This window comes from Eumetopias jubatus, unplaced genomic scaffold, assembly GCF_037043125.1.
Source record: "Eumetopias jubatus isolate StellerSeaLion01/CBP00866 unplaced genomic scaffold, mEumJub1_p1.0 scaffold_12, whole genome shotgun sequence".
Taxonomy (NCBI): Eukaryota; Metazoa; Chordata; class Mammalia; order Carnivora; family Otariidae; genus Eumetopias; species Eumetopias jubatus.
Genome location: NW_028274818.1, coordinates 35,858,490 through 36,995,441, shown reverse-complemented (window position 1 = coordinate 36,995,441; position 1,136,952 = coordinate 35,858,490). Strand labels below are relative to the sequence as shown.

The 1,136,952-nt window shown below is 42.1% G+C and overlaps 5 protein-coding genes, 1 long non-coding RNA gene, 1 other non-coding gene and 6 pseudogenes across 21 annotated transcripts; 6 read left to right on the top strand and 7 right to left on the bottom strand.

Annotated features, from left to right (window-relative positions):
• Nucleotides 1–5,071: 5,071 nt before the first annotated feature.
• Nucleotides 5,072–58,664, bottom strand: RCOR3 (REST corepressor 3). Of its 6 annotated transcripts, none has more exons than XM_028125786.2 (12): nt 58,296–58,663; nt 57,823–57,879; nt 49,163–49,240; nt 46,287–46,339; nt 44,286–44,447; nt 42,767–42,891; nt 41,931–42,009; nt 31,089–31,307; nt 24,884–24,961; nt 16,389–16,446; nt 8,178–8,419; nt 5,072–7,708 (listed from the first exon to the last, which is right to left on the bottom strand). In XM_028125786.2, exons 1-12 carry the CDS (start codon nt 58,471–58,473, stop codon nt 7,364–7,366), a joined length of 1,674 nt encoding a protein of 557 aa, XP_027981587.2. In that variant the 5' UTR covers nt 58,474–58,663; the 3' UTR covers nt 5,072–7,363. The 6 variants fall into 6 exon arrangements, with proteins under 6 accessions (XP_027981587.2, XP_027981588.2, XP_027981592.1 ...); XM_028125787.2 differs by having other exon boundaries at nt 58,299–58,663; XM_028125791.1 differs by lacking the exons at nt 57,823–57,879; nt 58,296–58,663 and adding an exon at nt 48,605–48,787 and having other exon boundaries at nt 44,286–44,500; nt 49,163–49,244.
• LOC114225942 (vesicle transport protein GOT1B pseudogene) lies at nt 28,274–28,709 on the bottom strand (annotated as a pseudogene).
• On the top strand, nt 58,282–62,539 carry LOC148162795 (uncharacterized). The gene is made up of 3 exons (XR_015766535.1): nt 58,282–58,496; nt 59,822–59,956; nt 62,312–62,539. It is a non-coding gene; the product is annotated as an uncharacterized LOC148162795 (long non-coding RNA).
• Nucleotides 62,540–127,496: 64,957 nt separating this feature from the next.
• On the top strand, nt 127,497–129,261 carry LOC114225902 (dnaJ homolog subfamily C member 2 pseudogene; annotated as a pseudogene).
• A 34,314-nt stretch (nt 129,262–163,575) lies between these two features.
• KCNH1 (potassium voltage-gated channel subfamily H member 1) lies at nt 163,576–519,303 on the top strand. Of its 2 annotated transcripts, none has more exons than XM_028125823.1 (11): nt 163,576–163,654; nt 189,132–189,255; nt 192,585–192,691; nt 206,795–206,923; nt 212,663–212,781; nt 239,452–239,844; nt 297,779–298,208; nt 412,568–412,767; nt 418,067–418,319; nt 438,310–438,506; nt 518,449–519,303. In XM_028125823.1, the coding sequence occupies exons 1-11, from the start codon at nt 163,576–163,578 to the stop codon at nt 519,301–519,303; spliced, it is 2,886 nt and encodes a 961-aa protein (XP_027981624.1). The 2 variants fall into 2 exon arrangements, with proteins under 2 accessions (XP_027981624.1, XP_027981623.1); XM_028125822.1 differs by having other exon boundaries at nt 239,452–239,925.
• LOC114225941 (acidic leucine-rich nuclear phosphoprotein 32 family member B pseudogene) lies at nt 391,459–392,574 on the top strand (annotated as a pseudogene).
• Nucleotides 392,979–393,281, top strand: LOC114225936 (peptidyl-prolyl cis-trans isomerase A pseudogene; annotated as a pseudogene).
• On the bottom strand, nt 495,962–496,553 carry LOC114225914 (methyltransferase-like 26 pseudogene; annotated as a pseudogene).
• Nucleotides 509,400–511,169, bottom strand: LOC148162794 (dynein regulatory complex subunit 7 pseudogene; annotated as a pseudogene).
• An 8,209-nt stretch (nt 519,304–527,512) lies between the features above and the next one.
• On the bottom strand, nt 527,513–856,280 carry HHAT (hedgehog acyltransferase). Of its 6 annotated transcripts, none has more exons than XM_088016786.1 (12): nt 856,195–856,280; nt 842,791–842,924; nt 829,882–829,949; nt 806,728–806,841; nt 791,580–791,774; nt 788,378–788,593; nt 779,943–780,114; nt 731,287–731,437; nt 675,321–675,356; nt 610,331–610,532; nt 583,218–583,362; nt 527,513–528,548 (listed from the first exon to the last, which is right to left on the bottom strand). In XM_088016786.1, the coding sequence occupies exons 2-12, from the start codon at nt 842,879–842,881 to the stop codon at nt 528,457–528,459; spliced, it is 1,482 nt and encodes a 493-aa protein (XP_087872912.1). In that variant the 5' UTR covers nt 842,882–842,924; nt 856,195–856,280; the 3' UTR covers nt 527,513–528,456. The 6 variants fall into 6 exon arrangements, 5 of the variants coding, with proteins under 5 accessions (XP_087872912.1, XP_087872913.1, XP_027981635.2 ...); XM_088016787.1 differs by lacking the exon at nt 856,195–856,280 and adding an exon at nt 845,411–845,497 and having other exon boundaries at nt 791,580–791,660; XM_028125834.2 differs by lacking the exon at nt 856,195–856,280 and adding an exon at nt 845,411–845,496.
• LOC114225969 (U5 spliceosomal RNA) lies at nt 821,455–821,569 on the top strand. The gene has a single exon (XR_003612652.2). It is a non-coding gene; the product is annotated as a U5 spliceosomal RNA (small nuclear RNA).
• Nucleotides 856,281–927,666: 71,386 nt separating the features above from the next.
• On the bottom strand, nt 927,667–933,058 carry SERTAD4 (SERTA domain containing 4). The gene is made up of 3 exons (XM_028125843.2): nt 932,884–933,058; nt 931,364–931,479; nt 927,667–929,458 (listed from the first exon to the last, which is right to left on the bottom strand). The coding sequence occupies exons 1-3, from the start codon at nt 933,056–933,058 to the stop codon at nt 928,697–928,699; spliced, it is 1,053 nt and encodes a 350-aa protein (XP_027981644.1). The 3' UTR covers nt 927,667–928,696.
• Nucleotides 933,059–997,136: 64,078 nt separating this feature from the next.
• On the bottom strand, nt 997,137–1,130,687 carry SYT14 (synaptotagmin 14). Of its 4 annotated transcripts, none has more exons than XM_028125842.2 (7): nt 1,130,561–1,130,687; nt 1,123,394–1,123,609; nt 1,066,512–1,066,780; nt 1,061,441–1,061,890; nt 1,001,325–1,001,514; nt 998,694–998,750; nt 997,137–997,450 (listed from the first exon to the last, which is right to left on the bottom strand). In XM_028125842.2, exons 1-7 carry the CDS (start codon nt 1,130,670–1,130,672, stop codon nt 997,137–997,139), a joined length of 1,608 nt encoding a protein of 535 aa, XP_027981643.1. In that variant the 5' UTR covers nt 1,130,673–1,130,687. The 4 variants fall into 4 exon arrangements, with proteins under 4 accessions (XP_027981643.1, XP_087872764.1, XP_027981642.1 ...); XM_088016638.1 differs by lacking the exon at nt 1,130,561–1,130,687 and adding an exon at nt 1,127,295–1,128,225; XM_028125841.2 differs by lacking the exon at nt 998,694–998,750.
• Between the last annotated feature and the right edge of the window lie 6,265 nt (nt 1,130,688–1,136,952).

The window sequence follows — 1,136,952 nt, the reverse complement described above, 5'->3', positions numbered from 1 at the left end:
GAGCCTGATGCGGGTCTTGATCCTAGGACCCCGGGATCATGACCTGAGCAGAAGGCAGACACTTAACCCACTGAGCCACCCAGGCACCCCTGGTTTTGTTCTTTTTCAAAATTGTTTTGGTTAGTCTAAGTTTCAGGTTGGCATTTGTTTTTGTAAATGAAGTTTTATTGACATGTAGCCATGTCTGTTAATTTATATATTTCCTATAGCTGTTTTGAACTACATGGGTAGAGATGAATAGTTGCAACAGGTGTGGACTGTAAAGCCTAAAATATTCACTGTCTGGTCATTCATAGAAAAGTTTGCTAACCCCTGGTCTAGGTCCTTAGCATTACTATGTAAATTTTGGAAATAGCCTGCTAAGATTTTGATAGAGATTGGGTTGAATCTATAAATGAATTTGAAGAGAATTACCATCTTAACAATATTAAGTCTTCCAATCCATAAACATGGTATGTCCCTCCATTTATTTAGGCCTTCTTTAATCTGCCTCAGCAATATTTTATAGATTTCAGTGAACTGGTCTTTCACATTTTTATTAAATTTATAATAAATATTTTATTCTTTTTGATAGTATTGTGAATAAAATTGTTTTCTTAATTCCATTTTCAGATAATTCATTGCTACTATATATTCAATTGATTTTAGATTGATCTTGTATCATGTGACCTTCTTAAACTCACTTATTATTCCAGTAGGTTTTTGGAGGTTTATTAGTATTTTTTACATGCAAGATCATGTCATCCACAAATAAAGACAATTTTTGTTCTTCCTTTCCTATCTGTAAGCCTTTATTTTTCTCACCTTTTTGCTTTGCTAGAATGTCCAGTAAAATGTTGAAGTTGTGAGAACAGATACCCTTCCCTTGGCTCCAATCCTTGGGAAAAGCATTCAGTTCAGTATGACATTACTTATGGGCTTCCTTTGATTGCCCTTTGTCAGATTGAGTAAGTTCTCTTATATTTCTAGTTTTCTGAGAGGTGTTTTTTTTTTTTTATCCTGAATGGGTGTAGATTTTGTCAAATATCTTTTCAGTCATGTCTACTGATATGACTGTCTTTTCCTTTTATTTTGTTAATGTGATATACCGCAATGATTCTCAGCAGAGGGTGATTTTGCTCCTTGGGGAACATTTGATAATGGCTGGAGACATTTATGATCGTCAAACTGGGGTTGGGGGAGAGGATGCTACTGGCACCTGGTGAATAGAGGCTGAGGATTCTGCTATGCAGTGTACAATGCATAACAAAGAATTATCTAGCCCAAAATGTCAATAGTGCCAACGCTGAGAAACCCTGCACTATTGACAGAAAGAAATCAACTATTCTGTCAATTTTTTTTTTTTTTTAATTTGAGAGAGAGAGTGCGAGAGAGAGCACGAGACGGGGGAGGGTCAGAAGGAGAAGCAGACTCCCTGCTGAGCAGGGAGCCCGATGTGGGACTCGATCCCGAGACTCCGGGACCACGACCCGAGCGGAAGGCAGTCGCTTAACCAACTGAGATACCCAGGCACCCTCTTCTGTCAACTATTGACAGAAAGAAATCAACCTTAACTGATTTCTGACTGTTAAACCAAACTTGCATTCCTGGGATAAACACCACTGGGTTATGTTGTACAATTCTTTTTGGATGCTGCTGATACCTTCCTAAGGATTTTTGCATCTCTGTTCACTGGAGATATTAGTCTGAAGTTTTCTTATCTTCATTTGGCGTTGAATCAGAGTAATAATGCTCTTATGGAATGAGTAGGAAAGTGTTCCTTCTTCCTGTATTTTCTGAGTTTGTGTAGGTTTGGTATTATTTATTTAAGGATTTGATAGAATTCACCAGTATAGCTATCTGGGACAAGACTTCTCTGTGTGTGAAGATTTTAAGTTACAAATTCAGTTTCTTGATTCAGATTTTCTATTTCTATTTGAGACAGTTTTGGTAAGAATTTGTCCGTTTCATAAACATCTCCCAATTTGTTGGCATAAAGTACTCAAAAATATTCCTTTACAAATTCTTTTCATTTCTGTAGGTTACACAATGATGACCACTCTTCCAGTTTAGATTTTGGTAATTTACACACTTTTTATTCTTGATCTAAAAAATTTTCTAATAAATTTTCAATTTTGTTGATCTTTTTGAGAAGCTACTACTGGTTTCAGAGATTTTTCTCTATTTTCCTGTTATCTATTTAGTTTTCAACTATGATCTTTATTTCTTCTCTTCTGCTTGAGTTTACTTTTTTCCCCCTAGCTTTTAAAGAAGAAAGCTTAGATGATTTAAATCTTTCTAATATATTTAAAGCTAGAAATTTCCTTCTAGGCACAACTTTGCAGCATCCAATAGATTTTTATATTCTGTGTTCTTATTTTCAGTTCAAGATATTTTCTAATTTGTTGTAATTTATTTTCCGACCCATAGCTTATTTAGAAATGTGTTTAATTTCCAAATATTTGGGGATTTTGCTGATTTATGTTGCCAATTTCTAATTCCATTGTATTCAGAGGACATAACTCCAGAAGATTTGAATCCTTTTCCACTTATTAGAACTTGTTTATGGCACAGAATATGGTCTATCTTGGAAACACTTCATGTGTATTCTGTTGTCAGGTGGAATGATCTATGAATTTCAATTAGAGGTAAAGGTGATTGATAGTGTTGTTCAAGTCTTCTATATTCTTACTCATTTTTGGTTTTCATGTTCTATCAATTTTTGAGATGTGGGTATTGAAATCACGGACTTTAATGGTGGATTTGCCTACTTGCAGCTCTCACGGGGATCCTCTTGATGATTTGGTACCTTTATCATTATTAAATGACCATCTGTGTCTTTGATAATATTTTTTGCTTTGAAATCTTTGACATTTATCTACTCACTCCAATTTTCTTGTGTTAAGATGGTATACATCTATTGTATTTGTTTTCTACTGCTGCATAATGAGTACTACCCCCAAATTTAGCAGCTCAAAACAACACTTATTCAGTTTCTGTAGTAAGAAATCAGGGCACAGCTTGGCTGAGTTCTCTGCTTCATGGTCTCTCATCTGCTGCAATGCAACCAGAGAATGTGATATAGTCTACTAACAGGACCGAAATCACAATCTTTTAACCTAACCACAGAAGTGACGTCATCACCCTTGCCATATCCTATTGGTCAGAAACGCGTCATTACACCCAGACTACACACAAAGGCATGAATACCAGGAAGCAGGAATCTTGCGGGTGCTGTTCCTGTCTCTGCCTCTAACCTGAGGTTATTATGGGGCACTTCTGAGAATGTTTCCCTGTGCTTTTGCTTTTGTGGAATTGAGAGGTTCCTCAATTGTTAGGTTTTGTCATAAACCTGTTTCCATCTGATGGTGGCACCTCCCCTGGCTTTCCTGCACCGTTAGGGGCTATTTCGATTTTTGTCGTTGTCCTGTCAGTAAGATTGTGGAAGCGAAGAAAAATAAACTGAGGCTCATGATGTGAAGTTAACTTGTTGAATGGGGTTGGAAAAGAGTCACCATAGTGTAAGGACTCCTTTGCATATATAAACGAAATGACGACCCCCTCAATGACTGTTTTCAAACTCTGTTTTGGAAAAGCAACAACATATGAACAAAATGGTCTTAGGAATAAAGGCCTCTTGAAGCCAAACCCTACCAATCATGAAAGCTGTTCTGGGCAGTACACTAGATGGCTCAAGAGATAACTTTTGTTGTGATATTATTCAAGATCTCCTTAGTTATGGTAACTGTACCCTGTATGTTTAAATACAATTAAACAATACAGAATAAAAATTTAACCTTTCTTAAAATAATCCAAAGAAGAAAGACATTATATAAAGCATTCTGGGAGGTTAACCTTTATGCCATTTACATTGAAAAGACTGCTCCTAGATCTCTCTAGTTCACATTCCCAGCCTCTTTTCCTTAAGAGACTCTGCTCACCCAAATTCCAGTTTTAGGATTCTAAAGTTTAAGTTAGCACATTGTAAATACCCATTCCCTTATCAATAAACAACAATCTAGCCACACGGCCTTTTAGATACAAACTCACACATTCAGGAACACTCCTTTTAATATTTTACTCCCAAACTCCACTGCTACTAAAATTTATTGCTGCAGAACATTCCTTCATTAAGGTAAAATTATGATACAGATTTAAGCTGGGAGGGGTTATTTGTGATCTACTTTATCCGAAGAGAAGGCAGGTTATGTACCCCCATTAATGCTGTCAGAATATGAGGTCGTTTCTTACAGACATTTTATATCACATGGTTTCTCAAACTTGTTATTGGATTCTTTGTTTTCATTTACTCCGTTCTCTTCTTATGAATATCTATAATGAATGCCTAGGTTAAAAAACACAAGCATGTTAATTTCTTTTTCTTGTGTTTTCCTATAGTTAGAATGTATTCATCATTTATTTTGGGGAAGCACAAAGAGAAAGACAGATCCTGCCTTGAGTTTTAAGTCAGATTATTAGTTGTTTTGAGGAGACTTGATACCCTAGTGTTAAGTGACCAGCCACAATTAACGTGTCTGAGTAATCTACTTTTGATAGCAGGAAGGAACATTAAAATAGTACAACATATTTACTAACTAAACTCAGTACTTCAACCAAAAAAACTTGGCAATATTCTTAATATTGTTTAAAATTATGACTGCCACTTTTTTTGCTTATTCCCTGTATCTATTCCTAAAAAGAATGTTGGCCTATATTAAGACAGAATTTTACATTCTTTCATCTTTATTCTACATTGCATTTTACTCAATTGTAGGATTATTGATTAAGGAAAAGTTCTGATCAAAACTTACCTTTCACCTCCATCCATATTACACTGGAATTAAAGAATATAGAAAAAATATTTTTTCATTAATATTACCAGGCGTATCAACAGTGTGATTTATTTTTAGTTATGTAATGAAAAAAATAGTTGGGTGTAGATTTTTCAAAAATGATAACCTTGACATTATGAAATGGTCATTAAAATATTTCTAGATTTTGCTTTTTTATAAAAATCAATATTTAGAGTTTCACAGTGAAGAGGTCCTAAATTCTTCATACAACATGAAATTATATAAAAATAGAAGACATAGACATCTTTAACTCTTTAATCCTTTGATTAAGCAGCAAGCATATCACTCTTCCAGGCCAAACACTGCTTAAACAAAAAAGAAAATTAATGACGTGCAAAATATTTACAAAATATGCAAAGCACACAATAAGACATCTCACTATATACATGTGTCGTATTACTAATGAAGCTCAGATTTTTCTACTGTGTGCTCTAGTGTACGTAAATCAAATCACAGCACATCCCTCAGATACAGCATCTTGGCCCACGGCTGGGATAGAACAGATTTTTAAACGAATCATAATATACTTAACAGCTGGACAGATGCTGGTGCTGACCAACTTGACTGACATGTCCCACACACTGTATACTGAAGGTCTACTGACAAGAGACAAGACAATAAAAGCCGTATAGTATGCACATATGCAAGACAATCTAAGTACTTTAAAAAAATGCTTTAGATATTTTCTTTTAAGATATATAACTGCCCACCCCCACCCCCGTGGCTTTTAAAGTAAAAATAAGTGTAAATTCTTGAATATGAAGAATTTTAAATCAGATTTTTATCTAGTTACAATCCAGGGGCAGGAACTATTTAAGATGATCCAATGAGAAAGACAAGATACACCCTGGAAAAGGTTTGTGCCAGAACTTAAGGTCCTTATGAAGAGAAGAGGTCTAAACTTCCAAATTAAAACTAATCAATGAATTTAAATCTAATAGCTCCTTAAGGCTTTAGAGCCAATGGTAGGAACTATTTTTCCAATATTGGGAATACAGGACTTCTCAAAACATAAATCAAGGGCCTTAGATGTTGACTATTTCATGAAGTAGTTCTAGATATGATGAGAATATAAATGTGCAAACATTTAGCCTTAAGTTCCACTAGTATAGTTATTTAAGTGATCTGTCCCTTTGCACAAGTCATGATTCCAATATGAAATCACCGTATCAAAAATATTAGTAACACATTGTTGAAATACTATAACTTGTAAAATATTCTTTGTAGGTGCTTAATGATTTATGTGTTCAATTAAGACTTGAAATGTTTTTGCTTCTTTATAAAAAGGGGGTCTCAGCATTTTAAGTTAACAGCACAATTGTGACAATATACTGATACATCTTTAGATAACACAGAACAAATTCTGAAATTTATTTTATGAAATAATGTTGATTTAACCCTAAACCAAACCCACAAGCACAGGTCGGCTGCAAGGAATACACAAATGTATCCAAATAGTACAATAGAGATTTATCAAGAAAACATCCTTTATATTAAATGCAGACCGTATTAATAAGTGTGAGGGCAATTTTAAGTCAGAACCTAAACACATAAAGGGTATTGTAAATAAATGCTTCCATAACCACTATCTCCACGTAACTGACAAAATATAATTCTCTTCTAAAGTCCCCAAATATAGGCAACTACTAGTTAAAAGCAGATAGCATTTAGAAACATTTTTTTAAAAAATCAAAATTAACTCCATTTTCAAGGAACTTAAAGACATTGTACTTCAACAAATTCTCATTTGTATGTAAAATTATTATTCCGATCCTCTTATTACTGGTAGATGACAGGTCAATGACCTTTAAGCAAGGACTTTGCATTAGGACCCTAAAGCGTATGTTCAAGGGTTAGTAGGTTCAGTACATTCTTTGTGGTTTCATATAATTGCTTTGCAATTGATTCAATTGCTTTCTTTTAAAGGAATATATTAAAATTCCTTTAGAAAAAAAAGCAAGATTTTTTGAAAAAAGGGATATGCACTATAATTCTTAAATATGCATTAAATGAACATATGTCAAAATCTGAAATGCAGGCTATTTATTCTTGCACTCCTAACATAGGAAAATGTTGTTAAAAATTAAATTAAGGAAGAAAGAAAAAAAGTCAAACATCCTTAAGAAACTTAAGGAGTTTTCACAATTCCTAAGTCAGTATTTCTGTACTAAGAGTCTTGACTACGAAGAGGCAGAAATATAAAGAATCTCAATAAAATAAATACAGTAAAAACAAAACAAAAAAAAACCTTGGTATATAGAATACTTAATCTTTTTTTTCCTTTTACGAGATGTCGCTGAACGTATACTCTAGAAAGGAGGCTAACTGTAGGCTTTTTGTTGTGTAACATTTAGTTCGGTTGCACGAACCAAAAAATTTCCTAGACATCCACTTATGTTACCCTACTGCCACAAAACTAGTTCGCAGCCTCAGCATCTAGGAGGGACTGTTCTCTCCTCTTTTGCATCAGTCTGATGAGCACTGGTATAATGATGGGGTGAAAAGTTACTGTAGTTCTGTCCAATTTAATTTTAGTGCAGTGAGGACTGTGAATCTGTCTGAATTCCGATAAGTGATGGTGGCTGTTGACCACCAACCGTGGACAATACTGGTCTTGGGTTTAGACGGGGCGGCATAGAATTAGCAGGGCGAATGAGAGGTGGTGGAGGCTGATTTAAAGTTGGCCGGGGCTGGATGAACCGAGCCTGCTGCTGGAGTGGAGGAGGCTGCCGGTGAAGAGCAGGGGCAGCAGGCAGTGTTGGACGAAGAAGTGGTGGAGGCTGGTTCAGAGTGGCAATGGGGGCTGTTGGTGTTGGAGTGGATGATGGGGCAGGAGGTGATGGACCCAGAGTCCGAGGAGCCTGTGGGGTCTGTGCCTAGAGGTGAGGAAACAAAAATACATGTATGAGATGAGAGTTCCTAATGAACTGAATACAATATAGTTTGGGATGTCACAGGAAAAACAAAACAAATCAAAACAAAACAAAAACGTAACACCAGTGTTTTTTGGAAGCACAAGCTTCTTTTATTTTAAACAAAACAAAACAAAAAACCAAAAACCGAAAAAGCAACGAAGCTACCAAACAGGCATCTTTATTAGTAAACAGCTTAACACTGGAAATAAAAATAAGACTATGAAAGAACAATACACTCTCCATTCTTCTAGGATCAGAACTTAGCATGTCATTAGGACTTGAGAGTCACGAGAGAGGCACCACTGAGTAAGTGTATTGTCAACCTTTCATGCTCATTTAGCTAGTCCTCTGACAAATTAACCTTATAGAACACCACACAAAATGATGATTCCTCAACTCATATTAGCTCAAATTCCATACACAAACACACCTCCTCTTCTTCATCAGTGCTCTTCCCTGATGGCACATTAGAAGCACTTTTTGTCTCCTCCCCTAAAGTAGAAGCATCACCATTAGAAGCCTGGGTTCCTTGTTCTGCTTCCCACTCCTGCAATACCTCCTCTAAGTTAAACCGACGCCTGTAGTTTACAAAGAAGTTCTTCACTTGGCCAACAGTCTTGTTGCCAATTACATCTGCAATAGCTTGAAAATCTTTACCATATTTGCGGACACCTGGAAGGCAAAGTAAATAATACACCTGTGAAGGATCAATAAGGAGAGCTGTGTGTACTATACATCATGCACACACAAAAGATACCAGCAATGAAAATCCTTTCTCATAAACTCTGCTCATTTCTCAATTCTGAGATAGAGACTAAGATATCAGGGTCACAGATGAAAACTATCAATTATGTCATTTCAGTGAGCCAGCCACTTGCCTTCAACTGAACAATCAGAAACTTACCATTTTTTACATACTCAGTTATTTTCTCCAATCCTCTCTTGAACTCTCAAATATAGTCCATTTATTGTAAAGCATTGAATTCTTTGTTCCATCCTCAATTCCATATTCATTTATTTCCCTAGTAGCCAGTCACCTAAATTTGAGCAACACCGTTTGTAAACAAAACTGGATGGGAATGAGCCATCTCTTTTATCCCCTCAATGGACTGAGTGAGTAGTCTTAGAGTTCCCCCATTAAGAAAAGCATCATAATTTTGGTCTTAATACCAGCTTCAAGAGGATTACTTGCCTAATCTCACCAGGGTACCAATGAATAGAAATAAGAATTGAAACATAAAAAAGTGAATCATCACAATGTGATGGGCAAAAAAAGAGAAGCTATTTTTCAGAGTCAGTTGGATTTCAACTCATCTAATAGTTCCAAAGACTGTGTATGTGGAGGATTACAACTATACTTTATAGCCTAAAGAATAAGGTTACAGTAGTGGCTATGTGTACTTTTGCTTATCATCACTACCTTAAATATAAGAACATTCAGTTATTTGAGAACCTAACTTTTTGTAATGGGAATTTTATTATAATGAAAGATAATATTTGATTTATGAACTTGAGATAGTCATTTATACTACAGAATTTGGAATGACTTTATATAATCAGATGGATAATAAACTGCCCTTAAGGGAATTCTAAAAGGACATTCACTAACTCATCATTTAACTCAAAATAAAAGGTGTCAAAAATTTTGATTTTATAATTTCATAACTACTGTTTAAAATACCAGAAAACAGTCACTCATTAATTACAAAGATGAAAAAGGAGAAAAAAATGATACTTATGATATTAAAGTCTATAATGTAACCTAAGCCATCAGAATCATGGGAATTTAAATAAATTCAACATGTATATAATCAAAGATGAGAGAATAATATAAGGATATGTTAACACCTCAGGAGAAATGCTAGATTCATTCTTATAGATACCTATTGGTATGATCTACCCAATTACCACGATACGACAAAATTCTTGTTTTTAATTTCTGCCTTTATTTTATATGGTGAACTTGGGAATGAGTATCTCTTGCTTATATTCAACTAGCCAGGCTTGACTCTAGGGGGAGTGCCTTTATCTTAAAGAGCATTTTGGGCAGGAAGTTTGACATTATTAAGCTATAATGAGTTTTAATATAGAGTTTGGGGTCTGTAAACTGTGCTAATTTGCTCTGTTCTCAAAGGGAAAGACATATGCATGACAATAAATTATGACACTTAACATTATTTACAGTATTTAGCAACATAAGTTCTCTTTAAATCCATGAGCTGATTTCCAGTTCAAACTCTGTAACTGAGTAAAAATTCTAAGGGTGACTAGGTTCCACTGAGGGTTTATTTGACAATAAAAATCCAAGTTTATTTAATATTAGGAATTACTGCTACATACTCAAGTACTTCTCTACTACTTATACTTTGGAAAGTAATGACTCATTTGAGACTGATGCACTGAAAAATAACTCCTAACTAGAAATCAGACACAGAGTTCTAGCGATGCAGTAATTTTTACAAGGGATATTTAATTTACATTGCAGAAATGACCAAATCTACTGAATACATGAGTTTGGAAATGAAAACTTTAAATAAATCTAAGATTAGCTCTTCTGTATCATAGCAAGAAGTCACATTAAGACTATCTGACTCCAAGTATGAAGATATTACAATCCTCAGAACACCTACTTAGCAAAATATATTCCAAAACCTATCAGTAAGTTGTCCCCATGTCTGATTCCATTTTATAACCGTCCCCTCTTTTTTGATCTTCCATTTTATTTTCTCTTGCTCAAGGGACTTTACCTTGTCACCAACACTGTTGCACTTCCAGAATTATAGACCCCCAAACCTACTTTTTATAGGAGCCTTAGTTTTCCCAGACACTCTGGATGTCAAGGACTTTTTCCAAGTCGTCTAGGTTCTGAGTCACCCAGGTATGTTTATCATTAACTCAGGTATGCCATATAAACTACTTTGTAAAATCTTAAGGCTCAGACCACACTGCAGACTTCTGTAATCTGGTTGAGGATCCCATTCATGTCCTGAGAACAATGGGCCTTCGGGGATGTTAATGAGCTCAGCCTGCAGGATGGCTGGGCAGGGTCTGGAACTGCTAGTGCTCCTTGGCAGTCCTTTCTGGACAACAGCAGTCTCATGAGTTTGCCCCAGTGTGTTGTGACAAATTTCATAATTTTTTCTGTATGCCACAATGTGAGAAAAGTTGGGAAGTACTGTCCTATGAAATATAATACTCAGTACACAGGAAGTGCTCAGGAAATAGGAGAGATTTTTCTTCCTCAAAGAGTCGCATATAGCTAACTTCTTTATCACCCTCACACTTCCCATGATGCTGGTTCAACAGCATATTTTGGTTAGAAGGTGGAATTCTTATGTCTATACTATGGTTGATAACTAGGTAAATTCTAGTGAAACACCAACTGAAGACTTACTGGAACAGGTCCTTCAGAAGAATCCCCAGCTAGGCTTCTGGAGGAAAACCTAGCAGGGGTAGCAATGCAGAGCAACTAACTTTAACAACCCAGGACATCAGAGCTACTTTACTTCCAATTTGTACGTGGAAGAAGGGTGGTCCATTCTTTTTTCACAATTTATAATAAGTAAGGTCATCTGATTGCTTTATCAGCAAGGGAATCAAACACAGTGATTAAATCTCTGTATCTTCCTGAAGATGTAAAAGGGTTAGGTCCATCTGAACCATGGTTTCAAATTAAACTTCTCACCTTGGGGCAAAAGGTCAGTTTTTAAAGGTTAGTAGAATGAAACTTTGGAAAATCCTGGAAGAGGTAAATTGTAAATTTCCCAGGAAGAGGAAAAAAGTGTTTTCAGTCAAATTTTGAAAGTTACAAACAACTTGCCTTCCTATGCTGGTAGATGATACCTTATAATCTTTAACATACACTTCTGAAATTTTGTTTGGGAATTAACATAAAAAAAAAACTACCATCACATTTTATAAAAGCCCACATTTTCCAAACAGTATTCTTCATTCTGCCCAACAACAACAAAAAAATACATTTGTATTTTTTAAAATTGGGCTATTGAGGAGCATCTGTAGTGTGGTATTTTCCAACTCTAGACATAAACTACAGACTTTTTTTTTTCCTCCTCCGGAGATAGAAGGGATATCATGAGTCTGCTTTTGGTATATTTAAAAAGTTATTTTTAAAATCTGATTTTGGGCTACCCCATTCCCCCCAAAAAGTCAAAACATTACAGTGGCAAGCTGCTTCTAGGCAGTAAAATTTGGGGGGATATTGTTTCCTGCTTCTTATAACAATATTTCTTAAAGTGAGCATGTACTTAGTTCCAGGAAATCTATTTTTGAAATAAGAACATAGTGACATCTAGAAACTCCAGGGATGTGGTTCTTTCCTATCAGTAAGAGATTAACTTTAAACTCAAACCATTTGGGAACATGCATTTTTTTCCGCCTCCTGTAAATCTCTTCAAGAATTCATATTAAAGTAAAAAAAAAAAAAGATATCAACAGCAATTGGACAGTGAATGATGCATCTAGGTGAGGGCTAGAAGTCAAAATCATATATTCTCTTTCTAATATCTAGCCTTTCTGTTCTGAGTCTTGTGTTCCCATCATCTGTGTTACAAGTTAAGTTCCAACACGAAGATGTTGGAAATTTTGAATCATGAATTATCTGAAGTGAGTGCATCAGAGGGCTGACAATTATGCTTTTGGGTGTCCATTCTTATGATAACTGTTTTAATAGCAGAAACTATCTAAAGCAAATGAGTGTCTTTTAAATGGAAAAATATGAATCTCCTGATCTCCATTTACTTTTGATCACTCATGTACTGGGTTACAATCCCTATGTTTTAATCAAGTGCCGAATCTCTTTCTCCCTCCTTTAGGAACCATTCTAGCTTTTTTCTTAATGTATGAGATAAAATTTTAAAAAGAAGACAATTTCTAGGCTTGCAACCTAAAAACGAATGAAATGTATAAACTACAGGAAGAGAAGGTAACATTTAACTGTGAAAGCATAACTGATTTGAATGTAGTTCTGTCATTTCCTGTTTTATAAGAGAAGGCAGACAATATAAAAAAAAAACTAAACTAAAAATTAAAGCTGATATCTTGATAAAACCGGAAAAGTTTCTTGTTGTTTACTGTAAAATAGCACTAATATTTTAGTTGGGGACTGTATTATTTTTTAGCACTAATGATTATAAAATAAATGCGATAAAGAGAAGGCCTAAAATATTGTATACCAGGCTTCTGCCCCTCTACACTTTGAAGAGTCAATGTTTTGTACTATCATTTAAATGTATTATTATTTTTTTGAAAACAGCTAATAATTGTTCCATTTTACATGAAAAACAATACACCCAGAATCTAATTCTTGCTAAAAAAGAAATGTTTATCACATATGAATATCTATCAAGTTGATTTTAAGATAATTTCTAAAAGCACTACAAATTAGAAAAAATATTTATACATATATGACACAAACTATAAACAGGGATATTTCCATTCACACAAATTGTGAAGACTATAATTAATCTCCCATTGGCTAATCTGTTATAATAGAAAACTCATATACTTAAGGCTGGCACAGATTACTGAAAGTATAGAAATACCATTCTTAAGTACTTTTTAGAGAGAGGTTTAAATTAGCCACATTTATAACATCCTACCTGGGGACTCTTGAAGAATGTTAATGAAGTTATAACATAGCTAGAACTAAAATTTAGAACTAAAATTAACATAATAAAGTGATAGATTACACAAGTATAAACATTCATGTTTGGTCTGAACATGATTTCCCCCCTTCCAAATAAGGGAGAAAGAAGGAAAAATAGTTCATTATTTATTTAAATAGTTATTATTTAAGTGGTAGTAGTATTAAGTAGATGGGGGAAAAATGGGAAATATAATATTTAAGCCCTAGGAAATGATCCTAATACACATATGTGGTTTTAAAGGAGTTAAATAAAAAAGTTTATTTAACAGTATAAGTCTCACTAATGACACCAGAGTTTATATTTCTCTCTTCAGGTCACTCTAATAGTCAACTATGAGGGAGATTTAAAAAGGCATTTAACAAATGAGTGTTAAATCAGAATATATATACAAAATGTCTTAAAAAGAAAGTGCTTATAAACTAAAATGTTAATATCAAAATTTATATGATTTACTATTTTGTAAAACTGAAACAGTCGTAATAATATCATATAAAAGTTTATCACAAATAAAGATTAAAGAGAAGAAAAACAAAATAACTGCCTGCTAAGATAGGTCTTTCTGGACAGCAAACTACATGTTCAAATAAAAACTGCAGTTATGTACCTAACCACACTGAGATTCAGGTACATGTGACATTACTATAAGATTATACTGTTTATAAGACACACTTCTGAGCATTATATAAACATGTGGGCTTATTAGCAAAAATGGCACTTTTTAGTTTTCCCTAAAATAACTATTTTGGACACAAATAGCTCTATATTGTTTTATTTTATGTAATGAACCCCCCTCCCAGAAGAAAACAAAAAAAACCCTAAAAAACCCGAAGTGAAACAAAAGTTCCACATATAGAGTTAAAGACATTAACATATCAAGAAAGTGCTTTCAAAATCCTAAGAACATGCATATTTTTGTACAAATTGCTGCATTAGTATAATTAAGAATTACTTTTCAAATATGCATAAGAATACTGAATATATCTCAGCAGAGAGGAAATGTTTGATTATATCCATAAATATTATTTTAATATTTATAAACTAAGATAATGTCCATATATATAGCTCAAACTATACATGTAAATCTTGCCATTGTCCCTTCCTTTGAATGCAGCTCCGCATAATATTCAACCCAGGCATAAGATTCCATGGTAGTGCTGCAGAACGATATCAAAACCTGAATGCTCTAGAAACATTAGCCCAGATTTTCCTCAGTGAGTCTCTCCAGAAAAATCCTTTCACTGGGATAATCTTCATATTAGAGTACAGGATTAATATACTAAACTTGAAGCAACTGAAATACTGGAAATCAGGGTTAAATTCTACAGGCTACACACACACACACACACACACTACAGGCTACACACACACACACTAAATTCTACAGGCTACACACACACACACACACTAAATTCTACAGGCTACACACACACACACGGATGGACAGAAATACAAGCTTTACACCAATAAAAGCAATGCTTCCCCAAATAACTATGTTAGAGCTGTAAGTCATAGATCTAAATTAATATGAAACAGCCCCTGAAAATACTAGTTTTTTTTGTTTTTGTTTTTTTTTTTAGTAACATGGAGCTTGAACTCATGACCCTAAGATCTAGTCGCATGCTCTACCAACTAGGCCAGCCAGGCGCCCCTACTCATTTTTTAATCTAAATTTTAAACAGTTTCTAATTTAAAAATAGCTATTACTGAACATTATAAACTCATTAAACTTTGTTCTGACTCATTCAGAAACTTGGTTCCACAATTACATATGTGCTCAGAGCACATCCAGCACCCTGCCTCCATAGGATCAAGTATTTATTCTGTTTATGAAATGACTGTTTTGTGCCATATAGGCCAAAGAGAAGGCTGACATCATCCTGATGGCACTGTCCTGTGACATTTTCTAATCACACTGGCAGAGTAATTTTTACTCTAGTCCAAACTGCAGTCATCTATTAATCATCTTTAATTACATTATTCTCACATCTAAATGATACCTGCACATCCTTTTTGAGTTAAATATGTTCTCTGTGTCTGAATAATTAGAAATATTTTTCAAAGTATACTTCTATGTTTTGCAGGGGTCCAACTCTCTTATAGTAATTAACTTAGATAAAAAAGCTATTAGTTCTCAACACAAAGAGAGCTCAGCCAGGAAAAACCAAATTGTAGACCAAACTTATAATTACACAATCAGTCCTGCAGATAGTTTATCTTGAACGGAAAAGAAAAAAAAGAAAACTACAACACTGAATTAAAAAATATACAGTTTGCCCTTCCTTAAGTAATTCAAACATGAGAAAATCCAAGTTTATAACACTACCAATCTGCCCACAGGCATTCATAATACAAAAAGTGCTCTGCCATATAATTCAACAAAGCATTCTTATAAATGCGTTCAAAATGCTCTATGTATATTTTTCAATGTATCTCTTAACTTTCTCTTTTATTGTTTATATACAAGTACATATGTATTTTTAAAGTCAGGTTTCTAAGCATTCAGTGGCACATCTCTTAAGTTATGATACACTGAAAGTTAAGTAATCATTAATATTTTCAGCAACGACATTTGTCAAATAGAGAAACACTATTATACAAAGTAATTGGAAAAACCGGAAACATACAATAGTTTATGCTTTTAATGGTGAGTTATCAATGACTAATATAGTAAGAATGAATCCAACTGCAGGAAAACTGAAGCAAAGGCACAGAGAGACCATATGACTTGTTCAAGCTTGTCATCACCATCATTGTTAAGGCTGAGAATGTGTTACGTGCTGTACAGGACCCAAAATGCATATAGGCTCAGTAAAGTCACATCCACAAGAACAAAACAGAATTCCTGGTTTTCAGGACTTTGTGGTAAACACAAGTGCCCTTTCTTGATCCATTTCTAAGGAAGGGAAGGACTATGGTAGTCACCTTTCATGACAAGTTAAATAATTAACAACAATAACTGCTTATCTTTAATATACCTTGCACTGCTAGAAGCTGCTCCTCTGTGGTCCAACGGGCATTAATTTTCTGATTTGACTACAAAATTAAAGAGAAGTTTCCTAATGAGGATATGAAGACAGACATTTTTCCAAAGTGCTTATTTTTAACTTTTCACCAAATCATAGACATGAGATTACTAAAACTGATTTACGAAGATTCTGCTTTTGTAAGGATTAAAAAATACGTTGAGTTACCTTTTACCCACACAAAAAGATAATGAAAGGGAAATGTACCAATTTGGGAGAATGAACAACATTCACATTTATACTCTAGTCAGAGGCATTAAAACTGAGAAAATCTATTAGTCATCCATTTTCCAACTACAATGTTCCTATGACACATGGCAAGTGTTAATTTTAGCCTGGTTTTAAACATTTAAGAGACTTTATCTTCCTTAGAGAGGATCTGTGACTCGCTCTAAAATTCTCTTTACATTTCGATTAAACCTAACCTTACTCCACCAAAACCAGTGTTATAAATTAATACAGAACTGTAGATCAGGACTAATTCCTAAAATATTTCTTTAAATTTCTGAAGCAGAAAGTGACCCACTATAAGAATAGATTCTTTCCCCCTAAGGCCTCCCCACGTTTCTCCCAATATTTTTGTTCAAAAAAAATCCTAAATTTAGGACTTTCATTATGGCAAAACTACCATATTAAACACTAAATCAAATTTCATTCGTGTATACCCACTGATTAGTGCAAGGACCGTTGGCAGTAGAAGGAGGGACAGAGAAATAAGTATACCAGCCTACAGAGATTTACAGAAGAAACTGCCCAGATAAATTGGCCTGGTGTGATTACAGGATAAGCTGGACAAAACAGAAAGAAAGGCTTCCTCTGAGAACAAGTGTTTAGGTTTTATCTCACTCACAGTCTTAGCAATAAAAATTTCTACAGTACACAGAGGTTCTGGGGAACATCTACTTTCTCACCACAGGTGAAGAGGTATACAAAGTAAGCATTCAGAAGAAAGAATAAAACAAAAATTCAAAATTAGAAAAAAATTATTAGGGAAGAAAGGAAAAAGTTTAAAAAAAAAAAGACTGAGTTAAAGGAGGAAAAAACCTAGAGCAGAAAGCACTGAACACCAGATGATGAGACTAAGAAGAGAGCAAGGCAAGGCCAGGCAGACAATGGATAAGCCTCAAGATGAGCATACTGGCAATGAAGCAAAAGAACATTAAAAAGGTAAAGAAAGGACGCCTGGGTGGCTCAGTCGTTAAGCGTCTGCCTTTGGCTCAGGTCATGATCCCAGGGTCCTGGGATCGAGCCCCACATCGGGCTCCTTGCTCAGTGAGGAGCCTGCTTCTCTCTCTCTTCCTCTGCTGCTCCCCCTGCTTGTGCTCTCTCTCTCTCTCTGACAAATAAATAAAAATCTTAAAAAAAAAAAGGTAAAGAAAAAGAGGGGGCTATAGGCTATAAAGAAGCAGTAACAAGAGAAGGGTGAACCAAGGTTTAAAAAGTGAAAAAAAGGAAAGAAAAAGAAAAAGGAAACTTGAAATTTTAGAAATCTGAAATTCAAGAAAACCTGAAATTCTAAACATATGTTCCCCCAAAAGAGGATGAACAAGAATGGAATAGGAGTTAATATTTGAGTTAATACCCAGGCAGTCTGATGCCACCTTCACTGTGAAAGGTAGATAAAAGAGGTCCTTGGTACCCAAGGATAATTGGTACTAGAACCTTATTAAAACAGGTCCAAATATTTCAGAATAAATGGTATAACATAAAGGGTTGAGTGCAACTTAACCTGAAATATGAAACTAAAACTTATGAAAATTATTTTAATAGTTAATGACTTTGCTTATATGCTTTAATTTTATTTTTGGCATATCTTTGCTGACCATACAATGGTGTAATATTCACTGGCTTTGAAATTTACAACATGAGCACAGAGTGGGTCATTTTTGTTTTGAAGACCTCAACAATTTTTTCAAGGGCCTCCCTTAATTCTTTGTTACTCAAATTCTTTTTTGAAGTGAGTCTGAGTCAATATGCTTTTTTCTTCAATTGTTAACTCTGCTAAATACCCATCTGTCAACAATTTTGCAAGAGATTAAAGCCATTCTCTTGGCCTTTCATAGACTTCAGGAAGTTTTGCATCTTTTGCAAGGTTTAAAATTTCATTTTGGTTTGTGCTGTATTTGCATTACAAGAAAGTAAGAGAAGGATGTTGATATGATGGATGGGAAAGATACCAGCTAGAGTTAACTAGGGATAGCTCACTGGGAAAGATACCAGCTAGAGTTAACTAGGGATAGCTCATGAGCAGGGCCTAATTTTATAAGTGCTTAGTTCATTCGTGAATATTCTCTTGTTTGGCAACTTTCGCTTCTCTATGAATCCTTTAGACTAATGAGCATTTGGATACTGAGGATCTCCTGTAATACTACAGTGCAAGTTGTTCTGATGACTAAATTTAGAATAAATGTAAAATATATATAAAGCTATGTTTAGGATACGGGTAAAAAACACCTGGCACAGTGCCTGAGCAAGCAGAAGTTGAAGTTGATCAACAGATGTTTGTTAAACCTGAAAGGCAGAAACTGGAAGAAAAGGTATCATTAATGAAAAGGGAGCAAAAAATAAAGAGAAATACCATGCACTATGAAAGCTTATTTTAGCTTATAAACAAATCAGGAGATAGGATAAATTAAAAGTTCAGAGTATACTGCGGATTCAAAGATGAGAGGAAAAAGTCACAGTGACTAGAACAGGGAAGAAGGCCAGCTGGAGGGGCTAGACACTGAGGTGGGTTACAACAGGATAAATTTCTGAAAGGCAAAGAGCAGAAGACACACCATGTATAGGCAACAAAAGGATCAACAATTAAGAAGAAGTGATAAATACACCTGGAAAGTTGGTGATATTTAACTAAACTAGAATATGGTAAGGACCACTTTTGCAAGGGTAGTAAATATCAAGGTTAATGAGTTCACACTAAATCTGATAAGCAATAGATTTTTGGGGAGGGGGAACAGAGGGAGAGGAGCAGGATTCTAATCAGAATAAGACTTCAAGTGTGGAGAGCTGGGAGAAGGGTGGTGCTGTTAAGGACCTAAGAAGTCATGAACTGCTGATTGGGGAGGCACAGGAAGGCAAGACTAAGATGATGACTGTAACTTGGGATTCACTGACAATGAGGTCATTCAGGTGGAGCTCAGCATCCACTTGAGGTTAAAATAGATTCATCTATTCAAACACAGCTTTTAAGGGTCTGGAAAATTGTATGAGGGAAAACAATGGAGTCATATCTTACTCAGATGTAAGGTTCTAAAATCTGCCTAAGAATTAAAAAAAAAAAAGATTTTTGTTTTAAATTCCAAATTACTATTGAAATGTTCTTACAAAGGTGGTCATGGAAACAGGCACACAATCTCTCAGTAAGTCCACATGGCCAGATATTCCTCTAGCACTGAAATGGACCACTAGTTTTTCAGTTAATCCTAGATGAAGCTTTGGTTGAAATTTAGGGTAGTACTGAATGAAAAACATAAATACATTCTTAAATACTAGAATTTCAAGTCAAGGAGACTGCTCACACAGGAGGCCTGTGGAAGCTAAAGCCTTCTTCTTTTTTTTTTTTGATTTTCATTTATTTATTTGACAGAGAGACAGACAAAGAGGCAGGATGGGGGAGAGGGAGAAGCAGGCTCCCCGCTGAGCAGAAAGCCCGACGTGGGGCCTGATCCTGGGGCCTGGGATTGTGACCCGAGCTGAAGGCAGATGCCCAACTGACTGAGCCACCCAGGTGCCCCGCGCTAAAGCCTTCTAAAGAAATAGTGGATTCACAGTTCCAGCCCCTAACTGCTTACTTTGCAGGAGACACTTGATAAATGGGAATTTAGGCAGGATTGCCAGCTCTCCTCTATTTGCTATTACTAAACATACTCCTTTTTACTTGACTGAATATGTGTGGTTGAGTTTGTGTCATATGATGCAATTTTAGTATAGTGAAGTGATGAGCTTGTATGATGTTTCCAAAGAGAAGAGAAGTGAATTTTGAGGATAAAAACTTGGAGAATGCTTATATTTACGTATAGAAAGGAAAATTACAGCTGAAAAGGGAACATAATAGTTACAAATGATATCATATCACCTCTCAAAAATTAAAGGAAGAGAGAGAGGTTGTCATCTATGTCAAGGCTCAGGAAAAGGCAAGAAAAATGAGTTAGAGCTGGGGAATTTGATCATCAGCAGCAGTGTTAGCCTTTAGCCTTTAAACAGCAGCTTCAGTGGAAAAATGCAGGGAGGAGGGTTGAAACTGCATTGAATTAAGAGTCTGTATGACAAAACAGAAGCAGTGGAAGAAAGGAAAGAATGAAGGAGAAACAGGGTCAAAATTTTTAAATACATAAGATTCCTTCAAGTTATTGATTTTTTAATTCTCTTTTAAACCCAAGAAACGTTGGCAGAGATTTATTTAACTTACAGAAAGGACAACTAGAATATATCTAGGAATCTAAAATTGTGTAGTAGTTATGGTTAGCTAGGTAGTACCACTGAGAACATTCTTCTACAGCAAACCCCAGTCAGAAATACTGCTGTTTTTAAAATAATAAAATGTTAATCTAAACTAAAATAATCCAATATACAATAGTTATAAAACTAATAATATGAAAGGCCCCAAAGATCCTTCTAGAACAATCTATGACATCCTTCATTAATTCGGCATCTTTACTGCATCCTTTCCCTGCTAAATTAGTTCTCGTATCTTTCCCATTTTTGTCAGTAGTAGATTCATACTATCTTTAAGTTGAAAGAATTAGAAGAGGACACCAAGTTAAACCTTCCACCCAGTGCTGAAAATTCTATCCAACATCCATAATGAAAGAATGTCACCCACCTATGCATGAAAACATCAACAGATGGGGAAATTTCTAGCTTCAAAAAGCACTCCCAGTTTCTTCCTTCCTGGTTTCATTAATCTCCTTGTCCCACCTTCCTACCTCCAACCAAAACAAATCAAAGCATAACCCCACAGACCACCACTCCCCCCAATACTCTTACATACTTTCAAATAGATATACTATTTTCTATTTTGCAATGTTCTTTGGATTTATCACTTGCTGTCCACTCCTACAACTAATACCTGACCATACCAAAATCCCTTTTACCATTTACTTTATCACTCACATGGTTGGTATTTTAGCAGGTATGAAGTTTTCAATTTAGCCTGTGTAACCACGATAACCTTCCTAAAATTAAAAATTCCCATTATATCCTTCTTATATTGAAGAAACTACAGGGTCTTCCCATTTGACCTAATTTAAAAGGCAAACTTCTCTTCCTAGCTCTCAGACTTTTATACTCTAGCCCTTGCCCACTGACCTCTATCATAAAGAAGTCCCTGCAGAACTCAATCCTGTTAACATCCTTCTCATATACCACGTTCACTTGTCGTCTGCATCCAACTTTGCCTTCCTACAATATGCTTCATGAGAGAAAATTGTTTTACACTTTCACTAAATTCTCAATAGTAATCAGCACCACAATGAGGACATAAGTGTTCAGGGAATGCCTGTTGACTGTTTTTTTCCCTCACAGGATTTATATGTAAGTATTTTGAATGTACTGTTCCATACCAAGTCACTGTTCATATTATTCCCTTTGCCTGCCCTTTTTTGTATGTGCAAAACTCCTACTCATCCTTCAAACCTCAGCTGAAACATCCCTCATTAGGAAGTCATCCCTGATTATCCTAGCAAGAATGAGTAATTATCACTTGTTTTCCTGTAGTTTTTTACTTATAAATCTATCACACAACTTTAATCAGTTTGTCTTATAACATCTAGACTGTTTTTTTTTTTTTAAGGCAGATGGAAAAATCCATCACACATTTCCCACAGTGCCTAAAACAGTGCCTTACATAAAATAAGTGATCAATAAATACTTATGGGAGTGAATAAATTTTCTTCACCAAATTTTTTCCTAAGTGAAAATAACAATCAAATGAGTAAGTAAAGCATCTTAGTAACTGTTTACTTCCAGTTGAGTTACATCACTTAGTAGCCTATTGTTCTAATGGTTAATGAAATTCTTTTATTATGTATTAGATAGAAATTCTATTATTTAAAGAAAAGGTGATAGATTACATGATTTTTCAAGGTCTTTACAAAGACTGTTAATCTAGTATTTTGAAATAGATCTATTCAGGTTGTTCTTCCCTGCAAAGGAACAGAAATAATATGATAAATATAAATATATCTTGAGTGTTTTCTAGATAATAAACCTACATACATTTTTAAGTCATAGAAGTTCAATAAATCAACCTCAAAGTAATATTCAAACTTCATTGTATGATTGGTAGAGTGCTAAGATTTTGGTTGTTTCATTTTGATCATTATTTTTACAAAAACCCCAAAAGATGTAATAAATGTCTGATAACTTCTAAGCCCCAAATGCATTTAAATGTGAGAATCAACATATAATTTTGCTATTAAATGAAAACTTTCCAAAGTAAGAGGGAGCAGGATATCAATCTAGGACTCCAACTGGATTCTAAGATTGTGAAATATAGCCAAAATTTCACTATTTACTAGATGTGACATTGATCAAGCCAGTTAACCTCTCTGAGGCCCAGATTTGTCATGTAAAATAGTATTTGCTTCATCTACTTCTTGGGATTTATGTGAGCATCAAATGAGATAGCATAAAGTTAAAAATGCTATTGCACTTTCATGTCTTTATGTAATGTTAATGAGTGAAGCTATCCTTCCATTTTCTGGAAAATGTGAGGTTAGAATCATTGTTTCCTTGAAAATCTGGTAGACATTTTCTGTAAAACTGTCTGGGCTTGGTATTTCCTTATAAAAAAATGTTAACTGTTCCTTCATTTTACTTAATGACTATAAATTTATCAGGTTTTCCTTCTTCTTAAGACAAGTTTGGTAAGATATATTTTCCTATAAATTTCTAAGTTTTATTTAAATTTTTGAATTTATTGACATAAAGTTCTTTATGGTATTCCCCCATTTTTAATATCTGCTATAATTTTTTTAACTTAATTTTTTAAGTTATGAAATTATAGGCATGTAAAGCTTTTGGCTTTTATGCATTTTAATGTATAATTAAATATGAAATTAAAACAATTTTTTTTGAAGATTTATTTATTTATTTTGAGAGAGTGAGAATGAGAGAGAGAGAGTACATGAGAGGGGGGAGGGTCAGAGAGAAAAGCAGGCTCCTCGCTGAGCCGGGAGCCCGATGCGGGACTCGATCCTGGGACTCCAGGATCATGACCTGAGCCGAAGGCAGTCGCTTAACCGACTGAGCCACCCAGGCGCCCCAAAACAATTTTAATATAAGATTTAAAATAATTTTTTTCACAGTAATAGAAAGCAGTATTCTTTGTATTACTATCTTTAAATAAACAAATGTCACTCGAATGTTCGTCAGTTTATCTGTGGGTTTGGAATCAGATGTTATATCGGTCTATGTGGATTTCATTTTTTCCCATTATCTAACTTTCTTGAAAGAGACCATTCAAACAAAAAAAAACCAAGAACAATTTTATTCCTAATGATTCTTCCTTTCTGAAAGATTCTAATGAGTGAGACAGAATATGGTGCATTTGTTGTGAAGCGCTCCCCCCGACTCTTCTGCTCTCCGCACCAGACCCTCACGCATATTTCATTTGTAGATATTTCAGGCATCTTGTGATGGGGGGGGGGGGTGAGGGAGCATCCCATTAGGACCAAATAAGGATTATCTGATTATTAAATACATAGAAAGGCAAGTCCAGGATATGAAGCACAGCATAGGAATCTTAAAAAACAGAGAGAGACAAGAGAAAAGATTTATAATAGAAGCTTCTGTGAAAAGACTTGATTGGACTTTACAGGCATTTAAGTACTCCTATAATTATCATAAATATTAAATATATATTAGGTTTCAGAGGAAATAGAAGAAAGATGAGAAAATGGTTAATCTACATCTTGCTTTTAGATTTCACATTTTCAGGGATAGGAGTACAAGAATGTTAATTAAGTCCACACACTAAAATCCTAATTAAAAATCTGAGCCAAAAGACAAATACCTTAAAATAAAAATTGCTAAAATTGCTAAATGAGCTCCTTTTCTTACGTTCTTTTTCTTGCTGTGTTATCAATTCACACAGGTAGGAAAAGGCTTTGAGCAAACACTGCTGCAGACCCACATATGTACTGGCTTGCTCATCAATTACCTTCTATTTTCATGTGCACTGGGCCTACCTGTATAGCTGTTTTTCCCTACTTACTTTGCTTGATAGGAATTGCTAATGGCAGGAAAGAAATGACTTCACTTAAATCGTTAGCCAAGTCTCAAAAGACTATCTAAATGACAAAACAGAGACGTGACAAATTACCCACGCTATGACATCTTCAAAGTACTAACAACACATGCAACCAAAATAGTAAATACAGGATAGATAATTCAAAGAATAAGGTTTCTCCATACTTAGTCACATATATTCTTTAATAACATACCTCAGGAGGTTTGAATTCTTCAATTCCACCTTCCATTTTCTGTTTAAGTGCACTGTTCACTTGCTTAGCATTCTGAACCTTCAACAAAATAGCCCAAAGTATGAATCAGATCACAAGCTTAGGTAAATGTTTGAGTACTCAACAAATAAAAAGGATATATACCAAAACCTTCATAAATTTTATTTCAGGAGGACAGACACTTAATTACATTTTATCACACTTGGGGCCATTCAACTAATATCCACATCAATTACTATATATATCCACTAATCAACTAATTATATATATAACTAATATATCTCTAGTAGGCTAATAAACAGTCTACAAATCATAGTATCTGAGTATCTTTTAACAACGTCTAAGACACATGGTATATAGAGGAAAATTCCATCAATATTGCTCATTACCATGTTTGGTAAAAATAAGTTATTCCAATAAGAATAATAATGATGAGATTGGATAATATTAGGTGTTTATTAGGTTAAGCATCATTGTTGGTGCTTCACGTGTAATAAATCATTTAATTCTCATAACTACTTTGTTAAGAGTTCCGCTATAAGCTGACAGAGGCTTTCTCAAAAATCACCCTACTAGGCAAAAATCGTACAATAAAAAACCACAGGATTTATGGGGAAACAGAGCTAGGGATCCAACACTGAAAAACTTCATCAATGACACATAAAAAAAGATAAGAACCTCATAAAAATGATAGCAGATTTATGCATTTTAAATGCATTATGCATTTTAAAATAATAATAAAGAAATTTAGAAATGCTACAATAAAGATGGTACTTAACCTTGGAAAAGACCTGAGGTTGCTTACAGAAGTGTCAAATAGTTGCAGCTTGTGAGTTACTGGGAAGTGGTAGAAGGAGGGTTATTTGAAAATCAGATGAAAAATTTTAATACCAGATAGGATATGTGTGGTTCATAACATACAGTGAATTGAGGGAGCTGGTATACATCTGAAGTGTTTGTATATGTACTCAACTAGGTCAGTTTTCCACTGATAAAAATCAAATATAAGCAAATGCAAAATTCACATTATAGTCAAATTGTTCCCTAGTATATCAATTGTGTTGGAACAAATTCATGTTTTCAAAATAAGCATTATAGCAGAACTGACTCTACTTTTACTATAATCATTTTACAGATGAGGAAGGCTGGGCACAGAGAAGTCAAGAAACTTTCCCTATGCTACAGACAGAAGCGGCAGAACCTGAATCTGAACTATGCCAAGTTTTTAACTACTACTCTACTAGCAATATTATTAATCTTTACCTAGAATATTAAGGGTTAGGACTTCTGTTTGCTCATTTGTTTACATTTTCTTCTTGGTTTGTTTTTTTTCCAGTATGGACAATCAAATATTTATAAAGTGATTTGTGAAATTTTTTCCTGAGATCTTAACACAGCTAAAATGTAAAAATCTAGGTTGATTCAAATGTAGTTAGTTGGTCAACCATGTTAGACACACAAAGGTAAAATGTAAAAATGTAAATTCTCAGTCTTTAAAGATTTCATAGATTAGTGGGGAGATAAATAAATATAAAAGTATGATAAACACTAAAACACCTAACCTAGACTTGGAGAAAGAGAGAAAAGAGAGCAAGTATTTTGTATTTATGTTAACAGGCATGGGTAATGGGGAAAATAGGGTAAGTTTTCCAAAGAAGATGATACCTAAATTTAGTTTCAAAGGATTAACGAGAATTAAGCAGGTAGGCAAGGTTGGGCAGGAAATGCCTTCCAGGCAGAACAGCATGTAGGAAGACAGGAAAGCAGTTAGGCTGGGACTGAACAGAGAATTTGAATTCTGCCTAAAGACTGAGAAAAAGATTTTATTTGTTTATTTGAGAGAGAGTGTGCGTGAGTGCACGCATGCAGGGAGGAGCAGAGGGAGGGGGACAAGCAGATTCAGTGCTGAGTGTGGAGCCGACATGAGCCTCAATCTCATGACCCTGAGATCATGATCTGAGCTGAAATCAAGAGTCAGACGCTTAACCGACTGAGCCACCCAAGCACCTCGACCTAAAGAATTTTTAAGCAAGGGAGCAACGTAGTCATATTTGCCTTTTAGAAATATAATTCCAGTAGTCATCTGGAGAATGGAATGGAATAAAGAAGATGAAAATGAATTTAACAATCCAGATGAGAAACATTGAGGACTTCAATTAAAACAGTAGGAATGAAGTAATCATGGTGGTGGCACACAGACAGAGAAAAGAAACAACCTGGAGACAAAAATTAAGATGTGTTTGTAAACACTTGATGGGGAGAATTAGGGAGAAGGAAGAATCAAGGATAACTCTGGTCACTGGCTTAAGTAACCCGAGTATATGTGGTGCTAAACACTATGACAGGGAATGCAAAGGAGGAACAGCTAACTAGGGTGGGGTGTGGGGGAAGGCAGTTTGGACTTCTTCATATGAGACTGTGTTCATATGAGATGTGTCTGTGATATAAAAATAGCAGAATTTGTAAACCCAAGAGTGCAAACCATTACTATGTCACACATCAAACGACGAACCAAGAAAGGAGTTTAAAGCTTTAAAAAAGATCCTTTATAATAAAAATAGGCTATAAGTAAGTAGTAGTGTTAAGGATAGAGTATGAATACAGGCCACTGAGTACATTTTATTCCATTAGTCAAAAAAATTTTGACCAATTTTTTAAAAAATTTTAACCCTATGTTTACCAAAAAAAAAAAAGTCATTCATACATCAAACTGGGTTTTCCTTGTTTTTTTTTTTTTTAAGATTTTATTTATTTATTTGAGAGAGAGAATGAGAGAGAGAGAGCACATGAGAGAGGCAGGGTCAGAGGAAGAAGCAGACTCCCCGCCAAGCAGGGAACCCAATGCGGGACTCGATCCCGGCGGGACTCCAGGATCATGACCTGAGCCGAAGGCAGTCGCTTAACCAACTGAGCCACCCAGGTGCCCTCCTTGGTTTTAACAGATTAAAATGACATCATCCAATCTAACTCATGTATTACTTTCAGAGACGATGCAAATGGAAATATTTTTGCCATTCCAGTGGATATTTCTAAAAAAGCAAATGCCTATGGATGTTACTGCATCTTTAAAATAAAAAGGAAAGAAACAGACACCACAGTTCTCCAAGGCTGGCTGTATTTCCCACATGGCAGAAAAACCATTAAAAATCGCCTTCAAGAGTTTCAATATGTATTGTAACACAGAATGTCACTCCTTCAGTCTGCTCACTGACTTCTTAGACCACTTGGTTAGAAGACCGTTCTCACTGCTGGTTAACTGCTATTGGTACTTGGTAGGCTCTACATTTTAAACTTCTGTAAAGAATCTTTATTTCATGTAATTTAATTTTGTGCTGAATATTCTTCAAAGGACTTTATAAATAATATAATATTTTAAATAAATCTCCAATTCACTTGTCTTTCTACCATATTGTTGCTTTCTCCAACTTTATTTCCAAATTCCAGGTAGATTCAAGAGGAACCCAAAGACTGGCAATCTTCCTATAAAGCCAATGACCATAAGAAAGAAGCCCTTGAACATGAGAAAGAATCCATAAATTTCAAAGATCATGCCTATCAAAGGCCAACTAACAAGGACTACAAACACAACACCCAGGAAAAATCCTATAGCTTTCATTTTAGGTTTTTGGAAGAAGAATCTGAATGTTCTTTGTAAACCAATTACAAAAGCCAAGCCAGCTACAAAGAAAACATTACCCAACAGCCAATAGTGCTTTGTCAAATAAAAGAATCATTCCAAAGCACAAGGAAAACACTCCATATCCTGTTAATCCATTTCAGTTTTCTGGGTGTCCATTAGGAAGATCATGGCTGCAGTGGTGAGGGCAGTGGCAACAGAACCTCAGGGCACCCAGGGCAGGAAGCAAAGTCAGGAGAAAAGAAGCTGGGAAGCAGACCAGGCAAGAGCCGTCACATCTTCTGGAAAGATGCAGCCACCCCTACCCCAGCTTCAAGACCACCTGAAACCTTTTAAAGACATCACAGGCAAAGTGTTTCACAAGTTCTCTAAAAAGAAAGAGAGCTGTGGTTTGGAAGATGGAAGTCGTGCACACATTCACTGTTCAACTAAAGGCCAAGCATCCAGTCAAAAATATACTACATACATTAGAGAGCCTGGTGTCATAAAAGCCAAAGGAAAGGAATTCCAAGAAGGAAGAAGTGGTTGTCAGTGTCAGATACTACTAGCAGTAATAGATTCAAGAGGCCATGAAACTGGGCAATTGGTTAATAAATAAACTTAAGATAACTTTTTCCACTGGTAGAACTGGGATGGTGTATGGAGCAGAAATTACACTGGGAAGCATCAGAGAATATGTGATGTTAAAAGCAGAGGAAGCTAATATGGTAGATATTTATGCAAGAAGTTTGTTGGAGAAGAAAAGAGAAATATAAGAGCAGTTTGGGTGAATAACCAGGGTCAAGTGATAGAGAAATCTGAATGTTTCAGATAGAGAAAAACTATCTTGATCCCACATTATATTGTTGCAAGATTCTTACATTTTATATAAAGTGGTACAATATTAACTGTAAGGATAATATTGTAATACCTAAGCAAGGATGAGATGGTAGGCTGAGGATGCATACTATAAATCCCTAGAGCAACTAGTAAAATAAAAAATGCAAAGAGATATAGTTGAAAAATGTAAATAAGACGATGTTACACCTCTCTTTAAAATCCTTCAGTGGTTTCTTAACTCACGATGAATTTTAAATTTCTTAACATGACCTTCTGATCAATTCCTGTCTACCTCTGCTATAATGTGCTAAGGGCAAGTAGAAATTAACAAAGAGCTTTAAAGTGAATGACTTTGACCATACCAGTATTTTAAGAAGATAACATGGCCATGGACAACAATATGTAGCATGAGCGGCAGCGAAAGTGGACAGCAAGGAGAATCACAGGACAGTTCCTGTCAGGTCAGAGGTTGTAAGGACCTGAACAAAGGTAGTAGTGATGGGATTAAAAATGAGGGGACTGATTTAAAGAAAATTTCTCAGATAAACTTACACAACTAGGTTAGCACTTGGATTCGTACGTATTGGGGGATGTGATAATGGCAAGGGATACATCGAAGAGGATTCTCATGTTTCAACAGACAGGGAACAGAGAAAAACCATCTTTCAGGGGTTAGATGAAGATGCCTAGCATGTAGCTAGAGATAGAGCAATACAGGGCTTGGGGGAAAAGTCAAAGCCTTAGAAGTCGATTCAGAAGTCACTGGCATATAGTGTAAGATTGGTTGATACAGACTTAGAAGAATTACTAGGTCTAAGGCATAGGGAAAACAACAGAAACCAAGAGAGAGGGGAAGAGATGACCAAGAAAGGCCAGAGACCTAAGAACAACCCTTAACTGAGTACTTACTATGTGCTAGGCACTGTTGTAAGCACTTCTCAGATATTATCCTGTTTAATTCCTCCCAAGCATCGTATTATTATCCACATTTCAAGATGAGGAAGCTGAGTTAAGAAGAGTTAACCAGCTACCCCGAGGTTACACAGGAACTAGATGATGTAGCTAAGCTTAAAATTTACATTCACTGACCCTAGATCCTGACTCTTAACCATGATTAACCTGATTATGATGATGATATATTTATAATACCATGGCAGCCACTACTGGTAATAAGGATGAGGATGAAGAGAGCAGCCATTATTCACTGAGCACTCAAAAAGTGCCAGACACAAGGGGATGGGAGGGATGGGGTGGCTGGGTGATGGGCATTGGGGAGGGTATGTGCTATGGTGAGTGCTGTGAATTGTGTAAGACTGATGAATCACAGACCTGTACCCCTGAAACAAATAATACATTATATGTTAATTAAAAAAAAAGAAAAAAAGTGCCAGACACAGCTCAACAATCTGCAGTTAACATCTCATCCAACTCCTAACAACCTGCAAGAGAAGTATGATTATTTTATCTTCAATTTCATAGATATAAAGTTGAAGCTCAGAGAAATTCTATTATTTCCCACTATCACAGAGCTAACCAGTAACAATGCTGGGATTCAAATTTAGAATAGACTGAGGCATCTTTGAATTTGGAAACAAGGTGAATTTTAAAGAGTAGAGCTTATATAAGTGGGTAGCTGAGAAAATCTGTAAAAAACTTAAGTTTACTGGGGTTTTAAAAGTGGATAAACTGAATAGATAAAATCATTAACAATAAGATTTTTATTTTTACTACCTGACGCTTTAAAGAGATCAGCTCCATGTCCAGCTGCCGCAGGATGGTGTTGGCTGCATTGGGACTACAGGAAACAGCTACCACATCTTCCTGGGTTAAATACATGCCCTTAGGTGGACGGCACTTAGAACGCTGAGAATGATGGCGGTGTTGTAAACTCTGATACTCTCTCCTTCCAAGTCCAATCTTGCTAGTTTGGACAGGTTGTTCAGCATTACCCTGGAAGAATAAAGATAGAATAGTAAGTCATTTGGTTTTCATGCATGTATAAACCAAAGAAAGTCTATTAATGGAAGTATCTGCTACATTAAGTACACCTAAAAAATACTTCTAACCAATTACCTTATGTACAAGTACACACACAGAGACACACATGTAGCACTCATCAACTGGGGGAAAATAAGCACACACCATAGTGTATCCCTGATTAATCCACTCAATAAAATGTCTGGTGTCTAGCCCAGATGACTATGAACAAATAAAAAAGTAAGTTGGATTCTAAACTATTCTTGTTTGCTTCAAAATGGAATATATTTTCCCTCAGCAATACAGGGCCTGAAAAAAAAAAGCTGTAACTTATTAAGTGCAAAGTTTTTTAGGAAAATTAAAAAGGGGCAAATGAGGAATTACGACAAGTGGCAGATAATACTTCATTCTCACTTCAGAGTTGTTGAAAGAGAACTATGCCTCTAAAGATTAAAAAGGACACAGAATTATCTTAATCTTAACATTTCTAAACTCTAAATCTATTTATCTGTGAATAAAATAAAATGTGAATTTGTATTTTGAAAGAGGTTAGGATAGTTCAAATAATAAGGACCATGAACTCCTAAGTAAGATTTCATTATTACTTGCAATATTCTTAAAGTGTGATATAAAAATACAGTGTTATTCTGTGCTTCTGAGACAGGAATTCATTTGAAACGGTGCCCACTAGGTTGAAGGGCAACCTAATTTCAACTGATTAGATTTAATGCTCCAATTCTTTAGAAAAGGAACTCTGAGTAAAAGTCAAAAAACAATCATAATAACGAAGCATAATCCACTTCACTGCTTAACACCTAACGCAAAGCAACCCATGGCAAATTTGATGGTCAAGGAAATCCCTCCCAGTGTAGTGCTCCTAAAATTGCTGGACAAAGTATTTTTTTAAAACATCTTTAAAAATTTAACTCTGAGGTGGCAGGGAAGTGAGAAAATTCCTCAGAGTCCAGAAATAATGAGAAAGCAGAAACCTAAGGGTCTAAGTGAGTCTGCTGGGGCTGGCATACGCCTAAGGTCCAGGCTCAGCGGGCAATAGTTGTAGGTCACAGCAGACATTGCCAGACCCCTGGGAGGGGACACATTATTGTGCGAAGCAGAAAAAAATGCTCCTGTCTTGTGGAGGAAGAGGATAATTAAAGAGAGACGTGCCTATCTCATCCTCAGCTGAATGAAAAGGGAAGATACTCAAAAAGTCTTCCCTGAGAATCCCCAATCACAGGCCTACATTAAAGCTGATTTGGGGGGCGCCTGGGTGGCTCAGTCAGTTTAAGCGACTGCCTTTGGCTCAGGTCATGATCCTGGAGTCCCAGGATCGAGTCCCGCATCGGGCTCCCTGCTCAGTGAGGAGCCTGCTTCTCCCTCTAACCTTCCCCCCTCTCATGTACTCTCTCTCTCTCATTCTCACTCTCTCAAAATAAGTAAATCTTTAAAAAAAAAAAAAAAGCTGATTTGGGGACTAAATTTATATGAACTGTCTGACCTGAAAAATCCCAAATCGGAAATTTAAAGTGTCTCAGGTTGGTAGGGCCTTCAGACACTTAGCAAAAACAAATGCAAAGTGTCTCTAGAAAAATGCATTTTAAACCCAGGTCTCAAAAATTTTCCACAAGTATGTTCCAAGGAAAATGAGGTCCCAACCACAAACTGCTAAACAAGCTCCATGAGTGAGAGACAGCAGAAGCAAACAATAGAATTAGATCTGCAAAGACTGCAGATATTAGAATTACTGGATAGGGGCGCCTGGGTGGCTCAGTCGTTAAGCATCTGCCTTCAGCTCAGGTCATGATCCCAGGGTTCTGTGATCAAGCCTTTCCATCAGTCTCCCTGCTCCGAGGGAAGGCTGCTTCTCCCTCTCCCACTCCCCCTGCTTGTGTTCCCTCTCTTGCTGTCTCTCTCTCTAATAAATAAATAAAGTCTTAAAAAAAAAAAAGAATTACTGGATAAAGAGAATACAACAAATGTGTTACATGTGCATAAAGAGATAAATGACAGAATTGAAAATATGGAATATTCTTTTAGGAGTCTATCAAAACTGACTAAGCAGATATGTAAAAGAACCAAACAGAACATCTAGAAATTAAAAAATAGTATAAATAAGATTAGAAACTCAGTGGATGGGTTCCTTAGCAGATTAGACAGAGCTCAAAAGAACAGGAGTGACTTAGAATGTACATATGATAAAAATTACCACAATGCAGTACAGAAATATGGAAAGACAAAAAGATGGAAAATGAGTGGTTAAGAGACATGTGAAACTCCATTAGATTTCTAAAAGGATTCCCAAAAGAAAGAATAGAGAGAATGAGGAAGACAATATTCAGAGGCAACAAATGAGAATTTCACAGAACTTAAGAAATAGGATTCAAGAAGTACGATGAATCCAAAACAAATTAAAAAAAAAAAATCCAGTCAGATACATTAAAGTGAAACACCACTAAAGACAAAGAAGAGACCATAAAAGCAGAGAAAAAGACAAATTACCTCCAAAGGAACGATAATTAGCAGCAGACTTTTCTGCAGGAATGACAGAAATCAGAAGCAGTAGAATATTATCTTTAAATAGTAATGGTAAACCTAGGAGTCTAAACCCAGCAAAACCAGGGTTTCAAGAACAAGGGAGAAATAGACATTTTGGACACACCAAAACTGACTATTTATAAGTAACAGACTCACTAAATTAACTTGTACAAGATATATTTCAGGAAAAGGGGAATCGATTTTTGAAGAAAGATCTAAGATTCAAGAAAGAATGATGAGTAAATTTTAAACATGTATGTAGATACAAATAAACAATGACTATATGTTTGAGAGATTTAAAAAAACAAGATGTAACTAAAATTGAATAAAAACAGCATATAAATCAGGAGGGTAGTGACGGAAGTCAAAACAGTCTAAGGGCCAATATTAATCAGAAAGTCATTTTTAAAAAACCCAATTATTAGACTTTAAGTTAAATACGTAGGAAAAATTTCCAGGCTACACAATAAGAATAGAAGTATAGAAACATCCCAAATTGGCAGAGAATAAAAAAGTGGAACTGGAGATGATGGAGTCTTAATGGAAAAAAAAAAAAGAAAGAAGGAAAGAAAAGAAAAGAAAAAAGCAAGCCATGAAGGAGGGGAAAACTGGAAAAAGCAAGTCAAATAAAAGGTAAAAAATAAGAAAGAACAAAAATATACAAAGATCAGTGATCATGACAGATATAAAGGGACTAAACTCTCCAGATAAATTATAAAATCCTACCAATATGCTCCTCATAAAGACACACACTTAAATTGGGAGGACATAGAAATGTTGAAAAAAACTAATAAAGATATACCAGGCAAATACTTAATAAAAGATGGCAGAGTTATATCAGAAAAAATAATTTTTAAAGCAGAAGACATATAAAATATGTAAAAATTTTTGAGACCTGGGTTTGAAGTGCATTTTTCTTTTTTTAAGATTTTATTTATTTATTTGACAGAGAGAGGGAGAGAGACAGCGAGAGAGGGAACACAAGCAGGGGGAGTGGGAGAGGGAGAAACAGGCTTCCCTCGGAGCAGGGAGCCTGATGCAAGGCTCGATCACAGAACCCCGGAATCATGACCTGAGCCGAAGGCAGATACTTAACGACTGAGTCACCCAGGTGCCCCTGAAGTGCATTCTTCTAGAGACACATATTGATAAAGGGTTCAATTCAGCAGCAGAATAAAACAATTCCAGACCTCTACTCTATGCACCTAATAACAATAGCTTTGAAATACAGAGTGTCACTTCTCAATTGATCAGATAAGCAGATAACAAAAACTACACTAGCAAGGCAAGCAGTAAGAGAACATAGATTTCAAGCATAGAACTGACAAGCTACAATTAATAGACAGAATCCTATAACTAAATGAGTATTATTTTCTTCTCAAACACACATGGAAAAACATTTATGAAAATTCTGTATTCTAGGCTTGGATGTTTCAAAACATGTCATCAAAATCCTCAACATTCCAGCCACTGAGAAGTGGGATCTATATCCCCTCCCTTGATTCTGGACCAACTTCAGTAACTCACTTAAAACCCACAGAATGCAACAGAAGTGATGTTGAATAACTTCCAAGGCTAGGCCAGAAGAGGCTGGGTAGTTTCCACTTAGTGCTTTCGAAATAAATGCTCTGGAGAAAACCAACCCATGGTAAGAAGCCAGATTACTCACGGGCCACCAGGCTAGAGAGGAATGCCAGTTGGCAGCTAGCGTATCAACGACCAGTCATGTAAGCGAGTTGAAAACCTTTGATTATATTTTGGTTGATACTGAAACATTAAAACCATTCTAAAATTAGGAATAAGGTAAAAATATTTGTTATCATAACTTCTCTTCAACATTATAGAGGTGAATCTAACCAGTTTAGTAAGGGAAGAAATAAAAGGTATGTAAGAATTGAAAAGAAATAAAACTATTATTTTCAGATGACATAAATCTCTTCATAGGAAATGCAAACGTATCTACAAATAAATTACACAAAGGCTGCTTTTCTCCCTATTATGTAGATCTCCACTTCTCTTCTACAATGTAGATTCAATGGAATATCTGTTAGGGCTTTTCTAGGAATGGATAAGCTTTAAGAGCAAAGGTCCAAGAACAGCCAACTACTTACTCCTTAAAAACCACCCCCAAGCAGTGGGACTTACCCTAGCAGCTATCAAGACTTATCATAAAGCTACAGCAATTAAGACATTGTGGGACTGACAAGAGGAGCAGAAGAGACAGTCATGCATACGCAAATAAGAACAGAATATCATTTATGATAAAGCTGACAGTGCAGACCAGTTGAAAGAGATGAACTCACTTCCATATTAGAAAACAAAAATAAAAATAGATTTCTACCTCACATCATGAACAAACCTTAATTACTGACAGAACAAGGACTTAAGTGTAAAAAGCAAAACTTGAAAGCTTAAATTTGAAAATATAAAAGAACATTGAAATTTGAATCTGTACATGCTTCTGATGTAATAGTTGTCCATCAAAAACATGTGAAGAGAGTAAAAAGATAAACCACAAACTGCTAAAAGCTGTTGGCAACACATTTAACTAAGGGATTAGTATCCAGAATGCATAAGGAATTCAGTAAGAAAAAAACTTTTATATATTCTGTCTTTAAGAAAAAGAAAAAAACAGCCCCATAGGAAAGTAAGTAAAAAAATAAAACAAAAAAAATTTTTTTAAAAAGACACAATAATAGACAATAAACAGATGGAAAAATATTCAGCTCATTAGTAATCTGATGAAATCGAGAACACAATGATACCATTTCATATTACCAGATTTGTAACATTTTAAAAGTCTGATTATATCAAGTGTTGGCAAGGAAGTAGATAAGTACTCTTACAGCCCAAGAGAAGTACAACTGACCCTTGAACAATGCAGGGGATGGGGACACTGACCTTGCCTGCAATCAAAACTCTGTGTGTAACTTGTGACTCCTCAAAAACTTAATTACTAACAGCCTACTGTTGATCAGAAGCCTTACTGACAACACAGTTGATCAACACATCTTTTGTATGTTGTATGTATTATATACCATATTCTTACAATAAACTTAGCTAGAAAAAAGAAAATGTTTTGAAGAAAATCTTAAGGAAAAGAAAATAAATCTACAGTACTGTACTTATTGAACACATCTGCATGAAAGCAGACCCACGTAGTTCAAACCTGTGTTGTTCAAGAGTCAACTTTACTAGGTAACGGCAAAGATGAACATGGTTATAACCCTAGAGTAATTCCATTCCAAACACTCCTAGGGTCCTAGGGTATTATTTACTCAATAAGTCACTGGTGGCATTTTGGTGGAACAAATCTGTGCTGTGCATTTCAGGAGAGTTAGCATGGCTTTCCCAGCATATGCCACTGTAATAATGAAAAACCCCTCCATAACTTCTAAATGCCCCATAAGGAGGCAATACTAAACCTACTAAACCTGAGAAGCACTATTCCAAAAGAACTCTTATATGTGTGTATTCAGGAAATATTATCAGTATTGTGTACAATAATAATAAACACGAAATGATGTCCATTGGTAAGAAATGGTAAGTTGTGGCACATGCATATAATGGAACACTGTAATATAGCGAGGAAAATGAACTGCAAAAACATGTTGGATAACAACAACAAAATGCAAGTAGCTGAAAGACATATATGATTCCATTTAAATAAAAGTTTGAGGTGGACAAAACTCAATGACGGTCAGAGATACATACGTATGTGATAAAACTATTTTAAAAAGGAAGTGAATAACTGATAGAGTTCAGGATAGGGTTCCCTTTTCAGGATAGAGGTTCTCTGGAGAGAAGGGAGAGGGGTACAATTAAGGAAACATACACACAGGACTTTTGTTTCTTAACCTCAGTGATGGAGATGCCGATTGTTTTACTCTTCTTCAAACTCTACATACTGTATGATAATATATAGTTCACAATTTTTAAAAGTTTATAAAAAAAACCTTCTATATAATGTGTCAATAACATGCAGAAGCAGGTATGCAGATCTGTGTTAAAGGCAGTAATACAGTATCATTCCTGCCTGTGTCCCTATCATTTGTGAAAGAGCAGAGGAATGAATGAAGCTGCTGACATACAGTACCTGCCCTGAACCACAACCTGGAAAATTCCCTTTAACATTTTTTTTTCAAGATTTTACTTATTTATTTGGGGGGGGCGTGCAGAGGGAGAAGCAGACTCCCCGCTGAGCAGGGAGCCTGCCTCCGCGGCTTGATTCCAGGACCCTGGGATCATGACTTGAGCCGAAGGCAGACGCTTAACCGACTGAGCCACCCAGGCGCCCTCCTTTTAACATTTTTTAACTTATACTTTCCTTATGCTAATAGTATGAGATCACAGGCAAACAAAGGCCAAATGCATATGTATCATCTCACATTGTTGGACAGAACAGAATTACACATACATAAGTTCTCTAGATAACTCAAATCCCTAATCTCTTACATTTATACAGTAAATAAGTTTATAATGTATATTTGCATTCATTATAATAAATTTGACTGAATGCTTACTATGTTTCTGGCCCTATAGATAGATTCTTGCTCTTAAAGAGCTTACCACAAAGTGATAGGCAGGCAAAACAGGGGACCCCCAACGAGTATTTTAATAGATTTAAAGAAAAATAAGGAGGTGGTCAATTCAAGATAAAGCACAGGAGAGATTTCATAAAGAAGTACATTTTACAAAGTTATAAGGAATTGCCTAGGCAGATTTGGGAAGAAAGACAATTCCAGAAAAAAAGAACCAACATAACCACAGGACAAAAGCCAGGGACCTTAAGACTTTTCTAAAACACTGTTAGTAATTTGAAATATGTGGGGTGGGTTGGGGTGGGGAATGCCGCACTAGAGAGCTCTGTGTTTTATCCTAATCCTACAGACAAAGCCATGGAAGGGTTGCAAGCAGTAAGTCTGGTTTCATGTGCTCTCTCTCTCTCTCATTCTCTCTCTCAAATAAATAAAATCTTAAGAAAAAAAAAATTGCTTTGGCAACAGGGTTAAAGAACAGACTGGAGGGGGTAGTGTGGAGAGTCAAGAGGCCAGGAGGAAAGACAGAAAATTCCAATAATTCAGAGAAAAGATGAAAACCTAGAAGTAAGGCAGTTGCATAGAACATAAAGGACAAAATTTACAGTTACTTGAGAGAAAAAATTAGGGTGACAGACATAGGGGAGAGTATGTGCTATGGGTGAACCCTGTGAATTGTGGAACACTGATGAAGCACAGACCTGTACTCCTAAAACAAATAATACATTATATGTTAATAAAAAAACTAAAAAAAAAAGATAAAATGAACAGAATTGCAAAAGTATAGACTAGTATAAAATAATAATAGAGAAAGAAAAAAGTCACTAAAATTGAGACACAAGAGTTAAAAAAGTAGACAAAGGCCACCTGGGTGGCTCAGTTAAGTGTCTGCCTTTAGCTCAGGTCATGATTCTGGAGTCCCGGGATCAATCCCCAGATCCCTAAATCGGGTTCCCTGCTCAGTGGGGAGTCTGCTTCTCCCACTGCCCCTCACCCTGCTCATATTTTCTCTCTCTCTCTCAAATAAATAAAATCTTTAAAAAAATTTTTAAAAATTAAAAAGTAGACAAGAATCACAGAATCGCCTGAAACCAATATTGTACTGTATGCTAACTAGAGTTTATATAAAATTTGAAAAATAAAATAGGCCACTGGGGCGGGGGGGGGGGAAGAATCATAGAATCAGTAAGTCAAAGAAGAGATTTTCAGGAAGAAGGGAGAGGTCAGTAACTTGAAATGATATAGAAAGCATAAGCAGAATACAATGAACAATCAGTCACTGGATGTGGCAGTTAGGTTGACCTCCGTTAGCTGTTTCAGTGACGTGGAAAGACAGAAGCCTGATTGAAGTACAGTCAAAAGAGAAGTAGTAGGAAGGAGCAGAGTTTTTTCTAGAATGGTAGAGAGATAGTTTACGCTTTTACACAGAAGACATGAGCATAATTTGGGCTACAATGAAAAGGTTGAAGATACAGCATTAGAGGGATAACTGATGGGAAAAGTTGTAGTCATGACATGAAGGGACAGACAGGATCAAACAAGGGAAGGGACCTTTGTTACGTGAGAGAGAGGCATTGAGGCAGACTTCATTCAGTAAATGTTCCAGAGTATCATTTCATAGTAATAGATCTATAAGATTTTTGAAATTTTAATGTTCTCAGTATAAACATGCTCAGATGAAAAGGGTAGTAGAGTAGCACAGAGGTCAGAGAGAAGGCTGGAATTTAAGGGAGTTCCTGCTTGATATTTTCTCTGTTAAGTTACCAGCCAAGCTTTTGGGGGGAGTGGAGAGACGGTAGGTGATGTGTAGAAAGGGATGCATGTTCAAAATACCTGCTCAAACAATGAATAAAACAACCTTTTATTCAAGATCTACTATGTACTGCGTGTGGTAAGAAGTGCTTCTGTACATATTATCTCTTTGATTCCCAAACAATCCTATTGTTTTCATTTTACCAAGGGAAAACACTGAGGCTTAGAGGTTAAATAAACACTGAGAGGCATAAGGACTGCACTGAGATCTGAAATCATTTTTTCTAAGTGGCAACAATTTACATGATTGTGTCATTTTCTCCTGCTGTGCCTCTCAGACCAAGAATAGCAACAGACCCAGCATTGTGGGTTCATAGGGTTAGGGAAGGTATGGCAGAGGATAGGGAAAGGGGAGTTAAAGATACGGGAAAAGAGCAATTTAAGTAGTTGATCACTGGGTCTATGGCTGAGGGAAACTAGGCAGACTTGGGAAAAAATGAAGGAATCAAGTAATTTGAGAACACTTAGCAGTAGTAAGAAAATCAGTAAAATAACAAATTGAGGTAAGAGTAGGATCCTTAAAATGTCACTGATCGAGTTTAAGATGATGACAAGGGCCAGAATGGGCCAAAGGCACTGAGGAATGCAGGTCATTAAGTAAGATGAAGTTACATTGTCTCCCAATTTTGATCTTCACTAATCCACAGCTGTCTATACCTCACAAGCCTTTACCCTTCAATATTTGGTCTATTTTTTACAATTATGTGATTCCTTGCCTGTGTAAATGAGTATGGATATCAATTTAGCCTTTTCCTAGTGATCTGAAGTCATCATTATTATCATCATTTTGAGGAACAGGAGTGCTTTTCTAGTTGGGGATTCTTCCATCTCTTCCTTTGCGGCAGCTTTTATTTTCACTGCTGTCAGTACCCAGCTACTACAGATCATCTCCAACTTATGACGGTTCCAGTTACAGTTTTTCAACTTTACGATGGTATGAAAGCCACAGGCATTCGACAGAAACCGTACTCTGAATTTTCTTTTTTTTCCAAGCAGGCGATGTGCAGTAAAACGCTCTCTCATGATGCTGGGTGGGGGCAGTGAGCCGCAGCTCCCAGTCGGCCACGCAAACACAAGAACAACCGATACCCTGACAACCACTGTGTGTATTTACAACCATTCTGTGTTTCACTTTCAGTACAGTATAGGCTCTGTGTTAGATGATTTTGCCCAACTCTAGGCTAATGTATGTTCGGAGCACATTTAAGGTAAGCTCGGCTAAGTGTTGACGTTTGCTAAATTAGGTATATTAAATGCAGTTCTGAATTACAACATTTTCAGTTTATGATGAGTTTATTGGGATATAACCCCATTGTAAGTTGAGGAAGATCTAATTTCTAATTTGCTATAATATGGAACAAAACAAGTGTTTTTAAGAAAAATTGGGTAACAAAACCAGAAAGTTGAATTTTACACAATATTATACTCATATTGTATCATCTGAGGGTGGTTTTCTTTCTTTGGATTGAAGATTAGCAATTGTGGCAGGGCTTTTACACTTCTAAGTGGATGAGATAACCCAACAATTATTTAACCTACTGGCTAACTGGGAGTTCTAGATATTACTTTTTTTCCCAAAAAACCTTTAATATTGAAATTTACTACTTCCTACACCATGATATAAAAATGTTTTTCTTAACATTAAGTACAATTTATTCTCTTTTGCATGGATTTGTAGAACAATTACAAGCACTCTAATGATAATCATTACCTCTTTCTTGGCTTCTTTTTTTGGATCATAATCACTATCATTTCCATCCATTGGGTGTGTTTCTTCTACATCATCATCACTGAGAAGAAACAAAGATTAGTAAACTTAATTCCCTTTTTATTCTATTCCAGTGCTCTTATCAAATTGCAATATACCTTGCTAATAATTTCACTAGACATTCACCAACAAAACAAGAGGTGTCCTTGGGAAGATGACCTTCTATAATTTAGATTTTTGTAGTGTTTAGAAACATTTATCTTTTTGGGTATATAGAATCAAGTTAGCAAACATGTCTACCTAAAAGACAGAGATGCAATAGGAAAGAAATTTAGAAAGAATATCATTTGGGAAAGAGAACACATATATTAATTGATATAATACTTATTTCATTTCTCCAGTTGGAGGATAAACACAAACACCAATAAGCAAAATGATTTTGTACCACCAGAAAGATATAGCTACAATAATGTGGACTTCAGTTACTCAGGTAATTGTATTCAGGCAATTATGGAAAGAGCATCTTCTAGAGAATATATTTCTTCATGTATTCTAAGGATATGTACTGAATATATCAATACTAAAAGGAAGCACTTGCAAGTACAGTTAAACACAGCTCAAATATAACTCAGTTGTAGTGTTTGCTGGCGATGATTAACAGTTAAAGAGTTAAAGTCCTTAACTATTAAGATTTCTGATCATTCAACTCTTCCTGGAAACATGAATGTAAGGTTAAGAAGTATTTACAATGTGTTGTGATAATTTTTCTACCTTAGGAAATGTAAGCAATCCAATACAGTGTCCCTAACAATATAACTATATAAAGGCATCCAACCTACCTGTCACCCTGATTATGTCTATTGGCTAGTTTACGAGCCTGGCGATCCATCAAGCTTGTCCTGGATCGAGTTTTTTTCCAGGAATAGTAATATTTTACAAGGCTAGCAATTGTCTTATCTGGAAGCTTGGGGAAAAAAAATCATGTTAATATCAGCAAGTTTAATTCATAAACTCTGATTAACAGAAATGAATAATATTTCTGATATTATTCTTTGATACTTAAAGGCATAGATGAAAAATATTTTCATGGGTACATTTAATAATTACAGAACTAAAAAGTACTGTTACAGTCATAGTAACCTACCACACCTATGTCATTGACATTTCTGAATGAATATTCCTATTTGTTCTGAGAGGGAAGGGGAGACAAGAAAGTCACAAACATGGTAACAATGCACCCAGATGTCCCCAACACAATGTTAGCATTCAGTGTTTGTTTTTCTTAAAGAGTTACTCTTTTCTTCCCACCTCTATAAGTTGAAATTTTAAAACTGATACATAATTAACATACCTGAAAATCCACCAGTTTAAAATGTACAATTCAGTGGTTTCTAGCATATTCACTAAGTTATGCAACCATCACTATTTAATTCCAGACATTTTCATAACTTCAAAAAGAAACATTAGTAGTCATCCCCTGGTCTTGCCTTACCCCAGTCTCTGACAACAAGTAATCTACTTTCCATCTCTATGGATTTGTCTATTCTGGACATTTCATATAAATGAGATCATACACTATGTGACCTTTCATGCCTGGCTTTTGTCAGCATCATGTTTTCAAGAAAAGCTATTCAATTTTCGACAATGAATTTTTTGAATCATTTGTCTTAAATCCAGGTTTGAAGATGATAAATAATATAATCAGACTTTAGCTACCAAATAAAGTCTCTGGGTATTAAAATGACTAATCATCATGCACTGATTTGTCATACTGGCAAACAAGGACACATACTCCCAATCAAAAAGCCTCTCTTCAATTATGGAACACACTTAGATATATTTGCAAACATGATCTAATTTTCATCCGTTCAGGTTAAAAGATTCTAATGCAGCAACTTCTCAGGTTTATATTCTTTTGACACAACACTAAAAATTTAAAAACTAGAAATAGTTTTTCTCCTTAAAAACAGTGCCTAAACAATATTGAAATACAGAATTTTTAAAAATTGATTTTCACATCCAAAGGAATATAAAGTAGAAAATACAATCCTAATGTTAAAAAATGAAACATTTAAAAATAAAATTGAAATTATGATTTTTTCTCCTAGAACAAGCACATTTAATATACATATATTTAAGTCATAACAAAACAGAATTACAATGAAATAGCACATAACTGTCATGCAGTAGAGTGGTTATCGAAAATAGGGTACATACAAATGTATAGGTATTTTAAGTATCAAATATTTTTAAATATTAAAATTAGACTGAAAACTTTTTTGTATTTAGTAATCAGGACGTGTTTAATAACTGTATATCTTTCAGGTATGAATTACAGTAAAACCAAAATTACCATACCATTTGCTGAATCCTGTGAAAGCTCTTCCCATGAAAACTAAAGGCTTGTTCAAACAGGACTTTATCTTCCACTGTCCACTCATCCGGAAAGGGAGTGAAATTAGGGAGATCAGCAAGGGACTTCTCAATGTTATGTTTATGCCAGAACAACATGCCAAGTGCCTTTGAAGAGAAATCATTCCCCTTTCGTTTTAATGGACTTATGTTCCATCACACTTAAGAGAGTTAAACACAAATTAGGTTAAAATCTTAAGCCCATGACTTCAACTGAAAATACACTCACAGTTTAGAGCTTTTAATCAGGGATGCCCAGGTAGTAGACCTCATTTATTTATTTCTTTTAAATCAAGGCCTCAGAACAGTGAATGTTCTTACATACCACATTTGCTGCATAATCTAGGAAAAACAGTGAGCTGAGGAGAGTGACTGTAATTACTAAAGCAGGTGTGTAGACTCGTATCAAGACTGACCCACATTTACTCATTTGTCAATGTGTAGAGAAAAACATGCTAAAAGGAAAAATATCCAGTAAATACTTGAATAAAACTATCAATCATAACACCAAACTAGAAGTGCTCAGTTGAGACATAGTAGAAAAATATTTAAGTTTTAACATTTTAGGAGTATATACCATGGGCTGAACAGTTTCAAGGAGTACCTCAATTGCAACCTTAATAATATTTACCACATATATTTTTTAAAGTTCTTTATTGTCATAATGCACACAAAGAATTATTATGAAGCATATTAATAACTTCAATGACTTTATTACCAAATCAGAGGAAAGCCCGAAATGGGTAATTTCTAAACTTCCACAACTTTCCCTTCTATAGTTAAGTAAGTTGTAGGTCTTTATCTTTACTATAAGGTACTGAGTATCAAATTTCACTTTTTAAAAAGAGATATAGCAACTTTTTATTTTTATTTTATTTTTTTATAAAGATTTTATTTATTTATTTGACAGAGAGAGCGGCAGTCAGAGGGAGAGGGAGAAGCAGTCTCCCCACTGAGCAGGGAGTCCGACATGGGGATCGATCCCAGGACCCTGGGATTGTGACCTGAGCTGAAGGCAGATGCTTAACCGACTGAGCCACTCAGACGCCCTATAGCAACTTTTTAAATAGTAAGTTTTAAAATTAATTTCTGTACTTTAGTAATACTCCTTTAAAATGAACATATGTGCAGTCACATTTTAAAGGATTAACGTCTCAAACAAATATTAAACAAAGTCAAGAATTAAAAACAAAAGAATCAAAGGCTTCAAAAATCACAAAAAAAGTTAACTATGTTTAGATAAACATCTCAATTTCTAGAAATGACTTTGTATTATTTAACCATGGTGCTAACTATAAAGTTAGCTCTTAATAATCCAGATTACAGATAATTCACTTATTTTACTATTTTGATAAAGGTTGATCTAATAATTAGTTGAAAATAGATTTAAGAATCTCTATTTCATTTTTATTTTTTCATGTTCTTCATTCCCTCATTACAAGGGATAATGAATCATATGTCCCATGTAGATCTCCTTTTAAAGTTATCTAATAAAAAAGCCCCCCAAAAAATAAATTAAAAAATTAAAAAACAGGCCTTCATAAATTATTTCTTTCAAAACTGAAGTCTTAAATATTTCTTTAAATAAAAAGTTTAACTTCTAGGTCTTTCAGATTAAAAGATCACAGAGAATTACCTATATTCAAAAAAAAAAAATTCCTTTTGGTAAGCATTTGCCAGAATAATATAAATGCTTTCAGATACTTTTAGAACTCAAAGCAGAGTAAGAAACAGAGGTATTGAGAGAAAATGTTCAAGCCCTTGAGATGAACAATGTTTATAAAAGCAAAATCCATAATTTTGAAAGGTCAGACTTTGCTAGGACTTTTGTGGTATCTGTAAAATTGGTTGAACTGCACTTTCTTAGGACAGAAACAACCAGGAGATGTTTTTTGGATTTGGTAAATACTGAGGCAAGCTTTAATATTAAAATGTTTCTCTACATACCTGTTCCACATTGTAGCCATGTTTCTCCTTTGCAATTGCAATATATTCATCCACTGCAATGAAACAATGTTACATAATTAATTATTCTTATTTACTTCATGTGCTCAAATCTAGTTTTTTTTTTTTAACAAAGCAAAATAAAAATATTATATTCCAGGGCTTTTCCAGGGAAAAGTCCTTTTCCATGAAATGTTACAAAAAAAGACTTTTACTTCTACAAACAGGATCAGAAGCTTCCTTGATTTAAAATTTTGCTTAGTATGATTTATCTCTAAGATTATACAGCATATACTTATTAAATTCAATGATGTTATGTAATTATTTTTGTATATAAAAAAGACCAATCTGTATATAGCCAACAGAACCTAATTACAGTGTAAAATATTAGATAATCTTCATTTTTCTGTTGCAGTCTTTATTTGAAGGGACTTAGCTGTTTCAGACCCCATCTCGTAGTAAGAGTTGGCCCAAAGCCTTTACCTTCCCACTTCTGACTGCTGTACAAAGGATGGCTTATCTATGGTTTTGCCAGCTATACGTAATAACGACATGTTTAAATATGCTTCGGTAGCCCTAAATTTTCTTCAGCTCTTCCTGCAAGCTGTACAGAAGGTGTCTGAATATTCCATTTTCATTCATCCTCCATATGTAATCAAGCCAACAGAATTACTTAGATAAGCATAGCTTCAATGATGAGGTACAGGCTATTTTAAGGCCTCACTGCTGAGATGTCTGCCATTTCAGTCAGGAGGACTGTTTTATGTGAAATCCATATAGTCACTCCTGTTTGATCCTTTTTTAAGTATATATATATATATGAAGTGTGTGTGTGTGTGTGTGTGTGTGTATGATTTATAAAATTCTCTTTAAGCATATTTGGAGAAGCAGAGGTTAACAATTCTGATCCCAGAACAGCTAGTTTACCAGGGCTTGATTCTCAGCCTTGTTGCTAATTTTTTGACTAGAGGCAATTAACTCTTCCTTTCTGTACCTTACTTTCCTCACTCTAAAACAGTACCTTCTTCCTAGGATTAAATAAGCTAATATATATCAAGTGTTTAGAATAATACTTGGCACATTTTAGGTACTTTATATGAGTTTGCTATTATTACTAGTCAATATAAGATAATTTAATATAAAAAATGATATTATAACAATAATGCTATTAGAATAACAGCTATTTTTTATGGATGCTATTATAGTTCCCTAAGACTGTAAACTTTTGCAGAAAATCCAAATATTATATAATGTTTGTTTAGAACTTAAATACATAGCACTTAAACACAAGACAGGTCTAAATATAAGCTTTTTAAATTTAACAAAAATGTCCTACAGTCCTATAAACAGAAGGCTAAACAACACCAGTCAATCTGTGGTTTCCAACCTTTGCTATGCATTAGAATCAGTGGGGGAGCCTTTAAAAAGTAAGTTCAGGAGCACCTGGCTGGCTCCGTCAGAAGAGTGTGCAACTCTTGATCTCGGGGTCATGAGTTCAAACCTCATGTTCAAGCCTCATACAGAGATTACTTAAAAATAAAATCTTTAAAAATAAATAAAATAAAAAATAAAAAGGAAGTCCAGACTCCACCCCTAAAGATTCTGATTTAATTGGTTTGAGATAAAGACCAGACATCAGTACTGTCTTTTAATAAGTTCCCCCAAGTGATCCCAATGCACAGCCAGGGTTGAAAACCACTGCCCGAGATCTTCAGTCTAGGATATTCTACATGGACACCACACAATCAGGATATGTTGGCTTTCTGAATTTTGTCTTCCACACCTTGTTAAGAAATGCACCACTGAACAAAACAGTGCGAGGACAGCAAAAGCCAGTGATACCCTGATGCTCAGTTTATGAATGAAAACCTTTGCTGTAATGAGAACTGAACCAGAGAAACCTGATAATCTCCCTCAGGTTTCTCAGTATACAGTCCCAGGCCAAATGTGCAATTTTGTATTTTCTGTTAAGAATGCCTCAAGGGCATGTAATTCCTAGATTACCAGCTAGACCTTTTGCTGGTATTCCGAAACTGTCAAATAGGAAGAATTATCAGGTATGCAGCAAAATACTCAATTTTCAATTTTTAGTTCTCTTATCGCATCAATAAGTATGCTTAGACTTACTATGCACATGATATATAGGACATCATTAATTTTCATGGGACTAAATAAAACATTATGGGACATCTTTAAGATTTAGTAAATATTTTTAAATATTTTACAGCAGCAAGAATAGCTGTGCAGTGATTTTTTTGTTTGTCTGCTTTAACAAATTCAATGATAACTGAATGGAGGGGTGGGGATCTTAGTTTTGTTACCTGCACGTTTCCTATATCTGATGTGCCGCAAAGGATCAGGTCCGCTACATCACATTGAAGTCTAAAGCCACACCATGATTCAAGAAGTGCATGGTCAATGATCCAGAAGGTCTCCGTCCAGAAATGGAGAGCTCAAAGATGACCTGATTGATGGCTGCTGAAGTCAGTTCTTTCCCCTTTCCTCTTTAAAATGGTAATGATAGTGGGCTCTTTGAAGTTTGAAGGCATTTCTTTACAGCTCCATATACTGAGGAAAAGCCTGTGCAGATGTCTACATAGTAACTCCCTCCCCTGCTTGAGGATTTAAGCAGCAATGCCATCAGATCCTAGGTATTTTCAGTCTTCCTGGGCCTGACACAAATTGGAATGATCAACCCACTATCTTTCAAAAGGAAAAACATTCTAATATAACAACCTCCATCAAAAACAAAACAAAACAAAACAAAGACAGACTGTTTTCTTATGAGACTCTAAGCGACCCAAAAAAATATATAAGTTGCATTTTGAATTGGCTGACAGATCTCTATTGACATAAACATTCAATTTCAGAAAACTTACATTTGGCATCTGGGATACTGTGATATGGAGACCACACAAGCATTCCTCCATTGTCTTTATCTGTATACTTTGTAGCACCTGGGGAAAAAATGCATTACTTTAAATATGATAGATTTTATGTACATTTAAAATAAGTATAAACAAAGTAAGCTTTATTTCTATTTTAGTACAGTACCTGCAAGAGAACAAAGGAACAAAGTACGAGGAAACAGAAGGAAAACGGATTTACATTAAATATACTAAGTATTTCATTTATGGAATTGAAAATTTCACAAAGACTGAACTTAATCCCCTTTAAAGAGAAAGACTTTCTTAAGGACACTACATAGCTCTATTTCTTGACAGGAAATAAACTTGATTTAACCTTCTAACATTATTTGGGAATCATTAAAAATTCTGACTTAAAACTAGAGAATACCTCAGGTGGTAAGTTATTTCTGTTTTGCCTCATATCTGAATGGGCCAAGATTACCATCATTTAAAAATACTTGTATCTGTTTTTTATGGCTTTTATTTAATCTTACTCCTTGTGAGTCTGCCAACCATTCCTTTTTAGTGTTAATTTCATTTATTACAGTTTATATTTATAAAATTATGTGCTCTGTGTAAGAAAACAAAGTCAAAAAATGTAGAAGTTAATAATGCTGTTTCTTGAAGTAATCAGTCTACCTCTATTGTAGAAGCACACCATTACTGTTGCTTATTTCTAATCTGTTATGATCTAAAAAGTCAGAAAAATCAAGCTCTATTAAAACTGCATTAAGGATAGAATGAATGAAAGCCGACACAGCTGTCCCAGTGCCAAGTACATGCCCGTGGGTTCTGTCTTTTAATTACTCAGTGGTCTTTTCTGGTTTCTTTCTAATTCCTAGGTGCATTCAAGTTAATTAAAACTATCAAGAAATGAAGCATTGTTGCCACCTACTTAAAGACTTGTCTATGAATATATCATAATTGACTTTTATGAGATATTGATAGCTACCACCAACAAATGGCAAGAAATCCAAAATTATTCACATAAAACATTAACAGAATTCTGAGGTTAAACTGTAATCATTCAGAAAGTTATAAAATATTTGGAATAAAGAACATTCACTTCCAGGGGTAAAGGAACTACTAGTATAATCTCAATCTAGAGAAGTTATCTATCCAGGAATAATCTAATATAGTTCAGTAGTTTTTAATCTTTGGAGAATCATTACACATCACTACTGCATATTCAATCAACAAATTATAGAAAATGATACATTGTTAGTGAAAATATGAAGCTAAGATTGTTTAAAAATTTTTAAAAATTTTTTACTATAAGGAAAAACTAAGGATGGAGAAAAGAGAAATGAGAGAACAGTACCAAAGTATTAGAAAAATCATATTTACAAAATGAATCTACAAGCAAACCTACTGCGTTTTGTCATTATCTTTAATAAAGAGGACAAAAAACTGAGAATTTAAGAAAATGCAAAAAGTACATTATCTAAAATTTATATTCAATGAAAACAAATTCCAATTTTAAAAACTTCAAAAACAAGATACATATTAAATAAAATAAAATACAAACACAAAAGCAAAATTGGCAGCCAAAGGAAATAAAACAGACATATCCAAGTTGGTCAGAAATCTTTACTGCTATTTCTAGTGCGTATTCTAAACTTCAATTCTTCAACATGGACTGATTTTTTCACAATGGATTATAACAATAAGATAATTTAAATCCTACTTAACAGAATAAGGAATGCAACAAAGAAAGGTTCCCATTAAGTCTCAAGTCTTAAGAGCATATCATGCTTAATATTTAAACATATTTCCTGCATCTGATTCTTGCACTATAGAAAAATCTTAACTAAAACATCTTCACGAAATGTCTCTTCTTACACAGATACAAACTATTTTTTTGTATTTTTCCCCATGAAGCATAACAGTTAAGTTTCCCAAAAAATTCTTAGGACTACAATTAAGGGCTTGATCTGACAAAAACTGACATCCAAGCTGTGGGGACTAGCAGCTCTTCTAATATGGGGGTGGGGGGGGCTAATAGGGAGAGTGATTGTGTCTGGTAGCAGAGAATGCCTAATTAGGCATTTCACAATGTTTTTTTTTTTTTTAAGATTTTATTTATTTGAGAGAGAGAGAGAGATAGCAAGAGAGAACATGAATGGGAGGCAGGGAGAGGGATAAGCAGACTTCCCGATGAGCAGGGAGCCCCAAGTGGGTCTCAATCCCAGGACCCCGCGATCATGACCTGAGCTGAAGGCAGACGCTTACCTGAGCCACCCAGGCATCCCCACAATGTTCTTTTCCTAACCTTGAACTAAATTCCACCATTTTTAATCATGTATGTGTCAACTAGGCCAAGGAGATGACTGATGTTCACAGGAAATGAGGTATTTTAATATAATGGTTGAGTGTAACCATTATAGAGCCAGACTCTAATTCGAATTCAAGCTCTGCCATTTCTCAGCTTTGTCATCTTAGGGAAATTTACCTATATTGTCCATGCCTCAGTTTAATTCTTTAAAAATACAGATGATTAGGGGTACCTGGGTGGCTCACTCGGTTAAGCAGCTATGGATTTCAGCCCAGGTCATGATCTCAGGGTCCTGGGATCCAGGGCCCACACTGAGCCCCCATGCCGGGCTTCCTACTCAGTGGGGAGTCTGCTTGAGGATTCTCTCTCCCCCTCTCCCTCTGCTCCTCCCCACCCTGGCATACAGTATGCATTACCTAAACATTATTATAATATATGCTCATTGAAAGCAGTTTCTTGTTCCCTTCTATCTCTACTCTGAAAAGACTTCTTGTCACCTTATCAAATAACACAAATGAATAAAAACTCAAGGGGCTCTAACACAAACAGCTGATGTCTTCTCTCACCAAACCCTTGAAAATGAGATTGGATGGGGCTCCTGGGTGGCTCAGTCATTAAGCGTTTGCCTTCGGCTCATGATCCCAGGGTCCTGGGATTGAGTCCCACATGGAGCCCCACATAGGGCTCCCTGATCCGCGGGAAGCCTGCTTCTCCCTCTCCCACTCCCCCTAGTTGTGTTCCCTCTCTCAGTCAAATAAATAAATAAAATCTTAAAAAAAAAGAGAGAGAAAATGAGATTGGATAGCTGAAATGACCTTTTTGTTTTTCTAACAACTCAGACCTGACTTCTCTCCTATAAAAGGAGAAAGTAACTTGTATTATTAAAATACTGGATGCTTTGCATCCAATAAAGTTCTATCCTTTCCATTATAAAGGCTGGAGAAAAATATCTAAAGGACATAAACTCAATATTTATTTTGCTTTTATGTGTAACAATATTTAGCATTTTATCTCAAAACTGTCCGATACTCAGAATAATACTGAAGGGATGCCTGGGTGGCTCAGTCAGTTAAGCATCTGCCTCTGCATCAGGTCATGATGCCAGGATCCTGGAATTGAGTCCCACATCCGGCTCCTTGCTTAGCAGGGAGCCTGCTTCTCCCTCTGCCTGCCACTCTTCCTGCTTGTGCACACACTCTCTCTCTCTCTCTCTGACAAATAAATAAAATCTTTGAAAAAAGGAAAGAAATAATACTGAAAATTAAGCTTGCCTCACCAACAAAATAATCCAGCCTTAGAAAGAGCCTATCTTCCAAATAGATTAAAAAACAAACCAAAGCCTAGATAGCAAGCTACACTTGGGGCACCTGGGTGACTCAGTCGGTTAAGTGGCTGCCTTCAGCTCAGGTCATGATCCTGGGGTCCTGGGATCAAGCCCCACGTCTGGCTCCCTGCTCAGCGGAGAGCCTGCTTCTCCCTCTCCCTCTGCCTGCCACTCTGCCTACTTGTGTTCTCTCTATCTGTCAAATAAATAAATAAAATCTTAAAAAAAAAAAAAGCAAGCTACTCTCATTTTTAAAGACTGTATAGTAGCATGACAGTTCTGGAAACAAAATTATTAAACAATTTTTAAAAGTATGAAATGAAACACTTAAAAGTTTAAACCTTTTGAAATCTTTTAGATATCTTAACTGCAGTTGGTAAAGTACATTTATAAGACCAATTGGGGAAAACCAACAACTAAAAAAACAAAAGTATAATTTTGATAAGCTAGGATTTTTACACCAATAGCAAATTTCAAAATAAGTACAAAAATAAAAATCCACTTCTTAGATTTAAGACATTTAGAATAAGGATTTTGATGGAAATCATGGTACAAATGTTCTATATAAAGAACTTAAGTACTGAGAATATTAAGACACACATATTTTTAAAAATTCTCCTATTTATGAACTGGGTTCTCACTTACATATTTAATTCACTACCTTCAAACTGGGATAAATAACGACTTTCCAAGAGGTACATAAGCATAAGTAAGTTTTATGGGAATCAATTTTCAGAACTTTAGTTTCCCTGTGGGCTCTTTCCCAAGACAATCGGCCTGAGAACTCACCTGCAGTCTAAGCTATATGCTCATTCTACTTATGACCTCCTTCACAAACGCCCTTCTCTCACTTAAAAAAAAAGGGGGGGTAGCTCTCTCATCCCATCCTACATCTGACAAGAGTACATCGCCCCAAATTTTAAGACCTCTACAGTGCCAAACAAAGGGTGTCGGCAAGGCTCTCCTTTACTCAAGGCATCATAGCTATTACAATTCCAATCAATTACACATTAATTGTAATAACTCAAACCAGAAGAGACTTAACACTTAGAACCTTATGTTCACAAGAATACATATTACAGTGGTAGAGAAATTGGATAGGTGATCAATAAAGCACATTCAAGCACAAAAATATAAAATTCCGTGGGGGAAAATGCATGGAAATGATTTCAAAGATAAAAAGGGAAAATGTAAACTTTCAGACTGTTCACCTATTCATACTTTTTATAAAATAGATACTATCATATTACTCTAGTATTTATATTTAACTGGATGCATTTAAAATAAGGGTATAATGGCTTTATTTCAAAGTGCTAATATTTTCAATACACTGGAGATATGTTTTTCAACTATTTAAACACAGCAGTAAGTGACAGATATTAAAAATATGCGAGAAAGTATTTTTTTGAAAATTCTTTTATGAATATACAAGCAAAACATTTTGAAGACAATTGCTTTATAGACAATAATTTTCACCTAATCTTATGATATAGTTAACATTATCTCCCTTTCACAAATGAGAAAATAAAGGCATGGATACATCAGGTAGTTTGTCAAGGTCACTACGCCATATTAGCTAAAAGGCATACGGGAAGAGGTGAGACTTAATCACCACACGAAACTGCTCCTCCTTGATATACAAATAGTCAGGAGGCACTAAATAAAAGTTGGTAATTGAAAAACCTGGAGAAAAAAAGGCACCTGAGAAAATAATCAAATCCAGTTAGTAAATTTTTATAAAGGCATTCTTAGCAATGGCGTTAACATAAACTGTTCCTAAACTTATATTCAGTAGTTCCAATTTAAATCACAATTCTTCTCATATTTTCTAAAATACTCATTTTAGTAAGTCATTCTGTGTTTGATTTCTATCATCACTATTAACTCCTCCAATAAAAATATCCTACACACACACACACACACTTTAATTTTCCTATATTCTGATCATAATCTTGGTACCTAAGGAATTTTTCTTCCAAATAATTTGGTTATGGGTAAATAATCTCCATGAAGGTAGACTGAATGGTTTATGAGACTAAAGACAAAGGTGTGAAGGAGAAAAGGAGAGACAGGAATTGACCATTTCTCAATTTCTATCATTAATAAATATCTCTTTTCCTTTTACCTTTTCCAAGGAAATACGCTTCTTACCAAATTATATTGAATTGATGTGAAGTAGAAACTTCACACAACAGTACAACACAGAATAAAACAGAACAATGGCACTATATTGAAAGGCATAGAGGTTCAATATTTACTTTTAAAAAAGTGTCTTAACAACTGATAATCTGCATTTGCTTGACAAGATTTGCTTATGATGGCTATACGAAAGCCTACCCAGGTTAAATGATAACTGGTTTTAGTTGTGTCCTTGGGGTCAGTATTCTTCTGCAAATTATTAAGGAGAAAATTTATACATGAATTTTTAAAATGTGACACTCTTATCCTAATAAAGAATATCAATTATAATCTGAGTAACTTGAAAATGACTTTAAAAAATGTAATAATTCAGTGATTTCTTCCCCCAAATATTCTGCTTAGGTTCAAAATAGTAATAAAAAAAATGGGGTCGTGTGGGTGGTTCAGTGGGTTAAGCGTCTGTCTTTGGCTCAGGTATAGATCCCAGGGTCATGGGATTGAGCCAAGCTCCCTGATCAGTGGGGAATCAGCTTCCCCCTCTCCCTCTGCTCCTCCTCCCTGCTCATGCTTTCTCTCTCTCATCTTTAAAAAACAAAATAAAAATGATGATCAAGTACACTGGGTAATTCAAATAGTGTCCATGTGAAACTACCTGAAGTGTTCTGTACTTTTAGTGAATTATTTTTCAAATTTTGAAATTTATTCTAGTATTTATCATGAAAACCAAAAAACAAACAAAACAAAACAAAAAAACCTTTACAGTGATCTAGACCATGGCATATATAAATTTGTTTCAGCAAGAAGTCTGGTTTTTAGACACAAGACCTCCTACTCAACGCAGTTGTCTATGAAATATAAACCTACTTAGTGGAGCAAAAAGATAGCTATGTTTATTAACTTATGGAATAGTTCTGGCTGTTGAATTCTAATTTGTAAGTCAGTTTATCATTTCCCAAAAAAGCAGAGTACCAATGAATGCCCCAAATCATAAAGATATAAATGTTTGCAGAATCATTCTTAATTATTAAATTTGATCTTTACTGAATAACTGCCATATGCCCAATCATGTATTCCTGGTAAGAATTCCATGAAGCAGGGCACCTGGGTGGCTCAGTTGTTGGGCATCTGCCTTCAGCTCAGGTCATGATGCCAGTGTCCTGGGATTGAGCCCCACATTGGGGCTCCCTGCCCGGAGGGAAGCCTGCTTCTCCCTCTCCCACTCCCCCTGCCTGTCTTCCCTCTCTCGCTGTGTCTCTCTGTCAAATAAATAACGTCTTAAAAAAAAAAATTCCATGAAGCATTTTTTATGTCCATTTTACAGCTAGGGAAACTAAGGATCAGAAAAGGTCACTGACTTGCTCAGAACACAAAATTAAAACAGCTGGGAACTGAATTCAGTCTATCTTAAGCCAAAGCATGCATTTTCCAAATATCAAGTTAATACCTGAAGCAGCATAGTAATGTGAAAGTGTTATTCACCTACTAACTACATCAGTAAAATTAGTTTCACAGAACATTTAAAATTATTTGAAGACCACCAGTACACACACTCGATAGCTTCTGAATAAAATGTATTAACAGCTATGTCATTTAGAAGGCAACCCACATCTAGTGAGCACTTCTATCATTGCTTTTACCTACTGAAAAACAGACTGCACTGACAATTCTTGAAACACTCATTATTTTACCCTCCCCCTCGGGACAGGAGGAAAGGCTACTTAAAACTCTTTATTTTGCATTGCTGTAATGGGCAGGGGATGAATGATAATACCTATGCCCTATAACGAAGTAAAGAAGCTATCCCTCCCTCCCCCCCTCCAAAAAAGTAAGCCCTATTAATATCTAATACGGAATTCAAAAGTCCGACACAATGTTATTAGGAGTGGGCAATGGGCAAAAAACTGACCAATTGTAAGGGAAAACGGGGGCGGGGGGAAGAGCTCCTTCAAAGTCTGTCCAAAGCCTGAACTGTAGAGGGTCTGGGGTGGGGAGAAGGAAACACGCTCCACTCCGGGAGGCTCCAGCAAGGGCGCCTCCATATGCGGAACTCTCGCCCAATCCCCGTCCAGGCTGAAATCCCGTGACCGCCAGAGAGCCTGTTTGGAGAAAAGTAGACAGGGAGCCCGCAAGCTGGGTTGGCAGAGGACGCTGGAACCTGGCTGCTCGGGGAGAAAATGTCTCCTTGGCAGCTGCAGCCACTGTCCTGTGGTCTGACTTCCTAGGGCTGGCTGGAGGGCGAGGTGTGCCTCTGGCTTCTCCCCACCCCCTTCCCCCATCCCTTTCTCTCCGCGGCTCCTACACTCCGCAGAGCTGTCGCGACCAATGCTACACCACCTAGCTAAAAAGAAAGAAAAAAGAAAATCCCGTGTGCGCGCGGGTCGGCCAGGGCTCGCCCTCGGCTTCGGCCGATGACAGCAGCCCCGGCATCCGCCGCCCTTGCGGAGCGCGGCCCTCCGCTCCCGGGGGCCGGCGGTGTGGCAATTGACATTTGCACGGTTCTTCCACACGCAGCCCGCACACCCTCTCCTCCAGCCCTCGGCCCAGCAGCCGCTCCTTCCCCAGCCTCGGACCCCCGAATCCGCCGAGGGCCGCCTCCCTCTGCTCTCCCCGACCTCGCCCCGGGCTCATGGGGACAGAAAGGCGATGCCACCACCGGGCAAGTGGCCTCCGAAGGAACCATGTTAACCTTGCAATGCACACATCTGCCCACACGCCCTGTGTCACAGCCCTGCCAAGCCTGACAGCCTCCCCGCCAGATGCCTGCCGATCCCAGCCCCGCATCCCCTCCCAACCGCACACCCGGACCCCTACCTCGGCCGCCCCTCTACCCCTTCCACCCTAAACCATTCCCAGAAAAGGGGAGACAGGATTTGCTTAAGCAAATATATCTACCTGGATCAAATTCAGGGATCCGAGCTTGGTATTCAGCTCCGACTCTCATCCCAACATCTGCAAAGCAATGCCAAAAAGAAAAAAAAAAAAAGAAAGAAAGAAAGAAAAGAGAAAAAAAAAAGAAAAAGAAAAGAAAGAAAAAAAAGAAAAAGGAAGAGACACTTAATAAAATATAAAAATTGCTGGAGGGAGGAAAGAAGCGGCGGGTGGATGGAAAGATATTAACTCCGGGCACTCCGGGAGATGGCAGCGGATGGGGGCGGGGAGCGGGGGGGGGGCGAGGGCGGAGGATTGGTCGAGGGCGGAGGGACGGGGGTCGCGGGGGGTGCTGCTGCACTGCACCGGGAGTTCGAGGCTACCGCAGCGCCCGGGCTCCGAGGGGAGGGAGGGCGGGAGCGCGGCGAGGGGAGGGGGCTGGGGGAGGGGAGGAGGGAGGGGGGCAGGCGGGCTGGCGGGGAGGAGTTCGAGGCTACCACCGTGCTCGTCGTCGCTGCTGCAGCCGCTCTCGGGCTCGGAGTAGTGCAGCCCGCCGTTGGTGGACGAGGCGGCGCCGCCGCCGCCGCCGCCGCCGCCCGCCGGGTTCTTGGCGCTGCCGTTGGCCGATCGGTTCTTCCCCAGTAACTCGGGCCCTTTCTCCATCATGCCGGGCATGGTAGAAGAGGGGAGGGGGAAAGGTGAGGGGAAGCGGTAGGCGTCAGGGTGAAGGGGGAGATGGCTTACGAGTGCGGGCGGGAGGGAGAGGAGGAGGAGGAGGAGACGGCGGCGGCAGAGGAGGAGGAGGAGGGTGTTAATATGGAGCCGCCATAACCGCCCCGGTCCGGCAGTAGCGCAGTCGCCTCACAACAACCCGCCCCGGCCCCGCCTCTCTCCCCTCCTCCCTCCTCCCGCCCCGCGCAGTCCCGGGCGCCCCTGTCGGCCGCGCCGCGCTCTTCGCCGCCGCCGGTATCACTCCGCCCCGCAGGGAGGTTCCGGCCGCGGGGCGGGGAGGGACGGGGGGGGAGGAGGAGGAGGGGTAGAGGGGGAGGGGCGGGGAAGCCCCGCTCGCTGGCAGCCCGGGCAACCCCAACCGAGCTAATAAAATCGCCGCAGAGGCGCGGCCGCCTCTCCGGCTTCCTTCCTAGGGGGCGCTCAGGCGCGCGGGCGGAGGCGAACACGAGGGCGTGGGACTCTTTGCCCTCTCAGGGCGGAAGGAACGCACCCAGCCTGAGAAGGGGCCGGCGCGAACCGAGGCGCCGGAGTCAGGGCAGCGGCCCCCCTCTCTCGGAGGGTTGCGGGTCGGCACGGCCGGGCAGGTCTCGGCGGGAGCGTGGCCCCCTTGAGATCCTGCGGCGGTTCGGCTGCTCGGTTTCGCGGCTCTTCCGCCGGCGTCGAGCTGGTGTCGCGCCCTTGTCCGCCGCGGAATCGGACTGGGTGACCCGGCGCCCTCCGAGTTCCAGGCCCAGAGCAGCAGACGCGGTCATGATGATGTGGACGCTGCGTTTTTTTAAAAACCTTTCCTCCATTTTCTCTTCTCACCTTTGCTTTATTTTCATCCATTTTTCGCCTTTACTGTTTCATTAGTTAGAAAGTGGGTGTTGTCAGTGGTGAAATAAAATTACGACCGGGGCGTTATCCAGTGGTGCTTCCTCAGGCCGCGCTGCCCCGTGGTCAGGGCTTGGAGCAGAGCTGTAGGGAGGGCGGAGCCCCCAGTAGAGGTGAGGCAGGAGCTGCATTCTGGCAGGGTTTCCAGCCTGGCAGGCTATGTGCTCTGTAATGCTTTTCGGAATTGCATTAGGCAGGAGGAATAGGGAACTGCTTATTTCGTTCATCAGATTTGAGGAAGTCTGCTCTGGCATTGGGAGCTATTTATGATATTTTTCTTTATTATTGTTTTTGCACAGCAGTAAGAATTGAGGCCATCCGGTGAACATGTAGTATGCAAATGAATGCAAAACAGTTTTTATGGTCCATAGGTAAGGTATTCTCCCAAACACTTTGTCTTGTATGAATTCTGTTATAGGTCAATGCGGAGTGGATCAAAGCAGAAATAAGCCTCTCTGGCTAGAGCAAGACTTCACTGAAAGCAGAAACATACCTAAAGCAGGAATGTCTCAATCAGGGAATTGGGCCAAAAAAAAAAAAAAAAAAAAGCCTGGTAAGTAAATATTTGGCAGGATCCCCGTCTAAAAGGGAAAAGTCTCCTGAGCAGGTACAAAACCTGTCTTGTTCTGATAGTGGAAGTAGTTTGATCTATCGAAGGTTGGTATGATTCCCTTAGCTCATACAACTAAACCTCTTATTCATTTCTTTGTCTCAACAAACACAGTTCTGAATATTATTTTAATTCCTGTATAGTTTTTCTACACTGAGAGAATATCCTGGTCAAATGAATACCATTTCCTATGACATACACTTTTGATTGTAAATTAATACGTTGGTATTTTCATTTTTATACCAAGCCTCTAATGAACGTGATTCAGCATCTCTGGTCCTGTAATGCAAAGGCCAGACCCGGAACTAAGTGAATTCACAAAAAGTAAATGTCACTCTGAGGCCTTTTGGCCACCATGCTAACTCCCCCAACTTTGCAACACTTTCCAGCCTCTTTTCTACTGAAAGGAATTTCTGCATATAGATCAAGGATTAAAACATTGTGAAGAGGGGCGCCTGGGTGGCTCAGTCGTTAAGTGTCTGCCTTCGGGCTCGGGTCATGATCCCAGGGTCCTGGGTTCGAAGCCCGCATCCCGTTCCGCAGGAAGCCTGGTTCTCCCTCTCCCACCGCCCCTGCTTGTGTTCCCTCTCTCGCTGTCTCTCACTGTCAAATAAATAAAATCTTAAAAAAAAACAAAACATTGTGAAGATTTGGGGACTTTTGTAACATTTCTAATTATTAGTAAAACTCTTTTAAGATTCCACACTTTTCTTGAGTACAACAAAGAGGACAGAAGAAGGAAGAATGCATTCCACTCTTGGGAGAAGAACCTCAGGGATGGGGGCTTTTCTTTCTGTTTTGTCCCTGAAGAGAAGGAAAACCTGAAGCTGGCCTGGTTCTGAAGAATAATAAGCTTTAAAATGATTTCCCAACAGTTAATAAGAACAGTCTAAAAAAAGGAAAAACCTAAGAAGAAAATCCTGGGGATGTCTATAAGGGGTTAGAAGAAAAGAATATGGTCAAGGAAGAAGAAAGCTTTAAGAAAGGGTTAATAAATAATGTCTAGTGGTACAGAATCATGAGAAGGGCTTAAGAAAAGGCCTCTGGATTTGCTAACTAGAACAATATTTGTTATCTTGTTTGACTGCTTTTTGACTATTAAAATTTTTTTTTACTATTTTCATTATAGTTTAAATTTGGAATAGATGATACATCTCATAGTTCTAAAATCAAAAGATTTAAGAGGAAATACTTCACTATTGTACTGGACATCCCAGCAACAAAAAGGCAAGGAAAAATATATAAGGATTGTTTTTGTTTTGTTTTTAATTTATTTGAGAGAGACAGCATGCGCATGAGTTGGGAAGGGGCAGAGGGAGGTAGAGAAGGAGACTCCTCGCTGAGCAGGGAACCTGACTCTGGGCTTAACCCCAAGATCATGACCTGAGCTGAAGGCAGACTCTTACCTGGCTGAGCCACCCAGGTGCCCCCCAAAAGTATAAGGATTGGAAAGAAATACATAAATTTGTTATTTGGAGAAAGCATGATAGTCTGTATATAAGATAATCTGTAAACCTTTAGTATTAATAATGAATTTAGCAAGTTCCTGGTTACAGTCAGTATATAAAGGTCAATTATGTTTTAAAATACTAGCACTAAACAATTAGAAAATGGATTTTTAAAAGTGGTAACATATGAATGCATCAAAAATATCAAATATCTAGTGTATTAGCTTCCTGTGACAGCTGTAACAAATTACCACAAACTCAGTGGCTTAAAACAAACTCCTGTCATACTTCTGGAGACCAGAAGTCTGAAATCAAGGTGTGAGCAGGGCTGCACACCCTCCAGAGGCTTTAGGGAGAATTTGTTCCCTGCCTTTTCCAGTTTCTGGTGTCTGCTAGCATTCCTTGGTTTGAAGCAGCATCACCCCAATCTCTGCCTCCATCTTCACATTGCCTTCTCGTCTATGTGTGTTATGAATTTTCCTCTTCCTCAATTATATAAAGACACTGATAGCATTAGGATCCATCTGGATAATCTAGGATTATTTCCTTGTCTCAAAAGCCTTAATCACATCTGCAAAGACCCTTCTTCCAAACAGGGTAACATTTATAGGTTCCAGAGATTAGGACCCGATATATTAGGGGGCACCACCTAACATATGGCACATAGGAATAAATCTTAATGAAAGGTGTATAAGAACTCTATACTGAAAATTATATTCAAAGAAATTAGAGAAGACCCAAATAACTGGTCAGATACAGTATGCTCATGGATTGGAAGATTCAATATTGGAAAAATGTCAGTCTCCCCAGTTGATCAGTAGATTTAGTCTGATCCCTATTACAATCCCAGCAGATTGTGTGTGTGTCATTTGACAAGCTGAAATTTAAATGGAAATTCAGAAGATCAAGAACAGCCAAGACGGGTGCCTCAGTCGGTTAAGCGTCTGCCTTCAGCTCTGGTCATGATCCCAGGGTCCTGGGATTGAGCCCCACGTCGGGCTGACTCCCTGCTCCACGGAAAGCCTGCTTCTCCCTCTCCCACTACCCCTGCTTGTGTTCCCTCTCTGGCTGTGTCTCTCTGTCAAATAAATAAATAAATAAATAAATAAAACCTTAAAAAAAAAAAGAACAGTCAATATAATCTGGAGGAAGAACAAAGTTGGAGGGTTTATACTACCAGGTGTTAGAAAGTAGACCAATGGAACTGAATAGAACTCATGTGAACATTTTATTTATGCGAGGGTGACACTGTACTAATGTGGAGAAAACAATGGATGCTTTAATAAATGTTCCTGGGTCAATTGAATGTCTATGTGGAAAATAAAAAACCTTGGGATGCCTACTCATACTAAAAACAAAAGCAAAACAAAATAGATTATGGACTTGAAAGTAAAAAGTAAAACAATAGTGCTTTTAGAAAATACCATGGTTTATTGTCTTTGTAACTTTGGGTAGTCAAATTATTTCTCAAATAAGACATAAAAAGTATGAGGAAAATATTGAGCATTCCAGGTGCAGAAAATAGTATGGGGGGCACTTGGCTGGCTCAGTCAGTAGAGCATGAAACTCTTGATCTCAGGGTTGTGAGTTCAAGCCCCCCATGTTGGGTGTGGAGGTAGCTTAAAAATAAGAAAATCTTAAAAAAAAAAAAAAAGGAAAGGAAAGGAAACAGTATGGGAAATGCAAAGAATCTTGAATTGTGTTATGTCAAGGAGCTACAAATAATTTTGTATTCTTGGAGCATGAAGTGAACTCAGAATGGGCCTAGAGAGTTAGGCAAGGACTGAACCACATAAAGACCTTGATAGTGTTCAAAGGGTTAAGCAATTTATAGATAATGGAAAAGGATCAGAGGGATCTAAGCAAGAGAATGATTTAGTTCAATTGGTATTTTAGATGAAAATTGAATGTGGCAAATCAATTAGACTGTTAAATTAGTTAAGAAATTTGAGGTTTAAGTTATGGCAGTGGTAGCAAGAATAGAATTGGGGACAGATACAAATAATTAGGTAAAATGAGCAAAGTTTGGGGATTGGTTGAATATGGAAAGGAAGAGGGAATGGAGGAATCTAAGCTGAAGCGAGGATTTTGGCTTGAATGTCTGGGTGGATTGTGTCAACAACAGAGTTGGTGAATACTGAAGACTTACCAGTTTGAGGGACAAGGAGAATGAATTCATTTCCAGATATGTTGGGTTCTCAATAGGGAGATACCAGCATGCAGTTGGATATATAATTAAGATCAAGGGTGCAGAGAGGGATTTGTTACCAGTTGCTTGTAGCTAACTAAGGTCATGAGACCTAAGTAGATCAGGCAAGAAGAGGATGTAAAATGAGAAGTATAATGAGCTGAGAATGAAAAGCAGATGGACACCAAAATTGAAAGGCCATACAGAGGAAAAGAAATGCATAAAAGAGGCTGAGCATAAATAGAGAAAGAAGAGAACTAAGGAAGAGTGTAACTTCCTGAAACCAGAGGTATAGAGAGATCTAAAGAGAAAGGATCCAGGACAGCAGAGAAGTCAGTAGTTAAAGACAAGGCTCCAGTATGTACAATGCTTCGGCAAGTAAGAGAAGGTGAATGATCTTGGAAAGACCACTTTTACTGGGATCATGGGCCAAGGAACCAAACTGCAGTGGATTGAGAAGTGAAGAAGTCCTTTAAGGAAATGGGAACAACTAATATGAACCTACTCCAGAAAAGTACTCGTACGGATAAGAAAAGGGAAAAAATGGAACTAAGTGTCTTAGAGCAATGTAGCTCTAGAGTTATAGGCAAAAGTATGTATGTAATATTTCAAAAGTTGAAGTACCGAGTGTGATTATTTCTTCCCTATTATCAGATGGATATATACAGCTGGAACTTTATGTTAAGGAAAAGAGAGAACAAAGGTTATCTAGGTCTGTGTGTATAGTAGATGTTTAATAAATGTTTGCTGAATTGAACAAAACCAACATCCAGACCATAGCAGTATGTATATATCTCCTTTTTAACATCCACACATAAATAACTATAGCTGCCTGTACATGCTGAGAGTGTTTCTGAAAGAGTATATAAGAAACTTTACTGCTGGGGAGGGGATGTCACTGTCTGAGATGGAAGGGGGATTTTATCTCATGTATTCCATTCACAGTTGGTCTCTTTTGCCATGTGTATGTATTACTGTTTCAAGGAAATAAATGTTTAAAGAATCAATAGACAAAACACAGATAAGTATAATTTTTAAAATAATGTAAAATTCCACCTACTAGAAGTTGAGAAGTAGAATGGAAGAGGAAAGGTGGAAAGGATAGGGGTATTATCCGTTTTACAAAAGAAAGAAAAAATTTAAGCGGGGCAGTAATTGTGGACTACACCTTAATTCACCAACTACACTAGGCACACAGGAAGGACTTCAACAGATGTCCTATTTTATTCATATCATCCAGGCTCATAATGATTTTCTTTATGACAACAATTTTGCTGAAAAGTTTATTGATTTGCTTTTTGGTTGTTCTTCGTTATTATAGTAGAAGTGCCCTTTAACTCCAAAACAGTCAGGTGATGCTGTGCAACATTGAGCCCAGGCTGGTGGGGAGGGCCCAAACATATTCACAACAGGGGGGAGCTTCATGTTTTTGTTTGTTTTGTTTTTTTTAGAGCCACTGATCCTCAAGGTGGAGTGGGGGTGGGATCATATAATTTTAGAGGTCTGGCAATGCCCTCCCCTCCCCCCATAGCTACCATTTCTGAAAATGGTCTTACAACCTCCATTTAAACAGATATAGAGATAGGAAACTACAACACAAAGTAGATCATTTCATTTTTTAAGATGTTTAAGTCCTAGAAAATCTCTTCTTTCTTTTTCTTTCCTTTTTTTTTGTTTTTTGTACCCAAAGTTCAACTACATCTAAGAGAAACCCCAAATAACTGTCTTAAACAAAATGAAAATTTACTTTTCATGTAAAAGATATACAGAAGTAGGCAGTCCTGGGCTGAAATGACAACTGCAATGAAAGTGTCATCGATCCAGGCTGCTTTTATCTCAGCTCTCCACCTTCCTAGAGTGTCACTTTTGCCCTTGTGATCCAAGATGGCGGTTAGAATGCCAGTCATCATGACCACACTCCAAGTTAGAGGAAAAAAGGCAGAAGGCCACACCCCTTCTCTTTAAGGAGATTTTCTGGAAGTATAGCATGCCATTTATGTTGATACATCAATGTTCAGAACTTAGTCACAGGGCCCATTAACTTGAAAGGAGACTGGGAAAGGTCATAAAAACCAAGGTTCCATTGCTAAGGATGAAGGAGGAAATGAGTACTGAAAGGCAGCTAACAAGCTCTGTCACACTGGTCATTTAAACATTTGAAAAGACCAGGGGCGCCTGAGTGGCTCAGTCAGTTAAGCTTCTGCCTTTGGCTCAGGTCACGATCCCAGGATCCTGGGATCCAACCCCGCGTTGAACCCCACCCATCAAGCACCCCATGGAGCCCGAGGTCGGGCTCCCTGCTCAGTGGAGAGTCTGCTTTTCCCTCTCCCTCTGCCTGTTGCTCCCCCAGCTTGTGCTCTCTCTCTCAAATAAAAATACAAAATCTTAAAAAAATAATAAGATAAGCTTTCTTGACAACAACTGCCCATGTTACTAAATCTGGAGTCATCTCTATTCTCTGGGTCTTTTTTTTTTTAATTAACATATAATGTATCATTTGTTTCAGGGGTTATTCTCTGAGTCTTTGACATTTGTTATTGTTTAGCCTGTGTCTCCACTTAGACTCCAGTAGGTTTTTTATTTTCTTTTTTTAACCCCTCCCCTCCTAAGCAAATGAATATAAATGTATTGTCATTTAATTTCACCTGGTTTGTTTTAGCTTATCTGTACCTTTTTTTTTTTTTAAGATTTTCTTTATTTATCTGACAGAGAGAGCAAGAGAGCACAAGCTGGGGGAACAGTAGAGGGTGAGGGAGAAGCAGGCTCCCCGCCAAGCAGGGAGCCTGATGAGGGGCTCGATCCCAAAACCCTGGGATCATGACCTGAGCTGAAGGCAGACGCTTAAGCTTAATGACTCAGCCACCTAGGCGCCCAGCTTATCTGAACCTTTTGAGAACTTTTTGCATTCCAACTTTCCTACTTAGCATATAACTTAGCTGTGGGCATTTGCACCTCTGATAAAAAGAATTTTGCTTTAAGAAGAGAAACAGTGTCTTAATCTATATTCTCAGCACTTGGTACAATCCCTGTGCATATGAGAGTCTCAGTTGTTTAGTGAATGAATTCTGCACTTAGAAGTAAAGGACATTTTCTTGAAGAGTTGTGTTGTTTGTTTTTTTTTTTTAATTCTGGAATTGTTTATGAAAGGAGACTATGAAATCTCCCTGTCTTTTTTTTTTTTTAAGATTTTATTTATTTTATGACAGAGCACAAGCAGGGGGAGCAGCAGAGGCAGAGGGAGAAGCAAGCTCCCCGCTGAGCGGGGAGTCCAATGCGGGGCTCCATCCCAGGACCCTGGGATCCTGACCTGAGCCAAAGGCAGACACTCAACCAACTGAGCCACCCAGACACCCTGGGAGAATTATATTTGAACACATATCCTGACTTTTAAAAGTGGGAAGGTGCGGTGCCTGGGTGGCTCAGATGGTTAAGTATCTGCCTTCGGCTCAGGTCATGATCTGAAGGTCTTGGGATAGAGCCCTATGTCAGGCTCCATACTCAGCGGGAAGCCTGCTTTTCTCTCTCCCTCTACTCTCCTCCCTGCTTGTACTCTATCACTCTCTCTGTCGAATAAACAAATAAAATCTTTAAAAATAAATAAATAATAAAAGTGGGAAGGTGATTTAAACAGTTTTGCTAAATTTCTAGATCATACAAATACAATTTTGTGATGATTTAGTTGGCTAAATTTAAAAAAGGAAAAGACTAGACAGTGACAAGTTTAAAGTTTACATCTTAACTCTGCCCTGATACATAGTATCCTTTCCTAACTCACTTCTTTCCCTCAGTTTTATAAATTACAAAATAGAATTCATAAATCAATTTTTTTAAAGTTGAAAAGGCATTTAAAGAACATATTCATTAAAATCAGTCTAGGATCCAAATTCTGATGTAATCTGAAGATTTGGGGATAAGATTAGATATGCCAACCTCTGAAATGGAAACAAACTAACACTAAATCCATTTGTGGAAATAATCCTAGAAAGTAACTTGAAAATGTATTAGAAAAAATGCTGCTCAGGGCGCCTGGGTGGCTCAGTTGGTTAAGTGACTGCCTTCGGCTCAGGTCATGATCCTGGAGTCCCGGGATTGAGTTCCGCATCGGGCTCCCTGCTCAGCAGGAAGTCTGCTTCTCCCTCTGACCCTCTTCCCTCTCGTGCTCTCTGTCTCTCATTCTCTCTCTCAAATAAATAAATAAAATCTTTAAAAAAAAAAGAAAAAAATGCTGCTCATGAAATTAAGGGCTTCGAATATATATTCCTGTAGACTAGAGATAGTAATCAAAATATAATGTGTAGAATGATCTATAAATTTGGTATTTAGACATTAATGACACACACACACACACACACACACACACACACACACACACACACCCAGTCACTGGCATATAGTAAATATTCAGCTGTTAATTATTATTATTAAATGTATAGACTTGAAATATTCAAGTCAAAGAAAGAAAAAGAGACCAAAGAGATGGCACCTGAAATCTATACAATGGTCCTTTACTTAGAGTAAAATATTCCTAGAGATAACAATACAAAGAAACAGGTTTCCTGAAGAAACTCAATTTACTGGATATATACAGGATTTTTTAAAAAATTAACTGTTACCAATGGTGCTATGTTTTGTCCTCCTTCTCCTCTGGCTACAGGGTCTCTTAGCTACATCTTGATCTAATTTCATTACTTTGGTTATCAGGATAATATGATTCTCTTTAGCATGGGCCAAATTTGTGGCTCATGGGGCTTGCAGTGGGTATAGGACCCTTATTGCTATTAAGTCTGTCTGTCTGTCACTGTCTCTGTCTGTCTCTTGCATACACTCATGCACACCTCTCATTTCTCATCTCTGTGCTATATTTTCTCAGGGTTTACCTTTATTCTCTAATACTGCAAGAAGCCACTCCTAGACATGAACTTCCTTTAAGTTAAATTATATAATTAAATAATAAGGAATGGAGGAGAAACATAGTGCTTTACTAGACTGGTGGCTTTTTAAACATTTTGTAAACCAGTGCAATACACATATATTGTCAACCCAATACAGACATACATAAATGTGTATCAGTCAGCTATTTCTGTGTGATAACAACCAGAACATCTCAGGGGCATACAACACTAAGCATTTATTTTCATTTACTGGTATGTGTTGCTTAGGGTCAGCGGATCTATGCTGGATTCAACTGGGTTTCATGGCTGATCTTGGCAGGGCTAGCTCGTGTCTGGATTGGTTGGTGGTTAGCTGACATAGGCTTCTCTTACTCAGGGGAGGGTCAGCCTTTTTGTTCTACTAGATTTTCAACTGACTGGACAAGGCCCACCCACATTAGAAAGAGCAATCTGCTTAACTCACCTAAGGATTTAAATGTTAATGTCATCCAAAAACACCTTCAAAGAAACACTCAAAATAATATTTGACCAGAGGCACCTGGGTGGCTCAGTCATCAAGCGTCTGCCTTTGGCTCAGGTCATGATCCCAGGGTCCTGGGATCAAGCCCCACATCAGGCTCCCTGCTCCACGGGAAGCCTGCTTCTCTCTCTCCCACTCCCCCTGCTTGTGTTCCCTCTCTAGCTGTCTCTCTCTCTCTGTGTGTCAAATAAATAAATAAAATCTTTTTTAAAAAATAGTAATATTTGACCAAATATCTGAACACCCTATGGATCCGTCAAGTTGATACATAAAATTAACGGTCACAGTCTCTTTATGCTTTGCTTTTCTAGAATAGTGATCATCCCCAATCTACCTCTCCAATTATTCCTTCCCCACGTCCCCAAACCCTGGAAAAAATGCATCATAACATTCTTGTTTCTGGAAGATAGGCCATATTTATCTTGTAGTTTTGTGAACTCCCAGTCCACCACTGAATACCCTCTTTGGGGTTTAATACCTCACTGTAAATAATACTGTTTTACACAGAAATCTTAAAGTAATTGTATTTTTTTTTCTACAAACACACAAAGTTATTTCAAATCCCTGTGGAAAAGAATGGAATGTAAATATACATACATTGTTTTTATCAACCAAATGTTTTACATATTTAACTAATTTTCTTATAAAGTGAAGGCTGTCTTTTAAGGTCTTAAGTTGTTGGTGTTTCAGACTAATTCAGTCTTATCTTTTTCTTCCCATTTTATTAATAAACCAGAAAAGTCTTCCCTAATTCTTAAATTTTTTCTATTTTTCACAATTTCTTAGTTTGAAGGAGCAAAGAAGTCACAGACTATATCTGATGAATCCAGAGGCTTTAAAATTCATTCCATCATTATTCCACAAACATTTACCCATCATAATTTTGAGATATTTGAAACACAAAGCTGCATAATACATAGTCCATAGCTTTAAGGGGCTCATAACCATATGAGAGAGAAAGAGACTTATCAAAAACAATCCTGGAGTGTAGAGGCTCTCTTGGTCTAGTAACAGGCCCCTTGTTTCTCCATTTTATAGGTGGAGAAAATAGATGCAAAAATCTATAACCAGTTGGGCAAATTGTAGTGAGTTGGTAACCCAGTAAGAGAGAAAACACTGAGGTGACACAAACTCTTATAAATCTGTACCTGGGTCTGAGCCTGGCTCAAGAGAATCAAGCCACTGGGCAAACTACCACCCTAGCAACTGACTGGCACCAGCTCAATATGACTCGCCATACCTCCCAACAATCCTTTTTTTTTTTTTTTTAAGATTTTATTTATTTGAGAGAGTGAGAGAGAGCATGAGCAGAGGCAGAGGGAGAGGGAAAAGCAGACCCCTCTGCTGAGCAGGGACCCAACCCTACCCCTGCCCACTGCGGGGCTCCATCCTAGGACCCTGGGATCATGACCTGAGCCAAAGACAGATGCTTAACTGACGGAGCCACCCAGGTGCCCCACAGTCCTGTCTTTTAAAGTCAGCTCATTTTCTCATTCTCAAAAAGGGCTATTTCAGATATTCTTTGTTTTCATTTCTCTAACCCTACTAGTCACCTCTCTTTATTTTCATAGATGACCTTTCTTCTCACTTCAACCCCCTCCCCCAACCATAAGCCATTAAAAACTCTGCCACCAGATTGTAGTCCAAGCTTCTACCTCCCCTTCCCTTCCAGAGGTCAGTGTAGAGATCATAGGGAAGTTCAGTCTCACATTTCCCTTAAGCTGCCCACTTAGTTCTCTTCTGGGCATTTAGTCGGCTTTATGGCACTGTTCTTTGTACTGCTGGTCACTGAGAGGAAATCTGGGACATGGTATCCTTCAGGGAAGACATGGGCCTGGGGTAGACTACCACTCCAGTTTACCCAGGATCACCACTTAAACTATGCAAATACACATAAATCTCCTCACTGGTGCTTTGGGCCAATTTTAAAAGTGGAATTACAGTGTGGGAGAGAAAAGGCTAAAACTCTGCACTGAATGGGCTTCTCTCTGAATCCAAAGGTGACTTGGTTCTAACAAATAGAATACAGCAAAAGTGATGGGCTGTCATTTCCAAGATTAGGTTAGAAAGGACTGTGACTTCCATCTTGCTCACACTTTCTGGTTCTCACTTGTTCACTCTGAGGAAGGCAGCCGCCATGTTTTGAGAGATACCCTACAAAAAAGCCCATGAGGCAAGGAACTGAGGAAGGCCTTGAGGCAACAGTCTGCAGAGAACTGAGGCCTTCAGTGCAATAGCCCACAAGAAGCTAACTCCTGTGGACAACCAGATGAGTGAGCTTGGAAACACATTCTTCCTTCAGCTGATCTTTGAGATAAATACAGATGGTCCCCAACTTATGATGGTTTTACTTACAATTTTTTCACTTTACAATGGTAAAGAAGCAATACACACACATTCAGTAGAAACTATACTTCGAATTTTTAATTTTAATCTTTTCCAGGGCTAGCAATCTGCAGTACCATGCTTTTTCATGATACTGGGCAATGGCAGTAAACCAAAGCTCCCAGTCAGCCAGGTGATCACAGGGGTAGACAACTAATACACTTATAACCATTCTTACCCACACAACCGTGCTGTTTTTCACTTTCAGTACAGTACTCGATAAATTGCATGGTATGTTCAACACTTTATTATGAAATAGGCTTTGTGCTGGATGATGTTGCCCAACTCTAGGCTAATGTAAGTGTTTTGAACACATTTTAAGGTAGGCTAAGCTATGATGTTTCGTAGGTTGGTTGTATTAAATGCATGTTTGACATAATGGTATTTTTAATTTACAGTGGGTTTATTGGGATGTGATCCCACTGTAGTCAAGGAAGATCTGTACAGCCCAACACCTTGATGGTCGCCTTGTGAGAGACCCTGACCCAGAGGACTCAGCTAAGCTATGCTGTGATTCCTGACCCACATGAAATGTGAGATAATAACAATTATATTAATAATATATTTTCTAAAACAAACATTAATTCTCTGGGACAGTAAATCTAAAGCCATAAAGGAAAAGAGCATATTTTCTGATTACATTTCTGATTTGAAATGGGCTGCCTTCCACAACCCACTACCTTTGGAATCAACTATTTTATTTTATTTTATTTTAAGATTTTATTTATTTATTTGTCAGAGTGAGAGAGTGAGAGAGAGAGAGTGAGAGAGAGAGCACACAACAGGGGGAGCTGCCGGCAGAGGGAGAAGCAGGCTCCCCTCTGAGCAAGAAGCTCCATGTGGGACTTGATCCTAGGACCTTGGGGTTATGACCTGAGCTGAATGCAGATGCTTAACCTACTGAGCCACCCAGGCATCCCTCAATTAGTATTTTAAATTATAGAGTATTTAGTTCCTTTTATACTTTCTCTTTCAGCCTTCAAATATAATAAAGGAGCTATAAGAATTCCTACCATAGTTAAGTCAAGACCACTGAAATGGTTTAAGTGTTTTCCTTCAAGAAAAAGAAGATTCCATCCTGATTTTATCGTTGCATGACCATCTCTATCTTTAAATCATTTATTCAGCAAACATTAATTGAGAACCTCCTACTATGTGCACCAAGTCCTCGGCCTGAGGTTGGGGCTACAAGGATTAATCAGACTTGGTCTTTAGTGAGGGAGTCTAACAAATCCACAATGTCATTAAATACAGTAGGATAAGTTTCAGTCGCTTTGGAAATACAGAGTCGGATTCTGTAAGATTTTTTTGCAGGACATGATTTCTGATTTGAGACCTGAACAAGTGGTAGATGGCCTGATGGAGTAAATGGAAGGGAGTCTGTGGTAAGAGAGGAACAGTATGTGCAAAGCCTTGGAGTCTTAATCATTGGGTTATTCTATTTCACTTTTTCTGTATTTTTAATGTCTCCCTTTACATTTGGCATCTTCTTTGCGGCCTTTAAACATCTTAATATTTCTTAGATTCAAAAACAATGAAAAAGAGTATCGCAGAGTAGGACCCTAAGTTCATCTTATTCCATAGGTAAAAACTAGATAACACTCACACCAGCAAATAACACAAAATAACCTGAAAACAGGCAGAATAAACTCCACAACTAAATGTAGAGAAGTGGCCACATTGAAAAGGGAAAGAAGGGCGGAGACACAGTTAAAAGCTAAATGGACCTGCAGGACTGTCTGTGGGAGGGAGGGACACCATGGGCATGGAAAGGGGCGAGAAGCAGACCCTTACACAGATGAGCCTGTATAGGAAGATGAATCCCCATAACATTTGGCTTCGAAAACCAGAGGGGCCTAATATTGTAAGTTCCTACAACCAGCAGGACTTAAAACCTGAAATTTTAAAAATCAATAGGATTGGCTTTGGGAGAACCAGAAGGTCAAAAGGAAACTGAGTCCCCATCCTTAAAGACACAACACAATGGAGGCATGGGGTAACTGGGGATGGGATAACTGGGCGATGGACATTGGGGAGGGTATGTGTTGTACTGAGCACTGGGTATTATATAAGACTGATGAATCTCAGGGCGCCTGGGTGGCTCAGTTGGTTAAGCGACTGCCTTCGGCTCAGGTCATGATCCTGGAGTCCTGGGATCAAGTCCCACATTGGGCTCCCTGCTCAGCGGGGAGTCTGCTTCTCCCTCTGACCCTCTTCCCTCTTGTGCTGTCTATCTCTCATTCTCTCTCTCTCAAATAAATAAATAAAATCTTAAAAAAAAAAAGACTGATGAATCCCAGATCTGTACCCCTGAAACAAGTAATACATTATGTGTTAATTAATTGAATTTAAATAAAATAAAAAAGAGATAATACAAAAAAAAAAAACAACCAACAGAGATACAGCGAGAAGCAGTTTGAAAACTGCCTGGGGCACACAGGAGGGAGAGTAGTTTACTCATCTCAGAGCATGTCCCAAAGGGACAGAGCTCCTTGAAAGACTTCTCCAGGAATAAGGGAGCTGGCAGGCACCATTTCCCTCCCTTACCCCCGAGCATGAACACATGGCCACCTGCAGGAACCATCCTGGTGCTGATACTGCCTAACTTGCTAACACTGCCCTCCTCATCCCCCCTTTCCCTCCGTGCTCTGTTTTGGTGGATCCACTCTCTTCAGTCAAGACTGCCTCAGTCCCAGAGCTGCAGGACCACTTCCGCAGAGGACCAGTGGCCCAAACCTTGCTGATACCACTTCCCTCCCCAACACTCCCCTTCCCCACATGTTGCAGATCTGCTCCCTCCAATATGCTTTTGGCTGGAGCCCATCCTGTGTGGTGCCAAAGGCCTGGCAGTGTGCAAGCCGCCCCTTTAGTGCCTAGCACCACTCCAAAGTGACTCCTGCCCTGGAGAGAGGGGAAGATAACCACACATACCAATCAGACAGAGACACCAGAAGTGGGCTGAAGGCAGACAACTGGTATGACAGCAGGCTTCACACACCAGTGAAAGTTTTTCAGGGGACAACCCAGGGAAAGTGCCCTGCAATTTGGTGCTACTGCATCTTTGGCAAACACCTGGTCTGACTCAACTCAAACCTAAGGCACCCCAGACTGGCCCACTAACACCACAGGGACCAAACACTGCCTACAACAGGTAGAGAGCCACTGCAGATGACTGGATTGAAGGAAAAAGTGGCTCAGCCATAACAATAGGGCACATGCCCACAAAGATACAAATGTAGGGATCCGAAGGGGTACGTGCACCCCAATGTTTATAGCAGCAATGTCCACAATAGCCAAACTGTGGAAAGAGCCAAGATGTCCATCGACAGATGAATGGATAAAGAAGATGTGGTATATATACACAATGGAATATTATGCAGCCATCAAAAGGAATGAGATCTTGCCATTTGCAACGACGTGGATGGAACTGGAGGGTGTTATGCTGAGTAAAATAAGTCAATCAGAGAAAGACATGTATCATATGACCTCACTGATATGAGGAATAACAAAAAAAATTATTAATAAAAACAACAATAGGGCACATGCAACACATGCAGGAGACAACCCTGAAGCACTAGATTCCAGTGAACAGGGGACATTGCACTGCAGGGCACCACAGGACTTCTTCAAAAGACCACTACTTTCTTTTTTTTGTCTTTAAATTTTTCTTATTGTTATGTTAATCACCATACATTACATCATTGGTTTTTGATGTAGTGTTCCATGATTCATTGTTTGTGCATAACACCCAGTGCTCCACACAGAACGTGCCCACCTTAATACCCATCACCAAGCTAACCCATCGCTCCACCACCCCTCCCCTCTAGAACCCTCAGTTTGTTTTTCAGAGTCCATCATCTCTCATGGTTCGTCTCCTGCTCCAATTTACTCCCCTTCATTCTTCCCCTCCTGCTATTTTCTTCTTTTTCTTTTTCCTTAACATATATTGCATTATTCATTTCAGAGGTATAGATCTGTGATTCAACAGTCTTGCACAATTCACAGCGCTCACCATAGCACATACCCTCCCCAATGTCTATCACCCAGCCACCCCAACCCTCCCACCCACCACCACTCCAGCAACACTCAGTTTGTTTCCTGAGATTAAGAATTCCTCATATCAGTGAGGTCATATGATACATGTCTTTCTCTGATTGACTTATTACACTCAGCATAACACCCTCCAGTTCCATCCACATCATTGCAAATGGCAAGGTCTCATTCCTTTTGATGGCTGCATAATATTCCATTGTGTATATATACCACTTCTCCTTTACCCATTCATCTGTCGATGGACATCTTGGCTCTTTCCACAGTTTGGCTATTGTGGACATTGCTGCTATAAATATCGGGGTGCACGTACCCATTCGGATCCCTACATTTGTATCTTTGGGGTAAATACCCAGTAGTGCAATTGCTGGATTGTACTGTAGCTCTATTTTCAACTGTTTGAGGAACCTCCATACTGTGTTCCAGAGTGGTTGCACCAGTTTGCATTCCCACCAACAGTGTAGGAGGGTTCCCCTTTCTCCACATCCCCGCCAACATCTGTCGTTTCCTGACTTGTTAATTTTAGCCATTCTGACGGGTGTGAGGTGGTATCTCATGGAGGTTTTGATTTGGATTTCCCTGATGCCGAGCGATGTTGAGCACTTTTTCATGTGTCTGTTGGCCATTTGGATGTCTTCTTTGGAAAAATGTCTGTTCATGTCTTCTGCCCATTTCTTGATTGGATTCTTTGTTCCTTGGGTGTTGAGTTTGATAAGTTCTTTATAGATTTTGGATACTAGTCCTTTATCTGATATGTCATTTGCAAATATTTTCTCCCATTCTGTCGGTTGTCTTTTGGTTTTGTGGACTGTTTCTTTTGCTGTGCAAAAGCTTTTTATCTTGATGAAATCCCAATAGTTCATTTTGCCCTTGCTTCCCTTGCCTTTGGCGATGTTTCTAGGAAGAAGCTGCTGCGGCTGAAGTCGAAGAGGTTGCTGACTGTGTTCTCCTTTAGGATTCTGATGGACTCCTGTCTCACATTTAGATCTTTCAACCATTTGGAGTCCATTTTTGTGTGTGGTGTAAGGAAATGGTCCAGTTTCATTCTTCTGCATGTGGCTGTCCAATTCTCCCAACACCATTTGTTGAAGAGACTGTCTTTTTTTCCATTGGACATTCTTCCCTGCTTTGTCAAAGATGAGTTGACCATAGAGTTGAGGGTCCATTTCTGGGCTCTCTATTCTCTACCATTGATCTATGTGTCTGTTTTTGTGCCAGTGCCATACTGTCTTGATGATGACAGCTTTGTAATAGAGCTGGAAGTCCGGAATTGTGATGCCGCCAGCTTTGCTTTTCTTTTTCAACATTCCTCTGGCTATTTGGAGTCTCTTCTGGTTCCATACAAATTTTAGGATTATTTGTTCCATTTCTTTGAAAAAAGTGGATGGTATTTTGATGGGGATTGCATTGAATGTGTAGATTGCTCTAGGAAGCATTGACATCTTCACAATGTTTGTTCCTCCAATCCATGAGCATGGAACATTTTTCCATTTCTTTGTGTCTTCCTCAATTTCTTTCATGAGTATTTTATAGTTTTCTGAGTACAGATCCTTTGCCTCTTTGGTTAAATTTATTCCTAGGTATCTTATGGTTTTGGGTGCAGTTGTAAATGGGATTGACTCCTTAATTTGTCTCTCTTCTGTCTTGTTGTTGGTGTATAGGAATGCCACTGATTTCCGTGCATTGATTTTATATCCTGCCACTTTACTGAATTCCTATATGAGTTCTAGCAGTTTTGGGGTGGAGTCTTTTGGGTTTTCCACATAAAGTATCATATCATCTGCAAAGAGTGAGAGTTTGACTTCCTCTTTGCCAGTTTGGATGCCTTTGATTTCTTTTTGTTGTCTGATTGCTGTGGCTAGGACTTCTAATACTATGTTGAAAAGCAGTGGTGAGAGTGGACATCCCTGCCGCGTTCCTGACCTTAGGGGAAAAGCTCTCAGCTTTTCCCCATTGAGAATGATATTCGCTGTAGGTTTTTCATAGATGGCTTTGATGATATTGAGGTATGTACCCTCTATCCCTATACTCTGAAGAGTTTTGATCAAGAAAGGATGCCATACTTTGTCAAATGCTTTTTCTGCATCTATTGAGAGGATCATATGATTCTTGTTCTTTCTATTGTGAATGTATTGTATCACGTTGATTGATTTGCAGATGTTGAAGCAACCTTGCAGCCCAGGGATAAATCCCACTTGGTCATGGTGAATAATTCTTTTAATGGACTGTTGGATCCTATTGGCTGGTATTTTGGTGAGAATTTTTGCATCCATGTTCATCAAGGATATTGGTCTGTAATTCTCCTTTTTGATGGGGTCTTTGTCTGGTTTGGGGATCAAGGTAATGGTGGCCTCATAAAATGAGTTTGGAAGTTTTCCTTCCATTTCTATTTTTTGGAACAGTTTCAGGAGAATAGGTATTAATTCTTCTTTAAATGTTTGGTAGAATTCCCCTGGGAAGCCATCTGGCCCTGGGCTTTTGTTTGTTGGGAGATTTTTGATGACTCTTTCAATTTCCTTAGTGGTTATAGGTCTGTTCAGGTTTTCTATTTCTTCCTGGTTCAATTTTGGTAGTTGATACATCTCTAGGAATGCACCCATTTCTTCCAGGTTATCTAATTGGCTGGCATAGAGTTGCTCATAATATGTTCTTATAATTGTTTGTGTTTCTTTGGTGTCGGTTGTGATCTCTCCTCTTTCATTCATGATTTTGTTGATTTGGGTCATTTCTCTTTTCTTTTTGATAAGTCTGGCCAGGGGTTTATCAATCCTGTTAATTCTTTCAGAGAACCAGCTCCTAGTTTCGTTGATCTGTTCTACTGTTCTTTTGGTTTCTATTTCATTGATTTCTGCTCTGATCTTTATTATTTCTCTTCTCCTGCTGGGTTTAGGCTTTATTTGCTGTTCTTTCTCCAGCTCCTTTAGGTGTAGGGTTAGGTTGTGTATTTGAGACCTTTCTTGTTTCTTGAGAAAGGCTTGTATTGCTATATACTTTCCTCTTAGGACTGCCTTTGCTGTATCCCAAAGATTTTGAACAGTTGTGTTTTCATTTTCATTTGTTTCCATGAATTTTTTTAATTCTTCTTTAATTTCCTGGTTGACCCATTCATTTTTTAGTAGGATGCTCTTTAGCCCCCGTGTATTTGAGTTCTTTCCAACTTTCCTCTTGTGATTGAGTTCTAATTTCAAAGCACTGTGGTCTGAAAATATGCAGGGAATAATCCCAATCTTTTGGTACTGGTTGAGACCTGATTTGTGACCTAGGATGTGATCTATTCTGGAGAATGTTCCATGGGCACTAGAGAAGAATGTGTATTCCATTGCTTTGGGATCGAATGTTCTGAATATGTCTATGAAGTCCATTTGGTCCAGGGTGTCATTTAAAGTCCTTATTTCCTTGTTGATCTTTTGCTTAGACGATCTGTCCATTTCAGTCAGGGGGGTGTTAAAGTCCCCCACTATTATTGTATTGTTGTCAATGTGTTTCTTTGCTTTTGTTATGAATTGCCTTATATAATTGGCTGCTCCCATGTTAGGGGCATAGATATTTACAATTGTTAGATCTTCTTGTTGGATAGACCCTTTAAGTAGGATATAGTCCTCATCTCTTATTACAGTCTTTGGTTTAAAAATCTAATTTGTCTGATATAAGGATTGCCACCCCAGCTTTCTTTTGGTGTCCATTAGCATGGTAAATGGTTTTCCACCCCCTCACTTTCAATCTGGGGGTGTCTTTGGGTCTAAAATGAGTCTCTTGCAGACAGCATATTGATGGGTCTTGTTTTTTAATCCAATCTGATAGCCTGTGTCTTTTGATTGGGGCATTTAGCCCATTTACATTCAGGGTAACTATTGAAAGATATGAATTTAGTGCCACTGTATTGCCTGTAAGGTGACTGTTACTGTATATTGTCTGTGTTCCTTTCTGATCTATGTTGCTTTTAGGCTCTCTCTTTGCTTAGAGGACCCCTTTCAATATTTCTTGTAGGGCTGGTTTTGTGTTTGCAAATTCCTTTAGTTTTTGTTTGTCCTGGAAGCTTTTTATCTCTCCTTCTATTTTCAATGACAGCCTAGCTGGATATAGTATTCTTGGCTGCATATTTTTCTCATTTAGTGCTCTGAATATATCATGCCAGTCCTTTCTGGCCTGCCAGGTCTCTGTGGATAGGTCTGTTGCCAATCTAATGTTTCTACCATTATAGGTTACATATCTCTTCTCCCGAGCTGCTTTCAAGATTTTCTCTTTGTCTCTGAGACTCATAAGTTTTACTATTAGATGTCGGGGTGTTGACCTATTTTTATTGATTTTGAGAGGGGTTCTCTGTGCCTCCTGGATTTTGATGCCTGTTTCCTTCCCCACATTAGGGAAGTTCTCTGCTATAATTTGCTCCAATATACCTTCTGTCCCTCTCTCTCTCTTTCTTCTTCTTCTGGGATCCCAATTATTCTAATGTTGTTTCGTCTTATCGTATTGCTTATCTCTCGAATTCTGCCCTCGTGATCCAGTAGTTGTTTCTCTCTCTTTTTCTCAGCTTCTTTATTTTCCATCATTTGGTCTATATATCGCTGATTCTCTCTTCTGCCTCATTTATCCTAGCAGTTAGTGCCCCCATTTTTTATTGCACCTCATTAATAGCCTTTTTGATTTTGACTTGGTTAGATATTAGTTCTTTTATTTCTCCAGGAAGCGTTTCTCTAATAACTTCCATGGTTTTTTCAAGCCCAGCTAGTATCTTTAAAATCATGAGTCTGAAGTCTAGGTCCAAAATCGTACTAATGTCCATATTGAGTAGGTCCCTGGCAGAAGGTACTACCTCTTGTTCTTTTTGCTGAGGTGATTGTTTTCATCTTGTCATTTTGTCCAGAGGAGAACAGATGAATGAGAGAACAAAATGCTATCAGGTTAACAACATCCCCAGAAAATATACTCTAAACAAATCAGAAAAGACGTGAAACCAGGGGAAAAGAAAGGGAAAGAAAGAAAAAAAGAAAGAGGGGGAAAAAAAGAAAAAGATAAAGATAAAAACAAACAAAACCAGAACAAAACAAAAAAAACAGAATATGATCAAATATGATCAGGCTAGTGCATAGACCAGTGCCACACACTAGATTTTGAGTGTATTTTGGTCTGTTAGATGAAAGTGCCTCCTAAAATTTTAAAGAAAGAAAGACTTATATATGTACAAAATAAGGGTTGATACAATGAAGGGATGGAATATGACTGTAAAGATGAAAATTATAAAAGATTTTATAAAAGGAATTGATAAGAAGTTGTTTGAAAAAAGAAAGAAGAAGATTTAAAAAAAAAGAAAAAAGGGAGAGAATGTGATCAGGCAGGAGACTAGAACAAAGCCATACACTAGTGATTTAGGGTATATTTTGATCTGTTAGAAGAAACTGTATCTCAAAATTTTAAAGAGAGAACAACTTATATATATATGCCAAAATTAAGGGTAACTACTATGAAGGGTTAGAATGACTCTAAAAATGAAAAATAAAAAAAATTTTTTTAAAAAGGGATTGATAAGATATTGGTTGAAATAGGGAAAAAGAAAAATTAAAAAAAACAGTTAAAAAATTAACTTTGAAAGACTAATGAATCATGGTAAAAGAGCCATGAATTCTATGTGCAGTATTCCCCTAGCCCTGGAGTTCTCCCGTTCTCATTGATCGGTAAACTTGGTCTTGGCTGGCTGTTCGAGCTGATCTTCTGGGGGAGGGGCCTGTTGCCGTGGTTCCCAAATGTCTTTGCCGGAGGCAGAATTGCCCTGCCCTTGTCGGTCTGGGCTAAGCAATCTGCTCAGGTTTGCTCTCGGGAAATTTTGTTCTCTGCCAGCTCTCGGTACAGCTTTGGAGGACGAGAGTGAAAGTGGTGGCCTCCCAATCTCCGCCCAGAGGAGCCGAGAACTCTGGGCCCCGCTCCTCAGTGCGCCCCCAGAGAAAAGCAGTCAGTCACTCCCATCTCCCCGGTCTCCGGCCGCACTCCGTGCTCACCCGGCCTGCGACTGAGCATTTTTATCTCTGGCACCTGACCCTGTGTGGAGTCTTCAAACCCAGCAGATCCCTGCGGTGTGCTCCCGCGCCGCTCCTCCCGGGGGAGGAAGGGGAGTCTCCCTGGCTCTGCCGCTTGTTGGGTCCCTGCTGGAGGAGAAGTGGCCTGACTGTCACTGATCACAGTTTATGGCAACCCCGAGCTGGGAGCCCATACCTCGGCTCCATCTCTGCAGTTGGCTTCTCTGCTCCGATCCCTGGGAGCTCTGCCGCACTCAGGCACCCCCGGTCTTTCTGTGACCCCGAGGGTCCTGAGACCACACTGTCCCGCGAGGGTTCCACCTCCCGCTTAGCCACTGGAGCGATGTCCCTCAGTGGAGCCGACTTCTAAAACTTCTGATTTTGTGCTCCGCGGGTCTACCACTTGCCAGAAGGGCCGACGGAGGCCCCCTCCCCCGCCGTCTATCCTCCCAAATATTGCCTTGGATTCACTTCTCCGCACGTCCTACCTTCCAGTAAGTGGTCGCTTTTCTGTTCAGAGAGTTGTTGCTATTCTTTTCTTCGATCTCCTGTTGAGTTTGTAGGTGTTCAAAATGGTTTGATCCCTATTCAGCTGAATTCCTGAGACCAGAGGAATTCCAGGTCTCCTACTCCTCCGCCATCTTGCTCTGCCCCCCAAGACCACTACTTTCAAGAGCAGGAGACATAGCTGATTGTCTCAACACAGAGAAACAGAGAGTTAGACACAATGAGGAGACAAGGAATACATCCCAAATGAAAGAACAGGACAAAAATCACAGCAGAAGACCTAAGCAAAATGGAGATAAGGAATATGCCTGATGCAGAATTTAAAATTATGATCATAAAGATACTCACTGGACTTGAGGGAAGAGTGGAGGACATCAGCAAGACTCTTAACAAAGAAAAAAAGAACGAATCAGAGATGAAGAACACAATAAATGAAATTTAAAAATACACTAGATGGAAGAAACTGTAGACTAGAGGAACCAGAAGAACAAATCAGAAACCTGGAGGGCAGAGTAATGGAAAGTAATCAAGATGAGCAGGTGAGAAAAAAATTAGGCAAATGGGAATAGAATTAAGGAATTCAGCAACACCATCAAGTGTAGTAACATTCACATTACAGGGATCCCAGAAAGAGAAGAGAGAGAAAAGAGGACACAAAATTTATTTAAAGAAATAATAGCTGAAAACTTCCTGAATTTGGGGAGGGAAACAAATCCAGACCCAAGAGGCACAGAGATTCCCCAACAAAATCAACTGAGCTACACAGTGTCCCTCTACCAAATATTTATGTTATTTTTTTTAAAGATTTTATTTATTTATTTGACAGAGAGAGACACAGCAAGAGAGGGAACACAAGCAGGGGGAGTGGGAGAGGGAGAAGCAGACTTTCCACTGAGCAGAGAGCCCGATGCAGGGCTCGATCCCACATGACCTGAGCCGAAGGCAGATGCCTAACGACTGAGCCACCCAGGCGCCCCCCTCTACCAAACATTTAAAAAAGAGTTAATACTTATTCTTCTCAAACTATTCAAAAAAATAGAAGAGGATTTCCAAATTCATTCTATGAGACCAGCATTACCCTGATATCCAAACCAGGTAAAGACATAACAAAAAAAAAAAAAAGAGAGAGAGAGAGAATTACAGGCCAGTATCTCTGATGAACATAGTTGCAAAAATTCTCAACAAAATATTAGCAAACCAAATCCAACAATACATTTAAAAAATGATCCACCAAGATCAAGTGGGATTTATCTCTCGAATGTAAGTGTGGTTCAATAGTTGAAAACAATCAAAATGATACATCACATCAATAAGAGAAGGATAAAAACCATATGATCATTTCAATAGATGCAGAAAAAGCATTTGACAAAGTACAACATCGATTCATGATAAAAACCCTCAACAAAGTAGGTTTAGAGGGAACATACCTCAACAGAATAAAGGCCATATGTGAAAAACCGACAGCTAACATTATACCCAATGGTGAAAGACTGAGAGCTTTTCACCTAAAGTCACGAAAAAGACAAGAATGTCCACTCTAACCACTTTTATTCAACATAGTACTGGAAGTTCTAGGCAGTGCAATCAGACAAGAATAGGTAATAAAAAGCATCCAAATTGATAAGGAAGAAGTAAAACTTTCATTATTTGCAGATGATATGATACTATATATAGAAAATCCTAAGGACCACCAAAAACCTACTAGAACTGATAAATGAATTCAGTAAGGTCACAGGATACAAAATCTGTTCCATTTATATACACTAATAATGAAGCAGCAGAAAGAGAGATTAAGAAAACAATCCCAGGGGTGCCTGGGTGGCTCAGTTGGTTAAGCAACTGCCTTCGGCTCAGGTCATGATCCTGGAGTCCCAGGATCGAGTCCCGCATCGGGCTCCCTGCTCAGCAGGGAGTCTGCTTCTCCCTCTGACCCTCTTCCCTCTCATGCTCTCTATCTCTCATTCTCTCTCTCAAATAAATAAATAAAATCTTTAAAAAAAAAAAAGAAAACAATCCCAGGGGCACCTGAGTGGCTCAGTCGGTTAAGCGTCTGCCTTTGGCTCAGGTCATGATCTCAGGGTCCTGGGATTGAGCCCCACATCGGGCTTCCTGCTCAGTGGGGAGGCTGCTTCTCACTCTCCCTCTGTCTGCCACTCTCTCTCTCTGTCAAATAAATAAATAAAATCTAAAAAAAAAAAAAAGAAAACAATCCCATTTACAATTGCACCAAAAATAATAAAATACCTAGGAATAAACTTAACCAAGAAGATGAAAGTGAAGATAATCCATGCTCATGGATTGGAAGAACAAATATTGTTAAAATGTTCATCCTACCCAAAGTAATCTGCACATTTAATGCAATCCCTATCAAAACACCAATAGCATTTTTCACAGAACTAGAACAAACAATCCTAAAATTTGTATGGAACCACAAAAGACTCCAAGTAACCAAAGCAATCTTGAAAAAGAAAAGCAAAACTGGAGATATCACAATTCCAGATTTCAAGTTATACTACAAAGGTGTAGTAACCAAAACAGTATGGTACTGGTACAAAAATAGACACATAGATCAATAGACTAGGATAGAAAGCCCAGAAACAAACCCACAATTAATGTGGTCAATTAATCTTTGACAAAGGAGGCAAGAATATGCAATGGAAAAAAGACAGTCTCTTCAACAAATGGTATTGAGAAAACTGGACAGCTACATGCAAAAGAATGAAACTGGACCACTTTTTTATAACATCCACAGACAAAAAAAACCCTCAAAATGGATTAAGGACCTAAATGCAAGGGCTAAAACTATAAAAATCCTAGAAAAGAGCACAGGCAATAATTTCTCTGACATCAGCTGTAGTAACATTTTTCTAGATATGTCTCCTGAGGCAAGGGAAACAAAAGCAAAAATAAACTATTGAGACTATATAAAAATAGAAACCTCTGCACAGCAAGGGAAACAATCAACAAAACTAAAAGACAACCTACTGAATGGGAAAAGGTATTTCCAAATGACATATCCAATAAAAGGTTAGTATTCAAAATATATAAAGAACTTATATAACTCAACACCCCAAATCAAATAATCCAATTAAAAAATGGGCAGAAGACATGAACAGACATTTCTCCAAAGAAGACATACAGATGGGCAACAGACACATGAAAAGATGCTCAGTATCACTCATCATCAGGGAAATGCAAATCAAAACTACAGTGAGATGCTAAGCAAAATAAGTCAATCAGAGAAAGATAATTATCATATGATCTCACTGATATGTGGAATTTAAGAAATAAGGCAGAGGATCATAGTGGAAGAGAGGAAAAAATGAAACAAGACAAAACCAGAGAGGGAGACAAACCATAAGAGACTCTTAATCTTAGGAAAGAAACTGAGGGTTGCTGGAGGGGAGGGGGGTTGAGGGATGGGGTAACTAGGTGATGGACATTGGGGAGAGTATGTGTTATAATGAGCACTACGTATTATATAAGACTGATGAATCACAAACCTGTACCCCTGAAACAAATAATATATTATATGTTAATTAATTGAATTTAAATTTAAAAAAAGAATATACTTTGATGTATGTGGAGATTGGGGGAAAAAAAACTACAATGAGATATTACCTCACACCTGTCAAAATGGCTAAAATCTAAAACACAAGAAATAAGTGTTTGTGAGGATGTGTAGAAAAAGGAAACCTTGTGCGCTATTAGTGGGAATGCAAACTGGTGCAGCCACTGTAGAAAATTGTACAGATGTTCCTCAAAAAATTAAAAATAGAACTACCCTATGACCAGTAATCACACTACTGGGTATTTGCTCAAAGAATACGAAAACACTAATTCGAAAGGATATATGCACTCCTATGCTTATTGCAGCATTATTTACAAATTATGGAAGCAGCTCAAGTATCCATGGATAGATGAATAGATAAAGAAGATGTGGCGCGTATATACAATGGAATATTATTCATTCATAAAAAAGAATGAAATCTTGCCATTTGCAACAACATGGGAACTAGAAAGTATAATGCTTAGGGAGCTAAGTCAGTCAGAGAAAGACAAATACTATATGATATCACTCATATGTGGAATTTAAGAAACAAAGAAAGGGGAAAAAAGAAGAGAGAGAGACAAATCAAGAAACAGGCTCTTAACTATAGAGAACAAACTGATGGTTACCAGAGGGGAGAGCGGTGGGGGGGGGGGATGGGTGAAATAGGTGATGGGGATTAAGAAGAGCCCTTGCTGTGATGAGCATTGGGTGATGAATGGAAATGTTGAATCACTATATTATACACCTGAAACTAATATAACACGGCATGTTAACTAACTGGAATTAAAATAAAAATTGAAAAACTTATTTTTATTATGTTCTTCCTATCTAATCTGCTTGGTAAACAGCTTAGTAATGATCAAATTAGATAATGCATATGGAAGCAATACGGAAACTGTCAAATACTACACAGAAGAATCTAAGAGCTATAGTTAAGACATGAAATTTCTTCTCTTCCCCAAAGGGAATAATGTTAAATCCTTAATGGGATTGCATTTCTAACCACACAAATTCTTGAGAATTTTTTTGGAAAATCTCCTAAACTACAGTCAGATATAGACCCCACACCGATCCTTTACATCTAACGCGTCCTTATACCAAGCCAGAACGGAGTTCCCAGGCCTGCGTCATGCTGCCCTAGGTCTGATTTAGATTTCTAGTTTTTAGAGAGGTGGAGTATTCTTTGCTGATTGGCATTTTCCTCACTGAAGCATTAAGCTCAATCATGCAAACTTTGTATGTAGCTTTTCTTTGAAAGCACCCAAAAAATAGCTTCAAAATTATTTTAAGTAATAGAGAATATTTAGCCCTTCCCTCTCACCACCAAGAAAATATGGCAAGTTTTAAGTGTAGGATAAGCTACATTTTCTCATTTATATCCAAATGTGAATGACTGCTTTACTACTCACCAGCAAAAATTCTTTCCAGTTCTCAAAAACCCACTATCCACAAACTTCTAAGTAGCTTATTCATAGTTGGAACTTAAAAAGGTTATGTTATACTTACTTAGTTTCTTCAAAATTCCTTTTCTATGCTGTATAAGATGCTACTAAACTTTTAGCAACAATAAATTTTATTTTTTCTTATAGGAAGGTAGGCAAAACTACCAATGGATTATTAAAACCCACAAAATTGTTATTATTGAGAATAATCTCTTGAAAGACATTAAGCCATATTCCACATTTGTACAAAGTCCCCCAAGTATGGCACAGTCCTATAATCAATGTTATATGAGTAAATTTATTTTAAAATCTTGGTGGATTTGAAGCATATAAAATAATAATACATTTTAAATGAGGTCAGAAGAGGATTTTCTGAAGTTTTCCCCCCAATTTTTTGAGGGTAACTTTCTTGGCCAATATCAGAATTTATGAGGACCTGACAATTTGTCTTAAAATAATATTTTATAAAAAAATTTTAGGCTCTTTAGAAAGAGAAATTGCTTTGAAATGCTAATTACCCCCATCCCTCCTTGGTTTGTATTGCATTTGTCATCTTATTATCTTAAGACGTGTTGGTAAGAGGCTGATATGGAAGGGTCTGAAACAAGAAGAAAGTCTTTCCAGCCTTGAATTAAGGTAATTTTAAGTATCAAATCTACAGACATCCAGGGGGTTGTTCAAGAACAAAGCTTCATCTGTTCCCTGTTCTTATGCATTTTAATGTACTGTACACTAAGACTCGAAAAAAAAAGGTTTAACGAGCTTCTGACTTTTGATTGAAGCTCTTTTGCAGGGTCTTTCACAAAAACATTTTATAACCCAGGGAGTTAAGTAAGGATTTTTTAATTTTATTATTATTATTTTTTTAGTTTTTTAGAAGAATGAGCCAGGCTTTGAAAATCATTCTTCTAGAAACCTAAAGCTTTGCTGATTGCTTCCAGGTTTTGATATATTTCTGTGGTTAACAGGATACCACAGTAGGGGGCATCAAAGAGATGGTAAGTTTGCACCTAGAAAATAATTCTCTTTTTGTATTGAAATTGAATTTGCCTTTATAGATAGAATAAATTTACATTTCAAATAGCAAAGGAAATTCTGCAAAGGACTCCTACAACATTCAGACCCAAGTTATCTATAGTCTACCACCTTCAGTAACTTCTTTGCCAATTATCCTGGATCTGCAAAGAAATTCTTATAAGGGCATTTTAAGCACCATGAGGAATACGTGATTAACTTTTATAGAAAAGCAATCTAGAATATAAGAATTATAGGTTATATGTCCAAAATGCCTTTTTTTTCTGAAGAGCAGGGACTGTGGGGTTATCAAGATGAATAGAAACCTAGTAAACAGAAATGGGAGAAACTGGGAGTGACAGGAATTCAAGCTGAGTGAGGTGTGCCCAAAGCCAAGGGTGCTACTTGGTGGCCTGGATGGAGGTGGGGAGATGCCCTTTCACCCCACCCAAGTGAGCCAGGTGCCTGTCATCCTCAAAGAGGCTATCAGGATTAAATTCACCCTGTCACTCATCCCTGTTTTCATTAATCAACCCTTAAGTTTCCTGTCCTTGACCCAGTCTTAAACTTCCCTTCCTACCTCTTTTCCAAATCATTTCACTGAATTTCTAGGAACTTCTAGTCCACAGATTAAACAAGCTCTCCAATTATCTGAAACTGTGACTGAGAACTCACCTCCAAATCTTGCCTTAACTGAAACCTGACTCTCTGCTGGAGATACCCTCCTCCGTGGGCATTTCCAATAGTGGCTATTCTTACACCTAGCTATAGAGGAAGACATCTTATCAATGGGACCACCTCCTTCTAGCAAATATTTAAATGTCGCCTCTTCCCTTTCTGATTCTCTTAGCATGCGTAGACTGACCCTGCTCGGCACTATCTTTGAGGTTCAGCTAGCCTATCGGAAGGATGTATTCCTTCCTTCCTCCTCTTCCCCCTCCCTCTCCTCCCCCTACCCATTCCTCCTCCTCTTTCTCCTCCTTCTTCTTCTTTTTCTGTTTCTTCTTTTGGCTGCCAAGAGGCATGTAGTTCTTGGTGAGTACCTTTAATTGGTAAAGTTTTAGTAAGTTTAAATGATAAGTTTAATAGGAAAAGTTCATATTTTGATCTTCACATCACCTTTCATTTATGACAATATAAAAAAGTTTTTTATATTAAACTGTGAGTATATAGGAGAAAGGAACCAACTTTTAAAATGTTTCTTTTTGAATGTTAATCAACTACCTTATGGATTTTTCTTTTTTTGTTTTCTATATTATTTGCCTGCTGTTACTTAATTATTTTCTTAAGGACAGTGAAGCCATGTACAATTATTGGTGGATTTAGGCTGTCTTTTTCAAGTTTTGCTCCCTAAATCAGACTCTTTAACCCCTTTGAGTTGCCACACTACCATGCTAATGTGACAATTACTTAAAGAAGCATTCTCAGGTCCTTGGAGGGATTCTGATCAATGCTTTCTTTGAAATCTGGTAAAAGCATTTTATTTTCTTTTGCAACAAAGACATGTAATGTTGTTTATAATAAGTTTGGAAAGATTACTTGAACGGAGGCTGCCTCTTCTCACAATTCCATAGGGAAAGGTCCTGGAGCAATCAACATTCTTCCAGTGCCATGTTCTAGACCTTTTCTTTTTTTAAAAAGAGATTATATTTATTATTTATTTAACAGAGAGAAAGAGAGATAGCAAGAAAGAGCACAAGCAGGGGGAGTGGCAGGCAGAGGGAGAGGAAGAGGCAGGCTTCCCACTGAGCAAGGAGCCTGACACAGGGCTCAATCTCAGGACCCTGGGATCATGACCTGAGCCCAAGGCAGACGCTTAACCGACTGAGCCACCCAGGCACTCCTCTAGACCTCTTCTTTTCCATCCTTATGTAACAATTCTACTCTCTTTGGAGTTGATACTATCTGACTATCCTCATTGCTGGTATCTTCACATCTTGAGGTTATTACCCTCATTCTTGAAGATTTTGGCTCCTGTCTTCTCTTCTTAACACTTGCTCTCATCCTAGATGTTCTATCCAACACAAAAGCCTCAAAGTTCTTTGGTAGTGTTGACCCCATTAACCCATCCCTCCAATTTATTTTAGCAAATTACTTGCCACTTGGAATGATTTCACATTTATCACAGTTGTGGGAAGGAAGGAAAGTGCAGTAGACTGAAACTTTGGTGGGCCCTAATGAACCATGCTGGTATTTATGACCTGTATACCTTCTTGTCTTGACTCTGAGCTGGCTGTATGCCCTGCATGGAACAGTTACATCAGTTCCAGTCCTGAAGCTTAAGAAGTTCTGAGAGCTCTGCCTTTGCACTCTTGGAGAAGCCATCTGCCCTGCTATAAGTAGCTCAAACTAACCTTTTGGAGAGGCCTTACAGAGGATAATTAAGGCCCTGGGAAACAGCCCCAGCTCAGCTAATACCCAGCATCATGTGAGCAGTGCTATTTTGGACCTTTCAGCACCCCAGCACCCCAGGAGATACCTGTGAAGTAAAATAACCACCTAGTCAACCCATACCTTGTGAGAAATAATAACTTGTTATGATTTTAAGCCTCTAAGTTTTATGGGTAGTTTGTTATGAAGCAGTAGATAATGGAAACACAAAGTGTTTTCTCTCTCCACATTCCCATCCTGGTCCATAGAGGAGGAACATATATGACCTCTCTTCTACTCCCTTAGGTGTAATTCCTAAGAGTAGCTAATATAATTGTGAAGAATTTGCCCATAGCTGGTTGAATAGTGTCCCTCCCCAAAATTTGGGTCCATCCAAAACCTTCAGAACTTAGACATAAGGTAATTAGTTAAGGATCTTGAGAAGAAATCATCTTAGATTTAGGGTAGGCTCTAAATCTAATCACTGATATTTTTATACGAGAAAGGAGAGGGAGATTTGGACGCACAGAGGCACAAAGGAGACAATGTGAAGATGGAGACAGAGATTGGAATAATGGGTCTAGCCAAGGACTGCTAGGAGCCACCAGAAGTTGGAAGAAGCAAGGGAGTTTCCCTCTTAGAAATGTTGGCATCTTGATTTTGGATTTCTATCTTTCAGTACCGTGAGAGAATAGATTTCTGTTGTTTTGAGCCACCCAGTTTGTGGTAATTTGTTACAGTAGCCCTACGAAATGAATATGTTGTCATTCACTGTTGAATGAAATCATTGCATTGAAAGGAAATAGGTGACCACAATTCTTGAATCCATCTGTACCTGGATGGGTGCAGCAGGCCTGAGTCCTTAATCCATGCATCTGATTAGAAAAGTGGACTTAAGAGTCTCTTCTGCAAACCCTGTCGTATCTCTGACTCTCAAGAACTTTTTCCTTCCCAATGCTACTTCATATGGCTAAGTGTATCTACATGTTCTATGCCAATCCAGGATCCTCCTATCTCTTTTGATATAAGGTAGTTCAGTTTAACTGTAGTGTTTCCAATTAGCACCAAAGACAGTAACTAACTTACTTTTAAAAAAAATGTTAGTGCTGCCAAGGGACATAATTATAGGCAAGGGACATATGTTAAGGGACATAATTTAGGAGTTTGGAGGGCAGTTTGCACAGGATAAATCCAATATAATATTTGTATTCACTCCACACTATGCAACTTGCTTTGGAATGAACTATGAGCTGAAGTAACATGTATCCCTTCAGTAGTAGAAGTTTTGAGAACTACATGTGATTCATCATAATATCTTTTTCCTGCTTTTGCATTCATAGAACCATGTGTCAGGATGACCTCCATCAGTACTGGTCCTTGAATGTCTATAATGAGTTAATTTCCCTTAGTGCTCTATAGTAAATATGTAGTGTGAATAAGAAGTAATGTTTATTTTTTTAAATTACTTAGATTTTCAGGTTGTTTGTTGCCTCAGCATAACCTGGCCTATCCTGTCTATTTCAATACCAATATCAGTAAATTCAGTGAGCATCTAAAATTATACTCTTTCTTTTTTGTTCTAACACCTTCAGAATTCATTTTCACACTTACTCTCCAGATTTCTGCATAGCATAAGATAGCAAAATCTTATAATTATTAGGAACTGTTATCCTTCTCTTCTTGTTTTAAAGTTGCAATTAGCTCTCAGGGGATCTCTGGGAGTGCCAGATACTGCCTGATGCAAACTCAGCATCATCCCTGCCCTTCCAAACATCCCCCTGTATTACAGTGACCAGAAGTCTGGAAACTACATTTCCTAGACTCCCTTGTCATCTGGGCTTTGGTTTTGATTCTTCCAATAAGAGTTATTCCTGCTAGGTTTTGGAAGGTGGAAGACAGCAGAAATCATTATTGCTCAATCTTAGCAGGCAGGCATGTGATCTTCAGCGACATCAGGTGTGAGATTTTCCAGTGGTTTCTAGGCTTTCTACTGAGCACCATCTGTTTTGGTACAACAGGCTGTTGAGATCACTGATGGCAGTTTCCTGTGATTCCCGAAATGTTCTGATTTCCAAAACTAACTGATGACGTTCCCTGTCCCTTGCCCTCTTCAGCACTTCCAAAGGTTTTATAAACTTCTAATCCTTTTTACTAAATATTTACCTGCCGGAAAAGCAGTGGTTTCAGTTTTCCTGACCATAGACTTACAGACTATGGTCTGACTCTAGTTATTATTTAGGCATAGACACCAATTAATCAGAGCAGATCCTAAACTAATCAAAATAGATTCCAGTTACAAACAACCAGTACAGCTTCACTGGTGGTACCCTCTGCATGTCAGCTCTGGTTAAGGAACTGGAGAGCTGTGTGTATGAGAGAGGGCTGAAGTACATTGCTCTCCCTTCCGAAAAGTCTTCACAGTTTAAAGTGACAGCTTCATCTGGTAGGTAAGAGGTAGCTGCATTGCTAGTGTGGTATAATCAGTATACATGATGTTTGTCCTGAGTTTTCAGCACAGAGTTCCTAAAGAGCCTTGGAATTTCCTGAGTGATAGGATTGTCTTTTGTCATGCATTAGAAGTCCTTCTGAGCACACCTGAGTTTATGCTAATGAGACAACTTAAGGTGGAGGCCCCCAGATGGAGCTGGTCACCAGAAAGACCAAGTGACTAGAGTATTGGAACTTTCAGACCCACCCACTGACCTCCATTAAGGGGAGGGGAAGGGCAGCTACAGATAAAGCTCTATAAAAACTCTTAACAGTAAGAGTTGATGAACTTCTGGGTTAACAAACACATGGAAATGGGGGAAAGTGGAGAGCCCAAACAGCAAGGAAGCTCTACACCCTTCCCACAAACCTTGCTCTATGCATCTCTTCCATCTGGCTGTTCCTGACTTATATCCTTTTATAATAACTGGTAATTTAGTAAGCACAATGTTTCTCTGAGTTCTTTGAGCCACTCTAGTAAATTAATCAAACCCAAAGTGAGGGTTGTGGGAACTTCCAATCTACCGCTGGTTGGTCAGAACCTGGACTTCCAGTTGGCATCTGAAATGGAAGCCATTCTTGTGGGACTCAGCCCTTAATGTGTGGGATCTGATGGTATCTCCAGGTAGACAGTGTCAGAATTGAGTTAAATTTGTGGGATACCAATTCATTAAGAATTAGAGATTGTTTGCTGTAGGAAGAAAAATACAAAACACATTTCAGCTGGTAAGAGATTCGATGGAAGTGGGAATTGAAGGTGTTCCAAATCATTTTATATACTCCATTTCTAATTACTGGATCCCAGTCTTTCTTGATCAGTGTCCTTTCTTGCACACCAGACAGATAACAGCAAGACTGTAGGTTTAATGGTCCTATAATTCAGTAAGTTTGGAGGTCAGACTTTGAATTTATTTTCCAGCTATCTCAATGCTGTGGTATTAGAAAAGCAGGTTATGTTAGTAAAATCTAGAAAGTCCACAGGTTTCAGACTGTGATATAAGTAAAAAAATTGGGATTCTGAACGTTCTCTTACTTTAAGCTTTCTGGGGGCATTAGAAAAGCTACCCCATGTCACAGTCCTTGAATTCCTCATAATTTTCGTGTGTTCTATGGCAATAGCCATTTAGTTGCCAATGCCTTCAAAAAGCACTTTATTTCAGATAGTCACCACCGATGGTAATTTAATTAGCTCTTTGGAGACTATGTTCCATGGACTATCAGGTCACAATCACTTAATACTAACTGAATTTTCTACACCTTCAGCTTCAATCATACCTTATAACTAACCCATGTATCACCGCTTCTTTTCCCTGAAGGTCTATTGCCTACAACCGTGTCTTTTCAATATCTCTGTCATATCCTCAGTTGCAAGTTTCAGAAACTGGAAGTTCTAAGAAAAGGAATATATTGAAAATATGTCAGGTGGTTCACAACATCTCTATATGTGCTAGAGAACCAGGCTAAAGAGGTTGGTGCAAGGCATCCCAGACAGCTGCATCCAGGACCCCATCTGACCACTGGGCACTTCAGCTTGTGCCACCACCAAACTTGCAACTTGTGGTCCAAGATGACCCTTCATCACATACACATTTAGATCAGCAGGAAGGAATATGAGGAAGTAGAGGGATACCCCTTTCCTTTAAGGCAAGTTCTGAAAATTGAACACGTTACTTCTGTTCATATCCCATTCATCAGAATGTCACATGACCATACCCAGCTATAAAAATAGATATATAGATAAATAGTTCTATAAAAATATAGAACCTGGAAAACTGATTTCCTCTGGGAAACCATAGGTCCAGCTAAAGTTTTGAGGTCTTATTACTCCAGACAGAAGGGAAGAATAGGTAGCAAAGGACAGTTTTCTCTACTAAGGTAACTTTGTGGAAATAAAAGTACTCAAGGAAGTATTCTAGCCAAATGAAATTTGTAGCAGAATAAAAATCTCAAGATCAAAAAGACATGAAACATAAGAAATAAAGTCTAGTGTTTAATTCAATAAAGCATGTGTATAAGTCAAAATAATGCTGGTTATATGGCTAAGAACTATAATGAAATTGCTAAGAAAGGACTCTATTTTATTTTTATCATTATTTTTTTTAGAGAGATAGAGAGCAAGAGCACATGTGCAAGCTCTAGTGGGGTGGGGGGAAGGGGAAGGACAGAGGGAGAGGAAGAGAGACAATCTTAAGCAGTCTCCATGCTCAACACGGAGCCGATGCAGGGCTCAGTCTCACAATCCTGAGATCATGACCTGAGCCAAAAATCAAGAGTTGGACGCTTAAGAAACCAAGCCACCCAGGACCCCAAAAAGGACTCTTTAAATAGAAAAGCCATATCCCTGATTTTCTTTTACTTAGGTTTATCTCTTGCTAATATGAATTATATTATTTTTTTAACTTAAAAAATGAACTAAGGGTCTCTTCAGAGAACAGGTGAGAGACATAATTATTGTTGAATTTGGTATTAACAGAGAAATGTAAATACAAATGCTCATAAAAGTTTAAAAGAAACTATTAGAGAGTTCTTTGTTAATATTGCCAGAGGAGAAAAGAGTACAGTGAGAACAGGCAATTCATCAAAACAAAGGAAAGGGTAGGGAGGAAAACAATAAGAATGCATAATAAACATAATGAGTTTATTAAGGAGTCTCAACTTGTTGGGACGGTAAAGTGAAATGATTAAGTTTGGGGGCACTGAGATCAGATTTAATGGTTTCACCACTTATCAGCTGTATGACTAAAGCAAATTGCTTACACTCTCTGGGCTTCAGCTTCCTTTCTTTATAAAGGGAACATTGCCTCATGGCGGTTGTTGTGAGGTTTAAACAGTTACTATATGTAAAGTGCTTAATACAGTGCCTAGCACTTGGGAAGAGCTCAAAAAAATGTTAGTTATTGTGGTACACTGTGACATTGGTAGCCTCTAGTTAACCACATTTCCTGGTATTTGAGTCTCTGTACGACCCCCTCCCACATTGACCCTGGGCTTGGCCATGTGACTTGCTTTGGCCAACGGGAAACTTGTAAGCATGATGCATGCAGAGGCTTCCCAGATGCTTTCCATTTTGGACTCCCTCACAGTTGTGATGCTGTGATGAAGTTCAGGCTATCCTGCTGGAAAACAAGGTCACATGAACGACCCTACAGGATGAAATACCACACAGAGGAGACCTGAGGCACCAGGCCAAGCCCCTGCTGAATGCAACAATGTGTGCCCTCATTGGACCTGAGGTGGAATAGAACAGCCCAGTTGACCTATAGAGTCATAAGAAATAATTAATTATTATGATTTTAAACTACTGTCTTGGGGTGGTTTGTTATATAGCAATAGATAACGAAAATAGTTACTATTCTCAAGATGAAAACATTTTTCTTTTTTTCCTAATAATCCCCCAACTGTGTTATGTCAACTGCCCTCCTCCCCTGGGTGAGGAGGGGAGGACCCATGCTGGATGAGACTGCTGTCTTCTATTGCTATCTTCTGTTGTCACTGCTTCTCTGGTGATGTGAACTGGCTGTGCTTCATGCCTTCTGTTCACAGGTGTCCAAAACTGGCCTTTCCATGGAAAATGAGTGATTTCTTCAGAGTGCCGAAAGGAAGAGCCACACACCACACTCCATTGCATATTCCCTGAGAGCAAGATCTGGCTCAGGTTTGACTTATTTTCCTTCCCTCATTTCTATGAAGTACCCCCTGGGCACCTTCTCTTGGGTTCCCTTAGGCCAGAGATGAGAAAATGTGCAGAACAGATAGTTCAAGCCTACCCATTTCTGGCTGCTTCCCAATGCTTTTATTTTATATTTATTCTTGAAAAATAGTGTGGTTAACTCTATTTCTCCCTGACATCTATTTTTGTTATCAATGCCATATATTTTCATTCTACATATATTTTAACCTCAACGAGGTATTTTCATTGTTTAACTAGTCAACATTCATTTAGTTGTAACCATATATCTACCCTTTCTTCTTTCTCTATACCTTGTGTTACTGAGCTTAAATCAGGAATCAATTTCTTTGCCTGAGGAACTGTTTCAGTGTTGCTTTTGGTGTAGGTCTACTGGCATTAAGTTCCCCCAAGTTTTTGTATGTCTGAAATTGTCTTTATTTCACCTTCACTTTTGAAAGATATTTTAACTGGATATAACTTTCTGGGTTGACTGTTACTCAAATTTGAAAATTTTATTCCATTGTCTTCTGACTTCCATATTTTCTTTTGAGGAGTCAGCTATCCGTTTTTATTTTTACTCCTCTAAAATTATGCATCTCTCCCTTTTCCTCTGATTTAAGATTTATTCCTTTTTCTTTAATTTTTAACAATTTTACTCTGATGTGTCTAGATATTATTTTCCTTATATTTGTTCTACTTGAGTTTTTTCAAGCTTTTTGAATTGATGGCTTATTGTCTTTCACCAGTTTTGGAAAATTCTATCTTTTCAAATACAATTTTGTCCATTCTCTTTCTCCTCTCTTTTGGGACTGCATATTTTTATCGTTTTACCATGCCTAACAAGTCCATTTTGTACTTCTCTTTATTTTCCATTCTTTTTATCTGCTTTAATCTGTGTAATTTCTTCTGACCTATTTTCCAGTTCACTAATCATCTTTTCTGTTGTGTCTAATTTGGTTTTGATCCTATATATTGAGTACTTTATTTCTGAAACTTTATTTTTAATTTCTAGGATTTCTACTTGATTTATTTTTACATGTCTTCAGGTGTCTAACAAAATTCTCCATATTCTCACCTATTTTCTGCATCATTCCCTTGATATTTTGAATATATTAAGTTATTTTAACTTATAAGACTGACAACTTCAAAAAAGAATTCATCCAGGGGCAACTGGGTGGCTCAGTTGTTAAGCGTCTGCCTTCAGCTTGGGTCATGATCCTGGGGTCCTGGGATCGAGCCCCGCATCAGGCTCCCTGCTTGGCGGGAAGCCTGCTTCTCCCTCTCCCACTCCCCCTGCTTGTGTTCCCTCTCTTGCTGTCTCTCTCTCTCTGTCAAATAAATAAATAAAAATCTTTAAAAAAAAAAAAGGATTCATCTGAGTATCTATTTCTACCATCTATTTTTATTTTGCTTTTTAATCATTTGGTCCAGTATATTTTTTATTTTATGCTGGACATTGTATATGAAACTTTCAGAGGCACTGGATGATGTTATCTTCCTCCAAAGAGGATTAAATTTTCTTCTTGCCCTCATTTAAGTAGAGACAGAGTGATCATTGATCCCATCAGGCTTTGAGATGGTTGGAGGCAAGGCTTAAAGCTTTGTGAGGGAGGATATATTACTTTGTAGCCTTTAAACTAGGGTATAGTCATTCAGAAATCTCTACTCAGAAACTGACATATTGTCCAGAATTCCTTCTCCATTTCACTCTCTGAACTCCTATTTTTGTCTGTTTAGCTACATATGACTGCCTTAATCTCTGTATATCCTTTAAACACCTTAACAAATTTGAGGTGTGTGTGTGTTTGTTTTGTTTTGGGTTTGTTTGTTTGTTCTGTTTTTCCTGTTACTGTTCTTCCTGCTTACCCCATTCCCTAAAGACTAAGGATTCAGAGAAATTCTTGGAGGCAAAATCCTTGTGGAATGTCATATTCATTTCTCTGTGATTCTTTTCTCTCTGAGATCCTGGCTGCTGTACTTGTCTTGAATCCTAATTTTTGTCTTCCTCTCCTCATGAGATTGTTAAAGCTGTTGACCACTGTTTTGTGCTGTGCCCCTATCTCCTAGCTAGGAAATGGAAAATTCCCTGAGAGGAAAATTGGTGGAGAATGTCCATTTTATTCCAGTGTGTTTCCCTCTCCTCTAGGATCTTGACTTTCCTGGCCTGGCTACATGGCTGCTCTTCAGTATCTTCAAATGACTGATTCTTTGTTTTTGCATTTTATCTAGCTTTATAATGTTCTTGGTGTGTGTTAATTAGTAAGAGTTTCTCTTAAAAATCTTAATGTTAGACTTAAAAAGTAAAACTCTAAAGCCTCTACAACCTTTTAAGGTTAAAAGAACCATAACATTTCCAATTGCTACTTTTTAGACTCTTTAAGTTGTTAGCATCCTCTGGTTACACCAAATAAGAGATGGCTTCCAAAGTTTTTCTTAAAGCATCTCTTCTGTTCTCTTCACTTATGACATACTCATGTAAGTGTCCATTATGTACCTATTTTTTCCACTGCATGCATCCCAACAGAAGATTGTTTGAACAGCAGCAACAAAAGCTGCCAAATAGATTAGTTGAGAGGCAGAAATACAACTCTTCCTTAAATAAATAATGTTGAAAGAAATTCTCACTTCGTGCTTATTGAGAATCGGGATAGTAATATGCATCAGTGCATTTTTGCTTTTGAAGTAAATAATTCCCTCTGCTACTACTTTCTACAGCCCTCAGGTAGTGGCTTATCATAATAGTGATTTTCCAAACTGCAACTGATACATCTCTGCATTAGCACAAAAAATTGTGCTAATTTTTAACACTTTTTTTTTGTGATTTGGCATCAATATGATTATCCATGATTCACTAACTGAATGCTTGTCTTGTTCTAGGCACTGAGCATGCAGTGGTAAGCAAACAGACACATGAGTATTCTAGTCCATGATAAAAAAATGACATGCCTCAGAGGGATGATGCAGGTAGAACTTAACCACTCTTTTTCCTGAATATTGCCAGGCTGCTGCACTGTGTCTTTGTTCACAGTTGGCTATCTTCTCCTTCACTGATGCTTCTGAAATTGTGTGGTTTATAGGGCTGAGTGCTTCCACACTGCACGCTGTTATCTGATTTTGGTGGTGATAATGTTTTCTTCCTTCTTGTTGCATCTACCTTCTCCATGGTAACTTCTTGAAGCTGCCAGAATGATGTAACTTTTTTCCTCTTCCTTTCTTTCAGCCACTCCTGCACAGTTGCCAAGGGAAACCAGATAAGTATTAAGTGTAATATTAATTCAAATATTCTCTGTTTGAATAGAGATAAAGTGCATGGCTTCAATGACATCTATTTCAAACTAGCTTCAGGCTTTTGCTGCATTTATTTTAGGTTTTTTATTAGGCTCACAGGTGTTTCAGAGCTGAGGTTCCTGGAAGTCTAAGTACCAGATAAATAGGGTAATGTCTATAAGGAAAAAGTCGAGACAGTGTTGTTGGGGAAATGGGGGCGGGGTGAACATTTTGACCTATTTGAGATGGTCCTAATTAAAAAAAAAAAAGACTCTAATATGAATGAGTAAGGGATGGCCTATAGGTATTTTTAACTCTTTCTTAGCATCTCCTGCCCCTGGTTCCCAAGTGGTAACTGGTGGGAAAGAAAGGCCACTCCCTGGATAAAGCTGGCTAACTTTATCCTGCACATTTTTCCTCTTCAATAAGCTGGTCAATCTATGCTCAGCTTCTCAAATTCTTACTATCTTTATCTCTACAGTTTGGATTGGCTCTGTCACATTGTGACCTTTATGACCTAGTTTATTCCCCAAACCAACCATTCTGTTCTCTGCTTTGTGTTGCTGGACGCTGCAAACCAGTTTTTGCTTTACCAGCTGCCCCCTGTAGGCTTTGACAATAGTGATTCTTTACATTGTCAATGACAAGTGATTGCACTGTTTGGTTTCCGTTTGTAGTTTTTCCATAATACCAGTACCACCCTTACTGTAAACCCAGAGATATAACACCACCTGATCAGTGTCCTTCCTCAAAGGATTAAGTATCAGCTCTATGGGGCTCCTTCTCCAAGACTCTACATTTTATTAATACCAATGTCTTCATTTTCTGTCTTCCCTCAGCTCTAAGACTTGTACTTGCTTCCTGAAGTTACTATCTTTGTGATACCTTAGCTTCTATGTTTGCCTTTTCAGTTCCCTATACATGACTAACAATTGTTCAGATTAAATTCTCTCTCTCTTTTTTTTAAATATACTGTGTTGTTTTTTTTTTAAGATTTTATTTATTTATTTGTCAGAGAGAGAGAGAGCACACAAGCAGGGGGAGTGGCAGGTAGAGGGAGAAGCAGGCTCCCAGCCAAGCAGGGAGCCTGATGCAGGACTCAATTCCAGGACCCTGGGATTATGACCTGAGCCAAAGGCAGATGCTTAACTGACTTAGCCACCCAGGCATCCCCACATTCTCTCTGCTGAAATAATTTATGTAGTTTTTCTTTTTTGAACTTGACCCTGACTATGCATAGGTGCCATTTTATTTCCTTCATAAGAAGTACCATAGGTTTATGACACACTAAAAGTATATGAGGATGGCCAACATTCATATCAATCAGCCCATAGTCCCTGGATTCCAGGTGAGGAACATATGCTGTAGCAAAAGGCTATTCAGATAGGAACAGGGTGGTGTCTAGTCATTGATTTCTAAAACACAGAAATTTCTAATAAAAAAATCGGCACAATGCAGAAACCTGATGAAAGCATGGGGAATGAGGTTTGTTACCACTCAATTAAGCTTTCTTTTTGGTTCTCCAAGATAATTGAGTGTTCCCATTGGATGAGGTTTAGGATCTCTGCTGAAGTAATCTGTAGCCTGACTGTCATGGTAATTTTTACTTAACACTTGTCATAAGGATTATTAGGTAATTATTTGAGTATTTATTTTTTTAAATTTTTAAAAAGATTTTATTATTTGTGTATTTGAGAGAGAGCACAAGCAGGGGGAGTGGCAGAGGGAGAGGGAGAGCCAGGCTTCCCGCTGAGCAGTCAGCCTGATGAGGGCTCAATCCCAGGACCCCAAGATCATGATTTGAGCCAAAGGCAGATGCTTAACCCACTGAGCCACCCAGGTGCCCCTAGTTATTTATTTTAAAAAAAAATGTTTATTTACCCATTTGGGCTGCTTCTTAAGGTCAGGGACTATGTCTGTTTTGTTTCTATTTCCAATTTATAACACAATGCCTGGCAGAAAGGTGCTCAAAAAATTTGTCAAATGAGAAACAGGTGGAAAAAAGATAATTTAAATCTAAAGATCACATGCACAGAATGACAAGATGTCTCTTTTTTTTTAAAGATTATTTATTTATTTATTTATTTGAGAGAGAGAGAATGAGAGATAGCACGAGAGGGGAGAGGGTCAGAGGGAGAAGCAGACTCCCTGCTGAGCAGGGAGCCCGATGTGGGACTCGATCCCGGGACTCCAGGATCATGACCTGAGCTGAAGGCAGTCGCTTAACCAACTGAGCCACTCAGGCGCCCCAAGATGTCTCTTTTCGGAAGTCACCAACTAGTCTAGATGCTCAGGACATCATTTTCCTCTAAAATTCCTTTTATTTTATTGTTGAAGTCTGTCCATCAGCCAGGGATAGAATTTGGTTGGTGTATGTCAGCTGTTGTCATTCTACTTCCCCTTTCTAGTAAACTCGCAATGAAAGAGGACATCAAGGGTTCTGGCTCAGAAAAAATAATAAGTCTGAAAACCTTTCTGCCAAAAACACCTAGAAATGCTGGATAAAAGTTAACAGGCATTATTTTAAATACATTTCTGAGTTGGGTCCTGCTTTTTGACCCAATTATCTATTCTGATATCCCCTGCCCCTCTTTTTTGATGTGTTTAGTCCATTAATATTTGATGTAATGAGAGACATGGTTTGACTTAAGTCTAATTTTTCATATTTTTTTTCCTGTTTGTCTTCTCTGTTTTTTGTTTTGTTTTGCTCTTTCCTCACTTTCTACCTCCTTCAGAATTTTGTTTTTATTTATTGGATTTTTAGTACTAATTTCTTGTTGATTATTCCAGAGGTTATAATATACATCATTAACTTTTCATTATATTTGGATTTAATGTTTCATGTCTCTTAATGTATAAATCTTCATTGTATAGGTCCATTTAACCCTCTATCTGCCATTCTTTATGCTTTAGTTATCCTATGTATTACATCTAGATTCATTATAATCTCCAAAAGTAATTCTATAATTTTTGCTTTAAACAATTATGTTTATTTTAAATAAAATAGGAGTAACAGTCATATATGTTTATCCAGTATTTACCATTCCTGTTGTCTCTAATTCATTCCTGAAGATCTGAGTTTCTCTTTTGTGTTATATCCCTGTAGTTTGATGAATTCCCTTCAGCATTTCTTAAAGTACACTTCTGGTAGTATGAAATCTCCTAGTTTAACTTCATTCAAAAACTTTTTTTAGTTTTCTTTTGTTCTCATAAGTTATATTTGCTAGATACAGCATGCTGAATTGATAGTTTTATCCTTTAAGGACTTGAAAAAAATCATTCACTCTTTTCTGGCCCCCATAGCTTTTGATGAAATGTCCAAAGCCATTGAATAATTTTTCCTTTTATATGTAACATTTCTTCTGGCTGCTTTCACAATTTTCTCTTTATTTTTGGTTCAACAGTATATTAGTTATCTATTGCTATGTAACAAATTATTCTAAAACTTAGCAGCTAAAACAATACACATTTATTCTCTTATAGTTTCTATGGATCAGGAATTCAGAATTTGGACACAGCTTTCTCAGTGTTCTGGTATAGGTCTCTTATAGGTTAATCACAGTTTTCTCAGGCTTGATTGTGAAGAATGTGCACATAGCTCATGTGCAAGATTATTGCCAACATTCAGTTTCTTAGGGGCTGTTGGCCAGATGTCTCAGTTTCTCAAGAGCTACTGACCAGAGGTTTCTCTCAGTTCCTTGCCACATGGTCCTCTCCACAGAGCATCTCACAGCATGGTAGTCTGTTTAATGAAAGTAAGCAAGCAAGTATGGCAGCGGGGAGAAAGAGGGAGAAAGAGTGTACTACCAAGAAGAAAGTCACAGTTTTGTCATCTAATCATGGAAGTTACATCCCATAAATTTTCTGTATTGTACTCACCAAAAACAAGTCACAAGGTTCAGCCTGCACTCAAGGCAAGGGATTACACAAGGGCATGACTACCATGGGTTTGGAGTTATTTGGAACCATTCCAGAAACTGTCTACCAGTTTGACTACCATGTGTCCAGACATGGTTTTCTTTGTATTTATTCTTTTTTTTTAAGATTTTATTTATTTATTTGGGAGAGAGAGAGAGAGAATGAGTGGTTGTTGGAGGGGCAGAAGGAGGGACAGAGAGAGTGAAGCAGACTCCTTGTTGAGCAGGAAGCCCAATGTGGGGATTGGTCCCAACCCAGAGATTGTGACCTGAGATCAAGGCAGACCCTAACCATCAGGTGCCCCTATTTTTTTTTTTTAAGTTGTCTCCACGCCCAGAATCGGGCTTGAACTCATGACCCTGAGATCAGGAGTCACATGCTCTACAGACTGAGCCAGCCAGGTGTCCCTGTATTTATTTTTATTGGGGTTTGCTAAGCTTTTTGAATCTGTAAATATATATATTTCATCAAATTTGGGAAGTTTTGTTCCCACCATTTCCTTGCATATTTTTTCTCTCTTCTGTTTTTTTGGGATTCCAGCTGCCTGTATGTCAGCCCTTTTTTTTTTAAATTTTATTTTATTATGTTATGTTAGTCACCATACAATACATTACCAGTTTTCGATGCAGTGATCCACGATTCATTGTTTTCATACGATACCCAGTGCTCCATGCAGTATGTGCCCTCCTTAATACCCATCCCCAGGCTAACCCATTCCCCCACACCCCTCCCCTCTAAAACCCTCAGTTTGTTTCTCAGAGTCCATAGTCTCTCATGGTTCGTCTCCCCCTCCGATTCCCCCCCTTCATTTTTCCCTTCCTTCTCCTAATGTCCTCCATGCTATTCCTTATGGTCCACAAATAAGTGAAACCATATGATAATTGATTTTCTCTGCTTGACTTATTTCACTTAGCATAATCTCCTCCAGTCCCATCCATGTTGATATAAAAGTTGGGTATTCATCCTTTCTGATGGCTGAGTAGTATTCCATTGTATATATGGACCTCATCTTCTTTATCCATTCGTCTGTTGGAGGGCATCTCAGCTCTTTCCACAGTTTGGCTATTGTGGACATTGCTGCTATGAACATTGGGGTGCATATGGCTCTTCTTTTCACTACATCCGTGTCTTTGGGGTAAATACCCAGTAGTGCAATTGCTGGGTCCTAGGGTAGCTCTATTTTTAATTTTTTGAGGCACCTCCACACTGTTTTCCAAAGTGGCTGTACCAACTTGCATTTCCATCAACAGTGTAAGAGGGTTCCTCTTTCTCCACAACCTCTCCAACATTTGTTGTTTCTTGCCTTGTCAGTTTGTGCCAGTCTAACTTGTGTAAGGTGGTATCTCAATGTGGTTTTGATTTGAATTTTCCTGATGGCTAATGATGGTGAACATTTTTTCATGTGTCTGTTAGCCATATGCCTTCTTTGGAGAAGTGTCTGTTCATGACTTCTGCCCATTTTTTGACTTGATTATTTGTTTTTTTGGGTGTTGAGTTTGAGAAGTTCTTTATAGATCTTGGATACCAGCCCTTTATCTGTGGTGTCATTTGTAAATATCTTCTCCCATTCTGTGGGTTGCCTCTTTATTTTGTTGACTGTTTCCTTTGCTGTGCAGAAGCTTTTTATCTTGATGAAATCCCAAAAGTTCATTTTTGCTTTTGTTTCACTAGCCCTTGGAGATGTATCCTGAAAGATGTTGCTGTGGCCAATGTCAAAAGGTTACTGCCTATGTTCTCCTCTAGGATTTTGGTGGATTCCTGTCTCACATTGAGGTCTTTCATCCAGTTTGAGTTTATCTTTATGTACGGTGTTAGAGAATGGTCGAGTTTCATTCTTTTGTATATAGCTGTCCAATTTTCCCAGCACCATTTATTGAAGAGACTGTCTTTTCTCCATTGCATATTTTTTCCTGCTTTGTCAAAGATTATTTGACCATAGCGTTGAGGGTCCATGTCTGGGCTCTCTATTCTGTTCCATTGATCTATATGTCTGTTTTTGTGGCAGTACCATGCTCTCTTGTTGATCACTGCTTTGTAATATAACTTGAAATCGGGCAACATGATGCCCCCAGCTTTGTTTTTCTTTTTCAACATTTCCTTGGCAATTCGGGGTCTTTTCTGATTCCATACAAATTTTAGGATTGTTTGTTCCAACACTTTGAAAAATGTCTTTGGAATTTTGATTGGGATGGCATTGAACGTATAGATTGCTCTGGGTAGCATAGACATTTTACCAATGTTTATTCTTCTGATCCATGAGCATGGAATGTTTTCCAACTCTTTGTGTCTTCTTCAATTTCTTTCATGAGTGTTCTGTAGTACCTAGAGTATAGATCCTTTACCTCTTTGGTTAGGTTTATTCCAAGGTACCTTATGGTTTTTGGTGCTATTGTAAATGGAATCATTTCTCTAATTTCTCTTTCTACAGTTGCATCGTTAGTGTATAAGAAAGCAACTGAGGGCGCCTGGGTGGCTCAGTCGTTAGGTGTCTGCCTTCGGCTCGGGTCACGATCCCAGGGTCCTGGGATCAAGTCCCACGTCAGGCTCCCTGCTCAGCGGGAAGCCTGCTTCTCCCTCTCCCACTCCCCCTGCTTGTGTTCCTGCTCTCGCTGTCTCTCTCTGTCCAATAAATAAATAAAATCTTAAAAAAAAAAAGAAAGCAACTGATTTCTTTGCATTGATTTTGTATCCTGCCACATTACTGAATTGCTGTATGAGTTCTAGTAATTTGGGGGTGGAGTCTTTTGGGTTTTCCACATAAAGTATCATGTCATCTGTGAAGAGAGAGAGTTTGACTTCTTCTTTGCCAATTTGAATATCTTTTATTTCTTTTTGTTTTCTGACTGCTGTTGCTAGGACTTCTAGTACTGTGTTGAACAATAGTGGCGAGAGTGGGCATCCTTGACGTGCTCCTGATCTTAAGGGAAAGGCTCTCAGCTTTTCCCCATTGAGGATGACATTTGCTGTGGGTTTTTCATAGATGGATTTTATGAACTTGAGGAATGTTCCCTCTATCCCTATACTCTGAAGAGTTTTAAACAGGAAAGGATGCTGTATTTTGTCAAATCCTTTTTCTGCATCAATTGAGAGGACCATATGGTTCTTCTCTCTCCTCTTATTAATGTGTTCTATCACATTGATTGATTTGTGAATGTTGAACCACTCTTGCATCCTGGGGATAAATCCCACTTGGTTGTGGCGGATGATCCTTTTAATGTATTGTTGGATCCTATTAGCTAGAATTTTGTTGAGGATTTTGGAATCCATATTCATCGGGGATATCAGTCTGAAATTCTCCTTTTTGATGGGGTCTTTGCCTGGTTTGGGGATTAAGGTAATGCTGGCCTCATAGAATGAGTCTGAAGCTTTCCTTCTGTTTCTATTTTTTGAAACAGCTTCAGTAGAATAGGTATTATTTCTTCTTTGAATGTTTGGTAGAATTCCCCAGGGAATCCATCAGGCCCTAGACTCTTGTTTTTTTGGAGGTTTTTTATTTTATTTTATTTTTTAAAAGATTTTATTTATTTATTTGACAGAGAGAGAGACAGCAAGAGACGGAACACAAGCAGGGGGAGTGGGAGAGGGAGAAGCAGGTTTCCCGCCGAGCAGGGAGCCCAATGTGGGCCTCAATCCCAGGACCCTGGGATCATGACCTGAGCCAAAGGCAGACGCTTAACCACTGAGCCACCTAGGCGCCCCTTCTGGGAAGTTTTTGATCACTGCTTCAATCTCGTTTCTGGCTATTGGCCTATTCAGGTTGTCAATTTCTTCCTGTTTCAGTCTTGGAAGTTTATAGGTTTCTAGGAAGGCATCCATTTCATCCAGGTTGCTCAGCTTATTGCCATATAGTTGTTGATAATAATTTCTAATAATTGTTTCTATTTCCTTGGTGTTAGTCATGATCTCTCCCCTTTCATTCATAATTTTATTAATTTGGGTCCTTTCTCTTTTCTTTTGGATAAGTCTGACCAATGGTTTATCGATCTTATTAATTCTTTCAAAGAACCAGCTTCTAGTTTCTGATCTACTGTGTTTCTGGTTTCTAATTCTCTAATCTCTGCTCTAATATTAATTATTTCTCTTCTAATGTGTGGCTTAGGCATCTTTTGTTGCTTTTTCTCTAGTTCTTTAAGGCGTAGAGTTAGTTGGTGAATTCGGGATTTTTCTATTTTTTTGAGTGAGGCTTGGATGGCTATGTATTTCCCCCTTAGGACTGCCTTTGCAGTATCCCATAGGTTTTGGACCAATGTGTTTTTGTTCTTATTGGTTTCCATGAATTGTTTATGTTCTTCTTTGATTTCTTGGTTGACCCACACATTCTTGAGCAAAGTGGTCTTTAGCTTCCAAGTGTTTGAATTTCTTCCAAATTTTTTCTTGTGATTGAGTTCCAGTTTTAAAGCATTATGGTCTGAGAATATGCAGGGAATAATGTCAATCATTTGGTATTGGTTGAAACCTGATTTGTGACCCAGTATGTGGTCTATTCTGGAGAAAGTTCCATGTGCGCTCGAGAAGAATGAGTATTCTGTTGTTTTAGAGTGGAATGTTCTGTATATATCTGTGGACCTCACTCTGGTCCAGAGTGTCATTCAAAGCTCTTGTTTCATTGTTGATTTTCTGCTTAGATGATCTGTCTGTTGCTGAGAGTGGAGTATTGATATCTCCTACAATTAACGTATTATCAATATGACTCTTTATTTGGTTAACAGTTGGCTTATGTAGATGGCTGCTCCCATGTTGGGGGTGTAGATGTTTACAATTGTTAGATCTTCTTGTTGGATAGACCCTTTAAGAATGATATAGTGTCCTTCTGTATCTCTAACTGCAGTCTTTAGCTTAAAATCTAATTTGTCTGATATGAAAATTGCTACCCCAGCTTTCTTTTGAGGTCCATTGGCATGCAAGATGGATCTTCATCCCTTCGCTTTCGGTCTGGATGTATCTTTAGGTTCAAAATGAGTCTCTTATAGATAGCATATGGATAAGTCCTGTCTTTTTATCCAATCTGCAACCCTGTGCCATTTTATGGGAGCATTTAGGCCGTTCACATTGAGAGTGATTATTGAAAGATATGACTTTATTGTCATCATGTTGCCTGTGAAGACCTTGTTTTTATAGATTGTCCCTGTAAATTTCTGTTGTATATCACTCTTGGGGTCTTTCTCCTTTTATAGAACCCCCCTTAATAATTCTTGCAGAGCTGGCTTAGTGGTCACATATTCTTTCAGTTTCTGCCGGTCTTGTAAGCTCTGCATCTCTCCATCCATTCTAAATGACAGCCTTGCTGGATAAAGTATTCTTAGCTTCATGTTCTTTTTGTTTAGTACCCTGAATATGTCTTGCCAGGCCTTTCTGGCTTGCCAGGTCTCTGTGGATAGGTCTGACGTTATTCTGATGTGCTTCCCTCTGTACGTAAGGAATCTCTTCCCCCTAAGATTTGTGAGTTTTACTATTACATGCCGGGGTGTTAGCCTGTTTTCCTTGATCTTGGGAGGGGTCCTCTCTGCCTCTAGGACACGAATGTTTGTTTCATTTCCCAGATTAAGGAAGTTCTCACCTACGATTTGCTCAAATATATCTTTTAGTCCTCTCTCTCTCTCTCCACTCCCTCTGGGATTCCAATAATTCTGACATTGGAGCGCTTCATGGTGTCACTTATTTCTCTGATTCTATTTTCATGGATTCTGAGTTGTTTTTCCCTGGCCTCCTCTTTTCCCTTTTTATCTATTAAATTGTCTTCCAGGTCACTTATTCATTCTTCTGCCTCACTTACCCTAGCTGTTAGATTATCTAGATTAGATTGGATCTCATTAATAGCATTTTTAAGTTCTGCCAATTCAGCTTTCATTTCTGCCCTTAGAGATTCTATGTTGCCATTAATCGATTTCTCCATTCTAGCTATTGTCTTCATAATTGCTAGCCTGCATTCCAACTCCGACATCTTGGTTATATCTAAATCCATTTGTAAGTCTGTGGCATAGGTCATAGTCTCTGAGTCTTTCCTATTTTGGGGGTTCCTCCTCCTAGTCATTCTGTTGAGGGGTGGTTGAGGGAATGTACAGAGTCCAAATTATTGACCACAACCCAAGCAAGATGCACCTGTTTTCTAGGGACCTTAGGGTTGCTGGCCTCTTGTTTTCCCAGCCTGTCTTCTGGGGGAGGGGCCTGCCACGCTGTTACTCAGGCAACCCTGTTTGGGCAGAGTTATCCTGCCCCCTGTGGAGGGGGATGGGCTCATGGGGAACCAGTTTTTTGGGACTTTTGTTCTCCGGCAGCTTTCCGCGTCTCTTCTGAGAGTCAGAGCAGAAGAGACCGTTTCCAACCCTCTGCCTCAGAGCAGAGATTGCAGTCTGTTGTTCAGTGAGCTCTCCAGGCCACACTATCTCTGTTTCTGTCTGTGCTGCTATAAACTGCAGTCCTGGGTTGCGTGCCCCTCTGCAGCGCTCCCAGTCCTCACCTCCAGGTTAGGGCACGTCTCTGCCCCTTTGAGCTTCTAAAACCGCCAGCTGCCCCCAGTTCACACCCGCGACCCCGCTGCTCCGGGTTTCCATCCCGGGGCCGCCCTAAAGTCCTTACCCTGCCGCTACCAGTCTGCGCATCTATGCCCCGTCCCCAGCGCAGGAGGCTTTCGCTCACCTGCAGTGTAGGATCACCACGGCCACGCTTCCTCCCACTCCTGTTTATCCTCTGATATCTGCCCACGGGATCACAGCTTCCCGCTTCATACCTCGAAACCAACCGCCTGCGATATTCTGTTTGTAGAGATCCAGATCTATCTTCTTACATATCAGGCTGATTTCATGGGTGTTCACAGTGGTCTGGTAGAGATCCAGCTCAATTCCGGGGACTGGTTGGAATAGGGTCCCCTGCTCCTCTGCCATCTTTTCCCCCATCCTCTATGTCGGCCCTTTTGATATTGTCCTTCAGATTCCTAAGACTCTGTTAATTTTCCCAAAATTTTCTATTTTCTTAGATTGAACAATTTCTATTGATCTAACTTGCTTTGCTCTCAACTTTGTTTCACTATTAAATCTATCTAGGGAATTTTTTATTTCAGATACTATATCTTTTAGTTCTAAAATTTCCATTTAAAATATTTAACAATGATGTAATCCTTATTAGAAATTCCTTCCAATTTTTAGTGTAATAGTACCTCAAAAAATGGAAGTGATCTGACCTCTCACAACCTCTGAGAAAATGATTACCTAGAAGATACTTAACAAATGTTTGCTGATTTGGGGGCATCTGGGTGACTCAGTCAGTTAAGCATCTGCCTTCGACTCAGGTCACGATCCTGGTGTCTGGAGATTGAGCTCCATGTCAGGCTCCCTGCTCAGCAAGTGGTCTGCTTCTCCCTCTCCCTCTGCTCCCACCCCTGCCCCCACTCGTGTTCTCTCTCTCTCTCTCAAATAAATAAATAAAATCTTAAAAAAAACACCAAATGTTTGCTGATTTGAATTTAATCATAACAACGCCAGTGAACTCAATATCAAGCCATAGAAAGTCCAGGAAAGGAGCAAGAAATACCAGGTATCTTACTGACTTATTTTGGGAAGTCAGGCACACTGACTTCAGATAAGTCTGATTAGTAGAGTACCAACAAAAGGAGTGTATGTCTTAATTCACAGACAAGAAAGATTTTAAATCTGTGTGGCAGAGAGATTCTAAGATGGCTATCATGACTTCTGTCAATTGGTGTTCACATCTTTGTGTAAATCCCCTCCCTTGAGTGTAGACAGGACTTGTGACTTGCTTCTAACCAATAGAATATGACAAAGGTGATGGACTCCTGTGATGATGTTGTATAAGACTCTGTCTTGCTAGCAGACTCACTTTACAGGGTATTTGCTGGCCTGATGAAGGAAATGGCATAGCTGGGGAAACCTAATGACAAGGCACCACTGGTGGCCTCCAGCGTCCAGCCAGTAAAAAGCTGGTCTTACAACTACAAAGAACTGAATTCTACCAACAGCCAAAATTGATTTAGAAGCAGCATTTCCCCCAGCTGAGCCTGCACATGAGAACGCACCACCGCTAACACCTTGACTTCAGCCTTGCAGAGGACCCAGCCAAGCCATCCCTAGTCTCCTGACCCACAGAAACTGTGAAATAATAAACATGTTGCTTTAAGCCACTGAATTGGTGGTAATCTGTTATGCAGCCATAGAAAATGAACATAAACTACATTGTTACAGAGTTGTGCCACCTTTTATTTTGTTGACAGTGATTTTCCTAAGTGATTTTCATATTTAATATGCTGCTTGAGTTTTAGGAAATGAAATATTTTGAGAGCAGCAATTTTATAGAGTAATTGCAGGAACAATAGGACTCTGGGGAACCCACAAGAAAAGCTTTTTTTTTTTTTTTTAATGATCTGGTGCCAGCATTTCCACTCTCGGGAATTTGTCCATAGAAATAAAGGCTTATTCAGTGAGAATAAATGCATGTATATATTTTTAATTGCATTGTTGTAGTGGCAAAAGAACCAGAAACAAATTTTTAATAGCTAAATTGCTTTACAAAAAGGCTGTTAGAATTCACATTTCAAAAAAAAAAAAAAGAAGAAGAACTCACATTTCCACCAGAAATGTATAAATACCCTTTTTCCTATGTCTTTTAATGGATTTCTCCTATCCATCCTTATTAGTTTGCTAAGGCTGCCATAACAAAATACCAGGTGGCTTAAACACCTGGAATTTATTTTCTCACAGTTCTGGAGGCTAGAAGTCTGAAATTAAGATGTTGGCAGGGCTATTTTTTTTTCTGGACCTCTCACTTGGGCTTGTGGATGGCTGTCTTCTACCTATGCCTTTTCATAGTCTTCCCTCTGTGTGTTTGTACCCAAATTTTCTCTTCTTGTATGGATACAATCATATTGCATTAAGGCCCACCCTGATGACTTCGTTTTTATTTAATAAGGGCATATATATGTGCTTGCACTTATCCTTCATGATACCTCATAGTTGTAATACTACCCTATTTTTTTTTAAAGATTTTTATTCATCCATTTGACAGAGAGAGAGACAGTGAGAGAGGGAACACAAGCCGGCGGAGTGGGAGAGGGAGAAGCAGGCTTCCCGCCGAGCAGGGAGCCCCATGTGGGGCTCGATCCCAGGACCCTGCGATCATGACGACTGAGCCACCCAGGCACCCCACTATCCTATTTTTTGTAAAACAAACAGTGACAATCCTCCTTTATGTATATGTTTATATGTTTGTGTATAATTATACAGAAATGAAAAAAAGGTATAAAAGATACAATATGGATTGGTAACATTGGATACATGGGGGCTGGAGGAGAGGATATGGTAAGGAGAGTGGCAGAGATGTAGTAAGCAAGCAAACAAACCAAAATCAACAACAAAATCTGAAAAAATACGGTGTTCATGCATATATGGGTAATACTGTACAATTCATTATTTAAAAAATGTTTTTCACTGCCTATATATAGTTGTGTAACAAAGAGTTGCAAACTCTCAGGGCACCTGGGTGGCTCAGTCGGTTAAGCGTCTGCCTTTGGCTCAGGTCATGATCCTGGGGGTGCCAGGATAAAGCCCCACGTCAGGATCCTGGCTCAGCAGGGAGTCTGCTTCTCCCTCTGCCCCTTCCCCTGCTCGTGCTTGCCCTCGCTCTCTCTCAAAAAGAAAAAAAATTTGGAAACTCTCATTGACATAGAGCAATAAGCATATCTTCTACAGCTGGACTTGACTGGACCAGCAGAGGTTTTGCACAAAGTAGGATCAGTGGGAGGGCTAGGGCAAGCTCTTCTTATGGAATAGCAGAATCTCAAGAGGTCAGTAGAAGATATGAGAGGCATCCGCAGGCCTAGGCTTGAAACTGGTACATTGTCATTTATTGGCCAAAGGGAGTGAGAAAGTCAAGGGATTGGGAAGTATGCTCTACTCATGGAAGTGGGGCTAGGAGAGGGAGTTAATATTTCTAATCAATGATTTAATCTATAGCAGTTGTATAAATGCATGTTTAGAGTTATGCATTTCTATTTCTACATAAAGAGTTTTGTGAAAGGATGGATCCAAAATTAATGGGAGTTATCTGAACATGGTAGAGTTTGAAATCATGTTTACTTTTTTGTTTTTTTTTTTACTTTATTTGTTTAAATTTTTTGCCATGCATACACTTCTTTGTACAATCTAACAACAATAATAAAGATATTTTATTGGGGAATAAAGTAATTTACTCAAGTGAAGGGGATGGTAGGGAGAGGGAAGAGCAATCTACACAGAGAAAGCCCTCCAGAGTCAGGCTAGCTTTATTCACAGCCATGAATCCTTAAATAACTTAAGTAAAAATTTTCTGACTTTGCCAACATTATTTTGGTCATTATGCAAAACCACTGAGTTTAGTCATGGAGATACTCAATTATAATTTGGCATATTATCATCCTAATTTAATTTAAGAATTATTTTATACTATATTAGAGAAGAAATTAAAGCAATGGTTCTCAAAAACCTAGCTGATCACTAATCAACCAGAGAGCTTTTCAAATTATATAAATTTCGAAGTCCTACTGCTGATTCAGGTCTGTGAGGTGAGGCTTAGAAAGCATTTTCACAAAGCTCACAGATAATTTTTATGATCACTTACATTTGGAAACCCTGGGGTAAAGCCAATTTTGTAGACTTTGTCCAGCATCCCCTCTCTCACACAGATGATGAAAATGAAAAGAATTAAATTATGTGGTTGTCTATGGGCCTTTCAGATGTCCTGACCATCCAGACTAGTTGTTTATATTGCTCCCATGTCGCTAGTACAAACAACAGGGGTTGCCATGCCCTCCATGTTGCTTGACTGTGTAGACTCATATTATAAGTAGCCATGAGATATGTGAACTTGATCCTAGGGTTAATTCATATACTTGTTGGGGAGGCTGATTTACTTTTTAAGTGAAATTTAACAGTTCAACAGAAATTCTTGGTTAGAATGACTTCCATGCAGCGGGTTTTCTAATAGTTTTGAAAATCCTCCGTATAACTAGAAGCACTCTTCCTTAACCTAAAAATGCAAGTTTTCCCTCAGACACCCAAGTACTGGCTCAGTGAACCTGACGTACATGCCCTAGACAGGGAATAGAATCATTTCCTGACATTTAATTTTTTAACATGGTTTGGTTCCTTTAACGCTTTGTACTTAACAGCCAGGCTTTGAGGCTGTTTTACCCCCCAAAGTGGGCAGAGCTCAGGCCCATTGGAACAAGAGGAGATAAGCCTTATTCTCTGCACTCTGGCTAAGAAAACATTAAAACAAAAACATACAAACAAATAAAAACCCCTGATGTCCAGAATTTGGGGGGCTAAGAGATAAAAAAGATTCAGAATGTTTGGGTATGCAAGAAGGGGACTCTTTGAGAAAGGAAGTAGAAGAAAATCAAGGAGGCTACAGGTTCTCTGACAAGCTTGTCAGGCTTATCTCAATGTGGAGAGCAAAATCAAACTGACAGGCAATTAACAATCTGGACCTGTTTTCCAAAATTTCTCTGCATTACAGTCAGAGGAATTTGGAATTTACAGAGATCCAAGGTAAAGTAATTTTCCCCTCATATTTCATGAGGGTAAAATGTGCTGAGGGGCGCCTGGGTGGCTCAGTTGTTAAGCGTCTGCCTTTGGCTCAGGCCATGATCCCAGGGTCCTGGGTTCGAGCCCTACATCGGGCTCCCTGCTCTGCAGGAAGCCTGCTTCTCCCTCTCCCTCTCCCCCTGCTTGTGTTCCCTCTCTCGCTGTGTCTCTCTCTGTCAAAAAAAAAAAAAAAAAATGTACTGAGAAAAGTAAATAAACCTAAACTAAATTCTTGTAAGAATACAGATTTCTTGTTCTCTTGCCTATCTCAAGGGCTGGAAAATTCCATCTCTCCACATTGCATTTTAAACCTCTCACTTGCTTGATTTTGGATGGAGTCTTATACTCCAGGCTGTAAAAGGTAAACACAAGTCTTGTGAAGTACAAGGAATCCCGATTGTAGCCACAAATTTGACCAATTTGTCCCTTGTGTCAATAGTTAGGACTGCCAAGAAGAAAATGCAGAACAACTAGAAATGTGATTAGAGTTATAAATGAAAACACACCTCACCAAACTCAGAATTTGGTTCTGTTGAAATGTGCCCACTCTGGTCTGCGGGAATGCCACTGTGGTTAAGTCCTAAGGAATTCCAACATGGCCCTTTCTCTCACTCAATTTTTCCATCCGTTATTCTTCCCTCACAACATGGCGTTCACCACTATATTAAAGGTAGTGATGTCTGTAAAAAAACAAAACCAAAACCAAACAAAACTTCCAGTTCTCCTAAAGATATTCCATACAATGCTCAAGGTAAAAATACTGCCTTCCCTTCTCAAGGGGTAGAACTTAATCAAACAGCTATTACTTTAGGTTGTTTTGGACAATATTTTTGTGGACCAGATTTACTCAATAGTTTTATTAAAAAAAAAAAACAAAAACCAGCTACATACTCCCTTCAATTTGAACTGGTAACGTGCTTCCAAAAAACCTTAAAATTTACTTGAAGTATAGCTAAAATATAGTACTCAAATTCATTATGTGGGTATAATTTATTTTCAGACATAATTGTTTCAATTTTGTTCCAGTATCAGCCTAGGCTACCACTGTTAAATCAGTCCTGGAAATAAAAGGAGTCCAGTTAAATAAATATTTAATATTAATTCTGGCCTGTGATAAGAGAAGAATTCTTTTCTTCTAAGTAAAGGAAAAGAAGATTGGGAAGTACCATGTCAATGATTCTTAAAATATATTAATTCAGCCTATCATCTGTGGATTTGAAGGAGGGGACAGGGAGAAGTAGAATGTTTTTTTTTTTTTTAATTTTTAAAAGATTTTATTTATTTATTTGACAGAGAGATAGAGCCAGAGAGCATAAGTGGGGAAGAGGGTGAATGGCAGAAGAAGAAGAAGCAGGCTCCCCACTGAGCAAGGAGCCCAATGCAAGACTCGATCTCAGGACCCTGGGATCACGACCTGAGCCAAAGGCAGACACGTAACCCACTGAGCCACCCAGGTGCCCCAAGCAGAATGTTTTAGATGAAAACTTTCCCTCTCCTTCCATGATCATTCTAACATTATGTTAAACCATATTCTTATTCCGACTCCCAGGATAGTGACCCAGAAAAAGATAAAAGAAGGAAAAGAAAGTCAAAGAACCAATCTGGAATGTTTGACAGCTGTCTAAATGTCCTGTGTTAGATGTTAACCTTCCTCCTACCACTGTTCCTAAATTCAGGTCTTCAAGTGCATCTTGTTTCTCAAATAAACAAACAGATGAAATTTAGTAGTTTGCCTTAAGAGAAGTCCAAGGAGTTTATTTTTTAAATGCTGAAGACTTAACCAAAACTTCATCAAAAGTAGCAGAGCGATTGTTTTGATTGCTTCAAGAGGACCAATGATAGTGTTAGGGCTTGAAGGTTTGTGTCCCTCCAAAATACCCAATGTGGTGGTATTTGGAGGTGTGGTCTTTGGGAGGTAATTAGGTTTAGATGAGGTCATGAGAGCAGGCCCTTGTGATGGGATTAGTGTCTTTATAAAAAGAGGATGAGACATTAGAGTTCTTTTTCTCTCCACCACATGAGGACACAGCAAGAAGACAGACATCTACAAGCCAAGAAAAGAGCTCTTGTTGGGAACTAAATCTGCTGGCACCTTGATCTTAGACTTCCCCGCTTTTAGAACTGTGAGGAATAATGCGCTGTTGTTTAAGCCACCCAGTCTGTGGTATTTTGTTATAGCAACCTGAGCTGACCAATAGAGATAGGTTCAAAAGGAGTAGTGAGATGCCTGGGTGTCTTAGTCGCTTAAGTCTCTGAATCTTGATTTTGGCTCATGTTGTGGTCCCGTGGTCATGAGACTGAGCTCCCTGTTGTTGGGCTCCACTCTTGGCATGGGGTCTGCTTGAGATTCTTTCCCTCTACACCTCCCCATGCTCTCTCCCTCTCGAAAATAAATAAATAAGTCTTAAAAAAAAAAGTGGTAGTCGTAGGATGTACAAAGCAATCCTAAAATTAAGTAACAGGACATGTAAAGCATAACAGGAATAAAGGTAGAATGGGTACTAGTTAATCATCTGGTCTTAGGAGAACCAGACTTAAAATGAATGTATAGGCTTCTCCTTTCCAACCATTACTGGAGTAATTGGTCTTGGATTTCCTCTCCCACTACCTACCATAAGGACACCAGATAAAGTATATGTTTTTGAGATTTTTCTTTATTTTCGGTTTTCAGCAGTTTTAAAACATTAATTAAATAATTAAATTCCAGTATAATTAGCATACAGTGTTAGTGGTTTTTAGCAGTTTGACACTGATGTGCTAACTAGCTGTGGTTTTCACTGCATTTATCCTGTTTTGGAGGTTTGTTGAGCTTATTGAATATGCAAATTAATATTTCCCACCAAATTTGGGAAATTTTCAACCATCACTCATCAAATATTTTTCCTGTCCCACACTCTCTTCTCTTATTTTGCAACTCCAGTTACATTGTCTGACAGGTTTTTGAAAATGCTTCAATCTTTTTTCTCATTATTCTTCATATTGAATAATTTTTTTGATCTCTTTAAAGTTCACTGATTCTGCCTTCTACCAGATCAAATGTGAAGTTGAGTCCATGTAGTGAACTTTCCATTTCTATTCTACTTTTCACTCTAGAATTTGTATTTGTTCTTTATTAAAAAATATTTTCCTCATATCTATTGAGATTCTTTATCTGAGCATTGAGACTACTGTTTCCTTTAGTTCTTTGAACACATTTTAATTCTTTATAATTGCTGATTTGAAATCTTTGACTTCTATATACAACATTAGGCCCACTTGGAATCACTATATATTGATTTCCTTTCTCCCTGAATGTGTCATGCTTTCCTGTTTTTTTGCATGGCTAGTAATTTTTATTAAAAACAATATTATAGACAATGCATTTTATCAACACTAGATATTCTTTTTTTTTTAAGATTTATTTATTTATTTTTGAGAGAGAGAGTGAGTGAGCACAAGTCAGGGGAAGGGCAGAGGGAAAGAATCTCAAGCAGACTCCCCACTGAGTGCAGAGTCTGACATGGAGCTCCATCTCATGACCCATGAGATCATGACCTGAGCCGAAACCAAGAGTTGGATGCTCAACTGACTGAGCCACCCAGGCACCCAACACTGGATATTCTTATATTCTTCTAAGGATTGTTGGTTTTTTATTTTAATAAGCAGTTAACTTGACTGGACTAAAACTGTTTAAAACATTCCATTGGTATGTCCCATGTGATTATAAACTAGTGGTTGGCCAGGAATATGGGCAGATTTATACTCAGGTTTTGACACTTTTGCCCTTTTAGGATTACATCTCTAAATTTTTAGCTGCTCCTTCAGTCTTGAACTCTGTCCCCTGTCACACTAAATGAGTAAGGCTTTAGTTTTCTGCTTCTGGATATATGGAGTTTGGGAGAATATTTTATGACAAAAACATCATAGACACAATTCTTACCTACTTCAGTTGTGGATTTTTTTTTTAATGGTTGTACCAATTTATTTATTTATTTTTTTCAGGATTTTATTTATTTATTTGAGAGAGAGAGAGAGAGTGAGAGAGAAAGAACACGAGCAGGGTGAGGGGCAGGAAGAGAAGCAAACTCCCTGCTGAGCAGGGAGCCTGATGTGCGGCTGGATCCCAGGACTCCAAGATCATGACCTGAGCTGAAGGCACATGCTTAACTGACTGAGCCACCCAGGCACCCCTCAGTTGTGGATTTTCAAGTGGAAACTCTCTTGTGGTTTTTTTTTGAATACCTTTAAATACTTATTTTTAAAAAAAATTTTGTCCAGATTTCATAATTGTTATCTGTGGATGGATTTGCTTGAATACTTAACCCTGAAAATATGGGAAACTGGACTTTCACTCTTACTTTTGAAAGATATTTTTGCTGCATTTAGAATTCTGTGCTAAAAGCTTTTTCTTTTTTTTTTAAAGATTTTATTTATTTATTTATTTATTTAAATTTTATTGTTATGTTAATCACCATACATTACATCATTAGTTTTTGATGTAGTGTTCCATGATTCATTGTTTGTGCATAACACCCAGTGCTCTACGCAGAATGTGCCCTCTTTAATACCCATCACCAGGCTAACTCATCCCCCCACCCCCCTCCCCTCTAGAACCCTCAGTTTGTTTTTCAGGGTCCATCGTCATGGTTCATCTCCCCCTCTGATTACTCCCCTTCATTCTTCCCCTCCTGCTATCTTCTTCTTTTTTTTTCTTAACATATATTGCATTATTTGTTTCAGAGGTAGAGATCTGTGATTCAACAGTCTTGCACAATTCACAGCGCTCACCATAGCACATAACCTCCCCATTGTCTATCACCCAGCCACCCCATCCCTCCCACCCCCCACCACTCCAGCAACACTCAGTTTGTTTCCTGAGATTAAGAATTCCTCATATCAGTGAGGTCATATGATACATGTCTTTCTCTGATTGACTTATTTCACTCAGCATAACACCCTCCAGTTCCATCCACGTCGTTGCAAATGGCAAGATCTCATTCCTTTTGATGGCTGCATAATATTCCATTGTGTATATATACCACATCTTCTTTATCCATTCATCTGTCGATGGACATCTTGGCTCTTTCCACAGTTTGGCTATTGTGGACATTGCTGCTATAAACATTGGGGTGCACGTACCCCTTCGAATCCCTACATTTGTATCTTTGGGGTAAATACCCAGTAGTGCAATTGCTGGATCGTATGGTAAGCTTTTTCTTTTTTTCTGTTCAGCTCTTTAAGAGATATTCATTGTATTCTGGCCTCCATTGTTTCTAATGAGAATTTAGCTGTCATTCTTATCATTGTTCCTCTGTATGTAATGTATCTCTTTTTCTCCAGCTTGTGTGTGTGTGTGTGTGTGTGTGTATGTGTACTTGTCTTTGTCAAACTTGGGGTTCACTAAGCTTCTTGAATAAATACATGACTAAGTATATGTTTTTCACAAAGCTTGGAAAATTTTGAAATTTGAAATTTTTAGTTATTATTTCTTCAAGAAATGTATTTTCTACTCCACTCACTCTCTTCTTTCCTTCTGTGATTCTAATTGTAAACATTAGACTGCTTAATTTCTTTTAAAAACATATAATTTAAAGCAAAAATAGTAACATTTCGTAGTGGGATTTACAACATAAGTAACAATGAAATATATCACAAAAAAGGGATCCAAGCAATGGTAAGCATAGCTACCTTCCACAAAAAAAGGCACAAAATATGGAGGGCTAGGAATGGAATTGTACAATATACTCTTTTAATTTTATGTGTTCAATATTAACCCTAATTAAACTGTAGTAAGTTAAAGGTACATATTGTAATTCCTAGAGCAACCTCTAAAAATAATGCAAAGATTTTTTGCTAAAAAAACAAGAGAAGAATTGAAATGTAATATTAAAAATAATTTGATTAAGCCAAAAGAAAAAAGAAAGGAGGGAGAGAAGAAATAATAGATGGGATATATAGAAAACTAAAAAGATTCTAAAACCAGTCTCAATGATATCAATAATTATATTCACTGTAAATGGATTAAATACTGCAGTTAAAAGAATAAGATGATCAGAATGGATTAAAAAGAAGAGAGAGAGAGAGATGTAGCTGTCTATGGAAGAATGTACTTTAAAAATAAACACAGTTCAAAGTAAAAGAAGGAGAAAAGATAGATCATGCAGGCAATTAGCACAAGAAAGTAGTTGTTATTATATTAATATCATGAACAGTAGACTTCAAAGAGCATCACCAGAGGTAAAGGGGGAACATTTTATAATGATGAAAAGATTGATTCATCAAGAAGATATAAAATTCTTAAGTATCTATAAACCTAATAATAGAACTTCAAAATATGTGAAGCAAAACTGACAGAACAAAAGGGAGAAAGAGACAGATGCACAATTTTTAACATACCTCTCTCAGTAATTAATGTAACAAGTGGATAAAACAAGTAGACAAAATCAATAGGGATATAGAAGATAGGTTAATCAACTTGACTTAATTGAAATCTATAGAATATTTCACCCAACAACTGCAGAATATGAATTCTTTCAAAGTGAATATGGAGTGGTTGCCAAGACAGACCGTATGCTAGCTCATAAAATAATTCTGTATAAATTTCAAAAGGTTGAAATCTTATAGACTATATTCTCAGAACATAATGAAATTAGAGATGCCTGGGTGGCTCAGTCTGTTAAGCGTCTGCCTTCAGCTCAGGTCATGGTCCCAGGGTCCTGGGATCAAGTCCCATATTGGTTTCCCTGCTCAGTGGGGAGCCTGCTTCTCCCTCTGTCTGCCATTCCCCCTGCTTGTGTGCTCTCTCTCTGACAAATAAATAAATAAATATTTAAAAAAAATAACCATGAAATTAAATTAGAATTTTTTTAAGTTTTTTTTTAAGATTTTTATTTATTTATTTATTTGAGACAGAGAGAATGAGAGAGAGAGAGAACACATGAGAGGGGGGAGGGTCAGAGGGAGAAGCAGACTCTCCGCCAAGCAGGAAGCCCGATGCGGGACTAGATCCAGGGACTCCTGGATCATGACCTGAGCCAAAGGCAGTCGCTTAACCAACTGAGCCACCCAGGAGCCCTAAATTAGAAATTAATAACAAATAAAATATCTAAAGAAACTCCCAATATTTGGAAATTAAACAACTCATTTCTCTATAAGCTGTGTGTCAGGAAACATCATAGGGGAAAGTAGAAAATATTCAAACTGAATGACAATAACAAATACATCAAAAGTTATAAAGAAATGTTTTACTTTTTATTTTATTTTATTAATTTTTTTAAAGATTTTATTTATTTATTTGAGAGAGAGAGAATGAGAGATAGAGAGCATGAGAGGGAAGAGGGTCAGAGGGAGAAGCAGACTCCCCGCTGAGCGGGGAGCCCGATGCGGGACTCGATCCCAGGACTCCAGGATCATGACCTGAGCCGAAGGCAGTCGCTTAACCAACTGAGTCACCCAGGCGCCCGAAATGTTTTACTTTTTAAAAACGTTTATGTCAGAAAATGGCAAATTCTCAAATCAATGACCTCAGTTTCTACATTAAGAAGCTAGAAAAAGAGCAAATTAAAGTAAAAAAAAAGTACAAGGAAAAAAATAAAGAGCAGAAATCGATAAAACAGAAAATATATAAACAATAGAGAATAATTAATAAAGTTGGATTTTTGAAAGAAATAATAAAACCGACCAAGAAAAAAGGAGAAGAAATACAAATTACTAAAATCAGCAATTAAAGAGGGGCTATCACTATATAAGGTCCTACAGATGTTAGTGAATTATCTGGGGTGATGGAAATACTCTGTATCATAATTGCTATTTTGTTACACTAGTATGTACTTTTGCTAAAACCCATTGAATTGTATACTTAATATCTATGCATTTCACTGTATGTAAATTTTACCTTAATTTTAAAAAGTTAAGTCAAATGTATCATGCTCTCAGTTGGCTTCTTTCTTTCCTTTTGTGTATGCTTTTGTGCAAACCAGCATTTTGGTAAGACATGAATTGATTCAACCCATTCTCTAACTTGGAAATGCAGTCTTTGACCTATTCATTTTGTAGTTACTGTAATTATGTGTTCTTATTTCCTTTCTTCTTAGATTATATGCTCTTGAAGAATAGGACTGTCTCCTCTGTACACTATGTTCCAAGGACCTCATATGGTACCATGAACTTTGTGGGTGCTTGACAAATATCTGGATTATTTCTCAACTCCCAGCTTTTGATCATAATTAAAGCAAGCAGAGCTAACCAAGATAGGATCAAGTATCAGGCATTTAAGAGGGTGAATTAGAGCATGCCTGCGAGTGTTTGTGTGAGGATTGTGTGTATGTAGCTCCATTCCACAACAGATGAAGAATAATTTGGGTTCATTCCACATTAGCTATTTCTCTTCTCTTAGATACTGGGCATGATTAAGACTTCCCATTTTTAATGGGTCTGGAAAATCATCTCAAGGATGTTACTTTGTTGTAAAAACATCTCTAACAAAGTTAAGGATTGCTGTGCCTCACTTCCTTGTCAGAACCTTCATCAACAGAAATGAAATCACATAGGATGCATAGGAAAAAAAAATTCCCTGATGTCAGTTAAATTGTTAAATGCGTCTACTAGTATGTACAACACTCCCATGGTAAATATTAATTACAAGAAAGTCAAGTGGGAAGGACAAAATCAAACACGCATTGGCGTCTTAAACCTATAAAAGTGCATAAGCTTAACTTCTAAGGTTATGCCTTTGAGGGGGTAAAGAAGGATTAAGAGGGCAGGTAGGAGAAAGAAAGAAGTGAAGGACAAATTGGGGGTGAGAAGAACAATTTTAAGGCAGCAGAAGCTTGAGTTCATCAATTCAGGGGCCATATGCTCCTTTCTTTCATCCTCGACATTTATTGTGCATTGATTTTGTAGCTCCGTGGCTACTGAGACCGTCCCTGTCCTTGGGACAGTCTGGGACTTAGGGGGATTCAGTGGGTAATATGTACAAAGTGCCTTCTATTTCTTGACATTTGGGCAACTTTCAGTCTTATTGTGTTTGTTCACTTTATGGATCCTAGTACTCCTCCCCCTCCACTGTTCACTCCCCATTTAGATTTCAAACTTATAAAGAGATAGGCCATGCCTTATAACTTCATCTGTTATTTTATATAGTACTTAACACCCTATAGGCAGCATAGCATTACTGTCCTTAGGCTCCAGCAAAATGGCCTTTGCTATGCCTCAGAGGGCTCCACTTATCACACACACAAATATAGATGTATGGACTGAGTGTCACACAAGAGATGAGCTCAACTGTGGCACCGCATGACTTGTAATCCTAAATAGCCCCTCTTGAGACTAACAGCATTCACCCTTGTTCTGTGTCCTCAAAATACAAAGTGACTGTGTCTGAGTGGTGATGATTATAGATTGTGCAACTGCCAACATTAGAAACAAACACTTCTGAGGGAAGGATTTGAGCAGTAGAAGCGCTTAGGTAAGGAGAAAAAAAGCAAATTAATTAACTTGTCAATTTCTACCTTTCTACCATATTATGGGATAATATGAATATGATAGATTTTCACATAATGAATTATCATATTCCAATACTGCCTAGTATCCATTTTCTTTCTTGCTTACAACAACTGAACATGACACCTGGGAATATTAAATTGCTTATAACAACTGAACATGACATCTGTGTAATATTAAATGATTCAAATTACTCTTACATTGATATATATGTAGGTCTAGATATAACATGTGTAGTAACTGATTCTTTATATTAAAGTTTGATATAGATATTGATTTAAGAGATGATAAAAACTATTAAATGATAATGATTTATATGGTGAAATTAAAATAGTTTGTAATATTTAGCAATTATAATAGATTTCATATATAGCTTTATTACAATCTTTGAGTATGATACAAAAAATTCATGATTTGTTCCTGAATCTATGTAATGCTTTAGAGATTTTACTTTAGTTGCTGTTGTTTCAGCAAAGTTTCTCCAAATTGAAATTAGTAACGATCAAACAAACATATAGGAACATCTCTGGTTCAAGAAAGTCCATCTAATTAGAAATGACTCAGAGTAGAAATAAACTATGTAAAAAATCTTGATTATAACCACATAATTAGTGATTTTGCTAGAATGGAAACTAGAAAAGTAAATATCATGGAATAAATGTAATTAATGATTGTTTTGTTACTCATCAGTTATCACTGACTCATCAGCAGAACCCAAGACATGCAGTAGTAATTAAATTCAGTTGTATTTGATATTTAGCTGACTTTTGCTCATATAAAAAACATAGTTTCATACATTTAAAAATTTTTGTTATGAAAGATAATTTGTCAAGGTAAGAGAATAGAACATATTTTATTTAAAAGCTTATTAATGTGAGTTAGAACTTTCCAGTATTTCTTCTGTTGGTATGTGAGTCTACATTTGTACTCTTGCACTGGGTCATATATATGTTAGGGGGAGTTTCACAAAGTAGCATAAGATGAATAAATTTTTGCTTATTGGTTGATATAAGATCTTCGTGGGAAATAAACATTTTCTTCATGGTTAGAATTCATTAAAAAATAATGCTTTAATTTGCTGAAAATCTTTTTCTAGCAGTTTCAAATCAAAGTTTCTGGTGATTTCTTATTCTCCGGAACAATTCCCATGTTTTAAAATAGGATTTGACAATGTATCAATTGGCTTCTTTTCTCCTTTCTTTTTTTTTTTTAAATGTTTTATTTATTCATGAGAGTCAGTGAGAGAGAGAGAGAGAAGCAGAGGCAGAGGGAGAAGTAGGCTCCCCGCCTAGCGGGGAGCCCGATGCAGGACTCCATCCCAGTACCCCGGGATCATGACCTGAGCCGAAGGCAGATGCTTAACCATCTGAGCCACCCAGGCGCCCCTCTTCTCTCCTTTCTGAAAAGCTCAGATATTAAAGTCAGACTAAGATGGACATTGTGAGGTGGGTGGTGTGTGGGGACCCAGAGCCGGGTAAGGAGGGTGTTCACATGGCGGGGCCCCCTAGAGCAGTGTCGAAGCCCAAGCTGTGTGAAAAGAACACCCGTGTGTATAGGGAAGCCTGGCCAGGAGGTTTCAGAGCCTGAGCAGAATAAAGACATTGTCTATATAGGGAAAAGATGGTGGCAATAATGGGAAATGGATTACAAATGGGGGGGGTTAATAAAAAAGATAAAGATAACAAGAAAAATGGGAGTGAGGATTTTCACTATCTAATGGAAAGGGAGAAAACTAGAATGAACACTGTGGTGTTAGGTTGGAATTGGTTGTATGTGTGAACTCATGATTTCAATGAATATAATAATTTAAATTAATAAAATAAGGAAATAGATACAGGTGTGCGATGTGTATGTATGATGGCTTTGCAGTAGCATCCCCTCTCCACCCCAATAGCAATCAGCACACTTTTCATTAAGGTTTTGAAATGTCATTTTCTACTAAAAAGTATCAGAGCTTTCTAGAGATGACTGATTCCAGGGCTCCATTGAAACTTTTGGGATATCCTATTGAGCCAGAGAGTAAGTGTTCTAGGAATGAAGGACCATATCAAAGGGATATAGGCACAGCAAAGGAAACCATCAACAAAATGAAAAGGCATCCTACTGAGTGGGAGAAAATATTTGCCAATCATGTGTCTGATAAACAGCTAATATCCGAAATAGGTAAAGAACTCATGCAACTCAATGGCAAAAAACAATCTGATTAAAAAATAGGCAGAAGATCTGAATATATTTTTCCAAAGAAGACACAAAGATGGCCAATTTATAATGTACCTGTCCCTTTTGCTCAACATTACTCATCATCAGGGAAATGCAAATCAAACCACAATGAGATATCCCCTCACACCTGTTAGAATGGCTATTATGAAAGAGAGAGGAAATAACAAGTGTTGGTGAGGATATGGAGAATACATAACTCTTGTACACTGCTGGTGGGAATGTAAGTTGGTGCAGCCACTATGGAAAACAGTATGAAGTTTCTGCAAAATAAAATAAAATAAAATAAAAATAAAAATAGAGCTACCGTAGGATCCAGCAATTCCAGTTCTGGGTATTTATCTGAAGAAAATGAAAACAGTAACTTGAAAAGATATATTCACCCCCAAGTTAATGGCAGCATTATTTACGATAATGAAGATATGGAAACAACCTAAGTGTCTGTCAATGGATGGTTGGATAAAGAAAATGTGGTGTAGCTTGGTGCCCTCATGCTGCTCCTGCCTGGTGCTGCGGATGGCCACGTCACCGCCATCACCCACGCTCTGACCTCTGCCTTCATACCCGGTCAGGCTGAACCTCTGGGAATGTGGTTTGAAGCTTTTGTTAAGAGGAGAAACAAAATGCTTCTGCCTCTTCTCAGGACTGGAGGATAGAAAGAATTATCAGAAGAATCAGAAGATGAAGAGTTGTAGTTAGAAGAGTTTCCCAGGTTGAAAACACTTGATCCCAAAAAAGACTAGAAGATAAGGCAATGGTTTTAAAACACCACTCAGACAAATGGAAAGCAGCTGGTGAACCAATAAAGAAAGAGATAAGGACTAGTTCACTTGCACAACTAAGGCTTATGAGATGCTATCTGATCCAGTGAAAAGATAAGCATTCCACAGTGTTGATCCTACTTTTGATAACTTGGCTCCTTCCAAAAGTGACGAAAAGGACACCTTCTTTGATGTGTTTTCCCTTCCAGATGGTCAAATAAAAAGAAAAAAAAAGGGCCCTAAACTTGGTGTTACGAATTCATCATTAGAAGATATAGATGCATTTCATTCTTTTGGATATAATTTTGATTCTCGGAGAGAATTTTCTTATTTAAATGAAGAAGAAAAGGAAAAAGCAGAATGTCATGATGAGAGGAGATGGATTGAAAAGCAGAACAGAGCAACAAGGGCACAAAGGAAAAAAAAAAGAAATGAACAGAATAAGAACATTAGTCGATAATGCTGTGATCCAAGGATAAAAAAAAACAAAACAAAATTAAGGAAGAAGAAAAAGCCACGAAAGAAGCAGAAGAGAAAGCCAAAACAGAAGCAAAACGGAAGGAGTGAAAAACTAAAAAACAAGGACAAGCTGAACTAGAAGGTTTTGGTTAACCAAAGAGAGAGGAGTGGAGGAAGTCAGACAACAAGCATTACCGGCTAAGAAGGGAAAAGATAGCCAGAAAAAATCCCTTAAAAAGGAAAGGCAAAAACTTCAAAACTCACATAAGACCTGGAACCACTTTTCTGACAATGAGGCAGAGCAGGTGAAAATGATGGAAGAACTGGAAAAAAAATTGTAATTGGCTTGAACTAGCAAGCTTACAGTGTTTGAATGAAACACACTACCTACTAAAGAAGTAGGAAAGGCTCTTCTGGAAAAACAGAAGAAATAATGAACAAGTTAGAAAAGAGAGAGAAACCTGAAGTTCGCAAGCAGTAGCATCTAAGAACACAGACAAAGCAGCTGGCGAAGTAGAAATGGCAGTAAAAATTGGTCTGAAGACGATCTGCAATTACTAACTAACTGAACCTCTTTCCTGCTGGAACAAATTCAGCATGGGAAGTAATTGCTACATCCTAGTAAGGATGAACATACATCCTTCTTCTGGAGTCAAGAGAACTGCTGAAGTTGTTACTGATAAAGAGTCTTCAAAAACTTGACCCTCATCAAAAAGATCTCATAAAGAAAAAGGTTTTTGATAAATTTTGAAAAGAACATGGAGTGGTGCCTCAAGCAGACAAGGCAACACCTTCAGAACTATTGGAAGGTCCACACACAGATTTCACCCCTCAGACAACAGAAGAACAGAAGCTTTTGGAACAAGCTTTGAAAACATACCCAGTAAATATACCAGAGGGTTGGGAACACATAGCAGAAACAGTGCCTGGCAGGACAAAGGATGGCCTGAAACGATGTAAGGGACTTGTTGAGATGGTAAAAGAAAAGAAAGCTGCTCAAATGCAAGTGCTGAGTGCAAGTAGAGCCAAGAAATAGCTTAGGACAATTTTTGTTTTGTGTGCATTTTTATAGTAAAACCGAAAATACAAAAAAAAAAAAAAGAAAAGAAAAGAAAGAAAGAAACTGTGGTGTATATATACAAGGGACTTTTATTCAACCATAAAAAAGGTGAAGTCTTGGGGTGCCTGGTGGCTCATTTGGTTAAGCGGCCGACTCTTGGTTTCCACTCAGGTCATGATCTTGTGTGGGGAGATCGAACGCTGCCTCAGGCTCGGCGCACAGGGCGGAGTCGGCTTAAGACTTCCTCTCCGTCTGCCCCTCCCCACCACTCTCTGTCTCTCTCTGTCTCTCTCTCTCTCTCTCTCACATAATTTTATTTATTTATCTGACAGAGAGACACAGCGAGAGAGGGAACACAAGCAGGCGGAGTGGGAGACGGAGAAGCAGGCTTCCCGCTGAGCAGGGAGCCCGATGCAGGGCTCGATCCCAGGACCTCGGGATCATGACCTGAGCTGAAGGCAGATGCTTCAGGACTGAGCCACTCAGCTGCCCCCCCAAGTAAATAAATCTTAAACAGAAAAGAATGAAGTCTTGCCATGTGCGACAGCATGAATGGACTTTGAGGGCATTGTGCTAAGTGAAATAAGTCAGAGAAATACGAATGATCTCACTTATGATCTCATCTATAGGTGGAATCTAAAAAACTCAAAAAACAAATGAAAAACCAAGCTCACAGATAGAGAAGAGATCAGTGGTTGTTAAAGGCGAGGGGTGGGGATAGGTGAAGTAGTTGATGGAGGTCAAAAAGTACAAAAGGTACCAACTTCCAGTTATAAAATAAATAAGTCATGGGGATGTAGTGTACAGCATGGTGATTATAGTTAATAATATATTATGTATTATAATATATAAATATAGTTAATGATACTATATTTGAAAGCTGCTAAGAGAATAGATCTTAAAAGTTCTCATCACACACAATTTTTTTGTTAACTATGTATGGCGATGGATGTTAACTAGACTTATGTATATGAATATCAAATCATTATGTTGTATACCTGAAATTAACATATTGCTACATGTTAGTTATACCTCAATAAAAAATAAATAAATAGAAAGTAATACAGCAACAACAAAAGGACACAAGCCAGCTGGAAGGAGATCCCACTGATCAATTTGAGCCTCAAAGAGATATAATCTATTATCTTAGAGTTGGTAACCCACTGAATATAATGGGAAGTTATGAGTCCATGCTAATATAAATTAATAAATTTACATTGTTTTAAAGTGCTTCTGCACAAAATATTTATTAATTATAAAGAGAAGAGTAGGCTTGCAGTGGAGAAACTTGGCAGACACCATCTAAATCATATAGTTAACGCTGACATTCTCCGTAAAGGAACAAATCAAAAGCTGTACCACCTAAGAATGCAGTAAGAGGATGTCAACATTGTTTCTGCAGTATTCCTACCAAAGATGCATAACCTGAATTTAATCAGGAGAAAACATCATCAGACAACTCTAAATTGAGAGACATTCTATAAAATAACTGGCCTGTCATTTCCAAATGTGTCAAAGCCATGAAAGTCAAGGGAAGACAGAACTGTTCTAGCCTGAAGGAGACTAGAAACAGGACATCTTGATGCAATGTGTGACTGTGAACTGGATCTATCAAGTACATTAATGGACAACTGGGGTCTGAGGATTAAATTGTAGTGTAGTGTCAGTGTTAACTTTGTGATTGTGATGGTTGTGGACTCTAGGAGGATGTTCTTGTTTATAGGAAATATACACTAAAGCATTTAAGGGCTGATGGGGCATCAGGTTGGCAACTTATTCTCAAATGAGTCGGAAGAAAAGGCCTTTGAATTCTACTTGCAACTTTTCTATAAGTTTGAGATTGTTCCAAGACCAAAGAATTTATGCTAAATATAAAAAATTAAAAATAATACTTAAAATCACTAATTATAATTCTGAAAATGAATAGAAAATAACAAATCAGTTTTGGCCAACTAACCTAAAGACACTTTAAGAGCACAGTTTACATAAGACATCCCAGGCTGTTTTAATGAAATGGCAGATAAAATGCAAGAAGTGTTGTGCCTTGTAAGTGGTATATAAGCACAAAATGCCTGCATCCCATGTGAGTACTGAGTACTCAATACCAAGGTCTGAAGTAGACTGTTGAGTATAGAGTATATTTCTACATTATTAGAGTAGAAAAAAGAATGTGTTTCTGCCTGCTAAGATAGAACATCACAAGTGGTTGGATTGTTAATTAGCTGATTGATTGATTCATCCTGGCTCTGCCATTTACTAGCTGTAAGACCTTCACATGTCACTTAATCTCTCTGTGCCTCAATTTCCTCATGTATAAAATAAGGATAATTACAGTGCCTATCCCATAGGTGCTCAATGGGTGAACTTTAAATGAGTTAGCATATGTACAGTGCTTAGATTACTGCCTGGCACAAAGAAGTGCTACTTGAAAGTATTAGCTGTTGTTGTTATTAATTCATTCATCAACAGCACAATTTGCATTTTTCAGTGTTAATGATGGTAATGCCACGGTGCAACTCCCTACTGGATGTTGAGAGAAACTTTCCCTGCTATGGAAATTTCTTACACCATCCCCCCCGACCCCCCACACCCCCACCCAGCCTGTGTCCCTCTGGACCCTCCTCAATGGCAGAGTGTCGGTACCCACCATGGCCTGACCCCAGCTTCTCATCCTGACTCCAGAATCCTGCTGGCTGGGCTGGGAGCCCTTAGCCAGCATATCTAGAACAAATCTTATATTTTCTGGCAAGTGGTTCATTGTTTTCCTTCATGCAACTCTACCTTTAGGATGTTTGCCTCTTTACCTCCTTGTAGAACTAATCAAACTGTCTGGGACTACTGACCAAACCCACCTCCTCTGTGTCCCACAGAGCTCCGCTGTTCACCTCATTCCATTTTGGTTGTATTTTATTTTTTTATTATTTTTAAATTTTATCTATTTATTTGAGAGAGAGGGGGGGAGTGAGAGAGAGCATGAGAAGGGAGAGGGTCAGAGGGAAAAGCAGACTCCCTGCTGAGCAGGGAGCCCGATGCGGGACTTGGTCCCGGGACTCCGGGATCATGACCTGAGCTGAAGGCAGTTGCTTAACCAACTGAGCCACCCAGGCACCCCCATCCTCATTCCATTTTGAAGTCAACGCCGTATCTTCAATACCTTCGAAACTGAAATACTGTTACATTTTTTGTTTTCTATTTTCAATAACCATGCAATGCTTAGGCCCCAAGTCTGTGATTATGAGCATATTGAACACTGACAGAGGAGGACTTACATAATTTTTTTAGAATCATGTGCAAAATTTTAAGCTTTAATTATCATTATCAATCAATAGTTCAGTTCTTATTTGTTTGCATCTGTTTATGGGACTCAGGCAACTCTCTTATGGTCTATGAGTCATTGATTTATGCATTTTATTGCTGTGTCACCGTGAAGAGCAGATGGCAGTAAATATATCTTGACTTGATTTAAGGACTTGAATCTCCCTTGCATTTACGGATTGCCACTTTTTTTTTTAAAGATTTTATTTATTTATTTGACAGAGAGATAGAGAGCAGAAGTAGGCAGAGGGAGAGGGAGAAGAAGGCTCTCCGCTGAGCAGGGAGCCGGATGTGGGGCTCGATCCTGGGAACCCAGGATCATGACCTGAGCTGAAGGCAGCTGCTTAACTGACTAAGCCACCCAGGTGCCCTTATGGATTGCCACTTTAATGCTGCCATCCTCTTTTAAAGTTGCTTGCTTGAGACCATCTGAGAACATACGGTAAAAACCTGTGTGTCCTTTACCTCATCCAGTACATAGGCCTAAATGTGTACACCAGTGAATAGAATATGAATTTCAGAGTCATAGCTGCATTTAACACTTGCCTCTTCAAGAAAGTAGTTCATAACAGCTGATGAGTTTGGGCAAATTTCTTCATTAAATAATGGTGATAGTGACTGTTGACTCCCCAAAAGGCCACCTGAAAAACAAAACAAAACAAGACCTATTGACCAAACAAATCTGTGTGTATTGGAGTTAGTTGCTCTAGTAAGGGTGAACATCACCTTGACAGAGAGTAGTATCTCAGAAGGGAGAAGTCAGGGGCGGATATTTAGAGGATTTAGATATAGGCTGGATAGCAGTTAAGGTGGAGAACTAGTTGAGGGGGGCAGAAATGATGAAATAATAACTGGATTGGTGGGCCTGGGGAGACGAGCATGCAGCTAATGGTGGAATTTACCTATTTTATTTGGTTCACAGTCTCATTTTCCAGGGGCAAGCAGGTAGGCCATTTTTGTTTTTTTCAGTGTTGCCTAACACAGGGACAGGAAGTTATGTCCAGTTCCAGGACTGTTTAACACAGGCTTAGATTTGTTACTTTTCGTTCTCAGTGATCAAATTATGCTGTCGGAGTGTTGTATGAACTAGAATACTGTATATAAATGAGACTGGCACTGAGTAAGTGCTCATTAAAATGTTAGTTTCTTTTATTTTCTAGCCCAGCTGCTTCTCACCCTTTCTACCTCTGTTTATTTACATGGAAACCTCCTCTTCATATTAACACCATCTAAATCAGTGGTCTGCCATAGTAGTAGTAGCTCAAAAAAGCTTATTGAATGAGTAGATAAAAATCAAAGGATAAAACTTTGAAAATCAAAGTATTTGCAGAGTTTTAGTAATAGTTTAAACCCATGAAACTGGAATTCTTCCAAGCATAATTAACTTCTTTATTGTTGTACTGAATGCAAATTTCTCATTAACTCATTGAAGTTCTGGAAACCTGAAAATCTAAAGAAAAGCACTTAGATTTTGATTCCAAATATTTAGTTAAATCATTCAACTTCGTTAACTCTCATGGGAAAAAAGTTACCCAAATTAGTTAAGAGTCATTATATAAAGATCTTCTAAAGATGCTGCTGCAACATCAGAATAAAGTGAGAGGTCTAAAGAGCAGGTTCTGTTTAGCATTTTTTCCCTCTTTGAACTGATAGTCTTTGTTTTTGATCACCTTCATTAGACAACAATTTCAGTTACTTCTAAATCACTTTGCATCTACTTTTAGTGATAAATACACAAAATTGTACAATTGTAAAGGTCTTACATCCCATAATGCTCCGTTTTCCCATAGCATTTGCCTGCTTTCTCTCTTTCTGTTTCTCTGTCTCCCTATCTCTCTCTGTCTCTGTCTCTCTGCTCTCTCTCTCTGTCTCTTTCACACACACATTCCAAACATCAGCAGTTCCCTGACCATTAGAGTCTCTCAGAACTTTTAAAGGTACACATATCAGAATCCCTTTCTCTCCTCATCAACCCCTAGGAGATTCTGACTCAGTCAAGTCTAAGCTGAGCATTTAGGAATCTGTTCTTTTTGAAAAACACCTCAGGAGAGTCTGGTGACCAACCAGGTTTGGGAACCACCCCCTGGGGAATATGGCCTTAAGGGCATTCACAACTCCTGGGGGTTTGGAGGAGTCCTGCACCCTCTGACAGTCATTTGCACACATAGGGTGCAATGGCTTGTTTTCCCTTCCTGCCACCATTCTAGCTTCAGTGGAAGCACCCAGGCTGCATCTGGTTCTGGGCATGCTTCATTCGCTGCATGGTTAATACAATTGTGACTTTTTTGTTTTGTTTTGTTTTGTTTTGTTTGGCAGGGCCATCAAAAGGGCAAGATGAACAGGAAAAGGAAGTTGAATACAGTAAAATTCTATTCATCTTTTAAGAAACTAGAGTCTCCTTTTTCCTTCGTGTGCACTAGGTGTAAGGAGTTGATGTGTCAGCTGACAACTGTTCATGAAAACCTCACCAAGAAATGTCTGAGTTTCTATAGAATTTAAAGCCCCAGACTGATCTATTTTAGTTTCAAGGCAGGTGCTAATTCTTAGGGCTATAGCAGGTATCTCTCGCTCTTTCATGTGGCGTTAGACTAATAATAGCTACCATTTATTGGCAGCTGCTATGTTAGGAGAACAAGTTCAGCACTTTCTCTACTTTGTTTCATTTAATCCTGACAGCAACACTGAAACCTCTTTTCCTCATAATGCAGAAGAAACTGAGGCTTGGGCAGATTAAATAATTTACTGGGGGTTAGATACCACGTACACTGCACAGGCAGCCTGGAGACACGTACACTGCACAGGCAGCCTGGAGACCCAGGTTTTTTAGCTCCAAACCTGTATCCTGACAGCATTATGGAGTAGTGATTACACCTGTGGGCTTTGAACCCTCCTGTCTGGCCTCGGCCCCTCACTATGTAACCCTGGGCAATTTGTGGAACCCCTCTGTGCCTCAGTTTTCTCATCTGAAAATGGGGTTCTTAACCCAGTTAATAAATGGGCAAAAGATCTGGACAGATGGCAAGTGAGCAGATAAAAAGATGCTCAACATCGTATGTCGTTAGGAAATTGCAGATGAAAACAATGACATACCACCACGCACCTACAGGAATAGCTAAAATCCAAAACACTGACAACCCCAAATACTGGGGATGATGTGGAGCAACAGGAGCTCTCATTTATTGCTCATGGAAGTGCAAAATGGTATAGCCACTTTGGAAGACAGTTTGGTGGTTTCTTTCTTTTTTAAAAAGATTTTTATTTATTTATTTGTCAGAGAGAGCGAGAGTACGAGCAGGGGATCAACCAGCAGAGGGAGAAGCAGACTCTCTGACAAGCAAGAAGCCCAGCGCAAGGCTCCATCCTAGGACCCCCGGGATTGTGACCTGAGCCGAAGGCAGATGCTTAACCAACTGAGCCACCCAGGCGCCCCCAGTTTGGTGGTTTCTTATAAAGGTACACATTCTTTCCATACGATCTAGCAATCATACTCTTCAACATTTATTTGAACAAGTTGAAAACTTAGGTCCACCCAAAAACTTGCACATGAATGTTTAGAGCAGCTTTATTCATCATTGCCAAAACTTGGACACAACCAAGATGTTCAATAGGTGAATGGGTAAACAGACTAGCACATCATTACAATGGAAGATTATTCAGCAATATGAAGAAATGAGCTATCAAGCCACACAAGACATGGAAGAACCTAAATGCATGCTGCTGAGTCAAAAAAGCCATTATGAAAAGTCTACACATTGTATGATTTCAACCATAGCATATTCTGGAAAAGGCAAACTATGAAGAAAGTAAAGATAGCAGTAGTTGCCAGGGGTTCAGGGAGGGATCAATAGGTGGAACACAGGGGAATTTTAGGGCAGTGAAACTGTTCTGTATGATACTGTAATGGTGGATACACATCATTACACGTTTGTTGAAACCCACAGACCTGTACAACACAAAGAGTCAACCCTAATGTAATATATTAATAATAATGCATCAATATTGGCTCATCAGTTGTAAGAAAAAGTACTACATTAATGCAAAGTGTTGATAATAGGGAAAACTGTGTGCATGGTGGGGTGGAGGGAGGAGGGAAATAGGGTATATGGGAACTCCCTATACTTTGCACATGATTTTTCTGTGAACCTCGAGTTTCTTTAAAAATAGTTTATTAATTAAAAAAGAACGTCCAAAAAAAGAGAGTGTTATTGTGAGGATTAATGAGTTAATATAAATAAAACACTTAGAAAAAATGCCTGGCATAGCAATATAAGCTTTTCTCAAGAAATAAGAAAGGTCTTAAATACACAACCTAACCCTACACCTAAAGGAGCTGGAGAAAGAACAGCAAATAAAGCCTAAACCCAGCAGGAGAAGAGAAATAATAAAGATCAGAGCAGAAATCAATGAAATAGAAACCAAAAGAACAGTAGAACAGATCAACGAAACTAGGAGCTGGTTCTCTGAAAGAATTAACAGGATTGATAAACTCCTGGCCAGACTTATCAAAAAGAAAAGAGAAATGACCCAAATCAACAAAATCATGAATGAAAGAGGAGAGATCACAACCGAAACCAAAGAAACACAAACAATTATAAGAACATATTATGAGCAACTCTATGCCAGCAAATTAGATAACCTGGAAGAAATGGATGCATTCCTAGAGATGTATCAACTACCAAAATTGAACCAGGAAGAAATAGAAAACCTGAACAGACCTATAACCACTAAGGAAATTGAAGCAGTCACCAAAAATCTCCCAACAAACAAAAGCCCAGGGCCAGATGGCTTCCCAGGGGAATTCTATCAGACATTTAAAGAAGAATTAATACCTATTCTCCTGAAACTGTTCCAAAAAATAGAAATGGAAGGAAAACTTCCAAACTCATTTTATGAGGCCACCATTACCTTGATCCCCAAACGAGACAAAGACCCCATCAAAAAGGAGAATTACAGACCAATATCCTTGATGAACATGGATGCAAAAATTCTCACCAAAATACCAGCCAATAGGATCCAACAGTCCATTAAAAGGATTATTCAACATGACCAAGTGGGATTTATCCCTGGGCTGCAAGGTTGGTTCAACATCTGCAAATCAATCAACGTGATACAATACATTCACAAAAGAAAGAACAAGAATCATATGATCCTCTCAATAGATGCAGAAAAGGCATTTGACAAAGTATGGCATCCTTTCTTGATCAAAACTCTTCAGAGTATAGAGATAGAGGGTACATACCTCAATATCATAAAAGCCATCTATGAAAAACCTACAGCGAATATCATTCTCAATGGGGAAAAGCTGAGAGCTTTTCCCCTAAGGTCAGGAACGCAGCAGGGATGTCCACTCTCACCACTGCTATTCAACATAGTATTAGAAGTCCTAGCCACAGCAATCAGACAACAAAAAGAAATCAAAGGCATCCAAACTGGCAAAGAGGAAGTCAAACTATCACTCTTTGCAGATGATATGATACTGTATGTGGAAAACCCAAAAGACTGCACCCCAAAACTGCTAGAACTCATACAGGAATTTAGTCAAGTAGCAGGCTATAAAATCAATGCACAGAAATCAGTGGCATTCCTATACACCAACAACAAGACAGAAGAGAGACAAATCAAGGAGTTGATCCCATTTACAGTTACACCCAAAACCATAAGATACCTAGGAATAAATTTAACCAAAGAGGCAAAGGATCTGTACTCAGAAAACTATAAAATACTCATGAAAGAAATTGAGGAAGACACAAAGAAATGGAAAAATGTTCCATGCTCACGGATTGGAAGAACAAACATTGTGAAGATGTCAATGCTACCTAGAGCAATCTACACATTCAATGCAATCCCCATCAAAATACCATCCACTTTTTTCAAAGAAATGGAAAAATAATCCTAAAATTTGTATGGAACCAGAAGAGACCCCGAATAGCCAGAGGAATATTGAAAAAGAAAAGCAAAGCTGGTGGCATCACAATTCCGGACTTCCAGCTCTATTACAAAGCTGTCATCATCAAGACAGTATGGCACTGGCACAAAAACAGACACATAGATCAATGGAACAGAATAGAGAGCCCAGAAATGGACCTTCAACTCTATGGTCAACTCATCTTTGACAAAGCAGGAAAGAATGTCCAATGGAAAAAAGACAGTCTCTTCAACAAATGGTGTTGGGAAAATTGGAGAGCCACATGCAGAAGAATGAACCTGGACCATTTCCTTACACCATACACAAATATAGACTCCAAATGGTTGAAAGACCTAAACGTGCGACAGGAGTCCATCAAAATCCTAAAGGAGAACACAGGTAGCAACCTCTTCGACCTCAGGTGCAGCAACTTCTTCCTAGAAATATCACCAAAGGTAAGGGAAGCAAGGGCAAAAATGAACTATTGGGATTTCATCAAGATAAAAAGCTTTTGCACAGCAAAAGAAACAGTCCATAAAACCAAAAGACAACCGACAGAATGGGAGAAAATATTTGCAAATGACATATGAGATAAAGGGCTAGTATCCAAAATCTATAAAGGACTTATCAAACTCAACACCCAAGGAACAAAGAACCCAATCAAGAAATGGGCAGAAGACATGAACAGACATTTTTCCAAAGAAGACATCCAAATGGCCAACAGACACATGAAAAAGTGCTCAACATCGCTCGGCATCAGGGAAATCCAAATCAAAACCTCCATGAGATACCACCTCACACCCGTCAGAATGGCTAAAATTAACAAGTCAGGAAACGCCAGATGTTGGCGGGGATGCGGAGAAAGGGGAACCCTCCTACACTGTTGGTGGGAATGCAAGCTGGTGCAACCACTCTGGAAAACAGTATGGAGGTTCCTCAAACAGTTGAAATTAGAGCTACCATTCGATCCAGCAATTGCACTACTGGGTATTTACCCCAAAGATACAAATGTAGGGATCCGTAGGGGTACGTGTACCCCGATGTTTATAGCAGCAATGTCCACAATAGCCAAACTGTGGAAAGAGCCAAGATGTCCATCGACAGATGAATGGATAAAGGAGAAGTGGTATATATACACAATGGAATATTATGCAGCCATCAAAAGGAATGAGATCTTGCCATTTGCAACGACGTGGATGGAACTGGAGGGTGTTATGCTGAGTGAAATAAGTCAATCAGAGAAAGACATGTATCATATGACCTCACTGATATGAGGAATTCTTAATCTCAGGAAACAAACTGAGTGTTGCTGGAGTGGTGGTGGGTGGGAGGGTTGGGGTGGCTGGGTGATAGACATTGGGGAGGGTATGTGCTATGGTGAGCGCTGTGAATTGTGCAAGACTGTTGAATCACAGATCTATACCTCTGAAATGAATAATGCAATATATGTTAAGGAAAAAGAAAAAGAAGAAGATAGCAGGAGGGGAAGAATGAAGGGGAGTAAGTCGGAGGGGGAGACGAACCTTGAGAGACGATGGACTCTGAAAAACAAACTGAGGGTTCTAGAGGGGAGGGGGGTGGGGGGATGGGTTAGCCTGGTGATGGGTATTAAAGAGGGCACATTCTGCGTGGAGCACTGGGTGTTATGCACAAACAATGAATCATGGAACCCTACATCAAAAACTAATGATGTAATGTATGGTGGTTAACATAACAAGAAAAAAATGCCTGGCACTGAATAAATATTCTTATTGTTATTGTTATTATTATTATTATTACTACTAATCTCTATTGCTTCCTTGGAGGTGATCCAGACAGTTGGCTGGAAGCAGCCTGAAGGTGGGAAATTTAGTGTGACCTTGGGCAGGTAACATAAACTCTCTGTACTTCCATTTCCTCCCCTATAGAGTAGGGATGAAAATTGTTCCTACTTCTTAGGTTGTTGTGAAGAATTAATGGGTCAATGAATAGAAAAGTTTCCAGACCAGTGCCAAGCATGTAAGTATACCCTAAATATAGCTACTTTTACTACTGTTTCTATATGCTCCCGACCCTCAGTACTCCATGGAACTCTGTCCAAACCCGTCACCTAATTTTTGTGTTCTTTTTTTGCCCCCATGTTAAAACAAGAACTTATGTCTGGCCTCAGTATGGGATGCAACACACTGAGATGCTCAATATTTGCTGAACAAATGGACAGAGCTATAGAACTGAAATCTGGACACCTCACCTGCAAGGAGGCCTTCAGTGTTCAAAGGGAGCACTTACATTATATAGGTCTCACATGCAGTCCGAATGATGAGGTGTACACTTACTTTCCTGGGGGACTCCCTTCTTTACTATCTAATGTGTCTTGGGCTTTTCTTGGGTTATTCCAATGTTTGGGCACTATTTCTATAATATCTTCCTCGCACCTCTCTTTGGGTTTCCAACTCTGACGATACTGCAATGAATTTCAACTGTTTGATATCCCAGTGATCATAGGTTCTTAGTCCTATGGTTGACTTTGAATTTGGAAGGTATCCTTTCTGGTCAGGTATCACACTTCATCAAATTTATATCTAACCTTCACAGTCTGATATGAATTCTAGATTTCAAATAACCTTTAATCTCTTAGAGGGCATAATTACAAATATTCCACCAAAGTTAATTTCTTTTTCTAGAATAGTATACATATATATGTGTGTGTGTGTGCATGGGTGCATGCATGTGTATATGTATGAAAGATATGTATTGTTTTATGTTCCTTATGAATTCTACAGATATTTAATTAAAATATATAGGCTCTCAAAACAGAGTCACTTTTTAATGAGTGCTTAAAAGATTGACATGTTTAGGTAACTCTTCTGGAGAAGGAATGAATGAAGACAGTTTTAAGAACAGCAAAAGAATCTATTGCCTTGCATTTTTAGATATGATAAGTATAATACCAATGCATAAAAATTGGAAGCAAGTTATTTCAAACTAAAAAAATCTAAGGAAAATGTGATAATACAAAATATGATAATCATTAGTGATTATTCTAAATAGGCTGAAAACACATATATACTTTTTACAAATAAGTTCTAAACCATACTTGTTTACTGGTCTTGATTTATGGATCCTTGGAGTTCTTAAACATGAATCTTAATCTTTCAAAGTGGCCTAGAGGATGCATTTGGTTTATCAATGTTGATGGCATAGAAAATTCTCAAAGGAGAGAACTCTGTCCCTCTGGATAGTTTATCAATAAGCCAGTGAATGCTTGACACTTTTATTGAGCCAATCAGTTGTGTTTGTTGATTATTCTAGCTTCACAGGGAACCAAAAGGCTCATGAGACAGTGCTAATAAAATGCTTTTGTTCCTTAGAAGAGAGACACTTCACAAAAACTAAATTCTTTCTGGAATTCTCTCTGGAATACTAGAAGTTTACCCTGAGTACATTGCACATAAAACAGGCTCTGTATCATTGTGATAAGGGAGGGAGGACTCCCCAGGGCCAGGTAGGATGCCATTTTCTAAAATGAGAAAATTAAGATCCCAGGTAGTAGTCAAGTGACTTTTCAGTAGCCAACATGAAACTTGTCTTTCTGCCTGATTTACCTCTCCCACTCTACCTCCTCCTATAAAGGTATAAATATTCCCTAACTTCCCTAATTTTTCATTACCATCACCAGCTGGTCTCACTGCCTCCAGGCTTAGCCCATTCTAATATATACTTTTCACTGTAGCTGAAATGATCTTTCTAAAATGCACATCTAATCCTATGACTCCTCTCCTTAAAATCCTTCAGTGGCTTTCTGTTGCTTTTTTGTAGAGTAAACCTTTCATTGGGTCCACAAGGTCTGACAATCTCCTCATTAACACATCAGTGCACACATCTCTTACGCTCTTAGAGTAAGCTTTACCACGTCTGGCCTTCTATTTCCTCATCCTGTAATGCTCCCCACACCAATTAATTCTTAGAAGGGGTAATTCCTTCAGCTATCTACTTAGATCTCATTTCCTCTCCCCATGCCTACACTCTGCTCTTACTCTCCTCACCTATTCTGCCTAATTCTGCATCATAAAAGGTCTGGAAGCTGTGATGGTAAAGCAGGGTCCACTCCTTGAGCTTTCTGAGGGGTGTTGGGAAGTGGAGGGTCAGGAAGGCCCTTGGAAGGAACAATCCTGCGTTGAGCTTTGTCTCTGTCATGTAAATGATTGGGATTTCTGTTCCAATTAAAAACAAAGCTGTTTGCTTCTCTTCATCAAGATCTTGTGTAGGCTCATGGTTCCTGCGGTGGGTGGAAGGCTGTATTAAACAGCATGCGGGATTCTCTGGGTCTAAGAATCTAGCTTTTCTCCTGGGTAAAATATCTTTCTCTTCTTAGGCTCAGTTATCATGTTCTTTCCATGTTTCAAAATGTCTGTTCCAAGATAGCTCTAAGGATTGATGAGAAATATTACAGCAGTTGAAGGGGTAACTGAATGATTGCCCTTTGTGAATTTATTTTCATTCTTAAGGCAAAACCATCACATGCATGCTGGTAAATGTGTAACAATCAACCACCTGGGGGAGAGGGGGAAGCCTGTATTTGCAATATTTGCTTGTTTCTGTGGTGGAAATTCTCCCACCATGGTCACTTTCAAGCTACCAACATGCAGTAGCACAACACTCCATAGATTTTCACTGGACAGAAAAAATAGGTGCAAATAACTTCAAGAAGGCAGATAATAGTAAAGTAATAAAATATAAAAGTAAATAAATGGTATACAGTAAAGTAGTAAAATAATTAGAATGTGATGAGTTTTGAGTATTTATCTTTATTTTTAATATAATTTATTTAATTCTAATTTAATCTAATATTGAATAATGCCTTTCCTTAGCAACTGGCTTGCAAAATTCCTGAAAATGTAACAATCAATTCTCATAAGCTGGTGTGAATCAGTTCAAGCACATACTGAACACTATTTTCTCCCCTTAGCATGAAAGGTCTGTTCACATTGAGATTCAGCAAACATGAAACTTAAACTTCCTAATTCCCTGTAGGAAATTAACCTGTGTATAAACTTAGAGTTGTGAATTAGGTACTAAAAGTATTGCAAGTAAGAAAGGTTAAGAAATGTTACACGGATCTTTTCTCACTGTCAGGTGATGTTCTTGTTGTTTTTGTTTCAGTATATTTTTCCCGTGAAAGAAAACACACACCAACTTAATACCATATGGAAATTTTTATCTTTAGATCTAATGGTTTACAGGGTTACTCAAATGTTGTCTGCTAACCCACAGCATTATTATCACCTGACATCAGGTTGGAAATGAAGATTCTCCGGTACTATCCAGAATTCTTGAATCACAGTCTGCACTTTGACAAGATCCTGAGCTGATCTACATGCACAGTAAATTTTGAGAAGCACTGACAGACTGAGTATTGGCTTGAAGTTAGACAAGTCTGGCTCTAGAACAACAGTATTCAATAGAACTTTCTGTGATGATGGAAATGTTCCATATCTGTGCTGCTCAAAACATTAGCTGTTAATCACATGGGGCTATTGAGCACATGAAATGTGGCTAGTGCCTGAAGAAGGTCCCCTTGAGTATTCAGCAAAGTACTGGACTGGCACACCTGTATGAGGAAATTATTCAGACTGGGAAAGAACCATCCAAGAAGATTAAAGAGAATAGTGGTTACCACCAGGAGAGCCAGGAATATAGCCTGTTCCTATAGTGGTTACCACCAGGAGAGCCAGGAATATAGCCTGTTCCTATAAATCCAGTGCTCTATACAGTGTAGCAAATAGTAAGTGCTTAGCTAGTGTTACAGTTATTATTGTTGTTGAATCCTTATACTCTTAAGAAAGTTACTATTATTTTTTTTACAGATTTTATTTATTTATTCATTTGACAGAGAGAGAGAGAGCACAAGCAGGGGGAGCAGTGGAGGGAGAGGGAAAAGCAGACTCCCTGCTGAGCAGGGAGCCCGATGCGGGGCTCGATCTCAGGGCCCTGAGATCAGGACCCGAGCTGAAGGCAGTTGCTTAACCAACTGAGCCACCCAGGCATCCCAAAAGTTACTATTATTAACCCTCATTTATAGATGAAAACAGAGGCACAGAGAGGTTAAGTAACTTGCTCAAGATCACACAGCCAGTGAGGGGTAAAGCTGAGTCTCAAATTGGTTCTATTTGCTTCAAAACTCATATTTTCAACCACAATGCTGACCTAACTCCAATAAGAGATTATTTTTTTCTCTTCTGCTCTTCAGTACTGAGCTAGCACCAAATCAACTGGATTTTGGTGTAAGTTGATCCTCAAAAGTGTTTGTGGATGATAAGAAAGATGGTCCTTCCATAAACCATTTCTGGAAAATGTCAGTACTCCCTAGGAAGCAACTCACACATCATTTCCCATTTTCCCCTGCACTGATGCTAACATGATTTCTTAAATGCTGACAATATGTGGGAAGGTAACTTGAGACTTGCCCTCTCTGCCAGAAACTAGAAGTATGAGACAATGAATTGGTGATCTGAATAGCTGTCTGGCCTTCTTTCCATTACTTTGTCAATCATGACACTGCTCTCTGCCTTGGGTTTAATGAGTTTATTTTTAATGTCCCCATGTAAAATAATTTTCCCCATTCACAAACTAAAACGCTCTGTAATTTGTAACTCTTTTCTGCCTTTCCAACCCCAAATGAGCACTTGATTGCCTTTTTCATGTCATCCCCTAACCTCTAGGAACAGCTCTCGTGCCATGCCAGACATGTCAGGGGTTCTCTATCATCTCCAAGACCAAGTAGAAAGTCCTTATTTTTGGTTTATGTAACCCACGTGTTAGCTGTAGATCTGTTACTCACTGAGACCTAAATAGGATCACCTCAATCCTAGGATATTCATGTTTCTCTCCAAGATTTCTGTGTCTCTGCATCTTTTACACGAATACTCCTACTTTTGGGCTCAGGTTTTAGTGTGTAGTGCCTCTGCAGGTATGTAATTCTGCTTTCTTGTAAGTTCTATAGGCATTTAAAACCTCCCATCCCGGGCGCCTAGGTGGCTCAGTTGGTTAAGTGACTGCCTTCGGCTCAGGTCATGATCCCGGAGTCCCGGGATCGAGTCCCACATCGGGCTCCCTGCTTGACGGGGAGTCTGCTTCTCCCTCTGACCCTCTTCCCTCTCGTGCTCTCTATCTCTCATTCTCTCTCTCTCAAATAAATAAATAAAAAATTAAAAAAAATAAAAAAAATAAAACCTCCCATCCCCCCAAATTTGGCCTTGAAATGAGCTGACTTAAAGCTAATTTTGGGAAGATTATATTACATCAGTGCAAATGACTTCAAATTGAACATTAGATAATCCTTTTTTGAAATGCCTTTTAGCTACTCCCACATTACTGGTCTTTTACCCTACATGGTCTCCAACTGTGCATTGTATCTTTGATTCTCCTCTTACCCTCCCTGTTTAGAAGCTAAAATATATTTCTTTCTTTGCTTTAGGAAGACCACTCTAACCACTTCTAAAATATTTACTGTGGTACCTGCTGACATTCACACTCTTTGGTCTATCAATAAGCAGCAGTCTAAATATTGGCTCAAAAAATTACAGTACCCTCCCTAAAAGGAATTCTGGTGCCAACTGTTAAGACAATACATTTTTCATTTCCATTGACCTAATTGTTGCTTACATTTCCAGCCTCGTCTCCCCACTAGTGCACGTGTTATTTCTGTTACAAACATACTATGTTTTTCATTTCCATATTTTAAAAAGACATCACTACTCCTTCTATCTGGAAGTCCCTTCCATCCTGCCACAAAAGGAAATATGTATTTTAAAGGGAAAGTCATGCCTCTTATACAATATAAAATTTAAAAAAAATAAAAGATTTTATTTAACTCATTAATTAATGTGGGAACCAGTAAGATGCTACAACAGGTTCAAAGGACAGTCCAGGGAGCAGAAACATATATGGGCCATACAGGCCATCAAGGATACGGAGATGAGGGCGCCTGGGTGGCTCAGTCTGTTAAGCGACTGCCTTCGGCTCAGGTCATGATCCCAGGGTCCTGGGATCGAGCCCCACATCAGGGTCCCTGCTCAACGGGAACCCTGCTTCCCCCTCTCCTACTCCCCCTGCTTGTGTTCCCTCTTTCGCTGTGTCTCTCTGTCAAATAAATAAATAAAATCTTAAAAAAAAGGTAGCTCAAAGGCCATGAAGGACACAAAGACCCCATAAAAGTGGATATCTTTGGAGGATGTGCTAGATACCACTTGGTTTTCATGAAAGACATCCAGTGATCTTTTTGGTGCATTTCCAAGGAATTCACAATTTTTCTTTGTACTCTCTTTCTCTTCCTCTACCATCTTCTGCTCCTATCTTCCTCTCTTTCTTCCTATTTCTAGTTCCCAGTGGTTGACTCATTCCTTTCTAGATAGTCTCAACCTGTGTACCTAATAACCTATCTATAGTTTGTGCATAATCTGCATCATTAGCTTGCTAAACAGTGTGTGTATTTTTTAAATTTCTTTCTTTCTCCTTTTGAACAGAGTTGGGAAACCATTGTGTGCTTAAGCTTCTGGTTACTCTAATGTTTCATTCAGCTGGGTCTGGAGGCTTGAATTAACTTGAACTAGCTGTACAGTTTCTTTTTTTTTTTTTTTAAGATTTTATTTATTTGTCAGAGAGCGAGAGAGAGCACAAGCAGGGGGAGCGGCAGGCAGAGGGAGAAGCAGGCTCCCTGCTGAGCAAGGAGCCCGATGGGACTCCATCCCAGGAGCTGGGATCATGACCTGAGCCAAAGGCAGATGTTTAACAGACTGAGCCACCCAGGCATCCCTAACTGTACAGTTTCTTAATACCTCTTTTCCATATGTTAGATTTCAATTTCTTCTGTATGATGTTGGAAGGTTGGATACAGTTCAAATATTACTCTTTAACAAAGAAGGTAAGAGCAAAAGGGACCTTGAGGAATTCCATATTTTCTGTCATTTATTGCATTTTTATGCATACATATTCTATAAATAGTGGTCCTCTGCTTTATATATTCATTTACTTGCTCTAAGAATAAGTTTTGGTGGCCTGTAACATTTATCACAATTCTCAGAATATTAAGGGAGTTAGTCTCTGGCATTTGGTTCACAGGTTAATATAACTGGCATTTATCTTTTGTCACTTCTGTATTTATGTCCTAAATGTGAACTATTTGCTGAGGGGTAGTGCTCTTGTTTCTTTATGTTCTTCTTTACTTTCTTCCTTCTTGGGATGATACATAATAATACTTTTGAGCTGTATTGTAATAGTCAATACTCCATAGAGGTAAATTGTGTTAAGGCTCCTGATAATTCATTCTATATAGTTCTTACTGGAAGATAGTTTACCCAGTGACTTATTAGGTGCCCACAGAAGGGGCCTATTGGCGCTGAGACAGTATTTTTCAGAAAAAGATGGCCAATGAGTAAACAAAGTGGTGTTTGAAGAGCAGAGGTGAATAGGATCCCATGCTGGTGTAGAGAGAAATCTTGTGATAACAAGATCATGTATAATGTAAACAAACTAAAACTATCCAAACAGTGTCACAGTGATTCCCCAGTGACTTAAAAGCACAAATAAAAGTTACTATTCCAGGGCGCCTGGGTGGCTCAGTCGTTAAGCGTCTGCCTTTGGCTCGGGTCATGATCCCAGGGTCCTGGGATCGAGTCCCACATCAGGCTCCCTGCTCAGCGGGAGACCTGCTTCTCCCTCTCCCACTCCCCCTGCTTGTGTTCCTGCTCTCGCTGTGTCTCTCTCTGTCAAATAAATAAATAAAATCTTTAAAAAAAAAGTTACTATTCCACTGGATTTTCAATTCTGAATCTTGCCCAATGTTAAGCACAGAGAGGAAAATCTTACACTATTCTCCTGGATGCTCTGGGTACAGTTGGACAATCTTTTGTGTGGTTGAGGCTATAAAAACTGCTCACAAAGCTGTGGGGATTGAGGATTGTGGGGCCTGGGTTGAAGAGGAAGGCTCCGCCTGCTGTAGGTACTGTAGTGGGTAGAAAGCCAGGCTGTGGTAGGTGGGGCCAACCTTAATTGTGTTGTCATGCCATGGATCACCCTCATGGCATCTGTCCACGGCTTCTCTTTTAAAAGACCTCTGCTATTTGTATGTCTTCTTTGGAGAAATGTCTGCTCATGTCTTCTGCCCATTTCTTGACTGGATTATTTGTTCTTTGGGTGTTGAGTTTGGTAAGTTCTTTATAGATTTTGGAAACCATCCCTTTATCCGATAAGACATTTGCAAATATCCTCTCCCATTCCATAGGTTGTCTACTAGTTTTGTTGACTGTTTCCTTTGCTCTGCAAAAGCCTTTTATCTTGATGAAGTCCCAATAATTCATTTTTGCTTTTGTTTCTCTTGCCTTTGGAGAGATGTCTAGCAAGATGTTGCTGTGGCTGGGGTCAAAGAGGTTGCTGCCTGTGTTCTCCTCTAGGATTTTGGTGGATTCCTGTTTCACATTTAGGTCTTTCATCCATTTTGAGTCTATTTTTGTGTATGGTATAAGGAAATGGTCCAGTTTCATTCTTCTGCATGTGGCTGTCCAATTTTCCCAACACTGTTTATTGAAGAGATGTCTTTTTTCCATTGGATATTCTTTCCTGCTTTGTTGAACATTAGTTGACCATAGGGCTGAGGGTCCATTTCTGGGTTTTTTATTGTTCCATTGACCTACATGTCTGTTTTTTTTGCCAATACCATACTGTCTTGATGATTGCAGCTTTGTAATATAGCTTGAAGTCCAGAATTGTGATGCCTCTGGTTTTGGTTTTCTTTTCTTTCTTTCTTTCTTTTTTTTTTAAAGATTTTATTTATTTGACAGAGAGAGCACAAGAAGGAACAGCAAGCAGAGGGAGAGGGAGAAGCAGGCTCCCCACTGAGCAGGGAGCCCGATGCTGGACTTGATCCTAATTTGAGTTGAAGGCAGCTGCTAGGCAGCCACTTAACTGACTGAGCCACCCAGGTGTCCCTGGCTTTGGTTTTCTTTTCAACATTACCTTGGCTATTTGGGGGTCTTTTCTGGTTTCATACAAATTTTAGGATTGTTTGTTCCATCTCTATGAAAAATGCTGATGGTATTTTGATATGGATTGCATTGAATGTGTAGATTGCTTTGGGTAGCATAGACATTTTAACAATATTTGTTCTTCCAGACATTTCTCCAAAGAAGACATACAAATGCCCAACAGACACATAAAAACATGCTCAACATCACTTGGCATCAGGGAAATATAAATCAAAAACATGATGAGATACCACCTCATACCAGTCAGAACAGCTAAAATTAACAACTCAGGAAACAACAGATGTTGGCGAGGATGTGGAGAAAGGGGAACCCTCTTACACTGTTGGTGGGAATGCAAACGGTTCAGGCACTTTGGAAATCAGTATGGAGATTCCTCAAAAAGTTAAAAATAGAGCTATCCTATGACCCAGCAATTGCACTATTAGATATTTATCCAAAGGCTTTAAGCATAGTGATTTGAAGGGGCACATGCACCCCAGTGTTTACAGCACCAATGTCCACAATAACCAAATTATGGGAAGAGCCCAGATGTCCATTGACAGATGAATGGATAAAGAAGATGTGGCATATATACACAATGGAATATTACTCAACCATCAAAAAGAGTGGAGTCTTGCCATTTGCTGCACGAATGGACTAGAGAGTATTATGCTAAGTGAAATAGGTTAGTCAGAGAGAGACAGATACCATTTGATTTCACTCATATGTGGAATTTAAGAAACAAAAGAGTGAACATAGGGGAAGTGAAGGAAAAATAAAATAAGATGAAAATTGAGAGGAAGGCAAACCATAAGAGACACTGAACTCTAGGAAATAAACTGAGGGTTGCTGGAGGGGAGGTTGGGGGGAATGGGGTAATTGGATGAAGGGCATTAAGGAGGGCGTTTGATGTAATGAGCACTGGGTATTATAAGCAGCTGATGAATCACTAAATTCTACCTCTGAAACTAAATAAAAAGATAAAATAAAATACAGGAGAAATAAATACACCACCAGCACAGATGGGGATGATTTAAAAAGAGAGAGAGAGAGACCTCTGCTATAGCTTCCTGGAAAGATTAGTGGGGAGGGGGAGATTTTAGCTCCAAGGATAAACTCCTAGAATTCATGGTTTTTCTTCTTTCTCTTCTCATGAGGTGTCTCTCCCGTCACAAGCCCCTGAGCTGTTTAGTTGCATCAACCAGTTTTAAACAGTAAAAGGGAATGGCAAAGCATAAAGTATATAACCAAAAACAAACAAACAAACAGTGGTGTGCCAGACATTGTTCTCATTGTTTTACAATATTAATATGTTTACTCCTTATCACAACTAAGTGAAGCAGATGATATATGACATTTTACAGATATGTAGATTATATAAAATTATACACATATTATTCTATATTATTCAGTTATTTTGCATTGCAAAGCAGTCATCCATTAAAAAAAAAGGCCCTTCTTGTTTTATACAATTTACAGTCATAGCTAATCTCAAACATTGGTGGGTTTAGGAGGATGTGAGGGAGGGGAGTCCTTGTCTCTTGTTAATTGAGTTAATTTCTGCCCTCTATAAAGTGTCCAAAGTGTCCCCCTGACCCCACCCCTTTCTCTTTTAATTTCTGAGGGAATAAATTCCATGTGTGAAGGTCAACCGTGTCCTTTTGCAGCTGGCCATACCCAGAAATACTGATTTGGCATGTGATACCATGATTGAAATCACACTGAATCTTCCAACTTCCTTTAATTCATGCTAAACATCTTGGTCTGCTTCTTTATCTGTTGATCTATCCATGATTTTCACCAGCAATATAGCTATGGTAGCAGGTCCCCAGATGGTTGTGTGTCTTATATTTGATGAAAATCTTTGGCTGATAGTGATAATAGGACTTTTTAAAAATAGTTATTTGGGGGGGGGGCCTCAGTCAGTTGAGCCTGATCTTGAGATCAGATCTTGAGCTTGGGGTCTTGAGTTCAAGCCCTGCATTTAGCCTACTCAGGCCCAGCGTGGAGCCTAAAAATAAATAAATAAATAAATAAATAAATAAATAAATAAATAAAATAAAGACATAGTTTTTGCGTTATTTGACACTGTGTACAATAGAGTAATGAGGCCCAACTCTGTTTTTTATAATAACCAAGGATGTTTACTGTACCCCAAAAGCTTGTCAAAAGGTACAAGTGTTCCTTTAAGAATAATAATAACTAACACTTACATAGTGGTTGCACTGTGCCAGGCCCTGTTCTAACTGCTGTATGTATATTACCAAATTTTAATCCTCACAATAACCTATGCAAGCAAAATTAGTTTAACTTGTTTCCTTCCTTCTATCATTTTCTTCTAATTCCAAGTCTTATGTGGAATTACTCACTACAGTAAGTAGTGAGACTTAATGTCACATGCTTATACTTGATTGCAAGGGAGGCTGTCAAGGCAGGCCCAGGTCTTTGCCTTGGAAGTTTGGACTCATCATGGAGAAAGTGAACACGATATGGAAGTGTGTTTAAAAGATTCCAAGATACCATAAATATAAATAATGCCACTATAGAGACACAGGAGGAAAATCAGTAATGTGGCATCACAGAAGCCAAGGGAAAAGTATGTTTTAAATGCCACCAAAAGATCCAGTACTGTGAAGAGTGAAAAATATTCACTGGCTCTAGTGATATGGAGGTCACCGATGACCTTAACGAGAACCATTTCAGCAGAGCTTTGGGAGGGGAAAGAGATGGACTGGACTGAGGAAAGAATAGGATTTGAGGAATTGAAAATAGTGAGTGTAGACAATTCTTTAAAGGTCAGCAGTGAAGAAGGGGAGAAATATAGGATAGCAGTTGATAGCATGGGAAGTGGGATCAGGGATTTTTTTTTTTTTAATTCTAATGTGAAGGATTCAGTAGAGAGAAGATGATGAAGATAGAGGATAGAAAAGGTATAGTCAGTAATAGTAAGCTTCTGAGGAGGAGGCTGGGGATGGTATTCAGAGCACACTACTATTTCAAAAGGTGGAATAGATGACAGAACAGTAGCAACTGTAAACGGGTCTTTGTGGTAGAAAGTCAAAGGAACTTCTTTAATTGACTTTGTCTTTTGGGAAGTGGGGCATAAAATTGAAATTGGGAGAATGAGCGTGTGTTGGTTGAAAGAAGGTTTTAAATGGTAAAGTGTAGCAAGCAAGCTGACTCGAGCCGTATATCATGACTGTGAGGGAGTGCTGAGGGCTCTGGTCAGGTAAATGCCGCTCTGGCCCATTTCACAATTTCCTTCAGCATGGTTTAGCTGCCAAGATGCAGGGCACAGAGGGAACAGATAGAGTATTTATCCAGGATTGGGTTTATGAAACGATAAAGGGTAGAGGGGCAAGGGAGTCTAAGATGTTGGTAAGAGAGTTACTAAATTGACAGACCACGTAATCTAAACTGAATGGCATGGGTAGTAAACATCATGGTGGTAATGGTGGTAGTGTTAACTAATAGGGACTCCAGTGACCTGAATGTCCCAAAGATACAGACGGATGTTCGAGGTGGACAATGGTAGAATAATCAAACTGGAAAGATAGAAGTTTCGGGTCAAAAGTAGATGTGGTAAGCAGCCTCTAAGAAAGTTCCCAATGATCCCTGCATCCACTCTTGTGCTCTCTTACTTCCTCACTCTGAGGGTCTGCCATGTTGTGAGCTTCCCCAGGGAGAGGCCCACCTGGCAAGGACTAACGGATGCTTCTGGCCCACGGTCTGTGAGGAATTAAATCTTGCCCAAAACCGTGCGAGGGGGCTTAGAGGCAGATCTGCTGCCATTTGAACCTTTGGATGAAACTGCAGTCCCAGCGCATAGCTTGATTGCAGTCTCATGAGAAACCTCATGTTTGAAAGTATGAAACGTGCCCAACTAAGTTCCCTGGATTCCTGGCGCATGTAAACTGTGAGATAATAAATATTGGTTGTTTTAAGCTACTAAATTGTGAGGTAATTTGTTATGCAGCAGTAAGTAACTTGGCAGGATTATCACAGCACTAATTAGATGCAAACGTCTTTTGTTTAAAGGAAAAATAAGATCTTTTTCATAAAGTCATGTTAGAATTGGATTAGAGTAACATTTTATGGGTTCCAATACTAGTGATAAACTGAAGTAGTCAACTGGAAAAGAAAATGTCAAAGGATCTTTTGAGAAGGCTGAAAACAACTGAAATATCCCCTTACCCTAACCTAATAGCACCCATGTCCAAGGTGCCATGCTGGAAAATAATGCTGACAGTTCATATATTTCCTATAATGATTATACCTACTCTGGATCATTCTCCTTTAGCTCCAAAATGAAATAAGAGTGAGTAAAAAAAAAAAAAAACCCTAAGTTTTATTTATTTATTTATTTATTTATTTGACAGAGAGAGAGAGATAGAGATAGTGAGAGCAGGAACGCAAGCAGGGGGAGTGGGAGAGGGAGAAGCAGGCTTCCTGCTGAGTGGGAGCCCGATGTGGGGCTCGATCCCAGGACCCTGGGATCATGACCTGAGCTGAAGGCAGATGCTTAACGACTGAGCCACCCAGGTGCCCCCGCCCCCAAAATCTATGTTTTAACATACAAAATAAAGTGTGTATTATTTTTTGCCAATCTTACTTAATCAGAATTTAACTCATTAAGGGATATTTATTGTTTTCCTCACTACTGTATCCCCAGAACCTAGAGGAATTCATGCACCTGTTTAAGCTTTTATTCCTCTAGACTGTTCACAGAATAAAGTCTAAACTCTTCAGCATGACAACACAACTCTTATTGACCTGGCCTTGGTCTGGTTTTCCACTCTCCCACCCCCAGTTTGCTTGGGTGGCCACAGTGTAAAATCATTGTGCTCATTGCTTGGTTTTCAGTTCTGTCTTTGCTTTTGGTCCCTGAACATTTATTTACATTTCACTTGATAGCTACTCACTTAAAAGGATATATATAAAATTATTTATTAGTTTTATCCAGTGTTTTTTGATATATGTAGTAAGAGGTTATTAAAATTTCTCTTTGAAATATTGCCCAAATCCAAAGTCCTACCATATCCATTTCCATCTCTCTCTCTATTAAACATTTCTGTGTAATTGTGCTCCAAGTGAAATTCTTTTGAATCAGCAAAAGAGGGATTTTGTTTTGTTTTTATCTGATCTAAAAGTTTCTTTTAATAAGCAAATTTATTCCATTTATATTTATTGTGATTACTGATCTATTTGGGTATGTTTCTGCCACTTTTAATGTATTTTATGTCTACCATATTTATTCTTTACATCTTTTTTTCCTCTTTTCATGGCATATTTTAGTTTGATTGTATTTTCTTTATCCCCATTCCAATTTCCTTTTGCTGATTTGAAAGTTGTAAATTTTTCTTAAAGATTTTATTTATTTCTTTATTTGACAGAGAGAGAGAGCACAATCAGGGGGAGCAGTGGGGGGAGAAGGAGAAGCAGGCTCTCTGCTGAGCAGAGAGCCCGATGCGGGGCTTGATCCCAGGACCCTGAGATCATGACCTGAGCTGAAGGCAGACATTTAACTGACTGAGCCACCCAGGCACCCCGAAAGTTGTAAATATTTCTAACAAAGTCTAAAATTTAACAGATTCTTACTATGTCTAAATAAGGACTTTAGAACACTTCAATTTCCAATATTCATTTCACTGTTGTCAAGTATTTCAGTATCACCATGTTGTTAGCACTCTTCCAATTTATCTGTTAATGTCCTCATTATTTTTAGGAGTCAATATTTATTGAAGTTTACTAACACGTTTTTACCAGTTTCTCTGTTTACCATTGTATCGTGTGCTCCACATCTCTCTTTAGCTCATTTTCTTTTCTGCTGTAGTATATTCTTAATCATTTCTTTCAGCAAATGTCTATCAGTTTTATCCTTTCTGTATCTGAAAATGCCTTATTTTATCCTCCTTTTAAAGTTAATAGTTCAGATGGATAGGAAAATAATTCAAATATATAGAACAGTTGAAAGACTTTTACAGTAAACACCTATATCCTAACCACCTAGATTCTATATTTGTTAACATTGTGCAGTATTTGTTTTATCCTACATCCACTTATCTATTTCTCCATCTTATTTTTTGATGCATTTTAAAATAAGTTGTAGACATCCATATACTTCATCCTTAAATGCTTAGACTGAATATGATTAGCTAGGATTCAATATGTGTTTAGAATTCCTTTTTTGAAATAAAATATACACTGCATAAAACTCAAATGTATCATTTTATGAGTTGTGACAAATACATGTACCTGTATAACCTATACTCTTATGAAGATATAGAATGGTGCCATACTCCAGAAAGTTCCATCATGCCCCTTCGCAAGCAATCTCCAGAATCCCCCTTAAGAGAAAAACACTGTTCTGATTTCTTTTTCACCATAATTTCATCTGCTTGTTCTAGAATTTTGTATGAATGAAGTCATACACCATGTTTTCTTTTGTCTAAAGGTTTTTCATTCAGCAATATTTTTGAGACTCATCCATTCATCTGTAGTTTGTCTCATTTTATTAGTGAATAATATTCTATTGTATGAATGTACCTATTCTGCCAGTGATGGACACATGCTGTTTTTAGGTTTTAACTATTATGAATGAAGCTGATATGAACAAATCTTTTTGGGGACATATATGGAATTTCTGGGTTGTAGGGTAGGTGAATGTTTAGTATGATCAGAAACTGTCAAACTAGGTGGTCCTCTTTTCATGCCTAGAGCAGCCATGGCTCATGGTCCCAAGAAGCATCTGAAGCATGTAGCAGATTCAAAGCATTGGAAGCTGGATAAACTGGCCAGTGTGTCTGCCCTCCATCCACTTACTAATCCCCATAAGCTGAGAGAATGTCTCCCTCTCATCTTTTCCTAAAGAACAGACTTAAGTATGCCCTAACAGGAGATTAAGTAAAGAAGATCTGTATGCAGCGTTTTATTAAGATTGATGGCAAGGTCCAAACTGATATAACCTACCCTGCTGGTTTTAGGGATATCATCAGCATTGACAAGACTGGGGAGAATTTCCATCTGATCTGATACCAAGGGTTGCTTTGCTCTTCGGATTATACCTGAGGAGGTTAAGTATAAGTTGTACAAAGTGAGAAAGATCTTTTTTTTTTTTTTTAGATTTTATCTATTTATTTGACACAGAGAGAGAGAGAGCATGAGCAGGAGGAGCAGGCAGAGGGAGAGAGAAGCAGGCTCCCCACTGAGCAGGGAGCCCGATGCAGGGCTCCATCCCAGGACCCTGGGATCATGACCTGAGCCAAAGATAGATGCTTAACCGACTGAGCCACCCAGGCGCCCCACAAAGTGAGAAAGATCTTTGTGGGAACAAAAGGAATTCCCCATCTGGTGACCCACGACGCTCACGCCATCTGCTATCCTGATCCCCTCATCAAAGTGAATGACACAATTCAGATCGATTTGGAGACTAGAAAGATTACTGATTTCATCAAGTTTGACACCGGTAATCTGTGCATGGTGACCTGAGGTGCTAACCTGGGAAGAATTGGTGTGATCACCAATTGAGAGAGATACCTTTGTTCTCTTGATGTAGTTCACATGAAAGATGCCAATGGCAACAGCTTTGCCACCTGGCTTTCCAACATTTTTGTTATTGGCAAAGGGAACAAGCCATGGATTTCTCTTCCCCATGGAAAGGTTATCCACCTTACCATTGCTGAAGAGAGAGAGACAAGAGACTAGTGGCCAAACAGAGCAGTGGGTAAAAACTCTCTGCGTGTTGTGATTGGAAATCCTTAACTAAAGACAATACAGCATGATAACAATAACAAAAAAAGAAACTGCCAGGCTATCTTCCAAAGTGGTTTTTATTATTTTACATTTCCACAGCAACGTATGAGAGTTCTGATGGCTCCACATCCTTGCCAACATGTTGTGTTGTCAGTCTTTTTTATTTTAGCCAATTCTGTTGGGTATATATGGGAATTCATCAGGTGTTCCATTGTTTCTGACTCTCTTGTTCATGTTGAGATCTCTAATGGCAGCGTCATTTTCATTTTTGTAGCTAATCTATTTTTTCCTATTATAGTTTTTAAGATTATCTTTTCCTTTTATGTTCTGAAGTTTCACTGCAATATGTCTGGATTTGTTTGTTTCCCTTTATGCAGCCTTTTTAGTTTGAGAATTTAATTTTGGAAAACTCAATTTGGTGTAATTTGTATTTATGTCTGTATGCTCACTCTTGGGGGGAATTGTTATCAGTTGGACCTTAAGGTGTACTGTTTGGTATAAGTTTTTCCTATGGGGGCAGTTTATTATTTGTTTCTGACAGGGCTATGTGAGATTTCTATATAAATTTCTTGGCACAGAGTTGCCACACTGTGAGGGCATCTGGGAGAATTCCACCCCAAATATCTGGATTGTCTTGTCTAGGTGTTCCGATTCCTGAGGATCAACTGTTTCCACCCATGTTCTGGGCAAGCTGAGAGCTGGGGCTGGTAGGTCCTAATTTTCCAAGCTTCTGGCTTCACCAGAAATCCAGTTCCAGTTTCCTCACTATGCACAGAGCCTGTGTCCTCAGCTTATACCATCGCACAAATACTAAAACTGCAGCCTGCAAGGTGCATTTCTTTTTGGGTTACAAGCCTCCCCCGCCTCCCTTAGATTCCCACTAATTGCTGTGGATTCCTTCCTATTTTTGACTTCTGAAATTTTCCCCTTTTTGCTTTTGAGCTGGACAATATATTAAAGATATGTTTAAAAACAATTTTTCCCTGTCATTTCTATGTTTAGTGTAGAAAGGCAGTACTCACCTCTCTTTAGCTCAATCTACCACCTTGATTGTAAGTTTCCACTTACTCTTTTTTTTTAAAGATTTTATTTATTTATTTGAGAGAGAGAGAGAGAGAGAACATGAGAGGGGGGTGGGTCAGAGGGAGAAGCAGATTCCCTGCTGAGCAGGGATCCTGATGCAGGACTTGATCCCAGGACTCCAGGATCATGACTTGAGCCGAAGGCAGTCGCTTAACCAACTGAGCCACCCAGGCGTCCCTCTACTTACTCTTTAAACCCGTTGTAATTTGGCTTCTTCCCCAGTATTCCATTGAAAATGTATCTACTAAAGTCTCAAATCACTAATGAATCATTAGATCCAGTGGACATTTTCCAGTGTTTACAATATATAGCGTATGATGGTGTTCTTCATTTCTCCCACTTAAAGACTTTCTCTGGTTGGGGTGCCTGGGTGGCTCAGTTGGTTAAGCAGCTGCTTTGGCTTGCGTCATGATGTCCTGGGATTGAGCCCCATGTCTGGCTCCCTCCTCGGCGGAGAGCCTGCTTCTCCCTCTTCTTCCGCCTGCCACTCTGCCTACTTGTGCTATCTATCTGTCAAATAAATAAATAAAATCTTAAAAAAAAAAAAAAGACTTTGTCTGGGCTTCTAGAAAACTGCTTCTCGGAGTTATCCCTGCTTCCAAACTCCTCCTTCTCAGCCTCCTCTGAAGTCTGTAAATTGTTGATTTTCAATCTCTGGCTCTACCCAGATGTGTCTTTTGGGCTCTACACCTGTGTGTATCCACCTGCCCACTCAATATTTCTTTGTGATGTCCCACAAACACCTCAACTTTTTCAAAACTGAATAAAAATTTCCCTAAATCTATTTTAAGAAATGAAGGAGAGTAGAGTGCTATTTCTATTGATCATGGTCTTCAAAGGAGAAAGTTTACATGAATGTGGAAGAGTAGTGATTTGGATTAGATGGTAGTGAGGGATTAGATGAATTCTCACTGCAGCTTCTGGCTTCTAGGTACACGGGCCAGAGCGGATGAATATCCTCCAAAGGAGGGGGATTGGTGGAATTGCAAAACCGGAGAGGAAAGCCAGGTCTCGGTTAGGAGGAGATGGGAAAGTCTTCAGTGATGGGATCAAGCTGAATTATAATTTATTGACAAAGAAAGAAAGATTTAGAGTGTATAACTGAGAGAGGAAAGTAGCTGAAAGGAGAGAAATTATAAAGAAGCAAAGCATTCACCAAGTGTTTACTGAGTTTCTTGAGGGCAAGTGCCAATCATTAGCATTTTTCCATCCTTAGAATCTATCCCAGTGTCTGGTATATGCTAATCTCTGAGCAAATGTTTGTTATAATAAAATGAGACTGTTGTAAAGGGCTTTTAATTATTTTCCATGAGAGGGAGTGCAGTAACAGATCCCGTTCTCTGATGGTAAGAGGAAATGAGAAAGAAGGATATTAACGTTGGGCATTTAGAAGGACATAACCCAATTCCACAGACATTTATAAATGCCTATTGAGTTAGCCACAGTTGAGAGCAACACCCACGTCTGTGCATCCTTTCCCCCCGGTCACAAAGATGAGTGGACTATGATCTCACTGTGGCAGATTCTCTCCCTTCTCCTAGCACTCGGGGGGAGATTTCTATAATAAAGGACAGGTCCTTCCAGTGGATATGACCCTCACAACCCTCTTCCTGTAAGTTTATTAGAAAAGAATTTTTGCTAGCAGAAATTAAATATAATGAATAATACCCCAGTCATTGGGTTATAGAAGCTGAAATTTCTCTTGCTGCAAATTCCCCCTGTTTTAAATATTTCACTCATGGTGCCAGAGCAGGTGAAGTTACCTCCACGTTCAATTTCTCCTGTGGGTGCTAATTGTTTGGTATTGATGAGGCATCCCTGCTTGGCCATTTTGGTTCCCAGTACCTTCCAGGACTCATAGGTAACTCTCCCACGTTTGAGGGGTCCTTAGCTTTCTGAAAAATGTCACCTATACGTGATAGTCTTAATAAAAGGAAAAAAATGTAATTTCTGTCTTTGCATGATACCATTTCCACGCCTCCCTCTCATATGCGGCATTGTCTTCCTCTGCATTTGATAGATTTTTTTGTTGTTGTCAGGCATAGAGATTTTTCTGTTATCTCCTGGACTGTTTTCCCAGCCAGTCTGTAGACTTCCATCACCATGCTTTCTCTGTTGTGGTATACTTCCATTACTCTCAAGCCCACTGGGAACTCACTAATTACATCATGGCTCAATTACATTGGTCAGAACAAAGATTGGCAAAGTTCATCTTTGTTTCAAGGAGCTCTCCATGTATTGTGTGATACGGATATAAACTCACGTTATAACTGAGGAATAAACTAAACACTGGAGAGTACAGGAGAACTGCTGAGAAGGGTAGGCGAGAGACATTGGAGTCAAAGTTTACAAGTTTTCATTTCAGACTCTCTATCCTTCTTGGTAGAAGTTCTAGACAGCGGTACCCCACTTTCTGCAGGGAGGGACAGAGGCAGCTTAATTGGAATTCTGGTCACAGTTATTTAAAATTGTCCCTTTAAATGAAAAGTGGCTTTGCCTGTTATATAAAAATACGGGAACTCTCAACTGCTTTGCCAATGCACATTGGTATATTGTGAATCTTTTACAAATGTGTTAACCAAATTTTGACGAATTTGTAAGAAGAAAGCTTGCTCTGAGAGTCCTACATTTCAGTGATAGATCTCAGAATCTGAAGCTAAGCAGATCCTGGAACTGAATGTAGAGTCGGGAACAGAAGGTGTCAAATAAGAGGTAAGAAGCACAGTGTATTGTCAAATCAGCCCCTGAAAAGATAGTGTGTTTACTGAGCACGTGCAACCTTGGCCTGTGAATTATCAAAGAGAATGTGGACAGGGCAGAACACGACTGTCTTCCCAGAGTTTGATAGTGTTGAGGGTTGGGCAAGAGAATGCTTTGCTTTCTCTTTGAGACATACATTCATAGACACTGAGACATCGTCACACTGAGTAGTGATGGTGGTTAACGATTGCTGACTTTTTAGTGTTCTTTTAGGTCTTTGAATCTTTTCAAGTGTGCCACTAAAATTTATAGTATTCAAAACTGTGTCCCCCCATAATGTAGTGCATGATGAGAATCACTGTAGTAGTACATTTAAAATTAAAATGGAAGAGATCTCCTTGTTCTTCTTTCTTATCAGGTAAAAGGCTTTAACATCTCTTACTTCAAATGAATATCATCTGTTTCTTTTTTATGTGAGCCACAGAACACGAAAGCTCATTAAATTTTAGAAGTTTTATTAACTCTCTGTGACAGTTTTCCCCCATTCTCTTCTTTATCTTCCTTGCACAAGTAGGATTATGTGGTTGCTCGATGGGTTTTTAATATTGTCATGAAAAATCTCCCCTTGGGCCTGTTTGTGCAGTAGATAGCATAACCTTAAGAGCCTTATTCAAATGAACTTATTCAAATGAAGTGGGCAGACACCACCGAGCCAGCTCAGCACCAAATACATTTCAGTAAGTTCTTGTCAATTGCCATTTGTTATCTCAATTGTAATGGAAAAAAGAACCACTAGACGGCGCTAGGGCTTAAGAAATCACAGCTCTGAGCTGGGCGTCTGATGTGATCTTATGGAAGAAGTATCATTACTTTGATTTCAAAGCCTACGCAAGCCTTACCTAACTCGGCTATTAGCCATCATTTATTTACTTTGTGCCCACACACGATGATGTCCACAATGGCCCAATTTATTTAGTCACTCAAATGATGACGTCTCACTGTGGTATAGCCCTTCATGGTTTAGAGTGCTGCCCCTGGCATAATTATGTTTGATCTTCACTGTAACTCTGAGGCATTGCTGGGCAAGAATCAGTCCTTGTATTTTGAGACTAGTAAATGGAGATAGGGTATCTGCAATAGAATAGGATGAGTCAGGATGGTTAACCTAGACACTCGAGGTGGTGGGGTCTGTTTATCCTTCGTAAACATTTTTGTGTCAACTATTTATCTAGCCTGGAACTATCTAGAAAACTATCAACTCATTCTTTTTGTAAGGCATGGCCTCTGGCCACACCCACTGGGGGACATACAATATAAAAGACAGGTAAAGAGTCACCTGCAGGTGGAAATGGCCCAATATAAGTGAGCACAGGAAAGTGAGCAAACGGGAGCTCCTGCCCAGAAACGTTTGGTGTATGTGATTCTTCATATCAGGGGCAGGTGTGGAGACCAGTACCTCATCCTTGTGGTGTAGACAGTCCTTCAAGCCAAGGTCGAGCATAATTATTACTTAATGTTAAATGTTGGGGAAGCTGCCCACCCCCTCCCTCCCACCCTCAGAAGCAAGTCCACCATTTTGACGTCTGTCAGTTTGTTCCTGTTCCCTAACCTCACACACAATGTGCTGAAGCACATTGACCATAACAGGTTGTGCTTCAGCAAAAAAAAGTGATGCATAGATACATATATTTTCTTGGCCTTTTGTGAAAATAGATGCTGGATAAGAGTGGGAATCAGGTCAGTCACTCAGCAAATTGATCAAACGTCCAGAGCCTGCATTTGTGCCTTTGGTTATCTTTAACAACTCAAGACAGTTCTTCTGGAGCTCGGTCAGTTGGTCACTCTGCAAGTCTGACCTCTTAAATTCAACTTCTTTACTGCGGAAACACTGGCAACTTTCACAAATGAGGCTAACAAACCCTAAGGAGAGGCGGGAAGGTGTTCCAAGAGTCTCAGAGCTCCCAGAGGCTCCGGCCTGAAACAGAGCGAAGGAAGAGGGTTACAGGATCATGTCCCCCCAGGACTCGTGGTAACCTTATTGGAAGTGACTCCACCAAGGACACGGCTCCAAACGTCGCCCTCTCCACCAGCCCAGGGTTCATGCCGAACCTATCGCCGGGCTGTGCCCAGAGGATGGCGCTGCTAACCCGGCCTCGGCCCACCGCTGCCCGGCGCTTCCCGGCCGCTGCGGGAGCCCCCCGCTCGCTCTCCCGCAGGCCGGCGGGGGGGGGGGGGGGGGGCAGAGCCCGGTAGGGGGCGCCCTGTCCCAGGCGCAGCGGCTCCCTCCGCCCACCCGGAAGCGGCTGCGGCGAGGCGAGCCTGGCGCGAGCGCTCTGCGAGGCGGGCGGCAGGTAGGGAGGCGCGAAGAGGGCGCGAGGGTGGCAGCCGGAGGGAGCCGCCGCCCCTGGCCGCCCGGGTCCCCGCGGGGCGCATGGGGCGCTTCGAGCCGGGATCGCGCGAGGGCCGGGCGCCCAGCTTCCTGCTGCCGTGAGAAGCCGTGCCGGGACGGCCCCAGGACCCCAAGCTGCCGGGAGGATGACCATGGCCGGGGGCAGGAGAGGACTGGTGGCCCCGCAGAACACGTTTCTGGAGAATATTGTCCGGCGGTCCAGTGGTAAGAGGTGCATTCGGATTTCGGTTACCCAGGCTTTTTATCCGTGCCTCGATTGCCGACGCCTCCCGCCGCTCGGCGCCAGCAGATGCAGTAGAACCCGGAGCTCTGCTGGGAGCCGCGGCGCGGGCGTCCGGGGCTGCCTCCCGGAGGCAGGGCTAGGTGGGCAGGGTGGGGCGAGGTCTCTGGGCCCCCCATCCCAAGAGGAGAGCTCTGCTGGGGACGCCTTTGGGGGCCCTTCTCGCGCCTTCTCGTTCTCCTCTCCAGCGAGCGTGACAGCTGATGGGCAAAGTACTGGGAAAAGTGATGGGAAGCCGGACGCGGCAGGAGCAGCGCGCTCCCCATCGGCACTGCCCACCCCTCCGCGAAGGCTCGCGGGGCTCTCCGGCTGCACCCCAGGCGCCTCCTCTCCCCAGGGAGAGCCAGCAGAAGACACTGCTCGGGTCCGGGCCCCCGAGGGATGGGGGCGGCGGCTGCTTCCACCTTCCATCTGGCGGCTGAAAAGTCCGAGGTGTGGAGACGCGGGGATGTAGGGACGTGCTGCAGGTTACCCGCTTCCACCTCTTCACGCACCCACCCTCTTGGAGGTTAAGTGAAGGCTCCTGAGGGGCAGAGTTTCCTGGACTTAGATGGGAAATGGAGCGCATAGGTGCAGAGCTGGCCAAGCTGTCACAGGGACAAACCTGCCATAGTTCCTCTTTTCCAAACCTCAGCAGTGTTTTATGCTTATAAATCTTGCTCACCTAGACATTCCCAAGCTCACCAAGGCTGTAAATCTATCCCTTACCCAGTAAATGAGTGCTCCCCGCTCCTCTCTTTCTCTGTGGCATTAAGATGGACAGTGGCGTGAAGCGGGGGGACGGTGAGAGTCCTAGCAGCAGGGATGGAAAGGAAAACATTTCCGATACCTTTAGGACCCACAGCAAAGCATCCTGGCTAAAGCGTTTTGCAGAGCAGCTAGGAGGTGGGCATCTGGAAGGTGCAGTGCACACCCGGTCGTCAAAAGGCTGAAATGAACGGGGGCCAAGTCCGGAGATGCTCTTCACAGGCTCTGGGACTCCTCTCCTTCCAGAGGCAGAGCTAACTTGGGGAATAGGTTTTAAAAAATGCGGAAATATCACAGCTTTAGAGCCTTAAGGAGGAGCTTGTGTTAGAATCATGGGTTTCTATTTGGATTTAGTTAGGGATTCAGGGGAAGAGCATGAAAAGTGATTTATGCTCCCAAGAAATACTCTTTAATTAAAAAGTGATTTAAGTTTGGCTTACAACAAAAAACTTGTCGACTAGGATAGCATATTATTGTGTATTATTTAAATATTTTAGAAATGATCATTTATTGCGTGCCTCTTAAGAATAAGAGTATTGAAGAGTTTCTGGTTAGTCACCTTTCCCTTCAAGGTCTTCCTCACTCAAACGAACGGAGGTGGTTTTTAGAACAAGGTCACAGCTATTACCTGGGGATTCAAGGGGATGATAATTACTGCATGAATAGTCACAATGAACTCTTCTGTCATAAAAAAAAGCTAGAGGTGTTCATGGATTTTTAAATAAAATCACTAAGTAAGAGTTAATTGGCTGTGATAGCTGTGGTTATTGACCTCTTGGGGGTGTGGAGACAGTCTTGCAGATTTGGGGATCCCAGTGCCAGTGACACCAACTTTCTCATAAATATCAATGACAATTCCATTTTTGCGGGGTGGGGTGGGGGGTGAAGAGGCAGTGTTCTTTAAGGTATAGGGGAAAGCTTGTGTCTAATGTGTATCATCTAATGTTTTTGAGTGGAGAGGGAGGTAACAGAATCTTACCTGTAATAGTCATAAGGTTCCTTGGGCTTGTAGGAGGACCTTAAGAATGGTGGTACCAGGGGCACCAGGGTGACTCAGTCAGTGGAGTGTCTGACTCTTGATTTCCACTCGGGTTATGATCTCAGGGTCCTAGGATCAAGCCCGGAGTCAGGCTCCCCACTGAGGATTCTTCCCCACCCCCACTCTCCTGCCCCTCCCCCTCTTGCACATCCTTTCTGTCTCTCTCAAATAAATACATAAATCTTAAAAAGAAAAAAGAATGGTGAAACTAATACCACACAAACACAAAATGAATCTTGGAGCTGAGAGGGCAGAATACTCTAGTTGATTTTCTTAGAGCCACTTCTCCTCTCTAAGCATATATAGAGTGTCAATAGACTAAGTAGCTGGCAATATTTTTAGCATTGACATTTTAATTTCAGCACCAATTCCAACAGCTTGACTTCAGCTAACCAACCAACCAAACGACATCAGCAACACAAACAAAACATCCTAGGAAAGTTGGATGGACTTTTAAAATTATCTATTATTTCAGAAGAAAATATTCTGGTCTTGACATGTGGGATTTAAGCTTTTAGTGATCCCTTTCATCACATTTCCAAAACACAAATAGAAGAAAACTATGTGGACTCTTGGAACTATCACGATATCTCCGTGCATTATTTTATTTTACTGTGATGGAAAAAAGTCTATTTAAAAATATTGATTTTCTCCTCCTAAAATCCACTAGCCTTTTTTTGGACATTACAGTATTAAAATAGCAGTTTACCTTTAAATAGCAATACTTTCTAGATCATCTTTATTAAGCATTTTCTCCCAGTGATCTTATGCAGTATTATTGTTCCTTGTTTACAGATCAGAAAACTGAGCCCTAGGAATATTAAGTGACTTGTTCAAAGTGGGAAGCACACAGTGCCTGATGCAGGAGGTCTTTGGAGGGTATCGTTCTTCATTTTTTCTCCAGCCATCTGACAACTGTGCTTCTGGATAATAGAACTGGCTTTGTCTTGGGGCATTTGAATATCTGGTATCTGGAATATCATAACCTGTAGGATTCGATGCTGTGTCGTCTGCCTCTCCTTCCCCATCTTTGTACAGATGAAGAAAGTGAAGCAAGCGCATTTCCTCAAATATTTAAGGGCAGAGCTGATGAGACCCGAAGTCCCTTGACCCCAGTGTCATGTCCCTCATGGTACACTCTGCAGTGACCTTCCTTGTATTACCATTATGTTCTCTAGAGAAGCTTAATTTCCCAGTGGAGACTGAATAAAATGTTACAACAACAAGAACAACATCCATTTTGGCTAACAGCCACACTACCACATCCAAACCGAGTAACAGGGCAAAGGAGAAGCTAATTCTGTTTTAAGGAAGGGTGGTATTTTCACCTTTTCACCTTTGTCAGTGGGTTAACTGAAGTCACTGGCAGGGAAACAGGCACTTACTTATTCAAGCACCTGTTATAAAGTATTAAATAACTTTGATCCTCATATACCAGCAGAGGAGGTGCAGTGTGCCCATTTAAGAGTTTCAAGAGCTAAGAATCTCAGGGTGCCTGGGCGGCACAGTCAGTTAGGAGTCAGCTTTCAGCTCAGATCATGATCCCAGGGTGCTGGGATTGAGCCCCGCATCGGGCTCCTTGCTCAGCGGGGAGCCTGCTTCTCCCTCTCCCACTACCCCCTGCTTGTGCTCTCTCGCTGTGTCTCTCTCTCTCAAATAAATAAATAAAAATCTAAAAAAAAAAAGGAATCCTTAGATTAAGTAATTTAGCTACAGTTAGTGAAAGGCAGAGTTAGAAAATGCAGTTAGAGACACATCGGGGACTAGTCAGCAGCTGTGACAGGTTTGTTCATTCAAAACGATTTATTGAGCACAGTTATTGAACACTGGGGATATAGTGGGAATCCAGAAACCCTCCTTACTCCTTAGAAATTTACATTCTAGTGAATCTTGGTCCAAGCATCTTGACCCTTTCCACAATGTTTCTGCTTGCAGCTCTTATTTAGGCCTGGCATTGTGTTTAAAAAAAAAAAAAAAAAAGCAAAAAACATTTTTAAGGTGTTTAACTGGTCTTGATAGGACTAAAATCTAGTTTAACTTTCTCTGATATATTCTGAGGACCATTTGGAGGAGAGATTTAGTAGTTACCTGCTTTTTGGATAGTTACAAGTAGTTAGCAGGAATAATTAACTATTCCCCAGATTTTGCTTATGGTCATGTCAGTGATCATTTCAAATCCTTCTGTTGACTTTCTTACCAGCCTGTTTCTCTTTATATTCATGATTGGAAAGTGTTGTTCCAGAATATTTTTTGATGGTTGCTTAAATCCAGGCACTTACTGTCTTAGGAAGGCTGGCAGACCTTCGTGCCAGGAAACTAAAAAAATATTACCCTAAATGGTCCCATTCTAGGCAGAACATATGTTTTAGTGTTCGGAAACCTATATCAAACAATTGTAGGTGCCAGTAAGAATCCATGCACATTAGCAGGAGTGAAACATAGCACATTTTGGTACAGATTTATGTACATGTATAATTTACAGATTGCTAAATCAGCTGTGTTTTTGTATAGTGTTAAGTTGGTTCAGGTTGTTGATATAATTAGTACACAAACAGGATGAAAGCCGAGGGTAATGTTGTGTCTCCTCCTAGATGTGTTGAGCCACAGTAATATTTATAAAACAAAACTGGTTGAAATCCATTGTTGCTCTGAAACGGGAATAGATGATAATCTGGATTATTACCAGCTCAGTGGAGCCTGTTTTTTTCTTGTAATGTGTTCTAAGATAACCTTCAGCCAAGGCTCTGCTGTCTTGCTCTGGAAGTGTCAAAGAGTTAAATCTAGTGACTGCTATCAGCTCGGAGACAGGGAGGATGAAGGCTTCTGATTTAACGGAAGGCAATAACATTTCCAAACGCCATGGTTTTTATGAAATCCCCCTATTTTTATAATCGATTGTAGAAGAAGAAATGCATTTGAGGAACACTGTGGGCGAATTGGATCTTTGGCTTCATTCTTTCTGACACCAGCTCTTCATTTATGATTGGGCCTCAGTTGGCAGTGGTTTCTCCAGCATTACCTTGAAGTCCCTCAATTCTTCCCCTCCCCTTTATTTTTGGTTAGTTAATGGCTTGTATGCAAACACTTAAAAAGTATTTGTTATTTATTCAAAGGAATCACTTTCATAAAGTGAGTGTCTGCTTTGTACATTAGGATATTTGGACCATGGGTTTTTGTTGTCGTCGTTGTTGTTTTGTTGTTTAGTTTTTTTTCTTTAAGTGGCCACACCTGTAACTGGTGAGAAAGAGAAATAGAATCATAGAATCTTAGGTCTGAAGGGACTTTCTTTACTATTTGTTTTCCAGTGTTCGAATGTCTCCAGAATTTTCCTCTCCGTTTATCCAGCCTGTGCTTGAAGAGCGTCAGGGATGGGACACTCACTTTCTTACAAGGAATGCTCTGTTTTTGAGTAACTGTAATTGTGAACTAGTTTCTCTTGTCTTGCTTCGCCTTCCCTTCTCTTCCCTCCCCTCCCGTTCTTTTCTCTTTTCTCCTCCTCCTCGTCTTTCTTTTCTTGTTGTTATTCTTTGGTCTCACCCAAATCTGTCCTCTTACAGGTCTGCCCCATAGAACAAAACTGACCTAGTTCACTCCTTTTTCCACCAGAAAACCAAATTTTTTTTTGTGGTGGTGGTTATTTGATAATAGTTTTCCTACCTTGATTCTTCTCCCTTGTTTTTTTTTTTTAACCTTTTTGATTGTATAATACCAACAGAGAAAACACATAAAATAATTTTGTGCAGCTCAACACATTTGTATTAAGTAAATACTGTGCTGTCACCATCATGCCAAGAAATAGAATCTTGCCAGCTCTCCAGAAGGCCTTGGAACCCTTCCTTATCCCAGCTCCCTTACTCTCCGAAGGGAGCCATCTTCTGATTTTATGCTGGTCACTTTCTTGCTTTTCCTCCTAATTTTACCACCTTGTTTTATATTTCTGAACACCCACAGGTTAATTTTTTATCTGTTTCTGAGGTGTATATGCATGGGGCCATACAGCGTGTGTTCTTTGGTCAGCTGGAGATTCACCCATGTTGTTACGTGTGTCGTTGGCTCATTTTTGCTGAAGTGTATAGTTCGTGGTATGACTACACTACACATTTATCCATTCTGCACTTGATGGCCATGATTCTACACATTTATCCGTTCTGCACTTGATGGACATGCATTGGTTCACAAACTGGCCCCTGTACACGGAAGGCGAGGATATACCGAAGAAAGAGGCAGAGCACTCCAGGTGGCTATGTGGCAGGCTTAGTAAGCAAGGGAATTTACTTCGGAGGCTTGTCTTGGGCCACTGAAAGACAAGTAGATCTCCGCACCCACTACCAGAATCTGAAAAGTTTATATACAGGCCTTAACTGGGCTCATCACTCTACCTCCTTGCCAAAACTTGGCATTTTCTCCTTTTTCCCTTTAGTAGGGACATTGCCCAAAGAGTCTAGTAACTCATAAAACAGGGTCATTTAGAGTTATGTTAATAGCACATGAACAAAATGAAATGAAAACAAAACTTGTTCTTGTCCTTGGGGAGGCATCAGTATCTAGTGTGTGCTGAAATGTTCTCACAGTCTGAACTCCCTCACACACGCTAGTAAATGACCTGAAAGACTAGCACAGTTAGAATTGTGTGCAAAGGGTGCGTGCAAGGGTGTGTGTGTGCAGACGCGCGTGTGGATGTGTGTATTTAAACTGAGAAGCACTAAACCCCAGGGACAGAGATTATGGAAGAATCAGAGCTGGAAGTGAGAAGGAAATAGGAAGTGAATGATTTATGTTTATTTTAGTGAAAGGCGGAAAGTGACTGATGGAAGGAAGGGCAGAGATGAAGGAGGAATGAAAAATCAAAGACAAAGTAAAATGAAAAGTAAAGGCTCGCTTATGGGTTCAGCTTCACAAACATGGTGCCTGATACTGAGCTAGAGGCTGAGCATACCAAAATGAGGGAGACTTTTGTGATATTGAGTCTCATCGAGGGATTTATGATGAAGACCAACACGCCCTATAAACCTCGAAAGATTTAAGAGATGTTATGTCGGCAGAACACACACCACACATTTTCCCCTTATAAATGCCTTACCCCAAAATTATTCTTGGATTTTACAGCCATTTCTTTTTCTGTGAGTTGGAATGTGGGATGACTAGATCCCTGAAGTCAATTTAAAGAAGATTGCAGAATGTGTGAATCTTTGTTTCGGTGGGTGGAAGTTTTCCTAAAAAAATCTCATTCCTCTGGGATATCTCATTGCTCTAACTTCTTTGGCATGCTATCTTGGTTTGTTCAGTCATTGTGAGTTTTCAGCTGTTGACTTTAAAAATAAAACAGTTATTTTACCAGCAAAAGTGGGTTGATTCAGGAATAGCAGAGAATTGCAATTTGGGACAAGCAGACCGTGGCAGAAATGACAGGATAGTCCAACAAAGGAGAGGAACATTATTTTATGGAGAAGAAGGAGGAAGTTAGAAGGGGTTATTTCAAACAAACATTCATGGGAGAAAGGCAGGAATTCAGGGTGATGATGGTTTCTCATTGGCTGGGTTGCTGAGGTGGTCAATTCTTATAGGAGACACAGTGCACATCATTTCCTATTGGGCCTGTAGCTGATGATGATTCTTCCCTGTTGAGGATTCTTCTCTTGGGGGTCTGTATGTAATGGACAGTTTTAATTTTTTATTTTTATTTTTATTTTTTTTAAAGATTTTATTTTTATTAATTTGACAGAGAGAGAGAGAGAGAGAGAGAGAGAGCGAGAGCAGGAACACAAGCAGGGGGAGTGGGAGAGGGAGAAGCAGGCTTCCCGCGGAGCAGGGAGCCCGATGTGGGACTCGATCCCAGGACCCTGGGATCATGACCTGAGCCGAAGGCAGACGCTTAACGACTGAGCCACCCAGGCGCCCTAATTTTTTTTTATTATGTTATGTTAATCACCATACATTACATCATTAGTTTTTGATGTAGTGTTCCATGATTCATTGTTTGCGTATAACACCCAGTGCTCCATTCAATACGTGCGCTCCTTAATACCCATCACTGGGCTACCTCATCCCCCACCCCCCTCTCCTCTGAAACCCTCAGATTGTTTCTCGGAATCCGTAGTCTCTTATGGTTCATCTCCCCCTCTGATCCCCCCCTTTAGTTTTCCCTTCCTTCCCCTAATGTCCTCTGCGCTATTCCTTATGTATGTTCCACAAGAATGAAACCATATGCTAATTGTCTTTCTCTGCTTGACTTATTTCACTTAGCATAATCCCCTCCAGTTCCATCCATGTCGATGCAAATGGTGGGTATTCATCCTTTCTGATGGCTGAGTAATATTCCATTGTATATATGAACCACATCTTCTTTATCCTGTAGTGGACAGTTCTTGATGTTGAGTGGTACATCAGGAGAGCTCCCCTTTCTGGCCTCCCCACTCCCATTTTAGTAAGGTGTCCCTTTATTAATTTTCACACAGCATGTCCTAGATGCTGGGATTGGTTTGGTGCTCTGGTGGTTCTCCATGCGCATGCAGTCTGGGCAAACACACTGCGGTCTGACCAACTTCAGTATCTCCTCAGTTCTCATGGTCTCTCCTCTAACGGTCCCGTGCTGCTGTGAATGACCAACTACCAAAAACTCTTCCGATTGGGGTGCCAGTAATCAGAATGTTTGCTTACTCATCCTAAGATTGCTCATTTTGTAAATTGAAATGACAGTCTTTTGATTAGTCCTATGTTGCATAAAACTGAGTTCTCAAATTAAATGAGTCAATTCTTTTTTTTTTTTTTGAGATTTTATTTATTTATTTGAGAGAGAGAAAAAGAGAGCACGAGTGGGGGGTGGTGGCAAGGGAGAGGGAGAAGCAGACTCCCCGCTCAGCGGGGAGTCCGATGTGGAGCTCTAACCCAGGACCCCGGGATCATGACCTGAGCCGAAGGCAGACGCTTAACCGACTGAGCCACCCAGGTGCCTCTCTAAACAGATTTTTCAGTTTTAATTTTCTTTTGTTTCTTCTCAGCAGTATTGGTATTGAACTGAGTAGAGTTCTAGCTCCTACCACAACGGTTGTGCTTGGAGCCTTTTCGTGGGTCAGTGTACTGCCCATCTTGTGTTTGCCTTCCTAGAGCCATTCTCTTTTCTTCTCCAACCTGCTCTGTGTCTGGGAGACTGACCTGTATGGATTATGTCTGTAGGTTCCCTTGCTGCCTGGCTTCTGGCTGGCTTCAGCTTGTGGGGCACACCACCATGAGAGAGGAGGGAGAATTTATTTACTCTGTGCTATTTATTCTCCCAGTTTCCTCCCTCTCTCCCTCCCTTCCTCCATTGTAGCCTAGCTCTTCTCCCTTGATTAAAGGTTACATATCCAGCTCGCTCTCTTTGGGTCTGGGGAGGGCTGAATATCTTAAAGTTTCCAAGCGTTACTAACCCTGGGGGTGCTGCCTGTCCCTGAAGTTTTCCTCAGAGGTGTTCTGGGGGCAGGCTGCAGCTGGCTGGTACTACCTCTCAACATCTGATTATGCGCATCTCTTCCCCATTCTGGGTTCCGGGACTTTGCCTTGGTAGCTTTAAATCTGCTATGCTGATGCGCAGCAGGATGGGTTAGAAGGTCAGGGGTTTGCCCCTCAGAAATTGGCCAGTGGTATATATCATTTGACATGATTTATTAACAGGCTACTGCCGATATCTCACCTGTGCCTTCGTAAATAGTTGCATTATTTAACGCTCTAACTATCTGAGTGCGTTGTTATTTCCCTGCCGGGACTGACGGATAGAACCAGTTACTTACTTGTTCTCTGGATCAAGTACTTTCTCAACCTTTTGTCCAGACCAGCTGTAATCGTGGGGGTGAACTTGGTGAGGGGATGTGCGTTCAGGTACTTCTTTCAACTTAACAAAAAACACCTGTGTTCTGCCTGCTGAAGTCAGCCTACCTTTGCTTTTCCACTCGGCGACTTGGTCACCTAGGGGTAGAGAGCTGCTTTCACATTCCTTCTCCATCTTTCTTCACTGTCATGATCTCAGAAGTCAGGAAAGACCATAGGTAAACTGGGACTTTGTCAAAGACATGGGAAGCCAGGTACCGCTAGTCAGAAGCACCGATTAGAATTATTGGTTACAGTTGTGACCTTGGACAGAGAGCCTTTCTCACCTGTGTGCCTGGCAGTGTGCCAGGGATTTTGCATGCTTTGCCTCCTCTGACCTTCAGCGTGACTCTTGTCCTGTGGGTGCTTTCATTATTCCCATTCTGCCCGTGCAGACACTGAGGTTTAAAGCGACTAAGCTGATTGCCCTCCATTAATTTCTAATAGTAGAATCTCTAGGGACTCGCTAAGAATGCAGATTCTCGGGCCCTACCTCATCCGAATCTCTGGGCAAGGGGCCCAGCTGCTGTGTTTTCCCGAGCCCTCCAGGCATGGTAGGGTTGGTATCGAACTGATTAGAGAACCACTGCTTTTGAGACCCAACCCCGTGCGGTTTCTTACCTGAGAGCCACGTGGTTGGCTGCTCGGGTGTGTGGATGGAGGAGGGTGCCTGTTGGAGGGCGAGTGAACTTTTTCTCGATAGCCTTTCAGTTCATGTTCTCACATGCCATCCCTGCCTCGGGTGGCAGGTAGTGTTTCAGGGTGTGAAATCTCTCCAGGGACCTACTGAGCCCTGCTAGCCACAGATCCCTCTGGAATTTTGTTTTTTTTTTGTTTTTTTTTTTTAAAGATTTTATTTATTTATTTGAGAGAGAGCGAGAATGAGAGATAGCACGAGAGAGAAGAGGGTCAGAGGGAGAAGCAGACTCCCCGCTGAGCAGGGAGCCCGATGCGGGACTCGATCCCGGGACTCCAGGATCATGACCTGAGCCGAAGGCAGTCGCTTAACCAACTGAGCCACCCAGGCACCCCCCTCTGGAATTTTGAAGTTGTGGTTTCCTCTGCTGCACGTGTACCACCTCCCCATCTACTTTTCGTCTCCCAGAAACAGAGCTCATGCCTTTATTTGTTGTGTATATGGCTTTCAGTTTCCAAGCCGTCCTTCAGAAGGAGGAAATACACGGTTGTGATCCATTTGCCATTTTGAGGTGAAAACTGATACTTTCTGAAGACCGAGGAGGCCCTCAATTCTAGTCATTCTCCCTCTGTCAGATAGAGTAACACCTGAGGGGTGCCTGGGTGGCTTAGTTGGTTAAGCTCAGGTCATGATCCCAGGGTCCTGGGATTGAGTCCCACATTGGGCTCCCTCCTCTGCAGGGAGCCTGCTTCTCCCTCTGCCTGCCCCTCCCCCTGCTTGTGCTCTCTCTCTCTGTCAGATAAGTAAATAAAATCTTTAAAAAAAAAAATAAAATGACACTCGATACTTTTTCCGCCTAGCGAGCACGTCCAGGGTTGTGTTCCAGCCCAACTTTCAGAGAATGTGCCATTTTTCTCTGTTGTTCTTGACAATGACAGAACTAAAACAATTTAGTAATGACATTGTTGTCCTTTATTCAAGGGAAAAACAATCCATGGACTGGGGGAGTGCCATGCCTCACAGTCAGTGGAGGCTCTTCCAGAGGGATTTGGGGCCAAGAGCGGGTTTTATATGGCATTAGAAGAGGCAGTGTGGAAACATGGCAGCAGGATGGTTAGAAGGTCAGGGGATTTCCTCACAAGACTAGCAGGTCTTGTTTTCTAGGTAAGGTAGGCCAGCTATAGCTGACTTGGACGATTGGGATCGGTGTATGTGAGGTATCCTTGACAGTGAGGCGTTTCTCATAAGTGTGGGCTGACTTAGGTTTAGATTTGTGACATGGGCTGGGCCATGGGGGCAGCCACCATTTTGTAGACCCCAGAGTACGAATTAGCTATCATTCTCTCCCCCAGCTTCCCAATCCCTACTTTCCAATTGTCTCTATGCCTTCTCTTTGAATTTTTTTTTTTCTCTTTCTCTATCTCCCTCTGGCTCTTAGTCTCTGGCTCTCTCAGTCTCTCCTGCTCGCTCTTCCAATGGGCCTACCTTCTCTGCTCACTCATTCTCTAGGTCTTGCTATAGGTATCTTGCTCTCGGGTGCCTATTCTCCAGCTCTGACTGAAGCCTCTCTTTCCATTGTAACTTACTGACTTAATCAAAGTGTATTTATGTAGGATATGAAAATTAGAGGCAAAGCAAGTGATTATTGAATCTCTTGGGAGTTCAGTTTGTAATGGGCCGGGATTGGGCCTTTGACAATTTAGAAGAGTGATTTTCATGGAATTTTATTGTTGAAAAGCACAATAGAACCAGAACATGACTGCTGCTGGTATTAAGAGTTTAGATGTTTATCGGGCTCCCTGCTCAGCAGGGAGTCTGCTTCTCCCTCTGACCCTCTTCCCTCTCGTGCTCTCTATTTCTCATTCTCTCTCTCTCAAATCAATAAATAAAATCTTTAAAAAAAAAAGGTTCAGGCAAGTTGAATTATGGTTTTCTTGTCTTTGTCTAGTGCTATGTACATACTTCTTGTTCTCATCATTTATCTCAATGATGTTTTTTCTATTGTTTCAAAGAAAAGCAAAAGATAATTTTACTCAAACTTGCTTTTTGTAAGAGCACTGATATCCTTAGTAATCTGTAACAGTGAAAGTATCACAAAGATGTGTTCCCTTCTAAGAGAAATATCTCTAGTTCTTAGAAGCATATTGTGTAATGCATATTGCAGGCCTCTAAATAACCAGCGTGTACAGGAACAATACATTTGAGTGAACTGCTGATGGCCCAAACTGAGTCACTTGTTAAGTCATTGCTTCAGTTAGTCTCTTCTTTGTTATTCGTGGTAATGAGGATGAAAAGCAGTTTTCTAACAATTTCCTTTTAGAATAGCTCTGTGTTATGCTTTAGGGGCAAATGGTAGGTTTGAAATGATGTTGACCCGTCTCACTCACTGCAATGTGACTTAGCTCATGCCCCATTAGCTGGAGAAACTTTATGTGGTGTGGGGAGGGGACTCTTTCAAATTTTAAGAGAGTGTTTGTGTTATTCTACAAACCAGAGGAAAACTGTGTGGGCTGAGGAAGGTTGAATTTGGGAAACCTTACATTTACTTGCTTGCGCTCTTACAGCTAAAGACCTTCAGGGGGTGAAAAGGCATCGGAGGGAGGCAGTAGAATCTATCTAATTTGCATCAAAGACCTGGAGACACAGGGAACTTTCAGATGAGAGCCAATGAATAAATCATGGCATGGGCAGCCAAGTTGAACCTACACATTTTCCTGAAAAATGTAACAGGGACTTGATCAGTTCAGAGAATATGAATTTGGAGGCAGGCGTGGTGCTTCAGAATGGGCCACTGGCTGACTGGAAGTCACACATTCTACGTGCAAAAGCTGTATGTATAGGGGCACCTGGGTGACTTAGTCGGTTAAGCATCCGACTTGATTTCAGCTTGGGTCATGATCTCAGGGTCGTGGGATCAAGCCCTGTGTCGGGCTCCATGCTCAGCACTGAGTCTGCTTGTCCCTCTTCCTCTGCTCCTCCTCCTGTGTTCTCTCTCTGTCTCTCAAATAAACAAACAAATAAATAAAATCTTAAAAAAATAGCTATATGTATAGTCGAGAGCTTATGTCTTACTTGGATTTTAATAGATTCCAAAGACACATCTGGGCATTTTCTGTATATATAAACTGACCTACCAACATGTGATTTCTGTCTACCGTAGACTTCCTTGACAACATGGTATCCTTTTACATGAATATGGCACATCCTATCATGTGTCCAAATCCAGATAGCTCCACTGAGCAAAAGCCCAGTACAGCATGATTCACCTGAAATGTATCACTTCCCACCGAGTTACATTTAGAAGGCGTTTCTGCTATTTTTAAAGTGACCTAGACTCTACAGAGTCCAGCATTTAGAGAAGTGATAGTTCAGGGTTATGACTGGTTACTCTACATGGGCGGGTACTTGCAGGTTGCAGAGGCATCATCTGATTTGTTCTTTGTTATGAATCCAGTTACTTAGAGAGTCAGATTTTATTGCTACCAGGAGCATAGAAAATTTGTAGTTCATCTCCACTGAGACCCAGAGAGCTGAAGTGATACACCCACGCAGCTCTTTAGGGACTACACTGCCACTAGGACCCAACTTGTCCCCATGTTTGTTCTTTCAGATGGTGCTCTGGGGACCCTAGGGATTGCTGGGGAAGGGTGGGTTAATAGGGTGTCTTTCACCCCTCCTTCTCCCATTAGTTTTCATTGTTGACTAGGTTCCTTGGTGCTTCTCCATAGAATCTCATGGCCTCTGTCTTACCAGATGCCCTCTGCTTGTAGAATGTCCATGTGGTGCCTCCAGTGGTGTAGCTCAGTGCTCGCCTGGCAGCTCAGGGCTCCCAAGAGTGCAGAAGCAGACCTTTCAGACCTTCAAACTTAGGCCTGGGATTGGCATAGCACCCATTCTACTGCAGTGTGTTGGTCAAAGCAAATTGCAGACCCACCCAGATTCAAGAGGTGGGAACTAAACCAGGGCATGAATGTGAGGAGGCATGGTTTATTGGGGACTACCAGTGTAATCTCAACTGTTGATAGTGATGCTTTGTACCAGCTCTCAGAGTCATGGGCCTGAGACATGTCAGGGGTTGGTCTCTAGTATATATATATATATATTTTTTTTTTTTTTTTTTCAAAAAGAAGAAAATGAAAAGGACTTAACAAAGCACAAGGAGTGTTCTGGAGGGGATCGTATTACCTCTTCCTTTGTAGGTATTTTATGAAGACTTTCACCAGTGTGATTTGGCAGAGCCAGGGAGCAGGAAAGCAGATGACCTCTGAATACCCTGTGGGATCTTGGAGCTTTGATCCATGTTAATGTGTTGGAGCCTATTTAACTTTCATTCCTCCAGATTTTTATCCAAGTGAAGATTGCCTGAAGGAGCCACTTGAAAGTCAAAATATAGTATTAGCTTTATGGCAGTTAAACTAGATTGGAGAACATGCAATGCCACCTGTCTCCCTCCTCAAGCCTAGCTAGGCTTCTAGACCATGAGTCACTGACCTACTCCTAGAGGAAGAAGCTGGAGATGACAGAGCAGAGGGCTGGCAGAGCTGTTCCAGTGGGTTCTTTTCTTTTTCAAGTAGGCTTCACACCCAGCATGGAGCCCCATGCAGGGCTTAAATTCACAACCCTGAGATTAAGACTTGAGCTGAGGTCAAGCGTCGGATGCTTGACTGAGTCACCCAGGTTACCCCCCCCCCCCCAAGCTGGGTTCTGAGACAGGTAGCTCGGGCCCTCTTTCCCCCCACCACACCAGGCACAGGCAAGTCTGAGAGGTCATTACACACAGTGGATTCTCCCTGCCTTTGAGATTCCTACTGATACCTTGATCAATCTACATAGGCAGGTATAAGTGAGGGGGGTGAAGAAAGGGGTCAAAGTATTCATTATAACACTTCTTTCTGGGGATAGGTAGATACCCCTTCCTCTCAGTGAAAGCCCCAGGTGTGGAAAGATAAGTGTTGCCTTCATAAAAGCTATTTATCAAAATAGAGCTTTATAGAGGTACTGTATTCTGCCAAACCTAGAGTCCTGGAGTGCTATCAAGGACTTTGAGGGAGCTGCAGAATTTATGAGCTATGGTTCTGCTGATTCTGTTAAAGATTATTTTAGAGCATCATACAGCTAAGAGCTTTGGCTTTGGTGTTTGTGATGGTTAGTTTTATGTGTCAACTTGATTTGGTTAAAGAGTGTGGAGATATGTGGTCAGATATTATTCTGAGTGTTTCTGTGAGAGTGTTACATTTATTTTATTTATTTATTTTAAATATTCCACCAGTCTTTTTTTTAAGATTTTATTTATTTATTTGTCAGAGAGAGAGAGAGAGAGAGAGAGAACAAGCAGAGGGAGGGGCAGGCAGAGGGTGAAGCAGGCTCCCGCTGAGCAGGGAGCCTCATGTGGGACTCGATCCCAGGACCCTGGGATCATGACCTGAGCCGAAGGCAGACGCTTAACTGACTGAGCCACCCAGGCGTCCCTGAGTGTAACATTTAAATCAGTAGACTGAGTAAAGCAGATGGATCTCCCTAATGTGGGTGGGCTTCATCTAATCAGTTGAAGGGCTGAATAGAACAAAAACCTGACTTTCCTCTGAATAAGAGGGAATTCCTTCTGCCTGACTACTTTTAAGGTGGGACATTGGTTTCTTCCTGCGTTTGGGTTTGAAATGAAACATTGGCTCTTCCTCGGTCTACACCATGAGCTCTCCTAGTTCTTAGGCCTTTAGATTTGAACTGGAACTACACCATTGGCTCTCTTGGGTCTCCAGCTTGACAGATCTTGGGATTTGTCATCCTTCATGATCACAGGAACTAATTCCTTATAATAAATCTCTCTTTCTTTCTCTGGATTCACACACACACACACACACACACACACACACACACACACACGTACACACACACCTCTTATTAGTTCTGTTTCTGTGAACCCTGATACAGTGTTAGGCAGTCCCAGCTTTATTAGATGTATGGCCTAGGAAAAATTTTGTCAATTTATTAAGGCTTTTTGCAATATTTATAAAAATGGATTAATACTACTGTCTACCTATCTCAGGTAGTAATGACCCAGTGACTATTAATGCATGCAGTCTTGATGGTGATGATGCCCTTTTCACCAATGAAGAATGGCAGATTTCCTAACATTTCTCAGATCAAAATTTCCAAATCTCTTATATCCAGATCAAGCCAATTCTGCTGCAGTCTTAGGAGATTATGTTTTTTTGATGTTTTGTCCATGCAAAGGGATACTTTCCTAATTGAGTTTTGTTTGGCTTCAAAATAAGTTTTCACATATTCAGTTTGGAAAATAGTAAATAATCGCAGAGTCATTTATGTTTGGATGTGGAATGCATGTCTCTCTACTTGGCTAGAAAGTCCGTATCACTTCGCTAGAGCCCTCTTATTTGGCATTCTTAACCAGCAGGAGTACAGCCAACCACCTGGAGGAATTAAGACTTAGTTGAACAAAATTGCTGTCATGGAGTTCTTGCACCACAGTTTATGCAGCTTTTTCAGGAGATTCCCACTTTCTGAGTCTGTCTCTTTTTATGCAGACATACTTCTGGAGACATGGTAGCAAACCGACTCAGACCCACCTAGGTTCACTTCTTTATTTTATTTAACAAAGTTTATCTCCCTCAGAAGCTCCCACTCCACTGAACAGCAAAGGGAGACTCTGAACATCCCAGTTAGTAGTATCGCAGGCTCTTCCATTTTAATTATTCTTTTTTGGGTAACTCAGTTTCTTGTGTTGAGAATCCAATTCTGCCCAACCCATTGCTTCCCCCTCTGATAGTGTGTGGGGTGGAGGCAGGCACTTGCACCACCTCGGAGGCCTCAGATCCCCAGTGCAAGACCTTGTCTCCCCCCTGCCCCAGTTTCTTGGGTCTCTGGCAATGGCCTCTGTTTGGGTCACTAGATGAGTAGCTGAACTTATATTCTGTTCCTTGGATTGAACAGAACTTGATACCCTGCCTCAACCCAACACATACTCACTTGTGTGTGTGTATATGTGTGTAGTATGTGTATGTGTATGTATGTGTGCGCATGCATATGTGTGTGTTGTGTGTGTATGTGTGTGTGTATGTAACTCAGTCAGCCCCCACTGGCTGTGCAGCTCACCTCTGATATTTGCCTGAACCCCTAAGTCAGGCAGTTTGACACACAGTCTTTGGCTACAGGGTCACTTCACTCCACTGTGATAACCATCTGCTTATGCAACTTCAGCCCTAGTGGCGTAGTTAGGAGCTTCTGGATCCTTTCCAGAATCCATGGTTGCTGAAGGAGGGGCTCAGGAAGCTAACACAGCCAGGTTTGCTATGTAGTGGTGTGGTTGGGAGCTTCTGGATCCTTTCCAGAATCCATGGGAGCTGAGGGGGTACTCAGGAGGCTAATATGGCCAGGTTTGCTCTGCAGCTCTTTTAAGTGGCCAGTGTGGCATCCTTTCCCACCCCTGAAAGTCAGATGGGGATCTAGGCACAAAGTTTCCACTCCTCTCCTGTCCTCGTCTGTCACTATGTGGAAGCAGGACTGTTATAGAATAGGTCAGCGCACTAAGTTTTAAGAAGTGGGAGGTGATAATTTGCAAGTGAGGCAAGAGACCAAACATTAAAAATCTAGACAGGGGAATGCAAACATTTAGATGAGGAATAATTACTTCTTTGTACATCAATATTTCCTGAGGACATCATTGTAGATCACAAAGTAGAATCATAATGTATGGTGACAATAATGGCAATGTTGACTCACCAATTAAAGGTCTCATTATACTTAGTGTTTTTCTAGGAAGGCAAATTTAATGTGTTACAAAGATTTTCATAGAAATGGTCTGATTTTAGTACTTAATGGAATAAGAGGGAGACAATGTAACACGATGATTAAAAGCATGGGTTTTGAAGTCAGGTAGACCTAGATTCAAATCCTAACTCTAACCTGCTATGACTGACTGTGTCCTCAGAGGCTTAGTGTTCTTGTGAGTAAAATGATGAAATCCGTGACACTTCATTTAGTAAAGTAATACCACTTCGCAGAGATTGTTATGAAGATCAAAAAACCCTCCCCTTCTAGAAACATCGCCAAAGGCACGGGAAGCCAGGGCAAAAATGAACTATTGGGATTTCATCAAGATAAAAAGCTTTTGCACAGCAAAAGAAACAGTCCACAAAACCAAAAGACAACTGACAGAATGGGAGAGAATATTTGCAAATGACATATCAGATAAAGGGCTAGTATCCAAAATCTATAAAGAACTTATCAAACTCAACACTCAAAGAACAAATAATCCAATCAAGAAATGGGCAGAAGACATGAACAGACATTTTTCTAAAGAAGACATCCAAATGGCCAACAGACACATGAAAAAGTGCTCAACATCGCTCGGCATCAGGGAAATCCAAATCAAAACCTCCATGAGATACCACCTCACACCAGTCAGAATGGCTAAAATTAACAAGTCAGTTGTTGGCGGGGATGTGGAGAAAGGGGAACCCTCCTACACTGTTGGTGGGAATGCAAGCTGGTGCAACCACTCTGGAACACAGTATGGAGGTTCCTCAAACAGTTGAAATTAGAGCTACCATTCGATCCAGCAATTGCACTACTGGGTATTTACCCCAAAGATACAAATGTAGGGACCCGAAGGGGTACGTGCACCCCAATGTTTATAGCAGCAATGTCCACAATAGCCAAACTGTGGGAAGAGCCAAGATGTCCATCGACAGATGAATGGATAAAGGAGAAGTGGTATATATACACAATGGAATATTATGCAGCCATCAAAAGGAATGAGATCTTGCCATTTGCAACAACGTGGATGGAACTGGAGGGTGTTATGCTGAGTGAAATAAGTCAATCAGAGAAAGACATGTATCATATGACCTCACTGATATGAGGAATTCTTAATCTCAGGAAACAAACTGAGTGTTACTGGAGTGGTTGGGGGTGGGAGGGATGGGGTGGCTGGGTGATAGACATTGGGGAGGGTATGTGCTACGGTGAGCGCTGTGAATTGTGCAAGACTGTTGAATCACAGATCTGTACTTCTGAAACAATGCAACATATTTTAAGAAAAAAGAAAAAGAAGAAGTTAGCAGGAGAGGAAGAATGAAGGGGAGTAAGAGCGGGAGACGAACCATGAGAGATGATGGACTCTGAAAAACAAACTGAGGGTTCTAGAGGGGAGGAGGGTAGGGGGATGGGTTAGCCTGGTGATGGGTATTAAAGAGGGCACATTCTGCATGGAGCACTGGGTGTTATGAACAAACAATGAATCGTGGAACACTACATCAAAAACTAATGATGTAATATATGGTGATTAACATAACAATAAAAAAATTTAAAAAAACCCCTCCCCTTAATATATGATAAAGTCTTAGTACAGAGCCAGCACAGAGTAAATATTTTTTTTAAAGATTTTATTTATTTATTTGAGAGAGAGAGAGAATGAGAGATAGAGAGCACGAGAGGGAAGAGGGTCGGAGGGAGAAGCAGACTCCCCGCTGAGCAGGGAGCCTGATGTGGGACTCGATCCCAGGACTCCAGGATCATGACCTGAGCCGAAGGCAGTTGCTTAACCAACTGAGCCACCCAGGCGCCCGCACAGAGTAAATATTGATAAATGGTATGCATTCTTATTAAGATCTGGAATATTGCTTATGTGGAATTGCTTAGTTCTTTTCTTTTTTATATATATATTTTTAAAGATTTTATTTATTTACTTGACAGAGAGACACACAGTGAGAGAGCGAACACAAGCAGGGGGAGTGGGAGAGGGAGAAGCAGGCTTCCCACTGAGCAGGGAGCCTGATGCAGGGCTCGATCCCAGGACCCTGGGATCATGACCTGAGCCGAAGGCAGAACCTTAACCACTGAGCCACCTGGGTGCCCCAAGAATCGCTTAGTTTCTGATGATATATGTAGTGTTATGGTATTTGTATGGGTAACCCACAATTTATAAACAGATTGTATTTTGGAAGATACTTTGCAGGTCAGTTATTTGTAGCTTAGGAATTGAAGAGAATCTAGAATATGCCCCCTTCCCAGCCAACCATAATAGGATACACACATGTGTGCAAGGGATGGGGCAGGGGAAGGGGGAAGAATTTCCTTCCTGTTGGGGGCAAATGGCTTTGTGACTGGGACTAGAATTCTTTCCTCCCTTCACTCCACATCCTTGGATATCACATAGTGGCAAGGGAATCTTGCTCCCTGGCAACTATAACTTCTTGCTTGGGTTAACACTGAGAGGTAACTATTTTTGAAATTTAAATTCTGGAATGAGACTTGCTTTTTCCCAGATAAGACTGTAATCTGCACAGCAGCGACAACGGGAATGCTTGAGGAAGGGTGAGCACCTTCAAAGGATGACCAGAATATGTTTATGGGAAACTGCAGTGATAGCTGGAGCTTGAAATGCATCCTGTTCTCATTTTTTAACAAAAAACATTTAATCAATAAGTTAATTTTTTCTGATTAAATTCATTAAAAATTAAGAATATACTTATTTTTATCAAAGTAATATATGTTCTTGGTTAAAAAAAAATCAAACTGAAGAGCTTATAAAGAAAAACAACCATCCTGTGCCTTGTCCCTTTGCCCATCCTGCTCATCAGAGGTCACATGTTCTAATTTTAGCTGTTTCTTCTTATAGTTTCTTCCATGTCTCTAAATAATATGCAGTACAACTATTTCTAGATTTATCAATTTTAGCTATTAGCTGTTGACTTCTGCTAAGTTAGCTGAGTTTTTATCTCACTTTATTAACTTTCAACCCCTTTCTCCTAATGTAATTATATTACTCCCTTATTGGTTATCTTTGCAGCTTTAAAATATTTAAACCTTTCTTTTTTATTATATCAGCTCTAGACACCATCCCATGATTGTTCTCACTTTCCTCTCTAAACTTATCATCTGTATTTTTATGGTGTTGAAATTGATAAGATTATATTCAGATACTTATAGTTAAATATTTCATGCTTTTCTGTATGTTGGCTTTAACAATTGGAAATTAATAAGGTGTTTACACTGTTGTGACAGTGATGAGACATGGTGTGATTTGGTTTCCCTTCTTGTACAGCTTTTGATTTGATTCTTCTACTTTCTTTTCCTGCCCACCCCCCACCCCCAAATTAGGTACTTATATTGACTTATTTTTTTAAGATTTTATTTATTTATTAGAGAGAATGAGAGAGTGAGAGCACGAGCCAGGGGGGAGGGGCAACGGGAGCGGGAGAAGCAGGCTCCTGGCTGAGCAGGGAGCCAGATCCTGGGCTCCATCCCAAGGGCCCTGGGATCATGACCTGAGCCCAAGGCAGATGCTTAACTGACTGGAGCCACCCAGGTGCCCCCTATATTAACTTTTTATGTTGTTTCAGATGATCAGGAATATCATCAGGTACTGACCTCCTTTATCCCTAGATAACTCTCTTCTGGAACTTCTGTTCTCTGAACCATTATGTGCTGAATGCTTTCTGTTAGCTTCCTTCCCACTTTCTATATTTGGAGCCACTTTACCCCCCTGGTTCTCATGTTATCTTCTTTCCTTATTCCTCACTTTGCTGATAAACATCCCCAAGTAAGTTCCCAAGAAAGAATATGTGGGAAGAGTGCCTGGCTGGCTCAGTCGGTTAAGCATCTGACTCCTGATTTCGGCTCAGGTCATGATATCAGGGTCCTGGGATTGAGCCCTGTGTCGGGCTTTGTGCTCAGTGGGGAGTCTGCTTGAGGAGTCTCTCTCCCCCGTCCCCCTCCTGCCAGTCATGTGCTCTCTAAAATAAATAAATAAAGCTTAAAAAAAAAGAATATGTGAGAAATAACTTTCCTAGGTATTTGCACATCTGAGTATCTTTATTCTACCCTCACATTTGATTGTTTTAGTTTTTAAAAAATGTCTCTGGCTTTTTCTCAAGTTGTTCTTTCTCTTGTTCCTGTTAGGATGCATGTTGTTCTCTTGGATTGATGCTCTATGTCTTATTTTAAGAAATATTTCTGTCTTGGGTGCCTGGGTGGCTCAGATGGTTAAGCGTCTGCCTTCGGCTCAGGTTGTGGTCCCAGGGTCCTGGGATTGAGTCCCACATCGGGCTCCCCCAGGGAGCCTGCTTCTCCCTCTGCCTCTCTCTCTCTCTCTTTCTCCCTCTGTCCCTCATGAATAAATAAATAAAATCTTTAAAAAAAAAGAAATATTTTTGTCTCTGCACTACTCTCTATGAGACTTTACCTTCTAATATATGCTGAATTTTTAATTACTCACTTTTAATTTACAGGGGGTCTTAATTGTTCTCGCTCTCTCTCTCTTTTTCATAGCATCCTGTTCTAGTTTATGGTTGTAATAACTCTTGAATCTCTCTGAGGATACTAATTGGGAATTTTTTTAAAGTTATTTTTTTGTTTCCTATATTATTTCTGCTTCTTCCATTGTCATTTTTCCCGTTCTTTTTTGCTCTTAATTTTTGTGTGGGTTTTTACCTTTTTAATTCATTTACTTTTATTTCAAAGGTGCCTAGTATAGGAGAGAAAATAAACACATGGAATCAAATCATTATCTATAACTGGCTATTATTCCCTCTTAGCACATAACGTTAGTGGGGCATTAGTCATGAGAGAGCTCACTCAGTTTTTTCCAACTATTTGAGGTCTTTGAGGGAAATTACTTATACTTTTAGGAGTCAACAAGAAAGTTAAACTTATTGGACTTCATATACATTTAAGAGTGATTTAGTGAATTTGTTTGTTTCTTTTTTTTTTTTTAAAGAGAGTGAGCGCCACGTGTGTGTGTGGGAGGGTGCGGAGGGAGAGAGAGGGAGAGAGAGAGAATCTTAAGCAGGCTCCATGCTGAACCCCACACAGGGCTCGATCTCACCACCCTGAGATCATGACCTGAGCGGAAGTCAAGAGTCACATGCTTAACTGACTGAGCCACCCAGCCGCCTCTGATTTAGTGATTTTTGTACTTCTTTTAGGGCTTAGTTGTTCTGTTCAAGAATAACTCAGGAAGAGAAGACCAACATGAAGGGTTATCCCCCCCTTTTTAAATAACATCTTTATTGAGATATAATTCACATACCATAAATTTCATACTTTTTAAATGGACAGTTGTTTAGTGTATTTACAGAGTTACGTATCCATCACCACTATCACATTCCAGAACATTTTCATCACCCCAAAAAAGAAACTCCATACCCATTGGCAGTCACTCCATCTTCCCACCCCTCTCCTCCAGCTCCTGGCAACGATGAATCTACTTTCTGTGTTCTATGGATTTGCTGCTTCTTGGACATTTCACATAAATGGAACCAAAAATAGGTGACTTTTTGTGTCTGGCCTCTTTCATTTAGCATAATATTTTTAAGGTTCATCCATGTTGCAATATCTATCAGTATTTTGTTTCTTTTTATTGCCAAATAGATACCATGTTTTGTCTATCTGTTCCTCAGTTTATGGATATTTTGGATTGTTTCCACGTTTTGGCTATTATGAATACTGTTGCTATGAACATTCATGTACAGGTTTTTGTGTAGACATATGTTGCCATTTCTCTTGAGCACGTATTTAGGAATAGAATTGCTGAGTCATATGGTAACTTTATGCCTAACTTTTGAAGAACTGCCAAACTGTCAAATTGAACGCACCATTTTACATTCCCATCAGTGGTGCACAGGGGTTCCAATCTCTCCACATCCTCGTTAACACTTGCTGTTGTCTTTTTTATTATAGCCATCCTAGTGGCATACCTGAAGGATTATCCTGTCTCTACAGAACTGTCAAAGATCTTTGACAGTCAAGCCCATCCCAGTCTGGTCTTCAGGCTCGTCTCCTGCCAATCTTCCTGGCTGCCCTTTGTCTGTCTATGCCAGTCTTTGTGTGTTCCATGCTGCCAGACCTTTGCTCATGCTGGTCCTCAGCCTGGAATGTTCCCTTCCTCCCACAACCTCTTGAGTTTACCAGAGGCAGGCAATATATGTTCATTTCTCTAAATATTGTTATTGTATCATATGTGGTAGTTACATGTTAGGCATTCAAAATATTTGAATGAGTCTTACTCATCCTTCCGGATTAGAGCAAGTTCAAATGTGACCCCTCTGAGACATAGCCCTTTACCTCCCTCAGAGTTAATCATTTTATTACTGGTTTCTTTAGTTAGTTGTGCACGTGTCTTTTTGTCCTGATAAGTTCCTGGAATGCATGGACCACATCTCATCAGGCTGGATATCTCTAGGGTCTCGTAATGTGCTTGGTACTCAGGAAGTATTCATGATTATATGGACGAGATGGAGGGAAAGACTGGTTGTAGATTTTCAGTAAAAGTATATTTATAAAATTAACAGGTGTATAGATTAACTTCCTGGAAGTTGTGTTTTATGTCCCTTTTAAATAGATGAAAGCATTTTTAAGAATAGATTATCGTATTTAGTTATCTCTCCTCCCTTTGGTTCCTCTACTCCTCCCCACATAGATAAGGAGGGATGGTTACCCATACTGTGAGTAAATTGTAGATGCTGTGCTAGAACAAAATTAACCTCCCAATTAAATGAGGACATTCATATGTTACTACTATTTCCCTTTGCACGGTATGCATATATAAACAAAACCCCCTCCCGTTTACAACAAAAGAAGGGTTGTGTGCATGTTCTTTTTTTTCTTTTCTGGGGGAAGGGTTAAGTATTCTGTGGAAAGGAGAGAGCCAAGCTAAAATAATGCTGATATTTAAGTTCTGGGTGTTATTTGCCTAAGATGCTAGATGGAGCCCAGGAGAAATTCCTTTTGCGTTCTCTGTTGCTCCAGAGTACCCGTGGACTTTCACTGAGATGAGTTAGGACTTGAACATGTCTCATGGGAATCACTGGATTTCTGCAGGATTCATTGGTTGGTTGGTTAAATATGTTCCTTTGCTAACTTCCTCTTGGAGGACAATAACCTTAGCATTCGAATTCAGAATATTCAGCTCTAAAGGACTGTTCTTTTGTATTCCTCACAGGGCCATTTTCCTGTTCAAGAGACTGTTTTAGAGGGAAGCCAAGAGACCTGGATTGGTTGACATTATTTATGTCCTCATTGAATCTCAACTAATGTCTTGCCTCCTGTGCCCTTTTCTTTTCTTTTCTCCTCCTCCTCCTCCTCCTTCTTCTTCTTCTTTTTTTTTTTTTAACAGATACTAATTTTGTGTTGGGGAATGCCCAGATAGTGGACTGGCCTATCGTGTACAGCAATGACGGATTTTGCAAGCTGTCTGGCTATCACAGGGCGGAAGTGATGCAAAAAAGCAGTACCTGCAGGTATTTATGGTCGGGGTGGTTCTGTGGAACAGTGTATCGTGGTACCTTCTGGAAAAACAAAACGGCTTACTCAGTGTGGGGATTGCCTTTCTCTCACTTCGTGTTTCTTCAGGAACATTTATGGTAATGTCATCTCTTGTTCACGCACTATAACCAGGGAATCAAAGAAGGCTTCAAGCACGGTCTCTGCAAACTGACTGGACTTTTAAGTCGCTGAGACGGGGGCACCTAGCGAAACTCAGGAAAGTCGTTTTATCTAGAAAATAGGGACTCAGAAGTTTATGAGGTGTTAGACAAAGTGATATGAAAGTTAGATGATTCTATAAAACGGAATGAAAATGAAATAAAATTTTAGGTGATTAAATTAATTTTTGAGACTATGTGACTGAGAAGAATCCCTACGATGTTGGTGCCAAGGGCCTTGTTTATAGGGCTTTTGCCAGAAAAAGAGAAGAGAACTGAGATTTGATTGCCTTCTAATTCATGCTGTCACATCTCTGGTGGCTCACTCAAGGGCAGAGGCAAATGGTGCTAACAGTGCACACAGCCTGGGCATTTGACAGGGTTCCTCACCAAGCAGTACCCTTGGGCCAGGGCACTAGAAATGCTCTTTTAAAGCATCTACAAGGTGTGGAGCCGAGCAGAGCCTGTGCCCGGCCCCGCCAGATGCCCCCCTGCGGTGCCGTGGTAAGGTCTTGGTTCAGCACAGCCCTCGGCTGCTCTCAGTCCTTCTCACTCCTTCTTTGGAGTCTTCTGTCTTCACTGGTGTTTGCATGAAATGGAATCACTTTCCCAGACCTGCCAAATCAAGAAATAAAGTCGTCTCTGAAGGGTGGAAGAACCTGACACAGGCATCGTCTTCGGTTTCCAGAAGTTGCACTTGGATGGTCTTAAATCAGCCATGTGACTAGTTCTGGTGAAAAGTATTAAGTGCTTCGAAAATACCATTTTCTTAAATTTTAGGTGTTTGGGGCTGAGAAATGGGAAATTTAAGATTCCCCTTCTTCCCTCAAAGGTGTAGAAATTGTGACTCTTAAGTCCTGCAATAGAATTCTCTTATATTTGTGGTGTGCTGTGATCCTCGTTAGCGTCTGTCTCTGTATCTGCCTCTATGATGATATTTGCATATATATAATCAAAACAAATCAGGAGAGTTAGCCTCACTTTCTGGTGTGACCTGAGCAAACTTTCCTTCCCTTTCTTGCTTCTTATTGGCTCTAACCAGACCCTTGAAGAAGATCAGATAAGATAACTTGCAAATTTAGCCACCTTTTCTTTCATGCACAGTTGTAGGAAACTTATTTAATTCCCTGAAGGTGTCCCTTTCCTAAAGATAAAGTAAACCTGCCTTCGTGCTGGCTACATTCCTAATAGCTCAGAAACCTCTTGTGCTTATTTCTTGCATCGCAGGTATCTGAAATCTAATATCCAGGTTAAGGAAACTTACAGCTACCAGTAAATTATAGTTTGAGGAAGTACATAACATAAGACTAATGAAAGCTGCGTGTAATTATGGCCCCTCACTTCTTTCAAGTCTCCATTTTACAGGGATTTGTTTCACCTTGTGAAGGAAATGGCCAGCCTGTATAACCATCGTGTCACTTAAATGGAGGTCACTTATCCAGCAAATTAACTCAGAAAGAGAAAGTGGGAGGAAGCTAAAAAGGCAACTGGCTAAATAAGATGGTCACAGAGCTTACGTTTTTGCCTCCTAGAAGTCCTCTTGTTCTCAGGCAGGGCCAATTTAGTCTTGATCCAGCCATCTTAACTCAACACGCTCAGTTATCCGTTTTCCTGATTTATAGATGAAAAGCGGAGTGCTCCACGAGAGAAGCACAAGGGCAACCATAGATAATAATGTGTCTCAGAGAACTGAGAAGGGACATAGTAACAGAAGTGACACAGAACTCATAAAGTCAACAGCGAGGGCACTTTTCCTTACAGAGTGCAGGCATCCGCAAGCCTGCAGTAAGCTCAAGGCTGGTCCAGTATCAAGCCAAGCAAGGCCTTGGAGCTGGTGGTAGCCTCTGAGGTTCTTTGTGGCTCTGCAGTTCTAGGACTCTGTGATTCAAGTCATCACGAGAAAGATTGCATTCAGTATGCACAGTTTTGGAAGATGGGGATTGTATTGTTTAGGAATGCATATCCCTGCTTCCACCTTACCCGAGACTTGGGGGCTGAGTGTTGGTGTCCTTCTTGTTCTGGTCGCATGAAGGCCAGAGGTGGACAGGGGAAATGCTCGCTGGGTCCATGGGGAGCCTTTGTCCGAGGACTGGCTTTTCCTGCCCCATTGAGAGATGGCTTTTCTCCTCTCCCATGTTGTCAGTGTCCTGTGCTGTGGTGTACTCCACCTAGCTGGGGATATATCTTATGCCCAGATGGACAAACCATATTCACAATGGGGCCCAGGAAAATGGATAGTCCTGGCAGTTTTCCTGCCTCTGCTGAGAACCAGAATTAGTAGGAAGTTCTATCTGGAGGTTTTCTCTCATTTTCTTTCATGCTACTTATTTCCCCCCTTAGTCTACTTTTCTCCCAATGTGAGCAGTAGGGAGGTGTATGGGTAAGAATTGTAGGATTTTATCATTTCAGTTTTTTAAACCCAGTGGTTTTTTGGGGGATGGGGTGGGGTGGGTAGGAAGCAGAGTTGCACACACAGTGGCTGAATCTTCTGTTTCTTTCCTTAGCTCTGCCTTAACGTTTAGAACATCAGATTGCACCCTTTGGTGCAGTTCTTTGGTTGATGAATTTTTGTGATTTTTCCTACTCTTTTGTTTATTTGGTTGGGAATTAGAAGAGGAAAGAATCTGTGGTCCAGATTTACTCTGCCATCTTTCCTGGGAAATTTCCCAGAGTTGTCCTTCTAAAATGCAAATCTGATTATGGAACTCTTTTGCTTAAAACCTTCCAGTGTCTCTCCCCCCACTGCTTTCAAGAGAAGGTTTAAATTACTTCACATGGCTTACCATGCCGTGTGTTCCTTCATGATCTGGTCTGTGCTTACCTTTACCTCTGGGAAGCCTTCGCTGACCACGCAGGGCTCTGTGCCTGAATTCTGTGTTCTGGAACTCTGTATGTGTTGGTCACACTGTTTTCTGAGCCACTCTTTTCTGTGTGTCTCCCCTTATTATACTGTTGATTTTGATGGGAGGTGGTGATAGAGTGCTGGTGAATTAGTAAGTCTTTTTTGAGTGAATGTTTTCATTGTGTGTGTTTGTGTGTGTTCATTCCACATAGCACGGTGCTAGGTATAGGAGAGATGTTTAACATATGCTGGCACAATACCCAATATTTATTAAACTAACGTGAGCTTTTTGGTTGATTTGCAGTTTTATGTATGGGGAGCTGACCGATAAAGACACAATTGAAAAGGTGCGGCAAACATTTGAGAACTATGAGATGAATTCCTTTGAAATTTTGATGTACAAGAAGAACAGTGAGTATTCAGACCGTTGTGAACCATACCTTTATGTGCTTGGAATAGTAAAAGAGGTCCTCTTCCTCTGATGTCTTGGATCTTCTTTTCCCGCATTAGCTAAATGTGGTCACGTGAGGCTATTGTGTACGTTGGGGTAAATGGTGTGGATTGCTGAGTTACGCTGTTCCTTATGGAACACGTGAACTTGTCACCAACCAATTAAGACTTTTTTTTTCTTTTTTAAAGATTTTATTTATTTATTTGAGAGAGAGAGAGATAGCACAAGTCGGGGGCAGAGGGAGAGGAACAAGCAGTCTCTCCGCTGAGCAAGGAGCCTGATGCAGGCCTCCATCCCAGGACCCCGGGATCATGACCTGAGCCGAAGGCAGATTCTTAACCGACTGAGCCACCCAGGCGCCCCAAATGAAGATTTCCTGATATCCGGGCACCTGGCTGGCCCAGTCGGTAGAGCATGTGACTCTTGATCTTGAGGTTGTAAGTTTGAGCCTGACGTTGGGTGTAGAGATTACTTAAAAATAAAATCTTAAAAAAAAACAAAACAACTTCTTCATCTCTTTTTCTACCAAGGTAAAGTTTTTCCTATTGGTTTACTTATGATGAGCTGCTAGCTGAAGATACTTATAGACTTTTTTTTTAAGATTTTATTTATTTATTTGACACAGAGAGAGACAGCGAGAGAGGGAACACAAGCAGGAGGAGTGGGAGAGGGAGAAGCAGGCTTCCCGCGGAGCAGGGAGCCCGATGTGGGGCTCGATCGCCGGACCCTGGGATCATGACCTGAGCCGAAGGCAGATGCTTAACGACTGAGCCACCCAGGCGCCCCATGATACTTATAGACTTTAAGCCTTCTTGGGGGAAAGGAAGACCATGGGACAGTGACTTTGGCCAGATCATCTTTGAATCTGTCCTCCACAGTACCTAGCACAGCAGGTAACGCCAGTAGATGCCCTGTTAGGGGAAGGGGATTAAGAGTACACCTGTCTTGATGAGCACTGAGTAAGGTATAGAATTGTTGAGTCACTCGTTGTACACCTGAAACTAATATAACCTTGTATGTTTACTACACTGGAATTAAAAAAAAAGAGTTTCTGAATAAAATTTTCTTCTCCTGATGACCTTAGTTTTCTGTCAGAGACGGTATTAATAATTCAGAGTGGACTGTGCATTTGTATTTGTTTTGGCTACAGTTACTTCCACTAAGCATGTTAATGAGGGATTTTGGTCAATAGCCATACACAGGTATAAAACTCGCTTCTCTCCTGAGGTTTCCCATCGAATGGAGGTGAGCTATGTTGGAAGTATGGGACAGTGGGGTGTATGGCCATAGTGGGGGCTGCAGAGATGTCCAGTAGTGCTGTGTTTTTGGTTTTAAAAAATGATTTTGGGGCGCCTGGGTGGCTCAGTCTTTCAGCGTCCCCCTGCATGTGTTCCTGCTCTCTCTCTCTGTCAAATAAATAAATAAAATCTTAAAAAACAAAAGAAGCAAAAACCATTTTGTCTGTAAAGCATTCTGTTCTTTATATGTAGGATTGGATGGTAGGTCATAGGTTCAATAGCACATTTCCAGAGTGTCCCAGATGGCCCATGAGGCTTCGTGTTTATCTTGGTGGCATTCAGAGTGATACATTTTGCTCTGGAAAGCAAAGGGCACATGTTTTATCTGGAAGGAGCTGGGTCTTCAGTCTGGAGTGTTGGGGCAGGCAGCTGAGAGCACCCTTTGCTTGGTGCCGTGTGCTGAAGCTGATCTGAGAGACTGGCTCGGGACATCAGCTAATCCAAGAGGGTTGGTCCTGTAGCTTTCATACTAGCGTGGAGCCTTGCTCCGTCTCCCTCCTTCAGCCAGTAGGTTGAGTTCCTACCCCACTATTTGGCAGGAGAGGAACAGGGTGAAAGACTGTAAATGGCTCTGTGCTTGTCCTCCACCATGGGGAGCACAACCCAGAGCACCAGCTCTTACCAGGAGCACACTGGCCTTTTCATGGGGAGGAGATGCTATGTCCATGGGCCCTGAGCTAATGGAGTAAGTTCAAGGTTTTCCACGCTGGGAGTTTTGCGTACTGAACAGTGTGGGTTTCCCCTTGACACAGCATACTAATTGGGTAGGTGTATCACAAAAATAATGCTTTGCATTTGTATTTTGCTTCAGAGTTTTCAAGCTTCATTAGACTGTGCATTTAACTTGCTGAAATTATATGTGTTTGGCACACAAGGGAGAGAAGGGGAAACTTAATTTAAATTGAGTCAGTGATCTCACTTGCCATTCCCTTTAGGGAGCATGTACCCCGGAGGAAGTGTGTGATGGAGGAGGTGAAGCCACCATTCCCTCAGCTGCCTCCGGGGCTGAAGGCCTTGTATTTTGAGCGTCTCGTTGCACTGAAGATGCCTGCTTATAGCTGAAGTTCTGTACTTGAGGTAGACAGGGCCCACACATGTAAGCCAATTGGTTCAACTAATGTCCCGCCAAAGAATGAACATCTCTTCCCTGCTTTGAGGTTGCAGTAGGCGTATTGAGAGATGCATGCCAGTCTCCAGGGGGGCATGACAGCCTAGGCATGGGGCTCTACTTCCAGGGTGGTGGTAAAGAATTTTTAAGAGTAATTGTGGTCATATGTGATTTTTACCTTACCCTTTGGCTTGAGAAAATAAACTCTGTCGAAGATAGGACTCCACTCTATTTTAAAATGTTGATTCTCTAAGCCCCGTGAAGTTGGCATGGGTGATGTTATTTATGTCCATTGTATAAGAAGTTCAATTCCTTACTCAAGGTCATGCAGAGCCAGGACCTAGTTTCCAGTGTCCTGGCCATTCTTCCAAGACTGTGGGTACAAGGCAGGGCCAGCATATATGGTTGTGGAGGTTATTCCCTGCATAGATGGCAACTGGAAACCAACTCATGGTTTGCTTGCTGAATCCTCCATGCACCGTACCTAGCATTACATCTGTGTTGAGGGAGGAGCTTCTCTTTCTAATTTACACAAAGATGTCTAGAAGGCTAGTGGGAGTTCCATACAAGGCTAAGTCTGCTCGGAAAACAAGAAGCATGAAACTGATGCAGATAGTGTTGGTTTCTTCTTAGGAACCTGTTCACTGCCTCCAAACTCCTCCAAATCCCATCCTTTCCTAAGGAATTTAGAAACTTTAAATTATTTATTAAGCCTGGGAATTTTTACATTTATACTGAATTCTGTGCTTTTTTTTTTTTTTTAAAGATTTTATTTATTTATTTGAGTGTGAGAGCACATGTGGGGGAGAAGGACAGAGGCAGAGGGAGAAGCAGACTCCCCCCTGAGCAGGGAGCCCATGCAGGGGCTCGATCCCAGGACCCCGAGATCATGACCTGAGCCAAAGGCAGATGCTTAACCAACTGAGCCACCCAGGCACCTCTATGCTTTTTTTTTTTTTTAACTGCTTTTTATTGACTACTCTATGTCAGACACAGGCTTACGCTAGGGATGTAGTTAGGAAAATAGACACAGCCTCTGCCCCTACAGCCGGGGTGAGGCAGCATCCGCCCCACAGTACCTAGCTGTAAGTGTTTTGTTGGAGACACCATTTGGAGAGGGTCACTGAGCCCTAACTTAGGAGGTCAGAGAAGGGGCAGACAGGAAATCTTTTTTTTTTTTTAAAGATTTTATTTATTTATTTGACAGAGACACAGCGAGAGAGGGAACACAAGCAGGGGGAGTGGGAGAAGGAGAAGCAAGCTTACTGCCGAGCAGGGAGCCTGATGTGGGGCTCGATCCCAGGACCCTGGGACCATGACCTGAGCCCAAGGCAGACCCAGGCACTCCCAGACAGGAGATTTATGCAGAAACTGAAGATGGTGGGAGTTAGGCCGAGGGAAGGGCAAAGAGTAGCCCAGGCTGATGAAATGCACTGAAGTTTCAAGAGACCCAAAGCAGGACTTCTCAGACTTTGACATGCATAGGAGATCACCTGCAAATTGCAATACTCATTCTCTTCAGTAGGTCTGGGGAAGGGTCCGAGCTTCTGCCCCCAGGTGAGCAGCACCGCAGGTGCACGTATCACATTGAGTAGCAAGGACAGAAAGCAGCTATAGTGAAGACTGACTTCGTGTCTACAGGGTGTGTCTCCTTCACGGCCGGATCCCTTGCACCCAGCACACCTGACACATAGCAAATTCTCCCCCCAAACTCATGGAGTAATTACATAAATATGTAAATCGATAAGGGGTGACCATTGAGGCTGGAGAGATTAGGAAGGGCCAGTAATGCAGCCACATTAAAGAGTTTAGAATTTGTCTTAACATTGTTTGGGGGGCCCCTGGATGACTCAGTCCGTTGAGCGTCTGCCTTCGGCTCAGGTCATGACCTCAGGGTCCTGGGATCAAGCCCTGCATCAGGCTCCCTGCTCAGTGGGGAGTCTGCTTGTCCTTCTCTCGCCCCCTGCACCTCTCCCCTGCTCATGCTCTCTCTGGCTCTCTCGTAAAATAAACAAACAAAATCTTAAAAAAGAAAAGGAGCAGTGTTCGGGAAAGAGGGTGGGGGTGAGGGGTGTTAAGTATATAATCAGATTTACATTTTAGAAAGATGACTCCAGTAGAGTGAGGAGATGGAACAAGGCCTAGGAGACTGGAGGTCAGGGGCCCACTTAGGAATGACCTGGTGACAACATAAGGTTGCGGCCTGCTGGGGGGAAGGGGGCGGAGGCAGTTGAGAAGGAGAGATGTCCAGGGATGTCTCCTCCAGGACCCGGAGGACTGAGTGTGGGGACTTTGTCAGTGGTGCCTACTGACTGGCTCTCCCCTCAGTCTGCCGAGCCCCAGGCAGTGCCCAGGAAGCAGGAAGCATCATGTTTCCCATCAGGAGCTCCTTGTCTGGACTGAAGGAAAACATGCCAAGTATCTAGCACAGAGCCCGGCGTCGCACAGGTGCTCGGTGAATGTTTGTTGAGTGACTTTGGAAGGAACTTGGCAGTTACCAAGAAACAGATGAGTGCAAGAGAAGCGTGTGGTTCAGAGCGAGAGCCTCAGGGCTGAAGTGGGAGTGGCGTGGGACCCAACTGGCCGGTGATGCCCCTGAGGAGCAGACTGCACAGACGTGGGCGGGAGGAGGGAGGGAGGAGGCAGAGTTTGCTGCTACTTTCAAAACATCTAGTTCAATAGACTGAAACGTTCAGCATTTTGAAGCTGTATAGAGTCCCATGGGGCAAAGGCACTCCTGTTGAGATTTTAAAATGTGAAATGTCATCATCTAAAAGAATTTTTATTTTTTTCTCAGATTTCTAAATTGGATCATTTTTACTACGGAGAATACATGAACATGGGAAGGAAAACAATCACCCCAAAGACTCAGAGCAGTTTTACTAGGCTATAAACTTTTTGGTTTCCTTTTAGGTTTTGTCTTGCACATGTTACATAATTGAGATTTTGATGTGTATGCAACTTGAAGTCGTACATATATTTAATCTTTTATCATAAAAATATCCTCCTCATTAAAATTCCCCATAACTATAATTTAGAAATAATTCATTAGTACTTCCTCCACTGTTGGATATTTATGAGGGGAGCATCTTCATGTAAAGATATGTATTGGCATTCTGAAATATTTCCTAGAAGTTGAGAATTACCATGTCAGAGAACATGAACTGAGGTTCCTGAGATGTTTTGCCAGTGTTTCAGAATTGAACCCATTCCCAAGTTCACTTGCAGGTTTCTAGCATCTGACTGATTGCACTGCATGAGCACTGAACAGTAGAACTTTCAAATGATCAAATTACCTCCAATTAAACTTTTTTTGTTGTTTAATGAGTATTTTTAATGCTAGTGAGACTGAAGTACTTTTTCCTATTTACTATCCATTTAAAATTATCCTTTTTATGTTAATTGTTCAGATTCTTTGCTCATATCTTCTATTTAATTCTGGTGATTTTCTTAATGATTTTTTTTAATAAACCTTAATATATTGGCTTTTCCCCTCTCCCATTCTTTAGTAGTATTTGCAAGGACAACTTTATAGAAAGAGTCTTCTCTTGATAAGAATTAATGTTTGTCCCAGTTTTGGGGTGTTGGGAGTAATTAGCAGAAGGCTTCCTGGTGTGCTTTGGAATGAGTGTGTGGTATGCTATTATGTATCTTGAAGGAGGGATGATTTGAAAGGTTTCTTTCTATCGGCCAGTCTGATGAATAAACCTGGGCATTTTAGTAGTGCTATGTGTTTCCTATCATTTCTTAACTCATTCTCAGTAGGTTAGATAATTTTCATACATCAGTAACAGTCATCATTATTGGACTCATTCAGTAAATATTTAGGTGGTCATTCTTGTGCTAGTCAGTTAGTTTTTCCATTTTTCAAACAAGAAAATCATGAAGTATCAGCTCTGAGTGAAAGCAGGACACTCTCTGGGTAACACTCCACGACATGTGACTGACTCCACAATTTGTGTCATGGCGTCCAAACCTCCTGTTTGGGACCTCTGGATCAGCTTCTACATCAAAGAAGCTCAGGAAAAGCCTTCTTCTGCAGTTGTGCCAAGCCAGCAAGGAAAAGCTGCCAGCCAAATACTTACTAATTACCTACCGTAGGCCTATGAGTTTGAGCCAAAGAGATCCAGATATAAGAATCTGACTCTGCCTTTGAGGAGGTTACAGTCTAGTTGTGGAGACGAATCTAATAGGAAAACCAACATATTTTGCCCATTTTCCTAAAGGATTGTCTTCTACTTATTCAGTGCTAGGAGCGATTTATATGTAAGGGATATTGATTCTATGTTGAAAAATATTTTTATTTGAAATGTCTTTCTTTTTAATTAGACTTTCTAAATACCATTTATAAAGTCAGGGGTGCCTGGGTGGCTCAGTCATTAAGCATCTGCCTTTGGCTCAGGTTATGATCCCAGGGTCCTGGGATCAAGCCCCTGATCGGGCTAAGTCTGCTTCTCCCTCTCCCACTCCCCCTGCTTGTATTCCCTCTCTCCCTGTGTCTCTCTCTGTCAAATAAATAAAATCTTAAAAAAAAAAAAGTCAAAAAAATCATGGCAGCGTTCTTCTTTATAGTTCTGAACTTTATATAATGTTTGGGAAGCTTGCCTCTTTACCTAAATAATGAAAATATTCTTCCATTTTTTTCCTTCTGGTATGTTTAGAGCTGTGTTCGGATATTTAAAACATTAAACCAGGGGCGCCTGGGTGGCTCAGTGGGTTAAGCATATGCCTTCGGCTCAGGTCATGATCCCAGGGTCCTGGAATCGAGCCCCGCATCGGGCTTCCTGCTCGGCGGGGAGCCTGCTTCTCCCTTTCCCACTCCCCCTGCTTGTGTTCCCTCTTTTGCTGTGTCTTTCTCTGTCAAATAAATAAAATCTTAAAAGTAAATAAATAAAAAATAAATAAAACATTAAACCATTTGGAATTTGTTATTTTCCACATTGCTTATTTAGTTGTCTCAGTACAATGTATAAAAGAATCTAGCTCTCCCCTTCTAATTTGAAATGTCCTTTTCTTAGATGCTAGATTCTCACACATTCATGAGCTTGTTTCTCTCCTCTCCTTTTCTAAGAGTCCTTTTGTAACTTATTAGCTATGTGAATTTGATTAAAATGCTGTCCCACTGGGCTTTCCCATATTTAAAATGGGGGATAATGCAGTCACAATTCCATCTCACAGAGTTGCTGTGAGAAGTTAGCCATAATGTGTCAGGACTGGACCCCACTGTAAGCACTTAATAAATGATATTGTTGTTTTCATTGTTGTTTGTTTTAGGGCTGTGCCAATGGCTCTTAGTCATTGGACAGTCGACCTTTGAATAAGGCAAGGTTAAGGGTGTCAGCCCCCCACCCTTGCAGCTGAAAGTCTAGGTATAACTTTTGACTCCCCCAAAACGTAACGACTCATAGCCTACCGTTGACTGGAAGCCTTACCAATAACATAAATAGTTAGCACATATTTTGGATGTTATATGTATTATACACTGCATTCTTAAAGAAAGCTAGAGAAAAGAAAATGTTACAAGGAAAATCATAAGGAAGAGAAAATACATTTGCAGTACTGTATTTTTTGAAAAAAATCCGTGTTCCCTGGAGGAAGTGAGAGGGACAGGCTCTGAATTTTCATTCCAAATAAAATTCTCTTTCTAAAAAGAAAAAAAAAACCTCTGTATAAGTGGACGTGCACCACTCAAAGGTGTTTTGTTCAAGGGTTAACTGTGGGAGATAGTCCTTGTTATTATTTATCTTTCAAAAAATTTCAAAGATTTCTTGTCTATTCTTCTACCTGTATTTTTCTACTTGAATTGAATTTCAATTCATCAAACTGAGAAAAACAAACAAAAAAGAACAATTGAGATTCTGATTTAAATTGCATTAAATTTATATATTAAATGGAGTGGTTTGACATGTTACAAAATTGAATCTTCTCATCTACAAACAACGTAGCTCCATTTATTTAGGTTTTGTGTTTTGTTTTGGTCTTCCATCACATTTTAATTAAGTTGAAGCTTAGGCATTGATTTTTCTAGCTTCCCCCCCATGTCTGAGACTGGTGCTCTTCCTCAGAACCGGTAGAAGCAGCTCTGGAGTTTCATTTAACACCTTGAAATACATTCTCTTTTAAGTCATCCAAATACCCCTCTGAGGTAAGATCGAACATTTCAATCTTACAGGGGAGGAATTTAAAAGGAAGGGAGGAATGTATCAGACACCTATATATTTTTACTGAATCTAAAGTAGGTTTATTATCCCCATTTTGCAAATGAGGAAGCCGATTCTTTTATTTTAATAATTTTTTATTGTTATGTTAATCACCATACATTACATCATTAGTTTTTGATGTAGTGTTCCATGATTCATTGCTTGTGCACAACACCCAGTGCTCCACGCAGAACGTGCCCTCTTTAATCCCCATCACCAGGCTAACCCATCCCCCCACCCCCCTCCCCTCTAGAACCCTCAGTTTGTTTCTCAGAGTCCATCGTCTCTAATGGTTTGTCTCCCCCTCCGACTTACTCCCCTTCATTCTTCCCCTCCTGCTATCTTCTTCTTTTTTTTTCTTAACATATATTGCATTATTTGTTTCAGAAGTACAGATCCATGATTCATCAGTCTTGTACAATTCACAGTGCTCACCATAGCATATACCCTCCCCAATGTCTATCACCCAGCCACCCCATCCCTCCCACCCCCCACCACTCCAGCAACCCTCAGTTTGTTTCCTGAGATTAAGAATGAGGAAGCTGATTCTAAGAGGTAGAGGTGACATGGCCAAGGCTTATGGTAAACTAAGAGATAGGGCTCAAACCCGGGACTTGGGGTTCCCAGTCAGATGTTCTAAAGGCCAGTGGCCACTGCTTCTCACTGGTGCTCTCTCGGACTCTCTGGACTTGTCATTTGTCTCAGTGAAGGTGCCCTGAGACCAACCGGTCTGTTTCCTAAGGGAGGCTGCCATTCCCTAGTCTAGTTTCTGGACCTGTCATCTGAATGGCCCAACACGTTGCAGCCATTCCCATGAGCCAGTGATGTGGAGGTCAATTCCATTGCTGTTGAATATGGCTTGGATACCTGGCTACCTGGGTACGGAGAGTACCGGGGAGGAGGCCCAGGGTAGGAAGAAGCCTAACGGAGGCCAAAAAAAATCTCTTGTATACCCGAGCCTTGCTTTTTTTGTTATCTGACTGCTGGGGTTGTGACACCCGATGGCCACGTCAAGTTGTCAGGTTCATTACTACATGACCCGAGGCAGCTAGTAAGGGATGAGAATCACAGATCACAGAGTGAGCAGGAGGAGGAGCTTGACCCAGGGCTGCCCCTCCACTGGCACCCTCAGCCAGGAAAGACCCGCTCTCCCAGCAGCACCTGCCTTTGCTATGTTTTTCCTGGATTTGTGCATTGATCTTCCTTTATTTATCATTCACCCTTTGTCCTTTTTGCAGAAACAGGACATCAAATACTTGCTTTTCTCAATTTGCCCACTGTAGGCACTTGGGTGCAGAGGCAGAATTTTAACCCCGTCTTCCTGATTTTTGTCTGTATGTGTGAATATCTGCTTGCAATGCCTCTCTTGTTATCTTGTTGGAATGAATTGTAATCCAGAATCTGGGCTCTCTCGGGGAGATCCCTGGAGGCCACCCGCCCCGGCCTCTGCCTCTGGGCAGGTCTATATCTGAATGGAGCCAAAGGGCTCCTGACTATCCTTGGGGGCATCGAGAGACGTGGAAGAGAAGCTGAGTGAGTGCGGCTCCAGGCGCTGGGCAGCCTGTGTTCACCTGAAGCACCTGTTTTATATATTGAGACTTTGAGTAATATTTCACTAGTTAAAAATGCTTTGCTCTTAAGAGTAAAAGGTTGAAATTACTAGTCTGTGCCACCTAGGTGGGATTCATGTTCTCCTTTGAAAGAATTGCAGAAATGAAAATTTAAGCCCATTCTGCTTGCTTTCCTAGAGTATGTGTAAGGAATGCTACTTTGGGAGAGAGACGGGTCTGAGTGACTCTGAAGACACTGGAAGTAGAATTTATTTCTTTGGAACTCAGCAGGTATCCCTAGAGTAGCTGCCCCACCAAGGGTGTTGAGTTTCCCAATTCCAGGATGGCGCCTTCTGGAGTTGAGTGATGTAATAGCCTCATGTGACCCTATGTATAACATTGCACTACACAGGGGTGCAGGGTGATGAGACAGAGAAACCTCAGATCTCTTGCCCCAGAGTGCATTGTGGTCTATTTAAGGAAAGAGCCCGCCACTGTTAAGGTTGGAAGGGAAACATCACTTAGCACTTTCTTTCCTTGCCTGTGATCAGAAGCAATTGAGAGAGATTCAGTCTTCAGACAAATGGAGGTTAAAATTTCCCCTTCATGACCAGCAAAGCTGACCCTAGAGAATGTACTTTATGTCTCTGGGCAAGTAACTTTCTAAAAGTGCAAGTAAGTTTCTAAAAGTGAATCCTAGAATCAGACGGACTTCCCCACCCAACACAGGTGGCCCTGGAGAACCGCAGGCTTCGCCGCCTGTCACTCATTCCCCTGCCCTTTTGTCTTCTCCCCTAACACTTATAGAATGGCGAAGCAGAGCAGGGTGCGGGTGTGCGGATTCATCTCTAAGAAAGCAGATGAAGAGAAGTGGTTGAGCTACACATGTCCAATTCTTAACCCCTGAATTACCAACCCAGGGAAAAGACCCAAGAGTTCCTTGGAGATCTGTTTCTCCATGCGGAAACACCAGATCAGGGAGTATGAGGTTCCCTCCCTCAATAAGCCCAACTGATCAGCTGGAGATGTGCTCTAAGGCCATGCATCCTGACTGTATGGATTTTTGGCATAAGATTCATATGTATTTCCCGAAAAGAAACTATCGGAATAGCATGTGTTTAATCAGGGAACGTTTCTAGAGGAAGCACTGGGCTCAGTTTGGTGGAGAGAAGCACACAGCTTTAAACAGATTGACCTGTAGAAATTGGGGGGGGGGGGATTCAAGATGAGCTTAAACTGTAGTAAAATGAAAAAGGCCTCCCACCAGTAGGCTCTCGTGATCTGGGAGGTGTGGGGTAATGTCATCAATCCCAGGAGTCATAAATGGAATATCAAGATTAGATGGCACAGTCCCAACTGGGAAAGTTCACAGGCATGGGGCCCAGCTGATAGAGTGCAGTGGATGGCTGAGAGGTGGCAGCTCGGAAGGTTATGGTTCCAGGGGCTCTTGGGGTTAGACCTCATGAGTGGGGGGCCTCTCCTCTCATTCCTTACTGGTTTGATAAATTAGCAGTGTTTTCTGGTTTACGATCTGAAAAAAAATTGCTTAAGTAACTTTTTTTTTTTTAACAGCAGAAAGAAAATGGTTTTTTGATTTGTTTGCTTTTTGTCTCACCAGCTAGGATCTAAGGGAAGGCTGTGTGTACGTAGGCTCAATTGGTGTGACGCTTTATTTTGAGTTTTCTGTTGCTTAATTGAAAATGGTTTAAAATCCCACAGGTTCTGAGCAGGGAACTGGGAGGAGTGGTAACACAGACCTTTCAAAAACAGTAGGTGATTCAAAGGCCATATTCTTCTTGATTTTAGAATGCTATGTGTGATTTTTGTATGGTGGGTTTTTCTTTCAAAAACATGTTTTTCTTCAAGTGACATTATAACCTGTTTGTCTTCTAAGAGCACCCAGAAACAGGCAGCTGAAAATTATGGAACAGGAAAATCGGCAGAGGATTAAAGTTAACTATGGATGAATGTATAGATAATGAAAATTTAAGCAGAATATATTCCCATCTGATCTATTTGCTGCCTGCTTGACTGTATATTTTATGGTTATTTATGCTTCCATATGAATAAGTGGTATAGCCAGATATGTAAGCTGGTTATTGTTAAATTGGATTGGTTAATCCTAAAGTCAATCAGAGATGTCTGTCTGTCCATGTTGTAGTACAGTATGGAGTTTGCTGTGATTCCCTGCAGAGAGACCTAGAGGTACCACTTGGGGATTTATTTACATCTCCCAAGATTCAGTGAGTTGTTTGCTTGCTATCTTAAGATAAAATAATACATGTAAAATGCTGAACACAGTGCCTGGTATATAGGAGGCTTCTCTAATTCTTTTTTTTTTAAGATTTTATTTATTTATTTGGCACAGAGAAAGAGAGAGAGAGCGCGCACAAACAGGGGGAGTGGCAGAGAGAGAGAAAGGGAGAAGCAGTTTCTCTGCTGAGCAGGGATCCTGACTCGGGGCTTGATCCCAGGGCTCTGGGATCATGACCTGAGCCGAAGGCAGATGCTTCACCGACTGAGCCACCCAGGTGCCTCAGGAAGCTTCTCTAATTCTTAACATGGAGAACTACTTACTGTATTTTAACTTGAAAATGGTTATAAAATAGCATGTAAGGGGCACCTGGGTGGCTCAGTCGGTGAAGCGTCTGTCTTCGGCTCAGGTCATGGTCCCGGGGTCCTGGGGTCAAGCCCCGCATCGGGCTCCCTGCTCGGCGGGAAGCCTGCTTCTCCCTCTCCCACTCCCCCTGCTTGTGCGCGCTTTCTCTCTCTCTCTCTCTCACTGTCAAATAAATAAATAAAATCTTTAAAAATAAAATAAAATAAAATAGCATGTAAAGTATTATCCCAGTTCTGCAAAATTCAGCAAATAGTTAAGTCCTTATATCCCCGGTGCTGTTTAAGGACCTGGGATGTGAGAACTAGATAGGGAAGAACTTACCATTTCTTTGTGTCTCATTTAATTTGGCATCACAGAGTTGATTGGTGTGGCTTGTTAGGATGTCCTCTATAGGTAGAAAACACTTGTTTTCCCTAAATCTTTTTTGGAAGGCAGACACTGACTTTGTACAGATATTTAGCCATAGATACCTGAGTGGGTGCCCTCTGAAAAGTTAGATGAGTCCTGCCCACCTTTCTCCTTGTGTGAATTAGAGCAGTGCTTTGGAAGAGCACGTTTATCCCCTGTTTTCGCTCAGGAATAAGGATTGGAAGTTGAAACACAGCGGTTGAGCTTCCTAAGGCACTAATGGAAACACAGCCCAAAGCCCCCTGGAAACCTTCCTTTTTGAGGGAGGCTTTGCTGGGACAATGATCGCGATGGTTCTCTTCCTTTTTCAGCACATTGTCGTCTGCCCCATTGCTTTGGACATTTGGGTTTTTAATCTGGGGAGAGAGACTTAGAAATAGAGCTTTTGGCCCATGGTTGATTGAGCATGTGAGTCAAATTGATGGATGCCCAAACTGGATTTTGACACTGGGGGCCTTTAGCAATGGAAATTTTGAGTTTGCAGTGGTCTGCTGGCCATGGTTGGCAATGCCCATCCTGGTCCCTAATCTTTACTTGTCTACTGCATGGTCACTAAGGTGAGTATTTAGGTTTCTGTACCTTAGTGACTTCCATGAGATCAGGAGGGATTTTCAACCCATTTTCTAATCATTTTGCAAGGGTTAAGAGATCTACACTTACCAAATATTTGAACCGAAGAAAATCCCTGCCAAATAGTCACTGTGAAAGTTTTTTATCCCAGCAAGAAGAGGAATTCATGGTATGATATCCCAGCACCCAAAGGAATGAAACCATTTAAAAATGAATTAATATTTGTACCTGTTCATTCCCAAGTTTTTATTTCAGCACCCCTCACATGAGAATGCAAATTTCTGACCAACCTTTTGATATTTCTTTCAGGGACACCTGTGTGGTTCTTTGTGAAAATTGCTCCAATTCGAAATGAACAGGATAAAGTGGTTTTATTTCTTTGCACTTTCAGTGACATAACAGCTTTCAAACAACCGATTGAGGATGATTCATGTAAAGGTTTGTAACTCTGATTTGTACTAACACATTTATGCGGTTTTCTTTATCCTGTGGTGTGACTCCCATTCCAGAGAATTTGAGGTTGCCAAGGCAATCTCTGCACAAAGATCAAGATTTAAACTTTAATTTGTGTTGGGTAAAGCATTGTATCATTCTGGAATGTATTAAGGGGGAGAAGGGGAGGGAAAAAAGCTTTATTTAGGAAAGCATTTGAATCCATTTTATACCTTTTTAGAGTAACCCTTTCCAGTAATGATTAGACTAGAAGAAGGGAGTTGGCCCCTCTGGTATCAGCGGAGTCTTTTCCAGTGTCCCCATGACGGATGTCAGTCACCCAAATGAGGCAGTCCGTGGCCACATGCATCTTATTTGTATGTAAACTTTGTTGGATTTGACTGAGTTCTTGCATTTCAAGATTGTTGAAGTAGATTTTAACACATCTCTACCTCTGTGGTTGATTAAGTCTGTGGCTGGTGAGTTTGTTGGAAACGCGGTATTAATGAGGCCAGGGTCTTAAGTAACATTTCCATATGGGTCATTTAATCAGCTCGTGACCACAGATTATGGTGCTAAAGCTATATCTTGTGCATGTAGTTTTTGAATAACATTGGGGGCCAAGGAAGGAGAGGGCTCAGGATTTCTAGAACAAGAGTCCTCTTGAAGAGGTCAAGCTAATCAGATGCACAAAAGATGGCATGTTATCCCCAGAGGTTTGGGGTTCGGGGGTGTCACGCGTCCTCTTCCGTAGCATGCATGCCAGGTAACCAAGAGGCCATAGCTGTTCTTAGTTGCAGTGCTTCTTGGCTCTGTGGTTGATTTTCCATCTCTCTCTCTGAGAACTCTGCTCCTTGCCGTTTCCTGAGATGCAGCAGAGAGATGTGAGTGGAGTCCAGGGAGAAGTCAAATTGGGGAGTATAATTCTTGATGTGACAAAATTGTGATTGTTACATGTGCCTTATAGGAGGAAATATAAAGCATTATGTGGATGCTCTCCCGGGCTGTGTCCGCTAGCATATTTGGAAGCTCACATTTATAAAGTTCAGAGCACAATGCTGTGTATATACCAGTGCATCGTATTTTTTTTTAAACTATCTGATAACCCAGTAAATCAATTACAGCCTGCCTTTTGGTTTCAAGACAGCAGCAGATGTAAAGTTTCTCAACTAGCGCCTCAGACTCCTGCAGTCTCCTCTTTCTCCTGCAGGTTTGTGATTCCCTGATTTCTGGTTTCTGACTTGAGGATTTCTCAGGGCAAATAGTGATTCCACGGTGATAAACTCACTCATGATTAAGTGTCATCCTGCTACCCTCTAGAAAGGCCATTTGCGTTTTTAACTGAATAGACTCATAAAATACTAAAGGCAGTCAGATATTTTGACATTTGTAAGTTTTGTCTTCAAAATATAGAGTCAGAATGTTGGTTGAGTCAGACTGTTTGCCTCTCGCCACTGCTGGAACATTTTTGGGTGACATGCAAGTATTGTTTAGTAGGAAAGGCATACTCAACAGGGAGCGCTCCTCACACGCCACCTGGCTCTCTGCATTTGGCTCTTATGAAATGCAAAAGAGGAGATCAAAGTGATGCAGTGAGATTTGCCTCCGTTTATTTTCCAGGAAAAAGAATGCTCTACTTCAATTAACCTGACTTGGTGATGCATTTCCTCACTGATGAGAGTTTTGGTGTGTACACACACACACACACACACGCACACGCACACTCACATGCACACGTGCACACTTCAGTGCTCCCTGTAGGAACGCTGCTAGTGATCACCCTTAATGCCTTCTCCACGACATGACGTCATAAGCCTGTCCATTTCCAATGCCACACAGATATGTTTGGACCCTCCCTCTTGTTATGTCACTATGCCCCTGGCCTCCTTTGAGTTGGTACTCTATTTAGGACAAAGTCAAATTTATTTTTTATTTTTTTATTAACATATACTGTATTATTTGTTTCAGGGGTACAGGTCTGTGATTCATCAGTCTTACACAATTCACAGCGCTCCCCACAGCACATACCCTCCTCAGCATCCATCACTCAGCCCCCCCATCCCTCCCACCCCCTCCACTCCAGCAACCCTCAGTTTGTTTCCTGAGATTAAGAGTCTCTTACGGTTTGTCTCCCTCTCAGGACAAGGTCAAATTTTATATTAGTCTGTTTGTGATGGAAGAACATGATAGTAGTCCAGGCCTTGCTAGTTTTAAGTCTATAAACTGCAGCTCTGGCTGCAAGGGTCCAATCTAGGAAGATACGTTGCCATGCGGCTGGATTGTTTTCCTGACTTGACCTTTCTTCTTGGATGTGCTCTCACATTGGGAGCTTCTGGCAGATTCCAGCTGGGTTTTCAGGACCGCACCTCAGTCAGCAGTAGGAGTCTTAAGAGCCTTGCTGACCCAGGCTTGTTTAGAATTCACTTTTGAGCGGGAAGGGGAGGGTGGATTAAGCAAAACCCCAGAAATCCCCGGATAATTGCTCTTTGGCATAGCAGCACGAGATGTTTCCCACCATCAGATCCATCCTTTGTTTTAGTCAGTTGTGCTCAAATTGTCTTTAAAATGACATTGTGTTCCTTGATCACGCAGTGCCTAACTCTGGGGCTTGGGACTGGGCTAAGTGCATCCAGTAGTGGGATAGGAGGAGACAGCTGGTGCCTCACATTTTCCCACAGACAACCCACAAAGTGGTAAACACATGGGATAGTCCTCTGCGGACTATTTCAGCATCGGACACAAAGTAACTCCCCCTCTGCCGGTGATTGGGCTGCCCTGAGGCCCCTTTTTCCTTCGGTGTATCAGTTCTCAAGCTCCTTGTTATGAATGATCCGGGCCCCTGACCGCCTCATCTTCTCTTTTCTGTTCATCTTTTGACTGCTTCCCTTGCTCTCTGACAAAAGGTGTCCACAGATGGTGTGGGCCAGGAAATGTAAGTCAAGCTAGATTTGCTGTTTGGTAGCAGCTCTGTGTGTGTGTGTGTGTGTGTGTGTGTGTGTGTGTGTGTGTGTGTGTGTGTGTGTGTGTGTGTGTGTATTTGAAGTCGGAATGAGAGAGTAGATGAGAATTCGTGGCTGAAATGAGAATCTGTGATGTTCCAGGGGTTTCATTTGTTTCTAATCTCTTACTTTTGTGTGTGTGTTTTAAATTTAAATTCAATTAATTAACATACAGCGTATTACTAGTTTCAGAGGTAGAGGTCAGTGACTCATCAGTCTTACATAACACCCAGTGCTCATTACATCACGTGCCCCTCCTAATGTCCATCCCCCAGTTACCCCACCTTCCACCGCCGCCCCTCCAGCAGCCCTCAGTTTGTTTCCTATGATTAAGAGTCTCTTAAGGTTTGTGTCCCTCTCTGGTTTGGTCTTGTTTTATTTTTTCCTCTCTTCCCTGTGATCCTCTGTTTTGTTTCTTAAATTCCACATATGAGTGAGATCATATGATAATTGTCTTTCTCTGATTGACTTATTTCACTTCTTTTCTGTTATTGTGGATAATTGGTAGTGGCTGCAGGATATTTTTCTCTGTCCTATTCTCCCCTTTGAGCTAGGAGGCTTTGGCACATGGGTAGAGAAGAATTAGATGGTAAGGCTCAGAGTTTTCTCTCTGCATTGTTCCCTAAGAGGTGAGGATGAGTCATCCCTCTTGTTTTGTCTCTTACCCCACCAAATAATCTCACACTAAAGGAGTAAATTCATTTTTAAAGACCCACGTATTTACTTCTACATAGTAAACTTGAGCCAGATTCAGATCACAAAAGGAATGTAACACTTCAGAGGAGATTTTTAAAGGCCAAAGATTGAGAATGTGCAGGGATGAGGGCTCTGGCAAGCTGTTGCAACTGCAGACCCTTCTCCATATGTCTTACTGTGTGATATTTGCAAGGTACTCTTAGGAAAGGATCCGGGCAGTGGATAGAAGCCACAGGTGCCATCGGCCCCTCCATACTAGCATTTTATCTATCTGCCTTTAGGATGATGGAAAGGGGATGATTTAGTGGCTGCTCCTTGAAGAAGCCACCCTAGAGTTTTCGTTATTTCTACACTGACAGGGAAAAGATCGGGGCGCAGGACTTGAGGATGCTTAGGCAGTGTCCACACTGACTGTCCGTCTTGGTCCCCAGTGTCCTTTATTCTCGTTTGTGCGTTGGGGTACGGCACCAGCTCCTCTAAGAGAATCTGTGACTCTGCAGGTTAGGACCAGCCTGGCCTCACAGCCTCCCCACTGGGGTCAGGACCCCTGATAGCCATCCTCTGTAGCTTCTACTCAAAGCGTCTTGGCAATGCTTTCCTAGGGGAGGGGCCTCCAGGTCTGTCTTTTCTCCTACCCCTGGACTTACTTATCCTTGGAGGAACTGGAATTTCATCTCATCCCAGAATCCTCTTTTCTGGCTGAGGGAGGATACAGGGCTGTGTGGGCTAAAGCAACCTAGTGGGGGCTTGCCCCTGTTGAAACCAGCAGCCGTTGTGATGGTCAAGGAAGGGGGATGTGGTTGTCCTTACTGAGAATGGAGAAAGGATCCAGTGAGTACTTTTTAGCCGACTGCTGGATTGCACATTGTGTGCCGTCCTGGTAGAGGTGTGATGGAGAATTTTACACTATGTGTCCATTTCCCCGTCCAACACCCATTCATCTTCCCATGCCTTCCACTCAGGTCGTGGAAAGCCAGCTCCTTTGAGAGCCAGATTCTTGGAAAGGTTTCAGGGCTAGCCCAGAGAGCGGGAGGCTAGCCTGAGCCTGGGGAAATGCCCAGAGGTCGAGGGATCTTTCTTTTCACCCCTTGTGCTAGATCAGCTTATGGACCGGGACCCTGAGCTCCCTGCCATGCAGGATCATCTGTCCTGCCACCTCCTTCTTATCATTTGTCTCAGAGTATGCGTTGTGGTGGTGGTATAGTGATGGTAGTGGAGGGGTGGGTTGGATGAGGGTGGGTTGCAGAGCCCTTGCTGATGTTTGCATGCACAGCTATGTTTTACCTCATTGAAAAATATACTTTCTGTTCTTGAAAAGCTCTGTAGAATTCAACTCCAGCTTTGTTTTGAGCTGAAAGAGAGCCTAACTCTGAAAGAGACCTTAAAAAAATCCAAGTTCAGTACTAGGGCTCTTTGGGATTCTTGTTATTTGGGGAACCTGTCACCGATGGTCCTTCCCCCATCCCAGAGCAGACTAAAATATGCCCATGCTTTCCCCCCACCTACCCAGGGGTTAGATTCATTTCTTATTCCCCTGGCTTTGGAGATTATAATGCATGGGATGGCCATTTAACTAGCTTGTCCTTGCCACCCCTGGAACCAGCTCAGTCTCTACTAGATCAGACTGTGTGGGGGTTGGGAGCAGCCCGAGCCCAGTCACAAAGTCAGAGAAATATCTTGACTGCCTGGTGTTATCTGACAGGAAAGCTTTGGGCCAGAGTGGAAAGTTTGGACTCTTTGTAATTGTCTAGGCACCTGTGCCTCAGTTTCCCCATTTGTAAAACAGTACTGAAACCTGCCCTACCTATGTCACAAAGCTATGATTAGGACAAAGTGAAAGTGCAGGGAAAAGTAAATGGCTACACAAATTTGAGTGTGTCTAGATGCTTTTCTGAGCAGCAGGTCTGGGTTGGGAGGAATGCAGAGTGACTCACGGGAGCCCAGGAGGACAATGGGTGTGTGAGCTTCCGACAGTGTAACTGGTGGTGTGAATGTCCATGACGTTCAGGACGGGGTTGAAACTGTCTTTTCTCTCCTCTGCATGCTCCAGGCTGGGGGAAGTTTGCTCGGCTGACCAGAGCTCTGACGAGCAGCAGGGGTGTCCTGCAGCAACTGGCTCCCAGCGTGCAAAAAGGCGAGAATGTCCACAAGCACTCCCGGCTGGCCGAGGTAAGGGCGGGGGGGGGCTAGCTCTGCTCAGACCGCACTTCCCTGGGGTCCGTGGGCTAAGAAGTTGGCACAAAGCAAGTGTGTGGTTTGGAAGGGACCTTCAGGACTCCCAGACTCAGGTCTTGGCTGGGCTACACACCATGATGTGTGATTTGAGGAAAGTGACCTAACTCCTTTGGGCGTTGGACTTTCCCGTCTGTAAGAGGAGACTGCGAATAGCTCTGTTCGAGCTTATCGAGGTTACAGGTGTCAATTCACTTGAGGGAGTAGAGAAGGAGCTAGAAGTGCTGTTTACATGAAGGGGTTTTTACTTATAATTTCGTTATTTGAGCAATGCATATTATTAGAGGAAAAAAAAGATAATAAATAGGAAACAAACAAAAATCACCTGTAATCCCACTAACCAGATGGCTTGTTATAATTTTTGTATGCATTCTTTAACTCTTTTTGTTAAGTATATGCTATTTCCTAAAGCCTAATAAATACATTTTTTCATAGTTAATATTTGTGAAGTTCAAATGTACCTAAGAATCAACGTGTACATTTAATGTGGTTGTGTTACCTTTTCTTCACTTTATATAATCATGAACGTCTTTCCAGGTTAATAAATGTACTTGAATTTATTGCTGTTCTGGGTAACCCTTGCTGTAAGGAGAACCTGTGGCGATGGTATTCTCCCTGCTGCTGGGACAAATGAGAGGCTGGGAAGCCTGGACAAGGTGGTTCCCTAGGCTTAATGCACCGCAGTTACTCTTACCGTTTTTGGTCTTTCTGCATCCAAATCCCGTATTATCTGCCTTCGGTGGTGCCTGGCCTTCATTTTGTCAATTCAGCCTGGGTGGACCAGTGAAGAGCGTTATCCCTAGCACACGGCGAACTTCCATCTTACCCAGATATGACAACGTAAGCTGTCTGTCTGCCATGTGATGGCTGCTCAGTTCTTGACTCTTGCTCAGATGACAGGGTCCTTTCTGGCCTGACTCGTGGCTCCCACCCAGACTCCTAAGTGAGGAACAGCCAGCATGGGACAGCTCACATTCGGTGCCCTGAATGTCAGATGAGCTCACTACAGATAATCTCCTCTCGGCATCCAAAGCTTCTGCCAACAGTGGGGATGGGAGCATTCACCTGTGTCACGTTAGAGAAGGAAAGGCACTTGGAAGCATAGCTTTTGGTCCTGATGTGGGCTCAGTATATCATAGAAAGAAAACTAAAGGAGACCTTTTGGTACATAGCCTGTGCTTTCCCTGCCCCTACTGCCGCTTTTGGTTAATAAGGCATCCACCTTTCATGCTGCTCTCTGCCTTGCTGACTCTTACTCAAGCCACATTCCTGGTGCAGGCTCCTCGTGCACACCAGGCTCACTCTTGTCTGAGATGTCTTGTGTGGCAGCTCCTTCACCAGCCTCAAGTCTTTGCTCAAATGTCATTTTCTATTTCCAATTTCATTAATTTCTACTCCAATTTTATTCTTTCTTTTCTCCTACTTTGGATTTAATTTGCTTTTTTTTTTTTTTTTTAGTTTCCTAAGGTGGAAACTTAGATTATTGCTTTTTGATCTTTTTTCTTTTCTCATATATGCATTCAATGCTATAAATCTTCCTCTAAGCCCTGCTTTAGCTGCATCCCACAAATGTGCTTAAGTTCTGTGTTCATTTTCATTTAATTTAAAATATTTTTAAATTTCTCTTGAGATTTCTTCTTTGATCCCCTGTGTTATTTAGAAGTGCATCGTTTAATCTCTGAGTATTTTGGGATTTTAGAACTATCTGTTATTGATTTCTAGTTTTAATTCCACTGTGGTCTGAGAGCAGATGTTGTATGACTTCTGTTCTTTTAAGTTTGTTAAGGTATGTTTCATGGCCCAGATTGTGGTCTATCTTGCTGAATGTTGCAGGTGAGTTTGGGAAGAATGTGGATTCTGCTGTGGTTGGATGAAGTAGTCTATAGATTGTCAGTCATATCCAGTTGATTGATGCTGGTGTTGAGTTCAACTATGTCCTCAGTGATTTTCTGCCAGTTGATTGATGGTGGTGTTGAGTTCATCTGTGTCCTCAGTGATTTTCTGCCTGCTGGTTCTGTCCATTTCTCATAGAGGATTGTTGAAGTCACCAACTTGATAGTGGATTCATCTATTTCTCCTTGCAGTTCTCTCTGTTCTTGCCCCACATAATTTTGCTCTGTTGTTAGGAACATACAGATTAAGCGTTGTTACATCTTCTTGAAAAATTGACCCCTTTATCATCATGTCATGCCCTTCTTTATCCATGCTGCCTTTTCTTGCCCTAAGGTCTGGTCTATCAGAAATTAATATAGCTACTTCTGCTTTCTTTCTTTTTTTTTTTTTAAGATTTTATTTATTTATTTGACAGAGACACAGCGAGAGAGGGAACACAAGCAGGGCGGAGTGGGAGAGGGAGAAGCAGACTCCCTGCTGAGCGGGGAGCCCGATGCGGGGCTCAATCCCAGGACCCTGGGATCATGACCTGAGCCAAAGGCAGACGCCTAACGCCTGAACCACCCGGGCGCCCCATACTTCTGCTTTCTTTTGAGTGTTAGCATGGTAAATCTTTCTTCATTCTTTTATTTTAATCTATCTGTGCCTTTATATTTAAAGTAGGATTCTTGTAGACAGCATACAATTGGATCTTATTTTTTGATCCATTTTGACAATCTCTGTCTTAACCGGCATATAGAGACTACTGATGTTTAAAATGATTATTGATATAGTTGGATTAATATCTGCCATATTTGTTACTGTTTTCTGTTTTTTTGCTCTTGGTCCTTGTTCCTGTCTTCCTATCTTGTTGTCCACTTTTTCTGCTTTTAGTGGTTTTAACTGAATGTTTTATATGATTCTATTTTCTTTCCTTTCTTAGCATTATCAATTACTTTTTTTAGTGGTTGCCCTAGAGTTTGCAATATATACTTACAACTAATCTGAGTCTGCTTTGAAATAACACTGTGGCTCGGTGGGTTGGGTGACTGCCTTCGGCTCAGGTCATGATCCTGGAGTCCCGGGATCGAGTCCCGCATCGGGCTCCCTGCTCGGCGGGGGGTCTGCTTCTCCCTCTGACCTCCCCCCCCCAGTACTCTCTCTCATTCTCTCTCTCAAATAAATAAATAAAATCTTAAAAAAAAAACAAGAAATAACACTGTACTGCTTCATGGGTAGTGCAACTACCTTAAATAATAACAAAATAATCCTAATTCTTGATTCCTTTCTTCTGTTCCTTGTATCATTGCTATCGTTATCCATATGCATAGGTAAGTATATATATACATACACACACACACACATACATACAGAATTAAATACATTGTTTCTATTTTATTTTGAACAAAGTGTTTCCTGTTATATCATTTAAGAATATGAAAAATAAAAGTTTTTATTTATCTTCACTTTTTCCTTCTCTGATGCTCTTTCTTTATGTAGATCTGAGTTTCTGACCTATATTATCTTCCTTCTCTCTGAACAACTTCTTTTAACATTTCTCGCAAGGCAGTTCCACTGGCAACAAATTCCCTTAATTTTTGTCAGAAAAAGTCATTATTTCTCCTTCACTTTTTTTTTTAAGATTTTATTTATTTATTTGAGAGAGAACGAGAGAGAAAGCACAAATTGGGGGAGGGGCAGAGGGAGAGGGAGAAGCAGACTCTTCGCTGAGCACGGATCCCAATGTGGGGCTCCATCCCAGGACCCTGGGATCATGACCTGAGCCAAAGGCAGATGCTTAACCGACTGAGCCACCCACGCACCCCTCCACTGTTGAAAGAATTTCACGGGGTACAGAATTCTAGGCTGGTGTTCTTTTTTTCTTCTCTCAACTCTTTAAGTCTGCTCTCTTTTGTTTATGTTTCTGAGGAGAAGTTAGATGTAATTCTTATACTGGCTCCTTATAAGTTAGGTGTTTTTTTTCCTCTGGCTTCTTTCAGATCTTTTCTTGAACTTTGATTTCCTGCCATTTGGATATGATATGCCTAGGTGTGTTTTGTTGCTTGTTTGTTTTGTGGTCCTGTATCCTGCTTGGTGTTCTATGAGCTTCCTGGACCTGGAATTTGGTGTGTGACATGAATTTGGGGGAAATTCCCAGTCATTATTACTTCAAATATTTTTTTGTTTCTCTCTTTCTTCCCCCTCTGGTGTTCTCATTACACATCTATTACACCTTCTGTAGTTGTCCCACAGTCCCTGGATATTCTGTTTTATTTATTTATTTTGTCGGTCCTTTTATTACAGGATTTCTATTCCTTTAGCACCTGCGGTTCTTGGTCATGCCACTTTTAAGAATGAAGAGATAGAACAGACGAAGAGTGGTGGGCAGCAAGGCAAAGTTTATTGAGCAAGAGTACAAAGCTCTTGAAGAGGGTGGGGACCCGAGAGGGTTGCTGTTGGGAGTTTCTAAGTTTAGGGTTTTTTATGAGCTCTTTTGCAGAATGATCTTAAGCAACCAGGGCGTGCTGAGTCGTGCCGATCAGGACTTTGATCACATATTTTTCTACCTATTAGGTTCATGTCTACGTGCTGATAGTCTTTTTGGGCTGACATCTGGGGGCTTTTGTCTTAACTGCCCCTTGCTCGTGATAGTGACAAATGCTCTGTGGCTAATTGTTTTATTTTAGGACATTTTGTAGAAGTCATTTCTGCAAAGGTTGCAAAACAGAATGCCAGTGTGGTCCTGTCGAAGCTGCACACAGGATGGTAGTGCTGTTCTATCTTAGCTGTCCTGACTCCATATTTTCTTGTTGGTGACTCTGGCCCTGACTACCCAACTGTCCAACTAATTCCTAACACTATTTGTCTTTGCTTTTCAGTTTTGGAGGCTTCTATTAACATATCCTCAAGCTCAGAGATTCTTTCCTCAGCTGTGTTCAGTCTGCTAATGAGCTCATCAAAGGCATTCTTCATATCTGTTATAGTGTTTTTGATCTCTAGTATTTCCTTCTGGTTCTTTCTTAGAATTTCCATCACTTTGCTTAGATAACCCATCTGTTCTTGCATGTTACATTTTTTCATCAGAGCCCTTCCTGTATTAATAATAGTTGTTTTAATTCCCGGTCTGATAATTCCAGTGCCCCTGCCATGTCTGGGCCTGGTTCTGACGCTAGCTCTGTGTCTTCAGTCTGTGTTTTTTGGCTCTGAGTATGCCTTGCAATGTTTTGAAAGCTGAACTTGATGTACCAGCTAAAAGGCTCATGGGTAAGTAGACCCTTAGTGGTGTGGGGGTGAGGGGTCAGGGAGAAGCAGCTTTGTATAGTCCTATGATTAGCTGTTTTAGTGAGTTTATGCCACTGGGATGTGAATTTCATGAATGTATTTCCCCTACTTCCCCCAGACAAAATGTATAGAGGGGCCCAGAATTGGGTATTTCCCTCCCCCCAGGTCAGGGAGGCTCCATGAAACCCAACACATTAGGCTCTGGTTATATAATTTCTGCTGAGGGCAGGCCTTTCTGAAAGAGAACAGAATGCTCTGTTACCTTTCTTCTCCTCTTCCAGAAGCAGGAGGGGTTTTTCTGATTTTCACTGTGAGGCTCTGGTAGAGCTCCTGGAGGTAAAACTCACAAAACCATGCCTGACTCTCCCTGACCTTTGTAACTCTCAGACTTGGCCACACTGAGCCTCCAGAGATTTGCCAGTTATGGGGTAAGTTTTCCTATGGTGCTAGGTCTCGTGGAAGCTTCTGCTCATGGGTTTCTTCTCTGGCAGGTTGTCAGAGAAGACAGTTTTTGGTGCAATGGTTTGCCCTGCAGTTTCACTTCTCTGATGGATCTAAATTGTCGATTTGGGGGGTTTGTTCAGCTTTTCACTTGTGGTTAGGATGGAGTGACAATTTCCAAGCTCCTTTCCTCCTGGACTGGAAACTGGAAGTTGGCTATTAAGTTTGAAACAGAGAACTCTCTTCCCTGGCCATAGCCTACAGCCAATTTCCTGCTCGATTTTCTCACTGGGAGGTGCCACTGGCCAAATGGAGATTGAGGAAGAGTATGGATACCTCAGACCTCTCCCACTTCTAGGAAAAATTCTACACAAAGTGCAAGTGGACTGGAAATAGCAGTTCTGCTTTTCAGTGGATTGCACTTGGTATTTTCAAGGCCAACTTATTTCCCTGTTAGACTATTCTTTTCTGAGCTTGGGCAGTGTGGTGTTGGTCCTCGCTTTACTCCTTATGTCTCCCTCCTGGACTGATTGTAGGAAAGAAGGAGGCACTTACTGTGTGCTAGGCTCTGTTCTTCTTGTCTTTGATACTCTAGACAACTCAGAGCAGTTTTACAGAGGGGGAAATGGGGGCATAGGGAAGGTCACACTTGTTCATAGTCACCTGGCAGGACATGGTGGACTCTGGATTGAGAACCAGGTTTATGTGACTTTAAACCCAACCCATTTCCCATTTGGGCAGGTTCCTTCTGTGCATTCTCTTCTTCCCAGCCCTCTGCTGTTACTCATCCCAGGGTCATACCAGACCTTCTGGCTTTAGACCTCGTAGAGGTCCATGATCTCCCTCATCTCAGGGAGAGAGAACCAAGGCCACCTTGTCTGTTATTCTTGAGCACCCCGTTCCCTTGACCTCCGTTGGGCATGAGCACTTGTTCTTTTAGAGGACCAGTTTATTTTCAGATTCTAAAAGTATCTTAGTCAGTGCATAAGTTTGGCCGGAGGACCCTTGTCAAGGATTGAGTTCTGTGGGATGCAGACGCTGGGTAACATCTATGAAAGAAAAGGGGGAGGAGGCAGCCCCTGGGCTGGGGGAACATCAGACCACAGTGCAAATCCGAGGGAGGCTCTGCAGACTGACATGAGCTCTGCAGCAGATGCCAACTAGGGGAGTTCTACACGGGGCAGAAGGGCCAGGACTCTCAGCCACCTTCTTGCTCAGCCATTGGTGGTACCTCAGCAGAAAGTTCGGGTTTCCATCCCTTAGGAAGCTAACAGGAGGCTGTCCGCTACCTGCACCTGCAGCTGGGTAGACGGTTCTTTCCTGAAGTGCGATTTGAAGGGGCGCATTTCGGAGTTTACTACCACGCTTTCTGCCTTTATAGGGCAGAAGGTCATGGTTGGTGTATGAGAGAGCATCACTCCTGCTCTGCAGGATTTCACTGTGGTTTTCACGTAGGGGTGAGCCTGCTGGCGTTTGGTCTGTCTGGGGGCACTCTGCTGCCATGCCGGCCCCTCTCTCTCCCTGGAATGGCTGTGGGGAAGACATGGAGGGGAAACCACGTTTCCCCGTCACCTCCTCTTTCAGTTCTTCCCTCTGAGGGAAGCCAGGTCAAGATGTAACCTGAGATATGCCATTGTGGTGGCTGGGGCACGGGCACATCATTCAGCCAGGTCCCGGCGGGTGCGTGGTCCAGCTCATGAGGCTCTCCGTCCCACCCTACAGAGATCTGGTTAATGCTGTATGTTCTTCGTATTTTCTGCTGCTATTCTTTATGCAGGTAAAGTTTCAGCCCCCTTTAATGGGCTGAAACAGCACTGCACATTACTACCCACTTAGCAACGTATTCAGTTGTGTGGTTTCACGCAAGTCATTTCAACTCTAAGAGCTTCCATTTCTTCCTCTTCCTTCTCTTCAAGTGGAGGTAGTGAGTTCAAATGAGAATAATAGGTACCCATAGATTTGTTCAGAGCAGGGAAGGTTCCTAATGCAACCACTTTGACATAATAGTAAATGCTCAACAGTATTAGCTTAATATTAAGTTTCGATTTTTGGTTAAGTCCTTTTTTAAAAAGTTCTCAAAAAAAGGAAATCCTGCCATTTGGGACAAGATGGATGGACATTGAGGACAGTGCTAAGTGAAATAAGTCAGACAGAGAAAGGCAAATACTCTGTGATCTTACTTATTATATGTGGCATCTAAAAGCAAATAGGCAAACAAAACACCCAAGCTCAGAGAGACAGAGGACAGACACAGAGAAAAGATTGGTGGCTGCCGAGTTGGGGGTGGGAGAAATGGGTGAAGGGGCTCAAAACGTACAAACCTCCACTTATAAGATAAATAAATCCTGGGGATGTAACTTACAGTATGGTGGCTATAGTTAACAATACTGTATTGGATATTTGAAAGTTGCTAAGGCAGTAGATCTTAAAAGTTCTCATCATAAGAAAAAAATGCTTGGGATGCGTGGGTGGCTCAGTCGGTTAGGCATCTGCCTTCAGCTCAGGTCATGATTCCAGGGTCCTGGGATCAAGCCCCACATCGGGCTCCCTGCTCAATAGGGAGTCTGCCTGTCCCTCCCTGCTGCCTGCCCCTCCCCCTGCTTGTGCTCACTTGCTCTCTCTCTCTCTGACAAATAAATAAAATTTTTGAAAAAAGGAAAAAATGCTTAACTGTGTATAGTGATCATTTCACAATATATACATATATCAGATCATGAGGTTGTACACCTGAGACTAATATAATGTTATATGTTAATTATATTTCAATAAGAAAACAAATTTCAATTTTTGGAAATAAAACAGGTTATTCTTTATCAGATTTTATTTTCTTTTTTTAAAGATTTTATTTATTAGAGAGAACGAGCAGTGGGGAGGGGCAGAGAGAGAGAGAAGCAGAGAAGCTTTTCCCCTCCCCCCCCCACTTAATAGTTGTATTTGGGGTATTTCCCTGAGAGTACATATCCCCTTCATTCTTTTTAATGGTTGCTTTGTCTTTCCCCGCATCCCCACTGAGCAGGGAGCCCGATGAGGGGCTCGAAGGGCTTGATCCCAGGACCCTGAGATCATGACCTGAGCTGAATGAAGGCAGGCACTTAACGGACTGAGCCACCCAGGTGCCCCTACTTGTATTTTTTGTTTTGGGTTTAATTTAGAAATCTTTTAAATATTCAGAGTAGTAGAGAGTAATTAACAAACATTCCCTTATTTATACTATCTAGATAGTGATTTCTTACTTCAGATCCTTTTGTAACAATGAAAATATTAAAGATAAAGTTGAGGTACTCTTTGAACTTATTCCTAGAGGTAAATCACTACTCTGAAGTTGTGTGTCTCCTTGTTATTGATGTTTTAATATTTGTATTACTTATGTATTTATCCAGAAAGCACATATAGTATAATTGTGTGTTTTTTAAAAATATATTTGCATGACTGAGGGTTGCTGGAGTGGTGGGGGGTGGGAGGGATGGGGTGGCTGGGTGATAGGCATTGGGGAAGGTATGTGCTATGGTGAGCGCTGTGAATTTTGTAAGACTGTTGAATCACAGACCCGTACCTCTGAAACAAATAATACATTACACATTAAAAAAAAAAGATGATAGCAGGAGGGGAAGAATGAAGGGGGGCAAATCAGAGGGGGAGACGAACCATGAGAGACTATGGACTCTGAAAAACAAACTGAGGTTTCTAGAGGGGAGGGGGTTGGGGGGATGGGTTAGCCTGGTGATGGGTATTAAGGAGGGCACGTTCTGCGTGGAGCACTGGGTGTTAAACGCAAACAGTCATGGAACACTACATCAAAAACTAATGATGCAATGTATGTTGATTAACACAACATAATAAAAAAATATATATATATTTGCATGAATGATATCATACTGTGATATTTTACAACTTGCATTTTATACCCAATATTGATTTTTGAAAGCTTTTTATTTTGAAAGAACTACAGATTCACTGGAAGTTGCAAAACTAGTACAGAGGGTGTCTGGTACCCTTCACCCACTTCCCTTAGTGGTTAACATTTATATAACTGTCCTACAACAGCAAAGCCAGGAAAGTGACATGTGTAGAATAGTGTTGATTAAATTAAAGATTGTATTTGCGCTTCAGCAGTTTTTACATGCATTCATTTATGTTTGTGTGTGTGTGCAAGCATGTGAGTATATATTTAGTTTTGTAAGAAGCTGCCAAACTATTTGCCAGTTGCAGTTGGTTCTATCACTTTATCTTCCTACCAGAAACATAGGAAACATCCAGTTTCTCTGCATCCTTGCCAGCATTGCATATTGGCCCTCTTTTTCATTTTTTTTTTTACTAACGAGGATGTCGTGATATCTCATCGTGGTCTTAGTTTGCATTTTAGTAAATGGCTCAAGATGCTGAACATCTTTTCATGAGTTTATTTCCAACTACAGATTTCCTTTGGTGAAAAGCTTATTCATGTCTCTTGCCCATTAAATTCAGTCCTGCTAACATTTCTTTCTTTTTCATTGCTTTAAACATGTAGGCATGCTTTAAATCTTCTCTCTTGGTGGTTCACTTCCTCTGGTGGTGAGCTTCTCTGCAACAAGAGGCTCTTGCGGGGAGGGCGTTGGGTTCCCAGTTGTGGAGGCATCTGGATGTGGTGGTTGAGATTGTCTGTGCCATGTACCATAAACTTTCACCTGGTTCAGACCCTTTTCCATAAAAGTTTTAGCCCTGGGGCTCCCAGGCATGTGAACAGTGTGAATTCTGGCTCCACGCTTGAGTATGGCACACGTTTGAGGTTCTCATTTTCCCACAGATAGCCCTTTTTCCACCCAAAGTTCCAGACAGGTGTCCAGTTTCCTTTTTATGTCTCTGATATATGTGGTAGATGTCTTTTGTTCTGTGTTTGTCAGGACAGCCCGTTGTCACCCCGGTCAGAGCATGTGTGTTCCCCTCCTGTCATCTACAGTGTATACCCTGTTCTCATAACCCCTGCTTCTGAGAAATGCCTGGGCTGTTTGGTCTCAGCTCCGACTGGCTGCTTTGTATTGTGTTCTTGTTTTGTTTCTGGTACCTGAGATTTTGAACTCTTCTATTTCTTTTTAAGTGTTGAGTTTTTATTTTAGGGGCACCTGGGTGGCTCAGTCATTAAGCGTCTGCCTTCGGCTCAGGTCATGATCCCAGGGTCCTGGGATGGAGCCCTGCATCGGGCTCCCTGCTCCGCGGGAACCTGCTTCTCCCTCTCCCACTCCCCCTGCTTGCGTTTCCTCTCTGGCTGTGTCTCTCTCTGTCAAATAAATAAATAAAATCTTTAAAAAAAGTGTTGAGTTTTTATTTTATTATTATTTTTTAAAACTTTTATTTATTTATTGAGAGAGAGCAAGAGAGAGTGCATGATCAGGGGGAGGGACAGAGGGAGAGGGGGAGAGAGAGAATCCCAAGCTGTCTCCCTGCTGAGTGTGGAGCCCGACTTGGGGCTTGATATCACGACCCTGAGATCATGGCCTGAGCCAAATCAAGAGTTGGACACTTAACAGACTGAGCCACCCAGGTGCCCCTTAAATGTTTGTTTAAATATTATCTCAACATGTTTGGTATGACTGGAAGTTTGCCATATTAGAGCTTAGTTCACACTATTGAATGTTGGCTTCCTAAACACTTGGGCTCTTGTGACTATGATAGGTTCCTGGAAATGGAATTAAGGAGACAGAAGGTACAAACATTTAAAACTTGCTAGAAAGTGCCAGAGTTCACAGAACAAGGTAGTACCAGTTTATGCTGCCTGTCCAATCACACGTGCCACTTTCTTCTCTCACTGAGAATTGGTGCTAGCAATTGTTTTATTCAGTCTGAAGTTTTAACATTTTCTTTTTTTTTAAAGATTTTATTTATTTATCCGAGAGAGAGAGAGAGAGAGAGAGAGAGAGAGAGAGAGAGAGAGAGAGAGAAACGCATGCACTCGTGAGCGGGGGAGGGGCAGAGGGGAAAGCAGGCTCCCTGCTGAGCCTCAATCCCAGGATCCTGAGATCATGACCTGAGCTGAAGGCAGACATTTAACCAACTGAGCCCACCCAGGTATCCCTAGAGTTTTAACATTTTCATTAATTTTTAAAGGAAGAGCACTTATTTTTCGTGCACTGCACAGGGATTTGATGTGATAAATACAGAGGATGTCTCCCTTACATGCGTGAGCACGCTGACCCAGCCATCCATCGGTACGACATGCAGGAGGCGCGTAAGGTGCTGCTGAGCCAGCCCCCTCCCCCAGGCAGCAAGCAGGACAGAGATGCAGAGAACTGAGGTCTGCTCACTGCACACATGCACAGCCGTGCTTGCTCTCTGCATTCGCAGGGGACGTGCGGAGGGACTGTCTGCTGCTGAGGGAGAGCAGAGGTGGGTGCCAGGTCCGGGATGAGTCTGTGTCATGGTGCCTAGTTTTCCAGTCTCACGGGCCAAAGTCTCTGGTGCGTGGTACCAGAGCGAGCGCGGCTGTGCATGTGTGCAGTGAGCAGACCTCAGTTCTCGGCATCTCTGTGTGCCTTGAAACTGAGATTCTTGCTCCACTTTTTTTTTTTTTTTTTTTTGCTTTCTGGGTGTTGACTTCATTTGACTCCTTTAGACTCAGGGAAAATTGACAACACTCCAGTGGTCCCTCACTGCTAGACGGTTCTCTCCTGCTTTGGAGAGGAAATCTAACCTGGACAACAGGAACTTCTGCCATAAGCACCTGGGATTTGGGCTAATTTTGCCTCTCATAAAGAGTCTTTTTAAATACTCAAAACTATCTCAATGTGCCTGTAGGTAGTAAGTTTGTCATTACCAGGGTTGTTTGGAGGACCACTTGATGATCTGTTGAATATGAGCTTGGGAAGTGCGGCTGGACTCATGGCCTTGCCCTTGCCTTCCAGCCCTGAAGGCCAGCCTGGGCCTGGTTGCTCTGTGTGCACTCACAGTCTATGGGGCTCCAACTGGCCAGCCCTCTCTTGTCTGAGGACTGGGATCTTGTGGTGGGGAGAGGATTCTTGGCTTTTCTCCTAGGAGGATCATTTTGTGTATGTGTTTATTATATTTTAATAAACTGTTTACTCAAAACACGCACGCATGGGAAAACTCAAATGTTCGTTGATGCCAGAGATCAACCCTATATTTGATTTTGGTAAAAAGTTATGAATAATCAGGTGAAATGAAGGTTGAAGATTTTCTACAGCTTTTCTCTTTTCTTTCTTTTTTTTCTCTTAAGAGACGGGATGATATAGTGGAAAAGAAGGGGATTTGGAGTCAGACTGACCCGAATTCTCATCCAAAGCTCCACTGCATTCCAGCTGTGTGACTTTCTGAAAGTTACTAAGCCTCACTCATCTTTCCTCATCCTCATGAAATAGGATACGACCTACCCCAAAGGACAGTAGTGAGGATTTGCGATGCTTTACGACAAGTATGATCTTATTAATCTCCACTTAAAAATCCTTTAATGTCATCTTCCTACTTCTTTGGATGAACTTAAAATTTATGTCATGACTTACAAGACTCAGCTCATCTCTTCAGCTTTATCTGGCTGCTCCCTGCTCACTCGGAGCGTCAAGCTCTCTCTTGCCCCTGGGCCTTGGAATGTGCCCTTCCTCTGCCTGCAAGTTCTTGCTCCTTCTCTTGGCTGGGTTAGTGCCTACCCATTCCTCAAATCTCAGTGTAGACATCACACACTCCTGACTGTCCCTGCCCCACCCCAGGCCAGTTCAAACTCCTCAGATGCTTTCCTCGCCATGTGCAATCTTCATGCTGAGCGCGCATGCCACTGGGAATTGCCTCCTCTGGTAGATGGAAGCTCTGTGAAGGCAGGGGTGGTGTCTCTTATTTATTCTACATCCCTGCCATTGAACACAGTGCTGGCATGTAGTCAGTGCTTGGTAAAATGTCACTTAGTAGGTTCTCACTCCATGTTGATTCCCTTTCACATTAACACCTTCCTCCCCTCATGACAGCTGTCTGCCTTGGTCATGGCTCGCGGAGTACTCTTTGTTGCTGATTTGGTAATGATGGTGACACTTCTGTAACTCAGCCTCGTCACTTCTTCTCAACACTTGGATTTAAAAAAATATAGCTGAAGATTTCAAAATAAAAAGTTAGAAGAATTTCTCAGGAAATTAAGAAGAAACCGAGACTGTGACCCTATTACATTTCAATACATGCTTATAATTGTGAAGGTGTCGTGTGGGTTGGTACGCGACTGTGACATAAAGTATATGGGTTCGTACTTCTAATTGCTTCTCACTGCCTTTATCTCTTCCATTAAAGAACAAGTGCATCATGGAAAAAGTTCTAAAAATAGCGCCTGCCTGGTTTATGGAGGAGGGTGCTTATGACAGGAATTAAGCAATTGTTTATCTCGGGATGTCTGAAACCCCAAATCAGGCTTTATTTTGTGGCCGGAGCTTCATTCTCAACCTTGTTAACATCCTCCTCTCCCTTTTCCTTTGAATGTGCTTTTTCTGGCGGGGACTGAGTTTCTTCTCACTCTGTAGTCATAAAAACCAAGGTAATTTCTCAACAGAAGCAGGAGTTGTACTAAGGAAGAGGGAGGGGTCGCCTGGAGTAAGGGGTTTGGAGAACCAGGGTTTCTCTTTGCCCACAGGTGGAGGATGTTTGAGGTAGTCATGGTGGATGATGGGATGGTGGTGTTCGTGGGGTGCTCCCATCTGTGTCCCGAGATGATCAGTGAGGCCGGTTCGGTGGGTGAAGTGATGAGTACCCTGGGGCCACTCTCAAAGAGGAAGTCCCCCATGTTTGACTCTGGGTCCTTGTGCTGATATCGCGGGAGATGACAGCTGGTATTGCCCGTTAGATGGCAATTTGGAGGCTACTGGCTCTGCTGACCCTTGTTAGGACCCATCCTGGCCATGGTGGATTGGCTAGGTCTTTAGCTTCCCAGGAAGGCTGAGGAGTCTGCGCATGCTCTCATCCACTGCTACTCCTGTGTTGCAGCCCTGCAGCCTCTCTTTCCTGCAGTTCTGCGGTCCCTCTTGCCAGCCTCCCTGAGCTTCCGGGCCTCTTCTGCTCCTGCCACGCGGATGCCTGAGTACCTTTGCACACAGCAATTGATTATGAACCTCCCTTCTGTAAAATTCTTGTCTCTACATAAGGGGCACATCAAGGCTTGCCCTCCCCTTCCCTTATATTTAGGGTCATTTTCCAATTTTGTCTACTGTAGACACCCCCCACCCCCGCATTCCCCCAAGACACAAAACAGCAACGAAAAGCAAGCCACCCCTAGGCCTGAGCCACACCAGGCTCCTCCCACCCCGAGCTCTTACCCCGCCTCCTTCACATGTCCAAGCCTTGTGCACACTGTATATGCTGAAAATGCCCTGCCTGAGCTTTGTCCGTCTGTGGCCCATCCTTCAACGGAGATCTTGACAGTCACCTCACATCTAAGCTCCCTTTTCCTCTGCTCCTGCGGTTACTTTTATCCGTGCATCTCTTCCCACTTTTGTATTATGTGTTAGTAGTTTGCTTGCGCATCTCTCTTCCGTTCTAAACTATGGGATCTTTGGATCCTCGTAGGTCTCTTTTGGTGTCTGACATCCATGGTTGCTTTTATAAGGTTCCACAGAATTGATGGGATCCGTGAGGCCATTTTATTTTGTCCTCCCCGCCCCCCAAATAAATGTACTTTATCAGTCTTCCTTTGTTCCCAGGCCGTTCAGTTGTGTCATTCTTGGTCCCTGATCTTTGAGGAAGCCAAGGCCTTTAGGCAAGCAGGATGTACTCCATGAGTTGATTGCTGGAGCCTTCCTGATTGTCATCCAGAATCTCCTGAATGGGAGAAGATGTTTGCACATGATCTAATAAGGGGTTAATATCCAAAATAGATAAAAAATTATATAAGTCAACACCAACTCCCCCCCCCACATAATTTCATTAAAAATGGGCAGGGGACCTGATAGACATTTTTCCAAAGAACACATACAGATGGCCAACAGACACTTGAAATGATCCTGAAACAGTCTTCTACTTTATTTGCACAAAAATACTCATGTTTGGATGTTGTTTAATGATTTACAAGAAAAATGTATACATTTGTATATACAGGTACACACTAATCTACATTTGTATTTTTATTTGACCTTAGCAGTATCTATCTGGTATAAGTGGTTTTAGCTTCATTTTTCAATTGAGGAAACTGAGGCATGGGGACCTGGCTTTGCCTGAGGTTGATCAGCTATGGAGCCAAGATCGACTCCATCAGGTGGAGGTTCTGCCTGGTTCCACCTGCCACAGCTGTATCTTGATTGACTTCTATGTTTGCAGCCCCCCTCCTTAATGATTTCCCGAGCCACCCTTTGTTTTCTGACTCATCCTTCCCTCCTTCCCTTCCTGTTTTGCACACATTTTTACATGTGCACACACGTTTGTGATTCACATTTTTGAATGTATTTTTTGTTGTCTGATATATGGTTAGTTCATCCATTCCAAATCTGCTTTGGAGAGCAGTGCCTGCATTTGTGTAAGTCGGGTCAGGATATTACTGTGGCTCAGTATAATGTCCTAGGTTAGACTTGTGTTGTCCAGTATGGTGACTGCTGGTTGCATGTGGTTCTTGAGCAATTGGGATGTGATTCATCTGAATGGAGAGGTGCAATAAGCTACATTACATACATTGGATTTCAAAGTTAGTCTGAAAAAGGGAATGTGAAATATCTCACTAATAACTTTATATATTGGTTATATCTTAAAGTCTTCATATTTGGGTATATTGGGTTAAATGATTGGGTTAAAATATTGAAATTAATTTGACCTGTTTCCTTTTACTTCTTTTTATGTGGCTACCAGAAAATGCAAATTGCATATGAGAGTCACATTGTGGCTTGCATCCTATTTGCATCCAGTTTGGACTGTGGGCTATTGAATCAGATTTGGGTTTGAATCTCAGGCCCACCACTTCATTAGCTTTATGGATTTGGGCACTTAGCATCCCTGAAATCATTTCTCTTATTTATAAAATAAAAACCAACATCTACCTTGCACGGTTGTTGTAAGGACTAAATTGTATTTTTCATGTAAAGTGCTCAGCCCAGAACATGGCATGGGAGCAGAGGGGTTAAAAATATGGATCTTGGCATTAAACTTGACAAGGGTAGCAACACTGGCTGCACCATTTAAAACCTTTCTGGGCTTGGACAAGTTATTATTATTTTTTTAAATTAACAATTTTTAAAAATTTTTTTTAAGATTTTTATTTATTTGAGAGAGAGAATGAGAGATAGAGAGAGAGCATGAGAAGGGGGAGGGTCAGAGGGAGAAGCAGACTCCCCGCTGAGCAGGGAGCCTGATGCGGGACTCGATCCCGGGACTCCAGGATCATGACCTGAGCTGAAGGCAGTCGCTTAACCAAATGAGCCACCCTGGCGCCCTTGGACAAGTTATTTTAATTCCCCAAGCTTCAGTTTCTTCAGTGTAAAATAGGGATGATAATAGTATGTACATCATAGAATTAGGAGTATTAAATACATTCATCTATGTAAAGGGCTTACTAGCTCAGGGCATAGAGTTAACATTCAGTAAATGATAACCAATACTGTAATATCTAGGGAAGGGCATCTGCTGGAAACTCATGCTCTTAAGTGGTATATGTGGACTTTGGTTTTTATTTTTATTTCTTTATGACTGTACATATAATTAGAATAAGGTCTTAAGGTATAACATTTTCTATTGTCTTTATCATGGTTACAGTAGTGTTCTAAGAACATTCTTGATATTTTATTTTTGTCTAGAATTATATTATTATTTAGGTCTTCTTTTATAGCCTCTCCTTTGATTTTATTCAGTCAGGCAGTCATTCATGTATTCAGGTGGCTTTTGTTAAGCACTTACTGTGTGCCAGGCACTGGGTTAAGGACTGAGTATATGGGAGTGAGAAGACAAACCCCCTGCCCTCATGGAGCTTATAGGCCAGTGGGAGAGCCATCCGCAAACAAGTAAATAGATAAGGTATTACTATGATTCCTGATAAATGCTAGAAAAGGAATAAATCTGGTGATGTGATAGAAAGTAATAGAGGAAGGGTAGTGGTGGGAGTCTGTTTCAGATAGGGTGATCAGGGAAGGCCTCTGTGAGATGGCGCTCGCACCTAGACTCGGAGGTTGGGAAGAACCTGTCCGTGTTGGGGAGGAGCATTGTGAGCTGCTCTAAGGTGGGAACAGCACTTCAGTACTTTTGCAGAAAGCCAGTGGGGTGAAGTGGTTGGTGAGGGGGTGAAGGGCTTAGGTGAGGTTGGAAAGACAGACAGGGACTCACATGTCATAGCACGAATGTAGATCTTATTTCAAGTTCAGTGTCACGAGCTAGAGGGTTTTGGTTGGGGAGGCGATGTGATCTAATACAAGTTGCTGTATGGCAGACGACTTTGAAGAGGGCCAGCATGGAAGTAGGGAGAGGTTGGGAAGCTGTCGCCATGCTATAGTGGGAGGGGATGGGGCATTGGGTGGACTTGTAGAAGTGAGTTGGAGAATAGTGAATGGATCCTGAGTTATATGCTTTTGGTGGTAGAAGCAACAGAACTCCCTGATGGGTTAGTTCTGAAGGGTTTCCTGAAGGGAGCTCCGAGGTGCACCCCTCTGTGGTACCCCAGCAGAAGGGAGTGGCAAGGGGAGTGTTTCAAGAAGGAAGATGTGTAAAAACCTGTAGAAAGCTGCCAAGAGAGTGAGTTAGATCAGGATGGGAGAGCCCACTGGGTTTAGCACCACTGAGATCTTGGTGACCTTGGGAAAGCAATTTCATTAGCTAGAGGAGGCCATAGTCAGATTGGGGTACGTGGGGCATGATGGCAGGGGGAGAGGTGGAGACACTGTGTTTACACTACTTTTTCAAAAAGTCTTTCTATACAGGGGAACAGCAGAAGAAGCTTAGCAAGAAAGGGGAGTTGGTTGATGTATTAAAGATGCTGACGGAATGATCCTGTGTCCAAGGAGAGGTTGATGGAATGAAAAGAGAGGGAATCATGGCAGGGGGTGGGTGTAAAGCACTTGAGGTGGGGGAGAGGGGTGAGGTTCAGAGCACATGGGAGGAACTGGCCTTTGACAGGAGTTGGGCACTTTCTCTGTTGAAACAAGGAGGTAGGTGGGTAAGGGTGGAGGCTGACTTGTAGACATTGACCATTGGAAGATGCAGGAGCCTTTCTCTGGTTCTCTTTTTTCAGTGCTTCGCAAGGGGAAACCATGAGTTAAGAGGGAGGTGGAGTGGAGGGCAGCACTTAAGAACTTAGAGTGAGATGTTATCATCTCTGATCTACTTCAGCAGAAATTGCTTGCATGGTGACTGCCTCTTGACCCAGAAGGGTTTCCGGGTAAGGTAGTTTGGTCCTGCTTCTTTCTTAATCTAGCTAGGTGTGGCTTGGGAACCAGGGTAGTGATTTCAGGGAGACAGGCTCTGGCCAGTGTGGCTCATTTGGAACTTTAATTGGGAAGGCCTGGAGAAGGTCCACACTGGGCGATGTTGCCTTTGACTGGAAGCTGGCTTCATACGATGACAGGATGGCATGTTGCCATCACGCAGAGGTCTTACAGAAGAGCAGTAGTTTTTCACGAGTCATGCAGTAGAAGAAGAGCGTTGAATTAGGAAACTGGGCTCAGCCTGAAGGTCCTGTTTGGTTATCTGTAATGTGACCGTGAGCAAGCCATTTATGTTCTGAGCTTACTTTCCCAATTTGTAAAATAAGAAAAGTACTCATCTCCCCATCTCCTGAAGTTGTGTGAGATGTGATGATGTATGTCACTGTGCTGTGAACGGTATTTCAGGCTGTACAAATAGATCATGGAAACACTTGAAGCCTGGGAGCTGGCAGCCTGGCTTGTGCTCCCAACTCTCTGCTTACTCAGGCCTGGTATGACTCAGGCTGAGTCACTTCGCCTCTCTGAGCCTCTGTCTTCCCATCTGTAGAACTCCCCCACAGGGTGATTATGGGGATTCAAAAATACAGTAGAGGGCTTTGGAAGTAAAAGTGCTAGAGAAATGTGACAGTCAGACTGACGTCCCTATTCTTCATCTCGGGGAAAAGCCCTACCTCTATTTTCCCTCCAGAGTCAGTCTTCAAGATGAGCATTCTTTGGTGTCATCCATAATGGCCTGGAATGAGCACTTCCTGTGGGCAGAGCCTGGGACAGGCGTTGTGGGCAGGGGGGCGGGGGGGACAGGGAGAGGGTAAACTAGCAACATTATACTTGGTGAAGTCGTATCTGCATTTGGGGGACTCCCGGTCTGATTGGGCCCATAGGATAGACACAAGCTCACCCTCGGAAGTGCATTTTAGAAGGGCTGCCAGCTTTCTACCTTTGGAAGCTTCCACTGTACAAGACTAATCAAGTGGAAGGAATTAGAAGCACATGTCACACTGACAAGTGCAGAAAAGAGCTGGGGGAGAGGACTGGTCGCTGTGGCCCTGGAGACCACCACACCAGGTCATTGTGGCTCCATGTCTGGTGAAGCTGTTCCTCTGCAAAGCTTTTGAGGTGTCAACGGATATCTCACATAAGGCAAACTCCTTATGGCTGGACACAAGGTTGTCATCCCGGCTCTTTTGACTCTGTACCCAGAGACTTCCTCCCTTTGAAGGACACTGACCCCTTTCCAGATAATGTTATTCTGAATGACTCTGAGAAAGCTTTTTCTCCTGAGGATGACAGTCATGGAGCTCCTAAGAGTGGTGTCCGGGTCTGAATCCTTTCCCACACATACTTCTGAGAAGGAAGGTTGGTCAGTCTCACAGGAATCTTTGTGATCAACATGCATAACTAGTCATCTGTCACTGTGCTCTGAAAAGACTATTGGAGTCAGATAGTTAACTGGATGCAAAATATTCTTTTGACCAGAGATTTTTCCCTAAGAATATTGATTATCTGTAATGAAGAACTCTATGGATATTTCTGCCTTCCATTTTCTATAGATAATTGCTAAAGAGTTAACATGAGAGTGAAATGTATAGGATCTCAAGTCAAACTACAAAAGCTAGGCCTTCTGGGAATCATATGTAGCCCTTTTTAAAAAGATTTTTAAAAATTTATTTATTAGAGAGAAAGAGAGGGAACAAGCAAGAAGGAGGGGCAGAGGGAGAGGGAGAAGCAGACTCCCCACTGAGCAGGGAAGTCCAACATGGGGCTTGATTCCAGGACCCTGAGATCATGACCTGAGCCAAAGGCAGATGCTTAACCCACTGAGCCACCCAGGTGCCCCCATTTGCAGCCTTTAACATAAAGATTTGGAAAGACAATGTGTCACATTTATTCTTTTTTTTTTTTAAGATTTTATTTATTTATTTGACAGAGAGAGACACAGCGAGAGCAGGAACACAAGCAGCGGAAGTGGGAGAGGGAGAAGCAGGCTTCCCGCTGAGCAGGGAGCCAGATGCGGGGCTCGATCCCAGGACGCTGGGATCATGACCTGAGCCGAAGGCAGACGCCTAACGACTGAGCCACCCAGGCGCCTTGTCACATTTATTCTGATCAAATGTCCTAGCATCCAAGTCTACTCCCAGAATGCAGATACCCTGTGGTTTCAGTATAAAGGGCTGCATCTCAGTGATGGGAAGAAAGAAACTGAATATAAGTCCCCAGCAACCCTCTCTGTCTAGCTTCACACCTCTGTCAGTCTCCTTTGAACGCCTGATGTGGGATGTCAGTGGGGGGAGAGTCTGTGGTCAACTTGACAGTTTTGGGGAGGTATGAAGACACCGTTGACTCAGGCCCAATTCAAGCAGCACTTAATAGTGTCCTGGAAGACATGGGAATCCACTTAGAAACAATTATGGAGGGTGCCTGGGTGGCTCAGACTGTTAAGCATCTGCCTTCGGCTCAGGTCATGATCCTGGGGTCCTGGGATTGAGCCCCGCATTGGGCTCCCTGCTGAGCAGGGAGTCTGCTTCTCTCTCTCCCTCTGCCTGCCACTCTCCCTGCTTGTATTCTCTCTCTAATAAAAAATAAATCTTTAAAAAAAAGAAAGAAACAACTATGGATTATACTAAACTGTCACAGGAACAGCCATTTTTCTCTGAAAAGGTGTTTCGTCCTGAGGCTTGTTACCGAGAATCATGGAGCTCCAGGCGACTTTGGTGTGTGGTCAGCAGGTGGCTGCTTACTTGTGGATTCTTTTGAGTTCTGGCTAAATAGTCTTATCACCCAGACTGTATTTTGCAAACATACAATAAACCCCTAAGTAACTCACCTCCCTTTCCCATGCCTTTCCCTTAGCTGAATGCCCATGACCCCTTCCTCACAAGGCTTATAATTCATCTATATTCATTGACTTTTATTTTAATTTATTTTTTAAAGATTTTATTTATTCATTTGACAGAGAGTGAGAGGGAGAGGAGAGAGCACAAGCAGGGGGAGTGGGAGAGGGAGAAGCAGACTCCCCACCGAGCAGGGAGTCTGAAGCAGGGCTCGGTCCCAGGACCCTGGGATCATGACCCAAGCCGAAGGCAGACGCTCAACCGACTGAGCCACCCAGGCATTGACTTTTAAAAACTAAACTTCTTATTTTGAGATGACTATAGGTTCACATGGAAGAAATAATGCAGAGATCCCATGGATTCTATTCAGTTTCCCCTGCTGGTAGCTTCCTGCAAAACTATAGTACAATATTCCAACCAAGATACTGACATTGGTCTGGTCAAGATACAGACTATTCCATTATCACGAGAATACCTTATGTTGCCTTTGTATAGCTACATCCCCTTCCTTCAGGCCCTCACTCCCCCCTCCCCTTAAGCCCCTGGCAACCATTGATTTGTTCTCTATTTGTACCATTTTGTCATCTCAAAGATCTTATACGATTAGAAGCATGCAGTACATTATCTTTGGGGATTGTTGATTCAGTCTCTGGAGATTCATCCAGCTGGCTGTATGTGTCAATAGTCTGTACCTTTTTATTGCTGAGTATTTTCCATGGTGTGGATGTACCACAGTGTGTTTAACCATCTACCTGTTGAAGGACATCTGGGTTATTTCCAGTTTTTGGCTCTTATGAATAAAGCTCTGTCAACATTCATGTACAGGTTTTTGCGTGAATGTAAGTTTTCATTTTTCTGGGATAAATGCCCAGGAGTGTAACTGCTGGGTCAGGTGGTAGTTGCATATTTGGTTGCAAGACTCTTTGCTGGGGTGGCTGTGCCATTTTATATGTCTGCTAACAATATATGAGTGCTCTGGTTTATCTGCATTGTCATGAGCATTTGGTGTTGTCACTATTTTGTCTTGTAGCCATTCTGATAGGCGTGTAGTGATATCTCTTTGTCATTTTAATGTGTATTTCCCTAATGACCAATGATATCGTGCATCTTTTCACGGGCTTATGTATCATCTGTATATGCTCTTGGGTGAAATGTCCCTTCATGCCTTTTCCTCATTTTCTGATTGGATTGTGTGTGTGTGTGTGTGTGTGGTTTTTTTTAAATTATTGAGTTTGGAGATTATATATTGTGAATTATATATTCTAGATACTACTTCTTTGTGGGATATGTGGTTTGCAGATATCTTCTCCAAGTCATAGTTTGTCACTTCATCCTCCTAATAGAGCATTCTGCTCTTGGTGGGTGGAAGTGTTTTATAAATGTCGACTAAATCCTGTTGGTTGATGATGTTGTTGAGTGCTGCTACATCCTTGCTAATTTTCTGTCAGGTTGTTCTAGCAGAGGTTGAGAGAGGACCGTGTGGATTTGTCTGCCTCTCCTTCAGTTCTATCAGGTTTTGCTTCGCGTGTGTTTAGAGCTCTCTGGTGTATACACGTCAGGATTTCTAGGTCTTGGTGAACTGACCCTTTGGTCGTGATGTAAGATGCCTTTCTGTCTCTGTTGTTCAGCCTGGGTAATTTCTACTGTTTCCTCTGTCTCCTCCATTCTGCTGTTGAACCTATCCATTGAAATGCTTAAATTGGCTATTGTATTTTTGGTTCTAAAATTTACATTTGGTTCATCTTTATATCTTCTCTTCCTTTGCTGAGACTTTCTACTTCTTGGCTATTTCTGAGACTGTATTTTTTTTTCCCATTTTGTTTCAAGCATATCCATAATTGCCTGTTTAAACATTTTTTGGATTGCTGTTTAAAAATCTTCATCAGATATTTCTGACATCTCTGTCATCTTGGTGTTGGTATCTATTAACTGTTTTTCATTCATTTGAGATTTACCTGTTTCTTGGTATAATGAGCGATTTTTGGTAGAAACTTGGGCATTTTGGATATTAAGTAATGAGACTCTGGATCTTTTTTAAACCTTTTGTTTTAAGTGCCTTCTTTTGACCTGGGTATGGTAGAGGAAGGGGTAGGCATCCCCTCATTCCTCCACGTTGGGGGAAAAGTCCAGGTTTCTTTTTTTAAAGATTTTATTTATTCATCTGAGACGCAGAGATACACACACAGAGAGAGAGAGCATGAGCAGGGGGAGAGGGAGAGGGAGAAGCAGGCTCCTCGCTGAGCCAGGAGCCCGATGTGGGGCTCGATCCCAGGACCCTGGGATCATGACCTGAGCCGAAGGCAGATGCTTAACCATCTGAGCCACCCAGGCATCCAAAGTCCAGGTTTTTAACTCAGCTTCTACTGACACCTGAGGGGCGCTCCTATTATCTCTGGGTAAGCGAGAGAGTTCCAGTGGCCCGTTGAGCTTATATTGATCCCTCCCTGCCTTGTGGCCAGATGTGGCTTCATTACTGCTGGGTGGACACGGAAGTCCAGGCTCCCCACTGGGCCTTTTCCAGCACTACTCCCTATAGGGAGGAGGAGGAAGAAGAGGAGGTTGGGTGCTTTACTGCAGCCTTGAGGTGGGGGAAATCTAGCTTCCTAGTAGCCTTTGCTGGCCTGGGTAGCAATGGGGCTAAGACTTTTACTGTACTGCTTAGCTGTGGTTGAGTGGTTATTACCTGAAAGTTTTCTGTCTTTTGAGGCTGCCCCTTTCCCAGTTCCTTTGCTACAGAGTGGGCTTTTGTTGGGACTTTTTTGGTCTGCACCTATGGGTCATTCTAGGTCCCTGGCTTCTTCAGCTCTAAGTCTGGGAATGTCTCGGGCACAAAGAATACCCAGGGACAAATAACACTGTGTTAGTCCTAGGCAGTTTGCTTTTTCTGCTTCACCTTTCAGAGTCTTAAGTTTGTGCTATATGTAATATCCAAGGCATTTAGTTGTACTTAGAGGAAGAATAGAGAAAAGTATGTCTACTTTATCTTTCTGGAAGTGGAAGTCCCATTCAGTTTACTTTTCTTGGCTTTATTCTTCTAAGTCAGTCCGTTTTCCTGCCTTGAGATCTCAGGGCCCAAGCTTCTTTAATCACGCTTGTATAAATTTCTTTTCATGGGAAGAGAAATTAAAAACCCAAGCCTAGGAGAGGTCTGTGCATGGGTGGGAGGGGTGGAAACAGTTCTCATATGCAAAGATGCACATTGGGCCCTCGGTGGATTTCTGGCTTTCTTTTACTCACCTTTTAAGGCCTGGGGCCAACCATAGAGGAGACAGGGATTTTCAGATTATTTACTAAGGGGTCCTTATATCCTCTAGAGGGAAAAATAAGTTCCAAGGACACAAGAGGAAGTTTCACCCAGAGATTTATAAGAACCTGTAAGTGGCCCAGAGGAGCAGCTCAGGGTTGGGGGTGAGGGTCCCATTCAGCTTGGCCTGGCCTCTGAAAGTGTGGCTTTTTGCTTTTGACTACTGAGGGTGAAACCCATCTGTGATACTTTCTTGGAGCCAAGCTTCTCTGGACTTCATCCTTCGGCGCCCTTAAAAGTCTGTTCCTTAGGGAAATGTAACATCAGTGTGGAACGGCATGTATTTCTAATCCAGCTAGACCTAGTTGGGGATCTGGTTCCATCTTTTGCTAGCTGTCTGACCTTGACATTCAGTCATCTACTTAAAAACCATCATGTAGTGCCGACTCTGGGCCAGCCACCATGCTGGGTTTGGGGATAAAGTAGTGGGTCCCTTTCATTGCTCCCTTTGCTTTACTTTCTGGCCATGAGCAAGTCATCAGCTGGTTTACTTCAAAAATATATCAAAAAATTGGACTACTTTTCCCCATCCTCTCATCTCTTTCCAGGCTGTTAGAATAAGTTCCTTGATTCTCTTCTTCCCTTTAATTATTTGCCTCAATTCATTATCTACACAACAGCCAGGGTAATCTTTTAAAAACATGCACCAGATTAATATTCTTTTGTTAAACCCCTCCAGTTAGGCTTGAACATACTGAGAATGAAGTCCAACCCCTCCTCATGGCTCACTAGGTCCTGCGTGGTCTGGTTTCCACTTCTCCTCTGATCACATCTGACATCCTTACTGCCCCCCCCCGCCACCCCATCCAGTGGGCTTCAGTCATGCCAGGCTTCTCTCTTGCCTGAGAACATCAAGCTTGTCCCACCCTGGGGTCATTACGCCAGTTACGCTCTCTGCCTCGGATAATTTCCCTTACAAGTTTGAATGGCTGGTTTCTGGTTGTCATTCATTCAGGTTTCAGTTCAAACGCTGTCCCTTCCCTGCTCCTCATGTCACATTCTATCCAGTCACCTGTTCTCCACCCTTGCCTCTTAGTTAGCTCTTCCCACAATTTGAAACTATCTGGATTCGTTTACTAGACCAAGCTCCACGAGAGCAGGCATCATGTTGTTTCCTTCCTTGCTGTCCTTCCAGTGTCTAGAACAGTTCCTGGCACAGAAGAATAAATATTTGTTGAGTAAAGTTGCTTAATTCTCTGGGGCTTCAGTTTTTCCCTTGTTACACGGAATAATAATTGGCTAACGGTACAAGGTTGTAGTTAGAATTAAGTGAGAATACGTGTATGGGAAGTACTTAGTACAATCCTTGGCTCACAATAAGCCAAATAATAGTTTGTCATTGTTTCCTTATAATTATTTGCATTATAATGTTCATTTCCATTCTCCCATCCTCCTCTAGTACCTGTTCTTGCTCCTAATGATCCATCTGTAGTGTCATGAGCATTTGTCAGTGGCAGATGCTGACTGGTTAGATGCTTGCAGTGGAATCCTAACTTACTTCTCTTTTGACTGTGTTTTTCTGCAGGTTCTGCAGCTGGGCTCAGACATCCTTCCCCAGTACAAGCAAGAGGCCCCGAAGACTCCCCCTCACATCATCCTACATTACTGTGTTTTTAAGACCACGTGGGATTGGATCATCTTGATTTTAACCTTCTACACAGCCATCCTGGTCCCTTACAACGTCTCCTTTAAAACCAGGCAGAACAACGTGGCCTGGCTGGTTGTGGATAGCATCGTGGATGTCATCTTTTTGGTGGACATTGTGCTGAATTTTCATACTACCTTTGTTGGACCAGCTGGGGAGGTGATCTCTGACCCCAAACTCATCCGCATGAACTACCTGAAGACGTGGTTTGTGATTGACCTTCTGTCCTGTTTGCCATATGATGTCATCAACGCTTTTGAGAACGTGGATGAGGTTAGTGCCTTTATGGGTGATCCAGGGAAGATTGGTTTTGCTGATCAGATTCCACCACCCCTGGAGGGGAGAGAGAGTCAGGTACATGCCTCAAATCTCAGACCTTGTTGTCATGTCTTGAAAGTTGAATAAATGTGGGTGGTCAACAGAAGAGTCATTATGTGGGTGGGAACTGGCATGGCTGATGTTTGGAACAGAGGGAGCATGCTTGATAGATACTCTCGCCTGCTGTTTTTGTCCTTTGGAGGATTGGAGGCCCTGCATGTCTGTGAATGGGTGTGGAAGAGACCAGAGGCTTCCCTTTTATTTCATGTGGCGTGCAAGCCACTGGCTTGGGGTGGTGGGGCTGCAGACGCAGGCATGCATTGCCACTGTGCTGGTGAAACTTCCACTTGGTATGCAATTGCTGTATGTCTACCTATTGATTATTCTAATTATGGGGATTTTTCTGTCACCTGCTGCTGACTTTTGGCTGTTTCATAACTAATTAACTCCTGGCAACAAGGATGCTATTTCCCCCCCAAGTTTGCTTGCTATTTTTTTTTTTTTTTTTTTTGGTAAATGTTGGAAAAAGAAGTTGTTTCTGTGCTAAAATGAGTTTTGGTGGTGACCAATGGCATTCAGTCGTCCATACTCTCCCTTGTGTAAATTAGCTGAGGTAGTCAGACTATGGACAGATCTGGCCCTGTGACTAGGAGGGGTAGTACTGTTGCTGGATGACGCTGCTTTGGATGGTTAGTCCTGCAGGCAGTGGAAGGAATGAAAAGGAGACAAATGCTCTGTGAGTGTGTTGGAATTAGGACATGCTCAAGCAGTCAGTGAAAGAACGGGTGCCTGCGACAGGTTGCATAAGGAAGGGACCACTGGCCTGGTTCAGGTGATTTTTTCCTTTGAAGAAGCGAGGACATCAAGTCATCGCAAAGGAAAATGTCAGATTCTTATCCAGCTTCAGTGTTCTATGGGAGTTGTTCTTTCTTTTTCCTCCTGCCTCATTGATCCTCCAAATGGATGAAGATAAGGTAGTTCGTCTGGTAAATCTTCAGCCTTATAGAGCAGTGGGCCTTCACTGCCTTGGATTACAGAGGGTCCCAGAAGTCTCAGTCTGGCTGGGGTGTTAACTGGGTGGGTAATTCAGGAAGCCATCTGGAAGCTGAGTTGAGGCAAGATTCACTCTCAGGGCTAGAGGGGTGGTGGGACTAGCCTTGAGATAATTGCAAGGAACACCCAGCTCCCTGGCAAGACAAGGCCTGGCCAGTGTCTCCAACTTGCTGGGGACATAATGATGCCTCCTGGCCTTCCGATCAGTATCAGAGTGGGGGGAGGACTCCAGCCCCTTCCTTGATGGGAACCCAGCTACCTAGCACTTCCCTCTCCAGAGAAGAGGAGCTGACGTTCAGATGCTCTAAACTCAGAACAACCCCTGCTTTTATCTGTGTGCTATGTTTTAATATACTTGGAAATCCCAGGGAATAATGCTCCGGGTGGCTTGTGTGGATTTTGTAAGGGGATTAAATGAGTGAAACTGATCATTTACAAGAACAAAACATCCCTAAAGTGAATGTTGGGATTCTTTAGTGTGAATTTGAAGACACACTGGGAATATTTTACTCTGTGAGCCCATTTCTAGAAGAATTTATGTTAGTTGGTGAGGAAAATATGATCATTTTGGCTTAGATAATGCAACGGAATTATTTCAACCTAAAAGAGCTTCTTATACACATATGGGAAATGCAATTTAACTTTAAAAAAAAACCTCTCAAGTTTTTAAAATAAACCATTTGCTATTTAGAGCAATAGCACTGAAAATTTTCAGGTAAAGAGAGCAGTGCTCCGGCTTTCACAGGTTCTTGTTAAACATGGGCAGAGTCATAAACACATTTGTAAATGTGTCAAGATTACCTTGTCGGTTAGCAAAGCAGAGAGCCTCCCCTCAAGCACTGTGTGTATCACGTTGGAAGTCCTTTGCCATCAATTGTGAGTACCCGTGATGTGGTTTCTGATTTCCACAGTCATGAAATAGGTTGGCGGATAGGAAAAATGCCAGTTATCCGTAGCTTTCTAGTTGGAAAGGGTTCAGCGTCAAAGTTCTCATTACCATCTCTTGGTCATAAATAATAATATGAGTATTAAGGGGCTGTTGTTATGATTTGCTTCCATGAAGACTTGATTTTACGCTTAGTAATATCTATTTCAAGCTTTGGCTAACACCCGAAACAGTGCCTTTTCATAACATTTGTTGTGATGTGGGGGAGTCAGCACCAGGGAACTGAAGATTTGGCTCCTGGCCCTTTGGTATCACCTGATAGGACAGCTGGGACTTTGTGCATGCCATTTAGCCTCTGTGGATCAGTTTTCTTCTCTATACCTTGGGGATCATGCTATCTTTGAGCATTTGGGCAGTGGATTGTTTGAGTTCCCTGCTAGCTGCAAAGTGAGTGTGGTGAGTTCTAAAATCTCATCTGCATTCGTCTTACCTCCAGGAGCTGATGATAAAAACCAGAAGCCTAGCACTTTGAGCTCCTCCCTGCAGGGGGATAGGAAGGAGGTGGAATGGGATGAGGGTTCAGAGCCCAGGAGGACCATGAAGGTCATCCAGTTCAACTCTCTTAGCTCACAAATAAGGGAACAGATGCAGGGGGAATGTGACTCACTTGAGATGACACAGCAAATCATATGGCTACGGCGATAATGAGTCCCCTTTTGACTCCTCTCTATTCTTCATGGGACGGAGTGGATAAAATAGGGACAAGACGCTGATGGACACAGTTGAGTCAAAACGGACCAAGAATCTTCCAAAGTCTGTGGCCCAGCTCTTGGCCTGGTAGTGGTGGGGACGTTGGGCACTGTGTACAAGGAGGTGGGCCTCTGCATTTCCCCCAGAGCAGCCGTGTTGGTAATGAGATAGGCAGTTGAGGATGCTCGTGGAGGGACAGACCCAGCGTGGTTTTCCAGGCATAGGTCTTTTGTTGAAAGGCACCATTATATTAGTGGAAGTGGAAGGTTGGTGGGGCTTAGAGGAGGTTGGGGAAGCCACGAAGGGTGCCCCAGCTGTCGAACCTGGGTATGGCTGGGTGGGAAGATTCCAGTTAATGGTTTCCCATCCACTGCCTGCTGTTTTCTTGCCCATGCTCTGTTGTGGAGTTGCTAATCTAAGATTGCAACTCCCTCTGCTCTAGTCCCTTTCTTTGGGAGAGTGTGGGGAGGAAAAAAATTTTTGACTCATTTTTCATAAAAAATACATGGAACTGAATCCTCTCTGGTGTCCTCCTAATTATGCCAATGGAATTGTGTCCCAGTGGGACCACCAAAGAAGAGAGGAATGTGCGGTGGTGGCTTTGCCATCTGTGTGTGTGTCGGGGGGGCTGGGGCGTGGGTGTCGGGTGGGGGCTCTTGAAGTGAAAGGACTAGATCCACCCAAGGCTTGGGTCAAGAAAGAACTGGGTTAAATTGCTAATGCCAGCAATTGTGAATTCAGTCCTGTGGATGTCGCCCACCTCTGTGATTTAAGTCACACAAACGAGCCCTTTGGACTCAACTTGTTTCACTTATGTAGATGGCCTACATTTGCGTCATTCTCCAGTCTGTTGGTCATAATCTGTTTTGGAGGCTGTTTGGGAATATGTTTGCACATTAGTTAAGCTGGTGAGAGGACAAAAGGTCTGGCAACTGGGTGAACTGAAGCTTGCCATGGGTCTACTGAAGTAAAAGCCAGATGAGTTTTTCTCAAGTGCTTAGCAGATTACTGGCCTGGTGAGCTTCATGGATTAAAGATGGAATTATTATTCACAAAACATATTCCCTTTCCCCAGGAAGCCTTGTTGCCTCCCGCCATTGGAGTGTGGAAGTGCCCAGGGGCGAATGGAGCCAATTAGGCTCCCTCCCAGGTCACAGTTTTGGGGCCAAGAGCTTCCTAACATCCCTGGCTCTGTAACCTGCGACAGCAGCTGGTGGTGTTGACAGAGCTGGCCCTTGCCAAGAGCCCACTCTCACAGGAGATGCTCCCTGTAGAGCAGAACAGGAACAAGGAGTGGAAAGATGGATAGTTTTGACAACAGCTTCCCTTTAGCGAGGGTGTTTAACTATCCTCAACATTTCACACAGGTTATCTTTGTTCTGATTCTTCTGTGGCAAGTCCCCTGCCACCCAGCTGTGCAAACTTGTGCAAGTGTTTCATCTCCCAGGACTCTGTTTGCCTCACCTGCAAGATGGGTCCATCCCAGCTCTAACCTTGAGGCCCCTGGGCAACTGTTATCCCAGCATTGCAGCTGAGGTGAAAGAGCCCCGCTGTCCAGGCAGTGAAGCTGAGCTTCAGGCTTCTGACTTCTGGACCTGAGCACTTTTCCCCAGGCAGGTCATGCTGCCTCATCACAGAATCTGGAGCCAGAGTGAACCAAGCTGTGCATTTTCATCCCTGAGTCCCCCTTTTCGAATCGTTCCCTGGCACGGTCACTTCCACTCCCCTCTGCACACAGCTGACAGGTGAGAAGTTTGAGTGGCCGGTGTGGACAAGCCTCCGCGAAGGGCGCTGGTCCAGGGGTGCAGGGCTGGACGGTGAGGGTGAAGGTCAGAAGTGACTCCAATGGCAGGTCGCCCCTCTGCTTCTCTCTCCTTGGCAGATGGGCTCCCCTCTAGGTTCTCCTAGATTCACTGTTCCTGGCTCTTCCAGGCTTTCCCTGATGCCGAAAGCAAATTGGACCCCTGTGGGTCGCTCGTCCTGTTAATTTGTGGTCGTCAGTCCTAATCTGTGGTTTTGAATTAGGTGGATGGACACCAGTTTAATTTTCACGCAGGTGACTCCTCTGCTGTCAGCTGAAAGTCACGCGGTAGCCTGGAATTTGCTTCCCTAGAGGCCATATCCATGGCTTGTAGTAGCAATTAACATTAAGACTTTTTCAGAGCAATTTTAGGTTCATAGAAAAATGGAACAAAAAGCGCAGAGACCACAGTTTCCCTATCACTGCCATCTTGCATTAGTGTGGTACATTGATTACAGCCACTATTGATAGATACTTACTAGTTTAAGTTCATTGTTAACGTTAGGGTTTACTCTGTAGAATACATCCTAAGGGTTTTGGCAAATAGTTAATGACAGAGCTCCATCATTATGTGTCATGCATAATGTTCCACTGCTCTAAACATCTCTGCACTCCCTAGCTGTTCATCCCGCCCTCCTCCCCAACCCCTGGCAACCACTGATCTTTTTACTGTCCTCATAATTTTGCCTTTCCTAGGATGTCATATAGTTGGAATCATACAGTATGTAGCCTTTCCAGAGTGGCTGCTTTCACTTAGTGATATGTATTTAAGGTTCCTCCACGTCTTTTCGTGGCTTGATAGCTCATTTCTTTTCATTGCTCAGCAATATTCTGTTGAGTGGATGTACCATAATTGGTTATCTATTCAGTAATAGCAATTAAAAAAAACTACTGAAAGCCACTGGTTTTCAAGCCTGATCAGTGCAGGCCTTGTCTGGGATTTCCTCCTCCTGTGGGTCTGTTGGACATGGAGCGTGGACAGGAGCTGAGACACTGGCTTGCAGCCTGTGTTGTCTCCTGGATAAAAACTGACAACCATTAGCACAAGTTGTTAGTCTGATACTATGATGGACAGCAAGAATAACGTGCATGATACTTTCCTCACATTTCAGACTCCTTTCCTTGGCGTTTCTTTTATTTTGGTGCTATTTCTACATCCGATTTTGGCAAACAAAAGAGGACACAAGCAGACAGACAACACACTAGAGTTTTCATCCCCGTGTCTCGTTAGGGGCAGGAAGTGCTGCTGATGGGCGTGTTTCTCCTTTGAGGAGAAAAGCCTGCCACGGAGGCCAGAGGCCGAGGGCTGACCGCAGTGATGTTCCCAATGTTGCCACTGTCCCCATTCTAACAATGCTGTTGTCTCCCGCATCTTACCTACCAGGGGAATCCAGCCAAAACCTTTCCCATGTATTTTAATTAATTAATTAATTAATTAATTAATTAATTTTCATTATGTTCAGTTAGCCAACATATAGTACATCATTAGTTTTTGTTGTAGTGTTCAACGGTTCATTATTCACTAGTTGCGTATAACACCCAGTGCTCCTCACCACACGCGCCCTCCTTAATACCCGTCACCCGGTTACCCCATCCCCCACCCCACTCCCTTCTGTAGCCCTCAGTTTGGTTCCCGGAGTCCAGAGTCTCTCATGGTTTGTCTCCCTCTCTGATTTCTTCCCATTCAGTTTTCCCTCCCTTCCCCTGTGGGCCTCTGCTTTATTCCTTATATTCCACATTTTTATTTATTTTTAAAATTCTTCTTCTTCCAAACTTGTGCTCATAGCGTGTAAAGGACCGTGGATGTCCTTGGAGAAAACTAGACTCAGCCACTCTGCCTTGTTTTTCATTGCTTCCCTACTGTCCATTCTCTCCCAGGCTCCTAGCCAACCCGAGTCCCGCTTCTCTTTTAAATCTCCCCCAACTTTTGTTGGTACCTCTTTAAGGTTGTTCCTTCTTTAAAGAGATCTTACTGACTAGGGTGCTAGGGGATGGGAATACAGCTCTTCAGAGCTTGCAGTCCGGTGGGGGCCGCAGGTAACTGACACTGGCAGAGAATGTGAGACGTGCTGTACTGGGGCTTAGCTCAGGGTGTTATGGCTGACAATGGGGAGTACTTAGCTTAGTGAGAGAATCCAGGAAGGCTTCCTGGAGAAGATGATGGGAGTTAGTTTGGTGAGGAGTAAGAAGGGTGTTCTTGGAAGAGGAGAGAGCCTATGTAGAGGAGTTTGCTCTTAGGGCCGAGCAAGGCATTCACTGTGTCCAAAGCAGAGTCAGCGTTTGGGGAGGGAGGCGTGGTGAGAGAGGGAGGCAAGATCCAGTGATAGAATCCCGGAGTCTTGCCAAGGAGTTTACATTTTATCGTGTGGTCAAAAAGAGCCCATTAAGGGTTTCATTAGATGTGTGCCGTGTTCTGACTTTGATTTTGAAGGTGTATACAGGCAGCAGTGGTGAGAATGAGAGGAAAATGTCCCAGGTCTCCCCTCCTTTAGTTCCCTTGAACCCACAGCACTCAGGCTGTTCCCTCTCCCCCTGCACTGAAGCAATCCTACCTCCTTGCCCCAGATCTCCTATTCCTCTGGCCCTCAATCTTAATGCCTGGCCAAGCCCCTACCCCGAACCCTGATTGGACCCAGGTCTCTGGCTCCTCTGGGCTGTGCTCTAGTGTCTCACCGTCGGTGGAGAACTCCCATCACCATGTAGACCCACCCTAAGTACACTTGGATGTCTACCGTGTTTCTCCAGGCACAGCCCTCCAAGGCAGGTCCTTTGTTCCCTAACCCATTCAAGTCTGGCTGCTACCTCCACCCCTGCTCTGAGCCTTGCTCAAAAATCAAGTGACTGTGCATGTGGGGGCTTATTGTTGGACTCTTTTATTATGTCCCATTGGTTTGTCTATTCTGATGCCAATGCCGCACTGTGTTAATTAGCATAGCACGATAGTAAGTATTAGAATTAGTTACCTGTGTTCTTTTGTTTCAAGACTGCCATGTCTATTTTAGATCCTTTGTATATCCATATAAATTCTAGAGCTGGCTTGCCAATTTCCACCCAAACCCAAAAAACCTGTTGGGATTTTGGTTGGAATTACATTAAATCTAAAAACCAATTTGGAGAGGGGAGCCTTGGTGGCTCAGTCGGTTAAGTGTCTGACTCTTGGTTTTGGCTTAGGTCCTGATCTCATGGGTCAAGATGGAGGTCCAAGTCGGGCTCTGCGCTCAGTGGACGTCTGCTTGGAGATTCTCCCCTTCTGCCCCTTCTACTTGCATGCATGCTCTCTCTCTCTCTCAAAGAAATAAATAAATGAAATCTTAAGAAAAAAACAATTTGGAGAGAATGGAAGTCTTTTTTTTTTTGAGAATGGAAGTCTTAATATTGAGTTTTCCAAATATTGGCCATAGAATATCCATTTATTTAGGTCTTCTTTAATTGGCACTATATTAACAAAATATTCTTAGCAATATTTGCTGCCATTCTTTTTTGTTCTTGCTGTTAAACTTATTCCTAGACATCTGGTATTTTTGGCACTCTGTAAATAGCTTCATTTCCTAATTGTTTTTTGCTGGTATGAAGTGTTTTTTGTTTATTGATTTTGCAGCAGTTACCAAATTTGCTTATTAATTTGAAGATTTTGTAGGCTACTTAGAATTTTTTACGTGCACAATTATGTCTTTGTGAATAAAAACTATTTTACTTTTTTTCTCTGCAAAAAATCTATACCTTTATTTCTTTTTCTTGACTTAGTCCTGTCTAGGATCTACAATATAATGTTGAAAAGAAGTGGATATAATAGACATCCTTCTCTTATTTCTAATTTCAGGGGGAATATGTTCAGTGTTTCAGCATTAAGTATATTGTTGACTTTCGTTGTTTGTAAATACTCTTCTGTTAGATTAAGGAAGGTCTCTTATATTCCTGGTTTTCTGAGAATTTTCACCATTAACAGGTTTTGAATTCTACCAAATTTTTTTTCTGCATTTATTGAGATAAAATGTTTTTTCCTCCTTTAATTTATGAATGTGGTGAATTATATTGATTGACTTTTTAAAAAAAGATTTTATTCATTCATTTATTTATTTGATAGAAAGCACAAGCAGGGGGAGCGGCAGAAGGAGAGGGAGAAGCAGGCTCCCTGCTGAGCAGGGAGCTGGATTGCGGGCTTGTTCCTTGGGATCATGATTTGAGCTGAAGGCAGATGCTTAACTGACTGAACCACCCTGGTGTCCTGTTGATTGACTTTTGAATATTGAATTAACCCTCAATTCCTGGAATAAACCCTAGTTGGTCATGATGTCTTGTACTTTTTTACATAACTGTAAATGATTTTGTAATATTTTATTTAGGAATTTTGCATTTATATTCATGAGAGGTGTTGGCCTTTAATAATTTTTTTTCATGATATCCTTGTTAGGTATACACAGGGAAGTGTATCTTCTTCCGCTATCCTCTGAAAAAATTTGTGTAAGATGGGACAATTCAGATATATAGGAATATAGGACCATTCAGGTATTCCTTTTTTTTTTCCTTGTGTCAGTTTTGCATTGTTAAAAGATTTGGCCATTTCATGTAGTGTGTCAAATGTATTGGCAAAAAGTTATACCTAGTATGTGTTTTGTTTTTTTTTTTAAATGTTGACCTATAATGTTTTCTCTCCCGTTATTCTTCATTGGTCATTTGTGTCTTCTCCCTGTTCATTTTGGTAGAGTTTTCTCAATTATAGTAATCTTTTCAAAGAACCAACTTTTAGTTTTGTTAATTGTTAATGGTCTGTTTTCTGTTTCATTGATTTTTGCTCCTATTTGTATATTTTCTTTGTTCTACTTTCCTGGGGTGTTAAGTTTACTAGGATCCACCCTCCCTGGCTTATTGGGATGGGATTTTTTTATTGTTCAAAGATTTAACGTGAATTTAAAGCTATTTTACTCTCTAAAGACTTTTTTTTTTTAAAGATTTTATCTATTTGACAGAGAGAGACACAGCGAGAGCAGGAACACAAGCAGGGGGAGTGGGAGAGGGAAAAGCAGGCTCCCCGCTGAGCAGGGATCCCGATGTGGGGCTCGATCCCAGGACCCTGGGACCATGACCTGAGCTGAAGGCAGATGCTTAATGACTGAGCCACCCAGGCGCCTCTCTCTCTAAAGACTTTTTAAGAGCATCCTAGAAGCTTTGATACGTCATAATCTCATTATTTCAGTTCAAAACACTTTGTTTCCACTATGATTTCTTCTTTTTAAAAGTGTGTTGCTTAATTTCTAAACTTTTGATAATTTCCTACTTACCATTTTATTATTGATTTCTAGGTTAATTTCTTAATGGTAAGAAAGTATACTATATGATTTCAGTGCTTGAATTTTGTTGAGACTTCCTTTATGGTTCAGTTTCTGGTCTATTTTGGTAAATATTCTATATGAAATTGCAAAAAATGTATGTATTTTGAAGTTGTTAAGTGTTTATTCTCTATAGGCTATTTAGGTCAAGTAGATAGAGTTTGAAAAAATTGTCTGTATTACTAATTATTTTGTCTGCTTGTTCTGTCAGTTACTGAGAAAGGGGCATAAACAGTCTTCAACTTTGATTATGGAATTGTTGATTTCTATCAATTTTTGCTTTGGGGAGTGGAATCCTAATAAGCCTAACACCCCAGAAATGTAGAACAAAGAAAATATACAAATAGGAGCAAAAATCAATGAAATAGAAAACAATTAACAATTAAGAAAGCCAAAAGTTGGTTCTTTGGAAAGATTACTATAATTGAGAAAACTCTACCAAGATGAACAGAGAGAAGACACAGATAACCGATGAAGAATAAAGGGAGAGAAAACATTATAGGTCCAACATTTAAAAAAATAATAACCGCATATTATATATATATTTTAGAGTTATGTTACTGATGTATACACAGATAGGATTGCTTTGTCTTCTTGTTGAATGAGTCCTTTTGCTGTTATGAAATATTCCTGTTTTATTTAATAATACTTATTGCTTTTAAGCCTGCTTTGTCTGATGTTATTATAGGCATCCAGCTTTCTTTTGGATACTGTTAGCAGAGCATGCCTTTTTCCATTTCTTTTATTTAAATTTCCTGTCTTACTTGTTTATCGAAGTATAGTTGCCACACAATGTTACATTAGTTTCAGGTACAACAGAGTGATTGGACAACTCTGCATCCTCTGCTCTCCACAAATGTAGCTAAGGTATAATGCTGTTGCAGTATCATTGACTATATTCCCCACGCTGTACCTTTTATTGCCATGATTTATTCATTTCATAATCGGAAGCCTGTACCTCCCACTCCCCTTCACCCATTTTTGTCTGTACCCCTACCCCCTTACCTCTGGCAGCCATCAGTTAGTTCCCTCTATTTATGGGCCTGTTTCTGCTTTTTTTTTGTTTGTTCATTTGGGTTTTTTGCCCCAGAGACATGGATGGCGGTGCCAGAGATTGGCTGTGTTCTTCCCAATGGTCCAAAGATGAACCTGCAGAAATAGTGCAGGTAGTGAATGTAGATTCAGGCATGCTGTGAACGGATTGCCAGATCCATGTGGGGCTATGTAGGAAAGAGACATGAAACCTCATTGAAAGGAAACGTAAAGAAAAACAATAGGAAATAAAGAGTACTGAGCAACAGAAAAGACTTGCCTTTTTTAGTTACATTTTTATATAACCAGATTTCTTTGAAAGGGTTGTATATAAATGAAAGGCTTCTATTTGAATAGGAAAAGCAACAAAAAGCATGCAACACTTAGAGGAAAGAATGGGACCTTGTAAATAATGTCATTTTAAATGTTTTACACAACCCCTTACGTCTTATTCCAATAAAAATGTTTTGTTTCGTTCTTTAAAGCAGGCACTAGAACCAATGAGAGTAAACGTGTGTTTTGTGCTCTTCAGGAAAAGGTATGACAGAAACATACCTTTATGTATTCACTAGTTATTGATTGAACAGCACTAGAAATAGAGCTCTGTGTTTAGTGCTTTGGGAATTTTAGAGGAAATAAAATGACTTCAGGTTGAGGCTTTTGAGCCAGGTCTGCAGGAAAGGTATAGCCGGGGACTGGCAGGTAGAATTGTCAGTTGGCCAAACAGCATAACTTCATGATGAAATAACCAGCTGCCTGTTTGACTCTGTCCCTGACTAGCTGTGTGACCTTGAACACATGAGTTATCTTCTCTAAACCCTGGTGTTCTTTTTTTTTTTTATTAAAGGTTTTATTTATTTATTTGTCGGAAAGAAAGAGAGAGCGCACAAGCAGGGGGAGCGGCAGGCAGAGGGAGAAGGAGAAGCAGGCTTCCCACTGATCGAAGAACCTGATGCAGGACTCGATCCCAGGACCCTGGGATCATGACCTGAGCCGAAGGCAGACGCTTAACTGACTGAGCCACCCAGGTGCCCCTGAACCTTGGTGTTCTTATCTTTAATGAGGGCAGTGTCTATCTTGCAGTGTGTTGTGGGGATTAAATTAGGTAACGTGTATAGATTAGTGCAGTGCCTGGCACATTGCTAGCACTTACTAACTAGTACTGCTGTTGCTATTGTTGTTAGCTCAGAAAATGATCTAGAAGAGTAATAATTACTTCCCTCATGAAGATTCTTGGCCCTGGGAAGTATTGCTGTTAGGAAGCTCATCTTTATTCCTGAGCACATAGGTTTGAACCATCTGATGACCTTTCACACCCCACCCTTCATGGAGCCTTGGCTAAAAGGAGAGGCCCCAGTCACAAGAGAGATTTTGCATAGAGGGCTAAAGGCCAGACCAGAACAGCCATGCTGAGGGCTCACTCTGCCTTCTGTTTCTGGGTACAATCTGATTGCACGTTAAAAACACCTTGGTTGCTTGTTGAAAATACATAGTCTCAAGCACCACCCCAGTCTGTTGATTCCTTGTTCCCCAAACTCGTATTTTTAACATTCTCCTCCGTTGGTGCTTCTGTGGCCATCCCAGCTCCTGACTAGCATTTGGAGTCACCTCAGACCATTTGGAAACTTTCCTAATGGCTGGTAGTGGCCTCATTGCTATTCCAGGCCATACCTGCATGTTCCCTGTTTTCCTGGATCTTGGGATGTCTTTGAACATTGACCTACCGGCCCCTTGGCTGTCCTCCTCTCTCACGGCCGTGCCTTCTCTGAGTTCTCAAAGCCTGCACCATCCCCCATATTTGAATCAACAAACATTTACTAAGCTCCAGAGAGGCAAGGTGTGCAAACAAAGCAGAATGAATTCTTGTTTCCTTTGCTCTTTGTACATTGCTCTGTGACACACACCTCTTTAGACTGTAGTGATGATCATAATTATACCATAAAAAAATAGCTCCTGTTTATGGGGCACTTACCACATGCCGGGCATGTACTGGGCTAAGTGCTTGATGCTTCTCATCTAATTTTGTTTTATTTTCACAATTCAGTGATGGAGACTCACTCCCATTCTATAGGAGAGGAGATTGAGGCTAAGAGTGGCAGTCTGCTAGGGAACAGAGCTGACATTCTCACTGTGGGACTTGGAAGTCTTGTCTTCACCACTTTGTTGATCCCGTGGTTGGTATTTGCAGCAAGCTCTACAGATCCGTTAGGGAGGACTTGAAACTTTAGTCTATCAGTCCCTCCCCCCTCCAACCTCTTACATAGGCTAAATGCACCTGACAGGTTGGGTTAGTCAATGAAGGGATGCAGACGTGCTTGCAGAATGCTCTGAGAGCCCAAGGAAGAAGTTGTGAAATGGGCACAGTGGGAGATGTCATGGAGGAGGTAGCAGATGGGCCATGCCTTAAGGGAATAGGCTTGTTTTGACAGATGACACTGGGACCAAGCAGATTTTCTCCACTGTCACAGCTGTAATGATTCAGGACTTCAGTGTCATAACATATCTGGGGGTTTGGGTGAGGCTTAGCCTATTTTTGGTACTTGTTGATATGATTGTGCTAATACTGATAATCATCTTCCTTGAGCCGTAGTTTACAAAGTGGAGTTTAAAATGTGGAAAACATATAAAAGTGTTTAGATTTTACAGCTTGCCAGAGGAAACAGAGGTGGAAACAGAAGGCTCCTAGAGTAAAAGATGGTTATTTTAAAAGACTGCCTTGTGTTAGTTGAGGATCACCTGAAGAAGCGTATCTTGGAGCTGATCCCTCTCTAAGAGGAGTCAGGGATGCCAAAGACTAGGAAGTTTTAACCAGGGGGAAAATAGTATCAGGAGGTAGGAGTGAAGAGGGACCCTCTAGCCTGACCAAGTAGGATAGCCAAGGCCTGGAGGTATGAAGCTGCATGGTACTTTCAGGGCACGGCGAGCTACCCTGCAGGGCGTTGGAACATAGTGTGTGAAGAAGGGCGTGGGAGATGAGGCTTGAAGGTGGGATTTTGGGGGCACCTGGGTGGCTCAGTCAGTTAAGCGTCTGCCTTTGGCTCAGGTCATGATCCCAGGGTCGTGGGATCCAGTCCCACGTCGGGCTCCTTGCTCAGTGGGGAGCCTGCTTCTCCCTCTCCCACTCCCCCTGCTTGTGTTCCCTCTCTCTCTCACTGTGTCTCTCTCTGTCAAATAAATAAATAAATAAAATCTTTAAAAAAAAAAAAGAACGGTGGGATTGTGGAGGGCTTTGAATTCGGGGTACCCTTTTGATGGAGGTATATACAATATTCATCCTAGCCTTTAACTCCAGCACAGGGGATTGATATTTATATCCTCTTATCCAGTAGGGGCCAAAGGGAGGGCCTTTAGGGAGCATCCCACATAGTTATTTTGCCTGTTTTTCCATCATCAGTGGAAACAATGGTATAACAATGTGTATGTTGTCCAGGTTATTGTGGGGTTCTAAAGAAGCTCCATGAACTTCATATTATAATGCTTTAGCACTTTACATTGTTTCTGTATGAAGTCTCATGTTTCATTCTCATCATCAAAACGGATGGAATATCACTCTTGGGTCCAATAACCGTTATCACTTACTGAGTTCCCAATATGTGTTCCCACTGTGCCAGGGCTTCACAGACATGATCACTGAATCCCCACCATTGTGCAAGGGAGTCGTCATTTTTTTCTGTTTGCCTGATGAGGAAGCCAAAATTTAGAAAGCCTAAGTAACTTACTCTTTTCATAGAGCCCCCATCCCCGGGTTTAGAAACCAAACTTGCCTTACTGCTGAGTCCATGTTCTCTCCAGCCAGCTCTGATGCTACCTCCATCTTACTGCTGGGGGACCTAAGGTCCAAAGAAGGTATCTTTTTTTTTTTTTAAAGATTTATTTATTTAAGAGAACGAGAGAGAGAGCGTGTGAGCGCATGCGTGCACACAAGTGGGAGGAGGGACAAAGGCAGAGGACGAGCGAGAATCCACAAGCAGACCCCTGCTCAGCATGGAGCCCAACAAGGGGCTCAACCCTAGGACCCTGAGATCCTGACTTGGGCCGAAACCAAGAGTCGGCCACTCAACCGACCGAGCCACCCAGGCACCCCCAGAGAGGGTATCTTGCTCAGGGCACACTTGGAAGGGAGAGATAGCAGCTTGTCCAGGTTACTGTGAGTCTTTTCTTGAGCTGTGGGCACCCTGCTGGCTACCAGGCACCCCTAGTTTGACCCCTAATATCCCATGAGTTACTAGCCAGTTGGCCCCTCTAGAATCTGTAATATTCATTCTTTGTCATTTGTCCAGGGGTGTCTGGTCTTCCCTCCCTCAGTACTTAGGACTCAAAGCTCCCTCCTAGTGTTGACAGCTTAGTCATTATACCGTCTTCTCGTATTTCCAATGTATTCACCCATACTTGCTGTGTAAATCTCCAGAAACAGCCTGTTTATAAAGGGTCTTTGACAAGGCTGTAACTCTAGCCTGATTTGAGGATGCTGCTATAATTAGTTACAGGTTGGCATTAGCTAAATTATATATAATCCATCATGCTTATTAGATGTGGTGGGGGCGATTGCCCCCTGAAGGCTCAGTAGTAGGAAAGACACATTAAATATAGATAAGCTGAGTATTTTCTCAGGCAGCTGCATATACGGAGCAGGGCCGTGTGTTTATAACACGGCCACTTCTCTGCAATGGCACAGAAGAAATAGTGGGGACTGGGGAAGAGAAGCTCCAAAGCTTTCAAAGTAAATTGAGCTAGTTACAAAGTACCTCTAATAAAATTTAAACAATAATCTGTGAGAATGGAAACCAGAGTAAGTGATTCTTCAGGTAATTACCAAAGATTTTCTCAGGTAGGATGGAGTTTTCTTCAGGCACAGGTATCTTGACACGTTACAGACTATCCTAGGAACCCACTGGTTTTTAGCATTTAGGAACTTCAGCTGTTTTCAGTTTTCTGAAGCGCTGCATATAACATACTCTAGATCCCAGGTACTTTGCAGCTCTTTCATTTTTGGTCCTCAACATCAAGACAAACCTCCTTTTAAGAGGCACTAGGGCATATGAGGTATATGGCTTGGGTCACTCGACGTTTGGGAGGATGTGCCCTTGAAGGCAGCACTTGTTGTAGCTGGATCCTTGGATGTCAGATCAACCCAGATGGATGGGCTCTAATACTAGGTTTGTTTGTGTATTTCCCAGCTGGGCAGCAAATCTCCGCTCATGGCTATAATAAGAAAATTCATGGACTGTTTTTTTTTTTTTTTTTGACAGAGAGAGACACAGCAAGTGAGGGAACATAAGCAGGGGGAGTGGGGGAGGGAGAAGCAGGCTTCCCACAGAGCAGGGAGCCCGATGTGGGGCTCGATCCCAGGACCCTGGGATCATGACCTGAGCCGAAGGCAGACGCTTAACGACTGAGCCACCAAGGCGCCCCTCATGGACTGGTTTTGATGTGTATTTCTGATCAGAAAATTAGTACTTGGTACTTTTTACCTTTATTTTTGTTTCATAAACATGTTGGAAGTTCGTCAAAAAAATTCCCCCACAACACAAGTTAACATCTGTAAGAGTCCCAAGCTTAGTAGATGGTGACCCTTGTCGGGGGCAAGTGCATTGAAAAAATAAAGCTTGGCCCCAATGGCATTTCCTTTTACCACTTGTGGGCTGGCCCGTGATCACAGGGGCACTGACAGAGGTTGTGAAAATGCCACTGCTTGGTCAAACTTGTTCCTGGAAAAGCAACCTGAAATGTATGACAGTAACACCATTCTTTCAAAAAAGGGAAAGAGGAAAGAAACAGAGCTATCTAGTTTTCATTTCCTATTGGACACCTGCCACATTTATTCTGCCTCTACCCTGCTTGTAGCTAAAAGCTAAGCACATACATTGACCATCTCTTATTTTCATACTACTAAGCTAGTCCGTCTCCAGGGCCTGATGGAGACACACACAGCTAGCTGGACAGCACTACCGTGGCAGTGAAGGAAACTTCCTTGCTTCATTGAATGTTGTCGAGTCTAATCTCAAGCAGGCAGCACAACATAAAGCATAGCTTCCATTGTCTTGTTTTTCTTCTAGAGTAAGAATCTGATTTTCTTGGTCTTTACTCTTCTAGAATGTGGGCACGCTTCCCCACTGCGATTCATATATTAAACAGAAATATTTGTGTAGAGGGCTTAGAGGTCTTCTGTTTTCACAGAATCCGATCCAATTTTCTGGTTCCCCAAATTAATCCTTATGACCATTTATTATGTCTTGGGGGAAGTACTTTCAAAGGTGTTACTTCTAAATATGTATCCTGTGACCAGAAGGTAGATTTCCCAGCTAATAGCTTAGTAGGATGAAGCTGGCTTGTGTTGCTGGGGCTTAGTTTAGTTTAATTTCATCTGAATTTTTCAACAGTTCTCAACCTATCTTGCAATAATAAAGCTTTTATTAGTTTTCACATCCTTTTTCCGTCTGTTATTTAGTTCTCTTCTCAACATTCCTAGGTGGATGTTGAGAATTTTATGAAAAAGGGCGACAGAGGTCAGGAGCGATGGACTTACTCAAAGTTCTACGGCTGCGGAACTCAAGATCAGATTTCCCAACCCCTAGGCCGGTTTTCTAATTCTTGCCTGATTGAATCCTGAGCTTTCGTTTGTGATTAATATTAACGTTGTTTTCGACATCTTCTTTTAAACTCTACCTCCTGTCCAGCCTCCACCAGACTTAAGCACACATGTTTGTACATGCATGCATGGGTCCACACATGGGGATTCGCCTTCTCCTTTGCTCCTCTATCAGACCTCGAAAATTTGAGTTCTTTACACTCTCTTCCCTGCTAGAGCTAAGTGGGAAATGGAGAAGGAAGTTGGAGCAAAGGGAACAATTCTGGTAACGGGGGGGGCGGGGGGAGCTCAGAAGTTTCTAGCATGTTTTGCCTGAGTCCGTGGAAAACTGCTTCCATATCTGCCCCAGTTTGAAAGTACAGATGGACTTTGGGCAATTTGAAAATAATTATAGAGAAGGGGAACCCGGTTTCAGATGATACCATTCTGAACTGAGTATTTATAGCAAGGAAACGGAGAGATTTTTATATTGAAAAAAAATTTCCCCTGTATTAAGGGCCTGATTCACTTGGGACGGCCACACAGTCACTGCGACTCATTCCTCAAGAAAGCCGAACACTGGCTCTTCTTTTTCCATATGCTGGTGATTTTCTTCAAATAGCCATGGTGTAAAAAGAGATGATTCATTTGTTGTTGCTGTTGTTTCTTCTGTGACTCATTCATGGACTGAGGAGTTCTTTGGACTAGATGTAGTTCTTGCAGTGATGATATCTCTAAAACTCAGCTTTCTTTTGGGCAGTCAGTTCCCTGGCATATCAGCCCAACATGGTCTGTGTGTAGAATGAGACATGGGTAAGACTCCCTGCCTGTTTCCATCTGGCCTAAACATGCTGGAAGCACCGTCTACCTGGATGGGGAACAGCTTGAGTGGTCCTGTCTGAGTGGCTCTAGCACATGTTACCCAATCATGAAAAGGATTTTTCCAGAAACCCAAAGGATTACTTAGAGAGAAGGATATAATAGTTCCTATTATGGGATATTCATGGAACTTTCTCCCCAGTTTCAAGAGACCTAATAAAGATTTTAAAAGTTGTCATAGTGGAAAATGCATAGGTTCTGGAGCCAGTGAACCAGAGTAACATCTATAACTAAGCCTCCGTATCTTCATATATAAAATGTAGGTAGCAATGTCTGCCTTGCCTTCTCTCTCTCTCTCTCTCTGTCTCTCACTCACACACACACACACACAGTTACCTAATACATTGTGATGCCTGTTCTCAAGCTTCTTATTTTGTTGCTTCTCAATATATATTGGGTGCCATCACCCTACGTAGAGCTTAGGATCAGAGTAGAGAACTGGGTGGAATGACTCTCTACCTATTACTGCTTACACCTGTCTCAAGACTAGACAATTCAGCTACAACTGACAACTTCTTTCAGCCTTGGATTGTTGTAACATAAGGCAGTCCACATTATTCTTTTCTTTTCTCTGAGCTTCCTGCTGACCCGCTTATTTGTACAAGCTATTTCTATATTATCTTTCATCAGTATGCTTTTGTAGGGACATTGGGCTCTCAACAAGATGCTGCCTGTCAATCTCTTGTTGGAGAGAGACTGTTATGGGAAGATTACTTGAGGTAGCAAGCCCTGTTAGTGCGTAGCTTCTTGTGAGCACCCATTACAGAAGGTGATATTCTCCGACCTATAGCCCTCTAGTCCTGTCCGTTATGGCTGCCTTGGCATGCCTTGACCTGCCTCTGGGGATCAGGTTTATATTTGAGCTCATGTGCCTTGTCCAGCTCCCAATTTCATGTTGGACTCACTTAGCAGTTGGTTCAGACAAAGCCTGTACTAAAGCTTGTCAACCACGAAGGAAGCCATTTTCAGGGTAATTGAGATGGAAGAGATGGACAAATGAGGACAGAGCATATTTAGTCCAAATTCTTGAAGTAATTTAGCATTTTGTGATATGTTAATATTGGTGCCAAATTAAAAATGTCTTTGTTTATCAATAAGTGTTCTTCCAGAACCTCTTGGTGTTATTTTGTCAGAGGCTAAAGATAGTGCAATAAATACAATAAAACTGCATTATGTTATTTAATTTGGATTTCACTAATTAATACTGCCTCCTGTTTGCATTAATTTTCTGTTAAAATAATTTAATTCATTAAACAGTCAATGAATGGCTTGTTTGCTAAGGAAGGTACTGTGTATAGAGTGGGCCGGAGATGGGAGATGGAGGCATTAATTGAGAAGCCACTATACCTGGTTTTAGTAGAGTATAACTGGGGAACTTCCTTAGGCTTGAAGCACAAGAAAACACTCTAAAGCTTGAAATAAAAGCTTCTGAGGAAAAATTATGAAAATAATATAAGAAAAATAATTGAGAGTAATATATAGGCAAAAGTTTAATATCTATAATATGTTCACAGAGATGAGAAAAATATCAAGATGAGTGGGAGCAAAATGGAAAAATGGAATATTCACTCAGTGGGCAATAAGCAGACAAGTAAATGTTCAAATTTCTAATAAGTAAAATGGTAAATGAAACAATAATGAGGAATTTAAAATATGGGCTAGCAATGGCTAAATGAGGAGGGTGTCACATCCTCTTGCTAAAAAGTAACTCTAAACTCGATGAACTTGGTGAAGATAACAATTTCGGTGCTCTAGAAATTGACCTAAGTTATATAACCATCTGAGAAACATTTATACAAAAACCCCACAGAACTTCAGGTAAGAATAGTGGTGGTATGTGGTCTGTTTGCTTGGCATACCTGTTGTGTTCCTTCATTCCCCCACTGCTCCGTTGACATGGGGGTTCTGCCGGGGCAGGACAGGTGTGAGGACCAGCCTCTGTATTGCTGCGGTCAAAGGGGATTAACTTGATTTGGGCCAGCATCGTCAGCAGAAGTGACCGTCTCCATGGGGAAGGCCACTATCCCTAGCTTGAGGTTGCAGTTATGATTAGGGCAAAATGTTCCTGACTGAGGTGCAACAAAGACTGGAAAGGGCCCAAACTATCTACATACATCTGAGTAACCTTGGGGCAGTTTGCATGTGCAGAGAAAGCACTAAAAGCCACAACAGCCAGCAAAATGGTAGGCAGACTTAGAAGAGCTTGAATTTCTTATGTACTCCCCTACTTCCGTATAGATTCATTGGCAGAGGATGGAAGCCTTATGGGCATGAGGTGTTCAATCCCATCCTCTGACTGACTGCCAAACAACGTTGACACAGGAGTGAACACTAAGAGTCTAGGCTTAAAAATAAAAACAAGACTAATAGTTAAACACAACTCAGCAGAGACATCATGACCATAAACAACGAGGGAGACAGATTTCACAGATTGACCTGAGGCTAGTTACTGAACAGACAAAAACCAAACAATAATAACTTACTGTGATTATATTATCTATAATGTCCTATTTTCAACAAAACATGATGACGTGTACAAAGAAACAGTAAAGTGTGATCCATTCTCAGGAAAAAAAAGTAGTTAGTAGAAGCTGCCTCTCAATGTCCTCAGATACTGGGTTTAGCAGACCAAGACTTCAAAGTAGTTATATACATGTTCAAAGAAGTGAATGAAGCTGTATTTGAAGAACTGAAGGACAGTGTGACAACAATGACTCGACAAGTAAAGAGCCAAGAATTATAAAATAGAATTAAATCAGAGAATCACAGACCTGTACCCCAGAAACAAATAATACATTATATGTTAATAAAAAATGAATAAATTAAAAAAATTAAAAAATCAATCAGAATTCTGGAGTTGAAAAGTGCAAGAACTGAGATAAAAAATTCACTGGAGCTGGGGGCACCTGGCTGGCTCAGTCAGAAAGAGTGTAGGACTCTCGATCCCGGCGTCCTGAGTCCAAGCCCCACGTTGGGTGTAAAGATGACTTTAAAAAATAAGCTTAGATTGTAGATGGCAGAAGAAACATTAAGTGAATTCGAAGATAGGTCAAGAGAAATGATCTAATCTGAACAGAGAGAACAGAGTGAAAAAGATGAAAAATGTATGTGGCAAAAGACAAAGTGAAAATCATGGAAGCTGCAAGAGAAAATTTCTTGTGGGCTTATGGATGCAGTTAAAGGCTGACTTCTCATCTGAAACAATGGAGGCCAGAAAACAATGAAATGCCCCATTCGAAGCTCTAAACTGAAAAACAAAAACAAAATTCTGTTCAACCAAATTCCACCGAGAATCCTGTATCCATCAAAACTATCCTTCACAAATGAAAGTAAAATAAAGATGTTCCCAACAAACAAAGATGGGGAGGATTGGTTGCTAGCAGACATGCCTTTCAAGACATAGTAAATGAAGTCCTTCACAATGAAAGGAAATGACATTAGATTTAACTTGAAACCTCAGGAAGAAAAGAAGGGCATCAGAAATGGCAAATATGTGTATTAAAAAACTTTTAAATATACCTTCTTATCATTTCTTCTCTTAATTTCCTTAAAAGACAAGACTGCATAAAGCAATAATTATAATCCTGTATTGTTGAGTGTGTAACATATATAGATGTGATATGACAATAAGAGCACAAACTCTTTTAAAAATAGAGGAAGATGAGGGGCACCTGGGTGGCTCAGTTGGTTAAGTGACTGCCTTCGGCTCAGGTCATGATCCTGGAGTCCCGGGATTGAGTCCCACATCGGGCTCCCTGCTCAGCAGGGAGTCTGCTTCTCCCTCTGACCCTCTTCCCTCTCGTGCTCTCTATCTCTCATTCTCTCTCTCTCAAATAAATAAATAAAAATCTTTAAAAAAAAATAGAGGAAGATGGAACACATCAAACAGAGAACACTTTATCTCTGGGACTGGTAGTATTCTGATAACAAAGACGGATGATTCAAAAAAAGAAAACAATAGACCAATATCTTAGGAACATAGACACAAAACCTTTCTTAACACAATATTAGCAAACCAAACCTGGCATCATATAAAAAATTTATTCACAATGAGAAAATGGGATTTATCCCTGGAATGCATGGTTGTTTTAACATCCCAAAATTAATTAATATAATATGCCATATTAATAGAATAAAGGCAAAGACCACACAATCATCTTTAATGCAGAAAAAGCATTAATAAAAGCCCAACACCCATTCATGATAAAAACTCCCAACAGACCAGGAATAGAAAGGAGCTCCCTCAACCTGATAAAAAGCATCTATGAAATACAGCTAACATCATAATGGTAAAAAACTGGATGTTTTATCCCTAAGATTTGGAAGAAAAAAACAAAGGAAAGAAGGAGGAAGGAAAAAAAAAAAAAAGAAAGGAAAGAAGGAGTTAAAGGCATTCAAATAGTAGAGAAAGAAGTAAAGTTGTCTTTATAAGCAGATGAAATGATGCTTTATATAGGATATTCCATGGAGTCTACAAATGGCCAGAACTAATAAGGAAATTTAACAAGATAACAGACTACAAGATCAGTATACAAAACTGAATTCTATTCCCAATTCTATTTTCTGTTCCCAGGAAAAAAAAACCCAAAAAATGAAATTAAGAAAAAGATTCTATTTACAATAGCATCAAAAAGAATAAAGTTGGAGGACTGATACTAATTGATTTCAAAACTGACTATAATGTCACAATAATCAAGAAAGTATGGAATTAGCACAAGGATAAACCTATAAATCAGAACAGAATTGGGAATCTAGAAATAAATGTTTACATTTATGATCTGCTGACTTTCTACAAAGGTACTAAAACAGTTCACTGGGGGGAAAGGATAGTGTTTTCCACAGGTGGTGCCAAGACAATTAAGTATCTTTATCCCTTCCTCACATCATACACCAAAATTAACTCAAAATGAATCAGATCTAGATGTAAAAGCTAAAACTATAAAAGGTCTAGAAGGAACCATAGGAGAAAATCTTAGTCACCTTGGGTTAGGCAAAGAATTCTTAGATACAGTACCAAAAGTGCAATACAATGAAGGAAAAAATGGATAAATTTAACTTTATTAAAATTAAAAACATTTTGTGTTTCAAAACATACCATTAAGAAAGTGAAAATATAAGCCACAGACTGGGAGAAAATATTTGCAGATCATATAACCAATAAAATATTTGTATCCAAAATATATGAAGAACTCTTAAAATTCGGTATTAGCTAAACCGTCCAATTAAAAATGGGCAAAAGAACCTCCTCAGGTCCTAGAGAACCTCTCCACCTTGGAAACCCTGCCTGAAATCCCCAGGTTGTGGATGTGACCTCTTCCAGATCACATTTTATACTTACCCTTCTCCCCTTCTCAAAGAAGAGCATCCAGCCCCAGCCTAGAAGACAAAGGCAAAGTAGTAAGAGTTGCTGTTTACTGAGTACTAACTATGTGCCAAGCACTTGACCTATGTGGTCAGCTGAATAATGGCCCCAAAGATATCCCCGTCCTAATCCCCAGAACCTGTGAATGTGACCTTATGTAGCAAAAGGAGCTTTGCAGATATGATGGAATTAAAGATATCGAGATGCGGGAATTATCCTGGATTGTCCAGGGAGTCCCTAAATGTGATCACGCTCGCCCTTATAAGAGGAGGCAGAGGGAGATGGGATGACAGAAGGGGAGAAAGCACGGTGATGACAGAAGCAGGGACTGGAGTGGTGTGATGTGAAATGAAAGGAGGAGCCATGAGCCAAGGAATGGGGTGACCACTAGAAGCTGAAAAATCAAGGGATCAGATTCTCCCCTGGAGCCTCCAGAAGGAACCAGCCCTGCCATCACCTAGACTGTAGAGCAGGGAGACTGATTTCAAGCCTCTGACCTCCAGAGTGTAAAAGAATAAATCTGTGTTGCTTAAAGCTTCACCCCCCAAAATGGGCAAAAGATTTAATATACTTTTCACCACTACCAATGGCTGTTAAGTATGCCTAAAGATCCTTTTCTTTTTGGTCCTGTGATTTAATTTCTTTGTTTTTTTAATTTTAATTTTTTTTTGCATTTGGCTAAAGATTCTTAACATCATTAATCATTATGGAAATACATATTAAAACCAAAGTGAGATATGTCTATTTACCCATCATAATAAAAAAGACAATATCAAATATTGATGACAGTGTGATGAAACTGGAACTCTCATACATTGCTGGTAAGGAATATAAAATGCTGGAGCCATTTTAGAAAATAGTTCGGCAGGGGTGCCTGCTTAGTCAGTAGAGTGTGCGACTCTTGGTTTTGGCTCAGATCATGGTCTCAGGGTTGTGGGATCAAAGTCCATGTCAGGCTCCGCGCTCAGCTGAGAGTCTGCTTGAGATTCTCTCTCTCCCTGTCCTCTCCCTTTGCCACTCCCCCTGTGTGTTCTCTCTTTCTCTGAAATAAATAAATAAATACATCTTTAAAAACATTAGTTGGGCAATTTCTAAAAAGTTAAACATATATTTCCCATACAACTGAGAAATTTCACTCTAGGTATCTATCTATGATATGTGAAAGTGTATGTCCACACAAAGACACGTGTGCAAGTGTTCACAATAGCATATTTCATAATAACTGAAAACCTGGAAACCACCCAGATGTCCAACTGGTGAGTGAATATATTTTTGGAAGCTATTGGAAATGTACTAATGCTGGATTGTGGTGATGGTTGCACAGCCTTACAAATGTACTAGTAATCATTGAACTGCACACTTAACTCCAAACGGTGCTGATTTCTTAGGAGAGTGTGGTGAGACCGACAAACTCATGCTTCAAAAATTTTTATGAACATTTAGGAAAATAATGCAGCAATAGGTGATATGAAAAAATAGGATAATGTAAATATTTGGATTTCACTCCCTCTTAAAAATGTTTATTTGGGAATAATTCAAAGGAAGAAAAAAAAATCTCATGTGCATGGAATCTTCCTTGCAGCATTCTCTCTAAAGATGTAACGCTGGAGACAACCCAGTAGTCTCATAATAGTGAAATGGTTAATACATCATTTAGATGAAATATGTTTTCATTTAAAATCAGCTATGACTAGGCGTCTGGGTGGCTCAGTTGTTAAGCGTCTGCCTTCAGCTTAGGTCATGGTCCCAGGGTCCTGGGATCGAGCCCCTCATCAGGCTCCCTGCTCGGCGGGAAGCCTGCTTCTCCCTCTCCCACTCCCTCTGCTTGTGTTCCTGCTCTCACTATCTCTCTCTCTCTCTCTAAAATAAATAAATAAAATCTTAAAATAAATAAATAAAATCAGCTTTGACTGACATGAACTGATGTGTATAGTATTCTCATAATCAAAGAAAACAGTCCTTAAAATTATATGTTTGCTATAATTAAATTGTATAAAATTATGTATACTGGGCCCACGCTGGAAGGGAGTGTTAACTGTGTGTAGTTGACTCTTTTTACCTTTTTAAAAATTCCATCACTCCTGCTACAAAATTGTCAAAATAAGACAGATATGGCACCAGGAGGAAAAAAAGTAGTGACAAGCAATATTGGAGGTATTTAAATTTGAATAGAAAAGAAGAGATGGATGGATGGATAGGAGTTTTGTTTTATAGATTCAGTTGGCATGATTTGGTGGTTGGTTTGGATATGGCGTTGGGAGAAAAAAGAGCTTCTGTGGCCCGTGAATTTCTGTCTTTCTCAGAAGATGATGATCCCATTAATAGTAAAAGAAAATAGGTCTAGGGGCCACAGGCAGAGGCAGCAATCCCATTTTTTGTTATGTTACTGAGCATGCACCTGAAATAAAGGTATTCACTTAATACTATTTCCCTTTTGGATGTGGAGTTTGAAGTGCCACTGTGATTTCCAGGTTGAGATGTGCAAAGGTCAGAATGAAACAGGTATATAGAAGTTTGGAGAGAAGTTGGACTAAGGATAGAGGTGGAGACCATATGCATGTGGGTGCTAGAGCTAGAGGAAGTCATGAAACTTGATGGTTGGGCATCCCTGTGACATGTGAGAGCACATGCCATCGATGATGGGTGCCCGGTGTGAAGGGGTAGAGCACTAAGCAGATAGGAGGCAGACAGATGGTGTAACTGTTCTTAGGAGACCTTTGGCAGTGACCAGAAGGAAAGAGATGAGACAAAACTCAAGTCATAGCAAGATTGTAGGAAGGATTTGTTACAGAGGTCTTCCTGAAGATTTTAGGGTGAAATTTTCCTTTGCTTAAAGAACCACCCAGACTCTTCACTGCTATGAATGCACGTCAGCCTCTCTCTGACTTTAATGCACTTGCCCAGCAGATACACACCTTCCCCAATGAAGCAGACACAATTTCGTGGTGTTCTGCAACTGAAATGATTGTTGCCCTAATGATAATATTCTACCGCAGTGACAAAAGAATTTTAAAAATCAATTTCTCATTCTACTGACTCTGACAATGACTGTCTTCATCAGAAAACAAACTAGCTTGCCAGTTTTGACAGCTTTCTTGTTAAAAGCAGGGTTTTTTTATCTTTTCACCCAGTGTATAAATAATTCTTTTAAGAAAGTAAATGTAGGGCAGCTGAAAAATCATTAAAGAGATGGAGGGTTTTCCAAATGAGGACTGACACAAAGATCACAACTCCTTAGTCTGAAATTACAAAGGTGGAGCCGGACAGAACTGGAATCTAAATTGACAGAAGCAGCAAGGAAACACAACCTGGTCTGTACATCTCAGACACCAAAATGAGAGACAGTCTTCTGGATGATACCTACCTACCTCATGGGCTCATTGCTAGTATTAAGAGATACTGTATATAAAAATGCTTTGTAATCCATCAAGCACTATTCAAATATATGATGTTATTATTAGAACTTGGTGGGTGGTGTTTTGGAAAAATAGAAGGAAAAAACCCCCTGCTTTGGTAGTTGGGTAGGGAGCATGAACAAATAGACTATAAATAGAATGCCTACATAAGGTCAAAGGCATTTGCACCTGAGTGGATTTTTAAGGTCCAGTGGGTCTTTTCTGTACATTCCCTTGACCCTGAAGTTGAACAACCATATGCTTCTTATCACATCTATTTGTTAATGGCCCAATCATGGATTGGATGGACACTAAACCCACCATTTCCCTCAGCATATAGCATTTTTAAACTCCTTTAAGTGATAAAATATTATATACTAGAAAATAAATGTAAAATATATAAATATTTAGCAACTTGCTCTCCAAAAGAAAAATATCCTGATTTGTAGAGCTTACAAATTTCTATGGTACAAATACTTCCTCCATAGCCAATTTCAGGCTACCAACATGAGGTCACTGAATGTCACTTGGAAGAGATGCACAGTAGCATATCATTATATAATATTTTCACGATCCTGACACAATAAAAGTAAATGACCTTGAGAGCATGGACAATAGTAAAGTAGAATAAAGTAGACAGTAATGTGTTTTGAGTATTTGCTTTTAATATAATTCATTTAATTTTAAGTTTGTATAATTTTATTTTTAATAATAGTTGTGTTTAAGAACTAGTTCTCAAAATTCCTAAAAATTTAATAATTGCTCACTTGAGCTGGTGTGAGCAGTTTAAAGTACACAATATTCTGAATAACTTATGGGTCATAGATCAGAAAATATTTAGGCCTATTAGATGATAAAAATACTATATATCAAAACTTGTAGGATGATGTTAAGATATTGCTTAGCTGGCAATTTAAAATATTAAATGGTTGTATTAGTAAATACGAAAGATTAAAAAATAATAAGGTAAGAACTCAAGATAGTAAAAAACAACTGAGTAAATCTTTAAAATATAGAAGGAAGATAATACAGATGAATGCAGTTTCAAAGCATTGTGGTATGAGAATATGCAGGGAATAATCTCAGTCTTTTGGTATTGGTTGAAACCTGATTCGTGACCCAGTATGTGGTCTATTCTGGAAAAGGTTCCACGTGCGCTTGAGAAGAATGAATATTCTGTTGTTTTAGGGTGGAATGTTCTGTATATATCTATGGAACTCACTCTGGTCCAGTGTGTCATTCAAAGCTCTTGTTTCTTTGTTGATTTTCTGCTTAGATGATCTGTCTATTGCTGAGAGTGGAGTGTTGAGGTCTCCTACTATTAACATATTATTATCAATATGTCTCTTTATTTTGGTTAACAGTTGGCTTATGTAGTTGGCTGTTCCCGTGTTGGGGGCATAGATATTTACAATTGTTAGATCCTCTTGTTGGATAGACCCTTTAAGAATAATATAGTGTTCTTTTATATCTCTAACTACAGTTTTTAGCTTAAAATATAATTTGTCTGACATGAGAATTGCTACCCCAGATTTCTTTTGAGGTCTGTTGGCATGAGAAATGGTTCTCCAGCCCTTCACTTTCAGTCTGGTGCCAAAAACCATGAGATACCTTGGAATAAACCTAACCAAAGAGGTGAAGATCTATACTCTAGAAACTACAGAATACTTATGAAAGAAATTGAAGAAGACACAAAAAGAAAAACATTCCATACTCATGGATTGGAAGAATAAACATTGTTAAAATGGCTATGCTGCCCAGAGCAATCTATACTTTCAACGCCATCCTGATCAAAATAACCAATGGCATTTTTCAAAGTGCTGGAACAAACAATGCTAAAATTTGTATGGAACCAGAAAAGATCCCGAATTGCCAAGGACATGTTGAAAAAGAAAAACCAAGTTGGGACATCATGTTGCCTGATTTCAAGCTATATTACAAAGCTGTGATCACCAAGACAGCATGGTACTGGCACAAAAGCAGACACATAGATCAATGGAACAGAATAGAGAACCCAGATATGGACCCTCGACGATACGGTCAACTAGTCTTAACAAAGCAGGAAAGAATATCCAATGGAAAAAGGACAGTCTGTTCAATAAATGGTGCTGGGAAAATTGGACAGCTATATACAGAAGAATGAAACGCGACCATTCTTTTACACCATACACAAAGATAAACTCTAAATGGATGAAAGGCCTCAATGTGAAACAGGAATCCATCAAAATCCTAGAGGAGAACATAGGTAGTAACCTTTTTGACATTGGCCACAGCAACTTCTTTCAAGACAGGTCCCCAAAGACAAGGGAAACAAAAGCAAAAGTGAACTTTTGGGACTTCGTCGAGATAAAAAACTTCTGTACAGCAAAGGAAACAGTCAACAAAACAGACAACCGTGGAATGGAAGAAGATATTTGCAAATGACACTATAGATAAAGGGCTGATATGCAAGATCTATAAAGAACTTCTCAAACTCAACACCCAAAAAACAAACAATCAAGTCAAAAAATGGGCAGAAGACATGAACAGACACATCTCAAAAGAAGACATACAAATGGCCAACAGACACATGAAAAAATGTTCATCATCGTTAGCTATCAGGGAAATTCAAATCAAAACCACATTGAGATACCACCTTATACCGGTTAGAATGGCACAAATTGACAAGGCAAGAAACAACAAATGTTGGAGAGGTTGTGGAGAAAGGGGAACCCACTTACACTGTTGGTGGGAATGCAAGTTGGTATAGCCACTTTGGAAAACAGTGAGGAGTTTCCTCAAAAAGTTAAAAATAGAGCTACCATGTGACCCAGCAATTGCATTACTGGGCATTTACCCCAAAGATACAGATGTAGTGAAAAGAAGGGCCACATGCACCCCAATGTTCATAGCAGCAATGTCCGCAATAGCCAAACTGTGGAAAGAGCCGAGATGCCCTTCAACAGACGAATGGATAAAGAAGATGTGGTCCATATATACAATGGAATACTACTCAGCCATCAGAAAGGATGAATACCCAACTTTTGCATCAACATGGATGGGACTGGAGGAGATTATGCTAAGTGAAATAAGTCAAGCAGAGAAAGTCAATTATCATATGGTTTCACTTATTTGTGGACCATAAGGAATAGCGTGGAGGACATTAGGAGAAGGAGGGGAAAAATGAAGGGGGGGAAATCAGAGGGGGAGACGAACCAGGAGAGATTATGGACTCTGGGAAACAAACTGAGGGTTTGGGAGGGGATGGGTTAACCTGGTGACAGGTATTAAGGAGAGCGCGTATTACATGGAGCACTGGGTGTTATACGCAAACAATGAATCATAGAACACTACATCAAGAACGAATGATGTACTGTATGGTGACTAACAACATGATAAAAAAATAAAAAAAAAGATGAAAGCAGAAATATTGAAAAAAAATACAAAGGCAAAATCATCAGTGTCAAAATTTGTTTCTTTGAAGAGACACACAGAATTGACAAAACTTTGCTGAGATTAATCCAGAAAATCAGAGAAGACACAAACGAAAGAGCAAAAAAAAGGCATGTCTACAGATCTAACAGAAATTGAGAGAAGAGTAAGAGAAACTTAAGGACATACAGCAACATGTTTTGAAAACTTGGATAAAATAATGAAATTCTGGGGGGGGGGGACTTAAAATTGACCCAATAAAAAAATATAGAAAACTTGAATTCTCTTATAATCATTAATAATTGAAGTAGTATTTAATAAACCTCTAATAAAGAAAATATTAACACCAGGTGATTTTATAGATTAATCCTACTAAATTTTCAAGATAGATATCATGATAGTCTTATATAAAGTTGTCCAGAGAATGGAAAAAGGAAGATTACTCCTAATTCATTCTGTAAAGCCCGTAAATTCACAGTACCAAAGCACACAAGGATGGTGTTGGAAAAATAATTACAGGTCAAACTTATTCATGACTATGGATGCAAAATTCATAACCAAACAAAGTAAATAGAGTGTTGTACTATACAGAAAGTTATGTCATAACTAATTTGGTTTGTTTTAAGAATGCATAGGAAGTTTATGGGATGCCTGGGTGGCTCAGTCGGTTAAGCCTCTGCCATCGGCCTGGATTGTGATCTCAGGGTCTTGGGATGGAGTCCCACATTGGGCTCCCTGCTGGAGCCTGCTTCTCCCTCTGCTCTCCACCTGCTTGTGCGTGCTCTTTCTCTCTCCCTCATAAATAAATAAAGTCTAAAAAAAAAAAGAATGCATAGGATGTTTAATATTAGAAAATTTATAAATTTGATTTATTAACATGAACAGATAAACAGATAACCAATATAATTATCTTAAAGTTATAGAAATGGCAATTTATTAGAAGCTAGTACCCATTTATGGTAATGTCCTTAAGCTGGCAAAGAATGTTTACTAAAAACCTCTGAAAATGATCATTATAATGGGGATAGTTTAGAAGCATTTTCCTTAAAATCAGGAATAAGACAATGATGATGCTCACGATCACAGCATCAAATCAACATTGTCCTGGAAATCCTTAACCAGCATGACAAGAGAAAAAAAAGAAATAAAAAGTGTAAGGATTTGGAGGGACAAAAGAAGAAAAATTAAGTGGGAGATAACCTCTAACAGATCTCAAGACTTTCGTTATAACAACATAGTGACTGGGACAGTGTCATTTGATACAGGAAAGACAAATTAATGGAACCAAATAGATGGAGGCCCACACATATGGGAGTCTGGTAATGAACAAAGGTGCCATTGCATGCACTGGGGAAATAAGTGGTTCTTGGATATTTGATTATTTGTATGGATAAGATGATATTGGTTCTCTTCCTCATACCACATGTAAACTCCAGATAAATTGTTGACTTAAATGTGAAAGGCAAAACTGTAAAACTTTTAGAAGAGAATCTAGAAAAATCCCTATGTCCTTTGATAGCAAAGCGTTTCTTAAAGCAGTTACCAAAAAGGGTAATCATAAAAGTTTGATGTGTTTGACCATATTAAGAATTTTGTTTGTTTTTGTTGTTTTTTAAATTGTATTTTATTTTATTTCAATTAATTAACATAGTATATTATTAGTTTCAGAGGTAGAGTTCAGTGATTCATCAGTCTTATATAATACCCAGTGCTCATTACATCATGTGCCCTCCTTAAAGCCTATCCACCCAGTTACCCCATCTCTCCACTCTCCTCCCCTCCAGTAGCCCTCAGTTTGTTTCCTATAGTTAAGAGTCTCTTAAAAGGGTTTGCCTCCCTCTCTGATTCCATCTTATTTTATTTTTCCCTTCCTTCCCCTATGATCCTGTTTTGTTTCTTAAATTCCAAATATGAGTGAAATCATATGATAATTTTCTTTCTCTGATTGACTTATTTCATTTAGCATAATACCCTCTAGTTCCATCCACATCATTGTAAATGGAAGATTTCAATTTTTTGATGGCTGAGTAATATTCCATTGTATATATATATACCACATCTTCTTTATCCATTCATCTGTCAATGGACATCTGGGCTCTTTTCATCATGGACATTGCTGCTATAAACACTGGGGTGCAGTACCCCTTTGGATCACTATGTTTGTATCCTTTGGGTAAATATCAGTGTGATTGCTGGGTCGTGGATTAAAATTAAGAATTTTTGTTCGGCAAAGACAGCATGAGGAAAATGAAAAGACAGCTTATTAGTTGAGAGAAGATATTTCTAAAACTTATAATCATTAAAGTATAAGTGCCCAGAATGTATATTTTTAAAAATTCAGCAAAGCAATAAGAGAAAAATAAAATACCCAGTTAAATTAATAGGAAAGACACATGAATAGGCATTATGCAGAAGAGGAAACAAATGGTCAACAACATAGGAAGTGATGCTCTGCCTCATTTGCAACAAGAGAAATAGAAATAAAACTACAAGAAGATGCTCTTACTTAGTAGGTCACAAAATTTAAGTTTTACAACATCAAGTGGCAATAATGTGATGGGATAGTATAAAATCCAGCAGTCTTACTCCTAGAATCTGAGAATCCCTAGAATCTCGTGCAAAGATGTGTTAAGGGACATGTTCAAGAATGTTCATAACAGCATCGTTTCTAAGACTAAAAACCTGGAGACAACCCAAATCTCCATCAATGGAAAAATAAAGATATTGTGGTATGGTTACCTAATGGGATGTCATTAGGCGGTAAAATGAATAAACTTCAGTTATTTGCAGTAACATGCCTGAATCTTAAAAATATAGTGTTTGGCAAATCAAGTAAAAACTCAGGAGGAATGCATAAGGTGTATTTATTATGTTTCTAAAGCTCAAGAACAAGCAAAACTAAGTAACATTATTTAGGGCTTTATATACATGTTAAAGTAGAGAGAGAGAGAGAGAGAGAGAGAGAAGTAGCCCTAGCATAAACACTGCTCTGGTCTTGTCTAACAAATCTTAAAAGCAAGACCTGAAGAGATCAAAGAATATCTAAGTAATGTAATGGTGTCCTAGAACAAAGCTCGGTAATATTTATAGGAATACAAAAATATCCAGCACCCAGTGGAGTGAATTCACAATGTCTGGCATCAAATAAAAAATTACCAGTCATGCAAAGAAATAAGAAAGTATGAGATGCACAATGAGGAGAAAATCCAATCAATCAAAACTAACCCAGAAATGATACAGAGGATAAAATTAGCAGACAAGGCATGAACACAATTATTATAATTATATTCATATGTTCAACAAACAAGAGAAAAGACTGAGCACCACAGATAGGAAAGTCAGAGTTCTCTGACTGGGGGAATCCAGAGCAGAGTGGGAGGGCTCAGCCTTGAAATGAAAAAGGCTCACTTTTTTCTCTAAAACTCTAGAATAAAGAGACAAAGATGGCTCCAGATATAGATATGAGTATAGAGTGAGAGAAGGAATTTGAGGGAGCTGGTAGTTGATAATTTTGATTCTTTGGGTAAAATGAGAGCTGAGTTGACTTTTAAAATTGGGTGCAGAAGTTTAGAATAGCTATAATATCATATTAATGAAGGAGCTGACCAAAAACAGACAGATGAAACCACGCAAAATGACTCCTACATTGGGCCATTGCATATGGTTGTGTGGTTTACATACTGCACAAGACTAGAAGCACCAACATTCTCATAATAGTCTACTGTGGAGCGACCAAGTGGGATTTATTCCTGGGCTGCAAGGTTGGTTCAACATCCGCAAATCAATCAACGTGATACAATACATTCACGAAAGAACAAGAATCGTATGATCCTCTCAATAGATGCAGAAAAAGCATTTGACAACATACAGCATCCTTTCTTGATCAAAACTCTTCAGAGTATAGGGATAGAGGGTACATACCTCAATATCATAAAAGCCATCTATGAAAAACCTACAGCGAATATCATTCTCAATGGGGAAAAACTGAGAGCTTTCCCCCTACAGTCAGGAACGCGGCAGGGATGTCCACTATCACCACTGCTATTCAACATAGCATTAGAAGTCCTAGCCACAACAATCAGACAACAAAAAGAAATCAAAGGCATCCAAATTGGCAAAGAAGAAGTCAAACTCTCACTGTTTGCAGATGATATGATACTTTATGTGGAAAACCCAAAAGACTCCACCCCAAAACTGCTAGAACTCATACAGGAATTCAGTGAAGTGGCAGGATATAAAATCAATGCACAGAAATCAGTGGCGTTCCTATACACCAACAACAAGACAGAAGAGAGAGAAGTTAAGGAGTCGATCCCATTTACAATTGCACCCAAAACCATAAGATACCTAGTAATAAATCTAACCAAAGAGGCAAAGGATCTGTACTCAGAAAACTATAAAATACTCATGAAAGAAATTGAGGAAGACACAAAGAAATGGAAAAACGTTCCATGCTCATGGATTGGAAGAACAAACATTGTGAAGATGTCAATGCTACCTAGAGCAATCTACACATTCAGTGCAATCCCCATCAAAATACCATCCACTTTTTTCAAAGAAATGGAACAAATAATCCTAAAATTTGTATGGAACCAGAAAAGACCCCAAATAGCCAGAGGAATGTTGAAAAAGAAAAGCAAAGCTGGTGGCATCACAATTCCGGACTTCCAGCTCTATTACAAAGCTGTCATCATCAGGACAGTATGGTACTGGCACAAAAACAGACACATAGATCAATGGAACAGAATAGAGAGCCCAGAAATGGACCCTCCACGCTATGGTCAACTAATCTTTGACAAAGCAGAAAAGAATGTCCAATGGAAAAAAGACAGTCTCTTCAACAAATGGTGTTGGGAAAATTGGAGAGCCACATGCGGAAGAATGAAACTGGACCATTTCCTTATACCACACACAAAAATAGACTCCAAATGGTTGAAAGACCTAAATGTGAGACAGGAGTCCATCAGAATCCTAAAGGAGAACACAGGCAGCAACCTCTTCGACCTCAGCCGCAGCAACTTCTTCCTAGAAACATTGCCAAAGGCAAGGGAAGCAAGGGCAAAAATGAACTATTGGGATTTCATCAAGATAAAAAGCTTTTGCACAGCAAAAGAAACAGTCCACAAAACCAAAAGACAACCGACAGAATGGGAGAAGATATTTGCAAATGACATATCAGGTAAAGGGCTAGTATCCAAAATCTATAAAGAACTTATCAAACTCAACACCCAAAGAACAAATAATCCAATCAAGAAATGAGCAGAAGACATGAACAGACATTTTTCCAAAGAAGACATCCAAATGGCCAACAGACACATGAAAAAGTGCTCAACATCGCTCGGCATCAGGGAAATCCAAATCAAAACCTCCATGAGATACCACCTCACACCAGTCAGAATGGCTAAAATTAACAAGTCAGGAAACGCCAGATGTTGGCAGGGATGTGGAGAAAGGGGAACCCTCCTACACTGTTGGTGGGAATGCAAGTTGGTGCAACCACTCTGGAAAACAGTATGGAGGTTCCTCAAACAGTTGAAAATAGAGCTACCATACGACCCAGCAATTGCATTACTGGATATTTACCCCAAAGATACAAATGTAGGGATCCGAAGGGGTACGTGCACCCCGATGTTTATAGCAGCAATGTCCACAGTAACCAAACTGTGGAAAGAGCCAAGATGTCCATTGACAGATGAATGGATAAAGAAGAGGTGGTATATATACACAATGGAATATTATGCAGCCATCAAAAGGAATGAGATCTTGCCATTTGCAACAACGTGGATGGAACTGGAGGGTGTTATGCTGAGTGAAATAAGTCAATCAGAGAAAGACGTGTATCATATGACCTCACTGATATGAGGAATTCTTAATCTCAGGAAACAAACTGAGGGTTGCTGGAGTGGGGGTAGGGTGGGAGGGATGGGGTGGCTGGGTGATAGACATTGGGGAGGGTATGTGCTATGTTGAGCGCTGTGAATTGTGCAAGACTGTTGAATCATAGATCTGTACCTCTGAAACGAATAATGCAATATATGTTAAGAAAAAAGAAAAAGAAGAAGATAGCAGGAGGGGAAGAATGAAGGGGGTGAAATCGGAGGGGGAGACGAACCATGAGAGACGATGGACTCTGAAAAACAAACTGAGGGTTCTAGAGGGGAGGGGGGTGGGGGGATGGGTTAGCCTGGTGATGATTATTGAAGAGGGCACGTTCTGCGTGGAGCACTGGGTGTTATGCACAAACAATGAATCATGGAACACTACATCAAAAACTAATGATGTAATGTATGGTGATTAACATAACAATAAAAAAATTTAAAGGAAAAAATATGTTAAAATGTGCTCACGTCCTACAATAAATACAATTTTGCCCTGGGAATTTGAGAAAAAAAATAGTCTACTGTGGAGGATTGTGAAATAGGCGACCTCAACAGCAGTACATGGTAACTTAAGCTTATTATAAGCTAGACTGAGATTGGAAGGTTTAAGTTTACAGAAAATGGCTCCTTGAGATTAGAAACCGTTAAGCCTGCAGTAAGAACGTCAGCATGTTTATGTGATTCTTCTCTAAGGGTGAATCTTTGGATTGATCCCAAATATCCAAGGTTAATGGACTTTTGGGAGCATGGAGGAGAAAGCCAAAAGGACTGAATGTTAAAGATGATTGTTGGAGGGTGATGGGAATGCTGAAATTGAACCTCTGTTCTAGTTCAGATGTATGTGTATTCCCATCCCCTCCCTGTACTGTGGATATTATTAGTTTGTCTCCTTCACAAAGCTGTAAGCTCCATGAAGAAGTGACTGGTCTTAATGTCCCCTATATTGCCTTGCCTAGGTCACACCCGCATATAGTAAGGACTCCATGAATATTTGTTGGATGGACAGATGGATAAATGAGGTCTAGGTTTCATGGGGAAGGAAGTTACATTCAAAGAGTGGGGAGCAGGGAAAAAGGAAAGATGTAGGGTGTATTTGATGCATTTCAAGGACTAGTGAAGCAGGAGTAAAAGTGTGAAGGATCTGGAAGGGGTCTGTGGTTGGAGGTGAGAATTAGTCCAACCCTGTGAAGTGACACATTCTCAAATGGCCCTGGGAGTGGGTGCTGGGGGCGAGAGGAGGTAGAATCACAAGGAGGAAGACCAAGGCACCAGTGTAGGGCATATGGCTGATTCCAGTTAAGAGAGTGCAGGGTGGGGGTGGGGGGGTGGGGCTGGCCCGAGTTCTGTGCAGGGTGGGGGTGGGGGGCAGGGCTGGCCCGAGTTCTGTTAAGTTAATCTGTCTACACTGAGTAGCTGTACTACTTTTGCTCTCTCCCTGAGCAGCCAGTCTCTTTTTATATACAATAACTAGTTGATAGTTATAACAATGCTTTGGTATTTTAATAAAATCACACCATTACAGAAGCAGCATAATCTACTGGATTTTATCCCATTACTGATACATTTTTCTGTGCCTGAGGAAAGCTTATCCCATTCACCCCCAGAACCATGACCAGCAGAATATCTGCAAAGAAACTGCTTCTGCCAAGAAGCTTAAACCAACAAGTTACTAGAAGGAGCCCCACCCTATTATAGAAATCACACATAAAGAGGTTCAAATGCTCTTCAAGTAGGGAGAACGTTCTCTTCGACCGACGTTAACAGGGATGTCTCTATTTCACTTTTTCCACTGGGTCCTATGCTTTACAAACCTTTATCTATACTTCTCTTTTTATGTTTTCCCAGTTTCCTGAATGCACACAGGCCTCTGTATCTCCCTCTTTACACACTGCATCCTGCTTGGTGGGGGGTGGTCAGCCCCTTGTGGGGTTTCTGTAACAGCCCTGAGAATAGAACAGCGTAGTCCCTGGCCCCCCCGAGTGTGCTTTTGAGTGCAGAAATTCTCCCTGCACATTTAGGCTGAGGCTCTCTGGGGCAACTCCTTTTCTTCCTCCTTTTCATTAAAAATGGTTCTTTACCCATTTAACCAATTTATGTCCTTTATAGCACTTTACACAGTCAGATAGTATCTTGTTAAACTTGTTTTTTTCTTTTTTTCTTTTTTTTTGTCTCTCACTAGAAGAGTAAGTTCCATGAAGGTAGAACTTCTATTACTTGCTTACCATTGAGTTCCCAGTGCTTTGCACAGTGCCTGGCATATGGGGCCACTCAGTAAGTAGATCTCTCAAACCTGGGTGTGTCAGCCGTTCCTACATTTTTATTGAAATGAGGATAAAAGTACTTGCTTCATGGAGTCATGGTGAAGATGAAATGAACCGATGCATATTAAGCACTTAGCACTCTATTTGGTATGTGAGTTATGAGTCTCAATAAATGGCAGCTAGTATGAGGGGCTGAACACATTCTGGGGAACGTGTGTAGGGCCTGCCCTGGAGACCTCTGACCTGAGAAGTGAGGAAATCCGCTTTCTGCTTCTCACTTGCCCTCCCCCTGCTGAGCAGTAGGTGGCACTCTGGAGGGAGAACAGCAAGGGGATCCGTTACCTGGAGCAAGGAGCATGTGCACAAGGAGAAGAAACTCACTCCTCCTTGTACATCTGTTTTTATTCTTGTTCTCTTCTGTCCGTGTGGCTTGATGATCTTTTCCTTGCTGACATCTGGTTTCAGAAGAATACTGCGTTTGATTAAAGCAGGCTTCACGTGGTTAGTTTACCCTTCTTCCTTTAAAAAATATTTCCTATACCTGAGTGATTGATTCATAAGCATCTTTATCTAATGTTACCTCGTAATGTCATTGCTAAGGCCTATAATTGCGGTAAGTGGTTCTGTGCACAGAATATAATTACTTTTGCAGCAGCTTGGAATGTGTTGAAATAATGACCAGATGAACAATTATAATGGGCAATATGGCTCATGGTGGCAGATCTGCAGAGAGCACTAACCATAACATTACTAAAATCAACAGCAGAAACCTGGACCATCTGCTTGTGTACCCCGTCCCATTCACTGGCTAGGTCTCTTCCAACCACTTACACTCAGCTAGCATTTGTAAAGTTCTGTTGTGTGTATAGTGCTCTAGGAGGTGCTGTGGGAGGTAGAAAAGTAGCAGAAGGCATTGATCCTGATCTTGCTCTTGCTATCTTGTTAGAAGAGAGAACATATTGCGGTATAACAACTGCAAACAATATAAAAAAATCTATCTTCATATTGCTTAATGAAGCAAAGGAGTGAGCTGTTCGGTTGAGGGCTATGAAGGGAGACTCCTTGGAGAAGGTGAGCCTAGACTGTGGTCTTCAAGAAAGTGGTCAGATTTGGGCTGTCAGGGTTCAGACATTAGAAGGGAACTTAAAATGTCAAAGCTGAAGAATCAGCAAGTCATGTACTAGCATCTCTGAGGAGATATGAGGCTGGACTCCTGGGGCTGTGGCAGCTTGTTTGGGACGTGAGTTTGCAGAGGAAATACAGGCCAGCAGGCTCATGTGTGAATTTGAGCTTGGTCAGTTTTAAATGGCTCTGGCCGATCCCAGGGAATGCATGACATCTTTTTTTCCCCCTTTAAATATAAAAATCATGTGACAACATTAAAGGCAATTATAATTAAAGAAAATAGTTTACCACACACATTGCAAACTGTGGCCTGCAGGTCAGATGCAGCCCACCATCTGTTTTTGTATGGCCCAACATCTGTTTCTGTATGGCCCAGGGGCTAATAGTGGTTTTTACCTTTTTAAATGGTTGAAAACATTCAAGAGAGAAAAATAATTTTGTGACATATGGAAAAGACATGAAATTCAAACTTCAATGTCTACAAATAAAGTTTATTAGAACACAGGCACACTCACTCATTTACATATTGCCTGTGGCTGCTTTGGGCTGCAATGGGCAGAACTGACAGAGGCTGTGTGGCCCACAACACCTAAAGTATTTACTATGTGGCCTTTTACAGAAAATGTTCGCTGACCCCTAATAACCTAATAACCTAATAACCCAGAAATGTCATTTCTGCCTATTTCCTTTCAATCTTTATCTAAGTGTACACATAATTTGCACACTTGTACACATTTTTGTATATAGGTTTTCCTGCTTTGTATCCTAAATATTTTCCTGTAATTAGGCGTCATAATTATAATTTGAATTTGTGTAATGCTTTAAAATGTCAAAAAATGCCTTATATCCATTGTCTTGTTTTATTATCATAGCAACCCATGTGAGAAGAGGGAGTGCTCCCATTTCATGGAACTGTCATAGTGATTAAGTGATGAAGGTCCCACAGATAGCAAGCAAGTAAAGCCAGGATTTCTGACTCCAAATCCCTTATTCATTTCACTTTACAATATTGCTTACTGATAATTATATAATTATTCCCCAAGTTAATGTGAATTATTTTTAACTAATAATTCTTCTATTGTCAGATACATACACGGTCCCCAGTTCTTCCTTTTTATCAGTAATGTCTTAGTGAACATCATGTCTATGACTTGTTTTGTCTTTTATGTACAAGGGGGAAGAATTTAGATTTGTCTTAACATCTGCTTTTCAACGGAGAGCACCCATGGTGTGGATGAGGCAGGCACCGAGCTGTAAGGAGAGAGGATAAAAACTGCCTTCTCAGAGGCTGAACTTATTTCCAAAGTTACTTAGCAGTTATTTTGGGGGTGTCTGTTAGTGCCAGACACAGGGCTTATAGGTCCTGGGCATTTGGTTGAAATTGATGGAGTCCCTGCCTTCAAGAAACTAGGTCTCACGTGGGACAGAGAGGGGGTGGGTGGGATCGCCAGGAAGTCACACAGGGCCGCCTGTGGGTGCTTGGGAGCGGGCTGCCTGGCTGGGAGCTCAGGGAAGAGTCTTAAAATGAAGGACAGGTAGGGAGTTGGCCAGGTAGAAAGGGGGGAGGGGAGGACAGCGGGAGGAGATGTTATTTTAGGCCTGGGGACCAGCCTGTGTGAAGGACAGGCCATGAGACGCACCTAGCACATCTAAGGAATTCATGTTCACTGTGGCTGGAGTGTAGGTGTAGGAGAAGGTGGGGAGAGAGAAGGAAGGAGGAGCAGATGGGGGACCTATCACGAGAGCCTTGTGTTCCCCGCTGGGGAGGGCATTGATGAGTCTGCGTGGGAGAGGATTGCGATCAGAACTGCCTTTTGAGGGAATGATCGGGTCGCAGCACAGAGGATAAATTAGGTGGGGTAAGCCAAAGGCAGAGGGCCAGTTGGGGCAGCTGGTGCAGCAATCCAGGTGGGAGACGAATGTGTCAGTGTGGATGGAAAAAAGTGTACTGGTTCCAGAAACCACTGGAGGCAAAATGAATAGAACTCCATGGTTGCCTGTATGTAGGGGGATCAGCAAGAAGAAAACCAAATCAAAGATGACATCCAGGTTCCTGGAATGGGTGTTTTGTCTTTTAGATATTTTTTAAGGATTTTATTTATTTATTTATTTATTTATTTATTTATTTATTTATTTGAGAGAGAACGCGAGCGAGAGAGCACAAGCAGGGGGAGGGGCAGAAGGAGCGGGAGAAGCAGACTCCCCGCTGAGCAGGGAGCCTGATATGGGACTTGAAACTAGGATCCTGGGATCGTGACCTGAGCAGAAAGCAGATGCTTAACCATCTGAGCCACCCAGGCACCCCTAGATTTTTTTTTTTAAGATTTTACTTTTAAGCAATTTCCACACCTAACATGGGGCTTGAACTCACACCCTGAGATCGAGAATCACATGTCCTACCGACTGAGCCAGCCAGGAACCCCTCTTTTAGATTTTTTTCCAAACTCTTAAGGTCCAGTAAAAGGATTACTGGACAAAGGATATGAATCTTTGAAGATTCTTGATATGATTTGAGGGTATTATATTCTCAAAGAGGCAGTCAGTTTACAATACCAACAAATGGGTTATTGTGTAGGAGAGTAATTTGACGAAAAAAGTGTAAGATGATAGAAACATGTAGGTCACATTCAATCAGAGAGTCCCGGAGAGGGGGCTCTTATAGAAATCTAAGTCTGAGGATAAGGGTGGGGTATTGGCCAAAGCTTGTCATGTTCCTGTCAATAGCTGATCATTTGTTCGTTCATTCTGGAATCAATTACTACGTGCCTGCTATGTGCTAGGACTGCACTGGATGCCAGGGACATATCAAGGAGAAAGAACCATGTTCTTTTGCTTAGAAAGGGGTTCTATACATAGTAAAAGATCAAGTTTTTGACAGCAAAAACTTTGTCAAAGGTAGGACATGATGACTGTAATCATAATGGTACAAAATGCAATGGGCATTCAGTGAGAAGAGATTAATTCTAGAGTGGGGGTGGGTGGGGTGGGGTGGGGTGGAGGAAGAGGCAGATTCAGACCAGGCTTCATTGAAGAGCTATTGCTTGAGCTGGTTTTTATTTACTGTAAGTGGAAGTTTGGGGCAGGTGAATGGGCATAGTTGAGCCGGAGTATAAGACACAAATTTGGGGACATGCTGCTTCCCTGTTTATCGTGAGATCTGTCTTTGGGCTGTTGCTAATGCCGCAGAGAAGGCAGCACGACGTATTTCTGCATCTCAAGCTGGATGAGTAATACAGGAGTTTCTAAAACCAGGAGGTCTCAGCGTTTCTCTGCCTCACAAAACAGTGCCCTAGTTTTGGTCACAGAGTGAAGCAATGGAGAAGGATTTCTGATTCGGAGACATGGTGTTGCCTCCAGGCTTTTGCTAGGGAGGGCCAGGGCATCTTGCCCTCCTCGAGGCAGGCTGGGGTGCTTCCAGGCTTCCCGGACCGGACTGGGTATCCTCTGGCTATTTTCTGGCCTGGTGTTCCCTAATTCCCCCACCCCCTGGAAAGTACACGCCACACCTCAGGCCACTAGGAACGTGCTCCCAGACCAGTGGGACATAGAAAAGCCTGGCCTTCATGGTACGATTGCACGAAGACATTCTCCGTTATTTCATGAAAACCAAGCGGGATCATATTCGTGGAAGAGCTTTGTAAACTAAGTGCTGGGTGGACACTATGTATTCATTCATTCAACCAGTCATTAGAGAGGGTCTGCTACAGTGTTCTAGGTGCTGAGGATACAGCAGTGCCCCTCTCCTTGGTGTTTGTATTCTGGGCCATGGGACAGTCAACAAACAAAAGGTTAAGACTCCCATATGTTAAATCTGATAAATGCTCTGGAGAAAAATGAAATAGGGAAGGCGGAGAGGGTGGGTATGTTGGGCTGGGCGTTGTGATTTCGCAGGTGGGTCAGAGAAGGCGTTGTGTGAGAAGGTAGCATTTGGGAAATGGCCCCTCAGTGAATGAGGGGTATTGGGGATGTTGGGGTACAGGAGTCCTGTGCAAAGGGAAAGCAAGTGCAGAGGCTCTGAGGTGGGAGCCTACCTGACATGCCTGAGGAACAACAAAAGTTCTGTATGACTTAGGGGGAGGGAGGGAGTGGGCAATGGTAGGAAAAGAGGTTGGAGATGTCCTGAAGTAGGAGAGAGAGCAGTGCAGAACATATGGGCCTCATGACCACGGTGAGGACTTCTGCTTTCATTCTGAGCAGAAGTCACTGGAAGGCCCATTTGGTATAACTGTTGCTCTTCTTGTCCCTGCCCTGACCCTAAGCCAGATGGGCTGGTTTGAATCCAGCTAGGACAACTTAGCTCACTTGGTAATTTTGTTACCAAGTTACTTAACCCCTCTGTGCCTCAGTTTCTCCCTGTAAAACGGGGATAATCGTGGTTCCTACCTTATAGGAGTTATGAGAATTAAATGAGCTCATGGTATAACATGCAGTGCCTGGGATGTGCCAAATGCTTTGCAAGTATTAAAAACAAAAAGGTTATTAAGTAACTGAAACCTCGGGGCGCCTGGGTGGCTCAGTCGGTTAAGCGTCCAACTCTTGATTTCAGCTCAGGTCATGGTCCCAGGGTCCTGGGATCGAGCCCCGCATCGGGCTCCCTGCTCCGCAGGAAGCCTTCTTCTCCCTCTCCCACTCCCCCTGCTTGTGTTCCTTCTCTTGCTGTCTCTCTCTCTGTCAAATAAATAAAAATAAAATCTTAAAAAAAAAAAGAAAAGATACCTGTACCCATGATCATAGCAGCATTATTTATGACAGCCAAGACATGGAAACAACCTCAGTGTCCATAGATAGACAAATGGATAAAGAAATTGTGATATATATATATATATATATACAATGAAAATTCAGAATTCAGCCATAAAATTCAGCCATAAAAAGAACAGGGCATCTTGTCACTTATCACAACATAGATGGACCTTGAGGGCATTATGATAAATGAAGTAAATCAGACAGAGAAAAATAAGTATTGTATGATATCACTTACATGTGGAAGTTTTAAAAAAGGTGTAAAAACCCAAACTCACGGAAGGAGAGATTAGATTTGTGGTTGCCAGAGGTGGGGAGGGGGAATAGGAGGGGAATGGTCAAAAGGTACAAATTTCCAGTTATAATAATTGCTAGGGATCTAATGTACAACACATGATTATAGCTATAACACTGCTGTATGATCTATAGGAAAGTTGCTAAGGGAGTAAATCCTAAGAGTTTGTATCACAAGGAAAAAAAATTTTTTTAATCTATGTGAAATGATGGATATTAACTAAACTTATTGTGGTCATGATACCAAAGTAAGTCAAATCAGCATGCTGTGCACCCTGAACTTATACAGCGCTGAATGTCAATTATGTCTCAGTTACACTGGAAAAAAGTGGGGAATTACGCACAATGGAATATTATTCATCCATAAAAAGGAATGAAATTCTGACACCTGTTACAACAGGGATGAACCCTGAAGACAGCAGCAGCTCCATGATCCCTGGGGTCACCTCCTGACCCAGAGTTCTGTGATGCCAGGACTCCCGAGCCGAGGCTCATGTCCTCAGCCCTTCATTGACATCTGGGCCATTCCACAGTCCCACCCCTTGGCAGCCTTCTTTGGCCATCTGCTTTGTGGTCTGGGGAACTGCAGCTCTGTCTGCTTGCCTGGAGGGCTTTGCAGCTGAGGGCTCTGTTCTGTACAAAGATGGTATTATGTCCTGGTACCACCAGGAAGGGGTTTAAATTATTGTCTGTAAATGCATCATGACTTTAAAAATCTTTTGTCCATAATACCACCACCTCCAACAGCACTCATTTGTCAAGCTTTTGATTTTAACTCTCCAAAAGATGTCCCCATGAATTATTTTGCTGTAGCCTCATTATAATTCTGTGAGTCAGGTGGAGTCAAGAGCCTTTTGGAGCGGCCCCAGCTTGGCCCCTGGCCTTTGGGTCAGCCTCTTTCCCCCTCTGGTTCTCAGAGGCCTCTTCTGGGGTGGGACTGAGAGTCTTGGGAGTCTCTTAGTGCCCATTTTGTTTCACATAGGTGAAGTGATTTAAATAATCAACAGCACGTAAAGAACTGAAGCCAGTTTGCTGTGACTGGACCTGTTATGTGTGGGAAACCCACATCGATGGGGTCCCCAGTGAAAGTACACGAGGTGCTGCCCTGGGTAGTCCTAGCATGCCATCCTGCCACCTTGTCTAGAATCCTTAGTCTGTCCAAATGCAGCAGGGTCCAAGTCTCAGCTTTCTCATGGCATTAATCTTTAGGCAATGGAAGGAGCATCATCTCTTTATCCTAGCACTGCTTTTGTTTTTTACTTTTTCATTCTGCTGCTTGCTGTATATACACCCAGCCTACTCACTGCTTGAAGAGAAGGCGGGAATCATCAGTCTCTCCTACTATGGTCAACTTGGCTTTGGCGGAGGACTTCCTGAGTGATTGGAGGAGAATAGTAGGCTGGTTTCTGTCTTTGGAACAGCCATGGAAGAGTCTGATTTCATTGCTTGTATTTATTTATTTATTTATTATTTTCCCGTTGGCCGTAAGCAATTTTATTTTTTTATTATGTTCAGTTAGCCAGCATATAGTTCATCATAAGTTTTTTAAAAATATAAATAATAACACTTTTTTTTTAAAGATTTTATTTATTTGTCAGGGAGAGAGAGAGAGACAGAGGCAGGCAGAGGGAGAAGCAGGCTCCTTGCTGAGCAAGGAGCGTGATGTGGGACTCGATCCCAGGACTCTGGGATCATGACCTGAGCTTCAGGCAGACGCTTAACCGACTGAGCCACCCAGGCAGACCCATCATAAGTTTTTGATGTAGTGGTCAATGATTCATTAATTGCGTATAACCTGTTTTTAAAAATCTGATTGCAATCAACACACATCATCCTTCATGGCTTTTTGTCCATCAGTTAGTTCATAAAAAGTCCAAACATTCTGATAAAACGGGGAGAATTATATTATCCTCTAGAATAGTTATGAGAATTAAGTGATTTGACGCATATAAGACTAAGAGTTAGGATTCCTTGCCCTGTTGCAAGTGCTTAATAAATTATGGCTGTGATTGTTTGCTGTTACTTAGCAGGATGGGGCTGACAGGTCGGGGCCTGCATCCAACTTTTCCATTAAAATAAACTTGTAAGTGGCATGTTTGTAATTTTAATAATTTCTGATCATGGTAGTCAGAGAAGTGCTAGATCTTTTAAAGTGAGTTTAGAAATACAAACACCTAGATTTACAGATTGTGTCCTGTTAGTTTTGCAGGTATCCTGGGCCTCTCCTGTCCTTATTAAGTGCGGTGGGGCTCTGTATGTCCAGAGGCACAAGGCCCCCCGCCTGCCTTCCTTCCCCTTAACATGGTGATTTTGGCCAAATGCCCTTGACTGGTTGTTCTTGACTTTTCAGGGAGGGGTCATTATTTTCCCTCTTAATTCATCCTCAGGTAACTTCTTTCTGACATTTCAGATCTTTTTTTTTTTTTTTTTTTTTTTTTTTTTTTACTGAGGGCAAATAGTTTCTCCCCTTTGTGACTCTCTCTCCCTCTCTTGCTCTTTTTTTGGCTGGACTTCTATAGCCGAAGGAGAGTGAGGTGACCATCCCCTGAATAACATACTTTTGTGAACATTAACCCTGTGTAGGTGCATTTTCTCCACTTGACAGGTGAAGAAGTGAAGCTCAGAGAGGTTGGGTGACTGGGTAGGGTCATGGAGGTGGTAAGAAGCGTGCCAGAGGCAAGGGCCTGGTTCTATGCCTGAGTCCCACGTGTGGCTTTGGTTGTGCATTGGACTTCTCACAGTGACCTTTTTTTTTCTAACGACAAGATAATTTCTTTTCTCTATGGCTTCTCTTAGTCTCAACAGTTGTAGCTACCGATTATTTTAACCACAAAAAATGGTGACTATTCTTACTTCTGCCTGCTTCCATAAAGTTTAGAACTCTCTATTTACCAGAAGCCTCTTAAAGGAGCCATAACTTTTCCTTAGAACATTCCTACAGAGACTTACCCTCAGAGGGCCAGATGGCAGGAGAGTAGAATTCTGTGTATGTCAGTTGCTTCACGGAATGAAAGAGTCTAGAATGGTTAGCGGTCCCATCACTATTCACTGCTGAGCCTGCGAGAAACAAGAGCCCTCGAGGGCTTTAAATCTATTTGTGAAGATGAGGCAGAGTTAAAACAATGAATAATACTAGGGGCAAAACACTGACGTTTCTAGATGGAGGGGGTTCTTATTACCTTTAACCTACGGGTCCTTTAAATTATGGCCACTCAGTCTACCTGAGAGTCTTGTTTCTTCCTGTCCCTTTCCCATTACCCCGTGTGTCAGTCACACATCATGTCCTGGGGCTAAGCCCACCCCCACGGCCTGCTCCAGGGACCCTGCTTTGATGGCCCTGGTGGTCCGCCAGAAGTGTGCCCCGTGGTGTGTCCTTGCTCTTGTCCTGAGACTGCTCTGCTCCCCCGGTATTTGTTTGCCCAGTGCCGTGAGCTAGTCCCTGAGCACTGGGATACTTTGCACCCGCCCCAGCTCTCACAGAGACAACCCAGGAGGCTGGGCTATTCTGGGCTCCCCAGATTCTGGGGAACTTTTCACACATCAAACCAGCTGCTCGAGCCTTCCCTCCTCAACACCCCGGTGGAGGCCTCAAGGCCATACCACCGATTCCTGGTGCTTGTCTGGAGGCGATGCATTCAGGGGCTCCTGTACAGCATCTGGGGACTTCACCTTCTGACTGGAAGCTTAATTTTGGGTGATGCTGAGGCTGAAAGTGGATTATATCTGAGGAGGGAGGGAGTGTGTTTTTTAAAGCCAAATTAGACTGCATAGGGACAGATCTCCACCTCCCTCACCATTAAATAGACAGTGTTATCACATGTGGTCAGGGGGGTCCCAGCTGCGTGCTCACATGCTACTCACATGCTACACGGTGAGGTGATGCTTTCATAATGTCCACACTGTTCCAGATCAGGAGCTCTGGCCAAGCAGTGATACATGGACCAAAGCCCTCCTCAGGCCCAGTGCTGAAACTCCTACACACACAGCCCTCACGAAAGTCACTGGGATTTTCACCTACACCGGACCCTGACATGCTGTCATCTCTGAGAATTTAAATCAGATTAGTTTAAAGCAAATTAAGGGCATGGCTAATTCTGCAGAAATGTCACAGCTGTAAGCACATGTATTTATTGTTTCTTTTAGTATGAGAGAAAGTACAATCTAGGCTATTTGGGTTCATTTCACTTCCCTGGAAGAAAAGAACCTGAGATGAGGATTCTGTGAAAGACAAAGATGCGGTTTGACAAAACCAGATTCTCTATTCTGTAGACCTAGGATTTTATTTGGCCAGTGAAAGTTTTCAATTTTTGGTGCCTCTAGAAAGTAAAAGAGCCCGATGGTTTAATATTGCAACTGAATACAGTTTATTTCAAGGTTTGAATTGTCAATAGAAGGAAAGTGGATGGTTTTAAGCGATGTTTCTAAACTTCCTTTAGTGATTTTTTATGGAGTCTGCAGATATGTCCTTTGGACACCTTATCAGATTAAACAAATGCAGGGTTGCAGGCTGTCCCATTCCTGGTTAGGAAGCTCCTCTTAAACTCAGTAACTACATCCTCCTCCTGAATATGGTCAACAGACCTGTTAAATGAAGTAGAAAACAATTCCCTTTATGTACAGGAACTGGCCTCAGAATTCAGCCTTGATGGCCGCAGCTGACTTGTGTTTGCTGCTCACTGCTGTCGCTGTGGGCTGTGTTTTCTCTGTGGCCTGATGGTAGGCATTGTGAGGGCAGGGCGTTGCATGTTTATTTTTGTACCCCTGGTAGCTCTTGGCTGTGTCTTCCTGCACTAGGCTTTCAGGAAATGATCGTGGAATTGAATTCAACAAGCCGAAAGTAAAACGTGGAAACAATGGAAGGGAGGCAAATTGTGTTTAAGCTTCAATTAGTGACTTCCAGTAAGATCTGGAAAGCCAATTTTTATTGCATTAGGTAGTTGAAATGGATCTGCAGTTCTCAGAGTGGTGGGATCATCATGGAACATTTATTCTTGAAGTCATTTCTGTTTTATTATTTTTTAAGATTTTATTTATTCATTTGAGACACAGAGATACAGAGAGAGAGAGAGAGAGAGAGAGCATGAGCAGGGGGAGAGGCAAGAGGGAGAAGGAGAAGCAGGCTTCCCTCTGAGCCAGGAGCCCAACGTGGGGCTTGATCCCAGGACCCCAGGATCATGACCCGAGCCAAAGGCAGACGCTTAACCATCTGAGCCACCCAGGCGCCCGAAGTCATCTCTGTTTTAAAGACAACAAACAAACCAAGCTCTGTTAATAAAGTAGTATATCCTCATGCCAGGCCACTAGGTTTGCGACAATCACAAATTCTCCTTGTGAGTGTCAGTGTAGGTTTCCACTCAATAAACATATATTGAGCAACTGAGAGGAGCTAGAACTTTAATGGTGGGAAATTAGAGCAAGGAATTAAGGGCATACACTTGGGAGTCAGTTGATCAGGGTTCGAATTCTAGGTCCACCGCTTTCTACCTCTGTGATACTGGACAAATGAAAACACCAGCTTCTTTATCTGTAGATTGGGTGTATAATATATTTACCTCCCAAGGTTATGAGGATTAAGTGAGGTAATCCTTGTAAAGTCCTTACTGTGCCTGACACTTAGTAAGTACTCATCAGATGCTAATTATTAGTCTTACTAAAGGTGTGCTTCGTGACCTCAGGGGGCTGTGTCAGCCTAATATAAAGACATTGTGACATTCCTGCCTCAGGACATTTGTACTTGCTGATTGCTCTGTCTGGAACATGCTTCCCTTTAGATACTCTTGGGTCCACATTCTCATCTCCACTGGGCCTTTACTTAAATGCCAAGATCTCAGGGAAGTTTTCTTTCATAACCCTGTTTAATGCTGAACATCACCGCCTCTTCCTGTTACTTTTTATATTTATTTTCCTGCTTAACTTTTCATCTTTTTGTCCCATACCAATTATTTTACTTATTTATTCTATTTATTGTCTGTCTTTCCAATTAAAAGAAAGTTCCAGAAGGGTGAGGTTTTTGGTCTGGTTTGCCGCTGATCTGTCATCAATGCTGGAAATCATGTGTGCCCCATTTTAAAGTGCTCAATAAGTGTTTGTTGAAAGAATGAATCAAGGACCAGTCGTGGGAATCTAGAGGGCATGCTGAACTTTGTCTGTGGGTGTCAGGGAGAGGAATCACAGAGAGATGACTCTGTGTTGAGTCTTAAGCTTGCCATTCTTGACCTTTCTTCCATTAACACTGTCAAGGATCATGAACGCTGAGAAGTCCCATTATCTGCCACCTGCAAGCTAGAGACCCAGGAGAGGTGGTAGTGTAAGTTCTAGTCTGAGTGCAGGAGAAGACTGAGGTCCCAGCTCGAAAACAGTTAGGCAGAGAGTATGAATTTTCCCTTACCCAACTTTTTGTTTTATTCAGGCCTCTAGTGGCTTGGAGGAGGCCCACCCACACTAGGGAGGGCAGTCTGTTTTATTCAGTGTATAGATTCAAATGTTAATCTCAATCCAGAAACATCCTCATGGACACACCCAGAATAATGTTTAACCAAATGTGTGGATACCCTGTGTTCCAGTCACGCTGAGACATAAAATTAACCACCACAGGCACACACGGAGGATTTGGTTTCTGTGTGTAACATCTGATTCACAATTTTGAGTAGTTAGGGTTCAAGTCTGGCAAGTAAAAGGAAGAAAAAGTTTGTGAAAAGGATGTTAGGTACTCAGAGAATGTTTAGAAAGACCAGGAAAATATTTGGAGGCTATCTGGCAAAATCATATTGCGGAACTGGTCCTGTGAATAAGTCACGGCTGCTACTGGATGTGGACTTGCAGTATGCAGGGCTGATATCACCACCAGGGGAGCCTGGCCACCAGTTCTGGAACAACTACCTGCTACCTCTGGGAACTAGGTGATGCTGCCAGGCTCTGGCAAAAAGGGTCCGTCACTATTCAGTGACGGGGTGGGTGTCACTGGTGGCAGATTGTAGATCATGTGCTCACACCAGCTGCACTGAGGGTTGGAGAAAGATTTGTGGTTATCTTCAGCTTCTGGGGTGGGAAACAAATTCTACTTTGTAGGGTAGTGATTCCTCACATGCAGAAAGACAATTTAGATGCTGTGTGGCCTTAAAGAATGTTAAATGTCCATAGCAGGTGTCAAATGCTGAAGGTATAGCAATAAGAAGGCAATTGGTGACCTTCAAGATAGTAGATTCTGGGAAGCGATGGCAATAGACATCTGAATGCAGTGGGTTGAGAAATGAGTGGGAAATGAGGAAATTGAGCCATTGTGTATTGATTATGGTTTCAGGAAGGAATATTAGGAAGAGGAGGAGAGTTGATATATCTGGAAAGTTGCATAGATCTTGAAATAGCAGTGTGATTATAGTCTAAGAGAAACTAGTCCCTGAGAGGGAGGTTTGAAGACAAAGACAGAGAAGAGAGGGGAGGGGATAGTTGATGGAGTGATGTCCGTGAGTGGGTAGAGGAATGGATTTTGGTGCAGTGTGGAAGGATGGTGCAAATGCACATACTTGTATTTGTGGAGGTGGGATGTAGAGAGGGAGAGTTGATACTAATGACCTCTACTTTCTCTGTGAGTTGGGAGATAATGTTGGCTGAGAATGAGAATGGCACAGGTCAGGTGGGATCTTGAAAAGAGTAGTGAAGACTTAGAATATTTATTGATGTGAAGGGGAGAAAGGTTTGTTCAAGGAAGAGAAAAGGAATGGGTGAGAAGCATCCAGGAACCCAACTGAGAATGGAAATGATAGCTCGGGTACCTGCTGTTGGATCCCATGCAATGCTGAGTTTGGCAAGAGGGCAAGGAGAAAGGTTGTTGGTTGGTAAGGAGAGAGTGCTGGAAGTGATGTTACAGGGTCTAGTTTGATGGGAAAGGAAGTGAAATCTGAAGAGTCAATGGTTGGAAATGAAAAGATATCAAAAAGAAGCCAAAGAGTGGATTGGGTTGGATGGGAATAAAGGAGAGAACAGAGAAACGGCAGCATGTAATCATTGTGTCAAATGCTGGTGTCAGATAGGGAGTGGTTTCCAGTGATGACCAGACTCAGGATATGGAGAGGGGGTGAAGGTCACTGGGAATAGAGAAGCAGGAGTGTTGAATGAGTTTTCCCCATGGATGTTGAACACTCCCATACTGATAGCAGGAACTGGGCTGGAAATCCAGGTGCAAAGATTTTAAAGGATGAAAGGAAGAAGTTGATAAGTGGGATAATTAGTGAAGGATTAGTTAAATTCTGGCATATTTGTAAGCATTCAACAGATGTTAGCTGTCAATGATCAGATGGCCGTAATGAGGAGGTGTTTTTGCTGGATGGCATGAATCTTAAAGGAAGGGATTTTTTTTCCCTTGGAGTACCAACCAGCTCTTGTTTGGAAAATGAAAGTGTGGAGATTGAAAACTCCCCGCTCCTAACTCCAGGATGTACAGGAGAAGCATGGGGAAAAGCAGAGTGCTCGGGGAGAACTAAAGCAAGAAGATGGTGGGAACAGTCCAGGAGGACGTTGAGCCTGGGAATTTCTTTACGCATGAAGATAGGTTCCAAAAGACTCACAGGGAAGCATGCGAAGGAGGCCTTTTGCTGCAAGAGGATGCAGGCAAAGAGTAATCATGTGAGGTTGAACTAGTCAAGGACCTGAAAGACTGAATGGTTTTTTCAGTAGTACATTGTCCTTAGTTTGTGACAGTGTTCTCTCCATGCATATGACAGAAAAAAAAATATGAACCAAAAGTTGGTGAATTGAGCTAATTGAGAAAGTAAGGTATAGTCCAAGTTAATGAAATAATTTATGTAGTCTGGGCGAATAGGTAAAGTTTGATAGTTCACAAACACATGAATTTGAATGTCCATTAAAATTTGAATGGCATCAGTATCGCTGCAGCTGAGGTTACTGAGAATCTAGAAGGGCTTCCTTGCAACCTATTTGTTGGCTTCAGTGATGAGGCTCACCAGCACCGCACCATCCCTTCATCCATGTTGATTCATCTCGAAAGTCTTGGTTCTTCATAATTTTAAGGTTGTGATAAAGAAGTTTCTGGAACAATTTGGAATGTGAGACAGGTTTTCTGATACAAGAAGTCCCTGGGGAAATGTGATTCTCTACCATATGGTGGCTGTCATGTTTTTAGCATACTAAAATAAAAAAAAAAAAGGCTTGGAGTATTCTGTTTATTTATCTCATCTACTGAACTTCAGGCAAATAAGAAAAAAATGCAAATTAATAGCTTGAAATGATTTTACATAGCTAGAATTCCAGCTGTTAGTGCAATAGGAGAGAACTTATATGAAACCGTGTAATAGAGTATTAGTGTACACAGATGAAGAACACAGTGAGGAAGTGCTTATTTTATGTTGTTCCAGAGCCCTTCTGAAAATGAGAAAGAATTCTCTAATAATCCAAACTCTCAATTCTGTTTAGAAAATGTTTCAGACCCTTTCTGAGAAGGTGCTGGATTTAGATCCTCTGTAGGTATATTAGTTTCCCAGGGCTGCTGTGACGAATTACCACAAACTGGGTGGCTTAATACAGTAGAAATTTATTCTCTCACAGTTCTGGAAGCTAGAAATCTGAAGTCAAAGTGTCAGTAGGGCCATGTTTTCTCTGAAGGCTCTAGGAGAGAATCTGTTCCTGCCCTTCTCTTAGCTTCTGCTCTTGCTGGTAATCCTTGGCGTTCCTTGGCTTGAAGACACATCACTTCAATCTCTGCATTGGTAGAGGACACCTGGTTTTCTCTCTGTGTGTCTCGCTCTTCTCTTTCTATAAGGACATCAATCATACTGGGTTAAGTATGACCTCTTCTTAACTGACTATACCCACAACAACCCCATTTCCAAATAAGGTCACATTCCGAGGTTCTGGAAAAGACATGAATTTGGAGGGGACACTATTCAACCCAATACAGGAGGCTTCTAAAATGAATAGCAAATGGCTTCTGTCTTCAGGAAGATGTAGCTCCTACTGTAGTTGGGAAAACTATAGTACAAAGCAATGTGTTCACTTGGTAATGGATACAGAATACCATGGACACATTGAGGGGTGAGTGATTGGTTGTGACTCCAGGGTAGTCATGGAAGGCTTTAGGGTAGAGGTAGTGGCAGACCTGAAGGATAACAGTGTATTAGCTGGTACAGAGGGGGAGGCTGGGCCTTCTGGGCTGAGGGTCATCTGAGCAAGCACAGAGATGCAAGTGTGCATCCACTGTGCGAGATGCCCAAAACGTCTGGAGTGTATGGCTAGAGGATAGCAGGCCTTTGGGTAGTGGTTGCATGTGTTGAGTGGCCATTGGGAGGGGATGGAGAAGGGAGGAGGGATGAAGTACAGGTGGAACAGAGGGAGATAAGAAAGGTCATGGAGACCCTGTTGTTCATGTCCATGAATGACAGCCAGAATGGGATCTTCGAGATGTAGTGGTTAAAGCGGGAGTTCAAGGAGAAGCTTGTGAACAAGAAACAGTGAACAGGAAGACAAAGACAGCATCATTTTAATCTCTTCCCTGTGGCATTAGCACAAGGAGTATGTAGTAGGTTCTCCTTAAATGTTGCTTTGAATTAAATATGAGTGAGGAAAAATGACAAGGCAGTTTTGCCCTGGGTAATAAGTTCTGCTTCAGAGTAGAACTGCTTTGAAAGATGATCTCAGGAACCTCCTTATGAGCAGGTGGAGAGTAGGTGGCTGCTTACATGTGTTTGATTTCTGAGTCATCAGAAAGGCTCCTTTGCCTCCTAAAATATCTGCTTCACCCAGGCTGTGGGTACTTTTAATTCCACTATTGGAGGTTGGTTTCTCTGTTGAAAGGCAGATGCCCTCTGGAGAGAGGATATCCATTTACCCTCATCAGTCTTTTGCACCTTAATATGGGAGTTTTCTTAGCCTTTCCTGCATGGCAGTTAAGAAAAGCACATGGAGGGAAAAGGGGACCCAGGAAAGGAGTACTGGACATGCCAAAGATAAACTTTGTCAGAGTTGACCCTGGGGATGTGGTCTGTTGGCCTAGAAGAATCCACTATTATTTATTTGCTGGTGTATGTTGGACAAGAAGTGATTATTTCTTTTCTAAGTTTTATGGCTACAAAATAGTTGCTTATTTGTTTTATTTTTTAAAAGGTGCAATAAATCCCACCTCCCCCACCCTCACCTTAACAAAAATAATTTGTGTGGCAGCCTGATCTGTGGTCTTTATTGACAGGCTATGCTACATACGGTCTGTGCGTTCACATGTCCGGGAAAGCTAATAATAGCTACTGTACCAAATATCCCCTGAAGTTTCAGTGGCTTATTTCAGAGGTTTCATTGTTCATCCACATCATAATATGATTCACACTGATTGGTGGGGACAGGGTATTCCATCCATGTAGTCTTTCAGGGACGCAGGCTTCTTCCATGCTCTATGTCCACCATCTTTAATACTTGTCCTCAGGGTCTCACTAGCCTCATCTGGAAGGCATGCCAAGGGGAAGAGAAAGCACACTTACTTTTAACTGCCTTGGCTTGGAAATGACACACATTTTGCCTCATATCCATTGCTGAGAACCAGTCTCAGAGACCCACCCAGATGGGAAGGGGCTGGGAGACGTAGTTTAGCTGGCTGTCCAGGAAGAGGAAGCAGCCTTGGTGAGTCTCTGACACAGGCTTATCAGAAAGCGTTTACACATTTTCCTTCTGTCTGTAACATAAACTGACCCTTGGGGGTTGTTATTAAGGGAACAGGGGACAAGAGAGACTAGCAGTGACCTGGAAACTGACCAGTGTTTAGAATGGTGTAAAGTCATTCATTCTAGTTGGTGAAGGGCATCATCCTGCTGTTGGATTATTGCTGTGTAAGGGAGACCAAAGTTATGGTGCCAATAAATGTCTCTATTTTGTGTGCTTGTTTATTTGTTTGTTAATCAATGTAGGAAAAGCTAATGGAAATCTCCCTTCCCTACACCTTGGAATGACTTTGGAATAGGAATTTTGCGGTTCTAAATGCAGTGGCTTCTGTGATTTTAGCATTTCCTCTAGTCCACTTCCCTCATTGTCTAGATGAGAGAGGCAATAGAATTGTTCAAATTCACATAGCAAGTTGGTGGTTTATTTGTATCTCAAACCCTGTTTTTCAGATTTCTACTCTGATGTTCTTTTCACTACCACTATTCCCTTAGAGAATCACTATTTGGAGAAGAGACCTGCCTTGGCTGGGTCTGCAGAATGGCAGGAGGCTTGACCAGCCGAAATCAGAAGTTTCCTTCTAGCTCCGAGATTCCTTGATTGATTGTGTTTAAATATATGGTGTCTGATTATATAATCCCTGGCCTGACGGGAGTGATGTAACTTGAAAGAATTTGTTTCCTGAGAAAACAGATTCTTAGTTTTTTATTTTCTCAGCCGTTTCTTTAGTTCATTTTTATCTTTTTTTAAAAAACTGTTTGCTTTTAAATATATATATATTTTTCTAACTGTTAAAGTAATAATTTCAGTTATAGAAATTAAGTAAATATATTCAAGTGTAACAAAAAATATATAAATATAACAAAAAGATTTCCTGTAATTCTGTAACTCGATAATGCTTTGGTAACCACTATCAATATTTTACATTTCTCTCCATGTGTTTCCTAGCCATTTTTTGAACACATAAATACTTGTAAACTTATGTACAGTATAATTAGAATGAAATATTATACAATATGAAATAAATATACAATTCTTAAAATATTTCATATTACTTAGTATGAAATATTACATAACCCTTAAAGTTGTTTTAAAATAGTAAAGATATGAAAAATGCTCATATATCTTTGTATACTTATCATAATAATTAGAATAAATTAGAATAAAATTATAATTTTGTCTTGTTTGTTTTGTTTTGTTATCTGCTTTTTAATGGAAGTAGAAAAAAGCAAATCAAAATCTCCCTTTCATATATCTTGGAATAAAATTCTAATTATATCGTGCATGACTGTGTCTGAGCATTTCTCCATATCGTGACTTATTTTAAAACATTTTTTAGAGGGTTGCATACTGTTGCATCTTGTGGGAATACACTATGCTGAAGGAAACAGCCCAGGTGGGGAAGAGGCAAGGAGTAGTAGTATCTTTGGTTCTTGGCCCTAATGTTCTGCTCCTCTTTTCCCAGGGCATCAGCAGCTTGTTTAGCTCACTGAAAGTTGTTCGGCTGCTTCGTCTGGGGCGAGTGGCCCGTAAGCTGGATCACTACATTGAATACGGAGCGGCCGTGCTTGTCTTGCTGGTGTGTGTGTTTGGGCTAGCTGCTCACTGGATGGCCTGCATTTGGTACAGCATTGGGGACTACGAGATCTTTGATGAAGACACCAAGACCATCCGCAACAACAGCTGGCTCTACCAACTGGCGATGGACATTGGCACCCCTTACCAGTTTAACGGGTCTGGCTCAGGCAAGTGGGAAGGTGGCCCCAGCAAGAATTCTGTCTACATCTCCTCGTTGTATTTCACTATGACCAGCCTTACCAGCGTGGGCTTTGGCAACATTGCCCCATCCACAGACATTGAGAAAATCTTTGCGGTGGCCATCATGATGATTGGCTGTAAGTATGACAGTTGCTGCGGCTGGGTGGGGGATGGGCAGGAAGCATACTGTTTGGACATCCCTTCCATTGGCTGGAAATAGGGCAGTGACTACAATGCTGGCAGGATCAGGATCAGTGTAATAACTGAAACTAAGAAAGGCTTTTTTTTTTTTTAAAGATGAGCTTTACAGTTTTCTTGATAATTTAAGCATTTACTGCAAAGTGTTTACTGCAAAGAAATTTAGAAGATACAAAAGAGCACCAACCATAATTGTGCCTATCAGAGATAACTATTATTACCTTTGGCCTCTCCCTTATAGATTACTTTCTATCCATATCTGAACACATAGATACAGATTTTTATAAAGTTATAATGAGATCATGCTATATTTACAACTTGGTAACCTGCTTGCTCATAGAATAGTGAACTGTGAAAGTCTTTCCGTGTTAGTTTGAACATAGCTCTAGATCTGCGCAGTCCCATATGGTACCAGAAAAAGAATGTATGAAAAAAATGTGAGATATCTCATTAATTATCTTTTATATTGGTTACATGATGAAATGATGATATTTTTATATAGTGGGTTAAATAAAATATTTTATTATGATTAATTTCATATTTCTTTTTAAATTTTTTAATGTGGCTCCTAGGAATATTTTTATTGCATTTTCTATTTTTCATACATTTTTGATGTCCCAAATCCAAAAAATTTCCAAATCCAAAAAACAAAACAAACCCCCCCCCAAAAAAACCCACACGGAATAAAAGGCTCCTGTTCAGTTGAGAAGTGATGGGTTATTGGATTAACTTGACTGGACTGAAAAACAAAAACAACCTTAGTTCTTGAGGAAGGTGCTTCAATCTGTCTCTTACCCATTGACCATTGCGTAGCTCTTGCTAATGCCGGGTCTGGGCTGGAAACCATTAATGAACTCTCTTCATTGAAGGGAGTCGTAGGGAGAAGTAGACCTCACTGGGCTGGGGAAAGCATATGCATTCGAATGGCGTGGACTCATTGTGAACCACTAAGTGCACCCTGTTGGCACTTCAATAACAAATGGCGACGTGGGCGAGGACAGTCCTCCCATGAAGCATCAGTATGGACAGGAGTCTGGTCACACACAATGAAGCTGGGCTCTGGTTACAGCAGGCAGAGACTGTTTTGCTCCTTGTGCTCCTTCAGAGTGGAGTTGACATATCAGTTTGTTAAACTAACCAGGGAGTTCCAAGACCAGGAAACGTGAGGCGTCAGTTTGTCTTGCTTTGTTCAACCCACCAGGGATCCAGCATCCCTCTCTGTGAAGGGGCTTTATGACCCCCAGTTGTCACATTGGCTGCTTGCCTCCTCCTTGTCTGCAACCAGCTCATCATGTCTGATGCGGTTCTTCCATAGCAGCCGTCTCTGCAAGGCACAGAGCTCACCTGAGTATTCACTCAATGTGTCTAGGTCTAATTGAGTTGTGGGAAAGGTGTGCTGATGGAGCTTTTGGGTTTGCTTCTTACTTTCAAATGGGTCTTAATAGAGATGATTCCCTGACCATGGGAAGCAGTGTTAAGTATCTATGGGTGGCTAATTGCTTTAGCTTAATTAGAACTTGAGGTGCTTTCCCATGTCATGTAAAAGGATTTAAGACCTTTGCTCTTCTAGGACAGTTTCAGTCTTAACTGCACTAGTTTTCTAGGTCGTGCTTGCAGCATTTTTGTGAAACTTGGGGCACCAGGTAAGCAACCAGATGTGCCGTGTTCTGGGCCCAATTTCTGCCTCTAAGGTGGGGAGAGGAGACGTTTTGTCCATCGAAATACCTCATGATATGCATTGCAGGACATTTACTAAGAGTGGTCAGTTAGGAAATGGGCCCCATGTCATGGGCTCTCCAAAGGCTTTCAGATATGAGGAGACTTTGTTGCAACTTTTTACCTGGAAGAAAAGAAGAAAGAGAATGGTTCTGGTGGCATATAGTAAAGATAAGCAGGGGCGCCTGAGTGGCTCAGTCGGCTGAGCATCTGACTCTTGATTTAGGCTCAAGTCATGATTGCAGGGTCGTGGGATTGAGCCCCATGTCAGGCTCTGTGTTCAGTGGGGTCTGCTTGCCCCTCGCCCTCTGCCCCTCCCCAACTCATGCACACCTGCACACTTTCTCTCTGTCTCTCTCTTTCTCTCAAATAAATAAATAAAATCTTAAAAAAAAAAAGATGAGCAGTTTGTTTTTCCAAAATCATTCTTTTTTTTTTTTTTAAGATTTTATTTATTTATTTATTTGACGTAGAGAGACACAGCGAGAGAGGGACCACAAGCAGGGGGAGTGGGAGCGGGAGAAGCAGGCTCCCTACAGAGCAAGGAGCCCGATGCGGGGCTCGATCCCAGGACCCTGGGATCATGACCTGAGCCGAAGGCAGACGCTTAACGACTGAGCCACCCAGGCGCCCCTCCAAAATCATTCTTGTATGGAGAGCATGATTTCCTGGGTATAGTCTCCAAGGAAAACATTGAACGATTATTATCACCTCTTTTCTTTCTCTGTCTTCTCAGAGTTTTTTGATATTTCCACTTCTTTTTTAAAAAAGTGTAATAGTACACAGACAGTCACCTCTGCATTATGCAACCAAGTGCGATGTTTCAGTAGGCAAGCCTACTTAACTGTAAGCCCATTTCCCGAACACTCTTTATGTGCCAGGTGCTGTGATGAGCACTCCATACATGATTTCTGCTGCTCATAACCACTCTGTACTTAGAGATTATTATCTCCACCTTGTAAGGAAATGGACTCAGAAAAGGTAACTTCCTTCCTAAGAACGTGGGGCTGCTAAGTGGGAGAGACAGGCTTTGTTTGGATCCAGGCTCCTCTGAATTAAAAGCCAGGCTCTTCCCATGGAACCCACCTGCGATCGTTTGGTCTGAGAATACAGACGGCTAGCCTCAGGCCCTGACTCACAGACACCTTGAAGATTTCTCTCCGTCCATTTTAACAAGCCGACAGTTCCTTCAGTGGAAAGTTTTGTATGCTTGTTGTTGTTGTTGTTTTAATTTAAGAACAAGATTACGATACAGACTCAGGGGACCAGGTGCTTTGGAAATCAGCCATTTTTCATCAATCTGTCACTTACAGTTACAGCTGTTCCACTTTCCGTGTGACACGTCTGACAAATGGTTGTGCTAACAACAAAGTTATTGCGCTCTGTGTAATGTGGTGGCAATTATCCTTGTAAACTCGCATTCTAAACAACCTTTGTTCAGGACAACTGCTGATGTCTTACTGGATTTATGGGGCTCTCTTTTATCTTGCTTTGCCTGTGTGTGCACATGTGCTCACAGGGTTGGCTGATGCCAGAACTGGGATCTCTGGTGGTGGGATGTAGACCACAGCCTGCATGTGTGCCGAGGGGTCATGCTGCTCCCTGGCCAGTCACCCTGGTAGTCAGGCCCAGAAGTCCTTAAAGAGTAGAGAGAGACACAAAAGCCAGTGGGCTTTTGAAGTAATGGTATTTTGTGAATTTTTCTTCTTTGCATTGAGTTTTACATGTGTTGGTAATAGTATTTCTTGGCTATTCTATGACATTGTATTAACCATAATACAGATTATCCAGAAGCCTTCTGTTGATTCTCATCTCTGCTCTCTGGCACTGAATATCTCATTATAACTTGGCCAGTTCCCCGGAGAATGCCAGGAAGCAGGAACACTATTTTCAAGCTTGCCCACCTTTCTCAGTTCTGATCAAAAGTTGCAGGGGCACCTGGGTGGCTCAGTTGGTTAAGCATCTGACTCTTGGTTTCGGCTCAGGTCCTGATCTCGGGGTCGTGAGATGGAGCCCTGTGTTGGGCTCGGTGCTCAGTGGGAAGTCTGCTTGAGATTCTCCCCACGCCCCCACTCTTTCTCTCTCTCTCTCTTTCAAATGAATAAAAATCTTAAAAAAAAAAAAAGTTGCAACAGTAAGAGGCAAAAACTATTGGCTAAAATGAGTTTTTGTGATTAGCTGTGGAGGTAGATGATCTACGATGTCTCATTTCTATTCTGGCGTCTTGACCCCGGCCAGGGGCAAGGCAGCCCCCACCCTGATCTCCCTGCCTTCCTCACGTGGGTCTTTGGTCTCCTGCCAGGGCTCGCCATGAGATGTGGTGAATGGACTGCTTACATCTTTCTGCTCATCTCCTGTGTGCTGGTGGTGCTGAGAGGACCCCAAGGCCACCCTAGCCCTCTGTGTGATACCTGGGAAGAATGTCTGCCATTCAGCAAGCACGTACCAAGTGCCTGCCCAGCAGACTCCCAGCTGTGTGCTAAGGACACATATACCATGGGCGGCACTCTAGGGAGTCCAAGGGCCGGAGGGGATGGGGGCAGTGGGAGGAACAGACAGGTCCCATCACCCACCAGCTGGTGACTGGCCCTCTGTGGGCCCAACCTTGCCCAGGCCTCTGAGGGAGCCCTCAAAGAAGGAAGGATTGTCAGGATTGTCAGGAAGAAAGAGTCTCTTTATCTGGGATGTTTCAGACTAGGGACTGTCTTGGGGAGCTCTCCAGGGAGAATTTGATGGTGAGGAGACAGTTTCCATTTTCCTAATATGGGCTTTTGTACTTTTCTGATTCTTTCCTCATAATGTCATTGCTGTCATCCTGTCATTATAATTAAGCCACATTCATTTCCTTTCCCTCTGATAATGGCAGGGGGTCTAGACATTGTACTCCTACTCCAGACACTCTCCAACCCCTCCCCCCCCGCCCCCCCAGTTGAACATGGGTCTCCTACCTCAGCACCACACATCTGTCTCTTTGGATTCATTCCTCTGTTGCCAGTCCTCCCCTACGTCAGCTTCTCAAAACCACAGCAGAATGTCAGTGCGGAAGGGACCCTATGAGTCTCCATTTAGCCCACAGCAGCCCTCCTTCTAGTTCTTCTGCTGGGCCAGATCCCTTCCTGGTCCGTGTTTCAGTCAAGCTCCCTCTGAGCCCAGCAGATACCCGAGAGTCACTGGGCTCACCGCTGGTGGCTTCCTTACATCGCCTTCTCTCCTGGGGAAGGGATACTAGTAACCTGCACACCTGGACATTGGACCCCACCACCTCACCCACCTGCAGTATGCTTTGTGGCTTCCTTTTCGGCTGAAACTGTTATTTTTGCAAGCAAATAAGGACTTTCCCTGCCACCTTTGTGATCTTTTTCAAACATTTCTTATTTCTTTCCATTTCACCTTTGTTGAATATACTTTTTTGCATTCTATACCAATATTGTGGTTTTTCAAAAATGAGACCGTACACATCTCCCAGGAGGCTGTAAATATACTCTTAGGAGACTTTAAATACATAATAGACTCTCAATAAATATTTATGGATTTGTTGATTCTGAACAGTCGAGGAGACTCTAGAGTTTTGGAAGTAGTCTTTAGTGCCATTGGCAAAGCTTTATTAGTTAGGATATGGGTTCTGCTGCTGGACAGAGAGATTAATAGTAGCATCAACAAGGGCTATGTTTCCTACAAATTTAGGGGTGGTCTGGCTGCTGGGCAATCATCAGAGACCCAGGCTTCTCTGGTGTCTTCAGCACATGACTTCCATATTGGATATCCCATATGGCTGTTCCGGCTTCAGTCATATGTCCTTTTTCCGGAAAGTAGAAAGAAGGGGAAGGGAAAGACTAGAAAGTTGTGCCATATTATCTGTGTTCATATCTCATTGGCTGGAACTTGGTAATCTGGCCACACCTAACTGCAAAGGATGTTGGGAAATGTAGTGTTTATTCTGGGTGGTCATGCGCTCAGGTGGAAGACAGTAATGTAGACAAGGAGAACAGCTGTTGCAGAGCTAAGCAGCGAAGTCTGTGTGCCTCAGCTTTCTTCCCTCTTCTTGTCTCCCTTCTGTTGATACCAGCAAACATTATAGGCATCCCCTGTTGGAGCTTCATCCCCGAATTGCTGGTTGAGAGACTTTGGTTCAAGTCCTGGATCAGCTCTGTGCTTTGGGTTATACCCTTTAATTTCTGCAGATTAAGGGTAAGAGGCTCTCCTTACATCTCACTTAGTCTTAGTGAGAACTAAGGTGTAGGGTAGCTCTTTGAAAGAGCTGAAAATTTTACATTCAGATATTGTGATTTTGTTGTTGTTAGTCACAGTGATTCTTTCTTGTTCTTCCCAGTGGACTTTTCTTTCCTGTTCTTAGGAAAAATAATAATAATCATTCCTCCCTTCTCAGGAGATGTTTAGTTTCATCTTTGGCTTATGTTTATCTGGGAAATAGGGTACTGTCCAGAATGCTATGGGAGAAGGAACTAGTCTTTTCTCATTTTTTGTTAGAGGTTTTTTCCTAGCCGGCAAATCAGATTATTTTTTCTCTAGAACCTGATTTTTTTAAAAAAAATTCTGCCTTCCACTGTGCAGTTCACATGGGTCTCCCCATCTCTGACACAGCCTCCAGCTACTCTGTCTTCTTCATCCCTGTCTCTCCCCTCCCCCTCACTGCTCCAGAAAACTCTGGCTACTCCCTCCTGGTTTTCAACCCTTAGCTGTCTTCATACTCCCGAAGGCTAATGGCCTCTGCTTTGGGTTTATTCACTTGCAATTAGACTTTACATCGCTCTTTAAATATCTTTGTGACTTCCTAGTTATCTTTCTTGTCTTGTGTATGTTTTGTTACCTCCTCTGAAACTCTCGGCTTCTGGAAGGCAGGGCCTGTGTGCCTCCCTGCCCTTCCTCTTCTCCTTTGTGCCTGGGCACATGCTTTGAACATGGGAAAGAACATGAGCTTTGGAGCTGGGCCGTTCTGGTTTTCAGACCCACCTCTACTCCTGATTAGTGCTTTCCCCTTTGGCAGTTTCCTCAGCTGAAAAGGGAGACCCCAGGCCCTGCCTGACCAAGTTTGGAGATGAGAAAATGAAATGATGCAGCGTCCTTAGCACAGCGCTTCTCACATGGGGTGTTCAAACAATGGTAGTTGTCTCCCTGGCCCCCCAGTCTCTCTTCCTACACATCTCTCAGGCTCACCAAACAATGATGTTTCTCACCCATTTGTTGGTTCTTCAGATGTGCTCTACTTTAAGAGAATTTGTAAACTTACCTAGAGTATCAGGTGCCTTGTACTAAGTACAGATCACTAAAATATATGTATCTGGATGTGAATTTCCTTTGCTATAAAGCTTCTTTTAAAAAGAATTTGTCCTGACTTCAGAGCAACTTAGAGGAAGCTCTTAAAAAATGGAGAAAGTGATTGTGTGTGCTTGGAAGGCCTCCCAGGCATCACTGTCCAGACCAGACTGGCAGGATCTTCACTGGGCAGGAAATAGTACCCTGAGGAGTGAGGGCGCCCCCTGGAGAAGGAGAGAAGGGGCTAGAAACACTGGTGCGATGAGAACCCAAAGTGAGCCCGGTGTCATGCTGGGAACTGTCTTTTACCAAGTAACTTCAAAAAAGGCTTTATTATTCCTGTTTTGCAGCTAAGAATACTTAGGTTCAGAGACATGAGGTAACAAGATCACAGGTTAAGAGGGGGCTGAACTGAGTTTTGAACCCAGTTTTATCGAACAGCAAAGTTTCACTTTGTTTTGTTGCTTCTGTTGCTGATTATTTTGGAATATGGGAGCAGAAAATGTTCTCTGTGGTGTGTGTGGTGTTGGGAGGCAGGGAAAAGAGCTGGAGAGAGAGGGGGCCGTGGAAAGATGGTGGGGGGGTGCCTTCCCTGGAATCCTTCTCTAGTATTTTGAATTATAATTATAGTGACAAAATATCTAATTACATGTGTTGTAGGAAGATATTACTCTTGTTCATAGCTGGAGTACTGCACTGGGCAGAAGAATGTACAACAAAAGTCTTAGATGCTAGGGAGCTCTGCCAGTGGGAAGCCCAAGTGGATGAGGGATATTGTTTCTGACCTTAGAGATAACCACGTCGTTTGCAAAATTCCTTTATTTTTAAAAATACGATTTCCATCCAAGTGAAAATGATCATGTGGAGCTGTTGCTATAATCAAGTCTTTTTTTTTTTAAAGAGGGAGGGGCTGGGGGAGGGGCAGAGGGAGAGGGAGAGAGAGAATCCTAAGCAGGCTCCTCGCTCAGCACAGATCCCGACACGGGGCTTGATCTCACAACCCTGAGATCATGACCTGAGCCAAAATCAAGAGTTGGACGCTTAACCAACTGAGCCACCCCGGAGCCCCTATAATCAAGTCTTTTGCTTCTGTGTCTCTGTTGCCTTTGCGACCTTCCATGTTCCCCAGAACAGGTAGCATTTTCCCCATTTTTTGGATAAGGAAATTGTGGTCACTTGCCGAAGGTCCCACAGCCAGTTAGGAGCAGAGCTGGGCTCCAGCCCACGTCACTGCTCTTGGCTCAGTGCTTCCCCTTCTTCTAGGTCTGCATGCTAGCTGCTGGTATTGGTAGCCACAGATCACAGGCTTTGGCGGCTGGGCCCTTGATGGGATGTCCTCAAAGCTTGATGAGAAGAAGCGGAGGTGGGTGAAGAATGGGTAAGGCTTCCATTTTGCTTTCAGCAAAGGAACTTGACTCATCAAATTTCACACCTCTTTGGCTGTTTTTTTTTAATCAAGCCTTTGTTGTGGCTCTCAACCACTGGGCTGATGACCCCAGACAGCGAAAGCGACATCACACAGAGGAGAACATCATTTTCCTTTTCTTCTCTAAAACCGGTGAGAGGAGGAAAGCCCACCAGGGAAGTATGAAGTATTGTCTCCGAGAAAATAAATGTTAGATTGACCTGTCAATTCCCTGGAACCCCAATTGATCAGCAGTTTACCTGAGCACTCCCTTTGTTCATGTGATGACATGTGATGAGATGAAGTGAGGAGAATTATGTGACCTAGTGTTAGGCTACTGTTGACCTTCTGACAACAGTCAGAGGAAGGATTCTCAACTTCCAGACTGCGACTGACCACGGGTCACTGAAACCACAGATACAGAGGGGTGGGCTTGTGGCCACTGTAGATATCCGGGTAGAGCAGTGCAGCCAGTTCTTGCGTCCAGACTTCTGGAAGGACAGTGATCTTTTTTGTAAAGTGGAGATGAGAGTGGCATTCAAGAAGAGAGATTTTACTGGTGGGTGAATAAAAAGTAGGATTTGGGGGCGCCTGGGTGGCTCAGTTGTTAAGCATCTGCCTTCGGCTCAGGTCATGATCCTGGGGTCCTGGGATCAAGCGTCGCATCAGGCTCCCTGCTCGGCAGGAAGCCTGCTTCTCCCTCTCCCACCCCCCTCTGCTTGTGTTCCCTCTCTCGCTGTGTCTCTCTCTGTCAAATAAATAAATAAAGTCTTTAAAAAAAAAAAAAGAGGTAGGATTTGCAGGGCTGCCCGAGATGGCTAAGTAAGAATTGCACTAACAGTGAGCTACCCAGCATGCACTGTGTATAGAACACTTGATACACGCACCTCGTGAGCTCTCCCGGCTCTCTGTGTCACAGTATGTTTATCCCAGATTGACAGGTGAGGAAGTTGAAGCTCAGAGCGGTCAATTATGTTCCCCTGGCTCAACCTCTTGGGGCTGGTAGAGTGAGAATTCAAACCCAGATCTCTCGCACCCAAGTTCATCGTCTCTCCACCATCTGTGCTGCCTCCCCCAGTCACTGGCAGCAGTGAGAATGGTCCTGAGGACACCAGTGGCATAGCCTGGAGCAGAAGGCTACCAAGAAAGCAGCCACCATCTGTTCCTGCCAAACAGGGCAGCAGAAAGATGTGCTAATCCTAGAGGGGCCAAGCACCCGCTCTGCACCTCCTGGCTCGTCAGCATCTCCCACGTCCTTCCTGCGGTGGGCTCGTGCTCAGGGACCACCTCCAACCATCCATCATGTGCCAAGAGACTGGGATGGCGACAAGGCTCCGTGAGGCTAATTGACTGAATTTCTTGAACACCCAGATCTCAATCTTTTAGTCTACCATTTGGAAAAATCATTGCCATGCACACTTTGTTTTTTTTACTTGGAGGACATCCTCAATGATTTCTGGATGAAAGGGCTGTTTGGGAAGCTAAAGATGCCACAGACATGATACTGGCTAGCTTGTTCCCATCCAAACCTGTCCCCTTTTCCTGGACAAACCCCTTTACAATCAATGCTCCGCAGAAAGGAGACTAACTCAGAAATGAGGCTGGTTTCTGAGAGCTGTGTCCATTGCTAACGAAACCAGTTAAGCCGCCCGTGCAACTGACATTGGGTCAAGAAGATCGTTTTAATTTCTAAAACCATTGTAACGTAGACCGTCCACGGGAGCAGGCAAGATAAGCATGGGTGTGAATCTTGACTCCATTACTTAATAGCCAAGGGAACAAGCTACTTAATTCCTGAGTCTTCATCTGCAGCATACCAATGCAGTGACATACATGAAGGTAAAAGTTCTCCCCTTTTAGAGCCCTCGTTTCTGCCTGCCGCCAAGCCCAGAGCCACAGATGGCCTCTTGGTTGGTGTTGATGCCATTCTTCCAGCACTCTTGGTCTGTGCTGTTTGTTTGGCAGCTGGACAGGGGACTCGGGTGGGCGTTGGCTGGGGGTGTAGAGGCAGGAGGAGGTGTGCAAAGGTGGTGATGGAGTAGGGCCAGCACGATGCTCTACATATGGAACTAAATACCAAGATGACAATTTGCTAGTGAGGCTGCCACAGACGAGATGCTGTCAAGGGCCAACTCCGCCAATCCTCTCCGGAGAGTGACTTTGCGGACTCGAAAAATGTTTCCATTTTCACTTTTCCCCATTGTGGTCCTCGGTGTGTATGAGAGCGAGAATAATTTTAGCTCTCATAGGCTAGAGGCCTGGCTCTGAATCATAGCTACATGGTGATAAAAACCCACTGTTGCCACAAGAAAGCTTGGCAGGGAGAGAAGTCTTGGTACGAAATGCAAAATGAAAGAGCTTAACAAGAAAATCAAATATATGAGAAATCACCAGTGAGTTCTGCAGAGCTGCAGGTGCCCTGCTTGGAGGGCTAACCCTGTTCAGAAGGGTGCCCCTTTGTTCCTCCCTGGAGATGGGAAGAGGAGTTGGGCTGGGCTGGAACAGGGATGGTGGCAAAGCCAGAGCCAGGGGAGAGGTCCCTCTTCCTGATCATAACCACAGATCTGAGGGCCGCCCCCCACCCCCTTAGAGCTCCCTGGGTTATGTATGAGGGAAGCAGAATGCACCTGTTGGAATAACGAAAGTAAACTCTAAAGGCTCCTTACAAAGCCGGGCACAAATGTGCATCTTAACCTACTACAGCTCTGCAGAGACAGTACCCAGTGGGGGGACCCTCGGGCTGTGGGCCTGCCTGTCCGGTTACCCTTGCCAAGCAGCAAGCAGGAAGGTGGGGGAAGCGGCAGAAGCCACAGGTTCTCTCCTGGTTGTCATTTTGATTCAATCCCTCCTGGGAACTCAGGTGTTTAATTACACTGAGCTGCGCTCTCCCGCCTGCACTGGAGGCCTTGGCTGCAATCCAGTGCCTTGGGTGGAAGGGAGGCAGGATTTCTTAGCAAGGGCCTTTCTGGACACATGGTGGGATGTGCGATTTGAACCTGCCATCTTTGCTTCTTTCTCTCCCTCCCTTCCAGAAATTTTTATTAAACCCCTACTGTGTGTCAGCCACTTAGAAAGGGTGTATAGACAGATGAATAATCAGCCGTTCTTTGTGATAATTAACTAGATCTCCAATTATGTGATGGGCACTCACAGAATTCTGGAATTGAGAAGGACCTCACGATGTCATCAAGGTCACCTACTTGTTAGATCCTTGACTCTTTTCCCTGAAGTTTGAACAGCCCATGGAATGAGACCATTCTACTTCTGGATAAGTTCAAGGGTGAGAATTTCCCTTTTATACAAAGCTAAAATTCCCTCTCTGTGGATTCCGTCCTGTTTTCTTGCCTTTTTACTCCTGGGACTTCATGGGACAAATCTAGATTTTCTTTTGCACAACAATGCTTCAAATATTTGAAAACCATTATATCTGCCTGGAGGCTTCACCTCTCCAAGGTGGATAAAACCAGCTTCTTCCATGTGGTTCTGAGAACTTTTTGGCAATGATCTCTTTTCTCTCCCCTTTGTCCCTGTGTCTTTCACGAGGGGCCCAGGACTAAACTCTGTTTTCTGTCTGTGGTTTGGTCAGAGCAGAACTGAGTAGGACTCTTGCTTCCCTCACTTTGAAGTCACATTTATAGATTGAGAGAGCATCAGAATGAGAAGGGGTCTTAGAGACCACCTGTCCTAACAGCATCCTTGTGAAGGTAAACAGATGAGGTGCGGAGGGAAGTAGCTCAGCTAGTTCGTGGCGGAGCAAGAAAAGGACTTAAGTCTCCCGCAAACCCCAATCCTTTTAAGGTTTGAGTACTTTCCATCACTCCTCACCACATCTCTACATCTGTCTAGATTGCTCTTAATTCAAATTTGTATTTTTGCCTACTACATCATACTGTTGGTTAAAATTCCCTGGCCCCCAGCTAGAGTCTTAAATTATTTCATAGGTTCTACTATGAACCATGTTTCTACCATCTTCTGCTTTTCCAGTTGGCTTTTTGGATCCAAGTCTATGATTTGACATTTCCCCAAATGTGTTTCCCCCATTTCCCTTGGTTGCACCAATCTGGGAATATAGTCATGGAACAAAGTCATGGTAGCAGGAAGAGAACAATGACTCCTTTTTCTGTTGCTTTAAGGCAAGACCATTAGAACCTGACTTATGGTTTAAGGGGTATCAGTGATCTCATGTTGACTCAGGAGTGACCATAGATACCCTCTTCTTCCACCTGGTAGTATCCACTTTCCTTCCCTGTCCAGTTCTGATACTTAACCATGGTGAACCCCACCCTGCTGGGCAATGGACCTTTTTCTCTACCAGAGTTCTGATGTTACACCTGTGCCACCCACAAGGAGAGGCAGAAGCTCTGTACTCTACTCCGGTGTGGGCAAAGTGCCCTCCTCCTACCTGTGCTAAACTCTGGCATCAGGACAGAACAGGATCACATTGTGCTGCCAGTTATAGAACACTTTGATTCGACTCTTGAGTTGGGACTAGAAGATGCCATACTCTCCCTTCCCTGCTCTCATAGAATCTCACCCTATCCCAGTGCCCATAGACAAAGCTCGTTCTTGGGAAGCATCCACACGGAGAAACCATGTTTCTGCCATTCTTTGCTTTTGCAGTTGGCTCTTTGGACGCAACTCCATGACTGCTGTTAGGGTGAGCCTTTCCCTATTGGCTACAACTTGGCACTCGGAGGGTGCTACTTAGAGGTCTCATCTGGGAAGTGGCCATTCACTCCCTGCACCACTCTCGTCTGAACGGCTCCTGGGGCCTCCCATATAAATAAGTTGCAACTTTTTGCCCCCATGTGCGTGGATGTAGCTTTGGCCAAGTTACAGTTTTAGATTTATTTTTATGATTTTTTGATTGTCAGATACATGATTTGCAAATATTTTCTTCCGTTCTATAGGTTGCCTTTTCATTTTTTTTTAGATTTTATTTATTTATTCATTCATTTATTTAGAGCGATTGGGAGAAGAGGCAGAGAGAGAGGGAGAGAGAATCTCAAGTAGACTTTGCACTGAGCACATTGCTTGATGCGGGGCTTGATCTCACCACCCTGAGATCATGACCTGAGCCGACATCAAAAGTTGAGTGCTTCACTGACTGAGCCACTCAGGCACCCCATGCCTTTTCATTTTTTTGATGGTGTCCTTTGCACAAAGTTTTTAATTTTGATTAAGTCCCAGTTACTGGGTTTTTTTGTTGTGGCTTGTGCTTTTGCTGTGTTCAAGGACGGCAATCTTTAATGTGCCCTCTTGGTTATTACTTCCCTGGCTAGAAGTTATCCATGTATTTGATCAACACATTATCCATCTGAGGTGTTCTGGCTCATCTCATCATTCGTTCATGGCATGTCGTGTAAAAGCAATGCATGCTCTAGAACCCCTCCCCTCTCCCACTACTTCAGAAACTTGCAGAGTACTTCCTAACCTATCAGGGAGGGGATCAGAGCGAATATGAGGAAGGCATGGGAATTAAGAGCAAAGTATGTAGCTCATAAACCCATAGCTTTATTACATGTAGGAAATACTGTTTTGTGAATTTCGCTGGATGTCTCTTACTTTTTTTTTAAAGATTTTATTTATTTATTTGACAGAGAGAGAGAGAATGAGCAGGGGGAGCAGCAGGCAGAGGGAGAAGCAGGCTCCGCACTGAGCAGGGAGCCCAATGTAGGGCTCGATCCCAGGACCCTGGGATCACGACCTGAGCCGAAGGCAGATGCTTAACCGACTGAGCCACCCAGGCACCCCTGGATGTCTCTTACTTCTATGTAGTGAAAAGAGTCATGGGAGGTGGTTATGAAAATCTCTTGTTTTTTCTGAGATCCTGCTAAGAGCTGGAGCCAAGACTGTCCTTGTGGGGAGTGACAGCCAGCACTGTTCTCCGGTGGGTACTCCTGCATGTTACCTGAGTCAGAGAGGAGGCCTGTGGTGTTGAACAGTGGTAGCTGACCTGGCAGCATCTTGTCATCCTGTCTCCTGGCACCGTGACCTCCATGATGCTCTGGCAGCCAAAAATGGCTGCTACTCACCCCGTAGTAAACCACCGACCTGCTTTTCACAGTCGGCTCAGCCCTAGAGACCTGGCTGTTTCTAATCCCCAGGCTTAGAAGCTGAGCATGAGGCTTGGGGCAGGGAGGGGACTCGCATGAGGTCACATGCTGACCTTTCCACCACCGCTGAAAATAGCACCCTGACTTCTATCTTTGGGAGTTGAGACCTGACTGTGCATTTGTCACCCACATTGCCCCTTTCAACCAGCTGTTCCCCTGAGACCCTGAAACCAGCTGAGAGAAAGAGAGTGCACAAAAGCGTGAGCAAGAGTGTGCAGGTGAGGTCTGATCGGAGGGAAGTAAGAACTTACATTGGAGCAGGCATGGTTGAATTGGGGAGAATGAAAATATTAATTCTAGTTCCCTCCGTGGCGATGATGCTTTGCAGCAAATGGAGTGTATCGTACACATTATGCCACTTAATCCTCATAGTAACACAGGTGAAGAAGCGAGGCTCGGAGTGGCTGGCTGGTTTTCCCGATGTGGCACAGCTACCGGGTGGAAGAACCAGAGCTCAACCCTAAGTCTCCTGAGGTGTTCCCACGGCACCCCACAGCTGCCCCTTTGGGAACCCACGGAGAATGAGGCGAGGCTGGGCCAGTTCCACCTTGTTCTTTTTTCACTGCGATGAAAGACATGAGTCTCACACAGAGCTCTCTTGCTCGCAACAGTCAATGTGGATGGTTTATTATTAGTGAAAGTCTCAGTTCTGTGGACTCAGGGCCACATGTCAGGAACTGAAGGCTGAATGACTGTGGTGAGGATCCGGTGCTCTGCTTTCAGGTGGCACCTGCATTGACCATTCAGATCCTGCTCAGTCTCATGGCGCCCTGTGTATAGAAGCACATCAGTATCAGGTTGTCTTGCTTTGCTTTTCCTTCCTTTCTTCCTTCCTTCCTTCCTTCCTTCCTTCCTTCCTTCCTTCCTTCCTTCCTTCCTTCCTTCCTCTCTCTGCCAGGGAGAGAGGGAATCTTAAGCAGACTCCATGCCCAGCATGTGAGCCTGATGTGGGGCTCGATCTCACAACCCGGAGATCACAACCTGAGCTGAAATCAAGAGTCAGACGCTTAACTGACTGAGCCACCCAGGCGCCTCAGATGTCTTGCTTTTCTGTGTTTGGATTAGTCAGGATACTGGCAGTGTTGCTGACAATGTTAAGAGCTAAGATTTATTGAACACTTATTATGGCCCAGGTCCTCTTAACTCATGAACTCATTTAATCATCACAACACTATGAGCTGGGACTATTACCATCATTCCCATTTTACAGATATGAAAACAGAGGCACAGAAAATCAGCCTCAAATCAGCTAGGAAGTGGAAGAGCTGTGATTCACAGATTCCAACTGCAGATACTCTACTAACTCAGTGTGTGTTGAAGACTTACCCGACGGGCAGCTTATAGGGCGTGGCTTTCTTCCTGCTCTGCTGATTCTTTACCCCTGCTTCGGCCTCTCTCAGGGGCTGAAGGTGTGGGGAGTTGTGAGGGAGGGCCCGGTGGGGTAGACCCACTGATGAAAATAGGCCATGGAGGTGTTCTCCTATTCACCTTGCCTTCTCTTAGCTACTCATTCCCTGTGGGATCTCGAAATGTTCTCAAAGCCAAGGTTTACCTTCTGAGCAAAATGGAGATGATGATGTCTACTTGGGAGGGACATAGTGTCTATGAAATCCTTGACACAGGGCCTGGTACGCAGTAAGTTCCAGATAAGTCAGTGCTGGAGTTACTAACCACTATGATTATTTTCCCTTCTCCTTCCTGTCCCCACCCCAGATAGAGATGTGGTTGTTACCCAGTGAGCATTGTCTGCAGGTTATCTGACCCCAGCCCCTCTTTCAAAATTTGTACAGAGGCCTCTGAAGTGGAAGAAGGTGACCCACTCTCACCCAGTCTGGTTCCAGAGCCTTCTCCTCCTATTATGAAATGGCAGGCATTGTTCTCTTTTTCAAACCATTGGCCTTTGGGATAAATTAAATAATAGTGCCCCAGGGAAAATTTCTCCCCACCTTCTGCTGAGTTTGTCAGCCCTCCCTCCCCAGCTGCAAGCCTCTAGAGACGGTAGCCTGAGGGGAGGTCTGGGGAGAGGAAAGATGCTCTCCTTCTGCATTGTGTGCAAGCTTCTGTGACGTCACCTTTTTGCTAGGCTCACTCAGCTGCTGCTTTCCCCTTTAATCAGGCTTCTTGCAAAGCTGTTATCTCATTATTTAAATATCCTCTAGTCAAATGTTCTCACATTCATAATTTAATGACCTTAATTATGCATATTAGCTGCCTGCTGACATTCCATGGTTCCTCAGAAGCCAGGAGTTGTGCTGGGAAGGGCTTGTTCCCTGGTCAGGTACATAAAGAGCTCAGAGAACAAGAACTGCTGACATGCCTGAACCCTTTCCCCGCTGACTGCCGCTCACTGTCCTCGGGGGTGGCGTGTCTTGGCTCAGCTGTACCCCCTCTTTTGGGTGGGGATGAGGACAGAACAAACATCTGGAGGGGCCGGTTCCTCTCTGCTCCCAAGGAGGAGTTTTGCATTTCTGTGCCTCGGTGTTTCACCGCCTGGAGACAGGAAAAGTAACCCCCTTAACCCTCCTGTCTCCCTTCCTGAGAGTAGATGCCTGGGGTGCATTTGAGATTTGCTGTGTAACTTTGGGCCGGATCTTTCAGAGAGGACTTCAGTGAAGACATGAAGGGTGGACTTGAGGTCTGTTATTTTAGTATAAAAGGTGAACAGGACTTAATCTCTTAGTTATGGCCTTCCATTTTTTCCTAAACTTTTATTTAATGCCTACTGTGTGCAAGGCACATTGTAGGTATTTCTAGGTAGCAAATAGACCTTTCTTTGCTTTAAGCCTGCATATTGATAAAAAATTTTGCTCTGTTTGCTGATGGAATGAAATGCCTACTGTATCCACCATCCATGCACAGAGTGGGTGGTGGCGGGATTTCTGAATTATCCAAGTAAAGACAAGTCCTTTTGCTTAGTTGTGTTTCCAGAGGCTTGACATCATTCCCTGATGGCCATCAGCCCTTCTGAATGTTCCCAGAGAGGTTGCTGATTTACTGTCTGTGGTTGGCAAGCATATTTTATTCATTCATTTGAGAAAAGATTGAGCAGCTAGATGCTGAGAATAAATAAAACAATAAAAAAGTTGCAAGGAGGTGACAGCAGGGGAACGGACAATTTTAATGCAGTGTGAGAAGTTCCATGATGGTTGGTGAGGATGGAGTTCTGAGAGAAGACATGGGTAGAGGTTTCCTAATTCAGTCTTTGGGGTCAAGGAGAAATGGATGATTACCATGCCCTGAAGGCTGACTAGAGTTAGCCACGTGGGAAAAAAAATTAGAGATGGGAGAGCATGGAGGCAGTCCCGGGAACACGGTGCATTTGAAGAGGATGACATGAGTTCACACAGCCGGACCTTAGGGGGAGAGAGAAGTACTAGCAAGCATCAGGGCCCCAGCAGAAAGTAGGGGCTAATCTTGCAGGGTCACAGGTGGTAAGTGCTTGCGTTTTTGCCAGAGGGCAGGAGGAGCTCCCCAGAGATTTTCAGCGGGGACTTTAACCATTAGAGAGTGGATTGGAGGGGAAGCCTAGAGACAGAGACAACAAAGAGGAAGCTTTGGTACTATTTTAGTGGAGACATAATGATGATCTGAGCTAAAGCAGTGGTAGTGAGGATGGGGAGAGATGAAGGCGTTCCAGAAATATTAAGAAAGTCGACGGGCAGCTCTTGGCAATGTCCCTGCCTGGGCTTGGGGACAGAGTGTGCCACAACACAGCTACTTCACCATGGGCTTCCTTCCCAGCCGGGCAGGTAGATAGATGTGGCATTTCAACACTGCCCAGAAGCGCCACTTTGAGCCATATGGAGGGTCTGTGGGCGGCTGGGCAGCGCCAGTGGGGAACAGACGGGCTGGCCGGCAGCGATGATGAATGAGCATGTCTCCTGGAGCCAAGACTTCCCTCTAAGTCTCCCTCCCGCAACTGCTGTGCGCGAGGGCCTGGGGGCACCCAGTGGCCGAGATGCTGTGGTCAGCAGCAGAATAGCATCTTTGTTTCTTCTCTTTCTCCTGCAGTGCCCTTTGCTTGAGCTCCTCTGGAGCACAACTGAAGAATTGCTTTGTCTTTATGAGACGGTTTTACTAAAGAAACAATTGGTCAGCTCACTCTCCAGCCGAGTGCCCCGTGCTGATATCTGCTCTGCCGACCTGGGGACCAGCCGCACCTGGCTGAGGGGGTGGCGGGTGGGGGCGAGTGCCCTCTCCCACCCCTCCCTTCCTCTCACTGGTTCATGTGCTGCTGGTTGATGTTTCCTCAGGGTCTGTTCATCACCGTCTTGCTAGACAGACCCCCGCCCCTGGCCCCACCTGGCCCCTCTGGGCCACCCATGTGTGCATCTTGGAAGGTGCCCGACATCCTTAGGGAGTCCAGCCCTCAGCGCTGGCTGAGACAGGGTGGTATGTGGAAGACGGAAGGCTCCCCACTGTCCTCTGTAGGCCTGAGGTTGGGAGGTTTAAGTGTTTTGATGTTCCTCCTTCTAAAATCACTACCCTGGGGCACCTGGGTGGCTCAGTCGTTAAACGTCTGCCTTCGGCTCAGGTCCTGATCCCAGGGTCCTGGGATCAAACCCTGCATCAGGCTCCGTGCTTAGCGGGGAGTCTGCATCTCCTCTCCCTCTGCTGCACCCCCTGCTTGTGCTCTCCTTCTCTCTCTGTCAAATAAATAAATAAAATCTTTAAAAAAATAAAATCACTACCCATTTTTTTTTTTTCTCATTTGGGGCCATAGGACTTTGCTTCACGTGATCCAGGCTGAACCCACGTGCGTGTCCTTTACCCACTTTTTCTCCTTGCCCCTTCCTCCTCCCACGCAGGGCTGCTCTCCTCTGACCTTGTGGGAACGACCACACTCTTACCCGCTCCCATCCCCGAGCACCGCCTTCCTTCCCTTCTGGCTCCTTCCTTTCCTTCCCCATTGCTATCCCTCATTCTCCTCTTCTTAGACTGAGTCCAGGACTTGGGTTCTGGGCCGCAAAAATGTTTCCCAGCGGCTTCATGGGCTTTGGAAGGAGACTCCTGCCCTCCCCGCAAACAGGTTTTGGGCTCCGCTGCGTTGTCAGAGTTGACGAGCTGGCTCCAAGCTCCAAAACCACCACGGGGGCTTGAAGCCTCCCACCTGGGAAGCCTCTCCCAGCAGCCTTCAAATCCTTGGCTCTGACACCAGCCTGCCAGCAGGACCCCTTCCCCTTTGTTAGTTGGGAAAGAAACCACTTCTGGGGAGAGGCCCCTCCCCTCCCAATCCCCTTTATATAACGCAGGGTCTGATGTGCATGCATTTTTTTCTGAAACTCTTCATGTGTCCTTCCCCACTCTAGCCCACTCCTAACCCTGATGCCCCAAACTGGGAGGCTTCCTTGGAGTCACTAGAAGTAGAAGTGGTTGGGTCGGCTTCAGAATTGCCTTTTCTCGTGTGAGAAGGGGATGGTGGGGCGGGCTCAGTGTGTTGGCCCGCTTCTGCTTCTGAAACTCAGTAGCCGCGGTGAATGCCCTCCAGCGCTCCAAGACCAGGGAGCCCACGGAGGGAAGGGCTGGTTAGACGTATTTCTTCTGGCTTTGGCTGCATCTCGTGGGCTGCTGGGACCCAGCTGCCATGAGCCAGACAGGAGCAGTGCTGTTCTTTGGCCTGACTGGGGACTCACAGGTGGTGGAAGCAGCAGTTCCCAAGGGCCTGGTGTGGCTCCTTGGCTCCTGACACCCCAAACATTCCGCTATTTCCCTTCCTCTTTGTTTCTTCTTGGCAGGCCCTTGTTGGTGTCTGTTTTGGGGGTTGGTTCCACCCCAGTGCATAGGTCAAATTAGTGCCCTCTCTCCTTGGATTGGAGTAGGTGGAGGGGACCCTGGCTCCTGGAGGACTTGGCGTGTCTGCTCTGAGCAGCCACCCAGCCTCGTGGTGTGCGCCTCTTAACGATTTTTATTTGTATTATGGTGTCATTTAACCTTTACCTGGCAGCACTGGTTCCAAGCTCTAAGCATTACTCGGGTTTTAAAGTTTACATGGACAGCGGTCTATGGGGACTGTGCTTTCTTCATTTCTTCGTCAATCATACATGCCTGGAGTCCTGTGTTCTAGGCGCTGGGGATCCTGGAGATGGATCATTCTCAGAGCCTGCCTTCGAGGAGTTTTTAATCTGGTGGTCTAGCAAACAACTCTCAATCACAGTGGGCGTGATAAATGCCACAAAAAGATCTCTGGAGAAAGGGCTAGAGTTTAAAAAATGAGAAATGGCTTTCAGGAAGACACATCTTCTATGGCTGCAAGAGCGGGCCTATGAGAATACCGTGTTCACGGTAGCGAGCTCCTCACAGGTCTGTTACTACTGTTACTGGGCAAGCAGAGATTGATTTGTGGGCCATGCAGTATTTGATGAGAGTCTGAAAGAAGGCTCTGTGTCATTTGGATATGGGGATGGACATTTCTTGTCTGTACATCTGGCCAATGTAGATGCACCATGGACCTTAGGCAAGCCAGAAGAGGAAGAGTCAGGAGTCTTTCCTGCCTGCTTGGGAAGACCTCATTTATGGGCTTAGAAGACATTTAAGCTAAGCAGCTAGCAGATATGGATAGCTCACAGCCAAGGAATGCCAGAATAAGACAAGTGGGTCCAGGAGACCTGAGCTGGAACATTACCATGTATGAAGCTGTACAAAAAAAGGCAGGAAAATAAGTACTAGCCATCAGAGGTCAGGGGTTCCAGGCCATAGGAGATGTGGTCCTAGCCCCAGGCAGCTCATCATCCAAGTGACTATTAGAACCTTTCACATAAGACGCATAAATGAGGTGTAAGACATTGTGTGAAACTGTTCTCTACTATCTCCGGATCAACAGGGTTTGCCCCAAACCGCCAAAGCAGCTCTTCCTCCTGACTTCTTAACTCTTAATAGCACCACTGTACTCCCAGCTACCAGATGTCTGTCCCTGGGCCTTTTCCCTCCTTTTCTGCATCATCTCCTCCCTGGAGAACCTAGAGAGTTGCATCCCCTGGAACTTGATGTCCATCCACTCCTTTAGGGTTGCGTTACTGCACCCTGATCCTGGCCCTCTTCACACCTCATAGGAATATCAGAAAAGCCTCTTGATTTGACCCCTACTTCTTGCTTTTTCCTCTTCCAACCCAACTACCTACTGCCATGCAGGGACTGGATTGGAGGCTGAGGGTGGAGTGAATGCAGAGTCTTGTAAGGAGGGCACTGTAGTTGTCCAGGTGAGAGCTGAGGTGGGCTCTGAGGGTGGGGAGAAGTGGAAAGAGCCTGGAGAGACTTCGGAGGTGCAACCAATGGGAGCAGGTGATGGGTTGGCTGTGAAAGGGTTGAGGGTGGAGGTTGTAAGACTAGTTGATTTAGTTGGACTAGTTAGGCCAGTTGAGAGACTAGTGCCTTACCTGGGACTGGGTTCATGGAGGTGGCCCAGGTCTTGAAGTGAGGTGGGGTGTTATTTAAGGGTGGATCATGAGTTTGGGTTCAAATACATTGAGTTTGATCTATCCAAGAGATGTAGTAGAGAGTTGACTTTGGGACCTGGGCTAAGGAGGGAGGTTTGGCCCAGAGATAGAAATCTGGGAGCCACTGGCATATAGCATCCTAGTTAGAGCAGGATGGTAACCGAGCAGATAGTGCTAGACACAGCTTCCCAACCAAAGGTCTTGGAGGTGGTGTGTGTGTTTTATTTTTACGTAGGTAGTGTGAGCCATGTATCGCAGGGTACTGAAGCTGGGGCTCTCTCTATCCGGCCAGGTTCAGGAGGAGGATGGGAATAGCAAACAAGGGGCCATCTGTGGTTAAGCACATCAGTGAGGGAACCCCGTTGTTCTTTAATCATTGCCTGTGAAGACGACCATGGCCTTCTATTAGTCCCACAGAAAGGCAGTTTGTGTGAGCCATTCACACCTCTCCTCACTCCACCATGACCTTGGCCCAGTGTTTGCACACCAGAGCTAGGAGTGTGGCTAATTGCATCAAACCCACCTCAATACCACCCACCGGCCTAGTTATTATTCCTGCTTCTGCCCAGAGTCCTGTTCCAGAAATTCTGTAAACAGACCAAACATATACCCAAGCACTTCACACCTCCCACAGACTTCCCTAGCCCACCAGGCCTCACAAAACATATTTGTCCTTTCAAATGAAACAGTAATCTTGGCTTATCTAGATTCAATAGTCCAGAGATGTCTGTAGCTGAAAAATAAAGGAGGAAACAGAGGAATGCTTGAATGCGCTTGTGCTCAGACTCTCTGTGTAAACAGCCCCAGCCAGCCTCTGGTAAGAGTACCAGGGGTGGCATGTGCCGGATGTGTGCCTGCCCTCCCCGCTCTTGCCCTCCCCAGCTTCTCCATATGTCATGAGTGGGGATGGCTCTGCGCAAGCTCAGTTCACATCCAGACGTCACTGTGTTTTGGCACTGCTTTATACTTGTATAATTATTTGTTTACAGCCAGCCCCCTGCTCTCTGAGCTCCTTAAGGGGAAGGGAGAGTCTGTCTTGTTTACTGCTGTCTTCTTCAGGCACCTGGCAGACAATACATGTTTAGAGTTAAAGAATTATACTCATTTGCCCATCAGTTATTCATTATATATGCATTAGTTACTATCCCTTTATCCTAAAGTGTCCTCCTTCACAGTGGGTCTACTCTATTTCTACTATTAGGTCTATGGGTTTTTTTTTTTTTTAACTATGTTTAAGATGTAATGTCTTTGCAGTATTGGTTTTATAAGAGCAGGATAGCCATTCGTAGCCTGGGCAGACATGGGCTTGAATTTTGTTCTGCTCATCAAATAGCTGCAGGACCTTGGGCAAGTGGCTCAACCTCTCTGTGCCTCACTTTCCTGATCTGCAAAATGGGGACAAGTTTCTTACCCTAACATGTTGTTGTGAGGAACCAATGAGATCATAAATATAAACTGCTTAGTGCAGTGTCTGGCCCACCCATTAGTGTTGGTTAGACACAAATACATTTTCAGAGTCTGTCTTTACCATTATTCTTTTAGACCCATGGTTGTCAAATTTTGGGTCTCAAGACTTCCTTAGAATCTTAAAAATTACCAAAAATCCCAAAGAGCTTTTGTTTGTATGACGTATATCTACTAATACTTATTGTTTTAGGAATTAAAACTGAAAAAGTTTTAAAATATTTACTAAGTCACTTAAAGATAGGAGTAAATGAACCCATTGCATGTTGACTACAGCTATATTTTCCAAAACAAAACAGAAAAAATTTAGTATCAAGAGTGGTATTGTGGGGCGCCTGGGTGGCTCAGTCAGTTAAGCACCCGACTCTTGATTTCGGCTCAGGTCATGATCTCAGGGTCGTGAGATTGAGCCCCGGGTCAGACTCTGCCCTCAGCAGGGAGAGGCCTTGAGATTCTTTCTCTCCTTATGCCCCTCTCCCGTTGGCACACCCTCTCTCTCAAATAAATAATCTAAGATAAAAAATAATAATCTAAAATAGATATTAAATAATGTAAAAAAAAACAATGCTATTGTTTTACATCTTTGCAAATCTCTTCAATCCTGCCTTAGTAGATGACAGCTGGAATATCATATGTGCCTCTGCGTTCAGTCCAGTGCACGATCACAGACCACGTAACCTCTGGAAGCTTTACTCACTGGACACTTGTGAGAGATCGAGGGTGGAAAAGGAAAGTAATGGCTTAGTATTATTATGAGAATAATTCTGAACTTAAGGACCCTCTGGAAGGGTCTCGGGGATTCTCAGGGGTTCCTGGTCACATTTTGGGAGCTGCTGTTCTGGAAATTGGGTTCCAAAAAAATTAGGATCACAGTCAAATATTTGGGGCTAATCTGAGCGAGGAAGTCAATGAGACTGAAAACCTTTGCGAGCTGAGCCCCATAAGGTGCTGTGAGAATTTCAAAGCCTGAGCATCTTCAATTCACTCTTTCCTCCCTCTCCAGCATCCATGCAGGTGGATAGCTCTCTCAAGAGCCTTCTTTCACGTTTATCTTCTCTAGTCTCCACTCAAGTCTAGGCTCTAATTACCCACTCCTGAATAGTCAACCCCAGGAGCCTCTCCTGGGTGTGACCATGTGATGTTGGAGTCAGACCTAGCTAAAATTCTAGGTTCATTTACCATGAGGCACTGGTTGCCCCACCTGTAAAAAAAAAAAAAAAAAAAAAAAGCTGGTTGCCAAGACTGTCCTCAGGGAGTCATGTAGTTCTAAACGAGACCATGATGCCCCACACCTGGCACAGGGCCTGGCTCACAATGGGTACTCAGTGAGTTCTGCCAGCTCACTCCCAGGGCATCACCCAACCCCCCATCCCCTACACCCCCACGGGGCCTAAAGCCACTACTGTCTACATTTACAACTCACTTGCAGGTTGTGTTGTTTCTTAACAAGTTTCTCAAGATTGTTAGGCATGGGTAGCTCAGTTGGTTAAGTGGCCAACTCTTGGTTTCGGCTCAGGTCATGATCTCAGGGTCATGAGATCGAGCCCACGTTGGGCTCCGAACTTGGCAGGGAGTCTGCTTGAGATTTTCTCCCTCTGCCCCTACCCCGCTTGCATGCTCTCTCCTTCTCTCTCTCAAATAAATAAATAAAATTAAAAAAAAAAAGATTGTTAAGCACAAGAGGCAAAACCATGCCTATAAATGTTTCTGTACCTTTCGTGGGGCTGAGTTCTATAAATACTTGTTGTTTTGTGTAGAGAAGTAGAGGGTACCCTTGCCAGAAGAATGACTTGGTGGGAGGACATATTCCATTCGTATGAGGAGATAGTGTCACTCTTAGAAACTGATGTTATCGACAAGTGTCAGTCAGCAGGCAGATCAGATCCATGAGCAAGAGATGGCTGCTACAAACACATCTGTTTAACAAAGATTGCCAAAGGCTTTGCCAATGGTGGGCATATTTTGGGTGATTTTCAGTATGATGGAATTCACAGATAGAAATAAATATAGTGGCATAGAGTTATGTAGAAAGGCATTAGTCTAAGCTAGATGTTCCTGGAAGAAGCAGCTGAAAGGTGGTCCTGGCCACTTACCATCCAGTGACTTCCACAGCCCTTCCAGGGGCTTCCATCATCTCCCCAGCCCTATAAGGGAATCCCCTCTTCTTAGAGCCTGCACACTTGTGTCCCCTTCTGGTCTTGGAGCATGAGCTCTCTCTCCTTGCTTCTCCTCTTGGCTCCCTCTGTAACTTGACCCCCCCCCCCCAGAGTACTCAGAATGACAGGAAACAAAAGCCCAGGAAAAGAAGGTGAAGGCAGGTTTTGCTTCTGCCCTTCCAAGCACACTGCCCTCTCCCACAGACATGCAAAGACAGGTGCACAAAGGGCCCCACACCTCCTTGGAGCAGGGAAGAAAAAAAACATAGGAAGAGCCATGCAAAATCCAAATTAATATCCCAGTAAATTATCTTGTCTCATTAGGGAATCATAGTAGGGCTCTTGCCTGATTTCCTTCTCCCTAGGAGTCTGTGGAGTCCTGGGATGGAGACTGGGGCATCATCATCATATGTCTGGGAGAGAACTGTTGACTTCCTTGCCCACCGTGCAGGGTCCCACAGAGTGTACCTGATGGGGCCAGTCTTTAAAGTGGCTCCTGCCTAATTTCCTGCCTCCGGATGAGATTATAACCAACCCATTCAGAAGGGCTAATTATTTGTCTTGGTTTTCAAGATTTTTAAGCCACACCTCACAGTCTTTCTTGCTTCCCCAGTCTTGCGTTCAGTCTGTTCAGCTCCATGTGCTGCTCCCAGGGGTGAGATATTCCACTTCTGTTTTCTGCTGAAGGAAGCCTACCTGGCTGACCTTTCTCAAATGGCACCTCCCTCACTTGATGGCCAACCCCTCTCTGTCCTTTGTGCTCAGGTTGCCCTTGAGCCATCTAGCTGTTTGCCCCTACTGCCGGCTTAGGGAGAGCTCATTTTTGATCCCATTGTAATGGGGCAAAGCCCTGGGACCATGGAAAGCTCCTTTCTGAAGAAGGCCATCCAGTTTAAAGGTGGGGACTGGTCACAGGCAAGGGTTTGTTTGCCAAAACCAAATAAACTTGTTTAGAAATGCTGTGGGGACATGCTGTGAGGGGATCCTATTCTACTGCTCTGTGTTTGCTGGAAGAACTCAGAAAAAGATAGGATTTTATAATTGTGCAGTTATCCACAACCCTCCTCAGTGTGGGGGAATAGAAACAGGAAAGGAAAGCCTGACTTTTTCCTTTCCCTTGTGTTCCTTTCTTTTCCTCTTTTGTTTCTGTTCTTTCCTCCTCCCTCCCCTGTTCACTTCATCCCCTTCTGTCCTTTTTTCTTATTTTTCTTTGTGTATCAGATTGGCAGATCTTTCTCCCAGAGAAAACTGAACTTTACCCTGGATGCCAGACACCAGGGATCCAGAATGTCCCTGCTTCACGTTGCTAGGCAGGTTCCATGTAGCTTTCTGGAAAAGGCCTTCCTTTTTAGCCATATATCCTTCGTTTATACGTAATCCAAACTCAGTTCTTTAGAGACTTATTTAGCTGAGGTGTAGGGTCCAGGACCCTATTCTTTCCTTATTCTGTTTGCCCTCTGACTGGACGCAGCTCCTCAGCCAGTCTATCCATGGTGGGGACAAGAAAAACAAGGGGGAACCTCCAGTCTTTTTTGGGGTAGTCTTTGAGCTCATGTCTGTTGCAACTTTGTACTGCTTAGAAGGGTTTGAAGGTAACTGCCCTCAGCCTGGGTACTGACCAGCTTTTCTCTAGGGCATATGGTTTTGATGGCAGGGTTTTGTCAGGTAACATTTTAAAAAGATCCCATACGTCGATGACACGAACTTCTTCGGTTACCTATGATCTACAGTGGTTGAGGCTAAGATCTTAGAATTAAGGATTGGGAAAACCAGTTCTAGACTCTGTCCTTTAATCATTCTGGATTTTAGTTCCTTTATTTACAGTGAGGGAACATGGGCCTGTCTTAAGTAAGGTCCAGGGATGAAGAGGATTCATGGAGATCGTTAGTATCCAAGTTCCTTGTAGGAGCTCACGTTATGTTTCTTCTCACACACCCTCCTCACGGTAAGCAATACCAATAACGATTGTTGATGTTCTACATCACTCAGAATCTCTGGTGGCTGTCTGCAGTATTACTGTAAGATTGCTTGTTTGGTGATCTGTCTGTGTTCATCTCAGCCGCATGATGTGGTTTAGGGTGAGTGTGCATGCCTGCAGGCGCCTGCATGTGGCTTGGCTGTGTTGGAAAAATGAAGGCAGAGAGATGGTCTCCTGCTAAGTTAGTACAGTGTTTAGAACCAAGAAAAAGATGAAACAGGGGGAATGAGGAGCCCTTGCCCTTCTTCCTTTTCAATAGTCTCCTCCAAGGAGCCTTTGTCTTCTGTCTGGGGCCTCTCTCTTCTCGGCTACCATCTCTACCCTGCTTTCTGCTCTCAACTTTTATCCCTTCCCTGTGCTTAGTGGTCCTGATGTCTTTGTCTCCAGACTCATGCTGGTGATGGGTGTGTGTGGGGAGATTATTATGAGCCAAAGAGGCTTTCTATTGCAAAGCATCCTACCTGCAGATGAGACATGGTACCTCATCTCTTGTCTTCTCTCCCCAACTAAACACCATACCTCTTTCTGATGCCTTGTTAGGGATGTTTTGCCAAACTTCATGTTTTTTAAAGGGAGGGCCTGCATGTTCTCTTTCAACCCCAAGATGCTGTAATTATACAGTGGCTCCTTCTTGCCAGCACTCCCATTGAGGTCAAAGCAGTGGCAAAAGGCAGTGTACATTCGTGATACTGAATTAGCCTTAGTCAATTATTATTGCATCTTCACTGTGTGCCGGGCATGTATAAAGGTTTGAAGGTGAATAAAGCACAGACCCTACCTTTAAGGAGATCTGAGTCCAATGGGGGGAAGGGTAGACACATATACCCAGTATTAAAAATACCACATGATTGATTGGGCCAAGATGGAGTAACAGAGACTGGGTTTAGCCTCCTGCCTCAAAACAAAATAAACCAGACAAAACATACAAAATAATGCTTTCCAAGACACTGGGCATCAAGCAATGAAGGACAGTGATCTCTGAGACACAGGAAATAAAGGAGCTTAGCCCTGTGATTGCCCCCAAATTATTGTCTTAGAAGAATTTCCAAACTGTGAGTCCAGGGAGGAGGAACCCAGGCCTGAGGAGACAGAGGTGAGAGTCTGGGACAGACTAAGGCAGTCAGATTTTACAGAACAGAGTAGCAAACAGGAGAGACTGTGCAGAGAGAGAACTCAAGATACGTAGAGAGTCTCCCCTTGAGTTTTCAGTAGACCACTAATCACTGCGTGTGAATGAAGATACTACCCAAGTCTAGGGAAAGAACCACCCAAAAGGATGAAGAAAACAGTGCTTGGTGCTCATGTGGGGCAGAGAAGAGTGCCTATTCCCACCAGGCAGTCTGGATTCATAGGCCTTGGGTTGTGTTCTCAGGAGGGTTTTTCTTAGGGAGGAATAATCACCTTTAGGTTAAACACTGCTCTAGACTTTAGACTAAACAGGTAACAAATCTCAAAAGCAAGACCTCTGAGGTCTTTTTCCTGTTTCCAAGTGACTTAACCATTTCCTAGAACAAAGCTCAAAAATATTTATAGGAAGGCAAAAATATCCAACATCCAAAAAGATCAAATTCACAAAGACCAACATTCAATAAAATATTACCAGTCATACAAAAAAGGAGGAAAATACAGTGCATGATGAAGGAGAAAAATCAACCTATCAAAATTAATCCAAAACTAATGCAGATGTTAGAATTACATCTAACAAAAATTAAATTAGTTGTTATAACTGTATTCATATGTTCCAAAAATTAAATAGATATGTGGGAGATTTTTTTTGATCCAAATCAAGTTTCTAGAGATGAAAATAATATCTGAGGCTAAACAAATGCACTGGATAGGATTAGTGGTAGAAGCAGACACTAGACATTGCAGAAGGAAAGATTAATGGACTTGAAGACATAGCAGTAAAAGCTACCCAAAATGAAACTCAGAGAAAGAAAAGAATTTTTAAAAAATGAACAGAGCATCAGTGAACTATGGCACAACTTCAAGGGGCTAATATACCTGTAATTGGAGTCCTTGAGAGAGAGGAACAGAAACAATATTTGAAGAAATAATGTCTGAAAAAATTCCAAACTGGAATAAAAACTGAATTTGTCAATTCAAGAACCCAGCAAACCCCAAACACAAGAAACATGGCGGGGCGGCTGGGGTGGGGGAAAGCCCTACACCAAGGCACATCATAATCAAACTGTTCAAAATCAGTGATGAAAAGGAAATCTTTAAAGCAACATGTTCTATACCGAGGACTAAAAATACCAGATTTCTCACTGGAAACAATGCAGACATTTTTGAAGGGGGGGAAATCAGAAGGGGAGACGAACCATGAGAGACTGTGGACTCTGAGAAACAAACTGAGGGTTCTAGAGGGCTGGGAGGTGGGGGGATGGGTTAACCTGGTGATGGGTATTGAGGAGGGTGCGTGTTGCATGGAGGATGAGTGAGCAGACCGTTATAATACCATCTGATGAATGCAGGGTAAGGGCTCACCACAGAGAGCTCTGGGAGGGACACAGACTCCAGCCTCGGAGTCTGGGGAAAGATGGCGGGTCATCTGAGCTGAGTCTTGAAAGACTGATAGAAGTCACTCAACAAAAGAAGAAAAGAAAGTTCAGGCAGAGAGGCAACTGTTTCTGGTAGTTTTTAGTCTTTATGAAGATTCATACTTTCTCCCAGTACCATTTTCTTTTTTTGTCTGAAGGACCTGTGTGTACCTTTTTTTATAGTGTTGGTTTATTAGTAATAAATATTTTTAGATTTTGTATGTCTGAAATGTCTTCAATCTACTTTTATTTTTGAAAGATACTTTTGCTGGATATAGATTTTCAGGTGGACAGGGTTTCTTCCTTCCTTTCATTTTTTCAGTACTTTCAAGATGGTGCTCCATTGTTTGCACTGTTTTTTTTTAATTTTATTTTATTATGTTATGTTAATCACATACATTATATCATTAGTTTTTGATGTAATGTTCCATGATTCATTGTTTGCGTATAACACCCAGTGCTCCATTCAGTACGTACCCTCTTTAATACCTATCACCAGGTTAACACAATGGAATATTATGCAGCCATCAAAAGGAATGAGATCTTGCCATTTGCAACAACATGGATGGAACTGGAGGGTGTTATGCTGAGTGAAATAAGTCAGTCAGAGAAAGACGTGTATCATATGACCTCACTGATATGAGGAATTCTTAATCTCAGGAAACAAACTGAGGGTTGCTGGAGTGGTGGGGTGTGGGAGGGATGGGGTGGCTGGGTGATAGACATCGAGGAGGGTATGTGCTATGGTGAGTGCTGTGAATTGTGCAGGACTGTTGAATCACAGATCTGTACCTCTGAAACAAATAATGCAACATATGTTAAGAAAAAAGAAAAAGAAGAAGATAGCAGGAGGGGAAGAATGAAGGGGAGTAAATCGGAGGGGGAGACGAACCAGGAGAGACGGAGTAAATCAGAGGGGGAGACGAACCAGGAGAGACGATGGACTCTGAAAAACAAACTGAGGGTTCTAGAGGGGAGGGGGTGGGGAGATGGGTTAGCCCGGTGATGGGTATTAAAGAGGGCACGTTCTGAATGGAGCACTGGGTGTTATGCACAAACAATGAATCATGGAACACTACATCAAAAACTAATGATATAATGTATGGTGATTAACATAACAATAAAAAATTAAAAAAATATCACCAGGTTAACCCATCCCCCCCACTCCCCTCCTCTCAAGGCTCACAAGGTAAGAGATGCAGAACCCTCAGATGCTCTGCAGGTGCTAATTGTTCATGTGGGGAAGAGAAGCCCTCTCAGGCAGCTTTTGAGAAGGAGTCTGCCTTTGGTGTAGATACCATATCATTGGACTTGCTGTTGGAGCTGAGGATGGCCATGCACGGTCCTTGCCGGGAGTTAGATAGAGTGAGGCTTATTGAGGGTTCTTTCCTTTTCAAAGGCTAATGGCCCTGGCTCTGTGCATGCCAGTGTCCGTGGGTGCAACAATTCCTCTGCCCTCTCTTTGTTGCTCTTAGTTCTTTTTCTGTCCGTCCCTCCCCCTTGATCTGACATGGGCTTCCAGGGCATGGCTTAGAGCTGTTAGTGGCTACAGAGCTGAAGAAGCTGATGAATCACTGTCCAGAGCTTGGGCTGGAAAGAGGAGGCTCGATCAGACCATGTCTAACCCAGGCCCTTGGTTTAACTATCCATGTTTAACCCTTTGATGACCCTCGTTTGGCAACCATTTGTCAGTGCCATACATTTCTATTGAACCTCTTGCATTCCAGACCTTGTACTAGGTTCTGACTGTTTCTCTTTCCTCAGTAGACCAGCCTCTACTGAACTTGCTTGGAATTGATGAAACTGGGCTGCCCAAGACAGAACATCATAAGCCTGTGATTTGTATAGCTCTTTTCTATATATGTGTATATATATATATTACAAAGGCTTTCGCATGGCCTTCTTTAATGCTCTAAACGACACTACACAGTAGGTAATATAATTTTTTAAAAGATTTTATTTATTTATTTATTTATTTGTCAGAGAGAGAGAGAAAGTGAGAGAGAGCACAAGCAGGGGGAGTGGCAGGCAGGGGGAGAGAGAGAACCAGGCTCTCCGTGGAGCAGGGAGCCCGATGCCAGACTCGATCCCAGGATCCTGGGATCACGACCTGAGCTGAAGGCAGACGCTTTACTGACTGAGCCACCCAGGTGCCCAATATGCAATATAACCTATGTGCCCTTGAGGTCAGGCTGGCTGGGATGAGAAGAGACGAAGCAGCTTGTTCAAGGTAGCACAGCTAGCTGGTAAGTGGTGGACTTGGGATTAGAACGTAGCTTCGGATTCTAGAATCCCAGTGCCATCCAGCACAGGACATGAAGCCCATTGTGCCTTGTCCATGAGGAAGGTCAAACATTTGTAGGATGTGTGCTTTGTGGTACTCCAGTGCTGGCACTGGGTTGTAGAGAAATTCCTTTGCTCTGGGATCTGGTGTGTTCCCTCTAGAGATCCGGTGCCAACACGCCTGAGGCAGGACGATGAGGTGCCTCACACACACTGGCCAGGAAGGAAGAGCTTTTCTCTATTGGAAGCAAATCCCGGATGGCACCCTTTGTCTTCAGGAGCACGGATTCACTTCTCTAAGTCCGGGAGCTTACCGCCTCTGTCTGAATTCATTTACATTCATTTCTCTGAAAAGACCTCCCATTGAAGGTTTTTCTAAACGTTTCCTCTCTCTAGCTTCATACTTAAGCGCTTGTTCCTGGTCTATTAGATTTGTAATTTAGGAAGAAAATTAGGCGACTTCAGTTTTTTAGGGCAGGATTTATTCATTTTAACCCCACCATTGCTACTGGAGCTTATTACTTATTCTTCCGAAATGCATTCCTGCTAAATGCTGGTGGCTGAGAGCTTCACAGACTTTTTTCACAGTTTCTATGTTTTACGGGGTATTAATGACTCCATTTTGCAGAGTGATAATGTGGTGATGTTTTTTCTTTTCAGGGCTGAGAAGGTTTAGAGATTCTGCCTGGTGTGGCTTCTCATAAGAATGGAGTTTAGAGGCAAGCATTGATTTCTTCTTTCCAAACAAAGGGAAACACCTCAGCAGCCTTCTAGCAAGCATGTACAGCCTGAAATAGGAATGATTTTTTCCCTCCTACTCCTCATCCTTCTTATGTTTGTATTTTCTTCCTTCTCGCGACTGCTCACAATTACACTCAAAACTTCTCTGATTCATACCATGGGAGCCGGCAAGTCCCTCTTCTAATCTTGAATGTTCCGTGCTTTGGAATAACAGAGGGGTCATTTTGCCATTTGAGCCTGTTCAGCATCTGCAGGCATGGGTCTGAGCACTTGAGATTCTTGAGGGCTTTTTTTTTCTTTTGCCTTTTTAAGTTTTTAGTTTAATTCTGGTTAGTTAACATCAATGTTTATTAATTTCAGGTGTACAACGTAGTGGTTCAACATTTCCATACATCACCCGGTGCTCATTGTGACAGGTGCACTCCTTGAGGGCTATTTTTGATCTTGAGATCTAGGGAATGAGGTTAGAAGTGTTTGTGGGTGGTGGGGTAAGGTGATTCCTTCAGGAGCTTTCTCTGAATCTGTCCTGATTTCTCCTCCCTTGATTGGAATTTAACTTCTTTCTCTTATACCCACATGAGAACCACTATTTTCTAGAAATATTACTTACCTGCTTGATGTATGCTCCTGTGACTACACATGGCTGTGAAAACTAGCTCTGTTAGGCACTGTTTTTTAAAAACAATATTTAAAGGGGTTCTTTTAGCTGTAAGCTTTGTAAAATCCAAAGATGGCCAACACATAGAAATTGTTTAGTTCGGTATTGAATTCATATGCCAGATTTATAATCAGGAAGATAATTAAGTGGTTTCATTATTTATTCATTTGATTCATTTCTGTGCATTTGTATGTCTGGCTTATATTGTCAATGACAGGAGGAAAGGGATCATTCATTCATTCATTCGGTACCGCTTGTGTTCCGGATAAGCCTCTTGTTGGGAATACAGTGATGAGTAAGATAGACAAGGTCCCTGCCATTTTGGAGCTTTGGCCTAGTGGAGGAAACAGAAAATTAATTAAGGAGTAACTAGTCCCAGGGGTGGGAGCTATGAGTACCCAAGCTGTAGGTATCTTTTATATTTTCCCCAGAAGGTAATACAGCAATACACACATAGAAGTTGTTTAGCTTTTGCAGAACAGAGGGATTGAAGAATATGTTTGGAATCGTGCAGTGAGAAAATGGGGGCAGATTTAGGGAGGAACTTTTGGGCGGTAGTGGGTGAACTTTGGGGAGTTTTCAGTACTATTGCTGATGGGGCTGGTGGGCCCTGATGCAGGTGTGGGAAATGGGGCATCATGTGCCCTGCTAGCTAAAGACCTCTGCGGCCTACCCAGCTGCTCAGGTTGCAGGTTCATTCCTTCCTACCTGGGAGCTGCACCTCAGAGCCACTTTTCCTGGCTGACTGATGCTCCAATGAGACTCCCCACGAGGCTGCACTCAGTGTCCTGCTTCAGAGTCTGCAGCCCCATCTTTTGCACCCCCTTGCCCCTACTCCTGCTTCCCTCTTTTCCACACAAATGACTAGATCAGTATACCTTAATTAGGGTTGCTTCTAAACTTCTAGAAGCAGCTTTCTCCCTCCAATAGCAAATGGCGCTCTCTGCAAGCAAGTCATTTATCCTGACTGGTGAACTGTGAAAATCAGGCTGGGTGGTGGTGGTGGTGGTGGTGGTAGTGCTTTTTTTTTTAATTCAGGGGGAAAGCCACACCCTAAGTTGACTTAGATTTTCCCCAAGAAAGAAAAATCACCAGATTACCTGGGAGCTGGTTAACTCAGGCTGAGAGCTAAGGTTAAATGCTGGGGATGGAGGGGTGGAGAGGGCAAGCTGATGAACTTAATCCATTTTGAGTTGATTTTTACTGTGACTCGCTGGAGGCAGAGCAAATTATGCCTGCATTTGGCTGTGGACTTAGAGGGGTATAATGGCGCTAAGTGACACTAGGACACCAAGGGATTCCATGAGAAAACTAGATGTCCTTCACAGTCCCATATAGAACTGGGTACTTTGTACTCCTTGTTGCTTTAGTGCTCCTTGAAAGCATAGGATTGCCCTGGTTACCCTCTTTAATTTGTGGGTATTAGATGCTGCCGCATTTTTATGGCTCTTGAGAGAAGCCCATAAAACCAAAAGCTCCACAGAGATGGAGGAGCCTCAGGGGACCTCTGTACATGTGGGGAGAAGAGCAATGAAGAGATTTGTTTTTCCCATAGTCCCTGTTACCCCTGGCCATTTCACTGTAGTTTCAGGGAACATATCATGGTCCATCCGCATTGATGGAGGAGTGAAGAATTGAATCCTAGGGAAATGAGCAGAAACACTTTTCCTCCTGTGTTAAACAACCAGATTCCTGGGAGTGTCTGTCAACTGAAAGGGGAAAATGGCGGAAGAATAGGTTGAGGATGGGGGCAGGGAGGGGGGAGATTGATGAGGGGCTCAGTTTTTGACTTGTTAAGTTTGAGATGCCAAACAGAGATGTTTTCAGCATTCTTTAACGTGATCTACCAATCCCTACCACTGTGTCGACTTCTACTTTAATATAGATGTTTAATACATTTTAACCGGTAGGTCAGTTTTCTTCTTTCCTCTTCTTTTAAAAAATTATCTTACTTCTTCACATACTGTTATTTTTGCACTAAAATTTTAGAATCAGTTAAAGTGCTCCAAAAACTCTTGGGAGTTTGCTTGGAATCACCTTTATAGCCATTTTGAGAAGAATTAACATTTTAATAATGTTGAGTCTTATCATACTTAATGATTTATTTCTCCATTTATTCAAGCATTTAAAAAATTTCTTATGATATAGGTTGGGTAATTTTCTCCATTAATGTTCTGCACATTTTTGTTCGGTTTATTGCTACATGTTTGCTACTGTTTGTTTCTATCGTGAATGGTCTCTCTCCCTCTTTTTTTTTTAAATAAAGTTTTCTAATTGATTATTGCTTCTGGAATAAATTTTTATTTATTATTTTATTTTATTTTTTTAAGATTTTATTTATTTATTTGACAGAAAGAGACACAGCGAGAGAGGGAACACAAGCAGGGGGGGTGGGAGAGGGAGAAGAAGGCTTCCCGCGGAGCAGGGAGCCTGATGCGGGGCTCCATCCCAGAACCCTGGGATCATGACCTGAGCCGAAGGCAGACGCTTAACAACTGAGCCACCCAGGCGCCCCTGGAATAAATTTTTAATTCCAATTTAGTTAACATGCAGTGTTAATTAATTTTAATTTCAGGTGTACAATACAGTGACTCAGCACTTCCATATATTATTTATCCACGATAAGTGTACTCTTAATCCCATATTGATTTTTGCACACAGATTTTATATCCAGCAACCTTCCTGAACTCTCCTATCAGTTCTAATAGTTTTCTCTTGATGATTCTTTTGTATTTTCTACATAGATAAATACATAACCTACACCTACAGTTTTAACCCTTATTTTTTAATCATTATCACTCTTTGTTCTTAGTGAATTTTTAGGGCATTCAGCGTCAACAGTCAGTAGTCGTAGTGTTTCTGCTCATTTCCCTAGGATTCAATTCTTTACTCCTCCATCAATGCAGATGGACCATGATATGTTCCCTGAAACTACAGTGAAATGGCCAGGGGTAACAGGGACTATGCGAAAAACAGAAATCTCTTCATTGCTCTTCTCCCCACATGTACAGTAGGCTTGTTTTCTTTGTTCTTGACTTTAAAAGGGAAAGCTTTCACAGTTTCACCACTGAGAATTAATGATGACACTTGGTTTCTGATAGATGCTCTTTACAGGTTAAACCAGTACTTCTCTAATCTTGGCTTCTTAAAGGTAATTGAGAGTCCGTTTTATTAATATTCATCAGTATCTCTTGAAAAGAATATATATTTTATTTCAGTCTGTTAGGGTGGTGAGTTACATTGACAGGTGTCTGTCCCCTTCCTTCCTTTATTCCTTTCTTCTTCCCTTGTTCCCCTTCCTTTCCTCCTTCCCCATGTCTCAAGTGTAGGGAATTTAGTTGCTCATAGTCCTCAGAGTGTGGAACACTCACAGCCTTGGTCTGTCAAGGTCCTCTTTATTATTATTATTATTATTTCCCTTTAACTCACTATTTTGACTTCTCTTTGTATATTTCGAGATATGTGTAGATTGAGAAATATACAGTGAGGTCTTACGTGTATGTAGAGGTATATGTATGTATGTTTAATTTGCATAAAAATATTGTGCTATAAATATCATGGTTTCTTTTTGTCTCATTCAACTCTGTGGTCCTTGGCATTATATTTATGCTGCTATATATAAATATATAGAAATTCACTAATTTTTTCAGTAATATGATAGAAATCACTGATGTGATTCTGCACAGAAAGCAATGTTATATAAAACTACATTTTACTTATCCCCTGGTGATGGACTTAGGTTATCTCCCATGACTTGGTACCACAAACAATGCTATGCTGAATAATCTTGTTCATGTTTCCATAGGACCTTTGGGAGAGTTTTTCTGGAGTATAAATGAGTGAAAGTGTGGCATGTTTGCTAGGTTTTCTAAATATTGATAAATTCTTAACATTTCTAGCACAATTCCAACTTGGTTATTAGGTAGGATGCTTTCAGCTATAAATAGAAATCTCTAACTCCAATTGGCTTAAATAAACATATAGGAAAATTTATTATCTCACATTATAAGATGCCCTAATGTAGAGCGTCTTCAACACTATTTAGTTCAGTGGCTGAAAGGCAGCCTCAGATTTCTGCCAACTTTCTGCTCTGTCATTTTCCACATTGGCATTACCCTCTGCCAGGGTTCCAGGCTCACATGCAGGTACTAGAAATAGAAGACAACAGAAGTAGAAGGCAACTTCTTTTCTTTGAATCCTTTTAAAAGTGAAGAAACTTCCCAGAAGCTTCCACATTCACCCCAGACTCTTTTGTGCCTTGTTGGCCCGAATTATATTACATGCTGAGGCCTAATCTGCTCCCTAGCCAGGAGACTAAAACCATCACCAATTGTTTAGACCAGTGACTCTTAAACCTGGCTACACATTAGAATCACCTGGAAGCTTTAAAAAAATGAATCAGAGGCTCTCAATTTCACTTATCTGAGTTATAGTTACTAATATTTAGTAACTATATTTTATCTGAACTTTTGACTACTATCTAGTGTCTCTTGTAGTTATGGGTATATTTGAATATGTTAAATTCTTGGCTTTAAATCTTTTATGATCATAAATCTCTCTGATTATTTATTGTCTGCTTTATCTGGAGGAATTTCTCCTTGTTCATTTTATATATTATTTTTGTATTCTCTCTTTTTTTTAATGCCCTTAAACCAGTGGCATGTTCTTCTCATAGTAAAAGGCAGGGACACAAGAGGGAAATCCCAACTATGCAAGCACATTTCAAGCCTTTGTTCATATACTTTCTAAAATATTATTTTTCAAATAAAGTCACATGGTCAAGTCCAAAGTCAAGGAGTAGGCAATTTCACTAAACCCACTCTAAGGCCATTGCATGTGTTTGGATAATAATGTTGCTTAGGAGAATGAAGGAATAAGACCAGTGATTCAATCTACACCAGGTGGGAAGTGAAAAAGGATATGGTTATGGTAGCCAAAAAATGAGAGAATGGACAACTCTGTCAAGTGCTACAGAAAGGCCAAGAACTAAGAAGACTTTTAAAAGGCCACTTAATGTGGGTCAGTGGCCAGTGGTGATTTTTAGAGAGGTTAAAGTGTTTAGGATAGAAGCTGGATTAAAGAGAGTTAAGAATAAGGTGGTAAAAGAGTTATAGAATTGATAAGCCACATTAATGAAGAGCTGGGGTGGGGGGAAGAAAAGAACATACTGCTTTTTTAAAAAAAATAAGGGAAATCTGGGGAAAATTTAGAAGCAGATATGAAAGGAGATTGAAGTTGCTTGATTGGTAGTTAGGGAATAATTGTAATCATCAGGCAGAGGGGTGGTCGGTGGAGTGTGTGGAAGAGCTAGCTTTAATCATCACCACTGTCATCATAGCTAAATTTATTAAGCTTTTATTATGGTCCAGGCACAGTACGTTCCATGGATTATTTTACTTAATCCTTAAAATAACCACAAGAGGTACACGGAATGTATAATCCCTATTCCAGAATACAGACACAACCTCAAAGGAAGTAAGTAAATTGCCTAGGGCTACCCAGCTAATAAGGGGCAGAACTAGTGCCAGAATCCAAAGGCAGTGTTATTCATCCTAAGGAAGGATGGGTGTAGAGGAGTGATGAGGTGAAGTGAAGGTGAGTGTGTCCCCTGAAGCCTAATGATCTCACAAGTATGAAGTGTATTGGATAGGGGGAATAGGGTGGGTAACCTGAGTAGGCAGAGTAAAAGGCAACTACAGTAGAAAGAACATATAAATACCGCAGAAGAGCAGGGTGGTATTAGATAGGCTAACTCTGTATTGGACCCGTTCTCATCCTCCTCTGTCAGAAATGATCAACTTGACAAGAGATACTAAGAAAGAAAACGTCTAAGATTTGAGATTTGACATGTCCACTAATGAGGTATGACTAGGAAGATGCTGGGACCAGGCTAAGAACACTGGGGAAAAGATAGCTGACTAACAGAGGTTGCAGCTGTTAGCAGAGATGTGAGTATATTTAAGGTAGGGTGGGTCAGCTGGGTGACATCGTTCACAGTGGGAAAAGAGAGCTGAGAATCTTGGCTGGGAGAGCACCCTGTGCTTTTTCATCCCAAACCTGGTGTGGGGGAGCCGACAATGTTCTGGGTTAAGAGAAGACCATCAGGGGGCGCCTGGATGGCACAGTCAGTTGGGCATCAGACTTGGTTTCAGCTTGGGTCCTGGTCTCAGGGTCATGAGATTGAGCCCTGCATCAGTCTCCGTGCTGAGTACAGAGTCTGCGGAGGTTTCTCTCTCCTTCTCCCTCTGCCCCTCCCCACCTCACGGGCACTTGCTCTCTCTCTCTTTCAAATAAATGTATACATCTATAAAAAAAGGAGAGAGAGAGAGAGAGAGAGAGAGAAGACCATCAGACCTAAACCAAGTCTTGGATATTGAATAACACAGAGACCGTTTTGGGGGGATGAGGGGAAGGAGGGACAACACTGGATCTTTTCATGGAATCAGTTACTTCTACTTTCATATATGAAGAGCAACTGGGACTAGACTTGCTCTCCTTCTGTAAACAGGTAGAAAACCAGACAAAAATCTATGAAACAGCTCTTCTAGATACTAGGCTACAGAAAGTGCAGTTCTGGGACCCCTCAAAGAAGGGGAACAAATGCAGTAAGCTCCATGAAAGTCCCAGCTTTCTGTCTGGGACACTTTCTGGACAACCAAGCAGAACATGGTGGTACTGCTGAGCTGAGGAGGTAGAAATGGAATTTGGAGAGGCCAGGGTGGCTGGAATGTGCTATGTAGAAAATGCTTAGATCTGCAGAGAGGTCCTCTTGCATCTATAGCTAAGTACTAACTATAGGGTAAAACCACATGAGCAGGCAAAGGATGACTAGATACACCTGTAAGGTGAATAATTCCTAGAGGTAATACAGAGTTCATAGAAATTTGAGTTCTAGCCAGCCAGAATGGAGGATCCTTGATGAACATCAAGGTCATTACAAAAGAGACCACAGAAATGTCACAGCTTAGTAATAGAACTAAAGGAGTCCTAGAGTAAACTCTACTTAATAATGTTTTAATAAAGCTTAGAAAAGGATCAAACTGCTATGCAAGTAAATAAACTGCCCAACAGAACATAGTCCAACCCTTATTAAAGAAGACAACAAAATATTTGTGATGGAGAAATCATTTTAAGAAAGGATGCTAAGAGATTTTTCCAGGTTAAATGATGACAAAATATTTTGTTTCTGAATGTGGTATAAATGTGTTTACTCTGAAATATTAATCTCCGAACTTTTAAAAAATATTGGAAACATTTTTCACCTGTTAAAAATCTTATAAGCAAAAAGTTCTTGCGGGCTTTGAATCCATTAAAAAAAAATGGAGAAGAAGACAAAATCCAACATTGAATAACATAAAAGGCACAATTTCTGGCATCCAATCCAAAATTACTAGGCATGCATTAAAGCAAAAAAAAAAAAAAAATGACCTATAATTAGGAGAAAGACCAGTTAATAGAAACAGACCCAAAATAACAGAGAAGAAAGAATTAACACACAGGCCTTTAGAATAGCTATAATATGCATGTAATTGGAGTCCCCAAAAGGGAGGAGGGTAAAAAAATAAAAGGAATTAAAGCTAAAAGCTTTCTAAATTTGTGAAAATTATTAAAAATCACATATCCAAGCAGCTCAACAATCCCCAAGCAGGATAAACACAAAAGAAAAGCACACCAATGGGATTCAGATCAAATTACTGAAAATAATTTATAATGAGAAAATTTTCAGAATGTACAGAAAAATATTGCGTACAGACAAAGATGCATTACATATGGAGGAATGAAGATAATATACTTCTTGTCAGACACTTATAAGCAGAAGCAGATGAAATGGTATTTTTAAAGTGTTGAAACAAAAACAACAACAAAATAAGCTATTCACCTTGGACTCTATATACAGTAAAAATATCCTTCAAAAATAAATACGAAGTAAAAACTTTTTCAAAGAAACAAAAATTGCCCGAAGTTTTCACCAGCAGACCTGAAATGCAAGGTGGATAATGTCATTGAAACTTAGATCTACACAAGTGAAAGAAGAGGATTATGTGTGGATAAATCAAAAAGAGTAAAAAGCCAAACCCAAGAGGGTATATACTTTGTGACTCCATTGATATAACATTCCTGAAATGACAAAATTATAGAAACGGAGAACAGACTAGTGGTTGCCAGGGCTTAAGGGAAGGAGGATGGGAGGAGTGCAGGAGGGAAGTGGGTTTGGCTATAGAAGGAAAGCATGAGGAATCCTTGTGGTAGGAAAGGTGCTAAGAGTATTTCAGTGGGGAAATAGGCTTTTCAACAAATGATGCTAGAAAACTTGTTATTCATATTCGAAAATGAACTTCAACCCTTGCTTCACACCAAGCACAAAAATTAACTTAAAATAGATAAAAATTAAAACGTCTAAAAATTTTTAATTTCATTAAAAAATCAGGACATTTTTGCAGCCTTTGGGTAGGCAAAGATTTCTTAGGACACAGAAAGTTTGAAACATAAGAGAAAAAAATGGATACATGGAACTTCATCAAAAACACTAGTAAGAAATACACCATTAAGAAAATGAAATTTCTAGCCACAGACAGAGATAAAATAGCTGATAAAGGATTTGAATCCAGAATTTATAAAGAACTCATACAACTCAGTAATAAAAAAAACCAATTCAGTTTTTTAAATAGGCAAAAGATTTGGACAGAAATGTCACAAAATCAGATGTATGAGTGGACAGAAAGCACATGAAAAGATGCTCAATTTAATTAGTCATCAAGGAAATGCAATTTAAAACCACAGTGAGATACCCACTAGGCTAAAATTAAAAAGACTTCAGCCCTGCTGGTGGGTGTGCAAAAATGGTATTAACATTTTCAAAATCAGTTTGGCAGTTTCTTATAAAGTTAAGTATGCACTTACAGTAAGACTGAGTGTTTCCACTTCTGTGCATTTACCCAAGAGTGATGAGAACATATGTCCATACAAAAAACTTATACATTAATGTTTAAAATAAATAAAATTAGGAAAATCCCAATTGTTCATAAGCAGATGACTGGATAAACAAATTGTAGTATCGTCATATGATGTGATCCTATCAACAATAAAAAAGCAATGAACTAGAGATACACATAATGATGTGGTTGAATATCAAATATACTAGGCTGAGTTTTTAAAAATGCCAGATCCACAATAGTACACATTGTGTGATTTAATTTATATGAAAGTACAGAAAACACAAAACTAACTTGCAATGAGGTTAAAATAGGTAACTGGTTGCCTGGGGCTGGGCACTGGGGGCACAGATAAAGATGTTCAAGGGAACTTTTTCAGGTAATTAAAATGTTCTTTATCTTGATTGTGTTACATTTGTCAGAACTCCTCAAGCTGTAAACTTCAAGTGGGAACATTTTGTCACACGTAAATTATACCTCAATAAAGTTGTTTTTAAAAAATTAGCATCATCTAGTTGCTTTCCAGTCTACCTCTGCCATACAACCCCAAATGCCAGGGTGAAGCAGAGCACCTTGTAGGTGGTTTGTTTCATTCTTGACATTGCCTAGGTTTTCTATGAAACTTTTATACATATGTATGTATATGTATATGTATTATGTATGCACTTAGATATGCAAGATTAGATATACATTAGGTATTATAGGTATTAGGTATATATAGTTTATTGAGATAGAGCTCACATATATATAGCTTACACATTTAAATTTTACAGTTCAGTGGTTTTTAGTATATTCCCTGAGTTGTGAAACCATCTCCACTGTCAATTTTAGAACATTTTCATAATCTCAAAAAGAAACCCCATACCAATTTGCAGTCACCTATTTCTCCCCACATCCCTTAGCCCTAAGTAGATTAATAGCACTAATACACTGTCTCTCTCTATATGTATAGATTTGCCTATTCTGGACATTTCATACGAATTAAATCATATAATACTTGGCTTTTTTGACTTGTTTCACTTAGAATAATATTTTCAAAGTTCATCTATATTGTAGCATGTCTCAGTACTTCATTTTTTTTTTACTGCTGAATAATATTCCATTGTATGGATATACCATATCTTATTTATCCATTCATTATTTGATGGACATACAAGTTGTTTCTACTTTTTTGGCTCTTATGAATAATTCTATGAATGTTCATGTACAAGTTTTTGAATGGACATGTTTCCATTTCTCTTGGGTATCTACCTAGGAGTGAAATTGCTCAGTCATGTGGTAAGTCTATATTTAACATTTTGAGGAACTGCCACACTGTTTCCCAAAGCATTTGCACCATTTTGCATTCCTGTCAGCAGTTTACAAAGGTTCCAGTGTTTCCACATCATCAGCAACATTTGTCTTTTTGGTTATCACCTTGTGGTGTGAAGTGGTGAATCTCATCTTGGTTTTGATTAGTGTTTCCCTGATGACCAATGATGTTGAGCAACTTTTCATGTGCTTATTGACCATCTATATATTTTCTTTGGAGAAATGTCTATATATTCCTTTGCCTGTTTGATAATTAAGTTGTCTTTAGTATTGAGTTTTTCTTTTTATTATGTTTAGTTAGCCAGCATATTGTACATCATTAGTTTTTGATGTATTATAGAATTTTAAGAGTCTTTATAGTCTGGATACAAATCCCTTATCAGATATATGATTTACAAATATTTTCTTCCATTCTGTGGTTGTGTTTTTACTTGTTTGATGGTATTTTTTGCAGCACAAAAGTTTTTTTTTCATATAATCCAATTTACTTTATTCCTTGTGCTTTTGATGGCATAATTAAGAAGGCTTTGCCTAACCCAAGGCCATAGAGATATATTCCTATGTATTTTTTTTAGCTTTTGTAATTTAGGTTTCTGATCCATTTTGAGTAATTTTTGTGTGTGGTGTGAGGAAAGGGTTTAACTTCATTCTTTTGTATGTGGATATCCAATAGTCCTTGCACTGTTTTTGAAAATACAGTTCTTTCCCCCCCATTGAATTTTTTTGGTATAAATACATTTTAAAAAAACCCTAAAGCTGGCCTTTATCATACCTTTTGATTCATATTTAGCCTATCCATCCATCCACTGCCTGAGAGGGAGAGAAGCAATGAGGATCAAATGGGAATTCTCCCATCTCATTTGATTATGCTTTGCCCCACAATCTAGGTTAAATTTCAAAACAAAAGTGATAGACATTGCGGAGGGTATGTGCTATGGTGAGTGCTGTGAATTGTGCAAGACTGTTGAATCACAAATCTGTACTTCTGAAACAAATAATGCAATATATGTTAAGAAAAAAAAAAGAAAAAGATAGCAGGAGGGGAAGAATGAAGGGGGGGGAAATTGGAGGGGGAGACAAACCATGAGAGACGATGGACTCTGAAAAACAAACAGGGTTCTAGAGGGGAGGGGGTGGGGGGATGGGTTAGCCTGGTGGTGGGTATTAAAGAGGGCACGTTCTGCGTGGAGCACTGGGTGTTATGCACAAACAGTGAATCATGGAACACTACATCAAAAACTAATGATGTGATGTATGGTGATTAACATAACAATAAAAAATTTAAAGGAAAAAAAGTATCTGTCTTAAGGGGTTGGGGAAAAGTAAGATAGGGGCCTTGCTCCACTTTGAAAAACACACTTTTAGCTGTGCCTTTCTTTTCCCACTCTGGAAAATGTGATGGGGGCGGAGGGGACTGGGGAGGGACCAGTAGGGCAGCCCACACACATAGCTTCCATCCCATCTGGAGATATGCCATTTTTCCAAATCTTTCCTTCTTACGTAAAATGCACTTATCAGCAAGATAAATAGCATTTATGAGTTACAAGCCTTAACTAGGGCATTGTGTGTATGCTGTGAACATTGAGGCATCAAATGAACAATTTTTGATGAATAAAAGCCTGCCTTTTTTAAAAAAACTTGGTTCTCACCACCCTAGAACCCAAGATCATTTTGTTTGCAGCACAACGCACTGGAAAGATTAGCAGCTTTGAGTTTGAGTAAGTTGTTAACAGATTTAGATCTGGACATGATACTGTTTCTGTGGTTAAAAACTGCATGACCTTGGGCAAGTGATCTAAAGTCTTTGAGTCTGGTTTCAGGTAAAAATGGGATAATAAACTACGTTGCAGTATTATTGTGAAGACTAAATTAACAAGCTGCCATATGAAAATACTTGGTCCAGAGCTGGCACATACGGCCCTACAGTGGGAGAGTATACATACGCCCAGGACTCTGTTAGGTAAAGAGCATGTGCTCAGTGGATGCACTGATAGGCTCACCACGTAAATTAGACCAGGCCTCTCTGTGTCTTGACAGATCCAAACTTAGAAGTTTCCTTTTTGGAAGCTCTTCATGTGTCCAAGGAAGTTCTCTTGACCGTTTTTTACTTTTGGGGGAAATAAGTCATGCCAGCCGCTCCCTTTGTGAATCTCCCGATGTAAGTCCTCACAGGCTAATGCAACATTCATGCCCTGAAATTCCTTCTCTCGCCTTCCAGGACAGGGCAGATTCCAGTTAGCATTTGAGTTTCTTGCCCATTGGCTCCAGGGAATCCCTGTGGAGGAAGGGGACACTCCTATCAGGTTATACATTTTTGAGGGTCGGCCAATCAGCCCAGGTTGGGATAAGGACCACTCCTCTGTGTGCTCTGAGTGTTTCTTTTATGTTGCACTGCCCACAAGAGCAGGGAGTAGGTCTTATTTCTACTTGTATGCCCAATGCTGAGTACAGTACCTGTCACATAAATGGGTGCTCATGGATGTTGTTTTGAGTAAAGCATGAAGGAACACTCATCAATCCTGTCTCTATTGAAAAATATCCAGGCAACCTTTTTGATCTCAGGCTCAACTGTCTGGACGGTATGGCTTGATTTCATCCAAAGGTCTGGCCTCCTGCATAAATAAAACCGGCATCCATCCTCATGGTATGATTTCTGGACTGCTGATAAGGCCTCAGGCCCCTCACTTGTTCCTCTTTTCTGCTTCTACATGCTAGAAATTCTTCTAATAGAAGTAAAGCCTTTCATTGTGAACAATATTAAACGTAGTTATTGGTGTGAAGAGTTACCTATTGACCCAAATGTGCTGTAAAGCAGCGCTTCTCAGATGTTAACGTATGTACAGATCATCCGGGGACCTTGTTGACATGCGGATTTCTGATATAGGAGGTTTGGCATGCAGCTCCTGGCTCTCCATTTTCACAGTGCTTCCAGGTGATGCTGCTGCTCCTGGCCTCTGGACCATACTTTGAATGGCAGCCTCTCTGATGGGCTGAATTGTGTCCCCTTAAAGGTCATATGTTGAATCCCAACAACTAGTATTTCAGAATGTGACTGTATTTGGAGACAGAGTCTTTAAGGAGGTGATGAATTAAAGTGAGGTCATTCAGGTGGGCCCTAATCTAATATGGTAGGTTTCCTTATAAGAAGAGGAAATCAGGACACAGATCCACACAGAGGGACAACCATGTGGAGAAACATGTTGATCCATCTACAGGCCAAGGAAGAGGCGTCAGGAGAAACCAACCCTGCTGACACCTTGATCTCAGAATTCTAACCCCCTGACCTGTGAAGAAACAAATGTTCGTTGTTTAAACCACCCAGTCTGTGGTACTTTGTTACAGAGGACCTAGCAACATAATACGGGCTCTAAGCCAGGGTTTCTCAACTGAGAGTGCATCCAAATGATCTATGATGCTTAGTTTAGATTTAAGACCTTCATTATTAGATGTAGCAGGTGAGCAGCTCCAGAGTGAACACCAGGCATGAATATGAATACTTTTTGAAAAGATCCACCCAGGGGGCACCTGGGTGGCTCAGTCGGTTAAGTGGCTGCCTTTGGCTCAGGTCATGATCCCCGGGTCCTGGGATCAAGTCCCACATCCGGCTCCCGGCTCAGTGGGAAGCCTGCTTCTCCCTCTCCCACTCCTCCTGCTTGTGTTCCCTCTCTTGCTGTGTCTCTCTCTGTCAAATAAATAAAATCTTGAAAAAAAAAAGAAAAGACCCACCCAGGATTCTGATGTGCTCCCCTGGGTAAGAACAATCCCAAAGAGCAGTTTCTCTTGGTGGGAAGTTCCAGCAGGGAGTTGGGCGAGGGGTGACTGTCTTTAACAGAGAGAAGCAAAGCCTTTAACTGAGAGAAGTTAGAATTCTGTGGTGATTGAGCAAGAGGATGACTTGTGCACATGGCTGGCAGAGTCAGGGAGGGAGGAAGAGGCCAGGCAAAGATCCTTGCCTCTCTCTGTGTTCTGTGACTTCAGGTTTCAACCTGCTTGCCTTTTTCTTGTCACCTTACCCCTGAGGGAGGCTTCTGCAGAGGTCAGTGGGGAAAGCAGGGCTGGGGTGGAGGACGGGCAGCATAGTGCTTCTCTGAACACCCGTTCAAAGAGCAAAGAAGCAACAGACATTCAGTTTCTTCAAGGGGGTGTTTCTGGCTCTCCTAGAGAAATAGAGGTAGGGATCACTCCAGTTGGGTTGGGCTCAGTTTGTGAAAGGTACATGAAACACCCGTCACAGCAAGTCTCTCTCTCTCTCTCAAGAGTGGTTGGTATGCATGCTAAGAATGAGTTCAATGAAAAATTTTTATTCTAGTCAAATATGGAAAGTAGGGTTTGTAGATGGCAGCTACCCAAAGGGTTTGGAACTCTTGCTCTATAACAAAGCTCAGTTGAGAACTCAAGATTCAGTAAGGAGGAAGATTGAAAGGGTGTTGATGATGAGGGTAAAAAGATGCCTTCAGAACATCAGCACTGTTACCTGGAGCATGAGATCACCTGCCAAGAAATGGCAGTCAAGAGTAAGTTAATTGCTTGATTTTTTTTAAAAGCTTGGGAACTTATTCTTTGAAAATAAATGAGCTATCTAACTACAGTTCAAGTACTGGCAGGTGGAATGAATCATGGAGGGAGAAAGTGCTAAGGGGAAAAGTAGATTACAGCCCCTTAGACCGTGTGTGAAAGTGTTGCCAGCATTTTCTGCTGAGTCATGAGGCTCTGTTATAGAAGAACAGCAGGTAGGTGGGGAGGGCCGGGGACTCTGAATATCCCATGAGGTTCACTGAGACTGCCCTCGCTCTCCATGGTGCTAATGGAGCAGCTCTCAGCGATCTGGCTAAACAATAGTCTTGATACCCTTACCTGATTTATGTCTTATGTTTAGTTCCCAGTCTAAAGAGGGAGAATATGGTCAAGGTCATGTCCTTAAAAATTGGCAGACTGCCAGAATCTGGGCTTACTTCTTCTCCCCAGGTGCTGCCTGTACCCATGGCCACACTGCTCACATCTTTGGTAGAGCCGTTGGCCACCACAGGGGAGGTATTATTTGGGGGGGGGGGAATTGACTCCCCTTAGAAATTCACAGGAGATAGAGGTTTGAGGAGGAGTGAGTTCACATTTCTTTTTTTTTTTTTCAAATCTCTGTTTCAAACATTGTGTGAGAAAGTCAGAGTCTTGGTCACTTTCCTGCAACTTCTATCCTTCCTTACTGTGGTTCCTTCCTCTGGCTCAGTGGGTGCCTTTGCCCATGGCTGGTGATGTCCCTGGCCTGGGCTGTAGACCAGTTTGAGGTGGATAAAGCTTTAGATGATGCTCTGGAGAGAAGACTTCCAAAACTTCCCCACTTTGGTACTTTTACCCTTCTTCATCACTAGACATTTTTATCCAGGTGGGGTCAGGTCAGAATGAATAGGAGGACAGCCTTTTCAAGAGAAAGAAATTGCAAAGGGCAAGCTGAAGGGTAAGCCCCAGGGATTTTTAGCATTAGCTAAAAATCTCCTAGGGGTTGTCATGATATTAAAGCCACAGCTAAGGACAATGACTTGATTCCCTGTGCTCATACTTGTTTAGGCTGATGTGAGGTGTGTCTTGCACCTTGATGGGTGGGTGATGTACTTAGTTGTCACTGGCTATGACTGGTGGACAACCATCATTTGACAGCCTGGTCTCTAGGCCTCTCTGACATAAGCTCTGCCATATTCCATTTCAATCTGTAGTGGTTGTGGATTGTCCAGGTCTCTTTCCTTTTCGTTGTTTTTGACTATGCTGGAAACCGGCACTGACCGTTCTTCCCTCCTCTTGGACTAGATGAATTGAGGCAAACTGTTCTCTGAGCCTTGATTTCTTCATTTTTAAGCTCCTCCTTCTATTTTTGTTATTCTGTGAAATGAAGGAAAACCTTTCTCATTATGACTTGATAATAAAATGAGATTAGGAGGAGAATACATTATTATATTGTATAAAATAAGATTTGTGGATTTTAAATTAATGTGTAGATTCTAGATATAAAGTCTCCTCTGTTCTAATAATTGATCATTTGCTGAATTTTTCCTACTTCACATAGAGTCATAAAAGTGAGAGGCAACATGTTTCCGAAATAACATGATTTTTGATCTTTAGTTATTTTATCTATGTGATAAAACTTATGAAGAACATCAGACACATTATATCAATAGATAAGACTAATTTTTTAACTAGAGAAGCCCTTTTATTTCTAGGGATATTAAAATGTTGCCTGGTTCAGACTCATCCATCTTCTAGTAAAAGAACTGAAATGCTAGACAAAGAATTCACAGGAGGCGGAAGGCAGCTGGGCTGACTTTAACCAGGATGGTTGGGCCTGTAGGCAGAATTTAGATAAGGGTATTGATCAGAAAGACAGGGGAAAAAAACAATGGGTTCATCTGGCAAAACCCGAGAAATCCCCCCCAAAATTGTGTTTCTCTGATGCATGGCTAGGGCAGTGATAGCTTTTTCAGCTCTTAAATGCAAATACTTCTCTGTGTAGTTCTACCCAGTTAGGCCCAGTCTGGGCTCTGCGGGATGGTCCCTGGTGCCTGGTGCCCCTGCCCATCCCGGAGGCCTTGGTCCTCTTGTTCTCCTGTGGACTCTGACAGAGTCCTCTGGGGGACTTGAGGTCAGCTGGCGGATTTATGACACTGACGGGCTCAGTGGAGTAGGTCTCTCATGGCAAGCTCCAGCTCTCTCTGTTCATCCTCTGTCTCAGTGGCCAGGCCTCTGGGGAGCAGTCCTGCCAGCAAGGGCTTTGTGCCACATCCCATACTTGGACCCCCTTCCAAACCTGCGTTTTGTTATTTCGTGCCTGTTAGGCTCCACACACCAGGCTAGGGCCTTTCTTTAGATGTGATCTCTTTTGGGCCGCAGAGGCCCTGCCAGCTACGTGTTGTCTCTGTCTGGCAGAAAAAGAGATGGACTCAGAAGGGGACAGGTGGGGGTTGCATCGAGCTCTGTTTCAGTCCAAACTTTCTATCATAACTGAGGGACATTACCCTGGCCAAAGACACATCTTAGTGGTGTTTAATCCTGCTCTTTCAGTGGCCCTGCATTCATGCCTGATTGGCACTGGGAGAGCCACCAAATGATGGAAATGTTGGAACTAGAGAAAGAAGAGAAGACATGGATTCCCCAAAAGAGGACACATCACTCAGATGAGATGTGGGTTGTGAAACCTAATTTTTGTTGTTGTTGTTGTTGTTTTTGTAGCAGAAACAAATGGTGTAGTTGTGCCTGAGATATTATATTCTAAATTGCTTTGGACCATGTGGGTCTTTTTAATGGGACACCTGAGAAATTCCAGCCTTTTTTCTTGATGTGTGAGGCTAGTGCTTATTCATGAAAGAAATGGAACCATGAAATGATGTTGACCTTGCAGGATGTGTGTACTGTGGAAGCATTTTTTTTGCCTCCCTTGGGCTGAGGATGTTTGCCTGAATTGCATTTAAACAGTGCATCCTTCTCTTGGGTGGATGAGACCAGTGGATGAGAATTCTAAGGGTAGAATTCCCTTCCCACAAGGGTCCTGTTAATTTTGTGGTTCACAAAAGACAAGGGACTCTCTTAGATATTTTTTTTTTCTTTCCTTAGAAGTTTCTGGACTAGAATCACTGAAAAAGAAGGGGTCTTAGCAATCAGTTCGCTTAGAAATTAAAATGGACTCTACCAGCCAAACTAAGCATTTGTATGGAGCCCATGTTGACTGAGGGCCTACTGTGTGCTCAGTGCAATGGGCTTTTCTCCAGCTTCTGGCTCACAGTCTCCTCTGGCATGGTCCCAGCTCCAAACGCCTGAGACTTTTTGAGTTCTCGAATATGCTGAGCTGTTCTTTCCCTCTGGGCCTTTGGCTGTGATATTCCTTTGGCCTGCAGTCTCCCTTTCCCAGTTTCCTGAGCTGGCTTTTCCTCATCCCTCATACATGCCTCCCCTTAGAGATGCTTTCTTTGCTTCCCAGCTGGAAAAAAGTCGACCCCCCCATCCCATCTTGCTTTCCTCCAAAACACACTGTTTTTATCCTCTGAACACTTCAGATTTGTGTTTATATATTTCTTTGCTTACTGATTTAGTTTCTTTCTGCCCCACTTGTCTTTAAGCTGCATGAGGGCAAAGGCCAAGTTCGTTCACCAGGATATCCTTAGCATTTAGCATGCTTCCTGGCACATGGCGGGCAGGCACTCAATAGAACATTTACTGATTGGGAGTAGCTATTATAATCCCCAGTTGATGCAACTGAAGGGCAGGGAGGTGATGTGACTTTTCAAAGTCACCCACCCAGGAAGTGTCAGAGTTAGGACTCTATTTTGGTTCCTTATTCTCAAATCCAGTGTTCACTTCTCTTTACAGTTCAGTAAAGTTTTATTTAGCTTTCTTGCTTCATTGTCGTGCTGACAGAAATAGACTTTACAGTGGCCATTTGGCCATTACAGTGATGTCCTAGTTCAGGATTAGAGAAGGTACTGGATGAGGTACCTGCGTACATCAGACTGAGAAGACAGAGTATCTTCTGTTAAGTGGGAGCTCCTTGGGCTCAAGAGTCACAACTGTCCAAAGGCTGACAGCCCTGTGACCAGAGAGAGTTCTGGATTGACTCCTTTTTCTGTGTTCCAGAGCAGACAGCACTTGGCTTTGTCTTGTGGGAATGCACAGGCCAGGAAAGCTGATTTTGAACAGCCCTTTATGTGAGTAAGAAGGCTGATTTGGTGGGTGTTGGAGCCAGAGAGCTGCCTCTCTCTTCCTGGTCTGAAATGATCTGTTTTACATGAAAGGAGAGACACTGGGGACCTGGCTATTGGAGGGCAGTGCTCTCTAAAGAGATGGAAGAGACATCTGGAACAACTTCTAGAAAGTGTGCTTTTGATCTGCCCCTGGATGCTGACAAGCAGAGCCCATTTTCTCTTTCCTTCCATGAAAGGCTGTTGTTGTGGTTTTGACTCATTGTAAATCACTGATATTAGAGTGGCATTGTTCTGCCTCTTGGCTTGCTGTTGGGGCTGCTGCGTCAGGCCTGAGCTGGTGCCCTAAAATCCCTCAGGAGGCCCTGCTTTGCCAAGGCCAAGCTAGCAGAGCTGTTGGAGAGGTGATATGCCTGCCCATCTCTGGATCCTACTTTGGATTCAGCAGTTTATCTCTGGGTTCTGCATTCAACACTGATCCAAATGCTTTGAGATACAAATAAATGACTTGCCTTGCCCCCTAGCTGCTAATGTCTTCCTTGACTTCTCTTCCTTTTCTGAAAGCCCTTCTTCCTGGGATGGACACTTAAACAAATACTTGGCTTTTCTTCTTCTCACATGTGTTCAGCTTCCTTCCTCAACTACAGGGAATACTCCCAGGGAGGACCCCAAGTCTCAGACAGCATGCTCTTCCTTCTAGAGCACACACTGCTCCACAGAGACTTAGACTTGAATTGTAGACAGTGACAGCAGGAAAGGACTTGGTGATCATCTCAGGGGGTTTCCATCTTGCGGTACATGGAACCCAAGGGTCTTTGGCAAGGGGGGGGAAGGTACAGGGCAGATGAGCTCCCTTTCCTTCTCATCCTATCAGCCATTCTTAACCCGTTTTACGTATTGAACCTCTATCCAAAATGTTGCTTGATCAAAGGACTCGTGACTTTAAACCGTGGTTTGAGGCACTGTGTTCTAGTTCAAATCCTCCAGGGAGACAATGGTGATCAGAATGAATCCTCATAGAAATTCTCCACCTAAATGGAGTTGTAAAGCTTTCAGCAGATGCCATGTTCTTTTTAATTCTAATTATGTTATATTTTAATTCTGAATTGTATCCATGCAGTAGAATGTTTGTAGAATTCTCTACAAGCACAGGTGTATTTTAATATGTGCACGTAATACACACACCCACAAAATACACATGCATATGTGTATATGTATGTATAAGACAAGGCGCCAATGCCCACATCTCTAAAGAAGCAGTTGATATCCTCCCACCTGGAAGTAATCTTGCATTGCCTTTTAGCATGCTACTTAAACATTTTTTTTTCTCTTAATTTCCCTCTGCCTTGAATTGTAATTACTTGTGTGCATTTCTCTCCCCTGGAACCTCGAAGTTCTTTAAGGTTTGAAACTCTGAACTGCTGCTCTTTGTGGTCTCTGCAACACCAGCCATATGCTCTGCACTGGCAATGAAAGCACCAGTATTTTATAGTATCGTCTTTTATTATGAAGTCAGAATTTCATGCTTGGGCCTCATAAGGACCTAATTAACTTTTCATAGAGAAAAAAAATGCCACATAGCTACGGACTGTACCCTGGCCATCCACCTCACAGATGTATGCTGTTACTCACAAGGTGGGGCAGAGAAGATGGCCCTGACTGCTCCATGCAAATTAATTTCCATCACCGCAAAAACAGCTCTAGCTGTGGGGCTTATTATAGGAGGCCAAGAATGTTAGCGTTATAAGGGAATTCATGGAAGTGAGTGTGATGGTTAAATTTAAGGCATCAAGTTTATGCATCAATTTGACTGGGCCACTGGATGACCATGCATTTGGTCAGACAACATTCTAGCTGTGTCTTTGGGGGTGATTTTGGTTGAAATTAACCTTTGAATCAGTATACCGAATAAAGCAGATTGCCCTCCTCAGTGTGGATGGCCTAAATAGAACAAAAAGGTTGACTCTCCCATGAGTAAGGACTTGTTCTCTATTTATTGAGCTGGGACATTGGTCTTCTTTTTTTCTTTTCTTTTTTTTTTTCCCCGCATTGGTCTTTTCTTGCCTTTGGACTACCTGAAGCCTTGGTGGTAGGACTGCCCTGCAGAACCATGGTGGCGGGACACTGTCTTGTCACAGGCTCGGGGTGGGAACCCCATCTAGACCTGTGAGGTTGACACTGTCATCCCAGTGGGCCTAGGGGCAGAGTATTGAACCAAAGAAGATTATTCATGGGACTTAAAAGCTAATTTGCCTTGCTAGGTCTTGTACCTACAAGATGTTTAGACAAGACTTTGGACTTAAGAGTTTAGAATTGATGCTGGAATAAGTTAAGGCTTTAGGGAGTTTGGGGGATGGAATTAATGTATTTTGCATGCAAGAAGGACATGAATTTTGGGGGGCTGGAGATGGAATGCTATGGACTTAATTGCATCCTTCTGAAATTCATATGTTGAAATCCTAACCTCCAGTGTGACTGTATTTGGGGATTGGGCTTTTAGGAAGTAATTAGGGTTAAATGAGCTCATAAGGATGGGATCCTAATATGATATGATTGGTGGCCTTATAAAAAGGCCAATCTCTCATACTCTCTCTCCACGCATGTGCACTGAGGGAAGGCCATGTAAGAAGGTAGCCATCTGCAAGCCGGGAAGAGAGATCTCTACAGAAACAGAATGTTGCTGGACTTTGATCTTGGACTTTACAACTTTTCAACCATTGTGAGAAAATTAATTTCTGCTGTTTAAGCCATCCAGTCTTTGGTATTTGTTTTGACAGCCTGAGCTGACTAATATGGTGGGATGCCTAGAGATCACTCTTGCATTAATGGTCTAGGAACTGGGTGGTTATTATGGTCTATTGAGTCTTGACAGAACTCAACTCAAACGCTTTTCGTATTGAACTGAATTTATTAAGACAAGGGTCAAGAGAAAGCAGCCATATGACCAACCAGCCAATGAGAGAGAATGAGCCTTAGAATATCTGTATCAGTTATGCCTCAAATTCTCTATGTCCAATCATCTTCTAAGGTGTAAAATAATAGGCAGGAGAAATCATGCATTGAGTAATGTAATTCAACAATATTTATTGAATGTCTACTATCTATAAAGGTACCTTGCTACATCTGAGGAAAAGGTATTAAGATTCCTAAGATGTGGGCGCCTGGGTGGCTCAGTTGGTTAAGCGACTGCCTTCGGCTCAGGTCATGATCCTGGAGTCCCGGGATCGAGTCCCACATCGGACTCCCTGCTCGGCAGGGAGTCTGCTTCTCCCTCTGACCCTCTTCCCTCTCATGCTCTCTATCTCTCATTCTCTCTCTCTCTCTCAAATAAATAAATAAAATCTTAAAAAAAAAAAAAAAAGATTCCTAAGATGTGCCTTCTGCCTTCCCAGAACCTATAGCTTTGTGGCATTCCTGCTTAAACAATTCTTCTTTTTTTTTTTATTCTGAGTGCTTTTATTTGTTCCCCAAACTAATCACCTCTGCTTCAACAATCCTTAAACACATAGGTGGACATTATCAACTTTTAATGTACTTCAGGTAGAGATTGCCCATCAATCATAACTGGTGTTCATCTTTAAGGACAGTTGCCTCCCAGAGTCCAGCCCAGCCTATTATTCCTTCTTCCACTCTTCATCCCTGATCTGTACTGTTAGATCTTGGGGGATCACTACTTTCCATCTCACTTTGTTCCTGGTCATCTTACTCACCAGGCAGATGCTAAAACAACTTCTAAAAAATGGGAAAAGGAGGTTATAGGTTCATGGGTTACAAGACTATTGCATGAAAACGACATAATTTAGGTCCCTATGGGAGATGTTAAAAGATGAAATTTAAATTTAAGTATATTATAATTTCCTGATAGGCACTGATGATCCTAATGAAACTTTACTTCTAATCAGTGGTTACAATTTGCAGTGGGAGTACCTTGACCCTACCTAATGGAGACATTCATTATGCTTCTTTGCTGTTGCCCACATTTGCTCATTAGCCATGACATGAACAATAGGTCATTTTAGGTTTTGGATTAAGTGTTACTCTGTACATAAATGATGAGATTTTGTCATTTTGCTTTGAAATCTAGTACCTATCTCATAGGGGGATTTTGAGGGGCAGGTTTATCTTTTGACTTTCCCATGTAAAAATATGGAAATAACATGCCTTTCTTTTTTTTTTAAGATTTTATTTTTTTAAGTACTCTTTACACCCAATGTGGGGCTCAAACTTACAACCCCAAGATCAAGAGTCGTGTAGTCCACTGACTGAGCCAGCCAGGTGCCCCAGAACTTGCCTTTCTTGTTGACAACTGTCTTTGCCTTTCTTCCGTAGTGGGAAAGGCTATAATTTTTAAATTTGTGGGGAAATTGGGCATTTGTGGGTTAATTGGCAATATTTGCATGCTACAATTAGTTTCATTATGCTTCAATTACATTAATTAAACTCTTGTCCTGGAGAGGACATTTTTCTTCCCTGCATCCCTCCAAATGTGCATCTGGAAGCTGCTTCCCTGTGGTTTTGTGAGCACATGAGGCAGGGTCCATGTTTTTTCAACCCTATATTCCCTAGCACAGTATAAATGTTTGTTGAATGGAGTCAAACATGTAGAGACATAGTTTGGAAAATCAATGCTGATAACCAGTGGGTTTTAAACTCATTCGCCATGTTCTCCAGTGCCTAAATTTGCTAGCCCACACACATGCTTTGTAAGTCTTCCCATTCCCACTTATTTTATGAATTAGCAAAGTCAATAAGACAATGATCTGCATGCAAGGCGAGAGATGGGAGAAAAGAGGGGATTTGTGTTTCAGTGCCAATTTTATTCCAGGAACAGGGTTAGGAGCTTTCACATACATTGTCTTATTTTATCAGCAAAGTGTTTTTTTCCCTTGGCCCAGCAGGTTGATTTTAACAAAAAGCCAGCTGAAGCAAAAAAGAAATTGCAACTTGGCTTGCTGGAAATCCCTAATGGCATCAGATGCTGCTGAAGGGGTTGATAAAAATGGGTTTAACATAAGTCCTTCTTTGTGGTCTCATCACTAAATCATTACCTGTTGGGAAAACAATTTTCTAGATGATATACTTACAGTAAGCCATACTGAACTACCAAATCCTTATTATTCTTTACTTACTCTGAGTCAATTGCTATTCATCTGGACAAGGTAGCTGGTTCTGAAACAGGGCTGTATGTGAGGTAGAAGTGGGAGGCAAGTTGCCTCCTTAACATGTTTATGCTTTTAAAGGGAGATAAAATATGGGGTGCCTGGGTGGTTCAGTCAGTTAAACGTCTGACTCTTGATCTCAGCCCAGGTCTTGATCTCAGGGTTGTGAGTTCAAGCCCTGTGTTGGGCTCCACACTGGGTGTGGAGCCTACTTAAAAAGAAGAAGAAAAAAAGAGATAAAATAGGTGACATTATAGTAAATGTGCTCCTAAAACAAAATGTGATTACAGATAGTAAACAATTGCCTTCCATCGCTGATAGTAAATGTGAATATTAATGCAGTGCTTCTTCACACACACATGCATTGAATGAATGTGGTCTTGTGACTCTCTGGTAAACACTGTCTTTTGGTTATTTTCAATTAGCCATGGCCTCCCCAGGACTACCCTAGTGTAGGCCAAGATATAAGAACACATAGAGGTCAAATAATATCCACTTACAGGTAGTTCATTTCCAGTATGTCAGGTGCTGGGAGACTTTATTGCAGACACATAGGGATTCCAACCCAAAGATTGGCTGATAACAGTTACCCGAGTAGAGTTAGAGAATAGAAAGATCAGTGTTCAGCAAGAATGGGAGGGGGAGCATAAACATTTGTCAAATGGTTAGCTTGGTCTCTCCACCCGCATCTTAGTGGTTAGTTTCCTAATAAATTATACAACAGGGTGCTCCAGGGGGTCCATTTCCTGATGGTGATTGCTCAGCATCATGGAGCACTGAGCGCTGTTAGCACCATTAATGGTCTATCAGAGTTGTCCAGTGGTCTAGAAATGCCGCTCACATATTTCTTGCAAGCACATTAATTTAGCCTGAGAAGAAGCAGAGCGTTGCCCCAGACAGTTGATGTACTGTTATATCACCCCTTTTTCTCTCTTCTTCCAAGAGCTCTCCCTACCTTCTCAGGTCTGGTGATAGATAGGTCCATATTGGGTGATCCTGAATATTTTTCAGGCTACATTCCTTATTTGTTTCATTATGGCATTTTAAAGGAAAATCTACTTTCTCCTTCACTCTGGCTTGTTGACTTGTTAATACATGTAATGAATGAGGGGATGTGGGTTTATTGTGGGGCAATCATCCCCAGATGGGGAACAGCAACTCTTCGGGGTTCTTGCAGTCTCTCAGAGTTATCAACCTCATCATCACTGAGGGTTTTTTCATCTTGTCTTACTTAAATGCCAGCTATTTTGTCACCTGAAATCTGTAAGTAGTAACACCACACAAGGGTGGTATGAGTAATAAATATCATGATTAGAGGTGCTAGCCCTGTGCCCCACACCTTAGTAACCACTCAGTAAGTGTTAGTCGAATTTGAATTCCCCCTGCCATCCCTGAAGAATCACCTCATTAAAGCATTGTACCTTTGGTTAGAGTATTATAGGTATCTTTCTTCATGTCCATTTGTTAGCTCAATCCCTCGCCATCTGTGTTCTTTGTCCATCTGCCAACCTAGAAAAATCCTCTTCTTGTCTCTCAACGATGAGTTCAGTTTTTTTTTTTTAGAGAACACTTTTTATATTTTGCCCCTTATTAAGGTGGAATGCTGTAGAGTATTATTATTTCCAAGGATTACATTAGTATCTTATCTAGATAATTAAGCTCTTATGTGTTTCTGGTCATGGTAGGAGAGAAAGCAATGTGCTCTCGTGCCCTCGCACTATTTTTGGCTAACGGAGCAAATGGGAAATCCAGAGCTGGTGGGGACAAAGCCAAAGTTGGAAGTATGTTAGATTTACTGAGTAGGCGCATGTTGGGTCGGTGTCCCTAGCCAGCCTTCAGTAAGGGAATTGGAACACTCAGTGGGGAGAAGTTTGTCCTTTGGAGAAATTTGTTAAAGAAGGAGCTCATGTTGTATCCTATTTAAACCCTGTTTATCAGAAGTTTTCAGGATTCTCTTGCATCCTGTCATCTCACATATATTTCTCAATCCCAAATAGAGTGTGTGCAGGGGATTTGAAAATCCTTGTCCAAGGACCTCCTCCCCACCCCACCCCATGGTGCTTATATTCTGGTCCTATTTACAATACACTAGGGTTGGTTGCACTTGTAGATTCAATGGTTCTTAGAAGAAAAGCCTCTTGATACATACAGGGGAAAAGCCTACTAGGGGGCAATTTCCCCTGTATTAAGATAAGAGAAGAGATTGTAGAAGCCTTGGGGTATAACATGTTAGCAGCTACTATTCCAACATAGATTCAAGATGCTGGATCTTCATGGCTCTGTGACCTTTTCCCTATGCGCAAGAAGGTTGGTTAGCGTGACACAGTGGGTGGCGGAAAGAAATAGGCAAATTTCTTCCATAGTTTTAAGAACATCTACATCTGATCTAGCTTTATAGGGGAGTAAAAATCACTCTCTCACGATTATTATTTTTCCCAGCCTGACTCATATTCTAAAAGTCAGCTTCACTGTGCAGGGAGTAAACTACATTCCCTGTTCCCTTATGGCTCTATTTACAATGCAGAGGATTGCAGAAGCTTTGTCCTGGAAGAAACCAGGTGGGAGCTTCTGGTCTCTGGGTCTTACAGGGGACCTTGGAGGCTGGTCTGTTACAGTGTTAAAATGATACTGAACCACCATGGTTCCCTCATAGAAGAGGCCAGTTACACATGCATGTAACTAAATGGAGATGAGTGTAGCTGGGAGGAGGGTGAGGCATAAGCTAATGAATCTCTTACATCCTTGACTGGTGTTTAACAGGAAACAGCCCCACATGTTGGCCCATTACTGACTGACCATTTTGGGGGTCCAGATTTCGAACTTTTTTTTTTTAAAGTAGCAAGGACAGATTTTTGCAGATGCTAATTCTGTTTTGCCCGAGCTCCTTTTTATTTACTGGCCTACATTTTCAGGACAGCTGGCCTGGTGTCCATTTATGGGGAGAGACGTAACAGGCCAACACAGGATTCAAAACCACGGGTTTGTCCTCATTAGAAGTGTGCTTACCAGTGGTGTAAACCATGGCATCATTCCTCCTGATGGTTTCGGTGAGCTTGTAATTTGTTTGAGTTTTGTTATTTAAACTGTAGCGGGGAGGCCGCTGTAAGTTTAGGAGACCTAAGGGGCCTTTTGTGTCTGAAATGATAGCTCTACAGAGAACTTTGGATATTGGCCGGGACCATCCCTTGGCCTCTACATCATCTCTTGAAAACAGAGCCTTAACTTTCTCTGCAGCCTCTCAGGAGAAGACTCCAACCCTGACTTTGCAAAATGCTAGAAGCAAGTTCTTCCTGGTATCTCGTCCCTGTGTGATGTTACCATTTCCATTTTGTCGTCTCCTGATGGGGTGCAGGGGAGAGCCTTATTACCCCTGAAGGTTCCTCCTGCCTTGCTTGGGGGCATGTATGCGAACGGTTGTGGGAAACAGCCCGAGCCTGGGCTGGTTTTCAAGGTTCGGGTTGTTTCCCCTCCCTTCTTTTCTTTTCTCTTGTCCTTTGTAATATATTTTCTTTTCCTGGTCCTTCATTTACCCCTCTCAAAGACTGGAAATGGTCAGGAGAACACCTGCTGGGTATTTTGTTTCTTACTTTTTGTTTTAGATCTCGGCTGCTTTTTGTGAAAGAAAAGCCCCAGAGCCACTAGCTAAGGGGTGTACATTGCCTTGACCGAAAGAAAAGTGCCCTAATGCCTTCATACTACAGAGGAGAGACATCTCTTCTCTGACCCATGTGGTCACAGACTGAGAAAAAATAAATACGTCTTCAGATACTTCCTGGAGAAACTTTTCAGAAGATATCAGAACACACACCCACACTCACACACACTCACACACACACACGCACACGTGTGCCCCCACACACACACCCACACACACACACACCCCTCACTCTCCCAGCCCTGGTTAGCTTATTCACAGGGGCTGGGACCTTTTCTTTATTCTAGGTAGATCTTCCTTTAGACAGGCTGTCAAGTGATTCTTCATGTGCACCGACACGTCAGAAGCCAGCCTACAAGTGCCAAGGCAATTTCCTCCACTATGAATACAAAATATTTCTTTTGAAGTCTATCTTTGGAGTTTTAAAAGATACCAGAATATTTCTAAATGAAATTAAGTAGGCTATTACTTTAAAACGGGAGTCTAATTTGACATAAAGTTATTCTCTTATAGCTCTCAAGAGACTTTCCCTGCTGTCAACCTAAAAAGACTTCTGAAAATGCTATTTTATTTTTAAGATCACAGACATTTGTTTAGCTCTTTACAAAGCATTTTCAAAAAGCAGTAACAGCAACAACAACAATATTTGCTGTTTACTAATTGCTGACGACGTGAAGGAGTCTCTTCTCAATGTTTTCCAAGAACTAGCTCATTTAATCCTCTCCATAACTCTATTGATTACATGCTATGTTGTCCCCATTTCCAGGTGTGGAAACTGAGTCATCAAGGGGCTAAATCATTTTCCCTAAATCACATAGCCGATAAGGACTAAGGCAAAGGATTCCTTTCTAGGCATGGCTGATTCCAAGGTTCCTGAACTTCCTGCTACCCTGTGTGGCCTCTTAATCATCAGTGTCATGTGAGAAACCTGATTAAGTGACTTGATTCTGGTTACCCAGCCTGAAGTGAGAGAATAAAATTTAACTTTTTTCCTTTTCCTTTTATTGATTTTTCCCCTCCTATGTCATGGGGTTCTAGGTCAATATTTTGGTGAACCAAAAGCATTCACTGAGTCCCTGTTGTGTTCCGGGTGCCGAGGAAACCTTTGGTGATACAAAGATCATGAACTTCCTGCTCTTAAGAATTCACAGTCTGAGTTTGGGGAGTTACACAGATAAAAACACAGTGATAAATGCAAGCAGTATGATTAAATGCTCTAAGAGGGCTAAGTACCGGGTGTTTGGGGAACACAGGGGATGGGTGACTAACCCAACCTAGGGGCTGTCCAGAAAAGCTTTGTTGGGGAACTGAGACTCTAGGAATGAATGGGAGTTCATCAGATTGAGACAAGGGAGATGTTCTGGACAGAAGGAACACCTTGAACGAAGGTGCAGATATATTTGAGAGCACGGAGTCTTTGGGGACCACCAAGAACTTCTGTGTGACCTTGGATTTAGAAGAAGAGAAGCCAGAGAGATGAACGGGATTTAAATCATATAGAACACTACAGGTCATGGTAAGGAATGTTGGCTTCTGCAGTTGGCTTGGTGTCATTGAAGGATTTTAAGCAGGTGTTGTAGAGAATGGGCTAGAATAGATGAAGTAAGCTTGGAGGCAGGGAGACCCATTTAGGAGGCTTTTGGAATTGTCCAGATAAGAGATGATGAGGGTCCTGACCTCAGGCACAAGCAGTGAGTCAAGCTTTTCCTGCCTCCCCAGGATCCGCTTCATTGATTTATTTGTTGCTTTCAGCAGCCAGCATGTCTGCCTGGCTGTCTGTGTTACCACCAAACCTTCATCCTTTGTCTTTGTAGGATTTGCCTTTCTTTGTCTTTCTGTACCACGATTCATGTAGTACTGTCTCTCCTCCGAGACCTCGGCTCCTCAGGGGCAGCGGTGTATCTTTCTCATCTTTGTTTTCACTATACGAGTACTGTGCCTGGTATGTGTTCTTCAAGTTTAGGGTGGCTGTAGTCTAGAGTCTTTTTTGGGAAGTGGTAGGAGGAAGGACTGTTGCTAATGATGTAATATATGGTGATTAACATAACAATAAAAAACAAAACAAAACAAAAAAGATGTACTGCATCTGTTGTTCCATTACCTCTGTTCCTAGATGTGTACCTGCCCTCACTGTGAGTGAGATCTAGTAAACAAAACAATTTCTGAAATGATTTAACTTTCTCATATTCAACTTACACATACCTTTTTTTCCTTTTCTTTTCTTTCTTTTTTATTTATTTTTTCCTTTAAATTTTTTAATTGTTATGTTAATCACCATACATTACATCATTAGTTTTTGATGTAGTGTTCCATGATTCATTGTTTGTGCATAACACCCAGTGCTCCACGCAGAACGTGGTCTCTTTAATACCCATCACCAGGCTACCCATCCCCCCACCCCCCTCCCCTCTAGAACCCTCAGTTTGTTTTTCAGAGTCCATCGTCTCTCATGGTTCGTCTCCCCCTCCAATTTACTCCCCTTCATTCTTCCCCTCCTGCTATCTTCTTCTTTTTTTTTTCTTAACATATATTGCATTATTTGTTTCAGAGGTACAGATCTGTGATTCAACAGTCTTGCACAATTCACAGCACTCACCATAGCACATACCCTCCCCAATGTCTATCACCCAGTGAAATAAGTCAATCAGAGAAAGACATGTATCATATGACCTCACTGATATGAGGAATTCTTAATCTCAGGAAACAAACGGAGATTTGCTGGAGTGGTGGGGGGGTGGGAGGGATGGGGTGGCTGGGTGATAGACACATACCTTTTTTTTTAAAGAAATGTAACACCCATTGAATGATTTGTCTAAAGAATACATCAATTATAATTTGCTGATATTTGATTTTCTGCATAATATATAAGACATATCAGTGAATGGAATGAAATCTGCAACCCCTTCCAAGATGGCTTCCAGGGCTGAGTGAGTGAGAAGGAAAGGTTCTGCCCTACCGAGCAGAGAGGACTGAACTTTCTCTCTTTGATTAATGTCACTTGTAATCTCTGAAGGGAAGTGCTTACCTAGAAATGTTATTCTCCTCCAGATAATGATTATTATCTTTTCAGAGGATTACTCTGTGTTATCTACTACTAGAGCGACACCAAATAACCCTGCTTGTCCTTAAATGTATTTATAGTTGAGTTTTTACACAATGTGTTTCTACACATTTTTAATGTAGGAATATCTGATGTCATTGAGAGCCACAAATCCTCAAAGTCAACGAAACAAATCATAACAGGGAGAAAAAAAGTAGATTTGAGAAGACTCTGAATTGGGAAAATGGCCTCATCAGATTACACCAAGATACCTGGAATATTCATTTGAGCTTTAAGTATTTATTGAGTGCCCGGTACCTGCCAAAAATTTACACCCTAAGTTAGGTTTAAGGAGAGGATTATCAAATATCTCAGCAGGACCAGATAAGAGGTCAAGGTCTTTTTGGGCAGACCTTACCAGGAATTCCCTGTTTTAGTACGTTGTGGGAATTTGGCAAATCTGGACATATCCAGAGAGGACTGACTGCATGGAGAAGGTTCTGGAAGCCATTTTGTTTGAGAAACTATTGAACAAACCAGGGCAGTTTACCTAGAGAAGAGAAGATTTTTCGTAAAGAGATCATGAAAAATGTTTTTAAATCTTCACTGTCCGCTATGATAGCTACTAACTACATGTAGCTATTTCAAGTTAAATTAATGAAAATTGAGTAAAAATTTAAAGAGTAGTTCCTCAGTTACACCTCTACATTTTGAGAGCTCAGGAGCCACGTGGGGCTAGTAGTTACCATATTGGCCAATGCACAGATACAGTAATTTCCGTCATTGCAGAAAATTTTATTAGATGGTGCTGCTCTAAATACCTGAAAAATTTCATGTAAGAGAAAGAATAGATTCATCCTGTGTATCTCCAGAAGGTATAATTATGCCCAATGGAGAACAGAGAGGAAATTTTTTCTAGCACTTGAGTTTGGTCAGTAACCAAAGAAGCAGAGCAGAAAGCTCTCTAAGAGGGGAAATAGTGACTCTTGGTGACCCTTGTCAAGGATGCTGTAGCAGGAAGGATGAGTGATGGATTTTGCAGCTTCCCAGCCACCAGACTTTGTCTGCCTGTCCATGTCAGACCCTGATCTGTAGCCCACCCAGCCCACTCAGGCATCTGTTGGAGCTCTTTCCAGCACCTTCGTTTGGTCATAGAAAGTACGTGGTGGTCTGGCTGAGACTAATCTCAATTCCCTCTCTCAGATCTGTCTTAGTCTCATTTGAACCTTCCTTGGGAAGGCTGGTAATTTATAAGGTTTATTAAAAGCTTATTTCTCGATGAAATTATGCCTAGGAAGAACTTATTTCTGGAAATCCAAAAACTGGAGGTATCTTTTCTGAATATAAATTTGGATGGATGATGGATGGGGATAATGAAAAGCCATTGTTTTCTAACTCTGTGTAGGCTTGAATTATCCAAGGTCCTATATATTCAAATACTTGAACTTAAGCAGAGTGAAACATCAATTAGAAGTTGGCAACAATATTTTCTTAGGATAAGCCACAAAGCAAATGGTTGACCTATGTGTTGAGAGAGGTCTGTGTTTGCAGGGTATCTTTATGGCAAAGTCAGCCTTCCTCAGATGCTTGGTCGAACTTACAGAGAATTAAGGGACCATAATTAATAGGTATTTGTAAAGCTCTTCAGTAGCTTTTAAGGAGATTGTTCCTGATAACGCAAAGAATTATTTCTGGAAATCTAAGACTAGGGTTGGTTACCTGAGCACTTTCCTTAATTGAAGCTTGATGGTGTTGCCTTACATAAGAATCTCACCTCTCATCAAGCCGGGGGCGGGGGGGTGGTGGTTTATTGGTCTTTTGTAGTTCTGAAACAACATTCTCAAACTGCCTGGGAGCACCGGAGGAGGAAAATGACACATCAAATACATTAGGATTGTCTCTCCAAGAGGTCAAGAGAGAAAGAGTGGCAGAGTCTTGGAGACAGATTGTGGTCCTAACACCTCAGTTATCTTAGACTGACTTTGTCATTTTTCCAAACTCTCAATGGGAAATCATTGTTTACTTTTTTTTAAACCTTATTTGTTTGTTGTCCAATGTCCTTTAATTTGCTCCTTTGAATGGCATAAACAGCTGGTCTCCCTTCTTTCTTTCCCCTCTCTTATTCAATACAGAATCTGGTGTACTCTTATTCAATGGATGGGGTTAAAATATACTCTAGACAAGTGTTTTATCATTGACATATTCCAACTCACCCTGTACTTGAAGCTTAGGTGTTTTTTTCTGTGCCCTGACTCTCCAAAGAAATGTCTCCTCGAGGCAAATACAGATGCATTTATTTGCCAGAACTAAGTTTCTTCAGGAAAATATCCTTGGTTTGATGTGTCTGCAGTGAGGAAGGAGCTCTTAACTATGTCTGCGCACAGTCAAGAGGAAGTTCGCATGGGCAATGATGCTTAAATCAAGCTAAAGGATGAGTAGGAGTCTGTAGCATGGATGATGGGGGGGAAAACATTCCAGGCAGTGGGAGTGGCCCATACAAAGGGACAGAAGCCCCAGAACTTGAGATGTTTAAAGGAAATTCAAGGATGGTTCTATGAAAAGAACTAGTGGGAGAATCATTCATTTATTAACAAATATTAAGCATCCATGATGTGCTAGGCACTGTTCTAGGCACCAAAGATATATGAGTGGATAAAACAAAGATTCCTGTCCTTATGGAACTGATATGTCAGAAAATAATCAACACATATAAAATGATAGTATTAAATTAGTTATTTCTAAAGAGCTTAGAACAACCCTTGGCACATGATAAGGGCTACATGAGTGTTTGATTGATAAACCGAATAATTTTGTGTGTTTGCTAGAAGGCAGTAAGTGCTGTGGGAGTTGAGGGCTAGGGATCATAGAGTTTGGTAAGGGAAGTTGGAAGCACCAAAGGGAGGCATTAGGAATGGGTCGTAATGTTACACCCTCTTTGAGAAACCTTTTGGAAAAAGTACCATTGAGCAAAGACTTAAAAGAGATACGGAGTTCACAATGCAGTTATTTTGGTAAAGAGCCTTCCCGTGTAGGTAAGAGCCCTTGCAAAGGCGCTAAGGCAGGAGAATGTCTTCAGGAAACAGCTAGGATGCCAGAGTGGAGAAATGAGGTTGGAGATGGGAAGGGGCCGACAGAAGGTCATCATCAGAATTTCCGGGTCATCATAAGGACTTTGACTGTTAGTCTGTGTAAGGTGGAGAGTTGTAGGAATATGATCTGACTTAAGTTTTAGGAGGTCAATCTGGCTGCTCTATTGAAAACATATTTTAGGGGGACAACAGTGATGGTCACATGAAGCCACTTAGGGTACTGACCTGTAAAGGACATTGTAAAGGCCCTAGAAGTTTTATAAGAAAGAGATGGTTCTTACCAGAACTCACTGTAGGGAAAGTATTGTACATCAGAAGTGAAACTTTAACACTGGGTTATGTTCTGTTGGGTAGCAAAGACATCCACCGAACGCCTTCTGAGGACCATGGGTCTAGTTAACTGAAGGCCTTTTGTTTTGCTGAGTGGGAACCACAGTTTGCTGCCAGAGCCTCATTGTCAGAACCATAGAGGAGAGGCTAAGTGGCCTTCCTTCCCAGCTTCCCTCCACTTAAAAGCTCATCCCCTCCTTAACTAGGGTTCTTATTGAATCAACTCCCCAGAGAGCCCTGTGTTTCAGTCCCTCCACCCTAAGGAGAAATGCTGGGGCCAGATGCTAAATGACCTTGAACATCCTTCAAAATATGCCTAGTTACATAAACTATACACACTTCCAAGATGGCCTTCTTTTCCCAACTCCAGACCCCCTAGAAGAATGTTCTCTTCCTTCATCCTGGGAGTAGTGTTATTCCATTCTTCAGTAATAATGATTCATTGTAATTCATAAAGTCACTGCAGATCACAGGAGAAAGGGTCTGCTCTTGAACAATGGGGTTTAGCTGAGGACAGCTCAGAGGATCAACTGCCACTCTGCTAAAAGATGTGGACCCTACCTGGGAGGGGAGCCCCAGGGATCTTTAACATAGATGAGTAGTTTTCAAAACCCCTATTTAGAAAGGACAGTCTTGGGCATTACATAATGATAAAGAGATCAGTTCTCCAAGGAGATACAATAACCTTAATGTGTATGTGTCTAACAACAGAGCATTGAACTATAGGAGGCTGGGGCACCTGGGTGGTTCAGTCCATTGTGTCTGGTTCTTGGATTCGGCTTGGGTCATGAGATCGAGCTCTGAGTTGGGCTCCATGCTCAGTGCAGAGTCTGCTTGTTCCTCTCTGTCTGCACCTCCTCCCTGCAATAAATAAATAAAATCTTAAAAAAAAAACCCACAACTATATGAGGCAAAAACTGATAGAACTGCAAGGAGAAAGAGATGAATCCACTCTCATAATTGGCAACTTCAACACCCCTCTATCAGAAATGGACGGTTCTAGGGGCGCCTGGGTGGCTCAGTCATTAAGTGTCTGCCTTTGGCTCAGGTCATGGTCCCAGGGTCCTGGGATCAAGCCCCGCATCGGGCTCCCGGCTCCACGGGAAGCCTGCTTCTCCCTCTCCCACTCCCCCTGCTTGTGTTCTCTCTCTCGCTGTGTCTCTCTCTGTCAAATAAGTAAATAAAATCTTTAAAAAAAAAAAAGAAATGGACAGTTCTAGCAGGCAGAAAATCAGTAATGACAAAGTTGAACTCAACAATACTATCAGTCAACTGGATATAATTGACATCTATACACTACTTCATCCAACAACAGCAGAATATAGTCTTCCCAAGCTCACATGGAACATTCACCAAGATAGACCACATTTTGGGCCATAAAACACACCTAAACCAATTTCAAAGAATGGAAATCATTCAGTGTCTGGTGTCAGACCACAGTGGAATTAAATTAGAAATCAGCAGAAGAAAGGTAACTGGAAAATACCAGAAAGAACAATCTAAGCATCAACAACATACTTTAAGTCAGCACGCTTTGTTGAGTGCCTGCTTCATGGCAGGTCCCCAAGGGCAAGCACCATGGCTGTGTCCTTGGTGCACTCATTCCTTGACTCTATGATCTGTCAGTACTTGTGTAGTAAATAATTAAGAATTTGGCAAAATAGTAAAACTTACCTGGACTTCATAATCTACTGGCAAGAGGGGTAGGTGTGAGGTAGCCAGAGACCCTGACAATGATAGTGTGTTTCATAAGTGCTCTGAGATCTAGATGTTACTATGGAAACATTGAGGATGAAGTCCTTATCAGTGCCTCATCTGTTGCTTTTGTTTTATTATGTTACATCCTTTGCCTGTTTCTCCTTGTATTGCATAGTGAGTGCCTGTTTCTGTTATTCTCCGTGTACTGTAGTACATGGAAAGGGCTGCTTAAAAAAGGACTCTTGATAAAATAATGATAGTGAACTCCATCACTTATGGAGTTCCTCCCATCTTCACAAACATTTTCAGTTAATCCTCCAATAGCCTATTGAGGCAGGTGTTCTATATCTCCATTTTATAGATAAGAAAATGGAATGGGCTAATATGTCCAAAATAACCAGCTAAGGTGATGACCGCTGGAGCTGATTTGTGAACGCAGATACATCTGATCCCAAAGCCATGCTCTTAGCCATCACTATGTTCTAGATCATACCCTGGTGGTATGAACATAAGAAGATCATTTAATAAGTCCTACTTTCTAGTTCCTCTTTGGGAGAATGGCAATAATTCTTCCCTGCCTATTTCAATTGAGATATTCAAATATGAGCCATAATGTACAAATAGAAGGTATTGAAATAATGACCTGTTTACTTTATAGCAAAAGCACCTTTAGTGTAGATATCGTCTTACTCATCTTTGATCTTCCCGGTTCTCCACCTAAATCCTTCAAAAGTAGTAGTACTTGTGAATGTTTGTTGCAGGATAAAATTACAAGTTAAGAAGAGATAACATCGTCATGAAGGGTTTTGCAAACTGATATTTTTAAAAATTTGGAATTATATTTATGAAATTGAAGAAGCTTGAATTTATATTCTCTCCAGGTTTAAGAAACTCGCTCTTTGATGGTGAATGTGTTTCCCACCAGACTCTGAGTTGCCACGTGCCAACTCTGCAGGCCCCGGGCGGATTTGGCAGAGGTGCTGCCCAGGCTCTGTGCCTGCACAGCGTGGTCAGGAGGGATAGGTAATTGCTCACTGGGCTCTGCACACAAAGGCACATTTTGCAACGCTGCTTTTTGCACGTTGTCAGTTGGAAATGTAACTTTCAGAGCATAAGTCATTTTAGTTTGCATGTATTCAGAGTGACTGTAGAATTGCTGTACCAGATAATTTCATGGTGAGAGGAAAAATACTTTTTAGCTGTTCTCAACTGAACTCCTGAAATCCTGAACTCGAGGTTGTCAGCTCTCTTCTTTTGATGACTGTGTTCCCTTTCAAAAGAAGGAAAAGAAAAAAATAATCTTCAAGTTCTTCTGCCCGGGAGGCATAAGATGCCATGACCCCTACGTTGTTTGACCTTTTCAATGGACTCTTTTCTAGTTAGTTTTATTGTCTAAAAAGAGTTGGGCTCATGTGAGGTTGCATCTTTATTATTCTCACTTTATTCTTTGTGGACGGTGTTACTAACTCCATAGGGAACCGCCTTGTGAAGCCATGAATGAGCATAGGGATGTGGGAGCAGGAGAGGGGGTATAGGTAGCTCCCCAGAAACCCGTTGTTGCAAGTGGAAAACAGCTTAGAGTACATCTACTGATGATGGGGCTGGAGAGTCTCCACAAATCAAAAATAAAAATAGTAGCATATGCACTCTTATCAGTCTGCTAATTCAGTGCTTCTCAGGCTATCTGTGGTAAAGAACTAGTTTTTGATTTCTTGAAATAGCCAGTCCATCTCAGACTAACACTTCTGTCAAAATATAATAAGTTAAATTTGGAAAAATTAAATTTTAAATAGGTGAATAAAGTACAAGTCCCAAGTTTTAAATTAGATTCGACAGACATTAACTTTTATTTCAGTAAACATACTCAGAACAAACACAGAAAAAGGAAAGAATTACAAAGACTGTGTACATTTTTTATTTGACTTGCACACATTGGTGATTAATATAGAAAATTCCTTTTACACTTATACTTTTGTCGTTCCACAATCATAATTAAACAGTCACAAGTGAAGAAGCAATTCCTTCTATTAAATGCCTGTATGCACACTTTGAATGAACACCATGCATAGATAAGCTTGCTTCTTGCTTGCTAATTTATTGAGTCTAGGTTGGATTGACAAAAATGCTGTTCTCGGGGGATAGATGATGAAGCCCAAACTGAGTGCATCAAGGACACAAGCCATGGTTTAGGCACTCAACAAAACCATGCTGAATTAAAGTAGGTTGTTGGCAACTAGACGGTCCTTTCTGATATGTGGTTCTGGGAACTACTCATCCATGTCAAAAATCGGTAGGTCTCCACTCCCAGGTAGAGCCCACATCTTTTAGGACAGCGACAGCTAATCCTCTGAGCCGTCCTCAGCTAAACCCCTTTGTTCAAGAGCAGGCACTTTCAGAAATGATTTGCAATGACTTTCTGAATAACAATGAACAAGAATCATTATTACTGGAGAATGGAATAAAGCTGCTTCCAGCATGAAGAAATAGAACATTCTCCTATAGGGTCTGGAGACAGGAAAGAAAGGCCTCCGTGGAAGTGTATGTGACTTATGTTCCTAGGTATGTTATGAAGTGCATTCAAGGTCATTTAGGATCTGCCCCTGCATTTCTCCTTATGGTGGTGGGATTAACATACAGGTTTTCTGGGTGGTCTGATATAATGGTCACAGCAATAAAAAAAGACACTCTAGCTAATTTAGCCTCGCTCAGAATATTCATTTGTAATTTTTATCTAAAATGAAGCAAGTGGTGTTGTGTTTCCAAATTCATCTTCAGTTCTTCATCAGTAGCCAGTTCCAAAAATGTTAGTTAAATTTAAATTATCTTTTGATAAAAAAATGAATCCATAGAATTGTCTATGCATAAACTTAAAAAAATAATTCAAAACATTTTCTCAAATTCAGAAAATATTTGGTGATAACTTTTTTCAGATATGCTCTATCAATATGATCACATCCTTCAGTGATACTTGTTAGATCTGAAACATGTCGTCAGCTATGGAGACTGTTCTTTTAAGTGGTCTTCAGTCTTCTCTGTCATTGAGTAACACGTTCCTCCTTTATGTGGAAGTATTAGGATCACTAAAGTAACAGGGACAGACAAAGAAACAAGTTTGGATGTCTTCGTAAAGTTGGGACGAAGCAGGCAAAACACTAAGAATTTCTCCTGTACTTAAGACACTCTTGACAGAACTTTTCCTCTTGATAACCATCAAATGTCAACGTGTAGTACTGTTGTTTATTATTGGCTTCCTTCTCAATAATTTATTCAGAGTAAGCATGAATTTAATTCATTTACCTTTATGTAATTTACAGTTTTTACTGCATCACTAAATACAGTGTTTTGTTTAGCTGACTTATTTTTGAAGCAAGTCTTTCTCAACAAAGGCAGCAATGCATTAATTACATTCTGGTGCAAGTTTATTAATCTGTGGAATTCCAGAATGTTCTTTTTTGTCTCTGCAGCTGTGCCATCAGAACATCTTCTACACAAAACTTAAACTCCAAACCACATCTGTTGACAAATGTAATTTTTCTTAGCTTTATAACTTTTGAGAGCTTGTTGTGTCTTAGGGCAATGAGCATGGGGAAAAAAGGGGGATTCTTCCTTCATATCACTATCATGTTCGAACCATATATGTACTGAAAGATTGCCATCTTGGTGGTATTGGTGCACTTGTCAAGTTGCAATGAGAAATCCTTTGCTTGCTTTATTTGGTTTAAGAGTTGGTCTTCTGTATCATTAGCCTGCTGTGTTACTCTGTGATATCATCTGAAAGAGGTTCTGGAGCTACCTTCTTTGCCACAGAGTCACCCAACATTTCCTTTTTTTTTTTTTAATACATAAAAATGTTTTTATTTTTATTTTAATTTTTTAATTAACATAATGTATTATTTGTTTCAGGGGTACAGGTCTGTGATTCATCAGTCTTACACAATTCACAGCGCTCACCGTAGTACATACCCTCCCCAATGTCTGTCACCCAGCCACCCCATCCCTCCCCTCCAGCAACCCTCAGTTTGTTTCCTGAGATTAAGAGTCTCTTATGGTTTGTCTCTCTCTCTGGTTTCATCTTGTTTCATTTTTCCCTCCCTTCCCCTATGATCCTCTGTCTTATTTCTCAAAATCCTCGTATCACTGAGATCATATGATACTTACCTTTCTCTGATTGACTTATTTCGCTTAGCATAATACCCTCTAGTTCTATCCACGTCATTGCAAAGGGCAAGATTTCATTTTTTTGATGGCTGCATAATATTCCATTGTGTGTGTGTGTGTGTATATATATATATATATATATATATATATATACACACACCACATCTTCTTTATCCATTCATCTGTCGATGGACATCTTGGCTCTTTCTATGGTTTGGCTATTGTGGACATTGCTGCTATAAACATTAGGGTGCACCTACCCCTTCAGATCACTACATTTGTATCTTTGGGGTAAATACCCAGTAGTGCAATTGTTGGGTCATAGGGTAGCTCTATTTTCAGTTTTTTTGAGGAACCTGCATACTGTTTTCCCAGATTGGCTGCACCAGTTTGCATTCCCACCAACAGTGTAGGAGGGTTCCCCTTTCTCCACATCCTTGGCAACATCTGGCGTTTCCTGAATTGTTCATATTAGCCATTCTGACTGGTGTGAGGTGGTATCTCATTGAGGTTTTGATTTGGATTTTCCTGATGCCAAGCAATGTTGAGCAATTTTTCATGTGTCTGTTGGCCATTTGGATGTCTTCTTTGCAGAAATGTCTGTTCATGTCTTCTGCCCATTTCTTGATTGGATTATTTGTTCTTTGGGTGTTGAGTTTGAGAAGTTCTTTATAGATTTTGGATACTAGCCCTTTATCTCATATGTCATTTGCAAATATTTTCTCCCATTCTGTCCATTGTCTTTTGGTTTTGTTGACTGTTTCCTTTGCTGTGCAAAAGCTTTTTATCTTGATGAAGTCCCAATAGTTCACTTTTGCCCTTGCTTCCCTTGCCTTTGGCGATGTTTCTAGGAAGAAGTTGCTGCAGCTGAGGTCGAAGAGGTTGCTGCCTGTGTCTTCCTCAAGGATTTTGATGGATTCCTATCTCACATTTAGGTCTTTCATCCATTTTGAGTCTATTTTTGTGTGGTGTGAGGAAACGGTCCAGTTTCACTCTTCTGCATGTGGCTGTCCAATTTTCCCAACACCATTTGTTGAAGAGACTGTCTTTTTTCCATTGGTCATTCTTTCCTGCTTTGTCAAAGATTAGTTGACCATAGAGTTGAGGGTCCATTTCTGGGCTCTCGATTCTGTTCCATTGATCTTTGTGTCTGTTTTTGTGCCAGTACCATACTGTCTTGATGATGACAGCTTTGTAATAGAGCTGGAAGTCCGGAATTGTGATGCCGCCAGCTTTGCTTTTCTTTTTCAACATTCCTCTGGCTATTCAGGGTCTTTTCTGGTTCCATATAAATTTTAGGATTATTTGTTCCATTTCTTTGAAAAAAGTTGCTGGTATTTTGATAGGGATTGCATTAAATGTGTAGATTGCCCTAAGTAGCATAGACATTTTCACAATATTTGTTCTTCCAATCCATGAACATGGAACGTTTTTCCATTTCTTTGTGTCTTCCTCAATTTCTTTCATGAGGATTCTATAGTATTCTGAGTACAGATTCTTTGCCTCTCTGGTTAGATTTATTCCTAGGTATCTTATGGTTTTGGGTGCAATTGTAAATGGGATCGACTCCTTAATTTCTCTTTCTTCTATCTTGTTGTTGGTGTATAGAACTGCAACTGATTTTTGTGCATTGATTTTATATCCTGCCACTTCACTGAATTCCTGTATGAGTTCTAACAGTTTTGGGGTGGAGTGTTTTGGGTTTTTCACTTAAAGTATCATATCATCTACAAAGAGTGAGAGTTTTGACTTCTTCTTTGCCGATTTGGATGGCTTTTATTTCTTTTTGTTGTCTGATTGCTGTTTGATGGCTAGGACTTCTAGTACTATGTTGAAAAGCAATTCACCCAACATTTCTAAGCAAATACCTCTGGGGCAGATTTTCACTGTCTTATTGATTGTGTGTGTGTTTTGTTTGTTTGTTTGTTTGTTTGTTTGTTTTCGCCTTGGCAACCCAAAGTGCTATTTTATTAGAAGCCTGCAAAGCGTTAATAGGTAAAATTTTGAGCATTTGCTTCTGTGGCTTTCTAATGCAATCCTCTCATTTCAAATAATTCTTTTGGTTTTGAGCTTTTTTTTTTTTTAACGTTGTGTAAGTAAATGCTGCCCAAGAAGTTTTGGAGGTATCATTTCTTAGAACATCTCTGCCAATAACACACTTTTGGGTTTAGCATGCCACCCTCAAACATGCCTACAGACCCAAACTTAGTATACGAGGAATGGTACTTCCAAATAAAACTAGCACGAACTCCTTGGTCTCCATTTCTTCAGAATCACTTCTACTACCATTATTCAGTTCACTTCTACTGATGCGTTCAGCCAAAGCATGTCTTGTCTTGAAACAAACAAGTCCTGTGAAATTACTTTTACAGTTTTAAATTAGAGCTAAAAATACATACTACAATTTTTGCTTTCTTAATTTAGCTAATAATGTTAAGCCACAAATAAAGCAAGGTTGCTTACAAATGGAACCAAACACAAAAATAGCAAGTTATAAAAGTAAATACATGCCAACATTGTCTCCATCTGCCTTGTCTTCTCTGGCCTCCCTCGTCTGACTTCCTAACTGGCTACCTCACACTTCTCATCTGAGGTGGCCAGGAGGTAGGTAGGAAGACATTTGTCTAGTAATGACTGTTTAAAAATCCTTCTGTAGCCTAATTCATGGGGAAAAAAATAGGGGGACCAGGGTTTTATGGCTTGTATTTTACATTTCATGTCATTTCCTAACGGGTATGGTAGTATCTAACTGTGTCCTGGGGAAATGAGACATTTCCCCCATTCCATGTGTAGGGTCTGTGATTATATTGAAACAAGTCCTCACTTGTGGTCAACACATACATTTTGAGCACTTATAATGTGTAGAGCCCTGTGCTAGATGTGGGAGGGAATACTGGAGTAAGTATATCAGTTTCTGTCTTCTATGACCTGACGGTTTGGTAAAGAGGATAACTCAGACATCAAGTGCATGGGATATCTGTTGATGCATAACAGATTACCCCAAAATGTAGTGATTTAAAACAATAGCAATTTTTTTATTTAGCTCATAAATCTGCAACTGGTCAGAGGTTCATCAAGGCTCATTTCTGTCCCACATATTGTCAGTAGGCTCAGCTCAACTGGACACTGGATGATCATTTTTTAGGATGGCTCACACACATGGGTAGCAAATTGGTTTCCTGGATGTAGGATGGGGACCCAGCTGGGGCTTTGAGCCAGGGACCCGGGTTGCTTTCCATGTAGGCCTCTCCACAGGCTGTTTGGACTTTCTCCTTGTAATGGCTGGGTTCCAAGTGTGAATGTCCCCAGAGATTACAAGTTATCCATTCATTCAACAGCATTTATCAAGCACTTACTATGTGCCTGGCACTGTAAAGGGCTTGGTGTTCAGAGATAAATAAGACATGGTTTCTACCTAGAGAAACTTACAGTTGTAGGGGAGAAAGATGGTATAATTAACTATGCATCATAAAATATTATAAGTACTATGCCAGATGTTTGTGCAAATTACAGTGGTGGCTCAGAAGGAGGGGAAGTGGTAAGATTCTTCAGGGAAGTAGCATTCAAATTGACTCTAAAGAGGTGTGTAAGGGCAACAGTTCTCAAAGCAGGATCTTTGTATCCCTGGGGTTCCCAAGACCTTGTCAAGGAGGTTGCAAGGTCACAACTATTTACATAATAATGCAAAGACATTATTTGCCTGTTTTACTATGTTCATAATGTGCACTGATGGTACAAAAGCAATGGTGTGTAAATAGACAGCACCTTAGCATGAATCAAGGCCATCCTGAATTGTATTAGTTAGTTGTCATTGTATTCTTCACTGCCAGGCACTTGTTAAAAAAAAAAAAAACAGTTTTACTGAAGAATGCCCCTGATGAAGTGAATAGTTAAATTTAGTAAATCTTTTTTTCGTTTTTAAATTTTTTATTGTTATGTTAATCACCATACATTACATCATTAGTTCTTGATGTAGTGTTCCATGATTCGTTGTTTGTGCGTAACACCCAGTGCTCCACGCAGGACGTGCCCTCCTTAATACCCATCACCAGGCTAACCCATCCCCCCACCCCCCTCCCCTCTAGAACCCTCAGTTTGTTTTTCAGAGTCCATCGTCTCTCATGGTTCATCTCCCCCTCCGACTTACTCCCCTTCATTCTTCCCCTCCTGCTATCTTCTTCTTTTTCTTTTTTCTTAACATATCTCGCATTATTTGTTTCAGAAGTACAGATCTGTGATTCAACAGTCTTGCACAATTCACAGCGCTCACCATAGCAGATACCCTACCCAATGTCTATCACCCAGCCACCCCATCCCTCCCACCCCCCACCACTCAACAACACTAAGTTTGTTTCCTGAGATTAAGAATTCCTCATGTCACTGAGGTCATATGATACATGTCTTTCTCTGATTGACTTATTTCACTCAGCATAACACCCTCCAGTTCCATCCACGTCGCTGCAAATGGCAAGATCTCATTCCTTTTGATGGCGGCATAATATTCCATTGTGTATATATACCACTTCTCCTTTATCCATTCATCTGTCGATGGATATCTTGGCTCTTTCCACAGTTTGGCTATTGTGGACATTGCTGCTATAAACATTGGGGTGCACGTACCCCTTCGGATCCCCACATTTGTATCTTTGTGGTAAATACCCAGTAGTGCAATAGCTGGATTGTATGGTAGCTCTATTTTCAACTGTTTGAAGAACCTCCATACTGTTTTCCAGAGTGGCTGCACCAGCTTGCATTCCCACCAACAGTGTAGGAGGGTTCCCCTTTCTCCACATCCCTGCCAGCATCTGTCTTTCCCTGACTTGTTAATTTTAGCCATTCTGACGGGTGTGAGGTGGTATCTCATGGAGGTTTTGATTTGGATTTCCCTGATGCCGAGCGATGTTGAGCACTTTTTCATGTGTCTGTTGGCCATTTGGATGTCTTCTTTGGAAAAATGTCTGTTCATGTCTTCTGCCCATTTCTTGATTGGATTATTTGTTCTTTGGGTGTTGAGTTTGATAAGTTCTTTATAGATTTTGGATACTAGCCCTTTATCTGATATGTCATTTGCAAATATTTTCTCCCATTCTGTTGGTTGTCTTTTGGTTTTGTGGACTGTTTCTTTTGCTGTGCAAATGTTGGTTCTTCCAATCCATGAGCATGGAACGTTTTTCCATTTCTTTGTGTCTTCTTCAATTTCTTTCATGAGTATTTTATAGTTTTCTGAGTACAGATCCTTTGCCTCTTTGGTTAAATTTATTCCTAGGTATCTTATGGTTTTGGGTACAATTATAAATGGGATCGACTCCTTGATTTGTCTCTCTTCTGTCTTGTTGTTGTATAGGAATGCCACTGATTTCTGTGCATTGATTTTATATCCTGCTACTTTACTGAATTCCTGTATGAGTTCTAGCAGTTTTGGGGTGCAGTCTTTTGGGTTTTCCACATACAGTATCATATCATCTGCAAAGAGTGAGAGTTTGACTTCCTCTTTGCCAGTTTGGATGCCTTTGTTTTCTTTTTGTTGTCTGATTGCTGTGGCTAGGACTTCTAATACTATGTTGAATAGCAGTGGTGATAGTGGACATCCCTGCCGTGTTCCTGACCTTAGGGGAAAAGCTCTCAGCTTTTCCCCATTGAGAATGATATTCGCTGTAGGTTTTTCATAGATGGCTTTTATGATATTGAGGTATGTACCCTAAATCCCTATACTCTGAAGAGTTTTGATCAAGAAAGGATGCTGTACTTTGTCAAATGCTTTTTCTGCATCTATTGAGAGGATCATATGATTCTTGTTCTTTCTTTTGTGAATGTATTGTATCACGTTGATTGATTTGCGGATGTTGAACCAGCCTTGCAGCCCAGAGATAAATCCCACTTCGAAATACTCAGGAAAGAAATTGAAGAAGACACAAAGAAACGGAAAAACATTCCATGCTCATGGATTGGAAGAACCAACATTGTGAAGATGTCAATGCTACCTAGAGCAATCTACACATTCAATGCAATCCCCATCAAAATACCATCCACTTTTTTCAAAGAAATGGAACAAATAATCCTAAAATTTGTATGGAACCAGAAGAGACCCCGAATAGCCAGAGGAATATTGAAAAAGAAAAGCAAAGCTGGCGGCATCACAATTCCGGACTTCCAGCTCTATTACAAAGCTGTCATCATCAAGACAGTATGGTACTGGCACAAAAACAGACACATAGATCAATGGAACAGAATCGAGAGCCCAGAAATGGACCCTCAACTCTATGGTCAACTAATCTTTGACAAAGCAGGAAAGAATGTCCAGTGGAAAAAAGACAGTCTCTTCAACAAATGGTGTTGGGAAAGTTGGACAGCCACATGCAGAAAAATGAAACTGGACCATTTCCTTACACCACACACAAAAATAGACTCCAAATGGTTGAAAGACCTAAACGTGAGACAGGAGTCCATCCAAATCCTAAAGGAGAACACAGGTAGCAACCTCTTTGACCTCAGCCACAGCAACTTCTTCCTAGAAACATCACCAAAGGCACAGGAAGCCAGGGCAAAAATGAACTATTGGGATTTCATCAAGATAAAAAGCTTTTGCACAGCAAAAGAAACAGTCCACAAAACCAAAAGACAACCGACAGAATGGGAGAAAATATTTGCAAATGACATATCAGATAAAGGGCTAGTATCCAAAATCTATAAAGAACTTATCAAACTCAACACCCAAGGAAGAAAGAATCCAATCAAGAAATGGGCAGAAGACATGAACAGACATTTTTCCAAGAAGACATCCAAATGGCCAACAGACACATGAAAAAGTGCTCAACATCGCTCGGCATCAGGGAAATCCAAATCAAAACCTCCATGAGATACCACCTCACACCCGTCAGAATGGCTAAAATTAACAAGTCAGGGAACGACAGATGTTGGCGGGGATGTGGAGAAAGGGGAACCCTCCTACACTGTTGGTGGGAATGCAAGCTGGTGCAACCCCTCTGGAAAACAGTATGGAGGTTCCTCAAACAGTTGAAATTAGAGCTACCATTCGATCCAGCAATTGCACTACTGGGTATTTACCCCAAAGATACAAATGTAGGGACCCGAAGGGGTATGTGCACCCCAATGTTTATAGCAGCAATGTCCACAATAGCCAAACTGTGGAAAGAGCCAAGATGTCCATCGACAGATGAATGGATAAAGGAGAAGTGGTATATATACACAATGGAATATTATGCAGCCATCAAAAGGAATGAGATCTTGCCATTTGCAACGACGTGGATGGAACTGGAGGGTGTTATGCTGAGTGAAATAAGTCAATCAGAGAAAGACATGTATCATATGACCTCACTGATATGAGGAATTCTTAATCTCAGGAACAAACTGAGGGTTGCTGGAGTGGTCGGGGGTGGGAGGGATGGGGTGGCTGGGTGATAGACATTGGGGAAGATATGTGCTACGGTGAGTGCTGTGAATTGTGTAAGACTGTTGAATCACAGATCTGTACTTCTGAAACAAATAACGCAACATATTTTAAGAAAAAAGAAAAAGAAGAAGATAGCAGGAGGGGAAGAATGAAGGGGAGTAAGTTGGAGGGGGAGATGAACCATGAGAGATGATGGACTCTGAAAAACAAACTGAGGTTTCTAGAGGGGAGGAGGGTGGGGGATGGGTTGGCCTGGTGATGGGTATTAAGGAGGGCACATTCTGCATGGAGCACTGGGTGTTAGGAACAAACAATGAATCATGGAACACTACACCAAAACAAATGATGTAATATATGGTGATTAACATAACAATAAAAAAATTAAAAAAAAATCCCACTTGGTCATGGTGAATAATCCTTTTAATGTACTGTTGGATCCTATTGGCTAGTATTTTGGTGAGAATTTTTGCATCCATGTTCATCAAGGATATTGGTCTGTAATTCTCCTTTTCGATGAGGTCTTTGTCTGGTTTTGGGATCAAGGTAATGGTGGCCTCATAAAAGGAGTTTGGAAGTTTTCCTTCTATTTCTATTTTTTGGAACAGTTTCAGGAGAATAGGTATTAATTCTTCTTTAAATGTCTGATAGAATTCCCCTGGGAAGCCATCTGGCCCTGGGCTTTTGTTTGTTGGGAGATTTTTGATGACTGCTTCAATTTCCTTAGTGGTTAGAGGTCTGTTCAGGTTTTCTATTTCTTCCTGGTTCAGTTTTGGTAGTTGATACATCTCTAGGAATGCACCCATTTCTTCCAGGTTATCTAATTTGCTGGCATAGAGTTGCTCATAATATGTTCTTATAGTTGTTTGTATTTCTTTGGTGTTTGTTGTGATCTCTCCTCTTTCATTCATGATTTTGTTGATTTGGGTCATTTCTCTTTTCTTTTTGATAAGTCTGGCCAGGGGTTTATCAATCTTGTTAATGCTTTCAAAGAACCAGCTCCTAGTTTCATTGATCTGTTCTCCTGTTATTTTGGTTTCTATTTCATTGATTTCTGCTCTGATCTTTATTATTCCTCTTCTCCTGCTGGGGTTAAGCTTTATTTGCTGTTCTTTCTCCAGCTCCTTTAGGTGTAGGGTTAGGTTGTGTATTTGAGACCTTTCTTGTTTCTTAAGAAAGGCTTGTCTTGCTATATACCTTCCTCTTAGGACTGCCTTTGCTGTATCCCAAAGATTTTGAACAGTTGTGTTTTCATTTTCATTTGTTTCCATGAATTTTTTTAATTCTTCTTTAATTTCCTGGTTGACCCATTCATTCCTTAGTAGGATGCTCTTTAGCCTCCATGCATTTGAGTTCTTTCCAACTTTCCTCTTGTGATTGAGTTCTAGTTTCAAAGCATTGTGGTCTGAAAATATGCAGGGAATAATCCCAATCTTTTGGTACCGGTTGAGACCTGATTTGTGACCTAGGATGTGATCAATTCTGGAGAATGTTCCATGGGCACTAGAGAAGAATGTATATTCCATTGCTTTGGGATGGAATGTTCTGAATATGTCTGTGAAGTCCATTTGGTCCAGTGTGTCATTTGAAGTCTTTATTTCCTTGTTGATCTTTTGCTTAGATGATCTGTCCATTTCAGTTCAGAGGGGTGTTAAAGTCCCCCACTATTATTGTATTGCTGTCAATGTGTTTCTCCGCTTTTGTTATTAATTGCCTTATATAATTGGCTGCTCCCATGTTCGGGGCATAGATATTTACAATTGTTAGATCTTTTTGTTGGATAGACCCTTTAAGTAGGATATAGTGTCCTTCCTCATCTCTTATTACAGTCTTTGGTTTAAGATCTAATATGTCTGATATAAGGATTGCCACCCCAGCTTTCTTTTGGTGTCCATTAGCATGGTAAGTGGTTTTCCACCCCCTCACTTTCAATGTGGGGGTGTCTTTGGGTCTAAAATGAGTCTCTTGCAGACAGCATATGGATGGATCTTGTTTTTTAATCCAATCTGATAGCCTGTGTCTTTTGATTGGGGCATTTAGTCCATTTACATTCAGGGTAACTATTAAAAGGTATGAATTTAGTGCCATTATATTGCCTGTAAGGTGACGATTACTGTATATTGTCTCTGTTCCTTTCTGATCTGTGCTGCTTTTAGTCTCTCTCTTTGCTTAGAGGACTCCTTTCAATATTTCTTGGAGGGCTGGTTTCGTGTTTGCAAATTCCTTTAGTTTTTGTTTGTCCTGGAAGCTTTTTATCTCTCCTTCAATTTTCAATGAGAGCCTAGCTGGATATAGTATTCTTGGCTGCATATTTTTCTCGTTTAGTGCTCTGAAGATATCTTGCCAGTCCTTTCTGGCCTGCCAGGTCTCTGTGGATAGGTCTGTTGCCAATCTAATGTTTCTACCATTGTAGGTTACATATCTCTTCTCCCGAGCTGCTTTCAGGATTTTCTCTTTGTCTCTGAGACTCGTAAGTTTTACTATTAGATGTCGGGGTGTTGACCTATTTTTATTGATTTTGAGGGGGTTCTCTGTGCCTCCTGGATTTTGATGCCTGTTTCCTTCCTCACATTAGGGAAGTTCTCTGCTATTATTTGCTCCAATATACCTTCTGTTTCTTTCTTCTCTCTTTCTTCTTCTTCTGGCATCCCAATTATTCTAATGTTGTTTCGTCTTATTGTATCACTTATCTCTTGAATTCTGCCCTTGTGATCCTGTAGTTCTTTCTCTCTCTTTTTCTCAGCCTCTTTATTTTCCATCATTTGGTCTTCTATATTGCTGATTCTCTCTTCTGCCTCCTTTATCCTAGCAGTTAGTGCCCCCATTTTTGATTGCACCTCATTAATAGCCTTTTTGATTTCGACTTGGTTAGATTTTAGTTCTTTATTTCTCCAGAAAGCGTTTCTCTAATAACTTCCACGCTTTTTTCAAGCCCAGCTAGTATCTTTAAAGTCATGATTCTGAACTCTAGGTCCAACATCCTACTAATGTCCGTATTGAGTAGGTCCCTGGCTGATGGTACTATCTCTTGTTCTTTTTGCTGAGGCGATTTTTTTCGTCTTGTCATTTTGTCCAGAGGAGAATAGATGAATGAGAGAACAAAATGCCAACAGGTTAAAAACGTCCCCAGCAAATATACTCTATACAAATCAGAAAAGACCTGAAACAAGGAGAAAAGAAAGGGAAAGAAAGAAAAAAGAAAGAGAAAAGAAAGAAAGAAAAAAAAACCAAAAAAAAGAAAAAGATTAAAAACAAAAACAGAACAATACAAAAAAAAAACGAATATGATCAAATATGATCAGGCTAGTGCATAGATCAGTGCCACACACTAGATTTTGGGCGTATTTTGGTCTGTTAGAAAAAAGTGCCTCCTAAAATTTTAAAGGAAGAAAGACTTATATATGTACAAAATAAGGGTTGATACAATGAAGGGATGGAAGATGACTGTAAAGATGAAAATTATAAAAGATTTTATAAAAGGAATTGATACAATAAGAAGTTTGGAAAAAGAAAGAAGATTTAAAAAAAAAGGGAGAGAATGTGATCAGGCAGGAGACTAGAACAAAGCCATACACTAGTGATTTAGGGTATATTTTGATCTGTTAGAAGAAACTGTATCTCAAAATTTTAAAGAGAGAACAACTTATATATATATGCCAAAAATAAGGGTTACTACTATGAAGGGATAAAATATGACTCTAAAAATGAAAAATAATGTTTTTTTTTAAAAAAGGATTGATAAGATGTTGGTTGAAAAAGGGAAAAAGAGAAATTAAAAAAACTGTTAAAAAAATTAACTTTGAAAAAGTAATGAATCATGGTAAAAAAAGCCATGAATTCTATGTGCAGTATTCCCCTAGCGCTGGAGTTCTCCCGTTCTCCTTGATCGGTAAACTTGGTCTTGGCTTGCTGGCTGTTCCTGCTGATCTTCTGGGGGAGGGGCCTGTTGCCGTGGTTCCCAAATGTCTTTGTCGGAGGCGGAATTGCCCTGCCCTTGTCGTTCCGGGCTAAGCAAGCTGCTCGGGTTTGCTCTCAGGAGCTTTTGTTCCCTGAAAGCTTTCCGTACGGCTTTGGAGGAGGACAGTGAAAATGGCGGCCTCCCAATCTCCGCCCCAGAGGAGGCAAGAACTTGGGGCCCCCTTCCTCAGTGCGCCCCCAGAGAAAAGCAGTCACTCCCGTGTCCCCGGTCTCCGGCTGCACTCCGTGCTCACCCGGCCTGTGACCGATCATTTCTATCTCTGGCACCCAACCCCGTGTGGAGTCTCCAAACCCAGCAGATCCCTGCGGTGCGCTCCCGCGCCGCTCCTCCTGGGGGAGGAAGGCGAGTCTCCCCGGCTCTGCCGCTTGTTGGGTCGCTGCTGGAGGAGCAGTGGCCCGACTGGGCTGCGGATCACAGTTTATGGCAACCCCGAGATGAGAGCCCGTGCCTCGGCTCCGTCTCTGCAGCTGGCTTCCCCGCTCCTATCCCTGGGAGCTCTGCCGCACTCAAGCACCCCCGGTCTTTCTGTGACCCTGGGGGTCCTGAGACCACACTGTCCCACGAGGGTTTCACCCCCCGCTTAGCCACTGGAGTGGCGTCCCTCAGCGGAGCCGACTTCTAAAAGTTCCGATTTTGTGCTCCGCGGCTCTATCACTTGCCAGAAGCGGCCGACGGAGGCCCCCTCCCCCGCCGTCTAACCTCCCGAATATCGCCTCGGATTCACTTCTCCGCACGTCCTACCTTCCAGAAAGTGGTCGCTTTTCTGTTCAGAGAGTTGTTGCTACTCTCCTCTTCGATCTCCTGTTGAGTTCGTAGGTGTTCAGAATGGTTTGATCCCTATTCAGCTGAATTCCTGAGACCAGACGAAATCCAAGTCTCCTACTCCTCCGCCATCTTGCTCCGTCCTCAAATTTAGTAAATTTTGACTCTTGAGTATATATATTTTAATATTCTGTGGGACAAAATGGGAAGCATACGTTAAAGCACTTCCACATACTGAAATTTCCAAGGAAAAGCATTTGTGCAGTTGGATTGCAAGCTTCAATAGAGTCTCCTTTCTTGCTGTTTTTGCTGCCATTTGTACTCAAAAGAAAAACTGACGCACAAAGCATGGCTTTCTAGACTTGAGTATTTGGCAGACATTTTCATGAAAATCAATGCGGTGAGCCCATCACGTCAAGAAAAGTGACTGACAGTGTTTGTTGCCAATTAGGAAATTAAAGCTTTCCAGCAAAAATTAGAATTATGGAAAACCGGTAACTTCCATCATGAGTGTGACAGTTTCCAATACTAAAGACTGGATGATGCAGTTGATAGGGATACTAATGAATACGGTTTTTTGGTATTCTCTGATGGAAAGTGTTGACTTTTGGAAGATCTCCATAACTTAATGACCTCATTCTGTAACTACTCATGCACATGAAGAGCTCAGATATTTAAAGTAGGGATTGAAGTTGTGCCTGTTATCTAGGTCTGTTAGGATTCAATGAAATAAGCTCTGTAAAACACTTGACCTAGTACTTGGCATAAAGAAAGCACTCAATGTATCTTAGCTGTTTTTTACTAGGGTGTTTGGACTCTGTTCTCTAGTAAGGAGAGTGTCAGAAGGAAGGCTTTTAAGCAAGAAAAAGACACGACTGGATTAAGATGTGTTGTAAGAAAAATGCGGGGAGAGCGCATGTCATAGTTGGGCCTTTTCTTGATACAGCATGGTCCTTAGGGGACCACATTTAAGCTGAGCTCCACTGGCTACTCTTCTGGTGGAAGTCTTCAACCTCAGGAAGCCTCTTGGGTGTACCAGTTACTTTAGGAACAGTTTTATGCACAACTGGGAATTGGTTCTCTTTTGAGAACTAAATTAAAAAATTTAGCTGGCCTATGAACTTTCAGATTTGGGGGGTTTTTTTCCCCCTCCTTTTCACTGAGACTGCTCTTCATGTGCATGACTAGTTACAGAATCGTTTCGCTCTCCTTAAGTAAGTGACTGCCGGGTGCCCATACGCACATTACCATTGTTTCTGAGAGGGCCACACCTTACCGTGGGTACCGCCAGTAGAACCAGGCGGGGCTGGGAGCCGTTCATGGGGAGAAGAGATCCTGGTTGCCGAGAAATCACTGGATTATTCTGGAGAGTGAAATTCAGTTCATCAATAATGCGTTGAGAGTTTAAGAAGCAACAGATGTGAAAGAATATACCTGCCACCCCCATCCTTAGAGAAGTTTGCCTTCCCTGTGGTGAGGGCAAGGAGGCATGTTTGCAGACAACTACATTGTGAGTTATGTGTGACACGTGCTAAACCAGAAGTAAAAGTGACATACTGGGGTTGGGGGGTGGGGAGCCCAGAGGAGAGCCTGCTTCAGGCGTGGGCTGACAAAGACTTGATGGCATTTGAGCTGGGCCTTGACAGAGGGGTCAGGTTCAGGCAGGAGTGATGGTTAAGGTCCTTTCTATGGGGAAAAGACCATGAGTAAAGATGGGGATGTAAGGCAGGCAACATCAGCAACATATTTGAGGCACCCGGTATAAAATGAAAATGCGAGACCCTTTGTTCACAAACCATTAAGAATTTTGAGACAGGGCAGCAGAGCATTCGCTCAAGTGTGGGAGCTTCTAAGGGCAGAGATCACAGGATAGCGCAGGGTTGCACGTCCATGGAACCAATCCCAAATACAGGGTGCATGCAAAGAACGGTAGTCCGGGGCATAGCTGCGTAGGCATGAGTAGTGGAAGACAAGCGTGTGTAGGCATGTTGGAGCCACATACCTGGTTACCGCCCTTAGGATGATGGGCCAGATGCTGAGTTCAGTGGGGGACCTCTGAAATTTGGAGCCAGGAATGATATGGTCCAAAGAATGTCTTCAAAACTTGGTTAACACTGTGTAGAAGCAAGATTTGAGGTGGCTTGGGAGACTGGACTGGAGAGAGGACGGAGGCTTGTGTCCTTTGAGAAGGGATAGCTCTGCGCACCAGAAGTGGCAGCAGGAATGGAAGGGGGAAAATGGACATGGGGATAACTAAAATGAGAAAGGGTGTGCAGAAATGATACTGAAATATTGAGCCTGTGTGATAGGACTGAGAAGAAAAAGCAAAGGAGAGCTGGTAGTTGAGGAAATTGGGCATTCAATCCATGTTCTTTACATATTGGCTGATTTATCAGCAGTGACTTCATAACTCTGCCAGGATTTAACCAAAGCACTAAGACTTCAATGGTGGAAATAACCGAGTACGTGTAAATTCTTCAGCAAAGGGCAGGCCCGTACCCTCATTATATTTAATGAAGCTCTGAAAACATCCACCAATTCAGAGCACATGCTAGGGATTTGATGAGCAAGTCTTAATTCGTGCAAATCCAAGTGTCTTAGCCTGACATAGGGCTGCAGGCCCAGCCCCCACGCACTTGTCCAGCCTCCTCTCTCACTGCCCTCCATCCATACCCCGTGCCCCAGGACTGGACCAGTTGCTTTTGCTTGGGAGTCTTCCTTGCTCACTCCACTGCCATACCCCCAACTCTGTTTATCCTTCAAAACTGTTCTCTGGGCATGATGCCCACCCTGCCCACCCCTGCCCCCCACCCCTCACCCCCAAGTCTAGATTGCACCCTGACCACACTGTGTCTCATTTGTCCATTCATATAGACGTTGGTCTCCTCAGACATTGTATACCTCAGCACCAGCACCACGCCTAACACAAGGGAGATGCTTGGTAGATGTTTGTGGAATAAATGAATAAATAAAGAGATCAAGTTTGGCCATTAGACTGAAGTGATTATCTGAAAACCCATTCATTTCTGCATTAATAGCTGAACTGTTTAGTTCCAAAGAGGGCACGTGGCCTGCAGTTCCTAAGCAGCAGAGCATATACTACTGCTGATGAAACAGCCATGTGCCAAATGGGGCTCACTTTTATCATTCTGACACCCCAGCCCATCTGCTGTAACCAGAGACCAGGGAGGAGCAGGACTGACGCAAGTACAAGAAGGGGGTGGGAGTGGTCCACACTAATAATGCGTTGTTAGTAGAGAATTTAGATGATATTAAAATATCAACTGAAAGTTGGACCATTTCTGTTAACACCATGAGCTGGTACTTCTAAATGTCAGAGGTAAAATACTGCTTCCCCTCAGAGGCTGTTCTGCTTTCTCCCCCAGAGAAAGGGGGAGCAACCCGGGGTTTCAATCATGCTTCACAGGGCAGAGTAGAGACTATTTTTCTGCTCTTTCTATAACTGTGGGCCCCTCAGAACTTCCTTTTCCTCCTCCTATTGATGGCAATGTCACAGTGACCTTCCCAGGACCAACCAAGCCCGCCACTTCTCAGGTGCTCTGCATCCCTCCTTTTAGGTTTAGGGAGGCATCTGGAAGGTTGGTTGGCTCAGAAAAGCCTATCTTAGTGGAGCTGAAATCTAAGTTTTAGAAGAGAAATAGAGGGCTGTCATGGAATCAGCATCTCTGCCCCTGTGTATATGCTGGATCAGAGTCTACTTCTGGTCTTCCATTTACAGGTGTAGATTGTAGACCTCACTCAGTGCAGACGTCTTTCTGAAACTCCTCCCTGTGTGCTGAATTAGGTTGGAAACTATTTCAAAAACTACAGAAGCTATGGCAATTTGAAAACTTTTACTAGCCAACATTTTGTATCAGAACTAATGTAATATCAATATGATGCCCCATCTTGGCAAACCAAATTAGCAATTTGAAAGGTACGGTGGTACCATTGGATCACTCATAAATATCGAGATGGTTGGTGTCTCTCTTGGCCTTAAGGCAGCTGTCAGAATGAGCAACCCAGTTGGTGGGCTGCTCTGACCCTTCCCCTGGAACCTGTGAGCAGAACAAATTCTGCATCTTTTTTTTTTAAGATTTTATTTATTTATTTGAGAGAGAGAGAATGAGAGATAGAGAGCACGAGAGGGAGGAGGGTCAGAGGGAGAGGCAGACTCTCTGCTGAGCAGGGAGCCTGATGCGGGACTCGACCCCAGGACTCCAGGATCATGACCTGAGCCGAAGGCAGTCGCTTAACCAACTGAGCCACCCAGGTGCCCCCAAATTCTGCATCTTGGGATGCCGGTTGAGGTTGCTATGTCTGTCCTGAGCCCAAGGGTGGAGATACCAGGTATAAATAAGGAGCTCCACTGCCTATAGGATAAAACCTAAGAATGCCTTTCATGATGTGGGTCTTGTCACATGCCAACTTCTTCTCTTAGGGTCACCCCACCACCATCTTTGAATTGTAGGAACCAGCTATACTGAGAGACTTGCAGTTCCTCAGACAAGACTTGTTCTCTCAACCATCCAGGCTTGGCCATACTATTCCCTTTGCCCGGAATTTTCCATTTGCCCTCACTCCTTCATTTACCAGAATAATTCAAGACTAAGTTCTGGCATCATCTCACGCAGGAGGGCTTTCTTCACTCAGTTCCCCAAATGGGATCAGTTAAATGCAGACTTTGTTTCCATATACTTAATATCACAGCTAAATAACCTCACTTGTCCCCTAGCCCACATTGTCCTTGTCTCTTCTGCACCTTTGGAGATATTTTCTCTTGTCTGGAACACCTTCCCACATGCTTCCTTCTATCCTCAGCATTGCCCCTCCAGGAGAATTCTCTGGGGATGGTTTCTTCTGCTTATCTCAAGGCTGATTATGTTTTTATGAGCACTGTTCTTATAGTCCCTGATAGCTACCATGAAGTCAACTGTTCAGTGGTAATGACGTGGTGAAACTGAATCAGAAATCTGCAGGAATTTACCACTTGGGCCTTTTCTATTAACAATACTGTCAACAGAAGAATAGAATCCAATAATTTCTGATTGCTATTTTTTGGACCAATTTATCAAGATATGTACATATCTTATCAATACAAGTTGAATGTTGGTTTTTTCCTTCCCTAAACTCAACATATCCATCACTGCTTAGCTTAATTTTTATTTTTCTTTCTCCCCTCAGGGTAACCTTGACTGTCTTGTAGCCCCAGTGATTCAGGGCAGGAAGCCCAGGGCCCTTGGCTTGTCCAAAGTGTCATGGCAGACACTCAAGGCTTGGCTGCTCAAAAACATGGTGAAGGCTCTGTTTCTTCCTCTTGACATTTGGCCAGCCCCCCTTAGCCATCTCTCTTCATGAAAAATATTGACCTTGCTAATTTCAAGGCCTAAAATTACCTTTTTCTCTACATACTATTTCTTAATCTTTCCTCTTTCAAGTGAGAAAAGAGAAAAAAAAGTCAAGGCTGCTTTTTTTCCCCAGTCTCTGTAAAATCCAAATCTAGCCTATGATTATTTCTTTTCAACTAGCAAAAAGTTCAAAAGTTACTAGTTTCTTCAATTAACTACACCCCTTCTTTTTTTTAAATCATCAGTACCCGGTTAGCATTAAGTGCTTCTTGGCTAAGCTTGTTCTTTTATAATCTGTTTCATAAAGGCATCATATTCCTTTCCTTAAACATTTTTAGAATAGTTGAACATAACCAGACTTTTTAAAAAAAAATTTTTATTGTTATGTGTAATCAGATTTTTTTTTTAAAAAAGGCATCCAGTAGTTACTCGCAGATAATTTAGAGGCTCACCGATGGGGCTGAGATAATGGTGCCTATAAGGATCATGGGGAGTTTTATTTTTATTTTTTTTTAAAGATTTTATTTATTTATTTGAGATAGAGAGCACGAGAGGGAAGAGGGTCAGAAGGAGAAGCAGACTCCCCACTGAGCAGGTAGCCCAATGTGGGACTCGATCCCAGGACTCCAGGATCATGACCTGAGCCGAAGGCAGTCGCTTAACCAACTGAGCCACCCAGGCGCCCAGATCATGGGGAGTTTTAAAAAATCTACTTGCTCACTCTCTTCTCACCGCTCTTCACCCCTGAGTATAACTAAACCCAGGAAAATATAATTTATAAATATAAAGAAAAGCTGTTTTGATAATTGTAATATGCCCCCTGATTGAGAATCATGGTCATGATGGTTCCAGGTATGTAGGACCCATCTGGGGATTGTTGATGTCACACGAGTTAACACTGAGGAGCAGAAGTGGGGGGTAGTTAGATGTGATAGTTCTGGGAGGCTTCTGGAAGAGTTATGTTTTGTTTTGTGTTGGATCTTGAATAATAATAACATAGCAACAACTGACATGTATTGAGCATGTACTACATTGGAGCACTTCATCTAGCTCATCAAGTTTAATCCTCCCCAAGGATGGTATTATCCCCTATTTGTACAGATGGGGAAAATGGAGCTCAGAGAGATCAAGTGCTTTGCCCAAAGTCACACAGCAAGTAAGTAGCAGAGCTAGTATTTAACCCTTCAGTCAGTGTGACTCCAGAGCTCTGACTGCTATGATGTGTCAGATTTAGTGGGAGGGAAGCAGCTGAGACTCGTGGTTTGTGGGTTATGGCAAGAAAACTATTTCTCCCTGATCAAAATCTTTGTGGGAGACAGTTATCTGGGTTTATAAGAAGTCCTTAAAGTCAATTATGGACATCACCATTAGGCTGAAAATCGTCTTTCTATCTGTCTAAGAAGATGAGAAAGGCCAAGTTTTTATCATCATGAATAGACCTGGTGTATGATCATTCACTTCAATTTTTCTAATTCCATAATCATAATTCATAATCATAGGCATTTCTTGGAGATCAGAGGGACTTCAGATCTCATGCAGTCCTTTTTCTTGTCTGACTCCCTCATTTGGCAGGTTTATTTATTCCAGGGAAGGCAGCAGCCTGCCAAGTCCAGCCAGCCGAGCTGCCCCCGACATCTCTGCGCAGTGCGGCCCGCGGCCGGGGGCGGCGGTAGTGAGACCAGCGCTGCGCTCCCGCCCCCTGCCCTCCGCGGAGTCCCTGGGCTCTGCTCGCGGGAGTCACTTGGCGCCGAGGGCTCCGCTCGCCTGCCTGCCGCCCGGACCGTCCGAGGGCCCTCCCCGCGCAGGCCCGGATGCCTGTCACCCCTCCGCCCCTCCGTGGAAAGTGAAGTTTGAAGAGTGGGGAAGAGGGAACCATGGACCTGAAGAGGAGGCTCCACCTGACTCCGGCCGCTGTTGGAAAACTTGTCCCGGACAACTGCAGATCAAATGATGGGAAAATTGTGGACTGAACACTGCATTTGTGAACTTAGAGTTGCTCAGGTTCATAAATGCCGGCTTGATCTCGGTTTCACATCTCCCCCAGCTACCTACATTGAAAAAGCTGGAGCTCAGTGACCATAGAATCTTCGGAGTTCTGGACAGGTAGAAGAAAACCTTTCAAATCTCACACATCCGAACTTCAGTGCGTTCTACTGCAAAATATCAGCACCTTGGAATCTTTGAAAAAGTGGGAATGTCTGAAAAGCCTGGACCTGTTTCACTGTGGGGTTCCTAGTCTGAATGACTGGGGAGAGAGCGTCTTCTCCGGCTGACCTACCTGGATGGCTAGGGCCAAGAAGATCAAGAAGCCTCTGGTTCAGATGCCCAGGTGAACGGTAGGCACCAAGGAGAGCCAGGCCAAGGGGAAGATGAGGAGGAGGGTGGTGAGGAGGAGGGGGAGTGTGATAACCAAGAAGAGGAAGAGGAGGAAGAAGATGTGAGCCGGGAAAGGATGGAGGTGAGGTCAGTGGGGAGGAAGAAGAATTTGGACACGATGGACAAGGTGATGAAGATAAGGGCATGAAGAGGAAAAAGAGGAAGAAAAGTAAGAAAGTGGGAAGGTGGGCGCCTGGGTGGCTCAGTCGGTTGAGCGTCTGCCTTCGGCTCAGGTCATGACCCTGGCGTCCCGGGATCGAGTCCCGCATCAGGCTCCCTGCTCGCGGGGAGTCTGCTTCTCCCTCGGACCCTCTCCCCTCTCATGTGCTCTCTCTCTCTCTCATTCTCGCTCTCTCAAATAAATACAATCTTAAAAAAATTAAAAAAAAATAAAGAAAGTGGGAAGGTAAAAGAGGAAAAGAACAATTGATGATGAAGGAGAAAAATTGATGATTAAGACCAAAATAACCTGCAGAGAAAGGACTGCTCAGTATTGGTTGGACTGCTCCCTGGTAGCAGTTTAAATAATAATAGTAATAAAGGTAATAATAGTAATAAAGGGTATCTGTGATACCCACCACAGGACACCACCCACCCAGAGAGCCAAAGAATAGTTCCTGTGACATTCTGCCTTTCTCCATTTGGTCCCTCTTCAAAATCCACCATCAGCTTGGGGCCTGCACTCCAACAAAATGGTAAGTGCTGTTAGGTTCTTGTGTTAAGACTCTTGCTGAGCATGGGTCGTTGTGGTTGGTGAGTCAACCGTCAGTGGCTGCTAGTTACAGCAAGACTGTAACAGCATTTTTACTTTCTGTACAACAAAGAAGGCTTGTAAATCAAATCTTAACATTAAAAAAAAAAAGTTTCCCACAGCAAAGAATTAGCTGGCCCAAAATATCAATGGTGATGAGGCTGAGGAACCCTGGTATAAATGTTCAAGGCATGGGCTGGGTTTGAATCCGTGCCCTGAGCACTGGGGAGAAAGGATTTCTGCTTGCACAGGATTATTCCGGGTATTATGTGCCAGGGCGGGAACTTCGCACGCCATAATGGCACTGGAGGCAAGTTCATCTATGGGGAGAAGTTTAATGATGAGAATTTCATCTTGAAGCACACGGGTCCTGGCATCCTGTCCATGGCCAATGCAAACAGTTCCCAGTTCTTCATCTGCACTGCCGAGACCGAGCGGTTGGATGGCAAGCATGTGGTCTTCGGCAAGGTCAAAGAGGGCATGAACATCGTGGAGGCCATGGAGCGCTTTGGGTCCAGGAACAGCAAGACCAGCAAGAAGATCACCATGGCTGACTGTGGGCAGATCTAATAAATCTGACTTGTGTTTTATCTTAACTACCAGACCATTCCTTGTGTAGCTCGGGAGAGCACTCCTCCACCCCCACCTGCTCGAAATACCCCAGAATCTCTGTGGTCTCATTGCAGTTCTGCAGGCACCATGGTTCCTTATCCCCAGGTCTAGCTGGATTGCAGAGTTCAGTTTAGGATGATGAAATAAAACCTAAACCACAGAAAAAGCTGTGTGACCTTAGCCAAGTTGCTTAACCTCTCTGTGGCCCATCTGCAAATAAAGCTCACGCTCGTCCCTTCCTCATAGGGCTGTTAAGAGATTTAAATGAGTCAGTGCATTTGAGGCGCTGAAGCAGTAGCTGGCACACAGTAGACGTGTGTTTAAGAGAGGCGTCTGACTGGTGTGATTAACATAACATAATAAAATAAAATTTAAAAAAAAGAGAGAGAGAGGCGTCTGGTGCCGTGGTGGGGTGGGCTCCCAAGTCAGCCTGCCTGCATGTGAATCCTCCATCTGCCACTTACCAGCTGTGTGACTCTGGCCGAGTCACTTAAACACTCTTGACTCAGATGCATCAGTAAAAGGAAGATAACAATGGTATCTACCATTAAGATAAATAAATCGTGTATGCAAAATGATTAGAACAGTGATTTGCACATCCTAAAAGCTGTACAAGTTCCAGTCGTTATTATCACTGTTTTTATTCCTTTTTTAAACAAATATTTGGGCCTCCTGGGCACAAAGGGGTGAAGTCACTTGGCTTACAGCTGATGGACAGCAGAGTTGGAATGAGGACCACTGACTCACGAAAGAAGGAAGGCTCCGTCCAGTATGAGAGTTTACGATTCGCTCTACTCCTCGGCATCCTGTGTAGTAGAAAGCTGGGTAGGGCATGATTATTCGGGGGTAATTATTACTTTGGAGGCAATGTGGAGAGAGGCACTATGACCTAAGGTGTCACTTAGCAACCATATAATTCTAGCACTGCCTTTGAAAAACGAACACTGCAGGTCGTTCAAGGAGGAAAATCACCAGATGTTGAAGTGCCGAGATCAGAGTTGTCAACGGGGGAGAAAGTGATTTTAATTTCTTTCTATTACTATTATTGGAAGAGGTATTTCTTTAAAAGACATTTTGTGCTGTCATTGTGCTGTTCCAATTTAATTCACCATGCTGATGGTAGTGCCTTTTGAAAAAAAAAATTTCTTTTCTTTTTTGTAGTTGTTTTGAGATGTAGAAGAAAAACCAAAATTTGAACTTTCTGAGAGCTTATAACTTTAGGAGTTATAACTATATTGGAAAATGAGCCCAGTTAAAGTTAACATACCTGTTTAAATGGCTTTAAAAATTGTGTCATTTTAAGTGGCTTTGTTAACTAGATTCTCTTTGATGACTCATATCGGCAAAATATAAACTTAGGACTCTCATTATGATGTCAAGTAAGACCGGGGTTGGAAAACCTGCAAGCCAGTCTACCTTTTTAGCCAGGTATAACTGTAACTGTTTGTCTCTTTGCAATCAGAAACTCGGCAAGCACAAAATAAGCGAAAGTAGCAAATTATTTGGAGACCTTTCCAACCTGTGTCTGACCTTCTTGATTCATTTGCAGAGGTAATTGCCTGTGGAAATGGCTGTGCTTTTATCTGTGGTGCTATTAAAACACTGGTTGAAATGAGGTGGCACAGACTGCCTGGTTAATGGGTTACCGTGGAGTGGGAGCTGTTGTTTTATTCAACAGATGAGAAATAGCTGAAAATAACCTTCTGTCTCCCCTGTAAGAATTTTGCTTGTTAAGTGACATTCACCAACACAGCAGAGTTTCAGCGTGGTATAGGAATTTGGGCTATTCTTAGCAATATATTAAGTGAGAGTTTTCAGGCTTTTCTTGTTATAAAGTAGGGAATATATGAGTGTTTTATATTCCCTGATTTTGGGGGCACTTTCTGTGCTCAGGGCAATAGCTGTTCAGCTTGGGGAGGAATGAGAACACAGTGCCGGTAGGACGTTTGGAGTGGAGTGAGCTGTTCGTATCAGTGTCCCCTGCATCAAGGAACCACTGACCGGTGGGATCATTCCCTCATTCTCTCCTGGCTTCGCCGTCCTTGTTCTGTCTAGTGGGGTAAGGTTAGCTGCCTTCTTGGCCTCGTCCTGCTTCCTCAACATGGCCCAGTATTGTCCCCGCTCCGATCACCCTCCTCCCTTGGAATGGAGCATTATACTTACAACTTATTAGGGAAATAGTGGGGATCCCTGTGGTATAAAACAGTGCTTCTCAAACTTGAAGATGCCTCAAAATCACCTGGAGAGTTTGAAGAGATACAAGTTCCTGGGTCTCACCCCCAGAGATTTGGATCCAGTAGATTTGGAGTGGGCGTGAGAATTTGCATTTCTACCAACTGCCCAAGCAAGTGATGTTCCTGGTTTGAGACCACATTGTGAAGCCTTTGTGTGATATTGTGATTTATAATAGTAAATATATGTTTGGTTTTCCTCCCAGTGTCTGGCACAGAGCTTCTAAAACCCTTGGAATTTCCTGTGCCGACAGCAATAAAGGTGTCTCTTGTTGTATGAATGAAGTGACTTTTGGAAGCACCTAAGGATCTGGGCTGGTTACCAGGAGAGCCAGTCATGTGACTGGAGGGTTGGAACTTTCAGGCCCCCACTCCTCCCCCACCCCCAGCCTCCTGCGGGGGAAGAGGGGACTTCATTCACCAATGGCCAGTAATTTAATCAGTTGTCGTGCCTATGTAACGAAGCCTCCATAAGAACCCAAAAGGGGAGGATTTGGAGAGCTTCCAGGTTGGTGAACCAGAACGCTTCCAAGTGCCATGCCAGGCCCCAAACTCCAGGAGGACAGACACTCCTTTGTTCAGGGCCTTGCCCTGTGTATCTCTTCATCTGGCTACTGACTCCTATCCTTTAATATCCTTTGTAATCACCCAGGAATCTAGTGAGTAAACAGGTTCCCTGAGTTCTGTGAGCTCCTCTAGCAAATTAATCGAATCCAAGGAGGGGTTCATGCGAACCATCGTTAGAAGTACAAGTAGCCATCTGTCCTTGCAAATGGCATCTTAAGTGGGGGCAGTCTTGTGGGGCTGAGCCCTGAACCTGTGGAATCTGATGCTGCCTCTGGCAGAGGGTCTCAGAATGGAGTTGAATTGTAGGACACCCAGCGGGTGTCGGAGAAATGGTTGTGGGGTGTGGAAAAAGCCCACCCACATTGTAAACCTTGTACGGTTGAACCTGAACTCCCTCTTTGGGACAGTCTCTTCAACAGTTAGTGAACAGCACTTACTGAGCACCCACTGAATGCAGAGGAAGAAAGATGTCCCTGAAATGACCACCATATTTCCTGCACTCCAGAAAGTCTTCTGTTTCAAGAAAAGCACAAGCCTACACATCACAGTAGGAAGTACCCGCTCAAAGCCAAGGGCTGAGGGCACCTGAGTCTCAGGGTGTTGAATGGAGGGATGTTAACACTGGGTGGGTCAAGAAAGAAAACTAAGGTTTACTTTGGATCTATCCCATCCCAGCACTGTGGTTGGCATTCATCATGTTAATTCATTGAATCTTCACAGAAATCCTGAGAGGCGGAGATTGTGTTCTTTCTCTTATAAATGAGGAAACTGAGGCTCTTATGACTTGAATTCGTGGTGTAGGGGCCAAGGGCAGGACGCCCGAAGATGAGCCACTTTGGCATGAAGATTATTTTGAGCTGATGACAATCAACACCCTGTGGGCTCAAGAGAAACTCTTGCCCTTCCCTTAACTCCATAGAAGAATCTCAGAGTAATGGTTATTAGTAGAGATAAATTTTATCCGAGTGACCCATCTGTATGGCAGGGCAAACATACCAAATATCTGCTCTTCTTATTGCCCTGTGAAGTGCTTTCCTTTCCTCTGAAGTCCCAGACCTCTGCCCCCTCTTGTTGGTTCAGGATGACATACAGACCTCATTTTATCTGTCTTTGGAATTGCCATGTCTGGGTGGATTCCCTGTATGTATCCTATTGAATTTGATTTTCTCTTGTTAATCTGTCTCATGTCAATTTGATTCTTAGTCCATCTAGAAAGGACCCTTGAAGGGGACAGAAATTCTTGCTTCCTGACAATGGCAGGGCCAATAGGGTTCTTTCCTTTCTGGGACCAAGTTGTCTTCACTACACCATGTTGCTTCCCAGCATAGCGCATGACATGCCTGAGTATTCAGTTCATGTTTGTTGACTTAAGACAATAGATGATCTAAGTTAGTGAAGGAATGTTTCCAGGAAATGATGACTCTAGAGATGGTCCTTAACCATCCTGCTGTTAATTATTGTTATATTTATTGAGCATTTTATTATGTGCCAGGTACTCTGATAAGCATTTTATATACATTATCCCACTTACTAAAAAATAAAAACTATAAGGTAATTATCACCTCTAGTCTATATGAAGATATTTAAAGAGGAGGAATGATTATCCTGGGGTTGGTAGTGAAACCACGTTTCCAAATTGTAATTTTGTTTCCAAAGTACAGAGTTCTCCTACTCTGCCTTGATCTACTATAGCATGACACCTAGTAGTTACTTTTTTATCTTCCCCTTGTTACTACTCATTTCTTTCCAGACAATGAGATAGATCCATAGCTATGGATTTCAAGACACAAGATTTTAAAAGTTAGTTGCCAGTTACCAAGCCAATATAAACATTATCCTCACACCCACTCATCATTATCACATTATGATAAGCATGAGCACTTACAGCAGCAAAGACCAAAAATACTACATGAACAAAATGAGATGTGTTGCTGTCATGTGGGCCAGATGACACGGAACAAGGACTTAAGTCCCCTCTGCCTTCCTGCATGCCTCCATTTATTCTTCAGTCCTTCCCAATCTAGGAGTAGCTTCATTCAGAATCACCACGTAGTCAGTATTTCAGCTGATGTGTCAAAATTCTTAGCCTTTGTGGGTTTTAGAGATTCCTTTGCAGGCCCCGGTTTTTGCAGGACGAACTTGGTTTAAAACCTCTCTCTGGACTGCAGGATTTTCCTATTATGATAAATTTTGAGTTTATCTATGCAACTAAAAGATAATAGTTCCCGTTCAGACTCCTGTTCCACGTGGCTGTCTTAGTGAAATGCCCTCTGATGTGTGTGTTCTGACATTTGACTCCAGGACAATAGCTGAAACAGACTATAACTTTGAAGATCTCTTTGTTCCAACTGGGTACTCTGGGTACTTTCGCACAGCATCTCGTTCCCCCAACAACCCAGGGAAGTGAGCAGGTGATATTTTTTTTTTTGGCAGACTGACAGAAATGGAGGGAAAAAGCAGCAAAGTAATTTGCCTCTGGCCACACAGCTCCAAGTGGCTGAGCCAGAACTTGAAGTCAAGGGGATATAACTCAGAAGACCCCATCTTCCTGTCCTTATCAGATAATATTGTGGGTGCAGAAGTCACTGGATTCACCTCTCAGGATTTGCTGGGCTATGCTTGACCTAGAAAGCAGAAGATTCCATTTCTGAGCTCCTTCTCTGGCTTTTTAGATTCTATTTGCTGTATCTCATTAATGTCTTAGAAGTGAAAGGATGTCTCTGGGCTCCTTTGAGCTCTGAATGCCAATGTTGTGTGTGTTAATGACTTTTACCCCCAACCCACCAGTGCAGCCACATGACTTAATGAGCAGTTCATCCTAATCAGATGGCTGGCTAATGGGGAATTAAGAATCGTAAGACTGGTGATTTTATTGTAAGGGAAATTCATAAAACAAGAATCTTTTTTCTTTTTCTCTTCAAAAAAATGAAGAAATTAAGTCTCATTAAAATAAGCAGCAGTTTTTCTTTTTCAACATTTCCTTGGCGGTTTGGGGTCTTTTCTGATTCCATACAGATTTTAGGATTGTTTTCTCCAGTACTTTGAAAAATGTCATTGGAAATTTGATCAGGTTGGTGTTGAAGGTATAGATTGCTCTGGGTAGCATAGACATTTTAACAATGTTTATTCTTCCGATCCATGAGCATGGAATGTTTTTCCATCTTTTTGTGTCTTCTTCAATTTCTTTCATGAGTGTTCTGTAGTTCCTAGAGTATAGATCCTTTATCTCTTTGGTTAGGTTTATTCCAAGGTATCTTACAGTTTTTGGTGCTATTGTAAATGGAATCATTTCTCTAATTTCTCTTTCTAGATATGGAGGCAACCGATTTCAGTGCATTGATGTTGTATCCTGCCACATTACTGAATTGCTGTATGAGTTCTAGTAATTTGGGGGTGGAGTCTTTTGGGTTCTCCACATAAAGTATCATGTCGTCTGCAAAGAGAGAGAGTTTGACTTCTTTGCCGATTTGAATACCTTTTATTTCTTTTTGTTGTCTGACTGCTGTTGCTAGGATTTCTAGTACTATGTTGAACAATAGTGGCGAGAGTGGGCATCCTTGTTGTGTTCTTGATGTTAAGGGAAAGGCTCTCAGCTTTTCCCCACTGAGGATGATATTTGCTGTGGGTTTTTCATAGATGGATTTTATGAACTTGAGGAATGTTTCCTCTATCCCTATACTCTGAAGAATTTTAATCAGGAAAGGATGCTGTATTTTGTCAAATGCTTTTTCTGCATCAATTGAGAGGACCATATGGTTCTTCTCTCTCCTCTTATTAATGTGTTCTATCACATTGATTGATCTGTGAATGTTGAACCACGCTTGCATCCCGGGGATAAATCCCACTTGGTCGTGGTGGATGATCCTTTTAATGTATTGTTGGATCCTATTAGCTAGGATTTTGTTGAGGATTTTGGAATCCATATTCACTGGGGATATCAGTCTGAAATTCTCCTTTTTGATGGGGTCTTTGCCTGGTTCGGGGATTAAGGTAATGTTGGCCTCATAGAATGAGTCTGGAAGCTCTCCTTCTGTTTCTATTTTTTGAAACAGCTTCAGGAGATTAGGTATTATTTTTTCTTTGAATGTTTGGTAGAATTCCCCAGGGAATCTATCAGGCCCTGGACTCTTGTTTTTTGGGAGATTTTTTTTATCACTTCTTCAATCTCGTTACTGGTTATTGGCCTATTCAGGTTGTCAGTTTCTTCTTGTTTCAGTCTTGGCAGTTTATAGGTTTCCAGGAAGGCACCCATTTCTTCCAGGTTGCTTAATTTATTGGCATAGAGTTGTTGATAATAATTTCTAATAATTGTTTCTATTTCCTTGGTGTTAGTCGTGATCTCTCCCCTTTCATTCATAATTTTATTATTTTGGGTCCTTTCTCTTTTCTTTTGGATAAGTCTGACCAGTGGTTTATCGATCTTATTAATTCTTTCAAAGAACCAGCTTCTAGTGATCACCAAGACAGCATGGTACTGGCACAAAAACAGACATATAGACCAATGGAACAGAATAGAGAGCCCAGATATGGACCCTCAACTCTATGGTCAAATCATCTTCGATAAAGGAGGAAAAACTATCCAATGGAAAAAAGACAGTCTCTTCAATAAATGGTGCTGGGAAAATTGGACAGCTATATAGAGAAGAATGAAACTCGACCATTCCCTAACACCATACACAAAGATAAACTCAAAATGGATGAAGGACCTCAATGTGAGACAGGAATCCATCAATCCTAGAGGAGAACATAGGCAGTAACCTCTTTGACATCAGCCACAACAACTTCTTTCAAGATACATCTCCAAAGGCTAGTGAAACAAAAGCAAAAATGAACTTTTGGGATTTCACCAAGATAAAAAGCTTCTGCACAGCAAAGGAAACAGTCAACAAAACAAAGAGTCAATCCATGGAATGAGAGAAGATATTTGCAAATGACACGACAGACAAAGGGCTGATATCCAAGGTCTATAAAGAACTTCTCAAACTCAACACCCAAAAAACAAATAATCAAGTCAAAAAATGGGCAGAAGACATGAACAGACACTTCTCCAAAGAGGATATACAAATGGCTAACAGACACATGAAAAATGTTCATCATCATTAGCCATCAGGGAAATTCAAATCAAAACCACATTGAGATGCCACCTTACACCAGTTAGAATGGCACAAATTGACAAGGCAAGAAACAACAAATGTTGGCAAGGATGTGAAGAAAGGGGAACCCTCTTACACTGTTGGTGGGAATGTAAGTTGGTACAGCCACTTTGGAAAACAGTGTGGAGTTTCCTCAAAAATTTAAAAATAGAGTTACCCTATGACACAGCCATTGCACTCCTGGGTATTTACCCCCAAAGACACAGATGTAGTGAAAAGAAGGGCCATATGCACCCCAATGTTCATAGCAGCAATGTCCACAATAGCCAAACTGTGGAAAGAGCCGAGATGCCCTTCAACAGACAAATGGATAAAGAAGATGTGGTCCATATATACAGTGGAATACTACTCAGGCATCAGAAAGGATGAATACCCACCATTTGCATCGACATGGATGGAACTGGAAGGGATTATGCTAAGTGAAATAAGTCAAGCAGTGAAAGACAATTATCATATGGTTTCACTTATTTGTGGAACATAAGGAATAACATGGAGGACATTAGGAGAAGGAAGGGAAAAATGAAGGGGGAGAAATCGGAGGGGGAGATGACCCATGAGAGACTATGGACTCAGAAACAGACTGAGGGTTTTAGAGGGGAGGGAGGTGGGGGGTTGGGTTAGCCCGGTGATGGGTATTAAGGAGGGCACGTACTGCATGGAGCACTGGGTGTTATACAAAAACAATGAATCATGGATCACTACATCAAAAACTAATGATGTATTGTATGGTGACTAACATAACATAATAAAATTAAATTAAATTTAAAACAATAAAATAAAATAAGCAGCAGTAAGGCATAATCTTAATAGATATTGAATTTGAGGCATTATCTGATTCAAAGGCAGGGATTGGAAAGGGCTTCTGCTTTCTTGGTTTTTCCTGTTGGCATCTATGAGGTATGGGGGTGGCAGGCTAGCCAGGGTGGGAATAGAGTTGAAGTGGGGAACAGGGAGGGGGAAAGGAAGGAGGGAGGGGCGGGGGTAAGTATTATAGTCTATATCCTGGAAATGGGCTTTTTGTAGAAAAGCAACTCTCTCCTTTTGATCTGTCTAAACCTACTCTAAAAAAAGAAATTGGTGAATAATGTAACGGGCCTTGACCATAAAGAACAAATCAAAACCAACATTTATGTCCACAGAGTTTGACAACATAGTCTGAAATAAAACATGAATTGTGAAAGAGGATAGAAAATCATAGTACCATGCTTCTCAAAGTTCCCAGCAGTAAAGTATCACCTGGGAACTTGTTAGAGATATCCATTCCCTAGGGCCCACCCAAGACCTACTGAATTAGGAACTCTGGGGTCAAGGGCCCAGAACTGTGTCAAATGTCCTCCAGGTGATTCTGACACACACTGAAGCTTGGGAGTAGGTGATTTAGAGGAGTATGGCCTTGGAGTTAGAGAGACCCTGGTTCTGGCCTCTCTGCATGCTGTTTCTCTGATATTGGACTTCATTTTCTTTTTTTTGCCAAGTATTGATGGTACCCACTTTTAGGTTGTGTTATTTTTTATGATTACCGCATTGCTCTGAGCTCTTGGCTTTGAAGATTTGGAAACTGTTTTTCAGTTTTGTGGGGGGGTCACCTTGGGCCTGAGCCAGCAATTCCTAATTGCCTTTGCAAACCATTAGTATGGCTGTCAGTAAACATGGCTGACTGAACACACACATTTGTATCTGATCACTCCTGAAACCCCACTAAAGCAACAACAAAGGAAAGGTCCTTTTAGAGCATTAATGCATTAGGAAAAAGAGCACGAGAGGTGAGTAACACAAATTGGAAAGCTAGAAAGCAGTGATTGACTTGGCAGACCAAAGAAAGCTGAACTCTAAGGTGACAGAAGGGAAATCTAAACAATAATTTGATTTACAGCAGAACTTCCCCAAAGATTCAGGCATTATGACAACAGTGCCATTAGAAGTGAGGTGAAGGGTGGGCTAAGAATAGGGCGGGTTGAAAGTTTGCTTAAGAAGCATTTAGACCCCTCCCAGGGGCGCCTGGGTGGCTCAGTCAGTTAGGCGTCTGACTTGATTTTGGCTAAGGTAATGATCTCAGGGTCATGAGAGCGAGCCCCGCATCAGGCTCCGTACTAGGCGTGGAGTCTAAGATTCTCTCTGCCCTCCACCCTTCCTCCCCACTTGCTCATGCTCTCTCTCTCTAAAAAACAAAAAAAGAAAAGAAAAATTTTTTTCTTTTAAAAATAATTCGCTTTCTTTTGCCCGCCACAGGACAGATTTCTAGTTTTAAAACAGGGTACATCAAGAACAAAAATATCCCTCCTCCCCAACCATCTTTATTTTCACCAATACAAGAAATCCTTCTGGAAACAAGCAAGTGACTAAACAGGATCGAACCACTGAATCTACAAGCTAATACATGATCTGTTATGGCAGAATAATCATGAATTTCCCCCGAAAGAAAGATTTTAATTTTCCAAATATAAAAGAGTCTAAGAGGATCATATGTGAACAGAAATCTTATTCTAGGTCTTATGGTAAAGAAGGATAACACACTGGCAGCCGAAGAAAAGTGAAACTCTTCCTAATAAATAGATCCAAATAAGAATTTCTACAATATTTCTTTAGAACACAGAACCAGAATTCTTTAAAAAAAGAAGCATCTAGGCTCCCAAATATCCTTCTCCAGACAGGAGATTGAGGACTTCTTTAGGAACTCAGAGAAGTCCAAAAGGACAATCCTAAAGTTGACGGCACCATAGTTTCTTCAACACAAACACCAGCCAGGTCACCCTGCAGTGAATTCTCATAGTTGACAACCCCCACTCATACACGCAAGGGTACCACTCTTAAATATGAGCAGGCATCTAAGGATTACCATGTATTTTTAATCTGAAAGGCAGGCAAACACAAATAAATGGAGGAAATAAAGACCAAGCAGGGATAATAAAACTTAAAAATATATCTATTATTCATATCCTCAGAAGATAAAAAACAATGTCAATGGAACAGAACAGAATGCTATTAAAAAGCAGCAGTTAGTGAACAAGAAACTGATGGAAATGAAAAGTATGATATCGAATGAAAATTAAACAAAAGGAATAGAAGATGGGGCACCCGGGTGGCTCAGTTGGTTGAGCATCCGACTCTTGATTTCAGCCCTGGTCGTGACCTCAGGGTTGTGAGATTGAGCCCTGCAGTGGGCTTGGTCTTGTGCTGAGTGTGGAGCCTGCTTAAGATCCTCTCTCTCCCCCTCCCTCTGCCTCTTCCCCCTCACATGCACGCGGTCTCTCTCAAATATACAAACAAAAGGAATAGAAGATAAAATTTAAAGAATCTCCCATAAAGTGATAAGAAGAAACTGGAGAGAAAAATAAGAAAATTAGATTAGTCTAGGAGTCCAGCACCTGATTAACAGGAGATCTGGTGAAAAAAGAATAGCAATGAAGGGGAAAAAACCATCAAAGAAATAATCCAATTAATTATGTGACTAAACTATTAACTATATAACTAAACATAAGAAATAATTTCTCAATATATATACATATCAAATCATTGTGTTATACACTTTAAACTGATACAACGTTATATGTCAGTTATGTCCCAATAAAACGGGAGGAAACCAACGATGGGACCAAGAGAATCTTTTACCAATGTGACTTTGAAAGCCTACCTCCATTTTTAAGGATTCTCTTTACAAAATTATTATGTTTTTACCTGATTTGTTCCTTGCATCAATACTTATTGCCCCAGTGTATCATTCAGCCCATGCTTTTTTAGTCTTTTTCTATATTTGGCATAGAAGGGGAAAAGAAAGATGTCAGAGGTGTCAATGTGGCTTTATCCATATCAACTCATCTTCCGTGACCAGCATGTCTCCATCATTGCCAAATGGAGTGGCCAGGTCATAAAGGCTAACAAAGGCCTAAAGGCCTTCTGCTGGGAATTAAGAGTCAGAAACAAGCATAGGTGTCAGTAGAGTCTTCTTTAAATTCTGTTTTAATGTATCTTTTGGAATTCTGTATAGAACAAAGTCAGTTTGGATAAACCCATAAACTACCCACAGAGAGCAATGATTTTTAAATTATTACAAAGAGGAAAAAGACTCACTTAGAGATAAACTCCTTTATCTCTAAGCTTTGATGCACCTGTAGAGATAGCTTTTTTTTTCTTTTTCTTTTTTAGCCTTCTTGAGTTTAGGAGTAAATTGTGCTCTGCAAAGTTGCTTAGAAGTTGGGGGGCATTTTCCAACGGGAATAATTTTGTGAATAATGACCAACTTCCTAAAGAAGCCCACACGTCTGTTTACCCCACTGATTATGAAAAGCATGCAGGTGAATTTCTAACAGCTCTGCAGAAGCCAGTCACCCAGGATGCCAGAGAAGCTCTGCGAACACAGGGATAGGGGCTTCACATCTTCACTCCTTTTTGATAGCAGGCAGATTAAGTGCCCATCTCGCTTCAGGAAGCTGGAGTAGATGTCCCGAAGAAACAGTGGTGAGAGATGGGGGAGTGGTCTGGCCACTGGCTCTAGACTGGGGTGCTAAGGAGACCCGGGAGCTGGAGAGCAGGTTAAGCATAAACAAAGAATAGACTAGAGGCTTTGGAACTGCGGCCGGCTAAACACACTTCTTATTTCCAAACTCGCGCCTGCAACATCTCTTTTCTGTTCCACCAAAGATCCTCAAGGTTGACCTACCTGCTTTACTTCCATTTCCAATGCCCTTAATTTGCTGCTTCTGTCTAGGGTTTTCCCCCATCTTGGGTTCATAAAATATAATTGTCTCTCAGTTTTCCTTCTCCCTTACTTTTGAGAAACGGCGAAGAATTTTATTTTAAGTGATTAAAAAAAAGCTGACTAGAAATAAAAAGTGTCCTTATTACGCTTACCCTTCCATCACCCCACCCACTGCTGTCACCACCCTCCATATTCACTTCCTTTGCTCTTCCATCCCCTTCCCTCCTCTCTTCCCTCCCCTCTCCTTTCTTCCCCTCTCCTCTCTTTCCCTTTAATTTTCACTTTAATCTGCTGGAGGCAAGTTTAAAAAAAGAAAGAAAAGGAAGTAACCCAAGAAAATTTCCTTGAAATGTAGGCCATAAATTTCCGGATTGAAAGGACTTATTGAAAGCCTAGCACAATGGATGATGACTGAGCCACAGCAAAAGGCACACCATTATGAATTTTTAGAACATTGTGGAAAAAGAGTTTCTCAAGAGGAAAAAACAGGTTCAGTATGAAGGATGAAGGATCTGAATGCTTTTGTCTTCTCAACAGCAAGAGAAGACAATGGAGGCATGCTTCCGTTGAGAAAAGAGTGAAATGATTTCGCGTCTAGAATTCTACACCTCGCTCAGCTAATAATTGATTGTAATAGTAAACATTAAGTCTCAAAAATTTTGCTCCCATATACCCTTTCTCAGAAAACTATAAAAAGATGTCTTTTACCAACAAAAAAAGTAAACCAAGAGGGTGAAAGACATGAGATCACGGGAATCAGGGGATCTAACCCAAGTAAGTGAAGCTCCTTCCCAGGGTGCTGGGGCAGAGACACCCATACAGCTGGCAACGGAACGGTTCAGAAGCCTCCAGGAGAGATTTCTTTTTTCTTTTCTTTTCTTTTCTTTTCTCTTCTTTTTTTTAAGTAGGCTCCATGTCCAGCATGGAGCCCAATGTGGGGCTTGAGCTCACAACCCTGAGATCAAGACCTGAGCTGACATCAAGAGTCAAATGCTTGGGGCGCCTGGGTAGCTCAGACATTAAGCGTCTGCCTTCGGCTCAGGTCACGATCCCAGGGTCATGGGATCGAGCCCCGCATCGGGCTCCCTGCTCAGTGGGAAGCCTTCTTCTCCCTCTCCCACTCCCCCTGCTTATGTTCCTGCTGTCGCTATCTCTCTCTGTCAAATAAATAAATAAAATCCTTAAAAAAAAAAAAGAGTCAAATGCTTAACCAACTGAGCCACTCAGGTGCCCTCAGGAGAGATTTCTTTATGGAAATGAAATTGATAGGCTAATTCACGAATTTTAATGTATTAAGAAGAGACTTTATTTGTGGGAGAATTTGGAGTCAAATTAATGATAAGTAAACTAAGCAAATGAAAAGACCATTATTAGCTATAGGAAAAAGGAAAAGTGACCTGAATATCCTATGTGGCTTAGCTGTGAATATCTCTCTTCCAGTTACAATAATATCCACGCAGATAATTATCTAGCCGAGATGATGCTATAACCACGCTGGAGGATGGGACAATGGGAAGAGGTGTGGGAAATGAGTGTGAGATTGGAGGGCAGTGGGGGGAAGAGAGCTAAATTCTCAGAGGCCAACAGATAATTCCTAAAACTGAAATATAAGGACATCGTGATTTGAGAATGACCTTGAACTATGAAGATCAATGATCAATAGCAAAACAATCAGGTTAATATAATGGAAAATGGGTGCTTCTGCAGAATGGGAAATTGGGTGAAAAGAAAGAATATCTAGGGGAGTAAAGAATTCAAAAGATGTTTTGGCCATTTAACTCTTTATGTGTATGTGTATGTATACCCAAATAAACATGAAAATTTAAAAAGGGAAACAAAAATTTTTGCCATTCTTCCCCTAAATTCCATACAGCAACTTTTAATTGAGGGCCAGAGAATACTATGTTTATTTTTCTTTGAGTGGGACTCACGGCTCTTGCTCTGATACAGTGTTAATTCTAAACTGCTCAAAGAGAGAAAGAAACTTGCCCTTAGGCAAACCGGCATTTTGCCCTGGGATTGAGAAAGGTCTTTCCTACTGTGGGGGGACCCAACTAATTCACATTCAGAGTCACCCAGGGCATCATCTGCCCTGTGAGGCTCTATTAAGCAGGGACATTCCAATCTCCCTCTCTTGCTCCCCATATCACACTCAAGTATCTATTCAAGCAATAGCTGGGCTTATATGTAATCTCTCCCAGTTAGGTTGTGAGTATGTAAGGCATATCCCAGTTAGGTTGCTAAATAAAGGCATAATGCTTTATTTAGAGATATCAATAAATAAAATATATGCATGAAAAATGTATAACCTCACTTCATATAAAATTAGACAACTGGCATTGAGCGGATTGTCCATTTTTAATAGTAATAATGTTTCTAATAGCAATAATAATTAAATAGGGCCCTCCTGAGGACCTTTCACCTTCTAGAATGTCTCGGAAGCAGACTGGCACAAGAGCAGCCCTGGGTTGTAAATGATAGATGTGACATCACTGCCTTAATGGTCTGACCAGCACACCCGTGCCTCCGATGGGAGCCTCGTTCTTAAGCCATGGACAAGAGAGCTATTCTTACTGTATTGATTTGGTGTAACTATATTTTTAAGCTCAAAATTAAATTAGTTTCCTGAGAAAGGCACCTCTTACTCTTCATGCATGACCTCTGGTTCATTGTGGACCAGAAAATAGAGCTGAGCCAGGACTGCCATAGAGGCTTATCGAGTTAGAGTCAGACTCTCTGGGAACAAGGGAGCCAGCCCAGGCCCTGGGAGGCTGGTTCTGAGAACACTCGGTGATGCAGGAGGCAGGAAGCAGGAAGCAGGAGATTTGACCCTCTTGTGTATGAGCTTATTTATGAGTTTCCAAGGGCTATGTCTGCATTATTCAGGCTTTGACTACTTTTGCTTTTATTTCACTTCTTTTGTTCAGATGGATACCAGTCCCCAGTACCTTTCTAGAACTGGCAGTGCTCTTTCCAATCCTCATTTATAATTCTTCTCAGGTGGAATTTTGTCCTCAGTGTCTTGGGCATCCATATTCAGCCCTTGTGGACAGACTACTGAAGATTTCCTTCCCTCACATCTAGATCCATGCCTTTCTCTCTGATTTTTTACCCTCTCAGTCTTCAGCTAAGCCTGAGTAAGATCATTTGAAAGAAATTATTGTGGCCTCTCCATACAATGGGACAGTATTCATCAACAAAATGGAATGAACCATTGATACAACAACATGGATGCATCTCAAGGGCATTCTGCTCAGTGTAAAAGGCCAATCTCAAAAGGTCACATACTGCATGATTCCATTTATATAATGTTTTTGAAATGGCATAATTAAAGAGAAGAGACTCATGGTTCCCCGGGGGGAGCGTGGGTATAAAGGGGGAGCATAAGAGAGATTTCTACAGTGATAGGACAGTTTTGTGTTCTGAATGGGGAGCTGCTTACATGAACCTACACAGGTGATAAAATGACACAGTTATACACATACTTCATAGCAGTGTAAATCTTCTGGATTTGACATTGTCTTCTACTTCTATAAGATGTGACCGATGGGGAAATGGGGCGATAGGTATACAGGATCTCTTTGTACTATCTTTGCAGCTTTCTGTCAATTTATACTTATTTCAAAAAATGTTTTTTTCCCTTAAAAAAAGGAATAAAGTATTCATAATGCAACAATATGGATGAATCTCAAAATAATTATGCTGAGTATAAGAAACTAGTCAAAAAAGTACAAAGGAAAAATATAGACGAATTGTACTACCTCAAAACTAAAAATGTTTATGTGCAAACACCTTCAAGGGGGTATTATGCTAAGCGAAATAAGTCAATGAGAGAAAGACAAGTATCATATGATCTCACTGATATGAGGAATTCTTAATCTCAGGAAACAAACTGAGGGTTGCTGGAGTGGTGGGGGGGTGGGAGGGATGAGGTGGCTGGGTGATAGACATTGGGGAGGGTATGTGCTATGGTGAGCACTAATGAAGGGGGGGAAATCGGAGGGGGAGACGAACCATGAGACTATGGACTCTGAGAAACAAACAGTGTTTTAGAGGAGAGAGAGGTGGGGGGATGGGTTAGCCCAGTGATGGGTATTAAGGAAGGCACGTATTGCGTGGAGCACTGGGTGTTATATGCAAACAATGAATCATGGAACACTACATAAAAAATTTTTTTTAAATAAATATTTAAAAAATTTTAAAAAGAACGAGAAAAGACAAAAAAAAAAAGTGAAAAGACAATCCACATGGTGTGAGAAAGTATTTGCAAATCATAACCATCTGATAAAGGGTTTATATCCAGAATATATAAAGAACACTTACAACTCAATAATAAAATGACAACCCAGCTGAGAAATAGGCAAGATTTAAGTGGACATTTCTCCAAAGAATAGATAAGAATGACCAATAAGCACACGAAAAGGTGCTCAAAATCATTAGCCACCAGGAAAATGCATATCCAAACTAGGACGAGATAGCTGTTCTCACTCCCTAGGATGGCAGTAATAAAAAAGACAGATAATAACAAGTGTTGATGGGGTGTTGGAGATATTTGGAACTCTCATACAGGTGTTGGAGATATTTGGGACTCTCATACACTGCTGACGGGAACAGAACAAGGTGCAGCTGCTTTTGAAGAGGGTTCCTCAAAATGTTAAACATAGTTACCAGATGACCCAGCAATTCCACTCCTAGGTGTCTACCCAAGAGAACTGAAAACATGTTCATGCAAAAACTTGTTCATGATGCTTCATAACAGCATGATTCATAATAGCCAAGAAGTAAATGACCCAAATGCCCGTGAACTGATGAATGGATAAATGAAATGTGGATTATTCAACAATAAAGGGGAATGAAGTAACAAAACATGCTGCAACATGGATGAACCTTGAAAACATTGTGTTAAATGAAAGGAGCAAGTTGTAGAAGTTCATATATTGTATGACTTAATTTACATGAGATGACCAGAGTAGGCAAATCTATACGGACAGAAAGCAGATTGCTTGTTGCCGAGGGCTAGGCAATGGGGATGGGGTGGGGAATGACTGATCGTGGGTAGGGGGTTTCTTTGGAAGGGGATGGAAGTTTTCTAAACTTAGATGTAGTAATGGTTGCACAACTCTGTAAATATAATAAAAGCCACTGAATTGTACACCTTTAAATGGATATATTTCATGGTGTATGAATTATATCTAAATAAAATGTTTAAAAGGAGTACATACTGTATGATTACATTTATAGAACATTCTTGAAAATGCAGACTAACCTATGGTGACAGAAAATATTAACCATCACTTGGGAACAAGAAGAAATGTAAAGGGACATGACAAAACTTTTTGGAAAGTGGTGGAAGTGATGGAAGTGTTCACTGACTTGACTGTGTGATGGTTTTGTGGGTGTACACATATTTCAAAGCTTATCAGATTGTATACTTTAAGGGTGCCGTTTATTATATGTCAACAATCACTCAATTAAAAAAACAGCAAAAACGTGTGTGAGCTTCACAAATAATAATGTATGTATTATTTATTAAAAAATAATTTGACAAATATTTATTGGGTACTGGTACAGTGTTAGCTCCTGGGGATACAATGGCGGGGAAAAGATGGGTCCAGCCTTCAAGCAGTTCATACAGGCACGAGGAAAGGAAGATGCATATTGTTGCAAAATGGTTTATATACCATTTCGAGCCTAGAAAGTCATGGTCACCTTCATGGGGAGGATTTCTGGAAGTGACGGCCCTTGAGCTCAGCCTTCAAGGACAAATGGGAATTAGAGGTAGAAGGTGGGGTTTGTGAAGACATAGTGGGCCTCCTTCCTGACACTAATATAGGGGGAGCTGTAGGAGCACCTCGTAAGTACTTGTTACATCTCAGAGGTACTTGATTTTATTTTTGCCACATTACAGTCATGCTCTTCTCCCCAAGAGCCACATCACAGTGGAGTGGATTGTTGTATTTACATGTACCTTAACAATAAGTGTGAAGTCAGGTTATAAATAACATCCTTCATCGCTCTTGGCAGACTTGCTATTATTTCGTCACTTGTGAGGGTGTATTCAAGGTCTGTCCTTCCACTACACTGTGTGCTGTAGGAGAGCCAAGACTGAGCGTTTCCTACACCATCCTGTCCTCGGCAGGTAGTGTAGTTCTTGGCACGTTAGTAGGGCTTGAAAAAGATTACTTGCTGATAGGTTGGGAACTGGGCTGATACAGAATAACACATTTGACTGGTGGCCTCAGGTATGGCTCACACTTTTTGTGGCAAGAAGTATAAAGCAGTCTCACTGCTCGTGTCTCTCTGCCCCCCCACCCCCACCCCCCGGCCACTGTTCTATGCCCCTTAGCTCTGGCCCCAGTCATGCCAGTTCCTGTTCACCCTAGCCCTGCCTACCACCTGTTTGTCCTAGTGGCCTGCTGTCAGGTGCCTCTTTAATTGGGTCCACTCCCAGAGGCTGCTGGGTGAGGTTCTTCTGAAGAGGTCAGGACAGTCTGTCCTGGGGAGGGCAACTCTGGCCACTGGCCTGCTCTGGGCCAGTTGGGCATTCTTGGGCCCTGGCTGAAGGCCCACTCATGTGTTGTCTCTTCTCCTCCTCAGCGCTTCTGTATGCCACCATCTTTGGGAACGTGACGACCATTTTCCAGCAGATGTATGCCAACACCAACCGGTACCATGAGATGCTCAACAGCGTTCGGGACTTCCTGAAACTCTACCAGGTGCCAAAGGGCTTGAGTGAGCGAGTCATGGATTATATCGTGTCCACCTGGTCCATGTCCAGAGGCATTGACACTGAGAAGGTAAGGAGGGCGATAAACTCAGGTGAGTCCTGTGTGTCGGCTTTCCCAGGGAGACCTGAGGCACTCCTAGGGCAGGGGGTTCTCAAACCTGGCTGTGCATCAGAATTCATTTGGGAAGTTTGGGGTTCCCACATCCTACCTCCAGAGGTTTTGGTGGCTTCCAGATCGGCTTGGCTCAAGGACCAGGAATTAAGAGATTAAGAGCCATTATTTAAGAAACTGGAAAGACAGTCTGTGTCTCCTGGAGAAGAGAAGCATTGCAAGTCTAACTGTCTGGAGCGGAATTTCCCAGACTTGTGTGATGTCAAGGCTCAGGGCCATCCCGGGGGGAGGTCATCGTCATGGCTGGTTTTCCTTTGGCCTCAGGCTCTGAGATGGTACAGCATTGCCGCTGGTTCTGTTTTTCTTCAAATTTTCGATATTTTGTTCATTGGGGATTTTTTTTGCATGAATTTTGATTTTTAAAAATACTGTATTAAACTATAACTTGTCTTGACTACTAAGTTTTTAGCCCAAGGCTGTTGCCTCACTGTAGTCTCAGCTCTGTTAAGATTCCCAGGATTTGTGGTCATTAAACACAGATTCCCAGCCTCTATCCCAGATGTATGGAATCTGGATTTAGAGGAGGGGGAGGTGTGAGGAAAAAAACTGCATTTTTAACAAGTGCCCCAGTGATCCTTTCCATCAGACAAATCTGGTGAATACTGTTCAAGGGCTTGTGGCTTACTCCTCATTGGCTTGAGGAAAACATCAGTTAGACATCTCTCTAAGGCTAAGGTATCAGTTTTCCCATCTGTAGAATGGAAACAGCCATAAATCCCTATTGTTCTCTAAGAGTTGCATTATTCTAGATGAATTTCAATAAAGTGAAGAAACTTTGGGGGCTGGGAGAACAGAGAAAAGATACAGTGGACTTCCTATTCACTTCTCAATTATCTCCTGTGTATATTTTCTATAAGCAAACATGTTTTCCTGGGTCTGTTTTTCTCTGCTTCTCAGTGTTTTCCACCCCACTTCTCCTTTTACTGCCAATCTCTTAAGTACTTGGGGAATTCTGATTCCTTTCATTGTCAGAATAAGAAAAACAGAAAGATAATGCTGTTGCAGAAATATAACACATTCAAAGCCAAATTCAGCTGACTTTGGATCAGCTGTCCTTGCTCGTACTCTTCCTCCATTAGAATAGTTAGTTGAGAGTTGACAGTTTAAAAGGAAAACTTGAACTCAATTTAATTGATTCCCACTTAAAAGGTACGATAATTCCGTTTTGTTGAAGATCGGCCATAATCACAACAGTAACATACTAAGCTCGCCACCATAGCCCCAGCTACCATGCCTTGAATGCGCGTTAGGAACAGGTATTTATCGCGCTCTCTGTGTGCTGGCCCCGCATTCACGCTTCAGGGATGCTCTACAGCAACTCTGGGAGGGAGCCGCTGTTATTTCGACCCAAGAGACGAGGACACAGAGGCCCAGTGTGTTTTGTTAACTGCCTGTGGTCATTGAATTAAGAATGGCAAAGTCAGGATTTGAATTTGGTTTTGTCTGACTTGGAAGCTTGTGCTTTTCCTACTATTACTTTTTTTTTTTTTTTTTAATTTAAAACATGTACTGGAGGGAAGAAAGATGAGAAGATGAGTCCAGATGGAGTTGCCCTCATTTCTCACCCGGGCAGGGCATCAGTTGGCTGGGTCTGAGTCCCTGGCTTCGCCAATAACTGTGTCTGGTGCTTTTGCTTCATTCAGCAAGGCATGCAGGTTCTGTGGGTGCCTGGCCACCGCTGGATCAGAAAGCAACTTTGATCTCTCAGCCCTGGAGATTTTCCCAGGAGCCAGGGTAGCTTTGTAAATCTGGTTGTCTGGAAAGAAGCCCTTCCCCACCCCACTGCAGGGCTGGGCTGGGTGGCTGCCCATGGGAGACAGACCCGGCAGCGTTTGCCCACCCTGCCCCTCCCTGCTGCCTCACTCTCCTGAGAGGCTTTGGGATTTGCCCCAGGTACAGGCCTTGGTGGAAGAGGGAATACTGTGGCAATTCACTGCAGGGCCCAGCCTGGCCTGGGTGGTTGCTCTTTCTGGCAGAGGTTTGGGGAAGACAGCTGCTGGGGAGAGGGCCAGTCCCCAGGTCCCAGGTCCCCTCCATCCTGGGTCAGAATGGTCAGGGATGACCACAGGAGCCTAGGGGTGTGTGTCTGGGGGAGGGAGAGGTGGTGCTGGGCTCCTCTCATTTGACCGGCAATTAGCTGGTGACTATGAGCATGTCGCCTGTTCCTCTGAGCCTCAGTTTCCATGTCTGTGACACATGGACACTAGATACCTTTTAGTACTAAGGCCAACCTCCTAGGCTCCTTCATCTATGGCCTTCTGGACTTTAGAGCCTCCCTCAGCCTGACCCACTGCTCCGTGGTGCTAACAACATCAGAAGTGAAAGCTCACATGCATTGAGCACTTGTGTGTGCCAGGCATTGCTCCAGCACTTTCCACATATCGGTTCATGGAATCCTCAGAAGAATTCTGTACTCACGTTCAAAACTGAAGACTTGGGAAAGGAAGCTAAGTATGGCTTCAAGTTCGCAGGAATAGTAAACATTTAAGTCAGGAATTGAATCCGGGTCTGCCTGTCTTTATTCTCTCAACCATGTGTCTGTCCTGTCCAGCCTGGGGAGTTTCCATGAGCCTCCATGGTGACATTTCCCTGTGGCCTTTGAGGTCCTCAAGAACCAGCAGGTCTCTCCTCAGGACCTAACAGAAGGGAAGGTGCCCAGGAAGGGGTCTGCAGCTGAGAAGCATTCAGCTCAGAGAGGACTCAGGACCCCCTAAGCTGCCCAGTGTGGAGCCAATAGGAGAATGATGGAGATGCCTGATGGCCATGGCAGACCGGGTTGTTTGACCCCCAGCTTCCCTCTCCTCCTCACATGTGCTTTCCAGTGGATCCAGGAACAGGGCCAATGAGTAAAACATTGTCTCCATGCCAAGGCCTCGTTCACTAGCAGCCTTTTCCAGCAAAGCTCAGCCCAGGGGAAACCAAATATTGAAAGGTGAACTTACCTGGAGAACAAATGTTTGTTTTGAACTGCTGGGTACTGTTCTGACACGACATGCAAGTGTTCTCCACTCCCTGGTGTTCTGCTTGGGGAGAAGAGGATCTAAATTCAACCTGCATTTCTACAGGAGTCTTGTTTTTCATTGAGCTGGAAGGAGGGAAACACTCAGCAAGTGCTCAGTCTAAGCTTTGGCTGTCTGAATTCTCCTGTGCCTCGGTCAGTGCTCCGTCCCCTCTCGAAGAGATCCTGCTTACTTCTTCAGCATCCCGCCACCCCAGAACGAGCAGGAAGAGGCGCACAGAGCATGGGGACCAGTGTGTATGGAGCCCCTTTCCCGGGTCCTGCACTGTCCCTGGGGAAATGTACCAGTACATGTCATTTCACGTAATCCTCCCGAGCCAGTGTGAGCAGTGTGCATTTTATAGGGAAAACTCAAGTGTAGAGCGGTTAGGCCACTTGGAGGGGAAGGACCTGGGATTTCGACTGTTGGACCTCTTCTGTCCATGGACTCGCATCCATGCAGAGCCCAAGGGTGCCTGTGAGGGTGGGGTAGGAGCAACATGGTCACAGGCAAGGTGAGACTTGCGCAGAGTTTTGAAGGAGCCTGAGAAACTTCCAGATTCCAAGGTGAACTCCAGGCGCAGAGACAGATGGCCTGCGTGGAGGCAGAGAAGCAAGGGTGCAGGGGTTACCAGCACCCCAAGGAAATGTCTTCATTGAACATGTTTGATTTTATGCCCCCACCTTTGCTTGCTAGGGTAGGATGGGACAAAGGATTATTTTAAGAACACTCCTAATTTCTCTGGAAAATTCCACTTGAAGGTGTCCTACTGTATTACTTAATGCTTGCTATGGGAGGGGCCATGCAATGGTTTCTTGTAAAAATTTAATCCAGGGAACTATTTCTCCCCCTAGAAAAGACTAAGAAATTTTCCTTTCTCGAAAGATAAGACCCACGTGACCTCTTACAGTTCTCACTGTGCCCTGAGTTTCTAGATGCTAAGAGTGGAATTACAAGTACCTTTGTTTTGGGCAGCCACATAATGTAGGAAATGGTTAGTATCGAAACTCTGGCTCTGACTCAGACTACCTAGTTTGAGAGCCCAGCTCTGCCATTTTCTGGCTGTGCAATTTTGGGGAAGTTATTTATCTTCCCTATGCCTCCCAGTTCCCTTATCGGTAAGATGGTAGCAGACTAGCACTTACATCGGCGGGTTATGTGAGGATTGAATTAGCTATTCAGTGCACATAACAATAATGTAAAATCATTGCTAAACTTCACTTATTTTGCTTATGATTTGTCTCCTCCCACGAGATGGTAAGTTACACAAGGGCAAGGGTTTTTGACTGTATTGTTCACGGCTACATCTTCAGAGCCTAGAATGATTCCTGGTGTATCATAAGTGCTCAGTAAGTAAATATGAAATGAATGAACGACTTTAAAGCACTTAGCAATGCCTGGCACAGAGTAAGTGCTCACTAAATGTTACTTTGTCACCCTCTTTAAGCCACACACATATTCAGACCATCAACAGTGTGAGCTCCACCTTCAAAATACATCCTGAATCGGACCTTTCCTCACTGCGTTCCAGTTCGGGTCCCCTCACTGCTCACTGAGCTGCCTGCAGGAGTGACCTAACCCAATTCCTTGGCTCCGTCCTTGCCACCTTATAGTCAGGGCCCCCGAACTCAACTCTCTAGCTGTGGTGATCCTCTTCAAAGATAGCCGAGTCTTGTTCCTCCCTGCTCACGACCCTCCAGTGTGTCCCCATCACACTCAGAATAAAATAAAAGGCTTTTCATAACCTAAGGTCTCTACGTGCGTGTGTACTTGGCATTCTCCTGAAACTTCATCTCCTATCCCGTGACTCTCTTTCACGTTGGTTTTTGCTCAGGTCCCCTCACGGCTTTGGCCTCGCTGCTGGAATGTTCTCTGACACATTTTCAGGTGTCAGCTTACATGTCACCTCCTCAGACAAGCCTTCCCCAACTATCAGTGTAAAGAGTCCCACGTACTCCTAGCCCCGACTTTCTGGCCCTTCTTCTGAGCATTTACCACAGATTTCTGTGCTCGCTGCTTACTGTCCCACAAGAGGGTAAGCCGCACTGGGACAGGCACTGTGGCTGTCCTGTCTACCCATGCCTTGAAGAGTGCAGTCTAGCCTGGTGGGGGTGACGTCCACCCCTGGGGTCGTCAGGGGCCACGGGCTGGGGAGCATAATGAGGACCCTGACGCTGTTTCTTCCTGTGCCCGGCCAGGTTCTGCAGATCTGCCCCAAGGACATGAGAGCTGACATCTGTGTGCACCTGAACCGCAAGGTGTTCAAGGAACACCCAGCTTTCCGGTTGGCCAGTGACGGCTGCCTGCGGGCCCTGGCCATGGAGTTTCAGACTGTGCACTGTGCCCCGGGGGACCTCATCTACCACGCAGGAGAGAGTGTCGACAGCCTGTGCTTTGTGGTCTCTGGCTCCCTGGAGGTGATCCAGGATGATGAGGTGGTGGCTATCCTAGGTAGGTGTGTTACCTTTGCTGGGCATACACCTCTGGGGCCCAGGGTTGGCTGGGCTACGGAGCAGCTCAGGACCACTGCGGCCTCCAGCCAGGGAGAGAGTGCTCCTCAGGGCAAGGCCAGTTGCTCGCCTCTATCCAACACACAAATATTTGAGTGCTTCTGTTGGGCCAGTTGCTGTCTTAGGCACTTGGGGCATTTCAATGACAAAAATGGGTTTTGTCCTCAGCGGGCTCCCAGGCTGCTGGGGGAGAGGAGCAAATAAGCAGACACTTGCATACAGTGGAAGAAGTATCTAACTCCGTATTCAAGTGTCTGGAAGGCTTCCTGGAAGAAATGATACCTAAGCTGAAACCTACAGACGAGAGAGACGTGAAGGGACAAGGGTGTGTCCTCAGCAGAGGGAAAAACACGAGCAAAATCCCTGCAGAGAGAGAGCATGATGCATCTGTAGAACTGCAGTGTGTCCCCTTGGCATGGCCGGAGCAATACAACAAGAAGGGCCACGGGCAGAGACGAGGCTGGGCGGGAGCTACGTGCTGGGCAGATCATGGCAGGCTCTGGGAGCCACGTTAAGGGACTTGGACTTTACTTCAGGGAACCAGTGAGTGGTTTAAAGCAGGAGAGAGGCTCAGTCGGATTTGAACTTTAGAAAGATGACTGTAGTTACTGCTTGGGTAGTGACTACAGGGGGATGGCTGGGGTAGGGAGAGGAGGTTGGAGACATGCTCTCCAGGGGCAGGTGGATGGTGTCCTGAACTGACACTGTGGTGGGCAGATGGAGAGAAGCAAATGGAGTTGACTCACTTAAGAAGTCGAATCAACAAATGGTGGATTTGCTGGGGCTGGGGGCTGGGGAGAGGGAAGAGTGGATGAGGGTTGCAGGATTTCTCACTTGGATAACAAGGAAGCCCGTGTGCCAGACATTGAACTAGGGGATATGGGGGGAGGAGTGGGGTCATGGGGGGACATGTTGGTACTCTAGCATTCTGAGCATCAGCGGCCTTGAGAGAGTCATCTGATTGCCTGAGGAAGCTACAGAACAGCTCACAACTGGGGCCGTGTCTAGCTCTCCGAAGGGACCAGCCATCAAGTACCAGCCATCATTTTGGTCATCTAGTCAGTGCCAGGCATTTTACATACATATTCTCATTTAAGCGTTACAGTAAATGAATAAAATAAATAAAATAGTGATTTTATTATCCCCATTTTGCAGATGAGACAGTGAAAGCTCAAAGAGGCTAGGGAACTTGCCCAAGGCCTCACAATGCATGAGCTCCATGGAGCCAGCATCCTGGAGTCCCTCTGAGTCCAAAACCTCTACTCTGATCCATTTTGCAATACCGCAATCCTAATGATAGTTTATGTAGTTTGCAGGCCCATTAAATTGCCAGGCACTTTACATACCTATCTTTACATATGATTTCTTAAGAAACTGAGGCACAGGGAGAGGTTACATTATATGGAAGTTAGAAGTGAGATTCAAATTAAGTAGCCAAACATACATAGTACACACACACACACACACACACACACACACACACACACACACACACACACCCTGCTTGACTTTGGAGTGCATGATATGCAGCCTTCCTTTTGTTCCCCTGGCCCCAAGCCAGCTTGCCCTCTTGATCACATTCTGCTCGGGTTAACCCAAGGATGATTTATATTCCTTCAGCATGAGCTGGCTGATGGTCAGAGGGAGCTTGGGATCGAGACTGGGTGTGGGGTGGAGGCTGAAACTGTACTTTGCTAAAATAAAGGTGTGGATTCCTGCTCTCCATTGAACTCTGCAGACAGGGTTAATCTGTTCTTAGCTGTCCTCATCCGCAGGGAGCTGAGATTTGACTATGTGTAGGAACAGCACACATGAAGGGAACAGCCATTGCTTTAGTATGGCAGTGCAGAGGCCATTTATCCCTTCCTTTAATCCTCATCGGTGTCCTTGATAAAGAGGACTTTCCATTGGTAATCGCTATTGGGATATCTACCTGGCTAAGAAGAAAAACTAGTGACTAGTGAGCTCTTCTTTGAGTTGGGGCTTTGAATTGATCCTTTGGTTAAGGGCATCTTTCACCTATCTCCCCTCCCCCCCTTTAAAGATTTTATTTATTTATTTGTCAGAGAGAGAGAGAGAGCATAAGCAGGGGGAGCGGCAGGCAGAGGGAGAAGCAGACTCCCAGTTGAGCAGGGAGCCCGATGTGGGACTCGATCCCAGGACCCTGGGATCACTACCTGAGCTGAAAGCAAATGTTTAGCTGAGTGAGCCACCCACGTGTCCCAGCCCATCCCCCTAATTGATAACTTACCAAATGCCTCTCCAAGGAATCTCTGCTGGTGACCCGCACCATCCCCCACACATACGCAGACACAGGGCGTCCTTGATGACCCACCTCACACAGCTGTGTGTTAGGAGTTGGGGTTGGACAGTGAAGCCTGGGAAAAGGACAGAGCTGCAGAGGGCTTGAGGAAGGCAAATGACGGCTTCCCAGCGAGGTCTCATCTCTTCTCAGCCCGGGCTTCTTGCAGGGAAGCCGACCAGGGCTTGAGCCACCATTGATTTACTTAGTCAGTTGACTGCTTCTCCAAATGCCGCCCTCTGTCTCAGGTCCTCTGCGCATCCTGCCCGCTTCAGTTAGCAGTGCGGACGGGACCTCGGGAATCACTCAGCAGCTTCAGATTCGGGGCAGTTGTTGCCCTCAAGCTGTCCCGACTAGAAAAAGCAGGAGTGTCCCCAGGAGCCAGATTAGGTCCAAAAAGTAGGTCCAAGCATGACATCCTAAGAAGCCTGTAACATTTCAAGACGCTCTTATTCTATAAAAGGATGTGAGACAAGTCCTTTGACCTAACTTGACCTCTGGGCCAAGAAGCATAAGATTCCCAGCTATTTGCTCCCTGGAAACTTAAGTTCAGAGTTTTGTTGTTACTGCTTCTTCCTAAATAGAATATCTTTTGCTCAATATCCTGAAATCCAGTTGTTCGTGCAAAGGGGGTTCAGGTGACAAACGGCTGTTAGAACTAGATCTCTATTGCCTTTTGATGCATTTCAGTTCAAGCCAACCAAAATTTATTGACCACCTCCTACTTACGAGGCGCCGTCATAGAAGTGGGATTATCAGTGGACCACAGATTAGCCCCTCCCCTTCCAGAAGCTTCTACAAGTGCAGGAGACTGACGTGGTGAAAAAGGCAACAGTCGCACTGGTTGATGAAGTGTTACCCCTTCTAGAGGGTCATTGGACAAGTAATTTTTGAGCAGGTACAGTACTGTATATAGTGCTCCAATGAGGAAAAAAATAAATAGCCAGGGAATCCTTAGTTATCACAAAGTGGGAGGCTTTAGAATAAAGCCCAGAGCTCATCTGTCGCATTCGGTTGTCTCTACTGTCTTGTTATCAGTTCACTCGTTTACATTCTGCTAATTTGTTTCTTCCTCCCAGTTCTAATATTCTGTTTAATTTTAGCACAAGAAAGGGGAAAAGAGTCTGTATTCATAACTGAGGGTGTTTAGTAAGTGTTAAAAATAGAACACTTTCTAAAAAAGTTTTCTAGGAGAGTGTTTGTCAAACTTTCTTGACTCAACTCACCATAGGAAATGGTATATTGTCTCGTGAATGAATAAACACATGTGCACACACAGTTATATGTCAAGCTCAGTGCTTACTCTTGCTGCATGAGATGCAACCTGGTGTTTTCTATTAGATTCCATTCTCTTTCATTTAAAAAGAAATTGACATCATGACTCACTAAATTGCTTTCTTGACTGACGCAAAGCTTGCAGCCTGGTGATGGGTATTAAAGAGAGCACATACTGAATGGAGCACTGGGTGTTATATGCAAACAATGAATCATGGAACACTACATCAAAAACTAATGATGTAATGTATGGTGATTAACATAACATAATAAAAAAATAAATAAAAATAAAAATGGGGTTCCTCCAACGTCAACAATACCTCTCTTGGACTGCAAGCCTTGCTGTCCCCTGAGGACAGAAACTACGCCTGGATCATCTCTTATGATCTCCTTTTCCTCTGATGTTCTTTGCCTTACGTATGAGAGGACACCTTCCCAATCTCCTTTCGAATTCTCTTCAAAATCATTCACGGTGGAGATGCCCACATACCTGCAAGTACGTTCTTATCTTGATTCTGTGACACTTGACCGAAGTAGAGGAGTCACGGAGTTTCCTCAAGGTTCCGCTTGAGTGTGGTCCATCTTCCTGCATTTCCACCTCACAAATGCAGTGTTTAGATTATCTTGCTTCCCTGTGATTTAGTGTCCCTGTAGTAACTTCTGTGGGTTTTGCATTTTAATACTTATTTGTATTTTAACCGTGGATCCATCTTGTGTCCTTCCTTTTTGTTTTGTTTTCTTGTGATTTTTTCATCCTCTTGGGCAAGGCAGAGTCTTTTTTGCCAGACTGCACTGAGGGGTGGAAAGAACCCTGGGCCCGGAGCTGGAGACTTGCCCATAGCTCTGGATCTGTGAGAACTCCCTGCAGGAGTGCCCCCACTAAATGACAAAATCTCAGAGTCTCCTGCGTTTCTCCTAAGCCCATCCTGCTGTATCAGTTGCACTTTTACTCATCTGTCCCTCCTGGGAGCTGAGATCCTTTGATTTCCTATCTTCAGCTTGGCCCAGCATATGGAAGGCACCAGGGGCCATTTGCAGAATTGAACTGAATTGAATTGAGTTTAATTGAATTGAGCCGAAAGGCAGGGAGAGACTGTGCTCTGAAGGGCCCCATAGTCCAGAATAAGGGTCTGGACTTTACCTTGTGGGGATGAGGAGCTCAGAGAGAGTTTCAAACATGAGTGACGTGAAAATTTGGGTCCCACAAATACAGAGGCGTAGAGGCTAGCTAGGGGACTGGGACTAGAAATGATGAAAGCCTACGTATGGTGGTAGAAGGGAGATGTGGGGATGAGCTGGAGCCCAGAGATATTAGGGGAGGGAGAAGCTCCAGGCTGAGGGAGGGGAGGGGAGGGAATAGTTTCTGGCAGCACGTGGACAGGGCCGGAGGGGGATGGAAGATGAAGAATTTATTCTACTGAGTTTGCAGTGTCCTTTTGGAACAGATCTAAGCATGGCTCTCAACTAGTGGAAACTCTTCTTGACTTGTGGGTGGGCCAGAGCCTGCCCAAGAAAGGAAACAGCCATGGGGAAGATTGACAGGCAGGCCCTGGCCCATCACACATTCTGACTTAACTTAGGATTTGGGGTCCTGTCACTATTGAACTAGGATTTATGTGTAGCTTCTCCTTACCTGTACATGTGAAGTTGTAAATGCTTGTTCACAGGTGAAATCTTTCTTTTTGTAATGAGCACCCCCTTCTCATGGTTCCTAATTTGGAAGACACTCTCATCTTTGCTTAGTTAGTTTCTTTGTGTCCATTGACCTTGGTTGGATATTAATGTGGCATTTATTTACTTAGCAACTATCCCAGCATAACAGGATGTTAATCTCTGCAAGGGTGGGTGGTTTAGAGAAAATCCTTGTCTTGGATGAATGTTCTCTTCCATTTGGGGAGACAAATGCATGGTTAGTGACGATAAGTAACACAGGTACTTCTTTCACGAGACTTCCTGGAGTGAACAAGGACATACTCATGGAGGAGGCAGGAGGTGACTGGGCTTGGAAGGACCAGTAGGAGTGTTTGGTAGGCTGAGTCTTAAAGTGGGAGGAGCAGCACAAGTCCATAGAGTCATTAGAGGTGGTATTATGTGTAGGTATATTCAGGGACCCAGGTGAGTAGAGTAGAATGAGAAGACTTTCCATGTGGCCAGTGGTTCTCAACTTTAGTGAACCTAAGACTCAGCTGGAACACTTGTTCACAATGCAGATTCCCAGGTCCCTCCCCAGCTCTAGGATGGAGTCTGGGAATTTGCATTGTGAACAAGCCCTCCTCTCCCCTGGGTGGTTCCGTTGCATGTGGTTAGAGGACTATACCTTGAGAAACATGGCTTTAGGCAGTTACTCCTTGATGTTTTCAGTAGAATGGGGTGAGATGATGTTGTAGAAAGTATAAGGCACGTGCTAGGGCACCTTTTATTACATTAGCCTAAAGCATATGCAACTGCCAATTTTCAACTATTTTTGACCTGCCAAAATGGTAGAATAAACATCTTGTGATCTGTATTCAAGGGGAGGAGGGTCTAGCCTAGGCTGGTGGCTCTGTGACGGTGCAGCCAGGATTTGGACGTATGAGGTAAGGGCATTCTAGACGGAAAGAACAGTGTGAGCTGAGGCCTGGGGAGTGTGTTGTGTAGCCCCAGGACATGCGCTTGAGCTAGAGCTGAGAGCCCCGAGGGGCAGCAGGGGGGCATGAGGCCAGAGAAGCAGGTCAGGGCTCATCTGTGGACATTTCTAAATGTCAGCATGAGGAACTAGGCAGCGGGAAATCACTGAAGGTGATGGGTAAAGCAAGACACCACCAGAGTGGCGATTTGTAAAGATAAATGAGCTAGACACAGAGCAGGAAGGGAAGGCAGTGGGTGACTGGCATATAGTAGAGATGAGAGGTGGTAAGATATGGGCAGTAGAAACTGAGACAGAATAGGGTTGCCAGATCAAATACAGAACAGCCAGTTAAACTTGGATTTCATATTAATGAGTAATTTTGGCTTAAGTAAGTATTTCCCAAACACAGAATGGGATATACTTATGCTAAAAAAGTATCCATTTATCTAGAATTCAGATTTAACAGGATGTCTTATATTTTTATTTGCTAACCTTCGATGGGAGGGACATGCTGATGGACATTCTGGAAGGAGAGTCTGAAAGGTTGTATAGAATAGGGTGTGGGGAGTAGCCAGAGGGAGGTGAGGAAGTTGATTCTGACATCCCAGTGAGTTGGGAGATGGAGGCCACTGGAACAGACAAGGCTAAGTCAGGAGGAAGACACGGTGAGAGAGAAAGGTGATGAGCTTGGCTTTGACTTGTTGCATTTAAAGACCAGTGGGGTATCCAAGTGGAGTGCTCGGGAAGGTGGGTCTGGAACTGGGAGAAGAAGCCAGGGCTCAAGACAGAGATTTGGGATTCAGAGGAAGGAATAGGAAATAGGAAAAACAAACCAACAAACAAGAAAGGTTGTGGAGCAAACACAGGGGGTCACATTCATTTTCCAACATGACCAAATATTTCAGAGCATTTTAAAAGAAATGGGAGTATAGCCATTCAAAATGCTCATGAGGAATTTTAAATGGGATTAGAAACTCTTCTGATAAGTAAAGTAAGTAAAATACAATTTTTAAATGCTATATGATCTCAGCTATGTGCGGGGAACACATGTAGATAAAAACCCACAAATATCTCTACCCACATGTCATAGTTGATGTCTTTAGTCTGTGAGGCTATAGGAAATTTTTGTTTTCCTTTTTCATATTTATATTTGTCTTTCAGGTCTTCTTTAAAAGAGCATATGCTACTTTCAAAATTAGGGAAAAAGTTTTGTTTAATTTAAAGTGCATCTTGAGAAAGTCAGTATTGTTCCATATATTCTTTTGGTTCTTAGGATACCATTTGAAAGAATAACATTTTTTTTTTCAAAAAGAAGTCTTGACAGCATTTCTTTTGTTATTTACTGGTCCAGTTAGAAAAAAAAGATGACATTTACTTAGTGGGTACTACCCAACCCCTCCCACAAACGCTTCTTGAAAAGGAGGGTGGCTAGGCAGTGAGGACAGAGTAGCTATCTAACCAGGATTTTAAAAAGAGCAACAACTGCATGTAAAACCCTCATTATTTTAGAGATGGAGGAGCTGAATCCTTCACAGAGTGGCTTCCCGAGATGCTTGTGAACTGCAGGGGCTGAGGGAAAGGTCCCCCACTTCCTGCACTACCATCTTCTGGAGCCCCAGGGACCTGGTGTAGCTGCTGGGAGAACATGAGCCCCAGGCACCATATAATAATGTCGCTTGCTCACGCTCAACCCAAGGGGAGGAGGCCATGTTTAAGTGTCTCTCTAAACACTCCAACCAAGCATCAATATTCATATAGCTTTTCCATCAACTGAAGCAATTATATTAAATCCACACTCCTAGGGAGAAACTATCCTATGAATAATCTAGAACTTCAGAAATGCAAAACATTTGTGTCGGGTAATGCATGCAGTACTTGATTGAGGCAGGGTGGGGGTGGGGACCAGGTTCTACTTCCTAATTCTGTTTTTGTTTAAGCAATTAAAAAAATTGGTTTGCAGTCTCTGAAGACACCAGTAGTTAGCAGAGTCAATAGAGCTTTCTAAAGGAAATTCTTCTAACTTTAGTGCCCAGAAAGAGGGGAATGGTTAAATAAAAAATTATGGTAAATCAAGGCAGCTGTTATGATGACGATGTAAAAAGTTGTATTGGGACACGCTTTGAAATGTTTTAAATACAGTGTTAAGTAGGGAAAAAAGCAGAGTATATACCTCTATGTGCTGTAAACTCAACTGCGTAAAAGCGCATGTTCGAGCGGAAGAAAGATGGGAAGCATACCGAAATGTTCGCCAGAATTTTCTAGGTGGTGGCCTGCAGAGCCAGTATTTTCTTTTTTCTTTTTTTTTTTTTTAAAGGATTTTATTTATTCATTTGAGACACAGAGATACAGAGAGAGAGAAGAGAAAGCATGAGCAGGGAGAGAGGCAGAGGGAGAGGGAGAAGCAGGCTCCTTGCTGAGCCAGGAGCCCGATGTGGGGCTCGATCCCAGGACCCTGGAATCATGACCTGAGCCGAAGGCAGACGCTCAACCATCTGAGCCACCCAGGTGCCCCGAGCCAGTATTTTCTATTTCTCAGTATATTTCAGTCATTTTCTGCAGTGCGCACAGGAAGGGAAAGAAAATCAAGTCAACTTGCAATTCTTATCTTTAGTGATCTTGGAAATTATCACCTGCCTTCAGTGAGAGGTTTGTGATCTATTTACTTAGCAGAGACACACTGGGCTAATTTAATTTTATCTAATTGCAGTTGGGAAGAATAGGAGAGTGTCAGGATGTTTCCAAGCCATTGCTTTAATGTAACCATTGCCGAGTGAGCCCCCGTTCAAACAGAGATGCCAGTGTCGTTTGCTTCTGCTCAGTGTAGTCTCCATAAGGAAGGCTAGTGACCCACATTTGGGTGAAATTTTAATTCCTTTAAGGAGAGCATTTGTATGATAGGGTAATTTCTAACATTCATTATCTTTACATCTTCTTTTTAAATTCATCTATAAATTTTCAGCTTACCATTAAGCTGGATCAGAGTGAATTACGGGACTATTTCTGAACAGCTCACCAAATTTCTTCTTGGGCCCAGCTGACAAGGTAGCTCCCTGAGGACACCCGGGTTCTTGCACTCGGGCTGGAGACCAATCCTCTCCTCAAAGCCTCCATCCTGAGACATTCTAAGTCTTTCTTATCCTGGCTCACCTTTCAGTGTTCTATTCAGACCCATCTTTTCATTGATATATTGATTTATTCAGTCCATAAACATGCCAGATGTAGTCTGGGGCTTGAAGATACAATGGTGAATCAGACAGACACACCTGGGATAGAGCTAGTAGTCTTATCAGGGAGACAGATAAGCAAATACATAGCTTTATCATATAGCATGTCAAGAGTAATAGGAGTAAGAACAGGATGCTAAGGAAGCTTATAAGATAGGCATCTAATCCAACCTGGCCAAGAGAAATCAAGGAAGGCTTCCTGGCAGAGGTGGTATCTGAGCTGAGATTTGCATGATGAACTGAATTCCACTGGATGCAGCAGTGGTGGTGGGGTTTGGAATAGGGGATTAAATAGAAAGTGTTCCAGGCAGAGGGGACAGCATTTTCAAAGACTTTATTTTTTTTTTTTTTAAGATTTATTTATTTGCGGGGCACCTGGGTGGCTCAGTTGGTTAAGCGACTGCCTTCGGCTCAGGTCATGATCCTGGAGTCCCGGGATCGAGTCCTGCATTGGGCTCCCTGCTCAGCAGGGAGTCTGCTTCTCCTTCTCACCCTCCCCCCTCTCATGCTCTCTCTCTCTATCTCATTCTCTCTCTCAAATAAATAAATTAAATCTTTATTTATTTACTAGACAGAGAGAGAGAATGTGCATGCATGGGGGGAGGGACAGAGGGAGAGAGAGAGAATCTCAAGCAGACTCCCCACTGAGTGTGAAGCCTGACTTGGAGCTCGATCTCATGACCCTGAGATCATGACCTGAGCATAAATGAAGAGTTGGACACTTAACTGACTGAGCCACCCATGTGCCCCCAGCATCTTCAAAGACTTTGAAGCAGAAGAGTGATATTTGTGTTTAGAAAGGTCATCCTGGATGCTATGAAAAGAATGGCTAGCAGGCAGGAAGACCAGCGAGGACAATGTTGAGAGATGAGTGTAGCTTGAACTGACTTAATGTCAGTGGAAACGGAGAAAGGTAGACAAATTTATGAGATACTTGGTGGATAAAATGATCAGGGCTTGGTCTTTTATTGGATATGGAGACGGGAAAAAGGGAGGAGTCTGGAATGACTCGGACAACTTTCACCGGGACAGAGAAGGCTGGAGGGTGGGCAGGCTGACAGAGACCAGTTTCATTTTGGGATTTATGGGTCTGAGCTAAGTTAAAGTGTCCAGTGTGAGATTCTAGACTCAGAAGAGAGACCTAGGCTAGAGGCATAAACATGGGGACCATCAGGATCCAGGTGGCAGCTGAAGCCAGGGGAGAGGCTGAGAAAAACGCGAAGAGAGAAGGGAGGGTAAAAAGCAATAAGGTCTAGAGCAGAGCCCCGAGGAATGCCCATTTATAGGGAACAGGTGGAGGGGCCAGACATGGACTGCCAGCAGAGGAGAGGGCTATCACAGAAGACAGGGAGGGAGGGAAAGAACATTTTCAACTGATACAGAACCAAATTTCACCGAATAGGAGAGGCTACGGATTGTAAGACACGCCAATATTTTATGGCCCGCTAAGACACAATGCTGCCAGTTAAATGGTGATAGATGGTTGATTGTAAGACACATTCTGATTTCAGAGATAAAAAATGCTTGACAACTTAAGTATATATTAGAATCAAAGAGCTAGAGTAAGTTGAGGACTAAAATAACACCTTTTAGATTGATTAGGAAAAGAGCTGTTATTGACTATGGTGAGAGCAGTGTTAGCGGAGTCTGGGGAGTAGAAGTGAGATTAGAGTAGCTTGAGAAATGGGGGGGAGGTGGCCGTTAGTTCCAGGGTGCTTGAAAAATTGCAAAGATCTTCCAGAGTTCTGAACCAAGAGAGAAATAAGTAAGAGAGATACCAGTCAAAATACCACTTTTTTTTTTTTTTCCTGATTAAGCTAATATTGAAGGATATGCTTTGTCTCTGTGTCCAAGAAGACTTCCCCACACGGAGCCCCAGAATGAGGCCTACCCTGGTGGTGCTGACCAGCACGAGCTATTCCTGTGAGGGTCTGCCTGGCAGATCTTACAGCCTGGAGGGACGGAGAGAGCACATTTCCTGCAGACGGGCAGATCCTGAAGAGAGCAAGGAGCTGGCCTCCGCATGTGCGGGTTCTCCTTTCAAACTCCTCAATCAGACGAGGGCCACCGAGAGGCCACGAGTGTGACGCAGCTGGGACTGCCTTTGCAGAAGGGGACATGGGGAAATGGGGGTAAATCACCCTTTAACCGTAAGAGTGTAGAGATGCTGTAAATAGCATTATCAAGAAATTGAGCCATAAAAGAAAGGAGAACAATCCAGACCAGCGAACCTCATCTCCAGCCATCCAGCTTTTCCCCCATGCTGTTTGGAAAAATTACCCATCTCTTCCATGTGTCTCAATTCTCTTGCCTCACTGTAGAAAGCCAGATCCATTCTCAGTTTTCTCTGTGAATTCCCCATAGTCCTGCCCAAGACAACCTCCGACATATCTTGATATTATGTTTTTATTTGTTTTATACTTCACTGTTACACACACGTAGGTTTGTCTCCTCACCGTGTAAGCCCCTTGAACGTGGAGACAATGTCTTTTCCATGTTCTATCCCCCTTGACCGCCGGAACGCTGCCTGCTCCGTGATAGGTGGGGCCAAATTGTTGAACTGGATTGAATTGCGTATCTTTGGGAACCCCCAGTCTGATAGCTGTCCAGGAGGGAGGGGCAGGGGCAGTTCCCATCAGAGCCGGCACGTGACATTCCAGTTCCTGTGTGGGTTTCATTGACCAGGTACGTGGCGGACCCACGCCAGTGTCCCTTCTCTAACAAGAGATGGTTTGCTGAAGAGTGTAACAATCGCTCTCCTTTGTACTAACTTCGGAAGAAGGCAAATGTTTCTTGACTATCTCTGAGCTCTCCTCCAAAACCTAAAATGAGACCAAGCCTCTCTAGAAGGAGATGCCCCTCTGAGAAGTGGGGTGACATGCCTACCTCGGCCTGGAGCCCGGGCCTCCTGGGCATCTCTAGGCCCTGCTTTCTTTGTTGGTAAAAGAAATCCAATAAAATGTGTTTGCTCAGCACCCCACACCACAGCACGATCAGATGCGACCTGGCACTTAAAGGTAAGGCCTTATTCTGAGTAGTGTATTTTCACAGCTTGGACAGGAAAGCACACTGATAAGGTCTCCACTCTGTCTGTCTGTACTGGATGGACCTTCTCACTTCTCTAAGCTGTAGCAGATAAAGGAGAGGTCACAGACTTCCAGCAGCATTTATTTTTTTTCAATGAGAGCAAAAAAAAAAGGGGGGGTGGGGGGGTTGCTTTGTAGCTTCATACAGATAAAAGAAGGCAAAATGTATCAGGTGTCAAAGCTTCGCTTATCTGCTCTTCCCCGTGGTCTCAGACGACCTAAGGGAAGCAGCCATAGACGCATGTGGGAGGGTTAAGGATTCCAAATTAAGCTGGAAAGCCCGGACTTCATCATCTTTGGGGTAAGACACACGCTGGGTACCTGCGGCAGTGTCCCTGGCCAGTGTCTGACCTGGCACACGTGCCCCCTCAGCAGATCCTGCCCCCCCCACCCCAGTCACTGGTCTGGGAAGTGGGTGGGTATCACCACGGTATTTCGCTGAAGTCCTTGGAGGCTTTGCTCTGAAAGTGCTACCAGAGCTCCATCGTCATGCGACTGCCCGGTCCTTCAGAGGCGTGGAAGCCCGCGCCTGTCCCTACAGCAGGGGGAAAGAGCAGGTGTGGACATACCTTCCCCACAGAGCCGAACGCATTGTACTGCCCCACCGGACCATGGACTCCGGAACTGGCTAGGGTGCGGAGTTAGCTGCTCCAACAGAAACCCAAAGTAATAGAAGCTTAGACAAGGCAGAAACGTGTTTTTCTCTCATGTAGCAGCCTAGGTATAAGGGCTGGTGTGTCCACTTCATGGTGTTGGGCGCCCCACTTGCTTCTTGCCTCTTGCTTTGTCCTAACTAGGTTGTCACCCTGGCCTCCTGGTCCAAGAGAGCTCACATCCTTGTTCCAGCCAGGGGGGAGGGAAGAGGGGGGAGGGCAGAACAGGACCCTAGAAGTTGCACACATCCCTTCTGCAACCCTTGCCTTAACCAGAACTTGGACAAATGACCACAGCGAGGCCCAGTGCAGTCTTTATTCTGGTCATCTTTGTGCCCAGTTACAAGTCATCAGCCCCATTACCAGAAGAGGGAAGAACCGGTTTTGGAGAACACGTGGATTCCTCAGCCATAGCTCCTTAAGGTCAATGCTATCTCTGATTTATCCTTTTTCCCATTACCTAGCATGGTGCCTGACCAAGGTAATTGGGCAATCATTTAACCTCTCCGGAACTCACTTTCCTCTCTTTAAAATGGTCCCGATGATCCCTGTGGAATTTGCTTCACAGGGCCGTTAAGAGAATTCTTCTTTTACTGTGTCTACAATTTACTGAGCACCTACTGTGTTCCAAGGCCAGGGCTAAGTGCTTTGTCCATATTAATTTCATGTAAGCCACACCACAGCCCTATGAGGTGGGTCTTATTATCCACCTTTCTTAGCTGGGTAAACTGAGACTGGCAGGGGTTTGGTAAAGATGCCCAGTGCCATTGGTTTATCTCTGTATCCGGTATCCATTGAGTGCCTGCTGTGGGTCTGGGATATAGTGCTTCAGGCATGAAGAGTGTTTCCAGAGTATAGTGCGCCTACATAATGGGGAGCTGCTCTGGTCAAGGGCCCAGGGAGGAGGCTGGAGCGTGTTTGGAAGCGTGAGCAGGAGTTATCTAGACCAGGGAGCAGGGTGGAGGTCTGCGGTCATGCTGGGGAGGCCCACAGAGAAGCAGGGAGCCAGACTTGGAGGGACTGTAAGAGCCACAGTGTGGCTGGAGGGCAGAGTGAACAAAAGAGGGGGCAGGGGCCCCCTCAGGCTCCCAGCCGGGCAGTCCAACCTGTCTGGCCCTGAGGCTTGAGTTGAGGGAGGATGATAAAATGCTTGGAAAGCATGCTGGGGGTGGCACCAGAGGGGGGGCGGTGAGACCTGGCAAATTATCTTTGTGTCTTAGACACGTCTTGGAGGACCAAGGAGGGGACCCAGATGTGACATGCCTGGCTTATGTGATGAACCAGGAGGCCTGAGAGCTGCCCTTGTCCTCACCCTCATTCTCCTGAACTGTACAGTTCAGTGGTGTGCAGTCTACTCGGAACTTACCTGGAAATATCTGTCCAGCCGCTAGTCTCTGTATCATAAGGAGAATTGTTCCTAGGGCCAGGAGACAGAATGGCCGACCCTCCGAGCCTCTCTCAGTGATGCCAGGGTCTCTGTGGTCACATTTCACCGTCCTGATGAAGTGAGTGACAAGGCTCTTCTGGTCTTGAAATGGCTTGAGGGCAGAGGACCTCCTGATGCTCCAGAGAGGAGGAATCTAGAGAGTAGGGTAGGCTGAGGGGACTGGCCCTCACTGCACCCTGTGTCCAGGCACCTCAGCACCCCCAGTGTGGCCCCCAACAGCATCATAATCCAGGTCTTTAAACAGTAACTCAACAAGTTGGTGTCGCCCGCTCACTGTATAGAGTATGGAAGGCACTTAGGTAAGTTTGCAGCTGAATGAGGAGACCAGGTACTTTCCTCAAAGGATTACAAAATATACTGGCAACACTCATGTCTACAGGTGAGTTAAGGAACAGATAATCCAAAGCATGGGATAATCCAGAGGCTTCTGTCTTTCCTCCTGCTGAAGAGCCCTATGCCGTGCCTCAGGGCCTTTGCATCTGCTCTTTCCTGTCCCTGGACTCATCTCTGTGCTATATATATCTTTATGCTGGTTAATTGGAACTCGTCCCTCAGGTCTCAGCTCAGACATTGTGTCTCCCTGAAAGCCTTCCCTCACCCTCTGAGCTTGAACTAGACACCCCTCCTGCAGGGTGTCCTATCATGTTAGAATTAGGCACTCACCCCTGAAATGTCATAGTCCCCTGGGTCTCTGTCTCTCACTACATCATGTCTGTCGTCCCCCTGCCATACCTCAGCCCCTAGAACAGTGCCTGCCAAAAGTTGCACGACTGACTGAATGAGTTGTGTCTAATTGGTTTGGGTCTAGAAATGGTTGGTGACTTTAGAAGCAGATAGTAATTTATACTGCAGAATTACGTTTTGCCGATACAGGTTACCACTGTGAGCGGTCCTTATAAGAGCACACAATAGGGAATAGTGGAGAGAAGCAGCTGGAGATTCCAGTTTTGCTCTGACCCCTCTGGCCTGCCAAACTCACTCAGAGCCTGTCTTTGAATAAGCAGGGCCTTTTCTGAAGGGTTCCGGTTGTCAGTTTCAGAGCAGAATTGCTTCCCTGTGACTTTTTAACATTTGGGTAGGCTGTTTGATCCTCCCGGGGACCCAGTTCCAGCACCTCTAGAATTTGCCCTGATCACCCCTCCCAGCCCCCCACTCCCACCTTCCACGCCCCTTCAAGCCTCCTCACGTGGGTATTGCGGCCTCTGCCTGTCCTTAAATTGAATTATCTACAGGGTCTTGGTTTTCTCCTGTGCTCCTTGCAGAGATCTGCCCTCTCTCCCTGTGCCACCTCAGCCCTCTGTCCTACCTCCCACCTATGTCTTGTGAATGTTCTTTGGTCCCACGTCTGTACCCTGAGGGGTTGTTTATGTCCACTGCAACAGAGGAGGTGCGGTAAAGACAGCTGCATTGAAGGGGGGGTGGAAGGGGGAGGAGGATTAATTATCACAGGGATGTTTGCTTGGAGTTTTAATTAGCCTGCCGTTCCTTACTTCCCCTTTTCGTTCTTTTTCCTTTTCCCCAGCTCAGAACATCCACGTAGAATGTACTTTAGAAACTTGGAATGTTAGGTTTTAACATTCTGCACCCGGAGCCTCAGGGTAATAAATAAATCAGTAAGCTGATCGCCTCAAGTAGTTGGATTGCCAAAGCATTGGGGTAACTTTGGTTCTTCAGTGAATGATCATTTCATGCTAGGGAACAAGGGGTGAATGTGGGCGTAGGGCTTCTCCTGGCCTCTGATTCGTAACCCTGACCGGGGAAGTCGTTATTCCCAGAGCTGTGTGTAACTTACAAACAGCCTGCCAAATGCTCTGTATCCTCCCCTCTGATAGTTTCCCCAAGTTCTGTGTCATAAATACATTTGTCGTTTGCCAGAAGAAGCTTGGGTTTGTTTTGAATCTAACAGGCCCTCTGACACCACACTCTTAAATCTCACTAACAGATCATTTATACCAAAAATGCTACCTTGACAGGAAGAAAGATTGTATGGTTTTCAATTTGGGTTGAAAATCAAATCCAAGTTATAACAACACTGAGACTTCCTGGACCCTATAGGTTAATCATGATTATCTTACCGTGAAATACTTGGTATAGTAGGAACTACTCTCTATTTATTGTTTCTGTCAAAACCTTAGATTGGAAAACTTTTTCCAGTGGGCATGTTGTAATTTCTAAAGATGCACTTATTAATTTCATGGTGTGTTTCAACCATAATATGGTTGTCCTTCTATTTTATGCAATAGGCTGAATAGTATGTTAAATACACATGAAGAACTATTGTTTTACTTTCTGGGTTCTTTTCTGGTTGGAAAAACTACTCCAAATTTGTTTGAGAAGTATAATGCTCATTCATTAGGTTTTGTTTAAATGCAGGACAATTGAACCTTGAAGAATGTGGGGGTAGGGGCGCTGACCCTCTGTGCACTTGAAAATCCACGTATAACTTTTGATCCCCCAAAACTTAACTACTAATAGCCTACTGTTGACCAAGCCTTACTGATAACATAAAAAATAAATTAACTTGTGTTTTGTATGTTATATGTGTTATAGACTATATTCTTACAACAAAGTAAGCTAGAGAAAAGAAAATGTTATTAAGAAAACCATAAGGAAGAGAGAATGCATTTACAGTGCTATACTGTAGTTATCCAAAAAAATCCACGTATAAGTGGACCTGCGCAGCTCAAACCCGTGTTGTTCAAGGGTCAGCTCTAATCTTAATGAGAATCAGGCAAGATTACCCATGGTCTTGCACTTTAGTAGCTCTGGCTTAGTTATACTATATTTCATCCCAATAGGAGGCTGCGAGATTTGTCAATTCTACATGTCCTCACTGATACTCCAAACACCCAGGAAAATCTGCTCCTGTTAGAACCCCTCGTCGCTCTTTCTTCTCCCATTCCTTCAGAGCAGGAAGTGGGGTGCCAGCTCAGAGCTGGGGTCATTTGTGATGTTCTGCTGGAATATTAGGTAACTTAGTAATTTCTCACAGGCTTCTCAGCCCAGAGTCCCATGATTCTGTGTGTTCTGGTTATCTATTGCTGCATAATAAACCTCCCCTAAATTTAATGGTGTAAGAAATTGATAACTGTTTCTCACTGTTCTGTGGGGTGTTTAGCTCAGTTGGTTGCTTCTGACTTGGGCTTTCTGCATGTGGCTTCACACCAGCATTTGCCGGGGCTGCAGGCATCCAAAGGCTTGAGTGGGCTGGCCAGCCGGGATGGCTCATTTCCATGACTGGCAGAAGCTGGCTGTCAGCTGAGAGCTCAGCTGGGCTGCCCACCAGAGCACTGATATGTGACCTCTGGTGTGGCCTGTTCTTCTCAAAGCATGGTAATTGGATTCTAAGAAGGAGCATTCTACCAGTAAGCTTTCCGAGAGACCCAGGCAGAAGCTGCAAGGCTTTTTATGATCTGGCCTCGAAATCCCAGAACATCACTTCTGCCACACTCCAGAGAAGGGACCAAGGCGAGTCCAGGTTCAAGGGTAAGGAAATTAGGCTTTGCCTCTTGTTGCATCTTGACCATCTACCATTCTGTGTGTCGGAAGAGCTTTCTCTAGAAGAATAAGATTACATAAAAATGAAAGGCATGGGAGGCATTGCAGTGAAGGGTAGGGAAGTTATGGGATGCTTCCTATGTATGAATGAATGAATGGCCAGCCTTGTTGGTTAGAACTCAGTACCAGGGAACCCGCACTGAGTGAGCCCATCTCCATGGAAGCTGGTAGCATCCCACAGAGAGAAGCATTCCCATCCAGTGGCCCCAGCCCTAAAGTAACCCACTCATAGTACAGATGATTGAAAAATACCTGGGAAGGGAATTTAACTAGCGCAGTTTAAAAGGCATTTTTCCCTAAAACTCCCCCATGCATGCATCTTGCTCATACTGAGTAGTAAAACTATCTTCATAAATCAGAACTGTACATTACCTCATAAACACATAGGAAACTGTGGAGTAATGTGTCTGGTACAGTTGATTTCTCGCTCACGCCGTGGAGGTGCTTAGAGAAGGCTATGCCCATGGAGTACCTCGTATCCTTAGAACGGATTCTTTGGTGTTTGAGAAAAGATCAAGTTCTGTCCAGGTGCTTGGAAGTCTAATCACCTCCTTGGCCTGAATGAGGAAAACACCTGCCCTATTAATCATTCTGAGTCAGGGGTACCTAGGTTCCTGCAGTGGAGTGTGGCTTGTCTGGATGCGTGGGCCGACAGCTCTCCTGAGGGTGATGAGGGTTACTTTCCACCCTCGTAGCATTGTTTATTGCCCCCTGCATACTCCCCTCTGGCTCCCTGTGGATTCAAATTTGTGTTTATCTGTGTTGAAAATTTAGAGGCAAGATAAACAACATTTCAAGCTATTTATAACCAGAGGCTGTGCCAGGAATGAATTAGGCTTTGCATTAGACATATGTTAAAATGTTGGACTTGGGGAAATGTAGGGAGAATATCCCTTGATGTGAAAAGCGGATATTTAGAGGAGACTGATAGCAGTTTGACCCAGAATATGGTTATATGTACTCTGTTGGCTTATTAAGTACACTCTTGCAGAATGCCAGGTACGGAGGGGCTTGGAGATGCCATGTGGATGGGGCCCATGTTTTTACACTCCCAGGAGGGCCTTTGGCAAGGGTGAGGAACATGGAAGGAGGTAGTGGGGGAGGGGGAGGAATAAGGCACCATACAAACATAGACCCTATGGCCGTGGACAGAGTATGGAAGAGAATGAACTCCACCCCTACGTGCCTTTTTCCGCATGGATCATCCTAGACAGAGGAAACCTCTCCTGATCTTCAGCTCCCGATGGAGAGTCCTCACCTTCTCCATACTGTTCACCTCTCTCTCAGTCAGTCCCACAAATGGAGATCCACAGTTCACCCTCCTTCCTTCCTTCCCTTTTGCCTGCACTTACTGGCAGAACTCCTACTCGGCGCCGGACACGGTGTAACGTGGAGGGAACTCTCACGTTGGGAGTTACACAATAAACAAGGACCCAGACAAATCATGTGATTATGGATTATGATTGGTGTTTTGGGAAAATGGGGGAGTGATAAAGAATAACAGGGGGTTCCCACTTTGGATAAGATGTTCAAGGGGTAGCACCCATGACCCCAACGTCATTGGCTAAACCTTAACATGTATTATATAGTATTTTAAAGTTTCTTAAATTGCATGTTGTTAAGGTTCAAAATAAAACCTGTTTTTGTTTTTTGTTTTTTCCTTTCCAAGTCCATGTTGCAGAATGTCAAATGGAAATTTGGGAGACAGGGGGAAGCCAACCTGGATGGCCAGATGCCATCTGGTTGACACTTTCTTCACCAGCACTTTCTCTCCCTAGGGAAAGGAGACGTGTTTGGAGATGTGTTCTGGAAGGAAGCCACCCTGGCCCAGTCCTGTGCCAATGTTAGGGCCCTGACCTACTGCGACCTGCATGTGATCAAACGGGATGCCCTGCAGAAAGTGCTGGAATTCTACACGGCCTTTTCCCACTCCTTCTCCAGGAACCTCATTCTCACCTACAACTTGAGGAAGAGGGTAAGCTGACAGTTTGGGTTTCTTCTCCACCAAGCGCCGTTTCTGCACACTTAGCATAACCACACGGGCCAGGAAAAGTCCTCTCGCAGTTTCTGTAAGGGGAGCAGTTGTTTCTCTAGAGGTTCTGAGCATGGCTTGCTCTTCAGAGCTTTTGCTATGAAATAAGGGCCAGAGGAATGTTGCTAGATTAAAAGGTGGATTCATTTTGCTGCAGCAGGGATTTGTTCGTGATTGTGTCCATGCGCTTTCCCCCCAGCAATAGCTAGACCTTCGAGCATTTTGAAAAGATCAGTAAAAAAAAGGTCATGAGTCAGTAAAATGGCTGAGGGGGGCTACTTAATTAAAGTAAACTGAATTCTTCCTGGTGACTGGGACTTACTAAATGGTGTGAGGCCATTAGTCAGCTGGTAATAATTTTTAAAAGCTATGAAGATGAGTCAGTTGGGTCTAGAAAATCAGAAAGGTATGGAATCTGATTGCCTAGAGAATATCGTGTAGACACCGGCCAGTTTAATGGGTTGAGAAATGATTAGTAGTTTTAAGAACTGGAGAAGATTTCTTGTCTGAAATGGTTTCATTCACCCTCAAATCATCAGGATTGCTCCATCTGTCTCTGTGAGGGTTAAAGTATTCGTTCGTCTTGTACTCTTGAGGTTTTTCATGACTGATTTCTTGCACGTCTTCTATCTCTCTTAGTGAACAAGGTAGCTCTGACCTATAGGAACCATGTGGAAGGATTCTCATAGGAATCTTTCCAAAAATGACTTCATAATCTTTCCTCCAACATTGTTCTTCGTCTTGTGGTCCTTGTCTCTGTGGACGGCGTATCACTCTGGGGTTCCAAGTTAGAAACGCTGGAATCATGGCTGATGCTTCTCCCCCTCTCCCATGTCTCAGGTTGCTCAGCAAATCCTCTTGGTTCCCCCTAAGCTCTCAAACCTGGGTCCACACTTTACTTCCATCCTTGGGGCCCACCCTGAGCTCTCGGGACACAGCGCCCCAATACAGACCTTCCCTGAGTCCTGCCCCACACAGTACGCTTCTGCCTTGTGTCACTCCTCAATGTGGTATTTCCTCCTTTGGCCAATTGTGTGGCCTTAAAAGCTAATTGGATCATGTCACTTGCTTTGTAAAGACTTTTTGCCCCCACCCTAACTTTAGGATAATGTCTGCACACCTCAGGATGGCCTATGTAGGCTTTTCACATCTGGCCCCAACTTAATCCCCAAGGCCCAACCTCAGCCACTCTTCCCATGCCCCCCTCTGCTAGCCGGACCATTCCCAGCGTGAGAGCTCTCTAGAGCTCTGCAGAGCCCTGGGCTTCTGCGTGTGGCTTCCTTAGCCTGTCCTTCTGTTTTCTCCTGCTGTGTGTGACAAATGCCTGTTAACCCTTAAGACGGCCGAAATGTTTATTTGTTCATTCATCAAACCCAGTATGCACCAGCTGAATGAGACTCGACATGTAAAGCTGAATCACACTCAGGTCCCAATCTCCTGCAACCTAAAATCTAACAGAGAAGATCAACCCAGGAAGGGTAGATGCAGTACATGATGCGAAGTTCAATGAGTGTGATTTATATGAGCTATTGTGGGAACGTGAAGGTGGAGGGCAGCTGAAGGGGGAGTTGGGAAGAAAGTGTTGTGGCAGGGGGTGCGGATACTTGAGCTGAGTCTTAAAGGATTGAGTCTGCCAAACAAAGAGAGGGGGCAGGTGTTGTATTTGGAGGGGCAGTTTGAGTAAAGGCACCGAGGAAGGAAATAGACTTTTGTCTTTCAAGTTCCTTGTACAAGGTTCCAAAGGCCTATCATTGGGTTGCCCCAACAATATGCTCCCACCTGTTTTATTTTACTTTGAGAGAGAGTGAGAGAGAGCACAAGCAGTGGGTGGGGCAGAGGGAGAGAGAGAATCTTAAGTAGGCTCCACACTCAGTGCGTGGAGTCTGACGCAGGGCTCGATCTCACGACCCTGAGATCATGACCTGAGCCGAAATCAAGAGTCAGAGGCTCAGCCACCTGAGCCACCCAGGCGCCCCTGCTTCCACCTGTTTTAAAAATCCCTTAATTGTATTGTCGTGTGTGAGTCCCTGCTCAGAGACCTGGGAGGGCAAGGTCTCGGTGCCTTGGTATCCCCAGTGCCTAACCCAGTACAGAGGATTAATAAACATTTGGGGGTGCAAGGACAGAGAGATGGGATCTCTGGGCCTCAGTTTCCACATTGTGAAATGTGAGGTTGTGGCTGGATCATTTGTATTGGTCTGTGATTTGAAAGCTGGTCATTCAAATTCTAGTGGGGAATGGGCAGTGGTGGAGAAGTGTGCATTCACGCTTCTTCCTTGTTTATTTGGGAGCATGGAATGATTTCTGGTCGTCCTTTTAGCCACGTGGATTCTTCTAAAGTCTGTTTTTTTTTAATTTTTTCCTTCTTTTTATGAAAGCAAGTTGATTATAATCAGCTTTCAGTGTTGCTGATAATATAGGTTGAAAAAAAGCGCAGTTTGGGTTATTTGGAGTAGTAATCATTTTGGAATAATTGTGGATCAAATAAATCTGTCTTAAAAAAAACAAGGACAACAACAAAAACAACAGTGCCTCAGTGGTCAGATTGTTTTTGTAACTACAGAGTGATTGACGACTCTTGCAGAAAGGAAGCCTCGGGGGCGGCATTTTTGAAGGGCTGATGGAGAGGAGGATTGGGCAGGGTCTGTGTGGCCACAAGCATCCAAGCTGTAGGAGTTATGAGAAAGAACTTGGGAAAGATCAGAGGTGTCCAAGTAGGCAGCGCCGAGTGGTCCTTAAGATATTTAGGCACTCCCTAGATACCCCTCAGACATGTTGTGGAGGGGACTGAGGCACCCAATGGAGAGTCACACCAGTTGACCTTCAAAAGTCCTTCCAGTTGCAAGGGCCTATGAGTCTGGTATGGATCCAAGACAATTTTAGTGAGATCCTCTTCCTTTATAGGAAGAGGTAGCCATTCTTTTTCTTGGAAAAAAGAGGCTTGTCATTTTGGTGTTGCCATTGTAATTGCTCATTGTGTCCTTCTGAGAATTAATTCATAGTTACATAGGGCATAGAAGACAAGAACATTACATGCATGAATTATTCTTGTAGCTATTTTTTTTTTTCTGGCAAAGTAAAGTGTATTCTTGTGGCTGTTTCTGTCTTGGCAAAATCGAGTGTTATTTGCAAAGATTCCTGAGAACAGAGTGCCTTTGACATCTGCTTGGGGAGTTGTGTGGTTCTGTCGATGTCCTCTAGTGCACAGCAAAAACTTGGAGCCAGAAGGTGTGTCTGTGGCCATCCAGTCTGTCCTCCATTTTCCCCACCACCCTCATTTCACAAATAGGACCTTTCAGAGAAAGGTCACAGAGTTGGGTCAGTAACGAAAGAATTGGAGCCGGAAATGACTCAATGCACAGGCCTCTTGCTGGTTCTCCCAGCTTCATGGCCTCCCCTGGCCTTTGCATTCTTACCCTTACCCCCGTATCCCCAAATCCATGTGTGTGAGCACCACCCTGCTCTCGGCACCACTCTTGGGACCCAACTCAGGAAGGGACATGTCACCTTCCTCGGTTTCCTCCGAAGACACCTGAAGTCCTAGGCAAGGGTGAAAGAGGCAGAACCCGGGAGCCAATCTAGCATTTTCCTTGCCTTTGGGCACCGAGCCAGATGAGACCTGGGTCTGTGTCCCGCCTCTGCCACTTAGTGCTTCTGCAAGTTGTAAGTGCTTCCCCATCTGTAAAATGAGGGCAATGAGAAGTTCTACCTTGTAGCGCAATTGTGAGGATGAAATAAGATAGTTCCGGCAAAGCTCGCATACAGGTTCTCGCACACGGTACGTGCTCCATTCCGTTATCATTTTGTTTTATCCACTTGACACCCTGCTCCCCTCTACTCTTTATTATCATGTGCCTTTTGGAAAATAAGAAGAAGGCAGTTCTTCTGCCTTTGCTTATAGAGGGTACTCGCTCTGCAGAACGTTCTGCAGGGCGGATGTTGTCTCCGCACCTCTTGCCGCCGAGGAGGTGTTGGCTGCTGTGGAATGCTGACATGCTGCCGGCCCCACTGTCTCGTCAGCTCCCCGAGTAGAGACGTCAGCACTCACTCTTCTCGCTAGTTTCATTCACGGAGGGAGAAAGTAGGCCGTTCCAGCATCTTAGTTCCGTCACCAGGGAGTCAGGGGTTTGCCAAGAGGAAAGCACCGCATCCTTGATTCTTCTGAGGACGTGGCACGTAGTTGTCCATGAAAAGTAAGGGAAAGTGGAGCCTTCCTCATCCCAGACCCATGGCATTCTCGGGGACAAGGCTCTCTGGGCATTTCCCTCCAGGCTCTGGGTGATCTTTTCTCTGCACTCAGAGCTTCTCACAACACTGATAACATTATCATCAGCTCCCGATATTGTGCGAGCAGCAACCTCCAGCACAAAGTTAGGCTGTGTCTTAGGTTAGATTATTCAGTCCTGAGAACAGCCTCATGGCATTATAGTATCAGTCCCATTTCTCAAAGGAATAAACTAGGACCCTGGGGAGAAGAGAATCACTTCTCCAAGGTCACCCAGCCAAGAAGCGGCAGGTTCCAAACCCCACACGTGTCCCTGATGCTAAGCAGCGTTGTGTCGTCCAGTAAAGGCTGACTCTCAGCTTTTCCTGTGTTAGCGTTCTTTGGCTTCTGCTTTCTCCGGTTTATTGACTTTTCAGAGGTGGCACAGATTACCTCCAAAGTATCTTCACTATCTCCCAGCACACTCAGAAACTTGTGCAGTAAAAAGGAAGGGAGGGAGGGAGGGAGGGAGGGAGGGAGGGAGGGAGGAAGGAAGGAAGGAACTAATTTGTATAGTGAATCATAGTAACATCCCAGTTTGGGAGACATGAGAATTTTCTCCCTCAGAGTGATGACCATACCATGGCCAGGTGTGCGGGAGAGGCATAGTGGTTAGGTTAGGCAGTAGGCTAACCTGGCCATGATATTAGTAACTTAACTAAACAGAGCACCAGCTTTGGGGTGAGGAACCTGGGTTTGAATCCTGGTTTTGACTACTGACTAGCTGTGTGCCCTTGGGAAAGTTACTAAACTATTCTAAGCGCATCTGTAAAAAGGGTCTAATAAAAGTCCCTCCTAATTAGGTTTACTGAGAAGATCATATGCATTTAAACAAGGAAAGTGACATAGTACCTGTCGGAACCACTCGATACCTATTTGTACCCTTCTCTCCACAGCCCATTCTCTCCATCCACCTTCAGCCTTAGCAGTTCTGAGCTCATGCTTTGCTCCCCTTTGTTTATAACCAGACCCTTTCTTTAATCAGTGTCTCCCTTGGGCTCTACTGTCCCTTCAACCTGGGATGAGGGTTCACTTCCCAGCAGGTGCTAGCTAGGAGATTGGGTTCTCCTGCTCATCATTAGGACAGTAGAGAAAATGTACCACAATTAAATGATGTATTGTAGACAAGTTATTACGTAATTAACAGCAGTCAGTGCATGGGCTAATTGGCATGTAGGAAATTGGTGGGGTGGTTTTCCTTCTCTGTGTGTGGGGCTTTATTTTTAAAGCCAATGTTGTTGTGGTTTTGAGTATGTTTTGCGTACCTTGTGCTTATGGTAATTTGTTCCAGGATGGATTTTTCTTAGCTTGATAAGGCCCCAGCCTAGTGAGTTTGGGAGGGAGCTGAGACTATAGTTACTGGTGGCTTCCAAGCAGGGGCCTCCTAATGCCTCTTTTCTGCAATGAGGTTGCCATAGTGAACTGTCTTAAATACTGTACATACACTTCTAGCCTTTCCCCCTCCTCGGTAACCAAAGGGCATTTTCTTCTGGAAAGGAGAAGGTGAAAGCATTGGAGTCTTGGAAAAAAGAGCTCAGTTCGGGAAAGCCTCTCGGTTTTCTTTCTGCGCAAATCCTCGTGGAAGGTGTTGAGATGGAAAGAAAGATCCCAAGGCCAGGTGCTTAGCAATGTATCCCCTCCCCCACTGAATCATCACAGCCTAAGGTTTAAAAATGATCTCTACACAGCCCATATTTTTTTTTTTTTTGGTCATCCTTCCATAGTGAGGACTTCTGTGGAATTAAAATCATCTATTAGACTGTCAGATTATAAAGATAATAAAATCAGGGTGTTAGAATTAGGGGTGGGGGCAGGGGACAGATGATGCGAGTGATGAGACCATAATTCTTTCAGGAACAGCAACATAAAAATCAAAGCCAAGGCCCTTTTCCCACAAGAGGATCAGGGGATGATCTTAAGGACCTGAGTAGACTTCCATGGATCCTTAGGCATCCTCCCTAATACCCCAAGAACATGTAGCAGAGCCCCGCAATGATCCCTGGGGGGTGGGAGACAATGAAAGCACTCCATGCTTTGTGGAATCAGCTTCAACTGCAGGGGGCCAGGGTATATGTGGACATTTCCAAGGAAGCAGTAAGTTCTGGGATGCAGGTGGGCTTTGAAGCTAGATCTATGCATCTGGGCTCAGCCACGTGCTTGCTAGGGGTGAGGGTGCAGGGGGGAGACTGAACAAGTATAGCTATTCCTCTTCTGGGGACTCATCGTGTTTACTCCAAAAGATAGCCGTGGGAAGGATGATCGAGGGCCGGGCACAGTGCGTTACACATGTGCAGGGGCACAGTCAAGTTACTTTCCTTCCATTGTCCATAGGAATGGGGGTAGCAGAGCGAAGAAGGAGAGCAGGAGCCCTAATAGTGTGGCTCATAGAATAAGCACGTGGAGACAGCAGAGTGGCGGTTATAAATGTGCACTCTGGAGTCAGAGTTCTTGGGTTCAAATCTTGGCTTTCCTTAGTGATTATGGGCCAGTTATCCAAACTCCCTGAGCCCTGGTTCATTCACTTATAAAATAGGAATAGTAATAGTACCTTAGAAGGGTACTTTGTCATAGGAAGATCTCAGTGTATGTGTTGTTCTCATTATTGTTAATGATGAGCTCAACTTTTCTGGAAATGAAGAGATCCCATCAGGTGCTAAACGTTTTAAAAGGGGAGTAGGGGCTGAAATTTAACACCTGGAAATCCCCCAGACAGATGATTCCAAGATCTGTGCCTGGGCCTCTCAGGTAGCACCAAAGGAAGAGGTGATTCATCCGGGAGGTTTGGTAAAGAATGGCTCTTCTGGGCTCGTCACAGATCCTGCTTTCCTCCTAAGGCAGAATGGATAGAGGGAATGGTAGAGTCCAATGTGAAGGAGGTGCTGGGGGAGGGCAGTTGTAATTTATCTTACCCCTTATCAACCTTGATGCACTATTACATAGTATGTTTACCACAATTTAGAAAAGATCTGTCCAAGTTTAGAGAACCATGAGGCCCAGTGCAGTCCTTTGGAGAGTAATGTATCTGCCTAATATTTCTTAGAAGTGTGTGATTGATTCGTAATAAGCAGGGTAGTGTTAATGAGTCCCAGATCATGGGTTCAGTCCCCAGGTGAGCAAGCTGGCTTTCCGAGGTCTCAGGAGTTGAGTCCAGCATTTCGCACATTTATTTGACACCCCCCCCCAACACTTTTTTGAATTACACCAGGAGTTTCTACTCTCTACTCCAATATAGCTATTGGCATCCATCAGACCTGGTGTTTTCCCGAACATCTCTAGAAACAGGGACTAGATGCTCTTCAGTGTCTCTTCTGGCTTAAATGGTCAGTGGCCTGTAGAATGGACAGGTCCTGTCTGTGAAACATCAAGAAGCCAAAGATAATTCTAGCAGTGGAAGTCCTGCTCACTCGCCCTCAGTGAAACCCCGAGCGGAGACCGCTGGCAGAGTCTCCCTGCTCTTAGAGCATCCTCCTGAACTCAGCTTTCCCCCACCACCCCTCCAGTGGTGCAGTCCTGTCTAGTGAGCAGTGGCCTTAGGTTACCAGCGAGCAGTTTTGTCCCCATCCCGGCAACCCATGTGTTAATCCCGGCTGCTCACGGATGCCTTCTCCCTGGCTCCACCAGTCCCTTATTGGCCCAGTCACATTTCATGTTCCTACCCCATCTGCCCTGTTTCTGTGCTTCCTTGTTTTAAGTGCTTCTTCCACTCTTAAAAATGTGCTCTTTGGCTTTGAACATGTTCTTATGAATTTTGCCAGTGAGTCATGGAGGTTTTTATTCTAGCCTGCGCTTTTACTAAGTGGAGAGCTAGGATTGCAACCCAGGCAACCTTTCATAATAATAACTGCCTTCTAAGATGTTAGATTAATGGAAGCAAATGTTAGTTCAGCCCCTCCAAGGGGGCTTTGAACACCTGCCTCAGGAGATCATACACAAAATCTATCCCAGACCAGATGTCCATGCAGATGGTTTCTGGTGTAATGTGTGTGATGGGCCCGCCCAATTCTGGTGCTTCTCATTGCTAACTCTGTTGGTTGCAATTTACTTGTGACTAGTGTTACTTAATGGTCTTGTCCTCCCTGTATTTAACTTAGGCTTCTGGGGTGAAGCTCTGAGTCCACAATGGGGCCCTGACTCCATATAGCATCTCTTTAATCTCTCTAGTGTAGGCGAGGCCCCCTGTCTTTTGATCCAATAAGTACCAGTCACTTTCTCTTTGTAGCTCTCATCAAACTTCCAATGAACTGTTCACTGTAGGTCATTTTTTGCAATCTAGAAGCTCTGTAAGGGCTGGGCCTTGTCTACCTGATCTCTCTTTCCTGATCAGCTCTCTTAGAGCTTGGTACAAAGTAAGCATTCGATAACTGAATGAAGGAATGAACAAGTGGGCCAACCAACCATCCATCCTCCAACCAGCAAATGAGCATACAAGTACACCAACTTCCTTCTTGTTATTGCTGTAGGTTTTTAAAGCCTTGACTATAAGATGGTATCTGTAGAGACACCTCTCCTTCTGTCTGTCTCTGAAACTTTGCCCATATATCCTATCTCATCCCACTCGCCTTTTCTCTCTCCCAGGCCCCGAGTATAGAGGTTTTTCAGCCTCTGTAGGTACCACTGATGCCAACCTAAGATAATAATAATCACCCCCATTTATTGAGTATCTCCCAGGCCCAGTATGTGCTATAGCCTTTATATGCATCATTATCTCATTAAGATGCTGAGGAAACTAAGGCTCAATTAGGTGAAATAATTTGCCCCAGATCCAATAAGCTAAATGGAACTGGAATTTGAGCTCAAGTCTGGCAATTGCCAAGACCATACTCTTGCTTTTGTGCCCCTCCTCTAAGTGGGGACCCCACTTCACTGATCCGGGGATAGCAGCCCTGGTTCACGAACCTTCAGTTCCCTGGGAGGAGGCCATCAGCCAAAGGCTGGCTTTAGAGGCCGTAGCATGCCCTGCCTGTGTCCTGTATCATTCTATTAGAAAGCAGGCCCTTGGCTGCTGCCTAAGGGCATCTGGGCCTCATGGAGGCGCCATGGGGCTAGATGGCTGATGGCCTTTGAATGTTTGTATTTGTTCAGAGAAAGGAGAAGGGGATGCTATTGAGTCACATAGTCCAACGACGGAGCAGAAAGAGGCAGAGTGATCCTCCTGACAAGTTCTCTGTGGGTCAGCTCTGTTACCACAGCAGAAGCAGAGACTTGCGATGGTGTGTGGCAAAGCTGCAGTTTGTTTCAGTCCATCATGAAAGGCCACTTGACTGGAGGTGTGCAGCTGGACATGCCCCTGAAGATCAGGCCATGGCCCCCATGTTGGTCAGGGAGAGGCCTTAACATCAGAGTGCGGATATGGTAGCCATGAGTCTAATGCCCCTTCTAGCCCAGGAGTAGTTAGTAAAGGCTGTGAGGGGGTGATTTTGAGGTGGATAGTGATGGTGGAGGGGGAATTTACCTGACTGGGAGAGAAATACAGTCCTTCGCAAGCACCCCTATACCTCACGGTGCACAGGGCACAATACAGTCCTTTGTGGGTGCCCCTATACCTCACGGTGGACAGGGCACGGATGGTTGGTTAAATAGCTGACACTCAATCAGGAAGATGTCTTTGCATGGATGATGGGAGAACACTGAATCTGAATCATTAAGAATGATTAGAATCTGGGAAGAGAGGGCCTCGGAGGGAAGCCACTGGCCAGTTTGCCCATCCCCCAGGTTTTGTTCTTGCTCCTTCCCCACCTGGTTTTGAAGACTCCACAAGGGAACTGTCCCAGACTTACAGGTTAGGGGCAGCTTCGGCTTCAGGGTTTGACTTTTCTGGAGGTGCCTAGAGACCCCAAGGAGAAGTGGACCAACAGAGGACGTGACACTTTCAGAGGCCTGAGGGAGCTTGATGCCTCTTCCACACTCTTCCCACTGCACCTGCTAATGCTATAGGACCCCGGTCTCCCCTCAAACCTCTCACTTTCCAGGTTGTTTTAAAATCCTCCTGACTGTCCCCAGGTGGCCTGAAGTAGAAAGAGCCAGCATATTTTCCATGACAGATTTAATTTTTAAAAAGCCCCTTGCTATAGGTGACATGCAGAAGATGGTGTCTTATCCCTGGGAGATCAATTTGCAGACAGCTCCTGCATTCATTCTGCTGCATTTCCCAGCGCGTTTCTTGCAAATGCTTAAATCAGCTTCTGGTTCACTGGGTATGAATTTCTGAAAGGGGATCCTTGTTCAGAGGATAGCACCTAAAATCCTGCCCTCCCCAGGCTGGAGCACATCATACATTTGGCACTTCCTGTAGGTGAGGCATGCAAGTGCATCCTAACCCTGTTGGACCTCTGTGACCATGTGGACGAAGCTGGATCCCAGTGACTAGAAGCAGGGTGAGGACTTCCCCAGGCTTGGGACAAATCCTATCAGCAGGAGGCAGGTGGTGGAGTTGGGGTTGGGGGGGTGAAGAATAACAGGAATAAGAAATGTAAGAATAAGAAATGGCATAAATACTAAAAATCATTGGTGATGGGTGTTAACTGGACTTGTTGCAGTGATCATTTTGCAATATATACAAATACAGAATCATTGTATCGTATACCTAAAATGAATAGAATTCGGTATGTTGATTAGATTTCATTTAAAACAATACTGGAAAGCCTGACAAAACCAAGCTCATTACTGAGGATGGCAGCTAGCGGCATGCCATGCGGGAAACCTTTCCTTCCCGAAAGCCCCTCACTCAAGCACATGGAGGAATTCTGCCTTTGGAATTTGACTTAACTTGATTTCATCAAAGAGATGATGAAATGATTATGTAAGGCTCGGGCGGCGTGAAGGGTGCTGCCTTTCTCTGATATCTTCCCTATGTGGTTTACACTTGGCCCTGGGAGGACTTGGGAAATCTGGGCAAAGCTACTTTCTTTTGCCCTAGGACAGCGAGGAGCTGGGGCAAGACCCGGGCTAAGGGAAAAAGAGGGGATTGAGAAGTCAAGGTAAAGGATACCTGTGACTGAGAATGGCTAAAATTAACAAGTCAGGAAACGACAGATGTTGGTGGGGATGTGGAGAAAGGGGAACGCTCCTACACTGTTGGTGGGAATGCGAGCTGGTGCAACCACTCTGGAAAACAGTATGGAGGTTCCTCAAAAAGTTGAAAATAAAGCTACCATATGACCCAGCAATTGCATTACTGGGTATTTACCCCAAAGATACAAATGTAGGGATCCGAAGGGGTATGTACACCCCGATGTTTATAGCAGCAATGTCCACAATAGCCAAACTGTGGAAAGAGCCAAGATGTCCATCGACAGAGGAATGGATAAAGAAGATGTGGTATATATACACAATGGAATATTATGCAGCCATCAAAAGGAATGAGATCTTCCCATTTGCAACGACGTGGTTGGAACTGGCGGGTGTTATGCTGAGTGAAATAAGTCAATCAGAGAAAGACATGTATCCTATGACCTCACTGATATGAGGAATTCCTAGTCTCAGGAAACAAACTGAGTGTTGCTGGAGTGGTGGGGGGTGGGAGGGATGGGGTGCTGGGTGATAGACATTGGGGAGGGTATGTGCTATGGTGAGCGCTGTGAATTGTGCAAGACTGTTGAATCACAGACCTGTACCTCTGAAACAATATACGTTAAAAAAAAAAAGAAAAAGATAGCAGGAGGGGAAGAATGAAGGGGGGGAAATCGGAGGGGGAGAAGAACCATGAGAGACTGTGGACTCTGAGAAACAAACTGAGGGTTCTAGAGGGGAGGGGGGTGGGAGGATGGTTAGCCTGGTGATGGGTATTAAGGAGGGCACGTTCTGCGTGGAGCACTGGGTGTTATGCACAAAACAGTGAATTATGGAACACTACATCAAAAACTAATGATGTAATGTATGGTGATTAACATAACAATAAAATTTTTTTAAAAATTACAAATATTGACAAAAAAAAAGGATACCTGTGACTGGAGAGTTTCAGGAGGATGAGTAGATTTTGCAAATAGTATTTATTGAAGAGAGGAGCCTGGCACCTGCTCTGCGCAGCTGAACTTGGCCTGGGGATGCACATGCCTTTGCTAACCCCAGACTGCGAGCTGGGCTAGAAGAACAACCCAGGGAAGAGCTTGTCTGCCAAATCCAGTTTTCCCGATCCTTCTGCCCCGAGGCCAGATGAATGTAGCAGCAGAGTGGCTTTGTTGACTATTAGGCTGCATGTTGAGGCAGCTGGGAAGCTGCCAGCATTTTCATCCTGGACTTTCTGCTTAAGCTCTGCCTAATTCCACTCTGACATTTCTCTCAGGTTAGAACCTGAACAGACATGCTTTGGGCTCAAGGGCTCAAGTCTTGCTCACTGGCGCTGGAGGCATCTCCTAATCTTCTGTTGTCATGAGCGACGAAGCTCCTCCGAATCTATAACCAACCGTTTCGAGCACGGTTTCCATTTCCAGCAGGCCCAACTCCACTGATGGGAGAGCTACAGCCCAGGCCCCTGTGCTCTGTGCTTCCTCCTTCCCCTCTCCCACTGCCGGTTACTGCTCCAAGTGTTGGCTCACGCAGGGGGCCAGAGCGTGAGGAGTTGTCCCTTTGTCACTGCATGGGTGCTGGCTTCCATCTGCTTCTGCAGAGCCGGGCACGGTTTGCCTCTGTGCGTGCACGCCCCTCGTGCAGCCATGGCTGGAAGTTTGCAGGCTTCTCAGTGGACTGGTCTGACAGTGTGTGTGTGTGCGTGTGCGTGTGCGTGTGCGTGTGCGTGTGCGTGTGCGCGCGCGCGCGCACACAGCATTCCCTCCCATCAGTGATTAGTCCTAAAGAAGGCTGGATCCAATCCCCCCCAGCATCCTGTTCCTCTCCCAGCGAGTGTTGTGGGGTCAGCTCCTCTTGGCTAGGGAAGTGGGTTTTTTCCCTTAGGATTAGAGGTAAAGATCAGCCTGACATTTGTAAGCTTGATAACGCTGTAAAGTGCCACATGTATTCAGCTGTTATTTGTCCATGTGTGTACTTTCTAGAAGGTAAATGCCCCCATTTGGGGTCACTGGCCAGAGCCCCAGATCCTTAGTAATTACAGAGCATAAAGGGGGGAAGGGAGAAGAGAAACTGCACCTGTTATGTACTCTGAGTACAAGGCTTTGTAGGCCAGGGGCCTTGGATGGCATCTACAAATAATTCATGGCTACAATCCCCCCCAGTGAGTTTACTATAGATTATTTATGATCCTGAGGCTCTGGTTCAGGAGACAAAAGATGCTCCTCCGTGGAAGCAGTGGGAAGCAGTACACCAAGGTCCCAGCCCAGAGCTTGGGAACAAATGTCCAGGGGATGGTACTTCCTCCCCTCTGTGAGGCCAGCAACAGCCGCTCAGAGGCGCTGGCCTCCTGCTCTCTTGGGCTAGCGGTGGTGTCGAGACTCCAAGTTTCGATCACTGTTGACTTAGCTTCCACTTTATTTGCACATCTTTCCTATTGTCTGCGTGTGTCTGGTATGGCACGGGAGTCGCAGATTTTCCTCATCCGTCTTGAGCTCGCCAAGGAAAAGAAACTCATCCAGTTGGAAACTTCTTGGGAGTGGCACCGTGGCATCTCCCTTCCAACTCCGGACCCTCACTCAGCCAGGGCACCCCCAAGCGTCTCCCTTCCCTGTGGTTGCGGTCATAGATTACCATGCACTGAGTGGTTTAAGACAACGGAAATTTACTCTCTCACACTTCTGGAGGCCGGGGGTCCAAAGTCAAGATGTCAGCAGGGCCGCACTCCCTCCAAAGGCTTGAGGGCAGAATCTTTCCTAGCTTCTCCCAGCTTCTGGTGGCTCCTGGCACTTGCTAGCTTATGGAAACGTAACTGCGGTCTCTGCCTCTATGTGCAGATGGCCTCATCCCTAGCCTCTGTGTGTCAAATCTACCCTTCCTTTCTCTTACAAAGACACTGGTGGTTGCATTCCGGGCCTACTCTAATTCCAGGACGATCTCATGTCCAAGTCTCTACATTAATTACATCTGCAAATAGCCCATTTCCCAATAAGGTCACATGTATAGGTACAGGGATTTAGGCCTTGCACCTGTGTTTTGGGAAACCACTCTTTTCCTCCCCCCTTCCCTCTCTTCTTCCTCTTCCTCCTCTGCTCCCCTTTTCTCCTCTTCCTCCTCTTCCCGAGTCCCCTCCCAGCACAGGAATCTATTTTTTCTCATAAGGAATATTCTTGTATAAGCTCTGCTCCTTCTCCTGGATGGTTCTTGGAATAAGGTCCAAGTGTTTGGTTAATCCTAGTTCCTTTGAATCTTAGAGTGAAATATTTTCCTTTGCTTTTCTCATGAGTAGTGTACTTAGTACCCAGTGGAACTCTGTTTGAAAGAGAGATTGACAAAATACAGAAAGCACCAGGATCTCAGAAAAGAGTTTTGTGTTAGACATTAGAGAGAACGTCCTGCTGTCAGAGGCTGTGAGATGTTGGTAAGTAATACCCAGCGCAGATGGTCAAGAACAACCTCTGCTTGACCTTCCAGCTCTGATCTCTCATATTCTCATTCTAAAAGCCTCTCATGGTTCCTTACAGCCTCAGAATAAAGCCCAGACCCAGGGATCTCGTGTCAGCCCGTACTTCCAGCTACAGAGCAGAAGGCACCTTCATGCTGGTGTCTGATGTCCAACCACACTGATAGTTCCAGAACGTTCCATGTACTTACTTCTGTGTATGTCATCTGGCTTGGAGCGCCCCTCACCCTACCTCACCTCCTCCCACAGTTCCCAACCCAGCCATCAAAACCCCTACTCAGATTCTACTTCCCACCAAAGCTGCCTTCAGTCTCTTCCCAGCTAGAATCTCTCTCTTCTCTAATTTGTTTTTCCACAGTGTTTTGTTTGGTCCTTTAGAGGAGATAGCACTCATGGTTTCCTATATGGTTGGGTGCATATCTAATGTTTTCTGTGGATTTGGGGCCCTTATTGACATGTCTATTCCTTGCATTTCTTCATGCAGTCCCTGGCAGGTAGTAGATGATAATTTAAGCAACTAGAATCACAATTCAGTTGCCACTCACCCACATTTGCACTTCAAGTCCAGAGGTGGGGATTCCAGCGCCGCGTTCTCAGCCAGCCTGTCTTTCTCCTCTCTCTCCAGCAGGCACCCTCGGGCCAGGGTGCTCCCGCATGGCCCACACCCTCCACGCCAGGGTGACAGGTTGTCCCAACTTACCTGAGACTGTCCTGGTTTCAGCATCTAATGCTCTACATCCTGAGAAACTCATCAGAAACTGGTTACCCTGCTCCACACTCGGCCTCTCCTGGCTCTTGCTGCAAATTCCTATGAATTGAATCATATGCCTGACTCCACCTTTCTCTGGTCATTTGTCCTGCAACCGCCTAACTTCTTTCTGCAGGTGGGTGTCTGGCCCTGGCCCGGCACCACTCTCCCGAGGCTTCCTCCAAAGACAGTCTCATAAATGTGACTTCTAAACTTTCCACCAGCTCATGGGCGTCCTGGTCTGGTCTCCCTTCTCCACACCAGCCCCAGTCCTAACTTGATCCATGTTACCTCCCAGGTAACCTTTCCCTCCCACCTCCTCCTCCAGATTCCCTGCCTTTATCACATCAAAGAGGGCCTTGGAGGATCAGATGTCAGACCAAACCCTCCCCTCTGTAGAGCCACAACTCAAAGATGCCTCCTCCGTGAAGCCCTCCTCAGGAAACTTTTCCCCACCAGCTCATCACCACTCCATCCTTCTTCCTTTGGGGGCTCCTAAGTGACTGAATGGATCATGACCTCTTGAGGGAAGTACCTGGTGTCCCAGACTAGTTGTTGGGGCCCGAGTTCCACCCCAAGTTTGCTGTAAGGTCAAGTTCTTACCTTCAGTTTCATTAATTGTAAAATGAGAAAGTTAGGTGAACTCAAGTATTTTTACCAGCCTTACCAGACTTGGCTTCCAAGGGTATCGGCCCCTCTGTGTGCTCTGGAGAGCCTTGGATACAAACATCTTAAGCGAGACAGCCGTGGAAAGAGGCCTCTGGAATCTCGTCTCCTGTTGGCACATTACCTTCATCAAGCCCTGCTTGACTTGTAATTCCCATCTTTATCCTTTGATTGCCCAGGATAACCCATCCTGGCCCAGCTATGAAGAGGACACAAAAGCCACCACCTACAGCTTACGAGATCTTAAAGTACAACTAGAAGATTGATTCTTTTGCCATGACTTGACTTAAAGAACTCAAGATTTGGGCGGAGAGGTTCAATTCTTGAACCTCTTTGTCCCGGGCTCATTTCCAGCAGACCCACAGCTGTGTCTGTTTTCTCCCCTCTGTGCCCAGGATGAACTTGTCAGGACCCACATGTTGCTGCCCTTGGATGTTTTCAGGGGAACTCAGTCTATTGAAAACACGGACTGGGGGTCCTTCAGCTTCGGACTCTCTAACGTGTGCACATCTCTGGGTATGCATCTGCGCCCCACTTTCCTTTGGACGAGGCATTTTCACATGTTTTATCTCATCTGATCCTGGCAACAACTTTGTGAGGAGCCTGAGGGTGATGGGAACCTCAGGATCAGGGAAGTGAGATGTAGGGTATGTGGCAAAACGAGAGCTCAGACTCATCTTGTCCAACTCCACATCCCACATCCCTTCCACCAGCCCACTCGCCTGTGTGCGCCAGCGGTGAGGTGATGAACAGCCTTGGGTCTCCCCAGACCGGGGCCCTGAGAACATCCCACTGACAGAGGCAGGCAGCCAAGGAGAGCCGCCTCGTCCCTGGGTTTAGTTCTGTAAACTAGGGTCTCTCAGTCTTCAGTGCACACACAAACGGTCTTCAGCCTTGTTAAAATGCAGATTGTAGCTCAGGAGCTCTGGGGAGGAATCAAAATTGAGCATTTCTCTCAAGCCCCCAGGTGATGCTGGTGTTGCTGGCTAACCGCATTTTGAGGAGCACACTGAGCGGCAAGGCTGACAGGGACAGGGACTCTCTGTCTCTCCAAGCCTGTCCCCAGGAGCCCACTGTTCTTCCCCAGTGACAGAGCCCGTGGAGAGGCCCAAGAATGCTGATCATGGGCTAGGAGAACCTGAATACCCACCCGTCGCCCATCCCCACAGGGTCTGTCTGCACTCAGGAGCAGGGCGTTCTGTACAGGGTTCCTGGGTCTTACACACGATGCGCCACCCTGGGACGTGCCTGCGCACCCCTGCCGCCGTGGCCCCTTGGCAGGGGGAGATCAGTTCTGTCCCAGAGCAGAGCCAAGCGTGTTGTCCCATGACACCCCCCTTGCCCTGTGTTACACCAGACGGATGGCTTTCACGTCTGGTCACCTTCGGTTCTCCCCTGGCATCTATAGTCTAGAAAAGGCCTTTTCAGCTACTTTTAGGAGCAAATGGACATCTGGAAATAGAGTTTTAGATGTGCCAAATACCAGAATTTCCAGGTTAAAAAAATGGAGCAGAATATTCGAATCCTGGCTGCCCTAGAAAATCAAGGCAATGCAATGCACCCATGGAGCATTTCCTCACAGAGACCTTCCCTGACCCTCGCGCTCCCAGTCCAAGTTAGTTCTCCCATCCCTTTTTACTCATAGCACCTTTCCTCCCTTCATAACACTTAAACCATTGATCATTTTAAATATAAAGTCTTTGATATTTGCCTCTTAGAGTAGTTTTGTCCCCTGCCGTCTCCCCAGTAACTAATGCTACCTGTGTCTTTAAGGATGGAGGATGGGGGATGGACGGGTCCGCTGCTCTTTACCGCTCAGGGACTAGGCAGTGGTTCTCAAGGTGTGGTCCCTGGTTAGAATGGCAAATTCTTGTTCCCACTCTTGCCCTATTGACTTAGGATCTCTGGAGCTAAGAATCCTGTACTTTGTCAAGCAGTGATCCCAGGGTCACTGTGGGACAGCTCTGCTTGCAACCCTGGCACTTCGTAGGCTCTAGATATTTTGGGGGTGAATGAGTAGGGTCACTTCCAACTCTGAAGCTGATCCTGCTTTTCTGGAGGTTTGGGTTGGTCACCATCAGACTGGTGGCTTCTGAAATACTTTAACAGGAACAATCTCTCTTGATGGGCAGGCCAGAGGCTGCGTTAGCGCCTGTTTTGTACCTAAAAACAAGTGCTTGTGTTGGACTTCCAGATGCCTCCCTCCTATGCAGGCAGCCTGGCTTTCTGAGGATCCTTGAGGGCTCCTCAGCTCCACTCTCCAGTTGTAACCAGCACCCCCAGGCTGCCAGCCTGACTCAGGCCAGTGGAGAGCCCCAGTCTGTCTGACCCAGAGCTGCCCAGGTAGAGGCAGTGACTGGGGGTAATTCTTTCCACCTGAATGAAGGAGCCCGCTAAAGACCTGGCCCCCAAAGCTTTCCCTGAGGCATGCTGGCCCTCCTGGGAAAGCTGCTCTTGCCTTGCTCCTGCCATCCACCCAAGAGCCTCTCTCTGGGGCCCTCTGATTGACTTCCACTGTTCAATTAGTCTCTGAACAACTCGGGGAAAGCAATTATACGGCGCTTTCCTGGCACTCTCGGGAAATGATGGGGGCTTTCTTGTTGCGCAGGCCCCCAACCCCAGGCTTGTATCTCTTTCTTCTGCTCTCCATGCCTTTTGCTTTGGCTAGAAGCTCACATTTCTCCCCCATTGTTTGCAGGGTAATCTGTCTATCACATGAATCATTTACAAACAGTCCCCTTCCTTGACTCTTAATTTCTTCTCGGTGCCTTGATCTCTGTCCTCTCTTGTAATTTCCTCCCTGCTGCCTAGGACTGCATTTTCTGGATGGGTAAATAATGCCACTGACAATGCTTTGAAGTAGTTTTGTAGCTTTTTCTACCCCTGAAAACACACACACACACACGCACGCACACCATGAACTGAGCCTCCCCCATCTGTTTTCATAACTTGAATCTCGCAGGTACGTGATTTTTCCTCTCACTCTGCATTAGGCTCCCCCAGCTTGTTAAACCTGCTCCCAGGTATGACTACCTTCTAGACAGCTTCTCCGTGAGCCCTCCTCTGGAGCTGAGAGCACTGGGGACCTAATCAGGGCCCTGACCCACAATGCTCTCCGTCAAACCCAGCCCTGTCCCACAAGCCTGACTGTGTGCCCAGTTCTGTGCTCGGAACAGTGCAGGGGATGGGGGGGGCTCTGACTGCTGCTGCCTCCAGCCCCTAGGAAATTGAGGGCTCTGGAATTCTCAAACCAAGGGTCTCACTCACCCGCCACCTGCTGTGCATGGTTCCCCTGGAGACTTGGAGAGAAAAGCCATGAGCAGTAGTGCATCAGGACTTCTGGCCTAATGAAGGGAATTCTTTTGATGTCAACATCTTTGGCCAATGGTCATCTTGAGCCAATAGCCCTCCTTTGCTAAGAGCGACTCCAGCCAAATCCTCAGGAATAGAATAATTCCTTCTGACTTCAGTGTGACTAGATTTGATCCATTGTCATTTTCTTCATTGTTTTTGTTGTTGTTTTCTTGGCCTTTCTCTGACCTCACATGGTGCTTTTGAGAAGGCCTGCATGGGTGCAGCCCCTCCCTTCCTGCCCTCGGCTCCAGCAGGTGACTGCCTGACTCAGCCCTGCCTGGTGGCTCACCCAGTTGTTTTCCTTCCAGGAGTTATGGGAGCACTATCTCTAATCAATTTACTTTAGGCAAATTAAGCAGGATCTTGCCTGCTAGGAATCCTGTCCACTCCTTGTAATCTGGCTGCGTTCTTCCGCCCATCCCCAGAAGGTTTTGTCATTCTTTCAGATACTCCCACACTGGTGTCCAGTTAGTTACTGCAGGCTGTCACTACAGGGATGTCCTTTCGGGCTGATGGGCTGTTGACCCTTTCCGTGTGGTGCCTAAGGCTGGCCCTGGGCACAGAGAACATTGTACACTTTGGGATGTACAGTCTGTGTAGGGTTGTCAGTGAGGGTTTTCCATTCACCACCCGTGCCTCCATCCTCCTCATGCCTGCTTGCTTGCAGGCGCGCTTGGATAGAACCATTGCTCAGGTGCAGCTTGGTGTCAAGATCCCGGGGCTGGGAGCCCCAGGAAGGAAGATGCCTTTACTTCCTCATTTCTGCCTGGCCTCTCTTTTACAGCTGTGGTGTTCTCAGTGTCCTTATGCCTTCCTCTTTTGGCCTCTCCTTGTACAGGCAGAAGGACAAAGGAACAAGACTGCCAAGGAAGAACCAAGTTGGCCTGGATCCTTCTGCATTCTTCTTGCCTTTTGGGATGTTCCTGCACCTTGTATACAGAGCATGTCCTATTTACTAGCACATTTCAGTTTAGTAAATACGAATTCATTCATCCCATTGGTAGTAAACTCTATGTTTACAGAAGCCAAGAGGAAGAGGAAGTTTGGTGATAGTCTCTTATTTTTTTTATGTCTTCATTATCATGGATCACATAGTGTCATGTTTCAGAAAACACTGGCGATCACACTCAGCACCACATGCCACACTCACCACCACAGCCATCTGAAGGATCCCAGGGACCAGTTTACCAAAGCCTGCAATGGGCCAATTTAACTGAGCATGTGTCCCCTCAGGTGAAAGTTATTGGTCTTTTTAGAGATGATTTTATGTGAGGGGAAAGCAGGTACCTTGGTCACTCTGATCGGCAAGGATTGAAGGGACTGCCTTCCATTTTGGTTTTGGACCAAGCCCACCTTTCCTGTGTCCAAGCCTGAGTGTGCTGAGTCTGTTTTGGTTCTCACTAGCTTGAGTTTGGTTCTTCAGAATGCTCTTTAATAAAGAAAAATGTTTTTGGCTATCTGGATGGCTCAGTTGTTAAGCGTCTGCCTTCGGCTCTGGTCATGATCTCAGGGTCCTGGGATCGAGCCCGCATCGGGCTCCCTGCTTGGCAAGAAGCCTGCTTCTTCCTCTTCTGCTCCCCCTGCTTGTGTTCCCTCCCTTGCTGTGTCTCTCTCTGCCAAATAAATAAATAAAAATCTTTAAAAAAAATAAAGAAAAATATCTTTAATCCTAAAATTTAATCAGAAACTTTGTCTCAAAGCAGGGAGGAAGGGAAAATTAGGTACCGACCCTAAGGAAAGGACTGCATCATATCCACCTAATTGGACCCCAACAGGTAAATAACACAGTGCGAGGGAAATAGGGTAGTGACAGCTTGTAAGTAAAAATCTGAAAGCTTTCCAGAAGAGAACAGCTTCTGGCAGGGTGTAGGACAGAGGATCTGGAATAAAAGAAGGGAAAATACACCCAGAAACAACGGAATTGGGTAATCAGAGGAGGAAGAGTAGCAGTAGATGTGAGAAGCCTCCTAGCATGGCTAACATTTCCCCAGTTCTAAATATAGTCACCGTTCTTAGAAGGTAAAAGTTGGTTTTTAAAAAGATAGGAGGGAATGAAAAAGAGCTTTATCAGAAGTTGATTTGCAATTCTATTTGAAGAATACATTTGAATATAATTAGAAGAAGACAGGATGGGGCATTCTTTTTCAGAGATGGTATTTCCTGATGTGGAGGGGAACGCTGAAAGTATTGACGGAAACAAGTGGGTCAGACTTTATTGTCTTGTTCATCTTTATCTGTCTGTGCCCTCCTGCCTTGTGCACCCTTCTCTCTATCACGTCAAGTCCCTCCCTTCCTTCCCATCCCTGGGTAGGTCTCGATTTTTCCAGGAAGCTTTACTCTCTTAGTCCTTATTCCTCCCGAGGTGCCATATTTACACTAGGGAGCCGCCACAGATTCTTTTGTTTGTTGTTTTATGTTCTTGTGTTTGCGTTTCCTCCTAGTATCCTGGGATGATCTTTAGGACAGAGACTAAGATGGGACAGCTGGGCTTTTCCACCTGCAGAGTGTACACCACCTCCTGGTGTCCGGGAGCTGGGCTCAGCATGCCCTCATAGGTCAGGGTTCTTCTCTGGGGCACAGAGGACACGCTGTCCAGGGTGCCAGACGGTTAAGGTGACTTCTAAACTTCCAGATATCTTGGACTGAAAACTCATTTTGGCTAAAGCCCTGTGGCTGATGTCCAAACAAAACGACACACAGTTTTAGTTAGAGTTGAGAAAGGCTGCCAGTGGCACTCATGCCAGATGGTTAAGAGGCTTTCATCCGCATTTCTTTCATTCTCATCCCTGCTTGGTCTCCTTTCAGTGAAAACAAGCCTGGTGATGTCAGAGAAATGGGGTAGCACCAGCTCACCAGACAGATCTCATGGTGGGTTTGGGTCTGTCAGGTTGGCATAATCTCTGAGGATTTTCTATGGCCAGCCATGGCCTTAGAAAGCAAACTATGCTGTCTAGTGGAGGCCTCTAGCTGTTGCTTGGTGGTGGGGGGGTGGCTGTCTTATTCTGGCGACTATGATTTGGAATGAAGGGTTCAGTCCTAGACATTGTATAGGAAGATGACTGACCCTACCCCTCTAGCCCATTCTGTTCTGCCAGGACAGAAAATGACCATTTTTGAGCATACAATTGGCCAATCACTCTGAATTCTGTTTTCTTTCTTTGGCAATCAGGCTCTAAATTCTGAACTCTTTTCACACAATTTCCTACTCAACTTCTTGGGCTTACATTTTCTTTTCAGTAAAATGAGAAATTAACCCACATTTTGGAGCTATAAGGAATATGGTAGGAGAGTGGAATCTTAGGGTGAAAGGAGTACTTAGTAGCAAGACAACTAGGTTAGACTGACTAGTCCTCTCATGGAGCGTGTAACACTTCTGCTGAGGGGCTGGGGAAGCAAGAACAAGAGAGTATAGGAATTGGGAAAGGTGATGGTCTGTCAGTTAGAGTTATTGTTTCAGGCAACAGAAAGTGATACTGGCTAATTTGAGAAAAAGAGGGAGTTTAGTGGAAGGAGGTAGAATAGTTCACAGGTCTTGCTGAAGAACTGGGCTAAGAAAAACTAAGATCCAGGACAGGACAGGCTGCAGACAAGACTACAAGGGCATCACTGCTGGATGGATTCGTTCCATCTGATTTTTTCTCTCTTCCCATCCCTCAGGCTTCACAGACCCAGACGAGAAAGTCCAGTTGTCCTAGCTTGGATCAAATGCCCAGCTTTAGCTAGATTCCTCATAGTTTAAAAAATACGTGAGTGTCTCTGATGTGTTAGGCTGTGAACAAAGTTACTGCCTCCATGGGTCCCTTGATGTAGAGTCAAAGGAGCGTTCACAGATGAGAAAACATTTGAGCAAAGACTCAAAGTGTGAGGGAACAGGCTATGTGGATATCTGGGCAAGAGGGTCCACACAGAGGAAACAGCACGTGCAAAGCCTTGAAGTGTATAAAAGAAAGCAAAGAGGCCAATATGGTTGGGGTGGAACGAGCGAGGGGAAAGTGGCAAGAGATGATATCAGAGAGGTGGAGGTAGGGAACTCACCCTGTAGCACAGTATGTGGACATTGACTCCTACTCCAAGGCAGGTGGAACCACTGGAGGATTATGAACAGGGAAGTGATGTGCTGACTTAGATTTTGAAAGACTGATCTGGTAGCTGGATTGAGAACAGAGTAGAGTGTGGCAAGAGTGGGAGCAGGGGGAGCAGTTAGGAAAACACTGTTATAATCTAAAGAAGGAATAGTGGTGACAGACGGTGGGCAGTGGAGGCATGGGGGAGGGCAATCGGTGCCATAACAGAGTTTCCTGTGGGAGTGTAAGAGAGAGTATAGGACGATCGCAGGACCTTCAGCCTGACTGACCAGAAGACTGGAGCTGTTACTAAGTCGACGAAACTTTTAGAGGATCCGGTGTAGGGGATGTGTATGAGAAGGGGCAGGGGGGAATCAGGAATTCAGACAGACAGAATTCAGACAGACAGATCTGTTTAAGTTTGGGAGCCATCTATATATTGAAGCCACAAGACTGGCTGAGATGACCCGAAGAGTAAGTTCTGGGACGAGGCCAGAGGTGTGGACCCTGGGCACAGGAGCATAAATGTTAATGGGCCTAATCATATTAGTTGAACGAAGGACTAAGATCTGTAATTCCAAATGCTGACAGGTAGGAAAGCAGACAAGCAGATAGTCTTCTGCTCCTGAAGAAAAAGGCTAAAACGTACACCGAGCCTACATAAGCCCACCTTCTCATTATGTACCAGAAGACTTCTTTCCTTCAGTCTCTTCCCTTTGGTTGTCTTTCTGCATTTTTGCTCTCCCTGCGACTGAACCCCTTAGCTGGGACCACTTCCACCAACATCTTGAGAACAGCTGCTTATTGCTGTGGCCTGTGGCTGCCCAGGGACCACCCTTCCTCTCTCCCCAATTCCAATTGGAAAGTCTGGTGGAAACCCCCGTGTTAGGGCATGGAGAAGCTGGAAATCAAGGATCTGATCTCCACTTGGCTTTGGCCACTCTTTGGTCCTGTACCAGAAAGCAGCTAGAGCCTCCTTTAGGAAGAGCTGAATTGTGTCATTCAGCATAAATGGTGATATTTCTTGAGAGAGGAGCGGGGGAGGGTGTTGAAGTCGCTTGTGTGAGCAAGCAGTCCAGGCACCCACCTCGTAATCATACTAGAGGTCTGCCATGTTGTGCCAAAAACCCATGGAGGTGGCATGAGTCCTTTGAGGGTTACAGTCTCATGACGTGGGAGGTAGTCACACCTGCCTAGGAAGCCAACCCCCTCCAGCCCCTCCAGCCTCCTCCTTCACTCAGCCTCCTGCAACCTGGGTATTGAGGTGCTTGAGACTATTTGGGGCCCATCTTTGTGTGCCTTTCAAGAACTGATATGTCTTCTTTTTCAGGGTTTTTTTTTTTCCTATCTTTACTATTAATCTGGGAACTTCCAAGGGCAGGGACTACTTGGAACTTCTGCGTCCTGGTCATAGCTGCTCCCTTTCCCTAGGAGAATCTCATTTTTAAAAATCTAAGGTTAGAAAAATAGATAAAATAATGCAAAAGACAATGCATTAAAAATGCAGCCTGCAGAAAACAAGGTGGATAAGATAATGAAAATGACTGTAATGAAAAAATACAAAGTTTTGTACAAAACACTCATGAAAGAATAAAGAAATAGTTTTGGCAAAACTGAAGTGGCAGGAAATAACTAGAGCACTGTGTGTGTGTGTGTGTGTGTGTGTGTGTGTGTGTGTGTGTGTGTGTGGTCAAGGGCACAGTATCCTAGACTCTGTGTGTGTGTTTGTGTGTGTGTGGGTGGGTGGTCAGGGCAAAGTATCTTGGGCCTGTGTGCTCAGCCAGTGGGGAGAAGATGATATAGTTTGACTTGTAGGCAAGTAAAAACCCTGTTCCCATTGTGGTCAATATCTAGAAACCTTTTTGGCGGCCTTCTCGTCTTGCAGCACCAGGTTGAGGACTGACCACAGAACATTTGTAGATGGGATCCCTGCCCTCTGGGGCATGACAGTCGATTTTCACAGGCTCTAGAGCTGAGCAAGTATGTATTCCATCTTCCTTAACACCCATCACCCCCTCCCAGCATTATAAACACCTCCCAATATGCCCACATACACACATTCATTTGCCACGCATTTGGTGAGTGTCCTGTGTGTGGATGAGACATACAGAGATGAAGTCTCACTCCCCAAGAAGCTGGACTTCTGAAAGATGAAATGGACACATGACCAGTGATGGAGATGGTGCATGATGAGTGCTGCCTCAGGTGTGCACGCAAGGTCCATGGAGGCAGGGAGGGCTGAGAAGTCTCACAAATGAGGTGCTGCCTCCTTCTGGGTCCCATCAGGTGAGGGGATGTTCACTGGTGGAGTGGTAGGCTGTGTGGTGGGCATTCCAGGTAGTGGTCAGCACACACAACCGTCCTGAGCTGTGGAAGAGTATGGGGACTCTAGATCATTCCAGACTAAATGGTGGAGTCTGAACCATGAGTGACTGGAAGGAAGAAGCAGAAAATGAGACTAGAGAGTCAGGCAGTGGCCAACTGGAGAAGGCCTTGTAGCCTTGAGGAGCCTCCAGAGGGCTGTGAGCAAGGGAAGGATATGGTCATTATTTTAACTAAATGGGAGGAGGAGGAGAAATATTAACAATAATAGTGACATTTCTTGAGTGCCTGGCATGGAGCATTTCACATGTATTATTCTCTTTAATTCTTCAAACAACCTTATGGGGTAGGTAACATTAAGGCTTTAAATGGGCACCCTCTCCAGTTCCTAAGAAGCCCCACAAGTAGGTTGGCCATCACAGAGTCAGGGCCCACAGCTCTCACTGTCCCCCTCTGGCCACAGAGCGTGGCGGCTGCCCACACATGGTTCAGGTGGCAGGAGAGAAGGCTGAACCACCTGGGGAGGTCCTTGTCTCTGCTCTAGAAGCTGTTTCCTGGACCATCCATTGTACCCAGAAATTTAGGGGGGATTATGTAGGAATAAAGGCAGATGATTTGTGTAGTAGAACATGTGAACTTTAACTGTAAGATAAATGCAAGACTTAAAGAAAAGAATGTTGCATTTTTGATGGGCCTTGAGCTGGGCTTCTATTTTCCCTCCTGCTCTGTGCCCCTTCTGGAACATTTTGATGGGAAGGCTTAAGAAGCACAGTATACTAGTGTTCTGACCGCCAAAGAAGAAACAGCTTCTTAGTGAGATCTCTACAGGGAGGGGGGCGCTGCCTGAGAGTAGCTAGGACTGGATGAGGAGTGGAGGGGTTCTATTTAAAGGGCTCAGCAGGATATCTTTACATGTAATCATGCAAAGTCATTGCCATGACTGCCTCAATTTATTTCCTTTGTAATTTCATCATCTTTTGGAATTGGGTGCAGGATAAATAATGACAGACATGTAAATTTGGAGTTCGTTTGAAGTCTGATTCCTTTGCACAAGATTTCAGAACCTTGCCTCGTAGCACCTTGGACAGAGCCATCTGAGCAGGGACTGATTTATCTACTCTACGGGAGCTGAGTGTGACTTCTGAAATGTGAGAAATGGAAAGACTAGTTGAAGATGCTCCAGGCATTAACTTGTTGGAGATAAAAGATAAAAGAGTGCTTATGACTAGAACTTGGGCAGGGCAGAATAATGAAGCAGCTAAGACTTGTCCTCCTACCCCCTGCTCCCATGATCTCCCCCTTTTGTTGTACACTGCAAATGAATTGTCTCCTCCATCCTGGCCTCTCCCTTCACAACCCTGCCCAAATCTGCTCTCTTCAGAATGATCTGTGTGTCTTCTCCTGTCAGTCACATAAGGTCTTCCTCTTAGCCAACAAAGTTGAAAATTTCAGGAGTGCCCTGGTACATGCCGACAGCTGGTATGACTCACCCTTCTCGAAGGGCAATGCAATTTCAGTTAACTAGAGTAATGTCTTGAATTTGCTCAAAGGAAAACATAACTGTTAAAGCAGAACCTTATCAATTAATTGTTAGTGGTATGGTTTTAAGCTTTGCGAGAGGCTGGTATGGAAAGTAATTGAGGGGAGAGGAGCTTCCTGGGGGTTCTCAGGTCCCCTATTTCATCTGTGCATAAAGAGAGAAGCATTGTGCTTCTTTGTGGTTACCCATCATAGTCTAGGCTGATCCTCAGGTAAACACCAACCTTTATTCAAATTCCCATGAGCTTTCTCAAGTCAGAACATTTTCCAGACTTAAGCTCATTTGACTTGAGCTCCACTTAGAAAGTGTTTGCTCAGTTTGCACAGCTTTGTAAGAAGGGAAAGAAAGACATTCTATGAACCTGAGGCAAGAAAGAAAAAAAAAATAGGTTCTGCCAGAATACTTTGTTTTCCATTTAGCTTGCTTCATTTAATTGATAATTTAATCCCCTCATTCTTCTGTCACCAAAAGCAAGGAGAAAGGAGCTTATCTTTTCAGCTGACAGATTGAGGGGCCCTGGGCATCTGAGGGCTTCACCTCAAAGAGCTGTTGCCCCCTGGGCTCTGAATGACCTGTCACCTAATCCAGAAAGGGATGGGGCCTCCTGTGTGCTGAAGACCGAGTGAGGTTCTGTCCTAGAAGGTGGATAGAAGGAAGGACTTCGAGCCTTGAACACATAATAGATGAGTTGGCCAGCCTTGTGACAGGGCGCAGGACAAGGGTGCTCTGCAGTAGGATTTCTGCAAGAACCGAGGTTGGTGTAGACTCCAGTCTTCGGGAAGATCTCTGAGGCTTGTGCACAAATTATGCCCTTTTGTGTCTGACCCACTGTCTCCCAGGCACCTCTCCGGCCTATCACATTCTCTCTGTGGGCCCCTCGGTTGCTGGATGTGAGGCTGCTGAATGGATACCTGGGCTGGCAATGCATCCAGGAGGAGCCCACACAGGGTTACCTGGTTCTGCCTGGCAGGGGTGGGGCTTGGGAGGCCTTTCCTGCAAGAGGAGTTCATCCTCGGTCAGCCAACTGCTCTCAGAGCTGTGGCCTGATGGTGGGGGCTGCAGCCACCACTATTTGGGATGTCCTCAAGGTCCCAGCTGGCCTGAGTTGCTGCTGATCTGACGAGCTCCTGAATGACCTCGGAGATGCTCAAGGGCCTCTATGACTCTGCCGTGCCCGCGGCCTCAGGCTACAGGGGGTGCTTATTTGTTTCATTTGCTCCAACCTGACACCAGTCCTCTCTGCACAGAAAATCACAAGTGGTTGAGATAAAAGGCGTGATCGCTCCTTCTCAGTGTGGGTGGTACAGCATCCTGCTGAACCGGGAAGAGGAATCTGGCCAAGCATACTTTCCATATATTGATCTTCACGCTTGCTCAGTGTTTGCTCAAGTAATGATTTGTGAGCTTAATACATGTACCTAGAGCTTCGTTATTTTACCTGAGAACTCCATCAGAGCCTCCCTAAGACAGCTCTGTATTTGAATAGCAACACGTGTGTTTTCAAAGAGGTGGTTTCATCGGAATTTATACTCTGCGCTATTTTTTAAAGGACTTGCGGCGTTTCTGGAAATCCCAAGCCTTTCATAAAATCTCCCCAGTAACTGGAAACAAGACCTTGAGTTCCTCCCCTTCCTGTAACATATCCATATCTGCTTTATTAAATTCACTTACTTAAGCCTCTGTGAATAAATTGTCTATGAAGAGAGAGGGTCTTGTGATAGAGTAAAGAGAGAGGGGGGCCGGCCACGGTGAGGGACTGTGTGGTGGTGGTGAGGGGTGTAGGCTCTGAGGCCACGCTGCCCAGATCCAGATCCTGGCCCCACCTCTCCCGGCTGCGAATGGGGGCAAGAGTCTCAACATCTGTGGGATAAGGGGCCCAAAGGGTTTTTACTCCCAGTGTAAGAACATTTTATAAAACATCAAGAGCTATGTCTACATTATTACTGTAACTATAAATAACATTTCATAGGAAGTTAGGGAAGGTGATGGGAGAGCCAGAAATACTTCAGAATCATTTCTGCTCTTAAAAAGCTTGCAACCCAGCTGGGAAGATAAAACACAAGAAAATAACAGGGTGGTGACAACTCTCAAATCTTTTCTCCTTATTTAATCAGTTGGCTTCTTCTATGTCATCGGTTCAGCTGTCTTGTCAACAACAGAGTCCATCTTTAATGAGGAAGAGGAGAGTTAAAAAGACAGGACAAGTCGGGTGAATGCCCAGGTGCCTGCCCAGATGCCGTCCACAGGAGAGGGTTATAATGGCCATTGAGTATATTGCGGATCACAGTTGAAAACAGAAGAGCCACTTGGTTTGATTATGATTGAGCCTGAGTAGGCAATATGAGTGTTCCTAATTGTTTTACGTGTCATTTGAAAGGACAAAACTAAAGACAAGGGTTTGCTGGGCTCTGGACTGGGTATGAGGCTTGCTGTGGGACAAGGGAGCCCTTGAGACCAGGTCAGAAATCCAGACTGAGTTCACTCTGCTTACTGCCTCATCTGACCTCCTGCCCTCCCAGAAAGTCGTCCCACCCCCATCCACCCCTGACTCTCCCTCAGAGTGATAAGGGACCAGAAGAACTGCACTGGGTTGGAAGGCATGTGAAATTGGCAAGTTTCCTCCTTGCTTACCAGATACACTTGCAATTGGAGGGGGTCAGGGGTAAAAATGAGACTGGGTTATCACTCAGCTGCTTCTCAGCTCAAAGCCATTTGCTGCTCTTAAACGAGGTGACTCCAGAGGAAGCCACAGCGGTACCCAAGGACACCTGGCAAGTCTCATGGGCCATTCTACTCCTTTTTTCTCACATCCTTGTCAAGAGCTCTTTCTGACTTGGATGTACCGTCCTTTGTTACCCAGGAGTTTAGCTCTGAACTTGTCCCTTTGGAAACGGATACCAGCTGCTTTTTAGAAAGAAGAAAATTTGGACAGTGAGTCTAATTTTTCTGCCTAGCCTCAGGCAGTGATAGTTCTCAGCTGTGGCTTTAAGAGGCCATCACCCTGTCATCCTTGTCATAGCAAACACATGCAGCATTTACTATGGGCCGGGTTCTCTCCCTAGCACATTGTAGATGTAACTATTATAACCTCACCCCTGAGTCACAGTTGCTCTGGGAAACAAGACCACTGACCCTTATGTCAGAGTAAGCCTTTGGTCTTTACTGACAGCGTCCTGCTGGAATGAATAGAGAGGGCCCCTTCTCTCCAATCTCTCTTCCTTCAACTGACCTCACCAGACCTGGGTGGTTTATATCTGTGAAAGAGGGCGGGGTGAGCAAAAAAGACAATGGATATTCTTTAGATATCATTACATCTCGAAGCAAGGTGATTTGGCGAGGCTACAGCATGACTGGCCCTGGTGTTGACTTAACTCTGCCTTTGCACACTCTGAGAGCTATTTGTGGAGTATTGATAACATGTTTTTGAAAGGAACCGCCATCTTCCTCCAGGGGGAAGTGTCTTATCAGCACGCTAGGGCTTTTCATGTTTTTCTCACTGACAACCCGAAGAACAAGTACTCTGTTGTTGAGTAAGATAGAGGGACTTGTCTTTCACAATTATTCGTGAGGTGTTTTGCAAGTAATTTATTACTAATGAGAGTAAACTACAATGTTTTCAGATGATTTACTTTAAAAAATGACGACATTTGAAGTTCTACCTCCAATAATGCCATTCTCATTCATGGCGTTTCCATATGCTTTCTTGAGTGGAGAAAAATGTGGAGTTACAGCTTGCCTGCTAGGAGGACCATGATCAATGCACAGTGTGTTTGAACATCCCTTGCCATGGGTCAGGGGGACACTGTTGCCCTAAGTATGTCACGCTAGACTTGGAGTAGTCCCACCAGAATCTTCTCCTTGATTTTGAAGCATGGGGGAAGGACAACTGAATTTTTTTCTTTTTTCTTTTTTCTTTTTTTTTTAAGATTTATTCAGGAGAGAGAGAGAGAGCCCGAGCAAGAGAGCACAAACAGGGAGAGCGGCAGAGGGAGAAGGAGAAGCAGGCTCCCTGCTGAGCAGGAAGCCTGATGCAGGGCTTGATCCCAGGACTTTGGGATCATGACCTAAGCCGAAGGCAGATGCTTAACCGGCTGAGCCACCCAGGCACCTGGAGGACAGCTGAATTTTTTCTTGATATTAACAAGTAAAGTTAAGTTCAGGCCCACAGGAGGAGGAATAAGGAAATATAAAATGAAAGAAAACCTAAAGAAAAGCCAGCTTATTATTATTGACTTGGTCCCTTCATTCATAAATGTACCCCATGCTCTAAATTCTCTTCCCTTCTCCACCTACGTGCAGGGGAATTTAAAAATACAGAATGGATTGAAAGGGAATGGTTACTTCTAATCCTTTTCTGTTCTTCACAGTCTCCTCTATAATCCAACCTCAGCCACATTATAATCTACTTTGAGCTTTCTTCTTAAATTTGGTAGCCTTTGTGTTCCTATCTGCCAGTATTTGCTTTGGCTCTTGAGTCTCCAGGGGTCAGGGACTGCATCTGAATTGCTCTGGACAATGTCTTTTACAAGAAAGTGCCCAATGAAGTCCCTTTGGCAGTTTGGGATGCAGATGACTAGGGATCAGAGAAGAGCAGCAGCTCAGCCCAGCCAATTGCCCGTAAGACATTTGCGGGCTCTGTTTATGCTTCTATGTTGAATGGCAACACGATCAAAATGTAGACCTGCAGTTTCTACTGCAGGGGCTTTCCAAGGCTGAGCTTTCCCCTTGGTGAACACATTTGAAGCTGGCTCCTCCTGCTGAGCTGATCACTATTGAGTGGGGCATCCGGATCCCTGGGTGGCTGTGTGTGTACATGCACATGATACATGTCTGCACACATACCTAGAACCAGTGGTCTCCACTATTTCTTTTCCTATTTCAAATGCATGATATGGAATGACGACAGAAATTTGTCTAGAATTTTCATGTCATCAAGGCAAAAAATTCACTCCAAGTTCATGTTTTGTAATTGCTATATTGAAATCTATTATTCTTCCATTAGCCTTCATTATTCCCTCCATCCAGTCACCTATCATTCTATTTGATCTCTCCACATAGTCTCTTCCCCCATTCCACCATCCACCATTCATTAAGCATTCATTGTGTGGTAGGCATTGGAAAGGAGAGATACTCACATCCTCTTTCACATGGACTCGGGCTCTGAGCTTATCACTAAAGAGGGCACGAAGACAGTCTAGAAACACAGAACTCATCAGAACTAGAGTAAAGGGGCCAAGAGTCTTCAGGCTCCTAGGCTTCATTTCATTATGGCTTAGAGCAGTTGTCTGCCAAATCTAGTTCCCAAAGAGCTTATTTAAAAATTTAGGCTCTGGTGCCAACACCCTGAGATTAAGAGTCAGTAGATATTCAGTGTTCCTTAAGAGTGTGCATTTTAACAGGTACCAGGTGATTCTGTTGCAGGTGCTCTGCTGACCACAGAGAACACAGATTTAGAACCCCAAGTCTCATCATCCTGATTTAGCCTTCCATCCTTAGCTGCTTCACTTTGCTTTGTGGTTCAGATCAATTTCTTGTTTGGAAGATTGTCCAGATCCTTGTGAAATTAGTTGTGTAAACTCCTAGAGACAGGAGACAGGCTTCAGAGGGATTTTGTTTTTAATTTTCCTTGCTGCTTTCTATCCCATGATAGTCTTTTAGACTATTTTGAATACTGAAGAGAGACTGAAAATGCACCTGGCTTCTGCATGTTAGCAGAAGCTGGACTGCAGAGAAGGCTTGCCAAGTCATTTCCAAAGAATCAGACTCTCATGCCTTGATTAAAGGGAATTTGTTTTGTTTGAGGATATATTTCCCTGTGTATCTAATAGTAAAACATCTAGACACATGTTTTTGAGATTATCTATATCCCACCTTGCCTCTTTGCCTGGAGTTGTACACATCCTTTGCACCATTTCCTCCTGGACAATGACAAGTTAACCCAAGGCCTTGCTTCTGTGTCCTATGGGCCTCTTGAGTAATGGAAGCTTCAGTATGCACATTGGAACTGTCACATATTTAGCATGAAGGAGACCCTGTTGGAATCTGCCTTGGTCTTGCTGATCAAAAATAGGACTTCAGCATTGAAATGCGTACTTGCCCCCCAACACACTTTGAAATACACATCTCTCTCTCCCTCCCTCCCTCCCTCCCTCCCTCCCTCCCTCCCTCTCTCTCTCTCTCTCTCTCTGCCCTGGTGGACAGAATAGTTCTTCTGAGCATAAAGACTTGCAATAGAACATGAAAGACTTCGTGCTCTTCCTAATCATAAACAGCATCAAGACATAAATAATCATTCATCATCATTAACAATTGTTGACCCTTTAACACATGCCACGTAGTGACTAGGGCCAGACTGAATGTGGTGATAAATGGCCTCAGACTCCTTGAGCTCATGTTGGTTCCTCACAGCATTTATGGTGAAAAACATGGGAAGAGTTTCCATACCCACTCCTCTCTACTGAGGGTTGAGTAGGGATTTCTGGGTTGGAACCTGCACTTTTGAATCAATAGTGAGCAGTTGCAGCGTCTCCTGGGCGCTGTCCATGGTGCTGAAACATCAGGCAAGTCTATCACGGACTCACCTTGTTTGGGGGTTCACTACAGTACATGAGCAGCAGAAATTCTTGTCAGATCCATCTGGTTAATCACCTCATGCATCTAAAAGCACTGTCCTTAAAATGAGTCAAATTCTGGGTGACTGGCTTGGATTAGGGGCACAGGCTCTGGTCACAGAAAAGCATGCCTTATTTAAGTGTGGCAAACTGGCCCAAGAGGACTTGAACCTGACCTTGGCCCTGTCAGGTCTGAGGAGCTGAGCCAGCCTGCCTGGGATGATTCACCGTACACCGGCGCAAGCTTCCTGACACTTCAAGGTCCAGATGCCAACCTGGCAGGGTTCCCTCTGTCCTCTGCCTGAATTATTACAGGCATCTGAAAGGGGCCTTTCTCAAACTGTTAGTTGTAATGGGGTTCATGAGTAATCAGTTTGCTCCCAAGTCTCTCCATTCTTTTCTGCTTGCTTCTGGTGCAATTGTGCATGTGCAAATCACCAAATGAGCCTTCCTTTCAGAAGGTAGGCAAGTGCTGCTGCCAGGCATGTCAGGAGCCGGTACCAGGATCCTATTTTCTTTACTCCTATTTATAGCCTGCATTGGGGAGACTCTGGCTTGTGCATTGGAATGAATGAAAACAATCCATGTGAATGTTTGATACGTTGCTTTTTTCCTTCATTCCTTTGTCAACATTGGGAATGTGAGATTAGTGATTAAGAGACAGTTTCTGTCCTCCAGAAGCTTGCAACCTAGAAAGGCAAACATAACTACAATACAGTGCCACAAGTGCTGTGATTGTCCAGAGGTAGGGAAGTAGTCACAGAAAAGGCGGCATTTGTACTGGACCTTGAAGGGTGAGTAGGAGCTCAGTGTACAGAAAGGGGGGTGATGGGCATTCCTGACAAAGAATACAGGCCCAGCAAGAATGAAAATATATGGATATGCAAGGCCTGGCTGGGGAACAGTGATTAGTGGCATGGTACTCAGCAAAGGGAGACTGGGAAAGAGAAGGGGCCAGAAAGCCATTTTGGGAAGAGCCTTCAATGAGACCAAAAACTTTTGAATGAGGCAAATGCAGTCTTGGCTGCCATGCAGGAGCTTCCATGGCGGGTCGTTGAGCAGCTGATGATCCTTGATCCCTCTCTGCAGATTTCCTCCCTTCATAGTTCCTTTTGTTTAGGAGGTCCCTGTTCACCCTCCACTTTCTCCGCTCAGGTTGAGTTAAGTGATCCATGGGCAAGTCCATCATTTAGCCATCGCATTGGGTTACATTTACCTTTCATGTATCAAGCTTCCCTCACCAGACTGGAAGATTTCTCAGGTCAGGGGCTGGACCTGATTTGGTGTTCTTTGTCCAGCATCTAGGGTGGTGCATGGCATAGAGAAGATGCTTGGTAAATGTATCTTGGATGAATGTGTGAAAAACTGAATGAATGCCCTAGAATTTCCTGTAAGATAGAGCCTAAGATTTACATTTAGGGATTCAAAAATACTTTCATAAGTAATTCAGACACTCAGACACTCTCTGTGTGGTATGGATATGGGCTGGGAACAGTGAGAAGCCATTGGGAATAGACATTTTCATGAAAGGGACTGTGAGCCAGGGAGGCTTCTAAGCTATAATCTGGCCTGCAGGAAAGGGTTAATTGGGTGACAGTGACAGGCTGATAGCTCCAGTTAGCCCAGCCTTTCTTACAGAACCCAACCTAGATGTCTCAGCTAACATGGATGTGGTGGCCTGCATCCTCAGGAAAGCAGACATTTTAATATGGAAAATAATTTTCCATCACTTCCTCATGACAGGAAAAGTCAGGGAGATGGGCTGTTCTGTTCCACGTGGCAGTCAGTAGAAGATGCTTCAGTCCAGATGATTTTGCCCTAGAGAATGAGGGCTATTCGCTGAAGCATTCTTTGGTATTGCCAGGCAGGACCCATCTCTCTGAACAGATGAGGTATGAGTGTGATGTTGGCCATGGGTGTCCTTAGTGAGTCGATACACTCACTTTGGGCCCCAGAAGGTTGCATGAGACCCTAAGGTCAAACTCCAATTCCACCCTCCAGCACATGGCTGGAACTGGATGGTAAAATACAAAGATTTTGCATGTCTGAGAATCCTATTCACAAAGCCCATGCACTCTGCTGTGTGGGAAGTACGCTTAGCCTTCACCCTGTTCCTTACCCTATTTATAAGGAAAGTAAATATTATGCCAAATGGACTTCCTCTTTCTGAATCCCAAGTCTCTCTGTATGTCCCACAGGAAAGCCATTTGATGAGTATTTCTTTAAAGCTCTGGATTGTTCCTTCACGATTGGCAGTATCACAGAGAAAACTGAGCAGAGGCTTGGGATCAGATTCAGGCCCTAAGTCTACTGTTTATTGGCTCAGTGGCTATTCAGCTATCACTGCACATTGGAATCATTCAAGGAGTTTTAAAAATACTACCCTCCAGAGAGTCTAATTTAATTGGCCTCCAGTGCAGCCTGAGGACTATGGTTTGGGGTTCTAAGGTACAGCCCTGGTTGAGAACCGCTATATTAAAAGAATCACCTTGGAAACATCACCCAGCCCCCACCCAAGTCTTATTTTTTTCTTGCCTGTAAATTGGGGATGTTAATATGAACCTCACAGAACTGTGAGGAGGAAATCAGATAAGGTCTGTTCAGTAAGTGATGGCTACTGTTCTTATCACATTGCTGAAGGTGGAATCAGGGATGGGCCATGTTAAGCTAGTGACCTTGAGTCTCCCAAGTAAATGTGACACAGGCCACACACTTTCCCAGCCTTGGTGGGGACTCTGTGAGAGACAGTAGATGGCTTAGTGAGGTCCATGTCTAGAGCAGGGTGAGGAATGCTCAGCTTACTGCTGGGACAGACCACAGCCCTATTTTCCACATGAGAATGTCTGGTGCTGGCCAATCACCAGACTCTGGCTCACAGGTGTCCCCTTTGTTAACCTTCTGAGGGCTGGACTTTTCCACTCCCATGGTTGACTTGTCTTCTTTGTTCTAGAATTATCGATTTCTTGTTTGTTTTTTTCTTTTTAATCTTCAAGAAATCAGGACCTGAAGGCAGAGGAACAAAGGGGACAAAAATACCTTGCTTTTATTTTTCACTTTCTTGCTCAGCACACGGGCTGAGAGTCCCAGACTGTCATCAGAAGGCTGCTTTGTCTTGATGAGGTGATCAAGTTACCAATTAGCTTTATTTTATTTTTTTAAAAGATTTTATTTATTGATCTGACAGAGAGAGAGAGAGCACAAGCAGGGGGAGTGGCAGAGGGAGAAGCAGTCTCCCCACTGAGCAGAGAGCCCGACATGGGGTCAATCCCAGGACCCCGGGATCATGACCTGAGCTGAAGGCAGATGCTTAACCCACTAAGCCACCCAGGCACTCACAATTAGCTTTATTTTAAGGGCAAGATTAGGAAAGAGTTTCTTCTCAGTTTTTCCCTGGGGAGGGCTTCCTGGGAGCCAGTGTGGACCCCTCCCATCTTCTTCTCCTCCACCTCTGAGGAGTAGCTAGACCCACGAGGGAGGGCTCCTCTCCCTGGGGGCCACAGTCACTCCTAAGGCAGAGATGCTCAACACTGACCACCATGATTGACCATGACCATAAAAGAATATTACTCTGATGGCTGAAGGATGAGAGAGGTCCAGTTTTACTCTATATAACATAGTCTTAAAATTTTAAGTTTCAAAATGTGAGTTTTTTTATTTCAGGCAAGAAAAGGATTTGACAGGTTTTCAGACACCCAATATGGGTGGGCCCAGATGGGTTTCCTGTCTGATCTGCCCTGCTTACTTAAGTACTTTGGTGAAACAACTCTACTGATTAATTTTCCCCTTAAAGTTGCATGCCCTTCAGAAGTCTGTTTGTATTTCCATACATCAGTGATGATTTTATCAAGTTATCTCCTCTGAGGCCTATCTGCAGCAGGAGGCACATTAACCCCAGCAAGACAAGTGTGGGATTTTTTTTCCAGAAATGCCTCGGTTCTCCTAACACATAAGGGTTAAAACAAACAGTGAAATTTCTAGGAGGCTATCTTTTGCTCATTATGTAACCTGAATCTCTCTCTTCTTCCATCCTTTCGGGGTTAGATTACTATGTTTTCCTGGACTTAATTCTAGGGTATCTCAGAAATCCCTGGAGAAGGACAATCATTAATTCCATGAACTTACATTGAGTCCATACGCTGTGCCAAGCCAAGAGATGGAATATGAATCCGAACCCAAGGGGCTCAGGTGGCTAAGAGAAGAGACAGACATGTAAATTGTCTATTACAGTTCCAAGGGGTGAAGGGGATAAGCAGGGGGCACAGGCACACAGAGGCAGGGTGGCAGAGTGCAGAGCCCAGCTGTGCTATCAGCACCACCAGGCACTCCTCTGCTGTCCACTCCCTGGGGCACAGGGGGACTGGGCCTTTCTCAAGGAGTTCTGGCTTTCCTTCATTCCCTGGTTATTCAGTGTGCTCCTGCTATGTGCCAGGCTTTGTTCTCAGCACTAACAATAGAGCGATTAACAAGACAGCCACAGTTTGCGATGGCCAGAACAATGGGGGCGGGGCGGGGGGGTCCCTCCCTGCGAAGTGGGAGTATAAAATAAGAAACTGTATGACTGTGTCTAAGCACATATAGCTAGAGCCAAAGCAGCCCTTGGAGCCCTGGGCAAACTTTTGGGGATGAATCAATAGTCCTTTCTACCTGTAGAGCTCCATCTTTTGCAAGTGTCTTCCCATCCTCGCCTTTGAGCTCCACTTTAGCCCCTGAGACAACACAGCCTAGAACATTGTTCCTGTTCATATAGGACAGGGAGGGGGGCTGCTTGGGTTTGAAGTACAGTCTCTTGGCCTTAGAGCACATTTTCCTTTTTATGTCTTGGTGAAGTTCATGGTCTCTTGTGAGGGCTGCAGCTCAGGGCCTTGGCCTCCTTACAGAGTCTGGGACTGGAACCTGTTGGAACATGCTCAGTGCTTAGTCATGGGGTTGATGGGCATGGAGGTGTGAGGGTATGTGGGAGAGAGGCTCATTCTCAGTAGACCATGAGTCAGTTTGGAAACACAGGGACAGAAAGCTGAGCCAGGGCTGTGGTCCCTTCCTGGAGCCACAGAGAGAAGGACAGCTCACACGTAGCAGTTGGCTTCTGACAGCTTCCTTCTGCGACGTCTGACATGTCCCAGAAAAGCCACGAAGAGCCGAGATAGAGTCTACTCTGGGCCTTGTTGCCTGGGAGCAATTATATCCCTCCATTGAGGGAGAATCTGAATTTTATTTTCACCATCCTCTTCTACGTGGTCTGCCATTAAGTCTTGGAGTCATATCAGGGATCTCATCATTCTAAATACAACACAAAAATACCTCGAGAGAAAATGCATTTTATGAGATCTAAAAATTTTATTAACCCAAACTACCAAGTGCTTATATAGCTGGTGGCAGCCTTTGCGAGCCAGAGATCTTGCATTGAAGAATTTTTGTTAGAATTAAAAACCACTCGGGTTATTCGATGGGTTGGCTAAGAGCCAGGGCAGCAGGGCTTGGGTCATGCAGGTTAAATTTAGGTGTTTCTCGCCACCAGGGCATCAGGCACCTGTTAGACGGGCAAATCCAGCACCAAGTGAAGAGGTCACAAGATACAGAGGAGAGAGCTCTGAACTGAAGCCAGAGGCCTGGCCGGGTTCCTCACCTTGGCTCCCAGGTGCTCAGGGCTCCTGTGCACGGCCCTCCCCTCCTGCCCTCTGGGTCATTGAGTTCTAGCTATAAAAAATGAGGAGACTGAACTTGGGTCCTTTAGAGTCCTCCTAGCACCAAAGCTCCAGAAGCGGTATGGGTTACAAAAACTGAAAAGAAAGGAGACGCAGGAGGGTGAAATGACATCAGCTTACCCTCATATTATGGCAGCCGTTTTGTTGACTCTGTTCTCCTCCTACCCGACCCCCGACCCCCACGCCCCGAGGAGACCCAACTTTCTTGGACAACAGTGAGGAGCAGAGAGAACTATCTAAGTGGCTACAATTGCTCCTATCCCTGGTCAGGAGAGATTTGCCACCTTGTCCTGGGCCAGGGTCCCTCCAGACAGGGGTTCAGCCAAGAATAACAGGTGACACAATGTGGAGATAGCCCTCTGTGATTTATTCTACACCATTTTTGGCCAGAGTCTGTAAGAGAAACAATGGGTCCGTCTTGTTCCCAACTCTTTGGAGCAAGCAGGTTCAAGTTAACCCATTTAGACCTAATTGAAATTCTATCCCATATGACTTACCCTTTCTTTGGCACAGGTCATTCCACATTCTTCCCCATACCATCCCTAAGCTAACCTGACCTTGAACGAGATTCTGCCTTATTTACCAATTACTTTAGTTGCATGTGGTTATTCTCACACTGATGTCATTGCTGTGAGAGAGAGGTTTCATGGCTTGGACAAGCCCGTGCAGTGTCAGTCTTCATGAACTTCTATTTGGTTAAACCCTCCTGTCCTTTTGTCTTGCTTCATTTTTTTTTCTTTTTTTGCAAAGAATTCCTCAGTTCTCTCCCCCTCGACCCCTTACTTCCCATACACCTTTGTCTTCGTTTCCTCTCTCCATAGGGTATGGCTGACCATACTAATTATATTGCTCCTACAAATCCTGATGCTCTTTTTAGCTTCTATAAAGTGGTTTGTTCCTATTAATTCTGTCCACTTGGTAGTTTGCAGTTTGCTTTTCGCAAGTCCTCTTTGGCCATAGCATTGCCCTTCCTGCCATGGGGGTGGCGGGGGGGGGGGGTAGGTCCCCAGTGCAGTGCAGTAATGTAGCCCTTGTTTTCAAAGAGGTGAAAATCTGCCTGCTCCCCACTTTAAGAGGAACGGAGGTACACACAGACACATATACACGTGGCCCTAGAAGAGGGAGGGAAGGGAGCTAATGTGGTGGACTTTGGGGTGCGTGTCTGACCTTCTTTTGTCTCTTTCAATCCTCCTACCGCCTTGTGAGGTGGTATGGATTATTTTCCAAGTTTACAAACAGAGCAACATGCTCCAAGAGATAAAAAGAATGTCTATTAAAAAGTTAAATAAATTATTAATCCCATTCCACAAATTCAATTATACAAGAAAAAATGGCCTTACTTTTCTATAAATCAGTTCAGGTTTTGTTACAGGCCCCCATGCTTACAAGTAACAGAACCTTCATCTCAGAAAATTGGGGGCTACTCCCCCCCATTTCTTAGGGGTTGATCCAAGTTATGTCCGATAGAACTTCCTGTGATGATGGAAATATATTTGCACTGCCCCATAAAGGAGCCCCTCGCCATACGTGACTAGTGAGTGTTTGAAATGTGGCTAATGCAACTGAGCTAATGATTTTTAAATTTTGTTTAACTTAAATTAACTTAAAGAGCCATATGTGGCTGATGTCTATAGTATTGGACAATGCAGTTGTGGACAAACTTACATGGTGCAAAAGCATTTAGTTAGTCTTGGTTGGGGGCATATCCTGGGAATCATCATTTACCACATTGAGAACCCTGAGAATGATTTTGTTCACAGCAGGATATCCAAGTCATTGGTCCCTGCAGACTCCTGGGTCACCTCTATCCCTGACCCCATGTCTCTTGGGGCTTCCTCTTAGTCACCTCTTCACACTGCACTGGCTCTAGGGCTTCAGTGTTTAAAATGGAAGCCACTAGCCACATGCGCCTGTGAGCACTTGAAATGTAGCTTGTGAGGATCGAGGTGTGCTGTATGGTATCAAACATACAGTGGATCTTGAAGACTTTAGTATAAAACAGAATATAACTTATCTCCTTATGGTTTTTTATGTTGATTACATGTTGAAATGTAAATGAATTTTGGACATATTGGGTTAAGTAAAACATTGTTAAATTTAAATTTCATCTATTCCTTTTACTTTTTTTAAATATAGCACCAGAAAGGTCACATATGTGACTCACATCTGTGGCTTGCATTGTATTTCTATGGGACAGTACTGCTCAAGGGGGTCACTGTGCTTGCTTGAGGCCCCCATAGGGAGATAAAAATCCATTTCCTGAGACTCTGGCTTGCAGGATGGGGGAAGTGTTACGGGGTAACCGGAAATACGGAGGGTGGGGTATTTCAAAATGTTACCACTTTACCACCCCACCAACTGGGTTCTCCAAGGAAGAGGAAAGAGTTCCCAGCCTTCGGATCTAGGAACCAGGGACTGGGCCTCCTTACAGGCTGAGGGTCTGCCCAAGAGTGAAGTGAGGCCCAGGGAAGGAGAGGAGAAGCACCAGTCAGCCTCTGCCTTAGGGTAGGACTTGTCTCATGGCTCAAAAGCTGAATCCCCAAAGGTTGAGGAGGAGTAGGGGCCATGCTGAGGTACAGTCTGGAGACTAAAGTACATTTGTATCCTGATCCGTGGTGGCTTGACCGAGGGACCCCATCATAGCCTCTGCGTGTCGCACTGGATACACCAGTTGGTGCTTTCCGTCCCCACCTCAGGAACTGGATTCTTCCTGTCACTCCAGACTCTAGTCAGGGCCTGGCCCTTCAGAATCCTTTGGGAAATGATTGTTTAATTAAAGTTAGGCAAATGAGGGCTGCTTTTCCTTCCCACAATGTCTCACCTTATCCCAGAGGCTCTCAGGGAAGCAAAGAGAGGCTACTTGTAAAGCAAAATGATTTTAGAAATGACTCACTATGTAGTCACATAGAAGATATAACTCAAGCAGAAGATGTGAACTCATCCTTTTTGTTGGTCAGTCAGCTGTGTGCCTAGCACCTACTCTTGGCAGAGCCCTGGTGATCTCCATAGCTGGAGCAGAGAGAACAGGAGTTCTCAGGGAGCCTGGTTGGAGAGGCAGGATTTGCAACCAGGGTCAACCTGGTCACCATGCCCAGTGGACCATGTCAACAACCAAAGATGAGCAAAGGAGGCCTCCGACATGTTGGGGGAAGGTAAAGTTCCATGCAAGTTAAAGTTCATAAATCACATTCATTCCAAATGCCTGTAAAGGAGGTCCCATTATTTGAAGATTCCTGTAGACAACCATCCTGCAAGGTAAATCCTTTAATAATAGCATACAGTTGTTGAGGGTTTTCAGAAAAGTCTGAATTTTTGTGTCCTAAATCCCCTTAACGCAAGACCCACCTGAGTGTTGCAAAGGGAACATCTTTGAGCAGGGATGAGGCGGTGCTTAGAAAAACGGGACGACTGGAAATGGGATGTATAAACACGCTGATTGCCTTCTCTGAGAGACCATTGCCATTGTCCCAGACTCTGCTTCCCTTTGGAGCCCTGAGGCCAGGCAGCAGGGCCCCTGGAGCTTCTCCTCAAGCTTCTGTCCTTCTGTCCAGCTGCTCTGGCCTCAGAGCCTGTGCTGGGGCCAGAAAGATCCCACCGAGGATTACTTCCATCCCAGGCTCCCCAAAAGGCTATGTTGGTTCAGCTACATACCTCGGGGACCCTCTCCCCTTCAGGTCCTCCAGAGGGTCACCCAAGAGCTTGTTTTTATGATTATTGTTGCTGATGTTGGGTTAGAACCCCACCCCCCCCCACTCTCTCAGCCCTGAAAAATCACAGCTACTCATGGCTGTCTATAACAATTAGCTCTTGATAAGAAAATTATGCCCTAGTGATAATGGTACAAAATCCTAGAGGTGGGGGGGGGGTATGAGCAAGATTAGAAATGCACAACTGAACCAAACCAAACTAATCGCCTTAAGATTTGCACTGTGTGTTGTGTAAATCTGGCTATTGAAAGGTGAGGCTCAGCAGGAGAATTACACTCCTCACGCCTCCTATCCTTGGCCTCATCCTCATGCCTGGAGTGGCCAGAGGCACACCCCGTGCATGGACATGAGTCATCCAGTGCGGGCAGCACAGTGGTTCTTCCAGAAATGGTCCCCAGGCCTGTCAGAGTGGGTAGAGGCCCGTCCTTGCCCCTAGTGGTGAAGAATTGGGGGTTTCTATTTCCAGAACCTCCCCTGAATCATCACCTGTCTTTGCTGCTTCCGACCTCCCCACGGAAGCAGATCCTTCATGGAGACTTGACCTGAAGCCTTCTCTGAGGTCTGGCTGCACCCATGCCCTCCCTCGAGGACCCACACAGGCCTCCATCAGAGAGTCTGTGCTGGTCAGACATCGCCATGGACCAATCCTTTGGGAACCAACCCTCTGTTCCAGAATATTCCAGGGGACTCCCTCAGAGCAACAGCCAGGGGCAAGGGAGGTTATACATCAGACTCACACAAGCGCTGCAGAAATCAGGTTAACCCACGCTTGTTGCTTATCTTCTGGGTTGTTCCCTCCAGAGGAAACACCCCTAGAGAGATAAAGGGTGTACAGGGAGCGTGGGATGTACAAAAGATAAAGACAAAAAGGATATAGACCTCACCCCTTTGAGGGCAGGGACGGTGTCGTGATCCTCTGTGGCTCCTCTGGGAGCACAGTGCCTCGCACGCAGGAGCCATGGGCCATCGTGAGTGAACGAATGAGGAAATGGATGAACTACACCAGGATTCAAGGATGATTCTGCACATGCGGGCCCCCTGGAATAAACATGTCTATTCTGACCCCCTTGTGCAGACTCATCACACATATAGTGGCATTTAGTCCTCAATGGCCCATTTCACTGACCAGGACACTGAGTTCTAAGTTGAGCAATTTGCATAAAGTCACATGGCCAGTAAGCAGCAGAGGCCCTGGAGCCCAAGTAAAGGAAAAACAAAACAAAACACAGGAAGGAAGAAAATATTTAATGAGCACAATCCCAGGCCAGGTTGTATTATGAATGCTTTTGTAACATTGATATAAAGGTGGGTGAGGTAGATTTTACTCTCCTTATGGACAGTTGTGGAAACTGAGCTGCAGAGTTTAGGTGATGTGTCTTCAGCCATCAGCCACACACATAGCCACACACAGCCACACACAGCCACACACAGCCACACACACGGCTACACACACAGCTACACACAGCCATACACACATACACGGCCACACACAACCATACACACGGACACACACACACACACACACACACACACACACAGCCACACACAGGGCCACACACAGCCATACACACAGCCATACACAGCTACACACAGCTACACACATAGCCACACACAGCCCCACACACAGCTACACACATAGCTACACACACGGCCACACAAAGCCACGCACAACCACACACACGGCCACACACACGGCCACACACAACCACACACCACACACACGGCCACACACAACCACACACAACCACACACACGGCCACACACAAGCTCACACAATTAGCCATTACACAGATGTGGAATTACAGTCCCCTTGCAGCTCCCCGGCCAGAGCTCCTTCTGTGCCCTCCGTGCCCCCTCCCACACCTTAGACAAGACAAGGCCTCTCCGTCACTTGCTTCTCTCAGTGGTTGGTAGGTTAGAGAAAAATATGGCTATTCACACCCTTCTGGTTAGAACGCTCATGAAAAGCAGCCCTCCTGAGGGCAGGGGAATGTGTGAGCCCTTCTAGGCCGTGGAGGCTCCCAGGACCCGGTCTGATTTGTGGGGACTGAACTCCCACGAGCTGTACTCACAGCTGCCTTGGTCACGATGGAAACGAACTGCTGGGTGTCTGACCTCTGAATTTCCCATTTGTAGGTGATCTTTAGTACAACACAAGGAGATGTATACTGATTACGGCCTACGTGCCTGGGCCCGGGCTGTCCCCTGAACATACAGACATGAATAAGGTAGGCCAGGGGACAAAGCAGGAAAGTCCATGCCAGAGCGAAAAATGAAACAAGTGCTAAGTTGAATCACTCGTCATGTGCCATGGGAACAATTAGTTCCGCCTGGGAATATATGGGAAGGCTTCCTGTCCTAGGTGACATTTGAGTTGGACTGTGAAGATTGAGGACTCCTCTGGGCAGCAAGTGAAGGGTGGGGCATTGCAGTGTGAGAAAAGAGAAAAGCTAAGATTCTAGGTCTCTTCTTCCCCACAACCACTTCCCTAACTTCCCACACCTCTGGGCAAAAACTCACCACCCAAAGCCGAGCACAATTAGAGGGGCAAATCTATTTCTTTATGGAGAGCAGGGGAAGGGATCACAGCCTGATACATATTTTACCCCCAGAGCCTAGAGACCTGGCAACTGGAAGATGCTCATTTAATATTTATGGAAGAAAGCAGAGCGCAGACCACATTCCTGAAAGTCAGAGCAGAAGTGCATCTTTAGTGCTGGATGCATTATGTGGACACTTGGTGACCTCTTTGTGAGGTACTGGACGCTCCCAGTCATGTTGGATCGTATTGCTATCTGTGCTTGGCCTCTAGGAGACTCAGAGCCTGAGTGGTGGCATGTTAAAGCCTTGCTGCTGGCTTATAACTGTATCTCATTTACGACCTTTATTTTCCTGTTCTCATTTTCTTGCTAATATTATCATTTACTTTGTTGGTTCTATGCATCTAAAAACACACACACACACACACACACATTTAAATCAGTTGGCTTTTGGACCGAGGTGGAGAAATAGTTTTGAAAGATGAATAAAATAAATTGGCAAACGCAGGAGCAAACCCAAACTAAAGGAATTTGCTTGCATAATAGCTCGCCTCCTGATGGAGAAGGTGGGGTGAGAAGGATGCGTAAATAGTTATCTGAGCAAGTGTCAGGGGAGCAGGGCAGAGGGGAGGCCACTGGCTTTGCTGCAGGATGGGAGGGAGGAAACCACTGTTCACAGCAGCTTCAAGCCGCTGGTTCTGGGCCTCGGGCTCACAGGCTCGAATGCCAGGGCTCTCTGAGGGTCACAGGCGCCAAGTAGGAGTTAGTGCTGCAGGAAAGCCAAGGTAAGTCTGCTGTGAAGATGAAACTGTGTGAGAACTGCAGCCGTTTGGGCCTCACCTCCTGCTTCATTAAGCAAAGGTTTTGGAGAAATGGACAGCCAAGTTGGCCAAGGGAAAAATCAGAACAAAATAGGTCCGGCACCAAAGCTTCCCTTGCATACTGCAAAGGACAGACTCTGGGCCAAACAGATCTGGAAATGGCAGTAAGACATACATATTCTCTCTCTTCTTCTCCTTCCCCTCCCCTCCTCCATTCCCCCTTCCCTCCCCTTTCCCTTTCCCTTTCCCTCTTCCTCCCTCCCTCCCTTCCTTCCTTCCTCCCTCCCTCCCCCTTCCTTCCTTCCTTCCTTCCTTCTCTTTCATTTCTTTCTTTTCTCTCTCTTTCTTTCTTTCTTTCTTTCTTTCTTTCTTTCTTTCTTTCTTTCTTTCTTTCTTTCTTTCTTTCTTTCTTTCTTTCTTTCTTTTCCTCCTCTTCCTCCTGCTGCTATGAGGACTCTCTGTCCCCATTTTCTCTCTCAGCCCTAAGCCAGTCAAACTTATGCTTTCAAGTGTCAGGAAGCAGCCCCCAAGGAAGTGTTGATTTAATGTGAAAATTTCACATGGGCTGAAGGACCCTGGCCTCGGTTTTACATTTAGCCCATAGAAGTTCTATTTTTATCTGCGAATTGTATATTTTTTTAAGATTTTATTTATTTTAGAGAGAGAGAGAGCATGAGCGGGAAGGGCAGAGAGAATTTCAAGGAGACTCCACACTGAGCATGGAGCTCGACCCAGGGCTCAGTGTCATGACCCTTGAGATCATGACCTGAACCAAAACCAAGAGTCAGATGCTTAACTGACTGTACCACCCAGGCATCCCATGTGAGTTGTACTTTTAAGGACAAGCAAATGTCGCTTGTGATTGATATAGCATGACTACAGTCCTTTCATGGATCCTGGAGACTTAGCGTCACTGGTTGAATGGTAGAGCTTTTTGTGTCTGCTTCATGCTGGTCTGTGCTCTTGGCTAGCCTTCATGGTGTTCCAGGGCTGAGCTTTGAGTAGACTCCTGGCTCATGGTCTGAGTGAGTACTATGGACTCTGAATCCTGTTGGGACCCAAGGTGGTCCCGAGAAGCTGCCCTTCGCCCTGATGGACAACAACATATGTGGGGACAACTTCTAGGCCTGGGGCTCAGGGGCTTCCTCTGGAGAAACTTAACTGGCCCGTTAATGGCCTTGGTCATGGGATCCATGACCATAATTGCTTATCCTTCCACTACTGTGTGCAGAAGTGTGGTGTGAGCAAGGCAGGCGAAGATCCTACTAGTCCAGATCCCAAGCTGGTGAGGGCCTCAGATGAGCACATGACCATGAAGCTTAAGGAGTACCCTGATGAGTACTGCTGGATGATAAAGAGACATAACCGAGGGACACCCAGCCCCGGTGTGGGATGAGTCCAGAGGAGATGCCATCTGAGCTGGGCCCTGAAAGAAGAGTAGGGCAAAGAGGTGCAGGAAAGGCCACTCAGCCAGAGGAACAGCATGAAGGCATCTCAGAGGCTACAGCATCTGGTGTGCTTGGGAACCTCTAAGAAGAGCAGTGTAGAAAGGACCACGTGAGATATAAGCCAGGTTCTCCAGGCCCAGGGCTATAGCTAATGTGCCCCTGTCAGGTCAAGTCCTGGGAATGGGAGTGTAATTTGGGGACATGAAAGGGAACCAGGCCTGGGCCCCTGAAGAAGGTACCTCCACCAGCGCTCTGAAGCTCCCAAGACTCTAAGACATTTACATACATCTTAGCAGGGCCCTGGTGTGATTGCCCAGCAGGTATGATTGCCTTTGTATCAGCCATAGTGTCTGGCCTCCTCTCCCTCCCCCACGGAGGAGGTGGGGCTTGCCAGCTCAAAACCAATGCTTAAGGCTAGCTTGGCTAACAGTGGTGAGTTCCATGGGCCAGGAACTAGAGCAGCCAAAGCAAAGGGAGATTCTGGGACCAGAAAGGCAGACTGAGCCCAGACCTCCGCAGGACAGCAGAATGCGGGAGTGGCCAGATGCGTAGCCTGAGGCCGGTGTTTGGAGCCAGTACTTTGAAGGGAAGCAGGTTGGACTCATGGGGCAGAGGGCAGGGGCCTCATGATGCCCCCTGATTGGTGAGGATGGACTGGCCTGGATTACAGGGATTGAAGACACAACATTTCCCCCTCTAAGCAGTTCTGGCTCATGGGTCAGGTCTTTTGAGCCCCTTTATTTGAACATGGGGTCACTGAGGGCAGGGTTTGTGCAAAGCAGCAGGTGTGACAAAAGGACCCAGTGTTTGAGGCGAGGCAGACCTGAGTATGAATCCCAGCCCTGCTTCTTACTAGCCCTGTGGTGTTAGACAAATGACTTAACCTCTCTGAGCTTCATCTTCCTATTTTGTAAAATGGGAATAAGGGTATCTTTACCATAGGGCGTTCAGGGGGGCTAATTGCCCTAGTGATTGTGCCGTGTAGATCCCATTGTCTTCTTGTGTGATGCTTCTCCAACGCTCAGCCGCCCACACAGGCAGGTCTCTCTCCAGCCCCGCATGGGAGGGCTGCTGGGCTGGGGAGGGCCCAGGCACCATTTCTATACACTAGTTAGATCCCTCTGTTTATCTGTCATCTATCAATCTGTCTGCCTGGATATCTATCTATCATCTGTTTACCCATCTATCCATCCACCCATCCATCTATCTGTGTGTCTATCACCCATCCATCTATCCATCCATCCATCATCTATCTGTGTGTCTATCACCCATCCATCTATCCATCCATCCATCATCTATCTGTGTGTCTATCACCCATCCATCTATCCATCCATCCATCTACCCATCATCTACTATTTGTTCATCTATCTATCCATCCATCTATCATTACCTATCTACCTACCCTTCCATCCATCCATCTACCTCTAGCTTTCTCTATATACGTTTCTTAAATTAATAGGATTATGGGTCTGACCCTTAGTTAACTTAGCTTCATGATATCATGGTCAGCCCAAGACCAGGTCTCTATATTAATTTTCTCAGGGTGCCATTACAAAATACCACAGCCAGGGTGACTTAAGTAACAGGAATGCATTGTCTCACAGTCTCGGAGGCTAGAGGTCCGAGATTAAGGTGTCAGCAGAGTTGGTTCCTTTTGAGGGCTGTGAGGGAGAATCTGTTGCAGGCCTCTCTCCTGGTTCTGGTGGTTGGTGGAATTCTTTGGTGTTCCTTGGCTTCTGCTGCATCACTCTGATCTCTGCCTTCATCCTCATGTAGCACTCTCCCTGTGTGCAGATCAGTCTCTATGTCCAGATGTCCCCTTTCTATAAGGACACTTGTCATATTGGATTGGGGGCCCACCCTCTTCCAGCATGATCTCATCTTAACTAATTACATCTGCTGCTATCGTGCTTCCAAAAAAGGCCACCTTCTGAGGTACGAAAGGTTAGGACTTCAGCAGATGAATTTTTTGAGGACATCATTCAACCCATAATGGTCTCCCACTCTCTTCTCCAGCTGCCTGTGCACTTGAGAGATGGCTGTGTAGGATCATGGCCACAGCGAGGTGGGGTTCGAGAGATTTGAGTCAAGTGAGCTCCTAGAGCTTGAATCCACACCCTTGACTGGCCAGAACTTCCCAAGTGGATGGGCTTTATCATTTTGAGTTATTTATGCCTTTCTTCCCCATGTATAAAAGCATGAGAAGTACCAGAGTATCTTTAGTCTGCACACCCCTGCCAGGCACTACTCCAGCCCCTGGCTGTGGGCCTCAAACACAAATTCCTCCTCAACCCTCATCCTTCCTCCTGGGGAATCAAGAATCGTGCTAGTGGGAGGCATTTGGAGACTAACATAACCAGACAGAGACTTTCCATTTTGGAATTGGGAATCCGAGCACCGCAATTAGACCAGAGCTTCTAACCTTGCAGGAAACTTTCACAGAAACTAAGTTGATCCCATTCAAGTCCCCCCTGATTTCAGCCTGTGTCTGAATGGGTGAGTGCCTGGGAGAATGGGCGGGTGGAATCCTTCCCCCTTGGTGGATTAGTCCCATCACTCTGCCAGAGTGAAAGAGTTGAACGTAGCCCAAGAGTGATCAGCAAACGTCAACGGTCAGTTCATGGAGGCTGGAACTATTAGCGAAGCTGTTAATGAGTTGTGACCGCGTAAATGGGAGATCTGGTGCTGGGCACTGTGTCATTCAACCTGCAGGCACAGAAAAGGTCTGTTCTACTTTGGAGGCTCAGGATTCCCAGACAGCGAGAGTTTCTGAGCGGTCCTCCGCCCGGGCTGTGAGCTCTGGGCTGGGTGCTGGGGGCAGAGGCCTCCAGGCAGCGCCTTATGACGGGGGCGTGGCTCTGCAGCTCCTGTCTGCTCCGGTCTTGGTGTCAGCTCTCGGGGCACACGGACGGCTGGACGTGTGCAGAGCTCGCCTCCGGGGCGCTGTGCTGGCTGCAGGGTCCCTTCTCTTGGAATCCGTCCAGGCACCCCCACCCCCAGCTTCTTCCAACCCCACCCTCCTCTCAAGAGTCCCCACTCTTTCCCCAAAGGGCCGCAGTGAACCTTTGGGTCCTTCCAGGGGAGCAGTCGCTTGATTTTTCCAGGCTTGGGAATATCTGACGCTTAGACAACAATCTTTCTTTCTCCAGCTACCAACCATTGCACACATTTGATATAAATGATTCACCGAAAAAAGCAAAAACTTCCATCCAGGGGAGCAGGAAAAGGAGGGGAACAAGTGAGGGCACCGCAAGACACCTGCCTGCCAGCCTTGTGTGTCTTTCACATGTGTGGGCAAGAATGTTGTGTTAGTTCCGTCAGGAGACATTTGCTGGGCTCCTGCTGGGTGCCTAGAACTGCGCTTAGCCCTGTGGGGGATGCTGAAATGAATCGGACATGAATCCTGCCCTGGGGGGCTAATGAGTTTGGGGGGACATTCAGATATCTACATAAAAGAGCAATGTCAGGGCAGAAAGCATTTTTTATTATTAGAGCAGGCTGGAGATCACGTTGTGTTCGGAAGAGGGCTGAGTGCCTCTGGCTGGGAGGCTCAAGAAAGGCTTCCTGGAAGAAGTGGCATTGCTTAAGCCTTTGCCGAAGAGGTGGGATTTGAATCAGTGGAAATGGGCATGGGGGAAGAAGGCAGCACCAGTGGCTCTGGAGTGGGGGTAGAGGGGGGCAGCATTCGGAGTCCTCTTCTGTCCAGAGAGTAGGGCAGCAAAGGGCTCTCGCCAACGCGCGTGATGCTGCAGGCACTGTGCCGTGTTTGTGCGTCTGTGCTACCTTCCCCTTGTGTGTGCTTACGTTCTGTGTCCAGCCTCGTCACGTCCCTGCGTGACACACCTGTATCACAGCTTGTGCACACTCCACAGCGCACGGCAGGCCGGGACGGGAGGCCTCGCTGTAGTTCTCTGAAAACGGTCTCTTCCTGAATAGATTCACAGGACATCTCCAGGGAACACAGGGAAGGCCCCTTCTTGTAGAGACTCCTCATGGGAAGGGCATGGCCTGGCTATAGGAGCTTCATCTTTGTTAGCTTGGCGGGTCTTTGTAGAAAGTGCCCCTGTACACAGGCCCCATTTGAGCAGGCGGCGCGCCCCTGGGCAGGGGCAGTAAGCCTGCAACCTGAGGGAGACAGTCACTTCTCCCCCCGGTGCCGCCAGCTGGTTTCCCGGCCAAACACTCACACCTCAACTCTACTGCCAAGAACGCGATCAGGCAGCCACTTTATTGACCATATGAAAACAGAGTGCGGGAGTGGAGCAGAGCCGGGGCTTGGGTTTTACTGCCAGTAATTGCTTGTGCTGTCCCTGTCCTTGAACAGTTCCGGATGTAAATAGCTCTCTCCGGGAGTAGAGTCTGGGTCGAGCCAGGGTAGATGCCCGCCTGCCTCATTCCGGGCTGGCTGTCTGTGTGGCCTGCAGGGGCGAAGGCCTGGTCCCTGGCGATAGACACCTCACTACCCTGGCCCAGCCACTGATTACCTGGCGCCCCCTCCCACCCCTTCTGGGCATGGCCATCCTTGCGCACACCTGCCAGACTCCTCTTGGACCTTGGTCAAGAAACAACGTATATAGAGAAGTGACCTCAGTGCCTTCTGACGCCTGTCCCAGCACAGCGTCCTTGCCCCCCCACCCCAACACCCATTGTTTTCTGGGACCGTGAATTCCCAGGGAGACAGGACAGGGCTTCCCTTCAGCCCCATCCTTCTGTGTGGTGCCCGACGTAACTTGGCTGCAGTACGTATCCGTCCAATAGATGGTAGGGGGAGAAACTAGGAAATGCCAGTTCAGGACCTCCTCGGTGCCCAGACTCTTCCACTGAGCCTGTTTCCTTATCCATAAAATAGAAGTCACAGCAAGGACCTGGGTGGTGTGGTGAGAAGGGGCTGCGAGGCTTAGTAAGACTTGTTAGTGCCTTTGCTACCTTCCATCTCCTTGCTAAGAGGCATGGTCCGAGCTCAGGAGAGCCACCGGTTCCCCGCTCAGGCTGCCATTTCCTGGCGGTAAGGCACGGAGGACGCTCCTCCCGCTCTGTGGGCCTCAGTTTCCTCATCTGTAACATCAAGAAGTTGGACAGAGTGGTGTGTGAGATCCTATCCAGCCCTGATTGTGGTTCTTAATTAAGTCCTTAAGCACCTGTCACCCAGATTCTGAGTCACTAGCTAGGATGCACATAATTCCAAAGAGTGGCTAAAGCAAAGGTCATTTTTATTTGATTTTCAAATGCTTTGCTTATTTTGTGGTAGATTGTACTCTCCATGCTGCATTTTGCTTCTGCAAATACTAGAAGTTTTTTGCATCTCTTGCACACAAGGGAGGGGGTGATGGCCCGCCCTCAGGGGACAGCTCCTCACCCCTCACGGTCAGTCCTTCCGGCTGAGTGAGTCTGGAAGAGGTCCTTCCCACCTCCTGTTCCCTTTGTGGAAGAGGGATTTGAGGATGAAAGAAAATAGTGACAGTGCGGAGTGGAATTAATTGGCCAAAGGACAGGATCTGGAGTCCAACTTTCGGGATCCGACTCTCAGTTAGAACACTTACCATTCCTCGTCTGTTTCGTCAGCTGTAAAATGGGGCTGGTGATGGTACCCACCTCAGAGTTGTTGTAAGGCTTAAATATAATACAATAAGGGAACAGTGGGTAGCCCATCACCTGGCTCTGAGTAAGCATTCAGTAATGCTGCTGCTGGTTAAGATTACAGTGGGGGCCGTGGTTAGGGGTGGCACGGCACAGGCGCAGACCGGGATTGAATTGGGAGGCCCAGACACTGGGCAGAGACGCAGTATGACGCGGGAAGGAAAGACGAAGGAGGGAGGGATGGCTGACCATAATGGGTGAGTGTGGGCCAAGAGGAGGACCCTGACTCAGAACTATGAGCGAGGGGATTCCCAGGGGGCGGATGACCAAGAAGTGGAGACCATGAGCGCCCCGCCATCTGTCTTCCGAGCACTTTCCTTCTGTTACATCTTCTGAGCAGTCATAGCAGGTGGTTTTAGCCTTTTGTTGTTGCGGTTATGGAAATTGCAGCCAAATGGGGTCTGCGTCTGGGCCAGCCAGGGTCCCCCAGGAACACCACTGGCCTAAGTGGGCCTAGAATTTGGCTGTCCAGCCCCAAGATGGCGTCACTGCTCTGACAATGATGCTTGGCTAGCCAAAAATCGCATACTTCAGGAAGTTATTTTCTCTGTCTGGCCCAAGACCTCCATGCATTTCACGAGGTGAAGGTTAAACCCCCAGGGAAGAGAGACTGGAGAGGCCTGTAATTCTTCTCCAGCTTCGTCAGCTCCTCAGGTGCAAGCTGCAGGGGAGCTCAGATCTGAAGGCCTAGAAGAAAGTGTGTTTCCACCAACGGCCTGAGCTGACAGTTCTTTGCCCTACAGAGGCTGCTGCCTACTTCAGTACTTCTCTGCAGGCACCCTCTCCTTGTCCCCTCCCCGGCAGGGAGGCTGTAGAAGGGAGAGGTGATGAAGTCCGTGGCTTTCTCCACCATTCTCAATGCCAGCGAAATGAACCCCCATCTCCAGAGCACACACTGCCCTCCCTCCCTGCCTTTCCACCTCACTCCCGCCTGCCTGGGAATACTCACACCAAACCCCTGCTGACCTACTTACAACCCCACACACTCCTGCTGACCAGAGAGGGAAGGAGAGAGCTTGAGTTTGCAGCCTGGCAGGGAGAAGGCTTCTGGATGAGTCATTTGCTGTCTTTGACTTTGCAAAGTGTGTACAGGAAGAACAGGCAGTGACCAGCTGCTCTCCACGTATATGAAGGAATGAGCAAGTGGAATTGGGTTTACATAAAAGCAGACGCAACTGTGTGTGTGTGTGTGTGTGTGTGTGTGTGTGTAACATTGACCGTCAGATGATTAAATGAAGAATTGACTCTCTGGACCTTCTAGAAAGAGAATAGCATTTGGCGTTGAAAGAGCCAGGGACCTTGCCTCTCCCAGCCTATCTCCTTGTCTATACACAATAAGAACACTTGCCCCACATATGCTGCATATGCTGGGATCCCAAAGGAGACAGCATGCGCACCAGCTTTCTGTCAACCAGAAACAGAACAAATGTCAGCTGTCATATTAATAATGCCAGGCGTAATGGCAGCTTGCATTGGAAATGGTTTAGAAGGTCACTGGCCTGAAGACGGAGGACTGCCCCAGGTGACCTCCTGAGCTCCCCCTGATTCTAGCATCACTCTCTGCCTCCCTCTGCCTTTGTTATCAGAGGAGCTGTTGGAAACAAAGGAGGAGAAATGGGAGTGAGTCTGGCGGAAAGGGCCTGAGGTCTCTAATCTTTGAGGCTTAGAGATTGTTACTGAAAATGGGATCATAACCTAAACATGAAATGGCCAGGGCATTAAGAGTCCTCCTATGGAGACATCAGGCATTGTGCGGCTCTTTGGCCCCTCCCTTCCCTTGGGTTTTCCCCAGCAGGATAGGAGGCGCCCCTGCCACTGAGACATGTTCTCAGGTGGCACTAGAAGCTCCCCCCCACCCTTGGCCCCGGGGAGATTACATTGTGGTGTCTGCCCTGCCCTGGCCCACGTGCCTCTCCCTGACTAGGCGTTGCTTCCTTGAGCTGACAGCTGGGGCACCAGTAATTGGCAGTGTCGGTGATCACGGAGTAATGTGCCTCATCTGTCACAGAGCTGTCTGCTGACGGGGTGCACTCAGCACTTCAACCTCGGGGCACCAGCTCTGCACATGGGCCTGGATCCCTGTTGTTCATCTCAGCTGCTGGCCTCTGCCCTCCTGCTTGGAGGCAACATAAGAAACTCTGGGCACAAGCCCAAGATTACAGGTGTAGCCTAAGAATGGACCAGTATATTTCATTGTATTTCAAAACCAGGTGTTTAGTGAGCACAGGCTCTGTGTCCTGCCCTGCGCCTGGGACCGAGAGCGACACAGAAATGTGCGTCCTGGTCTCTGTCCTTGGAGATCTCACAGGAGAGTATTCTTGTCTTTTGTAGAAACTTCAGTGAAGAAAAATATAAATGATGTGGTCAAATAGATGTTAATAATGTTTATAAGTAGTATTTATTTATTTATTTTTAATAAGATTTATTTATTTATTTGTCAGAAAGAGAGAGAGTGAGGGAGCACAAGCAGGGGGAGCAGCAGAGGGAGAGGGAGAAGCAGACTCCCTGCTGAGCGGGGAGCCCGATGCGGGACTCGATCCCAGGATCCTGGGATCATGACCTGAGTCAAAGGCAGACGCTTAACCAACTGAGCCACCCAGGCATCCCAATAAGTAGTATTTAATTAAGGGTGCACTAGTATGTGTTAGACACTCTACGTGCATCATTTCTTTGCATCCTTCTAATAATCCTATAAAGTATGTAGGCACTATTATTAGCTCTATTTTACCGATAAGGAAACTGTTATCCAAAGATTACAAAAACTTGCCAGAGATGCAGGAGAATGCTTATTTCCCCACACCCTTATCAACAAAGTGAACTGTCAAACTTCTGGGTTTTTACCTATCTGATAGTTGAAAAAAAAGGTATCTCAGAGTGGTTTAAATTTGCACTTCTCTTATTATGAGTGAGATTTGGCTGTTTTTCATATGCTTAATAGTCATTTAAATTTCCTTTTCTGTGATCCTTGTCCATTCTAAAAATTGAAATGTTGGGGTTTTTTTCTTATCAATTTCTAGAAGCTACTTTTTGTAATAATAGAAATACAAATAAATATCTTCCCATCTTGTCACTTGTCTTTTAATTTTGCATATGTTGTCTTTTGTCATGCAGAGCGGGTTTTTTTTTATGTTACCAAATTTATTATTTTAATGTTATAGCTTCTGGATTCCAGATTAGTTAGCAAGGGCTTCCTATGGTCTCTTTAAACATTAAGATAGTAAGATAATAAAATCATGTTAAATATGGGGGATTGGACATCAGTATCTATTTCTCATTTCTCCTGAAAATCCAAAAACCAATGAAATGACGCTAGAGGATTTTTTTTTCTTTTTTGGCAGCAAGAAACATTTTATTCCCAGATGCTAAGCAGCCCTGGGCCACCAGCCAAGAGCCCCCAGACTGGGCAAGGCCAGTCCTCATGGCCCAGCCCTGGGAGGCAGGGACTGGCAGTCTGGGTTTGTTCCAGAAGGGGTGTGGGTGGAGACACAAGCATGGGGAGAAGAAGGGGGTTACTCTTTCTGGAATATCAGGCACTCGTTGGCTGCCATGTCCACCATTCTTTCCAGGAGAAGGCCACTGGCTTGGAGGAGCATGTCCTTCAGGAGGGTTGTGTCCTGTGGCCCCCACTCCGGGCGACTGCATCTAAGGGCTAGGTCAAAATCTACATTACTCTGTGGCATGATCTTCTGTTGATTTTATCGGGCCCATAGGTGATGAGCAGCACCTTGGGGGTGAGCAGGTAGGTTCCCTCCTGCTCTGAAGAGCCTCTCAGTGCATTTCAGGGGGCTGATGTGGATCATGTAGATACTGAATAGCAGGTCCGGGGACCTTGGCAGGATCCCGCCCCAATTGCTCCCAATCCCAGGTCACGTCCAAGTACAGCAGGGTCTTCACACTGGACAGCCCCTGAGCCTGACTGGTGACTGAGATGCTGTCCCCTTCTGACGGCTGCCACTCAGTGTGGGGGAAGGTCCGCACAAAGTGGGTGGTGGGCTGGCTGGAGCCCGAGGCCACCTCGTGCCCACAGATGCCACACTGGCCCAGGTCCAGGTACTGCCCCAGCACACGCAGGATGGGTTCCCTGTTCCGCTCAGTGGCCATGTTACTATAAGAACATTTTTCAGAACCAAAGAGCAAAAATCCTCAGGTTGTAAGGTCATCAAGTATCTGGCTCTTCAAGTAAAGAAGACCCACATCAAAGCATATCATTGGGAAATCCTGGAACTTCGGGAAGTTAAAAAAAATCCTAAAAACTTCCATAGAGATGTAATAGTTTACATGCAGAAGATTAGTGGTCAGAGTGCCTATCTCAAGAGTAATGCTGACATATGAATTCTAGTGGAGTGGGACTTGCAAAATTCTGATGGAAAAGTATTTCATTCCAGAGTTCTGTATCCAAATGGTTAGTGAAGGATGAAGGTAAAGACATTTTTAGGAATGCAGGGAATCAGATGGCTTTCAGGGAATTTTTTCTTGGGGAACCACTATAAGATTTGTTTCTATGAAATGAGGAGGAAACTAAGAAAGAGAAAGTACTGGTGAAGAGAGATCCTGAGCCTGGCAAAGCAGCCAGAACAGATTGGAGCAAGGGGATGGAGGGTTCCAGAAATGGTATCTCTAGGGGAGAAAAAAAATGGAACTACTTAGAAAATAGAATATATTATTAATGGGCTTATTATAGAGATATCAGAGTATATGAAATAAATTAGTGAGGGGTTCATGGACAACCAGGCTGATTTTTTAAAAATTGAGATAATAATTAACTTCAGGAAAAAGAAAAGGGTGTGTGTGCATGTGTGTGTGTATGTGTGTGTGTGTGTGTGTGTGTGTGTGTTGTCCAAGCATAAGTGACAGACCAAAATTCAAAGCTGAGGCTGTCTGATCACAAAGTTTGTCCCATGTGATCTTATAGGAAAATAAAGCTCCTACTACAGAGTACCTGTGTGACCTTAGTAAGCCACTCTCCCTCCTGGGCCTTGGTTTCTTCACCTATAGAATAAATGGGCTACACAAAAAGCACAAACCATACACGAAAATATAGAAAAATTTGATCATGTCAAAGTGAAAAAATGTTGGTATGACAAAAGAGAGCAAAAAAAAAAAAAACACAAGAAAAAACAAACAAAAAATGATTTAAAAACAAAACTGTGGACTAGGGCAGCAGTTAGCAAACTGGCCTGACCCAAATTCGGCCCACAAGTTGCTTTTCTAAATAAAGTTTTATTGGAACACATCCACTCCCACTCATTTATGTTTTGTCTGGCTATTTTTGCACTACAGAGGTGGAATTGAATAGTTTTGACAGAGAATTGAATAGTTTTGACCCCCCCTTACCTTTTGCACTACAGAGGTGGAATTGAATAGTTTTGACAGAGTTTTCCACTTTTACAAAGTAGAAAATACTTATGATTTCTCCCTTTACAGAAAAAGTTTGCCAACCCCTGAACTAGAAGATTTTTACAATGTATGTGAACAGCAACAAATTAAGACCTAAGATATATGAATTATGTTGACAAATTAATGTAAAAAAGAAAGAGAACACAGGGTTAAGGTGGGAAGAAAGGCTCTAGATGGTGATGTTGAAACACAGGCAGAGGGCTCCTGGGCACAGATAGGCTCCGGACCCCAGCCTGGGACCTCACACGTGAGGCTGACCCTGGACATTCCCAACCTGCTGCAGGGAATGTGGCAGGAATTTGTGAGCCCTGCCATCAGGCAGTGAAGTGTCTGCTGCTCATGCCAAGGACATCAGTGCTTGGTTCCCTGCTCAGAGCCTCTGTAAGCCTCTCACTTGTCACTCCCAGTGTCCTTGGGAGAGAGTCTAATTGTTGCAACCATTGCATATAAAAAGATATGTGCCAAGAACAATACCTTTGGTGGCTTGTTACTTTGAATTTGCCTTAATTGGCTCATGTGTTGGCTGGCTGATTTTCAAAGGGCAGCACAAAGGGGACTCTTCCTAAGTAGGAGGGAGACCTGGGACCATCAGCTCCCTGCTCATGTTCTTTCAGCCAATTAAGCTTAATTCTGGGAGCCAGCCACTGAGGAGTGGCTGAGTGCTTGGCAGCAGGGCGGGAGAGAATCAAAATAAGCCTGGATTTGTGGGCTCACACCTTGGTTCACATCTGCTCTACTTGTCAGCCAGATAAACTCTGAGGACCAGTGTCCACATTACAAAATAAACGATAATAGCTGTAACCCAACCACCAAGTATCCTCATGTGGTCAGGTTGACTTTTTCCTTTTATTCAGGAAAAAAAAGCATGCATAAAATGTCCATTGGTTAAATACTTTTGAAATATCACTGCGAGGTGGGGGATGGGGTGAGAGGAGTAGAGGGCAGCACACAGGAACCTGTGGGCCCTGCCAAGGCCGGCAGCGACACCTCGCCCCCTCCCAGCAGACCACCTGGGTTTCCACTGCCCTCCTTTGATTATGCAGAGTGGCTTCCCTGGATGCCCGGGGACCAGCCTCCTGAGGCCTGAGGGGTTCCATTCCTGCCCCCGAAGACAGCTTATTGAAGCTTCTCCTGTGCAGAGTGGGTCTCTCTTGGCCATTCTTGTGCTCACAGGACAGAGATACTTACCTGCCAGTCTTGGTCTGAGCCGCTGTGTCCATACCATGCCCAGGTCTGACCAGACATGGCTCCTTTGGCCTGGGTGGCAGGACTGCTCCTCCCACTGAATGGGTGACCCAGAAGGGCCACATTCACAGTATGGGGCGGAGGAGGGGCGAGGGGGAGGTGAGACCTGTGCGAGTGGGTCGGGGCAGAAACTGCATTTACTGATCCCCGGGGGGTGCTGTGTGCTGTGCACACGTTAGAGCTCCTTTAATTCACATGCCCACCCCGGAGAGCACATTGTTCTGTTTATACCAGGTACAAGAATGGCACAGAAAGAGACCCACTTTGGGGAGGAGAAGGTCCAACACACAGAGGCGGAGTGTGCAGTCAGAGACCTGGCCTAGAGACTGAAGCTTCCCTTCCACGGGTCTGTTACGTAGGCTGGGAGGTGAGGATGGGAAGAGGAAAAGGAGTCCCATTTTCTTTTTCTTTTTTTTTTCAAGATTTTTTATTTATTCATTTGAGACAGAGAGATACAGAGAGAGAGAGCATGAGCAGGGGGAGAGGCAGAGGGAGAGGGAGAAGCAGGCTCCCTGCTCAGCAGGGAGCTCGATCCCAGGACCCTGGGATCATGACCTGAGCCGAAGGCCGATGCTTAACCATCTGAGCCACCCAGGCGCCCCAAGGAGTCCCATTTTCAAGTAAAGGTGTGGAGTCCCTGTTTTCTCCTCCTGGTGAGAATCAGGGAGAGGAGGGGCCTCGAGGGCCCGCGGGCTGGATGGCAGGCAGGCGGCACAGCCCACAGGCTCCAGCGTCACACAAGCCCAAGCTGGGCCCCTCACTCACTGTGTCCTCTCCCTCGGCCTCAGCTTCCTCCCCTGTGTAATGGGATTACAAGAGTGGCTACCCATAGGATTGTTGGGATTCACTGACATAACGTACGCAGTGTGTTTAGAGCAGCATCTGATGGGCGGGGAGAGCGCAGCGCCTGGCGGCCACTGCCACATTCAGATGACTGTGGCCCCCCGTGTGCACGCCGCCCCTGCTTTTTCCCTTCCATGGTCTGGGTACGTGAGTGCTCTTACTGTTTCTTATCCCACCCTCCCTGTGAGGCTCTTCTGCAAGGGCTGCTTCTCTTGCTCGCCTGCCTTTTGTCCATCTCGTTCTGTTCTGTTCTGTCTGTCCCCTTTAATAGGGCCTCTGTCCCCCTCAGATGTTTGGGTCCCCTGGAACAGAGCGGGCATCCTCAGGCCCACTCCCCCGGCTCCCTGCAGACCCCACGGCCCTTTTCTTGCTCCCTTGCTCCCCGGCGATCTCCCACAGCCTCTGGGGGTCAGAACAGACAGGTGGGACCGGTTTGCCGCACTTACATTCCCCCTGCCTCCTCTCCCCCGAGAAAGCCAAGGGGCACAGCAGCGTACCCGCTTCAAGTCTGTGGGCCGAGTATAGGCATGCGATGGAAGGACAAATGGCCCAGACATTCAGCTTCCCAGACAGCTCAAACACCAGATGCTGAGAAGCCCAAGGCCAGACTCTGCAGCCCAGCTGATCAGCCTTCCTTTGTTGTCCCGGACTCAGGACCGACTCCGGCCATCTGTATACTGAAGGAAGGAGAGAGATACAATCCAGAAGCCATCTCTCTGGGGGCCGTGAGCACTGATGGGATCGTGTGAAAGAATTACAGAGTAATTCTTACGGAGTTTGATATGCGCCCCAAACCCCCGGAGGCTGCTTCAGCTGCTTCCTGACGAGGAAGATGTCACCCTCCCCCAGATGCACTGATGTGGTTGACTCTGCTTGGCACGGCAGCGGTGGGTGGGGGAGGAGTTGGGGACAAGAAGAGGGTCATTGGCCTTTGGCAGATTGCACGGCCAGGTCCCTGAGCGCAGCAGAGATCAGGGGCCAGAAGGAGGGCACAGTCCCTGCCTCCGTGGAGGAGAGTGGCAGCAAAGGGTGTGTGCCGTCTGCTTGGTCAGGCTGGGATTTGGCATGACTGTGCAGCTGGGGAGGCACGTTCTTGCCCCTGCTCCCTAGGAGTGAGGAGCCATCTGGGATTGAAAAAACACATCCCATGTCTGCACTTGGTCAAAGGGGTTGCAACAAAGGTGGGTGAGCACCCCTGAGGTCTGAATTTACCTCTCAGCCCCCAGGCCTGAAGCCTGGTCCCAGTCCAGGAGGCAGAACTGGGTCAGGGCAACTGACATTTGTCAAACCTTCCCATCACCTCATTCATCCTTGGGGGTGCTCATCGCTGATTCCCGGGGTAAGCTCAGAGCCTAGTACAAGTAGGTGTCCTGCCCGTGTTTCTACTGTTCTGTCTGCCAGGAAGGTCCTCTTGGCCCTCAGGTGCTCAGGCCTCTCCAGAGCCCTGGAGACCTTCCCAGGGCAGCTTCCTGAGCAGAGGAGCTTGAACCTTTCCCCTTCTCAAGGCCCCTTTGCTCCGGAATCTGCAAGGATCCCAGTCCCAGTGGCAGAACTTGAGTATCAGCTAACTTGGGCTCTGGTCACAGTTCTGTAGACTAATTGACTGAGTAACATTCAGCTCTGAACCTGAGTCCTTCATCTTTGAAAGAGGAGTAATAATAGTTCCAATTTCATGGGCCTGTGGTTGAGAGTTAAGAGAAGGCATGTAAACACTTAGCATTGGACCTGACTCAGTAGAGGGCTGTGAGTCATGCAGGCCACAGCTGGACAGCGGATGAGTCATCCAAAGACGGGGTATTTCTAAGACAGACTCGGGTGAAAATCAGCCTCCTCCTCCCCTGCACAGGCCTTGTGCCTACTGTTTTCTGGAAGTTTTGGAACAACAGATCCAGTGAATGATGGGAATAGACTGAGCAGAGAGGAGGAAGGAAGGGGACCCCCCCCGGTCAGTTCCCAAGGGGAAGTCCTTGTAGCCAAGAGAACCAAGAGAAAGTCAAGGCCCTGACTGGAGCCCTCACAGGCTCCAGAGAGAGAAGCTAAGGTGCTAGGGACACCGGCAAAAGTAACATTAGCCAGGACCCTCACCCAGCCCCCGCAGATGTCCTGTGGTGAATAAAACAGAGGCTGTGGACCCCAGGTGGGGGTTCAATCCTCTCCTTCTCAGGCACGGCTACGTTTCCATTTAAACTTTCTCCCCTCAGCTCTTCCCCCCGGCTGCAGCGAGGGGCCCAGTCAGGAAAACAGAAATTGAAACCACACTAATTTTTAAGAGATTTAAATCAGGGAATTGGTGTCGGAAGGTTGAAAGAGGGAAAAGCAGATGTTGAGGATGCCCAGAGATTAGGAACCAGAAGCAGCAGTGACACTCCCATGGATGCGAGCACAAGTGAGTGGCATTATCACATCCAAGGGGCCAGGGGAGGGCCCCACTTTCTGGGAAGGGTGCTCCGGGGTGCTGGTAGTGTTCAGACCTCCAAGAGGGGCGCTGCGTGTCTGGTGCCAGGACATCTGAGGAGACACCCCGGGGTGTCTTGTCCCCAGCTCCGGGGACAGGGCCTGGCTTGGGGGCGCCCAGAGGGTGAGGAGCGCTGTGGAGCTGTGTTCCGACTGCTGGTGCTCCAGGGGAGCAGGGCAAGGCTTGCTGGGGAGCGCCAAAAGGAAAGAAGCTGCCGGAGGGTGGGCCTGAAGCTGACTGCTGCTGGCGCCATAACTACAGGAGCTAAATTCAGGGAGGAAGGCTCTTCTGCCCTCCCCTGCCATTCAGTGCTGCTGGGGCCTGCCATGGGCAGAAGCTAACTAGAAGCCGGCTGCCCAGGGAGTCGGGAGACGTGGGTGGCCGGCTCTTAGCTCCAGAGTCTCCAAGCAGAACACGGAGGGTGGATTGATCGGCAGCATGTAAATAACTGTGCACACGTGTGCGTGCACGCACACACACACACACACACATGCACACATGCATGCACGCACACATGCACACACACGTGCGCACACGGACATGCGCGCGCACACGGACACACACACGACACGCATGCACGTGCGTGCGTGCATACACACGGCCGCACGCACACACAAATGCACACACACGCATGTGCGCGCGCGCACGCACACGCACATGCACACACACACACGCACACACACACCGTGGGGTGCACAGTCCATTTTAGCCTCATGGCATTCCTCTAGAGATTCAAGTAAAGGCTATTATTCTCAAGTTATGAAGACAAAACCAAAGACCAGAGAAGTTCATGGTCAGTCAATCACCAAACACTCACGGGATGTCTACTGTGCCACGCGTTGGTCTAGCTCTGGGGGCCCAGCAGTGAGCCAGAGCCTGTCTTGGCAAGGACACGGGTCTTGTAGCTGGGGGAGTGTGGACAGGGAGGTGAGGAGACCATCAGCGCACGCTTGGAGACAGGTAAACGCAGTAATAATCTCCGGTATGGAAAACAAGTGCTGAACAGCGTGAGCGCCTCAGGCGGTATGGGGGACACGGGTTAGGAAAGGTCCAAGCCCCCCGGGGGACAGGAATGTCAGCAGCTGAATACCGAAAACCCACGCACATGGCCAGTGGCCATTCTGAGTCACCCTCCCATCTGCCACCTGGGAGCCATGCTCCCCAGGGTGGAAAATCTCTTCATCGAAGCACATGGTGCAGAGCAGAGAGGCTGCGGGCACATCCGAGCAGCTGCCGTGGGAAGGCCAGGCAAGGGGAGCACAGAGCCCGAGCCTTCAGCTCCGCAACCAGGACTTGGCCTGTCCCAGTGAAAGAGCAGTGGCCCCGTCCATGGCCCCATCCATGGTGAGGAAGGGGCAGTGGCAGCCAGTCCCGCCTCAGCACAGCAGAGAGCCTGGCTGCTCAGAATCGGGAGTGTACGATAGAGGCACACACTGGGTGAGGGGCCCCCAGCGCCCCTCACTCTTCCTCATTCCGGGGCTCCTTCTGTAAAATGCAGCAGTCTCAGATCAGCTCAGGCCAGGAAATTCATTGGACCATCAGTTCCCAAGGGGAAGGCTCTTTCAGCTTTCTTTACACTTGGATCCACCACCTCACATACCTCGTACCTCTGTCTGTATTCAGTAGACACTGTATAAAGACTTTGTGAATGGCTGATCAGAGCTGCTTCCTGGTGGAATGAGGTTTTGGGGAGAGTGTCCTCTCTCCCTGTGGCAGAGCATGAGGCTTAGGGCCACAGTGAGGAATTCAGGGTAGGTCTCAGGAAAGAAGGACTGAGCATGGAGAGCTTCAGTCTGCTCTCCTGACAGGGAAGGGGGTGCTGCCCAGTGCCAGGGCTGATTCACTGGGTCTGTCTGGTGTCAGAGGAGTGGGCCCCTTCCGAGCTCTGGGATCTAGGGTGCCTACAGCGGCAGATCCCTAGCTGAGTTCCTCCCCAGCGGGGAGACAGGCTGTGGCTCTGCTCCCCAGCTGCATGCATCTGGTGGGCAGAGGGCTCAGACAGTGCAGACATATATACCTGGGGCCCAGGCAGAGCTATTTTTGTCTTCAGATCCACTGTCTCAAGGTCTCTGCCCCGGGTGGGGCTCAGGACCGGGTAGGGGGACAGCGATGACTGGTGCCCAGGAGGGGAACACAGAGCCAGAGGGGGCTGGTGAAGCCGGTGAGGGGCTATGTGTGTGCAGCTGGACCCCTGGCACTGAGCAGGGGCATCTTGCCTCCTGAGTGTGGGCACGGGCATGTCCTCTAAACACAAGTGTGAATTACGTGCCTACGTGGCAATCTTGATGATGCAGAGAAAGTTCTCCGGGTGATCCTGTCCCTCTCCCTGGTGGACAGCACAGCTGGGGGAGGGAGGCAGGTGACTCCAGGCTTCTTCCCATAATGAAGGAGCCCTGAGTCACACTGCTAGGCCGTGGGCTTCAGGGTGGAGCTTTTGATGAGAAGTGGGAAGAGATTTAAAGTTCTCTGGTCTCCCAAGAGGTGCCATTTAGGATTGGTCTCAAGATTTCTTCTTTAATGATTTCTCTTGAGAACGGGCCTAGTGTGCCCCTTCCCCAGGTGATCAAGGGGACCAGAGGGATCAGAGTGGGGCCCCGTGGGAGAGGAGGCACGGACAGGCAGTCTGGTTTACAGATGATTATTCCATTGGCTTCCTAGGGTGGGAGACAGCATGGGGGCCAAAGCGCTGTAGGAACTGGCAGTGTGTGTTGCCCGGCAGTGCCCCTAAGGCTGCAGATGCTCCTCGGGAGCCTGGCATAACCCCAGTTTGAGGTTTGGGATTTTCAGACCCCATCCATTTCTCTTCTGCCATGAGCCAGTGTGTGTCCAGAAGCAGGCCGTGTTGCAGCTCCTGTGGCCACTCTGCTTCCGGGGGCCACCCCTTCCCTACCCTTCAGTTGCCCCCCCGTCCACCCGCACCACAGCCAGTCCTCAAAGCTTGCTGCCCTCCGTGCCTTGCGTGGATAGGAAGGCCGTGCTGGCAAAGCTCGAGCGATGTCCTCCTGCGGGAGACTCCTCGGGAATAAACTCGACGTAGCTGGTGTGTGCAGCAGTCGGCCTGGTACCCGCACCGCCTGAAAGCCAAAGTGAGCGTGACGGTTCCCAGCTTCACATGAGGACAGCAAGGCTCAGAGAGGCAAGGCGACTGGCTTGGCACCCCGCTCCTTGTGGCTGGGGTGCGGCTCACAGGTGGTTAGCTGGCTCTGGGTACGGTGCTGAAAGGGGATTCTGTGATGAAGTGGCCTTCTCTGCTGGTGGTGTTTGCAGAGAAGGCTGCTTGAGCCCGCAGGTGAATGGGGGCCTCTTTCCTCCTTCTGGCCCAGATGTTACCACAAAGCCCAGGGCTGCTCGCAGCTATGCACCCCTCCTGCATGCAGCCCTGAGTCTCAGCCGTCAGTGTGGGGCCAGGCACGACTCTGGCCCTGGGGTACGATGCCCACACTTTAGCAAGGACAGGGAGACCTCTGCCATGGCCCAAGAAAGCAGGGAAGCTACTGGGCCAGAGACCCCTCTGTGAAGTAGCATGGTATGGGCAAAGAATGGAAAAGACCCCTGCACTCTCTCATGAGCCCCATATTCCACAGGGAAGGAGACTAAGACCCCAAAAGGAAAAGCTCAGGGAGCCAGTAACCTTCTCCCTTATCATTAAAAGAGCCCTTCACCTTCACAGAGCCCTTCTCCAGACCTGCCAGGCACTCTTGATTCGGCATGGCTCTGCGGGGAATGCAGGATTCCTCCCACCAACCCCCGCCCCCGTCCCTAGGTTGACATCACCCCGGCAGAGACAGGCGTGCCTGGGAGCAGCCCTCCAGATGAGCCCACACGCTTGGTTCAGGGCTGCTGGGCTGGCAGCTCAGGAGGAGGAGCGGGTACCTGGGCGCTCATCAGTGAGAACTGGCCCACGCCCTGAGGTTCTCCCAGAGAGCCTCTCACCTCCACCCACCCTGATGTGAGAGACTGCACTGTGTAGACAATGCTGATCCTAAGTCTGTAGTGTAGGTCTGACCCTCTCAAGGAGTGTGGCACCGGCGAGCTTCCCTGTGCCCGGAGAAGCAGTGAAGCCAACATGAACTCCTGTGTTGGAGAGCTTCGAGAGTCAGCATCCTAAAACGGGGGTTTTAACAGCATGCCAGAAAATACTTATCGGGACAGTCAAACCCTAGAATAATCCAGACAGTGAAATTGTTACAACTATTATTTTTCCTAAAACTAGACGATTGCATGAATCAAAGAGTTATTTGCTGTCGAGCTTGGTGCGTGAGATGGTACATCTGCGGTCTGCACCGGCGGGTGTCCCAGCGACCCTAACCGCGTGCCACCGACAGGGGGCCCCAGGTCAGGAAAGCCAACAGTGATGTCAGAGCCAGCTCTCTAGGAATGTACAGGTTGTCAGGATTCACAGCTGTTTGTTCATTTTGGTAGACAACGCCTATTTCTTTCTTTCTTCGTCTTCTTTTTTTTTTTTGAATGCATCTTTTTTTTTTTTAGTTTCAGAGGTAGAGTTTAGTGATTCATCAGTTGCATATCACACCCAGTGCTCATTACATCACGTGCCCTCCTTGATGCCCATCCCCCAGTTACCCCATCCTCTCACCCATCTCCCCTCCAGCAACCTTCAGTTTTTTTCCTATGATTAAGAGTCTCTTATGGTTTACCCCTTCTCTGTTTATTTATTTTATTTTTCCTTCCCTTCCCCTATGTTCCTCTGTTTTGTTTCTTAAATTCCACGTATGAGTGAAATCATATGGTATCTGTCTTTCTCTGACTGATTTAAAGGTCATTTGTCCCATGGAATAATGAGACCACATAGTGTAAACACGATTTCACAAATCACAATCAGAGCATCCCCAGACGGAGGGAAGCATTACTGAGGACGTGTTGGAGGCTGAACGCTGGTTCGCCTGTCTTGACCCCTTGGTATCTCTGAGGAGAGAGGAAGGAGGTCACCAGTTCTACATCTTGGCCCCATTTCCTCCTGCCCCACTGGCAACTTGGCTCATGCTGGGGAAGGGCTGCATGGGAAGAGAAGCTGCTCTGGCCAGGAGGAACGCAGAGCTTGAGGGGTCTATGAGACATGGACGTGGCCATGCTCAGCGTGGGAAGTTTCAGGTTTAGGGCTGAACGAGTGAGAAAAGCAGGATTGTTTATAAACCTGGCGGGTGGGGCTTCTCACAAATGTCACTCACTGCATCACCACAACAAGGCTGGAAATAGGAGTAGATGAGACAACTTGGGGGCTTAGAAAGATCAAGAACCGTCCTTTGTGTCTGTGGCAGCACATAGTGGGGTGGTCATTTGCACCGGGTCTGGCCTGCACCTCTGCGAGCTCTCAGCTGCATGAAGTGTGCAGTGAAGCAGGAGGGCCGTGGGAGGACAGCCAGGGGAGCACAGAGAGCAAAGGGCTGTGCTCTGGGGAGGGCCACATGCAGGATGGGAAGAAGCAGTGGCAGGAAAGGAAACCAAGTCTAGATGCCAAGGGCCACCGTAGCAAACCACCACAAACTGGGGGGGGGGGCAGGGGGGTGCTTAAAAAATAGCAATGTGTTCTTCCTCGGTTCCGGAGGCCAGAAGCCTGAAATCGGGGTGCCTAGACTGTCGGTTCCTGCTGGAGGCTCTGGTAGAGACTCCATGCTTCTCTCCTAGCTTCTGCGTGCTCTCAGCAAACCTTGGCATTTCTTGGCTTATAGCTGCATCGCTCCAATATTTACCTCCATGTTCACATGGCCTTTTGCTCTGTGCATTGTGCCTTCTCTTTTCTGTTTCTTATAGAGACACTCATCGTTGCATTTAAGGCCTGCCCTTAGGCAGTATGATCTCATTTCAGGATTCTTATTATATCAGCAAAGACCCTCACTCCAAATAAGGTCACATTCTGAGGTTCCGGGTGGACCTATCTTTTGGTGTCCATAATTTGATCCACTACACTGAGGGAGCACAAAGTGAGGAGAGGAGTGACAGAGTCGGCCCTGGTGAAATGCCCGAGGCCAGCAGCTCCCATGAGACGATGCCATCTCTTTCCTGAACAGAGCCAAGGGATGCATCTGTTTTACTGGGCGGCATTGAGAAGGAAGCATCCTCGTCCCTCTTGGCCTTGTATCATCCTCAAGACCGAGGAACAGGTGCATCTGTAGGAGTCTTTCATGCCCTAGGTTAGTTTGTCCAAAGAAGACCTTGCTGGTCCACCTGCCCTTGGTGCAGGGGCCAAGAATGAATGAGATGATGCTTTTCTTGATGGGATGTCACTAAGGGGTCTGGCAAGGTCGTTCTTACTTAATGCCGGAAGAAAGTGCAGGTGGTGAGCGGTGGTGGGAGGGGCTGGCCGAGAGCAGCACTCTGAGAGGCACCGGACCAAGCCACCTGAGAGCAGAGCATCTCTAGCCTCTAGATGCTTCCTGGAGAAGGTCCCCTGGGACTTCTGTGCATTCCTGCTTCTCCCTCCCAGTGCCGTGCCTCGAGGTCACTCATGGCTAGGAGGGTAACTTGTACCCTCAGCACCCACCAGGGAGGCACGATTTTTCTCATAACCCAAACACCCAACCCCTGCTGCTTGTCCTGACCAGTCAGAGTCTGGATTTCACCTTAAGTTATTCCTCCATCCTGAAGAATTGAAGGCCTACACAACCTAATGTATCTGAGGAGTCGTCCCCCCGCCTTGAATCCTCTGGGAGCCTTAGCTTCTTGGCCAGATCTCTATGCTTCACAGAACTGCCCTTGAATTCTTTAGAGAAGTTGCTGAAGGACGGGGAGTGAGAGAAACTAGTGGAGAGAGCAGGCCGGGCAGGCATAAGGGTTATCAACAGACACTGGGGAAAAAAACTGCATTTTTTTTTTGAAAGGAAAGTGTGTTTATTTACAGGAAAGTCGTGAGAAGCAGGAGAGACAGGGCTGCTGGGAGGCGGGGTGGCAGTGAGGTCAGGCGCCAGAGGGGACGGTCTTTTGCTGGCTGTAGAGAGCACAGGGGCCAGGCCGTGGGGGCGGGTTCTTGCTCTGGCAGCTTCGGCCGAGCATCAAACGAAGACTTTCGGGAACTCCACCAGGCGTGGGTCCTTGTGGAGCTTTTCCTCCAGAGCCAGGTACTTGAGCAGGGCCAGCTCCTTGTGGCGGTTGAGCCGCTGCTCCAGGATGCGGATGCGGAACATGGCCTGGGAGCAGTAACTCAGGTACCAGTCCTTGACCTCGGCCGTCAAGGTCACCTGGTTCTCCTGGTACCACTGCTGCTGCTTCTGCAGCTCCTGGGTCTCCTTTTCAAAACGGGCCTGGATGAGGTTAGCCTTGTCGATGAGCCGCTGCTTGAAGTCACTGAGGCACTCGTCCTTGACCCGCATGGCCTGCCAGCGCGTCAGCTTCTCTCCCAGTGGGAGCTGGACCAGGAACAGAGCCAGGTAGTCCAGCTGGGCCTCCACCTGCCGCAGGTGCTCCTCGTGTATCACGCGCTCCATGGCCTCCCGATACTCTTTGCTCTTCTCATTGCGCTTGGTGTCATAGATGGAGATGGTCAGGGTGTGCACCTCCTGCTCCTCCTCTCGAAGCTTCAGGATCTCCAGCACCTCCAGCTCCGACTCCCAGGCCTGATGTCTGGACAACTTCTCCTCGTTCTTCAGCTTCATCATGGCCTCGTACTGGTAGAGCAGCTTCTTGGTGTGCTCCATGGGTTCCACCTCAAAGCTGATACACATGTCGGGCGTCATGATGATCTTGTTGCCCTTGCTGTCCACCTCTGTGCGCCGCAGGAACTCGCGCTTGGAGGCCATGATGCGGTGGTCCCAGCAGTGGTAGCACAGCCGGATGCGCTCCTCCAGGATCAGAAACACGCGCTCGGCCACATCCTCGTCTGTGGGCTTCTCAGGGTTGCGGGAGAACCGCTCTGTGATTTTCACCATTGGCCGGGGGTTTCCCTAAAATCCAGGGCGTTTTCTCTTAGCAGAATGGCTGAGAACTTGGGCCTGGGCGGGGACTCAGGTGGCCAGGCTTTGAGTCTCACCTCCACCATTTGGGTGCCCTTGGAGAGTCACTTACCTTTCTAGGCTCCGTTTTTTCATTTGGAAAATGAGGATAGTGATGGGACCCACTGCTGGGGCTGCTGTAAGGATGGCGTGAGAGAGCACACGTCAGACAGGGGACGGCAGGCGCCTGGCGCACGGACATTCTCCCTCAGCGTCAGCACCACCCACCGGGGCTGCTCCCACAGACATGTTTCTCCAATGGCGACATTTCTGCCTTGGGTCATTGCTTGCGCTGTTCCCTGTCTGGATCCTTCCACCCAAATTCCTTCCAGAATCTTCTCCAGGGCTGCCCCCACAGAGAAGGATCCAGAATACACTTCTGCAGCAACTATTCGACGCCAAACACCCTTTTGAAGGCTTTACTGAGACGGACCAACCTACCCCTCACATGAGCCCCGTGACCTCGGTCACATTATCTGCAGGTGCAGGTGAGGAAGCCGAGGTGCGGGGAACACGATCCCCAGGCTGGCTGGTTTCTGGAGCGTGTGCTCGTGCTGTCGCTGGTGCCGCCTCCACCCGCGCCCACCGTGTCCGCCCTCCCCCCCCCCGGGCCCCGTGCCAGCTGCCGTCTGTGTCCCCACTGTGCTCGCCCGTCTGTGTCCCCGCGAGCCGGCGGCCCCAGGACGGAGGGCGGGCAGAGCTGGGCTCCGGCCCCTCTAGCTGCAGGCGCTCGTGGCGCACCGTCTGAGCTCCGTGAGGGACGTCGGGCCCAGACTGGCCCCGGTCGGTCCTTCTGGAAGCCCTGACCCCTCCCTCGGCAGTCCACCTGTGCATGCTGCCGTGGAGAGGGAAAAAGCAGCACTTGAGTCCATAATGAGCCATTTGGAGGGGGGTTAAGAACTGGCCTTTTCCAAAAGCAACACCCAGCCCACTGCCTTATCAAATCAGTCCATCTCCACTTGGTTTTTCCATGTTTTCAGTTTCGTAAATGGCCCCGTTTGTTAATCTTCATGTTTTATGCTCTGTCGTAAAACCAGGCAGGGCTGCTGGTGGAGGGGGCTGCTGGGAGAGGAAGCGATGTGGAAGAGGCCACGTCACCAGGGCCTGTAGGGACAGGAGGCTGGGGACCTGCCCCCGCCCATGCTGCTCTGTCCCTCCAAGTGGCTTGGGTCCATGCCAGCACAGGCCCCAGCTCCGGGAGGAGAAGAGGCCCGGCTCCCCCTGTCATGGAGTGGCCGTGTGTGTACCCTGCCTAGTGCCCTGCAAGCCACAAGCACTCTGTAAATGTTTGCTTGGCTTTGCGTCCTCCATTCCAGACTGCAGACCTCTTCTCCTCGGATCAAGGGAAGGAGGAGCCCAAAGTGATGGCAGGGCCTATCAGGCCTCTTTCAGTTCTCCTCCAGGGACCAGGGGTCCATTGGGTCTCACTGAGGCCATCCCCTGAACCCCCCCTCCCCACCCCCGCTCAATCCCAGGCAGCACATAGGAGGGCCAGGCTGCAAGTGTGGGCTCCGGCAGAGGGGTGCACACGGGGCTGGGGTGGTGTGTGGCCCCATTCCTGTGTGAGCATGGCGTGTACAAACGGAAGACAGAAGAGTGACTGTGACTTCACTAGTCCTCAATCCAGGGGTTCTGACACCCCAGGCAGCAGATCTGGCTCAGGTTGTGTGCGTCGGAATCACCTGGGATCTTGTCGCCAATGCCAGTTTCTGACCCCTGCTGCAGGAAGTTCTCACTCAGTAGATGGAGCCTCTCCCGGAGGTTTGAACGACAGCCAGATTTGAGAACTGGTGATCTGGTCCAGCCAAGGAAGGACACTTACCCAAGGCCACACAGCAGCTGGTCAGTGACAGGGTTGGGACCACTCCAAGTCTGTGCTCTTCCTACTGCTTCTCCATGTTTGGGATTGGGGGCATGTGTCTGAATCTAATAAAAACCAAAATAAATTCCTTTTGGTTTATCTGTGGTTTTCTATGATTCATGCTCAGTCTCTGTTCATTTATGTAAACCACTGAGAGTTGACATTATGTATATATTTTTGCTTCCAACCTGAGCTCTTTCAAACAACTGGGCTCCCACTCGGCTGCCCTCCCCTCACCCTCTATGTTGTCCAGACTCCAGGTGGTCCATTCCCTCCCCAGTCTTGTCTTTCCCTGACTTGTGAGGCTGGGACCCTCTTGCTCAGTGATGCTGAGGAGACTCCTGCCGGGCCCCCCCCCCTTGATCTGGGTCTGGGGCTTGGAAAGGGCTCAGGCTTGAGAGGGGCCAGGCCCTCCGTGAATGGAACCCAGAAGAGCATCAAGGGTCCTGACTCACCTCAGACTCCAGAGGGATTGCTTTTTCAAACACACTGGAAGTAGCTGCTCAGAAAGCCCTGCAGCTTAACGAGGCGGGTGTCAGTTTGGTTCAGCTCAACAGCCATCTATTAAAGGCCTCCTGGGCTCAAAGCTGTTGCTTGGTGAGCCCCCAGAGGGATGCAGAGATGGATGAGTGAGGCACAATGGCCATCCTACCCTGGGGCCCCCTCTGTCTCCCCAGGCTGCAGTAAGTCATGAGCCACTCCGCATTCTGCGGGGGCCTCCCGTGCCCCACATGTCGGGCAAGGGAAAATATATGCCCCTGTGGGCCCGCAGGACTCCGGCTGGCCAGGAGCGATCCAGACTGATCCTGTCATTGGTGACTGGAGCCAGGCCAGCCTGTCACCAGGTTGTGGCCTTTCTGGCAGGTGATTAAGAGTTGCTTGTAACACTGTCTCCAGACTGACCCCTGGTGCTGTGGCCCCAGCTACCCATCGCCAATGGAAGGACAGGTGATGGCAAGGCGAGAATATCAGCTGGCCCCCCAAGTTCTGTTTTTACCTATAGCCGTGTGACCTCCATCTAACACAAAGCCTATTTTATAATAAAGTGTTGAACGTCTCATGTAATTGATCGAGTACTGTACCGAAAAGGAAATGCATGGTTGTGTGCATAAGAATGGGCCTACGTGCCTCAGTCGTCCACCCTCTTGATCGCCTGGCTGACTGGGAGCTGGGGCTCGCTGCCTCTGCCTGGCATCACGAGAGAGCATCGTACTGCGTATCGCTGGCCCCAGCAAAGGCATAATTCAAAGTATAGTTTCCAGTGAATGTGTATCCCTTGAGCACCATCATAAGGTAGAAATATTGTAGAAGGGGGCCCATGAGTTCACTACTCTTCAGGAGCATATCTGTTGTGCATAGAGAAGTCCACTGGTAATCCCTCTTTCTCTCCATTAGACCACGAACATCCGAAACAGATTTGTCTGTGTGTGTTTTGGGGATGGCATACACATCATTCCTTTCACCCCAGCACAGGCTCACAAACAGGGAAATGGCCATAATTTATTCCCTGACGTATTCAGTGATTCACTGACCATTGATTAAGCACTATATGTATCAGACATATACCGAAGATGAAAAAAAAAAAAATCCAAAACCTGAATAAAGCATTGTGCCTACCTTCAGAAAGCTTCCCCCTAAGGAAAAGACAAATAAGCAAAATGCTGCTTTTCACGATGGTTGCAGGGGTCTGTGATGGGGCCAAGGGCTCCTAGCAGCAAGGGTCTTTGACCCCAGGGGTGGGGAGAGTCAGGGAAGCCCGTTGGAGGACATGACTCCTAAGCTGAATCCTGAAGGTCATGTAGGAGTCAGGGTGAAGGGATGGGCCAGGAGATGAGATGGCATGGAGCTTCAAGCTGGTGAACGGGGCTTTTCAGGACCTGAAATTGCTCAGTAAGATTGGAGCATACCCAGGGCCTGAGGGTGGGAGGTAGGAGAGTTGGTCACGCAGCTTTGTTTGTCCACTAGGGGGCAATGGAAACCCAGAATCCCGCACACTGCAGCTTGGTCGTGAGGTTAGAGAGAGGAGGCCCCATTTAACTGGAACATGGCCTTCCCATCCATCAGGGCGATGCACAGATACAGAGGGTGCCTCATTCCCCCACATGAATATAATTTCAGTGTTTTCCAGAGGGGGTTTCTAGGGATCACTACCCTTTCAAAAGAGGGGGTCTAGGAGAAAGGATTTAAGAAATGCTACCTGCAATATTCTCCTCTTAGACAGTCATAAAAGACACATTAACATGGTAAGGCTCTGAGAAGTCCTGCAGTAAAGCAACCAATTTAACATTGCAGTGCGGCTCAAATTTATTTTATCTTGAAATTTCTTCCCCTCAAGATCCCCGTTAAAACCTCATGGAACACTTTGGAAAAGCTAGATAGACTTGTTCCTCAGGCCTCCATTCGGCACCTGGTCAGAGCAGACAGCACCCTGGGTTTGGGGCTTGGGCTCTTGCCTCTCCTTCCTAGAGTGCCACTGGATCAACTCTGAGCCCACGGACAGCTGTCGTGCCTGGTGCCGGCAGCACAGGCCTTGTTGTCGGGAGTCACGTGGCCACCCCTGCCCCCTCAGATATGAAATACTTGGCCAAATGTGTGGTCATGGCTGCCTCGGAGACGAAGATTCCAAGACCAGCGTCTCCAAAAACGCAGGTGAAGTTAGTAAGCAGAACCCCAGACCCCAGGTCAGCACGGCGGCCAGACCACATGAGCTTTGTGTCTGCTGGGGGGTTGCTGGTCTTACTCATGGATTCTCAAAGGAGGGCTTGGGCATTTTTGCAGGGCAGGAAGCTCTTTCCTGGTTCATCCACGCATCGGGTGTTCAGGTGGGGCTGTCTCCAGCACACAGGATGGCTGACAGCAGCGCTAGGAGGACACGTTGGGATAAGCCAAGAGACTTCAGTAGAGTTGGCGCAGAGCCAGACATCCCCGTCTCCTTCTACGGAGAGCCCCGGCCCGTACGTGCTGATCTGCCCCATTGACGCAGCTACGACATCTGAAAACGTTGCCTGGGTCAGGCTGGGCCCCCATCCCCTGGTCCAGGATCCATGGGGCCTTTGGTTGAAGAGCAGAGGCTGTCCCGCCCCTCACAGGCGTCCTCCACGAATGCATATTAATGGCCTTTGTCAGTCTCCTGGTATACTTCACGTATAACCTCTTGGGATAAGTTCTGTGTTGCTTCCTCGGTGTCTAAAGAAGTACTGCCTTTTCTTTAGTCTTCGAACATCTCACGTCTCAAGCGCTGCCCTACCCTTTGATGTTGAGAGAGTTGCTGAGAGGACCATGTGTGTTCCAAGCCAGTCCCTTCCTTTAGATCATTGATGATAACATCTGGGCTTCCTCTTTCTGGGCAGAGGGCATTCTCCCATTGATTCATTAGCTCATGTGTGTCTTTTATGTATTCATTTATTCCACAAATATTTATTGAGGGTCCTGCATGTACCTGGCACTTTCTAAATGCTGGAGATAGTAGACAAAACAGACAATCCTGCTTTCTTAGGGTAGATAATAATTTTTTTTTTTTTTTAAGTAGAAGATACAACATGACATGCAGGAAACCTTTCTAGGCCCTCGGGGAGCTTTCAGAAATACAGACGTAAATAACTGGTATCTTGTTTGGGAATGGTTGCTTACAAAGAACAGAACCCCACTCTAACTCAAGTAAAAACAGGACGGAGATACTGTTAAGAATCAGATGTCCTGCAGAACAAAGGGCAGGAAAGGAGCAGTCAGCTCCAGGCACCAGCTCTTGGGTACCTGTGCATTCTCATTCACTCTCTTCCCTCATTCCCTCCTCTGTCCCACCTTCCTTCCTCACTCCCTTCTTCCCTCCTCCTCTCTCTATGAAGGGATAATGGCTAGGGGAGGAAACGGATGGCAGCTTTACTACAAGCGGACACAGGATAGAGAGGAATTAGGGCGGAGAGAAGTGTGAGCACAGAAAAGGCGGTTGGTGTTGTGAGGCCGGAGGTAACTTAGAGCTCCATGGAATCAGGGAAGGCTTTTCTGGAGGAGGTGCTATTTGAGCTGGGTCTTGGTGTTAGGGCTAGGCTTTGGATGCCCGATGCAGAGCAGGGGCCACTCCCAGAGCAGAGGCCCTGGAGCAGAGGGAGGACGGGAGGTAGAAGACTGCTAACTCAGAGCCCTGGGGGAGGCGCAGAAAGGGTCCTGATCCTTCTACGTATCATTCCTCCATCCCTATGATGCCTTTAGTTGGGTTTCTCTTCAAAGTGTGTGAGACTTTCCTGAGTCCCACAGCTCGGATCTGCAGCCTGCACTATAGAAGTAGATGGGGTGTAGCGGAAGGGGACCAAGGGAGGCAGGATTATTAAATCACTGCTGGGACAGGCAGGGCTGGCAGAAAGGCTGCCCAGTGCAGGCCAGAAAGTCATGCACTGGGACCCAAGTAGTGCGGTTTGAAGGTTTAACCAGGTGGCAAGGGGCGTGGCAGCTTCCCCGCACCCATCTGTTAATGACCCAAGTGTCAAGTCATCCAGCTGCAGGGGCTCGGATGGGGAAGGCAGATGACAGGTGTGAGCCTCCGGTCTGCCAGCGATTTGCTGAGTGCACCAAGCGACCCAGTGTGTGCCGGGTTCCTCTGCATTTCTTATCGACCATCTTGTCGGCCATCTGTGAGGACCTAAGGAGGAGCGCCCTGAGAGAACTCTGGGCAGGCGAGCTTCCTGGAGGAGAGGGCGAATTATGCACCATCTGCTCCTGGAGGTTAAAAAGGCTGAGGCCTCGAAAGGGTGAGGGAAGAAGGGTTCATATTAAGCATCAACTGTGGGCCAGTGCTGTCACATAAGTAATCTTGTGTTGGCTTTACACCAAGTCAGAGAAGTGGGGATTTTTCCCGCTTCTTAAGGAGGAAACTGAGACTCAGAAGTTAAGATGTCTGCGTGAGGTCACACAGCAAGGTGGCAGAGCTGGGATTTAATTCTTTCTGACCCCAAAGCCTGTCTTCCTGGCCTGCCAGCCCTTGTGCCTCCCCAAGACCTGACAGTCCTGTGGCAGGTCCTCGGGGCGGCTACTGCGTTGGTCCGAGGCTGCCTGCACAGGGCACGGGTTTCTAGGTTGTGCTGATGGAGAAGCTGCTGTTCTCCCTTACACAGGCCTCTGCTTCTCAGTGATCTCAAGACGGGTCCTCAGAGCAGTGATTTCTCTAGCAATATGTTGCAGGTGGCTTCCCACAAGTTCAGACGTGGGACATGTCAACATGTCCCTGAGTGCACCTGCCACACGCCATGTAAGCCAGAAATTACACAGCTTTCCCATAATCCGAGGTCAGCCCAAGGGAGAACCTTGTCAGCTGTCGCTCTTACTGCACTCAGGGCCAGATTCATGGACTGGTTTGCTGACTGTCTGTCCATTCTCTGAGTGTAGCATTGTTCTCATCAGTGAGTACTTATGGGACGCCTGATGGGTCTGGGGTTGGATGGCTCGGGTACGAGTCACTTACGGCAGACTTGTCTTTTATGTGACATTTAGCTACCCTGAACCTTGGTTTTCCTCTTCTCTGACATGAGAATGTGTCCCAGGGGCCTTACAGTGCTGCTACAGGGAATACACGAAGTAACATTCAAGTGCCTTACAGGCCATCCGGGCGGTTGTTAGTGTTAGGACAAGGCCGTGTGCGGGGCCATGGGCTCTTCCCCCGTGAGCCGCCTGAGGACAGGAGAGGCTTCCAAGTGAGACTTACTTTTGCTTTCACAGCCAGCCAAGCTCACTTAAGGGTCCAGATCTGCAGATGGCCCTGGCGGTCTTAGCCGTGGCCCTGCCTGGGGACTCGTCTTGAGCTTTCTTGCCCTGGAACATGGTGTAGACCAGGGGTGCTCATGCATATATCACCTGGGAAGCTAGATAGGGATTCAAGGGCTTCCTGTCTGGAGGTTCTAATGCAGCAGGAGGCGGGGTCAGAAAAATGATTTTTGCAAAAGCTGGATGGCAGGCAAGGACAGGTTAACGGGGGCCCAGCTCAGGTGCCAGGACGGTCCCTGGAGGGGAGGCCATTTGGCATCTCCAGCCTCCCTCCCGGCATTTGGGGATGGAGAGCAGGGTTTGTTTCTCTTGAAGAGGATGAGGGCAAGAGTCAATTCCTGGGAACGAGCGTCGAGGGTCGGGGAAGGCAGGGGCGGGCAGGCCCTGAGCAAAGCCTGGGGAGGCCCAGTAGGGGTGCAGTCGTGGGCAGTCCTTGGGGGGGCCCCAGACGCTGACTGCCCAGGGGCTGAGCTTTGCTGTCTTTCTGTCTCGCTGCAGATCGTGTTCCGGAAGATCAGCGACGTGAAACGGGAGGAGGAAGAGCGCATGAAACGCAAGAATGAGGCCCCCCTGATCTTGCCACCGGACCACCCTGTCCGGCGACTCTTCCAGAGGTTCCGGCAGCAGAAGGAGGCCCGGCTAGCCGCGGAGCGGGGCGGCCGCGACCCCGACGACCTGGACGTGGAGAAGGGCAGCGCCCTCCCGGAGCACGCCTCGGCCAACCACAGCCTGGCGAAGGCCAGCGTGGTGACCGTGCGCGAGAGCCCCGCCACGCCCGTGGCCTTCCAGGCGGCCTCCGCGGCGGCGGTGGCGGACCACGGCCGGCTGCACGCGCCCGGGGCCGAGTGCCTGGGCGCCAGGGCCGGCGGCGACTGCGCCAGGCGCAAGGGCTGGGCCCGCTTCAGGGATGCCTGCGGCAAGGCCGAGGACTGGAGCCAGGTGGCCAAGGCCGAGTCCATGGAGACGCTCCCCGACAGGACCAAGGCGTCCGGAGAGGCCACCCTCAAGAAGACGGACTCGTGTGACAGCGGCATCACCAAGAGCGACCTGCGTCTGGACAACGTCGGGGAGGCCAGGAGCCCCCAGGAGCGGAGCCCCATCTTGGCAGAGGTCAAGCATTCTTTCTACCCCATCCCCGAGCAGACGCTGCAGGCCACGGTCCTGGAGGTGAAGCACGAGCTGAAGGAGGACATCAAGGCCTTGAACACCAAAATGACAAATATTGAGAAACAGCTCTCTGAGATACTCAGGATATTAACTTCCAGAAGATCCTCTCAGTCTCCTCAGGAGCTGTTTGAGATATCGAGGCCCCAGTCCCCAGAATCAGAGAGAGACATTTTTGGAGCGAGCTGAGTGGTCTGTTTAAAAAAGAAAAAAGAAAAAAAAAAAGTCAAAAATAAAACTCCACCTCCCTGCCCTCGACACCCCCTCCCCCACCCCATACACACACGTACATGACCAAAAACTTCTAAAGTAGGCTTTTCCTGACGGGAAATCTGAGCGGGACCAGTCGCTTAGGCACGCGCGCACTCTCGCTCGCTCGCTCGCTCGCTCTCAATCTGGGAGCAGACGTGGGAAGAGGCGCGTGCTACCACCCTGCAAGACCGCAGCTGCTCTCGAACTGTCGGCACAATTTTGGAAGAGGGGGCATGCTGTCTAAAGGGTATTTTCCTTTATTTTTAATTTTTTAACTGCCACGATCTTTGTAAAAGATGACAACCACTAGACAAGAGGAGCAGCTATTTGGGGATTGGTGGGAGCGCCCCGAAGAACCTCTCATGTAGACACCAGGCTGGGCTCCTGCGCCAAGAACCCCGAAGACTGCAGTGGGCACGGGGATTTCCCAGCATTCCCTGTCCTTGTACAGCCCATGTCTGTTGTCATCCTATATTTTCCTACAGTAGTCATTTGTAACAAACCCGGGACAAGGGGAGCTTGAGGGACAGGGAGGGCAGAGCCTTGCAACCTTCTGTCTCTAATGGTTAAGGCCAGAAAGCAGTGAGGTGCTCTGGGTGCCTCCCATTGACACCAAGAGCCAGGAATCCTCGGGTCTCCTTTCCCAAGTAGAAGAGCTGGAGAGGGGCCTTCAGGAAGCAGAGACTCTCTGGGCTGTGATCTGCAGCCTACTGTCGTGGGAGAGACCACAGGGAGGGTTCCAGAGGCCTCAGGTGTACCTCTGGCCCTGCTCCATGCTACTGTTCTCATCACATGGGCCCCTTTGCTTCTTTTCCTTCTCGGCCTCCGCCCCCCCCACCCCCCCCTCAGTGTCCTGTGGCCTTCCGCAGGGTGTGCGGCATCGGCAGGAAGGGTGATGAGCCCAGAGCTGCTTTATTAGCAAAGCAGACACACACATACAACCTCAGAAAAATGATTGTAGCAAGTCCTATGTTTATATTATGATTCTCACTGGGATTGATGGCCCTTCAGAAATTTGTATTTTGTCCACTGCATGGGGGTCACCAGAGGACCCTTGGGATCCATGCTCGGCCTTATTTTAAAACTAACTTTTTTTTCTCCTGCTACTCAGTAGGACTTCAGGAGAAATGACGAAGACTGCAGGGCCATGGTTGTACTTGCTTCAGGAGCGGCAGAAAGAGAATGAGGCGGCGGGTTCTCCAGCTGGCTCTGTAGGGTCATGGAGAGAGGCAGCTCAGGGAAGGTCTGAGCTCAGAGCCACCTGTGGGCCATCCAGGTCCCTATGCCATGATGCTTGGGGACACTCCACTGCCTCCTAGGCACATGGGGCCAAATTATTCATGCGTTTGGGCTTCCAAGGGCATCTGAGAAAGGAAAGAGGTCTCTCCCAGGCCCAGTGGAACTAGCTCAGGTATACACCTTGCAGAGAGGGTCAGGACCCTAAAACTTGACAAGCAAGATTGGAAGTTCAGCTCTAAGAACTAGCTTTGAGAGAGAATTAGGAGTGCAGGGGATCTGGACTCGGTGACAGCAGGGACCCATCCAGGGCGCTGGCTTTCTGCATGGGTCACGCTGCAGCACCTCACCCCAGCCCCTGGCATGGCTTTGCTGCGCGGATCCTGACCTGTGTTAATCCTCTCAGTACCAAAGGGGACCTGCCAGGGTGGGACCTGCCCTACCAAAGATACTCAGCATTTCTGAAGGTCTCCTGTCAGGGCCCACCTACTCACCTGCCCCTCTGGTCCTGCTCAGGGGCCATGACAGGTCCCAGGACTTGGCCTTCAGTTGTCTGTGCAGAATGGGGCTGTCCTCCCCTGGCTCCCAGCACCGGCACAGATGGCCCTGGGGAACAGAGGTCCAGGAGGTCGAGAGAAGGTTCCTTCCCCAGGGGTCCCGTGCACTTAACGCAGCTTCTCATGGGAGGCTTACCGGGGTGGCTCTTGGCTTCCTGAGGCTGCAGCGTTATTCGATTTAGCCTCAGATGGCAGCGTACAGAGGGGCAAGTCTATTTTCTCAAGGCCGAGTCCTGTTTGTGACTTGACTCTGGATAAAGCATTGAGACTTTCGGTCTCTTTGAGAAGCTGCCCACTAGTCCAGAGGCTATAAAAGATCTGGAATCCCATCTGCCCCAGAATGTTCTAGTTTGGCATTCCTTCAATGTGCTCATTAGCCCGCTTCTGAAGTTTAGTCCCCACTACTTTCAAGTCAGGGGTCAGGGCAAGGTCCCTAATAACTCCATCATCCAGCTTCAGAAGCACCTGCTGGGCTCTCTGCGGGCTTGATGACGGGCTACTGTCCAGCGCCCTGCAGGCCAACCTAGAGGGGCCCTTCCCTTCCCCACTGGCTCTGCCAGAGGGCCCAGGTGTTTACTAAGAAATGACTCCCCGTTGGGGCCTAAGGGGCAAAGACACCGATGTGCCAGGCTTGAAAGTCCACACTTGTTTTGGGGAAAGAATAAAGCTTCGTGAATGTACTCGTGGACCAGCTCCTCGGATTTGTATGGGGCTCATGACCGGAAGCCTGGATCCTGCGGTGGGAATGTGCTCCTCCTAGGGGTCTCAGGGCCCCCACATGAGCCTGTGGTGACAGACCACCACAGTGCAGCTGTGCGTGCTTTCAGCCCTTCCCACTTAAGGGTTATAGGGACTTTTGCTTTGTTTCCTCTGAAAAAAAAAATTTTTTTTTAAATGAGCCAAACCTTCTCTCTTTTCATCTTTATGACATGCACTTGGCCGTGGGCTGCTTTGTGCTAACTACCTACTCTTGCCTGGATGCTGCTCTGGCTTCCTGAGCAAGGGCCACAAGCTTCAGATACTGACTGAACTTTCCACTATCGAGTGGCTGAAGAGAGGTTAGGGAAACACAGAGTCACTAGGTGTTGGACCAAACATTTAGACTTTAGAAGTTATGCTGAGAGAGATTTACCTGAGTTATTTGTTCCTTTCCGAGGGAAGGGGACATAATGTATTATACCGTTGCCCAGTACTTGCTGGTTACCGGATCTGGTACTTAAACTCCTTACCTTGAATGTTACTCGTAGGGAGGCTCCGCTTCCCAGGGAGCATCCCTGCTTTGGAGCTGGAGGTCCTGCCCCAGCACTTGGCTGCTTGTTGACTATGCTCTCCTCATCCCCACTGATGGAGGTGTGGGGGTGAGGGTTGAGCCTGTGAAAGAAGACGGCCAACAAGATGGTGCACTCGTTCTCGGTGGGGGACGAGGACTCCAGCATTGAGTGCTGCTGGCCCATAGACCTGCAAGGACGCCCCCACCAAGTACGACAAGGTTCCCCCAAGAAGGAAAGGGAGGCAGCCCTCTGGTTGAGAAGCCCTGGTTTCGTGCACAACTTTGATATCTGCACCTTCATCCGCCCCATTCATGCTCAGACCTGGCTTGTTTCTAAGACCATTTTTTATACTCTCCACTTCAGACTACATCTGTGTGCAGAATTTGTAGCCAGTAGCAGGCAATCAGTGACTTAGAACATCTCTGATGCTACAACAGCATGGGCCCAAGTGTTTCAAAGCAGTTCCCATTCCTTGTTATCCAATTCCTGGGCTGTTTTACCCTCAGCTTTCTAGATCCTATGTGCCGTTGCTGGCCTGGCCAAACATCAGGCCCTTTTCTGGAACCTTCTTTCAGAAGTGGAACCAGCATGGCTCAGAGTAAAAAATGCACTCCACCACCGCACCCCATGCCGCAAGCTTCCCCTCCCAAATCCTTTGGTGGAAGGTGAAAGTAAGAAGCCAACCATTAGAATTTTTGTCCAAGCCTTTGTGGGGACTAAAAGAATGCCTTAGGGGTCCCAGGTGTAGGGAGAGCCTCCTCTCCCCTTGTTGCATTGACCACCAACATGCACTCTCGGAAAAATTTTAGGAGCCCTGGTGGAGATACAAGTTGCTGATGTGCAATTGATGAATAGATTGTACAATGTTTTGCAATAAAGATGTTTAGCCTTAAGACCCTTGAATGGAACTCCAGCTGGGATGGAGCTGCCAACACTCCCCCTCCTCCCTCCTCACGTCGTGTTGCTTAAAGAGGAGCCCACCAAGGGCACACTCAGACCCCAGGGTAGCCTCTCCTCTGTCACTAAATTGTACTGCCTTCTCGCTTGCTTCATACCAATACTTTCACCAGCTCTTGTGCCCTCCAGCCGGGGGGGGGGAATTTCGCTGTCCCCTCAACACCAACCATAGCCATCAGAAAGCACCATTTTCTCACACAAGGTATTCATGTTGAGAAGGTTTGATTCCCACTCCCCCCCCAGCACCACACACAGTTCAAAAGAATCAGTGTGAATTTGCAGCTTAAATTAGTTTCAAATGAAACTTCTTTCACATGTGAGCAAATTAGATTTATTCTGGAACCTCCAGAACTGGACTCGAGTGCCCCGCAGGTGCCAGGCCCGGTGGGTGCCCTCCCCGCCCTGCCATTAAACTTTTCTTAGAGCCATTGTCTCTTTATCTGTGACTTCGGAGTCGGTCAACGGATCTACCAGTTGTTCAATGAGAAGTTCACAGATCTTGTATCAGGATATGAACAATGAGAAAGATCTTCATGAAAATGCACCCTCCCCCCGCCCCAATGAATGTATTCTCTTAATATTCAGACGTTGTATTTGTGCATCAATTGGAGACAGCCCGCATCTGACGTTTCGCCAGCGCCGTAAGGACACTTCTACTCCTGAGCAGTTCGTCGATCTGGGGCTTCTCCTTATATTGACACTCTTTCCATTGAGTCCCGCCAAATCCTTTACTGGGTTTTTCTTTTTCCTTCGCATCTGCCACTTTGTCCAAATGAGCATGAATAGACAGAAGTGCAAATGAGCTGATACTATTTTTATGGTCAGCTGAGGATGCTGCCAGAAACTCCAGTGTGTGTGTGCAGCTTGGGAATGGTAAGGAATATGCGGGCCCCTCCATTGATGATATACCCTTCTCAACATTTTTAAACAAGCACAAATGATATTTGTAAAAAAAAAAGTTTAATTTTATTTATTATGGTAATAAACTATTTTATACATGATACTTGCTTTTGCCTTTTCTTACATAATTTTAAGGCACTGAATTGGGTGTTCTGACCTAAGATGACAGAACAAGGAATGGTACTTTCTATTCCTTTTCAAGAGCTTGGGAGGCCCTAATTTGGAGAGTACGGTTTTGGGGACCTTAGGATTCTAGAGACCCCAAGGTTGTGTGTCTAAGTACAGCCCAGCGAGAGAACGGTTGTGAAGGTGGTTTGCCCTGTGATCCAGAAATAGGGCTGTGTCTGCTCTTTAGACGTCCCGAGATGCCTTCAAAGCTGGCATTGATTCAGCACATTGATTTAATACGTATCTGAACGTGACCTCCCAATTAGAAGTGAACTTCTACATTTTAAACAGTTTGGGTTGAAATCTGTTAAGATATATTAATGCTTCCCTGCCTTTTAAAATAGAGTGTAAAAAACATAACTGAATCTTTTTGGAGTGATTCCACATCAACCATATGAGTTCTGATCTGTGCTTTAATTCACGGATGGTCTCAGAAGCTAGTAAGGTAGAGGACTGCTTTCCCCTAAATGAACTAGTCCTGTATACCAGCACTCTCGGTTTGGCTGTGGTTTTATGTATTTATTTGACACAGAGAGACACAGCGAGAGAGGGAATACAAGCGGAGGGGGAGTGGGAGAGGGAGAAGTGGGCTTCCCGCGGAGCAGGGAGCCTGACTCGGGGCTTGACCCCAGAACCCTGGGACCGTGACCTTAGCTGAATGCAGACGCTTAACAACTGAGCCACCCAGGTGCCCCTTTAATAGCTCCAGAACCATTAAAAAGCAGGTTTTAATACTTGCTTTAATAATTGTTTCCTGCCTGTGGTGAGATTCTCCATGGGACTATCAACCTTTCTTATTTCTTGCCAGTGGACTGCATTTCAAGAAGGGCACTTTTCTTTTTGTAGACAGAACTTAATTCAGGATGAGGAATCTGTGATCTGCAAGCCATATTCGGGCCTCTGCTTGATCTCATGGGGCCATAGCATGAATACAGCATTTTTAATGGTGTCCTCTACAACCTATTATTTCATTACATTGCAGAAAAGCATAATAAAAATAAGTGAAAGGTGATAGTATTTAAAATTCCAAGTGATTAATATTCATTCAAAAGTCTCACCTAATAAAGCATTGAATATTATGTTCTTTATATATCCTCACTAGTGAAAAAAATCTCTTCGTGAATATGATTTTTATAATTAGTCAAAAGGACTAGTAATACAGAGCTAAATAATGGATACTACATTCTGGGTGTCAAAGGGGTGTCAGTTATTGGGATTTTGTTGGTTTGTTTTAAGATAAAACAATTTCCCTGAAGAAGGGCCTCAGGTTTCTCAATGCCCACTGAGGAAGGCCAGCACTGTCAAGATAATCTGGCTTCTCAATAGTTGGTCCTATTGTGTGGATATGTTCTGGTACATTTGTTAGAAAACAAACTCATTATATTATGGTTAATTTCTATACGTAGTCAATAATTACTATTTTAAATAAGCAAGTGAGCAGTCACAATTTCTTTAAGGGAAACCCCCATCCCACTAAATTACCATCTTGTATAGATGCATAGATCATTATACAACTAGATATGTGATGGATATATTTTCTTTCTAGGCCTGCAGTCTTTAATAGAACAAAAGGCTTTCTGCTGTCACTTCAAACAAATTAATCTGAAGGAATAATAAAATACTTTGAAGTCTTCTTGCACGGCCCCAAGAATTAGTCAAAATGACCAAGAAGAGTTGGCTGTCCTTCAGATGTCTTGCTTGCCTCCTTGGGGATCATCTTGGCAATTGTGTTTGCGGCTCTCTGGCTTGCCCACAGAGCTCAGTTGAGGTCAGAGGATCCTGGGGCTAGAAGTGACCTTAGGACCTTGTCTAGTTGTTTTCCAGCCCCACGCCTGAAGCTGCACAGGGCTGATGGCTTGTGCAAAGTGACATGTCAGATGCTCCTCAGCTGGAACTGCTCTGTCTTCCCAGGCACTTCAAGAATCTTTCATTTAAAGCAAATCCAAGATTTTACTTCACATGCATGAAGAGACATCTATTATCATTTTCATATTACAGTTGGAGAATAGCAAGAGGTTAAAGAAAGAAAACAATGGTCCTAGATAATCCACATGTTGCTTAATCAGGCCTCAAATTATCATGTACTAATTCCCGAGAACCACTCTAAATCATGTAATAGCTTAAAAGAAATTCAGAGTTATTACTTCCAAATATATTCACCAATTCCTCCAATACAAGTTGAATGAATGAATAAACCTATTTGTTTTTACATAAATGGTGTCTCTGAAGAGTTCAAAATTCTTTGTATTGCTTACGTATGTACATACATCAGACACTTGCCTACAAACATCTTCACGCTCCTGTGTCCTTAACGAGCCCCTTCCTTCCACGTGAACTTCAGCCAGACTCCCTGTGGCTGGCCACAGTTCCTGAACTAGTGTTAGTCCATGATCCTGTACTATAGTCACTGGAGTGCTCACTCTTCCCAGTGCCATTCCCTCCTTGAAACTCCCCAGCACCTTGGAATCGCCTGCCCGGGCCTCCCTGTCCTTTACTCAGCCAGTTCCTGAGGCCACTGCTGTCAGCCTGCCTGCCCCTCTGGGTCTGTTCCTCACAGCAGTCAACCCGGGGTATGCCCGCTCCCCACCGCCTGCTCCACCCACAACTGCTCTTCCGGGCAGAATGGGTAGGAAGAAGGGATTTCAGCAAGGTGGCCAGTCCTGCATTCTAGGAGTATGAATCTCATTGAGTTAAAAGCCATGGCCAGGACACAAGGACCACACCAGATAGCAGATGTGAGATGTGTGGCCAGACCAGGTCCAAGGGAACCTTTCCTTCAATAGCAATTTTACCCATGTGTTTGAGATGTACTAAGTTCTCCCATAATGAGGTACACTATGGATCAAACTTCCAAGCTTCTTCACATACCACTTGCCCTCTCAAAAAAAAAAAAAAAATCCAACGCCAAACAGATATATTCAGCATTATCTACCACTTGGGGCTATTATTAGTGGCCTGTTACCCACTTTCCAGAGGAGTGAAGAAGAGTTATATAGGTGTTTAAATTTTAAGCATTTTCTTCAAAAAACATTCAAAATGATTCTACAAAAATGTGAATTATCAGTGTGACAGAAAAGGCTCCATTTTATTTGAAACAAAACAATGTAAACCACTGAGTGTACACCAGTAAGCAGGAAGCTGGGGGCTTCCTTGTGTGGAGAGGAGAAAAGACCCCAGGAAACCATCCCTACCCTTTGTCACTTGCCTGATAGCACCTGTCTGTGGACGTGCTAGCTCATGGTTTCTTAATTTTGCTGCTTTATTGAGAAATGAAGATTAACTGTCTGGTAGAGGAACTGCCATGTTTATACTTCCCTGCAAATCTAGGGAACAAGCATCCAAATGTCGATCATGGTGATGGTGTTCCAATAACAGATCTCCTTAGGTACTGGCCCCTTGGAACACTATAGGACAGGTTGTATCTTCTTTGACCCGGCAATTAGAAACTTGACTGTGGCTTTGTCTCCTCCCTGCTAGGGAACTGAAGTGGGAAGCTCAGACCCCAGTGCTGGCTCTAGACACCACACTGCAGGACATGGGGAAGAGGTCACTTAAATGTTAGCAAAATATTTCAGAAATATGGCCAGTGGAGGACAGCTCTTATCACTAATCAGGACTTCTGTGCTCCAATTGACAAATGTCTATTGCATTTAATTCTTGGTAAAGGAGAAAGAACCTGAAGGGCCCCCGGGGACTGGGTTCTAGACCACAATGTCACCATGTGCAGCTGGGCAAGATAATACTGCTCTGGACCCCTGCTTACTCAACAGGAAAATGATGGGGCTGGGGGAGATGAGCTCTGCGTCCCCAAAGTTAGAAGCCTCACTGGTTGTCAATTTTCTATGAGAGCTCAAGCTTCCAGTCTTGGAGTGAGGTAACTTCAACAAAAGATGGGCAGATGAAGCACTGGTTCCTTGGAGGTCATCTTGGTGTGCGAGGTCAGGGTGAAGCACCATTTGCCGTGGAGGCCAGCAGGAAGGGCTGGTGCAGGCTGGGCGGCATTAGTCCACTGAGTATGTCTGGGCCCAGGCGATGCCCACGTGGGAGTAGCAGTAGAGGAATCCCAGGGCAGAGAGGGTCACATACGGCCAGCCTGCGACAGGGGGACAGAGATGCCAGAGTGGTTAGATACTCCTGGGGCAGGACCTTCCAGAGGCGCAAACTGTCCCCCTTTGGGGAAGGCAATTCAAGAAACAACATGGGCCTCAGCTGACACATCAAGACACATACCTCCTGGAAAGTGTGCTCTACCTGGAACACCGACAACCTGAACTCTGCATTCCCACTGGGGCCAGCATCAAATGAGGGGTGCGCTATCTCAAATGGAAATTAGGTTTAGAAATAGGACAAGCTTTTAAAGAACATACATTTAGAAAACTAAAGTAGTTAATAATCAAAGAGAAGAAAAGTCCGTGAGACTCACAGTAAATCTTAAAATATAGATTGGCCGTTATATGGAATTGAGTGCCATCTGCAAGCACACAGAAGGGAGAGCCTAAATTAAACATTTGCTTTCAAAACTCAAAGCTTTTAGTGGTTCCTTCTGTAAGTACTTGTCTTAGAATATCTGATGTTCTTTTCTTTCTCCTCCTCCTCCTCCTCAATTAATAGCCCTCTCTGCTGAGTACTTGTCACTTAATGACTTCCATGTCTTCTACATGTTTCACTTACTCCACCACTTATTAGGAGCTCTGCAGATCCAGAGATGCTGTGGAAGGTACCAGATGCCAAAATAGGTAATCCTACTCTAGTTTGGGAAAGATACACACACACACACACACACACACACACACACACACACTACTGTGATTTGTGAGCCATGTAACATGTGCTAGATAATGATGTAGACAGAGCAAATTTAAACTGGGCCATGTGGGGTGAGCAAGAGTTTGTCAGATGGCAAGGGACAGGGATAAGCAACCAGAGAGACCACCTCATGTGTGAACATGTTCCCTGGGCCACCCCTGGAACAGGGATCATGTGACTGTGGCTACTGCACAGGAAGGGGCAGGCAGGGCAGGGCTAGAAGCAGGGAGGAGGCAGTGGGAGCCACTGAGGGTACTGTGGCTCTGCAGGCTCTCTTCCTGCTACGTCAACAAGCAGCTGCAATTATTATTACTAGAAGTTCAATGACTATGGCATAGTGGTTAAGTGCAGGCTCTGAGGTGAACCTGGACGCCAGTTCAAACCCTGGCTCTGCCGCTTGCCAGCCGTGAGACCTGGAACAACTTGACGAATCTCAAGTATAAAACTAGGAGAGGGACAGAGCACCTTTATTAATAGTCTTTATAGGACGCCATGGACTGATTGTGTGCCCCCACATTCGTGTGTTGAAACCCTAATCCCCAGTGCATATTTGGAGGGGGGGCCTTCGGGGGAGGTAAGTGGGTTGAGATCAGATCATGAGGTATCGAGATGGGGATTAGTGCCCCCATAAGAAGGGACATGCAGGGCTTGCCTCCTTGCTCTCTGTCATATAGAGACATGGTGAGAGAAGGCGGCCCTCTAAAAGCCAAGAAGAGGGGCCTCACCAAGAACCGACTCAGCTGGCATCTTGATCTTGGACTTTTCCAGTCTCTGGAACTGTGAGAAACAAGGGTCTGTTGTTGAAGCCACCCAGTCCGTGGTACTTCGCTATGGCGGCCTGAGTTGACTAAGATATAAGGAAGGAATGTATGACATGATGTAAAGGCCTGCCCAGTGCTTGGCCTCTGATGGACACTTAGGAAAGGGAGTAATAATACTGGGGCGAGGACACAGAAGTCTTTCCCCACCAAGGTGAGAATGATAACAGGGAAGTCCAGCCCTGGTCTTCCTCTGAACTCCTGTTTTCAACTCGCTCCTTTCCTGGCTTGGCACAAGAATTCTCCTAGGCCTTGAAGGCCAGAGAAGTGAGGGGAACAGAGGACTTCCAAGGGCTCGGCTCTAGGCCCGGTCCCACAGTCCTACCTCCTGTCTGCTAGTCAGCCAGTGTGTTAGCTTCCTTTGGCTGCTGCGAGCAAATTACCACAAACCTCAGTGGCTTCCAACAACAGAAATGCATTCTCTCATACTTCTAGATGCTGGAAGTCTGAAATCAAGGTGTTGGCAGGGCCACCTTCTCCCTGAAGGCTCTCAGGGAGACTCCTCCCTTGCCTCTTCCAGCTTTGGATGACCCCAGACATTCCTTGACATACGGCAACATACCTCCAATCTCTGCCTCTGCCTTCATGTGGCCTTCTTCCCTGGGTACTCCTGTGTCCTCTTCTCTTAGAAGGACACCAGTCATGGATTTAGGGCCTACTCTAAATCCAGGATGATTTGTTCTCAAGACATTTAGCTAATGACATCAACAAAAATCCAAATGAAGTCACATTCTGAGGTTGCAGATGGACATGAATTTGGGGCGGGGGTACTAATCGGCCCAGTACAGCCAGGTACTTTCTCAAGCTTCAGAAGGGACCCATCCTACCTGGAGGCCCTCAGACACAGATGCCAGGGGACCTATTGACATCTGCTCCTCAATGAGCTCAGGAAGCAGAAATTAGGGAGGGGGCTTCGGGCACAGGGAGAGGCCCCAGACGTCAGCTGTGTTTAGGATGATGCGTTGGCAGGTGTTTGGTAAACACAGAACCCAGAAGCTGGCTCTGGAGGTGGGAGAATGGGGATATTTTATTTACACAAAGCTGGGCCTGGGTCATTGGACAGCTGTGTTGGCCCTGTGGCTGTCCAGTGACATCCCTGTGAAAGCTTCTGGCCAGCACGCAGAACTGTAAGGAGGAACATCCCCAACACCGCCTGGAAGTGTGGCATATGCATGTTCAGTCTGGACGCCAGTTAGGCCCTGAAAATTCCCTCTACCATTCACCGTTTGCCATGCACAGAGGTGGATAGATAGCCGTTAGGAGACTTGTCATCCTGACTCTACTATGAGACCCTAGGAGGGGCTCAGTTTCTCCATCTACACCATGGCAGGTCAAAAATAAACAGAAGCACATGAAATAAGATCGCAGATTTGGTAGTGCTTTTAAAAAGTGTTTCAGAGTGGAATGTAAGGAATAGCAGGGAGGACATTAGGAGAAGGAAGGGAAAAATGAAGGTGGGGAATCGGAGGGGGAGACGAATCATGAGAGACTATGGACTCTGGGAAACAAACAGGGTTCTAGAGGGGAGGGGTGTGGGGGGATGGGTTAGCCTGGTGATGGGTATTAAGGAGGGCACGTACTGCATGGAGCACTGGGTGTTATATGCAAACAATGAATCATGGAACACTACATCAAAAACTAATGATGTATTGTATGGTGACTAACATAATAAAATTTAAAAAAAATAAGTGTTTCAGAAATGCAAAGAATTCCTATAGGACCACTTGAGAAGTCAATGTATATAGTCTATGTGTGAAGCTGTTACGTAAACAGCTCACTGGCCCTTTTAACAGGAGTGTTCCTACAGATAATAACCCCAGTACGTACTAGAAGGCTGCTAAGGACCTCTTATCTTTTCCTGACCTCAGGAGTAAGCTATGTGATGACAACGAAAAGACAGATTCCACAAGTCACCTTTTCACAGTATTCACCCAGTATTTCATAAGCATTTGCTGTGTGTCTGGCCCGCCCGAGACTCCAGACATCAACATCAACCTCTGTGGTTTGCCTGCTACAGGCACAGGGTCTTTGACTGTAGCAGCTGCTAACCAAGCACTGATGTGGTCCAAGTGTTGCGGGGGGGGGGGGGTGGTGCTTGGGGCACAGCCTCCTCTTCATCAGGGTTCAGATGAGCACAGAAAAATAAACTGGGATGGGCTGTCATTCTGGCAACATTTGAGGTTGCTATGATGCAGTCATTCAGGCTTGTCAATCATTAACAAAAATGATGGCGTCAAAAAGGGTTCTGTCCTGACAAATGAACACCAACTCATCCTGTAGCCCTCACTCCCCCTGGCCTTTTCCCACTCTGTGTTCTCCTTCTAGGCTCGCCCTTCTCACCAGGATTTCAATCCACACTGTCCAGTCAACTCCCATATCCCAGCAACCCCGACCCCATGCATGCACACACATATACATACATTCACATACACGCACACACATACACATTCTCTGTCTCTGTCTCTGTCTCTCCTTTCTCTCTCACTCTCTCTCTCTCACACACACACACCAATAATGTGGCTCATATAGCCTGGTGGGCAGTATGGTATTGGTCAAAGGAAAAGATCCTTCTTAACAGAGTACTTTAAGGCCCAAATCCCCTGCATACTTGGTATGTTCATGGCTAGGCCTCCAGATTCAATGATGTGTCCTGGTGGGCTTTTGATACCTAGACCTATTAAGATCTAAACAGTTGAACAGTTTTAACAGACAACAACTAGGCAGCATTGAAGATATTATAAAGAGGATGCTTGCAAGTTAGGCAATGTTTGCAAAAGATTGGGTAATATAGCTAATGGGACAGACTATCTGACAGATATAGCTAAATGCATACAAGTAGGATACATAGCACCATAGATTCAATTAAGAAGATCAATGTAGGTGGTGTAATAGAGGGAGTTAATAGGATGTAGGTGGTTGTATCATGATATTGTTAATAGGACACTGGTGAGTTGTATAATAACTACAGCTAATGAGAACAGGTAGGACACAGAGGGAAATGTCTATAGCTAAAAGAAAGCAAGTGGTGTAATTTTACTTGAGGTTATTATAGCTGAGCGATTTTCTGAGCAATTACATCAATCTGAAAAGACTGGAAAGGCTGAGGCTCAGGAGAGTGAAGGAAAAGACCATCATCATGCAGGGCCACGAAAAGTCAAAGGATATATCACACTGGTTTTCTGGAAAGTGATGGGATAATCAGAACAAGCAGCAAGTCTAATGAAAACCTTTATTTAAAAGGTAACATTGTAAAATGTGGAAAACAGCATGGAAGTTCCTCAAAAAATGAAACATAGAATTATTACATATATACCCAAAAGAATTGAAAGAACTGGAAGAGATATCTGTGTACCCACGTTCACAGCAGCATTATGTACAATAATCAAAAGGTGAAATAGCCCCAGTGTCCACTCACAGATGAATGGATACACAAAATGTGGTCTATACATACAGTGGAACATTATTCAGCCTTGAAAAGGAAGGGACTCCTGACACAAGCTACACCTGGGATGAAGCTTGAAGACATTATTCTAAATGAAATAAGCCAGACACAAAAGGACAAATACTACATATGAGGTCCCTAGAGTAGTCAAATTCATAGAGAAAGAAAATGGAATAGCAGTTGCTAGCGGCTGGGGGGAGTTACTGTTTAATGGTACAGGAGTTGCAGTTTTGCAAGGTTAAAAAAGTTCTGGAGATGGACGGTGGTGATGGTTGCATAGCAATGTGAATGTTCTTAATACCACTGAACTGTACACTTAAAAATGGTTAAAATGGCAAATCTTATGTTATATATAATTCACCACAATAAAAAATTCTATGCTGAGTGAAAGAAGACATTGACAAAATACTATATACCATATTACTCCATTTATGTAAAATGAAAATTGATTTATAGTAACAAAAAGCTTGTCAGTGGTTGCCAGGGGCTGGAGCAGAGGGAGGGACAAATTACAAAGGGGAGGGATGATGAAAATGTTTTGCATCTTGATTATGGGAAGGTTTTTAAGGGTATAGACAACTGGAAAATACCTTAAATGATTATATTTTACTGTGTATAAATTATTTCTCAATAAAGTTATAAAAATTTTAAAAACTGAAAAAATGAAAAATTTTTTAAAGGTAACATTGGAATATTAGCGAATCACAGACTTACAGTATTCTGCTACAATGTCCTAGGTTATATATATGCCCTAAGGTATTCAAACAAAAGATGCACATGCAAGAAAATATGATTCACTTTTTAAATGATGACGGGTTTTCAGTCCTTCATCTCCCTAGGGGCAGGAGGACTTGCCACGTGTAGGACTGAACAGTGGGCTCCCCTAATGCTCTCGTCCACTGGGGCCTCTGAGCGGGAGGACAAGGCTAAGAGCTCTTTCTTAACTATGCAGACACACTCAGCAGCTGAATCAGCACAAATCCCTATTCCAGGGAAGAAATCAATCCTTCCTAATGGGAGAGAAGTTAATTGAGTTGCTGAATTGTGTATGAGCTATCAATTACCCCATCAAAGGCTCACTCAGCTGTCAGTCTAGGCAACACTTCTGAGCCTGTGGCCACCATCTTGGCTCTAACAGGGCTTTTTCAAAGGCCACATCCTACTGCTAACCATTTTTAGAAGAAAATGGCAGGTAACCACCATATGAACAAACTTGGCAGCAAAGCCTTTTTCCTGCCCTTTCTCCCAGTCAGCCAGCACCATAGTCTCTGTCCACATGTGAGTAGTTTGTGAAGAATATGGAATCTACTATACAGTTTATAAAGAATACACAGTCTTAGTGAATCCTTCCAACACTCCAAGATAGAAATCATTAACAGATACCAATATCCTTGCTTGTAGCCACACTGCCTCAAAAGGGCCCAGAGTCCACATCCCAAGCCCAGAATGTCAGATTAAATCCTATTTGGAGAAAAGTCTGAAGGACTTCAGTCTTTCCTTTAATTTTTTATAATTATCTGTCTTTTACCATTAACAGTGCCCTCGTCTCCACCTTCCACCCACCCAGGCAGGTTTTCTAGCCAGAGGCTCTGATGGCCCGTTGCCCACTGGTCCTCTCATTCACCCACTGCTCAGCTGTCACCCTGCTGGGTCACAGTTCTCCTTGGGGTTAAGGAACACTCACTCTCAGCTTGGCCCTTGGGTCCCTAGAGCTGAATGGATACACTCTCACTTTCTGGTCCCACAGAGCAGCAGCATCACTCAGTGACTCAAAATCATTCTAAGAGGAAGAAGAGGAGGTTCCCATCATCCCTGAGAGCCACTAAGCTACAAAGGAAACAAGTCTCACTTCCCCAAACTCTCCTTGGTTGAAACCCAAGCCTACAAATGTGAAGGATGTATTATAATTATTAAATGCCATCAACATATCCACCCATATCCCTGGAGATGTGGGTGCATATGTAACAGCCCACGTTACCATCCTGGTGAAGACAGATATGAGGCTGATGAATTTCAGCCTCCACGGACAGTCTTTGTGAAGGGGTAGGTTTGGAGAAGGATATCCAATGGGGAAATGAAATGAAGAGGTGATTCCAGGAGATGCTGCAGAAAAGAGAGTCATAGCACTTGGTGACTGATGGATTTGGGCGTCAAAGAATACATTCCCTCTCACTGACCCTGAGCACTGCTAACAGAGTACCCTTGGGGCTGACATTCAGCTAGTGCACATCGGAGGGACTCTTACCTAACGTTAACAGGCTGATTCACTACCCTACTAGTTAGTAAAAGCCATGATCCCAGCCTTTCCCTCATGACATGTTCTCTGATTTCACATCAAAAGGAGTAAAGCCCTGTCTGTAGGGACCTCCAGGACTCGCTCCAGCACATGGCTGCCATCTCTCTGGGCTGACGGGTCTGTGCCCATATCTTACATTTGTTAGAAATGGTGAACACCAGCTCCCCACTCTATACACACATTGTCCTGCTTTGGTGACATCTTCTGCTCTGAGGTCAGCAGGGGTTGAGTGTTCCTCTCCTTAGAGAACCAGCCCGGGCTCTGGACTCTGGTCCTAGGGTGCTGGCTCAGGATTTGAGAAGCACCACCAACCCAGTGCCCCTGGTACTCTCTGCACCATCTTCCCAGCCTCGCTACTGTCATTTCATTAATTATTCAGAATAACTTTATGCACTGTTGCCTTTGTTAAAAGAGCTAGCTCCTGACAGCACTTTATTTTTAACAATATTCAGGCCTGATGGGGGGAAATGATAAGGTGCCTTGGTAGCTTTATTTAAATCTTATTTACTCCAGTAGTCCAGCCTGGAGATGATGTGCAGCCGTTCATCAAACAGTCCTGAGCCTGCAGACCTTCCTTCAGAGCTAAATTTAGAGCTGTAACCTTAATAAAGCTATAGGGCAGGAGCCTTTACCCATCAGAGGGCTAGCTTATCGAAGGATACACAGCAAGAGCAAAGTTGCCCAAGCTTCGAAACCTATGAACTGCTGGATCTGTTTTCAAACACATGGGGTAAGCGACAGAAGTTGTGAAGAACAGACTGTTGCCACTTTAGGGTTAAATAACAATTTCTTACCTTCATATGGTTTACAAACCTGGGCCTCAAGCCATGGGTTTGAGGCCTTAGTGTTTTTTCAAAAAATGCTCAGCTGCCTCTTTCACGTCCTTTCATGAGAAAGAAGGACAAGATGGTTCTAATCTGTCCGTGAAATGAAAGCATGAAATCCTGGGGCCCTGGCTTTCTAACATGAGCCCACAGCAGAATCACCTGGAGGCCACATCAAGAGGATGTAGGTCTCCCAGCCCTCAGTTTCTGATCCAGGGGACCTGTGGCCGGCCTGAGATTTCCATTTCTAAGGTGACATGGATGCTGCTGGCCCAAGAACCACATGTTGGGAACCACTGTTCTAGGTGAACTCCAAAGAAAATTGAGGGAAGAACTTTCTACTGACAGAGTTGCTCATAAATTGGGCTTTTTCATAGAGCAGAGGAGACAGTTACAGAGCTTTATGTTCCCAGGTCCATTGCTGAGCACATTCTACATTCTCTCAGCTACCTTACCAGGGAGGTATTATTAGCCCCATTTCATAGAGAAAGAAAACTAAGGCTCAGAGAAGTAAAGTAACTTTCTCAAGGTCTAACAGCTAATTGGTCATCAGACCAAACTGGAACTTAGGGCTGTGTGACTCATGGTGCCTAAGGTAACAGTGGGGAGGGGGAAGCAGCAGGTTTGTATTTTCAGGCATCATCTAGCACTAAATCACTAGGTCACACATCTCCAGCAGCCTCAATTTCTCCATTTTTGTGAAGGGGGGACAAAGAAAGTATTGATGAGCACATTTATATCCCCTGTCTCGGAGAGTGCCTAATTTAGGCAGCATCCATTAAAGAGCACGTTCTCGATGCCTGGGCGATCTTTCATTAACATTGTCAGAGCCAGGGGCCGAGCCTCCAAAAGGTATCTAGCAGGGAGACACAGAGGAAGTGGGGGGGGGGCTCCACCCCCCCCAAGAGCTTCTTGCCATCTCCAGCAAGAGTTGTTTGCTAGGCGCTGTGTGTATGTTTCACTGGCACAAACAGCGGTCATTAATAAATCACGTTGTTCATGGTCAATTTCGCATCCTGATGCAGCCAACCTAGGCTGCATTTTTCATCCTTTCTTACCCCCGGCACAAGCCTCGTGGGCAGAAGCTTACTGAGGCACTCACTTCCATCAAGTAAAATCATTTCATGTGAAATTGAGGAAGTGGGGAGAACAAGCCAAAGCCACTTTTTCTTACTGTGACTGCATAAGTAGACAGTAGTGCTGAGAAAACAGCTTTTCTCTCTCCGGGGCCAAATGGGTAGGGACTCGCTTCCCAGAAAACTGTCCCAGCAGTTGGTGCCACCGTCGCAGCTCCTGCCCCTGGGGCCAGAGGCTGCACTGACAGAACACGCTTCCCAGCTTCTTGTTCTTCCTTCACCTGTGTTTTTAATACAGTCTCACTGGGGCTGTTGTTCATTGTTCATTTATGACCACACCATAGAACGCAGCGGACGCTGCCTACCAAATGAGCCCCAACAAAGTGATGTGCACAGTGTGGGGAAGGCTCCCTGTCACACAGCCCTGACAACCACTCACCCACATTGCTATTTATGAAGCACCTACTGTGTGCCTGGCATTGAGACAGGCAGCCTTGATCCTTGCCATACATACAGCCTGCATCTTCATCTGAGGCCCCATGAGCAGGTGCCCCTGAAGGCTGAGTGCGTGCTCCAGGGCCCCGGACACTTCACCTGCCCCTTCGGGTTCAGTTCCTCAGCTCTGTTACCCAAATGTGCAGATAACGAAAGACTCAGGGGAAACAGATAGCAGAGACAAGATTCTCAAACCACTGCGTAGGCTGGGATGATGGGCTGACACTAGTCAAGTTGAAATTTCACTATGATTAAAACAGCAGAGCTTCACAATTTTTGTTTTCTAATCCAACGATGCCAATACTGGATGGAGGAGGTCCGGGAGCACATCCCGGGAGGAGTGGCTGACGGACCTGGTGATGTTTATCCGGGAACCCGGAGACTCTGGAGAAGGGAAAAGAGCTGCCTGCTTATATCTAAAAGTCTACCCTTAGAAGAGGCTTGAGGGGACATCTGTGTGAGGAGGGGGGACATCTGTGTGAGGAGGGGGGACACCCTGGGGGGCAGAGGCACACTTTGGCAGCAGGAGCGCCAACCCCGCAAAGGCTCAGGAGACACCGGGTTCCTCCTGCAGGGAATACACGGAATGCAGCAGAGGCAGGACAGGAGGCCCGAGCACAACGGAGGAGATTCCTCTTCCAGGCCAGAAGCAGAACCAGGTCTGAGAGTCCATGAATCTGTTTGTCTCTTCACAGGGCACAAGGACCAGGGCACACACGGTAAATGGGCAGTAAATAACAGAGAAACAGAAGAAACACAGATACGGCGGTGGACTTTTGAGTCCTCATTCACAAGACTCCCAAGTCCCTCCTACAGGTGATTAGAAATAAGACTTGTTGCAAAATCCCTGAACCAGCAGCCATATGTAGGTGCATTTGGCCTCCATTTCCCCAGCTCGTGGGATCTGAGGCCAATTGATCAAAGTGCCCGTGGCCATGGGTGTGCCTAAGAGGGCCACGAACACCTAGACTTTGCCACGGGACAGCAGAGCACGAATGCCACTCCAGTCGCATCCAGCTTCATACCACCCCCCATGAACGTACCAGATTGAGCTGGAAAGGGAGAGAAAGAGAGCGATGCCTAAACCATATGGATACCTGAAAGATGAGGTCAGTGATGTGTCTGACATGCTCTTTTCCTGAAGCAGTTGTGAGATAAAGGACTCCAAATTACTTGACTTAAATTTCCCGGCAGAGAGCAGAAGGATAAAACCAGGCTCCCCATGGTGGTGGTGGCAGCCCTTCCTGGCGCTCTCAGAAGCGACGGTGGGCTCGGAATGCCACCAGCCCCTTGGGAAGAGGAAGGAGCCAGTCCATCTGTCAGAGACGGCTTTGTTCTCACCTGCTGTTCCCACTGACTGCATATCCAAAATCTATTTTGCTCACCTCTCCATGCTGAGGAAGGGGCGGGTTTGAGCGGGGGAGGTAGCACGGACCAAAGAGCTTGTCTGTGCCCCATCGGCTAGCAACTGCTGCCTGGAAAGCGGCTACAACCCCAGCCTCTGCCCTGCCCCTGTGACCGGGCCATAGGCAGGCCACCTGTGTCGGGGTGCGTGGGGGGCCATGGGGCAGCTTCTAAGGGAATTGAGCCCACAGGGTTGGTCCCATTCGAGCTGACTTTAACCACCTGAGCTGCCCATTGCCTTCCTGAGAAGGAACCTGACAGAAGCACAAAACAGCTCCGAGATTAGTTCAGAAAAATGTGGCTCCAACATTTACAAATGGGATTTGGAAAAGGCATCTCATTTCCTAGGTGCTGGTGTAAGGAGGGGTGTGGAAACAGGTAAGAAGGGGCAGGCTCAGGGGACGCTCGGCAGCGACAGTGTCCCCGTGTCACCTTCCGGCCAGCTGGCTTGAGGGCGAAAGCAGCCTGCGGGTGGGCAGAGCTGGGAGCAGTTGTTCAGGGTAGCTCAGCACTCAGGTGGCCCCGGGCGCCAGGAGAAGGCAGCACCAGGAGTGGCAGACTGTAGCCTCAGGGAGCCTGGGGCCTTCTCTGCTAAAGAAGCATCAGTGATGTGCTATATGGTGGCTAATTGAACAGACTAATAAAAAATTTTTAAAAATAAAATTTAATTTAAAAAAATTTTTAAATAAAAAAAAAAAAAGCAGCATCAGTGCTTCCCTGGGAGGGGGCAAGGACTCTGTTTAGGGGAGGGGAAAGGAGCGCGGAAGATCCTACAGGCGCCTCCTGTCAAACCCGCACATGCTGAAGCCCCGGGGCTCTGCTGAGGGCACGTGGAGAGGCACAGAGCTGCCCCGTACCATAGCTGCTCCACCCTCGCAAGGGCACAGGCAAGCCATAGGGCCCAGGACAGCAGTCGTAGTCCCTGCCGTGTGGCAAGTGGGGGGCCAGTGAGGGAGAGGAGTGTGCAGCATGGACGCGCATGAGGCTGGCCAGCTCCAGGCACCGGGTTTCACCAGAGACACTGCCACACAGAAGCCATATCAAGGAGGCTCTGGAAGGGCTCCACAGCGTGGGCATGCTGATAAGTCAAAGTTTAGTCTGGAAAGAGACCACAAGGTCACATACAAAGGGAATCAGACTTACTCTGCCGCTCTGGAAGACAGAACTGGGGCCCGCAGATGGAGGTGACAGGAGGCAGATTCTGGATGCCACTGAAAGGAGCAGATATCAAGCAGCACCTGCCCATAAGCTGGGCATCCTGGGCTCTCATCCCTGTCAGCATCAGGCAGAGTCCCAGAAGATGTGTCTTGGGGATGGCTTCCTCTGATGGGAGTGGTCCCAGAGGCCCCAAGAGGTCCCTTCCACCTCTTAGAAATTACAGTCTTATAAAATCAAAGCCCTCAAACCATCTTGCACTCCCCGCACCCGGGAAAGGCACAAAGGCTGAGTTTAGACTGCAAGACCCTGTGTCAGGAGCAGGGAGAGGAGAGGCATCCTCTCTGTCCTGGGAACAGAAGACCATGTTCAAACAGGCTGTGGAAATGTCACAAGATACAACCAATTTTTAGTGAAGTGCTTATGAGGTTATTTACCTGACGTAGAAAGTGACTCAGACATTTTTTGGGACTTGGGTTACAGAAAAAGACATTTCTGTGCCTTAAAGATCCCATTCTGAAGGAACACTGTGCTCCCCCTCAGGCTCCCAACTCTGGCTGACGGCCTTGACGGTGGGTCTGCGTGGGATAGGAGGGAGCCCTGGCCAAGGCTCCAGGCCCACACTGGGATGTGTCCCCCCGGGCCCCCCACCCCAACCCAGGGTCCCTTCTGGCAACGCTGCTCACTGGGGCAGCCCGGATGTCCCGGCTCCGACCAGCCTCTGCAGAGAGCAATTTCACAGGGGATGCTCACAGGGAAGCTCTCTTCCTCCGAGTCAGCTGCTAGGAATCCAACGCCTCGCACTGATTTTCTACAGGGGCAGGGAAGACAGACCTGCTGAAGTGGGGCTGAGAGGCAAATCCAAGGCAGCCTGGCTTTCTGGGGGATGGGAGGACTTAATGTTAGCTCTAGTGAGTATGAAGGTATTAGCACCCTTCCCTGCCTCCTCCGGGCTTCCGGTTTGGCCAGCAGGAGCATCCAGAGGCTTGGATCCCTTGTGAAACATGGCCGCTATTCACTCTCCTCCTGGTAGTCTTTCCACGGGGTTAATTATCAGCTGCCAGTGGCTGCACTTTCTGGCTTGGTTTTGTTTGTGACCTCAAAGCACAATATTTACACTCTGGACTCTTTGTAGAGTCCCCAGATGCTCCCTCGGTGCGGGTCAAGTCAGGCGTGGAACCAGGCCTCAGTGTGCTTTCTTGGATTCCTCTACAGTGACAGGGCAAGTGTCTACCAAACCGCCCCAGGGCTTGGATCGGGACATCCCCCCGTGGGCCAGTCCCCCTCACTGTGTGCCAGCAACGAGGCTTGAGGTGCTGGTGGAAGAAGGAACCATGACAGCCCCTCTCCCATGCCTGCTGGTGTCATCTCTGACGACATCTTGAGTGTGGTGCTGACGAGGCTGCTGTCAGGGCTCCCACCCCCCTTTCTTGGGGCCGCTGTGGGTTCCATTTGGGATGATTTGGCTCCATTCTTGTTCTAAAGGCTGGGAAGGATCTGACCTGAAGAAAAACTCATCATCCTGTTACTCATCATTCAACACTTATTGAGCTCCTACTATATACAGGGCACTGGGCTAAGTGTTGGGGATACCAGAGAGACTGAAAGGCTAGCTTGCAGGGCGCCTGGGTGGCTCAGTCAGTTAAGTGTCCAACTCGATTTCAGCTCAGGTTCATCTCAGGGTCCTGGGATCGAGCCACGGGTCGGGCTCCACGCTCAGTGGGGAGTCTGCTTGAGGATTCTCTCTCCCTCCCCCTCCCAAAATAAATAAATCTTTAAAAAAAAAAAAAGGAAAGAAAGAAAACGAAAAGCTGGCTTGCAGTTAGACAGGAATTAGGTGTAAAAAGGTACATCATAATCTCGGGGTGTTTCCTGATGTAGATGAAAAAATGAGCCAGCATTTGTTGAACATTTATTAACCTTGTTCTCGTGTGCCGGACATAATGTCAAGGGCTGGGGAAGTGGAACAGGAAGGACTGGCCCCTGACCTCAAAGAGCTCCATTCTGGAGAAGGACTGAAGCACCCGTGAGGCAGGACCCAGAGCACTAAGAGCCAGCGTGGAGCACGCAGGCGCAGACAGGGCTGAGGGAACGTGGGCTGCACCTGGTCACTGCCAGGCTTGCTGAGCTCTGCCACTCTCCAGGTACGCACCTGCCAATGGTTTCCATCCTCTGGGGAAAACCTCCCTCGATGGAAGAAGGCCTGCCCTCCCATAAAACTGTCCATCTCATGTGCCCCCAGCAGGTACCAGGTTCTGCCCTCCACAGCAGCTCACCGTTTCACTGTCTCTGGATCTCTAGGAAGTGAAGAAATCAAAACAAACTTCTTTCCTCCTGGCATCGTAATCTCTGCAAGGAGTTCACACAGACAGCCAGGCAGGAAAGGCGGCACACTTTGATTTTCACTCTTTAGACCCTTCAGCTAGAGAGCCAGGGGCAAGGCTGTGTTTGCTTTCCCCTCCCTCCCCCGCACCCCTGATCCTTCCCTGCTCGCTCCCCTTCATCTCTCCCCGCCCCTCTTCTCTCCCACCCATCCACCTGCACATTTAATATTGATTGCCGGGGCAGGCAAGGCTCTGCTGCCTTAGCCTTCCCTCCTGGAAATCTCCCAGTGTGGCTGAGCCGCCGGTGTGTATCTAACATCTGCTCTGATGACTTCCCCCAGCTCTTGATGATTAGGTCCTCCTTCAGTTCTTGAGCCAGTCGTGACAGATGAAAGAAAGGATCGTGCTAATTCGCCTCAGCTGCACCCTCAGCTGCCAGTAATGGGCCTCAGGGCCAGGGTTCAGGGCTGTTGTGAGGGTCCCATCTCCTGATCCACTGGCTCCTTCACTGAGTGTCCCTTGCTGCCAACCAAGCCCTGGCCTACAGGCCCCCAGCGGTAAGCCTAGGTGCCTGCTTTCTTCCTCAAAGCTAGGTTTTCTATACGTCTCTCCAGGATGGTCCAGGCCCCAACACCAAGCTTGTTTTGCCCCTCAATTCTGAGCAGTTCCTATAGTCATAGAGGAAGAGGGGAAGAAGGGACTCCTTCCAGTCTCCAGTTCTTGTCAATATCTCTTCGGCAGCTTCCACTGACATGTTCAACCTCAGCAGAACTTGCCTCCCTGGAGGCCTGAGAAACAGCCATGCTGCAGCCCTGGATCTGAGGTTGAAGCAGAAGCCAAAGAGCCAGGAGACAGCTATCCAGGACTGTCCAAGATGACATCTAATCAGTAAAAGTTCATATGGTGGCTCATATCCTCTTTCTCTTTATGATTTTATAATATGAGAATATGTGAGACAAAAACACTTTATTTGTCCCTCCTGGACCAACTAGAGAAGGTGCCATGAAGCAACAAGTTAATAAGGACAGACTTGCCCAGTGCCCACATACCCCCAGCTCATTTCCCTACCTTCCCCACCACCTTGTAAGGACAGAGGGGTCAACAGCTTGAAGAGTTCCCAGGGATATCCAGCTGATATAGAAAGAGATAAAGAGATAAGAGCTTCCAAATATTCTGATGATGAGTTTGAGTCATAAATGAATCCCCTTAAATGTGTTTATAGTTGGCTAAATTCCAAAGCTGCAAATAAAAGACTGTGCATTATGTTTGCCCTTATATTAAAAACATAATCAGACTATGCTTCCCCTCTTTGTTAAACCCAAGAATGCACCCATAATCCAACCCTTCTTTAAAAATAAATTTTTAGAAATCAATGAAATAGAAACCAAAAGAACAGTAGAACAGATCAACAAAACTAGGAGCTGGTTCTTTGAAAGAATTAACAAGACTGATAAACCCCTGGCCAGACTTATCAAAAAGAAAAGAGAAATGACCCAAATCAACAAAATTATGAATGAAAGAGGAGAGATCACAACCAACACCAAAGAAATACAAACAATTATAAGAACATATAATGAGCAACTCCATGCCAGTAAATTAGATAACCTGGAAGAAATGGATGCATTCCTAGAAATGTATCAACTACCAAAATTGAACCAGGAAGAAATAGAAAACCTGAACAGATCTATAACCACTAAGGAAATTGAAGCAGTCATCAAAAATCTCCCAAGAAACAAAAGCCCGGGGCCAGATGGCTTCCCAGGGGAATTCTACCAAACATTTAAAGAAGAATTAATACCTATTCTCCTGAAACTGTTCCAAAAAATAGAAATGGAAGGAAAACTTCCAAACTCATTTTATGAGGCCACCATTACCTTGATCCCAAAACCAGACAAAGACCCCATCAAAAAGGAGAATTACAGACCAATATCCTTGATGAACATGGATGCAAAAATTCTCACCAAAATACTAGCCAATAGGATCCAACAGTACATTAACAGGATTATTCACCATGACCAAGTGGGATTTATCCCCGGGCTGCAAGGTTCGTTCAACATCTGCAAATCAATCAATGTGATACAATACATTCACAAAAGAAAGAACAAGAATCATATGATCCTCTCAATAGATGCAGAAAAAGCATTTGACAAAGTACAGCATCCTTTCTTGATCAAAACTCTTCAGAGTATAGGGACAGAGGGTACATACCTCAATATCATTAAGCCATCTATGAAAAACCTACAGCGAATATCATTCTCAATGGGGAAAAGCTGAGAGCTTTTCCCCTAAGGTCAGGAACACGGCAGGGAAGTCCACTCTCACCACTGCTATTCAACATAGTATTAGAAGTCCTAGCCACAGCAATCAGACAACAAAAAGAAATCAAAGGCATCCAAATCGGCAAAGAGGAAGTCAAACTCTCACTCTTTGCAGATGATATGATACTGTATGTGGAAAACCCAAAAGACTCCACCCCAACCAAAACTGCCAGAACTCATACAGGAATTCAGTAGAGTGGCAGAATATAAAATCAATGCACAGAAATCAGTGGCATTCCTATACACCAACAACAAGACAGAAGAGAGACAAATCAAGGAGTCAGTCCCATTTACAACTGCACCCAAAACCATAAGATACCTAGGAATAAATTTAACCAAAGAGGCAAAGGATCTGTACTCAGAAAACTATAAAATACTCATGAAAGAAATTGAAGAAGACACAAAGAAATGGAAAAATGTTCCATGCTCATGGATTGGAAGAACAAGCCTTGTGAAGATGTCAATGCTACCTAGAGCAATCTACACATTCAATGCAATCCCCATCAAAATACCATCCACCTTTTTCAAAGAAATGGAACAAATAATCCTAAAATTTGTATGGATCCAGAAGAGACCCCGAATAGCCAGAGGAATATTGAAAAAGAAAAGCAAAGCTGGTGGCATCACAATTCCGGACTTCCAGCTCTATTACAAAGCTGTCATCATCAAGACAGTATGGTACTGGCACAAAAACAGACACATAGATCAATGGAACAGAATCGAGAGCCCAGAAATGGACCCTCAACTCTATGGTCAACTCGTCTTTGACAAAGCAGGAAAGAATGTCCAATGGCAAAAAGACAATCTCTTCAATAAATGGTGTTGGGAAAATTGGACAGCCACATGCAGAAGAATGAAACTGGACCATTTCCTTGCACCACACACAAAAATAGACTCCAAATGGTTGAAAGACCTAAACGTGAGACAGGAGTCCATCAAAATCCTAAAGGAGAACACAGGCAGCAACCTCTTCGACCTCAGCCGCAGCAGCTTCTTCCTAGAAACATCGCCAAAGGCAAGGGAAGCAAGGGCAAAAATGAACTATTGGGATTTCATCAAGATAAAAAGCTTTTGCACAGCAAAAGAAACAGTCCACAAAACCAAAAGACAACCGACAGAATGGGAGAAGATATTTGCAAATAACATATCAGATAAAGGGTTAGTATCCAAAATCTATAAAGAACTTATCAAACTCAACACCCAAAGAACAAATAATCCAATCAAGAAATGGGCAGAAGACATGAACAGACATTTTTCCAAAGAAGACATCCAAATGGCCAACAGACACATGAAAAAGTGCTCAACATTGCTCAGCATCAGGGAAATCCAAATCAAAACCTCAATGAGATACCACCTCACACCAGTCAGAATGGCTAAAATTAACAAGTCAGGAAACGACAGATGTTGGCGGGGATGTGGAGAAAGGGGAACCCTCCTACACTGTTGGTGGGAATGCAAGCTGGTGCGGCCACTCTGGAAAACAGTATGGAGGTTCCTCAAACAGTTGAAAATAGAGCTACCACACGATCCAGCAATTGCACTACTGGGTATTTACCACAAAGATACCAATGTAGGGATCCGAAGGGGTACGTGCACCCCAATGTTTATAGCAACAATGTCCACAGTAGCCGAACTGTGGAAAGAGTCAAGATGTCCATCGACAGATGAATGGATAAAGAAGATGTGGTATATATACACAATGGAATATTATGCAGCCATCAAAAGGAATGAGATCTTCCCATTTGCAATGATGTGGATGGAACTGGAGGGTGTTATGCTGAGTGAAATAAGTCCATCAGAGAAAGACATGTATCATATGACCTCACTGATATGAGGAATTCTTAATCTCAGGAAACAAACTGAGGGTTGCTGGAGTGGTGGGGGGGTGGGAGGGATGGGGTGGCTGGGTGATAGACATTGGGGAGGGTATGTGTTATGGTGAGCGCTGTGAATTGTGCAAGACTGTTGAATCACAGATCTGTACTTCTGAAACAAATAATGCAATATATGTTAAGAAAAAAAAGAAGAAGATAGCAGGAGGGGAAGAATGAAGGGGAGTAAGTCGGAGGGGGAGAGGAACCATGAGAGACAATGGACTCTAAAAAACAAACTGAGGGTTCTAGAGGGGAGGGGGGCGGGGGGATGGGTTAGCCTGGTGATGGGTATTAAAGAGGGCACGTTCTGCGTGGAGCACTGGGTGTTATGCACAAACAATGAATCATGGAACACTACATCAAAAACTAATGATGTAATGTATGGTGATTAACATAATAAAAAATTAAATAAAAAAATAAATTTTTATATAGTATTTGTCTCTCTGACTTATTTTGCTTAGCATAATACACTCTAGCTCCATCCGTATCAATGCAAATAGCAAGATTTCATTCTTATTGATGGCTGAGTAATATTCCATTGTATGTATATATATCCCCCACCATTTTTTCATCCATTCATCAGTCAATGGACATTTGGGCTCTTTTCATGATTTGGATATTATAACCATTGGAGTGCATGTGCCCCTTTGAATTAGTTTTTCGGTATTCTTTAAGTAAATACCTAGCAGTGCAATTGCTGAAACTAATATTACACCAAATGTTAACTCACTGGAATTTAAATAAAAACTTCAGGGGCAACTGGGTGGTTCAGTTGGTTAAGTGTCTGACTCTTGATCTCAGCTCAGGTCTTAATCTGAGGGTCATGAGTTTAAGCCCCATGTTGGGCTCCATGCTGGGCGTAGAGCCTACTTAAAAAAAAAAAAAATAAAGGAAAAAAATAAATAAAATAACTTTTTAAAAATCCTCTCTACTTCAGCACTCCCTCTAGGATGAGGAACCACAAAACAGAAAGGAATAATATTGCCTGCCCTCGTGGCTGGGGCCAGTTTCAGGCGCCAGAACCTTCAGCCCCAGAAAAGAGCACTGCCCTTGCGCTCAGGAATCCTGAGTTCCACCACTTGTAGCTACATACACTAGCTTCTCTAAAACTCTTGTTTTCTCTTCTTTAAAACCAAGATCATCAAGCCCTACTCACAAAATCATTATGAGGAGTGGACCTGCCTGATCCCCCATTCATTCAGCAGAATGCCTGAAGAGGGCAAAACTCTGGCAAGAATATACTCAGACAACTCTTAAGTCCAGAAAGGTTTCCTCATGCCTAAAACTTGCCATTGAACAAGCCCACCTCTGGTTTAGAGAGCTATGGAAACACAAACCCTGGATGTACTATTTTGTCGTTTCTAACCCCAAACTTGCTATTTAAACTCATCATCCCTCCAGCATGGCTGGCTGTCAGTGTGATTTCTGTACCACAAGCCTGCATCCCCATGCCAACATTCCAACGTGCTGCCTTCCCATTCCCCAGAAGCTAAACAAGCTGGTTGACACCACGTATGGCCTTTCATGACTCTGTCTCCCAGGGGGCCACTGCCAGAGACAACATGGGACCTGAGGCGGTCACCTCTCAGACACAGTATGGATGGCTCCAAGCAGCCCATCCTCCCAAATGGAAAAATGTTGCACTACCCATATCCCACTATCTGAGGGTCATATTTGTACACAAAGGTCTACCAATGGCCATGGTGAGGTTTGCCTCCAGCACCACTGATCATTGCTGCATTCAGTGTGACCAGAACTGTGCTCAAACCACCTTGGTCTGACCCACTCAGGCCTATCTAAATTACTCTTTGGGAGCTGGGTCCCATGTCTCGTTTCATGAATCTCTTTGCAATTATGCTATGCTTAGACTCCGGAAAATGAGTCTGCATTCCCAAGCTTACTTAGACATAGGTAAAAAAGGCTCCTGGATATGGTGTGTGGTCAGAGGGGACCCAGAATGTGATTCCAAACACTAGCTGAAGACAGCCATATATTTGAGGATAACCCCTAAGTATTACATACTAGACTTGACTATATACCCAAATATATGCTAAATATCCTTTCTGCCCTCCTCAAGTATTTAACTGAAGCCAAGATTATACAGTCGGGCTGATTCTAAGGATTTGAATTACTGGAAGCTGTTTTCATATACACCAATTGGGTTATTTAACACAAAATTCAACAGTGCTGGATGTCTGAGTCTGAATAAAATTATAGAATCATTATGCTGGGAATGGTCTGTTTTTAAAAAGCTCAATTCTGGTGTCACTTTAACTGAACCACAAATTCCCTGAACATTTCTGCATGCAGGCTTGTTAATTCAAACATTCATAATACAACCAGTTTTTGCATTTTGCATAATGCACATTCAGACCTCTGCACAATTTTATAATTAAACCTGCATTTTGTATTAACACACATGCAATACATACAGCCACTATTCGTTTTCTATAGAACAAATAAATCCTCACTTGGGGAAAAAAAACTGCTGGAGCATGCATATGGTATTGTGCATAATCAATCAGCTTGTGGGGCTTTAACACTAAGTGTATATGGATTTAGGGTTTGGGGATAATAACCAAATAGCACTGAATAAGCAGACTGGATATTATCTGAGGACAAGACCGCAAACCTCTACCGATGAGTAATGAACCCAGAGCAGAGCAACAGCCGAAGGGAAAACCAAATGCTGCCAAGAGGGGGGAGAGCTTTCCCCAGCCCCAGCCCTACCAAGTACACTGCCACGGGAGGAAGGGTTGAATAAGAGATGCACAGCTTCAAGTCTCTTTCAGCCAAACATTTGTTGACCATATATTCATAGTAGTCCCCTGAGGATCAGTACAACAGCACTCGATTTAACTGAAGACCCCTCCCCTGCCCCATGCAAAAGTAGTTCAGCTGTTGAGACTGATGACACCACACATGTGCCAAGAGAGTATGAAAAGTTTTATTGCTCACATAACGAGGATTTCTGGGGACAGGCAGGCATCTAAGCCATTCCAAAATGGCTTGAGCAAAGGGAGGGGCAAGTGGCTTTGGTTTGCAATGTGGTTGAGGGTAAGGCCAGGGTGAGAAGAGGCTGGGTTTGCATAGTTTGAACTTTCTACCAGCACCCAGGGGAGGAGCAAATCCATTTTCTTGTTGGCTTGCCCAGAGATGGGACACAAGGGGATTAAGGTGGGTTGGGGCTGGAATGCTGTCAGCAGTCAAACATCAAAAATGGAGGGTCTTTATTACAATCCTCCTACCTTCAAGCTGCCATTTAGGACTTTAAAACCCCACTCTGAAATTGACCTACTGTGTGACTCTCTTCTCATCAGTAGAAGTTGTATAACATTTAACATAAATGATGTCACATATATCAAAGGAAACTGGCCCAGTGCCTGTATATAAAAGATGTTTAATCATTGCTTCTCAATCTCAATCCGGAAATTTAAGAACAAAGAATCTGTTTCCTCCACATAGTTCCACCTTTACCCTTAGTTTGTGTTCTTATGAAAACCAGAGAAGCCACCAGCTCTAGTAAGACTCTTGAAACTGTCTACCAGAGATATTGGCATAAGGGTGGGACAAGAAGAGTAGAAGGGGGGCTATAAGGCTGGTGGCAGGGGTAGTGGGACCAGGGAGGGTGGTGGCCAGGGCGCTGCAGAGGGCAACTTCCCCAAGACGTGTCACAGAACATGTCTGTCTGAACCACAGGGGACACGTAGCTACAGAAAGGATGGCCCCAGTGGGGTGAAGCAAAGGACAGGAAACGGTAAGTGTTACGGATTGAACTGTGTCTCCCCAAAAAGATATGTTTAAGTCTTAACCTCCACCAATACACTACTTCAGGATGTGACCTTATTTGGAAATACAGTCTTTGCAGATGTAATCAAGTTAAGATAAGGTCATTGTCAACTAGAGTGGGTCCTACATCCATTATGACTGATGTCCTTTTAAAAACGAGACAGACACAGTGAGGGAGCGTGCCATGGGAGAACAGGGGCGGAGCCTGCAGTGCTATGGCTGCAAGCCAAGGCCACCATCAGAAACTGGAAGAGGAAGGAAGGGTTCTCCCCAGCGTCTCAAGGGAGCAAAGTCCTGCTGATACCTTGACTGTGGACTTTTCTCCTCCTGAATTGTGAGAGAATAAATTCTGTTGTTTAAGTCACTCTTTGTGGTATCCTGTTACAGCAGCTCTAGGGAACTAACATAGAAGAGAAGAGATCATCCATTACTTTCATTCTTTTTCTTCATTGAAGATTTGAGTGTGTAATTTTACTCCAAATTGGACTAACTGGGGATGCTAAAGTTTTTTATTTTAGGATGATGAACAAATCACAGATCTTTATATATTACCACTTAGCCTTTAATTCCTCAAAATTATTTTAAATATACAGTAAGAAAATATTTTAGGTAAAATATCTATAGTTTTGGCTCATAATAATTTTTATACTGCACAGTTAGCATTACAACAAATTTGCAAACAGAAGGTAAATATAAGTTTTCTTAAGATCTGCAAGCTAAGACGAAATGTTAACAGTGATTATCTCTGAGGTATGGGATTATAGGTAATTTTTCTTTCCTTTTTATAATTTTCAAGTTGTCCTCATTGTAACAAAATTTTTTTCAAAAGAAACACATTTTTACTTTCTAAGAGACATTATTATTTTCATAAAAGCAAGAAACAGGATTCAATGCCTTATCTTATGGGCTTTTGTCTTGACTTTCAATCCTGGGGCTCAGAGATCTGTTCACAGCCTCCTCATCAGGCCTAAAAGGATTAGAACGGGGTATGCAGTGGCAGGAACATCCATTTGTTCCGTTAGAAATTGGGAAAAAATGAACTTAGCCTGCCAGCACAAGAGGCTCAGGCCAGGGAGCTTGTGGGTAATATTTTCTGATTTAGTCTAATACAGACAGTTCTTTTACTCTCAGGAGTTTTCACAAATTGGCCTTAAAGTCCAGCTGCTTATAAGTCTCTTTGTAACAAAACCCAAGCATGTTTAAGAGTAAAGGGAGCGTTCTGATTCTGCTAGGACTGCACAAACCGAACAGAGCCCCTGTCTCCTGCTACTTCCAACTACATGCTGCAAACATACAGAAAGCAACTGCCTGAGGACTCAAGAAAGTAAATGACAGCAGCAGATTTTAGAGGAGTCAAAATTTGGCAGCGCACAAGGGAAAGATGCCCACTATTTTTTTTTCTTTCTTATCTCTTTGCTGTGCCCAGAGAGTGGGTCCCAACTCTGGGGCTGCAGAGGGGAGCAGCAAGATGGGGGGAGTGAAAATGGACAGAAACCTTGTCTTCCTGACCAGAGGAACCAAGAAAAGGTTGGGCTGGAGAGTATAAGGAGAATCCCGGAGAAGAGCAGGAATGAACTGAGAATGGAAAGTACAGAACTCAGTTGGAACCCAACCAGGCTGTTCTGTATCTTAATGGCAGCAGTGACTACACAGGTGTATATATTTGTCAAAATTCATTGACAACTATATGGTACTTAAAAGGGTTACATTTTATTATATATATGTTATACCTAAATAAAGTTGATTTAAACATTTTTTTAAAAGAGAGCCAAGAAATAAACCCACAGTGAGCCCTCCAGGCCCAGTGGCTCCACCTTCGCGCTTGCCCGGCCCATCGCCCAGGGACTCCCTGCCACGCCCACAGTGCCTCACGCTGCCCACCACCCAGGCTTCTACCAGGCCTGACCCAGGTGAGATCCTGCAGCAGATCACGGCCATCACTGACCAGAACCTGGAGGAGGCACAGGCCAGTAGGCTCCACGCCCAACATGGGGCTCGAATCGGGACACTGAGATCAAGAATCTCATGTTCCACTGACTGAGCCAGCCAGGTGTCCTGAGACCTATCTATTTTTTATGTCTATTCGCATAACTCTAAACTAAGCCAGCAGGATTTCTGGACTATTCCAGCTGTAGTAGCCTCCAGACTGATGTTCCTGGTTCCACCCCTTGCCTTTCATTCCGGTCTCAGAGCAGCCACAGAGGTCTTTTAAAAATGCAATTCACTTAAGGACAGGCAAATATTTCAATGGAATAGAGTTGAAAATGCGGAAATAACCCTATACATATATGGCCAATTGATTTTCTACAAGGGTGCTAAGGCTTTGGGGAAAGAATAGTCTCTTCAACCAATGGTTGGGGAAAACTGGATCTTGACATGCAAAAGAATGAATCTGAACCCTTACCTAACACCATATACAAAAATTAACTCAAGTGGATCAAATACCTAAGTGTAAGAGCTAACCCTGTAAAACACTTAGAAGAAAACATAGGCATAAATCTTCATAACCTTCAATTAAGCAACAGTTTCTTAGATATGATGCCTAAATCACAGGCAATAAAAGAAAGAATAGACACACTGGATTTCATTATGATGAAAAACTTTTGTTCTTCAAAGGACACTACCAAGAAAGAAAAAAAACAACTCACAGAATGGGAGAAAAAGATTTGCAAATCATATATTTGGTAAGAGTCCAGTATCCAGAATATATAAAGAACTCTTACAAGTCAATGATAAAAAGACAAATAACCCAGTTAAAGAGCAAGCAAAGTATTTGAACAGACATTTCCCCAAAGAAGAATGGCTGACAAACACATGAAAAGATGTTCCATGTCATTAGTCTTTAGAGAAATGCAAATGAAAACCACCATGATATACTACTTCACACCCACTGATGTGGCTATAATAAAAAAGACAATAGCAAGTGTTGGAGAGGATGTGGAGAACTGGAACCCTCATAAGTTGCTGATGGGAATGGAAAATTGTGCAGCCACTTTATAAAAGTCTGGTATTTCCTCAAGAAGTTAAACACAGAGTTATCATATGACTCCGTAACTCTCCCTAGACATATGCTCACACAAAAACTTCTACATGAATGTTCAGAGCAGCATTATTCATTCACCAAAAGTGGGAATAACCCAAATGTCCATCAACTGATAAAAGGATAAATAAAATATATCCATACAATGGAATATCATTTGGCCTTAAAAAGGGATGAAATGCCAATGCACAACTTGGAAGAACCATGAAAACATGGTATGGGAGAGGTGGCTCAGTGGGTTAAATGTCTGACTCTCAATTTTGGCTCAGGACATGGTCTCAGGGTTGTGAGATCGAGCCCCATGTCAGGCTCTGAGCTGGGCATGGAGCCTGCTTAAGATATCTCTCCCTCTCCCTCTGCCCTCCCCTCTCTTTCCTTCTCTTAAAAAAAAAAAAAGAAAACATGCTATGGGAAGGGAGCCAGCCACAAAAGGCCCCATACTGTGTGATTCCATTTATATGAAACGTCTAGAAGAGACAAATCTGTAGACACATAAAGATTAGTGGTTGCTGGGTGCGGGGAGGGGAGAATGGGGAATGACTGCTAATGACAACCGGGTTTCTTCTGGGGGTGATGAGAATGTCGTGGAAACAGACAGTGATGATGGCTGTGCATTGTTAATTTACTAAAAGCTGCTGAATTGTATGTAAACTTTTAAGGGTGAATTTTATGGTAAGTGAATTACCTCTCAAAAAAATCAACACTAATAAAAAATGCAATTCGTGTCCAAAAAAAAAAAAAAAAGAAAGAAAGAAACCCAAACATATAAGGTCAATTAATTTATGACAAAGGAGCCCCAAAAATATACAATGGGGAAGGGCAGTCTCTTTAATAAATGGTTCTCGGAAAACTGAACAGCCACACGCAAAAGAGTGAAACTGGACCACTATCTTCCACCATACATAAACATCAACTCGAAATGGATTAAAGACTTGGACATAAAACCTGAAATCAGGGGCGCCTGGGTGGCTCAGTTGCTTAAGCGACTGCCTTCAGCTCAGGTCATGATCCTGGAGTCCCAGGACCGAGTCCCGCATCAGGCTCCCTGCTCAGCAGGGAGTCTGCTTCTCCCTCTGACCCTCCCCCCTCTCATGTGCTTGCTCTCTCTCTCTTTCAAATAAATAAATAAAATCTTTAAAAAAAAAAACCCTGAAATCATACAACCTGTAGACGAGCACAAAGGCAGTAAAGATGTAGGTCTTGGTGGTGATTTTTTAAAATTTGACACCAACAGCAAAAATAAGCAAGTGAAACTACATCCAACTTAAAAGCTTCTGCATAGCAAAGAAAACCATCAATAAAATAAAAAGGTATCCTACTGAATAGGAGAAAATATTTGCAAATCATATATCTGATAAGGGGATAATATCCAAAATATATAAAGAATTCATACAACTCAGAGCAAAAAACCCCAAACAATCCAATTTAAAAAATGGGCAGAAGATCTGAATAGATGTTTCTCCAAAGAAAACGTGAGATGGCTAACAGGCACATGAAAAGATGCTTTATATCATTCACCATCAGGGAAATGCAAATCAAAGCCACAATGAGAGGGGCACCTGGGTGGCTCAGTCAGTTAAGCGTCTGACTCTTGGTTTCAGCTCAGGTCATGATCTCAGGGCTGTGAGATCCGTCCCAGTGTCATGCTCCCCACTCAGCAGGGCGTCTGCTTGGGCTCCGCTTCCTCTTTCTCTCCCTCTGCCCCTCCCCTGCTCTCTTTCTCACATACATACATACATACATAGATAAATAAATAAATTTTTAAAAAGCCACAATGAGATATCACCTCACATTTGTTAGAATGGCTATCAACAAAAAGGCAAGAAACAAGTGTTGGTGAGAATGTGGAGGAAAGGAAACTCCTGTATACTATTAGTGGGAATATAAATTGGTGCAGCCACCATGGAAAACAGTACGGAAGTTCCTCAAAAAATTAAAAACAGAACTATCATATCCAGCAATTCCACTTCTGGATATTTACCTGAAGAAAACAAAAACAATTGGAAAAGATGTATGCACCCCATGTTCACTGCAGCATTATTTACAATAGCCAAGACAAGAAGACAACCTACGTGTCCATTGATGGATGAATGGATATAAAAAATCTATGGGGTGTATGTGCATCTGTGTGTAATGGAACATTATTCACCCATGAAGAAGAAAGAAATCTTGCCATTTGCTACAACATGGGTATACCTCAAGCACTTATTATGCTAAGTGCAATAAGTCAGACAGAGAAAGACAAATACTGTATGATCTCTCTCATATATGGACTCTTTTTTTTTAAAAAAAGCTTATATATAAAGAGAACAGATTGGTGGTTGCCAGAGGTGGGGGTGGGGGATGATGGTGGTGAGAGAAATGGATGTTTGGGTTTTTTTTAGCATCGATAAATTGAATTATTCTTTAAAATATTAAAAATCTTTTTTAAAAGTTAAAAAAAAGAGAGAGAGAACAGTAACAACTGATACTATCTCCATAATAATGAGGATAGAATCTGGTTAAGGAGGCAGCCAGGTGTGATGGAAAGCACATCCTGTTTGCTAAGCCGGGTGACCTTGAACAAGTCATTTAACCTCTTGGAATCTTCATTTCCTCATCTGTAAAATAGGGATTAGAACGCCTAACCTTGTAAAGAACTTTGTGAGGACTAAATAGGACAACATAAGCAAGAGCCCAGGCATATGCAATTAGTAAATATTAGAGGACTTTTACATCCAGATGATCACTTGGAGGGCGTGGCAATGGGTGACAAGTGAAAGTGACAAGGAGAGGCCTTACTACTGGCAAAGGCTGTTGGATTCATATTGCCTACTACCTTAGAACAATTTGTTCGAAGCAAAAAAATGTTCCAGGGTTAAATGTTTAGGAAATGCTGAATTATAACGTTGAATAAATGTCCTTACTTTATGGTAAAGTTGCAAAAGAGGACATGCTCTGCAAAAGTTTCAAACTGATTTTGCCAAGGATCCCTTTTCAGATGAAACATTTCACTCTCCCAAGAATATTATTTTAAGGATTAAACTTTGGCAATACTGTGGGAAATGGTGACCTCTTGAAATGAGCATGGGACTGAGAGTCCGGAGACCCGGCCTCTGGTTGTGGTCTGATGCAAGTAATTTTACCTCTCTGGGCCTCAGTGTCGTCTTCTCCAAAATGGGAGACTTAGACCAGAATCTCTCCTCCAGGATCTTTTTGGATCTAACTTTCCACAATTCTATGGCTTCTGCAAAACATACTATATTGTCCTGCATTGGAGAAAAGGCAAACCAGAGGCCTCTGAATTCCCAAATAATTCTTTAAAAATGCCCATATATTAAGCTCCAAATCTCAAAAACAAAAAAAAAAAATTAATTTCTCCATAGTATGAGCATTTCCAGAAGTATTAAAACTCATTCTTGGCATATGAATATATCATTTTCCACTAGCTCTAAACACCACTGGCTCGTCTGTCTAATGTCTCCAGATGCTTCTGCAATTAGCTCTGTTGTGTTTAAATTCTGTCCACTAAATTGAATAAGATGTTCCCTCTTCTCTTCCAAAAAAGCTGTCTGGTGCAAAAAATTAATGGAGCTAACAAGGGACAACAGGAAAGCTGCACTCTGCAGACAGGTGGCTCACACAAAACCCTTACACGATTCATTTCCCAAGGCTAAATCGACTCCACCTTTGCATCTCCAACTTCAACTAGCATGGCTACAGTGATGCCTTACAAAAGATGAGGTAGTGATTTCCCCTCCATATGAGCAGTATATTCTAGAATGTTTGGAAATATTACCTATTTCCTATCTATACACATAATGATTTCATTTGTGATTTATCAAAGCACTAACTATAAGATTTTTATTTTTTATTTTATAGATAAGGGATATACCCATATAGTAGAGATGTCAGTTCTTACCAAATTTATATACATATTCATTGCAATTCCAATCAAAAGTCAACCAAGGTGTTTTGTTTTTTGCTTTGTTTTGTTTTTGTAGAAATTGGCAAGATGTTTCTATATTTTTTAGGGAAAACCAAAGATCTAAGAGTACCTAAGACAATCTGAGAGAATGATAGTGGAGGAATTATATTACCAGCAACAAGAATTATAAAACTTCCTCAATTAATATAGTACAATATTGGCCCAGGAGGCAAATAAACCACTGGACATCTGATTTATGATAAAGATAGTGTGCGCATCGGTAGGGAATTGATGGTCTTTTCAGTGAATGTTGCTAGGTCAATTAAGACGTTCACACAGATGAAAAACAGATCTTGATCCTTATCTCATATCATACACAAAATTAATTCCAAATGGAGTAGATCTAAATAGAAAAGGTGAAAAAAAAGTAAAGCTTCCAGAAGATAATATAGAGTGATATAGAGTGGTATCTTCATGATCTTGAGGTAAACAAACATTTCTTAATGAGAACACAGAAACCACTAACAATAAGGGAAAAGATAGATACACAGGACCTAATGAAAATGTAAAAGGACACGTATCAGAAAACATCATTAAAAGAGTAAAATATGGAAGCCATAGAGTAGGAGAGAACATATCTGCAATACATACAACCAATGAAAGACTTACCTGGAATATATAAAGAATGCTTATAGATCAAGAAGAATAAAGCAACTGACTCAATTTTTGTAATGGCCAAAAGACTTCTAAAGGCATTTCCCAAAAGAGAAAAAGAATTAATCAATAAACATATGCAAAGATACTTACACTTTAGTCATCAAGGACATGCAAATTAAAATAATGATCAAATACTATACACACCTACACAAACTCATACCTACACACATACCCCTGCGCACGCACGCACGCACACACACACACACACACACACACACACACACACACACACTAGAAGAACTAAAGTTAAGAAGATGGACAATTCCAAGTTTTAAAGAGGATACATAGCCACTGGAATCTTCATGTATACTGGTTAGAGAATAAATTGGTGAAACCATATTAGAAAACTGGTGACTTCTACTGAAACTGATCATACACAGATCCTAAGACCTAGCAATTCCATTCCTGCATTTGTGCCCAATAGAAGTGTGGGTATGTGTGCACTCAAAGACATGTCAAGATTTTTCAGAACAGCATTATTTGTAAAAACATCAGTCTAAAAGCTATCCAAAAGGTCCATTAATAGCTGGATATATAACTTGTGGTATATTATACAATGAAATGTAATACAGCAATGAAAATGAATAAACTATTGCTATAAGTAATGATATTGATGAATCTCTCAAACATTATGGTGGAAGAAGCATGACACCAAAAAGAAATGTCAGTTCTGCCAAAATGTGATACATATGTTCCTAAAGATCACCACACTACACAAAATCATGCGATTAAAACCATAGGGCGTAGAAGATATTTGCAAATGAAATATCCAGTATATCATATATATATCCATATATATGTATATGTGTGGGTGTGTATATATATTAGAAGATATTTGCAAATGACATATCCAATATATTATCTATACCACTTCTTTATATTCATCTATCAGTGGACACTTGGGCTGCTTCCACAATTTGGCTATTGTAAATAATGCTGCAATAAACAAAGGGGTGCGTATATCTTTTCAAATTAGTGTTTTTGCTTTCTTTTGGTAAATACCCCATGGTGGGATTACTGGATCATATGATAATTCTATTTTTAATTTTTTGAGGAACCTCCATACTGTTTTCCAGAGTGGCTGCACCAGTTTGCATTCCCACCTACAGCGCACAAGGGTACACACACACACACACACACACACACACACACACACACACCATGGAGTATTACTCAGCCATAAAAAGAATGAGATCTTGCCATTTGCAACAACATAGATGGATCTAGAAATAACACTAAGTGAAATAAGTCAGTCAGAGAAAGACAAATATTATATGATTTCACTCATATGTGGCATTTAAGAAACAGACAAAGAAAAAAGAGACAAACCAAAAATAGATTCTTACCTACAGAAAACAGATGGCTACCAGAGGGGAAGTGGGGCGGGGAGTGGGGGAAATAGGTGAAGGGGACGAAGAGCACACTTACCATGAGGAGCACTGAGTAATGTATAGAATTGTTGGATCACTATACACTGTACACCTGTAACTAATATAACACTGTATCTTAACTATGCTGGAATTAAAACAAAAAAAGACCATAGGGCTTAAGGAAAAAAAAAAAAAACACAGTTAAGGGCATAATATTCAAAACTTTGTCAGTGACACATCAAATTTAAAAAAAAAGAAATCTAATAAAAGTGGCAGCATGGATTTATACATGTAAAATTGTTAAGAAATTAATGAAGTAAAACACTATTTATATTTATGAAGATCTGAAGTTTGCTTATGGACGTGGCCTCAGAGACCTGCAGCTTATGAGTTATCATGATGGGATGGGAGGAGGGTTATCTGAAATGGGCCAGAGTGCTAATACTACATGCGGGTGGGTGTGGTTCACAACATGCTTCATGAACTGAGTGGCTGGTAGATGTGTGAGGTGTGGGCATGTGTGTACATATTCTGTGCTTCCACTGGGCTCAACTCAGCTGCATGCAGTTTTCTGCATTCACTTTCTTGAAGACAAAATTGCATGAAAGCAAATACTAAACTGCATTATGCTCAAATTGTTCCCTGTATATCAATCATGATGGAAATTCACACTTTCAACATAAGCAATACTGCTGAACTGATAGTACCTTATTATTCTATTTAAATAAAGTTCACAGGCAAAATTCGTCTATGACATTAGGTATCAGGATGTTGGTTACCCTAGAGGGGGTTGTAACTAGAAAGGACCACAAAAAGAAACTTCCATAGTCCTGGGTACTAGCTAAACAGGTGTGTCTACTTTATGAAAACTCATCATGCCACACACGTAAGATCTGTACACTTCATGAAATGTTTAAATAAAACTTCAAAAAAAGGAATGCTACATTAAAAATTGAAAAACAAGACCTACCCCTTTTAGGAAGGCTTCTCTGGCCTTTAAGATTAATGACGAAGTTTTCCTATGCTGCTGGATAGACATTAAGTTCCTCCCCAAACAAGTACACTAATCATCCATACTCATGTCACAAACATTTATATAGCTCTTTTCATGCAATGTTCAATAGTCCATCATCCATACCCTAAAGAATAAAAAAGTAGGATTCCTACGTTATCAACTCCAGACACATTCTTAGCTGAAACTTCCACATCTTCCTAGCACTGAAAAAAGAACTGGATGACACACACGGCTTCAGAGTTTCAGCTCTGCCCTTTCCTGGCTAAGTGGGTTTGTCATCATTTCACTAAGTTCTAGCTCCCTCACTTACCGCTCAGTCTATATTACAGGACTGCAATGCCAATGACAGTGCTTTTCAAAATGTAAACAGAGATATATATTGTAAGATGCAATTAAGTATGTCCTCTCTCCTGTTCAACTGAAATTTAGTTTCAGTCTCCTCCTCCCATGTTGGGGTATGCCAACAATGTCTCGGACATCAAGATCCCCAATAACAAAGATGGCTGGCATCACCTAAAGTGTTTTGTTTTGTTTTTTTAAATACAGCCCCATGTGTAATGAGGGCTTCCACAAAGGCATTTGATGGTGACAGGGTTTAGTAATTTGGTGCTCTGATGGATTTATTGTCTTCATAAACTTCACAGCAGTTTGAAGTATGTGTATATCTAGAGGCATTTTATTTTTATTTTTTTTTAAAAGGGAATGAAATCTTGCCATTTGCAATGATATGGATGGAACTGGAGGGTGTTATGCTGAGCGAAATAAGTCAATCAGAGAAAGACATGTATCATATGACCTCACTGATATGAGGAATTCTTAATCTCAGGAAACAAACTGAGGTTTGCTGGAGTGGTGGGGGGCAGGAGGGATGGGGTGGCTGGGTGATGGACATTGGGGAGGGTATGTACTATGGTGAGCACTGTGAATTGTGTAAGACTGAGGAATCACAAACCTGTACCTCTGAAACAAATAATACATTCTATGTTAAAAAAAAAAAGAAGAAGAAGAAGAAGACAGCAGGAGGGGAAGAATGAAGGGGGAAATTGGAGGGGGAGATGAACGATGAGAGACTATGGACTCTGAGAAACAAATTGAGGGTTCTAGAGGGGAGGGGGTTGGGGGGATGGGTTAGCCTGGTGATGGGTATTAAAGAGGGCACGTTCTGCATGGAGCACTGGGTGTTATACGCAAACAATGAATCATGGAACAATACACAAAAACTAATGATGTAATGTATGGTGATTAACATAACATAATAAAAAAAAAAACAGAGGCATTTTAAAACTTCCTCTCCACCTTACTGGAGTCAGCACTCAGTTATCCATGTTCAGACAAGAGTTTTCACTACAACTAACATTGCCCCTATTCCACTCTCTGCTGGCCCTTGTCATTGCCTTCCTAAGGCGCCTCCATCCTAATCTAAAATTCAAGTTCTGTTTTCCCTATCAAATCGAGCAAACTGAAGAGGGTGCAAAAATCTGATATCTAACAATATGCATCTACACTCGGATGCTGATTACTTGGATATGTTACAGGTTGGATTATCTCCATCACTGGACCTAGGAAAGTGACCTAGAGCGGTTGGGTCCTTGTCTTCTTCAAGAATCTCAAAGCACATTACAGATTCTACCCACTAAACACAGTGGGAGAGGCTCACATACAGAACAAGGTTTGCTCCTTCCTAGCCATGGTGCAACAGCTCCAGGCTTGAAGAGACTGGCACAGGAGGGCACTAGACGGGAAACCAGAAGTTTCCCATGTTGTTAAGTAATGCTGGCACTGACAGATCAATTATGGGAGAGGATCTCTGGGTGAAAAAAGGAGCATCTCCATCAGATTCACTATGGATGTTTATTGAAATACAGATTCCTGGGTGCCACCCTAGATCTACTGAATCAGAATCTCTTAGAGGTAGGGACTCTGGGTTTTGCATTTTAAATAAGCTTTTCAAGTGATTCTCATGAGCATCAACTGTGGAAACTACTGGAGTCTGGGTCAGAGAAGAGCTGACATCAATACTGATTAATGATGACACAAAGGGGAGCAATCTCATTAACTAAGCTGTGTTAGACCAGGTCAACCCTGAAATCATTCAACATTGTGTTAATAATGAGAAATGCAGCTACCAGGCATCAAACCCGCACTTAGCCACAGACAGGAGGCAAGAGAGAATGTCATACATATTTAACACTGAGTTGTCATAGCAAATAAACAAAACCAGAAAATTTCCTACATACCATTCTGAGGACTCATCAGATGTGGCCCAGGTGTTCCTACTACTTCAGCATACCCCTGGTTACATAACAAACTTCCCACTTGTGTGCATCAATCCATTTACTGGATGGATTGATAAAGAGCATTTCCTCTGGAGAGCTTGGAAAAGTCACCTTATGCTAGGCAGCTGCAACTCATAAGGATACTAGAAATGCCAAACTAGCATGACAAAAGGCAGGAAGTAGCATGATTCCTGGACTTTAACAGATGACCACTGAATGTTTTTGGATTTATAGAGTGAAATAGGAAAGAGAAAATGAGGGACTTCTGGGTGGCTCAGTCAGTTAAACATCTGCCTTCAGCTCTGGTCATGATCCCAGTGTCCTGGGATTGAGTCCCACATCGGGCTCCTTGCTCAGCGGGGAGCCTGCTTCTCCCTCTGTGCTTGTGAGCACGCTTCTCTCTCTCTCTCTCTCTCTCTCGCCAACAAATAAATAAATAAAATCTTAAAAAAAAAGGAAAGAGAAAATGAGATGGAATGTTATGGGAGGATGGAAGGAAGAATAAACTGAAAGAAGCAAAGTCAGGTGGATAAATGAATAGATGGACAGACAAACAGACAGATGGATTGAGTAACAGATAAAGTAACTGCCAGACCAATTATCCTTTAGCCCCAAACAAATTTTAAACAAATTTATTGAGATATAATTAAAATACTATACACTTAACCCATGTAAAGTGTATAATTCAATGGCTTTTATACTCAGAGTTGTGCAACCATTACCATAGTCAGTTTTAGAATATTGTATCCGCCCCTCACCCAAAAAGGAACCCCGTGAACATTAGCCACAACCCTCTAAACTCCCATCCCTTCCAGCCTTAAAGCAACCACTAATATACATTTTATCTCCATAGATTGGCCTATTCTGGAAATCTCATAGAAATGGAATCATACAATATGTGGTCCTTTGTGACCGGCTTCTTTCACTTTCAATAATGCTTTCAACATTCATTTATGCTGTAGCACGTACCAGTACTTCATTCCTTTTTATTGTTGAATAATACTTCACTGTATAGATTATACCACATCTTATTCACCTATTCATCAATTGATGGACATATGGGCTGTTCCCACCTTTTTCACTATTATGAATAATCCTACTCTGAACATTCATGTACAAGTTTTGTGTGGATATATATTTTCATTTTTCTTGGGTATACACCTAGGAGTAGAATTACTGGATCACAGGGTAGCTCTGTTTAACTTTTTGAAGAAGTTCCAGACTATATTCCAAAATGTCTATAAACAGAACTATATTACAGTTCCACTGGTGGTGCATGAGCGTTCAAATTTCTCTCACCAATGCTTATTTTTCATTTTGGGTTTGTTCAATTCTTATTACAGCAATCTTATTACAGGTTGTGAAGTGATATCATATTATGGTTTTTATTTGCATTTTCCTGATGGCTAATGATGTTGAATATGTTTTCATATACCTACTGGCCATTTGTATATCTTCTTTGGATAAATGTTTATTCAGATCCTTTGCCCACTTTATATTATGTGTCATTTTATTATTGAGTTGTAATAATTCTTCATGAGTTCCAGATACAAATGATCAGATATATGGTTTGCAAAATTTTCTCACATTCTAGTTGCATTTTTACTTTCCCAATGATGTCTTTTGAATCATACACAAAAAATTAATTCCAATGATGTCCAACTGATCTATTATTTTTCCTTTTGTTACTTGTGTTTTTGATGCCATAGATAAGAAACCACTGGCCAACCAAGGTCACAAAGATTTGCCCCCAAAAGAATTTTGTACCTTTAGTTTTTACACTTAGGTCTTGATGCATTTTGAGTTAATTTTGGTATATGATGTGAGGTAGGGATCCAACTTCATTCTTTTGCATGTTGAATATCCACCAAACTATTTTTGACAGAAGAAAAGGTCCTACATAGGTGGAATAGTGTTAATATTACCGATAATAAGCTACCATTCACAGTAAGGGCTGTTCAAGGTTTTATATTCATTACCTTATATAATCTCCACAGTCACCTATGAGGTATATATTTTTCTCAAATTACAGGTGAGAAGCACTGTGTTAGGATAGGTATCTTGTCCAAGGTCCCAAAGCTAGTAAAACGACTCAATTGTGTTTGACTTCAGAGTCCTTTACCACCCTTCTACACTACGACTGAAACACAGCCTTCAGAAATTAAGGGATTCCTCAAATACATCTACCTTCTCTTAGCAATCCAATATGAATTCATTTATCAAGAATTTATATGATGCCTTCTGTTTATATTTGAAGGACATTATCATTTCTCGGATGTTTCAAATGGTATGTTTGACTCAGAGGAAAATTAGGATTTCTACAGAATCTAAGGAAGACTTCTGTTTCTGGCTATGGCAGTTACGTTATTTAGATCAATTCTCTCTGCAACTGGAAGAAAAAAAAAATTCTCACCAGAAGGAAAGAAAAAAACAACAACAACTAAAATTGCTAAATATTTTAATTTTTTTCAAAAGGCTGGCAATGTTCTGCACAATCATAAGGAATTTCCTGGCCAAAATCTAAGAGAAAATGAGAATGAGGGGAGACAAGGGAAGTTCTTACAAATGTTTTTGTCATGAGAACATTTGTCTTTCCAGACTGGGCTACAATATTTGGGGTAAGATAACAGAAAAAAAAAAAAAATTCCAGGGCCTGCTAAAAGTAGTGAGTCTAATAGGCAAATCACAAAAGCACATTAGGTTGGGGCCTAAAAAGGAATCAAATCACCTACAGGTTAATGGTGAGCCGGATGTAAACATAGCCTCCTTCTTCCAAAGAAGGGGAGAAAGAAGTGAATCTCTCCATGAACCATGTCCTCTGGTATCTATTAGATACAAGCACAAATTTTGTCTGGAGGAAGGAAGATACCTTCCTGGTAGGCCTCAACCCCACATATAATTACAGAAGACAATGAGCAGCATGCAGTCAAAGGTAACTAAGCATATAAGGAAAGAGGAGCTATGGGTAAGACCCAGCACAAAAAGAAGACAATAGATGTAAATACAGATGTAACATATTGGAAGTATCAAGCACAGATTATAAAGCAACTGTACTCACTATGTTTAAGAAACAAAAGACAAACCTGAAAATATCTGCAAAGAACAAGAAACTATAACACATGACCCATGATCCTTCCTGGATGAATTGGCCTTGGAAAAAGAATTAATCCAGGCAGTTTACTGAGCAAGCTGCCTATCTCCACAGAGACCACCTCTATGCCTTGGCATTTTCCTTGACACACTTGCATATTCCCTCAAACTCCAGAGGCAAAGCTAAGGAAACAGAGAAGTCTGTAGTGGCCATTTTTTCTTCAAAATTCAGAAATTAATCTAACTGACCTACAAAAACAGCATATAAACCTCAAGTATTTTTGTTCATCTCAGGTACCAAAACCATTAAACTACACAAATTATGAAGTCTTAGATAATTCCCTAAAATCTTCCCTGGGAGAATTCTGAAGACTTCTCCTGTCTTTTGACAGCCAGCATCTCCTGTCATCCCTCACACAGCCCCTTGACTGGCCTCTCTGCTCTAAGTACTGCTCTTCTACAAATCAGCCTCTATATTACCTCAACACAGATTTTTCAAAAATGAGAATCATGTTACTCTCTTGCAAAAGTCTTTCTGTGACCCACCCCTCCCCCAGCCTACTAAGGATGAAGTCCACACTCTGTAGCATGACAAGTATGGTCTTCATAACTTTTTGGAGTCCTCTGGCGCAACCAGCCCATTCACCAAAACCATGCCTTGCCTCTTTCCCACCATGATCTTGAGATGCTTACAGTTTCTGCAATGTGCAATTTTATGGCTTCATGGTTTTGTGCATGCTGTACCTATCCCTCCAAGTCTGGTACTTACTCATCCTTTAAGCCCACCTCTGATGTCACCTTCTCACCCAGAAGATAAAGTTAAGCATTCACCTTTTTGTTCCCAAAGCACTTATCAAAGTGCTATGTCTCAAAGCACTGTGGCACATTTTGCCACGTTTGCTTATCACTGTATCCTAAGCACTCAGTATAATAACTGGCAGAGTACAGGGAGGCCCTCTCCTTCAAGCAATTTTCTCTGTAAAAAAGAGCTTAGCCTCATCCAGGCTCACCTGACCACTGTGCCTCTTTTTCCTGAATCAGATAGGCTGAGAAGCTTCCCAATTTCGTATTTCCTTACTCTGTACTTTGGCTTCTTTTAGTAAAATCTTCACTGATGATAGCAATTTTTTAAAGCAATGCAAAAGGTATGACCCAACCCTCCAGCAATCTTGTTGGGGCAGCCACGAAGTGAAAAAGTAATCAAGAAGCAAGCTTCAGATATGAGAAAACTAAGTGACAGGTAACTGTAGACATGAATAGAATGTTAAAACAGGACTAGAAGCAACTTTTTTTTATGTTAAAAGTTACACGGTTTCTTCTAGCTTAGTAAAAAACAATGACTTTCCTAGGAAAGGCATGGCTCCCAAGACAGGCCTATGTGACCACTGATAGGCTATTTGTCATTTGAAAGTCAGCACACAACAGCGCCCATTATGCCGTCTGACATCTTTTTGATTTTGTGTGATTGGCAACCCTCAGAATGCAAATGACCCGCTCTTGTACATTACAACAAACATGCTCAAAGACCTTTTCACCTAGGAGACTCAACTTGGAACAAAGACTATGAAAATGGTTCTGTCTGCCCAATATGTAAACAGACAAGTGGGGAAAGGGAAATCAAGCAAAACCCATGCTTCTGTGTCATAAACTGGGTGGCTTGGCCTTGCCACAGCAGGCCAGATACATCTTTCTAATGCTCTCTGGAGCAGTGTTCTATCCCCTGCCTCAGCCCTCCGTTGTCTGCTTCCTTCTCCCTCTAAAAGCCACAGGTTTTAGGTAACTCCCTTTGGTACATACTCCTAGTTCCTTAAAGACTTCTAACAGCACAGCAAGACGAGCACCTTTAAAACAAAATATTAGATTTCCTCTTTTCCTTTACTGATAGAAGGGGAGTCTTCTCAGTTTTTCACCCCCAAGGTCACATGAAAATGCCACCAGAAAAATAAAGAAAATTCCTGAGACATGCTTCCTAGAGACCTACCTAGGGCTAAAATTAGTTGCTGCCTCCTCCTCTGGGAAAGAGCTAGCAGCAGCTGGAGCGTGACAATGCCCAGAGGAGAGCAGAAGGGAGCAAGGGGGTCCTGCAGGCGCGCTGCTCAGGCCTGCACGAGGCACAGAGGCTTCAAGCCTCACGTTGGCTGGAGGCTGGGCCACTTTCAAGTGGGGTTCGGTCCTGCTTGACCTCGCCGGCAGCCTCAGTGTGCCAGCCCGACATGGGAGACACAGAATTCCAGATCAGCTCTGTCTGGCTTAGAGGACACATGAGGAAAAGACGAATATTAGGCATGGACTAAACTTAAAGAGAGCGTTCTGACCTTCTGGTTCTAGACTCATGCTCTGAACTGCTCCGTTCCTCTAAGTGGGGAAGAAGTCACTGCCGACCCATCTCAGTACCTTATCCCAGCACCCACCACCTTCCTGCGCCACACAACCTGTAGGAGTTTCCCAGGGCTGCCATAACAAAGCACCATAAACGGTATGGCTTGAATAACAGAAATTTGTCATCCTTCTGGAGGCCAGAAGTCTGAAGGCAAGGTGTTGGCAGGGCCATGCCTCCTCAGAGGCCCCCAGGGGGGGTTCCTTCCTTGCCTCTTGCGGCTTCTGGTGGCTCCAGGCTTCCCACGCACGTGTCTTCACGTGGCCCTCCTTCCCCCTCGGCTTCAGAACATCTTCCCTCTGCACATCTGTCTCTGTGCACAAATCTCCACATTTTATAAGGACACCAGTCATATGGATTAGGGCCCACCCCAGTGGTCTCATTTTAATGTGATTCTCTCTGTAAAGACCCTATTTCCAAATAAAGTCACATTTTGAGATATTGGGTGTAGGACTTCATCATATCTTTTGGGGGGACACAACTCAATCCATTGCACCCCCTTCGCCATGTCTTACTCTCTTAGTAGGTTTCCCCTGCAAAGAATACACAGCAGCAGGGAATGTGAACAGGATGGCGGCTGGTAGGACTGCAAGTCAGTACGGAGAAAAAGGGCCCCGGTGAGGCTCAACTGCCTGCCCACACCAACCTCTGACCCTTTATACCGTGAGGTACTAAACAGGCACTCACAAACAGGATTCATTTTTGTTTCTGTCTTTATTTCAAGACAATGAACAGTTTTTCTCTGTGGTTTTCACTCTCATTCACTGAATATTCATTGAAATACTTGACTGCCTTAATTACACTCAGGAGAGGTGACCATAGTGCTGGACAGAATTCCTGAGGCAAGGGAAGTCCCTCTGGATTCCACTTTCTGATATTTACTGCAAACAAAAGAGCCACGAGCAGCCCACGTTGCTGTCTGGGGCCACATTTTCAGCACCGTGCAAGGTAGTACAGGTCTTTGGCTCTCACGACAGCCATCCTGAGATCATTTTCTCTGGTAATTCAGACAGCATGCCCAAACAAAATGATCTTCTTTCCCTGTTCTCCTGCGTCTGAGTAAGGGTGATTAATACTAGAAACAGGCTCACGAGCAAGCTAATGCAATGCGTGAGTAAGCCTAACAGAGGGAAAGCCAACACCTGAGCATTGATTTGTCAGGTAAGCGAGAGTCCTGCACCAACTGAGCAAATTCAGAATAAAAACAGTTGTTTGGTGGTGCAGACCAGCTAGCGGCCAATCCAGCTATGGCCATGGGCTGGCCTATCAGCCCAAAAACCTGGAAGTCTGATTCCTGTCACCTCCCTCCGACCCCCTATGAAAAGTACCAGGACTAGAACAAGGAGCCAGGCACCACAGACTATGTCTCCGACAGTTGCATCCAGAGATGTTCTGTCGTGAAAACGGTGGTTGCCTGTCTCGATGTGGGCCTCACAGGGCAAAGAGGCTAGAGTATAGTATATAGCATGAAGAACGTGGGACCTGGAGTCAAAGGCCTGGGATTCGCATGGTCCTTCTGCTGGCTGGCTGTGTCATGATGAACAGGTTCCCTAGCCTCTTGGAGCCTCAGGGTTCTTGGTAACACTGTGGTAACTTCTGCCTATACTGTCTCACAGGATTGCCAAGCAGATCAACTGAGCTGGTGAAGCAAACATTGATTAACAATCAGTAGTTAGGACAGTAACAGTGGATGCTACTAACAGGCATTGAGTGACGTTATTCGGAGCCCTGAGGAAACTCCGAACACCGAGCAGCCTAGACATCTATGTAAAGCAAAGGAATACTTGCTTATTAGCTGGGCTCTGGCCCCACACTCTATGCAGAACTCCAATGGCTAGGCTGGACCACAGGGAAGCTCCTTTAGGTCAGACCAGCCTGAATGTCCCATTGTTCCAGATTTTAACCGTATGGATACCACACATGCACACATGCATGCACACACGAGTGCAAGAGTGCTTGTGATTACTTCACTGCAAGGTAGAGCTGGCCTAGGCCTTAGCCCCACACCCTCTCCTGACCTTCACCAGCCAAAATAACAAAAAGATAGGAGCTACTACATGGGGGGGCAGGGAGTACAGAGAAAGCTTCTGCAGGGGGGGTAAAGAAGAAATGGCCACAAGAGAAGAGGCCACAGGGAATGATGGCAAAATGGGACCAGTGTGATTCTTGTTACCTCTCCAACCTCATGGGATCATCTAAACAGCCACACCACTGGCCAGTTCTCTGTCCCCTCTGAATATGCAACTGAGATAGACCGCAAAAATGCTCACACTCCTTGAAATTCCTGTACCAACACCTTTGCAATACGAGTGTACGGCTCCTCCCACCAGGAGATGGAGTCTACTGCCCCGCCCGTGAACTTGGCCTAGCTTGATCACATGCTTTGGCCAAAAGAATGCAGAAGTGACAGTGTGCCAGGTCGGAGCCAAAGCCTTAAAGTCCTCGCACACTTGCTGCTCCCTCATGAACTGCGAGGACTGCCATGTGAACAAGCCTGGGCAAGTCCGCTGGATGACAAGAAGTCAACACAAAGCAGACCTGACTCCATCAGTTCATCCCAGTCAAGGCCATCGAACTGTGAAAGCCCTGCTAAATCCACCCCACGGTGGACCCACACATGTAGGCCCGAGGCTGTCCGAGACCAGCCAGTCCCCAGACTGACACAGACTCATGAGCTAAATAAATACTTCTTCCTTTAAACTGTGGTGGTTTGTTACACAGCAGTGGCTAAATGATACATGCTCACCCCAACAACCAGGGTCCAGTCCAGATCAACACTCCTTTCCTTTGGGCGGGAATAAAGACTATGGAGTGGGACATGGAACAGTGACCTTCTTTCCCCTATAGGGCACTACTCTTCACCGTGAGTTATAGCAGGACTTTCAAAGTATAAACAACATGGATAACTTTAGAAGAATGAATTTCCAGATCCTCAATTCCATATATAGACACACACACATAAATATAAATATAAATACACACATTTTTCTTTAAAAATTAACCTAAGGTTAAGGTTCTCCTTTTCCCTTCTTCTCTCATATCCTTTATCCCACCTTACAAAGGAAAGGTAAGCTACCCCCCCCCCCATCCTTATGTTACCTCAGGATATTGTTCCAGGGTGTAAAACCCTCAAGGGAATTGGTACAACATGCTGTGAAATGTACGTATAGTGTGTGATAGAGCAATCCCATTCTCTGGGGTACACCCAACAAAATGTGTACACAGTTTCACCACAGGTCATCAATCTGATCAGAGGAGCTAATAGCTGCTATGTTCATCAACAACAGAATGGAGAAACGAATTGTAACATGTTCACACAATGGCATACTTTACAGTACTAAGCAGGAAAAATCTATAACCACCCTCAAAAATATGGATGAATCTCTCAACATGATATTGAGCCAAAGAAGCTAGACACAAAAGAATACATAGTATGTGATTCTATTTATATACATATTTTAAAAAGAAACAAGCTCTGTAACAAAAAGATGTGCATTTAGAAGCCAGGATAGTCACCTAAGGGCAGGTAGTAATTTGTAGAGTCATAAGAAGGGACCTCTAGGCACCAGTCACACATGTGGGTTCACTTAGAGAAAATTCTTATATGCATGTTTCTGGGCCATATTTTAATAAAAAGCTTGAAAACAGAGGGACAAAATAAAGGAATAATTACAAAACTCCTTTACTCAACCACAAATTCTTACATTATTCACCTCAACAGAAATGCATTTCTAATAAAATTTTACATTTTAGGTAATAATTACTTGTTACTGTTATCATTTTTGTACTCTGAGTTGTGCACTAATAATAATAGTAATAATGACTCAGTCTAGGAGAAATGTTTACGTTTCTAGCCTTATGGTAATCAAAAAGCAAACAACACAACAAGGCTACAGAGAAGATACCCAAAAAAAGAAGAAACATTTAAACAAGACAAAATTCTGTGGGAGAAATAAAATACAAATAGATCAAGGAAATATCACTGTGAAAGAAGGTCTTGCCCATATACATTTTAAAAGGATGATGGTGGATAGTAAATCACTAAATTATTTACAATCTATGCTATTTAAAGGTATCTGTTTTATTTTTAAATATCGATATTCATATTATGGCAAAAATGAGATCTTTTATATTTATTTAAATTTATAACAGAAGAATTTAGATGCCCACATTAAAAAGCATAACAGGGTATACAATTTTTCCAAGTTTCTGTATTAGGAAGTACAGAACCCAAAACTGGTTCTATGAAAAAAATGATTCAGTATACAAGAATCTCCCCAAGTATCCTTCCCTTAAGAACCTGTCAGACTGGTATGTTCTACCTACATTTTTTAGGTTAATCTACATTAATCAGGCTGCTTTTGGTTATAAGTGACAGAAACCCAACCAAACTGGACTGTCAGTCAGTGAAGGGTCTGAGATTTTACCCTACTTGCAAACAACAAATTAGCTTGTCACAATTTCAGGATGCTGGCAGAAGACACAAGACTCTTGGGTCAGAGACGAAGGACTTTATTACTCACAGCAATAACAGTAGCCAGAGCATTTGTGCCATTTTCCTGAGCCCCTCATCCCACAATGCAATGCAAAGAGAGCCAGGCGATGCCTGCACAGGCAGTAAGGTATTCACAGGAGATAAACCCAGGCTTAGGAAATCCAAATATTTTATAACGAGCAGTAAACCTGCCTGACCTTGTCCCAGAGAAAGATATTATCTTTATTATACTGAATTGTTATATTTATTATACTGGATGGTAAACAAAGACCCTTTACTTTGGAGAAAGATATGGTTTCCATCTTCTAGAGATATTTGTTATACAAGTTATTCTTGGAAATATGGCCTGAAAGAGAGTCAAAAGATATGCACAAACACAAGAGAACCCTGGAGAACTGTCTGCCAACATGAGTTGAGTAAAAAAAAAGTAAACAAAAATAAATTCCTATAACTGGAAAGTACACAGATATGTTAGCTTCAAGAACTCCTGGAGCTAGGGGCAAAAAAATACGTGGCGGTCGGTCATCTCAAAACTATAGCATCCAACATGCAGCTCTGTTTTCCTTGGAGTTGGCTTTTCTTGCTACTTGGCTCCCCCTGGTGGTGGCAAGAGGGCTGCCCCAGCTCCAGCCCAATGTTCTGACTCCTCCACAACCCCAAAGGAAAGAACGTTTTTCTTTCCTGACAGTTCCAACAGAAACTCTGGAATTTCTCTGCATGGGGAGATGGGCCACACTGACTGGCCAGTCTCGGTCACATTCTGAACCCAAGATCTCAGGTGCAGGGTGTGCCCCAGCAGAATGGCACAGATTGAGAATGGGATGGGAGAGCTTTGTTCCCAAAGAATGGGGGAACTGAGCTGAGCAGGCGAAGCTGTAGTTTTCCCCTAAATATGACTTTCTAAATACCCTCAAGATAACAAACCTCACATGCATACTTCCGTGAAATTCAAGTACCATTTCTTTTTACAGGCTGATTCTCATTTTAATGAAGCTAGTGGCATATCCAATTTGCTATTTTATAATCAAAGCTCTTTAGGAAGAATCTATCACAGTGGTGCCACAGAACGGATGTCCTGTTTGATCACAGTCATTACCTTATTGTGCTGTTCCAGAATAAATAACGGCTCCTCCAAAGATGACCATGCCCTCATCTCTGAAACCCACGAAGGCCACCTTACTTGGCAAAAGGGACTTTGCAGATGTGATCAAGTTAAGGATCGTGATATGGGAAGATTATCCTGGATTTTCCAGGTGGGCCCGGTGTAACCATGAGTTCCTTATAAAAAAGACACGAGGAATCAGACAGAAGGCACACTGAGGATGGAAATAGAGGGACAGAGGGAATAATTAGAAGAGGAGAAAGGTCAACCATGAGCCAAGGGATATAGGTGGCCTCTGGAAGCTGGAAACAGATTCTACTCTAGAGCCTCCAGGAGAAACCAGTCTTGCCAACACTTTGACTTTGGTCCAGCAAACTGAATTCAGATTTCTGGCCTCCAGAACAGCGAGAGATAAACTTATATTGCTTTAAGCCATCAAGTTTGTCATGACTGGTTACAGCAACCACAGGAAATAAATGCAGGTCGTGGCATAAAGCAGGTGGTCAGTGCCCAGTGCAGCGGTAAATGGAAACAAACCCAACAATGGGTCCTGCTGCACAAAAGAATTTATCCCGAAGCTGAGACACCTGGTGATGACAGTTCTTGCTGAATTTCCTCCTGTTACAAAATGTTACTGAATCCCACATTACATAATACTTAATTTTTAATACTTTTAACAAATGCTCAGTAGTGACTGGTGGAGGCAGTATGGGAAAAAGGGTGTCTTGGCTACTGGTATGTGATAAAGACTAGAATAGTTACCATTTCAGACTTTATCTTTGCACTAGTTCCAGAAGCAGTGGGTAGACAGCAGGGCACTCCCCTTTTATCCTCATCTGGCATGTGCTGGCCCAGCGGGGGCTGAACTCTTCTTGCACCCGTAGCAGAAGGTATTATAGTAACTGTGATAAGCAGTCAAATAAATTAATAACATACATTCTAGGATGTGTGGTTCATTTCAGAAACCACACATGCACTGAAATCCCAAGTGATTTCCTGGTGTGGTCCTTAGAGTACAGGTCTGGGAATCCTGCTGCAGATACCCTTGTATGTAGTGAATATATACCATGTGGCAAGCAACTAGATACACAATTAGAGAATAAAGGGACTTACTTAAATATTTAAAATTATTTTGGTTTGAACTGTGAAAAGAGCCAAGATGCCCATTGACAGATGAATGGATAAAGATGTATATATACACAATGGAATATTATGCAGCCATCAAAAGGAATGAGATCTTGCCATTTGCAATGACGTGGATGGATCTGGAGGGTGTTATGCTGAGTGAAATAAGTCAACCAGAGAAAGACATGTATCATATGACCTCACTGATATGAGGAATTCTTAATCTCAGGAAACAAACTGAGGGTTGCTGGAGTGGTGGGGGGTGGGAGGGATGAGGTGGCTGGGCGACAGACATTGGGGAGGGTATGTGCTACGGTGAGCGCTGTGAATTGTGCAAGACTGTTGAATCACAGATCTGTACCTCTGAGACAAATAATGCAATATATGTTAAGAAAAAAAAAAAAGAAGAAGATAGCAGGAGGGGAAGAATGAAGGGGAGTAAATCGGAGGGGGAGATGAACCATGAGAGATGATGGACTCTGAAAAACAAACTGAGGGTTCTAGAGGGGAGGGGGGTGGGGGGATAGGTTAGCCTGGTGATGGGTATTAAAGAGGGCACGTTCTGCGTGGTGCACTGGGTGTTATGCACAAACAATGAATCATGGAACACTACATCAAAAACTAATGATGTAATGTATTATGATTAACATAACAATTAAATGACTGACCAAAAAAATTATTTTGGTTTGATTTTAATTTCTATTAACATATTTGTAATATACTTTTTTCCCTTTCCCCCCAGTTTTATTGAGATATGATAGGCAATATATTATATTACTTTAAGCTAAATAACATAATGATTTGATTGTAATATACTTCTGAATATCACCCCGCACATATATGATAGAGGGCAGGTAGATTGGAGCCAGTGTGAGGTAGAGACTTCAAATATTACATGCTAATAAAATAGTAAAAAATCAAAATGGTTTTTATTTGATTAATGGTGTCTAAGTTCTACTAGTCTTTACGTGATATTCTATTTAAAGACCAGTTTAAAGTGCTCCCATATCCATAAAACTCTTTCCAAATGAATTCACAGAAACTCCTAGTTAACAGGAAAAAGTTTCCCACAACCTCACAGAAAGTAGTATTTAAATGTACTATGATTCAAATTCCTTTCTAGATATTTTAGAAATTTTCTCAGCTTTAACATAACCCCAGGGGCACTGCTGGATAAGAATGCCCACTCACTATTTCTCGTGTCCTATACCTAGTGAATTGGCCTGAAGTACCCATGCCCAAGCCATCTGGGTGACCACATGGCATAGAGTAAAGAAGAAACCAAGACCTCTGGGGTGCCTGGGTGGCTCAGACGATTGAGTGTCTGCCTTCGGCTCAGGTCATGGTCCCAGGGTCCTGGGATCAAGTCCCACATTGGGCTCCCTGCTCAGTGGGAAGCCTGCTTCTCCCTCTGCCTCTGCCGCTCCCCCTGCTTGTGCTCTCTCTCTCTCTCTGGCAAATAAATAAATAAATAAAGTCTTTAAAAAAAAAAAAAAAGAAAGAAAGAAAGAAAGAAACCAAGACCTCTGAAAGTCTTGAAATTCAGATTCCAAGAATGGCCATAAATGGACCAATGTGTAACCATGGATAAACCGTATAACCTATCTCTACATATCAACTTTACCACTAGTACAATGGGTGGGAATCTCCTGTTCCTCTAACTCTTCTAGAACTTGCAGAGGATCCAGTGAGGCAGAAGCAGAATCAATCGGAGCAAAAGAAACTTCCTTTGAAGGTAAAGGCTCCTGAAGACAGCGAGACAATGTAATCACAAGGGAAGGCCCCTGAGACAATGACGACTGCCCTCTGTCTTCTCTCATCAAAAATGAAATCTTAGTCCCAAGAACTTAACAAGATGTGAGGGGAATGAGCTTCTATTTAACCACAGCCTTCCTGAATTTCCAGTGTGATACCCCAGTTCAGCTTTAAATAAAATGCCTGTCGGGAGCCATTTGAGTCAGGAGAAAAATAAACTGTCTGGACAAGCTAGTAATCAGGAAGAAAATATACTTTCTCCTCTCTCAGCTAGAAATAGTAAGTGAATATGGGGAGTGTAAAGGTTCTGACCTGCATTAAAAAATTACTAGTTCCTCTCTCATTGTAATCTGGAGGGAAAAGAACCAAATTCTCCTTGCCTTGGCATGGGGCCACTCCAGGAGTTAAGTGCTGAGATGGGGTTTGCCAAACTAGATCAGGCAACAAGAGGAGGGAGTGTGTGTGTGTGTGTGTGTGTGTGTGTGCGCGCGCGCGCGCGCGTGCGCGCGATGAGAAGTCAGGCAGGAAAATGTCTGGTGTATGTTTGTCAAACTAGATCAGGCAATAAGAGGAGGGAGTGTGTGAGTGTGTGTGTGTGTGTGTGCGTAATGAGAAGTTAGGCAGGAAAATTTTGGTTAGACGCCATGTCCCTACCAAACTCCTGGCACTGCAAAACCCACTTCTTGGGAAATGATTAAGTACCTTTTTTATAGAGCCCCTGCCTACTGCTAACAAAAGTGGATGGTCTTTCCAGAAGGAATGCCACCCTGCACCCAAACAACACTAATAAAGCCCTCGGCCTCCTCAAGGCCAGATATATTCCCAAAGTCTACTGAGCCCTGCTGAATACATTTTCTCCCCTACTGTGACAGGACTACAGGGCACTGCGAGGATGCTTGAGACACAACTGGTTTATGGAGCTTCGTCTTGCAGACTTGAGAGTTATAACTCACTCATATTTCTGAGTTACAGAGCAGTCATCATCTGCCTGTTCAGGAAACGAACTTACACTTCAACATCAAGGATAAGGCAGACATGAGAGAGCTCTTGCCATCAACAAATGCTTTTGAGGGGAGCCTGGGTGGCTCAGTCATTAAGCATCTGCCTTTGGCTCAGGTCATGATCCCAGGGTCCTGGGATGGAGCCCCGCATCGGGCTCCCTGCTCAGCGGGAAGCCTGCTTCTCCCTCTCCCAAACCACCCCCACCCCCGCTTGTGTTCCCTCTCTCGCTGTGTCTCTCTCTGTCAAATGACTAAATAAAATCTTAAAAAAAAAACAAAAATAAAAACAAAAACAAATGCTTTTGAAAGCCAGAGTTATGTAAGAAGCAACCTGAGTTTGCCTCTGCAAAGCATCACACAGCAGGGTCCCTCCAAGAGCAGGCCTAGGGACCAAATCCCCAGAGTACATCCTTCTCAGATCCCTGGATCCAGCTAACCTCCTTAAATACCTGAGGCCCAAACATTCAAATTCCTCAAGCTGCTGGAAGTAAATTTCAATAGCACAAATTTGGGGACTTTTTTTTAAGGCAAAGATACAGATTCTTATTTTCCACAATTAATTGAATATTACTTCTCCAACCTCTGCAGCAGAAAAAAACACTTGATCAAAATGATTTGTGTGTGATGCATCCCAGAGCCCTCAGAGGGCCGCTTAGCATTCCCATCCCTTGGCTGGAATGGTCCACTGTCCTGGGCAGCAGGGCAGTGTGCAGAGCAGAAAGGGAAGGGTCTGGTTTTACAGGCTGGTATCACCAACCCCATAGAGACCAGGCTAGAGATTTTTACATACACTACTAACACAAGCTTTGTAGCTTAAAGCAAACAGATCTGTGCCGAGATATGGAGGCAGTGGTCTTAAGACAAATCCTCCAGGCTAATCATGAGATGCTTCCAGGGACATCAATGATGCAGTAAAGAGGCTCCCTGATAACTAGCGAAGCTGTATCCTCTCAGCCCCTGCCCTGTATGGGAGGGAGGGTTGGAATCTGCAACGTCTTCTATAATCCCCATCCTCAGACACCTGGCTGTCCTCTCCCTGCTCTTCCTGGACTCACCAAGGCAAGATCTGTTAGAGGGACCCCTGCTACCACCTGTCATCACAGCAGGTCCCAGCCCCTCAAGGATCAAGGTGCACAGGGACCAGGGTGGTTATCCCCTAGGGAAGGGCCACCTTCCCATTAAACCTGGGAATCTAATATGAGCTTGAACTCCCCATCCCCTCACTCACTCCACTGCATGTTCCTCAGTGAGCAGAGGTGGGTCTTGGAACAGCAGGTTCCATGTGGCTGAAGGAAGTGGCCAGAGACAACCACAGTGTTAGAGTCCCAGTTCATTCATCAGCAGCTACATGTACAGGACAGCAATCCCGTATCTGAAACCGTTGGGGTCAGAGGAGTTTCAGAATTCAGATTTTTTTTTTTAATTTTTAGAAAGCTAATATAACACCCCAGCAGAGTATGAGGAAAGATCCTATAAGCTCATTAGTATTTTTGGTACCCAAACATGAACATTCATACTGATCTTCTATCAGGTCAATCAAATTAGTTATGAAGAGAAATCCAGAGTCCTTAAGGATGGGGGATTTGGCACCATCTGGTTTACTTTCCTCCAGGAGATACTGAAATTCAAAGACCCACAGTGGGGAACAGACAAGTGAGGCAACGGTCAAATTCCCAGTAGACATTCCCTGACTCAGGAGGCCCAGGGGACAGATCGGTGAAGATGGGATCAGGATGACTGAAAAAGAATCTCTGACACAGTAAATGCCTTCTCAGCTGAGCTTCCCTGGCCTGAGAACCCAGAGACAAATGCTTGCACAGAGCCCTCCATATTTAGAAATTTGGTCTCCAGGACTCAGGCACCTGGCTCCAAGGATACAACATAGATCCAGTCATGGGCCCACCTCGGCAGAAGCAGACCGATTTTCTCAGAGCCCTGACTCCTGTGTGCCAGATGTTAGCTCCACAGGGTGCAGGGCAAATCATGCTTTGATCTTGATGCCTTTGAGAAACAGAAAGAACATCTTCTAGCTACTATCTTTCCTCTGCCCCTTTAAATGCCCACATGCTCAGAAGCCACCTCCCACTCTGTTCTCTTCTCACTCTGTGCCTGCTCCCTGGCTAACTGTATCCACTCCCATCACCTCACCTGCCTTTATCCCACAGCTCCTAGTTCCACCCACCCCAATTGCAAGTCACATTTAAAAAAAGATTTTGTTATTGAAGTACAGTTGCCATACAATGTTATATTAGCTTCAAATGCACAACGTAGTCATTCAACAATTCTGTACATTATGCTATGCTCACCACAGTAAGTATAGTTACCATCTGTCACCATATGACATTATTATAATATATATTAACTATATTCCCTATGCTGTACTTTTCTTTCATCTCTGTGACTTACTTATTTCATAACTGAAAGTTTGTACCTCTTCATCCCCATCACCTATTTTGCCCATCCCCCCACAGCCTGTGGCAACCACCAGTTTGTTCTCTGCATTTACAAGTCTGCTTCTGGTTTTGTTTATTTTGTTTTTTCAGATTCTACATATAAGTGAAATCATATTGCCCTTCCTCGTCTGATTTATTTCACTTCGCATGATACCCTCTAGGTCAAGCCATGTCACAAATAGCAAGACGACTTTTTTATGGCCGAGTAATATTCCATTATGTATATGTACATCTTTTTATCCACTCATCTACTGATGGACACTTAGGTCGCTTCCATAGCTTGGCGATTGTAAATAATGCTGCAATGAATATAAGGGTGCACCTATCTTCTCCAACTAGTGTTTTCATTTTCTTTCGGTAACTTTCCAGTAGTGGAATTTCTGGATCATATGGTATGTCTATTTTAATTTTTTGATGAAACTCCATACTGTTTTTCATGGTCTAACTCATATTTTTAACTGCCTCTTGGGCATCTCCAGGTTGCCTCATGTCCTCTCCTCCCGAGCCATAACCTACTAATGTCTGTGTACTTCCCCACATCTCCCTACCTTGCACTTGGGTCAGTCACATGACTCACTCTGGCCAGTGGAACATGAGCAGAAATGCCGTGTGGTACTGCTGGCAGGGGTATTTAGTACTTGTGCACTATCCCTGTGTTCTCGTTCCCTCCATGAGGCCAGCACAAGACAGCAGAGAATCAAAATAGAAATATTCTAGGTCCTAGAGTCACTGCCTAGAGAAAGCCACTGGTCTTGCACTGAACTGTGATAAAAACAAACTTCTATGGGGAAAGATCACTGAGAGTTTAGAATGATCTGACACAGAAGCTAGTGCTCATTACCCCCATATACCCACCTTCTCCACCTGGCAAGTTCCTACTGAATGCCCAAAACTCCAATTCCAATGCTACCTCTTCTGTGAGATCCAACTTTCGTGGGAAGATAAGCCACTCTGTCCTGTGACCTCTAGCAATTCACTCACGCATCCGGCACAATATTACCTCAGTCTGTAGCACATTTCTGTTTGCACGTTTGGCTCCTACATGTGTGGGTGCTTCTCTTTTTAATCCTCTATTCTCAGTGCCTTGGAAGTAGCAAACACCTGATGTTTGATTTCCGGAAGCAAAGCTCGGAGCCTTCTCGCTCATATGACCAGCAAACCCCGAGTCAGCATTTTCTCCCCAAGTCCCAGTGTTCTTGGCATCATGCTACGTACCATGGTTGAAGGCAAGAAAAGTAGGACACTACTGCCCACAATGAGGGGTGCTTTTTATCTTTAGATCCTCTGCACCCCATTTGCTTCCATCTTTATTAAAGGACAGCTTCCACTTAAAAAGCACATTGTCTTTTCAGGAACCATTGGCTAAGACATTTCTCAGAAAGCAAGATCAAAGAGGACTTTGTAATGACGAGAGGAAAGCGGAGCAGGGCTCTCTCGTGACCCCTGTGAGTCTGGCTCCCCCCGAGCTGGCACACTTTAGACTTGTGACCTGGCATTCTGGGATTGCACAGCTGTACTGGGGTTATTTCTGGTATGAAAAAAGCTGCAGCGAAAGCATCGCCGGCCCCTCAGGGACCCAGACGTAGAGATGATAGCCTGGCAGTGCAGTCGCATCATTGCCGCTTGGCCAAACTTCCCAAACCAAAGGCACAAAACCACGCTGCTGGTCAGGGAAACAGAACAGGGGACCCTTGCTCTTCACATCCAGGGAACTGGCAACGGGCACTGTTAGCAGCTCCCACTCTCCCCATTCTTTTAAGGCTGTGACAGAACTCTTAGTTCCAGCCCGAGGAACTGCGCCCATAAATAAATGACGCTTGATTGTTAATGCAACGTTTTCACAGTAGTTCCCACAGACTAGCATTTTACCTGCTGTGGGTGTGGCTTTGCAGTAGACACGGGGACACGCCACTTACTGCACAGTAAACACGGGGTCGACCAGTACTGCTGGCATCCCAGCACTCAGACAAAAACATCCACAACAACAAAGAGCCTGGCAAACCCAGGCGCCACACCCACACTGCAAGGGAACACAGCGGGGCTTCTAGCACCTTCCCTGGCGGGATGTTGAGAGTGGAAATGAAACAGACTCTGCAGTATACTGAAGGCTGGGATAATGAGGAAGGAAGATTAGGAAACATTTTAAAAACCGGAGCACTACCTTAGCAGAAGGCAAAGGTAGAGTTTGGGAGAGTTGGGATAGTACGTTGTAAGGTTCCGTGCTGCATGTGATGGATCAGAGGTATGGCAAAGGAGGGGACCCTGAAAGTCACAGCTCAACGCAGGGAACTGTTTCTGGGCGGCACTTCAAGGGTCACATACCATGAACAATGAACGCCTCCCCCTAAATCCATTCAAGGTACCAAGAGCATACGTGGAAAAGAAGTTGACTGAAAATGGCACTGCTGGGCAATTTACCTTGTATGAAGATCCTGTTCCAGTAGATCTTCCCCACTTGACTGCCCCCGAGAAACACTAGGTTGGACAGGATCAGCATGGAGGTGGAACAGGATGCCAGGGCGGCGTGGAATCGGCGGCGGGCTCGCGGGGAGAGGAACTGGACCTGCGGGGAACACGGGCGATGTGTCATCCTGGTGGCGAAGAAACAGCGCTGAGGTGCCGCCCGGCCCCTGTCAGACACCTGCCCGGGACACCCACCCTGGAGCCTGAGCGAGGGCGGGACTGGGGCTGCTCCCAAAACCTTTATTCCCGCTGCACGTGCACTCTGGTCTAAGGAAAGAAGCAACTCGCCCCCAACTTGTTGCTTCCTCCTGCCAAACGGGAGTGGGCTCCCCCTGACGTGTGACACGAGCACTGACGCTAGTTCAGATTTGGCTGGAATGCCCCCACATGTTCTCTGCAAACCTACAGGTACGAGAACTCTCCCTGATGACCAGCACAGCTCCATGTCATGAGGTCAAGCTCAGGGTGATCTTCTGGGCCCGTTAACGTGACTCTGGGAAGCCACCCCGTCAGTCTGACCCACTATTAGGAGGAGTCCCATTCAGAGGGTGCAGGAGAATCAGCACAAGCCGCCCTCCTTCCTGGAATCAGAGTTCAGGGGACACACCCCACTGGAAGTGAGCCTGTAGCAGGGTCACACGATGGTCACCTGCCACAGCACCTGAATATGCGGGAAATGGAGAGGTGGTTTCCAACATTGATGGTAAAGAATTCTGTCCATCCATCTGAGGTCTTCACTGCACTTTTTCCTCCCCTTTTAATGTCTTCTTGGGGATTGCATAAAACAAGCAAAGTCTTTATTTCTTGGCACTGACCATTCTGCTGGCCTTACCGAGTGAGATCACAGCGCTGCGCCCGGAGTGTATGAGCGCTGTCAGTACACCTGCAGGCACTGTCCTTCGGGTCTGCACATGCAGCATGAGAACCAGGTACAGTGCAACCACCGGGCCAAAGGGCCCCAGGGTTTCTGACAAATACCTCAGGCTAATCCAAAGACAGGGAAAAAAGACAGAGCAAAGGGTCTAGAGATCATTCCTGAATATCCTTCTGAAACCTACACATCTCTGGGGTCACTTGCATCCTGATTTCAGCCGTGCTCCAATTATAAACAGGAATCTGGGAACGCCTGGGTGGCTCAATCAGTTAAGCACCCAACTCTTGATTTCGGCTCAGGTCATGATCTCAGGGTTGCGAGATCCAGCCCTGCATCAGGCTCCACGTTCAGTTGGGAGTCTGCTTGGATTTTCTGTCTCTCTCTGCCCTTCCCATCCCAGCTCTCTCTCTCTCTCTCTCTCAAATAAATAAATAAATCTTAAAAAAAAATAGAAATGTGAATTACCCAAATTCCTAATGGGCAAAAAAGGATTAAGCTACAGAGTGTCTCCAGCAGGGGGCTTACTTAGTTCTGAGTACCCTGCTATGGATCATCTGGGGCTACTGTATAAGCCTTGGTCAGTGTCCTCTGGAAACCTAGAGAAATGAATTTCTGACCCCCTCTCCTTTTTCTCTCCTGCCAGTCCCAGCTTCTATTCTATATGCTCAGATACCACTGCTACCATATACCTCCCCATCCGTGGCCTTCTCCTCCAGCATCACCTTGGAGCATGGTTTTACTGCCACCATATGTGAAAGTGTGGCCTTCTCATGGACAAGCTGTGTAGTAGGCACTGCCTGAGTCATCTGCTTGGACATGATTGTTCTAGAAAGCTCTCAGATGATGCTGACATGTCCCTGGTTAGAGGCTACCAGACAAGATGACCTCTAGTCTCTCCCTTGTTCTAAGAGGTCACAAGCACATACAGGGGATACTATCAAGCAAGACCATATAAGAGATAACACACAGTATAAAAACTGGTAATGAAAGAGAAATGGTGACGAAGCAGGCTTGTAACTCAGTACTCTTCACCTCTGAGAATAAGGAGACATTAATCTACTGGTTTCCATTTTTTAGAGCAGGAGAAGATATTTTCTGGGTATTACTGACTCAATTAGCAGTAACTTGGGAAACAGGGTGAGAGGAAGCAGGGAGACGGGGAAAAAATCCAGAATAATAACTCATAAAATATAAATTGCTGTAATTGGCATAAATGTGTCCAAATAATTCTCTCTAGGTATAGGACCATTGATAACACGTTTGATTTCTAAGGGACCCGGTGAATCAGATGTTTTACCACTTCTGTTCTAACCTCATCCGTGTCCTCCAACCTTATATCCTGTTAGGGGAATTCAAAGGCCCCATGCAATCTTTTCCATATTAATGTCAGTGACAGAGAATGCACATAGCTTGGTTAAGCTCAGAGTGGCTTTCTTTCTACAGGAAATGATTACAATTATTAAATAATCGACTGAGAGATACCGAGAGAGGAAAACATTCTTTGCATTGGACTTCTAAGCAGGGCTGTGGTGCCAGGTGACCTGGTTTGGGGCAAGGGCCAGGCTAGTTGGAGGCAGAGCTGAGGGGCAAGGGGCAGAGTTAAGGGAGGAGACGAAGGGGAGAGAGTGCTTGAGACACAGGGCTCCTCTTTCCAGCACCTGAGGCCCTAGTTTCAATGGGTCTTCCTTTGCTTCTGTGATTACCTGGCTACATGATTCAATAAATTCCTATTTCTGCTTAGGAAAAGAAAAGTCAGAATCATAGCAAATATGAAGGAGCCTCTGCTCTCAGGACAAGGGAGGACATCTAAGATCAGAAATGAAGGGCTACAATTCAATTTTTATAAAGAGTTAATTCTGTAAAAACTAAGCTAGAACATTAAAGGTGTAGGCTGTTGGAATCAATGAACTAGAAAGATATAAAGGAGAAATCAAGATGCTCACAGGCAGTTCTTGATTACCCCCCAGGAGGAGCAGGTGGGGGACAAAGTAGGTGATGATAAAGATAATCCAAAAACCTGATTTAACTAATAGCCCCATTCTCTGAACTGACAAAATTAGCCTTGCCAACAAGCGGCAAACTTGACTGAGCATTACTTCTCTTCACTGTGTATCAGTGGGAGAGCAGAATGATAAGGCAACCAGGAGCAAAAAGGGGGCCTGTGTGGATAACCCATGATTAATATTAACAGCAAAGGAGATACGAATCTCAGCTGTAATTCATCTCTCCTCTTCGGATTCCCTGGATGCACTATAGATGGTGACAGTTTTGACACTTGAGGTTCTCTCTCTACCTTGGAAACCATCTGGCCTCAGCCACTGGTTTATACTCTAGATGTAGATTCCATACTTAGGGGTCCTAGGAGGGAAAAAGTCACATGGGCAAGGGGAGATCCATCAATAAATACAACTTTCTGAATGTCTAGGGACATAGGGCCAAGGTTCCCACTTTAAACTCTTGATTTCTTTTATACACTCTCCTCTGACATCCTAGAGCAATTGTTGTCATCACTCTTGTGGTCCTTCACATCTAGGATACAGGCTGTCTGTCCATGTGCAGGGACCATGCCTCATATGTTAGTCATGGCTGAGGTGCTTAAGAACCCCCTTGGTAGAAAAACTTATGTGAGGGACTATGAACCAAATGGGGAAATAAGTCAGTGTACAACGAAGAGTCATCAGGTATAAAAATAAGAATTGCCAATTGATCAGATAAGGCAGTGATCGGTAAACAGAATTTGATTTTAACACAAATATAACAGAATAAAAAAGAACACTGGTCTGGTCATGGTCCCTTCCCAGAAGGTAGATGAAGTGATGGCAATCCAATATCCTGGCAGCAAGAATCTGGGAAGGGCATGGGCCCCAGGGGATGTTTAGAACTTGCTGAGCACTCAGCTGTCTCAAGGACATCAAAATTATGGCATTTGATAGGCAGGGTCCAGGGATAGCAAACATACTGCAATGTATGAGATGGAACCGTCCTGCCCAGAATGTCAATAGTGTCTCTTGCGCATGGGTGAAATGTTTTCTTCTATATTCATTATAAAGCCAACTTCCCTCCTGGTCTATAGGTGCACAGCACCTCCCTTCCTCCCTCATTAGGGGCAATGCCAAAAATGTGCCCCCTTTCCCCCCTGGGGCCCAGAGAAAGGCATCCTAGGGCAGGGAAAGTGCTCTTTACAGTGCCCCCCTGTGGCCGCCCCCCCAAGCCCACCCACTACCCCCGGAGCATCAAACTTGAGAGAGGAGCCTCCTGTGCTTCCAACCACAGACAGGCATGGTGCAGCGCCAGTTCCAAGGCTCCTCCCCTCCCACCGCTCAGACAGACCCAGAGGAAGGAGGAAGAATGGGACGCGGAGCAGGTCAGAAAGTATGGCTTCCTACGCCAGGTGACTCGTTCTCCCTCAGGGACTCTGACTTCGGTGAAAGGTTGGGGGGAGGGGGTGGTTCTCTCCATGTTAATGTTGATATGACCCACTCTTCAGGCCCAAGAGAAGGTACTAGATTTTGGGCCTGGATACAGCAAGCCCCTTAGAACACTGGGAAGGTCAGGACCAGGGTAGACCTCTAAGTCCTGTTTGAGTTCGGGCTCTCTGATAGAAAAAAGAAGAGGTGGGGTGTGGAAATATTGTAGAAGGACAGCCTAGCAGTGCTTTAAACTTCTCTCTGAGACACTGGCTTCCAAAGGCGAGGAACTAACCCAAACAAAGTAAACCTCAGGGCAGAACTAAATTGTCAAACTAGTTTGCATTTCCTGCTGTGAGGTGGCAGCTCCCGTGTTTATTCTTATCTCTATGGAAACTCCTCTCTCTTTTCCAGTCAGCATCCTGTCCCTGGAAATCACAGGACTTCGGCTGGGGCGAGCCAGCTGGGTGCTGGGGTGGCGTGGTCCACGGAATCTGGGTCAGAAGTTACTCTCAGAATGTCTGCGAGGGTGGGAAGCAGATGGCGCAGTGGGGCTGCAGTGGCTGTGTGAGGTAGGGCCCACACTCGTCCACAGGGGGACTGCATGTGGGGCCGAGCTGGGAGGAGGGACAGGCTGAGCATCTGGGGGAGCAGATGGGCCGGAGGAATGGCTGCTGGAGACTGACAAAGGCTTGGCAAGTGGGACCTGATACTGTTTATTTTTAAATGGGGAGAAGCTAAAAAAAGAAATTGGGTGGGTTTGAGCAGCTGGACACAGTTCTTCCATATAATCACTGAAGTCTTTCATTTTCTAATAAAAATGGTAACCAGAGGGTAAGAGAGGATGAACAAGGAAATGGCAAGGGGGATACTGGTGGAGACGAGGAGGAGCAAACGAGGGTAGACACCCCACAGCCTATAAAGATGAGACCAAAGACAACCAAAGAAACAATTATAGCTCTTGTGAAAGAGAAAGGTGGCCAGAGTAAAACACTCAGGAGGAGGACTTGAACCCCTGTCCCATCCCGTACCAACCCACCAGGACATTGCTCCCCCTGCTTCCTTTGCCAAGGCACTCTGGTCATTTCCATTTAGAAGTCTGTGTTTCACGAATAACCCCTCTCTCTCATGCTGCTCCCAGCATGGTGAGCTCTGTCCTTCAATCTGTATCACCTAAGACCCATGCATACTCTCTGTATGCTCAGCCATTACTTAACACCTGTCTCTCTCTTTACCCTAAATAAGTTACAGAATCTCCTGACTTTCTTAATGTTCCATTGCATCGTATATCCAAGCCAAATGAATACAGGAAGGCACCCAAAAGCAACACCTCCTTCCTTCTTGTAAGTGTCCAGAGCTCCAAAATATATCTGGTCAATGAAGTTAAATTTTCCAATCTCTACTCCTGAGATCTAAGCAATGCATGGTCCTGAGATCTAAGCAATGCGTGCGCCTGAGATGGAATCAAATATCGCAGTGATAAAGATAAAGCCAGTTTGGCTTAAATGGATGAGTCACCTGCTCCGCAGTTTAGATATTCTGCTTGGTTAAAAACAGCAGAGGCTATAATTTAGCATCGAAATCCACACAGCATATGAAGGAATTTCAGAGGACTTTCGAATAACTAAGCAAACAACTGGCTCTTGGGATAATCAGAGAACTTAAGCCATATTTGAGGAGCTAGGTCCTGCTAAAAGTTCTAGAATGGCCAACAGTACTGTCTTACTCTGTGTTCTTGCTCTTCTAACGACATGCCCTTACCTTTAGTCCTCATGTCTCTGCTCTGGATTTTGCAGAAGCCTCTTTCTTAACTGGCATGTTAAACTCTGGTCTTTCCCCCTCTGGTTCATCAAGCACACTGAGTATGTCCCTCCACTGCACAAAATATTTTGGTGGTTCTTCATTGCTTGCAGACTAAAATCCAAAGAAGGCCCTTTACAATCAGACCTCATTTTACTTTCCAACCTTAACTCCTACTACTCTACTAATGACACAGCTCTATTCACTGTTTTTCCAGCATGGCACACACTTTTACATCTCTGTAAAATGACTTTACACATTACTTCTCTTGCAGAAGCTGTTTTCTCTACTGAGAATGTGTCCTCCTCATTCTTTCTTCAAGCTCCAGCTCAGTGTCAGCTCAGAAGACCAACAGCTTTGGACCAGCCCAAATGATGCTCAGGTTCTGGCCCCACTTTTTAACTGTGCTGTCCAGAGCAAGCTCAGGCTCCTCGTATACCTAGTTCACAATTGGCATTTGATCAATGTAAGCTACTCTAACTCTGACAGAGTCAGCCACGCATTTTCTGTGTTTCTGTAACCCATGGGATAGACAGTATCGATCTATATGTTTTAGATATACAGTTTTTGATACAAAAAAAATTCTCTATGTGAGGAGCTTAACCTATATAGTGCTAACCTATATTGCTACCTAAGTAGAAAAAATTATTCCCATTTTACAAAGGAGGAGCCAAAGAGCAGAGACATTAAGTAACTGGTCTTAGGCAGACACTGATAAGTAGAGTAGTAAATATAGTACAGTCATTCACACATTCCTCTAACTGAATGTCTTCAAACTCCCTGCTACATTCTGTGTAGCAGTATGTGTCCTCTCCTCTAGAATGAAATCTCCTCTTCAGTGTCAGATACAAAGTAGATCTTCAAGAAATGTTTTTATTTCTTGAAATACTTCAAATACTTCAAAGACTAGTACCTTGTGCATGTGTTCCTTTAGTAATGGTTGATAGATATTGACCAAGTGTCAATTTCAGGAGCTCAATATTTTCAAGAACAATATGGCTTAAAATGACACTGAAACTTAAAAAAATATTAAAATTCACCATTAGAGTAGGAGATTTAACATATCCCCCCAGAAAATGACACCTAAAAGATCAAAAGTAAGAATATAAAATACGTGAATAAAAATAGGTCTAGCATCCAAACTGGAAAGGCAGAAGCAAAACTTACCTCTGATTGCAAGTGAAATGAAAGCACTAAAGATTCCACAAAAAACAAAAAACAAAAACAAAAAAACCACAACACTGCTACAACTAATGAAAAAGTTCAGCAAACTTTCAAGATAAACAGCAACATGCAAAAATTAGCTACACTTCTATACACTAACAATGAACAATCTGAAAAGTAGATCAGGAAAACAATTCCATTTACAATAGCTTCAAAAAGAATAAAATACTTGGGAATAAATTTAACTAAGGAGGGAAAAGACATACTGAAAACTACAAAACATTGCTTAAAGAAGAAAAAGAAAGACATCTATATTCATAGATTAGAATACTTAATATTATTAAGATGACAATACCACCCAAAGTTATCTATAGATTCAATGCAATCCCTATCAAAACTCCAATGATGTTTTTTTTTCAAAAATAGAAAAACTCATCTTAAAATTAATATGGAATCTCAAGGGAACCTAAATGGGCAAACAATCTTAGAACAGGAGAGGCTATCAAGATGGCACCATAAGAGGCTCCTACACTCCTCTTCCTCCCATGGATGCACTGAATGTACAGTTATACATGGAGCAATTTACACTGAAAGAAATCCAGAAACTAGCCGAGCAACTCCTACACATTAGGCAAATGAGAAAATACCCACATCTTAACAGGTAGGCAAAGCTGAGACACACTCTTGCCATAAACCCCACCCCCAGCACAGCATCATACAATTGGGAGAAAACCCCCAACTTAAGGCTTCTTCCTGAGGAACATAAATTTTGAACTCCCATCCAGCACCCCAAATTTTAAGACTCCCATCACAGGAACAGGCAGTATACCAAAGGTGCGTGTGTTCACAAGACCTGCAAGACTAGCAAACAAAGAAGCAGTTCTTAAAGGGCACATGAGCACTTGTTATAGCTCTCCCCACAGAGTTCACCATTGAGGGAGCAAGAAAAACTCGCAGTCTTTCTCTGAAAGAGGTCTATCTACATACTTTCAAAATTGCTTCCTGAGGGGCACCTTGGTGGCACTGTCAGTTGAGCATCGGACTCCTGATTTTGGCTTAGGTCATGATCTCAGGGTCGTGAGATCAGCCCCACATCAGGCTTCATGCTCAGCAGGGAGTCTGCTTGAGATTCTCTCTCCCTCTCCCTGTTCTGGCATTCTCTCTCTCTCACTCTACCTAAATAAATAAATAAATCTTTAAAAAAAAAATTGCTGGGCACCTGGGTGGCTCAGTTGGTTAAGCGACTGCCTTCGGCTCGGGTCATGATCCTGGAGTCCCGGGATCAAGTCCCACATCGGGTTCCCTGCTCAGTGGGGAGTCTGCTTCTCCCTCTGACCCTCTTCCCTCTTGTGCTCTCTATCTCTCATTCTCTCTCTTTCTCAAATAAATAAATAAAATCTTTAAAAATAAAATAAAATAAAATAAATAAATAAATAAATAAATAAATAAATAAATAAATAAATAAAAAATTGCTGCCTGAGAGTCAGGCTTCTAATTTAGCACACATCTAAAGGAGGACTGGGACTCTCGCAGGACACTGGGAAGCTAATAGACCCTCCCTCACCTTTTCCCTCCAGCTCACTCTAAGTTGTCAGTACCTCCCTGGAAGGAGCTTATAATCATACCTGCATGCTAGCTTTTGCAGCTGCTGCCCAAGTAATAGGTCCCCCAATGGCTTGGCTCTGATAGCCAATGGGGCTTCCATTCACAAGTCCCACAGGACTGTGGTAAACAAACAAGCAGTTCCTAAGCACTCTCCTGAGACCATACTACAAGTCCTGGCACAGGGTGAGCAGGCAAAAATTCCCACCTCCCAGTTTTTCCCTGAAAAGGGGTTTAAATACATACCCTCCCAGCTACTGTTTGAGGGTCTGGATTCTAATCATATTGCATCAAGGTGCTGACTGTGATCCTCCCCTATGGGACACTAATAGGTCTTAGCACATCTTCAACTAAGGGGGCCACTAAGAACAAAGAAGGTAACTTGAACTTGGACAATCACAAAGGTTTGAGATAAAAATTAGAAGCTCAGGCCAGGCTGACTGATGTGGTTCATCTTCTACAAAAGACCACTCTGTCAAGACTGGGAGAGATGGCATTTATATATAATGCAAAGAAACCATCACAGAGAGTCAAGAAATATGAAGAAACAGAGGAATATGTTCCAAACAACAAAAAAGAAGATAAATCTCCAGAAAGAGATCTTAACAAAATGATAAGTGATTTTTACCTGATTGAGAGTTTAAAATAACAGTCATTAAGATGCTCCCCAAAGCCAGGAGAGTAATGTATGAACAAAGTGAGAATTTCAACAAAAAGACAGAAAGTACCAGACAGAAATCACAGAGCTTAATAATACAATAACTGAACTGAAAATTTAATAGAAGGATTCAAAAACAGACTAGGTCAAGTAGAATAAATAATCAGCAAACTCAAAGACAGGTCAGTGGAATTTATCCAATCAGAGAAGAAAATGAAAAAAGAATGAAAAGAGTATAGATGGTTTAAGGGACTTATGGATACCATCAAGCAACCAATATACATATTGTAGGGGTCTTGAAAGAAAAAGAGAGAGACTGAAAGGAGAAGAAAGCTTAGTCAAAAAAATAATGGCTGAAAGCTTCCCTGACCTGGAGAAAGGAAACAGACATCTAGATCTAGGAAGCCTAAAAAGTACCAAATAAGAAATCTAAAGAGACCCACACAGAGACAGATTATAATTAAATTGTCAAAAGATAAAGACAAAGGGGAGACTCTTAAATGCAACACAAGAAAAACCATGTGTTACATACAAGGGAACCCTCATAAGACTATCAGCAAATTTTTCAGCAGAAACTTTACAGGCCAGAAGGGAATGGCACAATGTACTTAAAATTCTTAAAGAAAAACATAGCCAACCAAGAATACTCTACCTGGCAGAGTTGTCCTTCAGAATGAGGGAGAGATAATGAGTTTTCCAAACAAAAGCTGAAGGAGTTCATCACCACTAAACCAGCCTTAAAATAAATGTTAAAGGGATTTTTTTAAGCTAAAAAAAAAAGGATGCTAATTAGTAATAGGAAAACATAAAAAAGTCACTGGAAAGGGTAAGTATATAAATTCAGAACACTCTAATGTTGTAATGGTGGTGGTAAATAATTTATAAATCTAATATAAAGGTTAAAAGAAAAAGTACTAAAAATAACAGTAACTACAAAAATGAGTTAATGGGTACACAGTGTAAAAGATGTAAATTGTAACAGCAAAAACATAGAACAGGTGGGTGTAAAAATGTTGAGCTTTTGCATTCAACGGAGTTATCAGCTTAAAACAGACTGTTACAAGATGTTTTATGTAAGCATCACAGTAAGGACAAAGCAAAAACCTAAAGCAGATACACAGAAGATAAAGGAATCAAAGCATAGCACTACAGAAAATTATTATATCGCAAAGAGAGTAAGAGAGAAACAAGGAAATAAAAAAGTCAGAAATAATTAACAAAATAGAAACAGTCCATATCTATCAATAATTACTTTAGGGATGCCTGGGTGGCTCAGTCGTTAGGTGTCTGCCTTCGGCTCAGGTTGTGATCCCAGGATCCTGGGATTTCCTGCATCGGGCTCCCTGCTTGGCGGGGAGTCTGCTTCTCCCTCTCCCACTCCCCCTGCTTGTGTTCCCTCTCTCACTGTGTCTCTCTCTCTCTGTCAAATAAATAAAATCTTTAAAAAAAATTATTTTAGGGCGCCTGGGTGGCTCAGTTGGTTAAGCGACTACCTTCGGTTCAGGTCATGATCCTGGAGTCCCTGGATCGAGTCCCACATCAGGCTCCCTGCTGAGCAGGGAGTCTGTTTCTCCCTCTGACCCTCCCCCCGTCATGTGCTCTCTCTCTCTCTCATTCTCTCTCTCTCAAATAAATAAAATCTTTAAAAAAATTATTTTAAATGTTTTGTGGAAGTGTGGAATGACTATATTGTACACCTGAAAATAATATTACACTGGATGTTAACTAGAATTTAAATAAAAACTTTTTTAAAAAAATAAATGGACTAAAGTCTCCAATCAAAAGACAGAGATATTTGTATACCAGTGTTCACTGCTATATTATTCACAATAGGCAAAAGGTGGAAACAACCCAAATGTCTGTCAATGGATGAATGGATAAACAAAATGTGATATACATAGGATGGAACAGTATTCAGCCTTTAAAAGACAAAAAATTCTGAAGCACACTATAACATGGATGAATCATAAAGACATTATGCTAAATGAAAAAGTCAGAAGGAAAAAAATTACATGATTCCACTTAAAGGTGGTACCTAGAATCATCAAATTCATAGAGAAAGAAAGTAAAATAGTGTTCCTGGGGGCTGGGGAGAAGGAGGTAAAATGAAGTTATTGCTTAATAGGTTAAGAGTTTCTGTTTGGGATGATTAAAATGTTCTGGAGGTTGATGGTTGTAATGGCTGCACAACATTGTGAATAAATTTAATGCCTTTGAATTGTACATTTAAAAACAGTTAAAACAGTAAGTTTTATGTCGTGTATAATTTATCACAATGAAAGAATTATTAGGCCTGTCTCACAGACAGATATACAGAATAATGAATATATGTAATTTTCATACACAAGTGGATCATAATCAAACTGAATACAAACTAAGCCAGGAAAGGAAGACAAATATATTCTAAAAAGTTATCATGAAGGCAAAGCTCATCAACAATGGAATAAAATAAATCAGCAACAAAAATTTGTAAAACTTAACACACCAATAAATTTTTAAAAATTTCATTGATGTAAACCAAAAACTTTTATTGAAGGAACAATAAAATGAATAAATGCTAGCAAGTATGATCAATTAAGAAAACAAGGTCAGATAAACAACAAGAGGTAATAATATACAGGAAATTTAAAACTCTTTGGAGATTATATAGCGATATATTTGATAATGTAGCTAAGAAACAAAGTATCTAGAAAATATAAATTACCTAAAATTCTCATAGAAAAAGTAGATGGCCTGAAAAAGCATAAGCACAGAAGAACTGAAACAGTGGTCAAAGCTCTATGTTCAAAGAAAACTTGCCCAGATGATCTTAATGAGCAAGTTCTACCAGACGGTCAAGGAACAGACAATTTCCATGGAAACTGTTTTAGAGGACAGAAAACCATGGGACGCTTCCACTGGTTTCATGATGCTAGTAGATCCCTGATACAAAAGTGATAAAGAGACAACAGAGGGAAAGAAAACCATAAGTTAATCTTTCTTCTACACATTACCTTAAAAATTCTAAATTAAATAGCTGTAAATTGAACATAGGAGTGATTAAAAGAGTTCTCTCAATCAAGTAAAATTCATCCCAGGAATGGGAGGAGGATTCAATATTAAAAATATGAGAAATTCATGTAATTCATGAGATTAAATAATTAAGGGAGAACAATCTTATGATCACTCAATAGATGCCAATAGAACATTAGGTAAAACTGCATGCTCGTTCATTATTTAAAAAAAAAATAGTAAAAGGGTAAGCTTCTTTAGGTTGATAAAGATAATGTGTCAAAACCCTGAGTAAGTAGTCTCACTAGTTTCAAGGAAAAGACATTTTCTCCTCTATCACTCAAAATCGTACTGAAAGACTAAGTCAATACAACAAGACAATTAAATGCAGCGAGGGTTAAATCTGTTGGCAAGGACAAAACTGTCATTATTTGTGGATGATATGACCATCAATCTAGAAAATTCACAAGAAACAAATTACTAGAGTTAATGAAAGATTTAAACAGGATAGATGCAAAATGATCAACTCAAAACAAAAATCAGCATTTTTCCTATACCAAAGCAATAATCCACAAAGAAGTGTCCAAGACTTCTAAGGAGAAATGATAATCATTGTGTAATAACATAAGGGAAGACTTGAATACATAACTAATTCATGACTGGAAAGACAGCATCACAGACATATTAACTCTACACAAATTAAGCTACAATTTAATGCCAATCTAACAAATTCCAATATAAATACCAGAAGGAGTTTTGAGGAACTTCCCTAATTCTAAGACTCATATGGAAGAGCCACTGTACAAAAATAGCTAATGTAATTTGGAAAAAGAACCAAAAGGGGCATGGGACTTTCCATATCAGGAATCAAGACATACTATAGAACTCTAGCATTTCAGGGGCGCCTGGGTGGCTCAGTCGTTAAGCGTCTGCCTTCGGCGCAGGTCATGATCCCAGGGTCCTGGGATTGAGCCCCACATCGGGCTCCCTGCTCGGCGGGAAGCCTGCTTCTCCCTCTCCCACTCCCCCTGTGTTCCCTCTCTCTCTCTTGCTGTGTCTCTCTCTGTCAAATAAATAAATAAAATCTTTAAAAAAAAAAAAGAACTCTAGCATTTCAAATAGGAAGAATCAAGTAGATCAATACAATAGAACTGAGCCTAAAAAATGAACTTATGTATATTTGGATATTTGCTATATATTAAAGATGATCTTTCAAATCAGTAGGGAGAGTATGGACCACTGAATAAAACAGTTTGAAGTTATAAAAACCATTCTCAGTTGCAGGCCATACAAAAACGGGCAGTAGACCAGATTTGGCCCATGGGCCATCATAGCTCGCCAACTCCTACTCTATTCTATTCTTGGTATCTGCTCTAAAGAAATACTTACACATATGTACAAGGAGGCATATCTAGGCATCTCCACAGCAGCTGCATTTGCAAAAGAAAAAAATCAGAAGCAACCTAAAATTTCAACAACAGAAGAATGGCTAAATACATTATATATCCATACCACGTCCAATTATGCAGATCTACATATACTAATATAGAAATATCTTCAAAACATGTCATGAGGAGCAAAAAAGCACAAACTTTAGAATATTTATATATTTATTATAACACACACACACAGTAGTAAAGGTACGTATGGAAGGCCATACTCCAATCTGACAACAACGGTTACCTCTCATGGAAGAAGAAAGAGAGCAAGGTATGTTTGTTGAGGTGGGGGATGGCTGTCTTAGAGGACTCCAGTCTTATCTGTATTTTCTTTTCAAGAGCATATGGTCACGAATGACTTCATAAATTTAAAAAGAATAAAAGAATAAAAAAAAGGAAATCTAGGAATCTTTCCACTTAATGACCTTAGACCCTGGCTATCTTCCCTAAGTATGGAGTCAAGGCATATGGGTGGGAAGATAGAAGCTAGATGACCATCACACCCAAATTATGACTGTTCATGGCCCTGGGGATCTCCCTCTCCAGGTAGTACTGAGGTCTCTTGAGACTATTAAATAAGCCTAAAATGTGACAGATGTGGCCTCAGCTATAATCTGTTCAAACACAAAAACAACAGCTTAGGGCAAGGTCTGCTTTTAGGCAAACCTGGTATGTATGTATGTATGTATGTATGTATTTTAAGATTTTTATTTATTTGACAGAGAGAGACACAGCGAGAGAGGGAACACAAGCAGGGGGAGTGGGAGAGGGAGAAGCAGGCCCCCCACTGAGCAGGGAGCCCGATGCAGGGCTCGATCCCAGGACCCCGGGATCATGACCTGAGCCGAAGGCAGACGCTTAACAACTGAGCCACCCAGGCGCCCCAAGCAAACCTGATATTTAAAAATCTAAAACTGACAAACAGGTAAAGCATTCCAAAATGATTCGGCCAACAGCACAGAAAACTGTTCTATGACATCCAGTTAAACACAGTAGATTAGATATCTCTGCTCCCTTCAAAACCCCATTAAAAAGCAAGTAAACATTTGAAAATAAATCCACAGGCAAAGAATGGAATAGAAGTGAAAAGCAATGGGTTGAGCAAAATCAACCCATTTTTATAAGATAGAGAGCAGATGGAGGAATTTACAGGACTGAGACACCTGGATAGTAGATATCAAAGAGAGGAGTCATTCATACACCAGAGAGATTCCCAGAGGCCTAGACATTAGAGGCACCACATACCACAGATGGCAACAGTAAACCATGGAGAAAGAAAACAGGAAGGTTGGTTAAAAATCCGGGTCATGGGCATACACACTCTGGGGTTTCCCCCTTTCTCTGCCTCCTCCCCCCCCATGATGAATGAAGGAGATAACAGGGTTTTTTTAATCAATAAACTGCATTAGAGTAACTCTAAACTCAGGGCCAACAGGAACAGTGGCATTTCAGAATACCAAAGATATTTTCATTAAGGTTCTGGAGAGAAAAACAGATTACGTACAAAGAATCAAAAACCAAAATGGCATTTCTCAACAGCAAAACTCAAAACGAGAATACAAATTACATCTGCAAAATTTTCAGGAGAAATTACCTTTCAACCTTAAAATTCAGTGCTCAGATAATCAATCGAAGGTGAGGGTAGAATAAAGAGAGTTTGGGAAATACAAGGTCTCAAAAACATGTATCGCTCACGGTGCTTTTCTAAGGCAGCTACTAAAGGATGTGCTCCACCAAATCGGAGGGGAGCAAACAAGGAGTTCTGGGGCCCACAATACAGGGATTCAGGCCAAGAGAGAGGAGGAAGGAAATGCCAGGATGCCAGCTGTACGGCCAATCCGAAGGGAAATGATCCAGATGGGCCAGGAGGATGGAAGGGCTTCAGGAGAGGTTCTCCAGGAACAAAAAGAGAGCTGACAGATTTCCAAATACATCTGACTACATGGAAAATACTATTCTGAGGGATTTTTCAATTTTATTGGGGAGTTTGGAAAGAAGTGGTGATAGTAAACTCCTAATCAAACAAAAAGAGGCAAGGTGATTCTTAATCTAAGGTGGGGAAACAGGTGACTAAAAAGGAAACTCAATGATAGCATATTAACTGGCTTGGCAGTGAGCCACACTTACCATCGTGGTAATAATGTAAACAGCAAATGTTGATTTAGCCAAAAATAAAGATGGCTATTCTATTAGAAGGAGTTGGGAGTACGTCTCCCAGATGCAAAAACCTCAGGCAGAAAGCAGTTAATATTTATAATTCATAAGTGAAGAAATAAGAGAATATACTTTAGAAAGGCAGAGGTAGATGTCAGAAACAACTAAGAGAATTAGAAGTTGTTGTTGATGAGGACAAGGACGTATGCATAGGAGGGATGGAGACCAAAGATTCATTTATCTCAAGAAAGCCTTGCGGTATGATTTGACTTCTGACCCATGAACACATATTTCTTAAACTTTCTGGGTTTCCATTCGTTCCCACTGCAAAACAGGGATAACGATAGTACTTACCTATAAAGCTACTATTGAAACCACATGACATAATTGGGTAAAAATGCTTTTGTGAGCATTCCCACTTCACTTAGACCAATTTTTTCATAGACAGGTTGAGTGAAGCCACAACTAAAACATAAGTTGTCCAAGAACTGAGGGCTGGAATGTCAATTAATCTAATGCCAAATGGTTTGGCCATAGCTTGCTTATCTCAAATTGCAAATCTTTGGTATTCGTGAGAAAACCCATTTTTTGCTGGTTAAAAAAAAAATCTAATGCCAAATGTACACAAGCAGCAAGGATAAATTAAGTGAATGAATAAGTGTGTAAGGTCTATCAAAGCAGATGTCTCTTATCTGATATCAAGGATGCTTAGAGTAAATTATGTATAACTGAATTTGACTCCCTTTCTAATTGAACTAACCATGTGTTCCTACACAAATCACACACCTTCCTAGCCTATAGGTTCCTCAACTATAAAAATGAAGATAAGGAACCCCTGTCCTGCATGGTTGTTGTGTTGCTTACATAAAATAACAAATGTGAAAGATCCTTGTGCAGGATCTAGTACAGTTGCTTCCCTGGCAAAGGGTGGCAACTACAACAGCCCCACATTAGTCTGGTCCTTCCGTTTCTTTTTTTTTTTTTTTAAGATTTTATTTATTTATTTGAGAGACAGAGAGACAGAGAGCACAAGTGGGGAGGAGAGGGAGAAGCACGCTCCCCGATGAGCAGGGAGCCCGATGCGGGGCTCGATCCCAGGATCCTGGAACCACAACCTGAGCCGAAGGCAGACGCCTAACTGACTGAGCCACCCAGGTGGCCCTGGTCCTTCCATTTCTAACATGAATCAAGCATCCACGGTCAGCTAAGCAAAGCCTCCTGAGGGTGGATCCATCCTGTACCCTTTTCTCTCAATAACCTTTAATTAGATAACAATACCTATTCACTGTAGAAAAGGCTAAAAATACAAATGAGTAAAACCAAGAAAATATGTATCACACGTAATCCCGTCAGTAAAAAGCTAGCCACCATTAATGTTGGAGTGTGTAACCTTCTATGTACTTCTCTGTGTTTGCACGTATCTTTAAATAAAAATTTTTGTTGTATCTGTTATTCTTTATTCCTCTCCATCTTTCTTCACAGTGAAATTATTTGAAGATCATTACTTTCAATGGTGGCCTAGTCAACTTGATAGATGTCCTGCACCTTTTATATGATACTCTTTCCTGCCACCCCGCAGGGCCATTCAGCTCTTACTCCAGCTCTGACTCCAGCCTACTGGGTGAACTATAGGGTTCAGACCAGAAGAAAAAGCAAAAGCCCCCTTAAATTGTGTTTCAGTACATTCTGGCAATCACAGTACATTGATACCGACTCAGCTCATCTCAAATGAGACCAGCAGCTGCTCCATAGGCTTTTTAAAGCAGTGTTTATTTCTAGGTCTTGGGAGGAATGTGAGATATTTTGGAAGTCCTGAACATCTCTGACTCCTCAGAGCTTTATAAAATGAACACACACACACACACACATATGTGTATATATACACATACATACACATGTACATATATTACATATATGTGTTATACAGTTATAGCATATATACATAATATTGATTGCACATAAAGCCTAAGTATACATTGTAAATAAATACATATTGTAGAAATATATTGCACAAAGTATGTGCATATTATTTTTGAGAAAAGGGGACTAATTTCGTCCTTCTACTGATAATAAGAACACTGGAAACGCAAGCTCTGCTACCTTCAATGAGTAATGGGTTTTCTGGGAGGAAAAAAGAGCCAGATTTAGAAAGACACATCCAAAGCTTCAGCACGTACACAGTAAGATTTTGCTTTTTCCTAAGCTCATCTGTGACCAGAGTAACCACCACTTATCTGTGCTGTAGAAGCAGGAACTGGGGACTCTCAAGTAATGAATCTAATCCCACATGCCACCTGAAAAAGCCCATTTCAACCACTGCCATTCAAGTGATAGATCTCATCTTTGGCTTAGTATTCTTTCCCGAGGTTACAATTCCCAAGGCCGGGAGACTGTGCTGTGTGCTTGGGGAAGAAAGGACGGGCAGCCATGGCAGCAGCGATGATGAAACGGTGACCCTGCCTTGCTCGAGCCTAACCTGACAGGGACAGGGAAGGCCACAGAAGTCCCAGAGCAGGCCAGACCTGGAGAGGCTCACCAGGCCATGAATAACTGGAAACTGGCTCTAGTTCAAAACCTTCTCTCTGCAGATAGCAGACTCAGTAATGGAAAGTTAAAAAGAACCTGTGAAAATGCTTTTGCCATGCTAAATGTATTCGACTAAAAGGTGGAATTATTTGCCACATTCCACCTCTCAGACCAGAGGGGTTAAGGCTTAGGTTCAGATTCCCACAGAGAAGAAAATGTGTAAGCAGTGAATTGCGCAGTGCGCTTCCTGCATCGTTAATGATCCTTTGGAGTGGGAGACAATGGAGGGGGCACCAACAGGTCATCATCCACCAAGGAACACACTGTTCATAACAACATGCATTGCTTTTTCCAGACAGAGAGGCCTGGGTGAGTGCTAACAAGCTAGCACAACAGGCTAATTTGACGTGTGGGATTAATATGTTAATTTAATGCTCTCCTGTTTGGTTAAGTGGTTTGCATTTCTATATTTCTAAGTCTGGCCTTCAAATCCCTTTATATGGAAGACCATTTGGCTTCTCTAGCTTCCTTTCCTCCATTCTCCTGAGTGATAACCCCTCATCTCCCATGTCTGCCTCCTCACCTCCATGGAAACCCTATTCCTGACTTCAGGCTGTATGTGTGCTATTCTCCTGACCTGGAACGCCTGTCTGCTCTCTACTGACCTATCCAAGCCCCACTCTTAATTCTTCAGAGTCCAACTCAAGTCCCAGCTCTTTAAATAAACCATTCTTATGGTTTATTTAACCATAAGAGGCAAGGTTAGCTCACACTGGTTTATTTAACCATAAGGGGCCAGGTTAGCTCACACTGACCATCACCCCTCATGAACATCAGCGGTCTCTCCGCACATAATGCCTTACCCTGGTCCTCAACTGATCTGCATACACCTTGCATCTTCAGCAGGCCAATGATCTCCTGTGGCACAGGGAAGATGCCTCACAGCCCCTTCCCCCCACTGTCAGCACCCTGGTCTGGAGACATAACCATTCTTTAACTTCACCTTACTTGACCCCTTAATGGCATCACCACCTTTGATGAGCCCCTCCATGAAATACCCTCTTTTTCTTGGTTTCTGTGAAATCACCCTCTAGATTTTCCTCCCCCCTTCTGGCCCCTTCTCCTCCACCCAACTTTCAAATGTTGGTGTTCCTCAGGTTCGGTCCTGGGCCGCCACCTTTTCTTCTCTTTCTGCACTCTCCCTGGGAAGTCTCAAACATTTCCAGGACTCCAAAATACCAACTATATGCTCCCAACTGTCTATCTCTAGCCTGGACTTTTCTTCTGAGCAATGCCTGTGAAGGCTAGGCCAACCGGTATTTATGATGCTCATGAAGACAAGACTGTTTTTTAATATAGATCACTTAGCTCTTCCTAAAGAAAAGCCCTCATTCTATGGTTTTATTTTTTTATTTTTTATTTTGAAAGATTTTATTTATTTATTTGACAGAGAGAGACACAGCGAGAGAGGGAACACAAGCAGGGGGAGTCAGGGAGGGAGAAGCAGGCTTCCCGCGCAGCAGGGAGCCCGATGCGGGGCTCGATCCCAGGGCCCTGGGATCATGACCTGAGCCGAAGGCAGACGCTTAACGACTGAGCCACCCAGGCGCCCCTCATTCCATGGTTTTATTGCCTCTTTATTCCAAAGCAGACACCGCAAAGATGATTATCCTGATGGGCCACACAAAGTACCTTGTTCTTGGAGGGAACTAATAATAGATTCTACCACTACACAATGATAGACTAGTACACTATAGGCATTGAAGCACTGAAAGAGATGCAAAAAGAAAAAAGAAAAAAAAAATAGGAGGAAGGGACCACGTCTTTCACTCAGAGTTCCCCAGGGTTCTGCAGTGTGTCTCCCACATAGGGTACTGGAAATGTTTTTTTCCTAAATGAGCAAATTAAGAAATGAAGAACCAGACTGATTCTGTCTAAACGGCCAAGTCTAGAAAGCCTTCCAGTCTTGAGAAAATGGCTTATCTACAACAAGTACTTGATCTCTGTTTGTTGAATCAAGCCAAGCAGCAGAGAAATAGAAGATCATGAGTCATTGTCAAACAGGACTACTCTTCTTAGACTAGTTTGCTTTGTAATCCTTCAGTGAGTTAGTTGGGGCTGGTGTCACTGACCTCAAGTGAAAGTGTTTCTTATCAGGCCAACTGACATGTATGTATATCCTGCTAATTGGCGGGTTAGGATTCCAGAGAACTAGGTAAGCATTAGTTGGATCATGTCGATAATTCTTACAATTGACTGATCAATTTTCAATTGACTGATCTCTCAAACTCATGGGATTTCTGTACCTACATCTTCAAAGTCACACTGACCAATATAGCAGATAAACTGAATGGATATCACCACAGAGCCATGGTCTTTGGGCTCCTTCTGACACACCAGAGCATCAGATCCCTCCCACGACCATTAGACTGACCCTCCCTGATTGTCACTAGAGGCGCCTTTCCTCAATTAAGTCTATAAATAGAAATTTTACTGCTTCAGAGAGGATATAAACAGCTCAGTAGGATACTCTTGGGGCAAAGAAGAGGAGATAAGGGCTGGGGGGAGGAGGACATACTGACATTATTCAATGAAATGAGCATCAAGGGTGGGGGTGGGTGAACTGCTTGAGATGTCGATTCACCTTTTGTAGGAATAACTGACAAGCAGCCTGAAGGTATCTTCCTTCAAAGGAGAGAGCACACGGAGAATTGGCAAGAAGTAATGTCACTCACTCTATTGATACTTCAAAATGTTTCCACTTACTAAAAGATTTCAATGCTGAACACAAATTCTAGCTCCCTCCTTGAGAGAGTGCTTGTATAGAGAAAAAGCGTGTTGCTTCAGCAGTAACTTCTCTTTGTCCACCCAGCTCGGGTGCTTTGTGAAAGTACCTTTTGTCAGCATCCTACAGCTCTGTTCCCCAGTGAGTCACAACCAATAATCCCCCTTCTCATAAAGCAGCAGGGTACCAGAGAGGCTAATTCCTCCCCAACCCTTTCTTTCCTATATATATTTCATTCACTGAGCATTAAAATAGCATTTTGCCATCACTAGATCAATTATTATCTATGCTACTATGGAAAAAAAATAATCTCCCTGTATAATGCTCAACAAGCCTCAGCCTTAGGAAGTTCTTCCAGTATTCAATCTATATTCCTCATGCTGCTGTATGGGGCTACTTCCTCTTATACTGCCCTCAGTGGAGTCAGACAATATTCATTCATTCATTTAACAAGTATTTACTACACACTTACTCTGTGCCAAGCGTTTTGATACATGCCAAGGATACAGACCTCTGGCTTCATGAGGCTTACAGTTCAGTGAAGGAGATACAGATTAAACAAGTTATTGTATAAAAATATTTCATTGCAACTATGATAAGTACAACAGAAGAGATCACCTACAAGGAGCCCAAAATGAACCGTTAATCAGAACCTGACTGACTCAGGAGGGTCAGCAGGGGACAAACAAACAAGATATCACTGGAACTGCAATCTGAGGGGTGAAGAGAGGTGGAGGGAGAGGAGAGGCAGCACCCTAGGACATGGACGAGCCCAGGTGGGGTTCTGAGGCTGGAGGGGCAAGATGAGCAATTGAAGAGAAGGAAGAACAGAGTGTGAAGTGGGGGGTGGGAGCAGAGCGGATGGGGAGAGGTAGCGAGCTCAAGACCAGGCAGGGCGTCATAGGTCATCTTAAATATTGCGGGCTTAGTCCTAAAATAATGGGATACCACTAAGGATTTTAAGAAGGATAACAATATGGTTAGGTTTTTATTGAGAAACATCACTCAGCACTGTGAGGATAATGAATTGAAGAAGGCAAAAATGGAATCAGGGAAACTAGTTAGAAACTATCTGGTAGACTGGGCAAGGAACAAGAACAGCAAGATTAAGATGACTTAGCAGAAATGGAAATAATTTTTAAAAATAAGATCTACCTAGGAGATAGAATATACGGTACATACAGGTAGAACAGAGGGAGAGCGAGTACAAAGGGTAACTTGCTGGTTTGGGCCTTGAGTAACTAGATTAAGGATGACTTTTCTAGAAAGAGAGAATGCTAGAGGGAAAGGAGCTAGTTGGACTTACGGGGGAATGGGGTACACGAGTCCAGGACTACATATGCTAAGTCTGAGATATCTGTGAGATACACAAGTGCAACAGCTCAGTAGCCATTGGATATACGAGGTGCCTCATCATTAATGAACATTATTTAAAATTATAACATTCTACATTCTTGTAATTTTTGTCTTGATAGGGGTACGTTCTAGAATTGTACTGCTCAAAATGGAAGCCCCTGGCCACATGGGAGCTACTTAGACTCAAATTAATTAAAATTATAATTTTTAAAAATTAGTTTCTCGGTGACAATAGTCACATTTCAAGTGCTCAGTGTGGCTTGTTACTTTCTTATTGGTCATTTCCATTACTGCAGAAAGTTCAATTGGACAGCCCTGCCTAGGACATCAGAGGGTTTCCTACAACACTCAGCTCTGATTAGTCTTCTGGTGAATGTTCAACTGCCATTTCATCAACACTGAGAAATCCTACTGTATTTTGTGCTCCAGACAAAGCTTTGAGGTCGAAGATGAAAAAGATACGGGAAAAGAAGATATGATCATCCTTGGTACTCAAATATCTTCCAACCAATCTTTAAAAAAAAAAAAACCGATGAAGGATTAACGTCATTGGAGAGAATATATGAGCAGCCTGGGGGGGGGGTGAACTCCCATTGTAAAAATACTATCAGATCAATCATGGAGACTAACATCAGAGGAAATTAGGTGCTAAGGAGGCATTAAATCTCCGTTTGGATTAAGGCAAAAGAATGGGGAATGGATTCATGAAAAGAGAAAGGAGAGTAACCCAAGTGGGGAAACAGTTTATTCAAAAGGTTACACAATATTTGAAATGCCAGCCCTATTTTTCTGAAGGAAAACAGAATCTATGCTGAACTGTGTTAAGAAACAGAATAATGGGGGCACCTGGGTGGCTCAGATGGTTAAGCGTCTGCCTTCGGCTCAGGTCATGATCCCAGGGTCTTGGGATCGAGCCCCACATCGGTTTCCTGGCTCAGCGGGGAACCTGCTTCTCCCTCTGTCTCTCCCCCTGCTCATTCTCTCTCTCTCTCTCTCTCTGTCTCAAATGAATAAATAAAATCTTAAAAAAAAAAGAAAGAAACAGAATAATGGGGCGCCTGGGTGGCTCAGTTGGTTAAGCGACTGCCTTCGGCTCAGGTCACGATCCTGGAGTCCCGGGATCAAGTTCCGCATCAGGCTCCCTGCTCGGCGGGGAGTCTGCTTCTCCCTCTGACCCTCTTCCCTCTCGTGCTCTCTATCTCTCATTCTCTCTCTCTCAAATATATAAATAAAATCTTTAAAAAAAAAAAAAAGAAACAGAATAATGGGAAAAAATCTTTGCGTGGACAAGTGGAAGAACTAAAGAATCAACCCAATTGTGTTATGCTGAGCGAAATAAGTCAATCAGAGAAAGACAATTATCATATGGTTTCACTCATATGTGGGATATAAGAAATAGCCCAGAGAATCATAGGGGAAGGGAGGGAAAACTGAATGGGAAGAAATCAGAAATGGAGACAAACCATGAGAGACTCTTAACCATAGGAAACAAACTGAGGGCTGATGGAGGGTAGGGGGTGGGAGGTTGGGGTAACAGGGCGACGGGCACTAAGGAGAGCATGTGATGTGATGAGCACTGGGTGTTATACGCAACCGATGAATTACTGAACTCTACCTCTGAAACTAATGATGTACTATATGTTGGCTAACTGAATTAAAAAAAAAAAAAAGAATCAACCCAATTGTGCACTGACTTAACACTGTGGCTAACTCAGATGCTGAGCTAACCACTGGGGATATAAACAGTAATGGAATCCTGATCTCATACTCAAGGACTCCTTGTCTACATAGCTATAACCAACTACCAGGCTGTCAGGATAGAAGGTGATAAAATAGGCTTTACAAAATATGTTCTTGCTCAATAAATATGTCCCCTAAACACCATATTCATAATATACAGACATACATCTCACCAAAAAAACGCACACTCAAAAATTACTATCCACTTAGGTGTGTGACTTGTGGATGGGAGCTCAAATGAGGCAAACACACAAGGGTCCTGGACTAAGCTGTGATGAGGCAGAGCAGACATTCATGTGCTTCATCCTGTGAGTAAATGTTCTCACTGTCTTCAGTTTTAACCAAAATTAACAAGGCTACATAGCACCGTTTGGGTTCCTCCTTTAAGATTTTAGGTTTTTAAAATTTGTCAATAACATAAGCCACAGCTCAAAGTCTACAGAGCAGTGCTTAACATTAAGTTCAAGGTTAATTTTAGACCCTCCCTGAAAGAATGGGGAGATGTGTTACAGGGCTTCAGCCTAGGCTCAGAAGAATTCTCTGCCTTTCACAGATGATAATTGGGTTTCAGGCTTCGGGGAAGACTATTCAGATTTGAAGATGGAGACTGAAACCTCGATGATACCAGCTTGTATGGTTTTCCTTTGTGTTACATAGCCATGACTTTCATTGCAATTCCATTTTCTATTAAGATTCACTGACATTTCTTTCCTGATGATTGCTGGGTACTACTACTGAATAAAATATTTATCTTTAAACATACATGAGCATATTTAAATTCCTTCAGATGTGTTATTTTGCTATGTGCTTTGTATCAGTTTTTATTCAAATAACTGTCCACTTTTACTATGGCTATCTTTACAGGAAAAAAAACTCAAATGTATTCTATTTGGTAGTGTTGGGTTTCTGAAATATATTTGCTTTAGTTGCGTACACTGGGGGAGTTTAGGCATATTAATCACGACTCAGTAAATTTCTTGTGTTTTATTGCCTGCCGTGAACATGGATGACAGCATATTTCTTTTTAGCCACTCTTTTCAGGGTTATCAGAATACTGCTGCATATTCAGAACTGACTATTTCCTACAAGATTCTAATATACTGTATATCACTTTTATATGATAAAACATTTGTGTAACGTGTGTAAAGTGCCAAATTTTCCAAATCATTTTCCTGTGGAATCAGAATGCGTCTTAAGCACTTAGCTGTTTTTTTCTTTTTTTTTTTTTTTATGCTACACTAACAGTATCTATCAAATTAGCCAAGATTAAAAATATCAGCACTACTCAGTACTGGCAAGGGCATCCTCATGCACTGTTGGGAGGAAAGTCAATTGGCACACTTTGACTGCAGGGCAGTTAAGGAAGAGTTAAGCTGTATGCATGGCGAAAAGGGTGAGAAACTTTTACTTAGCAATTTTACATATAAGAATTTGTCCCATAAAGAAGATGTGGTATATATACACAATGGAATATTATGCAGCCATCAAAAGGAATGAGATCTTGCCATTTGCAACGACGTGGATGGAACTGGAGGGTGTTATGCTGAGTGAAATAAGTCAATCAGAGAAAGACATGTATCACATGACCTCACTGATATGAGGAATTCTTAATCTCAGGAAACAAACTGAGGGTTACTGGAGTGGTTGGGGGTGGGAGGGATGGGGTGGCTGGGTGATAGACATTGGGGAGGGTATGTGCTACGGTGAGCACTGTGAATTGTGCAAGACTGTTGAATCACAGTTCTGTACTTCTGAAACAAATAATGCAACACATTTTAAGAAAAAGGAAAAAGAAGAAGATAACAGGAGAGGAAGAAAAGGGGAGTATGTCAGAGGGGGAGACGAACCATGAGAGATGATGGACTCTGAAAAACAAACTGAGGGTTCTAGAGGGGAGGGGGGTAGGGGGATGGGTTAGCCTGGTGATGGGTATTGAGGAGGGCACGTTCTGCATGGAGCACTGGGTGTTATGAACAAACAATGAATCATGGAACACTGCACCAAAAACTAATGATGTAATATATGGTGATTAACATAACAATAAAAAATTTAAAAAAAAAGAATTTGTCCCAGTTATGATACTCATCTCCATTTTGATTGACAACTGCCAAAAATTAGAATGACACGATTGCCCAATAGCAGGAGACTAATTAAATAAATGATGGCATAGCCACATAATGGAATTCTGTGTAGCCATTCAAAGGGGTTGTTAGAAATGGATTTGGTGACATAGAAAGGTGGTCCTCATACAACTATGTCTCTGGAATAATAGCATTTGTGTTAAACGTTATACATGTGTGCGTATATATAAAGAAAAAGGTTAGAATAGTTGTAACAGTTTTTGTTGAAAAGGTATTTTTCTTTTCCTCTTGTGTGAATTTTCTTATTTTTATACAGTAGGCATGCATTGCTTTGAAACACTTATGTAAAAACAAAACAAAACCTGCTACCTCTGGGCACATACTCTTTGAACCAATCTGGCAAAAATGGCCCATTTTGGGGTGAATCTGATGACTGCCTTCCCTCCCAGGCCTAGTCCACCTGGCTCAATGGTCCCACACCACCTGCTCACCACGCTGTCCTGGACGCACGGGGTCTGCACAAGCCTCTGGACTGCGTTCTCCACGGTGACTCCCAGCCAGTTGAGGGCCGCCCAGCACCAGAGGTAGTCATAGCCGCCATGCCAGAAGCTCACAAACGCAAACGTCACTGCGGTGGAAAACAGTGTCCCCAGCAGGCCATGCTGGGACCCGCCTACTGGAATGTACACATACCTAGAGAGAGAAGAGGCTGTTAGGAGCCATGCAGTGGGCTGTCCCTTCACTACTACCTGCTTCTGCCCCTGATTCTCCTGTCCCACACTGCTAGCGACCGTGTGGAGATCCTTCCCTGCTTCCAGGAGGCCACACAGAGCACTCCTTGAATTCGCCAACACACCAGGAACCGGCAAAAACACAAGCCTCAGTTCTGAGGGGCTTGGGGTTAAATGAACACACAGGCTCGAGAGCTCTCATTACCAGAGCAAAATAGCACTTAAAAGAGGCAGGGTGAAGAGTGGTGAATTTACAGTTTCTAAAAGGGGACTGCCCAACCCTGGAAGCCTCATCGCAGAATGGCAATTAAGCTTCCAGTTACATGGGGACACAAACCTTCAAGACAGTTATATATTTTACAGCTCAAACTATTATGTTTATGGTAAGCCCAATATTTAAGCACAATTGCTCCTAAATAGCAGGAGCTGGGTGCAGAACAGGGGTGCCAAGACCCATTGCTCCAGCTTTCCAGGCAAGTTGCCCAGAAGGAGTAGGAACTTCGCAAGTAAACGGAAGAGCTCTGTGCTCACAGGTCAGCCAAATTATTACCCAAAATGCGCAGCATCCCCGGGGTACACTCTCTACCGCTGAGGCAGCTATCTGAATACACATAAGCAGGACCATCTTCTCCAATCGGTATGTTCCTGCTAGGGTTGGACAAAACTCACACCTTGGGTTGGTAGAATCTGGAGAGCTAGGAGCACAGCCTCCTGGCAGCACCCTTAAAAAAAAAATAAAAGCCATAGGTCTCTGGTCTGTTGGTGAGTGCTTCTTTGTCCAACCTTCTTCCAGGAAGGAAAATGAAATCTTCATTTCCTGAATACATAGTATGTCCCAGGCACGGCACTACACACTTCACACATGTTACGTGCTTTGATTCTTTGAAGCACCATATGGTTTACACCTGCTGTTCCAGCATGCCAGCCAGTTTACAATGTGTCCTGTTTGTATATTAATATTTTGTAGGAAATGTTATTTTTTTATTATGTTATGTTAGTCACCACCCAGTACATGATTAGTTTTTGATGTAGTGTTCCATGATTCATTGTTTGCGTATAACACCCAGTGCTCCATGCAATACCCCGGTGATGGGTATTAAGGAGGGCACATATTGCATGGAAATGTTATTTTGGGAAAACCATTTTTGAATAGAACAATTTTATAGACAAGTCAAAAAAAAATGAAAACCACTCCCCAGTCAATAAATATTTCAAAAAACTATAGGATAATATTTTTAAATATCCTCCTTCACTCTGTACTCCAGTTTAGTTAAAATTATATGATCACCTTAAAGAAGGCCCATTTTGTAGGTGAGAAAACAGAGGCTGAGAAGTTAACTTGAGCAAGGCACACAACCAGGAAGGGGAGGAGGCATCCTACAGCTCTGGCACCAAAGTTCATGCCCTCCATCACACCTACATCTTACACTCCAATCTAAAACCAGAATGCATGTGAGAAAGTAGCCATTTCAGAAATAAGTGAAGCAAATAAAATGTCTTCTCTTGTGCAAAAAGAAGACCATCTTGACAACGAAATTAGCAAATATGTATCAAGGGCTCACTACAGATTACGGGATCCTCCATCTGCTGTCAAGCATTTATTTAGGCCTCCAGGGCAGTCCTGGCATTATGGGAAATCCAGAGACATAAAACATTGTTCCTGCCAAAAAGGACAGGTAGAGCTGGTTGTGAAACAATGGCAAACACGTCCCAGCATTAAACTAGATGATACGGTACAAAGTAGACCAGGAGAGTTTGAGTGTGGAGGAGAAGGGAGAGAATGGAGGCAAGTGGACCGTAGCCTGGCAAGGCCAAGAGGATGAATTTTGCTGGGCAAAGGGGAGAAGGTGGGTGCTGCACCATGGACCTAGAAGAGCTGGACAATAAGCCAGAAAAGCCGGACAACCCCAGGCACGGTAGTTTTAGTTGGTGTTCTGCTGCCCCCTAGAGGCCGCTTAGTTATTGGTGCAGAACATTCTTCATCATAAGCAAAAAGTGGGCCCCAATTCTCTATAGCCTCCTACCTGCAAGGTGGGAGTTGCTGCCCCATCATGGCACTCCATGAGGCTGCACTTCACTTCATACAATGTTGTGTGCATATGTGTGTGTGTGTGTGTGTGTGTGTGTGTGTGCGCGCGCGCATATATATATATATATATATATATATGCATGCGACCTTCTTACACACACACATATATATACATGTATGTGTGTGTGTATGTACAGAGGCGGGGGGAAAGGGAAACAGGTGTTCAAACCAATTTCAAAAGTATGAGGAATGACTGCTGTTGACAGAAACTACAGATAATTTTTTTTTAAAAAGGTAATACTAATACCAATACTCTTCTCACCCAAGACAGCTATTTCATGTTGACCTCTTATTGTATCTATGTTAAGGTGACTGGCCCTCTATATGTCAGGAAACCCAGTGTAGAATAAAAGCCTCTCATCTTCACACCAACAGTCCTTCATATTGGATTCAACTCCAAGAAGGACACATTCTCATGCTTGTGACGAGGAAATGTCTAGCCCCATAATTACATGCACAGCTATTTTAGGGGCTCTTGGCACTATGGCTTTGTAACTTTGCCTTCCAAATGACAGCCGACAAAAATCTGAGAATTCCTTTTATTCCTAAAATTCATATACGGCAGGTCTCCAAGGACATGAGGCTGCTTATTTTAAACCTGAAGAGGGTCTGGCTTCCAGACTGTAAGGTAAAAATCCCTTCTTCACTCTTAACCTCTGGAAGGCAGGGGGTGCATCAAAAAGGAGAGTAAACAAGTTCTTTTCTTTTACAAATTCTACCAGTCTTGTGTCAGTTCCATGATTAATAAAAACAGAAATGTCTCTTTCAGGAAAGCAGTAGTATGACCCCACTCACGGAGATCCACTGCACAGTGAAATTGATTTCCCCAAGGAAGAAAGCTTTCAGCACCGCCTTCTCCACGAAGCAAAAAACAAAAAGATTCTTCTTGTCAGTGACTGTGAGCTTCAGTCTGCACGGGGCCTGCCCCTGCCAGGCGGCCTCAGGTGGTCACTGCTTGCAGAGAATGCTGCTTGACGGAGTTAGCATCCAGTCGCAGCTGCCTTCTTAATTTAAAACCATCTCACGGAACCAGCACAATATAGCAAACCCCCAACTCAGGAGGAGGAACTTCTATAAAATGGAGATGTTATTAATAATGTCTACCCTTTACTGAGTGTCCGTGAGCCAGGTGCTTTACATATACTATTTCTAACCATTACAACAACCTAGCAAGGAACGAGTGACTACGTCCGGCTTATACGGAAGAGGTGAAATCTGAACCTAGAATGTTCTGGTTTCAGAACTCCCAAGCCTACGTCCTATTTTGCCTCTTTCTTTTTCTTTTTCTTTTTTTTTTTTTTGGTAATAGAAACATTTCTTGGTGATATGTTCCTCTTATTTAGCCAAATTTTCAAAGCAGTCTCCACAAAAAACATTCACCAGCATTTTACTAACTAAAGAAATGGTCCTTTGTTGGAAAGGAATCTTGCTGGGGAGAAGAAAGATGCTTATTATTTACAAAGGCATTTGGGCCAAGGAGCACTGTGCCAGAAGTCCAGGGGCATAAGTTCAAATTTTAAACAGACTAACTAGTTTCCTTCTGTCCCACAAGCAGAGATGATACGTGCCATCCTGACCAGACTGGCATCCCGCAGATGTCTGACTACAAAAGAAGGGGGGGGGAGGCGTAAGAAGTCAATGGTTGGGGGGGGTTGTGGCCAAGTAGGTATACATGAAGGGAGAAGAAAATATGTGTCTCTCTCAGATCCACTATGAAAAACGACTCAAGAATATGTCCTACAACTGGGGAGAGGGGTGGTGAAAATCCATGGGGTAAAAACATTAATCTTAAAACCACAATGCTCTGTTTTCCCAGAACCCACACAAGAGCTCCCCAGCTTGGTATATTATCTTCAAACTCTTTGCTGAGGCCTAATCCCTGACCCTTTTGATGTAAGAGGAGGTAGGTGACTGAATGACTTGGTTTCTACTCTCCCGTGGAATGAGGTGAGGTGGGCTTGCAGGGTCCCAGTTTTTAATCACCTAGTGTTTGGCAGGGCCATTCCATCCTATTCCAGCTCCGCCATAGCTTTCCATCCTCACTTCCCACTGGTTCTCTTGGCAAATCATGAAATCCTGAACAAATGGGGCTTTCATACCTCCACGCCTTTGGTCATACCATGTTCACATCCTCCAACCTCTCTGGTTTTCCAGCTTCTATTCAGCCTACAAAATTTAGTCCATTTTCTATCTCCTCCCAGAAGTCTCTTTTGAATATGTCCACCGTTCTTCTTAACCCAGAGCACCTCCTCTTTGTACCACTGCCTGAACAGTTATTCACCAAAAGACGTCTCCTCTATTATACTGTCGTTTCAATTAAGTTGTAAACCTCTTTCCGGAAGGACTAGATGTGTGATGTGTGTACATGAGTGCAATGTGTTATTATATAGTTCCTAGTCAACAGTATTTATTGTACCTAGCAACATAATTTTCACAGCCTCCAATAGCTTTTAAACTTGTGAAAAATTATCACCATGGCCAGGGACCTATTATGAGCAATTAGGAACCAAGGGAGGATTGTAAGGTCCTGCCCCAGTTATTGGGAGAAACTTCAGAAGACACTTGTTCCTAAAGAATACAGACACTTGAAGGATGCTGAAGTTTCTCCACACTTTGTAATCCTACTTCCCCTATTAGGGTCAAAAGCACATGGCTCCAAACCACTAGACCTATCCTAACCTCAGGAGATTTCACAGATGACAGGTACTAGGCTTGTAAAGACAAGAACCTTTAGTAGCAGGGAAGGGCAAGACTTCTGGCTGCATTGCACTGTCGGTGAGGTGATCTCACCCTGGCTTCACCTGGGCTCTATGAGGAGCTCTTACTAAAGAGTTCTTCACAGAGCTGGCCAGGCTCTCCTAAACCCAGCTCTCACAGGCAACAGCCCCCTGAACTGACCCTGGCTCTGACCTTGGCCCACATGTGAGTTCTCTCTTCCACAGCCCAGTCCAACCTCCATCCTCTAGGTAGTAGACAAAGAGCTGGTGTTTAGACCTCACAAAGGAAGCTACAGATCTGCTTATAAAAAGCTTTCAGAAGAAGATGCACACAGAAATCACTCTATCCAGTACAGATCATAATGGAATTTTAATAAGTAAGAACCAGCAGTTGGTTAATGGACAACTCTCGACTTTATCATCTCCAGAAGGCTAAAAGAGGTCCACTTTCAAAGCAGAGGGCATATTTTGAGCTAGGCTAACTCTCAGCTCTTTTACCAAGAGATGCTGGCTGTAAGTTTTATATGCAACTCTGAAAATTTGCTTATTAAAAATGTTATGTCCTATTTGACAACAGAACATTGTGGAATTTATAAAATAGAGATTAAACTCGGGCTATATTTAGTCTGCATTTAAACTTCCAGGTTCATGTAATTAGATGCCAATGTTTTTTTAAAATTAATCTTTTCATTCCACAAAGTCAGTAGCTGAGTGGGCTGAGGTGCTGTGCTGATAAGCTCAAGGCTATAAAGTCTATCCTAGAGAAAGATTCAGTTCTACCTTCACAGACCGAAACCCAAACTCCAGCTCCCCCAAACCTCTATCTTCCTCACCGCAGAAGAGGCTGACAGAGAATGAATGGCTCAGCCCAGGCTTCCTCACCACCAGAACACAGCTCAAGCAGCAAAAGAAGCAAAGCATAGCGCAAGCAGGAGGGCAGTGCTCAAGACCTGGAGATGTGACCTTGGTTCTGCTCTGCCACTTACCAATCTCTGTCACCTTGAGCTTGTCAATTAAGCCTACTCGGCTTAAGTGTGTACACTGACCATATGCTGGGAGCACTAAAACCTTCTTTGGGGATGAGCTGCTATGAAGATCAGATGAGAAAATATCTGTGTAAGAAGTTTAGAGATGTCAACACTCCATATGAATGGGAGGAGGCATAGTTACTAATAATGAGCCAGCAGCACCATACCTGCATTCAGGAAAAAACAAAATGCCATTATCATAATGATCAGATGCCATTCCTGTATCTTCCATAAGCATTTGAAAGGCACCAAACCTCTGGCCTGTTTGCTTAGAGATGTTCTTTACTTAAAACAATTAGCCTTAAATATGCCACCATAAGAACCAAGCTGCGTAGTGCTCAGGGGTCTAAGCTATGGGTTCAACACCCACCCATGCAGACCTGTTGATTAGGCTTGGCCCAGATGGAGGCCGGCTGTTCTCCAAACATCCGATGTTGGCTACGGAGGGGCCTATAGAGGGTATATGGATGGGTCAGGGTACAGTAGCCCCAACCACAACTTGGTCCATCACCAACATCTCACCTACAAATCACTGCTGGCCTTCCACTCAGGTTCCCCCTTACCTAGCGAATACAAGAGCCACCTGACCAAATCCTTTCCTTATAATGGGTGACTACTGGGTGGGCAGGGCCTCAATTAAGTACTTTTATAGGTTTACTCATTCAACCAGTTTAAAGCAGCCTGATAATGCTCCAGAAGGTTCCGTCCTCGGTGATACATGAGTCTTTGCAGCACTACAATTCTCACACTACAGACTTGAACTAAAAAACAAACAAACAAACAACTCTTTAACGTGCAGTACTTCCAAAGTAACTTCCAGTCACATGTGGAGGAAGTAAAGGTCCAGGTGGAGGTGACCACAGACAGGGGTACACACTAATTCCCTCCATGGGGTTTCCAACCCTCTTCAGCTTAGGGACATATTGAAGCCTCCGCTCTGAGGCCCGTGTCTATTTGGGGCTATAAACAAACACAATATGAAACATTCTTTGGAGATTTGGGCAGAGGAGACAGAGCAGGCGTTTATACTCTTTAGTGCCATGGAGCTGAGTCTAATCGCTAATAAAAAGGTCCTTGAGCCTCAGTTTAATAACCACCAAGATTTCCTGGCTGCCTGCCCGTCTCCCCACCTTCCTCCCAAGAGGATGCTAAAAGCATCTATAAGCTTCCCTAGGCCAGATGAAAAGGAGGGGGTACATGGAACATCAGACGAGAGGGGGCAAACCCAGCTGTCTGCATGATGTAGGTCTGTATGATTCCCCATCTCACAGTCAGAGGGAAAGGGTTGAGGGGAAAGATGCCATCCTCCGCTGCCCCTAACACATTTCCCAACCTTTGCTTCATCGGCAGATCCCAAGCCCAGAATCAAAATTACGACAGTCCTGGGCACACAACTCCTCTCGTAAGCAGCTATACTGTTTCTCTCGTATGTTCCCTTTTGATCTCTCTCTCTCACCCGCATCCTCTCCAGTGCCACCCTGCTGGTCTAATCTTCTAACTCATTTATCATGACTGTTAGGGAAATGTCCACTATAAAATGAACTTGTACAACTCAAAAGTTGCTGCACTCGCACAATACTCTGAGGGTCTCTAGAACAAAGTGCTCTGAAGACAAGTGCAATAAAGAAACGCCTAACTGATAGCTGAAGCATTTCATTCTCCATCTGGGTTTATGGTGTAATGATTTTGAGACAGCCATGTTAGACAGGGCCTCATGGAGGCAGGGCCCATGGCCTGATAGGTATATAGTCTATGTTCCTACAGCAACACAGGATCGCACACGTAAAGTCCAGGTGCTTGGTCATTCAGACCCAAACAAAAAGTAACAGCTAAGGAGAGGAAGATGCAACTTCTGTGTCCTCAGGAAGCATCTAGTCTGACAATGGTAGCCAAGTCCTTATCCTCAAGGGGTCCTGCCTACAACAGATTCCCATGGCAGTATGTCCTAAATCAAAGCCTGGCTTTAATTTAAAAAAAAATTAAATCTCCCTGGCTTTTACAAAGTCATTCTCCACCTGGCTCCCTCCTATGCCACCAACTCCATCTTCTGAGTCTCCAAAATAGGTTTTCCACTCTAGTCAGTGAACTGCATTCTTACACAAGTCTGGGCCCCATAATCATGCCACGCGTCGTCCCACCATGGAAGACTCCCAGCCATCACTGCCACCATCTGATTTTTCAAAATGCATTCACATTCACTTCAAGGAAAATTTCCCCTGCTGATCTCACAGAATGCTGGCGGCCCTTTGATTCTTCCTCTCTTCAGAATTCATGGGTTCACTGTGGCCTAATTTCCTCAGACTTGTCGATCTGCTGCTCTCTAGCATTTCTGAGTGACTTCATCAGGTCCGTGGACATGTAAGATTCCCCACCTCACAACCAACACATGGAACAGGGAAATGTTACATTGCCCTTTTTACTTCCCCCAGAGTCTACCCTAGCCTCTGAATTCAGGGGGTGTTCAGTAAATCCTGACCAACTTCCTTCTTTCCCTCATCCTCCTCGTTTCCCTGATTCACCTTCCTTCTCCCCCCGCCCCTCTTTTGACTGTCACTCTCTCTAAGCAAAAGATGATTCTCCAGCTAGAAGGTATGGCTTTGTAAGTAAATGTCATCATTCACATCTGCCACCCCATTGTCCTCTAAGGTGCTGTGGGTTTTGCAGAGTAACATTTGCAAGGTCAAACTAAGTCACAGACACCAACAGGAGGGGCCCTGAGCCAGGGGACAGCTGGCAGGGACTGAGAGGTGGAATGTGCCAACTCCAACTTCCCCAGGAAACTGCCAGAGCTACCCAAAAGGGAGAGTTAACCAAAAAGTAAAACTTCTGTGCTAAATGGTTTCTTAAGATTTATTTATTCATTTTAGAGAGGACTACAGAGGGAGAGGGAGAGAACTCAAGCAGACTCTGTGCTGACCATGGAGCTCAATGCCAGGCTCGATCTCACAACCCTGAGATCATGACCTGAGCCAAAACCAAGAGTTGGACGCATACCCAACTGAGCCACCTAGGTGCCCCAATATGTTAAATGTTTTTAAAATTAAAGCACCCAAACTGGGAGGTTTAAGATTTATAATGTTAACTTTAAAAGCTTCAAATAAAATCATGCCCATCAGTGTTAGGTACCTGTGAGGGGAGGGTGTTCTTGACACCAACAGGAGTATGGCTTTAACCCTTCAACTTCTGGACAATATCTCTTCCTCAGCCATGAATGTCACTTCCAAGTCCAGTGTGTGTTTTGGCTATAAGTACTGAGCTGAAGGGTCAAGACCATTGTTGGACACGGATTAATGAATGAACACACACACACACACACACACACACACACACACACCACCTTAGAGCATAGAGAAGGGTGGGAGTCTGGATGGGTAAGTCACGGTCACAGACTTCAGAATGCTGGCTCCTTCTCGGGGCCTTAGTTTACAACTAAGAAGAGATCAAGGACTAGAGATCAACTAGGGGGTGAGGTCTCTATAGCTTGGAACATGAATGTTCTAGACTGATCAATCACAATGGCATGTTGTTTTGCTACTGGTTTCTGCTAAAACAGAGAGGATCTGTCTTTTCTAATGGATTTTCAAGACATGGAGTGCCTGAATTATGAGCTTATGCTTCTGAGTTCCCCATTTCTCCACCTCCCTGCTGCCGTAAAGCTAACTCATGAATTAATATGAAATGCATGAGGAAAGGTTATCTGAAGGAAGCCTACAGGGAATCCCGACTCAAGGTGATGAATCCTTTCCTGATAGCAAATTTCCACCCACCAATTTATCTGCTTTGTCAATTTAGACATTTATATTGTGGACCTTCTTAAAGAGTAACAGCCCCTTGGTAACAAAAATGCTCATCTGGGGTGGCCATAGATGGGGTTCAATACCCAGAAAAGGGAGAAAAGTGGGAGAAAAAAATGCCAGCAGATACCATACAGGCACCATTTTAAAAACAATGCCACTCAAGACTGTTTTTAGAAAGAAGAAAAATAAAGGTCTCTGGCGCTGAAGTGATTTCCAGAAAATAAAGCAAAATGGCTGCTGGTCGTAATAATGAGGCTACTCCCTCTCTGAACTGAAGTCAGCACTCTGACAAATCAGCTCTGACAGAAGTGTTTCAACTGCCTCTCATTTATCATAATTATGATCCATAATCCCTATCAGGCATGATACCTTTTAAGGCCGGGCTCTGGAAGGGAAAACTGATAATGCTGGGGTTTGGGCATGAATGGCAATAAATCTGCAACAGCATCCAACACAACCATGCTAGTGCAACATTTACGGAAACAAAGCAAGAACATCATCTCATGCCCGGAAGACAATGCCCCAATAAGCATTTTTCCCTTAATGCAGTGAGAGGCCGCCCAGATGACACTGCTTATTTGAAAGATCCCGTGGTAATTGAATGAACCCTTGAGTGCACATTAGAGATTAATATTTTAAGAGCTGGCATTTTACAGAGACAGTCGAAGAATGACATTCAATGTCTGTCACAAAAGGCAGAGTCGTCTGTAGATTAAAAATACCACCATCCATGCAGTAAAATCTTAAGAAATCCACAGACATCAGACATGGAACTGGATATTAACATGGTAATCCGTGTTGGAAAGCATCCCGTCCCAAGGGTTGAGGAAAGAAGTGGACCATAAGAATGGCATTTTACTTGCTCCCTGGGCTCCCTCTCAAGTGTGGTCAAGATGAAGAAGGAAGTTTTATGGGCTGGAGGGTACTGCGCTTGACTTTTACCTTACTCCTGAGAGATGTGGGCCGAGAGAATGGGGAGTAATTAAGTAGTCTCCAGCTACAAGTGGCTAATGTGGCTGCAGAGAGAAAACATGTCTTGAGTCTGGAGAAGCAGAGAGGCAGCTTGGTTTCAAAGGAAACAAGTGCTGTTCCCAGATCTTCCCTCCCACATCACAGTCCTGCCATCCAAGACTATGGCCAGTGAAACTTCAGACATGGGCAGCTCCCAAGAGGAGCCATTCCATGGGGGCCAAAGAGCAACAGCATCCCCTCAGAGCTCCTACCTGCCTATGGCGTCTCATCTGCCCAGACTATATCCACTAACACAAATCTAAGGCCCAGCAGCCAGTCCAGCAGGCCTGGGCTTCCAACACCATCACCCTTCCTGATGAGAAAGGAAAAGGCATGGAAGAAATGCAATCAATCTGGGTCATGTGCCCAAATACAAGGTGTAGGGCAGAAGTAGCTGACTGAGTTTACTATCTCCACCTAGGCGGCATTGATGAAGAAGTTTATTTTGAAAGCTCAATAGACACGCCCTTTTTCCATTCCATGATCAAGGCTAGGAGATAGGGAATCTACTTTCAGAACATTCCCTCTTCTCTTAAAGAGTTTCTGGAACCTCGCAGGAGAGAGGCGTGGCTGCCCATACTGTAGAGCATGGAGGTGCTAAGATGCAGCTGTGGGCTTTAAACACCAACTCCTCTTATGGAGCCAGTAGCCAAGAACCATCGAGGGGGATGCTAGAGTGGGCTTGAGGTAGGGGGCAACCAATCTATTCTTTTTTTTTTTTAATTTTTTTTTACTGTTATGTTAATCACCATACATTACATCATTAATTTTGGATGTAGTGTTCCATGATTCATTGTTTGTGCATAACACCCAGTGTACCACGCAGAACGTGCCCTCTTTAATACCCATCACCAGGCTAACCCATCCCCCCACCCCCTCCCCTCTAGAACCCTCAGTTTGTTTTTCAGAGTCCATCGTCTCTCATGGTTCGTCTCCCCCTCCAATTTCCCCCCTTTCATTCTTCCCTTCCTGCATCTTCTTCTTTTTTTTTTCTTAACATATCTTGCATTATTTGTTTCAGAGGTACAGATCTGTGATTTAACAGTCTTGCACAATTCACAGCACTCGCCATAGCACATACCCTCCCCAATGTCTATCACCCAGCCACCCCATCTCTCCCACCCCCCCACCACTCTCAGTTTGTTTCCTGAGATTAAGAATTCCTCATATCAGTGAGGTCATATGATACATGTCTTTCTCTGATTGACTTATTTCACTCAGCATAACACCCTCCAGTTCCATCCACGTCGTGCAAATGGCAAGATCTCATTCCTTTTGATGGCTGCATAATATTCCATTGTGTGTATATACCACATCTTCTTTATCCATTCATCTGTCGATGGACATCTTGGCTCTTTCCACAGTTTGGCTGTTGTGGACATTGCTGCTATAAACATTGGGGTGCATGTACCCCTTCGAATCCCTACATTTGTATCTTTGTACAACCAATCTATTCTTGAGTTCAACTGTGGGATCAGTATTCCAAGCCCGTCTGGTTGTCCTCATGTCTGCCACTTTCCTGCTGCATCACAGTCATGACAAGACCTCTGAGGCTTCAGGCTGGACTCAAGGGCTCTGCCTTAGTGACCCCACTGGGAGTCTCAGTACTGTGATTCTCAGTCACTTCAACTCTCCGTGTTCCAGCTCTTAAGCGAGGAGTCCGCTAGAGCGATAGAAATCTCAACACCACACTGCATGTCAAGGGGGACTCCCAACTCACATTGGCTAAATGGTCTCCCCAGGCTGGGGCCCCTTCTGCTCCTCCCACCACCATCCAGCCCTGGCTGGTGGCTCTTCCTCAGCACCGGCAGCTGCACATGTGGCTGCCTCTGGCACAGCTGCAGAACCTTCGGTGTTCTCTCCAGCATCTCCTGAGCTCTCTAGGAACGCTCGGTCTCTGGGGCTACACTGTAGTGTCATGTGCCCAACACCACTCTTGGTGGGGACTTGCATCAGGGTCTCTGCTGAGCCCCACGGGTCTAGGTAGCTCTTTGGAGGACCCTTGTCCAAGTTCCCCTCGGGAGTGACACACCTCACAGCACAGACTCCACAAAGGACTGAGCCGCCCCCCACGGCTTTTGGAGGAGTTTAAATACTTCTGACAAGTGTACTCCCAGGGCAGCACCCAGCGCTCAAGGTAAAACGTCACCCTTTAAGGGCATGGGTTTCCAGAAATGAAGCATTCTAACGGTGACTCTGAGTTGCACCTGTGTAACCTAGTATCACTTAACTGCTCCCAAATCATACGTGTGTGTATTTGTGCTTGTGAAAGGAATGTGCCTGTTAAAAATACGCTGAGTACCGACTATGGGCTAGGCCCTGGGATACACACTGAAATCGCAAAAAGGTGAATAGCACCGTCCTGGGCCTGCCTGGACTAGACAGACTGAGGTAGAGTTAGACATCCAGAGGGACAGTTAGAAACTGCAAATAAAAGCAGAAAACAAACAAACAAACACAGCACAGAGATCTAAACAACACGCACGTGCTGGGGGTATGCAGGGGAAGAAGGGGTTAAATCTGCAAGGGAGGATTCACAGAGAAGCCCACATCTGAGGTGGAGTAAGAAGGGACACTGAGAGAAGGCTCTATTTTGTCTTTACTGACCATTTAACCCTCATATTACTGACAAACTCTTACCAAAGCCAACATCAGAGGAGAACTGTCATCATTGCCTGCTCAAATCTTTCAAGGAAAAATACTCTTAGTGGTTGACAATTTTTTTTAAATGTAATCTTACAGTTTACTTCGGAAAATCAAAATGGTAGGCTACAAGGTGACGTGTGGGCACATGAGACACAAAATGAAACGAAGTTTTCTTAACGAGTTACCTAGGAACCAAGGGCACCTAGACATCGCACCTGGACGTTAATTATGCTGCCCCAGGAATGCACCTGGTTCAGCAGGCATGGCCCTGGGTACAATGCCTCCACCTCCATCACCCTGAATAGCTGTGACCCATGCAGGGCCAGAGAGCCTCCATCTAGGAGACGCATTTATAATCCATGTCCAACTCACCTCATAGGATTGCAAATGATGATCAAATAAAACAAAAGGAATGAAAAGGAACTGAAAATTCATGTAAAAAATGATGATTATACTAACAGTATATGGAAAATAGTATATTAGGGATACTGTTATCTATAATAATCAGGGAAAGAATTTCCATTGAGTTAAATATTTTGCTTAATAAAGAGGAGAAAGAGAAAAAACAGACTGCTCACTTAAGCCAGGCACTGTGCTAAAGACTTTATAGGTGCTAATTCAATTTTCAAAACTACCCTGGGAATTCCCCCACCCCCCACTCCAAGTTACAGATGAGGAAAATGAAGCTTGGAGAGGTTATTTATTTCCCCAATCAAAGAGCTGGCCGACTTCTTCTGTGCTGCATCAGAGAACAGAGCCTGGACCAACCAATGAAAATTACAAGGAAGAAGCTTTTTTTCTCCAATCTGAGCTGTCTAAAGGTAGAAAAGGCTACAAAGCTAATGGTGGAGGGGAGATTGAGATTCAGGTCTGATTCCAAAATACATGCTTTTTTCACTAAATCAAGTGGTTTCCCCAAGATAACTATGGATGTTAGGCATAGATAACTTACATGCTTAACATTAAAAAGACAGTTAATATTTAATCCAATATTTGTTAGCTTTTAAAAATATCTATTGAGTCCCTAGTAGGTGTCAATCACCATGCTCAGTGCTTTATACAGTATTTCACTTGATTTAGATGGTACTTTAGCAGTTTTTAGTGCCTCAGAGTCATTTTTGTGAACCTAAATTATCATTGTAGCAGCAAAGCATAACAGTTCTAGATTATAGAGTGTCCAAACTCACTATGAGATAACAAAAAAATCCAATGCATTTCCACTCAAATAAATCCAGTGGAAACTAATTATATCACCTCAAAGTCCAGAGGGAAGAAGTAGGGATCTTGGAGGCCATCTTGTGTATAGATCCCCTGTACTATACCTACAACCAGAAGTCATCCAGTCAAAGCCTCAACACCCACAGTGGCCAAGGATTCTCCATTTCTTGAAAAAGTCTTTTCTACCTTTAATTTTTTTTTTTTAAGACAACTGAGATTGAAGAGAAGATGTTTCTCTGTACTTTTTACCATTGAATCCCGGTTCTCCTTTCTGAAGAAACATGGAATAAATGCAGCAGGTCTTCAACCAGCCAGCAGCCTGTCAAATATCTGGTGAAAGTCCTCATCTCACTCCAAAGGCTTAAATGTGCAGTTTCTTTGTCCATTCTTTTATATCTGGTTCCAAATCTCCTATCACAATTCCCCCTTTTCTAGATATTTCCTCATCTGTCCGGGTTCCTCTGGGATTATGGTACCTAAAGTAGATTGAACATTTAAGGAATGACATGAACAGGGCGCCTGGATGGCTCAGTCGGTTAAGTGTCTGCCTTAGGCTCAGGTCATTATCCTGGGGTCCTGGGATCAGGCCCCACCCACATCAGGCTTCCTGCTCAGCGGGGAGTCTGCTTCTCCCTCTGCCTCTGCTCATGCTCTCTCTCTCAAATAAATAAATAAATAAAAATCTTTTTAAAAAACTAAAAACAGGAATGACATGAATAATGAAGAACAGACTAGGAATACCAATTCTTTTTCTAACCATATATTCATATAAGTGACAAATATTTTCTAAGCAACCACTATGTGCCAGGTATTATGCTAAGTACTGGAGACACACGGGAATGTCCCATGTAAGGTTGCCCTCACAGAGCTTACATCCAACCACTGATGAAACCCGCAGGGGACATTTGCTTTGGGAGCAGCCTTATCTCAAACTAAAGCTTGCACCCATTGCTTTTCTGAGAAAGTCAAGGGCATCATATAAGAGTGTCTTCATCTTCTTTCCTAACCACGCTTCTTTATCTCCACTGGCACTTACCCACAGATTCATTTGTGTCCCCGTAGTGGAAGGGACGGCCTTCCCATGACAAAACTAACTCTATTCTTTGGTTCTCGCCCCTTCAGCCTCCTGAGGGACCATGCTCCATCAGTTACCTCCCTCTCACCCTGCACCCTCACCCACCTTATCTGAACCGGTTCTCTTCTTAGCACAAAGACATATTCCAGCCCTTCCCATTTTATAAATACCTTTCTTTCATCCCACAAACTTCTACATCATCAGCTTCGATCCTAACTTCTTTTCTTCCGGGCCAAGTACTTCCAGATCCTTGAAAGAACAGGCCACACCCAGCCTGTAAGTCCTCCCCTCCCACCCACTCCCTACCCTGTTGCGGTCTGACTCCTGTTCCTCCCTACTCCATTTAAACAACTTTTGTCAAGGTCATTCATGTCCTCCAGATTGTCAAAGTCAATGGATATATTTACATCATTCTCTTACGTCTTGTCTGTCACATTTGGTATTGACTGCACCTTCCATGTCTTACCATTATAGTACTACTTACATTCATTATAGAAATTTTATGAATAGATACATTCAAAACCCAAAAATAACTACCAATGACTTTTTTGTAATACCCTCTGTGGCATTTTTCTATAAATACACATAGATACATACTTCTCATAAGACTAGGACCACACATGTACCACTTTAGGCAACCGCTCTGCTCACCTGTTCATGAGCACACTTCCACATCTTCGCCGTCCACATCCAGTTTTTCCTCCCTGGGCTCCAGTGAAACCACTCTCTTCATTTTCCTTTTACCTCTAGAGCCATCATTTCTCAGTCTCCAACCTCTTCTCATCCTCTGGCTAGTTCTAAAAACGTCAGCAACTTCTCGGTGCTCTCTCCCCAGACCTCTCTGCGTTCACACCGGGAGACTGCATCGGCTCATTAACAAAGCAATTACTGGAGTGTGGTTCATCTACCCATTAGCCAGCAAGTCAGCCAAACACAGAACAGGTAAACAGTGATGCTAATATACACAAGGTGCTCAAGGCATGTCTGCCACATTAATCAGAAGGCAAAGGGAAGGGGAAGAAGAGCTCCAGCGAGGGGTACTGCTGGAGAAGTGACTCTGTACACATGAAGACCAATATGAGTGCAAGGAAAAGAAGGGAAAAAAAAGGATGAAGGGAAAATGACAGAGAAGCAACAAAACCAAACGCCCCCCTTCACACCTTTGCTGAGAGCTGGATGTGTCATGCAAAGGCTGAAAGGCATTACTGAATGGGCACGGAGGAGCTCCTAAGTACCCCCTCGCAATCAGCCTCCGATAATCACCGTGCACGGGAACCCTTGTGAGGTGACCCTGCAGCAGCTCTCCCTGGACTTCACTCTGCTGCAGAAGTGAAGAACCCTCCCCACCATGCTTCCCACCCACCACTTCATACGCTGCCATACAATATCTCTTTCAGCCCCTTCCCAGATTAACATCATTAATCTGCCAAACCCAAATGATCACCCTGACCTCTAACACAATCTTTTCTGCTATTCTTAAACCCTTACAGTTTTTGTAACTATTCAAGTTTTCAGTTGCTTCATTTTCTTGACTATACAGGAATGCCATAGGGCTGAGACCTAGTATGTTACGTGCATCCATACCCCCAAATGCCCAATACACTTCTGTATTCCTCTGGGTGCTGCCACAGGCAGAACCACCTGATCCAGGGCACTAAGATAAGGAGAGGCCTTAAAAGCACCGTGGTTATAACAGAGCATGGGCTCTCCCCAGGGCTCTGATCCCACCTTCACTTACTAGTTGTGAGGCTGTGGCAGACAGTTTATGCTCTCTGAGCCTCAGGTCCCAAATTGGTAGAGTATAAAACCCACAGAGATGTAAAGATTAACTGAGATATTGAAGGGAAAGAGCTTAGAACAATGCTTGGCATACAGCAAGCACTCAATAGACGTCAGATGTCACCTCTGACAAAGACAACACATTTAGAAGTGGTCACATAAAGAGACAGCAAGGGCTCCTGCTCTTCTATCAAAGCATTAACATCCTCATATCCACAGCAACTTCAAATTCCTCACTTACCCCCACCTCCTGACCCTTGATACCTGGATTAAAAAGAACTTCTACAAAGCACTATTTTCTTTAGGAGCATCATATTCCTTAATAAACTGGGTGAGTAGAAGGCCCCAATGTCAACAATTCAGATAAGAAAAATACACATTATGATCTTCTCTAATTTGTATTTGTATGATTTGTACAACTAATATATTTTACACTAGAGAGTGTTCGAGAAATAACAGTAAATTCCCTATCTCCTAAGTGTTCAACAGCTACCTAAAATTGAACCAGCTTATTGCTTGGTATTTCTGAATTGTAATCCTGTAATTAAGGCTTCATTAGTCCCTGCAATACCAGTGCTCTGTAGTGGTTGATATAAAAGGATGAAGTTTATGTCATATTCAGTAACTCTTTGTCATTTTCATTCCTTCATTTATTATTTCAATACCTACTGTGGGCACCCACTATACATACCAGGCACTGGGCTAAGTGCTGGGGATTCACACACTTCAGTGATGTCTCTCTGAAAATTTCATGCCACTGGGCAGCTCTTGTTTCACCATCTCTAAATTAACCTTCATTAAGGATTTTATTAAGTGGCTCGTACTCATCAGGCATTGTGCTGGGTATGATGAGGAATATAAAGATGCTAGAGATAAAATCCCTACCCCCAGTAAGTTTATAATCCGGTGGACAGACAAAACAAACATTGAAAAAGACAGCAGTGTAAGACAGTGTAAGTAGCACCAAACGGATTCGAATTAACATTTATCCAGTACCTTCTATATGCAGCCACTTGGCTGGGCACCTGCCATATTTAAGCGTAGGAGGTAAGTTAAAAGCTCCCAATTTTCCAGATGAGAAAAGTGACTTTTAAACTCAGATCTGTCTCTGAAACTGGCATCTTGTCACCAAATCATGCCAACTCTTAGCTCAACTTCTTCACCTAGACTTATTTATGCATTTATACTGATTTATACAAAATATATGCAATGAGGTACAGAATGGTTAAGTGCCTTGCTCATATTTTAAAATTATGAGCAGGTTTATTTTTTTTAAGAATTCTTAGTCTTCAAATCCTACAAACTCCATGATGTAACCAAATGCCCCTCTATCTGCCCCCAAAAGTAGCCCACAATCTTGCTTGGAAGCCATTAAAAAAGGTCAGGAAGAGCACAGGCCAGGAAGGAATTTACCTGGTCCCACAGGGCTCAGCCTAAACCTCAGCTAGAGACTGGAATATGGCAAAGGATTCTGTCTTTAAACCAGGAAGGGAGGTAGCCACTATCAACATATCTCACAGCTCTCTCCGAGAGAAGCTATACAAAACAACCCTGCAGAGTACTCAGTGATCACTAACTTCTGCAGTGGACTGGACTGTGTGTGTCTCTCCCCGATTCACTGAATCCTAACCCCCAGCGTGATGGTATTAGGAGCTGGGGGCTTTGGGACATAATTAGGTCCTGAGGGTGGAACCCTTGTGAATGAGAGTAGCGCCCTCGTAAAAAGAAACCCCAAAGAGGTCTTTTGCTTCTTCCACCGTGTGAGGATACAACGAGAAGTCAGCAGTCTGCAAACAGAAGAGAATGTTCACCAGAATCTGACTATGCTGAAACCCTGACTTCCAGCCTCCCTGTGAGAAATAAATTTCTGTTGTTTATAATCCACCCAGTCTATTATATTCTGTGATAGCAATCCGAATGCCCTAAGACAGACTCCTTCTCTCCCCATGGGCAGTGAAGCTTAAGGTTTGGCTTTTTTTTTTTTTTAAGATGTATTTATTTATTTATTTATTTTAGAGACAGAGAGAGAGAGAGAGCAGAGGGAGGGAAGGGCAGAGGGAGAGGGAGAGAGAAACTAAAGTTGATTCCGCTGCTGAGCACGGAGCCTGATGCAGGGCTTGGATGCGGGGCTCTATCTCACAACCCTGAGATCACGATCTGAGCCAAAACCCAGAGTCAGATGTTTAACTGACTGCGCCACCCAGGAGCCCCAAGGTTTAGCATTTCTTAATCTGCAAAGCCTTCAAAGTTAAAAAGAAAAGGGAAAAGTGGATCCACCATGCTCTCCTCTGCTCATCATGACTGATGATATTGCTACCGTCCCCTTTCCACTGGCTCTTTCCAACCTGCAGTTAAGTGCTCTGCACCACAAACATGGCTCAGAATAATCCAATTTTTTAAGGTTTTATTTATTTATTTATTTGACAGAGAGAGAGAGAGAGAACAAGCAGGGGGAGCAGCAGACGGAGAGGGAGAAGCAGGGATCATGACCTGAGCCGAAGGCAGACGCTTAACCAACTGAGCCACCCAGGCGCCCCCAGAACAACCCGATTTTGAGAAAGACAAAGCATGAGAGAGACAAGATACACACATTCCCATTTTTTTCTTTAACTTAAAAAAAAAAAATTGAGGAAGTCAGATATGCTCTATCCTGTTCTTTTTCTTCCTTTCTCTTTAATTCTAAGAGAGAATAAGCAAAATAATAATAATAAAAGACCACTTTTGGAAACTAAAAACCAGCTCCAAGGTGGGGCCCTGGTCTTTAGATGGTACGAGAGAGGAAATGTAGGACCGAGCGTCTCGGTACTGAGGCTTTCCACATGATTCTAAGATTTCGTGGGAAAGGAAAGCCCAGGGAAACATTACATGGTGGCAGAGCTAGGAGGCAGTCAAACCAGAAGAAACAAATAGTGGACTGCAGACTAAAAAGCCTGTAGGGCCTTCTGATGTCATACTGGACCAAAGCCCTCAACGGGCCTGACCACCACCAAAGAGGGCTACTCCCCAGTTATTTCAGACTGCTCAGGTTCTTGGCCTCATTAGAAATGTTTCTGGGTAGAAATGCCATAATTCCTCAGATAATGTGTTATGGACTCTGGCACACACTGTTTCACTGATGTCACACGCACAGAAGTACCTTCATTTTCCTGGGTAGCACAATGACTGGACGGCCCAGTCACCACGGGGCCGCCAGCGGAGCGTCACAGATTAGACCCTGGCCACGCATGTGCAGACCAGACCTGGGTCTCCGTCTCTGACGTGTGGTCCCTGGCACACTCAGTGGGAAGACGGGGCCATTTTTTTTTTATTTTATTATGTTATGTTAATCGCCATACATTACATCATTAGTTTTTGATGTAGTGTTCCATGATTCATTGTTTGCATATAACACCCAGTGCTCCACAGAGAACGTGCCCTCCTTAATACCCATCACCAGGCTAACCCATCCCCCCAACCCCCTCCCCTCTAGAACCCTCAGTTTGTTTCTCAGAGTCCATAGTCTCTCATGGTTCATCTCCCCCTCCGACTCCCCCCCTTCATTTTTCCCTTCCTACTATCTTCTTCTTCTTCTTCTTTTTTTAACATATATTGTATTATTTGTTTCAGAGGTACAGGTCTGTGATGTAACAGTCTTACACAATTCACAGCACTCACCATAGCCCATACCCTCCCCAATGTCTATCACCTAGCCACCCCATCCCTCCCACCCCCCACCACTCCAGCAAACCTCAGTTTGTTTCCCGAGATTAAGAATTCCTCATATCAGTGAGGTCATATGATACATGTCTTTCTCTGATTGACTTATTTCGCTCAGCATAATACCCTCCAGTTCCATCCACGTCGTTGCAAGTGGCAAGATTTCATTCCTTTTGACGGCTGCATAATATTCCATTGTGTGTGTGTGTGTGTGTGTGTGTGTGTGTGTGTGTGTGTGTGTGTGTACCACATCTTCTTTATCCATTCATCTGTCGATGGACATCTTGGCTCTTTCCACAGTTTGGCTATTGTAGGCACTGCTGCTATAAACATCAGGGTGCACGTACCCCTTCGGACCCCTACATTTGTATCTTTGGGGTAAATACCCAGTAGTGCAATTGCTGAGTCGTATGGTAGTTCTACTTTCAACTTTCTGAGGAACCTCCATACTGTTTTCCAGAGTGGCCGCACCAGCTTGCATTCCCACCAACAGTGTAGGAGGGTTCCCCTTTCTACGCATCCTCGCGAACATCTGTCATTTCCTGACTTGTTAATTTTAGCCATTCTGACTGGTGTGAGGTGGTATCTCATTGAGGTTTTGATTTGGATTTCCCTGATGCCGAGTGATGTTGAGCACTTTTTCATGTGTCTGTTGGCCATTTGGATAAGACAGGGCCATTTTTGTGGACAGCAGCATTGCAGAGTAGAAAGACAGGCCTGGGTCCAAATCCTAGCTCCACTGCTTAAATCATCAGCATGATTATCCAAAGGGAGCTAAAGTCTGTGCTGAATAATATATAATGAATGGAATTAAAAATCAGATCTATTACTAAAACCTGGTTCACCTTAACCTCTACTGACAAACCTCTCTTCTAGCACTTAGAATCTAGTCCCGTGATTCAACAGGTGTTTACCTAGCATCTAATATAGGCCAAGCAGAGATTATTTATTTTCAGTTGTAAACAGAACAGACGAGGTCTCTGCTCTCCTGGAGCATTCTATTGGAGGAGAATTAAACAAGTAAACAAATGAATAGGTGATATACTTTCAGTAATAATTTCTGTGAAGAAATAAAGCAAGATAAAAGAGCTAGAGCCAGAGCACATAATTTAGAATCCCACCATAGATGGCATCATGTTACTCATTACTTGTTTCTGTATGTTAATCTATATCCTCAACTAGGAGATAAATCTCTTGGGCGTACAAAGCAAGTGTTGTAAGTCTTTATTCCCTATGACATCCATTAAAGTGCCAAGTACACAGCAAATGCTCAGCAAATTCCCATCAACTGACTAAGAATGAACTGATTAAAGAATATTCTGCAAGTCAGACATCATCTAATCCCAAGAGCTACTACGTGACATCATTTTAAAATAGAAATTTTGGAAATGCAGTTTCCTGACTACTTCCAGACCAAGACTTCTTATATACTTCTCATTCTTGCAACAGATCTGACCCCAAGAAAGTCTCAATCCTTCCATTTCAATTTCTCTGGGCACCTTTCCCAAGGATGCCCCAACAGACCACATACCAGCCATGTGACTCCCATCTATGGATACTTGGCCACAAGAATAACTGACAAAATTCTAAGTGGGTCAACAGCTTCTTTCCTCCAGAGCTATTTTGGAGGTTTGAAGAAAAAGGCAGAGATTGTTTACCCATGTGAAAATGGAAGTATTTTCTTTCCTCGCTTTTCCAAAACTTGCAAGTTCAACCAAGAACCCCCAAAACTGACCAGGAAAACAGCAAGAAAGAAGTTACCAAATCCATTTCCTAACTGGAAAGTTAATTTTTCCTTTCCTGTCCCTTCTCCCTAGCAGTTCTCCCACTAGAATCCCTAAACACCACAAACCTCGCATGCCAACAAAAACAGATACATAAGACCCAAACTCAAGTCCTGGCAGGTGCCAAACATCTGAACTTCAGGACAACTGCATTCTTTATTTCTAAGGAAAGTAACAAAAGAAACACAGGGTCAGCCAGGTAGGAGTCATTACCTTCAATTAAAGTTCCCACTATCCCGATTCTTTCTGTAATAGGGACCACTATGCTTTGTGAATAACACTTTATATTCACTTGGCTTTTATCCAACTACCATTTGTTGGATACCCTTCAGTAGAAGGCCCTATGCTAGGTGCTATAAGAAATTCAAATCTGAGTTAGAAGAAAAATCTTTGCCACCAAGTAACCTGCAATAGAGTACTACCTCCAAATACAAAGTAGAATCAACCATTATCACCACCCAAGCTAAAGAACAGATCCTAGGGATCCAGGTCCACATAAGGTGTACCCATCTGTCAAGGACACATTGAAGGCCAAGTAGGAAGACTGTTCTTCTGGCCCTCTAAACACTGTGTCCAAATACCCATGTAGACAGTGTCATCTGACCTGTTCCACCCACATACTCCCGGCCAATAACTTTGCCCACTCCTTTCCTAATAGCAGCCAACAAATAACTGGCCCTGGGTATCTATTACCCAGGCAGGAGACATTCATGCAGAAATGTGACTTGGGTTATGATCTTCAGGCTGAGAAGGTTACAACTTTCAATGCTGAACCAGGGGTTTGTGGAGTTGGAAAGGTGGGGAGAGGAGGTTGGCCAGTCTGAGATTCACCTGTCATCTGAGGAAACTGACATCTGTGAGGGTATTTACTGTAACAAACCAGTCCTTGACATAATAAAGATCTTCTTTCTGTATATTTATCTAGCAATTTACTGTCAGTTACAAACATAATACATGTAATTCCTTAAATAAGCTATATACTCAGAAGTTGGTCCCAGCAACAACATAGCCTCTCTTCCTGAGGTCTCTTTCTCATCCATGAGTCTTTGGTCCCACTGGCCCTTCTCCATGCTCCTTTAGCATCTCAGGGATAAGGACTGAGTTTGGGTGATGACCAGGACAATCTATAGGAAGCCTTGTGCATATTTGGATCCCATGCCCCTACAGCCATAATGCTACACCCCTCTTCATATAAAAAGACAAAATGCCTAAGTCCTTCAGGAGGTCACTGGCTTTGAGCTGCTTTTCCAGTGGTACTGGATTATGCTGTATCTGATATACTTTCTCTCCTAGAACAAGTTTTACCCATTTGTGAGTGACTGGTCAGGTAAGGGGTGAAATCTGTGGTCAATGAATTGTTATTTTGGGCAAAATTCTATGAAGTTAAAGTCCATAATCTTGGTCTTATCAGTACCAGCCTCCAACTCAAAGAGCTAATCAACAACATCCGCCAAACTACAATCAATCAAATGTGGCAAGAGAGCAGGGCTGCTGGTGTCAGGCTTCAGACGGCTTCTGGGTCTCCAAGATGACATACATATGTGCGCATCAGTGGAAGGAAAGGACATGTGGGTGGAGGACCGTGATGCCCTGCTGGCATGATGGAAGGGAGAGCAGCCCCCAGCACCTGGGGAGCAGCAGGGAGCCGCGGGTGTGCCTGCTCTCATGTAATCATGCACTTAACAAATGGCTGGGGCATCTAGTGATCAGCAAAAGAAACACAGCACTCGCCCCAGCAGAACTGACATTTTAGCAAGGGTGGAGTCAAATTATAGAAGGTTTGGAGTTTTTGCGTCTTTGTTTTAAGAAAACCTGAAGAAAGATACCATTTTAAGAGGAAACTTTCTGCAAAGTCAGGGAACATGAAAGAGCACCGGAGGGGGCTGATGGGACTGTGACACAACCCACCTCCACCTCCCAACCCCGCTTCAACCCCACATGGTAGAGACAAGCTGAGAAAAAGAGGGTGTTGGGGAGAAGTGAGAGCAGCCGGGGAGCAGAGTAGAACAAATCCTCTGCAGACTACAGTTCTGATTCTTCACAAAATACTTCTTCAAATGAAAACTGTCACAGAAAACAAAACAAAACAAAAATCAAGGGGAAGAAAAGATGAAAGAGAAAAGAATAAAGATGGCTGGCTGTTCTTATGAAAACAGGGACTCCAAACATCGACATTAATAAGCAGATTTATTGGTGGCAAGAAATTCCAATCAATACTAATCAGGCTCAGCTGGCCCACCTTTCCTTGCAGGGTTTAATGACACTTCCTAGCCTTTAGAGTCCACACGCATGCATACTAATGAGGTCACCAGTACAGAATCTACCGTTGGCTTCCAAGGGGGCCTGATGGGCACCATTTCTGTCTCCGAGTGTCTGTCAACCAATATATGAGGCTCGGGCCATTAGTTCAGTTGGTTTGTTGGTTAGCCCCTAAAGGTTTCAACCTGCATGCTTGATCACTACTGAATCCTGTTATCTAATGGTTATGAGGGTTATGAGGGATAGCATGTGAAAGACTGGCTGGTTTGAAATTGTGCAATTGTGCAAACTCCCCTCTGAAATACAAAACCAGAGAATTCCTGCTTCTGACAGTGATTTAATGATGACCTCTTTCAACATTTCCCTAACTGCCCAACTAGTCCATGGCATCTCTACCTCTCATAGACTCCCCCACCTTGGGTGGCCATACCCTTAACAGGATCTCAGCCCAATTCCAGGACTTCTCCGGCCCTCTGTCCCAAAGCTCCAGTCCCACGCACAGATTCTAACTCTTCTCCTTCCTGCACACCACCCCCATCCTTGCCCCCAGTATAGGCAGGAACTGTATGTTCCACCAGTTTGGAAAGACCAACAAGTCTGTAGACAAATGTCTCTCCTTCCTTTATGTGTGCTTTACCTCTGGTGTCAGGGTGGGGGATGGGGAGGAAGAGGCAGAAAGCAGTCTCAGGTGAGGGCTCAGAGCTTTTTAAAAAGCAGTCCTCTTTCTGTGGGCTGTCCCTGCTTCTTCAAACTGGCTGGTGGTCCCAGTTCTTCCTTGTGGCAATATGTCCAAATGTCAGTCTTTTGTGGGAAGTGTTTATTAGTTCCTTGGATGGACCTCCTCCTCCAGCACTGGGTGTGAGATATCCATCTCGAGTTCACCACACTGCCCCGTTCTTGGGTCCCTCCCAGAGGAGGCCCAATCCATATCCTCTTGCTTTGGGGACTCCTTATCCGGTGGGCAGCCTTCTTGGCAGGTGGGGGATGGGAAAAAGAAGATTCCAGCAAGATGGTTCAAGCCCAGCCACGTTCAAAGGGGCCCATGCAACAGACATGAACCTCATGTACTCTAGCCTTGCCCGATGACTAGCAGCAGACCGCTTGATGGCACCCCTTTCAGACCCTCCACCTCTCTCCTGACCCTGTCTTCACACCACAGCTGCTTTGGGCATTTTGCAAACCTGGTGGCTTGATGATTTTCAAAGGTGAGGTAATTGCTAGTCCCGGTTTAACTGAGGAGGAAGAGTTTGGGGCACCCCCAACCTTTTGAGTTATTCTCCTGGGGTCTTCCTCTTTCAGTTTCAGAGAGGATAAACACTCCTTCTCCTTCCCGCAAGACATGGGGAATAGAGGACACCACAGCCTCTCTTTATAGACACCTCTTTATAAACCCTAAGCCCATTTCTCTCTTCCAGTCCCTTACTATTGGCGGGCTCGTGGTGGGAAGGGGCCTCTAAGGCTACTTCTCTGAGTCAGGACTTCCAGTAAACTCTGAAAGCACACTCTGAACTTAGAATGTAGGGTTAATTGGCTTTTGTCCCAGCTTTGGGTCTTCATCAGCTCCCCAGAATAAGAAGAAAACTCTCTCGGTATCATGTTCCAGAAGTTACCCACTCTAAGCTCATATCTTCACTGACCACATGGGGCAACTTTAGGAAGACTAGATGATTCCATACAAATCCAGCCCTAAAGACAGGCAGCCCAGGAAAACCCACTCTCTGACCATGGTTTAGGGATAGCATCTTCCCATTTAAAGGACCTCAGCACGTTCAGAGGCTCAAGCTGAAAACTACCCCCTTCCTCCCCAGCCTCTCATCCAACACACACACCACACCTGCCTGTGTCCTCACACACATGCTTGCAACACCCTCACAGACTCACACACACACACACACACACACACATCCATGACTCACACACATAGGGCAGGGTACCTGGTTTCTGGGTAGAGAATGGTGCCTTTGTCCCCAAACCCAAATCTCAACCCTCAGGAGCCAAACCCTACACTGAGCTCTGACCAATACTTCACTGAATGGTGAACTCATTTCCTCAGAGTTACAGTGTCTTTGAAGCAAAACACCAAATCAAAGCTCGTTTTCTGAAGCCAGGAGGACCAAGCAGCAAACTGAGTCTATGCCCCTAGTTCAATTAGGGTAGAAAGTTCAGTTAGGGTAGAAAGGGTAGAAAGCTATGCCACCAAATTTTCTGGAGATAATTAAGTAATTAATTCAACAAGTATTTTTGAACCCCTGCATTATCACAGACACTCTAGAGGGCAATGATGATGATACAGCAGTGAACAAAACTCTAATTACACAATTATAACAGTGGGTGCCCTCATCCTAGAATTATTAACCCATCTTTTTTATTGCTATTATTATTATTATTATTACTATTACTACTGCTGCTGCTGCTTTATCTTTCTGAAAATGCCTGCTAGAAAAATCATGGGCATTCACTGCCCTCCTCCCTGTCTCTCCACACAGTGTTCATAAACCTTGTCAACCCTTGATTCCACTCACTCATGCAAAGCTTCGCATGCCTATGATGTATGACAACATAAACGGAGCCTGCTCCACTTGAAATTTTCAATAAAAATACAGATCTAAGTGATGAATATTTTATCCAGTGAAGAAAACAATTTCAGGGCCATTTCTAATAACACGTCAACCCAACAGGAGTGGGAGGGAGCTGGAAAGTAATGAGGTGGATAAGCACCAGCACCAGGAGGAGCCAAGGCCCCAGGCAAATGAGAGAGAGAGAGAGAGAGAGAGGCAGAAGTGTGGACTGAACAGCTCTGAGTCCAGCCCTGTCTGCAGGCGAGGAGACGCAGGCTCAACAGAGAAGTGATGAGGGAAGCTCACAACCCAGCCAGTTCTGAACACCAGAAGTGTAACGCTGGCGTCTGGGAAGGGTACTTTGGGACATTCGGTGAGTGTTTAGAAGGGCTATGGGGGAAACCTGAAGGAGACTGTGAGTCAGCTGACTGCGAAATGCACATGGGTTTGGGCTTCATTACTCTGCATTTATTCCCGTTCCTGAGGCCTCTCTCTCTCTCCTGCTTTCATGGGAGTGTGTCTGTCCTCTCCACAATCCCAGAAGGGCCTCAACGGAAGAAATAATGTCCCTCTCCACTGTCTGGAAGGCTCATGAGAAAAGGGAAACTAAGTTGCCTCTCTCAGCCCCAACTCCTGGGGGCGCCTCGAAAGAGCAAGGACTCAGGCTTAGAGCAAAAGGACAAGTAGCAGCAGTTTCCACACTCTGAAAATTCGGTGTGGGGTCCAACATCACAGAACTTGGCCCTTTCTGTGGTAAGCCAAGAAGCTGACCTTGGTCCTCTCCTTCTGGCCAGCAATGGAGCCACTGGGGGGGCAAGAAGCTTCCATAGCTGCCTCTGGAAGCCTATCTTCTGCTCCCCTCCACAGTCTGCCATGGCTTTAGCAAGACGCTGATGCTTTAGGGCAGCCCCTTCCTAGAGGCAGCTACATCCGTAACTTGTTAAGGAGAGGGTTACTAAGGTCTGACCTCCGTGTCTCAAGGGGGCACAAGCTGCTCCACAGCTACCCGTGGGGTCTACTAAGAGAGGCCCCTCTGCAACGGATAGCTGTTCAACCTTCCCTTTCCTCAACCCCACCTCCCTCGCTCCCCCCACAGGTGTCCATCCCAAGAGCACTTCCCGGACAAGAACCTGTACTCAGATCTCATCTCACCGCCTGTTTCCCAGATAATCCACTCTCTCAGCCAGGCACAGGTGGAGGTTTGCCAAGAAAGGCATCAGGCAAGGAGACCAATCTGATGCATAAGTTACTTACGTTTTAAGCAAGCAAGGCACTGATTATTTGCCAAACAGGCAAACTTTCCCCCAGAGCACTCTGAAAGTCTTGAGAGGTCTGGAGGAATCTCTATGGAAAATGACAATGCCCCAAGGAATTCTCTTCCTCATTATTCACAACTTTGTTTATCCATAGAAACAAAATGTTAGAGCTGCCATCAGGAATACAAATGGGAAGCAAGCCATTCTCAAGGTAATCAGTAATGCTGAGGAAACAATGGGACTGCAAACTTTTTTATTTTTCTTTAACTGCTGGTCATGGATTATGAAGCAGAGGAAAAGAAAATTCAACTCTTCACATTATAGTCGACTATCAGTAAGAACAGCTCATTTCCCTATCTATGTTAGTCACTTTGCAGAAAATCAGAGCTCAGGCATAATTGAAACGGCCTTGAGAGTGAATAAAAATCTTAGGTTCACTTTCCAAAACTTCAACATTACAAAACTTTTAGGATCTCCTCCTTTCTGCAAAGCTTACACATCTGTGTACAAAGGCAAAACCTTCTCCAGAGAACCCTGGTTACCAAAGCAGCCTGGGAGCTGATAAACCAATTTGTTTTGCCCTCAATAAATCGTTCATTAATGTTGCTATGACATTTAAAGTTTAAAATGGTTTTATGACTTGAGATTAAAAAAGAATCATTCCAATAAATTTCTTATAACCGAGAGGATCCTGGCATTTTGATGAAGTAGTTCCTTGTGATGATAAAGTTTTATCTTGAATAATGAAGGGGGAAAGCATTAATCACCTTAAAGTCATTGGTAGCTGGTCTCAAGAGCCAACAGCCTCGCTGCCTCTCTTAGGGGATTACTCAGAAACACAATTTACAAAAGGACAAAAAGCAAACTACCAATCTTCCAGCAGGGTTAGAATGTTCAGAATAATTGCTAAAGCTGAGCTGCCTCTAAAATGGTGCAGAAGCATTAGAATGGGTTCTCTCCTTCCAGCTGCTCAGGCAGGAGGACGCGAGGAGGACTGAAAGTTCTGGCTTTTATTTCACGGCTCGCCCTTTGGCTGGGTGTAGCAGCAGGGCAGCGCTAGGAACCTCCGCAGGCACTTGGATTTGGTGGCTGGAGGATGCACTGTGTCATACAAGGAAACCAAGACTCCTGAGAAGAGCTGGATGTTACCGCTGAAAGCCCAACTCTGGCTAATGTCAGGACTCTTACCACCACAGAGCGCTAGCTCTGGCTCAGCCTGGGGAAGTTCGCAGTCCTGTTTGAGAAATCATTTCTGAAGATAAGACAAACCAATGAGAATGAAATGTTGGTTTAAAATGTTGGGTTTAAAAATATCTCTTTCCCGCCTCGCCCCTACCCCTAGTCTTCCTCTGCAGGGGAGAGGCGACTTGAAACGACATTGACCAAATGCCTGCCACGTGCTCGTCACTGCACCTTTAGCTTCCTATCATTTAAGTTGCACAACGATGCTGACGTGGGTATTACTATCACCATTTCACAGGTGAGAAAACTGAGGCTCAGAGAACTTCAATAACTTACCCAAGGACACACAGACTGTAAGAGGCAGAGATAAGATTGCAAGCTCAAGCTCCAAAGTGTGGTTTCTACTACACAGCCCATCTTTCTCCCGTGGACTTTTGGTTCTACACATATTCATCTCAAGTCACCTACAAGGTAGTTAGAAACCCAAACCAGTCTGGGTTGAAGAATAAGTCAATGCTAATTTGTGGATTTCAGAAAAGACAGAACCCCGCGTGGCTGGACTAAGCAAAGAGCTAGGTTTGAAGGAGAGCCACACAGAGATGACGCGAGGAAGAAAGAATCAACACTTCAGGAACCAGCATGAAGGCCTGTGGCTGGCAATCAGCATGTGCCTGCAAGGGTGGGGGGTGGGGGATGGGGGATGGGTGGGATTATGAAGCAGAGGAAAATTTACCATCCAGTAAATTTCCTCATCGCTGGTCCTGATGAGCCTTTGGTACATGTGCCTCAGGAAAGATGGTGATTCACAAGGTTATTTGTAAAGGCAGAATGCAAGTGAGCAGTGGGATCCAAGTTAACAATAGTCATTTATTGCCATTACAGGTATCTTAATCTTTCCAAACTATTTCCTCCGACGTTTTTATCCTGTAATAACACCATTGACTAAACAAGGTATGTATGATTCTGCTCACTTTAAAGAGTGGGAAAATGAGGCCCACCTTCCCTACAACTCCTCCAAGTTAGCGATGAACCTAAAACTCAGGTCCCAGACCACCAGACCCTTCAAGGGAATGGATGTCATCCGTTATATGGCCTTGGGGAGCTGGCTGGCACTATGGATTCCCACCCCTCCTCACACTCTTCTCTGTACAATTTCATCAGTCAGGGAGCCCTGCCCACATACCCTGGACTCCCCAGACAACCAGGGACTTGAACCTGAACCCCTAGCCAAGCCCACACTCAGCCAGTCAACCCTTCGCATGTCATTGACAAAACGTACTCCCTGTCAACGGCTCAATGCCAAAGCTTCATTCTAAGGACCGGAGCCTACATTGAAAATAAAGATAATGTCTGACCCCTCCTCCTTTACTCCCCTTCCAACAGTAACATAACAACAACAATGATACCTAACTCAGTACTTTAAATGTATGATGCCATAGGATCCTCAGAGTAACATTCTGAGACACGTCCTATTATGATCCCTGTTTTACAGATGAGCAAACTGAGGCCCAGAGAGATTAGACTTGCCTAACTGAGCTACTAAGTGGCACAGCCAAGAGTGAAACTCAGGAGCTGGGCTCCAGGGACCACCTCATGGCACTGCCACCTACCATCGGGACAGCAGTGCCCGGGCACTAAATCTGGAGGTCAGGCACAGAGTACCTTCCCATTACATGTGTGCGGTCTACATGTGTACATGTGTGCGGTCTACAACATCCCGTTGCCTGATCGCCAGTGCACCAAGGAGAATAGGAGCCCTGCATACGGCATGAGCATCAAACTGCAGCTGGGCCCCGTCTCCAACCTTCTGTACCCACCTGCCCCACTAGCCCCACCAAGTGCCATGGTTCCTACTCAAGGTCCTTCACTTGGACCCTGATTCATCCATGTGTTCTTCATTCATTCACTCATTCAGCTTACAAATAATTATTAAAGATTTACAATTTTCCAGGCCTTGTAGACTCAGTGGATGCAGCCTTTCAAAGCAGCTACTGTCTCTGTTAACCTGCATTCCTATCAATGAGCCCCTCCTGTCTGCCACAGCGCCCACCATCACACACACTACTACCAGGCCTGAGCTCACAGCCACCTGCTTGGCCTTGGTAATGGGGTCACACCCCTTTCCTGGGTGTTTATGGAAGCTTTCCCCGGGTTTCCTTTGCCTTGGTACCCACAAGTGAGCACCGAGGGCAGAGTGGAATATTCAACAGACAGTGGGGGCTCCCAAGGAGGGGCCATTGCTTCTGGGGACAGTGAGTACAGGAGGTACGAAAGGAGAGTCCATACGCAGCTGTCCCATCAGAGTCTTCCCCAAGAACCTTCTGGACTCTGCTTCGTGTAAACATTCTCTTGTCACACAGATGTTCATGCCCACCCCATAAAATAAGAATAATTTCATAGTTTGACTTTTTAAAGCCACTGGCCCTTCCAAGCCAATCTGCCGTGCCCTCTATGCACATTTGGGAACTACCACCTGTGTGGTATGACACTCCTGTTCAAATAGCCCAGGTTCGGTACAGGTGGAAGGAAATGGCCCTTGAGTGGGGTTCTGCACTTACTGGAGGACTTGGCCAAATTTACAAATTAAAGCTGTTTGGGGGGAAGTGGGAGCCAAATTACCAGAGGCTTTAGAAGACGGGAGATTTTCATGACTCGCTCAATCGTATTCTTTACAGTGCCCAACTCAATGTCATGTGCACAACGGCTGTCCAGTAAGTTTAGAGAACAGAAAGAGTAACTAGATTACTGGAGTACTGCCAAAGAGAGGTCCTTCGAGACCCAACTTACTGAACAGATAAAACCAATGTGCCCTCATCACAACAAGCCGAGTACCACGAAGGGGCCAGGAATATATTTTCTTAATGGGACCACAATGCAATTTTCTGCTAATACGATCAACAAGTCCAGCAATTGCCTTTTTCACAGAGAACAAACGCAAATTTCTGCTCAGGTTCTACTCAAATTATGAATCAAAAAGTTTTTTTCTTCTTATAATCTATTAAATTTACCTCTCTACATTACATTCCAACCTGCCCTGCCATCTAGTGGCACTGGAGCCACCTGGGACCATCTGAATCCCAAGGAGCCTTGGGGACTGCCTCCATTCAAGGTGTCATTATCTGCCACTTCACTCCAACGAAAAACCCTGAGCCACCCTGTCTCCAGTCTCCCCTCCCTCTTACCATCAATATTCATCATCAAGTCTTGTCTCTTCCTCTTTCATGATGTCTCTCAAATCATTCGATCCTGCCCACTCCCACTCTCACAGTGAAGGTTCAAGCCCCGCTCGTTCACTGCTCAGATCCTTCCAACAACTCTTTGTCTATCTCTGTACCTCCACGCCTGCCCCCACCAGCTGCCACGCGCTCCCCATGCTGACGATGAGTTATCAATTTAAAAACGTGAATCTGATCCTGTTAATCTTGTGTTTAAAGCCATGCAGAGGCTCCTAGTTGCACGAGCAGGATTAAGTCCCAGTGCCCTAGCCTGTCTGTCCCTCAAGGCTCTCCTCTCACCATGGTCCCCTGCATGGGCCTGATGCCTCTGCCCCAGCCACACTGGACCTCACTCTTTCTAAACCCACACCCATCTTCCCACTCTGCACCTCTGCTCTGGCCGTCTCCTCTCCAAAGATGCCCTCTTGCCCGATCCGCCATGCTGGCCATGTCAAAAGCACACACAAATCCTCAAGTGCAGCCCCGTGTCACATTCTCTGAAATGTTCCCTGGCTTCCCCAGGGCGAGCTGATGTTTTCTCTTCTGTATTTTCCTCTCACTGTATTCACAGCCCTCGTACAGCCCCCAACCATACACATTCTGTAAGCTGCGAGCCATTCTGTGTCAGGGGCCATGTCCTTTCCCTAGTTCAATCCCCACAGCGTAGCCTGTGCCCAGCACAGCAGCCATGGAGAGACTGTTAGCTGAACTGATCATTTGAATTACTGAGTAATCCAGGCTGCTGAGGACCAGCACACTGTAATCCAAGGGGAGGCATCTAGACTGAACCTTAAGCAAGAGGAGGAAAAGAAGAGGAGCTTCCGTGAGAAAAGAGTGCGCACTAAGTGTATGGTAGTGCCGGCTACTGAGCTAAGTGTTGGTGGTATAATAATGAGCAAACCCAGACAGGATTCCTACCTTAATGGAGCTTAAGACCCAACAGGGAAAAAAACAACCAAATCATTTCACAAACAAAAAACAAACAAACTGTAATGAGACCCCAAAGAGGTAGAACAAACCGTTTAGATAGAAATAATAGGAGGATCTGACTGAGAGATCAGAAGAGACTCTTTGAGTTCTAAAAGGAAACTTTATTAAGCAAGTGAGAGAGGGATAGTATTCTAAGCTGATGGAATAGTTTATGCAAATGCCCTGTGGCAGGAAGGGAAAATGCACCTGCAAGGAATGAAAGAGAACTCATGAGGCTGAAGGGCGCAGAGTGAGGGACACACAATCCTGGATGAGGCTGGAGAGGTAAGAAAGAGAAGAAGCCAGACCCAAGGGAGTCTCACAGGTCGGGTCAAGAATTTTGTCTTCATTCTCAAAGCAGTGGAAGGCACTGGAGTATTTTAAGCAAAAGGTGCCATGACCAGAACTGTGTTTCAAAAAATTCATTCTTGATACAATATGGAGAATGGATTGGGGGTAGGGTGGGAGAATGAATGGGTATTGACTAGATGGGAAACTATTTCAGTTGTCTAGATAAGAGATGAGCATAGCAATGAAGATTTAGAGACAGTGAGCACATTTGGGAGCAAAAGGTATGTAGAATCAAAAGACATGGTATTGGATTGATACGGGGGTGCAGGGGAGGTACAAAAGAGGTATCAGAGATGACACATGTGGTCTGGTACATGTAGCAGGAGAGGTGATGGCACCATCTGCTGACATAACAACTCCTGAAGAGCTCAGTTCTTGGGGGAAGATCATGAGTTGTAGTTAACAAATGTTTTGGATGAACCAGGTACACACCTATAAGAGAACTGAACCCAGGTAAAAGCTGGATTATGAATAACGGGCATAGTATGCTTTGAAAAACATCCTGGAACCTTATCAGACCCTTCTGACCCTCCCTAAGTAAAGATATCTGACAAGATCACCCAACAGGAAGTCACATAGTCAAATTTACTAGGACTGTACGCATTGCCAGCTATATTCATCCCAGTGGAGATGCCTAGAGCTTGAAAAGATCCCACCCCAGGTCCAGTGGTAGGAGAATAGAGGGGATGGACAGGGCATACATTTCCTTCTCTGTCCTTTTATCGGGGTCTGGTGCTTAAAGGCCAAGGCCATGGAATAGACATATCTTGGACCTAACCGATGGCCCACAGTGCATCTACTTCCCCAAAAGGGAAGAAACATCAACAGTGCATTCTGGGACTAACGACTGGTTCAGCTGCCTAGGATAAGTGGAAGGTGGAGAATACAAGAGCAGAAGAATAAGGTTGGGAAGAAAACTAAAGTTGGGAAGGTGAGCTGGGTGGGGTCCAATATGAAGGCTTCCAATTAGAAATGTCTTGGACCCTCGCCCTGTGGGCAGAGAGGAGCTTTCAAAGTTTCTCAGGAGATGAGGAGACTCTGATCCGTGCTCTGAGAAGGTAATAAGGCAGTGAAAGAATGGACTAAAAGAGCAAAAGAACACAGGCAATTGTACAGAACACAGTGAGAAGGCTATTGGAAGGGTCCGATGAAGAAATGACGAGAGCCTAACAATGAACTAAAAGAAAGGAAAAAGTACAGAGGGTAATAATTCACAAAATCTGAGTTTAGAAGTGTCAAGAGAGATTATCTGAACAACTCCTTCAGTTCTTCAGGTAAACATGCAGAGCCATCCCACTTACACAGTTAACCCTTCCCATCAGCTCCCCCCCGTCCTCCTAGTTAGCCTACATTTATTAAACTCGATGAATTTCTTTTCCTTCAAAACACACCTGCTTTTTAAAAAAAGGCTACTCTGTCATTTCCTGATAATGGACTCACTAAACATGTCTGCCCTTTCTCAGCAGGTCCCAGAGGCTTTGGGATAAGAAAATTAAAACCTTTGTTTAACTCTGGTCATTACGGTGATGTAATGTAATTTACGCCATGATGCTTCCCTGCAAGCAACAGTGACATACGAACCCACCTCTGTTGGCACCAGCTCCGAGAGCAGCCCCTAAGGAATTTGCAAACATAGAACAAAACCACCAAATGATGGGACGCCTGGGTGGCTCAGTCATTAAGCATCTGCCTTCGGCTCAGGTCATGATCCCAGGGTCCTGGGATCGAGCCCTGCAGCGGGCTCCCTGCTCAGCGGGAAGCCTGCTTCTCCCTCTCCCACTCCCCCTGCTTGTGTTCCCCCTCTCGCTATGTCTCTCTCTGCCAAATAAAGAAATATAATCTTAAAAAAATACACACACAAACAATATGTATATTTAATATGATTTAGGATAACACTGATTCCTTTAAACAAAAACACTGAAGCAGCAAAAACAGCTTCAGAATTTTATTAATTTCCTACCCTTAACACTGACACAGCAAAAACAGGGAAAGAAACTAATGCATCTGCTGGACTGGAGAGGAATCAAGAGGTGTTTTTCAAATATAATAAAACCTGTGGGATAACCATGACTCTGTAATCCAGGGGTAACAGTTTAGTGAAGAACAAGAAGTCCAGGCAAGTTATAGAGAGGCCAACCTCCAACCCCTGCCTGTTTATTCTCTACGTGGAGGTGGGGAAAGGCTGGAAGATGGGTGGGCAGAATAACCAAGGTCTATAAGGATGCAAAGATTTCATTTCTGTCAAAAGTGACCACTTCCTCTCATACCAATCTTGAAACAGTTTGAATTTCACCCTCCTTTGCCACCCAAAAAAAGCAGAGCTAGGGGCAGAGAAAACAGCCTCCAAAAGCCTCCCAAAACAAGAGGATATCAAGGGAGAGGAGAAAGAGAAAGCAGGGGAGGAGAGAGATGAATCCCCCAACTGGTCAAGCTATCCCATCTAGACACTAGGACTCAATGGGTAACCACTGGAATAAACCCCGATGGACTCCCCGGTCAGCCCAGAAGACATTGACCATGAGAGTCACATGGCTGGCCTGGAACTCTAGTCCACTCAGGCTGAGTCATTCAGATCAGGATGCAGACCATTCCACCTCAGCTCTCCAAAGTTCCCTGTGGCAGTAGATATTCTTTTCTAGGAGAGTCAACCTTTGTACATACATGTTTCCAGAAGGTGCCTTCACTGATGTTGCACAAATACCAATTTTAGGGGATCACCCTAAACCATCTTCAGACCTACTCCTGCAGCTCTTCACCCCTAGCCATGCATGCACTGCTATCCAGGGGCCCTTTTGCTCCCCCCACATGGCCTCAATATTGTCACAGTGGCCAAGACCTCGGGTCCAGAGTTGAACTGCCTGAGCGTATATTTGGCTGTTCAACCTTGGGCAGTTACTTAAACTCTCTGAGATTTCTAACTTTAGATGGAGTAATCATAGTACATCCCAACTTCAAAAGGTTTAACTGAAATACTATTTACAAAACACTTAGTAAGTGCCTGAAACATAGTAAGTACTCAATAAAGGTTGCCTCTTGTCATCTTGTCTGTGTGTTTCTGTCAGTCGAGAGGAGTCAAGAGTTCTTCGAAAGTCAGGAAAAGAGTTTGTAGACTAGAGCTTTAAGTGTTGGAATGGGCAATAATTCAACTCATTTTATCAAGAAAACTGAGGTCCAAGGGGTGAAATAACTTGGCCAGTTTTTTACAGAGAGGAGCAATCTTCTGGCTCCTATGCATCACTAACAAATAGGTGCAACATCATGTGTTCAAGTACAAAACAGGAAGAACTTAAGATATTCACTTGTGGTCGAGGCCAACTGACTGACTCACAATTAGTATGTGAATATGTAAGTTGTGTCATTAAGGAAAGTACTGGAACATGTGTTATGATTTCAGGTGGGAATGAAAAAAATCAGTGTTTTCCATGAAAATGTACAACTCAGATGAAGAAGTAATCCCATGTTTCCAAATCACTGTTCAATCCATATTACATGTTGCATAATTATGACTGCTTTCCGGGACTTTAACCACAATGCTCTCGAATTAGGCTTTACCATGCTTTACAACTTGGCTCATTCATTTTTCATTCCCAAATCAAATCCCTGCTAAAACAAAAGCAAAAACAACAACAACAAAGAAGGGCAATTCCTGTTGGCTTGCTTGCTTAGATGAGTCCAAGAACATAAGAGTGACAAGATGCCAGGACTGGGTGTCTCTAGTTTCACAAAGAAACTGAAGCATAAAAGGGAGCAGAGGGGAAGATTTGTTTCATATCATAAAACTGGTGGTTTCTCTAAATAACCTTTCTTCAAATACATAAAGGGAATTCCTGAATTCTCCCCAATGTCTACTCTTCTTCATTGTGATTAATTCCAGTGCTGTGACAAAAGCTTGCCAGGTCTCATCTCAATCCCTGGCTTATTCAAAAGAGGCAATGAACAGGGTAGAGAGAGGGCTCTTGGGGGTGCAACAGACCCGGATTCAAAACCCCAGATGTGCCACTTACTGCCTAAGAGACCCTGTCAAGTCTTTCACCTCAAAGAGCTTGAGTTTCCTTATTTAGAAAATGACAATAACCCACACTCTCTATTGGATTCACAAAGAAATTTGGAGAGACAAAGTAAAGAGCCTGAGTACGGTACCCAAGGCACAGTAGGTTCTTTTTTTTTTTTTTTAAGATTTTATATATTTATTTGACAGAGTGAGAGACAGCGAGAGAGTGAGCACAAGCAGGGGAAGTGGGGGAGGGAGAAGCAGGCCTCCCGCTGAGCACGGAGCCCAATGCCAGGGCTCGATCCCAGGCCCCTGGGACCATGACCTGAGCCAAAGGCAGACACCTAACGACTGAGCCACCCAGGCGCCCCAGCAAGGCAGGTTCTTAGTGGATCATTACTATGGTTTTATTTGGAAATGTCTCTCAGTGTTGTGTCTAATTTTTTTAATACAAAGTTTATCTTTTCATTTAAAAATCAACACTCATTGAAGCAAACACACACACACATGCTATGTACATACATGTGTATGCATATGGATGCATGTGTGCACATGTGTGATGGGGGAGGGAGAGAGAGAGAGAAAAAACATATAAATAAATTACCTATTGTCCTACCATCAAAGAAAGTCATGTCAATATTTTGGTATGTTTCCTCCCAGTTTTTTTCCTAGGCAACACCGTCGATCTGTTTGCATGTTTGCTGTCTCATTGTAGCTGTATCTGGATGCAATAATAATTCTGATGATAAGTGCTACCTGGGAGAGAGGCTATTTCAGAACACCCTTTAGGTCAGATTACAGGACTACTGCCTAAATTAGGAATAATGATCCCAAACAACATTCCTTCCTTTTAAGTTTTGTCTAGATGTCATTGTGAAAAGCAACAGCAAACTCTCCACCATCTTCTGTGTCATGAGCGTGGCTGAAGTAAGAGGGTAGTTCACTAGGTGAAGAGTCTCCTCAAGATTTTAGTGATAAATTGAGCCTTAAGCCTGATGAGAGTCCCACAGAGCAATCCAATCTTTTCATACTTCCTCATTAGATTTATAATTTTTATTCTACTTCAAACAACTTTTTCAATGAAACGTTGCCAAGTGTTATACTTTGTAAGTCTTTGATTATCTAAAAATGTCCTTGTATTAAGAACTTTTCTGTCCAAGAGGATTTACTGGAAGGAAACGGGACAAAATTCAGAGGGTGAAAAAAGCTTGGTGGGAACAAGAAAGGAACTGAGACTGTTACTCCGGCTCCTTCCACAGCTTCTCTGCTTCTCACTGACCCTCCTCACTTCCTTCTCTACCGCCCCCCCGCCCCAATCTGCTTCTCTGCCTCCTCACAGTTTCTGCCTCTCTTGGGAGGTTAGCTTGCATATCACAGTACCTGCCGTGGTGCTAACGAGACCCTCATCTCCATGACTTTCGAGCTCCAGTCTTCAATGCCAACCACAACAGTTCGCTCTAACAAAATCCTTGAGGAAGGATCTCGTTGGCCCAGCTCATCTCTGTTTGCCAAATCTGAAGTCACAGGTTACTTCCCAGAGATTTGCACTCCTAGTCCAATCAGGTTAGCTGGTGATGGCAAGGCACCCGCCTCAGGTGCCCACCTACTCCACGGGTCCTTTCAGGTGGAGACGACTCTCTGAGGAGAGGGCTTGACCACAGCAGCCACTCCCCACAAAGCATTTTTAGAGGGCAGTTCTTTTTTGACTTTAGAAAGTAAAACAACTCCACTGGATATAAGATTCTGGAATGACCATCTTTTGTTCTTCATACCCAGTAGACTGTGTTTCACTGTGTCTAGTATGGAGGGCTACCAAGCAGATGTCTGACATCTTTTTACTCCTTACCAGCAACCCTGTTTTCTTGCTTGCATCTCTGTATAGTTTCCTCCTTTGTTCAGTGATTTTAAAATTATGACAGAATATGCCTCCATACGGCTCCCTTTCTGGTATTTTATCTGTAATATGGTTAATCCTTTAAGTCCAGAGAAGTTTTCTTTTGTATTTTATTGTTTTCAGTTGCTTCTGCTCTCATTGTTCTGGTTTCATTTTCAGGAACTTCAACAATTCTACGGTTATTCTTCACATTTATTATTTTCTTTCATCATACCATCTCTTTGTTTTTTCTACAGTGTGGAAGAAGAGCATCTCAAGACTGCCTTCCACACATGAGTCATCATTCTAAAGTCCCAATTCTAATCTCCAAAGTGGATTTGAATTATGTGACTGTGTCCTCATTTTCCCTCAATAACTCTTTCTTATTTCCCCTAGCACCCTTCCCTTCCCTTCTTATCCTCTATTTATGTCTTGGCACTCCTATTTCTTTTATGCCACATCTTCTTTATATTAGACTGAGAAGAGTAAAAAATTTTTAAATATTTCTCCTGTTTCTTATAATAAATCATCTTCTAGATCTGCTCTTCCTTTGAGATGGGATGATGTGCCCATTAGCCCTTTACTTTCTATGGAATTTGTTTTCAGTGGCTACATATTACTTCTTTCTCAACATAAATCCCTAGCTGAAGAAAAATGCATTCAGACTTAGCAACTGTCAACAACTTGATATCTATCAAAGAGCTTATTGCTCTTAGCTTTCTTTTGTATATTACACTGGGCATTATATTTCAGTGATGAAAATAATTCATATTCATGATGCCCTATAACAGTAAATTATGGTACACAATGAATCCATTCTGATTAAAGCCTATATGGAGAAAAGCAAAGAATATAAAATGTACACAACCGTTTAAAGGAAAAATGTCAGGTAATATAAAAGATACTCTAGGACGCCTGGGTAGCTCAGATGGTTAAGCATCTGCCTTCAGCTCAGGTCATGATCTCAGAGTCCTGGGATCAAGTCCCATGTCAGGCTCCCTGCTCAGTGGGGAGAGCCTGCTTCTCCCTCTGCCTCCCGCTCTCCCTACTTGTGCTCTCTCTCTCTCTCTCTGTCAGATAAAATCTTTTTAAAAAAAATAAAAAATAAAAGATACTCTAATCACTACTTCTAATTATGAAGAAAATCACTAAAAAATTTTTAGAGCATCTAAAATGCATCTTTTTTACAAACAAAACACCCAGAACCAAAAAGTATCTATGAAATTAATAATGAAGGAGGATTTCAAATGATTGTAGTTTTTCTCCAAATTATTCTTCAGTTGAAAAAGATAAAACGTTTGTTGCCTTTCACCATGTTCTCTGACGTCTTCAGCAACAGCCAAATCTCATTCGCAGGCAATACACGTGGTGACAAAACGAGGTGCAAGCACGCAGTCCAATTCCAAAGTTGTGACAGGTCTTCTGTGACATGGTTCATCTTTCCTGGGGGCGGGGCAGGGGAGCATTTCTTCCACCCATTTCCCGGCCCAGCTGATCAAGAAACTGACATGACACAATGAAGTGACAATTGCCCAAGTGTTGGCAGGGCCATGGAGGATGCAGGACGGACGGGCACCACTGACAGCCCCTGTGTCCCCTCACTTCCTGCCAACTTACTTAGTTATCACAGGGGGCTCCATGTTGGTGCTTACAAATGGAGGAAGAGCGCTGTAGTTGCACCGGAACAAAATACAACCATGTGCTGGAGGAGGAGGGCAGTCTGCTTTCCTGGTGGGCACAGACCACGGGTTTCTGAGCCGGCAAAGCAGACAGGATGCACTATTTCCTCTCTCAGACCAGTTCCATGTGCCATGGTGAAGGAGACGTCTCACAGACTCTGACAACAGACTGAATTCTAGTCCTGCTTTCCAGGGTTTACCATGTTCCTCTTTTTCAGTGTTTTTTAGACATTACTGTGGGCATCTGCGTGAGGCTGTATCAGAGGCCACAGAAAGACCTCATTTAAAACTGGAAGCCCTATGGCCACCTTCTTCACATCTTCTTTTATGTACAGTTCAAAACCAGGCATGGTGTTTTATTTTAGACCTGTGCTGCTCAACCGAGAGCAATTCTTATCCCTTCCCCAGCCCAGCCCAGTTTCCACTGTCTGGAGACATTTTTGGTTGTCACAATTGAGGGTACTACTGGCATTTAGTGAGCAGGAGCTGGAGATGCTGTAAACATATACAGGACACAGGGCGGCCTTCCACGACAAACAAGTGTCTTGTCCAAAATGCCCATAGTACCGAGGTTGAGAAATCCGGCGTTACAGCAAAGGTCCAACTCGAACAGCAGCCCACGGGGTGAATGACTTGACAGGCGTCTTTGCTACTCTCCTCATTACCTGCATTAGCACCATACCCGTTATCTGAATGGCACAGTGACATTAACTTTCTGTTGATTAGAATACACAAATCTTCAAATGAGAAAGGACAGCTTTTGCCCTCTTGGATGCACATGACACCGTGCAGGCGAGATCTAACCACTAACAGGCAGATGCTGAAAAGCTCCCAGTCCACGAGCAGTAATGTGGTCCTGAACCCAGCATGATGGGGTGGCCATGCATGAAAACCGCAGACAGCTGTTTTCCCCAGTGGGATGCATTCTGTCTGATCAGACAAACAGTGTTGAAGGGGCATCAGAAAGAGGTTCTGAAACTCATCCTCATGATACCAGCAGTGACTGTGAACCACCAGGAAACAAGAGAAACTAGAGGCTTTGGGTTGGATGGGTGGAGGGATGATGGGGGTCTGTGTGCTGGAATGGGCTAAATTTACATAAATATCTCAGAGCATTCACATGGTTATTTGTATAGTTCATAGCAGTGGCTTCAGTGATTAGCTCACTAAAGCTCTGAAAGTTTTTGTTTTTGGTAGGAAATACATATTTATTTAGTAGGGGAAAAAGGAATTATATTACTTAGGCAATAGCTAGTTATTTTTCAAACCATACTTCTTTGATGAAATTTTCCTGGACTTCCCAGGTTGAAATAATCTCTCCTATCTGGGCTCCCAAAACAAATTTTACTTCTGGTTTTTAACTTCCACGTATCACTTGCCACATCACATTAAGGTAATTCCACACATACTGTATCCTTGTTAATCGACATTTATTGTCTTTGTATTACCAAAACCCTTCCCACGGTTTGACTATGTCAGTTGTTCAAAAAGTTTTTTTTTTTTAGATTTTATTTATTTTTATTCATTTAACAGAGAGAGAGAGCGCACAAACAGGGGGAGAGGGAGAAGCAGAGAGCCGGATGCAAGACTTGATCCCAGGACCCTGGGATCACAATGGCGAGCCGAAGGCAGACGCTCAACCATCTGAGCCACCCGGGTGCCCCCAAAAGTATTTTTTTTAAATTGAAGGGTTGTTGATATACACTGTTACATTAGTTTCAAGTGTATAACATAGTGATTCAAAAATTCTATATATTATGCAATGCACACGGCAGTAAGTATTTTCCCCAACTAAAAAGAAGAAAACATTTCTTTTTTTTTTTAAAGATTTTATTTATTTTTCAACAGAGAAAAAGAGAGAGAGAGACAGCGAGAGAGGGAACACAAGCAGGGGGAGTGGGAGAGGGAGAAGCAGGCTTCCCACGGAGCAGGGAGCCCGATGCAGGGCTCGATCCCAGGACCCTGGGATCATGACCTGAGCCGAAGGCAGACGCTTAATGACTGAGCCACCTAGGCGCCCAAGAAAACATCTCTTAAAGAAAACATTTCACCACTTGAAGACAGCCAACCCAGTTAGTGGTCAGCACTCTGATGGCTAGGGCTAGCGACAAGCAGTGGCTAGACCTGACGTGCATATGCTCCAAGCCCCTCTGGAGCAGCTCTGTCTGAGTTAGGCTGCTGGCTGCTGGCTGAGTAATTGCTAGGATCACCCCTGAGCACACTCAGGTGCTCTTCCAGGCCCTGTAATTCACAACTGAGGGAGTCCTATTGGTTGCAATGCTTTTAGCATATTTGCATGTTTTCTGTTGTTATTTTGGCTCGGCCTGGAATGTTGTTTACTTTGCTTTTTGGCTCCTGGAAATTCACCCAGGGGTATGCTATCCACAAGGATTCTCCCCCACTGCAAAAGAATGTTTAACCAAAATCTTTGCTGTCTATTTCATGCAGATATAGCATAAGGAGACGCACAAACATACACACACACAAACAGCAAGTGAGCCCCTCAAAGAAGTTTCTGTTATAAAAGGCCAGTCCGTGTTTGATGCCCGAAGTGGGGACAGAGATATCTGTACACCAAGCTGACTGGCACCCCCCTCTCCTACTGCCCTCCCTCCCCCAACCACAGGGATTCCAGCCAAGGTCCAGAGAATCATCAACTACAAAAGACAGATTATTTTTTATATCTATTACATTTCTTCTACATCCTTGAAAACAGGGCCCATTTTTTTTCTTCTACCTAAGAAATCAGCAAGAAGGGATCACCCTGTTTCTCAGTCCCCCGCCCCCATAGAATTAGAGCACAGAGGGTCAAAGCAACAGGCCCGTAACCAGCCATACACGACTTTGCAAGGTACTCAGTTCTCCCACATAGATTTATTCTGTGATTTAGGCACTGTCTTCCCTTGGCAGATGGTGGAATGGAGACTGACATAGGCACCTTCACGTGGCCAGGTAGCAGAGGTGCTGGCATCTGAGGCCAGGTCCTCTAACCCAGAGCTCTATGCACAGCAGCAGCCCTCCCAAGGGCTAGGATTCCACGTGTCTACTCGTTCTGTCCCAGAGAGGCCGCTGTGCCCCTCCCTGGCACACCAATGCAACTAGGCAACCTTACAAAAAGCAGGCGGCTCTTTAGGAAGACTAGTTAAGAAAATGTGGATGCAGAGCCAAACCTCTACCAAAGGGTAACATCCAACGGTGCATTCTACTATTAGTATATCCATGGAAAGCAAAGAGGGATTACAGAGTCCTTGGTGATAGCCACAAAGTCAGACACAGGAGGTACAACTCTGTGCATATGTTGGCATTGATGTGATCAGTAAATCTAAATCCTATATATCTGGGCTTTCTCTAGGAATTCTATTATTGCTTGTGTGCACAAGAAGTAGGAAATTTATGGGGTGGAGGACTGCTTTATAAAAAGAGCATGCAAGTAACGAAGTAAGTAAAATACAGCAAGACTCTATTAAAAAGTGTATGTATCTCTACTCCGTGTGGGGTGAATAATGATCACTCCGTGTCCTCAGGTAACCGAGCTAAATATGACAGGAGTGCACAAATCCCCCAGCGCACCAGAGCAGTGACACAGTGTGAAGTCCAAAAAGAAAACCCATGGGGCTCGACATGAGCCATAAGAGAGCCAGGAAGGAGTCGGATGCCAGGCTGAGCCCACAGATGCCTGCTCAGCAGTACTGAGAAGAGCAGCTAGGAGGGCATTCAGCAAACTGCGGCATATTTAGCTGAGTCCTGGGGCAGCCAGCCGGTGTGGGATGTTCTTCCACTTCGTGCCACAGCCTGACACTCCCAGTCCTCCCACTGGCTCTCTGGGGTTGCCAGGCAGCAATGGTTCCCCCATCCCCACCTCCCACAGTGACGTTAGCAACTGGTGAGCGCTCTTCATTGTGACACCACACCGAGCAGCCAGGTGCCAACACAGACTCATTTATGCTAGGCCCGGTTTTAGCTCTTAGAGTCAGGGTTGATTTCTCAGAAGTTGAACAAATTTTAATGAAATGAAATTACCAGCCTCTTAATATTCTCATTAGAGAAACCCAGGGACATCAAAACCAGAGAAAATCCCTAAACTTCGTTTGACCCAACAGCTGCACTGGCAGGACGACATGACCCCTTTAAAGACCCCAGCCGATGGCAGCAATGGCACAGCCGGATTCCGCTGCTCTCAAGAACACACCTGTGGGGACACTTGAAACACACGGTGGGCAAGCTGCTGTTCGCCTGCCTGCCCAGCCCGATGCTCGGCTACAGGACTGCGAAGCCCCTCACAGGTGAAAGCTTTAGGCTGTCTATCAGTCGCAGATCTCAGAGGCAACTGCAAACATATTTAAACATTGCAGAGACTATCCCCAGACATAAGCCAAAGAGGTGCCTCCAGTGAGAAAGATGTGTCAACCACCCTTGCTTCCCCGGGCTTGACCATAACCACAGATGTTATCTTCTGAAGAAAACAGCAAAGCTACCTGCCAGAGAGCCAAGCTTCTCTGTGTCATTTACCTCCATCTCACCCGACCACCTCTCCTGGTCATGCTCCAGTTCAGGTGTCAATGAACACCGGGTAGGGGCAAAAAGTGAGAATCGGGGTGGGGTGGGGTGGGGGTTATGACATTCAAGATATTTACCTTAAACAAAGTGCTATCCTAGATGTCATGGGAATTTTCAAACACAAAGTTTGGAGAAAAGTGTCCAAGGCACTCATAAATTGAGTGAGAGAGAAAGACCCACACAACTATATCCCAAAAACAAAAAAAACAAACAAAAAAAAACAGGATGGAAAGAAGATAAATAGTCCAGATTTGGCTCACCAAATAGAGTACAACTCCAAGTCCCATTATGTAATTATAAATATTATCTTTGGGACTGTGTCCCATTCTCCAGATTCTCTGGTAGGACTCTTCCTTCCTTCCAGACTCCACAATTAGAGAACGCTTGAACTCTGGCATTTCAGACTGGCTTGATCTTTCTCATTATGTCAGAAGTGTTTGCTTTCCTTCTCCAACTAGACCACAGAAAAATTAAGCAGTCGCTTACTCTTCTGTCCCCTCATTGGCTCTAATATATTCTGTGTATAGTAGGAGCTCTGTGCATGATGCTGAATGAAACAGAATATCTAGTATTTTAAACTCGGATACGGGGTCTCAAGAAGACCAGAATTCTTGGATTGCTCAACTGTTTACAGGAATCTGTCCACTTTTATCAAGTCACAGAATTCTGCCATTATATAGGATCAGAGCTAGAAGAGACCTTTCAAATCATAAGGTGTTTTACAGATGAGTGACTGATGCCCAGAAACTTCTGGTGAATTTCTCAAGGCCCTGGAATAAATGAAAAGGCCAGGACTAGAATCATGGGTGTCTGAAGTACCAGATGAGAGTAAATATGTCACAGAACCTAGAGAGGAAGTGAGGAACCACCCTCCAGTAGAGCAGAGGGAGACAATATAGATTTGCATCTCACCCCAGCTGAATAATTTGCTTAGGTAATCAGATGCACATCCTCAGCTAAATGCTTTCTAGTGCATTATTTTGCTTAAAAGTGATTAAAAGGTTCAAAAATAATTATCTCTTTCCATTTACAAAATGGATTTCACTGCAATAGACTCAATGTATTAATGAACACTTACAAATGTCACTCTATGAAAAATATACTGTCTGCAAATAACCTTTCAATTAGAAACAGATGCTGTGGGCTTTCAGATTCTAAAGTGTTTTTATTTTAAATGGCCTGGTCACAAGTGAAACCAGGCAGCAAACTGTTCTTCCTTCCTCCTCAGGATCTGTTTCAAAGGTCTGACCTTCCCTTGGGATTTCACCTTACTCCAGAGCACTGGGATTCACAGCCTGCCACGCCAGAATGCGTTTCTGAATCTCTTCTCTCAAATAAAGATGATCTCACGTCTGCGGCAAAGCGGTTTCCACACCAACTTAGGAGGAGGAATGGAAAGAGTGTTGGTTGTGGTCTGTGTGGATATTTCTCATCGGATTCAAATTCAACAAATATGACCTGGGCACCTGTTAGACCCCATGAGAGGTACTACCTATGAGCTCTCCCTCCTTATCCTTGAAGCAGATGGCTGTAGACAAATGGATGAGAAGTCAACAACAACAAAAGTCCTCCCTTGGGGAGCTAAGTAGTTTCCATGCATTTTACATGCATTAATTTCAGCCAGCATCATTATTATCTCCACTCTCCAAATGACAAAATCAAGGCTCAGACTCATATGAAAGAGAGTAGGAATTCAAACCCAGGTGGTCTAGTCCACAGCCTGTGCTTCTAACTGCGATGCTAACTGCGATCCTCTCTGGAGCCACTCTTCCACTGGGGCTCCTCCTCTTAATCAATGCTGGGCGATCACTTTACCACAGTCCCTTTACCAACAAGCCAAGGGTCCTCCACCTTTTCAGGTTTACAGAACACTTTAAATCCAAATACAGTCTGGTCTATAATAACACACGCTTCCTTATCATAGTTCCGATGGAATTGGTAAATAGGAGAACAATGTCCATATAAAACAGAAATTATGTCAGTTTATATGCATTTTTTCTTAGCCCCCAAGTAAAAGCATCCAAACACAAAATTCACTAACAGAGCAGACTACATTGCTGCACCAGATACCCGCTCATCCCGCCCCTTTCTCCCATTCGCCTAGTTGGGCCACATGCTCTTAGAAGCACTGAGGACACAGTTCTCTAAGACCCTGTGTAAAAGAACAACACAACACAAAACACCCAGCTCAGTCATGGCTCAAGTTGTATAAATCCTACAAGTGCCTTCCCCCCACCTCCCTCTGCCCTTGTTTCCAAAACTCAGGGGTCAGGGCCCCTTATACCAGAAAGGTAGCATCTTATAGCCCCTTCTACCAGAAAGGTAGCATATTTACCATATTTACTAGATCCTTACCAGAATATTTATTTCCTAGGAATTCAGGGTGACTTCCCAGTTGTGCTGATATTTTTTATTAGGACTGTTATTGTTTTTCGTAGTGCCCTGGACAGTGTTACATAGGTTTCAAGTGATCTAGCCAACTCTATTTTTCCATAAATCTTGTTTTTTTGTGTGTGCAATTTTATATAACCTGAGGTTTTTCAAGTTTCTTGACCTCACATTTTAGCGAAACACCTGAATTGATACCACAACCAAAAGAATGAAACTTTATCCAATGACCTTGTGATTTCTGAGGTCCCTCCTCAGCACTGAGTTGCTGTGAGAACAGGGCTACTTGCTGCCTTGACCTCACTCATCTGCATAGTATGACAGAGTTTTTAGTTGCAATCAACAGAATCCACTCTAGCCAATTTAAGCAGAAAAGGAATTTCTTCAAGGACATTAGGTCACAGAGCATCTGGGTGGCCAGCGAATCATGCCAGGCAAGGAGACGACTGGTCCAGCAGACGGCTCTGTGGATGCCACTGTCGGCGGTGGGTGGGAACCCAGTCTAGCAGCATCTAGAAGCTGCACATCTCTCTACCACCCTCACCAGAAACACTTTGGTGGGGTCTTGTTCTCTCTTGTGAATCAAAGTTGCCTCTCTGCTGCATCGGAGTGGCAGGGCCTGGGATACATTCTGACCCTAGATGTAAGGGAGACCCAGAAAGTGACTTCTGACTTGTACTTTCAGGAGGTCGATTTCAGAAGGCCAGAAATGCTCCAAAAGCCAGAGGGGGCTCTAAAGGTACAGAATAGCCAGAGTATGGAGAAAATGCCCGTGACACTTGAGAAGCAAGTCTTACATAACTCTTAGCATATACCAACCTCCTGGTACGAGGCTGGTGCCCTACTAAGCTCCTGGCCCAGAGCAAGTTGCCCCCATTCCTCCCAGCCTGCTCACTTTAGTGTTTTGTCTGACCCACATCAGCTTCACAGCATGTATCCTCACCACAACAGAACTTGACCTTAAACGTTGACCAATATTTGAAGCCAACCCCAGGGTTCCAAGGCTGCACTTCTTAATAAGTAATGTTTGAAGGAGTAACATTCCCATGAGCACACTGGGATTTTGACAATCCTCCAAAACAAATGATGGAGAAGTAAATCTCCAGTAAACCAGCAACTCCTTATTCCTACAGACTGCAGGGTATACCCGATCCCCAGCTCACTGAGTAGACTGTCACCCATTCTTCTCATTTGGATAAAAGCATCTGGATGCAAATGAATCTGCTCTAATTAATACAAAAGTGTACATCATTGCAAATGTTGGTATTATGAACAGTGGTGATAATATTCCTCACAACAGATCCTTCTACTCTAGTAAATAGGCTATACTGCATATTTTCTATTGAAAGTTTCTTCTCTTCAGTATGTCGATTCCATCACCCAAGTGAGGACTTTGAACATGCTAGGATACACATGCATATGTCAGTTTTAACTATAGCTACACTTTCCCAGCCAACTGCTCAGGCGCTCATTCCCAAGCTACTGCTGAGAATCCAGGCCTGGTTGGCCCGAATAGCATGGAAGGCCTAGCACAGCCTGGCCCAGGATAACTTCCCAGCCTCACTCTGTGCCCCAACCACAAGGACCTTCTTTCTGTTCTTCCTCACGGAATACACGCTGCTTCTCCACCTCAGAGCTCTGCATATGCTTTCCCCTCCACCCTCGACCCCAAGCACTGCCTCCTGGGGGAACCTTCCCCGTGGCTGGCTTCCACCCCACGTCTGGATCGGGTGCCTCACAACACGCACTTGTAGGACCATGCGTTTGTCCTTTTTGGCTCTACTGGCTGTTCTCCTTTACGAGACACGCACGTGGTCTCTGATAAATACTTCTTGGCTCCTGAACCATAAGCTCCATAGGAGTAGGAACTATGTCTCTTTGCTAACTACTGGGTTCCAAGCACTAAGTAGGGGGCAGCAGATACTAAAACTGTTCAATAAAGAAGTGAATGGATCCATACATTTAGAATGACTGATCTCACTCATTTGGCATTTCCTTATTTGTTCAGTTTAACTCCCATTTTTGAAGTACCTGACTGTCTTCCTAAGGCAGCATTTCACAGAGGGGAAACTGAAGCAGTAATATTTAATAACTAGTTGATAAAGTCACATAACTAGTAAGTGCCAAAGCTGACTTGGGTTTGGGCTGTAGCCATCTCCAACCATGGACTCACCATCCATTGCCAGGTGCTCAAAGGAAAATGCAGAGGAAACCAAACTCATGGTTCTGGTCCACAGGGGTGGCAAGTATGACGATAATGATGATGACAGCTAATAATTATTAAGTGTTCACTCTGTGCTGAGCACTTTTTTAAGCATTTGATGTATATTATGTCATTTAATCCTCCGAAAAAGCCCAGGAAGTAGGTATTACTTCTACTACCCACTTACAGGTGAGAAAAGTCAAGTACAGAGCTGCCTGGTTGGTCTTAGAGTGAACAGTGATGCAACCAGCTCTCAAAGCCAGATGGCCCAAGCCTGAGCCCCAAGCCACTGACTGTGGTCGACAAGACCGAGCGTGTTGGTTGGGGGGAGGAGGGAGCATCTAGCTCTTTCAGGGGAGTCAGCAGAGCTTTGCAAAAGAGGTGTCCTCTGAACCAGGTGCTAAGAGGGCCTATGTAGAAAGAAGGAACCGGAAACAGCATGCACAAAAAGAAGAAAATGAACGAGTGAGTCTTGCTCAGGGAACAGAAGGAAGTTTAAGGAACCTGCACATGGGGCTGTTGGTCTAGAAAAGCCCTTGAACAGATGATTGAGGGAGGACAGGGCTGATTAAAACTGCCTTTTGTTTCTGGGCTATTTTGATTCAGTACCCTTAGGGGTGGCCTGAGGTGATGGACTGGAAGGAGGAAGAAAATAAAGGTGAGGTTCACAATAGAAGGCAAGTGAAAGATGAGGGGGGCCTCAGTTATGGCATACAGAGTAGGAATGAGAGAAAGAGGACATGTGCAGTTAATATTTATAGGAGGAACTAACGGAATTTAGGAATGAAAATGGATGTAGGGCGTGAGGAAGAAGGACATTTCCAGAATGACCCCAAGGCTTTTACCCTGGGTTGGTGTGGGTAGAGCAGCACCCTCTAAGATGGGGCAGTGGTGGGGGGGGCGGTAGGCGCGGGGAAGAGTAGGGTTGCATCATGGTGGGGGGAGGTAAATAAGGAGTCCCATTTGAGGCAAGCTGAATGCTAATAATGTGGATGTTGATCATTCAAGTAGGCGGGCAGAAATACAACAGAACACCCAGCGTTTCTACAAGGGAAGTAGACAAATGGCATCATCATCTAGACCAGTGTTAGGCAAGAAAATGTTCTGTGATGATGGAAATGTTCTATCTCTGCTCTGCACTGTCCACTATGATAGCCTGTAGCTACAAGTGGCTACAGAGCCCTTAAAATGTGGCTCATGCAACTAAGGAACTGAACTTTGTAATTCTGTTGACTTTTAATCAATTTATATCTTATTCATAATAAATAATGTGGAGTAGCTACCATAGTAGAAAGTACAGATCTGGATAACCAAAGTGACCCTCTAATATTAAACACACCAAAGCTGCTTATCAAAGTCTGTTGAGATTGGAAGGGACCTTGGAGTTTATTGGGTGTAATTCCCTCATTTCACAAATAAGGAAACTGAGGTCCAAACAGGAGAAGACACTTGCATGAAGCCAATGCAGCAAGTCAGCAGTGAGGCAGATGATGGCTGTGGTCTTCCGTATCCGACCCGGTGTGCTGGCCCTTCCACACACCGTTCTGTCCTGATGCAGAAATCACTGCAGTGTTAACTCCACTGTGTGCGGAACTGCGGTAGCTTGTGGGCAAAGTACCCCCGCCACTGCCCGTCCCCACCATGCCACACATCCCAAACACCACTCGATAAGGAACTCTACCAGGTGTTGTAGCTGCAAATAACAAACCCCTCTAATTCGTCTGAATATGAAAGGGATTGATTAGAGAAGGACTGGCAGTTTGCACAGTCTCTGGGAGAGGGTCTCAAAGCCAGGCATGGACGGATGCAGTCAGGAACTGCTGACAAATCACACTACCCCCTAACGTGACGGGGACCCTACTATGCCCACCACTTGGCTCAGGGGAGCGACTCCCAATCACCAGAGCCGGGTATGGGGCACCAAGCCCAGACCTCTGCCTCTCAGAGCTGGATGTCACTGCTGCCAGGCTCAGCAGAAGGCATTCCAGGTCCTACCTGCACACACCTGTTCTCGTCAGAGTCTAACTAGAGGGGAGGCAGAATCTGAAACCCTTGCCACAATGAAGGAAAGCAAGTTTCTGCCTTCCACACGGTGTGGAAGCCCCACAGGGCAGAATGATCCCAGAAATCACAAAAAGAATTCCAAAAAAAAGGCACTACCACCATCATTACTTAACAAATGTCCTGTCAAGTAAATAACCCATCTGTACTAATTTTAGACCAGCCTGTCTTGCTCAGCAGCATCCCTGACTCAGAGCTTTTTACACTTAAAATAATGTCTCTACATTGCAAATTTTCTCAATTAGTTCACCAGTGGCTCCTTTTCATTTTTTTTTTAAGATACATTTATTTACTGGAACATCTGTATTGATAGAAGCTATGTATGGTAGGAAGTGAATTATGCATTTCAACTCTCAGAACATGAAGGCTTTCTTTTAGTTTTTTTCTTTTTTTTTAAATCTGGGTTTTCTAATTAACAAGCCTATTATAGCACAGCCATGAAGATGAATAATTCTAAAAACTCTTTCCTCAGAAGTGGTAGCAGTAAGATAGAAGCAAGACCAGATCTGAGAAATCTCCTAAGAACCGAAAATTACTATAATGTGGAACAGAGTTGTCAAGGCCATTCCAAAGGAAAGGAAAGGACTATAAACCACTCCAAGGGGTTCTGTCTGGAGAATAAATAAGAAAAAGTGTCTTGGAAAGGGACCGTGATGGGGGACGATGGGAAAGGGGGCCCAGTTTTTTACAACAAAGCAGAGAATACACCAACGCATTATGCAACAGTTTTCATGAGCAAACCGGATGGGGTTCTGCTCCAGGCTGCCCCAGAGGGGCAGCCAGCGCTGGGGAGGTAGGCGGCCTCCCGTCCTAACAGTGGCTGATGTCCAAGGGCAGCAGCAGCAAGACAGGAGCACTGAGGGCCTATGATAAAGTACCAAGGAAGGAGCAAGAGGCCGGGCTAGCAGGGCACTCCCAAGACAAGACGATGACTCTCGTCCCCAGGAGAAGGCTGCAGACCTCCATCCTGAGTGAAGTTCCTGACGCCAGACCCACTCTCTCCAGCTGCCCATGCTTCTAGAGAGAGCCTACTGCCATGTTCCACCATAGTTTTATTGCCTCCACGTTACAGGCCACGTGCACAACTGCACCTTTTACAGTACACCAAGCAAACATTAACAGAGGGAAACTAAAGGATGGTTTAGGGCTGTTATTGTTACTCAACAGAGCAGCTTTTACAGCAGCTGGTGGTCAGAGAATCGTCCCTGAGGAGCAAGGATGGGCCTGGGTCACCGAGCTCCAGCTTGTGATGGTGCAGCATGGTGACGGCCGAGGTTCAAAAATCCCAATTTCCTAACTTCCCAGCTAAGCCTGTCACAGTGAGTTTTGAAAAATATAAATCAAATCATGTTATTCCCCTCCTTTCTGACGACATTTAAAAGGGAACCCCAGCCTCCTCATGGTCCGGCTGTGGCCTCTGCCTCCCGGCCTCCTTGGACTCCTTGCTCCATGATCCTGCAGTCCCCCTGGCTTCCTTCCTTCTGTTCCCCATGTAGCTCCTTGTCCTCTCAGGGCCTTGGAGCTTGCCCTTCCCTCTGCCGAGAAACAGCCTAGCCCAGACCTTGCTCTGGCTGCCTCCTTCTCCTTATTCACATCTCCGCTCAGTGTCCCCAGCTGCCTCACAGAGGCTCTTCCTACCTTACCCATGCTGGTACAAGTGGCTCTCAGCCCTTGCCCCTCCGTCACGTCATGGGAGTCCCCGTGCCCACTTGTTTGCTTGTCTCTGTCTCCACCCACTGCAGTGCAAGCCAAGTGAGGGCAGGCCATTGTCTACCTTCTCACTGCTTCTCTCCCAGCTCCTGGAAGAGTGCTTTAGGCACTTAACTGGTGGTAGAAACAGGTTACATGAAAAGATAAGGACATGGTTACTAAGTCCCGTTACGTGTTTGAGAGTCACAATTTATTCAAACATAAAAAAATTAATGGTGCCAAATGCTCAGGCAGCCCTCCTACCTACGCTCTGTGTCCCTGGGTTACTCAGACTGGGGACACTGGTTTCAGCCGGATCATGAAGGCAAGGAACTTTCTCAATCTGTTGCTTTATTCTTTTTTTTTTTTAATGGGAAAAGCATTACCTTTTTAAAAATTGAGATAGAACTGTCATTTAACATATTAAAAACAAGACAAGAGGCCCAAAATGGAGTCGCTAATGCTAAGCCCCACATCGAGACTTCACCAAATGGAGATTTAACGGCAGTTTCTGCTCTTCCAGAAATGGATTCTTAAACCAGTCAATCAGGAATCATCTGATCAGTGCAAGTTAGATAATGTGCCCACACAGACCCCTGCCATCGCCTAAAGCAAGACAAGCAAAGTGATCCTGCAAAAACCAACCCATTTTAATCCAAGTTTAGCTTCCTTGTCCCCATTCCTGCCACCCATGCAAGTCTTTCACTTTGTATAGCTCCTCAGGGCTCCTTTCTCTCTGGCTAGATTGCATACTGTCCTAGCTGGCTCGATTTTTGCTCAAATAAACTCTTCAAACTTTTCATAGGCCTCAGTGTATCTTTTAACAAACATTATATTAAATTTCAAGTATACAACATAAAAGATCTGATCTACGTGTATGTTGCAAAATGATCACCACAGTAAGTCTAGTTAACAACCATCACCTCATGTGGTTACAAATGTTTGTGTGTGTGATGAGACCTTTTAGGATCTACGCTCTCCGCAACTTTCAAATCTGCAACACGGTGTCATTAGCTTTTGTCACTGTGCTGTGCCTTACAGCCCCAGGACTTCTTTATTTTATAACGACAAGTTTGGGCCTCTCAAAGGACCCTCTGTACATTAGACACTCTGGGCTATTATGGGGAATACACACATGACCCAGACCCTGCCCTCCAAGAGCTCACTGTTGAGGAGGAATGTAGGACATGCACTAAAAGAACTCTGTCTAAAGCTATGGGCTCCAAACTTCCCTGAGCATAGCGGCTACCTGGGCTGAGTGGTAATGACATGGATTCCTGGCTCACACGCATCTAAAACATGCTGGCAGACTCCCGTGGTGCGGGAAGCTTGGGAAGCAGTGTTATGGAGGGAGAAAGAGGAAGGCTGCTTGGAGGCAGCAGCACCAAGCTGGACTGGAGGGGGCCAGGAGGTGGGTGTGGAGGAAGGGGGTACAATTCCAGCGCAGGGAACACATGAGCTGAGGAAAGAAGCCAGGAGACTTGGGGAGGGACAGAAAGCCGCGTTTGTTCCCATTCGGCGGTGGCACAAAGAGGAATACGGTGAGACGAGGTGGAAAGGCAGCCTGAAGACCAACTGTGGTGGGCCCAGAACATGAGGGTCTAGCCTGGCTTTGACAGAAGGCAAGAGAAGCACTGACTCATTCTGAGGAGGGAGTGACAGCAGCAGGGACATAGTCACCTTACAGATGAGTCATGGAGGGCTCAGAAAGGGTCCCGAGCTACCTCAAGTACCACAGGTGGAAGGACAGAGGCCAGGACTCAAACCCTGCTACTCAGATTCCAGAGGTAAGGCGCGGGAGGCGAAGGGACAAACTGGCCCTCACTGAGTCCCCACGGTGTCCAGGCACAGAGCTGAGCTACTGGCATACACCATCACACCTTGCTACAGCTCTAGGAGGTAAGAGGCCCAGGTTACAGAAAGAAGGGCATAACTTTCTCCAGAAACAGGAAGGAAAGGGTGATGTGAAAGATGCTGAGGAGGCAGACTCAACAGCATTTGGAAACTGGGCACAGGAACAATGATGGAAGTAGGGCAGCACCACAGAAGAGGGGACAGCCTCGTGGAAGGGGTGGGGGGACATCCCTGTGAAAGGGGGGAGGACAGCCCTGTGGGGGGGGAGGACAGCCCCGTAGAAGGGGGGGAGAGCCCCGTGGAAGGGGGGGACAGCCCCGTGGAAGTGGGGGAGAGCCCAGTGGAAGGGGAGAGGGGAGCCCCATGGAAGCGGGGAGGACAGCCCCGTGGAACGGGGCGGGGGGAGAGCCCCGTGGAAGCAGGATAGCTTCTCTTCAGAGCCCTGCATGCATTTTTATTAACTGTCTCTGTGGGACCTGCTTTGGAATCTGGCTTCCCTCACTCACATGTTCTTCACTTTTTATTTAAAACACTTTATGCCAAGAGCACCGCAGAGCTCATCAGCCGCCGGTCTTCATACACTGCAAGTGGAATGAAAGGAAGGTTTAAAAAAGAATGCTGTGCTACTGCGGTGGCCTCAGAGAAGAGCAGGTGGCCACAGAGCGACTCAGTGGCCCCCAGGAGCCACTTCTCCCTCCGGGTGCCACTCAGAGACGATGGGCAGGGCCTCATGAGGACTGCGAAGACACAGAGTTTAGTCTCCCCTCAGGTGGGAGCCGTTTTTCATCAGTGCATTTGCTTTTCATACCACTACTAAAAATTATCTCCTTGGACAAACAAGTTGACTTCCACATTACATTTGCAAAATTAAAAATCCAAAATCCTATGTAACAAATTAGGTATTCTGCCTCTGAGTTATCATGCGTGCGTGCGTGCGTGCGTGCGTGCGTGTGTGTGTGTGTTTGTTTAGAAATATATACATAATAGTTTTATCTTTCTTTTATATTTATCTATAAAATATGTATATATGTGTATGTGTATGTGTATATATATATTTATATGTTTCTAAATCACTAGACTGAATACAGATGCTAATTATCTCCCTATTTCCATCTGCTTCTTACTCCCAGGACCAAATGCCCACCCTCCTGTCCTTAACCTCTCTGCGTCCAGAGCAGCTCAGAGCCTAACCAGGTATCAACTACCCTAAGGAGACAAAGGAAAGAGGGAGGCTTATCCCCGGCTCCCTTCCTTTTTCTTAGGAGGAGTCCTTTAGCCTAAATTAATCTTTCATTTGACTACTTGCCTTCTTAAAGATGCGAGGCAGACTAGAACATTTCACACATCACAGAATCCAAGACATATTTCAAATGATGGTGAGCAGACTTCTTTGTCAACACCACGAATGCTACAATTAACTCCAGCAAATGTGCTGGTAGACTTTGTGCTACTCAAAATAAAGGAGGTTAAAAACTACCCTGTGATTCATGGAGCTCAAAACACCAACATTTTTTAGCCCAAACAACCCTTCTCTTCTGCTCTCAGGCTAGTTTCATGAATGGGTCGGGTAAAGGGTGTCACCAAGGGAAAGCCAAAAACAGCTTTGCTCATTTCAGAATTCAATGAAGAGAAGCGGACTGTAATCTGCTGCCCTCTGGCAATTCAAAGACCTTCCAGACCTCGGTGGAATCTCAGGATCAACCTCCAGAACAAAAGCATTGCAGGAAGGGGACAGTTCTACCATTCTCCCTTCTCTCTCACCAGATCAAAAGGCTTCAAAAGGGCAAACGCTGTTTTATGTAAACATTAGCATTGCCATAGGATTGAATCTACACTATATTGAACACCATTCTATACGCAGCATCTGTTTACTTAGAGAAAGGAATTTCTCTTCTAACAACCATGATCAACTCTGGTGATCTTCTCAGATGGCTTTCGGGCCATGCCAGAGGCTCAGTGGCCTTTTCTATTTGCCTAAGAAATATCAGTGGCAGGCCCCCACCCTCTGCATTTCTGCTAGTCCTGACAGGACATCGAGACACCATCCTTAGGACAAGACTAGTGGCTCCAATGCATTCACGCCTGGTCTTTAGGATAAAAATGGAAAATAATAGTAAAGAAAACTTATTTTGCTATTTAGAAAAAAAATCCTTATTTGAAATGGATTATATAGCTAAGTATAAATAACATAGAAAAGACGATGGAAATTCAGGTACTATTTTTCTGATTTTTAAATGTATAAGCATAAGGGCAATGCAAAAATTGTAAAAGGAAAACAAATTTAATCTTTCAGACAACAGAGAAGAGGGATGGCTAAAGGTTTTCTTTTAAGTCATGCCGAAAACCTGTATCACTTAAAACTATTCCAACATGAGGAGCTCAGAGAAGGGCGGATGGGCAGGTACAGAGCAGTTACCGTGTGCCTCCATAAGAGGGGTGGGCTGGCTACACCTCTGGGTAAAATGAAAAATGCCTTGGTCAGCAAGACTCAAACCAGGCATCACTAATCATTTCGACTTTCTTGCCAAAACTAAACTAAGCTAAACTTAAACACGCTACCCTAGCCTTTAAAATGAAACAGAGCTATTTTCTTCCATAATCTCTCTTCCCAGATTGTGGACACTTTTTCCCTTTTTCCTTTGTAGGACCCCAACCAAGAGTCTTCTTCTGAGGCTATTCTTAAGTGATTTGTGATTACTGTTTCCTGAAAGTCTTTTCTTTGATTTCTGTGAGATTTGGAAGGATTGAGGTCCCTCAATTTTCCCACTGTCATCATAAAACACCAATACCAAAAATGCTCACCTTTCATCAAACTTGACAGCCCCTTCCTGCCCCCACAGCTCAGTGAAATCCCCCAACAACTTAAAAGGAAGCATGCCCCTCTTTGCAGTTGCCTAGGCTGGGAGTACAGATAGGGCTCTTGGCTTTGTGGAAATTTATGTCTTTCCAGAGAAGTCGACATTACTTCCATCAACGTCAAAGATGCAGCTGATTAATTGCAGGCATGCTGCAGTTTCTCATGCCAAATGCTAAGTATTCAATGCAGCCTGACGACCCAGAGGACATGTGAAGAGCTTGTTGGAGCCAATAAATGTAGTTAATTAAAAAAAAAAAAAAATCAATGCCAATTTCTCCAACACCTCCTCTTTTACAAAGGGAATCTATTTTCTTCTCTTGACCAACACAGGGTGGGAAGGATTCAAGCAGCACTGCCTCCCTCTTCTGACCCTTTAGGTTCTCTCCAGTGACAAAGTCCCAGGAAAATGTCAGCGTTCTCGGGCGCGACAAACACACCACCATCACCTTTGTTTTGCTTCCCCACTCCCCGGGCAGCTGGGCAATCACACTCTGCTTCTCTCCACCCAACTGAGACCACTTTCTCTAAGTCAAAAGGGCACTTCACACCTTCTGGTGGCTAACTACAAGTGTTTCTCCAATTAAAAAGAAAAAAAAAAATCCCCACTCAAACCACCCTCTCCACCAGCTGCCTGGCCTTTCCTTCCTTCCCTTCCCAGCTTAACTTCTTAAAACAGTTGCTGCCATTCTGTCATCCACCCCTCACATGGCGCCCCTACCCGCTTCAACCTGGCTTTGGGGGACCATAGTGCCGGGGCAACAGTTCTCACTAAGGTGCCCATGAGAAACAGTGCTCCGTCCCCATCGGGCTAAACCTCCCAAACCGGGAGCAGAAAGGACCCCTTTTTTTTTTCTTTTTTTAAAAATTTTTTTGTATTTATTTGTCAGAAAGGGAGAGAGGGAAAGGGAGCACAAGCAGGGGGAGCGGCGGGCAGAGGGAGAGGGAGAAGCAGGTTCCCCGTGGAGCAGGGAGCCCGATGCAGGACTCGAGCCCAGGACCCTGGGATTATGACCTGAGCCGAAGGCAGACGCTTAACTGACTGAGCCACCCAGGCACCCCAGAAAGGACCCATTTTCTAAAGGGAGCTGCAAATAAAGGGGCAATACCCCCACCCCGAAGAGATGGGAGAACTGACTGCTCCCTACAACCACCTCCCCCCACATCTCCATCCCCCAACTCCCAAACTGGGAGGAGGGTAGAAGAAGGGACTCAGAGTCTTCGCGTCAGAGTCCTGGTTTAGGGAAAAGTGCTGTCGTGTGGGGGCAGGAGGGGGGGAAGGGAATGAAGAGACTTTGTCACAGAGACTAGGCATGCCCACAAAAAGGAGAGACTGACCCTTCATTCCCCAACTGGATACAACAACAAACATGCTGATTTGCTCTGCCCCTACCAGACCAAACGAAAGGACAACTGCAGAGAGATGTCAGGACAGAAAGAAGCCTTAACCCCCAGTTCTGCTTGCTTCACAGAACACTGACGAAGGTGACCAGTTAGAACATGTCACCAGTACCCATCCAAAAGGGCTTCCTGCCAGAACAAGGGGATCCCAGCACCAGTTACATTAGAGGCACTTAGCCGCCCCCTTTCCTTCCTCGCCACCCAACATAGGAGATGTGGTTGGAGCCCAGAAGAAGGAAAGGGAGGAGGGGTCCCAGAGGCAGACCATCCCTCCTCCCCACTTCAGGTCCCTCACACCACAAGCCTGGCCAGTGATAAGCTCAGGGAAAGCCTTAAATCAAATGCCTGTGGTATTCCCAGAATATCTAAATAAGTGGCACACGATAGGCTTAATCACTATTTGTTGAATAAATGACTGAAGAGCTCCTTGTCCTTTCTGCCTCATTTTGTTCATTCACTCCAGCCACAAATATTCGCTGAAGGTTGATTCTATACAATTTAATCATGGAAAGGCGATTAAGACATGTTCCCCGCCCTCCAGAAAGTTACTAGAGAACAGAAGCAAGTACAGACTTGCATCTGTCACAAGCACTTGTAGGAACCATGGCATGGCAGCAGTACAAAGTACCAAAGACATTAACTCAAAAATCCAAACCACCCACTCAAGTATACCCTCCCAGCTTTCTCTCGTCAGTTTACATATGGCATTCTCACGTCCGCCTTTTCGGTGAACGCTGGTCTTTTATCCCTCCTGCTAAAATGCATTTACCCTTAATGTGTCAAGGGTAGTGGTTAACACACCACCATCTATGTGTGATATCCTGGAGAAAGCCAGGAAAATCCATATTCCTTGGATCTAGGGTAAGCCAAAAAGATTTCAGTGCACAGCCTTGGATGAGGCCCTGGAGAAATGTCAAGGTACGTATGGCCTTTCTTGGAACACCATGGTATGTGATGCAGCACAGCGTAAATGCTGTACGTTTAGGATAAAGGTGATGCCAGTGATGTACATTTCCCCTCAGACAGCATCTTGCCCACAGAAAGATGGTCATGCATTGTGGAGAGCCAAACTACTATACCACCTATCCAGAAATCACATGGGATTTACAGCTTGTTTATCAGCAGACTCAGAATTAGCATTTAGGGCGCCTGGGTGGCTCAGTTGGTTAAGCGACTGCCTTCGGCTCAGGTCATGATCCTGGAGTCCCGGGATCGAGTCCCACATCGGGTTCCCTGCTTGGCAGGGAGTCTGCTTCTCCCTCTGACCCTCTTCCCTCTCGTGCTCTCTGGCTCTCATTCTCTCTCTCTCAAATAAATAAATAAAATCTTTAAAAAAAAAAAAAGAATTAGCATTTAAAGTCTCATATTTGCAGAAAGCAAATCACTCTATATAATCTCTAGTTCCCTTGTAATCACTAACTTACAGTCCTTCAGCAACCATTATTGCTTCTCACATATATTTTTGACAAGAGGTTTTTTTTTTTTAATGATCATTCTTCACCGTTATTAGAAAATAATATATGCTCAATACAAAAACAAATCTAGAAAATACAGCAAAGTTGATAGAAAAAATATCATGCAAATTTTTACCAACTCTGTTAATATTCTGGTATATTTCCATTTAACCTCTGTTTGATTTAATAGCTATTTGGAATTAATATGCCCCATAAGCCAACTCTGGTAAAAATCACCAATGAACTAGGATATAAAGTGCCATCTGTAATCTCTTCCAATTATGAACAAGGTTGGAGCTGCAGGACTATAACACAACCAGTAGATTCAACTTTAAAAGCTTAAATTCAGTGGAGAGAAAATTGGTTAAGTGGGTTATTTAATAGACACATAGACCAATGGAATAGAATAGAGAGCCCAGATATGGACCCTCAACCCTATGGTCAAATAATTTTCGACAAAGCAGGAAAAAATATGCAATGGAAAAAAGACAGTCTCTTCAATAAATGGACAGCTATATATAGAAGAATGAAACTCGACCATACTCTTAGACCATACAGAAAGATAAACTCAAAATGGATGAAAGACCTCAATGTGACACAGGAATCCATCAAAATCCCAGAGAAGAACACAGGCAGTAACTTCTTTGACATCGGCCACAGCAACCTCTTTCAAGACATGTTCCCAAAGGCAAGGGAAACAAAAGCAAAAACGAACTTTTGGGACTTAATCAAGATATAAAGCTTCTGCACAGCAAAGGAAATAGTCAACAAAACAAAGAGGCAACCCACAGAATGGGAGAAGATTTTTGCAAATGACACTTACAGACAAAGGGCTGATATCCAAAATCTATAAAGAACTTCTCAAACTCAACCCCCAAAAAACAAATAATCAAGTCAAAAAATGGGCAGAAGACATGAACAGACACTTCTCCAAAGAAGACATACAAATGGCTAACAGACACATGAAAAGATGTTCATCATCATTAGCCATCAGGGAAATTCAAATCAAAACCACACTGAGATGCCACCTTACACCAGTTAGAATGGCAAAAATTGACAAGGCAAGAAACAACAAATGTTGGAGGTTGTGAAGAAAGGGGAACCCTCTTACACTGTTGGTGGGAATGCAAGTTGGTACAGCCACTCTGGAAAACAGTGTGGAGGTTCCTCAAAAATTAAAAATAGAGCTACCCTAGGACCCAGCAATTGCACTCCTGGGTATTTACTCCAAAGACACAGATGTAGTGAAAAGAAGGGCCATATGCACCCCAATGTTCATTAGCAGCAATGTCCACAATAGTGGAAAGAGCCAAGATGCCCTTCAAAGGTGAATGAATAAAGAAGATGTGGTCCATATATTCAATGGAATATTACTCAGCCATCAGAAAGATGAATACCCACCATTTGCATCAACATGGATGGAACTGGAAAGGATTATGCTAAGTGAAATAAATCAAGAAGAGAAAGTCAATTATCATATGGTTTCACTTCTTTGTGGACCATAAGGAATAGCGTGGAGGACATTAGGAGAAGGAAGCGAAAAATGAAGGGGCGGAATCGGAGGGAGAGATGAACCATGAGAGACTATGGACTCCGAGAAACAAACTGAGGGTTTTAGAGGGGAGGGGGCGGAGGGATGCGTGAGCCTGGCGATGGGTATTAAGGAGGGCACGTACTGCATGGAGCACTGGGTGTTATACGCAAACAATGAATCATGGATCACCACATCAAAAACTAATGATGTACTGGATGGTGACTAACATAATAAAAAAAAAAAGTGGGTTATTTAATGTATGTATGCAAGCTGGCACTCTTCACTTTTCTATTTGTCTTTCCATGAGCCCAGCACTTGGAGTAAGTTTGTCCAAGCTTTTGGGAAACAATCACTTCAGATATAAACCCCGTTAAACAGAAGTTCCTCTGATCGTTCAAAAAAGGATAATTTCATGGGCAATTCTTAGAGGCCCAAAAAACCATAGTGTTAGCGGTGAGTTTTTAGACAAGTATACAATTGCCATTATTTGTCAAGATATTTAAAAAGGATTTTATTTTCATCCCAGTCTTCCATTACAGACATGCTATTCAATGACAGCTAGGATAAAAATTATGGGCTTACCTGATTAAGAAATCATGCAGTCCAACATCAAAATACCTGTCCAAAGAAGACACAGACAAGTATGTCAGTAAAAGAAATGTACAGCAATGGTGGACTTGACCAAAAATATGAAATTTACATTCAGAGCATGGTAAATCAATCAATCACTCTCTAACAGTGGTTCTCAAAGTATGACCCCCGGAGTGGCCACAGCAGCATTACCTGGGAATTTGCTGGAAATGCAAACTCTCAGGCCCTACAGCTCAGCATACTGATGCACAAATTCTGGGGGCGGGGCCCAGCAATTAGATCTGACAAGCCCTCCAGGTGATTCTGACGCAGAACCACTGCTCTATGAAAGCAAAAGTGTCTCAGCAAGACTATGCGCTCTCTCTAGAAAAAAAAAAAAGGCCATAAAAGTAGATTTCACCACTTTGACAACAGGTGAGCCCTTTTATAACACTGGTTATCTCAGATGTTCCCTCGCTCAAACATAAATGAAATATTTTACAAGTACAAAACCATGCTGGCCAAAGTTAAGAACAGGGGTAGGGTGGGGAAGGGTCAGCTCTGTCCTTCCATGTCCCTTCCCTCCCGGCCATAGTCCCTGGAGCTTTTAACCAGAGAGCAACCCTGTCCATAGCTGGGTTGGCCCTGGGAGGGAAGGGAGGAGAGACGCTCCATGAACATGCTGGTGAGCCGGCCACTGTGCTTAGCCTCACACCGGGCAGCCAGTAAACACTGGGCAGTGGTGGACCCTTTCAGAGTTGGCTTCCCCTGCCACCACCAAACTGGCTTCATCCATATGAATGGCAATGCCTTGGTTTCTCTAATTAGCTCATTTATTTCCCCTAAACCTCTGACCACTTAGCCAGGGTCTTTCTCTCCCCTTTGGGTCTGGCTGTGAGCAAAAAGACTGGGTGGCTGGAACCACGATGTTGCTGCCCACCACGCATGACCACTACTCCTAATACCTAGATGGCGGTCATTGTGTCCCACCCAACAGACCGGCCTCCCGGGTTAGCGATCTGCCCAAGTAAAGCCTGAGTTAATTCTGTCCCTACAGACAATGAGCAACAGACACAGAAATTCACCCTACAGTGGGGCCTGACTGCCAAGGCCTTGACTGTCCCTAGCTCCCAGCATCACCCCTCCCCTGTCCCTGGAACATCCCAGCACGCCTGGCACCTCACCTCACCTGACATAGAGCAGATGATTACTGACATTAAAATAGGATTCCTTTGGGTACCTTTAAATGGCAAGCTTCCTTTATGTGCTCAAAATCTGTTTACCGGTCATGGACACGGGGTAGAAGAGAATAGAGCAACAAAGCCAAAATATAAGGTACCTCATTCCCTGTGTCACTTACCTGAAGTCATCACATGATTCAGGGAAAATGGAATTCAAGATACATAAATTCTACTTACTCATAAGTCTTCTGAAAAGAGCTCTAAAGGGAGATATACCTGCAGGGTTAGCTGATTCGTTTCAGTTGATATTACATTGACCTGAGGAGAGGCTAAGTACTTCCTACAATCATATTTAACACAGATTTTTGAAAAAAATGAAAGACAGAAATGATCCCTCCTCTCAACCAAAACCACGGCTATATTCCTCGGCCACATAAGTAAATATTCATATGACAGATAGCAATCGCAAGTTCGCCAGGATCTGCAATATGGGAGATACAAGTATGTTTAGATTAGAACAAAGATTTCAGCTTCTTTCATTCATCCAAACCTATTCAGCCTTTTCAGTGACATGAGCCACAGAAAGCATCAGATTCTGTTGCTGGAATCATAGCATAAAGTAGACACAGAAAGGAATCACAGAGTACCACAATATGGGAGGGAGGAAGCCGACTCTGAGGGAGTAATGAGAAACCTAATTATATTCATAGAAATGATTACTTAGTATCTAGAAGGTGGCAACTACTATGTTCAGTGCACACATACACAAGCCACTGCAGTGAGGCTGGTACTGGCATCTCCATTCATGAGTGCAGGAACTAAAGCTCAGAGGGTAAGTAACTTGCAGTGCTCACAGCTAGTAAAAGACAAATCTGGGAGTCAAACTGGAATTGCCAAGTCAAGCCATGAATTGCTTGCTCTTCCCCCTAAAAAGCACAGGCTCTCACTGCCTCTCATTATTACTAATTGAAAATGACTGTTCATTTTAAGAACAGGTCCCTTTCCACCTGCCCTGATTTCTGCTTCTTCCAACGTGGCTGCCCTGCCCCAGGCAAGCCCACCTGCTCTGCTTCCCTGAGCACACCTGCCCCGCAGGTGCCATCCGTCCCCTTGGGTCTTAGAATCAAGTCAGGCTCTGGGAAGTTATGTAACCTCTGGGCTTCGAGTTTTCCATGGGAAAATGGAGATCCCTTACTCATGGAAGGTTATGAGAATTAGGTGATATAACATAAATACAGGGCTTAGCACAGTGCTTGGTAAACCCGTGAGTACTCAATAAATAGTAATCTCCTTCCCTCCAATTTTTAAGAGTTGTTTTAATGGAAGCCCAATTCCCGATAACTCAGTAGGAGAAGGAAGCCACATAAAAAGGAAATAAAAGGTCTCACTATGCAGCCCACGAAGAGAGGGCACTGAATCCAGGACGCAGCCAGGGCCTGAGCAGTGGAGTAAAGGGTAGTACAGCTGGAAAGCTGAGGGACAGGCACAGAGCTTAGGAAACAGGCAGGAGAGCAGGAAGACCAATTATTCCGTGGAGGCCTCATAGACAGCCTTGAAGTTGCATGCGAGAGCCAGCAGGGCCTACAGGGGAGCGGGATCTGGCCACCAGGCAGGGAAGGTATCTTCCTGCCCTGGTCCTGACTGGCATCTCAGTAAGAAGGACCAGTACACAGTAGTGCGTGCCCAGCTTCACCTGTTGCCGTGGTGTCCCCTAAAGTTTAGGGCTTAAATATACAGAAGTAAGGGATTGTGTTTCAGAACATTTCTTCTTATGCAAACATGACTGGTCACGGATGGAATTTGGGGCCGGGACAATGAGGGTCTTTAAGCATCCTGTGTAAGGCAAGTTTACGATGGAGAATACTATAATGAGTTAACAGTCACTTGGAAACCAGTGGAATGGAGAAGGTCAAGGATGGGGATTAGCATCAGAAAACGTACCAGGAAAAACGTTAAGGGGAAGAAAATGGAACTTCCTCACAGGTATTTACATCTTACTCCTTTGCTACGTCAGTTCATCTGTGTGGACATTCATTCACAGATACTTTGTCAGAGCCTTCTAAGTGCCGGGTATCGATCTAGCCCTGAGGATGGGGGCGGCGGGGGGTGGAGAGTAACGTAACAAGGTCCTACTTCTCATGGCACTCACAGTCTAGGTGGGAGAGATGAACAATAAATAAGCACTTAGATAAAGAAGATAACATCAGAGAGCAGAGAATGCACACAAGATGACAGGACAGAGAAGCGGGCCACACAGCCGCTCAGGGAAGTCCTCTCTGATGAGGTGACACTTGGGTTGAAATCTGTACAGTCAGAGAGGATGAGCTACGCAAAGACCAGAGGGAGAGTGTTCCGGGCAGGAGGACAGCTGGGTAGAGCCCCGAGGTGGGAAGGAATGTGGCAGGTTGGAGGAAAGGATGCAGGCCAGCAGGACCGGGACAAGACAAGGTAGACGGGGGCCGGGACTAGATCTGAGGAGGCTGTACAGAAGGAGTCCGGGCTTCATTGTAACATCGATGCGAAGCACTAAAGGGTCTTTAACAGGGGAACGGTATTTTTTTTCATTTGTTTAAATTTTATTCATTTAGGGGGTGAGGGAGTGGTATGCTTTGATTTATGTATCAAAAATTACACTCTGGTTGTCCTGAAGGGAAAGGATGGGAACAGAAGCGGGCGGGGAGCCACGGTCGTCTAGCTGAGAGGTGACGGGGACTCACCCCAGGATGGAAACGCTGGAAATGAGGGCGGAGACAGGGATGGATTCAGAGAAGATTCTGTGGTTGAGTACAAAGACTTGCTCATAGACTCATGCAGGGTGGGGACGAGGAAGTGAGGGAAGGAGGAAGGGAGGGAGAGAAGGAGGGAGGGAAAAATAATCTGCAAAAGAGCTGAGTGCCTCACATCATGCAGTTTCACACCAGGCAACCCAAAGGCTCCGCCAGGCCTCAGCTGCTTCTGGAGGCTCCACAGTAATGCTTGGTGGCCTGCATCCAGACTGAGGGGATGACGATGTTCTGTGACTGGCTCAACTTGGAGAACGGCTCACCTGCTGGAAGAACTGGAAATCATGGCAATGGTTTGGGGTCTTTTTAATGAATTTATTGTGGCAAAATCCACATAACACAAAACTTCCTCTTGAACCATTTTTTATGTGTACAGCTCAGTGGCATTAAGCACACTCACTCACACTGTTGCACAACCATCACCACCGTCTGTCTCCAGAACTTCTTCAACCTGCCTCACACGAAACACCGGGTTTCCTCTTGACCACAGTAAAGCTGATTTGGACTCCTTCCAAAGGGTTCAGGGGTGCCCCCTCACATAGGGCTGTGTCTTTAATTTCAAAACAGAAGCCAACCAATGCAGTCTAGAAATATTATCTCACTCAATTTTTCTGTGTAGATGTAAAAGGTGCCTTAAGGAAATACAGTGAAAAGGGAATATGCTTTTCTTTTCTTATTTTGGAATTGTATGCCGGGCTCTGGGCTAGGCCCTCTGGGTACTACCTCTTTTCGTCCTCTCCACCTGCCAGAGTAGATTCCTGCTATATAAAGCCTCATGTCCTTATCCCTTATCACATAGCCAGTAAGTTGCTACATCAGGATCTAGCTCAGAGTACCAAATGCCAAAGTCTTTGCTTTTTCCCTTCGTGTGTTCAGCCACCGACTCGTTTCACAAATATTTACCATGTGCCAGGTAGTGGGAATTCAGTGATGCACAGCCCAGAACCCCTGCTTCAAGGGAAGTAGAGCCTAGTTAAGAGATGGCAGAGCCAACAAGATTCAATACAGTGCGAGTGATAACAAATGTTCTATCCCCCAAGGGACTGCAAACTCCACGATGGCAAGAACCAGAGCCAGCCACCAAGCAGATTCTCAGTAAATACATGGTGAGCAAACCGAAGTGTGAACGGTGTCTTGTAACAGGACACCGATGTCTCTGCTCTGGCACTTGGCACGGTACTGCAGAATGAAGATGCCCAAAGTGGTTACTTAATACGCCAAGTACCATATGTAAATATATAAAAATACCCACAGACAGAAATGGGGCTTCTCTCCTGAAATAAGATGCCCAGCAAACTGTAGCACATTACTTCTTAGCACCTTCTGAGAAAATCATCTCTCCTAGCTACCAGCCCACGGTAAGCCAGGACTGCCTCAAGACACATGAGAAACAGTGACCTTGCGTGTATTATTCTTGGTTCCTTCCAGAAATCAAAAAATAGGAAGTCTTCTATGCATGGATGCGGTATAGAATTTTTCGTTGTCTGAATGTCAACCAGGAGCAGCACTGGGAGGCAGCTTCAGCTTGCTACATAAAAAGGCAGTTTCGAACAAGCTGCAATGTCCTACCCACGGCCGTGAACTTCCCATCACAGGGTGAGCGGGAGCATGGATTATGAGGGTGTTTAGAGAAGAGGGAACCACCGCATAGAAAGCTGGAATGCAGATCCAAGGGTCTGCCTAGCCTCAGGCTTCTGAGTCCCTGTCCTAGTCACTTTCAGGAAGCGCCTCCCAGTCCGAACGCGCTCTGGCACAGCAGAAGCTCCGATGACCCTCAGCACACTCGCAACCGCGCCTGGGCCGACGCCCCCTCAGCTGCTTACGCTTACTTAGTACCACTATGATCGCCGTGCCTGTAGAGCCTCCCAGGCCGCTGGAATTAGGCCTGTTGCGCCTGACACAGAGCTGCACGTGTGTTTACCCCGGCAGCAACCTCCGCTTTGGCAGAGGGGGTCAGCCCCACACAGCATGTCCATGGCAGAACTCGGAGCAGAACCACACAGGGTTCAAGGACGTGCTCTGCCCTGCCAGGCTGCCTGCCTTGCGGGCTCCCGGTTCCTCCCAGGCTCATCCGGGCTGTTTGGGAGCTAGGGATAAACACAGCAAGGAGTCGTGGCCAGAAGCTGCCAATGCCATCGAACTGGTGAGGTACGTTTTAGAACCACGGTTGTTATGGCTGTGTAGCAGGCCGCACGCAGGGCAGCGTTCGCGTTAAGTACCACGTTGCTCTATGTCTTCAACCTACAGTCCTCAGCGTCTCCTCTCCAGCCGTGGTCACCCGGTTAGTGGGCCACCAAAGTTTAGCCCTCCCATTCCCGCCTGCGAAGTGTGAAAACGGACTTAGTTGGAAGTAAAAACCAACAAAATGACTAGGAGAATAAAGTTTATCGCCAGACTCTAGAAGCCCTGATCACTTCTGGCTGGGCTACCTCACTTCATTTCAGAGAATGGAAAAGACCTTCAAGTCTGTCTGCACGGACCTCCTTCCTCACTTGACAGACTAGGAAATGGGATAAAAAAGATGAGGTAATCTGAAACACCTCTACCACCAGCAGCAGAGCTGTGGCAAGCAGTCCCTGAGACCCTATTTCATCATTCGACGTGTCCCCACACAGCTTCCTCCCAGTCTCAATTGGTACATTTTCGGAGAATGCCCCAGACTGGCAACAGGCTTCCTGACGACATCACATAGTAAGTGGCACCACGTTATACCATGTCCATCTCCCTCTGCAGACGTCACATGAAGGCAGAGCCTTCAGGATGCCTCTTGCAGGGGCTCCCTCTCCCTTACACTCCTTCCACTGTCTGGGCCTGTCTGGACCTGACCTGCATATCAATTTGAGATTCAGAGCCTGCTGACAGTCAAGAATAAAAGGTGATGCTGGGGGTTATCTACAGTAGCCAAATTATAGAAACAGGCCAAGTGTCCATCCATCGACTCATGAATGCATAAGGAAGATGTGGTGTGTGTGTGTGTCTGTGTGTGTGTGTGTGTGTGTGTGTGTGTGTGTGTGTGTGTGTGTGTATACACGATGAAATATCACTCAGCCATAAAAAATAATGAAATCTTGCCATTTGCAACAACATGGATGGATCTAGAGTATTATGTTAAACGAAATAAATCGGTCAGGGAAAATAAACACTATATGATTTCACTTATGTGGAGTTTAAGAAACAAAACAAATGAGCAAAAGGTGGGGGGGGGTGGAGGGAAGAGAGAGAGAAGCAAACCAAGAAACAGATTCTTAAGTATGGAGAACAAACCGATGGTTACCAGAGGGGAGGTGGGTGGGGGCTGGGGGAAATAGGTGATGGGCATTGAGGGCATTTGCTGTGATGAGCACCAGGTGTTGTATGGAAATGTTGAATCACTGTATTGTACATCTGAAACTAATATTACACTTTATGTTAACTAACTGGAATTTGAACAAAAACGTTTTTAAAAAACTGATGCTGGGGGATCAGGGAAAAGTAAAAGTGAACTTAGGCCAGTAAGACCCCAGTTGACAGTCAAAGCACATTTGGCAAAATACCAAAGTCTGATGGGAAAGTAGAAAGTAAGAACTGCAGCCCACGAAGACAAATTCTAAAAGGCAAACAGTAAAAACAAACAAACAAACAAACAAAAAACAGTGCTGAGTTTTCACAGGACATGTTCTTCACTGCATCAGATAAGTATGTGTGCCATCGGATTATTAGGGAGCAAATTCTGGGAAAACAGCCCCAAAAGCCTGGACATCTGGGCGTTTCACAATGTCGGAGAAAGAAAAAGAGAAAAGGTACCAGTTCTGGGCATAAAGAGCTCAGGAGTGAAGAGCTTTACAGTAGAAACCACATCTCCCAAGATGTGGAATTAGAAATTCAAGGTCTGAGCTCCGGCTGGCTGTCTCACTTAATAATATCTGACCATGGGCAGAAAAATCACCACTCCACGTCCCGGTGTTTATAACTGTGGCACAGAGATAATACCCACGGCACAACAAGGAACAAATACAGGGGAACAAGTGGCTCATAAACCTTCTACAAATGTTCAAGATTATTTTCTTTCCTCCTCAGACTTTATGAAGTTCCTAAAGGCTCTTCTCCAAACTGCATTAATGCCATATGCATTCATTCATCCAGCAAATATTTATTGAGCACCTGCTAGATGTCAGACACTGCAAGAGATGCCTGGGATACAACAGTGAACAAGACAGCTAAGTTCCTATCCTCGTGGATATTCCAGAAACACTCCTTTGTCTGATAGGTGATTTGAAAATGTTTTCTCAGTCTGTAGCTTGTCTTTTTATTTTCTTAAAAGTATCTTTTGGGGGCGCCTGGGTGGCTCAGTCATTAAGCGTCTGCCTTTGGCTCAGGTCATGATCCCAGGGTCCTGGAATCGAGTCCCGCATCGGGCTCCCTGCTCAGCAGGAAGCCTGCTTCTCCCTCTCCCTCCCCCACTCCCCCTGCCGTGTTCCTGCTCTTGCTCTCTCTTTGTCAAATAAATAAAATCTTAAAAAAAAAAGTATCTTTTGAAGTACAAAAGTTTTGAATTTTTAAAATTCCATTCATCAATTTTTTTTCAATTGCAGATTGTGTGTTTGGTATCATTATGTAAAATATCTTCGCCTAACTCATGGTCCTAAAGATTTTTTTCTCTTTTTTTTTGGCTTTTATATTTAAGTCTTTAATCTATTTTAATCTATTTTAAGTTAATTTTTGTGCACACTGTGAGGTAAGAGTCTAAGTTCATCTTGCTTTTCATCTCTTCATGTAAAAATGTCTCCTGTACATATCTGGCAATGTGGAGGTCATCGGCAGCTTTGACAAGTGCAGTCTCATCGAGCGGTGGAAATGGAAGCCAGACCAGAGCAGAGCAGAGTGAGTGAAAAGGACAGGAAGCAGAGACAGTGGGATATAAATAACTCTTATGATCAGTTTGGTTCTGAAGAGGAGGGGTAAGGGTAGTAGCTGCGAGTGAGACAAATGAGGTTGTTTCTCGTTTATCTGAGGGGGGATTTTCCACTGTGACAGGTGATGGGTGCAAATGCCAGCAGATTTAGTGGAGGCAAGAATTTTAACAGAATACGAGGCAAAGCTATCATGAGAGAAAAGTGGATAGCGCTTAGGCTGCTCCCACTGGAAGCCAACTGGCAGCGACCCCCACAGAACATCACTTGGGTTGGAATTGAGATGAAGGGCAGCTGGCTCCAGAGCCATAGGAGATGGTGACAGAATGCTCTTCTTTCTTCCAGGCAGCATTCATGCCCACAATGCAACCAGAAGCAGCAAGACAAAGGGAGAGAAATCCACATCCCTGATGGCACTACTGATAAGGCCCTGCAGATCCTGCCCCCTGGGCGGCCTTTGACAACCCAACTACTGAGTTATCTCCAAATGCAGACTAATATCTGACTTTTGCCTTTTAATTCTCCTTCAGGAAAATTATGCAGAGACATGGGTCTCAGCTTCTATTTATAAAGTAAACTGGGCCCAAGACACCCAGTGCTTCAGAAGCCACAATAAAGTAGGTCAGGCCTCAAAAGGCTGGGGACTGGGAACTGAGCAATAAGTCAACACTCACCCAAAAAATGCCACCAGGTCACAAAAATTTAATACAAAGCAAACGTTAACACAATCTTAAAAGTTGATAATGTTTTCTCTACATATATGTTTCCAATCATGTTATTAAAATCTCATTTGAAAATATAGCTTTTCTCTTGTAGACACAACATTACAATGAGGGATCCTTCATGATATGTGTTTGATGAAGCTGCCCACTGTGGTTTGGAAAATTGCCATCACATGATTAGGTCAATGATCTAGTTTTGCCCCTTGGAATCATCAAACATTTGGTTCTTCCACTGTCAGTAATCCAAAGCCAACCAACTTGAAAAGACAGAAATGAAATTCAAGTGCATTTAACTGGAGTGAGGTACATAGGTTTTTCCTCCTTTTTACAGGGAAACAAAAGATTCTTTACTATAACTGAAATTCAAAAATAATGGTCGTTACACCTAAAAGTGATACTTAATAACAAATTTTAGCAGACACATGAAAAAATGTTCATCATCATTAGCCATCAGGGAAATTCAAATCAAAAACACATTGAGATACCATCTTACACCAGCTAGAATGGTAAAAATGGACAGGGAAAGAAACAACAAATGTTGGAGAGGTTGTGGAGAAAGGGGAACCCTCTTACACTGCTGGTGGGAATGCAAATTGGTACAGCCACTTTGGAAAACATTGTGGAGGTTCCTCAAAAATTTAAAAATAGAGCTACCCTAGGACCCAGCAATTGCACTACTGGGTATTTACCCCAAAGACACAGATGTAGTGAAAAGAAGGGCCACTGGAGGAGATGATGCTAAGTGAAATAAGTCAAGCAGAGAAAGTCAATTATCATCTGGTTTCACTTATTTGTGGACCGTAAGGAATAGCACGGAGGACATTAGGAGAAGGAAGGGAGAAATGAAGGGGGGGAATCGGAGGGAGAGACGAACCATGAGAGACTATGGACTCTGAGAAACAAACAGGGTTTTAGAGGGGAGGGGTGTGGGCGGATGGGTTAGCCTGGTGATGGGTATTAAGGAGGGCACGTACTGCATGGAGCACTGGGTGTTATACGAAAACAATGGACTGTGGATCACCACATCAAAAACTAATGATGTACTGTATGGTGACTAACATAATAAATAAAAAACAAAAAACAAAAATAAAAGAAATTCAATATTAGTCTCATTCTCACTAAACTATATCCTTTTCCTCCCATTTTATTTTCATATCTGTTATATATCAGAGCCTTGATAAGAATGCCTCTTTGGTATTTACCCCCTACTTGACTATCTAGGATATAATCAGATTCCAGAGTTTAAAAACAACCACATACCCAAGTCTTTGCAGCCTCTCCTATACTCACTAATTAGTAGCAAAACTTCTTAGTTTCTCCTTGGGCATCTCTTTCACCTAGATGGCTCCAGCTAATCAAAGTGAATATGACTATTTTTCCTTCTATAAATTTCCATCAACTTCTCTTTATTGAAATCCAAAGACCAAAATAAAGGGGGCCATACAGCAACAATTTGTCAATGGGAGAATAACCCGTATCACAATCCAGCAGAGGCAGGAGCGCAGACACGGTGACAGGGATGGGGCTGGAGTTCTGCAGGGCTGTGTCATGGCATAAGGCTTGAGGCTCGAAGCAGCCTGACACAAATGCTCTCACTGGGACTGCACAGGACAAACTGCACGAGTCTGATCAGCATAGCAGAGCCAGCAAGGAAATCAGATTGTCTCAAATCAAGAGACAGCAAGGCAGAGAGCTTACACACACAAAAGCTTTTGGCTTTTCATAAACCACCACGTAAACATTTGCTTTTGTTTTCCATAGTTATCATACCAGAGCCAGGGCAGGAGGCCACGCCTAGAGCAACTTCACCAGAGGTTCTTTGTTCAGACAGCATTCCAGACAGAGAAGTCGTTTCTTGCAACTGACTGATGCTGCTGTTTGGTCTACCAGGAATCTGGCCTTCAGGGATGTGTGGGTTGGAACCTAAAGGGATCTTCAAAGTTCTTTAGCTTGCTGTCCTCAACCTGCTCACTCAAGCTGTCAGTGGTCAGCATCTGTGCTACTAAAATTAAACCCCTCTCCCTTTGGATGTTACCAAAAGTGACAGGGGCTTCAAAAGCAAAAGAGATCTTACTTCATAAAATAGGAATTACATTGTAAATAGTCTCCAACAATTTAAAGTTCACAAATTTCAAGGAAAATTCAAATAGACTACCTTAAATAGAAACACCAAGGAAAAGTAGCATCGTACGCATACTACACCACAAACCCTGTTCTGAACATAAGCCCTTTCAAGAGAATAAAGAATTTAATTCCCTCCTCTTCCCAACAAATACTCATTGAGCCCCTACCTTGGGCCAGATACTGCCAGGTGCTGCAAAGAGCCTGCTTGTAATAGCGTACCACTTAGGGAGACAACCAATGAGTAAAGTACAAACTATAATAAGCCCAGCATACTACCAGAGAACCTTTCCAAGAACAAAAGGGCCTCTATCCCTGGGAGCCTGTTGAGAGTGACAATCCTCCAGTCCTCCCCTATGACTAGCAGATGAGGAAAAGCCCTCAGTCATAAGATCTTAACTAGTCAGAAAAGACCAAAGGCCACCGGGCTGACAAGAATGAGCATTCCCAAGCACAAACAATAAATACCACACCAGAAGGCTCCCAATTATTTGGTAGCGCTCATTTCATCCCAAGAAACTACTCCGTTCTGAAACTCCCACAGTTTTAAATTAAGAGCCAGTGGCCATATGTTTCTACTTAGTGTTGTGCTTTCTACTGGTCTCTTCACTGTTTAACTAGAAACTTCTAGCCGGCTTAGAGCCTATTAGTACCTCAAAGATGGTATGTTCTTTTTCAGTCACTTATGCTTGTAAAAAAACAAAAACAAAACCAAAAAATACCAGCTAGGAGAGCTAAAACAGATTTATTTTTCACAGCAGGGTATAACAAGTTATACAAAAAGTCATGTCGGTAATTATTCTATAAGATTCCTTTAAGTAGGGCACACCTTTATACATGTAATAACCCCTCCTCCCCAAACATAAAAGCTTCGGTTTACCCCATTTATCTACAGGTAGAATTTTCCACAAGCTCACTACCTAGACGACAGTCACATGCCAATGAGCAAGTAGGAAAAAAAGGCAGAACGTGTATAACTACCACCACGAGCCTGGATCTACAGGAAACTGGAGTCAAGCCACACAGTTGTTCATAACATATCGCCACAGGTTTGAAGTGGGAGCTCACAAACAGAAAATGTACTTGTCAGATAGGTAAAAGATACAGAACTACAGAAATCAGACAGGGGAACTAGGAGAGGACCCTAGTGCAGGATCAGTTTATTTAGGGACAAGCAGTCCCACACAGCCCATTCAGACTTCAGTTGGATTGTTTCATTGCAAAACTCACTGGTGTTAACATTCATGATCTGAAAGTCAGTGGTAATTAGCCATGGGAGGAGAAGAGTATCAACAGCAGAGCTTCTGAAATAGGTTTCTGCCAACTAATGGACACCTCTGCCCCACAGAGCAGTATTTCTTGAGCATTTTTTTCTACATGACCCACATTAACAAACATATTTCATAGCTCAACCCAGCATTCACAGATATAGAGAGGTTGTGGTAGCCAGGCTCCAAGATGGCCCTCAATGGTCCCCATCTCTGACATTCACACCTATGTGTGGTCCCCACTGTGCCAGGACTGGTCTATGTGAAATCATGGCAGAAGTGATGATCTGTCGCTGCTGAGAGCAGGTCATAAAAGAGACTGTGGCTTCGGTCTGGGGGATGCTCTCTGGTTCTCTTTCTCCGATCTTGTGCTCTGGTGAAAGCTAGCTATGACATCATGAGTAGCCCTAATAAAGACCCATGTAACCAGGAGCTGAGCACCCCCTCGGTCCACAGGAGTGACCTGGAAGCAGGTCCCAGTGACTACAGCCCTGGCGAAAAGCTTGTCTTCAACCTGAGTCAAACCAACTGGCGAGGTGGCCCCTGGCCTCCAGAAATAATAGAGGCTTATTCTTTTAAACTGCTAAGTTTTGGGGTAATTGTTACACAGAAATAGATAACTACTACAGGCATATATATTCAAGAAACCTTACTTATTTTTACTCTGAGCAATTCATAGCGATATTTTCTATTCTGCTCCATTTTTCAGAAAGCTGTTTGCAACCCACTAAAATGAATATGACCTACCAACAGGTCATAACCTAAGTGATTCAACAGACACTTACAATATACCAATTATCTTGAGTCCCATGTATCCATATACACACATATGTACATATGTGTGTACATATAAACACACTTGTGAATATATATAGAGTATGTACTAGGAAACCATATCTATATCTATTATCTCAACTGATTCTCACAATAACTCGGAGTGAGGCAAGGATTAAAATCCCCACTTTCCAGATGAGTAAAATAGGATGCTCAAAAAAGGCTATTTAACTTGCCTGAGTCCATGAAATAAGAACAACAGAACTGGGCCCAGCACTCAGGCCTTCAAACTTCTGGTATTTCCCCAGATGCAATTCATTATATAAATTTCTCATTATATACCTATGTAAAGATTTATGTCTATTAAATATTTACTATATGCTTATCTTAATATAAATCTGTATAATAGATGACATTTTAAGTTTGTAACCTATTATGTAAATATCCTCGGGGACTTGCATTCAGTCATCCAGGACATCACTCTCTCCTGGTTTCCCTCAGACCTCACGGGCTGCTCCTTCTCAGATGTCTTGGCTGATTCCAAACTGTCGCTGTCACAGAGCCAGGGCTCCTTCTTCCTGGATCCTCTTCTCCATACACTTATTTCCATGGGCATCTCACCACCTCGTCTTAGAGTTTTAAATGCTATCTATAGGCTTAAAACTCCCAAAATGGCATTTCCAATTCAGACCTCTCTCTTATACTCCAGATCCATATATCTCCTTGCCTTTTTAAATATCTCCACTTGGATGTCTAGAAGAAATTTCAAACTTAGCACATCCAAAATTAAACTCCTGATGGACCCCTTGCACCTGCTCCTCCCATAGCCTTCCCTGTCGTTGATGGCAATTCCATGTTCCCAGCTGCTCGCTCGGGCCAAAAACACTGCAGTCATCCTAGACAGTGAGCTCATGAATCAACAGAACTGTGAGACAAAACAAACAAACAAACAAACAAACCAAACTTAGCATCTGTCTGCTTTAGCAGGGGAACAAAAGAATTAATAATGTCTCTTTGTGCTCACTAGACCATCATTAGACCATACCCGGAGGGTCATTCTCAATCTCAAGTGTCTACTTGAGAGACTGGCAGACAGGAGCAAGCTTAGAGGGTACCAATCAGGAGGAGGAGGGGATGGCACAGGGAACCAGATAAAATTAATATGGACAAGTAATGGATCAGAAAACATGATGGAGTGATTGTATATTCAGGTAGATTTAGCGTAATTGTGATTATGACCAAATGGACTGCCTTGGGAGCTTCCCTGTCACTCGATCACACTCCCTCATCCATCCATGAGCATACAGGATGTAGACAGTGAGTATGTAGAAATGACCAAGATATAATCCCTCTTTCACCGGGGTAGGGAAAGACCTACTGTACTGTGTGATAAATGACAGGATAGAAGGAAGAATGGGAGCTCTGGGAGCGTATACAATACAGAATGTGACATCTGGGTAGGCTGCTCCGAGTAAAGGAGCTCTGATCTGAGCTTTGAAGGTTGAGGAAGAGTTAACCAGAAGATGTAGTAGGTGGATGTAGAGGATACAGATAGATGAGGGAGGGAGGGAGGGAGGGAGAAAGGGAGGGGGGGAGAGGGAGAGAGAGAGAGAGAGAGAAAATGAACATTCCAGGCAGAGGACAGAGTTTATAAGAAATAGAGACAAAAGGAGACGATACGTCCCATTAGAAGAATGAAGGCAGGGACAGTATCTGCCAAATATTTTGGGCAAGGGCATAGGAGCAGAGGCAAATGGAAAGCAGAAAATAAATAATAATAGTGAACGGTTAGTATTAGAACTTATTTGATCCTCAGAACAACCCTGTCAGGATTGTATTACCAGCATCACCCTCTCCATTTTATAGTTGAGAGAGCTTAAGCCCAAAGATGTAAATAACTTGGCTAAGGGTTCTCAGGTGCTAGGTGGCTGAGGTGACATCCTAAACCAGAAGTGTGGCCCAGAGCCCATGGTGGTAAGCACTGCCCTCGTGCTGCCTCTCTGAACAGGCCCGTACATCACAGGACTTTAGAGTTTATCCTAAGGGCACTAGGGAGCCATTACACAGTTTAAAGCAAAGGAACACCTGGGTAGAGATTTGCCTTCCAGAAAGATCCCACTCTTACCTAAAGGAAGGATGAAGAAGGGGCAAGAGTTCAAGAATGCAGTGGGGAGGCCAGTTCTGGGAGAAGGTGGGGGTCCTGCTATGATCGGCCTGAACCAGGCTTGAGCCAGCATGGACTAAGCTCACCGAGGACTTAGCACATAAAGAAATTGTGGCTCCCTCCCATTTCTTCCCACTTTCAATCAAGGACTATATTTAACCTCATAAAAAAATGGTGTCTTTGGGCAGGTTTTATGAGATGGCTGCATAATGAATAAGCTTAAACACATAATGTCTGCTTTCAATGTTTTCTATATGAAGCTCCCCCCCCCCCCCCCGGTGCTCTTTACAATGTGCTATTTCTGTCTTCTGGTGTGAAAAAAATAATTTTGTAATTTCATATTTTAAGTATTTTTCTAGGTTGAAAGTAAAATTCTCTATGATGGAATGTTTTTCTTAGACGAGTTCTCCATAATCTTTCTCTATTACTGAGTTTACCCTTGACAACAATTAAGACATGACACTCAGGTTAAATGCCATAGACCTCCTTTAAAATTTCTGGTGTAAAGCCACCATCAGGTCAGTGGGTCCTTGTTTCCCATTTTGTGTTCCCTTGTAAGAACATTAGTTTTGAGTAAGAGTCTCATTAAGGATTTTTGCCTGAGGCCATGCAGGGATGTCAAACCTGGGAAATTTTATGAGGTGTTTGATTCGGCTAGAATACCAACTCTTGGGTGAATATGAAAATTCTTAGGTTTGGTATTTGAGTCTCCATGTTCACATCCAAGGGGCCCTCCCCTAGAGAATTCTCCTGAGAACCAAGTCTATGAAAGAGTGTTTCAACTCCAACTGGAGATGTCCATGGACATCGGTAGAGACATGTTTCTACTCATGTCAACTTGGGGTCATTATATCTGGCAGAGTGCCTGATGGTGACTGTAATTTCTCAGAGATGCTCAGAGATGCCTTTTCTTTCTTTCAAATGTGTTAAAGGCCAGAGTTTTGCCCTGGTTTAACATGTTTTTCTTTCTCTTCTCTCCTAAACCATTACTTGGTCCACCACTGCATTCAGGCCCAATATAACTTGAAGGCCTATTGTAGCCTATGCGCCTGGAGTCCAGACCCTTCACCAGACATCAGGGAGCAAAACTCAAATACCAAACCTGAATCAGGGGCCACAGTACTAGTTACCAGGTCTCAAAACGGTGTGTTTCAGATACATAGTAGACTTTTGTAGGTTACTATTCTTACTAAAATGACTCATAATGTTCTTTGCTTCCTTCCATCTCTCAGTGGTTTGTAGAGGCTCTTTGTTAGGACATGGAAAAATCTTTAAGGACCATGCCCCCTACAGATAAGACCCCTTAGCCAATTTGAAGTAACAGTGAGTAAAGAAGAAGTAATCTTCTTCAAAGAGTGGCACTACAGACCCCTGAGGACAGAGACTTAGAAGTGACATGGGAGGAGCATCCATAACTTTCTCTTTAACTAAGGGCAGGCATTCAAGAGGTGTGTGCTATGGTTCATACGGTCCATGGGAAGTTTTCCTGGATTTACAGATAATTAGCGTGTACACAGCCTGACCTACAATTTCAGCTTTATAAGCTCCGCATATGAAATGGAAACACAGGAGTTGATAAGTTACCAAGACTAGACTACACTGAATGTCAGTTGCTATGGAGTAGAGAAAGAACATTACAGAAAGAGGCCCTGGTCAAGAGAAACTGAAGAAACACTTGGGGGAGGCTAAAAGACAAAATAGTGATGTGGGGACAGTTGGAAACACTGTGAGTCATGGAGCACAAAATAAGATCCTCCAATTAGGCTTGCTTCTCTCTCAGGAAGCCTTTAATCGGTGTTTCCTCAACATTTATGTATTTAATTATGTAGAGCAATTATGAAGTTAAACTGACAGGCCCTCAGAGTGACTCTTCAGTCATTCCTCCTAAAGAATCCCAGTTTAGTTAGCCCTGGCCCCTGGTTTACTTTCCTCTCCTCTTTCACTCCCTGGCTCTGCTTGGCTAATCGCCCTACTTTCCAGAAGCCAGCAGAACACCATTCACCAACAATAACACAACCTTCTGCAAACCATCACATTTGAAATAACCTACACAGCACTTAAATACAGTGGTACCAAAAGTGAATAATATGAAACAAATGACTTTTTTTTTTTTAATCAAAGAGACAGACTCTTAAAAGAATAAGCACTGGTGGAAAACCCATTCCTTAGGATTTTCCAGCTGACAAAATTTATCATAAACCATTCAGGAAAGCATTGTTTCTGTTGTCCAATTTTAGTATGGAAATTTTTTTCTCTTATACCAAACTTGATAACAGGATTCCTCCAAGACCCTATTTTAGTTTATTTGCTATCTGTGAATGTTTTTTTTACTTTATTCATTTCATTCATTCATTGAGCAAATAATAGTTGAACACCTACCATGTGCGAGGCATTATTTTGGCTCTCAGAATACACCAGTGAATAAAACAGACAAACATGGAGCTTCCATTCCAACAGGGAGAGAAAGAAGTAACTAAAAATATACATTATCAGTAAGTAGGACCATACAGTGTGTTAGGGGAGGGGAAGTAATAGAGGAAAACGAAAAAGTAGAGCAGGGTAAAAGGGATGCGTGTGATGTGGGCTACAATTTTAAACAGAACAGTCAGGGTAAGCCTCATTTTGAAGGTGACAACTGAGTCAAGACTTGAAAGAGAGGAGGAATCTGGGATGCAGACATGTGACACAAGGGCATTCACCCAAAAGAGAGGAAGGAAGAGGCAGATGATCTTCATGCAGGTGTCCCTTCTGTATTATGAATGACAGTGTAGATCTGTCAGGTTCTCCAGCAACCCTGGCCCTCTCTCCCGGGCCATTCACTATCCATTCACTATCTATTGCTCACGTCTCGGCACAATGAAACACACGTCCTTCCTAACTGTCAAAATGAATGTGCAAGAGGACGGCTCTGCGGCAACCACCAGGAACCTCCCTTCACACACTCCTGATCCTTGTCCTTCAAATGAATACCCCTGATGACCATTCCCTTTGAAGTCCAGAAAGAAACTCAAATAGATATCATGTGGTTCTGCAGGAAACCATATTTGTCCTGAAAAATTACATCACAGGTATAAAGAACAGCCCGTGAAAACAACTCAAAATAACGATATTGCTTTAGGTTAAGAGAGACTGGGGACTTCATTATTCCTCTTTTTCACATTCTCCAGAGGCAGACTTCTCCTACCTTGTTGGAGAAAGATGAAGAGGCTTTCAAACTACAGTGTAATCAGCAAATCAAGCTCTCCTTTAGGCCAGCAGCCTGTGCAGGATTTAATGACATGGGGGAGGAACACTGACTGCCTGTGGCCAAAGTCAGCAGGAAGACAACCAAAAGCCTTGACCTGAGACAGTGATTCCTAAGCTGAATACTCTTGACTCTTGAGTTTGCAGAAGCTCCTAACTTTCTAAGCACACAAACTATAGAAAAGGTACTGTTATAAATTAATTATAAATACTGGGGACAAATCCCCTATAATTAATAATCCCAGTAGTTGGTGTGATTGTATAGGAAACACTGTTCCTGCCCCATAAGGAAGGTCTGGGTGTGGACCCTCACTGTCCACTCAAACGGACACACACCCGAGGCTGCAGATGGTTAGATGACTTAGGAAAGCAACCAGTCTCTTGATAAAAGCTCTAATTATTAATAATGTGAATAGCCAATATATGTTAAGAGAAAAAAAAAGAAGAAGATAGCAGGAGGGGAAGAATGAAGGGGAGTAAATCGGAGGGGGAGACGAACCATGAGAGACGATGGACTCTGAAAAACAAACTGAGGGTTCTAGAGGGGAGGGGGGTGGGGGGATGGTTAGCCTGGTGATGGGTATTAAAGAGGGCACGTTCTGCGTGGAGCACTGGGTGTTATGCACAAACAATGAATCATGGAACACTACATCAAAAACTACAATGTAATGTATGGTGATTAACATAACAATAAAAAAATTTAAAGGAAATAATGTGAATAGCACTTTCAACATCGCCAGAATAATCCTTCAAAATGAGTGAAGAAGAAATGAGAAACTGATTGGAGTGGCTTCATTATGGGTAAGCATTAACTTAATATAGTCCTAGGAAGAACTCAGAAATTTGGCCTTTATCAGGCTATTACAGAAATTCATTTCCTTTAATTGTGAGAATATTTTGTGTCTACACATCTCTCTGTTATAGCTAGCAAATGTATTAATTAACATCCTGATTATACTTCTATCATTAGGGATAATCTGGGGGGGTAAGAAATTATGAAGGAAAATAACCCATGCCAAGTGCCTATTTTCCTTGACACAGAGCAGGATATGTAGGGTTGATGGGTAAGGACAAATATGTGAGAATATTAATTCAAGCACGTAAAATTCCTACATCAATTTTCAGAACTAGAGAATTTTAAAGCTGAAGAGGATCTTAAAGATCCCAATTCTATTCCCTCATTTAGCATTAAAGGAAACTGAAGCACAATGGTACAGCTCATCAGATGCCCCCTAGAGACACAAGACGACACAGAGCATGCAGTCTAAGAACCCACGGCCCAAGTGGCCCTGGAACCCAAAGCACTGCTGGTGGAGGAGGGCCACACGTCAGGTCTGCTGGGAGTCCAAGGGGGAGATGAGATGGGTCTTGTTCTTAAACACCCGTAAAGACAAGGATGAGGCCATAGCTCTGACCAAAGGCAAACTGGTGAGCCTGATCCTGAGCCCACAGAGAAAAGGACTGCCTTGGAGTGGTCAGATTCTGAGACACTGTGTCCCATGTCCTAGCACAGGTGCATTCTCCATTTTTAGTCCCATTAGGTCCTGGGCCCACTCTCGCATGGAAGGAGGTCTGGCCTCTTTGTTCTTTCTCCTTCCTCATTCACATCCTCATGTACTCTCTTCTGCTGTTCCTCTGGTAGCCACTTGCTATGAGGCAAGATATTGAGGTTCAAGTTTGGGTTCAATGAGGAGCAAAGAGACTCCAAAAACCTCAGCTTACTGGTACTTTTCACAGAGACAGCCGTGACCCTGGACTTATTTATAGACACTCCAGGGGCCACAAAGGAGAGAAGGGTCATTGCAGGGCAAGGTCTGCACATATGGGGTATCCTTCCCAAATACCATTTGAGGATGTCCAAATCAAGTGGACGGGGATTCCCCTAACAGTGGAGCACAATTTGAGCACTATAAATTTAAGTACAGTTATGAATCATGAACCTCTGAAAAAATAGGAACTGGTATAACCATATAGATAATAAACAGATTTTTTAAATAGGGGAAAGGCTCTTATTTATAATAGAATGCCAACTGGTAAATGCCGAAGTTGGAAAATCATTTGCAACCACCACAGTAAAGACTGGATCAGACAAGGATCATCCATAATGCTAAATCGAGGGAGAAACATTGACAATGAGCAGAATATTTGCATGGTCTTAAAGTGCCTCCCACAGAACATTTATTAGTTGCAAAGGGGGAAAAAAGGTAACAGTACAATAAATGAATCAGAAAACACCCTTTCAGGATGATGAAATTAGCATCACTAATGAGAATTGTTGGACATGGTGTGCTTCCAGAGGTAATACCATAATGTTTCTTCTGTAGTATTCCTACTTGAAATGCATAGTCTAAATCTAATCACAAGGAAACATCAAAGTAAAAATGCAGAATGTCCTATTATCTAAGGAAGAACTGTACTCTTCAGTGTCACAGAAGACACAGAAAGACTGTGGGAATACTCCAGCTTAAAAAGACTCCAGAGCAGTCCAGCACTTTTCCATTCTCCCCTTGGAAAGAAATCAGGCCTGGGGTTAATAATAGGGTTTATCATTCCTTAAATGAATAATGTACCGGTAGAAAATTAGAAGTTGTTTTGTTTTGTTTTTAATTCACAGACATCTTACACAACCTAGTTCATGCTGAGTCTTGCAAAAATAAAGAACAATTAGCCCTGTCCTCGAAGATGAACCTGCCATTCAGCCACAATCCCATTTTGCCACTGGGCTTTGTTTAATTAATTTTTTTTTCTAAATTGTGAATTCACAGCATTCTGAACACAGCTTTTGCTCTGTGGGAAAAAAATGGATTTGTGCTTTTACCATAGAAATAGATCTATATTGGAGCACCTGGGTAGTGCAGTCCGTTGGGCATCCGACTCTCGATTTGGGGTCAGGTTGTGATCTCAGGGTCCTGGGACAGAGCCCCACGTGGGACTCCACGCTCAGTGAGGAGTCTGCTTGTCCCTCTCCCTTCCCCTCTGCCACTCCTTCCACTCTCTCTAATAAATAAATAAAATCTTTAAAAAAAAAAGAAATTGATTTACATTATAGAAATGGATTTATACTTATATTGTCCTACTTTGGTTGCTAAAATACAGTAAATTTGGAGATACACAAAAAAATAACTTCCTTCATGGAGCTGGCCATAGCTGACTTTAACCTGAGGTCCTAGTTAATTTAGAAAGTAAAAATACATCCAATAATATCACTTCTTCCACTTTGTGTTATGGACATTATTTATCTGAATCATGCTGCTAAACATTATCAGCAACGGATCTATTGTTCACACCACTTCCCTTTGCCCCACAAATGCATAGACACACACACAGCCTAAAGCTGGAAGGAGAGGGGGGTGGGGGATGGGTTAGTCCGGTGATGGGTATTAAAGAGGGCACGTACTGCATGGAGCACTGGGTGTTATACACAAACAATAATCATGGACATGACATCAAAAACTAATGATGTATTGTGTGGTGATTAACATAACATAATACAATAAAATAAAAAAAATACAAAAAAAAAAAAAAGAAAGAAAGAAATCAAGCAGACTTCTTCCCTGCCTTAAGATAACAAGGTATCAGGAGCCCAGATGAGGCCATCACAGCCCAGTGGTCCCAGTGACTTAAATTCACACAGGCAGGTGACAATAATATGGGATTAAGATCCTCCAGTGGCTCAGAGCAACATTCCCTCTATTCTTCTAAACAAATGTGGAACATCACTAAATTACTGCATTTTATGGTCTAGCACTCCAGCTCATCTTGAGAATCACTAATATGGTTTGATTCATTACATTTAATTTCCCACCATTTGAAGAGTCCCAATGCTCTCCTCATTGCAGTAAAAATAAAGGTTGGTGGATGTTGTGCCAAAATAACGGTAGAAAGATCCACGGTGATAAAGGGCCACCCAAACAGAAGACAGTGCTTTATTGTGCATTAGTTAAATTTACTGGTGGCAAATCTACAAGAGGTACATTCATGTCAGACAATATGGATAACAAACACAAGCCTCCTCCAGCCGCAGAGTCTCCAAGCACAAAAGCAGCTGATACAGGACAGTAGCTCTGGAAAATAACCTCTGGCTTGGAATCCACGACAGAAGCTGAGATCTTGGGTGTGTGAGGAAATGAGAAGAGAGTGTTGGGGAAAAGCCACTGTCATGAACATATTACACCATTTAAGCAGTGAGAAATTCATTTAATAAATCGATTGAAGTCTGAAATCTAATTAAAAGAGGTAGCAACCTGAAATGCAAATAAGTTCACGCTTCAATTGTGTACAAGGAAGCTCTGCCATGTGTGCCCTTAATAATGCATTACCTAAAGTGCTTTCTGTATTCATTAAAGCAGTGCGGCAACGTGCCATGAATTATTTCTACGCTCTACCACAGATACAAATATCTTCATGCAGGCAATCTGGCCACTTTCCCCTTCCCAGTCAAGGTGAATGAGATGTGTGGTTCTCAAGGGCTGTGATCGTGGTTGCAAAAAGCAAAGCTAAAACTTAGGAAGGCAACATGTGTACCTTTTATTCAGAAAAACAATGAAGTATTTTTCTAATTACTGGCACCTTATATTTAAAATAATTTGAATGCGCAAGGCTAATAATGCAGAATGACAAACTGCTTTAGAGAAACCAGCGCCCCAATCAGTTTGATTTCAGGCTAGAGCACATCTTCAGATATGCACCAGCAGCACTGGGTCCTGCCATCTCAAGGTTCAGCTGACTCTCAGAAGCAGCAAACAAAGCAACCAAATCCCAGGAGCTGGGCTCCATTTGTGAAGTGGGAGTGTTGCAGGGGCAAGGGAAGTGCCGGAAAGTTCTTTGAAGTTGTCAGCAAATGACTGCATCAAGACTTAGCTCTGGGTTACTGCAACACCCCCTTCACTGGCTTATTGCTTCTGCCCTTGACCCTAAAGACTAGTCTCATAACAGTGTTATGTGTAGTCAAATCTCTTTCATGTCTCCCCATCTATGGTGGTTAATTTTTAAGTTTTTTTTTTTAAATAGCATGCAAATGTTGCTACTTTTTTTTTTTAAGATTTTATTTATTTATTTGACAGAGCACAAGCAGAGGGAGAGAGAGGGAGAAGCAGGCTCCCTGCTGAGCAAGGAGCCCAATGTGGGACTCGATCCCAGGACCCTGGGATCATGACCTGGGCTGAAGGCAGCCACTTAACGGACTGAGCCACCCAGGCGGCCCAATTTTTAAGTTTTTATTTAAATTCCAGTTAGTTAACATGCCGTGTTACATTAGTTTCAGATGCACAATATAGTGATTCAACATTTCCATACAACACCCAGTGCTCATCACAGCAAGTGCCCTCCTTAATCCCCATCACCTATTTCACCCACCCACCTCCCTTCTGGTAACCATCAATTGTTCTCTATAGTTAAGAGTCTGTTTCTTGGTTTCCCTCTCTCACTCTCTTCCCCCCGCCCTTTGCTCCTTCATTTCGTTCCTTAAATTCCAGATGAGTGAAATCATATGATATTTGTCTTTCTTTGACTTATTTCACTTAGCATAATACTCTAGCTCCATCCATGTCATTGTGAATGGCAAAATTTCATTCTTTTTTATGGCTGAGTAATATTCCATTGTGTATGTATGTACACACACACACACACACACACACACACACACACACACACACACCTTTATGTATTCATCAATCGATGGACACTTGGGCTGTTTCCATAATTTGGCTATTGTAGATAATGCTGCCATAAACATCAGGGTGCATGTATCCTTTTGAATTGGTATTTTCATATTCTTTGGGTAAATACCCAGTAGTGCAATTGCTGGATCATAGTGTAGTTCTATTTTTAACTTTCTGAGTAACTGCCATACTGTTTTCCAAAGTGATTTGACTGTACCAGTTTGCATTCCTACCAACAGTGCAAGAGGGTTCCCCTTTCTCCACATCTTCACCAACACTTGTTGTTTCCTATGTTATTAATTTTAGCCATTCCAACTGGTGTGAGGCGACATCTCATTGTAGTTTTGATTTACATTTCTCTGATGGTGAGTCACGATGAGCATCTTTTCATGTGTCTGTTGGCCATGTGGATGTCTTCTTTGGAGACATGTCTGTTCATGTCTTCTGCCTATTTTTAAATTGAATTGTTTTCTGGGTGTTGAGTTTTATAAGTTCTTTATGTATTTTGGATACTCACCCTTTATTGGTTATGTCATTAGCAAGTATCTTCTCCCATTCCGTAGGTTGCCTTCTTTTAGTTTTATTGATTGTTTCCTTTGCTGTGTAGAAGCTTTTTATTTTGATGTAGTCCCAATTGTTCATTTTGCTTGTTTCCCTTGCCTCAGGAGATATATCTAGAAAAAAGTTGCTACAGCTGATGTCAAAGAAGTTACTGCTGTGTTCTCTTTTTATGCTTTCCTGTCTCACATTTAAGTGTTTAATCCATTCTGATTCTATTTCTGTATATGGTATAAGAAAGTGATCCAGTTTCCCCAAGGCCATTTAAGAGACATTTTTTTTTCTATTGCATATTCTTGCCTCCTTTTTCAAAGATTAATTGACCATATAATTGTGGGTTTATTTCTGGGTTTTCTGTTCTATTCCACTAATCTATGTGTCTATTTTTGTGCCAGTACCATACTGTTTTGATTACTACAATTTTATAAATTGAAGTCTGGAATTGTGATGCCTCCAGCTTTGCTTTTCTTTTTCAAGATCACTTTGGCTATTGGCTATTTGGGGTCTTTTGTGGTTCCATAAAAATTTTAGGATTGTTGGTTCTAGCTCTGTGAAAATGCTGGTGGCAGATAGGGGTTGCATTAAGTGTGTATATTGCTTTGAAGAGTACGGATATATTAACAGTATTTGTTCTTCTAATCCATGAGCATGGAATGTCTTTCCATTTCTTTGTGTTGTCTCCAATTTCTTTCATCAGTGTTTTTATAGTTTTCAGAGTACAGGTCTTTCATCTCTTTGGTTGGGTTTATTCCTAGTTATCTGACCCTAGTTAGTGAAATTGTAAATGGGATTATTTTCTTAATTTCTCTTTCTGCTGCTTCATTATTGGTGTATAGAAATGCAACAGATTTCTGTACACTGATTTTGTATCCTGGGACTTTACTGAATTCGTGTATCAGTTCTAGCAGTTTTTTGGTGAAGTCTTTCAGGGTTTCTGTACAGAGTATCATGTCATCTGCAGATAGTGAAAGTTTGACTTCCTTGCCAATTTGGATGCCTTTTCTTTCTTTTTGTTGTCTGACTGCTGTGGCTAGGACTTCCAGTACTATGTTGAGTAAAAGTGGTGAGAGTGGACATCCTCATCTTGTTCATGACCAGAGAAGAAAAGCTCTCAGTTTTTCCCCATTTAGGATGGTATTAGCTGTGAGTTTTTCATGTATGGTCTTTATTATGTTGAAGTCTGTTCCCTCTCAACCTACTTCGCTGAGGGTTTTTACTATGAATGGATGTTGTACTTTGTCTACTGAAATCGTCATACGGTTCTTATCCTTTCTTTTACCACTGTATCATGTTGACTGATTTGCGATTATTGAATATGGTGGTTAATTTTGTGTTAATTTGACTGGCTAAGAGATGCCCAGATAGCTGGTAAAACATTATTTCTGGGTGTGTCTGTAAAGGTGTTTCCAGAAGAGATTAGCATTTGAATTGCTAAAGTGAATAAAGAAGATCGCCCTCACCAATGTGGGTGGGCATCATCCAATCCACCCAGGGCCTGATTAGAACAAAAAGGCAGAGAAAGGGCATATTTGCTCTCTGCTTGAGCTGGTACATTCATCTTCTCTTGTCCTCAGCCATCAGTGCTCCTGATTCTCAGGCCTTCAGGCTTAGACTAGGACTTATATCATCGGCCTCTCGATTCTTGGGCCTTTGGACTGGGACTTACACCGTCAGGTTCCTGGTTCTCAGGCCTTCTGACTCAGACTGAATTATACCACTGGCTTTTCTGGTCTTGCAGATGGCAAACTGTAGGATTTCTTCATGACTGCGTAAGCCAATTTCTGTATAAAATCTTTCTCAATCAATCTCTCTCCCCCCACCACATATATACACATACAAACACACACATACACATGTACCTGCGTATGTATCTCCTGCTGGTTCCATTTCTCTGAAGAATCCTAATAAATCATCTCCGATTAAAAAAAAAGAAGAATGCCAATGGCTTACAAAGCTCTTACCTGACCTGCCATCCCTCCATTCCCATCTCCCACCACTCTCCTCTCGTCACTCCACACTCTACTGCAGTCACACTGGCCTCCTTGCCAATCCTTGCACACTTCAGGCACACTTCCAGCCCAGGGCCTTTGCACTGGCTGTACCCTCTTCCTGGAACACGTCCCCAGGCACCCACGTGACTCATATCCTCTCCTCCAAGTCTTCATCAAATGTCACCTTCTCATTGAGGCCTACCCTCATCATTCCACTTACAGTTGGTCCCTTAACTTGCTAATTACATAGTTGTAAATTTGCCTACTCACTAAAATTTGTAACCCTAAAATAAATACTGGAGGCACTTCTGCAGTCATCCACAGCCAAGCTCAGGGTGGCAAGTAGAGTGAGCCACCCAATGCCACATGCCCCGCTGTGGTATGACAACGTAACATTCTGACATCTTATTTCAGCCCACATCGTAAATGAGGGTCCTTTTTGCAGTCTATATAGTGCCATGGTTTTTACACTTTTATGCTTCTTATCGGTGATTTCACTGTTGGGAAAGGCCCCCAAGTGTGTGCTAAAGTGCTGTCTAGTACTCCTAAGCACATGACGGCTGTGATGTGCCTTACTGAGAAAAGATGTATGTCACAGAAGATTCACTCAGGCATAAGTTATAGTGCTGTTGGTCAAGAGTTCAATGTTAATGAATCAACAATATATATCAAGCGTCTTTATACAGAAACACACATTAAAACAAGGTTATGTATTGACTGGTTGTCAAATGTTGTGATTAAAGGCTCACAGGAACCTAACCCTATATCTCCCTTAGGAGCAATGGTTTAATTATTTTCTAATTCAGTGTTCACAGCAAACTTTATTGACTGAGTATTGCAACCCTTCCCCCAGCTCCATATCCCCCTTACCTGGCTCTATTTTTTTCCATAGCATTTATTAGGTCCTAACACACTATATTACTTACTATATTTATTATTATCTGTCTCACCAGCTAGAAAGTAAATCCTGTGACAGTGCATGTTGTTGCTGGTTTTGTTCACTACTCTGTCCCCAGCACCTAGCATAGTTTCTGGCATAAAACAGGAACTCAGCAAATATTTGTTGGATCAATGAATGAACGGTGGATGGAGAGTCAGAACTTCCCCTGAAGCAGAGATCTGGCAAGTACATTCCTGAAGGATAAGTCACATAGGCAGGTATCCAGGAACACAAGGAATAAGGTGGGAATTCTGGTCTAGAGAGTGTCTATAGCAGGGAAGTAGGAGACATAGTTCAGGGTCAGCTGGGACCAAAGGAAGGGAGGCTAGATGAGACAAAAAGAGTTTGCCTACAGGCTCTGAAGCTGAACCCAGATGGACAGTTAGCAGGTTTCTAAGGATAGACCGTACATTTGAAATGGTATAGGTCACTGAAGGGCACAGAATCCAATGGGGTCCAAATGGAGAGAAATGGGGGTGACAAGCACCATCATATTTCCTGTCTACATGGCTGCTACAGAACTGCTAGGGCAATCATTAACCCTTGATAAATAAAATCCCTGATGCTGGTTCCCTGGAGTAAGCCCACAGAGTTGCCTATGTAAGAAGGAACTATACCACAAATCAAGAGCTGCAGCTCAGAGTGTTTCCCTAGGCAACTTTTGACTTGATGCTCAACTTTGATTCTTCAGCTTGTGTTCTGTCCATGGGGTGTGTAATACATAGGCCAGGTCTCTCCCAGTCCTCATTCACTAGGTGTCAGCGCTCCTGGCAGGTGATTTCACCTCATTCTACCCCAAATGAACTTCTAGTATGCTACATAGCTTATATTTTAAGTCAGCTCACCTAAATATACATACTTTAACACCTGCATGATTCAGTAACAACAGAACATGAACCTTATTTAAGATTAAAAGAAAGATTAAATTCTCACCTCACCCCAGCAGGTAGGCATCACTGGCCCATTAACAGGTAGAGAAATCAAGGCTTAGAGAGGTTCATTAATTTGACCAAGGTCACAGATCTAAAAAGGAAAGAACATGACCCCAGATCTGTTGGATTCCAAAGCTCACACTCTATTCTCTGTACTACATAATTACGTAACTCTTAGTTTTTAAATAAATTGATATAAAATATTGCTCTATTTTTTCCAATAACTTTACGTTAATGGTCACATACTTTAATTAAAAAATTTATTTCACGGGGTGCCTGGGTGGCTCAGTAGTTAAGCATCTGCCTTCAGCTCAGGTCATGATCCCAGGGTCCTGGGATGGAGCCCTGCATCGGGCTCCCTGCTCCGTGGGAAGCCTGCTTCTCCCTCTCCCACTCCCCCTGCTTGTGTTCCCTCTCTTGCTGTGTCTCTGTCAAATAAATAAAATCTTTTTTAAAAAATTTATTTCACATTTTTCAGGAAATTAGTAAAATTTTGATTTATTTTTCATAGCATCCATTGACTCTATCATATTTACAACTTTAAACACATAGCAGTTTAAAACCTAACTATTACTAAAATGCTAAAATTTAAAAAAAAGTGAACAGGGGCGCCTGGGTGGCTCAGCAGTTAAGCGTCTGCCATCGGCTCAGGTCATGATCCCAGGGTCCTGGGATCGAGCCCCACATCAGGCTCCCTACTCAGCAGGAAGCCTGCTTCTCCCTCTCCCACTCCCCCTGCTTGTGTTCCTGCTCTCACTGTGTCTGTCAAATAAATAAAATCTTTTAAAAAAATAAATAAATACGGGGGTGGAGCAAGATGGCGGAGGAGTAGGAGACCTGGATTTCGTCTGGTCTCAGGAAATTCAGCTGAATAGGGATCAAACCATTCTCAACACCTACGAACTCAACAGGAGACTGAAGAAGAGAGTAGCAACAACTCTCTGAACAGAGAAGCGACCACTTTCTGGAAGGTAGGACGTGCAGAGAAGTGAATCCGAGGTGATATTCGGGAGGATAGACGGCGGGGAAGGGGCCTCTGTGGGCCGCTTCTGGCAAGTGCTAGAGCCGCAGAGCACAAAGTCCGAACTTTTAGAAGTCGGCTCCGCTGAGGGACCTCGCTCCAGTGGCTAAGCGGGGGGTGGAACCCTCGCGGGACAGTGTGGTCTCAGGAACCTCGGGGTCAAGAAAGACCGGGGGAGCCTGAGTACAGCAGAGCTCCCAGGTATCGGAGCGGGGAAGCCGGCTGCAAAGACGGAGCCGAGGCGCAGGCTCTCAGCTCGGGGTTGCCGTAAACTGTGATCCGTGGCCCAGTCGGGCCACTGCTCCTCCAGCAGGGACCCAGCAAGCGGCAGATCCGGGGAGATTCCCCTCCCTCCCCTGGGAGGAGCAGCGGGAGAGCGCACCGCAGGGATCTGCTGGGTTTGGAGACTCCACACGGGGTCGGGAGCCAGAGATAGAAATACTCAGTCACAGGCCGGGTGAGCATGGAGTGCAGCCGGAGACCGGGAACACGGGAGTGACTGCTTTTCTCTGGGGGCGCACTGAGGAGCGGGGCCCCGAGTTCTCAGCTCCTCCAGGCAGAGATTGGGAAGCCACCATTTTCACTCTGGTCCTCCAAAACTGTACGGAGAGCTTGCAGGGAACAAAAGCTCCCAGAGCAAACCCGAGCAGATTGCTTAGCCCGGACCAACAAGGGCAGGGCAATTCTGCCTCCGGCAAAGACATTTGGGAACCACGGCAACAGGCCCCTCCCCCAGAAGATCAGCAGGAACAGCCAGCAAGCCAAGACCAAGTTTACCGATCAAGGAGAACGGGAGAACACCAGCGCTAGGGGAATACTGCACATAGAATTCATGGCTTTTTTACCATGATTCATTAGTTTTTAAAAGTTAATTTTTTTAACTGTTTTTTTTTAAATTTTTCTTTTTCCCTTTTTCAACCAACATCTTATCAATCCCTTTTTTTAAAAAAAAAAAATTATATTTCTTTTTTAGAGTCATATTTTACCCCTTCATAGTAGTTACCCTTATTTTTAGCATATATATATATAAGTTGTTCTCTCTTTAAAATTTTGAGATACAGTTTCTTCTAACAGATCAAAATATACCCTAAATCACTGGTGTATGGCTTTGTTCTAGTCTCCTGCCTGATCACATTCTCTCCCTTTTTTTTTTTAAATCTTCTTTCTTTTTTCAAACAACTTATCAATTCCTTTTATAAAATCTTTTATAATTTTCATCTTTACAGTCATCTTCCATCCCTTCACTGTATCAACCCTTATTTTGTACATATATAAGTCTTTCTTCCTTTAAAATTTTAGGAGGCACTTTCGTCTAACAGACCAAAATACACCCAAAATCCAGTGTGTGGCACTGATCTATGCACTAGCCTGATCATATTTGATCATATTCTGTTTTTTTTGTTTTGTTCTGTTTTTGTTTGTTTTTAATCTTTTTCTTTTTTTTTCTTTTTTCCTCCTCTTTCTTTTTTCTTTCTTTCCCTTTCTTTTCCCCTGGTTTCAGGTCTTTTCTGATTTGTATAGAGTATATTTGCTGGGGACGTTCTTAACCTGTTAGCATTTTGTTCTCTCATTCATCTATTCTCCTCTGGACAAAATGACAAGACGAAAAAAATCACCTCAGCAAAAAGAACAAGAGGTAGTATCGTCTGCCAGGGACCTACTCAATATGGACATTAGTACGATATCGAACCTAGAGTTCAGAATCATGACTTTAAAGATACTAGCTGGGCTTGAAAAAAGCGTGGAAGTTATTAGAGAAACCCTTTCTGGAGAAATAAAAGAACTAAAATCTAACCAAGTCAAAATCAAAAAAGCTATTAATGAGGTGCAATCAAAAATGGGGGCACTAACTGCTAGGATAAATGAGGCAGAAGAGAGAATCAGCGATATAGAAGACCAAATGATGGAAAATAAAGAGGCTGAGAAAAAGAGAGAGAAACAACTACAGGATCACGAGGGCAGAATTCGAGAGAGAAGCGATATGATAAGACAAAACAACATTAGAATAATTGGGATCCCAGAAGAAGAAGAAAGAGAGAGAGGGGCCGAAGGTATATTGGAGCAAATTATAGCAGAGAACTTCCCTAATGTGGGGAAGGAAACAGGCATCAAAATCCAGGAGGCACAGAGAACCCCTCTCAAAATCAATAAAAATAGGTCAACACCCCGACATCCAATAGTAAAACTTACGAGTCTCAGAGACAAAGAGAAAATCCTGAAAGCAGCTTGGGAGAAGAGATATGTAACCTACAATGGTAGAAACATTAGATTGGCAACAGACCTATCCAGAGAGACCTGGCAGGCCAGAAAGGACTGGCATGATATCTTCAGAGCACTAAACGAGAAAAATATGCAGCCAAGAATACTATATCCAGCTAGGCTCTCATTGAAAATAGAAGGAGAGAGAAAAAGCTTCCAGGACAAACAAAAACTAAAGGAATTTGCAAACACGAAACCAGCCCTCCAAGAAATATTGAAAGGGGTCCTCTAAGCAAAGAGCGAGCCTAAAAGCAGCATAGATCAGAAAGGAACAGAGACAATATACAGTCACAGTCACCTTACAGGCAATACAATGGCACTAAATTCATATCTTTCAATAGTTACCCTGAATGTAAATGGACTAAATGACCCAATCAAAAGACACAGGCTATCAGATTGGATTAAAAAACAAGACCCATCAATATGCTGTCTGCAAGAGACTCATTTTAGACCCAAAGACACCCCCACATTGAAAATGAGGGGTGGAAAACCATTTACCATGCTAATGGACACCAAAAGAAAGCTGGGGTGGCAATCCTTATATCAAACAAATTAGATTTTAAAACAAAGACTGTTAGAGATGAAGGAGGACACTATATCCTACTTAAAGGGTCTATCCAACGAGAAGATCTAACAATTGTAAATATCTATGCCCCGAACATGGGAGCAGCCAATTTTATAAGGAAATTAATAACAAAAGCAAAGAAACACATTGACAACAATACAATAATAGTGGGGGACTTTAAAACCCCCCTGACTGAAATGGACAGATCATCAAAGCAAAAGATCAACAAGGAAATAAAGACTTTAAATGAAACACTGGACCAAATGGACTTCACAGACATATTCAGAACATTCCATCCCAAAGCAACGGAATACACATTCTTCTCTGGTGCCCATGGAACATTCTCCAGAATAGATCACGTCCTAGGTCACAAATCAGGTCTCAACCGGTACGACAAGATTGGGATTATTCCCTGCATCTTTTCAGACCACAACGCTTTGAAACTAGAACTCAATCACAAGAGGAAAGGGGGAAAGAACTCAAATACATGGAGGCTAAAGAGCATCCTACTAAAGAATGAATGGGTCAACCAGGAAATTAAAGAATTAAAAAAATTCATGGAAACCAATGAAAATGAAAACACAACTGTTCAAAATCTTTGGGATACAGCAAAGGCAGTCCTAAGAGGAAAGTATATAGCAAGACAAGCCTTTCTGAAGAAACAAGAAAGGTCTCAAATACACAACCTAACCCTACACCTAAAGGAGCTGGAGAAAGAACAGCAAATAAAGCCTAAACCCAGCAGGAGAAGAGAAATCATAAAGATCAGAGCAGAAATCAATGAAATAGAAACCAAAAGAACAGTAGAACAGATCAACGAAACTAGGAGCTGGTTCTCTGAAAGAATTAACAGGATTGATAAACCCCTGGCCAACTTACCAAAAAGAAAAGAGAAATGACCCGAATCAACAAAATCATGAATGAAAGAGGAGAGATCACAACCAACACCAAAGAAATACAATTATAAGAACATATTATGAGCAACTCTGTGCCAGCAAATTAGATAACCTGGAAGAAATGGATGCATTCCTAGAGACGTATCAACTACCAAAACTGAACCAGGAAGAAATAGAAAACCTGAACAGACCTATAACCACTAAGGAAATTGAAGCAGTCATCAAAAATCTCCCAAGAAACAAAACCCCGGGGCCAGATGGCTTCCCAGGGGAATTCTGCCAAACATTTAAAGAAAAATTAATACCTATTCTCCTGAAACTGTTCCAAAAAATAGAAATGGAAGGAAAACTTCCAAACTCATTTTATGAGGCCACCATTACCTTGATCCCAAAACCAGACAAAGGCCCCATCAAAAAGGAGAATTACAGACCAATATCCTTGATGAACATGGATGCAAAAATTCTCACCAAAATACTAGCCAATAGGATCCAACAGTACATTAACAGGATTATTCACCATGACCAAGTGGGATTTATCCCCGGGCTGCAAGGCTGGTTCAACATCCGCAAATCAATCAATGTGATACAATACATTAACAAAAGAAAGAACAAGAATCATATGATCCTCTCGATAGATGCAGAAAAAGCATTTGACAAAGTACAGCATCCTTTCTTGATCAAAACTCTTCAGAGTATAGGGATAGAGGGTACATACCTCAATATCATAAAAGCCATCTATGAAAAACCTACAGCGAATATCATTCTCAATGGGGAAAAGCTGAGAGCTTTTCCCCTAAGGTCAGGAACGCGGCAGGGATGTCCACTCTCACCACTGCTATTCCACATAGTATTAGAAGTCCTAGCCACAGCAATCAGACAACAAAAAGAAGTCAAAGGCATCCAAATCGGCAAAGGGGAAGTCAAACTCTCACTCTTTGCAGATGATATGATACTGTATGTGGAAAACCCAAAAGACTGCACCCCAAAACTGCTAGAACTCATGCAGGAAATCAGTAAAGTAGCAGGATATAAAATCAGTGCACAGAAATCAGTGGCATTCCTATACACCAGCAACAAGACAGAAGAGAGACGAATTAAGGAGTTGATCCCATTTACAATTGCACCCAAAACCATAAGATACCTAGGAATAAATTTAACCAAAGAGGCAAAGGATCTGTACTCAGAAAACTATAAAATACTCATGAAAGAAATGGAAGAAGACACAAAGAAATGGAAAAACGTTCCATGCTCATGGATTGGAAGAACAAACATTGTGAAGATGTCAATGCTACCTAGAGCAATCTACACATTCAATGCAATCCCCATCAAAATACCATCCACTTTTTTCAAAGAAATGGAACAAATAATCCTAAAATTTGTATGGAACCAGAAAAGACCCCAAATAGCCAGAGGAATATTGAAAAAGAAAAGCAAAGCCGGTGGCATCACAATTCCGGACTTCCAGCTCTATTACAAAGCTGTCATCATCAAGACAATATGGTACTGGCACAAAAACAGACACATAGATCAATGGAACAGAATCGAGAGCCCAGAAATGGACCCTCAACTCTATGGTCAACTCATCTTTGACAGAGCAGGAAAGAATGTCCAATGGCAAAAAGACAATCTCTTCAACAAATGGTGTTGGGAAAATTGGACAGCCACATGCAGAAGAATGAAACTGGACCATTTCCTTACACCACACACAAAAATAGACTCCAAATGGTTGAAAGACCTAAACGTGAGACAGGAGTCCATCAAAATCCTAAAGGAGAACACAGGCAGCAACCTCTTCGACCTCAGCCGCAGCAGCTTCTTCCTAGAAACATTGCCAAAGGCAAGGGAAGCAAGGGCAAAAATGAACTATTGGGATTTCATCAAGATAAAAAGCTTTTGCACAGCAAAAGAAACAGTCCACAAAACCAAAAGACAACCGACAGAATGGGAGAAGATATTTGCAAATGACATATCAGATAAAGGGCTAGTATCCAAAATCTATAAAGAACTTATCAAACTCAACACTCAAAGAACAAAGAATCCAATCAAGAAATGGGCAGAAGACATGAACAGACATTTTTCCAAAGAAGACATCCAAATGGCCAACAGACACATGAAAAAGTGCTCAACATCGCTCGGCATCAGGGAAATCCAAATCAAAACCTCAATGAGATACCACCTCACACCAGTCAGAATGGCTAAAATTAACAAGTCAGGAAACGACAGATGTTGGCGGGGATGCGGAGAAAGGGGAACCCTCCTACACTGTTGGTGGGAATGCAAGCTGGTGCGGCCACTCTGGAAAACAGTATGGAGGTTCCTCAAACAGTTGAAAATAGAACTACCATACGATCCAGCAATTGCACTACTGGGTATTTACCACAAAGATACCAATGTAGGGATCCGAAGGGGTACGTGCACCCCAATGTTTATAGCAGCAATGTCCACAATAGCCAAACTGTGGAAAGAGCCAAGATGTCCATCGACAGATAAATGGATAAAGAAGAGGTGGTATATATACACAATGGAATATTATGCAGCCATCAAAAGGAATGAGATCTTCCCATTTGCAATGACGTGGATGGAACTGGAGGGTGTTATGCTGAATGAAATAAGTCAATCAGAGAAAGACATGTATCATATGACCTCACTGATATGAGGAATTCTTAATCTCAGGAAACAAACTGAGGGTTGCTGGAGTGGTGGGGGGGTGGGAGGGAGGGGGTGGCTGGGTGATAGACTTTGGGGAGGGTATGTGCTATGGTGAGCGCTGTGAATTGTGCAAGACTGTTGAATCACATATCTACCTCTGAAACAAATAATGCAATATATCTTAAGAAAAAAAAAGAAGAAGATAGCAGGAGACGAAGAATGAAGGGGAGTAAGTCGGAGGGGGAGACGAACCTTGAGAGACGATGGACTCTGAAAAACACACTGAGGGTTCTAGAGGGGAGGGGGGTGGGGGGATGGGTTAGCCTGGTGATGGGTATTAAAGAGGGCACGTTCTGCGTGGAGCACTGGGTGTTATGCACAAACAATGAATCATGGAACACTACATCAAAAGCTAATGAGGTAATGTATGGTGATTAACATAACAATAAAAAACTAAAAATAAATAAATACAATTCAAAAAAGCAAACACTGGGTAAATTAAGACATGCTATTAAGAGACGACATGGTGTTGTCTCAGCTCTACCACTTACCTCTTTGAGCAAATCATTTCACCTCTCTGGGCTTTTATTTTCCTCATCATTAAATTGGGATAGTACAATTGACACCCTCCCTGCCTGAACAAATAGGACAATAGATGTGGAAGCGTTTATGAATGCTAAAGTGTCATACAGACTCAATGACGGTCATGCCTCTCTTGGGATACATTGCTTGTTGGCATTAATTCCCTAAGGGCATTCGGCTCTGCACCCATAAATCAGTGGCTGGCACATAGTAGGTACTCAATAAATACTCACTGAAAAAAGAGAATTTGGACTTTTATAGATAAGCTACTAAGGCGGTGTTTATGATTTATTTAAATAGTCTATAAATGGAAGAGAAAAAATAAAAATAACCCAAACCATCTGAGAATCAAACATGAAGATGCAGAGTAGTTTGGGAAAAGACGCTCTGCTCAAGGAGATGCTGATAAAATTTGCACGAGAAAAGCAGACATATTTTTTGCTATGCCTGCTGCTGGGCACCTCCCCCCAACGGCTCAGTGGTCAGAGCACAATCATGGGTTTATCCCTATATGGGCCAGGTGGCTTGGTCCAGAGACTGCCCCCACCCTGATAATCCTCTCACAAATGCTGGTTTCTCCTTATAGAGGGAAGGGCTCTGGACAATCATTCCCAATACCATAAAAACCTCCATGTTTGGAGGAACAGCATGTTTGAGTTGCATATATGAGAAACTCATTCAAGAACGACCTGTGTGGATTCTTGAGGGCAGCTCCTATACCTACTCAACATAGTGCTAGTACGCTGCTAAGTCCCTCGTGCCAAGGTTCCATTAGACAGTGCTCTGATAGGGGCGCCTGGGTGGCTCAGTCAGTTAAGCATCTGCCTTCAGCTCAGGTCATGATCTCCGGGTGCTGCGATCAAGGCCCGCAACAGGCTCCCTGCTTAGCAGGGAGTCTGCTTCTCCTTCTTCCTCTACTCCTCCCTCCCCCCGCCCCCCACCTGTGTTCTTTCTCTCACTCAAATAAATAAAATCTTGGAAGGGAGGGAGGGAGGGATAAAGAGAGAAAAAGAGAAAAAAAGGGCTTTGAAAGATGGGAGAGAGCTGCTCTCCCCACTTCACCGCACACTCTCCCCTCTCCTCTGACTCTTCAGCCAGGAGACCCTCAGGACACTAAGGATTGTCCCAGATTCCAAGAGGTGGCCTTAAACCCTCCTCTTTTGCCATTCTGGGAGGTAAGGATCATAGCCAAATCCCACAAGTAACTCAAGTTGAGGGCTCCCCTCAAACCTAGGAGAGGGACTGGCAGTTTCTTGGCTTTACTGATGGGACTTGGATGACCAAGTCTTCCACTTCTTGAGGAAGAAAAGCGCACAGACCACATTTTAGTTGCTAATGATTTTGAGTCAAAGGCCAAGTTCTGCCAGATGATACTGCTAGTAACTTTTAGGAAATTAAATCTGCTGTCAAACAGGAAATGAAACACAGAAAACATATAAAACTAGTCCCCTCCAATTTCTCTATGGATCAGTTTCATGGGATTGAGTAACCACACAACTATTTAAAGGAAATACAGCCTGTTTGGAGGTGCCTGGGGGGCTCAGATGGTTAAGCATCTGCCTTTGGCTCAGGTCATGATCTCAGGGTCCTAGGATTGAGCCCCATGTCGGGCTCCCAGCTCAGCGGGGAGTCTGCTTCTCTCTCTCCCTCTGCCTCTCCCCCTGCTTGTGCACGCTCTCTCTCTCTCTCAAATGAGTAAATAAAATCTTAAAAAAAAAAATAAAGGAAATACACCCTGTCTCAAATACATGCATCTCACCCCACTGCAAAATAGTCAATTTCTCACTTGAGAAGTCCTGGGGAACCAAAATTTTAGCCCTCAATTTTTACAGTAAAATGACAGACTGCAAGAAGGGTACCTAATCCCTACTGCAACAAAAAATAGTGATCGGGGAAATATATTGCTATGACAATTACTGCTACTAATTAGGTCAGTTGCCAACTAGACAAGTAACATTACATGCAAATTTACATCATGATAGCAATGTGTCATAACAGGACTTGGTCTACTGCCACTATCAAGTCTCTGCGAGTCCATTCTCCTCAGTCCCCTGACACAGGGCTGCCCCCTCCCCACTGCCTGCTGAAGAACTTTGGCTGTAATGATAGAGCAAGCAGCCTCTCCTGAGTGCCGCTCACTCACTCACTAATCATAATCCAACTGGCACCTGTAGGATACCCATGATGTATATTTTAATTAACTTCTTAGCCAATCTTCTGCAGCTAGCAACATTTCCCAGAAACATAATGACTACTTGTATTTATCATCCCTGCTTCAACAGGAAGGTCATGTCCACAGGCATTGCGTTCTTGAAGTCTGGCGAGCTGAGTCTCCCATGTAAATAGTCTCACTGGGAACTACATCCCTCCCTGCACAGGGGCAGCCCTCCAAAATCCAAATAAGGTTGTCTGCAAGTCACAGTCAGCTCCCAGGAGAGACTGGGCATTCCTTCCCGAATGGCAGAGTCCCTTATCTTTGGGCTTCTCACACACAAGGAGCAATTCTAGGGGAACAGAGGGAAGAGGGCAGAGAAGGGGAGAAGTCCACATGTAGGATAACAAGCTGGAGGACAAATGTCTTCTGGGGATAACAAAAAGGGGAATTCATTTGTTGTAGGTTTTTGTGACTAAAGACCAGTGGCCTCCCCCATCTGCTTCATGTGCCTTTAAGTCTGCCTTACCAGACTGTTTATTCTTTATCAAAAAGCCACCCTCCAGTCCCCTCCATTCCTTGAGGCTGGCTGAGCTCACCCTACCTGCCTCTTCAGTCCTTCCGTGGTCCTATGGCCTAGGACCATCACTAAAAGCTCCCAGTGAAGTTCTCAGTCACAGAGTCACAGTCCCTGTGACCCATGTGAATACTCACTCTTACAGTCACTCATGGCCATTATCCAGGCAGTCTACAGAGTCAGGGCAAATCAAGAAGGAGGAATCCTTAGGATTCATCTAGCCCAGTCCAGTGCCTCCTAAATTTTAATGTGCATACAGTGTCCCCAGGAGATCTTGTAAAAAAGCAGATTCCAATACAGTAGGTCTTAGGTGAGACCCAGGATCCTGCATTTATAACAAGCTCCCAGGAGAGTCTGATGCTGTGGTCCCTCAGACCATACTTGGAACAACAAGGATCTAGTAAGTACAAGGATCTTGCTAAATACAGACATTTCCTATACTAAAATAAAATGCCATATAGAAAATAAGTAAGGAGTGGTAGTCTCCAGCCTCCATAAGCTAGACACAATGACTGTATTAACAAATTTAAGCGTTAGAATACATGAGCCTTGTACAAAATACCATAAAGCAAAGAGGAATGAGCAATCCCTCCGCCAGGGGGCGGGAGTGGAGCAGAGCTCAACAGGAAAGGCAACCCCGAAGCTGGCGCTGAATTGTAGAGTGAGTGGTGTCTTGCCTGATAGAAGGAAGAGGAGCATGGTGAGCCCTACACAGCACCAGGAGGCCAGCCCCAAAGTCACGGGGGTCTGTGGGTGAACCGAGTGGGCTGGATTGAGGAACAAGGACTAGTTCTTACTGTTCTAATACAAGGTGAGTGAGAAGAACTTAAAATGGTAGGTTGGAGCTAGGTTTGCATGTCATACTTAAGAATAAACATTATTTTCGGGGCGCCTGGGTGGCTCAGATGGTTAAGTGTCTGCCTTCGGCTCGGGTCATGATCCCAGGCTCCTGGGATCGAGTCCCGCATCGGGCTCCTTGCTCAGCGGGGAGTCTGCTTCTCCCTCTCCCTCTGCCTCTTCCCCTGCTTGTGCTCTCTCTGTCTCTCTCGCAAATGAATAAATAAAATCTTTAAAAAAAAAAGAATAAAACATTATTTTCAAGCATGACAGGCAAAGGATTAGTCTTAACTTTTACCCCGCAAGCCTACTATAGTTTACAGTATTTAGTAGAAGGCAGAGTATCCCTCTTGTTCGATAGGTAAGCAGCTGGACCATACCAGAGCATTTTGCTAGCATTTCAAGAGAAAAGCCTTTGAATGTCTACTACAGTCGAGTGGATCAAAAAGAAGGTGGCAGGTAATAAACCTGTAGCTCTGGCAGACTGAAATCTCAGCACTTAGAAAATGATGACACCAAATATTTTTGCCTTTTTTCTTGGTGTAATAGGAAGTCTATTCACTCATGATGCTATTGAATGTAAGAATTTTCACATAGTCATCTACAAGCAAATGCATTTATGCATCTAAACCTTTCTGACTAAAAAGATCAGGATTTAGATTTTAGTTGCTGGAGTGGTGGGGGATGGGAGGGATGGGGTGGCTGGGTGATAGACATTGGGGAGGGTATGTGCTATGGTGAGCGCTGTGAATTGTGTAAGACTGTTGAATCACAGACCTGTACCCCTGAAACAAATAATACATTATATGTTAAAAAAAAAAAAAGATAGCAGGAAGGGAAAAATGGAGGGGGGGAAATCAGAGGGGGAGACGAACCATGAGAGATGATGGACTCTGAAAAACAAACTGAGGGTTCTAGAGGGACAGGGGGGGAGATGGGTTAGCCTGGTGATGGGTATTAAGGAGGGCACGTACTACATGGAGCACTGGGTGTTATACACAAGCAAAGAATCATGGAACACTACATCAAAAACTAATGATGTAATGTATGGTGATTAACATAATAAAAAAATAAAAAATAAAAAAAATAGATTTTAATACAGTAAGAATGTGCTACCTGCCTGACCTTGGACACCTTACTTACCACTCTGGTTCTCAGGCAGTGATGATAACATCTAAATCCTTACTCAACAATACTATTACAAGAACAACTAATTCTAACAGGGACTCTTTAAAAACTAAAACAATGTATTCTGTTCCCAGCAATCCCGAATTCCTCATCCAAGTACTCACAAATTCAGAGCTATGTCTCACTGAATCAGATCTTAGAGTAGTCTTCTCTGTATCACAAAAAGAATAGCCCCTTCTACCTACAAGAGCAGGGCCATAAAGCTACCTGCCCTTGAGAAGAATGTCAAAAGAGAAGGTAGGAGGAGGAAGTAGAAAACCTATCCCTTGTGACACAGTGAACTGTGGGAAGAGATGGAAGAGAATAGAAGAACTCTGAAACATGTCCTAAAAGGGAAGGTTATATATAGGTGGGGGCAAAAACCCAAGCAGAGACGCTCTGGCTTTCCTTTCTGGTCAGAACTCTGATAGACCACTAGCAGGATGCTCTTTACAACAAAGGGTGGCCATACTGGGGTAAATATTGTTAGGCAGAGTGAAGGAAAGAGCCTAGTTGGCCTTGCTGAGCCTCCTTCAGCAACCTTATGGCAAGAAGACATTCAGAAGTTCCTGCATTGAAGACAGTAAGATGTGGGCCAGTAAACTTCTTTAGGGACACCTGTGATGTTTAGGGATACCTGTGATGAATAAGTGAGTCTACTGCAAAGTGTAGTGCACAGCCTTGCCAGGGCCTGGCTGAGACTCCAAGGGGTCTGTCTCGTCAAGAAGAACTGGGGTGAAGCCCAGTCAGGAAGAGAGGAAGTCTGGGCCCTAACCACACCATGTGCACCAGCTTCCCCTCATTAGACCCCACACCGGTTCCTGGGGTCAGATCAGACCTACTGTCCTCTGAGCCCACTTAAATGGGGCTTTTGCCCCCACCACTTCACTGAGACTGCTGTTGTCAAGGTCACCAAGATCTCCATGGGAGGCCAACTCCAATGTCAATCCTCAACTTCCTTTACAACTTTAGGTTGGGATCTGAAGAAAACTGGACATGACAGAAAAAAAGGAGCAATGAACTTAAAGATAAGCCAACATAAGGTATCCAAATTGAAACACAAAGAGGAAAAAAGGGGAGGGGGCCGCAAAAATCAGAACCAAGCATCAAAGAGCTGTGGGATAACATCAAACAGTCTAAAATATGTGTCATTCGAGTCCCAGAAGGAAAAGAGAATGGTAAGAAAGAAATATTTGAAGAGATAGTGTCCATGAACTTTCCCAAATTAATGAGATAATGAACCACAGATCTAACAGCCTCAGAGAACTCCAAACAAAATAAATACAAAGAAAAATACACCTAGGCACGTCATAGTCAAACTGCTGAAGCCAAAGATAAAGAGAAAATCTTGAAAGCAGCTAGAGGAGAAAAAGAAACAATATACAGAGGAATTACATAGGCTTCCTGTCAGAAACTATGCAAGCCAGAAGATAATGGAGAGACATCTTTAAGATACTGAAAAACAGAAACTGTCAATATAAAATAAAGACATTTTCAGAAAAAAAGAAATAAAAGTTTAGCCAGCAGACGAGAAGGCTATGGAAGTTCTTCAGGCAGAAGGGAGCATAATGCCAAATGGAATATTTAGATCTACACAAAGAAATTAATAGTACCATAAATGGGCTGGAGAGAAGAGGGAATGAGGAGTAAATATTTAATGGATATGGAGTTTCTGTTTGGAAAGATGAAAAAGCGCTAGAGATGGATGGTGGTAATGACTGTAGAATAATGTAAATACGCTCAATGTCACTGAACTGTACACTTAAAAGTGGTTAAAATAGTAAACTTTATATTATATGTTACCACAATGGATGGATGGATAGATGGATGGATAAGTATGAAGGCATTAAAAAAATGGGATTAAAAAAAAACTATCAAGATGGTAGCTTTAAATGCAACCAATACCAAAAATTACATTAACTCTAAATGGTCTAAATGCCCCAATGGCAGAGATTGCCAATTTAGATAAAAAAGCAAAACTTAGCTCTATGCTGTCTACAAAAACCTCATTTTAATTATAATGTTAAAAATAAAAAGATGAAATAAGATATGCCATGAAAACATATCAAAAGAAAGCTGGAGTCCCTATATTAATATCAAAGTAAAGCTCAGACAAGGAATATTAAACACAATAAAGACCATCATCATAAAATGATAAAGTGGTTACTTTTCATCAAGAAGACATAACACTCCTAAATGAGTGTGCCTATAAACAGAGCTTAAAAAGCATAAAGCAAAAAATAAAACGCAAAGGCCTTAAAATGGTTCCCTGTTCCTTTGACACCCATTTGCTACCACACCTTACTCTTGCTCCTTCTGTCTCACCATGCTGGCAGCTTAAACACCCCAGCCTCACTCTCCTGCCTGCGTGCTTTTGTGCTCAGAGTACTTTGTGCTGGGAAACTCTTCACTCAGCCACCAACATGGCCACTCCCTCACCTCATTCAGGTCTCTGCTCCAATGGCACCTTTTCAGTGAACCTTCCTTGTCCACCGCACTGACAACTAAAACTCCTGCCATTCCCTATCCCCTTCACCAGATTTATTTTTCTCTATAATGGCTATGAGTTTCTAACATTCTGTGTAGTTTACTTGTCTTGCTTATTGTATTATTATTATTTATTATTATATGGAAGTTATTCAAGCAGACTATTATTATTATGGAAGTTCTGTGAGGGCAGGATGTTTTTCTGTTTTCTCCCTACTTTATACGTAGGACCTAAAACAGTGCCTGGTGCATAGTTAGGCACTCAATAAATAAATATTGATTGGCTTTTAAAATTGAAATGCCCCTTTCTGAGCCCATTCCCAGCTATCCCAATGAGGAAGAGTAGATCAGCTGTTTAAAACAGAGAAGTTACAGGGGCACCTGGGCAGCTCAGTTGGTTAAGCAGGCTGCCTTCAGCTCAGGTCATGATCCCAGGGTCCTGGGATCGAGTCCCACATCAGGCTCTCCGCTCAGTGGGGAGCCTGCTTCTCTCTCTGCCCCTCCTCCCCGCTTGTGCTCTCCACCCCCTCTCAAATAAATAAATAAAATCTTCAAAAAATAGAGAAGTTCCATTTATTTTATGCATTAGAGGGATACTGCATATTTTGCATCCATGACATGATGTATAGGAAAATGCCTAGCAGGATACTTAGAATATGCGGCCACTTGCATAGTCCTCTTACTCTACTCTTTGCCTATTTCTCCAACAGTTTAGGGACTTTATTACATACACTTTTGTGTTGCCCAAACCTAACAGTGTCTGGTTCACAGGAGACACTATAATGAAGAAATGAGCCTAACTCTTGATGGCAACTCCTTCAGAACACCTTGCTCGATGAGCCCAGCTGGAGGCAGTCTCCTTGCCTCTGAACTCAGCATGCACTTACTGTCTAAATTAGTCATCTGAGCTTCATCATCTTCTATCATGTATTCGGTGTATAAGAACATGGCTCCTAAGGGCAAGCGAAACTCACATTTGTTTTATATTCCTCTGTTCTTCACACATGGGATAAGACGGGGCATAATGACATGTTTTACCTCGACAGAGAAGAATCCTGTATGGCTGAGAGCATGTGTAGCAGGACTGGGTGTTACCAACTATTTAACAGTGACATTTTGTCATATAATCAGTAACAATGTACGCTGAATAGGAGAGAAGTATACGTGACAATGGTCCTGCCACAGGCATCATTATAACCATCACTGAATTATATGCTCATTCATTCTCTCATTGTTCACTCCACATATACCGAATGCCTACCAACTGCTCAGTATTGCGAAAATCATGAACAATATAACAGGAACAGTGCAGGCCCCACCTTCAAGGAGCTCACAGCCCAGCAAAAGAGACAGGCAAGTTGACAGGTGATTACAAAGCCAACTGGGACTCACCATGGTAAGAGTGAAAAGTAGAGAGCACCGCAGAGGCGCTGTGGAAGGATACCTAACTCAACCTTACAGAGCCTGGACAGGCACCCCAAGAAAAATGCAGTGTGAGGTGAGCGTAGGAGATGTGGGAGTAGGAATGAACAGAGCGTGGGTGGAAGGGGAGACGTGAAGCAGCAGCTGACATCCTTGGAGGACAGCAAACAGTCCGCTACAGCTTGAACATGACGTGGAGGAAGGGAATGTAAGAGACAAGGGTTTTCTTACCTCTCACACTGAAACCCCTCATATCTATCCCCCAGTCCCTTACTCCACTGAAGCAAGCGCTCTTGAGAATGTTAGTAATGACTTCCAGTTGACCAAACCCAAAAGCATTTTCCAGTCTTCATCTCCCTTGACCTCTGGTGACTATTTCCTCCTTTCCTGAAATACTCTCTTTGCTCTTCTTTTTAAAATATACTCCCAGGGGCGCCTGGGTGGCCCAGTTGGTTAAGCATCCAACTCTTGATTTCAGCTCAGGTCATGATCTCAGGGTCGTGGGACCAAGCCCTGCATCAGGCTCCAAACTCAGCAGGGAATCTGCTCAAGATTCTCTCCCTTTGCCCCTCTCTCCGCTCTCTCATAAGTAACTAAATAAATAAATAAATATCTTTTTTTTAGAAAAATACAGAGAATGAAAGAAAGTAGCAGAGACCGGATCAGGAAGGGCCTTGAGAGCTAGGTCAAGGAGTCTGGCCTCCTTCAGAGAGCCAATGATGACAGTTGCATCTCTCCCTCTGCACCTCCCCCCACCCCACGAGAATAAATAAATCTTCAAAAAAATTAAAATAAAATAAAATAAAATAAAATATACTCCATAGCTTTTCCTTTTCCTAGAAAAGTTGGCCTTCTCTAGCCAATCCTTTTATCATCTCCTTTACAGGCTCAAACTCCTCCACCCAGGCTGCAAGCACTGGGGTCCTCAAGTTTCAGTCCTTATTCAAAGACTAGACTCCTCCCGGGGCCTCCAAGGTCGTAATTGGTCAGAAGATCCCACCTGTATCCAGCCTCATCCAGCCACATACTCTGCACTCCAGCCACAATGGCCTTCTTCAGGCCAAGGACTTACCACGTTTGTTCCTACCACAGGGCCTTTGTACATGCTGTCCCTGCTGCCTGGAATACTCTTTCCCCTCCTACTCAACCTTCAGATCTCAGGTCAATACACACCTCAGCAAATGAGCTTTTTATGACTAAAACCAATCCCTCTATACAGGGTCTAATAGCACTATCTATCTCTCCTTCATAGCATCGGTCACACTGCAATTCAACCTCAATCTGTAATTAATCTTTAAATTAGTATCATGCTTTCTCGTTAGACTGTCACATGGCAAGTGCTCAAAATACAGAGAATGAGGGGTGCCCAGGTGGCTTGGTCAGTTGGGTGTCTGACTCTTGATTTCAGCTTGGGTAGTGATCTCTGGGTTGTGGGATCAGGCCCCGCATTAGGCTCCATGCTCGGTGTGGAGTCTGCTTGAGATTCTCTCCCTCTGCCCCTTCCCCCCACTTGAGCGCATGCATGCTTTCTCTCTCCCTCTCTCTCTCAAATAAATAAAATCTTAAAAAAAAAAAAATACAGAGAATGAAAGTCAGTAGCAGGGACCAGATCAGGAAGGGCCTTGAACTAGGTCAAGGATTCTGGCCTCCTGCAGAAAGCCAATGATGACAGTTGCAAATGCTTCTCAAAGTGTGGTCTGTGGACTGCAGAATCATGTTAGTCATTTGATAAAATTCAGATTAGTGAGCCCTATCCCAAACTACTCAATCACAGAGGTGGGCTCATAGTTTGCCATTTAATAAGCCTCATGGATGATCCTATTACACACTGCTTCAGTCCTATTCCTCAGTCCAGTAGTTACAATAATACTGAAACTGACTATGGCTTAGACCAACATTCCTGGTAAACATGCACTGAGAATAGCAATGTGGGACACCAGGAGCCTTCTTCACTCAAGAAACAAGGGCCCCCCTTCCCCTCATGTGATGAGTAATGGAGCTGGTCCTGCTCATTCCAATCCTGGACCAAAATGACTCCCATGGCCAGGGCTAGAGACATTATATGATATGAAACAGAGAGACAGAACAAGAGAGGAGAAGCAGTGAATGGGAAGTTCCAGGAGGTTCAAGGAAAAAATCTGTAGGTTCAGTTTTTCAAAACCCCCTTGGGCATAATCTTCCCATTCCAGGTGACACCTACCTAGCCCTATTACTTTCTTCAGGGGACTCTGAATGTTAGCCTTATTGTTTCCTTTTGCACAAGCACCAATGACTGTCCATGATCAGGGGTTCACTCCTTCCCAGCCCACTGAGAATAGAGGACAGCTGCTGCCTTATTCCCCTGTCCCTAAAACAATGAAGATCCTTTAAATTTTACTTTGCTATTTTTGTTGCGGTGGTGGTGGTGGTGGTGGTTTGTTGGTTGGTTTTTAGCCTCTAATGAAGAACTGTTGTCTTTATTCACCCCCTTCTGTTTTCACCAAACCCCATAAAGAAACACAAATTCCCTCTTGAATTGTAATGGTAAGTCATTCAATACAGAAAAGATTGAAACATTCACACTGTAAAGAAACACAGAACCCAGAATACATGCTATCACAAGGTGGGCCCAGAAAAAGTCTCAGGCACAACATATGAAATAATACGGCAAAAGATGTCATTTTCTATCACCATAAATACAGTCAGGATGGCAGGTTAAGCAGTCGTGATAAGTTAGACCCACACTTCACATGTAAGTCAATTTTTCTTCTATCTCTTCTTCAGGGGTACGGGGGCATAGGGGCTCATTCATCTTTCACTCAGGAAATATCTGTTTGTTGAGGGCCTATCATGTGCCAGGCACCGTGTCAGATGATGTGAAGTCAGATGGCCAGCAGGATTTTGAGAATCTAAAGAAAAACTGTTCCAGTACCTTGTGGATCCCTAAAGTAGGAATTCCTCCTTACATAAAAATAAATACATTTCAAATGGACTTCTTCAGCTCATCACCAAAGGCAGAAACTATACAGGCAAAGAATGAGAGATCTGACTGCATACAGATGTAAAACTGATACATCAAAATACCTATAAGCATTTAAGAGTAAAAGCAGGTTGCACTTTGAATTTAACCCTCAGATCTGAGATGGAGCAAAAAACAACACTAGTTTGCTGAAGGGAAAGTGTAAATTAGAAATAAGATCATGCTAAAATAAAAAAGAAAGAAAGAAGGTAGTGCTGGGGACCTGGACGTTTAAATGACTGGCAGACATTTTTGCCAATAAAAATGCTCCATTTTTATTGGCAAACAGTATCAGACCCAGTCCAACGTGAGACAAAGAAACAGCGGGAGGAGGACAGCCATCACCCATGCTCCACAGGAAGAGACACTGGCAAGAGAAATGGAGTCAAGTTTCTATGTTGGCACCACCTCCACTCAAGCACCTGTTTCTGGATTGCTGTTTATAACACAGGAGAATGCACGCCCACTGACCCCACAGCACTCAGTTACTCGGGGTTAAATGGTGACTCCCTTTCTCCTCACCCCCTGGTGCACAGAGGCCAACCCACTGCCTGACCGCACCCTTCCCTGCACCATCTCCCTTTCTAGGGTGTCAGTACAGAGGCGATCATCATTGCCAGATACCCGCAAAGTTCCAGATCCTGTCACACAAGCCTCACGCTCCAGACCCCGCAGGAGGAATTCACTTCAGGCCCATTTCTCTAGAGAGACGGAAAAAGGTAGTGATCACAAGCACAGACTGGAGAGCCACGTGCTTGGGTTCAAAGCCCGGCTCCACCACTTACTGGCTATGTGATTTAAGGAGGGTTACTCAACTTCTCTATGTCTCAGTTTCATCATTTGTAAAGTGGGGATAACAGTATCTACATAGAGGAGTTTTGTGAGGATTAAATAAATTCAATATATAAAAGCACTTAGAAATGTGTTTGCTGCTTGCAGATGCCAGTGTTGTTACTGCCATTATTATTATTACTCTTACTATTACTCAGTGTGAGGACATGTTCTAGAAGGGCTTCACTCACAGTCTTGCCCCTGGGTTCCTCATCTTACACTGCAAGGGATTATTAGGATCTCTTCTTTCAGCCCCTCCCTCAGACAAATCCTGTCCCCAAAGACAAACAGCTCCTCTCTCATATCAGAGTCTGAATGGAATCTCTTTTCTTCCTTTAACTTTACAACCCTCTCCTTTATCTGCTCTCAGGGATGTGGCAGGATGTCTGATAAAATAATGAGAGGAATGAAGTTAAAAAGGTGTCAACTCCTCATTCCTTTCAAGGAAGACTCACTCCCAAGAAAACTGCAAGGCAACACAACATTTCGGCACATCAACTACTGATAGTCACTGAGACACACACCAGGGGAGGTAAGGAAGGCGGAGTACCAACGTGGTCAAGGCCGGGAACGCCCACAGCAATGACATGGGGGGGTGCATGCTACACAGAGGGACTGCACAGCTGCCGCACCAAGAAGTTGGCAAATTTTGCTCTTAAGACCTGGTGATCAAGATTCCAGAGAAAAGTGACCATTCCTTCCCGTAGCACAGAGCTCCTGAGCACCCACTAAATGCTGGGCACTGAGGAGGGTGCTGGGGGACAAAGGGTTAACCAAGAACAAGGTCTGATCACTGTCCTCAAAGAGCTTACAGGCTGATGGGGTGTGAGCAAGGAGAGACACCTCCTGTGCCGTGTGACTCGGGCTGTCAGCTCCCAGAGGTGGGCACGGTCACAGCTCCACATTCCAGAGAAAGAAACTGAGGCACAGAGAGGTCACCGGATAATAAGCAGTAGAGCCAGGATTCAAAGCCATGCAGTCAGGCTCCAGATCTGGGCTCTCAAAGAGCCGGAAGGCCCTCCAGTAGAAGATGCCCTGGTGTTTCTTGTGCCAGGGTGCTGCTTACTCTAAAAGCCGCCAGTCTGCAAGTTTGCTCAGTTAATATGCGCACTGAAAACATCCTCCAGAGAGGGAGGAAATGGAGAGCAGAGCAGAGTATCTATCTTTGAAGTCAAAATAAATCCAGGAACCCAAACGTAATGATGGTTCATAAAATCTGCTTCAACCTGGTACTCCACTCTGATTTATGGAAGTCTGTGTTTGGAGGAAAAGGTAAAGGGATTTTGAAATATAACTGTCGGGAAAAGGAAATATGTCCTCTGAGTCTGTTGAGATGGGATTAAGACAGAAGGACAAGATGTGAGGTAATACAAATGTCTAGTAGCTGCATACTGTAAGCTAAAAGAACCCTCTAAAGGTGAGGGAGAGGTCAGATCAGTGCAGATCACAGGGACCCCGTGCTTTACTTCTGAAATCTGTGCCCTCCACATATTACCACCCATCTCTAAGACCACCTTCCACCTCCTTCCACGACCCATGCTATCGGGCCTGCCTTTTCTGGGAAATTAAAAAAACACACGGTATGAAGTTCACTTGCCCATCTGTAATTACGATTATTGGCTCACATCGTGGTGTCTACAGTGTGCCTGCCCTGTGTTCCTGCATTAGCACTGGTCTCACTGACCCCTCGCAACAACCTGGGGAGGCAAGTCCTAGGATGAGCTTTATTCTAATGCCTCAGAAAATGGAAGCATTAAGAGGTTAAATGACTTTCTGCCCCATTACATGGGTAGTGAGGGAGACAGGACTCCACCACCAGGGACTGGTGGTCATCCCCATCCAGTGTGGCTGGGGCTCATGTTAACAGAGAACTGGAAGGGAATATAGACATCATCTAATGGTAAGAGTCTTTCTTCCATTCAACAGTAGAGAAAACTGAGGCAGAATCAACTGGATCGAGCTCTCTCCTCTGAGGGCAGAGAGCCCGTGACTTCTCCACCACAGCCTTTATCTCTGAGCTGTCGCATCTCAGGCTCAGAGCTGGACTACAGACTTTCCTCAGCCAATCTCATCACTGCCCACTGCTTCCCCAACACCACCCTCCCACAGGCTGATTTCCCAGTCACCTCTGGCTTTGCTAGATTTTCAAGTGCAAAAAAAACTTAGAAGCTACCCCTTCCTGAGGACCTACTAAACACTAGGCTCATCAACCCTCACATCACCCCTAGGCAGCAAGTGCTATTATTATGTCTATTTTAGAAATGAAAAGGTTAGCCCAGAGCATTTTAATTATTTGGCCAAGTCACATAGCTAGTAAGTGGCAAGCTGTCGGTTAGCAGCGGCCTGCAAAAACAGGGAACGTTTATTAACAGCACCCGTTCTAATCTTTTCCCCGTTATGTTCACACTGCCCCCGCTGCCTACACCCAGCAGTGCAGGTAGACGTGGTGTGTACTTGACCAACTCCAGGCTCACCATCCTGTCCTGCAAGCTGAGGTCAGACATGATTCAAAGGCAGGACGAATATAAAGCCAGCAGTTTGTAGAGCTAGTTCTCATCATCTACCACAGGCCTGGACCAACTCTCCATCTAGGGCCCTAAATTCTTCTATTGACCTAAAAGTTCATGCAATCAATTCCCCACTGAAAGAAGAGGTTCAAGCTCCTCCCCAACCCCAACCCCAAAATGTCCCCACACATTAAGGTCTAGCAGTGCCCAAATTTCTTTGGGTTAAGCTGTGATGCATGAGTTTGCCTATGAAGACCTGAGAGCATCATAATTCAAGAAAGGCAGAGGGCAAGCTGTGCGAGATTCCTGAGATAACTGAAATTGACCCATAACTCACCAGCCACCATGGGAAATTCTATCACTTTGCACACTTTGCTTCCATAGCTAAAAATCAAATCAGAGGAACATGATCAGACTTCTAATTTGAAACCTCGGACATGCAATGTCATCTTTAATGACTCCCAGCAAAAGATGCTCATTACAGATCTCAGCCTACCTAAATTAAAACATGAAACCTAAAAATTAAGCAGAAAATTCTCAATTTCTCAGGTCTGTAAGGCCACGGAAAAATCACACAAGTGGGAATACACATACTCCTTAGGGTTTTGTTATGCATGCAAATATCTGAGCAGGAATTAAATGAAAGAAAAGAGCTAGAAGGGAAAAAAAATAAATAAACAAACTCATCAGGTCCTAACTTTCAGGTCTGGGCCATCTGGGTGAATAGCAATTTTTCATGACCAATTTGAACTAGCAGATCAAGGAACATTATCTCTCTGCTGATGGCCAATTTCATCTGTTCTATGATGTAGAGTTCAGATTCCTCTGATACGGTAGGCTGCTGGCTTCAAGTCTTCTCTCATTGTTAAGTGGACTGAAATATGCTGCAATCAGTCAGCATGGTGTTCAGGTGTGTAAACTGCCTTTAAAATGGGAGGCTAGGAGCGCCTGGGTGGCTCAGTCAGTTAAGCTTCTCCCTTCGACTCAGGTCATGATCCCCAGGTCCTGGGATCGAGCCCCACATCGGGCTCCCTGCTCAGCGGGGAGACTGCTTCTCCCTCTCCCTCTGCCCCTCCCCTGGCTTGTGCTTTCTCTTGCCACTCTCTCAAATAAATAAAATCTAAAATAAATAAACAAACAAACCTCATTCAGTGTGGACTTCCTAGAAGGTCAGGTAACCACTAGATAATCTGCGAAGACTATTTTTAAATTTCTTCCCTCCACTTCCCATCCACCCTTCCCTTTGTGTCACTGGATGACTGGCTGCCACTGCCCAGAATAATGGGCACGGTCCCCTTTCACATCTGTTCATGACTCAGTTCTTCCCGGACCTATATCCAGGAAGAGGAGACAATTCCCTGGCTGCAGCAAGACCTCGATAGATGGCCTAGAATTATTAATGTAAAGCTAGATGCAAATAGAAACTACAAATTCAAAACTTTATTTTCCCTCAATGTGCATTTCACAGAGAAAAGTCAGAGAGTGGGGACCAGGGCTGCTGTAGGGTCAGGCTACCAGATCCTGAATGGGAACATGGTAAACTTCCTCTGAAGGATGGAGGAATATCTGCAAACAGTGTAAAAGAGAAGTTATAATTTTTATTTTTTCAATTCAAAACTACTTCTTCAGAGCCTTAAGTTGTGCACTGTAGCGCAGAGTTGACCTCCCTTCCTAAATTCAACTACTTAATGTGGAATGCTCACTGTGTACAAACAACAAAGACCAAGGTGTTTCTAAGTATAACTGGCAAACTGGAAAACCTTTCAGCAAACTAAAAACCGTGAAGGGAAAAATCTACACCCATGTAAACTGGGGAAAAAAAAAAAAAAGCCAGGATAAAAGTCTAGGTCACCCCCAGGAAAGACCATGTTTGTCATTCTGTCACACACTCTCGTAAACACGTCCCCCTAGGACCGCCTCACTCCCAGGGCTCACCCTAGAGCTTCTAGCTCACAGCAACTTTTATGACTCTCTCACCCACATCTGTCTTAAAACTTTAACTGGAGTCTATACCATTTGAGTCTAGTTCTAATCGAAATGACAAAGGACTTGGCAGATATGCTCTCTCTGCCTTTGCTGTGTATAGACAACAGAGGGTACTGGACCAAAAAATAATTAATTAATAAAGGAGAAGAAGACAACTACTCTGAATGTGAAATACAGTCAACAGTCTAAACTGCCTCCTGTGACAATCAATGGGCTGAGATCTATGGACAAGAAGCCTGGGGCCAGCATGCCTGCCCAAGAGTCATGGGTTTTCATTACACCAACTGACACGAGAAGCCCTTTAGAAGAATATGCTTCCTAAGAACTGCATTAGGGCAAGCATTCACAAGGAGGCAGAGGAACCATGCTAGGTGCACACCAGTCACCAGTGACATGACCCCAAATCATGCTGGGTCCCAACCCATTTATTCAGTAAATTAATTTTATGAGTAGGTTAACAGAGCCTCCCAACCAGGTTCACCTTTTAACCAAGAACCACCCTGTGTCTCCCTGGCTAGAAAGAACCCCTTTGCTAGCATTCTCCAAGCCTGCCATTACAACTAGGCAACCTATGACATTTGATGAAGTAATTAAGGACAAATCAAAGCAATTATCTAACATTACTTGCAATAACCATATGAAATTTCTAATCCCAAGAAGCAAACTGAACCAATAATAAAATGTATTTACAGAGACTTTTAATTCAGCATCTATTATCAGTTGCCATGGAAAACTAGAATGTTGCAGGCTATCCAGCCCTTTTTTAATAGCAACATTAGATATGGTAATATTCACTGAGCTCTTCCTCTACCTGGGTCCTGGCTCTTCTGCCTACAGAGATGAAATATAAGGCCAAAGGCGCCATGTGAATGAGCCAGAACAGCAACTCTGAGCAGGGCCAAGGCTGGGGTGGAGGAAATGAAGGTGTCCAAGACATGCTGACCCCCACGACTGTGCAGGTCCCCAGGCTGAGCTTCCTCCATTAGGTGTGCAATTGCAAAAGCAAGCCCTGTCACTTGTTACATACTGGAAGTGATAAGAAACACACAGCAGCAAGCAAGCCCATCTGGAGAACAACAAGCAGAAACAGCAGGAGGGCTGAGGGATCCTTTGGAACAAAAGCTCCAGGCCAGCCATATATTTATGGAGCAAAATCAAGAAAAGTAAAAAAACTCAGAAAACACATCTGTCTGTCCATGTGCACCAGATATAGGAATAATAAAAGGATAAAAAGCTAACATTTACAAACATCTACAATGTGCCAAATGCCTTAAATTCATCAGCTTATTTAATATTCAAAACAACTCTTGAATATGGGTATTATCACCCTCACTATTATTATTGCCACTTAAGAGAGAAGAAAACTGAAACTTAGAGAAATTTATTATATTGTCCCAGATCTGGGAGCTAGTAAATGCCAACAGGGACTAATGCTATTATCCTAATTCTATTGTTTTTAATTGACAGTCCCACATATACAGAGATCATTTTCAAGAAAAACAGAGCAATAAAATAATACATTGCTGCATATCCCAAGTTAGTAAGAAACCATCTACACATCACCCTATGTGCATTTGTACAAAGACCTGGAGAGAAATTTTCTTATCTCACATATCTTCACAGCCTGGCAGTAATTTTGAGCAGTTCAGAAAGCACAGATTGTCATCCTATTAGACAGATGAAGAAACCCAAGTGCCAAACGTGGCTTGAGTGAGGGACAGAGAAAGGACGGTGGCCCAAACCGTTTGAAGCTCACCAAGCCATGGCTCCTCCCACTGGACATCCCCAGAGGGCTTTAATAAACCAAACTACTGACCTCCACATGCCGGTGAAACTGAACATGGTGCTCACACAGCGAGGTAGGGGCGGCGGCGTGAGTCCATCCAGGCGCATGAGCAGAGCTGGGACACCGAAGAGCACCAAGTACTTCAGATAGAAGAAGAGCACGTGGGCCAACGCCAGTCCTCCTGAAAGACAGAGGGAGCCATCAGACACAGCGATAAGCAATGGAGAAATCTCCTGCTCCTGAAAAATACACCACCTGCTCCCACTTCTCCACCCGTCCCCTTTCATTCCCTTACCTCACACGTTACTAAAGTTTCCCGCATTGGTTTTGAGCAGTAAGAATTTTGGATGAGCAAATATTGAAATATCCTTTATTACTGTGACAGGCAATAGGACATCTTAGCAGTCATGCTTTTACAGACACTACATTAAAAGTGTTTTATATATTTATGCATTTAAATTATATATACTTATATAAATTTATATATACAAGTATATATAATGAATTTAAAAACTACTAGAAAGGGAAAATCCTCTCCAAATCCTTCCAAAACCTCATGAGCTCACACCCACTAGTATGGCTAATTCAAAAAGTCAGATCAACACGGGTTGATGAAGATGTGGAGAAATTGGAACTGTCATACACTGCTGGCAAGAAAGCAAAATGGTGCAGCCACTTTGGAAAACTGCTTGGCATTTCCTGAAATGAATAAACTTAAAGTTACCATATGACCCGGCAATTCTACTTTTGGTATATACCCAAGAGAAAAGAGAACAGATGTCCACCCAGAAACTTATACCCAAATATTTGTAGTGATATAATCAACAGCAGCCAAAAGATAGAAATAACCCAAATATCCATCAACAGATAAATAAAATGTGGTCTATCCATACAATGGAATATTATGCTGCCATGAAACGGAATGAAATAGTGACACAAGCTACAACATGGATGAATCTTGAAATATCATGCTAAGTGAAATAAGCCAGTCATGAAAGATCACATATTATATTCCATTCATATGAAAGTCCAAAATAAGGTAACAGAGACAGAAATAGAAAGGTGATTAGTGGAGCATGGGTGCAGTCTGTGGTGTGGGTGCTGTCTGTGGCATCATCAGAATCTGAATCTTGAATTTTCTTAGGAGAGCATCTGGGCTTCAGAGTTCTTACCAGTGTTTATTTTTCTGGGGTCGATGTTAGTTACCCTGTTAGCATTTTGTTCTCTCATTCATCTATTCTCCTCTGGACAAAATGACAAGATGGAAAACTCACCTCAAAAAAAAAAAGAACAAGAGGCAATACTGACCGACTGCCAGGGACCTAATCAATACAGACATTAGTAAGATGTCAGAACTAGAGTTCAGAATGAAGATTATAAAGATACTAGCGGGGCTTGAAAAAAGCATGGAAGATACGAGAGAAACCCTTTCTGGAGAAATAAAAGAACTAAATCTAAACAAGTCGAAATCAAAAAGCCTATTAATGAAAAGCAATAAAAAATGGAGGCTCTAACTGCTAGGATAAATGAGGCAGAAGAGAGAATTAGTGATACAGAAGACCAAATGATGGAGAATAAAGAAGCTGAGAACAAGAGAGATAAACAACTACTGGATCACGAGGGCAGAATTCCAGAAATAAGTGACACCATAAATGAAACAATATTAGAACAATTGGGATCCCAGAAGAAGAAGAAACAGACAGAGGGGCAGAAGGTATATTGGAGCAAATTATAGCAGAGAATTTCCCTAATGTGGAGAAGGAAACAGGCATCAAAATCTAGGAGCCACAGAGAACCCCCCTCAAAATCAATAAAAACAGGTCAACACCCCGACATCTAATAGTAAAACTTATAAGTCTCAGAGACAAAGAGAAAATCCTGAAAACAGCTTGGGAGAAGAGATCTGTAACCTACAATGGCAGAAATATTAGATTGGCAACAGACCTATCCACAGAGACCTGGCAGGCCAGAAAGGACTGGCATGATATATTCAGAGCACTAAACGAGAAAAATATACAGCCAAGAATACTATATCCAGCTGGGCTGTCATTGAAAATAGAAGGAGAGACAAAAAGCTTCCAGGACAAACAAAAACTAAAAGAATTTGCAAACACGAAACCAGCCCTACAAGAAATATTGAAAGGGGTCCACTAAGCAAAGAGAGAGCCTAAAAGTAATCTAGACCAGAAAGGAACAGAGACAATATACAGTAACAGTTGACCTTACAGGCAATATAATGGCACTAAATTCATATCTTTCAATAGTTACCCTGAATGTAAATCGGCTAAATGCCCCAATCAAAAGACACAGGCTATCAGATTGCTGTCTGCAAGACTCATTTTAGACCCAAAGACACTTCCAGATTGAAAGTGAGGGGGTGGAAAACCATTTACCATGCTAATGGACATCAAAAGAAAGCTGGGGTGCCAATCCTTATATCAGACAAATTAGATTTTAAACCAAAGACTATAATAAGAGATGAGGAAGGACACTATATCCTACTTAAAGGGTCTATCTAACAAGAAGATCTAACAATTATAAATATCTATGCACCTAACATGGGAGCAGCCAATTATATAAGGCAATTAATAACAAAAGCGAAGAAACACAATGACAACAATACAATAATAGTGGGGGACTTTAACAACCCCTTCACTGAAACGGAGAGATCATCTAAGCAAAAGATCAACAAGGAAATAAAGACTTTAAATGACACACTGGACCAAATGGACTTCACAGATATATTCAGAACATTCCATCCCAAAGAAACAGAATACACATTCTTCTCTAGTGTCCATGGAACATTCTCCAGAATAGATCACATCCTAGGTCACAAATCAGGTCTCAACTGGTACCAAAAGATGGGGATAATTCCCTGCATATTTTCAGACCACAATGCTTTGAAACTAGAACTCAATCACAAGAAGAAAGTCGGAAAGAACTCAAATACAGAGGCTAAAGAGCATCCTACTAAAGAACAAATGGATCAACCAGGAAATTGAAGAAGAATTTAAAAAATTAATGGAAACAAATGAAAATGAAAACACAACTGTTCAAAATCTTTGGGATGCAGCAAAGGCAGTCCTAAGAGGAAAGTATATAGCAATACAAGTCTTTCTCAAGAAACAAGAAAGGTCTTAAATACACAACCTAACCCTACACCTAAAGGAGCTGGAGAAAGAACAGTAAATAAAGCCTAAACCCAGCAGGAGAAGAGAAATAATAAAGATCAGAGCAGAAATCAATGAAATAGAAACCAAAAGAACAGTAGAACAGATCAACAAAACTAGGAGCTGGTTCTTTGAAAGAATTAATAAGATTGATAACCCCTGCCCAGACTTATCAAAAAGAAAAGAGGAAGGACCCAAATAAATAAAATCATGAATGAAAGAGGAGAGACCACAACCAACACCAAAGAAATACAAACAATTACAAGAACATATTATGAGCAACTCTATGCCAGCAAATCAGATAATCTGGAAGAAATGGATGCATTCCTAGAGCTGTATAAACTACCAAAACTGAACCAGGAAGAAATAGAAAATCTGAACAGACCCATAACCACTAAGGAAACTGAAGCAGTAATCAAAAATCTCCCAAAAAGAGCCCAGGGCCAGATGGCTTCCCAGGGGAATTCTACCAAACATTTCAAGAATTAATACCTATTCTTCTGAAACTGTTCCAAAAAATAGAAATGGAAGGAAAACTTCCAAACTCATTTTACGAGGCCAGGATTACCTTGATCCCAAAATCAGACAAAGACCCCATCAAAAAGGAGTATTACAGACCAATATCCTTGATGAACGTGGATACAAAAATTCTCACCAAAATCCTAGCCAATAGGATCCAACAGTACATTAAAAGGCTTATTCACCATGACCAAGTGGGATTTATCCCTGGGCTGCAAGGTTGGTTCAACAGCTGCAAATCAGTCAATGTGAAACAATACATTAATAAAAGAAAGAACAAGAACCATATGATCCTCTCAATAGATGCAGAAAAAGCATTTGACAAAGTACAGCATCCTTTCTTCATCAAAACTCTTCAGAATATAGGGAGAGAGGTTACATACCTCAATATCATAAAAGCCATCTATGAAACACCCACAGCAAATATCATTCTCAATGGGGAAAAACTGAGAGCTTTCCCCCTAAGGTCAGGAACGCGGCAGGGATGTCCACTATCACCGCTGCTATTCAACATAGTATTAGACGTCCGAGCCACAGCAATCAGACAACAAAAAGAAATAAAAGCCATCCTAATTAGCAAAGAAGTCAAACTCCCATTCTTTGCAGATGATATGATACTGTATGTGGAAAACCCAAAAGACTCCACCCCAAAACTGCTAGAACTCATACAGGAATTCAGGAAAAGTGGCAGGATATAAAATCAATGCACAGAAATCAGTGGCATTCCTATACACCAACAACAAGACAGAAGAGAGAGAAATTAAGGAGTCGATCCCATTTACAATTGCACTCAAAACCTTAAGACACCTAGGAATAAATCTAACCAAAGAGGCAAAGAATATGTACACAGAAAATTATAAAATACTCATGAAAGAAATTGAGGAAGGCACAAAGAAATGGAAAAACGTTCCATGTTCATGGATTGGAAGAACAAATATTGTGAAGATGTCAATGCTACCTAAAGCAATCTACACATCTAATGCAATCCCTATCAAAATACCATCCACTTTTTTCAAAGAAATGGAACAAATAATCCTAAAATTTGTATGCAACCAGAAAAGACCCCGAATAGCCAGAGGAATGTTGAAAAAGAAAGGCGGCATCACAATTCTGGACTTCAAGCTCTATTACAAAGCTGTAATCATCAAGACAGCATGGTACTGGCACAAAAACAGACACAAAGATCAATGGAACAGAATAGAGAGCCCAGAAATGGACCCTCAACTCTATGGTCAACTAATCTTCGACAAAGCAAGAAAGAATGTCCAATGGAAAAAGAAAAAAGACAGTCTCTTCAACAAATGGTGCTGGGAAAATGGGACAGCCACATGCAGAAGAATGAAACTGGACCATTTCCTTACACCACACATAAAAATAGACTCCAAATGGTTGAAAGACCTACATGTGAGACAGGAGTCCATCAAAACCCTAAAGGAGAACACAGGCAGCAACCTCTTCGACCTCAGCCGCAGCAACTTCTTCCTAGAAACATCGCCAAAGGCAAGGGAAGCAAGGGCAAAAAATGAACTATTGGGACTTCATCAAGATAAAAAGCATTTGCACGGCAAAAGAAACAGTCCACAAAATCAAAAGACAACCGACAGAATGGGAGAAGATATTTGCAAATGACATATCAGATAAAGGGCTAGTATCCAAAATCTATAAAGAACTTATCAAACTCAACACCCAAAGAACAAATAATCTAATCAAGAAATGGGCAGAAGACATGAACAGACATTTTTCCAAAGAAGACATCCAAATGGCCAACAGACACATGAAAAAGTGCTCAACATCGCTCGGCATCAGGGAAATCCAAATCAAAACCTCCATGAGATACCACCTCACACCAGTCAGAATGGCTAAAATTAACAAGTCAGGAAATGACAGATGTTGGCGAGGATGCGGAGAAAGGGGAACCCTCCTACACTGTTGGTGGGAATGCAAGCTGGTGCGGCCACTCTGGAAAACAGTATGGAGGTTCCTCAAACAGTTGAAAATAGAGCTACCATACGACCCAGCAATTGTACTACTGGGTATTTACTCCAAAGATACAAATGTAGTGATCCAAAGGGATACATGCACCCCGATGTTTATAGCAGCAATGTCCACAATAGCCAAACTGTGGAAAGAGCCAAGATGTCCATCAACAGATGAATGGATAAAGAAAATGTGGTATATATATACAATGGAATATTATGCAGCCATCAAAAGGAATGAAATCCTGCCATTTGCAACAACGTGGTGGAACTAGAGGGTATTATGCTGAGTGAAATAAGTCAATCAGAGAAAGACATGTACCATATGATCTCACTGATATTAGGAATTCTTAATCTCGGGAAACAAACTGAGGGTTGCTGGAGTGGTGGGGGGGTGGGAGGGATGGGGTGGCTGGGTGACAGACATTGGGGAGGGTATGTGCTATGGTGAGCACTGTGAACTGTGTGACGAATCACAGACCTGTGCCTCTGAAACAAATAATAAATTATATGTAAAAAAAAAAAAGAAAGATAGCAGGAAGGGAAAAATGAAGGGGGGGAAATCGGAGGAGACGTACCATGAGAGACTATGGACTCTGAAAAACAAACTGAGGGTTCTAGAGGGGAGGGGGGTCGGGGGATGGGTCAGTCTGGTGATGGGTATTAAAGAGGGCACGTTCTGCATGGAGCACTGGGTGTTATGAACAAACAATGAATCATGGAACAGTACACCAAAACAAATTATGTAATATATGGTGATTAATATAACAATAAAAAAATTTAAAAAAAAAGAAAAAAAAAAAGCCCACAGCTAACATCATCCTTAAATAGGGAAAAACTGAGAGCTTTTCCCCTAAAGTCAAGAAGAAGACAAGGATGTCCACTCTCACTGCTTCTATTCAACATAGTACTGAAATCCTAGCCACAGCAATCAGACAACAAAAAGAAAGAAAAGGCATCCAAATTGGCAAGGAAGAAGTCAAACTTTCACTATCTGCAGAGGACATAATACTCTATATAAAAATTCTGAAAGACTCCAACAAAAACTGCTAGAACTGATACACGAATTCAGTAAAGTCCCAGAATACAAAATCAATGTATGGAAACCTATTGTATTTCTATACACTAATATAAGGCAGCAGAAAGAGAAACTAAGAAAACAATCCCATTTACGATTGCACCAAAAACAATAAGATACCTAGGAATAAACTTAACCAAAGAGGTGAAAAACCTGTACTCTGAAACTATAAAACACTGATGAAAGAAATTGAAGACAACACAAAGAAATGGAAAGACATACCATGCTCATGGATTGGAAGAACAAATACTGTTAAAATGTCTCTACTACCCAAAGCAATGTACATATTTAATGCAATCCTTATCATAACACCAACAGCATTTTCACAGAGCTAGAATCAACAAACCTAAAATTTCTATGGACCCACAAAAGATCCCAAAGAGCCAAAGCAATCTTGAAGAAGAAAAACAAAGATGGAGGCATCATAATTCTGGACTTCAAGTTATATTACAAAGCTCTAGTAATGAAAACAGTATGGCACTGGCACAAAAAATAGACACATAGATCAATGGAACAGAAAAGAAAATCCAGAAATGAACCCACAATTATATGGTCAATTAATCTTCAAAAAAGCAGAAAATGGAAAAAAGAATGTCTCCTCAACAAACGGTATTGGGAAAACTGGACTTTCTTACACCATACACAAAAATAAATTCAAAATGGGGGTGTCTGGGTGGTTCAGTCAGTTAAGCGTCTGACTCTTGATTTCAGCTCAGCTCTTGATCTCACTGTTGTGAGATCAACAATACCCATGTTGGGTGTGAAGCCTACTAAATGAATGACTGACTGAATGAATGAATGAATGATCAAAATGGATAAAACACCTAAATGTGAGACATGAAACCATAGAAATCCTAGAAGAGAACACAGACAGTAACTTCTTTGACACTGGCTATAGCAACTTCTTTCTACATATGTCCCCTGAGGAAACCACTGGAACTACATCAAAATAAAATGCTTCTGCACAGCAAACAATCAACAAAACTAAAAGGCAACCTATGAAATGAGAGAAGATATTTGCTAATGATATATTCAATAAAGGGTTAGTATCCAAAATATATAAAGAACTTTTAAAACTCAACACCCCAAAAATAAATAATCCAATTAAAAAATAGGCAGAAGAGATGAACAGACATTTCTCGAAAGACATACAGATGGCCAACAGACACATGAAAAGATGCTCATCATCACTTACCATCAGAAAAATGCAAATCAAAACTACAATGAGCTATCACCTCATACATGTCAGAATGGGTAAAGTTAACAACATAAAAAGCAACAGGTGTTGGTGAGGATATGAAGAAAAAGGAACTCTCTTGAAATGTTGCTAGGAATACAAACTGGTGCAACAGTATGGAAGTTCCTCAAAAAGTTAAAAATAGAACTACTCTATGATCCAGCAATTGCACTACTGAGTATTTACCTTGAGAATACAAAAACACTCATTCAAAGGGATACATGCACGCCTATGTTTATAGTGGTATTATCTACAATTAGCCAAGATATGGAAGCAGCCCAAGTTTCCACTGGGTGATGGATAAAGATGTGATGTGTGTATGTGTGTGTGTGTGTGTGTGTGTGTATACATATATATATATGCGCATAATGGAATATTATTCAGCCATAAAAAGAATGAAATCTTGCCATTTGCAAAGACATTGATGGAGTTAGAGAATATAATGCTAAGTGAAATAAGTCAGTCAGAGAAAGATATATACCATATCATTTCACTCATATGTGGAATTTAAGAAACAAAACAAATGAGCAAAGGGAAAAGAGAGAAAGAGAGAAACCAAGAAACAGATTCTTAACTATTGAGAACGAATTGATGGTTACCAGGAGGGAGGTGGGTGGGGGGATGGGAGAAACAGGTGATGCGGATGAAGGAGTGCATTTGCTGGGATAAGCTCCGGGTAGTGTACGGAAGTGCTGAATTACTAAACTGTACACCTGAAACTAACATAACACTGTGTGTGAACTACTTGGAGTTAAAATAAAAACTTAAAAAAAAAAGATTAATTAAGGAGAACAGAGACGAGGAACCGCAACACAAGGCAGAAGTGGTGCCATGACAGACTTGGAGATCTTCCTTTGCCGCTAAGGGTACAGGGAGGAAGGGCAGCTCACGTGCTGGGAAGCTTAACATCACTGGTCAGAGTTACCATGACGGTCAGTGTCCCACAGAGACACTGAAGAAAAGGTGTCGATTGCCTTATAGTAGTTATATAAGGTTCTGTATCGGGAGGAGGAGGACATGGATCAGGGCCAAGAAAGCCAAGAGAGTAAATGTGACTGATAGGGGAAGGGAGTGAGGGAACGGGCAGAAGCGAGGAATTGCTGCCAGGAGTTCCAGAAGGGCAAGCACCCAAGTCAAGAAGGGAAGAATGGTGTGCTGGTGAGAGGTGCAGGCAAAGCTCTTGGCAAGCTTGTCCAGCCTGAAGAGACCAAGGAGGTCAAAAGAATTCAATCATTTCTAGTCATTGAGTTCTGGGAATAAATGACTACAGCAAATTCTCCAGTTTCAACCTGTATCTAAGGATTTCGACTTGAACCTATAGCCCCACCAGGTAGGAGCCAGTGTCCCCACCTGCTGGACTCAGCAGGATAAATGACCTGCTGAAGGAGGAACTGGTTGGAACCCAGAAGGATATTCAGACTCATCCAGGGCAACCCCCCCCAAGCTGAATCTCCAACTGAGGTGCATACCTGTCTACTTACCTGAGCGGTTGGTATCACAAGACTTTCTACTGATACTACAGTAAATATACGCTCAAGGCCACCTATAGCTGGTAGTTGACCCTCCAGGACTCAAAAAAGAGGGTGCTCCCAGGGACCAGGCTGCCCTTGCCCGTGAGCAGTTCCCAGTGGAAGGTTCAAAGGCTGTTTCTAAGAAATGCAAATACTGAGTATTCAGTGCAATAACTCCAAACCAAGGAGTGGAAGGGCAGACAAAAAGGAGACAAAAAGGCAATGAGTTGGAGACGCTAGAGAAGCAGTAACCCAAGGGCCCCGACTCCCCAAATTGGAGATGAACAAAGAGCATGGACAGACTCAGTTGGTTCAAAAGTGATCTCGGGGATGTAAAATTCTGGCTGCATGTTTTCTTTCTGAGCGATGGTACAGGAGAGGACAAAGAGGCCATGCTGTAGTCCTCAGGTGGGTCTCCATGGAGACCCATTCCAGGAGAGGCAGCAGCCAAACAAACAGCCAAACCAAGGGATGAGAGCTGGGCCCCTCTGATGGGAGGCCTCAGAACTTTGCCCTCTCTGCACACTTCATGGTCGTGAGGCTGGGGATCTACAACACCCTCCATACATGGCTTCTCAACAGTTCTAGTTCATTTCCCATGGGTCTTGTTAGCCACCACTGAAAACAATAGTCACATGTGTAGTAAAAGTGTAAAACACATGAGGGCAAAAAACACCGAACTCAGATAGCAAAGCATCAAAATTCAAACTATAATCTACATCTGGTCTCTACTGGAAAAGTTGCTTTTCAGAATTTTCAGGTCATTTGGCCCTGTGTAAATCTCCTCCTGTTCCCACCTTCCTTAAGTCTTAGGTAGCTAAACAGTTACTGTTTAGGGGAAGTGCAGAAATGCAGTTAGGATGGGTAACCAAGGTGGCTTCGACTATGGTGGTAATATTTTATTTTTTAAACTAAGCGATGTGGGTGGTTCAGTCAGTTAAGGGTCTGCCTTCAGCTCAGGTCATGATCCCAGAGTCCTGGGATCGAGCCCCAGGTCAGGCTCCCTGCTCAGCAGGGGAGTCTGCTTGTCTCTTCCCTTCTGCCCCTCCCCCCCTTGCCCACTCATGCTCTCTTAAAAAAAATAAATTAAGTGATGGATAACCACACATTCGCTACATTCTCTTCTAACTTTTAAAAAATATCCTGTGTGTGTTTGTGTGTGTGTGTGTGTGTGTGTGTGTGTGTGTGTGTGTGTGTGTGTAAAATATAGTCTCAACTGCCAGGGCAAGTTCACCAACAAACCAGCTTCTGAGAGTGCAGTACTACTGCTCCTAACTAGCAGGCAGCGCCTACGAGGTCTACGTGACAAGCAGTTTTTGGCATCCAACCTCATTCTCAGGACAGACTCTCTGTGGGTATTATGACCACCCACATCACACAGATAGGAACTTGGGCACACAAAGGTTACAAAACTTGCCCAAGAGCACACAGCAGTAAGTAGCAGAGCTGGGACTTGAATTTGGGTCTGCTACCTCAATGCACCACATTTACTAGATTCACATTCTCTGAGAGCAGACTCGACGGAAGAGAGTTTGAGTGAGGCAGACCAGATGGCAGGACAACGAGGGGGCTGTCAGAGGCAGCCGAAGGAGATACTGCAAGCAGGAAAAGAAATGCAGAGACAGAGCTCTGAAGATCCTCAGGAAAGCCAGCCTCAAGGAGCACACTGTAAGCAAAGATGTCTAAGAAACAAATACACAAGGCAGTCCACTGTGGTAAGCAACTCCAGACTCACAGAGTTGAGAATTCTGATCCTCTTAGCATCAAGATGAGTAGTTATTAACTCAGAAACAAAGGAGAGTTTACCTCCCAAAATGCTCAATCTTAGGACATATTGGAAAATCTAGTTTGGATAGCCTTCTCCTTATTAGGTTTAAACCAAGTTTAAGACTTCAAAGAAAGGATATGTTTTTGGGAAGCGGAACTGAGTATTAAATCCTATTTGCCCGTCCTCTTTAATTATAAATTATTAATGTCTCAGGGGGAAAGGCTGTAAGCCACAATATATCACACTTAAGATCAATATAATTGTCTAGCAAAAATACTGAATACTTCACAAAACATATCTTTAAGTAAAATCAAGGTGTTCCAGAAGCATTTTCATAAGGCAAAATAAATTTTAAATCTTTTTTTAAAAAATTGACTATAGGGGACACCTGGGTGGCTCAGTCTGTTAAGCATCTGCCTTCAGCTCATGTCATGATCTCAGGGTCCTCGGATGAAGCCCTGTATCAGGCTCCCTGCTCAGTGCGAAGCCTGCTTCTCCCTCTCCCTTTGCTGCTCCCCCTGCTTGTGTTCTGTCAAATAAATAAATAAAATCTTTAAAAAATAATAAAATAAAAAATAAATAAAAACTGACTATAGTAGCATAACAGAATAAGCCCTTCCCATTCCCAAACTGTGAGGGAAGAAAACCCCACAGAGCAGAAGCAAAGCAATCACACACACACACACATAGTGCTACCTAAGACTTAGGAAGATGGGAACAGGAGGAGATTTACACAGGGCCAAATGACCTGAAAATTCTGAAAAGCAACTTTTCCAGTAGAGACCAGATGTAGATTATGGTTTGAATTTTGATGCTTTGCTATGACTCACTTTGCCCAGTAGAAGGGCTCTGGAAAATCTATGTGCCAAAAGAACTAGAAATCAACTACTAATTATTCTACTGCAAATCCTTCAAGGAGCAAAAAATCCCTCTAGAAAGCAAGTAATTGCCTCCCTCAAGTATTCAACAAATTCAGATTTCCATACATCAACTTCGCTTAAAAGAAATATAGACCTATTTTATGTCATCTAAGAAGGTCCCCTGTATGCTAAGTTACCTGGGCATAATAATGGGTTAGGAAGCGATCGGCAAAGATCACAGTGTTCTGAGGTATGCTGGAGGTGGGAGGAAAGGAACTAGCTGGTGTTACAAATAAGAACTGTGGTGTAACTTGCTACCCTTTATAATGCTACATCAGGCCGGCATCTCTTCCATTCTTCAATCAGGCACCATGAAATTACCCTCACACCACACAGAGTATCTGTAATTGAACAGTCAAGTTCCACAGTAGTAAATCCCAGAGTAGCTCTGGGTTCACACTGCATTAATTTCAAATAACCTCGGAATTCTAATCCAAGGAGAGAATTTATAAAAATTATTTTTTTCTACTGAATCTCAAAGCTTAGAATGTTTAATGCCTCCAAAGGGTGGGAAGAGAAGGAGAATCTCATGCATTCTGACATGTGTTTGTGTCCCCGGTTTTCAAAACAGACATCAGATGTCAAGTGTCTTATCTCTCTCCCCTCGTTGTGATTTGCAGAAGGAGAAAAAGCAAATAAATGACTTGGTTAGCATTTCATTAACATTTAGATAGGTGCACAGACATTATTTCAACAACAGCTGGTACTTAAGTTATGTGCTAAAAAAAACAAAACAAACCCTCTGACTACATGCACTCAGGAGATGGGTCCCTAAACTCCGACCACTGAGCAGTTAAGATTGCAAAGAGGACTCTAATGTACACTCCACGGAGTTTTACTATATCTTTACCATGGAAAAAACAACCAACTTTCAACCATTTTCACCTCCTCACTTCTTGGCTCACTCTCCAATCACTTGCAAAGCTCTTTTCTATCCCTATAATCTCATCTACCTCAATTTACCACTGTGAAACACCATTCTATAATGAACTCAAGAAATGAAACCTTTTTAAGCTCTTTTAAAGAGAAACCATAAATTACCACCTTTGCCCCCCCTTATTCCTAGACTGTCAAGGTATGGTTATAGTCTGTCATGTTGTGTCTCCATATAAGATTCTGGTGTTCAAAAGAAAATGGCCAAACCCCTAGAACATACAATACGAAGAGAGAAGCCTATTGTAAACTACAGACTGTGTGTGATTATGATGTGTCCAAGTGGGTTCATCAGTTATAACCGATGAACCCTCTCTGATGGAGGATGCTGATAGTGGGGGAGTCTGTATGTGTGGGGTTGGGAGGGATATAGTAAATCTCCATACCTTCCCCTCAATTTCATTATAAACCTAAACTGCTACAAAAAAAATAGTCTTTTTTTAAATAGAAAGCAAGAGAAGAAAATAGTACTTATTACCTTTTAAAGATACTACTGAAATATTTATAAATAATAAGACACCTGGGATTTGCTTCAAAACAATGTGGAAGAGAATAAGGATTAAAGAAAATTGGCTGTGATTTGATAATTACTGAACCAGAGTGATGAATACATGGAGGTTAATAATATGTTTATGCCTTTAATTTTCTAAAATACCAAGTTTTTTTTTTAAGATTTTACTTATTTATTTGAGAGAGAGAGAACATGAGAGGGGAGAGAGTCAGAGGGAGAAGCAGACTCCCCACTGAGCAGGGAGCCCGATGTGGGACTCGATCCCAGGACTCCAGGATCATAACCTGAGCTGAAGGCAGTTGCTTAACCAACTGAGCCACCCAGGCGCCCTAAAATACCAAGTTTTAAAAGGGGTAGATTAAGAGTCTCTCCTGAACCCTGAATTTTAGCCAGGAATGTGCAACTTCTTCCTCACACACCAACCAAATGCACTGCAGGAGACAATGAGCAAAATGGACTTATGTCAGCACAATTCCACCTCTGTGCTCACCCTATGAGCAGAGAAAAAAATGGAAAGTGTAAAAGAGAGGCAAATTAGAGAAAGGAGAAGGGGGAGAATGCCATGAAGCAGAATAAGGAACTTGCTCATTATCAGTCCTTGAATCACTGGGAACTGGCAGACTTTGAAGTAGGTCTCCTTAGAACAAGATGCCCCACCACAATCGTCATCAATTACAACAATGTTTCTCAAATTTATCTGCTCCTAAGAATCAACTGGGGTAAGAGTTGATCCCACAGAGATTCCCAGGCTTCTCCTTGACAGATTCTGATTTAATAAGTTGGGTCAGGGTCCTGAAATCTGAATGCAAAATAAGTACAGATCTTCCTTGACTTACAATGGGGTTACGTTCTGATAAACCCATCATAAGTTGAAAATATCATATGTCCAAAATGCATTTAATACACCTATGAACATCATAGCTTAGCCTCACCTACCTTAAATGTGTTCACTTATATTAGCCTACAGTTGAGCAAAATCATCTAACACAAAGCTTAAAATAAAGTGTTAAATATCTCATGGCTACATAGTCATAAAGAACAGTTCTGTGGGGGCACCTGGGTGGCTCAGTCGTTAAGCGTTTGCCTTCGGCTCAAGTCATGATCCCAGGGTCCTGGAATCGAGCCCCACATCGGGCTCCCTGTGGAGAGGGAGCTTCTCTCTCTCCCACTCCCCCTGCTTGTGTTCCCTCTCTCACTGTCTCTCTCTCTGTGTCAAATAAATAAAATCTTAAAAAAAAAAAAAAGAACAGTAGTGTGGCAGTTGTCTACCCTCGTGATCACATGGCTGACTGAGCTGCGGCTCATCACGGCTGCCCAGCATCACGAGAGCATATCCTATGGGATATTGTCAGCCCAGGAAAAAACTGAAATTTGTAATTCAAAGTATGGTTTCTACTGAACGCCCATTGCTTTTGCATCATCCTAGAGTCAGAAAGTTTTAAGTCAACCCACGGTAAGTCAAGAACCATCTGTAGCAGGAAGCTGCGGTCAGTCAAGTCTGAGAAATTCTAAATTAGAGGATGCACACCCTACTACTTTTCCCCACATATAAAAATACGCATCAAAGTGTGACATAGCAATTTTCTTGAGGAAGGTGAGGTTACCTTTCTGCTGTTCATTTTTTTCTGACTTTCATGTACAGAAAAGGAAAAAGGTGTCTCTCCTGCTCCATCTGTTTGTTATATGTCAGAACTTCAAAGGAATGCTCCAAACTCACTCTGACATTCATCACTGAGTTATCCAAAAAGAGAACATGCAAGGAATTCCAAAGGAAAATCTTGTGCCACAGGATTGACCTTTAATTTTATTAGCTAAAAGCTGCTATAATTTTGACAACCACAATTTAACTGTGAAGAAACGATGTTCTGCTAGCCTGAGGGGAGATCAGCAGTCACGGAGGCACAATCTAATGCTCTCGTTAGAGGAGAGAGCCCTAAGTTTCTCTGCAGAGTTCTGCTAAAATAAATAACCTCCACCAAAAGTTGTATTACAAACAACTCTTAGCAAAACTTAATTCCATGATGTAAGGAGTAGTATAAGAGAAAAAAACTCAGGCGCCTGAGTGGCACAGTCGTTTGAGCATCTGCCTTTGGCTCGGGTCATGATCTCAGGGTCCTGGGATCTAGTCCTATGTCAGGCTCCCTGCTCAGTGGAGCCCCTCCCCCTGCTCGTGCACACACTCTCTCTCTCTCTTTCTCTCAAATAAATAAATAAATAAAATCTTTTAAAAAGAGAGAGAGAATCAAAAACTAATGATGTAATGTATGGTGATTAACATAACAATAAAAAATTTTAAAAAAGAGAAAGAGAGAGAGAGAAAACTAAAATACTGCCAGTTATCAAAGCCTCCTCAAAGGCTGAATCCTCAAGTAATTCTCAAAACTGCTAGCATTTTAGGGAAAAAAATTGTCAAAGTAACTAAGCTATGTTATATATTTTATCTACATATTTATTTAATCTATAGATTCATTACAATATGTTCTCTCTACTGTGATAGTCCTTGAGGGATGTGAAAATGATTTAAAATGTACCAATTATAAAAGATAAATGATTTTTTTAACCCTTCAGAGGAGGAAGCTTATACTCTGAGCACCTCCCCTTTCACAGAAGGAGAATTTTTTGAAAAGCAGGATGTGTCCCCGTCCCCAGCAACCTGGATCTTCTACACATCATCTGCCCCAATAGCTTTAATAGCCACCCATTCACTACTGAGCTCCTATTGTGAACACTGACGTGTCCCCTAAATCCCACAATTGTAGGTGCAATCACCTCTGGACGTCTCCACTTCATTCCACACCTCCAGTCCCATGTGATATCTGGCACCCAACAGGTGCCTAATGAAGGTTTGGGGAATGAATGAGTGGGTAATGATTTCCTTCTGGAGGCTTAATGAAACTTTGTTGAATTGATTTGCATTAAATGACCATCATTTTTTCATTGATCACAATTAGATCTGAGGAAAGCTCATACTTAAATTAACACTTCGCAATCATCAAGCCCATCTAAACTCCCTTAATATGCTTGTGATACCAAGTTAGTGACAACTCAGGACGAGAACACTCAATTTCTCTCTCCTAATCAAGAGGAATTCATTATGGTAGTGGGGGGGGGTGGAGGAAGGCATCGTCTAAATCTGAGGGAGCAGGGGAAGTAGCCCAGGAGTGAGCTGTTTGGAAGGAAGAGTCAGCTGGGTGAAGGAAAGAATGTGTGCGAGCAAGGATGTGTGCAGAGCAGGGGGGTGTGAGACAGCCCAGCACACTGGGGCGGGGCAGGGAGCATTTGCCCTGCTGGTGATGTGGCTTCAGCAGCAAGACAGGCGTGGTCAGAAAGGGTCAAGCACAACTTGATAGGAAAAGATCCGAGAAACCAAGCAAGAATGTGAGCTGGATTTGTTTGGTGTTTTAGAAAGATTGGTCGGTAAGAAAACTGGAGATGGCTGTTGTTCATGAAGGGAGAGGGGCAGGAAAGCAGCAGGACAGAGGGGAGGATGGAGCAGCACGGCTGGAGAACAGTCTGCGCTTCCGGCGTGGCAGGAGAACACCGAGCCCCAGGTGTCAACTGTCAGTTGTCTGGGGCCTTTCTTCCAAACCTTTAGTAAAGTCCCCTGCCACACACAACTGCTTCATCTGAACAGACCTGTGTGTGTGTGTGTGTGTGTGTGTGTGTGTGTGTGTTGTACACAAATCAAGAACCAAGGACCATGTGATAATCAGAGCAATGCACAGCAGGGACAGCAATGGTCCTTAAACAGAACTAATTCCACAGAAGCGAGGGAGGAGAGGCAGAGGAGGCCACGAACTGGGAGTCTCAGAAGAGCCCTGGCCTCCGCTCAGTTCAGGGAACGAGGAGTCCACCTTATCTAGAAATTAAGGAGCTGGGAGACACTGCTGAAATCCAGTGACAATATGATCTACAGACTATATATAAAACTATGTCCTACATAAAATCTGGAAACTATAATAAATTAAGAATTTTTAATTTTGCCGGGGTAGTTCATGAAAAGAACTTAAAGTGGTAAGACTCAGGGATGTTGTGAAAACGGAGATGAAAATGGTACCTTTGATAGACCTCCTCTTTCTGGTCAAGAAGCAACACTATCACCTCACCACCACCTCAATGCATTGCAAATTGCCTGGGAGGCTGAATATTAGACTAATAAAATGTTGTCTAATTTGCATTGCTCAAATGACTACCTAGCTTTTACTGCCACCTACTGGCCCTTTCCAGTATGTCTACCCTGAACTCCACACTGATCACACAGGCGCACGTACACGCCCACACACACAAAATTGATTGCTACATTCAAGAATCTCCAGAAAGAGCATCAAATTAAACCATGATCACACTGAAAATGGAAAGCTGTGATACCTACTGGGAGCCCCTGGACAAGGCAGCTGTACATTGATAAAGTCACCCCAGGCAAGCTGATCTCCCTGTCAGCACCCTGAGAGCCAATCTGTATCAGGAGGCATTTGCGTACTAATCAAGCTCACAGGGACAAATCTGTAATACCAGAAGGCCAATCGCCAATTAAGAGTGAGAAATATCACCTCCAAGGTAACAGGGGCCTCACATTTTCCTATGCAAGCCTCTTTTCTCTCTGGGCCAACGACACAGGAAATCAAATTACACACTCAAGGAGTTGCTTGGTGAGGAAGAAATCAAGACCAGGGCATTGGCCAGAGAAAATGAATATTTAAAGTCATCCAGCTCTGAGAGATGAAGGCATCTTCCCCACAACAGGGATATTCTGCCACTGGACATGACAAAGCAAATGGTTGGAACAGGGTATCCCTCCCAGTCAATGCTTGAATGGGAATTGTCAGGACTTTCTTTTGGATGTTTCTCTGTCTAGTTATGACCAAACCAACAACCTTTCTGGTTGGCAGAATCTTTCCATGGGTATGATAAAGCTTCCAATGAAGTGGTCATCAGTAAAGGCAAGACCCACATCTCTGATCCACTGTGCACTGATACAGTAATCTGGTCTTTGTAAAAGGCTGTATTTTCCCTATTCCCAAGCTTTCAGAGGCACCCCCTGGCAGTCCCATGTACTTCCACTAAACAAGTAATGACAATTTCCATTTGCTGAAGAATTACAAGTTTACAAAGAGCTTGCATATCCATTACCATAGCTAGTCCTCTCAAGCACCCTTTGGGGTTCTTTGGGTAAGAGCTATGATTCTTATTTAAAAGATAAAGATGGGGTACCTGGGTGGCTTAGTCAGTTAAGCATCTGCCTTAGCTCAGGTCATGATCCCAGAATCCTGGGATCAAGCCCCGCATCGGGCTCCCTGCTCAGAGGGGAGCCTGCTTCTCCCTCTCCCCCTCCCCCTGGCTCATATTCTCTCTCTCTCTCTCTCTCTCTCTCAAATAAATAAATAAAATCTTCAGGACACCTGAGCGGCTCTGTCAGTTAAGCATCTGCCTTCAGCTCAGGTCATGATCTCAGGGTCCTTGGATAAAGCTCTGCATTGGGCTCTCTGCTCGGCAGGGAGTCTGCTTCTCCCTCCCACTCTCCCTCTGTGCTCTCCCTCTTTCTCTCTGTCTCTCTCAAATAAATAAATAAAATCTATTAAATAAATAAAATCTTGAAAGAAAAAGACAGTAAGATAAGTGGTTTTTCCAAGGTCACAGAATTACTGAATATAGAGTAAAGACTAAAACTCAGATCTTCAAACCCCAAGTGAGTCTACTGAGGACATCTGCTCTAAACAGTAAATAGTGCCTGACCGACTGCACCATATGTAACAAATAGTGTCAATTATTAGCTACCTACTATTCTAGGCACTGGGAACACCAAGATGACCAATTTAAACAAGGCTCCTACTTCCATCATCATACAAATAATAAGTGGTGAGAGACAAAAAGGAAAAATTCAGATGGTGATCAGCCCAGTGCAGAGAACAGGATGATGTAAAATGCTGATTGGCTCTTTCTTCTTAGGAAATAGCTTCTCTTTGCAGGGGAAAGCTTCTCTTAGGAAATGACACTTCATCTGAGACAAGAATGAGGAGAAGTCATACGATGATAAAGGGGAAGAGCATTCCAACCTGAAGGGACAATTAATAAAAATGCCCTATGGTGGGACCATCCCTGTCCGGAGAGAAGCCTGTGTGGTGGAGTGCAAAGGGCAAAGTGATAGGAGACAAATCAGGGATGTGGCTAGGAGCCAAACCACAGAGCATGTTGTTAAAAGACCAGTCTGGTTTTAGTCAATGCACAGTGGGAAGCCATCACACTATTAAAGAAATGTGCAGCTTTTCAATGGAGTTACACACCATTCTAGAACAGCTTTTACACCCCAGAATCCCAAAGTCTCATAACCCTGCTACTCCTGGTGCTCAATGATTCAGATCTTCTATTAATATCGAATGTTTTCCAAAACCCATCCATAGGATGTATTTGAAAGACTCTGAAAACAACTGATCTTGCAGGAAGGAAAAAGGTTTGTCCCATATAAGAACCCATATTTATAAGTGGTGGGTTCACAACCTCAACATTCAGGCAAATCAAGCTCCGTGAAGCCCAGCAAGGCCCCCATGGGGCACTGGCTGTCTTTTAGCAGAGCTCGGTTCAGGAACACTGGGGGCAACAGCTAAGGCTCCACGCCTCACCCACCCTGACAGCGGCATCTCCCTCAGGGCTCAAGCCCGTCCTGCTCTCCCGTAGTTCACTGCTCAGATGGCAGCCTGACAGCTGCTTTCTCTGGAACTCAAAGATAAAACCTGTGGCTGTCCTGTAGCAAAGGAATGCTCAAAACGCCCCAAGAGGGGGCACAGGGAAAGAGAATCAGGAAGGGAGGGAGGGTGATGGGGCGGGGGGGACCTATGCCTTCTAAACAGAAACTCACTGCATAAAACAATCACAGTCCTCCACACCCCACAGTTCAAACACTGCTGAAGCTAGGAGAGAAAAATGGCCCTATCCAAAGACCAGGGGAGGGGCGCCTGGGTGGCTCAATCGTTGAGCGTCTGCCTTTGGCCCAGGTCATGATCCCAGGGTCCTGGGATCGAGTCCCACGTCGGGCTCCCTGTTCAGCGGGAAGCCTGCTTCTCCCTCTCCCACTCCCCCTGCTTGTGTTCCCTCTCTCATTGTCTCTCTCTCTGTCAAAAAATAAACAGAATCTTAAAAAAAGGGGGGGGGGGCAGCACAATTTAAAAAATAAATAAATAAAATTAAAAAAAAATAAAGACCAGCATGGCATGGAGTAGCCTAGCCTTTAACCTGGGAAATCACCCTCAGGACATCGTCAGGGATGATCAAAAGGGCTTATGTAACTATGTTCGCTGAAGCATTATTTATAACAGGGCAAAATTCAAGCCAAGGATCAACAACAGAGAGTTGGTTGACTAAATTACAGCAAAGCCATGGGAAGGAATACCATAAAAATGGCAAAAATCATACTTCAAAAGAATAGAATCTGTAAGAATATTTCATCATATAAGGAAAAATTCAGAATATATTGAGCTTAAAAAGTCGGTTGTAAGGAAAACGGGGCAATGAGCAAATCCTTGTAAAAATCTAGACAAGAAACCAAAGGTAAGGGCGCCTGGGTGGCTCAGTCGGTTAAGCGTCTGCCTTCAGCTCAGGTCATGATCCCAGGGTCCTGGGATCAAGTCCCGCATCGGGCTCCCTGCTTGGCGGGGGGGCCTGCTTCTCTCTCTCCCTCTGCTGCTGCTGCCCTTGCTTGTGTTCTCTCTCTGTCAAATAAATAAATAAAAACTTCCGAAAGAAAGAAACAAACAAACAAACCAACCAACCAACCAACGGTAAATGGGTCAAGTAGATGGCGTCTGGGAAAAGAGACTCACTTTGATTCCCCACTCTGAGGCACTGCTAGTATGCACACTGGTGAGCAAGCCAACTCACTAAAAACTCCTTTGCGCAAGTCTGGCATCAGGAAGGTGCTGAGAAAGATCCATCAGTGAGCAAGGTGCCTTTTGGCAAAAACATTGGGCGGGCACCTCTGTAAAAATATTGAGTGTGCTTTCTGCCCGCAGGGGGTGCAGTGGGCTTCAGATTTCCCCCTCCCCCCACCTGCCCTGCCCCAGGAGGCCTCCTTGGCAACTCCTACATGTAGGTTCAGACCACTCAACAGCAAGTGGCTGTGGTCTAACATCAACACTGTGTTTTAAAACTCACTACAGTCCCCCACCTGTTCCTCATTTCTGACCCTCCATCCATGTCACGCGCACCCCCAGCTCCCTGCGGCAGTCACCGAGACACTGCCAAGGATCAGCATCAGCCAAAGCGCCAGAGCCAAGTGAGAGCAGAGAAGGCAGCAAAAAGAACAAGGGCCTGAGCAGAGACACCCTTGGCTACCCGCTAGGATTGCACCAATCAGCTGTGATGCTGAAAAAACCACCGGGCCTCTCTGAGCCTCCACTTCCCAATCTGTAAAACGAGAGTGTTAAACAATCTGTGAGATCTAATTTGGCTCTAAGATTCCAAAGTTCAAAATATCTCAAGATACCTGGGTGGCTCAGTCGTTAAGCATCTGCCTTCGGCTCAGGTCATGATTCCAGGGTCCTGGGATCCAACCCCGCATCATCATAGGGCTCCCTGCTCAGTGGGGGGCCTGCTTCTCCCTCTCCCTCTGCCCATCACCACCCCCTTCTCAAATAAATAAATCAATCTTAAAAAAATAAAAAAAAGAAGAATCAGCATGCTAGAATCCAGAAACACTGGAGTAACTGAAAGCTCACAACAAATCTCAGCAGAAATCTTAGAACAGGAAGCAAAGTGCTGTGCTCAATTTTCAGAAGTCCTCTACATCCTCGGGAGAGAGGATGACAGGCAATGGTTAGTTTAACCCCAGGTCTAGGTCTATAGAAACCAGCACATACATTCATGTAGCGCAGCAGCTGAGAAAAAGTGGTCAGTTGCTTTCAATCATCAACTGGTCACAGGAGTGTAGGGATGACACCTCGAGTTGCAAAGATGCCTGGGTAGAGAGCCCCAGCAAAGGTGGATCTGAAGGCTGATGGTATCTGAGCCACCAGGTGCCCAAGGCAGAATCCCAGCCTCCATCCCTGGCTCCTCCCTCTGGCCCTCAACCCCCACAGCCAACTGTTTAGTACTGCCAAGCAGGTTTACCTCACAAATGTTCCAAATATGCTTTTCTGCCCGTTACCACAGATCTTGAAACACTTAATAACCCTGGTTCAGACCTCCATCGCCTCTTCTTTTTTTCGGCGGGGGGTGCGTTTTGTGCTTTTGGGTTTTGGGGTTTTTTGCTTTTTGCATAAACAACTTTTTAAACTATGCATTCTGCACGGACAGAGGCTGGACCTTACATCCTTGTCACCTAAACCAAAGAAGGTATGAATCAATCAGTTCATTCGTGAATGTGCAGGGCACAAGTCTTTCACTGTCCATGTCTGCCAGGACTTCCCACTTTGCCACAAGGCTCCACCTCCTGGCCAAACTTTCTGACCCAACAACGTAGCTGTGACCTGCTATCTGTCTCCTAAGCTAGATCTAGCCCAAGGACCAGTGCACTAATAGGCACCACACCTTGAGAGGAGGCAATATTATATAAATGAGCCAAAGATGGCCTCCACTCATTGGCTTCTAGGTTGTTCATTCCTGCACACCAGGCTGAGACCTGTTAGTTCAAAAGCCTACTGATGCCAAACTCAAAAAACTCAAAAAAGACATCCAATTGTTTTAAACATACCCAAAATCAACAGACTTTTGGCCATCTAGAGCCTGCCTGCTTTGCATACCCTGTGAAACTATGCCCCAAATCTGCTAGCCATAGATAAGACCAACCTCAGGGCTACAGAGACCCCAAGCCACTGGTGCCCTTCAGAGCTAACTCAGAGACTCCCCACCAAGCTCCCCATCATGCCACCTAGACACCCCCTCCTCTCTGATTCCACCCTCCCCAGGGAGTCGCCTTGCTCTGCTCCTCTTCTGAGTGCCCCCCTCCCATGGTGTAGACTCAGAAGACCTCATTGTGAGGGACTTCCCCAATGCACACGTGTCAAAGTATCACCCCAATACAGCTGTGTGTGTTACTGTCTCCTCCTTCTCATGTTTTTTTCCTTGATCAGCCATGGACCCCCTCCAACTCCCAACAGGCAGAAGTCTGGGGAATTCTTCATACTTATAAGTTCTTTGTAGTCCCAGTTTGATAACTTTTAACCTGTCTTGTAACCCTAGCTTTAAATTTATCATCTGGCTTAGTCAGTATTGTTTTGAAAATCTAATCTTCACCTGCAAAGTTCTCTTTCAACAATTCAGAACACCCTCCTAAGTTCTCCTGACCCTGGTTACTGATCTCAAATCTTACTGGACTTTCAAGCTCTGGCCCCTATTCTCCTGACTTGGAGAACAATTTGGGGCACTGGCTATATCTGTCCCAATCCATGTTTCTAGACCATGCTTTTGGCAAACAACCCTGGAGCTATAACGTTATCCATGGATGCTGTAAGAAAGTCTTGAACTGAGTATTCAATGAAATTTCTAGTTTACATCTGTAAGATTCCATGGTTCAGAATATTTGCAACAGAGCCTACACTAATGAGGCTGTAGACAGAACTGACAATAATGAGCACAACAGCTCATTTGTAGATGTACAGAAAAGCAAAAAGGTTTGTTAAGCATAATAGGATCCTGTGCCTTGATTTTGAATTTAAGTTATTTGTTATGACACCGAGTGAGCCTGAGATCCTACTAAGAAATGCTGGAAGGAAATAATTAATCATACATGCTTCTGAAGATCAAGTACATTTTCTTAGTAAAGTTATAACTATCCAGAAATATCCAAAAATGAGGTCTCACTTCATACAAAGCAAGTGCAGGAGATAAGAAATGTTGACGCAGCTTAAGTAATTTTTCCCTTATGCATATTAGCCCAAGTCAGGCTTTAACCACATATAACCCTTGTTTAGGAAGAATGACCGAGAATCCCAACGGAATGCCACAGGAGAGGGGATTATTAGAGAGACAACTATAACTACAAAGTTATAGACGTGACAGTGGTCTCACTATTTTAGGGGCCTGTTGATTTGAGGACTTCTGTCTACCTGTCCTCTGGGCTACATACTGACTTTTTGCAAAGGTACTCTAATCTTTGCACCTTGCTCTGGCTTCAGAGGCATCAACATCTGACAAATATGTGCACAAAATTGTTTACTGCTGGGGGAAGACTCTCAGGTGCTGTGTAGATGTCTATCAGAGCTGGCAATAAACACCTGGCCTCCACTTTTCAAGAGGCACTTGCTTCTCTTTTCTCAAATGCCTGGGACCCAAAATAAGGTGCAGCCCAGAGCAAAGGGGATGCCACAAAAAATCAGCCTCAGAAAATAAGAGGGGATTTTTTTCCTAGCACCAGTGATTTTACTATCTTATCTCTCCTGTCTCACAAAGAAAGCCTCGGATAGACACCCAGGTCACACGGCACCACAATCAGGACATAGAGATGTTCCCAGCTGCTTCCAGGTTTGCTCACAATAGATACATTGGGACAAGCATATAGGTCTGAAATATTCAAATAGCCCGTGTATGCACATAGGTACACATACAACCCCCAACTTTATGGATAAGCTAGGTCAAGGGAGTGGAGAATGGACATGAAAGCATAAAATTGGGAATGAGAATTTAGAAAAATGAGAACAAGAGAGTTGTATAAAGACAGTCTTGGGTGCCTGTGTGGCTCAGTTGGTTAAGCATCTGCCTTCAGCTCAGGTCATGACCCCAGGGTCCTGGGATCGAGCCCCACGTCGGGCTCCCTGCTCAGTGGGGAGTCTGCTTCTCTCTCTCCCTCTGCCCCTTCCCCCTGCTCGTGCGCGCAAGCGCTCTTGCTCTCTCTCTCAAATAAATAAATAAAATCTTAAAAAAAAAAAAAAGACAAGCTCATAGAATTCAGAGAAAATCAACAGTTCTCCCATTTTAGTTACTGGGACAGAATTTTGTATACTAGCAATGCCAGATTACTTCACTAATGATTAGGGACTTCTGATTTAATGGACAAAACTGGCCCCATTTGCCTTTGGTTAAGGTATTTTCTGAGAGAATCCACTCTTACTCCTATTTATAGTGGCAAAAACACAAAGAATTCTTAATTTTTCACAGTGGTGTTGCACAATTAACCCCACATGTCAATTTTTAAAGATCTCTGTTTCTTGGCATATGGGTATCCCTGGCTCTGTAGATTTGTCATCCTTCATTCATCCATTCAACAGATATTTATGTGCCAGACATTGTGCTTGGGCTGGCAGACATTGTCATTCACCCATCCATTTGCCCTTTCTTCCTAAAAGAATCTTAATTTTGCTCAAAATGTCCCCTCCTATAAATAGCCCCTTCCCAGAATGCTTTGCACCTAGGAATGGCCATGACCCTGTATTTGTCCTGTAAGAATGTAAGCAATGTTCTAGTCCATGGGGCTTCTGGGAAAACTACTGTTTTTCCAATAAAAAGTAAAGAATGATTTAAACTTACTTTTAACCTTTTTGTCTCCCCTCCTAGAATGCATATATACATGTCTAAAGGTGAAGCCATCTTGAGACCACAAGCTATAGAAAGCTGGAAGGAGCCTGAGTCACTGATAACTTCCCAGAGCAGCTACGACCTGCTTGTCTTTCCCTTCTTATTCTGAGAAAAATAAAAGCTTACATGGTTGCACACTGCCGTCAGGCTTCTTGTATGTGCAGCCTAACTGGAGTACAGTAGTCAGCAGAAACTCTGCTCCTATCTTTAAGAAGTTCACTCAAAAATGAATGGCCAAGAGTCACCAGTCATTTATTAACATGAAAGACACCAAAGAAACAAAGGAGAAAACAGAAACCTGGAGGAAGGAGCAATGCAAAGAGAAGAAACCGTCCCTCTAAACATGTGTAACATCATCAGTGAAATAAGATACCATGATTCATGATGAGAATGCTACACAAGACCAACCTGAAAACCAAAAAAGAGCTCTTGAAAATTAAAACTATGAAAGCCAAAATTTTTTTATACTCTGGTTTCTCTTCAGATCGCATAAATCTTTCGCCTTTTAAAGCCAAATTTTTTTTAAATACACTAAGAAACAGGTTAGAAGAGAAAGTTGAAAAAATAGTCCAGAAAACTGAGCAAGAAAATCAAAAAGATGAAAAATAGGAGAGAAAGCACTAGAAAATTAGAAGCCCTGTCAAGGAGCTCCAAGTGAATAAAAGGGAGACAGGAAGAGAGGGGGAAGTGGGGGTAGTGAAATCATTTGCAAAATAATTCAAGACTATTACCCAGAATTAAAGAAAATCCATTCCCTTTTTGAGGATGCATCCTTATGAAATCCTGGGACATTCTGGACAAAGACCTTAAAAGCTTCCCAAAAAGAGGATCAAAAGTCAGGCTTCATACACAAGACCAGGAAAAAGAATGACACTGGACTCAACAGCGTATTCCACAAGCCAGAAGATAATGGAGCAATGTTCTCAAAGACTGAGTGAGGGCAAATGAATTCTCTATCTCGCCACCGTATACAGCATCCGGAGGGCAGAATAAAGACATTTCGGACATGTAGGATATCAAAAATTCACCTCCCCCTGCATCCTTTTTCAGAAAGCTACTCAAAAATATGCTTTGCCAAAATGGAGGGTAACCCAAAGAACACATGTCCCAGGGAACAAGAAAGAAGCAAAGCAAATCTCCAGGTTAACAGAGAAAGGAACTTCCCTGGACAACAGTCATGCAGCAGGCCTGGAGATCAAAAAATCCAGGAGGAGGCAGGACAAAAGGCTTCAGAAAAGACCTGAAGATTACGGTAGATGATGTGAACACATGCAAAGGAGATGTATACAGTTGGGGGAAAATGTGGGGATAAATTAATGAATACACAGAAAGGCAAACAAAAACAACAACTTCAGGGAAACTAAAAAGTTATGCAGTAAAAGAAAAATCATCATGGTAAATACATAAGTCAGATTGTCACATAATGAAAGCATTATGTACTAATCTAAGCAGAATTGAAAATAACTATATTGCAAGGATGGGAGGATGAGAAGTATGCATATGTATAGTAAGGGAGGATATGAAAAGTTAGATTATTGCCTTCTAGAATGAAAATGTAAGCAGTAGCTTGATACTGTTGTGTTGGGGGGAAAAAGAGATAGGATGGTGACTAAGGTATGGAATGAGTGGTCAGGTTTGTTTTATTAACAATACAGTGAACATTTTTAATTACTTCTGCTAGCCTAGTATCCTGTGTTCTAGCCTCCTGTGTTCAGGAGCGTTCCCATCTTATGAGTCTTTGTAGTAGACGCAGCCTTCCTCCTACTATAGAATGGAAAATGCCAGACACTTGTTTCCCCAGAGGGGAAGGGGACTGCACTTTACCTACTCTCTGCCAATCACACAAGGACACTCTGGTGGCAGTGGCATTAATGATGGCACCCAATGGCCGATGCTGGTGTTGACGGTGTGGGCTGTAGAGACCGATGCCAACAATAGCTGTGGTGGGGTAGTAGCATGCCCCAGAATCTGCTCTGCGACACATATTGGGCTTTGATTCTGGCTACACATCCCACAGCTCGGTCTCCACCCCTCCAAGAACTACCCATTTTTCATTTAAGACATTTGGCTTTCTACACTAATCATCCAAAAAAAATTTTTTTTATTTCTTTGGTACTTCCAAGGAAGAAATTGCCTGGTTCAGACCTGATACTCGAATAGCTATAGGCATCAAACCCATAGGGAAATCTAGGGAATCTTGATTTGTTATATGGATTCTTTGGGACTTACGGCAGTGAAAATCCAGCCAATAATAAACAGTGAGGCTCTGGAAGCTTCAGGAGCACAGTGTTGAAACTGTTCATCAAATCATTATTGCCTGCGGTCACCTGGAAAACAGCAACCATTGAAGGCAAGTCCTTGTATGGCCAAGTGCACACTATTGTGGTGGATACTATGATATGCCACTCAGATCTTCCTCCAGAAATGAAAGGCTTATTATCCCAGCTGACAGGGGAGTGTGACCAGCAGAAACCCGTAGCTGTTAGCCTCTTTGGGGGTTGCCTTGGCTCAAGAAAGCTGCCTCATCGTCACACTCTTTCTGGGACAGCCGTATCCAGTGACTGATTGACATGTGGGTATAAAGGCTTGTCCACTCACTCCTCCTAGGATGACAGTCAAGGATCATCTCACCTTCACAAGTTTCTACAGGATCAAGTGAAGCTCCCATTGCATCACAGCTCAGTTCTCCCTTTAGAGATTTGAAATTTGAAATTCTCAGTTCAAGCAATGGATTGAAATCCAAGGATCTTTTATCACTCTGCTTAAAAACAAAACGACAACCAACAACAAAAAAAAGGGGGGGAGAAAAAAATTCTTATCTCCTGGGACCATAGGGCTCAGAAAGCCAAAACCAACCAAGAAGTTTGATCCTTAGGTTTATCAAATTACCATGTCAACTGAATTCTCACTCTTGCAAAGTATCTAATGCAAAAGTTAGAGCACCAGTGTATAGAATGGGACCCCCAAGGGACTAAAGTGGAGGCCCATGATTACTCAGAATATTCTGGACCCCCAAAGCTTCATGAGCATCCCTTGCCAGCAGGAGCAATCCCCCTTACCCAGTGAGATAAGGCTGTTCTGGCCTTGACTGAGGACCCTTCACTGAAATCCCTTAAGGAAATTAATGTGCAAGAGAGGTCAGTTTTCCTCATCTCTCAGACTCCTCCTCAATATCTAGGATGGACCCCAGCATGCCCCAAGGCTTTCTTCACTCCCAAAGACTGCAAGACTGCAAGACTTTGTTACTGACAAAAATCTGGCCAACATGTATGGATATGGATTCTGAATATTCTAGATGAAGGAGAAAGGGACAAATGGTACACTGGGTGGAATTACCTACATCTACTTACCAGCAACTGAGGATTCGATAGGCCAGCTGCAGCAGCTAGCAATGGTGCTGTTTGGGAGTTTGGAGACCCAGCCGCCACAACTGCCCACACTTACGGGGCTGAGATGCCAGAAATTCTTCAGGAAATCATAAAAGGAAGTAATAGAATCATTTCAAGGAATAGGAATGTCAGGGTAGATTTATCATGTGTGACATGCTAAACCAAATCTCTAACTATGTCCCCAAGAGAGGCCCAATAACACTCCCTCCACCAAGACTTTGAGAAATACATTAGTGAGGGGAGTACAAAAATCTCTGAAATGTGTTGCCAAGGCCATTCTCTGTGAGTTAGGGATGCTGTTAAGGGACAAGGAGATTCTTCATTTCAATGTGGAGACCAGACTCCTTAAATGATAAAGATTAAGTAGTGGCACTCCCCCCCGCCCACACACACATACAGGGAGGCAAATTGGGCCTGTTACCACAGTAAGCCATGTGGTTAGCTCAGTAGTCCCAATGCTCTGATCCACAGGCATTTCTGGTGAAAGGTAGTTGATTATGAAGCTCCCAAGCCTTAAGTAGATGAGGAATCATATCACTTAACCTGGACAAGTTACTGAACTTTGTGTCTGTTTCCTCACCTATAAATAGAGATTAAAGTACCATCTGCTCATAGGGTTGCCGTGAGGATTATATGTTGATATATGTAAAGTTCTTAAGGTAATGTCTGGCACAGAGTAAGTGCTCAATAAATGTTAGCTATCATTATTATAAATACGTATATCTGGGGGGAGGAAATCAAGTCTTAGTAAACAGAGACCTGACTTAAGCCACCATGAGAGTTCTAGCCCTTCAGCCAAATCTAAGACCCGAGTCAATTCACAGATCTAGAGCCTCTTGAATGAATGACGGGGAGGCTAAGTCATTGTGAGAGAGAAAAACCCTACAATACCACAAGTACACAATATAATTCCCCTCTTCCTAGCGCTCCCTAAAGATACTTAGATCATTTCCTTGGATGGTTGTGTTCCTAGAGCAAGTTAAATATCCAGAACTTGGGAGGATCATTGAACACGGGACTCTAACTCTAATATATAGAAACCTGAAACACTACTCTGATCCATGAGTCAGACGGGGAACATATGAGGGCAATGCTAAATAGACTTTTGGCCTGAATCTGTTTCACAGTAGGCCCAGAGGGACCCCAAATCCATCTGTGATTATTTTCTGAGTTCTTGAGGAAAGAATTTGCTCCTAGATCTGTGAACTAAAGATTATCACTGTAGGAAACAGAAGCTGCAGGCACTACTCCCCCTAGCAAAATAGTAACCCCAAGAGCATCCTGGCATCCCTGATAAAATTACAGAGATGAAGACTAATATCAACAGACCCAAAAGATATAAGCAAAATGATTCTAGTCAAATCCCCCATTTACCTTGCCAATTTGGCAGGTGCAGGAGATGGAGGGACCTTAGAGAATGAGTCTGCATCATGGTATATTTAATAATTAGGGACTCCAATTAGAGATGCTCTTCCTGGTGTGATATATTAGGACATATTCAAAGAGGCTCTGACCCCTGATTATCAGCTCTTCACCTTGAAAATTTTTCCTATTTCCTAATAACTAGTGAATATCAAAAGTAGTATACTTTAACCTTCTTGGGACAGAAGTACACCTCTACAGCGTTACCTTAGGATGATATTACCTCTCCAGTTCTGAGCCCCTAATTCCTCCATAAAAGTCAAGTTTGTCTCATTCCCACAGAAGACCTACAACTGGTTTGGTACATTAATAGCATCATGCTAACAAAGCCGATAAAACTAGAAGTGCCAAGTATACCAGATGTTTTAGTAAGACACAAACATCCAGAAATGAAATGGAATATAGGTTGAGGTATCTTAGAAGTTTCTGTGGGGTCAAGATCCAAATGAAAAACAAGTAGATCCACCTTATGCCACTTAGTCCTAAGAAAGAGGTGAAATGGTTGGGAAGCCTCTTTGGTATTTGGAGACAATGTACACGTAGTTGGGCATGCTGCTTCAACTCATCATTTACCAGGTGACCTATGCCTAACCACAGGATACCAGAGGACCATGCTACGTCCTTATTCCACTTGGAGTTATCTGATCCACCCAGCCATAAAAACCAGGTGTGCCTGGTAGCACTCCACCATCAATGAGTGGATATATACACACACGCACACACATGCACGCGCACGCACACACACATGCACACAGAGGATCCTGAAGTCACAAATACACTGCAGGAAAAGGGACCTCATTTTCCCAATTTGATGACTCCTGCTAATCGCCATCGTTCTCTCATCCCACATCTAAGGCCCCATGAGGACTTGATTAAAGAGGGGAAAAATGAGCTCTGTTCACTGGTGGCTGTCCTTGGTATGCTTGGAGGAGTGTTGATGAGATTTGGGGATGAAATATGTAAGTGAACAAACACATCAGAATGAGATCAGTGAGAGTATTTGTGATCCATGTAAATTCTCAACCAAAGGGCCCCTGCTGTTCTCAATAACACGGTGACACCCTGTGCATATCAGCCAGCCTCTTTCCAAAGCCATTCTAATGATTTTAAACAGACTCATGACCAAAGTGGCCACAGTGGACACAGTGAAAGCTTTGTGTGGGATCAACAACACAAACTGCCCCTCCCCAAATTAACCTGGCTATCACCACTGCTGAATGTCTAACTTGCCAGCCTCTCTACTCTGGTATCAGGTTGATAACTAGACCCCTTCCATCTTGGAGGTACCAGAGAGTTATCCTTATTCTGGATGCGGATTCGCTTTCCATATCCACCCTGCTTCTGCCACCACTGTCTTATTCACTGTCTTGTTATCAGACATAACTTGGCTTCTATCTAGTGACCTCACTTCATGCAAATGGAATAAGACAATGGGCTCTACCCATGGCATTTTCTGGTCTTATGCCATTATCAGAAGCAAGTGGCCTTACAGACTAGTCTATCAAAAATTCCATGATGGCACCAGATGAAAGTCATTGTCTTATGATGTTGGAATGCTGACGTTGCCTGTGATGATCAAGTGCTGTCCCACAGGATGTGGAGAGTGCTCTAAACCAGTATGTAAACTACATATGGTGCTCTTACCCATAGCTCAAATACGTAGTCAGTATCCAAGGAGTAGAAGTGGGAGTGGCATCTCTCATTATCATACCTTTAATCCACTCCTAAAATAGCTGCTGCCCATCCCATCCCTGCAAATCAGTGATCTAGATGCTTACAGAGATTTTACCACCCAGCAAAGAAATGCTTTCATATGGGGACACACAATGATCGCATTGAATCAAAGTCTACTACTATGACCCAGCCATTTGGAGCTTCTCATGGATCTAGGTGAACAAGTAAAGAGGGGTAATGGCGTTCGCTGGAAAGATCAACGCTCACTATCAAGGGGAAATAGGGTTACTACCCCTACACAATGCAAGCAGGAAGGAGTACAGGTGGAACTTAGGGGACCTTGTAGGCCTCCTAGCCTTGCTGTGTCTACTGGTTAGTTAAAGGAAAATCACATTAGCCAAATATACACAGGACTACCAAGGGTTCAGAGCCATCAGGAATGAAGATTAGGATCACACCACTGGGTAAAGAACCTCAAACCACAAAGGTACTGGCTGAAGGTGAGAAGAACATGGAACGGGAAGTGGGGGGGGGGGGAGTTCGTAAGTCCTCTGATCAGAACTGGCTCTAAAACATTTACCTATTTTTCTTATTTGCTGTCTGCTGCGTTTACATATAAATTTTCATTAATATTCCCCTTCATTCCCATCCCTTTCTCCTACTATTTCATACAAAACGTGTTGGTAGAGGCTAACTCTACAGCTGAGCCCACAGTTTCAGAACATTCACGTTATGGCAGAACCCACAGAGGCATGAGCACCCCCAGGAGCCTGCACTTGGAGCTGGATGCAGTGACTCAGAGGGGTTTTCCTCTGTGGGGAAGAAGATGCGCATGTTTTCAGCTATATGTGGGACAGCTGTATACCCCCTTGAGGAGGTTCAGTCTGTGGCATACTGCTTGCGGACTGTATCCTATAAGGTCTCCTTTCTTTCACTGAAGTCTTGTTTGGATTCAACAGATGCAAAGAGGAGCTGTTCAGCATCCCCTTGCTGTAAACTCCTGCGTATTAACAGAACTCATCCTCACGCTGGCCTCCGGAAAGCTACACTTACTATCACTTTTCACAGTGGTGCCTGCCCTTCTGACTGCTTTCCATTGCTTTCAGCAGACACATCTAAAGTTTCCCCAAAACTGCTTCTATTTTTCTCACTTATGTCTCATCCTGTGACCCTGGTTTATACTCCTCCAAGACAACCAACGTCAACAATGGCTTCTGATTTGCCAAATGAAGTAGCATCTCTTCAGTCCCCTCTTACTCGGCCACTCTTTGAATTCTGATAAACTGAGAACTGCTTTCTTCCTGAAACCTTCACAGAACCATCCGCTTCCTCCTGCACTGGTTACTATTCCTTCTCGTTGGTTGCTGACTCCTCCTTTTCTCCCTGCCTCTTCAGTGCTGGTGTTCTTTCTCTAACGTTCTATCCTTTCAGTAAGAATGTCTGATGGAGGTGCCAGAACAGTCCCTCGGGGAGCAGTCCCTTAGGGCTGGATGACCCTGCCACTGCGCCACCCACAGCCCCTAGAGCCCTACCTGCCCAGCACTTACGCAGCAAATCTTCCTGGAGCCTGGCTCCTCCTGAGAAGCTGGTTATAGCAGCTCTTGGCCTCACTGGAGACTGAAGTAGAAGGGAAAGGAAATCAACATCTACCTGAGCAAGGATAAAATGAACGGGAAGGAAATTCTATTTTGACATCTCCAGGAGGGCATTAAAGGGAATGAAAGAAAAACAAATGTCACCTTGTTGCCATGGAGTCCCTCATGTCCTCTTAATTACGGTGAGTAGCACTTGAGCTCTGACAGCCAAGCCAGCCACCACTGCTTTTTCCATCTCCAGCAGGAGAGGATCTAATACCTTCCACAGAGTTTGTGAACGTCCTCATTGTTTGATTAACCCATTAGATGAATCCCATAGTAAAAGACCTCTGTGAGACTATGGACTCTGAGAAACACACTGAGGGTTCTAGAGGGGAGGGTTGTGGGGGGATGGGTTAGCCTGGTGATGGGCATTAAAGAGGGCACGTACTGCATGGAGCACTGGGTGTTATACGCAAACAATGAATCATGGAACACTACATCAAAAACTAATGATGTAATATATGGTGATTAACACAATAAAATTAAATTAAAAATTAAAAAAAAAAAGACCTCTGTGTACATCCCTACTCCTGTGAACCTTGCAGTCCTCACTCTTTGGAATAATAACAAAAGATGTGTGATTCCCCTTCAGCACTTTATGCAAAATCTTGGCTCACTCACTGGCTTGGGCGCCTGGTCACTCACATTAATGCCGATATAAAGTCACTCACTCGGCAGAGTCCCTATAAAATGTATTCTCTTCATCTGAACGTGCATGTGAAGCGTGCATTAAGCACCTGGGTGGCACACTGCTCTGTAGTGAGCACCAAGAGGAACACACACCAAAGGTGGGGCATAGTTCCTTTCCTAAAGTGGCATTTGCTCTACTTAGTGGCACTGGGGGGTGGGGGTCATTTCTGGACAAAGTAGAACATTACTCAGACCCGAAATCCTTGGAGAGGAAAGCCCAGTCACGTATCTTCTGGCACATAAGACAGAGAAGCAGTCTTTATTCAGTCTATGCTGCAGCCTCGCTCTCTACTGCAACTTCAGCGTGGGGGGAAGGCATTACAGAAGGAGAGAGAGAGAGAAAAATGACAATACAGAAATTCAAATGTCTCTTTACCAGTTTAGTTCAGAAGGAAATCAGAAACTGCACACCAGCACCCAAGGCCCCATGGCCTTTTCAAGCCTTTTAACTCCCTAATGCTTATTTTCTTTCCCTCTCTGAACATATTAAGAGATACTGGCCCCCAAGCCCTAAAGCTAGGGAAAGCCTGTGACCTGGAAAGAAAGGGGGATGCTTGTCAGGCTGTACCCAAACCCCGTGGCAGCCTGCAGGAAGGAACCCCTAAGGAGAGTCATGGGGATGGCTGGTCTGCCACAGGGGAAGGGAGGCGCTAGCAGGACTCTGCCCACTGAATCTGTACAGACATTCATATCAGTATTATAAAACTGTATATGCAGTAAGAAAACAATGTTCTTCATGTACAACTTCTCTAGAATAAGCTTCTGGAGTACAAAATCTGTATCTCATTCATCTTTTTTTTTAAGATTTTATTTATTTGAGAGAGAGAGACACAGAGAGAGAGGGAACACAAGCAGGGGGAATGGGAGAGGGAGAAGCAGACTCCCGGCTAAGCAAGGAGCCTGACACGGGGCTCGATCCCAGGACCCTGGGATCATGACCTGAGCCGAAGGCAGACGCTTAATGACTGAGCCACCCAGGTGCCCTGGTATCTCATTCATCTTTGCATCCCTCCAGCCAAGTCCAGTGCATGGCACTTGATAAATGTTTACTGAATGGAGGAATGAATAGGACATTACACAGCTCAAATAACAAATACTCAACTACTAATAGAGTAAAAGCATCTTCAAGTTTGGAAAGGGTTGATTTGAAAGCTTTCCTGTTTTAAGTCAGAATTCAAACAAAAATAGAATCAGAATATAGTTTAGCCATGAAAAGGTTATCACTAAGGTAACTATATAATGACACTTCAGAGAATGAAAGGAGTTGCTACTGGTAATTACAGTAAGACTAGAGGTGTGAAACAGAAATGTAAAATGGGATATATGCTGCTCTGCAAATCCTAAGAACTAAATTAATTGTTTTAAGAGTGGCATGAAATATTAATTACCAAAAAAAATTGAGATCTTCTATTTTCCTGTCTCACACTAATTTTCAGAACTTTCTGTAGGAGAAGAAATTTCCAAGACACTGTTTTCAACTTTCTATTCAGAAGCAAACATTACTCGTTGCCCACCAAACACATCTTCCCCACAATCCTTGCCATTGGAAGGGCAATTTTGTTCAAGTGTTCAAACTCCCCCTTATTTCCCCTCTCACAGTGACCTGGAAGAAATTCCTAATTATAAACTAATCATGGGCTACTCATTCCCTTTGCATGAGGCTGATTACAATGTGGGCACATGACCCCCATTAGAGCCATAAGACATCAGAGGAGGAAGGTTCTTGGAGATGTTTCTGCAATGCACATGTACTGTTTCTATAAAATGAAAGGTTTTACAGGCAAATGTCTTTATGGCCTTAGGGTCGGACAGAAAAAAATTTTAAATACCCAAAATGTGACAATTATAAAGTTTATAAATTCAACTACATTAAAGTAAATCCTGTTCATCAAAAGATTAAAAAATTTAAAAGTCAAACCACAAACAAGATATTATTTCCAAAAACACATATAACTGGGAAAATATGGTAATAAATAAGTCCTCTGAATTCATGAGAAAAAGACAAAAATCCCACTAGAAAATGGGCAGAAGTTATCCATAGATATTTCACTGAAAATGATATCCTAAAGTCCTATTAACTATGAAGACACTCAAATTCACTAGTAATCAAGGAAATGCAAATTAAAACTATGAGATAGAATTCACACATTTTCAAAATTAAATATCAGTACCATACAATCTAACAATTCCACTACTGAGTATTTATCCAAAGAAAATGAAAACACTAATTCAAAAAGATATATGCACTCCTAGGCTTATTGCAGCATTATTTACAATACCCCAAATATGGAAGCAACCTGAATGTCCACCAATACATGAATGGATAAAGATGTGGTACATACACACGCTGGAATACTACTCAGCCATAAAAAAGAAACATCTCGCCATTTGCAACACGGATGGACCTAGAGGGTACCACGCAAGTGAAATATGTGAGACAGAGAAAAACAAATACCATAGGACTTAACTTATATGTGGAATCTAAAAACAAACAAATGAAAATAGGAAGGTGGGGACGGGGCTGGGAGGGTCAATATGCAAAACATGGGATTAAAAGGTACAAACTTCCAGTTATAAAATAAATATGACATGGGGATAGAATGTACAGTATAGGGAATATATTTAAAAAATATGTAACAACTTTGTATGGTGACAGATGGTAGCTAGATTTATCATGGTGATCACTTCCTAATGTACATAAATGTTGAATCACTATGTTATATACCTGAAGCTAGTGTAATGTTGCATGTCAACTACACTTCAGTAAAAATGAATGAATGAATACTAAGTGCTGATAAGAATTTTGAGTTACGGGAATTCCCACGCACTGCTGAAAGGAGTATAAATTGGTTCAATAGATTTAAAAAATTTGGCAAAATCTTGTGAATCAAAACATATACTGACCACAATCTAGGAATTCTATTTATAGATATATATATACCAGAGCAGTGTTTTATAAACTTAGGATAGTGACTCACTCAATTTAGTAGTTTCTAACCATCCTTATTAAATAAAATAGTATAGAACAGAAAATTATCACAGTACATTTTAAGTGGTATAAGGTTAAGTATTACCTTGTGAAAATTCACACACACACACACACACACACACACACACACGGACACTAATGCATTTCTTCTATGGGCCATGAGCCAAAGAACTTGAAATCTACTTTCTTTGCACATGTTCTCCAAGAGATCTGCATAAACAACATTATGCATCATAGCAAAACCCTGGGAAAAACTCAAAAACTCTTCTTCTGTAAGTAGACAAATAACTTGCAGTAAATGCATATGCTGGCATGCTATACAACAGTGAAAAAGCCAATTATGGTAACATGTACCCATGTATTCTCAAAAACATACATTTAAGCAAGGAAATCAAGTCACAGAATAACACACCAACTATGAATCTTTATATGAAGATTTCTTAAAATATGCAATTTTAGGAATTTGATTATGGTAAAACTATAATGAAAAAGAAGGGAATGGATTTCTAGTTTCCAAGTCCAGCATGTAAAGAGGTTACCAGTCATCACTGCATCCTGATAGCAAGCAAAAAGCTAAACAAACTGAAAATTAACAACTCTTCTTAAATCCATCAGAGAAGTGAGATCACATGGTAAACTGCTGCCCCAAAACTTGGAGACAGATGGATGTATTCAGAGAACCACCAACTTAGTGGAGCAGAAATCTTTGTGGGAACAAGTACCAGGGCATGAAAATCTGGACTGTAAAGGATAGTACTGGAGGCTCAGTGTGGGAAAGTCTGAGAGTTAAAAACAGCAAGGGAATAGTCATAAGGGGCCCCCGCGCTTTTGTGAGCTTTACTTCCAGGAGCTCGATCATATTCTCAGGATGGAGACTGGAGAAAAATCCCCTCATGCTGCTCGCAGGGAGAGGGGAAAAGTAATCATTTGGAAATACACCAGAGCATTCTGTTCTTCTTAACAAGGCCTTCACTCCAGACAAACTATTTTACTGGACCCTAACCTATTGGGGTTTTATCAGAGCCTAACCAACCCAGGAGAAGGAAAATACCCAATTCTAGTCTGCTCTGGCCTTCTACATGAAGGGAAGAGAAACATCCAACTCCAGTCCCCTCTAGCCATTCTACACTCGCTAAAGAGGGTGGAGGAGGAAAAAAGAAGAATTGTTTGTGAAGTTCCTAGAATAGGGACAAGGCTCATAAAAGACTGAGACCTAATCATAGGACCACAGAAAAACTTCCCCTCCCCCAATGCCTTACTACTATATTAATTACTAACGACCTATTTACTGAAGTTCTTTTTACTCAGTACATCAATGAGTCCACCTTTCAAAAAAAATTACAAGGCATACTAAAAGGCAATCAATCAATCAATACCCCCACAGCTTAAAGAGACAGAGAAAGTATCAGAACCAGATCCAGATATGGCAAGGATGTTGGAATTATCAGATTGGGAATTTAAAACAACTATGACTAATATGCTAAGAACTCTAGGGGGAAAAAGTAGACAGTATACAAGAACAGATGGGTAATATAAGCAGAGACATGGAAATGATAAGAAAGAATCCAAAAGAAAAGCCAGAGATCAAAAACACTAACATAAAGGAAGAATGCCTTTGATGGGCATATTAGCAGACTGAATGCAGCTGAGGAATCTCGGAGCTTGAGGATATGTCAATAGAAACTTCTAAATCAGAAAAGCAACAAGAAAAAGACTGAAAAAAAGAAAACATGGAACAGAGCATCCAAACTACGAGACAACTACAAAAGGCGTAACATACATGTAATGGGAATACCAGAAAAAGAAAGAAAGGAATAGAAGCAATATCTGAAGCAATAGTGACTAAGAATTTCCTCCCAAATTAAAGTCAAACACCAAACCAAAGATCCAGGATAATAACCAAACAGGATAAATGCCCCCAAAACTACACATAGGCATAACATATATTCAAACTGCCAAAAATCAAAACTAAAGAAAAAAATATTGAAAAAAGCCAGAGGGGGTGAGAAACCTAATCTACAGAGGAACAAAGATTAGAGTGACACCTAACATCTCCTTGGAAACCATGGAAGTACAAAGAGAGTATATTATTTAAAGTGTTGTGGCGCCTGGGTGGCTCAGTCATTAGGCGTCTGCCTTCAGCTCAGGTCATGATCCCAGGGTCCTGGGATCGAGCCCCATATGGGGCTCCCTGCTCGGCGGGAAGCCAGCCTAGCCTGCTTCTCCCTCTCCCACTCCCCCTGCTTGTGTTCCCTCCCTCACTGTGCCTCTCTCTGTCAAATAAATAAATAAAATCTTAAAAAAAAAAAAAAATAAAGAGTTAAGAGGGGAAAAAAATAGCAACCTAGAATTCTGCATCCTGCAAAATGACCCTTCAAAAGTGAATGAAAAATAAAGACTTCCTCAGATAACAAAAATGATGGAATTTGCTTCTGCTAGATTTGCCTTGCAATAAGTGTTTAAAAAGTTCTTCAGAGACAAGAAAAATAATATAGGTCAGAAACTCAGCTCTACACTTAAAAAAAGGAAAAGCATCAGAAATAGAATAAGTAAAGGTAAAATAAAAACTTATTCATTGATCTAAGAGATAAAAGTCTGTTCAAAAACAATAAAAGCAACAATGTATTTATGACTACAGCTTCTATAGGTGAAATGAATGACAGCAATTATACAAGTGATGGGAGGGAAGAATTCGGAATATTTTGTCATGAAGTACTTGCACTACCATGAAGTGAATATGGTATTATCAGCAAGCGGTCTTGGAGTAGTTGTAAATGTATACTGCAGACTGTAGGGCAACTACTAAAAAGGTTTAAAAAGAAGTATTTTTGATATGCTAAGAAAAAAGAGAAAATGGAATGATAAAAATTCTCAATTAAAACCACAAAAGGCGCTTGGGTGGCTCAGTTGGTTAGGCAGTTGCCTTCGGCTCGGCTGTGGTCCCAGGGTCCTGGGATCGAGCCCCGCATCGGGCTCCCTGCTCAGCGGGGAGCCTGCTTCTCCCTCTCCCTCTGCCTGCCTCTCTGCCTACTTGTTCTCTATCTCTCTGTCAAATAAATAAATAAAATCTAATAAAAAAAAAAACACAAAAGGCAAAGAATGAAATACAAAAATAGGAACAAGAAAACAAGAGCAATGAATAGAAAACATTAAAAACACGGAAGATATCAATCCAATTATATCAGTAATCACTTTAAACGTCGATGGTCTAAATTCACCAATTAAAATACAAAGATTGGAACGCCTGGGTGGCTCAGATGGTTAAGCGTCTGCCTTTGGCTCAGGTCATGATCCCAGGGCCTGGGATTGAGCCCCGTGTCGGGCTCCTGGCTCAGCAGGGAGCCTGCTTCTCCCTCTCCCTCTGCCTCTCTCCCTGCTCATGCTCTCTCTCTCTCTCTCTATCTCTGTGTCTCAAGTGAATAAATAAAATCTTTAAAAAAATAAAATACAAAGATTATCAGAGTGAATCAAAAAATAGGACCCACCTATATATTTATTGTCTAAAAGAAACACACTCTAAATATAAAGACACATTTAGATTAAAAGTAAAAAGACAAAGAAAGATATACCATGCTAACATTAATCAAAAAGAAAGCTGCGTTAATTTTCAAACACATCAGACTTCCAAGCAAAGAAAATTATCAGGGATAAGGAGGAGCATTATATAATGATAATGATAAAAGAGTCACTTCTTTAAGGAGATATAATAATCCTTAATGTGTATATACCTAACAAGGTATATATCAACCTTACAGTTGGAGATTTTGACACCCCTCTATCAGAAATGGACAGATCCAGCAGCCAGAAAATCAGTAAGGACATAGCTGAACTTAACAGCACCATCAGTCAACTGGACAGAATAAACATCTATAGACTACTTCATCCAACGACAACAAAATACACATTCTTCCCAAGTTCACATGGAACATTCACTAAGATAGATCATATTCTGGGCCATAACAACAACAAGAAATCATGCAATGTCTGCTCTCAGACTACAGTGGAACTAAACTAGAAATCAATACTAGATAGCTGGGAAAAATCTCAAAATCCTTGAAGATTAAATGCACTTCTAAATAACACATGGTTCAAAGAAGAAATCTCAAGAAAATTAAAACATACTTTGAACTAAACAAAAAGGAAAATATAACTTATTAAAATTCATGGGATGCAGCAAACACACTGCTTAGAGGTAAATTTATAACATTAAATGTATATATTAGAAGAGAAGAAAGATCTAAAATCAATAATCTAAGTGTCCATCTTAGGAAACTAGAAAAAGAAAAGTAAATTAAATACAAAGTAAGCAGAAGAAATAATAAAAATTAAAGCAGACATCAGTGAAATTAAACATAGGAAATTAATACAAAAATGTCAATAAAACCAAAACTAGTTCTTTGAAAAGATCCATAATATCAGTAAGTCTTTAGCTAGGTTAAGAAAAAAAGGAGATTCTCATATTAGTACTATGAGAATGAAAATGAGGACATCGCTACAGAACCCATGAACATCAAAAGGAGAATAAAGCAATATTACGAACAACTCTATGCCCACAAATTCAGTAACTTAGATAAAAAGAACCAATTCATTGAAAGATACAATCTGCCGATTCACCCAGGAATAGATAATATGAATAGGCTTATATCTATAAAGAAATTGACCCAATAATTAATAACCTTCCAAAACAGAAAACATTTAAGGAAGAAATTATACCAATACTCTATAATCTCTTCCAGAAGAAAGAAATAGAGGGACTACTTCCTAACTCATCCTATGAGGCCAGCATTATCCTAACACCCAAATCAGATAAAGACATTACAAGAAAACTATAGACCCGTATCTGTAATGTATGTAGATGCATAAATGCTCAATGATATATTAGCAAATCAGGGGATCAAGAGGTACAAAATTTCAGTTACTACATGTCACAGGTAAAGTATAGCATAGGGAGTATAGTCAATAATATTATAATAAAAAGAATTAACAAATAATAACATATAAGAACAATTATACACCATGACAAGTAAGATTTATCCCAACTATGGAAGGCTGGTTCAACATCTGAAAATCAATTAATGTAATTCATCACTTCAACATACCAAAAAAGAAAAAACACATAATCATATCAACTTATGCAAAAAAACCACCACCAACAACAAACAAAAAACACATTTGACAAAATCCAGCACCCATTCATGATAAATAGTCTCAGCAAACTAGGAATAGAGGGGAATTTCCTCAACTTGATAAAAAGCATCTGTGAAAAACCTACAGCTACCACTATATTTAATGGTGAGAAACTAGAAGCTTTCCCATTAAGATCAGGTAAAAGGCAAGCGAAAATGAACTTTTGGGACTTCATCAAGATAAAAAGCTTCTGCGGCACCTGGGTGGCTCAGTCGTTAAGCGTCTGCCTTCGGCTCAGGTCACGATCCCAGGGACCTCAGATTGAGCCCCACATCAGGCTCCCTGCTCAGCGGGAAGCCTGCTTCTCCCTCTCCCACTCCCCCTGCTTGTGTTCCCTCTCTCGCTGTCTCTCTCTCTGTCAAAAAATAAATAAAATCTTAAAAAAGAAAGGTAAAAAGCTTCCACACAGCAAAGAAATCGTCAACAAAACAAAGAGGCAACCCACAGAATTGGAGAAGATTTTTGCAAATGACACTTACAGACAAAGGGCTGATATCCGAAATCTATAAAGAACTTCTCAAACTCAACACCCAAAAAACAAATAATCAAGTCAAAAAATGGGCAGAAGACATGAACAGACACTTCTCCAAAGAAGACATACAAATTGGCTAACAGACACATGAAAAGATGTTCATCATCATTAGCCATCAGGGAAATTCAAATCAAAAACACATTGAGATGCCACCTTACACCAGCTAGAATGGCAAAAATTGACAAGACAAGAAACAACAAATGTTGGAGAGGTTGTGGAGAAAAGGGAAGCCTCTTACACTGTTGGTGGGAATGCAAGTTGGTATAGTCACTTTGGAAAACAGTGTGGAGGTTCCTCAAAAAATTAAAAATAGAGCTACCCAATGACCCAGCAATTGCACTCCTGGGTATTTACCCCAAAGACACAGATGTAGTGAAAAGAAGGGCCACATGCACCCCAATGTTCATAGCAGCAATGTCCGCAATAGCCAAACTGTGGGAAGAGCTGAGATGCCCTTCAACAGATGAATGGATAAAGAAGATGTGGTCCATATATACAATGGAATATTACTCAGCCATCAGAAAGGGTGAATACCCAACTTTTACATCAACATGGATGGGACTGGAGGAGATTATGCTAAGTGAAATAAGTCAAGCAGAGAAAGTCAATTATCGTATGGTTTCACTTATTTGTGGAACGTAAGGAATAGCACGGAAGACATTAGGAGAAGGAAGGGAAAAATGAAGGGGGGAAATCGTAGGGAGAGACGAACCATGAGAGACTGTGGACTCCGGGAAACAAACTGAGGGTTTTAGAGGGGATTGGGGGCTGGGGGGAATGGGTTAGCCCAGTGATGGGTATTAAGGAGGGCGCGTACTGCATGGAGCACTGGGTATTATACACAAACAATGAATCATGGAACACTACATCAAAAACTAATGATGTACTGTATGGTGACTAACATAATAAAGATAAATAAATAAGTGAAAAAAAAAAGGAAAAAGGCAAGCATGTCCTCTCTGATCACTCCTTTTCAATATCATACTGGAAGTCCTAGCTAATACAATAAGAGAAGAAAATGAAACAAAAGGTATACACTTCAGGAAGGAGGAAATTTTTATTTGCAGATGACATGATTTTCTATCCAGAAAATTCCAAAGTCAACAATGACAATAACAAAACCTCCTGGAACTAATAAGCAATAGCAGCAAGGCTGCAGGATACAAGGTTAAAATACCAAAGTCAATCACTTTCATATATACCAGCAGTGAACATGTGGAATTTGAAATTAAAACAGGGGCGCCTCAGTGGCTCCATCGGTTAAGTGTCTGCCTTCAGCTCAGGTCATGATCCTATGGTCCTGGGATCGAGCCCCATGTCTTGGCATTTTCTTTTTTTTTTTTTTTTAAGATTTTATTTATTTATTTCACACAGAGAGAGAGAGAGAGAGAGAGAGAATAAGAAAGGGAGAGGCACGGGTCACCTGGGTGGCTCAGTTGTTAGGCGTCTGCCTTCGGCTCGGGTCATGATCCCAGAGTCCTGGGATCGAGCCCCGCAACAGGCTCCCTGCTCAGCGAGGAGTCTGCCTCTCCCTCTCCCTCTGGCCCTCCACCCCTGCTCATGCTCCCTCTCTCTCAAATAAATAAAAAGTCTTTAAAAAAAAAAACTTTTGAAATCAAAAACAATACTATATGCATTAGCGCCAAAAAATGAGTATTTAGGTATAATCTAACTCTGTTGAAACAAAGAAGAACTAATTAAATGGAGAGGTATCCCATGCTCAGAGATTCAATATTGTCAAGTTATCAGGTCTTCCCTAATTGATCTATAGATTCAATGCAACCCAAATCAAAATCCTAGCAAGTTATTTTGTGGATATCAATAAACTGATTCTAAAGTTTATATGGAGAGGTAAAAGACCCAGAATAATGAACACAATTTTGAAGGAGAAAAGTAAAGTCAGAGGACTGACTCTCTCTGACTTAAAGACTTACTGTAAAGCTACAGTAATCAAGACAGGGTGACACTGTGAAATAAACAAAAAGATCAATAGAACAGAGTAGAGTGCCCAGAAATAGACCCCCATCAATAGAGTCGATTAATTTTTGACAAAGGAGCAAAGGCAATACAATGTGAGCAAAGATAGTCTCAATAAATGGTGCTGGAACAACTGGACATCCACAGGCCAAAAAAAAAAAAAAAAAATGAATCTAGACACAGACTTTTCATCCTCCACAAAAGTTAACTGAAAATGGAGTATAGATCTAACTGTAAAGTGCAACACTTTATTATAAAACTCCTGGAAGACAACATAGGAGAAAATCTAGATGACCCTGGATGTGGCAATGACTTTTTAGATACAACACCAAAGGCGTAATCCATGATGGAAGGAATTGATAAGCTGGACTTGCTTATCAATTTTTTAACTTTTGTTCTGTGAAAGACACTGTCAATAAAATGAGAAGATAAGCCACAGACTAGGAGAAAATATTTGCAAAAGATATATCTGATAAAGTCCTGTTATCTAAAATACACAAAGAACCATTAAAACTCAATAATAAAAAAAATGAAAAATCCAACTTAAAAATGGGCAAAAGACCTGAACAGACACCATGAAAAGATATATCGATGGCAAATAATATGAAAAGATGCTCCACATTGAATGTCACTGGAGAATTGCAAATTACAACAATGAGATACTACTAGAGTAGCCAAAAATCCAACACAGTGACAACACCAAATGCTGACAAGAATGTGGAGCAATAGGAACTCATTCATTACTGGTGGGAAAGCAAAATGATACAGCCACTTTGGAAAACTGTGGGGCAGTTTCTTACAAAAATAAACATACTGTTACCATCCAATCCAACAATTGCACTCTTTGATATCTATTCAAAGGAGTTTAAAACTCATATCCACACAAAAACCTGCACACAGATGTTTGTAGCATCTTTACTCATAATTGTAAAACCTAGAAGCAACCAAGATGTCTTTCACTGGGCAAACTGTGGTACATTCTAGACAATGGATTATTCAGCACTAAAAATAAATGAGCTATTAAGCCATGAAAAGACTTGGAGGAACCTTAAATGCATAATAGTATTAAGTGAAGGATGTCAATCTGGAAAAGTTACATATTGCATGATTCTAATTATATGACATTCTGGGAAAAGCAGAACTATGGAGATGGTAAAAATATCAGTGGTTGCCAGGGGTGAGAGAAGAGGGAGGGATAAACAGGGAGAGCACTGAAGAATTTCAGGGCTATGAAACTACTCTGCGACATTATAATGGTGGATACATGTCATTATACATCTGTCAAAACCTACCCACTGTACAACAAACACCAAGAGGAAATCCTAATGCAAATCACGGACTTCAGGTGACAATGAAGGGTTGACGTAGGTTCATCAGTTACGACAAATGCACCGCCCTAGTGGGGATGTTGCTAGTGGGGGTGGCTATGCATGCGTGAGGGTCAGGAAGTATGTAGGAATCTCTGCACTTTCCTCTCCATTCCTCTGTAAACCCAGAACTGCTCTAAAAATAAAGTCTATTTTTTTTAAGTTAAAAAAATGGGAATGACAAAACCAAAACTCAGGAGAGGGTGATAAAAGGTGATGGGTTGCCGATATAAACAAAGGGCTTCTAGGATTCTGGTTAATTCTTAAGCTGAATGACAGATCCCCAAATGGATGACTGATGACTTTTCTGAGTCAGTGGATGTACGCGACCCACCCCCCAACCCCCCCCACCCCCGTGCTGACCTTAGAAGATAACAGCTTTTCCATATTGTTTGAACTCCATTTTGAGTGGTGCTTTCTGTTTTTCACAGTTAAAATCACTCAAACTGATAGTCTCTTAATTTGGATGCAGCAGAACTGGGATCTGATTTAGCATGTCATCATTTCCTCCTATTCTGTTTGTCTAAACATATCATTAAAACCCTGTCTTAGTTACCCCCCAACTATAAAAAAGACTTGTTTGGGAAAAAAAGAGGCTGTAATTAAAACAACTCAGTATTTTTCCAATCCTAAAAGGTATCTTCCTTGAAAACATTCTGATTAAGCATGTGTGATACCAAGGACAACCAAGACTTTTTAAAAAATCTATAAATCACCAAACAGATAAGGAGTCAGGCTTGTACTCTTGCCCTCCATAGGGAACAGCTTAATCTGGCCGGAAGATCACACATTTCCCATTGGAGTTACAGGCTGGAGGTCAGACCACAGGCTGAATTCAGCTACCACAGGAGTTCTTAAAAGGAGAGCAAACAAGGAAACAAGGAGATTTTTGTTCAGAAAGGGGCATGGTCTCTGCTGTTTGGGCCAAAGAAATAAAGAGCAGTGGTTTCTCCACAGACAAGTCCTATACTTGAGACTGTGTCCTGCTTAGGAGAGGACTTCCATCCCACCTACTTGCAGATATAAAGAAATGCGCAGACCAGAAAGGGAGTGGGGCAACAGAGGGACTTACACAGGCACACACCCTTTATCCTCTCTACCAGACGGTATGAGCCAAGCCCTTCACCTGCACGCTTCCATTTAATCCTCAAGACAACCCTGCAAAAGCAAGTCTGCTCGTCTCACAGGACAAAGATGCAGAGAGGTTGAGTAAGCTGCCAGAGGCCGCCCACCAGGGGTTGGTGGAGCTGAGAGTCAAACCTATGTCTGTCCCACTCTAAAGCTCATATTCTTCTCCTTATTATCACATACAAGAACCACAAAGAATACCACAGAACAACTCAGCCTTAGGCTTCAAAGGCTGCCCCCTCCCCCCACCCACGTCTCTTGCCCTCTCCTGTCAAGTGTAGTGCTGGCCATACCATAAAGATGCAGACCCCGCTAAGCTCAGTAGGATTCCATTATGAAAAGGGATTCCTACATCCTCGCTTCCCAGACCACAAAGTCTGGCCCTCATAGCCACCATCCACCTCACACATGCATCATCTCGGCCACCAGAGGAACAAGGTTGGGAAAAAAACCAAAAACCAAAGGGGGGGGGGTTGCTCAAGGCAACTACACCCTGTCTGCCCCAGTCCAGCCTCAGTCTGAAGCTACTTCCTGCTGCTTGTTCTATTGACAGTAATTGCCACAAATTACCTAAGGTCCAACAAGAGACAGCCCTCAGGAGGGAGGCACTGCCATAGAGGGCGTGCATGTACATGAGGTGAACCATCAGCTCAGCCAACCACCAATAGCAGAGGAGGCGAGCCAGCCCCACGGCAAAGGCGGAAAGGTTGGACTTCAGCGAGCAGTCCTCTTGCCGCTGCATCTAAAGTAGAAACAAAAGAAGCCATTAGATTGTGCCTTCGTTTTTTAAATCTTCCAAAGAGTCCCCTATACAGTATTGCTAGTCAACTTCTCACAAACATTACTGCTCTATCTACCCAAAGAGGGTTGGATTACTTATTCATTATTCTTGGGTGAAAAAGTCATGCCCGAGCCTGGATGGGGTCAATGAGCTAGCCTCGTGCCAAGAACCAAGATGGGTTCTGCATCCCTTCACTGCAGCAACAGCCCTGCAAATACCCAGGGTGGAGGGCAGTGCCTGATGTATTCTCCCTCAGGACTTTGGGGTCTCTTTAGACTCAGGTGTCACCCTGCCTATCTTCATCCATCACCCACCCACATGGAAGGCTGGTAAAAGTAGGGCCAAGTCAGGAAGGGGCAGAGAACTAGTAAGAGAAAGGGAGAATGAGAGAGCCTGAGGACAAGGGAAAAATTCAACATGGGTGTGTCATCTTACCTGAAGTTGTTTTTGAAACAAGGCAGAATAAACACAAACAGAGACAGTATGTGGGACAAGTCTCCTGCTCAGCAGACAGTGCAGTGTGACAGTAAGGAACACGGACTTTGCAGTCAGAATCGGGATCAGATTCTAGCACAAACCACACAGCTGTGTGATCCTGAGCAGGTTACTTAATCTTTCTGAGGCTTGGTTCCCTCATACGTAAAGTGGAAAAAAAATATGGTCACGACTAAATACGATAACATGTATGAAGTACTAAGCACAGCACCTGGCATATAAGAAGCACTGGCTAATTGGTAGTTAGTATCTGGTAGGTTACATGCCTCCTACTGCACCTTCTTCACATTCTTCCCTCATGGCATCCCAGACTACCAGCTACAGGGCAGAATTAGGACACAGGTCAGAACCAAACACCAAAGGTGAGAGAAGGACCTTTGGATTATTCATGGACACAGACTACTGAGAGTTCACTCAACATGTATGGACAACACAGAACCAGTTTGATCACAGTAGCCGGATTCTGGGTCTTGCCTCACTGCCTGCTGTTTAGGGATGCACAATAGTTTAAAACACATAGATGCTGAAATGCATAAGCACATTATAAAATGTGTGTGAATTCAATTTCAGCTGTACACCACTAGACAAACACACAAACACAGGAGAGAGCGCGAGAGTGTTCTGGGTCCCACTCTGACAAGATTTTATTAGACCGAAGCCCACCTTGTAATGCAGAGGTGAAGCTAATGCATAAATGATGACGTTGAATCCGCAAACATTCGCTGGCAGAAGAAATGGACTTGATTTAGCTTTTGACGGTCTGGGCTCCAGACACTACCCAAAGAGGAAAGGTCCATTCCTAGGGCCTCTCGGGCTTCCCCGGCCTTGAACGTCAAAGGCACAGGGGGTCCTGCTGCAGCCAGAAGCAATAGGCACTACCCTCAGAGAGGAAGGGAGATCTGCATACCAGGGGAGTTATTTTTGTTCCATTTTGACCATACATTCTACCACTTTCTCAAACTGTCCTCTCAGCGCAAGACACCAGCTTCACAAATTCTGGCTGGCTCAGCGGCATCACGATAACCTGCACAAAGGGCTTTGCTCCCTTTTGCCATCTGCGTGGGTAGCTACACCAAGGAAAGCTCGTTGGCTTAATATTTTTTCTTGTAAATTGATCAAACTAACAGGAATTTCCTTTCTCCGTTCACTTTCCACAGTTGGTCTTAGGAAGATATTTTGCCCAGCCACAGCAACCTGCCTTGTTAGAAGCAACAGTCACTGCGGGGAGGGATCCACCAGGTCACATGGGAAGGGTTTTCCCGGAAGGAAGACTGGGCATATCAAGGCTTTGCAGACCCACACAGATCACAGCCAACTGCAATCGCAGCTGAACCACTTGACCCAATGCACATCCCTTTCCAGGCATAAACTGAGGGTGGTTTTCATTTGAATGCATTCCTTAAGTGTGCATGCTCTGCGAGAGCATACAGAATCTACAGCAGTGGACCTGTAGGCCAATGGATGGGTAAAGCCTCAAAACAGAGATGCCTACCTGCCCAATCATTCACGTCTGTTACTGAATTGAGAAGAAAAGGAAATAACCCAAATGTCCAGCAGTGGGAGGTTGGTCAAATGCATGAGTGCACCTCAATATTATGCAGCCATGAAAACTACTTTTTTCAATGTGTATAACTAATGAAAGACTGGAAAGATACACACCAAAATGGCAACAGTGATTGTATTCTTTTTGGTAAGATTTTTAGATTGCTTTTGACCATTGGTTATTTTTTTTATTTTATTTATTTATTTGAGAGAGAGAGAGAGCACATGAGAGGGGGGAGGGTCAGAGGGAGAAGCAGACTCCCTGCTGAGCAGGGAGCCCGATGCAGGACTCGATCCCGGGACTCCAGGATCATGACCTGAGCCGAAGGCAGCCGCTTAACCGACTGAGCCACCCAGGCGCCCCGACCATTGGTTCTTTTTATAATAAGGGGAAAGTAATGGAACTTCACGATATTGTGAAGAGTTGGGTCCCCTCTGTTAATGAGGCAAGGTCTTCCGCTTCTTCACCCTTCTAAAAGATATCTAGCTTCAGGGTCTCACCTGGGCAGCCTGGCATCCTCTACGGGCAAATACTCCACTCGCTCTCCTACAATAGACCCATCTTTATTTCTCCTCCACTTCCCACCTCAGTGGTTGACTTTCTTACCTATACACTGAGGTCCCCTTTGTTCCTTCTTTTCCAGCTCTCTAAAGCAAATTCACTTTGACCTCACTGCCATCAGCATATGAGGGAACAATTATGAACATAGTGTCCATTGGTCTGCGGAGACCGGAGGAGTTCACACCAAGGCCATCGGCTAGGCTGAGACATGAAGAGGCACCCAAACCATTCCAGACCACAGGTGGGCCTTTCTTGGTGCCACACCCTTGGAGGGAAGCAAGTCCCCACCTGAATGTGATAATGGCCTCAAAAGCAGTGTGGACAGAACACAATCTTCATACCACAGAATGTCTCCAGTTTCTAAATAAGCAACTCTGCACGTGGCCTGTAGGCCCCTGAGCGTAAGCCCACCCCAAGCTCCGGTCTCCTGAAGACCAGACCTGTACCTGAGGCCGCAGAGCATCCCTGGGGATGCAGCCCCAGCCCTGGGAGCAGAGAAGCAGCTGGATGGGAGGGGAGCCCCACCAGGCAATCAGGAAACACATCTACCCAATCACCTCTTAGCTCCGGGCAATTGCCGTTCAAGTTCAGTTCAGAGGCCTGCCTGAGCTTCCCCAAACAATGTGCAGTCTAAAATGACACAAATATCTGTAAATAAGGAGAAACATGAGGTACATTTTGTGGCTGATTGGCTCCCCAATAATGGCTTATCTACTCTCCCCAGGACAAAACTTCTCTACCCGGGTTAATAAGGTATAATTATGTGTCACCACTGGACCAGAAGGGCTGGACTTTTCTCTGCAATGCCCTCTTTTTGATGCTGGATGCCACCTCATTCAGAGTAACATAATTGTCTTCCTTAATCATACAAGTGAATACAGGAGAAGAAAAATAATCCAGGTTTTTTTTTTATTCTATTTGCTTGTACTTAAAAAAATGGTTATTCATCTTTCTTAAGAGTCATATGATTACAGTCCATTTATACCTTCAATCTAGTTGACTCCCTTTTATTTAAAAAATTCAGCATTTGTCCCTTGTCAACCCAGCAGGAATAAAAGATATGCCATACACAGCTCACCTAATGAGCAGGGCTGTTCTCTTGTCTGCATGCAAGCATTTCATTTAAGATATCTCAAACCTCGGGGAGTGCCAACCTTCAGACCACTGGAAACTACCATCAATGGGAATTTTTAGTTAAGACTCCACTAAAAAATACACATTAACTCATCTGCAAAGTGCATTTTAAAACACACTATATTTCAAAACCTCATTTCATGCAAATTGCATAAAAAGGAATATCGAAACCTTTCAAAGATAGTCTGACGATTAAAGATGACAGTTCTCAAAGATGAAAGGTTCTTTCCCTTCACACACTAACAATACGGATGTTTAAGAGCACCAAACAAAAGCCTTCCCTGGAACCAGGGTTCGACTGTGCTGACTCTGCTCCCACCTCTACACTGGGTCAAGAGCACTGTAGCCAGGAGTCTTATCCTTTGTGATGGAGGAGCATCTCTGCAACTCATGGTCACAGACCCTACCTACTCCCAACAAAGCCTTCTGTAATGAGCCCCCCTCCTCCTCCCCAGGCATCCGACCACGGCCAGTGGGAATCCCCCCAGCTCTGCCACAACAGCAAGTGGCACCCACAGCTGCTGCAGCTGCTGCAGGACTGGGACCTGCTCCAGCCAGCTTGAGCCTCCAGACCCAGAGGTCCGCCAGGCCACACTGCATCCTCTAACTCCAATTGGGCAGACAGCCCCACATGTGTATTCCTTCCACCCTGATGTGCATTCTATTAGACTCTCTTTGCCTCTGTGTTACCATCTGTAAAGTGGTGGTAACAAGAGTATCTCTCTTCTCCAGTGACTGTGAGGATGAAGGAGTTAGCACATGCCAAGTCTGGCTCGGAGCAGGCGCTCGGTTGGTGTTATGTATTACAGTCTGTATTATTCCAGGTGGTCTCTAGAGCCAGAGCCCGCCCCAAACCCGGAGTGGCACATCTGGAACACTGCCTGCCCAGCTCTTACCCACCCTAGCCACTCCAGGGCTGGGCCCACCCTGGCACCAGCAGCAACCACCTGTGTCTCTCTCCTGAAGAGACAGAATCAACACACTGGTCCCTTCTGAGGCCAAGAATGGCCACTGCCCAGGATCCCCTGCTGCTGTGCCCACCTACGAGATGGGACAGCCCGGGCCTTGGTTCTGGCCTAAACCTATGTTAGTTCCCAACCTCGGGAGCTTCCTGGGGTAAAATCTGAAACTGGCCCCTCTACGTGGAGGGCAGGGAGAGAACGAAGAGGAAGAGCACTCCAGATTGGTAGGTGGCAGGTGTGATGAGCAGAGGAACTTACATACAACGCTGGTCTTGAGTGGCTTCAAGATCTCCACCCCCGCCTACCAAATCTTGTAAGTTTATGTAGAGGCCTTAACCAGGTCCAGAGATCACATATTCAGTCCAGAGGGTCTCAACGACACCTTACTCTCTCAAGGCTGTGCCCTTGAAATAGCTCCTGGTGGGGAATGGCAGGCAGAATGTACATTCTAAGGACAGGGGAAGGCGTGAGGAGCCTCCGATTGCCTGGGCTCAGCTTGTGGGGCAACCAGCAGTCACAGCCTCTCCATGACCTCCTCCAACAACTTCCCCCGGAATTGCCACCTGCTTCCGGCAAACAACAACAGTAATGTTAACGCTTCACAGCATTTACATGTGAAGCCATGTTCCCTATACGAAATCAATTAATTCTTACAACAGTCCTAAGAGGGAGGTACTATTATCCTTCCCATTTCACTGATAAGGGAACAGGAGTCACAAATAAAGTAAGTAATTCACCAAATGCTCTCAAGCCGGAGCTAAGCAGGAATTCAAACCCTGTGACAATGACAATAGAGTTGGGCTCCAGGGTCTTTGCTCTTAGCCACTATGCAAGCTGTTTGAGCACTGGCTCATCCACTGGGGGTAGGAGCATAGCCCTCAGTAAGGAAAAGCCCCCTGGTCCTACCACACTCTGCCTCACCGTCCTCTCCCACACCAGACCCCACTGCACAATTCAACCTGCTCAGAGTAAGATGTGGTGGCCCCAGGCTCCAAGCTAAGTGAATAAATAATCCTCATGTGTAAGTGTCTCTGCTGATTAAACCTGCCCCCCAGCCACCCCATCCTCTGGCATCACCCCTTGCTCAGTATCTGAGTTCCACAGACCATGGGAAAAAAATAAACGGGGCACATGTTCCTGAAACTCCAAATGCCATCTGAGATGGCCTTCAAGTTAAGGCGCTGTGGCCTTTTAACAGGCAAATTTTTACCTGCTCATGATCAGTGTGCAAATTTCACATGCCTTACTTCACAGAGGACACCTCTTCTACGCTTCCCTCATCTTGTGTATGCAATTTACATACTAAAAAAAAATTGGGTGAAAGATACATTCTCCCCAAGGTGCGCCTAATATCGGCATTTTATCAACAAGAGTCTGCCCTTCTGGTTGGTTTCTTCAGTGGGGCTCTGCTGCCCCCTGGTGGCAGAGCCTCATTCTCTGGCTCTCATTGACCGGACAACCTAAGAACCATGAATTTCAGTATTACCATTTCATGTTACATTTATTCATTCACTTACACACTCATTCAGAGCAAACATTGCTTATAAGTTCTCCCAGCTGGCTTTCTTCCCCCTTCTAGCAACCTCTTCCTTCGTGGCCTCCCTGAAGGAATTCTTTCACTCCTGGCTTAGCTTCCTAGCTAACTTTAAGACCCATTTTTCTCAAAGGGGGTCAGTGCCCCATAAGACTTTCTGTAACTGCAGAAACCTCATGGCTGCCTTTATTTGCACAGCAGCTTACTAAACATTTTGCCTTTTCTAGACTGACTTTCCTATGAATCTTCCCAGACCACAGAAAAAGGTTCCAATTTGCCTTCTGCATTCTCTGCTTTTAGCAAGTGCTCCCATTTTGAAAGGAGTGAAAAAGAGAGGGGTAAGACAGAGATGCAACCAGAGTCTCCATACCTGAGTCCCTATAGGAAGAAACCTGGTCATCCCCAGCCTCCAGCCCCCAAATCTGCCAAAGAACTCAGGACAGTAGTTCTCAACCTCTAGCAGGCAGCAGAATCACCTGGAAGGCCTATTAAATCACATTGCTGGGCCCCACCCCAAAGTGTCTGAATCAGATCTGAGGTGGGGCCCAAGAATTTTCATTTCTAACAAGTTCCCAGATGATCCTTCTGTTGCTGGTCCAAAGACCACACTTTGAGAACCGCTGAGTTAGAAATCAGCTGCCATCACTAACCACCTGTCTTCTACACAATAATCTTAAAACATAATTTCCAAACATGAACTTCAGATTACTTCAGGACAGAAGAATGATCCTATGTAACCTAAACTGAGGTATGAGAAACCATATGCTAAACACATATCTGCCTAGAATATCAATTTCACTTGAAGATTTATGGAGGAAAAGTTAAATAATTTAACTGGCAATTTGAAAACTGCACATTGCTATAATGTGTATAATGAAATACACAAGTGTATGTGTATACACATTAACATAATGTATGGATAAATATACAATATAAACGTGTATAATGAAATACACTTTTGAGAACAATGAATAACTGCGTGGGCTTTTGAAGACAGAATATGGGATTTCTAAGAACGCTGCTAGTTTTCCAGGGGGCACCTTCCGTATTGCCCTTTGAAAATACGCAACGCTGCTCTTGGCCCTGAACTTTGAACTCATTCCAGGAGTGTGTATGTACATGTGTGTGCATGTGTGTACATGTGTGTGCTGTGCACAGGCGTGTGCTGTGTTCTATGTGTGCATAGGTTGTGCTGTGTGTGCACAGGTGTTGTTCTTCCCCACCTCCACCGAGGCTGTTTTATTTTGGTGGTAGGTGGTAGAACTGTCCCTCGAGAAACACAGGTTTTAGGTATTATCGATGACTAAACCTTGATTGACTTCCTAAACTTGTTCCATGAGGCTGGCTGTGGAATGAGAGCAAAAATTCTAAGTAGGAGGGGAAGGAAGGGAGGTGGGAATGACAAAGGCAGCTTGACAGAAGCTTCAGACAAGGCTGAAGGGAAGCCAGGTCCAGGGCAGAAACAGGCACGTGGACCCCAAAACACACCACTACCATCCAGCTCTCTCCAACTCTGCTCTGTTGTCTCATCTAGGTCACCCTGAACAATTCCCAGGCAATGACAGAGTTATTTCATAAGCAGTTTATGACAATAAAAGACAACATGGTGTTTGCCAACCAACAGCTTTACTTTTCCAAGTAATACCATCACAATCCAATTTTTTCTTTCCCTGGGACTTCTTGGCAGTGGATACCCATCCCTAAGTTCCTTGCTGTGCCCAGTTACTCATCCCGGTTGCCAGAGCCCACCAAAGAGTCGTGGGGGGCAGGGGCAGTTCCTTGAGCCAACAGGCACAAGAGACAGGTCGACCTTTATTTCAAATACTTATTCCCCCTAAGTATTTCATTTCTTATGTAGGAAGTTACAACAATCACATGTTTTCAATCTGTGGGAACCCCTGAATGCAAAGCCTCAGGAGTCTCCTGGATGGCCACGGCCAGTAAGGACAAAGGTTTAATCTCCAGAATACCAGGCCAGTCCCCAGTGGGCTCTACCTTTGCGATGAACTCCGGGAAGCTGAGGATGGGCCCATTGTGGAAGACGGGGTAATAGAAGACATAGGCCACCAGCCAGGGAAAGGAGTAGAAGCTGCTCCCGGTGGGCATCTCCTGCCAGCAGAACTCCAGGCTGAAGCTGGTGTAGTAGAGGCAGCGCACGGTCAGCGTGAACTTCAGCAAGTAGTACTCGTTTTCTGTCTGGTACCAGCCTCTCTGCAATGTCCCAAAAACAGAAGAGCCTTGAGTGTCAAGGAGGACACCATCCAGGCCCCTGGGAAGGAGACCGCTTCCGCAGGTAGAGTGGCTGTCCCATAAAGGGAACTGAGAACCAAGGGGCAACAGGTAAATCTCCCTGGTGATCAAACAAGTGGTTAATGTGCAGTGGGCGGTGGAGTGTCTCTACCACCACCCACCCACGAAGCATGAGGCCTGAGGCGCTATAATGAAAGTTCTCCTGGAGATGCATCTCTCAGATTCATCCAGACATGGATGTGCACTTTTTGGTGTGCACTTAAAAATATGGCTTCCAGGAATACACCAGTGGGTACTCTGATAGTTCCCCCAACAATTTGGAAGGCAAAAGAGAGGCTTGTAAATGTCACACGGGACTCCTGACTTCAACGTATTGTTCCTTTTGCTCTTCTGTTAAATTCATTTGGTTCCACTGTAGTTGAGGACTATTTGCCAAAGAAGCTTTAGAAACACAGTCAAGCAAAATAGTCCCTGCCCTCGATGTATCTGAATTCTGTATAGGAGATAGGTATGGAATATATAATTACAATGCAACATGAAAAAAGAAATAACACACATGTACTAAAAATCTTAACAGTACAAGGGGGAGTAAAATTATGGGTCATTCTATAATCTTTATTTTTCTATATTGTCCATAATACATATGGGGTATTGCTTTTTTAAGGAGAAGAACAATTTATGGGAAATCAAGAAAGAAAATTGGGACAAAGGAAGGAACAGTGAATGTGATGCATGGGGGTACTTTTAGGGCTTTCCACAGAAAAACTGAGCACTGAAGAGTTTCTGTTTTCTGTTTTTTGGTTTTTTTTTTAAGAGTTTCTATTCCATGCCCGGGATTTCAGCAGCCACCAAGAAAGGCCGAGAGAAATCCTTGTGCAAAAGCATGAAAACCAAAAGCAACTAATTTCTGGTCATCTGTTCCCACTGGGCAGCATTTTTCAAATCTCTAGTCTGCATAATAAATGGAATCCTTATTCACCACCAACATCCATAACTGATACTAACTATCCCCAAACAAATGATAATTACCACTGGAGTTTGTTTTGTACATTTGCCAGGTCCCCAAAAAGTTAGGTATGAATTCCTTTTTATTTGTATTGCAGATCTATTTTTAAGCGCATGTATTTAAATGATCACCTAGTTAATCACTGTGGGAAGTGTCTTTTGTCAAGATGGAGCTGTTACTCTGGAAAACAGTATGGAGGTTCCTCAAAAAGTTGAAAATAGAGCTACCATACGATCCAGCAATTGCACTACTGGGTATTTACCACAAAGATACCAATGTAGGGATCCGAAGGGGTACATGCACCCCAATGTTTATAGCAGCAATGTCCACAATAGCTAAACCATGGAAAGAGCCAAGATGTCCATCGACAGATGAATGGATAAAGAAGAGGTGGTATATATACACAATGGAATATTATGCAGCCATCAAAAGGAATGAGATCTTGCCATTTGCAATGACGTGGATGGAACTGGAGGGTGTTATGCTGAGTGAAATAAGTCAATCAGAGAAAGACATGTATCATATGACCTCACTGATATGAGGAATTCTTAATCTCAGGAAACAAACTGAGGGTTGCTGGAGTGGTGGGGGGTGGGAGGGAGGGGGTGGCTGGGTGATAGACATTGGGGAGGGTATGTGCTATGGGGAGCGCTGTGAATTGTGCAAGACTGTTGAATCACAGATCTGTACCTCTGAAACAAATAATGCAATATATGTTAAGAAAAAAGAAAAAGAAGAAGATAGCAGGAGGGGAAGAATGAAGGGGAGTAAATCAGAGGGGGAGACGAACCATGAGAGACGATGGACTCTGAAAAACAAACTGAGGGTTCTAGAGGGGAGGGGGTTGGGGGGATGGGTTAGCCTGGTGATGGGGATTAAAGAGGGCACATTCTGCGTGGAGCACTGGGTATTGTGCACAAACAATGAATCATGGAACACTACATCAAAAACTAATGATGTAATGTATGGTGATTAACATAACAATAATAAAAAAATTTTAAAGAAAAGAAAAAAAAAGATGGAGCTGTTACCCTACTTTCTTAAGTCTGGATTTTAACACATGTGCTTAGTGTTAGCCCCAATCTGTTGGTGAGAGTGAAGAAAAATTAAGATAGTATAACAGAAAAAATAATTGAATTTTCAAAAGGCTACAATTTTTACAAAATCACTTAACAGATATCATCTTATAAGAGCCTCAGAACAACTCCGTGAGGAAGTCAGAGCACCTATTACTTTCATTTTCGAAATGATGAAATTGAGACTCGGGTTAAATGACTGCCTCCAGTCTCAAGAGTAGGAAAGACAGTTACTAGAAAAGCAGGGGAACCAGGTCATCCACTGACTCATCTTTCCCTTCATGTTCTTTTCCACAACCTTGCCAAGTGCTGTCATTTGAACCAATGAATGAGTGAATGAACAAGAGAACAAAAATAAAGATACCACAGGAATTTCAGTTCCACAATGACTAAAGAAAGAATATCAAAACTTCCTAAGATTTTCTGGGCAAGGAAAACACCTGCCTTATCTGTCTCAGGGGCTATCATGGGCATTGGATGAGATAAGGAATGTGAAATTTTCCTATAAATTGTAGAGCACTCTACAGATGACTTTTTATTAAATGTACAGAAGACTAGTGCTTTCTTTTCCCATTGTTCCTTGCCCTCTGTTTCTCCAACATCTGGCACCACCCATGCCTACCAAACTGGGAGAAGAGGTACAAGGTCAACCCTGGGCAACCTTAGAGAGCTAAGACATAGTCAGATCCAAGACAAGACTGCAGAATGCATCACACAAGGATTCACATGTATCAACCGCACATGGCCACTAGGGGGACCCCCACCATGGTTCAATTGACTCTTGGCTGAAACATAAGGCATTTACCCAATGGAAGCACTGCCAAAGACAGCTTCTCCTTCCCAAGGGTTAAACGGCGACACTTACCTTAACTTCCTCCACATCTTGCAGCCTCAGTGTGGAGAGCAGGAGGAGAGAACAGAGCCATGTGAGGACCAGCGACTGGAACTGCGCTACACAGAAGGAGATGAGGGTGTGGAGAAAAATAATGGCCGTGCCGTGGGCCCCCAGCACACACCAGGAGGCCCATATTCCATAAGCCCCCAGGATCCAGGGTCTGTACTGCAGACAGGGAGGGATCCAGGGAGAGAGAGAAAGATGGAGGGGGCAGGGAGGAAAAGAGAAAAGAGTGAGCTCATGGGTATTTGCTTAAGGTTCTACATATAAGAGCAGAATGCTTAGTGATCCATTAACCAAACCATTCTCACCACCCTGGGGATTTAGTGCAACACAGACAAACGGGATTCAGAGGGACCTTCCCCATTAACCCCAGAACTCCATCAGATCCACCCAGAAGCAAGGAGTCACTTTCCTGCCTTCAGCCAAAGCCACCCAGACCACTGGATCCCCCCAACAAGATATTTAGCTGACTTTTCAGCAGACCCTATGGAAGCCAGAGAACAGTTGGGAAAAACTACTAATCTGGAACAATGGCCCCTACATACACTATCCTGCAGAAGTGAAGGTAAAAGAAAGTATTGGTGCACATTTCTCAGGAGTCTCCTTGAGACAACTGGGCCATTCAAACCACAAAGGGCTTTCTAAAGTCCAAACCAGAGATTTAAATGAAAATATCTCAGTATGTTACCAGCATACTGTTTACAAACAGTCAAACCAATGTCACAGAAAAAGCATATTTTACCTGCTTTATACAATATTGAGGCCTTTGCATAATCAATCCAATGGACACGTTCATTCCCATTTTAGGAGAATCAGAATATTATTCAAATTATCAAGTTTTGTAATTACTGGCATTGAGCAACTAAATAAATAAACATACCTTTGCTTTTACGATATATTCTTGGTCATATCTGGATGGTAAATCTTTACTTAAAAACCACAATAATGTTTTAACATTGTTTGAGAGGCAACATATTATAGTGGTTTAATTACTCAAGCTTTGAAGTCCAACTGCCTAAAATAAATGCTGGTGTCCCCATTAACTAGCTGTGTGGCCCCAGGCAAGTGACTTAACCACTCTGTGCCTCAGTTTTTTCATACGTAAAATTAGGATAACAGTATCTATTTCATGCACTTGCTATGAGGATTGTTAATGCACAGTAAATGCTTACAACAGTATCTGCATACATAGTAAGGACACTACAAATACTCATTATTATTCCTATAGGGGAATATGATGAGTCTTTTTGGTGTGCACTTAAAAATGTGGTTTCCAGGAATATACCAAGTTGAAAAGTGGGGAATGCTTGAATTTAGGTCTTCTTGTGAAAACAAGAACAAATCTTTAAGGCAAAGACAGATGTGGACCATGAACTGTAAATCCCATTTTTAGATGCTAACTCTTCCAAAATATTGTCGAAGTACAATCCTTTCCCAAACCTACACTCCAGCCCAAGAGAGGGCATTTTAAATGAGTGACTAGGTCAGCCAGTTTTAAGTTCCAAGAAAATCAGAGAGATCTGCAGTTCAGTTTTACTATTTTTCCATCCTACTGCCCACAGAAAACAGTCCCATAAATTTGCTTCAAACTTTCCCCCAAACACTCACCTCTGGCCAGAGTCCAATTATAAGAAACAAGGTTGCCAAAGACCATTTTAAGAGCTGGTTTTAACAAATGAAAGAAAAAAAAAAGGTTTTTCCAACACGATCTACAGGATTTACCACCAGGGATCCTTTTCCATGGGCTACACACATACACGCAGCCACATTTTTATTAAGCACGATTTGATCTATGTGGAAGAAGCCTTGTTCGGCTTTCATTTGGGAACTTAACCACAGACTAAGGGGCTTCAATTTGGAAAAAGCTGAACGAGATTCTCTGATGAATTTAACTGTGCTCACCAAAGCTACCGTCCAGGCACACAACTCTGCCCCAAATTCTCATTCCCCACCGTCTTCCTCCTGCCCAACAGGACAGACAGACAAACATGTAGTACTACCATTCCAAGACGGCACAGAAAAGGCTCTAATGTCACCTTCACGTTCTCCAGTATCCCACATATCACACACTCCTTCTCCCCAGGGGGGAGAGGCAGCTCTACCACACACTTCCATGGCAGACAGGTGATGTAAAGGAAAAGATATAAAATAGGCAAAAATCATCTATTTAAAAAAATTGTTATAGGGGCGCCTGGGTGGCTCAGTCATTAAGCGTCTGCCTTCAGCTCAGGTCATGATCCCAGGGTCCTGGGATCGAGCCCCGCATCGGGCTCCCTACTCTGCGGGGAGCCTGCTTCTTCCTCTCCCACTCCCCCTGCTTGTGTTCCTTCTCTCTCTGTGTCTCTGTCGAATAAATAAAATCTTAAAAAAAAAAAACTGTTATATAAATTAGAACCCCACTAAACTCCTGACAGCGAGATCAGCCAACCGTGCCTTGTCCTCTGGTATCAGAGAAGGATAGTCCCCACTATCGATACAGCCCTTAGGACACAGCTCCTGCAGCCCCTATCCGTCCACACACGTCTGGAACTGGCAGAATCAGCTGGAAATTGAAGAGCAACACTGCCCACCAGCAAGTAACATCACGGATGGTCCGCTTCTCTGGGGGGGGAGGGGGGCTTTTCCCAAGTAGCATTACGGATGGTCCGCTTCTCTGAGGGGGGGGAGGGGGGCTTTTCCCAAGTAGCATCATGGATGGTCCGCTTCTCTGAGGGGGGGGAGGGCTTTTCCCAAGTAGCATCACGGATGGTCCACTTCTCTGGGGGGGGGAGGGGGGCTTTTCCCAAGTAGCATCATGGATGGTCCGCTTCTCTGGGGCGGGGGGGGGGGGTCTTTTCCCAAGTGTTTCAAAGACCATTTTCATAGGCAAAGGCCTAACACAGCCCTGTTCCACCTATTTCTACTCCAAAAGTGTTTATATATTTTTCAAACTTCTGTCTACCTCTTAAGTGAAAATACTTAAGAATCAGGTATTAAGCCTCTGACATCAAATATGCCAGGAACTATTTAACTTTTCAAAAATAAAATGTGTTATAGGGCACCTGGGTGGCTCAGTTGGTTGAGCATCCGATTCTTGGTTTTGGCTCAGGTCGTGATCTCACAGTTGTGGGATCGAGCCCTGCATCAGGCTCTGTGCTCGGCGTGGAATCTGCTTCAGATTCTCTCTCTCTCTCCCTCCCACTCACTCCCTCTCTAAAATAAGTACATAAAATCTTTTAAAAAGTAAATAAAATAAAATGTGTTATGTTTTATTCCAAAATAGTACCTCTGATTCCTCACTAGAAGGACAAGACTCTCCTCACCCCTTGAGTTCTCAGGGCAATCTGGGCAGATAAACAGTTTTGATCACACACATAATCCATGTCAAGCTCAAGTTTTAAAAATTCGTTTAAGTGATGATTAGGACTGGGAATTATTGGTCACTTGAAAAGAAGGCACAAAGAATCATGTTGATCAAGTGCACAAATAAAACATGAGCTCAATTTAATGCTAGGCTGTGCTGTTTCTAATTTAGAAATTCAAATTCTAATTTGATAAGTGTTTTGGAGATTTTTGAGATAGTTATAGATGCACACGCAGTTATAAGAAATAACATACAGGGATCCCCATGCACACTTTATACAGTTTCTTCCAATGGTAATATTTTACAAAACCACAGTACATCACAACCAGGATATTGGCATTGCTACAATCTAGCACACTTATCCACCTTTCTCCAGTTTTGCTTATACTCCTTTTTGTGTCTGTGTGTGTGTTTGTGTCCGTGTGTGTGTATTTGTGTCCATGTGTGTCTGTGTGTGCACTCACGCGTGTGTTTAGTTCTATACAACTGTATCACATGTACAGGCTCAGGACGCACCACAGTAAAGACCATGAACAGCTCCAACGCCATAAGGATCTCTTGGGCTGCCCTTTTATAACTACCTCCTTCCTGCCCCCTTTACCCCACAACCTTCACCTCTGGAAACCACTAATATCTTCCCCATTTCCAAAATTTTATTTCAAAAATTATATGTAACCTTTGGAATTGGCTTTTTTCACTCAGCATAATTCCCTGGAGATTCACCCAAGTTGCTGACGGTATTAACAGTTTGCTCCTTTTTCTTGCTGCGCAGGATGCCATCATCTGGATGTCCCACGGCTTGTTTCACATTCAGCTGTTGACGGACACATGGGTTTCCAATTTTTTGTTACTATGAACAAAACCGACCCAAACATATGTGTACAGTTTTTTGTGTAAAAATAAGTTTTTATTTCTCCAGGGTAAATGTCCAAAAGTGCATTTGCTGGGTTGCAGGGTAGTTCCACATTTAGTTCTAGAAAAATCTGCCAAACAGCATTCCCACCAGCAAGGTATGAGTGATCCAGTTTATCCCCATCCTTGACAGCATTTGGTGCTGTCACTGTTTTATCTGAGCCAGTCCAATAGGTGTGTGTAGAGTTAGTACCTCTTTGATACCCTTTAAACGAGCTTTGTGAGTGCACCAAGTGTCAGGGCCGCCTGGGTGGTCCAGTTGGTTGAGTGTCCACCTCTTGGTTTTGGCTCAGTCAGGATCTCAGGGTTGTGAGATCGAGCCCCACACTGGGCTCTGTGTTCAGTGCAGAGTCTGCTTCTCCCTCTCCCTCTCCCCTTGCCCCTCTCCACACTCCTGTACTGTCTCTAAAATAAATAAATCTTAAAAAATAACAAAATAGAGGGTATCAAAGTGTGAGCAACCCAAAGCTTGAGAACAAGACAAGCTGGGTGAACTTAGCTGAGACACAGGACTGTCCTGACTCCCTTCACTCGCCTTTCTCCAGGCTCTTCAGTTTCTAATAGAAGGTGAAAAGGCAGATAGAGAAACAAAACTTTTAAAAGTCTTAACAAGGGGCGCCTGGGTGGCTCAGTCGTTAAGCATTTGCCTTCAGCTCAGGTCATGATCCCAGAGTCCTGGGATCCAGACCCGCATCAAGCTCCCTGCTTCTCCCTCTCCCACTCCCCCTGCTTGTGTTCCCTCTCCGGCTGTGTCTCTCTCTGTCAAATAAATAAATAAAATCTTTTAAAAAAATAAATAAATAAAAGTCTTAACGAACAGTAAGAAAGAAACTATCTTTGTGGCAGCTGAGATAAAGCCAAAGTGAGAGTGCAGCAGCCTTCTGGATGGGCCACAGCGCATCCTGCCCCAGCCCGAACGAGGACGGCCACCTGCCCTCCGCTCCCACAGCTCCGCCAGTGTGTACACTTGAGCGGACCCTCTGCCCAACAGCCCCCCTGCGCAGGCCAATATCCCATCTTGTTCAAACTACAGTAACGTAAGCCCGGAACCTAACACGGCACCAAGCACACAGCGAGCGTCTCACAAACACCGGATAAATGGAGGAATGTTGGAGTAGTTGGAGGACGGATATGCTTCCCCCAGTCTTGGGACTTAACCCGGTAGTTAGGACTAACAGGTGACAAGAACTTAGTACCAACATTTGGGGGTTTTTTAGTCGACTAACAGGAAAAGCTGTTTTCCAAGGTCACCCCTTTATGAACAAAGGCTGCTTTGCCGGCGCAGATGGAAGGGAGTCCTTTCCCGACTCGCCGCCTACTGCCTGCTTCCACTCACAGGGGTCTCTTCCAACTCGACTCACGTTGGGGGACACCTCGAGGAGCTTACAGCTGACGGGGCACAGACACCGCGCTAGGAAGGCAGACGTGTGCAGTGGGACCTGCTGCCTCTCCCCCAGGAGGGTTCAGGGAGACTAACCAACTGAGCCGGCGGGTTTCCGAGGCTGAAATCAGCACCGCTGAAGGAAACCTAAGGGCCTCGCCCTCCTTTTCTTCAAATCTTCTTCATCGGGATGGAGGACCCCGCCCCAAGAAGAGCTGGCTGGCAATGCCCCTCTTGCCATCCTTCTCTCCCGCGCCAGCTTGCTCTGCGCTGTGGGCACCGAGCACTACGAGGGTTATGGCCCCCTCACCAGCTTATCTCCGGAGGGAAGGCCGAAAGCGCAAAGCCTCGGCGAGGGCTCCTGTTGGCAACATGACCAGACTTCGCTGTCTATGAATTCTTTTTGTACAGCTGCCCAGAAACCACTCCGTGGGGGCATTGTTTGAGAAATAAATAAAAAGAATCGATCAATAATCCTTATGCATGGCATAATTTATTATATACTATATAGTCAACTGCAGCTGCCACTGGAAAAAAAAAATATATATGTATATGTATATCTCCCCAAACAAAAAGAAAAACCCAAAACCATCCCAGAGTCCAAACAACCACATTCTAGCCTGCTTTTCCTGGGAGCAAAGACCAGCGGGCCTACACAAAGCAGATTTCATCCCTCCTTAGCTAAGCACGGAGGGAGGCAGACGAGTCTGGTTAGCACACGAGATTCCCATTAGGTGTGTGGTTTCAGTTATGCTGGCAGGGAACACTGTTCACCAAAGGCTTCCAGAGGTTAGTTTACTCATTTCAGCCAGCGCCATGGGACCGCACTTTTCAGTCCTGTGGCTGCTGAGCTCAGCTGGTCAGGGCCCAATGTTAATGAGGTGGGTTCTGCCAGTCAGAGGTACACTGAAAACTCTGCTCTGTGGTTAGCAACAGGGCCGCCATCAGTCCCCACACCAGGCCAGCCTTCTCAAAAGGTTCACACAGGGATATTTTTAGTTCCGAGGGCAGAGAACACAATGTCTCAGGTGGTGGCAAGGCCACAGGGGTGTTCGAGAAAGGAGGCAACTGTCTGACCCACCCAACGCACAATCCAATCATAACAAACCCACAGCCAAGCTCTGAGCCGTTACTCAGCCTCCCCTCCCAGCCTCTGATGCAGTCTCACCAAAACCCAGAGAGAGAGCCCTACCCAGAGAAAAGATGTTTAACCCTGGCCAAGGAGCTCAGTGGAAAGTTGTATTACTTATCATGGTGGGAAGAGAAGAGCAATGCAATCACACTTTTGAACATAAAACCTCCCTCTCTCTGGGAGGAGGTGGGACCCATGAAGGAAGAGACAAGATTAGATAGTAGATGGAGAATACTTCAGGGCATAAGGACTGGAACAGCAAGAACAGCTCAGATGTTAACATGCTTTCCCAGCTACTGCTGTCTGTCCACAGCCCCTGACACCCCCCCCACCCCCCACCCCGAGAATGGGGAAATAAAAGACAGCTGCAGCCCAAATCTTCCACCTTGAGTAAGTCCCAAAAACATCCACCATCTGGAACACTTAGTCCAGGTGGTGAAAGCACAAAGCTAATGGGGCCAACGTTGTGGTTCATACTTAAATATCGGGGCCAAGCCAACTCAGACAAAGAAAGCCCTGTGTCCCCGCCACAAGCAGAACCCTTCCCACCAACTGTTGCACAAATCAAGCCTGTGGTTGAGATGAGGGGATGGGAGAGACACACACACAGATGACTCGGTGCAAACTCTATGAAGAACACCTCCCCCTGACTGTGCATAGGATGTGCTCTGCGGATATAAAGGCCACGGGTCCCCCTGTCCCCCCAGGCCTGGTAAGGAGATGCAGGAAGCTGGAAGCAGCAAACACTTCCATTCCTTCAAACCATAGTAGCTCAAAGGCACCTCCTCGGAAGCTTTCCCTGACACCCCGAGGCAGATGTGGCCCCCGCCTCCTCCCAGGCACCCAACCCACCACAGCAGCAGGTCCAGAATCAAGATCAATATTTGGCGTCCTCTGTGTGCTCACCCAACTTCCCGAGGGGCTGTGTCTCTCAATCCGCCCCCCCACACCCCCGCCACAACTCAACACAAGCTTGAGAGAGGGTCAGAGAAAGACAGGCATGGGAGGAGTGTAGGTGCGACTGAACAGACAGCCTCCGCCCTCAGGGGTTTCAGAACCTCCAGACAGTTGCCTCCTTTCCTGAGCACGGTAGAGGTAACCATTCCCAGAAGCACACACAGACCAGTCAGGGCACACAGCAAATACCAGCAGACCACAGCAACACCTGGCTTTCATCCTATACAAGCATAACCCCGAAAAACATCAGACCCTCACCACTACCCTGAGAAGCAGGCAGTACCTTCCCTACGGCACAGAGGAGGACCAGGCTCGAAGATATTAACTAACTTGCTTATGAGACCACGTAGCTTGAAAGTGGCAAAGCTGGGATTCACCCAAGTAGTCTTACGAACTCAGAATACTGCCTAAAAAGAGCCTTAACTCAAAGTAACAAGCAAATTAAATGGAGGAACATCTAGATCCTAAACTAGGTATATTTCTGATGCTGGTACATGCAAAATAGCAGCTGAAAATGGAGGAAGTTTGGAAAGGAGATGGAGCATCTGGAAAGTTAATCTACATCTTGCATTCTCTAAGGGGCCAGATCGCTTGGGGTTTGGGGGCTGGTTCTTGGAGTCAAGAAAACCCCACTCTATGCACAAAGCACAGGCATGCATATAGTACATAAACAGTATATCTGTGGTATTAAAATTTCATAAGGGAAGTCACAATTGGGAAAAATTACATTAAAAAGGCTTAGGCGGGTAGGGGTGCGCCTGAGTGGCTCAGCTGGTTAAGCATCTGCCTTCAGCTCAGGTCAGGATCCTGGAGTCTCAGGATTGAGTCCCGCCCACATCAGGCTCTCTGCTCAGCGGGGAGTCTGACTCTCCCTCTGACCCTCACCCCTCTTGTGCGCTCGCGTGCTCTAATAAAAATCTTTAATAAATAAATAAATAAATAAATAAATAAATAAATAGGCTCAGGGAGGGAGAAGGGGGGCAAATAAGAAAAAAAGCTAGAGAGAAACTGATCTACAGGAAGCAAATGAGAACTAGCAAGAACAGAGTGAGAGGCAAAGGAGACCGATCAGATGTGGCCATGTCAGTCCCAACGCATGTGCAAGTCCTAAGGAAGGCAGAAGATGAACAACTCTCTGTGCCCAGGGCACCCTCAGCTTTCCTTCTGCCCTACTTCATTCTTCCACACGTGCAGTTACAAGTATATCAAAAATCAAACACAGAGAAAGGAACATTTATAAAGTGTGTAAGGTATAGAGAACAGCAAAACAGCACCCCCATGCCTGCCACCAGCTTCAGAAAGACAAGGCTCTGTCAGTGCTTTAGAGGGTGCTGGCCATATGTCTATTAGACCTCAATTAAAATAAACTGTCAAATGAAAAAAAGGGGTGGGCCTGCATCTCCCCCAATTCTTCTATCTACTTCCTATCCCAACCAGATGTAACTACTATCCAGAATTTTAATAGTTATCTCATCTTTGTAAGCATACATGTGAATGTATCATTTAGTTTTGCACAATTCTGAGCTTTATATGGGATATCTGATGGAATCCTCTGCAACTTGCCTTATCAGCTCAATGTTGTGATCCAAAAATTCATCCATGTTGACAATTATAGCTATGATTCATTCTTTTCTATGGAATAAATTCACTACAATTCATCCTTTTCCCCATAATGGATACTTGCATTGCTTCTGGTTCTTCATTATTATAAACATCACCGCAATGAATGTCCTGACTCATCCCCTGATTGGCGAACAAGAGTTTCTCCAGGGAATATGTCAGAATTAGCGCTGCAGCAATATCCACAATAGCCAAACTGTGGAAAGAGCCAAGATGTCCATCGACAGATGAATGGATAAAGAAGAGGTGGTGTATATATATATACAATGGAATATTATGTAGCCATCAAAAGGAATGAAATCTTGCATTTGCAACAACGTGGATGGAACTGGAGGGTACTATGCTGAGTGTAATAAGTCAATCAGAGAAAGACATGTATCATATGACCTCACTGATATGAGGAATTCTTAATCTCAGGAAACAAACTGAGGGTTGCTGGAGTGGTGGGGGGTGGGAGGGATGGGGTGACTGGGTGATAGACACTGGGGAGGGTATGTGCTATGGGGAGCGCTGTGAATTGTGTAAGACTGTTACATCACAAACCTGTACCCCTGAAACAAATAATACAGTATATGTTAAAAAAAAAAAGAAGAAGAAGAAGATAGCAGGAGGGGAAGAATGAAGGGGAGGAAATCGGAGGGGGAGACAAACCATGAGAGACTGTGGACTCTGAGAAACAAACTGAGGTTTCTAGAGGGGAGGCGGGTGGGGGGATGGGTTAGCCTGGTGATGGGTATTAAAGGGGCACGTTCTGCATGGAGCACTGGGTGTTATGCACAAACAATGAATCATGGAACACTACATCAAAAACTAATGATGTAATGTATGGTGATTAACATAACATAATAATAATAAAAAAAGATCACATTGACGTGTTGATATAATTAACCATATTAGTAGATGGTTAATTAACTAATATGGTTAATTATATTAATATGTTGATGTAATCTTTACATGTTAAGCCACTTTGCATTCCTGGAATAAATCCCATTTGGTCATAATTAAAAAAACAATACGTGTTGCAAATATTTTCTCCTAAAGAAAAAAAAAAGAATTAGCGCTACAGCTACAGGCTATGCACCTCTTTGTATTACAAAGAAAAATATATATTCACAAGCTCTCCGTGTGAGTTCAGGTAGCCATTACTTGATACAATCAGGATTTTGTCTTTGCTCCACTGGAAAGTATGAAATGATAGAGTTTGAAGATGCATTTGTTTGATTACTAATAAAGTTGAACATGTGTTCTAAGTTTACCGGTCATTTATGTTTCCTATCCTGCAAATTCCTTTGCACATCTTGAGCCATTTTTTATTGGGTGATTTGTCTTTTTCTTAGGAAATTTCTTTATGTATTCTAAATACTAATCCTCTGTCAGCTTGTAAGTGACCTATTAGTAACTTGTTTTTTCACTTTCTTCATTGTCTCTTTGGATACATCCAAAGATGTACACAATTATACACTGATGATTACACACGATTATACACTGACAAGTTATTTTAATGTAGTTAAACTTAGCAATTTTTTCCTTTACAATTTGTACTTTTTGTGTCTTAAGAACTCTTTCTCAACCCTAACATTAACAGATACACTACATCACACTTTCTAAAAATGATATACTTTCTCACTGTAAGTCCTTAATCTACCTTGAAAAGCATAAGTGTGGGGATGCCCGGGTGGCTCAGTTGGTTAAGCGACTGCCTTCAGCTCAGGTCATGATCCTAGAGTCCCTGGATCGAGTCCCGCAAAAGGCTCCCTGCTCAGAAGGAAGTCTGCCTCCCCTTCTGACCCTCCCCCCTCTCATGTGCTCTCTCTCTCTCAAATAAATAAAATCTTTAAAAAAAAAAAGGATAAGTGTGCATTTCTTTTTAACATAGCTAAACAACTGTGTCACCTCTGTTTATTGAACACTTCATCTTTTCCACACAGATCCAAAATGCTAATTCTGTCACAAAACAAGTTTCCATCTATATACACAGGTGTTTTCTAAACTCCATTCTGTTCCACTGGTCTACTTGTCTACCCTGGCGCCAATACAACAATGTCCTAATTATCATAACTTTATAAGTCATAATAACTGGTAGGGCATATCCTCTGATTTTGGTATCAATTTTATACTATTTTCATAAAAGGTAGGCTTCCTCTTTTTCTCTTTTCTGAAAAAGTCTGGGAAAGATTTAAGCCATTTGTGTCTTGGATGTTTGGCAGAATTGGTATCTTAGTGTTTTCTTTACAAATAGATTTTTGACTAGTGATTCAATTTCTTTTCATGGTGATAGCACAATGTGGTCTCTTTCTTCATGAGTCAGTTTCAGTAAGTTGTATTTTCTAGAAATGTGTCTGCTTTGCTAAAGTCTTCAAGATTTTTGGTGTAAAGCTGTGCAAAATATCCTCTTACTATATTTTTTCATCAACTTTTCCATACCTAATACTGCTTATTTGTGCACTTTCTTTTTCCTTGACCAATATTGCCACTGATTATTTTATTAATTTCTGCTCTTATTTTTGTTGTTTCCTTCCTTTCCTTCTATTCTGTCCTAACTTAAGTTGTATGCTTAGTTCATTATTTTTCAGCCTTCCTGCTTTTTTAATATAAGATTATGATTTCCAATTAAGTACCATTCTAGCCACACCTACAAATTTTGATATGTAACATCTTTTTCATTCATTTCTAACTATTTTCTAATTTCTAGTACGATCTCTTTTTTGACCTACAAGTTATTTAAAAATATGTTCTCTTTAATTTCTAAATGAATTAGAGTTTTCAGGTCATCTTGTGTTATTGGTTTCCAAACTTAACTGCACTGGGATTAAAGAGGGTAACCTATATAAAACACATACTTTGAAATTTTGTTGAAAATACTTTGAAATTTGTTGAAATTTATGATCCATATATGATTAATTTTTTTAAGATTTTATTTATTTGAGACAGAGAGAGAGAGAGAGAGAGAGAGAACACGAGCAGGGAGAGAGGGGCAGAGGGAGAGGAAGAGCAAGAAGCAGAGTCCCCACTGAGCAGGGAACCCAAAGCGGGGCTCAATCCCAGGACCCAGGGATCATAAGCTGAGCTGAAGGCAGATGCTTAAATGACTGAGCCACCCAGGCACCCCCATACGTGGTTAATTTTTATAAATACTCTGTATTCTTTAAAAGAGTATGAATTCTCTAGTTGTTATGTGTAACAATTTACATATATTTCTTATATCAAGCTTATTATTTTTTCCTTGTTTTTTCTACATGATCTATCAATTAGCCATCAGTTATGTTAAAATCTCTCCCTATAGGGGCACCTGGGTAGCTCAGTCAGTTGGGCGACTGCCTTCAGCTCAGGTCATTGTCCTGGAGTCCCGGGACTGAGACCCACATCGGGCTCCCTGCTCAGCGGGGGGTCTGCTTCTCCCTCTGCCCTTCACCCCACTCGTGCTCTCTGGCACTCGCTCTCTCAAATAAATAAATAAAACCTTAAAAGAAAAATCTCTCCCTATAATCATATATTTATCTATCTTTACGGTACTGATCAACTTTGCATTATATATCTTAAAGCAAACAAACTTAGAATTAGAGCACCCTCCCAATTAACTCTTTATCGTTAAACAATAAAACTCTTTGTCTCTAATAATGCTCTTTGCCAGCCATTGATAAAACTGTACCAGGGGAGAAGAGAGTCTTAGATTTGCTTGGAACATCTTTTCCCATCCTTTTACTATCAAACTTTCCATGTCCCTCCATTTTAAGTAGATCTTGCTAAGAAGCATATCTCAGGACTCTGTTTTTATTTGTTTATTTTCCTTTATTTCTGTTTTTCTTTTATCCAGTCTGACAATCTTTTTCTGGGGGATATGGGTGGGGATTAGGTCCATTTACATGGATTGTGATTACTGATATATTTGCATTTATCTGCCATTTCTTTTGTGTGTTTTTTCCATGTTTCACCCTTTTCCATGTTTCACCCTTACTTTTTTTTTTTTTTAAAGATTTTATTTATTTATTTGGGAGAGAGAGAGAGCACACAGGCAGAGGGGAGGGGCAGAGGGAGAGGGAAAAGCAGGCTCCCCACTGAGCAGGGAGCCTGATGCAGGACTCGATCCTAGGACCCCAGGATCATGACCTGAGCTGAAGGCAGATGCTTAACCAACAGAGCCACCCAGGTGCCCTCACCCTTACTTTTCAATGACATTTCTAACAGATGAAGCTCCCCATTTTTTAAGGGGTTAAAAAAGGAATAGTACTGTCTCACCATCCCTACTCTACAGAAAATTGATGAATTAAAATTCAGTGGTGAAAAGCTTTCCTAAAGTTATAAAGCTAATCAGTGAGAAAGCCCAGGACCTAATACACCACCAAGTACTCTTCTGCTACACCACAACGGACCCTTACCCACAGCAGTAGTAGTAAGATTGGACACATTTCACAGATCCTCCTCGACATTTCACCTTCCACTCACAAAGTAAAAGTGACAGGTATTATGCTATTCATTTTACATATGGGAAAAGAGAGATATAGGGGCAAAGTCATTTACCTATGGGCAGAGAAATCTTGGTTAAACACATAAATATTAAATTTCTAGAAAACTTGAACTCTTAAAAAAAAAATGCAAACAGAAATTTGTGGAAGAAAAGAAACCCATTAATGAGGGCTTGGGTACCTATGTAATCCCTACTAGCCAGGGATACCCCAAACATGTATTATTTATTATTGGGTCTGCTTAGAAAATCCTATGAAGATCTGACAGCAATGATTCGACAGTAATGATTTTCATTTTCACCATTTTAGAAGACGGAAACCACTTGAGTACAAAAAGTAGTCAATATCATATTTAAAGCAAAGAAAGTTAATGTGCCATTGGGATTTTCTATCTTCCAGGATGAGAAGTAAGCCTAAAAAGTAGCAATTTTCAAGAAACAGCTAAAAAATAGCCCAGGTCAGGTTCACTTCTCTAACCACATGGCACGTCTTATTTTCTTGGTCTCACATTCTGGTGTCTCTTGCCCAGAGGCTCCTGCTTCTTCTGGTTCTTCACCTCCATGAACCTCTAAGGATCAAACATTTTTTGTGGGTTGACTTCCAAGTCAGTTTTTGGTTCTATTGTCTTTACTACATAGATTTCCAAGCAGAGACTCATTTTTTTCAAATTAGGAATCTACAGAGTCAAGTAGCATATAGCAGAGGACACTGGACAAAGTCTGCCCCTCCACTACAGAAAGATCCTCCTGGTAGGATCTCAGATCCCTTGGTAGCTAAACAGATCAAGAGGCTTTCAATCCTCCTGCATGCAAAAGCAATTCTCAAACATCCCCTTTGAAGTAGCCCTTGTTCTCCACTCCAGGCCAGGGTAAGAATAAAAAATACTACTGGAATTCTGATCTACAACAGCTACCGTGGCATAAATTATTTGACATTAAAATTATTCCCATTTAATGATATCATTCACTCTACTTTCTTCTGAATTTGTATGAGAAATCACAGGTCCTCAACAAGCATTTGTTTTAATAAGATCATTTGATTAGGTATGATCTTAGCACCATCTGTAGTTAGTTTTATTCTAAAACTTTCATATTCGATGGTTTTAAAAATAACTTGGAGGAAGCAAGTACAGGATAAGAATGTATGAAACCTTTATCATAAATGTCTTATTGATCATCAGCAAGTCTTTCTCATCTTTTCCAGGCGTCCAAGGCTAATAACTGCATCTCTTGATTCCCAGTTCAGGACTCTTTCCTCTCAAAAAGCAAAGAAAGCAGCTTAAAAGGAAATAAGGCACATAATCATACCTTCCTTGCAAGCATGTTGGCCAGCTGAGACACAGCCATGTGGCCAAACAGAAACTGCACCAGCCGCTGTTTGCCCCATTCCATCCAGAAGTTCCACTCAAAGTCGGTCGGGTCCTAAATAGGCCGAAACAGGAGTTAATCAGAGGGATTTTCGAACCTCTTAGAACACAAACCCCAGTCAATAAAACAACCAGAAAGAAGGCCAATGTGACTCCAAACTCCATAAGATGGCATTTATACCCTTCCAGCCCGAGTGCCACCACAGCCCCACCCACTTGGACTCTTCCCTCCAGCTTGGCTGGTCTCATTGCCATCCTCCAAATAAGCACTTGGTCAGAGTGGATCCCCGAGGACCCTCTGTGGAACAGAAACCATTATTATTCCCATTTTATAAAAGATGAAACAGAGGTTTAAAGAATTCAATTCATGTACCCAGTGTCACAGAGATAGTACAAGCAATGAATCGAGGTTATCTCAGGTTTGCCACCGAACGAGAGAAATGCAAATTGGATGCTAATAAAATTGCTTAAGGTCAATCGCGTTAAATCTTGCTGTCATTTCAGGCAGGAGGATAATTTGATAGAGAAATTAACCAATTCCCCATAGGATTAGGATGAAAGAATGAGAGATATGCTTCCTTTCCCTTCAGGAAGCTGTGTGTCCATTAACACCCTGTGTCTGGACTTGTACCAGGCAGGTGAAAACTTCTGGCAAGACCGAACAGGTGAACAGCTGGGAACTAACACCCAAAAGCCTTGGTTTGGCCTCAGGAGCCCCAGGGAGATCGTGGTGGCCAAGGTGCATATGGAAGGAATAAACAGTGATTGGCCACTCTAAAATGGGCAATGCAGGGTTGGCCAGTGAGCATCTTGGCACCACCATGATAAAGTGGGGATCTGAGATCCTCAGGATTTTCTAGCCAAATTGTGTGGGTGGGGAAGGAATCCCCTAGTGCTAGTGATACTGAACAATTCACCAGTCTGCCAACAGAACTTTAATTGGATTTAAAGGAAAATATGTGATTTTTCTTTCTTTTTTTTTTTTTTTTACATCTGAGGATTGAGGGGCAATTTCATACAATTACACATATTACAAAACTCTTTTTCCAGAAGGTAAACTATAGATAGAATTTATCTTGATTCCTATCAGACTGTGAATACAGAGGCAGGAAACCTAGCAGCCAAAGTTGCAAACTTGTTTTGGTTTAGATCCCGGATCTACCCGTATACTGGTTATGATATCTCAAACGAGATGCTTTACCTTTCTGTTCTATCTGCTCATATGACAACATTACTGATCTAGGGGTTTGTGAGGGCTTTCTGCTGTTTGTTTTTTAAAGATCTGTTGATTTATTTGACAGAGAGAGAGCGTGGTGGGGGCAGAGAAGGAGAGAGAGAATCTCAAGCAGGCTCCACGAGATCATGACCTGAGCCAAAATCAAGAATTGAATGCTTAACTGATGAGTCACCCAGGTGCCCCGGGGTTTGTGAAGTTTAAATGAGAACATATATACGCCAAAAGTTTAAAACAGTACCTGGCACGCTGCACTCACTAAAAATTGTTACCTGCACTAACTGTTAGTCCCATGTACTCCCATCCTATGCTATCCAACAAGACTGTATCATGCTTTACATGGTGCCACTTGTTTAAATATTTTTTTCCATTTTCCAAATAAATACAGTACTGACATTATCAAATAACATCTGTTCTCCACATTCAAGATCCGGATACACACACAACCTGCTCATAGAGCCCCCATCCCCATTAAAATCATGGATCTGGTCCAGTTCCTTCCATTCAGAGATGACGATATCAGAGCCCAGGACATGCCCAAGCCCCACAGCCAAGGCAGCAGCAGAGCAGAGAACTCCAACCTTTGACCTGGCTCTTGACCCCGGTCCAAAGCTCGTTTCCCCATCTCAAAAATTTTAAACTAGTGGAGAGTAAATTAACTAAATAAAGGCAAACAGGCTCAAAGGTCACGTGATGATGTCATGCTAGGAAAATGCCATTTTTGTAACAAGGATAAAAGTAAAAACACTGAAAGCCAAGCTTGAAATTTTTTTTAATTCCCTCCCCCTCAAAAATATTCCAACATGTTACCTTTTTAAATATAATGTTCTTAAACACTAAGAATTACACTTAAAATTCAGAACCCCGGGCTTACCTATGCTTCAAAACTTTTCCAACTTTAATTTTTTAGCAGAAAAATGATATCTCATAAAATATAAGAAACCAAAAAGACCTTTATGTTCCACCAAAAGGCCCAGGATTACTGAACACCCTGTGCTGGTTAAACCCCATCAACAAAAATTACAGTCTTTCATCATTAATTCCTTTTCAGAAAATATCCATTTAAAAGAAATAAAAACATTTCTCTCCTGTCTGTCCTTCTCCATTTAAAATATTTACCTACAGGAAATAACCGGACAGAAAAGCTGAGCCAATGAACAGAACAAGATGGCCAATAACTAGTGGTTGATGATTTGGGTAAGAAAAATGTTGACTCGCCTGCTTTTATAGGCAAAAACTTTACAGAAGCTGAGTTCAATCACACAATTCAAGGCAAATGGTAGAGCCCCAAATCAAGAACAATTTTTTCATATTTTGTTCCTTCCCCATTTCCTTTCTCGACCCTGCAATTCTTAGTCAATTTGAAAACTATTCTTCAGTTCTCGAAGTGAGTCATAGACTGGGGGATACATTCTAGCCAGACAGAACTGGGACGGCTCCTCCACAAAGGGGAGACTGAACTCCAAGGGACGGTCATCCACATGCCATGTTCCGTATCAGTGCTTCTCAACCTTTGGTGTGCACACAAATCATCTACACATCTTGTTAAAATGTAGATTCTGGCCCAGATTCTTATCTCTGGGATGGGGCCTGGGATTCTAGATTTCCAACAAGCTCTCAGATGATGCCATCTGCTGGCCTAGGGGCCACATGGCGAGTAGCAAAGATCTAACACTGATTATGCCTCCCTACAGCTAAATGTTCGTCACCCCAGAGGACCCTTAGCAGCTCACCCCACCTCATATGGTTCCCAGGCAGGGACACACTAAAGTGGACCACCTAATATTTACAAACTGAACCACCATCATCCTTCACACTATAGAAAGCTCTGAGCACCTAGATTCAAGAATTTTTTTAGATGAATAAGTTAACACACACAGTTATTCATTCTGATGCTTTCAATCTGCAACCAGGCAAAACCGAGAAGTCTAAAGCACGGGATAGTTCAAAAGAAAGCGCTCCAGGCCTGGTATTCCTAACTACCTCTTTCCCATACAGAGAGCAGAGTTCTATCCTAGGGACTGTGGGAAACCCTACGAGTATTCCTTGCCTTGGAGAACTCGCAGAACCAACACCAACCCCCCACCGTTAAGACACTGAAAATCTGCAAGGCAGGAGAGGTCACAGGGATGTAATTCAACCATATATATTTGTATAAATGAGACCTTTCCTTCTCATATAAATCACTAATATTCTGGGTATGTATTTTCCAATGAAAACTTCCCAACAACCCTTCCAGTCATTTTTTTTTTAACCCTGTGTTACAGATGAGTTAATCGGAGGTCAGAGTAGGCAAATTATTTGCTCAAAATTAGTACGGGGGAGAGCAGGATTTCAAACACAGGCCTGTTACCAAAGAGGAAGTCCTTTTCCAAGATGTTCCTACTTGTGCTGACTCTACCTGGACTCTCCTGCCTCGCCCAGACAGACACACACATGTGTGCATACGTGCACCCCACTATCCGGCCAAATGGTGTCCAACCAAGAGGGTGCTTCCTTAATGCCACCATAACCACAGAGATGCTGGCTCAAGTGCGATGCCTTTTACCTTCTTCCAAGTGGACCTCACTGTGCCCCCTTCTGTCATTCACATCTCCATTCCAGCCCCTTTATCATAGTGGATTTTATCCTAGTGCTTTTTATTACAGTTAATTCGTGTATTTTCTCTCGAGGAAGAAAAGATGGCAAGTTCTTGAGAGTAAGAACCTTGACTTAACCAAATTTGTGTCAAAAATGCCCAACATTCAGTGAGCCTTAAAAATGGTGGGGGAGTGCAATCAGGCATCCTAAGTTCTCATCACACTTCTGCTCCTGCACAAACCTGAGTAAGTCCCTTGGCTATCTGGACCTGAGCCTTCTTACAGGTAAAATGAAGGGATAAACTAGCATGATGTCTAAGATTCCTTTCTGAGAGTAAAAAAAAAAAAAAAAAGTTATATTCCAGATTAAAGGAAAGAAATCCTAGTAGAATGCTAGTCACCTACCTACAGACTTTGAGTTCTGACCAAGTGCCCACCCTTTAGGAAAGCAGTTGATCCCCCATCACCCTCCCATGTACCAATCCAGGCCTCCACCCTGTCTGCCTGCTCTGTTCCAGAAAGTCCACCACTCATCCAGCCTGCCCTCTTTCCCAGATTGAGAAGAAACTACTACAGTATATTTAGTATGTAGTAGGATACCGCCCATAGCGAGATAAGTCAACTATCCTCAGTGAGGCTAAATATCATGCCCTGGGTCCAACAGCCAATATATGACAAAGCCTGATTTTAAAGCCCTAGATCCTAGGCTGCTAAGTCCATATTTCATGTGGTAAATACATATAGCATAAAAATGGTTAAGATGGTAAATTTTAAGGTATTGCTCGGTGGCATTAAGTCCGTTTACGCTGTTATACAACCATAACCACCATCCAGCTCCAGAATTTTTAGCTAGAATGTTCAACTGCTTGACTCAATAGAGTTAAATCTGACATTCATTTCTACACTTCTCTGGAACCTTGAAGGGAGGATGGGTGGAGATTCCCATAGAGTGATTTGTATTATGTATGTATTTGGTAATAAATAATAAATTATTTTACTCTGATAGCCCCGGAAACACAAATTCACATTTTTTAAGTTCATATCCTGAAACAGACAGACACTCATAGATAAAATCTGAGAGAGGTGACTGGCTCAAGATCCCCCAAACCCAGTCAAAAGAAAGGAAAGAAGAAGGATTCAAGAAACTGGACTGAAAAGGAGTGAACCCATGGCTAACAAAAGGGAAACATGAACATTCAGAAAAGCTGCAACATCTAAAACTCCATGGGAGGGGAGCCTGGGTAGCACAGTTAAGTGTCCAATTCCTGGTTTTGGCTCAGGTCATGATCTCAGGGTGGTGATCCTTCAGGGTCATGAGATGGAGCCCCACATCAGGCTCCACACTCAGTGTGGCGTCTGCTTAGATTCTCTCTCTCCCTTTCCCTCTGCCCCTCCCCACTGTGCTCACTCCTTTCTCTCTCTCTCTCTCCCCCCCCCTCCTCTCACTAAAATAAAATAAAATATAAAATGCCATGGGAAGCAACCATCCTAAACTTCTCCTCAAAATAAAATATTGGCTCTGGATGGCAGATTCTGCCCACTAGCCCAATCAACATTTTTCCAACCCTTTTCTAGCATGACTTCCTAAACATTAGAGGTCAGAAGGCAAAACAACTACATTTCCCAGAATTCTCTGCAGCTAGCTAGCGTATCTGCAAGCGCCCCAGCTTCTGATGAACAAATATACAATGACTTGGAAGGTGTAAGAACATAAAGATGTATAGGCTGTGAGACTCTCCTGAAAGAACAGTGGTAGAGGCCCCTGTTTTCCTGCAGCAGCATCAGTGGCGATTCCAGGGTCCAGGCAGCCCAGAGGCGTGGCAGCTACCCTGTGGGCAGTTTGGCTAGTGCACCCCAGCACTATCCACTCAAGCTGGGACCTGGGCAGATGCCACGGTTCTGCTCTGGGAATTGTTCCTGGAAGTTCACTTCATGCCTGTCCCTACAGTCCTTCTGACTACTCTAAAATCTCCTTACATTCCTGCAATAAATTCCTTTCTGCTTAAACTGCCTAGTGTGGGTTCTACTGTCTGCAATGGAATCTTAATCAACACACCTCGGAAGGAATTTTTCTTCTGATTGCAATCCAGCTCCAGCTATATAACAGAACCCACTACGAAAATAATTCACTTTGAAGAACACTATTCTGAAATAAGTCTATTCAGTGGAGGAAAATAAAATGGAGCAAAACACCAGCTAGGTCAGTTCAAGGAGATTCTAGAACTGAATAATGAAGGCAGTGAGTGTGTCACATTCACAAGTACATCAATTTATATATTTCAAACCCAAACAGAAAATCATCTAACTTACCCACCAAGCTGTATTTTTCATTACCATCATTCTTTTTTCCCTCAGATAGAGGAGACAATAGGGAGCTGAATGTACTGTATATTACGGTTTTCCTTACCCTCATACCCAGCATTTTTCAAAAAAAGAAATATATCAGAAATACTAGACACTTTTGTGTATCTATTTCCTAAATAGCATTATGCTCATATTATTTACTTTGAGAACATACCTAAGATCTCATCACATTGAGCAAAAGTTATCTCTGAACAGAGAAAACCTTTGTTAAGACACTTGAATCCAGAAATGTTTCCCTGCGTGTTCAAAGGCAGCAAGCTCACCTTAATGCCTATAAATCTCCAAAGGAGAAAAAAAAAAAAGAGAGAGAGAGAACTAATTTGTAAGAATTCTGCCAAGAAGCACTGCTCTCTGGATGAACTCAGGTTAATAATTCACTTAGCAATTACTGGAATAGTTTTATCTTTCAACAGATGTTTTGCTATGTCGAAAATAATTTGAACCAAATTATTTTACTGCTCACAATTTCCAGAGACAACACTCATCCCCCAACCAACATTTCCTTAAAGATGAAATGTTTTGGGGTGCCCAGCTGGCTTAGTAGGTAGAGCATCCGACTCTTGATCTAAGAGTTGTGAGTTTAAGCACCATGTTGGGTGTGAAGCCTACAAAAAAATAAAATAAAATAAAAAGATAAAATGTTTTCATTAACAGAACTTTTTTTTTCTATAAATAATAAATTTTTTAAATTAAACAAATTTTTTTGCCAGCCTGCACAGGTAAAGAAGATGCTCACAAGGGTGGGGATGCCATCAACAGGGCCAGCACAAACTACAATTATTCTACACTATATCATTCCTAGTCTCTTAACTGGCCCTCATGATCTAAGCCTTAGAAATCATCCAGGGTATGATGGGAGCAAGGAGATGTTCTACAGAAGAAAAGGGATTCTCTCAAGATGACTTAATTAAATCAAGAGGACCTAAATTCTTTGAATCTCCTCAACCCAACTAACAACCTAAATTCAGTAACATTCTCTGGCTAATCCTCTACCTACCTACTTCCTAGAAGTTGCTCCAGATTATTCAAGACCTATGCACATACTCGATCAAACATGTATAGATTCTGTCTCCCTGCCTTGTCTACTCTATATTTCTCCTTTTCTTCCTGAAGCTAAGAGAATCAAATTTTTAAAAAGAAATGTTACATTCTAGTATAAAGTCAAAGGCACAAAAACTATATTCTTTTCCCCACACCTCTCAAACTGGAAAAACACTATATTTTCTACAAGGTACATGCAGAAATGAGTTGTAAACGGGTAATAAGGCTGATAAATAAGCTAGAGATCATGACCAAAAAGGTAATAGAACAGGATGGCTAGACGGCAAATTATTTACATAAGATTTCCCAGCTACAAACTCTGCTAATAAATCCTGCATCCCATTAGCGTCGCTTCTCTCGAATACCAAAAAGACAGAGTGAGTCACAGTAAAATGGAAAAAAAAAAATGGTCCCCCACACTTTGGAAGCCTTGGCCCCTAACATGGCCCTCCCACACAGAGGATTTGCTTTCTGCTTAGGAAGTCTGCACATATTCAAGGAAACTAGTTAATACACAACACCTCTACTGTGGGTAGACACGGGCAAACTGGAACTCCAGGTAGAATCCCCAAATGTTAAAGGTCCCCAAGGCAGAAGGCCAATTCAGAAAGATTTGAGCGATAAAAGAGAGAAAAAACAAAAACATTTTTGTCATCTATCCAGGGGGACAGGAGGGGAAGTCTTCATAACCCCAAATATTTTTCTTCTTGAATTATACACGCTGCATGAAAGACCAGGAAAGTGGCCAGAATATGTGAAGGGTTCTCCCACACACCTTTTCCATCTGTCCCCTTTGCCCATCAGCTGCCCAAGCTCTCAAAGAGAGACCTCCTTGTGAAACAGAAAATACATATATTGGTCTCTGCCCACAGAGCTCCCAAAATCCTTCTAATTTCTTGTGATAAGAGCATTGGGAGAATTTTTTGTTCTAATACTTGGTCTTTGACCCTGGGTCCTGACACAGGGCTCCTAATTCCCCTGGAATTGTCTGGGTGAGAGGAGCATCTTTTGTTGTAATAAGGTGACCCTTGGTGGGTTCCTGGAGGAGGGCTGCTCACCAGAAAGACCAAGCCAGGATTAGAAGCTTGGAATTTCCCACCCACCCACCCCCATTCTCCAGAGAGGGGAGACAGGCTGGAAATCAAATGAATGATCATGCCTATGTAAGGAAGCCTCTATAAAAATCCCAAAAGTGGAGGGTGGGGGGATGGGATAGCCCAGTGATGGGTATTAAGGAGGGCACATATTGCATGGAGCACTAGGTGTTATACGCAAACAGGGAATCATGGAACACTACATCAAAAACTAATGATGTAATGTATGGTGACTAACATAAAATTTTTTTTAAAAATCCCAAAAGTACCAGTTTCACAGAACTTCTGGGTTGGTGAACTCATGGTGGTACTGAGAGAGGGGTGCTCCTGGAAAGGGCATGGAAGCCCCACACCTCTTCCCACAGGCCTTGCCTATGCACTTGTTCCATCTGGATGTTCACGTGTATCTTTTATCATATCCTTCTATAATAAACTCACTTCCCCCCAACCCTCCCATGAAGAATGGCTAAAAACCCTGGATGTCATTATAAAACAAACATAAGAAGACTGTGAAAGAGGAAAGAAGAAAGCAGCCTGGCTAGGAAACTCAGGATTTGAGGAATGACATGAACAAAATAAAATAACTCACAGATGGGCTTCACAGTGGAGGTAGAGGACACATGAAAGAATCATCGAACATAAAGATAGGTCAATAGAAATTACACAGTCTGAATAACAGAAAAAAATAGGCTGAGAAAATAAACAGAACCTCAGGGATCTGAGGTACAATTATAAAAAATATAACATTCATGTCACTGGAATCCTAGAAGGAAAGGGGAAAAAATGTGGGGCTGAAAAAAAATTAAAAGAAATAATGGCTACAAATTTCACAAATTTGGCAAAAGGCATAAACCTACAGAGTCAAGATGCTGAATGAACCCAGTCAAATTAAGTATACCAATTATAAGAAAATGGCAGAATGAATTTTTAGGAACTGATCCAAATCTATGCTGTCTGCAAAAAAATTCACTTCAAATATAACACAAATATAAGGATAGAAAAGGATACACCACACAAAAGAAAGCAACAGTCACTATATTAATATCAGATCAAGGGGACTTCAGTGAAAGAAAATCACCAGGATCATTAAATTATGATAAAAGGGTCAATCCAACAAGAAAATGTAGCAACCCTTGGTGTATGTACCAAAAAACAGCTGAAATATCCATGAAGAACTGACAGAAAAGGAGAAACAGACAAATCCACAATTACAGTTAAGACTTCAACACCCCTCTCTCTCAACAGTTGATAAAACTCCTAGACAGAAAATCAAGGATACAGGAAAGCTTACCACCAACCAACAGGATCTTATCAACATTTATAGGACATTGCATCCAACAGCATCAGAACACACATTCTTTTTAAGTACCCATGGAACATTCACTAAGATAGACTATATCCTGAGCCATAAAACAAATCAACAAATTTAAAAGAATTTCATCATACAGAGTGTATTCTCTGACCACAATGGCATCAAACTAGAAATCAGTACCAGAAAGATAACAGGAAAATCTCCAAACACTTAGAAATTAAGCAAGATAGTTCTAAATAACCCATGAGTCAGAGGGGAAGTCTTGAGGGAAATAAAAATATAGAACTGAATAAAAATGAAAGTACGATTTATCAAAATATGTAGGATGCAGCTAATGCAGTGCTGGAAAAATATTTATAACACTACATATGTATATTAGAAAGAGTCAAAGTCTCAAAACTCTAAGCTACCACCTCAAGAAACTAGAAAATGAGCAAAATAAACTCAGAACAAGTACGAAGAAGGAAATATAGATAAGAAATCAATAAAACAGAAAACAGAATAGAGAAAAATCAGTGGAACGAAAAGCTGGTTCTTTGTAAAAATCAAGTTCACAAATCTCTAGCAAATGGACAAAGAATAAAAGAGAAGGGCACCTGGGTGGCTCAGCCGGTTAAGCATCTGCTTCAACTCAGGTCATGGTCCCAGGATCCTGGGACCCCACATCGGGCTCCCTGCTCAGCAGGAAGCCTGCTTCTCCCTTTCCCTCTGCCTGCCACTTCCTCCTGCTTGTGCTCTGTCTCTGTCAAATAAATAAAATCTTTAAAAAAAAAAAAAAAGGGATAAAAGAGAAGACAACCCAAATTACGGATAACAGGAATGAAACGGGATATCATCAAGCTCCACAGACATTGAGGCTAATAAGGGATACTATGAAGAACGCTATATACATAAATTTGACAACTTAGATAAAATGGACTAATTCCTTGAAAAGCACAAACTACCAGAACTCACCCAATACAAAATACATCATTTTAACCACCAAAAAAAATCAAATTCATAGCTTAAAACACCCTTAAAGAAAATCTCCAGTCCCAAGTAGTTCACTGAAGAATTTTATTAGACACCTGAAGATGTTCTAAGAGGGAAACACTAACTCATTTTATAAGTCTAGCAATGAACACATGAAATTTGAAGTTAAAAATACAAGACTACATATAACTGCTCAAAATCGGACAGTACCAAAAAAAAGGGGGGGGGAGGGAGAGAGAGAGAGAGAACTAGAGTCCAATATCCCTCGTGAACTTAATCACCAAAATTCTCAACAGAATATTAACAAATGGACTCCAGCAATGTGAAAAAAAACATTATACACCACAACCAAGTGGGTTTATCCCAGGGATATAAGGCTGGTTCAATATTGAAAAGTTAATCAAAGTAACTCACCATATTAATATATTCTTTTTTTTTTTAAGATTTTATTTATTTGTCAGAGAGCACAAGCAGGGGGAGCAGCCAGCAGAGGGGGAAGCAGGCTCCCCACTGAGCAAGGAGCCTGATGAGACCTGAGCTGAAGTCAGACGCTTAACAAACTGAGCCACCCAGGCATCCCATATCAACATATTCTTTTTAAGAAAAATCCCATGATCGGGGCGCCTGGGTGGCTCAGATGGTTGGGCATCTGCCTTCGGCTCAGGTCATGATCCCAGGGTCCTGGGATCGAGCCCCACATCTGGCTCCTGGCTCAATGGGGAGCCTGCTTCTCCCTCTCCCTCTGCCTCTCCCCCTGCTCATGCTCTCTCTCTCTGTATCTCTGTTTCTCGAGTGAATAAATAAAATCTTTAAAAAAGAAGAAGAAGAAGAAAAATCCCATGATCATATCAATTGATGCGGAAAAATTATCTGACAAAATTCAATACTCATTCATAAAAACTCTTTAAAAACTACGAATAGAGAGGAACATCCTCAACTTGATAAAGAACATCCACAAAAAATATACAGAAACATCAAACTTAGTGGTGAAGCTGAATGGTTAAGAATAAGAAAAAGACAAGGACGTATACTCTCATCACTCTTATTCAACACAATACTGGGAATCCTAGCCAGTACAATAAGAAAATGCAAGTTACACAGATTGAAAATGAAGAAATAAAACTGTCCTGATTTGTAGATGACATGGTTGTCTATGTAGAAAATCTCAACAAATCTATCAAAAAAGGGGGAAAAAATACTTCCTGTAATAAATGAGTTTAGAAAAGTCATAGGATACAAGATCAAAATATAAAAGTCAATTATACTTCTATATACTAGCAGCTAACATGTGGAAATTGAAATTAAAACTGTAAGACCATTTATAATTGCTCAAAAAATAAAATACTTAGGAGTGCCTAGCTGGCTCAGTCAGCACAACATGCAAGTCTCGATCTTGGAGTCGTGAGTTCAAGCCCCACAAGTGGCAAAGAGTTTGCTTAAAATAAATAAATAAATAAATAAATAAATAAATAAATTTAAGTGTTAAGAAAAATAAAATAGAATACATAGGTATAAATCTAACAAAACATGTATGAAATCTGTATGCTAAAAACTACAAAACACTAATGAAAGAAATAAAGAGGCAAACAGAAAGATCTGCCGCCTTCGTGGGCTGGAAGATTCAACATAGTAAAAACATCAATTTCCCCCAAATTGATCTAACATTTTAATAGAATGCCTATCAAAATCCCAGCAAAATGTTTTGTAGATACAGAAAAGCCTGTTCTCAAATGTATATGGAAAAGCAAAAGAACTAAATGAGCTAAAACAATTTTTTTTAATATTTTATTTATTTATTTGACAGAGACACAGCGAGAGCAGAAACACAAGCAGGGAGAATGGGAGAGGGAGAAGCAGACTTCCCACTCAGCAGGAAGCCCTGACGTGGGGCTCAATCCCAGGACCCTGGGACCATGACCTGAGCCGAAGGCAGACACTAAAATAGTCATTTAGCCACCCAGGCGCCCCGAGCTAAAACAATTTTGAAAAAGAATAAAACTAGAAAGATTATATAACCTGATGTTAAGACTTACCAGTAATCAAGAGAACGTGGCATTCATGGAGAGACAGCTACACAGATCAATGGAACAGAAATGAGAACCCAGAAATAGAGCCATACTAGTCTGGCCAATTGATTTTTGACAAAGGTACAAAAACAATTCAATGGAAGAAGAATAGTCTTTTCAATAAATGGTGCTGTAGCAACTGGACATCCATAGCAAAAAAATAATAAATAAACCTTTACCTCGGTAATACAAAAATTAACTTGGGGTGCCTGGGTGGCTCAGTTGGTAGAGTGTGTGACTCTTTGATCTTGGGGTTGTAAGTTCAAGCCCCAAATTAGGTATAGAGATTACTTAAAAATAAAACCTTTAAAAAATTTAACTCAAAATGGATCATGGATTTAGATGTAAAATGCAAAACTATGAAACTTTTGGGAAAAAAAATGGAAAATCTTTGGGCCATACAACCAGGCCAAGAGTTCTTAGAAATGATACCAAAAGCATAATCCATAAGAGGAAAAAAAAAAAATCAATAAACTGAATTTCTGTGAAAGACCCTAAGAGGATGAAAAGCAAGCTACTGACAGGAAAAAAATATTTGCAAATCACCTATCTGACAAAGGACTAGTATCTAGACTATATAAAGAACTCTCTAAACTCAACAGTAAAGACAAAACAATCCAGGGAGAAAACTGGCAAAAGACATGAACAGTACTTCACTGAAAAGAATATACAGATGACAAAGAAGTGCATGAAAAGATATTCAATATCACTGTCAGGGAAATGCAAATTAAACCAGGAGATATCACTGCACATCTATCAGAAAAGCTAAAATTTGAGTGTTGATAATACCAGATGCTGGCAAGTATGCAGACAAACTAAGCATCTCATGCATTGCTAACAGGAATGTAAAATGGTAGAGCCATTCTGAAAAAAACAGTTTGGACAGCTCTTTGTAAAATTAAACATATACTTATCATACCATCCAACAATCAAGCTCCTCGGTATTTATCCCTGAGAAATGAAAACTTGTGTCCAAACAAAACCTGTATACAAATATTCGTATCAGATGTATTCGTAATAGCCAAAAACTAGAAACAACCAAAATGCCCTTCAACAATGGAACAGTTGGGCGCCTGGGTGGCTCAGTCGTTAGGCGTCTGACTTCGGCTCAGGTCATGATCCCAGGGTCCTGGGATCGGGTCCCACATCGGGCTCCCTGCTCCGCGGGAAGCCTGCTTCTCCCTCTCCCGCTCCCCCTGCTTGTGTTCCCTCTCTCTCTGTCTCTCTCTCTGTCAATTAAATAAATAAAATCTTTAAAAAAAAAAAAACAATGGAACGATTAAACAAGCTGTGGTCCATCTGTGTCGCGGACCCTGCAATGAAAAGGAATGAACTACTGATACACACAACTCGATGGACCTCAAGGGCATTATGCTGAGTGGGGTAGAAAAACAAAACAAAACAAAAGCCAGTCTCAAAAGATTACATGCTATATGATTCCATTTGTACAACATTCTCCAAACGACAAAATTATGAGATGGAACACAACAGTGGCTTCCATGGGTTACGGATGCGGAGAGCAGGACAGGTGCGTCTAGAAAGAAGCGGCAAGAGGGGGTTCTTTGTGGTTCCGTGTCTTGCTTGTGTTGGTGGTTAGAGGATTGCAAAGGAAAGGAATGGGACTGTACTCCAAGTCCCAGTATACAAAAGGGGTAAAACTGGAATTTCTGTGGTTGAACCAGGACGGGGTACAGAGACAGACAGCCTTCTGCTTCGCCCCCTAATGGTGGCTCCAGAAGCAGCTGTGAATACAAAGGTCTTTGAAGACTCTCAAAGTGGATGACTCAGACTTCTCATTTGCATACCCATAGTACCCTGCATAGAGTACTATCTTTTCAAATTTTAAAAGAATATTTCTTCTAACTGGACATTTCTAACTATGAGAAGTTTACTTATAGAATTTCTTGTGCAAACTAAATAGGGAGTAGCACTCATGGCTAAAGAGCCACCTTCAGTGAACTAGGAGTTGTAGTTACTGGAGTAGTGAGATTGGGGCAGTTGCATTCATACTCTGGTTTCTCTTCAAAACGCATAAATCTTTCGCCTTTTACTAAAGATTTCCGTGGAGAGAAACAATTCTGAGTCTCGCCAATTTTTTGAGGCCTTGCTTTGGGCAAGGCTATATTAGTTGTTGTAAAAAAAGACCTAATTTCAAGAATGAAGATGTGTACTTTTAATACAATTTTTATTCTGCTGTTGTTGTAAGCAATTCTAGTCAGTGATAATCCACAGTCATTAATGAAGCTTTTGAGTTTGCATGATTCCAGTTGGAAACATTGCTTGAAATAAAGAGTCTGAAAATGTTAACAATATACATCTTGGGGCATGTCTGAGACTAGATTTTAAGGGCCTGCACGCCACCACACGACTGAATTTCTGGCTACGTAAGGTCCAATCTCTGAAAGGAAACTTCTATGCAAGGCAGTGGCACACGTTTCTATAAAGAATTTTCTTGGGCTCACAGGTCTGGTTTCTACCGCCTGCCTAATAAGTGACTATGCCTGATAGATTTGGTTTGAGATTTGCTGTCATGAAACTGGGAGCAAAACTATGATGAACTAACTAGCCCTCACCCACCTGGAACAGCATCTTCACATCTCCCACAGGCCCCATGATCTCACTCCTACCCTGCAGCTGCTTCTAACTTCTTTTTAACAGAGACTTATATCACCTGTCATGTTATGATTAACCTTTTAAGGAATGCTGACAGACACTACTTTTAGGGGATGTACTGAGAGAAAGAAGGGTTTCCCCTCCTCCCCGCATCTTTCCCCAAATTTCAGCTCCAAGACACAGTTCAAACTGCCTGGGCTGATCTCTGCTGCTTCTTTCCAAATTCTGTTAGAATAGTTATATAAGGTATGTTGTATAAATTAAGGAAAAAGTTAGCACTTGAACGTGCTAATCGGAAATGCAGTCCCAGAGGGCTGCAATTCGAATAATTCCAATATTGGTATCTAAAGCTGAACCTGAGTTTATTAGCATAAGCAATGTTAAAAATAAATAATTTACAAATGAAGGAAGTGGTGTTCAATATATGTGGGGGGTTGGCAATTTTCTCAGGCTCTAAAACTCTTGTAAGGATGAGGCATGGGTCCCTTGAGCCGGCACCCAGAGCTTCAGGGAGAATCACTCTAAGTCTAGCCTTCCTTTGGTTCTGCGTCCCTTTACTTCCTAAGACTATCCCTGATGAGACTAGCAGAGCGTCTGCTCTCAACCACAGGGTAGGACTGCCTCAGCCTCAGATAAATCTTCCCGCAAAGTGCTGGTTGGAGTACCTAAAGACAGAGAACAGAGGCTTCTCGAGCTTCCAGGAACAGGTTTGATGGCAAGTTTTGTACCTGCCTACTAATAAGTATTGCATGCAAGGCACAATTCAGATCTAGATTCTTTCCTTATAACATACCACTTGGCAGCACAGTTGTGGGACAGGAAGACATTTAATTCCTACACACCTCCAACTGCTGGAATCCACCAAGAATAAAACCAAAGAATTTGATTTTTGTTGAACCACCAAACAGGCTTGGGTCAGTTCAAAACATGACCCTTCTGTTCAAAGCTCAGCTCAAATCCACCTCGTCCAGGGAGCCTTCCCTGGTCACTCCAAGGCTAGAGAGTCTCCCAGCAATTTTTGGCTATGCTAACAAGAGACATTCATCACATGGAAATTCTTGGACAAGAGACAGTCACACGCATGGAAACACTTTGTTAAATGTAATGCCAGGACCGATTTTCAGGCAGGACACACAAATAGGGCCAACCGTCCTGATTGTATGTAACTGGTAGTCTCTTTGGCTTGACTGATGCCTCTCCCCTTTGTTAAATACATAGTGCATCATCTCTGTTGAAGCTGTAGGTCAGCCTGGCTTTCTCAGGGGAAAGAAACCACACCTGTTACTTCCCTGAACCTCTGCAGCCTGGGCCACAAAGCAGTGGGTAAGCAAACAGTCACATGTAAACTCCCTGGTTTGTGGCTGAGAAACATCTCACTCAAAACCTATTCCCCACCATGAGATCTGACTCAGCTTTCATGGGGAACACCCACCCTTCTCTCTACTCCTCTCTCTCCCACACATCAAGGAGAAAACCCAGCAGGGATGAGACTAGGTAAGAGTGTACTGACAGGTAAAGAGCAGGAGTTCTTTATGTCAACAAGAGGGAATCAGGCCCATCGTGTGCTCAGGAACCTTCCTCCCATCACCAGTCTGTGGGTTTCTTGGTCCTACCACGTGGAGATTCTTCAACCAACACCCTCTTTGCCTGAGGGGCTGGCAGAGGGCACAGGAATCTGCCTCTGCTGGGCAGCCCCTCCGTGAAGGGGCAAAGCTGCATAAAATCCAATTTTCTGTTAATAAGGACAAGCTGAAAGTTCTCATGCACAGCCAAACTGCTTATTAATCTGCTCCCATCAGATGGAGGGAAGCAGAGATATAATAAGAACGCTCAAATCATCTCTGAGGGGCTACAGCTTAACGAAAAGGAGGTAAAACCTAAACTCTCTACACCTGCCAGAATTTAGACACATGCAACAAAGCCAGTGTTGCTGAGGGACCAATATTCCTTTACAATAAGCCCCCAATGAGACAGGCATGTTCACCTTAACCCAACAAACACTACTGGATGCCTACTAAATGTCAAGCAAGGGGAGGCAGAGATGAAAGATCCTCCGACATCTCAAACAGATAACTGTTAGATAACAGATTCAGGAAAGAGTCCTGGGAATGGAACTCATAGGAGAGAGAGAAATCGATGCCAACCGGAGGTTGGAGCAAGGAGAGAGGAGTCAGGGAAGGTTCCCTGGGGGCTGGGGGCTGTTCCCCGAGCACAGGAGCATGCACACCAGTCTGCAGGAACTGTCACGGGTAGGAAACATCAAGGCATCTTCAGGGGACGGCAGACAATTCTGTTACTTCGCAGCAAAGGGTGACCACAAGGATCTGCGGAGCCAACACAAGGGAGGGTCAGCAGACAAATGGGGCTAAATGTCAGCTATGGAGTCTGCACTTTATACTGTAAGAAATGGGGAGCATGAATGGCTTCTGAGTAACATGAGACATTAACCCCAGGGATGCACAAACCTTGCTGGGGAGGGGGTGGGGTGGGGGGAAGGACGTAAGGTAAGGGGAGGTGCAGGGGGTGGGCCAGGCAGGAACATCACAAGGGTCCTGAGAGAGGCCCCCAGAAGAAAGGACAATAGCCTGAACCCGTTCACAGTAACTGTCCGCTGCCTTCTGAATAAAGTCCAGACTCCACATATGGTGTCCAAAGCCTTGGTGGTCGGCCTCTATCTATCTTGTACCATCGTCCCCCCACACCCAGCCTCCCAGCCAAGGTATTCTCCCTCTCTCTCATCCAGGTCCAAATACGTGCTCTGCCCTTCACCCACCTTTCCTCCGAGACCGCAGCTGGAATTACCGTGGGTCCAAATCATATGCACCCTCAGCTTCTCCACGGCCCACAGAGGGTTGCATCACCCGCCTCACGGCCCCATCATCACCCTCCCCCAAATCCAGAACCCAGTGAGGAGACTGAGCCCAGAATGTCCTGGCCTTCCAGCACCCAGCCCACCCCCTAGAAGCCTCTCACACAGTGGGTGCTCAAGGAGTATTTGTTCAGGGAATCAAACAGAGCTTTTCGTTTTTTTAAAGTATTGGAATACAGGGGCGCCTGGGTGGCTCAGCCATTAAGCATCTGCCTTCAGCTCAGGTCATGATCCCAGGGTCCTGGGATTGAGCCCCGCATGGGGCTCCCTGCTCGGCGGGAAGCTTGCTTCTCCCTCTCCCACTCCCCCCTGCTTGTGTTCCCTCTCTCACTGGGTCTCTGTCAAATAAATAAAATCTTTAAAAAATATAAAATAAAATAAAGTATTGAAATTACAGAGGAATTAAAAAAAATGAGCTGAATTTTAAAATCTGTAGAGGTGAAACTTGAGTTCTAAATACTGGGTCTCGGGGCGCCTGGGTGGCTCAGTCGTTGGGCGTCTGCCTTCAGCTCAGGTCATGATCCCAGGGTCCTAGGATCGAGCCCCGCATCAGGCTCCCTGCTCCGAGGGAAGCCTGCTTCTCCCTCTCCCACTCCCCCTGCTTGTGTTCCCTCTCTCGCTGTGTCTCTCTCTGTCAAATAAATAAAATCTTTAAAAAAATAAATAAATAAATACTGGGTCTGTACTTTAGAAAAGTACCTCTTTTCTCTTCACATTCAAAGATTTAAATGATCAAGCTTCCCTCCTCTGATCTTGTCTTTTCTTCCTCACCCTTCTGACAGGCACTGAAAATTCCCCTCTGATTCTACTTCTGGAAGAACTTATTATCTACAAGGATGCCCCCATTTCAGAATCTGCCGCAGGAAGGAGCGCCCTCAGGAAAGAAGGAGGAATGGATTACGTGTAAAATTTTTTGTAAGATATTAGGCTTTTGAGAGCTCCCTTCAGTAGCAATCCCCGTCTAGATTTAAATGCTTCTCTGTACAACATTACCTGTTTGCAAGAGAAGGAGAATCAACAAATCTTAACTCAGAAACAAGGATGTTTTCCGTGCAAGGAAAAACATAACCACCACCACAAAAACACACTCTGGGCATCCATTCTGCACCAGGCACACACAGGCTGGGTGCTCTCCATCCAGCATCTCTTTCCCCACAGCCTCCCCTTTCCATGCTCCAGATAACAAAACTGAGGCTCAGAGGAGCTAAAGCATTTTCCAAAATGCAGTAAACTGCATTGTGAACTCAAGTCCATCTAACTCCAAGCCTGTGCTCCTTCCGTTATGCCAATTACCTTGAATCAGGAATAATAAAAGGGGAAAAAATTCACGACAGTACAACCCAACATAGCGCTTCATTTGTTATCAGTTTGATTCAGACCATCCAGATTTACTACAGTCATGCAAGGCACATGGGCACTAAAAAGTTCCCTTTATCGATTGGGACCACTAGCCAGAAAACTAGCCAAAAAAAAAAGACAAGGGGACCACCAAACACCAAGACAGAGAATGGCCCAAAATGGAAAGGGACCAGGCGGGACCCATCCCTGGCCACCCACAGGCTCCCAGCACACACCTGCTCCAGGAAGCCACTGGTTCCTGCAGGAAGGGGCACTTCCAAGCCAGGAAGAGCAGACATTGCAAAGGAGGATGCAAATGCCTCAGCATATGGGATGTGAGCAGTCAGTGACCACTGCACCTACACAAGCTCCCCACCCCCCACATCTGGCATCTCAGCAAGTGCCATCAGCTTCATGCCGAAGAAATTACCAGGCCCAAAGGCATTCCTGATTTGGGCTATAATCCTCCAAACTCCAACATCATCAAAAGGTGGAGGACAGGTCAGCCCCAGATCCCCTTCACTATACTCAGTAAAGCTTCACCTGGATCAGCATCTCCCTAGTACCTCCTTCCCTTTTCCAATCACAGCGAGCCCCTCTGGAACAACATCTCCTCTACTGATGACCTTGCCAAATCCTACCACTCTGTGTAGCTCAGCTGTACAGAAGCAGTTTGTGATGGGCTGTGCCACGGTGGTCTCTCCCTGCTCTGACTATGAACACCGTCCCACTCCGCATATACCCACACATCTCTCTAAATGCAGTTAGTACTGATGCATTTTACTCCAATGTTACAACTCGGCACAGTGGTATTCACTCTTTCCTGCAGTTACATTCAATAAAATACTCACCTCTTCTATTCTAGGCACTAAAGATACCAGATTGATTGATACCAGCACTGTCCCTGTGGGACCCACAGTCTAGTGGAGAATGGATAATATAAAATACAACTGTACAAATATATTCATCATTATAGAGAACAAGACACAATCCAAAGCATTATATCACATCACCCTATGCATTTTCATCATTATCATTTAGCTCGCTCTGTGGCTGTTAGGTTTGTTCATTTACTTACCTTCGGTCTGTCCCCATTAAGAGACAATGGGACAGGAACCTTTTCTGTCTAGAAATGATTTTGTCCCCAACACTCAGTACAGACTTGGGCCCAGAAACAGACCCATTAAAAGTATTATGTGTGGAAGGGGATAAAGAGAGAGGCAGGGAAGTGTCAGGAACAATGAGCACTAAACCCAGCTCAGAGGTCCAGGCAATGCTTCTGTGACAGAGAGCCAACTGGGCTCAGATGTGAAGAGGGAATACGGACCAGACAGGGAAAGGGAGAGAAACAATCCAGAAGAGGAAACAGGCTGAGCAAAAGAAATGGCAAATCAGAAATGGCAGAGGCTGTGTGGGGAGAGCGCCTAAATATTGCGGTAGACCAGTTGTTCTCAAAGACACCCGTCAGTGCTGGAAGACATTATTGATTGTCATGACCTGGGTCATGGATGCAATGAACATCAAATGGATGCAATGGACAAATGGATGCAATGAATGAAAACTCGATTTGCGTCCAACTTTTCAGGGAAACTTCTGGTGGGTAGAACAACAAAAGCCAGAATGGCACCCCATGCAGGGCAGGACATTCTTCCCAGTCCCACAAGAACATGCTGCTGGCATACACTAGGCAGAGCCCAGGGAGACTGCTAAACGTCCTACAATGTACAGAACAGCTCCCCCACAACAAAGAATTATCTGGTCTAAAATGTCAGCAGTGCTGAGTTTAGCAACTGTAACATTTAAGGCATGGACTGGTCAGAGAACATTAAAGTTCTTCTCTAAAGTTCACAATTCCTACTCTCACCAAATATCTTCTTTTGATTAGAATTTAGAGCAGGGTAGCATTTGCTTACCACCTTCCATAACCTCAAAGAAAGGAAATATACATCAAGGAGTGTCCAGAACCTATCAGGCCTCTATATTAGCTGAAATGAGACTTTCAGCAGATATCTGTAAACTCCCTAGCACTACATTTGGCCCCGGGTCTTATGATCTTCACCAAGGACACAGTATCAATTGTCCTTACCTACTGACTATCTACCAGGACTCCTCACTTTCCCCCTAAATCTAAGACTCCAAACTACCCACCCCATTTGCAAGGGATGAGACACAGAAAGATGAGGACAAGAGGTACTCAATGGCACCAGATCGATGGATGGATGGTCAGACAAACAGAGGCATGGACAGCGATTTTTCAGAATGGAGAAGGACTGAGTCCTTGGAGCTCCAAGGGCATGTATCTGTGCTTTATGCACTTTTTCATGAAGGCAGAGTTGTCCTGAATGTTGACACCCCCTGACTCATGCCCTGTTATGGGGGGTGGAGGGAGGGTCTGTCATGGAGAATGCTTAGCAAAGGTCATCGCCCCAGGACTCTACAGCCTTGGCAGGGAGTCAAGCAGCTAGACTTGAAGGAGTGGTGACAGGAGCTGGGAAGTGAGCAAAGACAAAGCCCCTTTGTCTGGAAGTGGCACACACAGCAGGACGGAGCCTGCCCCTTGACAATGAAATCTGCCACAGCTCCAGAACTTGCTGGGGCCTGACCCTCTGTTCAGCTGCTCATCCTGCCTTGCAATGGCTTCTCTTCTCAAGAGCTAGAAGTCTCTTAGTCCAAAATGGGTTGTTTATTTTTGCCCCTGGCAAACAATTCAGTATTGTCTGAAATGCCTGAATTGTAACTATAAGAGGGGGAAAGAGAGAGAGAGAGAGATCTCACCATTTTTTTCTGTTGTAAGAGATCCAATAGTGAAATATTTCTAAAGAGTAGATCTTAGACACTCACTAGGGCTCATCTCAAATTCCACTACGATGGAAGTTTCCCAGATTTCCTCATCTCTGAAGTGGGCACACTGTAAGTGGGAAGACTGTAAGGCATCCACCTTACAGTCTTACTAATATCCTAAAAGGGCTTAAGTCAGAAACAGTTACAAATGGATGCAATGAATGAAAACTCGATTTGCGTCCAACTTTTCAGGGAAACTTCTGGTGGGTAGAACAAAAAAAGCCGGAATGGCACCCCATGCAGGACAGGACATTCTTCCCAGTCCCACAAGAACATGGGCTTTCCATCTAATACAGTGGCTCCATACAGAGCCAAAGCTGGAAAGAAGGGACAGATTACCCTAGAAAATCAAAATAGAAATTGAAGTAAACTTGCTGCAATTCTAAGCAAGACCTGCAACTCTCACAGTAGAAAAATAGCAGCAATAGGCAGTGCCCAGCTTGGAAATGAATGGTCTTCCAAAAGCTCATTTGTTAAGTTGGGTGTTTGGAACTTGGAATGCAAGCATTATTTTATGTCCCAAGCCAGCCCACAAACACTGATTGAACTTAAAATATATCTGGCACACTAAATACTTAGAGCAAAAACAGTAGAAAGCAATGTTTTTATATCATTTTTAAAATCTATCAAAATAAAAAAATAAAAATAAAAATCTATCCAAATGCTTAGAAAAACAAATACACAGCTCATCAGTAGCCAAATACAATAGTAATACAAAATACTGAAACCAGGTTTGAAAACTGAGAAGCTTTATCATTTATCCACCAAGTACCTTCTTTAATCCTCCAAATAAAGTGCCAATCTCCAGGGCAAACTGTCGATCCAGCTCCTCTTCATGTTCTGACAAGAAAAACAGTTTTTCATTAGTCAGTTTTATTTAAAATTGGGTTGGTTTAATAGAAGAACCACTAAGAGAAACTGGAATATGTTCTGGAAAAGCTGCCTGTGGACTGAGCTACAGACATGGAGACACGTCAGACTCCTTGACCTTCCACTCCAGTTTCCTGTGACCTAAGTTCCTGGAAATACAGAGTGGGGCTGATGGAAATGTCCCCTTCGATTGTAATAAGGGTCACAAACGGAGAGGGATCAAGAAAAAAAGCTTTCAGCAACAGGAACCAAGGGGGGAATTAGTGCAAATGCCTCACCTGTATAGGTGGTGAAGAATTATTTTAAACAGATCATGCCACAAAATGATGGCGATCACAGCCCCATGATATGGACATAATGCTAACAAGATTATAAAGTGAAGTCATATAATAGTAATAAGTATACAACTGGTTTTAAAAAAAAAAAGCATAACAAAATATTCAAATACTTCTTAAGGGTGTACAATAACCAGGCACACACCGTGATATACCAGGAATGAAACAAAACAAGACTGGTGCGGCCTTTGCCTGGGCCTTGTGGTACCCCAAAAGGCTCAGGGTATACAAACAAGGGAAAACCAGTGCTTCTCAGACCAACAAACCTACAAAACCACAGAAGAACTGAAAAGGAACTACCCAGAAAGATTGCAGAAAAACCAGGAGAGTGTGTAGTCATTAAGACATAATCCTGAAAGGACGCTGGTTTCACAGTAGGATCCAGGGGCAGAGACACACACACACACACACACACACACACACACACACACACACACAAAGGGCGGGTGGGAGCACTGGCCCAGGGTGCCACATGGCCCAGCTCCGGGACACATTGCCACCACATCCCACAGGGTGCAGGGGGCGCTGTGGAGGTGTGTCACTGCAGCAGGGCTCTGGTTCTTCCTGTTAACAGCTGCACACACATCACGTTGTGTGTGCGTGAATTGTGCACAGACTCAAGTCCCAGGGAAGAGCCCACAAACAAAGGGCAAACAACTGCAATCCAACAAAGAAGTTAACAGGAACCTCCTAAAATTCATTAACACAAAGAAGGTGGGAAAACCTCTCTGCCTCTTGCCTCTTCTGTTTTGGCTTCACTTACATACAAAGAGTAACCTCTACAAACATCAGAATTGTGCAGAACTGAAACAAAGCAAAAACTTTGTGTTTGTTTTTTGCTTTTTTAAAAGGGTACAGAGGCAGTGAAATTTACATGTGAAAGCACCCGACTTCCTGAAACTAGAACGCAGCTCCCCCTAGTGGGAAAAAGGAATCTGCGCAGGTAGGAGAAAAATGAAATCCTGTCTGGTGATGCCCAATGGAAATACTGAGACACAATTTTTAAAAGTAAAAAAAGATGAAATTTTAGTATATCTTATTTATCTCAACATGGAATCAGTATTAAACAATTACGAATGAGTCATTCTACATCCCTTTTTTAAGATTTTATTTGACAGAGAGAGAGAGAGCACAGCAGGGGGAGTGGCAGGCAGAGGGAGAGGGAGAAGCAGGCTCCCCGCAGGGCAGGGAGCCCGAGGTGGGACTCCATCCCAGGACCCGGGGATCATGACCTGAGCCGAAGGCAGTCGCTTAGCCAACTGAGCCACTCAGGTGCCCTACATCCCTTTTTCTTACTAATTCTTCAAAATCCAATACACATGTTATCCTTACAGCACATTTCAATTTGAAGTGGCCCCATTTTAAGTGCTGGTACAGCTAATGGCTACAGTACTGGACAGCACAGCTCTAAACCAAAAATCCTCTCTCAGGTTTGGAGAATTTCTACAATTCACCCTTGTCTGATTCCTTGACACAAATACTATACAACATACATTTGCAACCTCTTTGGAATCCACCGTCTTCAAGCAGTCTTAAGTTAGCTGAAAATGCATGGCTACAGAATTTGGTTGATAGAGGAGAAAGGCCGTTGAGAAGCTGTAGTGGGAAATCTTTCCCTAAAGAGCTTCGGCCCTCAGAATTTCTCTGACGAGACCCTTCAGCTAGAGATCCTATATCCTCACTCAGGGCAAGAGTTTTCATCCTACCTCACATACACTCAAGCAAAAGGACCCTGCAAACAGAGAGAAGCCTTCTCTGCCTGAGCAATTTTCTCCACACCACACAGGGCTGACTCTCAGGCAGAACCAGCTCTTTCTTCGAGGTGCCCTGGTTCTATTTCCCAAAATTCAGCGCTCCACAAAACTGCCTCAGAGCATAGAAATGAAGCAATTTCTGTTGATGAACCCTCATTACTAAATCAGCTGTTGACTCTCCCCACTCCAACCACCACCCAACAAGAGGATACATCAAAGCCCCATTCTACCTACTGAGGGAGAGGATTTGCATTTTAATCGATGCCAATGAGCTGCGGTGGTAAACCATTTACTTAAAAGTGCTAACTAACCTCCCCCTTTCACCCTCAACATTCTGATAGGACATCATTTCTGGGGTGGGGTGGGGGGTAATTAGAAGGCAATAATCAGGAAGAGGAGGAGACACACACACACCCTCATCTGACACAAGCCACTGCCGAGGACCAGCACACCCAATCATGGCTTCACATGTCCTGCTGTTTCCATGCATTTGAAAAATTCCAATCAGCTCCTACTGATTCTTTCTTTCTCTAGGAAGCCGCTGGGTACAGCAGATTGTGGCAGTAAATGAGTAGAGAAAGGGAGCAGAAAAGATGGGCTTCTCCAGAGAAAAGAATTTGACGATAACCAACTCTCAAAAATTCATATAAAATGTCATATAGAAGGATGAGAAAGTGCTGGTTTTCCCATGACAACTCTTGAGAACTGGGGTCCCCCTCCTTCCCTGTCCCAAACCCCATTCAGGGAATGAAAAGTTGATGTAGAAATAGCCCAAGCAAAAGCAAATCATATATGTAAATAGGATACAAAGCAACATACAATATAAATGGCCTCCAAATCTCCCAAATAAGGCTGCTCATCTGTTACCTGAAAGAGTTCTGGGGTCTATCAAGGCAAGCCACCAGGCACACAATTTGCATGGGAATCCTTGGGGCTCCCGAGAGAGGTTCAAGTGCCCCAGACTGAGATGCAAACACTCCAGCAGAGAGGAAGCCGTAAGCTCTGGGCATGTTCCTTTGTGTCTGACAGACGGCAGGGAGCACTGGCTAGAGGAGTGAGGAGCTGTGGAGTCTAACACAAAAGGTTGCCTTCACATGCCCTCCAGCTCAGGCCCTGTCCCAAGTCACTGTGACAAGTTTACTACAGGTGTTAAGAAAGTCGACTCTGGCTGGGGGCGCCTGGGTGGCTCAGTCGTTAAGTGTCTGCCTTCAGCTCTGGTCATGATCCCGAGGTCCTGGAATTAAGCCCCACATCGGGCTCCCCGCTCAGCAGGAGGCCTGCTTCTCCCTCTACCCCACTCCCTCATGCACTCTCTCTCTCTGGTTCTCTCTCTCAAATAAGTAAAATCTTAAAAAAAAAAAAAAATCGACTCTCTGGAAGCCAACACTCCCCTCCCTTGAGGGCCAGTGTCCACATAGGAGGAGAAGGCCCGTGTGAGCCTGAGAGGAAGGGGGTAGGCCAGCAAGCTTGGATTCCCAGTAGGAAAGGTGGAGCTCTAACGTTTCCCACCACCCTGGCCACAGGTGACAGAGGAAACAGGGTGAACCGTAACATGAAGCCCGACACACACTATCGATGCTGGCCATCAAGACACACTGCCCACACCATAAAACCCCCACAGGGGCTATGCACTTGGGTCCTTTCACAAAAGACCTGTTAACTGAAGGACCCCTGGTGGCCCTCCCATGGTTCCAAGGCCACCTGTTCAAAGACAGGACCAGGGGTAGCCCCCATTACCCACCCCCAAGGCCACCCACGCCGCACTGGGCCCCACAGAGTTGCAGCTGGCTGGCAACCAAATTCCTCTGGTCACAAAAGCAAGTGGGGAAAATTACCTCCTGATTACAAAGCCCGCCCCTCATGAGAGGTTAGTGTGTTAGGAACACAAAGAAGAATCTGTAAATGTGCTGCTATCTCCTTTCCTTATAAACTGAGACTAGTGATGTGATAAGAACAGGTGAGTTTAGGAATAAACAGAGGGTAGAAGGTGAAAATGTTCAACTATAATTGTATTCCACTTTCAGAACACCTACTACATAAACAAAGAAATTGGACATGGCAATTCAAATGAATCATTTGTTCATACTTGCTTAAATATATGCTTCCTGGTGCTACAGAGTTTATTTAGAGAAACATTAACCTTTGGGGCGCCTGGGTGGCTCAGTCGTTAAGCATCTGCCTTCGGCTCAGGTCATGGTCCCAGGGTCCTGGGATGGAGCCCCGCATCGGGCTCCTGCTCCGCAGGAAGCCTGCTTCTCCCTCTCCCACTCCCCCTGCTTGTGTTCCCTCTCTCGCTGTGTCTCTCTCTGTCGGATAAATAAAATCTTTAAAAAAATAAAAAAAAAGAAACAGTAACCTTTGCTCACTCAAGTTTTTAAAAATGAAAATAAAGTGTCTGTGAAATGGAAATGCAAATTTATGGAAAATACCACTCTGTTTATAAAAATGTCCCTAATATGCAACTTTTCAGGAAGAGAGTCACACCATAAAACTTGAACCTGGGCTCTGGAAAGCCGAAAGGATCTAGGGTGGCCTACAGTTCAACAGAGAGTAATTGTCACAGAAAAAATAAAAATGGTAGAATTTATAAATAAACCCAAGAGATTGTTTTTTGAAAAAGAGAACAGATCCACTAAGTAGACAAAACCTTTGCTAAATTCCGTAAAACAGAAAAAATGAGACGTGTGTTTCAAAACATTATGCGATCTACAACTGGATGTTAATACATTTGAAAATTTCAATGAAAAGGAAAAATATAGGGGTGCCTGGCTGGCTCAGATGGTGGAGCATGCAATCTTGATCTCAGGGTTTTGAATTCGAGCCCCACGTTGGGTGTGAGTTCAAGCCCCATGTTGGGTGTAGAGATTATGTAAAAATAAAATCTAAAACAAAAAAAGAAAAATATAAATTACTCAAACTGACTTAAGAAAACCTAAATATAACCTGAAATAACTGAAAGATACTGAAGTTTTCAGTGAATCTATTTCCAAAGAGTCCATGCCTAGACAAACTTACAAGTGAATATCAAATTTTGATGCTGACATCTCGTACACTATTTAAATAGTTCCAAGCATGCACAATGAAAAACTTCCCCATTTTATAAAGTTAACAGAATGCTGATATTAAAATCTGATGAAACAAAAAATAAAACCACACCAACGAATCTCACTTAGAAATTAATAATTAAAAAAAACAAATTTGGAAAGAAGCAGTGTATTTAAATATACCATAGTCATAGGTTTCTTGTAGGAATCCATATAAGCCATACTGGAAAATGTATAACTTTAAAATATGTCAACAGCTTGAAAGGGAAAAAACTATGCAATCATCTGAATAGATGCTTTAAAAATGAATTCAACATTTACTGCTGATTTTTTTGTTGTTGTTAAAGATTTTATTTATTTATTTATTTGACAGAGACACAGCTAGAGAGGGAACACAAGCAGGGGGAGTGGGAGAGGGAGAAGCAGGCTCCTGGCTGAGCAGGGAGCCTGATGTGGGGTTCGATCCCAGGACCCTGGGATCAGGGCCAGAGCCAAAGGCAGACGCTTAACGACTGAGCCACCCAGGCGCCCCCACTGCTGATTTTAAAAAATTTAGTTAAAGGGAGCTAGCCAGATTCCTTAGCACAATTTAAAAAAAGAAAGAAAAGTTTATTCAATTTTTCAGTAATGCTAAAAACAATATAGGGATTTCCATTAAAATTAGAATTAAAATAAAAATAGCATTCTTTCCCAACTACTATATTGTTCTAAAAGTCCCAGCTAATCAATCATAGATGAAGCAAGACCATTAGCATGATCTGCAGATGATGTTATCTAAACACAAAAATTAGGAAAATCAAAAATAAGTTAATGGAACATTAAGAGAATTCAATAAATAGTTGGAATTTAACATACATAAACCAGAATATATACCTTTAGACCAGAAATAATCAGCTACAAATTATAGGAAATATAATTGGAAAATTTCCCAATCATAAAAGGAAAAAGAAAAAAAGGACTCAATCTGAGGAATTTTAGCAGGACCTGTTATGAAAAAGATCAGCAACCTTTACTAAGGGAAATAACAGAAGACCCTGAATGAATAAAGAAAAAATACCACATCTGTGGGTGGAAAAATACAATATTATAAGAATATTAATTATTTACAAATTAATTTCCTGCAATTCTAATTAAAACCCTAATGAGATTTTTTTCAGAACAGTTTCAAATATGTATATGGAAGAATAAACCAGTGAGAATAGCTAAGTGTGGAAATGAAGAACGATGAGCAGTAACTTATTCCACCAGATACTCAAATATTTTATAAAGCATTTTTTAATTAAAACAGTACAGTAATGATGTATAAATTGATTGAGAAATCAATGAAACAGAAAAGACAGCTCCCCCCCCAAAACAGTCTGGTGTCTATATAAGCATTTAGCAATGAGAGGAGCACCTGGGTGGCTCAGTTGGTTAAGCGGCTGACTCTTGGTTTTGGCTCAGGTCTTGATCTCCCAGTCGTGGGATCGAGCCCCACCTTGGGCTCTGTGCTGCACGGAGTCTGTTTCAGATTCTCTTCCCCTCTGCCCCTTTCCCCACTCACACACATGCACATGTGTGTCCATTCTCTGTCACTAATAAAATCTTCTAAAAAAAGAATGTAGCAAATCAAGATTGCATCATAATTCAATATGAAAAGAAATAGTTAATCATGCTTGGTTATCTATTTGGGAAAAAATAATTTAACTTTTCACTTCAATCATACACCAAATACATGTGAGATGGGCTAAAGAAGAAAGGCTCAACTTGTTGAAACACAAGAGGGACACTCTCCAAAAGAAGAAGTATTATTGGCACAACCTTCCTGGAGAACAGTCTGGGGAAGTCTATCAAGAACCTTAAAAATATTCATGTAGTTTGACTCTGCAATGCCTCTTCTGGAAATCCTTCTGAGAAAAGCTATCAGGTATGATACAACAATATAAATAGATTCCTTACAAAATAAGTGAGCTACACATTCAACTCATACAGTTGGAATGAAAAGAACAGAGCAAATCCAAAGAAACAATAAGAAATAATAAGAGCAGAAATCAGTGAATTGGAGAACAAAAGGAAACAACTGAGAAACCGAACAAAGCCAAATCTGGAAAGATTCCTATGCTCTCTGGCACAATTGATCAAAGCAGAAAAAGAGGGAGGAAGGGAGGGAGGGAGGGAGGGAGGGAGGGAAGAAGATGTAAAACAAAATACACAGTAAGAGAGGAAAGCAAAACGACAGAAACCAAAAAATTTTAAATATGAGTATTATGAACCACACTATACTAATCAAATTGAAAACCTACATAACTGCATAGATCCCTAGAAAGCTACAAAATGTCAAAATAGTACAAGAAGAAATAAACCTGAATATAAACCAATAAATAAATTGAAGCAGTAGTCTAAGACTTCCCCTTCCAGCTGCTTTCCCAGGTGACTGCCACTCACTCAGGTTTTTACTGATGACAATTCGACTCTTTTCATTTCAAGAACTGCATCAAACTGATAAGAACACTACAATATAGGGGTCTCTTTTAGGTGGGAGCATTAACTCTTTCAAGGTCACTGCACGGCAGATCTCATCTTTCCTCATGTTAAGTGTACGCAGAGGGACATAAAAGTGTTTCTACATCTGAACCACAAGGGCATACACTTGACGCAGTAGGTCTGGATTAGCCACAGTGCTACAGAGCTCGAGGGGAGAAGTCACCAAGCACAGCAGATCCCCACCACCCCAACCCAAGTATTTCCACGTGACTTAGAGATGCTCTACACCTGGTAGAGTTGGGAGGAAGAAGGGCTGTTCTGTTCAGTCCCTGTTGTGAATTTACCAAAAGATTCCATTTGAGAAGGCCGTTAGAATCAATCTGCTGTCCCTAATGGCCTGACAACCCTGCTTCCCCAGACAGAGTGCAGTGAACAGGCTGCCTGGTCTGCACCCAGAGAAAGCAGCCATGCAGATACCCACTGGTGGCATTTCACTTAGTGGGTAAGTTTTGAGCCTGTATTATGTTCTAGGCACTCTATTTGCTCCAGATACAAACATCCCAAAAAAGTTTACAGAAGAAACAGTTTTCCCGGTGACCTACTTCTATCATGCAGCTAAGGAGCACTTTTTGCCAAACTAGACAGTAAGACATGGAGCCAAGAAGACTTAACATTGCACCATTAAACATATTTTGGCAAGACAAGGGGATCCGGCTTCCATGAGCTGAACTGGCAAAAGTATTAGAGAAAGAAGACATTTCTTGGGAGTAACCTGAGAAACACTTTGGCACTGACATTTAAAGGAAAACAGAGGATAAAAGAAGCTTCAGGCTAGGGAGTGGTTACTAATAAGTCAAACAGCATGACAGCCTCTGAATCAGCTGAGGTGCAGAAAAGCTTCATACTATCCACAGAAGGATCCCATCCCAGCAGCCAGCAGGACACAGAAAGGAAACATTTTATTCCAATTTTTGATAAAATTTTATAGTAGAATAGACAAAAGGGCTTCCTCTTTTAAAGCGAGGTGCTTTAGGAATTAAATTATCAATAAATATGAGTGGCAGAACAGAACAAATATTGGGTCTCAAGTTGGACACCTCTGAGTTTAAACCCAGTTCCATTAGAACTTATTAAATGTGTGACCTTAGACAAGTTATATTTGTCAGCCTCTGTATCCTCATCTGGGTAAAAAACATACAACACCCATTGTAATAGACTCCTAAGAGGATGGCCATAAATTCTATGCACATGCATGCTGCTCCAGCCATAAAGAGGTGTAGTCTTTACTCCCCTTGAATCTGGACTGGAGCTGTGATTTGCTTTCACCAATAAATGAGGCGGAAGTGAACTGCACAACTTCCCAGGCTGAGCTTCAAGAGATCTGTAGCTTCTGCTTTTGTGTACTTGCAATACTCCCTCTTGACCCCAGCTGTCCTGTTATAAGAAATATAAACCATGTGGAGAGCCATGCAGAGAGAACCTCTGCATGCTAGCTGACAGCCCCCCACTGAGGTCTTGGCTAGCCACATGAGTGAGCCACCAGACGACTGCAGCCCCACCTAACAACACACAAAGCAGAAGACCTGCCCTGCTGAGTCCAGTAGAGGTTTGTTAAAAACAAACTCATGGACAAAGACTCACAAAAATGAGTTAGTGTAATCCATAACATCAACAAGCCAAAAAAGAAAAACCAATGGTCTTATCAATACAGGCACAAAAAGCATTCGACAAAATCCAACACCCATTTACAAATAACTCTCAGCAAACTAGAAATAGAAGGGAACTTCCTCAACTGGATTAAGAACACTTACAAAAAACCTACAGTGAACATCATACTTAATGGTCAGAAAGCTTTCCTGCTAAGACCAGGAGAAAAGGCAAAAGTGTCCCCTCTCACCACTCCTTTTCAATATCATAATGGGAGTCCTAGATAGTGCAATAAGAAAATGAAATAAAAGGTATACAAAATGGAGGGCACCTGGATGGCTCAGTTAGGCATCTGCCTTTGGCTCAGGTCATGATCCCAGGGGTCTGGGATCGAGCCCCACATAGGGCTCCCTGCTTAGCAGGGAGCCTACTTCTCCCTCTCCCTCTGCCATTCCCCCTGCTTGTGCTCTCTGGCTCTATCTCTCTGTCAAATAAATTAATAAAATCTTAAAAAAAAAAAGTATACTGAATGGAAAGGAAGAAATAAAATTGTCTTTGTACGCAGATAATACAAATAGCTATGTAGAAAATCCGAAGAATCTACAAAAAAACTGCTGGAACCAATAAGTGATTATAGCAAGGTTACAGGATACAGGATTTATATGCAAAAGTCAATTACTTTCCTATAGATCAGCAATGAACAAGTGAAATTTACAATTAAGAACACAATACCATTTATGTTAGCACCCCAAAAAGTGAAATACTTAGCTATAAATCTAACAAAATACATACAAGTTATATGTTAGGAGAACTAGAAAACTCTGATGAATAAAAAAAAAATCGAGATATTCCATGTTCATGGATAGGAAGATGACTCAATATTGTTAAGATGTCAGTTCTACTCAACTTCATGTATAGATTCAATGCAATCCAAATCAAAATCCCAGCAAGTCCCTTTTGGATACTGACAACATGATTCTAAAATTTATATGGAGAGGCAAAAGATCCAGAATAGCCAACACAATATTGAAGGAGAAGAACAAAGTCAAAGTCATCCAATTTTAAGACTTACTATGAAGCCTCAGTATCCAAGAGCCTGTGGCATTGGTGAAAGAACAGACAAATAGAGGAATAGAAAGCCAAGTAAAAGACCCACATAAATTCAGTAAACTGACCTTTGACAAAGGAGCAAAGGTAATACAACACAGGAAAGATGGTCTTTCAAACGATGCTGGACCCGGACATCCACATTCAAAAAAGTAAATCTAGATGCAGATTTTACACACTTGATAAAAATTAACTGAAAATGGATATTATAGATCTAAATATAAAATGCAACACTACTGAACTCTTAGAAGATAACATAAGAGAAAATCTAGAAGCCCTTGGCTCTAGGAAGTACTTTTTAGATACCCAAGACACAACGTATGAAAGAAACAATTGGTAAACTGGACTTAACCAAAATTTAAAATATCTGCTCTGTAAAAGACACTGTCAAGAGAATAAGGTGACAAGCCACAAGCTGGAAGAAAATATTTGCAAAAATCATTATCCAAAATATACAAGGAACTATTAAAACTCAAGAATAAGAAAATAAACAATCCAATTAAAAAGTGGGCAAAAGACCTGAACACCTCACCAAAGAAGATTAGATATATATGGCAATGAGCATATGAAGATGCTCCATATCACATGTCATCTGGGAAATGCAAATTAAAACAATGAGATACCACTACACCCCTACTAGAATGGCAAAAATCTGGAATACTGACATCCATTTATGGAAAAGACTACTGATTGGCTGCTAATATCCATTCTTTCCTCCTCCATTTATGGAAAAGACTAGCTGCTAATTCTTTCCTCCTCTATAATAGAACCTTTGAATTTAGCTGGATAAATGGGACTTCCAACCAAAGATTACATTTACTTGCTCCCCTCACAGTTGATGTGGCTACAGGACTGAGTTCTAGCAAATGGTATGTCAATGGATATGATGTAAGCAACTTTCAAGTCATACTCAGAAAAGAAGAGGGCTTATCCTCCCCTTCCCTTCCCTTCCATCCTCCCTTCTGGGAGAAAAGTGAACATGACAGCTGGAGCTGAAGCAGCCACCTTACATCATGAGGTGAAGCCACATGACGAAGATGGCAGAGGGACATGGTAGAAGGAGCCAGGCTCTTTGATGCTGTCTGGACACCATATGAGCCTTGGAACAGTTATATTGGAGGCTGTGTTTCTGCTGCCAAGCCTGTCTTTGAAGTAATATACCATCTCGTAGCGCTGTTGTAAAGTTCGAACGAGACAAGGTACATGTAGTATCTAATATGGTGCCTGACACAGAGCAGGGTTGGCTCCCCCACATGGGAGCTCAGAGGCTCCAGCAGGGGAATACAACTACTTGGCCAGCCCGGACAAAAGAACATTCCTCATCTACTGTAGATGGTCTGTTTCTGCACCCAAGCCCATGGCTTTGAGTGGGACATATGTAGAATGGGAGAAAAATCAATCCTGGGGATGCATATCAAAATCAGTCCCAGTGATCCATAAGGAGGTAGGTGTTTAGAGCAGAGCACTCTCACCTGTGCTTCTCCAAATCCACATGTGCTTTACCATCTTAAGTGACTTTTCAGCATACTCTCCTGCCAGACTCCACACATAAATAATGAAATGTCTTTCACAGTCTTTCCCTGCTTTCTGATCTAAGCTCACCTCCTACCACTGTCCCCTCACATTCTATACTCCAGTCCCACCGAGTGGTTTGTAGCTGCCAGACCATGCTATGCTTCCTCACACCCCAAAGTTCTGTCCCTTTGCCTACAAACTCCTCTTTCCACAGATCCTCTGACATCTTCCCTACTTGGCAGGCTCCTGTTCTGTCTTACGACAAAATCGTCGTAAGTAATCATCATCTCCTCTAAGAAACTGTCCCTGATTACGGAAGAGACCATCATGGTCCCTCCTCATTTCTTTCTTCCGTTCTTCCATGACATGGGAAGTCTGAGTGGTGCATGGCCACCAAGCTAAAGATGATGTTTCTCAGCCTCCCAGGTGTGTCCATAAGTCCTGGCACTGGCCAACTGGGGGTGAGCAGAAGTGACAAGGGTAACTTGCTGAGCTCCCCTTAAAGGACAGGAGGATTCTCACCCCCCTTCCTATGGGCTGGAATGTGGATTTGGTGATGATTCTTCTTCAACAAGATTACAAAGCACTAAAACACAGCAGAACAAAAGGACAAAGGAGTCTAGGCCTCTAATACTGTGAGCTGCCTCCACATGTCTGAGAGCAATGATGATGGAAGAGAGATGGAAGAGGTTACTGCACATCACCTCCACAGCCTTCAATAGCCATTGAGTCAAACCCTCCTCTTACAGGATCCACTCCAAGATCCAGGATTGGGGTGGAAAATTGCACTGACTCAGATCATGGACTCAAAGTCCCACAGCGGGGAAAGCAAAGCAGGGGCCAAGTCATCCCCAGCCCATTAGATAATCTTCCTGAATCTTCTACCTCTGAGCACTTCCTTCCTCCTTCCTTTCTTGATAGAAGGTCAGGAAAGTTGGGGCCTTACCTCTGGAAGCTTTGTAAACTTCATAGAAAGAATATAAGTGGAAGCCTAGTGAAGCAAACAGGTAAAAAGACAGTTCCCATCGGGGCAGCATTGTTCCTTGTGACAAATTGTCCAGGCAGACACACTGAGAGTTTCTAGAAAGAGAAACAGAAATAAAGACATTAAGCCATAGACATGACACTAGGAAACAGAGCATCGTATCAGTTCACTTGCTCTCTCGGGGACCCGTCACTACTTCAGGCGATACAGATATAACACCAGTTATACTTCCTTCTGCCAGTGACCTTATGCATCCTGCATCCAAAATACACGCACACATACAAACACGCACACGTACATGCACACGCCCTGCCTTCCTTGGGATGGGCAGGTCTTCCCTATGAGCTCCCACAGCCCCCCATCTGCCTCTCATCAGAGTGCACACCAGACAGTCATGTGCTCAATGCCGGACACGCCTGCCTCCCCCTGTGGGGTGGGCCTTTGGAGAGCAGGGACCATGATCTCTGAGTCCCCAGTACCCAAACACAGGGTGTAGAATGTAGCGAGAGGGGACTAGTGCTCCATGAATAATAAATAATTTTAAATCCTGAATAGAAGAAAAGTACAGATCATCTCCAAACCTGTTCTAAGCCAACAGCCTTAACCTCCTGGTTCTCCCCTTCAAATGTCATCCCATAGTTGTTTACATGAGTAGGTGAATGAAAACCGCCGTCTTCCATCTTATGTAAACTTCTTAAAGGGAAGTGATAACCTGACCCCCAGCAGCTGTGGCAGATCCCACAATATTTAGTCCCCCTTCTTACCCAGTAATGGAATTTTTATCTGAAGGCATGGATGCTAAGCTCAACTATATAGTGTAGCCAAGTGTGGGCATTTGAATAGCTCTGGCTGTAAGGCTGTGGCCATGCCCTTCCTGGTGGCCAGAGCTGGGACAGCCACCTCGGGCCAAGAGGTGAGAGCCATGTGGGAAAAGAAGATCGAGGAGCCTCCGTCCCTGACTCCATGTACCACCCCACCCCCAAAACTGCCCCAGACCGTTTATATCTGGACTATTACATGAAAGAGAAATGCACTTCCAGGTTGTTTAAGCCTCTGCTATTCTCGATCTCTCTCTTACGCCAGCCATGTCTATAATCTAAGTATTACGGCAGGTGATAGGAAGTCCTAAAATTCTGCAAATTAAATAATCAGCTCCCCAGTAACAAAGAGTTAAATGCTCTCAATGCTTTACTTAAGCCTCTCAAATATGTCTCACTGTGGATGCCAAATTCAAATAGGAGCAAATTTTAAGCCCCATGCAAGCACTTCTCAGATGGGACAGTAATGCCAAGAATCAGAATTCACACATCTCGTTTTATTTTCACAACACCTAGTGAAGAAGGTGGAGCGAGAGGGAGAGGCATTTTACAGAGGACAAATGTGAAGAATAAGGCCACACCGTCAGAAATAACTGAGCCAGTGCTCAAATCCAGGTCTTGGGACCACCGAGACTCCATGCCTCCCCTCAGCCAGAGCCAGCTCCATTAATGCCAGTTTACAAAGTTACTTGTCCCTACAGCCTGGCTCATAATCCACTACGCACAAACTCGTCTCTTCAAGCTAAGAGAGACAGAGCAGAAAAAGATGCAAACTTTGGCTTTCATAAAATAGGTCAGAAGTCAGTGGTCCTCCACCCAGAGTACCTACTGGTCATGACCTAAAAGTTGCTCAGGCAGTTTGGTCTCCGGCAACCTAAGGGATCCAGAGGCAGGCACTTAACGTTTTCAATCCCAAACACTCTCAAGCCCTCAACGACACCTTCTCAGGTCCCCCTGCTATTTTTCAGAACCATTTCTAGCTTTAAACATTTCTACTCACACTTTATTTTTAAATGCCTGGCATCTCCTAGAATACCTGAGAATTTCTTTGTGGAATTTTGTGGGAATAGCATAGTCTTCCCGTTAGTGGGAAGTTACCTTTAACCTCTGGGTTTTATGTGTCTCCTTTCAAAGGATGTTGGTATATTGGATGGCCTCCTCACCTCCATTTAGAATATGTGATTAGCAAAGTCCCCTAAAAATGCTACTGAAATGTGAACATAATCTTAAGAGATGAAATGAAAGTTATAGAAGCCCTGCTATTTAGAAGCTTTCCAGGGACATTCTCTTCTAGGACAATTCCTCTGCATTAATTAACTGTGGGGAACCAAAAAATTCAGTGTTAAAACGTTTCCCTTTCTGGTGCTCTTAGCTATATTGTGCCCGTTTTGCAGACACCTACACAAAGATACATACTAACCAGCAACAAAGCAGCAGAGCTGAATCTTCACATTTAAAATGTGGGGACTGGACCAAATAGCCTCCATCCGACAGCATGCTAGGAAAGCCTGCATCAAGCAGATGGGGGCGGGGGCGTGCGGGGGAGAGTCAGAGTGGGAGAGGGGAGGGCAGTTCTGCCATTTACTGGTAGAGGAACTTGAGTGGGTCACAACCTCTTAGATAGGTTTCCTCACAGGGTTGTTGAATTAAAATTTAATGTAAAATGCTTATCTAAGGCCTGGCACCAAGTAAGTGCCCCCAAAATATTAGCTATGATCTGTCCAACAGGTCCAGTTAGTGAATTTAATTCATCAGAAGCCTACCTCACCAAAGCTCTGGTTTTCTTCCTGATCTGATGAGATTTCACAGACTCTCCGCGTGGCATGGCCATCCCACCTGCTGCCAGGCTTCCTTCAGCAGAAGGGCATCCCCAGAGCTCTCACTCAGGTCTCACGTGTTGTCCACACCCCAACCCAACCCCAGGCCACCCCGAAAGCAAACAAACTGTTGCCCCCCCCTTGGGGGTCACCTGGACAGCCTTCTGCCCGGCGTCTCTTCTTCACCACTTCTTTGCTTATCCCCAAGGGAATGATATGCATGTTCCCACTTGTGTTGTTTCATCACTCACAGTCCCGGGAATGCCACCTCAAAACACCACCACCACAGACACTCACGTGTCATCCTTAACAGATCTTTCTTCCCTACACCTGTCTTTTCAGCTCTTGCCCACCTATCTCAAGAAAATTCCTCTCCCCAGTGTTTTCTTCTGTATTCATTTCAGCTGTGCCCTCAGAAAGCAAATCAGAGTAGATATGTTTAAAGGATTCAATGACCCAACAGTATCAAAGAAAAGGCAAGTTGGACACTGGGGAATATAACTAGAACTTTTAAGTGTCCAAACCTATAAAGGTTCCTAAACACTCAGAAAATTCTCAAGTTTCTATTTCTCCTTCTCTAAGCAAGCATGCTCTTCTTTAGGGATAGGCTATCATGATAAAAAATCAAAGAGGTCCTTACTCAAATGTGTAAGTAATGCTTCTTTTCTGTTGTTCATGCACAGATCCCACCCTGCAATAGCATTATCGGCTTAGTGGGTATCTGCGAGACAGCCCAGAAGCTAATCACCATTTGTAAATTACTTCTACAGGAAAAGCCAACGGATGGCAGTACAGCCTGTGTTTAAGTAAATGCCTACCTGATTAATCTACATAACTGAGGCTGTACCATTGATATGTGAGAGCTAAGAAGAGATGCCAGGATGTGTGATGGGAAAGGGATGGGTCTGAGAAGTCGGCCGCCTTAGTGGGAATACTGGCCAGGACTGTGAAGAAGTACAAACGTAGATAGTGGAGGGGGAGGGAGAGCAGGAGTCATGTGGCAGAGGGTCTTAAACATAAAGTATTACAAGTTTGGATTTGATTCGCTGAAGAAACCGCAGGCTTATGAGCCAGTACATTTAACTATTTGAATGAAGCTTCAGGAAGTGTGGTAATCTAGAGGCAGGAAGGGCAGCAATTCGCGAGGAAGTAGAGAGAAAGTGCTAGATCCAAGCAACACAAAGAAAAATTAAGTCATACCTGACAGGAAACCAGGCCAGGAAGCAGTAGGATTGAAAAAGAAAACAATAACAGCAACTCCAGAGCTGTAAGATCACAGTATCTCAAAACTAAATGTTATTGACAAGAGAAGAATATTTGAGGTAAATGAAGACAAAGAGAGAGAAAGTACATTTAATATTAGGTGTTAGAAGGAAATCATAGCGGGTTCCTCTGAGATCAAAGGGAAAGAAGTCAGACTGGAGTAACAAGGAATTTTACCTACATATTGGGGTGTAAAAGCCCCTGAGGCTGGGTATTTCAAAAAAGTATTTATCTGGGGATTACAGAACTCAAGAGGCCCACAGAATAAAATCCTAGCTGTAAAATGGCAGCTAACAGAGTTTTTTCCATACTGAAGAAACATACATTTGCATTCACTTTGTAATTTAACACTCCACCTGCTTTCAAAGATATCATCTACTCTACTCACCAGGAGGGCTAACAGTTAGCTCTTTTTCAGGAATCAGAATCCTGCTCAGGGAAAGGCAGCGATCTGCCCAAGCACACAGAGAAGCCAGTGATGGAGCAAAAAACCAGAACCCAACTTCCCAGCTCCCACTCTTTCACAGGCAGAAATCCTGTTCCTTGGCAGAGAGGCACAGTTCACTATGCCAAAGCCAAAAATGTGCATAAACATAACTTCTGTAAGATGCTTTCCCCCAGCAATTTCCAATATCACTTCAAATGTATCTTTATTTTTGATGCATGCTACAAATGGATTCCAAACACTTCCATTTTAAATGTTTTCTACTGCTTGGGCTTGATATATCCAGTGTGAATGAGCTATAACCACACACCGACATGCACCAGAGGACTTTCAAAACAGCACTCAGCACTGAGCTAATAATCCTTAGGTACCAGCATCATCATTGTTACTTCTACCAATTAACGGTTGCTCAATGTCCTAAACTGAAATTTTCCTCTACTTAGTTTTCTTATACTTTAGTAACAGCTGTACTATAATAAGTGCTATTTATAGGCTACCTATGCTAAGCAAGCACTTTACAAGTATTATCTCATTTAATCTTCATAACAACTTTTTAAGGTTGGTACTTTTGGTACCCTCATTTAACACAAAAGAAAACCAAAGCCCAGAAAGGTCAAGAAACTTGCCCCAGATCACCCAGCTGGTAAGCAGCACAGCTTAGCTTCAGACCCACCAAGTCTCATTCCAGAGCCTTCCCTCAGCCACCTCCCTATTCTTACGAGATTCATTTTTTTCAATGTCTATGATGAAATCAATCCATTAGGAAAGCTAGAAGGTTATACAAGCTACATACAAGCAAAAGAAAATTTTAAAGTTACGTGTAATTTAGATGCTCCCTAGGAAGAAAATTTGTAAATCAACTAGATGTAATCAAAACACACATGAACCATCTAACTCATACTTTCCTCTTTTTTTTTAAAGATTTTATTTATTTATTTGAGAGAGAGAGAGCACGAGAGGGAAGAGGGTCAGAGGGTGAAGCAGACTCCCTGCTGAGCAGGGAGCCCAATGTGGGACTCGATCCCAGGACTCCAGGATCATGACCTGAGCCGAAGGCAGTCGCTTAACCAACTGAGCCACCCAGGCGCCCTAACTCCTACTTTCCTTAAAAGATTGACTGAAGATGACAAACTAAATCAATTTACTCAGATATAAGAAGGGAAAGTCAGCAGTTACACAGAGATAAGGGCTGAGTAAAATTGAAATGATTCTAAATTTAGGAACAAATGAACACTCTGGAAATCACAAAGTAAGAAAAGCAAAAAGAGCACACGTACACTGAACTGACAATGGCTTTGAAGAGAAGCAAAGAGTAGGGCGATATTCTAGCACATTTGGAAAAATTAGGAGACTTGCTCCTTTCTAGGGTCCAATTTGATGAAACAAACTTATTTTGCAGAATACAAATTGGAGAACTTTCACGAGGAAACCCAAACCCAGACACACTGTGTCCTCTCACATCAGTTTTCTCCAAACCCTACTCAGGAGTCTTACAAAGAGTCTTCTTCTTTTACTATGTAATACTAACAAAAAACACTTCTCCAAACCCAGAAAGGCTTCACTAACACGGAGCGATGATTGGGTGGGTTGGAGGAGGTCCACTGGACTGGGCAGAACGTCTAATTACAGAATATTTTAAAATACATGCACTACTTCCAAACATGCACCAAAATACCATGTATCAGTTATGTCTCACTGCACCATAAACCACCCAACACATAGTGGCTTAAAACAACAAAGATCCATTTTCTTCATGATTCTGTGGGATGGTGATGTGGGCCATTCTCCTGATCTTACCTGGCATCACTCTCGTAACTAAGTAACTGCACAGCACAACAGGGACTGGAGGGGCCGAGAGGACCTCACCCACACCTAGCAGTAGGTGCTAGCTTCTCCTCTAGGCAGGTCTGACCCTTCACAGCACGGTGGTTTCGGGGGTTCAAAAGAACAAAGACCGAAGGGGCAAGGTCTCTTAAGGACCAGGCTCCAGAATTCATGGAACATTTTGTTGATCAAAAGACCAGTCCAGATCCAAGCAGGAAGAGAAGAGTGATTCCATCTCATTACGAGAGAGCACACAGCAAGGGCACCTTCAAAGGGGGCAGGGACACAGCCTACCACTCCAGTATGTGAGAGTCACTAATACATAAATTCTGGAAAGTTAGTGGGAAAACTGCAGTTCACAAGGGAGCTTTAGTACATAAAATGTCACAAAGGTTGATTATTTGTATATGAAAAAAATAGTTATGTCCCCCAGGCCAGAATTTCAAAATCAGTAAGGACCCTACTGTCATCTGATCTAATCTCTAGCCAGTTTGGGAATTTCTTTTACAATAACCTACCTGACCATTTCCAGTAACACCAAGAGGCAGAGAAACCTTTTCTAAGCAGTTCTGATTATTATCCTGTTGTTTCCTCAAACTGAGCCAAAAACTGCCCCCCTCTGTTTTTAAAAAACTTTCTGCCACTAGTCCAACTGTACCTTCCGGAACTAAAGGCATGGAGGCAGGGTAATGCAATTATTTAGAGATGGCTGTGGAGCCAAAGTTCGAATCCCAGCTTTGCTACTTCCTAGTTGTATGCCCTAAGACAAGTAGCATAACCTCTCTATGCCTCAATTTCCTTATGTATAAAGAGGGATAACAGTCAAGGGTTGCTATAAGGATCAGATGAACTTACAAAGTGATAGAACAGTGCCTGGGGCACAGTAAGTTCTAAAATGCTATTTTTTTTGTTTTTAATGTTATTGCTATTATACTAAAAAGACAATTATTCTCTACAATAATACTCCTTCAAATATTTGAAGATAATTAATGCCACACACTCCATCCCAAGCCCTCTTCCAGGACAAACATCCATGATTCCTTCAACCATTTCTTCAGTGACCTAGTTCCTTGACCCTTTACCATTCAGTCAGTTGTCTCTTTAGAGGTATCTAGACCTGAACCTAAAACTCCAGACATGGCAGAGAGTACGGCAAGACCGTCACTTCTATTCTTGCAGAAACTGTACTTTAAATAATGAAATCTAGATGCAGTTCTTCATTCAACAAGTATCAGTGAGCTCCTACTGAGACTGAGGGAACTGTGTTATTTGTGAAGACAAAATATAAAATCCCATCTGGGAAAGCCCTCAAATGTGTTAATCCCTGGAACCTATAAATACAGGTCCTTACAAAGGGATTTTGCAGCTGTCATTAAGATGGGGACATTATCCCTGATTATCCACATAGGCCCAATACAATCACAAGGGTCCTTCTGGGAGGGTCCGAGAGAGAGAGAGAGAAGATGGGATAATGGAAGCAGAGATTAGCGTAGTGTGCTCTGAAGATGAAGGAAGAGACCACAAGCAAAGAACTTAAGGCAGCATCAAAAGGCAACAACAGAAAAGTCTGCTCTAGAGCCTCCAGGACTTCTGACTTCCAGAACTGCATGATAATAAACTTGTGTTTTAAGTCACTAAGTTTGTAGTAATTTGTTTTTTTTTTAAAGTTTTTATTTACTTATTTAAGAGGGAGAGAATGAGAGATAGCATGAGAGGGAAGAGGGTCAGAAGGGAGCAGGGACAGAGGTAGACACAACAGAGTAAGTGCTATGTATATACAGGCTTCCCCTGCTCTCCAAAAGCAGTGTTTGGAGAGCAGGGAGCTCTCGCCGAGCAGGGAGCCCAATGCGGGACTCGATCCCGGGACTCCAGGATCATGACCCGAGCCGAAGGCAGTCACCCAACCAACTGAGACACCCAGGCGCCCCCTGTAGTAATTTGTTATAGAAACAATAAGAAACTAACATACCACACCTGCCTGGTGGGAGAAAAGTATCTAACTAAAAGGATTTACATAAAAAAAAAAAAATCAGAATATTTTTAATCCAATTGTTATAAAACTTAAATTGTAAGAAAATTAAATCTAAAACAAAATTTTGTATTCAGTTAGCACCTTGGCATTTTTTGGCTTCCACCTCACACTGATAACAGTCTTAATATCAAACAAAGCTCTAGGTCTTTTTATACAAACTGCCATAAAGCCAGACTTCTGCTATTAGAGAGTGCCGGAAAGGAGTCACTCTTATAAGTCCCTAATTCACAGAAGCTACTGATGTGCTATTACACTGTCTCCCACAAAAATTCTCAACCTACTTCAAGCCTTTTTAATCACCAGGAATCATGCCAACCACATCTTACACTCCCCAGATTAGGGGCATCTGAATGAACAAAAGATTTTATAATATACTATTTTAAGTAAATTTTATACTAAAGTGTACTTAAATTTAAAAAAAAAATTAAGACTTTCAAAAAGCAGATTCACTCCAGTCATTGCCACTCAGATTAAAAATTAAGTGCCTCAAAAGTCCCCTAGCCTGATTTCTATCATCTTATTCATTGTGCCTGTTTTTGAACTTCATATAAATGGAATCACATAGCACTTACTCTGTTGTGTCTACCTTTTTATTCCGCTCTATGCGAGGCTCAACCACATTGCATGTGAGACAATAAACTGTTCATTCTCATTACTAAAGAGTAGTCTATCGTATAAACTATGCAGTTATCCATTCTACTACTGATGAACTTATGGGTTGTTTCCAACTTCGGGCCATTTGAATAATAGTGTTCTGTACACTCACTGGCATGAGTTTCAGTGCCCATATGCCTTTACTGTTGTGTTTATCCAAGAATGGAGTCATAGGAGAGATCTATGTCCAGCTTTAGTAAATAATAGTAAATGATACACCAAACAATTTCCAGAACAGCTGCAGCAGCAATGTATGAGAGTTCGTTTGCCCATAACCCAAACAGGACAGGTATCCCCCACTTTCTGAAAGGTCAGGTTATGCCACTTCACTTTTTACAAAAGACCTACATTCGTAGCTATTTTTGTTAACCAAAAGATTTTCACTTTTACAAAAAAAGGGGGGCGGGGCAAGAGGAGAAGATGGCACCCAATGTTTGTTTTGCAGCCAGTCCTTAAGGAGGCAGCACACATCCCAAGCAGGAGTGGCCCGGAGCTCCTTCCCGGGGAACTACACTGAGGATCTCAGCATCACGTCACCAGGGGCCCTGAACAGTGTCTGTGAGCATCTGTGCTTAGTCTTCATTTATTCTCTGCATCTAGCAGCGAGATGTATCCTAAGATATTAGAAAAGCTTAAGAGGGGTTATTTTTGGGGTCTGGGAATGCTCAAAAATTTTCCATATAAATGAATGGTAATTGCTTCTTTGCTTCACACCATTTCTGCTTTTGAAAGATTTCACGGGAACACTGCTTTTGGAGAGCAGGGGAAGCCTGTATATACTTAGCACTCACTCTGGTAACTATATAGTGGTAGCCCATTTTCATTTTAATTTGCATTTTCCTAATTACTAATGAGGTTAACCATCTTTTCATGTGTTTAAGAATTTGGATATCCTCTTTTAGGAAGTGACTTGCCCATTTGTCTATTGGGCTGTCCATTTTTTTAATGATTTGTGGAAGTTGTTTCTACATTGTGGTAGGATTTCTGTATTGGATATATGCATTACAAATATCTTCACCCATTCTGTAGCTTGCTTCCCACTCTCCTTATGGAATCTTTAAATGAACAGAAGTTCTTACCAATCTTGTTCCTTTATAATTAGTTGCTTTTTGTGTCCTGTTCAATAAAATTTTGACTGTCCCTAGGTAATAAAGATATTTTACTTTGCTTTCTTCCAGAAGCTTTATTATTTCAGCTTTCACATTTAGGTGTGTGACATATCTTAATATTTGTATATGGGATGAGGTAGATGATCAAGATTCATCTTGTCCACATGGAGATCCAGTTGGCCCAGCATCATTTCCTGAAAAGGCCGTAGTTTCTCCAGTGTACTACGGTGTCACTTTTGGCACAAACCACACATACATATGAGCCTGATTATGGATTCTCTACTGAGTTCCACGGTCTATCTAGCATTGGGCCAATACCATATTAGCATGTTATGTATTGATCTAGTCATCCGAATTTGCTTTTTCTTAGATTATCTAGAATTTCCAAATAAATTTTAGAATTGGCTCATCAACTTCTATTTTTGAGAAGACATCTGCTGGGATTATGATTGGGATTGTACTAAATCTATAGTCTTATTTGCAGAGCAATGACGTACCCTCCATTGTTTAAATCTTTAATTTCTGTCAATAATGTTTTAGCTTGCAAAGTTTTTTTTTTTTAAAGATTTTATTTATTTATTTGAGAGAGAGAGAATGAGAGATAGAGAGCACGAGAGGGAAGAGGGTCAGAGGGAGAAGCAGACTCCCTGCTGAGCAGGGAGCCGATGCGGGACTCGATCCCGGGACTCCAGGATCATGACCTGAGCCGAAGGCAGTCGCTTAACCAACCGAGCCACCCAGGCGCCCCGTAAAAAGTTTTTATCATGAATTGGTGTTGAATTCTGTCAAAATATTTTTCTCTTTTATGTGTATGTGGTTAAATTACATTTGATTTTCTGATATTAGCCAAAGTTTCCCTCCCTAGAATAAGTCCAAATTGGTCATGGTTTAGTCTCCTTTTTATAGACTGTTAGACTTGATTTACCAATATATCATTGCTAAGACTTTCACATCTTTTTTGTGAGACTATGGCCTGTAATTTTCTTGTAATGTCCTCATCAAGCTTTAGTAACAAGATTATGCTGGCCTCATAAAAGCAGCCAGGGAGTGTTTCCTCTTTTTCAATTTTTAAATGGACTACTTCCCTTACGAAACCATGTAGGCTTAGAAATTTTGCTTTCGAAAGGACTTTAACTACAAATTTAATTTCTTTAATAGATACAGGACTATTCTGCTTTTCTAGTTCCTATGTCTTAGTTAAGGGGTTTTATTTTTTTTTAAGTGTCCATTTCATCTGAATTTTCCAACATATTACCAAAATTGTTCACAATAACATTTTAAAATCTCTTAAATGTCTATGGGATATATAGTGATAACACCGTTTTCTTCTCAGGCACTGGTAATATACTCCATTAAGGTTCATTCCCACTCAAAAAAAAAAAAAAAGTTCTCCTGCACTATGTGACACACAGCCATTATCACAAAAATACTCTCCAGCAGAATTATCCACAGGAGCAGAGCAAGTAGAGTATATAAACAATCCAGCAATTCCCTCTCAACAGCTTTTATCACCAGAAATAACTGAACCTGAGTAAAAGGACTAACTGAAAGAGAAGGAAACAGGTATTTGTGATACTCTAGGGTGGCCAGCAAGCATTCAGAAGAAAACCAGAAGAAAAACAACCACTAAGTAGGGTTTGTAACCTAGGATACCCACCCCTCCACCCCCAAGGCATCCATAGGTAGAATTCAGGGGGCCATAAACCTATAAATTCCCTCATACAGCTTTATTTTCATGAACCTCTAAAACAAATGTAGAATTTATTATAAATATGGACAACAAACAGAACTAGAAGGAGCAATTCTGGCAACTTTGTCACCAATTGAAGTCAGATACTTTCCTTACACAGTGCAGCTGTTGCAAATATAGGGAAATATCATTTACGTGGGCATCGCTACTTTGAAATTATGAGTTATTTGATACAGCACTGAATTTTGTTACTTAATGCATTAATAAACACAAAATACTCTTACCACAAATTTGGGGGTTTGTTACACTATTCTGATAATTATGTTTCAATGTAATTTGTAACTATTTGTTTAATGCCTTTTAAAAATTGGCTTCCCCAGACTCCAAAGAGGTCCGTGTGTGTACACACACACACAAAATTAAAAACCCTACAAGGAATCAAGGATTTCACCCAAGAGAAGGAACTCCAGAAAAACAAGGAGCGCCTCCCCTTGGCCAGGCCCTGAGCTGCAAGCAGGAAACACTAATAAGGCCTAGGCTGTCTAGTTCCTGATGTTACCTACAGAGTTCCTACCAACATGTAGCCTCCCACAATGATGGCTGCTCCCTCCAGAGACTCAGCCTTGACCCTAAGTTAGTCTAGCTAACCTGCTTCCCAAGGAGGGAGCAAAATAAATAGTAGATACAGCAAAGGCTTTGATCCAGAAAAGGGAGTGTAAAACTCAGCCCTGAAACTTACTAGTTTGTGCCTTTAGCATCTCCTCTCTTTTTTCTACTATGAAAGGGGATAACACCACCTACCCTCCCCCATGATTGTAAGGTTTAGATATAAAGGGTCCAAAGCACCTGACAAGCACATCATCCTTGTTAATATTAGTTGAATCCTTCAGGTCAGAACTGACTGTCCTTATTCTATACTAATCACGGTTAGAACTGCCACAGAGAAAAAAGGGAGAAGAATTATAGGAAAGATGGAGCATGAAGAATGGAAGGAAAAAAACAAAACTGTACTTGTTCTTCAAATTCCAGTATAAGAACCATCACCTCCTCAGTGAAGCCTTCCCCTCCTGTTCCGACAGCACTTAATCACGTAAGCACTTGATAGCACCTATGTGCTTAGCTCTGAGAGTGAATGAATGAATGAGGAATACCACACAGAAAGAGACAGAAACAGCGAGTCTCATCCCCATAAAATGCAAACCACCAAGGACGCCAACCCCTAGCAGGACTGCTCTGATCCAAAAGCCATGAACCAAGGAAGAAGCACACTTCTTAACAAACACCAAGGCCGGAGACCGGTGCCACCTGCAGGCTAAACTTTGAAGAAAAGAAGGCAACTGAGTCTGAAGAGTAGAAAGCAAAATAAATCTCTAACTTCGGGGGTCACTGGATCCGCAGCAGTAGGACTGGCGCACTTCTGACACCGCCCAGGGTACCAGCGCAAACTGGGGACCAAGCCCGGGGAGAGGCCGCTGGCGGGGGCGTGCGCGGACTCGGCCGGGCCTGCGGTGGCCCGGCCACCTCGCCCGGAGCGCGGCCTGGCCCGGGGCGCACGGCCCCTGCCGCCTTTGTCTCCACCGCGGGACCGGGCGCCTCCTCTGCCCCGCCCCCCGGGCGCGCACGCAGGAACCGGGGTAGGAAACGGAAAAAGCATTTCTGGTTCTCAAGCGAGTACACCACGAAAGTCCGCACTTAACCTCCCCGGCTACCAACCTCCGGGCTGTCCCGGGCAGCGACCGCGGCGTTCACGCGCGCCACGAGTCCCCAACAACCCTCTCGGCACTTCCGAGTCCCGGCGGCGGCGGCTGCCGGCTTCCCGGGAAGCCGCCCTCTTCCCCGGGAGCGGCGGTTGGAGGACCAGCCCCGCGCGCGTGCTCGGAGCGCGCCCCCGCCGCCGCGCCCGCGCGCCCCCGGCTCCAGGCGGCCGGGCTCGGAAGCGAGCGGCGCTCCGGGAGCGGGGCGGCGGGCCTCTCGGCGCCTGGGGTGTGGGGCTCCGGCGGGCTGGGGGCCACCCCCCGGCCTCCCTCGCTCGCCCGCGCCGGGGCTCTGGCTTTCTCCGCTGAACGGCGCGCGGGCCTCTCCCCCATCCGTTTGCTAGTTGCAGGCCCGGGGCTGGTCCAGCAGCACGTTCGGAGTGGAAGTCATCTGAAACTCCAGGTGGGCTCTAACTCCAGCCCAGTGGTCCCCACGGACGCTCTGGAGGCGAGAGGAGGTAGCCTGGTGGGGTGGAAGGAAAGCGGGCTTTGCGGCCGGGCTGCTTGACCGGCTTGCCGCGTGAACTTAGCCCCTGGGAGCCCCCCTGCCCTCCTCCGTCAAGCGGAAATAAGCTTCCCTGCTTTCCTCGAGAATTGAGAGTGCAGACCGAATGGAATGAACGTTATCACCTGTAAAGCAATTTACAGAGATTCTCACCACTGCAAAATGTATACCAGTGATTTCGAATGGGTTGTAAAAAGTGAAAGTGACTTCGGCTGAGCGCTGTTACTCAGAGGACGCCGAGCCTTCCAGAGTTCTACAGACCTACCTGAGCCAGAAAATCACCTGGGCTCTTGTTAAAACCAGAGGCATCTGGATCCCTCTTCAAACCAAAGTGATCAGACACCCCAGGGGAGGGGTGTCTCAGGTGGTTCTATGATCAGGTAAATGTGGATAACTCTGCCTTAGGCAGCAGGAAAACAGAGGCTTTAAATTTAATCTAGCCGTCACTGAAATAGTCCAGGAGATTATCTTTCTGATTGCAAATTTCTCTGAGAAATCAGAGCATAAACTCTCTGAAAAAGGAACGATCTTCTCTCTCAGCTCTCACCATCTCCACTCCCACCGCCTAGTACAGGATGGTGTTAATAAACGAGCTCCAAGTAGAAGTGCCAGATGTATCAAATAAAAATAGTCTGCCCAATTAAAATTGAATTTCAGATGAATAACCAATACTTTCATAGTATCGGTATGGCCCATGCAATATTTGGGATATACTTGTACTAAAAAAAAGTATTAGTTGTTTATCTGAAATTCAAATTAATTGGGCATCCTGTATTTTTTTCTGGGAACCCTCAGCCTCACAGAGGGAGTGAGAGTAACAGCTCAAGTAGTGGCCGACTCAGGGATAGGAATGAGATAACAGTTCCTACCTTATTTCTAAATGACACTAGTGGACAATAATGTAGGTTCACTGTCATTTACACTTAACCCCTTTCTACACAAACAACATAGTCACCTGAAAACACAAACAAAAATAAAGGCAGATATAATCATAGGAATATTAGAAACATCAATTAAATAAAAATAGTCAAAATGTAAAGAGAAGCAATAGACTAGGAAAAGTATTTGCAGGCACTATAATGCAAAGTGTTATTTATTGTTATATATGGATTAAATAAGAAAACGTTAGAAGCCAGCTGCAGATGAGCAAGATACATGAATAAAGAATTCAATAAAAAAATAATTGGGATACACAATTAGGAAACATTGCAGAAAGCGTAAAGAAGTGCAAAGTGAAATAAGAACAGATGATGTTCATATACAAAGTTGGCAGAAGTTAATAAATGACATTAAAGGGGCACCTCGGTGGCTCAGTTGGTTAAGCATCTGACTCTCTGCCAGCTCAGGTCATGATTTTAGGGTCCTGGGATCAAGCCCAGCATCCAGCTCTGTGCTCAGTGAGCAGTCGGCTTGAGATTCTGTCCCCCTCCCTTTTCCTCCTCCTCTGCTCCTCCCCCTGCTTGCATGTGCGCACTCTCTCTCTCTCTTTTTCTCTCTCCCTAAAATAAATAAAATTGTTTTTTTAAAAAGCAACTAACTTTGTTTTAAAAAAATAAAAATAAATAAATGGCATTAAAGACTGGCAAGTGTGATAGCACTCACACACAACTTTTTAGGTAGGTAAACAATTTGGCAATATCAAAACCCTTCAAATGTATCAAAATTCCTAAAACCTTTAGAACTCTGTTTACGACAATAAGTCCAAAGAAAATTAGCTGTAATGTAGAAAATACTCTTTATGAACAAATTTTTTAATTTTAACTTATATCGGGGCGCCTGGGTGGCTCAGTCGTAAGCGTCTGCCTTCGGCTCAGGTCATGATCCCAGGGTCCTGGGATCGAGCCCCGCATCAGGCTCCCTGCTCGGCGGGAAGCCTGCTTCTCCCTCTCCCGCTCCCCCTGCTTGTGTTCCCTCTCTCGCTGTCTCGCTGTCTCTCTCTCTCTCTCTCTGTCAAAATAGATAAATAAAATCTTTAAAAAAAAATTTATATCATTTTAACTTATTTAATAACAAGGAAAATATACTAGAATGTACCAAAATACACTATAATAAAGGGGAAAATATCCTGGAAACTCCTGAATTTTCCAAAAATAAAGAAGTAGAAATTAAAAAATGTATACACTCTTCAGTCTATTAGATACACAGCCTTTTAAAATAATGGTTACTAATCATATGCAATATGACCAAACTATATCTTTTTTAAGCCTGTGTGTGGAAAAATCACTGGAAATGACTGGAAAGGAAATAAAGTTAAATTTGGGTGGTGGGACTTGCTTTATTTTTAATTTTTCCACATTTTTATTAAACACAAATTAATTTTATAACAGAAAATTAATGTGTTACCCCTGAAAAAACCAAACTTTTCTTACCATAAAGTTAGTTTTATGGACTCTAGAATCTCACTTTTCATAATCATATACTGAATGCTGAGACTTTCTAAATATTAACATCTCCTTAAAACATTTTCCCCAAATATAAACACCTTAACAAACTCTGCACGTTATCTATTAACCTAGGGACTATTCTTAGCAAATTCTTAGTCCTATGCTGAATTTGTCAACTTAGTCAATCACATAAGTATATGGTAATTAAAGTGCCTTAAGTATTTCTTAAAATTCAGCAAATCATATGAGGCCTTGGGTTTTTCTCCCATCAGATTACATTATGAAAGAGGACAGGCTTAATAGCATAGACTTTTTTTTTTTTGTAGTAAAATAAACATATAACATTTACCATCTTAACCATTTTTTTTAAGATTTATGCATGCATTCGTGTGCATGCCTGTGGGGGCAAGGGGAGGGGCAGAGGCTGAGGGAGATAGAGAATCTCCAGCAAACTACCGCCCCATCCTGAGCAGACTCCCCCCACCCAGGAGATTCCCCACTGTGGTTGGAGTCAGATCTCACTACCCTGAGATCACAACCTGAGCTAAAACCAAGAGTCAAATGCTCAACCCACTGAGCCACCCAGGTGCCCCCCAATCTTAACCATTTTTAAGGGTACAGTTCAGTGTTAAGTTCATTCACAGTGTCATGCAACTCCAAACTCTTCATCTTGCAACCCTGAAATTCTATACCCATTAAATAATAACTCTCAGTCCCTGGCAACCACCGTTCTACTTTCTGTCTCTATGAATTTGACTTCTCTAGGTACCTCATATACATGGAATCATACAGCAATTGTCCTTTTGTGAATGGCTTATTTCACTTTGCACAATGCCCTCAAGGTTTAGCCTTGTTATAGGCTGTGTCAGAATTTCCTTCCTTTGGGGCGCCTGGGTGGCTCAGTCATTGGGTGTCTGCCTTCGGCTCAGGTCATGATCCCAGCGTCCTGGGATCGAGCCCTGCATCGGGCTTCCTGCTCAGCAGGAGGCCTGCTTCTCCCTCTCCCACTCCCCCTGCTTGTGTTCCCTCTCTCGCTGTGTCTCTCTCTGTCAAATAAATGAATAAAATCTTTAAAAAAAAAAAAAAGAATTTCCTTCCTTTTTAGGTTGAATAATATTCCACTGTATGTATATACCACGTTTTTAACCATTCATCTGTTGATAGACACTTGGGTTCTTTCTACCTTATGGCTGTTATGAATAATGCTTCTAGGAACATGGGCATACAAATATCTCTTTTTGGAGACTCTGCTTCCAATTCTTTTGGCTATATACCCAGAAGCAGAATTGCTGGATCATATAATAATTCTATTTTTAATTATTTGATGAATCATCATACTGTTTTCCATAGCAGGGCACATTCCCACCAACAGTACACAAAGTTTCCAATTTCTACACATCCTCACCAATACTGTTATTTTGGGTTTTGTTTGTTTTTTGATAGCAGCCATCCTACTAGGTGTGAGATAATATCTCATTGTGGTTTTGATTTGCATTTCTCTAATAATTAGTGATGTTGATGATCTTTTCTTGTGCTTATTGACCATTTACATGTCTTCTTTGGAGAAATGTCTATACAAGCCCTTGGCTCATTTTTTAATCAAATTGTTTGTCTTTTTGTTGTTGAGCTATAGTTCTTTGTATATTTGGGATATTAACCCCTTATCAGATATATGGTTTACAAATATTTTCTCCTTTTCTGTGGGTTGCCCCTTCACTCTGCTGATTGTGTCCTTTGATGCAATGAAGTTTTTAATTTTGGTGAAGTCCAATTTATGTATTTTTTTCCTTTGTTTGCCTGTGCTTTTGGTGTCGTATCCAAGAAATCATTGCCAAATCTAGTGTCATAAAGCTTTTCTCTTATGTTTGCTCCTAAGAGTTTTATAGTTTTAGTCCTTAAGTTTAGTTGTAAGATCCATTTTAAGTTAATTTTTGTATATGGCATAAGGTAAGGGTCCAAATTTATTCCTTTACATGTGAATATCCAGTTTTCTCAACACCATTTGTTAAAAAGCCTAGACATCTTTTAAAGGCCAGGGTTTAGAGTGGGGGTGTTGTCTGGGTCTAAACACAAGGAGCAAAGTTGAGGTTATTTAGAAGAAGGGAGAAAAGAGGGGAGGATTTTCCCCTCCCTCTCTTCAGTGCTTTACACACAGGCAGAAAAGTCTGGCTTTCAAAGGTCTGTGCCTGTTTTAGAAAAGAAGTATCAGGGTTCTGGGGCTTCCTGACTTGAACCTGGAGCAGCCAGCCCTGCGGCCAGAAAGCCAGAGCTGCCTTCCCTTGGAAGCCTTCTGTGAAGCCAGAGAGAATCCTTCCTGGAGTTGAGAAGCAATCCGAGGCTAAAGAACATTGACCAAAATTACTGATAATTGAGGTTTAAAAAAGAAAACTAATTTGTGCCTTGGTATTGTATTTCTTTAAGAACAAATGTATCAAAATTAGTATGTAAATGTGGGTAAGTAATGGTCAGTCACTCTTTATGCCATTATTTTAATCCCCAAATTATTAATCAGGTGCCTGCACTAGGCATGTTTTCTCTCTGGTCCTCCGAGTTCATGGTGGCCTGAGTATCTCAGCAGGGCTTTCTGTCTAGACAGATGGCCCTGAGAACCTGGTAGCCACTCCCCCCACTGCAGGGCTGGTGCTTAGGAAGGATTAACCAGGCCAACTCTTCTTTGTACATTCAATGATGACTTAACCATAGAAATAATATCTGTTGAGCAGAGGCACAAATAGTTGTTAAGACTTAATTGACGAAGGCTTAAAGATAAAGGACAGAATTTCTAATCATGAAGTTTCAGGCACAGGCAATAATGTAGAGCTATTCAAAAGCATTAAGGGCCTTCCTAACCCTCACCACCGGGCACAGGCTCTCACCTGTTCTGCCAATGAGGATGTTGGCGCTGGTTCAGGGTGATCCTCAGTAGTCGACACTGACCTAGCATTTATTTGTCCAACATCTACTTGATGCACAGCACAAAACTAAATACTAGGAGAGTTGTTTTTTTTTTTTAATAAAAAAAGAAAAGACTTGTCTTACAGAAAGTTGCAGCCTAGCTGGGGATTCACCAAGCACACACAAAACAACTAGCAAACAATAAGCACATTTGAAAGAATATAGTTCAAACTACCCGTATATGCCCAAGAATGCAGTCATATCAATAGCCTAAACAAGGCAGAGCACAATTCAATATCACCTTCTCCAAGAAGACTTCCCTGACCACTCTGGCAAAATTAACCCCTGCCACACTTTCCATTCCATTGCATTATTCTTTTATATTCTCCTATAACACTACCACTCTCTGAACTTCTCTTGTTTTTTTAACATGTTTATTATTTAAGTCAGCATTATTCAGACTATTTGCAAGATATAATATATTAGTAGGTTGTAAACTAAAGCTAATGGGTCACACCAGACTTATTTTTTTTAAACAAAATGTAACAGAGTAGAGGAGAATAGAGAATAGAATATGATAGGACAGAACAGAAAATAGAAGAGGGGGCACCTGTTGGTTAAGTGTCTACCTTCAGCTCAGGTCATGGTCCCAGGGTCCTGGGATCAAGCCCCATGTTGGGCTTCCTGCTCAGTGGGGAGTCTGCTTCTCCCTCTCCCTCGGCCCCTCCCCCCACTTGTATGCTCTCTCTCTCCCCTTCTCAAATAAATAAATAAAATCCTTTAAAAAAATTTTTAAAAAGAAAATAGGATAACACACCACTGGATTTTTATTAAGAATTGTGAACTTTGTCGGAAATACTGTATCCAATTAGTGAACAGAACTAAGAGAGATAATGGAAGGTTATGACAAATATTAGCTGACTAATATGATAAAATTCTATCTTCTAACAAACTCTCATTTGAGGGTGCCTGGGTGGTTCAGTCAGTTAAGCATCTGCCTTCAGCTCAGGGGTTCTGGGATTGAGTCCCACATGGGGCTCCCTGGTCAGCCGGGAGTCTGCCCCTCCTTCTCCCCCTGCCCCTTCCCTGGCTTGTGCTCTCTTGCTCACTCTCTCTCTCAAATAAATAAATAAAATCTTAAAAAAAAAAAACCCTCTCATTTGATTTTCTGGTATATGCTGTGAATTTGATCATCACCATACAGGACAATTAACAGACTTTATATTTTATAGTAACATCAATCAGACTTCATCATGAAGTATTTTTTTCCTGAAAAGACATTATCAAGTAAGATATGTTTCAGGTTTGCATCAAATGTACATTTCATGAAATTAGTATGAATTGTCCTTTCATGGGACTTCTCCTTACTGTTAGAAAAGTGAAAGAGAAGTGAAAATTAGAAGGATGACTAAGTTATACCTCCAGATACCGAGAACTATAAATGTTGAGAAAATAGTAAGCTTCAACTTCATTGGAGGAGCATGCTGAAAAGAAAAAAGAGGATGCAAGACTTTACAAGGCAGAATATTTAAAATGTTTCTTCAGGGGCACCTGGGTGGCTCAGTCAGTTAGGGGTCTGACTCTTGATCTCAGCTCAGGTCTTGATCTCAGGGTTGTGAGTTCAAGCCCCGAGCTGGGCTCTGTCCTGGGAGTAGAGCCTACTTAAAAAAAAATAAAATAAAAAATAAAATGTTTTTCATTGTGAAAATCCAACAAAAGTTGACAAACCCCAATATATTCTTTTGTAATGACAGTTTCAAAATCAGTAGGACACTGAGAAACACAGCATGCTGGACTTGTCAACAAGCCCCTCAAACAGTTTTGGACAAAAAATTACTGGCACAATTTCTTAGTAGTTCCACAGACTGTTAATGACATTTAGTTGCTTATTGTTCAACAAAAGAGAGAATGGCTCATATAGATGTTGAAAAATTACTCATCTAATACAACTAGATTTGATATCTATGATTTTTAATGCTAAACTGGCTAGTAAAATTTACAATTCTGTGGTATAATACTATTTCTAGTTAAATCTGTGTTACTGCAGAAACTTCTAAAGCCATGCTTCCCGTGTGGTTAAAATCCAGTATAGAACTTATGATCCATCCCAGAAAGAGTTTGGATTCTGGGAGTTACTGAACTTGTCTAGTTTTTGCAAAATGACAAGGGTGTGTGTGTGTGTGTGTGTGTGTGTGTGTGTGTGTGTGTGTGTGTGTGTGTGTGTGTGTGTGTGTGTGTAAATTTAACTTCACACACACTGGATCAGATATATTTACAAAACTGGAAAAAATGCCTCATTGGTCAATATCTATTAAACTGGAAAAATAATAAAGGAATTATGAGTGACAGAGCCAGCATAATGTCTAGAAAGCACAAAAAGCTATTAAAATACTGTTAGAAGCTAGTAAAAACACCTGTACTTAGAAAAGAGCATCAGTAAGAATCCAACTTGGCACCTCTAGAAAAAATTCTGCTGAATTTCATGGAAGCATTAGAAAAAAATGGTGAAATTTGTTAAATTCATTAAAGAGAGCTCACTGAACAAAATATTGATGTGTTTTGTTCAGTTTGGTGCAAGCCAGACATTCATGTTGAAGCATACTGAAGTTCACTGATTGTCCTAAGGGGATCTAAGGGGAAGTATTAAGCGGAGTCAATAAACTCAGAAATGACAATAATGTTTTTCTCGTTGAAAAACAATCTCATTTGGCAAACAATCTCATTTTCAAAGACGATGTTTGGGATTTTAAATTAGTAGTACATTTGACTGATGATATTGATATTTTTAATGAACTTATATTTATAACTACAGGGAGAAAACAAGGTAATTCAGCAAGTCAAACATCCAGGATTCCAAAAGACATTTTCTTATGGCAAGAAAGACTTAAAAGCAATCACCCTAGCTCCTGTTTGTTCCCAATACTGTTGCAATGCATTTAAGAAGACATTATTAGTAAGGAGAGGGACTGAAATAAAGTTAGGGATATTGTTATATTTGGCTCCTCAGCTGTAAATTTGCAATCATTATTTTCCAGAAGAGAAATTATAAAATTAGGAAATTTTTTCCAATGAAAATCCATTTTCTTTTTGAAACTCTGAATCAATAATTGACTCAAACTTGGTGCCCTAAAGAGACAAATGAATCATTGCTGCTGAGTTCTTCATTTGCACTAAAGGATGATCACAAGACATTAAATGCAGTTACTCTATTACTTTAGAGTAAGATTAAAGAAGAATTTCCATTGCTAGGTAAAAAGAATGCATTGCTACTATTACCACTGCCAAAAAACTATTTGTATGACCAAGGATTTTCAACCTTTAAAACTGATTAGAACAAAAGAAATAGGCTCATGGGTTCATGCACAAAGTATTTGTCCTTGTGTGTTCTGGACTGCATTGCATTAAATAAAATCTTGCTTAACTCATGATTTGCATTACTTATTTGGGAATTTTTTTCTATGCTGCATTCAAGTATTGATAGTAGTATTTTTATGTTTTTAGCTTTTTATATGTAATAAGAGTCAGTGTTGTTCTATAATACTTATGATTCTGTTGTGTAGGGCAGGGGGAGAAGGCATGCACTACACTGTTGTGCAAAAAGTATTTCTTACTGGGAGGTGTGATTTAAAAGAAGATTGAAAAGTGCCAGTCAGTGTCTGCCCTTCCCTGAAATGAGCCCCTCTAGAATGTAAACTCCAGAAGGGCAAGAGTTTTTGTTTTGGGCAGGGAGTTTCGAGGGGGGGTGGGCAGAGGGAGAGGGAGAACCTTAAGCAGGTTCCACGCCCAGTAAGGAGCCCAATGAAGGGTTTGATCTCAAGACCCTGAGATCATGACCTGAGCTGAAATCAAGAGTTGGATGCTTAACCAACTGAGCCACCCAGGCACCCAGAAGGGCAAGCAAGAGTTTGATCTATCTTGTTCACCACCAGTAGTATGTGGAATAGTGCCTACAGGGATGCCTAGGTGGCTCAGTCAGTTAAATATCCAACTCTTGGTTGCAGCTCAGGTCATGATTTCACGGTGGTGAGATGGAGCCCCATGCTGGGGTCCTCACTCAGTGGGGGTCTGCTTCTCTCTCCCCTCTCACTCCCTCTGCCCCTCCCCCCCGTTCTCTCTCTCTCAAAGAAATAAATCTTTAAAAAAAGAAAAAGAATAGTGCCTACATATTCAATAAATTTTCAACAAATATATTTACTAAATACACAAACTAACCAAATTGGGAAAAATAAAAGTTTGTAATTGTCTTTTGTCTGCATTACCCAGGCATCTTTCTTCCTTTTACAGATATGTGTTTGAGAAAAAATAAAGAAAAATTACTACAGTCATTTCTGTTAAGGGCCTGCAGGCTGCTAAGAGCTAGGAAGGACTCCCAGTGCCTTCTAGTTTAGGAAAAGGTTGTGGATGACCTTGATAAGTTTTAGGACTTACGGAGCCCTGAATGGGGAGTGACTAAGCAACAGAAGGGATCGTGTGAAGGTCCAACTCAGCTTACAATAAAACCATTACTTTTCAAACTGAGTAGAAAGCAGCCATGCTTTTGACAAGGTGGTTGAGCGCTTTTGGAACTGAAAGATACAGTCTAGTCCTCCTCCATCATTTTATAGAGGTGGAGTAATCACAAAGAAAGAAATGAACATGAGTAACAGTCTTCAAGTGTGCAGGGAGGTGAACAGAGTCAAATTTAGATTAGTTTTTGTTTCCTTTTTATAAAATGGGGATAATATTAGTACCATATCGTAGATAAGCCATTATGATTAACTGAAATAATAAGTGTGAAATACTAAGCATAGTGCCTGACCCATAATATGCACTGCTATTATTATTAATATTATTATTAATATTACCAATAGAACATAGAATGTTTGGAAATATTCAGTAAGGTTTTATTTCCTTGTGCTTCTTTATACCCATTATTTCCTCTGCCACTCTGTCATATTCTATAGACATTGTTCTCAGACTGAGAGTAGATAAAGCTGAGAATAAAAAGTCTGTTGAACGTCTGAATGGATTTATTTTAAACTCGTAGTGGAAACAACATCTTGAAAGACAGGACTTTCTTTTATTCTGAAAGCTGTGCATTTTGAGAAAGAACAAAAATGTGTGTGGAACTGTTCGCTGATTTTTGGTTTGAGGCCCAACGCCCACCCCATGAGCCAAATCCCCGGGGAAGTGAACAATAGAAACCCACTATGAGGACAGTGTTTTTCAAATTCCAGGTTGAGACTTACTCTTGGATCATAAAATTGATTTATTTATTGGGTTAAAACAGGCATTAAAAGAGATGGAATGGAATAGAAAATACCAAAGTACACTGCAAGGAGTCATGCTACATATTGTTTCATGAAGCTGTTACTTCATTTGTGTTGTGTGCATGTCCTTTGCCATGATGTGAACTCTGTTTCCTAGTGTAGTCACAGTCACTGAAGTGTGCACATCACCAGGGATGTCATAGCAGAGGGTACAGGTGTCTCTCCTCTCAGAACGTCCCAGGGGAACAACCGCTCCCAGAGAATTGCCACATCCAGAACGGTGTTGGAAGAGTAGAGCAGTGAGGGTCTAGGGTGGCTACACAGAGCCGCAGGTGCCTCGGCAAAATGAGAAAAGGCCTAAAAAGTTACTGTGGCCACCAAGAAGGATGGATAAGAGGCCCTGAGCCTCGGTGGGTTGGCAGGAAGTGTTAGCCAAAGTGAACTGAAAGAACTGGAGTCTTGGACCATGAGAATAAAGGCAAGGGGAGGTAATGGTGGACACTTGGCACATCGGGACAATGGGACAAGGCGGAAGAGCTGCTCCTCAGCGGAAGCTGGTGTGAACAGAGTATCACAATGGGCCGGACACTGTTTTCCTCCTCAAACCAGAGTGATGCATAAGCTCCACCCTCCAGACACATGTCCTCTGCAGCTGCAGAGACTGAAAGAAGTAGAGAGAATAAAGAGAAGGCAATTCCTGAATAGCTACCCAAAAGAGATCATGTTCTAAAACAGAATTGGAAAACAGTATGGAAGCTCCTCAAAAAGTTAAAAATAGAACTACCCTTCGACTCAGCAATTGCACTACTAGGTATTTACCCAAAGAATACAGAAATACTAATTCAAAAGGATACATGCATCCCAATGTTTATAGCAGCATTAACAATAGCCAAACTATGGAAACAGCCCAAATGTCCATCGACTGATGAATGAATAAAGATGTGGTATATATATGCAATGGAATATTACTTAGCCATAAAAAGAATGACATCTTGCCATTTATAACAACATGGATGGAACTAGAGAGAATTATGCTAAGCGAAATAAGTCAGAGAAAGACAAGTACCAATGATTTCACTCATATGTGGAACTTAAGAAACAAAACAAATAATCATAGGGAAAAAAGAGAGAGAGAGGCAAACCAAGAAACAGACTCTTATTTATTTTTTCTATTTTTTTAAAGATTTTATTTATTCCTTTGACAGAGAGAAAAAATAAGCAGGGGGAGGGGCAGAGGGAGAAGCAGGCTCTCTGCTGAGCAGGGAACACGATGTGGCTCAGCCTCAGGACCCTGGGATTGTGACCAGAGCCGAAGGCAGATGCTTAACCAACTGAGCCATCCAGGTGTCCCAAGAAACAGACTCTTTTAACTATAGATAACAAACTCATGGCTACCAGAGGCGAGGTGGATAGACGGCTGGGTGAAATAGGTGATGGGGATTAAGGAGGGCACTTGTTGTGATGAGCATCGGGTGTTATCTGTAAGTGATGAGTCACTAAATTGTAAAGCTAAAGCTAATATTACACTGTGTTAACTAACTGGAATTTAAATAAAAACTTAAAAAAAGTTTTTAAATCACGTATTTTTATTACGTGATGTTATTCTTACCATAATACAAAGGACAAAGCAATATACAATTATGTAGAAAACAGACCTGCCCAGTGAACCAGAAAACAAAGCTTAGTTTTGAACTATAATCCCCCAGTTTAGTGCTTGTATATGGATCAAAAAAATAAAACAGAAGTGTCTGAGTTTGGGACGCCTGGGTGGCTCAGTCGGTTAAGCGTCTGCCTTCGGCTCAGGTCACAATCCCGGGGTCGTGGAATCGAGTCCCACATGGGGCTCCTCGCTCAGTGGGGAGTCTGTTTCTCCCTCTGCCTGCCGCTCCCCCTGCTTGCGTGCTCTCTCGCTCTCTGACAAATAAATGAATAAAATCTTAAAAAAAAAAAAAAGAAGTGGTGGAGTTTATCTTGAATTAGGAAAGACTACATTTTATGCTGCCAAGCAGACATTGGAGGTTGAGTTGCTGGCCTGAGGTCGGTTCTAGGAAAATAAAGTTACATCTTTGAACACCAGGGGCTGTGACTGTATAAAATACCAAACCTGCCATGTTATTATTAATGAGGCCTTTGGATTTGGCAATGAGAAAGTCATGAGCAATCTCTAAAAGAGCAGTTTCCGTGGACTGGTTAGGACAGAAGCCAGATGGGAACAGGGTAGGGACAGAGTGGTCAGCATAAACTGCTCTTTGGAGACACCGGCAATGGGAGCGGGTGTGGACGAGCATGGACAGCAGGCTCGAGGACAAGTTCTGTTCAAGGGGAGGAACCTAAGGCTTTAGAGGCAGAATTTGTAGGCACCTGAGAAAGTCTTACACAGAGCTATTCTGGGTAAAGATGGGAACCAGGGCTAAAGATAATTTCCGATGCGGTGCCCTTGGAGACACTTTTTTTTCAGGTGAACACACAAAATTAGCAAAGGGAAGGCGAAGTCACGCAATGGTACTTCACATTTCAGCACCTGCAAGACGGTGTATAAAATTGGAAGGAGGTGTTAGTAATGGTGTGTGTCTGATCAGGGCTGATCTTTTACTTTTGTCTCCCAGGGCCAACTCCTTCCTGGGGCCCAGAACTGAGAGACCTCTGAAGATGGGGGATCTGCGGGAGGTTCCAGGTTGGACACTGTGGTCCCAACCCCTCCTCACTGAAACCCCACTGCCTAGGGGCTGCTGGATTCTGCTGTTCCTTTTCTGTGTCCTCCACCATTAGTTTCTCCACCCAAAGGACCATTCTGCCAAGGACTCCAATGGAGAGTTCAAAATGGAGGCGACGGATCTCTGCTAAACAAGTCTCTCAAAGGCTGGCTTTCCTCGGGAGACAAGGGCTGTGTGGGTCGCCCCGGCACGCGTCCACTCTCCCCACCCCCACCCTCTGGTCCAAGGCGGCTCTGAGGAGGCGGCCATGACATCACTTCCTTCGCCTGCTTCAGGGCCGCCCGGCCTCACGCCCGCAGCCTTGGGCCACCCAGCCCAGCGGAAGTGGGGCAGCGACGGGGCTGCGGCCGCCCCCGCGCTCCCCCTCCTTTCTCGCCTGGCTCACCTTCCACGGCGGGTCGCAGGCCTGTTGAGGAAGTGGGCCATCTTCAGAGCAGCGGCTGCCTGCAGTTTTCCCTCCGCTCTTCCAGAAGCTACGAGGGGCTGCAGTGACGAGGAGGCTCCACTAGGTGGCCGCACAAGACCTTGTTTGTTTAGTGTAGGTGCCGGGCTGGTGGCAAGAGACCAGACCCTCCCCAGCCTGCGGCTCTTGTGGGGCAGGTGTGTGGTGTGCGGTGTGTGGATGGTGTGTGTGTTTAAGGGGTGCTCAGTGGGCAGAACGGAGAGACAAAGACAGAAGTTTAAGAAAAACCAATATCGAAATTTACAAAACAGTGACGTCGTGGGTTATTCATGCCTATTCATAGAAGGAACTCAGAATTAATAAGAAGCAGAATTCCCTTAATACCTTTAATCATTTTTAGATCATCAGTTGTTTGGCAGAGAAAGTGTTAGCCTACTAACATTTCTGCCTACTGAAAATGAACGGGGGGCAAGGATGGTGCATGAGACCTGCACTCCTCTAAGAATCTGACTTGTACATTCATTTTCATTCATGATCAGAAACTTAATGAGTACCTTCTATGTACCACAGCCTGATTAGGCTTGAGGACACAGCTGTGAACAAGACTAACAAGACCTTGCACTCTCACATAACTCACATTTTCAACAAATTCATATAATAAAGATTGTATACAATTTCTCTAGCTCTGTTATTCTATGATTCCATGACTCTACAATTCCTTTGCCTAGCCCTCACATGTATGGGATTATAAGATACAGTACCAACATTAGATGCACACATGTTTCCTGGAGTAAGGTTGTAATATAATTTCAAGTACTCGGTCATTAAGCCATCAGGGGTTCCATGAAGAGACAATGTCGTGAAATTTCCAAGCCTCTCATCTGTCACCCACTTTTTAAATGATCTGCCAGGGCCAGGGCAGACCATCTGAGATGTGGGCCACTCCTAGGGCAGAAAGAGCAGCAGGGATACTGAAGAACAAAGACTGAAATACTCAACTGGAAAATAAACAAGAAAAGTGTTTCAAAATCCAGAATACCAAGAAGATTGTGGAAAAACTCAGAATACAAAGGTGTGGCAATACAAAGCACTGCCAAATTTATTTCTCCAGCCAAGTCAAACATGACACAATGGAAGCTAGCTTCCAGACTCCCCACATGAGAAAGTACAAATTCTAGTCAGTGTGGAAATCACCGATGGGTCTGGGAGTTGTCTGGCTTGATCTGCAAGAGGGCGGCATGTGCTTTGCGTGCGTGTGTGCGTGTGTGCGCACAGGCACAGAGGAGAGCTAATTAGAGGAAAGACTATTCACATGGAATCATAGAACAACAGAGCTGGAAGAGCTCATTTAATCCATCTTCTCAGGTTAGAGTTGTAGAAATTGGGCCTACAAAAGGAAGGATCATGCCCAAGATCACAGAAGACTATAACCCACTATCTTGTCTCCTAGTTCTCAACTTGTCTATATTCTGTGTTCCACAAGTGTTATAGAGGTGTGAGTTGCCTTTCTTACATGGATTCGATTTTCCTTTACATGTTATATAGGTTAAATGATGATCTCTCTCCTCCCCAAAAGATATATCTACCTGGAACCTGTGAACGTGACCTTATTTGGAAAAAGGGTCTTGGTGGATGTAATTAAGGATCTTGAGATGAGATTATCCCTAATCAGGGTGTTCCCTGAATCTAATGACAAGTGTCTTTATAGACATTTTAGGGGAGAAGATACATAGAGAAGAAAGTGCTGTGAAGACAAAGGCAGAGATTGGAGTGATACATCTACAAACCAAAGAATGCTGAGGATTGGGGGCGCCTGGGTGGCTCAGTCGGTTAAGCGACTGCCTTCGGCTCAGGCCATGATCCTGGAGTCCTGGGATCGAGTCCCACATCGGGCTTCCTGCTCGGCAGGGAGTCTGCTTTTCCCTCTGACCCTCTTCCCTCTCGTGCTCTCTATCTCTCACTCTCTCTCTCTCAAATAAAGAAATAAAATCTTTAAAAAAAAAAAAAAAAAAGAATGCTGAGGATTGTCAACAGCCACCAGAAGCTAGGAGAACGGCATGGAACGGATTTTCTCTTAGAGCTTCCAGGAGGAACCAACTTTGCTAACACCTTGATTTTAGACTTCTGACCTCCAGAGTTATGAGAGAATAAATTTCTGTTGTTTTAAGCCACCAAGTTTGGGGTAATTTGTTACAGCAGCCGTAGCAAACTAACCCATATGTATTTCTCTGTTTCTTTCTTTTCTCATCTCTTCCTCACCTTGGAAATGAGTTCTTTTAACACAACACTTATGTGAGGCCATTGGCAGAAGAAAGATTGCTTAGGGATAGGGCTCTTGGAAGAATCTGAAAATGTTAGACATTAAGGTCCCACTAATTGAAACCAGCCTCAGAAACCCTAACCCCCAAAGTGATGGTATTAGGCATTAGGGCCTCTGGGAAGTTTTTTAGGTTTAGATGAGGTCAGAAGTGTAGCGCAGAGTCCTATGAGGACTCTGCCCAGCAAAAAGGCAGCTGTGTGCATGCCGGAAAAGGAGCTCTCACCAGAACCCAACTGTGCTAGCACTCTGGTTTTGGACTTGCCAACCTCCAGAACTGTGAGGAATAAATTGTTTAAGCCACCCAGTCCGAGGTATTTTGTTAGAGCAACCTGAGCTCACTGAGATGGACCAAGATAGACACAGAGATGCCTCAGCCCTTGTGTACAGATACACACAAGGTCCGGGAACATAGTCAGTCTTAGCAGTTAGGTGGCTGGAGAAACAGCATAGCAGGACTTCCAGTCTGGTGAGCAGAGAGAGGAAAGGAGGGAATGTTGATCCTTTGAGAAAATGGCTCAGGTCAGCTATGAGCACAGAAATGCTAGAGAGAGAGAGACAACAGCCAGTGGTGACCCTGAGGGCTTAGGGAGGAGAGACATGAGCTGCCCAGAGGTCCTAGGCAAGCAGCCTCACATTCCAGAGAGACCCAGACAGGCACACAGCCAGGACCTTGGTGTCTATCCCTGTCCTGTCCCCGATTTTCTCACTCGGGATCATTTGAATTTCTTTTCCAGCTCTTTAAATTCTCCCAAGGTTTATGTGGTCACTGAAAACCAAAGAGTCATAGAGTTGAAGAGAATGTTCAGGGTCATTCAAAATTTCCTCCCACCCTAGGAAACTGACACTGAAGTCCTTCCAGTCCAGTAGGGCTTGCTGCCTTCAGGGTTCCTAGGCTCTCTTGCTGCTTTCTTTAGAAAGTCCTTTTTATCTCAAGGAGACCTTTCCCCTAAGCTCTGGGATTGGTCAGTGCATACTGATGGGGGCAGGATCTCCTGGGGAAACATGTGGACTAAGTGGTTTCCATTACCATCTGGTCTATGGTCAATCCCCTGGAAATCCCAGGGGCCACCCACCAGGGAGAATAAGGCACAGACCTGCAACTAGGTAACACAAGAAAGCTTCAAAGACCTGTGGTATTGATAGCCCAGGTTTGTTGCTTCTTATCCACTCACACAAGCCAGCCTACAGACCTCAGGAGCAGGGGCTAAGAGGGAGACTCTGATCCACTGAAATTAGTCTATGTATCTGGCCTGGGTATGAGCATGAAGACCAGGGCTAGGCTAGACCAAGCAAGGAGGCGTAACAGAGTACCTGTCCCTGACAGTCTAGTATATGTGATAATATCTCAGTTCAATTTGTATCACACACAATCTCAGAGAGACAGGGAAGTTCATGACATTGACCAAATACAAGTCACCATAAGAAATCCCTTAGATTTGGGGCGCCTGGGTGGCTCAGTTGGTTAAGCGACTGCCTTGGGCTCAGGTCATGATCCTGGAGTCCTGGGATCGAGTCCCGCATCGGGCTCCCTGCTCAGCAGGGAGTCTGCTTCTCCCTCTGACCCTCTTCCCTCTCGTGCTCTCTATGCCTCATTCTCTCTCTCTCAAATAAATAAATAAAATCTTTAAAAAAAAAAAAGAAATCCCTTAGATTTGGATCGAATCTCATAGACCTCAAGGAAAATCAGATATGTGCCACTTTGAGAAACCTAGAATGGGAATTTCTACATAACAGATATACTAGGGAAACAATGATCGCTCATTTTTTTGTGGGGGTAGGAGTTGAGATGGGTAATGACTTTGTGGGGAGGGGTGGGGAGGGTCATACCTCAAGTAAATTTAAAATAGAAATGGAATTATAAATAATATTAAGGGCAAATCTATTGCACAATGCCTTCAAGTTTATTTTTCCTTTTCATGTGGTTGTTGGCAAATATCTGGAATGGGCAACAGGATCATCCTTTTGGGAGGCTTTCTTTTTGGGTTTCTCAGTGTTGCAGAAATAAACACACAACTTTAATTTGTTCCCCAAAGAAAGGGATAATAAAAAACAACCACTCAAAACTAGTCAGAATTGCTAGAAGAGCCAGGAAATAGCTTTTGTGATCAGTTAGTTTGTTTGTTTTGCTTCGTAGTTTTCTGGGAAGTATAATCAAGACAGCAGCTGCCCTTTGGGTAGCGCATTCATTCCAAGGGCCAAAGGATTGATGCGTTTGCTGAAACTATCTCTTTGACAGAGCGCATGGCTCCCCCAGAGCTGGGCTCAGAGCTGTTGCTTGAATAAGTCAATGGTGTCATTCTAATGAAAAACAGGACAGCAGCTATGGAACTTGGTTAGAAGTAACGTAGTCTGATGAATTCTACCTTGAGCCCAAACTGAGGTTCACACATGTCAGAGAATGTACCCAAACTACTGAGTGGACAGGAAGAGTCAATTTACAGGTTTGTTGGATGGGGCTGAAAGAGAAAGGAGGACGTTTCATGACGACCGGTGGGGTGAAAATGAAAGCCCAGCATGGAATTTTTTCCCTACCTGGCACCTTAGCTTGGTCTGAGCTCTACAGAAAAGGTTCTGAGCCAGAGGTATAGAATTGGTCTTCAGAAAGGACTCTCTGTGAGGACTTGAAGCAAGAGTAGAATTCTTATGTCCCCGTATGGACAGGGGACATTGGAGAGAGCTGGAGCCAGAGAAAAGGGGATGAACCTGTTAACACAAATAATGCGGTCACCATTCATATGGACATGCGAGACATCTCCGGGGAGTCTGGGTGGGACTTCGTTGAAACAGGTAGGAGGTCTTCACTAAGCATGTGACAAGAAGAATCAGTAAAATGAGGGTTACTGCTATTCAGGTGGCCCCCTGTATACCCAAGAAAAACTAGGGTTGAAATTACACCTCACCTATCAGACTTTAGTTTTCAAACCGTGCTCCATAGTAGCCTATGGAGTGTTCTGAGATTGCGGGAATAGCTCATGGCAGCTTCTGGGCCTTCTCCCACCAACACAAACAAAAGCAGTCACTACTTCATCTATTTTTCCTGTGGTAAGAAAGATTTTGTAACTTAACGAAAAGGTCTTTATAGCTTAATAAGCTATAAAGCTATAAAGCTTTATAAGCCTGGTGACTTGTACATAGTAGATTTTCAATGGATTCCATATTTATTTGTGTGTGCAATCTAGCCAAAAGAGGAGTTGAAGTGATAATAACTTTTTATTAATGGATGAGACCAGAGTAAGTGATTTATTTCTAAAATATATTGAAAAGAACAAAGCAATTAAAATATTAAGTGTTGGGAATACTGTTTTATTTCTTTTGCACACACCAGAAATGAACAAACACAAATCTCAGTGTGAGACATTTACATTGATTCTTATCATTGGAAATAAGCAAGATAGTGAAAAATCATGAATACATTTGTTATTAACTATATTTCAAAGTTATTGCTGGTTGCGTGGGTCTGTTAAACCGTTGTTGGCTAATTTTCTATTGCAAGAAAGAATAATGACCACCTCATAAATTGTGTTTCTGTATGCATTTTGATTAACAGAGAGTATTATCAACTTAAAAAGGGGAGTTTGAAAAGATTAAAACTCCATTAATAAATAAAAACCATTTGAATGTTAACAGTTTCGAATGTCACTAGCCTAACACTTCATAACACACAGATCTAACAAGTATTTTCCTCCAGGCAGAAGGTTTCAATGAAAATAGCTTTGAATATACCAGTACACTGAAGCACAACTGAAGGCTTGGCAGATTGTTTTTCTCTATGGTGAGTTGATGGACCATTTGCAAGAACTTACCCATTTGTGTAACTATGTCTGACCAGATGGACCTGCTCCAGGGCAGAACATTCTTTTGAGGGCCAGTCAAAGCTAGCCAGATCAACAGATTTGAAAATGGTCTGGTCATAAATCTATCAAATCACCTCTGGCTTGAGCTAAGGTTCTGAGCAAATAAAACATGTGATCTTCTAGAATATTCGCGGGAACTTTATTTGGAAGACTTTGGAAGGTAAAGTTCTCTGAAAGTCTCCTGACTTGATAAAGTGTCTTCATTTTGTTTAGAACAGGTCAGAGCTATAAGGAACTGTTTTGTAAAGGGGATTAGCATTACCTAGAATTCCAGATTAAAGATAGTTGCGTCACACTCTGGGGGTACAGCAGGTAACTTGAATCAGAGTCTATGGACCAGACGCAGCCTTCCCCGTGTGGCAGTAGACCCGTCCAAGAGACGTGGCACAACCACCGTCTGTTTCTAAGCAGGCAAAGTGATCCAGCAGGATCTGATCAGAAGGGGCCAAATGGGAATCCAGTTTCATGAGTTCTTGGCAGCAGCAAATGCTCACTGTTAGGGGTACCCTGAAATGCTAACAGGAACCAGCCAGCTCCATGTGAGGCGTGAGACTGGGATGAGGCCCAAGTCCTGAGAAACTGAACTGGCAGCAACCAGCTAGGCGGCTGGAACACAGGCTAGGCCTACCTCGTTGCCAAAGACCAGGGCAGAAGGGACCAAGCAGACAGCCTGGCTACTCATATGCTTCTATTTTTTTCTATTTTACAGCCAACCTCAAAGCTGTGCTCACAGTGCTCCAGCCACAGGCAAAAGGCAACAGTAGAGGATCTTTACATCCCTGTCTTAACGGGAAAAAAAAAAATGCAGCCTTGAGGCTGGGCTTCTATGGGCTGTAGCCAGTACAGGGTGGGTGGAACAGGGCTGGGGATTATTGCAAAATGTAGTGCCCAACATCAGGCCTAGGAAGTCCTGATTTGGAGTAGCCCCAACGGGCAGGACAATTCACAGGTTAGGTGTACTTCTTGGTAGACCACCACCAAATTCTGCATCTGCATCTTGAAAATGTGCTTTTACTGGGGTGCCTGGGTGGCCCAGTCATTAAGCGTCTGCCTTCGGCTCAGGTCATGATCCCAGAGTCCTGGGATCGAGCCCCGCACCGGGCTCCCTGCTCTGAGGGAAGCCTGCTTCTCCCTCTCCCACTCCTCCTGCTTGTGTTCCCTCTCTCGCTGTGTCTTTCTCTGTCAAATAAAAAAATAAAATCTTAAAAAAAAAAAAAGAAAAGAAAATGTGCTTTTACTGAGAAACCAAGAGGAACTTTCCTCTGGTTGAATGCTTGCAGGTAAATTTTGCATTCAGCCTAGCTAAACAACACATCCTCTGAAGAATTTCTGAATCCTTTGGAGAAGCATGAGGAGGTGGTGTTAGCTTTCCCATTATCCTCCATAAGCAGACCACATCTTTGCTTTTCTGCATTTTCCCAGAGGCTGGGAACCAGGCCCAAGAAATGTTGAAAGGAAGGGGTTTTCCAATGTAAAACAAATTCAGGTTCATGTCTGGACGATACTAAATGTAAATGTGCAAAATCACGTCACAGTCTCGCTCTTATTTTTCATCAGTCCGAAAAGCAAATATCCAGAAGCTGCTCCAAGTTATGAGTTTAAAAGCAAGCACCTTTTGCGATCTGGAACTAGCTTCCACCATGCCACATAGCCCCCTGGAAGATTAGCCAAAATTGCTTTCAACTTGCTACTTGCAGCTGTTTGGAATTCCACATTGGTTCTCTGCAGAGCTGCAGAGCCTTGCTGGGCGAGCCGCACAGTAAACACATGAATCTCGGCCAGCGCTGGCATCTGTAGCACCAGGATTTGCAAACATGTCGAATTGCTATTTTATTCAATAAATGGAACGTACAATAGAAAATAGATTTGGAAGTTACATCAAACTTGTTTATCCTGCTACACTGGGCTGGGTAAAGCTATTGTGCTTTGGTTACGAAGGAATCTCTGTCGGGAAGGAGTAGGTGGAGTTCTGCCATTCTTTCCTAGTCTAATATTAAGCCCTCGGGGTATACCCAGTCCACACCCTCCCCCTTGAAGACCTCTTATCCCAGCAATAACTCCATAGTTTAGGTTAACTAATACTAATTACGCCCTTGTTTCCATTCTCAGTGTTATTCATCGATGCCACTTTTCTTTCTTTCTTCCTTTTCTTCCTTCCTTCCTTCCTTCCTTCCTTCCTGCCTACCTTCCTTCCTTCCTTCCCTTCTTTCTTTCTTTCTTTTTAGAGAGAGAGAGTGAGAGAGAGAGCATGCACACATGAGAGAGAAGGGGGGGCAAAGGGAGGGCGAGAGAGAATCTTAAGCGGGCTCCACACCCAGTGTGAAGTGTGAAGCCAGGCTGGATCTCATGACCCTGAGATCATGACCTGAGCCAAAATCAAGAGTCAAAGACAACCAACTGAGCTACCCAAGCACCCCTCGATGCCACGTTGCTATACAAGTTCTAAATACATAGATAACTTATATGCATCAATAAACACAATATTTAGGGGAAAATACATATGTGCACGTGTGTACGTATGTGTGTGTAATACATGTGTGTGCGTGTATATATACATGTTGGTTTCCTCACTGTCGGGGCTGTGCCTTCTCCATCAGCTAGTTGCTCTCCAAGGGCAGATGGCTATGTTTCCTCCCCTAGTCGCAATTTCCTGGGATGATGCTCTGCCTCTCCCATCAGTCTAGAGGTGTCCAGGACTGGAAGCTCCCTGACCCTTGTCAACAAGGGCTTAGGAGAAAAGACGCAATACCTTCTGGATGCGCCCAAATGAAGTGGGGGCGGTGAGCACACAGCAGAGCACACAAGGGGAGGAAGAAACTCAAAGATTTGCCCACATAATAGCTACACTGACTTTGCCAGCTTTTTCCGTCTGAGTGAATGGGTGTGGTCATTATAAGAAGGTGACTATTCCCCCAAGTAAATAGGGTATGCTATTTGGTGGAAAGGAAATTGTAAGAGAAAGTGTCTCATTCCTGCAGTTTGAAAGCAGGTAATCTCTGTAGTCTGGGTGTCTATTTACACTGCTTTTCAGCAATAAAGAGTAACATTACCTTAATAACCCGCTCATCTGAGGCAGGGAGGATACTTAAGGCATCAGAGAAAGAGGCATTTACTCTGATGAGCCACTTTCCCCAAACAGCATAAGATCGACATCATTCGCCCAGAAGATTTTTTTTTTAATTTCTAAAAATATTTCCTGGTTATGACATGTGATCTAAAGCACAGGTACCCTGGGCTCACTTTCTACGATAGCTAATGACACATGATTCTCACCCCTGTCAGAGAGGGGGGAAAAGGGAAAATAGATGTAGCACTAGACTTTGAAAGAAGAAAGTTTTACAAGTTAAAAACCCAACTAAGTAATTGTGAGGCAGAAAATGGCTTAGTAATTTGATCTTGGTGCTTCCAGAAACACCTCTGGGAGAAAGTCAATGGGAGAATATTGGCTCTGCTCCCCAGACACCGAAGGGCAGGAAAGTTGGTTTTCTGCCTTTTTCTCTTCAAAGAGACCTGCGGACATTTCTGACCTAGGCACTGCTCTCTTTCAGGCAACAGGAGCATTTAGTTCACAATGGCCTTTTTTTTTTTTTTTTTTTTTGACACCTGTTCAGAAGCTGCCTGATGACAAGCCGCACCCACTCCCACGCCCACAGCCACAGGGCATTGTTCTTGGTTCCAGCCAGCTTGGAAGCTTTGTCTCAACTTGTACTTTTAAAAAAGATCTGAGGACAGATTCAGGGGAAGATTTTTTTCTCATAGATATGGCCTGAAGCATACAGTTTTATGGGTTTGGGTGTTTTTTTGTCATCAACAACTAATACAATGCAAACAGATGTCTTTTCTTTGAAAAAGCTTTGCTGGGCATTATGGCAGAGGTGAGGACTGGGGGTACGCACACACAGTGAACTCATTGATTCAGACACAGCTAAATCAAAATCTGATCATTTTGACCTTTGAAGAAGGGATTAGGTCTTTTTACTTTTTTTTTTATCTACTTAGAAAGGTAATTGAAAGGGTAGGCAAGATCAGAGAAGACAAGCTCCATCTCTTTAGCACGCTTCTAAGTATTGTAGGATATTGCTAGGAGAGAAATGCATGTTGTTCAGCACAAAACAGTTTTATCTGTTCATTAATCAGGCTCCATAGAATCATAAAACTGCCTCTGGGAAACCCTATGAACAGTGGATGCAAATATGATCATGAAACTAAAAATACTTGAAATGGACTCAACAGTCTTTAAAATTATTTTGTAACGCAGGTCGCAACAAGGTGGGAAAGTATAGCCTGTGGTTTCAGAATTTCTGGGTTCAAATCATGGCTTACCTACAGTCTAAGAAAAGCCTTAGGGGGCGCCTGGGTGGCTCAGTTGGTTGAGCGACTGTCTTCGGCTCAGGTCATGATCCTGGAGTCCCGGGATCGAGTCCCACATCGGGCTCCCTGCTCAGCAGGGAGTCTGCTTCTCCCTCTGACCCTCTGACCCTCTGACCCTCTGACCCTCTGACCCTCTTCCCTCTTGTGCTATCTCTCATTCTCTCTCTCTCAAATAAATAAATAAAATCTTTAGGAAAAAAAAAAAAAGAAAAGCCTTAGGTAACTTCTCAGAGCCTGAGCCGCCTTATCCTTTGTAAGGAATTTCTCATTCACAAAGTGTAAACGGAATATTGGTTGTCAAAGTGCTTTGTAAACTGTGAAGTGCTAGACAAATGTAGTTTGTTCTGAGAACACTGTTATTAGATTATAACATCTTTGAATCTGAACTTCTTCCAGGAAATTCCAGGAGAGCCCAGGAATCTCTACATTTAAATGTGATTTCCTTAAGTGTTGGGCCATTCGGCTTAGGAATCAGCCTGGTGTGGTTCCTGGACCAGCATCAACAGCACCACCTGGGAACTTATTAGAAATGCAAGTTCTCAGCCACCCCAACCTCCTGAATCAGACACTCTGAGGGTAAAATCCTGCATCCAGGGTTTTGATGAGCCTTTCGGGTGATTCTGAGCCAAGTAAAAAAATGGGAGCCACTGGTCTAGGGTATTACTGCTCAAGCTTGAGTGCTCATACAGATGATCTAGAGGTCTTGCTAAAATGCCTGGGATGATTGTAGGGAGGGAGGAAGGGGAGCAAAGACCTGGAAGACACCAGCCCTCTCTGGCAGAAGGAGTTACCACCCTGCAGGGCCGCCTCAGGCCAACACCTGACAGGACTGCAGGGAGAGAGAATTTCTCTTCTGGCACATATCCCCAAGACTGGGAAGTGGGATAGGACTTGAGGGTCCCTTCTAAGTTGCTCTAAGGTCACTGTGCCAGATGGAGAATGAGGCAGTGTGGATTGGGAGGGCGATAGGATGCCGTGGCCCTATATGGGTTACCCCTTTATGTGGTTGGAAAAGGGGGTAACAACATCCCCTCAACCCTGCTCAGATCCCTATATTACATAACAGATGGTTTTCTGGGGGTCATCCCAGAAAATTCAGCCTAGAAGAATATGACTCGGTGTCTTCTCTAGAATCTTCTTACCAGGATGAGTTTTTGATAGGGAAGGAAGGAAGAGAAGAGAAGGTTCAGAGAAGGAAGGAAGAGAGGAGCTGGTTCAGAAGTCCCAAAAGATAATTTTTTTAAACTCCACAACCCAACGTCTCCTCCTGATTACTGTCTCCTCAATGAGTGCCTGCCTCTGGGGAAATCGTGATCAGAGGAGACTTTGATTTCAGCCTCAGGAGGGTATTTCCAGTGATGGAAAAAAATAGATTTTGTATTCAAACAAGGAAAAGCATTTGGCAGAGCCTCTGCCCCTCCCATCCCGGGTTCCCTGGGCCCCAGCGCCAGCCTCACTGACATGGCCCTTGTCAGAGAACCGGGTGCTGAAAGGAGGTTCTTCTTGATAGGGAGAAGCATCTTTCTGGGTTTTAATGAGATCATTTATTGTCTCTTTGCTCTGACGAAGATTGTAAATGTGACGGGTGAAATATAAAGGATAATTAGTCCCAGAGGTGAATCCATCCCCTACAATATGTCTTTTCTCCCTCTCAGCCTGTTGAAAAGTTTACTGCTTCCAGATGCGCCTGATTTCAACAGTTAAGAGGAGCCGGTTCCTTTTGAGCTGCAAACTTGTCAGGGAAAAAGCTTGTTTCTGAGAAAAGGCTTAAGCTAGAGAGATGATTCCTGAAGAAACAGCTGATGTAGGAAGGAACTACGGCCATGGTGAGGCATTGCTGGCCTCCCTGGGGGGCCTTGACCCCTATATGGAGGTGGGGGGAAGGCCTAGGTCAGCCCCCATTACAGTAGCGACTTCTCACTAATTAGCTGTTAAGGAATCCGGCAGCTTCTGAAGGAGACATTTGTGAGGAATGCTTTCCTCAGATCCTGCCAGTGCTTCAGCAAAGCCAGCAAGCCCCAGCCCGGCTGGGGACTTCCTGCTTCCACAGAGCTCGGGACAGGCCTCAGCCACCGTCTGAGAGGCCGCAGAAGCCCACACATCATTCTTTGCTAAACACCAGCCACTCCCACCTGAGAAACCTAAGCTCTTTAGTCCCTGCCAGTTGCCTGGTGGCTTGAAGAGAATCCTAAGAGCTATGAGCCCCCAAGGACTGCATGATCCAGTCCTGTGACTTCAGACAGGAGAAAAGCCATTAAGAGCCGCTTTTTCCCTTATGTCCACTCTCTTCCTGAGGCCCTTTAAGCAGAAAGGTGTGCCTGAGGGGTCCTGCTGGGCAGGGGGTGCGGGGCTTGAAAGGGTGTGAGGAGGGCATGGCCAGATATTCGAGATGTGGGCCTCAAGAAGCTGGGGCAGTGAGGGAGTCTGGCTGAGGAGGCCCAGGGCCTGGGATTGCCCCTGGCAGGAAGAAAAGGCATCTGGCAGAATAGGTGCCCATCTGTGAGGAGGGACTAAGGAGAAGGGACTCCAGGGGCAGGTGGGCCTCATTCTGCTTGCTTGGGTATAAGCAAAGGGAGTAGAAATGAAGGGGGGCGGGTGCTGTCTAACACACCTAATGCAGAAGAAGCACTGCCTGAGAGATCCTGCAGGAACACCTAGCACTGCAAGGTGCTAGCACGGAGCAGTGGATGGGGGGAGGTTGCTGAGCTCCTGAAAGCCGTTCTTCTCCCCAACCCTCGCCGATTACCCTCTCCTCTCAATAGCCTCTTTGCTGGGGTTCCTCCAACATACTAGGCATGCTCCAATGTCTTAGTCTGGGCTACCCCAAAAGCAGACTCTGAGCTGGGGGTACAAATAGGGCCAACTTATCCATTAGGATCATCCATGCAGGGGGGCCACAGTACTTTTCAGGGCCCATGAAAATGTGTCCTTTGTAGAAGCAGAAGAAAAAAATGAAATTTTAGATTACAAATGTTTTAATACATAACACTAGTATATTCATCTTAAGACATGAATAATGCAATCATAAAAACATTTTTAATTTCTTATTTTTTCGAAGAAGGGGCCCACGGCCACAAAGGCACTAGTGCCTGGGACCCATGAAAGTCACAACATGGCCCTGGGTCTGGCCCTAATGTTACCCCAATGTAAGAAGTAAGAAATGGAGGCTCAGGGAGGCTAAGTGTTAGCTCACAGCCCCAGCTAGTGGGTTGGGAAGTTAGGATTCCTGCCCGTATCTCTTTGACTCTCCTAGCTCTTGCTCTTCCTCATGATCTGTAGAAATTTGAAACACTTGGATGGGTCACAAGAGGAAAAGTCTGGTAGGGAAGATGTGCCTTTTTTCTTGGCTGTTCTCATTTCTCAGGAACAGGACGGGGAAAGGCACCCAAGCCTCTGGCAGCTCAACATCTGCAAACAGCCGTCAGGGTGCATCTCTGCAGACTCTTGGAGCTGCTCTGTCTGCCGCGGCCAGATGCGTATTTGTGGCTTTCCTCCTTGGCTTCTTTCCCCAGGTTTTCATTCCTTTTACTCTGAGATGGAGCTGAAATTTTTCCAAAAGGGCCCATGGTGGACACCCAGAAGTCAGTAGGGACTCCAAAAGGAAGTTAAGGCAGGGAAAGGGGGCCAAGAAGAGGGGGACCAGCCTAAAGTATACAACACTCAATCCTTTATTGCTCACATGTGGCCTGACCGCTGGTGGACTGGCTCCAGGAAAATCTGAACCCTGGACTAAGCCTCACTCTGGGCCGTCCAGGCCAGGCCTGGATGTCTCCCCCCAAATCCCCCCTGAGCCAGGCTGATTTTTTTTTTTTTTTTCATATTATAGCTGCAGAAAGCTTTGAGCTGGGGCTCAACAGACCTGGTCCCTGTAGTCCTAGCCACACCACAAACTTGAGCTTTGACCTTGACAAAACCTCTTTGGTTCTCAGTTCTCTCATCTGGGAAATAAGGCTGTTGGACCCGATGATCTCTGAGATTCCAGTAATTAAGCAAACAGAAAACCTGTGTTGCTGGGCTGGAGTCCAGAAAAATACATCTGTTGCTTTTAAAAAACAACAACAACAAGCCCCGCAAGCCTGGGTTTGTGAGTGCTGTGCTGAGGACCTTCCCGGCACTGCCCCAGTTCCGGGGGCGGGGGTTGTGGGAAACGGGCAACGCTCGCAGAGCATCCCCGGCCCTGGCTCCCGGCAGAAGCGGGGTTATTTCTGGGGGGACTGCGGCAGAGCTGGAGGCCCCTGGCGCCGAGGGTCAGGTGGCCGGCCTGGGACACCTGTGCCCGGCCCAGTCCGCAGGCCCGGGCCGAGGCCTCTTGGGCGTCCCCTCCCCCCGGGCCAGGCCGGCGTTTCCCCCGGGGCCCCGCGCGGCTCCGGCTCGCGGAAGTTACGCTCTTTCTTTCTTTTCCCCTCGTTAGTGGAGCTGAAATCTGATCGTGGAAAGTCTGGGGCGGGTCTGAGACCCGGACGGCTCGGGCTCCCAGCGCCTGCGGCGATTCCTGCCGGAGGAACCGAAGCTGGGCCCCGCCGCGGGGGCGGGAGGTCGAACACCTCGGGAACAGGCGGCTTTGTCTCTGGGCAAAGCAGGAGAGGGACTTAATTGCAGGGGCGGGGCGGGGGAGGAGACCCGGGAAAGCCGAATGACACCTGACAGCTTTGAGAGAGCCCCCCCGCAACCCCCGCCGCTGGGGGGTGGTCCTGCTAATCCCCTTCGCGAGAGGAAACTAATTGCTGCAGCCAGAGAAGACAGGATAAAAGCGAGCATGGACCCACACCCACCAGGCCTGGAGTCATGCTATTTGCTGCTAAATTAATATAATTATATTACCTAATGCAAAAACTACGTTAAGAACTCTGGCTTTTGGCTGCATCTAGGAGCTTCTGATGGGTTAAAGGCAACATCTTGGTTTAATTCCCCCCTTTTTTCCCATCCCCCCCCAACTACAAATGTCAGAAATAAATTATCAAAACCAGATGTAAGGTTTTGGGTGCACATTTTCGGGCAGTTCTGCGCTAACAGATGCCTTGTATTAATAATGTACAGTTGTGACAGGAAATATGGTTTAGAGTCCTGGAAAAACATGAAAGCTAATTCCATTACCCCTTTTCATGGTACCTACTTCTTCTCAAATGCTCAACTGGTTTGGATTACAGCAAAACTTTAGAGGAAAAATGATTTGGTCTGAAACAGTAACAGCTCTGCTTTCCAGCCTCTCGCCTGAAGCATCCACCTTCCCACGCACCTGCAGACCTACCTTCTGTGTGCAAATAAGCAGAGATGAGAACATCTGGACCTGGCCATTCCTCAAGGGGACACACTTCCAAACGTTCCTTACTTTCCTGTTCACGGGGACTTGGTAGACAGGAAGGCGGGGCCAGTGACCCCAGCTTCACACTCTTGCCCAGGACAGTCCTTTAAAACCTCGGCTACCCCCTCACACTTCACTTTCAGCAAAAGTAAAAACAATAAAACACTTTTATGCTAGAGGAACCAGATAAATCCTGGTAATTGATCTCAGGAGAGGGATTATTAAGGGACTAAGTGCAATGCTTTCCAGAACTGGGGGTGTAATAAGCATGAAGCCAAACAAATGCACAATTTGTTATCTGAATTTCATCACTCGATGCACTGCAAGCAACTGGCTTGAAAATGGCTTTTCTCCAGGAAGGGAGAAGGCACTAAAATAGCTGGAACACATCCGTTGACAGTTATGCTCTGTGGCTGAGAAATGTCTGCACTCTCCATGTCTCACACCAGCAGGCACACTCAGAAAGGTCGGACTGTTCCTGCTTGCCTTTTTAAGGGACAAAGTCCCCTCCACCTGATACCAATGTACGATGTGAACAGAGAAGACTCTCGAGGTCTTCCCCTTCCTTATATTCTGCCTGTGAGGAAACAACAAGACAGGAGGGTATCCAGACTGTCCTGGATCCATAGATGAGAAAGTCTTCTCCTATTCAGACAAAGAACAGTCACAAAGGAAAGAGATCTCCCAGTTCAGTTAAGTGGGACCAAAGAATCACAACATCCAAAATAATAGCTACTACTTACTGAGAGCTTATTATGTGGCCGGGACTGTCCTATCTGCACACACACCTTGTGCCACCCAATCCTAAGAATCCCTGATAAGGTAGGGGCATTACCATTATGTCCCCAGTTTATAGATGAAGAAACTGGGGTTCAGGGATGCTGAGTCATCTGCCAAAATTCACCAAGCGGCAGAACCAACAACATTCAAAAGTAAGTGTGTCCGATTCCAAAGACCGTTTTAAACAACCTCTTACACTTGATCTTTTTTTTTTTAAAGATTTGATTTATTTATTTCAGAGAGAGAGACAGCTAGAGAGGGAACACAAGCAGGGGGAGTGGGTGAGGGAGAAGCAGGCTCCCGCCGAGCAGGGAGCCCGATGCAGTGCTTGATCCGAGGACCCTGGGATCCCGGGACCCTGGGATCATGACCTGAGCCGAAGGCAGATGCTTAACGACTGAGCCACTCAGGCACCCCTCTTACACTTGATCTTAGCCAAAAGGCCAAGAAGTGATCAACCACTTGATTTACCCCCACGGATGACAAAAGTATGTCCTGCATCATGGCAAATCCGAACGGTGTCATTCCTTTAGCAAAACTTTTTTCTCAGGCAGAGCACACAGTCTTGAAGTCCAGACAGCCCTCTAGACGTTTGTGTGAATGGCACAGATAAAACTAGGAGTGGAGGAAGCTACTGGAGACCAGGAATCAAGTCTTGGCTCTAAGCCCCGGCTTTCGCTCTCAACTGGCCGTGAAATCAAAGCAATTAGTCTTGGCTTCCGTTTCTGTACCTTTAAGGCTGACATGATAATACTTGCCCTGTTTGTGAAGATTATGTGAAATAATAGCTATCCAAATTTTCATCAAATACTAAGTAAATTGCTGTGTGATCTTAGGCATCTTCCTTTACCTTTCTGATCCTCATTTGTCTCAACTGTGAAACTGTGGGATCGAATGAAACAACATGTAGCTTCACCTCCTGCTCTGAAACTGTACAATCCAAGGGTGGGTGTTGTGGCATAGTTCAAAGGAGCAAAAGCCAGGAAACAGAGTGAATGTCTTCCAAGAGAGAATAGTTGAATAAATTACTATACATCCACACCTTGAAACAGTATGTAACCAGTGAACAATGAAAAATCAGAGCTATGCCAGATAACTTGGAGGAATTTCTAGGCCGTGTGGTTGAAGGAGAAAAATAAGATGTGGAAATGTGATCTTACATTTGTAAAGCAATGAATGGCACTCCTTCCAGTGTGTATGCATATATCCTACATAGAATTGTATGAGCAAAGAGAAATATGAGAAAATATAGTTTTTATTAAAGGCATTAAAGGGGGTAGAAAATAGGACTAGGGATAACCACAAAAATGGGGAAAAGACTGGATTTAAAAATAATAAAAGGGGGGCCCCTGGGTGACTCAATCGGTTAAGGGTCTGCCTTTGGCTTAGGTCATGATCCCAAGGTCCCTGCTCAGCGGGGAGCCTGCTTTTCCCTCTGCCTACCACTCCCCCTGCTTGTGTGTTCTCTCTCTGACAAATAAATAAATAAAATTTTTAAAAAATAAAAAAATAAAAATAATAAAAGAGCATGTTTATGCTCAACACCTGCATTTGTGTAAAAATATGGATCTGTAATATGTGCTATTTTTGAAAGATGAATCAGTCATAAGTTATTTGAAATAAATAAAATGTTTCATTTAGACTTGTATCAAGATGCAAGAGATTTCTCCCAAATCTCCAAAGTACCCACATAAGGTACTCCCATCACAAGTTGGTTCTATGTCAATAGGTATTTATTTATTTACTTATTTATTTATTTTAAGATTTTTTACTTATTTGAGAGACAGAATGAGATAGAGAGAGAGCATGAGGGGGGAGAGGGTCAGAGGGAGAAGCAGACTCCCTGCCGAGCGGGACTCGATCCCGCGACTCCAGAATCATGACCTGAGCCGAAGGCAGTCGCTTAACCAACTGAGCCACCCAGGCGCCCGTCAATAGGTATTTAAAACAGCAAGTTCCCCAAGGTAGTCTGAATACTCCCCCTGCCCATCAATCATGTTTACTCTATACAATTGCATAAGAAACCCTTTTCTCATATAAAGAAAACCTTCCCAGCTCTTCCCCAATCGCTTCCTCTGTGTTAAAGGCAGACCTGTTGAGGTTCTTCTGTTTGCAGGCACTCGAAGAGGGGCCGTGATGCAACAGAGAACAAAGCCAAACACCTTCCCTTATGGAGTTTACCTTCTAGTGTAGGAGACAGACGATAAAAACAAGTCAATAAAATCAAGAACAGGGAGTAAAAACAAAGCAGGGAAAGGGAGTGAGAGAGAAAAGGGTATCTGGCACCAAATTCAAGAAGACAAAAAGCCTCCGAGGAAGTAATATTTTGGGCAGAGATCTGAATGGCATGAGGTAGTGAAGAAAGCAGTCAGGCTACAGGAAATAGATCAGGCGTCTGAGAAGGAGCGAGTTTGTAAGCACAGGGGAGACACCATCCCCTCCACAGCTACCCCTGGTCCAAGCCACCACGTCTCCCACCTGGGCCGCTACCAAACCCTCTAGCTGATCTCCCGGATTCTGTTTCTTGTTTTCTATGGTCAATTTTCCACACTTGCAGCCTGAGTGATCCTTTTAAAATGCAAATCAGATCATGTTACAACAATGTGCAAAACCCTCCAGGAGCTTCCCATCACTTAAAACAACACTCAAAGTTTTTACCTTGGCTGAGGAGCTCCCCAGGATCTGGTTCCAGCTACCTCTCTGACCTCAGCTCACCATGTTCCCCTCTGCTCACTCACTGGCCTCCTTGTTTTTCCCTAACAGGCCAAGCACACACCTGCCTAGGCCTGGAATTCCCGTAAACGGACCATGAATCATCCAACTGCTCCGGCCATGGGTTTAAGAATCACTCTTGACTCCTTTCCTTTCCCACACTCCATAGCCAATCCATTAGCAAGTTCTGACAGGTTTACATTCTAAAGAGATCCCAAATCAGACTACTTATTATCACCTCCATCAACAAAGCTAATCCCAGCCACCACCACCTCTCGCCTGGGTTACCACATCAACCATTTTGGCCCCCACAGCCTATCCTCTACCCAGTAACCAGAAGGATCAGTTTCCAACATTTATGCAACATTCAAAAAATATTTATTGAGCCCAGCTATGTGCTAAGGTCTATTTTAGTTGCTGGAGATTCAGTACTAAACAAAATTTAAAAGGTTTCCGCCCTCCAGGAGGGAAGGTTTGAAGAAAAAAATGAAAAAGAGTTTTGTTTTGTGCATGTTAAAATAAGTAATCAGTGTAGTTGGTCAATATTATCAAAAACCTTTGGGTGTGTGGACACAGCACAGGCCAGCAGCATTTTATTGTTGTTCCTTAAAAATTTAATTTAACAAATTCAGCACTCAGGATGCTCTATCTTTCCCAGAATTGGAATGTTCTGCACCTAGCTGGTGGTAGATGTCTTGATATCACATTCCAAACTTCAGTGTATGAGTTGTACCTGAGATCTAGTTTGGAATGATAAAATTTTCAGACATTTAAAAAATGAAAAATAGAATTCTTTGCTAAAGCATATGAACCCCAGCACTCTGTTTGGATAAGGTACTCAGGAAGCAAGCTTTTCAATAAAACACATAGGCAAGGATATCTATCTACTGACTTGTGTCAGTTCCAAAAAGGATTTGAGGGAAACAACCATACAGAATTGATTAATTTTAACTGTCATCAATCACAATTTAAACTTGGTCTTGTTCCCAAACTTTCATTAAAATGCTTCATCCAAGTTACCTTTATTTTTTAAAAAGATTTTACTTATTTATTTGACAGAGAGAGAACACAAGCAGGCTGAGTAGCAGGCAGAAGGAGAGGGAGAAGCAGACTCCCCATGGAGCAGGGAGCCCGACGCGGGGCTCGATCCCAGGACTCTGGGATCATGACCTGAGCCTAAGGCAGTCGCTTAACCAACTGAGCCACCCAGGCGCCCCTCCAAGTTACCTCTAAATTTTTTTTTTTACTTAGGGTGTTTGCCCCACGTACCGGTAGGGCAAAGATTGTGGTTTAGTCTTCTTTTGACCCCAGTGCCTGATATCATCCTTGGTACAGAATAAATGTTTGTTGAATGAATGAATTAAATTTTCCTAGGGCAAACTTTAAATCCAAGTCCTCTATCCAAATTGGAATAAATAATGGCGTAAAGAAATACCTTTTTATCTTCTTATGGGCATTCAGCAAGAAGAATATTATGATGGCCCCTTTCCTTAGGCAAATAGTAAAAAGCACGAATTTCCATGGTTTTCAGTTCTTTTTCTTCCAAAACCCCTTGTTTCAAAAGAGGTTAGTTGTAAGAAACAGAACCCATTATAACAGTGCTAAACACAAATATTTACTATCAGGCGTTAGATACCTGAAAAATTGTTGGAAGAGTTGAGGCAGCAGGCTGGAATGACTCCCAGAGCAACACCCCGGAACTGGCCTGATGGGAGGGCTGCCAAGTGGATCAATCTGAAGCTGATGAATTAAAAAACCCATATGGCCATGTGCTAGATTCAGCGATCAGGAATCTGTCACCAAACACCACCACCAGAGCCACTGCCTCTTGAGATCTACAAGGCTGGTGACAAAACACTGAAGCCTGCTGTAGAAAAACACAGGGTCTCCATAGCAATGCTTGCTGCTGGTTCTGAGATTCCTCTAGGCAAGACCCTGGGGTAGGGCAAGCTGGGATGTTTCGTTCGCAGGTGGATGCTCAACAAGCCAAAACTGCAGGAAGAGAGCCTTTACCTGCTTGCATGGAGCACATCTAATTGGCAGAACCTAATCCTCATCCAGAACCCTAGCTGCAAGGGAGTCAGAAACAACTTAGTTCACACCAGTCTCTGTTGTATAGGAAATCATACTGGGAAAGTGGAATAGAAACGGAGTGCCAATCAGCCCTAACCAGTCCTTTTACCCATTTGGCAGAATAACAATACAGCTAACATAGGTACTCTATGCCAGTTTGTTTATTTATTTATTTACTTGACAGAGAGACAAAGCGAGACAGGGAACACAAGCAGGGGGAGAGGGAGAGGGAGAGGGAGAAGCAGGCTCCCCGCCGAGCAGGGAGCCCGATGCGGGGCTCGATCCCAGGACCCTGGGATCATGACCTGAGCCGAAGGCAGAAGCTTAAAGACTAAGCCACCCAGGCGCCCCTCTATGCCAGTTTAAAGAAGAAACAACTACCTGAGGCATCCCTAGTATGAGAGCATTAAACTCCATGAACAAACAACTGCCCACTTCATGGGAGGAAGAATTACCACCCAGGGGCGTCTGAGTGGCTCAGCCATTGGTCGTCTGCCTTTGGCTCGGGTCATGGTCCCAGGGTCCTGGGATCGAGCCCTGAGCAGGGAGCCTGCTTCTCCCTCTCTCACTCCCCCTGCTTGTGTTCCCTCTCGCTGTCTCTCTCTCTGTCAAATAAATAAATAAAATCTTTAAAAAAATAGCAGTTAACTGGCAAAAAATTAATTAAAAAAAAAAAGAATTACCCATCAATTAACATGAAACCCCATCCTTGCTGAAGCTGGAAGTGGGGAGCAAAGAACAGAGAGACATTTTAGGTGATGAAAGGAAGAAGGAGAGAGGAAGAAGAGTGTCCCATTTTGAATAGGCATCTTTTCCTTCAAATTGACTTCCTGTGGGTATGCTGAATATCTTTCGGCGGGTCAGTGAATGGGGTGGGGAAGAGCCACAGCTGTCCTCAGGCTGAGGGGAGAGATCCACTTCCTCCTGTGAGGGCCCTGTGGAGGTCTGGCTTGGTTCTAATAATGCACAAAGCTTAATGTGGTTCTAATTAAACACAAAGCTTGACAGAGAAAAAAATGAGACAAAATGGAGAAGGCCAGAGGGTAGGAATTAGAGGACGCTGGGCGGCCACTGGGGAGAGCAACCATGGAACAATGTGTGTTTGGGGGCCAAGGAGAGAAGGCAGTGAGTGCAGAGCAGTGTGTAAATGACCACAGGACACTAATGGTGGAGGAGCAGCTCCTTGAGAACCAGAAGCATAGGAGGAGGCCCCAAGCCACCCAGCTTGTTTCCACACCCCACCTAGGGTTCTACCCAGAGCCATCCCTGGCACCCAGAACAAGCTGGGCTCTGGAGGCCCCACCCTGGTTGGTGCTGGTGAATCAATGGCAGGACTCCCCTTGTTGAGGAAAGCCCCCTTGCTGAGCTAAGGCCCACTCAAGGACACTGGCCTAAGACTGAACGGTCCTTGGAGATTCATTGACCAAATGAGGTCTAGCCAGGAGGAGCTATGGAGATGATGATAAGAGAGAGAGGTGGGGTGGGGGGGAAGAAATGGAATTACATGTTTAGGAAAGTCTGTCTGGGAATTCAGCTTGTCCTATAAAGCTCAATAGCCGGGGACACCAAGAAGAGTTGACCCAGACTCTGCTTCTTTACCTGACGCTGCTCACCTGAAGCAGCTTGGACAAAGAGGCTACCCTCTTGCAGGGCCTTCAGAGAAGAACCAGCAGCTGCCCCTGGGACCTCCCTGGTCATATGCAGCCTGGCTCTCAAACTCTTCAGTGACCTCGAGGACTTCTCTTTCCTTGCTTATCTCAGTTTAGGAATTCCAGAGTTAGAATCCCTGTCAGATGAATGGTAAGAGCATTCCCTGGTCTCTCTGGGCCTCAGATTCCTCATCTCCAAGACAGACAAAATAAAACCACGTACCTCAAAGAGTTGTTGAAAGGTTAAAATGAGATGTAATTTGTTTAGACATTACATTAACATGTAATTAGTTTAGAACAGAAACTGGCTCATGAGAAGTGCTGAATAAATATTGTCAGCGTTTGTTGTTTCATTTCAATGGGTTCTTTTCAGAAGTTGGAGATCACAGAGTGTTTAGAGACAGGCCCTGGCCGAGAAGTGAGAATGGGATGGGGAGGGTGTTGGGTGGGGACTGATATAAGCTGCAGCAAGGGACGGTGACCGAAGAAACACTGGCAGGGGATCTGAGGTTGACCAGTCAGATGGAATGGAGCCAAGAAGAGGATACACGTAACTAGGAGCAGGGAGAGACATGGCCGGGACCATATGGGTTAGAATACAGACGTAGCTATTATACTGGTGGCCAAAACAATGGTGTCTCTTACAAAGTGTATTTCTTTTTTTGTTTTGATTTTATTAATTTATTTGAGAGACAGACAGAGATCGCGAGCACACTCGTGCACATGCGCACATTTGCTCGGGTGCATGTGAGCAGGGGCAGGGGCAGAGGGAGAGGGAGACAGAATCCCAAGCAGACTCTGCACCAAGCTCAGAGCTGGCCACGGGACTCGACCCTATGACCCTGAGACCACCACCCAAGCCGAAACCAAGAGTTGGACGCTCAACTGACTGAGCCGCTCAGGCACCCCTAACAAAATGTATTTCTTACATAAAAATCAGGGTAGATGATTCAGGACTGAGAGTGCGGTTCTGCGGCGTCTGGAGATACAAGCTTCTTCTTCCTTGTTGGAGAGCCAGATTTCTTCTAACTTGCTGCATGTGACTCTACCTCCGCTCTAAGATAGCTGCTTCAGCTCCTGTCGTAACTTCTACCTTCCTGCCAGTGAGAAGGGGAGAAGAGGTGATGGTGGGCACATCCATTTCCTTTTTTTTTTTTAAAGATTTTATTTATTTATTTGAGAGAAAGAATGAGAGAGAGAAAGAGCACATGAGAGAGGGGAGGGTCAGAGGGAGACGCAGACTCCCTGCCGAGCAGGGAGCCCGATGCGGGACTCGATGCGGGACTCGATGCGGGACTCGATCCTGGGACTCCAGGATCATGACCTGAGCCGAAGGCAGTCGCTTAACCAACTGAGCCACCCAGGCGCCCCTGTGCACATCTATTTCTTAAAGGAGTGATCTAGAAGAGTTACACATCACTTCTGCTTACATCTTGCTAGCCAAGACTCAGTCATGTGTCCACACTGAGATACAAAAGACGCTAGAAATCTGGTCTTTTACAGAGTAGTCATGTGCCCAGCTGCATTTTGGTGAATTTTTTTTTCCTAAAGAAAGAATATTGGGGGTGACCAATACTGTTTGCTACAGGACTAGTGCATATTTTGGGATTTCAATGGAATTTTTATTCCTAATGATTTGTGAAAACACCTGGCAAAGTTATGTCATATTGTTTGAGACCCGTATTCAAAAGGCCAAACTGTACACGGAGTTCAAAGCTGGAAGCTTCCTACAATGGCCCCACTACACTGGAGTACCAAAGTCACTTCTCTTACCATCGTCTTTTTTTCTTTTACGATTTTATTTATTTATTTGACAGAGAGATAGAGCCAGAGAGCACAAGCAGGGGGAATGGCAAAGGGAGAGGGAGAGGGAGAAACAGGCTCCCTGCTGAGCAGGGAGCCCAACACTGGGTTCAATCCCAGGACCCCGGGATCATGACCTGAGCTGAAGACAGACACTTAACCAACTGAGCCACCCAGGCCCCCCTCTTATCATTGTTGATGGTAAAAGGCTTGAATTGTCCAATTCCTTTCCAGGAAAATGTTTTGAAGATTAATTAAGTCAAATGAGTATTAAATCAACTCTTCCTCTTGAGTGATTCCATCCATTGCCACTGAGATTTATTAAGCAGCTTACCTTTTCTGAGAAAGGATTATTAGAGGACAGTACATGCCAAGCTTTTTAAGTCTGACAAAAATACTCACTTAGATTATTATTAGATTCTGAGATATGCTCTGAAGGTGATGAAGGAGATTTTTGGAATAGAGCCAAATGCTAATGCTGATTTCAACAGCTGAGCAAGATCTGTGCAAGCACTTCAAGATCACTCCCATGTTCTCTGTCCTGCTAGTAAACGCCTAAGACATAGTTTTGCATATGTTCACCTGTTTTTATTTGCCCAAAGCCCTTTCTGGAGAGAGTTGGGATACAAATAAACGACAGGATGGATACCTTCCCAACTAGAAAGTGAGAATGAGCCAGCTCCTTTGTTTCTCCTCCTTCCTCTCCTGATAGGGATGTATCATTTTTTAACAAACATATCAAAAGCGTGGTATGAAGAGGGACCAGGATCAGCATCAGAAGGCTTTTTGTTGTTGTTGTCTTGTAATTGCACTGCTATGAAAATGGAGAAAGGAAATAGAAGAGAAGACAAGAGAGGAGAGAGAAAGGCACTTAACCTTTTGATCTGTTTTCCTACCATAGACTACTCTGACAGACTAGTGAAGCCTGTGGACCCTTTCTCCAAATAATGTTTTTAAATACATAAAACAAATACACAGGATTACCCAGGAAACTGATTATATTGTGATAGAGCTCTACTCATGGAGATCTACAATGGAGGTCTGTGGACCCCGTTGGAAGGACTCTTCTTGGTCTCCTCCCATGCCTAGATTATCAATTTTCTTCAAATCAAGCCCAAATTTCAACTGTTCAGGCTGCCTTAGCTAAGCGTTTGACAAACACACTACCTCACATGAAGTTGCTACAAAACATGCTCACCCCCGGACACATATCTGACATTTGAAGGCCGTTGCCATAAAGCTCAAAGCACAGCTGTCCTTACTACAGGTCGGCTCGGCCCCACAGGCACAGATCGCTATGGGCTCTGCCCAGATGCCCCTTCCTGTCTTAGAGCACTGAGCAGAGATTCAGTATTGGGATCCACCCTTCAAAAGTAAAAACTTCATGATAAAAATATGAGTTCTCCTCTTGATAAAATATCCAGTGAGAGGAAGCTATTTTCATTGTAGCAGAAGCTTCTGGCCTTTGAAATAACTCTTTGTTTTGGCAAAGAGAGGCCAAGGAGAGACAGGCAGATGGGGAATGATGGGAGGGGGTCAACATCTCACGCCTTTGTTAATTCTGCTTCAACAGTGGATCTAGACTGAGGGACCTACAAAGGCCAGATGCACCTCAGCTTTGGTCTTTGGGTGCTTCCTCACACAGACAAGTTTGGAATAGGAAAGATGATACCAGGTAGGACCCTAAGACTGCTGTCAGTCCAGGCTCTCAACAAGCCTTACTGATAACTATCACGGTACCTTATCATGTGTCCTCAAGAATCCCCAGGGGATAATCCTCCCTTAGGTTGCCTTCATTGGGACCCCACGTCTGAGGGGAGCCATTTTACTGGTTCAAAGAGAGACTCAGTTGATGAAGGTCTTAAGAACCCAGGCCTTCTCTACCCTTCACGAGGGACTCTGGTCAGGGAAGAGCCATCTACAAATTCTAAATTCCACCCAAAGATGCAAGATCCCTTCTGAACTACCAGTCAGAACAAGGTTATTTTAATGGTTTCCACCGTGGATGGAACCAAAAGAATCCTTCATCTATTTAAATGCTGTATGAGACCCCACCATTGGACTACACTTAGCATATGTCTGATGAATGCCCACAAAGTGCTTGGGCCACCTCCCTAAGGAGAATGTTGTTGTTGCCCTACCTCTAGGAACAGTTGAACGCCTGTCCCACAAAAAAAGAGAAAGAACTCATTCCAGGAGTGCAATGTTTTCTGGAACTTCTCTTGTTGTGTTCTCATGCTCTCCTAGAACTATATACTACTAAAAAGGTCAATTTTACTATATGTACAGTTAAACAGTATTTATTATTATTTATTATTGTCCTAAATTACCATAAAACAAAATCAGAGCTAAGTATTAATAGTGATTTGTTTCTGGGCAATGTAATTGGTGGTGACTTTTAGTTTCTTCGTTAAGCTCATGTATATTTTCAAAATTGTCTTCAATAAGCTGGTATTGCTATTGTAATCAGAAGAAAAGGAAAAGAAATCCTGTGAGCAACTCCCACACTAAAGCCAGAGGCAGTTATGGAATCTTACCCACTTCGAGGCAAAGATGAAAGACAATTGTTAAAACAAGAGAGTCTGCCCCAGTTTAGGTAAAATGGATGAAATTCATTGAAAGGACACAGATTACAAAAGTAGATACAAGGGGTGCCTGCTGGCTCAGTCGGTTAAGCATCTGCCTTTGGCTCAGATCATGATCTCAGGGTCCTGGGATCAAGCCCTGCATTGGGCTCCCTCCTCAGCAGGGAGTCTGTTTCTCCTTCTGCCTCTGCCTCTCCATCACCACCCCCATACTCTCTCTCTCTCACTCTGTCTCTCTCAAATAAATAAATAGAATCTTAGAAAAAAAAGTAGGGAAGCCTACGTGGCTTGTTGAGCATCTGCCTTCAGCTCAGGTCGTGATCGTGATCCCGGGGTCCTGGAATGGAGCCCCACATTGGGCTCCCTGCTCGGCAGAGAGTCTGCTTCTCCCTGTCCCTCTGCTGCTCCCCCTGCTTGTGCTCTCTCTCTCTCTCTGTCAAATAAATAAAATCTTAAAAAAAAAAGTAGATATAAGAAGGAATAGAAAAATCTTGGTAGTCTTCTCTCTTTTGAATTCAAATTCATAATTTACAATCTTTTGGAAAACAGCAACAACAAAACAAACCTCTAGGCCCAGATAGCTTCTTTAGTAAGTCCCATAAAACACTTAGAGAAGAAGTAATGCTAACCTTACAAATACTCTTGCAAAAAACAGATGATGGGCAGATACTTTCCAACTGATATTATAAAGCCACTTTAAATGAATACCAAAATTAGACAAAGACAGGACATTATAAGAAAAAAAAACTGTAGACCAATATCTCTCATAAACAAAGATGCAAAAATCCTTAATACAATATTGGTAAATGGAATTCAGCAAAACATAGAAAAGGAAAAGAAGTGTTCTTCTTTTTCAGGACCATTTTAGCCATTCTAGGTACTTGGCATTTTCATATAAATTTTAGAATCACCTGTCTAGTTCTACAAAAAGAAGAAGAAGAAGGAGAAGCTTGTTAATCAAAGAATGTAGTTAAGAAAGTGAATAAGCAAGCCATGAATTTGCAGAAATATTTGATATAAACACACGTGCATGCATGCACACATGTATGCTCCGGTAGACTAATAATGGCTCTCTCAAAGATGTCTACATCTTAATCCCCAGAACCTATGAATTCATTACTTTACATGGCAGGAGGAATTTACAGAAACCACGAAATTAAGAGTCTTGAAATGGAGAGGTTATCTTGGATAATTTAGGTGGGCTCCATGTAATCACAATGGTCCCTGTAAGAGGAAGGCAGAAGACTCTCAGAAGACTCTGAGAGTCACAGAGAGGAGATGTGAGGACAGAAGCAGAGGATGGAGTGAAGCCTTTCTAACATGGAGGAAGTGACTTTGGTGGTCTCTAGAAGCTGGGAAAGGAAAGGAAATAGATTCTCTCTCCTAGCCTCTGGAGGAAGCATTGGCTCTGCCAACATTTTGATTTCAGCCCAGTGAAACTCATTTTGGATTTCTGACCTCCAGAACTGTAAGATAATAAATTTGCTTTAAGCCACTACATTTTTGGTAATTTGTTACAGCAACAATAGGAAACTAATAGTATAGTCACACACACGGAAACATATACCTACCCCTATATCAACAAATAATCAAAGGGTTATTATTTTAATCCTTGAAGAAATATCTATTCAGATCCTTTGCCCATTTTCAAATTGGATTACTTGTAACCTAAGTTGTAAGAATTCTTTTTATATTCTGGATACAATTCCCTTTCAGATATAGGATTTGTGGGTATTGTTTTCCCATTCTGTGGGTTGTCTTTTCATTTTCCCCATGGTGTCATTTGAATCAGACAAGTTTTTCATTTTGATGAAGTCCAAATTATCTGGTTTTTATTTTGTTACTGATGCTTTGGGTATCATACATAAGAATCCTTTGCCAAATCCAAGGTTATGAAGGTTATTACCCCTATTTTTTTTTATACTTTTAGGTCTTACCTATAGGTCTTTGATCTATTTTTTAAAAGATTTTATTTATTTATTTTAGAGAGAGAGAACAGGAGTAAGGGAGAAGCAGAGGGAGAGGGAAACAATTTCCAGCAGACTCTCTGCTGAGCCCAGAGCCTGAAATGGGGCTCGATCCCAGGACCCTGAGATTACAACCTGAGTCAAAACCAAGTGTCAGACGCTTAACCAACTGAGCCACCCAGGGACCCCAGATCTTTGATCCATTTTGAGTTAATTTTTGTATATATTGTGAAGTAAGAACCCAGCTTAATTCTTTTTCATGCAGCTATTCACATTTCAACCATTTGCTGAAAAGACTTCTGTCCTTATTGAATAGTCTTGGCATCTTTGTCAAACATTAGTTGACCGTAGACAGATGGTTTTATTTCTGGACTCTCAGTTGTATTCTATTGGTTATATGATTTTCCTGTGTCACTACCACAATGTTTACTGTTGCTTTTTAGTAATTTTTTAAATTGGGAATTTGAGCCCTACTTTGTTTTTGTTTTTTTTTTTCAAGTTGTCTTGGTTATTCTGGGTCCGCTGAAAATTGGTATGAATTTTTGAATCAGCTTGTCAATTTCTATGAAGTAGTGGTTCAATACCACAGACTATCACTTTTCTTTTTTTTTTTTTAAGATTTTATTTATTTATTTGACAGAGAGAGACACAGCGAGAGAAGGAACATAAGCAGGGGGAGAGGCAGAGGGAGAAGCAGGCTCCCCGCTGAGCAGGGAGCCAGATGTGGGACTCGATCCCAGGACCCTGGCACCATGACCTGAGCCGAAGGCAGATGCTTAACCTCTGGGCCACCCAGGCGCCCCAGACTATCACTTTACTTACTAAATATTTGTAGATTTTCTTCAGTAGATATTTCTTTTTTTTAAAACATTTTATTTATTTATTTAATTGACAGAGAGAGAGAGAGAGAGAGAGAGAGAGAGAGACAGCATGAGAGGGAACACAAGCAGGGGGAGTGGGAGAGGGAGAAGCAAGCTTCCGGCCAGGCAAGGAGCCCGATGCAGGGCTGGAGCCAGATGCAAGGCTGGAGTCCGATGAGGGACTCAATCCCAGGACCCCGGGATCATGACCTGAGCTGAAGGCAGTCGCTTAACCAACTGAGCCACCCAGGTGCCCCTTCAATAGATATTTCTTTATTTGTTATATGTCCTTACACCCATTTCCAGAGCCTTTAAATATCGCTGTTTTTTAAAAAAATAATTCCCACCAATTTCAGTGGGGAGTGGTTCTATGGAGCTCCTCACACCATCATGCTAGAAACCAACCTCCCAAACATCAGATTATATTAAAAACTCCTACAACTCAGTATCAGAGAGACAACCCAATGTTGATGAGGATATCATACAATCAGAAGTCTCATTTATTGCTGGTGAAGTGTAAAATAGCACAAAAACTACTGGAAAATAGTTCGGCAACTTTCTTATAAAGTTCAACATTCCATCTACCCTATTACCCATCAATTCTACTCCTAGGTATTTAGCAAAGAGAAATTGGAACTTATGTCCACAAAAAGATTTGTATAAAGAATGCTGATAGTGGCTTTATTCATAATAGCCTGTCCATCAATGAGAATACAGTGATATATATGTTCAATAGAATACTACTCAAGAATTGAAAGCAATAAACTATGGATATATGCAGCAATGTGGCTGAATCTCAAAAACATTAGGCTGAGCCAAAGAAACCAGACAAACACAAATGTATATTCCTTTTATATGATGTTATAGAAAAGGCAAAGAATTGATGAAAATTGGTGAAAAAAAAATGGGACAGTGGTTACCTGGGGGTCAGAGTGGGGATGGAAATAGGATCGGCTAAGAAGGAGCATGAGAGAACTTTCTAGGGTGATGGAAGTGGTTTGTATCTTGACAGAGGTGTGGCTCATCCCAGTGTATGTTAAAATTCATAGAACTTTTATTCTTAAAATCTGTGCATTTCACGGAATGTAAGTTATGCCAATATTAGAAAAATGAAGGAGAGGACGCCTGGGTGGCTCAGTTGGTTAAGCGACTGCCTTCGGCTCAGGTCACGATCCTGGAGTCCTGGGATCGAGTCCCGCATCAGGCTCCCAGCTCAGCGGGGAGTCTGCTTCTCCCTCTGACCCTCCCCCCATGTACTTTCTCATTCTCTCTCTCTCAAATAAATAAATAAAATCTTAAAAAAAAAGAAAAATGAAAGAGAAATGAGACAAAATACATAATGCAAGGGCAGAAGAAAGACACCCTGGATCCTTTTAAAGGAAGAGACTGGGAGAGATAAACATGGATTTGGCCCTCTGGCCTTGTTAGCTCTGTAAGAATCTAATTTCCCAGACAGGGGTCCTACCCTCAGAGAGTTTATGCTCTGCTCCAGGATTCCTCATGAGATACATGGTTGTAACTGACCTATTCCATTTGTGAACATGCAAAATTATATACATATATATATGTATGTCCTCCTTCCTGGTATGAAAAGAGAACAACAACAACAAATTGGAGATGAAAGGGACCCTTTAGGGGCCCCTGGGTGGCTCTGTCAGTTAAATGTGTGTCTTCGGCTCAGGTTGCGGTCCTGGGATCGGGCTCCTTGCTCAGTGGGAAGCCTGCTTCTCCCTCTCCCTCTGTCCCTCCCCCTGCTTGTGCTCTCTCTGTCAAATAAATAAATAAAATCTTTAAAAAAAAAAGGTACTTTAGATTCATCTTGTCTAATGCCTCTTTATGGTTATGAGGAAACAGCCGTTCAAAATGGGGAAGTGTGGACATCATAAGGTCACACAGTTCTGCCTTTCTTCACCCGCAAAATAGAGATATTATGAAAATTAAATGTGCTAATATGTGTAAAGCAATTAGATCAGTTCCTGGCACACAGTTTGGTTATTATTACTATTACTGTTAACTTCTGTTCTTCTATTAGCAATCTGTAAAAACCCGTATTTTTTTTTAGTTTATGGATACATAATCCGTGGCCTTCCCGGCAGAGAGCATGAGAGATGGAGGCAAAGGAGGCAAAGCTGGAAAGGCAGAGGCAAGCACCCAAAGGTGCCTGCTTGGCACCAAAGGCTGCAGGACGGCTTCCCCTCGCTCCCCTTTACCCCCTCCTCATTCCCCCATCCCACCCCCGCCAACTGGGCTAACAGAATTCAGAAGGTAATACAATCACCAGACTCTGAATTCCTAGAGGATCCTGGCTGGGGGCTACTCGTCGCTGGCGGGCAGCCGGGAGGCCGAGAGGGCTCTGATAAAGATCAAGTACCCACAGCCCTCGGGTTTCCTGGGAGGAGGGGGGGAGGGGATGGAGCGGGGGTGGGGCGGCTGCCTCCCTAAACCAGGCCTCGGCGCAGGTTTGCAGAATTTTCTCCAATTGGCTGCCTGGGGAGAAAGCGTTCAGCCGGGAGAGCCTCAGGAATGGGAGTCTAATCAGACCCAGGGCTAGAGTCAATCTCGCAGCTTCCCCTTGTTCTCGCTGCTTCCCCTTGTTCTCGCTGCCGCCCCCCCACCCCCCGACCTGGGAGGAGACAGCAGATGGCGGAGGGCCTTTCCCCTATGGGGAGAAACCTGGCGGCCAGAGCCCCTGCACCCTCTCCAGCCGTCCTGCTCCAGGACCGTGGCTTGGAGACGTCCTCTCTGTCACCTGGCCAGGGAGCCAGGATCTAGACAAGGCTTTGATTGCTTTTTGCGTCCCCCAGGGTCAATGAAAGAGGAAACAACAAATACAAGCTCGTTGGGACAGAGAGAAAAGGAAGGCAGAAAGCACCCAGAGAGGAGGAGACAAGGGCCCTTTCAGCCCCCTCAGGCTGTGAGGAGACACAGGCTCTGCCTAGAGCCCCCTCTCTGGGGGCAGAAACGTGAGGCGCCCGCAGGCGGAAGAGGAGTTGTTTAATACAACAAGAACATAATGAGTGGCAGTGACTGGAGTGTAAGGGGTGGTTACAACCCATTGTTGTTCTTCTGTCTCTGACAGGAGCGAATGGTGTGCGATGTGTGACAATTCCTTTTTAACTCTTTTCAGAACCAGATTCCTGGCAAAGCAGGAGCAAGGATGGCAATAAACTGCCTGGAGTGCTTCCTGCCTTCTCTCAGAGATTCTGCATGAACCCTTCCGGATCGCTTGTCTTCGCCGCGCTTTGTGTGGGTGCTTCTACTTCCAGCCGATTCTCATCATTCATGGCAGTTATGTTCTACAAAGTCCCTGCGCACCCGGAACCATTGTTTCTGGGGGAAATGCAAGGGTAGGTTCCTGGGAGCCCCTGGTGACATTTTCATCAACCCATCAATACATAACCTTGTTGTCAGTGTGCTTCTGTTTACTTAATATAGATTGTTGATCCGTGAACATTGAATTCACTGCGGACAGCACTGTAACTCATGCTTGAACCAAACTATCTCACATGTGTATTTTCTCTGGAAGGCACATCACAGCATTCTCCTGCTTAGAACAGTAGACAGCACATTGGCACTGCTGGCTTGGGCCCATTTTAAGCAGCAAAATCATCAATAAAAAACAGAACAAAATAAAAACTCACAAACATGGCAATAAATAGACCACAAAAAGGACACTGGTTTATAGTAGGAGAGCTGAAACAAGAAGGGGTGCCTTGTTTGACTTCAACTGAAAACATGCATGTCAGGTGACTCAAGTTTTCCGCCTGTTTGTATGTGTCCGAGAATGATCCCGAAAGCCCTGCAAATATTGATTTTGCGTTTATAAATAAATTTTAGTAAGTAGGTGAATTTGTAGCTGCGGAGTCTGCAAGTAATCTGAATCAACTGTATGGTGTCTCATTCACTTCTTCTAATAATCCCATGTAGTGGGAATTATTATTCTCATTTTAAAGATTGGAAAACTGAGCCTCAGGGGGTTAGGCAATTTATACAACGTGATACAGCTAATAAGTGATGTTTGTATTTCTCCCACATCAAATGTAAGAATTTCACTTACAAAAAAATGCTGCCAGAGAGAAGACCATCCTACCTTCATCAATTCTTTATTCTGTATCTATTCACTGTAACTAAATGGACGTGTTCAGCTGTTGCTGTGAGTTGGTGTGTTCTGCCTACCTGATTTGGGCATGTTTCTGGGAATGAGGAACCATGCCCCCCGCCTTCCCCGATCCCCATACTGGACCTTCCTGAGTATAGAGAGGGTCTCTCCCGTTGTTTATTTCCCAAGGGATTCACAAGCAGACTCCTGAAAAATCAGTCCCATTCCTCTCCTGGCTGAGAGGAGTGGGGTGAGTGGGGGAGGCCACAGGGAGGCTCTGCGTTGATTCACTTGGTAGATTCAATAAATATTGGTCCCCTGCCAGTAGCTTAGCCCAATGCTGAGCTCCACTCAGAGTTACTGTGAAAACATAGGAAACATCTCAATCCTGGTCCTCTTTAAGAAGGTTACGTGTGGTATGCGGAGACCAAATAGGACACATAGATTATGAGCCCATCAGACCCATGCCAGGTGCAGGGTCAAGCTTTGGGCAGGATTTCAGTGGGTGAGGGAGATCCATGAGCACTGAAGTGGGTTCTTCTTCATGGAGAAGGAATCTTTTTTTTTTTTTTAAGATTTTATTTATTTGACAGAGAGAGACACAGCAAGAGAGGGAACACAAGCATGGGGAGTGGGAGAGGGAGAAGCAGGCTTCCCGCGGAGCAGGGAGCCCAGTGCGGGGCTTGATCCCAGGACCCTGGGACAGTGACCTGAGCTGAAGGCAGACGTCCAACGACTGAGCCACCCAGGCGCCCCATGGAGAAGGAATCTTGAAGCCGGCTTCAAGTGGTGAGTGGGATAGAAAGAAAGAAGGAAGGAAGGAAGTCCAGGCATCAAGAAGGTCAAAACAAACAGCCTGTGATAGACCAATATGACTGAGTTTGGAGGCTGGGGCTATGCAAGGCAGTGCATTCTTAGTTCCTTCTCAAACAACACTGAATGGAGCCCAGGAAAAATTCATCCATGTTCTTTACCAGCCACAATGGGGCTTCAGCCTCTTCCAACTTCTGAGCCCCTGGGCATGAAGGACCAATGCAGACATCCACCCTGACAACAGGACATGCTCCACAGAAGTAATGTCCTGGCTGGGGTTCTGTGGCACCATCCTGACCTTCAGAAAACCAGAGATATCTTTACCTCCCTAACCCATTTATTACATTCATTCCTCAATCCACCACAATCTGGATTCTACCCCATCACTCTAAATAAAGTTATTTTTACAAAGGTCACCAATGACCTTCCTGTCACTACCTCCAAGGCACATTTTTGCAGTTCTCAACTAGTTGGGTATTTCTCTCTTAGAATATAACCATCACAAAGTCAGGGAATTTTGCATTCACTACTATATTCCCAACACCTAGAACAGTCTGGCATAGAAGGTTCTGAATGAATGAGTGAAAGAATGAATGAATGAATGAACTTTCCCCCAATGACTTCTGTGACATCCTACTGTCCAGTTTTCCTCCTACCTCCTTGTGTGCTCCTTCTCTGCCTCCTTTGTAGATTCATCTTCTCCTGTCCTGTGAGATTGCACCAAGATTCCACTGTAGGCTCTTTATATTCTCTTTCCTTGGGAGGTCTTATCCATCACTTTCAATTACCGTCTGTGGCAGATTGTATTGCCTAAGGATATTCACAGCTATGTATTCATCTCATCCCACATAACCTCTCTACAATGTAACTGACACTCTTCCACCAAAAAGTGGGGTCTGAGTTCTCTCCCCTTGAAATTGGGTGGCAGCTTATGACTTCCTTGGCCAATGAAATATGGTGGAGGTGACACTATGTGACCTCTGAGGTTAGGTCATATAAAAAATACAGTTTCCACCCAGCTCTCTCTCCTAAGATTTTCACTTTTGGCACCAATCCATCCTGTTGTGAGAAAGCCCAGGCCACATGGAAAGGCCACATGTGGGTGTTGCAGCCAACAGCTAAGCAACTAAGCTAAGGTCTCAACCAATAGCCAACATCAACATCAGATAATTCCAGCTCTCAGCCATGGAGTCTTCCAGCGGAGACCTCAGACATTGTAGAGCAGAGTTAAGTCATCTTCTCTGTACCCTGTCCAAAGTCCCAATATCCCAAAACCATAAGAGATAATAAATGATTGTTTTTTTAAGCCACCAAGTGTTGAGGTCTTTGTAGCTCAGCAATAGACAATGACTGCACCATGTATGCTGGTATCTCCTACATTTACATTTCCACCCCAGTCTTCTCCTTTGATCACTGGATCCATATATCCAAATGCCTACACATCACCTCCACTTAGATGTCTCAATGGAACTACAATCTCACCCTGTCCAAAACTAAATTCCAATTTCTCCACAACTCTGCTCCTTTTCCAGTGTTCTCTTTCTCAGTAAATGGCTCCACCTTCCTACCATTTTTACAATCCAGAATCATACAACCCATCCTTAACATTTTCATGTCTCCCCTGATCCACAACAAATCCATCAACAAATTCTGTCCGTCTTATCGCTTCAATGTCTCTCTAACCACCTGTCTTCATCCTCACTACCATCGTGGTCCAAACTGCCATGACTTCTCACCTGCCTTTACCCTTGCAATGGTTCCCTGTCTTCCCAAATCTCACTTGATTCTCTCTAATTTGTTCTTCACGCTGCAATCAATGTGTCCTTATGTAGGGCATTGGAATGACTTTTTCTTGCTCTGAAGATCAAGATAAAAATCCTTAGTATGAACTACAGGGCCCTAGGAGATCTAGCCCTTGCCTAACCTCTCAATATGCCACCTCCCCTAGACCTCTGCTTTGCATGATACTGACCTTTGTATTTCCTGGGTTGAGCCACGTTCTTCCCAACAGAGGCATGTGCATGGGTCATCCCCCTCCCAGAAAATCTCCTCTGCCCTCATCCTCTATCTAGTTAATTTTTTTTCATTCCTCAGATCTTAGCTCCACCAAGGACACCTCTCCTGACCCTCTTTCACTCCCCATGTCAGGTCCCCTGTTATATGATGTCATAGCTCCAAGTACTTTTTAATCACGGCATATTTCTGTCTATAATTGCATATCATCTGTGAGATTATTTGATTACTGTGTCCTCTACAAGACCACAAGCTCCGGGCCAACAGCCCCCATGTTTGTTTCGTCCCTAGCACAGTGAGAAGGCATTCTGTAACTGTGTACTGTTTATGAAATAAATGATTGGGGGGCAGGATGCAAAGTGGATGACTGAGCTGTAAGCTCTAGCCTGGAGGGCCAGGAGCTCATTTCTCAGCTTTATGGACCCAGTAAGTCGGGGAGATTTTGACATGAACTACACAGCACCTTTCCCCTCTCCAGAAGACACATTTTCTTTTTAACAAAATATAAATTTTCTTCAGGTTTTGGACCCCAGCACCAGTATGGGGGTGGAGGTAAAGGGTTTTGATTAGTTTAAACCGATCAAGGTAATCCTCTTGCCCAGGACTGACTTAGGAGTAGGCATGAGACACGAGGCCAGTGAGAGGGAAAAGGAAGTTGAGTTTCAACCAGTGACAGGAGGATGCTCTTGAATGAAGATGTGATTCTTGGAGCCATTTAGTGTTTTGTGACCCTGACAGTGCATAGGCCCCATAAATGGCAGAGGTAAGGCCTACTGATGGAGAGAACCCAGCGCTTTAATGAGTGGACAAAATAACCGCCTCGAAACTGTTTATAATATGGAACCATAAACTGTTCCAAACTGGCTTAAGCCAGAGTTGCTCAACAACATCACTGCTGACATTGTGGGTGGCATACTTCTTTGCTGTGGGTGCTGTTCTGTGCATTGTAGGATATTGAGCCGCCTCCCAGGCCTCTACCCTCTAGATATGAGTAGCACCCCAAAGCCCAGTTTTGACAACTAAAATTGTCTCCCCTTATTGCCAAATGTCCACTGGGGGATAAAGTCATCTCCACTTGAGAACCACTAGTATAAACCAACTGAACTAAACTTTCTATTACTTGTAGCCAAAAGCATCTTAACTGATACAGTACCCCAGTGACCCTTGTTAACCACAGAGATTAGTCTCTCTGTACCTTGTCATACCCACATTGGTCTCTAACCCCAGACCTACTTGCACACCCGCTCACACAATTACATCTGCACACCAGCTCTGTTCAGTCCTAGCCTTCCCAATCTCTGCTCTGCCCAAGCTCTCAATACTCACTCCCTGCCCCAGCCACATCCCCAACCACCTCTGCCTTCACCACCTTCTGCCACTTGCTGTGGGGGCTGACGACTGTGTTTTCAGTTACATCCTCTTGCTCTGATGTGTGCCTCTGCTACTCCTCCCACTCATCAGGGTGAGGCCAATAGAAATTTCCTTTAACTACCCCTACCAATGTTCATTCCCCATCTGTCTACTCCTGTGTCACTCATGTCATCAATCTCTCTCTCCATCCTTCCTTGCATCCATCTACTATTCAACTAGGTTGTGCACACTTACTATGTTCTAGGAGTTACAACAGGCACTGGGTAGCAAATCGATTAAGAGATGGAACGTGTCCTTAAAGAGCACACAGTCTGGCTAAGAACACAGTCTGTTAAACAAATGAGGAGAGTCACTAATGTTGAAGACATCTGACCTATTAAGGAAAAATGTGTTTTCACAGCCTGCATAGCCCTCACATTTAATTAGTTGTTCAAAATGATGCTAATAACAATCTTCATCTACACATGAAGCAGGCCTGGCAGGACCACATCTGCAAATATGGTTAGTGCAGTTCCAGTGACTGGACGAACTTGGGAGAAATAAGAAGGCCCAAGTTTAAGCCTATTCTGTTAAGTCAGACTTTTTTCCCTTCTGGACTTTTCTCCAACTGGTCTGAATTAGTGAGGTCCAACTGTTTCTATTTAAAGAAAAAGGCAACAAAATTTTCAGGGTGTGCCTCCAAAAATCATGCCAGAAGACATACACACACACACACACACACACACACACACACACACACACACACACACACACACCACTACCACCACCACCACCACCACCACCACCACCAACAACAACAACAACCCCATCATCCACACGCTCTGCCCTAGGGACAGGGATGCACACTGACACACACTGTCAAGCAGTGAAGGGAAAAACAGAAATCGGGCATCAGCTCAAAGGGCTTGAAGCTAAGGAGGTGGAGGGACGGCGGCAAGGGGGGCAGGACAAGGGGGGAGCTGGTGAAGAAACGGTTCCAAGCACAACAGAAAAGCTCTCGGCCTGAAGATTCTGGATTTCCTCTTTGGTTCTTTCAAAGAATCAGTCTCTGGCTCTATTTGGCGGGGGTACCAGCACTTGTGGGGTGTGGCCTTGGGTTCGCTTCCCTTCACAGTAACTCTATTGTTCAGAAACTGCGGCCAATTTATGGAAAGAGGTGGAATGTTTATGTAACTGACTCTGCTTTAGACAAGACGTTTGAAACGAGGGAGAAAAATGACAGATGGAAGGTGGCCAGTCCAAACAGGGTTTTTCTTCCTTTCTGGACACAGATGTTGGAAAAAGGAGGAGAGGGAAGGCGGGAGGGAGAGAAGAAAGTCAGGGACTGAGAAAGAATGCCAAAGTCCGAGCTGGTCAGAGACAGCCAGAGTCTGTCTTTGTGGCCAGGGGCAGAGCCTTGGAGCAGAGTCTCCATTTTTGGAAGCTGCTGTTTTAATTAAATAGGTCAAGCCAGTCAGAGCAGCTCTGGTGTGAGGTCTGGATCTCATTAGGGTAAAATGGGTGGGGTAGGGCTGGCCGAGGGGGGAGCGGATCCCCTGGTGTGTACGTGGGGGGTGGGGGCCGGGGATGAGGGAACTTCTTTACTGCTCTCCCCAAAGCCAGGCCCCAGGCAGCTGGAGCTGCCAGGAGGGCCAGACCACAGATGGAGAATGCGCTTCATTAAGCACAGAGTCTGCTCTGCAGCCTGGAGGCCCAGGCAGACTGGAAAAATCAGAACGGCTTTGGGGGGGGGGCGGCGGTTTGCAGGGACAAATCTCATCGCTCCACCAGCCCAAGTGAGTGAGGAATTAGGAGAAAAAGTCTCATACCTATACCTTCCCTTCAGTCTTGGGAGCTGACTTTGGGCATAGAAGGCAAAGGTGGGAGCAAAGAGGAGATGAAATTTTTGTCTTCCTGATTATAGGATTTCTGATCTTGGGAGCCCCTATCCAGTAGGGGAGATGGCTCCCTGCCCTTAGGGTGCCCAGTTTGATGCAGGAGACTCAATCCTTGCTCTTGGGAATCCCCAGTAGATAGCCCTGACCCTGAGGTCTCTAGTCTGATGCGGGAGGCAGGACTGTAGTAAGGAAATGGGTATCAAGCTCATACAAAATTAGCATGAAAACAGGCTCCAGCGAATTTCATGCCAAGTGAGGACAAGGTGTAGGAAAGGACTTGTATTTACAGTGGGACGAGGTTAGGGATGGTTCCTGGAGGAGGGCAGTTCTGAGCAGCAGGACGGCCGTGGCTTGGTGAGAACAACAGGACAACAGCCTGCATGTGGGAGCTGTATTACACGTTCTTCGTTCGCAGGGAGCAGAACTTAGAAGCCCACGTCTCCAGAGGTCTCGGTTTGACTGGTTGGAGGTAGGGAGGCAGGGCCTGTATGTCCAACATCTGCTAGTAGAGTAAAGACCATTCAACTGACAGCCAAGTTTTCCCCAAGAGGTTCAAACCCGGCCACAGGGTTTGTTGGGTCAGGCAGCGGTGACTTCGCTGTCAGCTCATACTAGAGGCCAGACACCTGTCAGGTCAGGTGTCCCCCAAGAATAAGATGACCATATAACTTATCATCTGAATGGGAACACTTTGGAGGGGGATAGGAATGTTACTAATACTTATGCTGGGCCCACAGCCATAAACTAGGACATTTCATTAAAATCTTCCTAAAATCTTGAGGGGTCTAGGTATGTGTGCAGCTGAGGTTTTGAGAAAAGTGAAGGATTAGTTTCAAATATCCTCCTTTAGTGCCTCAGGTGTACTCCAAGATTTTTTAGAGAAATATAACCATGCTAAATAAAACCTGCGTATATGTAGCACGTGTGTACTTGGGAATAGTATATAGGTGCATGTAGACATACAGATCTCTGTCTATATACATAGCTAAGTAGAGAAATAATAACATAAAATAGAAGTCCCGTGAATTTTCAAATATAATTTAAATTAAAACGAGAGACCTTGAAAATCTTAGTTCTTTTTTTTTTTTTAAAGATTTTATTTATTTATTTGACAGAGAGAGACAGCGAGAGCAGGAACACAAGCAGGGAGAGTGGGAGAGGGAGAAGCAGGCTTCCCGCTGAGCAGGGAGCCCGATGTGGGGCTCGATCCCAGGACCCTGGGATCATGACCCGAACCGAAGGCAGACACTTAACGACTGAGCCACCCAGGCGCCCAAAAATCTTAGTTCTTACAGCGAACCTCTTGGGACTATGTCCTCAGCCTCCCAAGGGATGCTATCATAGATAGAAGTTATTCCTGATTGCCCAAATCTTTTACAGACCCTCTCGATATTTTAATAGTTCTTCAGGGTATACATGCCACCTTCCCAGGGAAAAGTAAGACAAAATGAAACGGCCCACGTTTTCCAGTTTCCGTCGCTGTGAGGGAGGTAGGTAAGTGATTTAAGGCAGATGCACTCTGGGCTCAGAATGGAATTTCCTGGGGACAGGGACATGGTAGAGGTCACCCTCCTGGCTGGCACCAGATCACCGAAGGCTCAGTGACAGGCAGCAGCTCCCGGGGCAGCCAGAGTGGCTCTGGGAGCTGTCCTACACACTCAGCCAGGAGTCTCATTTTTCAGTCCTTCCAGTATCCTTAATAAGTCTCTTTATGCTTAAACCAGATGGAGAAGGTTCTAGGTTTTTTGTTGAATTTTGTTTTATTTTTTTAAAGGTTTTATTTATTTATTAGAGAGAGAGCACACAAACAGGGGGAGTGGCAGGCAGAGGGAGAGGGAGACGCAGGCTCCCCAACAAAGCAGGGGGAAGCCTGATGCAAGACTCGATCTCAGGACCCCGGGACCATGACCTGAGCTGAAGGCCGTTGCCCGGCCAACTGAGCCACCAGGGCACCATGTTGTGTTTTGTTTTATAAAGAAAGACTCTGATCAGTTTAGATGATTCAGGGGCAAAGTTTGAGGAGTTTTTTCGTTACACACCGTGTGAGGGAAGGGGCTCATGCCAGGGGAAAGTTAGCCCCAGGGGGTGAAATGAGACTATCAAACAAACCATCTCATTTCCAGTGCCCAGCCCCTCTTTCAACCTGGGTCTCCATCCACTTGCTTCCCTCGGCCCTCCCCTCCTTCCCTGCCCCTATCTCTGGAGCTCCATCCCATTTCCTGTCCATGTATCTTCACACTGTCCCTTAGAAGTAGGGAGTGAGGGAACATGTCTCTCTATCCTTCAGGAGGGTAAAATGAAGTCCCGAGAGGGCGGGGTCTTGGCCATGGTTGTGCAGCTGGCTAAGGGTAGATCTGGGATGACACCTCTGCTCTAAGCCTTCATCTCTCTATTCAGGAGCCCAGTGCTTCCTAAGCCAGGAATCCTTGGAGTCATGAGCCCCTCAGGCATCTACCTGCATTGGCTTGGTAAACCCTGACAAGAGTGGTCTGACTCGGATTTGGAGTCCTGCCTCTGACCTGGGGGGCAGAGCGATCCTGGATAAGTCTCCACCCTCTTTTGGCTTCAGTTCCCTGACCCGTTAAATGAAGGACTTGGAACAGCTTGCTAATTCTTCACCTTCTGGGTGTCAGAGATTCTGTTAAAGAGCTGATCCCCGTTCTCCTGCCCCTACCCTGAGCCCCTTGAAAATGCACACAAGATATTTTCTGTAAAATTTTGAGGGGATTGTGCCCTCTGGCATAATACCTGCCTGGACCACCATATAGGATTGTAAAGAAAATCAGACCAAAATGGAGCTAACAGGCTTTTATGAGCTACAAAGTATTTTATAATTTTGAAAGAGATCAATTAGCCAGCCGGCTTTTGCCCTTTCCTAAACCCTGGGGGATGGTGGTGACATTAAGCCAGAGCTCCCAGAGCCTGTCATGGGAACTCGCCCCCACCGGGGTCCTCTTAGCAACAGGTGGCCCTCTTCCCACTGGTGGGGCCCCACGGAGGCTGCACTGTTCCACAGTCCAGGGCCCCGAACATCACTTCCCTCCAAGCTTTCTGCTCCTTGCAGCCAAGCCCCTCCACTCAACACATGGACGGTGGCATCTCTCAGACCCTGTCCCTCGGAGGACAATCACGTAGTCATTCACCTACCTCTATCCTACAAGATGGCACAGAGCAGTCAGGGAGCGTGGATGGACTTGGCAAGCACGGTGCCATCTGTCCCAGGCTTGTGGTCCTCTCCGTCACTCCTAGTCCTCAGACCTCGTGTCTAAATTTGGGGCTCAGAACATACGAACCCAGGACTCATTTCTCCTTGGGATACTCTCAGATGGGAGGGTTATAGAGACAGGCATGTGCAGCCTGATTAGAGACTAGGGCACATGCATGCGTGCGCACACACGCACACACAGTCACACTCACCTGGAGAGGGCCGTGTCTGTCACAGGCCTGACCTGGCCTGCATGGCACCAAGGCGCTACATCAAAGGAGAGGAGTGGCAGAGTTGGTGGTTACTCCGGCATGTGGCTCACCTTCCTGCCAGTATTTTCCCTGACAAGACTTTACTTGCCACCCACATCCTCCCTCTCTGGTGGCAGAGAGGATTAACAAGCGCTCTGCTCCTCACAAAGGCCCTTGCCACCCTGGGAACGCTGCTGTCGTTCCCCTTCCACCACCTGCCAACCCAGTCCTGCTTCTAGTCACTCTGGGATGGCCCCACATATCCTTGCCCGGACAGCGGGGATAATGCGAGGAGGGAATGGCCCAGAGCCAGGGTGCCCCGGTATATTGACCCTTCATTGCCTGGAAGTTTTCTCTGGACAATCGCTGGGTGTAGCAGCAGTGTCCAATGCCCTTCTGTGGTCCCATGGCCTTGAACTGGAGGGCTAGGCCTGAGGGTTCCCGAGAAGCAAGATCATGGTGCCCAGGCAGCAGGGAAGAGAAGGGATGTTGTTATGAAGCTCACCATGAGCTTCAGCTGGGATCAGGAGCTTCTGAAGAGCTTGTCTGAGAATGAGCCAGAACTGGATCTAGAAACCAGAACTCCTGATGCCCATTCCCATGCTTGAATCCTTCAAGACAAGCCTCACTCATTCCCTCATTCTCTGGACTGGGCTGTTGAACTAGCGGCTTGTGGCAGAGACGAGGGAGAGGGTGCCCCCAGGACTCTGGGGCATCTGCCTAGTGGTCCTTCCCTACTGGACCCACTGAAGTTTCAGAGACTAGGGTGGTGGTGGTACCTTTTTCTTCCTGCTAGGAGGCTTGTTACAGCCTCCGAGCTCAGGAAAGCAAGATACCTCTGCCATCGCAGGGCATGTTCTATTATTTATTGACCCCGAGGAGGGCTGCCCACGCCGGCCTTCCAGCTGGTTAATTGGCTCTCATGACAACTTTTTTAAAGGGAATTTTCTGAGGAGCAGTGTTGTGTCCTGCCCCAGGGGTCCTGTGAGCTTCCCTCCATCTCCTTGAAAACACAGCTACTGCTGTCTACCGTGGAGCTTTAATCATACATGTAAGGTAGCCCCAGCCCCACCGGAAGCTGTGGTGGGGCTAACAATCCGCTGATGCTCACAGATGGGAAATAAGCCCCTTTCTTGGCAGAGATGAAGAAAAGCCACCCTGTATCTGATATGCCGGGGACTGCTGGTTAATTTGGGTGCCATTTAGGGGCACCTGGGTGGCTCAGTCGTTAAGCGTCTGCCTTGGGCTCAGGTCATGATCCCGGGGTCCTGGGATCGAGCCCCACATCGGGCTCCCTGCTCCGCGGGAAGCCCGCTTCTCCCTCTCCCACTCCCCCTGCTTGTGTTCCCTCTCTGTCAAATAAATAAATAAAATCTTAAAAAAAAATTTGGGTGCCATTTCTGCTTCGATTACAGCCCCTGATAGGTGAAAGTGTGCTGCTTATCAGAATCAGAATGTCGGAGGTTTGCGTTTCCTTCTGGTGGGGAGACTCATAAACATAAGGCCTGTGATAATAGTTATTATCAAGGCAGAAGCCTCTACTTAAACAATTACTTTGAGAATAGGCAGCTAAATGCTAGTACGTCATGGATCTGCTTATTGTCCTTTCTGGGCGGTCAGCTCTGCCATGGGGAAGGCCTCATCCCGAGGACGCTCAGGGGTGGACAGCAGGAGAGTCCCCTGCCAATTCACGGCCATTCACTGTCCCATGGCCGGAGCAACAGGTAAGGAGAGACAAAAACCCTGCTGTACAAAATCTCTATGTTCCCCAACCTGCGCCTTCAAGGACAAGGCGAGAATCCTCAGTGTTACAGTAGGATTTACTGGAGAGCTCCTTTAAATTGTTCCATTCCTGCCAGAATGAGTTCATGTATTGGGAGGGTCGCTGAGGATGGCAGCCGACAAGCGTAAAGCCAGAAGGCGAGGAGCTGAGCCCAGTGTCTGTATTGTGCTGAGTTCCGATGCTGGACACTGAACGCAAGTATGTGCCCATAAACCCCTGTCCCATGGACGGCCGCAAAGAGTTCTGTCCTAGGGTTTAGAAGGGACCCCCCCCCCCCCGGAGAAGGAATGCAGGACAGGCACTCAAACTTGCAGACACTGAGCCTGGCAGTCGTAGAGCCGGCAACCAGGGAAGCCGTCTGACTGTGGACTCTCTCTTCCTCATGGACCTGCTCCCTGAACTGTGCCCACAGCAACAAGGACGGTGATCGCAGAGCTAGTGGGATTATATGCCTATATTGTGTAAAGTGCCTTCCATCCAATAGCCAGTCACATATCCCAATAACCTAGTGGGGTAGCTGTTATCACTGGCTTCACTCTACTCATGAGGAAACCAGAGCTTAGGGAAGTCTTTTGCTAGACAGAAGACGTTTATAGGAAGTATGTGCCCATAAACCATTGTCCTGTGGTCACAGATTTACATGAAGCCAGGCCTGTAACTAAGGTCTCTGATTCTAAAACCCATGGTTTTAGAATTCCTAATTCCTAATTCCTACTTTTAATGCCTTTCAAGAAACAAAACAAAACCCCTGAATCTAAGATTCTCATTGAAAACTCATTACAGAGAGGGAGGAATCTTACATCTTATACATCATGGAACAGCCTATAATAGCCCAGGAAGGCGTCATACAAAAAGTGGACCTTGAATTGACCTTGAGGGGAAGTTACTCTTTATGGGACAGGGAGAGGTCATCCCAGGCTAAGGGAAAAACAGGAGTGAGGGCTAAGAGATGAGAAGGAGCAGATCATCAGGAGAGGACATTGAGGAACCAACCGTGGCTGGAGCAGAAGGTGGGTCTGGGCAAAGTTTGGAGTGTATTAAAAGTCAGGCCTGAAAGGTTAATAATACCTGTTAGGCTGGTGACAGCCACAGAATGGATGGGAGTGAAGGAGTGAGGTCTAGGATAGGTCAAGGCTTTGATGGTAGTACATTTTCAAGTTAGAGATGACTGGAGGGAGGGAAGTGACCAACCGGGGGAGCAGAGGGGAGAGAAGTTCTGGTGACTGAGAGTTCAAGGGTGTGAACAGAGGATGGCTCCCTGTAGCTGAGCCCCCCCACCCCAACACAAGAGGCTGGATCCCAATCTGGAGCAGCCCACCCACTGGGCACTCCTGTCCTGCAGGCCTGGCTTGGGGGGAAGTTTTCCTTCCCAGCTCCTCCCTGCCCCCTCTGCAGAAAGCCTGAGACATTCCTCATTTCTCCAGCTTCTTGTTTCTCTAATTTTATGATTGTATGAAAATAAGGTTCCCAAATTGCCTTTAATTAGCTTTAATAAGACAGCCTTTTTGCTAATTAAAATGATTATTAAGAAACCATTTATTGAGAATGAACACAGTTGTTAGAACCTAGGAGAATTCTGAACTCTTAATAATAATAACAGGAGCCATCGCCAGCCCTGCAGGTCACCAGTTCACCTGCCCCACTCCTGAATTCAAATGGGGTGGCCCTCTGGCCCTGGACCCAGGATTTCAGCCCTCTCCCTCTCCAGGTGCCGCCAGGACCAAATGCCGCCTGCATTGCTAGGACTGCTCATTTACCCAGGACAGGGGTGCTCACTGCAGAATATGGGCCAGGGAAATACGGGCTTTGCCTGTCAGAGTGCCCCGGGCCGACGAAACAAAGCTGGGCAGGCAGTCAGAGGCCTGTGAAACCTCAAGACTCACTTCATCTCCCTGGGCCTTTGGCCTCCCAGACTGTGAGAAGGGCAGGTGGAGGGCCCGGGTGGCCTCAGAGGTCCCTAGCCCTCTTGGAGCGTGGTGATGCTAAGTCACCTGACTGAGCCTGCACTCTTGGCAACGCACACCTCTGGGTAACGCGGGAGCGTGGGACTGGCAGAGCCACGCAGCTCGGTGCAGTTCTCCTCCCCTCCCTCTCCGGGAGGGCTGCGCAGGCAGCCGAGGCAAGGGACTCCTGTCGCGAAACGCATGGGGAGCCTCGGAGACAACGCGGCTCCCGCAAGGAAGAAGCGGGGCGCGGGGGTAGCGAGGCGAGACCCAGGCGCTGGGCCCGAGGCGTGTACGTGTAGCTCCCTGGCCCCCCGATCTCCGGCTCCTTGGGTCCGCGGCCGAGGCTCGCTCCCCGGGCCCTCCCCCCACCGCCCCCGGCGGCACAGCTGCCGCCAGCTCCTGGGGGACGGGGAAAGGCTCGTGCTGTCTTCTTTTCCTGTAGACAGCCCGGGAGCCAGAGTCTGGAGGGGGCTGGACCGCGACCGACAGCAATACCCGGGGCGGGGGATGGGGGGGGGGGGACAACTCGGATCGAAGGTGGTGCAGAAATCCGGGCCGGAGGAGAGGCCCCGGGCATTTTCTGCATTTTCTGGGGACGTTGTCTGGCCTGGGCTGTGTCTGCATTCTCGGGCCGTGGGTCCAGCTGCGTGCTGTTCCCTACCCACCCCCCTCCCCGCCCGCTTCCCCACTGTCCTCCCAGGGTCCTTCCAGGGACCTGGTCGGCAGCGTATTAAATGAAATACTACAGTGGAAAGAACGTGGGCTTTGAGTCCCACAGACCTGGGCTCCAGTTGGGTCGGCTGTGTTACTAGTTTTGTGACCTTTTGTGACTCTTTCCTGAGCCTTAGTTTCTTCCCACCGAGCGACGGTAAGGACTGTATGCAACAAGGGCGGTGAGGGGCCCAGTCGGAAATCTGGGACAGAAGCGCTAGGGTCGGAGGGCTGTGCGCTCACCAGTGCAGGCGAACGAGAAGCTTCAGGGCCCTAACCCAAGGCTCGGCCGGCCCCTCCCTGCACCAGCGGCTCTCGCGCAGCCAGGTCAGCGCGCGAAGGCGCAACCGAGACCTCAGACGAGGCCAATTACCCGCGAGTCTCCGCGGTGGGGCCCGGGCCTGGGTGCTGCTTCAAAGCCCCCCAGGGGTTGCTCGGTGCATCCAGAGTTGAGAACCCGTTTCGCTGAAGGAATAAACAAAGAGGCCTTGGTGGAGAGGGAGGGAAGGGAGCAGGTGGGTCCCCTCCCGTCTGCAGGTGGCCCCTTCGCACCACATTCACATGCCCGCGGACATAGCCACATGCACGCCCATGCACACATGCACGCTCCCTCAGAGGGACCCACGCTCTCACTCACACACACACAAACACACACACGCGCGCGCGCGCCCATTCACGCCGTCACGGACACACACCCACACCGCCTGTCTTCTCCGTGCGAGCCCCGCGGCCGGGACCCCGGCAGACCCCCGGCTGGCGTGGACACCCGCGGTGGGGCCCCGCCCTGGCGCTCCGAGGGTCTCCGGCCGGGCGTCCCCTGGCGCTCTGCTGCCGGTGACGGCGCGGCTCCTCCGAGCCCGGGGCGCTCCGCAGAGCCCCCGCCGGGCCGCGCCGCGCTCGCTCCGGCTCTTTGTTATGCTAATTTCCCTCCCCAGCTGGTGCCAGCTGCCTGCACAATGAGCGCCGGGAGCCCTCGCCAGCCCTCGCCAGCCAGGGAGTGGGGGCGGGGTGTGGGTGGGGGGGCTCCGCGCCCTGCACCCGGGATCCTGGCCTGGCCCAGCCTGGCGAGGTGCTGAGTGGCCCAATAAGCATCCTTCCCTGCGTCCTCCCCTCCCCCACGCTTGCAGGGCCGCGCCCCTCGGGGCCTGTAGGGCATCCACTGATTCATTCCAGTCGCCCCGGCTGCCCGCCCTCCAGGTGCCAGGGCTTGATGAAAAGTAAAAGGCTCCTCCGCGGCTCGAGAGCAGTGCGGATGAAAGAGAAGCAGCCGCCTCCCAGACCACACAGCTAATCCTCCCATAAACCTCGAGCAAATAAGGGGAGAGGAAGAACAGGCCGGCTACAGATGTGGAGTGCAGCCTCCGGGGATCCCCAAATTAAAACTCGTGCAGGGGAAGCACTTGGACCACCACCAAATGACACTAATTGGGTTATGGGACCATAATCTTGGCTCGTATGAAAAAAACCAACAAGAGTTATAGTCACAGCTGCAAGGACTGTCTTCATAAAAAGAAGGGGGAAAGTCCGCTATTTTATTACTCATAAACATGAGAAAGAAGAGGGTTCGCGGATCTCCTGCCTGCGTAGGGCAGGCAGGCTGGTTGCTTGAAGGAGAGGATAACTCTGTGCCAGGAGGAGCAGGGCTGGGGCTGGCTGGCGCGGGATGTGTGGAGCTAATGGGCTAATGGGGGTGGAGGGAGAGCACTGGGCGGGGGTGGGGTGGGGGGTGGGGTGGGGAGGTAGTGGGGGCTGTACTGAGACACCGCGGGGGAGCATGGCCTATCTGGAGGAATGTATTTCAGACAATAGGTTAGCAACCATATGCAGAAAATCATTCTGGACAGGAAAACTAAGAGATTTATTCTTTTAAGAAACACCCAGAAGCAGTTTCTCAGTTTCACTGGGGGCAGGGGGGAGTGGGGGTGATGGGGAGGCATCCTGGGAGAGGAAATAATGGGGTGACAAGTGTAGAAAATTCAGGTGAGAATCTTCTGAAAGATCCGTTTGTTGTTAGAATCACAAATGTTACGGCCAGAAGAGACAAATCTTAGATGCTGAGTCCAACCTTATCATTTGACAGATGGGATATTAAGACCCAGAGATGTTAAGGGGCTTGTCATGGTGAGACAGCTAGTGAGTGGTGGACCTAGTGGGTGGTAGGAGTGGGCAAGAAACTGTCTCCTAACTCCTACTCTAGTGCTCGAAACATTAACTTGGTAATAATTTTGTTGTTAAGAAACAGCGGTTGTTTTAACAGAAATCAATACAATAGACTGCAGGGAAATAAAAAGTTAGAAATTTTTATTTTACTTTTTTTTAAAGATTTTATTTATTTATTTGACAGAGAGAGATAGCGAGAGCAGGAACACAAGCAGGGGGAGTGAAGAGGAAGAAGCAGGCTTCCTGGCGAGCAGGGAGCCCGATGTGGGGCTCGATCCCAGGAGCCTGGGATCAGGACCTGAGCCAAAGGCAGTCGCTTAACGACTGAGCCACCCAGGCGCCCCAAAAGTTAGAAAATTTTAGAATGATTGAGTTATTGTAAACTTTTTTTGATCTGTAATGAGAATGAGAGTTGGAAATCAATCAATTCTTACAGATTCCATCCCAGGGTTCTTCCTAGCATGTGTCTCTTTATTCATCCATTACAACACCCAGGAGGACTGCTGGCCCCAGGATTTCTTTACTGGTCCTTTCGGTGCAGGGACCAATACTGTTTCCAGACAGAGAGAGGCCTCCACCCCCCCCTCCCTCACTGCCCTTCTACACTCAGTCATCTTGGCTAAAACCAGCTGGGTTAAGGCCGGACTGGTTGAGAATTTGAATCAATCATGTTTCCTGGTTGGTATTCTACCCCCAGGAAAATAAAAGTGTCTTCTCTAGCTGCTGAGTGTCCAAACACAGGACAAGGATCGGAGATGGCCAGCTGAGATCTTTCTGGGCAGATCGAGGTGTCCTGGCTTCCCAGTGCCTCTCTCAGCTGAAATGGTCAATATTGGTGCCACTCATGAGATCCTAGAGCCGGTTGGGGTAGGAATGGCACAACACTGCATTTTCTTTCATTATATTTAGGTGCCTGTTTCTCATTCTCAAACCATATGGTTCAGTTTGGTTCTCATTTCAGACCTACCAGTCAGCAAGCATCACTACAAGTGTACCTCACCCTATGGAAAAATATAAGCTCTTGAAAAGTTAGGAGGGATGGAAATGTCATTTGTTAAAGGGAATCTTATTTTGAAGCCATCAGTTGGTCTCTGAGTTTAAAGGCAACATAGAAAAGGATGAAATCTTGAAGTAGGAATAACCACTTCCCTAGCTGATCTGTTTTGTTTTTTTTTTTTAATTTTTTAACGATTTTATTTATTTGTTTGACAGAGAGAGATCACAAGTAGGCAGAGGGAGAAACAGGCTCCCCACTGAGCAGAGAGCTCTATCCCGGGCTCGAGGCTCCATCCCAGGACCCAGGGATCATGACCTGAGCCAAAGACAGATGCCTAAATGACTGAGTCACCCAGGAGCCCCAGCTAATCTGCCTTTTGAACTTAGATCGTATAGGTGAAAACTGTCCTAGTTATTTTATGATAGGCCATGTCCTCAAAGTTATGATTATCCAGAAAATAATTCTTTGGTTTCCATTACCAGATGTAGGAACACTAGAAATCATTAAGCTTGAACTTTGACAAATCCTAGGGATGAGTCAGAGGTTAATGGTTTTTCACCTTTTCATTTATAAGAGATACCTCTATGTTCTGAGAGATCCTATCTATGAAACCACTTATCTTTATTAAGGATAATGCCTTCATTTTCCCAGAGTTTCTTCTTGATTTGTGCTGTGTTAACCCAGAGCTGGTTCAATTCCAAGCAACAATAAAGAAATCTGCCATGGTATTAGCCTATGCAACTGTTTTCAGGAAATTTTATAATTTCTAGTAAACCTTTTTTTTAAGATTTTATTTATTTATTTGAGAGAGAGAATGAGAGCGAGAGAGAACACATGAGTGGGGGTGTTAGAGGAAGAAGCAGACTCCCTGCTGAGCAGGGAGCCTGATGCGGGACTTGATCCCGGGACTCCAGGATCATGACCTGAGCCAAAGGCCAACCTGAGCCTAACCAACTGAGCCACCCAGGCGCCCTCTAGTAAACCTTTTGAAATGTTAAAAATATCTCAAGAACACCAATGACTATTTTCATGGCTGTCTGAGGGTCCTAAATCCCCAGGTTTGACATCATCTCCGTATTTGTTTCAAGCTTCTTGTACAGAGCCCAAAAGGCTGAACGCTTTCCACAAAAAGGAGAATCTGGTACCGTCAAGGTCCCACCCTCAGGGCATCCAGGGACATTAGTGGAGATGTTATGGAGGTTCACTCTAACTGCATACCCATCATGTGCATCCAGGCAAGGGCCAGTCACTCCCTGATATTAAAGTCTTTAATCCTGGCAACCTTGCCAGGTGCATACATTATGCCACCCATTTTACAGACAAGGAAATCAAGGCACCAGGAAGTCAAGGGGCTGCGGGCCAAGGTCAAGACTGCACAGCTACAGTGGCAGAGCTGGGATTTGCATGTAGGCAGTGATTCCAAACCCTACTCTTAACCTTCTGCCATATTCCAGTCTCACAAGAAACCTACGGCTGCTATGCAGTGGAACTGAACAGGAGACAGGTACCTTGGGCTAATAACTATACCCTAGTCACAAAGATCGTTTGGTGGATTAATTGAAAAGCACAGCGTCTAAGGGCTTGGAAAACAATGAGAAACACTCCCAGCTCCCCGAAAGGGTAGACAAACCATTTCTCTCTTCTTGCAAAAACATAAAGGAAATCCATTAGTCCCTGAAATGGTTTTCCTGTCTTCCTAAAGAAGTTGGCCAAAAAAAGTCTTCTTTCCTTTTTCATCTTTAGACTTTTCCCTAAAGAAAGTGAGTTCACTCTGCGATGCATGCGGGGCACTATCTCAGACTTCCTTTTTTTTCTCTACTCTGTCAGAGAGCAACTCCCAATCCTTTGCTGAAATCCCATGCCTGATAGCCTGTCATTCTCCATCTTTTCCCTCTCATGCACACAGGTGTTTTGTGAGTTTTGGGGAAACTGTAGATGCCTGAGTGCTGGGCCAGGTGCACTGAGAAAGCTCTGCTTCTTGATTGCCAGGATACAGAGTTATGTCACAACTGACAGTAGCTCATTGCACTCGCCTCAGAAAACAACCGCAGTAGGAGTACTCAGGCTAGTATCAGCGGGGGCAAGGAGCATCACATGCCTGATGCTTGGACCCAGCTGCTACCATGGAATGACCTGGATGAGGGCAATGCCTGTTAAAAGCCAAGCCAGTCTGGGCAGCACAGGCCTTAGGGCAGATTGGGTCTCTCCCAAATTTCTCTATTTGTCCATTGTCTTGGGATCTTGACAGGAAGCAAGAATACAACTTACATCCCTGCAAGTTTTCTGTGTGTGTTCTATCCCCAAGATATGGCATTTTATAAGATTTTATAATTTTAAATCAAGGGAACGGTTATAAAAGTGGGGTTGAAAAAAACGTGGGTACTTTCATAAGCAATGACTAATTCATCTCCATACGTTCTATCAGTTTCACTGCGGTCAAAAGCAGGTGTTTCCAGGCTATGAATAAGTAGTTTGCATTTTCAAAATTAACAAATTGGACCAACACCAAGGAAAAAAACAACAACCATAGACAGCCCACCAAAGAATTGTTTACAAAAGAAGATGAAGCTCATAGCAATGGTTTGCAAACACCACCAGACGAGCTTGTGTAAATGCCCTTCATGCAGTCATGGTTCTTCAGCCTGTCACAGATACTAAAGAGAAACGCAGAAACAGGAAATTACAGACTATTTTAAACAGCATGTTTTATTAAACTCACTTGCTGATGCACTTTATGGCAGGATGCGAGATTCAAGTGTTCATAACTTACATCTTTTCAAGTGCTTTTCCTAAGTGAATTCTCCCAGTTGAAATACGGCAAGTACACAGGGCTGGAAACAATCTCTAAAGTAGTAACTGTTTCACCCTTGGTCATGTAGCTCTCACATCCAGTGGAGTAGTGTTAGCCATGTGCAGATAATCTACCTCGCTTGCACACTGCAACTGTAGGGAAGCCATGGAGGCCTTGAGTGGTAACTTAAAAGATCCTAAATGCATTTTACGTTAAATCACAATCAAAACACAGTGATCTTAAAATGAATTACTAGAAACCGCACGTTGTCTCACATCACTGAAATACTGATGCCATTCCTCTCTCCATGGACGGTTCTGTATTTCGTTTAAACCATCATTGGAAAAAAAAAAAATCATTGGGGAGGGCCTGCTGCATCATCTTTCTTGAAATGGCCTAGCAGAACTGGCAGGGATTAACAACTACGAATGAAATGGCTTCACATTTAAGGGGCTGTCATAAAAATGGATTTGAACAACTAATTATTCTCAAAAACATTTTCTGCTCACAACTTGTTTGAGGAATATAAAAGCCTAGCTGCACTGCATGGGAATCCCTATATCCTTGTTTATTGTGAAGTTGACATCTCTTTAACGCCCATGTCTGCTGCAAGTTGTTCTCAGCTCTTCTCTAGATACACCGAAAGGAAGTCATTAAGTGGAGCTGTATAATACAAGTTCATGATCGGAGGGGTGGGTAACCCTGCTTTGATGGCGTTAACTATGATCTCTGAAAATAAAGGTTCATTCACTTGCTTCTGCCCTTATTAAACAGAATGTTCTGAATCTCTATCGTCTTAGAAGATCATGCCAAAGATGCTTTAACCTAGTGACTGGTCATCAGATAGTCACTTCCATCAGTTTTGAGTTCTTCTACCTTCCACCCAAGTCCTGGCTGCTGTAACCCTGTCCTTGGGGCCCCTTCAAGGTGAAGGACAGAATAATAGGATTTTAAGAGTTGGAAGCCTATGACGATGGTATCTGTGCTTTTTTAAAGTGCCTCTGCCAAACAATCTTCTACAATCACCACTTTCAGAGAGGAAGGGCCAGAGGCAAAGGTTAATGATTTGGTTAACGAGGTGCACCTAGACGCCTCCGAGTAGCAATTAAAGGCATTCTTGGGGGAGCTGGGCCATTTTCTTAAATGAAGATTTCCCCTCATTTAACTTTTAAAAGTCTGGAATCTGCCCTATCAGGTTCTCCTTAAAGCAAAGCACAGCAATGAGAAAAGGCGCTACTTGGGAGTGTGGGGTGGAGTGTCTTGGCTTTACCAGTCTCTGAGACAGAACTATAGAACCCAGCTAGTGGATTGTTATCTGTGCCTTGGCCACCTGGAAAAATCAAACTGAGTATCTTCTGAATAGAAATGGTGATACAGGCTCCTAGGGAGCCCTAATGCTCATACCAACAAAAGGAACATTCTTATTTGGATGGGTGTTTAGGGGTTTTTCAGGGAAGGGGGGGCATGACTTTTGGTATGCTTAGAAATGTCTTAGAGACAAAAACTTGATGACTAAAACTAACAAATTTTAATGTTGCTGAATTCAAAGGCCTCTAATCGTCCAGCAGAGAAGCTCCAGTGGGTTCTGTTGAGCAGATGCCTGAGCCTGCAGCTCAGGTGAGTGCTATGGAAAATCACCAACTCTGTCATTTGACAGCTTTGGCCATCAAGAGGAACATTGTCTGATAATGCTGGGGGCTTCTAAAAAGCAAAAGGATGCCACTTCTTTCATATTTAAATCTCTAGGATGTATTACATTCATAATAAGGATGTTACATTTGACAATTATGCTTCCAACTAGCTTTCTCCCTTTATCAAATAAAATATTAGCCTCTAAGAATAACCTTAATACAGAGTTGTATGGAATACCACCAGCAATAATCTACAGCTATTTTGACTGCTGACATATGGGTCATCTTTTTGACAATTTGACATTTCATAAGGCAATCAGCAGGATTCATTCGGTATTTATGGTATACTATTTTCTTGTCAGAAACTTTGCAAAAATAAAAATCTTTAGATTCTTTAAGATAAAACCTTCTTGATAACCAACCACATCACTTATTAACATTGGCTTCTTAGTCCACAGAAATCTAAATTCACAAACTAGGACTCTTCTAAAACACCGGTCAGGCTGACCTCTTAAAGTAGTCTTTCATTTTGAAAACTCCAGTGTGGCCACTACCCACTAAGACATTTTGAGTTTTTTTAAAGGAGAAACAGCAACAGAAAAGAGAAACATTGCCGATGATCATTAAAATAAGAAAATCTGAATGAATTTTGATCATTTTAATAAATATATATCAAGAAAACCTCACTTTATTACAACACATTCATATACAAGCATCTATCACCTAAGTTTTCAACATCAAATGTTTATCAAATATTGAAAATAAAGGACAAAACATTACTAGACTATTTAGCCATAACACAAGAACATGTTTCAAAAATTGGTCCTTGTGGACATTGTCCAAATGATGATCCTACTCATACACTGTATGAATGAGACCTATATTTAATATTAATAGCAATAATAAAAAAGCTTTATCTTGGAGAAACTGGGAGGACTTACTTCCTCCGTTTGGCATTTGGTTCCTGTGAAGTATTGTTTAAGGAGGCCCAAGTTCAATTAGCAACCTTGGAAACTGGAATACAGTTTAGCAGGAGGAGTTGGCTGGAATAGGACGATGGACGGTCAGAGGGGCACTCTGAACACTCTTGCAAATGTACAAATTAAAGAAATCATCGAGAAAACTGTTGACCAAATACATGGTAGCTATTGCCAACTGGGTCCCACTTCTCCAAAATAACTTTCCAAAAACTAAAGTCTTTACATTCTTTAAGATAAAACCTTATTGATCACCACATCATTTATTAACATTGTGCTTCTTAATCAACAGCAAAAGTCATATATAAAAAACCACATGCTTTTATAATCTAAACGAGTGAAATGATGCAAAACAGATTAAAGTATAATGCATGCCACTGGTTCATGAACTTCATTGGACAAGAAAACAAAACAAAACAACCCAAAACCCAAAAAACCCAAACCCCAGCAACAGACCCGTTGCCATAGAAAAGCTCAAGCAGCTTAGTGCTGGTTTCTAACAGCTCCATTGTTTCCCCCATCCCTTTCTAAAAATGCCAAATCCAAAAGCAATTGGGCATCAAAAACAAAGGAAGAATAGAGATGTTGAATCAAAAGTTGAACACAATAGTTTCGAAGTTAACAGTTTCCAAACAATATTGATCCACCCTGTGTATTTTTTTTTCCTGTTTGTTAAATCCCTGCTGTAACTGATTTATCCTTAATTTTCACATTGGCAAAAATTAAGATAAAGTAAGGCACCAAAAATCGCCCTGTATAACACCTAACTGCCTAATCACGCATCGCAGGCAAGCCAGGAACTTGCAGGGATTACCCTTCTACACATACTGTTGATTGCCGCACCGAGACAGGTGTTTCATTATGTTACGTCCCATTTTCATCTGTCATGCAAGACTGTTAAAGACAAGTCCTTAACGGCACGGTGAAGCCACTTCATCTAGCTCCCTGTCTTCAGTCTTTTATTCAGAAAAAAATACTGTATCATATAGAAGAAGCAGACATCCTTTGCTGGTTATGTTCGTTTGCTGACCAAGTAACTACCTAATTAAATTGGCAAACACGTTGCCGTTTCTTAGCTAGTGACAGGCTCCTTGGGGGCGCTGGAAAGATCACAAGGGCACATTGTCCCCCAGTCTAATCTACTGACCTTTTCTGTGAGAAAACTAAGGTATACTTTGAAGCATTTAAGTCAACTGTTTTCTCGGTAACATCACCACATTTCTAAGTAGCTTGCTGAGGCCTACTATACAGATGTTTTATGCAATCTGCTCTCCAGGCATTAAAACGACACGGCGTGTTCATGGCATAATTTCATCAGTTGTACAAAACTGTAAAATCCATTCAAAATAAAATTTATGAGAGCTAATTGATCATGCTGTGCATGCTTCAGAGGCTCGATGAAGAGATGGTTCATAGTTTACTCCCTTTGCCACAGCACGCTTTGTTACTTGGTGAAGGCTCCTTTTTCCTTAGGGACTTTTTCCAAGACTCACTCACATTGCTTTTGTCATTATATCCAGTCTCAAAATAATCATAAAATTGGCCTTTGCCCTCAAAAGCAAGGTCATTTCCCACAGGTTCATGGCTTAGGGGGCCACCATCCCTGTTGGTGTCATTATTTGCCTTCTCATCACTTAATGTGGCCTTTTCCTGAACACCTAGTGCCCTGACATGTGTGACAAAGATTTCACTGGCGGGTCCCTGGCCATCACCCTTGTAAACAGGTGCACTGCCTACATCGAAATCCGCCTGGTGGGAACAGCTCGGTAAAGGCAGAGGGGGAGAGGGAGAGGAAGCTGAGGGGGAGGGGGGGACAGTGCTGGAGGCACTTCCGACACTGGCATGGACAGAAAGGGGCAGATTTAGGTAGTGACCACCACATTCTTGGTAAAAGCAGCAGGCATGAAACTTTTCACACTCCTCTTTGGCCATCCGCGGTCGCTTCCGATAAGGACAGTCTTGAGCCATAAACCACTCTTGGGCAGAGGTGCCACTGAAAGAGCAGGCAGGAAAGCACCAGTTATTCTGCATGATAATCTCGCCGTGGATCCGTTTCATCAAGTTGTTGATAAGGACAGATCTTCGGAGGTACACTTCAGGATCATCGATAAACTTTAACTTTTCTAATGACATATACAATATGTGGGCCCGTTCCTCAAAAATCGAGATGGTCTAAAAGTCAAAAAAGGAAGAGAAAACTTAGAGGACATGGGTGGTGTAAACATGCCATTCCCAGTATATTGCTTTCGGGGCAGTCTCTGGATCTGGGCCTGCTGGGGTCCTGTTTCTCCCAGGTTCATTTAGGGATGCTGGCCCCCATGTTGCTCACATCCTCCCCCCGACCTTCCTGCCTCGACGGTATGGTCAAGCACCTGGGAATCCCATCCCAGTGCAGACCTCAGCAGGGACAGGTCAGGTTGTTTGCGATTTCAATGGCCCAGTGAGGGAGATGCCGAAACACACAACACTCATCTACCCTGCTAGAAGTCAGGGGAGCAGCTTCTCCGGAGGGCAGAGAGGTAGTAACAAGGGGCACAAGGAGGGTTTCTCGGTGGCTGTTTATGTTGTTTCTCGATCTGGATGCCAGTTACATGGATATGTTCACTCTGTGAAATCCATCAAGCTGTACTCTTAGGATACTTGGGCTTTTATGTGTCCGTATACAAGCGCATGCACGCACACACACAGACACACACACACTCATGTATTATACACCAGTAAGTGTCCTTTGAAAGATGTCAAAATGCAGGTCATAATAAGTCTACTTCAAACCCTGGCCAGGAGCATGACAGCTATGTTCAGTACTGTCCCTCTGGCTTTCACACTTGCAATTATCCTTACTTGATTGAGGGACAACAATAATTGAGGCTCAGCCCCCGACAGGATCAGTCCGTGGAAGGGCCAAACAGGCCTCCTTCTGGGGCCAGGCAGGAGGAGAGATGCAGGGAAGAAATGAGAAGACTCACTTCTGAGTAGTGTGATACTATCACTGGGTGATGACTGGTACAAATCCAGTAGCCACTGGGAACCAGCTACAATCATAACACAGAAATGAAAGAGGAAATAAACTGCTGTGTCCTGGCGACCAGCTTTTCCAGGTCTTTAAAAAAAAAAAAAAGCCACCTGGTAGCATGACCTGAGGAACTGCAAACGAAGCCAGCCCAGGTTAACCAAAGGCAGGAACCATACGTTCAGAGAAAAGCCCAGCACCTGCCAACGCTTGCCGATGTCTTTATGAGCAAGGTCAAGGCAACACCTGGAGGACAAGCATGTACCGGGTGGTGAGGAGAGAGGGTAAAAGGAGACACAGAGGAAGATGAATTGAAAAACTAAAAATCCTCTCCGCATCTCAGACAACTATGGTCTGGGTTATACCCTCCTTGATTAAATCTGTAGATATAGTTTTTAAAGGAAGAGAACCATAAGGAAAAATAAGTGGTATTTGAAAAGCTTAGGTGGCCAGTTTCTTATTTCTAGGCACTTCCTGGATCCCAGTATTTTCTTCTTAGGCATGCAAAAGAGTTAGCTGTGGCCTTTTCTAGGGAATGAATTATAACAAACAAAACCTATGTAATGAGTGTGCAATGAAGTGCGTGTTTCTACTTGCACGCACACATTCAAGGGATAGTGAGTCCACCTCTAAGAGGTCAAGAGAAGCCCTGGGGAGCTGCTCCCAGGTGGGCACACACAGAAGGGGCTTTGGCCATGGGACCTAGAGTGTGGGAGAGAAGGGAGATGTCAGGAGAGAGCAGTGCGTTTCTGCACACACGTGAAAACATGGACTGCTCACAACCACTAACGCAACTTGGGAACAGTCAAGGCATTTGTAAAAAAGATGTTCCTTGGATTATATAATTTTGCTATTTCTGGGTAGAGGAGCTCCTGCTGGCTCTTTCTTCGACTACTTGTGAAAATAGCAGAGGACCCAAAAAAGTGACAACGATTAATATGGCTCTGCTGAGAAGTGGCTCCTTTTCATTGCTTGGGTGGAACAATTTAATTTCTGGAAATGGATCAAGCAACTGTTACTAAGTATCTTAAACTCTTAATAAGAATAATGACTATTAAAAAACATACTTTATGGCTACAGCTGCTGAGTGGTGGGTGAAACTCCTCTTCTTCCACGTACTTCCTCTTAAAGTATGTGATCTTGGATGTTGTTACAGGATTTGAAATTCCCCTGTAATGTGATCCTGTGGTAATAAATCAGACATGACAAATGACATGCGGTTTGCCAGAGGTTCTCCAAACAAAATACTTTCCTTTAATTTCCTTATAGAAGATAACTTGGCTACATATTTGTCTGTACATGTGGTGATTAAAAATAAACATTTGTCTTAATATTTGCTATCATACAGAATTCTGTGACCCAAGCTAGGTAAGGATTTCTAGGTAATCATAAAGGAAAATGACCTACGTCAGCATTTACAAAATACTCAGCATCTTAATTCTATGTACAAACAGCAAAATTCATAAAGGGGAGGATAGTATTTACTCAAATTGTTTAATTAACTCCATGATAATAGGACAGCACTGCGCAAATGTGTACATCTTTAACCATAAGCATGAATAACCAAATAACTTTAAAATGTTATTGGCTGTAGATAAGGAAGCAAATGACTATCTGCACATTGGAGTTATAATATTCCTTCTTTCAAAATATGAAAATTCAAAAAAAATTTCAACTTAAAATTAAAATTTGGGCTAACCAAAGTCTTTTTTTCCCTCTCAAAAATGTAACACGTCAACCATGAATCAAAGTAGGGTCCAATTTTGAAAGAACAGAACTTTTTTTTTTAAAGATTTTATTTATTTATTTGAGAGCGAGAATGAGATAGAGAGAGCATGAGAGGGGGGAGGGTCAGAGGGAGATGCAGACTCCCCTCTGAGCAGGGAGCCCGATGCGGGACTCGATCCCAGGACTCCAGGATCATGACCTGAGCCGAAGGCAGTTGCTTAACCAGCTGAGCCACCCCAGGTGCCCCGAAAGAACAGAGCTTTTAATCCCAAATGAACTTCAGGGAGTACTTAGTTTACAGTTTAGGTTTTTTTTTTTTTTTTAAATTAGTACCACAGAAAAATCCAAGGAATTTACCTTAGAATATAAGAATAAAAAATCAGGAAGAACATACTTCTGTATTTAAAAAGTTTTCCCCCTGAATACGAAAGCTAATTGTGTGCTTAATAAAAAGAGGAGACACATAGCTGCTGGCCCAAAGTGCAGATTCCTTTATGTCTCAGGGGATAAAGATTTCATTGTCAAAAGCTCACCAGGGCTCGTGTAGCTCTGAGAGAACTGTGCAGTTCCATAGGGTGGAAAACCAAAACCCAAACTCAGGGTTTCAAAATCTGGTTTGGTTAAAAATATAGGGGGCACAACTTACACATGAAGTAGCAGCACGTGTAGACTCAGGTTTGAATGCAATTTAAGTATCACCTCTGATCCTCTCCCTGGAGCCCTGGGCTCACTTAGGAGAGGGGCACAGACAGCCTGGGAAGTCCCTGGAACAGCTCTCAGCTCAGAGGGGCGCCCCAGACACCACCGCCACCCACGAGTCTGGCTGCAGAGGGCAGCGGGGGAAGGTCAAGGGTAGTACCTGCCAGTGGGGGACCGGCTCCCCGGTCTCCCTGCAGAGGGGCCTGTGCTGGCCCAGGAGGGCTCGGACCTCCGTAGCTGTCAGCCTCCCATAGTGTCTGGTACCCAGCAATTTCAGCAGCTCCTTCCGAGACAATGGGCTCGCAGAATCTATTCATGGACAGAACCAGAGTCATCTCTGACAGCCTCAGATCTAAAAAAAAAAAGAAAGAAAGAAAAAAGAAAAGAAAGAAAGAAAACAGCCCTAATCAAGAGTAAGCCAGGGGATGGCCTTGGCATTTTCATTCCTTTGCTTTCGGAAACTTTTACTTCTTGGTCCTCCCCTTCACCCTGAAACATTTTATTATTTTTTCAAAGAAAACCTCAGCAAACTCTCTTGCTGCTATTAGCTCAGCCTCTGTGTTCAGCAATCTGCATTTCATGGGCGGATCTTTAAAATCCCATTTCTTATTGTTCTCAGATTCCCCTCAGCCCTCTTTGAGAAAGCTGCCTTGCCTCCTAAACACATTTTCCCCCTGACCTTCCCGCAGAAAATGGACCGCTAAGAGGCAAGTCCAAAACCCTTGCGCTTCCTTTCTATTAATAAGGCAAAAATCCATTTTCTAGTCAATCCCCCCGAGAGTCTCCTCCGCTAATCAATCGAAAGGAAAAGGTGGGGAAGCCAAAATCTCCCCGTAATCCCTACTGATGCTCTCCGGTGGGTTCGGGCTGGGCGGCTGCCCCCTCCTTCTCTCCTTTCCTCAGGGCCAGTTCCTCTACAACATTCTGGGGCTCCCTCCACTTTCTTCTCCCAAAACGAAGCAGACAGAGACACACTTGGTAGTTGTTTCCACCAGCCCTGATCGGCCTGAACTGGATCTGCCTCCAGTCAAAACACTGTAAGATGAAGACAGAAAATTGGCTCCGGTTTCAAGCCGGGAGTTGCAGCCCCACAGGAGCCAAGCACAACATCAACGGAGCAGGCAGAATATTAAACAGGAGCCAGGGCTTCAGGGCCAGAGGCAGCCGACAACTCTTTCCTCGGCAAGGCCCAGACACAAGGCAGGAACTTTCCAAGAGGCACCACACTGCGGCCCTCCTCTTCAGCCCCCACCTCTGCCTGGGGCCTGCAGGGAGACTGGGAGCCTCTCCCTCTGTGATGCCCGCTGGGCTCCTCATGGCTCACGTGGTGTGGGCCATCTCCCCCCCAACCCCTCACCCACCCCCCCCCCAGCCGCCCTGGGCTCAGGGGCTTCACTTGGTCCCAACTAAGGCTCAAGGCAGGGTCAAGGGTGAGTTCAAGCAGGAAGAGAATTTTGATACTCGGGCAAAAAGACCAATGGGCCAGAGATCAGTGGTGATAGTGCAGAAGCTCTGGCGCCTTATTAATGGCCAATTCTTTTTACAAGACCCGAACCTCCACTACCTCACTTTGCCATTTCAAGAACTGTCACAAAGAGTGATGTCAGGCCTGCTTTCTGAAGATTGATTGTCTTTCAAATATATTCTAAGGGTCTAGTTCATGCTTTCTTCTCCAAATTACACAGCTCCTAAGGTTTTGGGGAAAGGGCGAATTCACCGCTGTCCAGCGGGAGAGTGTAATTACCTAGGTGTTCTAACAAGGGTCCACTTCCAGGTACAAGAAGGAAAACCACCAGGGGAATGGGAGATAGCTTCACTGAAGTGATGAAGTCCTTATGGCTAACAGAGCAGCTCTTCCAGGAAAGACTCCATCCTTTACCCAGGCTTCTCCTTGAGATCCTAAATCCTGTCCCAACCTCACTGAAGGATGAACAGGGGAAGTGTCCGTGTCAGTGGCCAGCATGAGGACCCAGCTGATCTGGGCTGCTAAACCACCTACCCCTTTTCTTTTTAAAATGCCCTCCAAAGAGGCAGCAGCCGAAGACTTATTGCAAGTAAAACCTTATTACAAAAAAAGAGAAAAAAAAAAAAGAGCGGTTCGATTATTCTCTAAAAGCAAACGGTGGGACATGCCATTTATTTTGCTCTTGACTCATCAAAAAATTTACACTACACTGATTTGATAAACTAAGCTATTCTATCACCCCTCACTCCGCGTCCAAACAAGATATCAAGCCTCATGATAATTTATTCTCTGGGAGACTCTCATAAATGGTCTAATTTCTTACCTATTATAAAGGACAGTCGTATCAGCGAGTGCTATTGCCAGGAGCACATGAATTATAGCTTTCTCTCAGTAGCCCTCTCTCACTAACTCCAACAGTATTTTCCAGCCTGAAATTCACACTCACTTTTGTGTGGGATTCTGGGAATAAGACTCAAGCTTTTTGTCTATGTTGAACTTTTATGACATAAAACCAGAGGAGGTTGACAAATTCACGCCCCTTAAGAAAGTGAAGCATTTGTAGGCCCCCTAGAAGCAATTACCTTTGTTTAATAGGACATTATATTGGCCTGTGCTATTTTATGTTCCTAAGAGTTTTGTTTCCATTTTAATGACTTACTGTTGTAGCTGTTTTGGTTGTTAAGGATTTCAGTGTTTCTATTTGTTAGTATTGATCCCAGCATATGAAATCCTATCAGGATGCATCTGAACTTGAAACACAGCATAGTCCTTTTACCTTGGCTCTTTCTTTCCATTATGACATCTGATTTCTCTAAGGTTTTCTTTTTTGAACTGGAAACTTTTACACACAAAATCCTAAGCCGGAGAAGCTCAGTGCCACAAATGATATTTCTAAGTCTGAATAAAATATGAATGACCGGATTATTTGGGAGCAAGGAGATTTTGCAGTTTAGTCTTCCTAGTCTATTTAGAATTTATGCCGGGATGTTAACAAATTAAGAAGGCAAGTTCCACATGCATGAAGCATCGGGAGTGTGTGGTGCTAGGCACCAATGTTTCACATGACTCTTTATTTGTATTACATGTGCAGATCCAAACTGTCATTATTCTCCGTATGATGAGATTTACATTATAATTCTACTACCGAGTTCAGAAGTTTAAATCCACAAATTCATGTGCTGTTAATATTAGATATAACCATGAAAATGTACAATTATGGTAAAATTGTACCATAACAGAAGGCTGTTAAAGTGTGTTTCGTCTATACATGGGTTTAAAAAGTAAAAAATAAGAAGGTCATAACCTCTTATCTCCAGGCCCCTGTATGTCTGTTCTGTCACCCAACTGGATGTAGTGGCATGACACCTCAAGCATTCCCAGAAAGCTGAGGGCTAAAATGTCATGCTTTTCCAGCAAATGTTCATCGTAAAGTCAGCAGGCAGTTGCTCTACAATTTGGTTTTTCCAGATGGGTTAGGCTTGTTCTTTCCTGAGAGCCATTCTAATGCTAATAGGAGTGGCTGGCCCACAGAACAGGCTAGCTAGATTCAGTAGCCCCTTGAATCTAACAGGGGCTCCAGGTCATTCTTCATTCTTTGCGCAGCCCTCCCCCCATCTCTCATTGGAAATTAAAGAACATTAAGAGCATTCTAGCAGTTAGAGATCGGATTCTCACACTGAAACGCCGAGAAGTAAAGGGCCGATATTGTCAAGGCACCTTTGGGGCTGCCCAGGTGGAATCAAGCCCCTGACCTCGACGTTGTGCTTAGCAAGATCCCAACAGCTCGTCCAGCTGCTGCTGTTGGTGGTGGTGGTGATGATGGAAGGGGCTGAATGGGTGGAAGAATATCCTTCGACCCTTCTAAATAGATGTCGCTTTTCTGCCAGTCCCGGCAGTACACCTGTCTACCCTGGGAAGTGCATTTCTCAGCTGTAGCTTCGAGAGGCCAGGAGCTTTAGGTCAGGTCCTGGGGCTAGGAACACGGGTGCTGGGCCTGAAGGAGAAGATGGGGTGTCCAGGTGTCCGAGCCCTGGCGCCAGGTCTCCCCATCCCAGGCCCAAGACTGGGGTGGTGAGGTTTGGAGAACCGACCCCCTGCAGGCACCGCGTCCGGGCTCCCGCATAGACACACCCCCAGGGGTCGGTGCCGCGGCCCCGGAGCCCCTTCCCGGGTAGCTAGCCGAGCCCTGCCGGCCGCAGGAGAAAGTAAACAACACCCCAAGTGTCTGGGAACAAAGGCAAGTTGTCTTTCCACGGTGCCGGAGCTGTGCGCCTCTCCTGAAGAATAAGAGCTATTATTACTCTTTCTTTTCTTCTTCTTCTTCTTCTTTTTTTTTTTTTTAAACAAGTTTCCTTCTAAGGGAAATAAACACCAAAGGTAGGATTCCAAGGAAATGACTCACGGCGGCTGGCAGGGCTCTGGCGAGGCTGGCCCGGGCCCCGCGCTCCAGCCCGCAGCAGATGCCTGCCCGGCCCTCCCTCCCTCGCCCGCCAAGCCCACTCGGAGCCCGCGGCTGTGGGAGCGCCCTGCGCGGCCGCGGGACCCGGGCGGCGAGGGACAGCGCCCGCACGGTCCGCGCCTCCTTGGGCCCGGGGGCCGCCTGCCCCCCGCCCCCCTCCCGCCTCCGCGGCCCCGGCCGGGCACTCGGGAAAGTTGCTAGGGCCCAGCAGGCGGGAGGGGAAGAAGGGAGGAGAGAGGCGGAGGCGTGGACCAGGCGGGCAGCAGCCGAGCCCGCCGGGGAGGTGAGCTGAGGACAGAGGAGCCGCCGCCGCCCGCAGCGCGCCTCGGCTGCCGGGGAGGAGAGTGCGGGGGCGGAGGTGGCGGAGGACAGAAGGTGTCAGCTCCTGCAGCTATTCCTTTTTCTCGCAGACGCGCGCTCCTGACATCCACAATCCCTCCCTCTCCACCTGCCCAGCGCCGCGGCGACCAGACCCCGGGGGCATCCCTCCTACTGACCCCCCGCCCCCTAGGGGAAGGGAGGGAGCGGCCGCCGAGGACCTTGGGGGGGCTCACCCGGGCTGCCATCCCCACCCGCCCCCGGAGTCGGCTCGGTGCGCGCAGGCGGCAGCGATTCCCGCCCCGGTAAAGGCCCCGCGGCGCACGCCAGCCCCGGGAAAAGCCCGCGCCGCCCCGGCGGTTGTCCTGGCTCCCGCGCCGCCCGGGTCCCGCGCCGGCCGGTGCGCGTCCACTCGGCAGCCGCGGCGCGGGGAAGGCGCGCGGGAGGCCGCGGGGGTGCCCGTGGGCGCGCGCAAACGCCCTCGGGGACCGGCCCTCGCGCTCCACCCGCCCTGGCCTCGCCGCCCGCGCCCGGCCCAGCTCTTACCGCGGGGTCAGCCGGGAGGCGGCGGCCGGAGCGCTCGCGCTGCCGCTGGTCCGCTCTGGGCTCGGCGCCAGCCCGGCCGCCGGTGCACAGTGGCGCGGGGCCCGGCCCGGCGGCCCAGTCGGCGGTGGACGCTGGTGCGCGGCGGGCGAGGGTCCCGCAGGTCCCGCCGCCGCGACTGGGGCGCCGCGCCGCCGTCGCTGCAGACGGTTATGGTAATGAGCGGCTCTGTCTAGCGAGGAGCGTGTGAAACCCGTCAATCCTGTTTGCCATTTCCCCGTGGATTTCCGAGGAGAGGTTCTGCAGGATGCCCCCAGGGTGAGAGAGGGAACATGACAAGCGCGCCCGCTCTCCCGCCCTCCCTCTGCTCCCGCCGCCGCCGCCGCCGCTCCTCAGGCAGCACACGGGGCGCCTTCCCCTCACCCCCACCCCAGCCCGCCCCCTGCCTCCTTCCCTCCTTCCCGCCCTCCCTCCTCCCTCTCCTCCCCTCTCTCCCCTCCCCTCCCCTCCCGGTGCCCGGGGACACGCGGGCCCAGCTCCAGCCCGCAGCCCAGACCCCACGCGCTCCCCGGCTCCCGCCCTAGCCCTAGGGGCTCGGCTCCAGCCGGATAACGTATTCACTCTGCAACCTTCTGAGATGTCTTTTTTTTTTTTATTTGGTTTAGTTCTGTTGTTGTTGTTGTATGTGCGTGTGATTAAAAAAAAAAAAAATCTGTGCCTTTCCCACCCTTTGCAAAAGACTTTCTTCTCCTTTGCCACAGCAAACGGAGATGAGAAACAGATGTCTTTGCAGGACCAAGCAGTTATTCTCCCCTCGCCGCCCGCCCCCGCCCCCGCCCGTTCCCCTCCGGAGCTGCATATGTAGAAAAAAGCAACACTGGTCCTACTGCAACTTGAATTGGCGACTCTTTCTGGGTGGGGAGCCTCCAGGGAAAACCTCCAGGAAATAAAAAAGTAATAAAGGAGGTTGTCCTTGGTCAAGGGAATGTAATTTAAGCCCCGGGATCACATTATTTTGCAAATAGTAATTTTCCCCTATATTAGGCTCAATTGGAGTTTGTTTTTTGAAACATTAATTCATAACTTCTGTCTAGGGACTCCTCCATAGTTGAGATGGGTCATTTCAGGTGTAATGAACACAGAGGCTTGGAAGGCATAGACCTAATAAAATCGGGGGGTAGGGGGAAGGCACCTGCACAAAAGTGTTACAAAGACTATAATGTTTGTTTACTGATACTATGCCAGATGTGCTAAATATAACACTTCTTTAAAACAGTGATCCTCCGACTGTGAAAAACCAAACCTCTTGCTGCCTGGCTCCCTAGGAATCAAGGAGAGGCACAGACTGAAAATCAGGGAGGAAAGGAGTAAGATCAAGGATGAGGATTAGCATCTGCAAATTGAACTCTATCTAATTTGCATGTTTATTTCTTAGAATTGTAATTAAATTTGTGTAATAAATGTTTTCCATTTCATTTGTACACTTAAAATTTGGGTGACTGATGTGCAGTTAAGTGAATTTCTTTTCTTTTTTAAACAAATGTAGTTTATTCAATAAAGCAGCAAACAAATACTAGACATAATTAGAACTAATCTACTTTGAAGGTATTTTTGTTGAACTTTGTACATTTAAAGACTCTCAGAGGTTTTAAGGGTATTAGGAAGCTGAGAGAAGGCAATTATGCTGAAAACAGACTAACTCAACAGACTTCCAGGAGCATTATTTCATTTTTTCCAAAAAGACATTTCAGGGTTGCATGCCTAAAATTGGGAATTGGGCATCCATCTTGACTTTATTCTGAACCATATTAAATTGCATTGGCTCATGTATGACATAGGCCATTATGATAATAAGAACTGTAAAGATGCCATTTTGTGCAATCAATGGGTGTTGTATGCCTGGCTTATGGGCAGAACATCATTTTCATTTGGGTGGGGGGAAGAGGCTAAGGAATCGCACAAGGGCATTTAAAGCGGTGCAAGTACTTGAAAGTCTGAATCAGTACCTAAAACTGGTTAGCGTCTAACTCGGATAAAGAACTAAATGTGAGGGCTTGGAGGCATGGCTTATTATTGTTTTTATCTCCCTATATTAAAGTTTTATAGCATTTAAAGGACTATGGGGAAATACCCACATACACTTGGCTGTGTCAAAATACATAAAACCAAAAGGAGCAAATTAAGCATAAAATTGAGAAATAACATGAGACTAAGTATCAGCCTGGGTTGCTTTGGCATCTTTTGGAGCTTTGGCTCTGAGAAACAAGCCTTCTGGGAAATTGGCATTGCCCTTGAATGGGGAGGACTCTTGGCTTTAATGTTACAACAAAATGACATCACAACACAAGTATGAAATCATTGTACTTCACAGCGCCCTTGTGGTTTTGAGTGTGAACTTGACCCTGTCCTGTTCAGATATGTTAGGTTAGTATGTTGTCCTAACAGCTTTCTCTGCCCTACTTTTAAATCTCAAGCTCAGTGTTTTCTGAGATTTAATGCCCAACTGTTGACAACGTGAACTAATGTCGACACGTAGAAAAGTCAGTCAAACCTCCATGGAAGAAGAAATATCATTTAAAAGTTGAAAGTGAGTTTCCGTTGAAGATGGCAAATATGGGAAGATCCTGATCTCACCACCTCCCACAGACACAAGGAATCTACAGCTACATGTGGAACAGTTTACTCTGAAAAGAAATCTAAAAACTGGGGGAGCAATCCCTTCACATGGGGCAAAGAAGAGGGAAACCACATCGAAATGAGTAGGAAGGGCTGAGATACAGTCTCACCATAAACCTCACCCCAGTACAGTGACCCCAAATCAGGAGGGAACTCAACCCTGAGCATCGCCCGGAGGATCGGAGGGTTTGTACCATACACCACACATCCCAACTTTTAAGACTGGCCTCTGAGAGATGAGCCCCAAAACATCTGGCTTTGAACACCAATGGGGCTCATCTTCATCAGACCTGCAGGGCCAGGGTGAACTGAGAAACAGCTCTTAAAGGGCCCTTGCACAGACTCAATCACCCTAGGGCCCAGTGCAGAAACAGCCTTTGGAAAAGTGTCCAGACTTTATGTGAATGGGACACATTTCCTAATTTTATTTTATTTTTTAGGATTTATTTATTTATTGGAGAGAGAGTATGAGGGGGACAGAGAGAAGGGGTGAAAGAGAGAGAAGTAGACTCCCAGCCGAGTGCGGAGTCCAACGCGGGGCTCAATCTGATGATCCTGAGATCATGACCTAAACTGAAATCAAGAGTCGGAGGCTTAACCCGCTGAGCCAACCAGGCGCCCCCACATTTCCTAATTTTAAAGCATTGGTGGTGGGGGAAGGAGCCTGCTGAGATATTCTCCAGGGTTGGAAGCTGGTGGGTACCACCTTCTTGGCTCTCCCTCTGCCTTGCTAAAGCCAGCAGCCGCTGTTTGTTTCTCCCTTTCCACAAGGGCCATCTTTATGCTCCAGCCGGTGGGTGCCATTTTGCATGATCGCTTGCTAAAGCTGGCGAGCACCATCATTTTCCCCCTTTCTTTCCCTTTTTAAATTTTTCTTTTTCCCCTTTCATTTTTTTGCCTTTTTTCTTTCCTTTTTCTCTAGCAGGTGCCATCTTTGCCCTTCCCTATGCTTCGCTCCAGCCGGTGAGCACCATCTTCACACTCCCTCTGTTGCACTACAGGGAGCCAGTATCTCCCAGAGGGGAGCTTCTAAGCACATCTGGTGCTCCAGTTTTATACTTGGTAGCTCAGTTTTTGTGGCTACCACCCAGAGGACGACCCTTGATCACCTGGTCCTGGAGGTCCCCCGGGGGCTTGCATTCTTGGGTCCCACGGGGCTGTAACAGTTGGAGAGAGAGCGCGGGCAGACTATCATTCCCAGCACACTGCACAGATCGCGGACCGAAATGCTCTCCCAGTCCTTCTGAGCCAGAGGTCTGTTTGCCCAAGAGCTGTGGCCTGAGGGGCAGGCTTCTGGTTTGCATACTTGCTGGAGCTTATGTAGGTGCCCTCAGGGAACAGAGGCCAGGGGACGCAAATCTTGCCCTCTCCCTCTGCCTCATTCCAGGCTGCTGGTATCATCCAGAAAGGAGTTTATACCTTTGTCCAATGCCCTGATTTTTGTGGCTGCTGCCAGGGGACACCTCTACAGTGCTTGGCTCTAGTGACCAGTGGAGCTTATATTGCTTCAGGTCCTGCAGGACTGTCAACTACCAAAAGTTCTCAAACAGCCACCACACACAGCAGAGCAAGAGGCAACAGACCCAGGAGTTATATCTTTCTGTAAAAGAGGCCGATTCGCTTATCATAGCTGCAGCACGAGGGGCAGGCTTCAAATTAAACACCTCTAAGGGCTGACTATAACCTTTCCAGAGACCTCAGAGATTTGAGCACTAGATTTGCCCTCTCCCTCTGCTGTGCTCCAGAGCACTAGCATCTCTTGGAGGGGAGCTTTTACATGTGTCTGGTAACCCAGTTTTTATTACTAGTGCCCTGGTTCTTGGGACTACTGCTCAGGGGATACCCCTTGTTTGCCTAGCTCTGGTGGGCAGGGGGTTTGCATTCCTGGGTCCCCTGGGACTGTAACAACCAGAGAGACAGTTCTTGGCCGACTCCCACCTCTGGGACACTGCACAGACAGCAGACTGAACCATACACCCTGGCTTTCTGTCAAAGAGGACGCGTTGCTAGTCCTGGAGCTTTGGTCTTCAGGGCAGACTGCAGGTTTGGCACACATCTAGAGGCTTTGGAGGTGTTCTCAGGGCACACAGGCCATGGGATGTCATCTTTGTAATTCCCTACTCCCTCACTACAGCTCACCGGTATCTCTCAGAAAGGAGCTTGTACACTTGTTTAGAGCCCTGATTTTTGCAACTGCTGACCAGGGGACACCTTCAGATTGCCTGGTTCTGGGGGCTAGTGGGGCTTATGGTTGGGGTTCCACAGGCCTGCATATAATAACATTCTTTAAAAGCTGATGCCTGAGGAGAGTCTAGCTTCCAATCAGCCTGAATCTAGGTGCTCACAAAGAGGCTCCCCTTTGGGACACTGTCTAGTCTTGGCACCCCCTCAACTATAGGGAGCTATTAAAAATAAAATAGGCTGCTGGGAAAATCACAAAGGTTTGAGAGACAACCAAGAGCTAGGGCAGGGTTGAACAATGTTTCATCTTCTATACAAGGTAGATCCTTCAAGACCGGGAGAAGTGACTGTTTCATATAGTGCATAGAAACCAACACAGTCAAACAAAATGAGTAAACAGGAAAAGATGTTCCAAAAGAAAGAACAAGATAAAACCTCAGAAAACCACCTTAACGATAAGGAGAGAAGTAATTTACCTGATAAGTAGTTCAAAGTCATGGTTGTAAAGATGTTCACTGAACGCAAGAGAAGAATAGAGGAACACAGTGAGAACTTTAACAAAGAGATTGAAAATATATGAAAGTTCCAAACAGAAGTCACAGAACTAAAAATATAATAACTGAACTAAAAAATACACTTGAGGGATTCAACAGCAGGCTAGATGAAGCGGAAGAAAGGATCAGTGAATGCAAAGATGCAGAAAAACAAATAGTGCAACAAAAACAAAAAGTGAAAAATAGTGAAGAAAGCTTAAGGACCTATGGGACAACATTAAGGGGACTAATAGTCACATTATACGGGTCCCAGAAGAAGAAAGAGAGGAAAGAAACAGAAAACTTATTTGAAGAACTAATAGCTGAAAATTTTTCTAACCTGGATAAGGAAACAGATATCAAGATCCAGGAAGCCTATGGAATTCAAAAAAAGATGAAACCAAAAAGACCTGCACCAAGACACATTATACTTAAAATGTCAAAATTAAAGACAAGGGAGATTCTTGAAAGCAGCAAGAGAAAAATGTCTTGTTACACACAAGGAAACCCCCAAGGGACTATCAGCAGGTTTTTAGCTATAGCTTTACAGGCCAAAAGGGAGTGGCACTATATATTTAAAGCGCTGAAAGAAAAACGTTTCCAATGAAAAATACATTACCCAGAAAAGTTATTATTCAGAATTGAAGGAGGATGAAGAGTTTTCCAGACAAGTAAAAGCTAAGGGAGTTCATCACCACTAAATCGGACAAGAAATGTTAAGGGACTTCTTTAATCTGAAGTAGAGGGGGCTGCTAATTAGTAACAAGAAAACATATGAAAGTATGAATTTCGTTGGTAAAGGTGAATACATAGGAAAGGTAGTGGATTAAATGCTTACAAAGCTAGTTAAAGGTTAAAATAAAAGACAAAAGTAGCAATAACCATCGCTACAATAATTAAGGGATGTACAAGATAAAAAGATGTAAGATATGGGTAATAAAAATGTAGGGCTTTAGGATGCATCTGGGCTAGTGATACACAGTAGGATCTTCTCTCATGATGCTGGACAGCAAGCTGCAGCTCCCAATCAGCCACATGATCACGAGGGTAAACAACTGATATACTTAAACAACCATTCTGTACCCACACAACCATGCTATTTTTTCACTTTCAGTTCAGTGTTCAGTCAGTTACATGAGATATTTAACATTATAAAATCACCTTTGTGTTAGATGATTTTGCCTAACTGTAGGCTAATGGAAGTGTTCTGAACATATTTAAGGTAGGCTCGGCTAAGCTCTGATATTTGGTAGGTTAGGTGTATGAAATGCATTTTCAATTAATGATATTTTCAACTTAATATTGGGTTTATTGAGATGTAATCCTACCTTAATTTGAGGAAGATCTGTATACTGTTATGGATCTAAGTTGTTATATGTAAACCTCATGTTAACGACCAAGCCTACAGTAGATACACAAAAGACAATGAGAAAGGAATCTAAGCATAACCCTAAAGAAATTCATCAAACCACAAAGGAAGAGAGCAAGAGAAGAAGAAAGGAATAGAGAAACTCCAAAACAACCAGAAAACAACAAAATGGCAATAAGTACCTACCTTTCAAAAAGTACTTTAAATGTAAGTGGACTAAATTCTCCAGTCAAAAGACATGGAGTGGCTGAACGGATAAAAAACAAAACTCATCTGTATGATGCCTATAATAGACTCACTTCAGATCTAAGGACACACACAGACTGAAAATGAATGGATAGAAAATTATATTCCATACAATGAAAACCAAAAGAAAGCTGGGGTAGCCATACTTTTATGAAACAAAATAGACTTTAAAACAAAGACAACAAGAGATAAATAAGTACATTACATAATGATAAAGGGATCAATCCAACAAAAAGATGTAACGATTTTAAATACCTTTGCACCCAACATAGGAGCACCTAAATATACAAAACAAATCTTAACAGACCTAAAGGGAGAAGTAGACAACAATACAATAATAGTAGGAGAATTTAATATCCCACTTACATCAATGGAGAGATCATCCACATAGAAAATCAATATGGTAACATTGGCTTTAAAAGACAGATTAGACCAGATGGGCTTAAAAGATATATACAGAATATTCTCTCCAAAAGTGACAGAATACACAATCTTCTCAAGTACACATGGAACATTGTCCATGACAGATCATATGTTAAGCCTAAAACAAGTCTGACAAATTTAAGAAGATTAAAATCATATCAAGTATCTTTTCTGACCACAGTGGTTTGAAACTAGGAAATCAGTTATAAGAAGTAAACTGGAAAATTCACAAATGTGCAAAGATTAAACAACATGCTACTGAAAAACCAGTGCATCAATAAATAAATCAAAAGCAAAATCAAAAAAATTCCTCAAGGCAAATGAAAATGTAAATATAACATCCCAAAATGTATAGGATGAAACAAATCTGTTCTGAGAGGCAATTTCACAGTGATCAATGTCTACCTTAAAAAATAAGAAAAATATCAAATAAACAACCTAACTTTACACCTCATGGAACTAGAAAAAGAAGAATAAATAAAGCTCAAAGATGGTAGAAGAAAAGAAATAACAAAGATCAGAGCAAAAATAAATAGAGAAAATAAAAAAGATCAACGAAGCCAAGAACTGGTTCTTTGAAAAGATAAGCAAAAATGACAAACCTTTAGCTAGACTCACCAGGAAAAAAAAAAGAGAGAGGGCCCAAATAAATAAAATCAGAAATGAAAAAGGAGGTGTTACAATTGATACCACAGAAATACCAAGGATCATAAGAGACTACTATGAAAATGTATGCCCACAAATTGGACAACCTAGAAGAAATGAATGAATTCCTAGAAACTTACAATCTTCCAAAACTAAACCATGAAGAATTAGAAAATGTGGACATACCAGTTACTAGTAAGGAGATTGAATCAACAATTTTAAAACTCCCTACAAACAAAAAGTCCTGGACCAGATGGTTTCACTAGTGAGTTGTACTAAACTTTCAAAGAATTAACATGAATCTTTCTCCAATTGTACTGAAAAATAAGAGGAGGGAACACTTACAAACTCATTTTACAAGGCCAACATTACCCTGAAACCAAAACCAGACAAGGACACTACAAGAAAGAAAAATTACGAGTTACTATTCCTGATGAACATAGATGAAAAAAAATCCTCAACAAAATATTAGCAAACCAAATTCAATAATACATTAAGAGGATCATACATCATGATCAAATGGGATTTATTCCAGCAATGCAAGGATAGTTCAACATCCACAAATCAATCAACATGATATACCACATTAACAAAATTAAGGACGAAATCATATGGTCATCTCAATAGAGACAGAAAAGCATTTGATAAAATTCAATATCCATTTATGACAAAAACTCTTAAAGTGGGTGTAGAGTGAATGTAGCTCAATAAAAAGAAGACCATATATGAGAAGCCCATAGCTAACGTCATCGTCTAAGATTAGGAACAAGACAAGAATGCTTACTCTCACCAATTTTATTCAACATAGAATGGAAAACCCTACCTACAGCACTTAGGTAAGTAAAAGAAATAAAAGGCATCCAAATTGGAAAGGAAGAGGTAAACTATTTGCAGATGATGTAACATTATATATAGAAAACCCTAAAGAGGCCATGAAAAATTGTTGGAATTAATAAATGAATTCAGTAAAGTTGCAGGATAAAAAAATCAATATTCAGAAATTGGTCGCATTTCTATACACTAATAACAAACTATCAGAAACAGAAATTAAGAAAATAATCTGATTCATAATTGCATCGAAAAGAATAAAATACCTAGGGAAAAATTTTAATCAAAGAGGTGAGAGACCAGTGAAAACTATAAGACACTGATAAACTGAAGAAGACACAAATAAATGGAAAGATATTCTGTGCTCATGGATTGAAAGAATTAATATTGTTAGAATGTCCATAGTACCCAAAGGAATCTACAGATTCAATGCAATCCTTATGAAAATTCCAGCGACATTTTTTTTTACTAGACTTGAAACAAACAATTCTAAAATTTGTATGGAACCACAAAAGAACTCAAATAGCCAAAGCAATCTTGACAAAGAACAAAGCTGGAGGCACCATGCTCCTTGATTTCAAACTATATTACAAAGCTGTAATGATCAAAATTGTATGGTACTGGCATAAAAACAGACACATGGGTCTATGGAACAGAATAGAGGGCCTTGAAATAAACCCATGCATATATAGTCAATTAATTTACAACAAAAGAGCGAAGAATAGAGGATGTAGAACCGACAGTCTCTTCAATAAATGGTATTGGAGAAACAGGACAGCAACATGCAAAAGAATGAAAGTGGATCACTATCTTACACCATACACAAAAATTAATTAAAAATGGATTAAAGACTTGAATGTAAGACCTGAAACCATAAAATTCCCAGGAGAAAACATAGGTGGTAATTTCCTTGACACTGGTCTTGGCAATGATTTTTTTGGATTTGACACCCAAAGCAAAGGCAACAAAAGCAAAACTCAACAAGTGGCTCTACATCAAACTAAAAGCTTCTGCAAAGCATAAAAAATCATCAACAAAATGAAAAGGCAACCTACTGAACGGAAGATATTATTTGCAAATCCTATACCTGATAAGGGGTTAATATCCAAAATATATAAAGAACTCATACAACTCAATAGCAAAAAACCCCACAAAAAACAAAACAATTTGATTAAAATATGGGCAGAGAGTCTGAATAGACATTTTTCCAAAGAAGACATACAAATGGCCAAGAGGTACATGAAACACTGCTCATCATTACTAATCATCAGGGAAATGCAAATCAAAACCACAGTGAGATATCACCTCACACTTGTTAGAATGGCTATTATCAAAAAGATAAGAAATAACAAGTGTTGGCAAGAATGTGAAGAAAATGGAACCCTTGTATTCTGTTGGTGTGAATGTAAATTGGTGTAGTCACTGTGGAAAATAGTATGTGATTCCTAAAAAAAAAAAAAAAAAAAAAAGTAGGACTACCATATGATCCAGCAATTCTACTTCTGGGCATTTATCCAAAGAGAATGAAAACACTAGCTGGAAAAGTTATACTTGCACCCATGTTCACTGCAGCATTATTTACAATAGCCATGATGTGGAAACAACTTAAGTGCACATGAATGGATAAATGGATCAAAAAAATTGTGATGTAGGGGTGCCTAGCTGGATCGGGGGGTAGAGCATATGACTCTTGATCTTAGGGTCATGAGTTCAAGACTCATGTTGCATGTAGAGATTACTTAAAATAAATAAATAAATCTGCTATAAATCTCTACATCTATCTAGAAAAAAACTGTGATACACAAACACAATGGAATATTATTCAGCCATAAAAAAGGAAATCTTGCCATTTGCAACAATATGGATGGATCTTGATGATTTTATGCTAAGTGAAAGAAATGAGAGCAAGAAAGACGAATACTGTGTGATCTCATTTATATGTGGAATAAGAAAAAAAAAAACCCAACAAGCTCATAGAACTGTTTGGTGGCTGCCAGAGGTGGGAGTTGGGGATGGGTGAAATGGGTAAAGGGAGTCAAAGTGTGCAAATTTCCAGTTATGAAAGAAAAAGTCATGGGGAAGAAATGTACAGCATGGCAACTATAGTTAATGATAATGTATTGCATATTTGAAAGTTGCTAAGAGTAAATCTTACAAGTTCTCATCTACAAGAAAAAATTTCTGTAGTTATGTATGGTGACAGATATTAACTAGACTTACTGTGGTGATCATTTCCAAGTATATACAAATATCAGATCGTTATGTTGTATACCTGAAAGTAATGTAATGTTGTATGTCAATAACACCTCAATAAAAATACATAAAAATGAAAATTTTAAGTGAGTAAGTGGTGGCTATGACACAAGAAAAGAACTAACTATAAATCAATAATGAAATATTTGGAATGAGTGAGTGTAATTTATGAGTTGCAATATACAACCCGAAAACTATGATGTCATAATTTTTAGATATGTGTGTAGAAGTTCCAAGACAGAAATTTGACTATAAAACTTAAGATATCTTGAGTTGCAAATTCACTGAAGACAGTGATGTTTCCCTTAGTCAACAAAGTGCCAGACTTAGAACTACTGAAACCCATTTCACTAAAACTTTTTGTCATTTGAAAGGGGCGGCTTTTCAAGTAAAAACTGACTCATTCAGATTGCTGTTGACACTGCCCGTTTGGAATAAAAGGTCAAAATTACTGGCTTTTAAAAACAAGTGTAACCTTTTTACAACAAAAAAGTGGACTATATTCAATGTCTCCAATTCCCCTTCTCCTATTGTCAAACCTCTAATTATGATTTTTCATCCCATCACTCCATGGAAACTGTTATTGTCAATGTCACTAATGACTTCCATGTTGCTAAATCCAAAGCTCTTTTCTTGGCTCTCATTTTCCTTGACCTGTGTGCAGCATTTGACCAAGTCGATCATTCTCTCTTCCTTGAAACACCTTCTATCCTGCTTCTGGGAAGATCCTGTGTATCCTCATAGGCACCTGCTTTGCCTCTCACCTTACTGGTTCCTCCCTTTCTCTATGACCTCTGAATGTTAGAGTGTCTCAGGATCAGTCCATGGAAACTTGTCGCTTCCTTTTAGCCACTCTCTTGCGGATTTCAGTCAGTCTCATGGCTTCAAATACTGTCTATATTCTGATGACTCCCAAATTTAGATCTCCAGTCCTAACCTCTCTCTTGATCTCCAGACTCCACTTAGATGTTTAATGGACATTATAAGATTTACCAATCCAAAACAGAACCCCCGATTGTCTCTGCTCCTTCAACTCTTCCGCCCTGAATATTCTCCATTCCAGTTAATAAACCACACTATTTTTTTAGTTGCTCATGCAGAAAATGTTGGCGCCATTCTTGACTCTTTTTTTTTTTCCTTTATACCCTACATCTAATACATCAAAAAATCCTTAAGGCTTTATCTTTATTTTTTTACTATTTTTATTTTTTTATGGAGCAGCAGTTTGAGCACTTTGAAGATTTATTTATTTTCTTAAAGTTTTTATTTAGATTCCAGTTAGTTAACACACAGTGTAATATTAGTCTCAGGTGTACAGTACAGTGATTCAACATCTCATACAACACCCAGTGCTCATCACAGCAAGTGCACTCCTTAATCCCCAATACCAATTTTACATATTCCCCCACCCACCTCCCCTCTGGTAACCTTAATGTTTTTCTAGAATATGATAATTTTTTATCATCTCTATTGCCACCACCCTGGTCCAATCCACCATTATCATCTCTCACCTGGGATATTGCAATAGCCTCCTAATTGGTCTTCCTGCCTCAGTCTTTGGCTCTTTCTACAGTTCAGTCTTAGTTCAACAGCCAAAGATGTCAATTTTGCTAAGATTTTTCCTAAGACCTTCCATTTCACTCAATGTAAAAGCCAAATCCTTACAATGGCCTCCATGGGCTGGAAGTCTCCCTTTACTTTTCTAACTTCACTCTGTCTCCAGCTACTCTGGAGTGTGTCAGGCCTCTGCTTACCACAGGATATTTGCACTGGCTCTTCCTCTGCCTGGAATGCTCTTTTTCCAGATAGTTGCACAAATTAGTATTCCATCCTTTCCAAGTCTTTGCTCAAATATCACCTTCTTAAGAAAGCCTTAAAGTTTTTGTTTAAAATTCTAACACTTCATCTCCATATCTTATCTTTTGTTCAGAAGATTTATCACCTTCTAATAGGTTCTATATTTTATGCATTTATTCTATTTATCACTAGCCCCTCCGGTAGAAATTAAGGCCCACACAGGTAGGGGTTTTGTCTTTTTTATTCAGCTCTATGTCTCCAGCACAGAGCCTGGCACACTGAAAGCATTCAATAATTATGTGTTGATTGACTGAGCAATTATTGACTGACAAGTTAGTTTCACATATGCACAGAAAGTCAAACAAGGCTAAAATAGAGCTATTCTGGTCTATAATACATAGAATGGTGAAGCAGGCAGTTTGTTTTTATCACCAAATCATTTGTGTCTTCTAGAATTCTCTGGTCCAGTACTCTTATCTACCCTGCAGCACTCCAGGACCTGAAGATATTCCAAGATCTTCAAGCACCCAAATGATTTTGCACTGACTTGCCTGCCTGAGGGTCCCCAATACCATATCTCATCCAAACGGATGCTGGTGCTCTGGACCAGCCCTCCTTTCCCCCCAGTGCAGATTCTCATTCATTGCCAAGATGCTTGTTCTAAGCTATAGTCTTAAAATTACAAATTGTGTAAATAATTGCTCTCCAAGATCCTGTAATGTCACCTCTTAGCAAAGCCGCCCTTTCAGAAGCCACTAACTCCTCCACGTCTTTCTAATCCTACTTTAAAACTCGCCCAGAAACACTTCAATAATTATATGCATTTTATATACAAGCATTGAGCTAGGCACTGCAGGAGAAGTAGAAATGAATAAGACACTGTTCCTAGACTTATAGAGTCGTCAATATAGTGAGTAGCAAAAGACAGGTAGAGAAATTATGGTACTATTTATTAATTCAGGGCATGGCAGAATGGGAGTTCAGTGGTGGGACAAACCATACCCAGCTTAGGAGAGCCAGAAGACTTATTTAAGAAATTAAAATCTGAAGTTGACCTTAAAGGATAAGTAGGCTCTCGATGGGTGGACATGGGGAATAGATAAAAAGTATTTCAAGTAGAGGAAACCATTTGAGACACACTGGTTGGAAAGCAAAGGGCATCTTTAGCCAATGGTAAGTTTTCCAGTTTTACTATAGTGATAAAGTGTGTGAAAGTTGAAGGTAGATGAAGCCGTACGATAAAAAATGTTGAAAAACAAGATGAGTTTGATTTTAATTTAATAAGCAATGGGAAGCATTTTAGGCTTTTGAGCTGGAGAATGACAAGATCAAAGCCAAGCTTTAGGAAGTGTAATTCACAGTGGAGAGCAGTGTTGGGAAGCTCTTCCAAGCAGGCTAGGTGAGGGAAAATGCCAGTTTGTCTTAGAGTAGTGACCCCTGATGGGAAGGAGTCAAGTGAGAGTTATTACAGAGTTGGAATCTTTAGGATAAAATCATTGATTGGTTGTGGGGAAGGGAAGAGTGAAATTTGACTCTGGGGTTCCTCCTTGAGTCACCTTGTGGCTAAGTGAACACGTAACAGATGAGAAGAGGCAAGTTCAAGGGAATACAATATGGTGGTTCTGGGTATGTTGAGAATGAGATGTTCATGGAATAGACAGATGGAGGTGTCTGGTAGCCAGCTGAATGTTCTGGTTGAAATGAAGACAGAATTTAAGAGCAAATTATAAAAATTTAGGATTATTTCAATACCTACTGAAGTTGAAGTCTTAGAACTTAATGAAATAATTGAAGACTTTACAGAGCATTTAAGAGTGAGGGACTTAGGTCAGCACCTTGAAGAATATGATAGATGTATTATTCAGGGGTGAAAATAATATTTTGGCTTAGTGTGTGGGATATTTGTATCAATGATGTAAAAGATCCTTCTGGCTTAAATTTGAAAGAAGAAATTTGGGATGCAAGAGTAGATTTGCGGTAACAAGTAGTCTCCTAAGTTTCCTGACATCACAATACGGTCATGGCTGTGTGCTGTGCTTCCTGGTGTCGCTGAATCTACGGACTCACCATCACAGGTGGAAAGGGATTTGATAATTTATCAGAAAAATCCTGAAATAATTCCTGAAAATAGGTAACTCATTGATAGTGAGCTTGGAGTCTTATATCTCTCAGGAATATTTGTATTTTAATAGGAGTCTCCTAAATGCCACACAAACTTTAATCAAAGTAATCAATAATTAATGACATGATTTCAGATATAATACAAGCCAATAAACATTATTTCTGAATGGAAATCACACAACATATATGGCCCCTACTCGGGGTACTATTTTGGGGAAGCTATATTAGTGAAGAGTTGGAACAGGTTACAGTACACGTACCGATTATTTGTAAAGAGATATTTTTCTAGCATACTTGGTAAATTTTACACTTTAAAAAATTTCTATTGAAATACATTTAACACTATTAATATTGTCTTAGCTAAGAGAATGTGGTAATTGGGTGTATATCAACCCCAACATTCACCCCAAGTCTTCAGAGAAAAGATGGTCCATAAGTTCGGTATAAAATTTGGGTGGGAGGGGCACCTGGGTGGCTCAGTCGTTAAGCGTCTGTCTTCGGCTCACGTCATGGTCCCAGGGTCCTGGGATCCAGCCCCGCATCGGGCTCCCTGCTCAGCAGGAAGCCTTCTTCTCCCTCTCCCGCTCCCCCTGCTTGTTCCCTCTCTTGCTGTCTTTCTCTCTCTCTGTCAAATAAATAAATAAAATCTTTAAAAAAATGTTGGGTGGGACTTTGACCATCTCTTGCTCAGATGGAGGGCTCCCCCCTCCTCCTCTCTGGTTATCCGTGTGTGTGTGTGTGTGTGTGTGTGTGTGTGTGTGTGTTGGGGTGTGGGTTTAAACTTTTTACAAAACAAACTGAGATAATAAATAAAGAAATAAAGAAGAAGAATGATGATGTGAATATTTTCTAGGGATAATATCACCTGTTTTGTTGTATTTTCCTTTTCTTCCAAAGAGATTTTTCCCACCCATTTCTTTTCTTTGGGAAAAAGGGCCTGTCCAGTTTTTCCTGACCCCAAATCTAAACACATAGGTCCACACTGTGCCAGAGCACTGGATCAGAAGTATGACTTACTGAGTAAGGAGATGTAGGGTTTCATGTAAAACCTGAAGACAGATTTTCGTGAAGCCACAGAGAAGCTATGCAGGGTTGTGGAAGGGATTGCAGACCCAGACAGCAGAGTGTATCCCAGCTAATCTTAAGCCTTTTTGGTTTTGTTTTATTTTTTAAAAGTGTTTTTAAGTAATCTCTACACCCAACGTGGGGCTTGAACTCATGACCCCAAGATCAAGAGTCACATGCTCTAGCAACTGAGCCTATTTATAAATCGCACTATATAACAAGGGTAGGCTCCTAAGCTCATAATTTTGTCATCCTGTTAAAAAAGACATAAGGCAAGGAGAATGGGACCCCAAAGAGGGGAAGTTTGTGAAGAAACTATAACTACTTGTAATTTGATTTCAAAATCTCTTTCCTTCCCTATTTGTCTTATCTGTACATTGTTATAAAACAGGTAAGCTGAACATTTTATTAGATTTAATGTTAGAATAGCAGGATATATTTATGATACTATGTCATCATCCCAAGAAGCATTTATTGAGTGACTAATAGTTGCATTGACACAAGGACAATTAATCTAACATGGTTGTTTCAGGAGCTGGAAGATTTGTAGGTATTGGTAGTATTTTCTTGGGCTCATCCTTTGCCTTATATATGTGCAATTTCAAGAATTCTTTTCATCTTGGTGTATAAATATTCTTTTTGCTTTTTTTGCATTTTTAAAAGATTAAAGCCTCAAAGTAGAGTTTTGATAGCTGACAAAGGCAAGAAATATAATCTAAGTAAGTAAAAACTTAAGGTATATAAAAATTAGAGAGATTTAAGTGTTATCCTAATTATATTTGTTAAATAACTGTTCAATTTAAGTAGTATGTTGTCTCTTTACCATCCATAAATCAATACTGGGTTTAAGTAAAATGTGTGTACTTTTCATAAACATGTTTGATTTTCATAGGTCAAACATTTTATAAATCGAGAGCTAGGATAGGTAAGTCAGTGTTATGAAAACATAAAGCTCTAATTAGGGGGAAGATATAAGGGAAATATAGCATGTGGTGATCAACCTTCCCATCTGTAGGCATTAGCCTTGATTTGATTTAGAGCTATTTCATATCATGTCCATGTACACAATGCTAATAGAATAAACAGACTGTATCAGTAACCTGTCTCAGGAAAGGGGAATAAGGAATCATGTTCTGGCAGGGGGATACTGGAAGACAAATTCATCTTTGAGCATTTCATTTTGTATTTCTATCTTCTGAGTGGTATAAAATGTGTAGGTATATCAAAGTTCATAACAAAAATTGCTTATACCATTAGGAAGATGTATTTATTTTCAACAATGTAAGGGGAAAATCATACAATTGGGGTGGGGAGAGAGGGAGACAGAGAGAGAGAGACACAGAGAGAGAGAGACAGAGAGAGAGAGAGAGAGAGAAACCTGCTGCAGACATCACCTGAGTGGGAAATTACTCATCCTGCACACACACGCACGCTCTGCACACACATGCACAGAATTCATCTCTGACAATTTAATTGTTTAATGGTAGGACTAACAAGGAATCCTTTCTAAAGTAATGGCATATAAAGGCTTCCTAGTGAAGTTAATATTCCTGCTGCATTTGATGGGTGTTTCCCACTTGTGCAGTTCTGCCCTAACAGACTCCTGGTGTTTGATGAGGGGAGGCAGGAGGGGCGGTGGTGTCTGTGTTCAATAGCAGAATCTGGTGAGTGCCTTAGCCTGTGACTTTAGCCATTAAAGCCATCAACCTGAGGCCACAACAGGCACCAGAGCAATTGCTCACATTGGTTGTAACGTCTTGGCCTGCAGGCCAAGGATCTGGTCTTCTTGGACCGATGGCTGGGTGTTTTGAGCACAGAGCCCTTGCTTGCACAGTTGTCTGCTTTCTCTTAGTTCACCAGCACCAGGGTTTGGCCACCATTTGTGCTGAGGTTTTATGACTTTAGTTTGACCAGTCTTCTGGATAATGAAATGAATGATACCTCAGATGCTAGGATTTGAATTTTCATCTGGAGCCACAGTCTCTTTTCACATTTCCTTATGGTTCAGGCTTTGCTCATTTCTGTGCTTTAATTGGATCCCTGGGTGGCCTGCCTGTTACAGCCGCGTACATAACAATGGATGTTCTGTGGAAGAATAACGGTGTCTTAAGAAATATAATGTTCCCAAAGCAGACCCTCATCTGGTAGTTTCCATTGTTAAATCAATACATTTTACATTCATTACTCTGGTTACTTGGCTTTGAAAAAAAAGTTTTGTTGCCTGTATCAGAGAATCCCAGTGGTGGTGGTGGAGATAGAGTTTGGCCACAGCAGAGAAGGCGGTTTGCTCTGGAGTGTGGTTTCCCGTTGGTTGTGGAACAGCTCCCATGCTGTCTGCGCCTCTCGCTGGAGTTCTATCTGTGTCTTTCAGTCTAGGGAAGGCTTAGTAGGCAGAATTGAAAATGACAGACTATTTTTAACACAAGCTTTATATCCCACAGTTCTGGTTCTTACTTCTATTATCATTACTTATTCATAGACTTTTATTCCCAAATATCATTACCCTTTACAGTAATAGGATCAGCAAAGCAACCACTTAAAACAAAACAAACAAATGCAGGAATCCAAGTCCCACTCACAGAAACATTTTCCCCCCTCTTGCCAGTTCTCTGTCTCTCTGACTACCTGGGGGAAAAGGAGTACTTATCGGTCACTAAGAAGCTCTGCTGCTTCAAAAATACCAGAACAGAGGGGCTTGGCAGTAGGTAATGATATGAAGGCACCGACAGTCTAAGGAAACAGAAAGGAGGTAATGAAATCCGAAGAAAAAGAAAAAACAAGGGAAGGAAAAAGGAGTGGAGGAAGGTGGGAAGTGGAAAGAAAACAAAGAATACACTGTAAGTATTGCTTAAATTCAGTTTCAGCAGAGGCAAACCCCCGTCTAAAGCAGATCTTATTTAATTTACAGTGACTCTGAAGCAGGATTGTGTAATTATTCCCTATCTAGCAACAATAGCCACATGTCCTGAGGGCCTACTATATGCCAGATGCTTTCTGCAGGTTATTTGATTTACACAAATTTTAATAGTGGGCATGACTATCTCCATTTTACAATTAAGGGGACTGAGGCTTAGAAAGGCTAACTGGCTTGTCTAAAGTTGTATGCCTCGGGGCACCTGGGTGTCCCAGTCTTTGGCCTTCAGCTCAGGTCACGATCCCAGGGTCCTGGGATCGAGCCCCTCATGGGGCTCCCTGCTCCATGGGAAGCCTGCTTCTCCCTCTCCCACTCCCCCTGCTTGTGTTCCCTCTCTCGCTGTACCTCTCTGTCAAATAAATAAATAAAATCTTAAAAAAAAAGAATAAAGTTGTATGCCTCAACTGGGGAGACCTGGAACATCAACTCAGATCGTTTGAATTCAAATCCTATGCTCATAACCACTATAATGTTTTCAGACTGACTTCCACAGTGTCAGATGCCTTGCATTTTATTTGGTCATTTGTCTCTCCACTCATATATTTATTTATTTATGTATACACCACATTGTTCCAGAAATGATTTAAGATGGTGTCAACGGCTTGGAGCTGTGCACATATCTAAGCAGCTTGCACATGGTTAGGACATCCTATGTGTTTGTTGACTGAGCCACAGAACATGACTTGTCAAGAGTTTAGAACGCTTTCACTGTGGGCTCCTCTTCCTTTTTTATCTTTAAAAGTAGGCCAGCCACAAACCCATCTGTGCAGGAAGGCTTGGATACAGGAACCAGAGTCTGGACTAACTAATCTTCCCACACTAATCTTCTAGACCTTTGCTTCTCTCTTACCATGCTTTATGGGAATTATTTCTCTTTGGTAATTAATTACAGAAATGTGAAAAGCAAATTGGCAGGAGAAACAAAGGATAACTTTACCATGGAGTAACCTGGCAAACACTACTTCAGTCCGCTGTTCAAGGTCAACATCAATAGTAATAAGTCATGTTGATAGCATGTACTCTTTTTTTTTTAAGATTTATTTATTTATTTGACAGAGAGACATGGTGAGAGAGGGAACACAAGCAGGGGGAGTGGTAGAGGGAGAAGCAGGCTTCCTGTGGAGCAGGGAGCCTGATGCGGGGCTGGATCCCAGGACCCTGGGATCGTGACCTGAGCCGAAGGCAGACGCTTAAAGACTGAGCCACCCAGGCGCCCCAATAGCATGTACTCTTGATCCAATGTTATTCAAAAAAATATTTACACACATACACACACACACACACACACAAATTGACCAATATTTGAGAGAACCAATGGTATGACTAGAAGTAAAACATATGTCCCTGTCTTGAAAACCTAGCCTAACAATTGAGATGGATAGCATTTCCCTGAATTAATGCAATTTTGCTTCCTGTCAATCTCTGGATTTTTATCCCAGCTTTTGAATATCTGAAGACAGGATGAAGCTGCTGAGGAAGAGTCTACTGAGTTTCTGATGACGCTGAGTAAACAAACATCATTGCAGCATACACTTATGGAGCTTTTTTGGCTCTAGGATGCACATAATTCAACTTGTGTTCCAGACTTTTCAATGATGTCATCCTGTACCCAGGTCACTATGGAGCTATTCCAAGGCCTTAGTTTAGTTCTTCAGAACCCAGCAAGAGTTTCTGAATCACTCCAAAAATTGATCAAATAATTATTTCAATTCAAAACTCTAACACCACGTCCTGTTTGCCTTACTGTTTATGGAAACTCCCAACGTCTTATGTGTAGCTTTTACCAATGACGACGATATCACCAATAGAAATCACAGATATTTGCATATCACATCACAGTTGCTGTAGATATCACAAAATATGATTTACACTTGTCACTACTTTGAAATTATGGTAGTTATTAGATTTGCTACTGTATCTTGATATTTAATGCATTAATAAAGAAGTACACGTGTTACTATAGCAAACATTTAAAATATTTTGATAATTGTATTTTAACATAATTGGTTTCCTCTGTAATCCAATGGAGCTTTTAAAATACAATTAAAAACATTTTTTTCTGAGAAGGGGTCCAAAAGCTTCCGCAGATTCCCAAAGAGGTTCATGGCATAAAAAAGATTTAGAATCTTTGATGTAGTGGAAACAACACTGAACTGGGACTCATGAATCCTGAATTGTGTAATTTCCACAGAATCCCGTGACCTCTAGTTCCTCATTTTTCTCACCATTGTGCACCTTAAAAAAAAAAAAAAAGTCCGAGCAGATCAAATCAGATAATGCGTAGGGGAATGCCAGCAAATTGCAAAACCATGTAACTGTAAGGAATCACTGTTATTGTTATGTTTGGCCATTAGATAAAAATGACTTTTTACCAAGGTTTTAAATGTAGTTAATTGCTAGGAATATTTCTCACTCATTGATTCAGACCATGCTACACGAACAAAATGAAATGGAAAATTGAGTCAATTCTCTGGATGATAATTCATGTTAATAGGTTCCTACATTTGCTTGCAACATCCAGATAATCAAAGAAAATGTGTTTTAACTTGAATTATCAGCATAGCTATATCACAGTTCTCAACTTTACTTTAAATGTATGGATTCAAATGTCAAAATTGAAGTTCTTAATACTAAGAGGAGTAGAATTACTTTCGGACCCCTATTCTAGTGATATTACTCCAAATGTGCACACTGAAATAACTCATGTGTTCTAGGACATCGATGGCTGTTTGTACATCAGGACACGTGCATATCATTGATTAGAGATTTCTTTTGTGCTAGGTAAACATTTTCAATTCCATTTGTATTTACACACCTTGAAACACTTGGACTTCTATATTATACATAAGTCTTGGGACAGTGTTGTCTAGTTAGACCCTCAGCAGTTGGCAAGTGGGGAATATTTTCAATGAAAAGGCAAGCTTACCCTTGCTTTACGGTGTCTAGATCCTAAGCAATCTATACATAACTATATGCAGTCATGCTTTAAGGAAACTTACAAACCAAACTGTAAACTGGAAGGACTTGAATTAGTTAGAAGGAATTCAACCGGAAAATCTTAGTGAGTCTGTTCTTTTCCACCCTCTGATATAAAAGTAAGTTCCTTCATTCAGTCTAACGAAATCAGTAATTGTATTTTCTTTCTCTGCTATCTCTTCCCACAACTTTTCATACCAATACAAATATATGGGTTTAATTTGATTGATGATGCAATTATGTTGAGAAGATCGACTATAACTATATTGACTTGCTGGAAAATACTTTCAACAAAAAGACAATCATCTGGGCAATAGACCATTACTTAATAGAGAAAGCACATTACACACTTTGATAGTTGCCAGGGCTGCCATAACGAAGTTCCACCAACTGGGGGGTTTAAACAACAGAAATTAATTTTCTCGCAGTTCTGGAGGCCAGAAGTCTGAGATCAAGGTGTTGCCAGGCTTTGTTTCTTCTGAGGGCTGGGACAGAGAATCTGCTCCATACCAAGCCGTTCGCTTCTGGTGGTTGGCTAGTAATCATTAGCCTTTCTTGGCTTGTTGAAGCATCACCTGGATCTCTGCCTTCATTTTCACAAAACATTCTGCCTGTGTGGGCGTCTCTATGTCCATATTTCCTCTTTTTATAAGGACATTCGTTATATTGAATTACAGCCCACCCTAGTGATTTCATCTTAACTAATTATATCTGTAATGACACTATTTCCAAATTAGGTCACATTCTGAGATACTGGGGTTAGTGATTTAACATATGAATTGGTGGGGGGGACATGATTCAACTCATAACACACGCACTAAGTATTCAATATATATTTGACACCCTGAATGGAAAGGTTATATGTTTGTGAAGAGCTAGAAGGGCATGTGAGGAGACACATAGTAGGCAAAGCTCTGACAGTGTAACCATGTATATAACTTGACAGCTAAATTAATACAGACCTCTATCCATCCCTAAAGTAACTTCTGGCAGCAATTTCTAATTTTTATTTTGAAGTCTCTCTAACAGTCTCCTGGGGTTTTATCTAGAAAAGAAGCTTTACATGAGTTACCCTGGGCTAAACTTGACTTTCTACTGTCAAGATGGGTCATGCTTATAGTATAGTTCCTCGTTCCCTCTGGAACACATTGGTTTTGTTTATCACAGTTTTCTTTTTTCTTAGATTTTTTATTTATTTATTTGAGAGAGCGAGAATTAGAGAGAGAGCACATGAGAGGGGGGAGGGTCAGAGGGAGACGCAGACTCCCCGCCGAGCAGGGAGCCCGATGTGGGACTCGATCCCGGGACGCCAGGACCATGACCCGAGCCGAAGGCAGTCGCTCAACCAACTGAGCCACCCAGGCGCCCTATCACACAGTTTGAAGAAGGTGTCCCTACTGCCTAAAGACTTAATGTTTCTGAGAGTATGTTCAAAGCAGGGAGATCGACATTGGGACCAGTCTTTAACTGAAATAAATTGAGGGAATATGTTTAACCCAGACTGAGGTTCCAAATCAAACTTAAGAAAGAACTTTCCCTTTACTAACTTATTTTCCTGAGATCAAGACCTGAGCTGAGATCAAGAGTCAGATGCTTAATGGACTGAGCAACTCGGTGCCCCTTCCTCCACGTTTTATTGAAGATACCAATATACATAGTTTAAAATGTCACAGTTCTATAAGACTCATAACTAAAACCAATGATTTCATTCCCCTTCTACCCATCTCCAATTATGACTACCAAAAACAACCACTTGTGACAATTTTAGGTCTTTTTTTTTTTTTGTACTTACCTTCATACTTCTAAATAACATTTTTTAATGTTCCTTCCTTATATTCTTCATTTTAGTTCTATCTATTCTTGACTTCCTACCATTTAAGGTGAGGCTTTGGTTCTCTCACAGCTCTTCTTATTCTTCCCTCTTCTCACCTCATCTTCTTAATATATTGTGATTTTTGGCTAGTTGAATATTCATTCAGTTTCTCCTCTCACTTCCAGCACGTACCTCCAGTTCTCCTGCCTGTGACTTCTACTAAGCCAGTTCCAGCTCAGTCCTGTGGGTGGCCTCCTACACACTGGCTTCAGTGTGCTGTACCCCAGTGGGCAGTTTCAATGGACCAGCTTTGGCCCACAGTACCCCAGTAAACCTCTCCACCATCCCATGGGCTGTGGGATGCTCTCTATGAGGTGCCCCCTATAAGGTGCGCTCTCTGAGGTGTGCTCTATGAGGTGGTCTGGACTGCAGCCTTTGGGAGAGGAGACTCTTCCAAGTTTATTCCTTCCCTGTTTGGGGGTACTCTGCTTCAGAAGCAACTGCTCACTACACTTAGTATTCCTGTATCCTTTAGGGTTCTCTTTTACCACGTTAATCATCTTCTATTAATCATTCTTCATATTAAATTTTCCCTGCATCTGACTGATACACTCTACACATCTGAAAATGTGTTTATCCTTTTATTTGATTGAACTTGGTTAAGCAGAGAATTCTGGGTTGAAAATAATTTCCTTCAGAATTTTTGATACTGTTGCATTTATTTCTAGTTTCCATTGTATTATTGAGAAGTTTGATGCTGTGCTGGTTCCCGTTCTGTTATATATGACATTTAAACAAAATTGGAAGCTTTCAGGATCTTCCCTTTATTACCAGGGTTCTGAAATTTCATGATGTGTCTCGGAATAGGTAAGGTGTTGGGAATATTCTGGAAACTCATGTCACTGAGTTCCAGGATATTCTCGGATTTATTTCTATAATGGCACCCTCCTCTTCATTTTCTCTACTTATTCCTTCTGGAATTCCTATTGCATGGATATTGGACATTCTACACTGGTCCTCTAGTTTTCTAAATTTTCACTCCTATTTTCCAACTCTGTTTTTTTTTTTTTTTGGAAGATTAAGTCAACTCTATCTCGCAGTCTTTCCCTGCTATTGTGTATTTAAGAGCAAGGCACTAAGAAACTGTATGGAAGCCTTGGTGTGAGTGGTCGGGTGGGGATGGTGCTTCTGGAATGGTGGCTTTCATTACAGGATGACAGAGCTGGACAGTGTCATACGTGCCCCAGCAGTCAATAGCTGTGAGGCTCTTGGGAGGGTCAGTTTTCCTAGAGAAGAATTGTTCAGTCTTCTGTTTGGGGTTATCAGTCCAGATACCAGGATTCTAGGGAGCCAAATTAAAGAAGAGCAATGAAATTCTCACCTTTTGTATGTAGAATTTTATCATCAGGCCATATCCTTGCCCATGGCTTCCTGATGTCCTATGTCCTGAGCCATTTGATGGAGCTTCTTCCCAGAGCAAACCAGTCTTCCACTGGGATGGGAAAAGGTAGTTACTAGGTAGGGTGGAGGAGGGGATCTGAGAATCCTAACCGCTTCCCACACAGACTTACCCTACCCTTCCATTGTAAGTCCCACCTGACCAGCTCTTTGAGGCTTATAATACCTCTAATTTCTAGGCCATCCTGGGGTTCTGTACAGTTAATGGTCTTGCTTCTGGGTTACCCTACTTTGCCTCATGCTTGTGCTGGTTTAAAAGTTTCTGCTTCTCTTAGCTAATAAGTAATTTACACTCATCTATTTGCTTTCTAAATTCTAACAGGTTACACTGCCCTCTCCTTTGTCCTCCTTGCATTTACTGATTTCTGTCTATTTCATGTTGTGAGGCCCTGGAAGGAAGTAGAGGTAAACATATGTGTTCACTGTGTCGTGTTTGATCAGAAACCTCTTTTGCTTCTTACAGTTTCATTCTAAGAGATATGGGGTAGGAAATCATTGCTCCCGTTAGGCTTATGGGGTTGAACTGGATGGAAGTGCTACATTTTCCAAAAGCAAAGCTTACTACTGAGAGAACAGAAGATTTGAATCAAAATATGAATATAGCATATATATGAATGAATATAGAATATAGACATTTAAGACCTCAAGCAACAACATTTATGGCAAGTTAGCAATTCACCAAATTAATAGATGAAAAATGCATTCAGATTGGTCAAAATTAAAAGGAATTTATATATATCACAATAACATGCTTCTTGATATGGATGGACAAGCTAATCTCTCCCAAATCTTGGAAGATAATAGTTGGGAACAGAAAGTTACACCCTTGATGTATCTAAATAAGTTAGTAATCTAAATTATTTATAAAAGAGGGGCACCTGGGTGGCTCAGTTGGTTGAGCGACTGCCTTCGGCTCAGGTCATGATCCTGGAGTCCCGGGATCGAGTCCCACATTGGGCTCCCTGCTCAGCGGGGAGTCTGCTTCTCCCTCTGACCCTCTTCCCTCTCGTGCTATCTCTCATTCTCTCTCTCTCAAATAAATAAATAAAATCTTTAAAAAAATAATTTATAAAAGAGGAAACTGGCTCATTAATTTCTTTCTTTCTCAATATTTCCCATGTTTAGAGATTTCTATTTATTGTCACTTCTCTCACATTTCAGAGAGAAGGCGGTCAGACAGAGATGAGCAGAGGGGAACAGGTTACACACAGTGACAGGTGTCCACTTGGACCCTAAGAGTCACTCACCAGTAAATGTAGAGTCATGAGCAACGTGTGAAAACAGTGTATACAAAAGTCTGCTTCTCCTCACTCTCACAAATAATCTGAAATAATTTTAAATTCCTCAATTCTTTTTTAGTTAAAGTGGCTTTTTCTTTGTGCATTTGTAACAGATAAAACAATTTTGAAAAATTTAAACCAACGTACTTTTAAATTTCTCTTAAAAATGTGAAGCTTCTTGAGTGATATCTTTATTCTCTGAGTCAATATTTCATTGATTTTGAGAAAGAGCAGATACCAGCTAGAAAAACAAACTTATTGCTCAGTGCTGACTGTTAAGTATCTGTGTGTTTGGTTGGTTGGTTTGTTTTTGCATCTTGAATGAGAGAAAAGTCTTAAAAGCCAGACTTGGTTGACAGAGAAGTTGTTAAGACTTCTCTTCATTTATCAAAACCAATGCTTGGAGACCCGAACATAAAGTTTGTCATAAGAGAATGTGGACTGGGAAATAAAGTGGTGTCTCCTTGCTTGGAGACAAATGAAGCGTGAAGGATGGAGTGGGAGGAAGGAGGAAGATTCGGGAGGTGCAAGACAAGGGTGGAGATACTACTAGATCCCTGAGAAAGGACCCAACAATCCTACTTCTGTGCCTCAGTAAAGGTGACCTGTGCACGCGAAGTCACAGAAAACCCGGGGTAACTGCTGATGGGGCAAGGAGATTGAGAATACCCAGGCTTGCACTTTGGGTGACAAAGAATAAAGTTCCATCCCAACTGAGAGTAAATAAGGAATACCATCAGCAAATTAGTGGCACTTTATGATTTTGTCTTCTATTCACAAACTGTTATTTTAATAATAATAATAATAATAGGTATAATAATAATAAAAGCTTTAATAATAAAGCTTTTTAAATTGGCTGTGGGCACTCTGCTAAACACTTTACATGGATTATCTCATTGTGGTTTTTTTTTTTTCCCTGCAGTAGTCTTATAAGAGACACTCTTTCAGAGATGGTCTGTGGAGATTTAAAGAAGGTAAATACCTTGCGCGCGATGCTTGGCAGTGAGGGGTAGAGGCAGGATGGGAATCAAGATCTAGCTGTCCAAGCTCTTAATCCCTCTGCAGAACCGCTTCTCCAGTGCCCCTCCTTGTCATTCCTCCCTCACTCAGAGCCTTTCTGCTACCCCCCTCCTCCTCCTAAACGAAAGAGGGTAAGCTCTGTACCTAAACATCGGTATTAGTTCAGAGTTGGACTAATTGCAGTGTACAGAGTCCCGACTTATGTTGGTTTGACTTACGATTTTTCGACTTTAGGATGGTGTAAAAGTGATTTGAATTCAGTAGAAACCATACTTCAAATTTTGAATTTTGCTCTTTTCCCAGGCTAGTGATATGCTGTGCATTCCTCTCCCGTGATGCTGGCAGTAGCAGCAAGCCCCAGCTCCCAGTCAGCCTCGGGATCTCGAGGGTTCCCAACCGACATACTTAAAACCATTTTGCATTCAAACAACCATGCCGTTTTTCACTTTCAGTATTGCACTGTTCAGTGTTCAATAAATTACATGAGATATTGAACACTTTATTATACAACAGGCTTTGTGTTAGATGATTTTGCCCAACTGTAGGCTAATGTAAGTGTTCTGAGTATGTTGAAGGTAGTAGACTGAGCTGTGATGTTCAGTAGGTTAAATGTATTAGATGCATTTTCCACTACTGATATTTTTAACTTACGATGAGTTTATTGGGATGTAACCCCATTGTAAGTTAAGGAAGATCTGTACTTGAAACTGATTCATCCTAAACTGTGACCCCAACCAGGCACTTACACATTTTTTAACTTCATTAAGATATAATCTACATATTGTAAAATTCACCCATTTTAAGTGTCCAGTTCAATTTTCATAAGTTTCCTGAGCTGTGCGACCATACCTGTAATCCAGGTTTAGAACATATTCATCACCCCTAAAATTCTCTCATATCTATCTATAGACACCCTCAACCCCAGACAACCACTAATCTATTGTTTGTCTCCATAGATTTGCCTTTTCAAGATATTTCATAGAAATGGAAGCATACATGATGTGGTCTTCTGTGTCTAGCTTTTTTTCGCTTAGCATAACACTTTTGAGATGTATCAATTTATTCCTTTTATTGCTGAATAGTATTTCATTGTGTGGATGGACTCCATTTTGTTTGTTCACTCACTGGTTGGTGGACATTGAGATTGTGTCCACTTTTTGGCTCTTGTGGTCAATGTTGCTGTGAACATTCATGGGCTCATCATCATGTAGGCATAGCTTTCATTTCTCTTGAGTAGATCTCTGGGAGTGGAATTACTGGCTCATACGGTAAGTTTATGTTTAACTTATTAAGAAACAGCAACTTGTATTTTATTTGCATCTCTGAATGTGAATTTAAAGACTTTTCCCTCAATTAAAGGAATTTTAATCATCAGTAAGTGATAGAGAGATTTAGAAAGTTGGAGAGATCGTGGGCTCTCACTGTAGAGAACTCTGATTTCATTCTTTAGGGATGTTTGTAGAGCGCCTGAGGCCCTCACTGAAAGTGGGCCATGTGCTCTCCATGCCACACAGTTCCTTTCTGTTTTGGATAAGTGGGCATATGATACTGAGATCAAGTCCTGCTTGCTGTGAGGGCTGAAGAAGACTTCTGGAAGGGCTAGCGCTCCATGAGACACCCACTAGTAAGTCTTCTCCCTTTAGAAACAGCAGCAGCCTACAGATCAAATTCAGTCTGCAGGCATGGATTATTCACCTACACAAAGTTTTAAAATTTTAAATTTGAATGTTTATAGATTGCTCATGTGTTCCCCATTGTACTCATATTTATCATTACTCTCTATTGACTAACATAAGAACAACGTTGGCAGACTCATGTTACTTAATTGGAAAACTTACTATGAAGTTATAGTGAGGGAGATTAAGGGGGGAACTTGTGACGAACACTGGGTGGTGTATGGAAGTGTTGAATCACTAAATTCTACACCTGAAATTAATATTACACTCTATGTTAACCAACTGGAATTTAAATAAAATCTTGAAAAAGGAAAAGAAAAGTTTATAGCAACTGAGACCATGTGTTATTTGTTGAAAGAAAGGACATATAGATCAATGGAACTGAACAGAGTCCAAAAATACACCTGCTCTTACATGGTTAATTGATATTTGACGAAGGTGGAAAGGCAATTCAGTGGAGAAAAGACAGTCTTTTCAAGAAATGGTGTGAGAACAGTTGGACACCCAGAAGCAAGAAACCCACAAAACCCAAACCAAACAAAAACTGAATACCTCTACTCTTCAAAAAACAAAGCCAGGGACTAGAAGAAAATATTTACAAAACACATTTCCCCTAAAGGACTGGTGACCACATGATGTATATAAAGAACTAAAAAAACCCCCCAAAAACACAAAAAACAAAAAACAAAAAAAACCAACTCTCAGTAATAAAGAAATAAATAACCTAAAAAGAAAATGGGCAAAAAATTTGAACAGATATCAAGCTATTACACCAAAAAAGATACGCAGATGGCAAATAAACATATTAAAAGATGCTCAACATTATTAGTCCCTAAGAAAAAGCAAATTAGAAGCATAATACATTACCACTGTGTACCTATGAGAATGGCTAGCACTAACAAACAAAACAAAAACACCTTTTTCCTTTTTCAGGGAGTGGGGAAGGGCAGAAGGAGAGGGAGAGAGAGAATTTTAAGCAGGTTCCACACCCAGCATGGAGCCCAAAGTGGGGCCCAATTTCAGGAACCTGTGATCATGACCTGAGCCAAAATCAAGAGGCAGTCACTTAACTGAGTGAGCCACCAAGGCATCCCCAAAACACCTTTTGATATCAAGTGCTGGCAAGAACACAAAGCAACTTGACCACCCTGGTGAGAATGCAAAATATGACAGACCCTTTGAAAAACATTTTGGTAGTTTCTAATAAAGTTAAATATATACTTATCATAAATGATCTAGAAATCCCACTCCGAGTTATTTACCCAAAAGAAGGAAAAACTAATGTTCACATACAAGAAATTAAAAATGCTTATAGTTATCTTATTTATAATTAATCAAAACTGCGGGGGGATGTCCATCAACTGGTAAGTGGGTACAAAACCTGGTACACACACACTATGGGATACTACCCAGCAATAAAAAGGAACAGACTACTAGTAGACACAACAGTATGGGTGAATCTCGAATGTGTTACACTAAACCAAAGAAACCAGACTCAGAAGGTTATATACTGTACAATTCCATTTATACGACATTCTGGAAAAGGCAAAACCACAGAAAATAGATTGATGGCACACGGGGGTTTGAAAGTGGGGGAGAAACTGAGTATAAAGAAACATGAGGGCCCTTTTGGGGAGAAGGAGATGGTCTGTGTCTTGATTATAGTGGTGCTTATGTGACTGTGTCATAACTCATAGGACTGTTCACTGTACACTAAAAATGACAAATTCCATTGTATATATTCTTAAATTATTCTTTAATGAACCTGAAAGAAAACCCCCTAGGACTACTTTCAATTCTTACATTTATAAGATAGTAACCTACCAGTTCCAGGTAACCTTGCAATATGGAGACAGTATCTCCTTTTTCACTATTATTAAGTATTCATCATGAGACAAGGAAGGTTACCAAACTGAGCCTGTATAGAAGACGTTTGCAATTGCTGAGTATTTCCTTAGCATAAATCTCAATAAAGCTTTCCTGGTCATATTTATAGGCATGCTCACATTTTTACCTCCCTAATACAGCTGTTAAGAATATGAAATCTTACCAGTTTCCACTTCAACAATGAGCATTTTTCATTTAAGTTTTCTGGTGTGCATGCAGCATAAAGTCTGTTGTATCACTTTACACCTTTTGCAAATCATGTTTAATTTTGTTTGCCCAGAACATAACAATGAAATACTAATATATATATTATATATATATATATATATATATGGACATATATTCTATTCACACTTCACACTCTTACAGTAACAGAAGAGACTTAATGCACTTTTGTCCTCTGAGAAAGCTTGTGGTAAAACAGGAGAAACATGAATAATTAAAAATATGATATTTACTCCAGGAGAAAGATAAATCTTTGAGAAATCTCTGCCACCAGAAAGCTTCCCAATCAAGTTCCATATCCTTATAAATAAATTGCTAGTCTTTTCAGGTGTCAAGGGATTTTACAGTCAGATATTAATGACATGAAGATGCTCAGCTTGGTCATTAAGGGGGAGGAGAATGAGGATTGAGTTACTTCTTGTTAATTCTTATCATGCTTCAGTGTCAGCTAACAAGTAGGTTCTGGATGCTTGGTTTTGGGCCCAAGCTAGAGTTATAAAAAGATAGGGAGGACCTTAGTTTGAAGAATTAATTCTGAGAGATTCCATTTCAAAATATTCAGACCTTAGGAAATTAGTTTTTCTTCATCATAGAGATCTGATCTCTTTTATGTGTTTGGCCATTTGGCCTATCATTCTTTTATGTATTATTACAGAAAAGTCTCTCTTCTCCAGCTAAGGAATTATGGTCAATTGAAGAAATAAGTAGACAATCTGGCCAATCAATGGATACAGTAACGGCTGGGGTTCAGTAGATTTGGGATCCAGCTAGCTGGCATTAACTGGCTGTGCAGTCTTGGACAAGTGACCTCACCTACCTGAGCCCTCAGCTTTCTCATGTGTATAATGATGCGGTTGAATTTGGAAATCTCTAAAATCAACTATAGTTCTAAAATCATTGCTGATTCTGCATGCAACATCAATTTTTTTTATTTTTATTTTTTAAAATTTACTTAGTTGAGAGAGACAGAGATAGCAAGAGAGGGCAGGAGCAGGGGGGAGAGGGAGAAGCAGGCCCCCGCCGAGCTGGGAGCCCGATGCAGGGCTCGATCCCAGGACCCTGGGATCATGACCTGAGCCAAAGGCAGATGCTTAACCGACTGAGCCACCCACGCGCCCGCAACATCAATTTTCAAATTATTTGAATATGATGTATAAACCTATATTAAATATAATCAAGTCCCTGATAATTCAGAATGCACTTCAAAACCAAGCATACCTTAGAGTCATCGCTATTAATGCCTAGCAAAGTTCTGGTTAAACAGAAGTTTCAGACTAATGGAATCCTCATTAGACTAGCTTTCACAAGTGTCTTAGACAAATATAAAATTTTGATTGTAATAAAAACTTTTCCCTCATTTTTATAAAACAAAATCTAATTCTGTAATTAACCATGAGAGAAGGGGATGTAAATCCCTTATTCAGGGATTGAGGAAGTTCACATATACCATTCTGACAATTGCCAACCAGTTCAGACCCTTTTACTAGTGTGAACTGCAGATTATCAGCTAGTGTTTATAAAAAATTTAGACAAGAGAGAATTTTCTGATGGGCTCTAGAATGCAATATGTTCTATGTAGATTTTCTATAACTGACTGATTTAGAAGCCAGCAAATTAATAATAAAAAAGAATACAGTTAACTTCTTTTAATGGGGTTAAGCTAATTGAAATTTGTGATACTTGGATAAGGACCAAGTTGAAATTTACATGTCCTTTCCTCATTTTTTCCTTCATTCTAGTCTTCCTTCACCAAACACTTATTGAGTGGTTACGATCACAGACTCTAATTTCAAGATAACTCAAAAACACACAAAAAAACAAAATCCCTGACCTTAAGGAGATTCTCAATCTATCAGGCAAAGCATATAATTTGATAATTATAAAATGATGTGACAATTTATACATAAACTATGAGGGCAGAATTTACTTACCTTGGCACTGTCACACACACACACACACACACACACACACACGCACACACGTTTATTTGTAATGACCATTTCATATCACACTTGATTTTAGTCAAAAGGCCAAGAAGTGATGACCATTTCATATCAAATTTTAAAGAATAATTCTGAGCAACTGGAGCATTTCTGAAGCACTAGGGACACATACAAATAACATCATTCTCATTGTTTTTGAAAGCAGATACAAGAATCTTCACTTTTGGGATGCCTGGGTGGCTCAGTCGGTAGGCATCTGCCTTTGGCTCAGGTCATGTTCCTGGGGTCCTGGGATCGAGCCCCGCACCGGGCTCCCTGCTCCGCGGGAAGCCTGCTTCTCCCTCTCCCACTCCCTCTGCTTGTGTTCCCTCTCTCACTATGTCTCTCTGTCAAATAAGTAAATAAAATCTTTAAAAAAAAAGAATCCTTACTTTTTTGAAAATCTATATGCTTTTGTAGTTGGTATTAGTAGGAGAAATTGAAAGTAATAAAAACATATTTTTATTGTTATGTTAATCACCATACATTACATCATTAGTTTTTGAGGTAGTGTTCCATGATTCATTGTTTGTGCATAACACCCAGTGCTCCACGCAGAATGTGCCCTCTTTAATACCCATCACCAGGCTAACCCGTCCCCCCACCCCCTTCCCGTCTAGAACCCTCAGTTTGTTTTTCAGAGTCCATTGTCTCTCATGGTTCATCTTCCCCGAAAGTAATAAAAACATATTTAAAACCTATTTTAGATGAAATGGTCATCTGTTTTTGGTGAAAACAGAGAGATGCAGGCATTTTTCATATATTTCTGGCTAGGAGTAAAAATTGGTACAACCTTTCTGAAGGGCGATATAACATGATTTATCAGAAGGTTTAAAAAATGTACATACTGAGATCCAGCAAGTTCCTTCTAATAACTGAGGATGAATGGAAAGATCCAGCTATTAGTGCATATACATTTAGGACTGTTACATCTTTTTGTTGAACTGGACCTTTTATCAGTAGGTAATTGTCCTGCTTTATTCCTAAGCATTTTGGGTGGGGTAAGAATCTGTCAGTCAATGGAGGGATACTCACAAACTCCTGTTATAAAAAATGGAAATCTAGAAGAATATATTCTTTAACTTACTCTTGGAAACAGTGGCTCGGATTCTGCTTGAGCCTGAGCAGGTACACGTTGGCAATAACATATATTTGTAGAAATAGCTTTCTATTATTAATAGTCTGAGATACATGACTTCTCATTAGGCACAAGACAAACAACAGTAAACTTTATACATTGTTTATAATCATATTAGGGACTTACTACCACATAAATTGTTTCTGTAAAATATATATGATTATGCTATCCTATTGGATAAATTTTATTGCTTTCCTATGGTTCTGTGCTTTATCTTAATATTTTTGAGCACGCCTTTGAGTTTATATTACAGTATTTGAAAATCATTGGTACTAAATAACTAAGCAGAATACCTAACACAAAATAGAGGAACTAAGCTACGTTGCTGTCTTTAGACCAAATTTTCCCTCCCCAATTATCTGGATATTTTGATGAGAATTAATTGAGCTCAAGGCTGTGCTGACACCTTGTGTCTAAATATATTTGAGAGAAGTTTTGCAAAGTTAAAGAAATCCAAATATGAAATAGCCACATCTGCTGCACCCACATCTGCTTCACCAATCCTATGGTTTGAGTTTCTTCTTAATTATTTTCAATCACCTATTTCACTTTCCTTTTGCTCCCACACTATGTCTTATTGTTTGGTGTTGAAAATAGAAACATGTTCATGTTCCAAGTAACAAAACCATATTGTAAAAGTAGATCTCTTAAAAAAAAAAAAAGGTGGCTGCAAAGTCTTGCTATGCCTGCTATTAAGAGATGGAGTCTAATTTCAGTCCTCTTGAATCTCAGCTGGCCACAGTGACTTATGCGGTAATATTTTTTAGGCCTCCAAAGACCACACATTGATTCAAAGCCTGAAGATGCTTGAGAGTAGATTCTGCACCTGAAGTTTTTATGGGTTAGGTCAGGATTTAGCCCCAGGTACTGGCTACTTCAGAAGAAACATCTAAAGTGTTTGCAGAGGAGAACCAGGAAGGGTGATTCTACCAAGTTGAGAGGGACTGATGGATGGATCCCATCAAGAGTTACTCAGTTGGCCCTAGACATAAATCTAATTCATCTTTGGGGGTCCTCAGAATGCATTCATGAGGATGAGGTCTGAAAATCTGTATTTTTAACACTCTTCCCTCCCCAGGTGATTCTTAAGCATGTGAACATTTGAGAGCCATTGATATTAGAATTGAAAAGCCTGGTCTTGTCCCTGTCCCTCCTTCTACTTAGCTTCCCAAACACACACCACAACATTTCACTCTGTTGCTGCCAAAGAGAGACCAATTGAGAATAGAATCAAAATCAAGGAGAGAATCAGAAATAATTTTATTGGGAGCAAAGTGATTGTGTCTGTAGAAGGCAATGACATGAGAAGGCAATGACAACCATCCACTAATGATTTTCAAGAAATAAAGACTAAAAAATCTTGAGTAATATGAATAACCAAATTCATTTTAGCCTTTTAAGATTTCCTATAGCCAACTGACCATCTGTACAGTGTTCAAGAAGGTTTATTATTTAGAAAATGTTCTCAATAACAAAGGAGGGTGAAATGAAGAATCAATAAAAAGAGAAGACCATATGACTGAAAAAATAGGTTAATGATTAAAGCCTGGAGAGAAAGCTGAGGAGCCGTAGCAATCCTCCTAATGATGGCTCACACGATGCAAACAGGAGAAGAAACTTCTGTCAGTTTTTCTCTAAAATCATACTTAAACTCTTTTCTGAGACAATAAACCCATGAAATTTTCGGTGATTATTTTGGAAGTCTGATACTCAAAAGGTCGTGTGTTTCCTTCCTTCCGCAGTTAAGGTAGAACAACAGTAAGTGGCAGGGAGGTCTTAGAAATAGTTACATGGTTCCAACTGAATGGATACAGTCCCATTCTAGGCATGCTTCTTTGACATGTAAATATGAAACTTTCTTTCAAAATATGTCTTAAAGTTGAACTTGGAACTATTACCAACATGACTTAAAATCCCTATATAGCAAGTACATGCAGAAAAACACTTAGGTAGAACCTCCTAATTTTTCACGAACATGTAAGTTATCTTTTATTAATCAACTTTGAGTTGTCACTCTTTTAGCAAGTGATATTATTCTTCTCCAACTAATAAGACTAAACAATCACAACTGATATTTCCATATGTTCATTTTTTTCTTGGCTTTCTCCCTTATGTAAATGGCAGAAGGGTGACAAGAATGTATATACTCAGAATTGATGGGTCATTTATAGTTAGAAGTTTCCAAGAGAGGAGGCATCTTCACTAGACCTACAGACTATTCTCCATGTAGTTGGGTGTCTCAAATATAGCAGAAAGTTTTATATATTAAATACTTCCTGGGGATTTCCCTAAAAATCTGTGTCAGTATATCCTCCTTTGGATACAGAGTTTAAAAAAAGAGATCCTACAACCAACTTTTAAAAGGCTACCTCTTAGAAGAATTAAGCATATAATGAGATTGTTATATGCTCAGGTTATATTCACAGAAAGTATACAGTAGTTGATATTTTTTCACAGAAATGTGCTAGTGGGAAAGAAAAGTCAAGCATGCTAATAATTAAGAATACTGAAGTTCTCATAAAGTATTGGCAGATGTTCCGGCATTCGTCTGAAATTAGCAGAAATTCGTCTGCCCCGTGCTAGCAAAATTTAATTTTCTCCTTGATAGTGACAATCTAACCTCTGTAACCGATAGTCAACATAGACAATGCATTCAATTACAGATATAAACAATGTATTTTAAAACATTGTGTTAGAATTACATGTAGGTCCAAACAGTCTTCCAAATATGATGCCTTTGTTCAAAATATTTAAAAAACTTTTGGATTTTGAAAGCCTCAACTACATTCTTCAAAATATGCCAATTATAGTTCCTTGAAAATGGGCTTGATCTTAGGGAAATCCCTAAAGATATCATTTGGTATCTAGAATTGTGAAGAAGATACAAGCTCCAACTGTAGGTTAAAGCTAAGTCCTATCCCCCAACAGTAGGGAGCAGATTTTATTTCCTAGAGATGGCTGCCACCTTTTTCACACCTGCCACATTCCATTTATACCTGGGTAGACCTTTATCACTGTGTCAACCAATAGAGAATGGGGGAAATGACACTCCGTGACTTCCAAGGCTAGGTCATACAAAGGCCACACATTTCCACCTTGTTCTTTTGGGACACTCGTTCTTGGAACCCAGCCACCATGCCCCTGAAAACCAACGCAGAGAGTTCATGCATAGCTGACAGCCCAGTATTAACCACCAGGCATGTGAATGAGCCTTCGGATGATTTCAGCCCCCATCCATCGAACTATTTCCAGCTGGTGAGTTATCCCAGCTGACATGATGTGGAGCAAAGATGAGGTGTCTCTGCTAAGCTGTGCCCAAATAGCAAATTCATGAGCAAAATAAATGATTGTTGTTCTCTTAAGCCACTAAGTGTGGGGTGGTTTGTTACTCAGCAAGAGATCTGGAGCAGATTTTGGTACCTGGGGGCAGAGAGCTGCTGAAACAAAACCTAAAATGTGTGGCACTGGTTTGGGGACTAGGAAGCAAGCAGAACCCGGAAGAGCCTCGAGGAGAGGATTTGCAAGGACTTAAGGACCCTGAGGCTGTCAGCAGGACCTGAAAAGATATCAAGGAACATGTTCTTGGAAGCCAGGGTGGGGGTGGGGAGAGAAAGACCTTTATTTTACAGTGGTGAAGTCACCTGCCATAAGATGGAAATTGGGAAATGTACCTAATGTGGTCAATAACCTAGTTAAGGAGATTTGCAGGCCAAGTACTGGCAGTCAGATGACTTCTGACTGGCTATGCATTAGAAAAGAAATAAGAGAAAGAAGAGTAAATTTATAAGGGAACTAGGAATTGCTGGGTACGAAAATTAAACCATTTCTCATTTTCAGCCTCTCCAGATGGTGAATGATGCTCAAATTAAGAAATAGCTTTTGGGCAAATTAATGGTGCTGCAAAGAAATGTGGTCTAAATATGAAGCCAAGGGCATGACATATTGGCAATCTTTGTTAAGACCTCAGGCATACTGGGCGCCTGGGTGGTTCAGTCAGTTAAACGTCTGTCTCATGATTTCGGCTCAGGTCGTGACCTCCAGGGTCTTGAGATGGAGCTTTGTGTTGGGCTCCGCGCTCAGCGGGGAGTCTGCTTGAGAGTCTCTCCCTGCCCCATCCCCCTCACATTTTCCCTCTCTCTTAAATAAATAAATAAATAAATAAATAAAATCTTAAAGAAAAACACCTCAGACATACTTACGATGGTGTTTTATTAATCTTTTTAAAAAAATATTTTATTTATTTATTTGTCAGAGAGAGAGAGAGAGTGAGCACAAGCAGGGAGAGTGGCAGGCAGAGGGAGAAGCAGGCTCCCCGCTGAGCCAGGAGACCGATGCGTGGCTCGATCCCAGGACCCTGGGATCATGACCTGAGCCAAAGGCAGACACTTAACTGACTGAGCCACCCAGGCACCCTTATAAATCTTTTCAAATAGATAAAAGCCTTCTCACGATCCTTGGGTGTTGTCTCCTAGTAGCCCCACAGAGATTCCTAAATAGAGAAGGGCTTTTCTTAAAGAGATTTGTGGTGTGGTTTTTATCTAATAGAGTGGATTGGAAAGAGCCCACAAAGTTTTAAAAAAATGACACTCTCTGGACTGAAAGGAAGAAAGATGGTACAAAATCAAAAGAGGCCATTGGACCCATGAACTTGGATGGGCAGCAAGTAGTCTGATAAGACCCCTCAGCTGCAAGCCTGGGCTACATCTAAAGAAAAGGAAGAAACCTAAATAGAACTTTATGCCTGATGGCCAAGAGTAGGAAAAAAGTGATGCTCCATGACTGCTGAGGCCAGCTCATAAAAATGCTATACACCTCTGCCTTGTTCTCTTGTAATGCTTGTTTTGGAGCCCAGCTGCCAGGCTGTATGGAAGCCCAGGTCCCAGCTGACAATCAGCACCAACCACCAGGCACGGGGATGAGCCTTCAGATGATTCTGGCCTCTAGCCATCAAGTGACCTCCAGCCTTTGAGTCAGCCCACTTGATGCCATGTAGAACAGGAAGCAGCTGTCCCTTCTATGCCTTCCACAAAATGCAGATTCGTGAGCGAACTCATGCAGTTTTTGAAGCCACTTAGTTTCTAGTGCTTTTTTATACAGCAGTAGGAAACTGGGACAAGGAGAATGGTTACACAAATTGTGGTATATCCATACTATGGGATATTATCCAGCCATAAAAAGGAATAAAGCACTGAGACATGCAACAACACAGATGAAGCTCAAAGATCTTATGCTGAGCAAAAGAAGCTGGACATGCAGAGTATGTACTGTATGATTCCATTTATTTGAAATTCTAGAAAAGGAAAAATTAATGTAAGATGAATACATTGAGCAGTGGTTGCTTTGGGGTGCAACTAAGAAGTGATACAGGACAACATTCTTCGTGGATGGAAATGGTCTATGTTGTGACAGAGGTGCAGATTATAAGGGTACACCCGTTGGTCAAAATCATACAGCTAATGTTTATGTATTTCAATGTATGTAAAATTTACCTTAAAAACTAAAAAACAGGGGTGGCTGGGTGGCTCAGTCAGTTAAACATTTGCCTTTGGCTCAGGTCATGATCCCAGGGTCCTGGGATCAAGTCCCGCATCAGACTCCCTGCTGAGCAGGGAGCCTGCTTCTCCCTCTCCCTCTGCTTGCCTCTCCCCCTGCTGTGCGCTCTCTCTCTCTGTCAAATAAATAAATAAAAATCTTTAAAAATATATTAAAAAAAACTAAAAAATAATACAAATTAAGTGGGAGTGGGGAATGTTAAGATATAGAGGATGTAAGAATGACAAAATATTGTTAACTCTTAAATCTGGTTGAGCAGTACAAAAAATTCTCTTTTTCTTTTTCTTTTTTTTTTTAAAGATTTGATTTATTTATTTGACAGAGAGAGACACAGTGAGAGAGGGAACACAAGCAGGGGGAGTGGCAGAGGGAGTGGCAGAGGGAGAAGCAGGCTTCCCACGGAGAAGGAATCATGGGATCCTGACCTGAGCTGAAGACAGATGCTTAATGACTGAGCCACCCAGGTGCCCCCAAATTTTATTTTTCTATTCTGTTTATTTTGTGTATGTTTTAAATTTGCTGCTAGTGTTCAATTGGCTACCTCTACATCCCAATTCCCTAGAAAATGTGTACTTCCTTTTCTAGATTGCATTCATGTATAGATCCTTGTTGAATCCTTTCTGATGTGCCCTCATCCCAAACAAGAACCAACCACCATAGCATCTGTGAGTCCTTGGCACGATTTATCGACTTCTATCATTGCATCTTTAACAACTATTTACCTTGTTTTGTTTTCAGGTCTGTTTCCCTCTATCAGACCACATGCTTCATTTGGGAAAGAACCACGTATTATTTGTATGTATGTGTGTGTGTGTGTGTGTGTGTGTGTATTTATCTTATAGATTTTATTTTTTCATGAGAGAGAGAGAGCATCCGAGCAAGTGGGGGAAGGGGCAGAAGGAGAAGGAGAGAATCTCAAGCAGACTCTGTGCTGAGCATGGAGCCCAACATGGGGCTCAATCCCAGGACACTGAGATCATGACCTGAGCTGAAATCAAGAGTTGGATGCTCAACTGACTGAGCCACCCAGGCACCCCTTTTATTTATATTTATGTATAAAATGAATACAGTTTTAAACTCATGGAAAGTTTTCAACAATTATTTATTGGGGCACCTGAGAGGCACAGTCGGTTAAGCCTCTGACTCTTGTTTTTGGCTCAGGTCATGAGATCTGGCCTATGTGGGACACCGCATCAGGCTCCATGGTCTGTCTGGAGTTTGTTTGAGATTCTCTCTCCCTTTCCCTGCCCCTCCTGCTTGTGTTCTATCTCTCTCTAGAATAAACAAATAAATCTTTTAAAAAATAATTATTTGTTAAATGAATCAAAGCCCAAGTAAAAATAGTTGTGACATTTTACTTTTATCAAATAATAAGAAAAAACTGGGGTACCTGGGTGGCTCAGTGGGCTAAGTGTCTGCCTTTGGCTCAGGTCATGATCCCAGGGTTCTGAGATCGAGTCCCACATCAGGCTCCTTGCTCAGCCTGCTTCTCCCTCTTCTCCCCGCTTGTGGTCTCTCTCGCTGTCTCTGTTGGTATCTCTCTCTGTCTCAAAGAAATAAATAAAATCTTAAAAAAATAAGAAAATACCGATATCACAAAATCTACAGTATAGATTCAGACTATTAATGGTTAAAGCCCTCTGTAAAGTATGAAGATTTCCACAAAGAAGACTTTACACATACACACACACACTCTCTCTCTCTCTCTCATACTCACACATCTAGTCTGAAATCCTATCATTTGTAAAGCTGGTATCCATAATTAATAAATATTCTAGGGTATGGTTTCTGATTCGTTTAAAACATATCTCCGCTTAAGTTTAATATATTTTTCCTGTTTTCAAATTCCCTGGATATCTACATGTATGTATGGTATGTACTATACGGCAACTTCCAGTTAACAAAATGTCAAAGTACACTGGGGTGAACATATGCATTGCACAGTTTGAGAGCAACTATAGCAAAATACTGCCCCGTGGTTAAAAATAATTATCAAAATTTTGGGGGGTGCCCGGGTGGCTCAGTTGGTTAAGTAACTGCCTTCGGCTCAGGTCATGATCCTGGAGTCCCTGGATCGAGTCCCGCATCGGGCTCCCTGCTCGGCGGGGGGTCTGCTTCTCCCTCGGACCCTCCCCCCATCTCATGTGCTTTCTCTCTCTCTCATTCTCTCTCTCTCAAATAAATAAAATCTTTAAAAAAAATAAACAAAATTTTTGTTTTGTTTAAACACAATTTTTGCCTAAAAGCCTGTAAATAATTAAAATTGAATCCACATAGTCATTTTGTGATTCAAAAATAAAAAGTAAGATAAGTGGTATAAAATGTAGAATCATAAAGTAAGCCCTTATCATATTTTGACCCTCAATAGAGAGCTGAGTAGAGGCTCAGATTTCACAGATTAAGAGGATTCTAAGATCAGAAGGGTCTAGAGGATGGAAAAGCTGGAAAACAGGATTTGTTGAATGTGTTAATAGTATGTGGACTAAAGGTTGCTGATTTAATAATGTCCCTCAAGCATATGAAGTTACTATGTTAAAGCTCATAGATTCCCTTTCATTAAGCATTAAAAGATGGATAAAGAGGGCGCCTGGGTGGCTCAGCTGGTTAAGCGACTGCCTTCAGCTCAGGTCATGATCCTGGAGTCCTGGGATCGAGTCCCGCATCGGGCTCCCTGCTCAGCAGGGAGTCTGCTTCTCCCTCTGACCCTCTTCCCTCTCGTGCTCTCTATCTCTCATTCTCTCTCTCTCTCAAATAAATAAATAAAATCTTAAAAAAAAGATGGATAAAGAAATAAAACAACATAAACATTAAGTAAGTGCTAGATAATTCGAGTCACGTCACTTAAAACCTGTAATTGTGCTGAGTAAGTCGTATCTCCAAGGTCAGAAAATAAGTGCAGGTGATTAAAAATCTTTCCAAGGACTTCTGCTTCCAGCTCTGACATGCAGTGCCTAGACACTGTTACTCATATTCTTAAAAAAAAGAAAAAGCTGAACAAAGTGAAAATCAATTACTTTTCTTGCTTGGAAATTAGACATGCTGCTAAACAACACCTGGGTGAAAGAAGTGTCTCGAGAGAAAAGAGGTTTTAAAACTAAATGAAAATGAAGAATGCAACTTAAAAAAATTTGTGGGATACATAAAAGCCGTACTTAAAGGCAAACTTACAGATTTAAATGCATATACTAGAAAATAAGGAAGATCCAAAACCAGTCATTTAAGTTTCCACCTTTGCATCCTAGAGAAAGAAGACCAATGTAAACCTAAAGCAAGCAGAATAGAAGAAATAATAAAAATTGAACTGAAATCAATGGACTTGAAAATAGGAAATGAATACAGAGAATCAAAAAGCTAACAGATGGTCTCAGAAAGTCTCAGTAAAATTGACAAACTTCTGGTTAAGCTAGCATAGGAACCAAAGAGGGAGAGAGAGAGAAAGCAAGAGAAGGAGGAAGGGAGAAAGGGAGCGAGAGCAGGAAGGAGACAGGGAGGGAGGGAGGGCAGGAGGGAGGGAGGGAGGGAGCGAGGAAGAGAAAAGAAGGGAAGGAAGGAGGGAGGGGCGGGGAGACACAAATCACTAACGTCCAAAATGAAAAAAGGTATATCACTACAGTTCCCACACACATGAAACAGATAATAATGGAATATTATTAATACCTCTGTGCTCACAAATTGGATAACTTAGATGAAATGGACAAATTCTTTGAAAGACACAAAGTACCAAAACTCACATATAAAGAAATAGATCATCTAAATGGGCCTTAATCTATTAAAAAATGGAATCAGTAATTAATAACCTTCAAAAAGAGAAAGTGCCAGGCCCAGATAGTTTCACAGATAAATTTTACCAAACATTTATGAGACCAGCATTACCCCCATACCAAAACCTGATAAAGATTTTACAAAGAAGGAAACTACAAACCAGTATTTCTCAGAACAGATTAAAAATCCTCAACAAAATATTAGCAAATTGAATATAACAATATATTACAAGAATTGTACACTGTGACCAACTGAAATTTGTTCCAGGTATGCAAGGCTGGATCAACATTAGAAAATCAATCAATGTAGGGACGCCTGGGTGGCTCAGTTGTTAAGCGTCTGCCTTCGGCTCAGGTCATGATCCCAGGGTCCTGGGATCGAGTCCCACATCGGGCTCCCTGCTCAGTGAGGAGCCTGCTTCTCCCTCTCCCTCTGCTGCTCCCCCTGCTTGTGCTCTCTCTCTCTCTCTGACAAATAAATAAATAAAAATCTTTAAAAAAAAAGAAAATCAATCAATGTAATCTACTATTTCAACAGGCTAAAGAAGAAAAACCATATGATCATACCAATTAATGCAGAAAAAACATTTGACAAAATTCAACACCTATTCATGATAAAGACTCTTGGCAAACTAAGAACAAAGGAAAATTTCCTCAACTTGATAAAGAACATCAACAAAAACCTATAGCTAACACAATGGTGAGAGACTAGATATCGTCCCCTGAGACTAGGATGAGGCAATGGTGTTCCCCGTCACCATTCCTATTCAGTGTTGTACTGGAAGTTCTAGCTCGTCCAATAAGTAAAGGAAATAAAATATACACACTGGAAAGGAAGAAATATAACAGTCTTTGTTTGCCGATGATGTAATTGTCTATGTAGAAAATTCCAAAGAAGTAACAACAAAAAACTCTTGAAATTAATAAGTGAGTACAGGAAGGTCATGGACACAAGATTAATATACAATTAATTGCTTTCTGACAAACCAGTAATGAACAACTAAAATTTGAAGTTTAAAAAAGTACTATTACCATTTATAATAGCACTAAGAAAAAAGAAATATTAGGTATAAACCTAGCAAAGTATGTATAGGATCTATATATAGAAAGCTACAAAACTCAGATGAAATCATCTAGAGGTCTAAATAAATGAAGAGATATTTTGTTTCCTGGGTTGCAGACTCAATATTAAGACGTCAATTCTTTCCCAGTTGATCCCAGTCAAAATTGCAACAAACAAAAGGCACCTGGGTGGCTCAGTCAGTTAAGCGCCTACTCTTTTTTTTTTTTAAGGAACGACGTTTTTTTTTTTTTAAGATTTTATTTATTTATTTGAGAGAGAGAATGAGATAGAGAGAGAGAACATGAGAGAGGGGAGGGTCAGAGGGAGAAGCAGACTCCCTGCCGAGCAGGGAGCCCGATGCGGGACTCGATCCCGGGACTCCAGGATCATGACCTGAGCTGAAGGCAGTGGCCTAACCGACTGAGCCACCCAGGCGCCCCTGCAAAATGTCTTTTGAGTTTTGTTAACAACCCAGCTTCTTCTCTGGACTCCTTTATTTGGTGGCCCCATTCCTCACTCACCTGCTCTTTAAAACCACTCTATTTCATTCCACCCTCTCACACGAACCACCCCCCGCCACCCGCCAGGGTTCCATCAGTCATCACATCCCAGAAAATCTTCCTTTATAATAAAGTGTCACAAATCTCACTTTTTAAGATTTTAGTTTTCTTAAGTAATCTCTACACACAACGTGGGGCTCAAACTCACAACCCTGAGATCAAGAGTAACACAACTGAACCGGCCAGGTGCCCCTCACAAGTCTCACTTTTAAAAAAATTCTCTGTCCACCTAATGTAAGGCTGCTGGTATTATACTTCATATCTAGTTACTTAACACTTTTAAAACACGTGGATTTAAAGAAAATAGCTTCCCAATAGACCCATTAGACAACCCTTCTTAAACTCACTCATTTATGGGGTTAAGTCCAAGAGTCTCTGGACTGGATTCAAGGTTATTTATTTTAAAACAACCTGGCTTTCACCTTGCTCCTCATAAAGGTCCTGGTGTCCTTGCCTTAATTCTGCTGAGTGATTTGCTTGCTGCTTGATTTCCTCCTCCCCTTGCTCTGGATTTTTCTAACATTCTTACTGCTTCACTTCTATCTCTAGGTTTGATGCCTAGGTTTTGGTTGCTTCTCTGGCTTTCAACCCATCACCTTATCTCTTGGCTCACATTTAAACTCACTTCTCTTAGTTTGGTCAAGTTGGGGAGACAAGTATTTTGAATGACTCTAATAGCCTTAGAGCTGCTCCTAAAAATAACTTCAGGGAGTGGTGGCAGATGGTGTTCCTGGGACCTACCCCATTCTTTGGTTTTGGTTCCCCTCAGAATCAGGTGTCAGACCTTGTCCTTCCTCATACTGTGTGGCAGTTTTGTCCTTTTGGCTATAACGCTGCCATGTTTGTCTCAGATGCCAGCTTAGAACCATGAACTTACCTATTGGTGTTAAGGTTGGTGCTGCAAGCACAAAATAGACCTGAACTCTGTAATAGCTCAAGTACAGTTTGTTTCTTGTCCATGTAACAATTCTTCTGCAGAAGAAACTATTGGCTGGTGGGAAGGTGATGTCCAAGCACTGACTCCAGGACGATGGTTCCTTTTGTCTTGTGGCTCCACCGTCCCCTTGGACACTTGTCATCATCTGTAACCAGCTAATTAATGGATGGGGAAAGAGACCCTGAAGGAGGCATTTGGCCTAGAAATGAAGAGCATCCCTTCCACTCATGTTCCAGTTGGTCACATAACTATAGATATCTGCAGGAAGGGCTGGGAAATGTGGTCTAGTGTGTGTCGCAGGAAGAGGGGAACAGAGATTTTGTTAAATAGCTTACATTCTCCCTAAGGAAGACAACTGCAAGTCCCATCCAGTTATTGCAATGTTTTCCAAGTCCCATTTCTCTGGTGATGCTCTCTCCTTTTCATCATGTTCAGTGACCTGGGAATGTAAAGACAAGTTACCTGCTCCCCAACCTCCACCAAATATACAATGTAGAGCAGGAAGTGGCTAACTGCAATTAAAGTTCTCATTTGAAAAGGGGAAGAATGAAAAACTAACAGCAGTCAGGGATTCATAGCAGGGAAATCCCTCTTAGCAGAAAGATGGAGGAGGAGGGGCAAAGGGAGAGGGAGAGAGAGAATCCCAAGCAGGCTCCATACCCTGCACAGAGCCCAACACAGGGCTTGATCTCAGAACCCTGAGATCATGACCTCGGCTGAAATGGAGAGTCAGACACTTAACCGACTGAGCCACCCAGGCACCCCAGCAGAGTTCGGATTTACTCTGGATCTATTCTCTGAGAGAAGCTCCCGTATCCATTATTCTCCGTGTCCTTCTGCTCTGACTTCCGGGAAGGGTTACCTGTGATGGTTTCATCTGAAGCAGGCATGGAGAACGGTTTCCTTCCTGAGGGTTATACAACTTGCATAGCTTGCTTCGTAAGCATGCAAGTTTCCCTGAGGTTGCTCTGAAATAAGAGGCGACACTTTTAAAGATTTTATTTATTTTGGAGAGAGAGGCTGAGTGGGAGGGAGAGGGAGGGAGAAGTTGAAGTAGATTCTGCTCAAGTGCAGAGCCTGATGCTCGATCCCATGACCCCAAGACCATGACCACGACACCAAGAGTCAGCCACTTAACTGCTGCCCCATCCAGGCATCCCAAGGGCAACACTTTAAATAAATTCTGATCTTTGCCATATGGTGAGTCCCTTTGTTTAGCTGTGCAGTCTTGATGGGCTTTTCTTACTGAAGACCCCTTTTAATATGTGGGGTTCAGAAGCAGGAGACTTTTCAAGCCCCTACGGCACGTAACCTCTGCGCTCTCTCCATTCCCTTCAGTCTCTGCAGGAAAACCATTTATTTCCCGCCCGAGTTTACTTGCATACTTGTAGTTATTTTTCAGCAGGAAAAATATCGAATACACTGTTACTCTGGCTCTTTCCATTCATTCCCCCTGAACTATAGGTTCGTAGTCATACCACCTTCCACGTACAACAGGCAACTGTTTTATCAAATGTTTTGCCCCTGCTTGATATGGGTTATAGTTTTCAGTCTGCTCTCAGCTATTCCCCCACTGCTGGGTGCTTGGCTGCTAAGCCAATGTCACATACTTGTAAACACTCATTCTCGAAGAACCCCCCTGCAAGGTCCCAGTACTTGTTTTGGTTTCGATTGTTTGTAGTAACAAGTGGGCTCTAAAATGTGTAAAGGCTCAAATACAGAAGTTTTTCTTCTCATTTATGTTAACATTCCAAGGCAAATACATCTGGTTGTCTCTTTCCTGTGAAGTGACTCAGTGACCCAGAATCTTTCCAACTGGTGGCTCTGCCATGTCCTTGGCTTTCATTGTCCTCTGTATTCAGCCAGTGGGAAGTGAAAGGAGGCATGGAAACAGCACATTTATTCCTTAAAAAGCCTCTTCGAAATTGGTGTGCATCACGTCTGCTCATATTCCACTGGCTAGAACTCAGTCGTATGGCCATTCCTAATTTCAAGGGAGGCCAAGAAATGTAGTCTTATGACACCAGAAAGGAAAACATGGATTTTGGTGAAGAGTGGGCAGTTTCTATCACATGTTAAAAGGATTGCTTGGAAAGTTTTCTCTTAGATACGTTTTCCTTATGTCAACTTAGTACATGCCTTCATTTTCCCCCTCTACTTAATAAAAGTTTCTGAGATTCTTATATAATTTGTCCCCATTTATTTGGCATTTAATTACATAGAAGCATTGAGTGTCTTATTTTAATTGATTGAAAAGCACTAATTAAACAAAATTTTTCACATATTTACTGAGACCTTTTATTTTTAAATTGAGAATTACTTTATTTTCAAATGGGAAACATCATGGAATATTTTGATAATCTACGGAAAGAAAAAGTTGACTTAAATATTTTGTATACCGGAGATCAAAAGAGTTACAATCAATTTGCAATTAAAACATAATCTTGAGTATTTATTATATATATATATAGGGAGAGAGAGAGAGAGAGAGAGAGAGAGAATATGGTATGATGAATAACTACCTAAATCCCCCTGCAACAATAAAAACATGATGATTTAATGATTTTCTAGTTAGAATGCAGATGTGCCTATTTTTGGCTGGAAATTTCACTTTATATGAATTGTAATTCTGTGAAAGACAATAAGCTATGACCTAAATAAGTATCACTTTTTTGGGGGTAAGCGCATAAGCAAGTCTATTATTTTTGCTTCTTTAACCTTAAATGTCTTAATAGTGGAAACCCAACCTGTTCTTTGTTTTTTGGGGGAGGGGGATGAATTCAGCAACAAGTACTGGGAAGGGATATAAGTTCCTTAGTTGGAGATTACATTATGAACCCATTTATTTTAAGCAGAAGTGTTTCACATTTTGTGTTTCAGTAGAGGCAACTCTATTGAAATTTAATTTTAATTAAAAAAAATTAAACCAGAGAAATCGAGCATTGGTGTTCTAGTCTTAAAAAAAGTTAACTAAAAAAGGCTTCTGGTTAATTTATGGAACTAAAGATTCAAAGACAATCAGAGATTAGATAGTATTGTAGCAACTTTAATTTCTGTCAATTTTAGAGCGCCAAAAGTTTAAATTCTTTTCAATATGGAAAACAGTACTTGTACAGTCTGTTTTTATAAATCTTTGTTGCTGGAAATAAAATGGACACGGGAATAAAATACGAAAAATATATCTAAACTCAAGGTCTTTGGGAAATAATACAATAACTGCCTAATAAAAAAGGACTGGGAATCAACAAACTGCTATTGCCAAATACAAAATGATTTTCTTAAGTAGAATGACGATACCAATGAATTGTGACACGTTCACGGTAAGCTAGGTAACAGTGTACGTGTATCCCTATTCCAGCTGAAGATGCTGAGATCACTCTGAAGCTAGTTTCATTCTTGACTTATTTGTGAACTTTAAAGGAGATGATTTCAAAATGTTTAAATTTGCTGTAGTCTGTTTCTTTGGAGGTCACATTTGACTTAGAATTAAAGAAAATAAAATGACCCAAACATTGTGACAGCAATATTTTATAGCATGTTGAAATGAGATTCAAAATCGACATCTTAATAACATTTACATGTCTCCATCTGATATTTGCTTATGCAATTGACATTATTCTGGGTAATGATCATATTGACGCTTGTCAATGATAAGAATTTGGGCTGATTTTTGTGTATGCTCATCCGAGAAGACGACTGCTTACCCATTCCAAGTGAATGCTAACACGTGAAGAGATTTCTGACAGAAAGGTGAAGAAGAAAAGTAACTTTTAACCCACACAAAAATTTATTCTCTGGAAAATCAAACTGCCATTAAAATTTCCTTGGATTAATAATTTTAACAGTTCTTATATTGTTTACAGAGAGGTCAGCGATTTTTTTACGTAATACAATTATACAAAAGGAAAAAGGCACCGAGACAATCGGTGTATATAGAGAGTAGAAAAGTAGGAGAGTAAAATGCCACATACAGCACATTTTCAGTTACATGAAAGTGATTAGATATATGCTCATTCTATAAAATGGGTTGTTTCACACACGCATCTGTTTATATTTTTGACCCCAAATGCAAATGAATATGTGACGACAGTACAACACTGTTGATAACCATAAAGACACATATATATTAATAAGATCCATTAATGGTGTAGAGTCACTAGAAAATATGGAGACAACTGAAGACCAAGGGAAATGTTAATCAGCAGTGCATTTCTTCAGGTTGTTTAATAGTTTTGCTCACAGAGCATTTAAACTTCATCACACTGTTATATCCATTATTAGAAAAATAAGTAAGAAAGCTCTGTAGAAACTATACTATTAAGGAAGTCTCTTTGCCTCCAAAAAAAAAAAAAAAAAAAGGAAAGAAACAAGAAGAAAGGAAAAAAGAAGCAAAGTAAGGGGACATTCAATGCAAGATTCCACTAATTGAGTTTTCCATAAAAATTATGTTACTTTGAGAAATAAAACACAATGCAAGAATATTGAGCAGTTGTGAACATCATGAGTTTTAGAAAAAGAATAGATCCTAACATTTATCGAGAACCTTAAAACTCATATAATAATTGGTTCTTCATAAAGACTAACTGAACTGAAAAGGAACATTGATAACATTTTATTTCAAAATTCTAATAAAAATCCAGCCAAAGTTTGGCTGTCCTCTCTATGACAGTTTTAAAGATTCCTCAAAATTGTTGCCACTATATTTTCACCACAAAAACAGAAATCATCTAATTAAAATTAGGCAGAAACATTATAAATTAATTTTGTAATGCAAGCTACTACTGGAAACTTTCTCTTGAGTAAATTTAAAGTGATATTTATAATTGCAAAATACTGTTAGAAGTGTTACCATCATTTTCTAGCTGTGCTTCAAATAACTGTTTAAATATATTTAAGTACTAAGCCAGCCGATTTATATACAAAAGCTACCTGGTTTCCCCTCGCAAAACAAATGTGACATAATCATAGAATGTTGTACACGTTCTCAGTATTTGTCCAGAAGGACTGCCCCAAACAAAAACAAACGCCCCCTCCCTCCCAACACAAGCCATCCTATGACTCTATGGTCTTTACTTCAGTTTCCCTTTTTTGAAATTCTGCCCAGTTAAGTCAACATTTGACATTTTTAAAACCATGACTTTTTGAGGCTTTCTCACAAAATTAAAAAAAAGAAAAAAAAGAATGTACAAGCAAGAGGGAGAAGATAGAAGACCAAAAGGAGGGAATTTAGGATAGGACAGAATGCCCTAAAGTCTCACTTCTGAGAAGTTGGCTTCTACTCTGTTATGACTAGAATCACGTGTAGGTATTCAGGTTACCATCCTGTGCTGGGGGCTCTAAGATACTGTTCCTTTATGCTTTTGGGGTCCTTTTTTGCCTATTGGTGCTCATGTGGTACTTCCATCCACATTAGTGAGGTTAGGAACAGGAATCACTGTGGAGGACCTACCCCCGGGGTAGAAAAGATTTGGTTGTTACTGGAAACAATACCATGCGGAGGAGGTGAGCACACTCAGAAACTGACAGATGAAGGGCTGGTAAGAGGCTCACAACCATCCTCCTTCGACCAGATGTGAGGCAAGACAAACAATAAATCCCAGAGAAATGGGAAAATTCCCATTTTCTCATTAAGCAAAATAGTCACATTTAATAATTAACTGCACTGGATGTTAAATAGCTAGAATTCAAATAAAAATTTGAAGAAAAAAATATTAACTGCTTAGATTTATGGAAATAAGCATTCCAGCGATATCTGAATATATAAATGAACCAGAAAATTATTTTTTCGGTGTATAATGGAGTATTATATTTCCTCTATTGGGTATTCATTTTAAAAACAATGTGTCAGGTGAGAGATCACATGTTAAAGGAATGAACAGAAAGGTAGTAAGGGTGTTCTTTTTAAAGTAGTCTTGAATATTTAAAAAGACAAGCTCAAACATCAAATACTGATCAGAATAATAAAGGGTGAAGAGGGAAAGTAAACTAATAGGACAATGGAAGATAAAAGACTGTCAAACTGACATGGAAATAATGTCAAAAATCTTGCACGATGACTGCCATAGCAGTGACTTTGCATTTAGAGATTTTTATGTGCTAAGGGTTGAGATTCTGTAATAAAATATGCCAAACTTCTGTTGGATTAATACCCAAATTTCCTTCTCCGCTCCTGGCCCAGACAATGTTTTAGAGTCTTCCCACTAGTGGAGGTGAGTACAATCATCGTCAGAGCAAACCTAACCTCCGGTGAGTAACGGGAACTGTGCTTTGCTCCCTCTCCTCATCGGGAAAACCCAACTGGTCCTCCCACTGTTGGGCCCATGTGATTAACAAAAAAAAGTCAGGCTATGAACTCTGGTATTCGGTGTGAATGTACGTGAATGCAAATGGGCAAAAGGGCAGGGAGGAAGAAAGAAGGACTGTAAAGAGAAACATACCTGTCTAAACAGGGAGAGAAAAGAGCAAGACTCATTTTTGAAAATGGGCTAATGATTCCCGTCTATCACACACTTTCACGTTAAATTTGCATTAACTGGGTCTCAGGTTATTTATAACCAGACCAAACACAATGAAACAGCAGCAGTTACAAAACAGCCCAATTCCCTACCAGATCATCTCAAATATTCAAATAACCACATTTTTCAGTGGGTTAATCACAGATCTTTGTTGGGGGGAAAACGTTTCCAAATGTAAATTCTATTCATGTGAAATATTACACGAGAGAAGAAAGTATGTCTACATTTTGAATGAGGGAAGACAGAAACTCAGATGAACTGCATGCACAGTATTTATTTTTACAGAAAGAGGAAAGCAGATCCTAAGAAAGAGCAGAAAGAAGCAAGGAAATAGAGATTGGAGAAGAGGTGACAGAAACATCGGTGTTGCTAGTGAAGAATCCAGGAATGAGGTTAATGTTGATGAGTGTGAGGACAGGGAAGCCACGGACGAGAATGCTAAAAGTTAATGAAGCTGACTATCCACAGGAATGAAAAATGCCACCATCTACGGCTGTTACTATAAACTTACCTACAGGTCAGCCTAATTTTGTTGAGAATACCGACAGAGAGATACTCAACAAATAGCTCCTCAGACTCTCTCTTTGCCTTATATTTATCACTGTAAAGACCGCTTACAGGGGACTATGTGAACCATAAACCAAAGTAATTTTCAGGAATCATAAAACATAATAGAATTTATTATACCAAGGAACACTTTGAAAAAGTTGTGTTGAATGTGAATGTACAAGAACTCATAATTAAACATCACTTTTAATGTTTTTGTTAAATAGTTTTCTTTTTAAGGAAGCACAAATAAAAGATCAATAGCACTAACCCCAGTCATAATCTCACTCTTAATTATCACTATTATAAATTTAATCTATGGACACTGAAACATTGCTATCAGTAATTCTGTATTATGAGCTCAATATTCTAAATCAAGGTATCTCACACAGAATTTCCTGGAAAGCTTAATAAAATGTAGATTTGTGGGCTCCACTCCAGACCAAATGAAACAAACACCTCTGGAGGTGGGGCTTTGGAATACAAATTAAGCTCTCAAAAATAATTCTTAAACACCATAGTTTGGGACATACTACAGTTGTTTCAAATTTTGCCCTTGGAGAGAATACATTCCTTGTGTTTGTTCTTTAAGATCCAACTCAAGGGTAAACTTCCCCAGGAAGATTGTTCTGATCCCACATTGTACTCTACTAAATGCATATCATTCTTTGGCTCTCTTCCTACCTTAGAATGCAAGCTCCATGAGAGCAGAAAGACTTTGTCTCTCTAATATACGATCTCTGCATCTGTAGCACTTAGAACAATACACGACACATAGTAGGTCCCCTTACAAATATCTATATATAAAATAAAGGAATAAATAAATCCATGCATTACATAAGATTCATAAAACTGAGACCTATATAACAGTATTATTGATTTCTTTATAGGAAACTTCATTCAATTCAGTATTTATTATATGTCTACTATGAGCAAGGGGCACATAAAGATAGTAAGACAAGGCATTTACTACTATTAAGGAAGAAAGAAAGACATGTAATAAAATTAGCTGTAATGCAGTTATACCTTAATAAAGGGTATGTAAGAAACATAAATAAATTACAATGAGAGCACAGAGGAAGAAAGGGTCATTTCTCTCACCACTGATACGGGCAAGATACCTGCTAAGGATACAGGATATCTACTTCATAGAAAGGCGATCATATACAATTAAAATATCTTGGATTCCCAAAAGTAGATAAGGAGCAGAACCAATTGATTAACATATTTTCAGAATATAAGTATAGGCTAAATTTGTGGAGTAAATTAGTTTCCAAGTCTCTGGAAATCAAAAGTCATCTACAAAATATACACAGAAGTACCATTTGTATCCTGAGGGGGAAAAAAAAATCTCTGATCTTCTTTGTCTTGTGTTTCTCTTTCCCAAGCTCTGATTTTTCCTTCTTTTTTTCTAGTTCTGCCATTCCATTAGGTGGATGGGATTACTGATGAATATAATGTTGTCCTAACTGTTTTTCTTGCAACTGGTAAAGAGGGAATGCAATTGCAGTGAGTGTAGTATAGGTTTTAGAGTAATTTATACCTGGGTTCTAATCTCATTTCTACTACTTACTTATTGGATGACCTTGGGCAAGTCTGCTTAACCCCTATGCTGTAGTTTCATCTATAAAATTTGAAAATATTCTTTACTTCATAGCATTGTTGTGAGAATCAAAAGAAATAATAAATTATTATGCTAGACCTTAATAAATTACAGCAGTTACCATCATCATTATTATACATTTTGGTGGGCACAGATGATGTTTTAAAAGTTAATTTAAAAAAATGTTTCATTGCATATTTAGCTGTCTGCTCAATATTGAGTTTGGTTGGTGGGGATGATGATGGCTACCTCCAGGGCAGGCCATGGGTGAGCCGGGGGGTGGTGAATGGAAGACGACAAGAAATAAAAACTGATGGATGAGAACTATCAGTGTGAAATAATGTAATGACCATCGATGAGAAAAATCTCTATGAATTGGCCCTCTAGTCCATCTAGGTGAACGGCAATTTTAGGCCAGTGGATTTGTGTCATTTCTATTCATATCAGGAAAAAATTTGTTGGTGACTACTGTTCTTACTTCATCTGAAATTTATACCTTCAAATAGCCTCTCAGTTCACTTGAAAAACTGTGATCTCATTTGGTCTCCATCTTCATCTTAACACCCTCAATTCTATGACCTCTTATGCTATGGATGCTGTCTTCCCTTGCGATCAGTGATTATGCTTCTCATTCACCTGATAAGTAAATGAAAATAATGAGGGTATCAAGAAAATGATTTAACATGTAGCCCTGGGCATCTATCTGCACTAGGCTGGATGAAACCACCTTCCCAGGCCCTACACTTAAACATGTGTATACTAATCAAGGTAGCTTCCATATTTTCCTACTGGCTTTTCTTTTTTTAAATTGTGGTCCAATTTATTATTTTTGTCACTAAATACATTATGGAGAATTCACTGAATGCATAGTAAGAAGACAGACAAATAAATGGATTTCACACAAAATGTGGACAGTACAGAAGACACAGAGTATAGAAGAAAGCTTCTGAAAGGTAGGAGGATATTCTACTAAACAAATTCTTTACTGATTTGAAATACCCTTTGTTTCCTGGGCAGTAATAAGCAACTACATTCTGTAGCTCATTTGGGAGACAGATAAAGCCTGTAATTCCAGGCTCAGGAGCTCCCATGAATGCCAGTCAATTGCCATATTTGGACTATCTCATTTTATTATAAAACTTAGGGGACTTTAAGAGAACAATAAGAAAGTGCGTTGTCTTGCTCAAGTTTCTGAGACAGCACCTGCTGCCCACCAGTGGGCCCCTATTTGCTGCAAACTGCTGAGATATAAGATTTTGCCTTTCCGCTTTCATGCAAATTTAAGCACACAAAAGAGCAGTAGCACTGTCTTTTACATTAGATTCAGTAGAGTGAAGTGGGTCTCTCGAGACCTATTTAATCTTTTTCTAAAAGAATAGATAAATTTTGGGGAGTAATTACACTAAGTTGTGTCAATCCACAAGATAAAAATATACATATTTTCCTGTGTGTGGAGGAGAATGGTAGTAAATAGCACCCAAAACCAAATATAATTTCTAGTAAATATACAGAGGAGAAAAATAATCCATAAACTTGATAAATGTTTCTCTGATTAGTTATCTGAAAAAGCCAGGGCACCTTCACCTTTACAAGTGTGTGTGTGTGTGTGTGTGTGTGTGTGTGTGTGTATACAGATACACATACACATAAATTCATAATCTTTGAGGACTTGGCAGCTGGGGTGGAGGTAGGGTCCTTCTTAAAAAACCTTTAAAATTGTAAGCCATATTGGATTTGATATCTCTACCAGATAACCCCGTAATGATAGACCAAAGCACACACATAGTTCTGGGCAGAGTCTGAAGAAAACCAGATTTAGCAAATAACAGCTAGTTAGGTCTTTTCATCACTGAAGGAGAAAGCACCACACTGGTCTCATAATGTGTTCGATTATTGATTAGGCTTTGTTACAGCTACGAATAAGACTAACTCTTTCCATTAGGAAGATCCCAGTTCTTAGCAATGCAGTCAGTTGTTTCAAAGCCAGAAAAGATCCTTGTTGCGTGAAATGCTTAAATCCAATTTCTCACTAAGGTCGACAACCTCCCTTCAAATCTCTTTCCATACTGTTGCTGAAAATATGTACATGAGATATTTCACCATTTGATACAGATTCTAACTTTATAACTTAACTCATTTATAAAAAAAACAACAACCCTGGAAAAAGCTCATTAGTGTAACAATAGAAGAATGGGTTTTCTCTTTAATCCAACTCTGTAACATACATTCTTAAACCTCAGGTCACCCAATATAGCATCTGTATTTTATCTTATAATTCGTGTATATGAGTGCATAGAGCTGCCATTTTTTTAAACTAAAAAATATTAGGAGTTCACTGTCTTTTTGGATTTCTTTTAAGGCCTTTCAGTAGAGCCAAGCTGAAATAATAATGTCTATGCACAGTTTTGTTATTGTGGTAATAACAAGTCCTCGTGTAATAACAAGCACTAATATATAGTGCTTAGTTGGGACTCAGAACAATGGTATGCTGCGTTTTAGTAACTGGTAAATAGTATGTTTTTGTCTAGTTTAATTAGAAATTAGAAAGAGAAGAAAGAATCTATTTTTCATATATACAAAACATATTCTATTTTAATAAAGTATATGCATAAATTATATACCGGCTAAGAAGCAAAATTAAAAAGAAAACAGCTTATAATATTCCTGATTAATAAGAGTTCCTAAATATAAAAACAACAAATGAAAATGCCTTGCCATTTAAAAAAATTAGCACATTATACAACTTTTACATACTTCAGAGGAAATAAAGATCTTGTGACACTGTTCTGAGGAATCTTTACATTTATAAAAATTGAAGGCCTAATTTTGCAAATACAACTTTCAAGCTGTATGAGCAAATGTAACTTACATGAAAGGCACAGGATGACATCACGTTGAAGAACGTATCTGTAAGTTTCATAAAATCTAGTCACAGGTCACTAGAAATTTCATAAGGAATCTCAGAACTGTTTTTAACATGATGTTCTGATTCAAACTGAGAACTGGAGAGTCTTTAGATCACAAGTACAAATTGAAGTAAGACTGAAGAAGATTTAGAGAGAGAACAGTTTCTTATTGGAACTATACCTGCTTTATGCAGTGTTGGTCATTCCATTCTCAGAGCAGATAATTAACATTTTATTTAACTTGAACTGTTTTCAATATTCAACAGCTTATCTACTATTCTTTTAGTTTGTAAAAAACGTATTTTCACATTACTACAATTTTAAAGAGTCAATTGTTGAAAGTATTTTAAAGTAAAGTCCTGCTCTATTAGCTTCCTACATTGGAATACAAGAATACAGGAAGTGCTTTCAACAGAAAGTTACGTGGTTCTACAGTACAACCTGTCTAAAAGACTTGCAAAGGACCAGTCCAGTGACTGGGTCTCTTTGGATCAGGCAAAAGCAGAGGCAAATGAAGAAATGAGTTTTTTTTTTTAAATAACATATAAAAAAATTCCTTTATGAAAATGAATACTTGCTTGCACTTGAGATTGAGTGCTATTGAGAAGAACTGAGGCACAATGAAACTAAGTGCACAAAGGGAAAATATCTGAAATAAAACAATTTTCTATGTAATTGAAATCCTTCACCATTAGATATGCCTCATGATAGAGCTGGAGACCTACTTTTCAGCTTAAAGAACACTTCCAACACCAGGGATGAACCAATCAAAATATGTGTTTCCTGGTTTACATTGAGGGTGATCCTAAAACAGCATTGCAACTAAAAATTCAGATTTAAAAAAATCACTTATAGTTTTGATTTTTTTTTCCCATGAAATTACTGGCTCTTTTGCTAAAGTAAACTTAACTTCAAACCAAAAGTATGTTCTTAAAGCTCTGGAGGACTGTTAACAATAATGATGAAGTGTCTCATTTCCCAAGCTCTACCAGAGACACATCTTTTCTTCATTTGTGTCAGTATTATACGCTCTTTCCGCAGACCTTAACGCATTCTGGTAGAATGTTGAGGATGATGCTTCAAAGAACAGCTCTTCTAATGGTGACTAGGTAAAAACAGTAATGCTGCAATCAGAGATAATGCTGCCTTGGATTGTAATCGCTCGGTTACCCTAATCATCATGACTCTAGTAACGCATGCCATCTACACACTTGCTGTCCTTTCGACTCTTTCATTTCAGTCCAGTGATTGAGCTCCTCTTCTCCAGAGCTGTTCAGACCTAAAGAAATCCAGCCTATCATCTCTTTTCTTTTCATGCTGCGTTTGTTATACACAGACAGTATGAGTGTCACATCAGAAAGTTGAAATAGGGCCACTTGAAAAACAAAAGTTTCCTTGTATACTGGATTAGGCTGCCCTCTGCGGATGGATGTCTTGCATTTGGACATCTCTTGACCCATGGAATTCAGTAGAGTTAATTTAACATACGTATCTACAGAAAAAAAAAAAAAGAAATACCACAAATATCATTTGAAACAAACTCAAAACACCTTTCTTGTGACGTTTGCTGAGAACGTGAAGTCTTTATACTTTATAAGGATATGGTGTATACCATGTTTAATGGAAATTCAACGAATTCCATTTTGATGCTGATGCTTATAGAATGTGACAAGTTCAGAGAATGCAAATCTTTTGTGGGTCATAATATCTCAACCTCACTACTTCTACGTCATAGTTAGAATTTAAAGGTATACCTCATAATCCTTCCTCCACCCTCCCACCCCCAATCCTTGACCTCCCATTACCACCCCTGCCCAACCCCATCCCCATTTAGCTTCACTAAGCAGGACATCATAGCATTAATAAACACTTAGCAAGCTCAATTAGCCACAACACTGTAAAGCATTCCACTGTGTTTTCAGAGAATAAGAATAAACAAACAAATAGAAATGAAGGCAAATGGTAAAGAGAAAAAGAAGACAAGAATGCAAAGATGACATCAAAACAGCTTAGGATGAAATGTCAAAAAAATCTCTGCATGGATGTGGTTTTTAAATATATTTTTAAAACATTTAAAAGGGCCAAAATGAAGCCAAATGCATTAAGGGCTCAAAGTTTAGCAAATCAAGTAAAACTTTCTCCTGGTTTCATGCAAGAGTACATTTAATGTGCTTTTTGGATAGTTAAAATAAATAGTACAGGATTCTTTTTTTTGGCAGAATTTAATGTGAAATTTAAAGTATGGTATTCTTAATTGTTTTCATGAATTACAAAAAAATTGATGTGATGTTTAGTGTATAAAGTGAAACATAACAGTTCATTGCCTGATTATTTGCGAGAAAAACCCTCTCTTCAAACAACTGTGTTTTCAGGTTCTTTAGACTCATGCAAATGATCTTCAGCATGGTGATCCATCATGTGTACTTCATATCAAAATTTCAATTAATTTTAATGAAAATTGCAATATTTCTCATGAGATATCTATTGTATGAATCAAAATACATGAAAAATAAAACCTTTAATTTAAAAAGTTTTGCTTATTTTATACATACTCTGAATACCATCATCCATAATCAGAGATAAATTCTAAGTTAGTTTTATTTAAAGTACCACAGATAATAAATGTGCATTTTTTTGGAAACCAACATGGTGGACAGCTTCACTGCTGGCAAGTTTTAGGGTATTTTGTTTTTGCATGAAAAGACAACATCCAATTAGCCTCTACAGGAACTCACCTCGGATTATATAAACCTGTCCACCTATCAAGTGTTTTAGACAACAGAACAGTCCATCTGACAACAGGGGGTGGAAAGCAGTAAAAGAAATAATGACCAGATGTCAATTGTTGGGTGAAAGAGGGTCAAAGGTTAGAATTAAAGAGGAAACACTGTTCACTGGAGTTGGAAGAACACAAAACTTTAGCATTTTAATTCAGGTAGAGGGGTTGAACAAAAGGGTTGTGGGTAAATTTCATGGAATGAGAATTTTTAAGGTCCTTGTGTAATCTTAAACGAAAATTACACTGTTTTAAAGGGGGAACATCTTTATAATGATATCCTCTTGGTCTAAAGCACATTGAACATAGAATCATGCAAATTATCAGACTATATAAAAGACTGAATAAAAGTCATTATAGGACTACTATTATGCTAAGTTTTGAAGTCTATCCATGCAGTAGTAAATATTTCAAATACTTCTATTACTTTCAGTGTAATATAAAAAAATTAGTTTAAACAAAATAAAATAGGACTATTAAAAGTTTTGCTCTTGAATGTTCCCATTGTTTCTTTGGATTATTCAGTTGATAACATAGTTCAAGGCCTAGAACTAGGTATATACAAAAAGTCACAATCTTATATAACATATACAGTATAAGACAGACTGATAAAACTCTATTATATTTTACTGTATAAATACTCCACTTCATACAATTTTATTTTTTTAAGATTTTATTTACATACAATTAATTTTAATGTTGACTTATATTTACCTACTAGCTGCCTCCCAGCTAACACCATTAACCACCCTGATACTGCAGATCTAATTCTAAAATAATGGAAATTGCTCTAACTTACTCTTTAACCTGAAAACACCTACTCTAAGTTGTGGATGCTAATCTCTCAACCTGTTTATTATCCACCCTGCCTTCACCCCCCTCTCTTCATTTTAGTTCTGGTTTCTCTGTTTCTATCAGAGTGGATACAAGCAAGGACAGAAAGGCAGGCATATCATTCCATTCTGCTAGCTTTTAGCATCTCAAGCTAAATATTTGTCAAAAAATCAAACTGTTAGCTAAAGCAGGAATGGCAAGCTGAGAGCTGCTGGCTGGACGTAACCCCACATAATATTTTGTTTATCCGTTACAGTGTTCAGAAGTTTTGACTCTGAATGTCTCGAGGCAGGGTATGCACGCTTGCATTTGTCACTGACTCCCCATGCTCCTTATCTTTCACCTGCCAAGTTTGTTCATTTAAGTTACTTCCCAGGCCATTTGAGTTTGCATTCTAAGTATGTATCCATAAAGAGAACCCAGGTCCCACTTCCAAAGCTGTTTATTCTAGTAATTGCTTCTTTCCTCCCTCTGAATTCTTCCTTCTGAAAGGAGAAAGGGGACAATAATAATTCCATCCTTCTTTTATGCACCTTTATCTGATTTGAGTCTCACAGTTACCCTGTGACAGACACAACCTCAATTTTACATATGAGGAAACAGACTTAGGGGAGTTGGGTTACTCATCCAAGGGTAGAAGAACACACATAATTTTGGCCTTCTGACTTTTAATTCAGGAATAGATACATTCCATGATATCTGTAAGAAGCAAGGTTTCCAATATTACTTAGGGAAAACAAATATATTTTTGTGACTTTTCACTTGAATTAAGAAGACAATGTTGAAGACATCTGGAGGTAAATGAATTAATTTAATTCAAGGGAGCAAAAAGTTTCCCCTCCAATAATTATTTGAGACTCTGAGTAAAAGATGGCTTTAAGCACGTCTGTGAGAAATCTTTAAGTAAATTTAAGGTGGCCATTACTATTCAAGATTTCCTTTCAACTTTTTTAGCTTAGGACACTAACAGCTTTAATTTCAGAGAAGTATAAAGAAGCTGTTACGTTCCCAACTTATTCCTACAGATATCGACAAACGATTTTGGAGGTCTAGTGAGCGACGATCTCTCCGCACTCCCATAAGATGCCTCCACCCCCACGAGCGGGCAGAGAGATAAGGAGGGAGGAGTGACAGGCATATAGAGCGGGCACAGTGCCCCATCTTGTTTTCCTCTCCTTGCATCTAGGGGAAATATCAAACTACTCCTTATTCTATTTGTCCTGGTAAAGGCAAAGCCAAGCCATTTAAGAAGACTCGCTGGCAGTACAAATTTATAATGTTAAAGGAGGAAAAGTGTGAAGAAACAGTTTCTTCTTAAATTATCTTAACAGAGAAAAGAGAAAAAATACAGAATTATTAACATTAGTTCATAGTACTGCATGCAGACAGAAAACACCACATCATTCTTCAGTTGACGCCAACAGCCATACATATGCTTGACCATATCTGTGGAATATTACTAACTTTAAAAAACTCTGTAACTTTTTCTAGCATTGGAAGATAATGGCTACGATAGGGATAATTTATTCAGTAGACACTGTGAAAAATTAAAAGTCTTGTCACCTTACAATATTTTGAATTTCAAATTTTTCTACTTCCCAAATGACTGGAAATAGAAAACATGAAACAGATTAGCTGATGATTATACCATTTCATTTTGATCAGTTAAGACTAAATGATAGGATTGAGGCCCCTAACACTCAGAGTCCTGTAAGTGCAGAAAACATAAGCATTAAAACATTTTTTTTTCACTCACTGGGTGGTCTGTTTGCTGCCAAGTTTTTGAAGTGGCTGCCTTTTATCACTTCTGCTGATAGTCTTCCAGTTGTGGCATTATAAAGCAGGCCAATGAGAATTTCTGGAACCGAGCCATGTTCAAGAGACTGACATGAGGATGTACTTTCACTACAGGACATTTCTGACACACTCATTTGGGAGTCACAGCCCTGTAATCAAGAATGAAATCTCTATAGTATTTTGTAAAAAAGATATATTAAGAGAGATACATCGTTAATGCTGTGTTATTGGAATTAGGTAAATCACAATAAGGACAAGAGCTGCAGGCAAAATTCCCAAAACACTATACTAGAAATGTTGTTCTTAGTGTATTTTAGTCCCTGGATCTCTTTTCATTATATAGCAGTCAAAGAAATAATAGGACATGAGAAGGTTTCATAAATCCCTACACATTTATATACAAATCAGAGAGGATAAATTTCTTACAATCATAGGTGTTAAAGAACTATTTTTGGAATGTGAAAAATTGTTTAAAGACTTAACCTTTAAAGATTGACACAGACTCAGACTCAATTACAATAAGTGTAAATGTCTTCACTGTGTCTTTAATGACAAAGATTGGTAAACTCTGATTAAATAAATAAAACTATGTGCTATTTATAAGTCAATAATGTAAAACACTGAGAAACAGAAAGTTGAAAAGGATGGGAAACTATTTATCGTGCAAATAATAACTAAAAGAAAATTGTAGTTACATTAATATCAGTCAAGGATAGCTTTAAAGTAATAACCATTACTAGAGATGAAGAGATAAACTCAATTTAAACTTTCAATTTACCAGGAAGGTAAAATAGGTCCAAATTTGCATGTATTAAGTAACATGGGCTCAAAATATAGAAAGCAGAAATTGTCAGAACTAGAAAGAGAAACAGGCAAATCTACAACCAGTGGGGATGACTTTAGCATACTTTCTTTTAGTAACAGACCAAACAGACAAACACAGTAAATATGTAGAAGATTTGAAGATCACAATAAGCAAAATTGACGTAATGGTAATATGTAGAACAGCATACCCCACAATTATGAAATACACATCTTCTTAAGCACGCAGTGGTATTTTTACAAAACTATTTATAAAAAATGAAGCAAACGGTGAAGATTTTCAAATGGCAGAAATCATTGAGAATAGGTCTTTTAATCAGCTAGAAATCAAAACTATCTCATAGTAAAGAAAACAATCCCTATATGTTTGGAAATAACCCATGGTAACTAAATGATAATGAAAACAAATTATCTGAAAAGAGTAATAAAAATAGATAAACGTTAGAGAGTCCAATTTAAGAAGAAAGAGAAGGCATGAATAATAAATATCAGGAATCAGGAATGAAAAAGGAGACATCACTACATATGCTATAGACCACAAAAACATAAAAGGATAGTAAAAACAACTTTTTTTCCCACAAATTTGAAATTCTGATGAAATGGACAGATTCCTAGAAAACCATAACTAACGAAGATGCACACAAGAAGAAATAGAATATCTGAACAGTGTTACTGAAGAGATTGAATTTATAATTAAAAACCTTTCCAAAACAAACAAAATACAAAACTAAATAACTTTAGCTAGAAGGCTTCACTGGTGAATTCTAATGAATACTGCTAGTTTTATGAAAACTCTTCCAGATAGTAGGAAAAGAGGAAACACTCTCCAGTTTACTTTCAGAATCTGGCAAAACCTTAAAGTGAAAGCCTGACAAGGACATTATGAAAAAAAATTACAGAATTTTCTCTTTCATGAACTTAGATTTAAAAATCTAAATTAAACGATTAGCAAACTAAATCTAGCAACATGTAACATCATACTTAATAGAAAAATTTTGGAATGTTTCCAACTATTACCACTTCTAGTCAACACTGTAGTGGAGATTCCAGCCAGTGAAAGTCCTAGCCTTACTAAATGCAATGCAGCTCGATGCAATAAAAGGTATAATGATTTGGAAGGGGAGGAGATAAAACTGTCCTCAGGTGCAGATTATGTAATTAGGTACAAAAGAAATCTAAGGTCCACAGATGAATTACAATTGCATACAAAGGTAAAATTTTAAGTCCATACATTGCTATACACCAGCGACAAATCTAAAAATAAAATTTATTCAAAAATAGCATTTAGGGCCGCCTGGCTGGATTAGTTGATAAGAGTGAGCGACTCCTTGGTCTCAGGGTCATGAGTTCAAGCCCCACGCTGGGTGTGGAGCCCACTTAAAATAAAAATTGAAAAAAAATTTTTTTAATTAGCATTTATTAGAGCATAAGATATCAAATATCTAGGAATAAATGTACAAGTGATACGTGAGGCCTCTACATAGAAAACTGTGAATAGAGGCAAACTGAGAAGCGCTACACAGATATACTATGGTAATGTATCAGAAAGCCCAATTCTGTAATATCATCTCTAAACTGATCTACAGATGAAATGCAGTAACAGTTGAAATCTCAACAGGTTTCTTTGTGGAGCCTGACAAGCTAGTCCTGAAGTGCTTGCGGTCTATACATACAACGCAGTATTATTCAGCCTTAGAAAAGAAGGAAATGTGACAACATGGATGAACCTAGAGGACGTGATGCTGAGTGAAATAAGCCAGACACAGACAAATACTGCATGATTCTACTTATATGAAATATGTCAAATAGTCACAACCACAGAAGCAGAGAACAGAATGTCGGTGGTCAAAGGGTGAGGGAGGGAAAATGGGGAGTCGCTGCTCAATGAGTAGATAGTTACAGTATCCAAGATAAATAAGTTCTAGAGATCTGCTGTACAATGTAGTGCCTATAATTAACGATATTGTATTGTACACTTAGACATTTGTTAAAGGGTAGACATCATGTTAAATGTTCTTACCACAATAAAATAATAAAATAAAAATTAATACAGTAGAATGCCCTGTTCTACTGAGTATCAAAATTTATCATAAAGCTACATTATTTAAGATTATGTGACAAAAACAATGTAAAATACACTAACAGAATAGAAAGCCCACAAATTAACCAAGGCATAACAGACACTTAATTTACAACAAGGGTGGAACTACAAAGCAGTGGGGAAAGGATCATCTTTTTAATGAATAGTGTTAAGACAATTGATTATCCATCCAGAAATAAATGAAAATTAACCCCTACCTCAAAACATACCAAAAAGTCAATTGTGAATTTAAGTACGAAAAGCAAAATGATAAATCCATATGTTAACATAGGGGATTATATTCATGATCTCAGGGTAGGGAAAGACTTCCTATAGAGGACAGAATCATAAAGGAAATCTTGATGAATCTGAAAATGTTAAAATTAAGCATTTCTGAGCTTCAGCAGAATCTTTTAGGATTGTGAAAAGGCAAACAACCAGGTGTGAGAGAGGTCTACAACACATACACTGCACAATCAGCTCAAATCCAGAATATGCAAAGAACACTTATAAATCAAATAATAAAAAGACAACACAGTATAAAAAGAGCCAGACACTTGAACAGCAACTTTACACAATAGCCAATGAATATATGAAATGTTGTTCAACTTTATTAGTAATGAGGGAAATGGAAATGAAAACCATGAGGTATCCCTATACAACAGAGAGGTTGAAATAATAGTGTGGCTAGGACACAGAGCAATGGGAACTTGAAAGAGCCCTCTGGTGGTAAAGAAACATGGCTTTTAAAAAGGTTAAAAACACATATACCTTATGACCTGCCAATATACACCCATCAGAAATATGTGATATGTCATATCTAAAGATATACGAAAGAATGTCCATAGCAGCATTGTTCCCAAGAGCCCCAAACAGCAGAATGGATAATTTGTGGTGAGTTCATATAATACAGCAACAATACTGTACACATTCCACAGCAATGAAAACTGATTATAACTACATTTACAAACAGAACTTCGAGTGAAAAATGTTGAACCTAAAAAGATACTTGGCTGTATTAACTCCATTTGTGTAAATTTCAAAGACAGCAACCACAACAACAACAACAAAAAAACAAAACCAAAAACCAAAGACCAGATAAAACTAAACCATAGTATTTCAAATGCATGAATAGGAGCAAGAAAGTGATCAATGTAAAAGTCAAAATTGTGGTTAACTCTAGGGGTGGGGAGAGAAGGTACAGTGATTGGGAAGGGCATGATGGGGTTATCTGGGGGTACTGGTAACATTTACTTCTTGACCTGGATTGCAGTTTACATGGGTTGTACATTTTTGTTTTTCATACTTTTTAAAAAAAAATATTTTATTGATTTATTTGAGAGAGAGTGCACGTACAAGCAGGGGAAATGGCAAAGGGGAGGGAGAAGCAGCTTGATCCCAGGACCCTGAGATCATGACCTGAGCTGAAGGCAGATCCTTAACCGACTGAGCCGCCCAGGTGCCCCTGTTTTTCATATTTTTCTAATGTGTGTTGGATTTCAAAAGATAAAAGGCTTAATGAAAGAATTACATAATACAAGGACACAATATATACACAAATTAATGTATGGTGATAAAAATAAATATTTAGAACTTTCTCTTCAGATTCCTAAGGGAATTAACTCCACAAGTTCAAAAAAAGATAACACTATTTTCTATAATGGGTTTCTAGATTTAAAACATTTTAGATGCAGATTTTTCAAATTTAAAAAAATCTAAAAATGTTTTATACAAATCTTCAAGTCTACGGTTGGCTTTATAAGTGATTAAGGATAATTAATGCATACCTGGGAAGTGAATTAACTCACTGGACTAGTATTCGGAGGGATAAAATCTCATATTTTCAAATCTAACTCTAAATCACAGAGGAGAAAGCCAAAAGGAATATACATCTTATATTCCTAAATCATGGGTACACAAAACACATAGTTTGGTATGTTTTCATGACAGTTGGAGGAGAAAACATAATTTTAGTAAGTTTCAATTAGGATATATCATCACTTATGAAAATAGTGTCAAAAACATGCTCAAGCACATTTGGTGCATTTGCTACATTAGGCTATTATACTAGCAGCATCTGTTAGAATATTGTGAAATACATTTTTCATAATACAGTATTTTTCACATTAACCTACTGTCAGATAATAACATGTGAATCTAATATTTTCTTATTAACGCAGAGGTCATATTGCCAATTTTGAGCAACACAGTGATGTACCAAGAAAGTCCTCGGAAAGGCCTTTCTTGCTTCTGAGGAAAACAGCCAACTCCTGTCCTCACTTTACTGCTGCAAAAAATGTCCTTGTCTCCAAGCCCGACAAAAAAGCAAGAGTGATAAGATCCTTGGTGATCACATTCTATTTCAGGAAGCCCTGTGAAATATAGTAGTGTTAAAGAGAAAAACAAAACACAAAAGACACAAAACACAAAACACAAAAACACTACTGTCTAAAGGAATTCATTCTGAATTTACTTGGCCCCTTAGAAAAAGTGCCCATTTCATGACCTTCCCACCACCATCGGTGTAAGGTCCCTCCGAGGCTGGCATGGGCGTGTGGCAGTCCAAGGAGATTGTGGAAAACAACAGAAACAGTGTGGAATAACTATATATATGGACCAACAGCAGGAAAGGCAAATTAAATACAGATCCTTTATACTCCAGTGGCATCTTTCCTCTGATTGTTCCTCAGGGCATGCTGCTCCATTCGATGTATACTCAGGAATCTCTCCTCTCTCTGCAGACCCCTTCATTAATTTATAACTGGGGCTTGCCTAGGTTGCAGTAACTGCAGGTGATTAACCCAAAGTCAAACAAATCCCAATCATAATTAGGTTACTTAAAGGAATAGTCCCACAGGCTCCCCAAAGTAAAAGTGTATCTTCTTTCCATCTAACATAGGTTTTTTTTTTTTCTTTTTAATACTTCCTCTCCTCCCCCCTGAGTCCTCTGCCCTAGGGTCAGGATTATAAGCAATTCTGTGAAAGTAGAAAGAAGTCTATTGAATTTTTCAGAGAAATGAGTAAACTCTATATAATGTTTACAAGCAGAATTAGTGGTTATGACACCCCCTACATGTCCTTAATGGAGCTAATAGGTTAAAATTAGGTGGGAACTTGAAAATATAGAGGAAAAAACCTGTAAGATTAAAAATACAACATAATTCCTATTAAGGAAATGTACTGGGCTTTTTATTAATACTAAATTGATTCTACCTTACTTGTAAACACTTACAGTCAGTATTTTTAAGGTAAAACTGCTGAGCTGTGCAATGATAATTACTATAAATTTGAATAGTTTGTTGAATTTGTTTTCACTGTGGCTGGAAGATATTCTCTGGCTTTTAACGTAATTTACACACGAAATGCTTCCATTACACTTTTCTGGAAATGGGGCAATGAGGATGCGGAAGGTGCCGCAGTGTGACAAGAGGGAAGTCACCTGCTGCAGCACCTTCCCTCCTCAGGGCCCCTTCCCAAACCCAAGGTTCTCAACTTCTCTCAGGCTAGGGAAGGAGGAGATAACCAGAGGCAATTTCAGGGAAGAGAAAGCAAGAACCGCCGTAACTGCTCCGAATCTTGCCCCGCTCCCTCCCCAACCCAGTGTGAAGGAGAAGCATTCTGTATTTGAGTAGTGGTAGAGCTACCAAGTGACCCCAAAGGATAACGTACGAGTGAGCTGGGGATGGGTGGATAGCTTAAATTTCAGAGTACTGTTGGAATCAGGATCCTTTCAGTTGCCAGGGCCAGGATCTCCAGCTTTGACTAGCTGAAGCAGCTCAAGGGAATGTATTGGCCTCCGTACTCCAACAGTTAGTAAGGAGGTAGCCTCAGGTACTCACTGATCCACACTTAACCCAGGTCAGGAGGAACGAGTTCTCCTTGTCCATTTTGTGGGTGTGTTCCCCAAGTTTGGTTTATTCTCAGGAAGACTCTTCCCTCCTAGTTGCCAGATCGTTTTCTGCAGTTCTGAGTGTTGTAGGAAAGAGGGAGACAGCATCCTGACTGCTTCAAGCCAAACCCCGGAACTTAGGAGTTAGGGCCCACGAGATTTGATTCCGGGGCTGTGGGATAAAGTCGCTTCATCAGAAGCACAGGGGCAGCTCGGTCTCCCAAGCAACATCTGGGAACTGGAGCCACAAGGGGAAGGTGTGGATGCTAGGTCGTTTGGCCCTCTGTGAGGACTATCACCTGCGTTATGGAGGAGCTGCTCATGCGCTGTGACTACTTCCCTCATGCTCTTTGCTGGGTTGGCTCTGCAGTCCTCAGCCTTGCAAGAGCCACGGAGGAGGAAAAGATGGCTCAGCGGAAGGGACTATTACTCTACTCCTGGAGCACAACTCTGACATTCACGTTAGGTAATGCAGAGTGAAAGAAGAAGTAGTAAATTCTCACTTTCTCTTTCACAAAGTTTTTCTCATATTAACACTGAAAACTTAATGCATTGATAAGTTTAAGATATCAGGAAAATTAATTGTAAAACAAACAGAAACAAAATATTTTATATTATCAACACTTGACTACGGTATTATGTGGAAATGGTCATGCAAAATTCCCGCTTCGATTAAGATGTATATGTAAGTATATACGTGTATGCACACAAGTGCACGTTATTTTTCTTGCTGTGTTCAATAGGAGCATACTTGACATTCCTGTATATATGCTTGTAAGATTGCTTTATAAAGTTCATAGATTTTTCTCATGCTCTCAGCTAACTCCTATGCCATATAAACCTCTCAGAGGATGCAAAGGAAAAGTACCCAGCTTCTCTTTTGAGACTTGCATAATTTTGACACCGACTGGAAAAGAACAACACAAGAAAATTATAAGCCAATCTCACTTATAAACATATATGCAGAAATCCCAAATCAGACATTGTTAAGTTGAATTGCACAAAATATATATACACTTATGCACATATGCATATGTAATCATATACATACACATATATGTTTTTCATCAATAGGCATTATTCTGGGAGAGTTATTTCTTCACTGAAGCTGGGTAAAACTTGCCTCTGAAGTTCAACCATCTTTTTTTTTCTTTCTTTTATGAGAATCTTTCTACTGATTGAATTTCTTAATGGTAATAAGTCTTTTCATGTTTTCTATGATCCCTAAATCACTTTTTAGAAATTTGTATTTTTCAAGAAACTTGCTCATTCCAAAAAGTTTTCAAGTTTGTTTTCCTAGAGTTATTCTCCTTATGATTTTAAAATTTCCACTGAGGGGCACCTGGGTGGCTCAGTCAGTTAAGCACCCGACTCTTGATTTTGGCTCAGGCCATGATCTCAGGATCGTGGGATCGAGCCCCACATGGGGCTCTGGGCTCAGCTCAGAGTCTGCTTGAGATTCTCTCCCTCCCCCTCTGCTCCTCCCCCCGCTTGTGTGCTCTCTCTCTCTCAAATAAATAAAATCTTTAAAAAAAAAGAAATTTCCACTGAATTAGTGATTATGTCCTCCTTTTCATTTAACATACCGTTTCTTTTTCCTTCCTGATAAACATTTCCAGGGGTTTACCTATTACATTAGTAATTTCAAAAAAACAACTTTTGTTTTTGTTAAACCTCTTTACTATTCTTCTTACAATAATTTGTTTTTCATTTCAAACTTCTTGTGGAAGAATGTGCACGCTTTCTTATCTTCTTGCAAATACATTTAAGGCTATACATTTCCCTCTACTACTGTTATAGCTGCACCATACAAATTTAATAGTGTTTTCATTTGTTTGATTCTAACTATTTCTAATTTCCATTATGTTTTTTCTTCTGACTCAGTTAATTTAGAAAGTTTTTTTGTTTGTTCATTTGAGTATCCAAATATACAGATTTAGGGGATAGAAGAGGTAGGAGATTGCCTCTTTTACCTCACCTCCTAATACGGTAGTCCATAATCATGGAGTTCTAGCTGAATAGGCCTCCTTGCTATTCCTTTTAACAACACACATACTCTGAGCTCTCAGAATTGGCTGTTCCATCTGCTTGCAATGTTCCTTCCCCAGATATGCACATGGCTAACTACTCCTTGCTTGCAAGTCCTTTGCTCACATGTTACACTCCCAATGAGCTTTATCCTACCTCTTATTTAAAATTATACCTCCTTGACACCAAAAGTGACAGTATAAAGGCAGGAAACACAAAAGCAGTAAAAATGAATATTTCTGTAAAAATCAGTCGAGGAACTCACACACAAAAAAGCATATAAAATATAATAACATACACCTAAAACATCGGGGGAAGAGGAGAAAAAATGGGTTCAAACTTGAATGACCATCAACTCAATATAGACTGCTATTTGCAGGAGATGTTATATACAAACCTAAAGGTAAACATTTATCAAAAACCACTAATAAATATAAAGAAAAAGAAATCCAAATATATCACTAAAGAAAATCAACAAAACATGAAAGATAAGAAAGGATCAGAGAAAATCTCCAGAAATGACAAAACAAATAAAATTTCAATAAATACATATATCTATCAACGATTACTCTGAATGTAAATGGACTAAATGCTCCGATCGAAAGACACAGGGTGTCAGAATGGATAAAAAACCAGGATCCATCTATATGCTGCCTACAAGAGACTCACTTTAGACCTAAAGACACCTACAGATTGAAAGTGAGGGGGTGGAGAAACATCCATCATGCAAATGGATGTCAAAAGAAAGCCACAGCAGCAATACTCATATTGGACAAACCAGACTTTAAAACAAAGACTGTAAGAAGAGACAAAGATACCATTTTATAAAGGGGACAATACAACAGGAAAATAGGACAATTGTAAATATTTATGTACCCAGTGCATGGGAGCACCCAAATATATAAAACAATTAATAACAAACATAAAGGAACTAATTGATAATAATGCAGTAACAGGAGGGGACTTTAATACCCCCCTTACATCAATGAACAGATCAATCAAATAGAAAATTAACAAGAAAACAATGGACACACTGGACCAGATGGACTTAAAAAGATACATTCAGAACATTTCATCTTAAAACTGTAGAATACACATTTTTTCAAGTGCACATGGAACATTCTCCAGAATACATCATATATTAGGTCACAGAACAGGCCTCCGCAAATTCAAAAAGTCTGAAGTCACACCATGCACCTTTTTTGACCACAACGTTATGAAACTAGAAGTCAACCACAAAAATAATCTGGAAAGACAAAAATACATGGAGGTTAAACATGCTACTAAGCAACGAATGGGTCAACCAGGAAATCAAAGAAGAAATTAAAAAAGTACATGGAAACAAATGAAAATGAAAACACAATGGTCCAAAACTTCTGGAATGCAGCAAAAGCAGTCTTAAGAGGGAAGTATATAGCAATACAGGCCTACCTCAAGAAGCAAGAAAAATCTCAAATAAACAACCTTACCTTATACCTAAAGGAGCTAGAAAAAGAACAACAAACAAAGCCTAAAGCCAGCTGAAGGAAGGAAATAATAAAGATTAAAGCAGAAATAAATGATATAGAAACTAAAAGAAACAATAAACAGATCTTTGAGGGGCACAGTCGTGCTCAGTCGTTTAATGTCTGCCTTCGGCTCAGGTCATGATCCCAGGGTCCTGGGATCGAGCCCCACATCGGGCTCCTTGCTCACCAGGGAAGCCTGCTCCTCCCTCTTCCACGCCCCCTGCTTGTGTTCCCTCTCTCAATGCCTCTATCAAAAAATAAATAAAAATCTTTAAAAAAAAAAAAGAACAGATCCTTGAAACCAAGAGCTGGTTCTTTGAAAAAATGAATAAAATTGATAAACCTCTAGCTAGGCTTATCAAGAAGAAAAGAGAAAGGACCCAAATAAATAAAATCACAAACAACAGTGGAGAAATAACAACCAACATCACAGAAATACAATTATGAGAATATTGTGAAAAACTATATGCCAACAAATTGGACAGCCTAGAAGAAACGGGTAAGTTCTTAGAAACAAAAACTGAAACAGGAAGAAATAGAAAACTTGAAGAGACTGATAATGAGCAAAGGAATGAATCAGTAATCAAAATACTCCCAACAAACAAAAGTCCAGGACCAGATGGCCTCATAGGCAAATTCTACCAAACATTTAAAGAAGAGTTAATACCTACTCCTCTCAAACTATTCCAAAAAAAAAAAAAAAAAAAAAAAAAACCCAGAAAAGGAAGGAAAACTTCCAAATTCATTCTATGAGGCCAGCATTATCCTGATACCAAAAGCAGATAAAGACACTACTAAAAAAGAGTACTACAGGCCACGGTCCCTGATGAACAGAGAAGCAAAAATTCTCAAGAAAGTATTAGCAAACTGAATGCAACAATACATTAAAAAATTTATTCACCACGACCAAGTTAGATTTCTTGGTTGCAAGAGTGGTTCAATATTTACAAATCAATCGACATGATACATCAAATTAATAAAAGAAAGGATAAGAACCATATGATCATTTCAATATATTCATAAAAAGCACGTGACAAAGTACAACAACCATTCATGATAAAAACCCTCAACAAAGGAGCTTTACAGGGACCATACCTCAACATAATAAAATCCATTTATGAAAAACCCACAGCTAATATCAACTTCAATGGGGAAAAACTGAGAGCTTTTCCTCTATGGTCAGAAACAGGATAGGATGTCCAGTCTCACCACTTTTATTCAACACAGTACTGGAAGTCCTACCCATTGCAATCAGACAACAAAAAGAAATAAAAGGCACCCAAATCAGTAAGGAAGAAATAAAACTTTCACTACCTGCAGATGACTTGATACCATATATAGAAAACCTGAAAGACTCCACAAAAAAACTGCTAGAACTGATACACGAATTCAGTAAAGTTGCAGGATACAAAATCAATGTACAGAAATTTGTTGCATTTCTATACATCAATAATGAAGCAGCAGAATGAGAAATTAAGATATCAATCCTATTTATGATTGCAACAAAAACAGTAAGATACCTAGGAATAAACCTAACCAAAGCTGTACTCTGTACTCTGAAAACTATAAAACACTGATGAAAGAAATTGAAGATGACACAAAGAAATGGAAAGACATTCCATGCTCATGGATTGGAGGAACAAATATTGTTAAAATGTCTACACTACCAAAAGCAATGAACATATTTAACGCAATTCCTATCAAAATACCAACAGCATTTTCCACAGAGCTAGAACCAACAATCCTAAAATTTGTATGGACCCACAAAAGGCCTGGAATAGCCAAAACAACCTTGAAGAAGAAAAGAAAAATATAGGTGGAGGCATCACAATTCCAGACTTCAAGTGATATTACAAAGCTGTAGTAATCAAAACAAAATGGTACTGGCACAAAAATAGACACATAATCAACAGAACAGAAAACCCAGAAATGAACCCACAATTATATATGGTCAATTAATCTATGATAAAACAGAAAAGAATATCCAATGGGAAAAAGAATGTCTCTTCAACAAACGGTGTGGAGAACCTGGAAGCAACATGCAAAAGAATGAAACTGGACCACTTTCTTACACCATACACAAAAATAAGTTCAAAATGGATGAAAGACCTAAATGTGAAGCCATCAAAATCCTAGAAGAGAACACAGGCAGCAACTTCTTTCTAGACAGGTCTCCTGAGGCAAGGGAAACAAAATACAAATAAATTATTGGGACTACGTTAAAATAAAAGCTTCTGCGCAGCAAAGGAAACAATCAACAAAACTAAAAAGGCAACCTATGGAATGGGAGAAGATATTTGCAAATGACATATCTGATAAAGGGTTAGTATCCAAAACATATAAAGAACTTATATAAATCAACATCAAAAATCCCAAATAATTCAATTAAAAGTAGGCAGAAGACATGAACAGACATTTTTCCAAAGAGGACATACAGATGGCCAACAGACACATGAAAAGATGCTCATCATCACTTATCATCAGGGAAATGCAAATCAAAACTACAATGAGATATCACTTCACACCTGTCAGAATGGTTAAAACCAACAACACAAGAAACAACAGGTGTTGGCAAGGATGCGGAGAAAGGGGAACCCTCCTACACTGTTGGTGGGAATGCAAGCTGGTGCAGCCACTCTGGAAAACAGTATGGAGGTGCCTCAAACAGTTAAAAACAGAACTAACCTATGATCCAGCAATTGCACTACTATGTATTTAACAAATAAATACAAGAATTCTTGTATATAACAAATAAATACAAGCATCCCTATGTTTATAACAGCATTATCTACAATAGCCAAATTATGGAAATAGCCCAAGTGTCCACTGATCGATGAATGGATAAAGAAGATGTGGTGTATATGTACATGTGTGTATGTGTATGTTATATATAATATATATGCATAATGGAATATTACTCAGCCATAGAAAAGAATGAAATGTTACCATTTGCAACAACATGGATGGAGGTAGAGTATTATGCTAAGCGAGATAAAGTCAGTCAGAGAAAGACAAATATATGACTTCACGCATGCGTGGAATGTGAGAGACAAAACAAATGAGTAAAAGGGAAAAAGAGAGAGAGGCAAATAAAGAAACAGACCCTTAACTATAGAGAACTGATGGTTACCAGAAGGGAGATGGGTTGGGGGATGGGCAGGTGATGGGAATTCAGGGGGGCACTTGTTGTGATGAGCACCGGGTGTTGTATGGAAGGGGTGAATCACTATACTGTACACCTGAAAGTAATATTACACTGTATGTTTCTAACTGGAATTTAAAAAACTTAAAAAAAATATATAAAATTACACCTATCCTTTCCCACTAGCATTCTTGATTCTGCTCATCCTGTTTCTTTTTCCCCCCATAATACTCATAACCTTGTATGCTGTATACTTATTATATTTCTTATGGTTATTGTCTCTCTCTCCCCCCTCCCCCACAATTAAGTTCCATGCAGGTCAAAATTTATTTCTGTTTTTCATTAATGTACACCAAATAACTAGAACAATGTCTGGCAAAGTATGTGTGCAATAGATATATGTTGAATGAATTTCTAATTTCATTGCAATGTGGTCAAAGAAGTTTATTTATATGATATTGATTCTTTGATATTTGTGGAGACTTCCTTTGTGGCTTAGCATATGGTTGACATTTGTAACTGCTCTACATATGCTTACATTTATTAAGTAGAGGTCTCATATATAAAACAGACTTGTTAAGTGTTACTCAAATCTGCCATATCCTTACTTGTATTTTTCTGCTTGATCTATCTCTGCTTATTTCAATTTTCTAAGTGTTTAACAATCTCTTGGCTCACCATCAGTTCTTCCGTCTTACTTCTTCCTTTGAATTCAACGTTCTTCTTTTTAATTTTTTTATTTAAAAAATTTTTTTATGTTAATTACCATACATTACATCATTAGTTTTTGATATAGTGTTCCATGATTCATTGTTTGTGCATAACACCCAGCGCTCCATTCAGTACATGCCCTCTTTAATACCTATCACCAGGCTAACCCATCCCCCCACCCCCTCCCCTCTAGAACCCTCAGTTTGTTTCTCAGAGTCCATAGTTTCCCCCCTTCATTCTTCCTCTCCTGCTATCTCCTTCTGTCATTTTTTTTTTAACATATAATGTATTATTTGTTTCAGAGGTACAGGTCTGTGATTCAACAGTCTAACCTCAATGAGATACCACCTCACACCAGTCAGAATGGCTAAAATTAACAAGTCAGGAAATGACAGATGTTGGCGGGGATGCGGAGAAAGGGGAACCCTCCTCCACTGTTGGTGGGAATGCAAGCTGGTGCAGCCCCTCTGGAAAACAGTATGGAGGTTCCTCAAAAAGTTGAAAATAGAGCTACCATACGACCCAGCAATTGCACTACTGGGCGTTTACCCAAAAGATACAAATGTAGGGATCCGAAGGGGTACATGCACCCCAGTGTTTACAGCAGCAATGTCCACAATAGTCAACATTCTTCTTATAAAAGTATATGCTTTAGTGATTATTCCAGCAATGATCTATGAGTGGTAAACTCTCTTGGTCTTTGCCTGAAAATATCTGGAGTTTGCCCTCTCCCCTAAGTGATAATTTAGGTGGTGATAATATTCTAAGTTGGTAGTTTATTTACCTTGGCACCTTAAAGATACTATACCACTGCCTTCTGGCCTTTAGCACTGTTGAGAAGTCTTCTGTTAGATGAATTGTTGTTCCCTTATATTTTCTCTGTGGTTACATCCATCATTTGGTCTTTGGGATTTTGTCCTCTCACTGTAACTCTTATAGGTGTGCATTCATTTTGATAATCCAGCGTGGACATGTGTTTTCTCAATCTGATGATCTACATATTTCAAACATTGCCCCTCATTTTCTGTAGTCTCTCATTCTGCAATTCTTTTAAGAAAATATATTTAACATTTTCATTCCACCCTCCATTTTCCTTAGCCTCTTATTCATATTTTTCATTGATTCTATTTTTAATGACTCTATTTTTCATTCTGGAAGTTCCATATGGTCATTATTTAAATCTGCCTCCTTTTCCATATTGTCTTGTTCTTTCCTCGTGGTTTCTATTACTTCTTTTAGCTCTTTACTCGTTTAAAGCATATTTATTTTATAATCTCTTTCACGGTGTTCTATCAGTTTATGTCCTAGAGATGCCAATATACCTACCTCTGGGGTCTACTGACTATCATTCATGGTGGATCATTTCTTTCTGCTTATATTTTTAAAAATGTGAGTTAATCTTCAGGGGGGATTATTTTTTTCTGTAGGAATTCTGTATGGCCTGGGTTTGGCTACCTGAACAAAACAGGATGTCATTTAAGGAAAGAAGTAAGAAGTAATAGGGATAGCATATTGGCAGAAAACCAACAGTGTCCATAACACCATCATACCTAATATTTCTATTCTCAGTTTGTTTAATGATTTTTAGAATCACTCATATTCATCTCACAATCCTGATTTGTGACCAGACTTCAGGCTAGTTGCAAAAAGTAATTATATACAGCATATATTGTTTTTTTCTTTCTAAAGGAAACAGAACAGAGGCAAAAGCGGTATTTGGGAACCCAGCAGTATAAATGTTTATTGACTGCTTGTTCTGTTCAAGGTACTGTACTAGGAAAGAGATTGATTTCAAGGCAGACTATAAAAAAATGCCTTGAGAGGCTTTATGGGAGAATATAGGTGGATACGATTAACTCGGGGAATCAGAAACTATATTCCTGAGAAGAGATATTTGAAGTTGGCCCTGAAGGGATTTCAATAGGCATGGGGAATGGCATTTCAGACAGAGTTTGAGCTAAGGCCCAAATGTAGATAGCATGTTTGGTAAATGTCAGCTGATCTGGTATGGCGGGTGTATGTGGGGAAAGGAGTAAAAATGTAGCTAGAAAGGAGGGCTGAAGCCAAATTTATTCACTGAGCACTGTTTCTATCAGAGACTTGTCATACTGCACTGTAACCTCTGCTTTGTCTGTTTTTCCTACCAGACTGTAAGTCCCCTGAGGGCAGAACCTTCATTTTATTTATCTTTGTATGTCCCCAAATATCACTCAGCAAGCATTTAATAAATACTGTTGAATGAAAAGAACTATGAAAGATATGAAACGTGGTGACGAGAAAAACCGGACCTGCCTCTAAGCAGTGGGAAGCAGGAGAGGCATTTGAAGTAGGGAGTAACAGGCTCAGACCTGTGTCTTAGAAAAATAACCTAAGGCCAAACACGTGGCAGGACTGCGAGGCTGGGCAGAGGGCACAATTTACTTTGTTGTGCTAGTGATAGCCAAGTCTCTCCTTGAGACAGGGCTCATGGTCTGTCTTTGTGTACATTTTATATCTTCAGCAAAAAATTGCAATTTTTCACCTTGTAGCAAAACATGAGACTTTAAAAAATCCGATTTATAACAACTGATCTTGGAGATCTAGAAACATGTCATAGTGGCAGTAATCACTTAAGATTTTTGTACCCTAACAGCTTCAGCGCATATTAAGAACTACGACTTTTATTTCAAAATTAATGTAGCCAACTTCACTGTCTTCTTAGGGTCTATCACATTGCTGAAAATTGTAAAAGCTTTTTTTTTTTTTAAGATTGTATTATTTATTTCAGAGAGAGAGAGCGTGCACGCACGCAAGTCGGGGAGAGGGACAGAAGGAGAGGGAGAGGGGGAAAGAGAATCTGAAACAGACTCCCTGCTGAGCACAGAGCCCAAAGCGGGGCTCAATCTCACGACCCTGAGATCCTGACCTGGGCCGAAATCGAGTTGGACTTATCTGACTGAGACACCTAGGCGCCCCATGCAAAAGCTTTCTTTCTCTGAGATGTTTGAGTCACTGGCAACACATATTGGGTTGCTAAGGTAGTAAAGACTGTACACCAGAAATGCCCTCAAGTATACATCTGGGGGAGGTGTGAGCTTTTTAAAACTGGTCACTAAGCTTAAAGAGTGCTAGAATCACAGTTACTCCTGTGCAAATTAGTGTATCCCACATGTGTTAAATGTTCCCTTTAATTACTTTGAAATGAGATGACTCAAATCTATGTTTTTAATAGAAATATATATATTTTTGAACTACTGGAAAATGAAATAGAATGACAATTAGAAAATAACAGCCCCAAATTATTTCTAAATGTCTTCTAAGTTTGGGATTATATTCTATTATCCATAGGCTCCTGGTTTTCCAACTGTGGTTAGTGGAAACTCTTGAATTTCACTTTTAAAAATACAGTTTTATCTATTTAAAAAAGAAAGCAACAGGGACACCTGGGTGGCTCAGTCCGTTGAGGTTCGACTCTGGATTTCGGTTCAGGTCATGATCTCGGGGTCCCGAGATCGAGCCCTGCGGCGTGCTCTCTGCTGGGAGGGCAGCCTGCTTAAGATTCTCTCTCTCTCCCTCTCCCTCTGCCCCTCCCCCCAAGAAAAGAAATAATAGCAGTATATGCAGATAAATGAGTACTAACATAAGGAGGCAGAACAATGTGCTGGTAAGGAAAGGAAACTTTAGAGTCAAGCAGGGTCAGTAAGTTATGGGAATGTGACTTTCGGATGCGGTCTTTGGCATCTCCGAGCTTTAGTTTCTTTACCTAAAAGACACGGAATAACTGTCTGCTTCCTTAGTAGCTCTCCCACTTGTTAACATGGAGGGGAACGGTGCTTGTATCTATACTGCAGGTTTCACTCAACACTGTATCTTGGACTGAACATTTCTCTTGAATTGAGAATTATGTGGAGATTGCAGAGTAAGCTGTTTAGAGAGATACCATTTCCAACTTCGTATCTGTGTGAATCACTCTTCTCTATATGGTGTAATTTGAAAAAAGAACTAAATTGGATTTAGAGCCGAAGTAAGGCTAAAACGTATCATCAGCAATTGTATAATTGTAGGTACGGGTGCTCTGGAATAAGACAGCTGGGCTTCTCTCTGACATTTTGCCATCTGTGTGACTTTGGGCATGTTTTAAAATTTGCTTGAGACCCAATTTCCTCAACTGTAAAAGGAAAACAAAACTAGTACTACCTTAAAAATTTTAGTCTAAATTTTTTGCTTATTAAAACAGCTCCATGATTTTTAGTGTTTGATGTTGTAAGTAAATATTATAAAATAAGACTTCTGTTAGTAAAGTATCACTATTATCTGCTTTATATATTTGGGTTACAAATAATATTTCATTTGAAATAAAGGGTGTGAGTGCTTAAAAAACCTGAAAACCATGTACCACACTATCTTTATATCCTTCTGTTTGTGAATGGTCCATTCAAATGACCAAATTTTAAACACTGTAAGATGGTGCTGCCCCCTGCTGACTTCGTTTCTCCAATGTATTTTGAGTCTTTGAGGAAGTCAAAACTTAAACTTATAGTTAAGTAGCCCTAAGGTAGGTTAGAAGACTATAATAACGCAGATGGTAAAATATTAAATGTAGCTTTAAATAATATATGAAGTTTGTCAAGATACTGAAGTACAAATAATCTCATGGTGGAAACAAATAAATACAATAAAATACTCCTAACTGTGTAATCTTTAACAAATTTAGATATCCCATTCCAAATAATCATTACAATCGCTATTGTTTTAAATGCTGCTGACACCTTGTGGAAAATTAGCAAAATATATACATTTTGGCCTAATTTAAATCTTCAATAATTATTTCCCTGATTCTTTCACTGAATTAACAGCAACTTGATCTTTATTTCCTCATATTAGAATAGCATTTGTCTTTTGACTAGTTCCAACATACTAAATTTATACTTTCTGTGCTAGAAATCTTGGGCACCTTCTTTCTTTTAATCTCATATACCCAACCAGACATATCCCGGTGATTTTTCCTGCAGAAATCATCTCAAAATTGGCTCGTCCTTACCAGTAACAAAAACTCCTCTAACAGAGGCTTATCACCTAGTAGCGCAAAGAGTACTTGATAAGAAATCAAAAGAGCTAAGAGTAATGCTACCTGTTGTTAGCCCTAAAACGTTTGGTAACTTACCTACTGAGATTCTCATTTTTCCTCATTATAAAATAGACTCTTTTTCATATCCTGTCCAGTAATAAGATTGCATGAGCTAACATATATATAGTAAGTGCTATGAAAACAGATCACTATGACAACTTTATTTCTATAATGCAATAGCATCTAAGTTAACTTTTCCCCATCTTAATGTTTTCTATACACCATGATCTATGTACTCTGCCATGGATATATGGAGTGCGAAGTGGGGGATGGGAAGGATGGGGAGAAACCAGGCAGAGAAGAAATTTTCTACATTCAGTTTGGTCAACCACCTTGTCCACTCAATCTGTTACTTATACTTTTGATTCTTTGAACTGTGGCCCTATAACTCTCCTCTGTAATGTTCTTAGGTCTTAGCTGGATGACCATTTTGTGTCAGCTTGCCACACTGTGTCACCCATCTCCATATGCCAGAGGAAAAGACATCAGACACTAGTAAACCAGACTTCCATAAAATTGGCTTTGATGGTGATGCACCTCTTCTCAAATATAGTCAAAGGCAGAATGGTGAAGTAAGGACCTCTGACAATCTGCTCCTTTATAAAAGCGAAAAGAATACTGGCAAAAATTGTCAAAATCAACTTTTTCAGAACTCCTGGTTAACCAAAGGCTTGCAATAATCCAAGGACTGTTTGTGCAAGAGAAATGGCTGAATGCCAGTAAGAACAATAAGCTTTGTGGCATTTTTAATTTACCCTATTCCCATCTTCCACTCCCCAGTTCCATGGTGGCCTTGAAAACTGAATCTCACAACCCTATGGTAGCTGTGAAAAACAGCAGCTGAGCAGACAGTGGAGGGATAAGAAAAGGTTTGGAGCTTCCCCAAAGCCTGATTCCCAGAGAACTATTATTACTTGACTTGTCTGACAGGTCCCTGAAAAGCTCCATTCTCAAGCTTTGTTTTGATTTCATCTTACTCAGAGCTTGATATATGTGTACAGTATGACTGTATCCTAAGGAAATTTGTGGAAACAATTAGTGGCAACTGCTTAGAATCACAGTCAGCTGAGAAAGCCGTACTAGTAGGGGCTAACAAGAGGTTGATGAAGAAACTGAAACAAAAATCTTGGGAATGAGAAGTTCACTGGGGGCTTTGATAAGCTCCAAAACATTCCTAGGACTCAAAAGTCCATGCACATATGTAAGGCTATGCACACGCCCAGGAAAGACCTGGGAAGGTCCTAAACTCACCTCTAGCTGAACCTGAGGCTCAAGGCAAGCATGAAGTAAAAGATAAGGCGCAGTTATAAACTTGTTGCTGGAGCACTGAAGGCATGCCAAACACACAAATGCTGGGAGATATTATAAGGCATTTAAGGAAATCTTGACAATGGCTGGGAGATTTATACAATGTATTTAAGGAAATCTTGGTCCAATCATTAGCTGACAACTAATCTAACTGAATAAACTCCAGTGGCCCTCCGTCTTTCTTTGTTCTTCCCCCACCCCCCCACATGTACGCATGCGCACACTCTCTAAAAGACAGTCACTCAAACCACACAAAGAAACGAAGAGAATTAGTAAAGGTAACTAGAGAAGACAGTGTAACTGTATTTCAGTTTGTAAAGCTGTGGTAGGGTGAGTAATGCCCCAACAAAGAGGTCCATATCCTCATCTCCAGAACCTATGAACATTTTACCTTATATGAGAAAGGGGACTCTAGATGGGGTTAAGTTAAGGAATCTGAGAAAAGGACATTATCCTGGATTATCTGACTAGGCCCAGTGCAATCACAAGGTCCTTCGAGGGAGGCAGGAGAGAAAGAGACCAAGAGAGAGGGAGGAGTGTGAAGACGCGAGGCTGCTGGCTTTGGAAATGGAGGAAGAAACCCCTGAAAAAATGCAGATGGCCTCTAAAAGCTGGAAAAATGAATGAAGGAAGGAAGGAAGGAAGAAAGAAAGAAAGAAAAATCTTTCTTTGGTACTTCCAGAAAAAACAGCCCTTCTGATATATTTTGGACTTCTGACCTCCGGAACTGTAGGATAATAAATTTTTGTTGTTTTTTTAAGTTTGTGGCAATCTGTTACAGCAGCAATAGTAATAAAATACATAACTCTTTTCTTCACTATCTTAGTTAAAAGACATGAAATAAAGAATAAGTATAACCTAGTTCAGATTAATACCAACTTAATTTCACTAGTATATAAAAACTTTAATAAATAGTTCCATTCCCTTCCTCCCTCCTTTATGCTATTATTGTCATATAAATTATATCTTTACACATTATAAATTCATCAACAAATTTTATACTTAGATTATTTTAAAATAGGATGTTAATTTCTATCCCCAGGTAAAACATGAAGAACTTAGAAAAGAGAGTCAAAGAAACAAAGCAATTAAAATGGTATATTAGAAAATAACTATTTAACATGAAAGAAGGCAATAATGGAGAAAGAGAAAAACAAAAAAGACATAAGACACAGAAAATAAATAGTACAATGGCTGTTTTATTAATCAGCAATTACACTGATAGAGACTAAACAGTCCAATGAAAAGGGAGGGGTTGGCAGAATGGTTTAAAAAAACATGACCCAATTATAGGCTGTCTACAAGAGTCACATGTTAGATTCAAAGATCCCAACAGACTGAAAGTAAAATGACTAAAGAAGACCTACCACGCCAACAGAAACTGAAAGGGAGCTGGCATGGCTATACCAATGTCAGACAGACTGTAAGACAAAAATTAATACTAGAGACAAAAAACATTTCATAGTAATAAAAGAGTCAATCTATCAAGAAGATATAAGTCATATATGCACCCAATAACAAAACCCCAAAATATAGGAAGCAAAACCTGATAGGATTAAGAAGAAAAATAGACCATTCAACAATAGTAGTTGGAGACTTCAATACCTTGTTTTCAAGACTGGATAGAGCAACTAGACAGAAAATCAAAAATGAAATATAAGAGGGGCGCCTGGGTGGCTCAGTCCTTAAGCGTCTACCTTCGGCTCAGGTCATGATCCCAGGGTCCTGGGATTCCCGAGCCCCGCAGTGGGCTCCCTGCTCCTCAGGAAGCCTGCTTCTCCCGCTCCCATTCCCCCTGCTTGTGTTCCCTCTCTCGCTGTGTCTCTCTCTGTCAAATAAAAAATAAAATCTTAAAACAAACAAAAAAAGAAATATGACTTGAACAAATAAAGCAACAACATCCGAAAGCTATCTGTGGGATACTCTAAAACCAAAAAGAACAGAATGAACATTCTTTTCAAGTGCACATGAAACAATTCTTTATGGAAAGAACATATGTTAGACTAAAAATGAGTCTCAATAAATTTTAAAAAAGCCCTAAAATCATATAAATTATGTTCTTGAACCACAAAGGAATTAAATTAGAAATCATTAACATAAACAAAAGTTGCAAATTCACAAATATGTGTGATTTAAACAGCACAATCCTAATAACCAATAGGCCAAAGATGAAATCACAAGGGAAACTAGAAAAAAATTTGCATAAAAACAAAAACACACCATTTCAAATCATTGGGATGAAGTGAAAGCTAGTGTAGAGGGAAATTTATATCAGTAAATGTCTATACTTAAAAAGGAGAAATAACTGAAATCAATAGCCTAACTTTCTACCTTAAGAAACTAGAAAAGAGTGAACTAAACTCAAAGCAAGGAAAAGGAAGGGAATTATAAAGATGGCATTTTAGAAAGACTAGAAAAAATAATAGAGAAAATCAACAAAACTAGAAAGTTATTCTTTGAAAAGAGCAACAAAATTGACAAGTCCCTACTTAGTATGACCAAGGAAAAAGAGACAGCACTCAAATTACTAAAAAAAGGCATAAAAGACCGGTCATCACTACTGAATTTCCAGAAGTAAAAAAGATTTTAAGAGAGTATTACCTACAATTAAACAAGTTAGATAATCTAAATGAAACGGAAAAATTCCTAGACAGACATAACTACTAACATGGACTCAAGAAAAAATAGAAAATATGAATACACCTATAACAAGTAAAGACTTGTTAAAGTAAAGTAACTTCCTACAAAGGAAAGCCCAGGCCTAGATGCCTTCACTGGTATGTTCTATCTGCTGCCGACTGAATGTGCCCCCTACAGATATGGGCAAACCTTAACGCCTGTTACTTATAAATGTAAAGTTACTGGAAACAGGGTCTCTGAAGATTTACTAAGATGTAAGTTAAGATGAGGTCATACTGCTGTAAGGTGGATCCCTAATCCAATATGACTGGTGTCCTTATAAGAAGAGAAACAGAGACACAAAGACACACCGGGAGAACACCATGTCAAGATGGAGGTGGAGACTGGATTGAAGCAATTATTTCAGGACCAGGGATGCTAAAGACGGCAGTCATCACCAGAAACCAGGAGAGAAGCATGGAACAAATTACCCCTCAGAGCCTTCAGAAGGAACCGATCTGCCAACATCTTGGACTTGAACTTCTGGCCTCCAGAATTATGAGAGAATAAAGTTCAGTTGTTTCATGGCTCCATGTTTGTGGCACTTTGGGATAGCAGCCTTAGTAAACTATACACTGCCAAATGTTTAAAAATTCTGTCAAATAATAGAAGAAGAGGTAACACTCCCAGTTCATTCAGATCAGTAATACCAGAGCCAGGAATAGACATTACAAGAAAACTACAGATCTATGTCTCTTATGATATCACAAGAGTCCTCAATAAAATACTAGCAAACCAAATCTAGCAACATATAAAAAGGATTACACATTATAATTGAGATTTATTCTAGGAATGTAAAGTTGGCTTAACATAGGAAAATCAGCCAAAGTAAAGTGTCATAATATAAAGGACAAAAACCACATGATCATCTCAATAAATGCAGAACAAGCATGTGAAAAACCCAACACCCTTTCACGATAAAAACACTCAACGAACTAGGAATACAGGGAACTCTCTCATTTGATAAAGGGCATATATGAAAAACCTATAGCTGACTCACATCATACCTAGTGGTCAAAGATTGAATGCTTTCCCCCTAAGAGCAAGAATAAAATAAAAATCTCTGTTCTCACTTCAATTCAATATTGTACTGGAGTATCTAGTCAGGACAATTAGTAAGAAAAAAAACCAAAATGCTGTTAAAAATTATTCTGACACCTGTTAATACAGCAAGGAAGTGTTTACAAGTACACCTTGGAGATACTATGGGTTAGGTTCCAGATTACTGCAATAAAGCTAAGATCACAATAAAGCAAGTCAAATGAATTATTTGGCTTCCCAGTGCATGTAAAAGTTATGTTTACCCTATACTGTAGCCCATTAAGTGTGCTATATAGCATTATTTCTAAGAAAACAATGTACATACCTTAACTAAAAAAATACTTTATTGCTAAAATATACTAACCATCATCTGAACTTTCAAAGAGTGATAATCTTTTTGCTGGTGGAGGGTCTTGCCTTGATGTTGATGGCTGCTGAGTGACCGGGTGGTGGTCGCCAAAGGCTGGGGTGGCTCTGGCAATTTCTTAAAATAAGACAATGAAGTTTGCAGCATAACTGACTCTTCCTTTCACAACCACTTTCTCTGTAGCATGTGATGCTGTTTGACAGCATTTTACCCACAGTAGAACTGCTTTCAAAATTGGATGGCAATCCTCGGAAACTCTGTTGCTGTTTTATCAGCTACATTTATGTGATATTCTGAATCCTTGGTTGTCATTTCAACAATCTTCACAGCATCTTCCCCAGGAGTAGATTCCAAGAAACCACTTTCTTTGCTCCTCCATAAGAAGCAGCTCCTCATCCATTCAAGTTTTATTGTGAGATCACAGCCATTCACTCACAGCTTCTGGCTCTACTCCTAAGTCTAGTTCTCTTGCTATTTCCAAAACTGTAGTTACTTCCTCCACTGAGGTCTTGAACCCCTCAGTCATCCATAGGGTTGGAATCAACTTCTTCCAAACTCCCCTTAATGTTGATATTGTGACCTATTCCCGTGAATCACAACTGTTCTTAATGGCGTCTAGAATGATGACTCCTTTTCCAGGTTTTCAATTTACTTTGCCCAGATCCATAAGAGGACTCTCTATGACAGCCGTAGTCTGATGAACTGTATTTCTGAAATAGTAAGGCCTGAAGTCAAAATTACTCCTTGATCCATGGGCTGCAGAATGGATGCTGTGTTTGCAGGCACAAAAACAAGATTAATCTCACTGGACATCTCCGTCAGAGCTCTTGAGTAACCTGGTGCACTATGAACAAACAGTAATATTTTGAAAGGAATCTTTTTTCCTGAGCAGTAGGTCTCAACAATGGGCTTAAAATATTCAGTAAACCATTGTAAACAGATGTGCTGTCATCCAGGCTTTGTTGTTCCAGTCATACAGCACAGGCAGAGTAGATTTAGCATCACTCTGAAGGGCCCTAGGGTTTTCAGAATGGTGAATGAGCAGTGGCTTCAGCTGCATTAGCTCTTAACAGGAAAGTCAGCCTGTCGTTTGAAGCTTTGAAGTCAGGCACTGACTTCTCCTTTCTAGCTATAAAAGTCCAAATGACATCTTCTGGTACAAGGCTGTTTCATCTACATTAAAAATCTGTTGTCTAGTGTGGCTAACATCATTAATTATCTTAGCTAGATCTGGACAACTTGCTGCAGCTTCTAGATCAGCACTTGCTCCTTCACCTTGCACCTTTCTGTTATGGAGGCAACTTCTTTCCTTAAACCTCATGAATCAATCTCTACTGGCTTCAGGCTTTTCTTCTGCAGCTTCCTTACCTCTCTTGGCCTCCACAGAATTGAAGAGAGTTAGGGTGTAGCTGTGGATTAGGCTTTGGCTTATGTTGTGGCTGATTTGATCTTCTATCCTGGCCACTAAAACTTTCTCCCTAACAGCAATGAGGCTGTTTCACTTTCTTACTATTCATGTGTTCACTGGAGCAGAACTTTTAATTTCAAGAACCTTTCCTTTGAATTCACAACTTGGCTGTTTAAGTGCAAGAGGACTAGCTCTCAGCTCCTGACATGCCTTCCTCACGGAGTTTGCTTTTCTAGCTTTTGATTTAAAATGAGAGACATGCAACCAATATTGCACTCTATGTTAACCACCTAAAACTTAAATTAAAAAAATGAGAGATGTGCAACTCTTCCTTTCACTTGAACACTGAGAGGCCACTGTAGGGTTATTAATTGGCCTAATTTCAATACTGTTGTGTCGCAGGGAATAGGAAGGCTGAGGAGAGGGAGAGAGATGGGGGAACAGCCGGTTGATGACGCAGTCAGAACACACACAAAATTTATCAGTTAGGTTTGCGGTCTTTTATGGGTCTGGCTGGTAGCACTCCAAAATAATTACAGGAGTAACATCAAAGGTCGATCGTCACAGATCACCATAACAAATACAATAATACTGAAAAAGTCTGAATACTGTGAGAATTACCAAAATGTGACACAGAGCCATAAAGTGAGCAAATGCTGTTGAAAAAATGGTGCCAAAAGACTTGCTTGATGCAGGGTTGCCACAAGTCTTCGATTTGTAAGAAATACAGTATCTGCAAAGCACAATTAAGTGCAGGGCAATAAAATGAAGTATACCTATATTTGAGACTACCACAATAGGTGTCAAGACTATGGCAACTGGGGAGAAAGTTCAGGCTCAACTCCAAATACAGCAGAGACAAGTGGAGATTTATAGCCAATGAACACAGCGAGGGGGTCAGTGAATGAAAATTTCCAGAGACTGCAAGGATAGGAAAATTCTTGCTAAACTGACTTAATAGCATTTCTACTGAAGGCAGGTCAAGGACCATTACACCAAGGTGGGGATGAGAAACTTGATCTATGAAAGGTGGGGGGATTCCCACTAAATGACTAAGCAGAATTCTCTGTTAAGACTGGGCTGGGGTGGGCTGGTCAAAGACAGGACCACCGTCAAGTTGAGGGCTAGTCAAAAAGAGAGCTCAGGGAAGCCTGATTAAAATTGGTTCAAGGAGAGAGTCTTTGCCAAGGCATTCATATTGGGGGAAAAAAAAGTAAAAGTATCTCTATTCATAGATGACACGGCCTTGAATATAGTAAATCCTAACATACACCAAAAAACAAACAAACCCTATTAGAACTAATGAATGCATTAATAAGCAAGGTTGCAGATATGTGATCAATACACAAAAATCAACTGTATTTTTATACACTAACAATGAGCAATCTGAAAACAAAATTAAGTAAAACAATCCATTCACAACAGCATCAGCAAGAATAAAATTCTTAGGAATAAATTTAACAAAAGAAGACTTATACACTGAAAGCAACAAAACCTTTTTTGAAAGAAATTAAAGACAATCTAAATAAATGAAAAGTCTTTTCCTATTAGTGTACTGGAAGGTTTATTTTTGTACTATTATTTTTTAAATTATGAATTCCCCCATTCATTCATTCATTCATTTTTAAAGTATACACCCATCATGGGACTTGAACTCACAACTCCAAGATCAAGAATCTCATGCTTTACTGACTGAGCCAGCCAGGCACCCCCAAGAAGGTTTATTAACATTACAAGGTGGTAATACTTCCCAGAGCAATCAACATTCAGTGCAACCCCTATCAAAATGCCAATGGTATTTTTTACATAAATGGAGATGCCAAATCTAAAACTCATGTGTAGCAAGGGACTCATAGCTACAACAATCTTGAAAAAGAAGAGCAAAGTTGGAAGGACTCACATTTCCAATTTTAAACAGTACAAAGCTACAGCAATCGGGACAGTGTGGTACTGGCAAAGGATAGACATATAGATCAGTGGAATATAAATGAGAATTCAGAAATAAAAATTTACATTTGGGGTAAATTTTTTTTTTGAGGAGTGCCAACACAATTAAATGGAAAAACAGTAATCTTTGCAACAAATGGTATTGGGACAACTGGATATCTCACAGGCAAAAGAATTAATTAGAACTCCTACCTTACACCATACAAAATAATGAACTAAAAATGGACCATAGACCAAAATTTAAAAGTTAAAACTATAAAATCCTTAAAAGAAAACATAGGAGTAAATCTTTGTGACCTTGGATTATGCAATGGTTTCACAGATATGACACTAAAAGCACATATAACAAAAGGATAAATAAATTGAACTTCCTGAAAATTAAAAACTTTATGCTTCATAGGACATCATCAACAAAGTAAAAGGACAGCACAGAGAATGGGTGAAAATATTTTCAAATCATTTTTCTGATAAACGGCTTGTTTCTCAGGATATATAAAGAATGCTTTCATCTCAATAATAAAGAGACAAATAAGCTAATTTAAAAATGGACAAAGGAATTTAATGAAATTTCTCCAAAGAAGATATACAAGTGGCCAGTAAGCACATGAAAAGATGCTCAAGGCAGAGGAGTAGGAGACCTGGATTTCGTTTGGTCTCAGGAATTCAGCTGAATAGGGATCAAACCATTCTGAACACCTATGAACTCAACAGGAGATTGAAGAAAATAGCAACAACTCTCTGAACAGAAAAGCGACCACTTTCTGGAAGGTAGGACATGCGGAGAAGTGAATCCGAGGCGATATTCGGGAGGACAGACGGCGGGGGAGGGGGCCCCCATCGGCCGCTTCTGGCAAGTGATAGAGCCGCGGAGCACAAAATCGAACTTTTAGAAGTCGGCTCCACTGAGGGACATCGCTCCAGTGGCTAAGCGGGGGGTGGAATCCAACCGGGACAGTGTGGTCTCAAGACCCTCGGGATCACAGAAAGCCCAGGGGTGCCTGAGTGCGGCAGAGCTCCCAGGTATCGGAGCGGGGAAGCCGGCTGCAGAGACGGAGCCGAGGCGCGGGCTCTCAGCTCGGGGTTGCCATAAACTGTGATCCGCGGCACAGTCGGGCCACTGCTCCTCCAGCAGGGACCCAACAACCGGCAGATCCGGGGAGACTCCCCTTCCTCCAAGGGGAGGAGCGGCACGGGAGCGCACCGCAGGGATCTGCTGGGTTTGGAGACTCCACACGGGGTCGGCTGCCAGAGATAGAAACGCTCGGTCACAGGCCGAGTGAGCACAGAGTGCGACCGCCATTTTCACTCTCATCCTCCAAAGCTGTACAGAAAGCTTGCAGGAACAAAAACTGCCAAGAGCAAACCCGAGCAGATTACTTAGCCCGGACCCAGCAAGGGCGGGGCAATTCCGCCTCCGGTAAAGACATTTGGGAACCACAGCAACAGGCCCCTCCCCCAGAAGATCATCAAGAACTGCCAGCCAAGACCAAGTTTACCAATCAATGATAACGGGAGAACTCCAGTGCTAGGGGAAAACTGCACATAGAATCCATGGCTCTTTTACCATGATTCTTTAGTTTTTCAAAGTTAATTTTTTTTAGCTGTCTTTTTTTTTAATTTTTCTTTTTCCATTTTTCAACCAACATCAATCCCTTTTTTAAAAAATCTTTTTTATTTTTCATTTTTAGAGTCATATTCTATCCCTTCATGGTAGTTACCCTTATTTTTGGTGTGTATATATATATATATATATATATATATATATATATATATATAAAAGTTGTTCACTCTTTAAAATTTTGAGATACAGTTTCTTCTAACAGATCAAAATATACCCAAATCTCTAGTGTATGGCTTTGTTCTGCCTGATCTCCTGCCTGATCTCCTGCCTGATCACATTCTCTCCCTTTTATTTTTTTAAATCCTCTTCTTTCTTTTTTCAACCAGCTTATCAATTCCTTTTATAAAATCTTTTATAATTTTCATCTTTACAGTCATATTCCATCCCTTCATCGTATTAACCCTTATTTTTGTACATATCTAAGTTTATCTTTCTTTAAAATTTTAGGAGGCACTTTCTTCTAACAGACCAAAATATGCCCCAAATCTAGTGTATGGCACTGATCTATGCACCAGCCTAATCATATTTGATCATATTCTGTTTTTTTGTTTTGTTTTTTGTTTTTATCTTTTTCTTCTTCCTTTTTTCTTTCTTTCCCTTTCTTTTCCCCCGGTTTCAGGTTTTTTCTGATTTGTTTAGTGTATATTTTTGGGGGACGCTGTTACCCTGTTAGCATTTTGTTCTCTCATTCATCTATTCTCCTCTGGACAAAATGACAAGACAGAAAAAAAATCACCTCAACAAAAAGAACAAGAGGCAGTACCGACTGCCAGGGACCTGATCAATATGGACATTAGTACGATGTCAGAACTAGAGTCCAGAATGATGATTTTAAAGATACTAGATGGGCTTGAAAAAAGCATGGAAGTTATTAGAGAAACCCTTTCTGGAGAAATAAAAGAACTAAAATCTAACCAAGTCAAAATCAAAAAGGCTATTAATGAGGTGCAATCAAAAATGTAGGCTCTAACTGCTAGGATGAGTAAGGCAGAAGGGAGAATTAGTGATATAGTAGACCAAATGATGGAAAATAAAGAAGCTGAGAAAAAGAGAGATAAACAACTACTGGATCACGAGGGCAGAATGCGAGAGATAAGCAATACCATAAGACGAAACAACATTAGAATAATTGGGATCCCAGAAGAAGAAGAAAGAGAGAGAGGGGCAGAAGGTATATTGGAGCAAATTATAGCAAGAGAACTTCCCTACTTTGGGGAAGGAAACAGGCATCAAAATCCAGGAGGCATAGAGAACCCCTCTCAAAATCCATAAAAATAGGTCAACACCCCAACATCTAATAGTAAAACTTACAAGTCTCAGAGACAAAGAGAAAATCCTGAAAGCAGCTCGGGAGAAGAGATCTGTAACCAACAATGGTAGAAACATTAGATTGGCAACAGACCTATCCACAGAGACCTGGCAGGCCAGAAAGGACTGGCATGATATATTCAGAGCACTAAATGAGAAAACTATGCAGCCAAGAATACTATATCCAGCTAGGCTGTCATTGAAACTAGAAGGAGAGATAAAAAGCTTCCACGACAAACAAAAACTAAACAAAATTGCAAACACGAAACCAGCCCTACGAGAAATATTGAAAGGGGTCCTCTAAGCAAAGAGAGAGCCTAAAAGCAACATAGACCAGAAAGGAACACAGACAATATACAGTAACAGTCACCTTCCAGGCAATACAAGGGCACTAAATTCATATCTTTCAAGAGTTACCCTGAATGCAAATGGGCTAAATGCCCCAATCAAAAGACATAGACTATCAAATTGGATAAAAAAACAAGACCCATTGATATTCTGAATGCAAGAGACTCATTTTATTTATTTATTTTTATTTAAAGATTTTTATTTATTTATTTGACAAAGAGAGACACAGAGAGAGAGGGAGCACAGCAGGGGAAGTGGGAGAGGGAAAAGCAGGCTTCCTGTGGAGCAGGGAGCCTGATGTGGGGCTCAATCCCAGGACCCTGAGATCAGGACCTGAGCCGAAGGCAGACGCTTAACCAACTGAGCCACGCAGGAGCCCCAAGAGACTCATTTTAGACACCAAAACACCCCCAGATTGAAAGTGAAGGGGTGGAAAACCATTTACCATGCTAATGGACACCAAAAGAAAGCTGGGGTGGCAATCCTTATATCAGACAAATTAGATTTTAAACCAAAGACTGTAATAAGAGATGAGGAAGGACACTATATCCTACTTAAAGGGTCTATCCAACAAGATCTAACAATTGTAAATATCTATGCCCCTAACATGGGAGCAGCCAATTATATAAGCCAATTACTTTCAAAAGCAAAGAAACACATTGACAACAATACAATAATAGTGGGGAACTTTAACACCCCCTCACTGAAATGGACAGATCATCTAATAAGCAAAAGATCAACAAGGAAATGACTTTAAATGACACACTGGACCAAATGGACTTCACAGACATATTCAGAACATTCCATCCCAAAGCAACGGAATACACATTCTTCTCTAGTGCCCATGGAACATTCTCCAGAATAGATCACATCCTAGGTCACAAATCAGGTCTCAACTGGTACCAAAAGATTGGGATCATCCCCTGCATATTTTCAGACCACAATGCTTTGAAACTAGAACTCAATCACAAGAGGAAAGTCGGAAAGAACTCAAATACATGGAGGCTAAAGAGCATCCTACTAAAGAATGAATGGGTCAACCAGGAAATTAAAGAAGAATTAAAAAAATTCATGGAAACCAATGAAAATGAAAACACAACTGTTCAAAATCTTTGGGATACAGCAAAGGCAGTCCTAAGAGGAAAGTATGTAGCAATACAAGCCTTTCTCAAGAAACAAGAAAGGTCTCAAATATACAACCTAACCCTACAACTAAAGGAGCTGGAGAAAGAACAGCAAATAAAGCCTAAACCTAACAGGAGAAGAGAAATAATAAAGGTCAGAGCAGAAATCAATGAAATAGAAACCAAAAGAACAGCAGAACAGATCAATGGAACTAGGAGCTGGTTCTTTGAAAGAATTAACAAGATAGATAAATCCCTGGCCAGACTTACCAAAAAGAAAAGAGAAATGACCCAAATCAACAAAATCATGAATGAAAGAGGAGAAATCACAACCAACACCAAAGAAATACAAACAATTATAAGAACATATTATGAGCAACTCTATGCCAGCAAATTCGATAACCTGGAAGAAATGGATGCATTCCTAGAGATGTATCAACTACCAAAACTGAACCAGGAAGAAACAGAAAACCTGAACAGACCTATAACCACTAAGGAAACTGAAGCAGTAATCAAAAATCTCCCAACAAAAGCCTAGGGCCAGATGGCTTCCCAGGGGAATTCTACCAAACATTTAAAGAAGAATTAATACCTATCCTTCTGAAACTGTTCCAAAAAATAGAAATGGAAGGAAAACTTCCAAACTCACTTTTTGAGGCCACCATTACCTTGATCCCCAAACCAGACAAAGACACCATCAAAAAGGAGAATTACAGACCAATATCCTTGATGAACATGGATGCAAAAATTCTCACCAAAATACTAGCCAATAGGATCCAACAGTACATTAAAAGGATTATTCACTACGACCAAGTGGGATTTATCCCTGGGCTGCAAGGTTGGTTCAACATCTGCAAATCAATCAATGTGATACAATACATTAATAAAAGAACAAGAATCATATGATCCTCTCAATAGATGCAGAAAAAGCATTTGACAAAGTACAGCATCCTTTCTTGATCAAACTCCTCAGAGTATAGGGATAGAGGTTACATACCTCAATATCACAAAAGCCATCTATGAAAAACCCACAGCAAATATCATTCTCAATGGGGAAAAGCTGAGAGCTTTCCCTCTAAGGTCAGGAACACGGCAGGGATGTCCACTATCACCACTGCTATTCAACACAGTACTAGAAGTCCTAGCCACAGCAATCAGACAACAAAAAGAAATAAAAAGCATACAAATCGGCAAAGAAGAAGTCAAACTCTCACTCCTTGCAGATGATATGATACTTTATGTGGAAAACCCAAAAGACTCCACCCCAAAACTGCTAGAACTCATACAGGAATTCAGGAAAGTGGCAAGATATAAAATCAATGCACAGAAATCAGTGACATTCCTATACACCAACAAGATGGAAGAAAGAGAAATAAAGAGTCAATCCCATTTACAATCGCACCCAAAACCATAAGATACCGAGGAATAAATCTCACCAAAGAGGCAAAGAATCTGTACTCAGAAAACTATAAAATACTCATGAAAGAAACTGAGGAAGACACAAAGAAATGGAAAAACATTCCATGCTCATGGATTGGAAGAACAAATATTGTGAAGATGTCAATGCTATCTAGAGCAATCTACACATTCAATGCAATCCCCATCAAAATACCATCCACTTTTTTCAAAGAAATGGAACAAATAATCCTAAAATTTGTATGCAACCAGAAAAGACCCCGAATAGCCAGAGGAATGCTGAAAAAGAAAAGCAAAGCTGGTAGCATCACAATTCTGGACTTCCAGCTCTATTACAAAGCTGTCATCATCAAGACAGTATGGTACTGGCACAAAAACAGACACATACATCAATGGAACAGAAGAGAGAGCCCAGAAGTGGACCCTCAACTCTATGGTCAACTAATCTTCGACAAAGCAGGAAAGAATGTCCACTGGAAAAAAGACAAGTCTCTTCAACAAATGGTGTTGGGAAAATTGGACAGCCACATGCACAAGAAATGAAACTGGACCACTTCCTTACACCACACACAAAAATAGACTCCAAATGGTTGAAAGACCTAAATGTGGGACAGGAGTCCATCAAAATCCTAAGGAAGAACATAGACAGCAACCTCTTCGACCTCAACCCCAGCAACTTCTTCCTAGAAACATCTCCAAAGGCAAGGGAAGCAAGGGCAAAAATGAACTATTGGGACCTCATCAAGATAAAAAGCTTTTGCACGGCAAAAGAAACAGTCCACAAAACCAAAAGACAACCGACAGAATGGGAGAAGGTATTTGCAAATGACATATCAGATAAAGGGCTAGTATCCAAAATCTATAAAGAACTTATCAAACCCAACACCCAAAGAACAAATGATCCAATCAAGAAATGGGCAGAAGACATGAACAGACATTTTTCCAAAGAAGACAGCCAAATGGCCAACAGACACATGAAAAAGTGCTCAACATCGCTCGGCATCAGGGAAATCCAAATCAAAACCTCAATGAGATATCACCTCACACCAGTCAGAATGGCTAAAATTAACAAGTCAGGAAATGACAGATGTTGGCGGGGATGTGGAGAAAGGGGAACCCTCCTCCACTGTTGGTGGGAATGCAAGCTGGTGCAGCCACTCTGGAAAACTGTACGGAGGTTCCTCAAAAAGTTGAAAATAGAGCTACCGTACGATCCAGCAATTGCACTACTGGGTATTTACCACAAAGATACAAATGTAGGGATCCGAAGGGGTACGTGCACCCCGATGTTTATAGCAGCAATGTCCACAATAGCCAAACTATGAAAAGAGCCAAGAGGTCCATCGACAGATGAATGGATAAAGAAGAGGTGGTATATACATACAATGGAATATTATGCAGCCATCAAAAGGAATGACATCTTGTCATTTGCAACGACGTGGATGGAACTGCGGAATGTTATGCTGAGCGAAATAAGTCAATTAGAGAAAGACATGTATCATATGACCTCACTGATATGAGGAATTCTTAATCTCAGGAAACAAACTGAGGGTTGCTGGAGTGGTGGGGGGTAGGAGGGATGGGGCGCCTGGGTGACAGACATTGGGGAGGGTATGTGCTATGGTGCGTGCTGTGAATTGTGCAAGACTGTTGAATCACAGATCTGTACCTCTGAAACAAATAATACATTATATGTTAAAAAAAAGAAGAAGAAGATGATAGCAGGAGGGGAAGAATGAAGGGGGGAAAATCGGAGGGGGAGATGAATCATGACAGACGATGGACTCCGAAAAACAAACTGAGGGTTCTAGAGGGGAGAGGGGTGGGGGGATGGGTTAGCCTGGTGATGGGTATTAAGGAGGGCACGTTCTGCGTGGAGCACTGGGTGTTATGCACAAACAGTGAATCATGGAACAATACATCCAAAACTAATGATGTAATGTATGGTGATTAACATAACATAATAATAAAAAAATAAAATAAAAAATAAAAGATGCTCAACACCATCAGTTACTAGGGACATAAGTATCCAAACCACAATGAGATACTGCTTTACACCCACTAGGATGGCTATATATATATTATTGTATAACACACACACACACACACACACACACACACACACACACACACACTAAGAAGTGTTGGAAAGGATGTGGAGAAATTGGAACTCTTATACATTATTGGTGGGATAGTAAAACAGTGCAACCACTTTGGAAAACTGGCCATTTCTAAAAATGTTAAGCATAGAATTGCCAGCAATTCCAGAACTAGGTGTCTACTCAAGAAAAATGAAAACGTATGTTCACACAACTTGTACACAAATGTTCATAGCACCATTATTCATAATAGTCAAGAATGCAAACAACCCAAATGTCTATCGACTGATGAATGGATAAACAAAATACTGTATATTCATAAAATGCAGTATTATTATTAATCCTAAAAAAGCAAGGAAGTGTGGATAGATGCTGAAACATGAATGGACTTTGAAAACATCACGTTAAATGAAAGAAGCCAGACACAAAAGATCATATATTATATGATTCCATTCATATAAAATGTCCAGAAGAGCAAAACACCATAAAGACAGAAAGCAGATTAGTGGTTGCCAAGGGCTGTGATTGTTAATGGGTATAGGGTTTTCTTTCTAGCTGATAAAAATGGTTTGAAATTAGATGGTGGTGATGTTGCACACCTCCGTGAATATTCTAAACACATGATTTGTTCACTTTAAAAGGGGGAATTTCATGGTATATGAATTATATTTCAATACAGTTGTTATGAAAAATTATTTAAGGGCTCCACATATCAGCACGAAATAATTTTAGAAAGAACCTCAAAGAAATTGAATCCAGTGGTTTTCAAAAATCTTACTAACAGTACCCTTTGAAAAAAATAAATTCTTACTCCAAGTTCAAACACATGAAACAGACAGGTGTAGCGGTTTGTTGGAATGCACTTATTATTGAGTTCTAATTTACAACAGGCCATTTGGATAAAAAAATTGATAATAAGTTTGTGGGCAACAGTGCAGTCATGGATCAGGTTGGTATCCAGTGTTTGTGTTTCATTTTATGTACAATATTAACAGAGTCCTGATAAATTGTGAATTACTGTGCCTTGCAATGTTGGAATATTAATCCATTTAACTGACCGAGAAAATGGAAAGATAAAGTTATGGAAAATTAAAGAAACTTCTCAAGTTTCATCAATAATGGTATCTAACAATTACTTACATCTTAAAGAATGTATTACCCTAAATTCACACAAATCATTAAAACTACCTGACTACTAGGTCACAGCAAAAATGCTGACTAGTATTGACTGTAATACACCAACTTAGTAAAACTGTTATGGGCAGACATGGATTGGAGCAAATTAAAGAATATATCAATACCAAGCTATAATATTCCTAAGCAAGGACATAATTACAAGAATTTCAAATATAGAGAAATACGGCAGCTTTATTAGTAAATCTATAGGGAAGAAAAAGTACATAGTGTGGGTTAACATGTTAAGAGCTTCCACTGGATTAAAACTGAGTACAAATCAGTATGTGTACTGATTTTTAAAATCTTAAATTATATTCTCATTTTTAAAAATTTGTTTTTGAAAGATTTATTTATTTTAAAGAGAGAGAGAGCATGTGCGTTCACATGAACAGGGGGAGGGGCAGAGGGAGAGAGAGAGGATCTCAAGCAGATACCCCACTGAGCACAGAGCCCGACTGGAGGCCTGATTTCAGGACTCTGAAATCATGACCTGAGTCAAAACCAAAAGTTGAATGCTCAACTGACTGAGCCGCCCAGGTGGCCCCACTTTCAAAAAGAAATCTGAAGCAAATGTTTCCAGAACCCAGAAAGTATTTCTGTAGAACATGGTTCAAATCCACCTATTTACCTAATTATGCCTATCTTAAAGATTGGAAAAGTCAGGCTAAATATTTAATTTCCCAAAGTTTTATATCCAGTTATCCTACAGAAAATGAACTAGGGTTCAGGATTCTCAACTCAGGATTCTTAGTACCATAGTCACCTCTTACTACCAAGTCGAAATTTCTCATTCTGGGTTTTCAAGGGTCTCTATATCTGGCTTCATTCTAATACTTCTTTCCTCCACAATTTGCAAGAGCAGTGAAGTCCCAACAATTCTACTGGAGAAGATGGGGAGCGATTGTTGGACGAGCACTGGTGAGACGGGGATGGAGATGGTGGTAGGGGGAGTACCAACAGCTCATCAAGAAAGCAAACAGAGGGGCTGGAGGCTGTGTCTTGGCCATTTCCCTCCCAAACGTGGGGCCCAAAGCCTCTTCCTGAGAGTTCCTGTTATGATTTGAGAGGCTTTCAGTGGGGGCTGGTAAAAATTAAGGAACAGGATAAAGTCCCCTCAAGCCTGCTAACACTGACACAAATTTATTTATTTTTAAAGATTTATTTTAGCGAAAGAGAGAGCATGACTGAGCTGGGGGTAGGGGGAGGGGCTGAGGGGGGAGAGAGAATCCCAAGCGGACTCCCTGCTGAGCATGGAGCCTGATGCAGGGCTCGATCCCAGGACCGAGATAACCACCTGAGCCAAAACCAAGAGTTGGAAGCTCAACCAACTGAGCCCCCCAGGCGCCTTGAGACAAATTTATTTTTATACAATTTTGAAGTAGTTCCAGAATCCCTGAGCCACTTCTGTACATGTTTCAGTCTGAAGCTCCTGCCATCTGACTGCACCATCCTTCCCCCTCAGCAGTGTTTTCAACTGGCACATTGACTGAAGATTTTCACCTGGCTCACAGACTGCCCTTTTACCCAACCTCCGACTTCAGGTGCATTCAATTTCTATATGAATAACCCCTGGGCACTAAGTTATTTGATTTTTTTCATTCTTACTGATTTCTTCCTTCCAGTCTCATTACTTCTTAGATCTCACCATCATCAGAGGCTGCTGGTAGGTCTTCACCAAAATGAGGAAGTAAAAATTCCAGGTGCTTAATTAAGCACAAGCTCTTATCCATGTGATCTGATCACTCAGCTCTCTCACAACATCACTGACTGGACCTCCAGTCTCCTGACACCATATTTTTTTATTCATTGGCCCCCTTCTGTCCTCACTTCCTCCTCCATCAACTTGTAGCCCAAGATGCATCATTTCAATCATTCTCTTGCCTTAAACTTCCTTGCTTCTCTGTCTATTCAACTGGCTAGCAAAATGCTAACCTTGGATGAACTTGACAACTCCTTCATTTTACTGGGGGGACGATCACACAATGGAGTGGATTGTAACCTTGTCTGGGCCATCATCTGGTTATATATATAATCTTGTTATACTTCTCTAATAAATTTATTTTTCCAGTTTCTCAATGATTATAAACCTTTGGTTCTAAAATCACCTGACCCCATTTCTTTTCTCCTTCCTTATTTTTGCCTCCTTCTATACACATATACCCTGTGTAATCTTCCTCAGTTTTCTTCCAAAATATCTACAAACTTTCTTATATCTAAATCCTCTGCTTCTTTCTTACCATTGTTGTAAGAGAAAGTATCTCTATTTCAGACCAATTTCTCCATGTCTGGATTCTGGATTCTATGTCCTCAAACTTTCTTTAAAAAAAATTGGACGTCTCTATTTCTCTCATATCCTAAATATCTCTCTTCACTGGATTCTTCTCATCCATATTTAAACATGCTTAAGTCTCACTCATATTTTTAAAAAACTTTTTTTAGATCTCAAACCTTGTTCCAGATACTCTATTCTCTTTCCCCTTTCTCTTCTATCTTTTCCCCATTCAGTGTCAGACTTGGTTAAAGAGTTTGACTGCATTAGCATCATATACTCAGTTCCCACTCATTCCTGAGCTCATTATGCTCCCACTGCTTCACCAACACTCTTATTAAGATCAACTGGTGAGACCTTCATGTTCAATCTAATCGGTGTTGAGTGTCATCTTAGTTAACCATGTAGTAACATTCAATACAGCCAATTACTTTCTGTTTGAGACCCAGTCCTTGGCTTCGGTGATACCACCCGTTTTTTGTTTTTTGTTTTTTTTCTTTTCTTCTTCTTTTTTTTTTTTGCTATTCCTCTTTCCAATTGTGACAAGGACTGCTAATTGTCCACAAAAATCTATTTTCCACTTCCTTCTGGACTCAAGGCTTCCATATTTTCCAGCTTCTTTTGGGGTCAGGTATGGACATGTCACTGAGCATGTAATGTAAGCAGAAAAGACACAGGCCTGAACCTTCAGTCATTGGGTAAGCCCCCTCTCTGTCCTCCTTCCCCCTTTAACACCTGGAACCCAGAAGCAATGGAGATCCAGCTCTGAACAGTTGCATGACTGTGCCCTAGAGTAAGAGCTGGTGAAGTACAGCTTGTGGGCCAAATCTGGTCTGTGGCCTGTTTTTCTATGGCTTGGAAGCTAAGGATAGACTTTACATTTTTTAAAGTTGTAAAAAAAAAAAAAAAGAGGATGATGAAGAATATGGTAGAGGTCCTACATCACCGGCTAAGCCTAAAATATTTACTTTTTAGCCCTTTACAGAAAAAAATTATTGACCACTGTGCTAGGGGATAGGTGGCAGAGCAACACCATGAGACAAAAATGGACTCCTGGATGTGCGTGCAGAACAGAGGTTCCCCCCCTTATCTGACCTCACGGGCAGGCGACCATCTGGGCCTATCTGCACGGCCAGGTGCGACCTGGACACAGGGGAACTGATGCAGACCTGCTGATGCTAACCCTGCTGCTACATCAAGGGTAATTCAGTTCTTACTGCCAGCAGCCGTTATGCTGCGGCAGGTGGATTGTCAGCTAGAAGTAGGTCAAATTCTCTGCCCCTTCACAGTTAACAGTCAACTTCGGTGTTAAATATCTTTCTTTGAAATAAAATACAGCTTTTAAGGGGCACTTGGGTGGCTCTGTTGGTCAAGCATCCGCCTTCGGCTCAGGTCATGATCTCAGGGTCCTGGGATCAAGTTCTGCACTGGGCTCCTTGCTCTGTGGGGAGCCTGCTTCTTCCTCTGCCCCTCTCCTTGCTCGTGCTTTCTTTCTCAAATAAATAAAATCTTTTAAAAAATTAAAAAAAGAAATAACATGCAGTTTTAAAAACTGAGAATATTTAGAGCATTTAGTCTATTTACATGTAATGTTATTACAGAGACATATTCTTTTGTGCTTTTTTCTTTTCTTTTTTTTTTTTTTAGAGAGAGAGAGAGAGAATCTTAAGCAGGCTCCATGTTCAGTGCAGAGCCCAATGTAGGTCTCGATCTCACAACTCTGAGATCATCACCTGAGCCAAAATCAAGAGTCGGATTGCTTACAAATTGGCAAAGAAGAAGTCAAACTCTCACTCCTTGCAGATGATATGACACTTTATGTGGAAAACCCAAAAGACTCCACCCCAAAACTGCTAAAACTCATACAGGAATTCAGGAAAGTGGCAAGATATAAAATCAATGCACAGAAATTAGTGGCATTCCTATACACGAGCAACAAGACAGAAGGAAGAGAAATTAAGGGGTCGATCCCATTTACAATCGCACCCAAAACCATAAGATACCGAGGAATAAATCTCACCAAAGAGGCAAAGAATCTGTACTCAGAAAACTATAAAATACTCATGAAAGAAATTGAGGAAGACACAAAGAAATGGAAAAACATTCCATGCTCATGGATTGGAAGAACAAATATTGTGAAGATGTCAATGCTATCTAGAGCAATCTACACATTCAATGCAATCCCCATCAAAATACCAACCACTTTTTTCAAAGAAATGGAACAAATAATCCTAAAATTTGTATGCAACCAGAAAAGACCCCGAATAGCCAGAGGAATGCTGAAAAAGAAAAGCAAAGCTGGTAGCATCACAATTCTGGACTTCCAGCTCTATTACAAAGCTGTCATCATCAAGACAGTATGGTACTGGCACAAAAACAGACACATACATCAATGGAACAGAAGAGAGAGCCCAGAAGTGGACCTTCAACTCTATGGTCAACTAATCTTCGACAAAGCAGGAAAGAATGTCCACTGGAAAAAAGACAGTCTCTTCAACAAATGGTGTTGGGAAAATTGGACAGCCACATGCACAAGAAATGAAACTGGACCACTTCCTTACACCACACACAAAAATAGACTCCAAATGGTTGAAAGACCTAAATGTGGGACAGGAGTCCATCAAAATCCTAAGGAAGAACATAGACAGCAACCTCTTCGACCTCAACCCCAGCAACTTCTTCCTAGAAACATCTCCAAAGGCAAGGGAAGCAAGGGCAAAAATGAACTATTGGGACCTCATCAAGATAAAAAGCTTTTGCACGGCAAAAGAAACAGTCCACAAAACCAAAAGACAACCGACAGAATGGGAGAAGGTATTTGCAAATGACATATCAGATAAAGGGCTAGTATCCAAAATCTATAAAGAACTTATCAAACCCAACACCCAAAGAACAAATGATCCAATCAAGAAATGGGCAGAAGACATGAACAGACATTTTTCCAAAGAAGACAGCCAAATGGCCAACAGACACATGAAAAAGTGCTCAACATCGCTCGGCATCAGGGAAATCCAAATCAAAACCTCAATGAGATATCACCTCACACCAGTCAGAATGGCTAAAATTAACAAGTCAGGAAATGACAGATGTTGGCGGGGATGTGGAGAAAGGGGAACCCTCCTCCACTGTTGGTGGGAATGCAAGCTGGTGCAGCCACTCTGGAAAACTGTACGGAGGTTCCTCAAAAAGTTGAAAATAGAGCTACCATACGATCCAGCAATTGCACTACTGGGTATTTACCACAAAGATACAAATGTAAGGATCCGAAGGGGTACGTGCACCCTGATGTTTATAGCAGCAATGTCCACAATAGCCAAACTATGGAAAGAGCCAAGATGTCCATCGATAGATGAATGGATAAAGAAGATGTGGTATATATATATATAATGGAATATTATGCAGCCATCAAAAAGAATGAAATCTTGCCATTTGCAATGACATGGATGGAACCGGAGGGTATTATGCTCAACGAAATAAGTCAATCAGAGAAAGACATGTATCATATGATCTCACTCATTGAGGAATTCTTTTTTTTTAATTATGTTATGTTAATCACCATACATTACATCATTAGTTTTTGCTGTTGATATGAGGAATTCTTAATCTCAGGAAACAAACTGAAGGTTGCTGGAGTGGTGGGGGGTGGGAGGGATGGGGTGGCTGTGTGATGGACATTGGGGAGGGTATTTGCTATGGGGAGCGCTGTGAATTGTGTAAGACTGCTGAATCACAGACTTGTACCTCTGAAACAAATAATACATTATATGTTAAAAAAAAAGAAGAAGAATATAGCAGGAAGGGAAAAATGAAGGGGGGGGAATCAGAGGGGGAGATGAACCATGAGAGACTATGGACTCTGAGAAACAAACTGAGGGTTCTAGAGGGGAGTGGGGTGGGGGGATGGGTTCACCTGGTGATGGGTATTAAAGAAGGCACTGCATGGAACACTGGGTGTTACATGCAAATAATGAATCATGGAACACTACATCAAAAACTATTGATGTAATGTATGGTGATTAACATAACATAAAAAAAAAAATCCTAAAATAAAAAAGAGTCAGATGCTTAACCAACTGAGCCACCCAAGCGCCCCTCTTGTGCTTTCTATTTTTTTCCTTCCTACTTAAAATATTTGATTTTTAAAAATCAACTTTTAAAATAATTTACATAGAATGAAATCAGCATAGCAATTTTAAGAGCACAAGCTCAATAAATTTTTATAAATGTACACATTTTGTGTGTAACCACCTCCCAACCAATATAGAGAACACTTAAATCACTAAAAAGTGTTTCATTGTGCCTCTTCCCAATTAATTCTCCCACCCACAACAGGCAACCACCGATCTGATTTCTATCACTGTCACTTTTAACTTCATATAATTATAATCATATTGTATATACACTTGGGTATCTGCCTTCTTTTGTTCACAGCATATTTTTGATATCCAACTGTATTATTAGTGCTTATTAATTTTTATTATTGATTTGCATTTCATGGTCTGACTATTCAACATTTTTTTTATTCATCTGTTGATGGGTACCTGGAATGTTTCTAATTCTTGGTTAATAAGTTTCTATGAAAATTCAGGTACAAATCTTTGATGAAATTTTTTCATTTCTCTTACATAAGTACCTAGGAAATTCTGGGATACATGATAAGGGTTAGTTTAAAAAGAAATAAAGTGATTGTATTATTTTACATTCCCATCAACAGTGTATGAATGTCCCAGGCATTCCATAGTCCCAGCAACACAGTCTTTTTGTTATTGTTAGTATTTTTGTTGGTCTTTTACATTTTAGACATTCCAGGGATTGTATAATAATATCTCCTTGTGGTTTTAATTTACATTTTCCAAGGACAACCTTTTTCATGTGCTTATTGGTCATGTGCATACTTTCTTTAGGGAACTATGTGTTCAAATATTATGCCTATGAATTACCATATTGTTTATCATTCTATTATTGCGTTTTAAGAGTTTCTTATATATTCTTTTTTAAAAAAATTTTTGAGAGAGAGAGAGAGAAAGAGACTATCCCAAGGAGGCTCCATGCCCAGTGTAGAGCCCAGTGCAGGGCTTGATCTCACAACCCTGAGATCATGACCTGAGTTGAAATCAAGAGTCGGACACTTAACTGACTGAGCCATGCAGGCACCTAAAGAGTTCCTTACATATTTGATACAAGTCTTCTGTCAGATATACGTGTTGGGAATTATTTTCTTCTACTCTGTGAATTGACTTTGTTTTTCTATACATAACAATACATTTTCTGAAAAAGAAATTAATCAATTCTACTTACAATATCATCAAAAACAATAAAATACTTAGGAGTAAATTTAACCAAGGAGGTAAAAGATCTCTAATCTGAAAACTACATGACATGGATGAAAGAAGTCAAAGAAGACACAAATAAATGGAAATGTATCCTGTATTCATGAATGGGAAGAATTAATATTGTTAGAATGTTGACACAACCAAAAGCCATCTATGGATTCAATGTAATCCTATCAAGATTCCAATGTCATTTTAAACGTTCCTAAAATTTATATGGAACCATAAAAACCCCAAATAGCCAAAGAAATCCTGAGAAAAACAGAAGGCTTCACACTTCCTGATTTCAAGCTATACTATAAAACTATAATAATTAAAACAGTAGGGTAGTGGCATAAAAACAGACCAGAGGAACAGAACTGAGAACCCAGAAATAGACCCAGACATATATAGCTAGCTAATATTTGACAAGGGAGCCAAGAATACTCAATGAAGGAAAGACAGTCTCTTTAATAAATGGTGATGGGAAAATTGGATACAGGCATACTTCATATACACATGTATTTGCATAATCTCACATGTAAAGCCTAAAAACATTGAGCTCACAGAAACAAGACAGTAGAATGGTGGTTGCCAGGGGCTGAGGGGTATAGGAAATGATGAAATGTTGGTCAAAGAGTACAAACTTTCAGGTATAAAATGAATACGTTCCAGGGACCTAATGTACAGCTTACAACACGGTATACTGTGTACTTGAAAGCTGCTAAAGGAGTAGAGCTCTAATGAACTCATCACAGCACGAACAAGACTGTAAGTACGTGAGGTAAAAAAAAAAAAGTGTGCTAACTTTATTGTGGTAAGCATCTTGCCCTATACATATATCATATCATCACAATGTATGCCTTACACTTACACATTATGTCAATTACATACCAACAAAGCTGGAAAAAAAGACAAAAATCTCAGAAACAGTTAACAGGCCTGTAACAGTGAGTAAGATTCAAGCCAGCTAACAAGAATTCAAGAGAGAGGCCAGGAATTTGTTGGTACCATGGATAGTTCCATGGCTCAACTGGTTTGTGTGTCTTTAAGGCCAGAAATTATACCTAGTTGCGGAAGTCTGAATTTTATACTTGGTGGCCATTTTATACACACTTGGAAAAGATAAATATCTCAATTATTTGTGAGAGAATGGCCATATGTGATGTATTACTGGCCAATATAAGTTAGTTGCTAACATCATCATTATCACCGACTTCACTCACTAAGGGACGGTCAAGTGATCATTAATTTACAAAAATCTATTATATCCAAGCAAGATGAGGAGGGCATCCTCATGGATGAGTGGCATGCATATCAGCCTGGACAAGATGAGGACTGTGTACTTGCTGGGGGTGGGGCAGAATATATGAAGTGGTAAGAGGGAACCCAGATGGGCAGCCTGGTGGCGGCTACCAGATCCAGCACAGAATGAAGAGGCCATTTCCAAAGAGGGGTGGCCTAGGCTGGCGTGTAAGAGCCCTACCCCCACATGGGTAAGGAGGACATCCTGCGGAGGGCACTGATGGGTAACACAGAATGGGCTCTCAGAGCCTCAGCAGGGTGAGGGCATCCATTCAGAGACGTGCGTCAGTATGAGATATTAGATCCTAAATAGGGTGAGGATACTTCCACAGAAAGGTGGTCCAGTATGGGGTGTGATAGCCCTAGCAGAGTAAGCCAGGTGTCCCTGCATCAGGGGTGGGGGTTGGGCGGACTGGGTGTCAGAGGTCAAGCACAGTAAGGACTTCAATGCAGGAGGAGCAAATGGACACAAGGATTTGGAGTCTGAGTTTGGGGAGAAAGGTATGAGAATGGAGTAGGAGATGGCTGCAGTGGAACCCACGTTACCTACAAAGGGACTGATCAAATAGTTTAATGCATTGAGAAAAGGAGCCAGGCTTCTATCAAAGAAGGTAGTTACAGATCAAAATGAACCCTGGCGTGCTGAACTGGAACTGGTGATCTCAGTATGAATGCACGGCTTTCAATAAACAGAGAAATAAATATAGATGTAAATACGAATGTATATGGATATATAGACACACATACATATTAATAGAATAATAACACTCAAAAAGAGAGTAGGATAAATATTTCATATGTCTTGCCTTGATGAAAAAGTGGTGCAGACCACAAAAGATATCTTGGATGGTTCATATGGTACTAATGTAAAATGAAAACTTAAAAAATTTACATTTCTTTAATATTTTATAACAAGTTCTACTTCTGTATTAGTACAACTATCCATGTCAAAAGGAGAATTTAAAAAAATCATCCATGTATAATGTTAACAGGGACAAAATGGATTATGGAAGTAATTAACTGTGCCTTCTCACCAACAGGAAACCAAATTAAACTACCCTATTCTTATGGAAAAAACAAGTAAAAGGTGAAAGTAGAAGTGGTGATTTCACAGTAGCAGTAAGGGAGTGATGATGCCTACGATAATATTAGTACAACTAATATTTACTGAGTGTGCACGAAGTCCCAGGTACTGTGTAACTGCTTTATACAAATTAAAATCTTAGAGACACTGGCACCAAGGCATTAGGAAACGATGATTTCAGTTTAAATTTATGAACACCTTCAAGTTTCAAATTTCCTCTCTTAAACTTTAAAATGGTAGTAACAATTCTCTTATGCCACAAAACAGACTATTTGAAGATTAGTTCTGATTCAGATGTTGAATGTTACAAATAATTTAGTGACAAATGAAACAGCAAGGTATGATTTATATGTTCATTATAATGTGAATATAGAAGGATATTTCTGAGAGTCTTTAATGCAACTTCATAGTGAATTCTCTAGTTACCTGAATTATTTCACATGATGTTATTACTGTTTTTTGTTCATAACCTCACAGAGCATTCAAAGCAGTTCCCAGGAAATGAAATGTTAAGAGCTATAGAAATAGCAGTGCTTTTTATTTCACCTTATCACGATGCATACCACTTTAGAACAATTTTTTTATACTATTTCCATTTTACAGTGTGATTTCAGGATGGTCTAGGTGGGACTGCACTATAAAGATGGCCTTGAGGATTGTTAATAGGCCACATGGCATATTTTCCCAAATTCAGGTTCCTAAAAGACCAATGAGGCCCAGGAAGTGTTGAATTTACCAATTTCTGAAAATTTACTTCTAATGTCTTCAGTGCCATGATAAACTTTGTTTAAATAAAACCAAATTCAAAGACAATCTAATCTATAATATTCTAAGGTTACATATAATGAATGCTTTTTGACAAAATAGTTTTTTTCTTATGGCCATAATGAGTTTAATCCCCTTTAAGATGTTTTTCATCTTTTTCTGTTCTGAAAATATGTCAAGCTTCTAACGAATCAAGGAGATAAATAATTTTAATATTTTATAATAGATCTGAAATATAAAGTTATAAAGTTTTGAAAGAAGCCAAAGGCAATGAAAGTTAACACTTACTAGTGTGCATAACCATTTCTTCCTATTCAGGCCTATTTCAAAATAATTTATAAAAATCCAATTCTCATAACAAGTATTTTAAATAAAACCATTTGTATTAAAGGTGAATTTTAATAGTTTAGTTGGTTGCAATTTGAGCAGATAGTTTGGGAAAAAAATTTTATACTATTAACAAGTCTTACAGTAGAGTTTTCTTAATGATATGGTTAGTTTCATGTTAAATCTTATCAGATGTTTCAAAACTTGGCAAGGACTCATTTTAGTCCTATAGCTACCCAGGAACTAACAGGAGGGAGTAAGATGTGGACATAAGATAGATTCTATAGGGCAATAATAATCAATGCTATTGAGGCACTAGTATCTCTATCTTTTTAAAGATATGAAGAACCTGGCCCTATTCCTTTAATATTTTGATTCAACAAGTGGGAGCCTATTCACGTTTATTTTAAAAACTCAAGTCATACTAATGTAATCAGGATTGAGAATCATAATTTTCAGAATTTAGCTCATAGCCAATTAAGCATATCAGAAAGACACTGTTTAACACAGAACTCAAGATTCCTAAAACAGTACACAGAGAAGTATGCCTAATTCTAAGGTATTATTACATTGATGAAAATAGGATTTCATCCATGGTATGTCCAATCACTAAAGTTTTAGTGAATTTTATTTATTTTGGGGGGGGGGAAGGGCAGATGGAGAGGGAGAGAAAACTTCAGCAGGCTGCACGTCCAGTGTGGGCCCAACATAGGGCTCAGTCTCACAACCCTGAGATCATGACCTGAGCTGAAATCAAGAGTCAGATGCTTAACGACTGAACCACCCAGGCACCCCTAGTGAATTTTATTTTTAAGAAATTTAAATAAACATTATAGTGGACATTAGTTATCTCCATAGTATTTCTTCATCACTTCTTTCTAATAGTGAATGTACTCCTTTCCATCCTTTACCTAATGTAGTTTGGGAGGTGATCCACTGCCCAACTCTAGGGCTGAAGCTAAACAGTACAGCCCATCCCTGTGATTGGCTCTGGGAAGGGCAGGTAACCTAATGAGACACGAGAAGTTTCAAGAGGGCAAATATGTGAAACCTGATTATGATATTGACACACAGAAGACAGGGTGGAGTGGTTGGCAGGGCAGTGGAAGGAGTAGAAAGAGAGAAAAATCAGGACTTCAGTGGTACTATTTGAGTCACTGGATCAAGCCAGGCCTGAAGACAGGATTACTCTCTGGATGGTCCGTTACTGCTCAAGCCCCTTCGCAGTTCCCCCCACGCTTACACACTCTTTCTCTAAAAACAAAAAACAAAAAACAAAAAACACTTTTACTTTCCTCTTTTCCAGACTGTTAATGTTCCTTCTTATTTTGAAACTTGAAAAACACAATGCAGTAATTTTTACTTATGGACTAGCACCTAATGAAGATTACTACTGAATTAGAACACTAAGTTTATCTGCATATGAATAACACCAAATTAGTTAACAGTGTCAAGTTCCTATGTGTCAGATGATGTTTTAAGTTCTTTACATGGATTATCTCCTTTAATTCTCACAAACATTTCTGAGGCAGCTATTATTGTTACTAACCCCTTTTATGAATGAATACATGAGGCACAGAGCGGCTGAGTATTCACCGAAGAACACAAGTCAGGAAGAAGTGGGGAACTAAGATGTGAAATCAGGGACTGCAGAGCCCTATATGCTCCCAACCTCAAAGCTACACCAACCCACCCAAATGTGAATATAAACTTGGTCTTGGATGCCTAACAACCTTTGACATTAAAACTGTAGATTTCCACTATCTGGTAATTCTTCAATCTTTTATGAAAAATCACGAATGAATTAGTATAAAGAAACATTTTTTATAATGTGAATACAGCTTAAGGGACAATGCCAGCTTTCATTTCAAAGTAAAATATAACCCCCCAAATTAAGCTAATATGAAAAATCTACTTATAATACATGCTATTTTCCATGAACTAGATCTTATTCCTTAAAAAATGAACCAAATTAAAGTTTAATTAGTTCACTTTATTTTTAATTGTAGAATAAGGAAATATTAAGAGATAATTTTGATTATATAAATTATATACTTTGACGATACAACATGAGATAATTTAAAAACTGTGTGTACCAAACTTACTCAGTTTTCAGTTCCTATCAGCTCTATCAGCTTTTTCTGCTAGAAAAAATGTAATCAGTACTATTCTAGTCATCAGTTGCCCAAAGTGAAAGACTATAAAAAGACCACTGTAAACTGGTAAGATAGAGCCTATATAAACAACTGTAGGTCTAAGATTAGATAAAGGAAGGATAAGACATTATTTTTTGTAAGACAAGAGAGTAGCTTTTTTTTTTTTAAGAGAGAGAGAGAGAGAAGGGGAGTAAATCGGAGGGGGAGACGAACCATGAGAGATGATGGACTCTGAAAAACAAACTGAGGGTTCTAGAGGGGAGGAGGGTGGGGGGATGGGTTAGCCTGGTGATGGGCATTAAAGAGGGCACATTCTGCGTGGAGCACTGGGTGTTATGCACAAACAATGAATCATGGAACACTACATCAAAAACTAATGATGTAATGTATGGTGATTAATATAACAATAAAAAAAATTTAAAAAAGAGAGAGAGAGAGAGCATGAATGGGAGGGGCAGAGGGAGAAGCAAACTCCCCAGAGCGCGAAGCCCGCGGCAGGGCTCCATCTCATGACCCTGAGATCACCACCTGAGCTGAAATCAAATCAGGCGCTCAACCGATTGAGCCACCCAGGCACCACGAGAGTATCTTTAAAAAACAGTAAATAATGGCAGAATGATTCAAATTAAGGATAACCTATTTCATTTCAAGTTAACAACTAATATTTCTAGTCTACGAAGGTTTTCTCATAGCTCATTCATTTACTCATCCCAACCTTGTGAAGTAGACATACTCTAGTCGTAACCCCGGTGCTAAAATATACACTAGGGAGAATCAGGCTTTTCCCACGAATACCTCTGCATGCTCAACACTTAGAAATATGCATTTCACTTGAACAGGAGTTTCCAGTAATGAGTAAGCACACACGGCATATGCAGGATGGCCATGCTCATTTTTGGTGACAGAAATCACTTAAATATACCTGCCTAATAGAAACAGCATCAGGAAGTGATAGTCAGGCTTATCATGTACTATCATTTTTTTGACCAGAATTATTCTTTGCTCTGAATAGAATTAAATAAAATGTAACTGTCAAATGGAGATATTTTCTGGCTCCTTACAGGTCCCTATAGAGTCCATAGAACAAATATGATGATCAGACTGAAAACTCACTAATAATAGATTTCCTTTAACTTTAATTTTTAAAAATTCAGTTCCATTTTCTTAGGCCTGATCGGTATTTAAACTCATATTCCATCCCAAGAACATTTATGTGTCAAATGTAAAACTGCTTTTCTAAATTAAATTTCAAATTTTCTAATGAGAAAAACACTTTTGTAATTAGTATTCATCAGCTCTCCCTAAATTTGCACTGTATGCCTAAATAGGCATTACTCTAGAAAAGTAGCATTAAACCGTGTCAAGTTCAAAATAAATGTCCCAGCAGATAAAACCACAACTCTTTTGGGAGATGCAGCCTCAATACTATTAATTCAGATGAAAAGACTATAGGCAATATTATTACTACTGGTCGGTTTAAAAAATATATTCTGATAAAATACATTTTCATATCTACCATGTTTCAAAATTAGTACCACTTTAATAATTTTTCCAGTGAAGAACTTACTATTTTATTTTTAAAGATTTAATTTATTTGAGAGAGAGAGAATGAGAGAGAGAGAGCACATGGGGGGGGAGGGTCAGAGGGAGAAGCAGACTCCCCGCTGAGCAGGGAGCCCGATGCGGGACTTGATCCAGGGACTCGAGGATCATGATCTGAGCTGAAGGCAGTCGCTCAACCAACTGAGCCACCCAGGCACCCAAGAACTTACTATTTTAAATTATCTGTCAAGATTTTAAACATGAAAATCCTAAAATTGAGGATTTGGGTTTTGAAACACATCTGCCTACTGGATATTGTCCTGCTGTTTAATATGAACATGATGGGGGAAAATGACTAAGAAAAAATTAAATGCTGCTTCTGTTTGCTATTTCTTTTACCTGAAAAAGGCAGGCCTCAAGGACAACCTCACTCAATGTTATTGTTCATTAAATATCAGCCACCCCACCACATAAACAACAAGCACAGTGGCTATAACTCTTCTATTATTGTTCAACAACCCAGAAGAAAGGGAATTGCTCATGATAATGTACTAAAGTGCACCTTTAAAGGGAAGTGCATATAACTCCTGGTTGGTATTAACGAAGAAGGTATGTATTCAGGATGTCCACTATCTAGACCCTCCAAAAGAATACTTTTTTTTAAAGATTTTATTTATTTATTTGAGAGAGAGAATGAGAGAGAGAGAGAGAGAACATGGGGGGGGAGGGTCAGAGGGAGAAGCAGACTCCCTGCTGAGCAGGGAGCCTGATGCGGGACTCGCAAAAGAATACTTTTTAAAAATAGCGGTCAATATTTATAATTTGAATGTTGAATATCTTTCCATGATGTTTCTATAAAGTACATTATCCCCTCTTGCGAATGCACTTTAGAGTGTTCTTAATTATAGAAATATGCTGCCCTCTTGAACCTAAATTTATCTGTCATAATCCTTATTCCACTCTAAACTGATCAAATAGTACTGTCTTTCCATAAAGCGTTTGTTAATTTCTCTCATTAGTATTACAAATAATTGAAATCAGTATCTTGGAAAAGTTAATTGCATAAAATAAAATATAAGAGAAAAGGAACATAATACCTTTACTTTAAGCTTATTCTTTCATTTTCTGGCTTAAAAAAGACCAAACGAACCATGAAACAAGAAGGAAGTATAGGTGGTCCTCAGTAATTTATAGTTTAGCACTTGGATGGTTCAACGGAATGAATCCCAGTTGAGTTGATGTTCATTATTCCCCATACTCCATATACAAAACAGTATAACCACTGAAATTTCAGTTTTTCCCACTCAATTTTTCTGCATGTTCAAAATTCCTTGAGACATAGGGTTTAAACTTGATTTCTTTTTGTCTTGTAAAGTAAGATCTGATTTAAACGAAAAGCTTCCTTTTATGCTCTAATTTAGCTTCTTTCACTGAAAGATTTATCTGATAACAATTCTTCATGTGAGACTAGAGTTATTCCTCTCCACTGATAATATATTCTCACCTACTTTGAATAACTGTCTCTAAATAGGTCTGTAACTATTTAGTTTTATACTAAAGTGAGCCATGAGTCATATTAGTGTTATTGTCTAGGGACCTAAATTGCACACATGCAGCTTTCCCCTTCATGTAGTAACTGTTAACTGTGATCATTAGTTTATCATGAAGTATCTACTTTAAATTGCTTTAGGATGAAGAAGTGTAATCTACATTTAGAAAATGTAAATTTCTGACAAGGTAGTATGTGAATGTAGTGAATATGAAAATAGGAGGAGCCAAGTTTTAAAAGACATTTGCTAATAATACAGACTAAGGTATGATTCTTAGAGGGACACACATTTCAATTACAGAGTATGAGCAATAATTTGCTTGTCTTAATAATAAAAGTCACAGTATAAATATCAAACTAAATTAATTCAGTCTATTAACAAAAAAGATAGGCTATTTTTGAGATACAGGAATTTTAAGAATTAAAGGTTGAAAATGCAAGTATCTAAAAGATCATCATTTCAGTAAGTCATGAGGAAGGCTGATCACTCTAAAAGACTGTGGCATTAAACTCCTGAATAGGAAATTATATAAACATATATGTCCCTCGTTGATTATTATTTAGGAGTAATACTTTGTGATGTGTTCCTGCTTACTCTAAGATCATGCTTATTGGATTCTAGGTCATAAAAGATCCCTAACAGGGCTACTTTAAGGATATTGGTACCTGTCAGGGAATAATGTTATATGGACCTTAGTAAGAATTTTAGAACTATCGGGTTTACCTGAACATGCTAATAAATCAATTTAACAAGTATTCACTGAACACCTATATTCTGGGTTCTATGAAAAGTTAAGTATAACTAAAACCATGTAAGTCAAATACACAGACTCTATTCTCAAAGTATTTAAAATCTAGAAGGAAGACACTGAACAAGTTCAATAACAAGAAAACATATGACTGGCTGCAGAAACAAGCATCAGAGGCAATAACTCAGAAATAATATGGACCACACCCACCCACCCACCCATCCATCCAACCGACATTCACACAGCAATAACCAGGACTCCATACTTGGTACCCAAAGACAGAGAAGATCAACTAATTTAAATTTGTATCAGAAACAATCTAATAAATTCCTATAAAGATGGGACTTAAATTAGACTTTAACATCTGAGATTTAAAGAGATTCAAATTATAATCGGGACTGACATTGTAGAACAATCTAAATGAAGGCAAATCCCTGATGATATTGGCCAGGTTTCTTGCTTTAACATTCATCCCGTTATTCTCTGTACTTCTTCACTATCACAAACTTCCATCACGCTCCTCCTCTTCTGACTCTTCACTCTGCCCTCTGGTCCTTCTGATCTATGATAAACTCCTCCAGAGCTTTAGTTTCTTCTCTGAACCCCAACATCTTACTTCACCCAAAACCCCATTCTTCCCTGAGGATACATCATGCTCTGCAGACATCCCATCCTGGCTATTTCCTCACACCTAAAGTGCCTTAGGGTCAAAAAGCAAAGTTGTCTGCTGCTTTCTCCAACATTCCTCCTCGGAATTTATAGGGCAGAATAACTATTTTTCTTTAAGGTGTATGTCATCCTGTCCTCCTAAATAGTCTGTCCTGGACATTTCCTCTTCATTCCTTGAGAACAATAATCCTTAATTCAGTCTTCTTTTACACTTCAATTTCTGCCAGTATCTTTTGTTACTTCAATGTCCACGTGGATAACCTATCCACCAAGAACGGGGCCTCGCCTGTCCAATTTACCCATCTCCAGTGATTCTGCCTCCTATTCCTCTCAGATGCCCACTCTGGCCCTTGCCATCTACCGCATTAACTGAAAGCAGTCTTCTCTCTAGTCACATTCCCCTGTCATGCTGTACTTCTTCCTCAACTCCTCTCACATCTGTCCTTGATATACCTGGGATTTTCAGTCCACCAACCTTTCCTTCCCCTGCCTATCAGGCCCTTTCTAGCTTCACTTCTCTTTTTCAACTGAGATCTCATGGTCCAAAATATATGTCTTAAAAATACTCAACATTTTTGCCTCTCTCTTCATCCCAGACATATCAATTAACGCCCATCTTCAATTAGCAACCCCATATTGTACCCTCCACCAATGATGACATCAATGGCGTCAGTAATTTAAGCATGTTCATTTCTCTCCTAACCTCAAAAACGTCTTTCCTAAAGCCTTACTTTCCAAAAACTGTCTCTTCTTCCTTCCTATTTTCATAGCCAAACTTGGGTGTAAAGGTTGTCCACATGATTGCCACTCTAGTTTGGATTTTGCCCTCGGTACCCCACCCAAATCTGTCCCTCTAAGGCTACCCATTACTGGCCTATCAATGAACAGTTTTCAATACTTAGATTATTGGTTCCATTAGAAGCATTTGACAAAGTTGATTCCTTCCTTTATAATTGATTCTTGGCTTCTGTGATATTTTGCTATCTCCTTCTTCCTACCTTACCCTTCCTTTCTCCAGCCTTTAAGTCTTAGAGTTCCTGAGGATCTTCCTCACCCCGGAGACAAGCCCACCCACTCCCATGTCTACTTACTATAGAGGCTATGCATTCACACAGAAATATAACATGGAACCAGAATTAATCGAACACAGACATCTGGGTGCCTATTAAGTACATTTAGCATTACAACTTCAATTTCATCACATTTTCTGTAGGTCAGAAGGCCATATGGGCTCAGCTGGGTTCTCTGCTTAGGGTGTCTCAAGACTAAAATCAAAGTTTCAGCTGGGCTGGGCTACTACCTGAAGGCTCTGGCAAGAATCTACTTCTAAGCTCCTTCAAGATGTTAGCTGAATGCAGTCCTTTGCAGTTGTAGGACCGAAGCCCCCATTTTCTAGCTAGTCACATTGCGTACATCATGCTAACTAAATACTGTTTGTATAAGGAAGCGTTGTGTATGTTCATGAGAGACAGAATCAAGTCTCATTATTAATGAATCATAAGAAAAAATCTACATTACTATTAAGAAATCTAGTAACTTGAATGAGAAATACAACTGGACTGAGGAAAGGAGGAAAGGCTATTCCAGGCAGCTGTTACACACAGAAATGCAGAGTCAAAAATGCAGATGAAGAAGGTAACTGGGGTTCTACACTAGGGAAGAGTGCCATATGAACGCAGCCGAGTATATGAGAAAAATTCCAATTATAAGAGGGCTATACCATGGTAGGAAGGGTAACTGATAACACTCTAGCTGTTGAGTATGGCTTAAGAGATCACTAAAACAAGTAAATAATAAACCCACGGGCTACTTCAACATTTATCAGTCAGGGTCCTATTTGAAAACCCTGGAAGCTAACTCGAAGTGGAATAGTAATTTACTAAAGGAATCGGGATGACTAGAGAACAGGCTTACGGGTAAGCTTCTCAAAAACAAAACCTAAAGCCGTCCTGCAAAACTGGTCTGGTGAGGAAATTTTGCTGCTGCCCCCACTGGACACTTTTGTGCCAAGGTCTTTTCTCTCCTGCAACTGTCACTGTCTAGCACCAATACTGTTTCTGCACCAACAAAGCTATTTCAGAATTTTTACTGACTCTGATGATCAGATTCCTCCACCATCAGCCTCATGCAGACATGAGGTGAGCGCAGCACCCGCTTCTCTGTTCAGTCCGCACTGAGGTTTCCAGGAAAATAGTTCATATTTTCTCAGGCAATAATGAGACTGCCCTAGCTACTGGTTAGACTGGGAAGTGAACTTTACAGCTTACCCTGGGGGGGGGGGGTACTAGTAGCTGGGACTTTCTCAGATATTAGGAGATGGTTGAAAAGACAGGGAAGAGTAAGAAAACATAATCAATGTCCGAACAAAATGTCATACATTTAGCACACAAAACTCATCTAAAATCCACCCATTTCTGTTCTTACCTAACGCCTTTCCCAATATAAACTAGTAGAATTGGAATATCAGAGATAGATGGGACATTTGGTTTAATTCCCTCATTTTACTAATGAGAAACCTGATGCCTAAAGTGATTAGATCATTTATCCAAGGTTATAATCACAACTAGTGGAAAAAACTCATGTTTTTTTAACCCTTTGTATATTTTCTATCATTCAGTGATCAAACCGTATCTTTTTTTAAAAAAGATTTTATTTATTTAATTGACAGAAAGAGAGAGAGAGAGACAGAGAGAGAGGGAACACAAGCGGGGGGGAGTGGGAGAGGGAGAAGCAGGCTTCCTGCCGAGCAGGGAGCCCGATGTGGGGCTCGATCCCAGGACCTTGGGATCATGACCTGAGCCGAAGGCAGTCGCTTAACCAACTGAGCCACCCAGGCGCCCCTCAAACTGTATCTTTATCTTAAAGTTCAACTTAAATCCTACCCTACGGAAAATGCAGGATTTAGTTCTCAAAAAGTCTTTGGGTGATGGTGGTCACTTTTCTCTCAATGTACTGATTTGATCAGTTCCTGAAAAACTGGCTATAGAGCTAAATGTTACATTGTAGAATTCTATTTTTCTATTATTAGCCCTGAAGGTAAACTATAACTAAGCTTCAAATATGTTTTAATCCTAGTATATAAATTTTTTGGCTGGATTAAAACTGTCCCTTGCCAAAGGCTAATATTCTTGCAACAACAACAAGTAATTATTTAAAAGCTACAAGAATAAATGTTTCATTATGAAAGAACTTCTCACTTATATTACATTTTACAGAATTAAAGCTAAAATCACCCATGTAATCTATAATCACATGATTTCTCCATATCAAAACTTAAGCAAAGGGAACATTAATACTGTAGCATACACAGAACATACAGATTCTAGTAGTATTTTATTATTATGATAAGACAACTGATAGACAAAATTATGAATCTTGACCTCACAACTGTGGTGTGCTGAATTGTTTTTGGCACAAAATCCAAAAACAAGCAATGAGATTTTGAGAAGACAGAATAGGAAAGAAGATAAGAGAGAAGAACAATTAAACACAGCCATTAGATTTGGGAAGTGTGGCAGTTAGAGAAGAAATTCTCCAAGAGCTGAAGATGGTTGTATTCAGATTTAAATGTTATGTCTTAGAAGCTGTTTGTCCAGCACTGTCTTCTTTTTGTGAACATCCTCAGAAATTTATTGTACTGATTGTCAGAAATACAGAATCTATGACCATAAGCTAATACATGTAATGTAGGTGTGTAGAGAAATAATTAATTTTGACCAGAGATAAAACCACATTATTTTCTATGGCTTCATTTTCTTTGTGAAATGAATATACTTAATACAAAACTAGGAATGGATAATTTGAAGTAAATAAACACAAAATACGTACCTCGTGATGACACAGTCATTCTCTTCTAATTTAAATCAGGTACTTCTCTAAAAGAATGTATTTTCCACAGATTAACTAGTCATCACTCAGACCAAATCATGAAAATGTTTAAAATCCTATTAAGCATTGCAGACTATTCAATTTTATAAAAAAATTATCTTTTTCCATCTGAAATACTGCCTGGACTTTCTTTTCTCTCTCCTCTGATAAACTGATAACTGTATTTTTAAAAAGGACACTTGCCCAAAATGGTAATTCTGCAATTTAAAATTATAACAAGTTATCAATAAAGGCTATTATACTACAAACCAATAGGGATATGCTATATTTACTATCACCTTTTGGTTTGAAAAATGTTGAAATCATGCAGCTAAAATGGAATGGTAAAAAACAAAAACAAAAACATCTATTGTAAATGACTGTCCTGTTAAGACTAAATGTTGTCTGGTATAAATTCAGTGAGGCTCCGATCTTGGATTTATGCTTACACCTTTAAAAGCTTAAAAACAACCCTAAAATATTATACTTTTACTTAAAAATATACATCCATTCTAAAATCTCTGTATTTGTATTATAAAAATGCTTTCAATTCAATATAACCCAGAGAGAAATAAATATAATTCACGATTTACATTTATAGCATATCACAGATTTTCTCATAATCTAAATAACTATGTGGCATAATTTATCTCCCCAGTTTAAAGAAGTTGTTCAGCTCTCCTGTGCTTTGTAATGTGGGAATTTAGTTAAAAATATGGAGAGAGAAAGAGAGAGACTTGTATGTGATGAGAACCTGAAGGAAAAAAGAGAAAAGGGAGAGCAGCTCATAGACCAAACTTAAGTATTCTCCCAGATATACTGCAAAATCTTTGTTTAAAAAGGGTGCAGAGTATAACAAGGCCAGGTTTTCTTTTGAACCTTTAAAAATAAGTTCATAGGAGTTCTGGAAGGATAATTAGTCATGAGTTGGGCAGCGGTACATAGACTATAAAAGCAAGTAATTTCTGCACTATATTAAGTAAGATATGGGGCTCGATCTTGCTATGGCACTTCGTTTTAACCTGGAAAGAAAACAATAAATTCTACAAGGAGTTCACTTGACGCCATAATCAATCATCTAATAAATATATAACCAAGGAACAAACGTGTAAGACACGGCACCAGACCCTGTGAAGGATAAAATAGATAAAATCACAGATAATCTTCAAGGGCAACTTTTGCAGAAGGAGAAAGAACTATACCTACCTAGCCGGGGCTTAGAAATTTTGTAAAGGTATGATTGTCACATATAAAAAAAATTGAAAAAGTTGGTGGGTTGATCATGGCTTTTAAAAATTATGTATGTTGCACAGCACGACGTAAACCGTATTCAGGCTTTTTGATCAGATACTCACAGAATGATTGTAAGAAGGTTCCAATATCACAGGTAATGACATTTTCCCTTGAAGATTCAATTTTGTTAAATAAAAAATCTTTTCCCCCACAATCTTTTCTTTTTTCATGCGATGTACACCATATAGTCTAAACCGAACTGCATAATTTCCAATCATCTCAGATTCAACGTGATTAAATTTGAATGTTTCTGTGAAGACAGGGCATGGTCCTCTCTGGATGCTGGTTTTTGCTCTCTGTTTCTTTATAGGTAGAAGAACAAGGTGTACTTGCCATGAGTTGCCACCTGTCCTGTTATGTGTTGGGATATCTGTGACAGCTGTCACTGTTACCAGAAGCTTCTGTTCTTGGGAGTCATAGTCAAAAGTCACATCCAGTGTGCCGTATTTAGCTTCTGGCTCAGGATCAAAAGGTTTAGGAAGCTGTGATGATGATCCTTGAGCTGACATATCCTAAGAAAAGCAAATTTAAATGTTTTCAGTTGTTAGCTCTATCATTTAATCTAGCATGTAAATAAATACCTGATATTTCTTTAGGAAGATGATGTGAAAACTGTCTTGATTTGCTGTCAGAAAGAAAGTAAGAGTAATTAACGGTCAACTACCATCAAAAGCTACTCTACAGGGCCAGGGTGGGAAAAGTGGTAGGTTAAACTCAAAAACTTATTATAACAAAGAATTTAGCATCTCCCATCACAATTTTGAGAAAGTTGGATATATGTCTTCATGATGAGAACTGAAAATATATACTTCAATGTGTATCTCTCTTCTTTTTGTAGGAAACGACTATATTTTACTTCTGACATTATAAACACCACAACTGACAGCTCAGTATTAGGCTGGCGAGAGAGAGAACATAAATACGAGTGTAATGCCATCGAAAAATTTGGTCCCATTTAAGTCTGTTCTAAAACACCCCCATCTGTAATAGAATGTAAACACATTCAGGCTTGGAAATCAATGGAAATGTAAAATATGAAAGGATAAATCCAAAGGCCTCAAAAATATTTGCAGCCAAACACTTACATTCCATAACACACACACACACACACACACACACACACACACACACACACACACGCTTTACACTTTAACTTTTAATCTGAATTTAAAACTATGTATTATTTCTTAATGTTAATTACTGTTGAAAATTGCTGACTACACATTTCAAAAGTTCAAGAAAGATGAAACTATATATTTTGACTATAAGTTTGAAAGAAATTATACCCATTCTACCTGGAGCTGTCTCAAATTCCTGCCAGTCTAACTCTCTGGAATGTAACAGGAGTATCGGCTAGTTACCAACAGTGCCAAACCCAGGTCTCTGACCTTTCAACTATAACCACTTTGCCCCTTCAGGTATTTTAATAAATCTTAAATGTCTTTTATTTTGAAATGTGGACCAATTTTACAATTTTCTAACTGTTTCTGAGCTTGTCCTTAGTGCCTATAGTAGCAGTCACTACTATTAGTCCCGGTCTTTCCTTTCTGCATTTCTCAGAACTACCTGAGTTTTAGGCAGAAGAACACTGCCTGGCAAGAGCCTGTATTTCCAAACTTGCTTTAGGGCTGATACGCTCATGAGACTCGGCCTTGGTCAATGGGAGGCAAACAGAAGTGATGTCTGAAACGTCCAGATCAGGTTTACACGAGACATTACTAGCCCTTCACTCTTTCTCAGTCTTCCCACAAGCAGATGCACAGGTAGGATGTGGCTCTGCCTGACCAGGTGGACCAGGACAGTACCTAGGGGACGGCAGAATGACAAAACCCAACAACAACGGCCTCAGAACTCTGGGTCCCTGAATGATGTTGTAGAGCAAAGCCACCTACTCACCCTGAACCCTGGACTGTCATTAAATGAAAGGCAATCTTTGGTGGTTTTTAGCTGCTGTATTGGTCTCTTGTTAAAGCAGTTTAACATGTACCTATTATACTGTGTGTCAGGCCACAGTTTAGGTGGGGGGGCGGTGCAGTAGAGAGCCAAAAATATTCAAGTCTTTTACCTTATAAATCTTACATGTCTACCTACTTATGGTAACCTGCTCGGTACCATGTATGAAAAGAAAGGTAATAAATGAAGAACAATACTTGGGGAGAGGCAACAAACTCTTAAAGAAGAATTCAGGTTTTTTCTAAATGAAATATGATGAAATCAGGGTAACATATTTTTACTCGGTCAAAAAAAACTTGACAGCCTAGAGAAAAATGGTTTAACGTATGCCCCTTCATAACTGGCAATCAAAGATGATTAATTACATGGCTTTTGATTTTTCAATGAAATATTGTCTAAAATAGTATCATAATAGCTAGGATTTTCAAGGAAGTAAAAAATTTCATAAGGTCCTAGAGAGGGTTAAAAGGGCGGACCTTTACAGATAAAAACTACTATTTGTGTTCTGTAACAGACAACTAGAAAATAATTCTTCCTTTCAAGGTGTCTGAATTAAAGTTTTGAATCATTGTTAGCTAGCAATAGGTCGTCAATAGAGTCTGTGACCTCCTTGCCAGGGATCTTTCTGGAACCCTCACTCCTATTTCAGTTCAGTCATGTATGTGGATGGGTTCTAACATAGCTATATCCTGGATAAACCAAGAAAAAAGTAAGAATTTTCTATCTGATAAATAATATCTATTAAAGGAACAGTAGGAAGCAAAATACACTTGAAAAAAACACAAGATTGGGCTTTATACTAACAGGCTATAAAAGCATCTAGTTATTGATATAATCTGCATTTGCTGTATTGTTTGAATATATTCAATTCTGCTGTAGGGACACAAAACAAGCAGCATACAAGAGACTCATCAGTGTTAACAGAGAGCAAGCTGGCAGCTTCTGAAATATGGGCAAAACTCAAAGGTTGTATTAACTATAAATAATGAATAAGGAAGTAACTTGAGAGACAGGCAAAATTCAGAAGATACAGTAATTACAGATATTAACTAAGTTAATAACTTGGAATATATGCCAAAGATAGACATAATAAACATATTATAGAATAAATGAGCACTACCTTGAGAAAGGGGTGTGAAGCTCACGCCATGATCACGTCACCTCTGAGCTAACAGCTGTGTCACCCATGTGTTCCTTAAGCAGAAATGCAAATAAAAAGGCTAACTGGCAAGTTTCACTGATGCTCAGGAGTACCTGTCCCTGCATCTCTCCCAGAAAACAAAGTTTTTGGCCCTTGGTACCCCTGTCCAAATCTTGACTCTTGGGGCACCTGGCTGGCTCAGCCAGTGGAGCATGAGACTCTCGATCTGGGTGGGGGTTGTGAGTACAAGCTCTGTGGTGGGTGTACAGATTTATATAAAAAAATCTCAACTCTTGCCCTTGTCATCACACCGTATAAAGGGAACACTGATGGGGCAGAAAGAATGACAGGGACATATGGGCGATACTTAAATCAAGGCTCACACAGTGTGTTCCTGCCACCTGTACCTACTGGCATCCTATCCTAAGTATGTTAACACTTAGCTCATCTTGCTCCTCTTACTTCTTTATATTTGAAATAGATTAAAACACACACACACGTACGTACACACACACACACACACACACACACACACACACGTAATCTAAGCATCTGAATTTGGTCCACAAGTCCCCCGAAATAGCTTGCCTGGTGGTGTACTGGGAGGGTACAGATGCATCGAAGTAATTTCCCACACAATGATTTAGGTCAAGGTAGGAAACAGGATCTAGTCGGTAAGAGCACTGTGTGCGGTCGGACCTAGGTTTGGATGATAGCGCCACCATCTGAGAGGCGCTTACATGCGGGCAAACTGCTTCACTCTCTGAGTCTGAATGTTCTTGTTTGTAAAGTGGAAATAACTTCCTGAAGATGAGGTTACTAACATGAAATGTGCTGACTGTAAAGCTTATAGCAGAATCTCTGGCATAATCGTTGCCAGCCATTGTTGTTGTTAATTCCACGATCCAGGCTTGGCTGCCAGCTTGTTGGCCAACTCTTGGGCAGGTAAGCCTATACAACAGTGGTCTCAACATGTTCAGGCACAGGGCACAGGGAAGGATTCTTGGGGAAAATCATGGAATCCTGATGGATTAAACTTAAAATACCAATGTGGAATTTTCTTCTAAGTTAGATACTATATTAGAATACTAGAAATAGTAGAAAAGTAGTAACAGATAAAATGTGTTTTTAGAAATTATATAAGAAAAACTTAAAATTAAGGGAATTCTGTTCATAGCTCTACTTCCATTATTTAATTTTGGTGGTAGATGAAAATTCACCCAGTAAGAACACTGACACACTACAGTATTACGAAATGTTGTCTGGGACAAAAGTTGTAAAAACCTGCAATCTAAAAGAAATAAATCCTAAAAGCACATACTATCTAATGGAAACCTTTAAATTACCTTTATCGTTTTCATCATAAAAGGAAGATTAAAACAAATCCTTTCTAGAACATGGAGAGACTTCGAAAGTTCAACACACCTATTTTTGTTGTTATTTTCACATTTTTGCTTCAAAATAGGAAATAACTTAAAACACAACCAACCAACGACTCTAAACACATGATGCCATGCATTCAAGTTTCATTAGTAAGGCTGAGCATCACTTATCCCTTCCATATTCCATGATATGAAAATGCAAAAACATCATTTTTGAAAAACCTATAAAACACAAATGAGCAACCTCCCCAAAGTAAAAATATCCCAAATAAAAGAATTTTAAAAATAAAAAGCACATAAACAGGAACCTCAAGATGAAAGAAACATTTAAGTAATTCCAGAATATTTTGTATAAAATGTGAAAATATAAAGACCTATCTTGAGGTTGAAACCCAGGGAAGATAATCTGTTTCAATATCTTGTGAATTGCTCTCATTTTTAGCTACCCATCTTCCTTTTGGGAAAAGGGAGGGGGGTGCGTGGAGAAGGGTTGGGACAGTCCATTAAGTCTGCCGGATAAAGATGAGATCAAGGATAACACTGGTACATAAGCCACAAATGACAGGACAGTGATAAAACCTTCTTACCGAGAGAAGCACAGGGTTATCATCCTCCAATAACATGCACATAAAAAGCTCTAGGTGTTGTGTTACTTACTTCTGGGCTCAGGACTGCGGTGCTGTCGCTTGGAACATCTTCATATCCTTTATTAGGAAAACTTTCTATTTCACGACCTATGCTTCCTTCACTTGGGCACTTGTTATATGAGCATCTTGGACTGTTGCTGCAGTGGGAAAATTCACATTTACTGTCCCCAATTTCTGAGGGTGTACATGAGAGATGGGGAGAACCACTGTCATCCTGATATGGTGGTGGCTGCAATTCATCCAGTGGGGGTGTTCTTCTCATTCTCTGAATGCAGTTTCCTGACAATGATTAAGAATCTGGTCACTGTTTCCAATTAGCCTCAACATGCAGTACAGTCCACAATTACTGTAAATAACTTTAAAAAAAACTGGATCAAGAAATTTGTGGCAACATAACTAGTAGATTCACTTGCGAGTTTCCTTCTTCCCTAACAGAGAGACGCAGAAGTAAAATAGCCTGGTTTCCCACTCCTCTCCTCCTGCACAGTAAGATTAGGAAAAATAAAAGTCACATATGTGGAGAGATGCTGTTATAGACCACAAAGATGGAAGAGCGATAAATATTAGTGAACTAGCTTATTTATTTAGTTCTTTCTTTCACAACAATCCGGAAGCATACACATATTTTGACTACTCCTCCATGATGTGTGGCCTCTCTAGCCACACTAGGTACAAATACGGGAGGGACCACAAACATAAACACCTCATTTATTTTCTTTAGCTACGGAGATGGACTTAAACTAGGACTCGGCTCAGCCATGTCAGAAACTATTTCTCCACATCCACATGAGATCCAGAATCCTAAAATGAGGTGCACCGTGAACCCAGGCCTAATCCCCATTAAAGAGCAGAAGCTGCATTTCAGCTGGTCTCCACAATCAGGTGGCTGCTCCCTGCCCCACCCCCCCATGGCCCCCTGCCCCCAGTGCCACTCCCTGCCCCCACTGCAGCTCTCCCTGCCCACTGCGTCCCTCTCCCCCTTCTAAAGTGTACAGCTCCACCTTGTCTACAGCAGGCATCTCTACCTCCAGCAATGAATCTGAAACCACATTTTCTTGTAGGCTTAAATTATCCTTTTAATTTTTACCTCAATGATCTGTCTCAGGAGCTCGGAATAAATAGGTCTGTGAACAGGATAGAGGTGGGGGTAGGAGGGGGATGTAAAAAAATAGAGCTGAGTATACAATTTAAGAGTAGCTAAGTCTCTGTAGATAAATCCTGAATGCAATGTCAGGTATTAAATTTAAACACTGCTCATTTTTTCTTTTAATGGACTGTGAATCTCCGTTCTTAAAAGGGGCCCTGAAAAAAGGTATTTTGTATTATAATTCTTATAATGGAGTTCAGTTCAAATGCTCAATAGGTCTTCTGTTCTTCCTAAGACAGTAAAACTTTACATAAGAAATACAAAGCTCATTTAAAAATTATCACAATGCCTGGTTCAATGAAAAATATTAATTTGCATGAACTTAGCACAAATTTACATATTTGCTCAGAAGCAAATTTTAGAAAAAGAAAACTAAATGTCTTACCTAGTGAGTCTAACATACCAACTTTAGTTTATAAAACATAAGCAAAAAATAAAAAAGTTACTGAATTAACATACTTGAAGCTAAATTTGAGAAGGGAAGATAGATTGAATTGATACACTGCACTTAGTAGCAAATAAATATCCCAGATTTCAGAGAGGGGCTTCCAGGAAACGTTTGGTTTTCCTGATAAAAGCAGGCAGACTCAACTGGCAGGCACTTTTTGTCCCTTTTCTTTCCTCCTGCCTGGAGCTGCTGCAGCCATCTTGTAATCACAAAGTATACAGGCATGACAATGAAAGCTAAGGGGAAGGAAGCAGAAAAACAGAGAGTATCTGGGTAACTGAAACATCACTAAGTAGCTATGGCCAAACTTTTTGAAGCCTAAGACAAATCCCTCTAGGTTAAAAAACATAACAACAACAAAACAGTGACAGTTGGATTTTCTGTTTCCAAATATATTCTCTATTGATACTTCTAAAATTATTTAACCAATATCCCCCTCATTAAAAATGTGTATTTAATCAGCCATTGAATTATAAATTAAATGGTAATACCTAATATTTGCTGTAACAGGAAGTCAACTAAAAATTTCCCAATGTAGGGGTTTTAGGAGTTGGCATACCATCTTTTCCTTTACCTTTATTTTTTTTAAAAGAGAGGTGATCTTTCCCAGACCTCAGACCTGAGTGCTCAGCATTTTATCTCACAGGTCACACTGGAGAGAACTGGGTACATTTCTATTCCTCAAACCATCTCTTAATGGGGGGAGGATGGGATTACCACAATTGACTTAGATTAATAAGAAGCCATCAAAGTGAAGCTGGGGATGGAGTCAGCTTCAATGTCCATATTTATATGGGAGAGAGTAGAGGCCACTCACCAAGAAAAAAAAGAGAAAGAACTTAAATGAATAAAATTAGATATGAAAATAGAGACATTACAACAGAAACCACAGATATAAAAGATCATACAAGATTACTATGAAAAAGTATATGACAACAAATTGGACAACCTAGAAGAAACATAAATTCCTAGAAACATACTAGCTACCAAGATTGAATCATGAAGAAATAGAAAATCTGAACAGACCAATAACTAGTAAGGAGATTAAACCAGTAATCAATAGCCTCCCAACAACAGATGTCCAGGGCCAGATGGCTTCACTGGTGAAGTCTACCAAAACTTAAAGAAGAATTAATACTAACTCCTCTCAAACTCTTACAAAAAACAGAAGAGGAGGGATCACTTCCCAACTCATTTTACCAGGTCAGCGTTACCCTGATACCAAATCCAGACAAGGACACTACAAGAAAACTACAGGCCAATATCCCTAATAAATATAGATGCAAAAATTCTTAACAAAATATCAAGAGACCAAATTCAACAATACATGAAAGGCATCATACAACATGATCAATTGGGATCTATTCCAGGGATTCAAGGGTGGTTCGACATCTGTAAATCAAGCGATGCAATACAACACATTAACAAAATAAAGGATAAAAATCATATGATTATCACAATAGATGTAGAAAAAGCATTTGACAAAATTCAACATCCATTCATGACAAAAACTCTCCAGAAACTGTGTAGAGAGAATGTTAGTCAACATAATAAAGGCCATATACAACAAAACCACAGCTAACAGTATATTCAACAGTGAAAAGCTGAAAGCTTCTCCTCTAAGATAAAGAACAAGACAAGGATGCTGACTCTTACCACGTGGAAATCCTAGCCAGAGCAATTAACCAAGAAAAGAAATAAAAGGCATCCAAATTGGAAAAGAAGAAGTAAAACTGTCTCTATTTCCAGATGACATGATAGTATATATAAAAAACCCTGAAGACTCCACCAAAAAACTGTTAGGACTAATAAATGAATTCAGTAAAGTTGTAGGACACAAATCAATATAAAAAATCAGTTGCATTTCTATATACTAACAACAAACTATCAGGAAAGAAATTTTTTAAAATTCCATTTACAATTTGCATCAAAAAGAACAGAATACTTACGAATAAATTTAGTCAAGGAGATAAAAGATCTACCTGCACGATACACTAAGAACTACAAGATATTGATGAAAGAAATTATAAAAGACACAAAACAAATGCAAAGATATTTTATGCAAATGGATTGGCAGAAATAGTATTGTTAAAATGTCCATACTACTCAAAGCACTCTACAGATTCAAAGTGAACTCTATAAAAATTCCACTGGCATTTATTTACAGAAATAGAAAAAACCAGTTCTAAACTTTGTATGGAACCACAGAAGACTCCAAAAGCCAAAGCAATCTTGAAAAAGAAAAACAAAGCTGGAGATATCAGTCTTCCTGCTTTCAAACTATATTACAAACCTACAGTAGTCAAAAGAGTATGGCATTGGCATAAAAAACAGACACACAGATCAACAGAACAGATAGCCCAGAAATAAACACATATATTGCCAATTAATTTATTACAAAAGAGCCAAGGATATACAATGGGGAGAGGAAAATCTCTTTAATAAATGGTGATGAGAAAATTGGACAGTCACATGCAAACTAATGAAACTGAATCACTATCTTATAAACAAAAAACCAACTCAAAATGGAATAAAGACTTGAATATAAAGCTGGAAACTATAAATCTTAAGTGAAAACATAGGGAATAAGCTCCTTCACACTGGTCTTGATAATGCCAGGAGCAAAGGCAACAAAAGCAAAAATAAACAAGTGGGACTATATCAAAATAAAAAGCTTCTGCATAGAAAGCCATCAAAAAAATTACAGACAACCTATGGAATGGGAGAAAATATTTACAAATAATATATCCAATAAAGGGTTAATACTCAAAATGTATAAATAACTCCTCCAACTTAACAGCAAAATAACAATCTGATTAAAAAATGGGCTGAGGAATTAAACACATTTTTTTCAAACCAGACATCCAAATGGCTAATAGGTATATGAAAAGGTGGTCAACATCACTAATCATCAGGGAAATGCAAATCAAAAGCATAATGAGATATTTCACACCTGTTAGAATGCCTAATATCAAAAAGACAATGGATAACAAATGCTGGCTAGGATGGGGATAAAATGGAACCCTTGTACACTGTTGGTGGGAATGTAAACTGGTAAAACCAGTTTTAAAACAGTATGGAGATTCCTCAAAAAATTAAAAATAGAACTACCATATGATCGAGCAATTCTACCTCTGGGTATTTATCTGAAGAAAATGAAATCACTATCTCAAAAAGATACCTGCACTCTATGTTCACTGCAGTATTATTTATAATAGTCAAAACATGCAAACAACCTAAGTGTCCATCAATGGATTGAATGCATAAAGGAACACACACTGGACTGTTATTCAGCCACAAAAAAGAAGAAAATACTGAATTTGCGACAACACAGATGAACCTTGAGGGCAAGTGAAATAAGTCAGAAGAGAGAGAAAACTACTGTATGATGTCACTTATATGTGGAATCTACAAAATCTGAACTCACAGATACAGAGAAGAGATCGGTCATTGCTAGAGGTGGGGATGGGAGGGGTGAAGGAAATGTGTGAAGGGGCTTTCCAGTTATAAGATAAATAAGTCCTGGAAGGTAATGTACAGCATGGTGACAGCAATAATGTATTGTATACTTGAAAGTTGCTAAAGGAGAAGATCTTCAAAGTTCTTTTTTTTTTTTTAAAAAGATTTATTTATTTGACAGAAAGAGAGAGATAGGAGAAAGAGAACACACAATCAGGAGGAGCAGAGGCAGAGGGAGAAGAAGCAGGCTCCCTGCAGAGCAGGGAGCCCCACACAGGACTCAATCCCAGGACCCTGGGACCATGACCTGAGCCGAAAGCAGACACTTAACCGACTGAGCCACCCAGGCGCGCCAAGATCTTCAAAGTTCTTATTAGAAGAAAAAAATGTCTAACTATGTGAGGTGACCGACGTTACCTAAACTTACTGGGGTAGTCATTTTGCAACATGTATATATACCACATCTTATGTTGTGCTGATACCTTGGACTAATATGTCATATATTGATTATATCTCAGTAAAACTGGAAAAAGAAAGGTAAAGAATGACTAAACACTTCCCTTTCAAAAGCTTATACACTAATGGGGAGTATAAAAACACATATACACATGAAACCAAAGCAAAGAAACAAACCAAAAGAATATATGCCTAAAGAATATAGGGTTCAGGAAGAAGGAAGATAAAGGACATTGGCTAGAAAAACCAACACAATCAAGTCCTTGCCTTCCAAGTCCTTCACTCTGATTCCAGTTTTCATCTTTATTAAAATATCTTCTCTCTCTGTGGCTCTTTCTTCTTTAATAGTAGTTTCACTGTATTAACCCTTCTCATGTAACCAACACAATCTAACTTCTGTCTGGTAATAATCTTATATCTTACTCCTTTAGTTTGCTTTTTTTACATCAGGTCCTTGTCTAGCTGCCAGCCAACTAGGATATATTTACACAGCTGAGCTCCTGTCATCTGGCTCTTGTTGAGATTCAGTGTAACCATGCTCCAGAGACCAAGGCATAAGACATTTAGTGATATTTAAAGATACTAAGTAGGCTCCATGAGTAGACCTCACTAGTGTTTCTGGATTTGAGAGAAAAAATTTTAGAGCTGTGAATTTTGGAATGTACATATCAGGACATATAAATTATATAATTTATGATATATAAAATATATTAATAAGAATAAATAAATATATATTAGGATACCTTATATTTATTACATATTTACATGACACTTTATAATTACATAAATATAGAATATATAAATTTGTAACGTAAATATTATTTATATATTTATTATATATTTATATAATTATAAGGTATTATATAAATCCTTGAAGTTTTAAAAATAATAATACCATACGTTTCACTTTTCACTTTACTTTTGCATTTTACTTTACAAAGTGAAGAACACCCAGATGTATCCAGAACAGGAATTTCACTTAAAAATACGCAGTTACGAAGATTTTTCCTTTTTCAATCTTTTGCAACAATATCTTCTTTCTCTAATTGGCAACTACTTCATATCATATGCACAGTATAATAACTAAGAGTTGACTAAAATTTAACGAATACTGGAAAATTTTTAATACAACTGTTTTATAAAATAACAATTTATACTATAGTTGTTAAATTACACTGTAAACATCCAACCTTAAGGGGAAATTTCTAGTAGAACTATCAAACACCAAAATGATGATAAGCTACTATTACTTTTTCCCTCATTTTACAACCTAATTCCATGCCCTATTTTGTGGAAATGATAGATCCATAAAAGGATTCATGCATGGAAATATTTTAAGCATGTTAGCTTACCATCTGCATATTGCAGAGCACCCACAAAAGAAGACAAAGTAGGTTTCTACCTTACAAAAAAACAGGATGCATGCATATCTGGAATATGACTGGAGTTTTTAACGTATTTGAGAGTAGTTTTCTAAGTTTGAGAACCTCAACTCTAAAAAGTGGTGAACATTCTACATCTGCAGAATTCAGTTTTCAAGTGTCTGTAGAAATTTGCCAAAACTGATCACATACCCTGTAATAAGTTAAGGCTTGACACATTTCACAAAACTGGAAGCATAAAGAAGATATTTTCTGACCACAGTGAAATTAAACTAGAAATCAGAAACAAAAATATAACTAAAAAAACTACAGAAATCTAGATAAAGTAACCAGAAATTAAAATACACTTCTAAATAATTCATGGGTCAAAGAAGGAATCACAATAGAAATTAGAAAATGTATTGAAAATAATGATAATAAAAATAATCTGGGAGCACCTGGGTGGCTCAGTCAGTTAAGCCGTCTGCCTTGGCTCAGGTTATGATTTCAGGGTCCTGGGATGGAGCTCCCCATCAGGTTCTCACTCAGCGGGTAGTCTGCTTCTCTCTCTCCCTCTGCCCTTCTCCCTACTCGTGCTCTCGCTCTCAAATAAGTAAATAAAATCTTAAAAAAAAAAATCTGTATAAAATACTTATGGAATGTGGCTAAAGCCACACTTAGAAGGAAATTTACAGGCCAAAGTGCTTACATTGGGGAAGGAAGGGAGTGAGGAAGGCTGAAAACAAGGACCTAATTACTACTCACTTCAAGAAGTTAAAAACTTAAAAAACAAACAAGTTAACTCAGAGAAAGGAGAAAGAATGAAATAATAAAGAGCAGAAATAAAATACAAAACATACGCACAAAAGAGAGCATTAGTAAACCAAAATAAAATTCATTGAGAACACTAATAAAATAGTTAAATTGCTGGAAGAGACTAGTCAGGAAGAGAAAGAGAGATGGTATAAGTTATTAGTATCGGGAATAAAAAGGAGGACATCATTTCAAACCCTTCAGACATTAAAGAGAGAGCGAGCTTTTCTTTTGTCCTTTCCTTTTTTGGAAATTTTAGTCCTAAAGCTAATCAGTGGGGCTGAAGGAGGCAGCAGTCTGCACTGGTAGAGGCATATGTCAGAGCCTGGGTGAGATGGGATGTCTACCCATGGGAGAAGCCCGGCACACTATTTCGGAGCCCAAGAGAGACGAGAAGGGCATCCATGTCCATATAGGTAGAGCCCAGCATGAGGTGTCAGAGCTCACATAGGGTAAAGAGGGCACCCATCCACGGGGCATCCCTAAATAGCATGCTGGAGCCCAAGCTGGGTGAGAAATGCCCAGCATGGAGAGCCAGAGCCTCACCAGGATAAGAAGGCTCCCCACAGTGGGGCAGCCTCGCATGGGGCAACAAAGCCCAAATGGGGTGAGCAGTGTGTCTCCAATGAGGGAAAGGGGAGTCAAAGCCCGAGGAGGATCAGAGCCATGGAGGGGGACTGGCGTGGGTTGTTGAAGCCCAGGAATGCTGAAGAGGGAACCCACACAGAGGCACACCTGTGAAAGTGCATCAGCACCCACACAGAAGCAGGATGGGGAAGGTATCCATGTGTGGGGGTAACCTGGCGTGTGGTGTTAGAGCCCAGGTGGGGTGAGGAAGGCAACTGTGTGGGGAAAAGGGGAAGTCCTGGAACACAGTGTCCGACCCCAAGCAGGAAGTCAGAGCTTTGGTCGGGTGGTGAGGACATCCAGTGTGGATGGTAAGCTAGTCTGGAGTGTCAGAACCCACGTTCTGAGGGTCATGAGGACATCCACAAGTAGAAAAGGCTGCAGGGGATAGCGGAGCCCAAATAGGGTGAGGGGGCATACATGTAGACAGAGGGTGCGATTAATTGAATAATAAATATGTTAAGTTTAATGGAAGCCAGGTCTATCTCTCTGTGTTGGAAAAGGAAGATACAATATGAAGAAAGGGGAAAATCTAGACCTCTGGTCTTGGATTAGAATTGAGGATATCAGTGTGAACTTAATTTTTAAATATTAAGTAAATACAGTATAAATATGCATATAATATGCATGCACACATACACATACACACCATTTCCTAAGTATCCTAGCTCTGTCCACTGAGAGGGTTTAAGAACAACACCTCAATAGGGGCTCCTGGGTGGCTCAATTGGTTAAGTGTCCGACTCTTTATCTCAGCTCAGGTCTTAATCTCAGGGTTGTGATTTCAAACCTTGTGTTCAAGAAGCTTGACCAGTAGCTGGCCAAGAAGTATGATGCCTTTTTGGCTTCAGAATCTCTGATCAAGCAGATCCCACGAATCCTAGGCCCAGGCCTAAGTCAGACTGGCAAGTTCCCTTCCTTGCTGACGCACAATGAGAACATGGTGGCCAAAGTGGATGAAGTGAAGTCCACCATCAAATTCCAGAGGAAGAAGGTGCTGCATCTGGCAGCGGCCACTGGCCATGTGAAGATGACAGATGATGAGCTTGTGTATAACATCCACTTAGCTGTCAATTTCCTGGCGTCATTGCCCAAGGAGAACTGGCAGAACGTCTGGGCTTTATACATCGAGAACTCCATGGGCAAGCCCCAGTGCCTATACTAAGGCACAGTTTAATAAACCCTAGTGTGCTACCATTAAAAAAAGAAAAGAAAAGAAAAGAACACCACCTCAATAGCAGTGTATACATCTAGTACCCAGATCTTGGCTTCTAAATCTATTCTTCACTAAAAGGAACCAGGACTCCATGAAGAAATGGCAAATTTCAGGGCTAGGAAAAGAAATCGAGAATAAGAATGTATTCAGAGAATGAGGGGGACATGTCAAAAAGACAAAGAAGTCAGCGTGAAGTGATTTGCACTGAACAAATCCCACAATTTGAGCTTCAAAAAAAAAAATAGTTGAAGTAACTGATTATAACACATTGAAGAGGAAAATTTTAATCCATCTAGATATAAATATATGAATAAATTGAAAGAATTTTGAGGAACAGATTTATGTACATAGTTACAAAGTACTTAATTATCAAGAGTACATACTTCCTTAATGAAGAGATCAAAGTGAATACTAGGAATAACATGACAAATCAAGTGTGCATCACCTGATAGGATGCAATGAGAAGAATAAGCACCACTTCCTTGGTCTTCCAGTTAAAGGTGCATCACCTGAATCTAATCATGAGAAATGTCAGACAAATGCAGATATTCTAAAAAATAACTGCTCTGTAATCTTCAAAAAGGAATGACTGAAAAACTGGTCTAGCCCAAAGGAGACTAAAGAGACATGACAACACATGATTTTGAACTAGATCCTTCTGCTCTAATGGACATTATCTGGACAACTGCTGACCATGAATGGATTCCGAAGACAAGATGGCAATATAAACCAATGTTAATGTCTTTATTTGGATGGTTGTATTGTGGTTATGTGAGAGAATATTTTTGTTTGTAGAGAATATACACTAAAGTATTTGGGGGTGATGAAGCATCAGGTCAGCGGGCGACTTACTCTGAAATAGCTCCAGGGGTAAAAAGGATTTTGTACTATTTTTTGGTAGTATTTTTCCAACTTCTGTTAATTTTGTGAATGTTTAAAACATTCTCCATAAAAAGACACTGTCGTGTCTCTTGAAAATTTGAAAATCATAGGATACAAATTCCTAAAGAAAAAAAAACCTAAACAGATCCAAGAAACAGGAAAATTATATAATCTTATACCTATTACAGAAATTGAACTCATACTTTAAAACCTTCCTAACAAAGAAAAGTCCAGGTAAATTTACCATTTAAGGAAGAAAAATCACGAATTTTATACAAAATGTTTTAGATAATATTAAAAAGAGGGAACACTTGTGAAATTATCCTATGAAGCCAGCATAAACTTGCTACCAGAGCCTAATAAGATATCTTACAAGAAAAGAATAAGCCAATTCCTCTTGTGAACACAGATACAAAAATTCTACACAAAATACTAGCAAATGAAACCCAGGGTCATATAAACAAGGAACTACATCATAACCAACTTGGGTTTATACCAGGAATATAAAGTTATTGTACAAATGCAAGGTGGATTTACTTTTACTGCATTAAAAGAATAAAGGTAAAAAGTCATGTGATAATTGTAATCAATTTTTAAAAAGCATTTGAAAAAAAGCATCTAATAAAATTCATTATCCATTCATGATAAAATCTCTGCTCTGCGCAAATGAGGGATAGAAGGCAAATTCCTTTATCCCATAAAGAGTATCTTTGAAAGTCCTACAGCAAACATCGCATTTAATGGTGAAATGTTGAAAACTTAACGTCTGCTATCAGGAATAAGACAAGGATGCCTATTTATCACCACTTCTATTCAACAATGTACCGGAAGTTCTAGCCATTGCAACAAGGTGAGAAAAAGATGTAAAAGGATTGGAAAAAAAGAAGTAAAACTGTTTTTACTCTCAGATGACGACTGAGATATAGAAACCCCCAAATACTTTAGAGATAATCTATTAGAGCTAGTAAGCAAATTTAGCAAGGTCACTGAATATGGTTATCAATGTAAAAAAGATCAACTGAATTTCTACACACACAAATGAAAAATTAAAAAATGAAGTTTAAAAACAATCCCACAGGGCGCCTGGGTGGCTCAGTCGGTTTAAGCGACTGCCTTCGGCTCAGGTCATGATCCTGGAGTCCCGGGATCGAGTCCCACATCGGGCTCCCTGCTCGGCAGGGAGTCTGCTTCTCCCTCTGACCCTCTTCCCTCTCGTGCTATCTCTCATTCTCTGTCTCAAATAAATAAATAAAATCTTAAAAAAAATAAAAAATAAAAACAATCCCACATATAATGGCACCAGATAACACCAAATACCTAAGAATGAACCTAAGAAATCATTTTGCCGTTATTTTTCAGTTTAGGGGTTTATAATTAGAATTATTATTATTAGCAATTGGCAGAGTCTACACTTCGGCTTTCTTTTTTTTTTTTTTAACTTTTTACTGTTATGTTAATCACCATACCACACTTCGGCTTTCTAAGCAATGGCTATATGGTGTAGGAAGGGATTGCTAGAAACCACTGGAGTTTCCTTTCTCTAGCAACAAGTCATCCCAAGAGAAAAGGAGAGATTAGTCTACCATCAGAGACCTGAGAATTGCAAATCTGGTGAATGTCTTCACTAGTTTGGTCACTGTGAAAATTAATAAGCTTGAAAAATGGTGGCAGATTATCATAAACTTCTAATTAGATGATGACTTTAACTGGAGTTGCCACTCCAGATGGAGTCTCCTTATTAAGCAAATTAAAACAGCCTTGGTATTTGATATGTAGCTTTTACATAGAAAATGCTTTTTCCTTTGTAACAATCCAGAGAGAACAAAAGTAACATGTTGTTTTCACCTGGCAAAGAAAGCAATACTTCTACTTCCCAGGGAAACATAATAAAATATTCTTGTTCTATACCACAATCTGCTCTGCAGAGACCTTGGCTGCCTCAACATCCCGTTCTACATGCCCTTGATCCTCCTCTGAATGACAGCAAACTATTAGGACCTGGAGAGTAGAAGACTTGAGGGATTGAAGTGCCTTGGTAAAATATACATGTGTGACAGAATTGAGAACTCAATCTTATGAAATTACAAGGGCTTGCCTCCTCAGTAAAGTTCCTGAGAATACAGGAGTATGAATATTGGGAATTCATTGGGAATATTCCTCCCAATGTCAAAGAGAATTTCCTATCCCTTGTCTGTGTCCCACTAAGAAGGAGACAAAAAGTTTCATTGGCCTTTTTACACTCTGAAAGCAGCACATTCCATAGCTGAGTATACAGCTTTGATCCATCTACAAGGTAAAATAAAAAGCTTTTAGCTTTGAGCAGCACCCAGAACAACAGAAGTCTCTCTAGATGATCCAGGGTACAGTGGAATGAGCTTTACACTTGACCTTTAAAGACTCAGCAAACCAAATGGTCTTCAAATGTCTGTAGTAGGTAATGATGCTTAAAAGTATTAAGAAGCTCTGATGGTAGAATTCATTGGAGGACTCAAGATTTTTTTTTTTTTTGCCATATCTTTGCTGACATTTTTGCTTTTTTTTAAATTTAAAATATTTTATTTGAGAAAGTGAGGCCGAGAGAGAGAGAGAGAGAGGCCAAGTGGGTAGAGAGATCAGCAGATTCCCCACTGAGTTGGGAGCCCGATGCAGGGCTTGATCCCAGGACTTTGAGATCATGACCTGAGCCAAAGGCAGACGCTTAACTGACTGAGCTACTCAGGCGCCCCGACACTTTTGCTTCTAAGATTTTAAATCTTATTGCCAATCTGATGGGTAAAAGTTGGTATCTTGTTTTAATTTGCATAGGGAGGAGAACATCTTTATCAACCACTTATATTTTCTCTATATTCCCCATTAGATAGTTACCTCTTTGAAGTGCTATAGTATTCTGTATATATTAAACACAGTATTCATATATTATTGGTATTTGGTATATGTTACCCATAGCAATCTATATATTTAATGTAATCCCTATCAAAATGCCAACATTTTTTCATAGAACTAGAATAAAACTAAAATTTGTATGAAACCACAAAAGACCCTGAATAGCCAAAGCAATATCAAGAAAGAACAACAAAGTTAAAGGTATCATAATCCCAGACTTCAAGATATACTACAAAGCTATAGTATGGTACTGGCATAAAAACAGACATATAGATCAATGGAACAGAATAGAGAGCCCAGAAATAAGCCTACACATACATAGTTGATTACAACAAAGGAGACAAGAATATACAACCGGGAAAAGACATTCTCTTCAACAAATGGTGTTGGGAAAACTGGACAGCTACATGCAAAACAAAAAACCGGACCACTTCCTTGTTCCATACACAAACTCAAAATGGGTAAAAACAAACAAAAAAACAAAACAAAACAAAAAACCTAAATGTGAGACTTGAAACCATAAACTCCTAGAAGAAAACATAGGCAGCAATTTCTTTGAGATCGGTCATAGAAACATTTTTCTAGATATGTCTTCTCAGGCAAAGGAAACAAAAGCAAAATTAAACTACTGGGATTACACAAAAATAAAAACCTTGTGTGCAGCGAAGGAAACCATCAACAAAACAAAAAGACAACCTACACTGAATGGGAGAAGATATTTGCAAATGACTTATCCGTTAAGGGGTTAATATCCAAAATATACAAAGAACTTACAAAACTCAGCCTGAAAAAAACAACCAGTCCAATTAAAAATGGTCAGAGGACCTGAACAGATTTTTTTAAATTATGATTTTTTGCACCTCCAAACACATTTTATTACAAGACAGAGTTCAGATTATTTTTGTACCATGACTTAAAACTCTTAATCTTTCTCACCTTATTTTCCTGGTGGTTTGAAATAATTTCTGAATCAAACTATATTTCACATAGAATTACTGACTTTCTACCAGTACAGTCTTGCTCAGTACATCTATTTTCCGAGTGAAAAATCAATTCATGGTTTCTCATTTCTTCACTTTTAGGTTTTGTTAAAGATCATAGTTCAAGTGAAATGAGAAGTGGTTTGTTTGTTTTTGAGAAACAACTCCTGGCCTACTATTAATATGAAACAGAAACTAACTGGAGGATCAAGAGATGCTAGGTAGCTACGTGATCCAAACTGTCCAGTAGGAAGTAGATAGCATGTGCTCATCTAGCTATAAAGTTGGGGATGTCAAGCTGCACTTCACCATCAAGGGAAACTAGCAGATATTGGATGAGGACCGAGTAAGCTCTGAAGGCAGAGGCAGGTATTACAGGTACGCCTGCTGTATTTTGCTTAACCTGCATGCATTGCCTCATGAGCACAGTACGACTAGTGAGGGTTAACTGAGGGTTAAAACATTATGTCTAGTGATATGCCAAAACCATCAGAAATGGAATGTTCTAATATTATAGTCCTTTCAGAGGAGGCCCTGAAAAACAATATGGAAGGAAAATCTCGGTGGCCAGAATTCTTAGTAGCCCATTTGGTTTTCAACTTTGCTTAGAGTAAGAGTTGATCTCAATGACTGGGGTGCCAATGGTCTGGCTGGATGTAAGGACTTGAGAGAGACTGGCAGACTGGTGTCACCTAGAACGGCTCTGGGGCCTGAAAACATTAAATCCCCAATACAACTTAAAACACAAATATGCAGCAAATACCATGACTTCTAAAATTTAACTTCATATATTTTAAGTCTGATTCTTTTCCAAATTGAAAAAGGCAAGATTCCTGATAAATTAGACTCCTAGATGAATTTTGAAAGCATGCCCCAAAATTATAATGTCAATTTCATTTAGTATTTTTGTTTCTCATTTTAGCTTTGTGTTCACTGCTATTCAATTTTATCTACAGAAGATATTTAATATTGGGGCACCTGGGTGGCTCAGTCATTAGGCGTCTGCCTTCAGCTCGGGTCGTGATCCCGGGGTCCTAGGATCGAGCCCCGCATCGGGCTCCCTGCTCCGCGGGGAGTCTGCTTCTCCCTCTCCCACTCCCCCTGCTTGTGTTCCCTCTCTCGCTCTCTCTCTGTCAAATAAATAAATAAAATCTTTAAAAAAAAAGGAAAATATTTAATATTAATGAATGACTAAAAATAATATCAAGCAATTTCTGTTTTCATGCACAAGGGAGTAACTGGTGTTTGGTCAGTCTTCCTGCTGTAAACAACTACCAAACTGGACAAAACACATGACACAACTGTTTTCAGATGGAGGACAGCATGCAGTGTGAAAAGGAACACTCACAAGGTGATCCCCTCAACTGACCAACTCTCTGCTTGGGAACGGTATCTTAACGATAGCAGAGAGAATTAAGGTCTGCATAGGGCCAGACAGTCACCTGAGCTGAGGAGGCAGAGGGAAGAGGTTTGAGGCAGCTACAACAGCTGAATAGGAGGGAGGGAGCTCTACAGAGAAAATGGGGCCTCAAAAGTCTGTGTGGAGGACCCCCACGAGTCCCTGGCCAAAGGCTGGCTATACCCCTGCAGAGACAGACTGCCCAAGGCGCACATGGAGATACTAGAGGCCCAGCAATGCCAGGGGAAGAGCTGGGCTCTTTCAGAGTGACGTCGACTTTTAAAATCTATTTTATTGTGATATAATTTATAGACAATAAAATCTATCCATTTCAATGTTTCAACAAATGTGTACAGTCCTATAACCACCACACAAAACAGACAGAGAAAGTTTCCATCCCTCTCAGTTCTCTCCTGTTCCTTCATCTCCCATAAGTCCAGCCACAGGCCAACTACCGACCTGCTTTCTTTCACTTTTACAGAATCTCATACAAATAGGGTCATAGAGTACATACTCTTTTGTGTCTGGCATTTTGTACTTCCTGTAAATGTTTCCCCGATTGTTGCATAACTTTTCGTCAAGTTGTATTCCACTGTACAGATACAATTTATCCTTTCAAACTGTTTTCCAGGAGGCTGTACAATTTGCAAAGTATAAGAGTTCCATTTATTCTACATTCCCACCAATATTTGATATTGCTAGTCTTAAATTTTAACCGTGTCACTGGCTGTGTAGTGTTATATCATGGTGGCTTTAGTTTGCATTCCCCAAACGACTAGAGATTTGAGCATATCTTCATGCATTTATTTGCCATTCATAAATCTCCAGTGATGCATCTGCCCAAAAATGTGCACATTTTTAGGTTGTAAATTTCTTGTAATTGACTCATAAGAGTTCTGTGTAATCTAGATACAGCTCTTTATAAAATGTACATTTTCCCTGTCTATGGCTTACCTTTTCATTTTCTTAATAGTGTCTTTTGAAGAGCAAGTGTTTTACTTTAATGTAGTCATAATCATTCCAGTTTTCTTTTATGATTCATGCCTTTTGATTGCTATTGAGAAAATCTTTGCCTAACTCAAAGTCACAAAGATTTTCTTGGTCTAGTAATTATATAGTTTTAGCTTTTACATTTCGGTTTATGATCCATTTGGGATTAATTTTTGTGTATGTTGTGAAGCAACACTTGTCACTTATTTTTCCATATGGATTTCCAGTTGTTCCAGCACCACTGATTGAAAGCTTTTTATCCTCATTGAATTCACTGGACACCTTGTTGAAAATAATTGTCATGGGGGCACCTGGGTGGCTCAGCTGGTTAAGCGTCTGCCTTTGGCTCAGGTCTGATCCCAGGGTCCTGGGATCGAGTCCTGCATCGGGCTCCCTGCTAAGCGGGAAGCCTGCTTCTCCCTCTCCCATTCCTTCTGCTTGTGTTCCCTCTCTTGCTGTGTCTCTGTCAAATAAATAAAATCTTTACAAAAAAAAGTTGTCATGTGTGGGGGTCTGCTCTACATATGGATTCTCTCTTCTTTCACTGACCTATACGTTAAGCCTTGTGCCAATACCACACTTTCTTGATCACTGTAGCTTTACACTAAATCTTGAAACCAGATAGTGTTAAGTCCTTTTTGTTGTTGTTATCTCTATAATACTTTATTCCTACATGTTTTGCCTTATACTTTTTAAAATTTAAATTCAATTAATTAACATAGAGCATATTATCAGTTTTAGAGGTAGAGGTCAGTGATTCATCAGTCTTATATAATACCCAGTGTTCATTACATCACATGCCCTCCTTAATGCCCATCACCCAATTACCTCATCCCCCCACACCCACCCCCAGTAACCTTCAGTTTGTTTCCTATGATTAAGAGTCTCTTAGGTTTTTCTCTCCCTCTCTGATTTCGTCTTGCTTTGTTTTTTCCTTCTCTTCTCCTTTTGCTATTCTTTTCCACAGCTTTTTTGACCACTCAGTGCCCATTTCATTTCCATAAATATTTTAGCTTGTCATAGGATACAAAAACAAAAAAGAGAGAAAAAAAAAGGCCTCCTGGAATTTTAACTGAGATCATATTTAATCTTTAGATCAGTTTGGGAGGAGACTTCTTAACAATACTGAGTCTTCTAATCAATGAACAGGATATACCAACACATTTAAGTCTTCTTTAAATTATCTCAAGTTTTGTAGTTTTCAGTGTAAAGATACTGCTTATTATTCTTATTCCTAAGAATTAATGATAGTTTAAGATGTATTTTTAAAATGTATTTTCCACAATTCACCACGCTCACCATAGCACATACCCTCCCCAAGTAGCGCTGTGAATTGTGCAAGACTGTTGAATCACAGACCTGTACCTCTGAAACAAATAATACAATATATGTTAAAAAAAAGAAGAAGAAGAAGAAGAAGAAGAAGAAGATAGCAGGAGGGGAAGAATGAAGGGGGGGAATTCGGAGGGGGAGACGAACCATGAGAGACAATGAACTCTGAAAAACAAACTGAGGGTTCTAGAGGGGAGAGGGCGGGAGGATGGGTTAGCCTGGTGATGGGTATTAAAGAGGGCACGTTCTGCATGGAGCACTGGGTGTTATACCCAAACAATGAATCATGGAACACTACATCCAAAACTAATGATGTAATGTATGGTGATTAACGTAACAATAAAAAAATTTAAAAAAATAAAATGTATTTTCCAATTACTTTTGCTAGTAAACAGAAACTAGATATTTGTATATTGACCTGGTATCCTAAAAATTCTTTATAGATTAGAAATTTCTACATAGTCATATCATCTGCAAAGATAGTTTGGATTCTTCTTTTCCAATCTCTATGACATTTTTTTTTCTTGCCTTATTGCACCAGCTAGACCCTAGATTAACACACCAAATAAAACAGTAATGAGAGAGGGAATGTTTGCCATATAGTGAATTTTTTTAAAAAGCATTCAAAATTTCACCACTAAGTGTTAGCCTTATGGGGTTTTAAAAAAGTTTACTTTGTTATGTTTTGTTAAAGCCTGTAATCAGAGATTAAGAAAGTTTGTTGGAACTTTGTCGCGAATGGAAATTGAATTTTGTCAAACACATTTCTCCTCAAGTGTAGTGAATGATTATGTGATCTTCTACTTTATTCTGTTATGTGGAGAAATGCAATCCTCCAGTGTTAAACTAAATCTGTATTCCTAAAATGAACCTACTTGGTAATGATAAGTTATTCTTTTTTTTACTGTTAGATTTAACTTGTTGGTATCTCTAAAGGATTCTGCACCTAGGCATATGAGCAACATTGACATTTTTCTCTTTGTAATACCCTTGCCTGTTTTTGCTATCGTGGTAATTCTGGACTCATACAAAAACCTGGGAAATGTTACCGCCTTTTCTTATTCTCTGGAAGAGTTTGTGCTGAACTGGTAATACATTTCTTTTTAAAAATGTTTAGTAGAATTCATTGATGAAGCCAACTGGGCCTACAGTTTTTCTTTACAAGAGAGTTTTTAACTATAAATATAGGGCAACTGAAGTTATCTCTCTTCTTGAGGGAGATTTGGTTCTTTGTGTCTATTTGTCTATTAGGTCAAATTTATTGGCATAAAGTTGTTCATAATATTCTCTTATCATCCTCATAACATCTGAAGGATCTGCAATAATGTACCTATTTCATTCTTGATTATTTGTCTTTCCTTTTTTCCTGGTCAGTATGGGTAGAGACTTATACATATGAGTTTTTTAAAAAACCAGCTTTTGGCTTCATTGGTTTTTTTTTGTTTCTTCATTTACCTATTTGTTTTCCACTCTTACTTTTATTATTTCCTTTCTTATGCTTAGTTGTTTTTTAAATTTCCTAATTTCTTATAGGAAAAGCTTACATGACTGATTTTCAACCTTTTTCCCTTTCTACTATTAGCAATTAATGTTATAAATTTCTGCCCAAGCACTGCTAGCTGGATCACAAAAATACTGATATACTATACTTTCATTTTCATTCAGTTCAAAATGCTAATTATCCTTATGATTACTTATTTGACCCATACTTATAAGTTTTTTTAATGGTCATGTTTACAGATTTTCCACATATCTTACTACAACTGATTTCTAACTTAATTCCATTGTGGAGAGAGAACATAATCTATGGGATTTCAATACTTTGAAACTTATTGAAACTCTTTTTTAATGGCCCAGAATATGTGTTTCTTGGAAAATATCTACGCACACTTAAAAAGAGTATATATTTTGGGGCGCCTGGGTGGCTCAGTCAGTTAAGCATCTGCCTTCAGCTCAGGTCATGATCCTGGGGTCCCGGGATCGCGCCCTGCATCAGACTCCGTGTTCAGCGGAGAGCCCGCTTCTCCCTCTCCCTCTACCTGCAGCTCCCTCTGCTTGTGCTCTGTCAAAAAAATACATAAAATCTTAAAAAAAAAAGTATATATTTTGCTACCATTGAGTGGAGTGCTCTACCAATCCAATTGGTAGATTCTGTTGTTCAAGTCTTTTGCATCCTTACTGATTTTCTACTTCTACTCATTACCAAGAAAGAAGTACTGAAAATCTCTAAATATAATTATAAATGCCTGCTTCCTTTGCTTCAATTTTATTGAAACTGTTATTTAGGATTGTTATGTCGTCTTTTTAAGATTTTATTTATTTATTTGACAGAGAGAGACACAGCGAGAGAGGGAACACAAGCAGGGGGAGTGGGAGAGGGAGAAGCAGGCTTCCCGCAGAGCGGGGAGCCCGATGCGGGGCTCGATCCCAGGACCCTGGGACCATGACCTGAGCCGAAGGCAGATGCTTAATGACTGAGCCACCCAGGCGCCCCAGATTGTTATGTCTTCTTGATGCAACTGACTCATTATTATGAAAATGTTCTTTATCCCTGGTAATAATACTTGCCCTATAATCGTCTTTGTCTAATATAAATATAGCCATCTCAGCTTTCTCTGAATTCATGTTTGTATAGTATATCATTTTTGTCTATCCTTTCACTTTTTAAAAAAAAAAGATTTTATTTATTTATTTTAGAGGCAGGGAAGGACAGAGGGAAAGGGGAGAATCTCAAGCCATCAATCCACAACGTGGGGCTCAATCTCACTCTCCTGAGATGATGACTTGAGCCAGAATCAAGAGTAAGATGCTCAACTGACTGAGGCACCCAGGTGCCCTTCTATCCTTTAACTTTTTTTTAAGATTTTATTTATTTATTTGACAGAGAGAGACACAGCGAGAGAGGGGACACAAGCAGGGGGAGTGGGAGAGGGAGAAGCAGGCTTCCCGCGGAGCGGGGAGCCCGATGCGGGGCTCAATCCCAGGACCTTGGGATCATGACCTGAGCCGAAGGCAGACGCTTAACGACTTGAGACACCCAGGCGCCCCTATCCTTTAACTTTTAAATTATCTATGCCTTTATATTTAAATTAGGTTTCCATATATATGGATCTTGCTTTTATATCTAGTCTTGCTTTAAAAAAATTTTTTTCATCAGACAACCTATAACTTTTAATGGGCATATTTAAACCATTTAATGTAATTACCTATATCAGTGACTGACAAACTTTCTGTAACAAACCATATGGTAAATATTTTAGATTTTGTAGGCCACATATAGTGTCTACCACATATGTGTGTGTGTGTGTGTGTGTGTGTGTGTTATATACTGCTTTAAAACCATAAAAATCTAGTAATACAGGGGTACCTGGGTGGCTCAGTGGGTCAAGCATCTGCCTTTGGCTCAGGTCATGATCCCCGGGTCCTGGGATTGAGCCCTGTGTCAGGCTCTCTGCTCAGCAGGGAATCTCCTTCACCCTCTCCTTCTGCCCCTTTCCTGCATGCGTGTGTGCTCTCTCAAATAATAAAATCTTTTAAAAAATCTGTTAATACGTACAATATTATTCAGCCATAAAAACAAATGAAATTCTAGCATATACATATATAACATGTACAGATCTTGAAGACATTATGCTAAGTGAAATAAACCAAACAAAAAAGAACAAATACTGTATGATTCTATTTTTATGAGTTACCTAGAGCAGTCAATACAATGATCTATGGTCTATACAAAACTTAACATTACTTAATACTTAAGAATGTGGGTTTTGGTATTAGCCTGCCAGATTCTAATTCTAGTTCTGCCATTTACTAGATGTGTGACTATGGGAAATTTATTTAGATCTCTGGTGCCTTTATTTCCTCAACTGTAAATTAGGAATAATTAGGTATAATAGCACCAATATCATTGGGATTTTTGAAAATTAACTGAGATGTTTAAGTGCTTGATTAATACAAGAACCCAAGAGGGTAGGTGAGACTCAGAAAGGGTAAATGAATTAGATCTAGATATTTTTCATTTTTTTTTTAAGATTTTATTTATTTATTTGACAGAGAGAGACACAGCAAGAGAGGGAACACAAGCAGGGGGAGTGGGAGAGGGAGAAGCAGGCTTCCCGCTGAGCAGGAAGTCCAATGCGGGACTCAATCCCAGGACTCTGGGATCATGACCTGAGCCAAAGGCAGATGCTTAACGACTGAGCCAACCAGGCGCCCTTTTTTTTTAGTATTCTTAAGAAAAAGCAAAAGGACTTCTAAATCTGTTTGCAGATAAATTTTGCAGGAACTCTACTCTGCTAAATTGTACAGAACATTATGTCACCTTATTCCAACCTTATAAAAAAGAGGGCATAACAAAAAGTAACCAAACAAGGATTTTTCAAAAAGCAAGATACAGGATTACTGCTCACTCATGTCATTTAGTAATATATATACTTCATGCCATCTTTATTAGTATGAGCATTTTAACTTACAGCTTTTACTTTGGATCAACCAGTAATCAATATTAATCGTGACCCTAAATTATCATTAAAGATTCAATTAAGCTAAGTATAAAACACAAATCAGAAAGGTTTCCATTTAAAAATTAAAGAATTCTCAGGCTTAAGAAATGAATTCCCCATTATTTTTGAGGGATATTGATAGCTAGGGGTTTATGGTATTCAAATTACATCAGAGATGCAACAAATCTAATAAAATACAGCCAACTCCATTTTCACGTTCAAATTTTTGGTATCTGGTACTTTCTCAAGTCTTCCGCATTTATATACTCCTATAATTTTATATGCTATCAATCAGCACATAAAATTCACACATCAGTAAATGAGTAAAAAAAGAAGTTAAAAAATTAATACAATTATGTTATTAAATCGTATCTGCTACATTTCCCCTTAGTAGCTTTTCATATGTCTGAGTTTTAATTTAAACCAATCAATAATCTGAAATAATATATTTTAGCTTTATTTGCCTTATCTGATGTACTGAATCAGGAAATACAATTCTGTAAGTGCTATATATGCAAATAATATACTGTAATTGATATTATAACACATACCAAAGATTTAATTTTAGAATCAGCTTAAGCCCTGTTGAGATTATATATTACATTTTTTGCTGTGAATAATTTGGTGAGAAGTTTTTATATTTGTTTTATGAAATGGAAAAGAACCAATATTCTTAGAAAGACAAAAAATGTAATTCAGTTATGGCCTGTAAAATATACAGATTTACACTGGATGATGTTAACAGTGTAGTTTGGTGGTGGGGGTGGTGGTGGCGGTGGTTATATACTAATAAAGACAATAGTGAGAACAACTAAGTAGCTTTTACTTGTGACATAAACTGGGGATGTGATCTCAATTCTTTGAGGATAAAACAATAAGGCAGTTTTCATTCCCATTTTGTTTTAAAAGACTTCAGGCATTCTTAGGACTTTTTTTCATCTTTATCACACCAGTAACCAGACATTTCAAAAATAGATGGTTGAAATAGTAGCAATTTAGGATTATGAAGCTGTTAAGTGCTTCACAATGTTGATGTAATATAGCAATTATAGACCTTTGTAATTCAGCAAAAAGGCTTTGTTTTCTTGTTACTCATATTGAAACTATACAATAAGAATACCTCTTTATTTTCACAGAAAAGGACTCAAATTTTAAAAATCTTTGCATTAATGTTTTGACCATTGTTATGAACTCACCACTGAAATTTATTATTTTGTAACTAAAAATAAAATGAAGCACTAAGGGGGAAAAGGTTGTATAATGTTAGAATTTTGATTAGCAATCACAGCTGCACCAGAATTAGTTTCTATAGCAACAGGAAGAAATAATGTGTTGAATTGCAATGCAATACAAGATTATTCTTTACAGATTGCAATTCAAAAGAAAATCTTTCAAGAATTTTGTCTTAAAAGAGTTATTAATCTTTTATCCATCATAATTCTCTTATAGAAAATACTTAATTATTCTAGTCTATTTCCATGAATCCTGTTTTAACTCATTCAAATTAATATGTTCCAAAAAAGATTGAAAATTTAATATACCTGAACAGTAAGTATTTTGGCTACTGTCTTATTTGTGTTTTAAAATAAAAATGCATGGACTCATTCTTGCACATTGTATAGACAGAAAGTATGTTTCCTAGGCCCATTAGAATCTACAAAGAAAAGCCTAAAGGGTCTTGTTTTGAATAAACTATGTTGTTGGAATAAGAATTAAAAGCAATAAACAAACTCAACATTTTTATCAATATGAAACTAATCCTCCCTTTTATCAATGTGCACTCCCATTCCAAATTATGATTAAGAAACTATACCACTGTGAATATTCAGAGTGTACATCTCCCTTACTTTAGTAAGAGAAAAGACAAGCATTAAATTTCATATGCTGCCCATACCATTTCTAACAATGAAAAATATTATTTCATGGCATCCTTTCCAGTCCTATTTCTGGAAACTAATTAAAAGCATATGCCTGAACCTTTTATGTATTTTGCCCTTATAATGAGACCTATTACTGTGGCTTACTCTATCCATCTGAGTTCCAAAGTATCTTTGGAGTTACCATGGATACCAGTGACAAGCATTCTCCCACAACTGCTTTATGTGTCTCATCAAACACAAGAAAACTGACATGGCAGGAATCAAGCCATCTAGACACTATGAATTTCTAATTGTACTAGTATTTGTGCTTTTTTAGAAAATAGAAATATATATATACATATTAAAATAAGCAAAGCGGCTGACCAGCAACTTATTTAAAAAATCTGAGTAGACATCAAATCACTGGGTAAAAAACAAGAGGTTATAAAAGAAAAGGTACAAACATTGAAACAGATCAGTACAACAGTCCATCAGTAATTCATAGGGTCCAAAGTGAAACCTGAAGCCCAAAATAAACTTGGGTTTTGAGATCTTCAGTAATGAAAACTTCTAATTATATTAAAGACAATATATAATAGGGACACTTGTATCATATACCCCATAATAGAAAATGTCAGAAGTCATTTATGAGAACATATAGGATGTCCAGGGTTAACTGCTGGCTGTTAACAAAAACATCTTGTAAAATTGAATAGAATGCTTTTTCTTTTTTTTTTAAATTATCAGGCAAAATTACCAGTAAAAATTATTTAGTCTATGTCAGAAATCATCTCATTCTATCTGTACTTTTTTTCTTATCGTAGCAGTCTAATCTTTCTTAATAAATTAAAACCTTTTACCAAACAAAACATCTTTTTAAAAAGTCAAGAACTGAGTAACAAACTTGATTTCTAACAAGAAATATTTTCAGCATCTCCTTTTGTGACTTACATTTTAAAAAACAGCATAATTATGTAAGGAGTATGAGACAGATTTCCTATCAGAGTTATGTAATTTTATTTCTTAAAACAAATATAGACACACAGGTCAAAGGTTTCATTCTCTTCATACAATATAAATCGCAAGAATTATATTATTAAATGTAGACAGATATGTCCTTTTAATGAATGTTTAATTATTTTAACTTTAATGATTAAAAAACTTCAACCTAGTAATACATATTATTCCATCTACAAGGACCTATGACTTAAAGATCATATAGATTAAGCAAACACAATGTTTTTATTGCCTAATATGTGAATATATGATTTACTAAGGCAAAGCTCTGGAATTTATAAGCATTACATATAAGATACACATTCAGTCTGATACAGTGAATTCCACACAGAGGTTCCAAGTCCAACCTCACAACACCTCAATTTCTCCATCTGTAGAGGTGGAAAGAACCTATTATAGTTATTGAATGATTATAAAAAGTTAACAAATAGAAAACATAAGAACAGTTAAAGGAAATAGGACTACTTCGTTTAAATCAGAATTAGCTGAGGGAAAAATAATACATTTCTGAAATTCTTACAAGGACTCAAAGGAAATTTAGTACCTGTTTTCCTTATCACTAAGGACTGTGGAAAACATTATACTCTATTTTTATTCAATTTAGTTGAGCAGAGAAAATTTATCCACCTAAATCAGCTTCTCTCATGATTGGCGCAAGAGACCCAAAGCCATGTTCTGTTAAGACTGGTTTGGGGAAATAACATGTAGACCTCTATTGAAAACACCCATCTAATTTCAGTGTGTCCCATTTTTGCCCAAGTTAATGAAGTGCAAACCGCCTAAAACAGACCAATTCCAAGTTTACCTGTTTTTCTCTCCCAGGAAAAGGTAAACAACATGCATTTATTTTAGTACCTATTTTGTGGTAGGCAATGTGGAAGGTACTAAAATGCTACCCGCGCTCAGAAGAAAACCTAATTTGTGACGCTTTTATGTCAGGGATAAGGAGAATTACACCAAACAGGGAGGGAGAAACCCTGGGTGTGAGTCTATGATCTTCTACGAAGAAGCTAAGTAAGCATTTAAACTCTAGGGCTATGTTCACAAAAGGAAGAGAATGAGCTAGATCACTAAGATCCCTGCAATAATAACAATAAAAAAAAGATCTCTGCAATTTTAACTGCTATGAATCTGTAACATTTAACGGCTCCATTTTGGAACTGGAATAAAAGAAGGCATTACTTCTCTTAACTAATGATGCAATGGACTATGAAAGGGAACTAGAGGATCTCCTTTCTGGTTTTACCTTTTGATATCTGAGACATAACTACTAGCTCTCAAGATCCTATCTGGTTTGTGATTCAACAACTAAATGCATGGTGACTGCACAATGCAAAAGGACTTGGAAAACAGGGCATGAAAGGTTGTTGTAAAGATTAAAAGAGGAAAAAACAAAAACATTTTTCCCTCCCGAAAATAAGATGTTTATAGCAAGTAATCTTAGTGACCATTAAATTTTGCAAGCATTTTACATTAATACTATTCTAGATCTTATCAGTAATTTCAACTTTAACGTGAACAGTGTTTTCTTTGACTGTGGCTAAATTCCTAAAGTTGTTTAGAACATTTACAAATATACCCTTTTCTGAGGATATTTCTAGAAATATAGATGCCACCAAATGTAAAGACCACCAAAAATTTCTACACACTACATTACAGTCTTAAAAAGTCCATTAGAAGGAGGAGTTAAGATGGCAGAGGAATAGGGGAATCTAATTTCATCTGGCCCCTGGAATTCAGCTAGACAGTCACCAAATCATTCTGAACACCAGTGAAATCAATGGGAGATCTGAGAAAAGAATTGCTGCAGTTCTACAAAAATCCCATCAGACAAAAGCAAAAAAAGGAAGACAAAGCAGCACAGAAAGGTGGAATGAATAGAAAAATAATAGGCAGAAATGAATTCAGACATATGAATAACTATAATAAGTACTACAATAAATACATGGGAATTAAAGTTTAAGAAATAGAACTAAGAATGGAGGAAGGCTGAATATTAAAGCATAGAAAGACATATTTGACAAATATTAGTAGAAAAAAGCTATATAGGTAGGTGTATTATATCAAATGAAATAGATTTTGAGACTCTTCTCAAAAGGCCTGAAAATAAAGAGATAAAGAGGTTAATACTATGTAATGGCAGAGGAGATGATTTATCAGAAATATATAAATTTGTGAACATGTAAGTCCCTTGAAACATAACTTTAAAATAATTAAAGAAAAATGGACAGAATCCCAAGAGGAAAAAACTGACATATCCACAATCATAGTGACAGACTTAACACACACTCCTAATGGATAAAATGTGAAGCAGAAAAATATTTAGGAAGGATACAGCAGATTTGAACACAATAAGTTGACTAAAGGACATTCATAGAACCTTGCAACCAAGAATTTAAAAACACATATTCTTTTGATGGACACACTGAACACTGACAACCTTCCCCTTCTTCCTAAATAAATATATTAGTTACAAAAAAGCAAGTCTTGGGATGCCTGGGTGGCTCAGTCAGTCAAGCGTCTGCCTTTGGCTCAGGTCATGATCCCAGGGTCCTGGGATCGAGCCCGGCATCGGGCTCCCTGCTCAGTGGGGAGCCTGCTTCTCCCTCTGCCTGCTGCTCCCCCTGGTTATGCTCTCTCTCTCTCTCTGATAAATAAATAAAATCTTTAAAAAAAAAAAAGGCAAGTCTTAACAAATGGCAAGAGTCAATATCTGTTACCTGATCACAACACAATTACTTAGAACTCAGGAACAGGAAGAGTTTTATTTTGTTTTGTCTTAACTGAAAACATTGGGAAATTTTCTCTATGCTTGGATATTTTTTAAACCTCAGGGCATGATAACCAAAAATCATGACAGGAATTAGGAAAATTATAAAAACAAATGGAAATGGAAAAACTATAAACTAAAATGGGTGATACAGTTAAAACAATAAAAAGAAATGTATATCCTTAAGTGCATACGTTAGAAAGCAAAAAAGATAATAAAGTATCTAATTCAAGATGTTAAAGAAAGGAAAAGTCCAAAGAAAACAGAAGAAAGAAAATAAAGAACATAGAACTAATGAGATTTAAAAATATAGTCAACAAAGATTGATAAAAACCCAAACCAGATTTCTTGAAAAAAACTAAGGAAAAAAGAGAAACCCTAACAAGATTAAGCAAAGATTATGATTAATAACTTCATTACCATGACTTGAAAACTTATAAAGTAGAGAATTCCCGGGAAAATATAATTTACCAAAACTGACTCAAGAAGAAATAGAGAACCCAATTACTCCTACAACATTTAAGTACTGAATACAAGTCTACCCACAAAAAAATCCTAAGGTACAGGTAGATTTTACAAATTAAGTATGCCAAACATTTAGAGAACAGATACTCTCAATTTCATATAATGTTTTTAGGGAAATGAGAAAGAGGAAATAATTTAAAACTCATTTTATAATTTTAGTAAAACCTTGATTCTAAGAATCAAACAAGGTCAATATGAGAAGGGACATTTTTACAGTAAACTCGTTCAGGAACATAACTGTAAAAATCCTAAGGGAAACAAAAGAGTAAGCCAAATACAGCATGACAACTTTGATTCAATAGCAGGAATGCAAGGTTGGTTTAACATAGGTATTTCTTTTAATATAATTTACAAAAGCAGCAGATCAAAACTTAAAAACCATATGATCTCGAAGATCAGAAAGAGCAACTGGTACCATTAAACATCGATTGATGACTAAAAAATAGTCTTAAAAACTAGGAACTGAAGAAAATTTCCTTAACTCAATAAAGGATATCTTCCAAATACCCACAGCAAACATCACAAAAGGAAAACATGAGAAGCATTCCCTTTACAACCAGAACAAGAAGCAGTCACTAGCATTCAATACTGTACAGGTGTTCCTAGTCAGAACTAGAGGCAAATTATTAGAAATAATGACCAAAGCTGCTGGATGATAATTTGCCTTTATAGTCTCTTTCCTTTTCTAAGCAATCATATCATTTCTCAACAATGTCTATTTTATTTCTTCCTTTCAGAGCTCTACAAATTTCATTTCTTTTCCCATCTTAACTGTTACTCCTAGGGACTCCACTACAATGCTGAGTATCATCCACTAGATGGCCAAAAATGCCTAAGTCTGGCAACTACAAGTATTGATAAATATATATAAGACCAGTAACAATGGTCACAACTGTTACTGGAGAGTAAATTTTTTTAAATGTAAAAAATGCATGAGAATGATAAACACCAAATTATAGGCTCTAAAGATGCCTACAGAGAGATCTTTAAATCTACCTAATGTCTCATTTCTTTAAAAAAAGGTTTTGGAATATAGTAAAACGTTAGAATCTAAAAAAGCTAGAGAAGCATGCATCATGATGAAATTACATGTATGCTTAAAACATTTAATTTAAAAACAAAATAGGAGACCAACCTGCAGCATGGCATTATAAGGAGCTCCACTGATCCATACCCAGTGAAACTGGTAAAACCTATATATTTTTAAAAAGGCCATATAAAGTCATTGGAAGTGAAGAGCAAATGAAGAAACATCTGTTCAAGAACATCTGTGAAAATTCACCAAGAAAGACAAGGGTCTATGGTATTTGAACCAAGACTGCTCCCTCCCTCACCCCTCCTAGCTTAGCGAGGCAAAGATTCTACTCCAGACTGATGCAGCCAAGAACGCAGAGCTCACCTCCCCTCAACACCCAGATGGAGGGCTTTTTCCTGGAGGAGCAAAATGCCAGCATTTTATCCTGTTCCCAGCTACCAGTTACTGAGGCTAAGTCTCAGGCAAGTGCAACTGAAAGGTGGGCTTCCTTCTTCTGCCCAGTCCTCAATCTTGGAATGAGGGCTCTAACCTTGGGAATGGTGTCCTGAGAATACTGCAGCTCTGATCAGTTTTGCCCCTCTTGTAAGGCATAGTTTCACACTGGGAAAAGCACCTCAGGCTGCTTCTCCCCCCACAGTGAATACTCAGCTCCGAGAGCAGGAATGTCAGAGAAAAGTTTGCCATTGTGTCCACCCCATCTCCAAAGCCCTGGCTCACAGATGTTGCCTCAGGGGGAGAAACATGCCATAACACACACACACACATACACACACACACAGTGGAGTATCAAGAGGAATGAAATTCTGATATATGATGCAACATGGAAGAAACTTAAATTATGCTAAGTGAAATAAACCAACACAAAAGACTAAAATTGTATGATTCCATGATTCTACTGATATGAAGTTCTACTTCTGTGCAGTAAATTTTCTGCTGTGTTCATTTTATCACAATAACAAAATTAAATTTAAAAAATTTCTCTAGAGTGAGAGAGTTGAAATCCAGCCCCAAGTGACTGGAAGTAACACCTAGTGAAGATAATGCAGGTATTGTTAACTAGCCTCCAGGAGAACCTGAAAGGCAAGGAAAGAGAGTGTTAGTTAGTACAAGGTAACTCAAAAGATTAGGATGTTACCTCAAATACTAAAAACAAAACAAAACAAAACAAAAAACCCACACAGATGAAGATTAGAAGGATGGACATTGTTCATGTAGGGAGACCTAGCAATGTTTAAGAATGGAAGGAAGGGAAAGGTGCCTGAGTGGCTTAGTCAGTTGGGCATCTGACTCTTGATTTCAGTTCAGGTCATGGTCTTGGGGTCAAGGGATCAAACCCTGTGTCGTCAGGCTCCACGCTGGGTGTGGAGCCTGCTTGAGATTCTCTCTCTCCCTTTCCCTCTGCCCTCTCCCTCCCTCACATATGTGTGTGTGCTCTCTCAAAAAAAAAAAAAAAAAAAAAGAAGGAAGGGAATCATGGAAAGAATTAACTTGCACAATAAAAAAAGATAAGTGATTGCTGATAACATCCCAGCTAAGGCCAAATGGAGAAAGTAGAAAAGGCATAGAAAAATGATTTGACCCCTAAAATATAAAGTAGAAATGACAGATAAAAATAAAAAGGTATTTTTATATGTAAAGGAGGGGCATCGAAAAACTTCACATTGGTAATTAAAGTCAATGTTAAAAAGAAATCAAGAAACACCCTTGATAAAAGGTCAATGTGACCCCTAGTCAAACTAGCATGAAAACTGTTCTAGAGTTCATCTAGAAGGATTAATGTAAAGGAATAACCAGAAAAAAATTGACAAAAAAATAATATAATGTTACAGTATTATCATTAGACACTGTTAACAGAGAAAGTAATTGAAACAGAATAAAGTCACAAATCCAAAAAGAAATTCAGCATCTGAAAAAGTAGTATTTCAAATTGGTGGTTAAAATATTACATTTTTCAGTAAATAACAGTGATAAATTTGGAAAAGAAATTTAGTAATTTGAAAGAAGAAAGCTAAATCACCACTTCAAGTCCTTGCATCAAAATAAATCCCAGCTGGATCAAGGATTTACATGTAAAAAAAAAAATGAAACCACAAAAATACTAGAAGAAAACATGATAAAATTTTGCAAACCTTAAAATATGAAAGGTCTTTCTAAGCCTAACATAAAATCCAGAACCCATAAATTAAAAGACTTAAAAATCTCAATCAACATAAAATTAAAAATCTGGGTTGGAAAATCACTATCAATAATATAGAAAAACCAACTACAAAAACATTTATTAACATACAAGAAAGGCTAATTTTCTTTTTTTTCTTTAGATTTTATTTATTTGTGAGAAAGAGCAAGAGAGACAGAGACAGAGAGAGAGAGAGAGAGAAAGCGGGCATGAGAAGGGGGGAGGGGCAGAGAGAGAGGGAGAAGCAGACTCCTGGCTGAGCACGGAGCCTGACTCGGAGCTCAATTCCGGAACACTGGGATCATGACCTGAGCCGAAGGCAGACGCTTAACTGACTGAGCCATCCAGTGTCTCAAAAGGCTAATTTTCTTAATATCCATGATCTCTTATGAATTAGTAAGAAAAATAGTATCAGTGCAAAAGAAAAATGAGTCAAATTTGCCAACAGTCACAAACACAGATACACACAAACATGCATGTAACATAAGCACGTAAGCTTTAGAAACCAAACACTGAATATCAAATTCCAGAACTATTCTTTTCACAATTTAAAAGCTATTACAGCTTCATAGAAAACTTATATTTAGAAATATAATATAAAACATAGGTGTCAAGGATATGGATTGGCCTTAGAATTGACTGATTTCCCCCCCAATTTCCATGAGAGTGAAAGGTACAGGATTTTATGAGACTAGAATGTCAAATGTCATTTGTAAACTACAATGTTTAGTTGTACCCACTGCAATTTTAGAATTCAAAATGGGACATGCTGATGGTAGGGTGCTATAACTAGCAAAAAAAGCTTGCCGCCTATTTATTTAAAAAAAGAAATGGCATGCCTGAGCCATCAACTCATAATCTGTGAAAGGTAATCCTTATTCACTTGCACATTACAGTGTTTTTGTTTTCTACTGTCAAAAGTTCAACAAATTAGAAAAAATATCACTGACCTAGTGAACCTATCAGATAGCATCTTTTATATTTGTAATATACAAAACAAGTTATGATATTGGCAGTCAACCATTTGCAGAGATCATCCCTGTACAGTTTTACACTGTAAAAATCAAATTTCCAAATATGCACTTGGTTATTAGTTCTATTTTTAACCTGCCACTCATACACTGTCATGTACTTAAAATTCAGAACATGTTTACATTATCCATCCAGCAGGCTAATGCAACTGCACACCAGACAGTCATGCATAATTCAAATCAATATCCTCAGGCTTGCAAATCTAAGTCAAGGCTGCCTTTAAAAAAGCTAGGGTGTGACTTTAACATGAATAAAGTATATCTAATTTTTCTTTTTATGTGACAAATTGATACTTGCTGCAACGGAATGCCAAAAATGCAAAGCCACTGTATAATAGATCTTTACGCTACTGAAAGAAGAGATAATTGAAAAAATAAATAAGGCAACTACAGTAGTCTTAGGAAATTAATTCTAAATAGTAAAAGAGATCAAGCTCAACAAGATTCAAATAGCAAAGCTCACAATATAACAATCGATTATATGAAGTTTTGCCAACAATCAGAATGTACATAAAATTACAAAACCAAGGATCTAAGTTACACTGTGAAATGGAAGTTCTTTTTACACTTAAATTCAGATTACAGTTTTAATATCTGTAAAGTTAGTTTCATTTAAATTCGTTAAATAAAAACTCCACTACTGAATTTCTATAACTAGTCATACATCAAGAAATGGTTTAGGTCTAGAAAAGCTTTAGTCTCTCAAATGTAAATTGAGGTTTATTGGCTAAGTATGTCGAGATAGAGCCCTGAATATCTACTATACCAGACTCTAGTCTCTGTTACCTTTACAGTACAGATCTGATTTTTCTTTTAAAAAAATAAGAAAAGAAAGATACTGGGTCTTATCTACAAAGGTCTCCTTTTAAGACTTCTAGAAACATAAGTATTTACCAATAACTTGAAATGTGACACATAACTGATCTAGATTAAAATTCTCATAATAAATGCATATATTTTGATAATTTTTCCTCTTAGAAGCTTCACATTTGACTCGTCATTAAAGAAACCCTCCAGATATGAACGACATCATTGCTCGGGCAACTCAACTCAATTATGAAAATTTTATATTAGTCCTATTCAATATTACAGACGTACCAAACATAATATCCTTTACAATGACAGTCCATTAATGTCAAGGTGCAGTAATATGAAGGATGAAATTAATGGGATAGAGAGAAAGGATTCAACGGTATCTGAGATAATGAAAAAAAAAGATTAAATGGCAGACCTTTGGGAAATACAGTAAAGGCATGGAAGTCCTCCCAATGAAGACAGAGAATCTAGTTCAGGTACACAGAATATATCTTTTCAGTTTTCTTGTAGAGATGGAAAATTTAAACAAAAGTTCAGATGACAGAATGGATAAATCAACGATGTCTTCATTGATTAAGACTTGAATTTAATTAGGAGCTTATAAATAACACTTGTTAGTTACATCAGTCCAATAACTATTCTTCAAGAAAGTAGCAGAAAAAAAGTTCGATAGCAATTCAACTACCAATTAATGCTACAGAAACGATTCACAGAAATTCAGAATCATAATAGCAACAGCTAATGAAAAACTGTCCTGAAAAAGAAAGTTCAATCTCACCTAGCAATAATAGTGGCATGAACCATGGACTGAATTTTTCCCCTTCTTCTGGGGATATGTTCCTTTAAATTTCCATAGTTCTTGCCCACAATTACCACCATGTAACATTTTTAAGGCTCTCCAAAGAGAAATCAATTTTTAGATCAGAGTTGTCTTCCTTTGTTTACAAACCTACTTTGGAGAATATTTGTGGTATATAATAGTTCAAAGGGCACAAAGATTCAAAGAGCATTTTCATATTAATTTTGACATGGAGACGAATGATAGGTTTTATAAAAGTAGCCAACAAGAAAGAACCATAAGAATGATGACAGACTAGGGAGCCTGGGTGGCTCAGTTGGTTAAGCGACTGCCTTCGGCTCAGGTCATGATCCTGGAGTCCCAGGATCGAGTCCCACATCGGGCTCCCTGCTCAGCGGGAAGTCTGCTTCTCCCTCTGACCCTGTTCCCTCTCGTGCTCTCTATCTCTCATTCTCTCTCTCTCAAATAAATAAATAAAATCTTAAAAAAAAGAATGATTACAGATTATAAACTGCATAAATTATTTTTCATAACTTATTATACTGAAAATTATGAAGGCAATAAAATGAAATTTTAACAGTTCTACTTAGGAACATATGAACTCAGAATGTGAGATCTGGAATGAACCTTAGATCATTCTGCTCAGGTTTATCATTTCTGCAAAGGGAAGCACAGAGAGCCTGTGACATGCCCAAAGTAAGAGCCTACAGGAAGGATAAGATTAGAAGCCATGTTTACCACTTACGGGGCTGCTGGGTACAGACCTGTTCGACCCAAAATGGTGGTGGCTCTAACCACTTACATGAAGTAGGTTTAGGCAAAAAGAAAAAAAATAATGAAGTTGCCAGTAAAGTCTTAATGATAATACAGCTATAACAGGGGCCAAAGTTAGACTAGAGCTGAGATTCAGGTATAGCTCATAGATGAAATTAGATGACACTCCTTATCACCCAAGTTCCTCAACTCCCACTCTCCACACCCCCACGGATCTACCTACATCTCTTGATTTATATAGTGATTTATACACAGGCTGAGAAGCCTCCCAGGAAAACATCTTAAGCTAGACTACACGGAAACATGTCTGGCATAGAAGAGGATACAGCACATGAGACAATCACAAGTTCTGAAAGGAGCAAGACAACTCCTGCCCCTCACAATAAGGGAAGGAGACATCTGCCCTAGAAAGCCATTCTAAGCTATAGGGCCTGAAGTCAGAGAAAGGAGAGGCTCCGAGCGTGCAGGTGACGGATGGTAAATGCATCCATCCTGCCAAGTTACTGTGACCATGCGTTCCCATTCTGGGAAGACAACATGCTGTGCATGAACTGAAAGCAAGCCTCTTAGACTTTGTGACCACTTCAGAGCCCAGAACTCTGGCACAGGATTTGCCAAATAAAGCCTAAAGCAGAGGAGAATTCTTTTTCTCGCCTGCAAAAGAACGCTGAACTGTCGTGTCTCAGCGATAACCCAGTGCCATGCTGGTAGAGGCCAACTGGTAAGTACTTCAGAGCAGTGTTGACAACGTGTCCTGGGTGGCAGAACTGGTAAATGAAGAACAGTTTAGAGCAACACGGGTCAAGAAAGGGAGTAGCTAGCTGGCCTAACCTGCGAGTTGATGAACGGCGCCCCTTGAGAGCTCCCTAAAATAGTTGAAGGAATAGGATATATGAGAGATTAGAGTCTCCATGAATAGGTGAAGCTGACACTATTAAGATTTGAACATTAATATTAATGTGATTCTGTTCAGGTTCACATGATGAAGAACCTTGTCAGTGTCTGGGTTATCTATGTACGTGCAGACACAGACACACGCACAGTCTCTCTCATCAGGTTAAGCAAGGGTGAATTTATCAACTCTGAAGCTACCAGTTCCATTCACAAATTAGGAATATGATATGCTCTAAATAACCCTAATGCTGTATTGCACTGGTTATAGATTAATACAGCTGGTTTTCATGATCTACTATGTATGTTTATATTTATGACATATTTTAAATACACTAAAGCTGAGTCCAGTTGACTTTAAATATGTAAGCAGTTTATTGAACAGTCTCACTTCCATGGACTAGGACTCAAAGCAGCTTCATTTTCATGCTGATCTCTATCTTTCAACTATGAAATTGCATTTCCCCTCTGTCCCCCTGATTTGACCTTAGGGCAGAATTCAGACACTCTCAGTCACTTTCCGTTAGTAAAGAATCTCAAGCTAGTAGAATTTTAAAATTCTATCCCCCAGAGGTCAAACTCAAATCTCAACTCTATACCCTAAGTTTTGTAAAGGGGAGTTGATAACACTCCATAGCTGCCTGACCTGTTACAAGATTAAATGAATTCGCCGAAGAGCTTAAAACAGTGCCTGTTACATAGTGAGCACTATAACTCCCTCCCAAGGATGCCAACTACGCTTTTGCTCACAGAATTTTGAGTAGGAGACAAAATGTGGGGTGCACTTTTTCTCTTTTTTTCTTCTTAATCCCCTTCATCTACCTCACACATCATCTCACCTACCTCCCCTCTGGCGACCATCAGTTTGTTGTCTGTAGTGAAGAGTCTGTTTGGTTTGTTTGTTTTTTAGACTCCACATCAAAGTCATTATTAAGGAAGAAAGAAAAGAAAGAAAAGAAAGAAAAGAAAGAAAAGAAAGAAAAGAAAGAAAAGAAAAGAAAGAAAAGAAAGAAAAGAAAGAAAGAAAGAAAGAAAGAAAGAAAGAAAGAAAGAAAGAAAGAAAGAAAGAAAGAAAGAAAAGAAAAGAAAAGAAAAGGAAAGAAAAGAAAAGAAAGGAAGAAAGAAAGGAAAGAGAAAAGGAGCTGGATCTCGATTCTCCTCATTTTATTCCTCACCCCGTACTTTGTCTTACTCCAGGGGAAACTACTACCAAGAATCTACAGGACCCATTCATGGAGCACAGGTTTAAAACTATTATATATTTTGGGTCTCAACTAGCTTTCAGTTGTTCCAAGTCTCATCTAGTATCATACCCTACGGATTCCTTTACTCAGGGTTTCATTGCAAGCTCCTGAGACACATCATCCCCAAAAGGCTAAATGTTGGATATGTTTGTTAGTACAACGTTTGTAACACAAAGATGTCATCAAATGTACTTTAAAGAACATAAACTTCATGACAGTTATGGGTCTAACATGTCAGTATTTTAAATGATTTTAAAAAAAAGCAAACTTTGCTTCTACCTGTATAATTACAGAGCTTTTACCAACACCCAGGCTACTCTTAGGCAAAAGAGCAAATACTTTTTAAATACGGCATCGAAAATCTTATTTATATGGTGTTTTTAAATATTCTGTAAGAAGAGAGACATCATTTTCAGAAGTGGTTTCTGAAAGGTTTGTCAGAGGTGACGTGGCAACGGTCACTGGGAGCTCAATTTAAATTTTAACTGATAACTAACCGACAGCTGTGACTGTAATTAACTTTCTGGATGGAAGACAATTCTGTTTTTAAGAGAAACATTCTGACAGGTGAAAAATGAGATACTCTGCCCTTCTGACTAATAAAATGTCAATAAAAGCCAGCCGTTCCAGTGCTTTTCAGTACTTCGAAGTTTACAAACTATTTTTCCAACAAATTAGCAATGTGTAACTATGCTTTAATTTTATACATGTATCGCTTCTCGGCCTTTTGGCTAAGATCAAGTGTAATTTTATACATGTAAAGGCCTTTCATATGTACAGGTATGTTAATAGCTAACATTTACTCAAAACTGCTATATCCAAAGATATGCAGAATTTCTAGTCCTTACAGTAACTCTTTAAGATAGGCTTTATTAGCTATGGTTTACATTTACAAACAGGAACTCAGAACAGTTATTTATGTCACATGGGTGATAATAATCAAGGATAGATTTGAATTCAGTTTTTCCACAGGGTATTCATTTCCTGGCTATGTGACTAAGTCAGAATATGATAAAAAAAAAAAACAAAAAACAAAAAACGAATTCCCTCCACAGAGCTCCAGAAAGGCTCAGGTATAATGGAAGGTGGTGGGTGAGGTGTGTCTGCTAAAAATAAGAAAAGGTGGATGAAAGCCTGCATAATAAGCAGCTAACAACACTCTGGACCCCAAATCGCATCCTCCATACTAAGCATCCAAGCAGCCAAAGGGAGCTCAGGCATAGGAAAAAGAGAAGGAGAGGCATCATACTGAAAATGGAGAATTAAGTGGAAATCTATATGGTGAATGGTGAGATGCTCAGCTGCGTTTTCTTCCTTAGTTCCAAGAGTGCTGGCAGTCCAGTAATACCACACACTACCAAAAAAAGGATGATGGAGGCTTCTTCTGAAAAACTGAATGGTCTCAGAGACTGTAACTTACAATAAAGTTGTGCCCAAAGTATATTGTTACAAAACTTTACAACATAGAAAAGAAGGAGAACATCCATACATTTCTAGAGAAAATAAATCATCTAAGAATGACTGAGAACCAAACTGGCACAGGTTTCTTACAGCAACTGTAGGAAGACAACAGAGCAATGTCTTCAAAATTCTAAGGGAAAATGATTTTCAAACTAGCATCCTGTACCTGGCCAAACCAACAATTAGGAGGTCAGCATAAAAATATTTTCCTAAGTAGAGTACTTCAAAAAGCTTGCCTTCAATGTAACAATTCTCTGGAAGCTACTGGAAGCTATGTCCTATACCAAAATGAGAAAATAAACTGAAAAAGAAGACTGCACATTTTTTATACACTTATCTACATGAATGATTTTCATACAACCTAAAAGGTGTTCTGATAACACCAGGGTTAGAATAGTGATTAATGGCTTTACATTTTAGTGAGATTGGTACCAGAAGTTGAACATTTAAGCACTCATTCTATAGACATGATCCACAGAATTGCCTAAGTCATGCTAGGAATTATTACAATTAGCTCCTTGATAAAATTTTCTATTATTGCTGAACTAAACATAAACCTCTCTTGCCTTAACAGTTAACTTAGCTTCCTACCTCCCATTTCTCACATGCCTAATCCATTCTTCATAGACTTTGTAGTGTTCTCTTCCTAGAACAAATGTCAGGTCATGTAATGCTCCCATTTAAAAGAATCTTCTAGGGGCGCCTTGGGCTCAGATGGTTAAGCATCTGCCTTCAGCTCAGGTCATGATCCCAGGGTCCTGGGATCGAGCCCCGCGTCGGGCTCCCTCCTCGGCGGGAAGCCTGCTTCTCCCTCTCCCGCTCCTCCTGCTTGTGTTCCGTCTCTCGCTGTCTCTCTTGGTCAAATAAATAAAATCTTTAAAATAAATAAATAAAATAAAATAAAATATAAAAAAAGCTTCTAATTGCTCTTCAGTGCCAAAACAGAAGTCCAAATGGCTTCGCCCAGCAGCTGAGACCTAAACGATCTGCATCAACTTTTCAGTCTATGTTACTACTATTGCTCCTCCAGCCACACGTGGCCACCTGCTGCTTCTCAGACTCAGCAGAAAGAAGTTCATCTTCTCTTAAAAAGCTATTTTTTTCCCATCTCTGTGCATAGCACAGTTGGCATTCCAAAAAATACTGTGGCATAAATTAGTGATTCATTGTAGTAAAAGAGCAAAAAAGAGTCTGCTACAATATAATCATATCCTGTATGTATCAAAATAAAAAAAGTAAAAATGTTTTTTCTTTTTTTTTTCAAGAGTTTATTTATTTGAGAGAGAGAATGAGGGGGAGGAACAGGGAGAGAGAATCTGAAGCAGACTCTGCACTGAGCGCAGAACCCAGCAGAGGGCTCGATCCATGAGCCAGGAGATCATTACCTGAGCCGAAACCAAGAATCAGACGCTCAACTGACTGAACCACCCAGACGCCCCAAAATTGTTTTTTTCTATAGTGTATGTATGGATATCAAATTTCCCCATTTTGGTGTAATTTGGCCTTTTATGATCTGGGCTATGTATTTATATGAAAATAAATAAAGGAAAATTTACGGACATGTAACAGACATCTTATAAAATTCTAATACTGGAAATTGTAAGAAAATAAGAAGAGAGAGGACTAGGGCATTTAATGTTGCACCTAAAACAAAGGTAACACAAGGACTGAATTTTTTAAAAAGGGAAATACAGGGGGCGCCAGGGTGGCTCAGTCAGTTAAACATCTGCCTTTGGCTCAGGTCATGATCTCAGGGCCCTGGGATCGAGCCCCGCACTGGGATCCCTGCTCGGCGGGGAGTCTGCTTCTCCCTCTCCCTCTGCTGCTCTCCCTGCTTGGGGTCTCTCTCATGCTCTGTCTCCTGCTCTCTGTCAAATAAATAAATTATCTAAAAGTAAATAAATAAAAATAAAAAGACAAATATGTAAACTTTAAATAGGCAAGTGGAACTATTTTTAATTAATTAATACATCTCATTCATTTCCTGTTAAGAACCCACTGAATGGATCTCTAACCATTCATAATGCTTCCTGCCTATCAACATTTTAGTATTTCTTAAATTGCCTAAGAACGCCATTGTTTCCGGGCTTGGAGAGTTTTTAATACCAATTCTTGGTTCCAAATAGTTTACCAAGAACGGGACCCCAAGAGCCTAAATATACTGAAAACTCTATAATTAGAATTCAAATAAATTGCTCCTAAAGAGTAACTTAACATGCAAGAGCTTGAAAAGAATTCAGTAAATCATTGTTAGCAATTTCTCTGAAACAATGCTCCTAATGGATTTCAGTTCGGAATACAAACCAAGAAATTTGACTATACAAATGCAAAAGGATCCAAAAGTTAACATACGTAGCAGACAACAAGAAAGTTAAATAATCTGCTAAAAATAACTAAGATATAGTTAATAGTCTCAATCCTATTAAGCATAAAGAAAACAAAGTAACAGATACAAAGCTAGTCTTTCAAAGAAATTTGATATTAATATTCTCCAGAAAGTAGTCTGAAAAGTATTTCCTCTTTTTAAGAGTGTACCTTGGGGCACCTGTGTGGCGCTTGGGATTCTCACTGCCTCTCCCTCTGCTCCTCACCCCCCCCCATGCGTGCTCTCTCTTTCTCTCTCTAAAATAAATAAATAAATCTTAAAAAAAGCGTACCTTACCTGCAGATACAAAACAGAAGGAAGATCTCTATGACCTCACATGGGGTGAGATTTCCACGACAATTAAGTGGCAAAAGGTGCAAAAGAAAAAACATACACATACACACATAATACATACACACATACTTATATATAGTATACTACCTTTCATATAACACCAAAGGGAAAATAACAAAACACACACAGTTATTTTTGTAAAACAAAACAGAGAAACAAAAAAATACAAACTGAACTACATTTATTCCAAATAGGTAAATAACCACAATGAAGAAAATAAAAAGAATTAATCCAGGTGACTTTTGCTCAGTTATATACCCTTAGTGGGATATACGCTATGAATAATTAGAATGGGAAAACAGAATTTTATTTAATTGGTTTACTGTAGGAAGTAGTATGTGTGTAGCAATGCCTAAGCTATTCTGTGTGTATCGCAGGACTGAGCAACATGAATGGTGCTGGGAACCACAGTTCCTACTATGGGTGAGAGGAGATACACAGAATGGGGAAAGGAGAGGAAGAACTCTGTGGTGTTGGATTCTAAATTGTGGTATCAGAATGAACTCTATCCACTGAAAAGCTCAGAAGCAATGACACCTGATAGTAACAAGCAATCTAGATCTTAAACTGAACATAAAAACAAAAACAAAAAAAAGCAAAAACACATATAAGACATGATACCTTTTGTGGAAGTTCAAGTAAATTAAATTTTAAAATACATGCTAAAAAAAAAACAACCACTCCTCATAAAAAAGAGCAAGGGCTAATCAAAAAACATGACTGATTCTTGGGCTGGTCAAGGAAAATACAACAGAAAAATAGAACTTCTTCTGCCAAAAAATATTTAAAGTTAGAAAGTGCTCAAGGTCTGATGGAGAAATGTTGGAAAGACACAGGGGTCATGTTGAGTGCATCTTTTCTTGTGTGTCTGTTGGCCGCCTGTAGGTTTTCTTTGAAAAAAATGTCTATTCAGGTCTAAAAAGATATATGCACCCCTATGTTTGCTGCAGCATTACTTACAATAGCCAATACAAGAAAATAGTGCTGTGTAGTGACGGATAGCACCTCACTTGTGGTAAGCATAGCATAAAGTATAGAGAAGCTGAATCACTTTGTTGCACACTTGAAACTAATGTAATGTTGTGTGTCAACTATATTCAAATAGAAAAAAATTTTAAAGAGAGGAAAACCAAGAAACAGACTCTTAACTATAGAGGACTGATGGTTATCAGAGGGCAGGGGCAGGGGGATGGGTTAAACAGGGGATGGGGATTAAGGAGCGCACTTGTTATGATGAGCACCGGGTGATGTATGTAAGTGTTGAATCACTAAATTCTACACCTGAAATATTACACTGTATGTTAACTAACTAGAATTAAAATAAAAATTTGAAGAAAAAAAAAGACAAAGGAGTCAAGAAGCAAGAGCCAAAGTTGGGACAATCAGCATCCAAATGAAAAATAACAGGAATGGATTATAATAGTGAATACAAAAATAACCCGAGTGCTAATAAAAAATATTTAATAATTGATTTAGGCAAGAATCATCAAAGAATGCTAAAACCACTAGGTGTTGGTGAACAGGATATTCATGTGCTATCAATGTACAACCAAGAAATTATTTACTCATTAGAAGGTGGAAAAGGATCCTTTAAAATGAAGTACTCTAATGGACACCACATTATCTAATGGACACCACATTATTTAAATCAAACAAAGTTAGTAGCGCCAATGAGACAAACCGATCATGTGGCCCCTAATGTAACACACTGAGGATCCTTCATCCACGTAGTAGTCCTACAAAACGTTACCCTGAAAACGGTGAGCACTTTACTATTCACGTTTTGTATAGTATGTAACTAGCATTTCCAATTCTTTCATTCTTTCATTCTAATGAAAATATTATCCACATTAAATTTTTCAAGTTAGGATACATAGGGAAAAAGGTGAATAAACAATAAAGGCCGAAAAATTATATCTAAACCTAGACTAGAGAAAAATCCAAACAATTTAAAATTTTTATTTGACTACATTAATTCAATACACGTTCATAGGATACCTTTCTATGTGCTATACTCCCTCACAGTGCTAAGCAAACAAGGATGATTATGGCAAAGTACTTTTTCTCTTCTCACAAAAAATTCAAATCAAAATAAAGCCAATGAAAAAGAATATTTACCTTAATTCTGGTTTAAAAGGACTGTATAATGGTGGATCTAATTAGTTAGAATCATCATTTAACTGTATCAGTATAATGAGGCCACAGTAATATAAAATAAATATATTGATTAAATAGAGAGGTAGAAAATATAGTGATTAAAAACAGGGTATCTAGAATCATACTACCTGGCTGAATCCAGGGCCCAAAGTAAAATGGGGATGGGGTGCCTGTGTGGCTCAGTTGGTTAAGCATCTGACTCTTGATTTTACTTCAAGTCATGATCTCAGGGTCCTGGGATCAAGCCCCACCTTGGGCACCACGCGCAGCGCAGAATCTGCTTGAGATTCTCTCTCCCTCTCCCCCTACCACTCCCCCCAATTTGTGCACTCACTCTCTCTATAAATTAAAAAATAAAATCTTTTAAGAAAGGTAAAATGGGGATGATATAACTAACTTACAGAGATGTTGTAAAGATTAAATGTATAATGTACATGAAAGGATCTTACCATACTTACTGGCAACCACAAAGATTTGCATGAGAATGTTCATAGCAGCAATGTTTGTAATAGTCAAGAAACTAGAAATGTGCTAATGGTCATCCATGGATGAATGGATAGGGAATATATGGTATATTTATACAATGAAACACAATTCAGTAATAAAAAGGAACTACAAATGCTATTCTACTATTTTAATCTTAATTTTTTTAAACAGCTTGGAGGTATAACTGATATATAAAAAACTGCATATATTAATGGATACAATTTGGTGAGTTTGGACATATGTATACATCACGAAACCATCACCACTAGCAAGGTAATAAACATATCCACCACCTCGGAAAGTTTCCTTTTGCCCCCACCCCTTCCCCTTTTTGTGGTTAAGACCATAACAGGAGATCTTAAAGAAATTTTTATTAAGAGGGTAGATCTCATCCAAATGCTATTCTAAACCAAAGATCAGAAGATGAGAAATTGTGTTTCATTTGGTAGAAATCCCTTCTTGTTTATTAACGTAACTTCACTACTACACTTCAGAGATGTGAAATGGCCAGAGGAAGCTTTTTTCAAAGGCTTCACCTCAGAGGGAAGAGTATTCCTTCAAAAATGCTTGTAGCATTATTCTGTTTTTAAAGTATATTTTATCTGAATAAAAAAAAGAAAAAAAAAACCCACACAGACAGAATGTGTCCTCCCTTAAAGTATACTAAGCTTATAAATTTTAAAATGTGTTAATTTGAAATGTAAGGTTCTGAAGTAAATGAACTTCAAATTAACTGCATTCAAAGCATCTCATATATTTTTTATAGAAATCTAATTAATTTCGGAAAAGCATTTACTTTGTATTTAGCCCTATTCTGAATAAACAGATCTTCGTTTGACAAGGTTTTATAATACATTAGGAAAATATTTTGTAGACTAATTTACACTGATGAAATTAACTTCTACAATTTTTATTGTTTTAGAAGCTTTCAGCTGAATGTGTGTAGCACTGAATGCTATTATTTTAAAATCTAAATACATAAAAATTATAAATATTCAATAAGAAGATGCACTATTAACAAGAGAAAATCACTTTCAAGAAATTCCAAGGAAGGGAAAAACTTTTAAGGTACTTTTATCCTTCCTCAGAATAATCATGTCTGAAGAGCAAGATATCTTTAATATCAACCCTATTAGATCTAGAAAGAGTAAATCTATCATATTTGATAGAAGCAGCACCCTGGTAAGTTTTTAAAACTGAAACAAAAGAATCCTAAGGCCTTGATTCACTAAAAGACCATCTCAAGCAACAGATTTCCACAAAACGATAGAGGCCAGCAATGGCTTAAATGGGGAAAAAATTGAGGTACACTTTCTAAAGGATCTAAAAAAAATTATTTATCCTTACAGAATTTATCCTTACAAAGATTCATACAGTAAAACACAAAGACTGCTACAAATATTTCTGTATTAGTTAGCAACAGGAACCAACTAGAGCTACCATAAGCCAAAGAAAATAAATGTATAAGAAAATGCAAGGATATATGGAACATGATCCTAGAAATCATTGTGAAACTAAGCCTTATGAAAGGCATTAACCAGGACCCTTCCGGGGACCCAAAAGTAGAAGTTCATGTACTTCCTCTTTAGAACATTGCATCAACAAGCACAGCAGCGAGGGTAAGGTGGTGAAATACAGACAAAACTGCTGGGGGTCCAGCCCTAGAACTTCGAGATCGTTCCCAGAGGAGGGAGAAGTGCTTTAAACTGAGAAGCCAAAACAAAAAGAGTGTAAGATTTCTTTTTTTAAAAAAAACATACTACATGTCCACATTCCTGAAATTTACCTTGTCAATATTATCCTAACAAATGATCTGGAATAGTCAGATCTCATTGCAGTGTAATGTATAATAAACAAGTTATAACTAAAAGAGTCCCTGGTTTTAAATACCATCTGTAGACAGTAATGATTCCCCAAATCATATTTCTAGGTTGGACCTTTTCCCTAAGTAATCAGACTCATCCAGTGAACTACCCGTGTGTTACGTTAAGTGGATATCCCCAAGTTGTCTGAACGTGTCCACAAAATCGTTATTCCTGTCCTACTCCTGCTCATACTATTCTCTTTTATCATACAAAGCCCCAGGAATCTATCCTAGATTTCTCACTTTCTGTTACCCCCATACCGAACCCCCAAACTTGTTGATGCTCCTTCCAAAATATGTCTCAAATCTCCCTACTTCTATCCCCAATGCTACTCCTGCAGTTGAGAAAAGTATGATGTGCCGCTTGGATTACAGTAACAGCATCTTCCTAACAACACAACTTCCCCTTTTGAAAAAAAAAAAATCAAACATCTCTTTGGTTAGGGTAACAACACATAGTCTCCTCTGTTTCACTGTGCTTTTGGTTTTTAGAGAGTATGTATCCAAATTTAATTTCCTAATATTTATGTAAAATAAGGTTTGTCTGAAAAGTTGCTTCCATCCTTCTCTTGCAGATAACTATTTTTAGAAGTTCTTGTTTTCCCTTCCATTGTTTTTAAATATAAGCAAATACAAACCTATTTCCCCTTTCTTAGATAAAACATAATATAGTGCACAAAATTTTCTGCACCTTGTCTTTTTTTTTTCACTTAATATAAGCTGGACATCTCTCAATAGAAGAGTAAATGTTAAGCCCTCATATACTGGCATACCACCCCCCACCGCCACACAAACACACCCCACAAACACACACTCTTCCTCTAGGAAATAATTTTTTGGTAAATTATAGGGCTTCACCTATTTCACCAATTATCAAACCATAATCAGTGATCAGCTTAGGGCTGACATTCAGCCATATGGTACCAGTATAATTTTTGTTTCCTCATTTAGAAACTTCTTTGAGGCTGGTTGGTGCCTAAGCAAGGAGCCACCACAAGTCCCACCTCCTGGACACTGCAAGGACTCAAGAGGGTTGACTGAAGGCCTCCTATCTGGCTCCTTCCAGAGCCCTGGGTAAAGGCTGCCCTAGCATGCACCAGTGTTCAGGCCCTATCCTTACCTGTGCCCACACACACCACAGAAGGAGACAGCCTTGGCAGCCCAGCAGACAAATGCTCCATGTCCATCTGGTCTACCCAGGCTGTAGCTACCTGCTGCCTACCTACATCCCCTCATGTTGCTCCTTCTAGTAACCGCAGCCTCTATAGGACTGACTCTGAAAGATCTAAGGACTAACAGAGGAGTGGGTGGTAATGGAAGTCACCAAAGGCACTGTCTTGGAGCCATACTGCAAGCACTCCCATAACAGCATGGACTTCATGATTTGAGATGTGGAAAATGCCCTGGACAGGGAACCCCTGTCCAGAGTTTCACAAACTCACTGAATGACCAGCTAATGTCAACATAGTATTATCAATAAAAATGACAGCTAACCTTATCCGTCATTTGTTCAGTGAATGGCACTGTTATAAATAAATATTACCTTATTTTGGTGTTATATTTATTATCATCATGTCCATTTACCAGATAAGAAAACATTAGCACAGAGTCAGGAATCAAACCTAGGCACTCAACAACAGAGCCCAGGTTCACCACTTTTTTTTCTTTCTCTTTCTCTCATCTATCCTGAAGATTAAGTCTAAACTTATTAAATATGACATTCCAATAAATTATTTTTTTTGCATTTGATGTTACTAGAGATAGTGAATATATAAAAACAACTGTCAGTGTGACAGGCTAGAAAACATTTTCATGTAATTGTTCAGTTCAGCAGGAGCTGATAAAGGATTCTCTACTGTAAACAATATCATTACTATTTGAGAAAGTTTCTAGTTATTGTCACTACAAGTCAACTAATGACTACAAATTGAATGGAAAAATAACTGGATGAGTTTGAAATAGTTCCCAACGTCAAATCATGGCTCAGAAAAGCATATCATTTAGCTAACAGTAGCAGCAAACCAAAGATCACAGCAATGATTTCTAAAAATAATTAAACGATTTTGAAATCACTAGAATAATTTGATAGTTTTTCCTATAGCTCATACCCTTTGGTAACTAGTTTTATTATAAATAAACTTTAATGCTTTGGTAACTAGTTTTATTATAAATAAACTTTAATGCAGTGAGAGAAAAAATATATCCAATTTATTTACTCTTTATTCATATGTTAGTTTATATTAACCAGTTAAATATTTTTAGTATCACCTGAGTCCATATAATGCCCTCACAAATGTACAGCACCTGGAATTATTTACAGAATATAAAACGCAACATGTACAAATCACATCCAGACCTCTTATTAAAAACAGAAGCACAACTGAGGGTTTTAGAGGGGAGTGGGGTGGGGGGATGGGTTAGCCCGGTGATGGGTATTAAGGAGGGCACATATTGCATGGAGCCCTGGGTGTTACACACAAACAATGAATCATGGAACACTACATCAAAAAGTAATGATGTACTTTATGGTGACTAACATAATAAAAATAACTAACTAAATAAATAAAAACAGAAGCACAGAATGAAAAGAACTCCTTTGACCAGTGACATTCAAGTCAGAATCTTGAATCAGAAAACAGAAAATGCCAGAGAACATGGTAGAAAAGAAGTCATTTTAAGATATTAAGAACAACCTTATCCATAGGAAAAATCAGAAACAGACTAAATATCAGTAACTAAAACTGCTGAATAAGCATGGCACACCCATGTAATAATATATTGTACAATTTGTATACGTGATGTTGTTAAGTATTTATGTTGGCAAGAAAAGATGTATTTTTGAGTGGAACAAAAGCAGATCACAATACTGTGTAAGAAACCCATTTTAATTTAAAAAATATTAATGCAAATAAAAATGTCCATAAAAGGATACAACAAAATAGAAGCAATGGTATTCTCATGATGGGAATATGAGTAATTATTCTTTTTGTCATCAGTAATTTCTGATTTTTCTATAATGAATATACCTTACATATTAAAAACAGCAATAAAGAATTTATTTAGGGAGCATGGGTGGCTCAGTCAGTTAAGCGTCTGCCTTCAGCTCAGGTCATGATCCGAGGGTCCTCGGATCGAGTCCCACATCAGGCTTCCCTGCTCACTGGGGAGCCTGCTTCTCTCTCTACCCCTCCCCCATGCTCATGCTTGTTCTCTCTCTCTCTCAAAAATAAATAAATAAAAATACTTAAAAAAAAAAGAATTGATTTAGGTGTAAAAGTTACATAAAAAGACAGATTTTCTCACAGGACATCATCCAAGGTATTTCAGTGGAGAGGTTCAGTGCATTAGCTCTGAGGACCGAGGACTGGTACTTGAATCCTGGCTCTCTCGCAAACTTGCTATATAATCCTAGACAAGTTACTTACCCTTACTGTGCTTCAGTGTCCTCTCTGGAAAATATGGACACCAATAAAACCTGTGTCTTAGGGTAATTGTGAAGGTTAAAAGACTTAATTTATATAAAGTGCTTAGAATAGTGTTTATAATCAGTATATTACAGCTTATGTTATTTATGGAACTGTAATTAACCTGTTATCAATGTACTCAAAATATAGATTTTCAAACTTCAAAAATATTTTAATCCATCATCTTGAAAAAGCTATTCATTAAAAAATTTTTAAAAGATTATAAAAATTTATAAATACTTTCCTCTAGATTGCTGATGCTTAAGTTTGTACTTAAAGCATTTCCGGAGTTACCAGTGACCAAATTCCCTTACTATGTTTTTCCCCTAACTACTACAACAAGGCACAATGAATAAAAGATTGTGTAAACTGTAAAAGGCAAAGGACTTCATAACTATCTAGACCTTAAATAACTACCGTACGAATTCTCAAAATCTATTTAAATTATCTTAGTTCCAGTTGATGGCATTACTGAAAACCTCAAAGACTTAAATATAACCAAATTTTCTAAGAAAATATTAATCTTTTTGAGTACATATCAAGCAAAAGGAAAAAGATATGCCAAGGCATCAAAATACCTCTCAGCTTATGAAGGTAATTTTTGACTCATTCATCAGAGATTTCAATGTAATTTATTTTCTCAGAGGAAGGAAGTCTCTACTTCATTGGTAAGCTTGAACTTACAGTGAATACAGATATTCTCATCACTGCTTCAGGTAATAAGATTACTGTCAGTCCATTTGTGACTCTATGTCATGCTCCCCAAATATATCTGAGACTGAGCTCCTATGGGCTTTGCTAACAGAAACCTGTAGAGAATGTGTCAGGTCTCCATAATTGCCAGATGGCTGTTAGCATTATTCCTCTACTTGGCAGCCATGCCTCTTCCCCCTAGCAAGGGACACAGCCTGCATTCAATTTATAGTGCATCTCTTATCTATTCACTTGGTTACTGAATAGTCCTCTTTTAAAAATTTATTTTTAATTGAAGTATAGTTGATATATTTTATACACACACACATTTTTTTTAAGAGAGAGTGAGAGCATGACATGAGCGGGGTGAGAGAGGGGCAGAGGGAGACGGAGAAAGAGAATCCTAAGCAGGCTCCACGCTCAGTGCAGAGCCCTGTGTGGGGCTAATCTTATGACCCTGAGATCATGACCTGAGCCAAAATCAAGAGTCGGATGCTCAACCAACTGAGCCACCCAGACACCCCAGTGTACAATATTGTATTAAGTTTCAGGTGTACAACATAGTGAGTCAACAAGTATATTCATTACAAAATGCTTACCACAGTAACTATGGTTATCATGTGTCACCATACAAAGTTATTACATTATTGACTATATTCCCTATGCTGTACTTTTCATCCCCGTGACTTATTTATTTTATAACTGGAAGTCTGTACTTAATCCCCTTCACCTATTTCATCCATCCCCCTACCCCACTCCCATTTGGTAATCATTAGTTTGTTTTTTATATTTATGAATCTGTTTTTCTTTTTTGTTGTGGTCTGTTTTCTGTTTGTCTGAATAATTTTTTTAATGCATTGACCTCTCTGGTTACAATCACCTATGGCTTCAGTTTTGCCATTCATGAATTTTATGATCTTATTAAAATCACATGCCTCTGGGTTTCAGTTTTATATTCAATCAAAGATATCTTTAATTAACTCTCATTTAGTTTCTATCATTCTAGCTACCTACTACAAGTATCTGAACAAAAAAAGAAATGTGAAGGATCAATACAGATTCACCATGGAAAACACAGAAATTCTATGAATTCATTTTAAGATTAGAAATGTACCAACACAGGTGCTCAGGGCCCTGTGTGTAGTTGTACAGTTTGTGCACTGCGAAAAGTTACCTGAGGGTTTGCCAAATCTTACAACTGGAGGAAGGGATGCCTTTTCTTCTTATATAGGTTCTATCTGCTCATGACGCAGCGTCTGCTCAAAGGTGACACCTTTTTCTAACTTGTCCACACAGCAGACTGGACCTTTACCTGAACTGCACAAAGACATCTCACCTTATAGGTCACAGGTAGCCTGCAAAGATTCTACTCTACGGTGAGTGACTGATCTCATCACATAAAAAGATCTCCAGAACACAAGATGCAGAAGTCTTTAAGATTAATTTCTCTTCAAACTGGCCATATATATCATACACAAATTCTTCAGAGAAAGAAGTAACAAAACATAAACAAAAGCCTGAAATCAAAGAAAAAGTTTACCAAGAATCTGAACAAACCAATCTTTCACTGTTCTAAGACACTAAACATTTTTGTGACAAAGGCATCTGGAAAATACAGAATTTTTTTGTACTTGCCTTCGTCACAAATTGTGAAAATTAATAATCTTTATAAAGCAGTTAAAATGCACTTAAAGTATACATAATACATATATGCATATGTATTACATAATTTATTTTAGTATACATAATTTATTTAAAAAGTATAAATAATTATTCTTAAGCATTAAATTATTTTAGAAGTAACATTTAAATAAAATGTACAAGTCAATATGTTTTAATGCCCCTAATCTTAAGATGACATCAAAATTAATAGCATGAAGCTTGTGAAGTAGCCATAAGAAAGAGAATTACAGGTGTGTGTATATGTCTGGGCCACATAACCCTAAGAAATAAGTGGTGCTGGAAATTATCTTACATAGCATTTTCAATTAACTCACCCTGAAATAACAACATATGATTTTAGTTATATAGCTATGTCACAATATGTAAATATAGCTTGGTAATCCCTATGGTGAACTAAGAATGGAAAGCTATAAGCAACAGACATTCTAATAATTTTACACTAAATTTGTTCTTTATATATAAAATCATCTTTAATAGGCTTCTCCTATCTAATATAGAAATGGAAAGTTCTAATTAGCATGAATGGAATTTCAGAGGTTCTATCTTACCAAATGCAAAATATCTGCAGCCTACTACTTAACTCTGAAACCTTTTAAAAATAAAATAGGATTATCAGAAAATGCCTTTAATTTTAAGAACAACACAGTAAAAATAAAATTAAAACTGTGAACAAAGGAAATTGGATATATTATTTTAATGTTTATTTTTCCTGGAAAAATTTCTTATAGATATCATTCCCTTTTGTAATTCAAAAAAATGGAAGATTAATATGGCCACCTAGAGGAGAAAATATGATAACAAATATGCCATCACATTTTCTTACTTTTTCTAGAGTATCTGTATTTCAGATTTATATATATAAACTGTTCTAAAGGACTCAACTGAAGAGGTTAATCACGTATGAAAGAGGCCTTGGTTGGACACCAAAGTAGTAGTGATGATCCAACAGAAGCTAAAACCATATTCATTTTGGAGTGGACCTGACAAATAGAGTTTTTATAACTTACTGTGTGACCTTAGGTTAAAAATTACCTACCTGATCTAAAATCTCTTCTCACTTCTGTAAAATCGGGATAATCTTACCTACCACAATGATCTGCAGTGAAAATTAAATAGTACTGGTGTGTACAGAAAGTGACAGTCAGGTACACAGTAGGAGCTCAATATGGTGGTTCTTACCACCTGGTCAGAGTCTGTCCTATTCTCTCTGAGACTATCCAGGCCCTCCCTGACCCTCCCTAATCTTACAGATACTTCCAGTACTGGAAGAACTTTGGCTGTTCCAAAGCTTCTCTACTAGAGTTATTCAGTGTTGAGAAATGAACTAATGGTTCCTTACCAGCACTAATGAGGTAACAGATTGTCATGTAAAAAATGGACATTTATTTTTTCCCTCGGGTGCCTGGGTGGCTCAGATGGTTAAGCGACTGCCTTCGGCTCAGGTCATGATCCTGGAGTCCCGGGATCGAGTCCCGCATCAGGCTCCCTGCTCAGCAGGGAGTCTGCTTCTCCCTCTGACCCTCTTCCCTCTCGTGCTCTCTATCTCTCATTCTCTCTCTCTCAAATAAATAAATAAAATCTTTAAAAAAAAAAAAAGAATATTTTTTCCCTCTACCTTGTAATTCCCTTTAGTTACCTCAACCTACACCTCAGTTAACTGTGATCCCTATAAACTTGCAGAATAATATGCAGAATAAAAGGTCAGAGCAGTAGAGAAACATAACCTACTATGTCTATCCCTTTACTTGTTCCTCAGGAAAATGAACCAAATTCTACCAAGAGAACTATACTCAGCAGTCCTCTTAGGTGACCAGCCACCAAGTATTTCTGCTGCCTTAGCTACTCAGAGGAATGACCACCTGGTGGAGACGCAAATGTGTATTTGAACCAAATCCCTTTCCTTCCCAAATATATGCCAGAAGAGGGTTACCACTGCTGGGTTGGAGGGAGAAGGTGAACACCATGGTTCTTCTGTAACTTTCTGAGGGGGCATGTTAAGAATTTACTATCACTTGAAATTGCTTTTACTTAAGACTTTGTGTATATGTCTGAAATCTCCCCCTCCAATCGAATTCTCCTTTCTTCCCCCACTCCACTGAATCTTATTTTGGGCTCCAAGCGACTTTGACTTTTCAATAAGCAATAACCTATGATACAAAACTATTCTCCTAGTCTACTGTTTTCTTACATTATCACTTGGTCATCTCTCCATCCTAAATCCCAATGACAGCATTTTAACAGTAAGGATATCTATCTCCACCCCAATGTTCCAGACATTTCTGATTCAGCATGACGGAAACTAAATTACCTCCTCCCACATAAACTTACTTCTCTAGTACTCTCTGAACTAATGAAAAATATTGATTCTTTCACTCACTGCACATATTCAATCATTCAAGATATATTGAGATCATCCTTAAATCTACAAACTGTGTGTCCCCAAACTCACTGCAAATGAAGGTCTCATCACTGTTTATCCAACTGGTCCTTTCTACCTCCAATTCATTTTCCATTACAATAGTTAAATAATCTTTCTTAAATACATTTCTAAAAGTGCCACATTGTCCAGCTTAAAAATCTTCCAGGACTCTATATTTCCTATAAGATAATGAAGTCCTGAACATGGCATTCAAACCTATTACCCACTTAATCTCCAAACACAGATCCTAAGGTAGACATTAAAATACACTCTCATTTGCTTTCAAGATCCCATGGCTGTTGAAACAGATCTTACTTGAGTCCAGTTCACCTAGTCTGTGAAGACTACATTAGACTTCTCCATAACCCCACCTCCCCAACAACAACTGAGTCTCCTCCTTCTCTGAATGTCTACAGCACTTTGTTCATGAAACTAGTCAATGGTCTTCCTCCTCTAGTCTGTGGGCTCTTTGAAACAAGCTTGTTTTATTCATCTTTACATCCACAGTACATAGTATGGCACATAAAAAGCTTTTGACAAATGTTTATGAAATAAATCTAATTTCAGAATGCCTAAAGTCAATCTACCCTGGGTGTTTTATCAATTAATGTAGAGTAGAAATGGTAAGACAGTAGAGATGGGTCCCAAAGATATAGGTAAAATGAAATGAGAAGGTGACTCCAGGACACTGGCACCAGTTCCAGAGCTTTGGGCAGGAACAGAAGAGCCACGGAGCTTATGCTTCTCTCCTCACTGCTTTTCTCCCCGACTAGAGAGCCATGCTAGAATAACAGAACTGTGGGGAAGCAGTCAAGACAGCACAGAAGTGTAGGGAGTGAGGGGGAAGAAGCAGTGAGGAGGAAAAAATAAAAACCCTCAACTGAAGCTACAAAAAGGGAAGTGTCCTGGGTCACAGATGACAAACAGCCCATGCTCAGGACCGCTCGCTCTCATCACCAGCACTGTTTTCACCACCCGCGACCACAATGACCATTACTGGTCACTTACCCACAGGGGCCAGAACTATGCTACAAACCACCACATATACCATGGAATGTTCATGACAACCCTGTCAGGAAGGTATTATCCACATTTTAGAGACAATGAAACAAACCTAAAAACCATTAGCTATACTGCCCGAAGTTTGTGGCTAGTATGTTAAGTCGCAGAGCCAGAACGTAAACAAGGATCAGGTTCAAAACCCATTCTCTTGAGACTCTACTATTCACCTGCCAGGGGTGGACGGGGTGGGTATATGCTGGGGACTGGCTTTACTGCTTCGCGTCACTCAGTTCTCTTTGTAAGCACGGGCTTTCTTTTCTCTAGTACTAGAAAGGTATTTTTGAGGGTAGAGTCTGATATTTTTTATTTCTTCCCTACCATCTCATAATGAACTTTCTACATAGTAATTTGATTAATTTATTATAAATTGTGTACTAGTAGAAAGAAAAAGGAGGTACATCAGTCATTAGCTAGCATAAAGCCGAATTTAAAAAAGATGATTTAGCTCCTTTGACAACTCTATGTCCTGGAGTAAGACTTGATGTAATCAATAGTTATAGGCCCTTAAACACAAACCACAGCTACAAAAATGAAGGATAGCTTGTGTTTGATGTAATAAAAAATTGTCTAAGATATATTGCTCTCTTCTTCATAAATGAGTATAAAGATAATAATTACTAGGAGTACTCATACATTCTATCAAGCATGTGAGCAACCTACCTAAAATGTAGAAATAAATACGCTTCAATGAATGGCAATTAATTTCCCTTACAGAAAGACGTAAAAACATGTTAGAGTGGACATGTATCTTCTATATGAGTTTTAAGCCAATGTCAGTACATGAAGCAAAGATCAATTAGAGACAAAATAATCCTTGAAAATTCCTAAAGTCATCCTTACAGCAAAGTATAATACAGTACGAGCTCTCCATCCATCCTGGACACTTTTTCCCCCTACACAGAACAGATCACCATTTCTTCTGCTGTGCACCACATGAAGTATCTGGCTTCTGTTTAGGGGCCACAAAGGATGAAAAAGCATACATTTACACACTAGAATCAAGTTCAACACTGTTAAGAGACTTAGACTCTCTGTCAGTTCCTATACCAGGTATTTAGAGACCGATTCCATGTGAGAGAACAGCAGACTCCCATCTTCTACCTCATGCTTACACTGTGTAAAGAGAAGCAGAATTACTATGGTATTTAAATTATTTGGTGTTTTGCTTTTAGGTGTTTTAGGTTTTGGCTTCAGTCCAAAGATCTGAATTTTGATAAATTATATTCACAGAAATGTGACTCTCTTTATCTCTTGTTTATTGTGCAGCCACAGATGCCTAGAATTTTAGGTACAAATAATCTAATACTATAGTGTGTGATCTAAAAAAATAAGTAACCTCTACATCAAAAACTAATGATATAATGTATGGTGATTAACATAATAATAAAAAAATAAAGATCACACACACACACACACACACACACACACACACACACAGTAACCTGTGTTACCTTCATCGATGGATGCTTCGCTACTGTAGCCATCATACTCCGCAGACAGAGGACTGTATTTTTGTCTTGTTTCCCAAGCATAGTTCTTTTGTCTTGAATCTGCCAATGGTAGTCTGGAATTGTGGGTTCTGGACAAGGCCTCGTGATATTTACCCAGTGCTTCATCTTCACTTTCAGAGGATGAACCATGCTCATCTTTATCCATGTAGGAATTATCTATTTGGAATGACAGGGAGAACAAATCAAAATTTTAATAAAGTATGATGAATTTGATACACACACACACATACACACACAAAGAGATATATGTCACATACATCCATATGCACATGAATATACATATACATAAAGTGAATTTCCAGCTTTAAATAACTATAATTTTTTCATTTAAGAAACCCGAAGCTTTAGATTTTCATATTTTTAATAGAAAAAAAGATCAATTTGTATATTTTAATCATAAAAAAATGTTAGTCGCAGGGATTTTCCAACCATGTTACAGACAAAGGAAATAACGGAATTTGCCACCTTACACAATTTTTTAAAGGATCAGTAGCACACAAAGAGACTTAGAAATATCACCGGTAGATACGGAGCTGATTCAAACTAGAATGTGACTAGAGACATTTTAGTTATCATGTGGGTCCAAATTTTCAAAAATGATAAGGCTTAGTTCTAGGAGAACAGAGAAATGGGCAGACATATTACTGGTGGAATTATCATTGGTACAACTCTTCTAGAGAGCAATTTGGCAATACATATCAAACTTTAAATCTGCACCATCTGTGATTCATTTCTAGGAATTTACCAATTCCATTTCCAAGAATTTGGCCTAAGAAAATAATTAACAGGTGAGCAAAGATATATATTTCCGACAATTCACTGCACTGTGTTAAATAGCAACAGAAAACAAAAATAAAATATAATCTAAAGGTCCATCACTGGGCCTTGGTTAAGTACGTTGTGATATATCTATGCAATGATACAGTATGCAGTCACTACAAATGAGGTGAACTCACAGGTACTCACAGGGAAGAATAACTACAACATCATGTTAAGAGAAAAGAGAAGGTTATGAAACAAGGCATACCTATGTTCTTATTTAAACACACACACACACGCAGTGTATGTTCATATACACATACAAAAATATGTGGAAGGATGCACTTATTTTCTGTGAAAGGGAGAATTACTAAGAAAATTTTACCTAAGTATAACTAAATTTCAAATAAAATTTTTAGGACATATAAAACTTGCATTATTCTTAAAATAACAGCAAACTAGTATAATAATAACTAGTTGTTACCATTTTTTTAAAGTAAAAATTTTGAAACTGCACTATGTTGAGGTTCATTTAACCTAAGATGAGCCTTCTCAGAAAATAAAACAACTCTGGAAAGATAAAGAGACCACAGCAGGTAGAATTTATTAGGTCAGTCGAGATATTTTTCTCTTTATAAACATTTGAGATCATCTGCACGAAAGGAATCAAGGTTTGCAATTCAGGAGGGGAGACACAGAAAAAGTAATTTAAAAATATGGTAGAGGAATGGTACATTTAGAGTCAGAAGGGAGGGAGCTTGGATGTCACTAGTCTAAGTCCTCCCTTTTAATTCAGTAAAAGAAAGCCATGAAAGGGTAAAACTATGACCTGTGTCATATTCTGCACATCCTAATACGTAGTCACTAGCCACATGCAGCTATTTGATTGAAAATAAAATAATTTATGAAAGTTCTTTTGAAAATCTCCTTTTCCTTACCTCCCCCAACTGCCAAGTATATAATCAGTCACCCCCGAGGCAGCAGCTCTTTCTGCACACGGGTCCTGTCCCCATGCTTTAATAAAACCACTTTTTTGCACCAATAAATAATAAATAAATAAATAAATAAATAAATAAATAAATAAATAAAGTGCTCGATACGTGCGTGTGGCTAGTGGTTACTACATGGAGCTTTTCCATCATTGCAGAAAGTCCTGTTAGATGGTGCTGAGGTGATAGCAGATCTGGTCTAGAACCTGGGCCTTCTGACACCCAGTTGAGAGCTTTAGCATTTTGTGGGCTACCGTGGCGGTGGTCTCTAAGGCAGCAGGAGAGCTCTGAGAAATTCTGCCATCATACTTCACCTTATTACAAAATATTACCTACAACAGTCCTGCATTCAGAAATATAGAAGGAACCTCTTCCTTCTCTTTCTAAATCCTATAAGGTCTATGAACGAACCATTAGAACACAGGTACTAGTAATACTGATAAAACTATTAACTAATAATATCAGAGTTCAGCTACAGGAAGAAGTAATCTACGGGTCAAATGATTTTCAAATGATTTTTAGAACAAAGTATGTTTACATTTAGTACTGGCTATAATCTAGAATACCTGAGAGCTACTTGGGTTTTCTAGCAACCAGCATGATTCTGAATGAAAACAAATCAAAACAAAATTAACTCTATGCTGCTATGTGTGTAGCTTTTATTACTACTGTCTATTCTGTTATTTTCTGAATAACATAAGTATTCTATTTTGTTTATTTTTGCTACTTCAAATAATAAGGCTAACAAAACTAAACCATGGCTACCCAAAACTACTGATTTTGATAATTAAAAAACTGCTAGCAGAACAGACTCCAAAATGGACATATTTCCAAAAACTGGCTTTCCTTTTTAATTAATCTATCCATCCTGGATCAGCCTCTATGATATCACTTAAAAATCATTCATATAGTTGATAAATAGCAGATCCTGATTATGTATGAATTCATGAAGAACTGAAAGTCTTCCTCATTTCTACTGCCACTCAGATTTTTATTTTTATGAGAATCTAAATTCATAGAAAAATGTCAGATATATATATATATATATATACACACACATATATTTTTTTTAATAAAAGCCAGTGTACTTTTGGTCTTGTGATCAGATCAGCAACAAATGGAAATGACTAAGGGATTAACAGAAGTAACTACTAGCCATACAAAGCAATTCTGCAACCAACCCAAATAACTGTCGGCTCACTGTTTTGAAAATTGTCACAAATACTGTAGTTAAAAACTATAAATGATTAGTTGGAATCTTAATTCTACATAGAGAACTCATAAAAAATAATAGATTGTTCACATATACTCATTGTAAACACAGAACTCATATAAAATTCTTGATATGTGGCTAAATGAATAGGCACATATCCTGATCCACATGTTATTCAATAAAATAAAATCTAGGGGCACCTGGGTGGCTCAGTGAGTTCAGCATCTGACTCTTGATTTCAGTTCAGTTCAGATCATGATCTCAGGGTCAGGGGATGGAGCCCCTCATCGGGCTCCAAGCTCAGCACGGAGTCTGCTTGGCCCTCTCCCTCTGCTCCTCCCCCTGCTCACGCTCTCACACTCTCTCTCAGGTGAATAAATAAAATTTTTAAAAATAAATAAAATAAAAAAACTCTATTGCTCTAAAGGAAAAATATAAAACACTTGATACAAATTCTTATTGGGATAGACTCGAAGGGCAACATAGTATAAAGGTCTCAGGAGTTAGTTACAAAAATATAAAATTTCAAAATTCAACTTTAGCACACTAAATACACTCCAACTAGAGAATGCACACTACTTAAAACTATGGAGTCTCTGGTTGTCTAATAAACAATCATTAAGAAAAATCAGCCAAATAATGCGGGGACCAGGGACAATATTTAACTTAGCAGTGTACAAAGAACATGAATGCTTTCAAAATGATGGTCAGAAAAAAAAAAAATGAATGACCTTAAAATTGTCTCCCAGTAAGAGGATTCAAGAAAATCTTAAATTAGACACATAGACATGTGTAGGAAAGTTTGGAAATTTGGATGTTTTCTTAATTTAAAAAATCAAGAGAAAAGTTTAGCACTCAAACCCACAGTAGGAGACCTCACCTTTTTCTGGTATTATCTTAGAATATTTTTCATCTTTACTCTTTGCTGTTCCTTTGTGGGCAGAAATGGCTTCAGTTTTCTTTGTTCGTATGTCTCCTTTCACTTTGTAGGACGTTGTTGGATTTTTCTGTTCTTTGATTTTTCCGTGTAACTTATCTTTAGAATCAGCTGTTGGTGCTGGATCTATGTCTTCTTTCATAATGGGTTCCTGTATCACATGTCTGTTGCTTGCCAAAATATCTTTTGGAGAACACTCATTTCCTGACCACTCATTCCCTTTGGATCCTTTACTTTTAATATGTTTTTCAGCTTTCTTTAAATGATTTTCTTCCATTTCTTGGCATCTTACCTCCTTTAAATCATTCTTACCATCATCGGGCATTCCTAATCCAACTTTTTTACATCTGTCAGTATGTTCAAGTTCTTGACAAGCAGATCCAGCCCTTGCACTCTGCTTGATAAATGATATCTCACCCTCACTCAGGTGAGCCTTCAAAGAATCACCACCAGCATTACTGCTTTCTTGATATTTTGATAGAGTCCGTTGCCTATCATTAATATGTCTGAATACTCTTTCTTCGTTCATTCTGTGATCTTGCTTTTGTGAAACTGAAGTATTGTAACAACTGATTCGATTTGCTCTGTGCTCTAAACTGGACTGTGTTTTCTGACAAGTAGTGTCTCTGGAGACTTCTGGTGACATGGCATTTGCTTGTTTAGAAGCATCTACTACAGCTTCTGCTACTGCTGAGCTTTCTTCTTCTGGGCGAAAGCCATTTATCATACTTGTTACCTGTTCAGCAACTGAGTCAGTTAAAGCATAGCTGACTTCCCCAACAGCAGTGGTTAAATCTTCTACAGCATTACTGATTGTGTCCACCAGAGAAGACACTGAAGGCAGATTCTGCTGGAAAGTTTTGAAAAATGCCATTTTCTAATTCCTCATTCCTAACAGATGCAATAATGGAATTTCCTCTTCTCAAAGTATCAACCACTTAGGAACTTGAATTTAAAATGTACTTAAATATTGTTACTCATGAGCTCGGTATCATTATTTTGCACTGTGGCTTTTAATCTTTCTGTAAATGCATTATGCATTGAAAGAAATACGTTGAAGCAAAGACTCTTCCAAAAGAAAAAAAAAATCAAACCTCTTGGTTTAAATGTAATGACATTTTTTCCCACTCCATAGCTATCATAACAGCAGCAACACAATATTTTCCCCTCAAGTACTATGGGTTTTTTTATTCTATACCTGCAAGAAGAAGTATAAAAAGGATTTTTATTATGGACTTGTGGTTTATTTACTAATAGTCTATGTAGGGGAACTACCCTATATTATTAACAAACTACCAATATCATTTCAAATTAAGACACCTACTAAGGGGAAAATAAGCAATTTGCACAGAGGTCAGGATAGAAAAAAGAGTAGAGGGTGAACACCTGCAGAGTGCCTACTAGATGCAAGGCATTGTGATTTACAAGTTTTATCATACCCGATCTCACAATAACTCTAGGAGGTAAACGTTATTATTCCTATTTAATAAGTGGAAAAAAAAAAAAGCTCAGAAAAAGTAAGAATGTTCCCAAAACCTTTCCAAAGGATCCTCAAGGTCAAAACTATTTTTATAGTTAACAGTGAGGGGATATTTAACTTTTTCACTTTCATTTGCTCATAAATGAACACTGGAGTTTTCCAGAGGCTACATGGTAGATTGAATGCAGAAGCAGACATGAGAATAACAGCTGGTTCTTCTTTGCCAGTTATTAAAGGGATTTGCAAAAAATATAAAACAATGGCACTTTTCTCACCATTTTTTGGGGGGGTAAAAAATATATAGTTTTTTAAGTTAAAAAATGTTACTTATATTTAACATCTATGTAATGGGCTTATTGGGTTTTTTGTGGGTTTTTTTTTTCATTCTAAGTTCTTATTTAAATTCTAGTTAGTTAACATATAGGGTATTACTGGTTTCAGGAGCAGAATTTTAGTGATTCATCATTTACAAATAATACCCAGTGCTCATCACAACAAGTTATTGGGTTTTTTTTTTAAACAAATAAGTTGATAAGAATATTTTTAAATTCTCTCAGTTTTAACTTCTAATATGGTACATATCAAAAGATACAACTCACGTAAACAAAAGCTCTTTGGGGTCTTCAATAATTTTTAAGAGTGTAAAGGTAGTCATTAGACCAGAGAAAAACCAGAAATGCTGAACCAGGGGATTCCTGGCGGCTGCCCAGAGAGATATCTTTAACCAGTTCAACTCTACACAAATGATCAAGAAGCAAGACTGAAGTATGAGAAACGTTAAACTTAAATCAAACTCACGAAAGTACTACGCTTTCCTGATGCAGAAGTCACAGATGTAATTCAATAACCAATAGATTTTTATAAACAATAATGCCATCACTTTTTAAGTTACCAAGGGTAAGAGAAAAACATCTCTCCAACACAGTACACAGACGAGAGCAAGGTTTTTCTGCTAATGCTCTGCAATACTGTTCTAAATTAACGCCTTGCTTTTATAATTCTCAACTCGCTTCTGCTATCATTTATACAAGCCAGTCTTTGGAAACAGCAAATAAAAAACTCTTATAATAATATAAAAAAAAAACCTCCACAGAATACTTTTCATGAAAGAAAGAACAAGATTACAGTCCTCATCTCTCCTGGTACGTAGTAGTAGTAAGTGATATAAAGTGATATCATGCCTATGGTACCAAGGGAGGGAGAGGAACACTAATTTTTATAACCAGACTTTATCTATACACTAAGTTAATAGAGAAAACCACTTTCTCCAAACAATAAAATTATCCATCAGCTGAGAATTCAACAGCAGGTAAAGAAAAAGCGTGAATACTTTCAAAAAGCCTTCTATGGGAATAAGGGGGAAAAGCTCTCTAGAGAGTTATTTGGACAGTATGATTTAAGCTATATAGAGAAGAAAGATACTTCCTTCTTAAAGCATATCTACTCATATTACAGGCTCAGAAGCACACCTTATATATGAAAAATAAAAATGTCATTTTCTGATAGTATGCAATTCATCTCTATGCGATATGTTAGCAATTTGTGAACAGAAAGATAATAGAACATAATTTACTTAATAGACTTTTTTTTTTTACTCTCACAGAAAAGTGACTCAAATGTTAGTTTACAGTATGTCAAAACCAACCTCACCATATTATGTTTAAAAAAATAAAATAACAGAATGGTATAGATATAAAGAACAAATAAGAAAAGCAGTGATGATACTTACAAATTTTATCTTGTGAGTTCTTCCTTGTACTGTATCCTGAACCAAGATCTGGAAACCCGCCAACATTTTCAAAACAGAACTTCTTATTAATATAGAGAAAAAGGAGCAGCATCAAGATAATAAACACCCCAACAGCTGACAAAAATCCAACTGCCTCTGGAGAGACTAGAGAAAAAAAAGTCACATCTGTAAGCATTTATTCTCCTTTAAGCTACAAATAAGAAGGAAACCCCTACACATATGTTAGATTACTGCCTTAGTCGAATTATACTTTTTAATTGTCATAGTTTACATAGGTTTATAAGAAAAACAAACTACATAGTTTAATGAGCTGTTCACAATTCATTCAACAGTACTTATTCAAATCTAAAAGTGTCTGTATAAATTATGTTGGAGCAATCTTAAAAGACAAGAGTTCATAAAATAGGCAGTTACATATTTAGTCCATTTAAGAGTATTACAAAAATTTTAGCACAAGAATTAGAAAAAATTACTTCCCACACACAGATATCTTACTTAGCCAAATTTATAAGAACATTTATTATTATTCTTATCTCTAAAAGCTTCAATGGCCATTTTATTTAATAAACTCTGGACTTAACGTGGCATTCAAAGCTCCAGCCTCTCTCTTCGATATTACACTCTAATCAAATGGTTCCACCCACTGCCTCTGAATTGGCTATATGCATTACCACACACCTTGTCTTTGTTCATCTTCTTCCCCTCACCTGGAATGACCAAGTCTGCTCTCTACCATACCCCACTCATTCATTCAATCAACAAATATTCTGGACCAGCAGGCATTACCACATACACAGTCCCTGTCTTCCATGAACAGTCTGGTGAAGGCACTTACAACATGGCGTAACACAGGCTAGGAGTAGGAAGAACAGGGACTATGAGCTACAGAAACACTTACACCAGTGTTGAAGGGTCCAGTAGGCTTTTCTGAAAGTTGCGAACCCCATGATTATATTCTAAGAATTATTAAGAATTAGCAAGTTAACACTATCCCAGCCAGAAGAAATGGCAAGTGCAAAGGTCCAGAGACAGGAAAGCACTGTTTATTCCAGGAACTCAATGAAACTTTGTTATGATAAACCAGATTCTCAAGAGAATCTGATCTCAAGAGAATACATGAAATCATACATGGAGACTTTGTACAGTGAGAACCACCACCACCAAAATCTACAACTCCTCCAATCCTCAGCAATCTCTTTCAACGTTTGCATTATTTGTCACTATACCAGTCATTTGGAGTTAAATAGGAACTAAATTTTGCATCCCCCATGCCTCAAGGGATATCCATACATCCCTCAAGTATTAGATGGGAATGAATCCTAAGCCTCAAATATCCTCTACAACCTACAATCTACTCTTTCTTCTTCCACTGCTCAAGCAGCAACTAAGATGTCATCTCCTCCAAGATTCTTGCTTTAATCAGAAGAGCCACAGCAATTAGCATCTAAACTCATTTGTTTAAAATGAAGTCACCAACCAGTCCGATGATGACTGTTTTTATCTCCTAGCTTTTCATTATTTGTGAAAATCAGCCATCCCAGGTGTAGAACTGCTAGGACATTATAATCTATTCAAAGCTGGATCAACAGTATCATTATGGTAGAGGATGGAGCAGAGTGACATTGTGAAGGAAAAGGGGAGAGACTGAACAGAAATGCAGTCTAAATATCAGGCCGAGGAACAGATCCTGCTACTAAAAACAAGAAGTCATGCCCAGACATTAACCCTGACTGTCTCATTTTTCAGGATGGAGAATAGTCAGGAAAGAGAACAGTATTTTAACTTAAAAATCTAAGCCTTATTACCAAAAACAGTGGTATGCATCAAGCCTGAAGGAGGAGGTAAAAATAAAAACAGAAGAATTATCTTCAGCAATTCTTATAGCTAGGAAAGTCAGAAGCAGGCCAGGACCTGGTATAAAAGGCAAAATGCTCAGTAAGCTTATATTCAATATTAAGTTTACCCAGGTCCCAAATACACTTGAAAATTTGATGCATTTAAGTGAACACACAGGGTATGTTAATATGCAACCTGAAAATATGCAATAATATGCAACCTGAAAATCTCCCATCTCTTAAAAGACTAAATGAGAGAAAACATAGCTCACCTCACTTAAAAAAGCTAATTATTGCTAACAAAAATAGCAAAAAATACATATACCATATATTACGTACTAAGGACTGTTTTAAGTACTTTACATATATTAACTTTTTAAGTCTTCACAATCAGACTACTATCCTCATTATAAATTATGATATGGAGACATTAAATTATGTGCCCAGCTTACAAGTGGAAGAGTCAGGATTCAAACCGTGTCTGGTTACAGGGTCTGTGCTTTTAACTACTGTTCATACTGCTTCTCCTGTATTCCTTCTCTCCTCTCCTTGCTTCTTCCTATCTCATGTCTCAGTCCTTATTTCTGTGTTTCTCTTTTCATCTCCCTCCTTTGCATTTGAAAATTTAACCTGGGGTGGAGGTGAATCAACTATAAACAAATATAACACAGTAAGTGCTATAATAGAGGCAGGAATAGAAAGTATCACTGGAACACAAAGAAATGCCACCTGGGGACGTTACAAATGCTACAGAAAGGAGGTAACACTTGAGTAGGGTATGAAAGATTAATAAAACTATCAAATAGTGAAGGGACAGATGAAATAGCACAGTAAAAGACACAAAATGTGCATGGCATTCTAGAAGCACTAATGGGTCATGGTCATGTCGGTCTTATTCGCCTCCATGTTCTCAAAACACCTAGCACAATGCCACATAGCCGATGTTACATAAACATTTGTAAATGCATGAATGAATGAATGAATGTGTGCTCAGGGAAGATCTAGAATACACCAGAGGAGATAAAAGCAAGATCCAAAATATCAAAGAAACTTGAATACCATCCTAAAGATTTTGTATTTGCAGAACTATACTGCTTAAAACATTCAGAAAACTGAAATATGGTAGGGAGTGATTGGTGGCTATGCAGGAGTCATTCTTTTTTTTTTTAATTTAAATTCAATTAATTTTAACATATATTTTTAGTTTCAGAGGTAGAGTTCAGTGATCCATCAGTTATCTATAACACCCAGTGCTCATATCACCTGCCTTCCTTAATGCCCATCACCCAGTTACCGCATCCCTCTACCTCCTTCCCCTCCAGCAACCCTCTGTTTGTTTTTCCTGATTAAGAGTAGGAGGAGCTCTTAAATGAAGAAGTAACAGTGGTGACAGAGAAGAGGGGTGAACTTTAGTTTTTGTTCAAGGAAAAAAGATAACAACTTAATCGCTTAGATGTAGAAGATGAAGATGAAGAGAAGCTGAAGATAATTCTAAAGTTTCTAGTTTGTGTGAATGAGTTAATGGTTACACCATGAACCAAAATGAAAAAATATAAAGGGAAAGAGATATAGTTTAGGGCATGAGGGCTAAGAGGGAATTGGAAAGAGAGAGGCAGATAATGAGTTTAGTTTTTGACATATTACATTAGAAATGTCAGACTATTTCAGTGTGGATGCCTAGTAAAGTGAGGCAAGTATGAGTATAGTGCTCTCGTGAAGGTGGGTTAATTATACAAGATTTGAGAGTTTTCCTCCTTTTGTTCATCCTACTCCACGTGAAAGATTTCACTGACTAAATACAAACCAAACTGGCACATGATGGGCAAATCTTATTTTACAAGTTTTTAGACAGATATACTGTGACTTTGGACAAATTTTTAACAAAAAAAATCTTTCCCCATCAGAAAAAGGAGAAAGACACTTAACATAATTAGTCACACAACTCCTTTCTTATCCATCACCTAAATGTTCATTTTCTACATTCTTTGAAAATATTTTATGTATTTAAATTTTAAAACAGTAGTATGGTTGTAGACAAGAATAAAACATTTTCTAAAAGAAAACATTAAAAATCTTCAGACTTCTATTTTTCATCCTTATCTCAGAATTAAAATAATATTTATTATTTCAAATGACATGATACCATAAGTTGGCCAGAAACAGTTCTAGGCATGAAAACATTTGACAAAGTCTACTTATGCATAAAACTGCAATAGAAAATACACTGAAATTAAAGACATGAATGCTATACACCATCAAAAAAAAAAACAAAATAAAATTACACTAACCTAGATCTCACTATAGAAAATATATTTTCATTCAGTATAAGAAGTTATGCCTAAAATTTTATTTATATTATGAACCTGCTTATAAAGCCAGTCTGCATAGGTATTTCTATAATTATGATTAAATTATCTGTACATAAACCTACTCTTCCCCAAAATTCTAGATTAGCCACTGCAAGCAAGTAAACGTTATTGTAAAATGCCTATAACCTTTTAAGGAGAAGCTTCAAAATCTATTTAATAGCAAACAGATAATTAGTTTAGGTTACTATTATGCATTTGAAGAATTTAATTTGCTAAATCGAATTTGAGTTAATCAATAACTCAAAATTCATTAGTGCATTATTTTCCCATAACTTGTAAAATTTACATGTGATAAATAAAACCAAGACAAAATAATAATAATATTAGCAACATCAAATATTTAAGAGTGCAGGGAGGTGGGGGGATGGGTTAGCCTGGTGATGGGTATTAAAGAGGGCACGTTCTGCGTGGAGCACTGGCTGTTATGCACAAACAATGAATCATGGAACACTACATCAAGAACTAATGATGTAATGTATGGTGATTAACATAACAATAAAAAATTAAAAAAATATTTAAGAGTGCTTATTATTTGCTAAGGGCTGGGTTTTTTGTTTTTACTTAAATTCCATTTAGTTAACATACACTATAATATTAGTTTCAGGTGTACAATACAGTGATTCAACATTTCCATACAACACCCGGTGCTCATCACAACAAATGTTCTCCCTAATGCCCATCACCTATTTCACCCATCCCCCACCCACCTCCCTTTCTGGTAGCCATTAGTTTGTTCTCTCTAGTTAAGAGTCGGCTTCTTGGTTCACCTCTCTCTCTCTCTTTCTCCCCTTTGCTCGTTTTAAGCATTACATTTAGGAGTAACAAGCATTATCCAGCTGATTCTTCACTACAATCCAATTTTATAAATATGGGAATTGAGGCTCAGAAAGAGTCAAGCAGAATTCCCAAGATCTTAAAATTATTATTCAGTGATAGAGTCTTGATTTGAAGGCAGGCACGACTCTTGAGCCAAAATGTCAAACACTAATCCCTATGGCTTCCCATTTGCCAGGCATTGTTATAATCTCTCTCATTTTAAAACTTAATGGTCAAAACAACTTTATGATAGGTAAGTACTATACATCATCTTGATCTTTAGATTAGTAAACTGAGGCCCAGAGACTAATTAACTTGTCTAAGATCACAAATATAGGAAATGGGAGAAACCTGGATTTGAATCCAGACATTCTGACTCCAGAGCCCGTGTTCTTAAACATCAAGCAATACTGCTTCCTTACATGCCAACCTGAAACATAAAATATAAGGGAAAGCTATGTGATCAAAGTAATAGACCTTACTATATACATTAAGAGAAAATATTTTATGATTTAGATTTTATATATGTTAAAAAATAGCAACTGATTCAAGCTTTCTCAAAGTAAATATATAAATTATAAAACTGGAAAAAAACTGGAATAATTTTTTCTATTCAAGATACCTTCCTAAATATGCTAAAATTATAGAAGTATGCTTAGAAACCAAAATGAATGGTACATCCTTTTATTATACGCCATGTCTGAAAAGTTAAAAACTAAATGTATCCTATAGAATAAGCCTGATATTCATTAGTAATGCTCATTAAAAATATATACAGTCTGTATATAGTCCTATAAGGTCTCTGTGAGCTATATGATCCCCTATATGAAGTATATAAAGATTATACAGCAAAATAAAAAGGTGTAATATCTCACCCGGAAATACAAGAAGTTTAGCTTGTCCAAGATTAATGATTACTTACTTATGTTACATATAGTTAACTGGCTTTATACTTATCTTTACTATACATTTAGAAGGAATACATATATATATATATTTACAAAAGAAGAAAAACCCACTTTTTGTCAAAATTCAAATTTCAGTAAGAGTAATACAATTCATTTTAATTTCTACAGATAAATTGTTCATAGGAAGAAAATGATGCAATGATAGTCTTAAAAAGTAAAAGCAGGACCAAATCCGTTTTGACTCTGAATGTACTGCACAATTCACTTAAATTCTACTTTCCATTTTGTCACAGAGAAAACATTTTCTATTTAAGTTTTATGAGAAAAATACTAGGATAAACACAAAAATAAGTATAAGGGAAATATTTATTGAGCTTTTGTTTTTTCATTATTTGTGCTCTTCTCAAAAGTTTACTTGTATCAAAACTAATTACAAATGCTAG

What these genes read in the sequence shown, in the direction of transcription:
- SYT14 (XM_088016638.1), bottom strand. Translation starts at nt 1,128,225, where the DNA reads ATGGCATTTTTCAAAACTTTCCAGCAGAATCTGCCTTCAGTGTCTTCT. An exon ending in CGAAGCATCCATCGATGAAG is followed by an intron (nt 1,066,781 to 1,123,393) that starts GTAACACAGGTT and finishes AATCATTGTCAG; the next exon opens with GAAACTGCATTCAGAGAATG. An exon ending in ACAGGTTTATATAATCCGAG is followed by an intron (nt 997,451 to 998,693) that starts GTGAGTTCCTGT and finishes TTTTTTCTGTAG; the next exon opens with ATACGTATGTTAAATTAACT.
- RCOR3 (XM_028125786.2), bottom strand. Translation starts at nt 58,473, where the DNA reads ATGCCCGGCATGATGGAGAAAGGGCCCGAGTTACTGGGGAAGAACCGA. An exon ending in CAGCGACGACGAGCACGGTG is followed by an intron (nt 57,880 to 58,295) that starts GTAGCCTCGAAC and finishes ATTGCTTTGCAG; the next exon opens with ATGTTGGGATGAGAGTCGGA. An exon ending in CAGTATCCCAGATGCCAAAT is followed by an intron (nt 46,340 to 49,162) that starts GTAAGTTTTCTG and finishes GTTTCATTGCAG; the next exon opens with TGGATGAATATATTGCAATT.
- KCNH1 (XM_028125822.1), top strand. Translation starts at nt 163,576, where the DNA reads ATGACCATGGCCGGGGGCAGGAGAGGACTGGTGGCCCCGCAGAACACG. An exon ending in CAAAAAAGCAGTACCTGCAG is followed by an intron (nt 189,256 to 192,584) that starts GTATTTATGGTC and finishes GTTGATTTGCAG; the next exon opens with TTTTATGTATGGGGAGCTGA. An exon ending in GGCCATCATGATGATTGGCT is followed by an intron (nt 298,209 to 412,567) that starts GTAAGTATGACA and finishes TCTCCTCCTCAG; the next exon opens with CGCTTCTGTATGCCACCATC.
- SERTAD4 (XM_028125843.2), bottom strand. Translation starts at nt 933,058, where the DNA reads ATGACTCTGGTTCTGTCCATGAATAGATTCTGCGAGCCCATTGTCTCG. An exon ending in AGCCGGTCCCCCACTGGCAG is followed by an intron (nt 931,480 to 932,883) that starts GTACTACCCTTG and finishes TTATTACCACAG; the next exon opens with GATCACATTACAGGGGAATT. An exon ending in TCAGCAGCTGTAGCCATAAA is followed by an intron (nt 929,459 to 931,363) that starts GTATGTTTTTTA and finishes TTTGACTTTTAG; the next exon opens with ACCATCTCGATTTTTGAGGA.
- HHAT (XM_028125834.2), bottom strand. Translation starts at nt 845,478, where the DNA reads ATGGCCATGCCACGCGGAGAGTCTGTGAAATCTCATCAGATCAGGAAG. An exon ending in AGTTTCACCGGCATGTGGAG is followed by an intron (nt 675,357 to 731,286) that starts GTCAGTAGTTTG and finishes TTCTTTGGACAG; the next exon opens with GTATTTTGATGTTGGACTGC. An exon ending in CGTGCGTCCAGGACAGCGTG is followed by an intron (nt 583,363 to 610,330) that starts GTGAGCAGGTGG and finishes TGTTCCCCGCAG; the next exon opens with GTCCAGTTCCTCTCCCCGCG.